The sequence below is a fragment of the Lemur catta genome, chromosome 14, assembly GCF_020740605.2.
Source record: "Lemur catta isolate mLemCat1 chromosome 14, mLemCat1.pri, whole genome shotgun sequence".
Classification (NCBI taxonomy): Eukaryota; Metazoa; Chordata; class Mammalia; order Primates; family Lemuridae; genus Lemur; species Lemur catta.
In genome coordinates this window covers 11,987,561-13,087,546 of record NC_059141.1, presented here as the reverse complement: position 1 = coordinate 13,087,546, position 1,099,986 = coordinate 11,987,561, and the positions used below count along the sequence as shown (strand labels likewise).

At 38.3% G+C, this 1,099,986-nt stretch overlaps 4 protein-coding genes, 1 long non-coding RNA gene and 1 pseudogene across 8 annotated transcripts; 5 read left to right on the top strand and 1 right to left on the bottom strand.

Moving 5' to 3' along the window:
• Positions 1-35,204: 35,204 nt before the first annotated feature.
• On the top strand, positions 35,205-77,659 carry FHIP2A (FHF complex subunit HOOK interacting protein 2A). Of its 2 annotated transcripts, XR_006739155.1 has the most exons (18): positions 35,377-35,589; positions 43,216-43,294; positions 47,601-47,770; positions 49,993-50,097; positions 50,560-50,682; positions 55,318-55,611; positions 55,840-56,036; positions 57,073-57,187; positions 57,732-57,808; positions 57,894-58,086; positions 58,277-58,446; positions 58,824-58,964; positions 59,823-59,913; positions 65,477-65,620; positions 70,418-70,558; positions 70,928-71,031; positions 71,134-71,395; positions 77,573-77,659. XR_006739155.1 is itself a non-coding variant. In XM_045568057.1 (17 exons), exons 1-17 carry the CDS (start codon positions 35,545-35,547, stop codon positions 71,237-71,239), a joined length of 2,295 nt encoding a protein of 764 aa, XP_045424013.1. In that variant the 5' UTR covers positions 35,205-35,544; the 3' UTR covers positions 71,240-74,388. The 2 variants fall into 2 exon arrangements, 1 of the variants encoding a protein (XP_045424013.1); XM_045568057.1 differs by lacking the exon at positions 77,573-77,659 and having other exon boundaries at positions 35,205-35,589; positions 71,134-74,388.
• A 54,414-nt stretch (positions 77,660-132,073) lies between these two features.
• TRUB1 (TruB pseudouridine synthase family member 1) lies at positions 132,074-166,984 on the top strand. The gene is made up of 8 exons (XM_045568071.1): positions 132,074-132,435; positions 135,662-135,760; positions 143,109-143,164; positions 151,684-151,765; positions 159,684-159,756; positions 161,412-161,551; positions 163,585-163,641; positions 164,402-166,984. The coding sequence occupies exons 1-8, from the start codon at positions 132,153-132,155 to the stop codon at positions 164,659-164,661; spliced, it is 1,050 nt and encodes a 349-aa protein (XP_045424027.1). The 5' UTR covers positions 132,074-132,152; the 3' UTR covers positions 164,662-166,984.
• A 93,853-nt stretch (positions 166,985-260,837) lies between these two features.
• ATRNL1 (attractin like 1) lies at positions 260,838-802,221 on the top strand. The gene is made up of 29 exons (XM_045568085.1): positions 260,838-261,136; positions 286,803-286,886; positions 288,003-288,116; positions 292,228-292,356; positions 293,737-293,945; positions 310,892-311,066; positions 316,191-316,278; positions 321,678-321,933; positions 345,561-345,744; positions 369,131-369,285; positions 382,738-382,822; positions 384,320-384,528; positions 385,525-385,643; positions 393,867-393,999; positions 399,990-400,171; positions 406,167-406,380; positions 407,993-408,181; positions 415,171-415,389; positions 425,814-425,951; positions 443,958-444,051; positions 446,024-446,076; positions 468,231-468,325; positions 470,291-470,369; positions 472,736-472,893; positions 479,199-479,260; positions 498,542-498,620; positions 604,236-604,343; positions 709,493-709,607; positions 800,279-802,221. Exons 1-29 carry the CDS (start codon positions 260,838-260,840, stop codon positions 800,398-800,400), a joined length of 4,146 nt encoding a protein of 1,381 aa, XP_045424041.1. The 3' UTR covers positions 800,401-802,221.
• On the top strand, positions 304,659-304,904 carry LOC123650331 (annotated as a pseudogene).
• An 83,724-nt stretch (positions 802,222-885,945) lies between the features above and the next one.
• Positions 885,946-1,088,796, bottom strand: GFRA1 (GDNF family receptor alpha 1). 3 transcript variants are annotated; one of them, XM_045568235.1, is made up of 10 exons: positions 1,088,477-1,088,796; positions 1,087,376-1,087,669; positions 1,086,079-1,086,162; positions 1,033,048-1,033,062; positions 953,150-953,486; positions 926,883-926,992; positions 924,021-924,155; positions 920,224-920,402; positions 892,515-892,568; positions 885,946-891,360 (listed from the first exon to the last, which is right to left on the bottom strand). In XM_045568235.1, exons 1-10 carry the CDS (start codon positions 1,088,592-1,088,594, stop codon positions 891,205-891,207), a joined length of 1,482 nt encoding a protein of 493 aa, XP_045424191.1. In that variant the 5' UTR covers positions 1,088,595-1,088,796; the 3' UTR covers positions 885,946-891,204. The 3 variants fall into 3 exon arrangements, with proteins under 3 accessions (XP_045424191.1, XP_045424193.1, XP_045424192.1); XM_045568237.1 differs by lacking the exon at positions 1,033,048-1,033,062 and having other exon boundaries at positions 885,946-886,720; positions 891,259-891,360; positions 1,088,477-1,088,769; XM_045568236.1 differs by lacking the exon at positions 1,033,048-1,033,062.
• Positions 945,985-952,486, top strand: LOC123649923. The gene is made up of 3 exons (XR_006739193.1): positions 945,985-946,331; positions 949,791-950,086; positions 952,470-952,486. It is a non-coding gene; the product is annotated as an uncharacterized LOC123649923 (long non-coding RNA).
• Positions 1,088,797-1,099,986: the final 11,190 nt, after the last annotated feature.

The window sequence follows — 1,099,986 nt, the reverse complement described above, 5'->3', positions numbered from 1 at the left end:
GAGAGAAACCAAGAAAGGGCTGTTCTGCCCCTTCCCCTAAAAGATGCCCTTGACGGGAGGGGGAGACCAGGGTCGCCCGAGGAGAGGCAGGGTGGCCCTCAGTGGAAAGAAAGCTTTGGCAGTCCGCGCGGGGTGCGACCAGCTAGCCCCTTAAAGTCAACCTGATGTAGGAAAGAAAGCCTGTGGGCCGGTGGGGTGGGGCGGGACTTTTCTTCCTGCGACCCTTCAGGTAAGCCGTGAAGGTCAGGGACGTCTCACCCGGCACCTGGTCTGGAGCCAGCAGACACTCAAGGAATGTCTGTAGACGCGCTTGGTTTATTGCAGCAACTCTGAAGTGTCAGGGCTGGGCTGGGCTGGACAGGTGAACACTATAAACAACTCCACTTTTTCTATATGTCAGAATAAAAATGAGAAAAGAAAAAACTCTTACTGCCCAGGAGGTTTATCAACAAGAGCCTGATGCTAGTGAGCAACAAACAAAACAAAACAAAACAAAACAAAAGCCACCAGGTCCAGAAGTTCTAAACTTAAAAGGTAGGATTCCATGCTCACTCCCTTCTCTGACCTCCGTTCCTCCGTGCACTCCCGCAACAGATGTTCTAGTTATTTTCTATGTTGGCACTTCCCAAATCTAGCCTGTTATGATGGGAACTGTATAATAGGTCTGACAATTCAGAAATATTCAAAGAATAAGTGAACATAATTCTTGTAAGAAAAATAATTGATGGATAATTGAGCATCATGAAAAAAGCTCAACCAAACGATCATATGGGGAAGAAAATACCAGAAAATAGGTAAGTAATGAGAATAAAAAATTCTCAAATTTAAATGCCAACTACAAAAATCAACTTGTTATTTATTCATCTTTTTTTTTTTTTTTTGAGACAGGGTCTCACTCTGTCTCCCCGGCTAGAGTGCTAGTGTGCAGTGGAGTCATCATACATAGTTCACTGCAACCTCAAACCTCTGGGCTCAAGTGATCATCCTGCCTCCAACCCCCCAATACAGGCACACACCACCATGGTCAGCTAATTTTTTGTAGAAACAGGGTCTCACTTTTGCTCAGGTTGGTCTTGAACTCCTGATCTCAAGCAATCCTCCTGCCTCAGGATCCCAAAGTGGTAGGATTACAGGCATGAGCTACCATGCCTGTCCCACTATTTATTCATTTTGACATCTCTTTCACTGTCTTTTAGGCAGAAAACTTGCCAATAAATCACAATCCAGTTGCTTCATTCTCAAAACAACTCTTCTTTTCCACTATCCGCAGTCCACTCTTAATCCTTCTTATGCAAAGGATGATCACAGGAATAGCCTAGCTGCTCTGCTTACATCCAGCCTTCACCCACTCCAGTGTATTCTGCCCATTGACTTGAGAATAGTTTTCCCATTTATAACATGACATTCTCATACTCCAAAACCTCCAGTGAGTACTCACTGATCTCCAGATACAGCTTCAACATTGCAAAGTGTCTTCATTCAAGCAATTAATTCATCCAACAAAATTTTATTGAACACATACTGTGTGCCAGTCTCTAGGGTAGGTACAAAGGATACAATGGAGAAAAAAAGGACATGATCCATGCCCACGTGGTGCTCAAAGACTACTGAAATTTTAAGATCTCTCATAATCTCCTACCTCTCCAGCATCATCTCTAGCTACTCCCCTAAGCAAACACTGTACTGTAGATAGACTACTTTCCCCTCAACAATATCATGTGTTCCCTACCTCCCCACCTTTGCTCGTTCTCATTGTTCTTCCCAAATGCTTTCCTCCCAGCCCAGATTAGCTCATACAATATCTCATGAAATATTCTCCAGCTACCTTAACCCACACTGATTTTATTCTTTCAACTTCTGTAGCATGTATTTTCAAAACCACCTATTTTTATTTAATACAGTGTTTAATGGTTTTGTTGTATGTGTTCTTTTTCCCCAAATCTCCTTGAAATTAATGACTTGGTCAGTCTTGAATTGAATTTCTTCTGGAAGTATGTTATGGAGCATATATTATATTAGATACCATACTGGTAAGATGGCAAGGTTCCAGAATTTTGTGCCTTTCTACTTTTACTCTTGTAAGTAATATCCAGTCCTTTTTTCTAACTGCCATAATAGTTCTGGTCCTTATAACTTCACACCAGACCTACAGATACAGTGCAAAAGCTCATTAAAGAACAGATCTTACTCTTGTCCTTAAGATGATTATAACAGACTACATAGATGATTATGAAATACACTTCTAAATGTAAGTCTGAAATAAGGCACTTTACATGATACTGTTAGGCACACAGCAAGTACTCAGTGCCTGATTGGCAGGTTAGAAAATGGTAAGTTTGTTATCAAAGATCATCTTTGGCTAAAAAAGAAAAAAAGGTTTCCTTATGAATTTAGCTTTAGTCTTCTTCAGGTTGAGTATCAGTTCAGATTTTAAAATATATATGATTTGCTTATATTTTGGAGTTATGATACTTTTAAATGCCTTTTTAGAGTCAATCACATCATCCCAGAATCTTTTTCTACAATCTTAGAAATCTGAAACTAATTCTTCCAACCATAGAACAAGCAATTAAGTTTCTGTTAGTAGCTTGAACCTCCTAACTATTGTCTCATCTGAAATAACTGAGAATAATTTCAAAATCATTGTAAAAGCCAACTATAACATGCAAAGAATTTTAGGCAAAAATTAAGTGCTACTTTTTAAAGTCAGAAAATAAAGTACAGTCTATTGATTGAAACTATAAACAGAAATTTATGTAGACCAAAGGGAAGAAACACATTCGTTTGCGTTTTAAAAAGATAAGTTACTACTTGACTCTTGCCAGAAATACTCTTTCAGCTTCTAATGCAAGGAAAGTTAGTGTAATTATTAGCATTTTCTAATGGAAGGAAAGTTAGCATATATTATTAGGGTTTTCTCTTCTTTATGGATTTTTTTAAATGATTGAATATTGAGTCTTATTCTCACAGCTTTTCAGTTGCTGACTCACCATCACTTCTCATTCCGAACCTAAACTTCTCATAAGTAGCATGAGAATAATTCTGCTTTCTGCATAACTTCAAGTTTAAAAAAAAGGTATACTGAGCTACTCAATAATTTTTTAATCAACTATCTTTATAATACCTACTATGTTACAGGCAATGAGGAAAGCATGGCAAACAAGTTAATAAGGTTTCAGTCAATATACAAGGTAGATAAGCTAAACCTGAGATTCTTCATGAAGCCAGGCCATAAAGGAGGCTAAAATGACTACAAGTTAGTAGCATCACTGGCTCCTAAGAGAAGCAAACTAAATTTCTTTTTTAATAAAAGCATCCCCAATGTAGATCCACAAGATTCCATAGATTAAGATCAATTAAAAATGAGGTCATAATAAAAGATCACCAAATACCCATGAAAATAAGCCACTCTGAGAGTCACAGAAACAACAAATAACAGATATAAATACTAAGTAGTTTAGATACTTTAACTCTAAGATAACAAATATAAAATAAGAGATGAAACATACAAAGTAATAAAAGATACACATCACAAAACTGATGTGTATCTTTCAAAAATAACAAGAAACTATCAAACATAACCAAGTAAATTTCAAAAAGAGTCAAACAGAAACAAAAAATATCAACTGTTAAAATTTTAAAATTCAATGGATAGATAAAACAGAAAAATAAAGAATTAGTGAATTGGGAGATATATATTAAAAAATTACTAGGACTACAGCTCTGAAATATTAGGAGATGTATACTACAAAAGAGGGTTAAGGATAGGATGAGAAAGTCTAATGTGTAAATAAGAGGAGTCCTAAGAGAGAATTTCAAAATGGAGAAAAGACAACATTTGAAGAAAAAATAGCTGAGAATATTACGGAAAGATATACATCAATAGACAAAGAAAATACAATATATATCAGGTAGGATGAATAAAAAGAAATCTGGACCTAGACACATTGCATTGAAACTGAATAACACTAAAGACTAAGAGGAGATCTACAAAGCAGTCAAAGAGAAAGAACACAGCCTAGAAAGAAATAACAGATTGTAACAGACTTTTCAATAGGATTGATGAAAGTCAGAAGACAATGGAATTCTGATTAGCCTATAACTATCCATTTTAAATTGTGCAATCAACAAAAATGTTTTTCTGGGGGGGTGGGCAGAAAAAAAATGTTTTTCCAGAATAAGGGCATGGAAAAGGTACTTTTCAGATGAACATATATTGAGTCTACTAGAGGAATTCCTATATTGTTTATATATAAATACATATGTAAATATAATTATATAGAGAAAAATGACCCCTATTAAAAGATATGAGATGGAAGAAAGAATAAGGAAAAACAAAATTTGTTTACATACAGAAAAATCTAAGTAAATGTTAATACATTTCAAATAATAAACTAGGATAAAAATTGGTTCTTTGAAAAGATTAATAAAATGAACAATCTTTAGCAAAATTGATTAAGAAGAAAAGAGAAGGAATAAATAAACAGTATTAGAGATAGAAAGGCACACTTAACTATGGTTAGAGCAGAGACTTAAATGAAATTATGGACTGGAATTCTGTTTCTGGCCATGGTAAAGTAATAAGAATTGAACTTGTCTTCCCAAATCAAACAACTAAAAAGCTGAATACAATACATGAAACAACTATTTTTAGGCATTGGATAATAGGCAGCTTAAGACAGTGATTCTCAAGAAAAGGGAAGCAAATGAGGTGAGTCCTATGAATCCTCTGGCTTCTGACTAGAAGAAACTCCTAGACCACAGGTAGAGGGAGGAGAAACCCAAATAGAGCTCAGTGGTCTCACTGAGTTTAGGAGACAGAGGTCATAGTCCTGAGAGGCTGAGGTAGATGGAAGTTTTGGGAAAGTAACTAGAAGAAATTATGTAGAGAAAGAGCCACAGGAATCTGCATAAGAGTCCTCTTGAGACTTTACTGACTACTAGGCTGCCCATGCATAGGGTGAAGTTCCACAAGGATAGGTAAAATGAACAAATATTCAAAAGCTGCACATTTGTAGGGCTCCTATAGGGCTGGGAGATGCTTGAGTTCTGGCCAGTCATGGTGGAGACTCACTGATGATAACCTAAGGCATTCAGTGGAGATTCCTTAGGGGGTCACACCTTAGTAGGAAGGCTTAAATACTGCTTGAGTACATCGCAAACTTCAAAGCTTAAAGCAGGCCTTGAAGGATCAAACTAATCTGTAAAGAACTTAATTACCTGCTAGAACATGGAAGAACAATCATAAAGAAAGACAGTAAAATCTAGCACTTAATTAAGTAATGGTTACAATGTTCAACATCCAGTCAGAGGTTACTAAACATGCCAAGAAGCAGGAGAATATAGTTCATAATGCAAATAAAAGTCAATCATTAAAACAGGCTCAGAAAGACAGACATATATAACTAACAGACAGAAATGTTAAAATATCAATTTTAACTTCATTCATGTATTTAAAGGAAGACAGGAATATAATGAGGAAAGATATGAAAGATTTAAACCAAATTAAAGTTTTAGAAAAAGAAATATGTCAGACAAAAATTTTACCAAATGGAATAAATAGCAAGTATTCTCTTCAGAATAAAAGATCAGTGAGCATGAAGCAATCAATAAAATCTATTGAAAGTGAAACACAGAGGGAAAAAACATTAAAAAAAATAAGCAGAGTTTCAGTGGCTAGTGGGACAATAACAAATAGTCTAACATATGTATAATTTGAATCCTATAAGGAGAAAGGCAGAAAATATATTTGAAGAGATAACAGAAGAAAATATCCCAAATTTGAGGAAAATGATGAATCCAGTCCAAGGAACTCAATGATTCCTAAGCAGGATACACATATACTAATATATAAAACAAAATACACCCAGGCATGTCATAATCAAAATTGCGAAAACCAGCAATAAAAAGAAAACTGTAAAGGCTGCTAGAATAAAAGAATAAACTACATGCAGAGCAACAAGAATGAGAGCAGACTTCTTGTCAGAAAATAAGCAAGGCAGAAATTAATGCAAGATTGTTTAAAGTGCTGAAAGAAAAAAAAAACTGTCAAACTAGAATTCTATATCCAGCAAAATTATTCTCTCATAACATTAAAATTCTTTTCCTACAAACAAAAGCTGAGAAAATGCATCATCAGCAGACCTGTACTATGAGAACATTAAAGAAAGTTATTCAGGAAGAAAGAAAATAATACAAAAAGAATCAACAGAACCTGCCCCCTCCAATTATAAATATGTTCAGCTGTTTGACTATGTCCCACATGTCTCTTTCGCTCTGTTCTTTTTCTTCCATGAATTTGTCTATCTTTCAATTTGGATCATTTCTATTGATCTGTCCTCAAATTCACTAACTCTTTCTTTGCTGTGTCCTGCCTATTAAACTCAGCCAAAGTGTTCCTAATTTCAGATAGTGTCTTTTTCATTTCTAGAATGTGCTTTTGATTATTTCTAATAGATTCTAATTCTTTTGAATTTCTCTATCTTTCCATCTATTTTTCCATATTTTTCTATTTTCTTTAAGTTATTAATCTTAGTTATTCTTAAAATCCTTGCCGGTTAACTAGAGTGTATCACCATCTGTGACTTTGCTTGTATTGTCTGTTTTTTCCCTTTGTTATTGGCCACATTATCCTGCCTCTTCATACATTTTGTATTTTTTATTGCATGCCAAACATTGTATATAAAAGAATTCAGAAGTTTCAGATAATGTTATCTGCCATGAAATAAGCAGATCACTTCAACCCAAATAGGGTTTTCTTTTTGTCCTTGTTCCTCAAGTGTGGCCCTCCTGGCTTTTGATTGACAGCTTGCTGGATCTCTAGCTCTTTAGCTCTTCAGAATTAGTTCTGCCCTTCAAAGGTTTTGAGTTTAGCTTTTTGCTCTGTGACCCCATACAGCTTCAATATTTAGCAAATGTTCTGAGGGGTAACTGGCTGTGTATTTGTGGCAGGACTCCCTCCTCCTAGTGGGAATTTGTCTCCTAAGTACCATGAAATTGTGATATCTCACTTTGCCTTTCTAGGCGAGTCTCCTAGCCTCCCACATCACCCAACACTCAGCACATGCTCCTTTGTGTTTGGTTCTATGCTAGTTTACAATCTGTCAAGCCAAGCCCACACAACCACCAAAAGCTTCCTTCTCCTAGGCCAAGCATGATTCTTAGTCTTCACCTAGAACTGGTAAATATCCCCAGGGAGGAAAATGGCCAGAAACTGTCAGCTCACCTAGGAAGGGCTCCCTCTCTCTGGACGTTTAGTTCATATAGTACTCATTGTTTCCACAGTGTTCTAATGTCTTTTAAAAGATGACTTCTTTAACTTCTTTTTTCTAGTTGTTGCAGCAACAGGACTGGCCTGCCCTGACCTACTATATTCTACTTAGAAGTCTGAAATCAGCCTGTAATATTTTTTCAAAAGGTGATTTGTCAAATTGGAGACCTCTTGCATAAAATCCCTCAATATGTCCAGATAGGCAGGTTATCTTCAGTAACTTTCCACTGCAATCTTGCTTTCTGTCCCCACTACTACACTGAATATAAATGGTTAATATCACCATCAGTTGCCACTTTCTTTCCAAACTTGTTATTCCTTACTTCCTCCAACCATTCTTCCTTGTCCTCCCATCCCTGGCATTCGCCATCCAAACACACACACATACACAATAACGTACACACACTACATTTCAACAATACCTAACTACTTGGAATTCCCCCAAATAAATAATGTTGTTCTCCTTACCTGGAATGCCCATTCCTTCCTTATTTTCATAGCTAACTCCTCTCATCTTTCCAGAGTTTTCACCTCTACTGCAAGCATTCCTTGTTCCCCTACATTCCTTTCTTATCTAACTCTGTTTGTTGTTCTGTGTAATCCTATTTTGTGGACTACACTGTGTTGAAATGATCTGTTTACTGATTTGATTCTTCCCTCTACTACAGCCCCCATCACACAAAATAGGCCCCTTAAAAGCAGAAATTTGCCTCATTGGTCTCTAGCACCTGGTGGAGTGTTTGGTATTGATGTTGGCCGAATTGTACTCTCCCCACTGTGCCATGCTGCATTTTGTTCCAGGATGACTAGATAATAGCAGGACCATTAGAAGCCACATCTTCGGAGCTATTTGACATTGATTTTTTTTTTTTAAAGTACATTTCCTGAGGTCTCACTAGTGACAGAATATGAAGAAAGTAATCATTCTTCTCTGACTAAAGTGGAATCACCAGTGACTTACTCTCTCCTTAATCAATAAAGCTAGCTAACACTTACATAGCCCTCCCTAGGTGCGGGCACTTAAACATATCATCCTATTTCATCCTTACAACCACCTTCTGAGTTAGGCACTAATGTTATAGATAGAGAACCTGAAACAGAGGAAGGTTAAATAAGTGGCAAGCTATAGTCTGGATATAGACTTGCTGTTTACCAGGACTACCCAATTAACCACTATGTGATACTGCATGCCTTCTTGCATTTCTTGCCCTTTTTTCTTAAATGTTTAATTACATAAGTAGTATATCAATACATTCAAATTGTTCAAAATTCAGAAACAAAGCAAAAGCCCACTTAAATCTGTGCAAGTCCAACTTTCTTCCCCAGAGGTAATTACTACTATTTGTTTGACGGGTATCCTTTGTGACCTTTTTCTTTGTTTACATTCATAAATACATTATGTGTGTGCACATATAAAGAAATATGTATTTTTATATAACTGGATTGTGATTTATTTTTCTACAGATTTGTTTTCATTTAACAATTTGTCTTAAAGATCTTTCCATATTGATCCATATAGATCTATGTTCTTTGAATGCCGCGTAGCATGGATATATTCTACAGTACGGATGTTTTATAGTTTAGTTAACCATTTTTCCTTTGCCAGTCTTGTATGTTGTTTCTGATTTCACTGTTAGAAACCATGCTGCATTGAATATCCTTGGCTTGAATGTGTCTCTTCATATTCATGCAAACAGATGTCTAGGAAAGATACTTAGAAATAAAATTATTGGGATGAAGGTTGTGTTGTTTTTTCTTTTAAATAGTGACTCACAAACTTCCCTCCAGTGAGGCTGTGCCTTTTATTCTTTCATTATTCACAGATTAAAAAGGTGGTGGCTGCAGTGTTTCCAGGAAATCAACTCTGTGCATAAGCGCTGCTCACAGGCTAACACACGAAGGGTCCTTGAGAACATGTTACACAATGGGATTCCCAAAAAAGAAGGTGGCAGTCAAGAGGGAAGTGAAACTTTCTGTGGGAAAAAATCAAGTGGGTCTGTCAAAAAGCAAAATTACAACAAATCTAGTTTAAAGATCTTAACAGGCTTTCATTTTCAGTTCTGGAATTGGGCAACAGCTCATTCAATTCCTGTGAGCTGAGCAGAGGAGGTTGACTTTACTGACAGAAAAGGGCTGAGGAAACAGACACAGAGAACAAAAAGCCGATTGGCCCTTTCACAGTTACTTTCTTTGTGAAGGTTAAAGCCAAGGGGACTTCCTTATCAGGCTGGCTAAAACTGGCCTGTGTGAGGGTTTGGCTATTATCTCTCTCTGTCCTGATTCCTTGGAAGGTCAGATAACTGACTTAGTTTTGGCTTGGTGGCATTGAACTCCAGCACAAGTGACTCCATTTTGGGTTGGTCTTTGGGCCCTAGGGCAGGAGCTGGGTCCAAACCAATGGCCTCTTGTACATTTTACTTAACAATTCAAAGCTTTCTTACTCCTCTTGAGTCTTTCTTTTCTATATTTTGTGACCTGCATGGTAAAACAAGGCCTAGGAATGACGCCTTGCCCCTGAAAGATCACAGTGGTCAAGGCAGAGTTCAAGATTAAAAGATCAGGGAGGAAGCAGCTCAGGGAAATTTTGCTCTAATCCCTTAAGGGAGAGCAAGAGACCAGAGAGGACAGGGACTGCAGATTTAGGTGGAAATAGAATGCAATTGCCTGGAGGGTCCCTCGTGCATACAACCCTCAAGGCTACAAAAAGGTCACACTGGTAGCCCAGTGGCATCAGAACCACTTCTCATGAGAAACTACCAATAAGCTTTTGAATACATTTCTTTCTTTAAATGGTTTTAAAATTTGATGCAGGTACTAATGCTATTTAAATTTTATATTATTTGAGTGTACTCTTTTTAGTATAGTAAGTTGATGTTACTCCTTGAACCACTCCAACCTTTTTTGAAAAAAAAAAAAAATCAATGCAGCTCCATCCTTCTACTACTTTCCCTGGGTGCTCTAATAATAATGATAATATTAATAAAGCCTTATTTTTGGCCAGGCATGGTGTCTCATGCTTATAATCCTAGCACTTTGGGAGGCCAAGGCAGGAAGATCACTTGAGGTGAGGAGTTCAAGACCAGCCTGAGCAACGGGGCAAGACCCTGTCTCTAGAAAAAAACAGAAAAATTAACCAAGTGTGGGGGTGTGCACCTGTAGTCCCAGCTACTCAAGAGGCTGAGGCAGGAGGACCCCTGGAGCCTAGGAATTCAAGGTTACAGTGAGCTATGATTGGGCCACTGTACTCCAGTCTGGGTAACAAAGTAAGATCTTGTCTTAAAAAAAAAAAAGTGAAATTTGGTTTTTAAACCAAGTGTAATGAAAGACCATTTAAAGACTTTAAGAAAGGGAAAAAAACAGGGATCACTACATTTTTATGATCACTTTTTGCTGCTACATGGAGAATGGATCAGAAGGGAGGGATAACTGAAGTCCAGAGATCAGTTTGGAGCTATGGCAGTGAGCAAGTTGAGGGATAATGGTAGCCGGAAATGTAGTGGGAATAGAACTGGAGAATAAAAATAAGAGTCACAAGATATCCTAGAGGTAGAATTGACAGGATTTGCAGATGGATTACACATGAGTTTGAAGGACAGGGAAGAACCACAGATGATACTTAGGTTTCTGGTTCCATTTACTGAAATGGAGAATTTTTGGAATTGAGAAGATAAGAAAGGGAAAGTTTGTGGAACTAAATTTGGAACTCCGTTTTGGCTGTGAGTTTGAGGTGTCTGTGAGATGTCTGTGAGCAGTACAAGTTTAAATGAGTGCTTTGATGTCTGAGTTTGAATCTTAGAGGAGAGGTCTGGGCTGCAGATACAAATCTGAAATTGATCTCCATAATGGTAGTATTTAAATGCATGTAAATTAGTGAGATTATTTTTGGAGCTGGCATATGAAAGGAAGAAGAGAGGGAAGAATGTTAATATATGGCAGTGAGATAGAGGAAGAGCCGGCAAAGAAGAGAGAGGAGCTAAGATGGAAAGAAAACCAGGAGGGGATGGTATTGAGCAAATAAATTTTTTTTTTAAAGTGTCCTGTGAAAGAAAAAGTGGTCACCTATATCCCTTGGTGTGCAGGTAAATGTTTAGCAAGTGTTTGTCAGGAAAAAAGGCCCTGATTTGTAGCATTATGCTGATTTCTGTGGTATAAATACTGCCACAGTGGCTAATTTCAAGCTACCAACACACCTTCACTGAACTTGGAGTTGGAAAGAATGTATGCAATTAGCTGTCAGGTTCCATTCCTGTGGGGCTCCAGGACAATGCTGCTGCTGAGAGGGAGCATGAGATAACGAAAGGAAAATGTACATTGAACTTGGCAATGTACAGGTCATTAGTGACCTTAATAAGAGTTATTTTTGGACAATGGGGGCAGAAGCCAGATTGCAGTAGGCAGAGGAGTGCAATGAGGGCTAGAAAGGAAAGACAATGCACACTTCTCTAAAGAAACGGAGCGAGAAGAGTAGTCAAAAATTTTTAAAAAGAAAATAAGTGGAGTATCAAATAAATGCATCAAATAAGTGGAAGGGGTAGAATTTGAACCCAGGTTTGTTTGACTCCAAAGCTTATGTCTTATTAAGAGGTTCCAGGACCATAGAGAATAAATTTTGTAAGCTACGTAAACATAGAATTATAAGGCCGGGCACAATGGCTCACACCTGTAATCTAAGCACTTTGGGAGGCCAAGGAGGGAGGATCACTTGAGGCCAGGAGTTCAAAACCAGCCTGAGCAAAATAGCAAGACCCCATCTGTACAAAAAATTAAAAAATTAGCTGGATGTGCTGGTGCATGCCTATAGTCCCACCTACTTGGGAGGCAGAGGCAGGAGTTTCACTTGAGCCCAGGAGTTTAAGGTTACAGTGAGCTATGATGATGCTACTGCACTCCAGCACGGGCAATAGAGCTAGACTCTGTCTCAAAGAAAAAAAAAAAAAAAGAAAGAAAAAAATGAGAATGACAGATGATTTTTCTATTTATACTTTTCTGTATTTTACATTTTTTTCATTGAGACTACATTACTTTTCTAATCATAAAAATACTTAATAGATTTTATATTTGCAAAGTACTGGAAAAGAGCAAAGTGTAAGAAAACCATTACCTAGTCAAGTGCAACAGAAATAGCATGTTACCAAACAGTGCCACCTAGTGCAAAGTTTGCTTCTCAGATAAATATTTAAACTTCCATTCTATCTTACAGCTTATAAATCAACACACGTTAAACTATCTGTGAACCAAAATACCTAAAGGTGCTACCTTCAAAACTTATGTTCATAGATTCTAATTCTTAGGTGGTTTCACAACATTAAATATGGGAAGGGACTGTGTCCTGTGTTTTGTGTAGTGCTAAGTATACTGTCACAGCTCAAAAGATAATGAATAATGGTAGGAATCAGAAAGTGATGTAAATTTTCATTAAAAAATTGAAGGCTCTTGTACTGAAATTCAAAAGGAATTATAATTCTTCTCTGGAATATAGCATGTAATCATGGAATAATTTACTTAAAGACTTTATTGGCTTTCGTGGGGATGTTTTATCCTTTGGCTTTGTAAGAAGAAACATTTATGTGACAAGAACAAGCATTCTTAGTATAATACGGGGGCGTGGGTGTAAGATTCAATAGATCTGAGGTCCTCAATCCCCAGGCCATGGACTGGTACCAGGGTACCAGGGTACCAGTCTGCGGGTTGGGCCACACAGCTCCACCCCCACACCCATCCCAGCCACCGCCCCCATGGAAGGGGGGTGGTACCAAAAAGGTAGGGAACCGCTGCTAGATAATCGAGGTCCTTTTTATATAATTTTATATTATACATCTGTAAATATAAGGTTACAGTTGTATTTCTGGATTATAATATTAAACTATTAAAATGATAATAGTTTTGAATGAATATAAAATCTCATACTAATGGAAGTAGTTAGGAACCTCAATATAATTATTTCTTTTTCTTCTTAATATCTACATTAAGTAGAAATATATTTAGCTTTTTAAAGTAGAAAATAGATTTATTGCTTTTTTGAGAAAGGAGAGAAAGTACATTATTTGCAGATACTTTAATTGCCTATTAGAAAATCCAAGAGTATTTATAGTAATACTATTTAAACTAATAGAGTATGGTCTGCAAGAAAAATAAACATGTAAAAATCAATAGCTATCTATTGATTTTTACAGCAGAAGTAGTCTGTTAGAAAATATAAGGAAAAAACTTCATTTACAATACCATGAAAAACTACAAAATACCTCCAAATATTCTTAGAGGTATAAAAGGCATGTAGCTCAGCAGAATTGGACCACATCTGGATCTGAACGTTTCATGGTAGGTTGTGTGAAAGATGAGGACTGAATTATATTTAGTTTTGGGCACCTTTAAATTTATCTTTCTTTTGTGAAAACTTCATTTATATAATTTTTTAAAATAGCCTTATTAATAGATGTATTAAGCAGTATTAAACTTGTACAGTACAGTATTAAACTTGACTTTGCCAAGCAACTCCCATGAAATTACTATTTGATCAGACTGCCACCTACAGGTAGCAAGAAAAGCAGAGTAGCACTGAAATGCATTTCCTGTCTACCGTGGATCAGGTATCGTATTAAGAAAAATGGCAGGGTTGGCAGATAAAATGCAGAAGGCTTGCACAATTTGAATTGCAGTTAACAACCAATACATTTTAGTATAAGTATGTAACAAATATTTTATGGGATATACTAAAAATTATTCATTGTTTATCTGAAATTCAAATTTAACTGGGCATTCTGTAGTTTTATTTGCTAAATCTGGCAACCCTTAAAAATGGAGATTAATATGAGTGAAGAGAAGAGGAGGTGAGGTTAAAAAAAATGGAGATAATAATTTTGACCATACTCTGCTGCTTAAAACCTTTCGATGTCTCAGGAGAAGGTCCAGGCATCTTAACATGGCCTGTAAGACCATTTATGTATCTACCCACCTCTTGCTCCTTCCAGCCTTTAGAAGCTTCCCATTGTTATCAAAATCTTCCTTTTGCTTAGGAGGTTTGTGTGGCCTGGAATATAGAGGTTCCCATATGTCCATTTTTTAATATTGTTTATGGTAATTTTATTACATAGTCACATCTTCCCTTTGGACTTTTTAAGTGAATGTCAAAATTATAATAGCAGATTATGATTAATGAATACATTACCTCAAGGGAAAAAAAAGTGAAAACACACAACTTATATAAAAACGTTAACTTGGAAAGACACATTGGAAAATATTTTATTTTGAGTTTATTTTGTGTTCTTATTTAAATGTTAATAAGAGAAAAACCCCAGTGAACTTAAATTGTGTGTGTGTGTGTGTGTGTGTGTATGTGTGTGTTTCTCTGGCTATATAATTTTCAAGGCTCCATGGAATATGAAAATGTTGAGCCTGTTGTTCAAAAATTATTAAGAATTTCAAGATGGTAAGAGCACAGCATTAACCCAAGTGTGGGACCCCTCTGAATGCAGAGCCCTGGCTGCACAGGTCATATTCCCTATATATGCATATTTTTTTTTCCCAACTGAATTGATTTAGAATCAAAATTTCTCTAAGGGAAGTTCCTTTTTGTTTACACTAGGAGTATGTGAATGACTTAAAATGGATGATGTGTTGAGATCTTGTTAAGTGTTCCTACTAAATAATCAAGAAGAAAATTAAGCTTATAAGAATGCGGTCTTTTGGTGATCTAGCACCTCTTATATTTTCCTGTATAGAGCTTGAGCCCGTCCTCCGAAGTGAGGTATCACAAGAATGGAAGAATAAGCACCACATGTATTCGCCATCAAATTGGCACTAACTGATCAACACTACGGTGCTCACATGGTAGTAATATTCTCCAGGGATTAGGGGGTTGGGGGTGGGTAAACTCACAACTAATGGACACAGTGAGCACTGTAGGGGGGAAAAGGCACACCTCAAATCATGGTTTGGGTGTGGCAAAGTCATAACATGTAACCAAAACGTTTGTACACCCATAATCTCCTGAAACAAACAAACAAACAAACAAATAAATAAAAGACTATGGTCTTTGCAGCCAATTCAAGGTCTGGCTTCATGGCTGCTTTGGAAGGCTCAAGGGTTGGCTTCAGGACCCACAGGCTACCTCAAATTGTAATCAAAACCGTGTGTGTGTGTGTGTGTGTGTGTGTGTGTGTGTGTGTGAGTGTGTACATTGTTCAGGGGAGAGCTTTCATCTCATTCTCAAAGGGTCAATAATTCCCGAAGGCTTAAGAACCACTGTTCTATGAAATTATTTCTCTTTACTTTTTAAAATAAATCTCTTGCAAGTCATGTTCTGCTTTAAAAAGCCTGTGTTGGTAACTGGCTTAAAAATTTTAAATACAAGGAATTGCACAGATTTTTAAAACTACTTTTATTTCAAGATGTAAAAAGAAAAGAAACATGAAAAGAGAAACATAGGAATAAACAAGTACATCAAGATCCCAGTCAGAGCAATGAAATCGAAAAGAATCTACATTAAACCCTTACGTCCTAGCTGCTACTATCAGAAAACTTGAGAAACAGTAAAATTGATCTTTTGTTACAATATGTCTTAGGTAATAATACATAATATTTATTGAACACTTACCTTGTGGCTGATACTATCTCATTAATCATAATCATTTACAACTCTTAACTCATTTAACCCTCTTAACGACTCGATAATCCCCATTGTAGAAACGAGGAATCAGAAGCAAACAGAGGCTAAGAAACTTGCCCAAGGACACGCAGTGAATGGTGGAGACAGGTTTTGAACTGGCCACAAAGCCAATATTCTTATAAGCTGCTTTATTTTCTTCTAGATTATTTGGTAGGTCCACTTAGCAAGATCTCAAAATCTCACAGAACTTTCTTTTAATAGGCATTGAGATTGTTTTTCTGAATTCAAAGAAGTGAGTGTACACTTAGAAAGTTTCTTTTTCCCCCTTTTAACTCTAGTTAAGTAGAGCAGTAGGAGTGCAGAAGAAACAAAGAAATCTGTAACTGGTTGTGATCAATTGTTAATAATTGTAAACACGACTGTACTCTGACCAGCCAGAAAGTTTTAATTTTACTCTACGTAAATTATACCTCTGTGAGTCCAAAAATTTGTTTTAAAAATTTTAAATAGAACAGAAAAATTAAAAATTTAAAAAAATTTTAAAAAGGTATCAAGATTAAAGAAGTAAATTAAAGAACTGAAAATTCATCGTTCCAGAAAACTGCTTTCACTTGGCTTCCTGGACACTACCCCTCTGGGGTCCCCCGACCTCCTACTGGCTGCTTCAGTTTTTCTGTGGGATTCTCCTCTTCTCCCTGTCAGGCCTCCATCCTCTTCTTCCCTCCAGCTACACACAATCTTTGGGGAAACTAACTCAATCCCATGACTTTAAATAGTGTCCAAATGTTGATGATTTTCAAATCTATTCATATATTTCTAGCTTGGACCTTTCCCTTGAACCTAGATTTGTCTACTCGCCTGTCTTCTCAACATCTCCTGTTTGGAGATCTACTCAACATTTCAAACTAAACATGGCCAAAATGAACTCCGATTTCATTCCTTCAAGACCCCCACAGTCTCCAGTATATGGCGACCCCGTTCTTCAGATACTCAGAACAAAACCCCTTGCAGGTATCTTTGTTTCTTTTCCCTCCTTCACGTCCCATATCAAATCTATTGGCAAATGGGGTCAGCTTAACCTTCGAAATATGTCTGGATCAATACATATCCAAAGTCCATCTACCTCCTAATCCAAGTCACTATGATCTCTCTTACCTGGATTATGGCAAGAGTCTCTGTGGTGGCCATGAGAATGTGCCTCTCAGACCACAAAACGTGAGTATAATTGATGGTGGCCCCAGCTGTGGCACTCTGAAATCCGTCACTGTGTTCTCTCTGAGGCCAGGTGTCCCACGGGCTACTCCCAGCTAATGACTGGGCACCGCAGGAACACTGGGGCAGGCTCATCGGGAGAGAGGGGCTCTCTTTGGCTTGAGGACTTTGGCGGACTTTGGCTTGAGGTCCCCACTGGCTTTGCCAAACTTTCATAGAACTGCACTGAAGTCTCGGAGTCTCCCCTCCACCCTTCTGTTCTTCTGTTCATCACCAGGGTCAGACCTGCACTGTAGTCTGGACACTCTCAAAGCCTATTCTGGCACCCCCCCATCTCCCCTCACAGGTGCTCTACTTAATAAATCTCTTGCATGTCCAATCCCCTCTTGACTTCTCGGAGGACTCGGACTTACAGTCCTGTGGTATCTTCACAGAGTGGCCGGAAGTGATCAAGCTAAAACCAACCCCTTTACATTGCCTGTAGGTACCACAGTCTTAGTACAGTCCCGCTGCTTCTTCCCCACAGACCTCACCTCCTCTTTGCAGGCTCTGCTACAGCCACACAAGTCTCCGGGCTGTTTCCTGACCCACTAGGTGTGGTTTACTTGCCTTTGCGCTTGTCTTTCTCTCTGGAATGCTTTTATCCCAGATCATGTTCTGTATCCTCTTATTCTGCTTTATTTTTCTTCACAGCATTTAGTTATCATTTGACCTATTATTTATCTCTTCTGTTCGTTTATTGACTCTCATCCCCCATTACAACACAAGTGCCATGAAAACATAGCCTTTGCATGTATTATTCACTCCCATATCCTCAATACCTGAAAAAGTACCTGGCACATAATAAGCACTCAATAAATTTTGTTGAATGAATGAATGCTTACTAAAAACTATTTATAAGGTCATAAAAATCAAAAGACTTTACAAACATAAGTTTGATTACAAACATCCAACTTTTCTGAAAGAATAAGATACAACTAGAAAAATGAGTACCACCAGTAATTGAGAACACATATTTATGTTTTGGTGGGTTTTTTTCTGATTATAAAAAAAGCTGAAATTATGTAAACCAAAAGTAAAACTATATATGAATCACTAGCTTTTTAAATATAAAATATGAAATAGTATTTTTTCTTAAGCAAGCTCAAACCACAGTTAATTAGCTGGATTATAGCCAGGAAAGTGCTAAAATGTCAAGGGAGTGAAAATTGTCTTTCTGTGACTCTCGGGAGTAAAAGTGATAGTAGGAAATAGTTAGCAAGTCTATTTTTTTCAAGCATAGTGAGAAAAAAATACAGGAAAACATCCAAGAATCTTCCCAATGCTGGGAATATATGACAGCAAATTAACTTACTGACTGTAATGAGGAATAATTGGACAAACATCTGAATTTTTGTGAGATCGAATGAAAGCAGAACCTTGAACACACTTGAGATTAATTTAAAAAAAAAAAAAATCATGTTTTGGTGAAGCCCAAACCTACTCTTTCACTTTTCTAGTTATATTTTTAAGGAAGGAAAAAATATTGTATAATCACATTTTTTAAAACTCAGACCCAAATTATATAAGTCAAAGGGTTACATAAATTTTCTCTGACCTAATAGTCATGTGCATACAAGTGGAAGAGTCTACGGCATGCAAATAGAAGCCACAAAGTGCCTTTTTGGCAATCTGCCCTTCTCTGAATATTACATTTAGAGGCAAGAGGCAGAAATGCAGACACTAGATCTTGTCACTGACTCACCATACAGGAAGGTCAGACTTATATTGAACCATTTAAATGACATAATAATATCAGGTATACTATGTCATTCTTGTCAAGTGGTTAAAAGAAATTAGAAATTACATTCTGGTTTTGCTACTCAGCTATTGCAGAAATTTGAATTAATCCTCTCTATTCTTCCAGAAATTGTGGCTAAAAGATGTAAGTATGCTTTAGAAATGCTTATGCATCACTATATGGTGGGGACATATAGAAAATACATATATTTGTATTTTTATTTATTTTTTTTAATCATCCAGCCTAAAATGTCAAACAGAAAACCTTACTAAATTTTATTCCACATTGCATGAGGAAGCATGGCCCAGTTTTCATTTTATTTTGCCTATAAGAAAGCAAACTCTGATCCATTAAACATTTTCAGGTAGTTATTAACACCTCATGAATGTATTTGTATCTACTACAAAAGAAGGCCAAGGTATCCTTGGATATGTGTAATCTGATAGGACATTGACTCCAGAGTTGGGAGCCCCGTGTTCTCACTTCACATTGGCCACTAACGAGCTTTGTGACTTTAGATGAGTTACAAAAACTCTTAGTATTACTTATCTATTAGTGCTTAACAAATTACCCCAAATGTAGTGGCTTAAAACAGCAAATGGGCTGGGCGAGGTGACTCACGCCTGTAATCCTAGCACTCTGGGAGGCCGAGGCGGGTGGATCACTCGAGGTCAGGAGTTCGAGACCAGCCTGAGCAAGAGCGAGACCCCGTCTCTACTAAAAATAGAAAGAAATTAGCTGGACAACTCAAAATATATAGAAAAAATTAGCCGGGCGTGGTGGCACATGCCTGTAGTCCCAGCTACTTGGGAGGCTGAGGCAGGAGGATTGCTTGAGCCCCGGAGTTTGAGGTTGCTGTGACCTACGCTGATGCCACGGCACTCTAGCCCGGGCAACAGAGTGAGACTCTGTCTCAATAAATAAATAAATAAAACAGCAAATGTATTATCTCACAGTTTCTGTGGGTTAGGAATTCAGAAGTGGCTTAACTGCTCTGGCTCAGGGATACTCAAGACATTGCAGTCAAGATGTCAGCTAGAGCTGCAGTCATCCAAAGACTTGACTGGGGCTGGACGATGTGCTCCTAAGCCCACTCATATGGTTGCTGGTGAGAGGCTTCAGTTCCTTGCCATATGGGCCTCTCCATAGGGTTGTCCACGCCATGGCAGCTGGCTTCCCCCAGAGTAAGTGATCAAGAGCAAGAGGGCAGCTAGACAGGCACCACAACAGCCTTTGTTACCTAATCTCAGAAGCAACATACCATCACTTCTACTGTATTCTACCCTTCATGTAAACTGACTCTGGTACACTGTGGGAGGAGGATATGCAAGGGCATGATTACCAAAAAGTAGGGACATTTGGGGGACATTGTGGAGCTGGCTACCACACTCTGATCTCAGTTTTCTTATCTATAGAATGAGGTCTTTGAACTACCTGATCTTTAAGGTTGGTGACCTCCTCTCTCCCCAGTGCCACTTCCAGATCTTGCTTTTCCACTCTCATGTAAAAATTCCTACACTCCTTTTAGCATTAAGCCACTTGGCTATACCAACCTTTACCCCTCCTTGTTGCCATCACTTCTAGACTTCCTGGTTACCACTTCCCATTACTGTGACTTGGCACCTGGTGTACAGTTGTCCTCAACACTCCAAGTCCTGCTGTTATCCTATGACTCCCAGGTCCTCGTGGGTGAGCCACCCTACACCATGGCCTTTCAGTACCTTGACCTCATCTCCAATGCCCTTCCCATCCACTCCATCTCAGATCCCATCCCCAGAATGACACCCTGGATTTGTCATCACCAAAATTGCTCAACTTTATAAACAATAAATTCATTCATCTCACTCTCTCACCACAATATCCTATTCTCTAATCAACTTGTCCCAAGAGAGGAGTCCCCAGACCTTGCTGGAACTTCCAGGAAACTCTACTTTCCCCATATCAGCTCCCTCCTACCTTCTTTTCCACTTCATATTAAATTTTAAGGTCCATCACTTGAGCCACTCTCTGAATATACTCTTCAACTCCTGTGTCTCAGAGTCCCTCTTTCACACAGGTCTTGAAAAACCTTAGTTCTCATCCATTTCAACTGACTACTTTATACTTTCTTTTGTACATAATGCATTTTTACAGAAGGTTAAATTTCTCCCACAGGTGTATAGTATTTATTTATATGTCGGGTTAATGATGCTATTGATGCTATTCATATTTGAATATAAGGCAATTTTTGGATTTTAGCCCAGTGAAACCTGTTTTGGACTTCAGACCTCTAAAACAGTAAGATGATGAATTTATTGTTGTTGTTTTCAGCCAGTGAGTTTGTGGTAATTCTCTCTGCTGAAATGACGAGTGTGGTTTGTTTTCCTGACTGCACCCTAACCAATACAGTACTGGGCAACAGAGTGCTCCCAGGAAATAAACCATTGAAGATGGGATTTAGGATTGTTTGGTTATGTCCTCAACTTTGAAAGAAGCACTGAACTCTTTGCCGATAGGAAATGGGAATATAGTTTGTGGTTATGCAGGACATTATGATTAAAGTATTACCTGTAGTTGACTGTGAAGTAGCTACTGAAACAAGTTGCTTAGAGGACCAAGTGGCTATTGCACTTGACGGCTATGGTAGTAATACAGACCATACGAACTGTGGGGATGGAATGGCTGCTACTGACGATGTGAGAGAGAACACAGGAAAAAAAAAAAACCAAATCAGAGTTCTAAATGTACTTCTCAAGTCAAAAAGAACTAGAGAGCATCTATGGTGGCCCTAAGATAATCTATTGTTTATAGGTGTAGAGTCAAACTTACTGAAAGTCAGACCCAAAATTTAGTTGTCTGGGTTGCAAAATGATAGCTTAAGTTGGATTCACAGACTTGTCATAAGACACACTGTCTTATGGTATACTTATGACATTGAGAAGTAGTGGACCTAAGACTTGGAATGGGGACCTCTGGGTGGAATTGAACAAAGTTGAAAATTTTAAACTCCCAAGTCCCTCTGGGTCTGTCCCGTCCGCACCAACAGTCTACCCTCCTGTGTCTGAGGAGACTAGGTTTGCTTAAAGATGGTGTATAACCACACGTAGGGAAGTTGCTTTGCAAAGAGATGCCTATCCTGCTCAAGATCCTCCCTGACCACCCCTGAATAACTCTAAACTCATAACTAGAGTTAGATCTCAGCATGCTCCAAGGAGATGAGTGTTAAGTTTAACTCAGGAGTACATAGTTTATATGCTCAAAGAATTTTCAGATTTTTCTAATATGTAGAGAGACAGAAACTGGTGAAATATGTTGCAAATGGATTTGTTATTTGTTGAAGAGTGTTATTCCAAAAAGGAAAGAATACGAAATGAGATCAGGTCAAATGTACTCATATGAATACATTTACAAGAGTTTCTGGATTTAATGTACATGAGTTAGCTCAGTTGGAAGCAGCTCTAACAGTTTGCTTGTTGACTGATGGAACTTTGGACTCAATATTCCACCCAAGCTGACATGTTAGAACATCCTTGGCATAGACATGAAGGAATGTACCCACAGATCAAAGAACAGAATGTGAAGGCCATTTATCATTTGCAACATGCATATCCACCCCCATTGCATCCTGCTAGAAGGCTATGAAGGCACTCTGTTCACTATGCCATGAGAAATGCATTAGTCAAGGGAGCACTAATGCACCCTCCACTAATGCATCCCTGAAAAGCTCTGTGATGGTGGGATGACAGTGAGAAAGACTGCCAGTTACATGACTCTCTGAATTTAGTGCAAGTGATGGGACCTAAAAAGTGACAGAGGCCAGTGACAGCACATAACCATCAGAAACAACATACGAGAAATTACTTCAATGTAACTAGAATGTCTTGATCTGGTAAATGAGATCATGATGCACCTAGGAAGGAAACAGAGGGACAGCTTACTAACGTATCACTTGATCAATACAACAGTAAAAACTCTAGGTCTGGTGGCTAGAAACCTTAATCAAGTCACAATAATCATCTCTTACCAAATTTCTAGACTTTGGGCATCTTATGGATCCAAGGTGTCTTGATTGATGGAGAGGCCAGGACCCCTTGAGGAAAGATCCTATAACAATGCCACAAGAATACGGCATAAACTTTCCTCCAGGTCTTTCCCAAAGGGGCCTGTGGACATTTTTCTAAGGTTACTGTACACTGGGAAAAGAACAATATCCAAGTCTTTTGGTAAATTCTAGACACTAGCTCTAAATTGATGCCATTTCTGGAAGACCTATAATGCTATTCTGTTCCACCAAAGTGGTGGCCTATGGTGTTCATATAATAAATGACATTTTGGCCCCAGTTCATCCATATGCCCATCCTATTGTTATTTCCCCACTTTCTGAGTGTGTGATTAGAATAGACATGCTTGGCAATAGGCAGAATCCTTACAATGGCTCCCTGACCTGTGGAGTAGACTGTTACGGTAGGAAGGATCAAGTGGAAGCCCTTGGAACTTTCTCTATCAAAATAGTAAACCGAAAGCAAAACTGCACACCTGGAGGCAACTTCAGAGATTCATGTATAAATCAAAAAATGTGAAAGATAGAGGGATGGTGATTACTATTCTTCTCTACAGGCCAGTGATTACTGTCCAGCCTGTATAGAAGATGGACAGAGCTTGGAAAATGACTGTGAATAATCACACACTTAATCAGGTGGTAGCTCCAACTGCAACTGCTGTTCTACAGTGTTTACTGGAGTAAATCAACACAGTCCCAGCACCTGGCATGTAGCTATTGATCAGACAAGTGTTTTCTTTTTCTCTATTGCCAATTTGCAAGGACCACTACAAGGAATTTGGTTTTGAGGGACACTTTATAGTTTTATCTTAGGGCTATGTCCACTTTCCTGCTCTCAGCTTTAATCTTGTCTGCAGAAGTTTGTTCATCTTGACAGTCTACAGAACATAACAATGATCTGCTGCATTATGCTGATTTGACTCCATAAGCAAAATGATGACATTATTCTGATTTGACCTAATAAGCAGGAAGTAGCTAGTACCTTAGATGTAGCTAGTACTTTAAGGCACACGTGAGACAGAGGGTTGAAGAAAACCCCCATTGAATTCTAGGGATTCAGTGGTTTGGAGCACGCCAGGCTATCTCCTCTGAAATGAAAGATAAGTTACATACCTTGTATTATGTACCACTAAAAAGAAGGCACAGTGTTTTGGGGGGCCTCTTTGGATTTTTGGAGATAATATGTACTCCATATTAGTGTACTACTCCAATCCATTTTCCCAGTTGTCTATAAGACTATGGGTTCTGAGTGAAGCCTAGAGGAAAAGAAGGTTACATAGTAGACCCACGGTGTAATGCAGGGTGTAATGCCAGCTTTACTTATTGCAAAAACTCAACAGATCCAGTGATACTCAAAGTGTTTGTGGTGTATAGGATTCTCTGGCAAATTCCAATAGGAGAACTCATAGGGCTTTGGAGCAAAGTCATGCCCTCTTCTACTGATAATGATTCCCATTTTGAGAACAAGCTCTTGTATTACTAGGCCTGACTATGGGATGTTGAGTAATCAACCTGAGCTGCCATCAGAAACAGTGTTATCCAGTCTGGCAGTCAAAGAATAAGGTTGGGTAGAGGTAACAGCAATCCATCATTAAGTGGAAATGGCATATAAGAAATTAGGCTCAAGCAGGTTCAAAATGTACAAGTTGCATGAGAAGGTGGCTCAATATCCCCCATCACTTACTCCCATGCCTTGCTGCTTCTCCTTCAATCCATACTTACAGTCTCATGAGCAAATTCTTTTTCATCAGCTAACTAAGGAGAAAAAAACTCAGGCCTGGTTTACAGATATTGCTTCATGATATGCTGGCACAAACTGCTTACAACATTTCAAGTCCAGTAAGGAGTATCCTTAAAAAAGAATGATGAAATAAAATCCTCCCAGTGGGCAAAACATCAAGCAGTATATTTGGTTGTCCCATTTTTTTCTGGGCCAAGAGATGGTAAGAGATATGGATCTATTCTAACTCATGAAGAGTATGAGACTGGAACATCTTATGTCAGTAAGAAAATGCTTAAAGAATGATGGTGACATGTTGAAAGGACACAGAAGCCAGCTTAGAGGAATTCCCACTGGCTAAAATTTGAGAGAAGAAGAAGGAGGAAGAAGAAGGAGGAAGAAGAAGGAGGAAAAGGAAGGAGGAAGAAGGAGGAGGAGGAGAAGAAGAAGAAGAAGAAGGAAGAAGAAAAACAAGAAGAAGAAAAGAAAAATAGTAATAGTTTATAACTCCTTGATTAAATTGGTGAATGAGAAGTCCATAGTGACAAAATTAAATTGAAAGTTTGATGATGAACAGGATATTTACATACTTGGGAGAAGAGTAATTTAACATTGGAGAAGTTTGGAAGTCACCACCTTAAGCAAGAGATCAAAGTGAGCAAACTGAAAACAGGTGCCACCTGATGGGAGGCACAGGAAGAAAACATCCCTCTGTGATAGGCCTTCCAAGATTGCACACCTGAATCTAACCATGAGAAAACTCAGAAACCCAAATTAAAGGCCATTTAACAGAATAACCGGCCTGTAATCTTCAAGAATGGCAAGTCACTTTCTGCTGAGAATATGTTGGGGGAAAAGGAAATGTCAAGTCATGAAAGTCAAGGAAAGACCAAGGAACCGTTCCAGATTGATTGAGAATAAAAAGTCATGACAGCTAAATCTACCATGTAATTTTGAACTGAATCTTTTTATTATGAAGGATGTTATTGAGACAAATGGTGAAATTTGAAATGGGGTCTGTGGATTAGATGATAGTAATTTTGATATTGATATTAGTTTCAACATGCAGATTGCTGGTTCTTATAGTGGGTTGAAGAGTGGCCCCAGGAAAGATATGTCCACATCCTAATCCCTGAAGCCTGTGAATGTGGCCTCATTTGAAAAAAAGTGTCTTTGCGGATGTAATTAACTTAAGGATCTGAGATGAGATCATTCTGGATTATGTGGGTGAGCCTTAAATCCAATGACAAGTGTCCTTATAAGAGACACACAGAGGAAGAGAAGATATAAGGGGAGAAGGCTGTGTGGAGATGAAGGCAGAAACTGGAGTGATGCACCCACAAGTCAGGGAGCATCTGGAGTTCCAGAACCTGGAAGAGGCAAGAAAGGACCTCCCCTGAAGGTTTGGGGCTTGGGGGAAGTACGGCTCTGCTGACACCTTGATTTCAGATTTCTGGCCTCCAGGCTATGAAAGAATAAATTTCTGTTGTTTTAAGGCATCATGTTTGTGGAAATTTGCTATGACAGCCCTAGGAAACTAATACAGGGGTATTGTGGTTATGTCGAAGAACATCCTTGTTTGTAGGAAATACACACTAAAGTACACAGGAGTGATGCACATAATGTCAGCAACTTACCCTCAAATAGTTCAAGTGTTTTGAACTGTACTTGCACCTCTATTGTAATTTTGAAATTATTTCAAAATTTTAAAAATATTAAAATAAAGAAATTACTAGAATAGTTGCCAGATCATGGAGGCTAGTAATATTGCAACTCCCAAGAACACTCCAAGAGATGCCTTGGTGATGGCACAGATTCTGAAAGATATGCAAATTACAGAGTACAAATAAAGCAGTATAAATCAAATGTTGGAGTCTGTCTTCCAATTTGTGTCTACAGTTCTGGATTATGCAAAAATTTATTCAAGACACTTTAAGAAACCTACCCTTGAGGTAGATGATGTGAGCAATCCAGTGCTGCGAAGACCTCTCTCTCCCCCAAGACGTTCTTTATTAGATACTACTTTTGGTAGGCTATTCTCCATGGCATTCATATCTTGGACTACTTTTTCGAGAACGTGTGTAACATAGCGTCTCCCTCCAGGTCAGAGGGAAGATTTGTTTCTTGACCAGTATAGTAGAGACCCTCAGAGATATTCCAGTATAGAAAATTTTCCCTCTCCTCAGGGAAGATTTGCTTACATTCCAGGACAATAAAGATAATGTCTCTCTTTAGAGAGAAGGATGGGAGAGTTTGCTAGCAGTCCCCTTATAAGATTGGCGGATTCCTGTGCTTAGTGCTTCTCAGCTGTCACACAAACTTGTGTATGTGTCATCTACCTGGGCCTGCTCCATATTTAGCTCTATGGGACTTGGGAGGCACGGGAAACTGAGGTAGGCATGAAGCTTGTCATAGGCTGTTTTGTGTTACTATAACATAATACCACAGACTGGGTAACCTATAAGAAAAGATATTTGTTTCTCACAGTTCTGGAAGCTGGGAAGTCCAATATCAAGGTGCTGGCATCTGTCCAGGGCCATCATCCCATGATGGAAGGTGGGAGGGCAAGAGAGCAAGAGAGGGCTGAACTCACTTTTATAACAAGCCCCCTCTCATGGTAACTAACCCACTCCTGCGATAATGACATTAACCCATGGGCAGAGCCCTCATGGCCTAATTATCCCTTAATAGGCTTCAGCTTCACTTCCCAGCACTGTCGCATTAGAGATTAAGTTTCCAACACGTGAACTTCGGGGGACACATTCAAACTAGAGCAAAGCTCATGCTTCCTGCTGTGACCCAAGTAATAAAGAGGCTATAAAATCTCTTTTTTGTCTTTGAGTGATATTCTTTGAGCTAAGTCAAACTGTCCCTCTGGTCTGTTGTAATTTAAATACTGAGATGATAGGGAAATAAGAGGGGAAAGAAAACAAGGTTTTTTTTGTCAATATATATATAAATGTATTCATATCAAAATAAGTAAGAAATACTCATAACTGCTTTAGCTCTCATTTCTACAATTGGTCATGTGGTCTGAGCTAGTATATACCACCTTCTACTACTCATCCCACATCCCTTTGCCCTCAGCATGTGTCTCAGCTAGTTTTGTTTCCTTTGGTGCCCCAAATCAATAGGAGAACAGCCTGAATTGGGTTATTATCATAAAAGGAACATATATAGGATAAAGAAGCCAATCCGCTAGGAAGGTACCAAAAGTCATAATCTGAACATACACATAACATAGTTTCAAAATATATAATGTAAAATTGGCATAACTAACAGTAGAAAAAGTCACAATAGTGGCTCCATGATAATGGGAGACAATCACACACTTCAAAAGCTGATAAAACAAGCAGACAAAATCATCAGTAAGGCTATAGAAGATCAGAATCACAATATTAATAAATTTGACTTTGAGAACATGGCCCCCAACAATAACAGAATATACGCTATATAATTCCATTTGTATAAAGTTCAAAACAAGGTAAAACTAATCTATGCTTTTAGAAGTCAGAATAGTGGTAACCCATGGCTAGGGTTAGTGAATGGCAAGAGGCAGCAAGAGGCTTCTAAAGTTTTGGTAATGTTCTCTTTCTTGATCTGGGTGCTGAGTGCCCAGGTGATTCAGTTTGTGAAAATTCACTAAGCTGCACACATACGAATTTGTGTATTTGTATATATACTTCCAGTAACTAAGAAAAGGGGGACCTTTGGATTTGTTAGGGTTGAAAACTAACTGCTCTACATGATCTGATCTGACTTTCTCTCTAACTGTACATTCAACTAATGTTTTCTCTTCAATCACCTACCTACTTCTGCCACATTGACCTTCTTCAGATATGCCAAACTCTTTCCCATCATAAGACATTTGCACTTGCTGTCCTCTCTGCCAGAAATGTTCTTCTCTTTCCTATTTACATAGCTAATTTCCTGGCTTTGTTCATATAACACCTTCTAAGAGAGGACTTCTCCAAATCATCTTCTATCCCCTTACTCTAGTTTATTCTCTTCACAATATTTATCACTATGTGAAATGTATGTATTTGTTATTGGTCTTTCCCACTAGGATATAACTTCTGTTCATGTGGGTGTGCATGTGTGTTGCTGAATTAATTTGGCTAAAGAATAAATGTATCTTTAGAATTTCTTCAGGCTTCCTTTGTGGCTTAGTACATGATCAAAATTTGTAAATGTTCTATATATGCTTGAAAATGTGATTTCTTTGGTAGATATAAATTTCTCCATAATGTTTACTTTAAACTTATTACTCATGTTATTCAAATAGGCAGCATCTTTGTTTATTTTCTGAGCTTGATTTATCGGATTATATGAGGACTGAATTAAAATCTCCAAGTACAATAGTTGTTTTATCAATTTCTCTCTGTAGTTCTGCCCATTATTACTTTATATATTTTGTGTCTATCTCAGCAAGAACATTTATAATCATAAACATGTCTTCTTGATCTGTTATTAATATTATTTTACCAGTATGCTATATGTGTCTTTATCGCTTGTGATGTTTTGTACCTTCAATTCTATTTTGTTATTTTGTCTGATGTTATCCTGGTTTTTCTTTGATTCCTATTTCTCTGGTATATCTTTTTCTGTTTTCTTATTTCAGACTTTCTCTTCACTCTTAAATGTGTCTCTTCCAGAATATAGAGGGCTATTTTAAAAATCCAATCTAGGCATCTCTGCCTTTTAATTGGTCAGTTAGACTCATTTACATTTATTTTAATGGAAAGACTTATTTTATGTCTTCAATTTTTCAGACTTCTTTTTTGGTATCTTTTTTCCCTTCTTTCCTACAGTCCATTGGATCGAGCAAATTTTCTATACTGAATTTGAAAGTTATGCCTCGTATTTTTATTTTTCTGGTGGTTACCCAGAATTAAACACCACATTTCCCAACTTTCTTTTCTAACCATTACATGTGGTTAAAGTGTTCTGACCAGTGAAACGTAAACAGAAGTGTGGAACTTTCAGAGAGTTTGTTCAAAGGGAAAAGGTAATCCCTCTTTTCCTTGCTTCCTCCTGCTACTGCCCCCAAATTGGTAACTAGAATTCCAGCACCTCTATGGGACCATGAAGTGATCCTGAGGATGATAGCACTGGAGAGCAGGGCAGAAAGTTAAGAGTGTGGCCCCATGGTGAGCTCATGGAGCCATCATACTATAATCCTGACTCCCTATAGAGCAAACTTCCTTTACTTGGAAAAGAAACTTCTTTAAGCCACAGTTAGATGGGATTTTCTGCAGCTTGACCTAACGGGGCACTGCTCACTTCCAGAAGCTTCCTCCTTTACGCAGTGAAGGAGTATCTCCTTTAGCCTATATGCGATCTGTGGCACTTGGCCTTCCCCGCTAGGCTTCTTCCACTCCAACTGCCACACACAGGGGGTTTTCTCAAAAGTAGAGCCTGTGACAAAGGACTTAACTGCAGGTAGTTTACTTCAGATCACAGAAAATAAGGAAATGAGGAGAATGACAGGGAAGGAGGAAAAGCATAAGAGGGCTATTGAGGACTGTGGTCAATGGTTCCCACTGGGACCTCCTGAAAAGTGTTCAGAACACTTCCCAGAATTGTTTTCCAGAACTGTCCACCAGAAAGGCAGGACACTGGAGTATTCACCCACCAGATTCCATCTCCTGTTAGCTAAGAGTTGCCCCTTAGGTGTGCTAAGTCCACTGTGGTTTTGGAAAAAGCAGGCGTTCCCACACAGAATTTTCAGTGGCAAAAATTCCAAGGAGGGAGCATGGGATTGAGGTCAGATACTATCACCATGAGGTGAATCTGAGCTTGCACAGAACTGCCCACTACAGCTGCAATCAGAAGTGGACCAAGGGAATGTGACACTGGACACCAGAGTTTTCATAGTTTTACATAAGGTTCCGAGATCCATCAGCTTCCCTCTTATTTCTGTGGCAACGGTAGAATTGTGTTCAGGAGGTGAAGTCCGTAGCCTGTGCTAATTAACCATCATATCTTGAACCAGCCTTTCAATTTCTGAAACCCACTTCTCCTTGAACTTCTTTATGTTCCTCTTCCATTTCCCAGTCCTTAAATGCAGGGGTCCTCAAGTTTGTATCCATTCTGTCTTTTTTCTTTGACTATACCGTTTCACTGAACTATCTCATTTATTCATGTATCTCAATTACCATCTTTAAGAAATGATTCTAAAATATTTATTAACAGCCCAGACCTTTCTCCTGACTTTCTAATCCAAATTTATCACCCCGTACTAGACTTTTCCACATAGATGTAATTATAGAGATAATCAAACCTAACATATTAAAAAATCTGTCTCATGATCTTTCTATATCTCCATAGTCCCTACCTCAATGAATGGCATCTTCACCTAACCTCATCCAAGCTAGATACTCCAACATCTTTGACTTCACCCTCTCATGCCTTATATCACTTGCAAAATTTGGTTGGTCTGATCTCATTTTTCAAGTCTACCATCTCCTTCCTATTCCTATAGTTATTAACCCTTATGATCTCTGTGTGAACTTTTTACAAAAGCATCAAAAACCATTTCCTGCCTCTAGTTTCTCCCCTTGCCAAATAAACTTTGGGTTACACCAGCATAGAGTTTAATCAAGAGGTTTGATAAGGTTTGTTATGAAAGCTTTTGTCCTTCCTCCCAAACTCTCAATTTCCTGCTCCACAGAGGCAACCTTTTTCAACATTTCCGAAAATATTTGGGGAAAAAAAATTGTATCTGAGGCCAGGCATGGTGGCTCATGTCTGCAATCCCAGCACTTTGGGAGGCTGAAGTGGGAGAATCACTTGAGGCCAGTAGTTTGAGGCTGCAGTGAGCTATGATTGTGCCACTGCACTATAGCCCCGGCAACAGAGTGAGAACCTATCTCTAAGAAAAAAAAAAAAAAGAATGTGTACTGAACATGTACATATTTTTTCTTGTCATTATTCCCTAAACTATATAACTATTTACAAAGCATTTATACTGTATTAGGAATTATAAATAACCTAGAGATGATTTAAAGTATATGGGAGAATGTGCATAGGTTATGTGCAAATACTATACCATTTCATATCAGGGACTTGAGCATCCTCAGATTTTTGTACCTGCTGGAGGTCCTAGAACCAATCCCCCAAGGAAAATACCAAGCGATGACCATACTTTGGTTCCTGGCTTTCTTCATTGTTGCCTTAGGATTTGGCTTTCTTAGGTCAGCTACAGCAGTTAATCCTTTTACAGCTACTTTCTAATTCTCATAATTCTGTAGCTGTTGTCTCTTCTCTCGATTGAGAAAAAAACTTTTATCTGAGGAATGCAAGTCCTTTTAAATTAAGGGCCAGAGGGGCACTAAAGGGAGACAGCCATCATGTCCTACTTCCTCCCTTTCAGCTGTGTATTCATCTCTTGAAAATATTTGCTATTGCCGCAAGTAATGCTGCACTGGACATTATAACCCACAACCTATAGTTTAACAGTGTATAGCCAATCACTGATCACTGTTATTTCTGCAAACCAATGACAATTCCTGACAACCAACTTTATATCAGCCCACTCCCTGTCCCCCTTTTTTGCTTTAAAAACCTGCTTGTAACAAAGGCCTAACAGAGCTCATATCCAAGGATACTTGGGTCTGAGTCATCTGGGCAGCTGTCCTCTCTTTGGCTCAAGTAAACTCTTTAAATCACATATTGTGCTTCAGACTCTTAGGTCAACACAATTTATCCTTTTGGGCTTATACTTTGAAAAATCCCTTTACTGTTATTTTAGTGGAATTTGGGGAGGGAATGTTGCTAAAAATTCATGTGTTCAACTCAAGTATTTATTTATTTTTGTCATAGTTTCATTTTCATGTTTCAAAGAAAGCACTGCACATATTTTAAAGCTAAGAAGAATAAGAATAAACATAAAAAGGAGATCAAAATCCTTTAAAATATAATAAACCCTGCCCCTTCTCTCCCTAGTTTTTGGTTCATTAGATAATAACCAAATTGGAGTAATTTTAAAAAAGAGAAAACAAACTCAAATCCATTATGATGTCTTTTCCCACTTTTTGTTTGAACATATAAATGAGAAGTATCCCAATGGTTGAAGCTAAAAATTATATGTGTAACAGAGGTGAGCAAAGTATGTACTGATTTTACTTAATAAATTGGACAATTACCGTATTTCTAAAATTTCAACTACTTGACTCAACCCAGCTTTCTTCAACCTGAGTGTAATGGAAAGTTCCCTAAATCTAACTTGCACCAACCTCTGTGTTTAATCCAGGCAATCATCTTGGTCTCCCCGTGGCCATTCAACACCCAGCAAACCTTTGCTAATTCATTCCACAGAATCAAAGGCCAGGCTGATCAGTACTCACATATTTAACCAGAAGTCTGCCAAACTTTGGAAGCAGGTGTCATTTAACTCTGTTTTTCTTTCTTTTTTCTCAACTTCATCCCAACTGGATTTTCTAAGTTTTTCTGTGTCTTCACTAATTAAACTTCCTTTTAGAAAAGAATTTAGCACATTCATTCATCCTGAGGTATAATGAATGATAGTATTTAATGTGTCATCTCACTCAAAAGTATGTCAATTTTAATATGGACTAGATTTCTTATTTGGCTTAAGCCAAAGGAATAAAGAAAATGTGTTCTAACCGGGGAATTTCAGATACTCATACGTAAGTGTCTTAAAGGTTAAGGGAAGCCTTTCTTGTGTTTTCTTAAACCACATTTTTTTGTGGCAGGTCCAACTGTGCCCATGCATTAGGCTGATGATAATGTTTGTGTCATTACAGGTATGCTAGGATGAGAAAGAGAAATAGGAATATCTGTTCAGTTATAATTCTAGTCCAACTCGTATGTCTTGGAACCTAGACATCAAGTAGATGAATCATCATCCTAAATATTGATATTAATCTAGAGCAAAACATATATTTTATGTTTATAATAACTATACAAAGATAGGCATCATCAAATGCACACAACTCTAAGCAAGCCTGCTTTAAACAGACCTCCTCATACAATTAGTGGTTGTAAGGCATTATGAAAATACAAAATGCCATATAAATGCATGACAATTTGGCCAGGAACATAATTACGGTTAATAATATGACTAACCATCTTAAATTGTGTGAATAATAATAATAATAATAACAATAAACAACATTATGTGCTCTTGGTTGAAGCAGACACAATTAGGCAGAACTTGATAAAGGAGCACAGAACAACAGAGGATGCCTCCAACATTCTGGGGGCTATTACACAGAAAATTAAGGTCAAATTGACCTGCCATTCAGCACAGCAGGAACATAAGCAACAAAAATAGGGGAGAAAAGACGACAAGACCAGTTAAAGTCTCCTCCTTTATTCTTGATTTCTGGCCCTATTATTTTGTTAAATATTACTAGTACTATTACTAACAACAACAAATGCCTATGTATCTCTTACTATGGACTGAGTACTATTAACATGTTTCACTTACATTAATTAATTCCCACAACAACCTTATGAGGTAGATGCTATTCTCCTCCTTTTACAGATAGGGGGACTAAAGCACAAAGAAGTGAAATAACTTTCCATGCTTGGTGGCAGACCTGAAATTTAAACTCAGGCTACTGACCCAGTTCCAGAGCCTGGCCTCTTAACACCACACCATACTGCTGCTGGCTACCTTTTTTGCTTTTACTCTTTCTCTGTTCAACTAATCAATTACAGATACATATTTTCATCACTTGGTTGTGCAAAGCTTTCCCCACTCTCATCTTATCAATGACTAATGGTCCTTTTGGTAAAACACCAATACTAGCATAAAACAAAGTTCTCCGGGATAGAAACATTTTCATAATTTTTATCAACCCAACCTAAAATTTATCAGCCTGAATTTTGTTTCTTCAAGGCCAGACTAATAGACTGTTGCATAGTACTTTATGAAGCCTCCACCCAAGTGCTTACGTTGTAGCTCCATCTAGCTGTCCTAGGCATTTAGCAGAATCCTTTCTCATTCTTTCCCTCACCAATGTTTTCCAGTACCGTCTGATAACTGAATAGAAAATCTAGACCAAATCATTGCACCTCACTACCAAACGTGACAAATTATTATACTGAATTAAACTGAACCGTCTTCCCATTTGTCCGTTTGGGACTTCCTGTTTTAATGCTGAAGAAGAACGGTAACATACCCTACAGTTAGCAAAGCCGTTTCATCTGCATTAGTCGATTTGTGTAAATTCTTAGCATTTAAACGCACTGCCCATTTTTGCTTTAGGAATACTGCGTTTTTTCTTACCAGTCTTCCAAATCTGTCCTTAAAAGACAAAGCTCTGAGTATTTTATGCATATATGGATGGCTACGTGTCCCTACAAAGTCAGCCTATTACTTCCACTGGAAGAAGCAAACTGTGAGAACGGCCGAACTGCATAAATGTCACAAGGCCGGGGCGTGAGGCGCCGCGAAGGCCGGGAGGGCGGCGGCTGCCCGCGGCCCGGCTCTCCCGCCTCGGGCCCCGCCGCGGCCTCCGCGCCCCCCGCCCCCGCGGCGCCCGGCCGCCCCGCCGCTGGGCCCGCCCGGCCGGGCCTCCCCGGGCCGCGGCGGCGCCCCCTGCAGGCCGCGGCGGGGAGAGCGGGCGGAAGGGACCCGAGCGGGCTGCCACGGTGTCCGAGCCCGAACCGCCGCCGCCGCCGCCGCCGCCGCCTCGCCGGGTCCTGCGTCCGCGCCGAACGCCCTCCTCACCGCCCGCCACGTCCCGGCGCCGGCCGGAGCCGCCGCGCCGCCCGCGCACACCTGAAGCGGCCGGGCAGGGCCCCGCCTCGGCCCTCCGCTCGTCCTCCCCGCCCCGCACCGGCCTTCACTCTGGAGCGGCCTCGGCAGCCGCAGCAGGGGCGGCGGCGGCGGATCGAGGAGCTCTCCAGGTCGTCCCGGGAGAAGCTGCTGCAGTCCCGGGACAGGATGTTCTCCAAGTTCACCTCCATCCTGCAGCACGCCGTGGAGGCGGTAAGGCCGCGGGCCGCGGCGCACGACAGGCCGGAGATGGCGGCGGCCTACGCTCCCCGCCGGCCCCGGGAGAGCCGGGCGGCCTCGGCCCGGCCCTGGGCGGCCCTGGCCCCGGGGAGGAGCGAGGCTGCGCGGGCGCTCGGGGTCGCCGCGGTCGCCCGGGGCCTCGGGCCGGCTCCGCGCAGGCCCCCTCCTTTGCTTCGCTGCCCTAGGCAGGCGTAGGTCCCTCCCCTCCTCCAGGGGGGCGGCCGGGGTGCCGGGGAGGACCTGCCCACCCGGCCCGGCTCGGTGGTCGCCTCATTCCCCGGTGGGGTCGGGGGGTCGGGGTGCACCTGGCGCGGTCACTGGGCGCTCCCCCCGGGCTCCCTGACCGTTAACCTTCTGCGGAAAGAAGTGGTGAGCGTTGAGCAAGACAAAAGAAACGACCAAGCGCTGCTCGGGTTGGGTTCTGTTTTGGGGGTACCGGTGGGAGAGGTGTGATCTTGCTGTGGGGCGATTCTGGCGAGGAAGCAGCCAACCAGACCCGCTTTCATAATCTTTTGCTTTCTCAGGCCTGGTGGCCAAACTCAACTGGACTTCATTGATTGTTCTGAAATAGGAGTTTCTAGGGTCCAATCGAGTTTGCTTTCGACAGCTTCCGAGCACAGAGACCATCTGTTTCCTTTTTTGTCCAATGCGCTTCCTGGACACTCTTCGTTTATCCTTAAATTGAACCCTCCTTTGGGGATTTTAGACACTAGCAAAGGGAGACATTATCCAAACATCCCAATAGACTAATAAACGAGAAGAAACTAAAAAGAAAATGCCTTGCTGCTGTTTTAGTAAGAGGGCTAGTTGTTTTACTTTAGTTGTTTACTTTATTCTGGGAGAATTGCCCAAATTGAAAAATGCATTCTGTGAAGAAACAATTACTTTGCTAATTTTAAAAGTGACTTGCTCTTCCTATGTTCAGATTATGTGATACAGCACTTTAAAAATCTACACAACTTTTTAAAAACATCAATTACAACAAAGTAACTTTTATGGCTAGGTAAAAATAACATAGAGTTTTTGATTTTAGTAATGAAAACAAAACTTTAGTGCCATAGTGATTTAAGTGATATATGGGAGCTGTTAAAAAGTTTAGCTCTAAGACAAGCTTTTGGGAAAACGTATCAAACCAATAAAGACAGGGTTTCATGAATGACGAGCAGGTACAGATGACAGTTGTAGACTTTTAAGACATCTTTTAGTTATCCATTCTCTTACACATCAAGCTACAGCACCTTTGTTAAAAGAATTTAACTGATATTTATAAAAACAGACATTTGTATTTTGTATTCTTTAAAATACCAAGAATCATTTAATTTTTAACATTTAATATAGCTTAATAGAGATAATTGGGAATTAAAATTTATTACATTACAGTTGGCCCCCTTATCTGTGGGTTCCACATCTGTGGATTCAACCAGACTTGGGTGGAAAATATTCAGGGGAAAAAAAAATTACGCAAAGTTCCAAAAAGCAAAACTTGAATTTGCCACATGCTGAGTACTACGTTGAATCCATGTGAATGAAGTGGTGTGTAGGCATTGCATTAGGTATTATAAGTAAGCTAGAGGTGGTTAGATATGTAGTATGTGGGGGTGAGGGGGATGGTATGTAGGTTATATGCAAATACTGTGCCATTTTATATCAGGGATTTGAGTATCCTTAGATTTGTAGAGGGGGGGAGGTCCTGGAACCAGTCTCCCATGGATACTGTGTTTATATCCTGTAAATACCTACCAGGCTGGTATTTACAGAAATAAGTACTTAGAAAAACAAAGATGGCTTTCCTGCTCTCCTAGTAAAGGCTTACTTTTGTCCCCAGGCCTGTGTTTTCTGTCCTCATTATCTTTTTATAATTGTATGTATTAGTATCTACCAAATTATCCACATAAATTATCTGACTCTGGCTCTGTAATGTCCAGGTTCTCTACTTTGCTGAGGTTAGTGAGAAAAATTTAGAATGGTTTATAATCACTTGGTCCCAGGAATTAATTCATTACATTTAGAAATATAATGTTTTCATTTGCTTAGAGCTAATGTTTTCAGCTGTAATACCACCCAGTTTATCTTGATAGGAGGTTAAATCTCATAAAAAATTTTGGATGTAGTGTACTTTTCTTTTCCGTTTAACATTCTCTCCTGGGAATGAACTCATATGTAATGATGAATAAGCCATCCTTGTGGTATTTGAGGAATGTTTTTTTGTGGCTCAAGAATAGTTTTTAGTTACTCAGTTCTATTTATTAATTTGTTTGATATTATCTTCTATAATCTTACCATTCCTCAATTCGTTTCATTAGCTTTTCTCTGTGCTCCTTTTAATTTGTATGCCCAATTAGCATTTTCTGATGCAGTATTCCATTTCACATAATTATTAGGATTACACAGAGACCAAAGATAACATGTACCTGGATGCTGACATGACATTTTTTCAATCATGTCATTGTGTGAGTCTGCAGAGTAATGCCTTCCCGACCATTTTGGTATTGTCACTGTCCAGGTTTCCTTGAATATTGGATCAGTCTTCAAATGGTTTTTTAGGGTTGACCAGATAACCATAGCCATTTAAATGAGGTTTAAGTGTAGAGTTTTTCTTATTTAATGAACTGTTTCTCCTCACTTCCTGATAACTACTATAACGAGAAAAATATAAGGTATTTTCAAAGATTAGCATTTGAAAATGTGTTATTAAGCTGATAGACTGCATTTTGAGTAAAGGAGAGAAATTCACACCTGGATCAAAAACAAGAACTGTAATATCATTCTTGCCTCCCTTTTTAGAAATGACAGTCTTCCCTCAGTATAGAAATGACTGGCCAGTAAGAGTCTTGTGAAACGCATCTGTTCCGCTAACCAGTTGACACATGTCACAAGTCTGAAATCAGGCCTCTCTTGTACTTAGTTCTGAGGTTAGATTGGATTGTTTTTAATACAACTTCTCCAAAGGATAAATAAAAAAACTTTCCATTTAGTACAATTTCGTATTTGTTGAAGGCCTAGTCCTCACTAGGGAATGTGCCAAGGGCTGATTTCTCTTAAATTCCAACCAGTTCCACCCTCAAGGGCAGATTTATTCCGGAGATGATAAAGGGCAGTGTCAGGGAAGAAAGTTTTGTCTATTTTAACTAATTAATTCAATGAAGTCCTCTTTCAGAATTCGAATGCAATGTTTTCTCTTCAGGTTACAGTTGACACCTATAATCCTAGCACTTTCTCAGAGGCACGTGGGAGGATTGTTTGAGGCCAGGAGACCCTGTCTCTACAAAAAAGAAAAAAAAAATTAACTGGACATGGTGGTGCATGCCTGTGGTCCTAGCTACTTGGGAGGCTTAGGCAAGACGACTAAGGATCACTTGAGCTCAGAAGTTCAAGGCTGCAGTGAGCTATGATTGTTCTACTGCGCTCCAGATGATGATTGTTGGGACTAGTAATTACTTCAAAATCTACTCTGCCCTGGGAATTAAAACCTTAAATCAACCATATGTAGTGTGTTCTTAGGTGTATTTTTTCCAGCAAGTGATCTCTAACTTCAGTCCTTTACTCATTCAGCAAATGTTCTATGAGCCACTGTGAAAACATGGCACACTGTGAGGGAAACCAGGTTTACCTGTGTCCCTGGTCATGATACTTACAGTCTAGTTTGGGAAACAAAACGAATACACAAGTTAAATCATAGTATGAGGAAGGCACAAGAATGTGACCTAGTCCCTAGAGCTAGACAGAATGGGGATCCAGTCCTGCCTCTATCCCTTACTTCTACACTTGCATAAACTACTTAATCTTTGTACATTTTGATTTCTTCATTATGAAATGGAAATAATTAAACATATGGAATTGCTGTGAAGATTAAAATGAGGTAATATACATGAAGTGCTTAGTGCAGTGCCTGGCACATAGTAAATGCTCAATAAATGTTAACCATTACTATTATTATTTGGATGATTGGTTCAGCCAGTGAGTTCTATGGGAGGAAGGGAGCAAGCACTTGGGATTGAAGTAGTTAAAGAAGGCTCTCTGGAGGAAGTGAGCTAGACTTTGGGGAAGGCAGAGAAGATAGGGAAGGGCATTAGGAAACTTGGGGGCAGGGAGAAGCTTTTTTCTTTGGAGACAAGATCTCCCTCTGCCACCCAAGTTGGAGTGCAGTGGAACAATCATAGCTCACTGCAGCCTCAAACTCCTGGGCTCAAGCAATCCTCCTGCCTCAGCCTCCTGAGTAGCTAGGATTCCAGGCACACGCCACCACACCTAGCTTTTTAAAAAAATTTTTTGTAGAGTCGGGGGTCTTGCTATGTTGCTTAGGATGGTCTCTAACTGCTGTCCTTAAGGTATCCTCTCACCTTAGCCTCCCAAATTGCTGGGATTACAGTTATAAGCCACCATATCTGGCCTAGGAAGAAGCATTTTAAAAGATCTGGGAGTAGAATTTTCATGTCATGTTCATGTTTAGTAAAGGCAAAAATGGCTTTTAGAGTACTAGTAGATTCTTTTGTGTGATGGGCATTTTTTCCCTTTTTTAAAAATTAAAAATTTTTTTAAATATGCGGAGTGAGGAGGGGTTCAATTTCCTTTCTTTCTTTCTTTTTTTTTCTTTTTGAGAGAGAGTCTCACTCTGTTGCCCCAGGTAGAGAGAGTGCAGTGGCCTCATCATAGCTCACTGCAGCCTCAAACTCCTGGGCTCAATTGATCCTCTTGCCTCGGCCTCCCGAGTAGCTGGGACTATAGGTGTGCACCACACCGCCTGGCTAATTTTTCTATGTTTAGTAGAGATGGTGGGGTCTTAGTCTTTCCTCAGGTGGTTTTCCAACTCCTGAGCTCAAGAAATTCTCAAGCCTCAGCCTCCCAGAGTGCTAGGATTACAGGTGTGAGCCACGGCACCCAGCCAAAAATGCTCATGTAATGTTCATGTTCAGTAAAAGCAGAGAGGGCTTTTAGAACACTAGTTGTTGTCTGATTCGTCAGTGTAGATTTTTTTGTGTGATGGGCATTTTGGAGAAAGTCCAGGTTTGTAGTTATAAGCAGTGTTTCCTTAAGCAAGTCAGTTTACTGACTTTGGGTCTTAGGAGTTTGAGCAAAATAGGAGTTCATTGCGAGAATTTAAGACCATATAGTGTGTACAAACTTTGTAGCACTGCACCTGGCACATACCTACTCATTCAGTGGTAGCAACTTCTGTGTTATTCATTTATGCACTTCATAAATATTATTGAATCCTTTGTGCCTTCACTTAGCTGGAAATTAGAGATTCCGGTGATGAAAAGGATGACACAATGACAGCCCTTGTAGAGCTGACAATCAAGTGGAAGAGGTGGATAATTAGACAATGCGAAAGTGGACAGGGCTAGGAGAGAGGGAGCAGACCGTGGAGGGTGCTAAGGCACAGGTGGAAGGAACTCCGTCCTAGGCAGGAAGAGCCTGGCAAGGCTTTCCAGACAAGGCAAAGTCCAGTTATGTGTTTGTTCCTGTCAATTTTTGGTTGAGATAGTGATTGCATGAATTTTTTCAAAAAAAATTTAATCTCTGTATTGTAAAAAGTTAAATTAGAATCTTCTGGTGCTGAGTCAAATGTCTCTTTCTTTTTCAAACCCAGAGTATAAATGTTTTGGTGCAATGATAAAATGGGCAATTTGCACGTTAGAATTAGTAATGAAAGAGGCAAGTTTACTAGGAAGTTTTACGTAAAGGAAATTTATTCATGTTTGAGTAAGATTGTTACTAATCTGAGTTATTAATGATTTAGAACTATTTATCTGTCTACTTAAATAGCTTTCTTATTTAAAACTTTCGCAAAGTAACAAGCACCATCCTACTTTGAATTTGACTATAACCTACAGCAAAGCTCCTGACACAGATCCTGTGAGGGCCTCTCTGGTTAGTGGCTTTCGCTTGTAATCCCTTGAAATACAGTTAAATCCCACTGGTGAAATAATTTGGACTAAGGATGCTATAATTCCTTATATACCCAGAAAGTTCCCTTGGAAAAGTTTAACAAATCATAACATTTATACTTAATAAACTAGGTACAGTTCCTGCAACAGCAAATTTCATTTGGGTTTGTCCCACTAGTTAAAACATTTAACTTTGTAATGCTAGTCTGTAAAAGCTAGGTCCAAAAAATGAAGGAAATTTTATAGATTTTGGTGGGGATTCTAAAAACAAGTAGCCAATTAAAACATATTTTTTCAATCTAAAAATCTCAGGAAGATTGTTCTGTTTTGCCAACTTGTCTTAATTTTCGTCATAGTTTTTCTCCTCAGTCTCTCATAAGTAATTTTGTTCTCTATGTTCTCCTTGAAGTTCAGTATTCTGAAAGATTTTAACTCGTTTCTTAAGGTCTTTTTAAAAATTTCATAGCACTCTGTTTGAAAATGAGGTGAATATTTATACTCTCTTAATCCAGTACCATCCACAGTGCGAACAGGCAAACGTAGAAGATGCATTAAGATGTTGGTGATTGTGGAAAAATTTTCAGGTCCATTTTTTTTTTTTCATAAACACATTTCATCTCACTTGAAACACTGAAGATGTTTATGACCAATGTTTATGATTTGCACAATTGTTTGGAAATTGTTTTGAAAGAGTTGCCAACTCTGAGGTCGATGCTAAGGACACCAAGAAATCAAAGTGGTACAAGTAGAAGTGCAGGAGTAACATGACCTCTTTTAGACCGTCTGTTTAGAGCAAGTATATGAAAGTGGAAGATTACTTTCTGCCATACCTTAGACTACCAGAATAGAAACCTATTTGTTCTGAACTAAAGTGGGTCAACCCCATACTTTCTGACCAAAACTTATTGACCACACTAGGACTAGAGGAGCTCTACTCCCTGTCACTCTTTTTAAGTAAAAGAAGATGTTGTAGAAGGAGCATCCAAGTGTTTTTCTATCTGTTTAGCACGTTTGAAATACTTGTAGGTTTGCTGTGAGATGGCTGGAGGGAGATAATTTTGGTCTAAAACATTTGAAGTAAATTTTAAAGCTAAAATGTGGAGCAGTTTTTTCTTTGTGAAATTTAAATTGGCAGTGTCTTGTTCGTGTAGCTATTTTACTAAAAATATGTACTGCCTAATCCAGGCTTAAAAAAGAAAAGATTTATATCTGTGTGTTGCTGAATGTAGGGAGCAGGTTTAATCTGATTATGAAGTTGACTTTGGTATATGTTTTAGTAGTGGTGATGTGTAACAAATTACATGGCAGCTTTACTGTTTTGCATTTCAAAGTCCTAGGTACAAAGATCCTGGTTGTATCAGTAATTTCATTTTACTGATACTTCAGTAGGAGAATATTGGTGTGTTTTCATTTAACATAGTTACTTTTGAAGTCTTATGTAGTTACTAGTTTCAGGAGAGGGAAAAAAGCCCAATACTGTTAATGTTGACAAATGTGTTTTTTCTCTTTCTTAATAAATCATTTTTACTTTCTTGGATTCAACTCATTTTGTTTCTCTTTGTTTCTCTCTGACATATAGAAACAAGTTAACGCTCACCCCTTGTTTTTGTGCTGCTTTTGCATCGCAATAGACAAATGCAGGGTTATACTTTATGGGAAACCTTTAATGCCATGTTTTTAATTGTTGTGGTCTTTTTGTGTGTTTGTGTAGCTGGCACCTTCTCTTCCTTTACAAGAAGATTTTGTTTATCACTGGAAGGCAATTACCCATTACTACATAGAGACTTCAGGTAAGAACAGTGCTGGTATTAATTAAATAGAAAATTCATGAAATACTAAAATATATTTCAAGTAAATTTTCAAAGTTATTTTATATTTAAGTGTATACACAATTTTACCTTTAATTCATCTTTTAGATTCAGTCATTTAAAAATATATCTACTGAGCACCTACTATGTCTCAGGCACTATTCTACCCGCTGGGGGATAGAATAATCAGACAACATCCCTGTCCTAATAGAGCTTATATATTTATTGGGGGGAGTCAGTCAATCAACAGACAAATATGCGTAGTGTGTCAGGTGATTGGTGTTAAGGAGAAAATGAAGCAGGCTGAAGAGGACAGAAGTGTGTGTATGAGGGATGGGGGTGAGCAGTTGGCTATTTTAGGCTAGAGAAAGCCTTGTTGCCCAAAGTGACTTCTGAGCTGGAATCTAAAGGAGACAGGAAGCAAGCCAGGTGGAAATCTGGGGGAAGAGTGTCCCAGGAAGATGACAGCACCCAAACGCTAGGACCGGAGAATGTGGTGGCCTTGGCATATCCAGGAACTGCAAGGCAGCCAGTGTGGCTAGAGCAAAGTGGTATGAAATTAAATCAGACAGAGATGGGGGTGGGGTGCAGATTCTCACAGGCTCTTGTAAGCCATTGTAAGGGCTTTGGCTTTTACTCTAAGGAAGCCTTTGGAGAGTTTTGAGTAGGGCTATAACATAATCTGTTTTAAAGTGATCACTTTGGCTTCTTTGAAAAAAAATTAGATTGAAGGAATAGAGGGGTGACACTGGTAGAGCAGTTAGGGTGCTGTCACAGTGGTCTAAGCAAGAGATGATGGTGGTTTAGACCACGACCAGATCGTATTCTGGATATCTTTTGAGGGAAGATGTGTTGAGGGATTTGATATTGGGTATGAGGGAATAAGAGTCAAAGATTACTCCAAAGCTTTGGGCTCAAGCAACTGGAAGACTAGAGGAGCCCCTTACTGAGAATGTGGAGACTGCAGGAGGGCAGGTTTGTGAGAGAATTTTGGACATGTTAAGTTTAAGATGCCCATTATATACCCAACTGGGTATGTCAGGTATACAATTGGCAACAGGAATTTGGATTTCAGAGTAGAAGTTTAAACTAGAGATATGAAATTGAGAGTTGTTAGCATGTAAGTGGTATTTAAAACCATGAGACTGGAGGGGTTATCTGAGTTAGGGTAGGTGGAGGAGAGAAGGTGTTGTGGAACTGAGCCCTTGGCTCAATGTGTAGAGGTTGCAAGATGAGGACAGTAGCAAAAGCAACTGCTTTTGCCAGTGAGGTCGAAGACAGCCAAGAGAGAACGATGTCCCAGAAGCCTAGAAGAGGACAGAAGGATTAATTGTGTCAAATGATGCTGAAGTCAGGTTGATGAAGACTGACTGGATCATTGGATTTAGCCACAAGGAACACATTGGTATTCTTGATAAGAGCCATTTTAGTGCCAGGGAGTAAAGAGAAGGCCTAATTGCACAGCAGGTTAAGAGAAAATGTGGAGCTGAGAAGGAGATGTGGCAAGAGAGCATTTTAAATTTTTTTTTTTGAAATAGGGTCTTACTCTGTTGCCTGGGCTGGAATGCAGTGGTGCTCAAGCAATTCCTGCCTCAGCCTCCCGAGTAGCTGGTACTACAGGTGTCCACCACCACATCCAGCTATTAATAATTTTTTTTTATAGCGTTGGGTCTCGCTATGTTGCCCAGGAGTCTTGAACTCCTGGCCTCAAGTGATCCTCTCACCTTGGCCTCCCAAACTGTTCAGAACAAGGGTATAAATGCAGGAAGCAGGTAGATATATTATAGGGAGTTTTTAGAAGTTATCTTCTGGTTGCTTCTATTTTTCTCAGTGAATAGGAAGGATAGAAAGTGAATATGAGGAATGTGAATACATTTGGGTCAAGGATTGGCAGACTTTTTCTGCAAAGAGCCAGGTAATAAATATTTTAGACTTTGTAGGCCATATGGTTACCTTTGTAACTATTCAGCTCTACCGCTGTAGTTTTGTACAGCAGCCACTACAAAACGTAAAAGAATGAGCATTCCTTTGTTCCAGTACAACTTTATTTACAAAAACTGATGGCAAGGCTGGACTTGGCCCATGGGCCAAAGCTTGGCAACCTCTGAAATAGGGACATGTGAAATAGGGACATTGCTACATGGCACTACAGGCTCCCTTGAATGTACAGGTAAACACTAGTGGATTTGCAGATTGGACACGTGTCATTTAACCAAAAGGAAACATGAAAAAGTGAGAATAGCTGATTTGGCAAACTCATGCAGTCATAGGTGATTCATCCTTAAAAGAAAAAATTCTTTTTATTTGTGCAACAAGTAAAAATCAGACAAGAAAAATATTTATACCTTTAAATGTAAAATATAATTAACTTCATTTGGATGTTTAGCCAGCAGACTTACAGAAATGGTTTTTGAAAGAAGCTTCCCTTTCAGATGACTTTTCTTAACCCTAGTGATTTTTTTCCCCTCCATGGCTTTAAGAAAATGCGTAAGTTCTTGCTTTAAAGGAATTTTTTCAGCCTAGTGGCAGAAGCAAGTATATACATTACAGTAAGGTACAGGAAAGATAATAAATTCTGTGTCAGGTAGAGTGTCAGGTACAGAGAAAGGATATGGTGTCAGAAGATATGGGTGTTTCCAGAAGAATAGGAAATTGTAAGGGAAGTGGGGAGGGTAAAGGCATTTCAGGTGGAAGGAGTAGAGCATGCAAAGGCACTGACATTTATGGTTTAGAAATGAGGAGTGTAGATGGCAGAAACTAGATCTTATCTTCTAGGGAGCTAGGATTTTAATCCTATTAAGTCAAATTTACATTTAATTTGTTTCTCAATTTAAAAAGTCTCTCTGGTCATTTTTTTACCCATGAGTAATCATAATCAAACCATACTTGGACGTTTGTTCTTTCCTGGAGTGTTTGTGTATATAAAGTATATACTAGGAGAAAAACATTTTAAAAGAGTAATTTACAAGTAAACTTACAAATTATCTTTTCTTAATGCTAGGCTACTCATTTTAGAAGAATATGAAATGAAACATAGTAAGTTAACATTTCTTCAATTCTTACTATGTGCTAAGGCGTTTCATTGGAATCATACAACAGCACTTAGCAGTGTTTAGATGTTGGTGTCTGAGGCTTAAATAATTTGCACCAGGTCATCCAGCTAAAAGTAGTAGAGCCAAGATTTGAATCCAAGTTGTCTAACTCTAGGGCCCGTGCTTTAAACACCTGTGTACCCTATCAGATTATATACATGTGTCCTCCTGGGACACAAGAATAATCCACCTCTTTCCTCTGTTTTCTCCATAAATCTTAGTACATGGTTTACTCTGTGTGTGTGTGTCTATATTTATGTACATACAACAAAGTAACATATTAATATGTGTAACATGCCAGGATTGTGTTGTGGAAACTATAGAAGTACTAAGTAAATGACAATGGAGATGCAAGTAAGAATTTGTCATTTCCTAATTTATTTTATATTTAAATGTTCTACAGAACTTTGCATTTTATTAAGAGTAATTTAACCTTACTAGGTTAAATAATTTAACCTTACTAGGTTAAATAAGGATAGGTTGGCAAAACCATGTGATTTTTGAGTCCAACTGTTATATGTTAAAAATATCAATAAATTTTTATTTTAAAAAAATCAATAATATTTAATAAGAATTATCCTGAGAAGCTGCTTTGAAAAACAGACTTTGGGAATAACTATCTGTTGTTAATAGGAAGGGATGTGAGAAATTTTAATAGAGATTTTTCCTTTTGGCTCCTTATATTTTTATAGATGGAAATGGATTAGGGGCATTGAGTGCTTTCCCAGTGTTACTAAGTAATATAGTAGCAATCAAAAACAGAACCTGTCCTTTTCATGTTTCTTAGGTTTTTCAGCTTTAATGTTCAGGCCAACCTGTTTCTGTATAAAGAGACTTAAAATTCAGATCTTTTGAACTGGCTAAGTGGAAAAAACAATTACAAGTATATAGAAAATTTTGATATGACATGTATTTTTCCTGATCATATTTCTATTTCTCACACAAATTGCTCTTATTTCTAAATTATTATGGATGAATATTAGCTTATAGAATATATTTCAGAATATTGATTCAGTTTTGGGTAAGAATATGGCAAAATATATCATTTAAATTCTAGCAGAGGTAATCATGCCCTGGGTATAAACCTTACTTAAGTGTGTAGTTCCAATTTTTTTTAGAAATACGGAGGGTATTTTAGGTGCAAATATGCAGTTTTAAAATGTTTGAATATTTGATGAGTGTCTTTTATTGTTTAGATGATAAAGCCCCAGTGACTGATACGAACATTCCATCCCATCTGGAACAGATGTTAGACATACTGGTTCAAGAAGAAAATGAACGGGAATCTGGAGAGACGGGGCCGTGTATGGAATATCTGCTCCATCACAAGATCTTGGAAACATTATACACCTTAGGGAAAGCTGATGTAAGTCCCTGATCCACATCATGTTCTTGCGCATGTAACACATGTGTTAATGCTTTAGAGAAAAAGAAGCTGCCAAGTACTTGATTTAATTAGGTATGTACTGAACCCAGCAGGATTCATGTTAAGATTGTGGAAAAAAGAAAATTGTGTGGCATATACAGATATTATGTCTGTAGAGATAGCAAAGCTCCCAAATGCTCTAGATGACAACTGGTAGTTGTGCAGCTTAGAATTCCAGTGTAAACAACATATGAAAATAAACTCCAAGTACATGTTCTCAAAATCCAAGGATATGAGAAAGAAGCCAGTAAAAATTGGGTTACAAAAGCAGGAATTATTTTTCATAGTCCTGAAGGAAAATGTCAGAGATTGTTCTGACATTGAGTCAACTGATGAGTGGAGCCAATTCAAATTTTTAGGCCCAAGGAATTTTGAAAGATCTTTGTAAAGCTTATGATATGTATAAATATTTTATACCACAAAACCTTCAAATTGTTTATGAATACAAATTTTCAAACCACGTGGCAGTGTGAGGGAAGAGGAAGAGGCTTAGGTTTAGGTTAAGAGGGCTGGTTTCTGGTCCCAGCTTTGTCACTAATACACTGTGACCTTCCACAGGTCTCCTTGCTTAATCTTCCTCCTCTTTAAAAACAAGGAAGTGATTGCTCCCCCAGCTCTAAAAACCTGTGGTTCTGTTCTATGAATTTCTGTAATATATGTGAAAAATCAAACTATACCAGAAAAAACTAATAGACACATTTTAGTATCAAATAGAGTTATGAATAATAGTATTAGAGACAATTTCCTTTAAACTAACTTTGTAATACTCCAATTCACTTTTTTTTTTTTTTTTTGAAACATGGTCTGCCTCTGTCACCCAGGCTAGAGTGCAGTGGTATTATAATAGCTCACTGCAACCTCAAAATTCCTGGGCTCAAGCAATTCTCCTGGCTCAGCCTCCTGAGTAGCTGGTACTACACCCGTGCACCACCATACCTGGCTAATTTTTTTTATTTTTTGTAGAGGTGGAGTCTTGTTATGTTGCCCAGGCTGGTCTCAAACTCTTGGCCTCAAGCTTCCTCCCGCCTTTGCCTCGCAAAGTGCTAGGATTATAGATGGGAGCTGCCATACCAGGCCTAAAACTTCTTTATTAAATATTCTTTGCCTATAATAATCATAATGTAAATAATTTTGCAACTACAGTTGACCCTTGTACAGCATGGTTTTGAACTGTAAGGGTCCACTTATGTGGATTTTTTCAATCAAACACAGATCGAAAATATAGTATTCCTGGGATGTGAAACCCACTTACGTGCAGGGCCAACTGTGGGACTTGAGTATACGAAAATTTTGGTATACTTGGTGGGTCCTGGAACCAATCCTCCATTTATACGGAGGGAATACTCTAAGTTAGACTAAATCACAACAGTTAATACCATAGGATTCTTTTTATTTACATGTATGTGTTACGAGACTTTATTTACTCCTACATAGATGATGGAAAGTTGTTGATTACCTACCATTAGTGTAAGTCTGTGGTCCCTAATCCCTGGGCGGTGGACTGGTGCTGGTCCACGGCCTATTAGGGACTGGGCTGCAGAGCTCTGCTGCCCCAACCCCTTTCCGTGGTCTGTGGAAAAATTGTCTTCCGTGAAACTTAGGAAGAGCAGGAGGTGAGCAGTGGGCAAGCAAGCGAAGCTTCATGTGTATTTCCAGCCGCTCCCCATTGCTCACATCACTGTCTGAGCTCTGCCTCCGCCCACCACATCCATGGAAAAATTGTCTTCTATGAAACTGATCCCTAGTGCCAAAAAGGTTAAGGACCGCTGGTAAGTAACAAGATTCTGCGGTTGTTCTGGCAGGGAGTTGACTCGTATAGTTTCATGTTACCCCAGCATTTAGAATATAAACAAGTTGACATTGCCTGAACCAAACTCTAATCTCAACAAGATATTATCACTATGGTGTTTGTAATTACATTAGCTTGTGGTCTCATATGCTATCTTAGTGTCTCAGATGCATAGTTTTATTTCTAGAATACAAGTCTTTAACATTTTATTGAAAATTTTAATCTGACAAAGTCATTAACTGGCCAATTGCATTGTCATTTGTGGGTGGAACACATTCACATACATTGTCTCTCCTATTTTTTTAAGCTTTTGAGTAAATGTGTTTGTGCTGTCTGTTCTTACTGGCATTCCTTCCTTTGTTCCTGTACCCAGTGTCCTCCAGGAATGAAGCAGCAGGTTCTGGTGTTCTATACTAAGCTTCTGGGAAGAATCCGGCAGCCACTCCTTCCACACATTAATGTGCACAGACCAGTGCAGGTATTCTGTTCCCCCTTACATAAAATTATTTGGTTGGATTTCTTTTAATATTGAAATAATTTTATATTGATTTTTCTAAGAGCAAACTAATAAAGGAAAATTTATTCTAAAATTAACATGCAGATTAGCAAATACTGGAGCTTCCTTTTGCATGACATTGCATTAAGTGCACTTCATGTCTTTCTACTTCTCTTTTAAAATTTCATACATGAATTCTCCTTTTATTTTACCTCCATGACATCTAAAGGAGAGTTTATTATATATGTCATTGGTTTTTTAGGATAATGAACTTGAAAAATTTACTACTAGTAAATTTATTTTGATATAGGTGATTATAAATATTGTTAGTGTTCTATCTGATTAATGCAGGGTATTTACATCATTTTAAATATCCTTAAAGTAAAAGAATGGTTATTTACATACTTGTAAAAAGTAGCCTAAGTTTAAAAATTTTTTTGACAGAAATTAATTCGACTCTGTGGTGAAGTCCTTGCAACACCAACAGAAAATGAAGAAATTCAGTTTCTCTGTATTGTGTGTGCAAAGCTGAAACAGGATCCCTACTTGGTTAATTTTTTCCTGGAGGTATGGTACACTTCTTGTCAATCTTCAAAGTATGCTTATATTAAGATCATTATTCTGTGAATAATATTAGAAGGAATTATATTTTACAGTTTATCAGTTTGTTTTACTTCCTGGATTATTTTTTATGTAAGATCACTGTTTTATTCTCACTTGGAATCCCCTGGGGAAAACATATTTTCAAAGAATGCAGTTGAGCCAGATACATGGGGCAGTGCAGGGATTGGACAGATGCAAAGCCAAGGCTTAGAAAAGGTGCAGCTCTGAGAGTGAATCAGGGATAGAGGAGTCACAGAGGCTTATAAGCTGTCATATGTTCAGCCAAGCTTACTCTAGTGTGTGGCGTGGGTAATCTGGCCTAGGGTAAAGATGGCACGTGTAGATTTGGACAAGATGGAAAAAGAATGAGTTACTTCTCCAACCTCATATAGCCGTTGGGATTACTCCAGTATTTTGTACTGTCTTTGAATAGCCATAATCACCATAGTTTACTTGAATCAATTGGTATTTTGGATTTTACTTCTGCTTTTAAAGTAGAAAATAATTTGTACTTCCTGCTCTCATTCACTTCTTTTCAGCAGTGAATTCATTTAGGAATATTTCAGAAAAAATAATTATGTTATTTTTATCTTTTTAGTTTTTGTAAAAATCTTTTTCTTTTTCTTTTTTTTTTTTTTAGATTAAGGTACAGGTTACATACAGTACAATTCACTCTTTGGTCCACAGTTCTGTGAGTTTGACAAACACAACTGTGTAACCACCACCACGTCAAGACTTGCAGCAGCTCCATCAGCCTGCCCTGCATGCCCTTGTCATCATCCCTTTTCCACCCCTGTCCCCTAGCAATCACTGGTCTGTTTTCTGTCCCAATAGTTTTCTCTTTTCCAAAAAATCATATAAATGTAATTAACCTTTTGAATCTGACTTTTTTGAGACTCATCCATGATTTTGTTCCTTTATATCCTTGGGTAGTATTCCATTGTATGGATGTACCACAGTTGTTTATCCATTGACCAGTTAGAGTCTCCGGGTTGTTTCCATTTTTTTTGCGATTATGAATAAAGCTACTATGAACATTCACATGCAGATTTTTTTGTGCATTTAGGTTTTCGTTTCACTTGGATAAATACCTAGGGGTAGGATTACTGGATCACCTGGTAAACATATATTTATTTTCATAAGAAACAGCCAAAATGCTTTCCGAGTGGCTTTATCATTTTGAATCCTATCAACAGTGTATGTAAGTTCTCATTGTTCCATGGTCTTGTCATCCTGGATGTTGTCAGGCTTTTATTTGTTTTGTTTTTTTTAAATGTTAGCTATTTTAATATGAGTTTGTTTTCTATTTCACATTACTGAATAAGTAATTTAGGATTCTGTTCTGCTCTCTTACTGGTTGTAGGTAACCAGCTAAGCTGCAAAATTGCTTGAATTTAAATTTCTAGGTAGTATTAAGGACTATAAATGTCTGGTTTTCATGATGCACTTTATATTTTGTATCCTGTTTTGCAAGTTTGCTTCACAATGGATAGAACAGTCTTTTCATTTTGGATTTTTAAAGATTTGTTAATGAAGGTATTACAGTTGTTTTAGTTTTTGTTATATTTATAAGAAATGCCTTAGTTTGGCTAAGTATGAGATTTTTCTTTTCAAAGTTCATTTTTGCTAAAGTTTTCTTAGATACTTTAGTGTACTTTAGTTGCATGGGTTTTTTTCCCTCAAACTTGAAGGATTTTTTTTTTCTCAAAAACCTCTGAAACTTGTTTTCTAAGTACATAGCCATAAATCAGAAGTCAAGGAAATTTGCAGGCACGTGTATGTTAATGGTGAGGTGCACTTTGTGTACCTGTTTCAGAGAAACATTTGCATTTAAACCCCATTACAAAGAACACCCTTCGGAATTAGTGACTTGTCTGCTCTATGCAGCATTTTTATAGCACATATTGCTCCAAAGCCCAAGGGTGGTAGATATCTCCATTTTCTGAACTAATAAGACTATTCATATGTTTTTATTTTTTATTTTATTTTTTTATTCATATGTTTTTAATGTCAATTATTACAGTCTCCCTAGCACGAGAGTTATTTATGTGCATTTTATTTTCCCCTGCTGGTCAATAAGCTCCTTGAGGACAAGGATTTTGTCTCATTAATCTTTGGGTTCGCACAGCTTCTCTAGTATCTAGCACAATGCACCCTAACTGATAAATTAACACTTAATAAATGAATCTTTAGGGAAATATAGTTTTATTACTTCTAAGTATAGATAAAAACAAAAAGTACTTTACAGTTCTCAAACATGTATCCCCTGAAATCTAATCTCTCTGTTCATTAATATCAGTCAATATATTTACATCTACTATGGGTTAAGTGTATATGGTACATGAGTTATACATTGTCTTTGCCACAAAGGAGTTTATAGTCTGGTGAAGACGGTAGATGAATGTTCAGATGCTGTGATCTAAGTTAGAGTAAGGTGAGAATCATAAGATATAAAGTAAATGCCCTCTTCATAGGATGAAGAGATTAATCTGCTCTAGGTCATTAGGAAAGTCTTCTGGAAGAGGTCATCTTTGACATGAGCCTTGACAGATGTTTAGATAAGAATGGGTGAACATAAGGAATGAAGATATAAAAGTTTGTGGTGTGTTCAGGAAACAGTATAATTAGAATATGTGGCAAAAAGCACCTGAAGAGATAGATTAAGTGTTGTCAAAGGCTTTGAATGACAGCATGAGGAGCCTGTGCTTACTTGCAGACATTGGGGAGCCATTGACAATTTTTGAGCAGGGATGTCATTACGTGATAGTATCTGTGCTGTCAGTTAAATTTGGCAGCAGCATTTTATATAGTGGATTCTTTAGGGAGGAGAGGAAAGCAGGGAAACTATAATAATTTGGAAGCCGATGGAACAACCTAGACAAGAAGTAACAAGGACTGTAGCTAAGTTGGAGCAGTGGTTTGGAATGAAGTGGGTATATTCAGGAGACCAGAGGTTGGCTCTCTGTGGTCTTGTAAGTAACTGCTCAGGTGCAGGAAGCACAGAAAGGATGATCCGAATACTTAAATCCCTGAACTAAGCTGCTGCTAGCGGAAAGACAGGAGCCTCAAAGGAGCTTATTTTGAGGGGAAAATGATAATCTTGGTTCTGGAAGCTTTGAGTTGTCATGATATCCTGATGGAGATAATTAGCAGGTACTTGGTATTGCAAATCTGTGATTGGGGAGGGAAGTCTATGTTTAAGAGATTTGGGAGTTATGTGCATAAATAATGTTATGGGTACTGATGAGACCCCTAAAATAGAAAGGAACAGTTTCAGTAGGAACCAAAGTGCAAGAGTTAAGGCAGCAGTTCCTTATCACCTAGGGAGCTTTTCTAAAATGCAGATTCCTTGACGCTACCTCTAGATATTCTCATTCAGCAGGTCTTGATGGGACACAGGAATCTGCATTTTTATCAAGCCCCACAGAAGACCAGGATGCCAATAATATTAAGTCAGACTTTGAGAAGCACTGGTTTAAGGAGTGCTGTGCTAAGGTTATTCTTCCTTTTGCTGTTCTTCAGACACTTCTCCCAACAATTATCACTGGTATTTTAGATGGAATAAAATGTTTTACTTTCATAAAGACTATAATATGCAAATTGATTTTGTTGGAAATTGGCGAATTGGAGTATTCATTGAGTTCCATGGAGTTGTTTTCTTTTAATATATGTGCTGTGAGCTCGATTTCTCAAGAAGATTGTTCTAAACTATACTTTTGACAGCAATAAAAGTGATTTATAATTGCTACAATATAAATTTGGAAGTAGAACCTTGAATTTATTCAGCCTTTAATGTGCTTCTATGATGAGCGAAGTGCTGGGACAGGCCCTGTGGAGAAGCTGGTTTATGCTGAATTTTAACTTGTGTGTATAATTTGATTTTTGCTCTTATGTTTAAATGGAAAGCAAGACACTTTTGCCTTAAAACTAATAATTTGTTTCAGTTAAGAATTCCATTTCTGTTTGGGTGTGTATATCGGGCACCAGCATTTCAGGCAAATCTTACTTCTTATCCTAAATACACTAATAATAATGTCCTCAGAGTAGTTTCTTGTATTCTTAAGAGTAGAGGTATAAGGAAAAGACTTAGAAATAGTTCTTATATTTAAGAGAATTTGGGGGTTTTGTGCAAATCTTAAGTCAAATGCTGGTAACTTTTGAATTTTAAAATATTTTTATTTGTAAGTTTGGATTTTTTTCCCCGTGATCTTAGAAGAATTAACATTGAGACTATGTATTTACAGTAGCCCAGTAATGAGAAAAAAATTAGCTGCAATTGAAACCTCCTAAAACTTTTTTCCCCACTAATATTAGTTGCTTTTACTAGTAGTCAAATAGTTATCACTAATATTATTCATTGCTGATGTTCAGTATAAAACATTCTGTAGTTAGTATGTAGTTAGTATCATAAATTATGTAATTGTAAAATTATTCTAAAACACAATTTGTTAAAAGTCTGAGTGTTTTCATTTGACATAACATTTGCTGCTACTTTGGTTAGGCATGTGGAATGTTAATTATAGAAAAACCCATTAAAATATGATTTCTGGCTTACAAGTTTCTTGATATGAATCTTACACAACATGTATTCCTTTTCAGAATAAGTTGAAATCATTGGCTTCCAGAGGAGTACCAAATGTAATTTCAGAAGACACATTAAAAGGTCAAGATTCCTTGTCAACAGATACAGGACAGTCCCGTCAGCCAGAGGAACTATCTGGTGCTGCTGGAATGGAGCGAGCAGAATTAGAAGATGAGTGTCCTCATCACGTGGACGACCTGTCCACAAGCCTGGATAACCTCACCGTCACTTCGCTGCCGGAGGCCTCAGTTGTTCGTCCAAACCAGGATTATAATTTAGTGAATTCTTTGTTAAATCTTACTAGAAGTCCTGTGAGTTGTCGTCTTTTTTTTTTTATCATTATTACACAGCTCACATTTCTCTGAATCATCTTCACAGTTTTTTCTCTAACATGATCTCAATGATATGCCTTTAAAATAGAAAAAAAATCTATTCTTCTTTTATTGTAAAACATTAAATCCCTTTATGTTGAATTTTTCCAAACAACTCGATGTATATATGATGCAAGAATTGAAGGGGTATTTTTTTCCCCCTCTTAGGATGGCCGAATAGCTGTGAAGGCGTGCGAGGGCTTGATGTTGTTGGTGAGTTTGCCGGAGCCAGCGGCCGCCAAGTGCCTTACTCAGAGCACTTGCTTGTGTGAACTGCTGACAGACAGACTTGCCTCCCTGTACAGGGCCCTACCTCAATCAGTGGATCCGTTAGATATTGAAACAGTAGAAGCAATTAACTGGGGGTAAGCACCATTATTTATATTTTCCCATAAAGGTGACTTCTTACACCTACATTTTAAAATGCATTCATTTTGCAATGATAGAAATCTGTAGTTTCAAAAAATGTAACACTACTTGTGATCAATGGGAATGTTTTTTTTCTTTATTTTATTTCTTTTTTTTTTTTTAAGGGAATGTTTCCTTGAGGCTTGTATTAAATTTATCAATCCATGGTAGTGAATTGGTGTAGGAACAATCCAGCCGTTGTATGTTATAGTTTATTTTTGTTCCTTACACGGATCAATTTTTAAGGGCTTACATTAAGACAGATAACTTTACCTGATTATTTTTATGAAAAGCAAAGAACTCTAAAAGAAGGAAACTTCTTTTTAATAAATAATTTCCACAGCCTATGGAGCAATCTAATATATCTTCTGGGCTGCTCATATAGAATCTCTCCTACCTCAGTCTTTGACCCCTTCTACCTGCCTTTTCGAGCTCCCCTAAAAGGACATAATAACTTTTTATTCTTTTTCGCTGTGTGCTTAACCAATCATGGTTTTTTACTTGTTTTTTTCCACCCTGTATTCTGTCAGCATCTATAGGGCAGACACACTTGTTGACCTTACAACTGTATTGCATTTTAAGGCAGGAAGAGAAGCAGACCACTCACTGTTTCTTTTTGCAGATCCTCCCTTACCTTTCTCTTCTGCCTTCCCAGCAGCTGAGGACTTCCGCCTTTTCATTGCTGTCACTTGGTCAGATTCATGGCGGAAGTATGAGGAGCTATCTAAATGGTTTTTCTCCTGCAGCTCCATTCTGCTTTAGTCTCTCTCCTCCCACTTAATAAGTGAAAATTATTTACAACTCTTATTTAAAAGATTTTCTCTTATCTTTGGCTTCTTTTCTAAAACCCCCTTCTGATTGTCATCTGGCATTGCCTGTGTGTATGTGTCATACTGTGTGAGTTCGTTCATGCGCCTTTATTTTTCCATTGTGCTGAATAGGGTTCGTGCTTTTGGATGTCTTTGGACTTAGCATTTCTTCCTTGTCCTACAGCTTGGACTCATATAGTCATAAAGAAGACGCTTCAGCATTTCCAGGAAAACGAGCCTTAATTTCATTTCTTTCCTGGTTTGATTATTGTGACCAACTTATTAAGGAAGCCCAAAAGGTTTGAATTTTTTTGTTGTTTATTGGTCGTTTTAAAGTATAAATGTCTTCTAAGGACATTGGAAATCCCTGGTTTATATCCCCAAATATATCTCGGTTGTCTTCGGATAGCACAGTTAGTAAAATAAAACAAAAAAAGCGTGTGTGTGTGTGTGTGTGTGTGTGTGTGTGTATTACAATTCTGGAATAAATCAAAGTTCAAGTTCTGTCCTTTTATATTTCCTAAAGTATTATGGTACAGTGCTTCACAAAATAACATTGACTTCCCTGTAGTCCTGCTCTTTGGGGAAATCTAATCCTATAAAGTTATTGGGATGATTTTGTTTTGTCCCATTCCTTGTATTCAAATTTAGAAAAAATGTAGATGACCCAAAAGCTAACATCTAATCTAGTTTTGATTGCCATCAACAAGATGGTCAAAAGGCAAGTTTTGTCTTTCCATACTAATTTAGATAGAGAGTACAAACTGATTTGTTGATGTTACAAATTAATCTCTCTTTTACATTAATAAAGAAAAAGATAACCATGCTTATATTATATTCTAGACTGCTGCTGTTGCTCTTGCCAAAGCTGTTCATGAAAGATTTTTCATTGGTGTTATGGAACCTCAGTTAATGCAAACGTGAGTAGCCTGATTTCTTAAAAAAAAAAACAACACTGTGTTCATGTCATTTTTGCCCACTGATTACCTGTTTGTGATGTCTCAGTTCTGAGATGGGTATCCTGACATCAACTGCTCTGCTTCATCGCATTGTTCGGCAAGTAACCTCTGATGTTTTACTTCAAGAAATGGTGTTTTTTATCCTTGGAGAACAGAGAGAACCAGAAACTCTGGCAGAAATTAGCAGACATCCTTTAAGACACAGGTTAATCGAACATTGTGATCACATCTCCGATGAGGTAAGCAATGTAATGATTTAGCATTGGACTTAGATTCTTTCAAATACTGATTTTAATGTACTCGGGATGTTTTAAATATAGCCTCTTTTTTATGTGGCTTTAAAAATCAAAAGCATGACTTACAAGATGGCAAGAACAACAACTTATTTAAAGATATTTTTCAGTTAGCTTTTATCAATTTTGGTTTCAGATAAGCATAATGACGTTAAGAATGTTTGAACATCTTTTACAAAAACCCAATGAGCACATTCTTTACAACTTGGTCCTAAGAAATCTTGAAGAAAGAAATTATACAGAATATAAACCTTTGTGCCCAGAAGATAAGGATGTGGTAGAAAATGGATTGATAGCAGGAGCAGTGTAAGTTTCCATCCAACTCTGTGAGTCAGCATTTCATTTAGAGTTAGAGCTTTCTCTCTCCTCTTATTTCTCTCCCTTATTCTTAAAAACAAAACAAAACAAAACTCTTAACAAGATAAAAGTTTTAAGAAGTAAAATTAGATGCCCTCATAGTACTCTCCTTTAGAATGACAAGTGATATTATGTATCCATTAAACCTAAAAATGAAATTAGTATATTCCTGTTTGTTAAATTTGTCTATAAAATATATATTATTCCTTAATCTTTTATATTAGAAAAATTATGTAATATTCTCTAAGAACATAGCAGAGAATCTTTTGGTTTAGAAAATGTCATAATAAAATATTGTTTCTTATACATCATTAAATGAAACTTAGAGATCTGGAAGAAGATCCATTATTTACTGACATTTCACCAGATAACACTTTGTCAAACCAAGAGTGGCTTAGTTCTCCACCTACTACTCCGGACCACCCCAAAAATGATGGGAAAACTGAAGTCCATAAAATTGTCAATAGGTGAGTTGCTATCTAAATTTGACTTACAACTCTTTTACTTGTTTTTGTAACATAGAATAGCTCTGCTCTTAGATTGTTTCAGAAATATATTATGAACTCAATCTTCTTTAAAGATTATGTCAGCTTTTTTGTCTTCCCTGTACACAAAGAAGTGACACCCTGGGGGCAACAGTTGGTACCAAGAGGAAAGCTCTACTTAGTATAAAAATAAATAACAGTGGTTAAATAAACCCTTAAGGTATCCCAATTTTTTTTTTAATATAAATGACTTAAATTTAAGTAACAGCCAATTGTAACAACAGGGAGAATTGCCAGTTTGGCAAAATGTACTTATTAAACATGTGTGCTAAGCTTAGGGATATTCTTTTAGTTTGTGATTTTACATTTTTAAAAAGTGCCTTTTTTCTGTGGCAATTTTCTTCTCTCTTTTTCTTCCCTTGCAATACTGTCATTGATATGCCTGGTTCTGGCAGGTGACTTTAGAAAAAATTGCATGTGGCTCAAGATGCAAAATTGGGGTGCATAAAAATCCCAAATGCAATTACTTAAAAGCCAGTTTCCTGAGATTAACAAATATTGTGGCAGTCTGTCACTGTGCAGCAATCTAAAGAGAAAAAAGAATCTTTCTTAGGCAAGTGGAATCAGTAATTTTTTAAGAATGCCTTTAAAATTATGAAAGAGTATTTAATCAGTGAATTATAAGACTCATTCAAGGTAAGGACTTAATTTTGTTTTTCAAGTTTCCATTTGTATTAATATTTAGCTAAACTTTGGATATCACAGATACTTAATACATATAAAGATTTTAGTGAATTGTGAGAGTATTTATGTTATTGATTATGGCCTTTTCCATTTAAGTTTTCTCTGTCTGGTACCGGATGAAGCAAAATCATCTTACCATGTTGAGGGCACTGGATATGACACCTACCTCCGAGATGCTCACAGGCAGGTTAGTGAAGTAACTAAGTTCTGGAAATGAAATCTAAGAATACACACGCACACCCCTTGTCACATCACCCACAGCCACTGCTCCAAAGAAGTGACTCCGTTGTTATTAAAAGTGAGACCTGATACCTGCTCTCAGTACTTCTGCTCTGTGCAGGTGGCCTTAGTTTGCATTTCACTGACTGTGTCTCTATCAAGATTTCTTTATGCTTTTTTTTTTTTTTTTTACTTTAAATGATCCCTCACCTGGATCCATTTCCCTTACTGCTCCCAAGCATGATGTCTTAATAATTCTACCCACCACTCACCCTTGCTCCCCATCCATAGGCTATTATCCTTCCCCCTGCCCTCACCATTCCTAGGCAGCCAGTAATTCACAAGTGTTGTCCCTGCTGCTCAACTCTCTCTCCCTCAGACCCTGAATCCTACCTTTCTACCTCAGGGAAACAGCTTTCTCAAAGGTCTGCTCCCAGTTATTAAATTAAAGGGCCTTTTCTCATTCTTCTTTCCTCTTTATGACATTTTACATTGTAAAATATAAAAGAAAAACTATATTAAAAATACCCCAAAATTCAACATTTTAACTATTTCAAAGTGTACAATTTAATGGTTTTTAGTATAGCCACAATGTTGTGCAACCATCAGCACTATCTAATGCCAGAATATTTTTATCACCCCAGAAAGAAACCTTATACAAAGTAAGTATCACTCCTCATTACCTCCTTCTTCCCCCAACCCTCAGCCTCTGGCAACCACTAATCTGCCTTCTGTCTCTGTGGGTTTCCTATTCTGGATATTTCACATAAATGGAATCACACTATGTGTGGCTTTTTGTGTCTGACTTCTTTTATTTAGCATAACGTTTTCAAGATTCATTCATGTTATAGCATCCATCAGTACTTCATTTCTTTTTATGGCTGAATAATATTCCATCATATGGATATTTTGTTTATCCATTGTCAGTGATGGACATTTGGGTTATTTCTACTTTTTGGCTACTATGAATAATTCTGCTGTGGACATTCCTTTAAAACTTTTTGTGTGAACATAGTTTTCTTGGGTATATGCTTAGTAGAAAAATTGTTGGATCATATGGCAATTCTTTTCTTTTTTTTCTTTAAAAAAATTTTTTTTTCCAGATATTACTTTGAGAAAGAATTTCCCCCCCAGCATAAGTAGAGAGTTTATTTGGCCAAGTTTGAGGACTCCAACCCAGGAAGATAGATTCAAATTGCCTTGAATCTGTGCTCCCTGGTAATTCTATATTTAATGTTTTTGAGGAACTGCCAAACTTTTTCACAGTGGCTGCACCAGCAGTGGGTAAGGGTTCCAATTTCTCCATATCCTCACCAATATATGTGATTATCCTTTTTCTAAATTATAGTCATCCTAATAGATGTGAGTGGTATCTCATTGTGGTTTTGATTTACATTTCCCTAATGACTAATGATATTAAGTACCTTTTCATGTGCTTAGCAGACACTTGCATATCTTCTTTGGAGAATATCTAATCAAATCCTTTACCCATATTTTAATTAGGCTATTTGTCTTTTTGTTGTTGTGTTGTAAGAGTTCCTTATACATTCTGCATACTAGATCCTTATCAGATATATTATTTGCAAATATTTTCTCCCATTCTGGGAGTTGTCTTTCACTTTCTTTCACTTTCTTGATAGTGTTCTTTGACACACAAAAGTTTTTATTTTGTTTAAAAATTACCTGCATTTATCTATTTTTCCTATGTGCTTTTTATGTCATATCTAAGAAATCATCGCCTAATCCAAGATCACACAGATTTTTCACCTAAGTTTCTTTCTTAGAGTTTTACAGTTTTAGCTCATACAATTAGGTCTTTGATCCATTTTGTGTTAATTGTTGTATATGGTGTGATCCAGATTCGTTTTTTTACATGTAGATATCCAGTTGTCTTAGCACCTTTGTTGAAAAGGCTATTTCTTACTTAAGAACTAGAAATGTAAGGTTTATTTCAGGACTCTCAATTCTGTTCTGCTGACATATATGCCTGTCCTTATCCCTGTACCACAGTGTCTTGGTTACTGTAGCTCTGCAGGAAGTTTTGTAATTGAGAAGTATAAGTCTTTCAACTTTGTTCCTCTTTTTCAAGATTATTTTGGCTGTTTGGAGTCCCTTGCAATTTCTTATGAATTTTAGGATTACTTTGTCATTTCTGCAAACAAAAAGGCAGTTGGAATTTTTATAGGGATTGCATTGAATCTTACATCAATTGGGGAGTACTGCCATCTTAACAATATTACATCTTCCAACTCATGAACACAGGATGTCTTTCTTTTACTCAGGTTCTCTTTAATATTATTCAACACTGTGTCATAGTTTTTAAGTGTACAAGTCTTACACTTCATTAATTTTATTCCTAAGTATTTCATTCTTTTTGATGCTATTATAAGGAATACTGTTTTGTGAATTTCTTTTTTTACTTTTTTTTTTTTTTTTTAAAGAGACAGAGTCTCGCTCTGTCACCCAGTCTGGAGTGTAGTGGCATGTTCTTAGGTCACTGTAGCCTCAAACTCCTGAGCTCAAACAATCCTCCTGCCTTAGACTCCCAAGTAGCTGGGACTATAGGCATGTACCACTGTGCCTGGCTAATTTTTATTTTTTGTAGAGATGGGGTCTCGCTGTGTTGCCCAGGCTGGTCTCAAGCTCCTGGCCTCAAGCATTCCTCCCACTTCAGCCTCTCAAAGTGCTAGGATTATAGGCATGACCTGTGCCTGGCTGAATTTTGCTAGTGTAGAAATAACTGATTTTTATATATTGATCTTGCATCATGCAACTTTGCTGAACTTGTTTAACCTCCTCCTATTTAAAACTTTATTTTTTTTTAAGGCTTCTGCAGCATCATTCCTTTCTACTGCTGCTGCTACTTTTCAGTCTCAGGTGTCCTTTTCATTCTGTCTACCATATGATCATGTGGCTCCCCCAAAATCTGTGATTGGCCCTTTTTACTCTCTTTATTCCTTTGGGATTTTTCTGGTTTGCATTCATCTCTATCGTGAATTCCATATCTGACCTTCTGTGTCTGAAGTGTCTCCAAAGCTCTAGCCCCAGCTACTTATATGTTCTTCTAAGACCTCAGACTTCATCTGTCCAAAGTAGAGCTTATCATTGGTTCTTCCAAAACTGGATCTGCTCCTTTGTTTCTTGCTGTGGTCCGTGGCACATCCATCCTCCTGGTCCTTCAAGATTTGTGTTTCAGGGTTATCTCAGATTCATTCATCTTCCATTCCCCTTAGTTTGCCATGTTGTATCAGGTTTGCCCCCACCATGTCTCTCCTGTCTGTCCCCTTACCCATTTTTACTTTGAGAGTCCTAGTTTAAGTCCTTATTACCTTTTGCCTAGGATTACAATAGCCTCATAACTTGTCTCATCAGCTTGTTCCTTCTGCTTAGAATCCATTAACAGATTAATTGCAGTATACGAGTATCCCTTCTACTTTATTAACTCATGAAGTCTAAATACTTAGACATCTAATCTTAGCATTCAGGATCCTTTTGGATCAGTTTCCCAGCCTGCTTTTCCATCCTTATTTCTTACTGCAATTTTCGCTCTCTATTCAAATACAGCATTTACATGCTTTTACTAATGCTATTCTGTTTGCCTAAAAGATTTTTCCTCTCTTTCATTTCTTATCCATCGTCTGATATCTGTATTTCTACCCTGTTTTCAAGGTCCTGATTAAATGCCAATTCCTGGTTTGTTCTCTTTTCCTCCTTCCTCTGCTCCCCTCCCTCTACCAGTAAGGGTAGGAGCCCTTCTCCTCTTCCCAGTCAGTAAAGGTAATTGCTCTTCTTTTTGCCTGTGGCATTATTTCTATATCTTTTGTGGCCCTTTGTGGTTCTCTTTCTTGTATTGGGGTTAAAAGGTAATCAATCTCTTGAGGACAAGATTCATACTTGAATTACTATTAGCTGCCACAAAATATGTAGCGTAGGACTCTATACATTTTACATATCAGTAACTATTTAATATTTGATGAATAACTAGAATAAAATATTTCAAAATTTTGAAAGTGAATTTCAAAATTTGAAAATTCTTAATTTTGAAATTTCTCAAATTCCAAAAAATGCATACATCTAACTTTCATTTAAATTGTTTGAAGGTGTGCTATTATATATAATTAGTCCACATATGTCTATAGTTATTCTATAATACTTTAAGCCTGAATTCAAGTCCACATTAACACATGAATTACTGGGATAATGGGATAGCAAGTAGTGTTCATATAACAATCAAGTAAAGACAATAAAAGTAAAAAATACCTTTCAATAGTACCAATTAGATTTTTAAACTGCATTTATTCTTTTTGTAAAGTTTCTCTTATTTCCATTTTGTGCTTACAAATGAAATTCTTGTGATTGTTCCAGAAATATTAGAAAACAGACAAAAAGTATACAAAAATTTAAAGTTATTACTTTCTAGGTCAGAACTTCAGAGATTATAGTGTAAAAATAATTTATTAAAAATTGGGATGTGGCTTTATACAGAAAATTGTCTATTGAAAGCCAAGTAGTTTAAAACTCACAATATATTAAAGAAGTTGGCTTCTTAATTATTTTAAATGTTTTTTCTTTTAAAACTTGAAGTTAATACTTCACAGTAAGAATATATTCTTTTTAAATGTCAGGTAATTGCTAAACTAGAGAGGACAAAGTACTTTTGCTTTAATGAAAAAGAAGAATTTGAAGAGGGAAATAATATGGAAGAAAATAGTGCTTTAACTCTCTTGTTTAAATTCAAGTAAATTGTGTATCAGGGAAGACTTTTACGATTCATTTTTATTGTATGAGATATTCTTGTGCTTATAAAAATCCACATTGTTTGTTCCAGTGATAACTGTAGTGAAGGACTAGTTTTTTATTTCTAATCTGTCACAGACCAACACTTTTATAAAATTTAATAAAAATGAATTATTGCTGCAGAAAAATGAAAAGAAAGGCACAAAATACAAGCCCCAACCATTTTGTTGTTAGATTCAGCAGACATAAAACTAGTCAGTCAAATTTTTATGAAAGTTTTAAAATGCTTATTACTCTCTTCTCATTTTGGATGGTGGCAGTTTGAGGACCAGAGCTGGTCCGTGGACCACCCTTTGAGTAGCACTGTTCTGTCCTGTCACAACAACATGCCTACTGTAAATCCATTATAGCACCATCATGCTTGCCTTCTCAGGTAACATGCAGCCGTTCATCTCTTACATGTAACATTTTAAAATAAACTTGAAAACCTGGCTAAGTCTTATTTTGCTTTTTAAATGTACTCTAAATCTATGACGAAAATAACTAAAGTGTTAAATCCCTTTAAAGGAACGAGCATAAGCACAGTGGTTAGAGGGGGTATTTTAGTAAAGCTAAAATATGCCTTTTTCAAATCAACTTATATTGGTTACTGGTGATTATAATCTTACCTGTGCCCCTGGGCACCTCACACATAGCAGACATTCTGCATTCGAATGGTTTTTATATGCCTCTTCGAGGAAATCACTTTTATTTCATCTCAAGTTGTTTAATGATCCAAATGTTTTTCCCCCTAGTTCCGGGACTACTGTGCTATCTGCTTACGATGGGAGTGGCCTGGGTCTCCGAAACCATTGGAAAGGTGCAATTTAGAAGCAGCTTTCTTTGAAGGTCATTTTTTGAAAGTTTTGTTTGACAGAATGGGAAGAATTCTTGATCAGGTAATACATTTTTAAATACTAATTTTCATATTGTTTTGTTACCATTCACCACCGGATCACCTCAAGTCTTAGTTTAGATGTTCAGTAAAGCACTTTAACTGTTTTCTTAGTTTTTCCACTGGATGACTTTTTCATAAAGCTTGGTTGCAAACAACTGGTGGGTTTCTGATGCATTTCTGTGTGTTAAAAACATTTATTTGGCCTGACAGCTATTACAAAATTATATATTTTACTTCTCATTATAGGCCATCATCTTAATATCCTTAACACATTTCAGAGGTGATTAGAGTGCTTTCCTTTTATGATTAACTTATAAGTTCTTTTAGTTAGTACAGTTAGTACGGCTACAGATAGAATAAAACTTGTTAAGCTCAATTCAGAAGACCTTAAATGTCATTTCAAAGTGAATCTTGAAGACTCTGGTCTCATTAAAATTATAGAACAGTATTAGATGAACCTGCTTCTTCAAAGAACTTGTGAATGATACTCATTTTCATAAGGGAGAGGTGAAATAAAAACGGTTAATTTACTTCCTCAAAGGTGGATAAAAGTCACCAACTGATATGTTGCTACATATGTCTCATCAACTGTCAGGAGAAATGAACTTGGAATTTTGGAATCCCTCCCTCCATCTCTCATTGACACGTAAAGCGATGACAGAGCTTTGAATGCTTTACTATTGGGAAATAAAACATCTGGCATAATACTTGCCTCAACATAGAAATTGAGTTAATCAATTTGGAATTAATTTTAAATTGTATATTAAAGTACTTGTTCTTTTTTAGCATTTTAGTTAAATATTTATGTGAGCATAGGGAGTTATAAAAGAAATTTACTCCCTAAGTAGATTGTCTTCAATAACCAGAAAGTCAAATAAAGAAATTATAACTTTAGAAGTATTTCACTAGGGTAGACCTTCAGGCAGTACCGTTTCTGACAGAATCAAAAGCCCAGGCCCTTTTTTCCTTTTAACCTCTTAATAGCATCTGCCGTATTTCTAGTGTTTAGTTGTTTGTCTTAAATCTGACAACCAAAGTATGTAAATCGGGCTACTAATAGGCATTATGGTCTATACATTATGGCTGTGTACACCTCTTGGGTAGCTGGGATTCATCAGTTCATTGTGGTTTTTGCACTAGTTTGCTAGGCTTAGTTTGAATCTGATTAACAAGCAAGAGAGATTAATAATCCGTATCAAAATGGTAATCTTTAGAAAATTTGAACAAAAGCACTAAATTTTAAAAAGTAATTTCTGAATTGAATTGAAAGGTCCACTCTGAATCTTCATCACATTTGAGCATTTTTTTCATTAGTTTGCAGAGTGCTGACACAAAAGGATTCATTGAAAACAGAATAGTCTGAAATGTTTAAAATTCTTTTTATTTCACCAGCTAGCATTTCATAGCACAAAGCTGATTCACACACTGCCTCAACCATTGTCCCCGTAACCCTGTATCACAAGAAAGACAAATTTCTAGTATTATTTTATAAAGTGAGGAATCCTTGATTTTAGTTATGTGACTTACAGTTAGTAAATTGTGGAGTCCAGCCTGAAACCTTTTGTCTTTAAAATCCTTGAGCCAGGCACCATGGCATATGCCTGTTGTCCCAGCTGCTGAGGAGGCTGAGACAGGAGGATTGCTTGTGCCAAAGAATTTGAGGCTGTAGTGTGCAATGATCATAACTGTGAATACCCACTACACACCAGCCTGGGCAACATAGTAAGATCGTGTCTCTAAAAAAATGTTTAAAACAAAAATAAAAAAACCTTTGATTTTCCAAGCCTTTTTGGTAAGAACATTATATAGTCTGATCTCAAAGATAATACACATGAATCCTGGGATGCTAATAGTTTTTGTCTGGTTTGATTTTCTTTCTTTCCTGTTTTTGCTGAGGATGATGCTTGCTTATATTTTCTTAGTATGTATCCCTAATAGGGTCACAGTAACCAAGCCTAGATTTAACATCTAAAATGGTTAGTTAATAAAGTAGCTAATTTCTTCATGCATAGCTGAGAAGTAATGGTATCAGGTATTCATGACACTATTGTGTTGTCATATTGTTAATTTTTAAAAAATACTTCATAAGAGAAACATTTAGTATTGATTGTAGCTGCACTGATTTCTAAAAGATAGTAAAATGCTGAAGTCCGTGGCAAAATCTAAAGAACATCAGGAAAAACGTAAGGAGGCCACGTCTTGCCCCCTCCCTGAGAGTGAAGAGTTTGAACTTGGGCAAGTAACTTAGCTACCTTTCACATTTTCTTATTGTTAAAGTGAAGTTGATATGACTTGGCCTAGCCTCCTACTTCGATTTGTTTGTAATAATTAAATGAAATAAGTGATTTAAAGTACTTTAAAAAATAAAAATTATTGTTTAAAACATATACTATTAGAGATTTCAGAGAATATCAAGTTGAGGTTTTTTAAAATTTGATTTAAATCTTATTTTGTCCATCTGCTATTTGGCCTTTAGTAGAAGGGTTGAGACTGCTGGTGATATCAGTGTGCTTGTACGTCAAAATTTATCATCTCAAAATTCATACCTTAAAATCAGTGTGAGCTCGGTCGGAAAAATGGGCCAAGTGCGTTTGGCATGTCAGAGAAATCTGGCTAGCTTTCCTTTCAGGTGAATACAAAGTACAAAATAAAGGCACCCCAAATGATAGATATAAACACTTACTGTTAACAAGCCCCCCAAAGTGAGCTTGTTTTAAAGTTGTTACCAATATGAAGTAGAGACCATTTCAGAGTATGGTGAAACAATTCTATTTTGCTGAAATTTATTTTCATTTTCCCAACATTAAGAAATAATCTGTGTCAGCCTTAAATTTCTTAAACAACCTATGACCTAGATTTATGTTAAAATAAAAGCTACAAACCAAAGTAATGCCATACAGAAAAAATACAAAGTTTTAGTAGTAATATATCTTTGAGGCCAAATTATGTTGGCTTATTTATTTATTTAAGCACCTGAAAATTTAGTGACTTAAAAGTCTTAATTACCTGAAATGAAGAGTCATCTGCAATTCTGGACTTAAGTTGTATTTTAAATTATTTTGTCCACATTTTTTACCAAATGCATTCCTTTTACATTGACTTTTGTAAATGGTTCCTTTGTACCTAAAAAACAATTTAATGTGAATTCATTGTTTATTATGAGTCGAGTCTCTAAGGCTATTCTATTGCAAATATTATTGAGAGGGGAAGATGGTGAAAAGTTGGCTAATGGGTACAAAAACACAGTTAGAAGGAGTAAGTTCCAGTATTCTATAGTACCATAGGGAAATTATAGTTAACAATAATTCAGCCAGACACAGTGGCTCACACCTATAATCCTAGCACTTTGGGAGGCTGAGGTAGGAGCAATGCTTGAGGCCAGGAGTTTGAGAACAACCTGAGCAACATAGTGTGACCTTGTCTCTACAAAATATTAAAAAATTAGCCAGGTGGGTGCCTGTAGTCCAGCTACTTGGGAAGTTGAAGCAGGAGGATCGCTTGAAGATAGGAGTTTGAGGTTGCAAGTGAGCTATGAAGATACCACTGCCCTCCAGCCTGGATGAAAGAGCAAGACCCTGTCTCAAACAATCAAATAATAGAAAAAAACCCTAAGTAACTTATTGCATATTTGAAAATAGCTAGAAGAGAAGAATTGTAATGTTCCCAACACAAAGAAAATATAAATGTTGGAGGTGATGGATATTCCAATTACGCTGATTTCCTTATTACACATTGTATACATGTTTTATCAAGTAGGAGAATATACTTTTAAACCATCTTTTATTAGGAATATATATTTCCTTTCATTTATCTTGCTTAAAGCTAGACTTTGAAAAGGAATGATGTGGGTAGTTTTTTCTTTCAAAAAAATCCATGTTCATGAATCTGATGGTGAGTAAGAAAGACTAAAATTGGACTTAGAGCATAGGACTTGAGAATTTTTGTTTATATAACAAAATACATGTTCATCGCAGCGTCTTTGATATCATCTGGCATGTGCCCAAGCATTCTCCTTTGAATGCCAAAGTTACTTCTTAATTGGTATTCATTATGACCAAGCATTTAAAATTACACACGGAAGAATATTACACACAGAAATGTATGAGGAACCTGTACACAGATGTACAGTTGTTTTGGGGGAGAGTTAATGCGGGAAATGAGATCATCCCTTTCTAGAATCACTGTTTTGAGTCTTCTCATTCTCTTCGAGGCATAGCATAGTCATTTCTATCCCCAAGTACTTTCATTCTGTTGACAAGCTTCTATGATTTGACTTTATTCTACTGTGTACATGATTTTGGTAATTGGCAGTAGTTGAATAATCTGAAGTGAGGAGTATCATTTCTAAAATTATATTACTATATTGAAAAAGACACAATACCTTCCCTGCTAGTTCGTCGGTCATATGCTCAACGTGTCCTCTGTTATTGTAGTTAATGTTATAACACACTGGTGGCTCCTGATGACCTCTTAAACTGTTTCACGAATTAAATCAACCTGCATAAAACTGACACCCTAACTATGTCAAATATTTGTCTTTTCTATATGTTTATATGCATGCTTTTTAAATCCTTTTTTTAAAGTTTTAGGAATGTGATATATATACTTTGACTAAGATGATGAGAGCTAATTTAGTTGCAGATATTTTCACTGCAGAAGAACATGTGGAGGGAGGAGTAAGATGATAGATTTTCTTTTCTTGGAAAGGACAAATTGAAACGGTAACTTAAGTGCACAGGTATATACATTATAAATAATATCAAATGTCTCTCTGGTTTTTTTTTTTACTTCTCCATAGCCATACGATGTGAATTTACAAGTAACCTCGGTGTTATCTAGACTTTCTCTCTTCCCTCACCCACACATACACGAGTACCTTTTGGATCCGTACGTGAACCTTGCTTCTGGTTGTAGATCTCTCTTCTCTGTAATTGTCAGGGTAAGTTAGTGGTTCTATTATTATAGTGTCTAGGATTGATAAACTTGTCCAATTAACATGTTAATATCATTGTATTCAATTAGTGTCACATAATGAAAACTGTTTTATATCTACTATTTAAGAATATCATCCATTTGAACTATTTTACAGAATGTGGGGGGAAAAGAAAAATTTATTCTTTTAAATAATATATATGACTTTTATGTTTTAAAGAATAGGTATGAGTCCGTGGGTCAAATATGGTTATGTGAGTAGTGAAAGTTTACATTCTTTATTTAGTAATAGGGAGTGAAGTTTTTGGTGTTTTTTTAATCCTGTGAATCTCTGTAGTTGATTTCAGGAACTGAGTTCCTTGTCTCTGTGATGCAGGTTGTTGGAGACCTTATGGTTCGAATTCAGCGTATTCAAGACTTTACTCCCAAGCTTCTATTAGTCAGAAAGCGATTACTTGGTTTGGAACCTGAAGGCCCTATGTAAGTTAGTGTTTTACATATTTTTTTAATCCAAAAAATTTACTATACTTAACAATCTGCTGATATCTTGAGTTGATTTATTGCTCGCTTTTCCCTTACCAGTATTGACCACATCACTCTGCTAGAGGGTGTGATTGTGTTAGAAGAGTTCTGTAAGGAGCTGGCAGCAATTGCATTTGTGAAATATCACGCTTCCTCCACATCATAAATAACATCTTTCAAGTAACGAGGGGAACATTTGTGTACATTTCATCAAAAAAAGACTCAGTTCCACCCAGCCACAAGAGGATAAAAAGCCTTTTTAAATGAAGTGTTGCTGTAAACTGGATAGAACCATGAAGAACCTATTGAGTGCACATTCTCGGTAAAATGTTATATAATGTTGTTTTCATTGGCTTTATCATAATGGTTCTATATATAAAATTGCACATTGTTGAATCCAGGATACAATCAAAGGAACTTCAGGAAATAAGCATTTCTAATGACTATGTGAAAAGCTGCAAAATTTCTGATGTCATGACTTTGATGATATTTCTGTTATTTTAATATCCTTTTAGGTAGCAAGGCATTTTGACATTCTCTGGGACTCAAATGCTTATATTCTTTTGGATTAATAAGTAGCAAAAAATCACTAATTTTATAAATTTTTAAGGTCAGAATTCTTATCAAACAAAATATTAAACTGTAAATGAGAAAAAAATACAATTTAGGAACCATCAAATGAATTAATTATAGGAGATAAAAATGTGTAGAGCACCATTAACTTTCTTCAGCTTTTCTAAGACTAACAATTTAATATGATAAAGAAATTCTTGATTAATATAATATATATATTTTTAAAGAAATGTTCTTTTACTCTTTTGTGCACATAGCCATGTTAGTGATTAATTTTCAAGTATGGGTCCCAGTTTAAACTGTGTCATTTTTGCGACAACATTGAATTTATGCTCATCATTGGTAGTATTTGCTACAATTGTATTTTTTAAGCAATTAACATGTGGGTTGAGAACTCTTTTTTCCTCTCTCCCTCTCTGAAAATTGCTTTATAAAATTGCTTTATAATTTTATTTTCTTATTGAAATGCATGGTAGTGTCTAGGTTGGGAACGGATAACTCTTAGGCAGCAATCAAAATGCCAATGGCCTCCTTAATGTTTACAATTTTTTTTTCATTTTGTTCAGTCTTTTGTTTTAAATGATTCTAAAGAGATTAAAGAAAACAGTCTTTTAAATGTCCTGTTTACATGTTAAAGGAGTTGGGGAAATTGGGTATGTATGTGGGTGGGTGTATGTGTAGGAATGGAGAGTTTAGCAACGCTGCGCTGGGCACAGCATGCTTGTACTTGATTGACAAAGTGGTGTTTGCTAGTCCACTTTCTGTTCTTCCTTTGAGTGACGCTTATCATGCAAATATTGCTTTTACTCTACTGTTTGTTTTTGTTTTTTAGTTGAAATGTTAAGCAGCAGCACTTTCCTCTTGATCTTTCCATTTACTGATATTTGGGGGAGTGGAGTATCAAATGTTCCAGCTCGAAAGGAGCTGTCTCTTCCCCTTCTAGGAAGTTATTTTATGTAGCATGTTTGCATGTATACATCATATGTCATGTGCATAGAAGCATGTTTTACACCTGTCTGCTCATTTTGTTGTGTTAGCTTTTCTGATTTATTTTATAGTTTTTGCTATTTATTAAGAACAAAATATTAAAAGATTATGAATAGTCTCAGCTCTAGAATGCTTACCACTGTTAAAACAACAAAAAGACTAAATCTCTAATTTAATGCAAATCTTTGTTAGCTCATTCTAAGAAATTTATTAAGTAAAACAATAAAAAAACAGAAGTGGGAGATAGTTACTTCATGCATGATTTTCTTTAAATGATGGGAAAGCGTTATTTAGTTTGTTGTATTTTTTGATCATTTCAAGGAACACTGCAACATCTCCATTTTTAGATGCAGTTACAGTCTACTTTGATGTATGTGTATATAAAATAAGGCATTAAGAGATATTAGATATTTCTTAATGTTTTCATAGTGCTCAGTAGGTGTAATAGCAATGATGTTACCTCTCAAACCAAATACTCTTATCCTTGATTTCACTGTGGGACCTTATAGCTAATCCATGAAACCAAGCTCTGAAAAGCTTTAACTCTTGTATTTGTGTATGTGTATGCTGCTTCTGAAAATATAATTTTCCTAAGTTATTATAACTTTGATTTGTAATCAGCTAACACTTAAAGTTTAATTTGTTTCTCTGCTAAGTTTATTTTTTTCTTTCTTTCTTTTTTTTTTTTTTTTTAATATTTAGTTCAGACCTAGAGCCAGCACAAGTTCTCACAGTGAGTTGGATTTGTTAGTGAAAAATTGTACTGCTTCACTAGTCTTTTTCTTACTGTCTGTCAAAAGCTGAATATTCCTATTACTCAGTACTTGCAAAAACAGTGATGGAAATGCACTATGTTGGGTGGAAAGTACCACCATAACAATTGCTCGCCATAGCAAGTTCCAAACTGAATTTTAGCCTTGCTTCACATTTATATAAATAGGTATGCACATTTTTTAAAAAACTTTCTAACAGTATAGTCTTTATTTTTAGTTATGAGCCACATTCTTTACTTGATTGAACTCAGATTTGTCTTAGCCAATTATCATTGTAGTACTCACATTATAACTATGTAACATTCTCATAATGTATCTGTGCAATATGGAAGCTGTGAGTGGATTCATAGCTTTTTGGTTTAATTATACATTATTGTTTGTGTACATGTATGTATATATGTGTATATATAAGGACCAAAATTCTTAGCTCGCTTACACTGTTGCTAGTGTAAAGATTGTTACACTTAATTTTATGGGGCACAAATTATGGAATTACTTCATAAATTCATGGTAACATATTTCCATAAATTATTGCATTAATATACAATTACCATTTAATTATGAAGTTCATAGGTATTGACAGAAGAAGTTACAGTGAAGTGCTAAAACCACAAATTATATGGTAATAATATTTTGGGTTGTATAATAAATCGAAATATGCATGTCATTTGTGACATTTGATGTGTTAAAACATGGTAGATAATCATATTTCTGGGCCCTGTAAAATAGTGTTACTGTAATACTCTGTTTTGCCTCCTGCCTTGTTTACATTAAACAGAGGATATTTGGTAAATTTTTCTATTGAACGTTGTGTAGGTTACTGACAGTGTTATCAATGTCTGGAATTCTTGGGCCATCCATGGAGATGATGGTTGTGTACCTACTCGCTCTTCAGGAGGTTGTGATCAAGTTCACCTTTTTGTGCTAACAATGCATGCAGGACTAAGAGGGATAATCTGAAAAATAAATAATGTAATTTAAACAAATTGTCTTCTTATATTTTTGTAGAATTCTAATGAGATACGTTTTATCCAATGTTAAATCTCAAGCAATGATTCTTAAGTTTTTCCACCCCTAGCATACAATGGGATCTGGTACACTACTATCAGTGGGTCTAGGGATTCTAGGGAGAGAACAGGAAGAAATGGATCAATATTTTGGGGGGAGGAATGTATAGCTTGAAAAATCCCCCTAGGTAAACCTCATATATTTCATCCTCTACCTTTCTCCTTAATAATCACTGCCGTGAAGGAAGGTATATTTATGCAAATCTTAGAAAAACAATTCATGCTAAGCATTAATTCTTAATATTTTTTTAACACATATAAGAACTTTTCACTGACATGTAAAATAATTAGACTCTAAACTACTCTGTTCACTTGAGTACTTGCCAAAGTTCCATAATTGGAAACTGAAGGAAACATGTAATACACAGCACAACCAGAAAGAAAAATGTAGTTATTAATCTCAACTACCCAAAGATTCTTTTCAGCCAATGTTATGCAGAATATCTTTAGGAAGAAATAAAGAGGCTAATAGGTTACAAGGATGGAGGAAGCAAGGTTTAGGCACTGAAGAGTTGAAATTACCCTTTTTGCCCTGAACTACTTCAAAAAGAAAACTGCATTTTAGGAGTGTATAATTGGACCCCCAGTCCAAAATCTGCTTCAAACTGCTGTTAAGAATCTGGCAGTGTTTTATCTGGAAAAAAACTAGGGAATTCCCAAGGGAATCTAAAGAATTAACATAAAATTGTTGAAGTTTTGTTTGAGTAACTCTCAAGTAAAAGGTATACCTCTTTCCCAAGAAAACAAAAAAAGCAAGCAAAAACACTGCCAGTTTGTTTAATGCCAATGGATACAGAAAAAATGAAATATGTTTTAGTTGTTCTTAGGCTACTAAGGAAAGTTGTTGCCTATGGGCTACCTTGTAGAAGACCATATTTAACCTTATTGGATATAGACCCCATTATCCACCTCAGGGGAATCCATCTAAGTATGTTTCCTTCACACTCACTACTTTTATGATTTGACTGTTGTGTGCATTAGAAATTTTTCTACACTATGATATTTCTAAAAATGTATCAGAAGTATGACACATTTTACTCTAAAACAAGAATTTTGTTTATTCAACTTTTTTTTCTTTTGAGACAGAGTCTCACTCTGTCACCCTAGCTGGAGTGCAGTGGTGTCAGCGTAGCTCACTGCAACCTCAAACTCCTGGGCTCAAGCCATCGTCCTGCCTCAGCCTCCAGAGTAGCTGGGGCTACAGGAGCATGCCACCACACCCAGCTCGTTTTTCTATTTTATGTAGAGACAGGGACTCACTATGTTGCTCAGGCTGGTCTTGAACTCCTGGCCTCAAGCAATCCACCTACCTTAGCCTCTCAGAGTTTTAGGATTACAGGCATGAACTACCATACCCAGCCCCCAATTTTTTTTGTAAGAGATATCTTGTTATGCTGTTGAGGCTGGACTTGAACTCCTGGTCTCAAATGATCCTCCTGCCTTAGCCTCTCGAATAGCTGGGACTACAAGTGTGCACCACCACACCCAGCTATTAATCAACAAATATTTATTGAGAATTTTCTGTGAAGTAGGTATTGAGATGCTAGGAAAACAAGAAGCAGCAATTTCAGCCCTCAAGAAGTCACAGTCTCATTGGTAGTTGGATGTGTTTACACAAACAAATTACAATGCACATTGGTGAACACTGTTAGAGAAACTATCCAAGTGGTGTAATGTGGCAATTCACCTAAAAGGGAAAATCTGAAACTCAAGTCTTGACTGGATTATATCCTTACTGTTGAGTATACTATGTATGTTATGTATTATTCTTTTGGATTATATTCTTTTGAGATATGCCAAATATTCTCAGAAGTTATAACCATAAAAAAGTCAGCTCAGCAAGAAGTGGAAACTGTTCTGGATCGCATTGTATTGCCATGTTTAACTGTTGCCTTTCTCTTCATCCTGCGATTGGTATAAACTGCAGCGGCCCCCAACCTTCTTGGTACCAGGGACTGGTTTCATGGAAGGCAATTTTTCCATGGACAGGGCTGGGGGGGGTGATGAGGGGCAGGAGGGCGAGGAGGCGGAGCTCTGCGGCGCAGTCGGTAAAAGGCCGAGGTGGACCGGGGTTAGGGACTGCAGGTATAAAGCACCAACCCAAACAATGGTGCTTTGGGGCTCATATTTTCTCAGTTGATGAAGAGTAATTAATAATTCTGATTTGTGATCTCTTTCTAGAACTATTATATAGAGAGAAAGCAAATAGGCAATTGAAATATTTAAACCAAAAGATTTAATTGGACTTTAAAAAATAAGGACTAGGGGTAAGATTAGCTTTGCTAAATTATTTGTAGAACCAAACCTTTCTCTTTACTTTTAACTGTGTGCTCCCTTGACAACATTCTTTTTTCTTGCCTGGATTGGGGCACAAAGTTGCTGCATATCCAACTAGGCCAGCTGAGGCGAATAGAAACAGTGGAGATGAATTCAGAAGCTACATGCTGGGTGTGTGAAGAGGAGGGAAAGTGTAAACCTCCATTGAATTCTCATCCTGCAACTCCTATCCATTCCTGAAGTCTAAGCCTGGGGTCAGGCACTTGCTGGGGAGCAAGCTGAAAAGACTTGACTTCTGTTTCCTTCATACCTGGTCTTGAGGTAGCCTCAAGGAATTGCCTGATCTCCCATGTGCGAGTCTAAGAAGTCAAAGAAAATTCAGTGTACTTTATAATTTTATTTTATAACCTACTTTTCCCTCTAGTTAGAGTAGTTAGATATTGAGGAACCAACAGGGAGTCTTTTCTAAAAAAAGAAAGAGGCATTAAGGTAATAATTGTCTTGATTAACCACATCCTTACATGAAAGTAGCACTCACTAGTGGACTGCCAGAATCTGAATATCACCGTGGGCCACTTTGATCTTACATCAGAAGGTGATGGTGAGCAAAGAAGGAAGACATCCTTTGTTTTTTGTAGCTGTTAGTTCATAATGGTACCCATGTTTTGATGTGTGTTCATTTGCATAGTGATCACACTATTAATTCCTAACAAAATGTTTAATTCTAATGAGGTGCTAAAGGCTTCAGGGATGATGTGCAGTTTAGAGGATCCAAATGAGCCAAGAACACATTCTGGGTGTAACAGACCACTCTTTTTCAAGGTTGAGAACTACCACCAGAATTGCAAGCTTGAAGAGCTAGATGTGGCTCAGAAAAAAAGAACAAGTGACACATCCAGCTGTGAGATGAGGGGAGACAAGCAGAAGCATCTCCAAGGCTGTTATTGCCGCAGGCCTGTAATTTATGAGTAAGGAATCATAAAATCAATTTTACTATAATGCAGAAAGATGAGATGACACACAAATGCACTATAGTCTGGATAAAGCTATATTTCAAATCCCTGAAAATGAGATTCATTTATATAATAACACAAGAAATGTATTCCTTATTCCACTCTCAAGTAGAATAGCATGTAAGGTCTTAATGCATTAGACTTCACAAGGGAACCATGTACTGAAGATTTCTAGAGGGAAACAAATTAGCCATTCCTTAAACATTATTCTTCCATGTTTAACGTATGCTTTTCCACTTAAATCTCTTTATCTTGTTGCTCTTATCAACAATGTAGCAAGTCACAGAGCATTTTATGGTTCTGTAATCTTTGTTGGCTGCTTCACTTATTCATCCTGTGATCTTTATTTCCATTCTGTTTTAGAAATGATTAGAAAATAGACCGACTTTTTCTTAAGGTGTATTGGTGGTGTGCTCCAATGTAAATGGAAGTTGAGAAGAAAATACCTACTTTTAGGATAAAATATTACCCCAATAGTCAATGTACCTTGGACTCCTTGACAATAAACAGGTTCCATTTTATAGAGACTTAACATTTTCCATAAAATGATCCAATGTTGTGCAGCTTCAAGTAAGCCTTTCCCTGAAAAAGCTGTTGGCAAGACCGCATGTGACTCATTGATTTGGGTTCAAAACCACATCCTAATAATAAAAGCTATAAATGCAAATGTGCATAGCAATTTCTGGGTGTTTTTCATGGGAATTTGACGTTGAAATAAAAATAATTTTGCACAGTTCTTAATGGCTGGAGTCTTTTCATGCATAGCATATAATATAATTGATATTCATTGAGTTCGGAGTGTTTCAAAGAAATTACTCAGAAATTGCTGATATACATCTTGCAAAGTAGTGTTGTTCATTATCATTTTTATTTCAATGGAAAGGAAAAGACGAGGGAAGTGTAATTAATTTGACATAGATAATTCTGGGCTGAGCCTTTCAATATCAACACCATTTTAAGGCTGTTATTAAAAGTTCTTTGTCCGCATTGTACAGCTCACCATTGCTATATTCTCTGATATGAGACCATTGTATTTTGACCTGTCCTCCAGTGATCTGTTGTAATCAGTCACTCAACTAATACCGTTAGCTTCTTAGAACAGAAATTCTCACTGTCAGCCTTATTTGGTTAAGAAAGATGTTGGATAGGTACAAAGGCTGAGTTTTTCTACTGATTCCTGTGTTATTTTTAGAAAGACCTTGCAAGTTTCTCAGACCCTGCATTATATTCCTTATCTGCAAACTCTTCAGAAATCCCCATATCACCATGGAAGCTGATCCCTGTCTCTTAACTATGATTTAAAAAAAAAAAAAAAAAATATTTTACAGGAGCAGTTAAGCTGCCCTTAGTACCTCTTTTCATCAAACTACTGCCAGTAAAAGGCTACTCCACTTACACAAAGACAGGCTCTACTCTCCTGTTATGACTTTCCTAAATGATCCTGCTTAGAGTACGAAAAAACCGAACTAGGTACATACAATACTGTAATTGAATGCTGTTTTTGTAAATGTTGCAGGCTGAGGTCCAAAATGGATTGATTGTATTGTCGCGAGGATATAGTAACATCATCCATGATGTTCAACAAATATTTACTAAATCTTGTATGGCTCTGGCGAGAGAAGGGGATTTCAATAAAGTCCCTGTCTTTGGGAGGTTTGCTTTTTAAATCAGAGGGGATAAGGCAGGTTCTGTGTGGGTTGTGAAGCTATTGTCCTTCAGTTCCAAATCCACTCTTCTATATTCTGCTTTGTGTTGCTGGGTAAGATTCTACACACTAGATTTCTCAACTAACTGGCTTTCTATGAGGTTTTGTCAATAAGGGGCTCCTGAGGAAGAAGGGGAAACAGGAGGAGGAAAGAAAGAACTTCTTCCTTTGAGGTTGCTTGTTCCTCTCTGCTCAGCAATGGGTTTGCAGCAGTTGGTTTCAACCTCCATGTTGTTTTTTGGGTTTTTTCTTTTTGTTTGTTTGTTTGAGACAGGGTCTTGCTCTGTTGCTCCAGCTAGAGTGTAGTGGCATCATCTTAGCTCACAGCAACCTTAAACTCCTGGGCTCAAGCCATCCTCCTGCCTCAGCCTCCCAAGTAGGTGGGACTTACAGGTGTGCACCACCATGCCTGGCTAATCTTTAAAATTTTTCTGTAAAGTCTTGCCATGTTGCTCAGGCTGGTCTCTAACTCCTTGCCTCAAGTGCTCCTCTCACCTCAGGATCTCCAAGTGCTAGGATTACAGCACCACACCCAGCCAAGCCTCCATATTCCTTAAGCCCCCCCTGCCTTGGCAGGGCTCCTGGAGGCAGCAGCAGGAGCATGGCAGCACTTCCTCTCAGCAGCTTGAGTTCCAGTTTCCAGGGCCCTTCCCCAAACTCCTAGGTCTGTAACCTCAGCCTCTTCCCTTTGCCCTCAGCCTGAGTGGTGGTAGCTGCTTCCTGGATTTTTATTTCTGGATGACCTCAGTAAATGAGCTTTTTTTCCTCATTCAGCCCTCCAACACTGATGTAACCAATTCCCACGTGAAATTCCCTCTGCTGCAATCTCTTCCACTGGTACCCCCAGCCTAAGGAGTTTAGCTGCCACAGAGTTTTCAAGGATGCTGGTCCTCCCCTCATTAATATATTTCTTAATACATCAGTGAATTATCATCTGGACCCCATCAGAAGATATGGTTGGGTATTCATGCCCTGCATAAATCTACATTCCTATTAATATCTTGCCAAATCTATGGATTATTTTTCCACATTACCTCAGGAAGTTCTGGCATCCTGGCTTGTTGAATGTAGGCCACCCATAAGGACACATTTTGTTAAATCAACCAAGAAACTGTTAGAGCCACTTCCTGCTGGATGAACTAACACATTTAAATCCAGACTCTTTTAAGTACACCCAAGTCCATACATTTGGCCTGATTTAATGCTATATTTTATCTTCCTTTGACTCTGTTCTCAGAATAACCCCCAGATTTCTGCCTATGTAAATTAGCAAGATGTTGTCATTATTTTGGAGCATAAGTTAATTCTTTCCAGGTCAGACTACTTTTTACCCCTGGAATATGCTGAGATCTGACTCTAATTATAGATCTAGAAGCCGAAAGCTTCCACTGGCAGAGAGGCCTTGGGTTCAAGAATTTTCAGCTTCATTTGAGTCTACCCAGATGTGGCCATTCAAAATTCCAGGGTCCTGCTCTCTCAATCAATTCATTTTCGCACGAGTCACAGCAAATCTATGAGTTTGACTTCCATTGTAATTCTGTAACCCACACAATTAAATTTTGGTCATATTTCTGTATGAGATTGGCCTTATGGCCAAAGAAATAAAATTATTTTAGGGCTGCCATAGAACTTCTGTGATTCTCTGTCTTGGACTTGAATTTAGAAGTTTAAAATCCTGAGCTAGTAATTTCCTTTCTGTAAACTGTCCACTTGGATGGTGGTATGCCACTCCAACGCTTTGTAGTCATAATTACTACTACAATTAGGGTCACCAAGGGACAGTGAGAGTTTATGCCTATTGTCCTTTTCATTCTCAATCTGTAAGAAAAACCATATGGTCCCACAAGGCACTTGTTTTGGTAGACATTTCATCTCAATCACTGGTGATAATTTAATCACTGTGCCCCCGCCTGCATTGGAGTACTAGCATAGCATTTCCCATTGACAAAGAACTCAGCCCAGCATTTAAGGCCAGTGACTTAAATCAATCCCCAAAATTCATCTCTGACCGCATAAGGCATTTTAGCAGAGGGAATCTGTACAGGGAATTGGATGTTGCGGGGCTGAATGAACAAAAGAGGAACGTTAGTGTAACCCAGAGCTCAAACCAGCAGGAAGCAGCACCACCCCCAAAGCTGGGGGATTCAAAGGGAAGAAGTTGAAATTATCAGAACCAGAAGTTCAGGGAATGGGCCCTGCAGAGATGGAGCTCAAACCTTTGAGGAGGGGTGGCTGTCTGGCCTTGTGTCTGCAGCAGTTCTTGGACTCATAGTCACCAATATTATAAGGTTAACCACACACAAGACTTCCATTTTAGACTTATGTTATTTCTAAAAGAATCATCCACTGATGGGTTCAAAAGAAGTTAATCAAAATACAGCTACACATCTGTGTCCCATTACTTACGTGCACTATGAAAGATTACTTTTTATAAATCTTATAATTAGCTAGTAACTAGAACAATTTTATTGCATTATCTCTTCTGTGGTAAAATATTAACTTGCCAATGATAAGCATTTACAATGAACTATAATTTGTTTAGACCTGCCCAAGAACGTGGATAAACTACAATTTTTATTACCCATTTGGCATTTTTTAATTTTAAGATTACTAGAAGACTCAGAAAGCGTAGGTGCTCCAGGCCTCTCTAGGCCACAGAGGCCCTGTATGTAGATTTTTCCTTTCTTCTGACAGAACTGGTTTGCTTAAACCTGTACAGATGAGAACACAATTATTGTAAAATAGGAAAACCCACGTCAGTTTCGTGCACTTGTGTTTGCTCTGTAAAGGGCAGCGCTTATGTATCTATCTTGAAAGCTTTCCTGTCTCAAAAGCTCGCCTGCATTAAACATGAGAAACCGCTAAGTGCTGTCGCCACGGGCCATTGCGGGCAGCTCTGCAGGATGAGCTCAGCTCCGCGGGAAGGAAGGGTGCGGTGCGGGTGCGGGTGCCGGGCCGAGGCGGCGCTGCGCGGTGGGACCGCCGGGGTGGATTTCGACTGCAGACGGATCTGATTTTGATGTTTTCTGTTACTTTAACAATTGATCGTTTCTCCTTGACATCCTGTGAGGAGTGGGTGACGTGCTATGAGGCCACGTCTTGGGTCTGTGAGGGAGGAGAGAACCCCTCCTCTGAAAGGGAAGAGAGGAAACAGGAAGCAAGGATGCAGGAGAAATAAGCAAGGAACATGCAAAGATCCAGAAGGAAGAAAGGCGCTTGAGGAGAAAAGACTGCAGGAGGCGGCAAGGGGACGACCCTACCCCCCAGGCCCCCGCTTGCCTCCCACCTACATGTCCCCCCCCCCAGCCCTTTCCCCAGGGACAACAGAGGGTCCCCAAGGAGCCCTGTGGACTCGGCAGGCCGGTCCCTCTTATCTCTGGTGCTGCTCTGACGTTTGGTGCTGGGCCTAGTGATTAAGGACTGGCTTGTTCCTGGGACTTGCTCCTGTGGTCAGCTCCCCTACCCCACCCCCAACACGGTATCGCCGTCCAGCCTCCGTCACTGCCCAGCTACGAGCCTTGAGGCAGCTGACACCACCTCCCTGACCTTCAGTTGCCTCGTCTGTAAAATGGGGGTGGTCCCATCTACCTTAGGGGGTTGTTGCAAGGACCCAATGAGGGAATAACACCTAGTATCACACCTGGTGCCAGGTGGGCCCTGCTACTGCTTCTCAAAATCCCCCCAGATTCCTAGGCTCTCGAGTCGTAATTGATAGGCGTGGGCCCTGGCAGAAGCTCGCTGGACAGGCTTCCCAGGTGGCTCGGATGGACTATCAAGCGTTGTTTGCAGAGGTCAGTCTCTCCCCACACGCTAGCTCCCGGGGTCACGTTTCAGCATGGCCCTCGTCCCTGTCCGCCCTGGTGGGACTTCTCAGCTGCCCCCTCCACACAGTGCACCCCACCTACCTCGGACTTCTGCCCCCTCACAAGGGAAAGGGCTAAACCGAATCTTCTAAATGTTTGCTATGTATTTACACCCTCCCTCCTTTCTATACCCTGTAACTGTTGATGTGATTTTTTTTCCTATTAAATTACTGGAATAATTCTAGCTTAGCTCAGCAATCCTAGCACCGCCCGTAAACAACTCTGCAGCTTTTATCTGCAGCTGTTACTCCTGACGATTCAGAATAAGTCTGGAAACTTTGTCCCAGGTTTGCGGTTCCGAGTCTGCTGCTGACATATCAGGTAGGGGCAAACGTACAACTCACACCAAGGGGCTTTCAAAGGTCAGGCCCACATCTGGCCAGTCGTTGGCTGGAAGGGACGCCGCCACTGGAGGCTCTGCCAAGCAGAGCTCAACAATCATGGGAAGCAGCGAGGGTGAACCCAGCCTCTAAGCAGTTACCAAGTGTTGTCACTGGAGGGAGATGTCTCCAAACAGTCTCTTTCCCCACCAGGAACGGAACCGCCCGGGGCCCCAGCATGAGTTTCCAAATTCATACAATTAGGGCAGTTGGAAACAGTGAATCCTTCAGAAATCCTGTGAAATATGGGTGTGCTATTAAGCTTTAGACAACAGAATACCCAGATATAGAATTTTGTATTAGTCAGTTACACTAGGTCAGTGATTCTCAATCCTGGCTGAAGATTAGAATCACCTAAAAACGTTTAAGAACTGAAACTGTTGAGGCCCCACAAAAAGCCGATTAAATCAGAATCTCTGGAAGATGGAGCAGGGGCATTTGCGTATTTTTAAAGCTCCCCAGTGATTGTAATATTCATTCTGCAAGACTCTAGTTGAGACACTGGCAACAGGAACCAAGGGAAAATCTATGGGAGAAAATTTTAATTTGAGACAATTCTATCATGTTTTCTCCTGCAAATTGGTAGAACTTCTTAGCCTAGTTCTGGAAGGCATCAATGCTTGAGAACTTCTGTTTGAAGTCATCTTGTCTCTGGGAGCCCATTTTCAAATAATAACACCCTTAGAGAGCTAACAAGTTATTAACACCCATGTGTGAATTAGTTTATCAGGTATGAAAATCACTAGGATTCTGAGAAAACTGAGGCCAGAGAAGCAAAATTTTTTGAAGAGAAAGAGGAAAAAATTTTACATTGGCTTTTTCCTCCCTATATATAGACTTCTTTTGAAAAGTCAGAAAGTATTAAAAACTAAAGTAAACCCATCTACAATCCATCACTATTGACATTTTTATGCATTTCCTTTCCAGTATTTTAGGCATATATATTAATCTGTGAGGTCTACATAATTCTGTCTTATCCTTTTTATCCTAAATTATAATATGAACATTTTCTTATGCCTTCAAAATTCTCTGGAAGCATTGTGAGTGGCTGCCTGGAATCCCATTGTATGAATAGACTTCAAATCACAACTGCGTTACAACACGAGAGGGTCTGTTTCATGCCTACACCTCATCGTACGCCCTGCTTTTATGCTCTTAGTAGTACACAGCTGTCTGCTGTTGTTAGGTTTGCACACCCTCTTTCCACGAGGCCTACAAGACACAGCTGGAATCTCTTGAAGCCAATTACAACATTTCATTTACTCTTCAGAATCATTGTATGAGAAAGATACAAATATTCCAAATGTACAGATAAGAAAACCGAGACTGAAGGAAATAAAGTCACAGTCATTAAAGGTAACCAGAATTTGAACTTAGGCAGCCAAAGCCCTCGCCATTGCCACAATGCTGGGCAATCTCCGATGACTATCTACTGACTTGATCTTAATGAAGGAGCTGACAATTGAAAGACTCTCATAAAATTGGCCATTGTCTTAAAATGTCTCAAAAGAAAATCCAGCAGAGCCTTTAATCCCCATTTTACCTCTGTCCCCTGGGCCTTGGTTTATGTAAGCCCCAAAATCAAATTAGAGAAGGGAACTGATTTCATCCTTAAAATGCAGAGTGATGCCACAGCTAGACTAAAGCACAGGTGAATAAATCCACGTGGAAGGCTGAAATATACACACAACCTGGGGCACTAACACTTTTCAAGAAAGGTAATGATATAGGCAAAATTATCCCCCAAATAAAGCATTTTATAGCGGTTACCTCTGTTATAGCCATCTCGTGAATCTTGGTGAGAGGGTATTCCCCCTTTCCCCAGTAACAACAGATGGTTGCTCAGCTGCCTTATATGGAACAGTGGGCTTGGTCAACTGCAGGGCTTTGGTTTTGTGGAGTAAAGGATTTATTCCTAACAGTTTTATTAAGATGTAATGCATACACTATACAATGGACCATTTAAAGTGTAGAGTGCAATGGCTTTTTAGTATATTCACAAAATTGTGCTTCCATCGCCACAATTTTAGAGCATTTTCATTACTCCTAAAAGAAACCCGCTGCCCTTAGCTGTCACCCCCAATCCTCCCACCCCAACACCCCACATTAGGCAACCACAAATCTACTTCCCGTCTCTATAGATTTTCTATTCTGTGCATTTCATGTAAATGGAATCAAACAATGTGGTTGCAGAGTGAAGTTTCAAGTTTGGGGCAAGAGCTGATTTGCTACAGGCAACAGAGGAAAGATTGAGAGCTCTATTCTTGTCTTCCTCACTTAACACCAGGTGTCTCTCTGCTAAATAAGTAGTGAAAACCTATTTAAAGAATATTGCCTTGTAGCTGAGTGCCATGGTGCGCACCTGTAGTTTCAGCTACTCGTGAGATTGAGGTGGGAGGATCCCTTAAGCCTAGGAGTTCAAGTCTAGCCTGGGAGATATAGTGAGATTCTACCTCTGAAAAAAAATAAAATAAAAAAAGAATATAGAATATTGGCTTGCAGGAAGCTAAATGGTCAGTCTTCGTGTACGTCCAGCTCTGGATTACACAAAGCAATCACCAGGGGTCTTTGAGCACTGAACCTCCTGTCCTGTTTTCTCAGTTTCTAGCCAGGCAATTTCATTATTTGAGGGACTTGCTAGAAACACAGATTCCTGGGCCCCTTCCCAGGGATTCAGGACCTCTTGTGTGGGGTGCAGGTATCCACATGTTAAGGAACTACTCCTAGTAATTCTGACGTGTGTAGGGCATGAGACACCACTGTAAAAGGCTTGGTTTCAGAGACAAGGCAAAAGCTTCCTTTGCTTACCCACTCCCCCCCCCCCCCCCGGGCTAATCTATCTTTGTTGCAGCAGCAACAATGGGGACTTTACCTCCTTACAAAGCCCTCTCAATTCTCCCTATGGAGAATTGCATTTTAGGGAGACCAGGAGAAATGTTCCAGTATTAAAATAACAGAAAGCCCTGGAAGCAATGTCAGACTGCTATTGCGGGAGACCAGCCTGAGCCAGGGAGGGGGCTTAGTGAGGTGAGCACGCTTCAGCCTCCTGCTCCCCTTTCTGGGCCTGGAATTTATCTCTTTCCGGTGAGCGGAAATGCTACCCTTCACTGAGTCTCGCTTTATGCCTTTGATTTACAGAAGCTTCTCAACAAATAAATACGAGTTGATTGCTAGGTCACAGCCTCTTGGAGAGCTTTCCAGAAGTTTTCCAGAAGGGTAAGGAAGATGGACTGGAATGATATTTGAAAAGTATTCCCAGTTGTTTATCACTTCGCCAGGGGCTGAGATGCTGATTGCATCCCTGCTCCTCACCACCACCCTACGAGGCAGACAGGGTTTTTGTGGCTACTTTTTGCAGATAAAGAGAGGGAACTCAGAGAAGTTAAGAGATTTGGCCAAGATTAGCCAGCTGGCCAGTGGCAGCCTCTTCCTGGACCTTCCTCCCAGATTTCCAAGCTCCTGGGCTTGCCATGTTGCCTAACAGCCATAAATATTTTAGAGAAGCCTGCTGGGATGTAAGGAACTTCAGAGACTTTTTGCCCCAGCTGTTTAGCCACAGAGCCTGGGTTTATGGAGCCACTAATTCATTCTGTCAGTGCCTTATTGCCTGCAGAACCTCAGCAGGAAGAACAAGGAAGATCTACACATTTCAAGGATGGCTAGTCCAGTGTAGTTCTCCCCAAATGCCCATTCTAGGGCATCTCAGAGCTCTCCTGGAAAAAACAAACACGAGCTGGTTTATTTGTAAGCCTAGGTGGCCAATCCATTTCCAAGACAGTCAAGACCTGGTCATTAATCATGCTAGCGAGAGAGTGTATGTGTGTGCACCTGTGTGTGCTTTGTTTGTAATGGCTTTGGTTTGATGAGGCTGCTTTTGGTTTTTCCTGTTTGGCCCGAATGTGGAGCACAAGGTAGGGTTTGCTGAACCGAACCAACACTGTGTGCTGCTGTGTACACATGTCTGCTCGGTGGTGAACAGAAGAGATGTTCATGGGCTCTTTCTGAGCCAGCCTCAGCTGGCATCACCTCTTGGGAGCTAGGGAGGCTTCAGCAGCAAGCTCAGGCAGGCACCTCTCAGCGAAGAATGAGGCAGAACTGTCCCCAGCATTTCTGGTGTTTGCACAGGACAATAGGAGTTCTCATGGTTGGGGAGCCTACTATGTGCCACGCTCTTTGCTGGCATTATTTCCTCCTACCCTCAGAACAAGCCCACTTGGTACATACTCCAGTGCTTATCTTTCGGATGAGGAAATAGGCTCAGAGAGAGGAGACAGACACTAGAGAAATTCCTACTTCTGCAGTAAGGTCTACAAAAGATCATATCAGGAGCTATTGTAGTGGTGATTGAAAGGAAGATTTGGTCTGGGGTTAGAGAACACTTCATGAGCAAGTCTTGTTTTAGCTGGCTCTAGAAGGAGGGATAAGGGTTAGTGAAGGTGCAAGGTAGGGACAGGAAAGAGCAGCCAGGAGATGGGTGAGGATGGGTGAAAGCCTTGTGGCGGGGTGGGACACTGGGGCACTTAACGAAAGCCAGAGTGATAGGAGTGGAGGACCAAGTTGGCGGGTGAGTCCAGAGATTGGGAAGGAGGGGAGGAGCCAGATGGGGGAAGGCCTTGGAGGCTAAGGATTTTGGACCAGCTTGTGATACTATAGCACTAAATAGATTTTTAGATGAAACCTGGCATAGCAGGACTTTATATCACATTCTTCCTATGGGGAAATTTTCCAAGTTTCATGTGCCCATTTTCCAAGGGACTTTTGGAACACCAGCAGCGAATTCCTAAGATGTAGAGTGGCTCTACTGATTGTCAGTTCTCATCTTTTCATAGCTATGTATCTTAGCTTCCTGTCCACATTGTAAATTTCTTGAATTCAAAGACACCATGCTTTTTAGAACATCCTTTCCCCACAACACACACCTCCCCTCCAGCCCTAATTATTTACTATTAGATGAAGGGGATAAAAAAGATAAGGCATGTAATTGGTTTGTGCTAGATAAAAATAAATGCATTATTCCATCTCAGCTTAATATGATAAAAGATTTTTTAATGTATTACAGGTCAAATCATGCCTCCCTCAGAAAAGGTGTGACTAGATATTAAAGAGGCTGGTTTCCATCCTCCAGACAGGAAGGTCCATCTGATTACAGTTATGTACAGAGTATATGTCTATCTCACTGTAGTTCTCAAACTCCCACTCAGTAAAATACAAATTAGTATAGAAATATGATATTAATTCTTTCTGCAAAATAGGCAAAGGGCAGAAAAAAATATCGAAACAAAGTATTTCAGAGGGTGCAGGAAAACAAACATCCTAAATGGAGAGCTTAATTTTTTTTCTTTCTGGAGACCGTTTTTCAACATATTTATCAAAAGTCTTAGAACTTTGCCCTGCTACTTGACACAAAATCTAACTTCTGTGAATTTATCCTAAAACAAAAAGCACAAATGTGTGTCAACATTTAGGTACAAATATGTATAACAAGTCATTGTTTAAAATAGAGAAAAAATTTTAAAATAATATAGTAATACTAATTAAAATAAAAAAGAAAGGCCAGAACATAGGTGGAAATGAATGAAAGAAGGAGGAAGGGAAACCTGAATATCCAACAACAGAAAAAAGTTAAATTGTTGTATTGTGTACAGATATAAACACACACAGTATTGTTACATGAGATATTCATGATAATTAGGTAAAGAAAGCAACTGGAAAAGAGTACTACCTGAATTTCTCATTTGTGTTTGTTTGTATAGATCTACAGAAGCACAAGAAAATGGAAGAGTAGAATAAATACTAAACATTAAACAAGGATTATATGGCATGGAGAGGGGCAGTTTATGGATGATTTTAATTTTCTCCTTTTTATGTATCTACACTTCATAGATGTTCTGTAACAAACCTGTATTACTTTTATAAAAATACAAAAATCATCTGTTGATTTACCAATCCACTTCTAGGACTCTTTCCTAACAAAATAATCAGAGACATGCTCATAGATTTGTTAGGATGGTCACTGGAGCATTATGTATAATGGTGGAAAAGTTGTAAATAAGCCAATTATCCCATAATGAGAGAATAATGAGATAATTTATGGTATTGAGAATAAAAAAAATTTAGTATTCCTAGGAAAAGGCTGATCATTCTGTAACCATGGTAACGTGTACCATTATAACCAGGTTTTAAATGTTTCTATCAGTCAGTGCAACTTCAGTGAAAAGGCTTTGGCAAACCAACCCATCAGTGATAGTCTCTTGTGTATGAAAGTCAGCCAATCAGGAATGGAGTTAGTCCAATAAATATGTTTCTGGATGCTAACCAAGCAACAACAGTCTTACTGGAGTAACCTCATTTCTAGAGTTGATTTCAATCTATTTATACCCCTCAAAATCCTGCCAATCCCTGTACTTCATGCTTCCCAAAAGTCCTGTACCAAAATCATTATTCTGCTCAGTGAGATTGTGCCTGACCAGCACACCCTTCCTTACTACAATAAGCAATAAATTCAGCTTTGTGTTACGTGGCATTGTGTGTGTGTACACAATAAATCCAGGTGTGTGTGTCTATGTATACACACACTGAGGGAGCACACATACATGCTTATATACAAACATATTACGTAATATCATGCATTCATTACAAATTTTGTTTTCAAAGACCATATAGTGACAAGAAAAAGCCAAAATATATTATGTAAAAAAGCTGAACACAAAACTGTGTATTTATGATCCTAATGAGAGAGAGAGAGAAGAAAATACACAAAAATTTTAAAATATATGTCTGGGTTGTGAGACTATGGGTGATTTTTATCTTCTATATTTTTCTTAGATTTTCCCTCCAAAACCCACAATGGCCATTTATACCTTTTATAATAAGGGGGAAAGATTGTTTCTTTAAAAATCTTGGTTTAGCATTATAGCACTAAACCAGTTTTGTTTGTTTGTTTGTTTTGTTTTTTGAGACAGAGTCTCACTCTGTTGCCCCAGGTAGAGTGCAGTGGTGTCATCATAGCTCACTGCAACCTCAAATTCCTGGGCTCAAGCGATCCTCCTGCCTCAGCCTCCCAGGTGGCTGGGACTACAGGCGCCTGGCCAATTTTTCTATTTTTAGTAGAGACACGGTCTCACTCTTGCTCAGCCTGGTCTTGAACTGCTGAGCTCAAGCAATGCTTCCCCCCTTGGCCTCCCACAGTGCTAGGATTACAGGCATCCACCACTGCGCCCAGCCCTAAATCAGTTATTTTTAAATGCCATCTGAAAAGTTTAAGACCTCCTTATGAGTCTTCCGCCTCCTCCTTCTCCACCTTCTTCTTCTTTTTTGAGACAGGGTCTCACTTTGTCACCCGGGCTGGAGTGCAGTGGCACCATCATAGTTCACTGCAATCTCAGACTCCTGGGCTCAAGTGATCCTCCTGCTTCAGCCTCCCAACTAGCTAGGACTAGAAGGGTGTGCCACAATATCTGAGTACTTTTTAAAATTTTTGGTAGATATAGGGTCTTGTTATGTTTCCCAGGCTGGTCTTGAACTCCTGGCCTCAAGCCATTATCTAGCCTTGGGGCCTCCCAAAGTGCTGGGATTACAGGTATGAGTTACTGAGCTTGCCATACGTCCTTCTCATAAGATTCTTTAATGATAATAGGCTGTGATGTGAATCCAAAGCCCTCCACTCAACAAATAGTTATTGTGTGCCTGTGTGCCAGGCACCACATTAGGCACTCAAGTTCTAAGATGATGATGTTTAGTGACGTAACACTTTCCTGAAAACTATGCCAAAAAGGACATTTTCATGAACTGGACTAAGCATATGAAATTGTGCTCCTCCCTTCAAACAGATTCAACTGCTTATTATTATTGCAGACCATCCACATAGCAAGTAAAGCCAAGAAATGGAGTATAGGTGTTTGTTAGGCAGGACTGTGAATAATTATCTATGAAATGCAACAATGAAAAACTGGGAAGCAGCCTAGACTGGGTAGCAGAGAGAGAAAAGTATATTGTAATTTCTCTTACTATCTTTTTCTTTACTTTGGGGGGAGAGAGCTTCAGCTTCTTCTTTTCTTAATAAAAATAGTGTCAATGTCCTAATTGCATTTAATTAAGCCATATTTCTAGTGCTGAGAATGTGGAGAGATGCACTGGAGCCTGCTGTTCTCCATTTCCTAATTCATGCAAGCAGCTCTTAAATGGGTAAGAAATGATGATTGAATATTGTGAGCAGGCACAATAGTTAATCTCATGTGAATAGGCAGTAGGAGTGGAATGTGTTTGTCTTGGGTTTGTTAGAAAGGTTTTCGTGATCAAACACTGAAAGAGGATTTTCCCCATTTTCTTCCTGCTGACAATGCATCACTGATAGTTTGACTTAATGAGGTTCTTAGATTTAATAAAATAGAAAAAGGCAGTGAGCCATTTCCCAAAATGACTTGAAAGAAATACTTGGCAGAAATAATTGAGATTCAGAGATTACTGGTCCATGGAACTCTATCAATTCCTACCCCCCTAAACTATGCTCACTTGCTCTATATTTCCTGCTGATTTTAGAATTCACCCAGTTGCTGCCTTGGTGGCAGCAACTTCCCTTAATAGAGGCCATTTTTCATGAACTATGAGATGCTAAGGAATTAATCAAAATTTTCCATGAGTAAGCAGTAAATTGAGTCTGTACAATCCTTGATAATGATACTTTAGCTTTGTATAATCTTGCAATGGTCCCCAATCCTTTTGGCACCAGGGACCAGTTTCATGGAAGGCAATTTGTCCACAAACAGGGTAGGGTGGGGGTTGGGGTAGGTAGAGCTCAGGTGGTGATGCGGGTGAGTGGCTGTAAATACAGATGAAGCTTCGCTCACTCACTTGCCAGTTCCTAATCTTCATGGAAGACAATTTTCCAAGGACAGTGGGGGTGGGGGTGGGGGACCGCAATGCTGCAGTTTAGATAGTGCTTTCATAGACCTTTAACTCATTCAGTTCTCATTCTAATCCTGCCAACTGGGGACTAGTATCCTGATTTTACAGTTGAGAAAACTGAGGCTCAGAATCCTTAAGTGAGTTGTCCAAGATTTCACAGTGAGTAAATGGCAGAATTCAGACCTAGATCTTATAGCTCCATGTCTGCTGTTTGATCTAGTCTCCCTGAACTACTATGCTTAAAGGAGCAAAAAAGAACATTCAGATCTGAGGTATGAGAACCTGGGCTGAAGTCCCGGACCCTGCCTCTTGTGAGCAGGTGATGTGAGGCACACCAATTAGCCTCTCCGAATTATATAGCTTTCTCACTTGAAAAACAGAGACAGCCATGCCAGTTATCAATTTATTATTGTCTCTCAGCTCCAAATCCACCCTTCATTGCCCTACTTTGTGATACTGCAGCCTCCTAGAAGATGAAACAGCCACCTGCCATTTGGGGTGACCTATGCTACTCAGTCAACAAGCAGAGAAAGGTGTTAATCTCTTGGCCAGAATGATTGATCCCAGCTACAAGCAGAAATTGAGTTGCTACTACATGGTGGGGACAAGAACTATGTCTGGAACACAGAGAATTATCTAGAGATCCTCTTGGTACTTCTCTGCTCAATAGGAAAGGTTAATAGAAAACTATACAAACAAAGCAAACAAAAATCAGGATGACAGAGAACTCAAACCCTTAGGGAATGAAAGTTTGGGTCATTTCATCATGTTAAGAATCCTGACCATCTGATGTTCTCCCTGAGAGTAAAATAAATACAGAATGGATTGTAGGAGAAGGAAGTCATAGATTATCATCTATATTCTCTTACAAAAATGAGGGCTGTGGTAGATTTGCAGATTTTTTCTTTGCTCATTATATGTATATATTCATTTGTATAATGTAAACACATTCTTCTTGCTCTTTCCCACTATTATATATAAATTGTTGGAGGTTAACTTTATAATTTAGTCTCAATGTTCAAAAATATTCATTGGCATTATGACTGAATTTGAAAGTTATTATGATTGGGACTGTTTATCTCCCCATTTTGAGGAAACAGTGAGCCCTTTCTCATTTATATGAGGGAAAACTGTATTTTGTTAGGTGGAAACACAGAGGTGTTTTGTTTTTGCATGGGTGTTCAAAAGTCTGTAAAAGGGTGCCTGTGGAAGTGATGGAACCAAAGGTGAGGACTGTACCAGTTATGAGTTTGTTGCTTCTTAGTTCCCTTTGTTGCTCTGCTTTGTGACACTGTGAAGCTGGTCCCTGTAAGTATTCTCCTTTGCCAGCTGGCACTAGGTAAAACTTCATCAGGAGAGAGTGCTATAGGGACACTGCAGGTGGAAAGGGCTTCCATTGGTTACAGTGTGATTATTTCTGCTTCTATGGCACAGCTGCAAATGGCATACATATAGGACAACCAGGGGCACTCATACTCTTGCAAATTTTGCTGGCACTCTGGTGACAGGCTTGTGGTTCCCTGATCACCAGCCTTAGCCCATCAGCTGGTAACCAGCTCTGGCCTGAGACAACTCAGCAAACTTCTCCACCATCCAGTGGGTTACAGCACACTCCTCCTGCCCCCAACATGGTCTGAAACTCAGCCTACCTTCCAAGTTTGTTCTTTTCTTGGTTACTTTCCTGGACTCCTAGATTATTTTGCAGAGTTCTCTTTTTATCTCCTCCCAGTTGCTAACTCCCTATTACCAGTTAATAATTCTTTATATGACATTTTTCCTGTTAAAATTTCTGATGGTATTTCTATCTCTTGACTGGACCCTGACTGATACAATAATGATACTGGTTTTGCATATGTCACAGGGTTATTATGATGCTTAAGTAAGCTAATACTTGAAATCACTTTGAAATTTTTAAAGAATTTGATAAATCATTGCATAAATAAGCTCTGGATGTATCATCCTTCTGATATCCATGGTATTTTAGTCTCCTCACACACTAACTCTGGGCTTGGTCATAAGATTTGCTTTGGCCAATGGGAAGTGTACACACATGATATAAGCAGAAGTTGGTAAACATGTGTACATTGTGGCTGGCTCCTGAACACAGCCCGGAGACTGCCATTTGAAGAACTGTCTGGCCTCGTTGAGGATGGGCAACAACATGGGTGAGCTAAGCAAGACCAACAGAAGACTCAGCCACTTAACCCACAGAACCAAGGAAATAAAAATCACTGTTGTTTTAAGACACTAAGTTTAGGGATGATTTCTTGCACAGCAATGAATTACTGATGCAAATATAACTGAAACAGTAACTGAAAAAATATATAAGTTAAAATATTGGTAAAAACATTTTCTGTGGGAAGTGACCAAAATCTAACTCAAGCTAGCATATACACAAAAGGGTATTTATTGGTTCACATGGATGAAAAGTCTAGAATTTGGTGAAGCACAACTAGCTCCACATTTATCATTGGGGATCAGCAGTCTTCCTGTCTCCATTTCTTGATCTACTTTCCTTCATCCTCAGGCAGGCTTTTCCTTCATAGTGGCAAGATGGATTCTAGCAGCTGTTACGTTCTCACAGCTCTAAGTTCAGCAGAAAGAGACTCTCTCAATGGTTTGCATAAAAAATCTTGGGCCTTGGATTACCTACCCAACCTTAAACAAATCACTGTGGCTAAGGGAGCGGGATATGCTGATTGGCAAACCTGAGTCACATGTCCCACTCTTGGAACTTTGGTATGGCCAGGCTCACCCAAAACAAGGGAACTGAAAGTGTTGCCCCAAAGAAAATCGGGGGGCTATTACTGGGAGAAAGGATTCCAACATAAGTATAAATAATACTGTTCTCAATAGTACCTGGTAGTTCATTAAAGATACATTATTTTGGTCTTTCTTGGTCGGAAATCATTTGAATCACAAGAATATAAATGACTTAAGCAAATGGGAGAGCGTGTTGGAAATGTACAAGATACTCCTGTATACACAGGCAATGCAGCTAGGTCTCCTGAAGAATTATATCCCAAAACTAGAAAGTCACAAAGAGCCTTTTCTCTTTCTCTCTCTGCCCCTTCACAATTCATAATTATGTGTTGTTTTGTCTCTGTTTTTCATCGATATTTAATTTTTAACTCTCTCATTTCTGTGGGGAACCCATTCTGTGAAGTTTGGTTGAGGCTGACCCAACTTTCTACCATAGGGGTAGGCACATCTCCCAGACTAGCCAATCAGAGTATGCCATCTTCCTGACTAGCCAATCAGAGCACCTCATCTCTCAGACTAGCCAACCTGGAGTATAGCATCTCCCTGACTAGCCAATCAGAGCACCTCATCTTCCTTGCCACAGTGGCGAATCCTGTTTGGTCATGTCATCCAAGCTAGGTCAGAGTCCTTCTGCCACAGTTATCCTGAGTCCATTTTCCACAGGGGGTTCCTAAGTTAATTATATGTGTATTGAATTTCCATGGCCATCGTGATTGGCATAAGAGAATGAGCTTGTTTGAGAGCGGAGGAGAGAAAAACAGCCTAAAGACGTAAGATCAACCACAACCTGAAGCCTCAGGTCTTTTATTAATAATTGCGTGTGCCCTGGGCTGGTGCTTCAAGCTTGAGAAACTTCTCAGAGTCTGTCTAACTTTGCTCAACTTCTCAGAGTCTGTCTAACTTTGCTCAACTTCTCAGAGTCTGTCTAACTTTGCTCAGCTTCTCAGAGTCTGTCTAACTTTGCTCAGCTGCTCCAAGCTATTTTCTCTTGGGAGCCAAAATTCCCAAAGTTATGAGGAATAACTGTGGAGGAGGCGATTCTCTAAACTGTCTTTACAAAACATAAAAATATTTTCTTACAGAGACCTTACTTTTTAAAAAGGAATCCAAGTTGAAAATCCCTTTTACATTCCAGTTGTATTAGTTTCCTGTTGCTGCTATAAACTTGGTGAGTTGAAACAACACAAATTTATTATCGTACAGTTTTGGAGGTCAGAAGTTACCAATGGGTCAGCAGAGCTGTGTTCCTGCTGGAGGCTCTGGGGAGGAACTGACTTCCTTGCTTTTTCCAGCTACTGGAAGCTGCCCACATTCCTTGGCTCATGGCCGCATTCCAACAGCAGCATCACTTCAATCTCTGCTTTCATCATTGCATCTTCTTTTCTGACTTTGACCTTCTTTCTTCCCCTTTATAAGGACTCTTGTGATTACATTGGACTCATCTAGTTAATCCAGTATAATCTTCCCCTATCAAACTCTTTAATTTAGTCGTATCTACAAAGTCCCTTTGTCATGTAAAATAACAAATTCACAGGTTCCTGGGATTAGGACTAGTGTCTTTGTCAAGGGGGGCATTATTTAGTCTATTCCACAAATGTACTCACTTATTTTTTTTAAGAAAACCTGTATTGCCCCAACAATATTGTAATGAAAATAGTGATAGCCAACCATTTAAAAGACATGTTCTCTAAGTAAAAGCATCTAGCTCAAATAATCTGTCATTCTGCTTTCTTCTTGGTAAGAAAAGACACTGGAATATCAAGCATATTAACTTCCTTTGCAGGGTATCTACTGTTCCTACTTTTCTTAAAATATACTCATTTTAATCCATTTTAATCTGTACTTGTGCAGAAAACTAAAATATAGACAGGGATAAGAAAAGATAGAAATATATTTAAGCAAGATGTAGACTATAAGGTGGGAAAAAATTCAGAAGTAACTTCTTAGCACTGCTTCAGAATGGGAGGAAAAAAGAGAGAAACAGCAAAGACATACCAAAAATATTTGCCATTCTTATAAAATGGAACTTGAGTGAGAGGAAGGTATAACCTCTGACTTGGAGGACGATGAAGGCCAGAGAAAGATTCTTTCACTTGACCACATTTCAAAACAATACAAAGCAAGTAATTGTCTCTTAGAGTAAATGGCAAAGGGAATTGATTTTTAAATTACTTTTAAATCATAAAATCCCACTATTGCAACAGCATTTTAGGTAGTCATCTGGCAGTTTACCAGGAACTTTATTGGAGAAAAAAAAAAATCCAGGAAGACATTTAATGAGAAGCACTAATAAATGCATGTCTCTGTTGTATTGAAGCTAACTTCTCTTCTTAGTTATTGAGTTTTCATCTTAGAAAAAGATTATTTATGAGAGGTGAGCATTTGTAAAGACAAAAAACCTGTCATGAAAGTATAGGATAAAATATGACATTTTATGAATTTGATAAAACTATATATAAAGGGATGCCTGGCTGAGTGGACTTCAAGATTTTCTGCAACTTTGATGATTAGAAGCTTTTTAAAGTATCAGATTAAATCTGTAAGCAAGTTGTGTTTTCCTCAAAAGATGGAGGCTTGAATTCAACATATATTTCCCACATTTATGTCAGTCTTCTTTCTTCATTAATGGAAATGGAATTATTTATGGGTGAATTATCTAAAAATCAACTTTCCAAATGCCAATTTACAGAAATTTTATTTACCCAATGACAATTTGCCAAAGAAACAATTCTCCAAATTTATCCGATTTACTGATTTATCAAAAAACTATTTTAAAAATTATTTCAGTGTTATTACCTTTTACACATTAAATTAATGCAAAACAATATCCCAAATTAATGAGAAGTAGTTTATACAACTCTGCCATGTAGTAAATGCTAAAATTTTAATTTCTAACCAGGAAAAATATACAGAGATACAGTAGCAGTTTGCAGAAAGACTCAATGTGAAAAAGGAAAATTATTCAGCTTAGTCTAAAGAATACCTAAAGAGGATTAACATAGCAGAATGTAGGATTAATAGTTCAAAATCAAGTTACCTTAACCATAAACATGAAATTGTAAAGGAAGAATTTAAAAAAGGATTAAAAGTCCTAAAAAAAACTAAATCAAGCCATGAACCAGAAAGCAATGAGAACAATCACATCATGTAATAAACTAGGGCTATGAATAACAAAAATTATAAACCATTTTTTGCTTGGAAAAAATGGAGAAAGTATCTTAAAAGTAATAAAATATTAGAAAAACAAAAAATTATACTGTAAAGATGACAATAAAAGAATTAGAAAGTAATTAGCCAGGCATGGTGACATGCACCTGTAGTCCCAGCTACTCCAGAGGCTTAGGTAGAAGGATCGCTTAAGCCCAGGAGTTTGAAACCAGCCTGGGCAATGTAGTGAGACCCCCATCTCTACAAAAAGTAAAAAAATTATCTAGGTGTTGTGGCTTGAGCCTGTAGTCTCAGCTACTTGGGAGGCTGAGGCAGGAGGATTGCTTGAGCCCAGGAGTTTGAGGTTTCAGTGAGTTATGATCACACTGCTGCACCCCAGCCTGGGCGACACAGTGAGATCCCATCTCAAAAAAAGATTTAGAAAGAAATCAGTGTAAACATAAAAATTCCTCAATGAAACATTAAAATGTTGGTTTTTGATATTAAATATATTCATGAGAAGACTAAACCATGCTAAAACCATAATCTGTAGCCATTGACTATCTGACTGTTCCTTAATACACTGCTATGGAGACAAAATCAGAACCAGTCAACAAAAACTTCACAGGAATCTTCAAAAGCTGTTCAAACTATCACATCCAATTTGAGATGCTGCAAAACTGAGTGGCTAAAATCCACTATATATTGCTCTAAACTTTATAAATAAACTAAAAGAAAAAAGGTTTTAGTTAACGTTTACTTTTATTGAACGGGTCATCTTTTGCCAGATGACATGACTCAAGTGATTAACACCCTTCAGTGGCTCCTCATTGCTCTTAGAAAACTCCAAACTCTTTCCACAGCCTACCAGGTCTTCCCACGGTAAAGCTTCCACCTACTTTTCTTTTCTCATCTCACCTTCAGTCAGCGTTCTGACTCCTTTATGTTCTAGCAAGTCCCTTCTGCTCTTTCTGGCTTCCACACATTTGCTCTTGATATTATAGTTCCTCTGCTAAGAGGACCTGCCCTTCACTTCTCATCTTTCAGGTTTCAGCTCAAATGTCACCTCCTCAGGGTGGCCTTCCCCAGGATCACCCTAAATAAAATTTCCTTCCCCAGTTACTCTCCAGTTATCCTGTTCATTTCTTTAAAACAAACAAACCAAAAAAAACCACTACTACTGGAGGCTATTGGGTTTATTCTTGCCTTTGTTTCCTTATTATCCATCTTCCTCACTAGAATGTAAGCTCCATGAGTGTTAAAGTGATATTTTAAACCTAGTACCTTTTCCTGACCCAGAATTGATACTGTGTATTTGTTGAATGAATCAAAGGATACATTTATCATTGAGAACAGACTGCTCCTTAATTTAAAGAAAAAAAAATCACTCAGCTGGGTTTTTTAGTAATGTGAAAATAAAGCAAAGAACTCCTGGAATGGGGTCTTTTGAGACAATGTGTTTTCTGCCAGTCATTCTTACCCCATTTCCAAACGGGAATGGAAGATTCCTTTTCCACTTGAAAACATTTCCCCACCTAATGGAAAAGTACTTGACTCTAGAATGCGCTGACTGCAGGGATTTGGAAGGATCTGTAATAGGCTGTCTATGGAGAGTCCATGTAAGAATGACTCATCTTTAAAGAGTTGTCATTGAAGACAAATCTGCGAGAGAGTGTAGGTGCATGGATCAGCATAAATCAGCCAGTTGCCCATCTGGGAATTGAGTCTGCTTGTATACATCAATATCTTCTTTGGGAGGCTTGCTTCCAAAGGGTACTTCAGAGACAACTATATTAATCCCTAGAATTACCTCAGAGGAAGAGATGAAAGGAGTCCCATTACTTTTGCAGCCTGTGTGCCCCAGGCAACCTCTGACTCTCTTCACTTTCCACTGAACTCTTGTCATTGAAGAGAAGCTAATTAGAAGTCAGAAAGAGGTTAAAGTTCCCCCAAAGACAGAATTTCAAACAGAGAATTGGGAAAACTTTTTCACGTTTGTCAATAAGAAGTGGTTTTGATAGCCATTAAGGTGACTCTCAAGTTCACCTTCAAGCAAGATTTTGAGAAAACTGGGGTAAGCCTCAATCTATTTTTACTCAATGGACTGAAAGGAAAAGGGAAAGAATCTAGACATTGTTTGCCTGTCCTAGGTAAATCAATAAGGAAGCTGCTCTTTTTTCAAAGACTTGTATGGACTTAATGATCCTCAAATCCTGAGTTCAGAATTTAAAATATATATGTATATAATTGTTGTAAATAATGTATACAATTGTTGTAAATCACTGTGAAGCACTAGTTGCCAATAAAAGATTTAATGAAAATGCATGTGGAACACTGACTATAAATTGTCATACATATTATCATCATCTAGTCAAATATTTATCTTTTCTGGGGACTGTCTGCCCATGGGGATTGGTAATGAGATATTGAGCCTTTTGCCAGTAATATTTTCTCTTTGAGCCCAGCTTTAGGAGAAAAAAAACATTGTCGTCATCTCAGTTTTCACTGCCTGCTTTTTATGAAGAGGCAGGGGGATATTGTCAGAATTGGCCCTAGGGAAAACCAGAAAGTCAAGGTTGGCTTTCACTCTTCCTTTCCCCTGTTTGTCACCCCTTCTTCCCTCACTCTTTGTCTCTCATTTCCTTAGGGTCTTCCTGTTATCCCCCCACATTCCTGAGTGTTTGCAATGTACTGTCCCAACAAGGCAGCTCCCTTTGCTGGGACCTCCATCTTTTCTCTGTTCTATCAGAATATACTCTCTGCTCTTTTGAAGGTAGAGAAATTCTTCAGGTCTTTGGTATGGCTGTCACTGTGGCCCTCACGCCTTACAAATGAAGTTGCCCTTGGAGAGTTAAACTCTAAATGAATTCCTAATGGATCAGAGCAGAGATTGGCAAGTACCTTAAAGTGATGGAATGGCTCCCCAGGCAGTAAGAATGGACATTAACCAGATTGAAGATATTAATATGTATCTAAAGAAGCGGGGCAGGGAGAGGGGAGGGCTTGATCAATCAAGGAGGTAGAAATCACTCACCAAAGACAAGATTAGCAGTGTCCATGCAAGCACTGACTGTAGGTGGAGGCCCTTCTGACTGACTGCCTTCTTACTGTAGTCCTGGGTAGATGCCACCAAATGTCCAAGTTGTCAAACTCTTACCTCCTACCTCCAACTTCTTCCATTCTCTCCAAGCAGCTGTCTGATAATTTGACTTCCCACGGAGCTAGAAATGCCCAAATAGAACCAGTCCACTGTGGTCCGCTGTGGGTGGTGGGTGGAGAAATTGGGAGATGTCATATGGTCTGTAATTAAAAGAAATGCAAATTTCACACTGTTATGGGTTGAATTGTGTCCCCCTAAAAGATAGTTATGTTTAAGCCCCAGTCTTCCCATTACTTAAAAATGTCACCTTATTCCGAAACAGGATCATTGTAGAAGTAATTAGTTAAGTAAAAATCAGGTCAAATTGGAAAAGAGTGGGCTCTTAACCCAATACGACTGGTGTCCTCATAAGGAGACGGAAATTTGGATGTGGACACAGACACGAAAGGAAGACTGCCATGTGAAGATGGAGGTCAGATTGGAGCAATGCTGTCACAAGCCCAGGAACATGTGGGGCTACCAGAAGCTGGAAGAGATGATGGATTCTCCCCTAGAGACTTTGAAGGGGTCATGGCCCTTCCAACAACTTGATTTTGGGCTTATCACTTCCAGAACAAATTTCTATTGTGTAAAGCCACCCAGTTGGTAGTAATTTGTTAGGACAGTCCTAGGAAACTAATACACATACTTAAGAAGAAAAAGCACCTAATGGCTTCATAAGCCCACAGTGTATGAAGTGAAGTGTTCCAGGGGAAACTGTTTAATAGACCTAGGGCTGGGTCCAAAGGGGCAGGTTTAGGATAAGAGGGTTTGGGGTGGTGAAGTCCTGTCATAGTCTGTTTGGGCTCCTATAACAAAATACCTTAGACTGGGTTATTTATAAATAACAGAAGTTTCTTGCTTATGGTTCTAGAGGCTGGACAGTCCAAGATCAACACACCAGTAGATTAATTGTCTGGTGAGGGCCTGTTCCTCATAGACGGCAGCTTCTCTCTGTGTCCTCACATGGCAGAAGGGCACACAGGCTCTGTCAAGCCTCTTTTGTAAGGGCACTAATTCCATTCACAAAGGCTCTGGCCCTGATGACCTAATCATCTCCCAATGGCCCCACCTCTTAATAACATCACCTTGGGGGTTAGGTTTCAATATATGAATTTTTGGGGGGATATAAACATTCAGACTATAATAAGTCCCCTCTCAGAAATAGAATCTGAAAGTGCAGAACCCATCTGGCTTTTATTTCCCATGACTGAATAAAACAAGGGAGCCAGGAATTAGAACTTTAAGTTTTTAATATCTCTCTGTTTTCCCATTGTGATTAGCAGTAAAAAATCCTTGAGTAACATATGTAGCAAGAAAGAGCATTTGAGAGGGACTGTGGTCCCAAGAGTCAGATAATGGGAAAGGCTCTTGCACCCTATTGCCTGGTGTGGGGGAAAAAAATCCCAAAGGATCATGGAGATAGGAAGAGAAAACTGGGTGTTGGTCCCACAGTCTCCCCTTTGGCCTTAGAGGGGGTCCTGGGAAATCGCTCAGGAATCAGCACTTCATTTGTCTCATGAGCAATATTTTCCTGACTTCCCAAATCTTACTCATGTCCATAAATTATGTAACTATTCCCTCCATTACTCAAGCCAGAAATCTAGGAGTCATCCTCAGTTCTTCCCTTTCTTTCACTCTCTCCTCCCTCATATCATAGAGTTTATCTCCAAATACATTTCCTTTACCACCACTTGTCCTTTACTTACCATCTCCACTATCCCTCTTTGGTCCAGTTTTGCACCCTTGTTTGCCTGGAGGCCACATAAACCTTCCAATTGGTCTCCCCGCTTTCACTTTTCCTCCTCTAATCCTTTCTTTACTCAACGGCAAAAGTGATCTTCTTAAACAAAAATTTGATCATATAACTCCCCTGCTTAAAACCATCCATTTCACTAAAAATAAAATCCTAGTTTTTACAACAGCTGACAAAGCATTTTACTATTGAAACCTGCCTCTCTTTCCCTTGTTCCCTCAGTTCTAGCTGCACAGTTCTTTCAGTTTCTCTACCTGGAACTCTTCCCTACCACAGGGACTTTGCACATGCAATTTCTTTTAATTGGAATGTTCCACACACAGTATCATGGCTAGCTACTCCCAATTCTCAGTTTCAGTTAAATGTCACCTTGGAGAGGGCTTCCTTGGAACCACCCACATCTACTAATCTTTATCACAGAACCTCATTTGTTCCTTCATAGTAAGTATTATAACTTGCAATTACTTGGTGTCTCTCTCTCTCTCTTTCTCTCTGCAAGCTTCTTAAAAGTAGGGACCAAGATTGTCTTGTCCACCACTATATTCCCAGGTTCTAGCACAGAACCATAGTAAGAACTCAATAAACATTGCTTGAATGAATGAAAATTTAGTGTAGTCACAATTGAACAAGGCCCCAGGACTGGAATTTTGTGGGACAGTGGGGGAGGGAGGGGAGGTTAGAATGAATTGCTAGGAACAGGATTTTCTAAAATGTGCACGAAAGATAATTTCACTCAGTATGACAGTAGCTGCATTTGCAATCCAAAATGCTGAAAAAGTATTATAAATATATGTCTATTGAGGCATTCTTTACAATAGCAAAAAAAATTAAATAGTCTCCTGACTATAAGTGGAGAAAAAGGTATATTTGTGAACACACTAATAGTCACCATATGGAACTTTAAAAACTATTAACAATGATATGTAGGAGCAAATCTCAATGTGATCTTTATCTGTGATATTAATCTGTCAAATAAAAGGTCAAGTGTTTTTGTGGGTGTGCATGGGGTTTGCCATTTTTGTATTTGTGGCTTAATAGAATGGCAAACTTATCTTTGGTTAACAATAATACTGTACGCTAGTCCTGATGACACCTAAAGAGTGGACATATCTTTTACAAAAAATACAAGTGGATTCAGAAGTTTTCAGAAGAATATTAGTGGCCCAAAGGCATTGCAACTGTCTTGTAAAAGGAAGAGCCCTGGTGGCTCTTCTAACGTTGCCTAACGCAGTGGTTCTCATGTGATCCCCAGAGCAGCAGAAACAGCAAATTCTCAGACCTCCTGAATCAGAAACTCTGCAGGTGGAGATAAGCAATGTGGGTCTGAACACTCCCCGAGTCAATCTGATACACACTAAGGTTGAGAACCACTGGCTAAAGCAGCAGTCTGGTTGCCAGATCCAGGGTACTGAGACCGGCTAAAGGGAGCACCTATATTCCCATCCTTCCTGACCAGTGCAGGAGCCTGTTTCCCTGAGGTCCTTGGTAAGCAGAATAGCTCCACACACCCTCCTCCACCGTGAATCCTGCCAGGCATGCGGAGACTCTGTACCCCACAATCCCCCTTCTTTGGTTAGGGCTCCTCCCCTTTCTCCCCATGGGCTCTTAGGAGGATGGGAGCCCACAACAAAGCTGCTTGTGCTCTGTCCTTCCTCCTGCAGTCTGTGTCTCTGGATAAAGGCCACTTATTTAGGGATGAAAAGCTGCTTTTAGCACCTCCTCTGGAACTAGAAAACTAATTTTTAGCCCAGACTAATAAACTCCTCTCACCTGTACTCAGATTAGATTGAACAAAACCAGATCTAGAATTCCCCAAAGCTAAAAGAGAGACTTCATACACTCCCATTATATATTTTATAACATATGGAGACACAGACAGCAGAAGTCTCGAGGTTACACAGTTTGTAAGGGACAGACCTCACACTAGCTCCCGGGTCTGCTGCTTCTAATTCAGAACTTTTGTGGCTCAGTTCAATTCCTTTTCTATTTTCAGGCTTACTCTGCCTCTCAGGGCTTTACTTTCCCCATCTGTAGAGCAAGGTCTGGGGAGCAGGGATGCTATGAATACTTAACGCAGTTTTGTACTGAAGGAGTCAAAAATATGCCACCCCAAAATACACTGCTGTGGCATAATGATTATTTTGAATTAAAGGCACTTAAAAAAACTGCAGGTGCAAGATCACTTTGACCTTCATTCTGTTTCATAAAAGCAGGGAATAAAACTCCCATGTGAAAGATGTCCTCTCTGTACCAAAAGGAATAACATTCTTGTAAAGGGCAGAAAGATTAAGCTGAGGGAAATTGGTATAAAAAAACATGTTAAAGTAATCCCGTATCTTCCTAGTCACCTCGCTACCCAATTAACTACCCTAGCCCCAGCCCCTGTCCCTTATCACATTTCAAGACTTAGGATTCTTTGTGCAATTCAGAGTGTAAGTGATTGTCTAACTGCTTCTTTGGGTCTTCATTTCCTTATGAGGGCTTCTGTGCCACATAAGACTTGTATTAAATAAATGTGTATGTTTTTCTCCTGTTTAACTTATGTCAATTTAATTCTCAGGCCCAGGCAGGACCCCAAGACGATGAAGGTGGACTTTTGCCTCCCTGACAATGTTAGGTTTTAGTCTGAAACAGTCAGTTCTTGGTGCACCCATGGTCAAAAATGACCAGACACGCCCAAGTTAGGCAAGCACGAAAATGAGGTTTATTGAGGAGAGAAAGATAGGAATGTAGGACAAGAGCAAGATATTAGGTTTACAGAGCATGGTACATGTGCCAGGGATGATGACTGGACCCATTGTCACAGCACAGCAGGCAAAAGGAAAGACAAACAGAGAGCTTGGCTAGGGTCTGCATCCTATTTTATAGTGTCCGCATAGGGACCTCCCTTGTGGTTTAGAGGTCACCGTGGAACCACTTTGATCAGACAGTTGGGAGTCACATGACCTGAGCCTTAATTATGCCTGTGGGTTTTAGGTCACTTTCCAGACTTTATGGTAACCATGTGGCTTGGCCCATGGGCTATAGAGACCTCTGCATTCTTTTGCGGCTGGCGTGCCAAGTTCTGATTGGCAAATTTGGTTCACTCACTTCTCACTTTGAGTGAACCTGCATGCCCGTTAATAATCAAAGGGGACTCAGTCAAGGCCTACTATTAGGGCCTTTTTAGGAGCTGATAGTTTATATAGCCTGTGGATATGGCTGTACGTAAAGACATCTGGGTTACCTTGAGGCATCTCTTAGGCATCTATCCCCACTATGTCTTTCCCACATGGGGCACAGTTAAATACCTACACCCCTGGTTTTATCGGGCCTTTCTCTTTCGCCTTCAAGCTGCTTCTTTCACTCTGTCCCATGAAGCACCTTATTGTGGCTGGCCTCCTAAAAATTTTTTGCTTTTACACATGAACCAAGTTATTTTACCAACAGATATCCCTGTTCTGGTGCTTAACAATGAGGCTCCTAAGTTTAACAGACCCCAGTGTACATACGCTTTCTCCCTTCCCCCTTTCACCACGTGGTCCGGGTTGTCACCTGGGAGACCCAGCTCTGACAGACCCGGTTTCTCCCTTTCCCCTTGGCCACGTGGTCCAGGTCGTCACCTGGAGACCCAGCTCTGACAGACCTGGTTTCTCCCTTTCCCCCTTGGCCACGTGGTCTGGGTCGTCACCTGGGAGACCCAGCTCTGACGTACCCCAATTCTTTGGTCATGTGGTCCAGGTCATCACCTGGGGAGACACAGCTCTGATGTACCCTGGTTGCTCCCTTCCCCACCTTTTGCCTTCAAACTGGGAGAAGTTTGATCTTATTGTCATAACTGCCTGGCCACACAGTACAAGCTGGACAGTGGAGAACAGTGGCCACCACGTGGGACTCTCAATCACCCCACCATCTTACAATTGGACTTCTTTTGCAAGAGGTAAGGAGAATGGGCCAAGAATGGGCACTATTCTGTATGTATAAGCTTTCTTTTATTTACGGGAAAATCATCAGTGATGCAAGGTGTGTACAGAGCCAAGTAAGACTATGGTGGTAAGAGATCCTCCCCAGGTTTCCACCTGCTCCGAGCTGCCTCCATACCCAGGAAGGCCCAAAGGGAGCCCTACAAGGGGGGGATGGTGTTGCCATCTCAGCCTCCAGCAGGGGGAAAGGTGGCTCAACTCCTACCTTTGGTGGAAGCAGTGGGGGAGTTTGGACCAACCCTAGTCCATAAGCCCTTTAGTTTAATAGAGTTAAAACGAATAAAACAGGATCTGGGAAGCTACACTGGTCACCCTAAGTATGTAGAGACATTCCAGCATTTGTGTCTAGCCTCTGACTTGGCTTGGAAAGATGTCCATATTATTCTAAGCCAGACGTTAAATGATTTTGAGAAATCCAGAGTGTTAACGGAGGCACAAAAGTTTGCCACCAGATTACACCTTGCAGATCGTAGATATCCAGTGTGTGAAACAGCAGTGCCCCTGATTGACCCGGAGTGGAATAATAGTTCCTCAGAGGAGAAGTGGAAGAGAGAACATTTTCTAGTATGCATCCAGGCTGGCCACAAGGCCGCCAGGCAAAAGGCAGTCAACTAGTTATTCTAAAGTCACTGCCGTAGCCCAGGGGCCTGAGGAAAACCCCGTAGCCTTCCTGGATCAGCTGCAGGAGGCAATAGAGAAACACACCACTCTCGATCTTAACTCCTATGAGGGATGGGTGATATTAAAAGACAAAATCTTGACACAAGCAGCACCAGATATTAGGAAAAAGCTCCAGAAGCTTGTCCAGGACCCTACCACCTCCCTGGATGACGTCGTGGCTGCCGCTAATTCTGTTTTCTATAACAGAACTTCTGAGCTTGAGTCTCAGGCTCGGGAGAAGGAGCAGAGGAAGGAGGCCAGGCCTGCCCGGTTAATGGCAGCATTAGCGCCCACATTCAGACCAACAGCCAAAGCCTCCACCAAAGGAAGGGGTCTCCAGTGCCGCATCTGTCAATGGGAAGGGCATTGGGCCAAGAACTGCCCCAATAAGGACAGGCCACCCAAGGCCCCTTATAAGTGCCAGCAAACAGGTCCCTGGACTGCACTCTGTCCTGCAGGATTATCCCAGGAGGGGAGTCAGTCCTCAGATCGGATCATCGTATGACAATAAAGCAGCCCACTCCCTCAGCCCCTGGCAGATAACAATCACTAGAGCGAAGGGTAACCCTCCTGGTGGCGGGTAGGCCAGTAAATTTCCTTCTGGATAGTGGGCTGCCTACTCTATCCTCCTCCCCTACTCTGGAAAACTGAGCACTCTGTCCCGTATGGGCACTGGAGTCTCTGGGGTCCCTACCAAACCATTCTTTACTCTCCCTTGGCTTTGCTTGTGGGAGGATGTGACCATTGAACATTCATTTCTCATAATTGCCACTTGCCCTGTCAACCTGCTAGGATGCGACTTACTTTCTAAATTGCAAGCACAGATTTCTTTCTCTCCTCAAGAGGAATGTTAATAGAAACCCCTGACTTAAACATTGAGACCTGCTCTGGACTTAACCCTGCCAACTCTTCTTCCTGAAGAAGCTCTAGGGGAACCCCGTAGGCTACTACGTAATTGTGAAGAGATCGTACTCCACCATTACCTTCCCTGGGCAGATCTATCCTCAGTCTCCATCCCTCAAGCCCATCAGTGGCTCACTGACGGCAGCAGTGTGAGGCATGGGGAACGGCATGCAGGCTACTTATTAGTGTTTATTGACACTTTTACTCATTGAGTTGAAGCCTTTCCTTACAGGACTGAAAAGGCCCCTGAAGTTTCCCAAAGACTTCTGGAGGACATCATACCTCGTTTTGGCCTCCCCCAGTCCTTACAGAGTGATAAGGTCCTGCCTTTGCTTCACAGGAAGTGGTTGGACACCCACAGACCCTTCAAGTAGCTCAGTTCTTGCAGACATTACAGAAACACAAGCTACTGCCTAGAGACCCTTCTTCCCCTGTCAGCTGGGGAACTTAGTGCTCATCAAACAGTGGGAGGATGGGCCCCCCACATCCCAGTCTTACTTTCTACCTCAACTGCCATTAAAGTTCCACAGATACCCACTTGAATCCGTCATTCTCAGGTGAAGCTGTGAAAGGACCAAAATGAAACTCACCTGGCTCCCGAGGACGAGGACTCCGACACTGGAGGCAAATACTGGTGTACTCCCTAGGAAGATTTCCGGAACCCTTTTAGCAGACTCCTCCTCTGTGGCTCCTTCAGATAAGCAGCACAAATTGTTTATCCATGGGCAAGACACTTTTCGCCCCAGCAAACCAAACTGCCACTTTTTGCCTTTCTGGGAACAGCAGCCGCTGCTGGAATAGCCACAGGGCTGTAGCAGTCTTTGGCTCCTGAGGCCTCACGAGCCCTGCTGAAAATTAGCCATACATTCGCCCTCTTACAACAACAGTTAGATTTGCTGACAGGGGCTGGCTTGCAAAATAGGTGGGCCCTCAATCTTCTAAATGCAGCAGAAGGGGGCAGCTGCTTGTTCTTAAAAGAACAGTGCTGCTTCTCTGTTAGCTAGTCAGGATGGATTCAGGACAACATCAGTGCCATCCTAGAGCCCACCTCCAGTCTCCGGACAGGAGGTGAGATCTCTAGGCTCTGGTGAATGTCCTTAATAATACCTTTGGTCACCCTGTTATTTTGTATCCTGGGAATTCTTATATTGGGACTGATCTTCATAAATTTTCTAACGAAATTTATTTCTTCCTGTATAGAAGCCATCAAGTGACAAATGGCCCTACATTGGCTGCCAGCCCTGGCACCTACTTTCTCACCTATGGCTACAACAATCTACTGAGACCATATACTGAAGTCCCCTGGAGAGACCCCCAGAGAACCTACAAGAGGCCACCCTAATAGAAAATACTTGCCCCTTACTCAGCACGAAGCAGCCAGATGAGTCAGCACCCCTACCCAATGATTTGGGCCTCTAGAATAGAGAGCGGGGCATGTTAGGTAGATAGTGAGGGATTCTGGGTCTCCTAGGGACGAAAGTGGGTGCTGTTGCCCCATCTTGGTCCTGCTCAACCCTAATTCTCCATACCTGGGGAGGAGGGAATACTCTACAAATCTGCCAATCAGAACTTGGCACGCCAGCTGCAAAAGAATGCAGAGGACTCTGTAGCCCACGGGCTAAGCCACATGGTTACCATAAAGTCCGGAAAGTGACCTAGAACCCACATGCAGTTAAGGCTCAGGTCATGTGACTCCCAGCTGTCTAATCAAAGTGGTTCCATGGCGACCTCTGAACCACAAGGGAGGCCCCTATCCGGACACTATAAAATAGGATGCAGACGATAGCCAAGCTCTCTCAATTTGCCCTTCCTTTTGCCTGCTGTGCTGTGACAATGGGTCCTGCTCCTTCAGATATGGAGAATTAGGATTGGGCAGGACCAAGATGGGGGCAACAGTACTCACTTTTGTTCCTAGGAGACCCGGAATCCCTCACTATCTGCCTAACAATAGTACCTGCAGAGGAGTAGGGGGCAGGGCACAACCTGAGCCAAGCTCTGACCTCTTCCCGGGGGAGGCTCTGCCAGGGGAGAGACTCTTTTACAAATTTGGAGGCCCTGCTGGGGAATCTTTAAACACAGATGTCTGAGTCATACCTTAGGCTAATTAAATGAAGACCTACAAAAATGGGGATTGCTATTAATATTTATTTTTTATTTTATTTTATTTTTTTAGAGAGAGGGTCTCACTCTGTCACCCAGGCTGGAGTGCAGTGGCACAATCATAGCTCACTGCAGCCTTGAACTATTGGGCTCCAGCCATCCTCCTGCTTCAGCCTCCGAAGTATCTGGGACTAGTGGTGCATGCCACCATGCTTAGCTAATTTTTTTTTTTTTTTTTTGTAGGGATAAGTCTGGTTATGTTGTCCAGGCTGGTCTCAAACTCCTGGGCTCAAGTCATCCTCCCACCTTGGCCTCCCAAAGTGCTGGGATTACAGGCATGAGCCACCACACCTGGCAATATTTATTATTTAATGCTTATCAGGTGAGTTTTATGTGCAGCCAGCGTTGAGAACCACTGTTTGCAATTATTTCCAAGCTTCCTTTACCAGAGTTATTTAACTGTCTAACCTTAACCTTCTCATCAAAAGCCAAGAGACACTGTGTTTTACTCAATAACTCAGGTTAACATAATCGGGTCATCTCCACAAAAAGCACTAGTTGATGAAGTTAACTATTTTAGCCAACTCTCTCTGGGCCATCAATTCAGGAGTGCATTTTGAATTATCTTAAAAACAAAGTCTTTTTTAAGGATAAAGACTATTTCTATTTCAGTACCTAAAGTCTGACTGCTAAAAACTGAAAAATTAACTCCCTTATTTTGCAAACCAGTGAGATGTTTGGGTAGGTGAGATCATTTTACTTCCTAGCTTTTCAGTGTTAACCTGAAAATTAGGAACTTCTAGGCTCTTGGAAGTATTGGGGTTTTTGTTTGTTTGTTTGTTTTTTGAGATAAGATATCACTCTGTCACCCAGGCTTGAGTACAGTGGCACAATCACAGCTCACTGTAGCCTCAAACTCCTGGGCTGAAGGGACCCTTCTGGTTCAGCCTCTGCAGTACCTAGGACTATGGGCACACACCACCACATCTAGCTAACTTCTATTTTTCGTAGAGATAGGGGTCTCGTATGTTGCCCAGGCTGGTCTTAAATTCCTGGCCTCAAGCAATCCTCCTGCCTCAGCCTCCCAAAGTGCTGGAGTTAGAGGAGTGAGCGACCTTTACCGGCCAGAAATATTGGATAGAAGCTTCTGCCTTCCTTCTTTTGCTGGCTCCTTCCTATGGTGGGATTTCTACAAGAGTATTGTGCTATTGGTATCTGTCTTTTCTTAGCTAGCCTGTCCACAGGACACACCCATTCTTCACATCTTCAGGTGACAAGCACATGGGCAAGTGCTACTCCTGCAGAGAGCTGACAGTCAGGTGTGTATCTGTCTAGAACAACGCAGAAGAAAAGAACAGTTTCATACAGCTTGTCATAGGTTCATGCAGCTTGTTCTAGTCCACTTTTACTAGCAATAAATCTAATATTTTGACCTCCATTTGACTTCAGAAGCTATTTCTCAACTGATTTAGGATGAGCTCCTTCAAACCCCAACAACTGGATCTCAGTGACCAAAATGACCAGCTTGACCGTCGTATTTCTGTGTTACCACTAAAGTCCTGCTGCAAAGTGGTGCTACAAAGCACTCCCTGCCTGACACTTTAAGACTTGAGCTTTTAGTCAAACTAATTGGTTTTGGCTGAGAGAAATGAGGGCTGGATTAGCAGAGGCTGGGAAGTATTTGGTCATCCTGATTGTACTCCCGTGTTGAGCTGAGGCTGATTAATTCAGTAGAATGCCGCTTTTGTAATGTTTTATAATGATTCACGCTGAACACGTGAACACAGCTTGAATTGAATTATAGCTCCCATGAATTGACAGAAATTAGTTTGCTGTTTTGGCATGGGGGATTAGGATTGGTAGAGTCAGGATTATCCAGGAGTCTTCATAAAACTTTACGGTCAGATTTTCACTATAACTCTTGGTCTATTGGAAAGAAATGGTTGCTAGCATTCTTAGAAAAGGGCTGGGATGCAGAAGTTCTATGTTTATTGACTAGAACAACTAATTTAACCTTTCTTTGTACTGTGGTATTTCCAACTATAAAAGAAACTGTTACTAGCCGAGTAATCCTACAATCATTGCTACCGTGGGAGTTACATTACTCAATACCTGCAAAACTAGTAGAATATTAATGAAAATTTGTTCCAAAATCCATAAGATGAGAATTTTAAAGTAAGGTATAGTAAACTTAGGTGATTTAGGTACATAAATATACATACCTAGAATTAAAGATGTTACCTTGATTTTAGAAGCCACAAGTTAATATTTAAGATAACAATTCACCTTCTTAAGACACTAATGTGATTATAACACTTCTTCACAGTAGCCTCAAGTTTGAATCTTATGATGAAGCTCAGTTTCTCAGGTTTTAAATTCCAAGGACTGCATTCTGAAGAGATGTGTTCAGCCACAAAAACTGATTAAAAGAAATTTCTGGGAAGAGAATATATTGATAGAAATTATGTAGTCAAAGATTTAGATAAATTTATGGGCAAAAGACTTCTTAATGTCCTCAGCCTACATGATTAATAATTTAGAGGCAAATTTAGGGGCACTCCACCCAGAATTACATTATCCAATTTCTGTTATGTTATCCTGAAGTGTAAGCAGCAAGCTCATTAAAAATTAATGAGGTAATCAGACAAATTCTATGACTTTGCGTGAGCTTCTCATTAATGTTTTACTAGACGGCATTAAGAAAGACTAAATAGACTGCACTAGCTCTGGAAGTAATAAATGGACTTCAAAAGCAAAGCAACTTAATGACCTTCCAGTAAACACAAAGACTTGAAACAGAAAGGATGAAGGATTTTAGAAACTATCAGCTACTTTTTGTCTGCATCAAATTAAGCAGCTATTTTTTGGCTGCATCTACAATGGAAAACTGAAATAGAGTATGATCAATTACCTGCTTAATTTGATGAATCAACAGGCCAGGTTTAAATATTACTTTGGAGGCTGAAATAACTGATTGGGCTGTTATTAATAGGTTAAAGTGCCTAATTTTCTCTTTACTAAGTACTATTTGATTAGAGCTCAGTTTCTCAACAGCAACACTATTGGTGTTTTGGCCTGGGTGATTTTGTTGCAGGGGCCTGTCCTGCACATTGCAGGATGTATAGCAGCATCCCTGGCCTCTACCCAATAGATGCCAGTAACATCACCCAGTTGTGATAACCAAAAATGTCTCCACACATTGCTAAATGTCCCCTGACGTTTATGTTCCAAGCTGGTGGAAAGGAGTCCTATCTGTTATACAGAGATGGAGAACTCCTGGAATATGAATATCCCATTTCTAATCAGAGTGGGAGGCTGTATACAGCATTAAAGGAAAGAATTAACTTGTAATTATTTGGTCAATTTGGACTTCGCAGACAATTAAACTAGTTAACTCAGATCAAAATTTTTTCTTTGGGATTTGACTTATCAGGATTGGCATCTAAATTAACTCAATTAGTGGACTAACAGCTAGGCATATTTTTAATTTTTACTGGAGATTTCAAGCTTAGAAATACCTCAAGTGCAATGATCAGGGCTAAAGAGCAGATGGAATAACCTCATCAGTATGCTTGTATTTCTTTGCCCTTGTTACTGTGAGCACACACACACAAATACGCACATATACACCCCTCCACGCATTGTTCCCACTGCTTCTGGTTGCCTGGTTCTTGCTCTAGTATCTACACCCCTCCCCTACTCTGCCTATCCGCATTTGTCCCAGCTTGATTTGCCAGATGGCTCCATCATTACAAGCATGTGCTTTAGAGCCAGACAACACTGCACTTGAATTCTGACTCTGAGATTCATCAGTCCCTCATCATGTAAAAAAAAAAAAAAGGGATTAGTCACAATAATACATACATCCAAGGTTGTTGTGAGAATTATATGACCTGGTTAGGAGGTTAATTCTTCTGTCAATAACAGAGACCCAACTACAATGCTAAAAAAGTTAAGTGTTAATATCTCATGTACAATTCCAGATGCAGGGAGCCCTGAGCTAGTACGGCTACTCCAGGAGGACATCAGGAATGGGGGCCCTTCCTGTATTTCTGCTCTGAATTTTCAGTGAGTGGTTCCCATCCTCAAGGTTAAAAGATGGCTGTTGGCCTTCCAGACATGATTTCCTCATTCCCAGCAGGAGGAAGGGGAAGCCCAAAGAACACAGAACCCTTTCCCAAAGCATGTCTTGATAACTTCTTCTTATTCTCATTAACCACACATGTGGAAAGGCAGGGAAATGTAGTTTTAAAGGCAGGTACAGTTGCCTCTAAAACTGAGTAGTTTTGTTAGTAAAAAAAGAATAAATATTGGATAGATACTGGCAGTCTTTGTCACTCTCAGACTCCCTCCTTGTCTCTATTGGATTATAAGAATTCAAGAATTTATGTGACTCTAGACAAATAAGGAGGGCCCTGATTCCATGATAATTTGCCATCTTTGGTGATGCTTCTTTAATTACATGCTTTGTTCCCAGACACCAGTGCTTTGGGTGGGCTCCAAAAATGCTGGCACAAAAATTTTCATTGGCCAGAGATTGCTCTCCAGACCACAGTGCTAGAGGTTCAACCTCCATACATCCATGCAGGTATAATCAGATGACCAGTCACCTCCAAAGTGCTGGATTGGAATGGACCTCACACCCTGTAGAACTGGCCATCGTGCCCCACTCCCCTACTCAGGCTCAAGGAATTTAATGCTCCCATGTGGGTTCACTCATCTCTTCCTCAATTCCCAGAAACACACTTTTCCCCAATCAAGGATAACCTAGATCTGAAAGCCCTATGGGCCTAGGATTTGAGAATTCAAGTCAAATATTTCTTTTTGGAGCTAAGGAAATTTAAACCTTCAATATATGAGTCTAGGTTACTTTATTTGGGGCAAGAGAGGGGTTCACATACAATACAGTACACAAACAATATTATTAATATTGGGAACAAGAAAAGGATAATTTTACATTGACCACTTAAAGTCCTAAGCAGTTTAAATGGAACATCCAATAAAAATGTATTTTCATCTGTGTGGGAGAAATGCAAATTATTTGATGATTATTTTAATTTTAAAATAATTGGGACTTTTTCCCCAATGCCATTGTAATGCTAAAAGTGTACCACTTAATAAGGACTGATGCTATTCATCAAAAGGTAATGCCTTTTATTTTTCTACAACTATAGAAATAGAAATCTGTACCTGTGTGTTGTTTGATGAGCCATTTATTGCCTGCTTTCAGGTTTGTGTTTTGCCCTTTTTAAAGAAAATGCTATTGAAGCAATGAGTGAGCTATCATGAAATTTCCTAAGTCTGTACTACTCAGGAGAACTGTTGTAAATCACTGTTTTGTAAAACAGAGTTAAGTATGGCTAACACGAACTATTATCTATTCAATAGCCATTCACCCTCACTCCTCTGATCACCTCCTTTCTTCCTTGGTAATTAAGCCCTGGTTTTGTTCAAGTATTTACCTTCCCACATAATCCTGGGAGGGACAAGTCACTCTAAACCAATTGTTGTAACCCATTACACTTGCTAATCATTGGTTTAAGTGTGGGCATGTAATGCCCAATGAGTTGGCTGGGAGGACTTCAGGGAAACTTTCTTCCTGGAAGGGACACAAACAACAACTTGTGCCTTCCAATGTTTGGATGTTGTAAGTGAGGGCATGATGCAGCCATCTGGTCTTTCTTTTGACCATAAAGAAAGATACTGTTGATATATTATGACTGGCATAACAGAAAGATGGCAGGTACCTGAACCTTGATAACATCCTTGAACAGCTAACCTAAGCCCCAGCCACCCTGACTGACTTTGTAGGATAAAATGTACCGTGTAAGCCACTTATTATTAGGTATTCTGTTATTTGCAGCCAAAAGCATCTTAACTGTTAAATGACATAAAATTATTTGCTGTGGAAGAAGAGACTGTTAGTTGTCTATACAATATCTGCTGTTCTCTTTTTTATCGATTATATTCTTGGTAGCAATCAACCACATTTTCCAGCCTCCCTTGAAACAACAGCTCAACTGAAATGTAAACAGATAGCGATGGATGTGAGTTCTGGGATTGCTCCCTGAAGGGCACTAACTCAGCCAAGATGCTCTCTCTTTTGTTCTTCCCTCCTTTTTCCTGCCTGGAATATGGATGCAAAGGGTGGCACTCCAGCAGCCATATGTGTACGTAACTTTGAGGATGGAAACCATACATGAGAGGAGGTAGAGCAGAAAGAAAGAAGGAGCTTGTGTCTCTGATTGACTTGGAATCACCATGCCAGCACTGGACTACCTATCTCTGGGCTTTTTCTTATTTCAGCCACTGTCATTTGGTTTACTGACATATGCAACCAAACCTAATCCTGAGTGTTGCAGCTGCTGATGGTATTTGAAATGATGCTTTTTAGAAGAAATTAAAATAAAAGCAGAAGTCTTATTTCTTACAAGGCTACTTTTTAATTTAAAATTGTCATTTAGTTATTTTGAAAGAGCAAAGAGATATTCAAATTGTATTTAATAATTCTATTTATCCATAATTATCCTAAAAATTATTTTTAGAAGCTGATTGAGAAAGCAAGGAATAGAAATCTTACAATACTCGTTACTATGTTTACATGAATGCCTCCAAAAAGGAGACCAAAGCTGGATCACTGAATTCATTCAGTCTCGCATAAAATGTTAGAGACATGATGTTAGGCACTATGTGTGTCTGTGTGTGTGTGTGTGTGTTAGAGAGAGAAAAAGAGAGAGAGAGAAAAGATGTAGATCTCACATTTGTAGAACAAAATGAATGTTATCTGGCAGAAAAGAATAAAAAAAGATAAGGCCAATTTTGTAAAAAGCAAAAATGAAAAATATAAATAAATTCCTAAAGAATGGAAGGAAATAAAATGTTGAGTTCTATATTTTGCATTGCTTTTATTTTCTTCTTTAGATTTTTTTTCACATTTCCTGTAAAGAACATGAAGTTTTTAGTCTTTATAAAATTATTTTATTGTGTACAAAATAGTAGTTGTTACAGGCTAGGAATTTGGAGCCAAAGCCCTCCACCCATTATGTCCGGGGGAATTCTCGGCTTTCTGCAGTTCTCTCTCACAGCTACTTAAAATTCTTCAGTTGATCACAGTGGCTTTAGTTGCAGGTTTTGAACCTATTAAAATGCAGATTCCAATGGAAGGTCAGTAATTCTTAATCAGGAACGCTCATGAACTTTTTAAAAACCAAAATTCCTGGTTCCCACTCTCAGTGACTGATTCCTTAAGCGTGGCATGAGACCAGACCACGTGACTTTTTACTCTTCATGTGCTTCTTAAGTGCATCCAGGGTTGAGAACCTCCAACCCAAGTTGGGTTTACGTTGTTATCAGCTATTTAAACCTTAGTAGAAATGAGGATCCAAAGAAAAGTTTGATAGGGAGTGAGGGAAGTAAAAGGACAACAGCACCTAAAACTGAAGGGGTGTGAGGCAGTTAGCATTGGAAAGAAGCACAAAAGCTTGCACAGTCACCATGCTCTCAGAGTGTTGCCTGCAGAGATTGTAAAGGGACAAAATGTATGAAAATATACCCTTTATTGGATTTCAGCTTATTTGGGCAATAAAACATCCAGGCCCAGGTTTCAGAAAGGTAAATACAATGAAGAGAAAGAGAGAAATAGCTTGGATCTACTGATGAACAGTATGAAATCATCTTGAATTTGTCTCATTTTTGAAAGCTTAAATCAGGAACAAAGGTCACGAGAGGGTTCCTGGCAGCACATCCAGGGGGTGTGATCTGGGTGCCTCCAGATATTATTAAAAAATTAAAACTATAAGTAGCAATTTATTGTATATCTTCAAATAGCTAGATAGCTGGCCTTGAACGTTCCCAACACAAAGAAATGATAAATGTTTGAGGTGATGGATATGCTAATTATCCTGACTTGATCATTACATATTGTACACATGTATCAAAATATCATACTGTAACCCATAAATACAATTATTATGCATCATTAAAAATCATAATAAAAGCAAAAGCAAAACAAAAAAATCTGTGCATTAAAAAATTGAGAGATGGTGTTCAACATAGGACACTGCTTCCTTAAGCAATTTAAGGGACACATCTGGGGCTCCTCACAATTTCAATACAGGGCCAAATTCTGCACCAAGGTTTTCATAAATGACTCTCACTACGAATGGTGTGTGTATATGTCAGGGCAGGTCCTAATCTCCACCTTTGTGTATCAGTGACAAAAGAAGATAACTGTACAAATCATTTTTCTCTCTTATATCTTGCTAGAACAAAAAGAAGATCCATCATCAGCCCTAAATAACCAGTCGTTTATATTGATAATTTTTTGAAAGCTCTTAAAGCTCTGCATTCCATTGTGTCCCAGTAATTTCTTCCTCAATTCTTAATTAGAGTATTACTACTTGAAAAATGAGCATATTTTTATTGCAAGAGGAATGATAATAAATCTTATAAATTTAAACCAGGATTCAAAGCCCCACTGAGTTAGGAGGAAATCAAAGGGCTGTAAAATGTATTTCATTCATTTTCCCCTGGGCGGTCTGATTCTTCTAATGTCAGACTCTGCTTGCTGTCTTCTCATAATGGGCTGAACTATGCAGATATTCACGATGAGACATTACATTGTACATTACTAATTATACACATAGAATTCTGATGCTTACAAATGTTAAATGTATCAAAGGGAAAAAAGCCTTTATTAAACAGCTTTGAGTTTATCAGCTTCTAGCACTTAACATCCTCTTGGATTTAGTTTAGAAAGATTTATCCAATTGAAGAATTAATTTTTTTAAAAAAATCAGAGTTAAAGGATGCTAAAGAACTTCCTAAACTCAACATGATGAAAATTAGAATTCCTGGTAGGAATACAGACTGATTCCTTAGTGCCCTGGTAAGCCCACATATTTTCCTTTCCTCATCCCTAGAAATAAGAGAGAATTACTTCAGAGAAAAGCCGTCATTATCAATTCTATCCAGAGAAGTAATTACCATATTAAGTATTCGCACAGCATAGAGCATTGTATTATTGCTGTTAGGTGAATATTTTACTTTACTCTCAGTAAAAACTAAAATCTTTTTCTTGCTGGAACTACCAAGTTAAGTACCTTAAAAAAAATCACAGAAAAGCTTTTTTAGTAAGTGCAAGAAAAAGCATTGTGCCTTCTACAGAGCATTGAAGGTGGCCAAATGTGGTTTTTTCTTTGGAAGAAAACAAAATGTACTTTCTCTGATGGCAATTCTTTGCTACAAAAGAAGAGCAAAGAAAAGGTTACATTCTTAAAATAAATCATCGAACACTAATACCTGGTTACAGATTAGGTTATCCAGTTAAACACTGTACTCACAAAAAGCCAAATACCAATCAATATCATTTCCTATCACATCTGTGGCCAGTTAACCTTTCAGAAAAAAACCACAGTCCAAGAACACACCCCAAAATAATTGACGTCATCTGCAAAAAGGAATAATACTCTGCATTTCCCATCAGCAATCCTGAAGAGGGACAAGTTATAAATAACCTCATTCAGCCTACCCCACCACTTCTGTCTGCAAAGCAAGCTCTGCTCCAGTAGGTCAACCTGAATAATGACATCCAACTTAAGTTACACATTAGAAATCACTCTTTTTATTTGTTCGTAAAAAACTGCCAAGTATGTCTCTTTTAGGAGCTATGAGCAATTTCTAGTTTTCAAGATGATGTCAAGCTATCTAATCTTTTTTTCATCTCCAATTAAATAGGTGTGTCCCAGAGTCGTACCACCTCGCGCTTTGTCTGCCTCTCATGTACGCTGCTCAGTAAGTACCTGCTGACTGATAGATAGTCCAATGACTGCAGAATGGTGTCCCATGCCAAATAAAGGATAGTGACCCCACTTTGAACCCTCATTGGCAGCTAACCAAGGAATTTACGTCTCACCCGTTCCAATTTCTGCAAGTTATAATGAAGCACTTCTGAAACTCATTAAAGGGAGAAAACCTTGGATTTACCAGGGCTGACATTGCCTTCTCTCTTTGCTTTATTTTTTTCTTCTCTTCCTTTCTTCTTTTGTACTCTCCTCCCTTCCCTTTCCCTTTACGCCCATAAGCATTTATTGTTGGACACTGAGCTAGGGGCTGGGGCATATACAAAGAAAAAGGTGTAGTTTTTTCCCCCTACAACTTGCCTCAAAGCAGCTCCCAGTTTAGTGGGCTTTCATCTATAATAACGATAGTTCCATTTATTGCATATTTACTTCATTCCAGGTACACTTCATACCTTGTAGCATTTAATCTTTATAACAATCTTGAGAGGAAGTCATTATTACCACCCTATTTTACAGATTAAGAAAAACACTCAGAGTAGTTAAGTAACTTGCCGAAGATCACACAGCTAATAAATGACACATCAGGTTTTGAAGCTGGGTCTGAATCCAAAACCTGTGTTTATTCCACAATAATATTTCATCTCTAGAAAGGAAAAGATGGGCTTTGGGTTGGTAGATATTTATCACTGCACTAGCAAGGGATCTTTCCTCTTCTGAGGGAAGATTTCCCTGAGAAAGCTTACATCTCAGCTTGATCACAATGTCTAAAGGTACACGCTTCAAACAAATAAGAAAAGCAAAAAAGACAATAGTTTAGGTCAGTAATACTTAAAGCCTGATCTATAGACCAGCGCCAGTCAGAGTACTATGTGTTATCACCATGTGATGAAATAAATACAAAAATTGAGAATAAACATTTGGGAACTTTTATAGCAATTTGACAGAGTATGAAAATAATGATAATAAATGTGGCATCGTATTTTGGGCTTTTTAAATTTAATTTTTCTAGTAATTCATTTTTATTGTTTTTTACAAAACTATCAGTCTACAATGGCTAGGGCATTTAAATTAACTTGTTCCTTTGCCAGAACTAGTTTAAGAAGCACTGGTTTAGGTCATTCTCAATATAAATATGTAACATTTAAATCATGTTAATAAGTTAGCAATATGATTTTCCAGTGACACCACTAGGATTCCCAGAATAGATCGCTTCTATTTCCTGGGCCCGTTATTGCTGTACTTGTGAGTACTCGGGCACTCTAGGGAGTACATCTACCCCAGAATTCCTCTACGGGATCCTGGAACAACGACTCTGATTTCAGAAGGTGTTTGACGCATGTTGAATGGCCCAATTAGTGACCAGCAACCCACGAGGTGAAAATGTTTCCTGAGTTTGAACGTACATTTCTCGGTGAAAAAGGAAATGTGTGGACATATTGGTGAACCTTCCAGTAATTTTGATCACGAGACTTAGTGACAGAAGTTGAAGATACTTTTAAGTGGTGTAATTTACACACCACATCGGTTGGGAGTTGGGTCCTTTACCCTACCACGGTGGAGTAGTTCAGGGAAGAATACAAAGCGATAAGATTCTCTCAGGGCTCTTCTCTAGGCAGAATATAGACATATAATTTGGTACTTGGAAGAGACATCCTGAACAATTTATACACCCAGGAATCAGAATTGGCTTATTCATGACTTCTAAGGGAAGTCATGCATTTAAGGAGTTAGTTATTGCAAGCGGTGATAAAATGTTGCTGCTGGCAAAAAATGTTATTTTATGAAAGCTTTTAAAGGAATTCTTTCCCCAAACCCCGAATGATAATATATTTAAGATTTCAATTGCATGTGTCATTTCCTTATTTTTAGAGCCGTGTCCTGGCTGTGAAAACATCTTCGCTTATAGTGACACCTTAAGTGGAGTTGATGGGGTTGATTTTCTGTTGGTTGGTGACAAGCATGAAACCTTCGTGGAAGAAATCTGAGGAAAGGAGTTGCGTGGCTGGCCCTGCCCCCAGAGACCAGTGGTGAAAGCGCAAGATTGCTCTTTTATCTGTGACTAAAGAAGCTAACAGGATGACTCCGAGGCCAGGGGAAGACATGCTCTAGGGATTTCTTCTTCCAGACCTCTAAAATGGGAGGAAGATTAATGGCTGGCAAAGTCACACTGCAGATTATAATTCTCTTCAGGCAGGTTATAAAGGTGGACTGACAACTCTGCAAGGTGGGGGGGGATGAGGTAAGGGGAAGGCTATATGGCTGCTTTCAAAGCCATTTATCAGAAAAGAAGACATCTCTCAATAAAGTGACACTAGGTCTGAAAATCCTTGCCTGGCATCCCTATCTGGTATATGCTGAAGTGTGAGCTAAATGTGCCTTCATAGTAATCAGAAAATAAAATTTATGCACATGAAATACATAAATATTAGATACATATGTTTAATAAAACAAGCTGGCTATAAACTTCAAAATGGATCATGTTAAAAGTTTATATATGAGCTTGCCCTTCTGTTTGATGAATTGCATAGATTGGTAGTTTTATGAATTCCATAGATACCCCAGCTTTATGATGAATTATGGAATATTTATTTTGTAATATAAACAGCAGGATATCAATATTATTCTAAAAACTATATACAGATGCTCCTTGACTTTTGATGGGTTTATGTCCCCCCAAAACCCGTTGTAAACTAAAAATATCTTAAGTTGAAAATGCATTTAATGCATCTAACCTACCGAACATCATAGTTTAGCCTAGCCTACTTTAAAATGTGCTCAGAACACTTACATTATTTTGTGATTGGGCAAAAATCATTTAACACAGAGCCTATTTCATGATAAACTGTTGAATATCTCATGTAATTTATTGAATACTGTACTGAAAGTGAAAAATAGAATGGTTGTGTGTGTATTTGAAGTACGGTTTCTGTTGAATGGGTATTGCTTTTGCAACATTGTAAAGCTGCAAAATGGTAAGTTGAACCATCATAAGTAGGGGACTGTCTATACTTGTGTGTGTGTGTCTATGTGTGTGTGTGTCTATGTGTGTGTGTGTATGCATGCATGAGAGAAAGAGAGAGAGGGGAGAGTGAGAGGAAGAGAAAGGGAGAGAGATAGTTGTCTCCCTGGAATATTTATTATTGAAGATAAATTTGTTGAGTAGGATATAACCTTTAGCAGAATAAAATAAAATAAGAGAGTTCAGCTATTGACAGGGATTTCATAGCCAATTCACAAACCAGACATGAAATTTAAGTTCCAATGGTACACATTAAGAAACTGATCAAAGCCCAGCAATACTGTTTAATTGTAGTCTTTTTTTGCAGTGGCTCAACCATAGCTCACTGTAACCTCCAATTCCTGGGCCCAAGCTGTCCTCCCATCTCAGCCTCCCAGCAGCTGGGACTACAGGGGCATGCCACTGCAACTGGCTAATTTTTTTAAAAAATTTCTCATGGAGATGGAGTTTCCCTATGTTGCCCAGCTTGTCTTGAACATCTGGCCTTAAGGGCTCTTCCCCACCCTGGGATTCCCAAAGTGCTGGGTTTACAGGCATGAGCCACAGAGCCTGGCTTGAGTGTGGTCTAAGGGAACCAAAAGAGTCCTGTTTTCTTTCCCTTCAGAAACTCTGTGAAGTAGAAGTAAATTTTATTTCTGGGGAAAAGAATGTTTGGGTATTCATGGTTAATTAGTGCTATTCAAAGTAGGATAGTAGAATAGAAAAGAAAAAAATAACATTTATGTGCATAAAAGATGTAAGTATAGGTCAGAACTTGAGATTCTTATTATAAAGTTCATAGAGTAATAAATGTATAATATATATAAAATTCAATGTTAAGTAGTAAAAATAATTTTAGGATTCATACTCAAGCTTTGCTTTTTTTGAAATGTTTTTCCATACTGAAAGCTAACCATAAGAATCAAGAAACTTAGGCAGATATGCTTTGGCCCCAAGAATGAGAACGTATTTTTATTTTCCAACTGGGCCAAAACTTTCAGATGTTTTTTAAATCATGGAATAGATACCAAATCACAGATTAAGAGGAACATATCCAAACCTTCTCCAGGCTCCCCCCAAATCAATTTTATGTTTAAAAGCCTGTAAAATATTAAAAGGGAAGATCATGATTTTCTAAATTCAATTAAGTAGTAATTGGAAAGGTTGAAGCCTTCAGGAGTTTTGAGATAAAAAATGACAGAGGGTAAAGCCTTCTTCCACAGTTCGCCTCTAGGCATGGTCCATGCTAAATAAGAGGCTTTTCATTCAACCTGGTAATGGGAAACATCCATCACCTCTGTCTCCAGAGCCAGCCTTAAACCTTCCTCAAGTGGAGAACATTATTAAACGTTTAAAGAAAACTGAAGTCGCAGAACGACATTTCCCCAGCCTGCGATAGTTTAAATTAATCAATGAAGACAATTTGTATATTTTCTTTGAAATGTGAATATAGAATGGTTTTAAATACTCCAAATCTGCAAAACCCACTTAAAAACAGATACTGATAGCACTTTCTCCAAGCTCTTTATAAAAATGACTATTTGCAGCAGTGGTCGATATGAAAGATATTTTATGTGCCTATCACTGAGCAAGTGCAAAATAAACATTTGTTATACAGATTAATAAGTGAATGTTAAATAACATAAAAGTCATATCTACTGTGTTATTTTGGCAGCATTAAAGACAATATTTGACCAATTCCAGAGTAGTCTGTTCTATCATAGTTGTAATTTACCTAACATATATAGCCATATATAAAAAATATACATTAAACTATATTTATACTATGAATGCAATTTAATAAAATTTTAATATTTATAATTGTATATACATTTAATTAGAGACTTTATTAAATTTCTGAATGTCCCTCAATAACATTGTATACCGTGTAGGGAATCAATCATGATTTGAATGAATGTTCTGAGAGCTCAGGAGTAATTACAGGGATTTCTTTATGGACTTAAAAAGTAAAAAATTCTAGTACTCCTATTTTATATATTGTAAAGTGCCTTTGTCCTCCCAGGCCTGGCTGCATCCTGTCCCCTCTTTTCCACCTATTTGCCCTTTAAATTTTTCACATTTGTTTTATTCCAAGCTCCTAGATTAGAGGAGGGAGGACATACTGCTTTTTGCTTATTAATGTGAAAATGTGCTGTATATTTTTTGATGGAGAGGTTGTGTGAGCCAGCTAATGCACTGGCAGGTGGCCTAGCTTTTACTGCCAAATGAGTCAGCTGAGAGAGGAACATTAATTTATTTGAATGGACGTGGGTTGACAATGCCATAAAGAGGTATTGGTATAGCTTAATGGAATAAACTGTCAAGAAAATGTAGGTTGGGCATGGTGTGATTTGGCAAGCATGAGAATGCCTCCATGTCCACAAGTATCTCCTCTTCCTAATCTGGACCGTTGGCTCTTGGATTCCTCAGCTAAAATGCAAATGCTCCTAGAGGAGTGACACATCAAATTATCATCAGGTGTTAATATTATATTGAAATCACTGATATTCAAATATTTTGACCCACAAAAAGTAGCAATTTTATTTGGTTCCACAGAATACCTTCCTGGGGATAGTTGATCAAATTGCCTTTTTCACGAGGGCAGAAGACAAGACATATTGAGGCAGGGAAAGACCTGGAATATGAGCTATTGCCTAGAGTCAGCCATGTTATCAGGACGTGATAACAACTCCCTCAGTCTAGACATGACAATTGTTATTGCTCCCAGAATTACATTAGCTGTTTTGGTGGCCACTTTATATTCACATCAAGCTTATATTGCACTCATGTAAAGCTCATTCTAGACTGCAATCCCCAAGACTTTTTCATTTAAGTTGATTCTAAAATATGTTTCTATGACCTATTCTTGACTATTGTTTTTTTAGCACTCATATTCTATGACCTAATAGTCATCTCTGTAAAAATTCATTTAAATTCAGCCTAGCTCTCCAACCTCTCTCTGTAACCTACCTGTATGGGTACTGGTTAAGATTATAGGCTTCGAACTCATGCAAACCTGGGTTCTACTAAATCTAACAGCCCCTTATTACTTGTTAGACCTTCAGCAAGCTGCTTAATCTTTTTGTGGCTCAATTTCCTCATCTTTACATAATGATAACACTTCTCAGGATTGTTAGATGAGTTGCATGTGGGTTAAATGAGTTATTGTGCTAATCACTATGCCTGGCACATGATAAGTGCTCAGAATTTATCTTTTTGGGAGCTCTTTCTGTCCTCAAATGTATTTATACTCTTTTCCTATCTTCTTGTCAATGGCAAACGATGTACACATACTTTCTATTAATATATCTTCATCCAAGTCAATGATACTTGAGTTTTTGGTCAGGACAGGGCCCCAGATGCTGCCCTGTTACACAACACTAGAAATAATCTCTTTTGAGTGACATTAATCCATTAAACATCATTCTTTTCCAAAAGCTATTCCATCTAACTTTCTTTACAACACTCACATTTCATGATCTTGTTCTTGAGAGTATCATGATAAACCTTACCTTGCTTAATTGTAGATAAACCATAGTTACTGATTTCCTTCACTTACTTCACTTACCAGTCTAGTAAATTTACCAAAAAAGACTGTGCTAGTATAACATGACTTGTTTAAAAGAAGTTCTTAAGGTAGGAACTTGGCCTTTTACATCTGGTACATAGTAGCGGCTCAATACATGTTTGCTCAATTCTAAACTCTGGGAAAGCAGAGATTGGGACTATTTGCTTACTAATGAATTCCCAATGCTTTACACATAGTACATTCTTGATAAATGTTGAATTAACAAATTCATTCTGGCTTTTTATGATCGCCACTTTCTTTTTATACAGTTATCTTATTAGTAACTTACTCTAGAATCTTGCCCAGATTTATTGTTTGTAATTTACTGAATCTGCCTTCAATTCCTTCTGAAAACTGAAATAATATTTACCCGAATTGTGTCTTCTGGAATTATTCCAGAAGTAGTTCTCCATTATTGCTCCAAGATCTTTGGCAGTGGTTGCAACAGGCTTGGGAGGATTTGGAATGAGGCAGGGATTCCAGTGCCAGCCTATCTACTGTGCAGGAAAGGGTTAACCCAGCAAGATTGGGTTACTCAAATCCTGTTCATTCCAAAGAAAAAACTGGCCTTTTGCTGGCTCCTGAGAGACAACCTCTGAGCCTTTGGAATGTCCTGCTTGATAAGAATTGTTTTTTTTTTTTTTTTGAGATAAGGTCTCACTCTGTTGCCTGGGCTAGAGTGCTGTGACATCATCATAGCTCTCTGCAACTTCAAACTCCTGGGGTCAAGTGATCCTCCTGACTCAGCCTCCTGAGTAGCTGGAAGGCACATGCCACCACAACCAGCTAATTTTTCTGTTTTTTCTAGAGACGAGGTCTCACTTTTGCCCAAGCTGTTCTTGAACTCCTGGCCTCAAGCAGTGCTCCTGTCTTAGCCTCCAAAAGTGGTAGGATTACAGGCATGAGCCACTGCACCCACCCAACAATGTTTTGGTATAGCTGAGGCCTTGGGCCACCAGTGTATCAATTTAACCGCTGAGACTAGAGACTGAGTGGCTAAGGTCAGTCATGCAGGCACTGTGTCTACGTGACTGATCCCCAATAAAAACTCTGGACATCAAGGCTCAGGCGAGCTTCCCTGTTTGGCAACACTTCATACATGTCACACTTCAGCGCTATGAGAATTAAGTGCTGTGCATGGTGCATGTGACTCTACTGAGAGAGGATAACTGGACTTCATTCCATGTGCCTTTTCCTTTTGTTGATTTTAATCTGTATCCTTTCACTATAACAAACTGTAACCATGAGTATTACAGCTTTTCTGAATCCTTGAGTCTTTCTAGTGAATCCAGCCTGTGATTGGTCTTGGGGACCCCTGACATGTTCACTGACTTTATGTTAGCTATATGTCTTGGCCAAATTATCTAACCTCATTTAGTTTTAGTTTCCCCACCTATAAAATGGGGATAATAATAATAATAATACCTACCTTGTAGTGAAATTCTAGCACCCAGTCTACACTTTATTTTCTCCACGAGCATCACTTTAGAGTTACTAGGAACACTGAGGAACATACTAAATGTCAGCACATAGCATTTATTTAACAAAAGTTTGTTCTCTTAAGCAATCTCTTTTGCAAGTTCTCATATTTCCTCTCTCCCCATCCCACCCCAAGATATAATTGCCAGGACCAGAAGACCTAACTTCACTTAGTCCAAGGAGATGTCCTCTTTCAATCTTTTCACCCTCATAGATATCATTCTCTTCTTATCGTTTGCTTTTTCCCATTTCCACCCTAAAATCATTCTCCTTGTCGGAGAAGACAGGCAAGTGGGAGCTGTGCTTGGCCTTTGGCATCTATTACCTTTGTCTTACTGGCCTTACGCAGTGAATCTATCTCTTTTTTTATTTTTTCTTTCTTTTTTTAAATCTGTTTTCAACGTTCATTTTTGTCTTCTTTTATCATCTCTGGGATTTTTTCCTATTCGCAGATCATTTGGATATTAGCTTTTCTGGCCTTACCCCTACATGCTTGTGATAATTTCTAGTCTTTTATTATCTACCCTGTCTTTTTTAAAGAAATAAAAAAATATATTCTTTGCTTAATTTTAAGATTTATTTTATTGCAACTATTTTTCCTAATTATAAAAGGAATGTATGGTCAAAATTAAAACATTACAGATATTTATGCCTTAGAAAGTAAAACTTTTGAGGTAACTAAAGTTACCTCATCTAAAGATACCATAATGTATTTCCTTTAGACTTTTCAGCTCACAGCAGAGTTCCTTGTGCAACCAACCACTGGTTTCTGTAATTACTTTACCATTTTCTTCCTTATTAAGATAATTTTCAATTGCATGGACAGAATTTTTTTTTTATAGAGTTTTCCAGCTCTCTCAAATTTCATGATAGAAATCATGGAAAGATGGAACATGTCCATCTTTTTCTCTGAACTTTTAAAAATTATGCCTTTCTGAAGTCCTTGGTACAGGTTTAAAGCAAAGATGTGGAATGAGGAGTAGGAAAAAGTCTGTTAGAAGTAAGAGAGAAGAATGAAGATGAGATAAGTCAAGAAGGATGCGCAGCCAGAAAGACAGGGGTGGTGGTGGTAGGGGAGAGAGACAGAGAACTTCCCAGGTTCTGAATAGTATTCCAGTGTACTGATAAATTCTCTCCCACACCCCCGCGCTGGTATGAATCAGTTTCTGTTGCTTCTAACCAAAGAGTCCTAACTCATACCTGTATTAAGTAAGATGACATGTGAATTCAAGGCTTGCCCAATGTGGGAGACATAGGTGACCTCAGAAAATTAGAGCTTGGTGCTTCTGATGCCAAGAATGCAGATTTGATACTAGAGCAGAATTAATTTTATTGTACTCTAGCATCCCAGAAATCAAATGTGCAAGACATACCTATTTCTTTCTTTTTTTTTTTTTTAATAAATTAACTCTGATTCTGCACTGGGCTGATGGAGAATTCAAATATAAGCATTATTTGTCATCCCTAATTCTGCCCTCCCTCTGCATCTTCCACTCCAGATTCACAAGAGAATTAGGTAAGCTTGCTGATGTCCAGACAATTGAGAAAAGGCCTCTAATCTCCATGTCATCATTGTTCAAGCCTGAAATCTTCCCTTCAAGTCCCTGGCACTCTGCTTCCATGCCAAGATGAGAACACAGAAATCTTTGCTGTGCTTAAAGGATACCTTGCTCCCTAGGGTGCAGCTATCCCTTCTGAAGTCTTGACACCTTCCTGGAAAAGGGAAAATCCTGAAGCACTCCCAGATCTCCCCTAATCATGCCACATGCCAATCTTTTGGTTTCTAAATAATTCTCTTCTCTTCTGGCCTCCAATGCATCCCCCCCCCCCTGCATAATCTTTTCAGTTAGTTTAGGCTTTTATAGTAAGAACACAAGAGTATGTGACTTCCTTCTAGGAGTTTCAGCTTTCCATTCTGCAAAAACTCCCTCAAAAATTTTATATGACATAAAATTTCCCATTTTCACCATTTTAAGTGTGTAATTCTGCGGCATTGTTGTGCACCCCAGACAAAGATTTAATTGTAGTCTGGTAATCTGATTGAAATGAGGAAAAGGTTAAAATATAGGAAGAAATAAATATTGTATTTAAAACAATTGTTCTGCCATGTATTTGTTGCATAAATTGGTGCAAGTTCAAATGGAGTCCCATGATTGTTATTCTGAGCAGTTAAGAGGCATCATTAGGATACCAGATATTAATGTCCAAGAGGATGATGATAAGAAAAGCTGGCCGTAAGGAAACTGGGAAAACAATGAAGATGAACTTTATCTGTCTCACAATATTTATGATAGCATTTAATGTATCTGGAGCAGAAGTAAAATGAAGAATTTTTCTCCATTCTGCCTTGTGCTAGAATGTTGCTCAATTTTGTTGGAGAGTGAGTAACTTTTAGACAGAAGGTCTCAAATTGAAAGTAGTTAAATTTTTTTGAATCGCAGCAATGACTTTTGATATCTAAGCAATGTGTACTAGGAATGCAACCCGCAGATGAGTTAGTATTAAAAATTTTAGAATTATTAAGAATTGCCGCGGGGGCGGTAGGGTTTTGGGGGTGAACAAAGGTGCATGAGGGGCATCAAAATAAGCCCAAGTAAATTACCATTGCCTTGACCTTTTCTTCGGGGAATGTGAAGAACTCGCATTCATTTATGTACTCCCATGCAGTTATTTAAGCGCCTACTATGCGTGAGGCATTTGGGGTATCGCAGTGAACAAGATACATAGGCTCCTCGCTCCAATAGAGTTTACATTCGGATGTATTTTAATTCTGAACATGAATGTGAATCCAAGAGCACAATAAATCCAATAAACCATCACTGGGAGCGATGGAGTTTTCCAAGCCGTAGCAAAAGTTAATATTTCAAGTTTTCTATTCTCGAATGTTGGGTCCTCTTAATTCCAGAGACGGGGATGCTACGGGATATGAAGAGATTCCCTGCCTAAAACATACTGACTTGGTATTTGGGGTCGGAAAGTTTAGGACTGCAGCTCCAAATTACCGCTGCAGCACAGAACTAAGCCCACGTACAAGGTAGGTAGGACCAGAGGAGAAAAAAACGGCTCCACCAGAGCCCTCAGAGGGCACAAATCCTCGGCCAAAACGGGAAAGCTATGGACTACAATTCCCACAAGCCCTTGCGACCCCTCCCTCCGGTCCGCACAGCTTTGCTGTATGGGCAGGAGAGGTCGGTCAGGCTCACTCTTGTTGCGTCATCAGTATGCGCCTCCAGGATAAAAACCGGGTCTGAGTTACAAAAGCATGGCCGCTGCCGAAGCGGCGGTGCCGTCGTCGTCTTTGAAGACAGACACTGCCCCAGTCCCTGAAACTGCAGGAGCAGCCGCAGCAATGGCTACGACCCCTTCAGCTATGGCTGCAGTGGCGACGGTTGCGGCTGCGGCCAGGACCGGATCCGATGCCAGGGTCTCCAAGGCCGCTTTAGCTACTAAGCTGCTGTCTCTGAGCGGCGTGTTCGCTGTGCACAAGCCCAAAGGGCCCACTTCAGCCGAGTTGCTGAATCGGTTGAAGGAGAAGCTGCTGGCAGGTACTGCAGCCCGGGTGGGGACCAGGCTGAGGCAGTCGACGCGAGAGGGGAGCACATTGGGCTTTTCGCAAGGCTCATGGCTCATGAGATTAAAGGAAGGGAAAGGGAGAACGACCACTGAATTAGCTCTGCACAGAAATCTGGGGCATCTCAGGCTTGGACTTGCCTTAGTGTACACTCCTGGTGCCTAGTTGGCAATTGTAATTTTCAAGGGGGACTCCTCCCTCCCCGGCCCCCGGCCCATACTTATACAATAAACCTTGGCCCTTGTGCAGATCAACTTTCTGTAATCAGATCCCTCAGGAGGCTTTTGTTTGGTTCATGTGGATGAACCCCACCAAAAGGAAGAACTGGCTCTGCACCCTTAAAGTTGAATTCTTAAAAATATATTGGAAATGCTTAGTTAACCGAGACATTACAGCGGTTTTCACATTTTAGTGGGCTTAAGAATTACTAATCCGTGCCCTCTCAGGTTGTGATTCTGAGCGTTGGGGATATTTTTAGGAAATTGCATTTTGTAACAGTTGCTCCAGGTGATTCTAGTGTAAGTAGTCTATGGACCACATTTTGAGAAACAGTAAATATAACTTGATCACTTCTCTAAATGCATTCTTTTAATTTATTTACTCATATACACTGGGAAAATATTAGAAAAGCCTGAAGAATCGCGCAGTTCATCAACCCAGTAGATCATTTCACACAGTGACATCAAGGAACCTTAGGTTTGTTGGACACCTGCAGTAAGTCAGATCTGTGCCAACCTATAGAGATGTCAAGATGAAAGAAACCATCTTTTCCCCTAACTGAGCTCAGAGACTGGTAATTTCTGCAGCCTTTGGTGGTAAAACTATTTAGCTAGGTTATTCAAGGCCTTCCAGAGTTTGGCCCTGTCCTGTCTTGCCATTAAACCACTGCAGGAACTTCCTTACATTCTTACATTGTTTAGTATCCCCTGGCAAACTTTACATTTTTTTTAAAATACAAAATGAAATTATTGTTTTTGTTTCATTTATTTTTTATTTGTATATATTCATGGGGTACAAATGCAATTGCAAAACCAAATTATTCTGATGGGAATTTGTTAATTATAACTGGCACAATACAGATTTAAATATTTATTGGCAAATAGGTACACCCTTGTAGATGTTTAATTCCAGTGTTGTACCTACGTATTCATTTGTTATGCTTTCATTATACTTTGTTGCCTGTAAGAATAGATCATATATTGGATGTTGAAGTGAGGAATATAAGTATTGTGTCATCATAGAGCTTTTTTTCCTTCATAGAATTACTGCATTTCTGATTTGTTAGCTAAACTGTGGCTTTTTGTTCCTCAAGGTAATGATTACCATTCTTTCAGACAAGTTTCTGGCAGGGTCAAAGCCATATCCTGGCCTTCTGGATAATCTGCCTCCAAGAACTGAAGTTTCTTGTTGAAACTTAGTTAAAACTGATTGTGTCAAGGCTGTTGGTAGGCCATCTTCGGGAAACCACTCATTCACCTGTAGACATTCTCATTACCCTCCATTTCTATATTGCTTAGAATATAGAATTGTGATTGGCTCATTCTGTATTTATGTTAGCTAGACTAGGGCTTCCCAAATCTCATTCTAACTCACTGTCAGAATTACCTGGGAAGGTTCTTAAAGATGCCCACATGCTGATGCCAGCCATGTTTGACGACCAATTTAGGCCACAATCAGTAGTCACAGCCTCTAATAACATTCCTTGCCTTTCCTTACCTTGATTTCTGTGATACTACAATCCCCACTTTTCATTGTCTGTTTGTATCCTTCAAGGCCTGAAACATATCAGAATTTTACAGCTAGGGAAGACTTTAGTAAATATTTATTCATGAATATTTGGTTCAGTGGGGAGAACCAAATTCTGACATAGTGGAGGTGATGTGCCTGCAAGTTAGAAGGAGGTAAATTTTGGCACAAGAGGAACATAGTACAGTTATGAAGCCTTCATACTCCGAGGAGTGTCAGGTTGAAAATACAAAGAGTTCCCCAAAAGGTTTCTATAAATTTATGGATGAGAGATCCATGATGGATTTACAAGGGAAAGGTGAAGAGTTTGAAGCCTAGGTCTGGCCGTAGAAGTTTATGTCAAAGCAGACAGCCACGCCTTTCCAGGCATGGTGATGTAATCAGAGCATCACACCAGGACTGTGTTCCAGAGACCATGGTTCTAACTTAGTGGAGTAGTAATTATGCTGAGAGGCTGAGCAACGCAGCAAATCCTTAAGGCCATTTAATCTGGTGTCTCCTCTTCCACTGTTGCTTTGGTTTCTCCTTGTCCTTTCTTTGTCCTCTTTTAGTTTTCTTTTGCTCTATTTTTTATCTTCTTGGTGTCAGTGGTGATAAGCAAAGTTTGATGGGTTTGGGAAGGTATAGATCAACACAATTGTTCCTGCTCTTCTGTGCTTTCTCATTTGAAGTCCAATAGCCAGTATTCTCTCAGTAAATTGTTATATGCCATCATCATCATCATTAAAACTTATAGTGCTATACAGTTTCCAAAGCACTTTGAGGTAACATTATTTCATTTTATCTTTACAACAGAAATATGAGATAAGCAAGGTTGGCATCCTCTTTTTTTTAAAAAAATCTAAATGCTTTGGAGGTTAAGAAGCAACTTAACTGTTACCTCCTTCCCATATAACCTTTTGTTGAGATTAGGTTCTTAATTGAAAGTTTTGATTAGGAGAGGGGGACAACGAATATAGGTAGTTTGGGAAGTTAATATACTTAGACGTAGCCCTGTATGAGATGTACGCCCAACATTAGGTAGTTGAGAGGTACCAGGAATTAACATGGAAGAAATTTAGAAATGGAAATTGAGGACTTTTAAAACTAGCTTTCTATATGAAAACTAACTTCTTTTCATCATTCTCTATCTAACAGCCCACTACTACCAAGAATTTACTACATTTTTGTTAATTAGCCTGCATATTTACTCTCTTTTTTAAAATGTCTTTTTTCTTAGAGAATGAATTCTAGTTTCTAGAAAGCTAATTTTGGAATACTTTTTCTTTGTAATTTAGGGGTGGCAGTACATTTTTAAATCTGTTCTTTGCTAGTAATGTGATCAAAGTCTTAATATATTAAATTTGTATAATACTTTGTTTTGAAAATACCATCTCCTCTTCCCTTCATGTTTATGGAGATCCTACTTTATTTGTCTTGGTAATTATCTTTTTCCATCCCAATTATTCTTATAGAAGCTGGAATGCCTTCTCCAGAATGGACCAAGAGGAAAAAGCAGACTTTGAAAATTGGACATGGAGGGACCCTAGACAGTGCAGCCCGAGGAGTTCTGGGTAAGAAATATGAAAAGAAGCTTAATGTAACTGTCACTTAATATCAGAAAGAAATATTAGTTGAAAACAGATAAGATTGACTAAAGCCATCCATTTTCAGCCTACTTTGGAATGTTTCAGATCTACTGAATTTATAGTGTCTTCTTCTAAAGAAGCCCTTAAATGTTACAAGGTATACAAGGCTATTAGAAATAGCTACTTTTATGCATTCATGGGACTTTGAGAAAAAGTTTGTATTTGTGCAGAAAAATGTTAACATAGCAACCTGAAATTGTTATCTTTAGAAAGCCCTGCTTGCAAGGCTTGCCCTTGGCTGGCACGTGGGAATTTGGATTTTCGGAGTGTTCTCACCCTTCCCTGTCTGGTAAAGGTGGTTTGCTATGCCTCAGCTGTTTGTGTGAACACCAGCTTTCCTCCTAGGAATCTGGAATTTTGTCCCACCACCCAGGCAGAGGGTGGTGCCTGGGTGATCATCTTCCCTGTCCCCAGTAAAAACTTTGGGTGCTGAATTTGTGATAAGCTTCTCTTAGGAAAGTCATTACACATGTTACTGCTTTTTCTGTTGTTGGAGAAAGAAGCAGGCTGAAGTGTTCCTCCTTCATAGGAGGGAGAGAGAATAAGGAAGCCTGTGCATGGATTTCTCCTTACGTGCAGCTGTATATTCCTACTGTGTCACTGTAATAGGTCTGAGCCACTTACCAACCCTCAAACGTGGGGTGGTCTTGAGGACTACCAACAAGATACACAGCTCTTTTTTCTGCCTATATCTAATCTAATCTAGGAGATCAGCTCTATTGAGAAGGTGTACCTTATAGTTCTTTAGAAGTCATTTTTTCCTGGAGACTTATTAGTTGACCATTTTATTGCTTGTGGAAGAAAATTGGTAGGATTGATTGAAGAGAGAAAAATTATTTCTCACTTTTTATTCCTTTTTTTTTTTTTTTTGCATCTAGTAGAGTTGAAGTCTAACTTTCTGGGCTGCTAAAGTATGCATATACAGGCTAGGGTATATTTTACTTTCTAACTGCATCTATAGTCACAGAAATCCATCCATTGGGATTCCTCCCATTGCCTCCTTTCTCACATACTAGAAACAAACTTTTGTGGAACAGAAATACTTACTTTTTTACATGCTATGGTATTTTATGTTTTATTCAGTTTCATTTTTTAAAAATATTGATCATAAGGTGGCTCCATCACACAATGGATAGCGCATTGGACTTCTAAAAATATTGATCATAACCCATTAAATTGATTCCATGATGCACTATTGGGTTGTGACTCATGGTTTGTAAAATACTGTGCTACAGTATCCAGTAGAATGAAAATTAGGTACAAACAACAACATTCTGATCTAAGCTATCCAAAGGAATTGAGTTTCTATTTAAAAGAAAAGGATAAAATTGGTGAAGAAAATGGTATGTTTCAAGAATATTAGAAACAATGTATGATTTTGTATTTTCTAAAATTAGATTTTATTTAATTCCTGTTGGCAAAAATATTTTTACTTGAGGTTAAAATAGAAAAAAATCACAAAGAAATCCATTTTTCTGAATTAGAGGATTTCAATAGGCAAATTCTGACAACTTACTGTTTTATAATCACTAATGATAATGGGTATTTATTGGGCACTAGCTGTGTATGGGGTCTTCAGTTTAGGGCATTCATAAGTTATATAGCTTAATTCTTATTGTAACCTACACAATAGGTATTATAATCCCATTTTTATAGAAGAAGAAAGGAAGACCCAGAGAGATAAAGTAGGATGTTTGTTGCCATAGAGTTAGTGAGTGACAAAGTCAGGATTTGAGCCTAGATCTGCTCTGTTCCAAAGCCTCTGCTCTAATATGGGATGGCAAATACCTGGCATTTATGCTGTTCCACCCTGTGCTCATGGCAGGAATTACCAATCAGTCAAAGTGTCTTTTGCCATTGGTTCCAGACAGCTTAGCATTCCTGGTAGCCTCTACCAGTTGAATAGAATTGGCCCTTGAGTTGAAGCCTATTTGTCCTAACTGTTGCACTCTACTGGTTTCAAAGGGTCAGCATCATAAATACAAAGAAAAAGAGGATAAGATTTATCTGTTTAGGCCGGGCGCGGTGGCTCACGCCTGTAATCCTAGCTCTGGGAGGCCGAGGCGGGTGGATCGCTCGAGGTCAGGAGTTCGAGACCAGCCTGAGCAAGAGTGAGACCCCGTCTCTACTAAAAACTAGAAAGAAATTATCTGGCCAACTAAAAATATATATACAAAAAAAATTAGCCGGGCATGGTGGCTCATGCCTGTAGTCCCAGCTACTCGGGAGGCTGAGGCAGTAGGATCGCTTAAGCCCAGGAGTCTGAGGTTGCTGTGAGCTAGGCTGATGCCACGGCACTCACTCTAGCCTGGGCAACAGAGTGAGACTCTGTCTCAAAAAAAAAAAAAAAAAAAAAAAAAAGATTTATCTGTTTATTTATGAATAGACATATGGCATTAATTTCTGGTGGTTCCTAATTGGTATGCAGAAAATAATGGTACTCAAGGCAGTGAATGAAATAGTTTATTTTTTACCCTGAGACCAAGGGATCTTGTTGCAGCTTCCATTTTAGTATTATGAGGTGCTGAAATTTGTATGTGTGGAAGAAATTGTATTGGAAATAATTTTCCATTTGGAGGCTTAATTTATATTTGGCCACACAGGGACTTTTATGATGATATCACATGTTCATATGTCTAATTTATTGATTCTTCTTCTAATGCATGTGGTTTCCAGTGGGAGATAAAGTTTAAAAAATCGTAGCTATTTAGTCATAGAATAAGGGATATTTATTGTCTCTAAGTTAGCATTTGTGGAAACTTATAAGAATTTGATTTTTTATTTTTATTGTATAGTAAACACTGGACTCTAATCATACTTGGGTTTGTATACTGGCTATTAGCTGCTTTATTTACTAACTCTACCCATGCTGAGAAAATCCCATAAGCTCCCTGAATCTCAGTTTCTTCATCTCTTAACAGGGGGTTGTAGCTGCCATTTATTAAAATATCTTATGAAATAGCTGTAATATACACATATACACTTTACCCTATGAAGTGATTTATAACGGCCTTTTTTTAGAAAACAAAACTGGACCTGTGTGAAAAAAATTTACTTTCAACGTTTTAAACTGTTTTTGCTGGGGTTTTTTTTTGGGGGGGTGGTAATATTTATGGTATAGATTTAAAAGTTTAGCTGACAATTTAAGATTGTAGTCTGAAATTCAGTTTTATAATTCTATAGTGCATTTACAAGAGGGCTTGCAAAATTCTCAAAAATACCATGGTAGGCAAAATAATGGCCCTCTAAAGATAACTACATTCTAATCTCCAGAACATATAACCGTGAATATGTTAGGTTATATCCCAAGGGGGAATTAAGGTTGTAGATGGAATTAAGGTTGCTAATGAGCTGGCTTTAAGATAAAGAGATTATCCTGGAATTTCCAGGTGGACCCAGTATAATCACAAGAGTCTTTGAAAGTAGAAGAGAAGGTGGAAGAGAGTCAGAGGTGTGGCAATGGAAGCAGAGGTTGGAGAGATGTGATTGCTGGTTTTGAAGCATGGAGGGGCTCACAGGCCGAGGAATGTGAGCAGCCTCTGGAAGCTGGAAAAGGCAAGAAAATTCCCTGAGGGAGGCTCTAGTGAAGGATTCTCCCCTAGCACCTCCGGAGAAGAACACAACCATGCCAACCCCCTGATTTAAGCCTAGTTAAACTAACCATTTCATACTTCTGGCCTCCAGAACTGTATGATATGAATTTGCATTATTTTAAGCCACTGTTAGTAATTTGTTATAGCAATAAAGAAACTAATATACCCATTTATTATAAATTACTTAAAGTGGAAACTAAATTTCTATATACCATTTAAAAAATTATTATTTTTTAACTTGAGTTTATAAAAGCACAGTGGAGAAATTTAGAAAATACAAAAATCAAAGTTGAAAATAAAACAATCACCTATTTTTCTACCTTCCATCAATAATCAGTTAATATTTTTGCTGTATTTCCTCCTAGCTTTTTATCTGTAATTTTTTTATTTCAAAATATTCAGGGGGTACAAATGTTTTTGTTACATAGATACCTTGTTTTATCTATGTAAATTCTAAAAGTTGACCTATGCTTCACTGTAAGTATATATCCTGGATTTTTTTAACTTAACATTATAACAGACATTTGTCACATTAATTAAAAAAAAGCTTTTTGTAAACATTAGTTTTAATGGCTACATAATGTGCTGTCATGGGTAAAATACAATTTATGTAACCATTTCCCCATTTGAGGTCATTGAGGTTACTGCCAGAGTTTTATTAGTAAAACTGGTTTTGTGAGGAACATCTTTATGAATGGAACTTTTTCTTTGTTTTGTATTATTAAGACAGATTCCTAGGATTGGAAAGATGTAACTCTTATAAGATGATGATCTAAAGGATGTTATAGAATTAGATAAATGGCAATAGAAACTTCCAACTACAGGAAGCTTTGGAAATACATGTATTGTACCCTTGCCTGTCCTAAAGGGACTCTTATCATAAACAAGTTCTATCTTTATAATTTGAGACTAGAATACTAGGACACTGGATAGGTGTGGAGATAGTGGATTTTTTAGAGAAAATATTTGAAAGAGTACAGAAAATTTGGGAGATGGAGTAAGAGAGTAGTAATTGTGAGATAGTGCATGGAAAACCCTGTTATTCATTCTTTCTCTATGTTATCCACATTTTTTTCACACTGGGTGTCTTTGCTCATGCTTTTCTTTTCATATATGCTGCTCATCTCTGTCAGCACCTTTAGTTGTAGAAATCCTACTGACCTTTCTCAGCTGAAATACTTACTGGGTCTCCTCCCTGTGAATCTCCCTGCCCACTTGCTGTTTTGTACTGCTAATGTAAAACTTCATTCTGTTTAGTTTTTGTTAACATCTGTCTCCCTGTTAGGTTATTAACTCACTGTTGCCTGAAACCAGGTTTCATTTGTTTCTGTACTTATACAACATGCACAGAATAAAAATTTGAAAGATTGAGTGGAGAAAAAAAGGCTAAGTAAAAATTCTGTCCAGGAAATTATCCTTTGAATTTTCATTTATTTATATCCTTGAATGAAAAGCTGCTGATTGGCTGTTTCCCAACTCTAGATAATTTTTCTACATACCATAGTTGTATTAGTCCTCCTAAAATTCTGTTGTACGAATCACCCAACTTTAATAGGCCTTGGTTTTTCTTGGGTATAAAATGAGAGAAGGTTAAGCTGGGTAACCGTAAGATGGCCTCTTTTAAATTTTATCCTTCTGAATCACTAAACAAGCTCAGAAACCATAATCTGCTCAGCATTTCGACCATGATAAAGTCAAACATGTCAGCCTGCTTTTAAGACTTCCTGTATTCTGGTTGATAAACCCACTGTGCTCATCCTTGTATCAGACAGTTTGTGCAGTTTGCTCCTTTAGAACATGCTTCTCTTCTCTTTGTGTGTTCAAATCCTATCCATCCTTCCAGGCCTAACTCAAACTCTGTTTGAAATGCCTGGATGAGGCATTCTCTGGTCTCTTTAAGGCATACATAGTGCTCCTGCCTTTGACCTCTTACAGCAGCTGTTTGACCCTTAATCATGTTATCATATTGTTATTTAGCATTATTCACTGATTCAGGCAACATTTTTTGAGCCCTATGAGTTCCCTTTTCTATACTGCATTTTCCTGGTGAGATTAGAAGTTCTTTCAAAGCCAGGAAATGTGTCTCAGGCTTCTTTGTTGTCCCATTAGAAATATTCCTCTTGGGATTGTGTGCATAGTAGCTGTTCAGAAAATATTGATTGAGGATTTATTTGAATGGAATCAAATTACATTGAATCCTTGTTATTATTATACAAAGTTTTGATTCAGCAGCAACAGTATCAACAAATTCTATCATTTGAAGAGTATTATGCTCTTCAGAGGATGCTGAGGGCAGACAGTTTTTGATCTTAGTCCTTGAACTAATTATGACCCTATTTAGAGATAAAGTGTTAGATGTTTAGAGGGGGTTTGTAGGAGACTTTATGATTGAAGGGGGAATTAAACTGGGCTTTAAAGGATGGACTTTGAATACTTTACTAAGGAGTTGGTACTGTAGGCATTGGAACCCTATTAAGGATTGTAGGGGGGCTTTGTAGTGTGCAAAATAAGGTTTCAGAAATGGTTATGAAATGGTATGAATTGGAAGAGGAAGGCATAGGATGTAGAACAGTCAGGTTTGCAGTGGTGTAGGCTGGTGGCTGTGGGAACAAAGCCTAGGTGAGCAGGGTGGCCCGGGGAATGGAAGAGAAGAGGATCTGCTGTTACTTCGGTTTGAATTTAACTCCTCCATGTACTAGTTGTGAGGTGGTGGGCTAAGTTCTTAGTCTCTCATCCCTCCGTTTCCTCATCTATAAAAATGGGATAATTATATTACCTTTTAGGGTTATTATAAGGATTAAATGAGATAATGAGTAGAAAGCATTTAGAGAGGAACCTGATGCATGGTAAACTCACTGAATGATGTCTGCTATAAATATTGATGGTAATTTTTTCAGTTTGCCAATCATTTCTCCTCGTTTCCTCTTGTAATTCTGAATTGTGGTGGTTGTATTATATTCTTACACATAATTGTATCTGTTGATGATAAATAATTCTTAAAAAATTTGCCTGTTATTAAGTGAAGAAATGATTAAATCCTTTCCACGTCACCTGGTGATGTGTGGTGTTGTATGGATAAATAATGTTTGAAATTGAAGAGAAAAGTGGGCCATTGTTGTACTTTATATTTGGTCTATGTTAGCATATATTCTCCAGGCCCTCATTTTATCTGATATTCTTCTTTGTGTTAGGTTGATTTGTTATGTTTCTCTCTTCTAGATTTTATACTGCTGGGCACTAATCATCTATAAATGGTTCATTAGCTATGATGATGGCTTTTGCTTTGTTTAATAATGAATTCTGTCAAAAGACTTCATCATACCGCTTGAACATGGTTAATTGTACCATGTGCTTTTCACTCGGGCTCATATAAAATTCCAGTGAGTACTTTGAGATTGTTTTAAAACTTTATTATCTAATTGGCTAGGTTGAGGTTTTTACTAAGTTTAATACTTTGTGAAAAAAAGTCTCTCTTTTCCATCCCCTTTTCAGAATTTTTTAGTTGCATGACAAGTTCAACTGACTGGAGTGATAGGAGCCCTCATATTATGCTAAACAAATGTATACTCTTTTCAATTTCACATAACATAAGCCAGGAAATTACGACCCAAATATGTAGCTATTATAAAAACCTAGCTTTCAGAATAGAGTGTCATAATATTTTTTTCTTTAATTTGTAGTGGTTGGAATTGGAAGGGGAACAAAAATGTTGACCAGTATGTTGTCAGGGTCCAAGGTAAGAATACTGGAATAGTTCTACTTTTCTTTAATGTTTTCTTAATGACCTGCATGTTTTGGATTTTTATCAATTAAAAAATAAACTAACTGAGTTAATTGCATGAATGAGTGTCATTCCTGAGTATTAATCACTGTGTCTGTAAACATGGTATCTGAGATTCAAAATATTGAGACTGTAAATTGGAAATTCTTAGTTGAGAAACAAAGAAGCAAAAAATCTGTGGTGCCCATAATTTTAAGAACTTATGTTTAGATTTTTAAAATATATTTCTTAAAGGGAACTTAGAGGTCATAAATTCTAGTGGCAGATTTTTTTAAACCTTGGAATTTTTATAGAAACAATAGCATTTTGTAAACCATATACTTTTCAGCAAAAATATGCTTTGTTCAGTGACTACAAAATGTTTATTAAGGAACAGAATGGGGCCTCTTTAAGATGTTAAATTATATTGTTCATCTGAGATAGTAGCTTCCAAAAGCACCTTTTCAGGCGCTTGATAGAGAGAGGAGGGGTTGTTTGGAGGCAGGAGAGGCTGGAAACCTGTGGACTGCTTCAGGCGTTAGGCATGGTAGAAGGAGCACTGAAACAAAAGTCAAGGTGTCAGAGTGGTTCACCTCCCTGGGCCTCTCAGTTTTTCCTCAGGAAAAATGATTAGGGTCTCTTCCAGCTCTAGAAGAGTTAATATCTGTATTCTAATTAGCAATTAGGTGCTTGTTATAATAGCTGGGTGTAAGGGCCAGTGAAAATGCACATGGAAGGAAGATTAATATGACAGGAGGTGGAGAAAATTTCATTAAGTTCCTGGACTAGACTTTTTATTTGTTTTAAAACCCTTGCTCTAAATGTGATGTAAGTATTTGATAAAGTGATTTCTCTAAATTGTTTCTTTAAAAACAAAAATCTGTGGTCAAAGATCGTTTAAAAAGATTTCCAGTTCATTGTAGACTGATTGACTTTTGTAATATATAATTAAAATGTTATAGCAATGTAGAATTGCTAAATAAGTTTCTATGTAACCTCGTCTTCTGAACTTATCTCATTATAAACACTGGCCTATGGACCATACTTTAAGTGGCACTGGTCTAAGTAAGCTTTTCTTAAAATAAAAGGCCCTGGAGAACATATTGCCTGTGATATCCCATTTTAGTTATCAACTGGCATAAAAATCTGTGCCATTCAGTTGGAAGGGATCTCAGTGCCTTAGATAAATGAAAAATTTCAGTGTGGCTTGCTCTGCAATCTTTATAATATTGCTGTTGAAAAAAAAATTACAGGATATAAAAATTGTGTTAGAATGGAGGCGTTTGAGAGTTTCCTAGTAAATTTGTACATTGTGCTTAAATACTGACATAGTTTAGAATCTGTTTCTGATACAGATTTTTGTCAGTTACTTAATATTTGTTTCTTAACTCCAAAATATGAGCAGTGATTAATGTGGGATTATGGATGATTTTCATTTTCTTTTTCCACAACATTTGGTATTTTCTAAAATCTTTATAACAAACAAGTCATTTTTATGTTAATAATAGAAAAAGATATGTTTACATTAAGGAATTTGTTTGAGTTTTTTCCCCAAGATAAAATATGTTGAGTTCATTGAAATATTCATTATTTGCCCCTTCCCCTAAAACCACAAACACAACACACTATATATAATTTTAATATATTATTGAAAAGTTTTATTAATACTTGTAAATTCTAGGCTTATTTTTAGAAATATTATGAATGAAAATGTAAATGCATCATTGGCTCTGGTGTTTTACTTGTCACAAACCATTTCACTGTCAGCTAGCAAAGCTAAATGTCGTACGGTGAAATCATTGATCCTCAGATAACTGTAACATAAATAGCATATCCCAGGTACATCTTGTTACAGAAACCTAGTTCCTGGGTGTTTCACATTTCAAAAATAGGCATCATTGTCTTGTTAGCTATTTATATTTCTTACACTTTTAATTTTATATTATGTATTTGTTGAAAGAATTAAATCATTAAAGTTTAGCTTTAAGTATGTTGAAGATTACATTTTTATCAAAAATATTTTAAAAATGTTAATGAGTATTTTTCAGAAAGTATTTTTTTTAACACTAGAAGGAATCTTAGAGATCATTTTAAACAGTGATTTTCAATATTTTTTTGACCAAGACCCATAGTAAGAAATTTATTTTATATCATAATCCTGTATAAACATACTTGTATAAAAAGCAAAAATTTCATCAGACAACTTCAACTCTATATATGATATATCCTTGATATTTTTCCTTCTATTTCATTAAAATAATCGGTGGCTGCAGCCTCTTAACTGGGCTCAGACCTGATGTTTATTACTCTTTCTCCACTTCTATTTTTGCAGATTTAGTTGCATCACAGTGGTACTCGAAAAATTAAACTTGTAGTTGGTGTAGGGTGGAGTCACCTCAAAAGAGTAGCAATATTTAGTTCTAGGATGGCAGATATGCAGTGTTCAGGTTACATCCATATTACAATACACCTTTCCATCACTAGTCAGTCCTGATTTGAGACTACTCAGTTGCTAATTGAACATGGCCTAACATTCTTTCCTGCTGAATCAAGAAACATCTTTAGAATCCTGTTCAACATCTTGCCACTTCATACAACCACTATCAATTAGTGGTGGAGTGCTGGCCTTTTAAATAAAATATTTAGGCCAGTGGTCCCAAACTTTTTTGGTACCAGGGACCAGTTTCATGGAAGAGAATTTTTCCATGGACTGGGGGAGGGGGGGTGGGGGGTATGGTGGAGCTCAGGTGGTGATGCTTCATCCCACCCCCCAGCCAGCCTGGGGTTGGGGACTACAGCTTTAGGCCATCAGATTGTTTTATTTCTATCTGTGAAAACCAGACACTATTCAGATCACCCAGCTCTTTTTTTATGTCCCCTCACATTCAGATTAGGATAAGAGTTAAGAAAAGAACCACTCCCCTAACTGTTCTTAGTTATCTTCCTCTCTCGCCTGGTAGTAAGCTTTGTTCTGCCAATAATCATGTTTCTCCTGTCATTTTGTTTTTCACTGCATGGTCTTTTGGGATTATGTGTACAGTATGTGTAAAAAGTATGTAAGTTTTCTATATAGTGCCTTGCATACAGAAATTGCTCAACAAATAATGTTATTACTATTCCTGAGTGTTCTACCTGTCCCCAAATCTCTTTCTCCCAAGTTCCAGGCCTATTGGAGCTTTCTAACCACATGCCCCCATCACCTGAAATTAATTTTCCACAGACAAGTTCTTTTGGAAATCTTGAATACAGTTAATTTCCTTTCTTTCATTCCTATCTGTAATTTCTGATGATAATAGGCAAAATATCACACTAATCAAAGAGAAAACATGGTAGTTCTTTAAGAGAGAGAAGAGAGAGTTGTTTCTCTGGACGTTAAAGTCAGAGAAATTCCTTACAGGGATATTGAATGACAGATGGTGGTTCTGAAAAATAGCTTTACAACAGATGTAGAAGTGGATCAACATAAAATATAACTTAGGTAAAATGATTCTGAGAGGTTAGACTAATATGTTCCTTTGGTCTAAATTAATCTGAGTATAGAATGTAGATTACCTAGAACAGAGTGGTATAATTATTTCATTACATATTACAATGTAATAATAGAAATAAAGTGCACAATAAATATAACCCATTTGAATCATACCAAAACCATCCTCCCCTTTCCCGGTCCATGGAAAAATTGTCTTCCATGAAAACGGTCTCTGGTGCCAAAAAGGTTGGGGACTGCTGACCTAGAGGAAGGCAGTAGTCCCCCTACTATAGTCCCTAAATTATACTTTCTTTGAGCCATTCAGCAAAAGTTGGATAGCAGATGTCGTACTTTGAAGTAACACACTTTGATGAGGTTTTGGAGTGCTATCTTTATTAGTTTCTATGTTACTGATTAAAGTTGGTTACTTGGTAAATGTTTTAGAAACCAGATGAACAGATGGAATGGTTGATGTCCTATCATGAAAACTTGAAGAATCTAACTAGCATTGTCCAGATATAAGGCTGCCCACATACCTGTGTGGCAGTAAACTGCAGTGGTACCCTCAGGCAAAGCCAGCATTTCCTCAGAAAGCAACTTTGTATCTCCCTCTAGCAACTGAACAAGTGTTGTCATTGGGGTATACAAAGTTTCCCAACCTGGATGTGGTCAAAGGTTAGTAACTTTCCCCAAGAACACAATAGCATTTTTAGGTTAACCAGTTGTGAAACTCTGACGTGAAGGAATGCTCCTATGCCACTCTTTAAGATTTCAGTTTTCTCCAGAGGCTAGTCCAATTTGTACCTTTTCTATATACTCTATTAATATTTACATATTTTATAAGTATTACATTGAAAATTTTGAAGGCTTATACTTGTGAACTGTAAAGAGTTATTCCTTAATGAAGACATTCAAAACCACATGTTTTTGGCTTGGTAGGTTTTTAAAAATATTCTTATCCTAAATAGTATCATTTTGTTTGCTTGTCTGTGAAACTTTGAATCACGAGCTTTCAAAATCAAATCTCAGAAAAAACAGTTGCTTAGTTGAGATAGAAATGATTATATATACTTCTGTAATAGAAACATTTTCCTTTCTCCTGAAAAGTACAAAAGTGGATTTGCTCCTAGAAACGTCTAGCTAATATCTGCTGTGGGGTTCGGGAAGCTTGAAGATGAGTAAAGTAGGTAGTAGAGTGGTATCAGTGAGAAACCACATGTCTCAAAGAGCCTACACGTCAATGGAAAATTCTATAGGACTCCATTTGTTTTGTTGTAGTGGAATTATGTTGTAATGAATATAGTAACAGAATTTGCAATTCCCAGTTATACATCCTGGAGAATAAACAACTCTAAAACCCAGTCTCTGTGTAGAATTTAGGCCAGTGAAAAGAAGTACTTTAGACCCATAAGATGAAATGGTAGGGCTGAATGTATAAATGTCCATGTCTTTTTTCTTCTTTCCCATGTTTTTTTGGTGGCAAGGCTTTTTTTCAGCTGAAGGCTTAACTGTCTTGGGTGGGTTTTACTAAGAGGTTGGTGGATAATTGCATAGAATTGAAGAATAATTAACAATGGATGCCAGGACAAGGGAAAAGTAGGAAACAGCTAAGATTTAAATTGTCAGTTTACAACAGGCTGTGGTCTGACTCCTGAGGCTCTTTCAGGGTCCATTGAAATCAAAACTGTTTTCATAGTTTTGCCTTTTTTATTTGCAGTCTCACAAATACGCAGAGCTTTTCATAGGTTACCAGATGTGCAGTGATATCATTGCTCTGATGGTTAATGGAATGTGTGCATGGGTATTAGTGTTTTAAACATTTTTCAGCTTTAATTTCTAATACAGTATGTATATATACACATATATATAAACACATACACACACACATACATACATGCACTCTGTATTTTTAAAAAGTTTGTGCCAGGGTTTCTCAGTGAGTTTTAAGTGTGTATAGGAGTTCTGATACCAAAATGTTTGAGAACTGTTGATTTAGATATTGTCTCCCCTAAAAAGAATCCAGCATGTAGCTAGACACAGCATAACTGCAGAACCTGAAATGGTTTGAAATTTAGCAGATACAATCTAGATGTCCAAACCTATAGTGAAATGTGAAGAATTGCAACCCTAGGAACTTCTCCAGCATGTGTATAATTCTGTCAACTTTTTATTAAGCTGCTACTGTGTCTCCATCTAGTAAGGAACACAATGGAACAACAATGCAAAATTCCAGCTAACAGAGTTTATATTTGGAAAGGTAAGGATCAATAAAATATACTTGAAAAACAGTGAACATCTATAGATAATCATGTGCTAAGCAGTGTGGTGTGAGAGCTCAGTAAGTTGAACCAGACATGTCTGTTACCATCGTTATACTCAGTCCCCTCCACAGTAGTTGTCTTTATGATGCCTTACCCTGTTACACTGTAACCTCCCAGAGTCAGGGGACTCTCTAGTATGTGTCTGTGTATCTCTTACAAGCACCTAGGAGAATACTTTGTTCATTCATGGTCCTTAGGAAACATGATTGAATTTATGGATTTGATATAGGCCTTCATTCTTTTTATGTATAAAATTTGTATTGAGTAGCTGTGGAGGTGGAGGATTGGGAGATGGGATGGATTAACAGGTTGACTGGGAGTTGGAAAGGATTAACAAGGTGGCTTTGAAAGATGAATGCAGTTTGATCCTTAGAGAAGAGAGGGAGCTCAAGGCTAGGGAAGTAGCATGTCCCAGGCATAGGACACCCAGAGTCCAGAGACTAGAATTGACATCGCATAACTGGAAAACATGTTAAGGCTCCTGGTTCAAACTTGTTACATAGCAGAATAGGACAGATACATTCAAGGCACAATATACAGGATTGCACTGTGTTTTTCTTATGCAACTAGACAGACTCTTAAGGCAAAAATTATAGAGAATATTTTGATGCTTTACTGTTCCTTTTGAGAACTAACTCTGACCACTGTTACTGTGAATCATGCTGTATCTTCTCTTCTTTTTTTTTTTTTTTTACTTTTTCTTTTTTGAGGCAGAATCTCACTGTCACCCCAGGTAGAGTGCAGTGGTGTCATCATAGCTCACTGCAACCTCAAACTCATGGGCTCAAGTGATCCTCCTACCTCAGCCTCCTGGGTAGCTGGGACTATAGGCATGTACCACCACACCTGGCTAATTTTTCTATTTTTTGTAGAGACGGGGTCTTGCTCTTGCTCAGGCTGGTCTCGAACTCCTGACCTCAAGCGATCCACCTGCCTTGGCCTCCCAGAGTGCTAAGATTACAAGTGTGAGCCACTGTACCCAGCCTTGCATCTTCTTTTCTTTAAAAATAATAAAAATATTGCAATCTGTTGTTTACCAGGGCTAGATACTATTGCTCTAAATTCTTTGCTGCTTCTCCTGAGGTACTATTATTTTCCCCATTTTTAAGATAAGGAAATGAAGCTCTAGCAGGAAAGACTAACTTAATGTACTTTACCAGCTGTGGTGAAGTCAGAGTTCAGATTCAGCCAGCTGGGCTCTGGGCCTGTGCTCTTACCATTTAGCTTGCTGTGTCTCTCCCCATGGTTTGCTTAATCAAGGTTGATTGTTCCAAAATATAGAAGCAGGAATGGGGTATCTCAGGTAATGAGACTGAATATTTAGTTACAAGAAACTAATTTTTGTCAACACTTACAAAACTTAAAAGAAATTAATTCAAATGCATTAGAGCATTCCCCTCTGTATTGTATTTATGGAAAAAAAAATTCTGAGCTGTATAATATGAAGTTGATTTCCTTGAAGACCCTTAGGCTGCTATAAAATGTCTGCATGTTTATGGGATTTTGAAGTTTTAATATTTTCCTCATTTTTGTCTTGGGTCCCTTCACTAGAATTATAAGTTTGTCATTAATAAGCTTATATTTCTACCAAGTGCTTTGAGCTTTCTCCTTTAAAAACACTCACATAAATACAGGTTATTTTCAGTGGGAAATATAGTCCTTGCACTTTTCTCACTAATTCATGTGATATTCCAAATAAAATTTGAAGTTGACCAAAAGAGAGTAGTGAAAAGAATATGTACTACAAATGTGCCCTAAGATGAGAAGTAAGACAATACTCAGTTAAATAATAATGATCAAATTCTTTGCTTGTGAATAGTGATCGGTTTAGAGGTGACTTTTTTCTTTTCAGAGAGCTTAAATATCAATTTTTCTTTATTAAGAAAACACATGTAATAGTTATAGGCATCACCTCTGCTATACTAGTTTTGCTCATTTTCTACATATTTAGCTTTTGCTAAGATTTGCCTTTTTTTTTGAGACAGAGTCTTGCTCTGTCATCTGGGTTAGAGTGCCATGGCATCAGTCTAGCTCACAGCAACCTCAAACTCTTGGGCTGAAGCGATTTTCCTGCCTCAGCCTCCCAAGTATCTGGGCGCTTGGCACCACACTCAGCTAATTTTTCTCTTTTTAATAGAGACAAGGTCTCGGTCTTGCTCAGGCTGGCCTTTAACTCCTGACCTCAAGTGATCCTCCAACCTCTGCCTCCCAGAGTGCTAGGATTACAGGCGTGAGCCACCAGGCCCGGCCAAGATTTGTCTTTGTATTTCATATAAGAAGTAATACATCAGCTTACTTAAAATTAATTTTAATTGTATGTGCAGAAAAATTATTGAATCTTGTGATGGCCATGTCAGGACTTATTGTATCGTTCTTTCTACTCATGGATATATTTGAAAAATTTCCTTAAAAAACAAACTGCCCAGTAAGTGGTTTTAGAAATTTATTTGCAATAGCAGTAGTCATAATTATCAATAAAATCATGTTTTTCTTTCTCATGTTGGCTAGTGTGGGAAGTTTTTTGTGAATATTCCTCAGTTTACACAAATGCTTCCCACCTATCAAAACCAAACTAACAAAACAGTTGCAGTCTGTTATTTTTGCCTTCATTTTGTATCGACTTGATAGTATTAGTAAAATTCTGTACATGCATAGGTTTTTCTTTACCTTATGCCCATTTTTCTCCCTCGTTTCTCTTCCCCTAGAGGTATACTGCCATTGGAGAACTGGGCAAAGCTACCGACACACTAGATTCTACGGGGAAAGTAACAGAAGAAAAACCTTACGGTATGAAGTTCATCTTATATAGTCCTCCTTTTTAACAGTTAAAGAAAGTTTCTGAGAATGCAAAATTTTAAAATAAATCTCTTACCTGATATTTCCAGTGATTTCAGTTCTCAGTACATTTCTTTAGGATAAGAAGATTGGAAATTGTTTATCACATTTTTGCTTATTTGATATGTTTATGAATAAAGATTTATCGTGATTGCCTCTTTTCCTATAATGAATTGTTTTAATGGTTAGCATTATTCTTCCAAATAACTCCCTTACCAAAAACATTTATAGCTAGAGTTTAGGTTATTTTCCCTAGTAAGGGAGGAACAAAGCAGAGATACTCTCATGTTAGATTTTACCTGTTTTGTCTTTAAAAACAACAACAACAATTATTTGCCATCTGTTGAAATAAATGTGCCAGGTTTAATACTTTAAAACTAATCATGTTTCTGCTTTTGGAGTATGTAAAAAGATGCCAGAGGAAAGCTATTTGTCTGGAAGTAAAGCGGAACTGACTGGTGCCCACCTTAATATTTCTCCCATTCCTTCTTTTACTACTTTAAGAAAGGATAGATAAATGAAATGGTCTCACAGTGCTTATGCTATTTCTAATGCAGTAGTTGCAGATTTGTAAGTCAGTTCACCTGTATTATTATGTCGCTAATTATGAATTTTTTGTAGACTTTCTGTTTTTTTCCTCTGTGTTTAATGTTATCTCTTAATTTAGTTGTAGGCAGTCTAGCCTCTGCCCATCCCCCAGCCCCTATTTTTGTGTTGATTGTGCTTATCATATATTACATATTGCCCCAGTAGTGAGCCCAACCTTTTCTTGTTCATAGTAGCTTTACTTATTCTATTAACAGTTATGTGTAGCTTACTATCTTGCTCAGTTAATTAACATAATGAAAAGAAAAATTGCAGATTTATTTCAAGTCCTTTTAAAAATAGATGTTGAAGGCTTTTTAGATTAAAGAGGCATAAGGCCATAGGAGGATATCAGAGATTTCCAGAGTATACTATAGCTGTGGTCCCCAAACCCCTGACCACAGCCCAGTACTGGTCCATGGCCTGTTAGGAACCTGGCCGCCCAGCAGGAGGTGAGCGGTAGGTGAGCTAGTGAAGCTTCATTTGTATTTACAGCCACTCCCCATCGCATGCATCACCGCCTGAGCTCCACCTCCTGTCACATCAGCGGCGGCATTAGATTCTGCATTATGATGAGTTGTATAATTATTTCATTATATGTTACAATGTAACTACATTTATTTCATTATATGTTACAATGTAATAATAATAGAAATAAAGTGCACAATAAGTGTAATGCGCTTGAATCATTCCGAAACCATCCCCCACCCAGTTCATGGAAAAATTGTTTTCCATGAAACCGGTCCCTGGTGCCAAAAAGGTTGGAGACCGCCGTACTATAGTCATTACACATATAATTAAGTCTCCTGCACCTCTGTCTCCATTTGCCAAAGCATAGTAAGGAGAATGATTGATACTCAGAATAATGGTTCTAGGATAATGTAATTAAGGATGGGATGCAACTTGGTGAAGTGTAAAGAGCACTAGAGTAAGCAAACCTGGATTTAATTTCTAGCTTTACCCTTTTGTAGTGTGTATCATATATTTGAAAATGTCTCAATCTCTATGTTTCGGTTTTTTCATCTCCAAAATGGTGATAATGATACCAACCTTGTAGTAGTAGGAGGACTGATTGGAAGAGAATGGATATAGAGGTCTCATAGATAAGTCATGGGGTTCTTAGTGGTCCCATCAGAGATGATAGTAACTTGGACCAGGGTGATAGTGGTAGAGAGAGAACTTTTCAGATTAGAACGATGGTTAGGAAGTGAAATTGGTGAGACTTGCAGATTGACTGCATGAGGATAATGAGGAAGTTGTAAACCATATAAATCACTGTGAACGCCACAGGTACAAATGCAAAGTGATATAGGTGTGTTGTGTTAATGACTTAGTACTGGAAATTCAGTGTGTGCAAAACTGGCCATACTGCCTGTTTAAATGAAAATAGAGTTAAGTTCTAGCCTCAGGTAATTATTAATATAAACAGGCTTTTCACGTACCTATCTGGCAGACATCCAGAAGTCAGGCAGGACACAGGGAATTCTTCCCTGGGGTCCGTGATCCTGCATGTCTGGCATTCCCGGTCTCACCCATGAAAGGCCACTGGAGCTGCCACCTCACACAGTTATTGTAACAACCAAAAATGCAGTTCTTAATTGACCTGTCATGAACAACTGACATTTGGATAAAGTAACTAAGGCAATATACAGGCCATGACAAATGAATGTTCTTAAGACATTTTGTCCTATCTAGACAAGTATTATTATACTTGTCCTATGTTGATCCCTTAAGCTATGGGGCTGAAACCATGTCTTTTTTGATCGTCACTGTATTTTTGGTGTAATGTGTGGCATACAGAATAAAATATTCAACATATGAATAAATAAAGCAGGCAATAGAGACATTCTCAGATAAGACTGCAGGTAAGTTCCAGGAAAGGCAAAGTATCTTCCTACCTTCTGCTGTTCTTTTCTCATCCGCATGTAGGTATTAAATCTATGCCTAGTACTATGGCTAGTGTCTCCGAGGACACACAGCTTCAATGTGCTCATCAATGAGTTTTCCACTGAGCTCAGGACACTAGGACCTTGGGTAGATGTGGGCCAAAGTCCCACATCTGGGACCCCTGGGCGGGGGGGCTTAATTGTTCCTACGTTGGGAATATTTTCTGTCCCTCCTGTGCCTTATTGTGAGGCAAGCAATGTAAAAGGAAAGTAGAATCTCATGCTAAAATCCTCTGTTCTAAACACCACACCTTAGTCTTGTGACAGGATGTTACCAAGGTCTTCTCGAATGGATATAGCTGATTTTGTATCTGATGGGAGTGGTTCCCCCTAGACTGTGTGTGGTTTGGCTGCCCGCACTTCACAGGCTTATCCTGGAGGAAGCTGAAGAGTTGAATTGGGTCTCAGTTGTGATTTAAATAAGTAGGGGACACACTATATTAAGGCTAGTGTGTAGCTGAGTAACAATCTTATGGTGCTATTTGTATTTAAACATTGTATAATAAAGTATTACACAAATAAAGAAAAGTGAACAAAAAATAAATTTGCAGCTCAATGAATTATCACAAAGCAAACTCCATGCAGCTACCACCCCTAGTCAAGATATAGAAGATTCCTAGAGAAAGACCTTAGGCACCATTCCAGTCACTAACACATCCTTGTTTTCCAAAGATAGCTACTATTCTAAAACGATGGTATAATTTTGCCTATTTTTGAACTTTATATAAATGTATTTAAACAGTATGTATCCTTTTTTGTCTAAATTCTTCTGCTTGTATTTGTGAGATTCATCTGTGTTGTTACATCTATCAGTATTTTGGACTTTTTTATTGCTGTGTAATATGCCACTGTGTGAATACACCACCACACACGTGTGTATTAATACATACATACGTATGTATACACCCACGCCCTCTTCTGTTCTTCCGGCATTTGGGTTGTTTCCAGTTTGGGGCTTTATGACTAAATCTGCTATGTATATTTTGTACTTTTGGTAGACACATATACTCACTTGTTCGGGTCTCTTGCCCATTTTTTTTTTCTTTCCCTATTGATTTCCCTTTTTCTTACTGATTTGTATGAGTTATTTGTATACTCTGGATATGTGCTTATCTTTTGGTTATGTATGTAGCAGATATTTTCTCCTACTTTGTGGCTTGCCTTTTTCCTCTCTTAATTTTGTCTTTTGGAAAATAGAAGTTCTTAGTTTTAATTTTGTCTGGTTTATCATGTCTTTTCCTTTATGGGTGGTCCTTTTGGCATTCTGTTTAAGAAAACTTTTTCTACCACAAAGACATGAAGATATTTTTCTATGTTCTAGAAACTTTTATTTCTTTGCTTTTCACATTACATCTACAATTCACCATTTTTTCCCTACATTGATAGCTAGTTGGCACTCAGCACTTTTAAACTCCAATACTCTGCATTGCCTCCTTTGTCATAAATCAAGCACCATTTAGGCCTGGGCTTGTTTGGAATCTATTTTTCTACATTGGTCAGTTTCTCTCTTTGTGCTAATACCAAACTATCTTAATTGCTGGAGTTTTAGACTGAATCTTGATATCTGGAAGAGCAAGTCATCCTACCTTATTCTTATAGATTTTTTTCTGTAGTTTTTTAATAGCTTTCTTGTCAAAGTAAAGAAATTGCCTTGTATTCCTAATTTGCTGAGTTCTGGGTTTTTGTTGGTTTTTTTTTTTTTTTTTTTGCTTTTTTCCCTAAATCATGAGAAGGTACTGGACTTTATCAGGTAGTTTCTGCATCTATTGATTTTTCTTATTCAAACATTAAACTAACTTTACATTTCTGGAATAAACCCAACTTGGTTGTGATGTATTATCCTTTATAAAAATTATTAGATTTGATTTGCTAATATTTAGTTTAGGAGTTTCGTATTTGTATTGATGAGTAAGATTACTCTGTATTTTTCTTTTTTCTTAATGCCTTTGACTGGTTTTGATATCAAAGTTATGCTGACCTCATACAATGAGTTGAGGAATATTCTCATTTCCTCTGTTCTCTGGAAGAATTTATGTCAGATTGACATTATTTCTTTTTCTAATGTTTGGTAGAATTTACTGGTAGGCATCTGTTTTGGAGTTTTCTTTGTTAGGAAGTTTTTAAATTATGGATTGAGGTTTTTTTTTTTTTTTAAATTTCTTTTATCATTCTAGATAATTTTTCCCATAGAGATACAATAGTATTTCTGATAGTTCTGATAGTTCATTGCTAGTGTATAGAAATGGTGTTGAATTTTGTATATTGATCTTTTGTTTTACAGCTTTACTAAACGCACTTATTTCTAGTTGCTTTTGTATAGATTTTCTGTTGGGGCGGGTCTAAAGTAGACTTTTTTCCAGGTCTAGATTGCCCTACTCCTAAGGCATGGCTTTTCTGGGGTCTCTATCGAATGTCCTGGGTGTTTAGCAAGTTTCTTCATTCTTGGTGGTTGAAATTGAGACAACTTCCAGCCTTGTAAGAGCTTTACTAGTAGTTCTTTGGTTAATTTTATCAAAACTCTCTCTATATGTGTGCAGCTTAGAATTTAGCCAGAGTCTCAAGGTAGACATCTCTTGTCTGTGTAATTCCCCCAAATTCCAGCTGCTACTTCTTCCTCAAACTCTGATCTCTGTTCAGGGGATCACTGTGCTGTGTCTGGGATTCCCCTCTCTGCCCCACAGTTAAGAAAGCACTGCAGGTGATTGTGGGGCTTTTCCTGCTTGTTTCCATTCTCTCAGGAATTGCAGTCCTTGCTGCCTGTTGTCTGCCTAAAAACAGTTCTTTGATATATTTTCTCCAGTTTAGCAGCTATTTATGGCAGCAGGACTTGCCCAATAACAGTCACTCTGTCGTAGTCGAATATGGTACTCTACCATGGTGTGTTTAGCTTCGTATTTGAGTTAAGTACCAGCCATCCTATTGTAAGTTCACTGGAATAGTCAATAAATTTTAAGCAAATAATGATGTATGACATAATCTTGTATATATTAATTTTATGAGAATGACTTTAAAAAATTAATCTCAAATGAATGCTGTCATATTGATGGTTTATTAATTTACTAAACAAAAAATAATTACCCAAGTCATACTTATCTTCCTTTACCAAATGTACTTTTTCTGACTAGTGATTGGGTATACTTGCTGTGGTGATTCCATTTCTTTTTAAATACTTTGGAGGTAGCGTCTTTATTATATGATAGGGATAATTATTAATTGGATTTGACTAATACCATGTTTTAGATATAGCCAGCTTACACTACATACTTATGTACCACAGCTTAGCTTTTATTATAAAGTAACTTGCTGTGTAGGCTTTCTGTAGAGTGAGTCAAATATCAGATGAATGATTGGCCTAGGTGACTTTTAAATGCCCTTCAACCTTGAGATTCTATTATTCTTCAGCAAATTAAATTCAGCAAAAATGTCTTGAGTGCCATCTTAATAGGGTTTGTTATAGAAGAAAAATTGTCTTTGCCTTTGAGAAGCTTAGAATTTCATTGATGAGATAATATCTACATATATAAAAACAGAGAGTAGTTAAAAATTCTGTGTGATTAATTGCAGAATGAACAGCCTGAGATGTTCAGTCAGAGAAAGAGACAACATAGCAGAAGTAGAATGAGAGAGAACACATCTAGTCATCTTGTGTGTGGGAATATCAGTGAAAGAGAGGCCTGGAAGCAGTACAAAGGAATACACATTTGCAGGAATGTCAGTAAAGAGATCAGCCTTGCAGAAGTAGAAAGCTGTTTGATCTCGTTTTAAAAATCTGTGGCAAAGTTATGAACTATTGTAGTTTCATCAACAATAGTATTTCTTTTAGCAAGTGCCAGCATGGTGATAGCATTGGCTATCTAGATTTGGAAATCTTATATTTGCATAACTAAGGTGCCACCAGTAATTATGTCTTAATGTTGCAGCAGAGTAAAAATTTTTCGTGGAAAAATCCTCCTCTGTATCATGAGATATATCTGTTTGAGAAACAGTATGAATAGAACAACCATCTAAGATCTGCCTTTTTGGAGCTGCTGATTGTTGGAGAAATTCTTTTGAGTTCTGTAGCTCTTCTCTATCTGTTTGAGTCTAGTATAGATTCTAGTCTTTGTGTTTAGCTTTTAAGGGTCAAGGTCATTCTGAGATTAAGACTGTCTTGCTGAGTTGATATTGAAATCTGGACACAGTATTCCATGCTGTCTTTTAATTTTTATTCTTGTATTGAAACAGTGATTCAAACACACTAGTTTTTATTTAATATTGTTCAAATAAAATAAAATGTAACATGCATATACCAGAATAAAAAGTTTAGATAAATTTCCTACAAAATGGTAAAAGCACTGAATTTTCTTTCCATTGACTAGGACCTAAACAGATTATAGAATATTTCTATGACTTGATTTATAATTGAATATGAAATAGGTATAAAGACTCATCTGTAAATATAAAAATTATACATATTAAATTTCAGTGTGCCATACTTTTCAGTTTTTTAGATTAGCGAGCTATAATATTGCATCATTTTGTTTGAGGGAGTATAGAACAAAAGCTGAAAATATGACTAAGTGACAGATATTAAAAGCATTATGTGTATGTCTTCATTCAAATTTTCTAAAATCATTGTTTCAAAAATGCCTTTACTAGGCATGCGAAAATCCTTGCTATGTGTTCTTTTTTTGCACTGGCTTATTTTTGAGGCTGACTGAGAGTGTTCCTTTAAAAGAAGAGAAATTTCAAGAGCAGAGAAGGGAGGGGGGTGAGACAGATAAATATATCTTTACTTGCGGACAGAGTTGAATGTGTGTAAGATTTATGCCAGAACATAGAATAGTTTTGAAGTCTTATTGAGTAAAACTTAAAATGTGGATACTACTTGATAATCTTTAGTACCACCTTAAGTTATTTACAATATTTGATGCCTAGAGAAACTTAAAAAAGAGCTATGGGAATTATTTTTCAGCTTACCTTCTGATCACCTGATTATTGATCACTACAGGACCATTTCTGTAGCTAATGTGGCATTTTCCTCAGGTCGTCGAAAGGCCATAGTCAGAACCAACTAAATGCATATAAGATGATTGAATCATTTTTATTGGAGAAAACATTGAAGCAAAGGAGACTTAGTCTTAATAAAGAGCAATATAAAACTTTCTCCCTCTTTTATGTCATTAATGAATATTTTATTCTTCTCAACAAGGTAGAATCTGGCCTACAAAACATACACCCATGATATTAGCTTTGTTGGAAAAATTTTTAAATGAATTTTCAGAGCTGTTGATGCTATAAAAATAGCATTGTACTTCTGTGGTTGCTTTATTATCACTTTTTTCCTTCATTTTTGGCAGATAAAATCACACAAGAAGATATTGAAGGCATTCTACAGAAATTTACTGGGAATATAATGCAAGTACCCCCCCTGTAAGTTTAATTATTGAATGTGGATAAATGTTTTGTTTTACTTTCCAGTGGTTTACATCACTCTAATTAAAATAAATGGGCTGCCTTTTGCTATATGGCAAGGCAGGTTTTAAATGTGACATGGCAGATGATCAAGTACAGGTGAACCTGATGTAGACAGGGTGTGGAGCCTTTGGCACTCTCTAAGACGTAGCGGCACGTGGTCTGCTTTGTTCCTACGTGTCGCCGCAGTCTGATATCTGTGCTATTGCAGTGTTTCCTGGCTTTTCTGATTCTTATCAATAGACATGGGGCAATTTTGGTGCCCAGAAATGTCACTTTTCTCAGAATTGCTGTGAAGGGACTAGTGTAATCTGGGAAGGGCATCACAGCTGTGATTTGGAGTACTAATGTGTGCTGCCTGTCAGGTGCTGGGACCATTCCTTTTAGGCAGAATCAGTGAAACAGATGAGAGTTGTAACTTATTAAAAATATGATTATATTGCTTTACCACTTGTCTTAGTTCATGAGCTGCTATAACAAAAATAACACAAACTGGGTAGCTTATAAACAACAGAAATTTATTTCTCACAGTTCTGGAGGCTGGGAAGTCCAAGATCACAGTGCCAACAGGTTCAGTGTGGTGCCTTCTTGCTGTGTCTCCCCATGGTGGAAGTGGCAAGGCAGATCTCTGGGGCCTCTTTTATAAGGGCATTACTACCTTTCATGAGGACTCTGCCCTAGGACCTTCCAAGAGCTCCCACCTCCTAATACCATCACCTTGGGAATTAGGATTTCAGCATACAAATTTGGGGGGTACACAAACATTTAGATCATAGTACCACTTAACCATATTTTTGTGCACATTACCATTTTAAGCAAATTCCTTTTTTTTTTTAATGACTGATGACTATAAGACATGTCAGGATAAGTTACTGACAGTTCTTTTAGAATTTAATATTTATATTTAAAAATCTTTGTTTTTTCAAGAACATTGAAATATCTATGGGGAAGTTTTTCTTCATGGTTTTGCTTCAAATATAAAGATGTAAAAATTTTAGTAAGATTTGCATAAACATTTCGGATCATTTTTAAAATAAATTAAACTTATTATATTTATTTATAAGAACCATTTTAGAATTTTCTTTTCTGTGATTATTCCAAGAGTTTTGTGTCTAATACAATTTAATCACACAAAGCTAAGATCTGTTAAGTAGATTATTTGCATATTAGCTTTTTAGAAGCATTTTGTTAGCTTTTATATAAAAATGAATATTGTAATAGAAATGGTTACAGGGAAATATAGCTGAGATTATTATGACCAGAGGCTACTAGGTTCCTTGTGTCTTTAACATAGAATGAGGCCTAGTAAAGAGCAAACGTGAATAGACCATCTCCAGGAAGATGGTTAAAGAATAAAATTGGCAACACTGATTATTGAGTGTTAGAATGAGCTTATATTAGCCTCAGAGATATTTAGAAACTATCCATGACAGCATTGTGGAGTTGATTGGAAGAAAATACTAGTTCATTTTTCAGAAGGATTTTCAGTGTAAAGGGCTGCTAGTCATCCTTTCTTTCCATGCCTTAATCTGAAATTCTCTCTCCATCTTTCTAAATCACTCTCCATTCTTGCTCTCCCTTACCCTTCTTCTCTCCCTCTCTTATCTTGCAAGCTATTCGGCATTAAAGAAAGATGGCCAGAGACTTTCAACTTTGATGAAGAGAGGTGAAGTCGTAGAAGCAAAACCTGCCAGGCCAGTGACTGTATACAGTATCTCCCTTCAGAAATTCCAGCCACCATTTTTCACGTTAGGTAAGATGAGGAAACTTGAAATCATTTGTGTTGACATGTACCTTTATTTTGTATTTGGCTACTTTTGTGTAATTTTAATGTGTCCCTGGGATATTGGAGATTTTTTTTAATTTGAATTTAAGAAAGGTTAGGATTTGTTAGTAACTTTTTGATAACACAGTTAATGAGATACCAAAGCTATATGGAGGTTCAGAAATACCTTTCTAACTAGGCTGAGTTTTTCATATATTGTATTATGTTACCTTACTATGAAGTTGGAAGTAACATACTTTAGATCTCTATAGAGAAGAGTAGGTAAGAAGTATATATTTTTTACATTTTAGATATTTATCATCTTTTTCCTCCCATGGCAAGTAACTGATAGATTCAGTTTTAGAATTGACATTAATTTGTCCTTTTAAAACAAAGCTTTTTTGGTTTTTGGATAAAAAATTCTAAAAGGGAGTAATTTTTCCCCCTCTTCTTTGTATCCTATAAATTACTACTAAAGATCCTGAAAATATGGAAAAAATGGGTAAGGCAGAAATGTATTCTTGGACACATGGTCACATTTTAATTTAGATTATCACTTTGAATTATAATACATATTTGAAATAAATATAAAAGCCAAAAAATTTGCTTCTATTGTTGGAAATTTTATGATCTTCACAGCTGCAGAAAGTTGTGAAGAGCTGTAAAGAATCAAAAGCTGTAGTTCTTAATCCTCAGCCTCCCTTAAATTGATCCTACCCTTAATTTCACACTGCATACTGAATAGGATTCCTTTTAGAAATAATTTTCCAAAACCTTTTTTCCTAAATTTTGTTGATTTTTCCCATTGACATTATTATTTAATGTGTATTCAGTTCCTACCAAATATGATTTTGTACAATTAGTAAAAAAGGCACTCCTTTTCTTGAGTTTCCTGATACTAAAATATTTGACAAGTAATGAAAAAAACACACTAAAAATGTTTTGCTCCATTCCATGACAATGAAGCAGCTGGTTTGGCAGAGTAGATATGATCTATGAACGTAAGAAAAACTCAAATTTTTCTGATTGCCTGTAAATTGTAAATATCTTAACTATAGTGTAATAGGCCAAAAGAACTGTCTTTTCACCAAAGTCAAATATAGTGCAAGAATGTTAGCACACTTACATTTGATCCTAATGCCCATTTTTTTTTTCTTAGCAGTGGCCCCAAACTGTGAGCTGACTGAAACAAAAAAAAGGAATTAAAATCCCCAGGTGTTGAATTTTGATTAATTCCTCCAATGGCTTTATGTGTACCAGTGAGACTAGAGACAGCTAGAATGTAGTCCCTTTGTGTGGAAATATGGCAGCTGTTTTCAGGATGTCTTGTTGATGAATAAAAATAATGCAGAGTCCTGCTGTCAACCAATAAACGTGTATATTGTGTTAAGATGTTTAGATATACATTCAGTTTTGGGGACATTGTATAATTTTAAGTTATTTCATGATTTTTTAAGAAATATTTCCAAGAGCACATTTTAATATGCTGAGCTCTCTATGTGTAGTACACCAAATGTAATTCTTATCACTGTAAAAGGACTTTTTTTTATTGAATTGGTTGGTTGTATATTTTTGAAGGTGCAAATCTGAAAATATTTTAATAATCTTCAGCTCATTTTGGCAAAGCTGCAATTTCTAACCATTTAAAAACCTATTAAATGAACAAGATGTACAAATCTGAAGATATTTTTTAAAATCTACAGCTCTCAATAGCAAAGCTGAGATTTCTAACTATTTAAAACCTATTAAATGAACAAGGCTGAAGTATTAAAGTGGTGTGACTTGCCAGTTAATTTAAAATGTGTTCATGAGTTTTTGCTGTTTGCTTTCTCCACACTCTGACTTTTCAATCTCACAAACACATATGCTACTGGATGAATAATTTATGTTTTAGCACATAAATATTTTATCACAGGATTGTTTGCATAGTGCATTTTTACATTTGTTTAGGGGCATCATTTCTATGTAAAGTGGATTTCATAGAAGGTTAGCAATTTACCATGTCACTGTTAACATTCCAGATGTTGAATGTGGAGGAGGTTTTTATATCAGAAGCTTGGTCAGTGACATTGGCAAAGGTAAGCATAAAAATGAATTATGAATTATCATTTAGAGAGTAATATTCCTTTTCGATGGGAAGAGGAAATTTTCTGTTTTTCTTATTTCTGAGTATTGGCCTTAGGAACTGAACTCTTGCTGCCTTCAGCTTTAGAAGCATTGTAGGTTTATGGCATGCAATTATCAGGCTCAGCAGCTGCAGTGAAATGCTCATAATGGGAAAGAAGAAGAGAAAGAGAGGAACAGAAAATGAAGACAGGAATAATGAATGTAAGAGCCAACATTTTTCCAGTACAAAACATTTTAATTCAAAGTAGGGATCAAAAAAAAAAAAAAAAGGTTTACCCTTCTAAAAGTTACTTTCATTGATGTAAATCAAGTTTTTTAAAAATTAGAAGCCATAGTCTTATAAATAGCCAGAAAGTTGCAGTTCTGCCTCTGCCATTTACTACTGGGCAGTTGTGACATCGGCAGTTCTATTACCTCATCTATAAAGTAAGGGTAATATTCACCTCGTGGTTTTGCTTCATGAGTTACATAAGAAAAATGTGTGCAAGTTCTTTGTTGACATTAGAGCATTTTAGGTGAGTTATTAAATATTATTTTGCTCCTTAATAATTTCTTTATCTCAAGGCTCTTGGTTCTTATATTGGATTATTATAATTTTATTCTTGGGGTGATTTTGAGAGGTTTAAGTCAAGTTCTGTCACTTGAAAAATTATAGGCTATGAAATACTGAATCATTTATCTTCTGGATTTTTTCACCTTTTGTTGCTATAGAACTCTCTTCCTGTGCCAATGTGCTAGAACTGACCCGAACCAAACAGGGACCATTTACACTAGAAGAACATGCCCTTCCTGAAGACAAATGGACAATTGATGACATTGCACAGTCTCTTGAGCATTGCTCATCTCTTCTCCCAGCAGAGTTGGCACTTAAAAAGTCAAAACCTGAGGAGTCTAATGAACAGGTTTTGAGCTGTGAATCTATAACTCTAAATGAGACAAAGGGAGAAGACGATGTAAGTAAGCCATTTTGAAATTGGCCTGGGAATATCATCATTTCCTGGTGACATTTGAATCCTGTGTGCAGATGCAGAATGACAGGCTACATGCAAGAGACAACCATTCCTAACTTAATTTTTTGCATGAAGGAAAGTGTCCATCATTTACAGGTTTCTATAGTATATAATTTATTTGCTATACATTATATATGGCCTTGTACTTTAGTTCTTTGCTGTACTATGGAATGTTCTCTTAGAATTTTTTATGTTGTTAAAGTGTGAATATGATTGGATTCAGGAAAATTAACCTTCTGAATTTGATCTGTCTTTAGTTTTTTCCTGTGAAAAAGTTGAACAGATTTTCTAATCAAAGAAAAAAGAAATATGGGCTACATGTTTTAGTTTCACAAAAGTGAATGTAATTTAGTGTTATTTTGACTTTATTTAGGCTTCCTGATGGCTCCATTTTATTGAAATCTATCAACTTGTTTGAAATGGCCATTATTGATCTCTTTCTTGTGTTTTGGAGAGTTGTTATTATTACAAACATTTCTTTGATAAAACTACATTCATTTAGTAATGCTTGTGTTTATTTAGATCTTGGAAATAAACTTTTATAATAAATATTTGTAAATGTACCAAATTATTGCTGCTGCCACTAACAGAATATAAATAGAAAACTAATATTTAACTAAATTCATCTCTACCGTTAGAGAAGACAGCCCCTAAAGCTTTGTATTTTGGCAGCTGTGAGATATTTTCCTGGTAATTTCATCAACATAGTCAACCATTTTGTACCAAAGTACTAAATAACATAATTTTTAAAATTTAAAATGAATGCATTTTTGATTAAAAAGTTCTTTATTCCTTAGCATTTATTTCTCTCTTTATAGGGCATTAATCCCTGTGACATTGTGTTTTTAGTTGTTGACTCTCTTTCAAGTGATATTTATAGACATGGAGATAGCTGTCCTGCATTTCTGCTCTAAATATTTAAAAACAGTTATTCTCAAACATTTTCATTCAAATAGCTTTCTGAAAGTTTCCTATCCCTGTTTGCCATAATTTTGAAAATGTTATATTACAAATGTCATATTACAAAATGGTAAATTTCATATATAATGAGTGCTTCACATTTTTGTTTTGGGAGAGCAATACATTGTGCAGCCAGACTGTAGAAACGTTCAAATTCCTCTTCCTTTACTCAAAAGGGGTATAGTTTCAAAAGGAAGACATTAAAATTTTTCTAAAATACAAGTTTTTAGATTTTTATGGATTGACTTTTTAATGGTGGTTGCCTGCTTGCAACCACTAACTCAGAATTTTAAAATATATAAACTATAGTGGTTTTATTTGTAGTTAACCTAATATAAACTCAATAAAAAAAGTTGTATGCTTCAGTAGAACATTGTCAGCACATTGGCAACATATTTTAAATGAAAATATTAAAACTAATTCTTAGTATGAGACAGATAATTACAAGGAAAAGAGTATTGATATCATGATGCATTAACATAAAATGCCAAACACACAAAGTTTTAAATTAGAAAGTTTACGATTTTACTTGTTCATATCTAGTGCCCCACAGTTTGTGTTAACCAAAGGTAGCAGTGGGTACCTTTGCCTATTGGAATGTCACAGGTAACAGTATTCATTGCAAGTAAAGTCCAGTAGTGAAGTATTTAGGTTTCAGAACACAGCTGAGGTATTTCTGTTCTGTTTCTCACACTTAAAAAATTGTCGTGTATAGTTTACTAATTGGGAAGAGTAGAGATTGTTTGAAAAGGCAAGTAATTTTCAAAAATGATAGCCAGTCTTTTTTTATATTGAAAACATTGAAGGAAGTTTTGCCAAATGGGAAAATTACCCATTATCCTCATCATTCTAATGTAGTTAACTTTAGAATTTCAATTTTTATATTATTCTTTCCCTTTTTTTGTTCACATAATTACAATCTTAAGTCACCTATACTTTTTAATTGACTATTTTTCATTTGATATTATCTATTTGTATTTAGTTTTGATAATGATTTTAATTATCTTACTTTATACTCATAATTTATTTAAACCATTTCCTTATTGGTGAATACTTAAGTAGTTCTCAATTTTATTAGGATACATTTCCGGGAGTGGGATTATTAGGTGAAATAATATGAACAGTTTTATGATTTATGTTTGCCTTATTGCATTCCCAAAGAGTTGTAACATTTTATAGTTTTACCATTTGGGTAGGGGTTTTTTATATGTTGTTGCTAATTTAGTTAAGTATAAGAGAGAGATCAAAGTTTCTCTGATTTGCCTTTGTGTCATTTATCTGTATACTTTGTTCATTTATATAAATAAATGTCTTAATGGTTTCTTTACACATTTGATGAGTTGTTTATGCAGTAAATCCTTGATAGAAGTACTTTTTGTAGCCTGTTGTCTTTTTTATTTTGGTTGTATTTTTCATTTTTGCTAACTAAATCTGCTAACTAATTTTAATAATTCTTCCCCTTCTATCATTGTCAGATTTGTAAGTATGAATAGTTAAATTTTATTGAAACTTTAAAATATCATTCTTTTTTTTTAGTGTTTTAGAGACAGGATCTCCCTCTGTCACCTAGGCTGGAATACAGTGGCATGATCACAGCTCACTGCAACCTCGAACTCCTGTGCTCACATGATCCTCCTGCCTCAGCCTTCCAAGTAGCTGGAACTACAGGTGTGCGCCATGCCTGGCTAATTTCTCTATTTTTCATAGAAGATGGGGTCTCACTTGTTGTCCAGGCTGGTTTTGACCTCCTGGCCTCAAGTGATCCTCCCGCCTCAGCCTTCCAAAGTGCTGGGATTACAGGCATGAGACATCATGCCTGGACTAAAATACTATTTTTAACTCTTATAAGTAGCTAAAACTGATCAAGATGCTCTGAAAAGTTCAAGACTCAGCCATAAAAAAAAGCTAGTTTTCTTTTAAGACTCTGTTAAGTACCAATGGTTTTTTTTTTATTTTAATCCAAATATTAAATATCTATGCCTTATGTATTTCTAGATCTAATGCTTCATGATATAATAAAGTTGGTTTACTTGTAAGAAAAAGATAAATTAGAAATTCCTGAAAATGTTTCAACCTGGAACATACCAAATCACTTCATTTTGACACTTTAAGTTTTTTATGTTTCTGAAAAATATTGTCTTAAGAGTTGTCAAAAGTGGTCATAGAATTATTTACAGTTTTAAAATTCATGACCATTGTAATAGAAATTTGCTTTCTACAAATTCAAAATAGTGAAATGTGAATGAAGGCTAAACACATTTTCCTATATGTGTACTGACTAGATCTTTTCTTCTTAAGTACTTGAATTAATACAAGCCACTGACTCATCAGAAATTATTCATTGTGTGAGAAAAGAAAAGAGTACTTTATTTCAGGTCTTCAGTCCATTTTATGCCCCTCTGACCAGTTTGAAATTTGTATCAGACTTACAATGAGCATTTAGAGGTTCAATTAAATGGTGAATTGTTCAATTTCAAGGGAAGAAAGTAATTTACATTATATCATCATGTATATAATAGACAAAAATATGATTCGAAAGCACTCTAAAATGTTGAAACATTTAAATAGAGGAAGATAATAGATATGATATGAGGTTCATGAAATGATTATAATGGCCTGGTAGTTAAATCTAAATAGGATTGTTTTGAAACTCTTTCTTTAAGGTATGTATGAGTAGCTCTAGTTTGTACTAATAGTTCATTAAATACCATTTGTTAAGCATTTCCTACATAGCAGTTGAGTCAGTAATGCCTTCATTTGTCAACTTGAGTTAAATTCTCTTTATGAATAGGACTATCTTTATATTGCTGTTATAAATGGTGATACCAGTAGGAAAGTTGAAGTTCAGAAATTATTATTTTGCTTTTCTTATCTATAACCCTTAAAATACAACATATTAAGTTTATTTCTGTCTTTACCATTAATCAGCTTTTTGATCCTAGGCAAATCACTTAATCTTTTTGGGCTTCAGTTTCCTCATCTTAAAAACAAAGGAGATGAGACTAATCCGTTGCTAAGATCCTTTCCAAGACTGAAATCTTAGGCTTCCAAGTGTAGCTAATTTGTACTTATTCTGCTGGGGAACTCATTTCTCATGAACCTAAGTTTTCATATTGTTCATCAATTCTGGAAAATTCTCATTTTTTATTTCTTTGGATATTGCATCTCTTTCAGCTAGTAGTCCTATTTACATCTTGCCTTCTCACTTTATTCTATGTGTCTAATTGCTTTTTCATGTCTTCCATCTCTTTTTCCCACTGTGCTGCATACTGGGCAATTTCCTCCATTCTTTCTTCCAGATAACAAATTCCTCCTTCTGCCATTTTTATTTATTGTTTAACAATCCTATATTTATTTTAATGACCCTTGTGTTTTGTTTTTATTTCTAGAACGTCAACTTTTTCCTGCCAAATCTGTCTCTTCTTTTTTTGTGTGTGTTGTCTAATTCTTTAATTAGGGTTTTAGTAAGTGTATGCATTTTATCACTTTTTATTGATGCCTAATATACATACAGAAAATTGCACATATCACAAATGTATAGCTTGATGAATTTCACAGATATGTGTGTAAACAGCAACCAAATCAAGACACAGAATATTACTGCTCGCCCCCCCCCCAGAAGCCCTGCAGAAGCTTTTTTCTTGTCACTAACCACCTATTACTACCCCATCATCAAGGATAAACCACTTCTCTCTTTATAGATTATTAATTTTGTCTGTTTTGTACATCACATAAATAGAAGTATACAATATATACTCTTTTATGTCTGGCTTCTTTTGTACAAAGTTACGATTATGAGGCTCTTCCATATCATTAGGTATATATACATTTAAAGTCATTATGTCTTGATGGATTGATCTGTTTATCATTATATAATGCGCTTATTCATCTCTGGTAGTGTTTCTTTTTCTGAATATTTTTCTGAATTTGTCTACTATTAATATAACCACTCCAGCTTTTTTTAAATTAGTGTTTTCATGGTATATATTTTTTCTTTTTTTTTTTTGTTACTTTTAGCTATTGTTTTTCCTTATACTTAAAGTGGGTTTCATATAGGCAACATACAGGTGAGTCTTACCTTTTTTATCTAATCTGACAATCTCGAGGTTTTTTTTCCTGGAGTGTTTAGATCATTTACAGTTAATATATCAATATGGTTTGATTTGCTCTACCATGTCCCTATTTGCTTTATGTTTGAACCATTTTTTCTTCATTCCTTTTTCATCTTTGGCTGCTTTCTTTAGGACTATTTTTTTAGTGTTCTATTACATCTATTGGCTTGTTATATCTCTTTAAAAATTTTTTTTTTAGTTTGCTGTGGGATTTACAATATTCATTTTTAATCTGTCACAGATTACCTTCAAATAGTATTACACCACCTCATATGTTTTTTGATTTTTGTTTTTTGGGTTTTTCTTTTCTTTTCTTTTTTTTTTTTTTTATGAGACAGATTCTTGCTCTGTTGCCAGGCTATAGTGGCGTCATCATAGCTTACCGCAACCCAAACTCCTAGGCTCAGGAGATCCTCCTGCCTCAGCCTCCAAAGTAGCTGGGACTATAGGTGCACACCACTACACCTGGCTAATTTCTTCTATTTTTAGTAGAGATGGGGTTTCAAGCTTGCTCAGGATAGTCACGAACTCTTGGCCTGAAGTGATCCTCCCACCTTGGCCTCCCAGAGTATAAATCGGTTTTTTGTTGTAGTTGTTGTTCTTTGTTTTCACTTTACTTCTGTAGACCAGGGGTCAGCAAACTTTTTCTATGAAGGGCTATACTGTGTAGACTTATCTCAGAGATATTGCGTACTTGATTACAAACTAGACCACTGCAATAAAGCTAATACTGCAATAAGGTGAGTATTGTAATAAAGCAAGTCACACAAATTTTTTGGTTTCCCACTACATATAGAAATGTGTTTATACTGTACTATAGTCTATTATGTATGCAATAGCACTGTATCTAAAAAATGTACATACCTTAATTTAAAACTACTTTATTGCTAAAAATTTAATGATCATTTGCTTTTTCAGTGCATTGTAATGTTTTTGCTGGTGGAGGGTCTTGCTTTGATGTTGATGACTGCTGACTAATCGGGGTGGTTATTACTGAAGGTTGGGGTGGCTGTAGTAATTGCTTAAAATAAGACATCGATGAAGTTTGATGCATTAATTGATTCTTCCTTTCATGGAAGATTTCCCTGTGGTATGCAGTGATGTTTGATAGCATTTTGCCCACAGTAGAACTTCTTTCAAAGTTGGAGTCAGTCTTCTCAAACCCTGCCACTGCTTTATCAACTAAGTTTATGTAATATTCTAAATCTCTTGTTGTCATTTTGGTAATGTTCACAGCATCTTCCCAGGAGTAGACTCCATCTCAAGAAACTACTTTATTTGCTCATCCATAAGAAGCAACTCGTCATCCACTCAAGTTTTTATCATGAGATTGCAGCAATTCAGTCATGTCTGGCTTGTTTCCACCACATCTCAGTTGCTTCCTCCATTGAACTCTTAAACCTCTCTAAGTCATCCATGAGGGTTGGAATCAACTTCTTCCAAATTCCCTTAATGTTTATGTTTTGACCTCCTCCCATGAATCAAAAATGTTCTTAATAGCATCTATTAATAGAATGGTGAATCCTTTCTGGAAGATTTTCAATTAACTTTACTCAAATCCATCAGAAAATCATTATCTATGGCAACTATAGCCTTACAAAAATGTATTTTTTAGAAAACTAGACTTGAAAGTTCAAATTACTCCTCAATCCATGCGCTGCAGAATGGATGCTGTGTTCGCAGGCATGGAAATGACATTAATCTCCTTGTAATATCTCTTAGGTGACCAGATGCATTGTCAATGAGCAGTAATATTTTGGAAGGAATCTTTTTTCCCCAGCAATAGATGTCACCAATGGCTTAAAATATTCAGTACAGCATGCTGTAAACAGATGTACTATCACCCAGGCTTTGTCGTTCCATTTATAGAGTACAGGCAGAGTAGATTTAGCATAATTCTTAAAGGCCCTAGGATTTTTGGCATGGCAAGTGAGCATTGGCTTCAACTTAAATCACCAGCTGCATTAGCCCCTAACAAGAGAGTCAGCTTGTCCTTTGAAGCTTTGAAGCCAGGCATTGACTTCACCTCTCTGGCTATGAAAGTCCTACTGGCATGATCTTCCAATATAAGGCTGTTCCATCTACATTGAAAATCTGTTGTTTAATGTAGCCACGTTATCAGTTAACTAGGTCTTCTGGATAACTTGCTATAGCTTCTACATCAGGACTTACTGCTTCACCTTGTGCTTTTATATAATGGAAATGGCTTCTTTCCTTAAACCTCATGAACTAACCTCTGCTAGCTTCCAGCCATTCTTCTGCAGCTTCCTCACTTCTCTCAGCTTCATAGAATTGAAGAGAGTTAGGGGCTTGCTCTGGGTTAGGCTTTGGCTTAAGGGAATGTTGTGGCTGGTTTGATCTATCCAGACCAGTAAATCTTTCTTCATATCAGCAATAAGTCTGTTTCTGTTTTGCATTCATATTTGTATGTGTTTATTGGAGTAGCTCTTTAAATTCCCTTCAAGAAGTTTTTGTTTGCATTCACAACTTGGCTAACTGGTGCAAGAAGCCTAGCTTTAAGCCTGCTTTGGTTTTTGACAGGCCTTCCTCACTAAGCTTAATCATTTCTGACTTTTGATTTAAAGTGAGAGACATGCAACTCTTCCTTTTACTTAGAAACCGTTGTAGGGCTATTAATTGGCCTCATTTCAATATTTTTGTGTCTCAGGAAATAAATAGTGAGGCTCGAGGAGAGGGAGGGAGATGGGGGAACAGCCAGTCAGTGGAGGGGTCAGAACACACAACATTTATTGATTATGTTTGCTGTCTTATATGGGTATGGTGTGTGGTGCCCCCAAACAATTACAATAGTAACATCAAATATCACTGATCATAGATCACCATAGCATATAATAATAATGAAAAAGTTTGAAATATTGTGAGAATTACCAAAATGTGACCCAGAGACATGAAGTGAGCATATGCTATTGGAAAAATGGTGCTGACATACTTGTTTGACACAGGGTTGCCATAAACCTTGAATTTGTAAAAAAATGCAATATCTGGGAAGGGCAATAAAGTGAAGGGCAATAAAATGAGGCATGCCTGTAAAGATTCTAGGCTTTGCAGACCATATGGCTTCTGTTGCAACTACTCACCTCTGCCCACTGCAGCGTGAAAGCAGCCATAAGCGATATACATAAATGAATGGGTGTGGCTGTGTTCCAATATAACTAATTTATCCTCATGCTGCAGCTTGCCAACCCTGGCTTTAGACTCCCAGTTATCTTCTAAAGAGATTAAAAATCATAAAAATATATTTTATATTTATTCATATCCTGGTGCTCTATTTCTTTATGTAGAAGCATATTTCTATCTGGTATCATATTTCTCCTTTGTGAATAACTTCCTTTAATATTTTTTTATAGCACAGGTCTGATAGTAATAAATTCTCTCGGCTTTTATTTATCTGAAAAAGTGTTTATTTTGTTTTTGAAAGATATTTTTGCTGGGTATATAAATCTTTGTTGGTTAACTTTTTTTTCTTTGATACTTTAATGATGTTACTCAGTTATCTTCTGGTTTGTATGTTTCTCTGGCTGCCTTCAAGATTTTATTTTATCTTTGATTGTTAGTCACTTGATGTGTGTAGGTGTGATTGTCTTTGTATTTATCCTTTTGGGGGCCTCTTAATTTCTTGTATCTTTGGGGTTTTTTTTTCTTTATCAATTTTGGAAAATTCTCAGCTATTATCTCTTCAAATATTTATTCTGTTCCATCCTTCTCCCTTCACCCTGCTCCTTTTGGGACTCAAATTGCTGGTATGTTCAAGCATTTGGTTGGTATATAGCTCTTGGATGCTTTTTTTTTATTATTTGTATTTCACTTTGGATAATTTCATTTGACTTATCTTCAAGGTTACTGATTCTTTTCTCAGTCATGCCTACTGTGCTGCTGATACACCTGCTGAAGTAATTCTTTGCTTCTGATATCATATTTTTAAAATTCTAGTATTTTTATTCTTTTTTCTGGATTCTGTCTCTCTGCTGAAATATTTTTATCTATTAATGCATTTTGTCTGCCTTTTCCACTAAATCCTTTAGCATATTAATCACAGTTATTTTAAAGTCCTTTTCTAATAGTTCTAACGTTTGAGCCATATTGAAGTCTAGGTCTGTTAAGCTTCATCACATGACAGTCTTTTTTTTTTTCCTTGCTTGTGTATGTATGGTTTATGTATTCCTTGATTATATGCCAAATGTTATATATAAAACAAACTTAGGGAAATAGTATTTATATCCAGAAAGAGGCACATTTGTTCTGTCCAGTCATTTGTGTGGGGGGTTGGAGCAGTCTAATCCCTAGTTGAACTGGGTTTAGGTTTGTTGTTGCTGTACTTAACCATCAATGCCCCAGATTTCTAACCGCTGCAGGGGTGGGCTGCTGTTACTTTGTCTTAGTGTGGGGCCTGGATTGCAGAAGGTTTTTTATTACTGTTTCTGTCCATGCTCAGATTTCAGCAAGTCTTCACACCTGTGCCACAGAAGGACTCTGACCCCTGCTTTTTCTGACCTTCCCTAGCTGCAGACTGTTGTTGCTTGGTACCGCTCATAGCATCATGGGGTAACGGGGCATTTTTCAGTTCTCTCACTCCAGCCTCAGTCTTAGACTCTGAGCTCCTGGACTTCAGGTGTGAAGTTTCTCTGTAATTCTGCCGCTTCTCCAGTAGTGGCAGATCTCTGCTTTGTATCAGCACAGGATCCTGAGCAGAACTGATTTTCTACCCTTTGTCCAGTGGCAGACAGCTTTTGCTTTCACCCTTCCATCAAAGGCAGTGGATGTTTTCTTGGGCCTCTCCTCTCCCCCAGTAACTTAAGGCTTTTCCTTCATGTAAGAGAAGTTTCATGCATCAGAGGGTTCTGTGCCTTTGTGCCACCTACAGCATCTCTCTTGGTCCTCCTGCCCTCCCCTACTCTTTTTCATGAGTACCTGGAAGACCCACGGAGAAGAGAGACCCATGGAAAAGAGCACGGAAGTGAGTGCAGACTTCTTTTGTGTCTGTTGATTGCTTTGTTTCTAAACTGTTGCTCTTGGACTTCAAGAATCCATTCCAATTTCAGCTGTTTTCTTTTTACCTGTTTTGATGGTTAATTTTATGTGTCAACTCGACTGGGCCACAGGATGTCCAGATGCCTGATTAAACATCATTTCCAGGGTGTCTGGGAGGGTGTCTCCAGAAGAGACATTTGAAGTGGTGGACTGAGTGCAGCAGACGGCCCTCCCCAACGTGAGTGGGCATCACCCAACCTGCCAAGGGCCTGAATAGAACAAAAGGTGGAGGAAGGTTGGATTCGCCCTCTCTCTGCCTGACTGCTGAGCTGAGCCATTGATCTTCTGCCCTCGGTGCTCCCTTCAGACCCAGGTTGGAATCTGTGCCATTGCTCGCCAGTTCTCAGGCCTTCCAACTGCACACCTGCAGCTTTCCTGGGTCTCCAGCTTGCAGACCACAGGTTGTAATTCCATGAGCCAATCCTTGTAATAAATGTCTCCATACACAAACACACACACACACACACACACACACACACACACACACACACACAAATTCCATGAGCCAATCCTTGTAATAAATCTCTCCATACACACACACACACACACACACACACACACACACACACACACACACACACACACGTATATCCCATTGGTTTGGTTTCTCTGGAGAACCATGACTAATACACCTGCTTTTATGGTGACTGCCTATGCCTTCTATACTCTGTCCAAAGGGAAACAGTTCATTCCCCCCATCTCTCCCCTAAGGCTTGTAACCCTTTTGAATTCAATTTACCTTACAGCCTCAACTCTCTGATGGGCTCAAGAAGTTACTCAGTTTTTTCCTCATTGGATCCATCAAGGTGGGATTGATGTTCTCTTGAAGCTTTCTGCTCCTAAGTGGAAGCTTCAATAATGCTTTTATTTTTCCCCCTAGCATTTATAATTGAGAGGGTTTTGAGGTTATTTTGTGTACTATTTTTGCTAGAAATGGAACTCTCTACAAGAGTAGTTAAGAACAGATAAACTGACTTGTGACACCATAACATATTTAATTTTATATTCTTAGAAAATAATCTGTCAAGCCATTGATTAATGGAAAACATTTAATAAATCTGCATTTGTGTATTCAGGTCCTTTGAAGTTATTTGACTTTTTAATTCTTCCTTTATAGGCGAGAAAATTGGGGCACAGAAAAGTAACTTCTCTCAACTCTAAATTATTTAATAAGGACAGGACTTAGAGGCCACATATCTGAAGTCATTAATATTCTTTTGGCTCACAGAATTGGCAATATGATCCAAAGGTGATGACTAGGTGATTTTATTCTATATAATTTAAATGGGTCCATTGTCAAATATTCACAAGTGCCTACTGTGCATGGAGAGAATATATGGCAAATGAAAGACATGGTGCAGGCCTTTAAGAAGCTTTCACTTACCTCACATGGGAACTCAAGAAATGTACATGTAAAAAAATAAGCAGCAGTACAAGACAACATAGAAGTATCAGTGAGAGGTATTGCCAAATTGTGCTGTTGATGGAGCAGTAATTCATTTCTGCAAACATCTGTGGGGCTCCTACTAAAGACAGGAGGGAGAGCATAGGACATCTGGCAGTTGGGATAGCAGCATAGAGAAGAAAGGCCTTGAGATGGGTCTTGAACAATATTTAATATTTGACGGGTTAAGAGTAAGACAGGAAGGGAGAATAGTTTCAGCAAAGATGGCAGCAAACAAGGCACATACAGTCAGCAAAGAGGAGACTGATCCGGATGGAGAGGAGGATTTGCATCATTTGGGATTATTGTTTAGAGCCTTAAAAGCCGGGATTGAGCAAAGCTTCAGAGGAGGGAAAGGTTCATATGCAAGCTTTATTTTAAGGAGATTAATCTGGCAATGACGTGGCAAAAACTGAATAGGTAGAAATGGGAAGGCGGAGAGCCCAGTTAGAACTGAGTCTGGTGCAGCAATGCAGTGTTCTGACAGTAAACTCCGAACTAGAGTATCGTCAGGTAACAGATGTTTGAATGGACAGTTTAAAGGAAAATTGATGGTATTTAGTGACTTATTAGGTAACTGAGAGCCATGGAATTGGAGGAAAAAATGATTACCAATTCATTAGTTTTTATTAAAGGGAATGAATCTGAATTTTTGGATGAGAGTAGCATTTTCTTGGGCATTGGGTAGTTGGTACAGTTGCCTATGATAAGGGCTACCTCTGTGCTTGGTCCTCTTTGAACAGCTGTGAGTCACCCACTGACCAAACAGTGAGCCTTTGGGAAAAGACCATGCCTTTTCACTTCTCTCCAAGAGCTTGGCAAATAGGTTTGTTGAAGTTAGTCTATAATTAGGGATTCCCAATTATTATTTGAAATATTAAAACATGCCAATGGTTGACAGCATGGGGTCCAGTGTTGTAGATTTTCCCAGCCCTGCTGCTCATCATCAGCTATTAACCTTAAGCAAGTTAGTTAACTTTCCTAAGCTCCAGTTTATTCATTTGTAAAGTGGGGATATTAATAATGTCTACTTCACAAAATGATGAAGCCTAAATTAGGTCATTCAGGCAAAGTGTTTAGCATGATTCTTAGAACCTAGTGAACAGTCAGTAAATAGAAGCAGATGCCACATACCTGATTTATATCCAACAGGAGAATCATAAATCTGAAATTCTTTATGGATTCAAATTATACATTTCGAAGATGCTTTATAAGATATTATTTTAGTAGGAAGAATTGAGCTGAAATAAAGAATTTTCTGACAGCAAAGATTATTAAATGGTGAAAGAGGCTATTGATGCAATTAGAAAAAGTCTTTAAAGAATGTAGACGTTCACCTTTTGCGTAAGTGTACAGAAGTACACTAAGTGTATACACACACGCACACACACAACGTTAAAGTTAGTAAACCCCTTTCACTTAACATCATCTCCTTTGTCCCCCCAACAATCCTGTGAAGTAGGTAGGATCTATCTTTATTTGTTAATATTTAGATGAAGAATTTGAAGTGGCACCAAGGACTAGGTGGCTTGCCAAGAATCACGCAGCTAGAGTGGCAGAGCTGGGTCTCTGTACTCTTCTGATTCCAAAATGCTGTTTACATCACATCTGGAGAAAAGTGCTCTGAGACACAGATGTTTAGTGGGAGGGATAAGACACACGCTGTAATGCCAAAAAATAACTGGGAATAAAAGCAGAAAATAAGACATTTGTTTCTGTTAAAATATGACAGAAAATAAGGCTCTTGTGGTTTGGGATTGGGCATTCAGAGAAGAAATGGGGAGCGATTTATTTTGGGTGAGACTACTCTTGGAGCACTGCATCTGGTTCGGGACTACTCATTTCTAGGCTTATAGAAGCCAGCTGGGTGAGGTTCAAAGTAACGCTCCAAAATGATTAAGGGACTGTTGGGATTGATTTATAAGACAGATTAAAAGAATTAAATGTGTATAGCTCAGCTAAGCAAAGACTGAAGAGAGACCAGCAAAATGTATACAAATATCTAAAATGTGTAAACATTAAAAAGAGATTAATTATTTAACATGATACACGGGGGCACAATATGCAGTAATAGGATGAAAATTTAAGCTGAATATATAGCAAAATTTCCCAATAATGAATCTATTAAGGCTATCTGTAGCATGGTCTTTCTCTAGAGAAGCAATAGAAGTTTCAAGCCTTATGATTTTTAAAACTTTCTTGGGAACTATATATTAGATGATGTTAGAGAATTATTATTCATTTGACCAGGCATGATAACGGTATTGTGGTTATATATGAAAAATTCATTTTTTTAGAGTTACATACTCTGAAATATAGGCATAGAACAACATGATGTAAGAGATTTGCTTTAAAATACTACAGCAAGGAAAGAAGAAGGGTGGAAGAAAAGAAAGGGAGAGGAAAAAAGAGGGAAAGAAGGAAGAGAAGGCAGGGGAAAGAAGAAAAATGAAAGAAAAGGATTGATCAAGCAAGTGTGGCAAACTGTTGACAATGTTGAATCTGAAGGAAGTTAATATGTGAGTTCATTTTATTCTTCTCTGTTCTTTCATGTGTGTTTGAAAACGTTCATAATAAAAATTTTAAATTATATTTTCCTGAACAAACTCAGTTATGTATTAATCCCTGGCCTCCATGACTAGAAAAGCCCCTTTGCGCATGGGCAGAGCTCTGATTGACCAGGGCCCGCGATGGTTCACCGTCCAGCTCTGGCCATGTCGATTGGGCTGGGCTGACAGGTCCTTTCTAAAGCCGTAGATAGAAATCCAAAAGAATTCTTAGAATTGTAGGCCTCTCATATTAAATAGCTCCTGGAGGTGGGCCTCCTAAGGTGAAAAAACTGAGGGCAGGGTTGTTGAACCATTACCAGCCGACTTCTCCTGCTCTCCTGCCCCTCATTCGTGGAATATACTGGCCATTGAGCAGAGGTCTAGGTGGCTTTGTAATAACAAAGCCCCACTTTCTAAAATGGAAAAACACTTTCCACCTACTTATTGAGTTTGGGAAGCAAGAAGAGAGAGAATTCATTAAGCAAAAGGTTTCAAAATCCAGCAAACATTTTTAAAGCTGAAGTTTGGGGGTTTTTCTAAAGGAAGAATTTTTAAAACTATCTTTCTCCCTTAGCCTGTCTAGGAAGACCTTACCTCACCTTCTGGCCTTGAATGTTTAGGACAGGAGATTTAGGGAGTTTTGAAATATATGTGGTAAGCCTGGTTTTTTGTTGTTAGAGGAATATAAATATTTTATCTGAATTCTGCTGATGGCAGTCAGGCATGAACACAAACCCGATGTTTGAGGAGTTGTCATGGCTGAATTTCTCCAGAGCGCACAGCTAGGCCAGCAAGCGGCAGTAAGAGTGGGGTGGATTCTGGAACCATCGGAGCCGACCGAAAACAGTACAGAGACCGCATGGTAGGAAGGCCGGCCTGAGTCTATCTTATAAACAGACCTCCTTTCTCCAGCCCCTGTCACTGTCTTGGTTCAGGCCTGTATCAAGCTTCCTGGCCTCTGGGTTCTTTCCTCCACCATCATCCTCTGCTTTGCCTCCAGACTGATTGTTCTAAAACACAGCTGATGTGTCATTCCCCTTCTTAAACTCCTGGCATGTAGGGGATAAAGCAGGGCAAGGACCAGATCTTATTCTTGTCTGTATCCCTGGTGCTTCACACCGTGCCTGGCACGTAGACATGCATCACTGCAGATGTGATTGAATGCTGTAACCCCAGTGCCTCCCGCTCTCCTGGTTGCTTCTCTCTACGCCTTTGTTATTAATATATACTTAACCTCTGCTCACAAGGTGGCTTTTTCCCCATGTCCACCTGGCGATTGTTCAAGACTCAATTAAAGTTTATAGTAATGAAGTCTTTTCTGATGGCCCAGTCAGAACTAATCTGTCCCCATCTCAATTGCCATGGCCCATCGTACATCCGCTCATTGCTGTACTTGGCACCCACCTTAGTCATACATTTACTTGTCTGTCTTCCCCACCAGACTGTGGGCTCTTTAAGAGCAAATAACTATGTTTTCATCTTTATTTCCCCAGTGCCTGGCACGTTCTAGGCACTCAACGTCATCGAATAAACCCTGGGAGCCATGATATTGTAAATATGAAAAGATAGCAGACACTCGACAATATTAAGTGAGTAAATAAAGATGGCCTTCATTCAGCACATATTTATTGACTGTTTACTTTGGCTCTGGCCTGCTTTCCTGTCTGTGATTCAAGCAGGGCATAGTCCACAGAATCAGAGAGCTAGCTGCTTGCTAAGTTAGACTTTAGCCTACCCCTGGTCCTTGAAGGGGGAAACATCTCCCCTCATTTTTGTGTTTTAGGGACAGGAAGATGAGTAATGCAGTGATACATACTAGAAATATTTATTCCACTACTATATGCTGCCTTTCAACATTAACAATCTACGAAAGGAATAAGATGATATATAACTCTAATTTGTGGTGGCTTTGTTTATTTGTTTCCTGTTAAAGGAGGAGGTAGAATTGAACTGTTTGTTTGGTTTGGTTTCTTCTTCAATGAGAAGCATCTTAATATAACTAGTCTGGACATCTGTCCTATTTTCAAAAATTACAAGTTTCGATCATTGCTAAATTGTACAGATCCCAATCTGTCTGCTCTGCATACATTTGCATTTATAAAAGCAGAAGCAGACTAACAGTCTTTCTAATGCAATCCCCTAAATGCATGAAATATTAGATTGCTTTCCCCCATTGGTTCATGCATTGCTAAGGGCTTAAAAGGATCATTGATTTGAATTATTTAATGTGTACAGCAGGTTGAGTTTCCTTTTTTTCAAAGAACCTTCAGGGATATTGCTTTAGTTTTTTTTTTTAATGTTAAATCTCATTTTTCTTTGAAAATAAGAAGTTAAAGCTGTATTCATATAAGCTCCCAAAGTGCTGGATTTTCATTGTGTTTTCAAACCATCTAGGAAATGTTTGATTCTAATGAAATGTTACTGCTGAAAATTGGGCTGAAATTGCTGGACTGAAAATATAGTTATAACTACACATCATTCTAATGTTGCATGTTTTTTTTTTTTTTTCTTTTTGGGGACTGATACAGATGAAGTGAGGAGAGAGGGAGCGATCCAATCTATAATAAAAAGCCATCCTGGGTTGTTGTTGCTAGTTTTGAAATTAAATTCACTTAAATTCAGTAAACAGTCCTGGACTTTAAATGTTGAACATTTTTACTGTGTAACTTAAGTTTTAATTCTTACTGTTTTTTGATGATTTACTTTTTCCCTATGGAACAGCAGCTATGTCATGTTGGCGCAACCCATGATGGTAACATCTGGGTGAATGGGCTTATTTTAGTTTGTGTTATGTTCAGAAAGTGTGCCAAAAACAAAGACTTGTTTGTGATGTCTGATGTGACTGCCTTTAACAAATCAAAGGCTCTTATTTAATCTGTTTGACAGGACACTTCACAAATAAAAAAAAATAGAAGTCCTGTCCACATAAGGCAGTTCTATGATGTAAAAAGTTTATGTGGGGGGAATTAATAGAGTGACTATATAATTTATCATCTAAACCAAGACACTTTTGAGAGTGTAAGAGAAGTGCTAAAATAATTAGTTGTGCTACAACTGGGACCATCCAGGAAAAACCAGATGTCTTTGCCACCCTAACTAGAAAGCTTGCTGCTAATATTAAAGGTCTCATTTGCCTTGGGATATAGCAAATTCTTTTGTGAATTCTGGAAATTCTGGTAAGTCATTGAGGTAGCTCTGTGCCAAGAAGCAATATGTAATGCAGTGATAGAAATTCTAATATTTCAGGCAATACAACACTTTGTTGGATTTGTAGTAGGTGAAGGCATGTCAGGACAGAAGACAAAGCAATTGGGACTTGACAAAGGGTGTAAGCATTGTTTAATAATAAACCGGATATAGGTGATGTTAAATTTTTGTTATTGGCTAAACATTTGTCTTAATAAATCAGATGAATTTAGCCTTTGCAGAGGGCACAGAAATTGATAGCCTACAAGGGAAACTGGGCTTTGGGTTGCCTGTGGCTTTGATTCCTGAACCTGAAGTATTAGCCAAGGATGTCAGCAAATGAAATAAGTTTTCAATGTTATATGTCACGAGATGCAGCTGCTGTCCTATTTTCACTTACAGTAAATCCTTCTGAATTAATACACCTTAAAAATAGCTGCAGCTTCTCAAATCTGAGAATCGTATAAGCTGCTTGCTACATTTGCCTTTTTCCTGAAGGTTTCTTTGAGGTTTTTCAAGAACTCAATTCAATTCTGCAACTGTTAGGGGGCCTAATGTATGTCAGATGCTGTGCAAGGTGCGCCTGAGACACAAAGAGGAGCATGAGCCTGTGCCCTCAGCCACTGCTGTACGACACAGGAGAAGAAAGCCAAGTAACAACAATACAACACTACGGGGGGAGGTGCCATTAAAAGGGTACCTACATTAAAGCCAGGTGGTAGATATAGGTATAAGGAGATTTGTAACATTGGTTTAGAATTTTCTGTATGTTTGAAATATATTCTAATTTTTAAAAATGAAAAAAGGGAGACACATACATATGTGAAACCATGAGAATTTAGAGGACTGAGAAATGACATCTGGTTATAGGGATCTGCAATGGTTTTATTTATTCTTTTCAACAACATTCCATTCACTTTGACTGTAGCTGGCCTTCCCTAAAAACTCTCGCATGAGAAGAGTCTTCTTTTTTGCACATCTTTTCACTGGTAAGCCGCAAAACACACATGCTTTTGGGTTTCCTGAACATTCCCTGTTGTTTGCCCTTTGATGTGAAATTTACTCTTCCATTCTTAACTCTGCCTGTCCACGCATTGAGTTTGGGCACCTGGCACCCAGCCTGCCCCTCCTCACCCCATCCCGTGCCCAGAGCATCTGATACATGACCACCGCTCATCTCCAATCCAAGCCGTAAACACCTCTGCCCTGGACTCCTGTGGGGGGTCCTTTCTCTCCTCTGCACAACTGGCAGAGGTAAGTGAGACTTGGGGAGCAGCAGGTTTGGAAGTCCAGAGAAATTAAGAGTCTGTTGTGCACATGCGGGGTTTGAGGAGCATTAGATATCTAAGAGGTGGCATTAGGTGAGTCTGAGGCTCAAGGGAGAGATTGGGGCTGGTGATCTGAGATTCTCTGGCATGTGACTGGTGTTTAAACCCAGGGTATAGGATACGATCATCATTCTGGGAGAGTATAGATAGAGAAGCTAGATGGCTTCTGGCATCTGAGTCCTTAGGAGCCACTCAAAATCAGGCCTTTGGGGCAGAAGGAAAGCCCCAAGAGTATAAAATCCTGGGAACCAAGGGACAAAGGGTTTCAGGAGGGCTGGCCAGTGCTGCAGAGGGAAGTGGTAGGATTGGAACAGAAAGATAATCGTTGGACCTGGAGAACTTGAATTTGTTGGTAACCTTGAAAAGAGCAATTTTAGAACATGCTTTGAAATTATCTACAAGATTGTTTGGTGTGTGCATTATTCCAGGCAAAAGGACCAGAAACATAATAAATATTTATTGAGCAGTTACTGCATGGCTGGCACTGTATTACCCCCATTTAATTCTCACAGCAACCCTGTACATGAGGCACCATCACCCCCATCTCATAGGTGAAGACACGGAGACATAGATTAAGTAGTTTGCCGAAGGTTACACCAGATGGTTAGCACAGAGCTAGGATGTGAACCCAGGAGGTCTGACCCTAGAGCCCATTCTTTAAATCTCTAGGCTGGTACTCACAGAAGATTAGATCCAAAAAAATAAAAATAAGAAATAAGGAGACTCTGGGCTAGGAAATTAGGAGTTGTTTACACAGAAGTGAACAGGAAAGCTGTAGCAGTGGGGAGAGAAAGTCGGTGTGCAGAAGAGAGAGACCCACCGACGGCAGAGACGGCGTGCTGCGGTCTGGGGATCAAACCTTCCAATATACCCACAGATAGAGCCGGGTTTCTCAGGCTTTCTGAGAAACTCAAATCCCCTTTGATGAACACAAAAGCTTCACACTCTCATTTAATGTTATTGATAATCCAAGTCATATTAAATATTGTGACTGAAATCAAAGCAATGGGACAAAGTGCTGCTTTGTCTTCAAACTCTATGCTCAGTTCCAGATTCTGGTATGTGTCTGCATGCAGACTCACCACACACACACACACACACACACACACACACACACACCACACACACACACACACACACACGCAAAAATCTGAAAATCTCTAGCTTGGGGAGTGGGAGGAGAAGGATGAGAAAAATGATCCATTAAAGAGGAAGCCAATCAGAGACAGAGAAGAACAGGGACAGAACCTTGTCAGTGAAGCCCAGGAGAGGAGCTGTCTCCTCCAAGCAGCGAGTGGATGTGGCAGGATGGGGTCCCTTTGTGGGCTGCTAATACCGTGTTTACCTTAGGATAATAATCACACTCGGTCACGTGCAGCAGTGTCAGGAAGTGAGTGTTGTCGTTACAAGCAGAAAACCTGGGGGAGGAACTTATTATCAACTCTATAATGGATAACAGAACAGCAATGCTAAACTCCCAAATCCATTTTCTTACTTTCCTGAGAGAACCGATAATTAGAATTGTGGATAACCTTGAGGAAGGAGGGAAAAAAGCTTCACCGAAGCTGGGCTCATTTTCAGCTGTCAGTGGAAAAACACAAGGCTGTACCAGTCTCCGCTGAAACGCTCGGGCTTGGCCAATAGCTGTTTTCCAACTTCTTTCTGTTACCTTTGAAATCCAAACATGTTCGATCTCTTCTTTCTGCTGTGCCAGCTCTGATGGAGCTAAGTGAGAGAGTTTGCACCGCGAAGGCGCCACAATTACTCACAGTATCACTGGACATGCAGATGGCGCGCCTCCGGCAGCAGGGGGACCGGAGTGTGCCTTTGAAGAGATGTGACAATAGCCACGTTCGGTTTATCTTGCTTTAAACTAATGGACAAAAAGAGGCAGCTGACCTTCTGCTTGTAAGGGATAGTAACAATATAATAAATCACTTTTTTTCCATGTTAGTTTCCTACCTTGCCCTAATTTCATAGACGAAATCACATGTGTGGAACCAACTTTACAATTTAGCTCTGAAGTCCAGAAAGGCTACCCAGGGGAGCACCGTGCCTTTTTATATACTTATTCCCTGATGTGTTAAATCACCTAGAAAACTGGAGGAAAAAGCTCCCCCGCCTGAGCAAGTACAAGGAGGGTGCCGTCTGAAGGATATTCCAACACTCTAAAGTTGAAAGCAAGTGGAAGATCTAGCAGTAATAATAACGACAATTGTTATCTTTTTATTTTTAACCTCAGATGCAGGGAGTTAATTATACGCCTCAGTTCCTGGCACATTTTCATTGCTGCCTCTTCCAGTCCTTGTTCTTGTTTCGTATATTTATTCCCCAGTCTCGCTCACTGACACTCCCCTACCCCAGCCACCAACCCATAGGTAACTGTTCTAATATGTTTAATGTGCATTTATTTATATGTGTTCTTACAAATTGTATAAGCCTATATTATCAATTTGCATAATGGTGCTTTATTATATATCTTTCCCTTTTTTCACTCAAGTAGGTTTTTAAGAGCCATCCTTGTTGCTATGTGTATATCTAGTCCACTGATTCTGATTTCTGCAGGACACTCTTATTTCTTCATTAGGTGCTTATTATATGCCAGGTTCAGCACTAAGCGCTTGAGGTGCATTATTTCATTTGACCTTCACAATAACCCAGGAGTGGCATACTGTTATTTTGACAGTAATCCTAAAACTGAGTGAAACAAGTCAGAATTATAATAGGAGATTCAATAGAGTTGGAAGCTGATGTGCCAATGGCCAAGTAGTGTTTGCTCAGCATACTCAGGGGCTGAGGCTCTCGCAGCTGCTTACAGCTTCATTTCTTGCCTTGATCTTTAAATAATGCTGATTTCAGCTCAGCTGCCTTTCTTCCCTCTGGCAGTCATGTTCCTTTGGGTCAAATAGCAAATGATTCTTTGGAATCACCTAGTACCCAAAGACAAAGCAGCTACAGCAAGGCATTGGGCATCTGCATCCGTTCTCTTGGAAGAACACTTTTATGGAAGGCAAGGGTGGCCTTAGTCCCTCTTGAAATTGTGTGCCTGGCCAAGTCCAACTTTGTGCTTCCAACAGAAAATTAAAGAGCTGTAGAATAAGATCCACATCTTCAGTGGCCCAACCAATTGGATAAAGGGACAATTGCCTGTGATCTCAGTTGCCACCTTTTCTCAGGTGGGAGGGTAGATGCTGGAATGGGTCACTGAGCTTTGTCTAACCAAACTTTGTAAACGAGGCTGGAACTCTGACTGTGGACCCTAAAGATGTAAAAGTTGAATGGCTCTTTATGCAGAATATGAACCCTTGTATGGATATAATAGTAGTTAAAACATTGGAATTTACATCTTTATTCCTACATGAATCTGGTAAAATAAATCTGCTCTTATTCTTTTAAAAAAAAGTTTGCCAACAATTGCATTTATAACACTATATACAGTAACTCCCAAAACGTACTCCATGAAAATGCTGCAAAACCCGATATAGGAAGATTTTTAGCCATGTGTGACAAAAGAGAGCTCACTTCAGTGTTGAAATTCTTCAGAAAAGTATTTGAGTATGTTTTCTCAGATCTTATATTTTGTTTCTCAAGCCTTCATTTCTAGCTTATTATTCATTTTGGAAACAGTGCATTTAAGTAAGATTTTTAACAGTTAATTATCTTTGGAAAATTCTCTGATTCCTTCCTTATTCCTACAACAAATATGTTCAGTCAGCATAGTTGATATTATGTTTCTTTCAAATTAGTCATTTCTCTAACTCAGGATTTAAAGCTTATGTCCAATTTTCATTGACTAGTCTTCACTTCTTGTCATCGAGCTTGTGGTATCTCATTACCTTCTAGATCTAATTGGCTGTTCTAATAAAGAGCTTCTAACAGATTCTTTTTCCACTTTGTCTTATCTTTTGACTGCATGCCAGTAACAAACTGTTAACTATTTTGATTCCTCATATTTCACAGAGCATGCTGACTTCTTCTCTCTTCCTGGAAGCAATCCCCAAGCATTGTTATAAGATACTGTGTACCCAACATGGAGATGAGTGCCTAGCAAAAATGAGAAGGAAGGTGGTCCCTCTGGGCCTTAGCAATGGGTGATAGGGTCACTGGACTCAGGCTCCAAAGGGTCATGAGGTGAAACAGACATAGTCCATGCCCAGGAAGCTCAGAAGAGGGATGGAAGAGACATGCCTAAAGAAACTTGATCCACACTGAGATGGAGGAGGCTGTGCCTCTAGGAGCCCAGAGCTGCCTTACCCAGACCAGGGGCCAGAATGGGCTTTCTGGAGGAAACAACCTCTGAGCTTCTAGCTGATGGAGGAACACTAGGTCTACTCTTCTGGCTTTCCACATCCGTTCATTGGCATTGAACTTTGACCACCTTCAAGGGCCCACAAGTCTGCAAGGTCCTCTTATCTCCAGAGCAGTTATGCCTACATGGAACCAGGCCCCAGGAAAGGGCTGTCACCATCTCCAACTCAGAGACTGGTTCACTAGAAGGACCCATGGGCCACTCAGTCCATCCTGACAGCTTTCACAAGGAAGGCTTCTGACTCAAGGATGTTTCCATCTCTGTTGGGTCTCCTTTTCTCCTTCTCTTTGTTAGAATCAGAGTTTGGAGCATGCAGGTGTGCTGGGAAGTCATCCCTCCTTGCAAGGTGAGGCACAAGGGCCTTTCCCAGCAGGAAAGACAGTGCAGATAAAAGGTTCATCTTCTTCCAGTGCTGGATGGACTCTGTCTGGCGGCCACTCCAACAGGGGATGTATAATCACCTTCCTTCCTTCCTTCCTTCCTTCCTTCCTTCCTTCCTTCCTTCCTTCCTTCCTTCCTTCCTTCCTTCTTCCTTCTTTCCTTCCTTCCCTCTCTTCAGAACCTATTTTTATGATGCTGTGGTATCTTCCCCTTCCTCTTCTCTGTTGAAAATGGAAAGCCATGGAAGTCACTTACCTTTTACTGAATGAAAAATTAGTAAAAGAGCTAAAAATTGATAGTAAAGATCTAAGTATAAATTAGGTAGTATGCTAACAGTAACGAAAAGATAGAACAGGAAAAAAAAAGGGTGAAAAAGAAGGAAGAGAAAAACAAAACAATAACCTAAATGACCTATCTGTTGAAAGAGCAACATCAGAGACAATAGCTACTGTTTATAGTATATTTTTAAGGAATAAAATTTGTAGAAGGATCTGAGCTGATCCCTTCTGAGTTAAGGGGAGATTTAAAGAAGTGCAAAGCCATAGCAGATGCTGTGCCTAACTGGAATGTTTGCCCACCTCCTCCAAACTATGAAGTGTTTGAGGCTCAATTTCAATATAATTAAGATGTAAAGACAGAATGAGAGTAAGAGAGCAGGCAGCTCGCTGGAAGAACAGTTAAATTGTCTTACTATGTTCTCTCCAAAATTGCAGTTGTCTTAGATGAAAAAGAAAAACACTCATTCTAAATCCTTTCCAGTGTTGTGCAGCAAAACATGCCAATCCCAGGAAATGTTAAATCGAATTTCTGTAAAGGAAAGTACAAAATATTAAAATGTATTATGAAGCTACAGTTATTAAATCAGAACTGGTACAGGAATAGACTAACAGATCAATGAGACAGACATCCAGTCCAGGAATGTGGACTTGCAAATGCATAAACTAATTTAATAGAAAATAAAGGTGGCATAGTGAACCAGTGGGGGAAAAGTTGGTCATGGAATAATTGGTATTGAGATAATTGTCTAGTCATTGCAGGAAGAAATAAAATAAGCTTATTCCTTACCTCATTTCTTATACTTAATACATTGAAGATGGATAAAGGATTTCTGTGTATGCTAAATACATTAAAAAAAATTTTTAGAGTGTCTGCTGGAACGAGCCATGCCACCAATCAAATAAAGATTCAGGACTATAAAAAAGACCCAGTTTTTCAGAGCATTTTTATTTTAAAAATAATTTTATTTTCCACAAATTTTGCATTGATTCCCTGAAGGAGCATTAATATTGGACTTAGCTTATCAAATGATGAACTCGATCTTCCCAGTCAATGTAGGAGACTCTCATATTTAAAAAATAAGTGGCCCAGTCCTCTTGACCCTGTTAAAGCTAAACCTTACACCTTAAGCACCAGGAAACTGGTAGTTCTTTGCATGGGGGTTACAGTGAAAGTTGAGCTAATGCTGACATCCATCAACACTGGGCAAGATTTAGTAGAGTATACATGCATGGAGACTTTTATGATCGAACTTGTTTACTGAACCAACAGTACAGTTTATATTGGAAACTTTTAGCATATCAAAATGATCTTGGCTTAGCCTAGCAAAATATTACATTTTGCTCATGTTTATTTTCGTTAACAGGCTGATTTTAGTGGTTTAAAAAATATATATACACACACACACATTAAAAACTATAGTAAAATTCAATCCTAAACCTCAGGGTCCAGAACCACATCCTAACACCAGCCATGCATAAAAGATTTATATTTTGTGTTTCAAAAATCACGAATAAGAAAAATATCAGTAGTTCCACAATTGACCATCAATTACCTGAGGGAAGATTAATATGCTTAAAGACTCAAAATGGCCTAACAAAATATATCAAAAGGACAAAATGAAGAGTAGATAAATGGGGCAGAATGTGAGGGCTGGGAAATGAATAAAGCAAGGGGTAAGACTAATATACAAAATGCCCCAAATAAATAGCTGGGCCTCACTGTGTGCCTGTTCACATAGTAACTCATTTAATCGTCACGGTAATCCTCTGAGGCAGGTACTTTTATCATCTCCACCTCACAGACGAGGAACAGACCCAGAGAGGCTGAACAACTGGGCTGATTCCCCAGCTAACATGTGGCAGAGCCAGGATTTGAACCTAAGCCTTGGCTCCAGAGCCCAGGCACGATTGCGGCACTGAGTGAAGGCAGGCGCTGTCAGCCTTGCTAGGAGTGGTCCAGAAATCTGATCCTGCATTTATTTCCCTGTAGCCAAGGCAGAGAGGGTGTGATCGGAACTCACGTTAATAAGCAGATTCCAAGACAGAGAAAGACGGTGTCGCAAAGACCACAGGCTACTAGAGCATTTTCATGTGCAGTAAAAATCTCACTTCTTTTCCAGGTGGTCCACACATTTTGCTTTCAGAATGCAAATGGCTGGGGTTCACGTGTTGTTTCTGGGCCCTGATGTCAGGTTTGAGTTTTGGGGAGTATTTTTGTTTTTAATGGACTTTATTGTTTAAAACATTTTTAGATTTCCAGAAAGATTGAGAAGATAGTACAGAGAGTTCCCACATACCTCACACTCCATTTCTGCAACATCTTACATTAGCATGGCACATTTATTATAATTAATGAGCCAATATTGAGACCTTATTTTTACTGAAGTCCGTCCTTTATTTAGATTTCCTTTGTTTTTACCTAATGTCACTTTTCAGTTCCAGGAACCCATCCAAGATACCGCGTCACGTTTAGTTTTCATGTCTCCTTAGGCTCCTGTTGGGTAGAACTGAGTTTTAATCTACTTTACGCAGAGCCTGAGGAGGTTAGTGTGCTTTCCTTGAAATTATGGCTCAGTATTTTCACTTGTACAAACAGCCTAACGTTATGATGGCCCATAACCGTGTTTCAAGGTAATAAACATCTCTGCTTCCTGTGCTGACTGAAGAACTGCCGCTCAGCCTCCTGCCAGATGACTAAGTGGATACACATGAGCGTCTTTCCAGATAAAGCATATTTCATGGGATTTCTTAAGCCTTATATGCAATAATTGTCCAATTACAAGACGTAGCTCGCGTTTCAAGCACTCTGTTCTCACTAACTGTATCTCCAACTTTGAAAAGTACAGCTTTAAACACTCAGAAAATGTAACTTGGTTAATTTTTTTTCACTTTCGGTTTTCCTTCTATTGCTTCTTTCCCCTTTGTCTGCTTGCCTATACACACGCTTCGGATTCTCCCAGACTTTCGAAAATGAAAGAAAAAGTTTCTTGCGATGGAGTTACTGCTTGATTCCCTTGTTCTGTGCATTGTTAGAATTCTTGAAAGCCTGGCCTATATCTTTATTTCCATTTCTTCTCCATCCTTTTGTTCCTTAAGCCAGTATCATCAGACCTCCTTTGTCACTCCCTGAAACTGCTCTTTTGGAGGAAACTGATAAGTCCCAAATACCGTGACCTTTTCTCAATTCTCTTCCTTCTTGTGCCCTTGGAGCGATTGACTGTGTTTGCTGCTCCCTCCTTCAAAGTGTCTCTCACTTGGCTTTTGTGACATGAAATGATTGTGGTTTTCTTTTCCCTCTCTAAACATCCCATTATCTCTTTTCATTTCCCTTCCCCCTCCATCCCCTAAATGCCCTTGTTTCCCAGAATCTGCCTCACCTCTTTGACTTCTCTACGCCATCTCATCCACGCTTGGGGCTTTATTACATTATTACATCTATGTCAGTAACTCTGGTCTTTCTCTTAAGTCCCCGTCTCCCATTTCCAAACGTCCCTAGGCGTTTCCAATTGAGTATCTCTCCAATGTATTTAACCTGCTAAATATCCAGCACATAATCTTCCCCATCAGATCAGTTCCTCTTATGCTTTTCTCATTTCCTATTAGTGCTACCACACTCCTCCCAGGAGCCCAGACTTGAAACCTTGAATTTTTTACCATAACCTTTCTTGTCTCCCATAATCAATCAGTAGCAGGTGTTATCAATAATTGCTTGACAGTATCTTTCTATTGTTCCCTCCCTGATATTGTCATTCATCCAGCAAGTACAATCAGCCCTCTGTGTCCGTAGCTGCTGCATCTTTGGATTCAACCAACCACAGACTGAAAATATTTAGGAAAAAAAGCGTCTGTACTGAACATGAAAAGACTTTTTTTTTTCTTGTCATTAACCCCTAAACAATACAGTATAACAACTATTTACATAGCATTTATGTTGTATTAGGTATAATAAGTAATCTAGAGATGATTTAAAGTATATGGGAGGATGTGTATAGGTTATATGCAAATACTATACCCTTTTATATCAAGGACTTGAGTATCCATGCATTTTGGCATTTGAGGGGGTTCCTGGAACCAACTCCACATGGATGCTGTAGGTTGTAGGTGACTGTATTTACTCAGTGCAAACATTTGGCCAGAGCATTTTTTTTTTTCTGTTTTCCTGTCTCTGGTCTGTCCCTTGCCAACTAATTCAACAGTAATGCCAGGTATATCTTCAGAATATCCTATTCTAATTTTGTCATCCCCATGCTTAGAAATATTTAATGGCTGCACTGTGCCTACTACAAAATGCATTTCTTAGCAGAGTACTCTGTGGAGTCCTAAGGGTTCCAGGGAGCTCCTTAAAGGCACCAAAGTATGTGAGTGAAATGGGAGGAAGCACTTCAGCCAGAGCAGCTCTGCGCCCATTTCATAATCATTTTTTAAAATAAAGCTAAAAAAAAAAAACAGTTTTGAAAACTACTGCTTTATCCTTAGCCTGATATTTAATGCCCTTTTCAATCAAACCCTACTCGACTTTCCAGTCAAATTTACTACTAGCCAACGACAGACAACCCACTTTTTAACCAAACTAGAAAACTAATTGTCACCAGTGGAAATCAGGTATTCCACCCGGCCATGCCTTTGCTCACAGCACTACCTTTTTCTGGAATGTCTTGCACACATCTTCCCTTGTTGAATTCTAGGTCCAACTTTAAAAACCTAGCTCAAATTTCACCATCTCCATTCAGTTTCAAGAAGAGCTTTCCTTTTCCTGAAAGTCTCTAAACTTGCTTTCATGAATCTTTTTGGCGTTTGTTGCATACTTGCTTGCTTTTGTTATTTATGTTTGTGTTCATGCCTTATATGCCCCTAAGGAGTTTTAGACTTCTTGAAGGCAAAAATAATGCTCTAAACATCTACCTTCCATAGTAACTAACACAAGAACTTATCTACAAAAAGCAAATATCTATCGGTGATAGATATTTGTTGAATAGTTTTGCATTCAACAAATTTGTTTTCCTATGGTCTTGCCGTGGAGGGGTCAGTATGTGTTCCTAGAAAAAGGGGAAAAAAAAATCATACAGCCAGTCTTGTGTGTGTATTCATGTAAAAGAGATTAAGAGAAAAGAACAAGAGGAATCATGAAAAGGAGGGAAAATAAGAGTAATAGGTAGGAAAAAAGCATACTTTCTTACTTATTCAGTAGTACTCAAGAAGGTAGAAAAGGTAAGTAAAAATCCTTCTTTTCTTTGTCCATAGTTCACTTTTTTGCACCTTTGTTTTGATGAACTCACATACAAGATGTAAACCCATGAAGGATTCCAGTATCCTTGGAGTCAGAAGGGCTGCTATGCTCGTTAATGACTTAAACAAGGACACATGGCAAAGAAATAGAGCATACACTGCCAGGTGCTGCTTACAGGATTTGGATGCCCAGGTTGTGACTCTCCACCTTTTGTTACTCTCCCTAAAGTTGTGATCTTTTCTTGTGCACAGGAGGATCACATTGATTTTCCACCATCCTTAGGATTAAAATAGCCCCTTTAACGTTCTCTGTGCACATTCAACAATGTCAACAGTAAATGTTCTTTGAGCACTTACTGAGTGTATATCGTGATGTACACACACAGAACCCACAGATCCTACCAAAAACCCAGCTGAAGCAGGTGGCACAAATAGCCAAGCACTGCCAGGCAAGTACTCCAGGGAGGCAAATAAATCCTTTAATGATACTTTTTGCTCATGGAGGAATGGCTATTGCATCCATGTTTTATCTATGTAATGTTGGACTGTGAAGGATCACTTGACTTTTTCCAGGCAGAACTTATAGCTGATGACAAGATATTGCTGAAAAAAATTGATATTTTCTGAATTCAGTTCTACATGGAAACAGCCGACCAATTTCCCTTGCTGTAATGTGGCTCTTTTGCTCTTGGTTGATTTTGAATAATAGCTTCACTTCTATAGAAATGTGATTTTATTTGAAGTCCATTCAAAGATTTGATTCAACAAATTGGACTACAGCTGTCAGAAAATATTTTTTGAATCTTCCAATAATAGATTTTATCATCCATAATTGCTGGACTACTTCATCCTTTGCAACCAAGCATGTAGATAGTTTTGTTGTTCTCAGTGTTCTGTTTGCCATTTTGATCTGCTTTTTCAACTTGGGTTACAAATAGAACAAGATCTCTCTTATTTTTCTCATTAATTGCTGGAATTCCTACTTTTCCTCATTAGCAGGAAGCCCAGTATCTTCCTGAGAATGTCTCAGTCCAGGAACTTACTTGGTCCATAAGATGTCAGTCTTATTTTAAACATCAGGGAGAGAAAAGCAGGAGCCATTGTCATCCTCATAACGTTACTTTTGAAAACTGGCCCTCTGTGGATCTGCAGGCCCTTGTATTGGCCTGTTTGGCTACAATAACAATAACAAAATTCCACAGAATGGGTGGCTTAGAAATAACAGAAATTTATTTCTCAGAGTTCTGGAGCCTGGCAAGTCCAAGATACTAGTGGATTTGGTGTCTGGTGAGGACCTGTTTCCTTACACTGTGTCCTCCCATGGCAGAATTGGAAAATCTCTCTGGGGTCCCTTTTATAAGGGTAGTAATCCCATTCTAGAAGGCTCTGCCCTCATGACCTAATCACCTTCCAAAACCACCATCTCCTAATACTATCACCCTCAGGGTTAGGATTTCAACATAGGAATTTTCGGGGACATAAACATGCAGTCTCTTGCATTTGTCCACTTTATTGTGGTACCCTTGCCATACCAGGTTCCTGTTTGGGCTGCAATTGTGTTCCATGTCTAACTTGTAAATTCTAGCAGTCATAATATTTAAATATTGTTATGGCATGGGCATGGAACAATCAGAATCAATCCAGCCATCAACAGCTGGTAGAGCTGTGGAGAGTACTGGCTCTGGGCAACAGTCCTTTTAGTTCCTAAGTCATGGTCAGCCCTCTTCCCCCACGGGGCCTATTGTGTCAAAGTGTCTGAATCTAGAGAAACTTCCAGCTGTACATATTAGACTCCCCCCAACCCCAAGTTACTAGCTACATAAAAGCAAGGACTCTGTGCTCCCATATCAAATGCCCTGCTTTCCTGCCCTGGTAGAATTCAGGAAAATTGTCAAGACTCTTGTTTTTAATTAAAGAAACTAAGATCAGAGGAGTGAGGTGACTGTCCAGGTCACTCAGATAAAAATGGCAGAACTGGGATCACAAATCTTCACATCTTCACAGCTCCGACCACCAGACCAAGCTGGATTCTAACCATCTTTTACGACCCCACTGAAGACCCCCAGATTTGAAGACAATGTTCTTCGCCTTCTCCAGACCATTGATCTGGGAAAATGAGGTTAGAATGAGATCATAAAAGGCTAGAAGGAGAGCTAGAGGAGTTTGGATATCATTAGGCAGGCAAAGAAGACTTTTTTGAAAAGAAGAATGACACGATCGGGATTAAACGTGTGGAAGATTCATCTGTAAAGCATATGCTAGTGTGATAGAGAAACATCAGGGAGGCTCATTAGGAAACCATTAGGAAAGGCCAAGAAAGAGGAAATGCAGAATGAGATGAGGACAGTGGCAGAAGTCAGAGATGGTTCCAAGGTTTGGGCTTTTGGAAGATAATACTTCTTTAAAAATAGAGAATACAGGAAGGGTCAAAAGGAATATAAAAGCAAAGGCTATTTTCTTTTTTTCTTTTTTTCCCCCTTCCTTTCCTTCTTTTTTCTTTCCTTCCTTCTTTCTTTCTCTCTCACTCTCTTTCTCTTCCTTCCCTTCCTCCCCTCCCTTCCTTCCCTTCCTTCCAGCGAATGGCTTTGCACTGGTGGTTTGCGGTGGGCGCCTCCTGGGTGAGGTAGACTGGACTGGATCACCAAGACTCCCTCAATACCTGAGATTCTCCATCCGAATCTACTTGGAAGCAAGAGCAGGTGAATCAAGATGGTGTAATGTCCCAGAAACAGGAATTCCAAGAAGGAGCAATGTCAGATGTTACAGGGATAATGGAGGATGAGAACTAGGAAAAGGGTGGGGTGCCCGGGAAGCCAATGCGTCTGGATTGGAGGGACAGAGAAACAGCTGCAATGTGAGATTGACCGAGGATCGCCAGACTGATCGTTCCGTTGTGGATGGAGGGGACGATGGTAACCTTGGTACCAAGAAGAGGTTTGTGTCTGATGAACGTCCTTCTCGGCAAAGGAGGCGAGAAGAATGGGAGAAAGCTCGAGAACCCCAAGATCCAGAAGAATGTCCGACCCTCGGCCTCCGTAGGAAAGGCAGGAACAGAGAGACAGGAAGCAGCAGGAGTCCGAGGAGAGGTTCAAATTCAACAACCTGGGAAGAGGCTTAGATGAAGATGAGACGTTTCCATGATGAGGTTTCTCGGCAGCAGGTACCAATAAAAAAGCAACGAAGAGAAGAAGAACTGAAAGAACTGAGGCAATACAGAAATAATCTCAAGAAGGTTGGAATTTTTCCAGAAAACAAGAAGGAAGTGGAGCACAAGGTGGCTGTGCGACCCGCAGAAACCAAGAACGAGTCCCCCCGGGCAAAGCTGTCGCAGGGGCCGCGAAGCCTAAGCGCTCGGAGTGGCAGCAGCGCGCAAAGACGGAAACCAGACCCGATCCAGATGGCAACAATCAAGAGGCCTCATCCTGCAAGTCTCTCGGAAACACTTCCACCCCCTGCCCCGCTGCAGACCCACGGGCGTCCTGCCAGGCTTGGGCGCCGACGGGGAGCAGCAGCTCCGAGTCCAACGCAGGCGGCGGAAGCACCGTCAGCGCCACCGGGAAGATCGGCTCCTCCATCCTCGGAGCCAACACCTTCCTCGAGGCCCCAGCTCCCCTGTCCTTACCAGAGGGAGCTCCTCCCCAGGGTAGATGGGACCGTCCATTCTGCCTCCGGGTGTCACATCCCTCGAAAAACCCCTTTGCCTGCTTCCTGTGCACGCTGTGACAGTTTTAACGCTCAGGGGCCCTTAACACTGAGCATTCGTCGTGAAGCCTTTCCTCACCCTTGGCCGTTCTTTCTCCCCTCCGTCCAGTCCCATTTATGTAGCAGAGGGCTGGCAACGAGAAAGCTTCCATCTTCTCCCTCAGACCTTCTCTCAGCCTGGAAAATTGTTTCGTTTTTGTTTTGAAGTAAAGGATTTAGTTTAAGATTCTTAAAAAAAAAAAAAAATGCTAATACAAAAGCGGCTGGTGCAGGAAGGAAGGCGATGCCCTGGTGAGGCGTTCTGGAGCTGTCCCATTGCAGGTACGAGCCTTTTCAGTTGACGGAATTGGGATTCTAAATTTGGTCTGTCTTTAGAAGGCAAACCCGCAGCACAGACCCTAACGGCACGTGCACCCTTCTCGGTGTGCTGGGGTCTCTTCGTTCGCTAAGCAGCAGTTTGTCAGGCCCGTGTGCCTTCCCTGCCTTGGGAGATGCGGATGCAAAGGCAGCTGACCCCATCCTAGGTCTCAGAGTTGATTGGACAATCTCATGGCACAAGGGCTCTAGCAGAGGAAAACGAAGGGAGCTACGCAGATGGGTAGCAGGCAGGGGAACAGGGTGTCCAGAGAGGTTCCCAGGGACCATGAAGGAGGACCCCGAGCTGTGTTGAAAGAGCAGTGGAGCAGTGGGCGATGGTTTTCCATGCTAACGTCACAGCAGGCGCGAAAGCAGAGAGGGGAGGGTGTGGGTACCTGGGAAACTGCAAGTGGCCCAATAAGGGTGCGGCACGGGGGACAGGGACAGCACAGGGGCCATTTGAAGGCTGTGGACCATGATGAGAACTAAAAGCTGCTCCTGTCAGAGTGAGGAAGTGGGAGCGCAGGAAGGAGGAGAGGGGATCAAAAATAGAATTCTATCTTAGAGAAGAACATAAAGTTTTTATGCTTAGATGAACCATCAAAGACTGTTCTCCTCTAGCCGCCTCAATTTAGAGATAAATAAATAAAGCCCAGAAATCGTCAATGATTTGCTCAAGGTCACACAGAGAAGCTGGGACTAAAGCTCCCAGGCCTGTGCTCTTTCTACGAGTTGTCCTGTCCCCTCGGTGAGGAAAACTCTCAGAAGGGGAGAGTAACTTGCTGAAGTCACCCAGTCCCTCAGCAGCAATGTCGGGGTTGGGATTCTGAGGGCAGCGCTCTTTCCTCTGCCCCAGAGATCACGGAGGGGAAGCAGCTCTGAGGACCCGTGAGGGCAATGGCACCGTCAGGCCTGTGATGTAACCGACAGGGGGCCAACATACCGGTCATGAATAATGAAGAGCTTTAGGAACCTTGAGCCCAGGCTGTGGGGAACACGGCTAGCAGGCATGCCGGAAGTCCTCTAGCAAAACAACAGAGAAAAGGACTATGAGCCAGGCTCTCAAATCCTGCAGGAAGATGAGAGGGGGTCCCAGAGGTAGGAGAGGACATTGAAGGGAATGGGGACTGGGTGAAATAGGCAGATGATAGGGGCCACCTAGGAGCAGTCACTATTGTGAGACGGAAGAGGACAGTCTGGAAAGGTTGGTCTCTTGAGGAGGTATTGACAAAAGTAGCCATGGAGAGGAGTTAGAAATCACAGTGGGGGACAAGGTAGAATGCCTCATGACATAGAGGATGTGCTTAGAAGTTCCAACTAGGATAGTATTGAGAAAAGTGCCGTTGGTCCAGAAAGGAAGCAGAATGTGGGTAGAGGTGGCAGGGAATAGGGGTTTGAGGGTCGAGTGGTGATTTTTCTAATGCAGCTTTGAGGGAGGCAGAGTGCAGATGACTGTGCGTATGAACAGAGTGACAGGACTAAGCACTTACTATATGCCAGGTAAGGGGCTACGTGTCCGAGATCCCTCTGAGGCAGGTACAGTTATTATTCTCATTTTACAGATGAGGAAACTGAGGCACGGATTGAGGAGGTTAAGTAACTTCCCAACGTGACGTAGCTCACAAGTGGTAAAGCAGCAGGATTTGATCTCCATCTGGCTGCAGAGTCCAAGCTTGTGACTACATGTTTTACTTCATCCCAAAAAAGGGTCGGTACAAGAAGAGCTGAGGTGATGGTGACCCCCAGCCCCAAAGTGACAGGAGGATGCCAAGTTCCTCTACAGCTCACTTTCCTAGGACTTGAAAGAGATAATTTGGGTTTGCATCCCATTTCTGCCATGAGTAGTTTAGTGTTTTAGGATAAATTACTTCACCTTACGGAACTGATCTTTGCCTTATATGGAGATGCAGTAATGAAAGTAATAATCCAAGTACCAGTTTTAGCAGAGTAGCCAGAGTGTTCGTACTAAAACATAAATCACATCCTGTCATTGCTGTGCTCAAAACCTTCCAGTAACTTTCCGACTCATAATGAAAACTGATCTTTCCAATGACCTACAAGCCACACTGTCTGGTCTCTGACTTCATCTGTTGTTCCTGTCTTCCTTCCTAACTCTGCTCCAGCCACACTCTGGTCTTCTTGTTTTTCCTTAAATATACCAGGCACACTCTTTGCCTGGAATACTTTCTCACCTGCCCCCGTTCATTGATCAAATGTCCCAGAGAAGTCTTCTCTCCTCTGTGTAAAATCGTACTCTCGAGTCCCTTTCTCTACTGTTATCTACTGCTGTGTAACAAATCTCCGCCAAAACTTAGTGGCTTAAAATGTCAGCAATTGTCTTATTTCCCATGTCTCTGAGGGTCAGGAATTCTGGAAGGGCTCAGCTGGGAGGTTCTGGCATTAGAATTTCTCATGTGGTTACAGTCAGATGGTAGCCACCTCTGGAACAGTGCAGGGTTCAAGCAGCTGGGGTTGGCTGCATCTCACAAGTAGTCTCAGGGGCCCCTCCATGTGTTCTCTCCCTGTGGGCTGGTTTAAACTTCCTCGTAGCATGGTGGCCTCAGGGCAGTGGACTCTTTACACAGTGGCTGAAGGCTTCACAGGTGAGCATTCCAGCAAACAAAATGGGAGCTGTATTGTCTCCATTGACCTAGCTTTGGAATTCACATAGCATCACTTCCACATATTCTATTGGTTTGAAAAGTCATAAAATCCACCCCTCTCAACTGAAAAAGTGTCGAAGTCACATTTTAACCAGAACCTGCAGGATGGGAGATAACATGGCCAGGTATGAAAAACTCAACCTGCCTCACGTGCCTTACTGTCTCTGTAGCATTTGTCGTCCCCTTCTCACATACTATTAACCTACATATTTTCTGTGTCACTTGTCTTCTGCACTGAAATGTCAGCCTGTTTTGTTCACTGCTGTAGCCCCAGAGCCTACCTAACACAGAGCATGGCAGGTAGTGGTATTCAAGAAATGCATGTTGAGTAAATAAATTATGTCTTTTAATATTAACTATAGGTCTCTAAGTTACTAACTCTCCAAGTCTCTAACTAACTATTAATATAGCAGGTGAGGGCAGTGACACTCAGGAAGGTTTGGTAACCTATGCGGGATCACTCAGCTACACAGTGGAGCGCCATGATTGGAATGCATGCCTTGCTCTTCCCACCATTCCAAGCTGCTCATCTCACAGCTGCACCTCTGTGGACTCCCCTCCAGCCTCCACCCCCACCTCCACCCCTGCCCAGAGACACGCACTGCCACGGCCCACTAGCAGACCAAAATTCAATTTTTCCCCAGTTGGTTGCACTCAAGCTGAGAGCAGAGCAATTGCACTGTAAATCCCCTTACAGCAGATATTTCAGAGCACGTTCAGGAGTAACCATCACACTTGGCGTTTAGATCTTATTTCTGGTTTGCTGCGAAAAGGCAATTAAATAAAAGGTTAGGCAGCTTTTTAAACGGCCAACTCAAACTTTCGGCTTATTTTTGCCTTGCTGAATTTATAGGCATTTAACCAATATTTATCACTGTTTCCCTTAGGGAACCCTCAGATCTGTGATATTTGAAATAATAAAGCCTCTCTGTTGGCCCTTTAAAAGGTTCGTGGTAAAACTGTACCATTAACATTCACAGTCCCTCATGTGTGAGGCCTGATCGCGCTTATTTCCATATTCCTCGCTGCTTCTCCAACGAGGATTTCATGTAACAGTGTTCGAAGGCTAAAGACTTCAAAGCAGATTCTTTACTATTTTTATCTTGAAAAATATTCAATATTTGTATAATTAAAGTGAAGTCTTCCTAGAGAAAATGACAACTCAAATAATCTTAAATGTACCTTCAAGAAAAAAGCTGTCAAAATGACATTTAGTTCTAGAGTCACATTCTCTTAGGCCTTTGCTTCTCCTCCTGATTTCTTGTAGTCTTTGAAGGTTATGTCACGGCTGACTTCAAAACGCTTTTAAAATTATTATGGCCTCATTTAAATGTGAGTTCTGAGGGTGAGGGGCTCTATCTTTCCTTTGCTCTAGATTTTGTCTACTGCATCGTTACCAAGAATTTTAAACAAAACAAAAACCGAGCACAAACAAAATCTTCCTTGACCTGTTTTTCCCACTAGCTAACATCCTACTTATTTTTCATTCTTCCTTTGCGATAAAGGCTTTTAAACAGATCTTTATGCCCTCTGTCTCTGTTTTCTCATCTGCTAAATTATATGGCAAAGATTACTGAGCCTGCCAACCTAATTGGCCAATCCAAGGGAATTTTTCAAGTTCCCTTGTTAATTGCCTGCCTCCTGCCTTCCCGGGCTGGCCATCATGCTTCTCACTTGGCACCTGACTCAGTGTTCAAGATCCCTTCATTTAGGATGTCTGCGGAGTAGCTGGAGAGTTAATATCATAATTCATACTGCCTTGTACACAGGGCTTGCTAGGACATTAATGAGAAGAGGAGGAAGGTGGAAATAGTTCAGGCCAGGGCCAGGGAAATGGACTCTCTCTAGGTCTCAGGTCTGCAGGGGGAGCTCAGCTTAACATGTGGGGTCCAGAAGGGCCTAAAATCTTGTGCTAGACCTTAAACAACACAAGTTAGTGGGGTCCAATCCAGTGCTCAACAGGAATTTCCAGGCAATGGCTATATTCATTCAATGAGGATTTACTGGGTGTCAACTACATGCCGGGCATTGTGTTAGGCACAGGGACTACCAAGATAAGTGAGACATTGTAGCTTTCCTTAAGTTTCTCACTGGGTAAGTAGAGAGACAGGTGAACAGGCAAGTGCAAAAATATATGGTGTTTATAGTGGCCATGGAGATAAATATCATTAACTTTGTTTAAACACTTGTTCTTTCAAGGGTTTAATACAAGTTTGATTAGGTGTTATATAGGAAAAGTGTGGTATTAATTGCATTTTACAATTAGACACATGAATAAGTAAAATGCGTTAGTATTTTTTTTTATAAATAGCTATTAAGAACTACTACAAAACCTGGGAATTCTTAAAACCTTACCATGTAAAGGTAAAACCTTTTATTTTATGTTATTTTGTACATTTCCTTACTGATGCAAACACCACTGTTTTCATTTCTTAGTCTATTTAGACATCATACCCTCCCATTATCTCTTAATTACTTACTCTCATCTGTTAGTTCTCCTGTCTAGACTGAAACAAAAATGACAGAATGCAAAACTAGGAAGAGCAAATTTATGATGGGCAATACTCAGAGGAGAAAGGAAATAGTTGAGACACATATGATAAACCAAAAAAGCTAACGATTTACACTACAGCAACTTCTAGTCATACATTAAAAAAAATTAAGATTACAAGATGTATGTCTGAATAGGAAGAAATAAAAACTACAATAGGCAATTAAGAAAATAAGAAGAACTGAGAATTTTGAATTTTATGGGATGTTGTTAAAACTGTACTTAATGTCAAATTCATAATCTTGGATGTTTTCATTGTTTAAAAAGGCAGCATGGGCTTTAGGTTTAGCCAGACCTGGATTCAAATCCCAGTGCTGCCACTGACTAAATGGCCTTAAATGACTTAGCTTTTTTTCTGCATACGAGGTCTGTCCGGAAAGTATACAGGCCTGTAATATGAAAAATAGAGACATTTATTGAAGAAGATACAAGATACAAGAATGATTGTACATAGCACAATGATGCCTCAGTCCCTTTCAAATAAGCACGTTGGCACCTCACACAGTTCTCCCAGCATCTCTTAACCTGACTGACCCGCACAAGTTCAACGTTCTCGGGTGTTCTGCTTGTCGCAGGCCTTCCAGAACATGGATCACTTTCAACAGATTCTCGACCATCTTTGAAGCGTTCTTGTCACACTTTTATTTGTGCTGCACTCAGTGCATCGTCACCGAAAGCCTTCTGGATCATCCAGATAGTTTCCGTGGAGGAATGTTCAAGCTTAATGCACAATCTGATGCAGATTCGTTGCTCTACGGGCTCATTTTGAATGTGACAGCCACGCAGTACACGTGCTCACTCAGTGGTGTCTAGGCCCCACTGACTAGGACAGTGAAGTCACTGTTCACACATGCGCATCCCAGTCCACTCTCCTTGGCTGCCGGGTGACACTGATGTCTCGCAAACTGTTATGTTAACAACGGCTGGATACTTTCTGGACAGACCTCGTATGTGAGATGGAATAATGACAGTTTGCAGTGAGGAATAAATATATGAAAAGTGTCAAGGATAGTGTCCAGTATGGAATAGGTACTCAACAAGTAGGAGCTACTGTTGAAGATTTATTTAAGAGTTATACTTCATTACAACTATTTGATAATATTTAAAAAGCTAATGTACTTAAATATTCTTAATAATTTGAGAGCTTTGAAATGATCTAAATGGGTGGTACCTATCTTCATCTAAGAAATTCATCTTTGCTCACTTATTTTGACTTGATGTGAGAGCTTCTGGCAGTTTTTAATTAAGCCCTCACGGATTTCATGCCACTGGCTACATGATAAACAAATTATTTGCTAAAATAATATTCTTGCATCTTTTTTAGGAATTGTCTTCCTAGAAACAGTTGATACACAGAAATACACCAAATTTGTATGCCAAATCCGATCTGATTGGCAACCGTTTCAGATGTTTAAAAAAGATTTTAATTTAAGAAGGGCCCCATTTCGGTTATTTAGATTCTAAGAAGTGACTGCTTTGTTGGTTCTGATTTTCTGGCTTCTGGGAGAAGAAGAGATATGAATTCAATTAGCACCTTGGTGGTTTCTTTACCCTTCATTTCAATCCGGGAGATGCTTCATATGCACAGTGGTGTCAGGTCACATCAAAAGAAAGAGAAACTGTTTCTTGGTTTTTAATTTTCTACCAAAAAGGAAAGGCACCCATTTTGTTCCGCTCTAATTAGCCAGTGCATGACTTAGAGAGCAGGCAGATGCTTTGAAGGCGGCGTAACATAGGTCTTCATTAATCTCTGCACAGGACTTTTGCTTCTGCTGTGGCTGAAGGAAGTGGCTCAGAAAAACGAACAGTTTCCCAGAGCCCTAAACAACCTAAGCCAGGTGTTACAAAAAAACATATAAAGAAGGGGAGAAAACAGCATTTTCAAAATCTTCCACTTCCTTCTACATCAGAAATGCAAAGTTGATTATTTTAGTTGGAATTTAGAAATTTTAAAAAATTGTTTTAAAGTAAGTAACAAGCTTAATGATAAAGACAGTTACTGTGTAGGTGCTGGAATGACCCTAGTTTACCAGCCCCACTTCTGGAGGAAGCTAGAATGGGATGGTGTAGAATGGTCACTCTACCAACAGATCCTTGTTTTGCTAATATGTAAACTGAGGCCCACAATGGTAAACTATCTTAACCAGGATTAAATGACTAATTAATTTTCTGGTCCTTTTATTAAGCACTGAAATCTCAATCCAATAATAAATTTGTCCAACAAAAGGAGTTTCCGTAATGTACTGGTTCTAACTTGTGCTCTTCAAAGGGCCCACGTCCCCCACACACAGTTAGAGGGGACTTCTCCATCGTCACTACCAAGAGGACAGAGCCTAAAATGCCGTGAGTGGCGTTCTGCTGCCCCTGTCCCAGCAGTGGTAGTGTGCCTGAGTTTCAGTAAGGCCACCCAGGGCCTACATCTGCTCAGAGGTTTAATCCATGAAATTCAGTGAGCACCTACTTTGTATAACGTATGATAGAGGTTCAGAGATGAATAAAATTATGATTCCACCGTATCCTATAGGTCATCCCATTAGAAATTTTAGAAATGTGGGTTCCTTCAGGCCAGAAGTCACAAAATGCCTGCAGGGGCCCAGCTGACAACAGAAACGAGTGATTCTGGCTGGGTGTGAAACAATTATGGGCGGGTGGGTTTCCAGCTGGAGAGCGCCCGCCTGTGTTAAAGGGCAGCTGCTACTCGTTCCCAGCCAACTGCGCTCCCGTGCAGAAATGCAGGCCTGGTGTGGCCAGTTACTGAAGATTTCTCAGGGAAAGACAGAAATCTCCATTTTTGTGTAAAATCGCTCCAATTTCCAAAAGGACTGTAGAGGCTAAATGTTCTCAGATCAGGTTGCAGCCCATGTGCAGTGCAGTCATAGAGAGCAGTGTGCAATGCCCTTCACTATAATTCTCTTTCATCTTATTTCCTGCCTCCCTTTGACCTTTCTCCTGCCCCCACCCCGCTCCGACCCCAGCTGGGGTTCAGTGAACATCAGCAGAGCAGTACGGAGTGTCGACTGCGGGCGCATTGCAGACAACCTTGACATCCATTCCCCCCGGTAAGCACGTCACAGTAGATTTTTAATTTTAAACAAGGCAATATTTGCAATTTGCTTCTTTCAGGGAAGAGCTGTGTCAGTTTTGGTGAACACATTGAGAGAGTTGTGTGGTGTTGCGCAGTAAAGAATTCCGTTTTGAAGTGAGTGAAAAAAGCATCAGATGCCGCCTGAAAGTCGCTGCTTAAAGGGTTACATTAATATTAAAAACTGGGTTGAAAAAGGGACCGCACAGGCTGGCCATTAAAAGACCTGCGTATGACCTCTCCCTCTCTTTGAGAGATAATGTGAATTCTGGACAGTAGAGAGGAGTCTATCGTGTTTAAAACCGCACCGGCATCAGGAGCTGGAGGTTGGGAATATCAGCTGTGGGAAGTTCATTAGGAGCCGATGGGAGATGGGGAACAGGAGGGAAGATGGGCTTGCAGAACGACAATGTGGGGGTTCCCCACAAGCAGAAACTAGAAAAGTAGAATCGGCCGGCCATCTAAGGGCATGGGACCGAGGGCAGCATTACAGGCATTATTTAGAGCTGACTTTGGGGTGCAAACTAGGAAGGTAAATGAAATCAATAGGGGATTTCATTTGGGGAATAGCCAGGTGGGAAGGGATTGGGGTTATGATACAAATATGTGTAGATACAAGCAGTGTTACGAACACTGGAAAGTGGTTAACAACTGGCTCTCCTGGGGGCTTGGGGGACCCCCTGATTTGTAGAATGTGCTTGTGTCCATGGCATGTGTACTCCCACTGTGACCAGTTTTGAGCTAGCAATTTGAAGTCACTGAAAGCAGGGTGCACATTTGGTCCCCAGCAAGGTGGAAGGAGAGGAAGGTGAAATCAATAGGGTCAAAGAAAGCTCAAGATCTTGAGGTGCCTCACGGCTGAGGATGAGGAAGTCCAAGGAGTGGCTGTGCAGTGGTGACTGTAGCCGAGTGACCGCAGAGGCCATGAGGCTGAAGGGGTAAAAACAGAGGTTAGAAAGCCCCCACCCCAATCTCTGAGGGCGACCACAGAGGAAAGAGTGGAGGGTAGAGTTCAGGTCCAGAAGCCATAAACGCAAGTGTGACATTGTGCTTGAGGTCAGCACATGTCAGTGTGAGATGTCACGTGATGTGCTAGACCTTCATTCGTTGCCAATTATGGAAGACTTTCTGTGGCATGTTGCTGCATGGGTTTTAAAGATGTGTAAGACAACACTCCCATGATTTGGTAGGGTGGATGAGGCCTATTCACAGGTGCTACAGGGTGCCATGTGACTGTGACAGATAGGGTGTGCTGGAGATTAAAAGATGAAGCTGTTAATATTAATGATAGATTCCACTTATTTGAGCCCTTACTATGTGCCTAGCATTGTGCTAAGTGCTTTCCATGCATTCCATTTAATCTCCAGAACAATCCCTCTCACAGATGGGGAAATTGAGTCAGAAGGTTTAAATAACTTATCCAAGGTCACACAACTGACAAGTAGCAGAGCCCAGCCTGGAACTCAGGTCTTCCTACTGTCAAGGAGCCTGTTCCCCGACTCCTGGGCCGTGTCTCCTCCCCCAGGAGATAATGCACTGATGGAGAGGACGGATAGCGTGATAGGAGATTTGGAGTTTCTTATAAAAATATTATTCAGCTTGCATATTCCTAAAGAGTCAATTCATGTGAAAAAAAAAGATTCCCTTGTGCTCGCATGTGACATGTATTTTTAGGATCTGCTGTTAGCAAGTGTATTTTTGTGTGACTGAGTGGGAGAGTGGGAAAGTTTTGCAGAGCTGTTGAAACCAGAATGCGGGGGGCCACAGCAGAGACTGAAAAATCTCTGCCATCGAAGGTCTTGGAAAAACCACAAAGAGACGTGTTCTCAATTTATTATCCTATGTACATCCCCAAATGAATGACTAGTTAAAGGTATTGTTAAAGCATTTTAAATGACCCACTTCCAGCAGCGAACAAAATCACTTGCTGTGCCAAGCCAACTGGCGTTTCTGAGATGATAAAACCACAAAGTGAGGAAAACGTTAAAACTACTAAAGCAAAAATGATACACAATAATGGAGAAAGAGAAAAATTGGGCTTTATTGTCTGCCTAGGCAGATGGCCGACCACTAGGTGGGCCTCAGTGTATCGTCCAGAGTAATTGGTTGCTGGGGTTTTTCTGGCAAGGAACATGCAGACCTCAGCTTGGTTCACAAGATCCTGGCTCATTCTTTCCCAGTTTCTCTCTCTGGCTCCTCTCCATGACTAGATCTGATAGTTGATCCAATCAGGCCACTGAAAACAGAAAGCTACCTTTACCTTAGAGTGCTTTTCTGGAAATAAGGATGTGACAAGTAATTAAGGGCCGGATTTCCTAGCCATCTTTCTCTCCTGCAAGTACAATTATCTGCAGATATAAAATTGCCTGCTTTGATAATTACACCCTCCAAATGAGGGGCAAGTGGCTAATTATGCCCACATGTGGCCGATTGCACTCTCCATTAGCCAATTATGTGCACAATTATTTGTGCACATGAATAATTGCACTTATGGAAAATATCGGCCCTCCTTTCAAATCCCCCTGCTTGGAGTGGCTAATGGAGTAATTGTCATACTGGAAATGTACTTGGTTGGAAGTGAAAGAGTATCAGATACCAGGGAACGTGTGAGTGACCAGGGCTTGCAGATGTGCACTGCAGCAAATGGCCTTAGGAACCAACGAGAGCAGGAAAGACCAGAGGATGGAACAGGGCCAGCCTGTGAGTTAGGAGGCCTGTTTCTGAGGTTGCCTGGGTGGCTCATGTGCAGTGACCTTGGGCAGTCATTAACCTTCCTTCAGGTCTACTGGTTCTGCATACACAATGAGAATGATAGTAACACCCAATTCCCAGCACTATTGTGGGATGGATCAGACCATTCAAAATGATTTACAATCTTCTTGGGCAAAAGCATTACATAAATATGAGGCATTATCATGTTGGTTGGCACATTCTCAATTGTGAAGGAAGGGTAATGACCCTTCATAGTAAAGCAGGACCACTGGTTTGGAGGGAAGGGAGGTTTGAGAAGGACAGGAAGCTTATTGCTCTAGCACTGGTGTTTATGCTGATGAGATACCAGAAAATGACATCGGGTCATACAGAATTCATTTATTCATTCAACAAACATCTATCAACTCTTACACTGTCCCAGGTATTTGGAAAAATGATGAAAGACTCAGCCCCGCCTTAGGAGGTCACTGGCACACTGGCCTGGGCCACCGTCCAGTGGGTCAAACTTTTACTCTGACCTGCTCCGATTAGTAAGTGAAGAGAAATTTTACCTGCCATTTACGAAATCGGGCACAGATTTTCACAGTTTGATTGCCAGGTAAATTCGATAACGGTGAATCTTGTGGGTTTTTGTTACTTTTATTAACCTAAGAACCGTGGTTTTAATGACAATGCTAACAGGTGGTGTATGTCACAGTGTCGGGGTAAGTCCACGAGGCATCATTGCTGCAGTAATCATTGCCTCACTGTTCCTGCCTGGACTACGGCGGCAGCACCCAGCAAGGCACTTTGCTTCGGCTTTTCTCCTCTAATACATTCTCCATGATCTGGCCCTTATTTTCCTTCTAGCTTGACCACTTGACTCTCTGACATACAGTGGAAAGAGGCTCTCTACCTCATCTGGTAAGGACAGGTTTCTCAGAGGCAGGAATGCTAAGTTAGTCTTGAGAGATGAGGCGGTGTTTGCTATGTGAATGGGACATGGGGACTGGGGCCGTGTTGCAGGAAGCCAAGGTATAAACAGCCTGGTGTAGGTTAAGAGTGTGGGCTCTGAAACCAGACTCTGCCTGGGATTGAATTCTGGCTGTGTGATGTTGGGCTAGCTACTTAACTTCTCTGTGCTTTTGTTCACTCTTCCATAAAATGAGGATTGTCATAAACCCACCTCATAAAATTGTTGCAAGAGTCAAATTAGTAAATATAAAAATAGAAGCATTTGGAATTATGACTAGCACAGAATAAACACTGTCTATTTATGCTGCCATTATTTTTATTACTTGACTAAAAATACAAAAGAAAGTCCATCCAAGAAAAGCGGTTCGAGTGGTTCTCAAACTTTAGCATGTCTGCACATGGGAAACTTACCAAAGACAGCAAATGCCTTGGTGCCATCTTCAGAGATTCTCTTTCACTAGGTTGGGCTAGAGCCCAGGAATTGCACCTTAAAGAAGCACGCACCCCCCTCCCGCCCCAATGATTGTATGCAGGTGATCTGAGGACCACACGTTGAGAGACACAATCACGTAAGAACGGCTCTAACTGCCTCTCATTTCTTACCTGGCATACCTAATACCAGAGAAGAAGGTTGTTCTAAGGTCTTTTGTAGAAGATCTTTTGCTGTCATTGCTGCTTATTTCAGTCAGGGCAGTGAGAGACCCGAGTGCTGCAGCCATCTGCCCTGGAACAGGGCTGTGTTTACACCGCCATGGTCAGATGTGGATCTGTTAGGCACACTTCCTCCTCTAACTCTTCTGTATTCTTAGGACACAAAATTTTTTTAAGTTAATATTTTTATAAGGTGAAATCTCATTTCTCCAATTCTATAAATAATCATCAGGATCTGCACTTAGGGGAACAAGGTGCCAAAGCCAAATGATCCCAGCTCCAGGCAATTCACAGCAATGAAATGGAGTTGGACTTTGACCGTGGTGCAAACATGTCGATCTGTTGCTGGATGCTCTGTGTTTTCCAAAAAAAAATTGATTCTGCCTGCTGTGCTCCAGTGCTTCAGGGAAGTGGTTCTTCACAATGCTGGTTGTTTGGCCCAGCTTTCTCAAATAGAAAGATTCTAATAGTCACAAAAACAAAAGCTGCTTCTGGGTTTAAAATGGACCCAGTGCACGCAATGGTTATTACACACCTTTCTCCTTAGGTGATGAGTGGGTGGGTGGCCTTGTGTATTTCATAACATCCCCTGGGTCCAGATGCTAAAGCAATTGCTGAAAAGATACCATGCATTCTGGACACTTTCTGAAATATTTTATTGGCATAAAAAGAAATACGGATCATCTATAATAAAATTTATTCTACTTTTATACTACCAAGAAAAGCAATTTGCTTTCTTCAGATCTATTTCCTGAATCTTCATGAAGACAAATTCCCCTAAATACCCACCAACATTATGATGTGTGCCAGCTTTGTAATGTGTTCACACAGATCTCATAAACTCTCAGGAATAGCAGGGATTGTAAGGTCACCTGCTCACTCCCCACAGGAGGCCTGAATCCCCTACACTACAGTCCTGAGAACGGCCTCTGACTCTGCCGGAGGGCGGGTGTAGCTGCCAGCCGGGGAGGGCTCTGTCCTCACCCCTGGTCTAGTCAACATGGTTATCCCTAGCTTTCAGATGAGAACACTGGTGGATGCTTATTTGAAAAGAGCTCCTCAGGCTGGAGGGAGGGACTGGATCTAGCAAGATAAAGTGTAATAAGGATAATCGTGAAGCCAAACTCTGGGCCCAAAGCCTCCAGCATTGCGCTTGTGAGAACAGTGATGAGCTTTGGCTGATGGGAACTTCTCTGCCTGCTAAAGCAGCCCATTGCATTTGGATGGCTCTGACTATTGGCAGGTTCTTCTCCACATGGCATTAAGGTACCTTTGGTCTATTCCTGTCGCTGTCTGGGGAGGGGGTAGGGTTGTATGTCCTGGCTCCTCCTACCTTAGGTCCTCCCTCCCTCCTCCTGACTATATATTCCTGCCACGCTGGCCTTGTCTCTGGTCCTGCCTCCAAGCCCTACACCTGCCATCCGTCCCTGTCTCTCAGAGACACACACAGCTCTTCACAAAGCTGCTGCTTTCCGCCTTTCTGAACTCAAACGTCGTCCTCTCACCCGGCCTCAAGTGGGCACTCCTGTTAACTCTTACTCTTTGTACTCTGTTAATTGCCTTCGTAGCACACACCATGATTTATATTTATTTTAGTTTCTCAGTTGTACTATTTATTTGTTCACTCTCTCTCTCTCCATATTTTCCCTGTTCACCCTAAGTTTTTATAAGCCAGTAATTTAAACTCAGTTAAATATTAATGTTTACTGGCCAGGTTCTTCCAGATAATTGTATGTAATTTTTGGTCCATCCTGAGTTGATAAATGTATTTTCGTTGTATTACGGTATGAAGAGAACAAGAGGACTTGTTCGCCTATTCTTGCCTATTGGAGTATCTCCATGATTCAAAGTAGATATTTTGGGAGCCCAGCATGTGCTGTGATTAGGCAGTGTCATCTTCCTAAATAGCCAACTCTTCCGGCCCACTTTCTCAGCGTGGGTGTGTCAGGCCACAGGTGCTGTTTAGACTGTGTGGTCTCTGAATCTGTGGCTCTCCAGAGTTGGCAACGTGGATTAGGATTCACCTGATTTACCCATTCATCATCGGTGCCATTGCACAGAAGTAGTCAGTCCGTCCCGACCTGGTCATTTGGCCGGAGCTGTCGGAGCTGGGGGTATGCGTTGCCGCTGCTGTGAACTGCTTTCGCCAAGGCGGCCAAGTAGCCATCAGACAGTGTTAATGATGGTTGATTTAGGTTTGGACGGAGCAGTCCCTTGGGCCTCTTACTGTGCTGCATCATCCTCTCTGGAAAATGCTCTTCAAGTAACTGCCGAGCAGACTGAGGAAGTGAAATGCTCACAGAGGAAAACGACCCAGAAAGTCTGACTTATCAGAACACAGTGTTTAGATGTGTAACTGGATTGCGAAAGGATGTTTAAATTTTCTATATTCATTGCAAGGAACACTTATGTATTCCATCCCTCCCCCCTCCCACCTACCTGTCTCTTTGTCTGTCTCCTCTCTCCCCACGTGCCTGTGAGGGCGTGTATACACACACACACACACACACACACACACACACACACACACACACACACACACACACACACACACACACACACCCCTATTCATTGCTAACAGTAATAGAGTTGCTTCTTTACCTCTCAGAAAGAAGCCTCAGTCTAAGGAATCCGTGCTGACTAGCCTTGCTCTTAATCATGGAGACAATGCTTTATGCCTTTATCTTTGCACAGCTGAAAGGCATGGCAGAAGCAGTCCTATAAACGAAATAAAATAGAAAGGTTCCTGCCAAGGCTTGGCAAATCTGCAGTCTCCTATCCCTCCCCCCCCACTCACAGCTTCTAAAAGAGAGACAGAGCTGTCATCCCAGAGGCCAGGCGTTGGGCAACTGCGGGCAGAGCTACTCAGGGGGAAGACGAGCGAAGAAATGTAAGTGGAGGTCATGCTGGCTACACTGATGGTGAAATAAAGGATCTACCCCTCTAGCGACGGCCCTACCCCTTTGGTAACCTCTTCTGAAATTAAACTTGGCAGAAGCTCAAAAGGACCTATTGCAGGTATTAGAGGAAATTCCTCAGGTTGAGTCATTTATGTCTGCGTAGACACGTGAGAATGTGCCCTGGCCACGCTGGTCAGCATTCTTGCTCTTGCCAACGGTGATGGGAAGGGTTGCAGGTCATAGCTATGCTCCCAGAATTATAATGGAAAGTAGCATCTCCTGCCTGTTTACAATGCACCAAAGGCAGTGCTACGTGCTTTACTGTGCGATGACATCTAGTGCTCACAGTTACCAGATGGGAGGAGTGGGCATGAAGCAAAAAGCAATAAGAACAAACTGGATTAACTACTCTCTTTGGGCCCCTGCAAACACAGTAACATGTATTCTCAACTTTAAATCCTACATATTGCTAGAAATCCTATCTATTCCCGAGGTATTCATTGCAGAACGAAGGCATATAAAGTACTAATGATGTAACAGAGTGCTAGTTAAGACAGTGACCAAACGCAGTGCTCATTGAAGGCCAGACTGACAACTCCAGCTTCTTCACCATTGTGGAGTGACAACTGCCTGTCACTGGAGCAAACCTTCTGGTTCAAGGAAAAGCCAAGTAGGTGGCTTCTCTTTGTTATATACATGTTGGATGATCAGGCCTCAGGAAAAGTGTAAAGAGAGACCTTCGTGGTTTTTTGGGACTAAGAAAGCTGCTTCATTCTTTGGGTGAGGGTGGCCAGGTAAAAGCGGTCCAGGTAAAGGAGGCATGGTGCATCTGGTTCTGCAAGATGGGAGATGCTGAAATGAGATCCACCCTGGGAGCTTGCATACCCCTGACTCTGTACATGGCCTGCAAGATCCAATTACTAAACAGCTGGAACCTTGGGAACATGTGCAGCACATCCTTGGCTAAGGTTAGCCCTGACATAGAGGGTTCTTCTTTATGGAGAATGATTGCACTTGTGCCTTCATCTAGGCTAGAAAAGACATGATCAGACTCGTAAAAAAAAAAAAAATCAGGAAAGGGCCTGTGACATCTTGCTGAGGTAGTGGCCCTCTCTGGAATGTTGGTGGGGGAAGAAGGGGAAGAGGGAGGAGTGCCTGCTTCAGGTGACCATTCAGGAACTCAGGCTGATAGGAAACCTGCATTTTTAACCTTTGGTTTTCAAGGTCACTTCAGTCATGGAACCCTCTGTAGCCCCCGGGAAGGAGAAGATGGGTTTGGATGAGCATACGTGGGGATTGTTATGGGCCAGACTTGAGACACATATAGACCATTTCTGGTCATACCTAGCTGGAACAGAGGCCAGAAAATGTAATCTAAGGAAGGCAGCTTTTGTGGACAGCTAGGAGGCTCTGCCATCTAGGACACATGGGCTCTCAAGCAATTAATTTGGAAAAATATAATCAAGAATATTGATAAGTAACATTTATTCAACATTTACTGTATACCAGGCAGTGCTCTAAGTGTTTTTTATGAATTAACTCATTTAATCCTAACGATAGTCCTACAAAATGCTATTATTATCATTCTCCATTTTGTAGATAAGGAAACTGAATAACAGAGAGGTCAAATGGAGAAATGGCCATATTAGCATGCTCAGTTTTTGAAGCAGTTCCTATAATTTTTGAAGCAATTCCTATAGCAATCTGGTGTGGGAAATGCTCTAACAAGGTGTGCATGAGGGGCTCAGGGGCTGAGTCTGAGCTGGACAGTTGGGGTTGGATGGATGAATGGCTTGAGCTTAAGGGAAAGTTTGACAGAGAAGCTGATATGTGGCAACTTTTGTGGGGCCTTGAGGGATGAGAGGGAGGGAAGAAGGCAGAGGAAACTGTACCACAACAGAGAGTCTGAAGATAGTACAGCATGTTCAGGATGTTAAAGGATAGATTTTTTTAAAAGGCAAAATTACAACATCATGCAAATATAAATGGAACACAAGTCAAAGATCTTATTTATTAATTAATGAAGGAACCAGTAAGATGTTACAACTGGTTCAAAGGAAAATTCAAAGAATTCCACATATATAAGCAATAAGGAATGCTGAAATGAGTTTGCAAATAGATGCAAAACTGATTTATCCTCAATTACATTCCACATGACATGATTCAATTGCATTTCCATAGAAGGAATTGTTTGCATCATTAACAATTTTCCACAGCTAACAGAGTTGTAAAATAGCTCACAGACAATGAAAGGCAGAGATAACCCCAGAAGGGTGTGGTTGACAGGGTACCCAGGATTTTTTTTTCTCATTTCAAAGTCTTTCATGATTTTTCCTGATAAGGGGTGTTAAGGATCCTGTATGACAGGAGCTGAGACTGGAAAGATGATTGGGGCCAGGTTTTAAGTGGTAATAAATGCCATGCAAAGGTACATGGACACTATTCAACATGTCAATGAATCTCAAATTATTAGTAGAGTATATAACAAACACCTGTAGAACTTGTTATAAATTCAAATTCTCAGGCCCAACTCCTCAAGGCTCCGATACAGTTGACTTGGAATGAAGCCTGAAAATCTGCAATTGTACAAAAAGCAACCCAGTGGGAGATGGATGGTCTTAAAAGATTACAAAACAATAGCAACAATACTAATATTTGAGTGCTTATGATGGGCCGGAGGAATGCACTAAAGCATGTGGCATAGAAACAACGTGATGGAAGCCTGTACCAGTCAGTATTAGTGGGATAAAAAGAGAGGCCAGAATTAAGAGAGATTTTCACCAAAGCCTGAAAACTCAGCCTCCTTCTCTCAAATTCGGACTTAATGCAACACCTACTGATGTGCTTCCAGGCTCTTCCAGGCCTCCAGGGACTAGCCTAGGCTCCTAACAAGTAGAGAGACTTCCCAGCCTGGACTTTGGAACTCCTCGAATGTTACTCAGGCTTCCTAGTAACTGTGGAGATCCGAACAATAAGACAATTCCAAGTTCCTCAACTCATAAAGCTACTCATCATTTAGATGGGGTAGGGCACCTGAAATAGAATGAGCATCACTATTTCCAGTCATCCATGAAATGAACATTCTGCGGAGATACAGTAAGTTGATGTACCACCCCTGAACAGGGTGAAATGAATACTCACCAGGAATACTTGGTATTTTAAAAGGAAGGCAAAGGGAGGAATAGTGAATAGTGGGGGGGGGGGTTTAAAAACTTTAAATAGATTTTTCCCCAATCATATATTGCAATTAAAGATAATTAAATTATCATTTTAATTGAGTAAGCACTCATGGCGCCCTTATTATTTGAAAATGAATTGCCTCTTGTTGGTGTGCAAATATGATACATTAAACTTAAACTATGTTTATAAAATATCAACTATCAGAAGCTGTAATAGGTTCTCCCTGGTCAGATTTGATAAGCCATAAAGAGCAAATAGCCACTCAAACTTTTCCATGGTCCTAGGAAAGAGAAATGCGTAATTCAAAACAATCATTTAATTTTACTCAAGAATTTGACTCCTCCCTCTCCTAACCTTTTACTTGGGCAGTTATCACGTAGCCCGGCTGGTTGGTGTGAGTCTCACTGTTTGTGTTCGTTGTTTCTCTGACCCTCAGTGCAGAGACTTTGTATCTGTTAACAAGAGGTTATGTAATCGTGACGATCCAGAGCTGGGATTCCCAAGGCCTAGATTCCGATTCTCTCTGTAAATGACCTTCAGCAAGACACCTAAGGTCTGTGCAGAAGTGCACAGATCTCTAAGACAGAGTTGATAATTCCGTCTCTATCTTGAGCCCACACCGAGAAGAAAAGATTACATGACTGCAGTTATTTGAGAGCCTCATGGAAAGATGTCTTATAAATATTATAATTAATGTTATCATTAAGTATTATTTCAATGCAGATCTTCCAAGTAGAAATATCCACTGAGTAAGAAGTCAGTTTTCCCTGAAGTAAAATTAAAATTTGAAAATGCAAGTTTTGGGAGATTATTTTGCGAACTTATTTTGCAATAAATGATTCCAGAGGTTCCACGACACACATATAATTGTGTTTTCCTACATGGACCATTTGCAACAAAATTTGACTTAAAATGTTTATCTCTGGGTATGACTAGAACCTTAATAATAAACCCCAAGGAGAGGTTTCTAAAATTTTTCATCTAATGATTTTCATGACCATTAAATTTTCTATATAATATCAATCCATACAAAAGCTCAGAGCCACCACATTATGTCAATTGATTAAATGGAAATATGTATATTTACACATATATACATGTTACTGTCTTTTGTCTGGTTAGTTTATCTAATTTTATTTTTTTAGAGACAGGGTCTTGCTCTGTTGCCCAGGCTGGAGTGCAGTGGCCTAATCATAGCTCACTATAACTATGAACTCCTGGGCTCACGTGATTCTCCTGTCTCAGCCTCCCGAGTAACTGGGACTACAGACACAGGAGTGCCACCATGCCTGACTAATTTTCTTTTTTTTGAGACAGGGTCTCACTCTGTTGTCCAGGCTGGTCTTGAACTCCTGGCCTCAAGAAATCCTCCCACCTTGGCCTCCCAAAGTGCTGGAATTACAGGCATGAGCCCCTACACTTGGCCTTGTCTGGTTAGTGTAGAAGTTAGAATAAACTATTTCAATGTGCTGTAGTGGACAGAGTACAGGACTAGGAGTCAGGACACCTGGGTTCCCAGGAAGCAGTATAGGTTGCATGGTACAGCTCAAGGCTATTCAAAGTGTGGCACCCAGACTAGCATCATGGCTATCTCCAGGGAGCTTGTTGGAAATGCAGATCCTTGAGCCTGACCCTAAACTCACTAAATCAGAATCCCTAGGTGTGAAGCCCTGAGATCTTTATTTTAGCATGCTCTCCTGTGATTGTGGTGTGCAGTGGAGTTTGAGAAGCATTGTATAGCTGATCCTTACTTAGACTTATAAGCGATGTGGTCTTGAACAAATCACATAATCTCACTGAGTTTAGTTTCCTCACGTTTAAAATAGGCCCAATAATATCTACTTCATTGGGATTGCTGTGAGGATCAGGCAAGATGTCAATGTCTCTGGTCTATAGTTGACATTCCATAAATGGTAGTTGCCTTGATTCTCTGCTCTGCCACATGATAGCCAGTTAGCCATCAGCAAGTAATTTAGCTGTTTTCAGTTTAGTTTCTTCATCTGTAAAATGAGGAAAATATCTGTTGTATTCTATTTATGAGGTGGTTATAAAAACCAGTTGAAATAATGTGCATGAAAGCTCTTTGTACGCTATGCAAGGACTTCACACATCTAAGGGATTAATGAGACCAGCTTGGTGGTTTTGAGCATGGAGTGAGTAGTAAGATTGACCCTGTTTTATTATCACGTGGAAACTAAAGAATATGCATATTTGAAACAGAAGTATCACCTGGGGAAGGTATTTGCTCATCCAAAGCTGTCCGTAAAGGTTGCTCCTCCGGTGTGTGCTGGAACCAGCTGGCCCAGCTCCTGAGGGCCAATTGTTAAATTTTTAGGAATTTCGTGAGCTGGCTGTTTAAAATAGTCATTATTTGAAATTAAATCATATTAAAAAATATAAAATAAAATAAAAAGAAAGGTACTAATGACTATATTCCTCACTTCCTAATTATTTTACTATCTATGCCTTGGGATTATTTACATTGGCTGTACCCATAGGGTGGCAATACTATATAATGGTGCGCTTCTCTTCATCATTCTACATGGCCTGATGTTGGGTTAGTAGCTTGAAACTGGCCACGGTGGAAGTGTGGGTATTTGCACCATGAAGATTGTCCAAGGCTACAAATCCAGGCTTTTTTCTTTTTCCTGCTGGAGAGCTGTCTGCTAAAATTTTACCACTGGTCTTCCCTTTGTCCATTTACCACAGGTTCTGACTCTAGACTTAGACACCTGGATGTGTCAGCATGCTGCTAATAGAGCCATTTTTTTAGGAAGGACCCTATTACCCAAGCTCACAGCCTGATACATACAATCAGAATATCAATTTATTAATTTACATTGAGGAGAGTTGCCCCAGGGCATTCTCCAAGGGAAGGCAAAGAAAGCTTAGGTATATATTTTGAATTTTTAATGACATTAGGCTAAGGTGACACAGAATATCCATTTCCGCAACTGAGATACCAGCTGCCTTAAGAAAGGGACAGGCAAGTCCTTGGGCAGGGCCTTAGATGGTCACTGTCCATCTTCCTCAGAGACTCTCCTATCCTGGCATGACTGTGGGTGACTCTCCCCTTCCACCCTCCTGATGGGCTTATCCCTTCCTGACACATGGCAAAGCCTCCAATCAGGTTGGGTAGCTAGTCTTTATCTTTAAGTCAGTATATTTCAAAAATAAGTTCATGGACCATAGGCATCAGGATCATTTGGATATATCTTAAAAATGCAGTTGCTGAGGTCTTTCCCAGATGTACTAAATCACAATCTTTGCTGTTGGGGCCCAGGATTCTGTATTTTCAACATATTACTCGGTGATTTCTATACACACTGTGGTGTGAGTACTACTACTCAAAGCTTTGTACTCCACTCCGTACAGAAAATATTGGCTTCTGGATTTAACTCCCAAAGCACTTGTGTTAGGTTCCTGAGGGCATTGCATTGTAGTCCCCCTATACCACGCAAACATTAGTCACAAGGTATATTAGGAACTGAATGTTTGTGTGCCCCCAAAATTCACGTGTTGAAATCTGAACCCCCAGTATGATGGTATTAGGAGATGAGGGCTTCCGGAAGTAATCAGGTGGTGACGGTAGAGCCCTGGTGAATGGGACTAGCGCCCTTAGAAAGGGACCCAGAGAGCTCTCTCACTCTCTTTCCATCACTCGAAGTTGCAATGAGGTCAGCAGTCTGCAGTCTGGAAGAGGACCTTCACCTAACCTGACTGTGCTGGCCCCTGATCTCAGACTTCCAGCCTCCGGAACTGTGAGACAATCAATCTCTGCTGTTTCTAAGGCACCCAGGCTATGGTGCTTTGTCACTTTGGTCCGAACTAACACAAGGGAGACTGTGCCAGTGTGGCTATGTGGCTATATTAGCACAAATTTACCCTTATTTAGGAAAACTAAGTTCTAATCCTGACTTCAGACTAGTAGCCACATTTTCAGTCTTTTTCATGAGTGTCCCATCCCTTATCATTACCCCCGGTGACAGAAACAAAGACATGAGAATTGAATTTGCTTTCCATGAAATCTCAATCTTTGTGAATTGAAGTGCAAAGATTTGCTATCATCTCTAAGAAGCAAAAGGAATAAACTTTGTGAGCTAAGACTGGCACATTATCAGAGAGAGAATCATTCTATCTCAGTGGGTCTTAACTAGGAGTGAATTTGACTCCAGAGAACAGTTGGCAATGTCCGGAGGCATTTTTATTTGTTACAACTGGGGATTGGGTGGGTGGGTAGCTACTGGTAGAGACCAGAGATGTTGCTGTTAAACATCCTACAAAGCACAGGACAGTCTCCCATAACAATGAATTATCTGGCCCAAAATATCAATAGTGCCAAAGTTGAGAAACTCTGTTCTAACTTCCTTTTCCCTTTTACATTCTAGTCAATTGTTGTTCTTTCAACATTAGGATTCATCTAGCAGCTTCTTGCCCCAGCAGTTTGTGGAGAATTTTTAAAGGGCTGAATCATTTTAATGTCACAAGAAAATAATAAATTCACATGAGAAGATGGGCCATTTTGTTTAATGATGTTTTGCCTTTCACATAGCCAGAGCTCAATAAAATATTTTTAATTAAATGGTGAGTAGATTAAAACATTAATTTCCCATGTGTTTTAATAAATAACAGGAAGATGGCTTTATATACGCATATAAATAACTTGTTCTTGTATTTGTCTTGAGTGGATCATCAAACACAACTACATTCTTTTTCCTTTGAATGGATCTAATAATAATGCTCTTTAAAAAAGAAAGTAAAGTGGGTATTATTTGCTGAGAATGTAATGCTAATAAAAGCCAGCCCTGAATCCAACCCCCAAATCTATTTAAAGAATTCAAAGAATGTCAGAAAAGCATGTGACTTCAAGGTTAATGTGTAAGATTTACAGAAACTTGAAAAATCACTATGACTAAAAAGAAAGTATGAGCTCCCTGCATGCCTTTAAATTAGAATGACAGCCCAAACCGGTGAATTATAAAAACAGCTAATATAACAGGTTTCCGTGTTTGCTTCCTGCTCCAACTTGCATTTAATCAATAATCCTTAAAGAGAAATAATGGAGGGGAAGCTCTGAAACAAATTTGCTTTTGTTGCACACACCCAGCTCAAATGCCAAGTTTTCTATCTGTAAATTGGGCGCTTCAATAGTTTAATAGCCACAAAGAGATGGGAATAGAGACAGGTACAACCCCAGACTCAGTCCACTTGTAGAGAGTGACGACAGTGGTGTGCAGTCTGGGAGACCAGTCAAAGGGGGTAAAAGAAGCACTAGATAAAGGATCCTCTTCATTGTCGTAACATAGAATCATGGACTTGTAGTTTACAGGTGATACCATTAGAAATTTCAAAACCCGATTTCATTAGTTTTTAGCTGGGAAAATAGTGGCCAGAGAGACCAAATAACCTGTTACAGAGCACAGAGCACAGAGCACAGAGCACACTAGGATGCAAACTCCTTAGTTTAGCACACAAGGCCTTTGATCTCCTGTGTCAGAATGAACTAGTATTTTCCAGGGCACTCTTTTTGACTGTCTAGCATGTTTGCCACTGTGACTAGTTTTGAAGTTGTTTAAATATCTTTCCCTTTCACTGTATCATAATCTCCTCCTTCATCTTCAATCTCCAGTGCCTTGAACTCAACAGATGTTGGTCGAATGAAACTGAATTAATTGAACTCAGGTTTTCGATCACAGCCTGTGTGCTTTCAAATTGCCAACTTACTGGAACCAGTATAGCATGTGATTTGTCTTTAATTTTTCTTTTTAACTCATATGCATTCTCTACATATAGATGCTCCATAAATGTTTTTAAAATCTTATACAATGCTACATATGGACTCTTGTGATGAGATTTCTTAAGTATATCAAGATAATCTCTGCACATCAAATTGTTTTGAATTTTAACACCTAACTGGGTAAGGCTTGGGGACATATAAGAAAATTTTTCTTTTGTTCTCTTTTAAATAACTTTTTCTTGTTATAATAGTAATTCATGCTCATTTTAGGAAATGGTAGATAAACAAAGGAATAAAATAGAAGTTACCCATGATTGTATCATACAGTCTGATTTTTTTTTTTTTAACCCTGAAGAAAGAGGCCTAGGAATACAGTGTAGCACTGCAGGTTAAAGTTTGGAGAAGCATAGTTGACTTAAGAAATTATCTAGCTTGACATTTTCTTGATGGGGTAATTTGGCAGATGACCTAAGCAAGAGAATAAGTGACTTGTCAATCTCACACAGCTAGTAGGGGCCTGGGTGGATATTGGAACCAAATTTCTAGTCTCCATCAAAGAGTCAAGGGGGAAGTGCTAAAATCTAACAATATCCCTCTGGATGGGCATTTATTTTATTACTACAATAAGCCACGCTGTGAGTCATAAGGGGCATTTCATTCTTCTAATATGTCTCTACTGTATTTAGAATCTGATAAAGCCCCTATTAGAATTCATCTCTTTAAGAATAAAAGGAGCTGAGGAACTAAAGAGAGGGTTGGAATAATCCATTAATTATATCCGTTAAGCTTCAGTTACAGCTAATAAGGAATATCACATGACCATGGTGTGTGCTTGTTCTGAACAATAACGAACATGAGGAAAGATAAGATTCAGGACCAAAATGTCCTTCAACACTACGTTGGTGGTGATGAAAGTCATTAAAAGAAAAATTGATTGAGGTATTTTAGTAAACAAAAGAACTTGCTACTTACCCATCAGGTAGTGTATTGTTAATGTCGTGCTGTTCAGCCTTCTGGAAGGAAATGTTTCTTCATGCTTCTCTCTTTAGCCTAATTCTTATCCTGTCACTTTTCAGGCAAAATAATAATAATAAAAAAAGATTGAAAACGATGGTCCTATTTTATTTGCTTCAAAAGAAACAGGCTGTTACATTGTGCTTGGAACAGTTTACGCTTGGCCTTGATGTAAGCGTGAAAGGAAGACCGTGTAATTGACCAGGCAGTCTCTTAGGTAGCAGCAAATATAGTGTTAAGAAAATGAACAGGCATGAAAACCATGGCTATTGGATAAAAGTAAATAATTTTGCAGCTAATACGTTCTCAGCATATTTTCTTTGATACTGACTTGCTTGATTTGACAATAGCAGAGCCATAGTAGCTTATAGGCATTGCCTTTCTTATATATTTCTTTTACATTATTGAATTTATCATCACATTTGTATTACTTTTGGGTTATATTGGGGGCCTATAACATTTATTAAAATTTGGAGCATCAAATACCTGACATATAGCTGCATTGTTTGAAGTCTTAGGGCTGAACTGGAACAATCTTGTGAACATTGATATAAGATGTTAAAATGGAAGTTTTGTCTAAGACTGAAGATGATAAAAATATTATATTCCAAGATGAATGTCAGACCACCATACAGGATTTAAAATATATATGTATATGAAATATATATCATATATAAATATATAATAATATATTATTAAAATACATAAATATATGAATATATGTTATATGTAAAATACATAATAAATATAATAATAAATATATATATCTATGTGGGTGGGAAGAGATAGAGGAAAATCATTTACAACTCTTAAGTATTTCACCCTTGATAAGAGTATGTAAGGATGGAAGCTGGAAACCGAGTTGATAGTATTTTTGGAGAGAGATGCTGGGATGCTATGATTCCACCCTTGCCCCAGCGGAGATTGGGTAAGAGAGGCCTATCCTTCTCTTTAAGCATAGCTGAAAAGGGACCTCCACAAGACCACTTCAAAAGCCTAATGTGTGAAAATCGTTGCTTGGGGAACACAGTAGTCTAGTTTCTGATTCGCAGCTAAGAGGGGAGGCAGGTTGGCTGCTGTGATGGTGGAGTATGGAAGACGGTTTGCATTGAAAAGCCCCATGCGTATTGACTTAGGTCTAGACTAAGAGGTTCCCCTGGAGGAAGGAGCACACAGCGACAGAGAGAGGCCAGAGGTACCTTCGGTGCTGAAGGCCTCGTAAGCAACTGATTGGAACCGGGTTTATTCTCTCTGCGGAGAGAATTACGTAGGAAAGATCCCTAGTGATGGGGAGTGTCTCTAACAATTTCCCTATCCCAGAATAAAACCTCACACAACCAGTCATCTGGAAACACATGCCAAGCCTAGAAAACTCACATACTGAATCACCACCACCACTCAGATACTAAATTACCAGAGTACTGAGTAGGAACTTTCCCACTCCCCTTGTCTCTTCTTCCTCTTGGCCCTCCAACCCTAGGGTTAGCAAGATGGTGAGGGGAAGAGCAGCCCTAAGGGAGAAAAAGGAGCAGAAGTTTTCCCTCCTTCCTCAACTGCAGGAATCTCCTTGAGCTAGGGGAGGGGAATAAGTTGCACATTTGCAAAATTGCAATTTTAATATTCTTTAATTTAAAATTTTGACAATGTTGGGACTAGATATTTTAATGATTAAACCATGGCCGTATTTTGTTGTGTGAAGTGATAAAAGCATTCTTTTTATATTGAAGAGTGTCCAGAAAAGTCGGGGGCCTGCCTGAGTGTCCATTCAAGGCTAGGGGAAGTATGAGCTTCTAGAATGGATTTAAACTGCGGACAGAGCCTTCAGAAAGTTGGTTAATGTAGTGGCAGACGTGGGGACCATAGCTTGTGCGGAGGGGAGAAAATAGGTTGTTTTATAGTTTTCTCATTCCTTTTTTGGGAAGAAAGCTCAGCTAGCACAAAGGTTGATTTGAAAACTCAATGGGTATATTTGCATATTCAAGTCTAGGATATATCATGTAAGCACTGAATTATGGTATTCATTGTTTCAAATGACAAGCTGTTCTTTTTCTCTTTTTAATTTCACAAATTAATTTCCTTTGGAAGCTTTTGGTTTGGATTTTAAGATTTTAAGCTTTCATCAGAAAAAGATGACAGCATTGAAGATTAAAGTGTGTGGTTCTTCTCAAGATGTTCTTAGTTCTGCAAAGGATTCTATGCATATTTGGGAATCCTTCCATCTCATAACCTGTATTTCTTTTTATTCTTTTTATATCCTGTAAGATTTTTTTTTTAAAGAAAAAAATTCTTCTGTGGTTGACAGACATGTCAAAGAATAGAGGATATAGTTTTATATCAAAGGAAATTTCATGATATGACTTTAAAAGCTAATTTGACTTACAACATCTTTTCCTCATAGAAGTGCTAAATAAACCTGTACAATAAGGCTGGCAATCTTTCTGTAAAATACAATTTTTTTCTCTCCTGTCCTAAAGAAAGTATATATTTCAAAGTATGAATATTAGCAGTAAGAAAACAGGTTTTTATTTACTTCTTTTTCAAAGTTTTCAAAAACCTGTACCTAATCATGAATATTTTTTCTCTACACATTGTTTCTTCTTCTCCCTCCCAGAAACTTTGAAGTTTCTTTGCATGACGCAAGGACCAATGTCTTTTTTTAATTATGTAGAGATGAAAGAGGGGTGCTGTGTCCCCAATCAGACATATGAAATCCTGAAGCAGTATTTTCGACTTTGTTTAGCAAAGAGGCCCTTCTCTTTGGGTAAGGTAATTTGTTATTCATAGTTTCCTTGTCCTCATATTATCAAGGGAAAATTGTAGAACTTTTTAAAAAAAGCTCTAGGCAATGTTTTCATCCCTGAATCTTTGGGGAGTTAAAAAAATAAACAGATTACTGAACTTGCAAGAGAACCAATTGTGAAGTCATTACATTTTAGCATAAGCAAAATTTCCTCTTGGCTCATTAAGTTATAGAATAGAAAGATTGCATTTTGAGATTCAGATAAGGCTAGGTAACTTGTAAATCAAACAAGTAAAATTTTACAATTCAGGAATATTGACAACAGTTGAGTTTAATAGATATTGGCTTCCAAATCTAAAGCTTCCTTTGCTGTGCTAATAGAGGCACTGCCTCAGTAGGCTTTTAAGAAGAGTGGATAGTGGATCAACAATTTAAAACTATAATGTGTTTTCTATTCATCCCCTTTATTCACATAAAACTTTAAAATCATCACAAAAGGATTGAAAGAAGGAGGGGGCAGAAAATCACCCTTTTTCCCTCTCCCTATCTCCTTCAAATCTATGCCTTTTCCCCAGGCCCACGCCCCTACTTAGTGTACGGCCACAGTCCACAGAGGGAAGTCTGAGCAACTGGGTCCTGATCAAACCAAAGCCATTGCCTCTCCCACCTCCCCCCTCCAGCTTGTTCTCAGCCCTTGACTTTGTTTCTGTTCAAGTCCCAGGGCCTGATTTGGTTTATCAGGAGAGATGAGTGAGCTCTCCTTCCCTCCCTTTACTCTCATTCTCCTCTTCTAGCCTCTTGTGATGACTGGCGACAACTCCTTCAGAACCAGCTCCAAGCCCCAGATGTCTCTTCGGTTTCAGTCCGTGAGTCTGGGGTGTGAGCCTAGATCAGACAGAATCACGGCCATTTGCCAAGGATGTAGGTGAATTTCCTTCTAATCTTTTTCTGATACCCCTTTTCTTTCATAGGTACAACCATACACCCCCACACATATTTGAATATCCTGCTTTTTCTTTAAAATGACATGGTAAACATTCTGTATAGTCTCTGTAAGGGTCATGTGTAAGACAAGAAAATACTCTCCAATTGATAGATAATAATTCATTTGGCCATTCTGTCCCAGCAATGGACATCTGTCATTCTGCTGGCTCAGCAACTCTCTTTCCTTTAGGGCAATGCCACTTCCCCTTTGTGTGGGATCTGGGTGGGGCTGTTGATCACAGTGTTTTCACTCCCCGTTTTGCCTCACCAAGAGGTAAGCAGAGGACCCAAGCCAGGCCGGTTAGACATGATCTCCAGATAATGAGGATCTTGACCACAGTATCACTCCACTCAAGGTTTGGTGGGAGATGAGCAGAAGGTGACTGATGCTGGGTCACTCTAATACCTGTACTCCAAAGGAATACTGTCCATAAGGCCTTTGTACTGAGACTCTTGGAGGTTCCCTGGTTTCCATCCTTCCTGATGCCATTGATTTGAGGAATTACCCAATCTTTCCAATATTGTCTTTTGCTGAAGATAGTCAGAGTTGCTTTCTATTCTTTGCAACCAAGGAACTCTAAATGTTACACTTGTTGCTAGGCATTTTGGTTATTTTTATTATTTTGAATACTTTTGTGATAAACATCTTTGTGCACGCTTGCTTGTATGCACATGGCTTTTTTTTTTTTTTACATATTTTCACAATTTCTCAGAAGTGAAATTACTTAGTCAAAAGGTATGAACATTTTCCTGATTCTTAATATAAGTTGCCCCAGTGCCTTTTAAGAGGATTATGCCAATTTATATTATACATTATGTTTATAATAAGTACTACTGAATTTTTTTTTTTTTTTGAGACAGGGTCTCATTCTGTCACCCAGGCTGGAATGCAGTGTCATGATCATTGTTCACTGTAACCTTGAATTCCTGGGCTCAAGCAATCCTCCTGGTTCAGCCTCCTGAGTGGCTTGGACTATAGGAGCATAACTTCAGGCCTGGCTTTTTAAAAATTTTATTTTATTTTTTGTAGAGATGGAGTCTTGCTGTGTTGCCAGGCTAGACTTGAACTCCTGGCTTCAAGCAATCCTCCTGCCTTGGCCTCCTAAATTGCTGGGATTGTAGGCATCAGCCACTATGCCTGGCCCTACTGAAAAATATTACCAAAATTTGCCTGTCTGTTCAGGAAGACCTTGTAATAGATGATGTGTCTGAAGTATTTGAAATAGGAACACAGAGTGTTTTCAGTTTTACTTTGACATAATTTCATTGGATTATTTACGGGATCTTACCGAGTTATGGCCAAACAGGCATTTATAGGTTGATCTGTACCAAACCTAGCTTGGTAAACAGATTGCTTATTCAACTGACTTAGATTGATCATAAAAAGCTGACACTTATTGAATGTTTAATATATACTTTACTAGGGGCTTTGCATTATTCTATGAAACCCTCAAAATGACCCTACTATTAGCCCTGTTTTATAGGTAAGGAAAGGAAGACTTACAGAGCATGATTAACTTTCCCGAGGGCTGTAATGGAGCCAGAAGCCAAATCCACACGGCTCTTAAACCTGCATTATAAAACTGTATCTCAACCATCTGTTCTTGTAGAACGTGGGGTCAGAAAGCCAGATTGAAGTCCTGACTTTACCACTTAGTAACCAGACAACCTTGGGGAATTCATTCAACCTCTTTGAGTCTTCATTTTCTAACCTTTAAATCTAGGATAATAAGACCTGCTCTGCCTACCTCATAAGACTTTGTGAGGCACAAAAGATAACGTGAGAAAGAGCTGTACAGATTTAAAGTACTTGCATGATTACTTAGAGCAGTGAACACCATGGACAAATGTCTCTGACTGCTGTCAGAGGTCATAAAGAATACTGGGGACGTGGGATATTCATTCCTTTGTTTCTGCCCTGAGTTCTGAAGCATTTGAGATACACATACAAGTCCAATGGATGAGGAGGAAATGCCAGCTGGTGTGGGAAATGTGGGTTAAGTGTGTGGCTACAATGAGCTTCCTAACTCTTGCTGACAGGTTGAGGAGACAGACTTCCCCACCCGGCCACTGGCAGAGCTGGACACTTTGTGTCTCTCCCACAGGGCAACCTCCGACTGCATGGAGGTGGAGGAGACAGTCGGCCCAGAACAGGCTACTCCAAAAAGCAGAGCACAAAAGGTACCAGCTGGTCAGGTCCTCCTTCCTAAGTAAACAGTCACATATTTCATTCTGGACAAAGCCAGAGAGGTGGTGTGGCGTGAGAGGGCAACATTTCCTCTTAAGCTTTACCCGCCTGGAATTCTTTATGGGGACATGAGGTTTGGGGCACTAAGGCTTCCCTCTTAGCAGTGAAGAATCATTATCCCTATTAGTAATAGGAAATAGCTGACAAGGATCACAGGGAGTCTTTCCTCAACTTGCTCTGCCTCCTCCTTGGCTGGGTGGAAAGGAGCCATCTGTGATATTGTCAGCTTTGTAATTCCACTCCCACTCCTTAACGTCCCACCATGTGGTTGGTCATAAGACTCCCTTTAGAGTGTTCCTTTAAAAAATAAAATCTATTACCTCTTCTATAAAAGACAGCTCAATGTCAGAACCCTTGCATTGTATGCCCTTTGATGTAACCATTTCACAATGTTGGGGCGGCCCGCCCTCTCCAGCCCAGAGTGTGTGCCAGCCTCATCTGGGCAGCAGACGCCCTGTGGAAGGGCATTGGGAGACAAGAGCTAATTAATTGGAACTTTGTGATTAGCTGTCATGGATGCCTGGTCCTGTCAATAGCGCTCAATAAAGCCAGAAGGCCAAGTGTTCCCTTCTGCATACTGATTGCTGAGTCAGATTTCTCCTTGCAAAAGGGCTTTCTAGGCAGGCAATTTTAGAGTATCAGTCTTGGTTCTTATGTGGTAAAATCCCTGGCTGGTCTTTAATCTGAGTCTGGAGAATTCTTAGGATAACCAAGATTCTGCTGTTATATTTTTGCCCTCCATATGCACAAATCTCTCCCCTGTCTCTTAGATCCCTGAATCAGTTGTATAAAATCAACTGTCTCTTTCCAGTCTCCAAGAGTGATAAGTGCATATTCTGTCAGGTTTTGAGGGCAGGAGAGCTTTTAAATGCCTTTCTCCCTGCCCCCTTTCCTTCTCACTGCCTCCCACTAAGTCCAGCCCTTATTCTTCATGCTACACCCTTATCATGACCACTGAGGAGATCTTTGGGGCTACCCTGGTTCCTGTCCTCTTGAAGGTCTGTTGTTCAACTCTTTCTTCAGTCTTGTGATTTGCTTTTTCAATAAATTCCTATTTTATCTAAAGTTGGCTAGAGTCTCCTTGCAACTAAAGAACTAATCAAACACCAGCTTTGCAATGTTCTATGTTGCTTCCAAACTTACGCAGCATTTCCTGCCTAATCCACCTACTAGTCTTTAGTATTTGCTTCCTTTTATTGGGTAATTGTCTGTTTGTGTGCATGTCTCATCTCCCCAGATAGAATGTGGTCTTCCCAAGGGTGTTGGACCATGTTCTATCACAAAGGAAGTGCACAGCAGACATCGATGGATTGCTCCATCTTCTACTTCCTTATCCCCAGCACTTCCCAATCATTTCAAACATCTCCATGGGAGTACCCGAGAAAGCCTTTGCTTTACCTGCAGCCATGTTCCTATCCGCATAGCAGCCAAAGACGCCAGTTTAAATCCTGTCCTGGTATCAGGCCTTCTGATCCCCGTGGCTTGTGGGGGCTATTGCTTTGTCATCTCCTCCCTCACCTACCCTTCGTGCCCACTCTGGGCTCCTTATGATGACTAAGTCCCTACAGTGAAAGGGCCAGGTGAATAGAAAATCATTTTATTTAATCATAGCTATGTGAATACTGAGTATACTGGTGTGTGTTTATGATGAGCGCATCTTTATTTGGATGAGAGAAAAGAAAAAAGAGAGTGAAATATAGATCACCATGTATATTATTCAGAACTCTTAGATTGCAACTGACAGAAACTCAATTCAAACCAACCTAAGTCAAAACGAAAATATATTGGCTCATGTAACCTTTTCACAGAGAGGTCAGGGTGGAGGGGGCTTCAGGGACAAGGGAATGGGATATGAGGATTAATCCAGTGTGGGTTATGTGATAGCAGAGTCTTATCATAAGAAGGCATGTGTGTTAGGGTGGGGGTTGGGCTAAGCAGACAAGGGCCAGGGCCACCATACCATGTTAAAAATGGCTTCTTTTGATGTCTTCCTAAACTTTGCAAATGTTTCCAACACTCTAGCACACAGGAGAAAGAGCACAGGAACCATCCTAGTGGTGCTCCTATCTTGAGCCTGGTGTTTGCCTTTAACGGCTCACTCACTGCTTATACCTGAGGCTATAGGTGCCCTGTAAAAAGCTTCTCAAGGGTTGCTCCCAAGCTGGGCTCCTTATGTTGTTCTCTCCCTTTCCTGTAGCTTTGCACGAGTGATCTTCCTCCTCTCCTGACCTCTAGGATTGGTGGCTTGTTTGCATGAACTGCCTAGCTTTGCTTTTGTTTTGTTCTAGAGGACAACATCTTCAGATTATCCTAGACCAAATAAACTATAGCCATTAGGCCAGGCTCTCCCTCCTTCAACTGGACTATGTTCTCAGGGTTCTTTGTCTTAGTTTAGGTCAAGAACTCTTGGAAAAGGAAAGGTCGAGTTAACAATAGACATTGTATAGGAACGGATTGTTTCTGACCTGTTGTAAAATTCGGTCACATTTTGGAACTAAAGCATTCCCCTACAGGAGCCAACATCAACCCAGCTGCTCCTGGAATGTAGGGAGGCCTCCTAAATATGGGATGTTCCACAGAGCTGTATTTTGGGCACAAGATATTCTCCACTACTCAGGGCACAGCACTGAAATTGACACCACTGAGTCTGTCATGTCCGTGGAGTTAGTCTCATGCTGTGCAGCATGAAGTGGAACCGATCTCTTCTGTGTGTCCAGCCTTCCTTCCTTCAGATGGCAGCTATGTTTTCTGCTGACTCTTCCCGGGAACGTCACTGCCCAAATCCTCAAACCACCACCCGGAGTGGTATTCCTGACAGTTGCAGATGGCACCCACCACTGGAACTCCCAAGCCTGTGACAGATAATGAGAGAGAAAGGGAAAAGCAGAGCTCCTCAGGTAAACCTTGCTTTTTTACAAGCCCCCTAATTTTACTGCATAATTATTTTGAATTCACTGATAATTTATACAGTTTTCCTGTAAGTCATTCATTCACACACAATTCCCTGTCACACAACACTCGGCTTTGCTAATACATACCTGTTAATGAGAGCTGTGCTTCTTAAGTGTAAATGTTTTATATGCGTTGAGGCTCTTGGCTTACACATAAAGGGGAATTGAGCAATACGATACAGAAATCTTTTCTGCTCAGCTCTCGTATGTAAAGAATTCATTGGATTGGCTGAACTAGACTGATCTGTCCATTTTTGTGCTCACGTATAATGAGGAAGTCGTTAGCTAAGGGACAAAAAATACAATCCATACAGTAAGAAGAACAGGCTGGCTTTCCCTAAGATAAAAATAAGACAAAAGAAACTGTGTGAAAGACAAAGTGTTTCTTTAATAAGGACATTGAGAGTCTGTTAAAAAGGATTTTTTTCGTTATGATGAGAACTATCTTGACTCAGGTGGGCAGCGGTGAGCTCTCTGGCCTTGTGTACCTACATAATAAGGTGGCTTTGCCATAAAGTCTCACATGGCACAGGTGCTCACATCAGTGCCCAGGCTTGCTCTTAAAGGTACTCTGGATTGTGTGTTAGTCTTTCAGTGAGCTGAAGGGCATAAACAAATGCCTGTGAGAACACCTCCTCCATCCTTGGCAAAGTCTTCCTACCAGGGTTCTATCTCGTAGTTACCTATTCTCATTCGTTAAATGTTGTCCCAGGACCCAACACTGGTAATTTTTCTCTCATTCATCATTAGTTCAACTATAGAGAATTAAATTTTCAACTTTTTGCCTTCCAGGATATGATATAGTCAACCTATCACAAAGCTCTTCCAGGGAAGAAACTTAGATTTTTTGGAAGCGATTTCCTGCCCATTCCCAAACCCATTCAATTGTTAATTCTGTCCATAGACTATGGGGGCCGTGCAAGGGCAAAGTGTCTATACCCTGTTCCATTTGGGGGCAGAAGAAAAAGCATTTGTGGCATGTCTGACTTTACAAAGTCTTATCCATACTTGATGACTCTGAAGACCTTCTGTAGGTCATTTCTTTTAAGAAAAAATATATACATGCACACACACAGTATCACTGCAACACAACTGTGATGACAAGTTTGCATACTAAACCAGAATATTATATCTAGCATCCTCTCTAGACAGTGAATGCAGAAAACTTAGGTTGGAAAAGTGCATTAGCTTTTGATTAGCGATTGGATGAGGGCCAGTTAAATTTTTAAATCTGAATGAGCTTGCTGACTCAGGACCCTTAGCAGCATAATGGACAGACAGCCCTCAAAGATTTCATTAAAAGGGTTTCTGGTAACTGATGTCTAGAGAAATGAGTTGAAATACAATTCACTGAACTACTCAGCTTTCATCTAAAACAATATGTAATCTCAAAGAATTCAACCAGTCTCTTGAAATTTTCACGTGAAATTAAATTTAAAGAAGCTAGAGCTTAAATATTTTGCAGAAAGGAAGCCTCCAGTAGCTTTGTGACTATATCACTTAATCTTTTTGAATCCTGTACTTAATCATGTTTATTGCATTTTAAGTGTAGCTGGAGTCGCTGACTTGCTGACAACAGAAGTCTGGAATGGTTTGTGGGAGGTGCCCAGGATATATCAGAGACTAATTTGATTTGAATTTTATTTTTAACTTTAGTTCCTGTCTGAACTCTGCCTTCTCATATTTGTCTTTTTTTCTTAATACAGTCACATGTCTCTTAACAACAGGTATATATTCTGAGAAATGTGTTAGGCAATTTCATCATTGCAAAACTACAAACCTACACAGCATCTTACTGTACTGAACACTGTAGGCAATTGTAACACAATGGTAGGTATTTTTGTATCTAAACATATCTAAACACGGAAAAGGTACAGTAAAAATACAGTTTTATTTTGGGTGGCAGGAGGATCACTTGAGGCCAGGAGTTCAAGACCAGCCTGGGCAAAATAGTGAGACCCCATCTCTACAAAAATTTTTTAAAAATTAGCCAGGAATGGTGGCACGTGCCTAGAGTCCCAGCTACTCAGGAGGCTGAGGCAGGAGGATCCCTTGGGCCCAGGAGTTCAAGGCTGCAGTGAGCTGTGATCGGGCCACTGCACTCCAGCCTGGGCAACAGAGTGAGACTTGGTCTCTAATACTTATTTACTTACTTAATTAAAAAAATACAGTATTATAATCTTATGGGACCACCATTGCATATGTGGTTCATTGTTGACCAAAACATTATTATGTGGTATATGACTGTAACAGGGAATAAACTGTGCCTTTGTAGGAATCTCCCCAGAAAGCTGGGCTACAGAGAAGCCATTACCCTGATCTTAGAGACAGTTTTATAAATCAGGACCAATAACTGTAGCCTGAGATGTGTCTACTCTCCTTTTGCAATGACTCTAAAGGTACTTTCTCTTCTGTTTCTTATAAAGGAATGTAAATGATATGTTTTAGTTTCCTTTTCCAGTCTAGTATTAGCTTGTTAAATTTATGAGATTGTAGCAGTACCTACAAAAGGGGACAGCAACAAAGCCTACTTTGAAAATGGGTGAGTTCTTTGCAGCCAACTCTGAGTTGAATGTTTCTTGTGTGACTTGTCCCAATTAGGTTGTGAGCCTTTTGGAGGCAGCAGCAGTATCTCTTACTCCTCTCTGATCTCCTCAGCCGCTCCTCTGCCCCACAATGCCAACAATCAGCTACAAGCCATTTTAATTCTTTTTCTGCAATGTGTAGTAGACACCTCTTAAGGTGTCTGCCCAGTTCACAAAGACCACTATCCTCTCTTGAAATCAGTCCTAGCAGCCATATCTGTACTATGGATGCAGTAATTGATTGCAACAGTGATAGACAATTGCCACAGGCTAGGCCAATCAAATTCCTATTTTCTCTCTTTCTCTTTTGCACTCTGAAATTTAAAATTGAGATTCAGAAACAGTTCTTTAGTCTCTGCATGCGGCTAGAACTGTAACACATGTTACAGTTGGATTTTCTTTTTACATCTTTGGGAACAACTGCATTAAACATTTCATTAATCAGTATACCTGTCAAGATTAGGTGTTTGCTTTCTGAAGGAATGTTCAAGTGAGGTGATTGGAGAGGTTATTTTCTACCTAACTTGTATATGTCCCATACCTCTTGGGCATACTTTGTCTATAGAAAAATATTTTGACCTTTAGGTACATTTTGGGCTGGTAGTCAAATAGTCCTAGGGCGGATACAAAAGTCTTGGAATAAGGTTTGCCTTTTATACCTGTTTTGAAAGCCTTTACATTTTTGTCAGGTAATTTTTCCCAAGTCGTGGCTATAATCTATTCAAACATGTTTATGCTGTCCATTCTGTTTTTAAATTGAAAAAAATGTTAAAAGAGTTTATGAAGAAAAGTTTAAATAAAATATTTTTCATCTTAAAAAAAAAAAAAAAGAGCCTCAGAGCCTTAGGGGTGCAATATTCTACCAAGCAGAGAGAGAAGCAGAGGAAACCAGTCTGCACAGAGAGAAGCAGACATAGACTCAGAGAAGTCTGACACGTTTCTGGTTAAGTTCCAGTCAGTTCAGAGGCCTGGATACATTCCTGTCTGGGAGCATCATGATCTTCTATTGTAAATCTATAATAAATCCCTTGCCATCCCTTTTGCATGCTAGCTTAAGTTGTCTTTTGCTCTTAAAACCAGAAGATATAAAATGTCTGTTTTACAGAAAGTAGAATGATGGTTGCCAGGGGCTACAAGGAGTGGGAAATGAGAGTTGTTCTTTAATAGTTATAATTTCAGTTTTCCAAGAGGAAAAAGTTGTGGAGATTGGTTGTACAACAATGCAAATATACTTACCACTACTGAACCGTGTGCTTCAGTAGAGATTCAGATGTGGTTAAGATATTAAATTTTATGTTATATGCATTTTGCCATATTTTTAAAAAATAGTTAGAAAATTTCTGTTATAGTCAGCTTCCTTGTTTCCCTCACTACTACATCCCATTCAGGTCTCCATTGCCACACACACGGACAACTGTAGTCACCAAACTGGTCTCCCCACTTCCACCCCCTTGGAATTTGGTCTCTAGCAATCTACCTGCATGCATGAAGCAATTAATATTCCTAAAATGGCATGAAAACTGTGTCGTTCTCCAACACACAAACCTTTACCCATTGAATTCAGAATCAAGTTCACACTCTCCAGCCTATCATCCAGAACCCAACAGATCTTTCTAAGCCCTTCTTTATTTCTAATTTCATTCAACAAACATTATTAAGAGCCTACCAAGAATTACAACTATTATGTACCCATAATAATTAAAAATTAAAAATTTAAATAAATAAATTAAAAAAAAAGAGTCTACTAAGGACATAGTACCTAGGAAAAAGCAAAGATTATAAAACCCAGTGCCTATTATCAAGCAATTTATAAACTAACAAAGGAATAAGATAGATGCATAGAAAACTATGTGTGTAAATGCTAAGAAATGCAATTCAAATAACAAATGTCCCTGGAAGACAAGAGTGGTCAGCAATGTTTTATGGGATTGGTGGGGCTAGAGCTGGGCTTTGAAAGAGGGACGAGATGTGGTGAGGAGAAGGGAGGTACCAGGGTGGAAAAACAGCCTGTACTGTTTGGGGGATGAGGTAGACCAGGCTGGCTAGGGTTTGCTTTCTTTGAGGAATCAGTAGGTCAGAAGGTTGGAAAGTACTGGCTTGTTTCTTCAGGCCAAACACTTGCAGAGAAGTAAGTCATGGAAACATTTATCAAACACTTAGTATTTGCCAGGTACCATGTCATGTTTTTTACATGGATGATATGCCTCATTTAATCATCCCCAAAACCATATTAAATAGATATGATTATTTATCCTCATTTTACCAATGAGGAAATGCAGGCACTGTAGTTAAATAACTTACTCAATATCATATCAGTAGGAGGCAGAGTCATGATTCTGAACTGAATCTATTTGGCTCCTAAGCCTGTGCTCGTTTTACTGTATCACCACACATCGCACACTCTATTGTTATTGCTGGCTTTATTGCTCATTTTTCCTGTGAGTTATAACCTCTCCAAAGGCAGGAATCTTATCTTAGTATGGTACAGAGGCTCACTAAATATCTATTGAGGAAAGGAAGAAGGGAGGAAGAAAGAAGGGAGGAAGGGAGGGAGGGAAAGAGGGAGGGAGAGATACGAGAGAAGAAACTTGGGAGTGGAGCTTGTCTCACTACTAAGCTTGGCAAGGATCAGTCTTGCAAGGGGCTTGATGAAAGAACACTGGCTTATCTTTCTGAACCATATTCCCAATGTCATTGATCCCTTTTCTCTTGGGAGTAATTCAACCCTGTGTTCACTGTGTGGATGATAGTTGATGATGAATATTCTCTTGCCCCAGTCTCTTTTGGCCAGGGTTCCTTGGCTTCCAGCCTGCTCCTTGCTTGTTTTGAATGTATAGTATATGACCTTCCTTTCCTTCTGGCAAATGCTGAACTATGGCCTCTCTTAACCATCAAGTCTCCAGATAAAAAGCAAAATGTGAGGCTCCCTGACCAGCCCTGCCCCGCCAGCTGCCCTGACTGGTTATGTATGGAAAGCTATAGAATATGGGTGGTAACATAGGCTTAAGGATGGGTAAGAGGAGAACCCCTAGCTATAGTTCCTGAAATTATACTATTAGGGATTATTTCTTTGGGTTAAGAGTTCCCTCATCAGCACCACATGTCAGTTTCCTTTACTTATAAAATGGGAATATTAGGGTTGTTATAAGGATTAAATAAGTTAATGTATAGGTATTATTATCGTTATTATTGTTGTTAGTAGTAACAGCAGCAGTATAGTAGAAGTATTAAGATACACGATACCCTGGGAAAAGTAGTACATTAAGCCAGGATCAGTTATGAGTTATGTCAAGGGGATGAGTTTACTTGCCTTTTCATGCTGTTTCTCATAAATCTCATAAATTTAACAAGCTAAAAGGGTGGTTTATCAGTTGAGGAACATGTAGAGATGCTGCATTACAGATTTGGGGTCTGAAAATGAGGTGTGCTGTGTATCCAGGCTGTGTGTGAGAAGACAGGAGGGAACTGAAGCACGGCGCAGTTGTACCTAGTGAGAACTCTGGTTTCGAGGGACAGAAAGCTATATCAGACTAGTTTGAGCCATAAGAGATTTTGTTAGAAGGACTGTAGGTAACGGCAGGGGCTGGGAGCAGGGTCTCTTCTCTCATTCCCAGTTCTTCTGAATTCTGCATGGCTTTAATCTCTCTTTCTGCAAATAGACTTTCTCTCCATGAAGGTGATAATAACCAACAGCATCCCTTAAGTCTCACCTTTCCAGCTCTGTGACCAAAAATGGAAACTTCTTCTCCAGCTTCAAAATTTAAAAAGAATCTCAGGGCAGAACATTTATTGACTAGGAATGGGTTTCATGTCCAGGCCTGGAGAAATCACTTTTGCGCAGGGGGATTCAGAGCTAGGACTGGTGGCTCCTCAAGAGTCACAAAAATGGAGCAAAGTAGGAACTGGTCAAACAGAAAATAAGAGATCTCCGCTGACTTTATAGCATGTGGTTTTAGGAATCCAGACATTCTGACCCTAGATGGACCTGAAAATTTTCCTTTAGGCAGACGAAAATCCACATTCTTCAGCTGAAAATTTTCCATTCTCTTTGTGAGGAGTTTCCATGGAGAGACTAGCTTCGTGGGAGAGAGTAGGAAGAAAACAACTCATGTTGTTTCTCACGGGGGCACATTCTTACTGCTACTTTGGGCCAGTCCTGCCCACGGCCCACACGTTGTTTCTTACTCTTGAGGCTTCCGGGCTTTTTGTTTTTTCTTTGCATACTGCTCATATTCCCTTCCCTAAAAGCTACTCTATTAAGAGGGAGATTAGCCAAGTGGACTGGTTTGATTCCGTGCTGGTTTAACTTGTAATCACACATACCTGGAAAAGAAAATGTCAGACACACTTTAACAGCTCCCGATATAAAGTACGAAGAACTCTTCAGCAAACTGTAGGCTTGCTAGTCACCCACAGACAAATGGAACTATGATTCTACTGGAACAGGCGAGGGAAGAACACAGTGAAGGATAGCATTTAAGATCAACTGTGGCAATGTCCAATTTTGTCTGGCAAGACCATTGCAGTGGGGGATTCCAAGTGATGACATCAAGGCTTCAGAACAGTGTCTATATATTTAGGGTTAAGAGTTAAATAACGAGAGAAAACAAATGCAGTAAATTGCACTGGCTACCTGGTTAGGCCTAGTGTGAACTGTGTCTGTGATGGTGCTGTTAATTTGGAGACATTGGACAGTGTCCTTCCCTATGTGGTAAGGGCTTGATTCAGATGCAGAGACATAATTCTTTTACAGTTTACAAACCATTTTCCTATACGAAATATTATTTTAATCCTCCCAACTAGTGTGAGGGGCAGTAATGTTATTCCCATTTCACAGAGGAGGAAACTTGGGCTAGAGCCCAGGAACAACTTGGCTGGTGAGTTTGGAAAGCTGAACATGAATGCTTATTAATTTTAGTGCACACGAGCTCCTGGTGAACTTCCAAAATGTACATTTCTATCCTCTACTTCCAGAGGGTCTGATTAAGTCAGTTTGGGGATGGGCCCTGGAAAATGAATTTTTATCATGTACTCCAGTTGATTTTGAAGCATGGGGTTCACCGAGTATACTTATGAAACATTATCCTAGCTACAGTACTACCACAGCACTAGCTTAGATGGCTGTGTGAGAAACTGAAGCACGAAACTATGTGACCAAGTTATATAACCTTTCTGAGCCTCAGTTTCCTCATCTGAAAAATGGATGATGATAATAAAAAATAGCCCGGCTCCAAACCAAGTGATTTACATATTTAATCTCAGTTAATCCTCCCTATAACCCTAAGAGGTTGGTGCTATTGTTGTCCCTTTGTTATAGGACTCAAACCCACATCATTTCTACTCACCCTTTCTTTTATAATTGTTGGGGAGACTAGAAGTAACACATAGAAAGTATCCAGCACATATTTCTGATGTTGAATGAATGGCAGAAGCTGTTATAACTATTACTAAAATTGACAGTACAGCCACTGCTAAAATGCAAGGGTTGAATCAGATCATCTCTGAGGCCCCTTCCAGCTCCACCATGCCATGATTTCAGCATATCAAGTATAATATGTACTATTATATATTTAGGGGAGTTCCTAGAAAGAGTGTAGTAGTAACTGAACTCAGCTATACAAAAGAACCAATTCTTCCTTTAATTGGAGATTTATAGATTTTTTAAAAAGTGAGCATACAAAGACTAGACAGATCCAGAGAAAATGAGAAGAAGAATTATGCTTTGATAGTGGGGTTATGGGTGATATTTTAATTAAAAAAGTTTTCTTTAACATATATTAATATAGTTTCTATAATAAATACAAATTTGGAAGAGAGGCAAGATATCTGACTTAACTTGTGTTACCAATTTACAGTGTATTTCTTAAATGCATTTTTATTACAATGAGCAACTGAAAGTCCACTATAACAAATACACAAAAGAAAGGTATCAAAGCTAAAGGACTTCAGGGCTGATGTACCTAAGCCTGGTTTATATGCTCATTAGCCTTGGAACAAGCTGTAACATCATTGAAGCACTTCATTCAGTTTTTGGGCATTAAATTTAATCTTCTGTTCCTGCCTCGTATCGTTAAACACTACTTTCACCTACATTGCAGTCAACTATTGAGGCCTAACTCTGTACTTTTAATGTTGGCCATGAAGCATACACATTTACAGTTCTGAACCTAAGTTTTCGTTGCTTCAGAAATAAGAGTTGTTGATGAAAGAGGAAATCCTTTAGCCTCTTTAAACCTTACCTGCAAGTATAGAAATATAATCTGTGAGTGTTTTATTTATTATATTCTTCAGCAAAATCACAGTAAAGTTACTATCTTTATTTTCATTTGCTTTCTAATTATACTTTAGTTAACAGAGTGGCCTTGTAAATTTATATTTTGCATTTATAGAACATGGTCACTATAGCAATGAAGGAGATAGTTTGTGTCTCGAGGTCCTAGATTACAGAGGTGCTCACAAGAGAGCACGGGTTTGATGGTTAGGCAGCATAGCAGAGTGGGTAATAGCTTAGACCCTGGAGCCAGACTGCCTGATTTCAAACCCTGGCCCTGCCACTGCAGTCTGTGCAACCTAGGGTAAGTTACCTAGCCCCTGTGCACCTCTGATTCTGCATCTTCAAAATAGGGATAGCAACAATGCCTATTGTCATAGGCACAGAAACATTGTGAGCATTAAGCAACTTGATGTTTGTAGAAGAATATTAATGAGTTGGTTTATTAGAACAGTGTCTGGTACATATTAAGTGCTAAGTGTTTGTTAAATAAATAAGTTTTGCAAAGAGCACAATAGTCATCCTGCAAAGAGCAGTGATTGAACCAGGAAAAATGCCTGCCTTTATAAACTTACATTCTAAAGAGAGAAAGTAAGTAAAATAAATTATATAGTGTATATGTAAAATAATATTGCAGTTATAAATAGGGCCGTCTTTGAAGGCTTCATTGAAAAGGTGCCATTTGGGCTAAGTCTTCAAGGGGGTGTGGAAGTGAGCCCTTGTGGGTATCTGGGTGTAGGGGAGGAAAAACTTCCTTCTACCCTCTTAGGCTTGGTGGCTAACCTAAGAATTAAAATAACTTAGATTAACAGGAGAAACGCATACACATTTATTTAATGTTTTTATGTGTACACAGGAATCCTCAGAGGAAAATGAAGACCCAAAGAAGCCTTTATGCCCCAAAGCTTATATGATTTTTACACAAAGAATGATAAATTGTGGGGATGTGACAAGACAAAGGGGATTGGGCTAGGGGCGGTAGATTGTGGGACAGTCACTAGGAAATATATGAGGGAAACAAGTAGAAAATAAGAATTATTTTATTAGGTTTGTTTTTACAGGTCCATTTCAGTGACAACGCCCAGTCTCTGGTGACAGGAATATTCTCCTCTTCCTGATACAGGGAAGGCACCTTTCCCATGGGAAATTTTATGACCTGCTTTTAGATAGAAAGGGAAAGTCCCAGAGCCTGACCTGTATCTGTTTCTCAAATGCCTTCAGCTCAAAATAATCAACATGCCAGAGCAGCACATTTTGGGGTGGCACGTTCTGAACCCCTTCATGGGAGTAAGGACATTTCAGGCTGAGAGAATTGGGAGAGCAAAGGCCCTTAGAAAGGAGCATGCCTGGCAAACTCGAGGGACAGCCAGGAAACCAGAGTGATGAGAGCAGAGCATGAGGTGGAGGGTGACAGCTGGTGCAGGAGACACAGATTGGGTCGCGTGCTGTAGACCACTGGAAGGGTTTCAGCTCTCATTCTGAGTGACGTGGAAGGCCATCAAAGGTGTTTGAGTAGAGGAGTGACATAATTACTGTGTTTAGAATAGACTGCAGAGGGCTACGGGTGGAAGTGGGAAAATCAACAATCCAGCTGAGAAATCCTGTGGCTTACACCTGGCTGACAGCAGTAGAAGAGGAAAGAGATGGATTATGGGGATGTCTGGCTGATTCATTCATATCCCCTATGTCAAGGCATCATGCTTGGCACATAGTAGGGACTCAATGAATATTTGTTGAGTTAATGAATAAACGAGAGGTGAACTTGGGTAAGGTAACTTCTCTGAGGCTCTGTTTCCTCGCCTCTAAAATGAAGGTAAGGGGGATATTGATAGAATTTACCTCAAAGGGTTATTGTGCTGATAAAATGAGACAATTTCCATGGATTAGCACAGTAACTAAAACATAAGACAAGGCTAAGATGTGTACATGCACACAAATATAAAATATTTTTGGAAGAGTTTACCTTTGGAGAGATAGAGGAGAGTAGACCATCACGCTTCATTTTATAGACTAAAAATAAAGGAAAGAAAAAAGTATTTGAATTATGAGTCATGTTTAACTTCCTTTTTGTACTTTACACTACTTTTTGAAATTTTTCTACAATGAATATGTAATGGTGAAGACAAAAATGAAAGGATACGATCACTCAGAATTCCAGGTTTTTACAAAGCATCAGAAATGTAAGACTTTTTGTGCTTCTTCAGCATGGCCCATTTCTCTGACTCTTTGAATGTGGATATTATCCTTATCTTCCTCCCCTTCCCCTCTCTTTTTAGTTAAGAGTAAAGTGAGCTTTTGAAGCTCTTACAGAACAAGAATAACAACCTAGTTCATCCTCCTGGTTTGGAGCCTCTTACTCCTTCAAAAGAACAAACACATCTCTTTAGTGGTTAAGAGTCCCTTGAGCGGAAACCATTCATCACGGTAACCACATTTGATCTGTCTTAGGTATACGTTGTCACTAAGGACATGGGGCTCCTTGTTGGAATTTACAAATTGAATATTCAAAGAAGGATTCTGATGCTTTTTAAATAGGGGCATCAAGAGGTAAAGTAAGATGTGTGGTTGGGGGCAGAGGAAAGGGCAGAAGTCACCAGGAAACTTGCTTGTCAAGCCTGATGTTGGGGCCACATCAAGAAATAACTTACGCTAGGATTAGCCCTAAGATGCAGGCACTTTAGCATGGCTCTCCCTGGACAAAGGTGAGAGATCTTCCCACTAACTTCTTTTATTCTAACTTCTTTTATTCTCCTGGTCTTCAGCTCTTCCTTCCTGCTTGCCTTTCCTTGTGGTAGTGTGCTTGTTCCTAAGGTTTGCTCCCCACTGATTTTTAGCCGTCCTTGCTAAGATTCCTGGCAATATATTAGGAAACTCTAAAAAATTTTTTAAGATGGTGCCTGGGGCCTATCCAAGATGTGTTAAACTAGAATCTCCTCCTGGTGGATCCAGGGCATCGCTTTTTTATTTTTCCTTATGTTTTCCAGGTGATTCTAACATGCAGCCAGAATTGAGAGTCACACTGATAATGAAAACTCAAGGAGGGACCCCTTCCAGGGAGAGTTTGCTTTCTTGGGGATCTGGAAAACCAGAAAGCTGTTAACACCCAAAGAAATATAATAATATTAATAATCATCATACTAATATTAATATTAATAGCTAGCATTCATTGAGCTTTAAATGTGTTAGCTAATTTAACTCTCAACAGCTCTATGAAACAGTTACTATTATTATTCATATACCTCTTTTGCAGATGAGGAATCCAAGGCATCAAAAATTTACATAATTTGCCAAACAAGTAAGTGAATGTTCAAGCTGGGATTCAAACACAATCTAGCACCAGAGCCCACCCTCTTCACCACCACACTGTACTGCCCAACTGCAATGTTGAAATCACAGAGGGTAGTATGATATTGCAGACATAGTGCTTGCATTTTATCTCCTCCTTATTAGGCTAAGCCATTCATACTCCAGTGGCCTATACTTGAAATGCATGATATGGCTCATATATGTACCATCTCTGATGTAAACTAAGAGACTCCGTACTCTCTTTTTAAAAAAATGTATATTATTAACCAGCATTCTGTGATTTGTTTTGGAATCTCATTCATAAAATAAATCCATGGCATAAAGTAGTATCATAAGTTTTCTATAATTGCTCATCAATCAGTATGTGATATAAGATAAAGAAAGAGTTTCCCCCCCCCTAAAGAATGGTCTTTCTGTTTGTGACAAATTATTCCTGGCAATGTAATTAGCCAGTTGAATTATTGAAACAGATGGGAAATTGTTTCTTCCAAAATTTTGGAACTGAAATGATTCTTCTTCTGTCTGGTGATAAATGTCAATTAAAATAGTTCTCCCTTCACAGGAAAACTTAAAAAAAAAGTAGTTTAAGAAAATATCAATTCTGATTGCCAGGGGAAATTTGTTTCTGCAGTAAAATAAGCAAAACAAATCAAATCCATTAAAACTAGGAACAGTCTTCTGAAGTCAAGTTCACATCTGGAGATTTTTATAAACTGTATTGGAAAATTTCTGGTTATCCATATTTTTAGCATAACAAAAAGATTCTTCTTGTTTGTGGAATATGATCTAAAATGTTACTTTTAGCCAAGTCCCAACACAGCTCCTTCGTGGCTGGAAAATGTACTCTGTGTTGAGAGAGATGCAAAGATCTTAGATATTAAGGCCACCAATCTGCTGGACATGCTTAAATACTGTTTGTAAATTATGTCTAATGCCCATCACCACAGGCTTGACTAACAAGCAAAGAGCTGACAGTAGTAGCAAACTTTAAAAATCTCTGGTAGGCACATTGTATTTATTAATCCTCTTCAAACAGATGAACTTAAGTTGCATTTAAAGAATGCTACTTACACTAGGCATTTTTGTCAAAGATCTTTTAAGTGTAGTGTCAGAAGACAGAAATATTAAATAGAAAGCATTTAAAAGGACCTTGGCATAACTGAATGCTCACCTGTGTAAAAGTCAAAGTTCAGATCATTAAAATAGTCTTTCTAATCTCACGATATCTTTTGGTCATACAGGAGCTTCCATGCTAAATTTTAATTTTTAAAACTATTAATATGAGCAAAAATCTATTATTTCACAAGTAAACTACCTTTTTTTTTAAAAAAAAAAAAAAGGTAAAGGCAAGGAACTACTCAGGTCCCACCCCTTAAATCTAAGATTAATATATTGAAATTTTAACCCACATTGAAAACATTCACATTTTTTTCCATATACAAAAAACTTTTCTTCATTATTTCTTATTCTGGGCACATAGCAGGGTGTTTTTGTTTTTGTCTTTTAAAACAGAAAAAAATTAGACCAACATTGTCTTAAATTATTGTTGTTGTTTTTAAATCACGAATAGTAAAGATGGGACTAGGAGCACATTGGGGGACTAAAAGCTGTTATCAGGAGTGGTTAGACTTAGCAAACAGAGAAAGAGACTAAAGGGAGGACTCAGAATCCTGCCTGGGATATATATTTAAATTTTACGCTAAAGAGCAAATATGTCAGCTCTTGTTTGACAGAAAAATCTTTGCCACAGATCCTAGGTAATTACAACCTACCCAAGATGTTGGTATTTGTGGAACTTCAGGATAGGAGGTAGAGTCTCAGCAGGCTCAACTCTATGTGACCTCAAAACTGACTCTGAAATACAGATGTTCTGTGAGTTCACTGGGTGATGCAGTTATCCCATCTATCAAGTGACCACATTTGGGATGACCTGGTTAGGTCTAGTTAGGCCTTATCTCAGCATGCCACAGGAAGAGTGGCATTTAGGGCCCAATGTGGGGGCCCAGTAATCACCGCTGGGACACTGTCTTCTATATCAACTTAACTGACCTCCTTAGGCTGAGAAGCTGAGGCTGCTCAAATATGTCCTGTATTGCATCTGGGGCAGGGCTGAGACTACAGGTTGAGAGATGGGTGGGAAGATTGAGGGCTGGGGGCTACATAGCTGATGAGTGTATTTTATAAATGAGGGCCATCAGAATGGTTCTACATATAGGACATGTTGAGAAATCATATTAGAATATTTTGCTTTCTCCCTTTCTGGTGGCACATTGGGAATAAAAACTTGTACTGAGTGACTCTACAGAGCCACAGAAAATTAAACCAGGCCTGAAAATGGTGCAGTTAGTTCTGCAGCAAGGTTAGGCACCATGGTCAGGACCTCACTGCATTCTGCTTGCACAGAATTAAGACAGTTCAGGGTTAGGTGAGTTAACCTCAGAAGGCAGCAAGGTATCTCTCCTGGGAGCCAGCGTGGTAAGCACACCAGGAACGGCTGGCTGGAGCTGCGGGAGCCTGCCTTCCCTCTGCTGACTGCCAACGTCCACTCCATTATGGGCATCAATGGAGATTTTCCAAAGTGGTACCTCAGAACTTTCCTCAGATATATCTTTCTTCTATGATTCTTGCAACTCTTTTTCTAGATTTTGCTGCGTTCTTATGCAAAAGTAACTAGACATACACTGTCAGATAAGCCAGCAGATCTGCATATATCCACTTCCCTATGTTTCCTGTAATTTCTTCACCTGAGCCTCTGTCACTCTTTTCTTTCCCCGTTGACTCTGGTGTCTGACATTCAAGGCAGGTTGGGAATGGAGTTGGTGTCACAATAAAGGACTAACAGAATAGTCAGTCTTCTATTTATTAACAAGCCTTCCGTTTTATGTCTGGGTCAGTGTCTCTCTAACAGGAACTGCTGGCATGTTAAAGCAAAAGAACAAATGCTACTGATAGGCGTTCATACTAGTTTGATGATATTATGGCCTGGGGCCCAGGAATGCCAAAATTCTACCTCAACAGGGGCCTTCTACCCTGCCCCTTGAGGTAACCTGGGTAGGATAGGTGTATGTACAAGGACTAATGGAAAATAGGAAATCAAAGTACCACTTCGTTATTACTTGAGCTTGTGCCCTAAACTTTACTGCAGGATGTGTTGGTAAAATGGACTGGATTATAGGATTCAGAGACAAGGCCCAAGGGGCAGGATAGAAGATGAAGAGAGAAATCTCTCTCTCCTTCTAAACTTGAACCTTCATGGCAACTGAGATAAAAAATGATGAGAGAATCCAAGCACACGTGATCAGATAGGAACGACAGATGATGACCTTTCCCTCTTTCCTTCTCACCAGGAAGTGGCCCTCTTCATATGATCTGGCTACTTAATTGGAGAAGTGGTAGGGGGCAAGGGGGTGGGGGAGGACTGCCACCTCCATATATGCAGTTTTTTAAACATGCAGTGATCCTGAACACTAGTATAAATATCCAGTCAGTGTCCTGGATTCTGACTGATGAGGTTACAATTCCTGATTTTTAAAAGGAAGTTGGGAAATGCGTCAAACCCCCAGAAGTCTACACCTACTTGTGTTCAGGATTTCTATGATGTATATTTTATATCATCTTTGGACCTCTTCTCTGTCTTCACTCTTGAGTGATTTCATCCAGTGTCATCATTTAAAATACTTTAAATAAATCTATACATTGATAATTCTCAGATTGTTCTCCTCCTAACCTCCAGCCTCTAATATCCAACTGCCTATTCAATATCTTGACTTGGATTTCTAACAGCATCTCCAATGTGTCATGTCCAAAAGTGAAGTTCTAATCTTCCCTCCCAATTGCTCAGGCCAAAAATTTTGGAGTCGTCCTTGACTCCTCCCTTTCTCACACCCCATATCAGCATATTCTGATGCCTCTGTCTTCAAACTATATTCAGAATTTGGCCATTTTTCTTCACCTCTATAATTATGACTTTGGTCCAAACCACCATTATCTCTTACTTGGATTATTGCAATAGCTTCCTAACCTGTCTTCCTTCTTCCATCTTTGCTCCCCCCAACAGTATAATCTTAATGAAGCAGCCAGAATGGCACCTACAAACTTTTGAAATCCTAGGTGTCAATCTCCTCCCACCTTCTCCCTTTCTGACCTCATTCCCTCCTATGCTATCTCTCAACTCACTCCACTCTAGGCACTCTGGCCTTTTCCTCAAATAATGTCACACACACTCCCACCTCACAGTCTTAATATTTGCTGTTCTTTTCATCTTGGACCTTCTTCCTCCAACTCTCTGGTTCACATACCCCTTCCCTCCTTTAGATTTTTGCTTAAATGTCATTTTATTGGTGAGCAATTCCCTGACTACTCTATTTAAAAACCACAATTCCCTCTTGCTCCTGTCCCCCCTATTTCTCTTTCTTGATTTTTTTCTCTTTAGCACTTACAACCTTATGACACTCTTTATATCTTAAATGTTTATTATTTTCTCTCATTAGAGCAAGGAAGTAAGAGTGAAGAAAGTTGAAGTTCAGATTCAATAACTTGATCAAGTTTACATAGCTAGAAGAACCCAGATCTTCTAACCCCAAATTGTCCCAATTCACCATGCTTTTGGCTATAAGTACAGCAGTGTTCTTTGGCAAAACACTCTTGATAAGGTTTAAACATTGATATTTGTAGTAAATCTACAAAGCATACTAGCAAAGAGTACATTTCCTATGAAAGAATATGTTTTCTGCTTTCCAATGCTTTTTTTCCTTTTTTGGCGTTAAGGTATAACATACATATAGTATAGTGTTCACATCTTAAATATATAGCTCAATGAACTTTTACATTTGTGTACTTCTGTGTAACCACCACTCAGATGAAGTGATAGAACATTTCCAGCACTCCAGAGCTCCCTACTGGTAGCTATCCCACTCTGAGGTTACCGTGATTTTGACATCTATCTAAGTCAAGCACGTTCTAGTAACGGAGTTATTGTATAAATATGTATTTAGGATGGCACCTCAGGGGAACCCATGAATGGGAACCACAGAGACTGGAACTGAAACTCAATGGCCATTCTGAATCCAAGGCAGCTGTAGAATCCTCAGCTGTAGTGTGGGTCTTTACTCCATTGCTTAGCTAACAATATGATGCAACAACTCTCCACGTGTCTGCTTCTCTCTGTCTAATCACTGGTAGAGAGAAATTTCTTTATCTTCTACTCTATCATTTCTCTTATAGTGATACTAATCCATAATTTCTTCTTACTCATAATTTTGACCTTCTTATAATTTGAGTTACTCGTACCTTTTTTGCCCTTCCCCTCTCTAACGTTCTCTCTTGCACAAAATTTCAGCCTTAGTTGCACTTCTTAATTACTTAATTTGTTCACCAGTAAAACTGCTGGTGAGCCTAAGGATTGGCTGCCCCCAGGTTGGTGTTTGCCTCTGTTCTTATTAGTAGCTGAGAAGAGCAGAATCGTGTGCGCAAAACATGGCTGCTTAAGTGGGCTTTATCAGTAGATGGTATAGGCAGGATGGTTTTCCCTGGAAAGAGTTAAGGGCTTGTCTCCCATCATAATTATCTAGTGCAGATGGTAAGGAGTAGTGGATTGTTCAAAACCTATAATCATGGAAATCTGGGAAGCACCTAGACATTTTAATTAACTAAGTAGATGAACACACCGAAGATAGAAATGTGCCTTGAGGGTCTATGATTCTAATGCATCTCAGAAGGAAATAATGTAAACAATATCCTCATGGGTACTAGATTAATTGTAACCCTTCTGGAAAAGCATGTAGACACCATTATGGACAGTTCAAAGAATGCATCTTCTCAAAGAGCAGTGGTAATCAAATAAGTAAATAAGACATTATCCTGGTTAATAAGGGCTACACAAAATAATGTAATAAATTCATGTTAATTATTACAAAGTAAATATACTAATTTTGAATGGCCTGTTCTATTTTATCTACCTCATTTTAATAATGACTGAGCTAGACAGGAAATAATTTAAAGAAGGTCAGCTAAAATAATTATAATCTGTGGGGCAAGATAGAGCCCAGAGGTGAACGACTAGGACATTTTAGTTGGGAGAAAAAAAAAAAAAGCAGAAATCTGATAAGAGCTATAAAACAAATATTAAAGGGAAGAATAATTGGACACTTTTATTTACAGCTTCTAATAATAAAGGAATAAAAGGACACTTGATAAAATGAAAAAGCAGAACTTAAAATTAATAAAAGTCTTTTTAAAAACTTGACAATTAACTTTAGAAATTTAATCATGGGATAATTGCTATAGATAGTTTAGGGTGATTCAGAAAGATTAAGCATTCATGTGAATAAGGATCACGTTTGCAGCAACAGAGTTAGAATAAGAATAATGAGCACTAGAAAGTCCTAAGGCTTTAGGGCATGTACTGATCATAAGCCAGAGGAAATGCTCCCACCTGATATAATATTGTCACCCGGCTGGGACTGCTGGGCATCTACAAGGCTCTAAGCATGTGCTAGGGGAGTTGGCAGTGGCTTCTTTGGTGGTTTCCTTTGAGTCATTGCACCCTCAAAGGTCATCATACCAATACAGTATTTTGTTGCTCTGCTGTTTATTCATTCATATTTTTGGTTTCTGGCTAGCTCAGAATGCCTATATTTTTTCCCTGTTAATGAGGCTGACTTTTTTTATTTTGAGTGATCATTTCCAGTTTTACCCTCCCCAATCTTTCTCTAATAAGTATTTCGTTTTGACTAGTCTGCATGTTTAAAAGAAGATTGGTTGAGCCAAGAATCTGTCAGTACTGATATTATTATTTATGCAGAGAAGACCTGGGATAATCTTAGAGATTGACATTTCCTTAAGCATCCTCCCAGCCATTGAAAATAGTCAAGACTGTTGATGATATCTGCCAGACTTGAGACTGGGCAGAGTATTTCCCAGTGAAGACCTAACCTTTCATTTTAATTCTCCCCTTAGATTCATTTATTGTGTAGTCAGAGATGCCAACATTCTACTGCTAGTTTTGATCTCCACTTAGGAGAAGTAAGTAGCTACCTACCATAATTGACTTGAAGTACACATCAAATCTTTCATCCAGGAGCTACTCTGTCTAAAATCCCACCATTACTATTTAACTCTTTTGTATTTGTTCCCTCTTTTGGTATTCTTTTAACAAATATAAACATTCTTTCCATGGATGTGATGTTATACTAAAATCATTAAAGGGTATTGGTGATTTCTCAGATTCCTGTTCCCTTTAAGAGGCTGTGACAGTCAAAGAATGTTCACATTATGTGTGTGCTGGGGGCGGGGGACGCTGTTGGCAGTGGCAGTAGAGGTGATACATCTTTACATTTTTATTATATTCTTTATCAAAACTACTCTTAGGAATAGGTACAGTCATTCACGCTAAGATGTTAAAGACTGGTACAAACTAAATGTGTTAGTCCTTCAAAAGTATTTGCAATAGAATAAGTGCCCCAAAACCCTTAACCGAAAGGACAAAATCCCTGGCTGGCGTTCTAAGTTTTAGTGAGAGTCTAGAGGCAGTTTGTTTTTTCTCTGGGGCCTTTCGATGGTCGCTGCAGTTACCGTACACATGTGGTCACTTACCTTGCCTGGTATAAAGCAATGGACTGTGAAGTTGCTGCCCCGAGTGACAGGCAATGTGGGCTCTAGAGACAGAGGCATCATTGAGCTTGCTCTATGGTTCTCTAGTGTCACGTGGCCCCACTGGTCCTTGCACCGCATTCTCAAGGAAGGAATCAAAGCTGACAGTGAAACAGGACTTTGCAGTTTTTAAAACAACTTTGACATTTTATCCCATTTGGAATTTTGATTCTTCCAACAATGTTCAGGGAGGGCCAATATTTTTTGCTGTTTTACAAATGAAGAAACCGAGGCTGAATGAGGCATGTACTGTTTGGTCGTAGAGACGGGGTCTGCTGGCTTTGTGTCCAGTTCTCTTGGCACTACCTCCTGTTACCTTCATAAAGGATTGTGTCCAGTGATAAAGAACCTGGCCATAAAACATGTCCTAAAATATCTGCTACCAAGTAGTTGAGATAAATTAATAAATAAAACGTTCACACATGCTTCCTAGTTGTAGATACAGCATTTTCTATTTAACATGGAACCAGTTTTCCTAGAAAAGGATGTGTCCTCTTCACGTGCAGAAAGACTCTCAGACTACATTCCAATTAAAAAATGTAAAACTTAGGATGCTTGCTTAAAATCAGCAAGGTTCATGTTGACTTTTTTCCATTTAATTTAAAATTTCACATCAGCTTTGCAGAGGGATATGGGTGAGGGACTTAAAATAAGAAGACTCATAAGTCTGGTTTTAATTTACTTGTGTACATTTTCAAAATTACTGTGCCTGGAGTCTTCCAAGACTGATGTTTTTAATAAGTAGAATGTCGTGTTATCGGGATTTGTGGGGCCTGGCTATCATTTGTCAGATATTTTTCTTTTTTTATATATGTGTTGTTTTGTGGTTCCTCTTTGTCTCTGAGCTCTGTTCAAGAAAACCTTGCTGCATCCTGATAGCTTAGTCTCTCCTGATGAGAGGGTCCATAATTCTCTTTCATGCTCTTTTTCTTGGAAACATAAACATATTTTCCTGTGTCAGGACCCCAAGCAGCTTTCTAAAAGCTAGTATGTTATTGTTCTTATGAATTGTTTATTTTGCTTGGGAGCTTTTGTTTTTTAAGTACTTCCTGTTTTTCTTATTGTGACTGACTTTTTCTTGAAACAGAGGGAACATGAAACAAACCTTAACTAAGCTTTACAGAAATTTTTACCTGGTTTATCTACATGTCAGCAATGGCTTAAGATTTTGATTGTAGTAGTTGTTGGATTTTCTCACAACCAAAACAATCTATTTCTCCAAATCATGAGTACTTCTTTTTTTTTTTTTTTATGTTCAGTGACACTATTTTTCAGTGTATGACCCTTCTTAAAGTTGGTTTATTTAGATTTATGATGATACAACAACAGTGCAGTGATTCTTAGTAAGAGTCATCTTGAGAACTTAGAATTATCTATTAGGGAAAAATTATGACTTCTGAAAATAAAATAGTGAGATATTTCCCTTTTTGTTACTTGATTCCAAGTGAACTTATGTTCATTTTTATTGACAGAACTATATTTTACAAAAGGTTTTGTTCCCCCTTTTTATGACGGAGAGTGCCAGCAAATGATTTCCTGCATGGAATGGAGAAAAGGTCCCTGACCCTTTTATCTTCCCTATGCCCTCATTCTTTTCAACGTTATCCTAAGGAAGAGAGGATGAGGAAGCCTATTAGATGTTCTGCAATAGCTTGGAGAGTTCCAAATTTAGGCACTTCTTGACACATTTTGTCAGTCACTGGGCCGTGCCCTTTCTTCCTTTGTTTTCTTTCGTCTTTCTCACACTCTCTCCTGATTCAATATGTCAAATTTTTACATTTCCATTTTCAAGAGGAATATTCTTCGCAGACCCTGCTTGACTAATTGCTTTTTTGTTTTTTTAAGCATGCCTATTTTCTTTCTGGCTTTTCTTTCCATACTTATGCAGGAAGTGTAATCAGCCAGTTAATTGATATTAATTGATGATCTACTATGTCACAGACTCTGAGCTGGGCTTTCGATTTATGCCTTTAACTCTTCTGGTAAACTTTCACTTGGTTCTGAGTTTTTGGTTCAAGGTTCATTCTTTGTCCGTTTTCTTGTTTGGTTTAGTACTGCCTCTGCTATCACTTACTTGTTATGTGACCTTGGCCAAGACACAATTTTATTGAGCCTTGGAAATAAAAAGCTTGGACTAGATCCATCTTTAAAATTATCTGGTTTTCTTATAGCTCTACCTGTGTTTTTGTGTGTTTGTTTTTGTGTTGACCCAAATCCCTTTCAAGAATCCGTTACCTCATATGGGAATGGAATTAGTTCTGTTCCTAAGAATAATTTTTGGAGAACATTAAATATCAAAGTTTGTTTAGTGCTTTGCCATTTACTAGGTGCTTTCTTATATTATCCTGTTTGGACCCTCATCACAGCCCTGAAATAGACATTGATATATAGTTTGACTGCTCCCATTTTATATGTTGGGAAACAAAGGCATAGAGATTTAATGAATCACTCAAAGGTAACCGGCATATAGGTGGCAGAATTAGAAATCAAACCCAGGTTTTTATGAGTATTAGACTCCATGCCACTGTCTTTATTTTCTTATGAACTCACATATTTGTTTATTTGTTATTTTTGATTTAGACTTCATTTTTAAGTTTCAATCAATCTAGGAGTACTAAAAGCCTTATAATAAAATGCTGCTTTTTTTTTTTTTTTTTTTTTTTTTGAGACAGAGTCTTGCTCTGTTGTCCCAGCTAGAATGCAGTGGCGTCATTATAGCTCACTGCAACCTCAAACTCCTGGGCTTAAGCCATCCTCCTGCCTCAGTCTCCTGTGTAGTTGGGACTACAGGCGCAGGCCACCACACCAGGATAACTTTTCTATTTTTTGTAGAGACAAGGTCTCACTCTTGCTCAGGCTGGAAAATGCTGCATCTTCTGACCCTTTCCTATCCCCCAGGAGGCAGCTTTCAAATCTTTTCTTCAATGTGGTATGATTATACTGCTATTTCTTAATTTATCAATTTTGGACATGTAATCACTTCTTTTTTTTCCATATTTTCCCTCTTTTTAAAAAATTTTATTTTAATAGATTTAGGGGTTACAGATGGTTTTTTTTATTACATGGATGAATTACATAGTGGAGAAGTCTAGGCTTTTAGCATATCACTTAGCATTACAGTTTCCCTGCTTCCATCTTTTAAAAATAGATACGTTATAATTTTTGGTTAAATCAATGGTCAGTGTTTATCTTATTATGACTATGTAAGTAATTATTGGTTATTGCTAAGTCATCTTGTACAGGTTTTTATTTTTTCTTCTAGTCAACAATTGCATCATTTTGTTCATTTGCTTAGGTTTCTATGTGTTTATTCCATTTCTCCCCAAATACTCCAAGACATGCCACATATTGTTAATATTATTTTACAAAAGCTCAAATAGTCCTGAACACTCTTATCCATGATCTTCCTGAATACTTCCCTCCCTAGCTCTCTAATGCCAGGTTGGACTGGTTGTTCTGTCGGCCTGGAGCACAACGTGTCTGTCATCCTGGAACATCCCTTCACAATTCTCTTATGTTTAGTCTCTTTTTCCTTTATTACATTTTCCAGTAGTTTTCTAAAAAAGGTACACTGAGAGATAAATTTTATGTCTGAAAATGTTTTTATTCTCATACTTGATTGATACCTTGGCTGGATATAGAATTCTAGGTTGAAAATAATTTTCCCTTATATCTCTAGTTGCTTCTAGCAGTCAGGTTACTGTTAAGAATTTTAATACTATTCTTACTTCCAATCCATTGCATTTGCCTTTCTCCACCTCCATTTGTGAGTCTTTTTACTCAGTGTTTTAGGCTATGATTGGTCTTTCACCTAAAGGCTCAGTTTAGTTCTAGGAAATTTCTTTATGTTAATACTTTGATGAACTGATACAAACAAATTTTGTCCTATATATGTTGTGCATTAATGCACTATCATATTAATAGCTGTACTCATATGATAAATGCTTAATTTAAAATAGTAGTATCTATTATGCATAATCATTAATGAATCCTCTAATTTTCTTACTTTTTCCCTCCATGATAAAGAAGAACTTTCTTTACCTTTTCATTCTAATTTCTAGGAGATTTCCTAGACTTTATTTTTCCAACTTTTAGTGCTTGACTTTGTTTCATTTAATTTCCTTTTCTCTGTTTTGGTTTCTATCTTTTTTGTCTACTGGAACTTTACTGGCCTTATTTGAGGGGAAATCATGAAAAAAAAAAGATCAGATAAGGCTTACTGACAATCAGGCTTCACTATGGAGGCTGGCTTGGCTTCTGGTTGGGTAATTTCAAATGATGGCATCTTTTGTCTTGGAACTGATCAACTTCTGCCCATAAGTATCCTTCAGTTTTCCACCTGAGTGTTATTCAGTTGGTTATAGGTGTTCTGGGAATGGATGGGAAAAGAGGATGGGGTAATTTTACTATTCAATATGTAGATTTTCATTTAATCTCTCCATTTTCAGCTGTGTACTTCACTCCCTCCTTCTATTATGCCTGATGCCCCAAGTCTGGAGCTTCTGATTCAATTTCCCAAGTTGTTAAACCTCCTGTCCAAGTTTGGAGTAGTCGTCAGCCTTTTGGGTTGAGAAAGGGGACTCTGGGTCTTTATTCTGTCCTTAACCACTCCCCTTTTTTTCAGGCTCCACTTCTGCTTTCCATGGTAACTCTTACTTCTGAGTCCTGAGGCTTTCCTGAGCTCCTCAGCACAAACAGGTTACTCATTTCTCCCAGGTGTGTATGTCTTAGTTATCACTTCTCCATTCTCTTTTCTCCTTCCAAATGCATTGTCACCTCTCATCTACAAGTTGGTTCTTTTCTTCTTTTCTTTGTCATTGTGAGTTTATACCTTTAAAAAATATTTTAAAAAAATCTCCCGTCATGTTGGTAGAGTTTGTGAAGGGAGCAGACATAAATACACATACTTAATCCACTCTGTTTAACAGAAAGTCCTAGCCCATATTTTTATGGAATTAAATTTCACAAAAGACAAATTTCTGTAATTGACTATTGGCAATCAACTTTTTTGGGAAATAAGTCTGACTATTTAGGATGAAAAGTTTAAGGATGCTCATTTTATTTCCCAGTTTTAAAAAAATATATTAGCCCAGCATAGTGAATTTATAATCTTTGGATTTATTTCCTTGGATTTACTTATAACAATATGTTTTAAGTGTGTTATGTAGAAAAATTGGCACAAGAATCAGAGTGTATGTGTTTGCAAGTGAAACAGCAAGGGAAACTGATGGAAGAAAAGAATGAATCCAAGAGAAAGCAGATTGTTAGATTTTGGTTGTGGGTAAGGGTGGTTTTCAGATCATAGCCATATGAGCATTTTTAATATCATTAGTAATTTTTTAATGAGTATCTAAACTTGATGTTTTTTTCTTTACTGTCTAACCTTATAGACCATTAATGTTCTTTCAGTGTCTTATAAATGCTGTCCCAAGTGCACTATGGGTCCGTTTGAATGAATGCACTGCTAGCTCTTGATGCCAGGCTATCTTCAGCACTCACTATCTTGGCTGCTTTCGGAAGCCTCATAGGAGCCAAAGGGTGAACAATAGCCACAATAGAGAACATTCTTGAATTAAGCAACTGAGAAGGGTCTGCTCTCAGTTCATTAGTCCAAATAGCATCTTTTACTTTTTGAGTAGCAATTAAAAGATATTGGATCTATTGTTTCTCTTGTTCTTTTAAAAAAATTATTGGAATTTCCTTCAAACAATTCAGTGATGTGAAGTCTTAGCTTTTTGCCCATCATATTATGATACTATTGTTAAGTGGTGTGAACAGAAAATGAGACACATTCCTCAAAATATCTACAGGTCCTGATGTAAGGCTAAAGAAAACAAATATACATATCTTTCCTTTTGGAGAAATTTTAATAGATAATTCATAACAGTTTCATCCTACTGACTTTTCCCCCATTACCTCTTTGGAGTAAATTCTCACCTTTCTGCGAGATTTATGACTGCTATTACCAATGCTATGAATTATTTCAGTGTCGAATAGCACTCCTAGAATGCTGACTCTACTTCTTTAGGAAAAAAAGAAAACTTCATATTGGAGGCTTTAAAATTTCTTGATTATAGAAGATACTGAAACATAACTCAAGATTCTAGGCAAGCTTTGCCACTGACTTTTTATGTGACAATTTGAAATCATTTAAGTTTTCTGTGTATACATTTGTAAAATATATGACACTCAACTGCACAAAGATCTCACAGTCTAGTGAGCCTGATAGAAGATAAGCTTATCTACTGTTAGAAATCATGCTTTATTCATCTTTGTTTTCTCTTGGTTAATTTCATAACAGTTAGTAAGTGTTTACTAAAAGAGTTTGAAAGAGAAATATAGGGTAAGTGGAAATTCTGTGAAGTTCTTATGAGAATAATTTTATACAAATTAAATATATTCAGCTTGATCTAAAGGCAATGTTGAGAGGAGGCCTGTGGGGCCACATGTTCTTCAGTGTAACGGGAAGTATTAAGCTGATTATAGCGGCTACTCAATAAAAAGATATGTATTTTTAATGGGCAAACCCTTTGCTTAAATATAGGCTTCAGTCAGTATGTGGCTGAGCTGTGATCTCTCTCTCTCTTGTTAAAAGAACTCCAGTGCACCCTTTGAATTACCTTCACACTCACTGAGGGTTTTAAGAGCTTGGCCACTTTCCACATGTCTGAAAGCGACTCTACATTAGATGTGAGAAAGATGTGGCTGACTTTAAACTTTGGCTGGCAGAAGAAGAAACGAAAAGCAGCAGAGATTGTTCATGTGTGGCTGACACTAGAAAGAGTTCTTCTGGCTTTCATAGTCATGGAAATTAAAAGGTGTGATCTAGAACAACATCCTCCTTTTAACTGGTTTTTGCAGAATGTTCTCCTCTGCTTCTACCTCCATCTCAAGAAGTCTCTAATGGGCATCCCGATGTGGAAAAGCTGTGAAAGAAAAAGGGGCCATCTTAATTTTAGGTTTGATGATGACATTGCTGCTACTGATACTCAGTAGAAATTACGATTTTTTTGTTATACCAGTGAGAATCATCATTTTCTTTTTTACTTGCAAAGGAGCCACCTCTTTCTGGACCTTTGTTTTCCTCCTGAAGTCACTGCTGAGGTATTTGTAAACCAAGCCAACTCTTATTTTTATTTTAGTCACCAAAAGAAGAACAAAGCATCTGCTAACAGAAGCAGCCTGGTAAATAAATAGTGGAAAAAGCACAGAACTCAGAAGACTTGTGTTTAAAGCTCTTTCATTACTTACTCCTACCCTGCCATTGACCAATTATTTCAATCTTTCTGAGTCACTCTCTCCTCATCTGCAGAATGGGGTTAATGGAGGATTTCATCTACGAAGTGGGGATAATAGAGATTAAAAGAAATGACGCAAAATAAACATGAGTTGAAGGTTAACAATAATATTATGACTATGTGGTTACAACTAAAACTTTTTTTTTTTTTCCTGTCAGAAATGCCTTCGGTAGATTTCAAATTCTTTTTCTTACTGCCTGCTCTTTGGTGGGGTTCCAGCAACATTGCTGTAACTCGAGGATACATGGCTGCAATTTGTGTTTGGCTTCCTTTCTCAGGGGTTCAAATAAAAAGGCTGTTTAGAGAAGGCACAAAAGTACAAAGCAAAAATTTCAGCGTATGCCATCAAATCTTGGAAAGTCATCTAAAGGAAGAAAGATTGCCGCTGAGGAAGGAAAACGGCTCTTTTCTGGCCATCATTTCTGTTTTTCTGAAAAAAGCCCCGATGTTGCAATATTTTGCAAGGCAGAATACTGTCCCAGATGGAGGAGGAAACACTGACAAGCCGAAAAGGAGATACGTGGGGTTCCGAGGCAGCGTCTGGAAGGGGTGGCGCGCTCGGGGCTCCGATCCTCGATCCTCGCAGTTCTTTGTTGGGGGCGGGGAGTCATTATTTCCGAGGAAGAAATGGCTCCCCCTTGGAGGTCCCTCCGCGGAAACCGCTTCGCGACTTTCGCAGTCCCTAATCCCCGCCCCTCCCTCCCAGTCCTTGCAGACCCCACAACGTGGTCAGACTGCGGTGCCTTTAAGACTTTTGCCTGCTGCACATGCTCAGCCCTTTGTGTGTTGCTGGAGTTTCTTTTAGAAGAAAAAGAAGAAATAGGGGGAAAGATGGGGCTGAGGGAGGGGGAAGCGCTGGGGAAAAAGCGCTGCACTTTTGCAGCTGTAGACCGCGGACGGGAAGGGCTTCTTTTCTGCTGAAGCTGCGAAGCCCGTGGCGCTCTTTCGTTTGTGGCGCTCCGGCGGCGCGTGGCGCGGGTGGGGCCGGGTCCCCCGGCACGCGGAGGGAAGGGCACAGCGGGCACGCGGGCCACACCTGGGGGGCCAGTCTCCCCTCAGCGCGCGGGCCGGGCGGGGTGGGCTCGCGCGGGGGGAGTCCCCGGTCCCTGTCAGGGGCGGGGCGAAACCACGGCGCCGGGCCTGTGGGGGGGAGCGTGGGCACGCGCGAGGGTCGGGGGCGGCCCCACGCGCCGCGCGCTGCGGCCGCGGCCCCCGCAGCTGGCTAAGGGCTGAGCAGAGCGGAAGGCTGACGGCGGGCGGCCGGCCGCCTGGCGGGCGCGGCAGGGCTGACCGCCGTCTCCCCGTCGCCCCCCTTCCGCGTTGGGCGCGCCCACCTCGGGGCTCCCGCTCGGCCCCCGCCCTCCCGGGCGCGCGGCTCTCGGAGCCGAGGCAGTTGGCGCGGGCCGCGGGCGAGGCGGGGCCGCGCGCGGGGGCCCGTCCTCCTCCCGGTCAGGTCCCTTCACGAGAGCCGGGCGCAGCCTGCGCCGCCTGCTCCTTGCCGCTGGCCCGGCCCGGGTGCTGCGGCTGTGGGGTCGGCCCGCTAAGGACAAGGGCAGGAGACTGGGCGGCGATGCCGGAGTGCGACTGGAGGCAGCCGAGCGGAGGCGACAGTGGTTGGTCTCTGTCCCTCCTGACCGCGGAGCGGGACTGGGACAGGCGCCGGTGAGGAGGAGGAGAAGCGGCGGCGGCGGCGAGGTTTTCTCCGGCCAGAATTCCTCTCAGGAGCATCCCTGTCTGCGCCTGCGAGCGCAGCCCCGCCAGGCAGGGGCGCTGGGGAAGATGGAGCCGGGGGGCCGGGCCCGCACCGGTCCCCCGCAGCCGGCGGCCCGCGGGCTGTGGAGGGCTCGGCCGGCGGGCGGCGGCGGCGGCGGCGGGGGCGCCTCCTCCTGGCTGCTGGACGGGAACAGCTGGCTGCTGTGCTATGGCTTCCTCTACCTGGCGCTCTACGCGCAGGTGTCCCAGTCCAAGCCGTGCGAGAGGACGGGCTCCTGCTTCTCGGGCCGCTGTGTCAACTCCACCTGCCTCTGCGACCCGGGCTGGGTGGGGGACCAGTGCCAGCACTGCCAGGGCAGGTTCAAGTAAGTGCCTTCTCCGGACCCCGAACCTCAGCCCTGCCCCGCTCCCGTCGAGGCCTCCCCCGCTGCGGCCTCGGATCCCCTGGCCGGGAGCGGGGCCCGCTCTGCGCCCCTCCAGCCCCGGGCGTCCCGGGGACACCAGGGCCCGCTCGCAGCATTGACCGACGTGGAGCGAAGCCTTTCCTGAGCGTTCCTGGAGTCCGCAGCGACTTCTGATCCCCTGCTGAGCACGAACATTTTCATTATCAGTTACGATTACAAACACCATTTTGTTAGGACAATATTTTTAAATCAGAAATTATGCAAGAAACTCACGAAACACATGCGCATTGTGAAAAATTCAAATACAGAAGGGTAAAGGTTCGAAGTTATGGTCTACCGGTACCTCTGTCTTCCCCCATCCTACTCTTCTCTGTAGAGGTGACCCCTGCTAACATTTTAGTTTATTTAGTAATCATCATAGTGGTCATAAGAAGAGTTTATGATGGGCTCGCTATGTGCCAAACACTGTTCTAAGCGCCTTATGTCGATTATCTCATTTGTTCCTCACAACTCTGTGAGTTACTAGAAATGGATTTACGGAGAGAAATCGAGACAATGCCTTTAAGTAACTTGCCTAACATCACACGTTAGAAAGGGCCAAGTTGTGGTTCCAAATTAGCCAGCTTTACTCCGGAATGTGTACTTTTAGCGAATGTGCTGTGTTTATTTTGCTAGACAGTTTTGGATTGAGAAATACAAAGGTGACTTTAGGTTAGACAAAAGGATGAAATACCGGAACGTTTTTATGTGGTGGAGATAATGGGTTTTTCTAGCTGGTTAATTCACTATCAGCTATTATGTGGGAACACCACTTTGGCTTTTCTGAAGCTCAGGGCGCTTAAGGAGTTTGCTTTACTAAGGTAGAGATACTTTCCCCCTGTTGGTTGATGTTTATTACATTCCTGCCTGATATAAAGAGAAATGGGTGGGTGTAGGGGAAGTAAACAAATAAGTTAGTTAAAGCTATTAGGGTAGCCTTCTGATAACTTGCAGATAACAATCATTAAGAAAGCTTCTTAGTCTTCTAGAGACTACTGTGAAGTTTGCTGGATGGTTTGTGGCTCTGAAAATACACATTGTACATTACTAATATTTATTGTCAGGATAATAGCAAAATCTAGGTGAAATGTCTGTTGTGCTCTAAAGGCAAAGGTAAGAATATGGTTCACCTTATTTATGTATTCTAGGACAATTTCCTGGAGTTTTAAACACAGCATATTTTCCTTTTTTTTTTGTTTTTACTTTTACTATGAACTGATTTAAAACAATGCCCCTTAAAACTCAATATAAAAATGTATTTTTTTAAAATGGCACTTAAAAATTTTAGGTAGATTGTACTATTTAAATTAATTTGTTGCTGGTTTTTGAAAGTGAAATCTCGAAGTGAAATTTTATGAAATTTTTTTGTGATAATAGGTTGAAATATTTGTAGGGTTAATATTTTCATAAGTAAGCATAGTACCGTAGTTCTCTAAATACATATTTTTTTAATTTGGGAGAGGTGTTAATTAAAAGTTTAAAAAGTGTTTAAGAAGAGGAAAGAGATCTTACTGAATTGTGCTTGTTTTCAGCCTCTTTTACTCATGTGTTCTTAGACTTTTGCTGTGACAATAGCAACCAGTCTCTTTACCTAGCAGGAGAATTTTTGAACATATAAACTGGCAGCTAACAGTGAAAAAAGCCTTTTTTTTTTTTTACATAGGGAGATTGCTTGATTTGTATGTAATTTAGGGATATTGGCCTGTGTGTAGGTAGATTTGCTCCATTTGTCTAAAAATGACAAAAATTGCTGCAGTCCTGAAAATTTACATTTTAAAGTAGTGGAACTTGTTAATCAGCTGGATCAGCCTGTGACCTCACTAGCAGATGTTGTCCCACTTAGTAAGAAAGATCACAGATCAAGTTAAAACTAGATTAAGTAACATTGAGAGATGGTGTTCATAAACAAAATACATTAGTGAGTAAAAGAAGAATAGATATTTAATGTATAGTTAAATAACAATACATCCGGCATTAATCATTGAATATTCATAATTTCCTTGGAAGCTGTTATTTTCCATGATTCATTGTACTCTCTTGGTAAATGCTTTTGCATTTCTCTGTGGAATACAAGCTACTAATTAGAGTAAATATAAATGGTACAACTATCTGTGTTTTATTATGTACTCTTAGGGATAAAGAAAATGTTGGTATTTAATGTTAAAGAGAAGAATCATATTTAGAAGAAAAGAATTCTTTGTAAAGTACATGCTAAGCTATGAAAGGTTTATTTGAAGATAGTAGCTTGTTCTAGCTGGCATTTGAAGTAATAACACAGTGGGAAAGACTTTAACTAGAAATTCTCACTTCACTAATTATCTTGAAAGTCTTTTACTAAACTGGAGGATAGCAACCTTACAAACAGACATCAAAAATGATTGATCAATCTTGGTAAGCAGTTGTCAAAAGTAATTGGTTGGTTCCATGGTAACTTAGCTTTTTTTCTATTATAGGGGTTTTACTAGGGAATAAACTTATTCTTCAAATGCCTCTTTAGGGTGGAAGATTGATGGTTGGGGGGAAGAAATGCAGAAGCAAATACAGTATCAAAAGTGGTACTTCAATTCTCTTAGCATTGATTCCAGTCTTCTGTTTCCATTTGAAAAGAATAAAACACTCAGAATTACAAGCCATTCCTCATACAGGTAAAACAAAAGGAACAATGATTTTCAGCTAAAGCTAGACTAAAGGACTTAGGAATGAGAATAAGAAAATATGTTTGAGATATAATAATCAAGGGCATAGTAGACTCTAATTCAAATTGTATTTGAGTAGCTTAGTGTAGTGTTAGGCTAGAAAACATCATTAAAATTTTTTTGCATGAATGACATTCTCTTTGAGAAACTAGTTCTTTAGAATTATTTTTATAGAGTAGCTGAGATTTGTATTTATATAAATTTATATTTTGTGTTCAAACTTAGACATTTTCTTGCTAATGTGGCTTTGGAACCTATGACTTCTAATTTTTCTTAGGTAAACAAAATAACCTAAATCAATGCTTTGAGATTGGAAAATATATCACTATATCGTGAATTATTTGTAGATATAAATTTATTATTGTAAACGTATTTATTGAATGTTTTCCTAAAGTCATCTATTAAATCTTATTTAATGTATATAGATAATTTTTTTTAACTTCTTAGGTTAGTCAAACTTGGACACTGAATTTCACACATTTATAATGGAAGTATTCTATTTCTAGTGGCAGCAAAATGAAGATATGTTAGGAATTAGGTTGTTATAAACAAAAAGGGGCAGGATTAAATGTTTAAACATTTTCCCTAAGCTACTATTAAAAAAAATGCATGTATAAAGACAAATATATTTGGAATTCTTTTTATTAATTGTAGGGAAACTATCAGTAACTATGAAATTAAATTGAATGTTCCCAGGCCCCAAGTCTTCGTTTCAAAGTAAGATTATAATGGATAATTTATATCAATGGATTTTTCCTTACATTTTTAAAATATATAATCACACAATAGGAATTTAAAATAAATTGAGTGTTTCTAAGATCCTAATTTGATAAAGTAAGTTACTTGTGGTTTTCTAGAACTCATGTCTGTGAGATTTGGCTCCCTTGGCACATTAGACTCACCCCTCCTCTCCTCTGTGCTGACTGGTCTTTTAAAGTTCCTTGAAAGTGTCACATTCTTTTTGGCCTCAGTGCATTTTGCATACACTGTTACTTCTCTGAACTCTTTCCTGTCTGGTCTGTGCTTGGATAATTACTGATTATCCTTCTAATCTTAACTTAATACTGTTTTCTAAAGGAGGCTTTTCTGACTCCTCAGACTAAGTTACCCCTTATTATATACTACTCTTAATGGCACTATTTTTCCTTCTTAGTACTTTCAAAGTGAAGTATTTAATAATTCGATGTAATATTTTTTCTTTACATTAGTTTTAAAAGCTTTATTGAGGAATAATGAACATAAAATAAATCGTATAATGTAAAACATACAATTTATCTAAAATGTATAATTTGATAAGTTTTGTCGTATGTATTTACCTCTGAAACTATCATCACAATCAAAATCATAAAAATATCCATCACACTCAAAAGTTTCCATGTGTCCCTTTGAAATTCCTCCTTCTCTTTCCTGTTACCTCTGTCTGTCCTAGGGCAACTACTGATCTGCTTTCTCTCACTATAGATTTGTTAGTATTTTCTAGAATTTTATGTAAATGGAATCATACACACACACACCTTTTTGTCTGGCTTTTTTTCACATAGCCTATTTGTTTTGAGATTCATCAATGGTATATCAGTAGTTTATTGCTGAATAGTATTACAGTGTATGGATACACAACAATTATTTATCTTTTCACTGGCTGATGGGCATTTAGATTGTTTCCAGTTTTTGGCTATTCCTTATAAAGCTGCTATGAACTTTCATGTAGAAGTCTTTGGACATATGCTTTAATTTCTTTTGGGAATACCTCAGAGTGGAATGGCTGGATGTATGGTAGATTATGTTTAACTTTTTAAGAAACTGACAAATTGTTTTCCAAAGTAGTTGATCATTTATGTTCCCACCAGCAGTGAATGAATGTTGTAGTTAATCTTCACCAATACTTGGTATGTTTAATCTTTGTCTTTTCTTGATTTTTAAAAATTAAAAAAAAATTTTATTTGAAAATATAAGGGGAGGACAATTGTTTTTGTTACAAGAATGAATTGTATAATGCTGAATGGCTTTTAGTGTGGCTGTCACTAGCGTAGTGTACATTGTACCCAATAGGTAAGTTTTTATCCCTCACCTCCCTCCCCATCTTCCCCCTTTCTTAGTTCCAATGTCCTGTACCCCTGTGATCCCCAACCCCTGAGCCATGGACTGGTACCAGTCTGTGGCCTGTTAGGAACCAGGCCACACAGCAGGAGGTGAGCGAAGCTTCATCTGTGTTTACAGCCACTCCGAATCGCTTGCATTACCGCCTGAGCTCCACCTCCTGTCAAATCAGCGGCGTCATTAGATTCTCATAGGAGTGCGAACCCTACTGTAAACTGCATATGTGAGGAATCTAGTTTGCACACTCCTTATGTGAATCTGATGCATGATGATATGAGGTGGAGCTGAGGTGGTGATGCTAGTGTTGGGGAGCGCTTGCAAATACAGATTGTCATTAGCAGAGAGATTTGACTGCTCAGAGACCATAATCAATTGCAGACTCATATCAAAACCCTATCAGTGAGCGACAAGTGACAATGTAATAATAATAGACATAAAGCACAATAAGTGTAATGTGTTTGAATCATCCTGAAACCATTCCCCCTACGCCTCGTCCGTGGACAAATTGTCTTCCATGAAACTGGTCCCTGATGCCAAAAAGGTTGGGGACCACTGCTTTATACCACTATATGACCATGTATACCCATCATTTAGCTCCCACTTATTAATGAGAACATGCAATGTTTGTATTTCCATTGCTGAGGTACTTCACTTAGGATAATGTTCTCTAGATCCATCCAAGTTGGTGCAAAAGACATTTCATTCCTTTTTTATGGCTGAGTAGTATTGCATGGCATTATATATAGCACATTTTCTTTATCCATTCATCAGTTGATAGGCACTTAGATTCATATGGATCTTTGCAGTTGTGAATTATGCTATGATAAACATTCAAGTACAGGTGTCTTTTTAAATAAAATGACATCTTTTCCTTTGGGTTGAAATCCAGTAGTAAGATTGCTGGGTTGAATGGTAGGCCTACTTTTATAATAGTTCTTTGAGGAATCTCCATACTGTTTTCCACAGAAGAGGTACCAATTTACAGTACCACCAACAGTGTGTAAGCATTCATCTTTCACTGCATCCATGCCAACATCTATTGTTCTTTGACTTTTTAATAATGGCCATTATGATAGGGGTAAGGTGGTATGTCATTTTAATTTATATTTCCATGATGATTAGTGGTATTGAGCATTTTTTCATATGTTTGTTGGCTACTTGTCTATTCTTTTGACAAAAACTCTGTTCGTATCTTTTGTCCACTTTTTAATGTTTTTTTTTCTTGCTGATTTGTTTGAGTTCTTTGTAGATTCTGGATATTAATCCTTTGTCAGATGTATAGTTAGTGAATATTTTCTCCCATTCTGTAGGTTGTCTATGTAGTCTGTTGATTATTTCCCTTGCTCTGCAGAAACTTTTAAATTTAATTAAATCCCATCTGTTTATTTTTGTTGCTGCTGTATTTGTCTTTGGGGTCTTAGTCATAAATTCCTTGCCTAGGCCAATGACTAGAAGAGTTTTTCCTACTTTTTCTTCTAGAATTTTTATGGTTTCAGGTCTTAAATTTAAGTCTTTAATCCATCTTTAATTTTTATGTATGGCAAGAGAATAGGGATCCAGTTCCATTTTTCTGCACATGGCTATCCAGTTTTCCCAGCACCATTTATTAAATAGGTTGTCGTTTCTCTAGTGTATGTTTTTGTCTGCTTTGTTGAAAATTAGTTGGTCATAGCTACATGGTTTTATTTCTGGATTCTCTACTCTGTTCCATTGGTTTATGCCTCTACCTTTATACCAGTACCGTGCTGTTTTGGTTACTATAGCCTTGCAGTGTAATTTGAAGTCATGTAATGTGATGCCTCCAGATTTGTTATTTTTGCTTAAGATTGCTTTGGCTATTTGGACTCTTGATTCCATACAAAGTTTAGGATTAATTCTTCTAGACTCATGAAAAATGACATTGGTATTATGATGGGAATTGTGTTGAATCTGTAAATCACTTTGGGCAGTACAGACATTTTAACAATGTTTGTCAGCAAACAGGGATAGTTTGACCTCCTTTTTCCCAATTTTGATGGTTTTTATTTCTTTTCTCTTGCCTGATTGCTGTGGCAATGGCTTCTAGTACTATGTTGAATTGAAGTGGTGACACTGGGGGCACCCTTGTCTTGTTCTAATTCTTAGCAGAAAAGCTTTTAACTTTTCCCCATTCAGTATGATGTTGGCTGTGGGTTTGTCACATGTGGTTATTTTATTATTTTGAGGTATATTCTTTTTAGGCCTAGTTTCTTGAGGGTTTTTTATAATGAAAAGTACTGGATTTTATCTAATGCTTTTTTCTGCAGCTATTGAGATGATCATATGGTCTTTGTTTTTACTTCTGTTTATGTAGTGAATCACATTTATTGATTTGCATATATGAACCATCCTTGAATCTCTGGGATGAAACCCACTTGATCATGGTGAATTATCTTTTTGATGTGCTGTTGAATTCAGTTTGCCAGTATTTTGTTAAGGATTTTTGCATCTAAGTTCATAATGTAGATTGGTCTGTGTTTTCTTTTTTTGTTGTATCCTTTCCTAGCTTTTGTATCACTGTGATACTGGCTTTGTAGAATGAGTTAGGGAGGATTCCCTTCTTGATGTAATGGAACAGTTTTCATAGAATAGGTGCTGGTTCTTTGTAGGTCTGGTAGAATTCACTTGTGAATCTGTCTGGTCTGGGGCTTTTCTTGGAAAATCTTTTATTACTGTTTTAATCTTGCTACTCATAATTGGTCTGTTTAGGATTTCTGTTTCTTCCTTAGGAGGTTGCATGTTTCCAAAAATTTATCCATTTCCTCTAGGTTTTGAAGTTTGTGTGCATAGAGGTTTTCATAGTAGTCACGGATGATGTTTTGTATTCCTCTGGTATCAGTTGTAATGTCTTTTTTTTTTTTCATTTCTGATTGAGCTTTTTGAGTCATTTCTCTTCCCTTTCTGGTTAATCTAGTAGTGGTCCATAAATTTTGTTTATCTTGTAAAGAATTAAGTTTTTGTCTCATTGATACTTTGTATTTTTTTGTTTGTTTCCATTTCAGTTAGTTGTATTCTGAGCTTTGTTACTTCTTTTTTTCTGCTAGCTTTGGGTTTGGTTTGTTCTTTTTCCGCTTCCTTGAGGTACAACATGAGGTTGTTAATTTGTGATTTTTCTGTCTTTTTGATGTAAACATTTAAGGCTATGAACTTCACCCTCAGTGCTGCTTTTCTGTATCCCACAGATTTTTCAAAGCTTGTGTCCTCTGTCATTCAGTTCAAAATATCTTTTGATTTCCATCTTAATTTCATCATTGACCCAAGGATCATTTAGCAACAGGTTGTTTAATTTCCATGACTTTGTGTAGATTTGAGAGTTCCTCTTGGAATTGATTTCTAGATTTATTCCACTGTGGTCTGAGAAGACACATGGTATGATTTCATTTTTTCTGAATTTATTGAGACTTGTTTTGTGGCCCTAACATATGATCTGTCTTGGAAGATGTCCCATGTGCTGATGGGAAGAATTTATATTCTGTAGTTTTGGGGTAGAAAGTTCTGTAAATGTCTATTAGTTACGTTTGTTCTAGAGTCCTGTTTAAGTCCAGTGTTTCTTTGTTGATTTTCTGCCTTTATGATCTGTCTTGTACTGTCAGTGGAGTGTTGAAGTCCCTGGCTGTTATGATGCTGTTGTTTATTTCTTTGCTTAGATCTAGTAGAATTTGTTTTGTGAATCTTGGCACTCTTATGTTAGATGCATATATTAATATATTTAGGATTGTTGTATTTTCCTGCCAGTTGCTCTCTTTATCATTATATATGACTAGTTTTGTCTTTTTTAACTATGTTTGATTTACAGCCTATTTTATCTGATATGAGAGTAACTACTCCTGCACTTTTGGTTTCCATTTGTGTAGAATATTTTTTTTTCTGTCCCTTTACCTGGAGTGTATCAGAGTCATTGTGAGTTAGATAGGTTTCTTGGAGACTGCATATACTTAAGTTGTGTGTTTTTTTAAATCCATTCAGCCAATCTGTATCTTTTAAGTGGAACATTAAGGCTATTTACATTCAATGTTAGTATTGATATATGAGATACTGTTCTGTGCATCATGTTGAATACTACCTTGTTGTTTTGTTTTCCCCTTTGTGCTACTGTTTTATAAGAGCTGTGAAGATTAACTTTTGGGTTTTTTTTTTATACTGGTGGGTATTGATTGTTCTGTTCTATGTATAGAACACATTTGAGCATTTCCTGTAGGGCAGGTCTAGTGGTGACAAATTCCCTTAGTGCCTTCTTGTCTGGGAAAGACTTTATTTCTCCTTCACTTATGAAACTTAGTTTTGCAGTATACGAAACTCTTGACTGGTAGTTATTCTTTTTAAGAAGATTAAAAATAGGACCCCTATCCTTTCTGGCTTGTAAGGTCTCTGCTGAGAAGTCTGCTGTGAGTCTGATGGGTTTTCCTTTGTAAGTTACTTTACTTTGACCTTGCAGCTTGTAGGATTTTCTCCTTTATTTTGACTTTGGCCAGACTGATGAGTATGTGTTTTGGTGATGTCCTATTTGCTATGAGTCCTCCAGAGTGTTCAATGACCATCTTGTATATGGATATCTAAATCTCTGGTGATACTAGGGAAATTTTCCTTAATTATTCCCTCAAATGGGTTTTCCATGCTTTTTTGATATTTTTTTTCTTCTTCCTTAGGGATACCTATGATTCTTACATTAGCTAATTTTACGTAGTCACATATTTCTCTGAGTGATTGTTTATTCTTCCTTATTATTTTTTCTACATTTTTGACTGATGGAGTTAATTTGAAAGCCTTGTCTTCATGCTCTGAAATTCTTTCTTCTGCTTGGTCTAGTCTGTTGTTGAAGTTTTCTGCTGTATTTGTAATTCCCTAAATGACTCTTTGATTTCTTTAAGCTTTGTCATACCCTTTCTTATGTTGTCTCTCTCTTTAGTGAGTTTTCATATTTTTCATTCATGCATTCGTATGTTGATTTATTTTTTTGGTTTCTTTGTGTTGGCTTTCAACTTTTTCATCAACACCATTCATCTTATTTGCCATCCATATCTGATATTTCAACAATTTCCTTTAGGTGGAGTCCATTGCTGGAGATCTATTGTGATCCTTTGGGGTGTTAAAACAGTTTGTTTTTTCATGTTGCCAGGGTTTTTTTGCTGGTTCCTTCTCATCTGAAACCTCTTCTCTCAGCTCAAGACAGATTAAGTTTGCTGTACACCTGTTCTCCTCTGTTGGGAATTCTCCTCCTTAGTGAATAGAAGGGGAGTTCCCTAGATGGTGCACCTGTGTCCTGCTTAGGAGATTGACCTAGAGGATTCACTGAAAGCCTGTAATGCAGCTGTTCTCCTGCATCATCCCATTCTTCTGTGGTTTTCACAGTCCAAGCCAGTGTTGGGGGATGTTTGTTTAGAGTGGTAGATTGGTCCCCAGGCCATGGTTGGAAGCTCTGGCAGGGGTCTGGGTGAGTCCCTCTCCATGGAGGTGAGTGGTGTGGGAGTTTGCTCTATTCAGGTCATTCCTTTTGCATAAAAGTGAATCAACAAGCCCATAGCTAACATCATATTCATTGGTGAAAAGTTGAAGGCTTTTTCTCTAAGATCAGGAACAAGGCAGTGATGCCCAGTCTTGCCACTTCTGTTCAACTTAGTACTGGAATTCCTAGCCAGAGCAATTAGAATGAAAGAGAAATAAAAGGTATCCAAATAGGAAAGGAAGAAATAAAATTATCTCTGCAGCTGATGATACAATCTTACATATAGAAAACACTAAGAATTCCACCAAAAAAACTGTTGAACTGATAAACGAATTCACTAAAATTGCAGGTTACAAAATCAACATACAAAAATCGGTAGCAGGCCAGGCTTGGTGGCTCATGCTTGTAATCGTAGCACTTGGGAGGCTGAGGCGGGTGGATTGTTTCAGCTCAGGAGTTCGAGACCATCCTGAGCAAGAGCAAGACCCCGCCTCTACTAAAAAAAATAGAAGGAAATTAGCTGGGCAACTAAAAATATATAGAAAAAAATTAGCCGGGCATGGTGGCGCATGCCTGTAGTCCCATCTACTCGGGAGGCTGAGGCAGAAGGATTGCTTGAGCCCAGGAGTTTGAGGTTGCTGTGAGCTAGGCTAATGCCACAGCACTGTAGCCTGGGCAAAAGAGTGAGACTCTGTCTCAAAAAAAAAAAAAAAAAAATCAGTAGCATTTCTATACACTAACAATGAACTGTCTGAAAAAGAAATTAAGAAAACAATCCCATTTACAATAGGTTCAAAAAATACTTAGGGGTAAATTTAAGGAGGTGAGAGATCTGTATATTGAATACTATAAAACACTGATGAAAGAAATTGAAGATGACACACATAAATGGAAAGATATACTGTTATGGACTGGAAGAACTAATATTGCTAAAATGTCCATACTACCCAAAGTAATCTACAGAGTCAATACAATCCCTATCAGAATCCCAGTGTAATTCTTACAGAAATAGAAAAAAATTTTAAAATTTGCTTGAAACCACAAAAGACACCCCGGCCTCAATAGCCAAAGCAATCTTGAGCAAAAAAACAAAGCTGAAGGCATCAGACTACCTGTCTTGTCTTCAAAAAGTTCATAGAAAATGAGTATTATGAAAAAACTGCATGGATTTCAAATTTTTTTGTACCAAAATAAACTCATACTAACTTGTTATAACATGTATGAGCAGGATCTAATTTGAGGCACTAAGAAGGATAAGAAATCAGTTTGAACAGAGCCCCTGTCAGAGCAACATGAATTCTGCTAAAATTGATGCAAGAGCAAATGTCAAATTTATGGTGAAGCGTGGGTGGAAGAATGGTAAAATCATTGATGAAAAGTTTATGGGAAAATGCCCCAAAGTAATCAACAGTTTACAAATGAATAACTTGTTTTAAGAAGGGATTGAGACCCACATCAGCAGACCATCCCTGTCAATTTATGAGGAAAAAAATTCATCTTATCCATGCTGTAATTGAAGAAGATTGATGATTACCAGCACAAACAATGGCCAACACCATAGTCATCTCAGCTGGTTCAACTTACACAATTCTGACTGAAAAATTAAAGTTGAGCAAACTTTCCACTTGATGGGTACCAAAATTGTTGTGCTCAGGTCAGCCATGGACCAGAGCAGAGCTTTCAATGGAAATTTTAAATAAGTAGGATCAAGATCCTGAAACATTTTTTAGAAGACTTGTATTATAACTGGAGGTGAAACATGGCTTTACCAGTATGATCCTGAAGACAAAGCACAATCAGAGCAATGGTTCCCAAGAGGTAGAAGTGGTCCAGTCAAAGCAAAAGCAGACTGGTCAAGAGTGAAGGTCATTGCCACAGTTTTTAGGAATGCTCAAGACATTTTGCTTGTTCACTTTCTGGAGGGCTGAAGAGTAATAACATCTGTTTATTATGAGAGTGTTTTGAGAAAGTCAGGCAAAACTTCAGCAGAAAAATGCCCAGGAAAGCTTTACCAGAGAGTCCTTCTCCACCATGACAGTGCTCTTGCTCATTCTTTTCATCAAGGAAGTGCAATTTTTGGGAGAGTTTTGCTGGGAAATCATTAGGTTTTGACCTAAAAGTCCTGATTTGGCTCCTTCTGACTTTTTTGTTTCTTATTCTTAAAAAAAATCTTTAAAGGGTGCCAATTTTTCTTCAGTTAGTAACGTAAAAATGACTGCATTGACATGGTTAAATTCACAGGATCCTCAGTTTTTTAGGGATGCACTTAAGGGCTGATTTCATGACTTACAAAAGTGTCTTGACCTTGATAGAGCTTATGTTGAGAAATAAAGTATATATTTTTTATGTTTATATTTTAATTCTATTTTCCACAAACTTTTTGAAGTCCCTTCTTAATAATTAAAACAGCATAGTACTGGCATAAAAACAGACATGTTGACCAATGGAATAGGATAGAGTGCCCAGAAATAAACCCATGCATCTACAGTCCATTGATTTTTGACAAGGGTGCCAAAAACACACAACGGGGAAAGGACAATCTCTTCAATAAATGGTTCTGGAAAAATTGGATATCCACATGTAGAAGAATGAAATTGAGCCCTTATCTCACCCCTTATACAAGTATCAACTCAAAATAGATTAAAGACTTATGTGGAAGTAAACTGTAAAACTACTAGAAGGAAACTGCAAAACTGTAAAACTACTAGAAGGAAATGGAGAAAAACTCTATGACGTTGGTCTGGGCATGTAACCTCAAAAATGTAGTCACCAAAAACAAAAATAGACAAATGGGATTGAATCAAATTAAAGAGCTCAGTACAGCAAAGGAAACAACAGAGTGAAGAGACAACTCACAGATTAGGAGAAAGTATTTGTAAGTCATACATGAGTTAAGGGGCTCATACCCAAAATATATAAGGAAGTCAAACCACTCAATAATAAGAAAACAAATAACCCTATTAAAAAATGAGCAAAGGACCTGAGTAGACATTTCTCAAAAGAAAACATACAAAAGGCAAAAAAATATACGAAAAATGCTCAATATCACTAATCATCAGGGAAATGAAAATTAAAACCATAATGAGATATTACCTCATACTTGTTAAAATGACTCCTATCAAACAGATGAACAATAAGAAGTGTTGGCAAGGATGTGGAGAAAGGGGAAACTTTGTATACTGTTGGTGGGAATGTTAATTAGTACAGCCATTTTGGCAAACAATATGGAGGTTCCAAAAAAAAAAACTAAAAATAGAATTACCATATGATCCAGCAATCCCACTTTTGGGTATATATCCAAAGGAATTGAAATTAGTGTGTTGAAGAGCTGTCTGCACAATTATGTTCATTGTGGCGTTACTCAGCCAAGATTTGGAAACAACCTAAATGCCCATCAACAGATGAATGGATTAAAAAAAGTGGTATGTATACACAGTGGAATAGTATTCATTCTTAAAAAAGAACAAAATTCTGTCATTTGTGACAACATAGGTGAAGCTAAAGGACATTATGCTAGGTGAAATAAGTAAGCTAGGTATATAGAAAGGCAAATGTCACCTGATGTCACTTATATGTGGAATCTAAAAATCTGAACTCATACAAGTAGAGAGTAGAATTGTGGTTATAAGAGTCTGGGAGTAAAGGGGAGTGAGTGGATGGGGAAAGGGGAAATTTTGGTCAAATAGTAAAAAGTTTCAGTTAGGACAAGTAAGTTCTGGTGTTCTATGGCATAGCAAGAGGACTATTGTTAATAATAGTTTATATTTCATAAAATACATTGCTAAAAGAATGGATTTTAAATATTTTCACCAGAAAGAAATCGTAAGTATGTGAGCTGATGGACATGTTAATTAGCCTGATTTCTCAATCCACAATGTATACATATATCAATGCATCACATTTTACCCCATAAATATATACAATTATTTATCAATAAAAATAAAAGTAAAAATAAAAAGGAATTAATAAACTGTTAAATAGTATTTTAACTAGAAAATGTGTTTTAAATAAGACTTCATGTGAGGACAGCTTACAAAAGCTACACTGCACAAAGACTATCCTTGAGTGGATCTGACTATTCCTTGAAAAGTGGTTATGGCAGCACTAAATTCATACTCTGTGATAAACGGGACTTATTGTTTCAGAGACTTTGTAATATTAAAACAGTTGCATTTTTCTTATTTTTATAACATATTAAATAAATTTTATGTTTGTAACCAAGATAGAGAACAGCATCCAGTTGGTTTAATTTTATTTCTGTTTAATGTTTGTGCTCCTTTTTCTGCATTTAGTAGTGGGCACCCATTTGTTATAAACAGCCCAGCATGCTTATTTAATTAAGGACTCTGGATTGGGCAGTTTCAGCTAGAATGAGACATTGGCAAGGCATATAGGCATGTGGCAGGCATCTACACAAGGGATTGGCAAACTTTTTCTGTAAAGGGCCAGATAGAAGATATTTTAGGCTTTGCTGGCCAGATGGTCTCCATTGCTACTACTCAACTTTGTCCTTGTAGCATGTTAGCAATCTTAGATAATATTTAAACAAACAAGTGTAGCTGTATTCCAATAAAACTTCATTTACACAAACAGACAGTAGGCCAGTCGTTTATGGAATGCTGATCTAGATTAATATGTCAATGTGGCTCTCAATTCAAGAGGAGTGATACAACATTTAAAAAAAGTTGAAACAGAATACATTGTAGAAATGACATTAGAAATAGTTATGTAAGAAACCTATTTTACTTTTATAGGTAGTTGAATTATATCCTACTGGATTTCTGGAGAACTCTACACAATTGGTATACAAGGGTATTAGAAGTAAGAAGTGAATGAATAAATGTTGGTGTTTGTGGTCAAAGCATGGTCTTGAAGTGTAATACTTTTGAATTTTAGAGATTAATTCTAGATTGTGAAGAGGTTCAAAGTGTGTAATGGGAATGCTCTGCTCAAGTGGCATGAAGGTAAATGTTCTGGGAGTTTAAGAAGAGGTCAGGAAACAACAAAAGAATTGTTCTTTCTATATCATAAAATTGTCAGGAGCTTTCCCCTCTTATGCTCATCTTCTGGTGGTGATAAGGGATTTTCCATTACTTTTACCTTGGTTGGTTGCTTCCTCCCATGTTTCCAGTAGAATGGAAGGGGCAAGAAGGAAACCTGTCTGTAGTGAGTTGAGGGATGGTTGGGCTCTTGGTTGGATCTTTAGTGCTAGGGTTGAGGAATGAAGGTACGGAAGGAATTCAGGGATTGTCGTAAGTAGTTTCCTTTTAAGTCTGGATTATTGTGCCACTGTAGTTGAACGAATAGACAGGCTGTGTAATTTTCAGTACTCCTGTTGTTTAGCTTATGTGGGGAGGCATAACACTTCCTTCACATCACCCCTTTTTTTTTTTTTTTTTTGAGACAGAGTGTCACTTTGTTGCCCTAGCTAGAGTGAGTACCGTGGCATCAGCCTACCTCACAGCAACCTCAAACTCCTGGGCTCAAGCTATCCTACTGCCTCAGCCTCCCGAGTAGCTGGGACTAAGGGCATGCGCCGCCATGCCCGGCTAATTTTTTTTCTGTATATATTTTAGTTGGCCAGATAATTTCTTTCTATTTTTAGTAGAGATGGGGTCTTGCTCTTGCTCAGGCTGGTCTTGAACTCCTGACCTCGAGCGATCCACCTGCCTCGGCCTCCCAGAGTGCTAGGATTACAGGCATGAGCCACTGCGCCCGGCCCATATCACCTCTTGATAATTAATGTTTTTTTCTTTTTGTCTTGATCAGTTTTGCTAGGGGTTTATTAATTTTATGATTCTTCATAAAATCAACTTTTGGTTGTATTAACTTTCTTTATTGTATTACTGTTTTCTATTTCAGATATTTCTGTTCTTTATTATTTCCTTCCTCATACTTTGTTTTGGTTTAATTTGCTGTTCTTTTCTAGCTTTTCGAACTGTATCTTAGATAATTGATTTTTACTTTTTTAATATTAACATTTAGAGCTGTAGATTTTTCTAAGTATTGGTTTAGCTTCATCTCATAAATTTTGATATGTTGTGGTTTTAGTATTATTCAATATTTTATTTCCTAATTGTCTTTGTAACTTAGAAGTCTGTTGCTTAATTCCCAAACATTTGGGGATTTTTAATTTATATTTTTGTGTGGTCACTGTACATGGGGCTGCAACTAATTGCATGGCTGGAAGCATGATTACTGTAGCCAGTTGTCACTAATTGTTTAAATTGGTTTAAGTCAGTTCTGGTGTTACTTGTTGCTATGGCTAAAGACCAGGTAGTCATTTAAAAAGGGTTGGAATTCATTTTTCTCATTGTCAACCCTAGCTTTTGAAAGACATTTGCAGGCCCAGAGGGTTCCAAAAGATCTGAGGGTTTAAGGTTCTGAAGTACATCTAACCAGATGGTGCCCTCTGTGGTATGAAGATTCCACTTTCTTTTGGGGGCACTATCTTTAGCACTGGAGTTTTGCCAGAGCTGTGAATTAAACCTTTTCTGTTATTTTGCTCCTCTCGTGATCCTGGTGCTCAGCCTGTTTTTCAGCTTGACCTACCCTCTGGCTGTAGGAGATTAGTCTCTTTAAATGTTAGAGAAGCCTCTATCTTTCATGCTGTATCTAAAATTGGCTCAATTGAGTCTATAATTTTCTTCCTTCAGCACACCAATGGCTTTTAAGAGCAATCAACTAGTAATTCCATATCCTAATATTTACCCTTGCTACTATATTTCTCAAATATTAGGAGGGATATTGCATAAGCCTATCGTATTAAAGTGAGTGCATATCCTTTCACTGGTATCCCATCTCAATTTACTACAAAGTGAAAATCTTAGTAATTGTGATACTATAGCATGCCATAGGTTATTACCACACCATCCACCACCCTCAGTATGGCCCCTCTTGCCATCTGGCCTATAAATGATCCAACCCTGTAATCCCAAGCTGAAGATCTACTTCCTAATACTAACTGTCTAAGTTTGGTTACTCTTCCTTCCACTACCCAGAAGCAGATCCTGAAACAAGAATTGAGCACATGTAATATATTTGGGAGATGGAAGGACATTGACAGAAGAGTGGTATAGAGAAGAGAAGGAAGCCAGTAGATCTGTTATCAAGTCAGCTACCACAGTGGGTGATTAGAGCTTAATCCCACAGAAAGTGCTGGGGAAAATTCACTTCAGTATTATCCCAGCAACGAGGTCAGGAAGCTGAGGGTATTTATTAATACACTCCTTGAACCAAACCATTTATTGGTTAAGGGCTGTCCCTAGGAGGATATTGATTCACAGGCACTTTTCAGCCTACCATATGTACAAAGTAGGTTCTAGCAGTCAGAAAAGGGAACCCTTCAACAAAGATACAGGTGTATTTATTGGGGGGAAGGGATGGGTGTATACCTACTTGATGAGTGTGATGCGCACTGTCTGGGGAATGGACATGCTTGAAGTTCTGACTGGGGGGGCTAGGGGGGAGGGGATGGGTGCATACCTACATGATGAGTGTGATGAGCACTGTCTAGGGAATGGACACGCTTGAAGCTCTGACTCGGGGGGATTGGGGGGCATGGGCAATATATATAACCTGAACTTTTGTACCCCCATAATGAGCTGAAATAATAAAAAAAAAAGATACAGGTGTGGCCTTAGGAAGTCAGACTGGAATGTAATGGAAATGGTAAGGAGGTCTAAGAGGATATGGGTATAGCACCGATACCCTCCTCTACTACAAGTAGGCTATGTCTGTTTTTCGCTGATGCAGTGGCTCTTGTCTATAGTGCCTATAGTCCCAGATACTTGGGAGGCTGAGGCAAGCGGATCCCTTAAGGCCAGGAGTTCCAGGATTGCAGTGATCTGTGATCACATTGGGAATAGCTACTGCACTCTAGCTGGGCAACATAATGAGAAACAGTCTCTTAAAAAAAATTAGATATATTTATTTTCAACTATGTAAGATAATGCCAAATTATTTTCTAAAGTATAATAGTTGTACTGATTTATTCCTATGAGAATTCTTTTTCTCTATATCCTTGCCAATATTTGGTAATATTGATATTTTTAATTTTAGTCATTCTGTTGTGTGCAAAGTGGTTTATTACTTTGATTTTATTTTGCATATCCTTATTATTAGTGTATTGGTCTTCAATCAGGAAAGAGAATTGTAATTTTAACATGAAAAGTTTAACATAACGAAGTATTAACTATAACAGGGACTGGAGCAGTGAGAGATTGGCTAGTAAGAAATAAAGAGAACTCTGAAGAACACAGAAATAGTAGATATAATGAGCAGCGACTAGCACACTTAAGGCTGAAACAGAGCACCTAAATAAGAGCTGCCTCCTCCTCCTGGCCGGAGATCCAGACTTTGCTAGGAGGACATGGCTTTGGCTTAATAAATGGCAGAAAAGTTGCCTTTAGACTGCACTAGTAGAACTTGCTCAACAACTGCCCTCTCTGGAATTTACCATAAAACCACCTTATAGGATGTTGGGGAACGATGTGATGGGGAGGTGTCTCATTGTAGGCACTCTGATACAAAATTGCCTGAGGGGAAATGCTGGGGGAAGCTGTTGGTGGCTGAGAGCTGCTGGCCACCATGGACTATAGGAGTCTAGTGGTAGAGAAGCCACACAAGTTGCAGGAGCTTGTTGAGCACACTGGAACCAAGAAGCAAAAACCTTTTTTCCTGCAGCCTCTCCAGTGCACTCAACTGACAAAGCATGCCAGCTTAACATCTTGCCATCTGGCAAAAAAAAAAAAAAAAAAAAGTGAAAAACAAATTTAAAGGGCCCATATCCGTTTTCACAGAGTAGGGCAAATAGGGTGAATCTGGAGGTGAGAGGCAATAGATGGATAACTGGCACAGTCCACCCTTTGATGATTCAGCTTCTATAAGCATTCTTCTAAACATATTTGAGTTCCCCAACAACAGCCAAACAATGCTATATTTCTGCCTAAGAAGATAGATATCTTACAAGTGAAATTCTTACCTTTTCCCCAAAATGAGGAAACACACTCCCAAAAGTCATTGTATTTATCATTGGCAATGTTAATTACTCTTCATATTCAGTCATAGTCACATTGAATATTTAGTTATCTAAAGACTAAGTCATAAAGTTCACTTCTAGCAACTTGTTTTATTTTATAAAATAAAAATGTGAAAGAGACTATCTATCTATCTATCTATCTATCTATATATAAAACAAGAATATTGAAACTATGCAAAGCTATTGTGATCCTTATTTCTATAATTGGTTACAAGACCATAACTGACATCTGTGGTTTTGTTGTTCTACTACCCATATTTTCCCCTGCCCTCAGCTAGAATCTCAGCTAGCTAGAGTTTTACCCAGTGGAGTGACCTGACCCAAACACAAAGGGTTGATTCCTCAGTCATTCTGCTATTAGTATGGATATTTTCTACAGACCTATCTACTTGATCACTCATCCTTTTTTTCATATGTATTTAATGTGTTGTTAAACTTTTTCATTGAATTCTTACTTTTGATTATGGTAGTTTTCAGTACTAGATTTTCCATTTTTTTTTTTTCAAATTTGCAGTTACTTTTTATAGTTTTCATTTAACTGCCATAAATCTTGTCTTTTGTCTTCTTGAACTTAGTAATCGTATGCCTTTTATTGTGTGCATCTGATAATATCAATAATTGGAATATCTTTGAGTCTGTTCCTGTTGTTGCTTTTTATTTTGCTGTATTTTCGTATGCCTATTTATCTTTGATTATGCTAGACATTTTATTTAAAAATTATAGATAGAAATAATTTGAGGCCTTATGATAACATTAACTTTCTTTAGAGAATATCATATATCTTTTGTTTGGAAACTTGGCATACTAGCAGTTCTAGCATCACCATAAGCCAATTTTAAGTCTTACAGAGTTTTTTGCTGCCCAGATGACTCATAGCTAGGCTACAGTCTAGGTAAGAGCTGGTTTACTTCTGGTACATCCTTACCCTAATGGCAAGCATTGTGTCTCAAGTCAAAGTGCTGTGTTGTTTAATTGAGCCCCTACATTTTGAGGGCCATTGCCTCCAACTTTTGACCCTGTCCTTCCTTGAGGTTGCTGAATTGCACTCTCAGCCTTTTTGAAATCTCCTTTAAATAGGCAAATCTCTCCAGGGCAAAAGCAGTTCTGCATACCTTGCTCCTCTTAAAGAATTTGCAATTTCTGGATCTTGGCTTGGTAGATTTTGTCATTGTGTTACTTATAAGATGCTTTTAAGATTTTAAAATCTTTAGCTTTTTAAGTTGTGTTTTGCTAATTTGAAGTCTGTGTGATCTGATATGAGAATGGGTACCCCAGATTTCTTTTGGTTTCCATTTGCATGGAATATTATTTTCCATCCCTTCACCTTGAGTCTGAATGAGTCCTTGTGTGTTAGATGTGTTTCCTGAAGACAGCAGATACTTGGCTTGTATTTTTTTTATCCATTCAGCCAGCCTATGTCTCTTGAGTGGGGAGTTCAAGCCATTCACATTTATTGAAAGAATTGATAGATGGGGTGGATTTCTGTTCATCCTGTTGAGTAGAACTTTATTGCTCTGTTTTACCTGTTTAGCCATTGTGGTATCTGGGCTCTGACTTTTAACTTTTGGGTGATTTTACACTGGTGGGTGTCTATTGTTCTGATCCGTGGATAATGTAGTTCTGATTACTTCCTGCAGGCCAGGTCTGGTCTTGACAGATTCCCTCAGTGTTTACTTGTCTGAGAAAGTCTATATTTCTCCCTCATAAGAAACTTAGTTTTGCAGGATGCAAAATACTAGGCTGGCCATTACTCTGTTTGAGAAGACTAAGAATGGGGCCCCAGTCCCTTCTGGCTTGTAAGGTCTCAGTTGAGAAGTCTGCAGTTAGTCTGATGGGTTTTCTTTGTAAATTTCCTGATGCTTTGCTTTACAGCTGGTAGCTGTGCCTCTTTCATGTTTACTTTGGCCAGTCTGATGACTCTGTGTCATGGTGATTGCTTCCTCAGGATGACTCTCCCAGGAGTCCTTTGGGCTTCTTATACCTGGATATCTAGATTTTTAGCAAGGGCAGGGAAATTTTCTTCAATTATTCCCTCAAACAGGTTTTCCAACTCTTGTGTATTTTCTTCTTTGCTCTCAGAGATACCTATGATTGTTATGTTAGGCCTCTTTACATAATCTCATATGTCTTGTAGGTTTTGTTTGTTCCTCTTATTTCTTAGTTCTTTCTCTTTGACTGACTTGTTTACCTCAATGGTATTGTCTTCAAGCTCTGAGATTTTTTCTTCTGGCTGATCTGGTGTATTCTTAAGGCTTTGCACTGTGTTTTGTATTTCTTTGAATGAGTTTTTAATTTCCAGTTCTGTTTTATTTTTTTTTAATAATTTGATTTCTTTAGTAAATTTTTCATTCATTTCCTGCATTGTTTTTGTGGTTTCCTTGTATTGGGTTTCTATTTTCTCTTGTATTTCACAGAACTTCCTTACAATCCATATTTGAAATTCATCATCTGTCATTTCAATCTTTTCATTTTGATTGGTATCCATTGGTAAGGAGTTATTTTTTTATTTTGGGGATATCTTTTCACTCTGATTTTTCATGTTTCCAGAGTTCTTTTTCTGATTCCTTCTCATCTGGCCTCTTGGTTGAGACCTGGGGATATGAGGCCTGGCTTATGAGCCTGTCTTTGAGTCCCTGAAGATCAATCCCCGAGCCTGCCAGAGAGAGGTGTGCTGGTCCTGACTTGCCTATGGGGAGTTCTTGCACATTAGGTATACCTCTTGGGTTACCTCTGACCTGCTGTCTTTACCTTTTCCAACATTGTGTAGTGAGTTAGGACCCCCAGCTTAATCTCAGTGATGATGGGTGGTACTTGTGAGTATGACTCAGCTGCTCCCTTTTTTCTTGAGTTGGTAGGCGCTATGTTTAGCTATGGGGTTGTTCTCCCTGTCATTGATTGATGGTTGTGTGGGAGAGTGAGCTGCTGAGATTGTCTTTTGTGCCCATGGTTAGCTCTGGTCCCCCAGGTGGGGCATATGAATGCTCCAAGCTTTAGAAGGGACCTTGTAGCTCCCAGAGGTTTGCTTGCTCTCTACTCCCTCTGAGGTGGAGGGAGGAGCAAGACAAATCATAGCTGGATTCCTGGAGCCAGAGAGGCTTTACAAAGCCTTGGTGGATCTCAGAGATTGCTTATCTGGCCACTGGGAGAGCTGCTGGTTTGAAGTGCAGGGCAATCTCTCCAAGCTGGGTAGGCTATTCCTAAGGGAGAGGCCTAATTGTCTGAGAGCTAAGGCTTTTGTCCAGGCTCTTCTCACTCTTGTCCACTAGCACAGTTTCTCTGTGGGGTGGGGTGGGCGCCCTCCCTATTTTCTCCCTGTATCTTCACAGCACTCTCCCATCAGATCAATATGTGTGAGTTCCCTTATTGCCCAAGACCGGCTCTTGAACTACCCCTCATTCCATGTATCTGACACACTAGCATGCATCTTGTGGGATGCTGGCAGGTGGGGGGATCCCCAATTGTGTATGCCTGTTCCACCACAAGACCCCAAGTGGAGAGAGGTAGGCTTATCTGTCTGCAGGGGCCTCTGCCAGGGGCACTCTCCTGCCTGGAAGTAGTGGCCACTCATGAGTTTCTTGGCTTAGGTGTGTATTAACGAACCCACAATTGTGGTTCACTGTTGCTTGCTGAACAGAAAGCCAATTACTGAGAAAATGAGTATTGCCCAGGAAAAAAGGATTTATTTCAGTGGACACATCTTTTGGGAGGTGGGTGTTATGGACTACCTCAAATCTGCCTCCTCGTCAGGGGTTTTTCTGGAGGTGAAATGAATAATGTATGAGGGGAGTGAGCATCATTACATGTTTGGGGTGGAGTGCAGGGCAGAAAGCACAGTGAGAAATCATGTTAGTGCATATGTCCTCTGATCAAAAAATGGTGGATAAGGCCCTCCCAGGGTGGGGATTAGGAGTTAATATTGGTCATTCTTTCAGCTTGTGTGCAGGCTCAGTAGGTCCTTGGGCACAATCTGTGGTGGAGTATCACTTATCTTTTCTTCAGATAAATAGGTGGGGTAAGGCTTTGTAGTTATCTCGTGACTGTAAGAAGGTTCTACTGTTTCTGAAAAAGAAACTCAAAAGAGAATGAATGCATCAATATAACAGAAAGTTACAAAGTGCTGGTCAGCAAATGTTACTGGCCTGGGACCTTGAAACATAAGCGAACTACAAGAAAAAAAAAAACTATAAAAAAATGTTTTCTTGCTTATGGAGGCAGTTACAGCGGCACTCCCTGTTGTAATGAGTAGGGGGAGGGGCCACTGCTCCTATTCAGGTGGCGCCCAAGTCTTTCAGTTGTCAGGGGAACCAGGGGCTATGCTAATTCACCCTGAGTGCACCCCTATCCAATATTGTGGTTCTCCAGCGGGCGTGGCGGATGGGCACTCTCACAGATCCCCCTTCCGCAGTGCCCCTCCACACTCTCCTGTTGGATGTGTCTGTGAGGGTTTCCTCACCACCCGTGTCCCAGACTGAGATCACTCTTCTGCATCTCCCTGCACTGGGCTCATATCTGGGGATTAGGGGTACCAGTTCTGGTCTGCCTGTCTAAGCCGCCAGTGTACCATCCTGAGACACACCTGCGGGCAGGAAACTTGCAAATTGTGGCGGCCCTGCTCTCAGTGGTGGGCTCAGCTGGAAATATGCGTCTGTTGTGGAGATGCAGCTGTTGGTGTGCTACTTGGTTGAGTGTTCTTGAGGTTGCAGTGTGTGTGGGGCGCATAGCTACCAGCTAAAATTACTCTCTCTAATGCCAAGATTGGAGGGGCTGCAGAGGAGGAAGTGTCTAGGTGTAAGATAACCAGCACTCCCATCTCTCATGGGACTCTCCTGAAAAGTGTCCCTTTTGAACACCCGAACTCCTGTGGATGGCTGGTTTACCCTATCATTCCTATTGAGCTGCTGTGCCTGGGCTCGTGGAAGGTAGAAGGCCTCCAAAATGTTTTATATCCCGATGCTCACTGAAGGCACCTATGTGGGAAAGGGGAAGACCCTCTTACCCTTTCACTGGGCTCCAGCCTCTCTGGGTTTGGCTTGCACCGCTGTCTTCTCTTCTCTAACTTCCTTCTTAGCTTCACAGTTTTTCTTGGTTGAGTCTCCAGACATCTCTGTTGTCTCTCCCTGTGATCCACACCTGAGGTGTGACTGCTCTCTGCTTTCCTCAGTCCAGTATTCTGTCTTCTCTCTGGGACAATCTGAAAAGCAATGTTGCTAGTTGGCCATCTTGGCTCCGCTCCTCTTCCAAAAGTTTTTTCAATCATGAATTAGTCCCTTTATTACCCAAAGTAATTTTCAAGGATTACGAACATGTTGCATATAACATTAACATTGACCTTTCCATCAACCCTGAATAGGTAAATGAAATATTTTTTCTCCGAATGTTTTTAAGGCTCTATACTATGAGGAAAATTTAATTTTATCTAAAAGTAGATAATGACCCTGATATCTATGAGTGTGTGTGTGTTTATGTGAATACATAAAGACCAATTGGCTGTGACGTATGTATGCATTTACAAATACAGTATATAAATGCTGAGTGGGAAGATATTTTAATTATTTAAAATATAGTCTTTTGTTGATAAAATAATTGCACTGGAGGTGAGAACAAAATGATGTAGAATTGAGATTTTTGTTTTAAATATTTTTAAATTCTGAAAATCTGAAGTTTTTCTAATTATCTTTTCCTTTTTTACGTATAAAATGGAAGATATAAAGCCTTTTGATTTACCCTATTTTAAAAATTGATTAAGTTCTTGGACTAGATGTAGAGTAGATAAGAGAAAATGGTAATAAATACAGGTAGCAGAACTCTGTAAAGTCTGGTGACAACTACCTTAGCAATCCTGGTGCATGCAAATCAAATATAGCTAGCAAGGTGACTCTCTAAAGTAGGACATTCATATACTGCTTCTCTGTTCCATAGATCTGCATCTTCCAAAGTGCATTTAATCTTCCTTCTTTTGCCTCAACCTAATTTTTGTGCAGATGATGTTTAACTTAATCTATTTTGCATCAACACTGAACCCATCAGTACAATGTTCAATCTTTCAGTGTCTGTTTCTACTGTGTAAATTGAAATGGTCATGAAATATCATGGTTTAAAGAAATCCAAAATAAATATCCTGTGAGATGTAGATAAAAATACAGCAATTTGAAATTTTCCTAAATTGTAAATAAATTCTCTTTTTGGCAGTTGCTATGTCCCATTACTTTTTCTTAATGATTTTTAAATTTTCTTATGCTACTATATTTCTTAAAGTTACTTTAAGGTAATTATTTTCATGATTTTGTTTTCTAGGTTAACAGAACCTTCTGGATATTTAACAGATGGTCCAATTAACTATAAGTATAAAACTAAATGTACATGGCTAATTGAAGGCTAGTAAGTATACACTTTGGGTTGAATTAATTTATTTTATTCTGAAATGGTAAAGGTGATCATATCAGTGTTAAAGCATTAAAGTATAATGACTTTATAGTTGTATAGTTTATTTAGTTGTTTATTGGAAAACATTATTTACATTTTTACATGGAATTTACAACTGTTAGACATCACATTTAATATAAATTACAGTACCCTTTTGCTTGTGATAATAGTTAATTTTTATATATTTTATTTTTGAGTTGTGTTACTGTGGTATTGAGTAGGCATTTTTTGCTTGTTTTACACATCTTGTTACGGAATTTGAAGATTCCACAGAAAGTATAAAAATATTTCATGCTGTGTTATGCTATTAATTCATACTATTCAACATTTTAATTCTAAGGGTATTTTTAAAAGAACATTTTGTAGAAGAGGGAGTTAATTATTCATTTAGAGGTAACTTTTAGTAAGTAGGGCTTGAAACCAAATTTATTTAAACATATTATAAGTGGATTGTAAATGAATCGATAGGAATTCTTTTTGAACCATTTTCTGATTTTTAAGGACTGTATTTGGAAACTTTTTTTGTTATTTTAAAACTTAAAAACTATTAATTCTCTGCTATGTACCTACAGTCTGTCTATTTTTTAATATTAATAGTATGACATATTAAGACCTTTTGATTAAAATTTAAAGAACTTAGTGCCTCTACTTAAGAGTTCTGTAGAAATGAGAATACTTGCTTCTTGAGTGTCGAATTTTAAAAATCAACTTTATTCAAGTAAAATTTATATACAACAAAATGTACCCATTTTGAGTGTAAAGTTCAATTAATGTTTCAGGGATGTATACTATCTATGTAAATTCTACCTTAAGACATGGAACATTTTCTGTTGACTAAATTTTAGAAAATAATGATACTTCCATATGACCTGTTAATAGATTTTGAAAATTTTATCTCCTTTATACAAATTAGATATAATGGTTTATCAATCTTTTACTCTGGTGATTTAAGGAGTTATAGCAAAATTATCTGTAAACATATTTTTAATGAAACACTTTACCTAAAATTTCTTCATACTGTGCTTTGTATATTATATATTAATTTAAAAAATATTTTAATATTTTTTCCAGTCCAAATGCAGTGTTAAGATTAAGATTCAATCATTTTGCTACAGAATGTAGCTGGGATCATATGTATGTTTATGACGGAGATTCAATATATGCACCTTTAATAGCTGTACTTAGGTGAGTAATTATGTTTAATCAGTTTTAGAACGGTAACTATGTATAATTTATTAATTTTAAATGTATTGATATGTACTCCAGAATAAATTTAGTGTAGATATTGATGGTTAAATTTCAAAAATGATTACAGTACTATGTTGTGTGCTTTGACTACCAATTTAAGTGTATATATCATTATGTAAATATTGATTTAGCAGAGGTAAGTACTATACTCTATTGGAAATATATATTTCTTTATAAACATTCTTTATTCTCACTGTATTTAGTTCATTCCTTTAAAGTGACTTGAAGTTGTTTTCAGAATGATCCATTTGGATAGATTAGGGTGAGTTCTAGATGACCACATATACACAAATGTATATTTTTAAATAGTTGTCTTTTCATTTAAGTGAAATGATGAAATTTTAAATTCTGCATAAAAGAGTTAAGTTGTATTTTGTGTAATGGCCAAAAAGATGGAATTTCTACCAATTCTCAAAATGTGGGAATTGTTTGCTTCAAAATATTTCATTGTTAGCAGTTAAGTAGTCAGACTATTACTAATTTTTGAAATTATAGCATTTTAAATATCAGCTTAAAAATCTATATATCTGTGTAACAGATTATTATAACAGTTTTATGAATAGGAGAAAATTCATTAGACATAGAAAAAATTATGTACATGTAGTATAGATTTTGTATACAATTTAACTAACATGATTGTTGACCAGTTACTTATTACATTATTCTTTACTTTTGCTATTTGCATGATATTTCTTATATGTTGTATCATGGTTGAAAATTTAAGTATAGATAAAAGCTTATTGTTCCCCTCAAAATTTTTTATTGCAGTTTTTCTTTTTACTATTCATGTTGCAAATATTCCATTTTATCAGGAATGTTAACTGTTTTGTTTTTGGACAAATGTGTAAGGAGTTGTATTTTTGAATGACTATTTCAAAGTGAATCCTTAGGATATTGCTATTGTTTAAAATGCTTTTAGAACTTCATTTTTGAGTTGTTTGAACATTATAAAAAAGTATAGCTACAGATAGCCCTTCATCTCAGGACGATAGATAGAAAATGGAGTGGAGCTTTGTGAATAATTATTTTGTAAGATAATTACAGCATTGTTACAATTAGATAAGATCCTTGGTTCAAACATTTATTTTTACACATGACTTTGCTATCTTTATTTTTATGACATTATTGACTGACCATCATTTAGATGTATGCCTTTTCATTTGTTTTTCCAGTAGCTCTAATGACTTAGTATTATAACAAATACTGATCTATTAACATTCTTACCAATCCTTTCCTGTTACTAAAGGAAGATAATTAGCAGGATGGGATTTAGTACATGGCTGTGAAGATGGAACTAGTGAATTTTCATTAGCAAGTGTTCCTGTTAGCAATCCTGAGGAAGACAGAAAACTCATGTTTATTGAATATCCGCTTGATGTTAGGCACTGTGCTAGACAATTTAAATGTTATCTAATCCTCACAAATATCTTGTGGGGGAAATACTATTATCCCCATTTTACAGTTGAGAAAATTGGGACTCAGAGAAACTATTTACTTTTAACAGATGGTAGAGCCAGGATTAAGGACTTGAACCTCAGTCTCCTAATTTAAAAGCCTATATACTTCACCTTGCTAAGAGTTCAGAATCTAAATGTATTTGAATTATTTCAGTTGTATAAGTATTTATTACTCAATAAACATTTGATAACTTACTCAGTTCCAGAGATTATCATAAACCTAGAGTAAAGATTGAGTGAGGAATGAGGCATAGGCCATTGCAGTGACTCCTGAATCATCTCTTTAGCTAAATGATCTAGTGGCCCACCATGAGTCACCTCATTGGCATAAATTCTCATGAATAACAAAGATATTCCTATCACTGGGGAAATTCCAAAGATTTATTGGTTACATTCTAAGAACTAGGGACAAAAGCCAGACAAATTTAGTACAAAGTAGTCATGCACTAGTGAGGACATGGACACAGATTTTTCATACAGCATAATAACTATTATGATTAGGTTTTGAAAGAGTGCTATGAAATTTTAAAAGAAATAACTTAATTCTTCATGGTAAATTTCATCATAAGTACAAGAATGGTAGACAAAGTATGGGGACCAGATAGGGCATTCTAGGTAGAGAAAAACATATGTGTAAAGGTATAGAAACACTAAAGAACATTATATTTTAGGACAACAGTAAGAAGTTTTGAGTAACTTGATCAGAGGAAATGTGAAGGGATACCTAGGAACCAAATTACCCAATAAATAGCAATCAGTAACATCTATTGCATGCTCATTTTGTGCCAGGCAACGTGCACAAGAGTTCTTTATATGCAGTAGTTCATTTCATCCTCACAATAATCCTTTAGGTACTATTATTGCCATTCTATAAATGGAGAATTGAGGCACAGAGAGATTCTGTGAGTGGCCCAAAGTCACCTAGCTGTTAAGTCAGAATATGAGTCCAGGTTATGTAATTTTAGACCCTAATAATCCCTTATTCACTATAATATTGCTTCCTTGTATACCACATTAAAGAAATTGGACTTTTATTCTGTAGGCAAGACTTTTTAGAATGTAGATAATAGATTCGAATGGAGAAGTATTATTTTTTTTGCTGTGTCTCAACAATTGTGTGCTGGACTTTGCATTTGGAGTATCATATGTAGTAGTACTTTGAGGCCTAGAATGATTTTATATTCCTGCAGAGAGCAGCAGTCTGTAGTCAGCTCAATCTAAACTCAGGTATTGAGGTGATTCATACATAAGCTTCAGTGCAGTCCTTTAGAGGGGCCTGACTTTCAGTAGTTCACTTTTATTTTTACTTGTTGGGATCCCAGTTCAAAGTGAGGGCCCTGGTTTCACTTTTTGTTTCTCTAGCTCTGGAAAACCCTTGAAAGTACCACTCAGTTTCTTAGCCCTTCAAATCTCACTTCCAACTCTGAAGTCAGCAAATGCCCAGATAGGAAATGGTATCAATGCCTGGGCACATCATCTTGTTAGCTCTCCAGGACCTTCAAGATGATTTTTTAAAAAATATAGTTTGTCATTTTACTAGTTGATGTCATTGGTATAAATTTCCTGGTGTTTTATATAATAAGTGGAAACTTTCTTTCATTTATTGCTTTTAAAATACTTATAACAAGCAAGCAAACAAATCTGTTCTTTTTATTGGTTTCAGAGCGATCTGAGGCTAGCTGTATCTATTACAAGAATTGGGACTAGTGGTGCCCAAACATAAGTTTAACTCTGTCTAAAGGAATGGACTATTTTGAGTTGCATAATTTGTTTATTAGCAGCTTTTCTTTTTCCTATTGCATGTTTTCACAGATTTATAGAGGGTAGAATAATATAACTAAATGAAGATAAGTAATTGTCTCCATGAACAAGTAGGCTTAAAAAGTACAAGTTAGTAAAAATTACTAACTTAGAATTCTTGCTTTTGAACATTTATATCACTCCTTTCCCCAAGGTAGTTTTCTCTTGTGTGCATATGGTCTTAAGTGAGCAATATTCTGTTTTGGAATAGTTATATATTAATGTAATATGCATAACTGTACAAAATTTTAAAGAAACATACAAGTTTATATTTTTAAATTACCCAAAACACGTAGATGAGTGTATTGGAAATGTACAACTTTAACTAGAATCTCATTGTAATCACTTAGCTGGTGGGGAATGTTGCTTTTGGCTTTGTCAGAATTTGCAACCAATGGGAAAAAGTAAAAGTATAAAATCACTTGTTAAGAGTAGCAAGGTGGCTTTAAGTGAAGTTTTACATACGAATTAAGTAAAAGACCATCCTGCAGTGTTATGATAGGATAGACAGCCGGACCAAAGAGAGGGATGGGACATTGCAGTCCGAATAGTGATACAAAAAACAAGGGGTGCAGTGTCATGAGAGTAGATGTTAGTGTATTGGTAGCAGTAGTAGAACTAATTGGGTGAGAAATGGATAGGAGCTTATTTTAGATTTATTCACCTTCTAGTCGCCCATTCTAATGTATATGAATTAATGATCCTGATAAGAATATTTTTGAGTAGATTTTATATGGTTAATAGTCATATGTATATTGATACACATAGTGTTTAATTTTGTTCTCTTTTAGTGGTTTGATAGTCCCTGAAATAAGGGGAAATGAAACCGTGCCTGAAGTTGTTACAACATCTGGCTATGCACTGTTACATTTTTTTAGCGATGCAGCATATAATCTAACTGGTTTCAACATTTTCTATTCGTAAGTATGTTTTAAAGGTTGTCTTTTAATGATTCTTATGGTTTGACTTAAAAGAGTTTATTCTTTATTTTTATAAATGTTTTATATACCAGGAGCAGGCTAGTGTGTTAAATTTCAAATTGGTGTATATGATCCCCTCTTAAGTGACATAAAATCTTAATATGCCACAAAATGCTATCAAGCCTAGGATAATCTCTGAGAACAATATGGTAGCAAATTAAGTTCGGTTGAAAATTAATTACAAAATTTAAAATTAGTTGTTGACAAATGATTAATTAAACAAGTACAAACTAGTGTAACTTTACTGGTAGCAACAGATATGTGGGATTGCAGGGAGTCCTAAACTGCCTTTCTGTGCTCTAAGGTATTTCACTTGTAATTTGAAGAGGGGTATGACAGCTAAGTTTTCATAGTCCTTCTCTATTGCAAAGACTATACTGGATGTTATATATACATTATGTCATTTAATTCCCTTTACAACCATTCTGTCAAGTGGGTTTTTCTCTCATTTACACTTGAGGAAATTGAAGCTTAAGAGATAAGTTAAATGGCTATACCACTGTCTTTTCTAAAATAAGAAAAACTATTCATTGGGAATTTATGATGTGTCTGACACTTTATATAAATTTTTATGTAGAAGTCCAAGGGTGAAGTGAAGTGGCCAGAGAGGCTTTCAGATTCTTTCACAGGAATGGCCAGAGAGGAACGGTATACATTAATATTTTTCTTTTCTTCATGAATGTAGAAATTGATAAACAGAGAGTTTTTCATCAAGAATAAGATATTCCAAATATCCTTGAATCAGCAATTTATTATAGGATTTATTTATATAAATAGATACACAAGCATGTATACAAAGGAGAATAAGTACACAGTAGAATGTAATCACTTAAAGAGTCTTAAAGCTAAATGTGATCAACATTCCTTTTCTAACGTAAGAATATATAGTGATAGCATACTCTTTAAATATTATACAACCAAGTTATATCTTGACTTCTCATATAGTTTGGTATTCATGAATTTAATTTATTTCTGTAAAATATATATTCAAAACATTTGAGTACTTAAGTCTGTACAAAGCATTTTGCTTGGAGCTGTATAGATCCTGCAAATGTTGAGTGTGTAGTCCTTGGATGTTTGGAGTCTTGGTAGCAAAGTAAATTCTCTGAATAAACTAAGACCAATTGCAAATAAATACTAACATAATTGCTTTAGAGTAAAAGGGTAAAAAAGAATAAAGAATTGAAATCACACTGTGAAATTGTGTTAAATTTATAAGCATATAAGATACAACATAAAAATTATAAAGTTTAAAAAATATCAACCAAAATTCTTTTTCAATTATCTTAAATTTGAATACATATGAATTATATTTTACAGAATCAATTCTTGTCCTAACAATTGCTCTGGTCATGGGAAGTGTACAACTAGTATCTCTGTTCCAAGTCAAGTATATTGTGAATGTGATAAATACTGGAAGGGTGAAGCTTGTGATATTCCTTACTGTAAAGCTAATTGCGGCAGTCCAGATCATGGTTACTGTGACCTGACAGGAGAAAAATTGTGTGTCTGCAATGATAGTTGGCAAGGTAAGCACATACGGTGTGATGGCTTTTGAAACATTGATTCATGTATCTAATAGATTAATACAAGTTATGTACTTATTTGTTTTGTTATAGTTTGTACACCCAAATCTCATATATTAGCTTTTATTTCTAGAATGTTCTGATTAACAATCAACTTCTTAATAATCTGCTTTCTCACAAATAGAATTGGTAAAGATTTTGCCTATGTGCTATTTCAGGGATTAAATTGTTTGTGAAACTCTTTGAATTGTAGGTATATGATCATTATGATCTTCTGTAATTCTTTGTTGAATTTGATGAATTTGATGAATTTGATGAAATCACTGAATTTAACATGTGATGCAGTCAAATTTGACTTATAAGGGTAACAAATGGTGTATTACAAAAAGAAATGCACAAGGTACTGCAGTATATTAACTTATTTCATAGGAAAGACTGACATCTTGTGGCTGTTTTAAAAAGAACATAGACTATTTTAAACATTTAAAAGATAGGGTATTTTAACTGCCCATTGCAAAAGTAAGATTCCTAGGAAAGAATTTCTAAAACAATTTCTAAACCTATTATCAAAGATTAACTTTAGACTACACTGAAGAGTTTTTCCTTACTGTTGTATCTGGGTATAAAATCATAACTTTTGTCATTGTGGAATTAAATTAAGAGATAGATCTAATTATCCATATACTTATCCACCCAGAACTTACTTTTTGGTGATTATATTTACATATTGAGAGCTTCCTTTGTGACAATATATTAATCCTGTTGATAGAGGGAACTTTGAATAATTGGGTAACTAAAGGTACATGATCATGTGTTATTATAATATAGTGTAGCAAATAGTAGCAATAGTTCCTATCAAACCTAAGACCAAAAAGAATGTGTTCTGCATGTAGGTGTATTTGTTATTCCTGAGATGAAATTTTTTAAAAAAGTTATTGAGTATGCTAAATGCTTATTTAGAAAAATTATTTTGTATAAATTATGCCTGTTATCTCATTAAAAATATTAGATATGCCGACTATACAAAATATCAGTGATTTCTCATTAAATTGAAATTTGATTACCTAGTATGATTATAACAGTACAAATTTCTAAATGTTACTTATTTTATAGGGACATTTTATGTGGCTATTTTAATCATTTGTGACTTTTCTTCCCCTCCAAAGTGCCTTGAGATACAATTTTAAAAATTTCTATCTTGAAACTAAAATAAATTCTTTTTCTATGGAGGGAATGGAACATTAATATTATATTTAAGTTAAGGCCTAAGAAGTAGAAGTATAGTTCACAGGCACAGTGTTTTTCAAACTAGCCTTCAGCTGCTATTAGTCTGCATCTCATTTCAATAGTCTTGAAAGCAAATGAGGAATGCATTTGTATAACATTCTCTGAACATCTGTGTTCCTTTCCTATTTTTTATTTAATTTTATTAGTCCTTCTTTGAAATGCTTTATTTTATGGGGTCTTATAATATAGATCTGGTTCAAAATATTATATTTTGTTTTTCTGGCCTTTTCACATTCTGTTCTTTTCATCAGTAATGCCCCATATCATAAAAATTCCTGAATCTAATATGTCTATAAGCAAATGGAAATAGAGAAGCAACTACTGGAACTATTTCACTGAAAAAGTGAAATATGTTCAGTTTTAAAGCATAGTGGTAATATGATTAGTCTAAGAAATATATATGTTATAAATATACACACATATTTGTATATATACATATATTTTAAATTGAGAATAATGTGAAAATACTTTATAAATCATAAAACTTATAGAAATCAGACAAATATTATACTATTAACAATTCTTAATAATTAGGGAATTGATCTCTGAATTGATCTGAGTATTTTGAGGGTAGAGGGCTTGGTAAATAAGAGAGTATGCTATTTTCAAGAGAAATGATGTGCAGTTTGCTTATTTTGTGCCTCAGACTTGATCCTGATTGTGTATTTAAGGAAGCATAGGCTAATGTAGGTGGGATTGTGATGAAAACCATTAGGGAGAAAATGATGTTTTTATTTCAGATATATGGAATGAGGAGAAATCAGTGGGATATAAAGAAGAGAAAGATTTGCTTCCAGGATGAATGGAACTGAAAGAACAAGAGATGTTTAAAAAAGAGGGCTGCAGAAGCAATCTTTATGAGCTTAAAAATCTGGCGTTTTTATACAATGTGTTATTTGGAACTGGATTCTTTCATTTAGAATAACAGATTGTTGTTACCACCATTATATTTTATCCTTTGATGTCGGTTGACTTTACTTATTCTGTTTGGCTCTACGCTAGTACATATTTTTAAAAAAATGAGCATCACCCTTTAAAAACTAGGATTTTATTAAGTAAACACAGAGGAAGAAGCTATCTTTATATTAAGTCTTGGGTTGCCTTCCTAACATTTCTCTCAGACTTGTCCCACCTGGTCTTTGTTTTCTTTAGTTTTTCTATAAAGTAACTCCAAGACTTCTGCTCAGCCATCACTTTGTTCTCTGGTGCTATCCACACCCCAACTTTCTTATCTTTTTCTTTCTTTCTTTTTCTCTCCTTTCTTCCCCTCCCCTTCCCTCCCCTCCCCTCTCCTCTCCTTTCCTCCCCTCCCCTCTCCCTTCTCTCCCTCCCTCCCTTCCTTATTTCCTTTCTTTCTTTTCTTTCACTTTGCTATGTTGCCCAGGCTAGACCTGAACTCCTGGGCTCAAGGGATCCTCCCACCTCAGCCTCCTCAGTAGCTGGGACTACAGACACACACCATAATTCTTTCTTAACCATCTGCTTTCACCTTTTTACTGTTTGAGACATTTTTCCAAATTTTGTAGGAGTATATGTTAAGGATAGATGGCACCATTAAAGCCAACTGTTCCTCGTTTCCTATAGAAAGCACTTACAAAACCCAAAGCTGAAATAGTAAAGAATGTAGAAAATGCTAGGTTCAGCATTTTGAGAAGCACACAAATTTATTGTAATGTTTAATTTTGTCGTAATGTATAGCTGTTAAAGATAATTAGATATTAAATAGATTACTAAAATATAGGGACCCATATGGACTCATCTGCTTCTATAACATTAAAAAAAATAGACTTCATTTTTTACAGCAATGTTAGGTTCATAGCAAAATTGAGTGGAAGGCATAGAGATTTCCCATATATCCCTTGTCCCAGTACATGCACAGCCACCCTCATTATCAACATCCCCCACCGGAGTGGTACATTGGTTACTATTGATGAGCCTACGTTGACACATTATTATCAACCAAAGTCATAGTTTACTTAGGGTTCACTCTTAGTGCTGGACATTCTGTGGGTTTGCACAAATTTATCATGACACGTATCCACTATTATAGTATCATATAGAATAGTTTCTCTAGACTAAAAATCCCCTGTGCTCTGCCTACTCATCCTTCCCACCCCTAACCCCTGGCTACACTGATCTTTTTACTGTCTCCACAGTTTTGTCTTTTCTCAAATGTCATACAGTTGGAATCATAAGGTATGTAGCTTTTTCTGACTGGCTTCTTTCACTTGGTAATATGCATTTAAGTTTCCTCCATGTCTTTTCATGGCTTCATAGCTAATTTATCTTTGGCACTGAAAAACATTCCATTGTATGGATGTACCAGAGTTTATCTATTCATCTACTGAAGGACATCTTGGTTGCTTCTGTGACATTTTTCACTTAATAAAATTTGTTTAAATTTTAATAAGCCACATGGGGGAAAAAGGCAGCTTGAGAAACATCGATCTCTTAAGGTAGCTTCCAAACATTGGGATAGGTGAAGAATTTTTAAAAGACATTAAAATCGAGACATGACAAATTGAATTTATGTTCATATGTAAAGACTACAAATATAACGGTAATTTTCACTGTTGACTCCAAGGTGTGGTATTCCCCCCACCAACTCCCTTAATCAGAGTGGTTCCAGGTTTCTCTCTTGTATATAACTTTAAACAATCTGAATGATGAGGGGTCTTTGGTTGAAAGCAACAGAAACAGTTGCTTGAGCAGAAAAAATAGTTATTGGAAAATATAGCAGATACTACTGTTTCCCAGCATTCATTCTTTCCTTTGTTTCTGTAATAGAACTCATTATTGAGTTTCAGTTCAGTATAAGTCCTTCCAACTACATACCACATTTCTTATCTTCCCTTGCAGCTAGTATGGCTATGTTACTAAGTTTTGGTCAGTAGGATGTGAGTGGAAGTGCTAAATTCATTGATTTTAATGTCTTTTAAAATTGAATGTGAGTGTAGATTTTTTGTTGAATTAATGTATCAGAAATATATTAGTTTGCTAGTATAGTGATATGTGGACATTCAATTATATTAATAGATGTTTTAGAAGAGTAGTACTCCAACAAATTATTTCATTTACTTGATATATAAAACATAAATCTAAATATTTAGAGAACCAATTTGAGCATTTTAAATATTTTATTCAAAGTTTGGTTCTTAGAACCTTAGTCTCATATTTTGTTTTAATCCTTTAGTTTTAGATTTTAACATTTGCCATTGGGTGGCAGTATTGACTACCAAAAAAATACACTTAAAACTCTATAGCATTATTGAAGTTTGTAAAAACTTCATAATTTTGTTTGATTTAGAAAAATGTAAAATCTTTCAACTAAAAATTGTATTTTACCTAAAGTATTTTTTTCTGGGTTAATCATATAACATTTTTCGGGCATAATTAGTGATATTAGGATAGTATATACATACACATGAGATGATGAGTTGCCTTGAAGAAATTCACAAAGTAGTTTACATTTTACTTTAGAAATTTGTTAATAACGAACACGTTCTGTCTATTTTATCTATTTTAACTTTGCGGAGAGACAAGTGTCAGATAATGCACTCCATTAAATTCTTCCTGCTTAGCAAAAACAGTAGATCTGATTTTTTGTAAGAGCCAGTAAAATTAGGAATTTTTATTCCTAACCTACTTGAAAAGTTAACTATTTAAAAAGAAAAGTAGTGTTGAGAATATATATGTTACAACCCTTTTTCATGAATTCATTTATCAGTATTTATTTTTGTTCATTCATTCATATAGCAATTTTTTTGAGCTTCTATGAAGTGCTAGGCACTGTTCTAGGTACTTGGGATAAATCATGGAACAAGAAAGACAAAGATCCTTGTGGAACTTACATTCAAGCTAGGATAAACAGACCATAAATGATAAACATAAATTATATAGTATGTTTGAAGGTGATAAGTATAATGGAAAAATAAAATAGAACAGAGACAGAAGGATAAATAGATCAAGGGATTCAATTTAAAATAGGATGACATGGTTAGGCCTTCTTGAGAAAGTAATATTTGAGCAAAGACTTAAAAGCAAATGAGGGAGTTCAGCCATATAGATATCTAGGAGAAGAACATTCCAAGCAGAGAAAACAGTCAGTGCACAGACCATAAGGCAGGAGGATGCTTTGTGTGCTTGAGGACCAGCAAAAAGGCCAGTGTGGCTGGAATTGAATTACTAAGCAGGCGATTACTCAGATATGAACTCAGAGAAGTTACAGAGCAAGGGAGATGGTTGGGAATTTGGAGTTCAGGGGGCATTGGGAGTGATGGAGATATGTGAAGGATGGAGCTAAATCAGCTAAGTCTTAGCTTAGTAGGCCATTGTATGGATTTTTTTTTTTTAACAATTTTGCCTTTACTATTATTAAGATTTAAATTTTCCAATAATCAGCCATTCCCCAAGAGAAAATCTTGCAATTTTCAGGGTTTTGTTTTTAGGGAACTTTGGAACCCACAGAGACTCAATACAAAGTATGTTTCTACAAATCAAAAAAATTAAAAAAAATATTTTTAGATTTAGATTTTAAAATTTAAAGTCTTCAAACCATTTTTTACTTATTTATTTTTCCATTTGTCATTTTTTATGTTTTTTTTTTAATTTCAGAACATTATGGGGGCACAAAAGTTTTTGTTATATGAATTACTTTTATACAGTTTGAATCAGAGTTATAAGTGTGTCTATCATTCAGATAGTGTGCATTGTACCCATTAGGTGTGAATTTACTCAACCCCTCCTCCCCCCCTCCCACCTGCTTGATTTCCGTTGAATTTTACTACCATATGTACACATGAGTGTTGATCATTCAGTTCTAATTTAATAGGGAGTACATGTGCTGTTTGTTTTTCCGTTCTTGTGATACTTCACTTAGGAGGGTGGTCTCCAGTTCCATCTAAGTTGTTACAAAAGGTATTGGTTCACCATTTTTTATGGGTGAGTAATATTCCATGGTATACATATACCACATTTTATTAATCCACTAAGGGTAAATACACAGTAGAGGGATTGCTGGATCAAATGGTAGGTATATTTTTAGATTTTTGAGGTAGCTCCATACTACTTTCCATAGAGGTTGAACTCGTTTGCAGTCCCACCAACAGTGTATAAGTGTTCGTTTCTCTCCATATCCACACCAGCATCGGTTGTTTTGGGATTTTTTGATAGAAGCCATTCTCGCTGGAGTTAGGTGATATCTCCTTTTGGTTTTGATTTGCATTTCCCTGATGATTTGAAATGTTGAGCATTTTTTCATATGTTTATTGGCCATTAGTCTATCTTCTTTTGAAAAGCTCTGTTCATGTCTTTTGCCCACTTTTTAATGGGGTTGTTTGATGTTTTCTTGCTGATTTGCTTGAGTTCTTTGTAGATCCTGGTTATTAGCCCTTTATTGGATGCATAGTATGTAAATATTTTTTCTCATTCTGTAGGTTGTCTGTTCGCTCTGTTGATTATTTCTTTCAATTTAATTAGGTCCCATTTATTTATTTTTTTTTGTTGCTGTGATTGCCTTTGTGGTCTTCTTTATAAATTCTTTGCCTAGGCTGATATCTATAAGAGTTTTTCCAACCTCTTCTTATAGAATTCTTATAGTTTCATGCCTTAGTTTTAAGTCTGTTATACATCATGAATTAATTTTTGTGAGAGGTGAGAGGTTCTGCATGTGGCTATCCACTTTTCCCAGCACCATTTATTGAATAGGGATTCTCTTCCCCAGTGTTTTTGTCTGCTTTTTCAAAGATCAGATGGCAGTGTGAGGATGGTTTTATATCTGAGTTCTCTGTTCTGATTCATTGGTCTATGTCTCTGTTCTTATGCCAGTACCATGCTGTTTTGGTTACTGTAGCCTTGTAATGTAGGTTGAAGTGTGGTAAAGTGATGCCTCCTGATTTGTTCTTTTTGCTTAAGATTGCTTTGGCTATCGGGGCTCTTTTCTGGTTTCAAAGGAAGCTTAGAATTATTTTTTCTAGATATCATTGTATAGATTTTGACATTTACCCTACATGAAATGGGGGAGGCATTGAAGGATTTTGAGCAAAAGATCAATATGATCTGGCTTAGTTTTTATAAGGTTCCTATTGAGAACAGACTGTGGGAGCAGTGTACCAGTTAAGAGACTACTACTATAATCTAGGTGAGAGACAATTGGAGTGTGGACAGGTTGGTAGCAGTGGAAGGTGGGGATAATTGCCTAAATACTGAATGTAATTTTAAAGTAGGGTTAATAAGAGTTGCTGATGGATTGAATGTGGGAGATGAGAGAAAGAAGAGTCAAAGATAACTTTAAGGCTTTTGGCTTGAGCAAATGGGAAGATGGAGTTGTTATCAACTGATATGAAGAAGATTTTTAGGAGAAAGATTAGTCTGGTTTTGGTATGTCAAGTTTGAGACGTCTGTGTTTTTTTTTTTTTTTTTTGAGACAGGATCTGGCTCTGCTGCCCAGAGTGCAGTGGCATCATCATAGCTCACTGCAGCCTACAACTCCTTGGGCTCAAGCAATTTTCCTGCCTCAGTCTCCTGATTAGCTGGGACTATAGGTATGCACCACCACTCCTGGCTAGTTTTTTACATTTTTTGTAGAGAGGGGATCTTGTTATTTCCAGGTTGGTCTTAAATTCCTGGGGTCAAGCCTCAGCCTCCGAAAGTGGTGGGATTACAGGTGTGAGCCACTGTACGTGGCTTGAGATGTCTTTTAGACATCCAAAAGGAGATATTGAGGAGGCAGTTGGATATATGGGTCTGGAGTTTGATGGAGAGAGGTCTGTATTATATGGGTGTGTGTGTGTGTGTGTGTGTGTGTGTGTGTGTGCGCATAGATATAGATACAGATATTTGGAGGTTGTTGGCTTAAAAATATTAAATTGGAATCCATTGATGGTACATAAAACCATGAGATTAGATTAATAAGAAAGTGAGCATAGAGAGAAAATAGAACCAAAGACTGAACTGTGGGCCACAACAAAATTCATAGAGTATTCTGTGCTAGGCATATATATTTCTTCCTCAGATAAGCTTGCCTGTCTAAAGTTGAGATATTTACAACCATTTGTTTTATTGCCTCTGACCAGACAATGTAAGACATTGCTCTTAATCTAGCTAATTCTATATTTATCATTTTCAACTGATCAGGATCAGTGTCTTAAATCTTTCTTAGGATTCTTTTTGTTTGTTTGTTTGCTTGTTTTGTTTTAAATAGTGTATGTTGCCTTTCCAATGCCCTTCACATAGTTTATAGATTTTCTTCAGAGCATACTTTCTTAATCAGCTTAGGCTGCTGTAACAAAATGCCAGACTGGGTCACTTGAACAACAGATAAAGTTATTTCTCACAGTTCTAGAGGCTGGAAGTCTGAGATCAGGGTGCCAGCATGGTTGGGTTCTGTTGAGGGCCATCTTCCTGGCTTGCAGACGACTATCTTTTTACTCTATCCTTACATGGCAGCGAGAGAGAGAGAGAGAGAGAGAGAGAGAGAGAGAGAGAGAGAGAGAGAGAGAGAGAGAGAGAGAATGCAAGCTGGAGAAAGCGAAGCCAGCTGGAGAGAGCAAGCAAGCCCTCTGGTGCCCTTTTCATAAGGGCACTAATCCCTTCAAGAGCACCCCCCCTAATTAGCTCATCTAAATCTAATTACTTCCCCAAAGCCCTACTACCTTTTACCATCACATTGGGAGTTAGGGCTTCAACATATGAATTTTGAGGGGACACAAACATTTAGTCCATATCACGTGGCAATTCTTAGAGTGGATATTTCTTAAAGTTATTCCAATTTATGGAGGTATGGAGGAACTCTTCCCTATTCACAATTAGAATTATCTTGGGCAAGTCAATTAACTTATCTGATAATCAGTTTCATTATTTGTACAGAGATATTACTTGCTCTTGTCTGAATCTTGGGATGACAACTAGATGAAAGTGATTTGTAATAATAAGTGCCTTGCTGTATATGCTTAAGGGACTGATACTACAGAAACAGTTTCCTTTTTAGTATGTAGACATTTTGTAATAGCTTTTGATTTAGTAATCACTTCTCTGTGCAATCAGGTTTAATGCATTTTGTTAATAAAAACTTAAATTTGTGAATATATTTAGATATTAGGTATACTATTTATATACTCTGAGTATTCTAGTATAATGATTACCACTTATACAATTCATTGTTTTATAAATTAACATATTGTCAGAATAGTTGTGGACGTTTAACATATGCTAAAATTGGCCTTTGGAAATTGGCCCTTGGAAATTGATATTATGGGTCTAGAACATGAGTAGAATACTTTGGATACTGTAACAAAATCAAATTTTTCTAATGATGGTAGAAGATAGAACTCTTGAAATGATTTTGTCTCATTTTGCATTTTATTGGAGAACTTCAGATTCAGTGCACCCATTAAATCATAGCACTATTTCCGGAATAATTACAGTAAGCTACATATGCCTCTCTTAAAATCTCCTTTCCCAGCATATTTTCCCCTTCCTATAAACAATCCAATTTCTTTTTGGGAAATTGCCTTTTGCTAATTGAGGGTAGTCTTGATGGGATGATAAATGCAGGTTTCTGTCTATTGTAAGCTTGATTTTTTTCCTCCCTGAAAAATTCTCTAAATTTCTACATACTTTTCCAATAAATTCCCAGTTTCCCATAAGCTATCCAAATTAGTTTCTGTGGCTTACAATCAAGAAACCTAACTGACATACTACACTAGAGATACTGTTAAGGGTATATTTTTTTCTGGTTATTGGATTTATTTAAAATACCAAAAGTGATATATATAGTATAGAGTTACTAAGAGGTGCAACTTAACAACCTGCATTTGATATAGTTCAAAGTTAGCAATATTTATTTAATGTTTTTAGTTGAGAACTGTAAAAAGAAAATAATTTGGCTCTTTAAATGTGTACTACCTTAATAGTAAAATAAATGCTTTCTTATGATAGTGTAGGTTAAATATAAGTTACAGGTCTGAGCCAAAACTATATCAAAAGGAAGGCTAAAATCCTGGAGTAAGATTAATTTTATCCCCTGAAAATCCCTTATTTGACTGGATTGCTTTTTGGTTTCTTTTCCTGCATTCTACTTTCATGAATGTTTTTACATTTCAGAAATAATTTAAAGAAACTTCACTCAGAATAATTCTTGTTTTTAGAAATTAAAAGGAATAATTCATCTGCCTAGTTGTTGGGAGAGAGAAAATTTTACTTCTAGGTTTTCCATTCTGTCTGTTTGTATGTATTAGTTTTAAAAACTAAACTTAAAACTAAAATTAAAAAACACTGTAACTGCTGCTAATCAGAGTATATATTCAGAGCTACTTGAATCTGTGTTCCTGGGTGGCCATCCTCAAGCTTTGGGCTCAGATAAACTCCATATTTAATATTTTCTGGGTATAGTTACTTAAGGTTGACATACTATCAAGGACAACAACTACCATGGCTTCCAGTGGTTTGATAAAACCTCTTATTCATGGCCTGCTGGCCAGGCATCTGTGATTTCATATTGTTGGAGCATTCACTGTATCCCTGGGGGTTGCAGCACTCTGTAAGTTTGCTGTGGCTGAACCAAGAAAGAAGGCATATGCAGATTTCTACAGAAGTTATGATTCCAGGAAAGATTTTGAAGAGATGAGGAAGGCTGGTATCTTTCAGAGTTCAAATCAGAGTGGTTTTCAAATATAAAGAATTTGTTTGGATTGAATTACATAGAAGTTTGTCACTGACCTGTGTTTCTGAGCTATGAAACATGAATATGTGGGCTAAAGAATAGTTTCTCTTGATCAATAAACAATTAACAAATGCTGTGGACAGTAAAAAAAAAAAAAAAAGCCCTAAAATTAAATAGTTTTTCTAGTCACATCAGAAATTAGTATATAAATCTGTTCATAAATTTGAGGGTCCTAGAGGGATTGCTGTCTCTGTCACCTGAAGACTTTAAATATTTATCCATTTTTATGGAAGCTAAGTTGTTTTATAAATTTCATTTGTGTAAGCAAATAAAATTTTTGTACTGATTTCCATTGTAAAATCAGGGATAGATTCCTTTAGAAAAAAATTTTCCTATGTAAAATAACTAGGATACTTTGGAAAGGAAGAAAGAATGTAAATCATTAGTTCTGGAACTGCTTTGGAAAAACTTTCAAAACTTTGTAGTACTTTATTCTATATTTATTCTTTGCAACTATTTCTCAATCAGATTTACCTGTGATTATAGAAGTTTTTTACTGTAATTTTACTTTTTTTTAGCTTGTATGTTATAATATCTAATAGCACTAAGCTTCGTTAATTTATTTTGTATGTTGACATAATTATACTTAATTTCCTTGTATATAAATGAGGGGGTGACTTAATAACAATTAGATGCTATTATGAAGCATTTATTATAATATTAAATATTAAATGGTTCATATAGGATCTCATTTTATCTTCATAAAATCCTATGTTCTAGATATAATCTCCAGAATTAAACTGAAGCTTACAGATGTTATTATAAATAACTTTGTCCAATGTTTCAGAGCTAGTAAGTAGGAAAGCTAGGTTTGACCCCATAGGTCATGCTTATACTCCTTTACAGCCCTAGGGTGCCTTTCATTCATCCATCTATTGATTGATTGATTGGTTCATTCATTCATTCATTCATTCAGTAAGTGTATACGGAGGCTAATTATGCAGTTGTTGTAGGCCATGTTAAGGATTTTTCATTTTACTTTAAGTGTGATGGGAAATCACTGAAGGATTTTAAGTAGGGGAGTGATAGGAATGGATTTATAATATATTTTTAATCATTCTGGTTGCATTGTGGAGAGTTGAATGTGATGAGAAAGGAACAAGAATGGAAATAAGAAAACCAGTTTGGAGACTCTTACAGTAGTACAGGTGGGAGTGGATGGTGGCTTGGACTTAGGATGATAGTTGCAGAGGAAGGGATCAGTGGTGGGGTCGTAGCATTTAAATATGTTTATAATTGGTGAGGCACAGACAGGACACCAGTCAAAATGGATGCTGACCTGAGGACTGGAGAAGATCCTGGATGAGCCATGTTGTGCCAGGCATTACCCTTTTAGTTATCTATTATAAGGAGTTCTGAATTATCTCTGGTGAGGAGTCAGGGGAACTGGGAAGGTAAGGTTGATACTTGGCTGAAACACATCTGCTTACCAACAATCATTGAAGCATTTCCGTATTTTAAGATGTGGAAAGTCTGTAATCTCTGCATAGCTAATTAGTGTTGGATTTGTTGGTGAATTGGATGTAGGGTGTGGGAGAAAGAACTTAAGAATGACACCAAGGCTTTCACCTTGAGCAACTGGGGGAGTGGAAGTACCATTTACTCAGATGGTAAAAATTGGTGAAGGAGCAGGTTTGGAAGGGAACAGTCATGGTTTTATTTTTGGATGTGTGAGATTATTAGATATCCAATGGAAATGTCAAGAAGTAGTTTGAATTTATGAGAGATTGTGGAGCTGGACATATAAGTTTGGGAGATATCAGAGTATAATTCTACCCTGTGTGATTATTTAATAGCTTTTTTCCCTCAAAAATCTGACTCTCAGCAGCCTGTCACTAATGCCTAAAGTTATAGCACTAGAAATTTATTTATGTTTTATGGTTTATTAAACTTTACATAACCTGTGGTGAAAGTAGCATATTAAATCTTTAAGAAGTCCTTTTGTTTATTACACCTTTTTAAAAATAGCTGAGACCTGCTACCTTGAGAAGATTCCCGTATTGATTGAGAGAAGTTATACAGGGACAGTTATGCAGAGATGTTGCATGAGATACCAGATTATGAAGTGGTAGAAGATTTTTTATGGAAATATTTTTATAATAAAGGGAATCTTGCAAATATCACATGTGCTCACTTACATGTGGGAGCTAAAATAATTGATCTCATAGAGGTAGAGGGTAGAATGATGGTTACCAGAGGCTGGGAAAGGTAGGGGGAAGATGAACAGAGATTGGTCAATGGATATAAAACTACAGTCAGATAGAAGGAATATGTTCTAATATTCAATAGCACAGTAGGGTGACTATAGTTAATAATAATCTTCTGTATATTTCATAGTTAGAAGATTTGGAATGTTCCCAACAAAAGAAATTATAAATGTTTGAGATGATAGATATTCTGTTTTGATCATTACACATCATATGCATGTATTAAAATATCATGTGCACCCCATAAATATATACAATTATTATGTATCATTAAAAAATATTGAAAAAAAGGGGAGTCTTGCTTGGATGGCCTTTAATATTAGATTTTTAATAGATGGGGAAGTCTTTGTATATATGGTACTCTTTATATTATTTGTGTTTTAAATTAATATTTGGTTTATTAATTTACATTTTTAATTATTTTGGTTATAGAATGCAGAAAGCTACAAATTAAGACATCTAATTTTCCTTCAGTCTTTAAATTATATTTATGAACCTTATTGTTCTATTTATAAACTTAATAAATCAGAGTAAAATAAAGACAATCTATAAATTTGGCTATAGACCATTCCTTGTAATAATTATTACAAGTTACATAAAATATATTAACAACAGAGATAGGAATAATTTTGATTGGTATTTCCTTTTGTGTAGAAAATTAGTTATTTTAGATTATAGAATAAAATTTTAAAAATATCTTTAGAGTCCTATTTTCTGTATTAAGTTTGTTTTCTGTATTTAAGTTTTCTGTATTAAGTTTGTTTTCTGTTTGTTTATTTTCTGTATTTAATTTTGTTTAAATTAAATTAATACATTAATTATTAGTATTAGTTTCTTACAGCTGGTGTAAAAAATTACCACAAATTTGGTATCTTAAAACAACATACATTTATTGATCTCTTACCATTCTGGAGGCCAGACGTCTGAAATCAATTTCCCTGGGTCAAAATAAAGGCCTTGGCAGGGTGGCTGCACCTCCTCTGGAGGCTATAGGAGAGAATTTATTTCCTTGATTTTTCCAGCTTCTGGCACTGCATTCCCTGCATTACTTGCCTTGTTCCTCTATCTTCAAATCTAGGAGTGCAGCATTTTCAGTGGTCACATTGCTTTCTTCTATAGTCAAATTTACCTCTCTTATAAGGACACCTGTGATTACATTTTAGAGCCCACTCAGATAATCTATGATAATACCCCAAATCTCAAAATCTTTAATTTAATTACATCTGCAAAATTCCTTTTGCCATCTGAGGTAAAATTCACAGGTTTAGGTGATTAGGATCTGGATATCTGTGGGGGCTATTATTCATCTTAGTGTAAACTTGCTCTGCAGTATTTTGCTTTAACGCAGATTTGATAAATATTATTAGTGACTTAAATATATCCTTGACTCTCAAGATTTTTTCATGCCATTGTTCTCTATCCAACTCTTTGCCAAGTCATACCCATATATTGTATTACTTGACTGCTTCCAACTCTGTGCCTTTGGGTGGTATTCTGTTTTTAATTTTTAATTATTTAAAAAGTTATATATTTTCAAAGTTATAGAAAAGTTATAAGAATAGGAATAGTACAAAGACTATTTGACTGCCCTCTACCTAGATTCACCTATTGTTAACATTTTACTCTGTTTACTTTGTTATACCTGACTTACTTGATTTAAAATAAATATACATTTCCTTTTAGTAAAATAAAATATAAAACTTCATACCAATAGATGTATTACTTGTATATAATGTCTATATGATCTTCAGTTAATTTAGAGGATGGCAAACTTTTCTGTAAAAGGCCAGACAGTACATATTTTTTACTTTTCAGGGTACATGGTCTCTGTTGCGGTTACTCAACTCTGCTAAAGCATCCATAGACAATACTTAACTGAATAAGCATGGCTGTGTTCTAATAAAACTTTATTTCAAAAGCACTGTGGGCTGGATTTGGAGTCAAGTGATTTCTAAATGATTTAGAATTGTAGTTATTCTTGTGATACTTCACTTCAAAGAATGGGCTCCAGCTCCATCCAGGATAATGCAAGAGGTATTAGTTCTGAAATAAAAATAAATAAATAAATAAATAAATAGAATTGTAGTTAAAAGGAATTTTTTAAAAAAAGAAATTCCTTTAATATCTCTAATTATCAAGGAATAGTTCACAGTCTTTTCACTTAGAAATAATAAAGTTTTCTATATTTGGTTTAAAAGATTATATCATTATCAAAGAGATAACCTAGGATACCTCCTAGTTTATCCATGAAAAATACAGACCCATATAATGTAAGCATTGAAAAGATATTGAAGATGAATGAATGACTACAGGGATGAGTGAACAGCTGAACAAAATGCAAACTATATGGGTCAATGCTTCTTAAATAAGAACAATCTGCTTGGAAGTTTTAAAATTCTGTGAACTTTTTGAAATAAGCAAATTTAAGATCAACTGCCTGATCTCATACCTGAGTAATGCTGCTTGATTGCAATGCCAGTGTTTGTGTTGGCTATTAAGTTGGGAATAAGTAGTATACTTGTAATTATTGCAGGCTAAAAAGAATGCAAGTGAAGTGTACTAATACTTTTGTGACACGTGAAGAACAGATGATGGTATGCTGTAATATATGAATTAAAAGGATTTGTAAATGGAGGGAAGGAAAATGGTGGGAGAATTATGTTGTCAAAATAATATAGGTATGCTAAAATTATGTAAAACAGGCACTCTAAGAATTAGTCCCATTTTCAACTTGGGATCAATTATTTACTTTGAACAAAACACTATTATACATCATATTAAGTAAATGTTAGTTTTATTAGTTTTATAAGGTTGCTTATAAATAATTTATAAATTTATGTTTGTTTTATACCATAAAAGAAATTTAAGCATGTGTTTATGTCTAGTATTTGAGCATATTTTAGTTTCATCAAAATTAAAATAATTTGTGTGCCCCAAGGTTTGACGAAAGTATATTCCCTTTAGGAACATTCCTTCCATTACTTAAGTCTGAGAAACACTGATCTAGGCTAGTCTCCTATATTTTACAGATGAAGAAACTAAGACTCATGAGTAACATCATGAATATGGATAGGAAAAGGCTGTGTTTTCAATTTTCTAGTATTTGAAATTTTTCTGCATTAATTGTTTTTATTATTCATAATAATTTTTTCTTTTTGAGGATATATAAAGCTCTCTACTAAAGCCAATTTTGGTTTTTCTTAATAACAATGCTAAGAAAAAATGTAATCTTTATTTTTATATTTTAGTAGTTTATAATTTACTAATGCTTTTACTTCCACTATTTTTTAACAATAAATATTTATAATAACCCTTGGGGGGTAGATTGTTATTTCCATTTTATAGATGGAGGCTTGATGATGCGAGAGGTAAACAGACTTGCCCAAAGTCACATTGCTAGTAAGTGACAGAACTGAGGTTTGAGTACATTGTTTTCCATTTTGACATTCTGGTAGCATACTAAAGTAAATCTGAAATTTTTATTATTTAAATCATTCTTTTAGATTGTGATATTTCTTTGAATGTATCCAAGTCTGATTTTTTCCCTTCTAGGCATTACATTTGCTGTTAGTATTTTTCTTATAAGCTATATTTTGGATCATTTATTATATCTGTTACATTTATTAATATGATAAGCATTGTATTCTTAAAGTCTCCTAATCCACATATTTACTTCTATAATCTAAAGTCTTTGTTTTATTCAGTGTGTTGTTTGATTTTTTTTTTTTTAATAGGTCCTGATTGTTCTTTGAATGTTCCTTCTACTGAGTCTTACTGGATTCTGCCAAATGTTAAACCCTTCAGTCCTTCTGTAGGTCGGGCTTCACACAAAGCAGTTTTACATGGAAAATTTATGTGGGTGATTGGTGGATATACTTTTAACTACAGTTCTTTTCAAATGGTCCTGAAGTAAGTATTTATTTTCACATTTTCACCATCTATTTTTTTAGGCTGAATTTTTATCCTAAATATTTTGTTTTATTGCTGTCCAACCACTTGTGGTTAGTTTTGTGATAGTATCTATTTATTAATGGGACTGATTTGGGAATGTATGAACTCAATATGTCTGTAGTTAATTATTTGTCATTGTACATATAGTTTGCTTTGTGTAGATATTTCATTCTCTCTCTGGAGTACTTTAAATAAATTCTGAATTTGAAAATGTTAACTTCAAATAAGGGCAGGCCATGCCTATATTGGGCATAATGTATTATGCCATCTTTTCATTTTTTCAAAATGAAGTGTAAGCACACATATAAAAGTACTTTGGTTTGTTTTGTAAATTTTAATTTACCTGAACTTTTGCTATGTATGTACTTTACAGACTTTTGTTGGGAGAACAGTGCCTGTATTGTAAAGTAGTTCATTCATTTACTGTTGTCTCAATAGAGATTGTTCTCTGCATAATTGGATAAAGGGAATGATGTGGATTTATCTGATTTCTTTTTCAGCTGATGATTATATTCTATAAACCGTTCTATAAGAGAATAAAAGAGGAAATAGGGAGAATCATTTGATTATCAATGTTGTTTTCAGGGATGATATTTGCGTACATAGTAACTGTTGCAACTTGGCCATCAACCAAGCAGAACTGGCCCTGGACAGTATACCATAATGGCATGCACCAAATAGAATTGTTAGATCCAGCAGATAAATATACAGGACATCCAGTTAGATGTGAATTTCAGATACACAACAAATAAATTTTTAGTATAAGAAGGCCTCTTAGAGTATATTTATTTTTGTTTTGCCCCAAACATTGCGTGGGTCATACTTTTAACTAAAAATTGTTTGTTGTTTATCTGAAATTCAGATTTAACTGAGTATCCAGGTTTTTATATGACAACTCTACCCACTGAATATATTAGCCTTATTAATTTTGAATATTTAAAACACTCTATAAGGGAAGATTGCTTTAAAAAAACATTGAATGTGACTAGAATTAAATTATAAAATAAAATAAGTTCTGGAAAGAGGGAGAGAGAGTTTCAGGTAAACATTTAAGGGAAAATTAGAATTCTGTAATATAATATATGAAAAATAAAATATAGTAGAAAGAATTAAAAGAGATTTGATGGGATTAAAATGAATCATTCAGATATGAAAAGAACCTGAAGAAATAATGAGATTTAAATGTGAAAATTAAAAGGAAATTAACTATGATTAAATAAAATGAAAAGCCTATGAAAGTAGAGTTGAATTTTGAATTAAAATGTGATATTTCCAAAGTTGAATTGTGAATAGAAAGAGCAAAATTGTAAAGGAAACATGGGAATTTTAAAAGTTGTATCTGTGCAAGTTTAATAGCATATTTAAAATTAAGTGATGAGTATTATTTGATATTCTCTTCCACTTGTATATTTTTCATTTGAACCAGATACTTTAACTATTTTTGTCTGAAACCTGATTTTTTTGGTTACAGTATTTATATAGATTTGTAATAAGCTATGAAGTATCAGATCAGAAGTAACTTTGTTGCTGTTCCCACAGGTTAGAGAATATTTTTCATAGTTCTGAATGTAGTTCAATTGTAGGTAAGGATATTTAAACAGCTTTTAGAAGTGATAGTGTCAGTCATAATTTGATTTATCTTCGCAGTGGAATTTAACTGGAGTGTAGATGTTAAATTTTAAGACAAAATCATTCAGTAAATAATATAAAAATTCTGTAGTAGTGTATACTAAATTAGAAAAAGACTGTTTTACAGAATATGTATACATTAGAATTAATGAAATTAACATGTATTCATGAGCATAGCAAACTGTTTTGAACACTTAACTATGTGCTTGGTGCGTGGGATATATCAGTGAACATAACAAATGCCCCTGTTTTTGTAAAGGTAGTGAGGAAAGACTGGCAATGAAAAACCAAACATAATTACCAAAGTAAATTATATATATTAACATATATACATATATAGAGATAGACGGATAGGTAGATAGATAGCAGTGGGTAAGCAAATCAGGAGTGCCAAAGAGGAAGGAGTTGCAATTAAAAATATAGTAGTCAAGGTAGACTTCATGAGAGAGGGGAGAACTAAGCAAAGACTTGAAGGAGATCAGAGCATTGTCAGTACAGTTATATGTAGACACCAAAAGAGCCAGATCAGGGGCTTAAGGTAGGAGCTCCTTGAAGTGTTTGAGGAGCAGAAACAAAGCCCATGTAATTTGCATGGAGTATATGAGAGGGAAGCATGGAATTAGAGGGATAATGGAGGAGGGAGACAGATCATGTAGGGTATTGTGGATGTTCTGGGAGTCATGGGAGGGTTTTGAGCTTGCTTTGAGTTTTACTTTTAAAAGAGTCACCATAGCCACTCTCCTGATAGTATACTGTGGATTGGGAGGAAGAGTAGAAACAGGGATTGAATTAGGATGACATTAGCAAGGGAATGAGTTCTAGATAGATAAGAAGACCAAGAAGTGAGCCTGAGGCACCATATCACTAAGAAGGTGGGAGGAAGAAGAGAAACCAGCAAAGGAGACTGAAAAGGAATGACCAGTGAGATAGGAAAAGCTAAAAAGTGCAGTGTCTTCCAAGGCAAGGGAAGACAGTGTATGAAGAGGAAGGAATGACTGGCAGTGTCAAATGCTGGTCATTAGCCAGGTTAAGAAGAGTGAAGACTGAAAAGTGGCCATGAAATTTAGCATGGGGAAGTTGACCTTAACAAAGGCAGTTTTCCTGGAGTAGTGGGGTTAAAAGCCTGACTGGAATTAGTTTAAGAGAGAATGGAAAGATTGGTGGGGCAGGGGCAATAAAGAAATGGAACAGTAAAGAAATAGGGTGGTATCTTGAAAGTAGGGAGTGAGGTCAAGAAAAGTTTTTCTTTTTTTATTAATGGGAAAAATAACACCATGTTTGTATGCTAATGGGAATGATCTGTTAAGACCAAAAAAAAAAAAAAAAAAAAAAAGTTGTAGGAAAGAGGTGGGAGAACTGCTGGAGTGTTGTGGAATCTAGAGCACAAGGAATGTGAAAACTCATTTTTAACAAAGATCATCAAATTACAGAGTAGGGGCCCAGGGCCTGGGAACTAAGAATGGTTTTTGCATTTTTAATGGCTATTATGTACCCATAATAATTAAAAATAAAAAATTAAAAAAATAAAATAAATTTGGGCTGTTTAAAAAATAAAGAAGAAACTATGAGACCAATGTGGCCCACAAAGGCTAAACCATTTACTATCTGTCCCTTTATGGAAATAGTTTGCCAAACCCTGAAAGGTAACTTGGTAGAAAGTAGTGTGTTGGCTGCAGGTACTAGTAGGTATGTAGATTTAGTGGTGCAAGTCTGTGAAAGTTATGTTCTGATTGATTATATTTCTTCATTTGTGTCATACACATGCATCTTACAACTCCAAGATTGAAAATGAGTTAAACAATGTTGAAAACAATTTTGGTAACCCTTACCTTTCTTGTGAAGGGGCACTTCCTTGTCTCTCCTGATGAATTGGAGGAAGAAAATGAAGTAGGATATAATAATTGATAATGAGCTTCTTAAGACAGGACCCTATTTCTTGGCTGGGTGCTTTCTCTTGTATGTTTTGGCAAACTAAAGAGATTTAAGTGTAGAATATGGTGATAGTCCAACTGGAATTCTGTTAGATAGGCATATGAGATCCATAGTTTGGAACTTCTGTTTTCATATATATTAGACCAATAGAAAAAAATATGAATTTTTTTTTTGTATCCCGTAATCCAGTAGTAACTTACTTTTATAGAAGCCTCTATACTACTGGATTCATTTTGCATAATCTTAAAAAATTATTAATAAAAAAGCTATATTTGTGCATAGGAAATATATAGTTCTTAGTTAATTTTTATAATACTAAGTGTGTATGGGCATGTAAAGTAGTACAGCTATTATAGAAAACAATATGGAAGTTCCTCAAAAAACTAAAAAAACTACTATATAATCCAACAATCCCACTACTAGGTAAATCCAAAAGAAAGGATATCAGTGTATCAAAAAGATATCTATACTCTATTTATTGCAGCACTATTCACAATAACCAAAATATGGAATCAATCTAAGTATCCATTAATGGATGAATAGATAATGTGGTATATATACACAATGGAATATTATTCAGACATAAAAAAGAATGAAATCCTGTCTTTTGCAGCAGCATGGATGGAAATGGAGGTCATTATGTTAAGTGAAATAAGCCAGGCATAGAAAGACAAATATTACCTGTCCTCACTCATATGTAGGAGCTAAGAAAGTGGATCTCATGGAGGTTGAGAGTAGATTGGTGGTTACCAGAGGCTGGAAAAGGAAGGGAGAAGTGGAAGATGGAGAGAAGTTGGTTAATGGGTACAAAATGCACTTAGATGGAAGGAATAAGTTCTAGTATTCAATGGTATAGTGAGGAAATTATAATTAACACTAATTTATTGTACATTTCAAAATAGGTAGAAAAGAAGAATTATAGTGTTCCCAATACAAAGAAAAGATAAATGTTTTAGGTAATGGATACCCCAGTTACCCTGATTTGAACATTACACATTGTAATGTATACATGTATCAAACTATCACGTGTACCTACAAAATATGTACAACTGTTATTCGTGTAGCAATCAAAATTAAAAAAAAGAATCATGACAACTATTAATAAAAAAAGAATAAAAAGGAATACCTAAAGTAAACAGAGAGAATTTCTATATATTTTCAAGAGTGAAAGGTGGCTTTAAAAAAACAATTTTAAAATACAGAATAGCTCACTGTCATTTAGATTAATCAATTAGTTGAAATTATTAAAGGCAATTAGACAATTAATTCCAGTAATAAATATCCTAGTCAAGTTAATGTATATTATACATTTAGGTGGTTGAATCCTAATTTAGAGTAGGTATATTTTGAATGAGTCTTTATTAAAAATTTCTAACATTGCATATGAAATTATGAGTTTATTAGTTATAATTCTTTTTGAATTTAATGAGTACTTGGATCCAAGTGAATAAAAGCATATGCAAATTAAAAAAACAAAAATGAATCTTAGCTTATGATTTTATGTTCTTTTCTTGCTTTTAGTTACAATTTAGAAAGCAGTATATGGAATGTAGGAACTCTATCAAGGGGACCTCTCCAGAGGTATGGACACTCTCTGGCTTTATATCAGGTATGGCTCCTGCTTGTAAAGTTTTGATCAGATAGTTTTAAGAGTTTACCTTAAAGGCAAAAATACTAAATCTCAGATGTATTTCGAACACCTAATGAGAACAATATATTATGTGGATCACAATAACTGGAGATATCATATACTCATAATATTTTAGTAAAAGAATATATTGTCCAATGCCCATTGGATGTGTAAAGAAATGAAGATTGAATTTTTGTCTATGGCTTTTCACATGTCATCAGGTCAATCCCTTTTTTTAAAAAAAATTGTGATAAAATACATGTAACATAAAATTTACTGTTTTAACTATTTTTAAGTATGGAGTTCAGTGGCATTAAGTACATCGATGTTGTATAATCATGGCCACCATTATCTTGCAAAAGTGAAGCAATAAGTCCCTATTCCCCTCTTCCCATAGCCCCTGAAAACCACCATCTACTTTCTGTCTCTGTGAATTTGACTATTCTAGGTACCTCATGTAAGTAGAGCAATATGGTATTTGCTCTTTTGTGACTGACTTGTTTCCCTTACAGCTGATATCTTCAAAGATCATCCATGTTCTATCACGTGTCAGAATGTCCTTCCTTTTTAAGGCCGAATAAATATTCCATTATATGCGTATACCACATTTTGTTTTCCATTCATCTGTTGATGGACACTTGGATTGTTTCCACTTTTTGGCCATTGTGAATAATGTTTCTATGAAAATGTGTGTACAACTATCTGTTTGAGTTTCTGCTTTCAATTTTTTGGGGTGTATACCCAGAAGTGGAATTGCTGGATCATAAAGTAATTCTATGTTTAATTTTTTGAAGGAAATGCCATATTGTTTTCCACTGTGGCTGCACCATTTTGCATTCCCATCAGCAGTGCATGAGGATTCCAGTTTTTACACAGCCTCACCAACACGTTATTTTCTATTTTTATTGTTTGATAATGTTCCTAATGAGTGTGAAGTAGTATCTCATTGTGATTTTGACTTACATTTCTCTCATGATTAGTTATGTTGAACATCTTTTCAAGTGCTTAGTGACCATTTGGATATCTTCTTTGAAGAAATGTCTATTAAAGTCTTTTGCTGTTTTTGAATTGGGTTGTTTGTTTTTTGTTGTTGAGTTGTATGAGTTCTCTACCTATTATAGTATGAACCGTTTATCAGATATATGATTTACAAGTATTTTCTCCCCATCTGTGGGCTGTCTTCTCACTCTGTTGACAGTGTGTTTGGTGCAAAAAAATTTTTAATTTTGATGTAGTCCAATTTATTTGTTTTTTCTTTTACCTGTGTTTTTGGTGTCATACATAAGAAATCATTGGCAAATCTAAAGTCATGAAGCTTTTCCTCTATATTTTAAAAGTTTTTAAGTTTTATCTCTTATGTTTAGGTCTTTGTTCCATTTTGAGTAATTTTTATGTAATGGTATAAGATAAGGGTCTAATTTCATTCCTTTGCATGAGGATAGCCAGTTTTCCCAGCATCATTTGTAGAAAAATGTGTCTTTTTCCCATTGGCTGGTCTTGGCACTCTAGTGGAAAATCATTTGACTGTATTTGTGAAGGTGTATTTCTGGACTCTATTCTATTTTATTGATCTATAGGTTTGTCTTTATGCTGGTACCACACTGTTTTGATTATTATAACCTGTAGCTTTGTAGTAAGTTTTGAAGTCAAGAAGTGTGAGATCTCCAACTTTTTTCTTTCAAGATTGTTTTGGTTATTCAGGGTCCCTTGAAATTCTATAGAAATTTTAGGATGGATTTTGCAAAATGTTTTGCAAAATTGTTGGGATTTTGATAGGAATTGCACTGGAATTAGTTATTTTTATGTATTTGTGGGATTCATAAATTTAGCATGATTAAAATGATAGCCATTTCTCGGGTTTTTTTTTTTTTTTTTGAATCAACAGAAATCCATGTATTTTGTGGTCTGTGGCTAAGTCTTTTAAATCCAAATTTATATATTTTCTGTGCTTATGTAAAAAAATTTGGAAAACAGAAGCAGTATGAAGAATAAAATACCACTCTTTTTTCTATGCATATATATATTAAAATTAAATAAAAATCTATGTATACATACATATACATGTTATTTTATCATCTTTTAGTTTTTTGGTTTACTTCTTTTTTCATAATAGCTTTTTTAAGATATAATTGATATACCATGTAGTTCACTCATTTAAAGTATACAATCCAATGGTTTTTAGTATTTTCAGAATTGTGCAACCATCATATACAGATTTGTATATGATCACAGAGTTGTGTAATTAATTTTAGGACATTTTTATCACTTCACAAAGAACCTTGTACCCTTTAACTATCACCCCAAACCTACTTATCCTCCTAACTTTAAGCAATCACAGATCTACTTTTTTGAATCTATATATTTGTCTATTCTGGACATTTCATATGAACAAAATCATATACTATGTGGCTTATGACTGGAATATTTCACTTAGCATAATGTTTTCAAGGTTTATCCATATTGTAGCCTATCGGTACTTCATTCCTTTTTATGGCTGAATAATATTCTACTTCATGGATATACAACATTTTGTTTATCTGTTCATCAGTTGATGGACATTTGAGCTGTTTCTCCTTTTGGCTGTTATGAATAATGTTGCTATGAATCTTAGTGTATAAGTTTTTGTATAGGCATATGTTTTCATTTCTTTTGAGTATATACATAGGAGTGGAATTGCTGGGTCAAATGGTAACTCTATGTTTAACTTTTTCAAGAATTACAGACCATTTTCCAAAGTGGTTGTACCATTTTACATTCCCACCAGCCATGTATGAAGGTTCCCATTTCTATACATCCTTGCTAACACTTGTTAGTATTTGTTTTTTTTTTTGATTATAGCCATCCTATTGGTGTGAATTGTTATCTTATTGTGGGTTTTTTTTGGAGACAGTGTCTTGCTCTGTTACCTGGGCTAGAGTGTTCTGGCGTCATCCTAGCTCACGGCAACCTCAAACTTCTGGGCTTAAGCAATCCTGCCTCAGCCTCCTGAGTAGCTGGGACTACAGGCATGCACCATCATGCCTGGATAATTTTTTCTATATATTTTTAGTTGTCTAGCTAATTTCTTTTTATTTTCAGTAGAGACGGGGTCTTGTTCTTGCTTAGGCTGGTCTCGAACTCCTGACCTCGAGTGATCCTCTAGCCTTGGCCTCCCAGATTGCTAGGATTGTAGGCATGAACCACCGCACCCGGCCACTCTCATTGTGGTTTTGATGGGTATTTTCTTGTTGACTAATGTTGTTGAGCATCTTTATATGCTTATTGGCCATTTGCATATTGTCTTTGGAGAAATATCTATTCAAGTCCTTTGCCTACTTTAAAATTAGATTATTTGTCTTTTAATTATTGAATTGTAATGGTTGTTTATATATTCTAGGTACAAGTCCCTTATCAGATATATAATTTGCAAGTATTTCCCTTTATTTTCTCTGCTGTTTCACTTTCTTGATGGTATTTTTTGAAAAGCATAATTTTGTTTTGTTTTGATAAAGTGCAATTTATTTTTGCTTTCCTTTTTTTGCTTGTGATTGTGGTGTCGTGTCTAAGAATTCATTGCCGAATCCTGGGTCATAAAGATTTACCCGATTTTTTTATTTTAAGAGTTTTATAATTTTGGCCCTTACATTTAGTTCTTTGACCCATTTTGAGTTAAGTTTTGTATATGGTATGCAGTAAGGGTTCAACTTCATTTTTTTGCATGTGACTATCCAGTGTTCCCAGCACCATTTGTTGAAGAGATTATTCTTTTCGCTTTGAATGGTTTGGACACTCTTGTCAAAAATCAGTTGGCCATAGATAGGTGGGATTATCTCTGGACTCTCAGTTCTATTCAATTGATTTATTCTAGCAGTACTCTGTCTTGATTACTTTTGCTTTGCAGTAAGTTTTTGAGAAGTGTGAGTCCTCTGATTTTGTTCTGTTACAAGATTGTTCTGATGTTCTGCAACCTTTTAATTCTGTATGAATTTTAGAATCAATTTGTTAATTTTTATGAAGAAGCCAGATGAGATTCTAATAGGGATTGTGTTGAATCTGTAGGTCAATTTGGAGAGTATTACCATCTAAATAATGGAGAGTCTTCTGACCCATAAACACGAGATGTCTTTCCATTCATTTAGATCATTTAAAATTTTCTTTCAACAATGTTTTATAATTTTCAGAGTATACATTTTGGACTTCTTTTGTTAAATTTATTCCTATTTTATTCTTTTTGATGCTTTTGTCAATGAAATTGTTTTCCTAATTTCATTTTTGGATTGTACATTGCAAGTGTTTAGAAATACAATTTACTTAGGTACATTGATCTTATATCCTGCAGTATTGCTGAAGTCACTTATTAGCTCTAAGTGTTTACTTTCATTTCTTAGGATTTTCTATATACAAGATCATGTTATCCATGAATAGAAATATTTTACTTCTTCCGTTCCAATCTGGATACCTTTATTTAGTTTTTGCTTATTTGACCTAGCTAGAACCTCCATTACAATGTTGAATAGAAGTGGCAAAAGTAGGCCTCCTTATGTTGTTCCTGACCTTAGGGGAATGCATCCACTCTTTCACCATGAAGTATAACGTTAGCTATGTGTTTTTTCCTTAGATATCCTTTATCATGTTGAAGAAGTTCCCTTCCATTTTTAGTTTGCTGAAATAGTGATGACATATCATTTATTTCCATTATATGGAATTGAAATTATTTGTGTAATTTTTAAGTACCATAAAGATTTACCAAAGGTGAACTGAAGGCAATGTAGCATGTTCCCATAGCCATGAGAAATGGTAATAAAAATGTACTCTACGTGATGCACAAATGTGGTCTACCTTTTGGTGAACAGCACTTGATGAAAACAATGAATAATTGAGAATACCAGAAAGAAGTACAAATAGATGGTAAAATTCAAATATAGCAACAAGGGATTCAAATCATTCAAATATTGAAAAGACTGTCTCTGAGTAATGTTAATCAGCAACTTAGTTTGTTACTTTTCTGTTGTATGAAAGGAGTAAATTATTGTTATAGAACTACCTTACTCTTTAAGTTCTTAATTAGCTTATTGCATTTTTTATTCTCCCAATAGTACTTTGGTATTCTCTTCCTATGTGATATTTAAGAATATACTTAATTGACTATATAGTATAATAGTTTTGAATAAAATATCTTAAAATAACTTTTTGAAAGCTTGAATATTTCCCCCCTTTGTGTATGTAAAAGTGTTACTCATGTGCTCCTGGGTGGCTTTTTACAAATAAGAACTATGCCTATCCATGTTGTGAGCAACTACTAAAATTTAATGTTTAAATTTAGTTTTTATTTTTAATTAATATATATTGCTAAGAAATAACTTTATTTTGTCTATTAATATATGTATTTTGATTTACAGGAAAACATCTTTATGTATGGAGGCAGAATTGAGACAAATGATGGCAATGTCACAGATGAATTATGGGTTTTTAACATACATAGTCAGTCATGGAGTACAAAAACTCCTACTGTTATTGGACATGGTCAGCAGTATGCTGTGGAGGGACATTCAGCACATATTATGGAGTTGGATAGTAGAGATGTTGTCATGATCATAATATTTGGATATTCTGCAATATATGGTTATACAAGCAGCATACAGGAATACCATATCTGTGAGTTACTTTAAAACATAATTTCTTTATTGGTTGAGAATATTTTCATCTTTAATAAAATCTTCATATGAGTTTAGTCAAAATGAGTTGAGATAGAAATTATAAGCTAGGAATTGTTAATATACATGTTTTGATTATGTTAGATTTTGTCTTTTAATATTTAAGCTTATCTTCTTGCCAAACTAGGAGAAATGTTACATACTAGTCTCATTTTCTAAGATTTAAGAATATTTTTAAATATGAAAAATTCCAATAGGTGGTGCTATTTCTTTGGATTTTACTTATGACCCAACAGCTGAATCTGACCCAATCTCTTTACTATGCATTACGTGATTTCAAGATTTTTCATTTTTCATCATTCTATACCCAATCTTATTGCTATATCTTTATGTACATATTACTCCTTTAAAATAAGCTTCCCAAGGATAGTCTGTTGGCTTCTATAAGAGATTCTTATCCGGTGTGTGAAGGTGACTAGGGCAATCTTCATATGGCTTTCTGTGCTATACTTTTATTCTTTTTTGTTTTTCTGGTATGTTATGTTTTTGAGTTCTTTATGAGATTTTCAAACAGTGGTAATGCTTTTATTGTTTTTAATTTGTCTTCAAATATATACCCTACAGTCACTATTCAGATTCAAGAACATACCCCATTTCTGGCTCTGGCCAGTATTAAGAACTCAAATTCTTTGTTCTTTTGTGTACAGACAGCTATATATACAACTATTTAGAGTCCCTGTGTAGTCTCAATGAGAAAACTCATTTGCAGACCACCATTAGCAACAAGAGAGTGCTTGTGTACTCAGAGGAAGACTCCGCTTCTAAATACTCCACTGTCTCCCCTGCAGTACTTTCATGTGATAGCTGCTTTTGTTTTCATATCCTCAGTCCAGCTGGGTTGAAAGTAGGATATGTATCCTCCTTACTTCTTATTGCCATTTCACTCTATTCTCAATCCCTTGTCCTTTAAATAACCTGGCTTTGAATCTTGTGTCATTAGGCTATGCTACCTATTTCTTTACTTTCTTGCACTCATCTTTTGCTCCTCAGATTGCTGTGTTTTATTTCTTGAAGAATTTAGTTTCTAGCTTACTGTCATTCTGTCTAGCATATAATAAAATATTTTGATGATTGAAATATCCATTTAAATACCTCTTCTAATACCTGGCCTGCCAATATCTTGATCTTCTCAGTAAAGATCTTGTTTTCCATCCTACTTAAACCACTCTCTCCCATTGTCCTATTCTTCACGTTGTCATTCCAGTACCTGCAATGAGTCCCAAAATTTCTGTTTCAAATATCTTACTGTTCAAGTACCGCTGATCTCTCAGCTTACTGATCCTACTACCCACACTCTGACTGTTCTTTGACCTTACCAGAGCCTTTAGTCCATTGAACCTTGTATCAGTCTTTCCAGTATCCTCACTCTCTCTTGTCCATATTTCTAACCCTACCCAGCTTTAATTTCATAATTACTGATACCAAGTTACTCTTTAATGACCTGTGGTACTTAACCAGATTTAAGTTTATAATTACCATTCTCAAGTTGGCCTTTAATGATGTCTTGAATTTCTGCCAGTCTAGCTTGGTCTCTTCCAGCTCTCCTGTATGACTATTTTATACATTTCCTCTCTCCTCAAACTTCCAACCGTTCCTCAAACTTCCAACCGTTCTCTTTCATTACTCTGAGCTGATGACCTCCCTTCTTATTTTACCAAGAAAATAGAAGTAATCAAAAGAGAACTACTGATGGGAATATGTTGGAGTGTAAAGATGGTAAGCAATGCTGCATTGAAGAAGCTTGCTTACATACATCACTGTCATAACAAACTCATGATAACATTGAAGCAAATGTGGCTGAGTTATTCTAATTTTTCAGATGGGCCCAGGGGTTGTTTAAGCAAGAATTACAAATTTTCTGTGTAGCAGGGCTCTTTTGTTTTCTGAATCTGTTATTAGTTTTTGGTTTTATTATAGTGTTCAGGAAATGTAGGTATTAGTTATACTTTTTTTATAATTTATTGAAATTTTCTTTGTGACCTAATTTACATAAATATTATGTAGGCACTTAAAAAAAGATAAATCCTTATATAATATCAAAGTATGGAGTTCAATATATGTATATTTATCAAATCTACTTTATTAATTATATTGTTTAAGCCTTCCATTAGCTACTTATTTTGTTTTGCACATGATCTATCTTGCTCTGAAAGTTGAATTAAAGTGTTAAAATTTTAGTCTATTTTTGCCTAGTTCTCCTTGTATATTCTAGAATTTTTGTTTTATGAAAGTTGCTAGTATAGATATTAATAAGTGTTACATGTTTATTGTGATTATATCCTTTAATGTTATAAAGTGATTTGCTTGTTAATGTTTTTGACCTGAATTCTACCTCATCTATTATTGTTAATAATATTATCGCCCTTGGTTTTTTTTTTCTTTTTTGTCAGTCTTTTCCTGGTATACCTTTACTCATTACTTTATCGTTATTGTTTAGTGTTTCAGAATCACTTTGTTTTAAATGTACTTCTTGAGGAGAGAGTTGGATTTTGCTTCGTTTGATTCCTGCCTGTTTTTTGTACATTTCCTGTATATGTTTTATATTTTTAAAAGTCATTCTGTTGTCTTTTTTTGTTGTTGTTGCTTTTAATTACAGCTCTTCTCATGTTTAGGCTCCCTCCCTCCCTTATTTTTCTTTTTCTGTGGGAATGAATGTGGTAATTTTTGAGATTAGCTACCATTAGTTTCCTCCATGCTCCTTGTTTCTCATCTTCCTTTCTGCATTGTCATGGCTTTCTCTGTCTGGCTGTCTGGGTTTCACTTGCTTTTTGAACATTCATATCTAATCTGGAGTTGGTGGGGATTTTTTTTTTTACCCTCCTCATTTCTCTGGAAATATAATTTTCTTTTTCTGTCACTTTACCCACCTCCCCCATATTTTCCTCTTGTTTTATGTTTCCCTGAATAGAATGGGAATAGTCAGAATTAAACTATCACAGCTATCACCGTGCTTGTACTTGAAACATAGGTTTTTTTTTTTTGAGACAAGGTCTCTGTTGCCTGGGCTACAGTGCAATGGTGTTATCACAGCTCGCTGCAACCTCAAACTCCTGGGCTCAAGTGATGTTCCTACCTCAGTCTTCCAAGTAGCTGGGACTACAGGTGCATGCCACCATGCCTGGCTAATTTGCAATCCTCCTGCTTTGGGCTCCCAAAGTGCTAGGATTACAGGTATGAGCCACCATCCCCCGCTGAAATATAGGTTTTGACTTTTGAAGTTTTAAAATGAATACTGAAGTTAGTGTAAAGTTAACCAATACTTTTTCTCTTTGATCAATTTATAGACTATTGTTTTCTACTGTCTTAATTTTGTTTTGTTTCAATCACAAATGACATTATTATCATTATTTAATACCAGGAGCCAGCAAAGTTTTCTATAAAGTGCCAGAGAGTAAATATTTTAGGCTTTGTGGGTCATATAGTCTCTGTCACAACTAATCAACTCTGCTGTTGTAGCGTAAAAGCAGCCATAGATAATACATAAATAAATGGGCATGGTTTTGTTCCAATAAAAATTTATTTACAAAACCAGGTGGTGGCTAGATTTAGCCCTTGGGCCTTACTTTGCTTATTCCTGCTCTTGGGAGAGAGAGTATGCTTCTGGGGCCCTAGCAACCCTGGTCCAATTTAAATTAAAATTTGGCATGCAGTTGTTTTGGACATTGTATGTAGGGAGATTGCATGCCCCAAAGTGGCATGGTATCTAGTCCATGGCCAAAAGTTCCCACGGGAACAGTTGTTTCCTCCATGTAGAGCCAAGGCTGAAACAGATGATTTCTGTCTGCCTCTGCAGAGCAGATTTTTTAAAATTCACTTTTTCATTGAGATTGTACCGTTTTAAGCATCTAACTTTATGTAGACATTCCCTGATCCAGTACCTACAAGGGTTCACATTCAAAATGGCCATTAAAACTGAATCTCCAAGCCACCTGATTAGTATGTACCTTCCCCCATAAATATAGCTCATGCTTCATAGTACAGAATAGATTTTACCCTTTTCATATTTCTCTTTATTAAATTATAGTCTCATTCAACCATGAGACAAAGTGGTGGTTGCAGTTTCCATGGATGTCCAGGAAAGTACAACAGATTTATTCTAATCGACTATGAATGGTAAATATTGATACAGGATGTTAAGTGATAAATTCATTGGCTGGTAGGTTTTTGTTTTCATTTTGGGATAATCTGATTATAGAATGTCAATTGTAGTTTCAGTGAATTTTAAAATATTTCTGTATTGAGTTTCCTTTCTACAATACTCTGTATTGAGTCTTATTCTACAACCAAAATACTATTTCTAAATAAATTTACCAACAGAGTATTTTTGCTTGATTTTTGTCTTACTAATTGCATTACTTTACAGGCATAGTTAGGAATGTAGCATACGATGGAAATGGGGAAATACATGATTTATGAGTTTTATAAGAATAACAGATGAATTTTGCGCAGTTGTATAATTCTGTGAATTATTTAAGTACAAAATAAAACCCATCAACTTTTCTGTAACATTATATCTTAATAGAAAAACTAATTTATACTTTATTTGTTATGCATTTTGAATTTTCTGCTTAAGTGTTGAAAGTATGTAGTGTCAAAAAAGTGATCTATCAGTACTTTCATTTTGAAAAGTACTTACAAAGAAAAGAATCCAAAATAATGGGTAAATATAGTTTAAAGATGCTGTCAGAATAATTAGGTTCACTATAAAAAAGTGCTACTTTAGGAAATGATATTATATGAAGTAGGGCTGCTTTGAATATAAGTAATCGGATAATTTATCATCTTAGTTATAAGGTAAATGCTTATTATCTCCACAGAGAGGTTTTTTGTTTTTTTCTGTTTTTAGTGAGAGCTACTATAACTGTGATGATATTTTAGGTTATTCTTCCTGACTGATTTTAATGGTATCAACTACCCAAGTATAGATTGGATTTACTTTGAATATCCTTACACATTTAAAGCTTCTAGAAAATTAAGAACATGAATGTTTTTGTATTAAAAAGAAGGTTATCTCTTTAGCATTGTGGGGAAGGTAACTGAAAAGAAAGCTGAAATTCTAGCAGGGTAATTCATGAAAACAGGGTATTTTACTAGATAAAAATTTACTCTGAAATATATTCTGGTTAAGATATTGTTCTCACCAGTATGTAGAAATTTTAGAAAGAGATGAACTTCCAGTTACCATATCCCAAAATGATCACTTATTCAACTTTTAATAATATTAAAAATAATTGTGAGGCATTACTGGTTCTGTGTCCTGTACTGTGAATCTTCTTTGAGATTTTTGTCGTAATCTGATTCAGAACAAGAAACCATCTGATTACATTATCTTTAATTATCTTAGTTTAAGGATTACACATTAATACTAAAAGAATCTAAGAGACTAGAGAATACTTTTTAACTTAGATTGTAGCTATCTCTAGCTGTTTATAGCTTTTAACATTACTGCCTTGAGTTTTAGAGTATCTACTGGGCTAAGGAGTACCTCCAAACGCTGGGTTGACTTACTAGCTTACAGAAGCACATTTTTGATTCCACTTGGTTCCAGATATGTGCAATAATGCATATCATGAAATTTTTCCTTACCTTTGTAGGTATTTTCCTTACTTTACGAGGCATTTTTCCTTACCTTCACAGGATGTATTTCTAGCACAGGGATATAGGTAATAAACATAATAAGTATGTATGTGATGTGTTAGAAGATAATAACTTTTTAAAAAATAGAGCAAGGTAAGGAGAGTGAAAATACTGAGGTTGGGAGGTAGTTATATTTTAAAACAGGAAGGCCAGGGTAGACATCAGTGAGAAAGTGAGGTTTGAGCAAAGAATTGAAGGAAAGGAAGAAGTTGGCTATGTGCTATCTAGGGGAGGAATGTTCCTTAGAAGAACAGGTAGAACCAAGGCCATAAGGTAAGAACATGTAGAGCATGTTCAAGGGATAGTAAGAAGTCTCGAGAAGAATGAGTACAGGAGAATAAAAATTAAGAGATGAGGTTAGAGAGGTAATAAAGAGCAAGATCTCCAGATATGTGTATGGCTTTTGTCTTTTATTTGAGTGAAATGAGAAGGCATTGCAAGATTTTGAACAGAGCAATGAGATAATTTTTATATGAATTATTCTGTCTGCTGTGCTGCAAATAAACCTTATGGAAGAAAGAGCAGAAAATAAGTGGCCAGTTAGGAAGAAGCTGTTACAGTAATCTGGGTAAAAAATGGTGGTGGTTTAGGTCAGGGTGGTAGCATTAGAGATGGTGAGGATTAGTTGATTTGTTTTATGTTTTTTTAAAACTAGAACCAATTAGTGTTTGCTGAGGATTTAGATATAGAGCTTGAGATAAGGGAGAGAAATCAAGGATGTTTCCAAGGTTTTGGGCCTAAGCAACAAGAAAAATGAAGTTGCCAGCAACTGACATGTAGAAGATTGTGGAGCAAGTTTGACGTGAAGGTGGTTTGAAGGTCAGGAATTCAGTTTGGCCATGTTGTATGTGAGATATCCACTAGACATCAAAGTGAAAATTCAAGTAGACAATTGTGTATATGGGTTTGGAGTTCTAGAGAGAGAGATTTGGGCTGGAGATGTAAATTTGGATATTCTTGGGATATACATGGCATTTAAAGTCATGAGACAGGATCACATCATTAAGGAAATGGGTGTAGATAAAAAGGAGAAGAAAAGGATTGAGCCCTAGGGTGCTCCAATGACAAGAGGTAGGGGAGAAAAAGAAGCAAGGGAGAGTATGGTGAACTATAAGCCAGGCGCAGAAAGAATACTAAGCAGGAGAGTAATCAGCTGTGCCAAATTCTGGTGATAGGTCAAGCAAAATGATTACTAAGGATTGGCCATTGATTTAGCACTGTGCAATCATTGGTTATCTTGACAGGAACAGTTTCTGTGTAGTGATGAGGTGAAAGCCTCACAGCATTGGATTTAACAGGGAATGAGAGGAGTGGAATTGGAAATGATGGGTAGAGCCAACTCTTTCAGGGACATTTGTTTGAAAAGCAAAGCACAAAGTGGGCACAAGATGGCAGGAAGTGTGAGATCCTTTCTTAGTTTGGGTTTTCACAGAAGCAGATATTGAGACAAGTATTCAAGTGAAAAATTTTACTTGGGAAAGTGTAGATAACACTACTAAGGGAGTTGAGAAGTAACGCAGGGATGAGCAGGCAGCCATTAAAGGGTCTGTTAATAAAGCCAACTACCACAGTGATGACAGAGCTTAATTACTCAGTCTTTAATTAACATACAATCTTTGAAATTTGCTTCTTTATTAAACTTGTTAGTTGATGAGTCTGGTGGACGATGTCTCCAAAATCCACCCAATCTTTAGTTGAAGATATATATCATTCAGTGTGGCTTGACTTACATGAAAGTATGTATAGATGTATTATGTAACAACAGAATACTTAAGAAAATAGCCTGTGTGAAGCACAAACCAATAGATCTGGAAGGGAAATTTTTCATGAGAGCACCCTAGAATACAACTTCTAAAAGTGATGCGTGGTTTTCAAGTGCTTAGGAGTAAAAGTGACCAATAAGCTTTATTTGCAAAATTATTGTTGGAAAAATCAGGAAAATGCCAAATGAAGAGATCAGTTTGCAGTAAAGGCTCTATATGCTTTTGTTTAAGTCACAAAGTGGAGGTGGCCTTCATAATCATATAATAATGAAAAGGCTGTTAATCCGTAGCTGTATTTATTGCCCTTTTCACTGAAGTAGTTCCATTTTATTCTAAATTCCTATATCTCTTTTTTTTATAACTGAATATGACATATGCTATGATTTCAATGTGTCTCCTCCAAAATTCATGTTGAAACTTAATCCCCATTGTGGTAGTATTAAGTGATGGGGCATTTGGGGAAGTGATCTAATCATAGTGGCTCTGCCCTCATGAATGGATTAGTGCCTTGTAAAAGTGCTAAAGGGAACTAGTCTAGGCCCCTTTTGCTTTCCATCCCTTCCACCACATGAGTGCACAGCATTCTTCCCCTCTGGAGGGCACAGCAAACAAGGCGCCATCTTGAAGCAGAGAGTGCAGCCCTCACCAGACACCAAACTGCCAACACCTTGATTTTGGACTTCTCAGTCTCCAGAACTGTGAGCAATAAATTTCTCTTGTATATAAATTACTCAGCCTGTGGTATTTTGTGTCATAGCATCACAAATGGACTAAGACAACATATATGCTGCTTTTTATAGGTACTCTTTTTGTACTTATATTTCTTTCCTAAGAAGTTAATTTTAGAGCAGGAATTCTGCAGTATACCTCTTTGTATGTATACTTCCTAGTAAAGTGCCATATATTAAATACTTCATAAATATTTGTGGTGAATAAATATGGTTTTCAGCACATATTCCTTAAAAGTGAATCTATATGTTTTTTGATTTAGTTTATAGTATATTAACCAAATTATTTAAATTGTCTACCATACATATTATTCTCTTTCTGGTGGTGACGCATAAAGTGCTGTGCTTGATATTTTCCATTTGTCTCTCCAGATCCACCTATCATGCTTTTCCATTCTGCTCCTATGACCTCTGGCTTCAGTTGAGATCAGCTGTGGTAGGCACCAACAGTAGACCTGAGGGTGGGAGATGAGTGAGGTTGAGGTATTTTATTCCTCCAACTCCTTCCCTACTGGATAACCTTAGGTTAGTTGGGTTGCTCTAGTGAAGGCTGAACTGTCAGATGTCTTTCTTCATGTAGCTACTCTTCATGAAATCTGGAAACCACTCCCCTCTCTTTGGTAAGCCCAAGGATTGGTAAAGACTTCCTGCTGTGATAGGTACCAGAATATTATCTTGTGCATACCTTTATAAATAGCTTTTTAAAATTAAATTCTTTACAGTTACTTATTTTGAGCATATTATTTGTTTCTTCTGAGCATCCTGGCTGATATAGCTACTATTGGCTTTTAAGAGATTTAAATATAACCTTTGACCAAAATGATCCTTCATGTGTACTTATCTTAGTTGTTGGGAGGAAAAGGTGTCTTGTGAGAATATGTGACATTTTATTAACGGAGAAAACTGTTGGCAGAAACATAAACCTTTTGGAATAGCACAGAGTTAGGTCCTTCAGTCCATTTGTACTATCCTTATTCTAGAGCTTTTTATTTTAGTACCATGTGGTCATCTTTAACATTGTATTTTCCTCTTAATGTTAAAGGCTGATACATTTGTTCATCATCTTTCAAGATTATTATCTATTCTGATTTTTTATAAGCAGCACTCATTTGCTTATGTATGTCTTTGTATTTATTAAAAACCATTTGTTGCACATTCTTTTAAGTTTCTTTTTATAATTATGCTAACTTAACTCTTTTTGGTTATTAGGCTGTCAACATAGAAGTAATCATGTCTTACTAGCAAAATATCCCCACAAGTGTATTTGATGGGAAAATATTTATCTGAAGAAACATAACCGTTTATTATTGTATTCTTTTAAGTTTACTCTTTAAATCATGTTCGTTAAAAAAAGTTGTTGGATTTTTTTAGTTTTCTACCTCTCCATTATTCTGAAATCCAGAATTTCTTATTATATATTTGTTTTTAAAAATAGCTTTATCACATATACATACTGTTTTGTGTACTTGTTTTTGACTTTTATAAAAAGGAAATCTTACTTTATGCCATTTTCTGAGGGTTTCTTTTATTTAATGCACCACTTTATTACCAAGATTCACTCATGTTGTTAGATATTGCTGCAGTTAACTCTTTTGCATTATTGCATTTTATTCATTGTATACTCTACCATAATTCATTTACCCATTTTTCTGGTTTTGGACTTTTGGGTTTGGCACCTGGTAAAATTCACCCACAGGAGCAATTTTGAGACATTTCTTGTCTCTAAGATACACTATGGAATCTAAGTGTAGCTTTTTAATGTTTTGAAGCACTTTGCTATTTTATCATTTTAGGAATTAATTCATTACTCATCAGTTATTCCCAACTATGTTAAAAAATTAATGAGAAAACAGAAGTTGCTTAGAAAGATGATGCCACAGTGAAATAAATTGTCATCCTTCAGTTTTCTTATTGTGGGGCGCGAAGTATTTTATCTCTTTTACAAAAGGCATAAAAGAAGCAAGATACTGCTTTTAGCTTTTGTTGAACACAGTTGAGAATTTAGAATTTTGTATGTTCTGCTCATAATGGTAAAGAGAAGAAATTGAGAGAAGATCTTTCACATTTATTAGACAATTAAGATGAATGCAAAGACACATACAGCAACACCCTAAACTCTAATGATAATGAAGTTGATCATTTAAATTAAATCTCAGACTGCGAATCTTCAGAAAACAATATCCTAAATGAATTTTTCAAACTCAAAGAACTGATGAGCAAACAATATATTTTTATTATGTTTATGCCCTAACATTTATTTGATACAAAGAGGTCTGCTATATTTAAATTCTTATCAGAATTTACAAAAAATAGTTTTTACTGGGAATTTTTTCTTATATAAATGTTGTTTATAACATTAATTGATAACATAAAGCAACTAAATGGACCCATTGAACCATGATAAATACTGATTACTATTGTTCCTGGTATATTGAGGATTAAACTGACAGAACAGATAATAAAGTTAAGTAAAAAAGAAGGGAATTGAGGGCACAATGAAAGGTATAAACACAGAGGAAAACACTAGAACAAAGGTATAAACCTCCTTAAATATCAAAATAAATAAAAGAGTACCTGATCATCACCTAAGTGCACATTTGGGAATAACACCAATTGGGTATCAGACTGAGGTGGGGGGTGGGGAGAGGGGATGGGTGTATAACTACAGGATGAGTGCATTGCGCACTGTCTGGGGAATGGTCACACTTGAAGCTCTGACTTAGGGGGATGGGCGGGACATGGGAAGTGTATGTGGCCTGAACTTTTGTACCCCCATGATGATAAGCTGAAATAAAAATAAATAAATAAATAAATAAAAGAAAATCAAAGAAGACATATCAAATGGAAAAGAACTCAGAGAAATGCATCATAATACAGTAATTATAACATAAAATATTGTGACAGTTCGGATTCAACATAATATCAGTACATGTGAATAGAATTAACTTGCTTATTAAAAGAAAAATTTCAAATTGGTGCATAAAACAAAAGCTAACTCTATGTTGCATATAGGAAACATCAAAAACATATTGATTCAGAAAGGATAAAAATGAAAGGAAGGGAGAAAGATTTATTAGGAAAATAATTATGAAAATAATTATGGTAAGACAGCAGGGGTTGTGAACATGATACCAATGAAAGAATTGAGGCTATCTGAACATTTATGAGAAAAGAACACTTTATGATACTAAAAACCACAATTCACCATAAAGATATAGCATACATTAGAAGAATATCTATGCATCAGATAACCCAGCTACTACTTATATATAACAGAAACTGCAGGCAATGAAAAAAGAAGTAGATAGCATGACTGTCAGTACAAAACAGGTCAAGCATTGTCAATACATGACAAGACAAAAAATAAGAGTGATATAAAAAAGCTGAACAGTGGATCCAATAAAGTTGGTGATAAGAATATATGTATTGAACAATACAGCTTGATTATAGAGAATGTTATCCTCTCAAGTGCACAAGGAAAACTCATAAAAATTGATCATATATATATAAAGAATATATCAGTACTTTCCAAAAAATGGAAATATTAAAAATAAACACCTGAATATTAAAACCTTTATATTGGGTGAAGTACAAGCAAAAATGACAGAATTTCTGAAAAAGAGTGACAGTGAAAGCAACATATATAAGAATTTATGGGCTACATTTGAAACAGTTATCAGAAGAATATTTATAACACTAAACAACTGTATTAATATGAATGAAAATAAATGCACCACATTCTCAACTCAGAAAGCTAGAAAAAAAAATAACAAACTAAACTAACAAACAAAAAATACCAGGAGGTCTCAACATGGTATTTCTAGGGGAGAAAAAAGAAGGAAAATAAAGATAAAACTAAAATTAATGATATAAAAACAGAAAACAGTTGATCAATTTAATAGGTGACAATTCTGTTTTTTTTTTCCAAATTAACAAAATAGACAAACCACTACTAGCTCATTTAATTAAGACACAAGGGGGAGAAGCACAAATACACAAACCAAGTAATGACAAGGGAGGAACAATATTGATAGAGAGGATACTAAAAAATAGACTACTGTGTACATCTATGCAAATAAATTAAAAAATTTAGAAGAAATGCATTATTTCTTAGAAGATAACAACTTTCCAAAATTGAACCCAATATAGACAGAAATTTTATAAACAGCACTTTCCATAGCAAAAGTGGTGAAAGCACCAGGCCTAGATGATGTCACTGGTAAGTTTACAAAACATTAATAGCAAGACAATCTTAATGCTACATAAATTGTTTTAGAGAAAAAAAGGAGGAAATGATCCAAATTTATTTTATAAAGCAAGTATAGCATTACTGACTTAAACCCAATACACAGAAATAGGAAATTACAGATCTGTATAATTAAAAATGAATTAAATAAAACCATTTCCCATTAAATATAAGTACAAAATCATAAATAAAACAAACACTCAAACACACATTAAGAATACACCATGATCAAGTGGGATATATAACCAGGAATCCAAGGATGGTTATTACAAAATATATTGATTACTAGGTTAAAGGAGATGTTTATCTCCATCAGTGCTTAAAAAAATCACATTCTTAATAGAAACTCTTGAGAAAATAGGAATGGATGGCTACTTTGTGAACACAATAAATATATATATTTCAATCCCAAAGGTAGCATCTTGTACTTAATGGGGAAGCAAATGTTTCTTTTAAGTTCAAGATCAAAACAAGGATGCCCACTATCTTCAGTGCAAAATTATATATATGAATATGTATATTATATATAATATATATAAAATGTACTACTTTTGTGTAAGGAAAATAAAATATTCCTGCTTATTTGAGCAAAAATGAACACAGGAAAGAGAAACCAGAAGACAACAGTGTTGATTATTTACAAGGGTGGTGGAGAATGATGTGTAAAGGCTAGGATATGAAAGTTCATTTCCCTGAGTTTATTCTTTTTAAAAATAGTTTTGACTTTTGGTGGCATATTGATTTTTAGAAGCACATCAATCATTTACATATTAAACAATTAAATAAACAAGGAAAGGAAGAAAAAACCCTAAAACAATGCGAATGGAAACAAATGAACCCAACTGTGCTTCAAATGAATAACATAATCACTCTGAAAGGAGGAGAAAAGAACTAATCTAAATGACTTTTGAGCATAATATTTGACTGTATGCTCTTGGTCTATGTTTAGATGTGAAGAACAAATATAAACAATGTTTCAGGTCTTTTTTGAAGGTATTGGTGAAGCAATTCTGAGATTATCTTAGGTATTTTGTTAGACAGATAAATGAGTGAATGTGTTGATATTGTTGAGAACCAAAGTTGTCCTTGTGGAAGATGGGAGATACAAATATGAAATGGGGAAGGCAAGGAAGAATCCTGCCCTGAGTGTATTGAAATGAGAGGTGTCAGTGTGAGCTTATGGTTACATAGATAGATGTAGATATAGATGTAAATGTAGATTCTTCTGAAAGGGCCTAGAAACTAAGACCCTTCATAGTAGTGAGCACACCAAGCACCCATATTCCCATATCTGGTTTCTAATATTCTCCATGAAAAGGAAGCAGGGCTCCTTGGAGAAATTGTTGATTCTAGGGCTGTGACAGAGAAAGTAAAGATGAGCCTGGTACATCTTGTCATATCAAATTAAGTGAGTGCTCAAGAAAATGATGGGTCATGTCAAAAGAACAGAGGAGTCAGCTTGAAGGGGATCCCACTGGTAAAATCTGGGACAATTTGAGCATCAAAATAATTTAGGAACTGTTGAAACAATTGGAATTCATAAGCTTAAACTGATAATAGACAAACAGAGGAGAAGGGAAGCCTCTTTTTTTATGTAGAATGTTGGCTGGCATTGTTGGAGTTGAAAAATCATCATTTTGCAACAATTATAGTACAATTGGTGCGGGAAAGAATCATCAATGGATGTTAAATCTATGGTGGGGAGGAAATTTTGATGAGATTTGCATGGTATTATGAGTCTTCTCTACAGATTGCTTATAAGGTACAGGAGAAAAATCATAACTATGTAATAGAGAAACCTGTTATATTTTGTCTGGGCAATAAAAATTAACATCACAAATTATGGGGAACTGGACACTATATTCCTCTGGGTACAGAACCTATAGAAAGAAACCTACAGAAAGAAACATCACTTATAGCCGGGATCCATAAGCTTGTAAAGTTTCAGATAGTAAATATTTTAGGCTTTGTGGATTATATAGTGCTGTCTCATTTACTCAGTTCTGCCATTATGCTCGAAAGCAAGCCATTGCTAATATGTAAATGAATGAACATGCCCGTGTGTCAACAGAGTGAAGAGACAACCTACAGAAAGAGGGAAAATATTTACAAGACATATAGCTGATAAGGGGTTAATATTCAAAATATATAAGGAACTCAAGTTAATAGCAAGAAAACAAATAACCCACTTAAAAATGGGCAAAGGACCTCAATAGACATTTTTCAAAAGAAGTCATACAAAAGGCTAACAAACATATGAAAAAATAATCAATATCACTAATAATCAGGGAAATGCAAATTAAAACCAAAATGAGATATCACCTCATATCTGTTAGAAAGGCTAGTATCAAAAAGACAAAAGATAAAGTGTTGATGAAGATGTGGAGAAAAAGAAACATTTGTACACTGTTGGTGGGAATAATTTTTTTTTTTTTTTTTTTGCAAAAATGAGTAGCAGGGTAGATTTGGTCCACAGGACATATATTGCCAAGCCTTGACTTATAGTTTTCTGTGACTGGGAAATGCATAACCTGAATCTAATCATGAAGCTGTATCAAACTTCAAATGAGAACATTCTATTTCAAATGGGGGCGGGCTTTATTCTTCAAAAATGTCAAAGTAATGGTAGACAAAGAAAGGTTGAAAAATTGTTTTAGATTAAAGGAGGCTAAAGGGACATGACAACTGAATGTTGACATCTGATGCACAACATGGTGACAACAAATAAATGACAGCTGGTGATCCCAGACTGAATTCTATACTAGACGCAAAAAAATGCTGTGGAGGACATTCTTGACTCAATTCACAAAACTGAAACATGTATATATATTAAAGCATTGTATAAATATTAAATTTTCTAAAGTTTATTATTGTAATATGGTAATAGAAATAAGGTGCTTGTTCTTAAGAAATTCACACCAAAGTATTTAGGGGTAATGGGAATGATTATACAACGTGTGTGTGTGGGGGTGGGGAGAGAGAGAGAGAGAGAAAACTAATGGTAAAATGAATGAGCAAGTGTGTTGACACTTAGTGAATTTTAGTAACAGGTATATGGGAGTTCTTTGGGTATTCTTGCAAATAGAATGCTAAAATAGATTAGAGGAAGTTGATATATGTTTTCATATTTGGTTATATATAATATATATTTAACTGAAGATTATAAGAATTCCTATAACTTGTTGTAGCAGTAAAGGAAACATCAGTTTGTCCTTTTTTGCTGTAGTTAGAATAATGGCTTTTAGGGAATCTATAAGGCTCAGAGGGGAATTTTGTGGATGGTTTTACTAACTGGGACCATAAAGCTCTTCTGGGTTAGTCCTGAGGGAAATTTATTTCACTTTAGGTTAGCGATACCTCATAAACTTTCTAAGAATCTCAATGTGAGTCTCAAGGTGAGTTATAATATTAATGTTTTTCTTTAGTATTTTTCGTGCTTTTAGAATTTGGGAGGTATAGTTGGGAAGCCATTATTAATGTCATTTTATGTTTAAATTTTTTCTTTTTATTTAAAAATCATGAGATTTTTTTAGAAAGGTATTTTTTCTTTGTTAAATGTAATGATACTATGTGACTTTCTCTACTTCAGCTCTTAGTAGCACATTTTTCCAAATTTTGTGGTGAATTTTAAGTATAAATTTGACATTGATTTTCAGCAAATTAGATCTGTAAAACAGATGTATTCAGTGGTGGGAATTAGGAAATTTTAAAAGAAGAAAATCTCTAAAAATAATTCAATCCTAGGAACTATAAAAAGTAAAATTTTATTGTGTTTATATTAGGCTTGGACTTTGCGGTAGAGTTTTTATCTATGCAGAACTTTTCAGGACTAATTAGATAAAGTGAAACAGTTTCAGTATAACGAGTAAAACCAGTCATGCACCTCATAATATTTCAGTCAATGATGGACTGAATATACAGCGATAGTCCCATAAAATTAGGAGCTGAAGAATTCCTATCCTCAGTGATGTCGTAGCTGTCAGAATGTCATAGTACAATGCATTACTCACTTGTTTGTGGTGATGCTGGTGTAAACAAACCTACTACCCTGCCAGTTGTATGAAAGTATAGCCTGTAAATTTATGTACAGTACGTAACACTTGATACTGAAAATGAATATGTTACTGGTTTATATACTATACTTTTAGTTATTTTAGAGCACTCCTACGTATTAAAAAAAAAGTTAACTGTAAAACAGCCTCAGGCAAGTCCTTCCAGAGGTTTCCAGAAGATGGCATTGTTATCATAGGAGATGACAGTTCTGTGTTTGTTATTGCTCCTGAAGACCTTCTAGTGGGACAACATGTAGACGTGGAAGACAATGATATTGATGATCCTGACCCTGTTTAGGCCAAGGCTAATGTGTATGTTCGTGTCTTAGTTTTTAACAAAAAAGTTTAAAAAGTAAAACAAAAAAATAAAAACTAATAAAATACTTATGGAATAAGGATATAAAGGAAGGAAATATTTTTGTGCAGCTATGAAATGTGTCTATGTTTTAGGCTGAGTGTTATGAAAAGGTCAAAATTAAAAAAAATTTAGAAGTTCATAAAGTAAAAATTTACAGTAAGCTAAGATTATTATTGCAGGAAGAAATTTTTTTCCACAAATCTAGTGCAGCCTAAGTGTACAGCGTTTTTAAAGTCTACAGTAGTGTACAGCAATATCCTAGGCCTTCACATTTACTCACCACTCACCCGACTCACCCAGAGCAACTTCCAGACCTGTAAACTCCATTCGGTGTAAGTGTCCTATACATGTGTGCCATTTTTTATCTTTTATACCATAATTTTTACTGTACCTTTTCTATGTTTAGGTACACAAATACTTATCATTGAGTTACAGTTGCTTACAGTATTCAGTAGGGTAGTGTGCTGTATAGACTTATAGCCTAGGTGTATATTAGGCTATACCATCCAGGGCTGGGTAAATATACTCTATAATGTTTGCATAATGACAAAATCATTTAACAACACATTTCTCATAATGTAGGCTTGTTGAGTGATGCATGACTTTATCATTTTAATAAATTTCTTTGTGTATGTTACATAGGCTGTTGCTAAAATTGTATTTTATGCTTACTAAATGTTTCAGAAAATATCACAATAAAAGACTTCAGTTTTGGTTAAGTGAAACTATTAAACCATATGCTTTTAAAAGTGCTTATAAGCTACAAAATATTATACATATATTTGAAAATTTGCATTGGCTGTATTAAAATGTTTCAGTACACAAGCATTAAGGTTTCAGAAAATTCTGGTCTTTCTGTCTCTGCTTAATATTCTTTCATTAGTAGAGATATCGGTGCCTGGTAGAATTTGACTATGAATCCATCTGGTCCGGGGCTTCTTTTGGTTGGGAGGTTTTTAAATTACTGCTTTAATCTCGCTGCTCATTATTGGTCTGTTGAGGATTTCTATTTCTTCCTGATTAGGCTTGGGAGGTTATGTGTTTCCAGGAATTTATCTATTTCCTCTATGTTTTTTAGCTTGTGTGCATAGAGGTTTTTGTAGTATTCACAGATGATATTTTGTATTTCTGTGGTATCAGTTGTAATGTCTTCTTTTTCACTTCTGATTGAGCTTATTTGAGTCCTTTCTCTTCTACTTCTGGTTAACCTGGCTAGTGGTCTATCAATTTTATTTATCTTTCCAAGAACCAACTAAGGCAGCCATTCTATTATTTTATATATTTAAAATTTTTATTTATATTCAGAAATATGTACTCTTTACCAGCCTGGGCGATAGAGAGACTCTATCTCTACAAAAAATGAAAAAATTAGCTGGGTGTGGTGGCATGCCTTTAGTCCCAGCTATTTGTGAGGCTGAGTCAGGAGGATAGGTTGGGCCCAGGAGTTTGAGATTGCAGTGAGCTATGAAAATGCCACTGCACTCTAACCTTTAATAGAGCAAGACCCTATCTTAAAAAAAATGCACTTTTGTAATTTGTACTTCTTGGTTTTCATGACTGTGTAGATCTGTATCTGTTCAATTTAATCACTCTTCCAGAAATTGGCCCTTTAAGTATTTTGAGATATTTTATTACATGTCTTCTATTCTTTAGGCAAGACTCTTTAGTTCCCGAAGTCTTCACATACCAAGGTTTCTACTGCATACCTCTTTGTTCTCTGACTTGCATGATTTCTGATTAGAAGTAAACTGTCATTCTTATCTTTGTTCTCCTTTTTCTTTGTCTTCATCACTTTATGATATTCCTAGGTGTGGATTTCTTTATGTTTTCCTCCCCCTTTCTTTGTATTTCATTGAGCTTACTGGTTTTGTGGAATTATAGATTTCATTAAATTTGGGAAATTATTTCTTCAAACATTATTTCTGTTTACTGTACCACCACCACATATATCAAACTCTTATCCCACTAGATTAGACTCTTTGATATTGTCATAGAGGTCCCTGATACTCTGTTCATTGTTTTTCAGTTTTTTGTTTGTGTGCTTTTTTTTGAAGAGCTTTTATTTCCAGATCTTAAGTTCACTATTCTTTTCTCTTATAATGTCTAATCTTATGTTAATTCTATTCAGTGTATTTTTCATTTCAGATATTGTTTTCCATTTCTAGGCATTCCATTTTAGTCTTTTTAAAAATCTTTCATCACTCTTCATCATATTCATGTTTTCTTCAATATTATTGAACATATTTGAGCATATTTCCAATAGGCTTTTAAAACATTCTATTCTGCTAATTCTATCTTTTGTGTCATTTCGGGGTCCCTTTCTATTGATTGATTTTTCTTCCTGTTATGGATAATATTTTCTTTGCCTTCTGTACTTGTTAATTTTTAAATGCATTTCGGACCCTCACATTTTAAACTTGTTGATTATTGGATTTTGTTGGATTTCTTTAAGGAGTGTTGGACTTTGTACTGACATGCTGTTAAGTTACCTGTTACCAATTTGAATATTTTGGCAGTTTGCTCCTGAGGCTTGTTAGAGTGGATCCAGAGCAACTTTTAACTTATTGCTCATTTATTCCAGTATGATAGCCCTTCTCAGGACTCTACCTAACACCTCCTGTAGGTCTTTCTTCTGTTGTTTGGAGTACAAACTATTCCCAGCCCTGTATAAGATTCAATAATTGTTTAGCTTACTAGTTTTTTTGTTGATCCTTTTCATAGACTCAAGTAGTTTTCCCTTAGGCACATGCAGATCAGTACTTAGGTAAAGACTTAAGGGAACCTTTCTGTAGATTCCCTTAATTTTCTCTTTGTGTAGTTACCTCATCTCTGGTATTGTGTTTTGCAAATTCAAAGTGGTTTGGCTTCTTTAAAATCTAATATTTGTTCTCTCAACTCAGTAAGATCACCAGACTCTCTTTGTGATCCCCCATTGTGCCCTGTGGCTAGGGCATTGCCTCCAGGCAGTGTGCTCGCACAATCATAGAGCTTACCTTGTTTCTCTTTTCTTTATACTCACAGTCTTATGCTATCACAGGATCACAATCCTATGCTACTTGTTAACCAGTATGTATAAATCATTTTTCATATATTTTTTCTGGTTTTCGAATTGTTTATGGTAGGAAATTCAAGGCTCTCAACATTATTAATCATGGCCTAATCAAGAACTCTTGGTATATTTGAGGCATTTTTGCTTTTGAGTTTTACAGTATTATCCTGAGTTAGTTTATATATTCATGTATCTGTTCTCACCACTGTCTTTTCTCTTTACTGACCTACTTTTGAATCAGTTATTTACTTTTTTATAAATTGGGAATATGATAAAGCACACTACCAAATTATAAACAAAATTCATGCATATGGAAATAATAACATACAAATGATAAGAAAATATGCTTTTTCTGAGGTGACCTATATTTTGTTTCCTTGAATGTTTACCAAGTATATACACATTTCCAAATGGAAAAAAGAATAATAATATGAGAATGTGAATCATAATTAATCTTCCATTTCAAGTTTGTCTTCTGTTTATGAACAAAATTATTTGCTTAATTTTTCATTTGAAACTAGCATACCACTTGTGAATTTCTTGATTGAACTACCAGTGACTGAACCTGGAGATACCCGGAGATATTAATAGCATGTAAGGATGTACATTTTGGTGTTAGATCTGTGTCATGGCTCTTACACTTCTAAAAAAATTTTTTTCTTGCCAACTATTTGAGTAAAATATACTGTATTTTATGATAAATTGTCTTGATTACTATTAATAGTAAGTTGAACAAATACATTTTTAAAATAAACTTTTTGAAATAACTATAGATTCATTTACAGTTGTAAGAAATAGTAACAGAGTGATTCTGTGTACTCTTTTTTTTTTTTTCTTGAGACAGAGTCTTGCTCTGTTGCCCGGGCTAGAGTGCTGTGGTGTCAGCCTAGCTCACAGCAACCTCAAACTTCTGGGCTGAAGCAATCCTTCTGCCTCAGCCTCCCAAGTAGCTGGGACTACAGGCATGTGCCACTATGCCCGGCTAATTTTTTTCTATATATTTTTAGTTGTCAAGCTAATTTTTTTCTACTTTTTTAGTAGAGACAGGGGTCTCGCTCTTGCTCAGGCTGGTCTTGAACTTCTGAGCTCAAATGATCCACCCGCCTCGGCCTCCCAGAGTGCTAGGATTACAGGCGTGAGCCACCGCGCCTGGCCGACTCTGTGTACTCTTTTCATAGTTTTTTTTTTTTTTTTCAGTAATAACATCTTGCAAAATGTACAGAATCACAACCCTGGATATCAACATCAATCCTCTGATCTTATTCAAATTTTACCAGTTTTATATATGTGTATATATACACATATATATATATATATATATGCATGTGTTTGTGTGCGTTATTTAGTTATGGGCAGTTTTATGCATTTTTACATGTGTTCTTTCATGTGTCTTCCACCACAGTTAAGATACAGAATAGTTCCTTCACCCCACAGGTCCTTCATGTTGCCCTTTAAGACCCCACTCACCTGCCTTCTACCTTAACCCCTCTTGTACCTCAACCCAGGACAACCACCAGTTTGTTCTCCATTTCTATAATCTTGTGATTCCAAGAATGTTGTATAAATGGACCATTTACATTTAAGGTAATTTTGATATGCTAATGCCTAATTCTTATATTTTATTGGTTTTCTGTTTGTTTCCTGTTTCTTGCACCTCTGTTTCTTTTCACTTGCTTCCTGTGGTTATGTGAATAGTTTTTAGAATTTCATCTTGATTTACTTATAGTGTTCTTGAGAGTATTTCTTTGTATACTTTTCTTAGTGGTTTTTCTGGGTATTAAAATATACATATGTGACTTATCACAGCCTAGTGGCATCAACATTTTACCATCTCAAGTGAAGTGTGGAAACTTTGCTTTCATTTACATCACTTTACCTTCCCCACTTTTAAATATCATTGTATTAAGTATAAGATGGTGTTATAATTTTTGTTTTCATCATCAAATACAATTTATAAATCTCATTAGAAGCAGTCTATTTTGTGTACTTATATTCATGCTCTATTGTTCTTACTTCTTTCCTCCAAGATTTCCTTCGTTTCTCTTTGAAGAATTTCCATTAGCCATTATTTAAGGACAGACCAGCTAATGACAAATTTCTTTTAGTTTTTCAATATAAGAGTTTTTTTCTTTCTTAATCTCTGAAGGATAGTTACACTGGAGGTGTAATTCATACTTTACAGTTCTTTTTTTTCCCCCCCAGCACTTGAAAAATGTTGTGCTGCTTACTTTATGCCTCTCTGGTTTCAGATGAGAAATCCACTGCTATTAAAATTGGTGTTTTCCTAGAGGTCATGTGTCATTTTACTGTGGATACTTTCAAGACATTTTTTCTTTGTCTTTAGTTATTAGAAGTTTAATTATGGTGTGTATTGGCATGGATTTCTTTGGATTTAACCTGTTTGGGGTTTGCTTAGTTTCTTGAATCTGTAGGTTTATGTATTATACAAAATTTAGAAGTATTTGACTATCACTTCTTTAAATACTCTTTTAAATCCCACTCTCTTTTTCCTCTTATTCTGGGATTCTGATGATATGAATGTTGTTATGTTATTTGTTATTGTCCCAAATGTCCTTGAGACTCTGTTCACTTTTTTCCCAGTTTATTTTCTCTGATTTTCAGAATGGATAAGTTTTATTGATCTGTCTTTAAGTTCAGTGGTTCTTTTCTCTGTCATCTTCCCTCTGTTGTTGAGCCTATTTGTCAGTTTTTGTTATTATAGTTGTTTTCACTCTTTCCCTCCCGAGAATTTGTAATTGCTTATTGGAGTATTTTTATCATGACTATTAAAAATTCTTACTAGATAATTTCAGCATCTGATTTATCAGTCCATCTTTTCTCATTCAAATTGTGATTTTCCTATTCCTGGTATGCAGGTGGTTTTTGATTGTATCTTGATATTTTGGCTTTTATATTGGAAGTCTCTGGGTCTTATTTAAATCTTTTATTTTAGTAGGCAGTCATCTAGTTTGGGTTTAGCATTCAGGTCTTGTGGTGGGATCTCTCTTTCCAGTCTTAGGCCTTGTAGGAAAGGGAAGTGCTTTCCCTGTATGTTTATTATAAGTAGTGTTTGGTGGGTCCCTCTTGCTAGCGCTGCTAGGACCTCTTAGTGTTGTCCATGGGACTCCTTGGGAGCCTACGTGAGTCACGTTTTGTTGCCAGGTTGGGGGTAGGGAAATGCTGGGTCTGAGTAGCCCTCTTCTGTTTAGGGAGGAGGTGTCATGAAACAACCATCTTCTAGTACCTAGGGAGTTTGCCTTTCCTTTTACCCCTTTCAGAATTATTTGATTGTTTCTTGCACTATCTCTACAGTCTATGGGGAGGAGCAGGAGGAAATCAGTCTACACTACCTTGTCCCACATATTGACTTTTAAACTTTTGATATGTTACTTAATTTTCTAACTTTAAAATTTTCAATTTCCTTAGTTGTAATGAAGTGATAGCAATAATGTACCCCTGCAATGAGATGAGGTAGTTCCTGAGACATAGTATGTGCTCCATTAGATAATGATGCTGGTGATGTTTACAGAATAGTTCATCCATGGAAGAAGTTGTTACTCAGCTTCAATTCCAGCACCTAACCTGACACATATTTAATAAGTGTATGTTGATTAAAGGAATATTAGGTATAGTATATTTACTCATTAAAATTAATATTTTGATAGTTTTGGTGATATATGAGTTATATTTTAAAATACTACTTGGAGTTCATAATTTATTTTTTTTCTGTTACAGCATCAAATACTTGGCTTGTTCCAGACACTAAAGGAGCTATTGTACAAGGTGGATATGGCCACACCAGTGTGTATGACGAAATAACAAAGTCCATTTATGTTCACGGAGGCTACAAAGCATTACCAGGCAACAAATACGGATTGGTGGATGATCTTTATAAGTATGAAGTTAACACTAAGACTTGGTGAGTGTACAAAATAACACATTTTCTATGTTGCATCATTGTTGTAAATGATCAATTTTAAAATGCTTTCTGATCTCATAGAAATACTCATATGTATTATTTATCTTATAAGTACAGATATCATGTTCATTTCAGATGAGGAATTTTGTTTACCAGTATAACTTTGAGCTTTGATATCATCTGTCCTGGAATTTGTTCATTTTTGCACTCATATATTTATTGTTATTTGTAAATTTACAAAAGCGTTTCTTCAGTTTCATCATCTAACTTCCTGTGAACTACAAAGCTTATGATATTTAGGTAGATTTTCATTTTTTGTTATTATAAACAATGCAACATTGCACAACTTATACTGCTCTTCTCATGCACATGTGCAAGAGTCTCTCTGGGTGTATACTTAAAAGTGAAATTGCTGCTTCTGGGTGTATTCACATCCTCAACTTTATTACATGTTGCCAAACTGCTTTTCAAGTCACTATGGTAATATATACTTGTACCAGCAGGGTATGAGTGTCCCTGATTCTTCATGTTCTCACAAACACTTGATAATTGTGAGAATTTTTTCTTTTGCCAATGTGATGGGTGTGAATGATACCTTACTGATATTTTACTGTGCATTTTCCTGATTACTATTACAAATAAGCATTTTTTATGTGTTCATTTGCCACTGTTTCCTGTTAAGTGAATTACTTATTCATGTCTATATTCTCTTCGTATTTGAAATATTATTAATTTTTAATTTATTGATTTTCTGGGTAATATAAGTTTTGAAATAGAATTTTTATTGTACTCATTTCTCTTTGTAAAATCTGGGAAATAACTTTTTTTTTTTGTTTTAAGACACTATACATTCTTCTAAACTTCTAGCATGAAGTTACTTTTTGTGTTTAAAGGAACGACACGTTTCTATGAAATCATGATTTGCTCTACCCACTTCATTTTCAATTATATATGCTAATTTCTATTTTCTTTGATAAAAAAGATGAAATTATAAGACTTTTTTTCTTTTGGTGATTTTGTTAATTCTCATTTTAAAATTCTAATAAAATGCAGTTTTATTATTTGTATTTTTATAAATACTAAAACAGATGAATCAATTTTTTGTATAACTTATAAACTGCTTCTTATTTCCTATTTAATATTTCTAAATTTTTCTCTTTGACATTTTGTTATGTTAGCAAGAGGAATTGTGGTATAGTGATTAAGGTACTATCAGTCTGCTTCACATATTTTTCATATATTGTAAGTATTATATTATATAAAAAGGAAAGATAACTTCTGTATGAAGGAAGCAGCATAATTCACAGTAATAAAAATGGGTACAGCACATGGAGGAAGAATCTTAACAGGAGTGGATGGATAAGAGAACAGAACTGGGTATTATTTGAATAGAGTCAAAACAAGAGATTTAGTTGTTGCTCACCACTTGAATGAAATTTTCTCAGATATTACACGTTTTTCTACCTGAAAACTTTGTATAGTGAAAGTTTACATAGAAGAATATAATCATTCACTTTGGGAATTTTAATGTGTAAACAACTGACATTGGATATTTACATCATATGAAAATTTAATTAAATAATTTATAAATTATTTTGATCACCTCATTACAAATATGTTGTAGATACATATGATGATTTAATATTTTAATCGATCTTGAATTTTTTAAAAAACACTAACTTAAAAGTAAGCAGCACTACATTGATTTTTTTTCATTATCCTTAAAGTTTGTAGCATTCTTAAAGTTTTGATCATTTTTGTTACATTATTTGTCAGGTTTGCTATTCTGTATAGATTATACTGTGTTTATTTGTCAAATTTTATGCAATTTTAAAATGTCACTATTATGTGTCTATTGTATAGACTGATTTTTTTTAACCATTTCAGAACTGGTTTCATTTTTTAGTACCTATGATTACATAGATAGGCCACTTTGTTTAAATACTGGGAAATGTTTGTTTGGAGGAATTATTCTTTTTCAATGGTGAAATGAATGTCAAGGTATGTGAGACTGGTATTTCATGCAATTTTTATCCTCAAAACAGCTAGAAATCCTGAAAACTGCCTGAGAAACTGACCAGTACTTTTGTCAGTCACTATGGAGGAACAAAATTGAATTTCCAGGTGTGCCAAGGAAGAGGAAACTTGGTACATTCTTAAGGGTTGAGTCTGGTTCCTGAAGTCCTAAACCCTACTAACAAGGATTAGCCCACCTTTGAACTATCACAATCTTTTATTAGACTATAATGATCTGCCCATAGCCTAGCTAGATAGCAAAAGTAAAAGTAACTACCATTACAGAGCCTCAGATTATTTCTTCTATATATCATATGCAATATCTGTCATGAACTAAAGAATAATAAGGTTTAGAAAAAGATAAAATATGAAAAACAACCATTAGAAATACACATATAAAATAATGAAGTTTTTTAGACACAAAATTTAAAATAATTATGATTATATGTTCACAGAATCAAAATTTAAGATAAAGAATATTAGCAGGGAACTGCAAACTCTTACTAAAGAATCAAATAGAAATTCTAAAACTGAAAAATATGTTAAATGAATTAATAATTCTTTAGGTGGGTTTAACAGCAGATTAGACATAGCTGTAGAGGGAATCAGTGAAATGGAAGAGATGTTAGAAGGAAATATCCAGAATGAAGAAATGGAAGACAAAAGGATGAAAAATAAAAGAGAGAAAGAGGTACAAGGGAGATGTGGAAATTGTCTAACACACATGTAATTAATTGGAGTCCTGGAAGGAGAGGAGTGAGAGAATAATCTAGAGCACTATTTGAAATGGTTATGAGTGACAAATTTTAAAAAGTTACAAAAGACATCAAGGCACAGATAGAAGAATTTCCATGAGCACCCTGGGGCATAAGTACACATAAACTCACACTTAGAGATATGATAGTAAAACTTATGAAAACTAAAGCATGAAGAGAAAAAAATGTAAAGTAGCTAGAGAAAAAAAGACGTATTCCCTTTAAAGGAGCAGCACTAAAACTGGCGACTAATTTTTTAGTTGAAAAGTATAATCCAGAAAAAAATAAATGTTTTCAGAGAGCTTAAAGGCAATAATAATCAGCCTAAAATTCTACACCCAGTGAAATAGCCTTAAAAATGCAAGAAAAATGAGAATATTTTCAGAAAAACAGGAACTAAATTTAACAACAGCAACCTTTCAATTGAGGAAATACAATTAAATGCTTCTGAAGGAGAGGAAAAATGATCCCAGATCCTCTATGGAATGTAGAGAAATTAAAGGGATAAATCTAAATGATTATTATAAAAACTATGATAATAGTAGAGGATTGAACATACACAAAATTTAAATGCGTAGCAATAATGGCACATAAGTCAGGAATAGTGATAAATGGATGTTAAAAAGTACTAAAGTCTTTGTATCATGTGGGAATCGATTAAAAAATGTATTAATATTACACATTAATAATAAAGGATTTATGTTGTAATCGTTAGGTAACAACTAAAATAATAGTAAAGCACTGCATGTCTAAGAAGCTAATAGAAAAATAAGCATAGTAAATAAAATAGTAAATGGTACTTAATGGATTTGGAAGAAGATAAGAAGTGAATAGAAAAGGAACAAAGAATGATGTGACAAATAGAAAAGAAATAGTAGGTTGATGTATTTCACTCCAAATATATCAATAATTACACTTAATGTAAAGAAATAAATATTCCACTTATACTAAATGTAAGAGATTAAATATTACAATTAAAAGCCCCAGATTTTTGGATTGGATATAAAAATAAGACTTAGCTACCTGCTGCTTAGAAAAGTACGCAGTAATATTTAGAAAATTTGAAAGTACAATGATGGCAGGAAGATATATCATGTAATCACTAAACAAAAGAAGGTTGCTATAGTTATATACTAATACCAGACAGATAAGAATTTAAGTCAGGCATCTACCTGGGAAGATATAATGATTCTGAACTTATATATACCTTATAACACAATGTTAAAATAAAGAAAGAAAAAATTGAAGATTAAAAGAGGACAGATCATAGTAGTATATTTTTAACGCATTTCTCTAGGTACCTGATACCAGGAGACCAAAAGACCCAGTAAGGATGTAAAAGATTTGCACAGCACAATGAACAATTTTGTCTTATTTGATATTTGAGAACATAGTACCTTATAATTGAAGCATATACATCATTTCCAAGCATAAAGGAGCTTTTCCAGAATTTACCATATGCTGGGCTTCAATGCAAGTCTCACCAAATATTTCACTGAAATCATACAAATTAATTGACCACAATGAAATGAGTACAAAAGTAACTTTTTGGTGATTAACAAAAGTAGTTAAAACAGCCTTAATATAGGAATTAATAAACTCTTTAAAAATAATTGGTCAAAGAAATTATACTGAAAATTAGAAAATATTTTGTATTGAATGATGACACATCAAAATGTGTATGATGCAGCTAAGAGAGACATTTATAGCTTTAACTGCATTCATTAGAAAAGAAAGCCTGAAAATCAGTAGTCTAAGCATCTTCTCAAGAAGTTAGATAAAGCACAGCAGATTAATCCCAAGAAAAGACAAAGAAATAAAGATATGATAAATGAAAGTAATATTAGGTAAGAACACAAATTAGTGAAATAGAGACAAACATATAGAGATGATCCAAAAAGCCACCCAAAATCAATAAAGTTGGTTGTTTATAAAGTGTAATAAAATAAAGGCCATTCTTACTGGGGTTAGGTGATATCTCATTGTGGTTTTGATTTGCATTTCCCTAATGATTAGACATGTTGAGCATTTTTTATGTGTTTGCTGGCCATTATTCTGTCTTCTTTTGAAAAGTTTCTGTTCATGTTTTTTGCTGTGGATTAATAAAATATGGTATATGTATAAAATGGAATACTACTCAATTACAAAAAACAATGGTGGTCTAACACCTCTTATATTTTCCTGGATAAAGCTTGAGCCCATCCTTCGAAGTGAGGTATTGCAAGAATGGAAAAATAAGCACCACATGTACTTGCCATCAAATTGGCACTAACTGATCAACACTAAGGTGTTCACATGGTAGTAACATTCATTGGAGGTTGGGGATATGGGGGTGGGTAAACTTACAACTAATGGACGTGGTGAGCATTGTATGGGGGAAAGGGCATGCCTCCAATCCTGGCTTGGGTGAGGCAAAGTCATAGCATATAACCAAAATGTTTGTACCCCCATATTATACTGAAAAAAAAAATAAAAGCAGCAATAACATGTTAAAAAAATAAAGTGTAATAAAATAGATAAATCATCACCCAGACTAAAAGACAAAGATTATACTTAAATAACCCATATCTCAAATGAAAAGAAATATCACTATAGATTGTATGGACATTAAAAGTTAATAAGCATATGATAAGCAGCTATATGACAATAAATTTGAAAAATTAAATAAACCATAACAAATTTCTAGAAAAATAAAACTTACCAGAATTGACACATGAGAGAAAGTTGGAATAATCTTATGTCAAAGAAATAATTTGTAATTGAAATCCTCTTGACTTAAACAAACATATAAACAAATGAATAAATAAAAACAAAACAAAATAAGCTCCCCAATCCCAGATCACTTCACTGGTGAATTTTCCCATATGTTTAAGAAATAAGTATTTAAGGAAGAAATAACACTAATCTTTCACAAACTTTCAGAAAACAGAAATAATTACCTTGAGATTTATGAGACCAGTATAACCTTTATATAAAAACATGAAAATGATATTACAGGTAAGGAAAATTATAGTGTTATCTTTTTCATGAACACTGATGAAAAATATCAGGTAAGATTCTAGCAATTTATTAAAAGAGTAACAGATCATTTGGGTTCATTTTAAGAATATAAGGTTAAAAAATTATAAATCTGGGTAATTAAAACATGAAGATAATTGAAAACTAATGACCTGTAATCTTTTTAAAAGATGAAGAAAAAAGTTCAGATAAAATTTAAGCTATATTTATGAAAAAACTCTGGCGAACTAGGAATAGAAGCAAATTACTTATGTGGTAAAAGGAACAAAGAAACAAAAAACCTTTACTATAAACATTATGGTGAAATACTTTCTTTCTAAGGTTAGGAATGAGAGAAGAGTGCCCACTATTATTCAACATTATGTTGGAGTTTCCATCCAGTGCAATAAGGCAATTAACATATAATATAATATAATATAATATAGGCATATGGGCAGTAGTATGTTGTGGCATGTAAGGTCAGTATAAAAAAATCAATCAAATGTAATTCTGTGTACCAGGAATAATTGAAAAATGATAATTAAAGAGCAATATCTGTTACCATCAGAAATCAATAACCTAATGAATAAATCTGATAACATATGTGCAGGATCTTCACACAGAACACTATAAAATGTGAGAAATTAAAGAAGACCTAAATGAATATCAGACTATATTGTGATAATTGTTTGGAAAAACTCAATATTGTAGAAATCCTGATTCTGCCCCAGTTGATCTATAGACTTCATATAATCCCAAACAAAATTGTGGCAGGTATTTTGCATTTGGAAATTAACATGCTGATTCTAAAATGTATATGAAAATGCAAAGGCCAACCATAGCTAAAACAAATTTTAGAAGAACAAAGCTGGAGGATTTCTGTACCAGATCTCATGACTTATGAAGCTACAATAATTGTTGCAAAGATAGGGAAATAGACTACTGCAGCAAATAGGAAATTCGCAGACAGACCTACATGTTTATAGACACCTAATCTATATCTATGACAAAGTTGGCCCTAAGAGCAGTTTTTTCAATAAATTATTTTGGGCCAATTGGATGTATAATTGGAAAAAGTGAATATTGAGCCCTCCCTCACATCATCCACAAAAATCAGTTTCAAATCAGTGGTAGATCTAAATGTGAAAGATAAAATAGTAAGTTTTCTAATCTAGAAGATAACAGAGGCAGTATCTTCATATTCATAAGTAAAGAAGGATTTCTTAAATAATATTTTAGTAGTATTAATTTTAATAAAGGGAAAATGATAGACTGAACTATATTTACATGTCTACAAATGTCAGTAAGAAGGTGAAAGGCAAGCTACAATGTGTGAGATCTTTGCAATGCATAAAACCAACTATGTACTCTCCTCATGAAACTATAGAGTACTACCAATCAATAAGAAAATGTCAGAAAGTCAGTACAAAAATGGACAAGAGACTTGCACAGGTACTTCACAAAAAAAGATATTAAAATTGCCAAACTACACAGTAGAAGGTGCTCAACCTTATTGGTTACCAAGGCAATTTAAATTAAAATCGCATTTGTGAGGTACCACTACACATTCACTCAAATTGCTAAAGTTTAAAAGACTGCAAGACCAAGTGTATGTAAACTGGTAGAGGCACTCTGTAAAACCTTTTAACAGTATTTGATAAATTTGAATACACACACACATACAAAGGTAATGTATGTATCCTAGGAACTAGTAATTCTACTTCTAGTTATATAGCCAACAAATGCATATATGTGTGCAGTAAAATAGAAGAATATTCATGGCAGTGTTATTTGTAATAGTTAATAATTGGAAACAAATGAAATGTCCATTAACAGTTCCAATGGATAAATTAATTGTACATTCATACAGTGGAATGCTATCTCTTCATGAATCTGTGAGTTTATATCTCACCAAAATAACATTGACCACATAAGCTAGATATAAAGGAAAACATAGTATATGATTTTACTTATATAAAGGTCAGCACCAGAAAAAAACTAATCTATGGTCTTAGAAGTTATGATGGAGATTGCTTTGGCTAAGAATAATTGGGTAGTTATTTGGATGGGTAACAGGAAAGCTTTGGGCATGGTTATGTGTTCACTTTGTGATAATTCATTGAACTATGCACTTAAGATTTTTGTTCTTCTGGTGTATATGTCATACTTCATAAAAAATTTACCTAAAAATTGAAATCTGTGTTCGATTTGACTTCTCAGGTTTAATATTATATGCTAACATAGGATGATAATTTGACATACTAAAAGAAGGTCAATTTTTAATGTATAATTTGCAAAATACATTTTTATTGTCATTTTTATAAAAAGATTGAGACATAACAGTTTAGGATACACCCAAAGTCATTGCCGCTATCCCACTACTTCAGAAATGTTGGGTCTGGTTTCTTTTCATTTAATGAGTAAGAGAAAATAAATATCCTTAACTTATAGGAGTTTCCATTTCTCAGAAGTGATTCCTTTTATATTAGTATGTTTTATTGATTGATATTATTCTTTGCTAAGGGACTTTAATTTTCCTGTAATTAGTTTGGGTACGAAAGCCATTGTGATCTTGATTTCTTGTTAAATGAGATGTTAAATGAGACACCTCATAATATTTTTTGCATATACGCTTGTGCAATTTACGATAGGAACCTTCATTGTTCTTCTATGTCAAGGTTTCTCTGTGGACATTGAGGCCTCAGATGTTCTTAATCTATTGTTAAGTTTGTCTATTATTGTGTTTCTTTAGCCTGTGAAAAAGCGCAGTAAATTTTAAAACATTGGGAATATATTAAACATTATAATTTACAACTTACAGCTGTAATTATCAACTTGGTATTTTTTACCATTTTTTTCAAGTGAAAGAAAAAAGATTTCAATTATATTTCTAAAGATATTAAAAAGATAAGTAGTCAATCTAATAATAATGCTTTTGTGGTACTATGTTAATTTTGTACTTTAAAAAAGTCTTTGAAATCATATATATTTAAAAATATTTTCATAATGAGGCTACACTTGGTTGATTATATGAAATGGTTTCTAGTAGCTTCAATTTGATATAATGTGAGTTATTTTTTACAATAAAGTAGTCAAAACTATTTTATTAAATTATTGAGTTTTTGCGATTTCTCTAAAAAAATTGTTGTCAGAAGTTTTAGAAAATGATACAGGACAATTTTATACATATGTTAATAGTTAAGTCACATTTCAGTAAGTACTGATGGACATGCTATTTATCCTTACTTATTTCTCTGCATAATGAGTATCTGAAATCTTTTCAGTGAAAATTTTGTTGACTCTTTATCAAGTCCTTTGTTTGGAATAATCTTAAGTAATTCCCAGTAAGGGAAATCAATAATTTAAAATTTTATTGTACATATTTATGTGAGAAATACTAGAAGTACACATATATACACACACAAGCACATACGCATATAGTAAAGAAGTACTATAGCAGAGAGAGATTTATTAAAATGAATATAAAATGTTCATATTGGCTTAAAAGACTATTGTCTTTATAAACATCATGATACGTTATAGGATTTGGAATTTTGGAATGTCTGGTTAAAATTCCATATTGACAATTTAAATAAGTACTTATCTCTATAGCTTTACTTTTTAAGGTGATTTAAAAATGTATGGCACTTTTTTAGTTCTCTTTTGTAAATTGGGAAATATTATATATGGACAAAAGACTATATGAAAGCATACATGTATAGTTTCAGAACCATAGTAAAATGAACACCTTGTCCACCTGAGCCAAGAAGAGGACATTATAATACCTTAGAAGTCCTCATGTGTCCCTCCCTGGTGGTGCCTCCTTTTATTATCCACCAAACAGGTAACCATTATTCTTAATATTTTTTGTGCTAATTATTTCCTTGTTTTTCATTGTAGGTTTGTTACCTTCCATATATATATTTGAAAGCAAATAATTCATTTAGTTTTTCTGTTTTTGAATTTTACATGTATTGTTTAACATTACATGCTTTCTTCAAGGATCTTTTTAAAAGTCAACTTTATGTTTTTGAGATATATTTTAATGGGGAGAGGCAAACAATAAAAATGGAAATAAGTAAAATGTATTTTAAATGATAATAAGTTCTATGGAGGAAAAATAAAGCATGGAAAGAGAGTAGGGAGTTTCAGGTTGTTGCATTTAAAAAGAGTGGCCAGAGAAGACCTCACTGAGAAAAAATTTGAGTAAAACCTGAAGGAGGTAAGGCAGTGAGCTATGCAAATATCTGGGAAACAAGTATTCTAGGAAGAGGGACAGCTTGTGTAAAAGTCTTGGTATGGGAATAGCCTTGTCATTTGGAACAGTAAAGGGGCCAGGGTAGCTGAGTGTCTTGGAGTAGGGTGAGGGAAGTGGTAGGAAATGACCTTATAGGGGTAGTTGGGAACCGTATTATGTAGGGTCTTAGAGATCATTGTAAGGCTTTTACTTTGGTATGGGTGGCCACTGAGGATTTTGAGCAGAGGTATGACATGCTCTGACTTAGACTTTTACAGGAGCACTTTGGCTGCTGTGTTGTGATTATGATGCAAGAGCAAAAGCAGGAAGACAATTTAGGAGGCTGTTTTAATAATCTAATAAAGAGATGATGGTATCCAGGACCAAGGAGGCAATGTTGAGGTGGTGACAATTGGTTAGACTGTATTTTCAAGGTAGAACCAACAAGGATTGGATAAACTAAGGGGTTTGATATACAGTGAATGACAGAGAGAGAGAACAGTGAAGGATAAAGCAGGGTTTTGGCCTGAAGGCCTGAAAGCATTTGTTGGGGTAATGAATTTTGTGGGAGAAGTAGATTTGGTGTGGGGGAAGATTAGAAGCTTGGTTTTAGATACATTTAATTTGAGATGTGTATTACACATCCTAGTGGATATATTAAATAGGAAGTTGGATATAGGAGTTTCAGGATCTGAGCACTCTAATTTTCTGGTTAGAGAGATGAGGAGAAACAATTAGAAAAGGAGACTGAGAATAAACAGTTAATGAGTTAGGAGGAAAACCAGGATAGTGTGGCGTTCTGGAAGCTAAGAGCATATTTCAAAGGAGAGAGAAATTGTCAAAAGCTGCTAATAGGCAAAGTAATATGAGAATTAAGTAATGATCATGGAATCTGGAAATCTCATGTTTTTTGCCGACCTCGACAAGAGAAGTTTCAGCGAGGTGGTGGAGTGAAATTCTGATTGGCATGGGTTCAAATAAAGATGAGAGACGAGGAGTTAGAGTAAAGTACTGACAACTTTTCTGAGGAATTATAAGGGAAGGATAGAAACAGAAACAGGTAACAAGTATTAAGGGGTGTAGGACAAGAGAGGTTTTCTTTTTTTTAAGTTTGGAGAAATAATTATGCTTGTAGGATGACAGGAAAGATCAAGAATATGTAAAAAATGATGCAAGAAAGAAAGGGAAGAATTTGCTAGAGAAAAACAAGTAGCAATGGGATCTAGTGAACAAGTAGTGAGGAGGGCCTTTCTAGAAGGAGCATGAACATTTTATTCATAGGAACGGAGATGAAGGCAGATTAAATATGAATACAAATGAGGGTAAATGGGTAGAAGTGGAGCGAGTTCATGAAAATTCTGATTCTTTTTATTTTCTTGATGAAATAGGAAGTAAAGTCATCAGTTGAGATTGAGAATGGGGACATTGGAGGTTTGAGGTTTGGAAAGAGAAGATGAAGTATGAAATCATCATTTAGGAGGGAAAAAGAGTGAATGGGTTAGGGAAATGTGGTAGGATAATTGTCCAAATTGTTATTCCTCGTGAGAAACCCTTAATGTGCGCACGTAGATTTTTTTTATATTTTCTATTCTATTGTGGATGGATATTTGAATTGTTGCCAAGTTTTGTTATTATGAGCAATTATAAGACAAATGTTCTTATTTTGTCTTCTATTGTTTCATGTACAAATTTGTCTAAGCTATTTATTTAGTAGTATAAATGCTTGGTCACAGGGAGTATCATACTCAATCTTACTCAACTATATGCCAATGTCATTTTACTAATTCACACCTCTACCAGTGGTAAATGAGAGTTCCCATTTCTGTACAATCTCTCCAAGATTTGGTGTTATTTCATTTTTTAAAAATTTTTGCCAATATGAAAAGTATGAAATGATGTCCCATTTTGGTTTTAATTTGCATTTTCTTGATTACAAATGAGATAGAACATCTTTTCATGTTTATTGGCCTCCTCTTTGAAATTTTGCTCAGGTATTTCATGGATTTTGTCATATTTAGTTGTTTATGTACACTTCTTTTTGAAGTTCATCTTTTATTAGTTTTATATTTTGCAAACATTTTCTCTCCCAATTTGTGAATTGTCTTTCTGCTCCTTTGTAGGATGCTTGATGAACAGAACTTCTTAATTTTAATACAGTATAAGTGGTCAATTTTTTCTTTCATGGATTTAGCTTTGTGTCTTGCTTAAATAATACTTCTCCATCTCAGTGTTTTCTATATTGCCCTGAAAATGTTTTATAGTTTTGCCTTTCACATTTAATCTTTAATCCAACTTGATAAGGATCCTATTTTTTATTTTTAATGTGGACAATCAGTGCTTCTAGAACCATTTATTGAAAGTCCATTCCTTTAGTGGTCTGAAATTTTTTGTTAGAATTATTCCTAGGTGATTGGTATTTTGTATACTTTTCTAATTGAAATCTGTATTAGTTTCCTAAGGCTACCATAACAAACTACCACAAAATTGGTAGCTTAAAACAACAAAAATGTATCCTTTCACAGTTGGAGGCTTAAAAGTCTGAAATCAGGGTGTGAGTAGGGTCATGCTCTCTCCAAAGGCTCTAGGGAAGAATCCCTCCTTGCCGTTTCCAGCTTCTGATAGCTCCTGCGGGGCAATGCAGTTCTTTGGCTGTAGCTGCATCTTTCTAATCTCAGCCTGTGACTTCACATGGCCTTCTTCCTGTGTGTTTGTATATATTTTCATATGGCCTTCTGATAAAGACACCAGTCGTTGGATTTAGGGCCTATACTAATCTAGTGTTAGATCGATATGACCTCCTTTTAACTTAATTAAAATGTGACCTCATTTTAGTATTATTATTATTATTATTATTTTTTAATGTGACCTCATTTTAACTTAACTAATATCATTTGCAAAGACCCCATTTCCAACTAAGATCACATTTTCAAGTCCCAGGTAGACATGAATTTTGGGAAGACACTATTCATTCAACCAGTACAGTATCTTTTGATTGCTTTTTCTCCTTATGACTTGATAGACAGAAAGGAAATTGATTTTATATTACTTTTATGGCTAACAGTTTGTTGTATTTTCGTAATTTATGTGTAGGTATTTTTTAGTTTTTTTTTCATAATAGATGATAAGATTATGTGCAAATAATGACAGTTTTGTTCCTTCCTTTCTGAGTCTTACAGCTTTATATTTTTCTTATTTTTTCATTTCAGTTACAACTTTTAGTTCAATGTTGAATAGAAGTGGTAATAACAGCATCTTTATTCTTGAGCTTTAAAAAATTGTTTTCAGTGTTTCTTCAGTAAGAATCATGTTCACTGTGAGTTTTGTAGATATCATTATAAAGAAAGTTCCCTTTTTTTCTGGTTTACTAAGGGTTTATAGTATGAATCAATATTGGATTTTATCAAAGGTTGTTTGGGGAATGATTATTTGATTTTTCTTCTAAATAATTTATTGTGAAAAATTATATTAATTTGGGTTGTTCTTAGCCCAACTTCGATTAAATCAAACTTAGTCTTAATGTATTACTAATTTTTTGATTTGCTAATATTTTGATAAGGATTTTTACATTTTTGTTAATATGGGAGATTTACACATGGTTTTTTAAAATTATTGATGTCAGCTCTTTGGTATTAAGGTTATATTAGAATCATAAAATGAGTTGGGGAGTAATTCTTCTTTTTTTACTCTGGAACATATGCATAAGATTTAAATTATTTTTCCTATTTTATAATAATAGCCTTTGTCAACTAGGTCTCACCTTTTCTTTATATGTAGAATTTTAAGTACTGGATTGAATATGATGGTTATAAGAATATTCAGATGTTCTATTTGTTGTTGAGACAGTTTGATAAGATATTATTTTAAGGAATGTATCCATGAAATTGATCTCTTTGGTTAAATTGCTATATAAATGTTCAAAAAATTCTCTTAGAATGTTTTAATATCTGTAGCATCTGTAGTTATGTTCCTTTTAAATTAATTTTTAAATACTTTATTTATCTCTGTCATCCATCTATCTGTATATATATCTACCTACTCATCTATTTTTTTTTTTCCTGGACTAAGAGTGAGTTGCTGACAGAATGCCCTCTTAAGCCTAAATATTTTAAAATATATTTACTAAAAAACAAGGACATTCTCTTACAAAACTAAAAGTATCAAATTTAGAAAATAACATGGGTAGAATATTATAATCTAATCTACAGACCTTATTTAATTTTTCCAATTGTACTAATATATTTTATAAAAATATAGCCTTTTAAATTTGCTGGATTTGATCTTAATAAATTTTGCATCTATATGCACATGTGAGATTGCCCTGTGATTTTCCCTTTTTATACTGTCCTTCTCATATTTTTTCTTTTTTTATTTAATTTTTTTAATTCAACATATTATGGGTGTACAGATCTTTAGGTTATATATATTGCCCTTGCCCCACCCGATCAGAACTTCAAGCATGTCCATCCCCCAGACGGTATGCACTGCACCCATTATGTGTGTATATATACCCATCCCCTCCTGCCCTCTCCCATCTTCTCGACACCTCATGAATGTTATTACTATATATGCACTTAAGTGTTGATCAGTTAATATCAATTTGATGGTGAGTACATGTGGTGCTTGTTTTTCCATTCTTGGGATACTTTACTTAGTAGAATGGGTTCCAGCTCTATCCAGGATAACACAAGAGGTGCTATATCACCATTGTTTTTTGTGGCTGAGTAGAACTCCATGGTATTTATATATACCACATTTTATTAATCCACTCATGTATTGATGGGCACTTGGGTTGTTTCCACATCTTTGCAATTGTGAATTGTGCTGCTATAAACATTCGAGTGCAGATGTCTTTTTTATAGAATGTCTTTTGTTCTTTTGGGTAGATGCCCAGTAATGGGATTGCTGGATCAAATGATAGTTCTACTTGTATCTCTTTGAGGTATCTCCATATTGGTTTCCACATAGGTTGTACTAGTTTGCAGTCCCACCAGCAGTGTATGAGTGATCCTATCTCTCCGCATCCATACCAAAATTTATTGTTTTGGGACTTTTTTATAAAGGCCATTCTCACTGGGAATAAGTGATATCTCATTGGGGTTTTGATTTGCATTTCCCTGATGGTTAGAGATGTTGAGCATTTTTTCATGTTTGTTAGCCATTAGTCTGTCTTCTTTTGAAAAGTTTCTGTTCATGTCCTTGGCCCACTTTTTGATAGAGTTTGATTTTTTCTTGCTGATTTTCCTGAGTTCTGTGTAGATTCTAGTTATCAGCCCTTTATCGGATGTGTAACATGCAGATATTTTCTCCCATTCTGTAGGTTGTCTATCTGCTCTCATGATAGTCTCCTTGGCTGTGCAGAAACTTTTTAATTTGATCAGGTCCCATTTATTTTTGTTGTTGCTTTGATTGCCTTTGGGGTCTTCTTCATAAATTCTTTGCTTAGGCCAATGTCTTTAAGAGTTTTTTTCCTTGCCAACTTTGGGTATCATTTCCTGATCAAGGATCATATCCAGGATAATCCACACATTTAGTTGTCATATCATTTTAGTCTTCTTTAATTTGGAACAATCTAAATTTTTCATTTAAAGAATATACTCAGTGTAGGTTTGTTGGTCTGATGTTTCCTCATGATTAGATTCAAGTTTTGCATTTTTGGGAGGAATACTAAAATGTTATGTCTTTCTCCTATGACTGATGAAGTTAAATGTTTTTGAAAAAATTTTTTTATTGAGATAAAAATTCATATAACATATAATTCTCAATTTTAATGTTTTTAAAAAATTATAATCCACTGGATTTTAGTATATTTATAATGTTGTGTAACTATTGCCACTAATGCCAGAATATTTCCGTCATCCCCAAAAGAAAATTCATACCTCCTTAATCTCCCTCCATATCCTGCCAACTTCTAATTTACTTTCTGCCTTTCTGTGGATTTGTCTCATCTGGATATTTCACATACATGGAATTTTATGATAATGGTCTTTTGTGTGTGGCTGCTTTCACTTATAATATTTTCAGAGTTCATCCATGTTATGGCATATAACAGTACTTAATCATTTCTGTTATGGTTAAATAATATTTCTTTATTTCAATATACCACATTTTCTTTATCCATTCATCAGTTGATGGACATTTGGATTGTTTTCACTTTTGACTATTGAGAATGAGGCTGTGGCCCGGCGCGGTGGCTCACGCCTGTAATTCTAGCACTCTGGGAGGCCGAGGCGGGCGGATCGTTGGAGCTCAGGAGTTCGAGACCAGCCTGAGCAAGATCGAGACCCCGTCTCTACTAAAAATAGAAAGAAATTATATGGACAGCTAAAAATATATATAGAAAAAATTAGCCGAGCATGGTGGCACATGCCTGTAGTCCCAGCTACTTGGGAGGCTGAGGCAGAAGGATCGCTTGAGCCCAGGAGTTTGAGGTTGCTGTGAGCTAGGCTGATGCCACGGCACTCATTCTAGCTTGGGCAACAGAGTGAGACTCTGTCTCAAAAAAAAAAAAAATAATAATGAGGCTGCTATGAACATTAAAATAGAAGTTAACTTTTATATCTTGGTTGAAGTAGTGAATTCCATGTTTCTCTGTGGTAAAGATGCTATTTTTCTGGTTCCATACGAAGCATAGAATTATTTTTTCTAGATCTGCGAAAAATTGCATTGGTATTTTAATGAGGATTGCATTGAATCTGTAAATCATTTTTTAAAATTAATAAATACTTTGTAGGGAAATATTTTTAGATTATGCAAATGTTACATTTCTCATAAAACTTTTACCCAATAGTTTTAGCATCCATTGATGATTCTCACTAGAAACAATTATCTCTATGATGGTTACGAAATTGTGATATTCTAATTTCATTATTCCTTCTAAGTTTCCTCAACCTATATGTGCACTTGTATCAATGTAAATTCATGTATTTTTATTTTACGTAATGTTTGATAACCAATTGCTATTCTTCTTTATTTTGGTGCTCATACTATTGCAGATTTGGCCAGTGTGAGCTCCTTTCAATCAGGCTCCTGTATTCTGACCCCCTCATTCTCTGTGCACTCCTTCGCCTTCTGCCTGAAAATTCCATTCACATCTTGTACTTTCCCTGCCCCAGTGCTGCAATAAGTAATTTCCCCACAGAACCCAGGTTTCTTTTAGTGGAGAATGGTGTTTAAAAACTAAGATTAGACACTAGGCATGTTTGCTGCTTTTTTGATGCAATTGGTTCCAGGCCCCTTCATCAGATAGAGCCAGAAAATATACAAATACACATCTATCTATACCCATGTGTATAGATCTGGGTATATATATCTCTGTCTCTATATATCTGTCTGTGCCTAAAAGCTGTCTGTCTGAACTGCATAATGATGCAGTACAGCATTACAGGGTTCATTTTAGCCTTCCTCTCTTCCATATTTATAAATCCCTTCTGACAGTGAGAAACCTGTATTCCATTTTATACTTCATATATTTTTAAAAATATGCATACCAGGTACTAGGGGCAGGGATTATTTATTTCAGTAAAGGTGCCATATCTGGAAAAGCCCACTGGAATTTTAATCACCATCTTTTTTGTTTTGTTATGTTAGTATTAATAACAATAGACTACTTTTTAGAGCAGTTTTAGGTTTATGGAAAAATGAGAAGAAAGTACAGAGAGTTTCCAGATACACTCTCACCTCTCCCACCCTGACTTCTTCTATTGTAAATACCTTGCATGAATGTAGTACATTTGTTACAATTGACGAGTCAATATTGATACATTATTATTAACTAAAGTCCGTAGTTTCCATTAGGGTTCATTTTTGTATTGTAAATTATATGGGTTTTCACAAGTGTGTAATGACATATATCTAACATTACCATATCATAAAGAATATTTTTTGCCCTAAAAATTACCTGTGGTCCACTTATTCATTTCTCCCCTCCTCCCCCAGTTCCCTGGGCAATCATTGATATTTTTACTGTCTCCCTACTTCTGCCTTTTCTAGAATGCCATAAAGTTGGAATCATACAGTCTGTAGCCTTTTCTTTTTGGCTTCTTTTATTTAGCAGTATGCATTTAATATTCCTCCATGTTTTTTCATAGCTTAATAACCCATGGCTTTTATTGCTGAATTATTAATATATTCCATTGTATAGAAGCCACATTTTGTTTATCCATTCACCTACTTAAGAATGTCTTGGTTGCTTCCAAATTTTGACAGTTATTAACAAAACTGCTATAAATGTCCATGTGCAGGTTTTTGTGCGGGTGTGTTTTCAACTCATTTGGGTAAATACCAGGGAGCACAATTCCTGGATTGTTATGATAAGGTGATGTCTAGTTTTGTGTCCAAATTGTCTTCCAAAGTGTCTATACTAGTTTCCCTTCTCAGCAGCTATGAATGAGAGTTCTTCTTTATCTATATCCTTGCTATCTCTTGGTGGTGTCAGCATTTTGGATTTTAGCCATTGTGATAGATGTATAGTGGTATCTCATTATTATTTTAATTTGTATTTGTCCTAAGACATATAATGTGGAACATCTTTTAACATGCCTATTTGACATCTGTATGTCTTCTTTGGAAAGATGTGTGTTCAGATCTTTTGCCCATTTGTTAATTGGGTTATTTTCTTGTTGAGTTTTAAGGGTTCTTTTTATATTTTGGATACCAGTCTTTTTATAAGCTGTGTGTTGAAAATATTTTCTCCCAGTTTGTGTCTAGTTGTTTTATTCTGTGAACAGTATCTTTCACAGAGCAGAAGTTTTTGATTTTAATAAAGTCCAACTTATCAATTTTTTTCTTTTATGGTTTGTGCTTTTGGTGCTGTGTCTAAAAAGTCATCAAACCCAAGTTTCACCTAGATTTTCTCCTATGTTGTATTCTAGTTTTGTATTTTACATTTGTCTATGACCCATTCCAAGTTAATTTTTATAAAAGGCATAAGGTCTGGGTCTAGATTCTTCTTTTTTTGCATGTGATGCCTAGTTGTTCCACTAATGTTTGTTGAATAGAGTATCCTTTTGTTGTTGAATTGTTTTTGCTCCTTTGTCCAAGTGGGCTATATTTGTGAGGGTCTGTTTCTGGGCTCTCTATTTTGTTTCATTGGTTTATTTGCCTATTCTTTTGCAAGTACTGGCAACTGTCTTAATTACTGTAGCTTTATAATAAATCTTGAAGTTGGGTTATGTCAGTCCTCTGATTTTGTTCTTCAATATTGTGTTGACTTTAGGTTGACTCTAGGTCTTTTGCCTTTCCATATACATTTTAGAATCAGTTTGCTGATATTCACAAAATATCTTGCTGAAATTTTGATTGCAATACATTGAATCTATACATCAAGCTGGGAAGAACTGACTTCTCGATAGTATTAATTTTCCTATCCATGTATGTGTATTATCTCTCCATTTATTTATAGCTTTGATTTTTTTCATCAGAATTTTGTAGTTTACCTCATGCAAATCTTATGAATATTTTGTTAGATTTATACCTAAGATTTCTTTTTTGTGTGTGTTGCTAATATAAATGGTATTATGTTCCTAATTTAGAATTCTGTGTATTCATTGCTGGGGTATAAGAAGTCAATTGACTTTTATATTACTCTTACATCCTGCAACCCTGCTATACTAGCTTATTAATTCTAGGAGGTTTTTTTGTTATTCTTTGGGTTTTTCCACATATAAAATCATATTATTTATGAAAAAGAAAATTTTATTTATTCCTTCCTAATCTGTATATCTTTTATTTCCTTTTCTTATCTTATTGTAGTAGCTAGGACTGCCAGTATGATGTTGAATAGAAGTGGTGAGAGGGTACATCCTTGTTTTATTCCTGTTCTTAGAAGGAAAGTATCTTCTTTGTCACCATTAAGTATTATGTTTTTGTAGATGTTTATCAAGCTGAGGAAGTTCCCCTCTATTCCTAGCTTAAGAAAAGTTTTTATCATGAATTGCTGTTAGATTTTGTCAAATGCTTTTTTTTACATCTGTTGTTGTGATGTGATTTTCTTCCTTAGCCTATTAACATGATGGATTATACCAATTGACCAGTGAGTGTTGAACCAGCCTAGCATACTTGGAGTAAATATCACCTGGTTCTTCATTATGTTTAATTTGTCTTAGCTTATATACCTCTCTACTCATGGAATAGACAAGAGAAGAAATATGCATTTATACTTTGTTTCATACTTACATAGTTGCCTTTGCTAGCACTCTCAATTTGAACAACTGATTTGAGACTGAATACTTCCTTTACTGTCTTGTAAGGAAGATATACTAACCAACAAATTTATTACTTTTGTTGAACTGGAAATGTCTTTATTTTAACTTAATTTAAAAAAAATAATTTCTTGTGTATATAATTCTTGGTTGACTTTTTTTTTCATTCATCCCTTTGAATCTGTCATCCTACTGCTTTAGAGTCTTTATTGTTTCTGATGAAAAGTCAGCTGTTAATCTTACTAGTGTTGTTCCCTTGTGTGCAAATAGCCATTTTTCTTTTGGTGCTCTCAAGATTTTCTTTATTTTTGGCTTTCAAATTTTTTAGTATTATGTGTGTGAGTGTGGAGTTTTCTGTTTTTTTTTTTTCCTGCTTGGAGTTCATTGAGATTCTTGGATGTGTAGATTAATATTGTTCATGAAGTTTGGAAAGTTGTGAGCCATCATTGTTTTGAAAAATTTTTTCAAACTATTTCTCTCTTCTATATTGGTATTCCCAATACATGTATGATGATGCACTTAATGGTGTTCCACATTTCTTCATTCATTTTCCTTTCTCTTCTTTAGATTGCATAACCTGTATTGATCTATCTTTAGGTTCACTGATTCTTTCTTCTGCCTGCTCAAATCTGCTGGTGATCATCTGTAATAAAATTTCTAATTTCAATTATACTTTTCAAGTCCAGATTTTTCATTTGTCTTTTAAAAAATAATTTCTATCTCTGTTGATATTTTATAAGACATTGTCATATTTTCCTTTACATCTTGAAACATTTCTTTAGATCTTTGAACCTGTTTATAATAGCTGCTTTGATGTCTTTTTTGCTACATCTGACATTTGGGCCCTCTCAAAGGTATTTTTTTATTGCCTGTTTTTTTTCCTGTGTATGGGTCACACTTTCCTATTGCATCTCATAACTTTTCCTGAAAACTAGACATTTTAGATAACATTGTAGCAACACTGGATACTGATTCCTTTTCTCTTTCCAGGGCTTGCTGTTATTTTTGTTGTTGTTGTTTAGAGACTTGGCAGGACTGTTCTAGTGAAGTCTATTTCCTCCTCCATGGGCATCCTATAATACGGCTTTTCAGAGATTGAAGCCTGGGATGAAGGCATTTAACCTGGGATGACAGTAGTTTTAGCAGGGCTCCTACTTTTTCTCTGAGCTCTTGTAAACAAACTATCTGTCCCTGTTATCACAGCCAGCTGTTAGCTTCCACTAATTGCTGACTGATTGCTCTATTGCTTTCAACAATGCTTTGGGACATAAATTGCTTCACTGAATTAAATTTGGGCCCCTTTTTAGAGGTAATCTTTGAAGGTTTGTTCTAACCCCAGGAGAGCTTTTATTGCTCTCCTTTTCCCTGGTCTGTCTGGTAAACTCCTAGCTGGTTTGTGGTTTAGCTTATTGTTTTCTTGGAGCTAATAACTATCTCTTAATTGTTTATAAGCCAAATCTCCATTGTTTTTGAGAGTTTCCTTAGGCTTGAACTTTTCCATTCTCTGTTCCAAATAGTTAGGTTTTTTTTTTCAGCTTTCTTTTTTATTAGCCTTCCTCGTCTCCTCCTGGGGAAAACTTTTGTGTCACTGCTTTGAAGTTATTGATGGGTGGGCTTAGTGGCATGTTCCTCTTGGAGTGACATCACTGCTTTATATGCAGGACACTGCATGGGTATGGTAGCCTCTGGTATTCTTAGCTTGCCTCTTCTGGAACAGAACACTCTGACTTATGAGTGAGGTGGGGTAAAGATTATTGGGTCCAGTGTTCTTCTCCTGCTGGGCTTAGAATATAGCTACCACTCTATGAGTGGGGGCTGGGTATATGAATACTACCCATACCTCTCATACTCTTTCCAAGAACAGAGCTTCTGTAACCCAGAGCTGGGGGGAATGAGCAGTGCTGGCAGCCTACCACGCCTAGTGAGATATCAGTGGCCTGGACTGGGATCTGAGAGATGCAGGAGCCTTGTGTTCTTGGCTTTACCCACTTGAGGTAGAACTTGTGTCATGGCAAACTGGTTGTGTGTAGCAGGGGAGAAAACAAGGGAAAGAGGGGAGTATGTAATGGATCTGATGCCATGGATTATGGCAGTTCTTACCAAAATTTAGTAGGTATTCTTGAGTAAGTAACTCTTTATTTGCTGTTGCTGTTAAGGAACTCCTCATATTACCATTCTAGAAGTCAGCCTCATATTCTTTAGGTATTAATTGGTAATATAATCCATGGTTTTGGAGATACTACATATACCATACTAACTATACTATACATATTATGTTTATATTCTTCATATATATTCGCTGAATATATACACATATATATTCAGGGATTTATTTAGAGTAGTTATAAAGTATTGATTCATATTTTTATGCACCTTTACTGTATATCCATTCTTTCAGATTAATTATAATTATGAGCATATATTTATAGTACTTTTTCTCAGTTATACTTTAATTAAAAGAACATCTGTATTAATTTTAATGTTTCTCAAAAATGTAATTTTTGAGTATACACAAAATATGGGTGTATATCAAAAACAACAGAGCAAAAGCATCTACACACAAATGAGTACAATCCGTGTGATTCCATATATGTCAAGTACAAAAACAGCAAAACGAATCTCTGGTGTTAGAATCAGAATAGTGGTAATTTTTTTTTTTAACCTGGGTGCTGCTTAGTTTTGTTCATCTTGTGAAAATTCATTGAGTTTTAGACTTCTGATATGTACATTTTTTATGCATGTTATATTATACCTAAATACAAAGCTTATTATGGGGTCCATATGAGTTATAAAGTTTTAACTAAATACAGTTCAGAGTAAATTTACTATATTTAACTTTTTACTTATTTTAGTATTCAAAAGTGATGATGTTTTGGTCCTCTAGTTTTAATACAGCTTGTTTCCTATCTTTATGAATAAAAAATTTATAATATAAATTATTATGATTACTAACAATTTTTTTGATATTCTGTTTTCTCAAAGCATTATAAGATGCTGTCTCAAATGTTTTTTTAAAAATATTGAAGTTTGGAGGTAATTTATAAGTTGTTAAAAAAATAAACATTTTTTTCCCACAATTCCAGGGAAAGTTCTATATGCAAACTAGACCCTTTATATAACATATATAAAATCAGAGAGGTCTTTTTATCCTTTGTAATACATTTTTAAATTTTATTCTGTAGGACTATTTTGAAAGAAAGTGGGTTTGCCAGATACCTTCATTCAGCTGTTCTTATCAATGGAGCTATGCTTATTTTTGGAGGAAATACCCATAATGACACTTCCTTGAGTAACGGTGCAAAATGTTTTTCTGCCGATTTCCTGGCATATGACATAGGTATGTATCTGTTAGGATTGTACAAAGTAGGAAATATCAGAAAATTTCTATATAGAGATTCTCAAATACCTTACTTGACAGCATGTGTATATGTCATTTTCTAGATAAATTCAGTGATAGATTATAAATGGACTTCTCTCTGATTTCAGCATAGTGGTAGTATAGAACCAGGAGAACAGAAGTACTGAAGTAAGTTAGTGGTGGAGACAGAGGAATAGAGAAAGCTAGGTTTGATGTCCTTTTTGAAGCCTTTTGTAAATTGTATCCCCATGTGAGCACTATATCAGTATATTGTGTTTGTTACCTTATTAGTTTTGATGATGGATAGATATGGAATACTGTCAAATTATGTAAATTATAAAGAGTAGGAATGTAAACATTTTATATTTATTAGGGATAAGAAAAAGTGTACTTATATTAAAAATTCCAGATAAACTTAGTATAGGAGTTAGACAGAAATAGAGAAAGGAGTAAAAAGAAAGTAGAGCTAAAGAAATAAGATTTTGAGACAAAATGGAAACCCAGAATGTACCTAGGAATGGAAACAACTAAATAAGCATCTTTTTCCAGAGAATCAAAAATAGAATACATTTATACAATTCACTTAATTTTAGTTATGCTATATAGTCCTGTCAGTTTCTGAATATTTAAGTGAATGTATTTATTGAAATATGAAATTTAGCTGTCCAGTAGACCATTGTAGTGAAAATATTGTTTCTCTATGTGTCTATATTTTAGATAAAGCTAGATGATATTTAAAATACACTTAGCATTACTTAAACCACTTTTTATTGATGATATAAATAAAAATTAATATACCACATTTTGAAAACATTAGGATATATTTTGATAAATAAAAATAAAAGAGATAAAAAATAACACATTCAATAGATGTCAGAAATATACTTTTGCTCTTAAACCTCATAAAGGCAGATAGTCTGCTGTTGTAAATTATTTCAAGTGGAAGCATATGAAGAAAATTATGACTATTAATAAGCACTTTGATCTTTATACTATGATAAGTTTGTTTGGAAGGAAATTCCTAATAATTAAGTTAAGCATGCTTTTTAACTCTAAGCTATGAGTGTCATTCTGTGATTAAGCATTAGATTAATTTTATTTAAATTAAATCTTTATCTTTTTGAAAAAATAATTTAAAGTTATGACTTATGATGAACAGGGGATTTTCTTAGCTTTTAGAAGGCTCATAAATCATTATCTGAGATCAGAAAAGTGGGTTGAATTGAAGTACTGAATCTAGGTTGGCAGGGATCTTATCTGTCAGGTTCAGCCTGTAAATACATTGTTTTGCCTATGGTGATGAGACAGTGGGCTTATTTTTCTCGAAGTAAATGAAAGTTTTGTTTGTTTGTTTTTCTTCTGGGGAAAAATTCTAGGAAAAATGTAGAATTTTGTTGTTCTTATTAAAAATCCATGAAGTGGGATTTTGAACTTTTGCGAAAGATTCTTCAAGGAGCTTCCTTCCACACGATGTCCGTACTTTGAAGAAGAATTGAAGATTGAGCTATTTTGTAGCTGACACATTGGGAATTTATTTTTGTTTCTTCCATATTGTCAAAGCTTATGATATTTCAAGTTTTAAGTGTCAAAAATGTTTACCGAAGTGAAAAACCATTAGAGGTTTTTGTTTCATGAAGAGAGAGAGGGAGAGAGAGGGAAAGAGGAAAAGGGAGAGAGAGAGAGAAAGAAAGATTATCCAGGATAATATAAGAGGTGCTAGTTCACCATTGTTTTTTATGGCAGAGTAGTATTCCATGGTATACATATACCACATTTTATTAATCCACTCATATATTGATGGGCACTTTGGTTGTTTCCAAGTCTTTGCAATTGTGAATTGTGCTGCCATAAACACTCGAGTGCAAATGTCTGTATTATAGAATGTCTTTTTTTCCTTTGGGCAAATGCCTAGTAGTGGTATTGCTGGATCAAATGATATTTCTATTTTTAGCTCTTCAAGATATCTCCAAATTGCTTTCCACAGGGGTTGTACTCATTTGCAGTCCCACCAGCAGTGTAAGAGTGTTCTAATCTCTCCACATCCACACCAGCATTTGTTGTTTGGGGACTTTTTGATAAAGGCCATTCTCACTGGAATTAGGTTATATCTCACTGTGGTTTTGATTTGCGTTTCCCTAATGATTAGATATGTTGAGCACTTTTTTATATGTTTGCTGGCCATTCTTCTGTCTTCTTTTGAAAAGTTTCTGTTCATGTCCTTTGCCCATTTATTGATGGGATTGTTTGATTTTTTCCCTTGTTAATTTTTTTAAGTTCTATATAGATTCTATATAGATTCTTCAGCCCTTTATTGGATGTGTGGCATGCAAATATTTTCTCCCATTCTGTAGTTTGTCTATTTGCTCTCATAGTTTCTTTGGCTGTGCAGAAGCTTTTTAATGTGATCAGGTCCCATTTATTTATTTTTATTGATGCTTTGATTGCTTTGAGGGTCTTCTTCATAAATTCTTCGCCTAGGATGAAGTCTATAAGCATTTTCCCAATATTTTCTTCTAGAATTCTTAAGGTTTCACACCTTAGATTTAAGTCTGTTATCCATTGTGAGTTGACTTTTGAGAGAGGTGAGAGGTAGGGATCCAGTTTCAATCTTCTGCATGTGTTTATCCAATTTTCCCAGAATCATTTATTGAGTAGAGATTGTTTTCTCCCATGTATATTTTTTTCTGCTTTGTCAAATATTAGATAACAACATGAGGATGGTTTTATATCTGCGTTCTCAGTACTGTTCCAAAGATCTATATCTCTGTTCTTATGCCAGTAGCATGCTGTTTTGCTTACTATAGCCCTATAATAAAGTTTGAAGGCTGGTAGACTGATGCCTCCCAATTTGTTCTTTTTGCTTAAGATTCCTTTGGCTATATGCGGTCTTCTCTGGTTCCATATGAAGCGTAGAATTATTTTTTCCAGATCTGTAAAGAATGATGATGGTATTTTGATAGGGATTGCATTAATTCTGTAGATCACTTTAGGTAGTATGGACATTTTAACAATATTGATTCTGACAATCCATGAGCATGGTAGGGTTTTCCATCTGTTTACATCTTCTACGATTTCTTTTTTCAGTGTTTTGTAGTTCTCCCTATATAGGTCTCTCACTTCCTTTGTTAAATATATTCCTAAATATTTAATTTTCTTTGATGATATTGTGAAAGATGTTGTGTCTTTGATTTGATCTTTGGCTTTACTCTTATTGGCATGTATGAATGCCACTGATTTGTGTGCATTGATTTTGTATCCTGATAATTTACTGAATTCATTTATCAATTCCAGGAGTGTCTTGGTTGAATCCTTGGGATTTTCTAGGTATAATATCATATCATCAGCAAAGAGTGAGAGTTTGACTTCTTCTGCCCCCATTTGGACAGAATTAATTCCCTTCTCTTGTCTGACTGCTCTGGCAAGGACTTCTAGCACTATGTTGAATAGAAGTGGAGATAATGGACAACCTTGTCTGGTTCTGGTTCTAAGTGGGAATGCTTTCAATCTTTCCGCATTCAGTATGATATTAGTTGTGGGTTTGTCATATATGGCTTTAATAATTTTAAGGTATTACCCATCTATGCCTATTTTGTTGAGAGTTTTTTATTATAAAAATGTGCTGGATTTTGTCAAATGCTTTTTCTACATCTATTGAGAGAATCATATAGTCTTCATTCTTGCTTTTATTTATATGGTATTCTTATATCAGATAATATAAACTTTAAAATAGCAAATGTAAAGAAAGACAAAGATGATCACTATATAATGGTGAAAGGAAAAATCTAACAAGAATATTAACAATTTTTAATATTTATGTACCCAACACAGGAATGCCCAGATACATAAAGCAAATACTGTTTGATCTAAATAACATGAAAAACAGTAATGCCATAGTAGCTGGGGATTTTAACACCCCACTTACTGAACTGGACAGATCCTCCAAGCAGAAAATAAGCAAAGAAACAATGGACTTAAACAGAGCTCTAGAATAAATGAGTCTAATAGACATCTACAGAACATTCCACCTAAATGAAGCCCAGTATACATTCTTCTCATCAGCTCACGGAGCTTTCTCTAAAATTGATCACATCCTAAGCCACAAATCAGATCTCAGCAAATTTAAAAAAATAGAAATTATACCATGTATCTTCTCAGACCACAGTGGTATAAAATTAGAAATCAATTCCAACAGAAATAGTTGCCACTTCACAAAGTAATGGAAATTAAATGATCTATTGCTTAATGACTATTGTGTCAAGGAAGACATCCAGATGGAAATCAAAAGATTCTTCGAACTAAATTATAACAGGGACACAAGTTATCAAAATCTGTGGGATACAGCAAAAGCATTCCTGAGAGGAAAACTAATAGCATTAAATGCCCACATCCAAAAGACAGAAAACTCACAAATTAACAAACTAATAAACTATCTGAAAAAGGAAAAGGAAGAGAAAATCAATCCTAATCCTAGCAGAAGAAAAGACACAACTGAGATCAGAGCAGAACTAAATGAAATCAAGAATAAAAGAACTATAAGAAGATTAATAAAACCAAAGTTGGTTTTTCAAAAAGGTAAATTGACAGCCCTCCTTCTAGATTGACAAGAACTAGAAAGGAAAGGACTCTAATAAACTCAATTAGAGATGAAAAAGGAGAGTTCACTACAGACATCAAAGAAATACAAAACATTATTTTTGAATACTATAAAAACCTATGTGCTACAAACCTACAAAACGTGGAGGAAATGGCAAATTCTTAGAAACACACAACCTTCCTCAGCTCAATCAGGATGAAATAGAATTCCTCAACAGACCAATAGCAAGAACAGAAATTGAAGCAGCAATTAAAAATCTTCCAACAACAAAAAAAGTCCCAGACCAGATGGGTTCACACCTGAATTGTACCAAATTTACGAAGAAGAACTCATACCTATGTTGCAGAAATTATTCCACAACATTGAGAAGGATGGTATCCTCTCCAACTCATTCTACGAAGCCAATATCACCTTGATACCAAAGCCAGGAAAGGACACAACAAAAAACAAAAACTACAGACTAATATTCCTCATGAATATAGATGTAAAAATCCTCAACAAAATCTTAGGAAACCAAATCCAGCACATCAAAAAAATAATTCATCTGAATAATTCATTCAAACTGAATCTAGCACATTAAAAAGATTATTGATCATGACCAGGTGGGCTTTATCCCAGATATGCAAATTTGGTTCAACATACACAAATCTATAAATGCAGTTCACCATATAAATTTCATCAGATTTTTAAGGTATATTTGCATTTTATTGTGGCCACCCCCTTCCCATGAACTGATCAAAAATAGTGACCTCTAAATAGAAAATCAAGGAGAAAGACAAGAGTAATGGGAATTGAATCTCTCTCTTTCTTAACAAGTCTACAGGCATTTTGAGAGATTGTTTTGAATATAAAAATTACTAAACAAAGATTCTTGAAAGAAAAGATACTTGGAGAAAAAAGTTTTTAAAGGCTTTAACAAAACCCCTGGGGGAAGAAGGCAGGGGAAGCAGTCATGATTATATAATAAAAAATTTTAAAGAAAATATTAGCAAATAGGATCCAATAATATTTGAAAAGTTTAATAAACCATGACCAAGTGGGATTTATTCTAGGAATCCAACTACGATTCATTATCAGGGAATGTATAAATATAATTTATTACATCAAGACTATTTACTAAAGCCAACAGGAAATATCATTGTTTGTTAAAACACTATAAAAGTCATTTCAGTTAAGACTGGGTATCAAATAGTGGTATCTGTTTTTCCTGGCAGAGAGTAAGAAACTAAATAAACATTTATTGAATGAATGCCAGGGGACAAAATCTTGAGTATGAATGAAATAACCTAGGGGAAACTGCACACATTTTAGAATATTAAAAGAAATTTTGAGCTAGTGGGGGAAAAACAAAACCCCAGGGAAGCACCATCACTTAAGGGGCTGGAGGAAAGGATTTTTGGCAACATCAAGAAATTTAGTGTTCTATTGCAAAAGCATTGAAATATTTAATATAAATTTTTCTTTACATCTGCCTTCTTTTGAGCCTTGTATATAGAACCTGTGTGTTCATGCTGTTATATTTCAAGTATGCAATTAAGACTGACTTATGAACTGGCATTTTAAGTGGAACATGAAAAGAATTTTTAAAGTGTTTTCAAAGTATTACAGATGTATATTTTTATTTGTGTATAATTGATAAAATAAATCTGTCTCTGAATTTCACCTTAATGTAATTATGTGGCCTCTCATGGGTGCATAGTTCTGATGGCACAGTATTGTTTGACAAAATTTGGATTTGAAGGAATAGTAACTCTAATTTTTTGATCTTATATGTATTGAGAGTATGGTTTGTAAATTAATATTTAGTACCTAGTAGCACAGGGTTTTAAAAAAATCTGTATTCCAGAGAGTATATTTTACTTTGGTTTTCATTCCTGTATGGCTTTTCAGGTAGTATGGAATTGTATTTATGTAATTTTATGATGTCAATAACTGTGGAATTTGCTTTAATTTGTGTAGCCTTGAACTATTTATGAAGTGATATTGACCTAAGTGCTCCAGAAATATATTTTCTTCTTGGCAAGAAATATAATTATAAATTGAAGTCAGAACGATTAATAATGTAAGAGACTCTTATAATGTAAGAATGGGAATGGACTATAGGTAAACAAATTATATTAATTTAGTATTGATCTTTAAGGCACTTGATTTGTGCCTGCATATCAAGCTGGAATATCTGCATTTTCTTCCTCCTGTTATCTAGGCATAGAGAATTCCCTGTTTGGCCATAACTGTAAGATATGGGTGGGTGTTTGTACAACAGTGGTGGATGACATGGCGATCTGAGCTGCTTGCTTATGCAGATTGTTTGTGCTCTGTTATCTTGCTCATGCATGATCTTGAGTACCACTTTCATCATATATTGTTAGAATTACTGATGACAGAACCAGCTCATGATAGAAAATTCTCAACATATGGTTACTTGATTACCCATGGTCAGGCATTCTATCTTTACCATAACCCAGTGGCATAGCAGAAGTAGAGGTGTATAATTTTCCACTGCAGATAGGTATGGCACTTGACGTGTATATGGAGTCTGCATTGTGATTCTTTCACGGTGGCTTGCCATAAATCCACATGCTACTTTTTCCAACAGTGATACCACCAATAACTATAGTGCCTACTGAGTCATATGGCCCTAGCTATAGGGCTGCTTGTGGTTTAGACTTGACCTACAGCAGAGTTACTTCCTGCCCCGACTGGAAAGAACTGGCAGCCTTTGATGTGTTCCAGAATATGGGCTCAAACAGTATTCCTAGAAGTGGAATACGCTGTCTTCAGAACACAAAGAAACGTAACAGATCATATGCTTTCTTCTTTGTAATGATATTTATAAGATGCAATACCTGGTCTTTTAATTCAGAAGATATCTCAGAATGTTCTTGACCACTGGACCCCCAACTTGTATGGAAGGTCTCTGAATATTTGTACATTTTATCTTCTACCCTTTGAACCATATTTGTCCTTTCTAGCCCTCCGTTGTATTAGTTATTCTTGCACATTTGGCCCCATTAGCATGATATTCTTAATGTAGTGGAACAGTGATGTAACACATGATATCCAACCAGATCAAATACATTTGGACTATGCTATGTCAAAAGAAGGGAGAGTTAATATCATTCTCAGGCACAAGTGGGAAGGTGTATTATTTTTCATTACATGTGAATGCAGACTGTTTTTGATCCTCTTTTCTGGTTAGCAAAGAACACAGTTGACAAATAAGTGGCCATGTTAATTTGCTCTAACAAAGATATACATCTTGCATGGTGGCTACAATTTGAGCTACTACTTGGTAGTAGGCGATTGCCATCCTTGAGGCTTTGTTTAATTTTCAGGGGCCAAACTGATGATTTAAATAGAGATTGGATGGGATCCATTATCCTGGCATTCTTTAGATTCATTAGGGTGATAGTTATTTCTGCCACTTACTCTCTCTGGAATGTAATAGTATTTTAAAATTTATTGTATTATCCAGAGGATAACAGTTCCAGAGGCTTCTATTATGATAATCAAGGACCAAATGTGGTAGGTGTTGTGCCATTTGCCAAGTGTGTTCATTCCAGTTATACATCCAGGGACTGAAGACATGATCACTGGATGGGTCTGTGACCCATGGACCCATTTTGATCTGGACCTTGTTCAGGATACCATTTATTTTCTCATCCCCAGAAAGGTGGAGCTTCAGGAGGGAGTTTTCAACAAGTAAATGAAACTGCTAGGTAACTTGATGTATTAGAAAGTATTGAGAAGAGATGTACACATCTGACAAAAAGTTGGGGATGAAATAGGAGATATACAGAAAATTAAGCAAAAAAAGTGAAAGATTGACCTGGGAAAATAAAAAGTTGTTTAAGAATGATAATATAATCATAGTTTGTATTTGCATGGGTTATCTGTGAATAATATCATATAATAAAAACTCAATATTAGCTGGATGCAGTGGCACCTGCCTGTTGCACCAGCTAATCAGGAGCCTGAGGTGGGAGGATTGCTTGAGCCCAGGAGTTTGAGGCTAGCCTAGGCAACATAGCAAGAGTCTGTCTCTAAAAAACAAACCAAACACTGAATATTGATCCAAACAAAATTATGATATAAACATACATGGAGGATGGAGGGAGTGGAAATATGTGTGTGTGTATGCCTATGAGCTAAATCTTCATCTAAAGAAGAAAGTCAGGCACATTTTCTGAACCTAAGAACTAAGCATGATAGTTAGAATAAGGAGGTAAATACAAAAAGAATATCTTTCTAACTATTTATTTAGAATTAAAAGTGCTTGCCTCTGTGATTCTGGAATAAACATTGGGAAGACAGGGAGCAGGGGATTTTTTTTGTGATAAGCCTTGTTAGATTATTTTTACTTTTGAGCTTTGCACATGTTTATATTAGTTAAAAATAAGAAAAAAGCCAAATTACAATAGTACAGAAATTAAATGATACACAAATTAGTGGGTCAGAGATAAATGTTAAAAAAATATCTAGGAAAACTGGTATGTGGGAATATACTTGGAAATGTCTGGAAAATATGGTATATGGGAAAAATTAAATTAGATGCCTAAAACATATGCAAAAATAAGTTCCAAACAGATTGAAGACCAAAATAGTAAAAGCTAAACTGTAAAATCTTTACAAGAAAATTAGATTGTCTTTAAAATCTTGAATTACAGAATAAAAGGCACAAATAATAAGGAAAACAATAAATTTGACCAGGTTGATGGACACACTTTCTGTAAAACAAGATTCCATAAAGCAAATGAAAAGAGAAGCCACAGCATGGGAGAAGGTATGGTGATGCATATAAAAAGCAAAGAATTAGTGTCCAGAATATTTAATCAAGAATTCTTTAAATTATTATGAAAAAGACAAAAAGCAAATATAGAAATGTACAAAGACTTGAACAGTGACTTCACAGAAGGGTAAAATAAATAACAGTAAATGTGAAAAGATGCTTGGACTCACCAGTAACTGGAAAAATGCAAAATAAAGCCATTCTTCAGATTGGTAAAAATTAAAAAAAGTCTAATAGAGCTACATTGCATGTGGCAGAGAGTGTGAAACAAGAGGAACTGTCACAGACAGCTGATATGAGTTTAAGTCAATACAACTTTTAATACTTTGGGGAACAAATTGGCAAAATCTAGTAAAATTGAAATTGTGCTTTTCTTAAAACTAGTAATTTTTCCCTTAGAAATCTACCTACGGAAACTCTCAAAATGTGCACAAGATGTGTATAACAGTGACTACACCAACATGACTTGTAATAGGAAAAATCTGAAAAAAGGCTAAGTGACCACTGACAGCTTAATGGATAAATATTTGGCATAGTTATAAAATGGAATGCTCTAGCATGGTAACACATAGTATCACATAAATCTATAAATTTAAATGAGTTGTTGAATTGACATTTTTCCAAATAAGATATACACATATCCAATAAGCACATGAAAAGATGCTCACCATCACTAATCATTAGGGAAATGTAAATCAAAACCATAATGAGAAATTACTTCATAACAATCACGATGGCTATTATCAAAAAACAAAAAATAACAGGTGTTGGCGAGGATGTGGAGAAATTGGAACCCTTGTGCATTGCTGGTAGAAATGTACAATGGTGCAGCCACTGTGGAAAACAGTACGACAGTTCCTCAAAAATTAAACATAGAATTACCATATGATTTAGCAATATCATTTCTGTGTATATACAAATGAATTGAAGGCAGAGACATGAATATTTGTGCAGCCCTGTTCATAGAAGCATTAATCAAAATAGTGAAAAGATAGAAGCAACCCAATTGTCTATAAACAGATGAATGTATAAACAAAATGTGGTATATATATACACACAATGGGATATTATTAGACTATGAAAAGGAAAGATATTATGACACATACTATAGCTTGAGTGAAACTTGTGAATCTTGAAGACATTATGCTAAGGGAGTAAGTCAGTCACAAAAGGACAAATATTGTATGCTTCCATTCATATGAGGTATTTAGAGTAGTCAAATTTATAGAGATAGAAGGTAGAGTGATGGTTGACGGGGGCTGGGAGAAGAGGAGAATGGGGAGTTATTGTTTAATGGGCACAGAATTTCAGTTTTGCAAGATAAGGAAAGTTCTATAGTTGGATGATGGTGATGGTTACACGGCAATGTGAATGTATTTAATGTCACTGAACTATGTACTTAAAAATCATTAAAATGATTAAAAAAGCCCAAAGCAAAAAACAAAAAAAATTGGTTGAACAAAATAAGCAAATTGCAGAAGGATCCATATGGTATGATACCATTTGTAATGGTATAAAGCTTCACAACTTATGAACAAAAACCTGTATATATATATCATAAGCAAAGAAACATTGAAAAGCAAATATGGGATAGTGGTTGTTTCCAGTGTTTCCAAAGAAGGAAGAAATAAAGAAACTTGAATTGGGGAGGGAGTACTCAGGAAATTTTAATCATATCTGTAAAGTTTTCTTTCTTTAAAAAATCTCTAGTAAGTATGGTAAAATACTGGGTTTGACAAATCTGGTAATAGTCCATAGGTGTTTGTAATGCTATCCTTTAGACTATTCTATGTGCTGAAAAAATTTCATCTGTCTTCAAAAAGAGAGTAGCTTATAAAATTAGAAGAAATCTTCAAAAAGCCCAATTTTTAGTTCATGCTTGTTTTTATTCTTTCAGTTCCTTTTCCTGACTCACTTCTTAAATGGTTGTTCTGAGTATTTTTTATAGTTCTCATCTTGAAAATCTGCCTTTCTTCCCTCCTTCTGCTTATTTGTGTTGGATGCTAGTCCAAATTATTTACCCTTTAGCCTCAGGTAGACTCAGGTTATTAGGTCATTGTCTTTTCTGGACTCCAGTGATCCCAAAATGATCTGGAAGATTCTTCCTCTTTCAATGTTGGCTTCTGGAAGTCCTACTCTTTCATCTAACTCTCTTTTCTGTTTAATCTCCTTGAAGCATATTTGGTTTTCTGTAATCCTGTTGTTAGAAAAACATAATCAATGGAAAATTTATTAATCAGTGGTCGTGTGTGTTGGGGAGTGTGTGTGTTGGGGTTGGGTGTAATGATTGAAATCTTCATCTGCCATAACTCATTAGCTATCTCTAACATTTCCATCTTTTTCCTTTTCAAAGCCTGTGCCCTTTATAGATCACCCCTCCTCCCCAAGTAGGAATAATCTTGCAGAATCCCACCAATATACTTTCATAATATCAAGAATTCATAATCCTAAATTATGGAAAAACAAAGGTAATCAAATGGATCTTACACAAATTGCTTAACTTCCTGTAGGTCTAATTTTTGGCTTCTAACATAAGGTAATACCTGCTCAATCAACTTCACTGGACTCTTATGAAGATCATTTTAAGTTAAGTAGACAAAAGCATTTTGGAAGTTTTATAGTACTACCCATATGTAATACATATTTCTTAAATTAACTCTAACACGTAAAATTGGCAGACTATTAATCTTCATGCATACACCTCTATAATAGTATTTCCTAAAATGTGATATTCAGAGCATTGACTCTTGGAATGTTCATATGTATTATGTAAAAAGTGCTTTTTTGGACAAAACATTGGGAAAACACTGGGTTAAATAAAGTTAAGTTAGGTTTCTGTACCTTTGTATTCTCTCTTTTTTGAAATTATTTAATAATAGACAAATATACATTGTGAACTAAAGAGAGAGATTATCCACACTAAGGAATACCTTTTTGGGGAGGGATTTGTGTTCCTTGGAATATACTTTGAGAAATACAAGTCAATATGTATTTTGTCATTCTCAGTTTTTCAGCTTCATTTTCTAAACTATGATTTTGGTTTTTATAATTCTTTTGATCTTTACTAGGAAGAATATTGAATTAAAACCAAATTTTTCTTATTATTAGTGTTATAGACATGATTACTTAAATAGGAAAACAATGATTCATTATAACTTCAACTTTTACAATTAACTTTATTTAAGATTATTTTCTTGTTCCATAAGGGCTTCTATACTACCTAAAATAATTGATTTGTTTTTAAAAATCTTGTTATACTTATGACCTTTTATTAAATACCAAGGCTTGCCTTTCGTTATGACATGTCCAAGAAGACAAAATCTGAAACAGTGTCCTGTGAGTGTCCCTAGTCACTTATTGCTGAATTATTTGAAATGTCAAAATACGTTAGTATTTATGTCAATTTTGAGGTTATATTGAAATGATACATATTTTTCCTGTTTTCCTTTCCATAGTTTTTATATAGCTCATGGATTGTTTTTCACTTTTTATGTAGGTTTTGTAATTGAAATCATTCCTCTCTACATAAAAAAGCTTTTCTTTTGAAATATCAAATAATTAATGTGATTTAAATGTTTTATTCTGATGATTCCATTTTCAGGCATTCTTTCAGTGAATAGTCTATATACCATTTACTTTTGTATGCATACATGTAACATTTGATTTAGTATCTAACTTTTCAATAGGTGTGCCCTATTTGACTTTCATGTGTTTTACTATTTGAACCTTGGTATGTTTAATAAAAAGATCTGTCATTGAAATTATCTTCCAATATAAAGTACACCTAATTTCATTCCTTTCTTTTCCTTTATTCTTATATACGTAAAATTATTTGTGAGAATTTTAAGCAAGAGTTATTTTTATTTAAGGAATAATGCTAGTTGAATAATGATGCTAAGTTATAGGTCATGGAAAATTTGAAAGGCATTTTTTTTGCCTCCTGATTTTAAGTATTATATCTTTAATTTGACCAATTATTATTTTATATTTTTTGTCTTAGTTTATTCATTTCATTTCATTTATTGTTTTTCTGTTTTCTTTTTTCTAGCTTGTGATGAATGGAAAATATTACCAAAACCAAATCTTCATAGAGATGTCAACAGATTTGGACACTCTGCAGTAGTCATTAATGGGTAAAAGAAGTACATTTCAAATTTTTAAAGGGTCAAGGATATCGATTATAATATCCTCATAGTCTGGTATTCTTTTTGAAAATTTTCATTGGTACTTAATGGCACTGGATTTTATATATCCATGCTGTGCCATGGAACACATTTTGGTTCATTAGTCATATTCTTCATTCTTTTTGTTTCATATATTTAAGAGGTAGGGTGTAGTCCAAGAAAATGTGCTGAGAGATAAAACTTCAGATACCCTTTTAAGCCATCCTGCCTTGTTTCCTTTTCCAGAATTAAGGATTGACTCTTCTTTTAAAAATATCAAGCTGAAATGATAGGCTAGCTCTGTATTTCTATCAAAGAGAACAAGGAAAGTGAGAAAAATTAGGTTCTCATTTTGGTTTTGTCATTAAAGGTGTGATTTTTGACAAGTCTCTTAACCTCTCTGGACTTTAATACTCTTATATCCATTGGGAAATTGGACTTGATCAGTAAGTTACCTACCCCCTTTAAGTTAATATAATTTTTCTATTTCTATAGTAAAAATTTAGCAATTTGGACACAAGTGACAGTAAACAATATGCTAGCTAATTCATTAGCTTAAAATTTGTAATTCAGAATGATCTTTTACCACCTTATCCTAATTATGTAAAAATTCTGTACTATTATCACAAAATGATTTAACCACAATGAAACTGTGTAACTCATGTCAATTGGCTGTTAAAACATAATAAATAAAATTCAGTGTGAAATATAAGACCTCTATTTGGTTGAGTTTCATTTTACTTTTTTACATGATAAAAGACACTCTTGAGGCATTTTTTTGACCTTTTCCACTTATTATATTAATAACATTTCTAGAAATAAAAATTATACTGTTTTGAGGGTGTCTCAAACTTCTTTGGCACTGGTTAGCATTAATTTAGTATTGTCTAGGCTTCTCTTTCCAAATTTGAAATTTTGAAAATCTTTTTGATTATTTTACTCTTGGTCTTATTCTTTTAAAAGAGTAAAATACTATAAGACTTCTATGTCTAATTTCTAAACTCTATGACTACATTCAAAAATTATAATTCTAGATAGCAGTTCTAAAGTGTATCTTAATTATCTATGTGTAGCTATTATCTATTTCTTAAAACATTGTTTCCTACCTTATTAAAACAGTAGTTATTTTTCTAATTAAAGGAATATTGTGTGTAATCCTTGTTCCTTTTCCTTTCTTACATTAACACTAAAATAGGGGTTTTAAAGACTTAATGTTTTCTTAATACATGAAGATTTAAAGAATATTTCACATTTTACCTGTAAAGTCTCCAAGAAATCTTATAACAATTTATTTGATGTTTTCACATCATATTGTATGTTAGAAATATGATTTTAAATAACAGTGCTCATATGTATTTAAAAATAATATAAAATATATACTTAAATTTACATTTATTTTTAAAATTAATTCATCACACAGAAACTTTTGATATTGTTTCTTCAGGATTCTTGTTTTGTTTTTCATAGGTCCATGTACATATTTGGGGGATTTTCTAGTGTTCTCCTTAATGATATACTTGTATACAAGCCTCCAAATTGCAAAGCTTTCAGAGATGAAGAACTTTGTAAAAATGCTGGTCCAGGGATAAAATGTGTTTGGAATAAAAATCACTGTGAATCTTGGGAATCAGGGAATACTAATAATATTCTTAGAGCAAAGTGCCCTCCTAAAATAGGTAAGGTTTTTTACTTTTCCATCCTTTGGGTGACAAAATTTCTGTATTACAGAAATAAAAATACATTCTGCTTATAAGAATTACCTTAGTAGCTTCAGAAATGAAAAATTTATAATACTGTAATTAGGAATTCTAATGTTTGAACTTATCAATGATTAAAAATTTAGTATCTTCATTAACTATTTTTAGTTTTATTTTTGAAATCTATATAGGTTTTATATATAAATATTTTATATGTAACTTGGTCATATAAATGAATTATTTTATAATTTAAAAATACTTTCAAATACATCCTTTCTAAGAAATATTGTATACTTCAAAGAAACAAAATGAGGTAATTTATTTTGCATTTGTTATTTTTTCTTCCTGAATTATTGCCAAGCCACACCATAAAGTTAAAAAATCTCCTATCATTTGATAACCAATGTTCTAATTTCATATTCTGTATAGAATGGTGAATAAATAAATCAAAACTATGAAAAATTACACTTAATATTTAATTAATTAATTAATTATTTGGATAAAAGTTATTCACTTTAAATGGGTGAGGATTTTCATACATTTTTGATGCTACAATTAATAAATGTATTTTCAAATTTTGTTTATCTATGTTAACCCAGATATCTCTAAATATCTTTATCAAGAATGATAAGCAATTAGCTCTGTGATGTTTTCTTTTGGATATAATACATTTTGCTCAGTAAAGTATGTATAAGTCCTTTCCTCATCTCCAAATGTATAAATTTAAAATGGCTATAGGATCTTTGTGGATTGAATAATTAAGACAGAGGTAAAATATAATCTAAAATCCTGTAAACACAATTAAACTACAAAGTCGACTTTATACTGGAGAACTTATTTTGATGTTGAAGGTCATTTTATTTTTTTGGTTAAAAAATTTCTTAGTGGTTCTTAAATAGATATTTATAAATGTGTGAATTAAGAAATGTAACATTTTTTAATCCTGGTATGTTCTGTCTCCCATTTGTATTATAGCTGCTGCTGATGACAGATGTTACAGATATGCAGATTGTGCCAGCTGTACTGCCAATACAAATGGGTGCCAATGGTGTGATGATAAGAAATGCATTTCGGCAAACAGTAACTGCAGTATGGTTAGTATTTATGGGTAAATGATGATATAGTTAGTGTTGCTGCTTTATAATCATTAGCTTACTATTTAACAGCACTGAATAAAAAAGCACTTTACACGTTAAGACATTCAGAAAATATGTAGGGAATCATTCACTTCTTGGTAAATTTTAATGTCAGACTGTAGCTTTTACTCAATTTTGTCAGTTTATATTCCATTTTGAATCCAGTAACTTTTACTTCTTATCATGAATGAGACTGGAAAAATTTTTCCAAAACGGATTTAAAAAAAGACTATAGGTATAAACATTGTCTCTGTGCTGATAGCAATAGGATTATATATATATATATATATATAGGTATTGGAATAATTTCCACTGGATTCCAGTCAGACATACATTAATGGTAGTATGGTCTAGTGTTTTATATACATACTTAGTATGTAAGTTTAACCTGAGGTTAGTAGTGGTTTCCATTTTAACTGTCTTTAGATTAGTGATTCTAAACTGGAGACACTTTTGTCCCATAGGGGACATTTGGCAATGTGTGGAGATATTTTTGTCTGTCACAACTATGGGGCTGCTGTTAGTATCCAGTTAGTAGAGTCCACGGATACTGCTAAACATTCTACAATGCATGGAACAGCCTTCCTACAACAAATAATTATCTGGTTCAAAATGTCAATAGTAAATAGTACTGAAGTTCTACTTTAGATGAAGAAGAACTGTTAAAAAAATGTTAAATTAATATTTATGGTAGGTGAAAATGAAATTAAGAGCATCAAAAATTAAGGTTTTAAATGAGTAGCATCAAGACATCCCATGTTTTTTAGATGCCAACAAATTTAAAGGAAAAATTTTAAAAGTAGTATTTAGTAGGATTCAAATTCTCTTATGGATACTGATAGAATCATTTTTATATGCTTAAAAATGGATAAAGTTATTTGTGATTAAAAACAAGCATTGGGTGATATTACCTTTCCAAAAATGTTTGAAAGCATCATATTATATGCACAATCATCCACATCTTATAAGTGGTTTATTAGGTGTATCTGATTCAGATATTTTACATATCTACTACTAGTTCATGCTGTGGACTATCAGTGCTCTCTTTCTCCTGGAAATAGAATCATTAGCCTCTTAAATATAATCAGATTAGTGAGCCCGTTCCAGAAACCCACTAGGGGTGGGAAACCTGCAGCTACCTTAAGTGTGGCCTTTTGACTGAATCCAAATTTTATAAAACAAATTGGTTATTAAAAGGGGTATAGCAGAGAATGATGAAGCTTTTCCTGCCTCCTTTGGTGCTTAGAAAAGAATAATACTGAAATCAGAAGGTTGCAGGTTCCTCACCCCTGTGTGGCACCAAAATCTGTATGTCAGGATTTTCCAGAGAAACAGAACTGGTAGGAAATCTGTCTACCTATCTATCTACCCACAATGAGATTTATTATAAGGAATTGGCTCACATAATCATGGAAGCTGCAAAGTCCCATGATCTGTTGTCTGCAAACTGGAGACCCAGGAAAGCCAGTGGTATAAATGCTAGTCCAAGTCTAAAGGTCTGAGAACCACAAGCATCCATGGAGTAAATTCTAGTCCAAGGGCAGAAGACTGATGTCTGAGCTTAGCAGTCAGGCAGAGAGAAAATTCTTTCCCCCTCCACCTTTTTACTCTATTCAGGCCCTCAAGGGATTAGATGATGCCTACCCATACTGGGGAGGACATTGTACTTCACTCAGTCTATCATCTTAAATGTTAATCTTATCCAGAAGCACCCTTACAAACATACCAAGATATATATAATAAATAGCCAAATATCTGAGCACCCTGTGTTCTAGTCAAATTGACACAAAATTAACCACAGAACCAAAACGGAGAATGTTCATTAAAAACTGCAATCAGATGTTATTTTAAGCTTTGTTAGATAAGCCTGAGTTAATTTGTGTTTAGACATTGTCTTAATCCTTTAAGGCTTTTATAACAAATGCCATAAACTAGGTGGCTTATAAACAACAGAAATTTCCTTCTGACAGTTCTGGAGGGTAGGAAGTCCAAGATCTAGGAGCTAGCAGATTTGGAGTCTGGTGAGGGCCTGCTTTCTGGTTCATTGGTATCTTCTCACTGATTCCTCACATGGCAGAAGGGGAGCTCTGGTTTCTTCAGCCCCTTATAAGAGCTCTAATCCCACAAATAAGGATTCTCTTATTATGACAAAATCACCTCCCAAAAGTCATACCTCCTAATACCAGCACATTGGGGGTTAGTTTTCAACATGAAATTTGGGAGACACAAACATTCAGTTCATAGCAGATACTTACATGTGTTAATACACATATATAAGTGAAATACGCATATCTCAAAAATTGCATTATGTAAATTGCTATCAAGTATTTGTTTTATAAAGTAGCCTTTTGCTTTATATTTTGTTTTTGATGATGATGTGTTAGCATGGAAAGCATTGGGTGAGACAGTACAAGTGAGCAGATGGTACTCATTTGTAATTTAGAATTTTATGTAATATGTCTTTTAGACAGTTTTATCAGTATGTCTGGTGATTAAACTAAACCAAATGCTAATAGATACAGAAAGGTCTATGGGATTTTAGTCTAAATTATGTGCATTGATACCTTATTTTATTTAGCTATATTTACTGCAAGTTGCATATTGAGTGCTCTAATAGGTTAAATAACCTGCTTCATTCTTACAGATTTGCATTTTAAATTTATATCTCAATATATTAGAATGAAGATCAGTAGAGCAGTGGTTACTCTTTATAGTTTATTTACTGATGTGTATCTGGTTCATTAGGCCAAAAATGCCCACTGTATTTCAGAATTAACAGTCAGCTTTCTTCTATCATTGATTAACTTGGCTTGGTGTGTTATTGAAATATAATTTCAACTATTGTACTTGTTCAGTATCAATAAATGACTGTATTATTCTTAATGCAGAGCAGTAGAGTTACTTGGATAGGGACTATAATGTTGCCATTCTTATTCTAAGACCAACATAAAGCTGTTATTGTTTCTCTTATTGCAACATGTGTAGCCATTTTCTTGTCATTTTTATAGGTTATTTTATTTATCTGATAATTCAAGTAAATTTATTTTTCAGTTAGCTGGCAAATGCTTGGAACTGTAATCATCATATAGGACAATGCTAAGATTTATATGCTATATGAAAACAAAAGGCTACGAATCAGAAAAATAATGATAAGAAAGTTTATATGTTCCTAATGAAAAATGTGGTAGTTGAAAAAGTCACAAAGTAATTTGAAATTTACAAAAATGTATCTTTTGTGATTTTTTAGGATGAATAAAGATAAAAATTTTATCTGGATATTTTTTATCTGTTACCTCATAGTAAATGTAATTTTTTCTAAAGAAATTAATGTCTTTGGAATGGAGGTGACTGCAGTGTATTTTATGAAGGAAAGCATAGTAGTTTATAAATAAATATTTGGTGGATGATATTCAAAGTATCTAAGCAGATAAAAATTGCTTCAGTAAATTTTATATGTGGGATAGTTATAACTTGATTTTAACTTTTAGTCTTATTGAGTGAAAATAAATATCAACTCCTTTACATTAGTAGGCCTGAGGTAAATATTTATACCTGGAGACAAAAAAGTAAAAAGATTGGAGTGGGGCTGAGGGTGCAGTGTTAAGCCCTTTGTATTTTTTTTCCTCCTAAAGTAGAGCCACAGGAAGAGGTGAGCCAAAAATTTTAATATCTGATTTTCATGAGGTAGATTTTTTCATAGGTATTGATAATATCATATGAACTATCTGAACCTGGAAATATGTGAAGAACTACCACAAAAGTTCCTATCTTCCCTAATTTTTTTTTCTTTCTTTACCTTTAACCTCTCAGTGCCAGAATTGGTTGAAATATGATTACATTATTTAGTGGGTTTGGAAAAAAGGTAACTTTTGGAGGTTCTTTGCAGCCTTGATGAAGGAAATGTGACAAATACATGCAAGAAAAATATCGGTTAACCAAAACCATTATTTAGTGTCCATGGAAGTAAAATTAGTTTGAGTTTTTGTGAAAATAATTTATCTTTTCAGATTGTATTGGATTTTCATAAAGTATCTTTTTAACTTTTATAATTTATCATTTTTGCTTCATTCCCAAGGGTTTGCATAATAGCATTATTAAGACTAAAATCATTTCTTGTCATCATTAAGGGCAATGACTTTGTACATTGACTTTATTTATTGAATTGGAAGCCTATTTTCAAATTCACTAGAAAAAGTTTTCATTGGGTGGTTTCAAATTCTGTAAGTGGCACCCTTTATTTTCAATAAGCTCTCATTCCAATTCCATGAACAATAATTTAACTTATTAAAAGAAAAACATTAGACAGATTAAATTTAGCAGAGTTTATTTTAAGAAACAATAATTCATGAATCAGGCAGCACCCTGAACCAATAGAAGTTCAGAGAGCTTCTCCCAGCAACACAGGCAGATAGTATTAATAGACAGAGAAAGGAAGGTATGTACAGAAACAGCTTTATTGGTTTCAGCTTGGCATTTGCCCTATTTGGGCATGGCGTGATGAGGTATTTGCCTTATATGTTCATGGTCTGATCAGTTGGCATCCTGTGATTGTCTGAGACTCAACTATTTGTTACAATAATATACTTGTAAGTTAGGTTGCAGTTTGCTTACATACTGAGTTAGGCCAAATTAATTCTCCCCTTTTGGTCAGCTCTCAATTTTGAGAGACTAACCGAAACCTTGGACACTGATGCTACTTTCTGTCACATTATAATGGACTTGTTTGGTCTCAGTATGGAATTTACAATTCACAACATCAAGTCAGTTGGGTGTTTCTTTACATTCTCTTTGTGTTTTTATTATTTTAACCACAGTGAGAACATTTGATATATGACAAATGGCTTCATATGAGCATTTAAGACTTTTGAGATAATATGGCATACTAGGGAGACTATTATTATGGCTATCAGGAGGATAATACTAAAAGTGTGAAGTGTACTCCTTAATAGGAGCCCCCATGAATTGAACCAATCAAAATCAAATATATCAACAATGAGCCAAAAGAGGCATCTACTTGTTTTAATCAAGTAGCTTGTTTGTTGATTTATGATAACTGTGTTTCTGCCCTATCAGACATACTATCCGTGTGCCACAGGAATTGCACATATTTCTCCCTCCTCAGTCAACAGATAGTCCAAAGCAATCATGTTCTCTGAAACAACTTTAGCAAGAGAACTTAGAGAATGGGCAACTATAGCCTTTGAAATAGATTCAGCTATAGTAGCTAATGTTTGAGACAGATTTCTTTTTTTAATTTTTATTATTTTCTTAAATTTCAGAATATTATGGGGGTACAGACGTTTCAGTTACTTACAATGCCTTAGCCTCGCCCAAGCCAGGGCTACAAGTGTGCCCTTCCCCCATACAATGAGCTCTGCATCCATTTGATGTTATAACCTCATTTACATTTATGCCAAGCCAAGGAAGGAGCATTCCACCAAAAGATGCCTATTTAGAGGTACTTACACCTGGTGGCAAATTTCTCTTTATTTCATAGTGTAATTTAAGAGGTATAGACCAATATTCAGTCTCCAATTTGTTGTAGAGTGACAACAGTACTGTTAGAATCTGTAATCCACATTAGCCCCTTATTTTCCACTTATTGAGACATGAAGTTGCCCACATATGTGGTTGGTTGTTAAATGCTGCACAGACAAAAATATATCCTAGAGGGACACAGCAGACTGTTCTCTGCCTGTGATTTAGAGATCACCAGTAGCGAAGCACTAGTAATATTTGTCTAAGGTTCCATTGTTAAATCCTTGCATGATTGAAGGTTTTCAACAATTAAGGGATCAGGGTCCACAAACTATTGAATTATCTTTCTTTTGGTTTTCTTATTTAATTTCTGGCATAATTTAACTAAAAAACCCTCATCATAGGTTTTTTTCTTCTATTAGATATAAACAAGGAATCTGAATATGTAAATCTAAAAGCCTAACCCTATATAAAAGACCAGATATTGCACTTGGAACATCAGAGAAATTTATTATAAGGTGAACCAGAGAATCTCTAAGATCATATAATGATTTACTTTAACATGACATATTCAACATTCACTTACATTCCCTGTGGAAGCTATCAATTATGAAATAATAGTTATTTCATTTTCTTGCCATGTATAAACAGAAAAGAGACACAGGGAAAAGAGAAAAGGGAGCAAAGGTTTCATGATGACAAAGGAGAAAAGTCTTGATCTGTGATCCTGGGAAAGCTTTTTGCATCTAGGATGTCATCCGCTTCTGAAGAGAAACCTCCCTGGTCAGTTTTACCTTGAGGTCTCCAAGAGTCTGGAGGGGCCCTTTTAAGTTGAGAGATGTGGATCCAAAGCTCAGGCTCAAGGCCCTGAAGTTTTGCTGCAGAGATGAACTTGGTATGGTCCCATCCAACAGAATTAAACGGTAGTCTTTCTCTGATGACTTTCACAAAGCCCCAGTCTCCAGGTGCTAGATCATGAAAAGTCTGGTTGTCATCAGTTGGTGGGTCACAAAGTACTTTTACCCAGTGAAAATATACTTTGTCATAATACATTAACATCTTGCAATATTGAGTTTATAAGAGCAAGAGATACATGAGTTTCTATTTTAGGGGCATAGGCCTTACAGCAACTATTTTATAAGGTGTCTATTTATGTTTTTCAGTGGAAGTGGATCTGATTGTCATTAATTAGTAGTACTTTTGACCAAGGCAATCCAGTCAGCTTTGCCTAGTGCCATTTTGTGTATAATATCTTTTTTTTTTTTTTTTGAGACAGAGTGTTTTTTTGTTGCCCTGGCTAGAGTGAGTGCTGTGGCGTCAGCCTAGCTCACAGCAACCTCAAACTCCTGGGCTTAAGCGATCCTACTGCCTCAGCCTCCCGAGTAGCTGGGACTACAGGCATAAGCCACCATGCCCGGCTAATTTTTCTCTATATATATTTTAGTTGGCTAGATAATTTCTTTCTATTTTCAGTAGAGACGGGGTCTCGCTCTTGCTCAGGCTGGTCTCAAACTCCCAACCTTGAGCGATCCACCCGCCTCGGCCTCCCAGAGTGCTAGGATTACAGGCGTGAGCCACAGCGCCCAGCCGAATAACTTATTTAACTATTTTATAACTTGTCCATTGAAATGAGTGTCTCTGCTGCTAGAGATTTCTCCAGGAATGCTTCATAAGAGAGTATTTCCTTTTCTCTCTCTCTCTCTCTCTTCCCCCGCCCCCAGTGATCCACTGTCATTCCCAAAGGGGAGCATTTTCTAATAACCTTTTAGCTACTATTTTTGTGTTAGCCACCCTGCATTGGAAAGCTTCATACAACTAGAAAATATGCATTGATGTTAGTAATTGAATTAAATCCATCTGTACATGTTCAAATGATCTAGCAGGTGCCTGAAATGTGTCTCCTGAGGTTTTTAATTGTCTTACCAGAATTATGGGTTTGACAAACCGAATATTGGTTATAAACTACTTTAGAAATTTTAGAACAGTCATCTCATCAACTTTTTAAATATTTTGTATTATTTTATCTACTCCATGATAAGTCACAGGGCACAAAGATTTTAATAATGGAAGCTTTTTAAGGACTCAGGAGTGACCAGGTAGCCATCCAGGCTCTCCATAGCCCATGCTTAATATTGGATTTACATACTCTGAAATACCAGTTTTTTTCTTAAATTCAGGTACATAGCACTGTTTATTAATTAGGTTATCACAAGTAATTTGACTTGGATACATCTATGGAATTCATTAAAATTGCATATCTTAATTATTTCAGTACTGGATGACTTAGCATGAAAATCTGTCAAAGCATTTCCTTGGTATTCAATTAACTCTTGTTCTGCTTGATGGTGGGTTTTGTATGGACATGGTCTGATTAGTTGGCAGCCTATGATTGGCTGAAGCTCAGCTACTATGATTGACTGAGATTTAGCTATCTGTTACAATAATACACTTGTAAGTTAGGTTGCAGTTTGTTTAAATACTAAGATAAATTGTAGTTCACTACATGTAGAGGCAGTTTTAGGCCAAATTTAATTTAATTTAATAAACTAATGAAATAAATGAGAGGATTCTGATTCAGTAGAATTGGATTTGGAGTTAGGAATTTGTATTTTAAATTTCACCAGGGGATTTAAAAATATACTAAAGTTTAAGAATCATTGCAGTACAAAGGAAAAATAACATACTTTATCTTTTTTTTTCTAGTCTGTCAAAAACTACACCAAATGTCATGTGAGAAATGAACAGATTTGTAACAAACTTACCAGTTGTAAAAGCTGTTCACTAAACTTGAATTGCCAGTGGGATCAGAGACAACAAGAATGCCAGGCTTTACCAGGTAAAGATTTCAAAATTTGGTAACTGAGTTTTATAGTCTACAGATGAATACTGTTACAGTAAAGTGCATTTAGTAAGAACATTACACTTTCTAAAATTAAAGCAATAGTGAATATCAAACTATAATGTAGTAATAATAACATTGTTACTACAAGAAAAGTTTTATAATTATATATTTGTTTCTAATTCTTTTAAGATGTTTATGTTTACTTTTTCATTTAAAAAAATCTTACAATTGTAGGAAATAATAAGTCCTCAGATTTAATATCCAGATTTAACAAATATCAACATTTTGTCATATTTGATTTGTTTTTAAGTGACCTTTATTGTTCAAATTCGGTGAATATTTTCTACTGTTTTTTATTATAAATTATAGCGTTTATTTATATATATGTATTTAAAATATTTGTCAATCACCTTTTTTTTGGTCTCATGGAAAAAAATGAGGAGACTGGCAAAAATAATCTAAATCTTTCCTTGATTCAGTGAGGTGAAAAAGAACATAATTTAACAAAACTTTTGCATGGTAAGGAAAAGTAGTGATTTGGTACTCTGGATTCAAGAAGACTGGGCAGACTGCTATGTGGCCTCAAAATGGAAACCGGGGCATCCTAAACAATCTTATTAAATGATAATTACAGTTTATTAAGGGATTACTATGATCCAAACTCTGCGATCTATTCATGGTACCCAATTTAATCGTTAGAACAGTAACCATCAAAGAACAGGAGTTCCCAATGTCTTTTCAGGGGGTCCGTGAAGTCAAGACTAATAATACTGAGATGTCATTTGCTTTTGTAATTCTCATTCTGTTATGGGTTTACCATGGAGTTTTCCAAAGGCTACCTGTTGTATGCTACCCCAATAGATTGAATGTAGAAGCTGATAGGAGAATACAGTTGTCATAAGCCCGATATTAAAGACATTTGTAAAAATGTAACACAATGACACTCAGCTCACTATTTTTTAAATTTGGAAACTATAATTTTTAAAAAAATAAAACATACTATTTAAGTTGTAATGTTTCTCCCCAAACATTTTATTACCAAAAATTTCAAACATGTAGAAAAATAGAATTGTAGAGAGGACATATATCCACACCCTCAATTCTACGGTTAACATTTTGCTCTATCTACCTATCCATGCCCTGTTCATTCATTAGTCTCTCTTAATTTTTTTTGATGCCAGAACCTAATTTGAACTGCCAGCTGCTTTCCCTTGGGAAGAGAATTTGAGGTTATATCTCTTTTGGGCCTGTTTATATAGCATAAAGGGGAAAGACATCCCAGCACCTGGAGGAGTGCACTTATAGTGAGGTTCTATATTATTATTTTATGTGCTGTTGAACTCGGTTTGCTAAGATTTTGTTGAGGATTTTTGCATCTATATTCATGAGGGATATTGGTCTGTAGTATTCTTTTTTTGTTGTGTCCTTTCCTGGCTTTGGTATCAAGGTGATATTGGCTTTTTAGAATGAGTTGGGAGGATACCATCCTTCTCAATGTTGTGGAATAAATTCTGTGGTGTAGGTGTGAGTTCTTTGTAAGTTTGGTACAATTCAGGTGTGAATCTATCTGGTCTGGGACTTTTTTTTGTTGGAAAGTTTTTAATTGCTGCTTCAATTTCTGTTCTTGATATTGGTCTGTTCAGGAATTCTATTTCTTCCTGATTGAGCCTAGGAAGGTTGTGTTCTTCTAAATGCTTGTCCATTTCATCCATGTTTTGTAGTTTTGGGGCACATAGATTTTTATAGTATTCAAAGATTTTGTATTTCTTTGATGTCTGTAGTGACTTTCCCTTTTTCATTTCCAATTGAGCTTATTAGAGTCTTTTCCTTTCTAGTTCTTGTCAATCTAGCAAGAGGGCTGTAAATTTTGTTTATCTTTTCAAAAAACCAACTTTTGGTTTTATTAATCTTCTGTATAGTTCTTTTATTCTTGATTTCATTTAATTCTGCTGGAATCTTAGTTTTTTCTTCTGCTTAGTTTAGGTTTTATTTTCTCTTCATTTCATAGTTCTTTGAGACTGTTTATTAGCTTGTTGATTTGTGAGCTTTCTGTCTTGTGGATGTGGGCATTTAATGCTATTAGTTTTCCTCTCAGGAATGCTTTTGCTATATCCCATAGATTTTGATAACTTATGTTCCATTATCATTTAGTTCGAAGAATATTTTGATTTCCATCTGGATCTTCTCCTTGACCCAATAGTCATTCAGCAATAGATTGTTTAATTTCCATGACTTTATGAAATGGTGAGTGTTTCTGTTGGAATTGATCTCTAATTTTATTCCACTGTGGTCTGAGAAGATACATGGTATAATTTCTATTTTTTTAAATTTGCTGAGATCTGATTTGTGGCTTAGGATGTGATCAATTTTAGAGAAAGTTCCATGAGCTGATGAGAAGAATGTATACTGGGCTTTATTTAGGTGGAATGTTCTGTAGATGTCTATTAGATCCATTTGTTCTAGAGCTCTGTTTAAGTCCATTGTTTCTTTGCTTATTTTCTGCTTGGAGGATCTGTCCAGTTTAGTCAGTGGGGTGTTAAAATCCCCAGCTACTATGGCATTACTGTTTATCATGTTATTTAGATCACACAGGGTTTGCTTTATGTATCTGGGTGCTTCTGTGTTGGGTGCATCCAGGTGGTCTTTATCCTAGAAATGTAAGGATGGTTCAACATACACAAACCTGTAAGTGCAATACACCACATAAATAAAAGCAAGAACAAAGACAGTATGATTCTCTCAATAGGTGCAGAGAAAGCATTTGACAAAATCCAGTACACTTTTATGATAAAAAACTCTTAGCAAAATAGGCATAGATGGGTAATACCTTAAAGTTATTAAAGCCATATATGATAAATCCGCATCCAATATCATACTGAATGTGGAAAAATTGAAAGAATTCCTGCTTATAACTGGAACCAGACAAGGTTGCCCACTATCTCCACTTCTATTCAACATAGTGCTAGAAGTCCTTGCCAGAGCAATCAGACAAGAGAGGGGAATTAATTCTGTCCAAATGGGGGCAGAAGTCAAACTCTCACTCTTTGCTGACAATATGATATTATACCTAGAAAATCCCAGGTATTCAACCAAGACACTCCTGGAATTGATAAATGAATTTAGTAAATTATCAGGGTACAAAATCAATGCACACAAATCAGTGGCATTCATATGCCCAATAATAGTCAAGCTGAAAATCAAACCAAAGATGCAATACCTTTCACAATATCATCAAAGAAAATTAAATATTGAGAAATATATTTAACAAAGGAGATGAGAGACCTATATAGGGAGAACTACAAAACACTGAGAAAAGAAATTATAGAAGATGTAAACAGATGGAAAACCCTACCATGCTCACGGCAGAATCAATATTGTTAAAATGTCCATACTACCTAAAGTGATCTACAGGATTAATTTGATCCCTATCAAAATACCATCATCATTCTTTACAGATCTAGAAAACCTAATTCTATGCTTCATATGGAACCAGAGAAGAACTTGTATAGCCAAAGCAATCTTAAGCAAAAAGAACAAATTAGGAGGCATCAGTCTACCAGACTTCAAGCATTATTACAAGGCTATACTAACCAAAACAGCATGGTACTGGCACAAGAACAGAGATATAGACCATTGTAACAGGACTGAGAAGGTAGATATAAAACTATCCTCATATCGTCATCTAATATTGACAAAGAAAACAAAAATAAATACTGGGGAAAAGAACCTGTATTCAATAAATGGTGCTGGGAAAACTGGATAGCCACAGGCAGAAGATTGAAACTGGATCCCTAACTCTCACCTCTCACAAAAATCAACTCAGGATGGATAACAGACTTAAACCTAAGGTGTGAAACCTTAAGAATTCTACAATGTTGGGAAAACTCTTATGGACATCGGCCTAGGGAAAGAATTTATGAAGAAGACCCCCAAAGCAATCAAACCAGCAACAAAAATAAATAAATGGGACCTGATGAAATTAAAAAGCTTCTGCACAGCCAAGGAAACTATCATTAGAGCGTATAGACAACCTATAGAATGGGAGAAAATATTTGCATGCCACACATCAAATAAAGGGCTGATAACAAGAATCTATATAGAACTTAAGAAAATTAACAAGAAAAAATCAAAGAACCCCATCAAAAAGTGGGCAAAGGATATAAACTGAAACTTTTCAAAAGAAGACAGGACAATGGCCAGCAAACCTATAAAAAAGTGCTCAACATCTTTAATTATTAGGGGAATGCAAATCAAAACCACAATGAGATATCTGTAACTCCAGTGATAATGGCTTTATCAAAAAGTCCCAAAATAACAAATGCTTGCAGGGATTTGAAGAGATAAGAACACTCTTACACTGCTGGTGGGACTGCAAATTAGTACAACCCCTGTAGAAAGTAATTTGGAGATATCTCAAAGAACTAAAAATAGACCTACTATTTGATCCAGTAATCCCACTACTAGGCATCTACCCAAAGGGAAAAAAAGACATTCTATAATACAGACATCTGCACTCAAATGTTTATGGCAGCACAATTCACAATTGCTAAGATGTGGAAACAACCCAAGTGCCCATCAATATATGAGTGGATTAATAAAATGTGGTATATGTATGCCATGGAATACTACTCTGCCATAAAACACAATGGTGATCTAGCACCTCTTATATTATCCTGGATAGATCTGGAGCCTATCCTTCGAAGTGAAGTATCACAAGAATGGAAAAACAAACACCACATATACTTGCCATCAAATTGATACTAACTGATCAACACTGAGATGCTCACATGGAAGTAATATATATCGGGTGCTGGTTAGGTGGGAGGGGGTGGTGGGGGTGCGTAAACTCACAACTAATGGGTGTGGAGCGCACTATGGGGGGAAGGGCACATAGTTCTGGCTTAGGCAATGCATAGTCATTGTATGTAACCAAAATGTGCTCCCATAACAGTCTGAAGTTTAAAAAAAATAAATTGTTAAAGAATATATTTTTAAAATTATTAGTTTTAATTTTAATATGGTCCAAATCAATATATATAACACACATAGAGAATAGTTCTGTGTGGCCCTCAATAATTTTTAAGATTTAAAGACCAAAAACTTGAGAACTACTGCTTTAGAACAATTTTATATGGGCTGCAGTAATGCATTTAAGACCTTTCATATAGAAGAGGCACTAATATATTTGATGGCATATAGAGACTAAATGTATTCTAAGTTTATAGATCAGTGTGTTAATGAAACATTGTATTGTTAATTAGTACACAGTAGAGATTAACTTTATTAATGTATTTATAAACCTGTATTTTAGAAAATAGGCAATGTTTAAAGTTTAATTTGCACTCTATGCATAAACTACTCTTACTAAATAGTATGTTTAACCTCCAGAAAGGCAGCTGAGTAGTTGTGTAAAAATAAACATTACAAAGCTAAGATTATAGTTTCTTTACTAAACATAAGTGAAATGAGATTTCTCTATCTATACTTACAATTAAAGAATCAAAGAAGCCAACTGATACCAAAACAACATATCTGAGCTATGGAAATTAGATTTGGAGGTTAGTTATTTCAAAGGAATAAATTTGAAATTGCTTTTGTTATTTGCTGGTTGTTTTTCTATTAAAGTGGCCTTGTCTTTTGTAAACTAGACCTTGAGACATCAATATAATAGTGGTTTTACTTATTGAGATTCCATATGACAATATAGTTGACTATACAGAAAACCTAGCAGTCAACACATTTTAACAGATGACTTAGAGCCATAGCTCATATTTAATAAGTAAAGAAAAATGAGGATCTTCTGTTTTCATTCTCCACCAAACTGTTGACAAATTTTGTTTGGAATATTATATTTAAAATATTTAAAATGTTTTATTTTTATAAATAATTTAAATACAGAAGTTATATTTTGAGTTGTGAAATAACTAGAAAGTACATTTGCTTTTTGGTAATCTAAAAATGAGTATAATTTTTTTTTTTACTAGCTCACCTTTGTGGAGAAGGATGGAATCATATTGGGGATGCTTGTCTTAGAATCAATTCCAGTAGAGAAAGCTATGACAATGCAAAACTTTATTGCTACAATCTTAGTGGAAATCTTGCTTCGCTAACAACCTCAAAAGAAGTAGAATTTGTTCTGGATGAAATACAGAAGTATACACAACAGGTAACGTCTATACTTATTTATACTATGGAAATATTCTATGATAATCTCATAATTCTTAGGAATGATTAATTATTTCTATTTTTTATTACATTACTCTTACTAATCTTGGAAATAAAAATGGAACCAATTTTGAAAGCAAATTGGCAGAGGAACTCATTCTGTATGTGTACTCGATAAAAACGTTTTATAAATTACTATATTGTGTTTTGCCCAGTAATTTACAGCATTACCTTACCAAGAAGTCATCTCATATAAATAAATATACTTAGAAACATGTGTATATAACCCTAACCCTAACCCTTTAGTTCTTTGATGTAGGCATTTATTGCTATAAGCTTGCCTCTTAATACTGCATTTGGTATGTCCCTTAGGTTTTGGTATGTTGTATTTCTATTTTCATTTGTTTCATGAAACTTTAAAATTTCATTCTTTTTTTTTTTTTTTTTGAGACAGAGTCTTGCTCTGTTGCTCGGGCTAGAGTGAGTGCCCTGGCATCAGCCTAGCTCACAGCAACCTCAAACTCCTGGGCTTAAGCAATCCTACTGCCTCAGCCTCCCGAGTAGCTGGGACTACAGGCATGCACCACCATGCCCGGCTAATTTTTTTCTATATATATTTTTAGTTGGCCAGATAATTTCTTTCTATTTTTAGTAGAGACGAGGTCTCGCTCTTGCTCAGGATGGTCTCGAACTCCTGACCTCCAAGGATCCACCCGCTTCGGCCTCCCAGAGTGCTAGGATTACAGACGTGAGCCACTGCGCCCGGCCCTAAAATTTCATTCTTAATTTCTTCTTTCACCCATTGCTACTTAAGGAATGTGTTGTTTCATTTTCATGTATTTGTATCACTTTGAATGTTTCCCTAGTTTTTGATGTCTAGTTTTATTCCATTGTGGTCAGATAACATAGTTGGTATCATTACTATTTTTGATAGTTTTTTGAGACTTGTTTTGTCTCCTAACATATCAAAAATTTTGGAGAATGTTTTTTGGGCTGATATCAAGAATGTTTATTTTGTAGCTGTTGGTTGAAATGTTCTGTAAGTGTCTGTTTGGTCCATTTCTTCTAAAGTTCAGTTAAAGTCCAGTGTTTCTGTGTTAATTTGCTTTCTAGATGTTCTGTCCAATTCTGAGAGTGTGGTGTTGAAACCCCCACCTATTAGTGTATCGGGCTCTATCTCTCCCTTTATACTAATATTTGCTTTACACATCTGGGTGCTCCAGTGTTAGGGGCATATATATTTACAATTGTAATATTCTGTCATTGAATTATTCCTTTATTATTATATAATGTCCTTCATTGTCCATTTTTAGATTTTTTTTTTTTTGAGACAAAGTCTCCCTCTGTTGCCCAGCTAGAGTGCAATGGCATCATCATAGCTCACTGCAGCCTCCAACTCCTGGGCTCAAGTAATTCTCCTGCCTCAGCCTCCTGAGTAGCTGGAACTACAGGCACATGCCACTACATTTGGCTAATTTTTTATTTTTTAATTTTTTTTATATAGTTGGGGTATTGCCATGTTGCCCAGGCTGGTTTCAAACTCCTGGCACATACCCACTCCACTGGCCTGGGGAAATATCAGTTGCTTGGAGGCTTTAGGATCTCTCCTGCTTAGGGGAGGCTATGTAATGGGTTGGCTGGTTCAATAGCAGGTTCACCCTCAGTAGGACTGCCGGACTGTTCCTCCAGCTGGAAGTACGGTGGCAGGGGTTGATTTCCTGCTATGTAGGACCAGAGTCACAGCCAATCCTGGGCCCAGGCTCTGTGCAGCTATGGTTGGGGCATTAGGCACTCATCATGGCTTGGTGGAATGAAGATGGAGCCCAGTGCTGGAGAGATATAGTGGCTACTGGCCCCCAGAGAAGGGTGCACTCTATAGCAGCTCATAGGGTGTGGGTGAAGTGTGGGAAGTGCATACTTTGTGCTTCTAATCCAGGGTCATCCAGGGCAATGCAGCTGTGTGAATTCCTGGAAGCTCTCCAAACTGGGCTCTGGGCTTTTGAGGACTATGGGGTTCTCCTGTAGTAAGGACTGTAGGTGTTTGTGGTGGCAATGAAGGCTGGTGGTGATCTTCTGCTTACTTTTGCCCCACGACAGAGAGTCCCCTCTAACTATAGACAGATTAGATCCAGATTAGTCATGGGGCTGCAGAGTCTGGTGCCTCCATTTTTCCCTCTTGGACTTCCAATCACCATGGGAGTATTTCCAAACCCCCACTGTAACCTAGTGTTCTCCCTTTGACACTGCACTCAAATCTTAGCTGTTTATTTGTTGCCTTGGTTGTTTCTTGTGAAAGGGATGAGTGTCAGGCATCTCTAGTCAGCCATATTGCTGGCATCACTGCTAAAATTTTTGTATGGACATTCAGTTCATTGTCATTGCCAACCCTAATTTTTGTGATGTAATGTATTAGTGTGTATATTTCTTTTTTTTTTTTTTTTGAGACAGAGTCTCACTCTGTTGCCCGGGCTAGAGTGAGTGCTGTGGCATCAGCCTAGCTCACAGCAACCTCAAACTCCTGGGCTTAAGCAATCCTACTTCCTCAGCCTCCCGAGTAGCTGGGACTACAGACATGCGCCACCATGCCCGGCTAATTTTTTTTCTATATATATATTTTAGTTGGCCAGATAATTTTTCTATTTTTTTTAGTAGAGATGGGATCTTGCTCTTGCTCAGGCTGATCTCGAACTCCTAACCTTGAGCGATCCACCTGCCTCGGCCTCCCAGAGTGCTAGGATTACAGGCATGAGCCACCGCGCCTGGCCGAGTGTGTAATTTCTCATGAGTATCAATAATGGATAATTCTAATTTCTAATTCCAGTTTCTGTCTGTAGAGCCAAATCCCTCTCCCCCATTAGTAAAATTGATGAATTAATTATATTCTCTGGCTTTTATAAATATTCAAATAATTTGAAGTGGATATCCCAACATGGTACTTGTTGACCTTATAACAGATTTCTTCTGTGCCTGGGATTAATTGACAGGGTAAAGAAAAAACTATAATTAAATTTGTATGAACAATTGATCTATAAAACCATTTTTTTCTGTGAACTGTAGGTATTTTTCTGTGAAGGATAGACCAGTATTTATTAATTTAGCACACATATATTGAGCGTGTACACATATATGTGAATACAGATATATTGAGCAAGGCAACCTACCGGTTATGAGAATACAAAGATCAAAAGATAATCACTGTTCTCAAAGAGGTTAGTGGAGGGAAAGACAAACCCAATTATACGGAAGTGTGATAATTGCAGTGATAGATGCTCACAGAGTGGAATATATGGATAGAAAATGGGCATCTAACCAGTAATGTTGACTTAAGGAGAGTTTCCTAGAGGGGTACCCTAGCTATATTTTGATGAACTTGGAGTTGGCCAGCACATGAAGATACTTGCAAGGAGGCTAGAGAAATGCCTACATTTTTTTCTCTTAACCTGTCTGTATGAGAGCTACCAGCTTGATGGCTAGAGGATAAGATATATGTGATGACATGGAGGAAAGACCTATTACTTTTACAATGTTTTAGAGAAATGTCACAAGGTATATGTGTAAGGTTTATTTTTAGCATATGGAACATACAGCATAAAATAAGATCTACTTATATTCTTGTGATGCCAGGAGCTTCATTTCTTTAACTACAAAAAATGTTCACCAATGAACATGTGAAAATTAGTTCTACTGAATACCTATCACTTATGAAGAGCTTATTATTGGCAGATCCAAATTCTCCTGAGTTTTAGAAGTACTAGTATTTGGCATTAGAGTTCTCTTGCTTTCTTCCTTGTTTAAAACCTACTATTTTTAATTCTTGCAATATAAACTTGACATGTACTATTTCAGAAGTTGCATATTTCAAGATTCTTTGTGTTGCTCATTTTTCTTGCACATTATTATTAAGATAAATAATAATGATTGTACTAACAATTATTTTGGTTGTGTTAAGAACTTAGACTTAATAGTTTGCTGACTAGCATACCCTATAAATGAAGAATGTTTTGTTTTATCAGAAGGCTGAGCTTTAGCAAGATTTCAAAGGTGGAAACTTCTATAAGGTGACATTCCATTAAGCATATCTTTATATAAAATGAATTATATCCTGAGTCACTGCAGTTGTATAAACTTAAGATAACCCTTCTTTGGAAAATAAAAATCGACAAATTCATGCACTTTAAAGAGATATCTTGGGTCAAATGATCATTTACTTATCGGAATGGCTAATGAAATGTTACAATGATTTATGGAGTGCTGTAGTAAATTTTTGTAATGTAGTAATTTATCTTTCATAAGATAATGAACTGCCTGTCCAGGTCATTTACTGAGTAATAGTTACTTTAAGTGTTTTATCAGCAGCTTCATTTTTCTGTTTTTCTCCTCTTCCTCTCAGATTTTTATCATGATGAATTAGGGAGTAATATTTCATTTTAAATGACTTGTCTTTACTATAGATAGTTCCAGAATATAGCAGAATTGCTGTAATGTGAAACACAATTGTTAACCTGAAATGCCTATGTTGCATTGCTTCCTACTGTTATTATCAAGACCTGTAAAAATATTATAGCTTTGTTGTTATAAAAATATTTTTCAGAATAATGTATGTAATATATAATGGTTACAATGTTAAGCAGCATGTGTATTTTTATAATTAGAAACACTATTATTAAGGACCATCTCTGTTTCAGGCTTTCTTCTGGATGGTGGAAAATAACCATCTTTAGTTCAATAAACTTTCTTTAGCAAAATTTATTAATTGCCTGCTATGTGTACAGTACTCTACTTAATGAAAATTCATAAGATATTTTAATTTTATTCAAGAAATATTTGTTGAGTGCTTACTATGTTAAGTTCATTGTATTTATAAACTTTAGAAATTTCTAAGTATATGGCTATCTTTTTAAGCTCTGTGGGAACATTTGTACAACATTATTAGAGTAAATACTAGATGTAAATATCTTATTTCTGTGTTGTAAAAGACTAAGATGGAGAAATAATTTTCTCTACCTTGGCAGTCCATAACATAAAAGAAAGAATGATATGCAGTTTTGAAATCATTTTGCATTGTAATATAATATTGGTAGCTTAGCATCTTAGAAAATAAATATATTATCACATACATTAAAATAGAGGTGTTTATAATCTAATAGAATTTTGTAAAGATATTAACTTAGATCAAGAACATATTACTGTTTTTTGATATCATCAGGTAACATTAAAGTTGAGTAATGATTAAAATAAGGTATATCAATATGGAATAGATTTTGATTTCAAGCTAATTTTGAAACATTAATGAGAACATTAAGAATAGTTATGTGGCATTTGTCAACCTCTGTTAGTTAAATTTTAGGCACAAGAGTCAGATTTTATTAGCTTTCTTGATCTCTTTGTTATTGAAATTATGACATTAATTTTTCTAAAATTGCATAGAAGTCCAAATGTAGCAGTAGAGGTATGAACTAGAAGAGAGGCAGTTGTTATTCTCTCAGTGCTTTTGCAAAGTCCTGTTGTGAAGTCTTCACTCAGACTCTATATACTGTTGGCTGACTTTGTTTTATATTTTCACACAGTGCAGACAATGGCAATTTATCTTTAAATTCTTAACCTGATAACTGATTAGACTGATAATAGTAACAGTAATAGTAGCACCAGGAGCAATAGCAATATGTTAAGTTTTTTAGTGATCTTGCCTCATAAGGTAGGTATTTATATCCTGATATTCAGAAGAGAAAACTGAGGTTCACAAAGGCTAAATACATACCCCTAATCATGTAGCTAAAGACTAAACCTATGTTTTAAAAATAGTGTTATAGTCTACATCATTCTCTAAAACATGCTATAATTGGTAATTATCCTTGATACCAAATGTCATTAGAAAGTTAGTTTTATGTATTTTCAAATATAACTTTTAACGATAATGAACTATTTGCTAAGGAATATGATATAAAATACTTTTACATCTAACTTTCTTTAAATGCCCCTTTTCTGCTTGTTTACAGAAAGTATCACCTTGGGTAGGCTTGCGCAAGATCAATATATCCTATTGGGGATGGGAAGACATGTCTCCTTTTACAAACACAACACTACAGTGGCTTCCTGGTGAACCAAATGATTCTGGGTTCTGTGCATATCTAGAAAAGGCTACAGTGGCAGGCTTAAAAGCTAATCCTTGTACATCTATGGCAAACGGGCTTATCTGCGAAAAACCAGTTGGTAAGTAGTCTAGAAAATTAGCATTTCTTTAAAAATATGTTTCCAACCCCTCTTCTCACTACCTCTTTCTAGGGTATAGCCTGATATTTATGTAAATTTTATTGTTATCCACATTTCCCACTTACTATTAGTGAACTCAGCATTAACTTGTGAAAATAACAAATTTTTGTTGTTTTACATAATCTTTATTTTAGTTGAAATAGTGAGATTATGAACATATGATTGTAGTTACAGTATAGCAACAATCTTTTCTTAATTCGCTACTAACTTTTACTTTTATCATAATAGTGTTTGAGAGAAAGATTTGTCTTTAAGATTAATGATTGAGGCTGATTTTAATCTTTTAGATCTATTATTTGTCATGTAAAAAGAAAGATTTCTGCAAAAATCTTTTGAAATGGATTTTTGTTAGGTGAGAAAGGAATATTGAATTCTTTTCTCCTTGAATCTTGTATTTTTTATTGTGGTAAAATATGTATAACTTAAAGTTTACCGTGTTAAGTGTGTAGTTCAGTGCCATAAAGTACATTCACACTGTTGTGCAACCATCACCACCATCTATCTCTAGAGCTTTCTAAATTTTGCAAAATAAAAACTGTATATATTAAACAATAACACCTCATTCCCTTTCCCCCAGTTCCTGGCAGCTATCGTTATACTTTCTATCTCTATGAATTTGACTATTGTTTGTACCTTACATAGTAGAATCATATGTAGAATCATAGTATATGTCGTTTTGTGACTGGCTTATTCCCTTAGTGTAATGTATTCAAGGTTTATTCATGTTGTAGTATGTGTCAAAATTTCCTTCCTCTTTAAGGCTAAATAATATTCCATTGTATGTTTATGTCATATTTTATCTATTTATCCATCAGTGGACACTTGGGTTGCTTCTGTCTTTTGGCTGCTATGAATGTGGATATACAAATACCTGTTCAAATTCATGCTTTCACTTATTTGGGTTATATAGCCAGAAGTGGAATTGCTAAGTCATATGGTAATTCTATGTTTAATTTTTTGAGAAATCACAATACTGTTTTCCTCAGAGGCTCTACCATTTTACATTTCTACCAGCCATGCGCAAAGATTCCAATTTCTCCACATCGTTTTCAACATTGATTGTCTTTTATTTTTAAATAATAGCCATCGTAATGGGTGTGATAAATATTGTATTTCCTATAAATATTTTATGATAAATTATATTGCTTGTTTATATCAGAGAAACGTTCACTCATAGGACTTTGATAAGATGTGGAAGATCTGTGGAAAAAATTGTGGCTGGTAAAGTAAACAATGCTAGTGTACATAGTATTCAGCTAATGGATAGACAAACCAGGTCACAGATTATATTACTATTAATAATTTTTAAAATCATACAACTTTATATACTTTGTAAAGAATTAAAATTTCAAGGGAATTTAAAATTTTCAAATTTAATAACTAACTTTTAAAATTGTAACATGTCATCTTTATTTTCATTTACCTCATCATGTTATAATGCCACACTTGGCTTAATTGAAACATTACCTAAACAGCAAAACAAACAAACTCATACACTTGTGTTAAAATGAAGTTAACAAATGAAATAATTATATTTGTTGATTTATTCCAGTTAGTCCAAATCAAAATGCAAGGCCATGCAAAAAGCCATGCTCTCTAAGGACATCGTGTTCCAACTGTACAAGCAACGGCATGGAGTGTATGTGGTGCAGCAGTACAAAACGATGTGTTGACTCTAATGCTTATATAATCTCTTTTCCATATGGACAGTGTCTAGAGTGGCAAACTGCCACCTGCTCTCGTAAGTATTTATCTAGAGTGACTTTTCATTTAACAGCAACATGCATCACTTTTCTTGTAATGGAAAAAGGAATTAAACATTTGAGGAAGTTTCTAAAAGTGAAAAACCATATCGCTATAGCCATTTTTAAAACCCATAAGTACTATTAGCCCCTGATTTATATTATATCATCATTTTGAATTCCACTAGGTATCTTGCCCTAAATATTAACAAATTGCCAAATTTGTGCTCTCCCTCCCTTCCCCAAACACTGAGTGTATGTGCAGACAGCAGGACACTTCATGATAGTGTTCACTTCAAGGATCACATATTGCTTTTCTGGGTCTCTTTAGTGTCTTTTAATGCAGTATAGTTCTCATGTCTTTTTCTTGCATGACTTTGATATTTTTAAAGAATCTGTACCAGTTGTTCTGCAAGTATCTCCATTTGGATTTACCTGTTGTTCTGCAAGTATCTCCATTTGGATTTACCTGTTTCCTCATGATTAGATTCAAGTAATCATTTTTGGCAAGAATATCTTATTGTTGATATGTCTGCTACAAATGTAGGATGCAGTCTTGGCATCACCTGGAAAGTCATGTCAGCAGGGTGGTACTGGACTTGCCATGGATTGCATTTCAGGAGAAAGAGCTTGCCGCTTGCTGGTCTCATGTTTTATAAGGGCTGTAGGATGAAGATGCACCTAAATCTTTGATATTGTGTACTGTGTGGTTGTGAGAGTGCCCTTGCTTACAAAGACAACTTGCTTCAGAATGTAGCTGCCCAGGGAATTGCGTAATGCTACTGATAGCAGTTGGTGGCTGTGTAGGAAGTTGAGACCATCGAAGTTCCTTCTGCTTGGGAGAAGGAGAAGGTACTGGTCTCAGCTAGCCTCTCGTGAACAGAGAATATGGCTTATCTTTCCACATTCCATTCTCTAACACTGAGACTTGTCAAAAATACACCTTTTCATCAGGGACCTGAATTAATTGGTCTGTTTACATTTGGAAAAAGAGAGTACAATGTTATTTACTCCTGCTGCTCCCACCACCTGCTTCTAAATTCATTCATTCATGTCTCACTCATTGGGGGCTATCTCTCTTGTGATTGATCCAGAATGTCTGTTTTTTTGGAATAACATGCTTTTCAGGGGCTCAAAAGTTACCATTTCACCACCACAGTTAGCTGTAGAATCATCTGAGATAAAGTTGGTGTCCAAGTTTATGTCTACCCAGGATTCCTTGATTTGAATAAAACAAAATATCCATTCACTTGTTTAAGTCTGAACAGAAACAGGTAAAATGAGATGTTTTGTTCTCCTTAAATGCCTCACTTCTCAACACCTGAGCATCTGGGAAGTTGAACAGTGACCAGAAGTCCTTAGTTTTTTTATTTTTACTTTTTCTCCCAATACTGTAACCTGCAACAGGCAGGTTTTGAAATGAGTAAATCTGATTTACATGTCGGTGTGTTTGTGCCAGGCCCCAAAGGAACTGCCATTACAATTCAGTCAAAGGAGACAAAATAGCAACCACTTAGAGTCCAGCATCTGTTGTCATGCATGTATTGTAAGTAAAAGTTTATTCATTTCTCCGAGAAAGAAAGAGAGAGAGTGAAAGGGAGAGAGAGAGAGTGAATGGCCACAGCATATGAAGGGAGGTCTTCAGGACTTTCTTATTAGACCATTGGCTTTCTTGCATTCCCTCTATCGAAGCAGCCCTTGGCAACATGACTGTGATGAAGTACAAATAAGTATTCCAGCAGCAATGTGTGTTATCTGCCCATCCACCCCTCCTTCCCTCCTTCTCTTTAGCTTTCTTGTTTTTCCTCTGAGAGGCAAGCTGTTCCAGTTAGCAATCAGTAACTTCATAATTCTGAGATCTCTTCTGGTGGTGAATCTATTGTTTTGAGGCCTATAAGTGTCCTGCTTGCTCCTGGGATCCAGTGGCCCTCAGACAATGTGGTCACCCAGTTGCTATTATTCCTTCTTGCTCAGATGAGTGGCCTTCCCATTTAGAGGTAACCAGTTTCTTAAGGCAATGTAGGTGGAGACTCACTGGCTTTTCCAGGCATTTCATCATTCCTAGGGAGGATGTCTCCCACCCCTAGGAATCCAGTCAAACACATATTTGGTCCATAGTGGGCACCACTGTTGTTTGAAGAGCTGAGACAATGTGGCTAGAAGTTCCACCTGTAGCTATTGTGTGTATTTGTTCCTCTAGGCTCTTGGCAACAAGTGGAGATGTATGCCTGGCATGGGCATGGCTGGATATATTATGGATTGAGATCCCGGTTGCTGTCCCTTTTTAGGGATAAGGAATGGGAGTGTACCTGACCAAGTGTGCTGCAATGGGTGGTTGCGGGCATAAGTGGTCTTGTTAGCACAGCAAACATTTTATAACTGTGAGCCAGCTGCCAAGGAGAATTGATTACCAGAGGTAGAGACTTGTGTGGAGTTGAGACAGTGCTCAGCCTCTCCTGCCTCAATAGTCATGTTTGTCTCTACACAAACAATGTTCAGTGAAAGAAGCCAGACACAAAAGGTTACATACTGTTTGGCTCCACTTAGATAAAGTTTGAAAATAGGCAAAACTACACTATATTGTTTAGGAATGCATATTTAGGTGGTAAAGCTATAGAGTTATGGCAGAAAGTTATTCTCATAAATATCAGATAGTGGATACTGATGGGAAGTTCAGGGGTACTGGTTAGGAAACAGTACTGGGGGGCAATGCTTCACTTCTCAGCTGTATATAAGTAAGAGTGTTTATTTACAATAATTTATTAATCTCATATTTTTCTTTGTGTAATTCTCTGTATGTGTGCTATACTTCACAATAAAAAGGCTAAAAAGTAGTGAAAAAGGAATTTCTGAAAGTCTCCAAGCCCTTATACTCTTAAGAATGTTCTAAAAATTATTTACAATTAAATCTAAGTTGTCATCTCTGCTCACAGATCTTTCTTATGTCTAATTGCTTCCTTCTCATTGTTTTTTTTCCCTCTTTTTAAATTGTGGTAAACTACACATAGCATAAATTTTACGATCTTAACCATTGGGGAATAATCTTTAGTGATTGTTTCCAAATAAATTTGTGGCTTGTAAACTTTTGAGTCTTTGAATGTCTAAAAGTTTATTTTTCATTTTCACTTGAATGAATGGCTGAGTGTGGAGTTCCAAATAATTTTTTCCTTGGAACTTCTTTACCCTGCATTGTTGTGGATGAGAATTCTAATGCCAATCTAATTTTCATTTCTTTGTGGGACATTTTTGTTTCCCTTACTTTGAGAGCTTTTTAGATTTTTCTCTTTATTGTTGACATTATAACATTTTACAATTCGTTTTAAATTCAGTTTTCAGTTATTGATACAGATTTCTAAAATGAAAAGTGTTTTAGATTTCTTCATTGCAGAACAGGATTCTCATTGGCTCTGAACAGTAGTTTGTTTCTCTACCTGCTAAAAATGTTCTTTAATGTCTTATAAAATATGCTCTCTTCTCTTTACTCTTTTTTTTAATCTTAAAATGATTGTTGGAATTTCTAGATATATGCAAACTAGTGCAACCTCTGTGGAAAACGATATGGAGATACCTTAAACAGATACAAGTAGATCTACCATTTGATCCAGCAATCCCATTACTGGGCACCTACCCAAAAGAACAAAAGACATTCTATAAAAAAGACATCTGCACTCGAATGTTTATGTCTCAGTATCTCTTAACTTCACTTGTACTTTCCTTGTTGTTGTTTGCTAATATTCAGATACTTTTCCTTTTTATGATCCTTTAATTTGGGCTTTTTATTTATTTGAAGTGAGTGTTTTGAGAACAGTGTAATTACACTATAAAAGTTGTAACTGAATTTGTTGAGAAGATAAATGAAACATAAATAGCTATTTAAACGCAGGTATGAATTGCATTTTTACCACTGAGAAATCAAGTAATGATAACTAAATACCACTGGTGGGTTTGTCGATGAGGCATGCATAGATCAGTTCTTCAGTTCTGCTTTTGTGTCTCTTGTTTTTGATCTTTGGCTTCTTTTGTTTTCTTGATTGTTGTAGAGGCTTTACGGTCTACTTCTATAATTTTCCCTTGGACAGATAGTCTACTTTGCAATTTTTTCTTTTCCATAGGTCTTTTCTTTTTCTGTTCTGTCTGTTGTCATACTTGCCTTTCCTGTGGCTATATATAGATCATTTGTGTTGATGATGTCCAACACTATTATAACAGTTATTGTAGTTCCACAGCTTTTTTATTATATACCCTGTGCATCATTGTGGGGAAGAAGAGCATAGTACATTGCCTCAAGAAGACCTTGTTATTTTTGGAACTAGTAGGTACCTGACAGTGATCCACTGTTTGTGAGACACAAACTCCTTCTCCATTATGTTTAGTTTTTTTCCATGTTTTTAACCAGCAAACATTTATTGAGTGGTGAAGAAATGCCAGGAAATAAAACAGGGACTAGGGGTGAAGATGACATTCTTGCTCAAATCTAAATGTTAAAAGTAGCTAAGTGTTAATCTTTCAAAGGTGTCAGCTTCTTGGCAAAGGTTTTGCCATGCTGTTTGCCTTTAAATTTATATCTTTTTTGGATTAATTATATGTAATAGATTTACATTGTCAGTTGCTACTATATGTCTAGTTATTCGTTTAACATTTGACAGTAGTCTTTAAAAACATCTTGTAGTTTTATTGATAACTAAAAGACATTTTGTAATTATCAAAAAACTTTGTATTAGAAAAGGCCTAAGTTTTATGTTGCCTTTTGAACATTGTATCAATGATCATTTGAGGTTTACTGACAAATAGAAATTAAGGGAAACTTTTCTTTGGAAATGAGAAACAAATATGGATTTTGCAATATTCTCCAGTATTTTCCGGTTATAATGTTATGATATCAATGTTTAAAATTCACAAATTGAAGAGAAGAAATATATTTTAAGACAATTTTGCCTAATGGTTTCCAAGAAAGCTTTGTTAATAACTGGCATTATTAATAATTGATATATTTTAAGTAGTTAGATATCCTATTTGTGAAAATGAATTCCAAGGGCATTATTTAAAGCAATAATAGAAGATTTAGTTCTTAATATAAAAAGGTTCAAATGAAAATGCAGTTGATATAATAAAAATGGAAAAATAAGAAACTTGAGAATATGGCATCTCACAAATCTGTATTTATTTCATTATTTTATAGGTTTATTTATATACTCAATGTAAACACTGTTCTTTTCTTGGCAATGAAGGAAGCCAATAATTTTGAAAATTTGATGACTGTTTCTTACAGATTGATTTTTTTAAATTCATACACATTTCAAAAACTATATTGAATGTTCTACAACTTGATCTTTCTAAAAGCCAAAAATAAATAAAATAAAATAAAAAGAATTATTATAATTACCTATAGTTTATACATAGTCTCTATACCATTCAGAACATTAGGAACGATAGTACAACCTATATAAGCTTTCCTGTAATACAGTTTTCTGTAAGAAAAAGAAGAAAAATTAGAATCTATCAGTTTTTGAGTCACTATTAATTACTAAAGAATGAATTGTCTGTTACTATTTCAGCAATGCATGTTGTTTTCTACTCTTGAGCAAAAGAAAAGCCACCATTACCTTATTTAATAGTGGCCCCATATAGTTTTGAAGACAATTAGAATAATCTAGTCAAAAATACTGTGGGTTAACTACAATCATAGATAGGTGAGAAATATTTCAAACCAAGAAAACTAAGGAGGGTTATGGTAATGTAGGACATATTCAGTTATCCAAGGATCTTTTAAATGAAGTGTTATTTACCACTGTGTACTGTTAAAAAATGTAAATTTCCAAAGGAAAACTAGTCCATGTCAATGAATTATTTATGCCATTTTTGTTTGCAGTATTCTAAGGAACATTTCTGGTTCTAGTAGTATGAAAACACTGAGTGGGAGCTAAGTTATTAACACTGCACAATGAAATTGAGTCTGCCAGAAATCTACCATTTTTTACCTTTGTTTTTTTTTAAATCATGTGACTAGAAGACGTCCTCTGTGGTGCCTTGCATGTCTGTATCTTCTATGAATAAACAATTCCCAAGACAGAGTGTGCTATTCTTAGCAAAACATCAGTAAAAGTAATTATGGAAAGTCTCAGCCCAATGTAGGATGATCTGATTGTGAATTAAAAATTTAAAACATCATAAAGCAATGGCTATGGATATGACGTCTGGCTGTAATATTATAATATCTGTTCATCCTTGGCTGACATCACAGTATTCATAGGCTTTGTTGAGTCTCATAGGTTACAGCTCAATCAAAAAAAAAAAGAAAAAAGGAAAGAAAAAAAGGTTGAGCTTCAGCAAGTGAGTCTTGGAGCAATATTTTAAAGCCCTGAAAATAGCTGCTAGTGTCTGCCTGAAGCAGAGTATCAGGTTTTCATGTTCCCACTCGGCTTGGCTCTTTGGATGAAATTGAGTTTACTCCTCATATAATAGCCAAATACCAGTATCTTGGGCCCTCGGGAAGTGCATTGTCCATGACAGGCAGTCCAAATGCAGCCCAGCATCTCAGAGAATGGGCAGGTATCACTTACACTGGATGTCCATGTGCAGAGCACAGAGTTTTTCATTGATGGCCCTCACTAGGCATAAAAAGAATGGCTAACATGGTTCTGCATCACAAACTATGATAAAGGTGGTTTGTAGGTCCCTGGATAAGCTCCCCAGAAGTACTGGCAAAATTCTCAGGAGTATTTAAGTACTAACTTCGTTTTTCTTCGTGTCATGGTTACCACATCTTTTTTCACTGCTAAGTCAATTCATTTATCTCCTGTTTATTCATAATGTATGTTTGATTTGCTTTAAGTAACTGCTGTCTCTTAGATGTTAATTGCAAAAATGTTTACATTAACTATAGATGACCTTTTACTGTTTTTTTTCATGATCATATTTATTTTTCCATTAGCCTACAATTCTGTTTGGGTATAAGATCATATAATGTATTTGTTGTTCCTTTATGCAGCTCAAAATTGTTCTGGACTGAGAACCTGTGGACAGTGTTTAGAACAGCCTGGATGTGGCTGGTGCAATGATCCTAGTAATACTGGAAGAGGACACTGTATTGAAGGATCTTCACGGGGACCAATGAAGCTTGTTGGAATGCACAACAATGAAATGGTTCTTGACACCAATCTTTGCCCCAAAGAAAAGAGCTATGAGTGGTCCTTTATCCAGTGTCCAGGTAATAAAAATGTGATGAAAACAATTTCAGTTTTTGCTTCAGTGAACCAAGAATGATTTTTACTTTATTATAATAAAGACTTAGAAAAGAAAAACAGTGAAAATGATACTCACATGTCAAAGATAAAAACTATTCTTCTCAAGACTGTATCCATTTCTGTTGTACAAGTGGTATTCTGTTTAGAATCATTAAATAGGGTAAGCACATTCATGAAATATAATGATTAGAGTTGGTTTCCTGTGTACTGTTAAGAGGAAAAAATTTTGGCTCCATACCAATTTTCTACCCTGTAGCAAAGACCATAATTTTTTATTATTCATAAAATTATAATATCTCAGAATTCTCAACTAATTCATAGTATCCAGTCAAACTTCATGCTAAGTATGGGGATGTTCTATATGACATCTACGATGGATTCATCTGGCTTCATTTTGAAGCTGCCATTGATATTCATTATCATTCAATTTTGAATATCATTTAATTTTTCAGGGATTTTCTTCATAGGAAGTTTGTACTTCTGAATAAAATCAACCTTCTTGAAAAATTAATTTATTCAAATGTTTTCTTTTAGTGCCTAGTATGTACCAAGGAGTGTTTTGGGTGCTAGAGACACATGATTAACAAATTAGACTAAAATTACTTCATTCATGGAGCTTATATTCTAATTGAAATTAATAAATTAGTTACACACATATGTGAGGTTAGATGGTGATAAGTGCTATTAAATAAATAAAGGAAGAAAGAGGGATATGACTGCTTGCTATTTAAAATATGTAACAATTAATAAACACCTGACATAGATGAGGAAATGAATCATGGAGATATCTGGTAAAGAGTGTTCTAGAAGAAGTAACAGCCTGACACAAGGATTTGGGTAAGATATTAATAGTTTATTTGAGAGGTGATTCTAGGAGGCATAAATGAGGGAATCAAAAGAGTTTCAAAGAGAAAAATCAATAATATGTGGATTATTAAGCTAGTTATCATACTGGGAAATTTGGATTCAGACTCACTTGGAACCTATGAAGAACCATGTAGAATGTTCCTTAGGGTTATCCCACTGAGGGACTAGGAGGATGGGGCATTTATCCACTAACTCTCATTTCCCATTGGTTGAGTGATGCCCTTGGGGGTGTGAATTTCCTTGTGCTTATGATCTGTACCAGCAAGTCTGATCAATAGTTTTCCCTGGCACCAGTGAAAACCCCAAGGCAGAAAAGTAGAGAGATACTGCAGAACATACTTTAGATGAGATGTTGACAATGTGCAGCATGGAAACCAGATGAACTGAGGTAATGTGGCACAGGTGCAACAATACCTGCTACTAAACTATCAAATATATGAAAATCAATAAAAAGGAACAAACTATTAATTCATGCAACAAGATGCCTGAATCTTAAATGCACTTTGCGTAGTGGAAGAGCCAGAACCGAAGGCTAAATGTTGTGTTATTTCATGCACAAGACAATCTGAAACAGACAAAACTATGAGGATGGAAAAAAATCAGTTATTTGCCAAAAACAGGGGTACAGATTGAGTTCAAGGTGGCATCACAATGGAATTTTTGGAGTATGCAACTGTCTGTATGGTACTGAGTTAGTTGATACATAACTATGCATTTGTCAAAATCTACACTATGTATTACAAAGAATGAACTTTACTGTTTTAAAAATTTAAAAACCAGTCAACCAGGATGTTGGGGGAATCCCAGGATGAAATGCAAAATGTAACAAATGAATCTAACTGTATTACAAATGCCATAATCTCACCTAAATAAATAAAGAAATAGATTAAAAGAAAAATAAAAAAAGAGGAACCTGACCTAAGTAGCTTTGGAAAACAGTGTTTTGACTGGAATCTCTAAGGCTAAAGAAAAAAAAAAAAACTTGTAAATAAGCAGCTTATTCTGGTTGGTAAAATTTTCTGGGTACATTTTCATAATTCTAACAATATTTTATATGTATACTAGATCTAAACAAATAAGTAAGTAAGTTGTATTTAATGGGAGCCATGTTTCCCATTGTCAGAGAAAGAAGTTACAAATAAACAAGGGGTGAAGGCTACAATGAACCTTGTGGGGCTGAGTAAGAATCTGAGATAATAGCATGAATTTATTTTTATTTTAATACAGTTAGCCCTCCCTTTCCAGGGTTCTGCATCTGCAGATTCAACCAAACACGGATTGAAAATACAGTATTCGAGGGATGTGAAACACATGGATATGGAGGGCCAACTCTTTTGTATCTGGAGGTTCTGCAGATACAAGGACTTCAGGACTTGAGTATCCTTAGATTCTGATATCCATGGGGGCTCCTGGAACCAATCCCCTGTGGATACAGAGGAATGACTGTATATATACACAGAAGTAAATACAGGTACATGTATACATGGGTTAATATACACACATATTGTATTTCCTAGCTCTGCCAAGGAGGCCTAGAAGCCATGGCATCCCAATAGCAATGAACACATCCGATGCACAGATAGATCTTGGTTTCTAAATACTATTCTCCAATGAAAGGAACTCAGTCTCTCTGAAGAAATGACGGACTTCTAGGAAGGCCAGGGAGGATATAAGATGAGTCTGAAGTGTTTTGTAGTGCCAGAAAATAAGAGGTGTTTAAAGAAAATAAAGAAGGAGAGAGAGAGAGAGAAGGATGAAGTGGTTCCAAAGAGACATAGAGCCAAAACTGAAAGTGCCCTCAATGAATCAAATCTAGGCAACAAAATAAATAATGATTGTATTGATTATAACCCAAAGAAGAAAGACACATCTGCTTCTATACTGATTAAATGATTAAGTAAATAATAAATGGGTGAGAATGTATGAATCTTCCTTATCGAAAAATTCCAAATAAGAAATGTAAAGGGAATATGGGGAAAAAAATCTTCATTAGAACAGTACAGTAATAATTGCTATAGTAATAATTCTTTTAAGAATGCTAAACTAGTGGGTGAATTTTTGAGGAGAAACAGGACATTTGCATAGCTTAAACGTATCTTCTTCAAAAACATTCATTACTGTAGTTGTTTTAACATATGTATGCAAACTCTTTTTTTTCATTTCTTTCCTGAGTTTAGTCAATTCTCTTTTCATTTCTTCCTTTTTTGTTTCCATTTCTAGTCTTAATATTTAAATTTCTGATTTAAGGTGGTTTTTTTAAGCACCCAAATGCTGATTTGATTATATTTAATTCTCTTTAGAAAGCTGTTTTGCAATCTTCTACTTCATGATTGTATTTTCCAGGGGAATTTTTATTAATTAAGGTGTGTTGAATCTGGTTATCTGTTTTCATTGATACATAATATTTGTACATATTTATGGGGTCCATGTGATATTTTGTTACATTAATAGAATGTGTAATGATCAAGTCAGGTATTTGGGTATCCATCACCTTTCGTATTTATGATTTCTATGTGTTGGGAACATTTCAAGTCCCCTCTTCTATCTATTTTGAAATATACAATACATTGTTGTTAACTAAAGTCACTCTACTCCGCTATCGAACATTAGATTAAGTCTTTAATCCATCTTGTGTTGGTGTCAGGCTGTGTATCCATCTTCAAGTTCCCAGTGGTTGCACAGATACTAGTGGGGGTGGACTGGAAGGGGTGCTCCACATGCACCTGGGTGGCATGTTCAGACGCTGCATGGGTGGTTCCTGGGTGGCCTTACCTCAGTCTCCTGGGTGATGCACAGAGGTGCAGACTCTAATAGGCAGGACTTTGTGACCCAAGGCAGTGAGTTCAGAGAGGGTCTCCTTAGGGTTTGCACAAATGTGTAGTGGCTCTGCTGCTGGGAGGGCAGGGTTGCTGTCAGTGAGAGTGGCCCCAGGTGGGCGAGCAGCTTTCGGGTTCTGGGGAGTGTGCACTTTGGCCCTTGCCAGCAAGCAGCAGCCCTAGGCAGGCAGCTCTCAGACTCTGGCTAGGTTGTGCTTCTGTTTCTAGTGGCAGCGGTGGCTGCAGTGGTGTGTTGGAAAAGCCAAACCTCAGGGTGAATGCTATAGCACAAAGGCCTTGCTGCTGGCGTGGGTGTGTTTTCTGTCCACAGCCCCAGTCAGGTAGCTCTCAGGCTTTAGGGAAAGCACACGCTTTGTCTTCTGAAGGTAGCCGTGGCTGCAGCAGTATGTGGGAAGAGTCTGTCCTCAGGACTAGAGAACAGAGACCATGCTGCTATTTGGGGCTGGGATGCTATCAGCAGCCCCAGGCAGCCAGCTCTCAGGATTTGGGGAGCACATGCTTTGGCGCTCAGCCACAGTAGTGGCCACAGCAGTATGTGGGAAGAGCCTGTCCTTAGGGTGTGTGCTACAGAACAGAAACCTTGCTGCTGGTGGAGGCATTGTTGCTATAAGAAGCCCTAGGCAGGCCGCTCTCAGGCTCTGAGGAGCACACACTTTGGGTTCCTTCTGTCCCAAAGGCAGCCTCCTCCTGTCCTGCACTGCAGTACTCTGTGTGGCCTGCAGTGCTACAGACCCTTTTACACCGTTGGGTCCAGCCACTGTTGTGCTGCCGCAGCTCTCTGGGAGTTTGTGGGAGGATATCAGTGGGGGCTCCTGAGATGTGGAGATGCTAGAGTGTTGTGCCTAAGGGCAGGATGCAGTCTGGTGGAGGTTGGGCTCTGAAAATGGTGTTGTCCTAGGGCAGCTTACACGTACTCTGGAAGTGTGTGTCTGACCTGGTGTGAGCTCCCTCTCTGGAGCAATGCCTTGATGGGGTCTCTAGGCAGGTGTCTATGCTGGGCCCACATGGGTTGAGGGGCTCTCCGGTGGCTAGGATTGCTGGAGTCCTTGGTGGGAATGTGCACTGCTCTAGATTTCTCACTTACCCTGCCTCACTCTGGGGACCCTCTCCAGGCTCCCAGCTGATCCTGGCCAAGCCGACTGCCTCACTTCCCTCTCCTTTTTCACCTTAGGTGTTTCCTGTCACTTTGCTGAATTCCAGTATTCTTTTTTTATATGTTCTATTCCAGGAGTGATTATTTGTAATTTTAATTCTTCTTGGGGCTTTTTTTTTTTTTTTACTATATGGATAATGTAAATTTCAAATGAATACATCTACCCAGCTGCAGACTTTAAGTTCTCACCAGTGACTTTTTTCTTTCATATACATACCCCAGTTGACTTAAAGTTATTTTCTGCTTTTTGTGGGTCTTGTGATGTGTTTTAGTATCTTTTCACAGATGGGGGCTAAAGTTGAGACTTCACTTTGTGAACATGGTTACGTTTGTTTCCCTTCCTTGAGGATGCCCGCAATCATAACTTCTTGCCCTGCTGGATTTTGGAACCGATGCCATCTAGCTTTTGACTGTCCCATGTGTAGAGAAATTTTGTCACTAACTCAACCTTAGCTTTACCTTTCTTGTTTTGAATCTTTGCTTCATTTCTAGCATCTAATAGAATCCTTTTCTTTTAAAGTTGGCTATGTATTGAAAAATGTTTTTGGACAATATTTGCCTTGAATTTCTGTGTATGTATGTTTTAAATTTATTAAAAATATCAAGAAGATATTTTAAATGTTGCACATCTGTTAGGGAGCACGTATTTTTCAAAAGTATGTACTTTATTTGCATGTCAGATGCTGAATTTGTCATTATGCTTTATTTTGATTTTTTCTGTTTGTGTATTCATAAATGAAGAGACATTTGGACTGGATTTAAAATTTAGATAAAATAGAATGGATGGCTTCTCTTTAGTTTTATTCGTATCCACAGCAATGGTGATGTTTAGAACCTTTCAGGTAACAATGTGTCTTGGAAGAACTATTACATGCAAGCTTACATTACTTATTGATCCAACAGTTTGATGGTAATAGGGAATAAAACGTAATCATAGGATTACTAGTGTATCTTTTTCTTGTCTGCATTTGCTACAGTCATTATGCCTGGGTCACCCTTTCTGTAACATGCTTTCTCCTTTGCCATTGCTGCCATACTATGGCAGTGACTGGCAATGACCAGTCTTTTATTTTGTTGGATATTTTCCCTGCAGTTAAGTCTAAATTACACCAGCTTTCTATGTATCCACTACATTGGTCTTCCTTGCATCATTCTTTCTAGTTGCTGTGTGGAGGTGTATCAGTGATGTACTTGACTGCCCCATGGCCAAACCTTATTGTTAGAATTTTTCTAATTTAGGATGGGAGGGTTCAGTGGTGTTTTGTCAGGGGTCATCTTTTAATTTCAAGAGGTATTGTAGGTTACTACTTTCTAGTTTTGTTTATGTAGCTGTCACCACATCTAAATGCCTATTGTTGCTGTCAAATTTCCTTATTACTTCAGTGTTAATCTGTAAAGAAGATGTTAGACACAAGCACTAAATTTAACTATGTCATTCAGATAGTAAAGCATTTTTTTCTGATGATTCTTCCATGTGGCCAGAAATTTCATAAATTACTTATAGTAACCCATTTCTTATTTTAAATCTTTAGGTAATTCTTTATAGTAGTGGGCACAGAATACATTTTATTTTTACCTGAGTGAATTCATTAGTGGTGTCACATAGTAAATTTTCTGCGACACTGTAACTTAACATTTTAAGCATAATGTTAAAAATTAAGGGTCTTATTATAAAAGTTAATTATTGTTTCTTATTATAAAAGTAATATGAATTTATTTTAGAATATTGATGATGTAGAAAAATCTTATTAGACTAAGATACCCATCATTAACTTTTCCATGCAGATATTAATACATTTAATGTAAAATTATAATCATTCTTATCTTAAATTGATACGTAATTGTACATTTTTATGAGGTAATGTGATGTGTTGGTACACATATACATTGTGTAATGACCAAATTGTGGTAATTAACATAACCATCACCTTAATCATTTATCATTTCTTTGTGGTGAAAACATTCAAAATCCTCTCTTCTAGTTATTTGAAATATACAATGCATTCTTTATTAGCTGTACTCATCATACTATGCAAAAGAGTAGCAGAACTTATTCCTTCTATCTAACTGTAACATTGACTGATCTCTACCTATTTCCCCCTCTTCCTATTCTCCTCAGGTTTTGGTAACCTCTATTCTACTCTCAACTTCTATGAAATCAATTATTTTAGATTCCACATATGAGTGAGATCATGTAGTATGTCTTTCTGTGCCTGGATTATTTCACTTAACATAATATCTTCTAGGCTCATCCATGTTGTCCAGATTACAAGATTTTTTTTTTTATTATGGCTGAATAGCATTCCATTGTGTATATACACCATGTCTTCTTTTCCAATTATCCACTGATAAGCAAAATTTAGGTTGATTCCATATCTTGATTATTGTGAATACTGCCACAGTAAATATTATAGATTTTTTGAGAAACCTCCATACTGTTTTTCTCAATGGATGCACTAATTTACATTTTAAACAACAGGGTATAAGTATTCCCCTTTCTTCACATCTATACCAGGATTTGTTATTTTCTATCTTTTTGATAATTGCCTTTCTAACTGGGATGAAGTGCTATCTCATTGTGGTTTTGACTTGCGTTTTTCTGATGGTTAGTGATGCTGGGAATTTTTTCGTATAACTTTTGGCCATTTGTAGCTCATCCGTGGAGAAATGTCTATTCAGGACTTTTTCCCTTTTAAAAATCAGAGTTTTTTTTTTTTGCTATTGAGTTGTTTGAGTTCCTTATAATTTCTGGATATTAATCCCTTGTTGGATGTACAATTTGCAAATATTTTCTTTCATTCTGTAGATTGTCTCTTCATTCCATCAATTGTTTAATTTGCTGTGTATAAACTTTTTAGTTTGATGTAGTTCCATTTGTTTAATTTTGCCTTTGTTACTTGCGCTTTTTGGGTCTTGTCTGAAAAATCTTTGCTTGTGTAGCATTTCCCTTATGTACTCTTCTATTAGTTTTGTAGTTTGAGTCTTACATTTAAACCTTTAATTTATTCAGTTGATTTTTGTACATGGTGAGATATAGGCATCTAGTTGTATTATTTTACTTGTGGTATCCAGTTTCCCCAGCACCATTTATTGAAGAGACTGTCCTTTCCCCATTGTGTGTTCTTGACACTGTTGTTGAAAATAGTAGGCTGTAAATAAATGGATTTATTTCTGGGATTTCTATTGTCTTCCATTGGTCTGTGTGTTTGTTTTCATATCAATACCATATTGTTTTGGTTACAATAGCTTTGTTGTATATTTTGAAATCAGGTAGTGTGATAACCCCAGCTTTGTTCTTTTACTCAAGATTGCTTTGGCTATTTGGGGTCTTTTATGGTTCTCTATGAATTTTAGGATTGTTTTTCTAGGGTTCTCTATGAATTTTAGGATGTTTTTTCTATTCCTGTGAAGAATATAATTGGAATTTTGATAGAGATTGCATTTTTACTCCATAGATTGCTTTGGGTAGTACAGACATTGTAACAATATTAATTCTTTTAATCCAGGGACATGAGATACCTTTTCATCTATTTGTGTCCTTTTCAAATTCTTTCATCTATGTTTTATTGTTTTCATTGTAGCGATTTAAATAATACTTCCCCTATTTTTGTCCCTAGCTGGCCTCAGGTGGTTCACTACAATTGTACTTGCAGTGCTCCCTTTGGGCTGATACAAAAGCAAGTCTCCTGTGGAGGGAGGGACCCAGGATAGTAGGAAAGTTAAATGTCTTCCTCCAGCTTACTTTTTCCACTGTAGAAACCATGAGTCCAGGGGTACTTTCTGCATGAGGTAATATAATGGCTTTGGGGGAGGGGTATAACAGTGATGGGAAACCAGTCCCTTTGTCTTCTAACTACAGTTTTTCTTGTCCAGTGGGGCTTCACAACCTCGCTTGTGTGTTCTAGTTTCCTTAGCTCTTGTGAAGGCAATGTTTTTGTGTGAGTGGTTGCTCAAATTGATGTTTCTGCAGGGATATGATTACTGGAGAGACCTACTCCACTGTCTTGTTCCGCTTCTTTGAATCTAAAATTGTGATCATTATAAATAAATTATATTGTATTCTTATTTCACTTTATTATGAACAATTTTCCCTTGTTATTAAATTTTCTCCTAATTGTTTCATAATATAATGTAGAGTTTTAAAGCTATATATAATTTTTTTCAATTTCATAAAGAGGATGATTAGGAATATTTAACATTTTTCCATGATGAGTTCATGTTACTTCTATACTATTTTATGACAGAGTTATGCCTCTAAAATTTTCTGTAAAATATAGATATTTGGTTTTACTCTTTTTATGTCTTCACTCTTTGATGTTAATGCATGTTGATGACTCTATACTAGCCTCTTGGGAAATCTCTCTCCCTTTCAAATTTTATGTATACAATAGATACTTTTGCATGGAATTTAATATGTACTTCTTATTTTTATTCAGACTTTTTTATAATGTATTTGTTTCTGCCATTGATTAGCTGTGTGACTTTGGGTAGTTGCTTAACCCAGATTTCCTAATCTTAGAAATAGTACTAAACATAATAACTTCCATATAGTATTGCTTTGATGATTAAATGATATAATTCATGCGTGCCATTTGGTACACCATGGTGTAGTGTTTAATGTTTAAAAACTGATGCAATAATGCACTGACCAATAAGAATAGATACAGGCCACAAACAACTGGCATCAGCTGAACATTGGCTTTCCTGGATTAAGTGAGACAGAGCTCAGTTAAATGCTAATTGCTATCTTAGTTGTAATTATGATGAAATGTGAAGGCAAAAATGATGATGATGTTTGGGCAAGCAGTTAGCAAACTAAGTCGATGTTATGCCCCAAACAAGCACTAAGAACATTAGCTTTCATATATGAAGTTTATATATAATCTGAAATTTTTGGATTTTGCTGTAATATTAACATTAAAACAAAGTAAAAGTCTCACTTACAGAGACATAGAAAAGATCTCATGATTTAAATATGAATCTTTGAAACTTTTCTTGCCTAAAGAAGATACATGTTTATGCAAATTAATTTAAAAGTGATACTTTTGTTATTTTTACTTCTAATTTATTTTCTTGAAGTAAGGATATATTTCCACACAATTTTGTATATTTATTGATTCTTTTACTATGTATAACCATAATTAAGATGCATTTCAGCATGGCTTATTAAAGCTATATTATTCAGTCCTGTATTTGTATAATTTGTAACTTAATAGAAATACCATTCACATGAATTTTTAAAGGAATATGTTAAAAAGTATTCCCTCTTTAGCTATAACTTTTATGGTTGACTTTCTCTCTAACTTCTGCATTTTATAGAGGATAAGGTAAATATTAACAATAATTTATTGTAAATATTGTCTTACATTAATATTTTGAGCCACATGTTATTCATTCAAAAAACTTGGGAAATGCCATTTGGACTTTGCTATGATCCAAATTTTTAAAATAAATTCTTTGTTTCAATAGCTATTATACCTGATAAATTTCTATATTAGATATTTGTAATACTGTTTACTGTTTTCTTTAGCTTGCCAGTGTAATGGACATAGCACTTGCATCAATAATAATGTGTGTGAACAGTGTAAAAATCTCACCACAGGAAAGCAATGTCAAGACTGCATGCCAGGTTATTATGGAGATCCAACCAATGGAGGACAGTGTACAGGTAAATATTTTTTAAAATTTCAGTGTATTTTTTACTAAGGAAAATTAAATTGAGGAAGAGGTAACTCATTTGGAGAATATATATTATTAGATAACATTTTTTATTCAGTTTTAACATTTTTAGAAAACAATAGCTATTTGTTAGGAACTGTGAATATAAAATTTCTGTTATATGTTTGCTTTAAAAATATTACTTTTTCTTATTTTAAATGAATTCATATTTATTAATATTATAGGAGACTTATGAAATGCAAATAAATAAAAGGAAAAATTATCTATAATTTCACTATTTAAAATAATAACTGCTGATAGTTTGTTTATTAAATAGTAAGTTATTGTTTTGACTTTAGAAATAAAAATAATTAAAGGTTAATGGTATGTGTCTTGCATCAGGTAAGATTTTTTTTTTTTTGGACAGGGTGGTAGTACAGCATAATATGTAAGAGAATAAGTTTGGAATTCATTCTGGGCTGAAATCCCAACTCTGTCACTCTTCAAATGTATGACCTTGACTAATTAACCTCTCAGTGGTTCATTTTCCTTGTATGTAAAAGAGAGATGTTCATACTTCCTTGGATTGTTGTAAAGATGAAATGAGATAATATTTAATATAGGCCTTAGGAATGTTACTGAATAAAACTAGGTCTGTCCTTGGGCAACAGAAAGCCAAACACTGAAGCACCGCTTTTAGTAGAGTGAAAAGTTTATTGCAAGGCTGCCAAGCAAGGAGACAGGAGTTGGGCTCAACTCTCCCCAAGCTCTGTCTGGGGCATGTTTTATAGGCAGAGGGTAATGAGATGTGATCTGATTGGGTGTTGCAATGAGGCAATGTTGGAGATGTGATCTGACTGGATCCTGCCATGGGTGATTCCAGAGCTCCATCTGACTGGATCATAGATCATGTCATGTGGTGTCCGTTTTTTAATTTGGTCCCCATTCCTTGGTCCAAGGACTTTGATTCTGCTTGTGGTTTCCTGCTTAGTCTACCTGGGCATTTTTAGGTTATGTAACTTGCGATCTAGGGGTTTATGGCAACTGAAAAACAACTTTTATTCCACAAAGTTGAAACAGATTGGGCTGGTTCTGTGACTAAAAGAAGTGAAGCACATAATCACCACTTTTTTTTTGTTCACTAAACTCTGTTTTTCTATCTTCCTTCTGTTCTGTTGCTTTTTTCTCCTACTTTTTAAAGAATACTTGGCCTTTCTTTTAAATTTCTTTTTAAAATGGAATTTTTTAGTGATCCTTCTTTAATCTCTAGATTGGACCTGTCCTTTAAATTTTGTATCTACTTTCTCTAAGTAGAGATTACCTATATATCACCCAGAGAAAAACCTCAGTTTTTGGCTTGAAAAGGTGAGGAATCTTTAAAGAGGGAATGTATCCTGGCCCTGTTCCACATAAATTTTTTAACAGTAGCTGCATATTAGAACCATCTGGAGAGATTTAAAAAATATAGATGTCTGAACCATCCCCCAAAACAATTAAATCAGCACCTGGGTTGTGGTTGTAGGATGAATCTTGGACAATGATTTTTTTTTTTTTTAAGTTTCCCAAGTGAGTCTAATAGACACTGAGGGTTGAGACACATGGAGAATGATGAACTGAATACAACATTTAAGTCAACAAAATTTCTCAGGCAATACAGTTGTCCCTTGATATCTGTGGCAATTAGTTCCAGGACCCTCCATGGATACCAAAATCTGCAGATGCTCAAGTCCCTTATATAAAATGGTATAATATTCACATATAACCTATGCATATCCTCCTGTATACATCTTTAGGTTGTCTTTTCTCTTTTTTGATAGTATTCTTTATAAAACAAAAGTTTCAGTTTTGATGAAATCTAATTTATCTATTTTTTTGTTTCTTATACTTTTGGTGTTTTATCTAAGAATCCATTGACAAATACAGTATCACAGTGATTATTTTAGTTTTTTGTCAACACAAGCAAAAGGAACACTTAAATGATTCTCTATTAGCTACAAAATGTTTTAAATTAGTACAGTAGGTTTTATCATTCTGACAGGCAGAGTACTTTTAGAAATATATTCCTTTTGGGGGATGAGACTTCTCTGCTATTATTAAGACTAGTTTAGTTATTCTGTAGTACTTTTTGTTACTGACATCATACATCTGGCAAGCTGAGGCACAAGGCAATGGAAAATTAAATATAATGAAAGATGCATGCCTATCTTCACTGTTGCACGTTCTCTAGTAGTTTATTAAATTTTATTTTATTTAGTTATTGATTTTTTATCCTTTTTTTCATTTCAGCATATTATGGGGGTATAAAAGTTTAGGTTATGTATATTGCCCTTGCCTCCACCCCCTGGAATCAGAGCTTCAAGTGTGTCCATCCCCTAGGCAATGCACATTGCACTCATTATGTATGTATACACCCATCCCCTCTCCCCCGACATCTGCCCTACACCTGATTAATGTCATTCCTAAATGTGCTCTTAAGTGATGATCAGTGAAACCAATTTGATGGTGAGTACATGTGTGTGGTGCTTATTTTTCCATTCTTGGGATACTTTACTTAGTAGAATGGGTTCCAGTTCTATCCAGGAACATACAAGAGGTGCTGTATCACCATTGTTTCTTAGAGCTGAGTAGTACTCCATGGTATACATATACCACATTTTATTAATCCACTCATGTATTGATGGGCACTTGGGTTGTTTCCACATCTTTGCACTTGTGAATTGTGCTGCTATAAACATTCGAGTGCAGATGTCCTTTTTATAGAATGTCTTTTGTTCTTTTGGGTAGATGCCCAATAATGGAATTGCTGGATCAAATGGTAGGTCTACTTGTATCTGTTTAAGGTATCTCCATATTGCTTTCCACAGAGGTAGCACTAGTTTGCAGTCCCACCAGCAGTGTATGAGTGTTCCTGTCTCTCCGCATCCACGCCAACATTTATTGTTTTGGGACTTTTTGGTAAAGGCCATTCTCACTGGAGATAAGTGATATCTCATTGTGGTTTTGATTTGCATTTCCCTGATGATTAGAGATGTTGAGCATTTTTTCATATGTTTGTTGGCCATTCTTCTGTCTTCTTTTGAAAAGTTTCTATTCATGTCCTTTGCCCACTTTTTGATAGGGTTGTTTGATTTTTTCTTGCTGATTTTCCTGAGTTCTAAATAGATTCTAGTTATCAGCCCTTTATCGGATGTGTAGCATGCGAAAATATTTTCCCCTTCTGTAGGTTGTCTGTTTGCTCTCATGACAATTCCTTTGGCTGTGCAGAAGCTTTTTAATTTAATCAGGTCCCATTTATTTATTTTGTTGTTGCTGTGACTGCTTAAATTTTTTAAGACATGCTTTGTGTCCTAGGATATGGTCAATCTTAGAGAATGTCCCATGAGCTGATGAGAAGAATGTATATTCGGTGGATTTTGGATAGAATGTCCTGTAAATGTCAGTCAGGCCCATTTGTTCTAGCGTTCTGTTTAAGTCCATTGTTTATTTATTTATTTTCTGTTTGGAGGATCTGTCCTATGCTATCAGCAGGCTGTTGAAGTCTCCGGCTATTATGGTGTTGCTGTTTAACATTTGGTTTAGATCAAGTAGGGTTTGCTTTATGAATCTGGGTGCACCTAATTTGGGTGCATATATATTAAGTATAGTTATGTCTTCGTGTTGAACTGTACCCTTCACCAGTATATAGAGACCATCTTTGTCTTTCATTACTTTTGTTGATTTAAAAACTAAGTTATCTGAAATTAAAACCACCACACCAGCCTTCTTTTGGCTTCTGTTTACTTGAAATATTGATTTCCACCCCTTTAATTTCAGTCTAAATACATCCTTGCAGATTAGATGAGTTTCCTGGAGACAGGAGATACTTGGTTTATATTTTTTCATCTATTGGGCCAGCCTATGTCTCTTGAATGGGGAGTTCAAGCCATTCATATTTATTGAGAGAACTGATAGGTGGGGCAGATTTCTGTTCATCCTGTTGGGTAGAACTTCATTGCTATGTTTTCTCTCTTGAGCCATTGTGGTATCTGGCCTTTGATCTTTAGCTTTTAAGTAGTTTTACATTTGTGAGTGTTTATATTTTAATTAGAAGGCTTTAAATATACTACAGATTTATATTTTATTTTAAAAATTCAACCTACTAAAGCCAATCTAAGACTGTTGCCAATTAATATTATATTATAGCTAATCTATTATAATTAACTATTAAAATGTTTTATCATTAAAATTACTTTATTTCTCATTAATGACCGGGAAGATTCTATAATTAAAACTTTCCTCTGGAACTAATATATATATATAATATATAATATTACATGTGATATTATATACAATATTAAATAATGTTATATTTATGTATATGTAATCTTTGTAGGTATGGAAAAATATTAAAGTGTTAAGAGCTTGCGCTTTGGAATCATGCAACTTGGATCCATATACTGGCAATGCCACTGTTACCTTGGGTAAATGATTTAACTTTTTAGTGTCTCAGTTTTCCCGAGACACTAATTAAATATAGCTAATTTAATTTATAGTGTTATATTGAGTCTTAAATGTGGTACTTTATATATGAAATAATATGTGTTTCTAGGAAATGTTAACTTCTCATTGCTAGTTATTGGGTGCAGAATTCTGCCCTCTTCTGTTTCCACCGTGACAGGGCAGCACAGAGTTCCAATGCAATGTCCCATACCCACTTTGCACTCCCCCCCTCCCCAATCACAGAGATTCTCTCTCCAGGCTGCATTGCCTGGGGTTGGGGAAGCTGTGACATAGGCAATGTAAGACTGTCTTTCCTACCTTCTTCAATGCCTCTTTCCTTGTTATTATGCTGAAAGCAGGTACTTTGATCACTTTCCTGATATTTTGGTTCTCACGAAGGTGCATTCTTGCATGGATAGTTGTTTAGTTTTGTGCTCCTGCAAGGGGAAGATTGCTGGAGGGTTCTATTTAATCATGTTGCTCCATTTCCCTCAAGCCAATTCTCCCTGGGAAGACTTTATAGAGGAGTTAATTCAGTAGGCCTTGAGAATTGAGAACCATTTACAAGCTTCAATTTTATGTTATTGTTATTAGTCGCATGTTTTCCATTATAATTTACTCTAAATATAAAACAACTAAGCTATAATGTTATTAATAATAATTTTTTAATATCTTTTCATATACATATTTGTTTTATTCAACTATTTGTTAAAAAAAAGATGTAAGAAAAATACTTCTCCAAGTCATGAAATATATAGACATTTAAATTCCAATCTTGTATGGTTTAGAGTTTTCTTCATCTAGGTTTTCCTCTTTTGGGTAACATTTTTTACTAGATATTTAATGAGTTTTATTATTATTATGTATAATTTTTTTACTTTAATCTCACATTCACAATTTGGTTTAGCAATGTCTGCTTTTATATTTATTAATTTATGTATTTTAGTTCATTTTTGTTTTTTATAGGTTCTTGAATAGTATGCTTATCTGATTTTCTTAATTTCTCTGTCTATGTTTTACTTTTAATAGTGATAAACTCTTTCTCAGTTTATGGGGAAAGAGTTTTTTCAACAGAGTGACAGTTCTATTGTTACCTTTTTTTTTTCTTATTAGCAAAACTTATGAGTCTTTTACTGAAATACTATTAATATCTGCCTATAGCAGACTTTTACAGAAGTATTACTTTAATAAACACACTAGGATATGGCACAAATATTCTCTGAAACTTGAAGGTAGCAATAAGGAAGATGAATTAACTTTCTTTTCTCTACTAGGATGAAGAATTTTTTAATTCTAAACCCTTCTCACACATTGCAAGTTGTTCATAGAAGCATAAAATTTATTACCAAATGAACTTGAACATTTCTTGAAATAAATGTAGGAAGTTTAATTCTCTCAAACTAGGAGCATTGCCCTGAATAATTAAAACTGCAGATAAACGAAACTTGCTTGATATGGGAATTTTGGTTCTGTTTATTGTTTTGATACAACAGTGTTAAAAGTTTGTATTCTCTTAGTATACTTTACATTTTGTGTTGCAGAGTAGAGCCAACGTGATATTTTAAATATTCCAAAGAGAGGCCAATAGATGAATAATTATATGATTATATATAGATAATTACTATGTGATATAACCACGAAGTTAAACTTTGATTAAAGAATCTTCAGAATAACAGTTTTATATAAAGTCAGTCATATTAAGTAAACCAAGAAAGTTTTTTTAAAATCATACAAAACAGAGCTTTGTTTTCAACTGCATGATTAAAAAGATCTTCATTGTATGGTTTCTATAATGTTTTTAGCTAATTTGTTTTCTCACTAATTTTGTAACTCTTTGTTTTCCTTGGTAGAAGTGTTTCTCTAACTTCAGATTCTTAATAACTAGGTTTTTTTTTTTTAAATCTATCTTTTGAAGCTCTTTTCATTCCTTTTATTTCTGTAAAAGGAATTTCAAGGATGAGAAAATTGAGATATAAAAACTATTTGAGTTATAAAAACTATTTGAGTTATAAAAATTGAGATATAAAAACTACAATATTGTCAGGTATTTTAGAACGACTTCATTATGGGTTATTAGAAGATGCACTTTACTACTTTTTTCCATTGGATGCCTTTTAAAAGAAGTGTTTGTGGGCTGATTCCCACAAAACGGCTAGAGACAAGGTCACTGAACTTTTTAGGTGTGGGAGCTTTGCCGTGGCTTACTTTAATAAATTTATCAAAACTACTCTCATCCTTAAGACCTCTCTTCCTAATTTTTATTAGCACAAGTTTTGTTTTCCACATTTAAGTTTGACTAAACTTCTACTTAAACTTTTGGCATTTGAATAGTGGCTTTTAGACCCTTAGATCTGATGTTATGGAATATTTCCACCGCTGGTTTACAAGTTTTTGACAATAAAGTGTGCCACTTGCATGCTTTCTTTTCATGAACAAGTTTACAAGTATATCGCTTATGGAATTTTGAAAACAATTCTGTAGTTTTAGATCTATGAGCAGAATACTTATTTATTTGGGACCAGATATAAATCATTATTTTGTGTAAAGTTTCAATATTTCTCCTTAATTTCATTTGATGGAATGCTTAGTCTCCTTATCATGTATTGCTTGAGGTTTTATGTTACAAGGATAGGGTACAACTTAGTTCTTTAAAAAGTGGAGTAAGTTATTATGATATAACTTAACAACAAAAATGAGACTCATACTAACCTGAAAAAGTTGTAGAAATCTGGCTTGAAATGACAGGCCGCAGGTGAAAGAAAGATAAATTTAAAGTGGGGCATACTTCTCCTCAAAGTCTAATACATATAAAACATTTATTTAGTATATTACAGAAGAGGTTAACCTAAGAAACTTTAAGCATGAATTTGGTTTTATTTTGATATTTATAGATTTTTAAAAAGCAGAACCAAGCTAAATTTTGACACACCCTTTTACATTACTCAAATAGTGCACAAAAACTAATTAGTAATGGTGGAGAAGTTAATTATATATTAGAAATGCCTGGAGCAGATATAGGGAAGCATCAGCAGAATATTCTCTGTACATATTTCATAAGCATATGACAATACTGCTTAATATGTTATTTAAGAGAAATGCCTTTTTTCTCAAAGGTCCATTTTTATATACCATAGGACATGGATGCAAATATTTACTTTTTTCTTTGTCACATATAATTTTATCTCTACCTTTTATCATGATTTGTCTTTATAGGCCAATCTATTGATTTTATAATAATCATAATCTATATTTTTAGGCTTTAAAGGAAGTACATACACATTTAATTGTATATTTAGTGAACAGTATAGCCTATTGTATTAGGCAATTTGTATTTTCAACTTCCTGTTGAACATTTCTGTAGAAGGTCTACTACTATTCAAATTAATTAGTTACAAAACCAAATTTAGGTATATTATTATTTAAAAATATTCCCTATCCACCCTTATCTTAGATAATGGTACTGCCACCCTTTTAGACTCAATTTCAACGGTACCTTTGACTCCTTCTTTTTCCTCAGCCTCTATATTCTGTCCCAAGCTGATTTTGGCTCTGCACTGTCTATGAAATCTATTCCTTTTTTTGGAGTTCATTGCCCTTTTCAGTTTAGGCCTCCTTGATCCCTTTCTCTTCTGTTGTTGGATGTTACAGATTACCTGACATGGTATAGGTTCTCATTAAATATTTGCTGAATTAATACATGAATGCCCTTACTCTCTATATAATCTCTCCGTTTGTAATCCTTATTTCTACTTCTTTTATAGGAAGAAAAATACAAAGACATATTAATAATTTTCTTCCTAAAACAATTCAAGTGATTTCATTCCCGTTTCTAAAATATTTACTGCATGCAAATTGTCTACAAAATAAATTAAAAACTCCTTAACAAGACTTTCAAGGCCTTTTATGCTCTCACCCCACTTTTCTAGCTTCATATTTTACCATACATTTCATATTCTACCATATCTTTACTTTTTCTCTTTTTTTGTATTTCATATTTTAGTTGATAACATTAACATATCCCTTGTCAGCCAAGGAATATAAATAGTAGCTAAACATTTATATTAAATATATATTAAATATAAAATATGTTTATTTAAATATTTATATTTGCTAATATTTATAGGTAATTTATGCTAGGCACATTGCTAAGAGCTTTGTCTAAATGTTTTTCATTTAATCCTAAGCATTTAATAAAGTTTGTACTGTTATAATATGTATTTTACAGATGAATAAACCAAGGACATAGGCCTACATTTTCTTTATCCACTTGTGAATTGATGGGCACTCAGGTTGGTTCCACCTCTTTGCAGTTGTGAATTGTGCTGCAATACATTCAAGTGCAGGTGTCTTTTTGATAAAATGACTTCTTTTCCTGTGGGTAGATACCCACCAGTGGGACTGCTGGATCAAATGGTAGGTCTACATTTATTTCTTTGAGGACTCTCCATACTGTTTTCCACAGAGGCTGTACTAATTTGCAGTCCCACCAACAGTGTATAAGTGTTCCTTTCTCTCTGCATCTATGCTAGGATGTAATTTTTTGGCTTTTTAATAATGGCCATTCTGATAGGGGTAAGGTGGTATCTCATTGTAGTTTTAATTTGCATTTCCCGGATGATTAGTGATGTTGATTATTTGTTTCATATGTTTGTAGGCCATTTGTCTGTCTTCTTTTAAAAAACTTCTGTTGATGTCTTTTGCCCACTTTTTAATGGGGTTGTTTGTTTGTTTTTCTTGTTGATTTGTTTGAATTCTTTATATAAGTTCTTTGTCAGATGTATAGTTTGCTAATATTTCTCCCATTCTGTAGGTTGTCTATTCATTATGTTGATTATTTCCTTTGCTGTGCAAAAGCTTTTTAGTTTAATTAAGTCCCATTTATTTATTTTTATTACTTCTGTATTTGCCTTTGGGGTCTTAGTTATAAATTTTTTGCCTTAGCCAATGTCTGGAAGAGTTTTCCCCACATTTTCTTCTAGAAATGTTATGGTTTCATGTCCATTTAAGTTTAAAGTAATTATTGATTGGTAAGGGCTTACTCTTGTATTTTATTAATTGTCTACTGACTGTTTTATAGTTCTTTTGTTTCTTTTCTTCAATAACTATTTTCCCTTGTGATTTCTTATATTTTTGTAGTGCTATGCTTTGATTTCTTTCTCTTTATCTTTTATGCATCTACTAGAGGTTTTCATTTCATGGTTACCATTGAGCTTACATAAAATATCTTATAATATTCTAATTTGAGCTGAAAACACCTTGAGTTCAACTGCATACAAAAACTGTACACTTTTTATACCTTCCAGCTTTTATGCTATTTATGTCATACTTGCATCTTTTTATATTGTGTATTTTTAAACAAATTATTATAGATATGGTTTTTAATAATTTTGCTTTTTAACTTTATACTTGAGTTAAAATTTATTTACACACTACTGTTACTGCATTATAGTATTCTAAATGTGATTATGTATATACTTTAACCAGTGAGTATTATATTTTCATATTTTTTATGATGTTACTTTATCTTCCTTTCATTTCAACTTGAAGAACTGCCGTTATTATTCCTGTAAATCAAGTCTGCTGGTGATGAACTCTCTTAGCTTTTGTTTGTCTTGAAATATCTTTATCTCTACTTCATTTCTGAAGGACACCTTTGATGGTATAGAATTCTTGGTGAAATTTTTTTCCTTTTACCACTTTGAATATACCGTTCCTCTTTTTCCTGTCTTGTAAGGTTTCTGTTGGGATTTCCACAGATACCCTAATGGAGATTCCCTTATATATAATGATTCTCTTTTTTCTTGTTCTTTTGAAGATTCTGTCTTTGACTTTTTATGATTTGATTATAATGTGTCTCAGAGTATTCTTTTTTGGATTGATCTTGCTTGATATCCGTTGGGCTTCATGCATACAGATGTCTATAACCCTCCCAAGATTTGGGAAACTTTCAGCCAGTATTTCTGCAAGTAAGCTTTTTTACCCTTTCACTGTCAATTCTCCTTCTGGTGATCCTATAATTCACATATTATATGTTTGATGGTATCTCATAGGTCCCTTATGCTTTCTTCTTCTTTTTAAAATTTTTTTTTTCTTTTTTGTCCTTCTAACTGGCTAATTTCAAATGATCTATCTTTGAGTTCTTTAATTTTTTCTTCTGCATGATCGAGTCTGGTGTTGAAGCTCTCTCTTGTCTTTTCCAGCACTGTCATTGTATTCTTCAGCTCCTGGAGTCTGTCTTGTTCTTTTTTATGGTTTCTACTTCTTTTTTAAGCTTCTAATTTTCATCATGCATTGTTTTCCTAATTTTATTTAGTTGTCTATCATTGTTTTCTTGAATCTCATTCAGTATCTTTAATATAATTATTTTGAATTCTTTTTCAGGCAATTTGTATATCTTCATTTTGGGGGATTGGTTACTGGAGCTTTATTAGTTTCCCTTGCTGGTGTCACATTTTTTTGATTCTTTCTTATCTGTGTATCTGTGCACTGCTATCTGTGCATTTGAGGAGCAAACACCTCTTCCAACCATTACAGAGTGTTTTTAGCAGTCTGTACATCTGTATAAGCCATTCTCCTGTTGGGCTCCTGGAGTAATGGGATTGTCTCTGGGATCATGTTTGAATAGGGTTGCAGGTGGATTATGGGGCTGCTGCTGTGTTCACAGTGAGGTCTGTGGTTGGTGGCCCTATTACCAGGGGATCTAGCAAATTTGGATTCTCTCTGGTCCCTGGGTGGACTGGACTCTCTGTAAGGCCTTGGTTTATAGGGATGGTGCTGGGATGAGGGTTTGCTTTAGGGTTCACAAACATTATGTCCTTTACCATGTGTGTGGTCTAATGTGGCTTCCTCTGGGTTCCTGTGAGGGCTCCTTCTGGATCGCTGGGTGGGTCCTTGGGCAAACAATACTGCCCCAGTATGTGTCTGAGAGGGGCTGTAACTGACTCACAGGGCTGCTTTAGGGTCTAACCCTGAGATCAAAGTCTTTATATCTTTCTCTGGGGTTGCAGACATACATGTCTACTGGCAGGTTCTTAAGTGGGCAGACTTGCTCTCAGATTGCAGTTGAGAGGGGATGGAGCTGATTTATAGGGCTGTTTCAAGATCCACAGTGGAACCAATGCCAGCAAATCAGCCTGCAGGGGGCAGTAACAGACATGCCTATCTCCAGGTCCCTAGGAGGGCAGAACTACTCTGACTACAGCTGAGAATCTAGGGCTGAGATCCAGGGCCATTTCCGGATTCATTGTGGGACAAAGGTTGGGAAGCTTGTCCCAGGGACTCAAATGGGCTTGTTTTCCAGAAGGTTCATGGCTGGGAAGAACTGTTTTACAATGGTAGCTAAGAAGGGCTGGGACTAAGATCTAGGGCCTTCTCAGGATCTGCTGTGGGACAGAGTCTGGCAAGCTAACAAAGTGAGTCTCCCAGCAATTCCCTTTGTGGGCAGGATTGCTCCTAGACCACAGTAGAGAGAGACTTGAGCTGAGATTCAGGGCCTATATGGGATCTGCTATGGAACAAGACCAACAAGCCTGTCACAGTGGCAAATATAGGCAAGTTGCCCAGCATTTCAGAAGCACAGAATTTTAAATCATGTGGCTATTTGGACTTTTGTCTTTGTTAGAATTCTTATTATATTTGAAAACTAATCTATAACATATCTATTAAATTTCATTAAGTGTAATTATGCTGCATGAGTACAAAGGAAATTAAATTTACATGATCTCCTAACCCCCAGAAATTATTGTTATATGTATATGACAGGCAGCAATGATGTTGCAATGAAAGGATATAGGAACATAAACTGATTTTGAAATGAGTACTGCCAATGACTATGTTTTGGTTTCATGTTTCTAAAGTGTATTCTTTATAAATAACTTGTTTGAATAACCTTTGTAGTATCTTTTTTTAAACCTTATTGTTTAGTGTTGCTCATAAGTTGATATTGCAACTTTATATTAAAGGGGGCAGAAATATCATGTGACCACATTATGTTCCTCTAGTGTATATCTAGGCTTTAAAATCATCATCATATAAAATTTCCCAAACAAAAGGCCACTGTATAATGCTTTCGTAAATGCTTATTCAGCATAAAAAGATAGCCTTAAATGCTGACAACAGAATAATTTCAACACTGACATGAAGTATAAATTTTAAACAATTGAATTTAAAATGCATTTGTGCTATTTTACCCTGAAGTACAGTGCCATAAGGGAATTCTGTCAAAATGAGCTCACACAAAAGATATTTTAACACAATTTTTTTTTTGTCTAAGAAATCATTAAAGTTACTATACAATGATAATTCTTTTATGAAACTCTGTAAGCATAAATATTATCCAGTTTTTCCATACAGGAAAAATAAAAGGTTTATTTAAGTTTTTAAATATTAATATGCATCATTTTTAGTGAAGTTCTGAATGCAAGACATTATTACTATGAAACTGTGCAGATTAATATTAAAAGATGTCATGATGTACTGATTCATTATTTATAAAGTTACATATTACCAGTATATCACTGTGTGCCTTTATTGCTTGATGATAGTTTCCTTTATTGCTTGCAGTTCTGCACCTTGTCTTTCATTTCTGTAATTCTCACATTTTGTGTTGTTAATTCTACAAACCTAATGGAAAATATTCAGATTTACTTAAATACTCTTTATGAAGAAAATTCCACACCTTTATGCAGAAATTTCTTCTAGTAAAAAAAAAAAGGTTCTTAGAAATCTCCCTTGTTCTGAAACTTATTTTATGTGCCCAAGTGGTGATGTATGTATTTATTTATAGTAATCATCTATTTTTTTCAAAGGTGATAATTGTAAGGAATTAGCAAGAAGCTTAGTGTTCTATAATATTTTATATTATAGTCAACACTGATGATTTTTCAAACATCTTTATTAAAATATAATTCATATATCATAAAAATGTATCATTTTAAAGTATACAATTCAAAGGATTTTAGTGTCTTCACAGAATCATGTAGTCATAATTATAATCTCATTTTAAAACATTTTCATCACCCCCTTCCAATAAATCCATACTCATGAGAAGTCACTCCCCTTACTCGTTTCTCCCTCCCCTGCCCTTGAAAGCTCTGGGCAATAGATAATTTACTTTCTGTTTCTATAGATTTTATTATTTTGGAAATTCCATGAAAGTAAAATCATACAATATGTGATCGTTTGTGGCTAACTTTTATCATGTATAATAATATTTTGAAGGTTCATTCATGTCTTTTTTAATTTCAGCATATTACGGGGGTATAAATATTTAGGTTGCATATATTGCCTTTCACCGCCTGAGTGAGAGAAGATTATTGTTGAAGATTTCTGTGTACATATTCATACAAGGTATTGGGTGTACAGTTTTCTTTCTTTTTTTTTTTGAGACAGAGTCTCGCTCTGTTGCCTGGGCTAGAGTGAGTGCCGTGGCATCAGCCTAGCTCACAGCAACCTCAAACTCCTGGGCTTAAGCAATCCTACTGCCTCAGCCTCCCGAGTAGCTGGGACTACAGGCATGTGCCACCATGCCCGGCTAATCTTTTCTATATATATTTTTAGTTGGCCAGATAATTTCTTTCTATTTTTAGTAGAGACGAGGTCTCGCTCTTGCTCAGGCTGATCTCGAACTCCTGAGCTCCAGTGATCCACCCACCTCGGCCTCCCAGAGTGCTAGGATTACAGGCGGGATGTACAGTTTTCTTTCCTTGTGATGTCTTTGGTTTTGGTATCAGGATAATACTGGTTTTATAGAATGAATTTTGTAGTTTTCCCTTTTTTGGGGGAAACGAATTTGTGAAGATCTGCTATTACCTTTCTTTAAAAGCTTGATAACATTTACCAGTGATGCCATCTGGGCCCGGTTTTTTCTTGGTGGAGAGTTTTGAAATTGCTAATTTAATCTCTTTAATTGTTATGACTTTATTACATTTTTCTACTTTTTTCTTGGGTCTGTTTTAGTTGTTTATGTCTTTCTAGGAATTTCTCCATTTCACCTATCTTATTTGTTGATGTTCAGTTGTTCATAGTATTTCCTTATTATTTTTTTTTATTTCTGTAAAGTTGGTAGTGATGTCAATGAAAACTTTTAGGTTGTGCTATTGGCATAGGATTGATACCTTTTCAAATCAAGGATCACTTAAATAAAGAAAGGTACAGAATTCAGCATTGAATATATCACACTTGGTGCTACTTCTAAGAATATATCAATATTCAGAGATATATTTTAAATTAGATATGAGGAACCTGTTACCCAAATTTCTTATAGAAATTACGCTACTTCACAAATTAAGATAATAAATATTTGTTGACAAAATAAGTGAATTAAAGACAGCTGGAAGTATGTCCAAATACTGTAATATTCAGTCACCTTACCCAAACATAGATTCAGAAAAAATCCAATTTATTTATTTTGTGTAAGTTTTACTTTTGTTTGATGCCCTTTTAGTTATTGCATTTGACCTGAGTTTATATCAATTGAGAGTGGAGGAAAATATCAAAAAGTAGCATAATTTAAAATATACTATTTCACACTTATAAAAAGTCACAATCTAATAGTACAGGTGTTAAAATTAAAATTATTTAATTAGTGTTGTCTCTATTTCATATTTGAAAAAGCATGACTTTTATTATCAAAGGACTAAAAGATACACATCTATGGAAATAAATGAAAGATAAACGTATTAACTTTTCCCGCGTCTCTGACAAAAAACATCATGTAGTCATAACTATATTTCTTGATTTTCATAAAATTAAAGTTATGTACAGTGAATGTATGTAGTTTAAATGTGAAGTTAGATGACTTTTGACAAATTTTCTATGCCCAAGAAATCACCACCATGATCAAGATAAACATTTTCATTACTGGAAAAGTTTCATTTAGGGAGTATGATCTTCACTGTGGGCTTGTCATATATGGTCTTTATATGTTGAGGTACATTCCTTCTATATCTAATTTCTTGAGAGGTTTTTTTTTTTATCATGAAAGGACTTTGAATTTTGTCAGATGCTTTTTCTGCATCTACTGAGATGACTATATGGTTTTTGCCCTTCATTCTTTTAATATGGTATATCACATTTGTTGATTTGTGTAGGATGAATCATCTTTGATCCCTGGGATGAATTCTACTTGTTCACAGTGAATAATCCTTTTAATGTTCTATTGAATTTTGTTTGCTAATATTTTGTTGAGGGTTTTGGATCTATTTTCATAAGGGATATTTGCCTGTAATTTTCTTTTGTTATAGTGTCTTTCTCTGGCTTTGGTAACAGGGTAATGTTGGTCTCATAAAATGAGTTTGGAAGTATTCCCTCTTCTTCAATTTTTTTTTGAAGAGTTTGAGAAGGAATGATAGTAGTTCTTTTTAAAATGTTTGGTAGAATTCTGCCATGAAGCCATCTGGTTCTGGGATTTTATATTGTTGGGAGGTTTTTGAATACAGATTCAATCTTCTTATTTGTTATTGGTTTGTTTAGATTTTCTATTTCTTCTTGATTCAGTCTTGGTAAGTTGTATGTTTCTAGGAATTTATATATTCTTTCTAGGTTATCCAACTTGTACACATATAATTGTTCATTGTTGTCTCTTATCATCCTTTGTATTTCTGTTGGATTAGTCTTTCATTTCTGATTTTATTCATTGATCTTTTCTATTGTCTTTCTGGTCTCTATTTTATTTATTTACACTCTGACTCTTACTATTTTTTTTTCTTTATAGGTAAAGACTTACTTCTGTCATTTTGTTAATTTTTTTCTGTGTTTTAGTTTGATCTTTCTGTGGAGAGAAGAAAATTACCTGTGAGGGACAGTTGTCATCTGTGGTTGAGGTCCACTGTGAGAGAGATGCACAACTGCTGATCCATTCTCACATGGGTGTCTTTTGGGGTTTTTCTGAAGCTTGGCCTATCCAGGTGCAATTCTCTTGATAACAGTGACACATATTTCTTTTCCTATACTGGCAACTGTTTCTTCTGCTTTTCTCGTTGGAGTCCCCTGATGCTTCCACACAGTCCTCTTGGTCAGATTTTTAGCAGTTCCAGGTCAGCTAGAGGAAACATGTATTATTTTCTTTGACTTTAGTGTAAATGCTAATAGTTTCGAAAAGTGGCCCTTTGTATTTGTCCTGCCACCTCAGTTAAATAGCCACAGCTATTCACAGCTGAATATTTGTGTCACATCTAATATGCCACCTAGATTTTAGGGAACTTACCTCAAACTCTTCAAAAAGCTCATGTGACATCTCATTAGGTTTGAGTAAGAGGACAGGCTATAAGAAATAACGGTGATACGACATCTCTTTGGTTCTCCTGGAGAGAGTTGGAACCCATTATATTAAGTGATGTATCCAAAGAATGGAAAAACAAGCATCACATGTACTCACCAGAAAATTGGTTTCCCTGATCATCACCTAAATGCACATTGGGGAAGGGTACCAGTTGGATATCAGACTGAGACGGGGGGTGGGGGGAGGTGATGGGTGTATGCCTACATGACAAGTGCGTTGCGCACCGTCTGGGGAATGGTCATGCTTGAGGGTGCAGACTCGGGGAGGTGGGGGGTGGGGGGAGGGGATGGAGGTATGACTACATGGTGAGTGCCAGGCGCACTGTCTGGTGAATGGACACGCTTGAGGCTCTGACTTGGGGGGATGGGCGGGACATGGACAATGTATATAACCTGAACTTATGTACCCCCATGATGAGCTGGAATAAAAAAAATAAAAAAAAAAGAGGACAGGCAGAAATTCCCTTGGGAAGTAGAAGACTGGATTAATAACACTGAAACATTTTTTTTTTCTGATAATCCTCACCAAATCTTCTCAGCTTTCACTCTTTTTGATTCTTTTATTGACTCTATCTGGTTCAAAGATTTCTTTGAAAATGTTCATATTGGTCTTGTACTTCATTTTGGTATATAAAATCTATTTAATTTTGGAGAGTCAATAAAAATAGCAATATGATTATCTGGTTACATTTGTTTGCATTTGTTACTTCATTAGCATACATACTAGAATTACTATTGATATTTTAAGAGAAAATGAAAATAAAAAAGTTGACCATTGGAGAATTTTGACTCATTAGCTTGATTTTATGTGTATTTGAATCAGGAAAAGATCATATTATTTCATTTTTGTTAATAGAATGGTTTAACTAGCTGTTTGTGTGAAAGAACACCAATAGTTCTCACTAAAGTTTTTTGAAAGGGTTAGTGACACAATCAGCCTTGTCTTTTTAGAATATGTAACTTGATTAGAGAATGAATTATAACCTAGAAATACTGAAAGTAAAAAGATATCTGATCTGTAATTGTATCAGTGTCAGTAAGAGAAAATGGACTTCAAGATACCCGCAAAAACTTTATAGAATTTCACAAAATTTCAAATAAGTGAATTTATTTCCCTTCACTTAAAACTAAGCTTTTGGATGGCATGAGGAAATAAGAGGACATGAGCATAAGGTAATAATAATAATACCTTCCCTGAAATGTGATGTGTGTGTTTGTGATGCAGAATATTCAAGAGCATTTGGGTTTTGACTTACAGCTTGTACATGCAGTGGCCATGCAAATATTTGTCATCTGCACACAGGAAAATGTTTCTGTACAACTAAAGGAATAAAAGGTGATCAATGCCAATTGTAAGTAAAAATGATTTTTTAGAAATTTTATGAGTTGAATTTATGCTGTAGAATTAATTTTTATAGGTTTTGCTTTTTAAGTTTAGTGTTTTGCTAGTTAAGCATCCAATTTTACTCGTATCTTTTGAATTCTCTTCAAGAATTAAAGCTTTTAAAATGACAATTTTGTGGAAGCTTTAAAACACAGCCTGCAGAACATATTTTTCTTTTGTATTGCTGAAAAAGGGAAGCATTCTTATTTTTTTCTGGAAAGCACATCTTAATCTTATGTATCAAATCTGCATTGTTATCTTTACAATTTTCCTCTATATCATACCAAGTCTAGTGTCTCTATGCCCTTATTTCTTTTCAGTCTTTTATTATTAATTCTGATAACTGTAGTCCTTTAATCTTTTCAGCTGACTCCTTGTATTAATCTTCCTCTTTTTTCTGTTCTTTCAGTGTATGGAAACCTGCTATTGTTACTCTGCTCTCAGCCTTTTATGAGTGATTTTTGTCTTTTTATCATTTAGTTCTTAAAATTTATTTCCCTTCAAAAAATTAACTTTAAAAAGTAGTGTTTCTGGCTATTTAAATTTTTTTCCTTTTTCCTGTCCATGTACATCATATTATTAAAATCAAATTTGGTTGTTTTGATTATTATGTGCAAATACATGTTTACATTAGGTATATACATACTATATTTGGTATAAATCATAAATTCCAGCTATAATAATTACAGAATTATAGGAAAGATTTAATAAACAATTCTTCAAAACTATAACTACATAAAAATTTATATCTAAACAAGTCTGTTAAGCATAGAAAATGATCCTTTTATTTATTTTTATTTAAAACAAATATATTATTTGCTGTAGAATTATCCTAAACATTTCTGGTTATATTATCGTGTCTTTAGTCACCTAAGCAGTATAAGTTTTCAAGTTCAGAGAAGATGAGCACAACCAGTTTTCATTCCTTCCCCATATTCTCTGAAGTTAAAAATGAGTTCAAAGCATAAGCTTTTAGGAAAATTCCTATTAAGAAAAGCCATTTTGGTCTTAAAACCAATGTAATTAAATCAGAGTTTTATGCTCTAAGATAGAAGAATGCCTCTAATATTTGCAACACTTAAAGCTTGGTTGTCATAAGTAGGGCCAACTTCATGGGTGTGTAGCCCATGAATCTGCACAGGTTCCCATACTTAGAAGGGCATCATGCTTGGTTTTATGCTTTGCTGTGGCCATCTTTCAATTTCTTAATAATTTTTAACAGGAAATTTATGTCTTCATTTTGTACTACCCTTTCCCACTCCCTCAAATTATATAGCAGTTCCTGGTCATAAGCAACATTGTTTCTCTTGATTAACATATATGTTGGTTGGATAAAAGTATGCATCAATAAATATGTTTTCTATGGACCATAGTGCCATTATTACAGGAAAAAATAAAATATGGGATTCTATTATGATCATAAACATTGAGAATTTTTATTTTAGGTTTGCATAAATGATATAACCATATAACCATCTTTAATAATTATTTCTTATGTAATGCAGTATTTCAATAACAAGTTTTTGTTTATAGACAAGAGAAAGCAGTATTTTAATTTATTGAAATCATGAGTTCATAAACTTAAGTAATAACAGAGTTATAAGAGTTGGTGTATATTTGCAATATTAGAAAATAAATTATATAGTTTAGAATGATGAAAGTACATTTTACCATCATTCTTATTTATGTCTTTTTTATAAAAAGGGCAAAATGGAATAGTAATTTGTAAAGAGTATTTTGTAGATAGTATTTGTAGGTAGAATTCCAATCATATATAGGCTTTCTACAATTAATTATTTTGAAGACTCATTTTGGAAATTTAATTATATAGTTTTTAAGATGTGTTAATGTCGAGTATAAATACATTTTTTGCCTGAAGAAAAACGTGAGGCTTTTGAATTACATTGTTTAATATTAAATCAGTTTTTATGTTTCTACAGATGTGACTCTGAAAATCGCTATGTTGGTAATCCACTTAGAGGAACATGTTATTGTAAGTATTTGTATATTTTTCATTTTAAATAATTGGTTTATATTATTAGGTTCTTGTAATAAAAGTCATCTTGAATAACCAAAATTGTCATTACTATATTACAATTTCTATTTCTTAAATATTATAATGCAACTCCATATATATTGCTAAGAAAAGCAATGTCTTTTTGCTATATTCTTTTAATTGTATTTGGTATAATTTTTTCTACTCTGGAAATAAAATAGCAATAGATTTTATTCTGAACATGGAACAAAATATAGAAGTTAAGTAACCTCATGTGATTTTAATGTGATCTTTGTCATTATGATTAATTTTTAAACAAATAGAATTTTGTCATAGATTTTTTACAGGGGGAAATTTTGGCCATTATTAAAAAGCTGCACTGATTTTGTACTAACAGATACTTTCATTGGGTAATGATCATATGGTAGGTATATGTCTAGCTTTTTAAGAAACAGCCACTCTATTTCCCAAATGGTTATAACATTTTACAGTCCCACCAGCAGTGTATGGGACTTTCAGGTCTTCCACATTTTCAACCTTTTGTACAGTTAGTTAATCTTTTAAACTTTAGCCATGCTAAAAGGTGTGTAATGGTATCCAATTTTCATTTTAATTTGCATTTTCCTAATGACTAATGATGTTAAGCATCTTTTCATGTAATTGTGTACCATATGTATATTTTTTGGTTAAGTATCTGTTTAAATTGATTGCTTACTGTTTTATTGGATTGTTTATTTTTATATTAATGAGTTTTCAGGATATTTTATTCTATGTACAAGTCCTTTTATCAGATAAATAACTTGAAAATATTTTTCCTAGTTTGTGGCTGGTCTTTTTATCCTATTAACACTATTTTTTGAAGAGCAGTTTTTAATTTAGATAAAGTGCAACTTGTTAATTTGTTCTCTTAAGAAACCTTAGCCTAACAGAAGGTCACAAAGATTTTCCCCTATGTGTTTTTGAAGAATTTTATATTTTTTTGGTTTTCCATTTAAGTATACAATTCATTTTGAGTTCATATTTTTATATATATAGTAAGTGATAGATTGAAATTCTTTTTTTTTTCCATCTATGTATTTAAATGTTCAAGCAAAATTTGTTTAAGGACTATCTAACCAATGAATTTCTTATGCACCTTTGTGGAAAATCAGTTGCCTGTATATCTGTGGGTCTATTTCTGGACTTTCTGCTCTATTCCATTAATCTATTTGCTTATTTTTATGCCAATGTAACAATTTATAATTAATGTAATTTTATAAGTCTTAAAATCAGATAATATTTGTCCTCCAAGTTTGTTCTTCCTTTTCAAACTTAGTTTGGCTATTCCATTTCTTTCTCATTTAAACATGAATTTTAGAATCTGTCACTTTTTATAAAACATATGCTAGGATTTGTATTGGAATTTTGTTGAATTTATAGATAAATTTGGGGAGAACTGACATCTTAAGTATAATGAATCTTTTGACCCATAAACATAGCATATCTTTTAAATTTTTTTGTTAATTATTCTATATGTCAGTAATATCTTATAGTTCTAGCTGTAAAGGTTATTCACATTTTTGTCAGATTTATCCCTACCTATTTTATATTTTTTATGCTATTGTTAATGGTAGTTTATAGATATTTCATTTTTGACTGCTTCTCATATATATGATAATTGATTTTTATATTGATTTTGTGTCCTGTTGCTTTGCTAAATTCATATTTTTGTCCTAGTATCTTTTTTTGTAAATTGTTTCAGAATTTATACATAGATAATAAAGTTTTCTGCAAATAATGGCAGTTAGATTTTTTTGCTTTCCTATCTGGATGCCTTTTCTTTCTTTTTCTTGCATGGTTTCAATGGCTAGCATCTCCAATACTATGTTGAAAAGATGTGGTGAGCCTACAAATGTTTATTCTTTCATCCTGATCTTAGAGGGAAAGCATTCAGTATTTCATCATTAAGTATGATGACAGGTTTTTCCTAGTTTCCTATTTCACTGAGAATTTTTATTAGGAATAGGTGTTTGTTTATTTCTAATGCTTTTTCTGCATCAATTTATATAATCAAAAGGAGTTTTGATTTTACTTTGTTAATTTGGTGATTTTAGTTTTTAGATTTAATGAATGGTATAGCATTATATGAATATACTACTTTTTTTTTTGGTCCATTTACAAGTTGATGGACACTGAGATTGTTTCTAGGTTTTGGCTGTTAATAAAAATGCTACTTTGAACATTCATATGGTCTTTGTATAGTCATATGTTTTTATTTTCCCTGTATAGATTCTTAAGAGTGTAATTGGTGACCTACTTCATAAGCTTATGTTTATTTTTTTAAGAAGCTGCCAAATGGTTTTCCAACATGTTTATACCATTTCTTCATTCATACTAGCGATTTATGATTGTTTCAGTTCCTCCACATCCTTATCACACTTGGTATTATCTTTCTGCTTGATTATAGACATTCTAGTTTGTGTGGAGTGGTGTCTAATGGTTTTAATTTGTATTTTTTTAGTGACTCATAATGTTAAGCTTAATTTTCTGTGTCTATACCTTGAACATTTTTTTTTGGTGTGTAAAATATATCATATTTTCTAGTATTTTTCTTGATATTTTAAATTGCATTTAAAAATTATATTTCGTGTTCATGTTTGATATATAAAAATAAAATTTATTTTTGTATATTTGTTTTATATTCATCAACTTCAATGAATTCTTTTAATTTTGTTTATGGATTTGCTTGTATTTTTAAATGCAATTAATTGTATTTCATGCAAATAAGGACAGTTTTATTCCTTTTCCAATCTTTTTATCCCCTCACGTGGATGTTGGAATCTCTGTTTCAGTGCTAAATCACAGTAATGATAATAGACATCTTCATCAAGCAGGGTGTTACTTATAATTTATGGATATTCCTTGCATCAAATTAAACACATTTCTATCTTATTGTACTACAAGATTTTATCATGAATGCCTTTTTCCTTCACCTTGTTAAATGCTTAGTTGCATTAATAGATTTTCTCATGTTAAACATCTTTTCATTCTGGGCTAAACCAAACTTAGTTATGGCATATTATTATTTGTGACACTGCTAAATATTACTTGTTTATATTTTATTTAGAATTTTTTTTTATTGTGACTGAATGTGGTCTGTCTTTTTTGTACATTATTTTTTTCTAACTGAATTACCTTTGACTGCAGTTTTTTATATATTAATTTTTCTATCTACATATTGTGTAATTATCCTAATAGCTTTTAAAAATAAACTTGGAATGATACTATCTTCCTTTAAGACAGGAATAGTTAAAACTTGAAAGATGAGGTAATTAAACCAAAATTTCTGGGACCAGTGCTTTTTAATTGGTAGTTTTAAAATCTTTTTTTTTTTTTTTTTTTTTTTTTTTGAGACAGAGTCTCACTTTGTTGCCCGGGCTAGAGTGAGTGCCGTGGCATCAGCCTAGCTCACAGCAACCTCAGACTCCTGGGCTTAAGCGATCCTACTGCCTCAGCCTCCCGAGTAGCTGGGACTACAGGCATGAGCCACCATGCCCGGCTAATTTTTTTGTATATATATTTTTAGTTGGCCAGATAATTTCTTTCTATTTTAGTAGAGACGGGGTCTCACTCTTGCTCAGGCTGGTCTCGAACTCCTGACCTTGAGCGATCCACCCGCCTCGGCCTCCCAGAGCTAGGATTACAGGCGTGAGCCACTGCGCCCGGCCAAAATCTTTTTTATTGTTGTTTTTTTTTTTTGTTTTACTATTTCATAGCATAAGCTTTGAGTTTTATTCATCCTTTCCATTGATTATATTTTCATGTTCATCAATTTTAGGTTTTGTCTTTAGTAATTTCCTTCTCTTATGTACTTTTTGTTGTTGTTTTGCCTACATTTGGTATAAGATTTTCTGATTAGCATTATTTCTACAGAATTTATAAATTTAATTTTTATCTTCTTTATACATACATATGATTTTCTTAATTTCCCATTAAGTAGATGTTTCTTAACTATCTTTTAAATTTCTTCTAATACTCCTAAAATGTGCCATATAAAATCCCAAATCTTATTAAGGAATTATTGTCCTCTATGGGACATTGACAGTGTTTGGAAACATTTTTGTTCATCATAGCTGGGAAAGGGTCATGGTGTTGTGGGTATATTGTGGATAGTGGATAGGGATATTGCTAAACATCCTACAGTGAACAGGCAAGCCTCCTCAAAACAAAGACTTATTTGGCCCAATATATCAATATCAATATCAATATCAATAGTGTTGAGGTTGGGAAACTCTGATTTAGAGGATTTAGATTTGATTTGGAGAATAGATTTTATAGGTTGTTCTGTATTCTTTATCTAGAAGAGCCACGTATCTGCTAGTCTCTCTTTTTATGTTCTTAGCAGACACTGATGTTCCATATTTAGATTATAATTGATAAAGGTTGCAAAAATATCATGTTCCAACTTCTTGTTTATTTCTTCATTTGAATACTGCTGTAAAAATAAATTCCCTCCGATAAGCTGTTTGGGTACTCAGTGCTACAGTTCATGTAGGAAAGACATGATAAATCTTCTACTCTTTCCTTTTATTTTATTTTTATTTATTCGTTTTATTTATTTATGTATTTCCTTTTTAGTATTTATTTTTCTTGTTTTCTCAATGTCTTTCAAAGGTGACAACTAGTTTTTGTATTATTATGCACTTATAGAGTCATATGTATGTATTACTATTGTAATCCATATGCAATTATTATTCTTACTGATTCTCAGATCATCTAATTTCTATGTCACTTAAATTATATTTATTATCTAGATTTTCCACATTCTTTCTGTTTTTTTTTTCATTTAAAACATCCTGAATTTATTTTATGGCAATATGTTTTTTACCTGATTTTTTAAAATTAGAAATTCTGTTTTGACTTTTTTGTCTTTAGCTTTTACTAAGTGCCAAAGAATAACTAGTTACATTTATGAATGCATTATATAGCTTATATTCTATTTTTTATAAATATGAAATATATTAATGTTTAAGCCTTTTATGTTGAAGATTATCATAATTTTTTCTTCTAGATCAGTGGTGTCCAATACAAATGCAATGTGAGTCACATATGTCATTTCAATTTTTCTAGTAGCTACATTAAAAAAGTAAAAGGAAATAAATGAATTGATTTTGATAAAATATTTTATTTAACTCAGCCTATCAAAAATAATTTCATTTTAACGTGTAATCAGTATTAAAAAATCATCAAATCATTAATGAGATATGTTACATTGTTTTTTGTATTAGTGTTTGAAACACAGTTTATATTCTGTACTTATAGCACATCTCAATTCAAATCATTCACGTTTCAGTGACTCAATAGCCACATGTGACTAGTGGCTACCTTATTGGACAACTCATGTCTATAGGACCCCTACTCCCTTTTAGAAATGTCAAAGGAATAGTCATAAAGCACTAGATGGCAGTCTTGCCGTTTGTTATGGGACCTTTAAAGCTTAAGACAATATGAAAGGAAATAGTGTTAAAAAAAGAAAAGGACAGTAGTTCTTGTAATACTGTTAATGGAAACTATTCTAATTTTAAAGATTAAATTGAGATTTAAGATACAAGTTCACACTGTAAATCAAAGCGATTGACTGCCATGTTATGTTAACTTAATTGGAAGTAGTACATCAGCAGTTGTACCCTATACACAACCTTAGTAGTTTTTTAAAGTTCAGTTTAAAAACAAAAGCAAACTACATTAGAAAGCTGTCATACTTTACACGGAAAAAAAAAGATTTTAGCAATGACATCTAGTTTGATTGGCCCTTGTGAACATTGAATTAAGCAATTTATTCTTAGTGAATATAAAAAGTTGTATTCACAAAGTAATATAGTTTCTTTTTCCTTATATGCTTTCCATTAAATTATAATAACTGTTTTATCAAAGAAAATCTTAAACACAAAATTAAAGACTGGACTATGAAAATGTTATATAGATGATATATTTCAAAGAGTAGCATTAGAGTACATAAAGTCACTTTCTGCAATCATCTATTTCATGCCACTACTGCACTAACTCTTTAAGTACATGTAATGTAGAAGCTATTATACTAATTATAGTTTTTATTTTCAAGTAATCTAACATATTTTGATTTATTTTACCTTTTACTTTTTGAAAAATTACTGTGTTATATTGAATTTCTTTTATTGCAATTTAGAGTTCAGGGTAAAGTTTTGTGTTAATAATACGCTACCTATTTTGAGAGTAGGGAATTTAAATTAAAAAAAAATAAATGTCAATCTCAATTTAATTACTTAACATGATATATAAAAAAATGAAACCAATTAAAACTTAAATTAACTCTTATATTTAATGGAATTATTCTGTTTTTCATTCTAAAACTGAATAAAAGTATTTACCTGTTTTAAACTGTATGTGTTGTATTTTTTTAGTGAATGTTTTACATGACTTTTTAACCATTGAATATAAGTAGCTATTTAAATAGGACCTGGCTGGAGCATCTGCAGATGGGGCAGAGTGATCTTAATGAACACAGAGAATCTACATTCTTATATTTAACAGATTGAAGACACGATGGATGGAACATTATCTGACAAAACATAAATGAGTCACAGTTTTGGCATTTTAACCTTGTTCTTTGATTCTTCAGTGATTTTGTTAAATTTTCCGATGTTTATATCCCAGTATTTTTAGATTTTTAACTCAGAATTATTTAATATTTTAGGATAGTCTAAAATGAAGGATAATATGACACAATTATTAAAAAATTTAACATAGCTGAGAGAAAAAATGCTACTGAGCTAATGTAGAAGAGGGATGGAAAATTTATTTGATATATATGTTTTATAATAAAAGTATATTATTCTGGTTATGTAAATATTATAAACAGACTCACTGTAAAAATAATAAAAGAAAAGAAAAAAGTTTAAAGAAGAAAATAAAAATGTCTGAAAACCTCCCACCAGGTCTCTCAAGTTGAGTTGTGTAGTCTGTGCCCTGTGCAAGGGCACTCAGCTGGGAATAAGATTGTGAGGTAATATCCTGTATTAACTTTTCTCACTAAACCATGTACTCTAGTGTGGGGCTGTACTTGCCTTGTGCAAGAGGGTAATAGTTCCTTATTTGTTTTATATAAACTGCTGAAGGGGTTAATGAAGGCACTGCCTGACTTTCTAAGTAAATCTCAGTGTTATGTCCTGAGAATGCTTTTACATCATCGAGTTCATAGCATGCATAATATTATTATAGTTAAATTTTTTTACAGATATATAGCATATTATTTAGCATCATTTATTAAATAAAACACAATTTTTCTCCAAACTGAAAAATAGCTAACTGACTTTAAAATAATAATAATACTAGTTAGCATTTATTGAGCACTTACTATATCAGACTATTCTCAGGTTTTTATATATTCTAGCTTCCTTAATTCTGAAATGAGACGGGTATTCTTTTTTTCTTTTATTTCAGCATATTATGGGGGTACAAAAGTTTAGGTTATGTATATTGCCCTTGGCCCTCCTCCCCCCCGCCGCGAGTCAGAGCTTCAAGTGTGTCCATCCCCTAGATGGTGTGCTTTGCACTCATTATGTATGTATACACCCATCCCCTCCCCCCCTCACATCTGCCCAACACCCGATTAATGTTATTCCTAAATGTGCTCTTAGGTGATGATCAGTGAAACCAATTTGATGGTGAGTACATGTGGTGCTTATTTTTCCATTCTTGGGATACTTCATTTAGTAGAATGGGTTCTAGCTCTATCCAGGAAAATACAAGAGCTGTTATATCACCATTGTTTCTTATAGCTGAGTAGTACTCCATGGTATACATATACCACATTTTATTAATCCACTCATGTATTGATGGGCACTTGGGTTGTTTCCACATCTTTGCAATTGTGAATTGTGCTGCTATAAACATTCGAGTGCAGATATCTTTTTTATAGAATGTCTTTTGTTCTTTTGGATAGATGCCCAATAATGGAATTGCTGGATCAAATGGTAGGTCTACTTGTATCTGTTTAAGGTATCTCCATATTGCTTTCCACAGAGGTAGCACTAGTTTGCAGTCCCACCAGCAGTGTATGAGTGTTCCTGTCTCTCCGCGTCCACGCCAACATTTATTGTTTTGGGACTTTTTGGTAAAGGCCATTCTCACTGGAGATAAGTGATATCTCATTGTGGTTTTGATTTGCATTTCCCTGATGATTAGAGATGTTGAGCATTTTTTCATATGTTTGTTGGCCAAACTTCTGTCTTCTTTTGAAAAATTTCTATTCATGTCCTTTGCCCACTTTTTGATAGGGTTGTTTGATTTTTTCTTGCTGATTTTCCTGAGTTCTAAATAGATTCTAGTTATCAGCCCTTTATCGGATGTGTAGCATGCGAAAATATTTTCCCATTCTGTAGGTTGTCTGTTTGCTCTTGTGACGGTTCCTTTGGCTGTGCAGAAGCTTTTTAATTTAATCAGGTCCCATTTATTTATTTTTGTTGTTGCTGTGATTGCCTTTGGGTTCTTCTTCATAAATTCTTTGCCTAGGCCAATGTCTATACGAGTTTTTCCCACATTTTCTTCTAGAATTCTAATAGTTTCACACCTTGGGTTTAAGTCTGTTATCCACCATGATTTGATTTTTGTGAGAGGTGAAAGGTGTGGGTCTTGTTTCAGTCTCCTACATGTGGCTATCCAGTTTTCCCAGAACCATTTATTGAATAAGAAATCTTTTCCCCAGTATATGTTTTTGTCCGCTTTGTCAAAGATTAGATGGCTATGTGAGCATGGTTTTATATCTGGATTCTTGGTTCTGTTCCACTGGTCTGTGTCTCTGCTCTTGTGCCAATCCCAAGCTGATTTAATAATTATTCCTGATTTATATATAAGAAAACAGAGGCAGAGAAAATTTAATTAGTTTGTGTAATATCTCACAGCAAAGAAGTGGTAAAGCCAGGTTTTAACCCAGGTAGTCTGGACCTATAGTCCATACTCTTAACCACAGGTTATACAACTAGAGAAACAGAAATTAGCAATATATGTAACCAAAAAGTTTTTTTAAATGAATAAAATGAAAACATTATGCTGAAGGAAATAAAAAGGGGATCTAAACAATTAGAAAATCACACCATTTTCCCAAATGAGAAATCTTTTTGTTCTTGTTGTTTTTTGTTTTAAGAAAGAGTCTCACTCTGTTGCCCAGGCTAGAGTGCAGTGGTGTCATCACATCTCACTGCAACCTCAAACTCCTGGGCTTAAGTGATCCTCCTGCCTCAGCCTCCCAAGTAGCTGGGACTACTGGTGTGTGCCACCATCCTTGGCTAATTTTTCTTTTCTTTTTTTTTGTAGAGACAGGGTTTTGCTATGTTACCAGGCTGGTCTTGAATTCCTGGACTCAAGTGATCCTCTTGCCTGGGCCTCCCAAAGTGCTGGGATTATAGGCATGAGCCACTGCTCCCAGCCAGAAATGAGAAATCTTCATATGAAAAGATTATACTTCCCAAAATGATATTAAATTTTATGCAGTTTTAATTAGAATTTCATTTAGTTGAATTTTTCAAAGGGCATGCATTAAATCTAGAATAAATTACCTTAAAATTAATGTTATTAATATATAATACACTTTTAAAATATGCAGTAAAATTATGAACAGGAAGAATAGTGAGAAATACCCACCTTGATAGATATCCAAACATGCTCTAACTCTAACTGTATTGGCTCCCATACTGGTATTGGAATGTAATAATAAATCAATAAACAAGATGGATTACAGTATTAGAGTCCTGATCATTGGGAATTTATATGGTGCTATGGTTTCAATGTTTGTTGCCTCCAAAACTCGTATGGAAATTTAACTGCCATTGTAACAGTGTTAAGAGGTGGGACCCTTAAAAGGTAATTAGGCCATGAAGGCAGGATTGATGCTGTTATAGAAGAGCAAGTTTGGCCCACTCTTGTTCTCTCTTGCCCATTGGCCTACTGCCATGGGATGACACAGCAAGAAAGCCCTCACAAGATGCTGGCCCCTTGATCTTAGACTTTGAAGCCTCCATAACTGACACCCAATAAATTTATTTATTATAAATTACCTAGGCTGTGGTATTCTGTTATAGCAGCACAGAATGTTCTAAAACATAGGACTAAGTCATTTTATTTTTCTAAGTCTTTAATGACTTAATCTGCTTATTCTTAAATATCCCAAACTTTACTTTAGATTGTGGCTTTTGCATTTACTATTTTTCTCCCTGAAATACTCTATCCCCCACTAAAATTCCAGCCCTACCAAAAATGATTCCTCCAGTTATCGCAAACCTTTTATTTCCATCCTAACACTTATATAGTATGAAATTATCTCACTTGTTTATTTTTTTTACTTGAATTTGGGTTTTCAAGTTAAAGGAAATTTTACTGGAATGAAATTTTGTGAACTCAGGACCTTGTCTTATTGGATCCCCATACTTAGAAATGTGTGTGGCTCATCACAGACCTTCAGTAATATTTAATAGCAGTACACTCATAAATTATTAACAAATAAGTGAATGTGCATTCTTGTGGTTATATGTGCTTGCATTTTTATTGATGGGGTGCTTGACCAAAAATATTTGGAAATTATGTTATAGGTTATCAAGTAAAAGTTGTTTTAACTTTGTTACGGACATATTATTATATCATTGAACAACTTTAAGCATCAGCCATTCATTTAAAGAAAAATGAGTTTTGGGCTTTGTTTTTTTTTTTTAAACTTAGCCTATTGAACATTTATTTCAAATAAAATCAAAGCTGATTCCCATATGTCATTGAAGAATAAGTGAAAGTTTATCTATTTTGAGATACTATGAAGCAAAGGAAGGTGGCTTCTGAAAAGGTCATGGAATATTATTAAAAAAATCCTAAATTAGGATTATGTGTAGACATTGGTGATTATTGGCCATTCTCTTTTATTTATTGATGACAAAAGTAAGACCCAATGAGTTTAAGTGTATATCTTAGGTCACACAATCAGTGATTTTCAGAGTTTGAATCATAACTGTATGCTTTTGCTGTAATAGTATGTCTAGTAAATGTTGGATTTGTATAAGTTCTGTAACAGATTTTACCTCTGTAATTATTCTAAATGTCCCAATATCAATACAAATTTTTTCTTCAATTTTTTTGAGACAGGATCTTGCTCTGTTGCCCAGGCTAGAGTACAGTGGCATCATCACAGCTCCCTGCAATCTCAAACTCCTGGGCTCAACCGATCCTCTTGTCTCAGCCTCCCAAGTAGCTGGGACTACAGGCATGCACCACCATGCCCAGATAATTTTTCTATATTTTGTAGAGACAGGGTCTTGATGTGTTGCTCAGGCTGGTCTCAAACTCCTGGATTCAAGTGATCCTCCCACCTTGATTTCCCAAAGTGCTAGGATTAGTAGCATGAGCTAGCGTGCCTGGCCAGAATTCTTAATTAATTGTAAGCATGGATAGTACTGTTCAGCAAACAAGGAAAACTAGTATTTATTGAATATTTATATGCAAAACAATTTTATATTAATTATTTCATTTAATATTCCCAAGGGTGGCATATTTTTCCTCTTTAATTTATTTTTTGGAGAGTTAGGCTGTTAGAGCTTGGAGAGACTGTCAGTTGTTGGCATTTATTGACTTTTGTTTATTCATTCTACATGTATTTATTGACTAGCTACTTTGTTAGACTCTGGGGATATCACAGTGAACAAAATGGATCTGCTCAATTGAAGCTTATAACCTAGGGAAAATAGATATTAAACCAGTTATATAATTACCTAGGTATGATTTTTTGTAAGAATTCTGAACGAGAATTTTAGATGCTTTGGGAATATATTACAAGAGGGCCTGACCCAATTTATGGAATAGGAAGTGAGTGAGATAAGGGAATGATTGAGCTTTGATGTGAAGGATGACTTGGCAAGCAGTGATGATGATGTGAAGACAGAAGGGACTGTGTGTGTGAAGGTCTGTGGCCAGAAAGAACATGAAATGTTTGAGTTACTTAAAGAAAGCCAGGACTGAAGCACATAGAACAAGGCAGAAGCCAAGAGGTGAGACTTATGAGATCTTCAGGATCCAAATAACACAGTGCTTTACAGAACACATAAGATTTGGTCTTTATCATAAGAAAAATGGGAATCTGTCAAAGCGTATTAACAGGAGAGTCAAATGTTAAATTTTACTTTTGAAATAATCAGTCTGCTTACAGTGTGTAAAACAGCTTGGTGGGGGCAATAGAGCATGAAAGAGACCATTTTTAGTTCATTTTCTGAGGCATTTTCCTGGAGCTACATGTTAAATATTACCAGGACACATTGAGACTATTAATAAACTTGTATTTACGTTCACATAGCTTTATCATTTACTAAAGAATTGTCTAAGTCAGCAAACACTCATATTTATAAACATGCCATTGTTTAAAACATATTTGGACTCTTGATATTGTCAAAGTCAACATGTATCCTTTCAGACTCCTCAGGATGGCAGACTATATATGATCATGAACTTAAATACTTATAAACAAGCGTATAACTGTAAATAAATATACATAAAGAGAATCTGATTTGTGAAATATTTCAGAATTAATTTAGAAATAAATATAGTGAATAAGGAAGTGAAATGACATTTATTGAATGCCTTTATTTTATGAGACAGTCTTTGGTAAGCCAAATACACACACACAATTATGTTTAATCCACAGAGCAATCCTATGAGATAGGCAGGTTTATCCTTATTGTACCATTGAGTCTCACTGAGCTTAATTTCCTTGCATAAATAACTTATTTGGTATATATGTGGGAGATTACAACCAAGATCTCCTTAAATGCTGTAGATAATGCTAAATTAAAAGGGAAATACAATATTAACTGAAACATTAACATGGTGAAAAAACAAATTATTAAGTTGTAGTTTCTTTCTCAAAAATTCAAATGTAAAATTTCTCAATTTAAAATTTGTATATAAGAATTCTGGTTCCCAAATGAGCTGATATTTACGTGAACAGCACCATTGATATAGATGTACAAATCAAGATTATTTTTATTTGTGATCCTGACATTCCTACCTTATTGTATCTCAGATATATAGATATTTTTAATATATGCCTTGATGAATTTTTTTAATCACTAGTTACTGTTTTCTTAAACAATACATTATTTCATGTTGTCTTTGTTGAAAGACTAAACCAAGTATCAAATTTTGCTGTTCATCATTTCAAACATAAAATGTTCAGAAACTTTCTGTATAGTTTAAATTCTCTTCCAAAACGTCTTTACATATATAAATTTTTAGTCATCACTTTCCAACTAATCATTACTTTAGTGGAATATCTGATTTCTTTACATATTTTGTACATGTTAAAAGCCTTTTCTCTTTATATTTTATTTGCTTAAACTCCTGTTTCATGCAGTGTCTTTTATTCATCAGCTTAATTTTGTATATAATTTGTTCTTAATTCTTTGTACTAAGTAGCAACCCCTGTTTATTTTTACTCCATGGCTGCTAGTCCAGTACTGAATGGACAACCTTAAAAAAATCTACTGCTGTATGTTGAAATGTAACCTTGGGTATACTCTAGTCATGAAAGACTAGGGTGAAAGACTGATTATCTTGTATGTTTTTGCTAGCCTGTACCTAAGACCTATGTGAATTAGGAATGAGATATGCCATTTTTGGAAAGAAACATAACTACAGTTGATCCTTGAACAATTCAGAAGTAATATTAAATATATTTAATACATATTACAAGTATCCTCACACAGTCTGTGGCTGGGCTCTTAAACTTTGTTAAAAATAACATTTGTTACACAGAGATTTTAAATTTTATTAATCTTTTCCTTTATGACTTATGTCTTAAGAGCTTTCTTCAGGTCATAAAAGATGCTCTCATATATTTTTTAAAAGCTATAAAGTTTCACCTTTTAATATTCATGTCTTTAATTAGCTGAAAGTGATTTTTTATGTTTGATGTGAGCTATAAATATATATTTTAGTTTTCCTTTTGAGTAACTGCTTATCTCGGTGCCATTTATTGTAGTCTGTCCTTTCACCACTGATGTTTAAAACCATTTTATTGAGGTCTGATTGACACACAAAAACTGTACATAATAACTGTATAAAATTTAATGAATTGGGGTACAAGTACACATCCATGAAGCCATCACCACAATCAAGGCTATAAATATATCCATTTGTCTCTATAATTTGCCTCCTGTCCTATTTATTTGTTTATTTCCTTAACATTTAACATAAGATCTACCTTCTTAGCCAATAAGTGTACATTACTGTTAACTATAGGCACTATGCTGTACAATACATCACCAGGACTTAATCAACTTGCATAACTGAAGCTTTGTACCCTTTGACCAGCCCACTTTCTCATTTCCTCCCCCTACCACACCAGTGCCTGGTAACCACCATTTTACTTTGGTGTTTTGTTCTTCAATTGTTTGAGTTCCTTTTATATTTCGGACATTTACCCCTTGTCTGATATTTGATTTGCAAATATTTTCTCTCATTTCATAGTTTTTAAAATCTTGTTGATCATTGCCTTTTCTGTGCAAAAACTTTTAAGTTTGATGTAATCCCACTTGTCTATTTTTGCTTTTGTTGCCTGTGTTTTTGGAGTCATGTTCAAGAAATCATTGCCATGTACTATGTCAAGAAGTTTTTTTTTCTTGAGTTTTATGATTTCAGGTTTTACATTTAAGTCTTTAATCCATTTTATGTTAATTTTTGTGTGTGGTATAAGGGTCCAATTTGATTCTTTTCAATGTAGATATCCTATTTTGCCAACACCATTAATTGAAGAGACTGTGCTTTCCCCGTTGTATTTTAGGCATCTTTGTTGAAGATCAGTTGACTTTATATGCATGAGTTTGTATCTGGTTCTCCACTCTGTTACATTGATCTATATATCTGTTTTTATGCCAGCATCATACTGTTCTGATTACCATAGATTTGTAATATACTTTTGTCAGGATGGCAGTCTGTCTTTGGTTCTTGGTGTGATCTTGGCTGAAGAACGAAGACACACCAAAGTGTCAAGTTCTTGGTCCTCTGACTTGTTGCTTTGAAAAATCACCAACAGGGCCAATTAGACAGAATAAACTCAGGCAGGAAGGAGTTTCACACAAGCAGCTCTTTATTGTGGAATAAAATGGGTCTGTCTCCAGGAGTGAAGACAGACTTACTAACCAACTGACCAACTGACAGACTGACTGACTCACTCACTCACTCACTTACTAACTGCCTCATTGACTCACTCACTCACTGACTGCCTCACTGACTGACTCACTCACTCTCTCACCCACCCAATCTCTTGCTCTGAATTCTCAGATTGTTTCCTTTCATTAGCCCAGCTGGGGGAAGGTTCTCAGGAGGTTTGGGTTGTTATCAGATGATCGACAGGTGTCCTCAATATCCCACCTATGTATATATACGAGTTCCCTCTCTGAAAGCCCACCTGGGAGGGGGGTGAACCACAATGCAGATTTAAGCTAATAACGTAATAATTACCCTTAGGTTACTTCTAAATCCTAGTATGCCTGAGCTGGAGAATTCCCAATTGATAAAGCATGCCCTCCTTCCCCAGGTGTAGCAGTTGCTTGGGATAGGATTAAGGGTGGGGCAACACCAAATTGGAGTGCCCGCCCTTATCCTTCTTCCCAGATGGAGCAATTGCTCGAGACAGCACAGGAACGCTTGCCCAAAGAAGAGCCAGAGATCCTAACTAACATCTTGAAGTCAGGTAGTATGATACTGCCAGCTTTTTTCTTCTTGCTCAAAATTTTTTTTAACTAATTCAGGGTTTTTTGGTTCCATAAGAATTTTAGAGGCCGGGCGCGGTGGCTCAAGCCTGTAATCTTAGCACTTTGGGAGGCTGAGGCGGGTGGATTGCTCGAGGTCAGGAGTTCAAGACCAGCCTGAGCAAGAGCGAGACCCCGTCTCTACTAAAAATAGAAAGAAATGATCTGGCCAACTAAAATATATATAGAAAAAAAAATTAGCCGGGCATGGTTGCTCATGCCTGTAGTCCCAGCTACTCGGGAGGCTGAGGCAGTAGGATCGCTTAAGCCCGGGAGTTTGAGGTTGCTGTGAGCTAGGCTGACGCCACGGCACTCACTCTAGCCAGGGCAACAAAGTGACACTCTGTCTCAAAAAAAAAAGAATTTTAGAATTATTTTTCTATTTCTGTTAAAATGTCACTGGGATTTTGATAGGAATTGCATTGAATCTGTAGATCACTTTTGGTGTTACTGACATTTTAACAATATTAATTCTTCCAATCCATGAACACTAATGTCTTCATATTTATTTCTGCATATTTTAATTTCTTTTGCCAGTGCTTTATAGCTTTTATTGTTCAAGTGTTTTGAGTCCAACCATGAATATATGTCTTTATTTAGATGTGTTATATCTGTCAATAATATTGGTTAATAATATTCCTTAAAAAACTATTGATTTTTGCATGTTTTATCTTATGTTCAGAATTTTTCCAAGTTATAAAAGTTTACTGTAGATTTTCTTGCATTTGCCTTATAAACAGTCATATCATGTTTAAATAGGACAGCTTTGTTCTTTTTAAAATATATGCCTGCTTTTCTTTTTCTTTACCTGTGTTACCAGTATTGATTTTTAAAAAAGGGATGATAGGGATCATCTAAGTCTTGTTCCTAATTTTAATGGGATTATTTTAGAAGTTTCAACTTGAGGTAAGATATTGGACATAGGTATTTTCCAAATACCCTTTATCAGTTTAAGGGCATTCCGTTCTTATGATTATTGTTGTATTTTATTAAATGCTCTTTCTACATCTATTAAGGTGATAATATTTTTATTATCTTAATTTAGTCTTTTATATTAATAAGTTTTCTAAAAACAAACTCTTTTTTCCACCTGGATAAGCACTGTTTGCCGAAGATGAGTTATCATTGTTGTTTTTTCACTGTTGAATCAGTTTACTAGTATATATTAATAATTTTATGATTTTACCCCCATGTTTCTAAATTTAATGATACAGTGAGGGTAAAATAAATGAATCTACAGATTTAGCTGGATGTAATCAACATTTATGTAACACTTTTTCCAACATCACCAGACAATATGTGTTTTTCAAGTGTATTTGGAACATTCACTAATAATGGGTATTCTGCTGTTGTTGGTTAATGGTGTTGTTCATTTATTTTATATTCTTCCATATTTTCTGATAGTTCTAAGTAGTTTTAAAGAGAGAATGTGAAGTCCTCAAATATAATTGTTGATTTGTCTGTTTTTTCTTTAGTTCTGTCAGTTGCTTCATGTATTTTAAATCTCCATTTTTCAGTGCATGTACATTCAGGATTGTTATGTTTCTTGATGAACTGACCTTTTTATTATCATGTAATGTCCCTCTTTGTCCCTGGCAATTTGTCTGTTATTAATATAGCTAACTCTCTCATTGAGCAGGGGGAGGGGTACTGCTTCTTTGCTGAAGTTCACTTAGCCCAAGGCAACAATAGTGACTATGCTCCACTCACAATCTCTGTATCTTGTAGGGATGAGGAGAAACATTATTTATGGCGGCTTTAGAGCACGGCAGTGATAATCAAAACAGCTTCACCTATAGTTTCCTACTGCAGTATAGGCTTTACCTCTGCTCATGTTAGTACACGATGGGTATGGTCTGCAGGTCTCCATCTCACAGTCTCTCACAGCAGCAGGATTTTCTAAGGGCTTTTTATTACATCTGAGTTTGTTAGTGTTTCCAGGTTGCAGGTGCTCTAGCACTCAGGTGGGGATATACAGGCGTCAAAAACAAAGAAGCTGACAAAACCCGCTAAAACGAGGAAACTCACCACTGGGTTACCTGCTTGAGTCCCGTGGTCCCTAGCCAGTCCATCTTCTTTTCTCCACCATACAGAGTCTTCTGGTAGTTTGGTATATTTTATCCTGGAGTTTTAGTTGTGATTGGCAGGAATGATAGGGTGGAACACACTCACTCCATCTTATTCATCTAGAGCTGTAAGCCTCTCATTATCTTCACCTCCTGACTTCCCCTCACATATATCCTGTGTGCCAAAATGGAGCCATGTGGATTCCCCTAAATATAACATGTTCTTAATCTCCTTCATTTTTTTGGACATGTTTTTCCTTCTGCCTTGACTGTCTCTTTCACATATTTTTTGCTTAACTCCTGCTCAATTTTCAAAGCTCACCTTAAGTATTTCTTCTTCTGGTGAGCCTTCCATGTCCATCTAGGCTAACTTGTACTGTTTCCCATTCCTTTCCTCTTTTTGTACTTGGTGTTGTCCTAATTCTTATAATATATTTTATTGTTGATTTCAAAAAATTATTTGTTCTAATTACCTTTCTTATTAAACTGCTTGTTCTTTGAGAGTAGAAAATGTGCATTTTATCTTTTTTTTTTTTTTTTTTTTTTTTTACCAGTACTTACTTTTTGGTATGTATTTTATAGTTGGAACTCAGTCAATGTTTATTGAATAAACAACTGAATGTGATATTACTAAAATATATGTGACAATCACCTTAAAATATATGTGGGTGTGAAAGTGAGATGTAGAGATCTTAATTTGGAAGTGCCTATGCTCTGTTAAGAATACATTTTTGAACTAGTATTATAGATAATATTATCTTATGCATATATCCTCAAATCCTTGCCCTTCCTTTACTTCATCCTCTATACTTGACAATACTCTAATACAAGATAAATTGAATTCTCAGCTTGTTCTGAACACTCAGCTATAGAAAAATATCAAATTATGCTAACCAATCTCACTTCAGATTCATACTAACTTGTCTCATAACTATATTTCCCTAGTCTCTTTACTTTCCCTCTTTTCGATGACTGTTTTATGTCTTTCCTCTCTCCTCACATCCCCCCATTTTCATTTTCAGCTGATTGCCTTTCCAATTTTATTGAGAAAAATAGAAAAAATCAAGACAGCTCCTATATAATCCCCACCACCGCACTTCTAACCTACTCTACACATAATGTGATTTCCTGTCTGCACTCTTGAGTATACCTAATCTTTGTACTTTTTTGCACTAGATCTCATCACCATTTACCTACCTGAGGAGATAGCTCTAAAAGTTCTCCTTCCTCTCCTGTCTCATCAGTTTTTCTTTCCTACTAATATGTTTCCAATTAGCATAAAAACATGCTACTTCTGCAATCTAAATATGAAGCTCTCTTACCTGTCTTGATCATACTTATTCCTCCTTTTACTTTGTCATTTCTTTGTATTTATCAAATAAGTAAAAAAATTATTTGAATTGATTTATTGTCAATCATGACATCTCTTTATATTGTAATAGAGTGGTTCATTAATGCAGCATGAAAACTTACTTTCCAAATTATGTATATTTACATAAACTTTTGAGACATACTTTAAATTTTAATGTTTTATGTCCTATAGCCTACTTAGGAAGTTCAGAGCATATTTCAGCATTCAGTTACATGTTTTAAGTTGCCAGGTAATTATTCCTTTGTAATCCCTTAAGAATACACCAACATTATTTTTTAAATTCTGGGGAGAAATATATAATCTCCTGGTTAAGTGGAAAATTGTGTAGTTGGCTTCTAGAAGACTTTCATTCTAAACAACTTTAAAAGGAAATATTTTATGTAGAAGTCTAGATTTTCTTTCTTCAATTTGTAGTAATTCACATTCACTGAACTGTACTCTTATCACTTGAATTGAGCAATACTCCTGCTAATTTTGTTCTAGGATTCAGCCTTACATTTTTTAGCCCAGCTGACATTAGGATTGATTATTACCACACACAGGATACATTGTACTGGTCTGGTACTTTCAACTCCAGTAAATAAGAAAAAATAAGAAGAGAGAAGTCAAGCATGAATGCCTGGTCAAGGAGTTGGTGGGGGTTGTTTGTGGCAAAGGCTGGAGTCTATAAAGGCAGAAAAATGTCCCTAGATCTGGGGCATTGCAGTCTTTACTCAGGATTGCTCAGGTGTCCTAAGTCACCCAGTCCCTCCCTCCGAAAGGCCGTACACTCCTGACTTCTTAATGCTAAGTTTCAATCCTGAAAAAAATAAAGATACTTGTACAGACGAATTTGTGAAAATAGTTTTGAAGGGGTTGCTTTTCCTTACTGATATTTTTCCTTCATTCTAAGTAGATATTATCTTTTCTCAAGTTTGCAGCCCTTCTTCTGAAACTCTGCTAGCTGCATTTGACTATTACTGCTACTCTTTTAAACACAATATTTACATAACACTAAATTTTGGGTTCCTTCTTATGTCTGAGTTTGCCCCTTCCCAGTCTCCTTTGCTGTTTTTTCCTCAGGATGATCATTTAACATTGGTATACTTCAGGGTATACTTCAGGGTTTTCACCTATCTACAAAGGTGATTTCCTGCCTTCGTGGCTTTAAATCTCATTTAAATGCTCATGATTTACAAGTTGTTACCTACTACGCATGCTCCTGAGCTTGACTAAGCATCTAGTTATTTGATACGTTTCTCAAACTTAACATCTTTAAAACTAGGCTCCTAATTATTCCCCCAACTCCCACCACAATAAAACCGAATCTCCATCTCAGTAAATGACTTTCGCTTGGTCTTAGGACAAAAACAAACAAACAAACAAACAAAAAACCCCTTTGCTTTTCTTTCTTTCAAAGGCTACATCCATTTATATAGCTAATCCTGTTTTCTGTTACCTTCCAAATACATCGCCTGTATCTGACCATTTCTCAAGACCTTCACTGCTCTTACGCTAGCCTCCATCTCCTCTTGCCTGCACTGTTGCCAGGGCCTCTAGGAGAATCACAGTGAAACTTTGTTCTTGGCTTTGAGGTTTTTGTACTTGTTCTCTATGCCTAGAATACATTTTTCTCTTACTATCTTTGATCTTTAAATGTTCCTTCCAAAATTACAAGCATACTCCTACTCTGACAACAATTTCTCTCTTCTTTCACTGGGTTATTATTCTCCAGAAGACTTATCATCATCTGATATGCTATAAACTTAAATTATTAATTTCTTATGTCCATCCAATAGAATATAAGTTGCATGAGGACAGAGATTTTTATCTTTTATTGTTATATCCATCTCCAGTGGCTAGAATAAGACTAGCACATTGAATTTTTCTTTGCATTTTTGGTAGTCAGATGAAAATTGGAAATATGACCTCTTGCATAATTCTCACTGTCAGGGTGCCTATAAATTCTTAGAAAGAGAAAATGTTGCCTTACTAAATTATACAAAAATATATATAAGGAAGACCTTATAAAGTACACAAGTAAGCAACATGAATGATGCCTTGCTAGTTTTTACAATAAATCCAGTTATAGTAATCCCATCTTTACATTTTATATTAATAGTTTTTAATGGCTGAGGGCATAACATGAAAGGTATGTATCCAAAAGATAAAAGTCATCTCTATTTATTTAAAATAATTTAAAATATTTTTATAAAGGTAGCAGTTTAACATTATGAGCAATGTTTCACCCTCATGTATCATGCATAACCACTCATGAACTACAGCATTTAAATGTTTCATCTTAGTTTCAGCATTGTGTATAGATAAAATTAAAAATGAATTTCCTCTGAATTCCTTTTATTAATATCAATGTGAATAAAGGTCACATGTGTAGAATAATGTTTACCACAGAATTATTTTAAAATCACTAAAAGTATAAGTGCCCACAATAGAAAACAAAAAAGTAAATGCATTACAGTGTATGATGAAATATTTAGCCATTAAAGTTCATGTTTTCAAAGAATTTTGATTTATGAAAGTTACGAAGTTTTATGAAAATGTCTGTCTTTATATCTACAGAATTTTAACAGGAATAAAATACACTGAAATGTTAACAGTATTTCTCTCTAGTTATATGAACATGGATAACTAATATTTTATTCTCCTTTGTACAGTTTCCAGAATTTCCATTTTTTAGCATTTTTATAATAGCAGAATTAATAAATATCATTTTTAAAGAATTAGGACTTCTTCCATATATATGTTGTGCATTTTTTTGATGACAAATATTTATATTTTGCTAGTATTGAATAGGCCATTAGTATTTATTGATAATCATTTTCAATACTAACGTGCAATATATTTTCACCTAACTTTTGTTTTTCAGACAGTTTTTTAAAGTACGTATCAGGATTCTACTTTTTTTGTTCCCCACAGACAGCCTTTTGATTGACTATCAGTTTACCTTCAGCTTATTACAGGAAGATGATCGCCACCACACTGCCATAAACTTTATAGCAAACCCAGAACAGGTGAGGAGAGATCATTATCTTTTACGGTGTAATTATACTAGTTTCAATGGATACAACTTTTCTGTCATCTTTTATTGTGATTTTTCACTTCTCAGAATTGTTGTAGGGCTTTTGCAGAAAAGACAAATTTTATTAATTCTTTCTTTTCACAAAACTTAGGTATCCTTGTGACTCAGAGAATTTTTTAGTTTGATATGTCATATTTTGCAAAGTCCTATAATTTAGATTATACATAATTTCTCTGTATATATTCTTATAAAAGAATTTATGCTTATAATTACACATTTCAACTCAGAGTATGCTTATTTAAAAATAAAGCCCATGAATTCAACACATGCTAACTTGTGTCTATGATGGATAATGTAGTATCTTTCTGACTTACGGTATATATTTAAATTCTATGGGTTTATTTTTCTTTGATTACTTCAAATTCTCAGATGCTATCTCTGCAATATGAATGAGTACAACCCTGAAAAATATTTATGACAATCATTAAACCTTATTATAACAAATTTTATTTTCCATACGCTTTCAAGATTATCATTCTTCTTGAAATCATATTTGCTTTTAGGAAACTGTGAGGAGAATATCATTTGATGGATTTGGAACACTGTTAATAGTTCCTCATGGAGGCTAAGCTGTCCTCCATGTAGGGAAATCATTAAGAGCGTTGCGCACTGTCTGGGGGGTGGACAGGCTTGTAGCTCTGACTTGGGCGGAGGAAAGGCAATATATGTAACCTAACCATTTGTACCCCCGTGATATTCTGAAATTAAAAAAAAGAGTGGCTATTATTTGGAGGTATAAGATGGGGGCTTATTGTACATCATTCAAATGGGATGTACACTAAGCCTCAGTCACACATCATCCAGGAACCTTTGACTTTTTATGGTGCTCCTTTCTACTGCTATATAATCACAGAAGGGCCATATCCCTCAGTCACTTTCCCTCGTAGACTGTTATGTCAAAAATGGGGAATTTGATTGCTTGCATATTTTTCTCCTAAGAGCCACTCAGAATATTGGGGATATATTTTCTATTGGCTTACCTGCTTCATCATAATTAGAAAAAAATAGTAATACCAAGGAATTAATATTCCCTTCTCTCTCTTTCTCTCTGTTACTCAGTAGCCAGGTCTTGCTTAGCGGTATAGATTTTTCTACAGCTCTTTGTATATTTAAAACAAAGCAGAAACACTAAAGGTCTGAAGCTAGGTTTTTTCTTTTTTTTTTCTCCCCCACCCCTCCCGGTTTCTTCAATATGACTATCATTCTTTGCCTTTGCACATAGTTTTTAAATACAATCATTCCTACTTTCTGTTCCTCACCTCTTGGAGTAAGAAAATAACGAATAACATTTAACGAAATCTCCCAGACATTTGTTTCCCTGAAATAAAATGAAGTCTGTACTCTATTAATGAATGACAAAAAGCAGGTTTAATGACATCATATTAAATTCTTCAGTGTTCCTTTGTTTAGCTGTTTAAATAATGTGATTTGCTCTTTTCACCAGAGTAGGTTCATTGTTTTTCCCTGAAAGTTTTACTTTATGTATTTAAAGCATTTTTCCACTAGAAAATATGTTTGCACCTAACAAGAAGTCTTTCAATAAAACAATCTTATATTGCTATAAAATTATTTTGGACTAATCCAAACCCATATCATTTAAATATTAGTTACAAGTAACCAAAGAGAATAAAAATAAAAATATTAAATTACAGTAGCCTGTGGCTTATATGCAAAAGGCCAAATTAAAAAGAGAAGATAAATGAGAAATTTAAATCTACCTTTGAATTTATTGTACATTTTTTCATTAAAATGTAAGTATAAATGGCATGTACCTATAATTGAATATTTATAAAATATATAGATTAAGAAATATAATGTGGACATAAATAAGTAGACTAAATCATATCTATCTAGTGTAATTTGTATTTTTTAACTTTAATCTTTTCTTTCTTGGTAGTCGAACAAAAATTTGGATATATCAATTAATGCATCAAACAACTTTAATCTGAATATTACATGGTCAGTTGGTTCAACAGGTAAAAAAATTTTGATGTTATGTCTCTTTCACTTGTGTTCCTATCTGGAAGTTGTTCTAATATGACCTTTTGCTGTTAACTAAATAAATGAAATTTTAAAAATATCATATGCCATAATCTTGGTGCTGTTGATAAAAACAAAAAGCAGAAAAATGGATAAAACTTCATTACTTTGTTAACTTTCTCCTTTATTCAGTTAAAATTAGGTGGAGAACTAATATTATACACTAAATTTTTTAAAATGGCAGTGATATGAAATGCTGAGATGTTAATTAAGATAGATAACTTCTTTACTGACTAAAGAGACTGAGATTTTAATTACTTCATTCACTATTGAAGCTATAAGTTTAATTGTTAACCTTAATATTTATACAAAATAATAGAATTCTTCTGTGCATGCTGATAAAAGTAACAACTTATCTATTATTTTCAAACCTAGAAATATAGCCTTTCTTGTCAGCTTTAGTGCTAAGAGTGGCTAAAAATCCTGTACATAGTGTCTTCCATAATGTTAATAAATTGGAATTATTGACTTTTTAAAAATATAACTGAATTCAAATCTTTATGTTGAGTTATGGAAATGTATGATTTTTATACTTATGTCTTTGTAAAATCTATTGCTTTTCATTTTCTATATAAAATGTATACTCTCATGAATGTGCTAGATATTGTTTTGTTATATAGAAAATTTATGGATTTGTAAGTTTGTTTTATCTCTGAGAATTAAGTCATACTATTTTAATGTAGAATCATGGATACATAGAATTCAAGGATTAAGAGATCTTTTGCTATTCCAGAACCTCTATTACATGTGAAATATGAGAAGTTCAGGCAAATATACAGATATTTTGTAATATAGTACCAAACATATAATAAATTATTGGTGCTGTATCATTAATTAAAAAATCATGATAACTTGCCCTACTAATTTGAAATTTATTTGTGACCAATAAAAAACCCTACAAGAGTTTTAAAATGTATCTGCAAAAAATATACATTTCTATATAAAACATTTCTAATTACTTTTGAACAGTAATTTTAATACGCAAAAGATCACACACTTTTTCAAATTTTCAGAACCAAATCTCAGAAATTTTGATTTATCAGTTTGGGAGATAGGGTCATTGAATCTGCATTTAAAAAAAGCATATAAGATAATTTTGGAATAGGTGGTCACTAAAAAATTAATTCAGTTACTCAGTAAACTAATTCTTCTAAATTTTTAAATTTATTTTATTTTATTTTTTATATTTTATTTAAATTAATTTATAATATTTTAAGGTCAGATTCTTTTTTTAATATTCAGAACGTCTTTTTGTTTGTTTGTTTTGTTTTGTTTTGTTTTTTGTTTTTTGAGACAGAGTCTCATTCTGTTGCCCGGGCTAGAGTGCTGTGGTGTCAGCCTAGTTCACAGCAACCTCAACCTCCTGGGCTCAAGCAATCCTCCTGCCTCAGCCTCCTGAGTAGCTGGGACTACAGGTGCACACCACCACGCCTGACTAATTTTTTCTATTTTTAGTAGAGACTAGGTCTTACTCTTGCTCAGACTGTACTTGAACTCCTGACCTCAAGCTATCCTCTCTCCTCAGCCTTCCAGAGTGCTAGGTTTACAGGCATGAGCCACCCCTTCTGGCCTCAGTATACTAATTCTAATTATTTTTACTGTTTATTAAAGTGGAGGTCTTGGTAAGATTGTTGGAAATGCTTTTTTCCATTTGTTTAACTTCATTAAATATTTATTGTGTGCCCAATATGTGTTTAACTAATTGAGCATTTAGTTCATGTTTTAAATTATGACCTCCACCTGATTTATTTAAAGTAGTAATGGTTCAATTTGTGGTAAGACAAATAAATTGATTTCTTTTCCATCTTTTAATTGGATTGAGACACATGAAAATAAGATCTGATTTGTTTTTAGATGCTCTGTGAAGTAGCAAGTAGAAAGAAGAGCTCAGTTTCCAGGGCAATATGTACTTGAGTTCAAAGGAGTTTCTGCTTGGTAGCTAAAAACTTGGGGCAAATGCTTTAATCTTTCTGAGGCTCAGGTTCTAATTTGAAAAGTAGACATGGTAACTAACACCTCTGGGATAGAATTGTTATTATTATAGAAAAGAATATAAAGTCTCTAAGCCAGTGCCTAGTACACAGTAGTATTATTAAAAATAATTTTATGCTAATTCTATTTCCATTATATTGCAAACTTTTTCTTTATTTTTCATTTAAAATTGTAAATATAAGTATATTTTGATAATTACATTTTTATAAGAGCAATTATTAAAAAACTAAACTAAATGTAGTATTTTTAAGTTCATAAAGATATGTTTCTTAATATGAATTATTTAAATTTGTCATTATTTACATTTTAGCTGGAACAATATCTGGGGAGGAGATTCCTATAATTTCCAAGACTAATATAAAGGAATACAGAGATAGTTTTTCCTATGAAAAATTTAACTTCAGAAGCAATCCTAACATTACATTCTATGTGTATGTCAGCAACTTTTCCTGGCCTATTAAAATACAGGTAAGTGTAAAGAGTATTTACTCCTAATGACCATTGAGTATTTTCATTACAAAAAGAATCCTGTTTTTGTCCAAAGTGATGGTATATATGCATTTGTTGACTTGAATAATACATGTATTAACTCTTGATTAAAAAAGGTTATGAATGTCTGTGATAATGACTGTCTTTTCTTACAACTCCATTTGAAATTATTTGCTGTTTTAGTAATATTATTTTTGCTTTAGTATATATGAACATAATTAAATCTTTAATAATTTAGGATTAGTAAAATTTAAGTTACTTCTTTAAGTCCCACTACCTCTCATCATTGATTTCTAATCCTATCTTGTATATATGTTGTATGTTTCTTTTTTTATGGTTAATAATAGGCTGCTGAAGACTTCAGATTTTTTTAAGAAAGCAATTGAGTTCATTCTATCTTGAAGTAGTCAAGGTTTATGTTATTAATTTATGCTTTCATGAAAGAAAAGCCTATGTGTTGAGATGCTGGGATTTGCTCATTTATTTGTTTCTTTATGACTGATTGATTAGATTGAATTTACATGAGGTATTTGAATAGCATATATGTGCCAACCCCTGTTCAAGACTTTTATGTTTTAAAATTATAATTCGTAAATTATACCTTCCCCTTAAATTAATAAATTACAGCTTATGCTCTGTGACTAGAAGTGTTTGCAAGTTTTATTTATATTAATTGCTATATGATCATTTGTGGGAAGAGTGAGTGATTTTTAAAATCATTTTTACTGGAAACAATTTTTCTTCTTGTTTGTAAGGTTGATTTAACACCTAAATTAAAGTAATTACTTAACTGATTAAGAAGTATTAGTATAAATTACTACTCAGTAAACTTTGATATGGAAATTAATTTAAGACATTTATTTCTTCAGTGCAGTGTGATTGATTTAGATCCTGATACAGTCAGAAAAATGTCGGAAATATTTCCATATAGGATTTAAAAAGTTTGATATTGCAGATATATAATTTTATTTCCTAAGATCCATATAGAAATATTCATCAGATTGTACTTGTTTTATTCAAATTATGATTGAAGGAAAAATGGCCTCATCTATAGACCTTAGTAAATAGTAACTAAAATTGATATGATTCTTATATTTTTAATTGTTTTCTATCTTTTATTTCTTGGTTATCTAATTATATTTTATTTTTAAACCATTACATAGTTACTTTATAATGTTCATGAGTATTTAATGGTTAGAAATTAACTTTCTAAATTGTATTTCCTTTTGAGGACATATTAGTAATCTCTTCTGTAAGCCAAATCAAAATTTGTGTAATGAGGTTGAACTACTCCACTCCCCCAAAATAATACAATGTGGAAAATAATTGGTATAGTCAAGATATGTAGAGCCTAATTCTTATTCTTTATTAAAATCATTACATTTGTCTTAAGGAATATATTATATTAAAGCATATATGTATTTATAGGAATATAATAAATTTTCAATTATTATACTTGAAGTAGTAAAATTATTTTAATTGAGATTTTAAATCCTAAAAACCACTATTCTACTCTGTTTCAATAAGTTCAACTTTTTTAGATTACACATATAAATGATGTGTAGTATTTGTCTTTCTGTTACGGATTTATTTACTTACCATATGTCCTTCAGGTTTATCCATGTTGTCACAATGGCAAAATTTTCTTTTTTTAAGGTTGAAAAGTATTCCATTGTGTGTGTGTGTGTGTGTGTGTGTGTGAGAGAGTATCATAATTTTTAATGCATTCATCTATCCATGGACACTTAGCTTGTTTCCATATCTTAGCTATTGGGAATAATGCTGAAAAGAGCACAAGAGTATACATATCTCTGAGATACTGATTTCATTTCCTCCTAATATATACCTAGTAGTGAGATTGCTGGATCATTGGTAGTTTTATTTTTAATTTTTGGAGGAACCTCCACACTGTTTCCCATAATGACTCTAACAATTTACATTTTCACAGATGGTGTGCAAGGGTTCTCTTTGCTCCAAATCCATTCCAACAATTTTTATCTCTTATATTTTTGATAATAACTATCCTAACAGTTGTTAGGTGATATCTCTTTGTGGTTTTAATTTGCATTTCTTTGACAGTTAGTGATGCTGAGTACCATTTTATATGCCTGTTGGCCATTTGCATGTCTTTGGAGAAATGTCTATTTAGGTCCTTTGCAAATTTTTTAATTGGGTTGTTTTTTAGTTATTGAGTTCTATGATTTCCTTATATAGTTTGGATGTTAACCCCTTATTCAATAGGTAGTTTGCAAATATTTTCTTCCATGCTGTAGGTTGCATTTTCATTTTGTTGATTATTTCCTTTGCTGTGCAGAAGCTTTTTAGTTTGATGCAGTCCCATCTGTTCATTTTTGCTTTTCTTGCCTGTGCTTTGGTACTGTATCCAAAAAAATTATTGATAAGACCAATGTCAAGGAGCTTATTCCCTATATTTTCTCTAGTTTCAGTTCTTATATTTAAATAGTTAATCCATTTTGAGTTGATTTTTATATATGATATAAAACACAAATCCAGTTTTATCTTCTGCATGTGGATATCTGGTTTTCCAAATATATTTTATTGAATATACTATCTCTTCCTCATTGTTTATTCCTGGCATCTGAGTCAAAGATCAGTTGACCTTTATGTGTGGGTTTATTTCTGGGGTCTATATTCTGCTCCATTGATATCTATTTTTGTACCATCACTATACTGTTTTGATTATCACAGCTTTGTAATATAGTTTGATATCAGAAAGTATGATGCCTCCAGCATTGTTCCTTTTTCTCAAGATTCTTTTGGCTATTTGGTGTCTTTTGTGGTTTTATTTGAATTTTAGATTTTTTTTCCCTATTCTTGTGAAAAATATCATTGGAATTTTGATCTGAATTACATTGAATCTGTAGAACACTTTTGGTAGTATGGACATTTTAATAATACTAATTCTTCCAATCCATGAATATAGGATATCTTTCCATTTATTTTTGGCATCTTCAATTTCTTTCATCAATGTTTTATAGTTTTCCAGGTATAAATCTTCACTTCTTTGGTTAAATTTATTCTTTTAAGTATTTTTAATTGTAAATGTGATTGTTTACTTAATTTCTGTTTTGGATACTTCATTGTTAATGTGTGAATTGCAGTGCTTTTTGTATGTTGATTTTGTATCCTACAACTTGACTGAGTTTATTAGTTCTAACATTTTTCTGATGGTTTGTGATTTTAAACATTTTTATTATTATACTTGTTGGCAATTTGTATATCTTCTTTTGAGAAAAAGAAACAGCTGAAAACATCTTAGATCATATCACTCCATAGCTCAAAACCTTCCATAGGTTCCCGTTGCCCTTATAATATATTTCAAACCTTCTATCTTGTCTAAGGACCTAGGTGACTTGGTTTCTGCTTGCTAATCTGAATTTATTTTCAACTAGTCTGTCCCTTGCTCACAATACTCCAGCTCTGTGACTTCCCTCAAACATGTGTAGCCCAAGCATCATCTTTATACCTGGTAATCCTCTATCAGCAGAACTTTGTGTGATTTTAAGCTTCTTATTATTTGGATATCAGCTCATATTTCACCTCTATAGTGAGACCATCTATATCCACCTGATCCAAATTAGCCACAATTCTTCTATTTTATATCATCTCTTTGTTTTCCTGAAAACACTTATCACTGTAAAAATTATGATATACACTTATGCGTTTATTTGGTTATTTTCGCTCTCCTGCTATTAGACAGCAAACTCCAAAAGAACAGGAACTTTTTTTAAATTCACAATGGTGTCACCAGCAACTAGAACAGAACTTGATTAATCAATATTTCTTTGAGTATTTTTTCATGATTTAAATAACTGAATAGATATAAGTTCTGAAATAAATATGCTTATTAATAATTTCTTCCATAATTTTGCCATTATCAAATTCTTCTTGTATCTCCAGAAATTGTGATTTTACTTATTTGGACTATGTTTTTGGTGCATATAGGTTTATTATTGTAATATCTTCTTTGTCCCCATGTTTTATTTGACCAGGTTTTGACTCTGAATTTCACTGTGCTATTAATGTTATCCTATACACTTTGTTGTTGTTGTTGTAGTTTTTAAGTGGCTATGATATCATTTTACAATACTTTATATTTTCAGTAAAAATGTGTCATTGTTGTAGATGTGTTTTCTGTTAAAAACATAAAGCTGAATTATACCTTTTAATATACTGTAAACATATTTGTGTTTCAATTGTGATTGAGTCTGTTCACATTTAGTGCAATTGCTTATATACTTCATTTTATTTTTTTAGTTTTATGTTATATTTATTTGTGACTTCATCTGTTCTCTTTTCTACGTATTTGCTAATTTATTCAAGCCATTACATAGGCTCCTTTTACCCCCTTTTCATTTATATATTTATCAACACTGTGTAAGGGTAATTTCCTATTCCTATATTTCTTAATCAAACTAATTTTCTTTTTTATGACTTCAAAATAATTATCTTTTGAAGATTATCCTATTAGTTATTAATTGATGTATGAAGAATTCTCTCACCATGAATTTAAGTTCTTCTTGACAATTTTGTTTGATAAGCTCCATTTCTACCACTTTCTTATGGACAATCACCTGGAGAGAAAATTCATTCTTTTCCACATTAAAAGATGCTTTTAAAAAATCTTTTAAGATAATTTCACATATAACCAATCTCCCATACCAATTATCTTTCTTTAGTCTCTATATAAGTGCTTTATAATTCAATTGCTTATAAGCTTGCTGGAAATGAATGCTACTATATTTAAGCTTGCATGTATATGCCAAAAAGTAACCATCTTCTCAACTGGCTATAATTCATTATATTATATAAGAAATACTGATATTGCTTATTTTAAAATTTCATTTAAATCCCTTAGAGTTCTTTCCTTGCATTGAAAGCTGGGATAATTGTAAAACTCATTCCTTTGTCTTTTCTTTTCTTTTCTTTTCTTTTCTTTTCTTTTCTTTTCTTTTCTTTTCTTTTCTTTTCTTTTCTTTTCTTTTCTTTTCTTTTCTTTTCTTTTCTTTTCTTTTCTTTTCTTTTCTTTTCTTTTCTTTTCTTTTCTTTTCTTTCTCTCAAAATGTGTTAGATTTATTGTTAACATAAAATGTACTTAAGCCATCGCTTAAGGATTACTGTCCGCTGCCGCTTGTCCAATGTCTGAAATTAGTTGTTTCATACATTTTGTCCAGTTTTCTAGTTGTTTAAGGCAAGAGAGAACACTCATTCCTGTTAGTCCATTTTGACTAGAAGTGGGAATTCTGTTACGTATTTTTGGAAGATTTTCATAAAAGATTATTAAAAGAAAAAGACATCTAGATATTTTAATGGTTTAACTTCAGCTATATGGGAAAACTCACTTATGTTGATAATGTCATTTAAGCATGATACAAAAGTTTAATAATATTTATTGTTATGACTATTATATGCCAATGTTATGGTAAATATTAAATTTCTATTTAGTTAATTTTTTCTCTAACATCATGAGGTTAATGATTTTATTATTTCCATTCACATATGGGAAAACTGAAACAAATAGACTAGGTGATCAAAATATACAGGGTAAGTAAGTAATAAGCTGCATTTTAAAATCATTTATTTCCTATTTAGAGAGTATATTATTGACTAATACACTATAAAATACTTTCTCAAGAAGGTGTTACAGTATGATTTCTGTAATGTTAGCAGAAATTGGGAACAACTTTAACTTATTGGCTGGTTTTACTTTTCAAAACTAATTTCTCATTAACATGAAGTTTTAAATATAACATATTTTATCTTTGAATGATGTGTAACCAAATATTTGCATATATGCATGCAGTTTCCCTAGATGAGGATATATAGGGAAAAAATTCCCCAGTTTCTTTAATGGACTTGAAATTTATATTTTTGTTTTACAAGCAATTATCAATTGTATTAATCAAAAATATAATCATTAATAGATGAAGAAACTAATTGGCATGTTTTAGTTAGGCACATTTAATCTGTCACAGCATTTTACATGAAACTTTTAGCATACACTCTTGAAGTAATTTTTGAACAGTTTTTTAACCATGTGATTTCCTAGTCTCTACAAGACCACCATTAGTATTTGAATATTTTAGGTATTCTAGATAAAGTTTTAATTCCATCATATATTTGATTTTTAATATGGTGATCCAAATGTCTTTATGATGTAGAAATATTATATTTACAAATGCCATGAAGCATCACCTCACCTCAGGTTTTAGAGAAGAACATACATTCAGTAAGTTCAAACTTTTTTTATTTTGATTTTTCAGATTGCATTCTCACAACACAATACAATCATGGATCTTGTGCAGTTTTTTGTCACCTTCTTCAGGTAATTTACTTTTACCAACTTTGAATTTGTTAAGCCTATATTCTTATACATGTTCTTTCAATCTGTTAGATAATTTAGCAATTATTTCACCTTAAAATATCATATAGCATGTCTTGAATAGTTTTATGTGCTTCAATATAGACCACAGAGAGAAAGAACATATCTGAAATGTACTTGTATAAGATTATTTTACTGTTATACTATGTAATAGCTAATGAGTGCAGTGGAAAGAGCATAACTCTTTGTTTTCCTGCTACGTAAATAAGAAAAGTCTGCTTTAATGAATGAAATTAACAGTGCATGTACCTCATGGATTACTTACATCTACAAGAATTAAATCAATTCAATTCTTTCTTAGGTAATTATCATATGTGCTTAGCAACTTGCTAAAGTCTGTGTTAAATGATAAAAAGTATGTATTTTCTATCCTGAAGGAATTTGTGGTCTGGCAGTACTATATATGGTTTTGAATAAAGCATAATTTCCCAGAACATTAGTTATGTGAGATATTAATAATAGGTTCATATTAAAGGGTTCTATAATTAAACAACTTTTGAAAATGCTATCTATACTAAAGTTAAATATGGTTCGTTTGGTTGACTTTCGACAGACATTACTTCTTAAGAGTTTTTAACATGCTAATTTGCAATGTATCATTCTAAAAGAGAAGGTAGAGTTTATAGCATTTCTCAGAACATGAAAATGCTTTTTAGAGAACATTTATTTTCATTTACTTGGGATGTATAAAGAAACACTGGGTTAGGGATAAAAAAAAGCTGAGTTTCAGTGATAGAATATCTGTGTTGTGGAATCTGAGATCCTCTGGATTGAAAGAGATGTTTTCTTGTTAACATTGTTATGGATGTGTACAGCTTATGCTGGTCCTTTGGGTGCCTTTGAGCAAATTACACAAATGTGACTACTCCTTCTGGTAGGCATAGCCCCACATCATGGCACACAACTTTGAAAACAGAGCTCTGTATGAGTTTTGACCAATACTTACCCACTTGCCTTGGCAGACTTATACAATAAAGACCTGTACAACTCAACCCTTGATACAGATGATGTGTCAGGCACTTTCCTAGACACCAAGTAAACACTATCTTGTTGGTTGTCTTGTCCAGACACACACAGAATACTTGAACTCCCAAGACCTTCTCCATATTACTCTGTGAACATTTTCTGTTAAGGATCAGTTTTTAAATATTTCAGAACTTGTGGGCTCTATGGTTTTTGTTCCATCTTCACAGCTCTTCAGCTATGGTGCTAAAGCAACCAGAGCCAACATGGCAACAATTGGGAGTGACTGTGTTCCAATAAAACTTTATTATAAAAACATCTGGTGGGTTGTATTCAGCCTGTGGACATAATTTGCCCAACTCCTGATCTATTTTATGGCTGAATGCCTTCAATGACAGGACACTCACTAATTCCTAAGACAGGATTTTCTATCATCACATAACTAATTATTCTTTATCATTGAGCTTAAATCTGTCTCCCTGTGATATCTCTCCTAATTTATCCATATGGACCCATACATAACAATTCTAACCCCTCATTTCCATTTCCAGCCTTAAGATTTTTAAACTCTTTTCTCCAATTTACACCTTCCCTGTACATTTATCTACTTCTTTTGTCAAAGCCTTTGTCATATTCGTCACTTTGCTCTGAAAACAATCATGTTTGTCTATGTCTCTTAAAAATTATAATTTCTATAATTTAATGCTATAAATGTATTTATCATTGATATGTGTAGAAAGTATATTCATACTTTAAATTTGTTCCTTAAAAATAAAATTGGAGGAAATACCTTAAATACATCTAATGTTTTATGACTTTGTACTTCAGAATATAAATGAATTTTAAGGCTATTACCAAAGTTACAGTATGTTTTTAGAAAGTACTAGAAGTTACAACTGAACAAGCATTATTTAATGGATTAAAAATGAAACAATTTTTTGATGCAGAATCATGTGGACGGAAATTCACTGAAAAGTTCAATTATGTGTAAAAATTCACAAAGCTGAATATATATGTAAATTATTTAAATGTTTAGGGTGTATTTTAAGCTTTTGAATTTGTGTGCATATTTATATTCCATAGCGCTTTTATTAAGTAAAAGAAAGCTAGTATTAATATGTACCATATTTTAGCGATGATCCTATTTACTGGGTTGTCATCATGGGCAACGTGAAATAAAATATTCTCATCATTGTGTGAGATAAAATATATTTGATAGGTTTTTTGTCATTTAAATTTCTTCCAGTAGTGAAATGTAAATTAGATCATTTAAAAATCATCTCACTGTTAAAAAAACATGGATTGAATATTTTGAAGTTTATTAATTATTAATTTTTGTAAGGCCACTGCTAAATTATAAAAAATTTTTTAAATAGGTTAACACTTATGGATACCCTTCAATCAGGCCATTATTGCTGCTCTTGCTGTTTCTAATGAAGTCATTGGGGTAGCAGAGGTGAATGTGTCAGCTTTTCAGTTTAGCCATAGCTCTATGGAGGACAGTTCTCCAACTCTGTGTCAGTTTTTTAACTGTATATTGTGTATAGTTCTGGTCGTAAACATAATTGGGCCGGTACTAGGAAGATTGTTTATAGACATGGCTCTGATCTTAGCTTTTTGTGCCATCTTAAGTAAGTCACCGTCTTAGCCCATTTATGTTGCTATAAAGGAATACCTGAGTCTGGGTAATTTATAATGAAAAGAGGTTTATTTGGTTTACAGTTCTACAGGATGTTCAAGAAGCATGGTGCCAACATCTGCATTTTGTGAGGGCCTCAAGTTATTTCCACTCATGGCAGAAAGGGAAGGGAAGCTGGTATGTGCAGAGACCACATAACAAGAGAGAGGAGGCAAGAGAGAAGGGAGGGAGGTGCCAGACTCTTTTAAACAACTAGCTCTCTTGGTAACTAATAGAGAAAGAATTCACTAATTACAAGGAGGGCACCAAGCCATTGTTCAGGGATCTGTCCCTCTCTTCCTCCCAACCCCCCATGACCAAAACACCTCCCATTAGGCCCCACCTCCAACATTGGGGATCAAACTTCAACATGAAGTTTGGAGGGTCAAATATCCAAACAATTGCAATCACCTAGCTCCTCTAAATCTGTGTTTTTGTACATCTAATTTAAGGATTTTTGTTAGAGTGTATAAAATAACATAGTAAATGATTAGAAAACTGAAAGGAATTAATTTTTAAAGAAACTTTTCCTTTTTCTGTTGTACAAAATAGAAAATTAGGTGTGTCTCAGTTAGAAAAGTCTGAATTATTTATTTTAAAGAAATAAAGTAAATGAAGACAAGGTAGACTGCCCCTGTACCCTCTAGGTTTTTAATGGTTGTACTAATTTTCACTATACCACAGGGATGACATATTTTTTATTTACTACCTGTCTACATGGGGGCATTTTCAGAGGTTAACACTTGGTCTTTCCCACCGTGACTGATCCTACTCTATAAGCCAGGGGCACAATGTATGGGTTACTCCACCTATCTTGTACATCAATTTTAATTATAAACTCAGTGACTGGGGAAATGACCACTGGGTGGATCCATAGACACGGTTGGTGCACTGTGAGCCAGAATTTAATCAGAATTTGTTATCTGCCACACTGCCTACCCCACCTGCCAGACACCCCAACTCTAAAAAGGGACCCCATTGACATTTTGTGTCCTTGGGTATCTGTCACCTCTAACCTTATTTCCAATAGTACTCAGAATGTGCTTATTCCCCTTGCACTGTGTATGGTCCCATGTATATACCTGTATAAATACACATGCATATGGTGTAGGTCTCTTCAGGGATCATTTTATCTACTTTTCAAGATGTTTTAGGGTCCTCCCTTCTATGGACCCAGCCATGTCTTTAATCAGTGGGTTCTGGATTTGAAAATTAGCCCAAATCTGTGAACTGAGCAGAGGATCATGACTTTCTATTGAGGCAACTACCTTTAGCCTCCTGTTCCTCTATTCTTCCTTAAAATACCAAAATATTCTGCTCACCTATTTTGCCCTTCAGGTTACTATCCTTTATTGATCATCCCTACAGCTCTTTGTGGGTCAGCCCCTTGGCAGATTCTCCAATCTTGTTAATCTAATTATGGTAATTGTGGCTCCTAGGTTTTGCAGTTAAGCCCTGACACCTGTCCCCTATTACTTTGCCGCCCCGCCCCCCCGTCCCAATCACTTTATGGCTATTAACAAACCTAGCCTTGTGAGTGTCTCTCCTATTTGCAGCCCTGGGATGTAGTAGAAACCCAACTCTAAACTTTATAATGCCTGTGCCCCTCTGATCAGCATATTCCTAATGACCTCAGTGAATGGTGTGTTCTCTGGGCCCTCCCATGGAACATGACCTTCTGATAGTACTTTTGGCTTTATAAAATTTGAGCCACTCCAGCATATTCCCTTCTCTTGACTTTTTTATTCTTTTATCTTCAATATTCCAAAGCAACTCAGGCACTTCAATTTCACTTTGTATTGGCCATGGCATTTTTCAGGCTTCTATGCGTTACTCTAGCAACAGGTTTGCCCTGTTCCCTGGAGTCCTTAGTAGTGTATTAAATCTCCTGTGCTCCTCTAAACATGCACCAAAATCAATGAATTTTTTGTTTATTTAGTCTTATGTTTCATTCCCTTGATCAAATATCACAAAACTCCAAACCTGGTCATACTCCCATGGCTCCTGCCAGTAAATGCTAGCTAATTCTTGCAGCTGTTTCAAGTGTGCAATGTATTTTCTCTCTTATCAGGCTCAGTTGGGTTATACTGTGATTAAACTCAATTATCAGTCTGGCAACCAATGGAGGAAGTGGGACAGCTTGTGAGGAGAGCACCTGTTGCCTCAGAGAGAGGAGAGTTTTTCGGTGTCTTCCAGCCTGACAAAAGTGCTAGTTATTACTAGGGAAGGCAGCTGTAGAGCCAACATCCTCAGAAGCATCCATCCAGATATTCCTATCCCATATTTCAGTGTCCCAGGTCTTCCCTACTATGGTCCTTACTTTTGCATAACAACTGCTTTGACTGAGCATTTTGTCATCTTGGGAGCTCTGCAACAATTAGATCACCAGCCTGCTGCTCATCCGTGTTGGCTCTTCCACTGTCAGACATACGGGCCTCATTTAAAGCTATAAAAGAGATCCTCAGCTCTTATATTTTAGCCAGTAATATTTGTTAATGCCCTTTTGTCCTTCATTATCTCTCTGCAGGTATCAATACAGCATAATAATAATCACAACTCCACTCTCTTTTGAAGGTGTTTTCCTTATCTTTCTAATGCCAGAATTACTAAACCTACAAATATTTTCTCCATCAAGACATTTTCTCAGGTCACTACTATTGAAATCTTAGCAATTTGAACCTTTGCCGAGGACTATCAGTGCTCCACTTATCAACATGGATGCTGTCCTCTTACCCTGCCAATCAGTGAGTGAGTCAGTTCCAAATCCTCATCTTACCTCTTGTTTACTCAGACCACAAATTCTTGGAGAAGCAGACACCAAGATCAGATTAGACAAGCAATAAATGTATTAGGGGAAACTCCTGTGAGGGAAGAGTGGGAGGGAGCAGGGGAGATGGTGGGAGAGCTTTCAGACCACAATGCCTGTCTGCCTTTGTGAAGGGGAACCAGAAGAAAGGGAGGTTGAGTGAAAGAGCCTGAGAGTGCTGGACAGTTCTAAGAAAGTTTAACAAGACCAATGTGTTTCCTTGCACAAAAGTCACCCATCAGAAGAGTCTTGCACCTCCCAGGAACACACCTACCCTGGTTTCTCTGCCAGGCTCAGTCATTGACTGAGAACAGCCCTTGGGAAATGGGGCTCTGTGTTAATACAGAGATGGGTTTCAGAGTGCAGTGGCCAAGGCCACTGGCTAACAATGATCTCTACAGTCAGAGATCAGAGAGGTACATTTCCATGGTTGGTACAATAGTTATTTGTTAATTGACAGTGGGTAGAACTGGCCTGTAAAACCTGTGAAAAATGAATTTGGTAAGGTTTTTTATTTTTGTATAATTTGTATTTGGGGGGGTAGATTTTTAAATTTGATTAAATTTCAGTAATATTTATAAGTCTACTCAGGTTTTCTATGTTTTCTTGACCTAGTTGATAATTTATCTTTTTAAAGAAATTGTCTGCTTTATTTTACAAATTTATTGACATATTTCCAATATTAATATTCTAAAATTTTCTTTTATTAGAGTTATGCCTCCCCTTTCACTGAGAATTTTACCTATTTTTCCCATTTCATTTTTTTTATTGATAAGCCATGAAAGATCTTTGATAGTGTTAGTAATCTTGTCAAAAGATTTTAAGGCTCCTCACCGTTGTTTTACTGTTTTCTAATTCATTATTTTCTGCTCTTATTTTTCTACCTTTGGGGTTACTTTATTGTTTTTTTACTAATTTCTTCATTTGAAAGTGTAATCAACCTCATTGATTTCTAGCTGTATGGTGCTCATATATGCATTTATAGCTACCTATTTTTAATATTCTGCTTCAGCCACATTCCATGGCCTTCAATATGTAGTGTGCTGGCCTCACAGAATTATTTAGAAATTTTTCCCTCTTAAATTTTAGGGAAAGATTTGAGAAGGACTGATGTTAGCTCTTTTGAAATGTTTGGTAGCATTTATTAGGGAAGCCATCCAGTCCAGGCTTTTCTTTTGTTGGGATATCTTTGATTACTAATTCAATTTCCTTACTAGTTATAGGTCTATTTATTTTTTCTGTCTTTTCATGATTCAGTCTAAGTTTTGTGTTTCTAGGAATTTGTCTATTTCATCTAGGTTATCCAATTTGTTATTTTCTAATCGTTCATAGCACTCTCTTATAATTATCATTTTTATTTCTGTAGAATTAGCTGGAATGTCCCTGCTTTCATTTCTAATTTTAGTAATTTGGGTTTTCAATTTTTTTTCTTAGTCAGTCTTGCTAAAGTTTTGCCAATGTTGTTGGTCTTTTTGAAGAATCAACTTTTGGTATTGTTGACTTTCTCTATTTTCCTATTTTCTAGATTGTTTATATATGCTATAATATTTATTATTTCCTTCCTTCTGCTACCTTTGAATTTAGTTTGTTCTTCTTGTAGGAAAAGGAAAATTTTGTAATGACTATTTTGTAAATTAAGGTACATTTAGCTACAATTTCCCATTTTCCCTATATGTGGCAACTTTTGGGACACCCTGTATATTTCCCTAGCCAACACTAATTTAATCAACATCTCTTTTCTCCTCCTGAATCACATAGGAGCACTAGAAACTTTGAAACTTTCAGTTTTATATAACATTGTCTAATTTTTAAACATGTTTTCTAATTTTTAATTTAATTTGATTTTTAAACAGCTTTTTTGAGATATAATTCACATACAATACAATGTCCATTTAAAGGGCATAATTCAATGGTTCTACAATTACCATCACAATGAATTTTGGAACATTTTCATCACCCTCAGAAGAAACCATACACTCATTAGTAGTCACTCCCTATTCCTCCTGCATACCCCTAGTTCAAAACAATCACTAATCTATTTTATGTCTGTAGATTTCTGGACATTTTATATAAATTAAATCATATAACAGCTTTTCTTTTTTGACTGGCTCCTTTCATTTAGCACAGTGTTTTCAAGGTCTGTCTATGGTGTAATATGTATCAGTACTTCATTTCTTTTTTATTCCTGAATAATGTTTCATTTTCTAGATATAACAAATCTTATTTCTCCATTTATCAGTTGATTGGTATTTTTCCCCCCTTTTTGGCTGTTATGAATACACTATGAACATTTATGTATAAATTTTTATGCAGGGATTTGTTTTCAATTTCTCTTGAATATACAACTATGAGTAGAATTGCTGATCTAACGGTAACTCTAGGCTTAACATTGTGACTAACTGCCCAACTGTTTAGTAAAGAATATGCACCATTTTCAGTCTTACTGCCAAAGATCAGACCTCCAGTTTCTTTATACCCTCACTAACACTTGTCATTAACTTCCTTTCTTATGACCATCTCAGAGGGTACAGAGCAGCAAGAGAGATGATGATAATTTGGAGGAATTAAAAAGGAAAGGTTAGAGGAATATAAAGAATACAAATACAAAAGCAATAGTAGGAGTTAAGCAATCGAAGAATACAAACAATCAAAGATGACTCTGTGGAAGTAAGCGTGCCCATGGGAAGAATAATGCAAAGTTAACACAGTGATCAAGATTTTGGTGAAATAAGACATTTAATCATGTTGTATATAAGGACATTTCAAAAGACAAAAAAGAAGAAATGTAATTTCCTAGAGGAAAATAAATAAACCTAAATTATTAATAACATAATCCCTACATCAAAGTGGCACAACCCAGAAAGAGTATTTCGTATAAAGACTTTAAAAAATGGAGCAAGGACAAAGAACTCTGTGAAGTATGAAAAATAAACAGAAGTCCTCCTTTTTAAAAATGAGATCATGATGATGGATTTGTTAATGAAAATGAGGCCTGAAGATACATATTTAGCTAAATATTAATAGAAACAATAAATGATTTCTTATTATACTGGAGTTTTACTTACAAATTTTCTCCATGACTTTGTTTTAGAAGAAAATAGATATCTAGGTCCCAACTGTTCTTGTAAATGAAAATATTAATATTTAATGTGGTGTGGGTAAACTAGTGATGGTGCAGTTTATTGCAATTTAGTTAAACCAATGCTCCACGTCTAGTTTGTAATGCTGAGGTTTGGAGCACTAGTCACTGAGACAGACTAGTTCTCTAAGAGTCATGTCAGTAACTTCACACTTTCACCTAAATATTGTTTACACCTCAAACTAAACATATCCTAAATTGAACTTACTGTCTTGGCAAACTGCCTCTCTCTTCCAGGATTCTGTATCTCAGTTATGGGTGTCTCTATTTACCTAACTTCTATACCTGGGAATCAACTAAATACTCTTCTCTTTCCTTAATCCCCTACGTAAACCTCCATTTTCCCATTGTTATATCAATATATTATATTCAAGGCAGGCAAAGTGGTTTTTTTTAATAATTTAATCATAAGGGAAGAGTATAATACCATATTTTTACTATACCTTTTCTATGTTTAGGTATGTTTAGATACACAAATACCATGGTGTTATAATTGCCTTCAGTATTCAGTACAGTAACATGCTGTACTGGTAGCCTAGAAGCAGTAGGCTATACCACATAGCCTAGGTGTGTAGCAGGCTATACCATCTAGGTTTGTGTGAGTACACCCTATGATGTTAGCACGAGGACGAAATTGTCTAATGACATATTTCTCAGAACATATTCCCATCGTTAAGTGACACATGACTATATTATTATGTTATACATTTAGGTCTATGATCCATTTCAGTTATTTTTTGTTTATGATTGAGGTGAGGTGTAATATTAACAAGGTTCATTATTTTGCATTGGATGTCCAAGTGCTAAAGCGTGATTCGTTGTAAAGACTGATCTTCATTTTGAAATGCCTTTGCAACTTTGTTAAAAATCAATTCACCATAAGGTTTTAGTACCAGGTAAGATTGTGTAAACACACATATCTCTTTATCTCTCACTGAACTCAAGTATAAAACCTGGACCAAAAAAAAAAAAAAAATGCATGGGCAGCTATTTGCCATTTGCTATCAGCAGGCAGATCAGGGAAGAACATCAGAGTTCAAAGTACCACTGAATTGTCTGAAAGTTTTCCAATTTTTCCCCTTTAGTATTCCCTGACCTGAACTCAATGCAGTCTGAAACCTGAAAGTGACTACTATTGTCTAGACAGGGGAAAATCCTCTAGTTCTGGCTCATGGTGTAGAAGAGAGAACTCTTAAAGCTCAGAGAGAGTGGGGAGATTCCTTCTCATTTTTTCCTCTTTTTCCTCAATTCACTCACCCAAACTCCAGGCAGTCTGCAGCAGGAATGCTGGCAGCAGCAAAAATGGCTGAGAACGGGAAGCTGTGAGGGCAAAAATTCTAAGGGAGGGGAAATCTTCCTCTGTGTATGGCGGAACTGTTATTACAAAGGGCTGAGATAAACCCTATTTCTTTCCCTCTTCTCTGTCCTCCCAGCACAGAACTTGGTAAAATCATGAAAGTGGGTGGTTTCTGACCAAAGGATGGAAAAGTGGAGCCCAGGGAACCAGAAAGGACCCGGGAGATAACAGAGAGAGGAAAGCTGTTCCATAAATTGTCTAAAATTTCCTAGGATCACTCCTGAGGTACACATGTGAAGATCTGATCCTAATTATCATACCAAAGAATTTGAGACCTGAGCTAATGGGTTGCATCCTACTCTGGCCCCAGACTGAGCAGTGGTTGGCCCACCTGCTGGACAGACTCAAATAGCACTGCAAAAGCTTTGCTACATTGTGACCACAGCCCACAGATGGCTTTGAAAATTCTCTATAGAAGAATATCAACATTATCTATAGGATGTAAACAAGACCTCAATCCCTCTGGAAAGTCCATGTAGCACAAGCAAGATGGAATAAAGGGAAGAGTGGAGAGAGCTCTGATTGAAGTGGCCATTCTTAAGTTTCATTGCCAAACCAAGGACTGTCTAACAATGTTTATTACTTTAAGAAAACTTTTATCATGTACTGGGTCTATTAGCTAAGCATATAGGAAAAATTGACATTTGTACCCTGCCTCATGCTAAACATAAAATAAATTCCAGAAGGAAAGGAAAAACAATGAAGAGTCTAGAAGATAATGTAGGAATTCTTTTTTTTTTTTTTTAAGAGACAGGGTCTTGCTCTGTCACCTAGGCTAGAGTGCAGTGGCACAATCATAGCTCACTGTAACCTTGAACTCCTGGGCTCAAGTGATCCTCCTGGGCTTGAGTTATCCTTCTGCTTCAGTCTTCTGAGTAGCTGGTACTTACAGGTATGTGCCATCATGCTCAGCTATTTTTTAAATTTATTTTTTTTTTGTAGAGACAGGGTCTTGAACTATTAACACTGCTGGTACACTAGAAATTGGTGCAACAATTTTGAAAACAATTTGACATTATATTCTAAAGTTGAATGAACTCATACTCTAATGCTCAACAATTCTATTCCATCAAAAGCTATGCAACATAGATTTATAGAAGCATGTTTTATATAGCTCAAAACTGGGAATAAACAAACTACCCAAAAATAGAATGAAAAATATAATCATATAAAAAATAATGTGGAGCAATGGAAAAGAACAAACTAATGCTAATACTTACAATATCCCTTTTGCATAATGCATTAATGTTTGAGGAAAGTTTTAAAAAAAGCGCATATACTACTTTTGAAATATTAAGGGAATTTTGTAATTAAAACTTATATCCTAACTATATGGTTTCAAAAGTTATGCTTCAAAAAAATTGAATGTAGAAAGGAACACTGTGTACATTGACCTTTGTCACTGTATCTTGCAACTTTAAAGGAATAAAATATTATTCAGGTAGTTTATTTGTCATAGGAGTCATCCAGAAAGATTTTCCTTACTAGATATTTTTAGTCTCTCTAACATCCTGTCAGACGAGGCTTGAGAGTACTCTATTTTCAGTAAAGCATTTCAAGAAAGGATTGAAGAGTTATCAAAGATGCTGAGTAGATTCAAAAGCTGTTACAGAGTAGTTTGGGGGAGGTTAATTTAGATATTTTTCTGTGAATTTTGCATAAATGATATCTGTAGTGGATTTTATGGATTCTTTCCCAGCCTTCATTTAACTCCTTCCACATGGCTCTCTACCAAACTTTCGGTTTGAGTGGGATGGATCCCTCATCAGCTTCATGGGTGGTGGGCTAATGCCATTTAGTGCATCTTCAATGTTGGGCAAGGAGTAGGCATAATGTTTATTATGTAAAGCCTGGAACTGCTGCATTTACTTTTTTTCCTGAGAGGGAAACAGGCCTGGGAATAAAGCTGATGCACAGCACAGTGCATGTCCAGAGAATGAGAGGGTGATGTAACTAGGGCCCTGATCAGACCAAACCTGGAACTTACTCTTCCTTTGGACTTTGGGAAGTATGTTAGTTGGCTTGGACTGCCACAATAAAATACCACAAACTGAGTGCTTAAGCAATAGAAATTTAGTATCTCACAGTTCTGGAGGTTAGGAAGTCTAAGATCAAGGTGCCGGCATTATTGGTTTCTGGTGAAGGCTCTCTTCCTGGCTTTGCAAATGGCTGCCTTCACACTGTGTGCTCACATGGCCCTTCCAACATGCCTGTGAGAAGGGAGGGAAGGTGTGCCAGCTCTTTGGTGTCTTTTCTTAAAAGAACACAAATTCTATCCCATGATTATTGACTTCGTTTAAACTTAATTATTTCCTAAAGGACTTGTCTCCAAATACGCTGGGGGTTAGGGCTTCAACATATGAATTTGGGGGAAACACGATTTAGTCCCTAACTGGGAGTATAAAATTCATGTAGTTCCAATATTGTTAATACCAGTTTGAGTTAGGTTTTCTGTTACTTGCATTTGAAATCATCTTAACTGATAGTACATCCTAAGGTGTAGTAACTTGCTTAACCACCCCCAAAATTTTATACCAATTTATGCTAAGAGCATATTATTTCCAACTTTCATGTACTGGACTTTGTTGATTTTTCATGTTTGTAATCTGATGACTGAAACCTACACACAGCTTTTATTGCATTTTAAGTTAGTTTATTGTTAATATTTTAGTTGGTAACAAAAAGTTCTTTAAGAGTTATGAAAGTATAAAATCATTCAAAAATATTTTCTGGAGTAACAACTGGTGGCAAATTACTTTTAAAAATAATTAATTTCTGTATTTCAACACAGTTCCCTAGTTTCTAACATTTTTAAGCAAAATAAAAGAATAATATGCCCAAGCCATTCTTTAAAATATGTATTTAAGACTTCATGAGGTTTATGATCAATTAACCTCAAATTGCTATAAAATAGTGACAATATTATCTCTTTTTGCATTTGGCCAACTAGATTACCACCAGAGGGCATTTCTTTGTCACTAGAAACCTTCTTTACAATAGGACCTTTTACCAGGCTATGTTACTTCTATTGAATTCTTTTTAATTATCTCTAAATGACATTACATAATGAGTTCCATGGTGTCTTTTTTATATTAAGAATGCTTTCAAAAATGACCATTTTATGAAGGTTAAAATCAAATTATTGAAAAATCTCTCCCTAAGCTCCTATGCTTCCCTTTTCTTATTCTTGCAGCCCCTGTATGTACTTGCTTTTTTGTTTCTTTTCTTTCCTTTATGTTCTTTTTTGTTTTTCTATTTCTTTCAATTGGAAGGATTATACTGAGGAGTATTGAACCTTTCTGATACCATTAACATACAGCATAGTTTTTAAAAAAAGAAATCCCAATTACCCTTTCTCCCCAATATGTATACCAAGAAAGAATAAAAGCTTTTGTATAATATTAATATAATAGAAAAAGAAGACATGAAAGAAAGCAGTGAGAACTTATTTTTCTCTAAAAAACTTGCCATAACACCAAATTAAAAGATAGTAATGTTTGATGTTACCCATTAAGTCCTTTGATTTAAGTGATGGAGTAGGGAAAAGCTAACTGAAATAGATAAACCCAGAATTGTTTTCCATCACTTAATATCATAAAAGTTTATAGTATTTCTCTCTAATGTAAAGTCCAGTGGGCAGAATGGAGCTAATGGAAGGGATAGCATGGGATAGAGGTTATTGAAGAAATTCAGATGATGGACATTCTGTCATTCTTCAGGCTTTCAGGATTGTCAATAATGACTGAGATTTTCTAATAGTCACCAAGGGATGAATGTAAGTGTTCAACTGTACTAGATAAATTTGACAAGTGTTTTTTATTTGTTTGCTTGTTTGTTTTCCTTTTAATGCAGCAAGTGTTCTTAATAAACTGTTCTTTTGGTAGATCTTTTTAAAAGAAACTATAACTTTTATTTGCAATGTAAATTATTAGAAATCAAGAACATTTATAATGTATTACCTTGATATAAGGATAATAATGCCAAATAAGACATTTGATTTCAGAAAAAAGCTGTTACTCAAATCAATTAAAGAACCAATTCCATTCATTTAGCAAAAGTTTATTGACTACTATTATATGCCAGATAATAAGATATGTTTTAATGGGGTTTTTATGTGTCTTGGAGATTATTAGAATATCTTTAAGAAAAATATTTTCTTAAACAGTTTATTGATTTTATCAGCTAATTTGTTTATATCATCATGATAGCTCTTTTACTGCTAATCTAATAGGAATTAGTATTGAAAACATTTGATACAAACCCTTAAAGTATGGATGTCCTCTTCTTAAGAAAGTGAAAATTATAAAAACTGCATATTTTTATGCTGTCCTTTTGCATCATTTTAACAGTGATGCTCTTCACTGAGTCATAAAATTTAAACAAGAAAGAATTTAAGCTTCTCTTGGAGAAATTAAGTTAGACTTAACCATCTCAAACTGAATCTTTATCATGTAACTGTTTGGAGGTGGGATATTGTGAATTATGAGGTAATCAAAAATACATTTTGGCATTTAAATTGTGTTTAATTATTAAATATAACTGAATTTTTGCATATGTACTATTATTTACTACAATAGACATTCTGAAATAAACAGTTGACAAGATTTGGTGTCTCAGTTAAAGACAATAAAATTGAATGTGTTTCCACATTTTAGTTGGAAAGTAATGGTGAATCAAAAAAGTCAGAGGAAAGGGAAGAACTTGCAAATGAATGCTTTTGAAACTTAGGCAATTTACTAAACTCTCCATTACTCAGCTTTCTTATCCTTTACATGAACACATAACAGTATATGTGGTATATCTTGTGTGATTATAGTAATTAAAGATACAATTTCTATAAAATACTTAGCATAGTGCTTTGTACATATTACTCAATAGATGTTAGTTGCTTATATTGTTGTGAATGCTATTAGTGAGTTCAGTCTGGACATGGTAGGTTTTAGGTAATATTTGTACCTCCTATGTTAGCATTTGTAAGGTTATGATAGTCTGACTGAAATTTTAAAAGATGGATCCTCAGACTGTATCTAAAGTATCAGTTCCCAATACCATATTTTAAAAGTTACCTAGGTATAACAAGAGAAATGTAATCAATCAAACCAATTATTATGGTAATAATTCAGACTAGAAGAGGATTTCTCAACCTCAGCACTATTGGCATTTTGGGTTGGAAAGATCTTTGTTCTGGGAAGGGTGATCTGTATATTGTAGGAATTTTTTTTTTTTTTTTTTTTGAGACAGAGTCTCACTTTTTTGCCCGGGCTAGAGTGAGTGCTGTGGCGTCAGCCTAGCTCACAGCAACCTCAAACTCCTGGGCTTAAGTGATCCTACTGCCTCAGCCTCCCGAGTAGCTGGGACTACAGGCATGCACCACCATGCCCGGCTAATTTTTTCTATATATAATTTTAGTTGGCCAGATAATTTATTTCTATTTTTAGTAGAGACGGGGTCTCGCTCAGGCTGGTCTCGAACTCCTGACCTCGAGCGATCCACCCGCCTCGGCCTCCCAGAGGGCTAGGATTACAGGCGTGAGCCACCGCGCCCGGCCTGTATATTGCAGGAAATTTAAACAACCTCCCAAGAGAGACCTGACAAGTGATAAAAGTCAAAAATGTCTCCATACACTGTCAGATGTGCCCTGGAAGGCAAAAACATTTCTGGTGGAGAACCACTAGACTAGAGAAAATCATTTAGGCTTTTTCAAATATATAAAAAAGTTTTAGCATAGAGCAGACTGCTTCAGTTTAACCCTGAAGACAGAGGCCGCACTGATTGATAAAAGTTAGGGTACTTTCATAGTTTGAACTAACTAAAAATAGAATGTACTAACTTGTGAGTCAGCAACTTTCCAGCTACTATGAGTATTTAACTAGGTGCTGGGTCACTATCAGAGTTATTCTGGGAATTTCTTTCCTGGGAGAAAGTTTGAACTAAATAATCTCTTAGATCCCTTTTAATGATAAAATGCTCTCAATTTAGCAGGTCTAAAGACACAGATTTGGAAATCATTCCAGTTGAGGTCATAGTTGAAACAATGGGAATGAATAATTCTTGTTTTTGAGAGCAAGAGAAGAGCATACTTTTGTGAATTGAGTTTTAAGGAATATTCATAATTTAACACATTGGCTGCCACACAAAAACTTTTCTTTGGGGCCACACTGTTTTACTACAAAAATAGAATAAAAACTTCGAGTGTAATTTAAATGTAAACATAAATAGAAAAATGAAATGTATTGACTTCTATTTATTTAATCCACATTTTTAGAATTAAATTGTCAATTGTAACAATAAGAACAACAAGTAAGATTTTTATATATGTTTCAAACAGCACCAGGGTCAAAAGTAGAGTGAGTTAAATACAACTCTCATGGGAGTTAATGTGTTAAAAGAGGAAATCTGGAATATAACCTACATTCATTGTCTATATTTTGGATCAGGAAGGATGAAGGAAAAAAAAGAATATTCAGGAGAGAATTTTAAAGAATGAGTTGTTGATATTGTCAGGAGAAGTGAAAAATCTGTTGAAAGAGAAAAGACTAGTTTATGTAATTTCTAGAAAGTCATGATGACTTTCAGTTGAAAAAAAATTTTGAGGAAAGTGGCTTCTAAAATGTTGAATATTATATAAACATTAATTATTATTAATATTAACATTTTTATTAGTAGAAGAGGCAGATAGCAGATTACAAGGATTTGAGGCAAGGTTAATGAGGAAATTGATGTGGAAGTGGCTACATTGACCACTTGCTCAGTAAGCTAGAGAAAGCTACAGGGCCAATCAAGCAGATTATTGTTTTTTCTTTTTAGGATATATGGGACTTGTGTGCTTTTGAAAAAATTAATTAAATATGAGGTAGAAAGACTTAGGGAAAAGGGTTACCATGTTTTAAAAAAAAAAGGCACCTTAGTGGTTGGAAAGATTAGGATCACTGACTTTGTCTTTCATCCATTTCTTTTGATTCTAGAGAAAGGATTAGAGAGTGGATATAGAAGCAGAACTGTTGTGAGATAGTGGGCAACCTCAGATCTCCCATCAGATGGGAAGGAAAAAGTTTGGGACTTGAGTAGCTAGATTTGAATTTTGGTACCACCACTTACTCCCTGTATGACTATAAGCAATTAACTTCAAAATCTCTGAGGACTGGATTCTTCTTTTTTAAAATAAGGTTAATATATCCTATTGGAAACATTCTTGTGAAACTAAATTCAGTCATCATTTTGAAGTGTCTAACACAGTATCTGGGATGTGTTCAGCACTCGATGGTGCTAGAATTGTCATTATCCTTGTCATCATCCTTGTCATCATCAAAGGGCATTCTAAGGACTTCTGCTTCAAGTGAGGCAGAGGCAAAGAAAAAAAGCATATTGAAGACTTGACAAGAGTGTAAAGTGGCAAAAATTGCCACTGCTTATGACTGGATCAAGTGACAAATACACCAATTATTAATTAAGGATGAAGACTAGGTTTTTTTTGTAGTGGCCAGTGACCAGTCAATTAGTACTGTCCCATATCTGTTAACTTCTGGGTCTTTTCATAGCATAATCTATGATCACAGAGCATAAGAAGAGAAAATGCACACTGATGCAGAGTTGGAATTGAATAATCAGATTCACATAAATCTCTGTTATTTTGAGATTTGTCAGGCTCGAGTTACTGCTAACAAATTACCCTGTATTATTAGTTTATTGCATTTAGTAACTAATATATTGGACCACATATATGAAAATTGTAACTGAATTATTTCTTAATTTAAAAATTAGCATATGCCAGGGCTTCTGAATCCCAATACTATTGACATTTTGTACTGTGTGATTCTTTGTTTTGGGGGCAGTCCTGTGCCCTGTAGGATATCTTGCGGCATCCCTGGCTCTACCCATTAGATGCAAGTTGTACCCCCTTCCCCGTAGTGACAATCAAAAATGTCTCAAGACATAACCAAATGATCCTTAGGGGGAGGAAGCAAAATAACCTTTGGTTAGGAACCACTGGATGGTTAAGAACCACTGGATAGAATATGCTCATATCTACAATAGTTGGCAAAAAAAATAAAATGAATGAACATGTGACATTTGAATTTATAAAATTGCCATATTTTGTGGCTTATAATAGCAATTCTATTAAAAGATTTTGTTTGTGATTTCTGTTGCTTTATAAGACTAATGAAATTATAAATTTAACAGAAACTTTTCAAAAGAAGACAGACCAAAAAATATATGAAAAAATACTCAACATCTCTAATCATCAGGGAAATGGAAATCAAAACCACAACAAGATTATCACTTAACTCCAGTGAGAATGGCTTTTATCAAAAAGTCCCAAAACAAGAAATGCTGGCATGGATGCGGAGAAATAGAAATACTCAAACACTGCTGGTGGGACTGCAAACTAGTGCAACCTCTGTGGAAAGTAATATGGAGATACCTCTTTGAGCTAGGTAGAACTACCATTTGATCCAGCAATCCCATTACTGGGCATCCACCCAAAGGGAAAAAAAACATTCTGTAAAAAAGACATCTGCACTAGAATGTTTACAGCAGTGCAATTCACAATTGCAAAGATGTGGAAACAACCCAATTGCCCCTCAATACCTGAGTGGATTAATAAAATGTGGTATATGTATACCACGGAGTTCTACTGAGCCACAGAAAACAATGGTGGTTTAGTACCTCTTGTATTATCCTGGATAGAGCTGGAGCCCATTCTACTAAGTGAAGTATCACAAGAATGGAAAAACAAGCACCACATGTACTCACTATAAAATTGGCATTAACTGATCAACACTTATGTGCACATATAGTGGTAACATTCATTGGATGTCGGGCAGGTGGAAGGCGGGAGAAGGGGATGGGAATATTCACACCTAATAGGTACTGTGCGCACCGTCTGGGAGATGGACACACTTGAAGCTCTGACTTGGGTTGGGCAAAGGCAATATATGTAACCTAAACATTTGTATCCCCATAATATGCTGAAATTAAAAAAATAAATAAAAAATAAAGTAAAAAAAGTCAAAAAATAAATTTATATTCCTTTGACAGAAAATCCAAAAGATAAATCATAATGTATAACAAGTAATATAAATATTTTTCTACCCATACACTTTGATTTTACTTGTGAGAACATTTTAAACATAGCAGATTTACCCTTTTATGCGTGAATAATTTATCTAGACAAAATTATTATTTTGATATATTTTTAAGTCTTTCATATGTTCTTTTATTATTTCATTACATATTTCAAATACGTTTTGAGCAAAAATTATTTGTGTTTTATATTCCAGTTGTTTCTTATCCTTGTTACTGGTGGCTGCTGTGGTATGGAAGATCAAACAAACTTGCTGGGCTTCTCGACGGAGAGAGGTATCAGTAATACTATTTAATCTCTTGTATAAAGGTTTGTGCAAACATAAGGCTCTCTACTGTCTGTTAATTAACATTTTCTTTTGAATACAAATTTTCAAATCATTTTTACTTATTAATATTCAACAAATCAATGTAGTATTTTTCAGGCTTTAGAGCAAACTTTACCACTGTCATTTTAGCTCAGTATCTGTGGAAGCATTGGTTAGTTGCCAACAATTTTTTTAACATGTAGTTAAAATTTATAGTGAATACAAGTATTAATTGTTGGTTAAATAATTTGTATTATATTTAGCTTAGGTATATAGTTATACCATAAAAATAATTTATTTTTCATAAGTGTCTGTTGTAATTTAAAAGAAAATTTTGAATGATAAATTAATATTTTTGGTTTTAGAAAAAACTATTTCCTAGAAATTTATTACAATAATCTTTATTTTGTAATAACGTTGCATTTAATTTGCTACCTCCACTGAAATAGAAAATCTTTCTTTTTGAGAGGTCATGTCAAGCTACAACATTATATGTTAAAAAATATGTTGAGGCATTTTCTCAAACTTAATTTTACTAAATTCCTTTCAGTGCAAATTCCTAAGTGTCTTAGAAACCATTTATATATTGATGCTTAAAGTAAAGATGACACTGTCTTTGATGACTACCAGATATCTATTATTAGATAATAATTTTTATATTACAGTATTCTTTCATTATCCATGGTTTTATTATGGTTACCTGCTCAACTGCTGTCCGAAAATATTAAGATATTTTGTGGGGGGAAAAGGGAGAACACGACAGAGACAGAGAAATCGCATTCACACAACTTTTATTACAGTATATTGTTATAATTGTTATATTTCATTATTAGTTACTGTTGCTAATCTCTTACTGTGCCTAATTTATAAATTAAACTTTGTCATAGGTATGTATGTATAGGGAAAATCAAAGTATAGCTAGAGCTCAGTACGATCTGCACTTCAGGCATCCACTGAGGGTATTAGAATGTATTCCCTGTGGATAAGAGTGGAACTACTGTGTTAAAAGATTGTTTCTCATTTTAGTTTTATGAGCCACAGAGATTTTTTAAATACTAGTGGTAGTTTATGTGATAATTCCATTTATAGGCTTTATGTGATAGAGGTAAAAATGTGTTTTTATCTAATCCCCTCTTTATTCAGTTTTAACTATTAGATTAACTGTAATATTCCCAAAAGGAAAAGAGCCCAGTATTTTTTCTTTATGTGAATATGTTACTCGCTCTTCAAAACATTAAGAGATCAATTATTGCAAAGCTCAGAGGACACTGATGATTAGTATAATGACAATTTATTTGTAACAGTAAATGAAAATTATTTCAAAGATTCTTCTTAGACTTTCTGTTGTTTTGTTACAGCAGTTGTGCTAGTTGCTTTTCTAAATGTAAGAACTGTTTAAAATGAAAATAATCTTTGGAAATTTTTGAATATATTATATTAACTCAACTACCCATATTGCTTTTTAACTATTTGAAGCTTTGGTTTCTCATAAATACAGACATATACTTTTGTAGTATGCTTTTGATATCAGAGGCCCCTTATTAATGTTATGACTTTCGAATAACACCCCTGAGAATTCAGGGGTTCTTAAAAACAAAAAATGTGAAACTAAAAAAGACTTCAATTTTGATTTTATCCTATTATGTAGAAATTCAAACTCATTGCTATGGTAACCATATTAAGGAGATAAAAGCTTTCTTTTAGGATGTGCTAATGTATGTAAACAATAAGTAGATATTGATCAGTGGAAATATGATAGTATACTATTAATAGAAAGGTCAATTCACTTTTATAGCCTGTCTTTTTACAGAGGTATGGAAAACATTTAGTTTCAATGGCACGTTCAATTTTAGTTTATCATCACATTACGAAAATATTTGTTAGGAGCAGGTATATGTAAAAAGGAGTCTATTAGATATTTTTCATGTTTAATAATCTTCATTTTTAAACTGAAATTTAAATTTAAATAGGTATCATAAGGCATACAAAAATGAAGATATTATAATTATCCCTTGCAATGAAGGTATTTGATTATGTATATAACTAATGTGAGTGAAAATGTCATGCATATTGTAATAGTGACAAGAAGTTACATTTTTTCATTTGGAAACATTTATTCCCACATGTTTTGAATGGTTTTACTGTCATATGTTTCAGTGAGAATCTAAGTGCAAAATCCACAGAATAACAGATGAAGAGACAAAAGTAGGGTTATTTTTATATCACCTTAATATTACTATTAAGTCTGCGTATTTGAATGATCACTACATTTCCTGTGCCAGCAATTTTTCCTTCTTAATTCTCTTAAATTTATAATTCTTTAAAAGTTAAAAAAATTGAATGTAGAACCTTATCACAGTATTTTTTTTATCTTTTTAAATATATTATGCTTCTCTTATGCTTATAAGTCAATACAAAAAAATTACGTGTGATACCCAATGAATGTTTGAGCTTGTGTTCATGATGCTCTACTTCCCTTCACATTTCATAATAGTGAAACAAAACCTAGATTTGTATTCATTATTATCAAACTGAAGTTTGAGTTAAAAATAATAAGCTAAACCCCATAAGTAGAGTTCTAGTAGATTTTGAGTAACAAACTACTTTTCTAGAGGCAAATACACTATTTCTTTCCTTCTATACCTGTTTTATGGGCACAAAAACAGATAAGAAATAATAATAGTAAATTATACTTCCCTAATAACATTTTATGGGTAAAGTCAGCAATTAATCATAAAATATTCTCTGAAATGCTAAATTTTTGGTAAATGGGTTCTCATCTAATGTTTTTAATGCAATGCAGCAGTATTATATAAATTGTCTGCCTCCTTAGACATTCAACTTATTTACAGAGAGTGGATTGGGTGTAAAGTGACAAGAATGAGAAAATGTTATTTGACATAGAAAATTAAAATTAATTGATTAAGTACTTCATGCAACCTTTTATAGATTTTTTTCTTAGTACTTTAAAAATCTGAATTTTGTGTAATGTTTAATCATTTTAATATATAGATGAATTTTTCCATAAAACATGTGTTTTTAAACCATTGATAAATATTGTACACAAATTTGTAGTTAATGGCTTCAGTGTAAACTTAGTTTTGTTTATCATTTTGTGTTTACTGAATTACAAACTATAATGATTACTCTTATATTCATTTTTTCACTTAATCTTAAAGGCTAGAAATTACAGATGTTCAGCATGTCTGTTTATATCATCATAGTTTTAAAATTAATATACTACTTAAAAATAACTTGAATTGAGAAGTCAAATATATATGGAAGCAATAGAATTTGAAAATTAATTGATTGTGGCTGTGTAAATATGTTTCCAAAGATCTTATTGTAAATATAATGCTTTTGTTTTGCTCAGTTCAACTATTAAGTTCAACTATATTCCAGACAGATTTATAAATACTGAGGATATAACAAAAAAGACAGAGGTTCCATTTTTAGGGAATTAAGGGGAATTGAGTGAAATGCTCAAAACTTACAACTAGAAAATGGAGAAGCTATAATTTAAACAGGTCTGTCATATTCCAAAATTCAAACTCTCTGAACCATACAAAGAACTTTAAAGACACTTGAGTTTGAACAGGTTTGATTTCCTAATTGCCCACTTGTAATATAACCTATCCATCTGTTTGGTGTAGGGCCAACATATTGTATTTCATCTAATGCTATGATACAATCAATCATTATTTGATGTACCACATAAAAAGGAAAAACAATCCACAGTCAACTATGGGACAATGCTCTCTTACTGCTAAGAATATTTTATACTTATTGGAAGGTCTCTTACAGAATTATTTAGATATGGATTTTATATCTATCATTCATATTTATACATAGAATGGAAAATAGAAACAAATAAATTGGTTAAATTGCTAAAACTAGTTCACCTTCATAGTCCAAGTTTTCATAAATCACTTTTTGATGCAGGTGAAAATGTTTTCTATGTTTCATATAGATCATTGACTAGAATAATCAAGTTTGTGCAAGCAATGACAACTATATCACACCTGTCATCTGGCCAGCAGTGATTGTACAATGTCATTGATTGTACAATACATTAGATTTCAGACATATTAAAATGTGAAAAAAAATGTGTCTTAGAATCAATGAAATAAGGTAGATTGTACTTTATAAGATTTTTAGTACCGAGTCAGTTAATACATGCTAAGTGCTCACCTCACTGTTTTACTTACTAGACTTCAATAAATGTTAACAGTTACTATTGTTGTTGATATATAATATAAAGAATGATTAAAATTATATTATACATCAATATTACTAACAACTCTCTTATAGCTTTGGACTCCTCTCCTCCTCCATATGTACTCTAATACAGGGGTTCTCAATCTAGTAGTCCCTTTAGAATTACCTGTGGATCTTTAAAAATGTATACACATGTGTGTGTATATAACATCTATCTATATATCTATCGGCATGCCATTCTGTCCAACCCCCACCAGACCTATAGAATCAAAATTTCAGTGAAGCTCAGCCTGGTTTGTTTATTTTTAAAGCTCATAAATGATTCTAACATGTACATTGGCCTTGAAACTCTGCTTTAGCTTCTATTCTGAGAGATAGGAAATCATTGAAGGGTTTCCAACAGAGTTATTACAGAGTTGTTAGCATATTTGAGTTAAAATGATCTGATTTTAAATTGATCACTCTGCTGCTGAGTTTACTACAAGTAAAATTAGTTTAAGGATAGGAGTTCAATTTTTAATGTTAAGTTTGGGCCAACTACTAGACATTCAAGTGTCAAAGGAGGCAGGAGTTGAATCTGGCAAGAGGAAACACATCTTAGCAGAAGAGATAAATTTGGGAGTCTCAGCACATAGATGACATTCAAAACCATGGGACTAGATAAAATTACCAAAGAGGAGGATTAATCCCTTGGGCAGTCACATTTAAGAAGTCAGGGGAAGACAAGCAACCAGCAAGAATACTGGAAAGCAGCTACTGATGAAGTTGGAGAAAAACTGAGAGCTCCTGGAAGCTAAGGAGAAACATTGTATGAAAAAGTTGTATCGATTATCTCAAAGGCTGCTGGTGGATCAAATAAAGTAATAACTGAAAATTGCCCATTGGATTTAGCCACCGAGAAATAATTGGTGACTCTGACAGTAGCAATTTTAATGGACTGATGGAGGCAAAAGCTTGATTGAAGTGTGGTAAGAGAATAGGACAAGATGAATTCTAGAATGACAGCAAGAGGAGCTCCTCAGACCTACTGACCAGGCAAACAACCACAACTGGTGAAGGGTATTTAAAAACAAATCAACAACCATTTTAAATCTTTGGAAGTTGTCCCAGTACATACAGCAATTGAAGAAACATTTATTCAAGAAAATCTACTAAATATTGTTAAGAACAGCAAATCTATTAGTATTAGAGTTACAACCTGCTCCCTTTCTGCTCTCTCAGCTCACTATAACCAGCATTTCTTATCCCCAATCTCTGTACTGCAGAGGCTCTATGCCAGGGAAAAGCTGCCAAAGTCTGAGGCACTCTTCCTCTAGTGAGCCCCATCTGTAGAGCAAGAAGCTCTTCCTGAGATGCAGCAGTCCGAGAAAACCAGAGCCTCAGTCTTCTTCACTCCTCCTTGGTCATAGGGTGGAGATTTCATGCTTGGGGAAATAGTGTGAGAATACAGAAATCTACCAACCCCTGCCCACCGCTCATGAAGCAGGTGAATCAAATCACTCAGAGTTGCAGCCCACTGTCCCCCACCATCAGCTCTGGAGTTAGCAAAAACTACCAAAACTGGTTCAAGAAGAGATGTATAATCAAAATATACCTTTAGCAGGCAAAGAGATTGTATTTGTAATTTTTAAATTTCCCACTGGACACATCAACATTCCATTTGCAACAAGCACATCTAGTGCCCAGATCTTCCTTTATGTTATTAGAGAGCTCTTTTCAGTGGCTCCTGTTTCCTTCTGACATACATACTCCTCCATTCGTGTGTGTGTGTGAGCACTTCCTTACATTTTAATAGTACAAGAAACTCCAGGCTCAGCCTATATATTTCTTGCCCCAATCCTAGAATCCACCATTTCTCCAAGGAGCCCTGGTTCCTTTTATTGGAGCATACATATTTCCCAGATTTTGGCTTTTAAATACCATTGTTAATAAAAGGAGCTTGGACATAAACCACCAAGAATCTCAGCAGATGCAGAAAAAGCATTTGACAAAATCCAACAATGTTTCATTATAATAACACCTAACAAACTATGAATGAAAAGGAACTCCTCAACTTGATAAAAGGCATCTACCAAGATCCCATAGCTAGCATCATATTTAAAAAACTTTTTACAACTAAGATCATGAGCAAGTCAAGTATGTCTACTCTCTCCATTTCTATTCAACATTTTACTGAATATTCTAGCCAGGGCAATTAAGCAAGGAAATGAGGTAAAAGCATCCAGTTTGGAAAGAAAGAAATAAAATGATCTCTATTTTAGGTGATATATTTCATATGTGAAAATCATCAGGAATTCACTAAAAACTTATTAGAACTAATAAACAATTTCAGCAAGGTTGCAGGATGCAAGGGCAATATAACAAATCAATTGAGGGGCTCTGCATGGTGGCTCATGCCTGTAATCCTAGCACTTTGGGAGGTGGAGGTGGGAGGATAGCTTGAGGCCAGGAGTTTGAGACCAGCCTAAGCATCATATCAAGACCTTGTCTCTATAAAAAATGCAAAAATTAGCTGGGCATGGAGACATATGCCTGCCATCTCACCTACTCAGGAGGCTGAGGCATGAGGACCACTTGAGCTCAGGAATTTGAAGTTGCAGTGATGATGAGCTATGATGATGCCACTGTACTCTAGCCTGAGGAACAAAGCAATTTTAATAGACTGATATACACTGAAGAGAAATGAAAACATTGGTCTACATGAAAACTTGTGCATTAATGTTCATAGCACCATTATTCAAAATAGCTTTACAGTGAAAACATCCCAAATGCCAGTGTAATATTGTTCTGCATTTAAAGAGGAATTTGAAGTTCTAACATGTGTTATGACAATGGAAGAACCTTAAAAACAGTAGGCAAATTGATAGAGAAAGTACATTCATGGTTGCCTTGGGTTGTGGGTGGGTGTTGAGAGGGAGGAGTAGAGTGTCGGTTGGGGAGTGAATGGTAATGGGTACAGGGTATCATTTTGGGATGATGAAAATGTTCTAAAATTAGATTGTGGTGATTGTTGCACAGCTTTATGAATAAATTAAATGTCATTGAATTCTATACCCCAATGGGTGAATTGTATAGTACATGTCTTAGTCCTTTTGTGTTGCTATAAAGGAATACCTGAGGCTGGGTAATTTATAAAGAAAAGAGGTTTATTTGGCTTATAGCTCTGCAGGATGTACAAGAAGCATGATGCCAGCATCTGCTTCTGGCAAGGGCCTAAAGCTACTTCCTGTCATGGCAGAAGGGGAGGGGCAACTGGTTTCTGCAGAGATTACATGGAGAGAGAGAAAGCAGGAGAGAGGGGAGAGGGGTGCCAGCCTCTTTTAAACAACCACCTCTTCCAGGAACTAACAGTGAGTGAGAACTCACTCACCCCCCTCCCACCCCTCTCCCCTTTCCCAGGGCATTAATCTATTCATGAGAGATCTGGCCCCATGACCCAAATACCTCCTACTAGGTCCCCTCCTTTAATATTGGGGATCAAATTTTAATATGAGGTTTGGAGTTTCACATATCTAAACTATAGCAGTATGTGAATCAAATCTCAATAAACCCTTTAAAAAAGGAGATAAAGCAAGATAGAGGGTCAGAGAGAGAAAGAAACAGAGCAGTAGGAGGAGGAGGAGAAGAGAACTTAAAACAACAAATGTAGAGAATTCTTTAAAGGATATTTGCTTGCTTCAGTGGGGCCACTGTACTTATAGAGCAAGAAGTATCCATACAGTTTATATTCATGCCTTTTGTTGCAGAGCAACTATTTCTGTCAATGCTTCAAACCATAACCAATCCTTCCACTTGTGCTCTAGATTATCGTTGATTGAATCATGTAGATAGGGCAACCATATAGTTAATTGAACTTAGAATAAAAAAATCACACATTTTAACCAATTATTTAGTTTTGGTGTTTTGTAATGTAAATGGAGTCTTAATTAATATGATATAGCAAGGCAAGTCAATTACATCTTATCTTTGATGTCTGACCATAGCAGCTTTTCATTGACACTCATTTATGTGGGAAAACATAGAAAATAGAGGTTTAAAAGGAAAAGCCATTTTTGTTTTATTTAACTCTATTAGATGACTAGCAACTAATTTGTTCTGGATTATAGATCAAAATACTTGGTTAGTAAAAGAAGAAATTTTTGTTTATCTGACTTTGCATTGTTTTTGCTAAAATAATACATTTGTTAAAGCAATAGCATATGATTCTTTGTATTGCATAAAGTATTGTGAAATGATAGCAATAGAATTTCTCTGAATTTTGTTGATAGGATTTGACATATTAAAAATTGAGTGTGTAGGTGATAATGCTACCAACATTCCATATTAACCATTTATCATTGTGTCAATTGTTGCTTAAAATACAGAATTGTCCCCATTTAAAGAATTTTGCCATAATTTTCACATCCGTGTTGAGCATTTCTCCTACCACTACCACCCACCTCCCCTTACAGGGGAATTTGTTTGCTAGCTATATAGCGTTAACACTTAGGCATTCAAATACATATTTAAACTGAATATGGAATTGAGCAGTATGTATTATTTTATGAGCTAAAATTTCTTCTTATTCTAAGCTTTTGAAATATATTATACTGATTCTAATTTGAGAAAAAATGCTTCCAACAAAATCATTTTCTTATGACTTGAACATAGTTATTATAATGTCTTATTAACAGTCCAAAAATAACTTTAGTCATCGACTAGTATACAGTTATCTTAGTCACTTATATTGTATTTTTATCTCAGAATAAAAATGCTTTTACAATAATATCTGCATCTTGAAGAACTGGTTTTCATAATAATTCAGCCATACTATAAAGAACATGAAAATAGGTAATATGTTGAATGATCCAGATATTGTGCGTACTCCATCACTAGCAGTGGTTCACTATAACAGTGATTCTCAACCAAAGAGGACATTTCAAAATAGTATAATTTGAGAACGCCTATTCCAGTTAATTGTCTTATCCCTATTAAAGAAATAATTCTACTTTCTTCCTCATTTCCAAGAGTCACATCTGTACTGGAATTAAGCTAAATTTGCATTTTCATGTACTGTCCTTAATCTAGAAATTACCTAGACTACTAGGTATATTTATACAGTATATTATATTTATTTTTATTTTTAAATTCTTTTGATGCCAGTGTAATTAAGGCCTAATTTACTTTATTGTCATTCACTGAAATAATTCATGTACTTTAATTGTGATATTTAGATAAACCATTATTAGAGTGTATTGAATGAACATGGTACTAGATTCACGTGAATCTAATGCAAAAACTACTAACTATTATAGTATATTAATTATTTTGAGTCTGAAATTCACTGTTATATTGTAATTGATACTTTTTTCCCTCTGTTTGCAGACAATATAATTTTTAAACCTTTTTTTATTTTGATACATTTAAGTACACGTGGTTTGTGGTTACATGGATGAATTGTATAGTGATGATATCTGGGTTTTTAGTGTAACTATCACATGAATAGTGTACATTACACCCAACAGGTAGTTTTTCTTTCCTCACTCCCCTACCTTCCTCCCTTCTGAGTCTCTGAATGTTCATTGTACCACTCTATGTGCCCCTGTGTACCCATAGCTTAGCTCCCACTTATAAGTGATAACATGTGGTATTTCATTTTCTACTCCAGAGCATAACCAATACTTTGAACAAGGGCAATCAATTAAAGCTTGATTCTTTATTCCTACAGACCATTCAAATTCATTTTGTGTGGCCAATTTATTCTTGTTCCTTGAGTAGCTAGGGATGAGGATGATTTCTTTTTTATATCTTTTTCCAGACATATGTTTTCCATTTCTTTGGCAATTTGGTAACATAAAATTTTATTCTAGTAATGGAAGAGATTTTTGGAAGTCATCTCTTCTTTATCGGAAGTAAACATGTGCAGTTTGATATCGAATCAAGCATCATTTTTATTCCTTTACTTGTTTTTATATATATTTTGATAGGTGATATATCTATATATTTCAGAAATCAAAATTATCACTCCTGTTGCCCAACCATTCAATTCTCTCCCTTCTATAGCCAACCAGTATTATCAATTTTTTTTGTGTGTAGTCTTCTGAAGTTATTTTATAAATACAGAAGCAATGCGAACATGCGTTTTTTTCTACATTATTTACACTAAAGGTAACATGCTCTATATAACGCAGTTTTGAATATTTTAGAATTTAACTGTAAAATTCTAATAAATTATCATAACTCTAAATTATTTAGAAACTTAAAAATAATATTTAACATTTATTGATGAGGAGTCAAAATGCATAACTAGTATCTTCATGATACCTCACATTTTGACCATTTTATATCATCATTTCTGTTTACTATTTACTTCTACCATGGAGTAATACACTTAGAATATTCTTTTAGAGAGATATTTTTAAGAATTCCAGAATACCAATCCAGGTATGTAATTCTGAGAAATAATTATAGAACCACAACTCCAGTAGAGTACTTCACAAAAACTACATCACTCTTACTCAAATTTATAATAGTAATATAAGGAAAATGACTGAAGATTTTAGTAAGAAATTTAAGACACAGCAAGCTGAATTATAATCTTAGAGAGTTAAAATAAAATGTTGGCAAACTGCTTTAGACCATGTTGCAAAGTGTTTGAAATATGATAATAAATGGAAAATAATAAAATTTGGTTTCTGCTACTTTTTACTTCATTTAAATAGAAAAAAAATTACATATGTTTATAAATACTTTTTATATTGGTGTAGAAAGACTATATAACAGTATTGTCATTATATAATATTATACAAGTATAAATTTGTACCATATTGTGTTAAGGAATGGTACTAACTTTGGCATTCAAGTGCTGGCCTACCACCTAGGGCATTTAGAACAGTTAGTATTTACTACTTTGACACTAATTTGGAAACTGACTTGCAATAACTTAGAAGCACAAATTCTCCAACTACTAAAAGTTTAAAGATTGTAAAATATCATCCAACTTTAAAATCTACACATGGTCATTATTTTGAAGCAAAATATATATGAGATTATAATTAAAAAACTAAAAAAATCATCAAACATCTTGGAAATTTCCCTTTTGATTATCTTTATTTTTAATTATTACCCTATTACACTTTTCTATTTATATTAATATAAAACATATTTTTTTCTTAAATATGCCAAGTTATCTTTGTAAGAGAACATTAATTTCCATAAACATACAGGTTAGAAAGATTCTATTTGGACTATTTCTTTAAAACTGCCTCAGTAAAAATATTAACTTTTTTTTTAAAATTCATGCTAACGTACTGACATTGTGGACTCTAGTGAAGTCCATAATTGGAACATTATCTTTGACTTTGAAAATCTGTACATAATTGTTTAAACAATTCTATATAAGACCCATAGTTTTCTAATCAAAATGAGAGAAATTCATTATTCTTAGAAGCTGTTTTTTTTTATTATATCATTTAATATGAAACATTTATGTCAAGTAGATGTGGACAATTTATTATTACTTTCAGAATAGATATTTGCCTAACAGATGAGCTAACATAAATTAAGCAGTAAATCAGTTTTGCTTCCTTTAGATAATTAATAATTTACATATAACCTTTGGCTATTCTTTTATCTGAGGGTATTGATATAAGTTGCATAAAATTGATTTCTATATAAAAAGTGCTTTGAAATGCAAAATCTAATTAAAATACACTATTTTAGGACAGTTGTGTTGCTAAATGATAATATTGAGACTATTATGAATATTTGAGGAGTCTGAATGGAGTATGTAAGAAAGCTAAATTATAACCTCTATGGACTACTTTATATTATTTTATCAACCAGTTGAAACAAGTGAAACTGGGGAAGTTGTTAGAGTACTGCATTTTTTTCTTACATATGCTGTATTTAGAAATAATGCTATTATTACTGTATTACACAACCTAGTCTATTTTGTATTAAGGTAACCATTATTAATAAAAGAATGTTTGCAAGATACACTAAGGTTAGTGGGTTAGGCTGATTGTGGTTATTGGATTCTGCCTAGAGGCTTTGACACACATCCCAGGAGGCTGCTCGAGAACTCTGGGCATCAATACATTTATAACCAATTAATGGCACACTTGTGGGTGAATCATATTCCAGTTACTGACAACTAAAATCCAGTGTTGGAGAAGACATGGTAAATGGTATACCTGTTTGTTCAGTCAGATCATACAAAAAATATTTGTAAAGAACCTCCTATTTGTTTAATACTCATTGTTTAGCAGTTACCCAATATTGGATAAATAATTCTATTGCATTTGGTTTTAGACTGAAAATTTCATAGTTTTATAAGAGAGATTTAGTGTACATTTCTGTGGTGGCTGGAAGTGTGTGACTGAATAGATACCTATCAAAATATTAATATCTTGGATCATCGCTTAGTAATCTTAATATTATACAAATTAGCATTAATGCTTTTTTGGACTACTCTCTTTTTTTCCCCTTTAATATGTGTGGCAAAATAGACTACTGTGTTTTAATTACTCTTTGAGGTGTATTAGGGTAATTATTTCCAGATGAAAACATATCTCATTTTATTCTAAAGGTTAATTCAAAATTATAATTTACCTAATTAAATATGTTTTCCATTTAATTTTGTGGGATCTATTTTATCAAGAAAAATTTATATTAACTAAAAGTACATATCAGATAATGTGGTTGGGGATGCCATTCATGCCAACTGCATATTAAAAGATGAAGAGTTGTTAAGATTCATTTCACTTTTGCTGTCTTTGTTGATAGTTTTAGTTTACTTTTAATATAAAACTTTAATCATTTACTGATTCAACTTCTATATTAAGGTATTATTTTATATCAGTGCAGGAACGTATTTTTCCTTATTTTGTTAAAACTTATTTTTTATGTTTTCTAATTAGCAAATGACCTGCTCATTAGTGAACAATGAGGATGTATTTTAATAACACTTGGCTTTATTAGGATGGTGAATATCAAATAAATTTTCCAGAAAATACTGGCAAGCAGAATGATGAATAATAAGTAACAATCATAATGTCTGTGATCCTATGATCCCTTTTTGTTTAACCTTTATAATATCTGTATAGTCTTGCTACCTGATGAGTAAAATATTTGGTGGCAGCTTGAGTACTATCATCCTTTATCAAATTACGGTACTTAATATGCCTCATTATTGTGCTTAGAATTACCTTTTATTTTTTTTAAGATAAGTGTTTGTTGGATTTCACATGAAGGTGACTTTGATGCTGAAAGCTGGCAGTTAATGATAACAGTGGAATAACTTTTTATGAATGTGGATACATAGAATCACATCTGGCAGAGGTTATTGCCACACATAGTAAATAGCCAGCACACTCTTGTGTAGGCTATTAAATCGTGGTGATGTATGTTATTTCAGCTGGAGGAAAAAGAGGGTATTATACAACCTTTCTCAATATTGAAGTTCACAAGAAACAGAATAAATTCTAATTGGCTTCATCTTTTTTTTAAATTTTAAAGTTTTAATATTGAAAGTAAACTTAATAATCTGAATAGGAGTGCTAAACAAAATAAAATATATCCATTGAAGATAGGATGTTCTGTTACTAAAGCCATGTTTTAGCTCTTTGTTTTATTAAATATTTTAAATGCCACCAACATCTCTTTGGTAGTAATATTTTCAGTTAATATTGATCATAAAGCATGCACATTTATGTCTACATGAGCTGGATGTTATCATAGATATTTTTGTCACAATTTAGATTTTAAATATTAAGCTCTCAGTAAGTTCTTAATGCTTGGACAAAACTCAGCTTTTGTCTTAGCAAGAATATTAGGTAATGCATAAAAAGCAAATGTGGACTCTTTTGAATAAGATTTTTAAAAAATAAATTTGATTTTGGAGTGGTGGATCTTATTTTAATTAAATTGAATTTTAAAATAGTACACTCACATAATTCAAAGTTAGAGCAAAATAAAAAGCTATAAATTGAAAAGTTTCACATCTATCCATAACCTCATCCACCTTTTTACCCCCTGCTCTCATAAACACTTGTTTCATATCTATCTTTCCAGGTTTCTTTTATGCAAATATCAGCACAGGCAAATATATTCCTCATTTATTATGGAATAAAATATATTTCCATATTTCATCAAACCTGAGACATCATACAGTATAATGCACAAGATTTTTATGTACCACCAAGAAAGAAAAAATGTTGGCAATTAAATGGTAATATAACATTAATTATAAAGTGCATAGCAATGCTAGAAATATTAAAATATTAAAAAATCATGTTAGAGTTGAAGAAATATGGTATGTACTCTCTAGTACATATTACCTTTGTCACTTAGCATTATAACTTATATATCTTTCCATTGCAGACCTTCTTTATTCCTTTTTTTAACAAGTACATAGTATTTCATAGTATGATTGTACCCTAATTTATTTAGTCCTTGTAAACAGACATTGGCTCTTTTTCTTTTTTAGTGTTTGAAATTTTGTACATTGCTCTTTTTGATTGTGTACAGGTATAATTATAAGATGAATTCCAAATGTGATTGCTGGCTTATTGGTAATAATATTTGTAAATTTTGTAGCTATTACCAGATTGCCCTCCATAGGGTTTTACCAGTTTATTTTCCCACCAACTGCATGAAGAGTATATTTTGTCAAACTTTGGGTTTTTCCTAGCTTATAAGTGAGAAATGATGTTTTAAAATGATTCTAGTTTGCACATCTTGAATAAGAGTAAGGCCAAGAATATTTTCCAACGTTGAAAGGCCATTTGTTTTTCTTTTTCTGCAAGCTGTTCACACCCTTTACCCATTTTTCTATTAGATTGTTGATCTTTTCATTTTTTATTTCTAGGAACTCTTTATAATTAGGTAGATTAGCCTTTTATCTCTGGTTTGAGTTGTAAATATTTTTCCCAGCTTGCCATTTAATTCTTCTTCTACTTTTTTTTTTTTTAAACAATATCTTAGTCTGTTCAGTCTGTTGTAAAAAATACCATGAACTGGGTAACTCATAAACAACAAAAATTTATTTCACACAGTTCTGGATGCTGGGAAGTCTAAGATCAAGGCACCAGCAGATTTTGGCGTCTGGTAATGATGTGTTTCCTGGTTCATAGATGGCACCTTATAGCTGTATCCTCACATGGTGGAAGGAACTAATTAGGTCTCTGCCATCTCTTATATAAGGGAACTAATTTCAGTAAAGAGAGCTCTGACCTCTTGATCCTCTTGATCTAAATACCTCCCAAAGGCCTCCTCTCCCAACACCATCACTCTGGGGGTTATGATTTCAGCATGTGAATTTTGAGGCAGAACAAACATTCAGACCATAGCAAACATGAAAATATTATTTATGTGTAATATAGTCAAATTTCTCAAAGTTCTCTTTTATGACTTCTGGATTTTGAGTCATAGTTAGAAAGACTATACCTACTTCAAGATTACAAAGGAATTCACCCATGTTTTCATTTAGAAATGTTATGGCTACGTTTTTTCCATTTTGTGTACATTGTTGCTTTGATGACCCCCAATGATCTGAATATCTACATATTCATGCCCTTGTGTGCTCCCTATATTGATTCTAGACTGGGGCTCTATCAAATGTGGTTGGAGTCAAGTTTTATCAGTTTGGGGCTTAGCCCAAAGGACTTCACTGGCAGTTCTCATCCGTCTCTCTTGGGAGCTTACTAATGAGATACTCCTTATTGGATGTGAGTCACCATGCATTAATGCAGACCCAGTGGAGAGGCCTGTATCAGGAGAAACAACACTGCTAGACAGTGGCCTTAACTGAGCTCCCAGTCAGGCCTCCAGGTGACACAGGGCATCCAGGTATGCTGGACCTTCTAGCCTAGGTGAGTTCTCACTGGAGCTTCTAGTTGATTGCAGCCATACCAACCTACCCAAGAAGACACCAAATTTGGCAGAACTTCTCAGTTAAAATACAGAATTTTGAGAGATAATATACTGTTTCTTCAAGCCACTAAATTATTTCACACCATCCCAAAGCTTAGTGGCTTAAAACAATAAAAATAATTTGTTTACTCAGAATTTGGGCAGGACTCAGCAGGGATAGTTCGTCTCTCCTCCACATGGCATCAGCTGGAGAAGCTTCACTGGGCCTGGAGAATCTTCTACAAAGATGCCTCACTTATGGGCTGGCCATTGGCTAAGAACTCAGCTGGGGCTGTTGGCTGAGGACCACAGTTTTCTTCCATGTGGGCTTATCCATGTGCCTAGTAGTTTTCTTATATTATAGAAAGTGAGTTTTAGGAGGAGAGAAGTGGGAGCTGCTAGTCCTCTTAACGGCTAGGACTGTAATTTCCACAGTGTCACCTCCACTGTATTATGTTGGCAAAAGTAGTATAGTACTCACTCGGATTCAAAGCTGTGGAGAAACAGATTGTCCCACCTCTTCATGGAAAAAGTGATGAAGAATTTTTGACTGTTCTTGATCCATCACACATTTAAATATTTGATTCAACTTTATCTTTTTCCAGATGGCTATGGGGTTACTACAACACCATTTTTCAGTAAGTTCTTTACCCACCCCCAAATATTTTGAGATTCTCTTATTACCACAGAAAAGTCAATACTTATATTTATATTTATTAATTTAATATGTTTTCAGTATGTTAATTTCAATATCCTGCTGTACTGAATTCTTTTATTGTTTGTAATAGTTTTTCAGTTCATTCTTATGGGCTTTCCAGTTGTACAATCTTATCAATTTACAATAGGTTTCCCTCTTGCTTTCTCATATTATACTTTAGATTTCTTTTTTTTTTTTTGGTCTAATTTTACTGCACAGTATCCATAGTATGATGTTAAATGGTAGTGATTATGGTGGACATCCAGCTCTTGTTCCTGACTTTTGTGTAAATGTCTCCAATGATTTGCCATTAAGTAAGATGCTTTGGGGCTTTTGGATTGATTGAGTAATCTATTTATCTATGACTCACGCCTGTAATCCTAGCACTCTGGGAGACTGAGATGGGAGAATGCTTGAGCTCCAGAGTTCAAGACCAGACTGAGCAAGAGCAAGACCCTGTCTCTACTAAAAATAGAAAAATTAGCTGGGAACTGTTGTAGGGGTCGCCTGTAGTCCCAGCTACTCAGGAGGCTGATGCAGGATTATTGCTTGAGCCCAGGAGTTTGCAGCTGCAGTGAGCTACGATGATGCCACTGCACTCTACCCAGGGCAACAGAGTGAGACTCTGTCTCAAAAAAAAAAAAAAAAATTAAATTATATTGCCATTTTATTGAGTGTTTTTATTAATTATTTTGAATTTGATCAAATGCCTTTTCAATATTTGTACTAATGTATTATTCATCTTTTTAAATCAAGTAATATGGTATATTATAATAACATTTTCTAATATTTAATCATTCCTATAATCTTGTGATAAATCTCCAAGATCCTGATAAGTTACAACTCAGGGTTTTGCCTTCAACAACTAGGTGCGTGGTGGTACCTTAACGGGAAATGATAAGAACTAGGAGAGGAAAAAAATGTGAGGAGGGGGGCTAGGCAGCAATCAAGAACACTATTTCAGCTTATTAATCTTGAAATGTCTAAAAGATATTCAAGGGGAGAAGGTTCTTGTAAGCAGTTAGACATAAAGACAGTTGGATGTACAAATCTAAGTTTCCAGAGAGAGGTCTGGGAAAAATATATAAGTTCACAAATTATTGCCATAAAATTGATATTTAAAGCCTAGGCCGGGATAAATGTTAAATGCTGTTTTCCAGGTATTGTTCTCAAAAGAGAAGTCACAATGTCCATTGGGAGCTTACAACTCAGTGAGCAAGATAAGTGGGTACACAAAAACTGCTAAATTCCATCACCAGGTGGAGACAGGTGGTTTGAAAAGCCTTTCTACCAGATAGGTACTGTTTGAGCTATCAAGAATGTGTAGCCCTTTGCTTGATGGAGAAATTGGTTAGGATGTATTAAATGTCAATAAGAGTACAGGGAATGCCACTGGAAAATAATAGCAGATATGACAGTACCCATTGTTTTCAAAACACTGAATAATCAAATATGGGTGTGTGATTAAGAAAGAATTGAAAAATAAAGCTGAAAACATACTTCTGTGTCTGATTGTAGGAGAACTTGTGACAGGCAGGAAAGAAATGGGAAACCTAGAATTATATAAACCATTTAAGGCAGTAAATTCTTTAGAAAATGGTTATCTCAATTATTCCTTATAAAATCATGATCCCATTTCTATTACTTTTGATAAGAAGCAAAATATACTAACTATAGCAAAGTATCTACGTATACATGAAGCATGCATATACTGTGCTTATTGATATTTTCAAGAAAATATCTATAATTGCTAACAATATTTTGCTGAAACAAGTTCATCAGACTTACTTTACCTGTTTTTATGAACTTCTATCAAAGACATTAACTAATGTATCATTAACTATCAAGAGTATTTAATATCAAACCTACCATCTCAATCTTTTATGTTTTTTCTGTAGTCTATGCTGAATATTTAGCTAAAATTTCTTGCTAAATGTGTTACCATTTTCTTTAATCTCAATCACATTTAAATCCTATGTTACTTGGGCACCAGATGCTCCTTAGTTATTTCAGTAGCCCCAGAAATTCTCTGGCCATTACTGGAATCAAAGCCAGTTAAAGTTTCCTCAACTCCATTATTGCGAGCAAATTTCCTACACATAGGATAAAACTTTCTGTCTCTCTGCCCTCTTGCTTATCCATCTTAGACATAGCCCATTCTCTTTGTAATTAATTAGTAACATCTCTTGATTAAATAAGATTGCAAATAGGCAGATGTAAATCGTTTTGAAATGGCTATAACTTGTGGAAATTTGTTGAGATAATTTCTAAAAACAGCATATTGCATTTTAGATCTGACTCAATGTTAGTGAGAATAATATGGCATAACTTATAAATATCATTTAAAATAGAATTATAATAACCTAATGATTTTTCCTTGAACCTGTTAAATTCATTGCTTTAATAGGTGTTTAAATACTCTTTATCTCAATTATTTATCAAATATACTATTTAAAAACATCAGATTTTAGAAAGTGATTTAGGCGGTGCATATATTACGTATTCATCTTTTACCAGTTAATGTTGGGTTTTAGAAAATATGTGTTGTTAATGGACCATCCACTTTCAAGTCATTTTGTTTACTAGGCTAGAACTGAGATTTAAGCAATTATGTGTGTAGTAAAACCTTTAAAACAGAATGCATTGCATTAAAGAATGTTCATGTTCATTTGCTGTGAAGCAGAGAATAGTGTCAGAATTCTGCCCTAACGAGGATTAAGTTGAGAAGCAAACTCTGTGTACATTGCTGCATTTATTATTATCTGAATGTCTTAAGTTTTAGTGTTGTTGACATCTGGAGTGTTTTTCAACCTGTTTTATAATGTGTTTTACTCTCTTTTCATTGTTCATCAGAGGCATTTGCTATTCCTGTTAGTGTTTTCTAAATGTTAGAAAACTTTTTCTTTCTGAATGCTAATGACACCTACTTGCTACAATGACATTTTGCAAACATCCTTTTTCATTTTATATATATTTTCCATTTTTAAGTTTTACTGTATATATTTAAGGTGTACTACGTGATGTTTTGATATACGTCTATATAGTTAAATGACTACTATACTTAAGCAAATTAACCTTTAAAACCTTCTATAGTTACCTCTTTTTTTTTTTTTTTTTTGAGACAGAGTCTCACTTTGTTGCCCAGGCTAGAGTGAGTGCCGTGGCATCAGCCTAGCTCACAGCAACCTCAGACTCCTCGGCTTAAGCGATTCTACCGCCTCAGCCTCCCTAGTAGCTGGGACTACAGGCATGCGCCACTATGCCCGGCTAATTTTTTCTATATAGATTTTTTTTAGTTGGCCATATAATTTCTTTCTATTTTTAGTAGAGATGGGGTCTCGTTCTTGCTCAGGCTGGTCTCGAACTCCTGACCTCGAGCAATCCACTCACCTCAGCCTCCCCGAGTGCTAGGATTACAGGCATGAGCCACCGTGCCCGACCTAGTTACCTCTTTTTTGTGGTAATAGTACCTAAAATCTACTCCCTTGGCAAATTTTCTATGTATAATGCAATATCATTAACTATAGTCCTCTGCCTTATATTAGATCTCTAGACATTCACTCCTACATAACTTCAAGTTTGTACCCTTTGACCTAAATCTCCCCATTTTCTCCCCTTCCCTGCCCCTGGTAACCACCATTCTATGTCTTACTTCTCTGTACTTGATTTTTTTTTCAGATTCCACACACAGGTGAGATCATGTCATACTTTTCTTTCTGTACCTGCTTTATTTCACTTAGCCTAATGTCCTCCTGACTCATCCATGTTGCTAATGGCAGTGTCTCCTTTTCCAAGATTGAATAATATTTCATGGTATATATACCATGGTATCTTTATCTGTTCATCTGTTGATGGACACAGGTTGTTTCCATATCTTGGCTATTGTGAATAATGCTGCAAGGGGCATGGGAGCACACATATCTATATGAGGAGCTGATTTCATTTCCATACATATACACAAACATAATATGAAAATGACTTCATTTCCATACATACATAAACACACACACACACACACACACACACCAAGCGGAGAGAATCCTGGGTCATATGTTCTATTTTTAATTTTTTGAGAAATCTCCGTACTGTTTTCCATAGTAGCGATACAATTTGACATTCCTGCTAATAGTGTAAAAGGGTTTCCTTTTCTCACCATCCTCTCCAACGCTTGTAATCTCTTGTTTTTATTGTAGTAGCTGTTGTAACAGATGTGAGGTAATATCTCATTATGGTTTTGTTTTGCATTTCTTTGATAATTAGTGATATTGAGTAAGTTTTTCTATACCTGTTAGCCATTTTTTGTCTTCTTTGGAGAAATGTCTATTTAGGTCCTTTGCCCATTTTTAAATCAGGTTATCTGATATTTTACTATTGAGTTGTATGAGTTCCTTATAGAACTTGGATATTAACCCCTTAGAGATAAATGGTTTACAAATATTCCCAATCTGTAGGCTGCTTTTTCATTTCTTAATTGCTTGCTTTGCTGTATAGAAGCTTTTTACTCTGATGTAATCCCACTTGTTTATATTTGCTTTTGTTGCCTGAGCTTTGATCCAAAAAAATCATTGTCAATGCCAATGTCAGAGAGCTTTCCTCACATTTTCTTCCTGGAGTTTTTCAGTTTCAGGTCTTATGTTTAGGTCTTTAATCCATTTTGAGTTGATTTTTGTGAATGATGTAAAATAGTGGTCCAATTTTGTTATTTTGCATGTCAATATCCATTTTTCCCAGCACAATTTGTTGAAGAGACTATCCTTCCCCCATTGTGTATTCTTGGTGGCCCAGTTGCAAATTAATTCATCATATATACTTTGGTTTATTTCTGGGTTCTCTGTTATGTTCCACTGGTCTATGTGTCTGTTTTAATGCCAGTAACATACTGCTTAATTACTATTGTTTTGTAATATAATTTGAAATCAGGAAGTGTGATGGCTCCAACTTTGTTTTTCTTTCTCCAGATTATTTGGCTATTTGGGGTCATTCGTGGTTCCATATGAATTTTAATATTATTTTTCTATTTCTGTGAAAAATGCCATTGGAATTTTGATAGAGATTGTATTGAACCTGTAGATCTCTTTGGGTAGTATGGACAGATTAACAATGTTAATTCTTCAATCTATTAACACTGGATATCTATCCATTATTGTGTCTTTTTTAGTTTCTTTCATTAACATTTTGTAGTTTTTATCATACAGATCTTTCACTTTCCTAATTAAATTTCCCTAAGTGATTCTCTTTGATGCTAATATAAATCGGATCATTTTCTTAATTTGTTTTTCTGATAGATTGGTATTAGTATAAAGAATGAACTGATTTTAAGTGTTGATTTTTTTTATCCTACTACTTTACCGAATTCACTTATTAGTTCTAACATTTTTTTTGTATGAGATATTTAGGAGTTTTTACATATGAGGTCATTCCATCCGTAAAGAGGTATAATTTTATTTCTTCCTTTTGTATTTAGATAGTGTTCATTTCTTTTTCTTGTCTGATTGCTCCTGCTAGTACTGCCAGTACTATGATGAATAGAAACAGTAAGAGTGGGAATCTATGCCATGTACAATATCTTGGAGAAAAAGTTTTCAGTTTTTTTTTTTTTTGAGACAGAGTCTCGCTCTATTGCCTGGGCTAGAGTGAGTGCTGTGGTGTCAGCCTAGCTCACAGCAACCTCAAACTCCTGGGCTTAAGCGATCCTACCACCTCAGCCTCCCGAGTAGCTGGGACTACAGGCATGCGCCACCATGCCCGGCTAATTTTTTCTATATATATTTTTAGCTGTCCATATAATTTCTTTCTATTTTTAGTAGAGACGGGGTCTCACTCTTGCTCAGGCTGGTCTCGAACTCCTGAGCTCAAACAATCCACCCGCCTCGGCCTCCCAGAGTCCTAGGATTACAGGCGTGAGCCACTGTGCCCGGCCAAAAGTTTTCAGTTTTTATCTGTTGATTATGATATTAGCTTTGGGCTTTTCATAAATGGCCTTTATCATGTTGATGAAATTTCCTTCTTTGAGAGTTTTTTAAAGCATGAAATGTTGAACTTTGTCAAATGCTTTTTCTGTATCTATTGAGATGATTATGTGATTTTATCTTTTATTCTGTTAATGTGATATATCACTTTATTTATGTGTGTTAAAACTTGCATTCTCAGCATATGCCACTTGGTCATGGTGTATAATCTTTTATATGTGTTATTGGATTCAGTTTACTAGTATTCCTGTTGAGAATTTTTGCATGTGTGTTCATCAGTGATATTGGCCTTTAGTTTTCTTCTTTTGTGGTATCTTCCTTGGCTTTGATGTCAGGGTGATGCTGGCCTCATAAAACATGCTTGGAATTATTCCTTCTATTTCTAGTAATATTTTTGGGAAGCATTCAAGAATTACTGGTATTAATCTTTCTTTGGATATTTGGCAGAATTCTGCTGTGAAACCATCTGGTCCTAGGCTTCTTTTTGTTAGGAGGTTTTTCATTACTACATCAATCTCATTGTTAGTTTTTGGTCTGTTTAAGCTTTCTATTTCTTCTTCATTCAGTTTTGTTTCTGAGGCATCTGTTGTATTGTCTCCTTTTCATTTCTGTTTTTATTTACTTTAGTCTTCTTTCTTTTTGTTTTTAGTCTATCTCAGGGTTTGTTGATTTTGTTAATATTTTTAAAACAAACAACTTTTAGTAGTGTTAATTCTTTTCTATACCTTTTCTCTTCTCTGTTTGATTTATTTCTGCTCTGATCTTTATTAGTTCCTTCATTCTGCTAACACTGTGTTTAATTTGTTCTTTTTCTAGTCCTTGAGTTGTAAAGTTAGGTTGTTTATTTGAAATCTTTGTTCTTTTTTAATGCAGACATTTATCACTTTATCGTTCCTCTAGAATTGATTTTGCTGAATTCCATAAGTTTTGGTGTGTTTTGTTTCCGTTTTCATTTGTCTCAAGATACTTTTAAAATTTTTTTACTTTATTTTTTCCTTGAGCCAGTTGTTCAGGAGTGTGTTGTTTAATATCCACATATTTCAGAATTTTCCAGTTTTCTACTGTTATTGATTTCTATTTTCCTATTATTATGGTCAGAAATGATTGATATGATTTTGATCTTCTTAAATTTGTTAAGAATATTTTGTGGCCTAACATATTATCTATCCTAGAGAATGTTTTTTGTTAAAGTTTTCCACTGTATTTTATAAATCGTTTAATGAATTTTTCATTTCCAGAAGTTCTTTTTGTTTTTATCATAATATCTATCTCTTTAGTAAATTTTTCATTCATATCCTGAATTGTTTTTCTGATTTCTTTATGTTAGTTTTCAAATTTCTCTTGGATCTCATTGAGCTTCTTTAAAATCAATATTTTGAATTCTTTATCTGATATTACAAAGATTTGATTTTGCTTTGGATCCATTGCTGGAAAGTTACAGTGATTTTTTGCAGGTATTTTAAAACTCTATTTTTTTTCATATTACCAGAATGTTTCTCTGGTTCCTTCTTGTCTAGATAGACTACTACCTCTTCTTATTTTTGTATTTGCTGTCCTTTGGATGGGATATTGTTTCCTTTTGAGAATGTGACTATAAAGTATGTAGTTTATGGTCACCTGGCTTTGGTTCTGCTGCTTTCGGGGGCAAAGACTCTCTCTGAGTTTCCTGGTTACAAATAGCCTGTGTGTGCTGACTTCCTCAGATTCTGGTTGTAGTAGCGATGTACTGGGCATGTGAGCAGGCTCATTGCCTCCTGCAGGGCTGAGATAGTGGAAGTTTCAGGAAGCTTAGCTTGTTTCCCAGTGCTGTGCACTTCTATTCTATCAGCAAATTTTGCACTGGGCTTTGCAGTTCAGCGTGCTGGCCGGTAGTTGGCATTCCTAGGTAAGACAGGGCTATGGAAGAAGCAGATTGGGTGTATGTGATACCCCAATGGTGGGCACAAACACCAGCCCTGACAAGAGGGGTGGGAGCTCCCAGTGAAATACAGTGAGGTCTCTGTTGTGGGTGGGGGGCACCTTGCATCCACAGGCCCAGCCAGCAGGAACATGATCTGCTCCCACATCACACCCTGTCAAGGTGCTCGGGATATTCATGTATCTCTATTTCATTAATGACAGTTTTTAGAGATTTATATTGTCATTTTATTTAAAACATATTGTCTTATTTCTTCATTTTTTGACTCCCTGTGTTGGTTTCTGCACATTAGATAAGCCAACTGTCTCTCCCAGTGTTGTCAGACTAACCTCTTGTAGGAGATGGACCCCATCAATCAGCCCAGCTAGAGGTACCTCCTAAATCTTTGTGCTTATCCAAACCTCTGTGTGTTTTCTTAGTGGTCCCAAAGAGAGTACTGTGTACCAAATTCTGTATGTGCCTCAAGACAGGTAAGATCGAAGCCAGTCCATTGAGATGCATCTGGAAAAGTTGGCATGTTAGATGTGTATTCCAGCTTCTTCTATTCTCAGGGAGAAGCCGAGAGTGAGAGTTTATTTCTCATTCACTCTACACTAAGCCAGGGAAAAGATCTGTATTAAATGGCTACACTCTCATTCATACTGAAAATTCTGCCCCTTGGGGATAGTTGTTGGAAGTACAATTCAAAAACCACTGGTTTGTTCTCTGTGGTCTAGGGAGACTTACAAATGCGAAGTCCATTCTGCTTCAAAAGTTCAGGAATTTGAAGGCTAAACCCTTCATCTGAGAGATCAATCTTTCTTTGTCAAAGAACTGCATTATTGGTATACTAAAATCAATAATGAGCAAGAAAAAACAATGCTGGAGGCATTGCTAAATTTATTGTTATCTGTTTATCCTTTCAGTTCTATCAGTTTTGCTTCATGTATTTTGAAGCTCTGTTATTGGATGCGCATAGTTTTTAGGACTGGTATGAATTCTTTATTAATTGACACCCAATCATGAATATACTTTTTCATTCCAATGCCAGCTTTCTCAGGCTTAAATTTTGTGAAATATATCATTTTCCTTTTAACTTACTTGTTTCTTTAAAAGTGAGTTCTTGTAGACAGCATATAGTTTTATCTTTTTGTCAATCCAACATGATAATCTCTTTCTGCATTTCTAACTGCAGTCTTTATACTACATTTCTTTAATGTAATTATCAATACCGTTGTGTCTCCCATCTGGATATTTAAAAAAAAAAATTCTGTCTTTTTTCACTTCTTCCTCATTTGTCTTCTTATTTTGGACTAATTGATTACCTTTGGGATTCATTTTATCTGTACGGTTGTCTTATTAGCTCTACTTTTCTTTTTCATGGTGGCTGTAGAGTTGACAATATGCATTTTCAACTTATGACAGTTAAAGGAGAAATGTTTCTCTAATTACAGCACTTCTGACACTAAATGTGTGTTTTTCTTTTTCTTTTTTCCCTTACACTAACCAATTCTTCAACTATCTGAACACCAAATGGCTGTCCTATACATTAATTCAATTCTGACACTAAGTACCCAGTTTTAAGGGCTCGGTCCTGCAAGTGCACCCCCTACTTTAGATGTCAATTGCAAAACTGGGCCAGAAAGGCTATAAATTGAGGCTTCCCATGATCTCTTCTGTTCTGACAATTTGTTGGAACATCTCACATAACTCAGGGATACACTTTACTTACATTTACTGCTTTATTATAAAGAATAATATAACAGATAGGCATGAACGGCCAGATGAAAAATACATAGGGCAGTGTCTGGAAGGTTCCTGAGTACAGGAGGTTCTGCCTCCATGGGGTTGGAGTGCACCACCCTCTCAGCACATGGATGTGTTTACCAAACCAGATGCTCTCCAAACTCTATAGTTTTTTCAGCTAGTGTCATTTTCCTTACTTTTGAACAATGTTCTTTAATGTTTCCTTTAGTACAGGTCTGCTGGCAACAAATTCTTTCCACTTTATCTGGAAAAATCTTTACTTTGCCTTAAGTTCTCAAATATATTTTTTACTGTATATAGAATTCTAGGTTGACCTCTTTTAGCTCTTTAGAAATATCTTTCTGTTTTCTTCTTTGCCTAGTTTCTAATAGAAATGTCTGCTGTTTTATCTCCATTCATCTGCATATGATGTCATTCTTTAGATGTCATTTCTGGGTCTGTGCTCTTTACTGATTTATTTGTCCCTCACTACAGTCAGTTGCTTGCTTCTTGACATGTCTATTATATTTTTATTTGGTTCAAGACATTCTGTATTTTGCATTATTTTAATTTTACATTGTTGAGTGTCTGAATTTTATTTCATTTTTAGTAATTGTTGAGTTTTGTTCTGGTAGACAGTTAAATTACTTGTGGTTAGGTTTAATTCTTTTGAGGTTTATTTTAGAGCTGTATTAGAACTGTCTAGACTAGGCTTTTTTCCTAGCATTCAGCTTACTATTAAGGTACAGGCTTTTTGTATTCTCTGCTGAGTACCTTGAATAAGCAGCAAAGACTCTCCACTCTGGTTCGAGCTCAAATGCCTTCCACATCTTTGTGAGCTCAGAAACTGCGCACTTCACCATTCTTTGGTCACTCTTTGCCAGGCCTTGTGCTTTATGGTACTCAGTAAAAATTCAAAGAGCTATTATATTTAGGACTCTTTTGCAGCATATATTCCTTCTCTCCTGATTGGAGCCGTACAGCTTAGCCTCTCTGAACTTAGATCTTTTACTCCTTCAGTCAGTTCTCATTTAGGATACCCTTTCCTGCACCACAGCCTGTAATATGCTACCAGACAGAAAACCAGGACAATTGGTAGCTCATTTTATTTATTTCACTTCTCTCAGGAATTACCATGCTGTTCTGCCTATTGTCCAATACCTGGAAGCAATTTTTTTTTGATATATTCTGTTCACTTTTCTAGTTGTTTATGGCAGGAGGTTAAATCATGGCCAGATGTAGAAATCTTATTTTTCTTAATTTTTGTATTTGCAATTTTCTTTGGAAAATGGGTATTTGAAATATATATTACCGAAATAGGTTTCTCCTTAATTGTGAGCTTTGTACAGAAAGATTCTAAGTAATAGAGAATTTTAACATTCTGTAGTATTTCAAATGTTAACATTTTTACATAAAATAACATGAATATATTCATATTAGGATATGGCTGAGTAAGCATGACAGCTATTTACCAAATATGAGATGTACAGTTAGTATCATTTTTATACTATTTTATAACCATAAAACAATTTAAATGTTTATGTGCTACAGTTATTATCTCCTTATAATACTTTGGCTCACAGAGTTTTTCTAGGTCTAATGTTGCTACCATGTTTTGTTCACCAGGAACAATCAACTCTGATCCCTGGAAATTGAGCAGGATTATTGATTTTCCTTTACATTTGATGGTAGTAATTTGCCTTACTTACTTATGAATAATATACTAAATCTTGATAATGGATTAGGCTTCTTGAGGAATGTGCAAACATGACAACTAATAATAGGAATGCTCTGTAATTAAGGTTAGCATATATATTATATTTTAATGATACACCTTTACATAGGTGTATACAGGTGATCCCTGATTTATAGTGGTTTGACTCAGAATTTTTTGACTTTACAATGGATTTCTAGGGGTATTAAATGTATTGTGGGAGCTGGATGTGTTGGCTCATGCCTGTAATGCCAATGATTTTGGAGGCTGGAGGAGGATCTCTTAAAGCCAGGAGTTTGAGACCAGCTTGGGCAACATAGCGAGACCCATCTCAAAAAATATGAAAAAATTAGCCAATTGTGGTGGCATACACACCTGTAGTCCCAGCTATTCAGGAAGCTGAGGGGAAGGATCATTTGAGGCTGCCATGAGCTATGATCATGCCACTGCCCTTCAGCCTGGGCAACCAATCGAGACCCTGTCTCAAGGAAAAAAATGCATTTTTGACTTATGATATTTTCAATTAACAATGGATTTATTAGGATGTAACCCCATTGTAAGTTGAGGAGCATCTGTATTTCAACATATTATATTCTGGAACAGTGAATAATTAAGTAGACATGTGCCTTTCAGTATGTATGTACAGAAATCCATAGGCAAAATATCAGTGGATATCATTCATCAAAATATTTAATCTTTTTATCCTATGCTAAATATTTTCAACTTATTTTTAATCTTAATTCCTGAAGAGTTACTATATAACTTATTTTTATAAATAAAAATTGAAATATCATCATGTTTACTACACTAGCAAGAAAGTTGCATCCATAATGAACAAAAAGAAGAAGGGAGAAAAAGAAGAAAACTAAGGATATTTTAATTTGAGTTTATCATACCCTTATGTGTTAAAAGCCAGACATTCATTTTCTGACATTGACTGTTCTGGAATAAATTGAAATGTATTAGGGATGATTTGGATCATAATTTTGCCAATGAATAATATTGTATTTTTCATAAATATTTTTCACATAGACCCTTTAATTGAGAGCCGAAAGCTCAGATAGCAATTATAGAGATTAGGCTTTGAGTATTTGATTCTAGGACAGTACATTTTCAGCATGGCACTCATAGATTCAAATACACAGCTGCCAAAAGTGTTAATGGGAACTGCATGCTTGATTTATTGTTACACTGAAAACATATCCCTTCCTGCTCGATATATTCAATCAAAAATGTTCATTAAGAAGTATCTTATCTGCTTTTCTTTTTAAAGGTACAGCAAGAGAATGTTACATTACATTAAAAGGGAATGTTTAAGTAACAAATTTCAGAAATAAAATGTTGAGTTTTTGAAGTGCTTTTCAGGAAAATTTAATTTATGAAAAAGTAAACTCTTGGAATATGGTTGCAGCATTTCAATCTTCTGTGCTTGCAATTATTATGCAAATATTATTGCTACTGCAAAAGACCTTTGTCATGAATTGCTTTGTAATGGAGCAAGGTTATTGAACACTACTTTTTAAATAGATGCTTCTATGACAGTATTATGTATAAGACCTGAAGATAAATTGCTGGTGGTAAAAGACTTAACAAATACACCCACCATTTTTGTTTCTATAGTGCCAGAATTAAAGATGTTTATCCAAATGCTTTAAATCAATTTTTTTTATATTTTCTAGCCATGCGTGTTCTAGTAAGTATGAAAAAATGATGGTACTCAGTTTTCCTTCAGCTGTCACTAAGATGGTGTCATAATGTTTAGAGATATGCTCCCTGTCAGCATTTGTCACAGTTCAGTGATGCGTGTTAAAGTGTGAGGGACATTGTCTTCCTGCACTGTTAAATGTATTAATGCAGTGATGATATTTCCCAGTGACTTCTTACTCAAGGTCAAAATAATGAGATCCATCTGTATTTTTCAACAATTTGTATATTAATCAATATATTTTCCATCTTAGCTCGTTTGTTCAAGTTTATTAGGTTCTTTCTAAATTTTGAGGCAAAAATATATTAAAGTTTAAAGAAGACTCTGTCATTTTTTAACCTTTAATTGCATTTTTAAATGATCAACTATGACTTTTCAATTCATCATTTAAAATAAATAAAACAGTCTTTTTGTTGCTACCTATGAAAATATAACTTGAGATAGTACTCTAGATTTCTCTGATCTATTTGAATTTTCTTTCTGTTTATCATATGAATAGGAAAATCATTTCAAAAAATAATAATCATATGATAACCAATCATTCATGCTATTTATTCAGTGATCATCTCTTATTCATACAACTTGCTTTCACAAGTAATATTTATTTTTATCCTGATAACTATTCTATGTGGTAGAAACTTTAGGAAATATTACCTCCATTTTACAGATGAGGAAATTGAGCTCAGTGATGTTAGTATCCTAGATCCACACAGATTGAATTTAAATCTAGGCTTTTCGAATCCAATATCTTTTCTTCTATTCCATTCTTATTTGTTCATATTTATTGATAATCTGCAGATTATATATTACTGGTATAAATATTACAATGTGATGTTATAGAATAACATAATGATAAGTTACTGATACTATACGTAAGCATTCGTTGCTTCTGGATTAGTCTTTCCAAATCACCACTCCAGTGATGTCACTTTATTGTTCACAAAACTTCGTGGTTCATTGCCAAACCTATTCCTCCTTCATATATGCAAATTACCATCTTTTTCCATGAGAAATATTTACTCAGATAAGAGAAACCATTATTCATAGATTTTCATTTACTGTAGTTGATGCAATATCACTGAGTATAGTATATATTGATTATAAATGTTTGCATGGGATAATTTCTTTTTTTTGGTTTAGTAGGAACCAATATATGCTATTGGTTTTGTAGCAACTACCTTTCCAATGGTCTTTAATCTTTCTCTTTAGCATTTTTAGACTTTTTATAGACTTCGTAATTTGCATTGAAAGTTACATTACCCAATGGTATTTTTCAAGCAGACTTTGCAAATCTTTAAAATTCTGCATTATTAGCAGTATTATATGCATCAATGAAGAGTCTCAAAGAGTAAAATGTACTCTGAACTCTCGTGTTCAAAAATCCTCAAAATCAGTAGAAGTAGCAGAAAACAATGAAGGGTCTCAAAGATGAAAATGTACAATTCAGAAATCTGAACTCTAGTATGCAAAAATTTTCAAGATCAGTAAAAGCAGTAACATTTGAAAAACAGATCTAAATTGTAAAGTTCTGTGTCAAAATTTTGATATTGAAATATCCCTGTAGGTCAAATAACAAGAATCAAGAACACTGTATACTTACTTAGATACTTTTGGACAAAAGTTTATTATAATCATACATTGCAGTAGTCCAATTATGTCACAGTGGATTCACAGTTATTACTAAAAACATGCAGTCATATTTTCAGCCATTTTAATTATAGTACATGGACAATAACTATATTTTAATTATAGTACATGGACAATAACTATATTGGTTAAAGATCTGTAAAGTAAAATGCATGATATATGAAGAATATACATTACTGTCACTAAATAGAAGAATTTTAATTGTCTGAAGTTTTAGTTATTTTACTAATGTGAAAACTTTAAGTTCTTAAAAAGGTTAGGTTCAGCAAGATGCCTTTGAATTAAAGCTGCACAACTTGGTTTTTCTCAGCTTTCACTTTCAAGAGAATATGCTTTGAACTTTTATTTGGAAGGAATGAATTCTTCAGTAGTTAAAAATCCCAGTATACATATTAGAAAAAAAAATCACTGCAAGCTTTTGTTTGATTTATTGTATTAAAATGGTAATAGTTACTGGGGATTACTTTTAAATTTTCAATTGTTTAGACAGCATGAGCTTACTGATTATGTAAGTCTAAGTACTTTTATGTGTACTTTTAATATACTGTGTAGCTGATAAATATCTTTAAAGAAAACATAGAATTTAACATGAAATATTTATATATTTTAATCTTATTAAAATGGGATAACACTAATTTCATGGTTATGATTGGTGAAAATTCTGAAATTTTTTCAAAAGGTATTGTGAATAATTATAATTATATATTATTCAATTAATTATTATTCAAATAATTAATAGGCCTATAGAGGCTTCCCTCTTCCAAAATTATATAGCTTTCTCCACGAGCATCACAACGTCTTTAGTTCCACTGCTCACTGACATGATGTGGAGCACAGAGTATCTGACAGTGGAGTAGACAGGGTATGTGCAGTAGAGAGCTCTGCTGGGGACCACAGTGAAATCCAAGGCAAGACACTTTTCTCTGACTTGCCAGGAGTGGCATCCACAGGGAAGTTTACCCTAACTTCTCAGTCAAGATAACATAGACTATATTATAAATTAAGAGTATTTAATATAGAGTTTTTAATATATTTGTGTATCTTTCTGAACATAGAAAAATAATTTTTTCTCTTTTAAAAGTGAGTTCTTAAAGGACTGACAGAACTTTGATGATTATTACAAAACAGTGATTCAGTTTTTCTATGTTCAGAAAGATACACAAATATATTTTACTACAGCTATAACACAAGCAGGGTTGCCTAGCCTGCTTTATCCTGTTATCGTTTGACGTAGTGCCTGCAAAGAAGGAAGTGAGCAGTGTGGGGTGGTAGAAAGCAAGGGCTAAAGTCTCAAATTTTGGCACTATCAATATAAGGCAGAAAGGAATAAATATGATAGTCAAACACTTGGTTAGACTTAGCAGCAGACATAAAGAGTGAAAGATACGGGGTCTATAATGCCCTCAAAAGAGGTGGATGGGTTGGGTGTGGTGACTTATATGCCTGTAATTCCAGCACATGGAAGGCTGAGGTGGGAGGATTGCTTGACGCCAGATGTTCAAGACCAGCCTGGGCAACACAGTGAGACCCCTGTTTCTGGCGGGAAAAAAAAAAGGTGGAAGGAGGATAGACTTTTCTTAAGAGATCCATGGCTCACTCTGTACTTTTGGGACAGGAGAGCATACGTATGCTGATCTTGTTAGATGTTAGGAGTCTAATCAGGTGGACAGAAGATAATTAACAATAAAAATAAAATTGTTTACCTTTTATTATGTTATATTTTATGCTAAGTGGTTTCTCAAATGAACTTTCACTTTTCTGCATCACTTGTTAGATAGATAAAATTGTTATCCATATTTTATTAACATAAATGAAGGTAGTAAAAGTTTGTAACTACCCAAGATGACAAAGCTAATAACAAAGAAACAAGAATGCAGACCCAAGGTGTCATTATTTCAGAAACTATGCTCTTAACTGCTATTTTCTGGTATGCTCCATGCCCTTTCTATAATTGCAATAAAACCAAATTAGAGTAGCAAATAGAATAAATTTAATAAATGAAAGTCATTATTTCTATGAATAGTTCTATATTGTAGAATCTGTATAACTACTAAAGACCTTTATTTTCTCTTGGTAGCTTGATTTCTATAGAAATGATCAACCAAATCAAAACCTTGTCAAGAATTTTTCTTTTTTTTCCCTAGAGACTCCCCATAACGATAGCTGTAACTATTTCTAATTTTATTTTTACAAGTAAGATGATTTTGATTATAATTAACCTTTAATAGAATTAAAATAGCATGATGGCTTAGAGACAGTTTGTGTGAATTCAGATCTCAGTCATGTTATTAAAATTCTTTGTGTACAGTTTCCTCATCTATGAATTAGGGAAAATAATGGTACCTAAATTATAAAGTTGTGTGAACAATAAATAAATTGGTATATGTAGAGGTCGTAAAACAGTGCTCTTACCCTGTCTAAGCATGCAGTAGATGTTACCTAATTAAAAATTATTGTTAAAAAGGAATATACATTAATGTATGGAAAGCAAGATTAATTTTATTTTTAACAAAGTTCAACTAAATAGCAATTTGAGTTATATACTGAAGCAGACTTCAAAATAACAAAATGAAGACGATATTTTGGTAACATTTTGGATTAGTAAAGATTGCCATGAAAAGAAAATAACATATAAACATTAACCTTTACTTTAAATTTTTAAATATGTACATGATACATTACACAATTTAGAGTTTCAAAATATAAATCCTCTCCAACCAACACAGAAATTTTCAAAGGACTTTTTTTTTCTATGTACCATTTGATACAATGAAATAGTGAAAGAAGAGTTTAATAAAGTGGAACTGATTGTATTGGACATTTGTACACCTCTGTGGGTATTATTTCATTATCCATGAGATTGAGTTGTTAAATAAGCAGATTAATATAACTAACATAAAAAAGAGAAATAATAACAACATTGGAAAATCATTTATTTCTAATGTGCAATTCTTAATTATAGACAATATTCTGGGGCTTTAAAAATATATACATTTCATTTGGAAAGAAATTTTATTTCACTTATTTCAGGTTGTTTAGATTCTATTTCATATGCCATTGGTTGGACATTGTCAAAATATAGCATTTAAAGTTAAACAGAGATAGATATGTTAGAAAGTTTAAATTGATAGAATGGATGTTGTATGTCCCTTTAGGATTATATAATTCTGTAGGGTTAGCATATGTCTTAATCAAATTAAGTGCACTGATAGATTATTTATTACCTACTATCTTGCAGATGTTTATCTGTATTCTATTATAAAGATTTTTGTAATGAGGGAAAGGAGTATCATATTTATAACATTCATTTTTAATTAATTTTGAAAAGCTATTTTTAACTAGCTAAACACTGTTATATATTCCATTAAATTTCATTGGTTGTAATCTAATGTATGTAGACATAAAGAATTTATTAATGTTAAGGTTATTAATATCCTTTGAAGTATAATTTGTACTTTAGGATAATGTTTTATCCAAAAATATCAATGCCAGTAATGTAGGAACTTTTATTGATGGGATAGGTTAATCAGAGAGCAACCTTTCCACTAGATTTTAAAATACTGGATGCAATTTTTGAAAATTTCTTAGTAGCATCAAAGAGCTAAATTGACAAGTAATTACATGACCAAAAAAAAAAACAAACAAAAAAACAAAACAAAACAAAAAAAAAACTCAGGGGAAAGGAAAATTGGAAAGTAAGAAGATCGCAGAGGAAGTTCTTGTTGACTTTTGTCTATAAGGGAAAATGACATTTAGTCTTCTGATCTCAGAGTGTAAAGGGAAACACAAGCCCTATTTATTGGAGAGAATCTAATAGAAAATATTCTTCATACTAAGGTAGAACCTCAAGGCATGCACATTCATGATAAGGGTATATTGAGAGTCAACCAGCAACCGTGTCATCCTTTTGTAGCCACAAATTATTCTTTATTACCTACGTGATCCCCCAAAAATCTTGAACCATGAATTTAGTTTAAAGTGGCTAGTGGCAAAAGAAAAAGGACATCCTGTATGAAGGAATACATCTTTATCCAAGCTTCAGAGAAACTCTCAATATGCTTTTTTCAAGGAAAATAAGCAAACACAGTTCAAAATTACCAAGCATATTGTAAATCAAGTACTATGAGAAAGAACCAGATAAATAAAATAGACCTGAAGATTTCATATATTGGAATGATATAGGAGACATATTATAAAACCACCATGCTTGTATGTTGAAAGAGATAACAGAAAGTTTGAAAAAATCTGCAAATAACAGAAAAGTATAAAGAGTAATATAACAGATTTGATATACAACCAAATAGAATTTGTAGAATTGAAAAACACATTAATTTAAAAAATTAATATATTGAAAATATCTTTCAAGAATGAAGGCAAAATAGACATGTTCAAAGACGGAGAGTGTTACACTAATACATTTAGTAAGTGAAATTTTAAAAGTTGCATATTTTAGGGAAATAGAAATTGACAAAAGAGAGAAGGCCTTATACACATGAAACAAATGTAGTATGTGGGTCTCTTTGACTAGTTATTAAATACATGCAACATAAGTTTATCATATGACCCAGCAATCTCACTCCTATGTATTTACCATAGAGAAATGAAAACTTGGATTCATACAAAAACCTGCACAGGGATATTTCTAGCAGTTATATTCATAATCTCCAAAAACTGTAAAAAATGTAAATGTCTATTAGCAAATGAATAGATATGGAAGGTTAAATGTGCATAAATATTAAAATAGTGGTTACACAAAGGAGGAGGAAATGGAAAGATGTAAGTCACAGGACACACAATAGCAGACATGTACAATGAACGTTTAGAGATCTAATGTATGACATAAAGGCTATAGTGAATAATATTGTATAGTATTTAGGATTTTTGTTAAATAAATAGATTGTAGTTGCTCTTGTCATACACAAAAAAAGTAACTATGTGAGATGATAGATATGTTAATTTGCTTCACCATAGGAACCATTTTATTTAATATCTATATGTATTCCCATAAAATCATTTGATGATTCAAGTGCATTACATTTATTGTGCACTTTATTTCTATTATTATTACATTGTCACTTGCCACTCACTGATAGGGCTTTGACATGAGCCTGCAAGCAATTGATTTATTATCAATTGGTTTGTTATCAATTGCAATCAACTGTGCAGTCAAACCTCTCTGCTAATAATAATCTGTATTTGTAGCTGCTCTCCAGCACTAGCATCACTGCCTCAGCTCCACCTCAGGTCATCAGGTGTTAGATTCTCAGAAGGAGCGTGCAACCTAGATCCCTCACATGTGCAGTTTATAGTAGGGTTCATGCTCCTACGAGAATCTAATGCCTCCACTGATCTGACAGGAGGCAGAGCACAGGCAGTGATATGAGTGATGGGGAGCGACTGTAAATACAGATGAAGCTTCCCTCACTCACCCACTGCTCACCTCCTGCTGTGTGGCCTGGTTTAGAGTTTCTAAAGAATCTACTTAGTATAGGACATGAACTGTCTTTCTCTTTCTAATTTCACTTAAATATGTAATGATATTCTTTATATTCTTTCAGAGTTTTCACAAACTAGTAATGTAAAGAGAATATGCTCCATTATTTATTTGTTATTTGTCATACTGGAAAATCTTAGTAGACAGAGACTACTGAGATTATCACACACACAATTTTTTCATAAGCCACAAGACTGCATAATATAAAACTAAATTTTTAAATCATTAGTCAATATTATAAATACAAATTCTAGGCCCTAAAGCTAAAATTTTAGGAGATAGTTTTCTTGCCCTTATTCATTACAAAAAATGCACTTATTTATAATGGGAAAACCACATCTATCATGAAATCAAGATGTGTTAGTCTCAGTTCTGTCTATACTAATATAAGTATTTTTATCACTGCAGGTTTGTAGATTTGGTTGTTTTGGGACTCATCTTGGACAGTTTCTTACTGCACATTTGAATTTGGTCTATATATTTACACTATAAAGAAACGAGCTTATTTTCTTCTATAAGAATTTATAGTCATTTCAATAAGTTATGAGCTGAAATGTTTTGATAGCAGACCGTATAGCCATGGGTTCTGATTCAAAAGAAAGTCCAGTCAGTAATACTAACAAGCAGTTACTTGCATTTGTTGTTAATTGTTTCCAAGATAAATAAAATACATGGTAATTTATTAGCATTGATTCCCAAGCCATCCTATTTGGATGTGTGACACATGCATTTTAAAAGTTGCAGATACTGAAAGCAAGAGCTAGCTAATATGGAATTTTTTTTTTCTCATTAACACTTTCAGCTATATGACAAGTCTTTTACAAATAAATTATTTCTAGAAATAAACATAAAGATCTTAAAGTACTTTGACAATAATGATTCCTTAGAAATTCAGTTATTTCATATATCCCTTAGTACACATGTGAGGAGGGCCATACTTGATAGTAGCTGTAGTTAAAATGTTTTTATTATAAAATAAATTTATTTTTGTTATCTATATTATTTTTAATTTCCTCAAAACTGTTGTCAGTTCTATAATAGGGAAAAGAGCGTTTTTGAGTCTGACAATTTTGGCATTCTGTTTCCCGTTAGGAAAACAAAAGCAAGTGTTATATCTAAATATGTTGGCAATGAAATATTAATGATAGCAATATCTGAAAATTAAAATTAACATCTATGGAAAAAGTGAGCCAAATTAAAAAAAATCTGAAATCAACTTTTGATATATGCAACATGCCATGATTATTATGTACTTTTATATCTTTGCCAAATTATCCTTACCATTTTCTAAATCACTATAATGAAACAGATTTTCCATTTCATGCTACACAGTAGCAATTCATTAGTGTCTATAATGACATTTGAATTCAATCAGCCATATTAAGCACTGACCTATTTAAAGGATGGTTCAAAGAATACTGATACATATATTTGGATATTGATAGTTTTAGATTCTGGTAAATGGTAACATATTTTATGGCTGATAAAATTAATACTGGAACAATGAATTTAATTGAGTACTAGACAGTAAGCAAATAAAATGTCAAAAATCCATATAATTTAGTAGTCCATTAAGCCTAATGGAGTTACATCCTACATAAGCCAAAGTATTTGAGTAAAATTGTATTTTGGGTAATCATCATCATCCTTTACTATTTAAATATAATTTAGAAAAATGCTTAGTCTAAATAGTTTAAACTATTTTTACTATATAAAATTAAACATGCCCAAGAGTTCAAAACATAGATGCATTTGATCACTTCTGAAGAAGTATAAATCTAAATGTAAAATATCTAAAAGAAAGCATAGGAGAAACTCTTTGTGACCTAGTCTAGGCAAAGACTTTTTAGATATAATATAAAAACTATGATCCATGTAAGAAAAAATTGATAAATTGGACTTATTAGGTTCATATGAAAAAAATGAACCATAGCCTGGGATAAAATATTTGCAGACCACGCATCTGATGAACAACTTGAATCTAAAAGATACAAACAGTTCTCAAAACTCAAGTAAACAAATGATGCAACTTTTTAAAATGGGCAAAAGATCTGAAGAGATACTTCAACAAAGAAGATATATGGATGCCCAATAAGCATATGATGCCCAATAAGCATATGATGATACTTGATAGTGTTAGTCTTAGAGAAATGGAAATTCAAATCACGTTTTACTATTTATTATTACTACTACTGCTCCTCCTCCTCTTCCTCTCTCTCTCTCTCTGTCACGCACACACTTTAAAGAAAAAAAAAAGTAAAATACTAGGTGATAATGCAGAACTACTAGAATTCCGATACGTTGCTCTTGGGAATACAAAATGGTAAAGTCACTTTGAAAAAACACGAGGTTTTTAAGTATAGTTAAACATATACATACCAATCACATATTCCCATTCCTTCATATTTACCCAAAAGAAATAAGAACTTATGTGCACATAACAGCTGTTATGTGAACATTTATAGTGGTTTTATTCATAAACACCAAAACCTGGACACAATCCAAATGTTCATCACCTGGTGGATATGTAAACAAAGTGTGGTACATCCACACAATGGAAGGCTGCTTGGCACTAAAAAGAAATAAAACTATTCATACAACAATATGGGTGAATGTCAGATGCGTTATGCGAAGCAAAAGAAGCAAAACTCAAAACTCAAAATTTTCCATTTGATTCTATTTATATGAAATTCTGGAAAAGAAAACTTATAGGAACAGGAATAGATTGGTGATTCCCAAGGGCTCATTACAGGGAGACAAATTAACTTAAAGGGCCATGAGAGAGAGAATATTCTGATGTGATGAAACTGTTCTATTTCTTGATCATGGTTGTTATTACACAATTGTATGCATTTATCAAAATTCATAAAACTCTAAAGAGTGAATCTTACAATGTATAAGTTATAGCTCAAAAAAACCTAATTCCAAATTTAAAACAAAATAACAAATTAACACTGACCCAATGCCTTCTGTTTAATAAAAATTAAAATGAAATACACAAATAAATAAAATGCTCTCCCTTTTGCAAATACATATTTGTGTGCATCTGGATTTTCTTCATCTAATTCAATGAAAACAACATGTGACAATGCATTTAAAGTAAAAGCAGTCACCCTGTATTAAGCTAGACATAAAAGAGAAAAATACCTTATCATTGTTATTCTAACTGAATTAATATTTTCAAATGCTCAGTTTTTATTTCTTTTTTATTTCAACTTTTATTTTTAGTTGACTAGTAATTGTTTATGCTTACAAATATTATTGTAAATAATACAATGTGTGCTATCTTGATATGTGTATACATTGTGGAATTATATCAAGCTGTGATAATAACCCACCCTTAAAAAAAAAAAAAGCTCTTTGGAGCCTCCATATATTTTTAAGAATAAAACATGGTCCCGAGACCAAACAAAGTTTGAGAATTGTTGCTCAAGGAAGTGAAAAAGCAAGAACTTGTAAGGAAACTGGAGTCCTGAATGGACACAAGTTGCAGAACTGCTCCAGCAGGCTGAACCAATCACATTGAGATTGTTTGGTATTGCAGTAAAAAAATTTCTTTGCTCTTTAGTCAATCTATTCTTGGAGTCCTCTCCTGTAACAGCCAACTGTATCTTAACTAATATAACAACCAAAAGCCACTCACTATGTATCTCAAACACTGCTACACTCTCCCATTGAATTCTCACAATATTGTGTGTAGGTGTTTTAAACTTGTTTTCACAGATGAGAACGGGTCACAAGGAGTTAAAGTAACTTGCTCAAGTTCACACAGCTAAAAAGTTTCATATTCAGGCTTTGGGCATACTTTTGGCATACACAGCCTTGTGAATCAGACCGACGTGGATTCAAATTCTTGTTTAGCCATTTACTACTAAGATTTGGTAGCTGTTAAATGGAAATTTAGATAGTGCCTGTTTCACAGTGCCGTGAGAATTAAAAGAATGAATGGATGTAAAATCTGGCCCAAAGTAAACACTAAAAAAAGTTAACTGTTATTACACCTTGATACCTCTCCTCATCTGTATCTAGTAGAGGTTTTGCGGTGATTAGACAACTATGTATAAGGTGCCTAGAAGCAATGTATCTGGCATGTTGTTAGCTTTAATTATTATTCTTATATTTGTTGTACATGATTATTTCAGAAAACTTCCTTGGTCCCAGTAAGCTCACTGTTAATATATGCTGTGCATTTCATCTAAAATCTCTGGTGAAACAGCCACAGCTCTGAACTAGTCACTTGCAAGACAGAGTCAGATATCGTCACTTCTGACATTGTTTCTCTGTTGAATTTAAAGAATATATCGTCAGGATGTTATCTGAGATATCAAGATTTTGCTTTATCACTCAAGCCTAATGGACAAGCTGAAATAGTTTATTTTTCTAAGAGGTTCTGAAGCACATTTAATAAGATTTTCATTGTTTACTGCACGTTTCCATGTGCAAAAACAGGAGAGTATTTATCAAGCTTGTCCAGTTCATTCGCTTACATGAGATTTTTACAATATAAATGAGAAAGCATATAGGATACTTCTCTGTTTAACCCTATAACTCATTCATTTAAAAAATGTTATTTTCTCAATTTAAATTCAGTCCTTGAAAAAAAGTTTTCAAAAAAGTAATGTAGCGAAAATTTTCCTTCCTTCCTTGTTTGGCATCTATGTAGCTCCTACCCCACTCCCAATGGGTTTCCACTATTATTAGTTTCCTCTCTAGATATGTATCCTTCCAGAGATTTCTCCTCTTTTAATGCATATACAAGCACCACAGGATTTGCTAAGAATGTTCTCGTTTCACCAAACTCGGTTCTTGATACAAACACTGAGATGAAAAGATCTGTCATTCCATGTGGATCCCTAGTACTCCTGCTGAGAGGCTTGACAACAGACATTAGAAACATGCTCTGAATGTTTATCTACTAGTTTTGTTTCTTCTGTTTCTGGCAGTGATTCAGGGTGGGGTTAGCCTGGATTTGTTATTGAACTGTTCTTGAAGTCCCACTCATTTCCTGCCACACCATTCTAGTTGTGTTTGAAGTAGAAAGCAGAAGAGTGAAGATGGTGAAGATGAACTAAGAATGTTTTAGTACTTGGCATCTCAAGGCAAAATTGGTACTTAACACCAGATCTCTGCCTTTGGATCCCATATTCTTTCACCTGCGCTATGCTGTAACCCATTCCATCCTCTTTTGTAGGTTTTTCCATATTTTTAAAACTTGCATTATATATGCACTTAATCCAAGAAAATACCAGAAGTTATGGATGATTTGTACATTAATAAAAGAGATGATCTTTATTGAAAGAGCCTTAAAGTTATACTGACATTTTACAAATGAGGAATAACTTTATTCTAATATTCCTTTAAAACTATACATTGATATCATTTTATAATAATGACTGTTGTAGTGTAAAAATTAGTGTCCATCATGTCTGCTTTGGATTTTTTATTAGATAAGATGGCAGTACTGAATTTAATAACCAAAGGAATTTCTTTCTTTCTTATGGACCAGCTTAATGTGGATGGGCTTGCCAATAAGATATTTTCTTCCGTATAGTGAGTCAAAGACCCTTTTTCCTTCCATCTATGATGGCTCCCTCATTTTCAAGGCCTTATAGCTAGCAGAATGCTAAAGAGACAGTGGAGAAGCCATCTGTTTCTTGTAAGGTCTGGCCTTGAAATGATACATTTCTAGATCTGCTGCATTTCAGCAGCAAGAAAGAGTAATCACATGGTCATACTGCAAGGGGGCTGAGGTACGTAGTCCTTTTCTGGGTAGATACTTCCTGACTCCTCCCTAAGGAAAGGGAACCATTGGTAGATAGCTAGTTATCTCTGGCACAAACCCTCTTTGAGGTAGTTTATTATTTTGGGTATTTTCTCATTGTGTGGCCCTGCAAAAATATTAGCAGGTTTTTTGAAATTTTGTTTCCATTCAGTAAAGTGGCAAAATAACAACCAACACACTTTGTGGTGTGACATTTATGTGCTATTTTGTGCTAGAACATTTGCATATAGATTCTTGTTATCAATGCAGAGTATTTCTAGAATGAGGATCAGGTCTGTGTTCACCTTTGGTCTCTACCACTCTCTAGGTGTGGGACCTGGGAAAAATCATTTAATGTCCCTGCATTTCCTCATCCCTAAACTGAGAAGCTTAGATAAGATGTTATGCTCTCCAAAGGTCTGTTCAATGTTAAAATTTTATGATCTTTTGAGTTGTGTAAATTTTAAAAGTTTGTAGTGACATTTTTGTTTCACTTAGTTATTTGTTGCTTTAATTTAATTTTCATGCTTAAGAAATACGTTTTTATCATTTCAAGTCAATAGTCCTCACTGAAAGAGTAAAAATTGGATATTTGTATTTATTCATGCCTACTTAAATTTAACAGCAACATGAACTAAATGATTACCTGTTTTGGATATAATTTCATAATAAGGCCTCTGAAGGTCGTTTGAAATACTGCACTAATTAATGTTTTATTTCCAGCCTTCCTTAATTATTCTAGCCAGATGGTCCTTTATTTATGTTATTGCTAGAGGTTTCCAGCTGAGGTTGTTTGATTGTTGAAGAAAAATATGTGATGGCACCATAAGATAACTGTAATTGAATTGTTAGGTATGTTAAAGCATTTGAGCCTTCTGTCCCTGTTCTATCCACATCTGGGAAATAAGTTTGTTAACAAAGCACTTTGACACCTCATCTGACGCTTGAGTGAGATTCTGAATTGTGTAGATGAAATTCAAATGGGAAAATGATTCTGCATTTTATTATAAAACAAGCCACTTTGCAAATATCTTTCTGTGCAAAATTCATTTTATGAATGAAAAAAACTTTAAGTACACTTTTAAGGACATGATCTGTTTTCCCAATGTCCTAATAACTTCAGGAATAAGCTGTTGAATTAAGGTCAAATTTAAAATTTGTGCAGATTAACCATCGTTTAGGAAGCAGTTAAATGGAGTTTTTATGGCATGGAACTTCGAAAGTCTAAATGAATTATCAGCTGAATAGATAGTCCAATAAAAGAAACAGACTTAAAGTGGAAGATAAAAGTGATAAAGTGACAGTAAATTAGAGAATAGAACTAAAAGCTCTATTGTTATGAAGAACAACAATAGACCTGAATTATCTATGTTTCTTTAGAAAGTATCTCTTCTTTCTTCACTTGTGAGTTTTACAATTACTAAATAAATTAATAGTATTTAATCTGAAAGCTTCTATCATCCAAGTTAGGTAGAAAGCCTTATTAACATGGCCATTGGCAACTTAACTCTGGACAATTTTCTTCCAAGAGAACGTGATTTCATTATTATAGTACTTAAGCTGTGCACTTGCAGAATAAATCAGTTCAATGACCTTCTTCCCAATATGTTCAAAGACTTTGAAACCTCAGTGTATGCAGAGCTGACACAATTGGACATGATTTTCCAAACATCTTAGTAATTCAGTCTATGTGCTATTTGTTCATGTCATGGAGGCTCTGTTTGTCTTATCTTTCTTTATCATGATTTATGTACAAATAAAATGTTAATTGGTCAGAAGACTGTTTCTTAAGTTACTGGTTGAGTGTAATGCACTTATTAGATATTTGTTGTTAATGATTATAGAGGTATAAAATCGGGATGATAATTTGATACTTAATGAAGTGGGTAAAACAAAACAAGTAAGTAACTCCCAATGGAATGTATATACAGGAACAGACATACATTTATTTGTATAGGAAGACTGATCATGTGGATTTAAAAAGATTTTCAAAAAACTAGAGAGGAAAGGAATTAGATTTGTTGTTTGTCTTCTTCTTTTTTTTGTTTCTTCTGTCATCTTGCTTTCCTTTGCTAATAAAAATTAAATGGTATACCTAAGTCAACCATCTTAAAAACACTGAATGCTGCTTAATAAGAGGAAGAATTTAATAGAGTGTTATTTTTTTCCTTATTGACTTATCTCCATTTCCATCTTTTGGTTAGTTGATTATTCCCACCTGAATAATTTCTCTCTGCAGTAGGCTTTTTGAACCAATCACTGAAGTAAGTCTCCTAATTTATTATAAGCCTGGACATATTTTTAATCTGACCTTGTGGAATATGTGCTAAGAAAATTCATCTGTGCTTTAATAACATATCCTTAGTATTTAGAGTCAACTCGAATGTTCTCTTGGCTTGCAATGGAAGAACACTTCACCACAAGCCCTTACTTCAGCTATTGGCTATCACCTGGTTTATAAGGAGAAGGTCAATGTTCCCAGAGTCAGCATTAATTAAAAGAAATTATGTGTTTGAAAAGATGATCCAACCATTCATGAAATTAATACAGATTTTGAGAAATTAGAGAGTTGCACCTTTATGTAAGCATCTTGCTAGCAGTTATTAAATGTGTTTCTCTTTGGATGCATAAGAAGATGAAATGGTACCTTTGGCCAATTTGCCTTAGTTATTTATTCTGAAGTTGACTTTTCTACTCTTCTTGTCATTTACGAATGGTTAGTGATGAATTTATCACCCTTCCTTATAGCAACAGTATGTAAATACTATATGTAGAATTTGTAATTGACCAAACAAATGACACTAGCAGGAAATGTATGCTAGGATGAACTATTTAGTTATCTATTATTGTGATCATGGAGACAACTATGGTTTTCTTGTTTAAAGAATTTATAAAATAGATTATAGGACTTTTTTTTGTTCTATATATTAAGGGACCATCTTTTTCACAGATTTGTTTTGGATTTTAATACATTTATGCTGCAAAGCAGAATCCTAAATAATTGTTAGGAAAGATTTACTGTGTGTGGTTTTAGTTTTTTTACATAATTTTGCATATTTTCATAGCTGTAAAGACGATTGTTAGCATTTCTCTCCAAACATAATTTCTAGAAATTGTTTGTTTTTACCCTTATATTACTACTAATGCAGTCTAAGGGCAGTTACAGCATTTTCTACTTTTATCTTTCTCATCATATATTTGAGATGGTAAAATCATTCATCACTCTCAATTACTAGAAAGCAATTCACTGAATCCTATGTGAACTGAAAGCCAGATGCTTAGAAAATTCCTGCACTGACCAACAATTAGAGGTTCTGGGTCTTGATGCATATTTTTTCTGCAGTATATCACTAACATACCTGTTTTCCATTGAATTATTAGTGAGGTATACCTAATGAGTACAAGTGAACGTGGAGGCATGGCTTGCAGAATGGAAAACATATTTAGGAGAACCAGAAAAATGGAAACATGTATATAACCTTTCTTACTAATATATAAAAAAATGTCATTTATTTTTTTTTAGGGCAAAACCTTAAATAAACAGTATACATTTGAGGTGTCATATATTCTGAAAGCATCAGAATGAGAGCATATCATCCTACATACATTTTATTTTTAAGAGATCATTCTGTGTTATTAAGCCTAAAAACCATTAGATAAGAAATATTTGCTAGTTATTTAAATTTTACTTTGATAATTTAAATATAGAATTTTTCTGAGGTTATATTATATTCTAAATTATTATTTGTCATTTATTATAAATGAATTATGAGAAGTTTATAGTACATGTAGATTTTCCTTCAATTTAGTAAAAAGGAAAGTCTATTACCAATTTAAAGGTAATAGTTATGTAGTTTCTCGTTGAAAACTACAAGAGAAGCTTTTTATTTAGTCACTTTTAAAATAATAATTTTTACTTGTCACTGCATAAAATAATTGTAACACTAAAACTGTAAACTAAATCAATATGTAATCTAATAAATGCAAGCAATTAAAAAAACACATTTGGCTCATAAATAAAACCCTTCAGATTTATGACATTAAATTTAAAAGCTTCCACATGCTTTTATTTTTAAGGTTTGATGTGTGACTTTTCAAAAGTGTTAAATTGGCTAGTTACAAATATGCTTTTATATATCTGGCTATGCACGTGTTAAGTATTCATCAGAAATTATCATACACATTTATTTTGGCCATGAGTGCCTCCTCGTGGTTTTCAGTATGAAGTCCATACTCATTAGCATCTAATACAAGGCACTAAGATATGTGATCACAGTTATTTCCCCAGGCCTATGGCTCAATGTGTCTCTCTGACTCAAATTTTCCCTTCACTCTATACTGGCTGTGCCTTGAACCCACCATGATTTCTCTTTTCTGTGTCTATTCACAATCTTTGTTCCTGTGGAATGCTTACTAACTCCTCTGTTACCCAAAACTTGCCTCTGTTTTCAAACAACAATAAAAATATTCTTCTAATGGACCTTTAGCTTTCAGGTTATCGCTGTCTTCTGGAGGGTCTTCCCAGGCATATCAGCCCTCAGTCTGGGCAAAGTATTTTCATCATGTCCTTCTAGCAGCCTGTGTTTACCACTGTGATGGGACTGGTCATGCTGTTTGGAATTTTCTGTTTACTCATCTCTCTCTCCAACACTGTAAGCTCCTTGTTTGCAAAGATTATGTCTTATTTATCTTTGTACCTCCAAAACAATGCAGCACAATACCCTGGCACATAGCAGACACTCAATAAATATTTGTTTCATTAGTGTTTAGCAAACAAAATCACTCATGAGTTTCACATACAAATGCAATCTTAAATGTGCTTATGATCACATCTTTTCATATATATAATTTCTGGGATTAGACAATATATCATGAATACTAATATTAAATATGATTATCTCTGGTTTCTTCTGTGAGGCATATTTGTTTCTACCATATTTATCTCTGAAAATGCTTTATCCTCAGAATTGAATACAATATATGCAGTCTGAAACCTTCATTATTGATATTTTCTCAAAACTGGAAATGTTTTCCAGTTATTTGCACATGGGAGAGATTGGCATTGCTGTTGTAGAGAGAATGAAAGTCTGTGCATTTCTAATATGTCTGTTTATCACTCACATCATTCTCCTTTTCTCATTGACTAATTGAAAATATTCCCTGGAAGACTGGTTCATTAACTATTAATAGATGCATTTTTCATTTTTTGAGTGAAAATTTTAATTACTTGAAGAAAGGGACTGTGTTTTATATAGCTCTTGGCTTTATGTGTGTAGTTGGTGTTCATGTTTTACTGAGTAATGAAAATTACTGGTAGGAATAGAGCCATTTTCATTATTGCTGCAAACAAGATGTAGTGGATTTAATATGATCATGAAGAAAAGTGATGTTTATGGGACATAAACATCCCCTTGAATCTGGGTGGGCTCTATGAAGGCTTTGTACAATTGCATACAGTAGAAGCGATGCTGTACCAATTTCCCAGCTCAGACCTCAAGAGATTAACAACTTCCACTTCTTGTGTCTTAGAACATTTGCTCTCAGAATATTTATGCTGGGTAAGTCAGCTACAATGTAGGGAAACCTATCTTCTCTGAGAGAGAGAGTGAGAAAGAGAGGCCAAGGAACACCAAGATACCAGATTAGTGAATGAAGAACGTGAATCCATCTTGGAAGTGGATTTTCCAGTCCCAGTTTCTCCAGCTACTGCAGCATGAATCAGAGATGAACCACCTATTCAAGTGGTTCCAAAATTCCTGATTCACAGTTGTGATTTAAGTATCAGTATAGTGTGTTAAGCAACAGATAACTGAGGGGTGATCACTTTATATAAGACATGGAAGTTTAGCAAGTTTGATCTCCAATTCATGAATAGTAAATGGAAAGAGTGGATCGTGAATTAAATCTTTAGCATTCTTGGTGACAGACATATGTTGCCAAAAGTTTCTTTTCATATTCCTTGTTAATTAGCAAATTCTTCAAATTATGCCTTGTTCTTCATAGATTGACATGAAAAAAGTTTGAAGGAGCCCCAAGGAATAAAATTTTAGTGGATAATGTGGAATCCATGATGACCTTCTCTTTCTTTGATAGCTACCTCTTTAGAATTTTGTAAACTCTTTTTTTGATTTGCATGGGTTTTTTAGGCTTACTTTTATACCCTTTGGGCAAGACCATCCCGCTTAGGTAGCAGGGAGAACAAAGCAATTAAGGCAACAAACTACTACAAATTGTCAGTGATCCAAATCAATGTGTGTTCTTTCCATATATTGATGATTAAATCTTAAAATGATGAGACAATGTGAATTAATGAAAACTCAGTTGATTAAAATGATCATGTCAGTAGGAGAAACCAGAACATTTTGAGCTGTTGGGCTTAATTCATTTTCTTTAATTTATACCTAAGTTCTTTGCCTTGTGATTTTATCCATTGTCTACTGCAAAAATTCCTCCCCAAACTCCTCCTTAGACCATGCACTAAATGGGAAAATAAGCCTGACCATATGTACTGCTGCCCCTAAGTACTCTTTATTTGCACATGAGTTTTCTCATTACAGTATTATTAGCGTAAGTCAGGAACTCCGCAGCCAGGAAAACTGGGAGCAGCATCTCTACTGTTTGGTGTTAGCCAGGCCTTCTGCTATACTTAATTGACCTGTCACAGTAATATTGGCCCATATCCCTCCCGTGCCTCCATGAATTTAAACCTGTGATTCTCAACTCCATGCCATTAAAACATGTATTTTGTATTGTCTTCTTTATCAGTATAAAATGAAACTTATCACCATAATAACATACATATACAACAGGTCTTCGAATAACTTCCTTTCATTCAATGTTGTTTTGTTATAATGTTAATGTGGAAAAAAAAATTCTTCCTGGCTGGGGCTACTCTCTGGGTGGAGTTTTCATGTTTTCCTCTTGTCTGCATGGGTTTTTCCAGCTACTCATGTTTCCTCCCACATCCCAAAGATGTGCATGTTATGTTAATTGGCCTGACTAAATGGTCCCAGGCTGAGTGAGTGTGGATACGTGTGTGAGTGCACCCTACAATGGGATGGAATCCTGTCAAGGGTGGATACCAGCCTTGCTTCCCTGAGCTGCAGAGATAATCTCCAACTACCCACAATCCTGAACTGAAACAAGCAGGTTGGAAAATGAATGAATGAATGAATACTAATGATTGTAAAAGTCATAAACTATACAGTAGTCATACAAATGCATGACAATGAACGATGAGGTAGGAAAGTGTTCACCAAGCCCATCCCATTTGTGATTATTTTTTATTGAACTGCCTGGTTGTAGGAGGTGCTCCTTACAATTTTCACTCTGCAAACATTTATTCCTTGGTTTAACCTACCACCACTACAACCACTGTCACTCACTGATTCACCAAAAATTGGGTAAATCATTATCTTACTTGTTTTTACTACTCTTTAAGTGTATGTCTAGTTCACATTTATTTCAATGTTGAATATTAGAAATGTTTTGGGTCTTTATTTAGAAGTTTTATGATGTTATATGACCAGAAGTATGCCATAGGAACTTAACCCTTTTTTATATCAACTAGCTAATGGTAAAATTGGTTTTGTTATATGGCATTTCTCTTAAAGTCACAGTCTTCAAGAACCTATCAATGATGTTATGTGAATACTTACTGTACAGGAATTAAAAAAAAATGCCCTAATGTAAATGAGATATCAAGTGAAAGTAATTTATAATAAATCAATATATATTTAATAGCTAAATGCTTATGTGACTGTGCTATAGGCATAATGATATAAAGTCAAATACATGCATCTATTCACAGAATTAACACAAATATGTGTAATCCTATGACCGCAGATGTTTGTTGTACCGGTGACTCATCCACCAAGGGCAGCATTGCAATACAGTGATGTAATTTTCTGAAAGTGTAAACGGCTCATGATAAAGTTAGGAACAAAGTGAAGGGCAGTCTTCTGTTAAAATACATGGTAGTTGCATTCCTGAAAAATTAAATGTTAATAACAACTGTACAAAATATACCTAGTGCTTATAGAAAAATGTTGTTAGATGTTGGATTTGGATGATTATAAATGGGTGACTACTTGGCAAGACATTTGAATGTCATGCAGGAATCAGGAGAGTTCATGGTGGGGGAGTAACTTGGACATTGCCGGACCTCTGGAGTGCCTGGCTTCTGTCCATGCAACGCCAGCCCAGCTATTTCCGCATTCATTATGACAATTCTCACACCGACACAACCGACAAATTTCCGTAGCATCCCTACGGGATGGCACTTCCACCAAAAAGAGACTCTGCTTTATACACTTTCCCTTTTCTTTTTTATCTTTTGTGTTTCTACACCAGTATCTTACTGACAGTACATGCTTCCTGAATTCCCTGGATTAACACATATAATTTATCCTAACTAAACATAACACAAAATGTTACCAAACTTATGTAATGCCATAATTATAACTTTTCCTTTATAAAATCTCTTACCAAATATATTCTGTATACATAAATCATGACATAAAAATGTTATACTATACTTCTTAAATACTATACCTTTTAACTAATATTACTCATCATATTTTATACCTCCCAATTTATATTCTTAGTAGTTTTTTCCTTTTATATCTACATATGAATCTACTCTTTGGCAATAATATGAAGCCCCATAAGGGCAACAGCAAATTTTTGTATTTAGAGGTCTCTTTCCCAGAATAGATATAGTCATATAGTATTTGTCATGTTTGTTGAATGGATGCATGAAAAATAGACTATGCTATTATTATCCTTCTTCCATGGGTAAATGTGACTTTTTAAGTGACAGGAATAATTTGATGCACTCTTAATCAGTTTGTTTCAAATTAGCAGCATTGCCTACCAAAGGAGAGAGAATACTAGTGGGTGTGATGTCCTCCCTACCTGGTTGGGAGGACATCCATTCAGGTACCGGCTTGGACTATGAAGCACACTTACTAGTGAGGTAAAGAAATTTATTCTCCCAACCGCTTCCCTGTGAGGTTGCCTGGCCATGTCTTTTGCCATAAGGTCAAAGTTTCTCTCCAGGTAGCCGTCTGTACACAACTTTCTTCTCTTGGTTTCCAATAGCCACTTCTTCCTCTCTCTTTGGGCCTTGAAGGGTACTAAGCAACCCAGTGTGGTTTCCCTACACTTTGCCCACAACTTCATAAATACTACTTTTATGAACCTTCCTGAAATTACCCTAATTTCAGTATGTCATCTCTTTCCTCTTAGAACACTGAGTGATACACTCCCCAGGCACAGTTAATTCTCTCATTGGTTTTCCTATGACATCGTGCACATGGCTTGTCTATTCATTTATTTGTTACCTAATTCATCATTTATTTATGGTGTATCCACTAAGTGCCAGCCAGTTTCCTGGGCCCATATGAAACATCCATTTAAGTTGTGCCAGTTTTAGTTAGGCAGTTATATACTATGAGATAGGAAGTTATTATTTAATTTAATGAGTCTTAAACATAGAAAAGTTTATAGTGCTATGGAAGCTCATAAAAAAGGCTAGCTTACACACATAAGCATTGGAGAAGTTGTATGAAACAATGAAATCTAAGCTGAGACCAGAAAGGCAAGTGGGAATTAGACCAGCAGAGGGAGGTGACAGTGAGAAAAGCATGTTCCAGGCCAAGAAAAACACATTTACGAAACCAAAATTGAAGACATGGCATACCTGAGTAATAAAAGGAACAGATGAAGTGTTTAGGATGAGTGAGAATGTGTCAATAAATTGGTCTGGAGAATAATTCTGAGTCAGATTATGGACATTATAAGCTGTGCTAAGAAGTTTACCTTTATTCTAAAGGGGATTCAATGAAACAAGTAGAATGAACAGGTTGTAACTTTGAAAATATTCTGATTAAGTTATAGAGAGGAGAACAAGAATGGAGGAAGGGAGACTGGATGTAGGCCATGATGGTGAGCTAAACCAATGTATATGTACACATTGGGGAAGAAGAAAAGTGATCAGATTCCAGAGATATTTTATAAATAGCACCTACAGAATATGGTGATTTACTAGAATTGGGGGAGAGAGTAGGAGACTTCCAGGATAAACCTCTAAGTTTATGACCAGGCAAACCAGTTGGCTAGCAGTGACAGTCAGTAAAATAGAGAAGGTGGACTATGAGTAGGTTTTAGAGGAAAAACTATGAATGCTGTACTAGGTAAATCTAAGTGGAGATATCTAATATTTATATAGATATGTGGGCTTGAGTTTTATGAAAGAGATGAAGATTGATAGTATGGTTTTAGATGTCCTCAACATAAGGTGACCTTTGAAACAAAGGAGATTAAGGTAGAACACCTTGGGAGGTAAATCAGAAGAATATGATTGTATCACATGCCAAGAAAAGGCCATTTTAAGAAGGCTTCAAGATAACAAATAAACAAGAGAAAGAAATGAATAAGTTGACAAAGAAACTTTGACTAAGATAGTTTCCATGGTGAGGTGGGGATGGAAGTCTAGATTAGAGAAGTAAGAGGTGGGAAAGTAGAGAGAGTAATAATAGATGACTCAAGTATTTTTTTTTTTCTCTGAAAGAGAGAAGATAGGGTTGTAGTTTGGGTAGATACGGTGATGGCTCAGGGACATGGACTCTATGTGTGCATGTTTTTACAGATGTAAGTGCACGTATAAACATGTATACATGTGTATGTTAATTGGGGTATCTTGAGGTTTACATGCTGATGAAAACAGGCAGTAGGGAGTAGATTAAGGTACAGGGAAAGGAGAATAATCAATAGATTTAGATTCATGGGAATGTAGGATAGGAGCAATATCATTATTATCAGTTTACATTGTTCTTTCTTACTAGCTTGAGCCCTAAAAAGGCAGAGACTATACATTTCTTTGTATCCTCAGCACCTAAGATATTACCTAGGGAACAGTTAGGGTCTTCTGTACTTTAGTTTAGGAAAAAGGAGCAGTAGCCTGCTAAGAATTAATTTACCTTAATACTCTTCCCAGATCCTCATCCAATATTTGCATTATATCCCACCTTCAAAAAACTGTCAAGCATATGTTCTTCATGTATTTTATCTATAAAAATGTTTTTGAATTTTCCGTTTTGGACATTACATAACAGTTTTAATAATTTTGAATTAGTACTAAGTGTATCATTTCAGTGTTCTGATATGTACTAAGTGAAAAAAGAAAGTGATAAGTGTGAGAAATGAGTTAGACCAATATGGCTAAATTTAATAAAATACAAATTGAAGAATCTACATTATTTCTACAGTGATATCACTATGATATGTGATAATAACTCCCTCAATTTACAGGTTCTGCTTGTAAGGGTAAGATGATTTTGTGCAGAAAGCTTTTGTTTTCCTGGCCCTGAATCTCACCTGTTCTTTTTTATCCATTGATTCTATTTCAAGAGACTCAAGTCTGTTTACATTAGATTAGACTATATACCAGCCACATGGTTTTCTGTCATACTAAAATTTAAAATGTAATGATCTGAAGTAATCTAGATTCTATAACAAAAAGTCATGATATAAGCTATGGGGCTTGGCTATGATGACTTGATTACAATTAAATTTATCTATTATGGTAGTGGTAGTGGGATGTGTATTCTTTGTCCAGTCTCATGCAGCCTACTTGTCATACTTTCTTTCTGAAGCTTAATGAATGATCACATTTTCTTAAAAATATTTTATCTTTTGAGAATTTTTGATAAAATACTTAGCTGGGAATAGCATCTGGTTTACAAATTTAGATGATAACCCTCATAATAGAATTTCAAAGTAGATTAAAAATAGTTATTTTTTAAATGATAGGGGAAGAAAATTCTAACTACCTAATCATTCCAAAGGCATAATTATTAACTTTATGGTAAATTGATTTATATATATTATAAAAAGTGATGCTCTAAATAAAAATTTTACTTAAAATCCTATTAATTTTGCCATTGATCTTACACAAATCTTAAAATTCATATATTCAAAGTACTTAAAGGAAAAGGAAATGGTTGACATATCCTTGACATCTGCTAATAAAAATTAAATTACTTTGTATTAGTATTTAAAGTAAATAATGTTAAACATGGAAACTGTAAAGTGAAGAAATATATAGTGTTATCTCTTCTGAAGAGTGATTCAAATTTTAATTATAATATAAATTAAAATTTAGTATAATTTTTTTAACTGGTTATCTCTTTGTAACATGGTAAATATATGCCAGGGTCTTGCTAAGTGCATTATATACATTATTTCATTAAATCTACACAATACTATGAATTATTGTTATTTTCATTTCACCAATGAGTAAAGAGAAGTTCATAGAGTTTAGATAATATGATACATTCACAAGCTAGTAACTACAGATTCAAACCAGGGTATGTCTGACTTGGAAGCCCATGCCCTTTACCCTTATTATATATATTATAATCTTGGCAATTTGCAACATTTTGACTTATACTTTAAGTGTAATATTTGTACATGCAAAATATAATTGGCTATATTTATATCTTTTAAATGCATTAAAATAATATGTAGTATTTATCATTATGCTTAGAATAGCTCTAGGTATTATGGGTTACAAACATGTATAACATGCTATCTTCTGTCAAGAAATGTTCAATCTAACTGAAAAAGGATGACCTATATGAATAAAATAATTAGTGAATTGTGTAGTCAAAATTGTCTGATGTATATTATCATATAATTGTATAATATGCAAAAATGATTGTTAGAGGCAGCAAATCCTATAGGAGCTTAAAAAAAGAGTTCCATGTAGGCATATGTCATCAAGGAGAGCTTCTTAGGGGAGATGAAGATTAAGCATTGAGGGATACAAAATATTTGAATTGATTTGGATACACAAAATGGGCTTGCTGAGATCCATCTGCTTTAGGATTAAGGTTCCTCTAAAACAGAATAGGGCTATGAGTTTTCTGGTTCTGAAAGTACTTTTAGCACCGTGGCCCCATGAATCTGTATGGTCTGTCACTGTTTTGTATTACCCCAGTGAAGCAGTTTGCTTGGAATCCTAGCAGCTACCTTGGCTCACTGGCAAATCTCTTTGCTTGGTCTGTACCATTTCCCAATAGCTCCTGCTTATCTGGGTTTCATCGTGAAGGGTCTGTCCTACCGTATTTTCATCTAAAGGCAGCCTTCCTATGATAGCATCCTTCCCTGGTTCTCTTTAAGCTTACCTTCCTGGTCCCTTTACTGGTGTTGCCTGCTAAAGAGATGTTCCCCCACAGCTTCTGTGGCTAGCTGTCCTAGCACTTGCTGGCTCTCGGTACTAATCTATAGGAAGTCTTACCATCAGTGTTACATTTTGGTCTCCGTGACAGAGCCAGCATTCTGAATTTGTGTTTTAAGAGCAGGAACAGCTTCATCACAGCAAAAGCATGGCAAAAAAAAAAAAAAAAAGCAGTAAATCATGACACCATTATAAATCCCAAATGTCATTTTTTCTTGCTGTGTTATTGGATACGAACAATTATAGTTTATGAGGATAATATGTAGGTTTTCAATAATTTCTATTTCTGGTTTGCTATGAGTAATGCATATATGGAAAGAAAACATTTTTGTTCAAGATAGTGAGTCAGTATTTTGCTTATAAACTTTATGTCCTGTCCCTGTATATAAAGAAGCATACCATTTTGAAACAATTTAATGTTTTGCAGTAAAATAAAATTCAGACTTAAAATAGTTGTACATTTTTCAAGTTAGTCTATTTTTCTCATCAAATTTTACAATCACTTTCTGGTATATGAAAATTATCATATAAATAATTTGATATAAAAGTCTGCTCTCTTCACATTTCAAGGTTTATTTTTTAGATGTAGAAAATCAATCAGATTTTTTTTCTCTTTTCCAATCCTAGAATTAGAATTCAAACCACTTGCAGGTATTTTCTCTTACTTTTTAATTTATCCAACTATAATTTTATCCAGTAGTGAAGTATACAGGATCAAGGTCACCTTGCCCTATGTCAAGCTATTCCACTTCTTAAGTGTTTCTGTATTTTAAAAATCTGTGTCATTAGATATTAAATTCTGAATTTACATTTATTTAATTTTAAATCCACAGATAAATTGGTTCAGCTTAGGAATATTATCCCAGAAATGTTGTTACTACTTGGTCATTTGGCTACTGAAACCGAAGACCAGATGGGAAAACATCTAATGGTTTCTCATTAATCCAGAGAATGCAGCTCTATAGAAGAGGCAATATATTTGTTGTTGTGGCCAGTATTAAAATAAAAATCATCAAGAAAATAAAGCCTGCTGATGTAGGGTGGGGAACAGGAGATGGGGAGAAGGATTGAGCCACTATTTTTAACGAAAATGTATTTTGTAGAGTCATTGATTATGTGAACATATTAAATATCTCTAGTACAACCTCTTCACTTTCCTAGAGGAAACTCTAGGAAGGTAAGTGACCTACCCACCATAATCCGACCAATTAATAATCAACCAAGACGAGAACTCTTGTCTCATGACCATCATCCAGTATTCTTTTGGCCTTTAAAAATAACATAAACACATATAGGTGTTCATATTCACCAATATTCAGGGAAATAATCCAAGGAGGAGGAGCAGGAGGAGGGGAAAAGAACTGCTGAGAGTCAGTGAAAACTTCTAATAACCAATGGACACCAGTTTATATCTACTGCAATCTGGGAATTCTCTTTTCTCACTATACATATTTAAGAATTACTGAGTAAATGTTAGAAATAAAGCAAAAAATCAAAAGTTCTGACTCCTCTTGAATGATAGTTTGGCCTTGTCTTAGGGTAAGCCATGAAGATGAGTCATAATCTCAAAAGATTCACCTGAATAAGCAGAATTTGGACCAGGGCAGTCCCACTGTATGAATAGGGTGTAATTTCTGTAAGTTGTCATTCCCCATATATTTTTGTTCAGAAAGTGGTACCTGCTCCTCACTGGTCTATCAAACTCATCACAAGTTAAGGATTTTTAAATGGATTGTAATTTTGTGGCATCATCTGTTTTGTGCTTTTGGTTTTGTTTGTTTGCTTGGGTTTCACAGTGAAAAGATGAAAATAATATTGGTATAGTAATTTGATTGTAATACATGGAAATCAAGGTTTGATGTTCTATGCCATAATGAAATTGAAGATACTTACAAGAAAGTAGAAAGATAGATGTAAAAACTCTTACTGACACAAATAAAAATTCTTAAGCCTCATCTTCATAATTTCTGATCTAGAAATCTATAATTTTAAAAGAAACTTCCAGAGAATTTTAAAGTACATCCAAAGGTTTGGAAACTATTGACATACACTGTTTAAATATTGGATGTTATGATTAACTTGGTTTATATTCAATTCATTTTTTACAATATTTTGACTAGTTTTTGCTTTTATGTTTTTATTTCTGTATTTGCTGTGTATTTAGATTATTCATAGCTTCTTTAACCCCATTACCATGGTTTGTTGAGAGTTAGTTTGGTTGCTTTAGAAAGCTATATTTCTATAATTCTACAACTCTGTAGTTCTGTAGTTAAAGCAAAGCTCAAACTTACTATTTGGAAGAACCTTCACAGATAATTGGCAAAATACAAAAAGAAACTACTTTATAGCTATGCCTCATATTTTTTCCCTGAAAAAATATCTAGATCTGAGATGTCTAATACAGTAGCCACTAATCACAAACAAATATCTAATTTTAATTAAAAAAATTAAATATAATTTAAAATCTAGTTCCTCAGTCAAGCCAAGCCTCATGTCAAGTGCTCAATTGCATAGTAGTTACTTGGTATTAAACAGCATGAAGATACAGCAATTCCATCATCGCAGAAAGTTCTATTGGGCACCATTCACCTAGATTGACCATCTATCTTACTCATAAGACTTGTCTCTAGAACTTTTAACTATTTGCAATATTCACACCCATTTTCAAAGTGTAAAATAATTTGCTAGCACTAATGATATTCAAAGAATTTTGCCATAGGCTCTAAAGGAAATTTCAGCATTCAAAAGTATGTTGATAAATATCTCATATATATACAGTTTAGGGACTATTGGTGACTATAGATAAATAGTACAACTTTTATTTGAATGTATACATTGTACAACTTTTATTTGAATGTATGCATTTTGTAGGTATGCTGGATATATTTCATGTGTCCCTCCAGGTGCACTCATCGCCCCTGTCCACCTTGCTCTCTACCCTAGGAGCTGACCTGTAGGTAGTATGCCAATGGACTCTGTTGCCCTCTTTCTTCCAGTAGGTTTGGCATGGAGTATGATATCAGGATATTATGCCTCTCCAGTTCCCTTCTCCCTAATTCCAAAAGGCTAACTATGTCTCACAACCCAAGGTATATCACTTATCTATTGTGATACAGCAAAGCATCCCAAAATTTAGTGGCTTAAAACAATTTATTCTTTCCTACAATTCTGTGCACTTGGGGTTTCTCTCTGGGAAGTTCCTCTTTTCCATGTTGTGTTGGCTGGGCTCACTTATGTGATTGCATTGAGTTGGGAGGTCAGCTGGAGTCAGAATGTGTCTGGCACCTAAGTTGGAATGGCTAGAGCACCTGTGGGTGGCTGATCTTTTTTCTCTCTATTAAGGTAGTTGAATGACTTTACATGATGGCTAGGGGTTTAGGAGGGGGAAACAAGACTTTTTTTTCTAGACCTCCTAAGTCCTATTCTTGGAACTGGTCCAGTGCTACATCTGCAGCATTACATCCATTGCATTTTATCAGTCAATGCAAGTCATGAAATAAGCACAGTTTCAAGGGATGGAGATAAGACTCTTGATGGGAGAAGCTGTGTACACATGCAAAGATAGGAGGAATTGCTGGTGGCCATATCCACCGCACAAAATCACAGATTCTGTCAAGGGACCCTTTATACATGGCTCTCTTTGCTTTCAATGTCATGATAACCATTGGTTCACCTTGCCCTTTCAAGCTCAGGGATGGTGTGACACCCCAGTTATTACTAATCCCAAGGCCCTGAATTATACCTTGTGAATTTCTTACACCTGTCCACCCCTTGGTCAATAGTCCTTTCATTAAACTTCAGAGTACCCGAATGGGGAATTCTGTCTTTTCCTGCTTGATCCTATTTCAACAAATTCAACAAAAATTATTTATACTGTTTTATCCTATCATCTTATACCTGAATTTTTTATAATATTCTATTAATAATTTTATTTTTTAGCAACAGTAAGTATTTAGGAATTTCCTCTGCCTAGTTATCTTTATATTGAGTTTATATGATTTCTTATATCAAGATTTAGAAATACATATGAATCAATTTAACTAATATGTCCACGAACCATTTTTTCAAATCAAATCTCGTGATTTTGGTAACATCTGCAACCTTCTGTTACAGTACTGACAATCTCTAATTAAATGAATCAGTTCTATGTTTGGTTTCAATGTCAATAGTATATTAAAATATCCACTTTTTTTAGTATTACATAGTCTTTTACTTTTCTGTCTTAAGCAATTCACAAAACATTTCACTTTACCTTTTCTATATTGTCCACATTCAACAGAATTCATTCCTTTTCACTATTCTCATTGATGCTTTTCTTGTTTCTCTTTTGACTTACTGATTTTTGTTTGAACAATTGAGATGTAAACCAGATGGTCATATGATCACTCAGTTTTTTTAGGATATAGGATTTTCAAAACTAAATTTCAGGCCGGGCGCAGTGGCTCACGCCTGTAATCCTAGCCCTCTGGGAGGCCAAGGCGGGTGGATCGCTCGAGGTCAGGAGTTTGAGACTAGCCTGAGCGAGACCCTGTCTCTACTAAAAATAGAAATAAAAAAATTATCTGGACAACTAAAAATATGTATAGAAAAAATTAGCCAGGCATGATGGCGCATGCCTGTAGTCCCAGCTACTCGGGAGGCTGAGGCAGTAGGATCGCTTAAGCGTAAGCCCAGGAGTTTGAGGTTGCTGTGAGCTAGGCTGATGCCACGGCACTCACTCTAGCCCTGGCAACAAAGTGAGACTCTGTCTCAAAAAAACAAACAAACAAACAAACAAAAAACTAAATTTCAATGTTTTCCCTCAGACATACTGATTTCTTGGTATCAAATTTATTTAGGGTTCATAGAACTAGATCCAGAAAAAAACAAATCTTGCTATTCAAAAATAAAGAGGGCTTTCCCCCTTTTACATAAAAACTGATTTTTAAATGCCTATTTTTTATTTATAAATATCTGCTGTCATATCATACTCCTTTAACATTTCTTTTTTATTCTAATTAAAGGCAGAAAAAAGCCTTTAGCAACCTTACTTAAAGTGGACCACTACCCTGAGACTTAAGGAAACATTTGCACTAAACAAATGTAACAATATTTATTTCACATCATTGAAATCCTGAATTTTTGTTTAGTACTCATTTTTCTGGTGCAATTTGATAGTTGTCTGCAGGATATATAATATTTATAAGTGAGAATATAGCAGATACAGCCTGAAAATATACACACTACAACTGGAGTGTATCTAGATATAGAAATACTAGATTTCTAATGTTGAGATCATGTGACTATGATATTTCACTGCAGCTGTAATAACTTTGTATAACTTATCATAAGGTAAATGCTAACTTCACGACATGTGTCACTTTTTGTTACTGACATTCTATGTTCAGGTTCATTGTGCTCCTGACATATTCCCATCATTTCCTTTCATGAGAGAATGTCTTCCTTGTGAACTACAGTGACTTTTTTATTGACATAATACAAGTGCAGAAGCTTTTTGGCAAAGCATTGCTTTGTAACAATAGGCCAGGGACATTCTGTCAAGCAATAAATCATCTATATATTCACTGGAGCACAAAAATATTTCAGTTATATACCCAGTAAAATTGATATTCTGGTAGGGAGATTTTGATTAAATGCTGTTTCTTCTACAACTTCAGTAAAATTTCAGGTATTTAGTTCCCATATATAATGATGTTTCTAAACTTCATATATACATTGTTATGTTTTTCACCTGAATTCCCAGCTGAATATAAAAACTGAGAACAAGAAGAGGTGTTATTACTTAGAGGTGTTTTTAACAGCTCTCCAATTTCATAACTTGTCATTTCCCTTTTCTTTGATTTAGAAATGTGTTGTACTCCTGGAAGCTTTCACATTTGATATATGTAAAAAACAGAATAATTTGAAAGGAATTATACTAGTATAGTGGTTAAGAGCTCAGATTCTGCAGCCAGACAGCTTGGGTTTTTAGTTTCAGCTCTGTCCCTTCCTTGCTTCTAACTTTGTGGAAGTTATTTTCTCAATGTCTCAGTTTCTTCATCTGCAAAATGGAAATGATATCCATATACATAGGAGTAATAGTAATAGGGTTGTGGTATTAAAAGTTAGTATACATAAAGTGCTTAAAATAGTGACTATTACATAGTAACTATGTGGTTGTTATCATTATTGCTATTGAAAGAAAACAAAAGTTAATATGCTCATTTAATTAGTTCCAATCATTGTCATTAATTTATTTCATTTCAATTTTCCTGCAGCAAAAATGAAGGCAATGGATTTCTTTGCCATTATTGATATTTTAAGTTACATTTTATGTTTATTTGTAAAGTATCCCACAATGTTTCACAATATATTAAATATCAGGAATTAAATAATAATTTGTGAGTAATGTCTCCATTCCCAGAGATTCTAACTTCATCCTAACTAAGCAAAGCGAATTACTCTCTTAAATGCTAAGCAAGTAGTTGTTTTAAAATCAGCCCATTTTTTGGGTGCCATATACCTGTTACTTTTTAAGCATATAATAGTTGATATTTTACTTTCTCACCTTGATTAGAGACTAAGACCTTGTTTTGACTATAAAAAATATATTTCCTTAAGAAGGAGAGAATGCCTTTGTGTTTCAAAGTGAACAATGGAGTAGAAGGTGGAATACCTGAGTTCCGGTCTGGGCTCTGCCATTTACTTGCTGGATTGATCTCTTACTTTTGTGATTCACAGTTTAGCTTAGGGCTAACTCTGTGATTAATGTAAAAGTCAATGTGATAAATAATGCAAAAACATGTTAGGTACTGAAAATATTATACAAATAGAAAGCAATGTTATTGAAGCAACTGTATACGTTTACCTTGCTGAAGAAGTTAGGAATTAAACTGGCTTTAGATATGCATTGTGTAGAAGTAGGGTTGGGGTACTGTAACAGAAGAAGCTGATGTTCGTGCTTAGGGAGAGGGACAATGATGATTTCCAGAAAATTCTTAGAGTGGGAACACTACTCTCAGAAGCACTGCGTGGTGGTGAAACATAGGCTATATTTGGCAGAAGTGGCTCAAGCTAGAGGTCAGATCAATGGTGTCCATAAAATGATTCAGAAGTCTTATTTTTGTCCAAAACATTTTAAAAAATCTGCTATCAAACATTTTTCTAAAGATTGTTAATGAATGACAAAATTAACAGATTCCACATGCACATATAGGAGTAACGTTAATCAGGTGTCGGGCAGATGGGAGAGAGGGGATGAATGTATACATACATAATGAGTACGATGCGCACCGTCTGGGGGATGGACACACTTGAAGCTCTGACTCAGGGTGGGGGGTCAAGGGCAATATACGTAACCTAAACTTTTGTACCCCCATAATATGCTGAAATAAATAAAAAAATTAACAGATTCCCATTGTATCTCCTTTCCATCCTTACTGCTCCTGGTAGAGATACTAATAGCTCTAGAATATAGCCTAAAGGAAAGAGAAGGAAAGAAAAAATAATGCACATAGTAGATGTTCATAATATATAAAAAGTTTGTCAATTAGCTAAGTGCTATATTAGAAAAAGAAAAAAATTATTGTCATTTTTAACAAATATTTATTGTACTACCCATTCTGGTAGCATTACAAAGATGATTATCCATGCCTTGTCTTTGAGATTCTTCCAGTCTAGTTGAGGAAAGACTTGTACAAACATCCTTCCTACCCAAACTACATAAAAGAGATCCATTGTTTTCCTAATCTGGATGTTAGGTCAAGACAAGGAGGGAGCATGGGTAATTGAACTTGAAGGAAGGGAGAGGACAGCCAGACCACTGACTCAACAGGGAGTGAGGGAGCAATTGAGGCAGCTTCACCAGAAGTGGAACTTTGAGGCAATAGATTTAAAGAAGACTGTTTATGAAGTTTGTTTGTAAGTAGTGTAACTCTCTCTTATCCCAAAGAACCATCACTGAACTTCCATATTTCATTTCAATGCAGTTGAGTTGGATTTGTGAGTATATGGAATTATTTTTAGATATGATGTTATGCTGACAGTGGTCATAAGGTGAGAGAAGGAGATGGCTCAATAAATTTTACGTAAAGATTTATAAAGAAATAAACCAAATACAGGGACAATGCCACCAGATTTTTATATAATATTTACTTTAAATAAAATTTTAATGGTAACATTATTAGCCACAACCTCTAAACAAATCAATAATTGAGAGATGTAAAAACAAATAATAGAATTGTATCTAATATATTGTGCTACTGATAATAAAAACAATTACTACTTCCATTTATGAGTGTCCAGCCAGAAATTATTCTAGTTGCCTTTATACTATCTAATTCTAACAATAACTTAAAACATGGCAAATGTTGATAGCCTCATTTTAAAGAGAAGAAAACGGAGGCCCAGTAGTTAGGAGACATGCGCTAGATTATATGGCCTAGAAAGTTGCAGAGCTGGAATTTCAATTGAGGTTGACTCCAAAGCCTATTCTTTTCCAACTTATTATGTTCCTCTAGAAAGAATCCAACTTATTTTAAGAATTACTCATAGAACCATCTTCTATTAATTCTATATTTATAGTCTCATAAATTGAATCTTAAATTATACTATCTTAGAATATAGTATATTAAAACATGGAACATATTTGGACTGGTGCAAAGAAGTTGATTAAATGTTAGCTAATATTGTATTTGCTATTTTTTTGTCCCCAGTCCATTATATATTTCTCTTCCCATCTCACTTTCTGTGTCTGTTAATCTTTTTTCCATCATGGTGCCCTACAATGAGTGTTATTATAGTTGTCATGGCTGAAGTATGGATGCAAACTGAGGAGAACAGCAACACAATGTCACACAGAACAGGTAGCAGCTCAAACTTAAATAAGAGGCATCCAACTTCAGATTTTCTGGCTATTTTGGCTATAAGGAATTTCTAAGACCTATCCATATCACTCAGGACGTCTAATGTACCAGTTTATAGCATGTCAAATGTACTTTTTACAAGAAAGGTGAAGAAAAGTCAACCTTAGGTCAGGGGAAAAGAAGCATATAGAGGAGGAGCAAAGAATTAAAATAAAGGGTACCAATAGATAAAGAGGGGAGCAGAGAAAGGGCAAATAAGTAGAGCAGATGTCATATTACATATAGCACCTGCTGAATGGAAGGACTCACAAGGGAACATCCACGTCAGATGTGTTTCAACACTGAACTTATTTCTGGGTTCCTGTTTTTTCTACTCTGCCCTCAACCAATATCTCAGTTAAAGAAAGTAGAGACAAAAGATAGATGAACTGTTATAGTTCCTGCTACGTATCTTTTATTTACAATACTTACTCCATGGCTATAATTACTTTTTTTTTTGTATCTGTCTACCTTAATAGAATAATATATAAACCTTCAAGAGAATTGATCATGTTCTATTTATCATTTTCTCAGTAACCAGCAAAGTGTCATACATACAGTAAGCATTTGGTTAATATCTGTTGAATAGATGCATGCCTGAATGAATGAATAAAAGAAAACAAGTCAAAGAGGGTCATTGATATGCTTATCTCATCTCATGGGATGAATGCTGTGAATGCAAGTCTAAGGGTTCCAGGAATTTCCCGGCTGGTCAAGAAAAATGCTCTGACCACAAGGTGGCAGTAGAACACATAAACTTTATTTGGGTAACACTTTGACAGGGTTGTATGCAGCACAGTTCCCTCACAGCATGGAACTGTGCAGAAGCTGCCACATGGGAGCCACCATGCGGAAGGGGAGGAGGGCAGGGAAACTCCCAGAGGAGAAAGGGTAAAGGAAGGGGAATTCCCTGTCTAGATGATGTCCCTCAGAAGCACAACAGTGAGTCTCTGGACCAGAGAGTTGTGAAGGACATCAGTAGCTTGGTGTATTAATAGCCTGGGGCTCATCTATAGCCCGAGGTAGACAGATATTAGGCACAGTTTTGTGGGGTGTGCAAAGAAGGCAGGCTCTAACTAGCTGAAAATCTGCTTATTTAGGCTATGTTGAAAACAATTCAATGTGTAAAAATTTGAGTTTTGTGCTGGCAGGCTTTTGAGGAACAAGGACTGAGCCTGCTGTGAAGATGTAAACAACATAGGGACCAATATACAGGAGCCATCTTTGGCTTATTTATATAACAATAAGTAAATATGATATAAAAGATCATAATTCAAGAAAGAGAGGAAGTTTATTGGCTTTAACAAGCATTATTTCATATACCTAATTTCTTCAGGTATTATATACTAAGAAACAGGTTTACACCACTGTACACATACACAAATTAAGGATAATTTCTATGATTTGAGTTTGAATAAAAGCACAATTGAACAATAAGTACCAATCTCTATAGATTAAGAAATAATCTATGAATCCTTTTATAAAATTGATTATGAAATAAACTCTCCCACTTTTGTTAATATCAGAAAAGAATATTATGTGGAGTAGTTAAATGAATTAAACTCTCTGAAGAAAAATAAATCATAATTATATTTCCTTTATTGCCACTGTGCTCATTAAGAAAACTCAGTTGTAGTTTCTCTTTTAGGAAACAGTTTGTAATTGTTTTTAATATCATTTGAGTACCTATAATTATTCTCATACACATAGTATAATAATAAATATTAATATTAAAGACAAAAGTTCACATTTGTATTATCTGTCTCTTCCCATAAGGAACTTGCATCTTAAGTCAAATGCTGTGAGTGCATGTAATTTATGTAATTTCTATCGCTAAGGGTGTCATATGTCATAGATGCCAGCAAGGGAAAACAACCCGGAAGTCCTATCCAATTGCTGTTATCTACCTCAAGTCTAGCTAACTGGTGATATGTTGTAGTTTCTGCATAATGTTCTGACTTGTTTTTCTTGGTCCTGAGACCTATGAACTAAAAAAAGAATGCATCTGCTCATTCCATACCTGATAGACAATGGTAGAAGAGGGACTGGATAAACAGAGTAAACCGCTCCCCCCCTCCCCACATTCAAAAATGGGAGGAATAGCAGGCACCAGTAGGCACTGCTCTGTAAGTACTCTGAAAATGCACTGTGCAGTCGTTGTGAGGGTAAGGAATCCTGAGTGTCTGGTCCCTAGATATATTCTCAGGAAGGGACTTCCTTCCCATTTATCCTCCTTGGCCATCTCTTAAGTAGATGTTGTGGAAAATGTCTTATTTGGGGGCTTCAGAGAAGCTTTTTCTTCCCACTTTCTGGTTAAAGAAAGTTGGTAGCCCAAGTGTAATTTTAAACTTGAACAGTATTTTTCTTTTTAATTTCAAGTTTGTGGTTCCTTTATCAGTACAACCCTCTCTGAAACTCATTGGGCTTCTTATCTCTTTGAGTACAGTGAGTTCCATGTGCCGGTAACCCTGCCCACAGCTTTTTTAGAGACATAATTCCCAGATCTGCTGTATTGCTTTGCTATATCTCCCCATACCTGACTCTCTAGACTTAATAAGGGCTACATGTAGACTATCTGACTTCTATAGGAAAGTCAAGCTTTTATTCTGATCTTTATCCTGAGTCATTTTATCCAGTTGAAATATTTTGGGGTTGACTCACCCCTAATTTGATACTTGTCCTGAGGCACAATAAGGAGCTCAACAATTTTAACAACAGGCATGAAGGCTACACCTTTAATGTTATCTTTGACACAGATTAAATTTTAATGAGACTTTGCCACTCTAAGTCTTCCTCAGCTAGGCTCTGTAGCAATTAGTTTTTCCAATATTGCAAGGCCTCAGATTTTTGGGCTGACTCTCTTCCATTCCACATATCTTTGCAAACTATTTTCTGATTAAAGGTCTTGTCAAAAGTAGTCAACATACTCTACTGATACTCTGTTTTCCAGTATCTTCCCCTAGCTAGAGCTTAAATTTACAAGGTACATGATCTTACAATTTATCAAAGACAACATTTAACCAAATGTTTTTGTGCTGTATAATGTGGAAGCTAACTGTCCAGCTTCCAATATCAATTTTCTCATAACCTGCCTGCAAGTCAGTGCCACATTAGGTTTTTGTGTTATCAGCGCCCTACTCCTGATATCAATTTCTAGATTAGTTAAGATAGGCTTTGTCATGCTGCAGTGGCATATTAACCTTGAAATCTCAACGGCTTTAATTAACAAGGTTTATTTCTCTCCTGTATTGCATATGTAAGGCAGCTCAGCAAAGGATCTCTCTTCCACATAGTCAGAGACCTAATCTAACAGAAGATCCACATCTAGATTCTCACTGGTCACCAAGGCAGATGTAGACAGTACGTAGAGAATTCAGATCTTCTCTGCTTTAGCCCAGAAGTAATAGATATTCTTTCCGGTAATAGTTCAATAGATAAAATTAGACACATGGCCCTGTTTAATTTCAGGGTGCTTAGTAAATATAGGAGATCATATGAAATATTTGGTGAAAATTGCAGTCTCTCCTACAGAGAAAACTATTAAAGTATATAAACCTATGAAAAAATATATATATAAATTAAAGGCTGAATATATTTGCTAAATCTATATTTTCAGAGATAGTAGGAATCTGTCTATGTAGTCTTGGAAGATTAGTTTTCAGATAAATAAAACTAATTCTACTTTCAGTGGGTTAATAAATATACCTATTAAATACTTTAGGGAATGATATGGACAAAACTTATAAAGTAAGTTCAAGAAAGAGTTATATTCAAAACAATAGCTCTGTATAAGCACATGGATTATAGGAAACAAGTGGTGCTTAAAGTGTATCCTTGAGCTTTGGAAAGATAATCATGTGAATATCATACTCTCCAACAGGCAAATCCTTGGGGCATCTGTTGGACTGAATGCTGAACCAGAGAGAATGCTTGTCTGACCTGGTATAGAACTTTTTTGTGTTTCAGGAGAAATGATTTACACCAGTAATATATCCAGATTTGAAGTCAAACGTGGTTCTGCTTCAGTGGCAGTCTATAAATGATGTGCCTTTGTAAATTATCAAAATTTACATTACACACCTCTTTCTAGACATGTATATTGAGATTCTAAAATTATTAAGAAAAGGATTATGATGAATATACCTTTCTCACATCAAAATTGAAGAACTAAAATATAGTTTTGAGTCTTAATTAATAGGATTATTTAAAATAGATTTCTTTGGTCCTTTTATGTGCTAATTATAGGCTAAGACCGTGACAAGTTAATAGATCAATACAAAATAAATATTGAACAGATTAAGTAGCTATAATAAGAATGTTACTCATTGAGATACCATCTAAGGACTTTTACATGCATTATCTCATTTGTGTCTCATAATCTATGAGGTATTTACAATGACAAAACTGATAGCAATAGATTCAGCAACTGACTCACTGTCATGTAACAGGTGGCAGGTCTGGTATTCAAACCTAAGCAGACTGACTCCAAAAGGCCACCATTCTTAATGCCTACTGTTTGCTGGTCTCTCTTTCGTATGATCAAAGGTTGTGTTTGTTTTGGATCATTAAATTGAACCATCTTGAGAGTGTGTTTGTGTTTGAGAGTGCAAGTCAGTAGTTATCATGCCATACTCAACTAAGGAGAATTTGTCAGCTTACATTGATCTTTTTCCTACTCTTCTCCCCTACCTCACTGTCACTCATTCCCACATGTTTACCTAGGAGACTGTATCTCTAAAAAAGAACTTTCATGTTTCTTTAATACACCTCCCCACCACCTCTTTTGAGAACCACTGCTCTTGTTTGTATTGGTAACTATTTTTGCTGTGTAAGGGGAAAGGTGACACGTAAAAGAAATGTAGGTATGTTTGATCTCAGACAGATTCATCATAAATTGGTCCTGAAATGTAATGCAATGGTTAAGAATAAAGGATTCATGATCAAATGAGGTGTGCAGCCTTTCATTGTTGTAATGATAATTTTTGGACTGTCTAAGACTATGTCTAACACTGGTTCATACTCTAGTTGTGAGAATAAGTCTCTTGGGTTTTCCTTTCTGTTCTCTTTGATTAGCTAGATGGATAAACTAAATACAGGGCTCACATCCAAGCTGTACAACTTAATCACTGTGTAAACGTAGGCAAGTTACTTTATGATTCTGTGCCTTGCTTTCCTAATCTGTTAAATAGAAAAAAAAGAATATGTATTTCATATGTTGTAAGAACAAAATAATAACTATTTATAAACTGCTAGAAATGTGCCTGTTATATAGTAAGCACTCAATATAGAATAATCATATGCTGAAGATCATTATGTGAGAGGAGCTATTAATAGCTAGTTCCCTACTTTTATGTTCTTGTGACTCCATCAGTGGAAATCTCACCCTGACAGAACAAAACAGTTGGAAGCTAATAGTTCCTAGAAGCTTTAGACCTCTAAGTCACAGTTTCTTAAAAGGAACTATATTTTTCTTTAAATATCATAACAGAAGCAGTGTTAGAAAAGAGATTAAAAGCACAGAATCTGGAATGATATTACTTGAATTTGAATCCTGGCTCTGCCTTTTACTAGCTATGCAACTTTAGACAAGTTACTTATTCTCTCAGAGAATCAAGTTCCTCTTATGTAAAAAGGGGACAGGAGAACAATCATAATACCTTTTATCATAAGGTTATTATTAGGTACATATGAGCATTACTAAAGTCTTTGTAAAATAAATGGACAAATTTTTAAACATACTGTATCAACACATATATTATTCCATATTGTAATATCTTTTCTGTTATTTCATGGAATTCTGGACCAACAGAGGTACAAATACTAAACTTTAGATTTGATTCTGAGCTTCCTAGAAGACAAAGCAAAAAGAAAGACACTGTCAATTATATAATTTTTATTATGATACAGAAGCTTTTCCCAGCATTGAATTTATTGTCACTTAACCTCTCTTATGTTAATTTCGATATTTGTAAGGAAGTTATCATTTCTGCCCTCTGTATCTACAGAATTTTTGTGAAGTTCCTCTTAGATAATGAATATGAATATGCTTCCTGTGTTGATAGGAACCATACAAGGAAGAAAGGTGTAGAGGGAGAACAGAACATGTTTTTGCATGATTAATATATTACATTGAACACCTTTTAATGTGTTCACTCATTTAACCTCACAAAACCCCACCGACTAAGTAAATTACCAATAAAAATATTTGACTAGGATGTGTAACAAATAAATTGTTGTGGTGCAAAATTCAAACCAAACTTACCTCCTAAGCCAGAGAGTGTAAATAATTAAAATTTAGATGAATCATAGAGAATTGTAGAACATAGTAACCAAATTTGTAAGCTGAAATTATTATAAGCATCAGTATTTTAAAAATATTTACTATAAATTACATAAATATTAATGAGGCATATAAACATAGACATAGAATATAAATAAGTCTTGCCTAAGAAAATTTTCATTGGTCACTATATGTCCTAGCTCAATTAGATTTCAAGGCAGTAATCTAGATACTCTAGGATTAATATAGTATATTGTTCATGATAATTATTTCCATATCCACATATTATTGTTATTCTATATCAATTATTACATACTATTTAATTGAAAGAAAAGTTGTTTTAGAAACCTGGTAATTTTTATAAAATTTGTATGTTTTCATTAGCTAAAATTTTTTAATTTAAACTTCCTACTTGGCGATATGATGTTTCTTTAGTATATACCTCCCTAGTATGCTGAAATAAAAAAATTAATTTTTCTAAGAAAATAATTTATCTGGGGACCTCCAAAATCAGTGCACTTTAAAGGTATGTTACAACTTGAATATGAAAGGTAACAGGGAATATTTTTCTGTATTTTTCTAATGACCCACCATGAGGATTTAGTGTTGCCTATTTGTGTGTGTAATATTATTGCAAGTATTTTTTTTTAATTTGCAGCTTCCTTTTTTTTTGTTTTTCCCCCCAAAAATTTTATCACTAAGTTTTTTAAAGTCTTTTTGTCTTAATATTTATATTAAGAAACAATATTACTGTTCATATACTATTACAATAGTAATAATATTATTATTCAATCAGATCTATCATTCAAATAGACCTGATTATTGTTTATAATATAGTATAGTTTAAATTAAAATATGAGCTTTTAAGTAAAACTTCCCTGAGACAAATGCACTATGTCAATGAACTTGAGTTAATTACCTAACCTCCCTGAATCATAGTTTTCTTATCTATAAAAACTGAAATGACAGTATGCTCATTAGAGAGTTGTTGGGTAAATTGAACCAGATATTGTATGTCTCAGTGGCTAGTGTGTTATGGCACTTAATAAATGTTCATCTTCCTATTCATTTTTTTCTGTTAATTTAGTCGTTTTTGGCTGTCATAATAGAATATGGTATATTCTAAAATAATTTTTTACAATAATTTTCAACATATGAGAAATGAGTAGCTATCAACAGATAGAACTAGTTACTTGGAATACATCAGCAATTTCCAATCAGGAATCCATGGATGGGTACTGGTCTGTGACTACATTTTCACTATACAATTAGAAAAATAAGGATAATTAGGTTTTTCATAAAGCTAAAGTAATTCCCATTAATTATTGTATTCTTTCTAATTGTGTTGTTATTCAGATGTCTTCTATGAAATGATAGTGAAAATAATGATGTTTATTTTTTTAATATTCTTTTGTAGCAAAATGAAACTGGAACTGTTCTGTCAATTACCCAAATGTATTTTTAAATTTATTTTAAATATCAACTCCACCATTTACTACATATGTAACTTAGGGAAAGTTATTTAACCTCTTAATGATATCATTTTCTTATCTGTACAATGGAGATACCAATAGTGACTACCTCATGGGTTGTTATTAAGATAAAATTAAATAATACATCTAAGACTCGTGGAACAGTTCTGGCACATAATAGCCATTCCATAAAGAGCTAAAATTACTATTATATCACTAGTCTGTGAAATATAAAATATGGGAATCGCCCATTTAGATAATTCATCTTATGCCAAAATTACTTTTAAAGTAAGGAAAGACCATATTTATAGATATTATATCAGATTTAGAGAGAGTCTTTGTAGAGATACAATATTGCTATTGAATGTGAAGGTATTTTATAAAATATTCCTATTTGCTGCAATAGGTTTAATATTGTCATTGAGCATCATTCCTATTTTATTTGGTGATTTTAAAAGGCTTGTGCTTATTTTTATATTAGACTATTCTTTTGGTGCTTTTGTGAAGCCCAAGAATACAGGAGATGCCCATGTCATATTTTGCATTTAATTACTAAAATTATCCTTAATTTTCTTAGCATTTCTTAAAGCAAAACTTTTTTTTTTTTTTTTTTTTGTTGAGACAGAGTGTCACTTTGTTGCCCGGGCTAGAATGAGTGCCGTGGCGTCAGCCTCGCTCACAGCAACCTCAAACTCCTGGGCTTAAGCGATCCTACTGCCTCAGCCTCCCGAGTAGCTGGGACTACAGGCATGTGCCACCATGCCCGGCTAATTTTTTCTATATATATTTTTAGTTGTCCAGATAGTTTATTTCTATTTTTTTAGTGGAGACGGGGGTCTCACTCAGGCTGGTCTCGAACTCCTGACCTCAAGCGATCCACCCGCCTCGGCCTCCCAGAGGGCTAGGATTACAGGCGTGAGCCACCGCGCCCGGCCTAAAGCAAAACTTTTTCATATACCAACTTCACAGTGATGAGGGGGTCCATATAGTTTTATTGCAAATGAAAAGATTACCAAATATGAGGTATTTAAAAAAAATTGTCTACTTTTAGTTATAACAGTTGATATCTAGAAGTTTTGAAAAATTAGACTGGTATTTCTAATTTACTATTTCTGCTATTCTTGTAAGGCACTGCAAGGAGAAAAACATTAATTAGATAACTTTTTAATAAATAGTTTAGCTTTTCCTTTAATTTGAATAGCAATTTGTTCTATTTTTTCAGGAGGAAATGCTAGTCTTGTATTATTTCTAAATTATTAATGCCACATTGTGAGGGAAAAATACTACATCCACATGTTTGAATGGTTGAAAACAAAGCGTTGCCTTTGAGGAAGAAAACAATATAATACTACAAATTGTTTCCTTATAGCAAAAGGCACTGCTTCTTTACAGACTTAGTTCTAAAGAACTCTATTCTGACCATTTCTTGAGCTATGCCCATTTAGAAACCTGAGTCTGATTTTTCCTAAGTATGAAATCTTTGCCCTTTTTCCTCATGAGAAAATGAGAGGGTTTGGCAGGAGCTGTCATTAATCTGTATTTTTGCAGCAAGAACAACATTTCATTCCTAGAATATAAAATCTAAGTGGCAGGTACTCTCTTATCTTTTCTAGTACCTAGTATGATGCTTGGCACATTAGTAGGTGCTCAGTGAACATTTGTAAAATGAATATATTTCAAGTCAACTGAGCAAACCAGCACATATCAAATATGTGATTAACTTTAAAGAGTCACTTTTAAATGAGTAATTTAATTCAAGTTTCACACTCATGGGCTTGATACTCAAATTATCTTCTCTCATTTTCACTATACCTATTACAGAATTGATATAAACCTTGACTACTGCATTTGGAGCAGAAGTTGGTAAGCCCCTTATTGAGTAGTGAATGTAAAGTTTTGCTAAACCACTTCACTGAAGTATGATTGATACTCAGAAAGCTGAACATGTTTAATGTATACACTTGATGAGTTTGGAAATAAGTATACAGCCATGAAACCATCACCACAATCTATACCATAAACCTGAACACTTAACATAAGATCTACTATCTTAGCAAATTTTAAGTGTACAGTACATTATTGTTAATTATAGGCATTATGCTATAATTATACATATAATTATACTTCATAGTAGGCCTTTAAGACTTTTTCACTGAAACTTTGTACTCTTTGACTTCCCATTTCCTTTTCCCCTATCCTCTGGCAACCACCATTCTAAATCAGTTTCCATGAGTTTGACCATTTTACGTTCTTTATATGACTGGTATCATGTAGAATTTGTCTTTTTGTGTCTGGCTTATTTTACCTAGCATAATGACCTCTGGGTACACCCATATTGTTGCAAATGGCAAGATTCCTTCTTTTTTAAGGCTAAGTAATATTCCATTGTATGTATATGCCACATTTTCCTTATCCACTCATCTCTTGATGAACATTTAGGTTGCTTTCATGTCTTCACTATTGTGAATAATGCTGAAATGAACATAGGAATATAGATATCTCTTTGAGATACTGATTTTCCTTCCTTTGGATGTATACCCAGAAATGAGATTGCTGGATCAAATGGTAGTTCTATCTTTCATCTTTTGAGGAACTCCCTTATTGTTTTCCATAGTACCTGCACCAATTTACATTACCACCAACAAGGTACAAGGGTTCCTTTTTCTCCACATCCTGACCAACATTTATTAACTTTAGTTTTGTTCTTTGTTTGTTTGTTTGATAATTGACATCCTGACAGGTGTAAGGTGGTGTTTCATTGTGATTTTGATTTGTATTTCTCTGATGATTAGTAATGTTGAACACCTTATCATGTACCTATTGGCCATTTGTATATCTTCTTTGAAGAAATATCTATTCAGTTCCTTTGCTCGTTTTTTAATTGAGTTGTTTGAGTTGTAGGGTTTCTTTATATGTTTAGATATTAACCCTTTATCAGGCACATGGTTTGAAATACTTTCTCCCATTCCACAGGTTGCCTTTTCATTTTGTTGATTGTTTCCTTTGCTGTGCAGAAGCTTTGTAGTTTGATATAATCCCATTTGTCTATTTTCACTTTTGTTGCCTGTGCTTTTGGTGTCATATCCAAGAAATCATTGTCAAAGTCAAATATAAAATTCTGAACTTTAGCAACGATGCATTTTTTTTACTTCATCAGGTTCCAAGACTCTTCCCTAGAGTAGAATAAAATAATACAACTTAAATTCCCAATTCCTGAACAAATTAAAGAAAACATCATTTTCCTCAACTACATTAAAGCAAAGTTTTGGCTGTTACTAAGCAGCTGATAATGTGTGAATCTGGTAGGTGGCTGCTGGGACCTTATTGCTTTAAGGATCTTGTTCCAACCAGAACTGCTCTTTCACTACTGGACTAGTGAAGCAGGAGTTTGGGGGTAATTGTCAGCAAGTAAGACCATGCAGGAACTTGCAGAATAAATTGCCATATGTCACTGGCAGTGTACAAAGTTTCAGTCAGGAGCCCTGAACCCCAAGCACATATTGTAGTAGATATATTACAGGTAAAGGCCACTCTCTTACATTTATGAGCCAATGTGCCCTGGAAAGTTTAACTGGAAAACAGATGTTACATTGTTACAGCACTCCAAAAATAGTACCATAAGAAATTCAAAGAATGTATTTTTAAAACATTTTATTCATTCATTTATTTATTTAGAATGTATTTTTTAACCTACTGAGATTCAATGTAAATAATATGTAGAAAATAGTTATAAAATCAAATAGTAGTTGTAGAAAAGGTTGATCTTTTAGGACAGAGTATTTTAAGCTTATTGTTCAGTATATGTGGGATGATGCTTAAACCATTATCATTTGGCCATAGATATAATGTATGAGTAAGGCAGAGTCCTTGTTTTTCTATAGCCTCTTTTAAATGCAATGTCCCTCTTTATATATAGCCATTCTTGCTTCCAAGTTGCTGTATTTTTAAAAAGGCACTTAGCAAAATCATTGAAATTTGATATATTTATGTTATTGAGGAGCATTTCTGTGGAAAATTCCTCCCTAGATTAGTTGGATTTTTTATATGTAATAGAGCAAAAAGGGAAGATTTTATTCAAATAAGGGCATTTCACCAATCTTTTTTTGATGATATATAGTAACAATTTTGTGACTATTTAAATGGCTGAGAAGTAACTACTTATTTCAAACTGTTTTTACATATATTTCTGTTTTAATATTCTATTATGGGCAGAAGTGAAATGGGACTTAAATTCAGGTTGTTACTAATACTCTAATAGCTCTCGATGCATCACTGTTTCATGTAAGCAACCCTTTGCAGAGGTTTTAGCAAAGCTATTGGACCAGACAAGTCTATTTATCCAATAGCTGTTTTACATTTTTTTCTATAGAATACTGTTTTTCACACTTTGTATTAACTTCAGTACCCTTTGTCCAAACCAAATTACTCACAAGCCCAAATGTAAAACAAGTACAAAAAAATTCCATACAGCCATGCATTGCTTAACTTTGGGGATATATTCTTAGAAATATCATTAGGCAATTTCATCATTGTAGGAATACCATGGAGTATACTTACACAAACTTAGATGGTATAGCCTACTGCATACCTAGGCTATATGGTATGGCCTATTTCTCTTTGGCTACAGATCTGTACAGCATGTTACTATACTGAATACTGTAGATACCTGTAATATAATGGTAAGTATTTGTGCATCCAAAATATCTAAACATAGAAAAGGTACAGTAAAAATATGTTATATCAGATGAAAATGAGTATGCCTGTATAAGGTAGCTCCATTATAATTTTATGGGACCACAGTCATATATGCAGTACATCGTTGACTGAAATGTTGTTAGGTGGTGCATGACTGTATTTGCAGGGTGGGTGGGCATTAGGGGCCAGATCTCTGACAGCTTTTATCCTCCTATTTTCCCATCCCCATATCTCTACCACTAAAGCACATTTTGAAAAAAGAATACCTGAATGGAAAATATATAAATCAAATGACTATTCATACAGTATGTAGTTATAGTACCAAATGAGTATTCATATGGTAACCTAATTATAATCCCTAAACCATAGTATTGGTTTCTGATCTATGCCTAGTTCAATTTGCCACTTTCCTTTCCTAGATATCACTTTCCTATTTCTCACTTCCACTGTGCCATCACCCCACCCTCACAGTCTACAGAGACACACAGACACACATGCACACACTACCAACTTTTTTTTTTATTTCAGCACCTTACGGGGGTACAAATGTTTAGGTTGCATATATTGCCTTTGCCCCACCTGAGTCAGAGCTTCAAGCATGTCCATCCCCCAGACGGTGTGCACCGTACCAATCAGGTGTGAATATACCCATCCCCTCCTCCCAGGTCCCACCTGCCCAACACCCGATGAATGTTACTACTATATATACACATAAGTGTTGATCATTTAATACCAGTTTGATGGTGAGTACATGTGGTGCTTGTTTTTCCATTCTTGGGATACTTATCTTAGTAGAATGGGTTACAGCTCTATCCAGGATAATACAAGAAGTGTTAGATCACCATTATTTTTTGTGGCTGAGTACTACCAACATCTTAAACACATTCTATGTTGGACAAAGACCAGATGAAATGTAAATTTTAAGGTAGATTAAGAAGATGCTTATTCCATTACTATCCTTTCTTCTGCTGGTAATCTACTCTCCCCAACTGAACTTGGCCATTACTTCTTTTCTGGATGCACCCATATGCTTCACTTTCTCAACTGTTTGTTCTCTGTCAATGTCAATCTACCCTAGGCTAGGGCTCATCATTTTTTAAAAGGCCTGATAAATGACATACATCCATTAAACAGATAGCTAATTTGTTAATAGTAATGTAACGAATTAATTTAGGGTCTTCTCCCTTATAATATTTACATCCCAATAGTAATATTCAGTTGCATAATATGAAGAAGTAAGTTCTGTTGAACTCTAGTTATAGGACTGGTTAAATAAATATTTTTATGACTACCATACTGGTGGGTGACCACTTATTAATGATAATATCTTATATGTGTTTAGTGCCTTCTTATCCAAGTTCTTTAAATATATTACTTTAGTATTTCCCAAAATATGGGAACCAGACTACTACTGATATGGGATATGATTTTAGGTGGTGGCCAAGGCAGTCTTAGGTGATATATAAATAACACTGAATTGTATGTAATTATTTTGAAACCTCAGGGAGAAAGCCTCATTTTGGTGTTAGTTTTATTCTGAAATAAATTTACTTATGTAAAAATGAGTAGATTTAAATTGAGATTAAGTAAATGTATTATATGTATCAAAATATTACTCTGCCCCATAAATATATGCAATTATTATGTATCAATTAAAAATAAAAATTTAAAAATATTAGGTAAATAATAGGGAATGGCAAAATTTATAAAGACAGTGCTGGAATTACTTAAATTTAGGAAATGACATTAACTCATTTGTTCTTCATAAAAATGCTTTGATGGGTGGTATCATTATTCTACCTCCATTTTTTAGCCAATGAAACCAACACTGAAAGGTTTAATGATTTGTCATGTCTGAGCAGCAAATATGAATCATCTCTTCTGATAGTGTCAAATGTGTCTTCTATATCAAGGAATAAAACCAGGCTTGTCTCATGATTGGTTGTGTTTTTAAGCATGTTCATATTTATAGTAATAAATTACTAATGTACACATCTATGAATTCAGAAAAAATTAAAATGCTTAATATATAAAAGTATGTTCTGAATATATACAATTTCAATTATGGATAGACTTTGCATGTTCTAGCATTGTAGAACTAATGTGAATAAATTCTTAAGGAAGTAAATACTAGACATGTATCTTGCTTAAAGTAAAATTCAGGTAACAGTGTTAAAACTGGATACATTTTATAATGTAAACAGTTGTTCAGAAGGATGACTTTATAACTTTTGAATTTATATATAAAATGCATTTTCAAAGGAATTGATACTTTTATATCTATTTTCAGTGAATGCCATTTAAGATATTCTTTTAAATTCTTGATAATAAATTAATGGTATTTTGGGTAGTACTAAAGATTGTTTAAACATGATTTGCTTTTCAACACAACTAACAAAGCCATGAGTGGAACACAAAGATACTACGTAGACTGGCTGCATTTGGAAAAGAATTGCCCAGATAGGAATAAGGCATTTGCTACAAGTAGTCTAAATAATAGATTCACTTTTCCTTCCTTTATTTTGGGAGGGTGGAGGCTGGCAGAAATGCAGTTTCAAGTGAATGAGTGCATTCTATTTTTCTAATTTTTTAAAATGTTATAAAATGCCACACACATACACACACACACATATACACAGTAAATTTTTATCCATTATGACTCCTTAAAGGGCTTGTGAAACATGGTTTGGATTTCACTAATATTTCCAAAATATCAAAAGGACACAGATATTGATGAAATAAAAGTGGCGATGCTTTCAAAACTATGGTTTTAGAAAGATCAACTAACTGAAAAACATTTTTTTTAAATAAAAAGCAAAAAGGAAAAAAAAATCCAAACTCTTTCTTAGTTTAGAAAAGGACAGTTGTCAGCAGCTTGACATCTACCAAATTCAACTTTCGCAATACAGTACACGTCTGAAGGAGGATTTTCTATACTCATCAGTCAGGTCCAAAGTCTAGGGACTGTTGTCAAAGTAATAGTTTAAACAGCAGCTAGAATTCAATAATGTGATAATACAGATTATTTTTATAACATTTTTATACTGAAAAGTGTGAAGTATCTGTAAATAACATTTCAACATTCTTTTTTAAAAAGGATGGAAGGTGAAGTAGGTAGCAGGTAAGTGATTATTTGAATCCTCCCAGTATTCAGTCCAAGCTCTCAATATTTTAAACCTAATATGTCATTCTAAAATTCATGAAAAGTAAATGAGATTTATATTTTAACCTACACTCAGTATGGAGTATATATTAATGGTGTTGATAACCCTATATGTGTATTTAAACTATATCATCATTTTCTATAATATAAACAAAGAAAATGCCTATGACATCAAATTGAATAAAAATAAAGAACATTTACATCTTAAAGCTTAGGTAATGAGAAAGATTAAAAAAATAAGAAATTAGTTGGCTAAATATTTCCAACCATCTAATAGTAACATTACAATAGTTGAAAAATGAATGCCACAACATATTTCTTCAAAATTTTCATGTTTTATAAGTTTATATTTAAAATTCATAGTTCAGGTCAGTTTGTGAGGTTTACCCTAAATAAAGAAATTACTTTCTACATCTTGAGTATTACTCCTCTGAACAGTCATTAAGTTGAGTGAAGGAAGTGTATTAGAAAAAGTAAGTAACACGAACAGTTTTAGTAAATTAATTCCACAGTCCAAGGTGGGTCAGCAGTAGAAGCATCCACCTAGTAAAATTAGGAACACATGATTCTTCCATTCAGTGCCCAATAGTCCCAGAGATTCTCTGAGTCTTCCACTTCATCCCATACTTCCCACTGGCCAAGGAGCAAAGAGAGAGGCTCAGTGGAGGCCTTGAAGTGATTTCTGTCACTTCCACCCACATTTTATTGTGCATAAGTGGTCACATGACCCCACTTAGATGCCAAGGGGGCTGGCAAATATAGTCTAGGATTGTACTAAAGAAGGAGAAGTGCACACAATCTCCCTGTGTCCAATGATTTGAAATTTAGGATTAGTATTTTTGTATTGATTGTGGTGAGCAAAGATAGGTTAAGGTATCTGTAAGGTATTCATGGAGAATGTGAATGCTAAGTTATACTAAGAGGAAAATCAGACACCTACCAAGAAAATAAGGCTTTTAGAGCTAAAGAATGAGATTTAGGGGATGGCCACAATATGACATATATAAGTTTTCTATAAAGATTGATAATTATTCTATAGGTTTAGAAGAACAGAAATAGGATGAATATTTTATCATACTATCTAAAAAAGTAAAGTATCTTTCTGTGAAAAAACTATTGTGGAAAACCAGGAGAGAACCCAACTGTGAATAAATTTAACCAATTTAATACCAGTTGTATTAATATATACATTTGGGTTTATAAGTGAAAGTCCTGAATCACAATTATGTAGAAAATAAATGTTTCAGTCCTTAAAAATTATATTACTGCAAAAAAATAAAATATTTTCATTTAGAAGGATTGTATAAGGAATAAATAGAATTTTTTATAATATTAAACATTATCATGCAAAGGAACATTTATTAAATATTTTTAATCAATGTATTCTCATAAACAATAATTTCTCTATTGACATTGTTTGCTAAACTTCTAATTATTCTGGTATAGTATGGAGCTCTAGTTTGGGACTTGACTTTCTTATCATGCATATGACATTGTACTCTAATTATGTGTATTCTTGTCTAGTTTATGAGTTTCTACAGCATGTAGCATAGTACCAGCGTGCTAATAGGATGTTCAACTAATGTTTGTTAAATCAATATAGTGCTTTTAAATATGCAAAGGCTTACTATGTTATAATCTTTCTAGGTTTGTACCTATCTTCTCCATAAATGTTCTTGTTTTCTGATAAGTAAAGCATAAATGTACATCTTACTATATAAAGTATTCTGTTTCTTTGTCTCTGGGAACTGTCAGTTAACATGATCATCTATTCCCCCTGTATCGGCCCTTATTATTTAACTTCAAAGCCAAGAACTCCATGACAAATCAGCTCAACCAGTCTTGGCTATTAATTACATTTGCCTTGCTTCCTATTAATTAAACTAGAAATGTTTTAGTCTTCCTATTTAATGTCATGATTAGGCTGATACCCTATCAATAATGTTTGTAAGATATTGTTTCTATTAAATAAGAAATATACATGTATATATCTAAAGGAATAGAATGATGAATAATGTGAAGAACTGGATGTGTTCTTTCATATTAACAGAGTATTACAGTTGGGATTTGTATGTTATAATGCAAGCACATCGTGTATTTTTTAAATTAACTAAAATTTTAGTGTGCTAGATATAGAATTCTATTATAATTGACTTTTATGAATAGAAATATTATGGAGATATATGCTATTCTGAAACTTTATTTGAATTAGAGGTCTGAATCTTAATGTCATTAATGCTACAAAAGCAAAGCATTTTTTATAACTAAGATGATAGAGCCTCCTTTTGACTGTGTCTTTGTTACTGCCCTGTACTTGGCTGTCCTTTCTGTTGGAAATTAAAATAGATGAAGGCTGTTGAGCCAAGTCAATGATGGAGGCTAATTTAATGTGATATAATTGATGAACTCTAAATTGTCTCTCTTTCCCCTTTTGAAACACACCGAGTAGAGCTTAAAATGCCAGAGTATTTTGATTTATGCTCTTTGTCAACATTAATCTTGAAAAACTTATTATAATCATAGATAAATAGAATTACTCTTTATGGATACTTTCATAGTTTCTGTGTATTTGGTTGTACAACAGTGGACCCAGCTTACTACCAGGTCTACTACTAGAATAACCATTAAAGAAAAAGAAGAAGAAATGTAATGGGGGAGTGGAGACTTGCCAATTTAATGCTAGCACAATTAGTTAAATGATATGAAAACAAACAGCTCTAAAAGAGACAAAAATAAAGTAAACCTCAAGTAAAATACTGGACTTGTATCACCATGATTTTTATGAATTTTGATGAATCTGAATGCCCTTGAATCCGAATACATGTCAGAATTTACAAAAAATCATGTAGGCATTTCAGAATGATGAACTTTCTTAGCATATGGCACACTGATAGAGTTCATTTGAACTTGAAAGATGCTACAGTTGTTAGTAGTATCAAGAAGAAATGTGAGAAGGCAAAAAAGAGCAGCTATCCAGAAATTGCCAGTATTAACAATATTCTCTACAGTGCTTTTTACATTAGGTTATTTCAAAAAGACTGTCAATACTGTTAACACTGTGCATGCACAAAATTGTGCTATCTGCTCACATGATCTTTGCAGGATAGCTAACACAGAAGAACAGAAAAAAATAAAGACTTTTTCAAACCATATTCTCATGGCTTTTACTATTTGGCAGAAGTGTTAGAAGTTACACTAATGCTGCCAATTATTAAATTTGGCAGTTCACACACACTGAATTGAGATACTGTGTAATCATATGATCAGTCAGTAGCATTCCCATGACACAAATAGGATGAAGTACATTCAGTAATTGGCAAGTCATAAAAATAAAATTTTAACCAAAAAGCCAAAAACATTACATAGCTACCCAATGTGAATAGAACTGCAAAATCCAAACCAGTCTCATTTGTGCAGTAGCTGCTTTCTTTTTTGTTGCTGTTTGCTTGGTTGTGTTTTGGTTTTGTTTTTAATGAGGACTTATAATGGTATTAGATCACATGGACAACAAGAAGAATCCTAGAGAGTAAGAGCTATAGAGTGCTATTGATGGGCTCAGAAGTGCATCTTGTGATCAGTAGTCAGCCACAACCTTCTGAAGTTTTCATTTCCTGTCTGTGAAAAATCATTAGGAAAAGAAAGCCAAGGCCTTCCTATTAAACTTCTAAGTTATAAGGGATACAAAACAGTTCTGGGCCAAGAAAACTAAAGCAAATTATGGAGTAAAGTAAGTCTTTAAGAAATGGAAACCTGTGCCAAACTAAGTTCAAATACAGGAGTGCATGATCTCAGTAAAGCAGATGCATTAAAAAAAAAAAAAGTGTTGCTATGCCAGGTAAGAACAATATGAAGAGGAATAAGAAGCACTATGATTGAGTCACACAAGCTGTTAAATGTCAGAGACAAAAATCAAGAGGAGGATATGTCTGCCACATTTAAACACTCAATGTTCAAAGCTCTCTCTTCCTTTACCTTCTGTAACTTCATGCTGTTTTGGTTCTTTAGTAATACCTTTATGGTTATTCCTTCTGATTATTTATCCACTCCCCAACTTCTGAATCTTGATGTTTATAGAAGAATCATCTAATAATCTCAATAGATGTATAAAATTCAACATCATTTATGATTTTTAAAAATAATCTTAGGAAACTAGAAATACAACGGAATTTCCTTTAATCGGCAAAAAGTATGTATAGTATAAAGTCTTACATTCAGCAAACTTGGAATTCAGTAGAGAAATGTACAAAGCACACCTTTTAACATCACAAATAAGGTAAAAATACCCTGTATCCACACTTCTATTCAAAATTGTACTGGTGCCTTTAGCCAGTGCAGTAAGTCAAGAAAATAATTAGAAGTTATAGAGATCACAAACAAATAAACAAACCTTTCATTATTTACAGGTTATAAAATTTTCTACATAGAAAGCCTATATAAATCTATGAAAAATTATTAGAAATATTTAAAAATTATCAAAGTAGCCAGATAAACTAAATACGCTAAAGGAAATTTCATATTTATATACATAGCAACAAGCAGTAAATGTGATTTTTTAAAAAAAATTTATAGTAGCAACATAAATAACTATTTAGGAATAATTTTAAAATATGCTCAAGATTTTTACTTAGAAAATAATAAAGTAATAAAATTATAAAGTTTTATTGAGAAGCATTAATGATGACCCAAGTAAATGGAGAGAAATGGTATCTTCATGGATAGGAAGATTCAATATAGTGAAGTTATCAATTCTACTCAAATTAATCTATAGATTTAATGAAATTCCCGTTGCAACAGATTTTTATAGAACATGAAAGATAATTCTGAAATTTATATAGAAGAGCAAGGTATCAAGAAAATCCAAGACACTCTTGACAAAAAAGTATAAGGTTAGATGCCTTTCAAGATACCAAGTCTTCTTGTAAAACTAGAGTAATTAGGGAAACATCATATTTTTGCACAGGGATAGACAATTAGATCAAGAGAACAAAGAGGTCAATAGCAAACTTACACAGAATTGGAAACTTGATACATGTCAGTGTAAATCACTGAGGATAAAATGAATAAATTATAGCTTCACACAACATCATGGATGGATGTTAGAAACATAATTATATGAAAAAAGCAAGTTGTTAAGGACTATTTACAGTCAGAGAATATTGTTATAAATATCAAAAAGAGCACAAACTAAGCTCCAAGCAGTTCTCTGTTTCCTCTGGATGCTGAAAACCAAAAGAACAATCTGTATGCTTCTGGTTTTCAAACACAAGTACACAGTATGGGGATTCAAATATTAAAAGACATTTTTAGCATTACATGTAAAAATTTTCTTTTTCACTTCCCAGAAAAGAGGATTGGTTAAAATCGTAGTGATATTGATGAAAAGAAGAAAAGGAGAGAATATGCTGCATATTACTTCTCAGTCCAGTGGTGTTTCTTCGTTTTGTTATACTTACTAAATTTTATCTCAAACTCTTTTGACTCTAAATCTGCCCTCTATCACAGGCTAGCCCCGTGCTTTGCTTAATAGTTAACTTTTTAAAATATATTACATTGGTTAGTCAAATATGCACATCCTATAAGATTAATGTCATGCTTTAAGGAAAAGCCCCCAAACACTTATAGAGTAAAATACTTTCACCATTCTGTTCTTCTAAATTACCTGGTCAGATCACAGGGATTCTGTTTGTGTGCATTCAGTTTGGCTTCTTTCTGAACATACTTGATGAATTTTTTTAGGCTTGAAGAAAAGATTAGTTTGAGTACTAATGCATTGTTTATTGACTGACATGGTCATATTTAGGATCTAATCAGTGGATAGAGTTTATTTTTTCACACCTCTTCTTATGTTTTCTTATATCATTCTAGCCTAAGGCCCTCTTCCACTTAGCTGTTGTATCATTAGTTCCCTATGGCTACTGTGACACAATTACCATAAACTCAGTGGCTTAAAATAATTTATCCCTTTATAGTTCTGGATGTCAAAAGTCTGAAATTAGTTTCACTGTGCTGATATCTAGGTGTTTGTAGGGCACACCTTCACCAGAGGCTGTAGGAGAGAATCCATGTCCTTGTCTTTTCCAGCTTCTAAAGCTACATTCCTTGCATCCCTTGGCTGCTGGACCCTTTCTTCATCTTCAGAGCCAGTAGTGTGGCATCTTTAATGATGATATTGCCTTTGCCTCCTTCTTCTGTAGTCAAATCTCCCCCGGTATCCATTTTATAAAGACACTGTGATTACATTTAGAGCCCATCTGGATAATCTAGGAAAATCTCCCCATCTCAAGACCCTTAATTTAATCACATCTTTTTCCATACAAAGTGACTTTCATGGGTTCCAGGGATAGGACCTGGATATCTTTGGGGGGCATTCTTCAGCCTACCACAGCTGCTACCTGACCAAATCATACAATACACTTTTCTCTGCCATGGCTTTAATTTTATGCGTGAATTTATCTATTATCTATATTGTCTTCACATTTTCAGACCCAGTTCAAAATTCTGACATAGAAACATATGTAAGTGAAGACCTCCGATTTATATCACATTGACCACCAGATGGCAAACTTTATCACTGTATTTGTCCTAATCTAAATTAATCTGACAGCCTAAGTAGTTAAATATGCCAGTTTAAAGTCCATTATAGTGCCATGTAGTTTGGATCAACTGAACCGTTATCATACTAGATCATTTCTGATGATAACAACTACACACAATCAGATTTTAAGAATTGTCCTCTGTAATGGCCTCTGAAACAGGTAACTACTTTATCTAGCTCTAGCATGTATAATTAAGCAAGTTTCTAGTTCACTGAAGATTCCTCCAATGCTGTATTCTCTCATGTTTCCAGTAACTTCTTATAAGTTTCCCAAATTTTATTATGGTCAATTATTTAACTCAATTTTAATTACTTATATATAGGTATCTCCTAGAACTTGTTTCCTTAATGCTTTTATCTCAGATAAGTACTAATACTATAGTATCATGTAATATATAATATAAATAATAGGTACAGATATGACAGCTTTCCAAAATAGCAAAAGTTAGTAATGTTACTCTATTGTTTTTGTTTTTCAAAATCATGCATTCTTAGGATAACAGTATAAACAATTCAGAGGTATCATAATAACATTTCCAATTAAATGTTTTAAGTCACCAGTATTCAGTAAATTATCATAAACGTCATTGTAAGTTCAAGCTGGAATGTTAGCAAGAGAATTGCTAAAAGGTAGCATTTAAACTCTTATTGACTCTGTGTATCTGGTCATATCTGCGATAAATATTACTTAGACTGATGAGCTTACAATAGCTTCTAACTTAAATTGAAATATGGTTTTGGTCAATTTTCTTAACATCAAGACAACATTTAAATTAAAGTAAAATATTCTGGTTAGTCATCCCACTTTTTCTTGAAACAAATAGGCCATGAACTGGCAAAATAAATTATAATTGTTCAGGAAATACATGTGTGTGCTTTGTTGACAACTATGGCATTCAGTAGATTAACTAATACTTTATGCTATATTTACTTCTTTTATTTCTAATGGAGATAAGAGCTGGTTGTAAGGTAGCAGAGACAAGTTAAATTTTCAGGTCTATTTTAATAGTATTTATAAAAAATTCATTCATTTCCCAATAATTTATATATTTCTTTGAATTTTGACCTAGTGACCTTTAAATTGCCAGTGAATATAAGGTGGTTTCTTGATTAAGAAAGCCTAAAACAGCCACTAGAGTGGTAGCATTCAAATAGTATTTGTTGGCATGTCACAAAATCAGATGCTTTGCATATCCAACTACTATAAATTGCAGTGTTTGGTGAGCAAAGTTTATGTCATATAAATGATTAATGCAAATGTAGTTATGTTTTTCAAATTCTGGTATCACAGGCTTGTTCCAATGTATATGAAGGGTGAAAACTTCATATGGTTGCTAAAATTAAAAGAGAATAGAAGAGGAAGGGTGGGAAAAGATTTATGGGATTCAGAGATGAGAAAATTTGAGATATTCAAAGAGAAAGAAGGTAGGAAAGAAAAGCAATAGAGTTTGACAAATGAGAAGGAATAATGTATAGGCATTTGTAGCATGAAAAAGAAGGATAAAGGGCTGTATTTATTCTCAACAAACTTAAGAGAATTGTGAAATAAAAGAATTATTCTGACCCAAATTATCATTTAATTATCATAATGTGGTTTTTTAAATCCTACACATCCTTTAAGTGTCATCTTTGTCTTACAGAATTCTTAGGCCCTTAAGACCAGTCCAGACCATGGTGATATCATTTTCTGAAATCACAGGACTTGTTTATGCTACTTACTTGAGAACAGATTACACATTTGCATTTCTGACTTGTTCTGTCATTAAAATCTCTATTGTAAGTTAACATTTCATGCTTTACATCTCAATCTTCTAAGTAGAATATAAATCTGGAAGACAAGTACTCTGTCCTGTTTCTCGCAATTCTCTATGGCCTTAGCAAATCATCTTGCATTGTGGCGGAATCTCAATTGTCTAATGATTGATTATAGCATATAGCATTTTTCACCAAAGGAAGTCACTCATCCTATATTAAAAGATAATGGTAAAATAGCACTGAAAACATAGAGAGACTTGGGTGAAATTTAGAAGTTTTGACACTTGTATTTCATCAGTAAGTTATTTATTTTGGTCATGTGACAGTCCTGACATGGAGGATCAGTGCTTATGAGCCAAGATAGTATAATAAATGGAAAAGAGGTACATGGATCAGATTACTTACATTTTAGAGATGGTGGTTCTAATGAGTAGTGCACTTGAATCAATTCCAAAAGATCTCCTTTGAGCTGAAAGTATGTGTAGTCATAATTGCATGACCTGTGGTAAATTGTCTTTGTCCCAATGACAGGTTACAAAAATGGCACTGAGTCAAGACAGAGTAATTGTAGGGAAATAGAAACTGTCTGGACATCCACTGAAGATGAGATCTATTCTTGTTCTTATTTCTTTTTTTTTTTTTTTTGAGACAAGGTCTCACTCTGTTGCCTGGGAGTAGAGTATGATAGCATCATTAGAGCCCACGGCAACCTCAAAATCCTGCGCTCAAATGATCCTCCTGCCTCAGCTTCCCATGTAGCTGGGACTACAGGCATGCGCTACCACACCCAACTAATTTTTCTATTTTGTAGAGGCAGGGTCTTGCTCTTGCTCAGGCTGGTCTCGAACTCCTGGCCTAAAGCAGTCCTCCTGCCTCAGCCTCCCAGAATGCTAGTATTATAAGCACGAGCCACTACACCCGGCCAATGAGATACATTTTTGATTTGCTTTGTTGACAGCTCCAACTTTCAGAATACAGAGAGTATAGTGATAGAAATGACCAACCAGGTTGGGGATGCAGAAGTCCTAGAAGATGGAAAATTGATACTGCTGTTTTAAAGTATACCAAGACTGTCTGGAAAGTATATAGCCATTATTAATATAAAGAGAACTGGCTGAGTGCAATGGCTTACACCTGTAATCCTAGCACGCTGGGAGGCCAAAGTGGGAGGATTGCTTAAGGTCAGGTGTTTGAGACCAACCTGAACAAGAGCAAGACCTTTCTCTACTAAAAATAGAAAAAAATAGCCAGGTGTGGCGGCACAAGCCTGTAGTCCTAGCTACTCGGGAGGCTGAGGCGGGATTGCTTGAGCCCAGGAGTTTGAGGTTGCAATGAGCTCTGATGATGCCACCACACTCTAGCCTGGGTGACAGAGTGAAGCCTGTCTCCAAAAAAAAAAAAAAATATATATATATATATATGTATATTTTTATATATACGTATGTAAAACGAGACTGATTACACGGCTAGATATTTTCCAGACAGCCCTTTTATAATAGTAAGGAAAAGGAAAAGAAGAGGGAGGCATATACATACCCCAGATATTAGTAAGATTTATTTCAAAATGTTTACAGAAAGGCTACATTTGATTCCTGGGCAAGAGATGACAAAATAAAGTTAAGGATTCTAATTAATTATTCATTCATTTTTTCATTAAAAGTCCAAAGCTCCAAGTGAGTTAAGGTTTCAAAACTGAAATTCTTTTCTTTTTTGTTAGGATAGCTTGACTGATACATCAAGAATATGCTGCAGATATGATGCATATTGACTTTTTCATGGCATTTAAGAATATCTGATGTTCTCTTGAAATAGATAGAAAAATGGAAACTGGATAAGAGTATAGTTATCAGTGGTGGTTTCTGAGGGGACCAATAATTAGCATTCTCTTCTCTGTCTGGGTTGTAAACAATTTACTGGCAAATACTAGTCGTTATATCATCTTTGTTACTGATGAAGGTCATGGTGAAGGACGTGACTTTGGGTCCATAAACCAAATGATCTTGCTAATTCTGAACTCCAGAATAAGGCAGATTTAGTCACCTATCATGGATAATGCTAGACTAAGGCATGGTGTCCCCTGTGGGTGATCTTCCCAGATAAGAATTTATGAGAGGGTGGATCCAAGTACAATTCACATTATCTGCATGCAGATTTGGTTCTAAGAGGCAGAGAGACAGACCTGAGTTGAACACACCCCAATTCATTTATAGAATTAATCACTCCACGTCCTGGGAACAGAATGAGCAAAGAGCAGGAGAGAATCTAAGAGAGTGGTTATGAAAAATATCTCCCCATGGAAATTAGGAGTAGTAAAATGTTTTCCTTCCTAAGTTTGCTCTGCTTTTTGTTCTCTTGGCCCACTAAGTTTAACTACTGAGCCTATGGTCAACCATGGGAGTGGTTGTACATCTAAGGGAATAGATCAGCCATTTATTAAGGCAGCTCTGATATATTGCATTAGAATAAAGAGAATTTATAGGTTGAGAGTTAAGTAAAGAGAATAAATTTGGTGAGAAGTCAAAATGCATTTGGTAAAGGGAAAATAACTATATTAGTTATGTTTTGTTAGTAGGAATATATCAGATATGAATAAATTAAGGAAAACGTGTCAGTTGATAGGTGAAGCAGACAAGACAGGGAGGAAGAGGCTGCCAAGTTACTGGGAGCATCCTTGCACCATGAGGTTGAATGAGGCAAGAAAGTTGTCTAGTAATATGTAAAGTTGCTGAGGGCCTGGCTAAGACTGAAATACACAGGAACCTCTCTCAGTTGCCCCCAGTTGGGGACCTATTCCTCAGACTATTATATATGAATACAAAGTACAAAAATTAGAATTCAATAATATATGATCCAAAAAATTGTACTTCAAGGCAGGATCTAAGGAGGATAAGTCTTGGATAAGTTTTTGCAATGGACAAAGGATGATTTTACAAAGGTTTGAAAATAAAGGAAAGTGTGCCTAGTCTGCTAGCTAGGGGGACTTCTTAGGTATCATAGACCTCTTGTCTCCCAGAGTGGACATAGTCTGTGAAAATAAACTGAAAATTTCTAAATCCATATACATTATCTATTCTGTCTTTTGATAATATGTGAAGGGATCCCTAGAATATGAAAAGCAAAAGTCATTCCTGTGGTAGCTTTTATGATTTGCCTTGAATTACTAGCACATTTGGCAGCTCACTGTCTTGATTGTTCTCTTTGACACCAAAGGGCATTTACCTGGTCAAGGGAATGGAATAGGGGTCAAGATGAATGACAACATGGAGAGAGATAACTAATACATTAGAAGTTCAAAGGTTCAAAGAGAATCCTGCATTTAAGAAAAAATAGGTCAAAAACAATAACAATAATAAAACATGAAGAAAAATAAATACCAATGTGAAATTCTGAATTTAGTTTTAAAAATTCACTCATAGAAGTGCTAAGTAGGGAAGACCTGTCTTGATCAAAGTTCCTGTCAGAAAGACCTTGAATAGGTACAACAATGTAGAGTGGTTCTCAGTAGCATTCCTATACACCAGCAGTCGAGCTGAGAATCAAATCAAAGACTCAATACCTTCCACAATAGCTACAAAGAAAATTAAATACGTAGGAATATATTTAACCAAGGAGGTGAAAGATCTCTACAAAGACAATTGTGAATCACTGAGGAAGGAAATTGCAGATGATGTACACAAATGGAAAAACATATCATGCTCATGGACCTGCAGAATTAGCATTGTTAAAATGTCCATACTACCAAAAGTGACTTACAGAATCAATGCAATTACTATCAAAATATCAATGTCATTTTTCACAGACCTAGAAAAAAATAATTCTACGCTCCGTTTGGAACCAGAAAAAAGTGCAAATAGTTAAAACAGCCTTAAGCAAAAGGAACAAATCTGAAGGCATCACTTTACTACACTTTAAACTGCAAGGTTATAGTAACCAAAACAGTATGGTATTGGCACAAAAACAGAGCCATAGACGAGTGGAACAGAACAGAGAACCCAGATATAAAACCATCCACATACAGCCATCTTAACTTTGACATAGTACACAGCAATATACACTGGGGAAAGAATCCCTATTCAATAAATGGTGCTGGGAAAATTAGCCACATGGAGAAGATTGAATCAGGATCCGCATCTCTCACTACTCACAAAAATTAATTCAAGATGGATCACAGACTTAAATCTAAGACATGAAACCATAAGAATTTTAGAAGAAAATGTTGGAGAAACTCTCCTATATACCACCCCAGACAAAGAATTTATGAAGAAGACTCCAAGGGCAATCACAGCAACAACAAAAATAAATAAATGAAACTTGATTAAATTTAAAAGCTTCTGTACAGCCAAAGAGACAATCAACAGAGCAAATAGACAACGTACAGAATGGAAGAAAGTATTTGCATGCTGTATATCCTACAAAGGGCTAATAACTAGAATCTACAAGGAACTCAAGCAAATCAGCAAAAATAAAAATAAAATAACCCCATTAAAAAGTGAGCAAAAGGCATGAACAGAAGCTTTTCAAAAGAAGATAGACAAATGCCCAATAAACATGTGAAAAAATGCTCAGTGTTACTAATCATCAGAGAAATACAAATCAAAATCGCAATGAGATATCAGCTAACCCCAGTGCAAATGGCTTTTATCAAAATGTCCCTAAACAGCAGATGCCAGCATGGATGCAGAGAAAAAGGAACACTTATGCACTGTTAGTGGAACTACAAACTATTCAATAGTGCAAACTCTATGGAAAATAGTATGGAGATTCCTCAAAGAACTAAAAGTAGACCTACCATTTGATCCAGCAGTCCCACTACTGGGTATTTACCCAAAGGAAAAAAAAGTCATTTTATGAAAAAGACATTTGCACTAGAATGTTCATTGTGGCACAATTTAAAATCACAAAGATGTGGAATAAACCCAAGTGCCCATCAATTCATGAGTGGATTAATAAAATGTGGTATATGTATACCATAGAGTACTACTCTGCTATAAAAAATGAATTAATACCTTTCACAACAATCTAGATGGAACTGGAGACCATTCTCCTAAGTGAAGTATCCCAAGAATGGAAAAACAAACGCCACATGTACTCACTATTAAATTGGAACTAACTGATCAGCACTCATGTGCACAAATGGAAGGAAAACTCAACAGAAGTCAAGCAGGTGGGAGGAGGAAGAGAGGATGGGTGAAATCATACCTAATGGGTATAGTGTATGGTAGGTAGCTGGGTGATGAGCACACTTATAACTTTGACTCAAGCCGTACAAAAGCAATCCATGTAACTGGAACATTTGGACTCCCGTAATATTCTGAAATAAAGAAGGAAAAAATAAAATAAAATAAAAATAAACAAAAAACTATTTTAAAAAGAAAAAATGCAAGTTAATATAGAATACATTGAGAGAAATAGTTATATCATATTCTACACTTGTCATATCACATCTAGAATAGTGTGTTAATTTTAAATTTTAAGAAGAACATTGAAAAACTAAATGCTGAAAACCATATTACATGAGAAACCATTCTGTACTACTCATGAGACTATGAATAAACTCCTTGAGGGCAGGACTGTATTTCTTATCTCTTAAGTGCCAGTGCCTGGCCCTCTTCTGAGAACATTGGAGTATTCTGTAAATGTTTGTTACATAAATAGTGAATGAAACATTTAAGATATTGGCACTGTTTAATGTGAAGACATGAGAAAAGTTTCAAATATTTAATATATATTATAAGGAATTTTAGTAAATGAGATTAGAAGTATCCTACCTCACTTTAATGGTCCAAAAAGAGCCCAAGAATGTAAGTTTTGTTCAGTAAAATGAATTTTCTAATGGTAGTACAGATTTGTAAAACAGTGGTTGTTTTGCCAGATGCATTTGAGGGTACTAGATGGCTATTTGTCAGGAAAGTCATAGCACTTTTGACCCTGCTTTAGTGGGAACACTGGACTAGCTAACCCCTAGAATTTCTTCCCAATCTGAGAATGAGTTATTCCAATGAATCTGGTATGACCACTGGCTTTCTTACATTCTGAGTTTTGTGGTTTAACACACTGTTCCAAGTACATAAGAAAGCCAGTTATAACAGTTATAAGTAATCTATGCTATGTCAAACTGCCCTTCACATTTAAAAAATTCAAACAATTGAAATTAGTTTTCAAAATATATTTATATCATATCTCCTTTCACAAAATATTGAAAACAAGTAAGACTGGATATTCATCTATCACACTGATTAGTCAATGAACACCTTAGATATTTCCAATGGAGACTTAAAAATTATAATTAACAGATGTCTTACTTCACAAAGGAACATTTTATAAAAGAACCATTTTTAGAGTTTCTTGATATTGAACTGAATATGACTCCATTAGCTAATAGCAAAATAATCACATTTTCCTTAAAGGAAAAAAATATTTTTAGTATGTGTATTGATTAAGAGAAAAATGCCAGTTATGTATCTAGGAAAATTTAAGTACCTCTTGAAGAACTTCAAAATTATACTCACAAGCTGCTTAAATGTTAAACATGAACACCTTATACACTAAATGAAAAAGCTAACCAGATTATGTTGCATGGAGAATTTCTTACCTAGAAGCTGGCATGTTGTGGTTCAGAATGGAATTGTGAGCTTTGTATTAATTCCCAGAATCAGGGGGAAAAATCTTTCTTTAGTAAATTAATTTTGGGGGTGGGGGGATGAGACTACGAAAAGATGGATTTGAGCTTTATTTTAACAAGAGCCTCCAATCATAAATTACTGGCACACAAGCAGGAGTCGATGTGTCGTTTCTATTGTAATTAGCTGCTTTTATATTTCCATTCATCAAGGTTGAGTTGATCATATCGTGCACCAACTGGGTGTCAAAGACACAGCATTCGTGTGTTCTCTTTGGGAGCAAGACAAGTGTTTCTCATATAACTTAGACCTCTCAGTTGGGGAAGTATTATATTCCACAGTGTGACTGTGAGGGTATTTTATGTGTGAAATTTTTTCTCAAGTATGAGTTTCAAAATTTGAAATTATCCAGATTCTCATTTTTTCTCTTTGAGGAGCAATATGTATTAAAATCCATTCTGGGGATCTAGCTTTTAAATGACCTTTTCAGTGCTCATCCTTTTGCTCATTTTGATTTGCTCAGATAAATTACAACCACCTGGCCTTTTGTATTAAAGAAGGTTACATATAAAATTGACCTTTTGATACTTATTGGGAGAACTGGGTTCATTGTATTTGAGATTAACTGCTGTTGCTGTTTCTGAATTGTGTGTTAAATAACTTTATTTGAGGATGGTAAAGCCTATTTCTTCTGGTTTTTTTGTCCAAAGCTACTTATAACACCATAGGAATGGACTGACTGGGCAATAAAAAGAGAAATTATGTTTTAAAAAATAATGAACCTGATTTATTTAGATCATATGTGCCTGATGATTTACAGATATTACTTCAATTCCTCTAAACCTTGATAAAGCCAATATTATCTTTTGGCCAGTCTGTTCCTCACCATCTTGCTTGTTAAGATTCAGCAGCCTTTGTTCTGTTTCTTGAGTACTGTAAGTGGAAGCTAGCCGCAGAACTTTGCGCTTGCCATTCACTCTGCCTGGTATGTTCTGCCCTAGCTTCCATTGTTCCATTCACCTAGTATTCCATGTACTGTCCTACATGTTCTGGGCTCTGTGTAATTAGCTTGGGTTGTGTGACTATTTCTGATGATATGTGTCACTTCTGGGCAGTAGCATTGAAAAGTCCATGCAGGATTCACTAGTCTCTTTTCTGCCATGACAGTGGAGGAAGTCGGTTTGAGATGGACAGTGACAAGATTAAAGCAGTCTATATTGCAAAATAACCAGATAGAGTGTCACCTAGACCCTCAGAGGATTTTGTGTGAGCAAGAAATAAACTTCTGTGTTAAACTACTGAGCTTTTGGGGATGCATTACTATTCTTATTGACTATTAAATGTTTCAGGGAATATGCCGTTTCTTATTAGACGTTTTATAACAGCCCTATCCAAAGCATTACTGCCTCTTTCCCATGACCATTTTATGTTTTCCATAGCAATTTTTTTCTCTAACGTTTTCATTTATTTGTTTATATAAGTTGATGCTGAACAAACAAGACTTCTATATGCTATTAATTATGATTTTTAAGTGCCTAGGGTAGTCTTTAAAATTGGCAATAAGCATTTCATTTTTTGACTTTTTTGTTTTAATGTCACAAGTACAAAAACAAAAAACTGTCTTGCAAAGGTCTGTTGCATTTCCTATCACTCACCAGAAAGGATAGCCTGTATCAAGCAATAGCAGAGTTTTTAAGACTCTTCTAGATAAATCCGTATTGCATGATTTCTTTTACCCTAAAGTGAGATCATCTTTGGAAAAGTCTATATCAGTGATGCCATCTATGTCAAAAAAAAAAAGATTAAGAATCCATATTTTAATTTTAAAATTGCCTGAAGTAACCTTCAAAAAATTCTGCAATATTTTTGCATATATTTAGGTTTTTGCCCACTAAGGAATAGTTTTGTTGCTTTCAACTCTAGGCTACATAAATACTTCCTCCAATGTCAGACAATACTGTCTGCTAGTTGTCTGCCTCCAGTCTCTTGGTACATGGCTCAGAAGAGTCTCTGATATTTTTTTGATAGCATGGAAAAAGCTTGCTGAATAGGATCAAAAGAGTCACCTCATACATCAGTTCCTAGAACAGTGGCACACAGTAGGAGATCAGTAAAAATTTGTTCAATTAATGAATGATTACAAGCAAATTTATTCACCCAATAAATCCAGATATGAACTATCAAATTGTTCTAAGAATAGACTTTCATTTTTAAAAAAGAATGAAAGAAAAGAAAAAGGAAAGAAGATAATTTTCCCCAGAATTTTATTCTACAGCTCTTCAAGATCATCCTTTGGAATGCAGAGTAAAAAAGATCATCATAATCTGCTTCCAGTACCTAATGAAATTTCTTGACGAGGCAGTTAGATTTTACTGAGAATTATTTTCGTATTGCTAATGCATGAATAGATGTGCCACATGGCATACAGAGCTTTTCTTATTGGTGAATAAGTATAAGACAAAAACAAGTTTACACAGGTATATCATCTGCATAATCAAAATTTTATATGCAATATTAACTCTTCATTATTATGAAGATACAAGTGATTTTCTTTTGAAAAGTGTCTATGTTCACAAGTTGGAATTCTTTGATAATGAAGTCAGCAGGCACATGGTTGAGTAAAACCAGGAACTGACTAAGCTAGGACATGTTAATGTTTCATTTAGACTAAAGAGAAATGATGAAGCTCCCAATTCTTTCCTAATTTACTTCAAAATGCTAAAAGAAATGTTAGCAAATATTAGCAATTTCTAAAGTGGCTGTGATAGTTAGGGGTATTGTTTTACTTTGTTTGCTCATACTGTAGACCAGCTTGATCTTTGCAAATAAAATGGTTTCACCAAGGGCTGTCAATGTCATAAATCTTAACTGATTTGAAAAGCAACCTCATAGTATGCTTCAAGATACAGCTTTTATATTAAGAAAAATTCAAGTTTTAGTAAAATTATATACCTTTTAAATTAAACTTATTTTCTATGAAGACTTATTAGTGATATATCAATGGACAGATGTCTGGTGCTGTTTTCATTTTCCTGGCTTCAAACTTCAACTGGGATGAACTGTCTATGTAAGAAGTATGACTGTGGCTCCCATGATGTTTAACTAAGAATGTATAAGCATGAATATGTGAAGATAAGATCTGTCACACTTTATTTTCTTTGAAATTTCCCAAATTAACCTACACAAAGATAACTCACATTTAAATGACCATACTTATAGAAGTAAGGAATATTATATTTAATTCCTATCAGTAGAAAGTTTTTATTACATAGCAATGATGGTAATGCTATTCGGCCAAATAGTTTACGCCATCCTCTTTTTGTTAATATTGACAATTTCCAGAATTCCATGAAACTAATTTTATATGGAATTATGATCTAAAATCAGTAAGACTGTTTTCTTGTAAAGACAAGATCATTTAGTATAGAGTATAAGTGGTATTGCACATACACCAAAATTTGCATACAAAACAAAGTTTAAAAATCACTGAGCTAGATGAAAGAGAGAAAGAAAAGGAAATTTTCAAATTAGATATTTGAGCTTTGAATCCATTCTGCTTTTAAGATAATTTTTAAGTTCTTATCTAGCAAGTAGGGATATGCCAGGAATTCTAAAGTAGTCTTGCTTGCTTTTAGAATTTACTCCCTTTTGTTTTATTTTTAAGCATTAATATATATTGATTGATTTGTTTTTTTAAAGAATTTAAGGAGATAGTAGAGGTACATTTTGGTTCTGGATGAGAGGCAGTTAGCTTCTGAAGACAGCAGTACATTAAGTGATTGAATCCATTGAAATTATAGAAAAAACATTTTAAGGAAATGTATCCTCTATTAGTGTCAAGTTCATGGACTTTCCTAGGGCTCATGTATTCACCCTTTAGAGGTCTATGATCTGCAGAGTGAAGAATCTCTGGCCTAGGGGATCTGTGAGGTCCCTTTCAGGTCTAAAAATCTATGAAGACTGTATCTTGGTCATATCAATTGTGTGATCAGTGTTATCCAAATGATAACAAAGACCCTCATTTGCTGACATTATTTAATCCTTACCTTGGCCTTATATGTATTTTAGTTTTAATTTGAGTTCGAGTGATAATGTATTTACTTTGAGTGATAATATGTATAATTTATATGCATATTCATGCTTATATTTTCACATATACTTTGACATGCATGTGCAATATATGTATGTGTGTGTATAAGTATGTGAGAAAGTAAATAATCCAAACTTAAAATAATTCAAACTTAAAGCTGTTGGACCTTTAAATTATTCTGAGACTTGACAGGAATCTGGCTATTCAGCGTGAGTCACTATCAAATAGGAACTTGAAACTGCAACTTCTGCCTTTTTTTTTTCTGTAAATAATTAAGGACAAAGGGCACCAGAGATAAGATCCTCTCAGATCACTACCCCTCCTCATGGAGTTATAAAATAATCTTCCTTGAAAAGTAGCAATCCATAACCAATCAAATTCCTGTGGCATATGCACTGGTTTTGTATGGAAAATGTAATCCTGACAAAATTTTGCTATCTCTGCCTATGTGTAAGTGAAACCTTAACTTCGCCACTTTGGAACACTGACCCCATTTGTTTGGAGTTGGTATTTCTGGTTGGTCATCCTTAAGCTTTGCACTCAAATAAACTCTATACTTAATCATATTTTCTGAATCTCATTTTTTTTTTAAGGTTTATACACACACACACACACAGAGACATACGAGGTCTGTACAGAAAGTATCCAGCCATTGTTAATATAGCAAGAACATATAATATGGCTGGATATTTTCCAGACAGCCCTCGTATAGATATATACGTATATTAATATAATATATATACTGATATAAGCTGTTAGCACCTTGGAGGATATATTGAAATTTATGTCTTAATCAAAGATCTGTGAACATTTTCCATTTTTTCTTTGTTCTTCCTCTGTCTGGTAGCAAGCTTGATGGTAGTAAAAAGTAGATTTTGTTTTTGGCACATTACTGCTCAAACAGCAACCCTGCATTCCTGAGCAACCTACTACCTGGGAAATCTGCTATGGCCATTTGACAACATTTTGCTTTCGCATAATAAAGAAAATATGAGTAACCTTAGAGTTTAGTGGAATGTTTTCAATGATTAAAGCATTTCTGGACAGTTACTGAAGTTTATTTTGCATGTTAATACAAATATCACAAAAATGCCAATTAGCAGAGAAATTTCAAAAATTATTGGAAATGAATATTTTTCAGCAAACTCAGTAAATACCTGTTAGGAAGCTACTAGAAAACATTCATTTTTAAATTAACAGCACTGTTTCAGAAGTAGCATATTGCCAGTAGGTCAAAGACTATAGAGACCTAGAAAAAGTAATTGAAGTAAACTGAAATAAAGATATTTTCCCAAGCCACTCCCATAATGTACTAACATCACTATCTAGGAAAACCACCTTCAGACTATAAGACTGGAAACATAATATGCCCCATATTCTGAATAAGAGTTTGAGCCTTGTGCCTTGCAGATTTAGTTATATAAAAGGACTGAATATCACACTTTCCTAATTCAATGATAGTAAAAGATATTGACACTTCTCTTTACTTCTTCACACTATGCTAACACCAGAAGAACAAAATTGATTGTTTACTTATATTATTCTGTGTTAAATGTGTTTGTGTTAATAACAGAAATATTCTATTTCATGGATGATTGCTTAATTTTTAATTCAGATGCTTTGTTCATTTTAGTATGTAAGCTCAAGAGTAATGAAAAAAAAATCATTTTGATTGTTCCTTTTATACCTTTCCAAAATCTTTGCAATATAATTGCTGTTAGATACATTAATGCATTATGATGACTTTATGGCATTTTTTCCCATAATCTTTGCAGTTTTGCAATAAGCTAAATGAGGAGCAGTATGAAACCTGATGTTGATTTGAAATACATATTCACAAAACTGCCTCATTCTAAAAAAATAAATCACTATTTTGGAGATAAGATATAAATTCTAGAATTCAAAGGACATATCATAGTTTTAAAAGTTTACTCATACTTAAAAGCAGTTTTCTCATAACTTGCCTCTACCCACATTTGGATGAAACAGATTTTTATGTTATACTTTATTCACACATTCATCGTTCATTCATCAAATATTATTTACTACCAACTACATGCTGAAGGGAATGAAAAACAACTAAAAATAAAATTTTCCTTAAGGAAGATTCCAGGAAAGCATGGAGATGTAAAGATGTAAGGCCTTATTAATATAATAAATAATTCATAGGAGAGGTTATTTCAAACTTGGGATGGAATAGAAGGACATTTGGAGGGGATAGATATCATTGGAGAGGATAGATAAGGAACCTACACATAGCAGTCATGCAGTAGGAGATAGGAACGCAGTTGAGGGCAGAGTTAGTTATTGTTTTGTTTTGTGCATGTGTGTTTTTAAGGATTATTGTTGTAAAATCTGTCGTAAGGATTTTTAAGGATTGTTGTCATAAAATCTATCTGAGAGTTGGATGCCTTGCAGTAGGTGGCTAGTATGAACTTTGAGGAATGGTAGAATATTTGAAGTAGTAGTATTAATTGGATGAATTATCTGTATTCATATATACATTTGATAGAATCAATGACTATACCTGGTTGTCAAATTTAAGCATGGATTTTCATATTATTTTTAATTCCATGATTTGTAAGAGATTTTAAATAGTAAAACAGTTATTATGGACAATAAATATGAAACTAACATCTGTTTAATTATTAAATGTTCTTCACAACAATGTTTATGGCAGCATGAATGTAATCTATTGTATTGTGATCAATTTATTCTTTTGGCTTTATTGTTCTGCTGAATAATTGGCAATAGCAGATTAGTTATAAAACAGATACATCTGTTATATGGCTTCTTATCATGTACAAAATGTTAAGCTTCATTTTATATAAAAACACAATCACAGAAAATAGATTAATTTTCACATTTTCTTAAGAAAGTACTGTGTACTATTTCCTAATTCTCAGGTTGAGTTTTTATCATTCTTAGCCACAAATGGCAAAAAGCAGTTCCAAATCTAAATTCCGTTTACCACAATAATGACATTTTCCAACTGTCTCATAAATTTGTAACATTTGCTAAAAGGGAGACTAGTAGAGCAAAATGTGTCACTAGTGCTGAAGAAAATGGGCTTATGGTAATTAGTGTGCCATCTTCAGAGACAAAAATAGTGCTTGAAATTTAACATAATAATTGTACCAATTAACGGTTATTGAGTGCTCACAATGTGCCAGCCTCTGTGCTGAGCAGTCCAAGTATGTCATCTCCTCAGTCCCAGCCTTACGATTTAGAGATATTATTGTTATTCCCATTTTATAGAGAGAAAGAATGAGTATTCGAAAGGTCTAAGTAATTTGATTATGGTTTAATAGCTAGTAAGTGGAGAAGCTGGAATTTAAAACAGATTCTTTGAGGTATAGGTGTAGATACAATCATTACCCCTACTTTACAGATGAGAAAAAATGGAGGCTAAGAGGTAAGTTCAAATAGCTAAAAACCAGAGAAACTGGTATTCAAAAGCAGGTCTCACTCCAGTATCTGGCTATATTGCATCTCATTATCTGTGTAAATTTTGACAATTTAAATTATAAGCATGTTGTTTGCATCATCTTTGTTCTGACATAGAGAGGGCAAAATTCAGGAAGTAATGCATCCAGATATTAATTGACAAGACAGGATAATTGTTAAGGATACCACACCAAAAATGAGTAACAAAGATAATCACAGTTTATTCCATTTTATCACAGTTTATTCCACAGTATTATTCCATTTTAGGGCCATCATACCAAAGCAAGAGTGTTTCAGGAGAAAGTTTACCCTTCCTAAGTTTCACAGTAAGAACATTTTCATAAGTTTCCTAAAGTCAGAAACTCAGCTACGTCAGCAAGAGTCATCTAGTCTTCTTCCAAGTGGCACAGAATAAATTCATTTATCTAATTTCCTATTTGTACCCTTTGCTGATGTACTATATTGAGCCCTAATCATTTATATTTTACTATGTCTTGCTTTATGAACTATAGTGTTAAGGTCCTGAGCAAAAACAATATTTTTCTTCTACCTTGCAAAAAATAATTTTAAAAGACATTCAATTCTTAACAAGTGATAGAAACTCAAAACTCAGAAGACAAATGAATGCTTAAAAATACTTTTGCATTCTACAAATAAACTGAAAAAATTGAACAAAAGTATCAGTCACTGATTTTTCTTAATTTTAAGTGTTGAGGGTCACAATTTTAATACATTATATTCCAGGGAACTCTATTCTTTGTCAAAGATAGTGAATTTGAAATATTTATTGATTTACATTATAATTTGTGATGCTGAGTATTCATTAATTATGTTTTGTAGAACTTTTAGGTATAAGGAAAAGGCAAGGTGAGGAAACAGAAGCTGTTCATTTGTTTAAAAAATCAATCACACGAGATACCATTCATAAGCCAAGAAGAACTAATACAAATAGAGAAAATTATTAATACAAATATTAGAAAATTGTTTTCAAACACAAACTGGAATTGACAATTTTATCAAGGCTATTTGTATATTACTATAGGAAAGATAGATTGTATATTTGTATGTATACAAGTGTGTGTATGTCTTGGCGTGTTGATGTGTATGCTTTTGCCAAAGACAAAGACCATGGTGTCTTCTACATTTACTTTGATATTTGAAATAACATTATGTTTGCATTTTGCACAGACACACTATTCAGATCAATTAGACACTCCTATTGAGAGAGGCATAAACTAGATTCTATTTGTGAGCACCTGTATTTTTAATAATATAATTTTGAGTTTATGTTAAAGTGAATAATTTGGCAATTTAGATAACATTTCCTTATTACTTTGAATATATATTTTTAGTTCAAATCCACTACTTCTAAAGAATGTATAATGTAAGAACTTACACTATTATTCATTAATAGTTGCATTTTTTCTATCTCATATTATCATGTGAATGTTCTCTTTTCAATAATAAAAACCAAGAATTTAAACAAAAATGTTAAATAATAAGCTGCTGGTCAAGTATTAGCATGTCTCCATTCATCATCTACAAGAGAATTTTGTGAATGCTACATCACAATGCTATATCCATTTGCATTCAAAGACCGGTAGTTAATGTTTTAAGTTAATGTCAGTGAATCTTTAAAAATCTCTATAAATAATAAAGCTATTCATTGTGTTCAAGGATTTTGCCATTCTTCAATGATAGGATTTTCTTCTCATTTTAGAGTATTTAATTGCATCACTCATCCTGTTTTAATATTTAATAATAATTTTATTAGCTGTATAGAATAAGAGGGGCAAGAATTACAGTATCTAGTGCAGGTCATCAATTTTTTCTTATCATGACTTAATGAATATTATAATTACAATGAGAGGCAGAAATATAAATTAGATTGTTAGTTGGTTGGGACTTGCTAGTTTATTGGTTTTAGCTTGGACAAAGCCCAGAATAGGCAAAAGGAGAAAGAAAAGTATCTGGGGGTGCCTTAGAAGTCCTGGCACAACATTTCTGCAACTTAATAATCATTTCTCATTTTAAATAATGAACACAGAGGCTTTAAATAAAGTTATAAACACTGCCAATAACAATTCCTGCTGGTTCCATAGTAATTGACAGGGAATCTTGACTTACAAAACTTAATCTGGGTGGGTATGTGTTCCTTTAATCTCTATTAATGCACTGTGACAGCTTTTCATTATTTTTTCTTAAACATTTTTACTGTTTTTTTTTTCAGCTAAGGCAAAAACATGAGTTATTTTGAGTGGGAAAACTTGGCATAGTCATCATGGTAATAGCACTTTTTACTTAAGTAGTACCTCTCACCTGAGGTTTTCAAAGTGCTTTTGAGTACATTTTATTAGGCCTGTGGGATGGAGGTCAGGAGAAAAGTTATTTGTAGGCACCATACATGTAATGCCTGTATAGAAGGGTAACCTAGGCCATGGGAAGAAAGTAATTTTTATCTTTAGTGCTCTAGATATGGATACGTGTATGAAGTGATTCCTAAATTTTCAGTGCCATTTGTTAAAAAATGGAACCAGATAATACTGAATTTAACGTGCTTTTAAACCTGTTTTAAACCAAGTCATTTTTAACCCCCTCCAGCAACTGCTTCGAGAACGACAGCAGATGGCCAGCCGTCCTTTTGCTTCTGTTGATGTAGCACTGGAAGTAGGAGCTGAACAAACAGACTTTCTGCGAGGGCCATTAGAGGTAGGAACAGTGGTGCTGAAAGGGGACCACTGTGATTTGCATATTTATATTGCTTCTCTAATCTGCATCTGCTTGTGAAGCCAAACAGAGTCTGATTATTGAGAGTTGACAAGATTCAGCTACATATGTTATGCCATTTTCAAGGCACATAGTTTTAATCCTGTGACATGAGCTGTAACAAAAGTCACTGGAGAATCTATTATCCTAGGCAAGAGTGACAGACTGCTCACCTGGAAGCCTTTCCGGGACAGATAGGAGCTGAAGGAATTTAAGATATAGATATGACAGAAGAAACAAAGTGCCTATATTTAGTCCTTGGAGTACCCAGTGCCTCCTAGTTAACAATTCACATCTATCTTTATTAACAGTTTACTATAAAAGGTTGGTGGAGATGAGTTGCATTTTAATTACATAGTTTCATTTTTGAATGTTGAAAGGGTAAAATATAATGAATATTTTTATTTGTGGTTAATGCCTATATTATTATATTCCTTTATTGCAAAGGCAGAAATAGAGTACTGTGAAACAGAAATCATTATGTGCAAGTAAATGTGGTATTAGAATTGTAAAATAGTGCACGAAATGGTTTTTGAAAATAATAACTTCAAAAGAAAAATTCACAGATTCTGTTTAATGACTAATCAAAGTATTTTGAGGCATACTAATTTAATTGCATGTTTATTATATTTATTTACATTTTTATATGATAAGATATTTAAGTAGAAAAATTAAGAAACTCCGTAGAATTGAAACATTTTATTCTCTTTTTAAAAAATGGTCTTATTTGACTAATTTTATGTTGCTATTTTCAAATATTTCTTTATGTCAAGGAAAGTAGGAATATAAAAATAGAATCCACCAGAAACATAGGTACAAATATAATTGCTGCTGTCTATAGCATTTTGGTTATTCTTAAAAAATAAAAATAAATCATGCCTCATGGATGCTGTACAAAGGACCGGTTTTTGGAAGGAATAAAATATTTTTGTGTGTGTTTCCCTGTGATTTTTAAAAATATTTTATGTACTTGATTTTTTAGTACTCTAGATCGCAGGTTGCCATGGAAGCTTAGAACATTAGGAAATTTATGTGTATCTCTTCCATTACTTGTGGGAAATTACAAAAGAGAAGGAATGATTAAATGAAAGTTACAGCAAGTGTTCTAATTTAATTTTGACTCCTTGTTTCTAATAACTTTAGTAAAAAACCTTTCACAAACAGAAAACCTGGGCTATTTGAATCTAAATTCTTTTTTTTCTGCCCCTCTCAGTTTTAAAACATTCTGAAGCACTGCTAAAAATTTAGTAACAAGAAAAAAATAAATGTAAGTAATGTATACATAGGCCAAGGAGGAAAAGAAAGAATCAAAGAACTAGAAAACTCGCAAGCTTAAGGGACAAATGTAACACACGTATATGTCATCAGAGTTTGTCAATCGCACCTTAATAGTGTTCAAAAAGGTATTATTAGCTGCACATGTTCATAATTTCTGTAATTTCTCGTTTTATTTTTTTCCAAATTTTATTTCATTCTTTATCATTGTGATGCTTTCCACCTTAAGTTCCATTTTGTAGAGTTTAAATATGTCTACCTCTGCTTTCTTTTAGTCCATATTTGCCTGGTAGTCCTTTATTTCCAAGGTTTCTATATCCCTCTGTTTTATACATTTCCCTTGTGGAAAAGACTGTTAATTTTTTATTTTCCCATTCACTGTGAGTCTTTTTGATTGATATTTACATTGACAGTAATTACTGTTCTACCAAGGCTTATTTCAGCTACCCCATTGTGTGTGTGTGTGTGTGTGTGTGTGTGTGTGTGTTGTTACTAGCCTTGTTTCTTTTTGGTTCTTTTTCCCAATTTCTTCTAATAAATTGATTTTTGTCTACTAAACTAAGTAGAACATATTCTGTTTTTGTGTTTCTCATAGTTACCTCTTACTTATTAAGATTCATAGTAAGTTTTCCCTAGCAATGGCTAAAGCTTATTAAAACATATTGTTCCCCTTCCCATCTCAAACAAAATCAATACTTTTAGCATGCTCTCAACTTCCTTGGTTTCTACCATCATATGTTGATACTACCTGGAATTTTTGATCCAGATATTATGGACGTACTTCTTTCTTCATTGTGGCCTATTCAAATAACAATGACCTTTCTTTACTCTCATTTACTTTTTATATCTAATTGTTTCTTCATGCACTTCTTTCATTTTTCACTAAAGTAAATCATCCAAAAGATTCTTTTCAAAGAAAAATTTTATATGGCATTTTCTTTAAGAGCTTAAATGCTTACCAATATGTTCAATTTTTCTCACACATAAATAGCAGTTTAATTGGATATAAAATTCTGGGTTCAAAGTTTTCTTCTCCAAAATTTTAAACTTTCTCTGAAGTCTGATGTCAATTTGAATCTTTGTTCTTTGTAAATGATTGCCATTTTCTCCTTAGAATTTTTCAGAATTTTCTCTGTTTCTCAGTGTTCTTAAACTTTTCTCCAATGTGTCCAAATACATACATTCTAATTTCTCCTGAGGTAATGGAAGACATACACATAAACTGATGTAATTACGAGGTCAGCAGTTGAGGTGGAGAGAAGTGAATGTTTAGGAATCTTCCTATTATCTGCATATGAGGCTAAGAGATTCCTAACCCAAGCTGAGCCCTGGAGTTCCCTGTCATTAGTCTGCAGCCTTGGGCTGGCACTGGACTGGTTCTGCTCTCTCCTGTCCCACAACAGGTAAAGTAGGTGGACAATGTGGACTAGGCCCTCCCCTAATACAGGCTACCACTTCCTCCTACAAGAGGCCTAGCCACTTTCTATCTTCCCAAGTGTTTCTTAAAAATTTTGTATGAATTACTGAGTATGTCTTTGAGATTCATCAACCTTCCTATCCCTAGTATGTTGTCTTCACATTTAAAGTCAGGTGAGGGGACAAGCAACTCATTCTGGTTTGCTATTTTGTTGGCTGCAGGACCATTTGTGCAAGCACTTTAAGTACCATAAAGCATTATGCTAATGTTGGAATTCTTGCTACTTTTATTTTTACTCAGTTCTCTGAATAAATGACATGCCTCTATTTCTTTTGTACCACTTTTTTTCAGAAACTTAAATTGAAGTGTCAAATGAAAACAATAATTACATGCAAACTCTCATTTAGGAAAGCCCTTTTTATCTGGGAGTTAAGATCTAGTTATTAATGTATAGTATTATTGTGTTTATGGAAACAGCTTTTTTGAAATATAATTCATATACCATATAGTTCACAAATTTAACATATGGAATTCAGTGGTTTTTGGTATATACACAGAATTATGTAACCATCATCACCAAAATCAATTTTAGCACGTTATCATCTCTGAAAGAAACCTTATACCCTTAAGCAGTCACTCCCCCATTTTTCTTCAGCCCTCTCCTCCCCGCCTCTCAGCATTAATCTACTGTCTTTATAGATTTTCCTATTTTGGATGTTTCACAGGAAAATATGGTCTGTTGTGACTAGCTTCTTTCACTTAGCATAATGTTTTTGAAGTTCATCGATGTTATATAGCATGTAATCACTGCTTTGTTCACTTTTATTGCTGAATCATATTCCATTGTATGAGTACAGCAAATTTTGTTTACACATTAACCTGTTGATGGACATTTTGGTCGTTTTTACTTTTTGGGTATTCTGATTAATGCTACTCTGAACATTTGTGTAAAAGATTTTGTGTGGACATACGTTTATGTTTGGATATATACCTAAGAATAGAATTGCTGGATCATATGGTAACTTTTGGCTGCTTGTTTATTAATGCTTTCTTTCTCCATTGACTAGTCTAGGGACCATTGTTGAAAATCAATTGACCATAAATGTAAGGATTTATGTCTGGACTCTTAACACTGTTCTTACCGATCTATATGTCTATCCTTATGACAGTACCACACTGTCTTGATTACTATAGCTTTCTAGTAAGTTTTGGAACCAGAAAGTGTGAGTCATCCAACTTTGTTCTTAAAGATTGTTTTGGAGCTTGAATTTGAACTTCCTAGGTCATGGGAACAATTGGAATGCTTAAATTGAGTTTAAGACACTGTTTTTCAAAATTACTTTACATACAATATCTCGATCTCATTTGAGCCCTAGGCCAATCTTATAAAATAAGCAGAGCAGAATTTGTTTTTTCTATTTACTGTTGATGAAACTTAGGCTTTGAGAGCTTAAGACCTTTGTTCAAGATCACAAATTTAATCACCGTAGAAGCTAGAATCAGGATTTAAGTCTCAAATTGGCCTAAGTGCTTCTTTCCCATACCACATTTTATACCTGCTGATTTTAGTTCAAATGGAGAATACATCTTAGGCCCCAATATATCTATAGAATTTTTTTTGTAAAGCTATTTATAAGCAGAGAGTTACTTAAATTTCATGTAGTATTCTTTAATTCCAGGTGCTGAAATAGTCATGGATAATTGTGGATCTTAAGGAAGAATTTTGAAGTAGAAAGTTAGAGGGTGTCTTAGTATATTAGAGAATTCCAGCAGTTATCAATTGTAATCTGAATTGCTATAAAGAAATCAGGGTGATTTATTAAATTGCAATAAATTCAGCACATGACCTTTGTGTTATTTTTATATTAGAAGTTTCTTATAAAAAGAACTTTTGTAGATTTTCTATGCTAGTAAAGCATAAGAGTTCTATAACTTGCTTTAGAAACAAAGTAATTTAAGATGGGTTTATTTGGTAATTATAGTCAAGTAGGCTAATTGGTAATTTTAAAGACAGTGTATACAGCATGATTAATTTTGACCAAACAAATAAATTTATTAGTATTCTCTATATATATTTTATCCATTTTATACTAAAATTTTCATTTTACATATTGTAGCTTCGGAGTGCTATAGAGTATTTAAAAAGACATTGGACACATGAGAAGCATGCAAGAATTCAATCCCCGCTAAACTAGAAAAAATAATCTAATCTGGACTCTATTAATACTTTCTGTTGGTAGTCCTAGCAGTGCTAATTTTGATATTGCATTGAAATCAGTTCTCTGTTTATTGGGACAGTTCAGCATAGTACATTATGTAAGAAACCTCTCTCCCAAGGTGCCAAACACATTGTTCAAGTCTAAGCCAGACAAGTAAAATGCCTCTCACGTTAAGAGCATTTTGGGCTTCGTTCCCAGAGCATGATGAGCCAGTCCTTTGCTCTTGGGCACAGCCAATGGCCACTCTGGCTCTTCATTCCTGGCTGCCATTTTTATGGACAGTAGTTCCAGTGACTGGCCTAAGTAGCTTATTCACTTTTCCCCAGGTTTCTTATTTTTTTAGTTGTTTTGTGATATTTGATATTTTTAATTAATTTATTACCATTTACTATTAATATTCTGATTATATAAATAATACATCTTTATTGCAGAAATAGTACAAATTGAAATCTTTAATAATCCGATCACCCACAAATATCCATTGCCAGAACTGTTGTCTTTCTGATAGCATTTTTATTTTGCATATACCTATTTTTACAAAATTAAGAGTATAATACATATGTCATTTTGCATTCTATTTTTCTTTTTTAGTATTATAGAAAGAACATTTTTCACTTCTAAGTTTGATTCAAAAATGTCATTTAAATTATTCTGTAGTGTGCCATCATTTATTTGCCTATTTTATTTTCAATTAACTTTATTCTAATTTCATACTATTATAAATGACTAATTTTTCTATATAAGTTTTGATCCTAAATTATGAAAGAAAAACTGCTGGATCAAAAGTTACTAACTTTTATGGCTCTTAATGTATATTTCTCATTTACTTTCTAGAAATGGCCCTGAATGAGTGATAGTCAACATGTAATTGTGTACATATCACTGAAAACCAAAGGTGTAGAATTTACAGAATTTAAATAAGTGACTAAATATAGGGATAGACTTTGGGGGCAAAGAGAGGGAGGGGTCAGAATGTTGGCAGTTCTTCATATTATACTTGAAGTCATGGGAATGAGAAGAAAAAAGGAAATTTAAGGTGGAATTTAGGAAAATTGCTCCAATGAGCTGTTGGAGGCATATCAAAGGAAAGAAAGACTGAAATGACAGGCAGAGAAACAATACAGAAATAAGCAGACTGGAGAGTTGCAGGACCATTAGAATTAAGAAAAAGAGGACATGCCAAGAAGGATGAAGTGTTAAGAGATTTCATGCATTTCATAGAGTCAATGAAGATGAGCACTAAGGAGAGGAGATGGAGTTTGCTAATTATGCAGTCATTGGTGGCTTTTGAGGAAGTACTCTTTTGTTGAATGGCAGAAGCAAGATGGCAAGGGCTGGCTTGAAGATGAGAAAGTGGATGCAACAGGGTAGATTACTATTTTGAAATTGATAATGCAGAAAGGAGGGAAGTAAATGAGATGGTAATTTAAGAAATTGGTAGGTTCAAGACAAAATTTTTTTGGAGAAGAAATATTAAAGGGGGGAAATGTGCATTAGGATGGAGGGGAAAGCAGAGAGGGGATCAAAGAAACAGGAATAAGGATTAATTTTGGGAAGATGAGTAAGGGTAATAAAATTATGGGTAATGATTAAAGGAAATTTTGAGTACTTCCATGTGATAGGAGTTTACCTTTGATAATCTTATAATTTTATGGTAATATTAGAAGAAAAAAAAAAGAAGTAAAGCACCTGCAGAGTGGGAGCTTGAGTGTATAGGTTGAGGCTTAAGAATAATAGAAGAAATGTAGAACACTTGTTGTAAAGGCTAAGACAGGAAATGAAGTTATTCAAGATCTCTCCTTCTACTCTATCCTCCATTTTTATTGGTCATTGAGCCCTGTCTATTCTACAATCTACATATATCTTAAATGCATCACTTCATCCTCACTACTATTCCTGTATTTCAAGCATTCATGATCTTTTTCTTGAACTATTATAATATCCTCCTTACTATTGTCCCTGCCTTCACTCTTCCAGGCAATTTTCCACATTGCTACCAAAGGGATCTTTCTAACATGCAAATCTGCTCATATCACCCTGCTCAGAATTCCCCAATGGCTCCCTGTCTCTTATAGTACAAAATAAATCCCCTCTGCGTAATGTACCACACCTGAAAAGGTACCTTTCTTCCTATCCAGCCATTTCTTGGCATTTCACCGCAATAACCTGACCCCACCCAGCACCCTTGCACTTGCCTCTATCTTTACCTCTATTGTTTCCTTGTCCTAGAAGAACTTGCCTACGTAGTAGAAGTAAACTAATTCTTGAAGTCTGAAACAAAAGAAGTAGAGAATGAATTAAGGAAAAAATGAATAAGAAACATCTATAGGTGACAAAAAGGATTGCTGAGCAACAGTGAAAACCCAAAGGAGCCTAAAGAGTAGGAGCTTTAGTAGGGACAATTACTTTGTCTTGTAATAACCTTCACACTAAAATCAAAAGTGAAGAAATCAGACAATGGGGCTTTCCCATGGTTAGATATTGGCAAGATGAAGAAGGATAGAGAATGAAGCTAATGAGAGATTCTGTGATACTAATCTGAGTATCTCTTTTAAATTGCGTGAGAGGATTGATAGTGAAGGTAAATGTCTGTGGCTGATAAAATGGAGAGTTCAAGAAACAGAGAGTTCAAATTAATTAATTAGTTAATTCATTATTCACTTACTAATCCAACATTTACTGTGTACCTCCTATAGGCCAAGTATTGAGGATACCGAAATTAATATGGGAGCACAGTCCCTAGTTGTGAATAACAATACAATTAAAAGTGAGGGGGGAATTCAGTGTTTAAGATCTTAAATAGATTTGAGTTATGAAGTAATTAGAACTGCCTGATTTTGTGTTATTTATTGGTTATTCTCAATTCAGTAGATCTATGTTCTAATCACTCAATTTTATAACTTTCTTATTTTACTTTTATGCATTAAGATATACTCATAATGTCCCAGACTTAAAAAAAATTAAAAAGAATAGCAAACAACAACTTTGTTTAATAAAGATGGTAATTTTAAGTCAACAGGCAAAATATTTTGGTAATAACTAACATTGAAAAACATTGTTCAGTCAGTATATTTACACATGCACATGTCTTTATTCTAGAGGAAAATTAAGTGTAATGAATATCATAAATACATACTCAACATGAGTAAACATGAGTAAATCCTGAGTATTACTAAGCCATATAAGTTTTTTGCTTATAGTGTCTTATTAGAAGAATCAATCTTTCCAAATGTTTTTTATTTCAGAATAATTTTGAAGTATGTATTATATATGTGGCCTCTTCAATGTCTCTTTGAAATGAGGCACTATGACATTTGTGTGTTTGGGGAAGTTTTGGGAATTTTTTAAATAGTACATTCACAAAATAGAATAATTTTGCTTATATAAATTAAATGTCAAGCAGTTCAAAATAACATTTTATTAAAAGTATATTAAATTTTGATGACTCCATTTATTTGGAAAAAAATTAACAAAAAAAAATGTGTAGTGCACTATACTAGGCATTCCAGACAGCAGAAAGATGTTTATGATACAGGTTTTACTCTAAAATATCTTAGAATCTGCTGTTAACAATTACCTCACCCCTTGAATTATCCTCTAATTCTTCTGCTACTATTTTTTCTTTCTTTTTCTTTAAGGCTTGTTCTGTTACTATATACTTTCTCATGCAAGATCCCAGAATACTATTGATTCATCAGAGAAAGTTTAAATTTGGCATAATTATTAATGGTAATAAAGATAACAAATGTACCCTCTTTCCACCATAATATTTGATTAACTAAATATCTCTACTCAGTGTCTCACTGTATCGAATGTGGTATGAGTGCATGCATACATAAATGCACACAGAAATGCATATATACAGTTTTCATCAAGCACTGAGAGAAAATGTGATTGACACACTAATTATTTTCCTATATATTCCTGAAATGTCAAGGCAATATAGTTGTCATAACATCAGTTATCAATTTTAAATAATGTTAATTTCTTCCTCTGATCAGAAAATTAATATATTCTAATTATAGAAACTTTGTAAAATACAGAATAATATATTATAACAATAAAAAACCTTATCCATACTGCCTCATATAGTGACCACCCCAATCTAGATATAGAATGTGTTCATCACAGTAGAAATTTCCCTCATGCCCCTTTGCAGTGAAGCCCATCCCTCTGTCCCAAGCCCCTGCCAACCACTTATCTGATTTATGTTCTTATAGTTTTGCCTTTTCTAGAAAATCATATAAATTGAGCCATGTAGTATATAGCCTTTTGTGTTTGGCTTCTTTCATTTAGCATAATGCGTTAAATGAGGTCCATGTCATTGCATGTATCAGTAGTTTATTGCCAAGTTTATTCCATTGCATAGATGCACCACAGTTTATTCATCCAATCAGCAGGTAAGGGACATTTGTATTATTTCCAGTCTGGAGTAATTGTAAATAAGGCTGTCATTAACGTTTGCATACTGGTGTTTCTAAGGAAGACCAGTAAATGGTCTTCTCTTTGGTAAAAACCTGTCAGTAGGATTTCTGGGTCATATGGTAAAAATATGTTTAACTCTAACAATTTTCCGAAGTGGGTATGCCATTTTGTATTCCTATCAGCAACATATGAGAGTTTCAATTGTTTCACATCCTCATCAGCACTAGATATTGTTGAGTTTTTTTATTTTGTTTTGGCATTCTAATAGCTATATATATTGGGTTTTGAGGAGATCTAAATAACTTTCTAACATAGGTGGGGCCTGGCTACCCATTTATAGGTATGAATATCTTCAAATATTAAATTTTTCCGTAGACATTCATGGTCATATATGCATATACATTAGATGAGGGATACTTTAAAATAAAAGGCAGGGTTCAGAAGATATCTAATATCTGCTTATAAAATAAAAATCTAAAAATGTAACTTTGGAAAATATCTTCCTAAAATAAACAGTTGTATTTTTCCAGCTTCCTATGAGGCCTTCTTTAGTGAAACAACTCCATTAAATTAGAAATAAAATATTAATATCATAGATTAATTATTAACATTATGATAAAAAAATTAAGCACATATAGAAATAGAGAAATGAATCATATTACTCAACTTCAGCAATTGTTGACTCATAGCCAGTCTTGTTTCATCTTTATTTCCTCTTGCCCCCAACTCCACCAGTGATTATTTTGAATCAAATCCCAGACATCAAAGATTAAATTTCAATTGAATCCCAGAGTTCTTGATTTATTACATTAGTATTGAAAATAATTATCTTAAAATGTTTAAAAGTTTAAATTTCTAGTATTAATCTCTAAGGTTTAGTAGTTTTTGGTTTGACCTATTTACATGTGAAGTATTTGCTAGGTATATTACTCTAGGCATTTATCCAATAAGCAATGGGAAATCATTACACCTGAATGAGAATAAAAGCTCATTAAGTGAGATTGTTTTACTTTATTAGTATACTGTGAACATAGTTTCTTTAATAGCACTGTACAGACATTAACTTATAAGAACTGTAGGTTTTGCTTAATGGAAGGTGCCATTTAAATTAACAATATAGGCCATTTGATATATGTTTTTATTTACTATATTACATTTTCTTAAATTACACATTGACTACAATCCTAAGAGTACTTTCTTAATTCTTATTACAATACTGATCTAATTTTTCTCACTGGGAAGTTCAACTGAAGTGCATAACCAGTTTTAATTAAGAATGAAAAAAGAAAAAGAAAAAGAAAAACTTCACATCATTAGGAATTCTGATTTTTGCCACTCTAATAAAAAAGACCATGAGCAATATGAAATTAGTCAGATATGAGAAATGATAACCAATCATGTTATGGGTTGCCTATAACAAACTACAATAATTGGGAAAGCAACCTTGACATATTTCAGTTCAAGTATGAGTATCTATAGTTTATTATGTTCCAGGCAGTATCCATTACCAAAGATGTAGGGCCAAATTAACTTTAATGTTGCACTCTTCAAAGACATTCCATAGCTAGCAATAACATTAAGATAATGCTGTTAAAATAAGAATTTCAATTATAAGGCAGATGAGACTGTGAAAAACATGACAGCCTTAATGAGCAGTAGGAGTTGGTACTCACTTTGATAGGAGCACAGTTACCATAGATAGAAAGGAAACAAAATAGCCTGCAGCCTTTTCCTGTTCTGTCATGTCACCCTCTATTGATAACAGCTTTGGGTTCAAATTCATTTCTGTTTACTCTCCCAGCCTGGTGATATGATGATGATCCTGTTATCTTTCACTTGCAGCTAGAACACTTTCAATTTCTGTAGTGCTTTATTTTTCCAAATGACTGACAGCATATTATCTTATTTGCTCTCATCACATCTTGATTAAAAAAGAAAAGGAATCAAGATGTTGGCCCCATCTTGCAGGTGGAAAAACTGGATCAGCAACTCAGTGGTAACACTGGGAGTAGATTCAAATTACTTGAAAGATCACCAAGTGTTTATTCAGGGGACTGATTTTAACCAAGGCAGGTGTAATGAATATGACCCAAATGTGTGGCATTCCTTCTGGTTGTATTAGACACATTCTTGTTTTCAGCTTGAGAGTGGTAGGGAGCGAGGGAACTAGTGAAGATCACTGGTGGTAATAAATAAGATCAGAGGAAAGAAAGGCTATTATCAAGAGGTGTGTTAGTCTGTTCAGGCTGCTGCAACAAAAATATCATAAACCAGCTGACTTACAAGCAACATAAACTTATTTCTCACAGTTGTGGAGCCCAGGAAGTCCAAGATCAAGGACCAGAACATTTGGTGTCTGGTGAGGGCTCCACTTTCTAGTTCATAGAAAGTTCACAGCACCTTCTGGCTGTGTCCTCATGTGGTAGAAGGGGCAAACATGCTCCCTCAGGCCTCTTTCATAAGAACACTTACTGCAGTCTTGAGGGGTCTGCCCTCATAACCTCACATCCCAAAGGCCCCACCTCTTAATACCAGCACTTTGTGGACTAGGTTTCAACATATGAATTTTAGGGGGATACAAATATTCAGACCATAGGAAGAGCTATATATTCTTTGTAGCCCCACTCCTACGGTGGGTGTATGTACTGGCCTTTTTGGTGAAGCCCGTAAGTCATATACAATGTAGTGTTATTGTTTTCCTGGTAAGGCTTAGCAAAGAAACCTACTCCCAGGGCAGCCAGCAATATTGAAAACACTTTTACTTGTCCTGAAGCTTCAAGGCTGCTTTATACAATTAAGGAAGGCTAAGAGTCCATCCTGCTCATCTGATCTATAATTCATTTGATTACTGTTAATGATATGCTGCGTCTTGTTTTCTTCTTCTTTTCTTTATGTAAATAAACCTATGTGATCATTTTGGTTACTTTTAAAGATCTAGAACTCTGTTCTTCCTCTGGAAAGCCCTGTAGACTATTAGGTTTTAATCACCTTATACTGTATATGAGTATTTACTCACTACTTATATAATTAATATAAACATTTTTCCTCAATTTCTTCATAAATACATTTCTCATAAAACATTTTCATCCATATTGCTTGCTCTAAAGTGTGACCAATTTTCATAGTCTTTACTACAATATGCTGTAGAATACCTGTAATGTTTGTGCTGTCTACTCTTATATTTACTTAATCTATCATCAAAGGGAGCATGACTTATGCCTTTAAGTGAACCAATCGATTATGCTGCATTATGTTTAGCTTTCACAGCAGCAATTTTATTTTCTCCCGTAGGAACCTTAATTCTGGAAATGAGCATTTCATCTAGATTCAGAATCTTTATTTATTAAATGCAAATGTATTTAGCTTATATAATACATATAGAAACAATAGATCCATATATTAACAACAAAATGTATAAGACATTTTATTAGAGTCTATGGTGATTTTAAATATAATCAATGAAATTAATTTAAATTACAAATATTACAGTAAATCTTCCAAGATGAACCACAGAGCTCAAATGCAAAATTGATATTCTTAAATTAATTAGTATGTTACTGAACAATTTAAAATATAATACTATATTATCAGAGCAACTTTGTTAAACAGATCTTTGCTTTTTAAAGGTAAGAACATAGTGGATTTTAACAATCTTGTTGCAATAATTTCATATGTTTTTTCTTATACCTATTTTATTTTCTCTCCTTTATAACTAGAAACAATAAACCAATAATTTCAAAACAAGGAAAACTCACTATTTTTCTTCTTGTTCATTCCTTTTTGTTCTGTTAATTGTAGTTAGAAACATAGTATTTCTAATTTCTGGGATTCTCCTGTGTAGAGCCTTGTACTGGTATCTGAACATAAAAGTTTACATATGATCATCATCATCTATTAATTAAAAAATAAGTGAAATAGAAAAATAAGTAAAAGAAATATGTACAGTAAAAATGTTGAACAAAAACCTCACTATGTGTTTCTATTATCTGATACCACTTTATAACATGTAATTAATATTATAATCCTCATAATAATGTTTAAACTGATCTTTTATAAATGTTATTTCATCTCCTATGCATTCCTTTTGGTGAAGAATAATTGACTTATCTCATTATTAATCAGATTTAGACCTTAGTAACATATACATCTCTAGGATGAAAGTTATTTTGAAATTCAAAGAGAGATACCTAAAGAGGAATGAAATCAAGGCCAAAAATGTAATCATCTTACCTCTAATGCAAAGAGCATTAAATTTGAAGTCAGAATTCCAGTTCCAGTTCTACTTTTAACTTTGTGAGCTTGAGAAAGTAACTTAGGCATTGCTGAGCTTCAAAATTCTCATTTATAAAGTGAAGGTAAGAGATACTTTCTATGCCTAGCACTCAAAGTTCTTGTTGGATCAAATGAGATTTGCTACATTTAGATGGCAAACCCAACATTGCTATCTAAATGTAAAGTATTCTAGTAGAGATTTACTATCTACCATTTGCATTTATATATTTTTAATATTGATTTATTGATTATTGTCAATGTTCAAGGAACACAGCTAGACATTGGAGGATAAAAGACAGTAAGATAGTACCCAAACACCTTAAATTCTAGTGGGAAGGATATATGAACACATAATAAAATAATTTAATTTCAGTCACTGGTTTTAATTGACAAGTTGGTTGAATGTTTGCCAAGTCTAATTAATCATTTTATAATAAGAGATATTATAATAGTTTAAAAGAAAATTTACAATTAAAAAACTAGATATAGATCAAATTTATAGGAAAATTTAGTAAATGAAAAAATTGGCATATCAATTAATAGGAAAAAGATGTGTAACTCAGTAAGTGGTATTGAGATAGCAGAAGAGCTATATGGAAAAAGAGAACACTGAATCTGTTCCAATATAACAGAAGCAAATTCTAAAAAGATCCAAAATTTAAATGTAGAAACCAGTATGTTACTAGAAGGAAACAAAGGTGAATTACTCTACACCTCTGAATGGCCACAAGTTTCTTAACTGTGATTCAAAATCCAGAAGCAATAAGGGAAAAGATTAATAAAGCTTACTCTATAAAAATTTTAAAGAAAATTCCCGTGGTCAAAAAAAAGTAAAATGACAAATGGAAAGTGTGGAAAAGATTTCCAATTTTTGTCTGGACAAAGGGGTTGATATCCCCAAAATATAAAGAGCTTTTAAAATTAAAAAATACCAACAACCCTATAAAAATGAGCAAGAGCTATAAATAGACAGGTCACAGAAACAGAAAGGCAAAGGGCCTTAAGCATAGGAAAATATGTTCAAATTCACTAATAAAAATGCTAATTAAAATTAACTGAGATTAAATTGTTAATAAGATTGTAAAAAATCCAAAATATTGACAACATATTTGTGGTAATCAGAAAAATGGCTCCCAAAGATGTTCACATCCTACTTCAGAACTTCACATGGCAAAAGGGACTTTTAACAGATGATTAATGAAGGATTATAAGAATTATGAAATGTGGAGATTATTCTGAATTACTTGGATGGGCCCAAAGTAATCACAAAGGGCCTTATCAGTGAAAGAGGAGTGAGGAGCATTAGTCAGAGGAGAAGATATATGCAATAATGGAAGCAGAGGTCAGAGTGATGTGATTGCTGGCTCTGGGGATGGAAGGGGCCATGAGCCAAGGAATTCACGTGGGCAGCCACTAAAAGCTAGAAGAAACAAAGAAGTGGATTTTCTCCTAGAGCCTCTGAAAGTAGTACAGAGCTACTATAACCCAGTGAGACCCACTTTGGACTTCTGATTTCCAGAATTATAAGATAATAAATTTGTGTTGTTTTAATCTACTACATTTGTGGTAATTTGTTACTATAGCCATAGACAATTAGTACAATTCTCTAAGAGGAAGATTGTGAGAAAACAGGCACTTTCATATATTGTTGTGCAGCCTCTGTGGAGGAGATTTTACCATATTTACATATACACTTACCCTTAGATCCCACAAACTTGTCTCTGTCACTGTCGAAAATATGAGAAGATATGCATAAGACTATTGCAACACTATTTGTAATGGCAAAAAAGACTGGGAACAACCCAAATATCTATCTATCAATAGATATTGGTCAAGTGAAGTAAGGTATAATGTTGTACTATGTAACTATAAAAAAACAAAATGTACATATTTTATTGTGGAATGATCTCAGGCAATATAGTTAAGTGAAAGTGGTAGGTAGAGAAAACTATGTAGTATGTATACGATGTTACTATTAGATGACAAACGGGGAGAATATACATACACAGATACATATGCATACATATTTGCTTTTTAAAAGATGAAAGGATAAACTAAAAATGGGTTTTTGGTTTTTGGGTGTTTTTTAGTGGTTATTCATAGGGCTGAAAGAACAGCATTAGGGGAAGAGGGATGGAAGTTAAACCTCTCTAAGTCTACTTTATTTTGTAGATCTGAGCCTAGAACCATATGACTGTACTATAATTAGAAAGTTTTACTGATTCAGAAAGTCCAAAATTAAATAAGTGAAAGTTAGAATTAATATATGAATGAGTATAAATATGAATGATTTAATCTTATGAGAATTTTCTAATTAATAGAAAGGACTTCTCAAAACTGATAAAGGGTGGAATTCTTTAAGAAATATTTGCTCAGACCCATCAGGGCCTCATAATCAAATAGGGAAATCACATGATATGGAAGTACACTTCAAGGTAGATAGTGAAACATCCAAAAGAGGAATGTAATGAGATTTCAGAGAAAGGGGAACATACTTTCACATAGGAGACTAGGAAAGACTGTATTTATCATTCAGTCTTATATTCAGTGAACATTTACTAAGCACTTATTATGAGATGAACTGTGTGGTAGGCACTAAACAGCAATTTTTAAAACAGTCCAAAACTCCTTAGCCTTCACAGAGCTTACATTCTGGTGGGAATGAGGGTAACAGACAGTAAATTTAAAAAAACTGAGAATTAGACCAGTAAATTTAGTATGGTGGAGATCACTGTTGACCATGGCAAGAGCATATACATTCCTATCACCAAAACACTCAGAGTCACCACAGATGGAGACCAGCATTTACATAACCAAGTGCTCTGTAGTGTGATATATCCTACCTACTTTTAAAGATGCCTCCATAGAGCTTGCATTATATTGTGCACTTAATGGACACCAAGTACTCAATGAATGTTTTTTCCATAAATAGACAAGAAAATGATATATTTATGCAAATTAATGTTAGCAATTATTTTATACTCAGTGATATATCCAGCTTCTGAAATGTTCCTGTCTAGTATTATTATTATCTGGTAGCACTAACTGAAGGTAGACAAATATTATTTGACAGACATAACCAGTAGATAAGGGAACATTTACAGAGATGATTCAGACATTCCAACTTGTCTACTTCTCAAAGAACACCTCTACATCTTATAACCTTAAAAATAATTTCAATCATAGATCTTATAACCTTAAAATAATTCACAAATTTTAAATGTATTAATAACATTTAATTATGTAAGTGATATGTGTGAATAATTAGTCAGTCATGTTTACCATTCAGTCTTACAACTCAAGATTTTACTGTAAGGGAAAAAAATCATTTTTTTTCTCCTCAAGAGATTCTTTAACTGTATTAGTAGTGATACTTTATTAATGATAATATGATAATTAAAGGGAAAAGTAAAGATATTGAGCTAAAATACAACTGTCAAAGGCTAGGATAAAATTATCAACACTTTAAAAAGTGAATTTGCCTTTTAATTATCCCAATATAAGGACATACATTTGAAAAACAATAATACATATGTAAGCAATATGTATTATTTGTTTAATCTATAGGTAATGGTTGATGTATAAAAGAATTCCTAGACTCCTCCTCATAACTCTATAATCCCCCCATCCCGGGTGGCCTTGTCTTATAGATTACAGATTATAGATTTACTGGCAACAGAGCTGTCTTTTCAACAAAATGTAGTAAGATCACTCTTTTAATTTGATTTGCTTTACCAATGAAATTCCATAGAAAGAAAATATTTCCAACACTTGGATAAATTCAACTGTCCTGTTTTGCATGAGGACTATTCTACATGAGAACAAACTTAGGAGACTCTCTTCTACCACTTAATAGTGGTACGACGCAAGGTGCATTAGTTTACCTACAGCTCAATTTCTTCATCTAGAAGATAGAGATAATATCTACAATCATTGATGCTGTGAACATGAAATGAGATGCACAGATGGTAGTTTTTTATGTTATTAGTAGCATATTATCAATAATAAAAAATAACTATAAGCCCTTTTATATTTCAACTCATATGCTTTTACATAAATGTTAAAACACATTAGGTCGTTTTCAGACCTTACTGAATAGAGTGTATGTAAAAGAATCAGTTCTGTTTTTTATGAGAATCTTTTTATTATTTTAATAGTATCAATAACAAAGTATTTGTATTACAGTTTTAAAATGCTGCATTCAACCTGCACAGCAGCCCAATAATAGAAGCATTTATACTATCCTCATCTCATAGATGGATAAAATGAGTTAAGACATACCATTTTGAAAATTAGTACCCATTGTATTTTATTGTTTGTGCAGACGCAGGAAGTCTGGTTTAAACTGAATGAGTTCTGTCTTGAGAAAATTAGCATCTTTAAATAAATTTCTTATTTTATTTACATTTATCTTTAAACCAGGGTTTCTCAGCTTGGCACTATTGACATTTTGGGGTGGTGATTCATTGAAGGGTGGGGGGCTTTTCTGTGAACTGTAGGATATTTAGCAGCATCCCTAGCCTCTACCCCCTAGATGCCAGTAGTAGCCCCACTCCAGTTGTCACAACAAAAAATGTCTCCTCCAAACATTGTCAAATGTCCCCTAAGGAAGTAACCAGGGGACATTTATGAGAACAAATGAGTGAGAAAAAGTGAGAACTAGTGAGCACCAGTGTTTTAAACTATAGTACAGCAAAGTTTCAATTAGTTAGGTTGTGATTAACTTTTTTAATTAAAAAGTAAAGATAATTTTAAGGTAGTTTATGATATAATCACAGAATATTTTAGTAAATAGGATTTTCTAATTGTGAACATATAAAATGGGTCTGATAAAATTTCTAGAAATAAAAATGTGAACTTTAGTTAAAATAAAGAAAGCTATATAGATATGTGTTCCATATAGCTCATTACATATAATTTGCTCAGTTGATACTTCTTACCAAACACTGTTTATTATTCTACTCTTCTTACCAAAAAAATGACTATGCTTGTACTAAATATCTTTGTGGTTTTGGTTTTTATTCTTTTTGGTTTTGTTTTTACAAATACTGATTACATTTTAGCAGGGATGAAATTTATCTTTATTTTTTGCTCTAGTGCATGTATCATCCTATAGATTTTTTCCCTGTAATGACATGACATTTTCCTCCTTCAAAAAACAAACAATATATGAATGAAAAATATGTTTATTTTTTCATATTTTTCATTGGTACTGAATTTTAAATAAAAATAACTTGTAACTAATTTTAAATATCTCAAAGTAGCACGTCTACAAGATTTTTACAGATTGAATAAAACATTTGTTGTTTAATTATATCACTTATTGTGGCATATCTTTTCCTATTATCCTATTATCCTGGATTGAAAGAAAGATAAATATAAAGGTTGGGTTATCATTAGTGTAATTAAGCCACTAAAACTTAAACACATTTCTTCTGAAATAACACATGCATTTAGTATATATACATGTGTATGTATATGTGTGTGTATGTATATATACATATGTGTAAAAAACTAGAACAGTCTCATATTAGCTATGAATAAAAGAAATACATTTATATATGTACTGGATATCAGATAACAAAAACAGAAGATAGTGGCCAAATTTTTGTTCTACTTGTCTGAAAGGTTATCAAGTAGTAAATAATGCCAGCAGAGCATGAAAATGACCAGTAATTTAAGAGTAAATCAGACAAGGTATAGTTTGTTGTATTTTTAACTACAGAAGGCTGGTCAATAGCTGCGCTCAATTTACTGTTATTTCCCCATGGAAAGCTCAGTTTGTTAGCTTTAGGATAGGCTCAGTCAATGGATTCTTTTTTACTTAGAGAAATGATCCATGGGAGGTCCCCCGAGGAGTAAAGCCATGAGAAAACACAGGCAGCCTTTCATGCTGTACAATACAACTAGGGAAGTAAGACTCTGACCTATTTGAGGTAGAGTTTCAAACACTGCACCGTTGGAGCTCTTTTTTAAAAAATCAATTCAGGTTATCAAAAGAAAGCTGAAAATGATAGCAAAAGGCTGGCTTTATTAGAAACACTTTTCTTCTATTATAATAATACATTATGTGGAGTGCTTGGAATTGGCCTGGGATAATATTAAAACACATGTTAAAGAAGACAGTAATTATACTTTGTAAGTGTACCTGTTTGTAGGTACCCTTTGTCACCTTTGGTAGGACAATGTGAGAGGTGGGAAAGACACATAGACTTTGGGTGAGATAAGCACTAAATTAGAACTGTAGTCCCCAACTCCCAGGCAGCAGACTGGTACCAGTCCACAGCCTGTTAGGAACTGGGCTGCACGGCAGGAAGTGAGTGCTGGGTGAGCAAGTAAAGCTTCATCTGTTTTTCCAGCTGCTCCCTGTTGCTTGCATCACTGCCTGAGCTCTGACTTCTGTTAGATCAGCAGGGGGATTAGATTCTCATAGGAGCGTGAACCCTACTGTAAACTGTAGATACAAGAGATCTAGGTTGCACTCTCCTTATGAGGATCTAATGCCTGATGATCTGAGGTGGAGCTGAGGCAGTGATGCTAGCACTGGGGAGTGGCTACAAATCTAATACATGTAATGTGCTTGAATCATCCTGAAACCATCCCTTCCCCACCCCACCCCGGTCCATGGAACAATTGTCTTCCGTGAAACCAGTCCCTGGTGCCAAATAGATTGGGGACCACTGAGTTAGAACACGCATTCTACTGCTCTGTGACCTGATTGCACCACCTAGTCATACAGATATGTTTGTTGATGAGGCACAAAACCATAAATAATTTCCCCTGTTAAATATTGCTGCAATAAAATTAAATTCTCCTTTTGAACAAATAGGATTGCAGAGAGATGTCCTTATTAACTGCATTAGGATTTTTTTCATTATTATTGTATTCTTGCCTGCTTCCAAAAAAGAATTGAGTTAACTTACAATGAAAAGGGCCAGACAAAATAAAAGCACATTTTGTTTCTGTTATTGTTGGTCGTGGTGATTTTGGTTTGTTTGTTTGTTTTAAGGAAAGAACGGTACACTAGAATAAAGTTTGGAGTCAAATCAGCTTGGATTAAAAATTCTAGTTTTTTCTCTTATAAGATGTTTGACTTGGTTAATTCAGTTCTTTGAATTTTATTTCCTTAAATAAAAGCAGGTACATGACTACTTTAGGATTGTTGTAAGGATTAAATGAGCTAAAATAGGTAGAATACCTAGCATAATACCTGGAACAAAGTAGGAAATCAACAATAAACATTACTTTCCCTCTGCTTTTTCCTCCCCTAAGAAAACTAGAGTTTCAAGGAAGCTTGCCCAGAAGGGCTCTTTTCTCCTTCTTCTATGAAATCATTGTCCTTTATGTATCTAAGACCACAGTAATGAAACAGTCTCCAAATCATGTATGAAAGAAATTAGCCATTGTCAGCATTCATTTATTCACCAAAGCCTCTTTCTACATCTACTCTGTGTGGGACACCATACACATGAACTGTGGGAATATGAGAATTAGTTGGCATGTCCCAGCCGTAGCAGAAAGACTTTTGCTGCTTGGAAAAAGGAATTTTAAAAAACTAAGTTTCCTTCTTTCTTCTGTTTTGAAAACTATCAGTAGATATGTCAGTAAGCCTGGAAGTTTTATTCCTTCTGGCTCAGACTGCACTAATGACTTCTTCAAAAAGCCTACCTAGTCTTTTGGCAGATTTGCTAGGATTTGTATGAATTCATCCATAATGGTTGAGAGTATATAGAGGAGAGAGATTAATTGAATGCAAATAATCTAGTACTTCTTCGATACTAATGGAAAGTTCAAGATTAAATATTGATAGAATAATGTGAGAAGAAACAACACAGTGATATAGAACTCAATATCTAAAAAAATCAGGAGTTATGAATTCTTATTTTAAGGATAAACTTAATGGACTGAAACTTACCATTACTAACCATTTAATTTCTCTTGATTATAACATGATTTGGGAAGAAATGGTGCATTTACATCCCACTTAAAACTAAGCCTCTTAAAAAACACTGTAAAACATTATATAAATTATAAGAGTAAACATTTACTCCATACTTTAGAAAGTGACTATCAATATTTTATATTGACAGATTCTAACTACAGAAAAATTTTATTTTATTATTATTTTTTTAACTTGTAGAATCCTGAGAGGAGTATACAGAAAAATTTAAAATGTGACCAGTTAATCATTAATCATTCTCCAACAACTATAACTTCAAAATTTCTTCAGTAGTTTAGAAAATGAAAGCATATAATTTTTCCAATGTGTTGAAATATCTTTATCCACTTCTGTTTAAATTATTGAAATATTCTTTCTCAACTTAAATAGAAATTAGATCTTTAGAAGCACTAATATTTAAAATATAAGGGTATATTAAAAATATACTCTTCTTTTTATGGCATTTGTATAATATTGAATAAAATTTCAGGTGGATTGTGAAGATTTAAATAATTCATATAGGTTATAAAAATATCATGCAACAAATATATTATACTCAAATTCTTATCAGTGAGTTTTATTTTTTTGTTTTGCATATATATTTTTTAATCCTATTACTATATGCAGTTTATATCAAAGCCTAGGATTCATCCATGGATTAATATATTTATTCATCATTCAAAATTAGTTATAGAACAACTATCTTAGATCCAGCCCTATGCTAAGTCTGGATATGCAAAGATGAATAAAATTCAGGCCTTGCCCCTGAGACATTTGTGGTTTACTGAGGGAGAGATACAGGCACTTGACCATGTGACATATTAATAAAAAGTGCACCTTTTCTCTATGAACGGAAAGAAAAGAGGAACTAAGTATGCTCAGAGGAGAAGTGGAGTGATTATTTAAGTGAAGGCAATATTTGAGCAAGATCTTGAATAAGAAAAAGGTAAAGGTTCCTGTAGTGAGTGGATGGCATTCCATTCAAGAGGGAACATGGTATGTTTGGCCCAGCTGTGACACGGGGTCGAAGAACAATAGTGAGAGGTGAGAAAGGGAAGTAGAGGATGGACCCATAGATTCTGAATCCTGTAGATAGTGGGGAACTGAAGAAGATTCTTAAGCACAATCGATTTCTGTTTTATATAAAATTCTCTGGTGATGTTACAGGTAATACATTGGAAGAAAAAGACCAAAGGCAGAGAAAGATATTAGGAGGCTATTAGTTAAGTCAGAGAAGAAATAGGAGTAAATGAAGACTATTTATTCATTCATTTGTTCTTTATTTCAACAAATATTTGATTGCCAACCACGTGTCAGGCACTGTCATAGGCATTAGAGATTAAAAAAGCCGACAAAATTCTTGTGCTCATGGATTTCATATCCTAGGCATGAAAGGCTTTAGGAACTCTTCCCCCACCTCCGCCTCAGTAGTTTATTCAGGGTAAGGGTTATTTGTAGGTAAACCTTTGTTGTCATGTTTTATTTTTAATAAATTAAGAAAATATGCATGTGTCTATGTATTTAGATAGATATGTTTATATATACATATCCATTAATGTATGGATGTACACGTACATGTAAGTATATCATTTGTAAAACTTCTATAGCATGAAGATACTTTTAGAAAAATTACTGAATTGTTTTAATAGATATTAAATGCCTACTACATAACATTCATGTTCAAAATTCAAAAGATACAGAAGAGGATACAGTGAAAATGAAAATTAAGTCATTTTCTCACCTTCATCCACTAGCCACATACTTGCCTTTCTAGAAGTAACCCCTATTTTCAGGGTTTTTTTGTGTTTCTTTTCAGAGATATTTTGTACAGGTGCTAGTATATGTGTCCCTTTCTTTATAGATGCAGTGCTTTTCCCTTTGCTAAATAATCCCATATCAACAATTATGGGACTATCTCATTTTTTTAAATAAAATCCTTTGGTTTTTTTGGAGCAGTTTTAGAGTCACAGCCATATTGAGAGGAAAGTGCAGAGATTTCCTCTATACCTCTTGTCCTCACACATGCACAGCCTCCCCCATTATCAACATCCCTCACCAGAGTGACACACTTGTTACAATTAATGAACCTACACTGAGACCTCACAATCACCCAAAGTCCATAGATTACAATAGAGTTCACTCTTTGGGTTTTACATTCTATGGGTTTGGACAAATGTATCATGATATGTATCCACCATATCATAGAGTATTTTCACTGCCCTAAGAAGCCTCTGTGCTCTGCCTATACACCCCACCCAACCCCTGGCAACCACTGATCTCTTTACTGTCTCCATAGTTTTGCCTTTTCCAAAATATGTAGTTGGAATCATATATTAGTATGATTACTGTGAAAGCATGTAGCCTTTTCAGACTGACTTCTTTCACATAGTAATATGCATTTAAGTTTCATCTGTGTCTTTTCATGTCTTAATTGCTCATTTCTCTTTAGTGATAAATAATATTTCATTGTCTGGATGTGCCACTGTTTACCCATTTACCTACTGAAGGGCATCTTGGTTACTTTCAAATTTTGGCAATTATGAATTATGCCATAAATATCCGTGTTTTGGGTTTTGTGTGGACAAAAATTTTCATCTCCTATGGGTAGATTCCAAGGAACATGTTTGCTAGATCATATGGTAAGAGTAGTTTAGTTTTGTAAGAAACTACCAAACTATCTTCCAAAGTGGCTATACCATTCTGCGTTCCCACCAGCAAAGAAGAGAGTTGTTCCTCATCCTTACCAGTATTTGGTGTTGTCAGTACTTTGGATTTTGGCCATTATAATAGATGTGTAGTGGCATCTCATTGTTGTTTTAATTTGCATTTCCCTGGTAACATACGACGTGGAACATTTTTTCATATGCTTCTTTGCCATCTGTGTATCTTCTTTGCCAAGGTGTCTATTAAGGTCTTTGACTCACTGTTTTGTTACTGTTGAGTTTTAAGAGTTCTTCATATGTTTTGGGTAACAATCCTTTATCAGATGTGTTTTGCAAATATTTTCTCCCAGTCTGTAGCTTGTCTTCTCATTCTCTTGACATTGCCTTTCACAGAGCAGAAGCTTTTGATCTAATGGAACTCAGTTTATCAATCATTTCATTCATAGATCACGCCTTTGGTGGTTTTTCTAAAAAGTCATCACCATACCCAAGGTCATCTGCGTTTTCTCCTGTGTTATCTTCTAGGAGTTGTGTAGTTTTGCATTTTACATTTAGGACCACAATTCATTTTGAATTAATTTTTGTGGAGGGTACTATCTCATTTTTTAACATATGCAGTATTCCATAGTACTATATTTAACTACTCCTCCAATGATATACAATTAGACATTTTCCAATCTTTAGCCATTGCAAACATTGCCAAAGTAAATATTCTTGTCCCACTCTTCTAATTAACATTCCTTTCCCCCTTCTCTCTAAAAGTCTTATTATCATCTAATATAGTATGTATCTTCCTTATTTGTTTCATTATCAAATAAGGTACTCCTACCCTGTTCTAGCATGTTAGCTCCGAAAGGCAGAGATTTTTCTTTGATTTGTGCCCTGCTGTAAACCTAGCTCCTAGAATAAATGTTCAATGAAAATTTATTGAATGAATGAGTTTTGCACAGGTATAACTGTATCAAGGAAAAAAATCACAGAAGTAGAATTGCTAGTTCTAGAGGGATATGTATTTGTAATTTTGACAGATGTCGCCAAATTGATCTTTATAGTGGAGACTATCCCAACCTTCACACTGCTGACATTTTGAGCCTAGTAATTCTTTGTTGTGGAGGGATGTGCTGTAGGCTGTTTAACAGCATCCTGGCCTCTCACCACTAGATTCTACTAATACCACCCAGTTGTGACAACCAAAAACACTTCCAGACATTATTAAATGTCCCATTAAGAACCCCTGCTCTAGATGTTACACTACCTTAGACTCCTACCAACAGTTATGACAGTAACTGTCTCCCCGCAGCTGTTTTTTGAAATCTGATGGTAAAAAGTAGTATCGCATAGTTTTAATTTGCATGTGAATTTGCATTTTGATAGAACTTCACTATAACAAATGCCCAGCACTATCCATTGTAATGATGAAAGTTTTGGTTTTCCATTGTAGAGAGAAATGGATAGAGTGAAGATTTGAAATCCACAATCAACTGGGAAAAAATGCTTTTTGTTCTTATTTTTATTTGCTAAAATATTCAAGTTTTATAAATCCTTCCTTCAGACTAATATGCATTCATGGGTGCATCTTCTCTAGAATTATGTAAATTGGCCTTGATTAATGAACAAAATTTGGAGTTAAAAGACATGGATTTGAGTGCAGTCTCTCCTAATTACTGGTTGTGTTACCTTGGGGAAGTCACATAAACTCTGAGCTGCAATTTACTCTTCTGAAAATTGTGGATAATAACATTTGCTCTTTCTACATCACTGAGTTATTGTAAGAATTATTTTTTTTAGACTGAAAAGCCTTTCACAGTTGCAAGGGCTTATGATAATTATTATGAAGGTTTTATGACCCACTGCTTTATCTCATGGCTCACAGTGTCCCGAGAGTTTATCTCTTCTTAATGCTCCTGCAATCACCTCAAACTGTTCTCACTCTTCTATTAAACACAGGCGTTTTGAACCCTTACTGTATCTTCAACTCTATAGCCTAAATCATTACAGTACAATTCTCCTCCTAACTGATTAAGTCCCAGATTGGCTCATCATTCATTCATTCATTCATTCAATGTACATTGAATAAGTACCATTATCTTTCCCGACTGCCTTTTCCTCCCAACAGCCCCACTTTTTTCAGTGTCATCATTAATATAGTCTTGAGGTTAGGAACTTCACCGTCATCTGTCTTGCTTGTGCTCCCTGTCCCATGGATCCTGCGTACCACAGCCTGACTTATTACAGTAGACCACCACCTTCTTCAGTTCCTGTCCTCTGATTATAAACTGAGAGTCCCCTGTTGGCTGCTGCATCAAATCCAAATTATTTTTCACTAGCGCACTAGCACTCCTTGTTATCTTCACCAATTCATTCTCCTAACTACTTTTCCTTTCTTTGCTCCAGGCTCATTCTTGTTCCTGTACTTCTGTTCATCATGCTTTCCTCCCTAGAATTTTCTTCATCTGTTCTGTTACCTAACAACTAGCACCATCTTTGTATCATCCCTGTTACTCCAGGTTTTCCTTTTCTTGGTATCTTACTCTGAAGTCTTTATTGCTTAACTTTTATTGTTCTTGGCCAGTCTCACTTAACGCGTCATAGAGGATCTCAATCTTGGCTGCATGTCAGAATCGCCTGAGGAGGGTTTTGTTATCTTAATATTACAATCCCAGGACCCTACCACTGGGGATTCTAATTCTAGATGAAGCTTGGTCATTATAATTTTGACACTGAGTGGTTTAAACATTCTCATGGATATTTTCAGTACTTCATTTTTCTCTTCCTAACCAAGGATTTATAAATTTCTTGGTGGTAAGAGTGTTAAAGATACACACTCAATAATTGATTGACTGGTCGCCTGAATATCAAAATTTTTGTTATTCATTTTCTGCAAAGCCTATGATTTATGTCCTACCTCTTCCAGTTTCTGGGTCTGTGGCTTTGTATAAATTACTAAATCTCTTTTAGACTCATGTTTCTCCATATGTAAAATGGGAATAATAACATATATGTTGCTAAGAGTTATGATAAGTAGAGCTAATATACTCAAATTATCTATCATAGCTAAATAGTAGCCATTTTTATTATTATTAATATTAGATATTCTCTTTGCTGTTTTGGAAATGCTAGAAACCCCTTTTGCTTCCTTGCTTTAGGATTTGCTATTTTATGACTTAATATATTAATTATTTACATTACTATTAGAAATAAGAAAACAGGATATCAAGGCCTTATCAAATCCCACTGTACAATTTTTATGCTTTTTAAATCTAATTAAATTTTCTTATTTTGAGGAGCAAATGAGTGTTCCATTTTTTGACTATCCTTCCACTGACTAGTCCCTTGGTTGTAATAGAATATGCACCATTACAGTTTTTCTTGTCAGCAGCAACTCTAAGCTGAATATTCTAAAATTATGTACCTTATTCACTTTACCAGACACTGTCAAGCGACTGTTTCATCCTCCTAACTGCACTTTAAAGGAAGATTTTTATTTTCAGTTTAGTTCATTTTTATTTTATAGCTTATTATTCTATTTAATTTTAAAATTAATGGAATTATAACATTCTATTTAATTTAGACTCATAATATTTATTGTGCTCTTGTGAGAATTAGCAAAAAAAATTTGTTTCCACAGAAGACAGTTGCTATATAAATTATTTTTATTATTAAGTTCTATATGTTTAAATGAGTCATTTTTATCTTTTTCTTTTCTTACTAATGAAAATTTTAAAATTATATATATATATTTTTTTATTTCAGCTCTTCATGGGGGTACAAAAGCTCAGGTTATATACATTGTCCGTGTCCTGCCCATCCCCCTGAGTCAGAGCCTCAAACGTGTCCATTCTCCAGACAGTGCGCCTGGCACTCACCATGTAGTCATACCTCCATCCCCCCCCCCAACCTCCCCGAGGATGGGTGTATGCCTACATGATGAGTGCGTTGCGCACCGTCTGGGGAATGGTCATGCTTAAAATTGTATTTTTTGAAGAAAAAATACAGACATATGACAAAACAAGTATTGGTTAATGACTTACTGCCATTAAATTAGTTAAAAACAATAACAATGAAATTAACCAAAGTGGCACATTGTCAACCATAAGACAGGAGAAAATTTCCAGAGGAATTAAATGAAAGAAATCATTTTGTCATCCATGGACATTTACATTGTTTTTTCAGCTTCAAAGTTATAAAAATAATATATATAGGCCATCCTCTTTTGTGCTACAACTAGAAACTGTACAAGTTTCTTTGGAATGACTGTTAATCATTCAAGTTGTTCCATAAATTAGTCAAACCTAAAGAAACAGTTTTGCTAAATAGTGCACATTTTAACTTCCCAAAATATTTACACTGAAATTTATACAGATGTCAACAGTACTGTGGGCTCAGAGTTAAAATGAAAGTGTGTGAGACCTTTTATGAGTTACCTTTTTTACAGTAAATTTATGAGGTCAAACAGACATATGTTAGATTCTCATCTCATCTGTGACATGAGTATATTGACACTCAATTCACCATGTTGGTGGAAGTATTCAATGCATTTACCATGGGGCCTAGCACAGACTTGGTGCTTAGTACATTGTGGTAATAATGGGCCATGCTGTTTTGCAAAGATGGTATGGGGAGGGGATATCACTGACTTTGGAGTGATTCAGTTATTATCTTCTATTCTAGATCTATCATCTGATAGCTGGCTGATTTGTGCCAAATTACTTAACTTCTTTGAACTCAGCTGTGTTTTTTTTTTTTTTTTTTTTGGTTAGTAAACTAAAGATAAATAACAGCAACCTCATAGGGTGGTTCTGAGGATTTAACGAGATCATACGTATCTGGGGCTTTCCAATTCCTGTTACATGTCATAAGCATTCAATAAGTAGTAGCTGTTATTACTCTTATTTTTACTGCTAATTACTGTGTCTTAGGCTTCAAATTTCTTTGTATACATGTCTTTGAACAATGTGGAAGAGTCAAACAACCACTGCCCAGTAGTAGATTGACTTTGAAGCTAATGAAGCTTAAAACTAAAGCCCTCCTCATTTGCACAGGCCCCTTCCACTGGTTCTTAATACTGTTTTCTTAATTTTATATTCTTTTTCTTAAAGTGGGCCTCCAAAGCTCCAACAGTTTCAGGCTCCACAAATTAGGATATAGGTTGTACTATTGGGAAAGTTTCATTGTTTTTCTTTTTTAACTAAAAAATTCAAGGGAAAGTCTATAAGGAAGAACAAAAATTTATGCCATAAATGAACAACATATTGAGAGCAATATTTGTATTAAATTGCTATTTTAAGCCTACACCCCATAAGTTCTACATTGTATGTTCAACTTCAAAATGATGCTGCAAGTAAAACTGGCATATTAAGCAATGAAAATTAGAGATAACTTGAGTATAGCAGTAAAACTCAAAGGAAATGTAATCAATGATATAGAATTGTCTAATTTTGCATACTCAATATTTTCTAAGCTATTTTTCAAAAGAAAGGAAAACATTTTTAACAGATCAGTGAGAAAGTTAACTGATTAAACTCATTCAAAATAAATATCAGTCCTCTTCAAGTCAGAGTGTGTCAAAAACATTGAGGCATAGATCTTTCAACCAATTATAAATTAAATGTGTATTATTCACACATGCAATAATTGAAGCTGAGAAAATTACATATTTGAAATCAATAAAACAAACTCTGGTATTACATAAATAAGCTGTAATCCACAGAAAATATATTCATATTTTAAATAACTAAGCTTCAAAACTTTGAGAAAAAATACTTTGGTAACATCAATTGGTAAATTTGAATAAAACTTTAATAAAACCACTAAAAATACCTTATAATTTACATTGTTCATCTTAGTCTTCAAAAGAATTTATTGATGGATTTTCTCATTATATGTTCAGAGGTACAAAATACTAAAAATATTATACAAAGCCGTTCAGAAAAATATCCTTGATTTGCAAGTCAAGTGTTTTAAAATGTGCTCTCCTCTTTAAAAGTATATATCAACTTCAAAATAAATATAAGTGTATTAAAATGTTTCATCTAAAAAAAACAAAATTATAATCTTATAAAACAGAATATATTAACTTTTAGGAAGCCAGATCTTATAGAAATTGGAGCACACATTTAGTAATAAAGATTTAATACTATTTATCAATTATTTTACCTTGGCATTGTGATAAGGAACATCATTCCCATTTTACAGACAAAGAAATACCAGGGCAACCAGGGTTAAATAATTTTCCCAAGGTTATCGATGAACCAAGACTAACATTTATAAGATTCTTGCTTCTTATCTGCCTCTTGATCTTGTTAGGTCACAATCTCTCAGCATTTTTAGAAAATGCCCTTTTTATTATGTTTTCAGCACATTGTGAATCTAATATACCAACTTTTCTCTTTTCTATGCCTTCCTTCCTTGAGAATACTTTCAGTACAGAAATCAGTTACGGTTTTCTGTCTCTTCCAAATGGTTAAAAACATAAAAGATCATAGATGTAGTAAATCAGTTTAGAAGCTCAATGACTTGATTGGGATGCTCAATTTTACTATAACAGCCTAGTCTGAAATGTTATCTAAAATGCTTACTCCTTAACAATTCTTTTCTGCATCACAGAAATTGTTCATAACAAGAACAATCTTGGGGAAAAAAATAAGATGAGATATTTCAGACAGCTTAATGGGGCTGCCACCGTCCTAGATAACCATTGTTTAGAGCAGTCTTGGATTAGCTGAAGGCTAGTGTAGACTGAACATATTGAACAGTGTCTTAAGTTGTACTTTAAAAGTCAGGATAGACAGTCCTCATAAGAAATGAAAGCTCCTTTGACTATTACAGGTGTTCTGTGCCTAGAGATAAAGTATCATACTAACAGAACAAAGCTTGCAATTTGCGGAATTGAATTCCAAGGTGAAAAAGAAGGTTAACAATTTTTTATAAAATCCTTCTTTCCTAAGAACAGAAATTCCAAAATTATTGATTACAATATTCACAATGGCATTTCACACTGTGCCTGGTGCTTATAAGTAGGAGTTAGAGAAAAGATCACTATGCTCCATATTTTGGCAACCAATTATAAAATTCTCCCTAACCCAGTCTAACTGAATTGTTCCTTTATATAAATTTGAACCTTATTAGGTATCTAAGTCATTGACATGGTCCATTTGAAGAAGTAATTTATTAGTCTAATGGTTAACACCTGTTAGATGAAGCTCAGAAATGAAAAGATTTTAATTAAAAGCAAATGCAGTAAATACTCTTTTTTTCTGGTTTCATAAAAGATTGAATATATATACAATATATATTCTGTATATGTACATACTGTGTGGATATATATAACTTTGAGAAAAATATATTTTATATATATATACACACATATATAAATAATCTCTTTTTCCCTGGAAAATTTTAGTACATTTCCCTATGAGCTAACAGCCATAAGTATCCCCATGGATTTTTTTTTTTTTTTTTTGCAAGCAAAATTGCCTTTCATTTGGCAAAACTAAACCTGTGATTCATAGCAGCTTAGAGCACTCAAGGCCAAAGAGTACATCTTGCTTGCTTTGACTGACATTTTTGCAGGCTAAATCAGAGCTGCATGATTCAGCTGTATTGAGATTCGTAATGTTATGAGTGGACAGATTTGGGGGTGGCATAAAAGCGCATAGAGGAAAATTGTCTCGGAAATTGTGACTACTGCCTGAGGTAAAAATTAACCACAGCCAATAGGTGATTTCATTTGGTATTTGACTGGGGAGACAACGTTTTCTTGCCACCCCCTGTGTACAAAAATCATTAGAGAAAATTTAGTAAAGAAAACTATTTTAGGGAAGCAGAAAAAAAGGGACTTTGCTGTGAGAAATAAAATTAAAGTAGGGAGCAAGAACAGGGAGAATAGCTTCTTTTAACAGTTCTTAGCTCAGGCATTAAAAGTAAGACAAGTACACATTATATATAATATGAAAAGTGGAGAAAAATCCATTCCCCAAAAATTTCCCCTCAATGCCCGTTATTAGAAATTCATTCCTTTTAGATTTCTTTGTCAGGTTTGTTCATCAGTTACCTTTAAACTTCACATGCCCGGGGGCATTAAATTTTTCCTACAGCAGGTTATTTCCTACCTAGACTTAATGCAACAGGAACACAATAAAACTGTTTTGGGAAGATCAAGCATCAGAAAAATCAGGTGTAAAAAAAATTACTGTATGGATTGACCTAGCCAACAGACCATTTCCCTTAATATTTACTTTATTTTCTCTCACTATTAATTTGTAGGATATAACTCAGTCAAAATGGATTTCATTCAGATCTGGCTATATAATCTATGGTACAAAATGTAAATATGGTCCCTTATTAAAAAAATTATTAAGAATTTCAAGAATTTCGGCAGAGCATTCAGCCAAGCTTGGAGCCCTTCTAAGACCCTGTGCAGTTGCCCAGATCACATGCCCTTAAAGCCAGCCCTCATTTCATAATAGTGGAAATGGTAAATTCTAACCACATTTCATTAAAGATTACCTAAATAATTTGACTTACGGATTCTCAACACTAATAACAAAAATTCAAACCCAAATTCTTTTTAGGTGAATTTGGGGCTTTAGAAATCACTAAATTTAACATTTTTTTTCCATCTACTTCTCTAGTTGCCTGACTTTCTGTGGGAATATATTGTATTCAAGACTTTGCACCTTATGTCAGGTTTGGACCCCATCTCCTGTCTCCTCACTCTTAAACCTGAGATTCAAAAGCCTAATCCTCATTTACTGTTCCTAACTCATGAGCCACTTAAGTTGCAAATAGCCAAGGACTGTTCCTCCCCAAACCAGCACTCATGCTAGAGCAACTTGTCTTTTTCCCAGCCCCAGGTTTGGAGTCAGATGAGTGTGGATGATATCTGGTTACACCAGCTCCTAAAAATATATTAATGAAAACTAGGGGTGGCTTGGGGCAAGTTGCTCTAAGGACCCAGGTAATAGAAAAATTGAGCCTACAAGAATCTTGGTCACCTAAACTATAAAAAGCACTTCTAGGTAGAAGAAGTTTCACATTCCAGTTCACATTTGTGTATGCTACTGTGTAAACCAATATTCATTTCCTTTCTAGCATCTGTTTCAAGTTTAGTCCATGTCCAACAGTAGGATGCTTTATGATTCCTCTATTAAATTTTCCCTCTTCATCTTTGGTTGGCACAACACTATAGTGTATAACCTTAACCCCACCACTGACAGAATGCCCCAGGATCTTTTTCTTTCTCTTATTTTTTTCTCAAGATCAGATATTACTAATAACTCTTCTTGCTACGCTTATACTTGATTGTGTTTGGAATAATTGTGGTCATTTTTTATGTGACTGTCTTTTTTTCCTCCCACCCCAACCCCACAGTCATCAATAGAAGTTAAATGAAAGAATGACATTTTTATGATGTTGACTAATAGTCATAAGACATTAGCTGAGAAATGAATAGCATTGAGGTTTTGAATGATCAGCTGTTAATTTTTAATATTACATTTTAGAAAATAATGATAAATCCTGCTTTTTATCAGGATTGTCCATTAAAAACTCCTTTTTAAAGTAATATATATTGAATAACTACATTATGGCTAGTACAATTCTAAGTGCATACTTCTGAAATGTTTACCTACAAATGTTCCCTTATAAAACATACACCCTTAGCTTGTCAGCTTACTAGGATATGAATTCAAATAGTTTAGTTAAAATATGTTGAATCAACTTTGCAATACTTGGCTGGATTTTAAAAAATAGTATTTTTAAAATCTTTTTTTAAAGAAAATACGTAAATAAAATAGTACTCTTTTAAAATTCAATTTTATATACAAAGTCTTTCATTCTCAACTTTGACTTTAGAAAACAGTAGTCTCTTTTCAATCAGAAAATGTTTATCTAGTAACTACATTTTATGGTGTTGGATTATTCTTCTGAATTGGATATTTTAAAGATTTTATAGCCCTCCAATTATTATCTAATATAACAAAATAAACATGAAAGCAAACCCCTACCACAAAATATAAGAAGTTATAGTGTTTGCATTTAAAAAGACAAGTACCCTATACAAACTTCAAAATATATAAGAAATCTAAGGGAGTAAGTACAATAATTTGTTTAAGGCAAAGTATTTAAGAAGGAGCAAGTGAATCTATACAAAAGTCAAATACTCTTTTATTGAAGGAGCTCCAGTATGCTAGAGGTTACATTTAAGCAGTGTTATAGGCTATCTGCTTTCTTAATGACATAGCCAATTAGTTTGGGATCTAGTCAATTATCGAGCTTAATCATGAATGCAAGATAATACATCTTTAAAATAAATGAGATAGTTCAAGAGAAAGTAGTATATTATCTAGCAAGTAAATTCAGTACGAAAATCAGTCTCTAAGTTCTTACTCCAAAGTAGACCTTTGTTTCCAATTATATAAAGCATATGTTAATCCCAACATGAAGTATCTATAGCTAGATATTATATGCTACCACACAAGTGCCATTTGGCCTCCCTGGAAGAATGTGACCTGGTGAAGGATAAAGAAGCTTTTAATGTACAATTGCTATATAATCTTATCTTTTTGATAGATTAAACATGGCTTCAAATTCTTTGACACTTCTTCTGTTGAGAGTTGGGGTCTAGGTTTCCTCCTCCTGAATCTCGATAGGATCTGTGATTGTGTGACTAACAGAATACAGTGGAAGTGAAGCTTGCCAGTTTGGGGGTCCAGGCTTTAAGAGAATGGAAACTTCCCCCACTGTCTTTTGGAATATTCAATCTTGAAACCAAGCTGCATGCTGTAAGGAAGTTCATACATCTCACTGTATGAATGAAGGCACCCATGTGGAAAGGAACCAAGGCCCCTGCTGACAGTCCTTGATGAACTGTCAGCCAGTGCTGCTAAGTGTATGAATGAGTTATCTTGGAAGCTATCTTCAGAGATAAGCCACCCCTCCAAGCCCTGCCCAAATTACAGATTCAATTGCATCAGGGAATTATGGAATTAGTTGCTGCCATTTGCAGCAGTGATTACCGTCAGATGAATGCATGGAAGGTAAGGAGCCAAGATATAAAAGAATAGAGGATTTGAGAAGACAGTACATCCATGGCCTTCAACTTTTGCTTAGACTTCTCAGTATCTCTTTTAATAGGAAACAGGATAATATCCCTTTTTGCAAAGGCGGGATGATTGTGACATCCTTGGCCCTGAGAATGGTAAATCTGTGCACGTGCATTGCACTAAGTGTTCAAAACCTGAACCCGTAATTGGTAGGTAATAAATACATGCTGAATTGGAGTGAGTGTACTAATGGATAGTTAGAATAATTAAGGTACTTTTGTGTTGTTCTAGGTAGAGCAACTTCTCTAAATAAAGGTTTCTTTCTTATAGTTACATCTTCCTAAAGATATAAAATGACATTTTGATCATGCTGTTCAATCATCCCTTTAATCCAGGCCTCTAAAAGTGCTCACCAGAACCTACTAAAGTTCAAATTCCTTAGCCTGGCATTTAAATGGCTCTGAAGCACCATTTACACTTTTCAAACTGATCACCATCTGCAAATCTAGGCCACATCTCTATTCTTAATTATATTAAACCTGGATGTGCCTTTCACTATGCTCTTGTTAATCTCTCAATCTTAAATATTTCCTTATTCTCCTAAAGTCCTACTTAATATCAAAGACAGAGTTCACATGTTTGTGGAACCATCCCTAATCATCACAGTGGGTATAACTTTCACCATCTCCCATACTTCTCTATACCACTCATAGAATGCATGGACTTTCTTATTTTATATTTCTTTCCATCCACATCTCACCTCTCTAAATAGACCATAATGTTATGAATGGCTGGCCAAAAATCTTACATTTCTCTGCAATTGTCCATGGAGTCTAGCAGTGTATTGAACAGAGTAGATATTCAATAACTTTTTCATTGATTGAACATTCACTTTTAAAGAAGGTGCCAGAGTAGATTGTTTCCATTACAGATGAGAAAGGATTACATCACCCCTTTGCTTTTATCAGACAGAAATTAAGATTCTAATCCTTTTCATCTCAGAAAGGTTCATTGAAACTTCTCAGCCACCTACCAAAAAAAAAAAAAAAATTAAACAGTATAACACAAAAAACTATCCAGGAATTTTATAAAAATTAAGTAGATTTGAAAATGTGGTGTTTTTCTCCAATGAATGAATTCGAAGTACTTTTAAAGTATGGAAAGAAAATTTACCAAATAGTATTAGGGCCAATTTCTATAAACTGGAAAATTTACTAAAAAAAAACAAAATTTAAACATTTCCAAATAGCTTAGCTATCGTGTATATTTTATTCAAATGAGACTTGACTGGCAAGTCATTGTTAGTAATATTTTATTACATTATAACTGGGATTTGCCTTTAAGTTTTTTCTCTCTTGAAGCAGCCTGTTGCTTTTCTAAATCTTTGGCTCTGAAATTTTGATGTGCATCAAAATTACCAGGGAAATGCTTATTAAAATGAAGATTCTGGGGCCCAGCCCTCTTTGAGATTTTAACTTAGCTGATCCTCAGTGGGGTCCCAAATTCTGCATTTTGATAACCATTCTTTTTGAGTCTGATAGAGGCCTTCTAATTACTGAGAACTGATATTCTAAGTCAGACTTGTTTTCTGTAATTTTTGCTGAAATGGCAAGAGTATAGAAGAGAAAGCTTGGGAGTGGAGAATGAATGAGACTCAGGAAGCTGTTATCTGAGCTACTCAGCTACCACTGATGCAACTGCCCTCTATGGCCCATTCTATACTTTATGGAAAAAGTATTGAAATTAAGGATATGCCCACTGGAACCCTTAAGTGAACGTAACAGCCGAGAAATGTCTGATCTTAGCAGGTATTAGGGCTAGAGCAGGAACCCCAAGGCAGATCAGTTATCTGGGAATCCTGATGATTAAAACTAACAGCAATGTTTTAGAAATATATGTCTCTCATAGTTACTTCCACAATTCCCATTACAATTATGATATGCACTACCAAAAACCCAGTTCCTGTTAGGAATCAGCACTGAGGAGGAACCTTATGAATTTATGGATCACTTTTGTTATGTCAACATTATCACAAAATTCCAAGACAATTCTCTGGAGACCTTAGGAAGCCAGTGGTAGCTTAAATAGGACATCACTGGCAAATCAGACCGAGCAAGTTACTACCGTATGGTGTAGTGTGTATAAGGGGTAATGTGCATATGTGCATAATTGTTAGAAAAACTTTAGAACATCCTGATTGTTTTATTATTTGGGTTCTTGAATAACTGTCTCAGGAGACATCATGACATCACTGACTTTTTCTGCCTATATATGAGTATCTGTATGTGTTTATCAAAGAAAGTGAACAAAAAAAACATAAAGAGGCAATAATTTCCAGGCTTGGGCTGGCCAGCTTAAAACTGGCACAGCTAGCAGAATACTTGCCTCATTTAAAAATGAGAACCAGCATGTTCACATCATACTCCGTATCACATGGATATATATTTTTGAAAGATATGGTAAAGCAAGTTTACAGGTTTATTATCATAATGAAAAAATGTGTTTTAAAAAATTTTTTTTGATAGACTTAGGGAGTACAAATGTTTTTGGTTACATGACGAATTGTATAGTGATGAGGGCAGGGCTTTTAGTGTACCCATCACCCCGATAGTGTATGTTATAGCCAATAGGTAATTTCTGATCCCTCTTCTTCCCACCCTTCCCACTTCTTAGTTTCCAATGTCCATTATACCACTTTGTATGACTATGTATACCCATCATTAAGTTCTTACTTATAAGTGACAACATCTGTTATTTGTTTTTCCATTCCTGAGATACTTCACTTAGGATAATGGTTTCTAGTTCTAACCAAGTTGCTGCAAAAGACATTATTTCATTCCTTTTTGTAGCTGAATAGTGCTCCATGGTATATTTTCTTTACTCATTCATCAGCTGATGGGCACTTAGGTTAATTCATATCTATGCAATTGTGAATTGTGCTGCAGTAAGCCTTCAAGTGCAATAAGTATTTAAGTGTCTTTTTGATATAATGATTTCTTTTCCTATGGGTAACTACCCAGTAGTGGGATTGTGGGATCAAATGGTAAGACCACTTTTAGTTCTTTGAGGAATCGCCATACTGTTTTCCATAGAGGTTGTACTAATTTACATTGCCACCAACAGTGTATAAGTGTTCCGTTTTATTCCCTTTCACCACATCTGCAGCAGCATCTATTGTTCTTTGACTTTTTAATAATGACCATTTTCCACAGATGACTCAAACAAAAGGAAAAGCGTTCCATGCTCATGGATCAGAAGAATCAATATTGTTAAAATGTCCATACAGCCCAAAGTGATTTACAAATTCAGTATAATCCCCATCAAAATGCCAGTGTCATTTTTTACAGAATTAGAAAAAACAATCCTAAATTTCATATGAAAAAATGTTTTTAAAGAATTTTTGAAAGTCTACATACTCAAGAAAAGTACCTCCTGGTCAAATTAAAATTCTCCTCAGGACAGATAAGCATGAACATTAATTAGTAAAACATACTGAAAATTTTGGAGATGAAATGTTCTGATGTCTGTAACTTACTTTGAAATGTCTCAAAAAAGATGGACTGATCAATGAACAAATGGATATATCCGTGATAAAGTTATGGTAAAGCAAATATAGCAAAATGTTAAGGATTGTGGAATTGAGGTCACAAGTATATGGTGAGTACTATACAATTCTAGTTTTTTTTGCACGTTTGAACATTTTCATAATGAAATGTTGCTGAGAAAAACATTTATCCATAGAAAAGGGAGCAGCCCTTTTTCTGGTTGGGAAGGTACAGTATTTGTAATCAGACTGAAACTGTATCCCTGTTTTTCCACATGCCATCTGTGTGACCCTGGCCATGTTAATTTAAATCACTAAGCTCTCACTTTTTCCCACAAAAGGCATGTAACAATGCCCACCATATAGTGTAGATGTAAGAATTAAACAAGATATGTGAGGTGTTTGACACCAACATTCATAAAGTACAAGTTATTTTTTTGTAACTAGTTTTTATGTTTACTAGTAACTGAATAAAATAAAATAACTTATACATCTTCATTTCCTTTGAAAATTACTCTAAATTAATATTAATTTCAGTATAGGAATTGCTACTTTAATTACTATATCAATAAATTTAAAGTTCTTGCTTTGCAAATAGTTTATTTCCTATAATAGATGCCCAAATTCAGTAACAAGTCTGTGGCACTAAGGAAAATTAGTTGACACAAATTTCATGGTATTTGATGTATTTTAAGATTAGTTTTACCAAATTTAAATTTAATTCTAGTTCACTACAAGAAAAGGAGATATCCAGTATAAAATTCTAGCTGAATATGTCATTTTCAACAAAACAGTTCATTCAACAAAAACTAGCCCTGTGCTGGAGGCTGTGGGAGAGAAAATGGAACTTAACACAAGGCCCTTACCCACAAAAGAATTTCACTGTAGTTAGGAAGAAATATCCAACCCTTGGGGGGAAAAAAGAACAATGCATGAGTTAAAAATATAAAGCATGTAACAAAGAAGTAAATGATTAAGAATCACATGAATAATATAGATAATAGGAGCTGGGAGTCCAGAAGTGGAAAAAGATCATTGTGGCCTTGAAGTGAAAATTTAGGGGGTTTCTATGCCTATGTAAGTCATTTGGAACATGAAAGAAATCTATTGGGAACATGCGGTTTTGGTGGAAGACAAAACATAATTGAATAGAGAGTAATGTTTAGGGACAGAACTTTCTTCAAGAATTGGGGTCAGGAGGGAAAAATAAGAACAGAAGTTTTAGGCTCATTCAGCTAGAAATTGTAGCTGAATATTATAACCATCCTTCATTTCGAGAGGTGTTTATTTAGAGTCTGGTTCATATAAAGCATTGAGATAGGTGCTGAGGGCTAATATGAATGAGACTTGGCCCTAACTCAAGGAGCTTATGAGTGACAATAACAAGAGATGTCTACAGATGCCAAGTGTGTACCAGGCTAATTGAAGCTTGTAGTCCACTAGAAGAGGTAAGAAAAAAAAGCCTGTAATATACAAGGTATAAAATGGCAAAACCTTAAAAGAAAAAGACCAGAAAAAATGTTAGGTGAATTCAGAGTTTTCTTATAGTTGTATAAAGGAGGATAAGTATACCTGCAGGAGGTAATACTGAGTTGGTCTTTAAAGGGAGCAATGAGTAGAATGTGAGCAGAGATACAGCAAAAGAGTAAGGAAAAGGATAAGAATGAACCAGAGAACAAAGGAAAAGCATATGCATGAAATAGAGTATGTGGTTTTTTCTTGCTGTAGTGCAGACCATATGGAGACAAGGGTGGTTAAAGGGAGATTGGGCCAGACCACCAAGGCCTGAATACCAAACCAAGTGCCTTAAACTTTATTCTGCTGGCAGTAGGAAGCCATTGAAGGATCATGAGCTGAGGAATAAAATATTCAGATCTTTTTTGTTGTTTGTTTTTAAGCCGGTAGCCTGTGTAGGAGGAATTAGAGAAAGAAAGGTCTAGAGGCAAAATGACCACAAGGCAATGAGGGCCTAAGCCACGGACATTGACAGAGCTATTTCAGAGAATAAAAAGACATAACCTTATAACTAATTCAATGTTAAGAGCAATAGGAGAGCAGAATGTACCAAAGTGGGGTGCAGTAAGAGACTGACATTACATAGAATTGGCAACATGTGGTAATAATACAAAGCAGAGCAGTTTTTAGTCTGTTTTTTGACTGTTCTTAAATTCCCTATAAATATTGCCCCCTTCATTGCCTGAGCTCAGGGCAGATTGCTCCCACCATCCCTCTCCTTGGTTGGCTGCTGCATGGGAGCAGAAGCAATTAAAAAAGTCTCTCAGATTCAAGCTTATCACCTAGAGTTTTGAGGATGCTTTTAATAGAAATAGCAATCACAAAGATAAAAGAGCAGATTTGGGAATGAGATCAGTTTTTTACACATTAAATGTGAGTTATCGGTGGGCTGGCCAAGTGATACTGCCCCACATTGGAAATGTGAGAATGGATGTAGCTCAGCTGAGAAGTTAGGGTAGAGTTACCTGCTTAGAGGTGGCAACTAAGGCTAGTTAAATGCCTCTATCTCTGTAGAAGTTAATACTTATAATTGAATATCTACAATAGCACCACATACCTGGTCTCTAAAACACATGGATCTTATGGATCTTAAGCCAAACAGTACTCAAAATATGTACTATCAGGGGCACCTATCAAAAATCTCCATCTTGAATTGCCTTCCTTTCCCCTCCTGTCAGAAGTACAGTTGAGATCATTGGTACTTGAAAGCTAAAGATTAAGAGGATTGTGAATGTATTCGTTTTTATTTTTTTCCTAAATTCTATCACTACAATTTAATTAATTAACTAATTTGTATCTAAATAACTTTAAATATCAGAAAATTGACTACATTAGAACTTAGCTTTCTAAAGAAATACTCTCATTGATTTATGGGGTAATATTCTGCCTTAACCTTCCTCCAAGGTTGGTACAAAAACATGTAGAAAATGTCAACTTAGTCTGTAAAACTACCATTAAACACATTGTCTTATACACACATGATATGCCCTGGAAAAAGGTTATCTTTTCTGAAGAAATGTTATGCTTTTTAGTGTGTGTGGCAGTGAGGAGCCCTCTTAATCTTGGCTGCTAGGAATTTCAGAGATACATGTAATGATCAAGTGCATTAATCATCTTACCTTAAACTCTTGATAAAATGATCTCCCCACTTCATCTACATGGGTATGGACTTTTTTTTCAGGCTTTATTTTGAATTTCCCTGACACACACACACACACACACACACACACACACACACACACACATATATGAGTTTTATTGTTAGCTATTTCAACCCCCTTCAAATTTTACGGAAGCAGTCAAGGTATAAATTATATGTAATAATAAAAAACAGTTGAAAGAGTGATGTTAAATGATAATTTTTAAAAATATGGCCAGGTGTGGTGGCTCATGCCTGTAATCTCAGTGCTTTGGGAGGCCAAGGTGGGAGGATCACTTGAGGCCAGGAGTTCAAGACCAGTCTGAGCAACATAGTGAGACCCCATTTCCACAAAAAAAAATTTTAAAAATTAGCTGAGTGTGATGGCACATGGCTGTGGTCCTAGCTGCGTGGGAGGCTGAGGCAGAAGGATCACTTGAGCCCAAGAGTTCAAGATTGAAGTGAGCTGTGATTGTACCACTTCACCCCAGCCTGGGCAACAGAGATCCTGTCTCTAAGAAAAAAAATGTATATGTGTGTGTGTGTGTGTGTGTGTGTGTGTATGTGTGTGTGTGTGTGTGTGTGTGTATGATTGAGGAGGTAGCCACAAAGGAAGAATCAGAATAAATAGCACAGTATATTAGAAAAAAGTACTGTCTGTAGAATCTGAATGGTAATAGTAATGACAACAATTGCCATTTATTGCACATATATAATGTTAGGTACTTTCCATAATTATGCCTAGTAGCCACAATATTCTCATATTACAGATGAGAAAATTAAGGCTCAGAGAGCCAGCGACTTATTCTAGTGGTAAAGCTTGAGAGTGAACAAATATCTCACTAACTCTCAGAGCATGTGTTTTCATCGGCCCATCCAGGGCTTTATCCTTAGAACAGATAACCAAAATCTGTTTCTGCCACTTGTTAGATATTTTTTCTGGGCCTGTAAAGGACTTTTGAAGTCTAATCTGCTGTGATTTTAGGATGAAAATCACATGGAGACAACCAACACAATATAAAATTGAAACATTTTGCCATTCATTATAATATCAAAACCATCAAATACCTAGGAATAAATATAGCACAAAAAGTTTGGAAAGCCTCTACAGTGAAAACTGAAAACATTATTAAGAGAACCAAATATGTCCTAATAAATGGAGTGATATACCATGTTCAAGAATCAGACTTGATATTATAACAATGGTGTCAGTTTTCCCCAAATTAAAAATAGTTTTGATGTAATCCAAATCAAAATCTTATAAGTACTTGTTATGGAAATTGACAAACTGATTCTGAAATATTTATAAAAATGTAAAAGGCCAGGAATATCCAAAGAAGAAAGCTGCATAATACCTGATATCAAATCCCATTATAATATAAAGGTATATTAAGACAGTGTGGAATTGTTGCAAAGATAGCCAAATTAGACAATGGATAGTGTAATCTGATATATGACAGAGGTGACATTGCATTGCAGTAGAGAAAAAATGGTCTTTTCAATAAATGGTGGTGGGTCAATTGAATATCCATAAAGGAAAAATAATTATTGTGACCCCCCGTCTCACACCACACACAAAAATCAAATCCAGATAGATTGCAGATCTAAAGTGTGAAAAACACAGCAATAAAATTTTAAAGGAAAACATAGGAGGATATCTTTATGACCTGGGAATAGTTAATGATTTCTTTAAAATGACACAAAAGTAATAGCCATAATGGAAAATCTGATATATTAAACTATATTAAGGCTAAGAACTTTTTCATTAAAACATACCATTGTGGATGAGAATGTAACCTATGGATTGGGACGAGATATTTACTACATAAATGTCTAACAAAGGATTGATGCTTCATTATACATATACACACATTCATATATATATATATATATATATATATATATGAACTCTTTCAAATTAATTAAAAAAAAGACACAGCCAACTCAATAGAAAAATGAGCAAAACACTTTAGGAGGCACTTTACAAGAGAATATAAGTATGGCCAATAAACACATAAAAAGGTGCTCAACTTCATTAGTTATCAGGGGAAAACAAAACCACAATGAGACACCATTACATATCCACAGGAATGGCTAAAAGGCTAAGATTAAAGATAGGTGTCACCAAATAGTGGCAAGGATATGAAACAACCATAACTCTCATACATTTCTTTTGTGAGTGTAAACTGATAGCAACCATTTTGAGAAACTGGCCATATATTCTAAAGCTAAACATATACATAATCTATGACAAAGCAATTCTCCTCCTAATTATAAACCAAACAGAAATGAGTACAAGTGCTCACCAAAAAACATGTATAAGATTGTTCATGGCAGTGGTATGTATGATAGCCAAAAGTCAATCAAGATCAGAATAAATTATAGTATATTCACATAATGGAATACCAGAGTGAACAAATCACAGCTACATGCAATATGGATGAATATCACAAACATAATGTTGAACAAATGAAGCCAGACACTAAAAGAGTATCCCACTTATATCAAGTTCAGTCAGAAGCAAAACTAATATATGATAGTATAAATCAGTGTAATGGTTACCTGGGGAGGGGAGAGTGCTTGGAAGAGGGAATAAAGCGAGTTTCTGGGATGATGGAAATGTTTTATTTTTTTCTCCCTTAATATGGGTGATGGTTAACATAGGTCTGTTCATTTCATAAAAATTCATCAAGCTACACATTTAAGACTTTTTGTAGTCTTCTGTATATGTGCTATATTTCAATAACAACTCCCCTATCAAAAAAAAAAAGGAATACTCTTTCTCCACTGGCTCACATCTTCCAGATTGGGTAGTTATGTCAGCTAGTATCAACTCTTATCCTCCGTGTTTTTCATTCTGTTCTCTTTCTGCCCCAAACGATAATTCCTGTAGCTCCAGGGACATATTTAGGCAATTTAGGATATTTATTCCACACAATGAACCATGAACTCAAGAAAGAGTTAAGATCGTTTTGCTTTTGAAAATGAAAGGGCTGCCAATGTCTTGGTTTAAGTGTCTTTATAGTAATGTAACACATATAAAGTAATATGTAAGGAGTTCATATGCCACTAGCCTGGATGTCCTTGAACCAGTAAACATTCCTCAATGAGATCTATAGCAGATCTTACCTGCTTTAAACCCTAACCACCTCAACTTCATGGTTTATTTAGCCAAGATCCTTAGAGACTTACAGCAGGCCTATCAAAGTAAGTTTTTAAAGTGCCCATATTAAATTTTGACCCAAAGGAATAAATGGGAAATGATCACTCATTTAGGTTCAATTAACATTATTTTATTCCTAATGTTGACTGTTATTCCAATTAAATAATTATGGTGAAAAGAAGAAATGTTGATGTAATCACAGTTTGACCTTGTGGTAATCATTAAAGTCACCTCCTCACATCATCTAATTCTATTCACCTGGTTATTAGGTGACTTATTCCATTCACCTGGCCATAGAAGGCCAACTGTAAAATGACTGTACTTATCCTATAGCATGACTCTTTGGGGCTTGGAAAAGAAAAAGTGGCTGAGAAGTTGAAATTGGGAGACTATCATATGCCTGGTTCTATTGCTCACACTCTTAGGCCTTTTAGGAAAATCATTTTACCTCCCTGACCTTCAAATTTTCAATCTGTGAGTTAATAATAACCCTTAGTAGTGAAATGTCTTGAATGGTGACTTTTAACATAGCAGCAGTCATAAAAATATAAGATTATAACTATATAAAAGAGTTTCTAGGAGCTTACTCTTGGGACAAATCTTTTTGCCACACATAATTTTTTAAATGGACAGGATAGTGATAAAAGATTCTGGAGAGTGTTGGCATATTAATTGACCAAATATATTTGATAGAGGACTTTTTGTTAATCAGTATACATGATTTGTCCTCTTATAACCAAAGTCTCCAAATCTTAGATATTCCATTTAAGAATATGAAAAGTTCTTGGTGATTTGATTGATATTATTCAGCATGGATTTATTTTGTCCTAAAAGCAGACCAGACAATAAATATAATTCATTGTGCCCATCCAAAGTCTAATGGCTCTATAGAAGTGATGGGGAATGGTTAGCCCTTCTCAATAGTTTATGAACAGGATGAAAAATCAGACTATGGATTCATATTGCCTGTATGATACTAAGCACATACATGGGCACATAATAAAGAGAAAAAATAAATGCTTTTAAAGTTCAAAATTATACTGATAAAGATCCATAGGTATATGGAGCTTAGTTGTGATCCAGTAAAAAGAGTTCAGATTTGGAGAAGGAGGTAGAGGTTCAAGTTCCTTAGACTTACTAGCTCAATAACCATGAATATATTATTTAACTTGAATTCACCTCAGGAGGCTAATTTTGAAAAATAGAGAAATAAATTCCTAAGAGTTTGTTGTAATTATTAAGTATGATAATAAATGTTAAAATATGTATAAACTGCAAAATACCTGCCAATGTAAGATATTATTGGGTTTTAGCATTCAATTTTATTTAGGTTCATAAAGCAGTTACTCTTTACCTGATCCTTGTAAGCAAATTACTTACAGGTGGTAAACAGGTATTCTTTAGCTCAGATAATAGTGAGAAAGAAGTATAAAGTGATTTGGAATCAGCACTGTGTTAACAATCTAGCTTTGTGCTTACTTGTTTTGTGAAATAAAATTAACTTTTCTCAAAATTAGTTTCCTTTTCTGTAAAATTGAAATAATACACCTTATGTGTTGTTATAAAACTTAAAGACTATCCATATAATCACTACACACAAGGCCTATTAACTCTTAAGATTGTTAAGATTTTTTTGTGTGCCAGGCATAGTCCTAGAAACTGTGGATTCAAATGACAAAAGACTTGAGTTCTGCCTTCAAATCCATAGACTATTGTTGGGGAAATAACACATAAAGAGATAATGTAAATACAGAATAATAAGTCCCGTGATAGAGGTATGCCCAGCGTGCATGGAGTGGTGGAATCATAGAAGACTTCTCTCTTAGAGCAGATGGTTCTAAACTGAGAGTTGACAAATGAGTGAGATATGTGTCAGTTGCAAGATGGGTTCTGTATTAGTTTCCTAGAGCTGCTGTAACAAATTATCACAAACTTGGTGACTTTATGCAATAGAAATTTATCCTTTTCAAATTCTAGAAGCCAGAAGTCCAAAATTAGGATATCAACAGGGTTGGTTTCTTTTGGAGGTTCTGAGAGAGAAACCATTCCATGCCTCTCTCCTAGCTTCTGGTGGTTGCTGGCAATCTTTGGCATGCCTTAGCTTATAGTTGTGTCACTCTAAGTTCTGCCTTGGTTGTCACATGGCCTTCTTATAAAGGCTCTAGTCATTAGATTTAGTAAGACCCACCCTAACCCAGTATGACCTCATTTAAACTAATTATATCCGCAGATGACCTCTTTCCAAGTAAGGTCACATTCTGAAGTTTTAGGGAGACACTATTCAACCCAGTACAGGTGCCTTCCAGTCCCCCCAAATTTATATCTATTCTGTGTGCAAAATGCATTTGCCTCATCTTAACATCTCCTAAAGTCTTAAGCCATTCCAGCATTACTTCTAAATCCAAATTCTCATCTAAAAGCTCAAAGGTTCTGAATCCCATCACCCAACTCAGGTATAAGTGAGACTGTGGGTGTGATCCATCCTGGGGCAAAATTGCTCTCCATCCGTGGATCTGTGAAACTAAAAAACAGGTTATTTGCTTCCAAAATACAATGGTGAGACAGGCATAGGATAGGCATTCCCATTCCAAAAGGAAGAAAATGGAAGGGATAAAGGGATTACTGGTTGAAAGCAAGTCTAAAACCCAGCAAAGCAAGTTCCATTAGATTTCAAGGCCTGGAAATAATGCCCTTTGTCTTGATGTTCTGTCTTGTGGCATCCCCACCCTCTCTGGTCTCTTCATCCAAGGTGTCACTCTTGGAGTCATTCTTCATTCATTTCATCTCATCTCTGTCCCTTTCAGCCTAAGCTAGCAGTGTTTCTATTGGTATAAAATTCTAAAAAACCTTGTTGATCTCTCCTCCAATTCATGTGAGTCTATGCCATCATACAAGAAGAATCTCCATAAATCTTTCCAAGATAACTCATGACGATTGCTGGCTTCTGCCAAGATTGGTTGATTGAATTCATGAGTCATTCACCTAATCTATTCCACAAAATGTCCAGCTACAACATTTATGTTCTCTCCAGAGCATGCTTTTTCATCTTTTGCTATCCAGATAGGCTGGGAATCTCCCAAATCTTTGAGTTCTGGTTCCTTTTTGCTTAACAGTTTATGCCTCAATTTATCTCTTTCCTCTTTCATTTTACTATAAGTAGCAAGAAAAAAACAGGCCACAGGTTTCATACTTTGCTTGAAAATCTCCTCAGCTAATTATTCCAGTTCATGTTCCACCTTTCACCCAACACAATGGAGTTGTATAAAATTTAGTTAAATTTCCTGCCACTTTATAAAAAGCACTGCCTTTCCTTCAGTTTCCAAAAACGTGTTTTTTCATTTTCACAGGGAACTTCATTATAGGCACCTTTAATGTTCATATTTCTAGCAATATTCTCTTCGTGACAATAATGTATTCTTTAAGATGATATAAACTTTCTCTATAGCTTTCCTCTCTCCTTTCTGAACTCTCACCAGAATCACCTTTAACATAGATATTTCTGCCTATAGTCATTTCAAGTCAGCTAGGCTTTTTCTATCATGTGCCTCAAAACTTTTACAGCTTCTACCCATTACCCAATTCCAAAGCCATTTGCAGATTTTTAGGTATTTGCTATAGCAACACTCCTTTCTTGGCACCAAAACCTTTATCAATCTCCTAGGGCTGCCATAGCCAATTGCCATAGACTATGTGGCTTAAAACAACAGAAATGTATGCTCTCACAGTTCTGAAAGCCAGAAATCTAAAATCGAGGTGTCAACTATGCTCCATCTAAAGACTCTAGGGAAGAATCATTGCCTCTTTCTACTTTATGGTGGCTCCTGGCAATCCTCAGCATTCCTTAGCTTGTAGGTGCATCACTCCCATCTCTGCCTGCATAACCACATGCTCTTCCTTGTGTGTCTTCATGTGGCCTCCGTGGAAGGATACAAGTCATTGGATTTAAGGCTTATCTTAATATAGTATAACCTCATCTTAACTAATTATATCTGCAAAGATGCTATTTCCCAGTAAGGTCACATTCTGAGGTTCTAGATGGACCTGAATTTTGGGCGGGACACTATTCAACATAGAATGAGTTCTTATAGACCTCTGATTTTTCCTCATCCTGTCTTTTATTTGACAACATTAATACTAGGTTGCTATGGTGATAGTTTATTTATTTGACCTACTGTCTGCATTATAATACCCTATTTCTCTTCAAACTGCATTTCTTAAATGTTAAACCCTTAAACTGACAGACTGATGACAACATCTTCAGAAATCTGAACATTATGTTTATCTGGGGATGGGAATTTTGCCAAGATGAGATCAGAAACAGTAAAACATTGCTTTTAGTTCATTGGATTAATATGTCTGCCTGCTACTGACTGTGGTTAAACAATAATCTTTGTTTTTGTTCATACTTAATTACTTGCTCAAGTTGAAAATATCAAGGGTTCTTTAACTGATTTTGTGAATTGATATTTAATACTTGGTCTGCCATGGTTACCCAGCCCGGGATTTGTACTTTAACATATCAATCAATGGCAAAGTCAATGTGGAAGCTGCTAGTGATTTTGGAAGTGTCTTTGTATTCAATAGTCTTGTACCTTGTTTGTAATTGAAGGTCATTGTTTAAGAAAAGAATGATACCTAAGACTGTAAATTCATTGCACTTTCTAAGCTCTTGAGAGTGGAGATTTGCAACATCAATATATAGCTGAGCTTTACCCATTCAGGTTACTAAGACTGATGGTCGTAGTTTTAATTATTTTCACTTGATGAAGCTAATTTTAGGAATATTATTCTTTACTTGCTTGGATCTTAGAAAATGTCTGTTTTATCATTCAAAACCTATAAAACAATACCCTTTTTTGTTTTAGTGCAGTCCTTCTCTCATCAATATGAGATTTTACTTGTTTTATTTTCATAGTGATCCACCTACTAGGAATATTTTATTTAGAAATTCTATCTCCTACTAGTTATAAGTTGTATTGGAGTGTTATTTCTTGAGATTCTTAATGAAAACTTGCTCAAGATTCTATTTCATTTGGGTTTTGTTGTCCACCCTCATCCCCCCAAAACATATCATTTCCTAATCCTGGGGACTTGTGAATGAGACCCTAAATGTGATCACCAGTGTCATTATAAGAGAGAGGTAGGGGAAGATTTGACAATAGACAGAGGAGAAAAAGGCAATGTGACTATGGAGGCAGAGACTGGAGCAATGCAGACGCAAGCCAAAGAATTCCGGCAGCTGGAAGACGCAAGGAACAGATTCTCCCCTAGTCTCTACAGGGAGTGCAGCCTTGCCAACACCTTGATTTCAGCCATTTCAGACCAGTGAAACTGATTTCAAATATCTGCCCTCCAGAATTGTGTGAGAATAAATTTCTATTGTTTTAAGCCACCAAGTTTCAGGAATTTGTTACAGCAGCCTCAGGAAACTAATACAGGTGTATAATGTTTTCCCTTGGAAGATAAGAGATACACCATACTCCTAACAAAAATATAATAACTTGCTTGATTATATATAATGGTTATGTTGCTCAGTAGTTCTATGTAGTAAGCTCATCCTCTGAGTTGATACTGAGTTTTTGTTTTGAGTAACATACATCTCATTTGTCCTTAAGTGTAATACCTAACCTATGAAATTAACTCTGAACTTCCCTACACAATTAATTTTTATAGTGGGAGACTATTTCAATGATGTCTTCTAAAAAGAGGTACATCTTTCCCTACCTGAATAATGCATTTCAGATTTCCTCCCTCTGTAAACATTCATATTTCTTTATAAAGCCTCAAGTTGTGTTCAGTTTTCATTTCACATTATAAATTACAGATTAAACCAAAGCTTCCTTCCTTTATGGGTGTAAAATTGATGGTACAACTAATTGTTCTCTCAAATGGCTAATTATATTTCTAGTTGCCTACTTGAAGGTCTAATTAGCCAATTGCATGTGCTTTTGTGGGGGCAAGGAGATAATTGGCATTCTCAAGCAGGTAATTAGAAAAGCAATTAGTAGTGCCCACAACTAATTACAAGAATGAAAATTGTACCCACCAAAATGGTACCAGTGTCTACTGGGCAGAAAACCAGTCTCTGGAAAGTGACAGGAGACTTAATGCATCTGGCAATATTAGAACGACAGGCAGTAAAACAAATCATGAACTAGACCTACCTAAGTCTGTAAGCAACCTTCTATGCGAGGGCTGTCGGAAGCCTTTCTAACTGTGGCAAAGGGCTGCGATGGGGGCAGTTTCTCTATTGCCAGTAATAACCTGCTAAGAAAACACACATGAACTTACATCCACATTAGGAGCACTATGATCGTCAAAGTTCTTTGATCCCTGGAAATAACACATTATGATCTCCATTCTGGAGTGGTGATTTTTGATGATGTTATCAGTATCCATTTTTCACATGTTGAAAATAAAGGGTTTTACGGGAGTATCACTTGTTTTTGGTTGCTTTTAAACTGCACCTGACCAATTCTTCGAGTAACAGAACTTCAGTTAAATGTTTCAGCAAATTCACCATTAGCAGAAAGCCTCCCGTGGTTAGCAGGTTTTGTTGTTGAAATTCTTGCAGGTTTGATGCCAGATTAAGCTTCTGATTGTGCTCTCTGTTCCTTATTACACAACTAGTTATTCCATGCAAATGAGAAGGGGTAGAAATAGGAAAATATATTTTATCTGACAGCAAGTCAAACAGTTTAGCTCGCCAGTAACAAGAAAATAAAATAAAACTTGAGAAAGTTGATACCTTAAATACCTAAAAATATTAAATCTGCTGTCAAGAAAAATGAAAAAGCCTGAATCACTGCATCTCCTGACACATTTCAAAATGGGTATACACAGCACAAATTATAGCGTGCTTGATGGTGCTGGCAATAATAGCACCCAGCGCTCCTCCCACAGCACCAGGTACCACTGCTAAAAGGGTTCAGCTGTGTGGGTTGTGCATGGGCTGTTGCCTGAGAGAGCTAAGGACTGTAAGGTCAAAGTTTCCAAAAATAGAGCAAGTATGCTGGAAGAATTAATGATTTAACTGGGAAAATTGTCATTTTTTCCTATTTTTAAATTTCTTTGCCCTAGCTTATATTTTCTCATCATTCCTCCTGTCCAGTCTTAGTCATTTACTTTGATCAGGACCCCCTGCCTAGTAAGCCAGGGCAAAAGTCTAGGACTATGGGAAAAATTACCTTGAAGTAAAAGTCAAAACAAATGCAAATCTGCTATTATGGTTGAGCAGTTTAAATGCTACAGCACAATTGAGGATTAAATTCTGGAAAAGGGTATCCAACATAAATACACAACCAAGAGGTTATTTTTTAAATTAGCAATGATTGAAGGATAATTCAGCAGAAGGATTAAAGGCATTAATTACACAACAGACAAAGAATAAACAGAACTTGCTCAAAACGTAGTATAAAAGAGTCTTGTTAGCAAGAGAAAAGAGGTGTTTTTATTCCATTAAACAGTTTGTGTGCCTTCATTTTTTCAAAACACATTTTATTGTGTGTTTGTTTGTTTTTATGTGTTTCCCAAATCAATTTGGAGACCACAGAATATACGATCTAAGATGTCATTTACTGGGTCTATCTCTCCAGAGCAGGACAATCTGACAAGTGGTCACCCAGCCTCTACCTACCTGTGAACCCAGTGGCCCAAGAGAAGGAGCCTTGTTAGCTTAAAAAAAAAAAAAATACCTTTTTGTTTGAAAGAGCCTCCTAACTTTGAATTGACTCACTCATCATAACTTCCACCCACTGTTTCTGTTCCCCAGAGTTGCCACATGGAGGATCTGACCCTGATACAATGGCAGCCTCTCAGCTATCAAAAGGTTTATGTACTAAATCTTTTCTCCAAATTTCCAAGGCCTCTGCAGGCCTTTTTCCTATGCTTGAATTTTAGCTAATTTAATATCTGTTTTAAACAGTGACCAAGCAATAGTTCAGTTAAGCTTATATCCAACCAGAAGTATATTATTCAAATTTCGGTGGGGGTAGAGAGAGGGAGGGAAAATGAAACACTTTGCCTCATTTATTTGTAAAAACTTGTAACTTGACTTTTTTTTTCTTTTTAACTGAATATATTGGTGTCAGAAAGAGCTAGCCCAATTATTAATATGTTTTTAGAAACTCCATGCTTAAGGTCATATTTCATTTGCTTTTCTAGCTTTATTGTCTTTCTCCTATTTTCTATTTATTTTTATAAGCTTAAAGTAGAAAAAATTAAAGAACACCTATTTGCTTTACTCCCAGTTTCTCACCTCACACATACTTCATACTTTATGTAAAAATTTCATTAGTGTCAAAGAAAGGAATATTAGGAGGTTTTGAAGTGGTCACGTTTTCTCTAACTCTATCATGTACAAAACTAATGCAGTTCCTATCCAATTTACATGAAACAACTCAGAGAAGTCAAAGACATCAACGAAAGCTGAGAATCTGTAAATGGTCATTAGAATCTGTTTAATGGCAATGGTAATGTTAAGAAAAATATATGAGGACACGTTCCCGTCTCAGGGCCTTTCAATATCCTGCTCCCTTTTGCTGGAAATCTTTGTCCCAGAGATCACACAGCTTACTCCCTTGCCTATTTCAAGTCTTTACTTAGACGTCACCTTTTCAGCGAGGCCTTGCAGATCACACCGCTTAAAATTGTACTTCCCCCTTCCTTATGCCCACATACTCCTAACCACCAGCCTTCCCTTCCTTATTTTTCCCCGTAACACCCACAATCATCTTACATATGCTTTTTCTCATTCTTATTTGTGGAATATATCATGCATGTAGAGAGTGTACAAAATATGTATGTACAGTTTAGAGCAAACACCTGGATAAGCAAACATCTGTCTAAGTACCACCCAGGTTAAGAAATAAAAAGTTCCCTATGTGTTCCTCTCAAAAGTAACTACTATTCCAACTTTTTTGATAATCATTCCCTTACATTTCTTTATTGTTTTATTATTGTGTATACATATGCTAATAATGATACATAATTTAGTTATTTATTATAGTTAAAACAACAGAGCAAGATATCTGGCATTCTTTGTACAAATGAATTTCTACACCTATTCCAGACTACCTCAAAACTTATTCTTATCCCAACCAACTTGCCTCTTCCTTCACCAGCTATCTTAGCTCTACCTACTTCACCTACAATCTCCCATCCCCTCTTAGCTTTTTACCCTAGCTTAGATTCCCTTACTAGATTTTTAGATTCTTCCCCAATTCCCTTACCAGGACAGTCTTCACTTTTTGACTTAAGTCAGAATCAACTGACCAAGGTAATCTAATATTTCTGAAAATAATTAACCCCTCAGAATCCAAAATAACTATTGGGCAAATTTGCAGATAATTTTTTTTATTCATGAAACAAACTTAAGTGGTTATAGAATTTCTGATATTTGTTACCCATCCTAGAAACAGGAAAACTCAGGTTTGCCCTGATAGCCAAACTGTCTTTCTTCTCTGGTCCAAACCTCAGAGTGACTTTGCTTTACTTAGGGTTATTACATGTACAAGCCACAATTTCCGTTTTTGATAATGTGCCCAATCATTTCACATACAATCAAAATGAGTAATCAGAGGTTATGCAAATGAAACTTCATCATCGGAACCATTGCCTATTTGCAAGTGTCCTTAATCCTCATCTAGCTGAAGTTAGTTATTATTCTCTTCTACAGAGTTTTCAGTGGAACAATGTCCACCTTTCTTTTGTACACTATAGAGTCCAGAGAACTGCACTCATTTTCTTTTTATGTTGTTAGAATTAGATGTATCATTCAGCTCTAATCTGAGTTCTACAATAGCTGTAATCACTGTGTCACTAGCCCCTGAAATGAATTCTTGGATTCCACAATCACCACACTATCAACATATATTAGATGTAGCATCTAAATGTTCTGTTGAGAATATTGCCATTTTACCTATCTAAAGCAGTGTGCACTAAGTGTCACAGTACATACCTAAATTAATTTCCCTTGCAGCATTTTATCGGAGTTCTGCCTTCTTTCTACATTGGCTGTACTTGACTAGAAACAAAAGTTGTGGAGCAATTGATTATCCTTATATAGTCTAAGAGCATTTTGACAAATAAGAAATATTGAAAGTTTTATAAGAAAAGAAATATAATTTTTGGCTTAATTTTCTTGTTTATTAGCTTCAGTTTCTCTCTTCCTTTAAACAACAAGTTTTTAAGTGATAGCTGAGATTTTTATATTCTCTGTGTAATAAATAGACAAAAACACAAAAAACCCTACTTCAAAAATATAATTGAAGTATCTATTTTCAGTTTGAGAAAAAAAGTTCTTTCTAAAGATAGTAGCTGTTTTCAGTGGCAGATTGATCCAGTTCTTTGATAAACTTATCGCCAAACATTTAGAATAAGGAGTATTTGAAAGAAAATTGTATAAATGATTATATCCATCTAACTAGTAAAATTTTAAGAAGATACTTTAAAGAGGAAGCTTAAATATTTTTCATTACCACAAAATAATAATTTGACCATTTTCAAGGGTTCTGCAGCAAATTGATCATGAAAAGAAGGTCTCGATGCAAGTCTTCAATGAAAATAAAATCCAGTTTTTTAAAAAATAATTGAATGGTTATTCATAATCTGTGCTCCTACTGCATTTTTCAATAAGGTTATTTTTGAAGAAATATCTTCTTTTATATATATTTATTTTTAACTCAATTTTGTAATAAAGTTATCCTGTATTTGAAAAATTTTGTTTATTATCTCATCATAGAAATTGATGGTAGATTGCCAATGTGGCAAAGGGTGTAAGTTCAAGTATGCTGATTATTATTATCTGTATTAAAGTGACTTCAACATTTTCCAAAATATATTGATATAGTAGTAGCTCATCATCCCTATTCTATTAAGCCACAATAAAGATAATACTACTACCATGGATTTTATAAAATAACTTTCAAGAATCTGAAAGCTTAATTTAGTTTATAACAAGATGCTGGAAGACTACTTTGTCTTTAATAAAAATATGAAAAGTCGCAGATGGAAACAACCATAAAGATGCCAGTCAAATAGCTGTAATACCAGTCAGTTGACAATTGATTTATTCATCAAATATTTATTGACTACCACTATATTTATGTACCACACATCCTATACTAGTAGAAAATTAAATAAGTTTTAAAACAAAAATTAATAAGGGCAAAATAAGCAATGGCTGCTAATGAGTATGGGATTTTTTTGGGGGGGTGATGAAAATGTTCTGTAATTAGATTGTAATCATGGTTGCACAACTCTGTGATTGTACTAAAAACCAATGAACTATACACGTGCACTTTAAATAGGTGCATTTTATGGTATGTGAGTTAAACCACAGTAAAGCTATTTAGAAAAACAAAACTGTATTGATGGAAGACAATATCATAATGATATTGATTATAATATTATTGGCCAAGCCAAGTGTTCATCAAACAGTTCTGAGGCAGCCCTAAAAAAGTTGAACCTCTTAGATTTGGGGTTAGCATTTACTCTCCTCTGGACAAGCAAGAAAGCTCAGGCCTTGTGACATATTATGCTTTTTTAAAAATAACTATCACAAATTTACAGAAAATTGATTATAAAAATAACTTTTGTCCCTCGTACCATTTGAGAGTAATTTGCCACCTGAGACCTCCCCCTACCTTTATCTCCCAATAATTACTTCAGTATAGTTTCCTAAAAACAAGAGCATTTTCCTGGATAATCACAATATAGCCATCAAATTGGAGAAATTAATGTTAATATATTACTAGCATCTAATCCTCAGACCCCATTAACTTTCACCAATGGTCCCAATCATTTACAGCAAAAGTATAGCAAAAATAATCCAGTTTAGAATCATACATTGGATTTAGTTTTCCTCAGTCTGGAGCAGTTTCTCAGTCTTTCCTTGAAGAATTATTTTATAATGGATCTTAGATTGTCCTTCAATTTGGATTTGTCTTATGTTTCCTCATGATTGGATTCAGGTAGTCTGTAGCAGCAGTATTCACTTCAGCAAAATTGATCCTATGTGCTCATTGCATGCTATCAGGATGTGCACAATTTCACATTGTCCATTACTGATGTTCACTTTAATAATTTGAGTAAGGCAGTATCTTCTCCAATATAAAATTACTTTTTTTCTTTCTATGATTAGTGAGTATTTTATGGAAGGTACTTAGAAACTATGTAAATTTCCCATTCTTCATCAAACTTTCAATTTATTATTTCCTTATATGACATGGTTTCTTATTTTATTCACTGAACAATTATCTGTTACTATTATTATTTTGATGGTCACATTGTCACAGATCTGAGCACTAGAGGCCCCTTTAAGATGGTTTCTGTGTACTTTTGACAAGTTTCCATATTCTTTGAGCACTTCCTTGCTTTCTGGCATAAGATGTTCCAGTTTCATCTTGTTCTTTCTCTGTCCTAATGATTTCTCCAAGAAATCTTGATTCCTTTTAATGGAGAGTGGTATTTAGGAGCCAAGATCTGGCATTAGGCATGCTCATTGCTGTTGAGGTATTGCTGCTCCCAGCTCAGTGGGCCGAGCTAGAAAACATTTGTATGTGTATATACATGTATATTTATTTCTCTCTGTATTGAACACCATATGTTTATACTAATAGCTATAATTTCAAGCCAGAATCCAGGGTTCATTTATCTGTATTCATAATTATAACTACTTTCTCTAACTAGGTGATGAACCTGGTTCCCACTGCTCTTAATATATTTACATTAAAAAAGCTCCCTTTTATGTGACTAGTCTCCCATCTCAGCTGTCCTCCCCTCCCCAGTACAGATTCCATTCTTCCCCCCTTCCCCACCCTGATCTCCGATACCCCATGCTGGGCTGGCCTCTTCCGCATCAGGATCCCCTCATCCTGCTAATGCTCTCATGCTATGGGCCAGACCACTCCCACATCCGGCCTCCTTCCTCCCTCTGCCTGGGCACCTGGGCCCTAATCCCTGAGTGGAGTGGCACACACTTCTCACTCCACTCAGGCTCTGGATCCCCACATGGGCCATACCCTCCCTCACCCTGCAGGGACTCTGATACCCCATGCCAGGCTGCCTCTCTGTGGAGATGCCTTTGTCACCTCTCTTGGAACAGCTTTATACCAAGCCACTCCCGCACAGGGAAGGCCTGCTCACCCTCTCGGTTCTGATGCCACATCTGCCCTCCTTCACGGACACTTCCTTACCCCTCCTGCGTGCGCATGCCCTCTTCACCCCTCTGGGGCTCTGACGTCCTGTTCTGGCACACTGTGAATTCCCTTTTCCCCCTGCTATGGATGTCTGCCTTGCTCTGTTTCACCCAATGGCTTTAGGAATAAATTGTTGAAGAAGGTAAATGAAGGGAAGCAAAGGGAAGAGGAAGGGGAAAAGCTCATATTATATTTTACCTTGACATGTCTTTCTCACATATTAGAATGAAGTCCGTGGAAGAAGGAACCACAATTTTTACATCTTTTTATTCTCAGCTCTTAACAAAATATCTGACACACAGAAGTAGGTAGGAACTCAATAAATGCTTGTTAAATTAACCTCATCCAAGTGGAAAGCTGAAAATTTAAGTAATTTCAGGCTTTAGCTCTTAGTAATCTCAGGAAAATCTTTTAGGCATTATTAGAGAGAGGAAAATGAATCATAAGCAGTTTGACCAGTTGTCCTCCAAAGAGGATATTTCTGAAAGAGTACAACAAAATGAAGTTTTTTCGTGGGGGCTGAACCTTCTATATGCGATTTGCTGATAATATGAACCAAATATATTGAATTATTTAGAAATCATAAATTTAAGAACAGCAATGTTAGATGCACAGCTTTTATTCTTAATAGCAAAAATCATAAGTGATCAGAATTATGCCTTATTTCTTCTAGTTTCATAATACAGGTAAGTGAATTAGCTTCTGTAATAAATATGTTCAATCTTACAACCAATCCAAAAAATATAATAAATTGAAAGAGAATTAAAAGAAATGATGGTTGTAATGAAGCATTACATAGGAATAACAAACACAGAGGTTTGTTCTGAAATATATGGGGCCTTCATTTTTAGTTTCTGTTGTTGGCAGTAATAAGCATTTGTTTGTATCCTTCCTGGGAAATTTGTTCATTCATTGAAATTGTAATTATTACACAACTCAGGGCCAGCTACATAATTGATGGGGTCTAGTGCAAAATGAAAATGCAGGGCCTCGTATTCAAAAAGTAAGAAAGAGGTACCTCTAAAATATAATGCTTTTTCCTTTCTTCCATGGTCTCTCTCGTGACCTGAAAGGTGTTTTTTATTTGCTATTTAATTTTGTACTTCCTCAGACATTGGGATACTCACCAGGCAAGTATGAATCTTTACAAGGACCTAGAGGCTCACTAGGGTCAGCAGTGGGGGTAAGGTGCAGGCGCCCAGGTCCCACCCCGTGCAGGGTTTCTCCTCCCACCCATCGCCGGACTGACACTGGGGATATGAAGTGAACACAGCAGAAAAAGAGTCCCTGCGTCATGGAATGTAACATTCCAGCAGAAGAATCAATTTAAAACTGTGGGTGTGAGTGCACTTGTAGTATTAGTTAGGTAGTGATAAGTCCTATGACAATAAATGAACCAAGTAGGAAAGTAGGGTACTGGAGTACTCAGTGTAGTGGGTAGGGTAATTTAAAATAGGAGGTGGGAAAGGCTTCACTAAGAAGATGACATTCAAGCAAAGATCTGAGAGAAATGAGGGAGCCAGCCATGTGGATATTTGGGGCAAGAATGTTGCAGGCAGAGGGACACATCACTAATCTGGTTTGTGGAATCTGTTCCATCTTTTCCTTTCCCAATTTACTTAGGCCAGGTGAGATTCCTGCCATAGCTCATCATTACAAGAGGCTCCTAAGTTCCTGCTTCAAATCTCTCTGCCCCTCTGGCTGCTACCCATGGCCCTTACCACTGCTGGAGCATGTCTCAAGCACAGATGACTGTGCCTTCTCACTCAGAATAACCATCGTGGGGCTTTCACACAACATAAGAAAATATGGACGCGTAGGATCATATAGTTCAAAGGCCATAGGAAGATCTGCCCTATATGCTGACCGAACTAGTGTGTCCTGTTATGAAGCATCACCGGCCCATCTGCACCTGTGTGCCTTCACACATCCCGGAGGATATTCCTTCAGTCTCACAACTATTGAAAACTTACCCTTAATTCAAATCGCAGCTCCCATGGCATCTTTGCTCTGAAGTGTTTCTTGATCTCTCCAATTGGAATGAACTACTTACCTGGTTTTAGCTTTACTTAAATACTTCTCTGCCCACTAGATAATAAGCTTTCTTTAAGTCAGGTATCCTGTCTTGTTTATCTTTACATTTATAATACCTGTTTGCTTTGCACATAATATGTACTTAATACATATTTGTTGAATTTAGTATTTTAATATAGTTAATATTATGTGTAATAGTAAATCTCATAATAATGTACCTGGAAATAATGCAAATTAGAATAACTTGAATTCAAACATAGAATGAATGGTTAGCAAGCATCTCTTGTCTCTACCTGATCCCCTTTCTCAGAATTCCTCAGGAAGGAGAGGGAGGCATGGAGGCCAGGGAGATAGGACAGGGAATAATCAGCCCATCCTCTTTCAGGAAGCAGGGAGGTGGGGGAAGGTCCCTGTTATTTCTTTCAGCTCATTCTCTCAGGATCAGGCCAATAAGATGTTCATTAACTAACCAGGAGATTCCTGGAATCACTGCTGCTGTCCCGTAAATCCTAGCCAGGTCCCAGAATTGTCCCCATCAATTTTTAAGCTAGGGCAGTCACCACTGGGTGGCGCCAAACCTCAGCCCAGGGTAGATGGAATTTGGATCAAATGGCCACTCTCAGAACTCCCAGATGTCCAGTTGCACAGGCTCACCTTGGTCATTTAGTTAATCACGTGACATCACAGCCCTACATTTCACACAGCTGAATTTTGGGGCACTACTTAGAAAATGATATAAGAAAACTTTGCCATAATGCACTAAGATTTTATTATATATACCAGATACTGTGCCAGCCAGTTTACATGCTTTATATTTAATGCTTACAGTAACATGTAAGATAATATATACTGACATTTTTCTTCTGGTGGTAAAGAATCTGAGGCTAAGAGAAGAAAAGTCTCTTGCTCAACATTGTATAACTAAATAAGTGGCTGACGTAAGAACTGAATTCAAGCCTGTCTGACTCTAATGCCCATACTTCTTTCATAATTCCACTCTACTTCTATTAGGTCTTTAAATATGAAATGTCCAATTTTGAATCAAAAGTGTAGTTTATTGTATCTCAAACAAGAAGCAGTACTATTAATCAAAGTATGCACCTTAACTATTGACCCAATTTTGCCATCGTAATGTTAACTGGTTTATTTCAGCAGCAAAGAAGCCTGGAGAGCAAGTGGTGATAAAATCACAAAAGGCATTTTCCCTGGCTTGTTGAGAATTGAATATTTTTACATGCAAGAAGTGGTCCAAAGTCTGGAAGAAGTGGTAGTCATTTGGTGCAAGGTCTAGTGAATATGGTACATGACAGAGGGTTTCCAAGTCCAGCTGGTGTAGTTTGAGCAGTGTTGTTTGTGCGACATGTGGTCAAGCATTGTCTTGCAAGAGGATTGGCCTGTCTCTATTGACCCATTTTGGCTGCTTAATTGCAAGCATCCTCACCACTTCATCCAGCTGGTTGCAGTAGACATCTGCTGTAATCAGTTGACCAGGTTTCATGAAGCTGTAGTGGATAATACCAGTGCTGGACCACCAGAAAGACACCATTAGCTTTTTTTGATGAATATTCGGTTTTGGACTGTGTTTCAGCACTTCATCTTTATCCAACCATTGTGCTGAATGCTTGCAATTGTAAAAAAGAATCCATTTTTCATCACACTTAAAATAATGGTTCGTCTTTGTGTCATGACAGCAAAGAAAGGCAAGCTTAAAGATGATTTCTCTTCTGATGCTCATTTAATTCATGAAGAACACATCTATCCAGTTTCTTTACCTTGCTGATTTGTTTCAAATGGTCCAATATTGTGGGAATAGTAACATTAAACCTTGCTGCTAATGCATACATAGGTTGAGATGGATTCACTTCCACTACAGCCTTCAGTTCATCATTATCCACCTTGGTCTCAGGTTGCCCATGTGGCTTATTTTCAAGATTAAAATCACCAGAATGGAACTTCTCAAACCATTGAAGTACTGTGTATTCATTAGCCATATCCTTCTTAAACACTTTGTTGATATTACAAGCTACCTGTGCTGCATGCTTTGGTTCCACAACCAGTGCAGACATGGAACTCATATTTGAAAATAACATGAATTTTTGACTTATCCATGGTTTCACAAAAATTGTATAAAATTTTTTTGAAAGATAATCACAAGCCAAAACATGCGTATGAAAGACAGAGGATGTACCTTCACAATAAAAATAAAACAAGAAGCGTCAGAGTGAAATGTCAGTGATATCAACTATCAAACAGGACTTAAAGAAATTGGACATCTTATACTTAAAAACCTATAATTTAATGATTAAATAAAGGAAAGAAAGAGAGCAGAGGAGAGGAGTGGGGAAAAAAACATAAAGAAAAGGGGAGAAAGATGTGTTTGAAACAGAAGAGAAAAATAAATTAAGTACGTTGCCATCTGTTTTCTCACCCCCAGAGGTCTGATTCTGCCCAGGAAAGAGATGTTTCTAGCTTTGTCCTTCATCTCAGCTCCTTCCCTGCTAATCCCTCACACCAGAGACTCCCACCATGACCATTATGGACTGAATGTGGCCCTCCAGAATTCATATGTTGAAGCCCTAACCTCCAATGTGATGGTATTAAGAAGTGGGCCCTTGGGAGGTAATTAGGTTTAGATGAGGTCAGGAGGGTGAGGTTCCTCTCTCTGTCTGCCACGTGAGGACACAGCAAGAATGCAGCCATACACAAGCCAAGAAGAGGACCTTTACCAGAACCCAACCACGCAGGCACCCTGATCTCAGACTTCCCAGCCTCCAGAGCTGTGAGACATAACTGCCTGTTGTTTAAGCCACCCAGTGTATGACATTTTATCATAGCAGCTCATGCGGAATAAGACTGTGACTTTTTATTCTCCATGAATAAATAAGTGAAAGGTCTTTTGTTCAGCCTGACTTCAGAGGCAGGTTCACATCCCCATTTGCCAGTTCTTGGCCCACATGGTGGAGTTGTCTTCTTGGTCATTGTCTGCACCTCAACACAAAGCTTGCCCTTTGGTAGTCCTACTCCGGTCTTTTATCTCTGGTAAGGGTAGCCCTTCCTCTCTTGCTTTAATACCCTGTATTTTCCATTAGTTAGTGGCTCAGACCTCTGATAATGGTAGGATAGTTAACCTCCTGTCTTGTCTGACTTTAAATGATTGCCTGTTTTGACCTTGAAGAAATATGAGTCCTCTAGGAACTACAGTCTTTATGGTCACTTGAAAAACCTTAAGGTGGGGTAGGGTGCCTTGCTATGGAGGAAATAAATAAGAAGAGAAAGAAAGTAAAAATCAGTAAGAGGAAGGGAGAAATAAAACTTTAATAGTGCCCGAGGCTCTGAAATTTCAGCGAATTATTGTTTCCAATTGTGTTTAATAAACCATTCTGCCCTTTAATTGCAATAAAAATATTGAGGTATTACTATCTTTGAAACGAAGATTATGTGGTTAGCCATTGTTCATTTTCTAAACTCTTTAATTATTTAACTTGTGGATGGGGGATATTATTCCTGGTCTATATTGGTTAAGAGCCAAAATGATCTACACCCACACAACTTAGTGTCTATGTTAATATAGCTTTACTTTTTAGCTGTCTTTATTAACATAACTTTACTGTTCCACTGTCCTCATCAACATGATTTTACCATTCTAAGAAACTCTTGCCCAGGAAGATAAAAATTGCAAATAATTTTCTTGTCCCTTTCAGGAACTTTTTGAAAATTCACTTAAAGGAATATTAAACAATTCAGCTTTCAACAGATAGCATCAGATGACTGTTTATTCTCCAGGATTCACTTTGAAACCCTCACCTTGTATTCCCACCAATCCTAAATTATTTTATGGTTCCTTAACCAATCCCATCCAACCCTCCCCTATTTAAAGACCTTCTTTAAACCAGAATCCCTATACAGCCCCCAACCCAAATTCTCTTAAACATCCCACCTTTGCCTTCCATCTTCCCAGAGACTACTAAGACCATGTCAAAGAAGCTGTCTGCCTTGTGGTGGTTAACAATGAACTCAGCTTTGTCTTATGAATAGGCTATAAAAAGCTGATTTTGCTGATATTTGGGGGGAGCCACCATTCAACATGCAAGTGATTGAAGCCATTTCCTCTCAAGCTTGTAAAACTAAACTAAAGGTCTGATTCTGCCTTAGAAAGAGAAGCTTTTCAGCTTTATCTTATAGAATCTGTAAGTTCATCATATTTTACTTTGAAAAGAAGGTATACTAACTGTCAAACGCTTACAATAGAAAGCACAGAAATGGAAAAAAGAACTAATCATTTTTTTGTCAGAGAGAACTTAGTGGAAAAAAATTACAAAATCATTATAAATACAATTAATTTGAAGTTATATTTTGAGATAACATTATTTTTCTCTGGCATTTAGACATCTAAAATTCACTTTAAAATATGTTGGTGAACAATTCTCATTCTCCAGAAGTACTTTTTAAAAACAGCAATATTTCATAATAACAGTATAAAGTAAAAATAATTGACTGTCTCTTGCCTTCTGGGACTTGGCTTTTAATCTCAGCAGATATGAAACATAACGACATTCATCTATATGAGACGTTTGTTAACTTAAGAGAAATTAAGTCACAGCCTATAAGTCTAGTTCAGAAGTCAGCAAATCAGATAAATTAGCAAAACTTTTCCAGAACACTGTCCAGGGACTCCTTACTCCTTTGCAATTTGTTACCTGTTTTATATGTTCTTTTAGGAAGAGTTCATCTCCCATTGAATGTTTGGCAAAAGGAATATATAAAATTAAAATTTACAACAGCTTACAACATTTATGCCATTTTTGATTTAACAATTTCAGAAGACTTGTTCAAAAATTACTCCTCATTTTCATTTTCTTTGTAGTTTTCTAAAATGCCGCTGCTATAAGGATATAATAAAAGCCATACAGCCAGTGGTAGAAATGCTGTCCCATTAAGACCATACTAAAAGGCAAAATGCTGCAGCTGAAAGTATTTTTAATGACTTGAAATTGCTTGGAATGCTTTTTACAAGTAAAAGGGTGCTGATTTATTTACCTAGTATACTTACCTAAATTAATTTGGCAAGATTACTTTGGTCCTAATCCTCATACAATAAAATTTATATGCTAATATTTTTAAATGGTACATCATTTTTTCCTGAAGGATATAATATATTGCAATAACATAAATCTACCAACAATCATTAAAGAAAGAGGTGAGCTAACCCATTTCTGAAATATGAATAAGGACTACATTTCTACATAAACTACATTTATGATTTTATTGACCTTTCAGATATAACATCACTATGTAAACTGTTAATGAGAACAAATAGATTTTTAGTTTTTCCTGATGTATAGTTTCTACTAGAAGTATGGAGGAAGTTTTATTCTGGCATAATTTTTGTCTTAGTGGTTTTTTTAGTATTTTAAACAAGTGGGATTTTTGCATATCTTTCTGATTAGGTATATTATTTACTATAGATTGAATCCTAATGAAATTCTCACTATAGACGATTTTTCCATGTCTGTTTTCTTTTATGGAAATCTTAACCATAATTACTAACATATAAATAGACTCTTTTTTAACTGCAAAGTCAGAACAAGTATACCTTGTTATGTACATATTCACTTATTCCAGTTTTATGTCATGTTTTTCGAATTATGGACATCTTGATACTTAGGGCCATGGCCTGGCCAATAAGCATAAAGATCATGAAATGTCTATGAACTAGGAAATATTAATACTTTTTTGATAATTAATAAGTGACGTACATTTTGAAAGTTTCTGGCTCATGTAGCTGGCATATAATTAGTTTTTGCTATGATTCAGGTGTGGTGGTGAGCATGTCACATAATTATCTTCTTTAATTCTTACAGGAACTGTTGTTATCATTGCTTCAGACAGGAACATAACTATATTTAGAGAGGTTAAATAGCTAGTCCAAGATATAGGGCAAATAAAAGGTATCCAGAACTTAAATCCAGATTTGTCTACTACTCCGTAACTAGGGCTATTAACCACTTTGATGCACTGACTTTGAAACTTACTTGTCTTGATTGTCCACTTGACTAACATCTCCCTAGGACATTCAAAATACTTGAATCCATGCTATCATGGCCTGAATATGTGTGTCCCCCTAAAATTTATATGTCGAAATCCTAACCCACAATGTGATAGTATTAGTAACTGGGGCCTCTGGGAGGTGATTAGGTCACACAGGTGAAGCCATAAATGGGATTAGTGCCCTTATTAGAAGAGACACAGAGCTTGCTATCACTCTCTGCTCTGTGCCATATGAGGCTACAGTGAGAAGGCAGCCATCCACAAACCAAGAAGAATGCCCTCATCAGACAGAATCTGCTGGTGCCTTGATCTTAGATTTCTCAGCCTCCCCAACTGTGAGAAATAAATGTTTGTAGTTTAAGCCATGAAGTTTATGGTAACTTGTCATGGCAGCCTGAACTGACTGAGAAACATGCATACCACAAAAAACAAAGCCTCAAATGACCTTAAAGTAGAAGCCAGGACGTTTGAGTGGGTTGTGATATTATGTAGCCAAAGTAGGTTTCCTCTCTCCTACACCTGCCCTAAGTGGGAAACATATTAAGCTGACAGGAGAGTCAACTTGAAAATATTATTCAATATGCAAAGAATTTATTCTCTACAACTTTTTGGGAACGTATCTCAATTTATTTTAAAGAAGATCAGCCTAACTATAGGTTATAATTTGGTCTATAATTTAGGTTATAGGTTAGTCTATAAACATATAGGTCAAGTCTAAGGAATTATTTGCAAACTGTGTATATGTGTTATATGCCTGTGTTGGGTGGGTAAAGAGAGTTTAATGCAGTATACCTCCTAAGAAAATATCTAAATCTAGGAGTTATTTTTCAAAGGGTACACATTTCACACCCAAACATTCCCCATCTCCCTCGTAATGGTAGAAAAAGATACCCCTTTGTTATTTAGCCCAACAATCCAATATGTCCTTATTTACAATCCTATTAGTCCATTCTATTCCTTGACTACGGGAAGCTTTGCCAATCTCAAAAGAGGACATTCTGTGGTTGTTCTTGGATGATTCACTCACCTGTGAAAGCAAATTATGTTGGTTTCAAGATGCTGTATTTTCTTTTAACAATGCCATGACTCTTTTTTCTTTTTATGTCTTGGAGTTATCTACTTCCATAGGTCCATTCTCTCTCTATTCACTATTTATAATTTTCTAAGGTAAGTTTTCATAAATACATAAAACAATGGGAAGATAAATTAGAACTTTCTACCACTTATGTCTTAGCTATATTCAATCAACATGTATTACTCACCATTTCTTTCCATTTGTTTCATTCCATTACATTCCAACATCACCTACTAAACACTGTTATGCTTAGAGTTTGGGGAGAGAGTATCAGGGAGCTTGGTTTTATGTAATATGACAGAACCAAAAAGCAGCTTTAGCGTGACAGGGTCCTGGTTTCTTTGGCAGTTGGCAGGGCAGGGAATGATATAAGTACACATAGGCAGCCTGTGTGGCTTGAAGACATATAAGGCATGTTTGTCAGTTAGGGACTTTTATAGAACTACATTCTAAAAATCATCCCAATAATAACCTTAAATCATGGAAGAAAACTCTACAATGGAATAGATTTTTACATTCAGAAATTATGTGCATTTTCCCAGCATGGTATCCACTTACCTAACACTTTATGCCACATAAAACGATAAATTATCCAGTGTGATCTAAAGCCATCAGAAACATTTAAAAGTTTTATAGTACAGTATTTTAAAGTTTACTAACCATTATATAAAATTAATAAGATAGTTTATATAGTTTCTTGCTTTATTGATTGTGGGTAATAACCTGTAGACGGGAATATAGTAGAATGATGTGGCTAACTGCCTTTAAAAGAAACTTATTTAAACCTCAGTAGTTTATTTCATTGTTTCTTGGATTCCTTTTACTTCTGAAATCTTAGTGAGGAACGGTCAGATATTGAGTTGCTTTATTCACTAAATATTTTGTGGAGAATTTCTTTAAGGGAAGATGTGGATTTTAATGCATAATTTCTTAGACAGACTATTGAAGGTGAAATTTCATTTCAAGAGTCAGTCAGCTTTGTTTAACTCTATATTTTTAGTATCCAAAGTTACTGAACCAGACTTTGCTTTAATTAATAACTATAGGATGTGAAGCAGTTCCAGTGCTGCTTTTTCTATTAACTTGCAATTTCCTGTAGGAAATTAATAAAATGAAAGAGAGGGGTGGATGGCAAGAATAAATACATGCTACAGTTGCAAGTCACTAAAATTCATCAGAATAAATTAAGCTGCACAGTTTGTTTGTTTTTTAATTCTATGAAATTTCTCAATTCTTAAGGCAAATTTGACAAACAAATAGGACCGTTGAAAAGAGGTCAACTTTAATATGATATACGAGACATTACTGAATTAATTGATTAGCATATAAAATTTTTCTGATCAGTGCTGTTTAATGGTTAAAAAAGTACATTGTAGAAACAGACTGCCTGAGTTTGAATTCTGGCTCCGCCATTACTAATGCTGGGACTTTGGATAATTTACTTAGCCTTGTGGATCTTTTTATGTTTAAAATCATATTATAATAACACCTAACCCAGGGCTGGCGTGAGGATTAAATGAGTTATATGCATAGTACCTGGTATATAGGTATTGTCTGCAATTACCATTTGTTTATCTTCAATATCAACACTTAAGAAAAAAAAACATCTCTTAATTTAGCTATCTCTTTCTACAACCTCTGGAGTAAAATCCTTAGATGACAAATTTAAGTTTTTAAAATATTCCCAAATTTTGCTTTGTTTCTCTGAGACTTTCAACATTAATTTGCCTACTTTTAAGTGATTTACTTGGAACTCCAACGGATACACTGAGTTGTGCTCATGTACCTTTAAGTGAATATCATGGGTACCAAATTCCAAGTGTCTGATAATTTTCTTAAGTGAGTAAAAGGATTTCTCTTGCTGAGGTGTCAGTAATTCCTGAGAAAATATTTGGAAGAATATTAGCGATTGACCAGGATACACAAAGAAACAGAAGTGACCAGTGTTAAGATGTGTCCCTCAGCCACATTGATGGAGTGGCAGGCTTTTCAGAGTTCTATTGCCTTTTCATTGTCACACTTATGCTCTTTCTACAATCAATATGTATTACAATTTAAATAAAGACATAATAAAATACATAATTAAGGCCTACAGCTTTGACTCTATTGTTTATCTAGCTAATAGCATTAACAAATTTTAGTTCTGGCTTCTTTTGAACTGCATGTAAATGCTGCCTAGTCAATGACATACCTGAAATAGCTTCTTGTTCTTTATTATTATGTGTTTATGTGCTCATCTGAGCGTGTCTTGTTACTAGGATTGCCTTATAAAAGTCATTTTTAATTTACCAAGTTAATTAAAGGTTTCTCTAACATTTATAGGCTCCCTAGTTTTGAGAGGGTGTGTGTGTGTGTGTGTGTGTAAGTGTGTTAGGGGAGCATTGCAGTTGGAAGAGTAGCACCAAGTACCTTTTCTCATTCCATCTTATATGATTTGTTTGATTCACAACATTGGTGAAATGTCTGTTAATTTTGATGCTGTTCAATTTATAGAGTGTTACTTTTTTTTCCTTGTATGGATCATTCTTTGATCTCAAGTTTAACAAATTTTAGCCTAATTTAAGGTCACAAGGATTTTCTTATGTTTCCTTCTAGAAATTTCACTGCTTTCCCTTTCTATATTTAGGTCTATATTCTATTTCAAGGTTTTTTTTTATTTTTTATTTTGGTCTGTTTTTATTAATACGCCTTATTTCACATCTTAGGGGGAAACATTCAGTCTTTTACCATTAAGTGTGATGTTAACTTTATGTTTTTGTCAGATGCTCTTTATCAGGTTTGGGAAATTTCCTATTCTTAGTTTGCTGAGAATTTTTGTCAGGAATGGATATTGACTTTTGGCAATATTGTTCTGCATTTTTTGAGATAATTTCATGGTTTTGCTTTTTTAGTTTATTTGAATTATTGATTTTCCATTGGAAGATTGACTTTCCTTTTTTAGGATTAACCTCACTTAATCATGACATATCTTGTTTTTGTACATGACTGAATTCAATTTGCCAATTTTTTAAAGTATTTTTTGCTTATGTTCATAAAATATTAGTCTGTAATTTTCATTACCTGTCATTTTTTTTGTGCAACTTTGGTATTGGAGTAATGCTGGAAATGAGTAGGAACATGTTCCATCCTGATCTATTTTCTGGAGAGTTTGTATAGAATTGGTATTATATCATCCTCAAATGTTTGCTAGAAATTGTCCACTGAAGGCATCTAGTCCTTGGGGTATTTTGCGGGATTGTTTTAACTACAAATTCTTTTTTTTTCCAGAAAAGAACTTGATTGCTTTTATATCACATATTGACCTTCAGCCAGGATAATATTTTTAGTGCTTACAAGACAATAAAGTATAGGTTACAGTAGTAATTGTTTTTGATTAAAAATATCTTTCACATAAAAAATGAATACCTGTTAATTCTTGGTATTAAACACACATAGATATAGATATACATGTATATGTCTATACTAATTCTTTAATAAATTCTATTTGTTTAAGAGATATGTGGCTGTTCAGGTTATATAGCTTTTGAGTGAGTTTTGGTAGCTTGTGTTTTTCTATAAATGTATCGTTTTATATAAGTTGTCAAATTTATTGGCATTCTCTTTTTAATATTCCTTTATTATTATTATTAATATCTGCATGATCTATAGTGATGTCTTCTCTTTCAATCCTAATGTGTATTGTCTTTTTCTTTATCTGTCTAGCTAGAGGTTTATCAAATTTATTGATATTTTCCAAAAAACAATTTTGGTTTTATGGATTTTGTTTTTGTTTTTCTATTTTGTATGTCATTGACATTGATATCTTTACTATTTCCTTCTCTCTGTTTAGGTTTAATTTGCTATTTATTTGTTAATGTCTTAGAAGGGAAGTATGGATCATTGGTCAGAGACTTTCTTCTTTCTTAGTATAAGCATTGGTGCTATAAATTTTCCTCTAAGCACCCTTTAGCAGCATTACACAAAATTTGATTTGTTATATTTTCATTTTTATTCAATTCAAAACATTTTCTAGTTTTCCTTGTGACCTCTTCTTTGATCCTTGTCTTATTTAGAAATATGTTGTTTAATTTCTAAATATTTGACTATTTCCCAGATATTTTTCTGTTATTTCTAGTTCATTTTTATTATATTCAGAGAATATTCTTGTATGGTTTCCATTCTTTTAAATGTGTTGAGATTTGTTTTATTGCCGAGAATGTGGTCTGTATTGGTAAATGATTCATGTAGATTTAAATAGAATGTATATTCTGCTCTTGTATGGAGTTCTAGAGTTGTCAATTAGGTCAGTTTGATTGGTAATGTTACTTAAGTTTTCTACATCCTTAGTTCTATATTCCTCCTGGTTGTTACTGAGAGAAAAGTGTTAAAACCTCCAAGTATAATTGTGGTCTTGTCTGTTTCTCCTTTATATTCTATCAGTTTTTGCTTCATGTATTTTGAAGCTCTATTATTAAGCATGTACACAGCTAGGATAGTTACATCTTCTCAATGAATTGCCTTCTTTATCATTATGTAATGTCTCTTTCTTTTCCTTATACTGTTCCTTGATCTAAAGTCTTCTCTTTGTACTTTTAATATAGCTACTCCAGCTTTCTGTTTGTTTTAATTTTTTAATTTCTTTTTGATTATACAAGGAACAAAAATTCAATTATAGAAAATATGTAATAATCAGAAAATACAGATAATCAAAAATAGAAAGATAAAATCAGCTATAAACTCACGTCCCAGAAATAATCACTGTTAACATCTCAATGTGTACACTTTAAAACATATATATATTATTTATTTCAGTGTGGTAAAATACACATATCATAAAATTTACCATCTTAACCATTTTTTAAGTGTATAGTTCAGTGGTATTAAATACAGTCATAATATTGTACATACATCACACCAGCTTTCATTTAATTAGTGTTTGCGTGGAATTTCTTTCTTATATTTTAATTGTTAACCTATCTGAATATTTATATTTAAAATGGGCTTCTTGTAGATAGTTTTAATTGGCTCTTGCCTTTTCTATCCAATATGACAATCCCTACCTTTTAAGTAATATATTTAGACCATTTACCTTTAATGTAATTATCAATATGGTTGGGTTAAAATCTATTATATTATTATTTGTTTACAGGTTCTTATTTGAGTCTTATTTTACCTCTAGAGTCTCATATGTATTTCACATTTTTTTTTCCACTCCACATGTAGCTTTTATAAGCTTATTCTAATTTCTTCAATTGGCCACATTTTCATAGCCTCCTGATATTTTCACAAGCTATTTTCTCTACCTACTTAAATCTTTCCCAGTTTTCCCTTGTTCCTCAGCCACACTTAACTAATTCTTGCTCATTCTTCAGATCTCAATATAGAGATCTTAGTGTTCCTCTAAGAAGCTTTTCCGATATTTCAAGTCTAGGGTAGGTGTCTTTCCATACTCTGGCTTTACCTACCCTAGAGGTTGAAATGTTAGTAGTGATTATTTAATTTAAACTCTGTATATAAAGGAGTATGCTTGAGAGTGAATGAGGATATCTTCCTCTTCAAAAGGAGAAACCCTTAGCCAGACTGCCACGACAGTGGGCCAGTCTGTCACACTGTTAGAATCTCATTTTGAAGTGCCTCCATGAGGTTCTTTTGCCCAGCTTGCCTGGCATCATCTCAATTAATCTTATGAGAGAGGTCCCTGATATCCCTGTAGGGATGTGTTTTTGTTTGTTTGTTTGTTTTACATATAGTCTATTCAATTATAATGTTGTCCTGTTTTTGAGAGAATGAGGCCCAAAGAAAGGTTTTCTTTTAGAACATTTCTGTATTTATCAAATTTAAAAAGCATATGTATAAGTTTAGAAAACTAAAGCTGAGCTGGTGAAAATTCTGTGCTGTTGTTTTTCACTAATAGTGGCCTGATTATATCACTGGCAGAGTATCAAAACCTGATTTTATGCTATTGCAATAAGATAGGTGCTGGTTATACTTGGTATCCTTATGAAACAACATTCTTTTTGCATTAGATTATCACAGAATATTTAAATAACCTTTTCGAACTTAATTTTTAAAATGCCCACAACAAAGTTTATCACCATTAATACATCATTAGAAGCAATTATAAAATGGCACTAAATAATACATAGATGTCTAAAGAACAATATGCAGTTTAAAAAATACTTATAAGACAAATTTTGGTAAGTATTGAGCTAAAAATGTGGTTTGTCTGTTTATAGAAAACATAATTATGACAAACATTTTAAAGTATTTTTTCCTTTCTCCCTTAATCAACTTTATTCAGACATTCATAGAACGTTTTGTACTTATAAGAATATATTCTTTGACAACAAAGTATACTCTGAAAAGGAGAACCTTACAAGATGTTATTTTTTTTCATTTGACCAGTACAGTGAATCTCATTTTTATTATGTTGGTGCTAGGAAGCTACCATTATGTTTTGTTTTATGGGAAGAGGATAAAATTATATCTTGTTTAAAAAAATGAAAAACTTAGGTCAAAACCCAGCTCATTCCCTGACATGGCATAAATGTAAGACTAAGTAACTAAATAATCTAATGATCAGCCTTTTAAATATTCCTATACTTCAATTTAGATAGCAAATATGAAAGTACAATTAGTGAATCAGTTAATAATTTTTGAAAATCCTATTTGAGTCATCATGATATCCATACTGGAGAAAATATGATGTTAATGTGGCCAGCAATGGCAACTTCCCTCCTCCCCAAAATATTTTTAATTAAAAAAAATTATTTCCATAGAGATTTTTCAGAACTTATCACTGGCTAAGGATCATAATGTTGCAGTGGTTCCTTTAATAATGAGAATTTTATATGCTCATTTTAATCTACCCAATAGGTTTGATTACAATCAAACTGTAGAGTTTAATTTTGGAAGTGCAAGAAGCATTCCATGTTTATGGACATGTGTGAGAGTGAGCCACCAATCACATAGAGATCCAAGTTTTAAGAAGAGAAACTTGCTAACTGAACTAGACTGATGAAGGTTTGCTTCCTAAGGGTTTTCTCTTAACCCTTAGGTCTCAGGGAGGGGTTTAGTCAAAAGAGTAAGGCAGAACAAAGAGGAGGAGCCAGCACTGGTGTGATCATTGTCGATAGCACTTTCCTTTTCACGCTGCTTGTGTTACTGTCCAGCTTAGTCAGAAAATACATAGGAGTTATTTGTGGGACCTGAATTTGAGTCCCAGCTTTTATACCTACTAGTTCTAAAATCCGAGGCAAGTTATCAAGCCACTCTGGGTCTTGTTTTCTTCATCTATTAAAAAGTTATTGTAATATCTGCTTTCCAGGATTATTATGCTACCTAAATTCCATAACTGTGAAAAAACCTTTTTCAAATGGCAAAGCATGGCATGTATATTAGTTACAGCTCACACACATGATTAGGTTAAAAGAAAATCTGAGGAGTACATTTCCAATAGCCTGCCTATTACATAATTCTTATAATAATAGTCAGTGCCCATTAAACAAACAAATAAATAGACACCTGAAAATCAGTCCCTAGGTGATAATAGTATGAAATTCAGAGTCTATTCCTATATTCATTTCAGGCTTCTCGTATTCTCACTTCTAATTGAATATAATAAAGACTCAGGAGCTGAGAATGGGGGCAGAGAACCTCTTCCCAAATTGTGAGAACTCTGCACTGTAGAAAAGTAGAGTTTTATTATTTGAAAATCATAGAACTACTCTGTTCATGTATTTGAATTTTTTAATTACCTAAAAATGAAGTTGCTATTGAATTGCATCACCACAGATATAGACATTAGTGTGAGTGTGTGTGTGTGTGTGTGTGTGTGTGCATTCCAATATAGATTGTGCTAAATTTGTAAATGTTATTGTGTTTCTTCAATACTTTTCTTAAATCACAAATTATGTGAAGCTTGACAGATATCCAGTAAGACTTACCAACCTAGCTAAGAAATAGCCTACCATCTTTGGGTCAATGTTAGTAGACTATCTTCAAGTGGAGATTGACTTCAGAACAGAGATTTCTTTTTCTTTAACCTATCTTTTCTCTTTGGTCCCTTATCAGAAAGAATGTAACAAAATAAAAGTATGTGTATACATAAATAGAAGTGTGTGCCAAGAATAAGTGGCAGCAGTGGGAAGAAATCTCTAGATGTACATCTATTTCAGAAAGGCTGGAAATGAGAAAGTAAGTGGATGCCTGAATAGATGCTGTACATTTTATCTGCTCAGTGATTTCCTGCCTTATAATTCTTTTAAAAATCACATTTCAGCCTGAAATTGCTGGGTAAGAAGAGAATATATAGGAAACCAAGCTGATTCCATGAACCTTTGGTATCTTCCCACATAAGCATGCATTGTGGGACTAATTATGTTCTTTGTGAACAATGGCCAGGAACAGGTTCAGTGAATTACAGTCTTGGGGCTAACAAAGAAAATTTTAAGCAAAAAGCAACCCCTTTCCAATGTGACAGTAAAAAATAAAAAACATCTATGTTATTACTAGAATTCAGCGAACACAGACTTTAATCACTTTACATCTAGCTCTACCTGCCAAAAGGGGTGGATTCTTTGTGCATGTGATCATATAACATGATCTGCCAACTGCAGTTTCTCATAGTCTGTCACTTTGTTCTTCAAGGGAAGCCTGACAACATTGTATCACTAAGTTCTTTTGGCTCTGCATGCGTGATGCTAAACAATGAGAAATTCAGTCAAACATTCCATTGGCTTAAGAATCAGATATATTATAAATCATTCATTCATTAATTTTACAAATACTTTGTGAGCACCTACTGTGTGCCAAATACTGGGGCACACATAGGATTTGTATAAATTTAACATCATTAGTAATGTATATATAATTAACAGGTGAGGATATATATACATATTTTTATAAATTCAATTTTTTATATTTCTTCATATATATATGTGTGTGTATATATACATATGAAGAAAACAGCTTCACTTATTAAGTTTCAATCCTATACTAGACATTTTAAATATTCTCCTATTTAATTAGCAGAACCACCTTGTAAGTTCTTTCTGGATGTAATGTGTGTTCTCTGTCATCAATATCATATGCTTTTATCACTATGGGAAGTGGGGGGAAGAAAATGAGTAACTCTGATCCATAATATGCCTCCCAATTATTTTATCAACAATTAAAATAGAATCATGTCTAGAGTTGATTGTAGGTTAGAGCAGGTATTTACCAAACCTTATTTTCCTATTACATCAAATAGAAATTCTACTTTTTTACCTATTGCATTGCTAGATAATTTGCAAGGAAATTGGTTCTCTAAACACAAATCCCAGGCCAGGTTGGAAATAAAAACTTCATAGATCATTATTCGGTGCTGTGTATCAGCCTGCTACCCCTTCAGAATCTCCATGCTTCCATCTGCAGATTAACTTATACAAATTTGGCCCTAGACCCAATGGAACATAGGGACACAAAGATACCTTTAAAGCTAAGACTTTAAGTTCCATTTCCTGGTCTAATGTAAATACTCAAGAACATAAGGTTTTTCTTTGACTTTTTGAAATGGGGAGCAATATGATTATCCTAGACTACTATTAGTAAAAAAAAATTCAGAAGAAAATCATAAAATTATTTATGAGGTTATAATAAACATGATTTAGATTCCCAGTGTGTATTTCATGAGACTAAATTATCTAAGCATTTCAAGCACAGCACCTGAAAGATCGTAATTTCTTTATTTAACCAATATTTATTGAGCACTAAGTATAAAATATGATACTAGAGCTCAGGCAAAAATGAAGGAAATCCAGTCTGACCTGAAAGTTATTTATAATCAAATAAAGACAGACATGAGCATATATGATAGAAAGACTTGAAAAAAGTGAGCCATCTGTGTGGACCCACTGATAAACCCTTAAGAGTGACTGTGTTGACATAAACCTTAGTAATCTTAGTTCTCCTTCTTCTACCTTTTTTCTTTAATTAGGAAAATTAAATCACCTCTTATATAAGAAGGAAAAGAAAGAAAAAAGAAAAACTGTCAAGATGTTTCATGAGCTGAATTAACACTTAGCATTAAATGTCTAAGCTAAATGGCCCATAAAAAGTAGTTTTTTGTTTTGTTTTGCTTTGGTTTTTTATTGAGAGATACTTTAATTGAGCCTGTGACATAGGCTACTTCCCAAAATACAAGATTTTAACATATGGCTTTGATTTTATGTTGTATTGTTTTCTGTCTTAATGTTCAGTCACACAAACTTGAAGTTATCATGGCTGCAGCAGAAAATTCTAGATGTCATTAGCCAATGTTTTATCATCAGGGAGAGACTATTTCACAACAAAATTCCAAAACAAAACTTTTCTTCCATTACACAGTACTCATTCTCCACTCCCTCCTCTTTTAGCTGCTCCATTAGTCTGAGCAAATTGCCTTTCATTTTATTGCTTTCCAGGGCTTGTAAGTGCTTGTTTAGAAACAAATTTTCTTAAGTCCAAGCTAGAGTCCAGGATTTATTTGATGCAATTTTTTTTTTGACAATCAGCCAATCCTTTATTCACTAGTTTCAGTTTCTGTGAATAAGGACCAGAAACATGGAGCTGCTGAAGCTTTGTAGAGTAGATTTCTATTTGGTCCATGAAGCTACGCTGCAAGCAAGTCTTGCCAGTGCTGCTCCTAAACTACTTTAAGGTTAGGCAACAATTGGAGCTTATTTCCTTTATTGTATTAATCAGAATTTTAAAATGACTTGGCATTATATTGATGGCTAAATGCCCTGTTTTTTAAATTTTATAATACTTTTTATTATGTCATAACTATTTTATTCTGCATTTTCTTATCAGTTTAGCAATCAGCAAGTAGTTAATATAATGTGACTCCATTGTAGTTAAAGAGGCTTTTGTCAGAAAAAGGTTATTTTCTAGAAATTATGTTTGCTATGCTCTTCCTAACAGTTCTTTACATTTCTAATATTTTAAAAGCTGGAAATACTAATGTTTCTTCCCTTTCAGCCACTTAAATTTCATTTTCCGCACACTATCAGGAATTGCCTAATTGGCAAATCCAGTGGATACTTTCTAGTCCTTATCTTACATGACTTGGCTGTAGCATTTTTACTGCCAGATAGTCCTTCATTAAGTCATTCAAAAATATATATTAAGTACTGCCCTTGTGCCAGATGTCATACTAGTCATTGTAAAGACAAGAAGAACAAGAGAGTCATGGTCATTGCCCACACAGACTTTATTGTCCAATAGCTGATTCAAAGAAAACAGGCAATTACAGAAAACAAAACTCTCTTCCCTTTCATTTCATAATTTATTCAATCCAGATTTTATCTACTTTATCAGACCTCTGCATCACGTCATCTTTTGCTGGCTGTTCGTCTTTTACATGAAATATTACTGTTGCTCAAGCTTTCTTCTTAGGCCTTCTTTTTACTTTACTTGTTCCCCGTAGATTATCTCTGCTACTCATCAGATTTCAACTACTGTCCACATGCCTGTGAAGCCAGTTCTCTGGATCTGCAAATCCATTACCCATAGCTTGCTAGAAGTCTCCACCCCAGGGTTCCTTTGGTACCTCAAACCCAGCATGTTCAAAATTGAACTCCTGAGCTTTAATATCTGTTCTCCAGACTATTTTTCCCTTCCCCCCCATACTTAAGCAATTTTTCCTGGCTAATATCTACCTAGAATATTTTCACTATTGAGTTTTATGAGGGTGGAGAACTTTTCTGAACAGGTCTGTATCTCTACATCTTAATAAATTTAGGGTTTCAAAATACCTGTTGAGTAAATTAAGAGGTTTTCTTGACTCTTTCCCTCACCACTAATATAATTTGCTCAGTGATCCTCTAGTCCTGAAAATTATACCATCAAAATCTCTAGAATTCATCCCTTTCTCATTATCACAACATTCTACCTAATTCAAACCCTTTCTTTTATACTTTTAAGATACTGTTTTTGTCTCTATCTGTGTCTGTCTCTGTCTCTCTCAGTAGCTCCCCACAACCATATGCTTTACATGTCAAATGCAGTTTTATTTTATAAAATACCTAGTACAGATGAAACTATTAATACTTGATATATGCAGTCTGTCATGTCCTTCCACCCCAAGTCCCCAGGCCTTGCCACTAAACACTAAACTAAACATGAACCATGGCCTCATTTCATAAGTGGCTCTTTTTCTCCTCATCCTAGTCTTTAATTTGTAAAGCAGAATTCTATTTCCAAGAAATAAGTTTTAAAAAATCCTAACATCTGTTTATAGTAGAGGAAAGGGGGAGGAGGCAGTGAAGTTGTTTGCCAGAAGATGAAACCAGAAAATGCTCTAACACTGCTCTGTGACTACGGCCCCAAATCCACATGTGGACATGGCCTCTCTTTTCATCATTGATGTAAATCCCCTCTCAAAGCATGAGTGGGACACAGCTCTTTCTCTGAGCCTCACTCTGAAGATTACTGTGATTTTAAAGTTGACAGGAATTCCGTAAATTATTGGAACATGATATTCATTTTCCCTGTCATCATTCCATTCTGTCACACATAAATAAATGTCATCTTCATGCCCATCGAATTCACTCCAGTACTTACTAGTAAGTTTTTGTTACAATGGAATATGTTGTTCTCCGGCTGTGCATGTCTCCAGCTTTATACAGTGTTTATGGCAGGGAGCTCCATTACCTGTGTGGCCCAGAACTGTAGCAATATTTCAAGTGGCTCCTTCATCAGGACCAGAAAGGAGATAGAGCCATCTTGTGTGGGACATCGCTAAGTGCTTTTTGCCGTGCATGCCAAGACCTTCGATATTCATGAGTTAACGACTGACTTCTGACAGTTTGTTTTTGTCTAACAAAGGCAAGTTGGCCTGAGCTATATCCCATCCAGTTTCTGCAGTCTGTCAGAAGCAAAGGCCCCTGGTTCCACTGTTTTCTCTATTCAGTCCATTTCTTATAGTCTCTAGAGCTCTCTTTCAGATCTTCTTCTGAGAGGCAATACAGTCTTGGTCAGGAGTATGTGCTCTGCAGTCAGACTGTCCTGGCTCCATCGCAGACTAGCTTTGTCACTGCTGTCTCACCTCACTGTGCCTCCAATTTCCTCATTTTTTACTGGTGAGATAAAAGTACCTACCTCATAAATTGTCATAAAGATTAAATATGTTTATTCATGTAATGTTCTGAGAAAAGTATCTAGTGTATAGTAAGATTTCTATATATGGTAGACATTATTACATGGTGTACCCACACTTAAAATTGTCCTCACTCCCCACTTTGCCTCACTGTGGCTTCCCATTACCTTAAAGATACAAATCCTTGGTCTACAAATGGCACAGAAATCCCTTTGAGATCCATCCACACTCTGCCTTTCTAGTCGTGTCTCTCAGTTTTTTCCTATTAGTCATCCATATGTTTTAACCATGTCAAGCTGCATGCCAAGGTCTCTCTGGACCTCCCAAACATTAGTAAGTACTAGGCATTTAAGATCCAGCTCTTGGGCCAAATGCTGTCTTCTCTGGGAAGATTCTTGGCTCTAGCAGTTAGGCAGCTTTGTACAGTTAGCCAAGCTGTGCAAGTTTGCACAGCCCACGTTTTGTTGCATCATGACCCTTTGTTTCCTTAGGTGTCTCTCCCACTTGAACTATTCCACTTGTTAAGCTCAGTGCCTAGCACAATGCTGCCTTGCTGAGTGAATGAATGCTATAAACAGCAATTAGTATATATGGACATGAGATTTTTAACTTTAATTGATTTAGCTTTTTGTCATTTATTGTTATATATCATAAAGCATTTTGCAAGGTTGAACTAACATGAAATATACACATCTGATAAAATCTAGCTCCTTGGAGCTGTTTCCTGGGATGGTCATGCTAGCTATGGCTGTATCTCCAATCCATTTTCAGAAATGGATCAAATAATATACTATCCCATTTTTTCAGGTCTGTTTGCCTCTGAATTTCTCTTGGGTTGTTGGACACAGGCACCCTCTATTCAAGTATCATACATCAAGGAGCTACACTTTGTCAAAGTGAATTTCCCCGTAGACATTCCTGTGCACAACTTGGCAGAGGGTGGGAGGGGGGAGCATCATGGCTGCCCTTCTTGTGCTGTGTGGTAGGACATTAATCAGCCCAATGTCAGCGCTCTAGAAAATAGTGTCCCTGCCATAGAAGGACCCTCAAAACCTGAAAATCTGATATCATAACTCTAACTCATTGCTTTATGAAAAGTATAAATAACTAAACCCAGAGGCAAGAGACTAAGTATTATAGCTCAGTCTTCCAATTGTATAGGCCACACTCCTGCAAACTGTTTCTGGATAGAAAGTCATAACATTGGCCTGTGCTCTGGTATTTCACAGTTTAAAATATGCATGATTAATGCCTACAATTAATGTGTTATCTAAGGATATACATACCAGTTTAGCAGAGAATGTTGGCAGGACTTAAGCTGTCTCAGAAATTGTATTTCCCATGTTTTATTGCATCAGTCTGAAGTCCTTTGAGGTCAGAGGCAGGGTATTGTCGATGTTAATGTTGATGATTATCCAAAGGAATGACCACATCATGAACATATTGCATAATGTGGTGTGGGTTTCACTCTTCTTATGGACAAAAGAATTCTAACAACATCCAAACAGCTGTACCAAACTGCTGCCTGGGATAGATATTAAATCTGCAGAAGGGATGAGAGCTGCCTTGTCAATGGAATGTCTCCATGTGCCACATGTTGGCATAGGTAAGAGATGACATAAGAACAAAGACAGTTGTCAGATACTGACATAAGGGAGCTAGCCTGGATTCAGTGAGCATGAAACCCAAACTAGCCTTAAGCAGTGGTCACAATGAAATCATGGTTAAAGAATGTTCCCAGGGGGCTGCCTCTGAAGACAGTACCCAGAGCTGTTTCTTGCTCAGCACCCAAGAGAAGTGGGCCACAGAGAACTGCAGCAGCCCAAATGGAGTGGAGGGCAAGGACATTAGCAAAAGCCCCAACTCAGACAGAATGGGATGAATGCTTCAAGAAACACCAGGCCTGGTGCGAGGGTTGGAACAGCAGACTGCCTGCAGCTGTTAAGGCTGTGTGGAAAGGCACTGTGGAAAATGGAAATCAAGGAAATAAAGCAGAGATTCTTCATGGCTTGTCAATTATTTTGCTCTAAAGGATATTTCAATTGCAGTGAAAGGTTTGAATGGACTGGTAGCTACGGTTACAATGTTTGCTTCTCACTCTGTTTCACAGCATGGTGGCAGCTGTCTACCTGTTTTTGTTGTTGTTTTCTAATTTCTCAGGGCTTTATTAAGGTTTTACATTCATGTATTCTTTAGACAAGTTTAAATTATAGTCATTATATTTACCTCTCTAAATTTTATTACTATTTCAGCAGTCTGGGGGGAGTTGTTTGCACATCTAACCTTCACAATAGTCTATTAAATGATTGCCAATTTTCACCTCAATCTAACCTGTGCAAATAGTGAAATATGTATGGATTCATCAGCATGTGCAGCACACATCTAAGAGTTTTATAATACATTTAAAAGAGCATTACTAAATTCCTTTTTAAACAAATATAATGTCACATTATTAGCCCTCTCCAAATCCTTGATGTCATTAGAAATCTCAAGATGCTTATTACAAGTTGACAGTATTTTTAGGGGAGAGGATCTTGGATTGAAGATAAAGAGTCCTAACTTCTGCAGATGGGCATTATTTTATAATCATCCTTTTCTTCAATTTTCCTCTCTGTAGAATTTCCCTCCATAAATATCATATGAGGACGAGAAGCTATAGGTGATGAGTTATAAAATATTTTGATCATGAGAGTGACAGGCCACATAGCATTTGAGGGGAAAAAAATGCATGGAATAACCAGATCTATAGCAAAATGATCCTTTATCCCTACAAACTTCCCTTACTCTAGAAAAGGAAAATTTATGGCAGATAGGAGGTAAGAGCAGCAGAGGTGTCAGGAAGAGGACTAGTGGAGCAGAACGTGGGAGGAAACCAGCCCTGGCCTGAGTTAGAGTTTTCATAGAGAGAGAGCAAAGTGAGATTTTAGCAGGTGAGACATATAGGTCCATAAAAAAGACTTCTAGGAAGGTTAATTCTGTATTATATGATAAAGTTTATGTTGGTTTTCACTGTGAAGTCTCTTCAGGAAATTTCAGTAGGCTTTCTTTTAAAAGTTTTTTCAAAAAAAAATTGAGAAAGTAAACTATTGCTTGTTTGGAACTGAGCAGCACAGTGCTTCTTGGTGTATATCCTCATCTCCCCTCCTGAGCTACCATGATCTTTCTAGCAAAAAAAGGTAGATACTTTTCCAAGACCCTCTCTGTAGTATGCCACCAAGGAGTTCTACTTCAATAATCGAGGGATCAAGGATTTTCTTTACCTCTATGGTTTTAGAGACTCCCCAAGAGCTAAAGCAGAAAAAAGCCAACACTAGATGGCTCTAGAAGATGTACTCTTAATGGTTCAGCCTCTTGCCAAACTGCCCTGAGAATAGTTGCCTAGGCATTTACAAACACAGCAATATCACTTAAGTCTCACTTTTTATGGATTTTACATGACTAATGCTCCATAATTTTATTTTTTTAATTTTTTATTTTTAATTAGTATAGGTACGTAATAGATATAGATATTTATGAGGTACATGTGATGTTTTGATACATGCATGTGATGTGCAATGATCAAATCAGGGTGATTGGCGTATCCATCACCTCAAGCATTTACCACTTCTTTATGTTAGGAACATTATAATTCTAGACTTTTAGTAATTTTAAAATAGACAATAAATTATTATTGACTGTAGTCACCCTATTGTGCTATCAAATACTAGATCTTATTCATTCTATCTAACTATATCTTTGCACCCATTAACCATTCCCACTTAATCCCCCCTACCTCCCCACTACCCTTCCCAGCCTCGTTCTATTCTCTATCTCCATGAGTTTAATTGTTTCAATTTTTAGCTCCCACATATGAGTGAGAATATGTGAAATTTTTCTCTCTGTGCTTGGCTTATTTCACCTAACATGTTCTCCAGTTCTATCCATTTTGTTGCAAATGATAGAATTTCATACTTTTTATGGCTGAATAATATTCCGTTGTGTATATGTACCACATTTTCTTTATCTATTCACCTGTTGACAGACACTAAGGTTGATTCCATATTTTGGCTATTGTGAACAGTGCTACAATATTAATAAATATAGGAGTGCAGATACCTCTTCATTACGCAGATTTTCTTTCTTTTGGATGTATACCTAGCAGTAGGATTGATGGATCACATGGTAGTTCTATTTTTAGTTTTTTCAGGAATCTCCATGCTGTTCTCCATAGCAGCTTCATGAATTAACATTGCCACCAACAGTGTACAAGTGTTCCCCTTTCCCCATATCCTTGCCAGCATTTGTTATTGCCTGTCTTTTAGATAAAAGCCATTTTAACTAGAGTGAGATGATATCTCATTATAGTTTTTGATTTGCATTTCTCTGATGATTAGTAATGTTGATCACTTTTTAATATACCTGTTGGCCATTTGTATGTTTTCTTTTGAGAAATGTCTATTCAGATCTTTTGTCCATTTTTAATTGGATTACTTGATTTTTTTGTCCTATGGAATTATTTGAACTCCTTATTGGGTTTTTTGGGGTTTTTTTGTTTGTTTGTTTGTTTGTTTGATACAGAGTCTCACTCTGTTGCCTGGGCTACAGTGCCGTGGCATCAGTCTAACTCACAGCAACCTCAAACTCCAGGGCTCAAGCAATCCTTCTGCCTCAGCCTCTCCAGTAGCTGAGACTATAGGCATGCGCCACCATGCCTAGCTAATGTTTTCTATGTATATTTTTAATTGTCCAGCTAATTTCTTTCTATTTTTAGTAGAGACGAGGTCTCGCTCTTGCTCAGGCTGGTGTCGAACTCCTGACCTCGAGCGATCCTCCCACCTCAGCCTTCCAGAGTGCTAGGATTACAGGCGTGAGCCACCACACCCGGCCTATATATTCTAATTATTAATCCCTTGTTAGAAAGGTAGTTTGCAAATATTTTCTCCCATTCTGCAGGTTGTCTCTTCACTTTGCTGACTGTTTTCTTTGCTGTGCAGAAGCTTTTTAGCTTGGTGTGATTCCATTTGTCAATTTTTGCTTTGATTTCCTGTGCTTTTGAGATATTACTAAAGAAATCTTTGCCCTGACCAAAGTCCTGGAGCAGTGGTCCCCAACATTTTTGGCATTAGGGACTGGTTTCATAGAAGACAATTTTCCCACAGATGGAGGGGTGGCAGGGCTCAAGCAGTGATGCATGCGATGGGGAGCAGCTGTAAATACAGATTAAGCTTCATTTGTTTACCTGCCACTCACCTCCTGCTGTGCAGCTCCCTCCTTCCTAAGGTTTCACGGAAGACGATTTTTCCACAGACCTGGGCATGGGGGTGCAGCGGCAGAGCTCTGCGGCCTGATCCCTAACAGGCCACTGATTGGTACCAATCCGTGGCCCAGGAGTTGGGGACCACAGCCCTGGAGAGTTTCCCCAATGTTTTCTTTTAGTAGTTTCATAGTTTCAGGTCTTAGATTTAAGTCTTTAATCCATTTTTATTTGATTTTTGTATATGGCAAGGGAAAGGGGGCTAGTTTCATTCTTCTGTATATGGATATCCAGTTTTCCCAGCACCATTTATTGAAAAGACTGTCCTTTCCCCAATATATGTTCTCGGTACCTCTGTGAAAAATGAGTTCACTGCAGATACATGGATTTATTTCTGGGTTCTCTATTCTGTTCCATTGGTCTATGTGTCTGTTTTTTTATGCCAGTACCATGCTGTTTTGGTTACTATAGCTCTATAGTACAATTTGAAGTCAGATAATGTGATTTCTCCAGTTTTGTTCTTTTTTGCTCAGAATGGCTTTGGCTATTCTGGATCTTTTATGGTTGCATATAAATTTTAGAATTATTTTTTCTATTTCTGTGAAGAATGTCATTGGTATCCATAATTTTAATTACATAATAGGAAATCATCCTCACCTTGGTCTATGCAGTGTAAAACACTTAATGTAGGGGCTGACTCGATTCTAAAGTAAGTTCAGTAAGTGTTAGCTACTCTTACTTAATCAGCCAACCTGCAATAAGATAGTCCTTTGTTACTGTGAAATTCTTCTTTCCTAATACTGCCTAAAGCCCACAGCTCTAGGTGCATATGTGCAGTGCCTAATTATTTGGTTTGTGATGTACAAATGAGCAAAGTGTTTTTTAACAAAGATGAATTCATCTGGCCAAATGACCTAAAATATGTACAAAAAGTTACAACCAGAATAAATTCTTATTTGCTCCTCACAGACAAATCATTGGCATCCCATTGAGGTAAGATTTGAGACATTTCTTCATTAGAAATTCAGCAAGATCAACCTCCTCATTACATGGAGCAGCACACTGAGTAATAGGAAATCTGGCATGGCTACAGTATCTTGCACATAGGCCATGCTCAATAAACATTTATTGAATGACTGTCTTGTTACCAAGATTTTGCAGCAATAAGCCTTAGGGTCTTAGCCTGACCATCTGCTTGAGTGGGATGAGTTGTGATGATGATAGTTCACATTGGGTTTGTGTTCACCCACCAATTGCTAAAATTCAAGTGATATAGATATAGAGCCTCTGTCAGAAAATATAGCATTATCTGAAAATCTATCACTTTTCAAATAAAAGATGCAGAGATGTGACCATTTTTGCACTGATGGTTTTAGATGGGACCAGGAGCGCTTGGAAACATTGAAGAAGCTGTCACAATTCCCTTGGGGAATGCCGACCAAAGTTTAGTGGTCATTTCCCATGGAAAACTATATGCCGTTGGCCAGTTTTGCTAAGATAGCTTCTTGGCAGCCCTTCTGATGTCAGCTAATTTCTTTCCATCAGTCCTCACTGCCTGAGTGACTTTTCTCTAATTCATATGAAAATACGCAGATGGAAAGCTGTACAGCACAGTTCAGGAGTTGCTTTCTTATTCCATAGCTGTGTGCACTACCTAGCACTTAGCCACATACACTCTCCTGCATTCTGCTCTTGTCCCCTTGCCACATTCTTCACAGATTTTCCACATTTTGTGAAAAATAAAATCAAGAAAAGCAATTTCCTTGAATAAATACTCCCACCTCCCCTTGTTCACCCAGAAACACACCTAGATTGGTTTATTTGTCTGTGTTTGCTTGTTTGTTTCCATTTTCTTGCTGTGGTTCAGTAGCCACTGAAAGGCTTCCCTGAGTGCACTGCTATTTGCTCCTGGGAGAGAAAGAGCATGTGAAAGACAAAGGACACTAGTCTGTGGTCCTCTCCCTTCTTAGCACCTCTTGCCCTCCTCCTCCTTCATATGTGTCTCCCTTCGATCTTTCGATATTGCATCTTTCATACTTGCAGTAGTGGACATAACTATTGGAGGAGAGAGAACTGGAGATCTAGAATTTTTTCAACAGATTATATTTGTCATTCTTCTTTAATAAATATAAATTAGCATCTCATAGATGAGTACATATAGATGAGCATGATACAGACCAGAACCCATGTGAGCTCATAAGAAAATTCCTCTCACAGAAAGGAAATTGGAGGGTGGAGTGGGGTGTGGAAAACAAACCCGTTGGAAAGGTGTATGTCTGTATTATGAAGAGCCCAGGAGTTCACATCTTGTACCTACCAACATCACATAGCCACTTTGTGTCTTGAAACAAGTCTCTTAACTCTCAGATCTCCAGTTTTGTCATTTGTAGTTTGGATAGTAAATCTGCTCTAAGCACCTCACATAGTAGCTATAAGAAGCAAGTGAGATTTTTTTTTTTTTCCAAGTGAGATTTTAAAGACCTTTGTCAATAGTTAGATGCTAAAAAAAAAGTCAATACAGATTGTTATCATTGAAAGAGACACTAAAATTGCTATAGCTACTTGTTGTTAAGTAAAGGCATTAAGAAACTTTACAACCAACACCAAGAAAAATAATATGATTAAATTCTCTAACAAATAGTAATTTCATCCTATTCAAATCTCCTTCTTCTGAGGTGATCTCAGAAAATATGGAACTATTTGCAGAGATTAATATGTCCTAACTTCCCTTTTATGAGGTAAATAAAGGGGAATAAAAGCTAAGGTCATGGAAAATTTGAGGGCTTGTGTTTGTTAGAATTGGAAAATTTAGTGAATAGGAAAGAATACGGATCTGCTCACCACCAGCTGGTGCTGATGGCTGCTGTACTGTGGGCTCATCTTGGTCAGGAGCTGCCAGTCACCTCTTCTCACTGGAAGGGCCTCTACCAAGCCAGGTGGGAAGATTGACTCCTGTCACCAAGAACCAGAGGACAATGCTGAAGTAAGGACGGAAAACCCTTTCTGTTTTGAGGTTTCTTCTATATTTGCTTGTAATTTGATATTCTTTTTGCTCTTGCATCATTCCTTCAAATCTCATAAATCTCTGGATTCTGAGCCTCAAACTTCGAACTACTATGTGTCTGGCTGTCTCTTGTGGCATCTCATTACTTCTACTACAGAACAGGGAGAAAGAGTTAGGCATTAGAACCATGACAGGCCTGGGTTCTAGTCCTAACTGATTCACTTTCCTTACACAGGAAAAGGAAACATTAGGTACTCAAAAAATGTCCATTACTATGATATGTGTCACTTCTAAACCCACAGCTGACTTTATCCATTGTCTAACTCTCTTGACTTTTGCTGTCTTTGTGTGCTTGCTTCAAAGACACCCCTACTTGATGCTGCGTCTCTGTCATAGTCTCTCTTCTGACACTGACCCCCGAGTCCCTGCTCCAGCTCTGACAATATCATGGATTAAAATTTCAGTGTACAAAGATCTATGGTGGGGAGATGCAGTTGAGTAGCAATGTAATTCTCTTCTAAATGGAAAATGAAATGACCACCACAGGTATTTTTATGTCCCAGTATTTCTTTTTAGTGAGATTTTTAAAAATTCCTTCAGGACATGTAAGAAATGAGAAAAAAGGAAACTGAAATAGAAAACTAAGAATTTATGCTGTTCATTTGTAATAAGCAGGCAAATTAAAATATCTCTAATTAAGGAGGCAAAAGAGGCTAAATAATAATCTAGCTGCCATTTATTGAATGCCTACTCTATGCAACAGAATACACCAGGTGCTTTACACAAGTTATCTAGTTTAGTCACTGCAAAAACCCTATGAGTTATTAGCACTATTATTCTCTTTTTATAGCTGAAGAGACTTGGACCTAGAAAGATTAATCTAGTTGCCTAAAGTCACGTGATCTATAAGTGGTAGAGCCAGGATTCGAAATCAGTGTTGGTTGTCATAGTACTGTGCTGAATCTAGAACCTGTCTGCAAGAGTTTCTTCAAAGTCTGTGTCACATCAGAGTCACATATAAGCCCCTGGGCTACTCCATCATAAATCAGAAGATTTAGGCTCAGTTACAAGAATAAGTTATTCTTACAGTAAAAATGTATGGTAAATTAAACAGACCATTAAAAATGACAAAATGAAATAATAATAGCTAACACTTATTGAACGCTTGCCTTATTCAAGGAAGCATCCTAAATGCTTTATAAGTATCAACTTATTTTATCCTCACAACAATCCAAAGAAGTAGATATATTAATAATTACTGCTATTTTACAGATGAGGAAACTGAGCACAGAGAGTTAAGAAACATGACCAAGTTCACACAGTTACGTGGCAGAGTTAGGAATTGAATCTAGGTAATATTGTACCGGAGCCCACATTTTTGCCCTCTGTTCTATACAAACTGCCTATGTACTTTATGCCTGTGTTTTAATTTCTTGGAATCTTAACATAAAATACATTATCTTTTAAAGCTCTAGTGGAAAGGCCTGCCTCCTAAGCAGCAGGGACCTGCCATTCGCCATCTGTGTTCACGATCTGGACGATTCCCCGTTAGGGATGCTTTGGAGCAGGTATTTCCTGTGGAATGCTTCTCCATGGTTATGCTCTGCCCAGGGCCAGAGCACTTCACTCCTGCACCATAATGGACTGCCTGCGACAGACCCTCTTTCTGTCTGTGGTTAAGTCGCTTGCTGTTTCTGTGCTCTCAGGATCCAGCTGTCTGCCGCATCCCTGTGTTCCCCACATCCTTGATCCTCTCCAAGAACTTGCTCCCCTCAGCAGGCCTATTGGGTCTGAGATTGTGTACTCTGGCTTACCCCACTGCCATCCTATTAGAAACTACTTTCTGCAGCCACGGTATTTCTTCTTTATCCTTTTTATTATATTTTAGATAACATTTTAAAGCTTCCTGTCCTTTGAGCCATATTATTTTAGGTCCTCTAGTGATGGGATTATACCCATATTTTTCTGAACTTTTTGAAATCCACTTCCCTAAGTTCTAGTGTGTATATCCAAACCCATAATGCTCAACATCCCTCCTTTTCTCACCTAATTGTCTACTTCTTCCTTGTCCCTCAAGTCTTTCCACTCTGCTTTCAGAAACTCACAGTCTGTGGTCATTAGCCAAATGCCTTTATTTTCAGCCTCTTCAACCAGTTGGAATGTGGCCTTTACCATTTTGCTCTAATTGAAACCTGGCTGTTCCCAAAGGAACCCACTTCCCCAGCAGTTCTCCCAAGCGGTAGTCCTGCAGCCTTCAGACCATTCATTAGACCTGCAAGCGGTCTGTTCTTCCCTCACTCCTTTGAGGCCTATGCCGTCACTGCCTCCAAATACTTGATTTCATACATCCTGTTTTCCGACTCCTGTCCTCTGTATTTCCAGCTTTACTAACCTCTACTCCAAAATAATTTGATCTCAGTCAAAACCTCCACTCCATAGACTCTGCCACTTTTTCAATGGTGATCACTTCCCTCATAATCTTTTCTCTTTCACATATTTCTATTTGCTTGTCTACACCTGGAATAATCTTGCCTCTCTCTCTTGCTCCTTTCACTTTTCATAATTACTATATCCTTGGTTAAACCCAACCTGTCCAATTCTCTGTCTACGCCAGTCTTGCTCCCAAGTAGCAAAATGAGGTTGGAGAAACTCTCTCTCTCTCCCCACCCACCTCTGCCCTCCACTGTGTTTTAACTTTATGACTACAACTTTGACAGATCCCACATTTCCCAAGTCAAGTCTTTGTTCTTGCTGGTGCTTGAATGCACCATTTGCAATCCTCGCCTGGTGCCTCTGCCTTTACTGCCACTTCTCCTTGGCTTCTGTGTTTGCCTCACTTCACTCAAATCATACCCAAACTTCACTTCTGAAAGGCCTTTCTGGATCATCCTCTCTAGTACAGCACTCCCTGTCACTCTTGGTCCTCCTCAACCTGCTCTAGTAAACTGCTTATCATTTCTTCTTCCATGATATTATGTCACATATCTATTTGTTTTGTAATCATTCTTTTCCTTTCTGTAAAGGGGAAAATCCTATCTGTCCTGTTCGTTGCTGTATGCACAGGGCCCGGAATAGTTCTGCCCAAAGTTTGTGCTTAAAAAGTATCTGTAGGATGAATGAATTACTTTTGTCTAGCATTATAAATTCTAAAAGAGAGTAGTCACTCTCCTGAAGGTTCTTATAACATTACTGTTCAGTTCTTTGCTGGTCAGAACCAGACCAGAATATCTGCTTCTTTATTCTTTTATCCTGAGAAATTAAACTCTTGGTTAGCTAAGTTAGGTAATAACATCAGTTTCTCATTGCTTTTAACAGAATGAGATTACCAATAGACATGTAGCTATTTCCAGATTTGGAATCTGTATTAGGAAAGCATCATCCTTGTTTTTCCTCTAGTGGTATGTCTACATGTAAGACTACAGTATTGTCACCTCATACCTCTCCCTAGTACCTTCTACTATGTATCCATGCTTTAGGTTATTAATTCTACTCTGGTGTTTATCTTCTTGCCTTATTGTGATAGGAACCAATATTTATTTTAATAGTATTGATGTAAATGTTTCACTCAAAGGGTTGTTTGCTTTGTGGTAGTAGTTTTTATAACCAATATGACTTAATCATGTTCTGGATTCAGAAATTCTTGTAATCTTGCTAATACTTGAAGCATGTATTAATCTTTAGCATAGTGTCCAAAAACTGCTTTTTAGTTCATCTCCTTCCTCCCAGGGGAGTGCTCAATACATAATCAATGATCAATGAATAATAGTTGCAATTACTGTTATTAGAGAAAAGGCATATAAAGTTGAAGTTTCCTGAAAAAGAATATGACTTAGCAGGCAAACAGAAGAAATTGGCACCTTCTCTGCCATCCCTTTTGACACCTTATAGAACCTCCGTGAAATTAACTAATTATCTCATCTTCCACTGTACCTGCATGCAAAATAAGGATAACCTCTTCCTCTGGAAGCCTCATGACTTAGCAAAAAGTAAGATACATTGAATCATTTGAATACCAAGTGTGAAGAATAAAATATTGAGTAATGCTTACTCAGTTCTTTAGACTATTGACCTAGCCATGGAGTTAGCACTGAGATCATAATTTTTGCCCTTTTTTGAAAAGAAAAATTACCATCAGGATTGCTAGCCAAGGTAGGTAAATGAAAGAAGTAATTTATGGTCCTGAAGAGCAGGCACTCTTAGGGAAGGATTAGTAACAGCAATAATATAGCAGCCTCACAAAACCCCGTGAGAAACGAAAGTATAAATGTCCAATAACCTTGTCTATATCACAGCATAGTATATTGGGTCTGACCAAAGTCACTGTCTTAGCTAATAAGGAATTTTTTTTTTTTTTTTAGAATTATGAATACTGTAGTGGGGCTGGGGTGTGCTTCCCAGATCTCTGCTTCAGGACTGAGTCTGTCGTTTTCACAGCTCTGAGCTGAGTCCCCCAGGAATCACCCTCTGCTGAAAGAAGCCCCCTCTCCCAATGTAATGCCCCCTTGTTGGAGACAGCCTCCATCCATGCTCAGGTTCAAAGGCCTGGCCCGTTGTCTCAATTTGATTCGACTCTAAAGGACTACCCCACTCAGGCAGAGGTGCTGCATCACAGGTGAACCTCTCCCTCTGTCACGCTCTGCCTCTGTCACCCCACACAGATGCTGTTCCTGAGGCAACTTCCCAGTAAACCTTCTGCACACGTGTCTCAGAGTCTCAGAGTCTATATCCTAGGGAACCCAGCAAACAACATAAACAATGTCTGCATTCTAAAGAGCAGTTATAACTATTCCCAATTTTATTAATATCATCACAATGATCACAAAATTCCCATAACTAAGTGAATTTTCCCATTGACCTTTGTTTGGGCTACATTTGCCATGTTGTGTGATATGTAGCTTATTTCTCAAATGCAAGTGGCTTGAATGACCCCCAAACAGGAGAACTAGTCTAAAGTATTGGGATTGGTCACAGTTGCAGTATTACACTTCATGATCATTTCCAAAACAACGGAAAAAGATGGCAAGCAATCAATATTCCCCAGCCATTCTATTGGAGGTTGATTTGTGACTAGGGAGACTGTATTAGTTCCCAAGGGCTGCTGCAACAAATTGCCACAATTTGGTGGCTTAAAACAATAATAGTCTGGAGGCCAGAAGTCTGGAATGAAGGTGTTGGTAGGGTTGATTCCTTCTAAGGCCCTGAGCAAGAGTTTGTTCCTTGCCTCTCACCTATTAATAGTTTCTGGTGGTTGCTTCCCTGCTGATACCTGTATTTGTGGTGTAAATCTTTTAATTAATTGCCATCCTTTTTAAAGACAACACAATGAGTCAGATGTTTGCAGTGGGGACCACCCAATGACAGAAGGCTCCTCAAAGGCTTATTCAATTAGATAATTAGTAGGACCAAGAGGGAGTTGGTAAAGCAGCATAAGAAAAACCAGAGGAAGGATCATTACAATAGACTCTGACCATTAATTTTTAGTCATACTGAAAAAGGAGCTTTGGGAAAAAAAAAAACAGATTTGGAGAGAAATTTTATTCATTCTCACATACTTCATTTTCTAAAACAAGTTCTGAGGAGGTAGTTGTGTTCACACAATCAAATCATTTAAGGAAAAGACCAAAGGGAATGCTACGCGATATACTTAGTTTGACCATACCAAGGAGTCCATATACCTCAGGTCATAGGCAGAGGTAGCAAGTCCTGTCTTCTGGGTTCCAGAGGGCTTAGGAATGACCTGGATACCTGTGGGAGGATGCCACGGTCCTGGTAAAAGCATCCTCTGCTGACTACCCTCTTTCTTCTTATTTTTTCCCTCCTATTCCACTTGATTATAAAAGTAACAAAATTTTAATTTGGCAAATAATGGGGAGAGAGCTATTAGGAAAAGAGGATTCCCAAGCCACACAGAAACACATAAGAACACACTTAGGAGTCATTTCTAAGTACATCTATTCATAAAATATTTTTCTCTTTGCTGTGTATGCAGAAAGGTTGCAAGAGAATGTGTTTTTTTAAATGGATTTTGCCTTTGAACTTTGTAACACTTGCATTGATCAATTATTGTTCTTCTTTATGATAGGCTAATGTCTGAACTTGGAACTCGTTGCAACTTTAATGCGCAGACTCTAGAATACTGGTCTCATACTTTGGGACCAAGTCTGAGAGAATGAAATCACCCAGGAGAGAAAGATAAGAAAAGATCTTGACATAAACCTCCCTTCCCCACCATGGAGTGCCAAAACAAAGTTGGAGAAAGGGAGAGGGTAACTATTAGTTTTGAACCGTATAAGATTGCTGATATCCAATTGCTTCTAAGGAAAAAATGCATTTTCAAATGATTTGACTTAATATAAAATTTTAAGCAACTACTTTTTGCCAGGAATTATGCTGAGTGCCTTATTCATGTATTATTCTTTATAAACCTCAGTGTAACCTTGCAAGATTAGTATTATAATCTTTATTTTGCATATGGGGAAGCTTTGGCCCAGAAAAGTTCAATAATTTGTTGAAGATTCCATAATATTTGAACCTAAGTCTTCTTCATGTCCAGTGAAGTCATTTGGGTCTGATGAAGTATTTCTAGATGTTATAGTAAGATTATTTCCAAACTCTATTGTCAAAATTCTTGAAATCGGAAAGGCTACTCTGCCCACAAACTTCAAGGGACATAGGAGGATCATTATACACTGTCAAGAAGAAGTCTGTGGTCCATGTGATTGGAAATGTAGAAATTAGGCAATACTTTGAATGATGCTGACGGGTCACAGCACACCAACAGCAACAGGGAAGAAGACAATGAGGAAAAGAAGAAAAACTCTTGAGAAGTTCACTTCAGGCTTTGCATCATCAATGGGTTTTTCAGAAAAGCAGCCATTTTACCCACTGGCAGCTGCATAATTTTTAGATTACATTTATATAAAGAAACAAATAAGCAACAAGCAAGCTGGCATTGGTTGCTTCTGAAACAGTGGGGAAAGGAGGGAAGAAAGGAAATCCCTAGGGCTATAGCTGTAGGTACATGTGCAACTTATATGTACATGTGCAACTCCATGTATTGTTAACATACTGTGAAAACTGATATTCATAATGTTAATCCTGGAACATCAAGACAATATTACATTATGTTTAACATATTATAGTCTGGAAAAATATATTTCAGTGATTTCACACTTAAATACCCTAAATAGCAAAGTCTTAGTTTTCATAGGGTTAATGTTCAGCTTTCTGGGAAAACTCTGTAATTCAGATTGATTCATTCTCTCAGAAATCCAGGTAGGTTTTACTATATGATTATTACATACATGTTTTTGTAACAAGTCAAATGTGTCTTTCATTCAGAGTTTTGTCCATGTTTTTTTCTTTTACTTAGAATAGGTTACAATTGGTATAATAATCATAGCAGAAAGTCATTTATTATGCTGGATCTATTAACATTTGATTCCTCATTACGAATATTGCCAAATCTGCACTTTCATTCTTTCTGCTGACAGTTACCTTTCACAGTGCTTCTTGATTTACTTTTATGATAGAAGTTTTAGAAATAAATGTTTTAGTCTAATGTCCTCTCAGTATAACAGGTTTGACCAATAGTCTAATAAAAGAACACTATGACCTCCTAAAAAAGAAAATTTTCCTAGTATTCATTTGGGATGGCAGGCACCATGTCTTGGTGAAGGAGACCCACTGTGTGCTGCACTTACGAGGTTCCATCTGAGCATGTCAGCATGACATTTTAAGCAGATAGTGATAATCCCTGTCATGGCTGGGAAGTGTGCAGTTGTGATGAGGGACCTGGATTTTTTGGAGTGAAGCAGTCTTCCTCTCTGGCCCCTTCTCATTCCTCTCTACTGAACACTTCCTAGGTTCTATCCTCAATGAACTGCTAGCAATTTCCCAAACAAACCATATGCCTTTACTCCTCTGCCTTCATGCTCTTCCTTCTGCCAAAAATCATCCTTCCTCATTCACCTGGGGGACTCCTAGTCATCTTCAACATGGTAAAGTCCTTCCCCAGAACATCTCATACCCTCTACCACTTCCCCCCAACACCTCCAGGGCTCTGTGTGTAACTCTGCCAGAGCAAATGAGTCAGAGTTGCAGTCAGCTTGGAAGAATGCTCTACTGGAGGGGGAGCTGTGCTTTATGTAGTACTCTACCACCAGAAGTTAGCACATTTACCTTTTAAATAGAATTGATCTATCAGCTGTGTTCTTTTGGTGACATTTTGCATTAATGACATAATGTGTTTTGGAATGGACCAGCGTGGGAAGTAATACCAGGATCTCGATTTTTTTTTTAACTTTGCTGCTGGTTTACATCTATCTGTTGTAGACTGAGGTGCTGTTTATAACTTTCTGAGATTTACCTTGTACACAATTTGGAAAAGAAAAAACAAATACCCATTTATTCATTAAATATTTATTGAACACTTCAGCCTTAGGTGCTAGGAAAAGTCTATTCTTTGCAGCATATAATGTTCACAGTCAGATCAGACTCCTTCGTAAAAGCAGGGAACAAAACTGGCAAAAATAGGCAGATACTCATGGCAGCATTGATGTGACAAGTGTGGGAAGTATGACATTGGGATCAGGTTTTCCGCATCCTATAAGCCTTCAATAAAATTCTCTCCTGGAGTCTGAATTTCTTAATTAATTTATTTCAAGCCATTAACAGAGATTTTAAATATGTTCTCTGCCCTTAAATGGCTTACTTTTGAGTTGAGCATGTTCTTCAGATGGAACAGGGAGCAATTACAAAGCAAAGTGAAAACTGGGCAGAATGGCATAATAATAGCTGTTACCACAAGTACTTACTGTGACTATACTTCATATGCATATTAACTCCTTTAATCTTCATATCAACACTATGAGTAAGTTATTTTTAGCTCCATTTTATAAATGAGGAACTTGAGGCACAGAAAGGTTAAGTGATTTGACCGGAGCTCATAGTTGGATGAGAGAGCAGGGCCTTGAACCCAGGCAGCTAAGTGCTAAAGTTTCTTCTTTTAACCACTACATTATATTTCCTCTCAATGGTTACAAAAAGAAAAATGATTTCCTCCTAATTACTGAGATAGAGTAGAGCAAAGAGATCTTATAGTGGCCTAGGATGACCTGGTATGGCTTTTTGCAGAATCTGGCATGAATGGTAGATGTTGGCACGTAGTCTAGGTGGATGGAAGGGCCTGGACAAAAACTCAAAAGCTCAAGTCTGGGCAGGAGCAAGATGGGAAATCAATTGATTTGGTGATCTGTCTCTGAGACCAGTCTGTACTTTTCAAGGCTGGAAAGATGCTCTCAATTCGGAAATTCATACATGAAGTATAGGGGTCAGGTTGCTTTCCACACTGAGCTATGAAGAAAAGTACAGGTTGTTAAAAGTCTAATTAAGGCGATTATTTAATATATAATCTATTTCAAATCTTTGGAAAATGCTATTAGGACTCAGTTTTTAAGGATAATCTGTTCAAATTCATATTCTATTAACATTCATTATCTATTAACAAACTCAGGGCAAAGCGTGATTATATAATATCTCAAAAAGATCTAATGTTGTCCCATTTTACTTTCTGGGACCTAGACACCTGGGGATAAATAGGAAGTAAAACTGCTGCTATCGCAATCCAGCCTGTTCACTCCCCAAGTCATTTCCACACAATTAAAATAACAACAAAACTCAATTAAACTAGGTGTTCCACTATAGATATAAACCTTAATGGGTGCATATGAGTGTGTGTTTGTGTGCACGTGCATGTGTGTAGTGAGAAATTTTGAACAGTGATTGAACATGGAGGCATTTCAATTGAGGAAAATATATTTAGTACAATATGAAAATGAAGTTTACAATTGGAATACCTTTGAAAACTCAGGAGCAGCATACTGATTGTGTGAATATTATGTTTTATTCCTTTACCTATTCCCATACTTCATTCTCTTTGAATTGACTTCTAATGCAGTATAACCCTGCTTTTGAGGGTGTCCATCAGCTTAATTTCTTTTATTAACATGAATTCTTCTCCTTCCTGCTGAGTAAAGCCAGCTAATGTGTTTTTCCCTTTTGTCATTTCATGCAAAGCAAAAAGTAAATAAGAAAAGAATGTGATTTTTCACTTTCATTTTTACCCACGTCTAAACAATGAAATCAGAGAATCTGCTTTTGAGATCTGGAATTCTGATATTTGGTGATCCTATGGAATCAACACACTTGATTAGCTGTGAGCCAAGCCACCAGGCTTATTTAATTCAATGCTCAGTAAATTAATTCTATTTTACTAATGTGACTAAAAACTAAATTTCATATCAATATAAACATTCATAAACTGCAAATACCAAGTTGTGCAAGCTGTTGAAAAAGACTCATTTTTATTTATAGATGGATTCTGATAAGAATAGCATTAAAAGTATTTTAGTAGGGAAATGTTGGAGTGATTAATGTGCAGTTGTTTGCATTTTTAATATTTCACTCATATATCAGACTAGTATTTGTGCATACTGTCAGACTTTATTCTGTTCCTGTCAAAACACTTATTACTGCTGACAGGTATAACATATCCACATTAATCCTTAATTCCTTGATTCAATTTTCTAATTGCTTTTTTGGCATGCGATGGTGGCCATTTAGTCTTATGTGATGTATTCATCATATGGTATAATAATGTACTTTAAAAATTAGATGTGTCATTTAAAGTAACTGAGCAGGAAAAAAAATTACTAAGGATTGGAAATTTTACATTTCACCATACTTAGACAAAGTGTTAGATATTGTTATGTCACAGGATCTGGAGATTATCCATAAATCATAGTCACAGAATATTAAAGAGGATAGGGACCCTAAAAGTCATCCAAGCTACCTGTTCATTTTCCAGTTGGGGAAACTGACTTAGTAACATGCCGAGGATCACACAGCTAGATAGTGGTAGAGCTAGTCCTAGGACACATGTGTTCTGAAGACTGATCAGAAATGGTGCAGGTATATGTGTATAATTGTTATAACTGATAATCCTAAACTGATTTCTGCTATCAATAGCTGAGCTGAGAGAATGAGAGATTCCTTAACTTCTTAAGCTATATTTTTAGTAATATTGTATTGTGGTTAAGAACCTAGATTCTAGAATCACATCTGAGTTCCAGTCTAGGATCCTTCCCTCACTAGGTGTGTTACCCTGAGAATATCATCTAACTTCTCAGAATTTCAATTTATTCATCTTTATAAAATGGAAAATAGCAGTATCCTACTAATAGGGTTACTGTATAGATTATATACAATAGTGCATGTAAAATGCTTAGCAAGGCACTTGGCACCTAATAAGTACTCAATAAATGTTAACTATTATTTTTTTGGTGTTTTATTATCCGTTTAATATCCATGATTTGAATGGAAACTGAGTCATGCCTTACAACTTATCTCACCATGTGACCTCTGTGACAATTTCATTTATTCATTCATTCACTCTTAAACTTATCACTACCATGTGTAGTACACAAGACAAAGAAGAATCTATCATGACACTTGCCTTGGAGGAGCAGAGACATACAACATGTACATCAATATCTGTAACAAAAGATTGGTAGACATAAGTCCCAAAAAGGTGGCACAGGCACCATACTTGGACATTTCTAGAGAGAAAATAAGTACAGAGTCTATAGCGATGACTAAGAAACTGGATCTGCTTTTAAGGAGCTTGATCCAACTGGGAGACAGGACATTTACCCAACTGTCATTCAAGGTAAAAAATAAAGAGGGCCAGAAAAGGTGAGATTAAAGAACTAAAGAGGGAGAGACTAAATACCTCAGATGAGGGAAGACTTCCTGGATACAGTGACATTTGAGTTGTCTTTGAGGGACACATAAGATCAGGAACATTAGAGACCTGTGGGAAGGATCTCCTAGACAGTAGGAAGATTATGAGTGAAGAAGGCCAGATTCCGGAAACCCTGGGCACAGGTTGTTGAACAGTAAGCACTTACATTGATTAAAACATGGAATTTGTGCTGAATAAAAGATGAGATTAGGTGACTGGGTAAACACAACAGCCTGGCTGGTGAACCTGGAATGCCATTTTGTACTCCAGTACACAGAAATCACAAAGTAGCATCCCTCAAGCCGATTTTGACCCATGAAAATGTCCTTTTGGTCAGCAAACATTTTAAGAGTTAAAGAAGTCATGTACTTTCTAGTTAGTGCTCACCTATTCTAAAAGGTAAGTCAATCTTCTTAACTATTATAAGCGGTATAGCATAGTGTTAAGCATACAAGCTCAGAAGATAGACCACACTGGTCCCAATCCTGTTTTTGCCATCTATTAGGTCTGCAACTTTAGTTCTATTACCTAAACTCTTTAAGCTTGAGTTTCATCATCTATAAAATGGAAATGGTCTCTACCTCATGGGGTAGGATTAAACCATGTAAGCATTTAGCATAGTACCAGGCATATGTAAGCACTTAATAAACGTTAGTTATTAAGTCACCCACGTGGGCCTTGAAGAAATTTGAATTTGCAATCCTTACTTTGGAACTGCTAAAAAGTTTTTGAGAAAAGATGTAACCTTTTTTTTTTTAATCTTTTGAGTTCTTGAGTGTTAAACTAAACCCCACTTGTACTGACTAGTTCAAGAACATCCAATGATTCTGTTATATCCTCAGCTGCTGGGGATAGGGAATCCAGTGTTGGGCCTCAGTGTGATTCCTAGAAGGAAATCACTCACTCACTCTCCCTTGGAGAGGGCCAGCGGAGAAAAACAAGTAGCCGGCTTTACCCACTAATGTTTTCCAAACACTCAACAATTCATGTAGCAGCAGTTTCCCAGGATACATACTGGACTGAAATGGTGGTCTCCTTTCAGAACACGTTATTATGAATTTTAAGAACTGTAATTTTAAGAATCCTTATGATTCCAGAAGCTTCTCTGGTAACTTGTTTGTCTTTAATAGCTGAAAAATGAAAAGGGTTTAACGTACAATTTCTGCCCCTAAAACAACAACATGAAAATAAGAGTACACTAGTTTGGAAAACATTAGAGTGAACAAAATGAGTCAGTTGTAAAAGTGCTGTGTGCTTAATGCACAAGGACTGCTAATTAAATAGCTGTCAGTGATGTTTTCTGGCACAGTCTAACACCAGCTTCTTGCAGTACAACAAATATGAAAATGCCTAGAAGTAAATAACAGTTGCTGGGTGCTGTGGGCAAACAAACCCATGCCTTATCTCTTTCAAAGGCAGCCATGGAAAACGCATGATAAATTGCATAGCTCAGTGAACATGTTACGTCACTGTGAAATGATTTTGATTCATGGTTTTGTATTTATCACTAAACAATTGACAGACTTCAAGGTATCAGAAATATTATCATTTGTGGGGTTTTTGCTATTTTCTGTTGTAAAATTCAAGTGCTATAAAGTGGAGTATTTTTGCATTTAAAAGTGCGTATTGAAAGTGATATTTGCCACAGACTCTTTGGAAATAATTTTTAAATTACCTGATTCCTTCCAGAAGTATCAAAGAACTGTGCTAGAAACTAATATTTTAAATATAATGAATAATTCATATTTTACTAATATCCTCTTATGAAAATTCTTATAGCTAAAAATAGACTAAGTTGTAATCCAATTTGATTTTAAAATAGAATTATAATCTCCTTTTATATAGCTTATCAATATACAGAAATTTCAGAATATTTTCTTTACAATAGCAGTAGAATTAAGAGTGAGAGAATTATTTTAAGGAAGATTTTACATAGGTAGCTTTTCTGCAGGCATAATTCATTTTCCATGATCAAGGTATTATTCTATTACACTGTCCTTATCTGTTGCTGAGTCTTTAAAGTGTTAAAATAGTTAGGTCTTATTCCACCTGAAATTTAGTTATTTTTTACTAGTTTTTCTCTCTATTGATGCTCATGATGTTTCAACACCAGCATTTAATGTATAAAATATTTTCTGTTAGTGTTAAAAGCAGCAGAAAGGTAGCCAGGCAAAATGATCAACTGATAAACTACTGAATCCCCTAAACCAAGAATCACTATTTCTCAACTATTTTTTGTAATTATAAAATTCTGCTTTTCTAATTTTTGCAATCAAGTTTTTTTTAAAGTGCCTTTGAATATCCTGAATAGTGCCAGGTATTGCATAGGAAGCTTAAAAATAAAACAACAACAACAACAACAACAACAAAAAAAACCCTCGCCGGTTGAGAGAAATGATCAATTATTTCTTAGGTATAGTGAAAGGGATTTTGGTATTTCCAATACATCACCATCATTTAAACCTTAAATTCATTTTATGTTCTCTTAGTATATTTTAACCAATTGACCTTTACATATAGTTTGCATTTATTAAATTAAAATAAATTTTAGTAGCCTAGAAATATGGTTTGAAACATTCATAGTATTTTTCTTTTAGCCTTGGAATATGACAAGCCTATTCTCCAAATATTTACATCACTGGAAAATGTCTATGTACTTATGCTGATTTTGACTTAACATTTTCAAAAATAATTCTGTTAAATTAAATGTAAGCTTTAAAGTGTAAAACCATAGATCATGTAACTTGATACAAGTATTGCAACATGGCTTACAGCATTTTCTGAGAACATTTTTATGCCCTTTGCTTCTACCACTATGGCCACTTTCACCTTTATATTGAATGCTCCCAAAATGTATCTATATAAGGATAATTTTAAAACATGAGATTTATGTCGCTATAAAGGAGAAATCCTTTATAACCACATAAAACCGTTGTCACCAGAAATTTCAGTTGAAGTTTTACATGAAAGAGGACATATTTTATCTTTAATGCCTCGTTAAACTTTCTGGAAACGACAATATTCTGGAATATTCTAAGTGAATGACTACATATGTCTATATTTCTTCTGAAAAGTTTAAATATCATCAGTGAAAAGAAAACTGAACAAACCATTTGTTCTAATAATTAAAGCCATAGTACTTTTACTTCTATTTAATTTTACCTTTATGCAGAGATGTTGCTTTGATATATCAACCATGTCTCATCTGTAGTTCTTTCAATGATATAGCCAAAAGCAACATTCCTAGGCTAAAATGATAGCCTCATTGTTTCAAAGGTCACATTGTCTTTAAGCTCAAATTCTATGTGTGTGTTTGTGTGATCATATGTGTGTGTGCATGGGTTGTGAGTGTGCACATATGTGTGTTTGTGCAAGTGTTTATATATGCCTGTGTGGAGGTGCATGTTTGTGCACATATCATAAGCTGCATTGTGTGGTTAGGAACATGGACCCAGGAGACAGCCTGCCTGAGTTTAAATGCCAGCCCTGCTACATCTTCCTAGCTATATGAACTTGAGCAAGCTTTATTAACCTCTTGCTTCAGCGTTCTCATCTTACAGGGTTATTGTAAAATTTAAATAAGTTAATATATGTAAAGCACTCCAAATACCTAAAATATGAGCAATTACTATCACTATTACTATTATTATTACATATTCATTTACTCTATTTTATTCCTAAAGTGATATTATTTATAGAAGTGCATTGGTGGATGATTATTAAACATGTATTTCACTATAGTGATATTTAAGATATGCCAATATGATCTCACTTATACGCATGGATTCTAAAAAAAAATTGAATACATAGAAATAGTAGACTGGTGGTCACCACAGTTGGGAAGGGGGAGGAAATGGAGAGATGTAGGTCAAAGGGTACAAACTTGCAGTTATGTTGGATGATTGACGCTAGAGAGCTTATGTATAGCATAAAGACTATAGTTAATAATATTGTATTATATACTGAAAATTTGCAAAAACAGTAGATTCTAAGTGTTTTTACCACAACAAAGAAAGATAACTATATCAGGTGTTGGATATATTAATCTGCTTGACTGTAGTAATCATTTTACTATATACGTATATCAAAACATCATGTACACTTTAAATATAAATGATAAAAAATAAATTTAAAAAATTTAAAAATAAAGATATGCCAACAATATTTTGAATTGCACTCACTTAGGTGAAGCATGTTATGTAGTACATCATTGGTGAGAAGAAACAATTGGTAAAAAGCAACAAAAGTTGCATAACTTTGTGGCTCACAAGCTGCTCATCAAATATAGTAAAATTCATTTGTTTATTTAAATGTAGGCTGGTTGTACATCTATATTGTGCCAGGAGTTAGTGTTAAAATGACACATGGTGTGTTTCCAATAGCTAGGAATGTAGTCTTGCTGACTGAGGATAGATAAGGTGAATAGTAAAATAGCAATGTCATGTGAATTATGCAAACTTAAAATGAGTTTTATTTTTCAGGGGGCGCCCAAACCAATAGCCATCGAACCATGTGCTGGGAACAGAGCTGCTGTTCTGACGGTGTTTCTTTGTCTACCACGAGGATCATCAGGTGCCCCTCCCCCTGGGCAGTCAGGTATGATCAATGAGGAGCTGTCAGCAGTTAAGTAAAACTTTTAGACTGAAAAGAAAAAATACCATCAAATAGCACAGGAGGGCCTTTTATAAGATTCTAATTTAGAGCATGGGAAAATTTTATGAGAATACAAACTTCTACCCAAATATATAGATATCTGCATTGCTGTAAATTCACATTTGCTAGTATGTCTCTGATAAACACATGCTGAATGTGTGTGTATTCACATATAATATACACATGTATGTATAGTCACATACACACACCAATTTGTTGTTGCAATTACAATGAGAGATCTCACTAGCAGGGCAACCATGTTCTTGACCTGCTGGGCAGCTGCCTTTCTCCCAGTAGGTGTGTCATATAGGAAGCCAGGTTATAACTATGATTACAAGTTTGCTTTGTGAATATGGAACCAAACTAGAGGACTTACTTGGGTGTTTCGAATGTTAAATGGCATCAGAAGATGGTCACCTGAGGCAACCATCTCAGTAGGTTTAAGATATGTCCTTGCCACCAGCACCAGACAGGTGCAGTTCATGGGTTGAGGAACTCTCTGTCTTAGATGGGCTCAACCAGCCTTTCTTCTAATTCTCCTTTTCCTATGTGAAAAGCATGTTTTGGATTTGGGAGTAATTATGTTTCCTCTTAGAGGTCTTCTCATTGCTGTGATGTTGTCCACATTCTAAATATTTTCAATGTTGAGCATAACTTTTACTTAAATCACAAACCACATTTATTTCTTTCTTTTTATATATCCTATTCAATCTATTTACAATTTCAATTTTTCTGTCTCCTGATTGTTCTCTCTATCCAACCTTTAGTAGAAAGGTTGCTTTTTGAGGACAAGGGTGATATCAAGTCTGTCTTTCTCTTCAATTCCTTTTAAGTATAAACCGCCAGAGATCTGACAAGTTCTCAATAACAGTAATTGATGATGAACTTGCTTACCTGCTTATTTTGTATTTTCTTGCTTCCCTAGTTGGCTTTGAATTTGCTCCTCACTTTCTTGATTTGTGTCCCACCAGACACAAAAAATGGAAAATACACGACCTCATACCTTGTAAGCATTAGATATTCATGTAACAGAATTTTTCCCCTATATGGGAGTTTCTGTTGCCTTCAGAGTCATCATTCATGGTACTTGATGATATCTTGTTGCAGGAATTTTTATTCAAAGTTCACTGCAATGTTTATTCAAAGAAATAAACATTCTCTATACCTTCTTATACATTGAGTGAAAGTCTCACTCTTCTTTCAGCATCACCGAGGCAAATGGGAGGCAGTAAGTAGAATAGTTTGGCACTAGTCAGATAAGATGGATAATTATAGGTACTGTGCTCAGCTAATGGAAGTATTGTTTTAAAGCTGGGATGATGTCCAAAACATACACTTCACTAATGAAAACAAGTCTATGTGATATACACCAAGGTTCTTGTCAATCCTTGACAAGATGATGTACTGATGGGCAGAATGAAGGCAACTGCCAATACTCTGTCCCTTTAACCTTTGAAATCCTTTCTGGCTGATTTGAAAGAGCCAAGTAGCAGTGTGGAGCATTACCTGGGCTGTTTGCTCACAGCTGCATTGTGATCACTAATGCTAATGCTGTCTTAGATATGCACAGTGCCCCACTCTTTATAAAGTGTTCCCCTATTTCTCACATTTGATCCTCAGACAAGGTTGTGAGATAGGTATTATAAAACTCACTTTATGAATGAGGAGAGTGAGGCATAAAAAGCACTGTATTTCTACACTCAAGGAATAACTGGGGAGGAGGACGGCAAAAGAACAAAAAATATGTATCACTAGCATTCCAGGTAAGTTTTCCTGATGATCTGTAGCAGAGAGCTTATTTCTTTATAACCAACAGCACATGTCTTCACAAAGCCAAGCATTTGGATGAGTACTAAAAATGTCTACAGGGTTGATATAGGTAGACGAAACATTGAAATAGCTTACCATACATTTTACAGAGCCTGAAGATTAAACTATGATGAGTATCTGTGTGCATCATTCAAGATGAGCTTGTTCTTTGTTTTCAAAAAAATCTATTAATTTTTTCCAGCTATTCTTACAGGAGTAAAAAGACTGTTTGATTCTACTCCTTCAATATACAGTATTATCTGCTACCTGCATGTACTTTGAAATGTATCAAGGGCATATGATATGTTGATGGAAGGATAGTAAGATGGGTAGATGGACAGATAATGTCATAAAGCAAGTAAAGTAAAATATTAATGGTACAATCTAGGTGGTGAAAATACTGGTGTTCATTATGAAATTCTTTGAACTTTGCTATGTTTAAATTTTTAATAATAAAATGTTGGGAAACAATAAAATGAAAAGCTCTTGACTTCACTGCAAAAAAGAAAAAAAAGCAGTATCAATAGAGAGAAATTTTCTAATGTTATCATCTAGGTTTTCCCTGAACAAGGCAAATACTGATACCACTATACAAATAAAATTACTATTTTTTCATTCTTCATCAAAACATTTGGTGTGTACACAGCCAATTAAAATTTAACATAGTATCCTCCAGTATTTGAGAGGAAATACATTCCAATGATTATTTGGGAACCAGTCATTCCCTTGGGAGGGAAATATTGACATTGGTTGTATCATTGCTAGAGTTTGGCTTACCTTTACAAAAACTCCGTATATATACTTATGCTTATCACAGTGCTCTGCAAATAGAAAGAAGTTCATAAATGCTTTTGGCGATATTGATGATGATGGATAGGAGACCTGGGAAATATGACCTAGAACAGCTACTTCCATCTTTGAGCCTCAGTTAACTTCAATACAATGAGCGAATGGACTAGAATTCATTCATTGTTTCCCAGATTCCTCTCCTAGGAGCCCCATGTTCCATGGAGCCTCCTCTAGTATTTGGTGCAGGGTGGGAGGTTGGGGCAGTTGAGGAGCATTTGGAGGAGGAGCTTCATGGGCAGACTCCTGAGCTCACCTCCACCGTGTGAATGACAAGGCACCCCGAGTCTTCTCTTGGCTCTTGGGCTATTTATGGCTCCAAATGTTAATGTATCTGTGCAGTGATTAAACTAGCATTTATTACTAGATTAAAAGTCCTCTTACAATACTTTGTGCAATATCAAATTTTTTTTTATCAGGCTCTTTTTAGAAATGTAGCTTCCTGAATGTCAGTGTCATCTGCACCCTTCACTGGCATGAATAAAGCATTTAGGAAAAGGATGAGTTTGGGGATGTGGGGACGGCAGAAGCATCTTATGAGCATGGTGGTTTTCTCTCAGAAACTGAATGTCAGCACTAAAAAATGATTCAGAAATGTGCAGGTGCTAGTTTGGCTATCTCTTTTCAGTGGCAGCTAGTGATTTTTTTTTTTTTTAACTTAAGAAATGGCATTGTCTTTGGACTTTATTCTCTTTCTACCAGCAACTGCTTCAGTAATATTTAGCAAGAAATGATTACACCTGGCTCTTTCAGTATCTGTCTGAAATGTGTGAACTCCTTTCCTTATGGCTCTCTTCTTATCGGAGGTCGTAAGAAAAACTGCAGATTCATCCCTTAGATTACCCGTGCACTAACCTTTTTTGTTTTTTAATATAACGACCTTAAGTGTTTGTGGCAATTCTCCCTTTAGGTGGCTTAGAATAATAAGGCAAAAGATATTAAATGGCATTTTAGCATTCCTAGAACTGGACTAATTAGGGTTTTCTGCTCCCCCACCCGGTAAACCTGCTGCCTCACTGCTGTATTTTCTGTAAGCAACCACTGCCAACCATGCCACACTTTCTTGGGTTAATGTGGGATTTATGCTGTTGTTTATGCATATGTTCACTGTGCAGCCTCTTTCTCTTCTGACCTCAAAGTGGTTGAAAGATTGACATCCCCATGAAAGCAGGACACATTAAGTAACTCTGCTGAATGACACTAAACAACCAAGCATGTCTCCAATCACCCCGTACAGCAGGGTCCCCAAGTGTTTTAGAGTCACATTAAGATGAAATGTGGACAAAGTAAACAGAGCTCTTCAAAAGCATAAATTGAAAATGATAATGATTGCTGTCACTTTATGATGGAAGATTATGGATTTCATAGTTTATGGATTCTTCCTAATGAGAAGCAGATTAACTTTTCTCACTGGATTAAAAAATCCCAGTGGCCCAAATATCCACTGCTGAAAAGAAGCTGTGTGCTTCAACTAAAAGTAGAATTTTGCCATGATCCTGCCTCATATATGATTGACTCTAACATAATCAAAATAATACTACTGGAAAGTCAGAGATTTTTAAATTTTCTGAGTTAGCATTAGAAGTTTTGGCAGGATGATCAGATTATTTTGAATAATCTAGAAATACTATACAATGTTTAAAATAATAGTTTCCCCGCAGTGTTATGGATGCCTTTCTTGTTTATAATGACAAAAAGAGAACTTTGCATCAATTAAATGAGAGGAAAGGGAAAGAAAAACAGGAATCCTGGGCATTGTATTAGGTGTTTTATATGTATTCACTGGTTTAGCCCTCTTAACAACTCTGTGAAGATGATTATCCCACTCTTACTGATTAGAAAACTGCAACTCTAGAGAGATTAAATGACTTTTCCAAGACCAATGCACTGAATGCATTGAGTGAATCAGATTCGCGCCCAGGGCCACTGGATCCTTAGCCTATGTGACTCTCCCTCATCACAGTGCTTCTGTGGATCCCAGTTAGCTCTTATTCCTAAAAAAGCTTTAAATCCAGGGTCAAAGAGAGTCTCTGCTAAGTACCGGCTTAAGAGGGCAAGGAGAATCTTGTTAATATCTTTCCTGGTAACTTAACTTCAGAAATTTGGTAAAATGCAAATGTAATGACAGCATGACTCAGTGTATGTAATAGGAACAAGGGGCATGCAGTCATAGGGAAAGAACGTAAGCTGTTATGTGTGAGCTATGGACTTGGAGTCACAAGCTCTGAGATCTAGACTCAGCTCTGCCACTAACTGGCTGTGTGACCATGGAAAGTGTTTTAGTCTCTGGGTCCTATTTCCTCATATAAAAATGATTGGATTGGGTTCGATTTCTGGGACGAATTTCACTTTAATCCCACTATACAGTTCTACTACAAATTATGCTAAATCATACCAGTTTGTGGTGGGGAGAGCTAGTAACTTGCTACTAACTGGTACATGAACTTATCTTTCCAGCTTCTCAGGATCATCTGGCAAATTTTATTTTCATATGTATTGCTTGTTAGTGACTAAAAAATAATTAGCATCACTCCTTAAATTTAAAAAAAATTCTTAATAATTGTGATAATGAAACCCAATTTCCAATCTTCTTAGCATGTTTGAAAGATGTAGATGGTTCATAGTGCCCCTATGTTAGAAATGAGTAAAAGGAATCTCATACAACCAGTGAGAGGTAGAACATTTCTCAGGCTCTCAGAGATGGTTGGGAACAGACTCCACATCTGCTGGCTCACAGTGCAGTACTTTTTCCTCTGAAGCCAATTTTTTTTAAAGGAAATGTCCATTTTCCAGAAGCCTCTGGAGTTTCCATCCCTACAGACTCTTGGGTTTTCCTTTCATAACTCTACCACTGTATCTTCACACTTTTAGAAACATATCTGGTGATACAATCTTAGCACTTTCTTTGTAAGAAGTGGCTGGAATAAGAACTATAACTACTGAATTGTATCAAAACTTCATTATAAAAATCTGGTGTGTTTTAGGTACCCTTTAATCTCAAATCCAAATATTGCTTACAGCAGTATATGTGTCTTCATAAAGAAGAAAGAAAAAGTGGGCACTTCATGGTAAAATAAACTACAAAATTAGGCAGAGAGCCCAAGAAACAACAGAGATCAAAACAAATGTCTGAGATTATTTTTAATAAATATGACTGTGTCAAAAAATACCTGACATTAAAAAATCCTAAAATCAACAATAGGAAATAATTTTGTCTTTCATCCAAAATACAGTTATTGTGAATCCTCATTTGCTACCTTTATTCAGTTAAGAAATATTTAAGTGTCTGCTACCTGCCAGCGCTGGATATATGGGAGTGAACAAAACAGAGATCCTCATAGAGGTTACACCCTATGTGGAGATAAACACGAAGCAAATAATCATACAATAAACCCATAATTACAAACTGTGGTTAAGTGCTATGAACAAAGAACAGAGAGGTGAAATAAAACAGAGGTATAATTGCTAAGCTTAATATTTTTCTACAGTAGTGATAAAGTGACAAACACAGTCTTTAAAATGCCCTTTCTTCAGTTCTCACTTGCCTTCATGTCGTTGTAGTGTTTGGCTGTTGCATATTCCCCACTTCACCTCCCATCTTCTGGAGACTTTCCCTCCCCTGGTGTTTTGTGCCTCGATCCCTCTCAGGTACTGCTTAGGATGTAGAGGCCGTGGCTGGGGAGCACCTCCCCTCTGCGCATGGTGGGCTGCATCTGCCCCTTGGATGAAAGCAGACATTCCCCCAGGTCTAAACCTTACCAGCCTCTCATACCCTCCCCACTCACTTAGGGAAGCTTCTCTGCAGCTGACTCCCAGTCCCGTGGGTCTTCACACGAGGCCACCCACCTGCTGAAGGGCAGCATCTCAGTCTGGGTTTCCTACCGGTCAGGTGTAAAGTCACCTTTCCTTCCCTGTCTCCCGTCACCTCCCACTGTTCCCCAGACCAGCTTGTCTCCCCTGTTTTTGGAAAGTCCGCTTCGGAGTGGCTCAAGTTTGAAACCTTCAAGTTAGCTTTTCTTATTCTCTCTTTCTTCCCTTTTACCTCCCAATAATCATGTAGCCCCTTACATTTTACCCCTGGAGCAGACAGAGCAGACATCCTTTTTCCATTCTTACTCCCCTCATGCTCTGTGCAGGCACCGGTTGCCTCTTGCCTGGATTGCTGCCAAAGGAAAGCAGGACTCTAAGCATATCACTTCCTTCCTCATAAACCCTTGTGGACTTTTTGTTGCCTGTTGAAATAAGTGCAGACATTTATTCTGGGATGTAAGGCCCTCCTTGACGTCTCCTCAACCTCCCTTCCAGGCTTAACACCCCTACAGTCCCTGCCTATGCCTACCTGCACAGCCACTGGGCAATTATTAATACTTTAACCTCTCAGACCCTCAGTTTCCTCATCTATAAAATAAGGAAGATGACTAAATAGAATGTCTTTGTGATTGCTGCTAGGCCTGTAATTCCCTATGTGTTTTCCTTCCTGTGATTCTGTGCGTGTATTTGTGTGTGTGGTCTGTCGTACCCACTATTGTTTCCTGTACATGAAATGCCCTCTCCTTCTTAGCTACCTGTTTTCAAAGCCCAGTTCAAATGCCATTTCCTCTTCCATGAGGCCTTTTCTGTGCCCCCCACACAAATGTGACTTCACTGTCTTTGAAATTCCATACGATATGCTGGCTCCATTCTTTTTTTTTTTTTTCAGCTTATCATCATGGGGGTACAAAAGTTCAGGCCACATACACTGCCCATGTCCCGCCCATTCCCCCCCCCCCCCAGTCCATTCTTTACTGCCTTCTAACACAACACAGCCCCTGCTCATTTTCCTTAACTTTCTTCCCAGGTGGTAAGTTCCCTGAGGGCAGTAGCTGTCTTAGTTTTTTCTTTGGATCCCCAGCTGCTAACAAGTTTCTGTTACTTAGTAGTTGCTTGATAAATATTTAACTGATGAACAAAATTGATTATCTTTAAGTTATAGAACTTATTCACCAAAAATGATATAGAAAATATATATACTATACAAATGTAAACTTTACAAAGTAAAATTTCACTTCAAGCTCAAAATCTTGTAAAAATATAAAATCTTTGATTTTATAGTTTTATGATTCATGTAGGATTCAAGCTACATGTTTTGAGGACTGAAATCAAGCCCAGAACTGTACCTTTGATGGAATATCCCTATTAAAACTTAGTTGTTTAGATTTAAGGTTCAATGAACATGAGAATATTAGTGAAAGATGACACAGAACAATAAAGCAATTTTTATTTCTAGTGTAGAATGTATGAAACCTATCATAAAGTTATTCTATTTTCATAATTTGAACTTTGATTTCTTCCTTGGATAATAATTTAAAAAAACATTTTATTTAAGTTTGAAAGAGCACAAATCAGTTCCACCCTTTATGACCAAAAAATAAATTACCTTGAATTTTATGAAATGAATGTCCACATATTAGTTATACTCAGGACAGATAACCTCACAAAATGTATCTGACAAATAAAAAGTATCAGTTGTTGTTATAGTCATTATCATTAATACATACCATTTGTTATGAATCTGTTCTATGCCCCATACTGTTTGTTGAATTGTCATAACCCTATAAGGCATGTTCATTTGGCACCTGAACAACACAGGTTTGAACTGTGCAGGTTCACTTATACATGGCTTTTCTTCTGCCTCTGCCACCGCTGAGGTAGGAAGACCAACCCCTCCCCTCCCTCTTCCTCCTCGGCCTACTCAATATGTAGACGACAAGGATAAAGACCTTTATGATACTCCACCTCTACTTAATGAATAGTAAATATATTTTTCTTCCTTATGATTTTTATTAACTTTTTTCTCCAGCTTACTGTATTGTAAGAATACTGTGTATAATAATACATATAATATATAGAAGGTACTAATCAACTGTTTGTATTATCAGTAAGGTTTCTGGTCAACAGTATGCTATTAGTAATTAAGTTTTGGGGGAGTCAAATGTTACACATTTTTTTTTTTTTTTTTTTTGAGACAGAGTCTCGCTCTGTTGCCCGGGCTAGAGTGAGTGCCGTGGTGTCAGCCTAGCTCACAGCAACCTCAAACTCCTGGGCTTAAGTGATCCTACTGCCTCAGCCTCCTGAGTAGCTGGGGTTACAGGCATGCGCCACCATGCCCGGCTAATTTTTTCTATATATATTTTTAGTTGGCCAGATAATTTCTTTCTATTTTTAGTAGAGATGGGGTCTCGCTCTTGCTGAGGCTGGTCTCAAACTCCTGACCTTGAGCGATCCACCCGCCTCGGCCTCCCAGAGTGCTAGGATTACAGGCATGAGCCACCACGCCCGGCCATATGTTACACATATTTTTGACAACACAGGGGTCAGTGCCCCTAACCCCCTTGTTCAAGGGTAAACCGTGTTATCACTTTTCTTTCACATGAGAAAAAATGAATCATGGACATTAAGTAACTTCCCTACAGCCACATAGTAAATAATTATGGAGCTAGAATTTAAAATGAGAAAAGTCTTACATCAAAGTGTTCTAAGTTTTTTTGTTTGTTTGTTTGTTTTCATATAGGTAAAGACCATGAGCCATTTGTTTTGGGGGACAGCACAAGCTTTTTCTTTCACTGGCCAGTGTGACTGTGAAGTGACATGGCCGTGGTCTTCCCATTGCAGATTTTTAAATGTATCTTTGTGCCATGTTAATTGGGAGAAATATATTAATGTGTAAAGAAAGCAAAGAATATAAAGAAGAGAAACTTGAAGAGTAGTGAATATAGCTAATTAAACCTACTGCAGAATTGAGTTAACCATAAATGCTAACTCAAATACTTTCAAGACTGAGCAGTTAGGAACAAACTCACATAAGAATTCAGAATTTATGGACATGAAAAATGAGACCACCAGCACTGAAACATGGCCAACATATTCTTTTCTCCTCCCTCTCTCCTACCACCCTTTTCTGATAGTATTTCTAGAAGTGACTGGTAAATAATTACTGTGGTCAAAGAGAAAAACAGGAAAAAAGTAGAACTCGACAAATCAACTTACAAAGCTAAAGGGGAAAATCGAGGTTTGTTACAATAAACAACTTGCATTTGAAGCAAGAAAACAACAAAATAATAATTTTGGGAGTATGAATAAAATGTTAAGGGTAAATCAGCCCTCCAATATTTCTTATGATAGCTAACACCATGGTCTATATAAAACTGCCAATTAGTAACAATTTTTACTTTTATTAATATTAATAATTGGTCATGTATTAAATAGTCCTACTTTGTGTAGGTTTGGGGGAATTTAACAGAAGGCTGCTATCTTAGTAAATAGTTTAGCCTATAGACATTTATTTCTCACAGTTCTAGAGGCTGGGAAGTGCAAGATCAATGTGTCTGGCAGATCTGATATCTGGTGAGGGTCCTCTTCCTGTTTTGCAGCTGATCACCTTCTTGCTGTATCTTCACACGGCAGAGAGAGAAAGGGCTCTGACCTCTTCTTCTTATAAGGGCATTAATCTCACCATGAAGTCCCACCCTCATGACCTTATTTAAACCTAATTACACTTTCCCGAAGATCCCACCTCCAAATATCATTACATTAGGGATCAGAGCTTCAACATATGAATTTGGTGGGGATGGAGCATATGCATTGAGGACACAGCAGCCTCCTTTTGCATTTAACAAGGATGGATTGATAATCCTGAGTATCAGAGAATTTTGGAATTTTTGGAGCTTGGGAAATGCCTTAGAAATCATCTAGTTCTACCCATGGTTTGCAAAAAGAAACACCCGTAGAACTAGAGATGGAGAGAGACTTGTCTAGGGTCAAGGAGTTTGTAGCTGAGCAGGAACTAGAACCAAGGTCTCTGGATCTCTCTTGTGGTGAGGGACTTTACTCCTCCATCATGTTTATTATACCATGTTGCAAAATCTAAGCAGGAAAAGGAAATAATAATAATTCATCTCTTACCAGCAGGCACTACTGCACAACTTCTACCACACAGAGCCCAGCAAAGGCAGACAGAAGGAAACTCCCTAGATCCAAAAAGGAAAATTAAGTAGCTTGAGAAAATGTCTCCTTGCCAGCAAACTGGTAAAATGCTAAGAAAATGTGAGTAAGTGTCTCTGGGAATTCCTTCTTTCCATATAAACATTTTTCTGGGGATCAACTCATGGGGCCGGTAGTCTCTTAGCAAATCCTGAGGAAGTATATTCAAGTTTTGATAAAGACTCCATGTTATACTGATAGTTGGTTTAATCTCAGGTCCTGCCATACACTGTAAAATGGTGCCATAGCACCTACCAAAGGTATTTTTGAGTGTGAATATCCCCTCGTTCTTAATGAAATTCCCCGTGGAGGAGAAAGCACCAGCAGTAGAAATGTAATTCTATAAAAAGTAAACGTTGATTATAATTACATTAACTTCTTAAGGCTGTAATGATCTTTCTATAAGGGCTTGTAGGGGAAAATTAATGGCCCTCTGAAAAATGAGTAATTTATCTCCTTTTATCCACTTTATAATTTGCTAATGAGCATAGCTCATGCAAATTGAGCAGACCTCCCTAACTGATGGGCAGCATGTCCAGAGCTGTCACACAGGTAAAAGCAGTGGCAAAACTTAAGAGAGAGCTCATCTTCTTCCTTAAGAGCTGGGACTTAAATTGGTCCACAGGACTCCAGGGAGGTAGTCTGAGGAGTCCTGCATGGTCCCTGGGATCATCATTTAGAAGCCTTGGGGGAATAAATGGATTCTTGTTCCCTGAACCTACTGTCTGATATAATTTGAATTGAACCTTGAAGCCCCTAAAAGTCTGGATGCAGTGACCATACATTCAGTTCCATTTGTCCCACAAACCAGGCAAGGATCATCAAATCAATAACATGACTGTGCCATCCGCCTTCCCCTTGCTCACCATCCTAATGAAAAATGACTCCTTAAGTGTTTTGCAAGGCAATTAGCTCTGAAGGCAGAGCTGTACTGGGGAGAGGCCGAGTTACATTTGTATTCAAAACTTTACTGGTAAAATGGAAAGGAAGCTGTTGTCCATATTAATAGATACATAAAATGTATAAATGGGGTAATTTGGTATTACTATATTTATGCATAATATTATACAACTGCAGAAACACAGAACTAGGAAGGGCACTGAAATGACATCTGGCTCCTCCAACTGCCTGCAGCCACAGCTGGTGACCCTGTCCGGAATCATCTTGGACAGATAGACTGTTTCTAAAGACTTTCGCAACAGGCATGCTTATGACTTCCGGGAGTAATTCATTCCCTTATTTAACAGTCTTCATTGCAATTTGATCCCATTTTCTTTTGTTCTTTTGCTTCTTATTCTCATCTCTCCAGAAATAGAGAGCAGCTGATTGTGCTCCCTGTAATAATCCATCACGTGGCAGAAGGCAGTTCTGACGTCACCTCCCAGTTTTCAGTTCAGGTTCGATACAGTACTCTCAGCCCTTCCATCTGGTCCTTCAAGAGCCTGGCTTCCAGCTAGGTCATCTCGTGACTGAAAATGCTCTTCAGCCTTCCCAAATGTTATTGACTCAAGAGATATGGAATATAAAGGGACTCTATCCTTTTGTTTGACAGAGGAGGAAACTGAGGCTCACTTGAAGAGACATCCTCAGAGTCCACCATCTACTGTGTGGCAGAACCAGCCCCAGGGCCCTCTCGGGCTGTCCTCTTATTGTTTGTTTGTCACTGCCTGACCTCTCTTTTACACCAACTGCCTTGCCATGATGGCTACTTTCCCACTCGCACTTCAGTAGTACCCCTTTGCCCCTTCCTGACTTTTTCTGCTATTCTGCATTTTGTATTTATGTCTATTATTTTTTTGCATAAGAAAGTGAAACAGTTTAAGTTAGTGTCTCTGATGCTTCAAGGTCCTTTTTGAAGTCTAATCCTATCCTTCTAAATAAATGCCTTCCTCATACCCTGTGACCCATCCAATGTTATCTGCAAATATGATAATTTTAGGGAGATGTTAGATGCTTGCAGTGCTGGATTCCAAAGGGACTTTTAAAACCCCGCTCATTATGAATGCACCAGACCTCTGTCCCTTTCCATGTACCAGTCCCTCTGCCTGAACTGTCCTACTCACCAGCCCCCCCTACACACACATCTCCTTTTTGCACCAGGAGAATTTCTAATTCAAGGGTCACCTCCGCTGTGAAACTTATCCCCATGTCTACCCATCCTCAGTCCACTACTTTCTTTTTAATTTACTGCTATGAAATTTTATTACACTGTCTCTATCCCACCCAGGCAAGCTAAGGACAGGGATTTTCCCCTTATTATATCCCTAGGTATTAAAAGGTGCCTACAGCATGATAGGAGGCCAATATGTTTCCTTAATTATGTTCTTCCTTCCTTTCTCTTACTCACCACCGGTGCCTGTTGGTGCTAACTTCCCAGAGTCTGGCTCTTAAGCTAGCTGTGAATTCATACTTTCCACTGCCTTTTGTCATGTTCTTGGTCTATGGACCTTGCTTAATTCTAGATGCTTCACGAGTTTTATAAAAGGAAAAAACTCCTTAATCTCTGGCATAAAATTTGGCTTATGAAATAGAATTGAAAACTTTATTGTGATTCAACTGATTCCTCACTACTAACCAGGGCTGTTATTTCAGCTGCATCCTGTTTATCGCAAGTCTTATTAGCCATGTTGCAATATGTGATTTTTTTTCTATGTTCATCATGTTTCTTTGGATCTTTTGTTATTTTTTTCCATATATAAAAATATCATTTTGATAGTCTGGTTATTCGTAAGTTCATTACTTGATCATTTCTAACACCATCCTTTTCCCTTTTATTAAAAATGAATGTTTTATAGGCTCTTGTTCATCTCAGTGCTTTAAGCATGATCAGAGCCCCTACCACTTTCTTTAGTGGCCTGGGTGTGAGTCACCAGACTCTGCTTCTGCTGCTTGGACCAACCATTTACAGTGTCTGTTGATTTTTGTTAGGCTGCTTGGCTCCTATCTGCTTTGTTGTGGGTTTTTTGTTGTTGTTTAGTTTTGTTTTTGACTGAGTTTCATCGCTCTGTTGCCCAGGGTAGAGTGCCATGGCATCAGCCTAACTCACAGCAACCTCAAACTCCTGGGCTCAAGCAATCCTCCTGCCTCAGCCTCCCGAGTAGCTGGAACTACAGGCATGTGCCACCATGCCTGGGTAATTTTTCTATTTATAACAGAGATGGGGTCTCACTCTTGCTCAGGCTGATCTCAAACTCCTGAGTACAAGTGATCTTCCCGCCTCAGCCTCCCAGAGTGGTAGGATTATAGGTGTGAACCACCATGCCCAGCCTGTTGCAAGTTTTTAGATCACAATCATTCCTTAAGACTGAGATTTTTCAAACACTTTGAAAGTCTCTCTATTTTAAGCATTATTTGTTTTTAGCCTTTTCTCTTACATGTAAAAACAAGTCAATCTTTTGAAACTTATCTCATGCCTAGTGCAGTCCAGATTATGTTCTATTTCCCTTTATGTCTGTAGTGGATCACTTTAGTTCTTGCTTTTTATTGCTTTTCACTTTCCCTGATACTTCCGAATTATCATCTTTTGCTAGGCTTGTTAGGTGACTTACAATCTTGTTAGGACCCTCCTAAATTCTATTTTAGCACTTTGTTTAGCTCTTTCCTATGTATCTGAGCTTCCCCTCAACCTCCTTTTTCCATCTGCATTCAAAGTACTTCTCATATATGCAAATTAAAACACTACTGAGATACCATTTTTCACCTCTTATGTTTATGAAAATTAGAAAGTATGGCAACATATTGCTGGTAAGAATGCAAACTAATACAGCCCTGCTGGAGAGGAATTTGGCAATACCTCACAAAACTACACATGACCCAACAATCCCACTTCTAGGAATCTACTCTAAAATACACCTGAAGGAATATGAAAATACATCTGCAGGAATATGAAAATACATATGCATGAGTTATTTATTTTAGCATTTTTTAAAATCACGAAATAGTGAAAACAACCTAAATGACCATACACGGGAAAGTAGTAAAATGAAATATGGTACATCCTCAAATGGAATACAATGTATCTGTAAGAAAGAAGGAGAAAGAACTCTATGAACTAATATGAAATTATTTCCAGAATGTATTAAGTGAGAAATGCAAGGTACATAGGAGTATCTAGAGTATCCTTTCCTTAATGTAAGAAGCAGAATGTGAGAAAATCTACAAATATCTACTCATATTTGAAAAAGATATCTAAGAAAGATAAACTGGAAACAAGAAGACTGGTAACCTACATAAAGTAGAGTGGAAATGGAGTGTGAAAATTGAGGCAATATAACAGAGAAGAGGAGGGATGAGGAGGGAGTGACACTTCTTTGAGTATACCTTTGAGTATAACTCTGACTCTTAGAAACGCTGGATATTTCACATACCCAAGCAATCAGGATGTAGGGGAACCCAAAATGAAATACAAACTGTAAAACATGAACCTAAATGTATTACAAATGGATAAATAACTACACTGAGGGGGTAGGGAAGAAAAGAGCAACCTAAATAACTTTAGAAAATGATTATTTTGATTGTATGCTGTAAGGCTAAAGGCAATCAAAAAAACTATATGCAAATGTCCTATAGTTAGTATGTTAGTGTCTTCTACAATTAGGGGTGTGAGCTAGCAATTATGACACTACTTTATATCAATGCTAGAACTGAAAAAAGTAAATATATTGTGGATAATGAGAGCTAGGGTTCTCATTGTCAGAGAAAAAAGATATTAATACATACAAGGAAAGTGAGAAGATGAGAATGAACCCTCTGGTGTTGGACTGGAATTAGAGGGATCAGTATGAACTCATTCATATGCAGGTAGATACATATAGAAATACAGATGTGTGTATGTGTGTTAGTAGTGTCAGTATACACACATACATTTCTTAACTCTGCCCACAGAGAGGGCCTGGAAGTGGTGATACCTCAGCAGCAATAAATGTACTTAGCATTCATACCTTGGTTTCCTGACACCATTCTCCAACAAAAGGAACCAGAAATTGGGGGTAAATGGTTGATTCCAGGACAAAGAAGAGAAAATGCAAGTTGAGCTTGGAACATCTTATGCTTCCAGAAAATAAGTAAGTGCTCAGAAAATTATGAAGATATGTTGAAAGGACACAGGAACCAACCTGAAGAAGCAGCTAATGGCCAAAGCTAGAATGACTTGAACAAAATAAGTAAGTGAAGTATTGAATCATAACTCAATAAATAAAATATCCATGAGTCCGTGAAAACAGATATACAATTGAATAAATAAAGAAGCGGGGGAGAAGGGTCAGCACTTCCTTAGAGTAGAATTCTAGTTAATGAATGTAGAAAGAATAAAAGAAATAGAAAAATCACATTAGACAAAAACCATAGTAGTCATTGTTTAAGGCAAGAACCATTGCTGGAAGCTAAAGTTAGTAGACCAAAATATGATATAAAACAACACATTTGCACAGAGTGTCTTCCTACAAGACATTTTTATAATAATTACAAAGAGAAAAATAATAAATTTGTAATAAAGAAACCTAGCAGACATGACCTTATTCAAATTATTGAGGTTAAAATAACTACTTATAGAACATGTAGAAATCATATACCCCCTGACATGTTGCACTGAGAAGAGCAAAACTTCACCTCTGTGGTATTGTTAAATGCAGAACACCAAAGCAATCACAAGAAAAGATAAGACAAACCCAAGTTGAGGGACAGCTTACAAAACAAAATGACCAGAACTCTTCAAAAGTGTGAAGAACATAAAAGACAAAGAAAGACTGAGGCGTCTAATGACATCTACATGCAGTAAGACCCTGAATTAAATCCTGGACCAGAAATAAAACATTAGTGAGAAAACTGGTGAAATTCAAATAAAGTCTGTAGATTACTCAATGATATCATATCAATGTTCATTTTTCTGGTTTTGATCACCGTACTCTAACAATGTAAGTGTTATTAAGGGAAGCTGGGTAAAGGGAAATGAGATCTCTGCACTCTTTTGTGACTTTTCTGTATGTCTAAAATTATCTCAAAGTAAAAAGCTAATAAAAGTATTTTCTCAGGACTCTTTTACAAATTGGTCATATTCCAAATCTATAGATTCTAATCTATAGATTATAAGGTATATTTTCTCTTAGAGATCATATTTATTTGGTTATACAGCTCTATGACCAGCCTTCAAAAGCTTACTTAACCTAGAATTTTGATATGTATGTGTATCTCTATTAACTAGTCTCATTGTATTCTTGTTCCGCTTTAGCCTCCCAAAGTGTTGGGATTAGGGGCATGAGCCACCACACTCAGCCTTCATTGTATTCTTGAACATAAACAATATACTATGCTTGTGTTCCCATGGGGGGAAATTACCCCGTTTACAGCTAAAGAAATGAAGTTTCAGAGAGGTTGCTTTACTTGCCCTCAATTTTTTATTTTAAGATTTTAGAGCAAGCAAGTTGCAGAGCTGATTTAGGAGCCAGGTCTGTGTGACGCCATGTGCTAAGCTGCCCCATTGCTGGAGCCTGTGAGGCTTCATCTGCTAGGCCATTCACCCGTGTATTCCACACCGAAAACGAGCAAATCATCTGGATGCTTCCGTGCTGTCCTCTTCAGTCTTTCCCTTGACTCTTGAACCACATGTTCACCTTTATTTTGTTCATGAGAATGCCTTATTCCTAAAATATTAACTTTTAAATAGCATGAGCATTTTTTTCTCTAATTCTGTCTTCCATCTTTAAATCATATTTGATAGATAAATCAAAAAGTATAGAATTCCTAATGCAACATTAGGAGCAAAGTTAATAAAAGACTAATACAAGATGATATTAATATATGTTTGCTGAACTGTATTGTACTTATGATGTGTTACCATATATTTTGTCAAAATTTTTAAAAATGTTTTAAATAGTGGCTCACGCCTGTAATCCTAGCCGTCTGGGAGGCCAAGGCGGGTGGATCGCTCGAGGTCAGGAGTTCGAGACCAGCCTGAGCGAGACCCCGTCTCTACTAAAAATAGAAATAAACTATCTGGACAACTAAAAATATATATAGAAAAAATTAGCCGGGCATGGTGGCACATGCCTGTAGTCCCAGCTACTCGGGAGGCTGAGGCAGTAGGATTGCTTAAGCCCAGGAGTTTGAGGTTGCCGTGAGCGAGGATGATGCCACGGCACTCACTCTAGCCCGGGCAACAAAGTGACACTCTGTCTCAAAAAAAAAAAAATGTTTTAAATAATTAAGCATCTCATGACCATTCTATGAGACGAAGAAGCTCTTTCCTATTAAAAACATCCATAAATGATGTTGACCTGGACATAGTGTACAGAACCTAATGTAGATGTCATTTCTACTGTGACTCTTTCTGAATTTAGACAATATATTTAAGTAGTCTGTTTAACCGCTCATATGAGCAGACACACACAAAAAAAAACCAAAACAAACAAACAAAAAACACCACTTATCAGATATTTACTATGAATCCATCACTGTAATAAGTATTTTCTGATATTTGCTCACTTAATCTCACTTAATCTTTCCTGACTTTTCCTTCCTCAAGTCAGGAAAATAGAGGTTCAAAAACTTATCTGTAGTTATAGAGCTTATCACTGACAGAACCAGGATTTGAACCCAGTTGTTTTTTTTTCTTACCCTGAAGTCTACACCTTGAATTCTGAGCAATGTTTTCCTGACAGGGAAGTATTAAATACAGCATAGAAAACTAAGAAGGAAAAAAGGCACTAACATTAAATATGTTAGGCTTACATTTATTCTGCTCTATTTTATGATTTTAAAAAAGGGCAAAAAAGAGCTACCAGGGATTTTAAAGAGTAATTCAGAGATCAAACATTATTTTCTCTTTTGTCCCAGAGCACTTCAGATTCAAACCCCAGGATTCACTGCTGCTGATGCACATCCGCCTCGGAGTCTTGTAATTGGTAAATTTACATCATGTGCATCACTAGCAGCTTCAGAAAGTCACAGATGTCAATTTTAGGAAATCCTGGGACTTTCAGGCTTGCTGGGACTAAATTGCTCCAATCAATAAAATGCTAATGAGAAAATAAATCCAAACCTGTGCCATAATAACTCAGAATTCTGACCACAAAGATTAATTCCTATATTTTCAGAGCAAAAAAAAACAAATTTCCTTTCTTTTAAAAAACAATGCCTTTAGAAAGCTGTTAGTGTTAAACTGAAAATAAAAGTAAAAATTACCTAGAAATTTTACTTGAAAATGTTAGCTGGTTTATACAATTAATTTCAATTGCTACATTTTTTAGAACAATAGAATTCCATGCTGTCACTTTGTTGGCTTTAATGTCATCTTGACAACACATCTAAGAATATAAAGCAACTAACTGCTTAAGCATTAATGTTTCTTTCATGTAATATAATCAGAGGAAGCTTCCATTTATTTACACCATCTTTAGTAACGAAAGAGTGGTACCAGACAAGGTCAAAGCCTCCTTACTGGAAGCAGCAGCCTGGCAGGCTGTTTAGGGTTCCTTGTTTGCTGTTTTTCTTCTTCTGCTGGCCCTCTTTCCCCTCTTCCAATCTCAGTATCATTAGCATAACAAGATCAGACAACTAGAGTTCATCTTGTTCAACCCCCTATCCCGGGCAGCTTCAGTCTCATATTTTTAACATATCCACAGATTGAGGCTACACAGGTTCTCATAGTAATAATTTCCAGATCTTAATTTCCCTTTAGTATTTGGAATGTGGCCACCGTGTGATTGATTTTTATACAAACATACTAGAGCTTATACAACGAATTTGTTGCTGCCCCTTTCAAGGCTGTTACCTTGGAAGGTTAAATATAACTTATTCAAGTGACATAAATCTTAATATTTTGGATAGAGAGAAGACTCTGAGACTCACAACTCACTCTGGCTCCTGCACCTTCTCTTTCATCTTCTTCCCAAAGTTCTTCTATTAGTGTGTGTTATCACCATCCTCATTTATTCCCCCCCACCTGCTGTAATCTGACTTTAGCACTCACCTCTCTATTAAAACTCTCACTGCTGAGGTCACCCATGATCTACATATCTTTTAATGAGGACAGTTTGGTGAACTCTTATTCTCCCCAGCCCACTCATTACACTTACAGGTTTTTTTCTTTAAATTTCTTTGCCTCCCTAACTAAACTGGGAGCAACATGGAAGCAAGGGCCATTTGCTTTATCACAGTGTCCTCTCTGTCAGGCACATGCCTGACACAACAGACCCTCGGTACTTAGCTGAATGAGTGAATGAATGAATGCATTCCTATATTCTGTCCCTCTTATTTTAGACATACAGAAAAAGAAGGTCTAAAGAAGATGTGCAATTTGCCCAAGGTCATACAGCTGATCGTTGGCAGAATCAGCACATGACCCCAGGTCTCCTAACTCCCAAGCCAATTGGTTTCATACCATATTGATGTGGCTTAAAAGAGGTTTTGGCTGCTTCTTTGGAACTGCTTCCAAAGCCTACAATATCTTCTTTTGAATATATTTGGTGGCAAACCTTTACTCTTTGATTAGTGGCTTTGGTATTTGGAATCATCCCAAAGCTACCAGGAGCCTCTGTGATCTGGCCCCAAACCACCTTTCTGCACTCTTACCACCACCTGCATAGCCTTCACTCCACAGGAACAGGATGCTCAGTCTCTCAGGGAGAGGCTAATGTTCCCAGCCTTTACATATAACATTCCCTCTGCCTGGCATGCCCTTCCTCTTTACTCCCCAAATGCCCAGTCCTCCTTGCCTCAGACTGTATTCTTTCCAAAACAAAGATTTGACCTGTAATGACAGAAGAAGGAAGGAAATGAGCATTGATGGAGCTAGTGTTTTCACATATCTTGTATCATTTTATCTTACCAAATGGGAGCTAGAAGATGCTCAGCAACTTGGTGTTCAATAAAAAATAAAAATAAATTTAAAAAAAGAAGAGGAAATACCTATAATGTATTTCATAATATGCAAAGATATATGTAAAAGTCTAGTTTTAACCTGAAGGTATTTAAGGCCCCATAATGGGAGCATTATAAACCAGAGGAATTTGCATAAAAATATACAATGAAATGACTGGACTTTGTTGCCATCTGTAGTAGCTAGAAATTCCCAACTTTTGTGGGAAAGAGCTGGGTGACATTGGCAGTCAGATGTTTGTGTGTGTGGCCATTGTGAGTGCAGACCCTCATGCATAGGTGCTGAGGACTGGGAAGGTGAAAGAGGGGACAAGGGAATGGGGATATTCCTTCTGGAAAAGGAGGCCTTATGTCTCTTCTGCTGTTCACTTCTACCCACCTCCCACCACCACACCCAAACATCTGCCAGTTCTTCTCCCTGTAGCTCACAGGTATTTATGTTTTATTGGTTGGTTTTCTGATTATAAAATTAATGTCTTCATTTTCAAAAATTTGGAAAAGAAACACAAAAATCTTATAACCCAGTGATAACCAACAAAAAGCATATTTTACTTCAGGACTTTAGACATATTTAGATTTCTTTTTATATAAGTAGCATCATTTTTTAATGAATTTCTGTATTCTGCTTTTTCACTGAATGTTATATAATGAGTATTTCTCCGTGTCATTAAAAATTCTTCAGAAACATAATTTTAATGACTGCATAATATTGCATTTTATGACTGTATCATAAACTTAATTATTCTTCTCTTATTGGCTATTTATGTTGTTCCCAGGCCTTTTTTTTTGATATTATAAATAATGCTATGATAAAGATTCCCATGTAAAACTTTTGTCCACATCTCTGATTATTTCCTTAGGATACGTTATTAGTTCTGAAACTGGTAGGTATGAACCATTTTTAGTTTTTTTCAATACATATTGCCACATTGCTCTTCAGGAAAATTTTACCAATTTATTCAGCCAACTGAGGCATTTGAATGTCATGAAAACAGCTATAGTAAATTATGACCACATTCCCCTCTTTAATGAAAATGCCAGTGGGATATAGGGAGACAGTTTCTGCAATTTAGAGGGTTGATCACAGTTGAATAGCTACTGGTTCCTGCATTCAACACACCAGAAGCCTAGTAGAACTGAAGTCATCTGAAATTATGACAAGGCCACTTTTTAGCATACGAAGGACCTGGTAGCAAAGTTTACCAATATATACCCAGTGCTTTTGCAATATGCAGTTTATTAATTATTTAACACATATCTGCATCCTAAAAGCATTTGAGGTGAGAACTGGTTATCCGGGAGCAAACTATTCCTGAAGGACTGTCCCCTGAGCTCCCAAGCCTGTATAACTAAGTAACCAGTAAGCAGAGATTGTTGCCCCCATGTTCAGTGTGACCTAACCGTTCCATCCCAACTTGATTTCTGATAATATCATGGATATCTTTATGCATCAGCCAAGCTTTTATGAAAGGCAGTAAAATACTAAAATGGTTAAGAGCATAGACCCTGGAGCCAGATTGTCTGAGGTTTAATTCCTAACTCTACAATTTAATAGCTGTGTGATCTTAGGCAAGTTACTTAATCTATCTGTGCCTTAGTTTTCTCATTTATAAATTGAGGATAATAGTCCTTTCCTTTAGAGTTGTCATGAAGAATGAGGTAAAATATGCGAAGTACTAGGAATAATATCAGGCCCAAAGTAAGTGCTATATACAAATCTATTGTTATTATTTCAAGTTACTAAGAATTAACTTCAAAAGAGGAACTAACATTAGGTAATAAAAATATTTTAAAGTGATTGCTTGAGCTTTGGGAATAGAAGGAAAACTTTTCTTCAGCTAGGTTCCCGAGGATATTTTGCTTCTGTCCTTGAAAAGTTGTTTTTTTTTTTTTATATGACAGCTGTGCTTAGTAACTATACTTAGTAAATTTTGAATCTCTCAGAAATATTTGAAAACAGTATCTTATACTGGAGACAAGGACCATTAGTATCACCACCCATCTGGTACCCCATACTAAGAAAAGTGATACAATTTATTGTCAGGTGTTAAAGAAAAATCTAGCCCTATATTCTGTCTAAGGTAAGGAATTTCCTAAATTAACACTTAAAAACCACAGAATTTTCCCATAATCTTGCAACCTAGATATAACCATGGCAATAACAACAGAAGGCATATTTCTTTTTAAAACTTTTTTTTAGCCTTAGTCTTTCTCCTAGATCCATCTGGACAAATTCCATGGATAGGTGGAGGTTATCAGTGTGTGTCTAGAATTTGACAGTACTAGCCCTGGAAAGGCTTGCTCAGATTCTTCATACATATATTGTGCTTTTGACAATGAACCATTTGAAATCTAATTCCACTGAACGATCTTGATGAACAAGTAAGCTAAATGAATAGCATCCAAGTAAAGGAACTGTTCAAAGAATCAGGAACTGCTTGACCAGCAGAAATTGGGCCATGGACTTAAGGGTCTATAAACTCTGGCTCATACTGGGTAATTGAAAGTCATAATCTTCCAAAGGGCTTTAATTGAATATTTGGAAATCTGTATGAAAATAAACTGAGTCAACTAAATAAGAATAAACATAACTAAACTAAACAGTATAAATCTTCAAAAGAAGAACCCTAATTAAAAAGATATATTGCACTTCCTGGACTTTGCCATGTAGTTGTTTTCAATATTACGCCCCTGGGAAAATACAACTGTTTCTAATCAAATAATTTAAACTCCCATGCTGGGGCTTAAGTGTGGGCCCTCCCATTTTTCTGCTGCTACTTGTTTTGGGGATAAAGCAGTGCAAATTATTCAGACACCAATCAGATTCATCATCCTGTGCCTTTTGATGACATCCATCTGTTTATCTAAAAAGCCATTAAAGACTTATTGAGTTACAGTGCTATGGAGAAAATTGGATTATCATCTGTGGTTAAATCCAATTCTTGCATCTGCCATCTTTTCAGCTTATGTGGTATATTCTGAAATTACCCTGACTTGCAGACCTGCACTACCAGAATACATTTGCTTCCTAGCCTTTCTATGTCATTTCTAGAGAATTTCTAATGCAGGAGCAATTTGTGGTTCAGGAAACTGTTGACAGAAAGATGTCAGTGCTTTCTCTTGTTAAAAGTTCAAAAGCCTAATGGGGACTGTGCCAGCTGAAAAGTCTTATTCCGAAAGTAGGTACTATCTAATTCCTAGGTTTGTATTTAGACAAGCCTATTCAAAGAAAAATTTGACTCTAGGTCACAGAGGTAGAATTGTGTTAATCAGAAGATAAAGATAAATTAATATCAAGTCAAAATTCAAACAGCCAAAAAAAAGTGAGAGCTCATTCCAAACGGCGTTAAATAAATACCAGCAGGTAAACTGATAAGACACAAAGGATCCAATCTTGCTAGGGAATGACTAGGTAGGAGTCCAGTGCTTATCTCACAAGTCAAGCAGCTTAAGCAAGGCGAAAAGTCATGTTTTCGGAGCTGGCTGAAGAGGCAGTGGACTGTGTGGAGAAAACTAATTGAAATAAAGTGAATATTTGCAGTTTCCTGGAGATACTATTATATCCTGACTGCAGGAGCCCCAGAGAAAGAGCAACTGTAAATCAGGCAGATGCTTTAGTTTGCCAATTTTTTCTAGCATTTGTCAAAGAAATAATGAAGAACCCACGAGTAAAACATTTCCTTGATTTGTTTATGTAAATCAGCCCAGAATTCTGGGAAGTCTTGATTTTCTGGGAATCTTCAACAATTACAGCACAGTTGCTCTTCCTTAAATTCTAGCCGTACACACTATTTATTGGCCATTTAAAAAGATCTTTCCGATCATATTTCACAGTGTCCTTTCATTGTTTTCCTCTTTGTAAGATAAGTACCCTGAGATGGGAGACAATAGCCATGCAACAGCTGAGTGTAATCAATTGAGACTGACATGCTAGATATGGGTGGTTTCAGAAAGATATTCTTTTGTCTGTCTACCTGTTTGCTTGTCTGTGACCTTCATATAACTTCTGCCTGCACTGTCAGCAGAGATGCTGTTTTTGTAAGTCACTGGTGATGCCACAATGAAAGAAAGCTATTGCCAAGGCAAGGATGATGAGGAACCAGGACCTAGACCTCAAAGTAGCAAATATGAGGTAGAAGAGTCTACTGGGACTTTTTCATACCCTACCAAATTCATCCAACAAGTAAATTTCAGTGGGCTTGAAAAATAGCCAAGCTCTTGTTCAGAGTGAGAAGTCATACACTTTATGATTTTAAGTGCTGAACCTTTCTCTCTTCATCACCTTAGTCAACCCATAATATTCTTCTCCTAATTTGCTCAGGGATGCAATTTTATGATTAAAAATGAATTTATTTAGCTTAAGCTTTCTTGATATTTTAACCTATAGGTATGTACACTTTATCAGACCCCTTCCTTAAGGTAGTTTCTGGTTGGGGAAAGGGAAGAGTGAGGGCCTTTTGGGCCAGAAGAAGGAGGCATCTTGTTGCTCCAAAGCTTTTGTCTGTAATCTACCCTATTGACTGTCTAACAGATAAGCATTTGATTTTCAATCAAGATGTCAGAGGAAAATACTGCCAACTTTTCAGTCATTTATTCAAAGACCAATTATAGAACTTCTATGGACTATTTCCTAATATTTTATTTAATGACTTTATTTTTATATTCAGGTAGGAGAAATGATATTGAGAATTTTCTAAGAAGATTTTCAGTAATTCAATTGATCAGTTAAAGGTGTTAACCCAGATGCAAATAACTGCTGGAATGGCTAAAGGCAGGGTTCTGAAGATATACTGGGAATTACTGGAGACGATAGGTCTGAGAATCAAAATGGCGCTCAGAGGTGGCACCACCACTCTTCTGTCTCTCCTCTTTCCCAGCCCCAGGTCTCCTCCACAGTTCCCCATGCTTCTCAACTTGGGGTCATAAATGGTTGCTGTCCTCTGACAGCCTGCTGGAGAAAATCTGTTGCCTTTTCTAGCTGTCAGTGACATCTTCTCCCATACTTGACTTTACCCCATGGCTTTCTTAGAAAGCAGAGTCCGTAGCTGGAGGAGCTCTTGTGCTTGCTGGTCTGAGTCCTTCCGGATTGAAGCTTACCTCTCTGATCATGCTGCTTCTCCTTTGCAGTTTCCATTCCCACACTGAGCAGTACTGATTGAAGGAAATAGTTTCACCTACTGGTAATCAGGTCCCTGCCTTATCTTAGGTTGCCATCCAGTACTGATTTGGGAAATGGTGAAGACGTTTTTCTTTACAGGTGTTTCATGAGAGCTCCTTTCTAAAGTACTAGGCACTATCAAAGTAAGAGATGAATATTAATTGCATGTAAACTTTAGGAATACAAAAGAACATTTAGATAATAACGTGTCTGAAGGAAACTACAACCTACTGAGGCAGATAATAAATAATATGTGAAACTTCCATTTCTACAAAAGATAAAAATGTAGGTGCAAGAGCAAGAACACTTACTGATAGAGTCAGCAGAACTGAGATTTTCAAGTGATGGGCAGAAGTTGGACAAGTAGCATAGAAGGGGAAGGACAATCTAAGCAGAGAGTCACTAGAGCAAAGAAAACTCAGAAATCAAAGTTCTTTGGAAGTGAAAGGTTACTAAAAAAGACAGAAGATGGTAGGGAGGCCCTTTCTTCCAAGATGAGTTTGAATTTGATTTGGTGGGTATTGGAAACTATTAGGAATTTTTGAGCAGGAATCCAAGCTTAAAATGCTGAGTTTTAAGAAAACTAACTTTGATGCAGTGTGTTATACAACCTCAGGTGTAAAAGAGTAGGACAAGAAGCTAAATATCATTTAGGAAATATTACAACTATCCAAGCAGGTAAAGGCCCAGATAGTGTTTGGAAAGGAGAGGATCTGATAGATTCAAAAATTATTGCAAAGTAGAAATTGATAGGACTTGGTGACAAAATTGAATTAAATTGGCTAATAAATCATTTATTCTTTTGTGCATCTCAGCATTCTACATCTCTACCAGTGAACTCATTAAAGAGATTTTTATGTTAATAACAAAGTTCTTAATATAAGTTGATTTGAGAGCTCTTTTCTGGTTGAATAAAGTTAGCAAGCTGTTTGAATTACTCTAAAGATCTTAGTACACAAGGCCACACTTATGTGGCATCATTAAAAATTAGGTAAGATATAAATAAAATATTTACACAACTGAAACTTGTTGTCATTATCCATTTTGTGGAGACAGAGGGACTGGCCATGTAAGGTAGCACTTTGGGGTTAGGTTATCCTGAGGGACAAATGGAGCAACAAGTTCAGGGTCAATTTTTTTTAAGAACAGTCAGGAAAGAAATTCATCCAAACCAAAACATCAGTCCCTGAGACAAAATGGAATGTGGAATGTGGGTAAAGATTCAAGGACCTAAGTAGTTCATTCATTCATGAAATAATAATATTACTAATGTGCATTGAGCACCTACTTGGTGCTGAGGCCTCTGCATTGGTTGTTTGTTTCATTTATGTGTATTGAGCGTTTACTAGGTATTTGCTGAGCAGTGAACAAAACAGGCACATTCTCTGCCCTCATAGAGCTTATGGTGTGGCATGGGAAATAGGCATCAAACAAATAAGCACATAAATGCATGCTTAATTACAAATTGTGATCACTGCAGTGAAAGATAATACAGAGTGGTCTACGAGTATAATAAGGGTTCCCCATTTGGATTTGACAGTCAGAGATGGCATCCATGAATAAATGATGTTCTAGCAAAAACCTTGAAGGATGACCAGGAATTAGGCAGGCAAAAGCTAGAAGAAGAGATTCGGGACAGGGGTGAGGCCAAAGATTTGCAGGGGACCAGAGGGCTGGCTGCTGGCATTCCAGAGACATGGCAGTGTGGGCTAGAATCTAGTCATCCAGGGCCTTGAGTTCCCTGGCAGAGAGCTAACCCCTGCACCAGCATCTACACAGAGCCACCTGTAAAGACTGAGGGCTTGGGTAGGGCAAGATTTAGTGACAGGGACACTGAAAGGCAAAGTAGGAAATCAAATATGGGGAATCTTAGAGTAGGAATTGGAAATTTGTCTTAAGCTTTGGGACAAAGGGACACTAGAACAGATGTAAATATAAGTTGTCTCATATTACCCAACACAGAACCTGCAGACACAGGCTAAATGGACAAGGCAGTGTGTGGTTAGTGGTCAGAACATTGGTTAGATTTGCAATCAGATGAATGTGGACCACTTCCTAGGTGTTTTATCCTGGGAATACACTTAGCCTCTTTCAGCTTTAATTTTTCAATCTGTAAAATGGGAATAATACTACTTATCTCTTAGAAATTGTGAAAGGCTCCAATGAGATGTTTATAATGTGCTTAATTCAGTACCTGACAGACAATACATGGTCTGCCTTCACATGTCACCAATGCTTTTGCTATTCCATTTGGTTCAGATTTATTTGGATAATAATATGAACATATCTACACACCTAGAAAAATGTAGGAACTTTATAGCAGGCATTTTCTTTGCTGCTCAGAAGCTTGTCTGAGTCTTTTCCAACTATTCCCTGATTTGTAATTGTGTTTCATATTTTCAAGGCTCTCTGAAGTGAAATCTTCATATTGGGAAAGGGTAGAGGGATTAGTATGTAAATTTGCTCACTTAGATGTCAAATTCGGTGTGTGTTCAATTAAGATTGGATAAATGAATGATTACTGTATAATTATAGAGGTTTGACAGTGATAAGCATAGTTAATTAATTGCTAAGATACTGTACATTAAAAAAATAATTTTAAAGCATTTGTTTTGGTAATTTGTGTTTCTAAGTGGTTAGTAAACTGTAATGTAACCTTTTGGTCTCTGAATATTCTTTTAGCTATATAATTCTACCATGTTTTAATCAGAAAAATGTTCTGACAGTTCCGGGAAAGGAAACATTTTTCTGTTTAAAACATTTCTAGCATTTCAGCTAAATAATTTATCTAGAATGAGTTTCCCTTTAAAAGGAATAGTAGACAATTAGAAGCATAGTACAGTAAATTTTCTGCCTTATGGATCCAAGCCAAGAACCATACAACTTTTGTGCTTTATAAGCAACTGCAAACTAAAATGAGTAACTGGTATATTGTAATAGACTCTGCTTTGAGCTGCTATTACCATAGAATACTTTTCTGGCTTTCTTAGAAGCAAGAGAACAAAATTGAGAAGAAGGCATTTATCTGATTGAAGCTAGGATGCTACTTGCATTGTACTTCACTTTAGGTAGAATGTTAGTCGTTTTATTTGCTATTAATGTGAATAGACACATCACTTCTTTTTAGAATGTAGCTTGCAAGAAAGATCAGTAGCCAATACGCATGGCTAGAAATGAAGCTGCCTGTATAGCCTTAGACATCACAGAATCTGATCACATCCTTGCTCACTATTCTGGAAATCACAGTGGTTGTGTATGAGTTATTGAAACTTTCCCTTAGTACTCCCTCCAGGATATGGGAGTACAGGGACACCCAATCTAGCAAGTCCCTACATATACCTACATAAAACCTACACTTACTTGCATAAACAGGTAGTTTAGGAATGGGTTAGCGACAAGAAGTTTGTAAAGTACACTGGTGTTCAAATATTTCCCCTATAATTTCAAATCTAATTGGATGAGATTATTTTATTTTGACTTTGGGAACAAAGGCATTGTTTGAAATATTTAAATCCCAATAAATATAAACAGTAAGCAAAATTTATACAATTAACTTTAAATAACCACATAACTATATAAATGCTATGTTAGTTTAACCTCTCTAGAGACTTGGCAATATTTTTCCCTTAACAGGTAGATTTCATATGTATTTTATTCATTTATTCAAAAATATTCACTGAATACAAGCAAATTCCTAAGCACTGTGCTAGGCGCTAAGTATACAGCACTGAATAGACACTTGCAGTCTTGTGCAGAAGACAGAAAGGAATCAAATAGTGCCACAGTACCCTTTCTGCAGTATCCTTCCCTCTTAGGAGGAATCGCAGCAGATCAAAAAAGAGTAGCTCTGGTGGGGGTAGCAGAGGGCTAGCAGACCTGCCATTCTCCTTCTCACCACCCTCTCAGCACTCCCCTGTAGGGCTCTGCACATCAGGTTTCAAAATAACTTTACATGTGGTTCTGATGTGCAGGAAAATGGAAGAACCTTTGTTCTGCAGGACACCATTCTGGCTAAATCTATTTCAGATCTTGCTGGCCAGCCTCACCATACTGGTCACACACCAAAAACACAGACCTTCATTCCTACTGAAGCCACACAATTTGCTCATTACAATGAAAGACACGATTTATTTACTGATGTGGTTTAGGCAGGAGAGAATGCCAGTAAGAAGACTCTTCTTCTAGGAAGTAGGTAACCATAAGAACTATAACTAGGCCAGGTGCAGTGGCTCACACCTATAATCCTAGCACTCTGGTAGGCCAAGGTGGGAAGATTGCTTGAGGCCAGGAGTTAGAAACCAGCCCTGAGCAAGAGCAAGACCCCATCTCTGCAAAAAATAGAAAAATTAGCCGGGCATGGTGGCACGTGACTATGGTCCCAGCTACTTGGGAGGCTGAGGCAGGAGGATCACTGAGGCAGGAGGATCACTGGAGCCCAGGAGTTTGAGGTTGCAGTGAGCTATGATGATGCCACTGCACTCTAGCCCAGGAGACAGAACAAGACCCTGTCTCAAAACAAACAAACAAAAATATAGAAACAAATCAAGTGAAGAAATTTCAATATACCTACCTACATATGTGCACACATACACCTACACATATGCACACACTCATGTCAGCCAAATACTTTGAATATGCCAAAGGGTTCTAAATTTGCAGAGTATCAGATAATTAGACAGATCAGTGTATCTCTAGTCTGGGTAGACTAATCTGCAGAAGAGACATATTTTCTCTGTTTTTTGTTGCCATAGGCAGTTTTCTTTGCTTTTTCTCTATCCAAGAGGTCTGTGCAGAACAGGGACCGGGGGATCTGCTTCACTTATAATGAGAGTAAGAAAGTCCTACTTGACATTGTATTGAGCCTTATAGTTTCAAGATTCTCTGCTGCACAATGAATGCATTTTGTTAATACCATTAATACCATTTAATTCTAATGCCCCTGATACTGTGTATACATGAGGCTTACAAGTAGCTTCTCAGCCCAGCAGCCTGTACTTGTCGGAAAATGTACCTCCTAACCCCTCAAATATTAATTGTTTGATTGGAGAATTGAAAGATTCCAGTGGCAGGAAGGAGAAAAGATGTGGGGCTTTAGGCGTAAAAATAGTATAAGGAAGAGAAAAATTATAACAGCATAACACATATATTACATATTCTATGCCAGGTACTACTGAAAATGTATATGTGCATGCATTCACATACTCATTTAAATATTACGGCATCCTCATGGGGTAAGCATATTTATTATTGAAATTTTTAGGTGGGGAAGCCAAGGTAAAGCACCTTGCCCAAGATCACACACCTAAGTGACAGCCAGGATTTGAACCCAGACAGTCCTGTTGTCAAGTCAATGCTTAAAAGCTCATATGATGTTATCCAGCCATAGAAGAGCCCTATGTGTAGGGAGAGGGCAGATTTCTTTATAAACCAAAAGGTACGTATAGACTCAGTGAGGTTGTATCAAAGCACAGAGGGAATTGTAAGGTAGGAAATTAGGAACTTTGAAAGGAATAGAGGGCAAGGTTAACAGGGAAAGACCTGGACTACAATGATTAAAATTGAAAATAAAAGTAATAGTTACTGAGCTGCTTTAAAGCCTTTTTTAGAAATATATGGTGGATAAATTATAAATAAATAATAATCGCTATGATATTTTTGGAAAGGAATACTAGAGATTCTGGCCAAACTGTGGTTCAAGCGGCTGCAAAGAAAGCATTTTCAACCTGCAGTGACGCCACACTCACTCATAGGCACCAGGAAATCATGGAGCCTGGAGGAGGCTGTGGATGATGAATGGGAACAAGTTGAAAGAACGGTATGTCGCAGCCTGGGGTCAGGGTGGAGCTGTAAAAGCTGAGTTCAGGAGCCAGGAAATTTTTCAGAAGCTAGAAATCAAAATTCACCAGATGGTAAAAGCCAACACAGCAGCGATGATGCCAGAAACATCTGGAAACAAGGCAAAGACTGCCTCAGATAGGAAGCAGTTTATGTGCTGGACTAGAAACCAGAGTTATTCCCCAGGGTAAAGTCATCTTGCTGAAGCCTTCGAGTAGAGTGCTTCACCTAGACTGGCGGGTGCTGTCCGCCAAGGAGGTAGATCTGTAGCTCTGACTGAAAAGCCTGCATGTCCAAGGACCCAGAGATCTGAGACAGTGGGGTCACCCTGAGCCTGGCCATGGGAGAGGGTGAACAAAGGAGAAAAGCAAGGGAGTCCCAGGCCCTGGCTAGAGAAGACCTCTGATAAATAAATAGAAAAGGAATGGAACTGGACAGGCCTGGAGGAATGTGATGGATGTTGGAGAACATCTAGGCCAACTGTTCCCCTGTCATTTGCCTAATTGGTTGGTATTGGATTTTTATCCTGAGTCTTTTGTGCACAGAAGTGTAGTTGAACCCTTTGCATGCCTAAGTTGTTACCTTGCTGCAATGTGTGGTAGTGGGTGAAGGTGAAAGGACTGCCTTGGAAGAGAAAGAGGGAAGTAGCGAATCATTAAGGGTTTTTTTCCTTGGGAAATCAAAAATAATAAGCTTCGGATGGGTAGTTGGGAGGCCCCTTCCCGCTTTGACATTCTGTTTCTCGGAATCTCCTGATCGTCCCAGGGTGAAAGTTACTCAGAGAGGCAGGCGCCATCTACCTGTGTATTTGTGGAGCTGCACTGGGGGTTGTGCCCTCACTGCCTGGCCTATCTTTTCAGTCGTACTTTCCTGCAGGTGCCCTGTGTTTCCAAACTTCCATTCCTTTACCCATGCTATCCCTTCAGCCTGGAAGGCTTTTTGTCACCAGGAAAATCCTACCACTCTCCAGGGTCACACACCATTGTCACCTCCGCTGTGAAGCCTTCCAGACTCCTAGGCAGTGTTAAAATTTTCCTCTATGGTTTTGTAAGAGAAAGGGAGAGAACATTCTGGCAAGGGAGAGGTCTGAGCTGGAGAGTGAGAAGCAGGGGAATGGAGTGGCATCTGTTTCCCAGGGGCTCTTGGCTCATTCTGTTGTGATGGAGTTAACCATTTTGTATGGTGACTGGTTTTATAAAGTAGATCGATATCTGCAGGTGCCTCAACCTCTGCCAGACAGCACCCTGTAGTGCTCCCTGCCTCCCAAGGGGCTGCTAGTTACTTCTGGAAGTCTCAAAGGAATGAACCACAGTTACCATGTAACTTCAGCTGCTTGAACTCTGGCTCCCACTGTCCCTTGTCTGTGTCCCCTGCCCATAAAGCCATTATAGATGCCTAACTACTGCCACAGTCTCTCAGGGGGGAAGATGCCAGGAGCTATCCAAGGCTGCAGCCTCTTGACAGTCCCAAACTCCTGTTCTCTAAGGCAGGGCTGGGCTGTGCTTTGAGCGGGTGGTAGGAGTGCACCCTCTGGATCCCGGACAGCTCTCTCCAAGAAAAACACCCATGCAAGAACCTCTTTCCTCCTGCTATGCGGGGGATTCATATCCAGGTCTGCAAGACTCAATGGGAGCTAGATGCCATTTCTTTCCCTACCATGCTTCTCACTCTGTCTCACACCCATCCTTAATAAAACTCTCTTCTCTGCTGTTAGGGTGGAAAAAAATCTTTCATGCATTTGCATGCGAGAGACAAAGTTCTCATGCACATGTGTGAGGGATTTACAGCTATTACGACTCAGCAGGACAATTCTATCTTTAGCTATACACCCCACAGAAATGGGTATGTATGTAGGGACTTGTACAGGAATGTTCATAGCAGTATAATTTATAACAGCTAGAAACTAAAAACAATCCAAACAGCGATCAGTAATAGCATGGATAAAGTATCATATATTCATACACAGGAATAGTATACAGCAATAGAATAAACTATTGCAACATGCAACAAAGCAGATGAATTTCACACACATCAGGTTGAGCAAAAGAAGCCAGACACATAAGAGTATGTACTGTATGATTCCATTAAACTTTGTAAAAAGGACAACTAGTCAGCAGTGTAGGAGTCAGTTTAGTAGTTACATTTGGGGAGGACAGAGTAGAGGTGAGTTTCTAGGGTTTTGGTGTAGAAGGAATTATAACTTCTGGGAGCAAATATTCTAAGGCTTGGCCCTTCTGCCTGGCCAAGGCTCTCTGACCCGTTCAGAAGTGGGCTGCATCCATAAGATGCAGACGCAGTCTTTGTGAATTGTCTACTCACAGCCTGTGGTGGGGCATTGGAAGTGGACGTGAAGATTGACATTTTGAATAGCTTGGTGTCCACTCTGCTCATAGGAAGGAACCTAGTGGTTGATTGAGTAAATAAAATTGCAGGAAAACAGTCCGTATGCATTTAGCTATGGGCTCTGGTGGCAGCAGTGCTAGAGCTGAGGACAGAGGGAACCAGCTGTCATAAACAGGAAAAGAAAATAGCAGTTTCCATCTGGACCTTACCTTTACATGGCTGTTTTAGCTATTATTGTTCCAAAATGAATTTGAAATTGTATTTTACCTCATTTCTCTTTATATCTGGCCCAATATTTCTTTTGGTAATCCATGCTTATGAAGCACATATAAACAGAATCCTGGCCTATTTTCAAGGATAGGAGATATGACACACCAATTAACTCCAGAAAGGTTTGAATTTAGGGTGGTTTTATTTCACCATGCAGCATGTTGAAGCCATATCTCAACATAGCCAGCTACTGCAAATTCCAATACCAGAATCACATTACTCCCATAGTGGATCATCCGGCTGTCAGGAGAGTCTCAGCAAACAACAACAACAACAAAAAGCATTAAGCCGCTTCTTCCTAATTATGTCTCTCTCTAAATATCTAATTATCATTGAGAACAAATTGCATGTTACAGAGATAATATTATGGGGAATCGTTAATCTGTTGGGCTTCTGCTTTTGAATTCCTGAGTCAGTGCTGCAGCTGCTGGAGCAAAAAATTTTGCCACCTGGACACTTCATTATGATTTCATATTTAAATGCAAAACTGCTGAAGAGAGATTCTATTTGATGGCCTTGGCTTCTTCAGGCATTTTGTACTTAGATATGCATCACATGTACGGGTTTTCCAAATATCCTAGGTACCTGGGGATATTGAATAATTGAGCATTTAGAGGGACAGAATTACAAGGGAACAATGGGAATATTCTAATACCAATAAGGTGACAGTGGAATTAATTCCTCTAATTATTCTTTCTTCTTACCCATGCACAAAGGTCTGAAGCTCTTTTTATCACATTCCTCAATGACTGCATGGGATTTCCTTAATAAATGCTGATCCAAAAAGTACACATTCCCAAAGATTACCTGATAATTGCACCCACCGTAATATGCTTAAAGATAATTAACATTCAGTCTTCACTTTGGAGAATAGAAATTACCAGGTACTTATCCCATAATTACATCTTTGTGCACTCACTATTGTAATCCGTGGCATTAGCTATATAATTAAATGATGAACAGTGACTGTGTAAGTAGACAGTACTTATGTAAAATTTGTGTCTTATCCAAAAAAATAAATAAATAAACAGATTCAAAGAATCAGGTCTCATTTGAAATTCCATTGTTCTCAGGGAGATTGTATGGCATGTCAAGAACTGATAATAATACTCTTAGCTCCTTGGAGGTGGGAAGATGGGAGTACTACCCTCTGTCAGGAAGATGCTATTGTGGTTCATCTCACCACCAGGGATGAGTGGCACCAAGCAAATCTCACAGTTTTTTCTGGGTGTGTATCAAATACCAGGTACTTAGATGGTAGCTTACTAAATATGACCTGTCTCTAAGCTATTAAGTCCAGTAGTTCTGTGTCAGATACTTTACGTAAGAAAAAATAATGCTTTCATCTGATCACAATGCTAATATATACTCATTGTAGAAAATTCATAAAATGTTGATAAACATACAGAAGAAAATAGAAATGACTTATAATCCCCTATCAATATTAACTTGTAGTTGTGTACGCATTTAGTCTTTTTTATAGATGAATCTCACTATGTGCATACATATATATATATCTTGCAACCTGCATTTTAAAAGTAGTATATTATTAACATTCTAATAAAGTGTTATTTTTATCATATTTCTCATGATTCTGTTATATACTGTAATATTGATAGTCCATAAATTATTTAACCATTTTTAATGGACATTTGGGCTATTTCTAGTTTTTCACCATTAATCACTATAATTTTACTATAGAGTTCTCTAGAATAATTTTTAAATGTGTTTTCATGAAAGCATATTAAAGATCATCCATCGTAAATAATTACCTTGTGACAATTTCAGTGCCTCAGTTTGCATCTGTATTCACAGTGTGATTGAGCCATGATGTGTCACTTTCATCAAAGTAAATTAATGAGAAAGGACAGAGGTCTACTTAATAAGTAAATGATCATATATTTACTTGGTTCCACCAAGTAAAACCAAAAGACATATGGAAGTTCAAATAGAGAGAAGTGATGACAGTATTGAGTTCTCACATCATGGGGGTAGCAGAGATACATCAATACATCATACTCAAAGAAAAGACCCAAGAAGTTGACTTGGTATTATATTCACATAGCAGACAACAATCAAGGTTCACATAAATATCATCAGTCTCCCTAAATTAATGTTATTGATTTGAATGTTATTTGTTTTGTAAATATTACATTTAATTTGTAGATTTGTTTTATGTTTGTTTGCATTGCATATTGTATACAAACCATAATCATGAAGAGATACCATGTAATTTCATATTTTCACACATCTAAGTAGCAGTAAAAATAACTTAAGTCAAGATTAAAGGTTCTGTAAGAAGTTTTCCTTTTAAAACAGATCCATACATTTTCTCAATTTGGGTTACAATGTCCTCATATCCTCATAGCTACATCATTATGCATATCCTTAGAATAAATTATTTCCTTAGGGAAATTTTTTAGACATAAAACTACTGTCAAATGTTATAAACATTCTAAAGCTTTTGATGTTTCTGTCAAATTTGAGTACAGATTCTTCAAGTTACTTTTTCTCCCTTCAGTTTAGCCTGCATTTTTAATACTTTCTCTAGTAGTTCATTCATTCAAGATTCCCGAGTATTAGTTGAGTGCTTACCATGTGTAGGCATCATGCATTGGCATCGCCTGTGAGCGTGTGGACCCAACCGCAGACCTACTGAATCAGGATCTGCATTTTAAGAAGATCCCACGTTATTCGAGTTCGTATTCAAGTTTGAGATACATTATTCTAAAAACTAGACCCAGAGCACGACTACCTCCCTGGCACTTCCTCTTGGCTATCTCAAAGGCACCCCAAATAGCATATTTGTCTTAGTTTGTTTGGGCTGCTATAACAAAATACCATAAACTGTGTAACTTATAAACAGCAAACTTTTATTTCTCACAGTTCTGGACACTGGGAAGTCTAAGATCAAGGCACAGGCAGATGCGGTGTCTGGTGAGGGCCAGCTTCCTTCAGACAGCTGTCCTCTCACTGTAAGCTCATGTGATGGTGGAAGGAACAAGGCAGCCATCTGGGCTCTCTTTTATAAGGGTGCTAATGCCATTCATGAGGGCTCTGCCTCCTCCTGATACCATCACATTGATGATTAGGTTTCAACATATGAATTTGAGGAGGGGACACAAGCATTCAGACCATAACAATGTTCAAAATAGAACAAAATAACGATGTTCAAAATAGAACTCATTTTTTTTACCATACCTAATTCTTTTTCCAGTTTTTCATATCTCAGTGAGTAACATATCCATCCACTCTCTCACGCAGAACAGAAACCTTCTCTACTTAATCTCCTATATCTAATTTATCACCAAGTTCACAATCTCTCACATCCCCCTGTTCTCCCCCTCCCCCTCTCCCTCTCCACTGCTGCCATCCTTGTCTAAGCCACCATTATCTATAACCTGGGCATTTTGCATTGTCTTCCTAACTGGTACCCTAGCTACTATTCTTGCCCCACTCCAATTTATTTTCCACAATAAGTTGTGGGAAAGAGTAATCCTTTGGCTATGCATATTAGATCTTCTTGCCATCTTGCTTAAAACATTCCTTGGACTTTCCATTGCTCTCATGATAAAGATGGAAATTTGCAAGGTGGTCCTGTGACCTGGAGCCCCTGGCGGCCTCTCCAGACTTTTCCTGTGCCGTGTTCCCTAAGGTAGCCCTCCTCTCACACTTACCTCTCTCATCACTTCAGTTTACCTAGTAAACTCCTGTTCTTCCTCAGGCCCTAGCTCAATCACTTCTTCCTCAAGGAAGCTTCCATGACCTCCCTGACTAGATCTATTCCTCTTATCCTGTGATCTCATATTACACCACTTATTCTCCTACATATTTGTCACAGTTGTAATTCAAAATTCATTTTTTTAATGATTCTTTGATTAATATCTAACTCCCCCAAGAGACTTCAAGCTCACTGGGGCAGGGACCACATCTGTTCTTTCCCACTGTTACAGCTACCCTATGTAGCTCAGGGCCTGCAGGATGCCAGGTGATGTCTTCAAGGTTGTTAAACTCTCCAGCTCTGTTCATGAGTGGTTTTTCCATGCAGAATGCCCTTCTTCCCTGTTGTCACATAGCTAAATAATATCTGTCTTTCAAGATTGAAATAAAATGACAACTCATTTATGTGGTCTTCCCAGTTGAAGTCCTCTCCAAATCCTCTTATGTGGTACTTAATACCTTCTACAATAATTACCATGCATTTTTCTCTCTCCACATTAATCAATGTAAGTAACCATTAGTTGCTGCAAAAGATAAACAAAAGTTAAATTTTACTCACACCCAGTTCAATGTGGGCTAACTGAAGATTTAGGCTCCTTTCAGCTTATCATGCCGTTCTCCTGGCATGTGGCTTACAAGGATAATATAGCATAGAGACACCTCCTGGTCTCTCATATAACCTGGCCCAGAAATGGCATGTCATTTCTGCTGTCATTTCTTTGGCTGGAACTAGCAGTCTGACCCCTCCTAAATGAATAGGACAATGGCTTCCTACATGCCTGGGAAGGTGCATAGAACCTGATACGAGCGAAAACTAGTCATCTCTACCAAGCTGTAAACTTTTGAAAGGGGATAAGCTCTAAGTCTGAGTCACCTTTAGAACACTGAAGTATTCAGTCTTCCATATGTTTCCCAATTAATACAAATTACTTGTTCAATAAATATTGGACAGTTTCAGAATATAAAAACAAAGAGGGAGACAAAACCAGAAAGAAGCAGAAAAGCAAACACAGAACAGCACTAGCAGATACCCTCTCCTTCGCAGCCCATTGCTGTCTGTTTCCCCCACTGACACACATCCGGGCAGTGCTAACTGATCAACAGCCTGCACACCCCGCCCACCTCCTAAAGTCAGTTGCTGTAGAATATTTTGGCTCCCTATGCTGTGATGTCATTGAAAAACTTTGGAATAATGTCTAGGTGCTGAACAGTGTGCAAGGTATTTTATATATACTTTTAGACAGTAATTCTTTCAATAATTCTGCAATTTATGCATTCTTATCTGAGAGCTCACATGACTTGATCTGGACCACACAGCTCACGACTTTCTGCCTTAGGATGTGTGTCCAGATTTGTCTGTCCTAAAACCTATGTACTTAACCATGACACCACATTGAAGTTCAGTAAGCACCTGAATATTTATCAACCCTGAGAATGAGTACATATAAGTAATTAATCTACCCATTATAATCCTAGCCTTGAAAAATAGACTTAAAGGGAACACTTGTAGAATTTTGTCAAGACTATAGCCAAATTCCAAAGAATATATGTGTATTCAACTAAGTTACATATTCTAAAGCTAAGGTGGCATTCTCACAGTTGGTCAATGTTACTTTGCGTAATGTGTTTTTGGTGTACATGTGGTGGGAGGGGGAGGTTTCTAGCTGAGACAGTGGCCACAAAGTATTTTGTCATTTTTTTCCTTTGATATATACACTCACTTATGTTTGTGCAAATAAGACTAGTTTTGGGCTTTATGTTTAGCTTTATGCATAGTCAAAACATTAAATCATGAAGGTGTTCATCACAGGAAAGCCAGAGAAGCCCTAGTAAGCCCTTTTATCATTGTGCACCCAGATCACTATGGCTGGTGGACCATCGAAGCACGTGGGAGAGTGGCATTCTGTGTTATGTTAAGAATATGGAAGCTGATAAATACAGAACAAGAAGTTGAAGGACCCCATTCTTTACCGGCTCTAATATGTTTAATTTTTAAAGCCATTTATTAATCACAAAGCCATTTGAGCACTTGATAGAATGAATCTTTCTCTACCATTCTCATTCATCACCTATTCTCATTGAATCTTTGTTAAAATGTGCAGTAATGGTACTATATAAAGGGCCTTTATGTGACTCACAATGCCTCTAAGATTTTTTTTCCCTCAGATCATCTTTTGAAAATTGCTTCTGCTTGTTATTTCACATTTTTTCCAAGTGCATTAAGTTTACCTGCTACAGGAAAAGACTATTTAGAGAAATGTACACTTTCTACTTCCTTTAATACCTTGTGTTATGATATGTTTGATAGTTCATGAAGGACACTGTCAGGTTTACAGAATGAGCCAATAAACTTTAGGTACTAAGAAATATAGCACCATAATGATGCCTACTCATATACAGAGATATTTTATCAGCTTAATGGTACCTTTTAGTGTCTGACACCTTTGGTTTACAGGTTTGCTCAATGGCCTGTTGGTCTCTGTGTCAAATTAGTGTTGAGGGAGGTTTCTGATGAGAGGAATATTCGTCTTGGATATTAGAGTTATGGTCGTCAAGTTGGAGGCAGTCAGTCTGGTTTATCTCAGATGGTACCTTTTACTGCTGATGCCAACTGGGGACTCATGAAATGCCCAAGAAACTCTTGTTTGGCTTTATGGGTGCAAATCAAGGTGTGTGGGCAGTAAGAGCACCTCCTGCCTACAGCATTAACAAACATTTTGTCTTATAAAATGTGATCTATCTTCCCCAGGTAAAAAATTTTTTTAAAAATCATATGCTCGTCTTATGTTAAACATATTCTTTTTGTCCCAAATGAAAACTTGCAATCTGTAAAGTAGCATCCATCATACTCAAAGACAAGGAAGAAAACTGAGAGTGCAGAGAACGTCAGGCCAGAAAGCAGCGAATGCAAAGAATAGTGTTCTGGAAAAAGAGAGAGGGTCAGTTGTTATCTCTGAACTGCCCAAGCCTGTGAACTTCATCCAAGAATAGAACATCCAAGAACTGGGCACACTAGCTTTGTCTTCCCCTTTGGAAATGCAGAGTCTGGCAAATAAATAAGGGGATACTTAATTATTTCCATGAAAAAAATTATGTGAACAACATAGCACATTAAATTGTGTATAGAATTGTGCCATATTTGGATCAGATGACCGAGTTGCCAGGTAGAATCATCATGGATCTCCTACCAGTCACTGCTCTGTCTTGGATCCATTCATCAGAACTTTACATTTCAATTTTTTCTGTTTTGAAAATGGCTGTTCTCCAAATACTGGAAGATTTCTTAGTTCTGTTTTGTAGAAAATTTGTCTCCTCAAAATTGATAGGAACTTTCAAATATCACAAGAAGAGTAGCTTTAGTTTTCTTTTGTTCTGGCAATCAGATTAGCTGGTTGAGGTTCATTTAACTTAGTCATGTAAACTAGTAAAAGTTTGTTTTTCTTTAATGAGACTGATAGTGTTTTGTTGCATTGATCAAATAATCTTGAATGTTCTGCGCTTTAAATAGGACATTATTAATTCATTACAAATGTGCGGTGCAGATGCTCACACATTTACTGATTGAATGATAGATGCGAAGTAAGAAAAGCAAAAGCAACTCATGGTATCTATGAATCAAGAGTCATATTAATGTGAATAGAGATAAGACTCTACTGAGTCTGCAGAAACCGTATCACATGGCCTGGGGTTTTCTTTCTGCTACATTACCCTGTTTATTCTAAAATCAAGCACATGGTGCTTTTTTTTCCTCTCAGAAGGATATTTCTGGTATTTCACGACATTGCAACGGTGGTTTCCATTAAAGCAAAATTTGATGGCTTTTGTCCGAGAGACTTGCAAGACAGTGCAGATGTAGTCAGTTACTATTTCCTGTTGAAGGAGTAGGGTACATTTTTGTGTAAGAAATTCTTTACACAGCCAGGCACATTGGCTCACACCTGCAATCCTAGCACTCCGGGAGGCTGAGGCAGAGGGATCTCTGAGATCAGGAGTTCCAGACACACCTGAGCAAGAGTGAGACCCACCCCGCCTCCCTCTACTAAAAGTAGAAAAATTAGCCCAGGCATCATGGTGTGCACCTGTAGGCCCAGCTATTCAGGAGGCTGAGGCAGGAGGATCACTTGAGCTCAGGAGTTTGAGGTTGCAGTGAGCTATGATGATGCCACTGCACTCTACCCAGGGTGACAGAGTGAGACCCTGTCTCAAAAAAAAAAAAAAGAGAGAGAGAAAAGAAAAGAAACTCTTTACCCATTTAGGGGGGGTGGGGGGAGATTTATAGTTTCCAAAAATGTATTGTAAAAAGTCTTTGATTTCTCCTTGTAATTTTTACAGCTGGTAATACACTTTCTGTCCTGTGTAGCTACCAGTAATTTCAATATATATAGTAACTCTTAAAAACTTTTATATGATATTTCTTTTCTTGTTGCCTTATAATAAGAAGAGTAGACTCTAGGCTAGCAACATTTCATGCTGATAATACATGTCTTGTCAGACTATGAACTTTTTAAAAGCAAGCATAGCAAGCACATCATTTAAATTATACTGTATGTATATTTGGGGAGGAGATTACAGAGGATCTAAGCTCCCTCAAACCACCCCTATTAATAAGTCATACCAGTGCATACTACACAATGGATATGAATTCTGATTGAAATCATTCATGATCAGGGAATATTTACTCTATGAAGAGAAAATTCAGACAACTGGGAAAAGAAAAGGGATTGAGTTTTTTAACAAGCCTGTTTATGCCCTTGTGTTTGTAATTGTAACTCTAATTATATTTGTACTGTATTATAGTGAAGTGATTTAATTAAATATTCCATAAACTGATAAGATGTGTTAGCTCAAAAGTTGTTTCTGTTAAAATTATATTAATGCTTTAGAAACACTTAATCAAGACAAGTTTCTTTCAAAGATTGCTGTTGAATTCTTTGTGAACATGTATGTCATGGAAACCTAGGGAGGGGAGGGTTTCAGCAAAGAGTATGCTCAGTTGTGTGTCTCTGCTTCAAGAATAAGAGCAGGATACAGAACATGAAAAGACGGTGGACTTGGCAACTCAGGGCTCACTGCTGACTGTGCAGATTAAAGTTTCATTACATGGATGAGAGCAAAAGCTGGATTTCAAAATATTAAGCATGAGATAGAGGGAGATGGTTGTAGGACATGGAGATCATGATTGTGTGGGTCATTCAGCAGCCAGGTGAAGTGGAGAAGAAGGAGTCACAGAGACTCCTGTGCTGCAAAAGACTGTAAAAGACTATGAGACAAAAAAATTTTAAAAGAGTAAGAGATTTTTAATGGGCATGGTGCAGAGGAAAGAGCAAACTGTGTCTTTTAGCAATGTATTTAAACCCTTGAGCAGCCATCTTTTCTTCTATAAAACTGTAAAAATGATACATGACTCAAAAGATTGTTGGGTGAATAAAATTAAAAATAGGTTATATAGCATAATTGTTTTCTTCTTTAGATCTTACCTTTTTTCAAAGGATGTTGAATCCTGTTCAATTGGAAGATTTTGTGTTCTGCTGAGCACATTGATAGATTCACATAAGCACTTTGGGAGCAGGCCTGAGGAAAGATGAGTTGCCCTGCATTTTAGAGCACAGAGATGCAGCCACTTTCACGGGCGTTTCAGGAGGGTGGAGCTGGACAGCAGAAAGGGCAATGGGTAGTGGAGGGCCAGCAACTGAGGCAGATGGCTGGCATGGTATGTAATGTGACTCCTTCCATAGGAAATCCCCTCCAGAAGTAATTTTTGTAATGTGTATTGAACTCACAAATGTGTGGCATGGATATAGGATGAACCAAATAAGGACCTTTGTTTCATGTCAGTTTCAATGAGGCAATGAAAAGTTTCTCAAGGAAGCCAGAATTCAAGAAAATTTAAAAGACCATCAGCACCTGATCTTCAAGAATGGACAATAATCTTTGGAAGGACTTAGTACTTCTACAGGATAAGAAAAGAGGCAAGGGGAATAGAGGAGAATTTCAACAAGATCTCAGGGAGTAAAGAAGCCCTGAGCTGACTCCTGGACCACATGTGAAGTCTAGTGCCTTGAACATAATTGACATTGAATCAGTGATGCTAATTAGCCTAACCATTGATTGAAGATGCACAAGAGGAGATTGTTGATGGTCCACTGTCCACAACATGGTTGGAGGAATGGGACTGAGATGATGGTTAGACGTTTTTGCTTTATAGGCCATACAATTAACGACTGGAGCAGAACCTTGGCATTGTGTTGCTTTTCCCTAATTCTGCTGTTCTTTGAAAAGTCATGTTGAGCTTTGTTCAGGAACTTTCTGGTCTTGTCACAATTTATGCAGTAAGCAATGCTTTCACCTCCACAAAAATCTAAGAGCTTTGATATTGGCTACAGACAGGTGCAATATATGTTAGGTGGGTAGCACCCAAGAGAATTTTTATTCCTCCTCTAAAAATACAAAGACATTTACCAGACCTCTGAAAAATCCTGGAGTTGTAATATAAATGTGCTTGTAATCTCCAAAAAAATTTCAAGGAAAATACTTTTTGAAGTTGCTACCAAGACATTGACCACTGTTGCATTGTTATGATTGAGAATATGTTCCCATAAAAGACGTTTTTATCTTATTTGTTTAAGTTAGCAGCAAAATTGTATGGTATCTGTTATGCTACCACAATAACACTCCTGAACAGTGAGAATGGCAATATTATTTCTTTTAAAATCCACCGCAAATATCTGTCTCCTTCTCTTTATACAAAGGCAACCATAATGGCTTTTGCTTCTGGCAGACTGAAATAGCATGTGGGGTCTGTGTAGAAACACTTGGAGTCTACAAAATGAGCTTTTAGTTTATCCCCTGGTAGTTAATTACTATACCTCTAGGTCAATTAGATGGCTCCTAATCGCTCAGTTGTAACTGTGGTTTCACTCACAAACTGTGTGTGGTAATTCTAGTTTACTTGTTTTCTTAAGTAAAACTCAAATTGCCGTGTGCATGGGATCGAGAATAATGATCAAAACTGAAGTATGCCAAAGTGGGCTATGTAATTAAAACAATTTCATCAAAAGCTTCTTATTTTAAATTGCTGTTATATTGTTAATGTTCTCTTGGCTCCTCCAAAGACCATTTCTAAAAATAAAAATAAAATGAAAAAAGCATTTTACCTTCTTAGCTTTAGCACAAATGATCAGAGATTTGCATGATCAGAAATTAAACAAGAGGCACACAGTCCATGGTGGTTGTGTGTATTGAAGGAACAAACACTACACTGGCCCACAGGGGATACAGCTGAATAACCTGGAGGCATTTGTTGTAATTCTGTATTCTCTAGTGCGATACATTTGCAACTGCCAAAAGGTTAGTCATCTAGCAGCATGTTACACACGGACTGTGCTCATCCTGCTGTTCTAATGTGAATGCATTATTTCCAGCTCTGTGGAAGTTCCAGCAAGAGTTTATAATCACTTCCTGCTTCCTCTCACCTATGGCTCCTCCATCTGAGAAATCCCCAGTGAAATATCTTCTGCCTACCTCTATCCCCCCTGCCCCCAAGAAAGCCCCAGCTCCTGCTCTGGGCATTCAATGCGCACTTGCTGAACATCTACTATCCATTAGACACTGCTAAATTCCAGGGAGGTAAAGGGGAATAAGACCCAAACCCTGCCTTCAAACATGTTAATGTCCTGTGAAGAAGACAGACATTTAGACAAGTAATTACCATAAAGTGTAAGAACTCTAACTGAAGAAGAGGGAACACCTAATTATATCCAAGAGTGACGTGCAGCAGAGGAATCAAAGAGGCCTTCCTAGAGGAGCTGATGCTTGAACTGGGTCTGGACAGACCCAAGGAATTTGTCAGATGGATCGAATGGGGAGTGGAGACATCACCAGAGAGAGGAAAGAACACGTGTGGATGCAGAGAGGATGAGGGCCATAATCCAAAAAGAAGGAATATAAAAGGAGAAAAGGAGATGCATATAAGGAGGCCAGTTAGTTTTTTCTATATTGTCACTGTCTTTGTCATCACCATCATCAGCAAACCTTGTTTGTAAAATTCCCCTAATGCCTTTAGCAGACTGATACTTTTAAAAGGACCGTAAACCATATTGCCCCCTTCACATAGATCCAGTGGTGTGTTGTCTTCCTAATACATAACGTGTATTTTTTTATTATGGTTCTGCCTGTACTATACTTTTAAATTATAAGCATAAAGTAATAAGTGACTCACAAGTTAGAAAGCTTAAATTGACCAATAATTGCAAAATAATTTTAGAAAGCCATTTGAAAAATACCACCTAAAAAGTGCTAGGTCCATATGGTTTTATAGACAAATTATCTTAAACCTTTAAGAAATAGTAATTCCACTGCTAATTAATTTTCAGAGCATAAAGAAGTCAACTTTTCCTGAAGCCAGTATACCCTTACAATATGCAAAACCTGACAAAGATAGCACAGTAAAAGGATACCTCAAAAAATTGGTTACAGTTTATTTCAAACAATAAAGGTATGAAAATATCTAGTAAAAGTCTGGAAAAATAATAATTAAAGGAATAATGGATTAAGAATAATTATTTTAGATATTAAAACATAAACTATAGAGAGTAAAACAATGTGGAGCTCAGACTAACTACACAAATTAGTGAAATAAAGAATACAAAAATGGGTACAAACATGTATGGTAATTTGGCACAAAAATTAATAATAATATAAAATAAATGAAGGAAAAATGGCTTTTCAATAGTAGTGTGGGGACAGTTGGTTAGATGCTGTTCAAACAATATATAAATTCAAACATCACCCCTTACATTAATTTAAGTTCCAGATGGATAAAAGTATAATTATAAAAGACATACATAAATATATTAGATAAAAAATGAATGAATATTTTTATAAACTTTTAATAAGGAAGACACACAAAGAAAATGACTAATGGCTGGTGACTGCAATATTGACATATAAATAATATAGCCAAAACTACAGTGAAAGACTAAACTAAACCAAACTGTAAGCCATTTACATTTAAAACAGAGTGAATATCCCTAATATAAAGAGTCCTGATTAATTAATTTTAAAAAATAAATGTGCCAATGGGAAACTAGGCAAAGGAAGTGAATAAGCAATTTACATACATACATATGTAACAAAGAAAGAAATAAGAATGGCCTACATGAACATGAAAATATATTCAACATTGCTAATAATTAAAGAAATGCAAGTTATGACTATAATGAATGATCATTTATGACCTACTTGATAAACAAAGGAGAATTAAATTTATAATATCCAATGATGTCAGTGTTCAAAAAAATGGGAATGCTCACACATTGTTGGAGGGACAGTTTGACGATTTTTTATCAAAATTTGGAATGTACTTATTATCAATCCCTCTTAGAAATTAAAGATATTTAAATAAGTATTCAAGGCTGTTGACTTCAGCTTTTTATACAATAATGAAAAATTAGAAGTAACCTAAATGTTACTCACAAGGAGATACAGTTTATCTATGCAGATATCAAAAGGTTAAATGTCTCAGTGGATCATAGAGCTAATAAGGTGAGGAAAGTGGCCCATGTGTGAGACAATAGGGAGTGCTGGGGACTTCAGAGAGTGGGAGAGCATCTTCACAAGGGGACAGTACTCTCAGCTCCAGCTATTTGTCACCATGAGAGAATGCCATTCCAGGCTGCCAGCCTTCCTATTTTTCTGAAAGAGAAGCTGGAAATTGAAATTTGAGGATGCAGCTCCCAAATTTTTTAACTTAACTATAAAAGAAGACACTATGTGGGTCATATATATGCATAACCAACACTTTTGCCAACACTGGAAATCATTTGATTATCCTTTGTTTATCTAACAGGTCATAAATAGCCATTCATTTTAGTCATAACTTGCATTTGTTTAAATATTAACAGCATTGAATATATTTACATATTCCTACTAGTCATTCCTATTCCTTTCTTTGGTATGTATGTGTGTATGTGAATTGCCTATTCACTTCCTTTGCCTAGTTTGCTACTGGCACATTTTTTTAAATTAATCAATCAAGCACAAAATTTGACTTACAAAACAATCAGTTTGCACCATGTGATTTATACAGTGAAAGACTTCAGAGCCATCGCTGTGGTAGACTATGCTGCTGTCCCTACACTTGCTTTGCTGTCTCTGAGAGAGAATTTTCAGGTCTCGCATCCTGCTATGTGCCTGGCAATGCTGCTATGGAAGCAGGTCGCCACCCTACCCCATTCATGTCAGGCTTAGCATGTGTCTCCCTTTGGCCAAACAAATGTGACTAGAGGTGACACACACCTTGTCCAAGAACTTGTAAGAACCACTACCTGTCTCCACTCCACTTTTCCCTCTGCCTCTGTCTAGAATGAGGACTGCCTGAATACTGGAATGAGACACCACATGAGGCAGAACCACAGTAGATGGCCAACCCCTGACATGTCACGTAAACAAGAAATCAATATTTGTAGTTATCAGCCACTGAGCTGTTGGGTTTATTATTGCAGCAAAACTGACTAACAAAAAAACTGTTAAAAAATATGGAAAATTCACTGACATGAAAAGATCTCTACAGTGTGTTGTTGAGTGGGGGAAAAAAGCAGCAAAACAGAATGCATAATATGAAACACTTTATGTAAAAATCTATACATTAATATACCTCCATATAGATATGTATAGTAAAAGTCTGAAACATATGTAAAAATTGTCAATAATGACTGTCTTGAACTGCTGGACTTGGGACAGTTTTTGCTCTTGTTTTTCCACTTTCCTGTATTCCTGATTTTCTGTAGCAAGTTATCTTTGTAAAAGAGAATAATATTTTTACATTATCAGTTGAAACAAATCTCAAGAAGAACATTATAAAATTATCCTATTAGAAGGTTTTTGACTCTCAAAAAAGTAAATCTCTGTCTTCTCATAAAAATGTGATTATAGAGCCAAGACTAGCTAAGGCACTCCCCAAAATGAAGATCAAAGTGCAGAAATTTGCTTATCAAGATTTCAAGAATTATTATAAAGCTATACTAATTAAGACAATGTGGTATTGGCATAATACAGATATATGAACCAATTTTAAAAAGTGGAGAGTCTACACATATCCAGAAACTTGATTCATGACAAAGTTGGCATTATAGATAAGTGGGAAAGGAATGGGCTTTCCAATAAATGAAGCTGGAAAAATTGGTTGTCCATATGGAAAAATGAAAGTTGGCCCCATCTCTCACATCATCACTCAAAAATTAATGCCATGACTTAGAAATTTTAATATGTAAGGTAATATCATAAAACATTTAGAAGACAGTCTACAAAAGATCTTAATGGAGGAAGGGAAAGTTTTTTTAATATATATCTCAAACCGTGTAAAAACATTATTAATTAAACTACATTAAAGTTGAGAACTTCTGTTCATGGAAAGGCTTTATTAAGAAATTGAAAAGATAAACTACAAAATGGTAAATAATATTTTAAAAATTTGTAACAGGCAAATAATAGCATTTAGTAATTTTTGAGTGCTCACTGTGTGCCAGATAGATATTATACTGCACACTTTACATATATTAATGCATTTAATTTCACAACAACCCTGTGAGACAACTAGTATTGTCATCCGCATATTATATTATAGATAGCACCGAGGCACAGGGAGGTTAGGAAACTTGCTCAAGTCCACACACCTAGTCAATGGTAGAGCTGGGATTTGAACCTAGGTAGACTGACTCCATAGTCTTTTTAATTACTTTAGCATTACATTATACTGAATCAGCTATGTTAAAGAAAGGATGATAATTCCAAATTGATAAAGAACACCTGTAAATCAATAATAAGACCAGCAATGCAATGAAAAAATGACAAAAGATTTAACAGTCATTTTATGGAAGAAGAAATACCAACGGCCAGTAATATACAAATAGCAGTCAGTTTCACCAGTAACCAAAGAAGTGCCAGTTAGAGCTACACAGAGCCACAATTGTACATCCATCTGATTGACAACTATCAGGAAGTTTGCCAGTATAAAATCATGACAAGAGTATGGATTCCTCTACACTGCTGGAGGGAGTGTGGATTGACAAGTATATTAATGTTATCATTCTCATAAGAGCTAATTAATTGAGATTTTGGTCCTACTATCTGCAATGTTTATGGAAAAAATTCTATCTCTTTAGGTCACGTTTTTCTTTATTTGACACAACATTTTATATCACACGGACACATGAAATAGTTCCATTAAAAATGGAAGCAAATATGTTTCAATTCATAAAATATGCATATGGAGTTTATTAAATGGCTTGTAAAATATAAAATTAATCTTTAAAAATTGAAGGAAAAATTGAGCCTCATTCAAATCTACTTTGATTAAAAAAGTACATATCTGAGTCAAAAAATTATTTAACTCATTCTTAATGTCCTATTTAAGAAGGATTTTTATGCCAACTTGGAGGGGTTAAAAAAGCAATATATTAACTGTCAATTTATGTTAAGTTTTTAGGCTGTGTTTTTTCCATCATTTAATCTGGTGCCCTTTTCCTCATTTCTCGCTGTTCCTTGTATGATATTTATCTTAAAATATTGAATCAGCAAAGGAAGTGTCAGAAGATTATAGCTCAGTTCATTGCAAATCACAGCATATCTTTACATTGACCTGCAGTACAATCTCAGGTGATGTTATTTTTAAAAGACCAGAGAGGAAAACAACTGGGGGAAAAACAAAAACAAAAGCCTTCCTGTTCTGTCCTAGCATCAGTGCTAAAAACCGTCATGCTTTGAACTATCATTTTTGACTAGGTGGTAGGGATAGAGAGAGAACTACCCCCATCCCCTCAGTCCAGCCCTGCAGAATTAAGTCCTGGAGATGGCTCCTGTTCAGTTTGTTTGAGAGGTTGATCTGTGAAAGGTCTCAATGCTACCAGCACCTTATGTAGCCCAAAGTGTAATAATAGGGTAAATTATGTTTTCTTTTCTACATGTGCACGCTGAGATTGTTTTGGAGATCTTTTAACTTAACTCATTATAATCAAGTTGTACCAGCCTTTGTTTTAATAAGATTCTAATCCTGAGGTCTATCCTTCGCATCAATGACTTTACACTGTTAATTGCTTTCTTGTCCTCCATTAAATTGCGGTTGCAATTGCTTCATTTTAAAAGGCGCTTTGTGCTTTGTATTCTGCCTCTTCCTCTGCAGACACAGTTAGTAACATCATCTTCCTAAAGAACAAAATTACCTATTATCCCTTTAATCTTGATGTACTTTTTTATGTGTTTGGTTCCTAGCTAGTGTCCAACCAGGAAGCTACATATTATCTTCTTTTAAAGAAAATGTTTTCTTTAAAAGCAGCATAGTATGGATGGCCAAAATTTATTTCTCAGTAGAACTCACATAGTGCATTCATTTATTGTTTTATAGGACCAATTAAAAAGACAAAGGGGTCTATTCTCCCCTTGATACACCAGAGTGACTTCCATTAACATTAATGGAAGAGAAACACTTGCACGGAGATGAGCCATCATATTAGAAAGTGAAAACAGCAGAATCTGGGATGAATGTGTCCACGTTTTTCACGAGAGAAGCTTCACAAAAAGCAAAGAGCTCTATTCACAAATGTGTTTTCCTCCTATGCTTTCTGCTGGTTTGTATATTAAAGAAAATCGGTGAATAATCTGGAGACAGTTCCTACCTTCAAAAATCAATTGGATGTGAATTTGTTATTTTAACGCGAATGACACAACTTACAGAAGGAATTAAGGAGTGAAAAGAAACCCGGGGATTTGACAGGTTTTTGCTGAAGTGGAGCCCTGTGAGACCCGCTTCTGGAGGCAGAGGTGAGAGCAGAAATTGGATACCTGAAGAACTCTGAACACAGAAGCTTAATTTTCAAGGGAGACCAGCTGTCAGTGTCAGGCTGATCTTTTGACACATCTTCCCAGAAATCTTTCAAAATCTGGAAACTGCTTCTGACTTTTCAGTGTAGCCTCTGCATCGGTGACCCTCTTGGCCCTCTTGTGTACCTTATGAAAGTTTTAAATTTTAGACTAACATAATCTGACCCAAATTGGGAAAGTTTCTGTTTTATCATTTCATTCTTAGGTTTATTACTAGGGAGTTAATTAAAGTGGGACTAGCTCCCCATGCATTCTCTCTCTCTCTCTCTAAAAAAAAAAAAAATATATATATATATATACACACACACACATATATATAAAATATTGACACATTCATTTGGCACCTGGTGGATGTTAAATTCAAATTGGGTTTTAACTTTTGAAAATGTACTTCCAAGTATAAGCAGTCTTCTGAATAACAACCCTCCCTTGGTATCTTTCCATTGTCCTCTATTTCGTTGGCTTGGACTTTCATTTAGCTTCATAAACCAGGCTCAGTAGCATTATTTTCTGCCTCCAATCTCTCCCTCCCCATGACTGCTGGTTAGCACTATCTCTGGAATGTTGTTACTATTCATACTGACCTGGAAAATGCTTATGAGATATTTTCTTATTTTAATTGTTTCCTTTCTTAACTATGACAAACCCTCTGGTTCAGAGTATTACCTGCAACTTTCTTTGGAGCCAAAAGAGATTCAAATCTTTCAGCCAGGGTTCCCTTTTTTAGCTTAAAATGTAGCTGTGTCCCTTTCTTTTATTTATCACCTTTTGTATCCACTCTTGTCTTGGGTTGCACTTCAATCTTGATCTGCTCCTGTCAGAATTCCATAAAGAATCATCTTTATTTTTATTTTCACAATAAAACCACATTTTTTTCCATGCTTTGTATTGTGAAGTAGTTTGCAAAATGTATCCAAAGGCACCTGGGAAGAGGGAAGTGGTGAGAAAGAGGCCCCATAAGCATTTCATTTTAACTTTGCATTTTTAAAATCCTTTTATCCCACTAACATTCCTCAGTGTGTTAGTCCAGGTCCTCTGAGAAGCTGACACCAAGGTGAGGTTCCATGTGCAAGAGCTTTATTGGAGGATATGCCTGTGAAGGACACAGGGAGGCAGCTTGAATAAGTGAGGGGAGCCTCAGACCAGGAGGTAGGTCTGGTACCTGTGAGGGGAGAGGGGGAAGGAAGAATGCTTGGGTAAGCATCGTGCAGAGTTAAGGAAGTTTGGGCCAGGCCAATGGGAGGTCCTCAAGCCAATCACCTGCTAGAAAAGTCCCACAACAGGCAGGAATAGGCCTGTAGTAGTACTCACACCAAGCTCAGCCTTGGCTGGGACCAGCCTGGGAGAACTTGGCAGCAAGGAGTATGGTGGTAGATCCATAGGGGTGGCAGTTGGGATTGTCAGTCAACAGTGTTCCCCTTACCAGGAGATTTGACTAGCACCTTTTTGGGACACCACCCCCAGATACTTGTTCTTCCACCTGCAGTGTGGCTATTAATCTCAGGGGAAGAGATCAGCAATCTACCAGGACAGTCTTGCTCTCCCAGCACCAGCTACTGCCCCTGTGGGAATCACTGTGGGAGTGCTGTGAGCAGTATAGATTTCCCCCAAAAGCTCTGAAATTAGTGGCAACTGTACATCAATTAAATTAGCTCCAAGGTTATGCTGTAGCCAAGGCTGAAAATCTGTTTCCTGTTTCCCATTCCAAATTATGCACAGTCATATTTCTAGTAGAGTACATGACAGGCTGTAGAGATCAAACAACATTAAGATACTTTAATGATAGACTGCCAACATGAAGGTGCCCTAAGTCTGAATACAAGCCCCCTATCATTTTCAAATTCCTGGAGAGAAATCTAAAAACTAAAGTCTAACCAGATTCTCTTGTCCTAGTGAACTAAATTTATACACACACACACACACACACACACACAGGCACACAAAATGTATTCTCTTTCTTTCTTTCTTTTTTTTTTTTTTTTTGAGACAGAGTGTCACTTTGTTGCCCTGGCTAGAGTGAGTGCTGTGGCATCAGCCTAGCTCACAGCAACCTCAAACTCCTGGGCTTAAGCGATCCTACTGCCTCAGCCTCCCGAGTAGCTGGGACTACAGGCATGCGCCACCATGCCCGGCTAATTTTTTCTATGTATATTTTAGTTGGCCAGATAATTTCTTTCTATTTTTAGTAGAGATGGGGTCTCGCTCTTGCTCAGGCTGGTCTCGAACTCCTGACCTCGAGCAATCCACCCGCCTCGGCCTCCCAGAGTGCTAGGATTACAGGCGTGAGCCACCGCGCCCGGCCTTCTCTTTCATTTTTTATATTGCTCAGTGTCAGCTAGTGGGGTTCTAGATACCTATGGGAACTAGGATTTCCATAGCAGCTTCAGCCTGCAGATTCCATCACTAGAATGGACGTAGTTCCTTCAGTGCTTCATAAATTACAGCCTAATTTTGAAAGAGTCCAAAAAGTCTTTAAGAATCTCAAGAGTATTACAACCCTGGCCTCACACTTACCCAAACTAGAAAATGAGCTAGTCCCCAGCTCCTACCCAGGGTTACCAAAACCGCAGGAGAGATTCAGCGGTAAGTGAATGAAAGAGGGTAGATGGAGAAAATCTCAGTTTTAGTCTTCCAAAGTCTGCCAGTCAGTCTATGCTTGATGCCCAGAATCTATGGCCTGTGAGTGTACCTTCAACTGAGAAGCATCTCTCCATAAGAGGTTAATTGAACCCTACATGTTTATACCTTTGGGGAAAAATCCATCGTGTAAATGTTCTACTCCAGGAAAGGTTCCTGACTCAGTATTTCCCCTTTCAAAGCACTGATCATGAGGCCAAGACCCATGTCTGTCATGAGCACCATGGAATCCCTGGTGTTCAGCTTGTGCCTAATATATGTAGGGGCTTGATAAATAATTATTGTAATAAAATAGAATTTAATAGAATTTAATTCCTACTCATGTCATTCAAGTTTCTATAACAGCTTGGCTGAAGAATAGCCTGCTTTACTGGGTAACCTATTAAAAATATGTTATGATTTACAACTATGTGATGCAGGGCTGTAGTAATACTATGCAACAATAACAAAAAGATAAATAAATCAGGCTCTGTGGCTATCATCCATAACCCCTGATTTCCAATTTTTATGTTAATCACTATAGCCTTATTATTCTCATTGATTGACTTTATGATAAATAAATGTTTACTGTTATAACTGTGTTTTAAAAAGTTATAAACATAATTTATATTTATACTAATAAAATCATGCATGAATGCTTTTATTTTAAAGCTAGTTTTCTGCTAATAAAGTTGGAAAATCACTGGCTTGTCAAAAGTAAAATTGACTTTGAGCCTGAGAGTTTTATCTGGATTCAAATTGCTCTCTGCCTTAACATATTTGAGACTCAGGTAACTGTTTTGTAAAATAGGAATTATTATACATACCTCAAAGTTTGTTGAGAGATTGAGAGAGTTAAATAAGAAAATCTTAAAAGCCTCTAGCATTGAGCAGCCTCTCTATGTTGTTTTCCTCCTCTCTTAATAAACGCCTTTATACCGAGCAATCACAGTAGACTGCACTGGCCTGCAACCCAAATAGGCATTTAATATATGTCTTGATTAATTTTATTTTTCAGTATTTGGACTTTTTTAATTATTTTAAGCAATTTTAACTATAACTGGGTAAAATAGTTTTTATTATTAGAATTAACTACTTTCCTCAAGTTTTCATATTACTTTGTTCATAATTTAGTTCCAACACATGCCTCCCATTAGAATTTCAGAGCCTTGGAGGACAGGGATTATATCCTAGTCTTTGTCTTCACAATGAAGGACATATAGTTGAACTCAGTAATTCTGAACAAATACTTTCTTTAAAAATTCAGGAAACATGTATATAAAACTTACTATATACCAGTGTCTTTTGTAAATGCTTTGTAAATATTAACTCACTTAATCCTCTGAAGTAGGTATAGCTTGAATATTCCATATCCAGAAATGCAAAATCTGAAAAGGTCCAATGAGCATTTTGTTCGAGCATTACCTTGGAGAGTCCAAGTCAGTGCTCAAAAAGTTTCAGATTTTGAAGCATTTTGGATTTGAGATTTTCAGACTAGGGATGCTCAATTTGTACTATTATTATTCCCTTTTCAAGATGAGGAATTTGAGGCATAAAGAGTTCGAGTGACCTGGCCAAAGTCATACAACTCTTAAGTAGTAGAGCCAAGCTTGAAGCCCATCCTTGACTGACTGCAATGTCCATTCTCTTGATCCTTGCACTATGCTGCCTCCCATTAATGACAATGATCATCGTCACCAAAAAGGAAGTTAGAGTAGCAAGCTGATTGAATGGATAGTAATTCAGCTCTAGAATTTTTATGTTATGGTTTCCATAGTAACCATAACTCTTCCTTCTTGGTATGTGTACACTATAGAAGAAGAATTCATATATTAATAGTTGAGCTCAGTTAGTTGTTGGTGTTGCTTTGCTGTTTTACTCATTAGGACCATTTTATCCATCAGGCAATATGAGCAAAGGGCTTTGGGTCTATGAAAATGGTTGAGAACTGAAAAATAAAAATTTACTCCAAAATAAGAAAACTGCAAAAACTGAAATTAAGAAATATCTATAAAATGTGATATAATGCCAACTTTATTAAATTTAGTATTCATAAACATTCAATACTCTTGCAAACAATGGGGAGGTTTAAGTTGCTCACTTCATTAGAATTCCCAGGTAAGCAGGATCATTACTGAATAATCATAACCAATCATATGTTATATAAGATACTTATGGTAAATATTCATAAATAAAATTATTTTAAAATTTTCAAATATTTTATAATCAAATATCATATCTAATGTGAGTACATCTTAGTATGTTTGATATGACATGGAGAGGGCCCTGTGACAGTCTTAAAGTAGCCTTTTGGGACTCACTTCATTTCAATCCCTGACAAACTACCCAGCAAGCTGCCTACTTAGTTCCCTGTGCACAGTAGCTATACAGATTGAGGCAAAGGAGAAGGCGTACACTGTCTTATTTATGAGTTTCATAAGTAACCTATTTTTTAAAAATTAATAGCTAGTTTCCAATGCATTACCATGCAAATACCTGAACTATTTCTCCTTCTCCATTTTCTGACTCGGTAATTTTAAGAAATATTTCCTCTGAGAAACAATAGAGAAAGGAAAACATGGGTTCTGTTGAACACATAAAGCCAGAGCCCTTAGCCTGTTAGCTCTATTTTCAATGTCCCGCGTTTCCTTCTCCACATCTAGTACAGTTCTGAGCATGTAGGAGGCTGTGTTAGTTCCCAGTGCTGCTGTAGCAAATGACCACAACCCAGGTAGCTTAAAACACAGCACAAATGTATTGTCTTACAGCTCTGGAGGTCCAAAGTCTAAAATGGATCTACAAAGGTTCATTCCTTCTGGAGGCTCTGGGGAAGAATCTGTTTGTTCCCTTGCCTCTTCCAGGCTCTAGAGGCCACCTGCATTCCTTGGTTCATGGCCTCCTTCCTTCATCTCCAAAGCTAGCAATGTCAAGTCTTTCTCACATTGCATCATTCTGACCTACACTTCTGGCTCCCTCTTCTGTTTTTAAGGACCCTTGTGAATACATTGGCCCACCCAGTTAATCCAGGATAATCTCCCATCGCAAGTTCCTTGATTCAATCACATCTGTATAGTCTCTTTTGCCATGTAAGATAAATTGCAGGGATTCGTACATGGGCATCGGGGGGCGGGGGCATTATTCTGCCTACCACAGCGGCACTGGGCAAACTCTGGATGAACAGATTCCTCTGGGCCCCTGAGCAACTGCCCAGTACACGCTGGGCGTGATTCTCAGAGGCACGTCTGGTTCATCTCACTCTCTGCCTATTACAGCTTCCCTATCGCACCTTTCATTCTGCCTCTTAGGTTGCCGCTGCCTCTCTTCCTACTCAATACTTTTTTCTTAAACCTAATAATGGGGAAGTCGTATGATTCACTATCTCCCTTTTATTCTCTTGGTAATAATACCCCATGAGACAGGCCCTTGGTAGGCGGAACAGTGTATGGAGGTGCACACGCGCAGGCATGTCTGTGTACTCACACTATTTTTTTTTTCTGTTCTTTATCTCTGGGTTTTAATTACATTTTTATTCAGAAAATATATTTTTCTTTTAGAAAATTGCCATATGCAAGGAATTCTTTCAAGACTTTGTGTAAATTAATAATGTACATGGCTAACAGTGAACTTGTTTTCTCTCTCTCCCTGTGCTCGATCCCACTCCCCTTCCTGCTTACTCCCTGTCAGCTGAAGGCATCGCAGGCTGCAGTGGGTAGAACTGCCAGTCAGGTCTGCCACTCAGTAGCTGTGATAGCCTCAGCAGATTCCTTAATCTCCATATGCCTCAGTCTCTTTATAAATAAAATGCGAATAGCAGTAGCTTTTCCACTTCATACCATACTCAGGAATCAGTATTTCATTTGATTTCTACAACAGCCATCAAGGGTGCCTAAGACCAAGTCCTGTAAGATAAAGGCCAAACTGCTCAGCATCGATACGAGGCTTTTCAAAATCTGATCCCATCCTGGCTTTCCAGCTTCACCTTCCATTGCTTCAGTGTATACAGCCCTCCAAAAACCAGATCTGCTTGCTAGACAGACATGCTAATGAGAGGAGACTTCAAGTTCTCTCTGTGGGTTAATTTTTTAATTATGATAAAAAATTTTTTTAAAAAAAGGTGAGGGGATAAGTGTCAACCAGCATTAGAGAGGGATTTTCTAGAATTCCCAAGAAGAATTATCTTGCCTTGGGAAAGGAGAAGAAATTTAAACACTAATGTGTTTAACATAAAATGTATGTTTTGCTTAGAACATAGAGTTTATCAGAGATAACTTTGCAGTGGTCAGTGACAGCTGGCCTGAAGAATGTTTTAGGCATTAATAAATCTTATCTTTCCTAAATAAAGTGGATGGGACAGCCAAGAATAACTGAGTCCCATGTCACTCAATGGGCATTAAAAGTGAGTAATAAATGGAAAGTCGGCTTCTACCTGGGATGTTGCAGCCGATTAGGGAGCCGTGGGGGAGAAGGCCGTGAGAAGGCCATGAGAAGTCTCACCTCTGGGCAGGGCTTGGCACTCTGGAAGGGCACGTCTTTTTATGTACCTGATGCCTTGGCACCAATACCTGGTGGAAAAGCATCCAAAGACAGCCTGAGAAGGGCCATTGCCATTACATCCTCCCCAGGTTACTTCCATATGGAGGAAGAATGCCCAAACCACGGGAACATTCTGCCAGGGGAATCAGGGCTGTGAGAACAGAGGAAAGAGGTTTCTGTTCCTAGATTCTCAGCTTCATTCTTTCTCTTTATACCCTCTATGTGAACCTCCTTTACTTTTTAAGAGTTGTGTCAAGGGTGCTCAATTTGATTATTCTGGGTGGATGGAATTTTGATAGGTGGTTTTCGCCAACATCTATCTCCCACTCTCAGGGAAGCTTTCCCGGACCAGGCCGTGCCCTTTCACACTCCAGACCCCTGTCCGTGCTGTTCCAGGAGCTGAAACACCCTCAAACCCTCCCCACTTGCACACAGGCAATTCCTGCCCATCATCATTACTCAGCATCACATCTGTGAAGCTCTTCCTAATAACCACCACACCCCAACACACAGAGCGAGGAAAGACCATTAATTAATATTTTATGCTAACTTTTAATATACTATACAGGATATATTTGCATGTGTAACAGAAGTTTCGTGCAGAATTTTCATGAAAACATTTTGTTTGGTGGGCTGTGCAAGCCAACATAGAATTCATGTTAAATGACTACAGTGCCTGCCTTTTAGGGGCATTTGAATGTATATCCTAGAGTGGGGTGGCAGGAAAAAGAAACCAGAGTAACCGTCTGAGAAAAGTCCTAACTTCTCATCCTGCCTGCCAACGAATTTTTCTTTTAAGGTACTAAGTAACTACAGCAAAACTTCTACTAAAATGCAAGACTTACATTTCCTTTTTTGCTTTATGGTTTAGAAGTTATTTCCATATTCATTATCTCATTGGATCTTGGCATCAACCCAGTCTAATATCCATTTTACAAATGATGAAATTGAAGCTCAGTTTCATCAATTGATGCAATTGACTTGTCTAAAGCTACAGAGCCAGTAGGTGTGGCAGACAGGAGAGAAGAGTAAGGTCATCCAAGTACTCATCCTCCGTCAAGCCCTTAGCTGACAGAGGCCATGTGCTGGGTGCCAATGACAGCACGAGAGAAAAGCTGATACCTGAGCTCTAGTTTGTACCCTTGAGGAGCTGCTGCCTTCTTTTTCCCATGCACCCTTTTGTGTTTCTCTCTCTTCCTCCTTATTTGGGCTGCCTGTGATTTCAGTAGCTCATTCCATAATCATAAGTTTGAAGCCTGGAAAGTCATTTATGATTCATTTCCTACGTCTGCATACCTTAATAGAGCCCCATATGGTGTGCTTCCTTTATGTACTATTTTTCTCACCACCACACCATGTGCTAACATGAGACTATTAATAATTTACTCTTGGGCTTCTGACTTAAAGAGCTTCCCACCCATTGGGGCAACAGGAGGCATTTGGCTGGAAGAACTACAGGAGACAGTGCAGCCTAGTTCTAGAAGTCATCACTGATAACACAGACATCAAAAGGAAGCTAAAGCAAGGGGGAGATCAGGGAAATATTACAAACACATACAATAAAACATTGATTGTTTTATTATAGGAAAAGTCACAAAAATCAATAGGGAAAACTTAACATATCAATATAGAAAGGGACAAAACACACAAAGAAGCAATTGATAATAGACCAATGGCTAATAAAAAATATAAAAAGACTATAGTCTAACTGGTAGTCAATAAAATATATATTAAAACAATCTTCACGTGTCAAATTAGTGAAAAATTCAATATATTATATATATATTGAGGGGACATGTGATGAAGTGAGCATGTTTTAAACACTGCCTGTAGAGGTACAGTGTAATAAGTTTTCCATAAAATAAATTGGAACTATGTATCAAAGCTTCGAAACAGTTCATACTCTTGAGTTCAGTAATTTCATTTTTAGGAAGCTACCTTGAGGAAGCAATCAGAAATTTAGTCAAATACTCAAAAAAAAGTAGAGATGGTCAGCACATTATTTATAATGGTGGAAATTGGAAGCTTAGATAAACAAGAGTAAGAAAAATGTATGTGAATTATCACATAGCTATGTAGTATGTCATAATAATGCAAAGAATATTTAAGAACATGGGAAAATGTCAAACCATAAATCATTTCACCTAAAGTCTTGGAAGAATGAAATTTCTCTTCATATGGTAGCAAAGGGGAGGTGACAAGGTATCTTCTCCACACCTGGGAGGGCACAGGAGGCAGGCAGGTAGCACAGGGCTAAGGACCAGACCTGGCTGCTGCCACTCTCTGAACATGTGGCTGTGGCAAAGTCACTAGACTGTCCAGAGCTCCCAGTTCCCCCCAGTATCTGCTACACCTACCCTAGCAGAAGAAGTGTGAGATAATGTGCATTAACACTGGGCGTGGTGAAGGAGCCAAGATAGCCACTGCTGGCAGCACAGAGTGTGGGCACCGGAGAGAGAACGCTATTAGTGGGATGGATGAGTACTTTATAAGCTAAGTACTTTACTAGTGAAGATACTTTATAAGCTAAATTGTAGTATACGTATAATATTTTAACTGGTTCCTAATTGTCATTCCTTTCCACATACAGAACATTCATATCCCCAGCTGTCCTCAGTACCTTAAGCCCAGTTCCAATTGCCTGATTATGCAGATGCCCTCCACCAACACAGTCCTGAGTCCTTTGATCACCCTCACCCCCACCAGCTTCCAAAGATGGCTCCAGAACCACTCAGATCCTTGCAGGGTAGCCCTGCGGTAAAGCACTAGCTCTGGGGTCAGGATACCTGGTTCAAATCCCAGTTTTGTCACATATCGATTGCAAATCCCTAGCCAAGGTACTAAACTGCTATAAAGCCACAGTTCCCTCGACTATAAAATGGGGATTGTAACTTTTACTCCATAGAGGCAGTGGGAGGATTAAATGAAATAAGCCAGATAAAGGGCTCAAGTAGTGCAATACCTGGCGTGGAGTACACAAGGAATGATAGGTTTTCTTATTACTACTGCCTCTAACACATAGATGGCTTTGAGCTTCCAGTTACAGAATCTTGTGCCCCCCAGCACTCCACACATGCTCTAGTTAAGGAGGACAGAGCAGCATCCAGAGTGCAGGACAGGGCTAGCCAGCACAGAAAGCATAGCTGAGTCACAGTGCACAGTTTGGGGGTACCCATGAGCAGTATGGACATCCATAAAGACTGCTCATGGGTACCCCCAAACTGTGATTCCAAAACTGCAGACCTCTACCCTGATATCCCTACCCTGATGTAGGTTTTGAACGTGAAGTGCAAATTGGGATTGTGGTTAGCATTTGAAACTCTTGATGAAGAGGTCAGGAGGGGTGGTATGTCAGGAAAAACAGAAAACGCTGGGGAAGGACATGGGTAGAGAGGAGGAAATCTGATACAGCCCATTAAACGAGTGGTGGAATTCTGAGGTCATGTTGACCAAAGAGCAGGGATTTGGAGGTTTGGAATAGGTCACCAAATGAGTCAAAGCAGATGGAGACATGTTTATGCCACATGTATACCCAGCGTGCGTGGTCCTGCTGTCAGCAGTGAGCAAGCTGCCAGCCAGGCCTTCCAGGTGCCCCCTGGATTTCTGCTGGAGAGCCGGTCCTGGAACTCTCCCTTCTTGTCACTTTATTCCCTTTCAGTTTGTCTGGACACCTACTCTGTAGTTCCCCATACTGATGGCCACGTCGTAATCGTCATTTTCTTTACTGTTAACTGGTCGAGACCTTTCTGTTTTAGAAATATGTTCCATTTTCCTATTTTTTTCACATGTTAAGCGGTGAGATAAAAGGATGGGCTTTGAAATCAGAAGAGGAGTCAAACCTCATCTCTGCTACTTCTTAGTTCTATGTCCTTAGCAAAATGCTTTGATTTCTGTAAGCCTCCATTTCTAAACTATATGTAATAAAAATATAAAAGTACAACACCCCACGCCACTGTTATGAAAATTCACTGAGAAAGAAGTATTCAGTGAGAAACCAGCATATAGTAGATGGTTAGAAAATGATAATGTCTTTCCCTTCAGTAGAGAAAATAAGGCTTAAAGGGAAACATTGAAATATTGTTCTTGTGGCCTTATAAACATCTAGTCAAATATACTTGCAAATATGTTGATGATTAAAAATGTTTGATGATTACAATGAAGCCAAGGTCAAGTGCTGAGGATGTGATGGTAAATAAGACAAAGTTCTTGCCAGTTGGAGTTTTCATTCTAGTTGGGAAAGACAACAGATAAAATTAACATATATAGGTAGGATGCGTAAAATATTTTTACAGAAAAATAAGATATTCATATGTACTAAAAGTTGTGCATGACTTTTAAATGGAGATTTTGCCTCTTGATTGATTGATGATCTTAGCTGGTGATAACAACATGTGAATGAATTCCCAGACTCCAAGGTATTAGATTCTAAAGAGATTAGAGTGAGGAGGTAGATTTTGAGCTGAGAAGGATCACGTGTGAATGTCTAAGAAAATGCGTGCTATAAATTGTGACACTTCTGCAAGGGAAGTCAGCTGGCTTTCCTAGGCCAGCAAATTGCTGGTGACCCTGGAGAATTGTACGAGGCCACAATTTAATTGCACAAGCTTTAAGAGATCTGCAGTCCTTTATCCCATTAATTCAACCTGCAACTTTGTTCTCTGGTCCCTTTTGAATATGCAATTCTCACGGATTTCAATGGGAGTTACAGACACAGAGAGGGAAGAATTGGGCCAATTATCTGTTCAAAGCACAGCATCATTTAAAGTACAGTTTTAAAGTGTTTGCAGGCACATTAGTGAGTCAGCTTCTTCTCACAAGTTTGTCTAGAAGGCTTTCCATTTTGAATGGACCGTTTTAAAGGGCAATCTCCTTTCCTAAAATCTCAGTATCATACTCATGCACCAGTAATTTGATTATAACTGCTAAGAGGCAGTGACCCCACATTTTAGTCTCAACCGTATTGCTGAATTGCTTCAGATTTAAGCTATAGCCTAATCATAATTACCAACCCCAAATAACATTATAAATTCCTACAGTGCCTGTTGGGCTCTGACTGCTATTCCACATAGCAAGTCAAGTCGACATAGCCCTGGCCCTCAGAAACCTTTTGTTTGAAATAGTCTTGGTCTGTTGGTCATGCACCAACACAGAGCAAAGAGTCAAAATGGCTGTAAATGTAACATTTAAGGCAAGTGAACCCGCACAGACAGGGAAGGTGGTGCTGTGATGTCAGCTCTCCCTTGCTTTATGGATTCTATGTTACAGCACTTGGCTGCACAGTAAATTTCTATAAAGTAAATCCTATTTTTGTACTGATTTCCGTTCTGTAATTCCACGTGCATTAGAATTCGTGAAAGTCTTATTTGAAAACTTCTTTGGGGGAGAGATCCTGATGATGTAGACTTCCAGACACTCCAGCTCCCCAATTCCTCTGTGTCTGCCTGGGACTTCTCAGGGCTGATACAAGTTACAGCCCTGGGAGCTCAGGATCTTCTCTTTGCTGGGAGCTGTTTCTCTGACCAAGAGAAGGTTATTTGTCCCACACTTTGAGATACCCTGACCTCATACTTCTAACAGCAATCCTTTTCCTTCTGTCTGGGTATTTAAAATGCTTAGGAAGACCAGGCTCAGGATTGGCCTCTATCAGTAATTGTCTCTAAATGTGACACAAAAATTAAGTTCCAAGGTTTAACTTTTGCAAAACAAATAAAGACAGCTGCTGCTTACAGCCATTCAGATTGCATAGTCCACCCCATACATAGCAATGCTGCAAATGCTGTCACTCTGTGGGGCTTTGGAACAGATTCTAATTCCGACTTCAAGTTTGGTATTAATAGCTGTGAGACCTGGGGCAATCTCTGGGATTCTGAGTTTCTTTCTCTGAAAGATGGGGCCACAATATTCACCTTTCAGAGTGCTTGTATGGACTACATTCATATTACAAAGTATGCAAAAAGTCTGCTCGATATGTAGTGGCTTTTGTGGCTTTTTTCTGTTTCGTTTCATTTTCAATGAGGGAGGTTATTTAAACGTATTACACACTTTCCATGGAGTAAAAAGTCCATATGTGATTAATATTTTAAAGGAAAAACTCTTGTTTATATTTCTCAAATGTCATTTCATAAGGAACAAAGACCCTGTGAAATACCTCACCAGATAGTTATGCAGGTTATTTTGCTCATAATAATGCTTGAATGAAAATTTTCTACAGGGCTTGATTCTTTCAGGTCTGCTCAGCACTACTCATCTGGTATTCTCCGTGTAAATAAGTAACAAAACAAGTGGGGGCAACAAAAATCACTGCTAGTATAATTACTAACAAGTATTCTTTGATTGATTGACTTTTCTTATGTCAAATCCTATTCTAATAATTGTTAAAATAGTAAATAAGAGGACCCAGAAATAATTATTAATATCGTGTTTAAACTCCTTTTCAAAATGTTTTCTTGTCTTGCTATAAAATACAGAATTTAAGACTTGGGTGATATATGTTCTACCTTCAGAAATTTATTTCTAGTGTCTTCTTTCTATCGTCTAATTAGTTACACAGATCAACAAGTAATGCTAGCTCCATTCCTCATGGAATATGAGGTTAGGAAATTCTTGGGAAGAAATTAAATAATTTCAAGGCAATTATTTCAGTAACTTTTAAGAAATAATCAGATTTTTTAAATTAACAATGAGTATTTACTTATATGGTAGAGGTGTAGTAGGGTTAGGGATTCTAGGATGACACGGAGGCATAAAACATACAGCCAGATCCTCTTTAGTCTTAGCTGATAAAACAACAGTAAACAATAAAACCACCAGGGGTCAAATTAGTACGTAGGACAGGCTTCAGGTGCTAAAGAAGTTCAGCAAGAGGGAAATTTTAGTGAAGTCTGTGATAATCAGAAAAGCTTACTGGAGAAGTCGGGTCTTGAGCGGAGTCTGGAGGGACGAACAGAATGTGGATAGGCAGAAGAGACATGTTCCTTAAGTGTTTTATACCTCTGATTTTCAGTGGGACTCTGTGAATCTTTTCACTTTATAAATGTATAAAATATTTCCCGATAATTAGCAAAGCTAAAAGCTTGACTGTGAATGGCTAAAATGATTGGCCCTTACTCAGCAGTAAAACTTCACAGACAGATCCCCATGGGAAGAAGGAATTTTTCCACTGAGGCCCACTTTCCAGTTGGCATTAGACATTGCCCTGAGTTTATACATGCAGATCTGCAACAGATAAGGGGTCAACAGATTGTGATTATGCAAATGAGGTGTTCAGATTCTACTTGGGAGCACAAGTAAATAACAAGAGAACCTGAAAGTTAGCTAAATTGGAAAGCTAGCTGAAATGCTAAATGGAACATATTTGGTAAGAAATGATGGTTTCACTCAGCCCGGAGGAAGTGTAGCAGAATGGAGAATGTTTTCTAATACAGTTCTACTCATTATGATCTCAGTTCAAAGTTCTCCAGTGATAGGTACAGAAGGCATATTGGGAACTTTCCACATGTCTAATTATTTCATACTAAGTCTACCATCAAAGAGTGTAAACATTTAAAAATCACGGTGAATGTTATCTGTTTTTCTGCACATAAAATGATGATGAAGGTATTGAAGTTCTGTGCTATAGATGCCATACTGAATGTGTATGTGTATATGTTATTATTAATATTATATATATATACATATGTACATATATACATACATATACATATAGGTAGATATAGTTTTGGTCCATTCAAACTGCTATAACAAAAATACCACTGGGTGGCTTAAACAACAAACATTTATTTCTCACAATTCTGGAGGCTAAGGAGTCCAAGATTAAGGTTCTTGGCAGATCTGCTGCCGGGTGAGGCCCGCTTCCTGGTTCATAGATGCCATCTTCTCTCTTCTCACCGTGAGTCTCATGTGATAGAAAGGAGTGAGAAACTTCTCTGGGGTCTCTCTTATAAAGGCAGTAACCTCATTCATGGGGGCTCTACCCTCATGACCTAATCACTTCCACTTGGCCCCACCTACTAATACCATCAGATTAGAGATTAGGATTTCAACATATCAATTTGGGGTACACAAACATTTAGCCCATAACCCTATAAAATGAAATTTACAGTTGCCTTAAGAGTCTGCTCACCTGCCCTCTGTATCCTCTTTTCCTCTCGGTCCCATCCCATCCTTCCCAACTCAAGTCAAAACCGAGATTCATTGACAGCCATTCTTCTCACATTATTTCCCATCACTCCATGCCATGTTATATTAGATTTGTGATAATCCTATTGATCATTTAGATCTTCCTTTTTCCAAGCAGGGACAACATGTCCTTGACTTTGATGACTGTGATGTTGTTAAAATATGTCCACAAATCTTTGATACTCCTCCCTTCAAAAGGCAGGGCCTAATTCCCCACCCCTTGAGAGTGGGCTGGACTTAGTGAATTACTTCTAATAACTAGAATAAAAACGGAGTTATAGTATGCAACTTCTCCTTATTTTTTCTCTTGGGGAAAGCAGGATGCTATGTCATGAGGACATTCACCTGTGGAGAGGCCCCTCTGGTGAGAAACTGAGCCCTTCTACAAAGAGTAAGATAAGAATTCCTCATTTTTTCATAGGCTATGCAAAGGAGAGTAAGCCTTGGCCCACCACTGCTCTTTTTCATATCTTAGCCAAAGGAACACACTTACAATAATGATTATTGATGGGAGAAATACTGACCCCCTCAAATTTTTTCAGAAATTTGCAAGACATTCTAGATTTTCATAATGACAGGGGTCCCTATAAAGGCATTTAGTAGGCTGGTGGCAGAGATTTTACATGGCCTGTGGCACATGGAACGGTACCACATAGTGAAGAATCGACCTATGTCCCTTACCCGTTTAGAGTGCCCTGCTAGACATTCATAAGGTAAAGGCAAAAAGTGTTCAAAATTGTTTGAACTCAGAACTTCTGTTTTACACCTGAACTCAATTTTTATGGTTTTAATATATGATGAATTTTCTAGAAATAGAACCACTGTATAAATCATTGGAAGATTATACTTTTTAATGTTTGTGTAGAACCTTTCTAGAGTTATTCAAAACCACATGAATGGCAACAGAGTCACCAACAAAAGATACCTGTAACATCTGAATTTATAACTGAAGAATTCCTAGTGATTCTACAAATAGATAAAAGTATCTCACTACTTTCTAATAAAGCTCTATGCAAGCATTGCCCTTTGAAATACGCGCTAGTTTATTTTAAGGTACTTGCCATTTATTTCCCCTGTATATTACAGTTAGAGCACTATATTATTTTAATGAAAATTGTTTAAATAGATACGTTATATGTTCTGTAAATTTCTTTTCAGAGAATAAGGAGACACTACAAAATATGTTTCAAAGGGGGGTGCAGGGTCTCCTAGTGTTGAGAACCATTGCTCTAGATTGTTGCAGATGTGTTGAGGGGCAATGTGGCAGAGTGGAATGACAGACCGACCTGGATTCAAATCATGGTTCCTCATTCAAATCATTTGCTATGATTTAGCAATCTGTTACCTCTTTCAGGATTAAGTTTTCTCATCTGAAAAATAAGGTCATGACAACTACCTTACAGATTTTGTGAAGGATTAGAGATAATACATTTAAGTGTTCAGGACAGGCCTGGCCCATTGTGGGTACATGATAATGATACATGTTATTGTAAGTCATATTAATGGTACATGTTCTCATCCATTCTCTAATGGGCAAATCAATGTGTTCATTCTTCCCAGGTGTGATGGGTGGGATGCCAGCTTGAATCTGAAAACTAACAAGAGTCATGCTTAAAAATGACAATAGAGAAATACCATGAGATATAAGAGATTATTTAGCCTAAAAGGTAAAGAGATGGAGCCTCATTCAATTGTGAAGGAGCACATTAAAATTATTAGCAAGATAAGGTATCTCCATTTTTTTCCTTATAGAATACCATTTTCAGCCATTTTTCTGCTACAGAAAGTAACTGTCATCCATGCCATACAAAATGTTATACAAAAGTTATAAGGACGTCAATGATGTTGGGTTCAATGTTTCTCCTATAGTCGCCATAGACCTCACTGTCCACATCCGTCCTGTCCGTGAGAAGACAACTGTGTGGCTGTCAGTGTTGAGAGCTGGTGTGTTCTGGTGCATGCTGTCTTCTGTGATGACTGGTGGACAGAACCTCATTCTGATCCTACCAGGCACGTGGAGTTGTGCTAAAAGGTCTGTCCTCACCTCAGTCACTATTGCTACTACTCACACAACTCAGTCAGTGGCAAAGTTAGCACAAGTACCTCCAAAGAAATGGCAAAATACGAGCTGTGGGCAAGAGGAAATAATATTGACTATAATTCTGAGACACTCGACTATCTTCTGCAGGAGAATAATATACGTTTTTACCTGCATTAAAGATACCCAGAATCTAAGAGGGGCAGAAGAACCTATCTAGCCAGATTTGGCATGAGACTCATTTGCTAAAGGCCCCCAGGGGAACTCTTAGAAGGGGAAGAGCAGTCCCAAAGTGCATGGAATAGATTTAAGCTGTCCTTTAAAGTAACCTTGCATGGTTAACCAAAACCTGGATTCATTTCTATTGTGCTTTTTAAAACAATCACCTTCACAGCATTAGACGGAAACATTAATAGAAGAGGGAGCTCTTCTAGTCAGTACACATAAAAAGAAGTCATTTAAACCCAATATTATATAGATATTAGTATTAAAATTGCAAAAACCAGTTTTTAAGAGATAAAAGATGTTAAGAAGTTTCAAAATAGCAGTACTTATTCCTATAACTGATGTATATATAGAAGATATTTAAATGTAAATTATCTGTGAACTAAAATGAGAAGTTAGGAATAGTACAATAACAGAAATGGTTATTGAAACCATCTGAAATTTCCTAAGTTCCACAGTATCAAATAATATGACAGTCTAAGTTGCTCACAGAATAAGATAGCATTAGAGAGATTTTAGAAGATATTTTTGTAGTTTCACAAAAGAAGTTCCCTGAAGAATAGAAGATGGTTTAGATAATGCTATTATTTAATCAAAGATGTCAAATACCAGCCATCACACCACCTGCTTATTAAAGTAAAGGAAGCTAGGAACTAAAGGGGGTCGTTTAAAAAGAGACAGAGAAAGAATAAATGACAAAAAGAAGAGAAAAAAATAATTATAGATAGTCTAAAGGAGACGAGTGTAGGGTGTAGTTATGCAGTATTTGTTGCCTCAAAAGTTTATATATGAACTAAAATGTTTTTAAGGATAAAAAAGAAATATGTACAGCTTTTTGTATGTCAATCATGTCTCAATAAAGCAGTTTTTTTTAAAAAAAAGATAAAAAAGAAAACTCTAGAAATTAGCACCTTTTTTTCCTTTAAGGATGAGAAGGAAGTTACAATAACTTTTAACATTAAGGTTCTCATATTCCTTTATACCTCCTACCTCCATGGTTCCAGTTTTTACTGCACTGAGGTTTGTTAATGCAGTCCTCATTTACCTTCCAGCTGCAGCTGTTCTTCATTGTTAGGGTTTGCTGCAAAAGGAGATTGCTCAGGTGTTGAGAACAAGTGGCAGGTGCCACCTAAGTATACCCAGTGTCAATCCCAGAAGCAACACAATGTTAGTGAACTTCACTTCATGCAGTAGTTGGTTTCCTAAAAAGTTGTGTCAGTGTAAGACATTGGCAAATACCCTGGTTTTTAAATGGGATTATCCCAAATTTAATAACCTTTTTATAACTCTACATTCTCAAATATTGTAAAATAAAAACAGATTAACTAAATGTTGTGGATAATTCAGGTTAAGTAAAAATTCTTATGTTTCAAAGCTGAGTGAAAATGTTTCTTAAACATTGGTCCGCTCCCTTGCCTTAGGGGTTGCTGATTCACCTCGACTGGCAGGTGGGGGTTCGCTCAGTGCCAGCCTCAGTACCCAGGGCTGTGGGTCAGGGTGCCAGACCAGGACCTAAACTCTGAACCCCAACCCCCTCGCTCACCAAGTTCTTAGCACTAAGATTTGCTTGAAATGAAGAAATTCTGAAGATATACAGAGATAGTTTGACACTGAGTTTGGGAAGATATTTTTTATATTAATCCTTATATTCTTGAAAAACACCATAATTTTGGGATTTCTATGTTGCAATAAAGAAAACAGATGCAGGGTGGTTTATATATAATGACTTAGCTAAAATTTAATACCATTAAAATTTTCTGAAGATAAATAACCCAGCAAAATTCAATATACTTTAAAATAAAATAATGCAATCTTTTTACATACATAAATAAAGCAACCAGGATGGTTCTCTTTCTCAGAAGCCAGTAAAGATTATCTTTAGTAAAAATACTCCATCAATACTGACTTTTTCAAGCTGACATATGTGGTAGTATAAGAACAGATTTTGAAATTTTAAAACTGATAAGAAAGTAAGAGGTAAGGTAAGTTCTTCCATATAAAAACAGTTAAGAGGAGAACAAATTAAATTTATTCCTACAAAGACCCAATGGGACAAAAAGAATTTAGAATTTTTAGCACAAGGAAAATATTCATGCATAGTGAGAGAGCACATGGGTTATTCTCTTCCTATCCCTAAGATATTAGTGTTTCTTTACCCCACAGTAAAAGCTGAATGTGAATAATTTCCATGAATCCAACATAATGAGTGAATTGCAAAGTTTTTCAATTTTTCAAGATCAGTCACTTACAGTATTTTCTTGTCCAAGCCTTTACTTAAGGATTGAAGTGTTTCTAATGATAGCACAGTGGTTCTAATGAATTGGTCCCCTAATTTAAAATTACTATATCAATATCTTCATGTAATCCAGTAGTAAATATATATGGATATATACATACATACATACTTATAATATGCATACATGTATATAGATCCAAAATTAGAATTATATTTCATTCAAAAATGATTAATGAAGTTTGAACATTTCCCAAGAATATTGTGATTACAGTTGCTTTCTGCAACTTCTTTTGTATTTTCTTAATAACACCAAAAAAATTAAGGCAACAAAAAATAATAGAAGATAGCATAGGAGAATCTTGCTATCGTCTAAGGATATGGAAGGCTTTTTCAAGCAGCATGTAAACATATAGATGATCTTGAAGTATCTATAAAAGCAAAAGTTTGGTGCTAATAAGAGTAAAATAACAAAAATTAAGAGAAATATTTGCAGTATAATATATTGTTGAATGTTTCTTTATCTAAACCTTTTCACAGTGATACAAACTTATAAATGTGTTTGACAATATTTCATTGACTTGTCAAAAGAATCAGTGCACAGTGTAGGTGTTGGGAACAATTTTAGTGCTGTTTTCATGCTATTTTTTAAAAATCTAAATTCCACAGTAAGTTTTCCATGTTATGATTTGGCATCCTCTCTGACTGTACTCTTAAAACTTTAGGGACAAGAAGCAGCATGGTTCGGGGGGACCAGAGTAATTTAAAAGGTACAGTTTGTCAGTACTTGAATAATTCTGACTTTTTTTGGTGGTTTCCAATGGGAAAAAAATGCAAATAATCCCTATTCGCTAGTTGGTACTAAGGACTGTTTGGGAGACTGAATTGTTCTTTCCCTATTTGTTAAACCAGAGAATTTCTAAGGTCCCTTCCAGCTCTACAATTCCCTGATTCTATGAATATCCCCATTATTATCATTACATCTCGTTTTGCTTAAAGAATGCTAAATCAGTAGTCTCTTATCTTGCATCTATCTTTGTGAGAAAGAGTAAAGAAAACTGAATTCAGTTTCTTCATGATTAATGTATTTGTCAAATTCTTTCCAAGTAGCAAATTAATTTATTGTGTTTTTTCATGAATGCAAATTAAAGCTGTGCAAACTATTGTGGTAAAACTTAGCAGCCCTTTTTCATAAATTAAAGCTAACTGATTTAATGTTAATGAAAGGAACTATATTCAAATACAAATTTTAATAACTTGGGTAGAAAGAAAATCTTAGACTTCATAAGCTTTTCCTTACATAAAATTCATGTAACTTGAACAGAAAGTCATTAAAATGTAATTTTCTATAGTGAAGCCTGTATTAATTACCTTGTCTGAAAATTTCCTTAGTAAATGCCTGCTCCTATGCATCTCTGGAAAGGAGAATTGTCTATTGATTAGTTAATTATCACAAACCAAGGGTCCCAGGTTCAGTTTTTGATAATCACTGTCTTATCTTTTTTCTTGTTTGAATATTCTGATCAAAACCAGAAGTAAAACAGATTTTTTAAAAATAGGGAAGTATTTTGCTTCTGTTCATATTGATGATACAAAGAGCATACAGTATAAGTTTAATAAAATATTTTGCAACGTGTTAATTCACAGGACTTAATCTAATATTCAGTGTATGTGTGTGTGTGTGTTTATGTGTATGGAAAATATCTTTGTTAGTAGGATAATGTTTTAAAAATGATTTTAGAAACATATCCTGTGAGCTTGTTCTCTCAAACTTTCAAGATTATTTAAATTTACTTCAGTAGGATTGTACAAAACAAAGATATTTGCAAACCCACTGATACCTGTGTCCTTCTTTGGTGTAACTGTCGACACACCCCATTTGGAATACTGGTCCTGCAGAACATGAGAGAATCAAAACCAGAATTTTCTTTTGATTTTTATATCCTAATTGTATTTGTGCTTGGTTTTTACTCATTTCAACAAAGGGAAATTTCAACTATTTATATTGACTAAATAAACATAAACTCTAGTGGCTAATTTATGCTCACATTTTTAAAAAGAAAAACTTGTAAATGCTACATCTGATTACATTTATTTTTTACTGAGATTTAGAAATTTTTGTATAATAATAAATAGTCCTGGTTTTTCAATATTAAAATTTACAACATTCACTAAATTCAAAAGCTAATACCTGATTGGATTTAATATTCACTTAATTCTGGGGCTAATCATTTTAATTGAGAAAGAAATCTAAAGCATAAATCTTTTGACTCATCCTGTTATATCCTATTTTTATGTCATGCTAAAAGTCATAAAAATGGCCAAAACAATGAAATTAAAACTGAAATATATCCAAAGCCTTTTTGGCTCATCTACCTATGGGCCTGAGAAGTGCCGGGGGTAAAGGAGTCCGTGGCTTGAGTAGGACAGAGGCTCCACTTAGTTTATCCTGCCTCCTGTCGTGGTCAGTGCTGGGTTTTACTTTAAGAAAAAATAAACTCATGGAGGAGCTTTAGAGGCTTTTTTGATGAACATGTGTAATATTTTTGCACCCGCTTTTTAGTTTTTATCTTGGCTGTCTTAACATCTTCTTTCAAAATGTCATCAGTGATTAGGCTACATTATGGGATAATTAATATGAACTTTTATCTCAAAGCTAATTTTGAGTAATACTGGAACAAAACATATGTCAATATGTTAAAGATGGAAAGTTGAACAGATTGCTTTTGTATGTAAAAAATATATTTTCTCTCTTTTCATTTCACCTTACTTTTTAAATACCAATCTAAGAGAAATGTTTGAGGAAGGTTGAATAACCTGGAAGGAAGCACCATCTGAAATTAGATGGTATGGTTCCCAAAATCCTTCCATAGAATGTGGTATAAACTCTTACATATTAAAATATTGGTCATTTTAGGAAGTTTAGGAAATATTTCCTCTGAACCTGAACTCTGAGGTTGTGCCTATGGTTGATTAGCTATGCCTAGTTCACACTGTAATGCCAATGCGCCATACTTGAACACTATCTCCATGTAACATTGTATGCCTCGTTTCCTTCTTCTAGGCAGGCCTTTTCCCAAATTAATTAAAATTACTAAACAACCTGTTTCATCCCACAGTAATTCTAGAGATTTCTTAAGCTTTTCCCTTCCCCAGAAGTTGCCTCTGCCATGTTTAATTGCACATCTCCATAAAGTCCATGCTTGGAATTGGAGTGTAACAGCTCTTCAGGTTGGATCACGAGCTTCAGAGAATGGTCTGGTCACATATACCATAAAAGGCACCATAACTGGATACTTAACTGAATAGTTCAGTCAAACAGCCAGGTGATTCAGCCACCTACAATCCAATCATTGGTTTTGTTTGAATTAAAATTAAAATTTGAGTGTTCCTGTCTCTCCGCATCCACACCAACATGTATTGTTTTGGGACTTTTTGATAAAGGCCATTCTCGCTGGAGTTAAGTGATATCTCATTGTGGTTTTGATTTGCATTTCCCTGATGATTAGAGCTGCTGGTGGGACTGTAAACTAGTGCAACCCCTATGGAGAACAATATGGAGATACCTTAAACAGATTCAAGTAGACCTACCACTCGATCTAGCAATCCCATTATTGGGCATCTACCCAGAAGAACAAAAGTCATTCTATAAAAAAGACACCTGCACCCGAATGTTTATAGCAGCACAATTCACAATTGCAAAGATGTGGAAACAACCCAATTGCCCATCAATTCATGAATGGCTTAGCAAAATGTGGTATATGTATACCATGGAATATTACTCAGCTATAAGAAATAACGGTGATATGGCATCTCTTTGGTTCTCCTGGAGAGAGTTGGAACCCATTCTATTAAGTGAAGTATCCCAAAAATGGAAAAATAAGCACCACATGTACTCATCAGCAAACTGGTTTCCCTGATCATCACCAAAGTGCACATTTGGGAATAACACCAATTGGGTATCGGACAGAGGTAGGGGCTGGGGGGAAGGGATGGGTGTATACCTACTTGATGAATGCGATGCGCACTGTCTAGGGAATGGACACGCTTGAAGCTCAGACTCAGGGGGATGGGGGGCATGGGCAATATATATAACCTGAACTTTTGTACCTCCATAATGAGCTGAAATTTAAAAAAATTAAATTAAATTAAATTTTGGAAATAATTGGTCTAGCTAATATATTCAGCTGGGTCAAGTTATGATCATACAAGTAGTTCTACACAAAGATAAAGGCACATTTTGTCTCAGGCAGATTGCTCAATATTTTTTAAAAAATAACATTTCTTATAATTCCCTACAAAGAATGCTCTAAGTATATAACTAAGAGTCATACTGATGGATGGGAGATGTCTATGCATGTGCGTTAGGGCCTGCTTATATGTACACTGATTTTCCATCTTTACAGATTATTCTAGCTCTCTAGAAATAATGGGCAGCCCTTTGTCATCTTGAATTCCTGACTCAGGATCATTATTTCTACTTCTCCATCCTCTTCTCTCAATTAGCACTTGACCAAAGAAATAAAAACAACTGGTCTGCTATTTCCAACTCCAGAAATGAAATAGAACAAAATATAATTTAAGCATGCATTTGTTCATAGAAGACTTGCTGGTGTTCTGATTATTATGATCCCAACTTGGCAAAATGCTTCAAAAACATAGTCTTTTACCCAAAAAAGGCAGGATGAGGGAAGACTGCAAGTTCCAGTTGATTTTAAATAAGCTATTTATTTGTCAAGATCTCCTTTTACATTGTTTCACCTTTGCAAATAAAAATTATAATCTGCATTTCTCCAACTTTGATAAGTGAAAGTTGAGATTAAAAAAATATGAAATCAAATGTGATGAAATTATAGTTTTTAAAACCTGATAATATCACACTTCTGCTATACTTCACTTTCTTAGATTTAATGACTCTAAAATGTAATGATATTATTAATATACGTTTCTTTATTTTTTTTAAACATTTCCTCTAATTATGGGAACTCATGGACCACTGGGCTGAAAGTCAGAGGCAGCTGGGTGGTGAACTGGCCTCTTGCCCAGACTTCAGAGCAAGACTAATTTGAAAACCCTTTACAGAACACAGCCCAGAGCCTACTGCTCAGAATATCTTGCTCTAATCAACCATTGATCATAAGAGATTTCCTTTATTGACCCGAAAGCAAGTTTTTTCATCTTCCTGCCAGCCAAAGCACTTACTGAAAGTAGGTAGATGGCATCCAAAGTGAATATGCCCAGTAAAGAGGACAAAGTTTTTCATCTTTGACATTTTGGTTCTCTCTCTGTGGGACACGTGCTAATAAGTGTCTCCTTTTGCCCATCTCTTCCTGGACCCATTTCATTGCCAACCTATGAGGAACCTTAGCAAGAGGCCTTTTTTGCAGATACACGTGGCAAATCACTCAGGAAACATGTTGGCAGAAAGCTAACGTGTTTGGAACCCATGTATGTGTCTGGAGACACCTTGGAATGCAAGCAGGGCCATGTTTACCCCCCTGGATATGACATCTGAGAGCTCCGGATCACTCTGAAGTCCGATCCCTCTATGATTTACCTGCCTGTGGAGTTTGAAAGGTCCCCACTAGTGCTGACACTTTGTGACACTTCTCAATCTATAGTAGCTCAGAGGCCACTTTGATTGCTCCCAAAGGCAAAGTGGGGCAAAATGATACTTTTTTCACTCAGAAGGGTCAGCATTTATGGGATTCTCAGTCAGATTCTCAAAATTGCTTCAGAGAATGACAGTTTCTTTCATACCATTCTCCCTTAGATTAAAGGAGGTCATTTAATCAAACTACTTCCAAAAAGTCCCTATTTTGAATTACTAGAGAGAATGTGTACTGTCAGGGTCCTGGATCGCTTAACAAACATCAGGGGACAGGTTTCAAGTCTGTTCTGAGGAATATGCTGTCCAACTCTACTGCCTTTTCCTTCAGCAAAGGATATTTATCAAGGATCAATTTGGCTACAGACATATCTGTTTTTGTTAAAATGCCTTTGGCCATTATGTTATCGGTAATAACTTTTGGTAAGGGCTAAGCAATTTATAATAATATTAATGGGAAAATCATGATTCTCTGTAGCATTTTCCCTTCTATTTTATCTAGACTGAGGATTTGCATAATTTTACCTAGGTTTTTTTCCTCCCATTTTTCCCGTTTGTTTTATATAGAAGTCATAAATTGCTTTACCAACAGAGTTTGTTAAAATAATATTTTGACTTTGCAGAGATAGTTACGTGTTTTCTATTTATTTTAATGTAGCACTTCAGAAAATATGACTGCTATGAACTTAGGGGAGCAGAAACATCACCTTGAAAAAAACTAAAATTAATTTTCTTAGTTGATAGCTTGTCTTTTAATATTCACTGTGGTATATCTGTGCTATGTGATATTATAAGCTTTGTATCTGTCTCCTATGCTGTCTCACACTCTCACGTAGATGCTGTGGAAAATAATCATGCACATCACCACCCAATACTGTTTCACCTTGATTTAAAATTGTAATCTAATTTCTTGTAAATAGGTATCTGAGCTTTGAAAAAACCGCACTCATACATTTGTGTTGGGCTAGAATTTTGCACCAAGTGCCTAGAGAGATCAGAACATGAAAGACAAACTGATTTTTCCCTTTTGATTCCTTCAGGAACTGAGGGAAGTTTATGGTGGGACTTGAGAAGTTTATTTAAAATAGTAAAAGCTTCTCCAAAGATTATTTGGGAAGAGTTGCTAGTGCTTTGACGTCAAGCCAATGTGGCAGCTGTTTCAATTTTTCATCAATCTTGTACACACAGCCACAGATATTAAAACCTATTTAGAGTCAGTGTTGACCAAGACAACTGAGCCAGATGGTCACTAGTGCAGCTCTCACTCTCTGGGCATAAGCATGCCCAGTCCTTAGGAAGGGGCATTAACACTTTGGGAACACAGTGGCACTATGCCAAATCATCTCCCCGGGTCACCTTCGTGGACAATAGATTAACTATAGGCACATTGATGCTATGGTCTTCCCTCTCCTGACCTGCATTACCCTCACCCTGTCCTCAGTAACCTCTCTGCAACTAAGTGTAAGGATTAGAGAAACAGAAAGAGGTAGCCTTATACCTTTAGCATAAAACAAAACTGAGACTTTCATCAGAATTCACTTCCTTAGCTTCACCTAGTTCCATGATACATTATTTCATTCTTATTCAAGTACTATTTATGGAAAATCTGTCTTAAACTGAGCATTGGTATACAGAAGTGAATAAAAACACAGTCCCTACTTTAAAGGTGTTCCCAGTTGAGAGGAGTGGACAGAGTTATAAAGACAAAATTGTATTATAATATAAAGAATTAGAAAACTAAATTGAAAAAGAAAAACTATCAGGTTGTTCAGAGACTCCTAGACATAAGATCAAGCCCCAGGCTGGTCTTTGACACCGCCCAGCCTGTTGACTCCTCTGATGTGAGACTTACAGCCATCCTGACCAATGTTATTGGCATCCTAGAAATCACCTAACAATATGGACAAACCATACCCAATATTACCAGTGTGGGTCTCACTCTTGAGATGTATGTCTAGTCCTTCCCAAGTCATTGACTAGCAAGACCAAAAGCACTTTCCTAGTAAGAAAGTGCTTGAAGCCATCCAGTGCCCTGGTTTCACAGTGGTGCTGTGGTCACTCTGCTGACCCCTGAGAGCAAATGTGGTGGGGAGGCCATCCGTGACATCTGGCTCCTTGCCCACGGCCTGCTGAAGAAAGGCAGCTGCAGTCATAAATTTGTAGAGCCAGGAGTGACCTTATCAGCCACCTACTCCAACTTCTGTCCAAGAGAAATTTCTCAAGGGACATTCTGCATTTCAAGTCAAGAAAAGTTTGGAAGCCACACACTCAGCTGCCTTACAGTTGTCATGGAATTTTAGGACTATTTGCTGCAAACAGAAACAGGATCTACAGCTTATGACTAGCTACTGACTAGTCTTCTTCCAGTCTGTGGACAGTCTCAGTCCTGGTTCCTGCTACCTCTCTGGGTGTTCCTGTCCTCTGTACTCTCAGCCTTCTCCTTGGTCTTCTCTCCTTTTTTATTCTTTCTACCAAGGTGGCCTCATTCATGCTAATGGCAGAGACTAGAGACTGCTAGTTCTCCACCTAAGATTTGCACACACACCCTCTCCCAAACCAAACCCAGCCGTGGAGAGTTCTTGCCAGGAGGCGGTACTTGTCATGGAACAGAGTGCTGTGAACTTTTCTGGCCCAAAGCAGTTTAGAAGGCGGTATACCCTTTCCACCCTCGCATCTCCTCTCTGCCACCTATGCTAATGCTCAAGGCAGCTGTGGAAGCCCTGGCTTAAAGATAGCAGAAGTGTCATCAGTCTGAGTCCCCGGGTGACTACAAAGTCCAGAGCTGCTTTCCCTCTTCATCCTGTCCACACACCCTGACACCAATCAAGAACACTTTACATCCTGAGAAATAAAATTCTATTTTGTTAAGCCACTGAGATTTCAGGCTTTAACTGTGGCAACAGCTAGCATTACCCACCTATTTAACAACAAAGTCTTCAGAGTGCCTCTGTGCAGATAACTCCCAATTCTATATCTCTGGGCTAGACGTTATTCCTGAGCTTCACACCTGCACATCCAGCTAGACAGCTCCACTAAGATGTCCCGCAGTTCACCAAACTCAGTATGTCTAAATCCAAACAAACAATCCACTGCCTTCCCACACACCCTGGCTGCTCCTGTTCCACCATATGCTGGTGCATAGCGTTTGTATGCACCCAGGCACCCAAGCCAGAAAACTGGGAGTCGTTTTAGACTCAGCCCTATTTTTATCTCCCATGGTAATCTCTCCTAAATATCTACCCTATCCATCCCTTTTCTCTCTCCTTATTGCTGCTTTCTTATCCAGTTTTAATGATAGTAGCCTCACCCCCTGCTCCAGTCTGTCCTCCAATCTACCACTAGGGGTGTCTCTTTGAAATAAAAATCTGATTATCCCTCTCCACTCATTAAAATCATTCCCTGGCTCTTTCTGGCTTACAGATTAAAAATCAGTGTCCTAGTTTGGCACCTAGGGTTGTTTTATGGACTCTTTGCTGCCTACCTATGTCTTCTCTCTCATCATTCTCCCATTGTTCTTTCTATAAGAAATGTCCTGAAGTTTCCCAAATATTCTTTCTCTCCATGGCATTGAATTTATGGTTCCCAGTTTCCAAAACACACCACCCCCCTCATCCCAGTGTTCTTCTTCTCATCGTTCAAACCTCAGCTCAGAGATCGTCTCTGTGGGAATCTTTGAATTCCACCCCCACCTTAAAGATCTCTGCCCAATCTTTCTTTTTGTCATGGCTTGTGCCTGCTTGGTAGAATTTGTCTCTGTGCAATTGTTAGCAAATCTAGGACTTCTTGCCTCTTTGCCCTAGTTTGGTGCTCTTTGAGAACAATCAACTACAACAACATTGCCTGAAATATGCCCTAAATACTGTTTATAGATTTAACCTGTATTGTCATCCATTCCTATCTGCACATATTGATGAATTGATGCCCATATAGTGCTGAGGGCAATGCCTGGCTTATAGTAAGCATTCAGTTGATATTAAAAGAATCATTGTTTTTGTATTATTATTACTATTGTTTTTATTACCATTGGCATTAATTAATGCCTTTGACCATAGCTGACTTCACATCTTTCCCAATTTCTGCTTTTCTTTTTCTTTTGTCTCACAATCATGTGGTAGACATTTGTGCCAAAGCAGCAGTTTCCTCCTTATGGCTGCAAATGGGCAGAGTGCAAGTCAAGGGGTCGGGAATCGTGGGTTCAGGTGCTACCACCACCAGGTGTGTGAGCCTGAACCAGTCATTTACTCTCTCTGTGCCTCATTTTGGTCATCTGTGAAATGAGGATAAAAATAGCTTCCTGACACTCTTCAACAGAATAGTTTTTATAAACACCCTATATTATAATGTAAAAGCATTTTTAATCTGAAAAAATGGATATAAGTTAATTATTAGTAGTATTTCCACTAACATAAGCAATATTAATATAAACAATGCTTTCTCCATTGAATGTTGTCATTCCTCTATTTTGTCATTATCACTTTCAGTTGTTTTCACATTCTCTAATGAATGGACAATACACATAAGTCATGTATATCTTCAGGAGCAAGTTTTCAATTTTATGAACCCAGGCATCAAAATCTGCCTTGAGGACTGAACACAGTATCACCTCACTGATGATGTTGCCCTAAATTGATGCTATTTGTGAGTCTTTTGAGTCCATCTTTCTATCAATTTTTCCCTTATTTGGCATTTCAACCCATAGTAGGCATGCTGGGTTTTGAATGAATGAATGAATGCTACTATAGGGTAGAGGCAAAATCTTTGAGTTCCCAGTGTTTTGTCTATAGCTTCCTATTTGACTTCAAGCTTCACACTTGTTATTGATGACAATGATGATGATGATGATGATGATGATTGACATTTTTGAACTCTTATGTGCCACATACTTTGCTAGGCCCTTTATATTTAATCCTCACAATAACTTGATCTAAAGAATACATAAGCTTAATCCACTATAATGTAAGCTCCATGAGGTATAGAACCTTTCATTTCTTGGCTGTTTTGTTCACTGTTAAATCCCTAGGGACTAGAGCAGTGCCTGGCAGATAGTAGGCACACAAGAAACAATTTTTGAATGAAGTTATTTGCTCTTCAAACAATTATTTAATCCTTAGGACTTTGGAGTTTATTGGGGATTTGTAATTTGATTGTGATTTCTTATTATTACTAGTAACTGTTTTATTGTTGAAATTATTAACTAAATTTGTATAATACTTTATAGTTTATAAAATACTTTGACATATATAACCTTATTTAAGGTAACCAATGACATTTTTTCACTAGAAACATTAAAACACAATGTCTCTACCAAATGAAAAATAAAATATGGCCATTGGCCAGGCACGGTGGCTCACACCTATAATCCTAGCACTCTGGGAGGCTGAGGCGGGAGGATCGCTCGAGGTCAGGAGTTCAAGACCAGCCTGAGCAAGAGCAAGACCCCGTCTCTACTAAAAATAGAAAGAAATATGCTGGACAACTAAAAGTATATAGAAAAAAATAGCCGGGCATGATGGCACATGCCTGTAGTCCCAACTACTCAGGAGGCTGAGGCAGTAGGATTGCTTCAGCCAGGAGTTTGAAGTTGCTGTGAGCTAGGCTGATGCCACGGCACTCTAGCCAGGGCAAAAGAGTGAGACTCTGTCTCAAAAATAAATAAATAAATAAACAAAATAAAATAAAATATGGCCATTATTATAATACCTCCATAGTTTGATTTCTTCAATGAGCAGTAAGCATTTACAAGCTTAAAATAAGGGATTATTCTATATCAGGATTGTTGCAGTTTTTTAGTTCAAGGAAGAAAATACTTTCCCTAGTTGGCTTAGAAAGAGGGAATTGCCAATTGATTACCAAATTTACTTGAAAATGTGGCAAAACTGATTCTGGTAAATATCTGTGGCTCCAAAAACAATGGCAAAATATTTTAAATGAACTAAGTAAAATTTTCTAGGATGTAATTAAAATGAGAACTGATGACATCTCAAAGAAGCCTTTCGCTTGCTAAGAACCATGAGGATTTGCACTGAACAATGGTTTGAGACAGTAATGGCCGTGATTTACTCAGCATATTCTGACCAATAAGAGAACAATTCATATCAAATTTAGGGAGTGCTCAGCACTGTTATAGAAGTGTTGGATAAGGCATCTGTGGTGCTAGAGTAGGATTACATTTTCTATAACTTGAACAGTGTGTGTTTAAATAAACTGTAAAATATTACAATGTGTTAAAGGCCAAGCAAAATTTCATAACCAGAATACAATTGTCATTTGTATTTAAACATCGGCACCTGTAGTTGTCATTGGTTTTTATTAGGTAAGGAGAAACATCTCTTCAAATTTGGACAGATATGACTAGTCCATTTGTCATTCCAGTGTCTTCAGCATTTGAAGTATTTCAATTTTTGTTCAACAATGTAACCTTTGGAGTTTTGCCTAATAATGACTTCAGTTGTGCTGGCCTTCCAACAGATAAATTAAAATGGAAATGCATATTTTCTAATTATTCATCCAGCCTTGCTGCATATTGGCAAGGGTGGCCACACTGAATGTTAAATTGAGTCTGCACAATAGCTAGAGTCTGTGTAATATCAAAGTTTCCCAAAGTCACTTTCTTAATCATGTGAAGGATAGCCGAGACTCTGATCAGTAGTATGTAGCTATATACAGTTTGAGGGAAAACATTTAAACATCCCAGCATGGTATTTCCATTTAAATCTGATTACAGTGAAATAAAACTGTAGCCATTAAAGGTTTAGAAGAACTACAAATACAAGCAGTAAAAGAAGACAGATAGTAAATGAGGTAGTAAAACATTTCAGCAGGGCAAACAGTTTACAGCGCTCATTCAGTCTTCCTGAAGCAGACTGTGCAATTCAATACAGACCCGCACCGTTCCCTGAACTCCACTTAAACCTGCAATTAACCTTTCACGCCTAATGAAGCTGTTTTCCTGGAAAATTAAAATATATAGTGGTGCCTGCTTGTACACAGACTTCGGAGGAAAGCATTTCAAAATGAATGACTTTTCTGAGGCTTTTGTTCAAATGTAAAATGGAAGGTCTATGTTTGTATATAAAGCAGGAATGTTTTCCAAGGCAATTTCATTTGATGTGCAGTATTTTATTACTGTACTTATTAATTGTTCTGCATAATTGTAAAAAAACACACATCAGTAATTTTATGATTAGATTGTTACTGCTGATGTCTAATATTACCATTTCACTTCCATTAGGGAAAACTAGAGTTTTACTAACAATAACTAAATTCGTGATGTTTCTCCTTGGCAGTTTTTGTTGTAAATTTAGTGGTTTAAAAACACATATTTACCATTTAAATACTTAGCTATTATTCATTTACATTACTTTCTCTTTAGGGCATGTTGGCGCATGTTTAAAGAGAAACAAAGTTCTTACATTTCATGAAGCAAATATTGTTTTTTCTAAGGTTGTGGGTGAAGGTCTGAATATGAAGCATGTTCTGTTTATTTACAAAATAGCTGTGGTGCACTCCCATGTTCATTTCAGCATGATTCATAGTAGCCAAGATATGGACACTTAAGTGTCCATCAACAGATAAATGGACAGATGGATAAAGAAAATGTAGCATATATACGCAGTGGAATACTATACGGCTTTCAAAAGGAAATTCTGTCCTTCACAACAACATGAATGGAACTGGAGGACATTATGTTAAGGGAAATAAGGCAGGCACAGAAAGGCAAATAGTGTACGATTTCACTTGTACGTGGAATCCAAAAAAGTTTTGGTCTCATAGAAACAGAGAGTAGAAGGGTGGTTACCAGAGGCTGGGGGAGGGGAGAGATGGAGAAAGAGAAGCTGTTGACCAAAGGGTACAAAGTTTTAATTGGGAGGAATTAGTTTTAGTGATCTATTGCACTGCTTGGTGACCACAGTTAATAATAATAATACATTATATATTTCAAAACTACTAAAAGAAAAGATTTTTGCTGTCTTCACTACAAAAAAATGATAAGTTGGTGAGGTGTTAGCTTGATAGAATATAGATAGATAGATCAAAATATCACATTGTACTGCATAAGTATACACAATTATTATTTGTCAATTAAAAATAAATTTTAAAAAAATAGCTGCTGTAACTCTTGGCATGCAACCCAGGCACTGGTGAATTTTGCCCATTTTCTGAAGTAAGTTCCAGAGGCCCCAAAGGAGTGCACTTGCTCCACAGCGTGGCCTGGCCCGGGTGGCCCAGAGCAGCCCCTGTGATGTTCCATGTCAGCAAGCACCAGTTTGAAAGCCTGAGAAGCCATAGAAAATGGAAAAGGACACAGAAGATGATACTTTCTTAAATGGTTTATACTTCATATTTAAATAATCTAAATATCATAGTATCTGGTATTTAAGAACTAAAAGTACAAAAAGGTAAAACTTATAATAAATATTTAATCCCCAGCATTTTTATTGAATCCACTGGTATATTTTGATGTAAATTCTGCTAGCCTGCGGCGTCTGTGCATCATCTTGATATGGTAAATGAAATTCCTTTAGACCACCAGTCTAAAATAATGAATTGTTCCCCCAGTTAATTGTATTGCTTTGATAACAAGGAACTATGCTAGGCCTAGAGAACACAATAAGTGGATTTCATCAGATGATTTGTGTGACGTTTTGAAAAATGATCTTCTGGAGTGACCTGATTTTAATGGAACTCAAACGGTATACAGCACGCGCCACCGCACAGCACCGACTGGGAGGAAGCACTTCCTCCTACGGCACAAGGAGTGCAGGATCCTCCCCAGAAAACCTCCCACTAGGAGGAATTCCAGGCAAGTCTAAAGCAGGAGAAAGCGTGTGCCGCAAAGCGCAACACAAAGATCCTATTTCTAGGTTGCTTTTATTTTATCGATATATATATCTTTTTTTAAATACAGAAAAGATCTCAAGCTATTCTTACCTCTTCATCACCAGAGTGGAAATAAACCGAGACCAACAAAAGGAAAACAAACAAAAGCTATTTATTCTGAGTTTGCTATAGCAAGGGAGTCAGCCGCCGTCCCTTGCATTTTGGTAGAGACTCAAAGGCAGGCCGAAGGGTGAGAAAACTTTATAGTGGAAAAAAAAAAAGGAAGCCTCAGGTGTGCCCCGATTAGGGGCTGGTGGCGTGGGGGTGTTGCCGGTGGGCTAACCAGACACGGGGCATCTTAGGGGAGTGGTAGGGGTGCATATTTGTCTTTGTCTGGTTGGTCCTAAGTGGGAAGTGGGGACAAAAATTAGAGAAGCCATCAGTTATTAATCAAGTCCTGGCCATTTGGGGCTGACTGTTACAGAGGCTATTGTTTGTCTTCACGGATTGTTACTAGAGAAAGCAGTCTGACTTCCTGTAAGTCTGACTTGTAGCAGTCTGGCTTCCTGGGCTGGTTGTTACAGAAAATAGGTTGGTTTACTAAGCAGTTTGCTGCAGGTTGTGAGTCAGAGTTCTATTTTGATAGGTGGTCTGGCCGTTATCTGTTTATTTGATCTCTCACCAGCATATAAATGTTACATTTAGGGGATGGAGGGAGGTAATACTGTCCTTTTTCAAGAGCTGCTGACTTTTCTTTTTATCAATTAAGAAAATCAGATTTCCTGCAATAACAAAGTGTGCTGAAGGGCCATGATGGGCATGACTTTATCTCTCTTTCTTTTTTTTAATGAGTCTTCCACACACTATTCAATTCAGGAAGATAAGGACTTTGTCTTTCTTGTTCATTCTTTTATATCCAGGTCTTCTTGTAGGTTGAAAGAGGACCTAGGAACTTCTGAGTTGTTTGGGTTTTCTCTTTTTCTTTTTTTTAAGTTCACCATATATTAAACATGAAGAAATGCAAAAGTAGTAATAAAAATCTTATACTTAACTTGGCGTTTATGGTACACGCACACACAAATGTAGTTATTAGGATCATTGTGCTTTTTGTAATTAAATTACAAGATTTATAAAGAATAACTCATGGTGGGCCACAAGCTGTGTGGTCTAGTAAAGGACCCAAGCTTAAATCTGAATGAAAACACCATTTGGCTCATCAAGAAGGTAAGACTTTGGGCAAGTAGCCCTGAGCGTCCTCGATGAGTGTACACATGGTGGACACTCAAGTACCACTGCCTGGAGGAATGCAAGGTTCCCTATATACACATTGCCAAATGTGTTTTGTAAATGTGTTTGAGTGTTGCATTTTCACAGGAAATGATAAAAAGCTGTCAAATTAAAAATAAGCATGATTTGCAATTTTATTGGTAAATTAAAACTGAAATATTATTCATGATATATGATTTTCAACTGAATGTGTTTCCAAGCTTCCGAATCATTAGGAAACCCAAGATATGTTGTGAGAGATACTACTTTATTTAGGCTTTGGACTTCATATACCCTGAGAAACAAAGATACAGTGACAGTTTTGAATTAACATAGAATTTCCTGTTTTGGCGATTTGAACTGTTTACTTCTCTTCTGGTGCTATATCTTCTGTAAGGAAAACAACATTTGCAGCCACATGTAAATGGAAAAGTATTATTTTTCAGACCTTCTTTGGGCTAGGTCATGCAGTGATTTAATGAATAACATGATTTCATATTTGGATGTTGTGATCATTGAAATTAGTATAAGTGGTCTCTTAAAAAAGACATATATTATTTGTTGTAATTGGCCATCTGTGGGTAATATGGTGCCAGGAATGAAATAGCAGGAAGTTGTAAATTATGACGGAGATATGCCAGGAGATCTGTGGAAACTTAAGATCTGCCTGAACTTTGAGTTAACACAACCAAATTCTGTGATTCAAAAAAATGATAATAATGTCCTTCAGCTCGATCAGTTAAAGAAATATAAAAATAATTATTTACTACAGCAGAATAAGTGGTTAAAATATCTATGTTGGACACTTTAGAAGTTCACATGTGCTTTTCAAAGGTCAAGAAAACAATTTCTATTTATCTTCAGGTACAGAAATGACTCAAACAAAGATCACCAAATCTTCCTTGAGGAAATCTAGTGGCCTTTGCTACAGGGCTTACCCTGCTGGCCGGTTTGGTACTTTTTACAGACTCCTTGATCCTGGCCCTCCCTTGACTTCCACGACACTGCACTTGGCCAGTTTACGTTCCTTGTGCAGTGCCCATGTCCCTTCATTGGCATTTCTTTCTGTTCATAAATCTCTGGAGTTCTGTTTATTGCCAGGTCATGTTTGAAGCTTACCTAGAATAAACTGACCCACAGGAATAAAATAATACAATGCCAGCTTACATAGGATAAGATCCAAAAGTGATGCCTTCCTCTAAGAGCAACATACGGAGGAGATGCCTGTGAAGGCTCAGGGATTGGGTGAGCTCGATTCAAAGTCCAGTCTCCAAGGCCATGGAGAAAGGAAAATGAAGCAGAAGTCCTTTGGCGACCTCTTCTTAAACAAGGCCAAACAGTCTGGCCTCTTAGTTTAGTATGGTGATTTGACACATTTTGTTTTACGCAAGAATTATATGGGACACAACAGAAATTAAAATGACTCATGTATAGCTATGAAAAGCCAGAGTATTTGGTTGAGCCATTCCTTGTATAAATTTAATATTAATAATATCTTTACTATCCCTGAGCATCTTACCAAATGTTCCTGCCAATCAATGCATAAACAATGTAACAAAACAAATTAATGTAACAAACAAAATCCTTTTGGTTACTTATGATACCTAGAGGTCCACTTTTGTGGTCATATTCTGCCAGGAGTACTTCAAGTCCTTTTATAATATTTAAGACATTTATCAGCTAAATTTCAACAAGTTGTCTTTCTTCCATGTCCATTTATGCATAACACATCTCTAACCCTGGAGTGCTTTCTTACTTCTTGAAAACTGTTTGAGAGAATAAAAAAATGAGTCAGAGACTGGGAGAAAATATTTGCAAAACAAATACCTGATAAAAGGCTGGTATCCAAAATCTTCAAAGATTTCTTAAAACTCAACAATAAGAAAACAAACAACCATTTAGGGGACGGACACGCTTGAAGCTCTGACTCAGGTGGGGCAAAAACAATATATGTAACCTAAACATTTGTACCCCCGCAATATGCTGCAATAAAAAATTTAAAAAAAAGAAAGAAAACAAGAATCCCAATTAAAAACAGGCAAAAGATCTAAACAGACACCTGACTAAAGAAGATATACAGGTAGAAAATAAATATATCAAAAGGTGATCAGCATGATATGTCACTAAGGAATTGCAAATTAAAGCAACCATGAGATACAACTATACACCCATTAGAATTGCTAAAATCCAATACACTGACAACACCAAATGCTGGCAAGGATGTGAAGCAACAAGAACTCTGAATCATTGCTGGTGGGAATACAAGATGGTACAGCTACTTTGAAATATAATGTGGCAGTTTCTTACAAAGCTAAAACATAAGCTTACCATATTATCCAGAAATTATGCTCCTAGGTAATTGTGAGTTGAGAACTGAAGTCTATGCAAAAACATGCACACTGATGTTTATAATGGCTTTATTCACAATTGCCAAAAACTGGAAGGAAGAGCAATCAGGATATCTTTCTGTAGGGGAATGTATGAACAAACCCTGGTATACCCATACAATGGAATATTATTCAGCAATAAAAAAAAATGAGTTATCAAGCCAAAGGAAAAAAAAAAAAGACATGGAAGTATGTTAAATGCATATTTCCAAGTCAAAGAAGGCAGTCTGAAAGGCTACATACTGTATAATTCCAACTATATGACATTCTGGAAAAGGCAAAACTACAGAAACATTAATAAAAAGATCAGTGGTTGCCAGAGGCTTGGGGAATGAGAAGGATAAATGGATGAAACCCAGGAGATTTTCAGGGCAGTGAAACTATTCTGTATGATACTGTAATGGTGGATACTTGACATACATTTGTCAAAACCCACAGAACTGTACAACACAAAGAGTAAACCCTAATATGAACTCTGGACTTTAGTTGATAATCTTATATCAATACTGGTTCAGTTTTTCTGTAAACCTAACACTGCTATAAATTTTTTAAAAAAATCTTGATATGATGAGATTTTTTTTTCCTAAAAAGCAAAACAAAACAAAATAGTAACCTTGAGAATTCCTAGTACATCCAGAGCAAACTTGTGTTTAGACACAGATGCTAAAGTATGGAGTCATATTCACAACTAAAGGTGATGTTTCGTCAAACGCTGAATTTGGTTGTCCAAAGTGAGAGTCAGTTAACTTTCTTCCATACTTGTTCTTCTTCATGTGTGAAGTTCATGGTCCAAGTTAAGCAACGTTTTAGACAAAGGGCAAACTACTTGATAACTTCCAATAAACAGCTAAACCTTTGATGACTAAACGTAAAGCAATAGAAAACAGGGCACTAAGCCACCATTGTCGCCATGGCAGAAATATCTAAGCAAGCATTTAAATGCCTTCCTCTCTTTCTTCCAGGCCTTGCAATTGCCAGTGCCCTAATAGACATTTCACAACAGAAGCCTTCAGATAGTAAAGACAAGACTTCCGGAGTCCGAAATCGAAAACACCTCTCAACACGTCAAGGAACTTGTGTCTGAGAAATGGAAACCGCTCCTGTATATTCTGTAATGTTCTATTTTGTAAATGGCTTCTGTTAAAAGCTGTTCTATGGCCTCAGATTTTATGGAGGTAAATCTCTGCATCATCCAGGACTCAAGTACAGTTTCCTCCAAATGGGCAATCTCCCAAGTGGCCAAAGAATGTTCTTGAGTTTTATAAAAGTAACAATAGAGATGGTCACAGGTGATAAAGTCAGTTTTTACAACTATGTTAGGCTTATTATAGCTACCATTAAATAACTCTGGAAAAAGATGTATATTGTTTCTTAATGCAGATGAAAAATATGTAATTCGTATAAATCAACTGTTTATATCCAAGACTTTAAAGAAAGACATTTTATAATGCCTGACTGATAAGAACTGTACAGTTTTTGCCTCATAAGCAATCTTAAATCACCTGTTTATGAACAGGAAATGGACAAATTGCAATGGCTTTAAATGCTGTTTTATCTTATTGTAAATGTGAAAGCAAGATTTTGATTTAGTAGGATGTAGATAATGTATTTAAATATTTCACATGACCATATCATGTCCAAACTCGGTTTGAAAACGTGACAGTCTTCCACCTAACTGGAATGCAGACCAGACTGAGTCCATTTGGATGGATGGTCGGAACAACTTCACAGGAAGTTTATTAGAATTCTGAGTGTGGAGGACATTCCTGTCGCCCATGCCAACTGCCTAATTCATTATCAGAACTGATAGAGCATGGAGAAGCCTGTCCAGCAATCAATTTTTCCTCTCCTTCCAAAACACAGCCTCCAACACCACAACGTGAAGAGGGCTGCGACAGTTACGTTTCAGTGTGCAAGCTTCTGCTCCAATGTGGTAGTGGTTCTAATTGCCTCGGAATCACTGGATCAGACCTAAATGATCCATCTGCATTTTTGTCAGAACAAATAATTTTCTTTTGGCCTTCCCCTCCTAACTGCTAGATTTTATCTAGCTTTTACAAATGTTATGAAATGTATTTTAGAGGTGACCCCTCTCAAGTTATGATAGGACCCAACTTCCTTCCTGCCAGCTATTTCCCGCAGAGTACAAGCAGAGGATCGCACTCGCTGGCGGACAGCAAAAAGCATTCCTGCTTCTAACGTGAACGCGTTGGTGTCTAAAATCTACATTTTAGAAAATATTTTCATTATTGCCCACATTCAGCTTATCCTTAATGACTCAAAACTCTGAAGTATGGCAGAAAGGAAAAATACAGTAAAACTGCCTTCACACTGGAACGTAGAATCATTTGTGTCTAATACTGACCACGGTTCACTAAAACTCAGTAGCATTAACAGAATCAGTTTAGAATTGCGTTTCCTAACTTTAGGGTGACTACAGGATATATGTGAGAACTGTGAGGGAGATTTCCAAAGCTGCTGTATACGATATAGTTTGGTTCGGTATGAAAGTAATTTAAATATAATTGATGTTTAGTACTATATATGTACTTTTCACGTTCTTTGGATTTCTGGAAGGTAATGACACTTTACTGTTTACAGCTAATGCATAGTTACTTGCATGCCATGGTTGTACAGTAGCAAAATAAGACTCTATTGTGATATTAAATGTTTATTTCATAAGGCCATTTATACATAGCTTAATTTGATGAGGATTGAATGTAATATATAACAGGAATGATCATACAATACGTAGTTGCATCTTATATAAGATTGCTAGGTTGCATCTAACCATGACTATGTCATTATTTTGATAATTAGGCATTTATGAATTATAGTATATATTCCTTATGCTGGCATGATAATTTTGCTATTTTCCATGCATTAAAAATAAGACAAATTCTTACAGTAATTTTATTAATTTTATCTATAGCCTGTGGGGGTTTTTTGGAGGGGGAGGGCACTGGTTGTTTCTACTTCTCTATGATATTTTCTCTCTCAAAGAAACAGGGAGCTAAGTTTGTAAATGTCTCCTAAAAACGATCAGGTAATTTTATCAGCTTCTTTTTGGACTCTTTAAATGTTGATTTTTCTCATGGAAAAACAAATTGACAAAACTAGTGATTACAAAGATGTAATCATTGAAAAATAAAGCAATTGGCCGATTTGTTTAATTCTCTAACATTTGTCATGGGAGAAAGCTTATATAACAAAAATACAAAAACATACAGACTTGTGTGTCAAATCTGTATCCGCTATGTTTTTAGAGAGGCTCCACAACTATTAATAGTATAACTGTGAAAGAATTGTCAGGTTTTATCCACCTCAAATCCCACTGGGTTCTTCAAACTTGAAAATTCAAATTTTGGAGAATTTGGGGACATAATGCAATCTTCAGTTAAAGTCATACTACACCTTTCTGGGTCAAATATTTCTTACTCCATGGCTAATTATGCAATATATTCTCAACTTATCAAAGCTTTTTGCCCTCAGGTGAAGTAGATTGAAAAGACATAAAGGATCAAGAATAATCACTATGAATCTGTGTCTTGTTTTTTCCCCCTACATCCCAAATACTTTAAATTTGGATGCTTTCATTTTTTTAATAATCAAGTCACACAAATATGGAGATACTTTCCTAGAAGTTAGAAGTTAAATGACTGATTCTCTTGAAAACTTACCTTTATGGAATTCTGAACATTTCAATTTAGAATGACTTTGAAATATTCTTTAGATTTTACAATTTTTTATTTTGCCAAGCATGAAAAAATTTTGGTTACATAGAATGGAGTTGTAAAAATTAACTTGGGGACACTATTTGTACAGCTAGGAAGTTCTTGTTAGAAAAGAATTTGCACATGCTTCCAAATTGATTTAATAAATTTTAAGTGAATTAAGATGCTCATAATTGTTTTAAATGAATATTTATTTTAGTGATACACAGAGAAGGAAAATAGACGCCATATCTAGATAGATGTCAGATAACACTAATAGAAACTTCAAATAGGGCATATTCAAATATGCAATTGATACTTGCTGTACTCACCAATATCCCGTTTTCTTTTGGTTAGGGTAAGATAGAGGTGACTGACTGCTGTTCATGCCTTAGGGTCATTTAGAGTGAGACTGGCACACAGGCTGCAGGACAGACGTGGGACCCAGCTTTGAAGTGTGTGGTGCTAGGCAAGTTTTACCTTTTGGAGCCTCAGCCTTTCCACCTGCAAAGGGAGGTCACGTGCCTACTTTGCAGAGCTGGTGTGATGCTAGAAGGTAACAAACATAACGTTCCCCCTACAGCAGGGCCCTTGACGCAGTATAGCTGGGGCCACCAGGCCAACTCTTTTCTACCAATTGTTTTATGAATCCATCTATTAATTTTCGTCCATCTTTTCACCATAGGCAAAAGTCAGATAGGTTTGTGCAAAAAGACTTCCTGAATATCTTAAGTTCCTGTATTTCTAGGATATAGGGATTTCTAAAAAACTACTTTGATATTTGGGTCTATAGAGGCTTTGAATCCTTTTAAGTCTATACGGTTTTAGTAGAGTATTTTTAAAACTACTGACATTTAGATGAGAACATCAATTGTTGCCTTTTGCATACAAATTAGGCAAGAAGGGGTCAGTGCTTACATTTTGTTGTCGTACATGATACATATTTTTTCAGTGAACATAAACCTATGATTTGAAATGTGATTTATAGTTTTAAAAGATTTAAAAATGAAAACTCATCAAATATACTAATTCTCCCCACCTACACTTTAAAAATAATTAACTTCCAAAACCATTTGCCATTTACCAGGGTGAGCTTGGAACTCACTTGATCATAAGAATTCCTTGGGTTAGTGGAGATTCCCACCTTCGCCTCTAGAGATTCAGATTCAGAAGGACTGGGACGGCCCTGGAGAGCAATGTTCTTACTAAGGCCTCGCTTATTCTTACCATTAGGCAGATTACGAAACACTGCACTGGGCCAAAGTGCGGCCTTTGTCTATGGTTAGAGGGAGTTCTTTCAATAAACAAGTTGCCATTCTAATTCAAAATGCTTTAAATAATTTTCCAAAGAATACAAGCCATCTGGTTGGTGTGACAGCAGTGTTTTCATTATAGTGTACATTTAACATTTTAGTTTTATCAAATTTTTTAAATTAAGAATTTGAACTATAATTATTATCTGTATGTATACAGGTGTACATGCCAGTATTAAAAACAGATTGTGTAAAAGTTCAAACCTGCTTTAAAAAGCCAACATTTTATGGCATAATGTGCTATTAATCAGTACTTTAATTATTGAAATAAAAACATTGGCTCTTCAAACCCCCACTGCCAGATGCAGTTTTGTTATTTTTTTTTTTTACCCTTCCAAGATCACACAGGGTAAGGAACTCACAACTTGAAAAAGCACATCTCTATCTAAGACTTGGTTGTAAAATTTGTGTTATTGAATTTCTACATTCCAAATGCATTTTTCACTCTTTTTCTCTTCCCCTGATTTTCACGGACCTGTCCTATATGTCCTCTTTGAAAAACCTGCTGATCATTTTGAATGTTCCTGAGAATGGAAGGCAAAACTCACAAGAGTCTGAGTGGCCAGGACTCCGGTTATAACCGAGGGTCTGTCCCCCTCTGGCCACGTGTTCTGTGTTTATAGAAATTGTTCTTTCTTACAATAAAAGGCAGCCCTCTGAGAGCGGCACAGCCCTGGTGTAGCCGAGGAGTTTTCTGGAGAAGACTTCACATTCTCTGGCCAGCTGTGGGTTGGCACTGCTGTCTGCCAGGTCCCCATCAGGGGTTGCTGGGAAGGAGCAAACCAGGGAAGATCTAAATACCTCTCTTCTCTCCAATCCTCCACAGAATGACCAAGCACCTGGGACACCTCTGGGGCTCAGGGCCTGGAATAGACCCTCTGCCAGGACCCTGACCTAGGCCTAACCCTGAGGCTGGCCCTGCCTGTGCTTTGGAGAAGGTCTCCTCCTCCCAGCAGCCCTCCATCACTCCTCCTGGAGGTCAGGCCAGGGCAGGGGCTGGGATCAAGAAGTTCACCCAAGCCTGAGATGTGTGCCCAGCCTGGCTGGCATCTCCCAGGAGCTTCAGAAAAGAGAGGAAAGCTTTCAGAGGGTCCCTGCTGCAGATGTGCCTGAAGGGTGAATGCTGGAGCCCCTTTCTCTGGCAACAAAGAGCAGCAATAGCTCTGCGAATGCCCAGGCCTTGCACACTCTCCTCTTCAGCTTTTGATGGTGGATCGGTCAGTGGCCACGAGGAGATTTGGAGAGTTTAACTCAAAACTGATTTTTCTTTAAAGGCCTAAATGGATTTTCTTACAGAAATCACTAGTGAGTGTCTGACATGCATGACATGCATGACAGACGTTCTTTTAGCTACAGCCCAAAGCCCTTTTGATAAAAATGAAATTCCCTCTCCAAATTCTATGTGCTTCCTCAATTCGTGTAGAATCAGAGTACCTGACATAGACACGGCAGCCGAGATATTGTTGGGCCTTACTTTCCCAGCTCTGCTATGAAAACAGCAAGTATTATTTTGTTTTCCAAATATGAAACTACAGTATAATATTGAATGAACTTCTGTGAACTACACTCCCCTAACACACCCTCCATTCTAACCTACTGCCTCCCGTGGCATCCACCTTTTGCTGAGGAAATGATTCTTCCTCATTCAAAGATTGGGTGTGGAGCGGTTCTAATTGAACAAGAAATCCACCCCCTGAAAGACCATTGCAGAAACACTGTATTCTGCTCACCATCAAAGCTTTAACCAATGTTATTTTTGGCAGAAGTGGCATTTTCACTCAGGCAAGATAGCTGTTTAAGCATAAGCTTCTTTAAACTGGCCATGTGCATGGTCAGATAGGAGATCCTGCTCTAGAAAATCCGCCTAGGAAAAGAGCATTAATGAGCAAATTCTCGTAACAGTCCTTTGTGCTTCTACAACCCATGTTGCCCAAAGATAATGTTAAATTTTGGGCTTTCCTGTGATGTATAAGTTATCTTAGAACAGGTCCCATGTGGTAGGGACACACTCAAATTTTAACTCAAATGCCAACTCATTTTAAAACGCTATGGGCCAGTTGTCTTAACCATTTCTAAGTAGACTAGGATAGAAACGCTCACTACCTCATGTAGGTTTTGTGACGGGTTTTTGTTATTATTGTTGAAAGGGAAAGTAGATCATAGTTAAATGTTTTCTTCTTTTTACTATGAAAAGATCCAAGTTTAAATTCAATGAATCATGAGCATTGATTTGTCCCTTGAATTTTTATTTTTTTGGTGGGGTAACACTAGAGTGCATATATGTGCCAAAGTTCCCAAATAACTAATTTGCAATCGAAACCAATGGTATGTGTTGCCTGGTGATTTATAATTGTGCTTTTCAGGATTCTTACAATGTCTTTTACATATTTTAAGTATTATCTTCCTCAACTTTAGGTGGCAGTTTTGCAGCAAATATTAACAACTTGGGCTAGATTTTCTTGTCTGTCATCACACATCTCTCCTTCCATCGACTAGCCAGCTCATTCCCCCAGCAGACCAGCACTCTTACACCTCTACCAGCGCTTTAAAATAAGTAAAAAAACATAAAATAAGTCTTGCACATCTTCGTTCCCTTGTTACAATGCACATTGGCAGCAGTAATCTTTTCCTTTAGATCAGCTTGTTTGAAATATGATGGCACTTAAAAGGGAAGGCCGGCTGGAAGGACACCAATAAAAACACTAGCTCAGCTTAAAACAATTTGATTTCAACCTGAAATGAATTACCTTGCAACACAAATAGATAATGGCAAACGGGATATGCTACTTATCAAGACTATTCCCTGCTGGGAGTCAAAACTCTAGGTTCATTTGAAGCTCATTGCCCTGTCAGGATAAAAGAATACAGCCTCCCCAAACATTTTTGTGCAGGGGAGCTAGTTGGAAGAGGGAACAAATTCTAAGGATCCAATATCCACTCCTTGCTGATTTCTAAAGTGACAGCTCCAATTTAACCTTCCAATGCAAAAAGTTAACCAGCCTGGGCTGTTGAAGGAAGAACCTTTTCCATAAGGGATAACTACCAAATAGCATCGTTTTGTTTCTCAAAAGGCTCTGTCTATGGTGACATATAAGGATGTCTTGGCTGTGTTTTTATACATAAGCAATTTTTTAGTGAAATGATTTTCCTTTTCTGAATGATGTCCAAAAGACGGTTCTGTCACTTTTTATCAATAATTAGTATAAGTAATATCTGAACCATTTTGGTTTTGCCTAAAACCAAAATGAGAATTTTGAGAATTATTGTGAAATAGCCAAAACAACACATACATTCATGGGAACCCCTTGGGAAAAAAAATTTCCAGTGTTCCAAAATACTACAACCATGCTCATAGTCCTCCATACTGCATTAATACAGTTCATAATAACATTCTCTTTTTTGGTGCAAATTACTTTGTGCACATATTCCCGATGGAGTCTTGATAATTGCCCTTACAACATGGGCGCTAACAGACTATTTGCAAAGATAGTGGAAATGTCAAGTTTATCATCTTGGTGGGATGCAAGACAAAGAATAATGGTTAATAACTTCTACAAAGCTTGGAATCTACTAAGACTGTTGGTATAAAGTATAATTCAACTTGTAAAACATGTCACTTCATGCCACTAAAAATTAAATGCACATACCCCAAATCAGTTCTTAATCACATTAACATCAGATCTTATATGGCAGCACAGTTTGGGAGTTTTGTGCTTTATTTGATCTGAAGCAGTTTACAAACTATACAGTGAACCAAAAATATCCAAAATTAAATACATAAATAAAGATAGTTGAATCAATTCTGTCAATTTTTTCAGGGACTATTGAGGAAGCATGAACCAGTGATTAAAATGGAAACCCTGGAAAACTAGACTAAAACCAAAATACTATCCTCAGCTGAATAACTCAGCTTCACCATGCTTCATTCACTGTGTGTAGAAAAATGAGAACACCGCTTTCTTCCAGAGTGACTATGAGGAATGTGCTTCTAGAGTCTTCAGAACCTCACATCCAACCTCACTCCACTGTTGTCTTCAGAGGGCTCTCCATGCGGCACTGTGTGTGAGCATTTGGTAACATTCTTTACGTTGTCATACATATAACAATTTGGTTTTCTAACGACACTCTTACGGGTTATTATTAAATGTTTTCCAAATTTTGAAGGTGGTAGGATGCGTCGTAACTCGCTACCCTAGAGAAGCTGTCATAATTACTGTGTTGGTATATAAAGGAAGGAATGACTAAGGTGCCCTGTCACAATTTGAATTTCCTTCTGTATGTAGCTGGATTTTGTGAAGTTTAACACTTTGGTGCTTTCTGTTCCCCTGTTAAATGATAAAGTTACTTATCTGTACATAAGCATCTGAAATCTTATTAGGTAATTACATAAATAAAATGTTCCACAAACCATTAAAATTTGTATCAGAAAGAACAACTCACATTATTTTCTCAATCAATATTGGCATAGGTAAAACACTTTTAAAGCTCTCAACAAAACAATACACTAAAACATTTTCCTCTCTTCCGGTTAGTCATTATCTAGATATTTTTCTTTTAGATAAACAATCTACAGCGTGTTTACTGAAGCTTGCATTGATATTCCCCAATAGTGTTTGCAACTTGAGTTTTATTCCAGCAGCTTCTCGAAATGAGCCCACAGTGCAGAGCAGGCAGGCCCCTCTGGAACCTGAGATTATTTGTTCTCTCACTGTTCTAAAGGTAATTAAGGAGCATCGCATGTTTCTCAATTAATGATTTCTCATTCAACAGGGGATCTTTGATGCTAATTTGTTTTAATCAGGGCAGAGGCTGCTCAAAAACTCCAAAGAATTCAATGAAGAGGAACTAGGAATTTTTAATCAAGTGGAAGAGATTTAAATGCTATAAGGGACGCATCCATCATGCGCTTTCAATTGCCGTTCATTTAACTGTGTTCTTTTGAGTTTTATAAACCAATGCAAGAATTATTAAACAGAGTCTATTGTGTTACATAGTACACGTTTTCCTTATGTATTTGTGCATGTGTGTATATATAATGGATGTCAATTTCTCCCATTTAATGCTTATTTCCATTCAACCTTCATTTCTTTCTATAGGTAGACTATATTTATACATACATCTATTACCCTTAATTGTTATAGCATGCTACTAAAAGTAGGAAATGTATATGTAAGAATGTGCATGTGTGTGTGTTTGGTGTGTATATACATATATAGCAAAAGAATGATGGAAGATACATTATGAATGAGCATTAAATTTAAAACATTCTTTTCATCCCTTGGATAACTGTCAGTGAGTGGCTATTCATAATTTGGGCAGCGAAAATCAAATCGCATTATGTACAAAGAAATATTTATAAGCTATGCGGTAGTTGCACCTTGAAGAGGCATTACAGCATGATTAGATCCCAGTTTGTGTGAAAAATGACTTCACCAGGTGACTTTGTCTTATGAAAGTAAATACTCAATGTGGTGAAATTAGAATAGCTGCCTTTCTTTCTTTTAAATGATCAGGTTTAGTCTCATTCTGATGTTTTCAAATCAAAGCTACTTTATAAAATGTCAATCATGTGAAAACGAAGTTTGTTTTTCTTTTTTTCCTTCCTCTAATTGAATATAGAAGAATCTCAACAAATGCTTGAGAGGCCTGACTAGTTGAAAACTTATTGGTTCACTGTATTGAAATAAGTGGGGAAATGAGCTGGGTTTTGTTTGTTTGTTTGTTTTTTAACCACTGGCTCTCGAACTTTAGAGCACGTCAGAACCACCTGGAGGGTTTGTTGACACATATTGCTGGGGCCCAATCTCAGAGTTTCTGATTCAACAGGCTTGGGGTGGGACCCAGGAATTTTCAGTTCTAACAAGTTTTCAGGTAATGTTGGGGCTCAGGGATCCGAGTTTCAGAACTCCTGTTAGGAACAAATCAGGAATGAGGTAGCCAAGATCTGAATCCAGCACTAGCAAAGAATCTGCATTCCTCGTGCATTCCGGTGTATTTTTCACAGGTTCTCTGCCAGAAAGTAGGCAGGCCTCCTGTGTCTCTGAAGTGGCTTCCAGGGTGAATTTCTGGCCCTAGTTGGGCAGAGGCCAAGTGGTGGACTTGGGTAAGAGGGATGACATTAGTGTCTGTATTTTAATTCATGGAGATCCCCTTGGAGAGCTTTGCTGGAATTGCGAACATTTGAAAATGAACTTTTAAATGGAAATGATGACCTGATATACCTGTGCAAATGGGCAATGCCTGAGCCAAACCGGCTTATGAGAAACTAGACCAGAGTGACATTTCCCAGCTCTGCTGTTAATAAGAATGATCTGGGGCTCTGCTGGGTACCTGTGTTTTTAATAAGGGCCCCGATTAATTCTCAACAGACAAGTTTGGGGAACTCTATTAAAGACCCAATTCTTTTTCCTTAGAACTCGGTCTGGGGCAGGTACCCCACTCACTGCACAGGCTGACCCTCACTCGGGCTTTCCCTGACGGTGGCATAATTGCCTTGGTGGACATGAACTGGCCCAGTGTGTGTCTTGGCTGTGTGCTCAACACACACAGTGTGATGAGTTCAATTATGATTTGATTTTGTTCTGTAAATGCTGTGTTTTTTTTTTTTCCTGACTCCCGTATCATAAGGCAGTTTGGTGATGTGGGGTGTATAGGTTTGAGATGGCATTTACATATGCCCTTAAAATTAACTAGTGGATATGAAATTAATTAGTGGGCATGCAATCAAATCAAAAGATGACCTCATAATGATATGTATCTTCTGAAAGTTTAAATATTTAAGCCTGCTATGGGCCAAGCACTATGCCATAATTTTTAATTCTCCTACAGCCAGTAAGAGAAGAGCATTAGAATCCTCATTTTACTGAGGTTTACAGCATGAACCTGCCTAAACAGACATGGCTAGCACGTGCAGAAATGGAAAGAGTCTACCACAATATGCTGCCGCCCCGATACTGCTATGATTAGTTAACACACAACCTTCATGCAATGTCAGAAAAAAATGATGTCAGAAGCTCTGACCAACATTCCCTTATCATACTTTATAATTACAGAAATATTTTTAATCAAAGGGCTATTTTCCCTTTTCGAATGGGCAATCATATCTTTTGGAGTTGTCCTCGTTCTCCCATGTAAAGAAAATGAGCTCTCACTTGCCTCAGCTCCAGGCAGCCTCAGACTTTCAGATGCCCGTGACCCCACGGAGCCCGCGAGCTGGCCTGGCTAATCACACAATCATTGCACACGTTTCTGGGCTGACTTCAGACCTAATCGTATCATTTCACTGGGTCACAAAAGTGCTGGTGATCTAATTGAAAGTGACTTTTGCAATTACGAGTTACATCTTGATGTCATCATGTTGTCAGTATTCCACTTTGCTGGGATTCACAAACCTCTAGGTGGCAGTTGCAATGGTTGTCTCAGCCCAATGCAAAAAGTCATGGGCACAGTGGTCAGGCCGGTCCAGTGACTCACTTGTTCGCTGTTACTACTTAACTCGGATAGTGTCTCTAGTCTGCTGACCTACCGAGAAGTGGACTGTGTCTTGCGCCGTCGCTACCCAGCTCTTCCCCTGACTCTCAGCTTTGGAGAAATAAAGCACAGGTTATCATGGGTGCTCTAGGCTGTGTTCGTATCAGGTTAAGTCACATTACTAGTTGCCATGAAAGCATTCAAATTCTTCCCTAGAACTCTGGCATTGCTATCATAAATGCTATCTAAGCATAGAAGTCTTGTCTTTACACAGATTCCACACTAACAGGAATTGACAGTTAAACTGTCAGTTTTCAGTTAAACTGTGTTCACGGGAATGGGCAGGTTGGCAGGTTACTTCTTTTTTTTTTTTCCGCCATCCTCAGTTTCCTCATCTGTCTAAGGAAGGCCCTTTTCAGGACATACTGGCTGATTCTGTCTGAGTCCTTACCTGGTGACAATGCTATCATGCTTTCCTGGATTGCCATGTTTTAGAATTTTATGAAATCAGCTGTGAGAAGACTGCATCAGGTTAGCTCAGCTTCTCAAATACATGTTCTTAGAATGGTATGCAAATCTTCATATAAGAGACATGTTTAAGGTCAAAAGGTTTCATTCTGTAATTTTAGACTACTTGGGTTATGTTTAGATTGGCCTCACAGCATATTGAAAGAAAATGGGTACTGCAGACTTCTCACATATTTTCTTTACCTTTTTTAACAAAGTCCTTTGCATCATACATACTTTAAATATTCCTTATTCACCACCACCAAAGTATTAAATTCTTATTTCTCAATGAAGTTTAATTTCTACCCAAAGGACAGCATATTGCAAATTCATTGTCTCAGCTATGTGTTGAAACTTCATTACCTCTAAAGGGACTTTATGAAATACATTCTTTCTACTCGGAAGATAAAATGAGATGTGGAGAAGTCATAAATTATTTGGGCATCAAACGGCTCTGTGTAAAGAACTGCTAGTTAACAGAAACGGGATTGTTAATGCCCTTTAGCAACAGTCTTCTAGAAAGATCACTGGAAATATTTTGTGGTGGCCAACTTTGAGGGAAAACACTACAATTTCTTTATGGTTAAATTGAAGGGAAACAACCATTTTTCCATTTGGGGCCAAAATAATGGGTCATTCTCCATTGAGCATGGCCCTAACAGTTTAGAAACATGCAGATACTAGATAACTAGCTGGGGTGTTTGTATGCAACATGCAGATAGATGTCTGACCTAGATACATCTCTAAAATTAATTTAACGGCACTGCACTGGGCCTGGCTAATCCTCTAACAAGTTTTTTTTTCTTTAATGATGAGCGTAAGTCCTGAGGGCATCGTGTTTGATAGAAGTGACAGCCCTGCAAGATGCAGGCTCCTCTGCAAGCCAGTGTGCTGACTCAGAAATGGAAGGAAAGAGCCGGATGATCGGGGAGTTGTCAGATAAATTAGTAACCTTCTGGATAAAAGTTATGTAGCTAATCAATGTTACAGGCATACTTTAACCATGTCGCAAAGGAGGTGGTGATTTCTTTAAGATTTATTTCTTAAAAGAAAAATCAGTATGGAACCTAGAATCTGCATTATGAAATGAGCCTGTGTCTTCCTCCTTAGATTACTTGCCATACTTTGAATTCCATACCAGTCAAATAAGGGCATTTGTTTTTTTCTTCTTTCTTTCTTTTTTTCCCCCCCTCAACCTCAATAAGATCCATCACGTTCCTGAAACCACACAGGACATTGAAATCTTTGTCTTTCAAATATACTCCGAAATAAAATCGCAGATGTTTGTGTATTTCAGAGATATTGCATGATTATGTCTGATATCAATGAGGGAATTAAAAACAAACCAATTCAGCAAGAAAAATAGGTATTTTATGTCTGTTTGCCTGGGATTTTCTTTATAGTAGCTTAAGTTGCACTCGGGATTAATTAACCGTGTGGCTGATTGCTGTGACGTGTGGAGCCGAGGGAGCGTCCCTCTGGTTTGGACAGTGCGTGCAGGGGGTGCGCAATAGGCTACCAAAAAGGACACACGTGGATATCTTTGCAGAGGGCCGGGGACGTGAGACTTACATAGTTCAGCAGTTCAGTGGGAGCATCAGCATGCTAATTCTTATAGGTAGGATCTGCCTAACTCAGGTATCATGGTACCTGAAGGGAATTTTGAGTTTGTGACTTAGGAAGATGAGTTAAGGATTCTTGAGATTCTGTCACAAACTCAGGACGAGAACTGAGAGCTCCAGGCACGTTCCGCGTAGTCGCTCTGCATACAGATGCACCTTAATGAGGCGCCAGGCAGTGGGGTTCAGGTGGCAATTTAAAGTTGCTCCTCACCGTGCAGAATCGGCGGGACTTTAGTATCCTTCTGTGCCTTGTCCCTGTTCAGTTGGCACCTTCTGAGGACCTTGTGTTTGTTTGATCAGTGAGGGAGTGTTGAGCTGCAAGCAGCAGACAGTCTGAGTAGCACTGGAGCAAACCATAAGGACCTTATAGTCCACTTACCAAGGAAATCTAGCAATAAGCAGCCCCAGGGTTGTTTTGACGTCTCAAAGCTGCTCCCCTGCACCTCTCGCCCTGCGTCGATTGGCTCCTACCTGGAGTGTGTCCATCCCGGCCACAGGACGGCCACCATGGCTCTGGGCCTCATGTCCTCACATGGCTTTGAGCAAAGCAGGAAGCAGGGAAGGGGCAATATTGCTTTCTCTTTAAAATCCTCTTTTCTTTCATGAGGAAGAAAAATCTTTCTGCGGGGCCCACCTTGCCTTTCAGCATAGATTCTCTTAGCTCACGTTGGCTGAGACAGAGTCACGTGCTTGCCTTGGACCAGTCCTTTGAAAGGGGGAGTGTGATGGGCTTAGACCCTCTCTATGCAAAGTGTGATCCAAGGGGTTTATCTCCTGGGGCTGGGGATGTTGCAACTTGGGGAAAACAGGATGAAGTTAGCAAGAAAGGTGGGAATGACTTTAGGGTTGCCAACTGCCAGAGTCTGCTGCAATCTTCTCATCCCTCATTACTCACACCGGCATTGTCATTGTCACTTGTTTTGACGACTACCACGTTCTCTCCAAGAGGCTCTGCAAAATACTGGCAGCTCATGTCACCTGCTAACCCGGGGGAGGGTTTTGGTCCACTTGCCTGGTCCTGCAGCTCTCTCCCCTGCCTGCTGGCACTGTGACACATCAGTGTCCTCCCTGAGTGCTAAGACGAAGGGCACATGTGCCATCCACTCCTTCTGGCAGGAAGGATCATTTTCTGAGTAGGGTCCAAGCTGAACCTGCCCCCCCCACCATTGTGATGGGCTGAATAATGGCCCTCACATATCCATGTCCTGACGCCTGGACCCTGTGCCTGCCACCTGCCATGGCAAAAGAGACTTGGCAGATATGGTCAAGGTATGGATTTGGGGATGGGAAGTTTACTCTAGATTACCCTAAATGTAATCACAAGTGTCCTTATGAGTGAAGCAGAGTGAGGTTTGCCTGCAGGAAAGGAGGAGACAATGTGACAACAGAAGCAAAGACTGGAGCGAGGCTACCAGAAGCCAAGGAATGTCAACAGCCACCAGAAGCTGGAAGAATCGAGGAATGGATTATATTCTAGAGTTTCCAGAAGGAACCACACCTGAGAACAACTTGATTTTAGCCCCATAAGACTCATTTTGGACTTCTGGCCTCCAGGGCTGTAAAATAATACATTTCCATTGTTTTTAAGCCACTGGGTTTGTGATAAGTAGTTACAGCAGCCACAAGAAGCTAACAAGCCCATCTTGCAGCCCCTGACATTCCTGTGTCACAACTTTAAACCCAGCGGTGTTACCTTTTAATTATTTCAATGTAAATACAGATGGAATTTTTACAAGACATTCAAATTCTGTTAAAATAGAATCCTGCTTGGGTTAGGATAAGAACTAGATCCTAGGAAGCCTAAAGAGGCAATTTCCCTGCCCATCTTCGTTGCACGTCATTGGTCACCATCACCATCTTGTCCCAGCGGCAAAAAGGGCACGTGGTGATGGCAGGGAGGGGCTCAGATTAGCAACCCCTCCCCCCCAACACACAGTTTGCCATGACTTCCACTGCTCACAGCACAGAAAGGGGCACGGCTAGAAAACCAACTTTACATATGCCTTCCTGCTTCCCTGTGACACTGAGCCGGCTAAATGGCACTTTTCTCCACCAAAACCATTTGACAGGACAATAAAGACTGAGAAAGGTCAAAGCGGCAGCTCTGAGAAGACTAAACATGCCGCGGGAGTGAATAAAGGCTGGTCATTAGCAGCCTTGAAGAGACACGAGATGACTCTGGTAAAGACTTGGAGGGGACGGGAAGGTCTCGTGCACAGCAGCGACCGCGGCCCGAGTGGGCAGAGGCCACCGCTCAGGCCGGCCCGGGGGAGCCCGTCACTCTGCAGACAGGAGGCCTGACCTCCAGCGAGGAGAGGGAGCCATTGCTGGCGCTGGCACGTTTGTGCTGATGGAGGCTTTTAAAGAAGCTCTTTGGACAGTGTTCATCTCAGGCCATTTGGATAGAGATGGATGAGGGTCTGAACTGCGGGAGACTAATGTGAAGAATAATTGTTTTCACTGCTGGGAAGGAGGGGGAAGAAGCTGTCACAATCTTGCAAGCACAGCTTCTTCTCAGAAATGTGCTCTCAGACCTGGAGTCTGCTCCCAAGCCCCACGCTCCTCTAAATGGTGCTAATGACGCGCGGCGCACCCTTGCCGCGCTCCACTGCTGGTGAGTCACGATGCTCCAGAACCTTCTTTTCCGCCTCCAGTTCTGCAGGGCACAGAGCTTGGTCCCCTGGTCCTTGAGTCCTTTGTTTGGAAAGAGCCAGTTTACCTTTCAGAGCTCGGCACATCTGAGCCTTGTGGGGCAACCTTTTGCCAATGGAGAAGACTGACATTAGAAGTTTATAGGGTGTTTGTGTGAATGTACATTTGATTGTTGTCCTTTGTTTACATCATCTTGGTGCTGCACGTCTCCAAAGAAAACACATCCTCAAGAAAACCACAGCTTGGCTCCATATGCCAAGGGAAAGAAGGCCCAAGTTAAAATACAAAAAGAAATAAGACACAGTAATGTTCAATTCTGGAATTTGAGATTACTAAGGTCCAAGTCCTCGCACAAGCAGTAGGTTGGACGGAATATTTATCCAACAGCCCCTGAAAGAGGTGATGGTGGCTGGCTGGGTGGGAGACAGGGAGAATCTGTGGAAGAGAGAGCCCCACAGGCATTGAGGCCCTGCCTCCTGCCCTCTTCCCCCTCTCCTTGGACCAAGACCAAAGGGGATACACATGTGTGTGTGCATGACCATGGTGTGTGCACACACACGCATGTTGGGAGTTCTTAAGGTCTTGGCTGTTGGAAGCAGCCTGTAGCTTGTGCAAGCCCAAGGCCAGTGGAGGATGCAGCTGTCTCGGCAGATACCAGTGGGGACAGAAGTTCATGGTCAGAGCAAAACACTGTCATGGCCATCACCAGAGGTGCCACCATGGACAAAAGGCAGTGGGGACGGGTAGCATCGTTCTCACTGACATGGAGGCACAACCCCGTCTCTCCCATCACCCTGCCCCACAAGAATGTAGACGTGGGTTGAGGAAAAAGATGGGCTGAAATGACAGGAAACCCTGAGACAAACCTGCAAGTGGCTGAGTTTCCCTGACTTGCTGAAAATTCTGCCACAATTGGAATGGAAGCTTGGGAAAACAATAGGTTCAATTAGGGGAGAATGTTTTCTCATTTAGATATGTGGCTTGTGAAATGTTATGGCCAATATGCCGACTTTATTCAGCCTGTCATGAACTAAAAATATACCTTCAGCTCTGGATTTCAGCTCACTGTTTGCAGAGGTTTTGCTTGGACATCACATTCACTTACACTTCTCGGTCCTTCCCAGCAGAGCTGATCTGAACAGATGATGCTATGAATAGTCTCATTCATCCTGCAAACTCATTGAATGAGGTTGACACAGGACTGAAAATATTTATGATACAAATAAATGGCCATCCAAAGGGAACTAATACTTATTAAATACTACGGTGCCATTGTCCTAGGATATTATCAAGGGGATCCCCACCAGCCACGTGGGATGTGGCTGCCATTATTCTCCACTTAACAGAGCAGGAAACAGATTTGGTGGCCTGCCCAGGGATGCACTCCTTGCATGGAACTGCCTTGCCGAATAAACAAAGACATACACTGAATGCAAGATCTACAGGAGACCTAAGAGTTAGAAGGCAAGAAATGCCGGCTTTGAACAGATTTAACTTTTCAACCACCATTTTCCCTCTGCCTCAGTTTCCTCCTCTGAAACACAGCTGTAAGTTTGCTGTCAGGTGGAGAGTTTCTGATGAAGGGGCATGTGGACAACAGGCCCTGGAGGGTGCAGGGACCGCAGCAGTCTATCCTGGACCACTGTTCTTTCTGAAGAAAAGAGTGTCCATGTGGTTTGCTCCCTGGCATTGACATCCTTGGCAGTCCCCAGATGGCACAGAAGCCCAGAGCGCTGTGCTGACGCTGCTGACGTGCCCAATCTAGGTCACTTAACCTGTGCCCTTCGGGGCACTGGGAGGCAGCGTAGCACAGTGGCTGCACGCATGGCCTCCAGCTCCAGGTAGCCGCGGTTCACTTCCACCTGGACTGACCCCGGGCAAGTCATGAAACTTCTCTGTGCCTCAGTTTCTTCATCTGCAAAACACAGATAATGGTGGTAACTACAGAGACATCGTGGAGATGAGCAAGCGAGTAACATGCATGAGGTATGTAGGATGGGCCGGGCAGACGTCAGTGCTGTGAAGACATTGGCTACGACTGTCACCCAGTGACAGTGTTCGCCGGCTCACACGCGGGGAAAGTTTCCCTACGGGTCCAGTTCAGAGTCCAGCTCAGAAGTAGTTTCCGTGTTACCCTATAATGTCTCGTAGTGTAAGAAGGTCTCTTGAGTAAAACAGGACCACTAATGCATCCTTGTTCCGCATGTTTGGGAATTGAGTCTGGCAAGGCCTCGTTTGCTCTGACACAGCCCGTGAGATAATTACTCAAGAGGCTTTGGAGAACTGAGGCATTTCCTGGGCGATCAGTCGGCTTCCAGGCGGACGGGGTCAGGGCTGGTGCCTGGCCTCACCTACTTCAGCGAGGAAGGCAGGCAGCGACGCGGGGGAGCGCCTACTGCCTGCCAGGCACCATTCTCGCCTCCCTGACGCTCTGTGCACAGTGTCATTGCCCTCCTTTGCATAAACAAGGACACAGAAACCTCAAAGGAGGTGAGTGACTCCCCGAAGCCACGTGCTAGGCAGGGGAGCGGATTCACAGCCAGGTCTGCCCAGGGGCAAAGCCCCCAGCAGTCTTGCTCCCATTGTGTCGGGGGGCTGCGCCCCAGCCACGCTGCGCTTCTCGGCCTGCCCCTCTGCCCGGCCCTCTTCCTCCTTCGTTGCTCAGGACGGTCACTTGTTTCTGTTTGGTGGTATTTCAGCCCCTGCTGTCAGCCGGCTTCTCATCTTCTCACTCCTCAGAGAGCTGCTTTGAAAAAGCTAATAGTCACCCACAACGTGTAGGCAAGTGGGTAAAATATTAGACTCCCCAGGGACATTCGAAATGCCTCCACCCAGGGGACTGCCTCTCCAGGGGCCTGGACTGAGTCTGGTAGAGGGCTGTCAAGAAAATGATTTTCAATGAGGCATAATCGGTAAATAGCAGTTTCCAGGATGCTGAATAGTCTGATTAACTGGGTGTCACACGGCAAATCACAGGCCCACAGACGGTCAAAGGATAAGCTGCGTGGTAGAAACCAGTATAACCACAGCCTCCAGCACAGAGCTAGAAATCCCGCAGAGGTGATGGCTGCACGTAAAAGAGCCAGGCATGGCCTGAGAGCCACTGACTGCTGACCCACCTAACTGCAGCCTGGAGAGACGGGAGGGTCATCACCTCTCGGATGACCTTTCCGTCCCCCTGGAAGCCATCGTCTGCGCACACACAGGCCGGCCCTGGTGTGGTGCCAGCAGCCGACTGTGTGATCGTGAACCAGTTACTTCTGAGCAGTAGCTGGGTGATCGGGATCGGACACCTCTCGTGTCTCCCTCTGCAAGATGACAGTCTCTGGGAGGGCTGGGGCCACTCTTAGCTCCAGTTCACCATGACTCTCCAGTTACAGTAAAGGGGGTGTAACCCCGACAAGGAGAAGATTATGACGTCGCCCTTGAGTAAACGCCATCAGTCTACAGTGTTCATCCGGGCCGGGCCTACGTGGGAGGCACACTCCGTTTCTATGTTATTTCTACCAATTCCTAAGCACCCTAAGATGCTACCTGGGCGTCTTAAGAGGGAAGACTGATGTGTATTGAACACTTTGCATGTGCCAAATGCTTTTCATGCCCATTATCGTAGTTTCAGAGAGTGAGAGTTTGATAATGTTATCCACACCGTGGGGTGGGTGTCAGAAAGAGCTCCTCGAGTTGTTTTTACTTGAGGTTGTCCCATTTGCGTCCTGTTTGCTCAGATTCTGTCCCCCTCGATGCCACACCCAGTTCTCCGCCCTGTCCACTAAAATGTGCCGGTCTTGCAGGAGGCTGCCCTCGAAGGCCCCAGGATGCATTTCCTGGCGACAGCCCCATGATCAGCGCTGTGGTTCTTTGGCTGTGCCCACTCGATTTGGTTTAAACATATCCCACTGCCCTCCTGCCCCAGTTACCTCTAGCTGAGGTCTCAGCCCTCACTGGAGAACGCAGGGAATCTTGGCTGGGTGCAGGCTGGAGCCCAGCAGCTGGTTCAAACCCCTGTTCCACCACTTCCTGGCCCTGAGACAGCGGGCAAGTCACTTAACATCAGGAAACTTCTTTGTAGAATTCGGATGTAAAATTGGGAGACAGTAGTCTCCTGTGATGGTTTGGTGACGATGTTATGAGATGACGCCAGTCATGCCTAAGCCCTAACAATTCTCAGGCATCAGCGTCTTTCCCCACGGTGCCACTGAGCCTGGGGTCTCGTGCCCAGCACGGCCTAGCAAACAGTAGGCACGCCAGTATTGTTTTGTGTGAATGAAGGAGGGAACTGGAACAATAAATCAGAACTCTAGGAGATGAAATCAGGGCACATTCAGGGAAATATACCTGTCCCCTTTCTTGAGTCCTGACCTGACTCTAAACTTGGCTTGAAGAATTCCCACAACCCAGTTTTGTTGACCAGGATGTCACCCACTTTACTAGTTTGCTTCACAGCATATTGAATTCAAAGTCAGTTCCATATATTCATTAATTAATCCCTTCATCCACGCACACTTGGAATACTTAACACTTACTAAGTTCTACTATGTGCCAAGCCCTTTTCTAGGCACTAAGGACATAAGTAAGCAGTGAACAAAATGGGCGAAAATGCCTTCACTGGCAGTGTTTACACTCCAATGGAAGGAGACAGACAGTAAATATGAGTAAGGAGGTAACACAGTGTAATAATAGGCGGCAGACGCTATAGAGAGAAAAAGCAGAGGAGGGTGGAGAGGCCCCGTGGTCAGAAATGGACACACTGAGATGCTGATATTTAAGCAAAAATCAAAGGAAGTAAGGAAGCAAGGCCTGCCTTGACGGAGAGGAAGAAGGTTCCGGAGGCAGGGCAGCCAGTGCAAAGGCCCTGAGGCAGCATGCCTCACTGGCTGGAGGCCACCACGTCTGAAGCCCAGTGAATAAGGGGAGACTAAGGAAGCTCAGATCAGGCAGCACTTTGTGGGCTCTGGTGACACTTTGCATGTTGGCTTTCACTCTGAGTGAGGCGGGGGCCACTGGAAGGTTTTGGACACAGCAGTGACACGATCAGATCTGCTCTCCACTGTTATCTGTGATATTTGGGATAAAAGTATCAAGAACGTGGTCTTACTCTCCTCTCAATCAATTCTTATAAAACAGCCTCGAAAACTTCCATTAAAAATATTACGTTCAACACAAACACCAAAAACATTCCGTGCAAAGAATTGTGTAGAGATCATAACATCAGCACCAATTTTCTTTTATAACCCCAAACTGCTCCAATTTAAGAGCGTTTATTTCATATCACGGATCCGAAGTACTGAAAACGTGCACCAAATAGTTTATGCCCATAGCATACAAAACAGAAGTTTTTGTGATCTTCATTACTATTTTAAAAATCTTACTCTGTGTGATCGTCTGAAAGGTTTCATACTTTATTGAAGGATAGCACACACGTACAGAAAGCATGCAAGCCGCAAGTGCACGGCTCGGGGAGTGTCTGAGAGCGAGCACGCCTCCAGCCAGAACCAGGTCAGGCCTCACAGCCCTCCAGCATCCCCGGGGCGCCCTTTGTTGCTTCCTCCTCTTGCTCCTCGGCCCCCCACCGGAGAGTAATTACGCTCTTGACTTCCATCTCCGTAGCCTAGTTTTAAACTTCAGATAGAGGGATGATGAGCTGTATTCTCTTTCGTGTCTGCCTTCTTTGGCTCAACATTATGTTCCGAGATCTGTCCGTGCTGTGGTGGGCTGTTATAGACGGTTTGCTCTGCCTGCTGCGTCACTGCGTGGAGGGACCATGTGTGGTCATCCATTCTGTTGTTAGTGGGCTCTTCGGGGCTCCCCTGAATAGTGCCGCCGTGTCCTCACGCAGATGTGGGGACGTGCACACGCATTTCCTAGTGGCGTCGTGAGGTCAGCTGTTCAGCTTTAGCTCTGCCATATGTCTTAAGAGAACCACTCTGGCTCACCAAGTTGAGTACAGACTCAAAGAGTGGACACAAGGACATGAGTGAGGAGGCTTAAGGGACAATCTGGGGGAGACAAGGGTTGGTTGGACCAGGATGGACGCAGTCTGGGTGGTGAAGGGGGTTTGGATCTGGGTGGATTTTGAAAGTCCCCTGGTGATTGCTGGGGCTGTGCTGGTGGTGGTCAGTCACCCAGCACTTGGCTTTGACTCCAGGACTGAGGACTCCAGTGACGAAGGAGCACGGACCCTGGCAGGAGGGCAGAGAAAAGCATTCTGAGGCACCGCCGTGACGGGGCTCTGCCGTGTGTGAGGCCCCCTCCTCAACATGGCAGCCACGGTGACCACGGCTGCCACCAGGGAGTCTGAAGGCTCCTTGAAGGCTCCTGACAGACTGTGGTGGAATATGGAGCAGGAATTGGAAAGTAGCTTTTTAAACGGTTTTCTTCCGAGAGAGCCTGCCTCTCACGTGCTGTGACTGCCATTTGAGGTCACACTCTTTGCTCGTGTCTGAGAGGCACTGAGTAACTTTGCCCACGTGTAGCTCTTTGTCCTAAAGTTTTGTAAGCGACCAGAAATCCACTGTTTCTAAAATGCCTGACTCTGTAAGGCTCCCTGATTCTCCTCAAGCCCGCCCCCCCTCACACACACTAACATTTCGCTCTACCTGAGTATTAAACGCCATCTTTCTGGTTCAGTCTCTGACTCCCACCCCACGTTCCTGGCAAGGATTCATGTCTGCAGGCATCAAACGAGGAAAACGGGGACCATCCTCTCTCGGGCTCCACCGCCAGCCCTGCCCCTGAGCACTGGGTTCGTCCCTCTCCACTGCTGAGTTTTATGAGGATGTATCTCTGCTCTTAACAGACCGTCGTTATGACATAAGTTTCTGGGTTCTTCTGAATTTACTGGGAGCTCAAACAGCGCTTGATTTTGTTATTCTACACCAGCCACTTTCTTTCTAATTTATGTCAACAACACTCTTCTTAACCCATACACAGTTTCTTTTTCAGTGAATACAAGACTCTTTTTCTTCCCAGTAAACAGGGTTACATACACCTGCTCAATGAGATCAATAAACAAATGGATTATCAAGTATCCTTCAAATAAATAGCCTATACCACTTGACTGCCAATGCCAGTGACACCTTTGAACTGAATCTAATAGAGAAAGACTGGAATAACCAATTCCTGTTGGGGGTTTTTGCCCCTGAGATAAGATGAAGTTGGAGTCTTCAGACAACCCTGTCATTGATTTTTAGTCTTTTATCCTCCATGAAAGAAACCCCCTTGTTCCCGCTTTAGCAAAACAGCAAACAGCTTTTGCTTCTATTTAAAGTGTGGTGTACTCTCTTTCTCTTTTTCTCTCTTCTTTTAGATACAGGGGTTTGTGTGGTCCGTGGTGATTGGGACAGTCAAGAAATTGGTCTCTGAACTAGTCATATCCACTGGGCACCTGACAGCCCATCAGGACACAGGAAAATAATTATATATTTTCATTTTTTGATATAACCTACATATAGTAAAATTTACTGTTTTTAATATACAACTATCTGAATGTTGACAAGAATATGCAACCTGGTAACCACAACAGTCAAGATAGAGAACATTTCCATTACCTGAAAGATGCACTTGGGCCCCTTTGGAGTCAACCCCTCTCCCTACCCCTTCCTTAACAACCACTGATCTTTTTTCCATCCTTATGCCTTTGCCTTTTTCCAGAATGCCCTATAAATGGAATCATATAGTGTGTGGTATTCTGAGTTTATCTTCTTTCACTTGGAATAATGCATTTGGGATTCATTCACGTTGTTGGGTGTCAGTCGCTCATTCCTTTTCGCTGCTGCATAGTACTCCATATGGGTATAAGTATATTGCAGTTGGCTTATTCAGCCTCTATTGAAGATGCTTGGGTTGTTTCTAGATTTGGTAAATACGAATAAAGCTCCCATAACCACTTGTGACCAAGGTTGTGTGTACACGTAGGATCTCATTTCTCTTTGGTATATACGTAGGAGTAGGATTGTTGGGTTCTGGCTAACTCTTTCCTAGAATGGCTGTAACATTTTACATTTCCATCTGCAATAGATGAGAGTTGTGGTGCCTGCATCCTCATTAGCACTTGATGTCAGCTTTGTTTTTGTTTTTTGTTTAGCCATTGTAATCTGTATGTAGTTGTATCTCATCATGGTCTCATCATTAGATACAAATTCATGAGAGACTGGATGTACAAATGGACAATGGCCAGACCCTATGTGGCAATACAACTCTGACCCACAGCCTCTGCAGCAACCCGCCCAGGTTGGTCAGGATGTGGTCTGTGAGTGCCAACTTCCAACTCAGGACCCACGAGAGAAAGCCCCGTGTGCACCCCTAACCAATCACACATGATGCCTCCAGTTCCTCCAATCAAAGCATGCCTGATGCTTCTCTTTTCTCTACGCTGAAGCTTCCCCACTCCTCTGCCTGCCCTTGGGTCTCTGCCAGACACAAGTGACAGTGGTTGACTCCACCTCTGCTTGTTCTTGTTCGGGTGATCTTCATTTATTTCCTAAGTATGTGTATTCACTGTCTTCTTCCTTCAGGATGGGGTCTCTGTTTCCCCTCATAGCCCCAATGCCTAAAAAGGTCCCTGGCATGCTAGTGGGTGCTCCAAAAATGCTTGTTGACTGACTGCAGGAGACTCCAGTTCTTGACCAATTCCCTTTAGCCCGGGGGAGTTGCCTGGGCAGTGGGAGGCCTGGGGGTCTGGCAGGTCTATGGGCTCCAGGCTTCCGCCGGGGGGCTGAGCGCTTGTTCCTCTTCAGACTGATCCTTGCCACCTCCTGGGTCCCTGGGTCCCTGCACCATCTGAGCAGCCTCCCTCTGCACTCTGGGGAAGGCTCTGAGGGCTGGGGGCCAACTCAGGGGGTGCGTAGTGAAGGCTTTCCAGCTCTTTCTAAGGATCCTGTCTGCTGTGGAGGAACATGGAGCCCAGCGTTGAGGGTGGGAGGGAGAGAAAGCCCACAGGAGGCCTTTCTGGAGGCAGCCAGAATCTTCCCCACTTTTGGAAACAGCCTCGTGAGAAGGGAGGCCTGTCAGACTAAACATTGCGCCATCCCAAATTGCACCAATTCTGGAAACGCTCCTCAGGCTGCGCCTCTCGCTGGGAAAAGGGATTTGTAAAGCCTCAGTCTGAAGCGGCTCTGAGTGCATCTCAGCTGAAGGGCTTTCAAAGGCCCTTCTGGAAACCAACTTTAAGAAACTGGACCTGCAGTAGCAAAAGAAGCCAATTCCCTGGGCCTGGGCAGGCTTAGGGCACAGGCCTGGCCTCCCTGGGGTTCGAGCCGCAGGAAGGCTGGTGGGGACTGGTGCTTCAGGGAGACGCCGGAGCTCCGCAGACACCCACATAGGCTGCTTGCTGTCTGGGAAATCAAACATTAAAAGCAAACAAACAACAGAACACAATTTCCACTGTCTACATCTCTGTGTGAGGAGTCTTTTGTCACTATGGTGTCAGATTTATTTTCTTCAAAATGTCTGATTGTTGCTTAATCAGCAGTTGTTTAAAACATCTCCAGTTCACCCCAGATTAAGTATTTAATGATCTGCAAAGATTTGAAGATGTTGCTTTTACCGGGCTCTGATCCTTTTGTAATGTGATCAATTTCACCCTCTATCTGTTGGAAAACCAGCTGTTTGGTGCTGTTGTTGAGGATGTGTTCAGCAGGCACTGCTGGGAGAGAGAAAGGGGTGCACCCCCACTTTCAGTCTCGTCCTGATAAGATGCCTCAGCTCAGGCAGACCTGCGTGTTCCCGGCCCCCTGTGGGACAGGATGTGAATCTTGGCTGCCGACCACTTCCTGGCGGTGGGTGGAGCAGCAAATCTTCACATTTTCCTGGTTCTGTTTTCCCTTCGGTAACAGGAGGGCAACTTACATACAGGTTTGGGACCTCGTCGCTCGAGCAGCACTCTACAAACAGGAGCACTTAGCATTCTTATTACACACCAACATATCTATTTCAGAGACACAAAAAAGACAGGTTGAAGTCAGAAGGGAACTAGGCAGAGAGGCGAAGTTTGAGGCAACTGCGCCTAATGCCTGAGACTTTCGGTTGTGTTTTGGGAGGAAGGGTTGTGTGTAACATTTGGTTTATTGCTGTTCAGCTGATTTTGCTATTCAACCTTTTTATTTGGCGACTGTATGTGTAGGACACCCTCCAGGGTTCTATGGGGAAATAACAGTGGTTAAGTTATTGATAAGGAATGAATGAATGAATTGATGGACCCTGAGTTCCGGGAATGCACAGGCGTTGGGCCAAGGGCTTTCAGATTTTCTTTCATGTGCCCAGGGTAGGTCCCTTGTAAGGAACCATAACAGATGAGGAAACAGACTTACAGAGCTGAAGGGCTCTCTCAGGGTTGCTCAGTGTGTGGCGAAGATGAAGTCTGATCCCAGCTGAGGCTCTTGGGGACGATGACTTGGGGGGAGCGAGCGACTTTCCCACGGACTCCAGTGGCATGCGCCTCCCGCGTGCTGCCCATCTGGGGGAGAAGCCCCTGCGCAGCTGGGGGGCTGAGCTCATCCGCTGCAGGAAAGCGGGGACGAGGCGCGTGCAGTGAAGGGACCGCGCCGCCTCTCCTCTGAGACTCCCCCGGGCTTCCCAAATGAGATTCGCAGCCCAGACACCTTCCGCCTCCTGCCCGGGTAATGACCGGCTCCCGGCCGCGCGGCTGCTTCTCCGGATTATTTCCCTGATCCAGCACTTTTTCCTCGGTGCGTTATTTTCCTCCCGCTTTTCAAATTCCCTGTGGATGATAATCAGATACTGAGCACACTTGGCAAATTTTGAGTTTTGATAAAAAAAAAAAGTTTATTCCTGTAAAGACCTTTTTTTTTCCTTTCCTTATGAATTCTCCTAACACATGCAGTTCTCACTTGACTCTGGGCTTTTTCTCGAATTTGGTTTCTGAATGCTGACCCTGTGTCCCCAGGTGCCTTCTGCTCTCATGGGCTTGGAGCCTGCGGCTTGGCTCCGGCTTGGACAGTCCGGATCGTGGGGAAGATTTGCCTCATCTCTTGTCTGGTTTTCAGGCTTAGGAGTCCCAGTGTGTCCTGTGCAGTTTAAAACATTGACGGTAAATGGAAAAAAGAAAACAGAAGTGATCCCTGCCTGCACAGGGCTGCCCCAGCCCAAGCTCTGTGTACAGGTACTCTACTGTCACAAGCAACAGCACGATGATACGAAGTCATGCTGCAGTCAAGAGCTGAGGGCCAGCAGGCCAGCTGACTGTCTAAGGTCCCCAGTTCTGTCCTGGGTCCACCTTGGCAGGGGCCACTCCCTGTTGCTGTGACACAGAGGAGTGGTAATCCCCTAAAACCCGGTCCTTCCTCCCCTGCAAGTCTTGGCAAGTAGCTGAACAAGATCTTCTTCCTCTCAGCATTGGGGGTGTCAATGAGGTAGTCAAAAGCGTGATGATCAAGATGTAGCAAGAAGAGGTAAAGCCCTTGGCTTGCCTGCCTGTGGGCTGAGAATTCACTGTGTGGGGTGACGGATGCCACTTGGAGAAAGGCCCGTAATCTGATCATCTTTGTCGTGATTTGGAGCATGGATAGAGAAAGCAGAAACCCTGTGGGATGGGAGCGCTGGGCCAGACTGAAATCCTAGGGTCAGCTTTGGGTCAGACCTGAGTTCAAATTCCAGTTCTACTCTCACCAGTCAGTGACCACAGGACGTTTCTTAACCTCTCTGGGCCTCGTTCCGCCTGTGTACACGGGGGACCGCACCTACTGCTCAACTTTGTTCTGAAGATGGCGTGAAATAACACAGGCGTGTTTAGCTAGAGCCTGGCGAAGGGCGACTCTGGGCAGGTGCTGGCTGCTTTATTTTTGACTATTGTCCATTTCGGTGGAGGAGGGCTAGAGGTCACCGAGACAGCAGAGACGGCTGAGATGGCTGTGTGTCCTGGGACAGGTGATCGAACTCTCCAGGCCTTGATTTCCTGTTCTGTAAAATGGGGCTATCCATAACTTACTGCAAGGACTGCAGCAAAGATGACATGGGGCGATACCATGCATGCTTGCAGTTGGGCCCACACACAGCAAAGGCCCGTGAATGTTAGTGCTTAGGGTAGCTCTTTAATGACCACTACAGGGTCCAAGGCAAGAGGCAGCCTTAGAATTATGAAGACAGGTGCACGTGAACACTGGAGATGCCCTGAGTGCACACGGTGGGGGGGAGGGGCCCTCTTTGCTTGAGTAGAGGGGGGCATGGAAGGACTTTCAAGAGGGACCTGAACAGCCACCCCAGGTTCCCAAGGGCCACTGTGTGTAGCACTCAGCGTCAGAGCTGGAAGTCATGGGGCACAGATGTACATTTGGACTGAACATGAGAAAGAACTTGTTAAAATCTTTTAATTTTTTGGAGAAGGTACCATAATCATATGGTTCAGAAATCAAAAGGATGGAAGGAGGCGCACACAGAGGACTTCTGCTCACGCCCTACTGTCTGCCAGCACCTCATCTGCCACATCCACACTCACTTTCAGTAATTTATTGAGAATTCTCACAGCAGTTCCTCATGCAACCACAAGCAAATACAAATATGTATTATTTTCCTCCTTTTTATGCAAAATATAACATATTTTATGCACTGTTTCACACATTGTGTGGTTTTTCTTCTTAAAATATATCCTGGAGATCTCTCCATGTCAGTACAGATTCCTGATTTTTTGTTAGCAATGTGGTATATTCACTAGATTCACTGTGCAAATGTGCCATGATTTAATTATTCTCTATTGCTGGATTCTTTAGGCATTTCCAGGCTTTTAAGACTACAAACAGTACTTCACTGACCAGCACTGACTTGCCATGGACCCCTTGCACTGACTGTGTTTGTGTGATTGTGTATGGGTGGGGGTATCAGTACATACAGAGCCAGAAGTGGGACTGCTGCATCATAAGTTAAACAAATTGGTAATTTTTATAGCTGTTGCCAGATCACGTTGGCATGCACGGTGCCATTTTGCACTCCCATAAAAAATGCCCTCTGATGCCCATTTTGCCACGGGTTCCCCAACTGTTTGCAGGGTTTGGGATTCTTGCTGGCCTATCAGATAAGAAGTGCTCTCTCCAGAATGATTTCAATCTTTCTCTTATGCATGAGTGTACTGGTCATTTGTATTTCTGTTTTCTGTGATCATAAATTTTATCTATTTTCCAGTTGAGTGTTCTTTTTGTTCTTGATTTCCAGAAGGTGTTTTTGTGTTGAGAAGACTATTTCTCTGTAATCAGAGCAGGAGGGAGGGAGAGAGCTGCCCGTCAGCAGAGGTGTTTACAGGGTTGTGGTGGGGGGATGCAGACAGAGCTGGGGGCTGGACAGGCAGGTGTTGTTGGTAATGACAACGTTGTCATAAGCACTGCCCATGTGTCACGGCCCAGCTCAGGCCCTATCTCTGCCAAGAGGCGTTCCCAGATCTGTCTATCAGCAGGACCCACCTCTGCAGGAGTTGCCATCTGCCTGGTGTCGGCTGAGTGGCCAGAAGGCGTAGGAGAAAGAGCACTGGTGGGGCTGCCCTTTCCCAGTCTGGGCCTCAGTTTCTCATCTGTACGATGGAAGATGCTAGATCAGCATCCAGCAGGGTCACCTGGGGGGCTTCTTTATAACACTCTGGCCTGGTGACAGCCTCAGTTTTGTAGGCACAAAGGGAGGGGCAGCCTGTGCATTTGGATGTGCACCCCTCAGTGGAGCAGTGACAACTGTCAGGATCCCGCTTGATCCAGACCCTTGGTCACTGTGTGTCCCCCGCCCAACAGGCAGACTCCCAGGAGCCGTGTCTTCCAGGGGTGGACATATTCCCCACCAACCTGTCGCAGGCACTCAGGAAGCATTCCTGCAGCCCCATAGGTGAAGTTGCCTTCCTAGTAAGTCTGGTTTTCTTGTTTCTGCTGCTTATGAAAAGACATGGCGTGGAATGAATAATTTTTTAACCTTTAAACTTCATGGATTTGATCCGTTTATAACACAAAGTTAATCTAGCCCAAGTTAATCAACCTGAAGCTGTTAGCCACTTGGAATCTCTCCCCAGTGGGCCGAGAGGTCATGCATTTACAGCGTGTGGACTTATGAATAACTGTTTCTTCTTTGGTGCTGAGCTTGTGTTTTCTTGATGAAAAATCCATGATTTTGTTCCCCACCTGATTTGAGGCTGTGATTCCCACTGGAGGACTTCTCAGACCTTGCTTTAATAACTCTGGGTTCTCTGACCTTTCATCTCTGCTCCCCTATTTATGACCCCAGATTTGATAGAAAAGTCTAGAGCGTATGTCCAGCAAATGGCTTCGGGGACGAGGGGTGGAGTAGGCTTGTGAGCTCACTGACTTGCCTTTTCTAGCGCTTGCACTTTTTAAATGCTCCTAAACAAGCAGCCGGCACCACTGGTCATTAGGGAAGCCTTTGACGGGCAGCGGGTGCAGCAGCCCAATTACTGGGGCACGTCCAGCAGGCTTTGCACTGCGGGTTGGAGCCCGCAGCACTTCAAGTGTAATCGGTGCTCTGGCAGCCTAAGAATTTGTTTTAGGCTTAATTGGCCTGAGGATTGGTACATGGTCCCCAGCTTTGTTCCCTAAAGCGATGCATGCGGCAGTTCAGTCCAGGAGTGGATGGGCTGCTTCAGCGAGGCCCCTGTACATTAGGAACAAAGCCAGGACGTTCCCCACATCAAAGGCGCACGGAGCCACCCGCCTGTCCCACACCTCGGGCTTGCTAGGTAGTGTGGCAGCCGGAGTACCTGAAATGACAAAAAGCACATTTCTTTTTAATTCTCAGCTCTAACCAATTGCTTTCCCATGCTGTTTTACTCTCATGAATCAGCCTCCGGAATAAAGCATGTGTACACAAGCATGTCTTCCCAGTCAGCTTTCGTTTACTACTTTGTTGTAAACTAAATGACAGTGGTGCCCTGGCTCTGATCCCAGTGCACCACGTGACCTCGGGGTTGACATTTAACCTCTTCCAGCCTCAGTTTATGCAAGAGGAACATGAGGATGATACTACCTCCCCTGCCTACCTCACCGGGTTGTTACAGAAATTGAGTGAAAGCGTCTCTGAGAAGTGCACAATTATCCAAATTCAGTGTCATTAATTTCACTGCTTGAACTGGGTGGGATTTTTCCCCCTTCGGATCTCACGTCATAAGCGATTTTCCACCCACTACAGAAAGTTTCTCCAGAGCTGGCGTATCTGTCAACAGAAGCACAGCTCACCTTCCTTACCTGTCACCATTTGCCACATTTTCTGAAGAAGATCTCCGCAGATCACGTGCCAATTTGTCGGGGGCAGCTCTCCATCAAGGCGGAAGCTGCAGCATTCATCCTCAGACCTGGCAGCTGCTGCGGACACCAAGCAGACACTGCCCTGAGGGCTAAGAAAGGACAGAAACAGCCCCTCTGAGAGGGAGCCACAGTACCCAGTGACTTGGCTGCGTGTGTTCGGGAAAGAAATTACAAAGACAGAAGGCACATTTGAAAATATTGCAAACTTTCACCTCTGTTCTGTGTATTTCTGCTCAAGTCTAAGGCCCAAGAAGGGAGGAACAGTCTCAAGAGACTCTGGTCCCAATCCCAGGTATCTTTAATATTGACGTTATAATTCATATTCAGGTCACAGAATTTACGGAAAGCTCAGGTGAGGCTCTGTATGACCACTCAAAGTTTGGGGACTTGCACATCGTTTGTGCAGCGAGTATCTGAGTGTGTGCTCCACGCTGGGAGTGCAGTGGGGAACAAGCCAGACACGGCCTTTGTCCTAGGGATTGGAGGATCTGGGGGGAGAGGACAGATGGAGGTAACAGGCAATCACTGCATAATGTGACAAGGAGACCTACGGGGGCTTTCGGACCACCTAGAGGAGGCAACTAACCTGGATGTGGAGAATGAGGAAAGTTGATGAAGTGCTAACCAGTGCGAGGTGGCCGTCAGGGTAGAGGAGGGCTCAAGGCAGAAGAAGAGCAGGTGTAGGACCCAAAGTGGAGGCTGAGCTTGCTGCAGGAGAATGGTGTTTCTCAAAGTGGGGGTTCCCAGAGCAGCGCCAAGAGCATCCCCTGGGAACTTGTTAGAAGTGCAAATTGGACTTACTGAAGCAGAAGCTCGGAGGGTGGAGCTCAGCCATCTGTTTTAATAAGCCCTCCAGCGATTCTGATGCACACTCTAGTCTGGGAATCACTGTATCAGAGCCTCTAGCCCTGAGGTCTTTCCTTCTAGAAGAGACATTTCCTCCATCCTTGACACTGTGAGGGGCCCCTTGCATTCCCATATTTTCTCAAGCTGCTGCCCTTCACTACCGGTCAACTGTGATGCTTTGTTCTCAGCTCCTAGCAGGGCAGCACTCGCCTCCTGACCTCCACACTCCCCCAACTCCAAAGAACTGCTAATAGAAATAGACAAAGGTATAGTCAGAAATTTTATCAATACTCTCTCGATAATTTCTAGAAGGAAAAAAAAAACCCACAAAATCAGTAAACATATAAGAGATTTAAATAACAATATTACCTACCTTGACCTAGTTGGCGAAACAGAAAAATACAATTTATTTTCAAATATGCGTGGAACATTTACCAAGATATATTATGTTCTGTGTTACAAAATAAGTCTCAATAAATACAGAAGGATTCAAGTCACACAAAATGTTTCTCTGACCATAGTAGAATTAAATTAGTAGTCAATTACACAAAGATATTTGGAAAATCCCCAAATATTTGGAAACTAAATAATATACTTCTAAATATCATATGGATCAAAGAAGAAATCAAAAGGAAAGTTAGAAAATACTTTGAACAGAATGAAAATGAAAATACAAGCTTTGGGGAATGCAGTTTAAGCAGTATTTAGAGGGACAGCATTACACTGCTCTACAGGAAAAGGAAAAAAGTCTAAAACAAATAACTGTAGTTACCACCTTAAAAAACTAGAAAAATAAAAGCAAATTAAACCAAAAATAAGTAGAAAAAATGAAATAATAAAGATCAGAGTGGAAATTAATAAAATAGGAAGCAGATAAATAATGTCAATAAAACCAAAATCTAGTTTTTGAGAACATCAATAAAATTAATAATCCTCTAGCCAGACTAACTAGGGTAAATGAGAAAGAGAGAAATAGAGAAGACAAAAATTGCCAATATCAGGAATGAGAGAGGTGATATTACCACAGATTCTATGAGATATTATAAAGATAATAAGATTATATTATGAACAAATTTATACCAACAAATGTAACTCCTGGGATAAACAGAAAAATTTTTTGAAAGACACAAACTACCAGGGCTCACTCAAGAAAGAAAAAGTAGATAATCTGAATAGTCCTATAGCTATTAAATAAATTAAATTTTTAGTTTAAAAATTTCTCATAAAAAATAAACAAGCAAGCAAACAAAAACATTTCAGGCCCAGATGGCTTCACTGGTGAATTATAACCAAACATTTAAGGAATAAACAATATTAATTCTATACAAATTCTTCCAGGTAATGGAAGAGGAGGAAATATTTCCCAAATCATTCTGTGAGACTACCATCACCCTGATACCAAAACTAGACAAAGACATTGCAAGAAAACTATAGCCAAATATCCAAATATCCCTTGTGAACACATATGTAAAAATTCTTGACAAAATTTAACAAATAGAATTAAACAATGCATCAAAATACATCATAACAAGTGGGATTTATATTAGCAATATAAGATATTTTAACATTTGAAAATCAATTTAATTTATCAGATTAACAGACCAAATAAGAAAACTATATAATCCTCTCAATAATGCAAAAAAGAGGCATTTATCAAAGTCTAGTATTTCTTCCTACCAAAAGATGTTAGTGTCAAGATAGACAGACAGATCAGTGAAACAGAAAAGGGAGTCCAGAAAAAGACCCACACATATATGGCCAAAACATTGGGCCAAAGTTTTGTAGTTATTCTAAAGGCAATAGGTTGTCTTTTCATGTTTCTGAACAGGGGGCAGAGGCAGCTAGATCCGTGCCTTAGAAACTGTGTGGCATCCACGTGGTAGATCAATTCAGAGGGAAGAGAGTGCACGAGGCTGCTCAAATCTGGAGTTGTTATAATTATCCTCATTATAGGTAAGCAGGCAGATCCCCCAGGCAGGGGCAGGTCCATGACCGAATATGAGGAAGGGCAGTGGCTGGACGTGGCAGAGTAAAGGAAAGGAGGAAGGCAGAGGAAGCCTGAGGTTGGCAGCCTGCGCTACAGGAGGAACCGTGATAACTTTAGCGAACAGAGACAGCAGACAGAAGGAGCCCCTAATTGCTTCGGGGCTGGGGGCTCAGAAGGTGGGAGTCAAATTTGGTTGTCAAAATTGAATCCTACCCAGCATGGAACAACCCAATAAGTCAACAGTTTCAGAGAGGTGAGGGAACCACAGTTCTCTCTCGGGCCACTGCATTGAGATTCCTATGGGCAGCCGGGTACAGGGGCCTGGAGCTCAGGAGAGAAAGTGGGAATGAAAATGTGGGTTTAAGGGGGATCTCTTGGCTCACCAGGGTGGGGACTTGGCTGCTTCTGACAATTGCAGGGAAGAGACTGCTTCTTCCTAAGGCTTTCTCTTCCGCTCAAGCTTTGTTGCCTCTAATTAGGCCACAAACTTCTCCTTGAACCAGTCACTAGCAGGGGGAATGAATTAGCATGACTGTCTCGGACCGATCATCTGGAGGGGGATTGGTGGGTAAAATAAATGTCTGGAAGTCAATCGATCCACCCAGAGCGTGCATGTGCCGTTGGGGCTTTTGGACCAAGAGAAGGCACAGAGTTCTCCACTCTGATTTGAATACACGACAGATTTTGTGCACTTAGGTTGAGGCAGTGTCTCAGTCCATTCGGGTTGCTATAACAAAATACCTCGGACTGAATAATTCATAAATTATTCAGCAGACATTTATTGCTCACAGTTCTGGAGGCTGAAAATTCTAAGCTCAAGGCACCAGCAGATTTGGTGTCTGATGAGGGCTGGGCCTCTCTGCTCCAAGGATGGCAACTTCTCACATGGTGGAAGGGGCAAGGGTGCTCCCTGAAACCCCTTTTCTAAGGGCATTAACCTCATTATGCGGCTGGAGTCCTCATGACTTAATCACTTCCCAAAAAGACCCCATTTCTTACCACAGAGGGGATTAGGCAGGAATTGTGGAGGGACACTTCCAGACCACAGCAGGCAGGCTGTCCTACCCAGGCAGCAGTAACAGAGTCTTCAGATAAAGACTGAGATGGAATGGCCGGTGATACAGAACAACAGGTACCCAGGACATCCGGCATGTCATGCCCAGAGGAGTTTTAAGGAGGTGAATGCTTTCTCTAAAGAGTCTGTTTTAACCTTCATCCAAAAGGTAATTTGCACGTGTTGGCCTGGAGTAATGAACCTCCACATTTTGAAAATCTCTCTCTTCCTTCCCTCCCTTCCACCTCTGCCCCATCTGTTCTGCTTTTAACAAGTTCCACAAGCCAAGAGATTCCACTCAGAGCATCATATAGGAGACCAGCACTGGTGACCCAGGGCAGCAAGTGTGTCCCAGCCACGGAGGACTGTGTTCTGGAGTAGGACTGTGCTCCTGCACTTCCCACCGCAGATGTAATTCTCTCGCAGAATCGGAGAGAGCAGAAACTGCCAACAAGAAAGTTAACGGCCAAGCTCGGTGCGATTCCCGCCCCCCACAGAGGATGCCAGAACTCAGCAAAGTTCACAGATGGAGCCCACTTAGGGAAAATGGCACCTCCTAAAAACCAGTATGGCATCCACGCTAATTGCCAATCAGGAGGGAAAAACAGAGAGGCCATTACACGCAGAAGGGAGCCTCGATCGCCTGCTCTGGATGAAGGCTGCTCCCTGTCCTGTTGCACTCAGCTGCAGACACACGCCGAGGAGGAAAGTGCTCCCTGGAGCAGGCATTAGGCAGCAAGTCCTCAGGTCCGAATCACCCCATCCATTGCTTACTGACCCTGTGTCCTCCCTGGGGCCGCACCAAGTGGCCCAGTTGCAGCCCACAGGCTCATTTGTTTGCTCACCCAGCTGTCTGGTTTTAGAAACCTGAAGAGTTAATGATAGAAAAATGAACTCCATGCACGCACCCCAAATAGGTGTGGTGTCTGCTGCCTGCAGATACATAGACTGCATTGTTGCTAGCTGGGTTTTTCTCCCGACGAGACAGAGATTAATTACAGGAGGTAAGAGAAGAATCCCATTCACGAATTTGGGACCATACAGTGGTGAAGACAGAGACAAATTAAAAATGCCTCCACCCGTGCTGCCTGTCAGAGGAGGACTCCAACAGATGGGCTTTAAATGCATGCACTTCAGAGGATTGTTTCTTCCTCCACGGCAGGAAAAGCAAATCCACCGGGCTTTCCAAGGAGACTATCTGGATGCAGAACAATAATGTCCGCCATCTGCATTTCAAAGTCACTGTAGTCATGGCTCAGGGATTGAAAGAAAAGTTTGAATAAATACCTCGTGAAGTCACTTCTCCTCATTGCTCTTGGAGGCTGGCTCATCAATCAAAGCAACAACTGTCACTGACATGCAGCATTCATAAATTTGGTAGTAAAGTGCAGCCAGGAGACCCCTATCCCTTTGAACTCATGTCAGCCCACCAAGGTACTCCCAGTGAGTGGGAACTGGTGACCTTGAGAAGGGAAAATGATGAGGCTAATAAAAGAGCTGTACTGACCTCCTGAAAGGTGGGACGTTGAGGCACTAAGGTGGGAGGGTCTTGCTAGAAAACTCTCCTCCCTGCTGGATGGATGTGCACTGATGAAGCCCTATTCCTTTCCAAGGCGTTTGTCTCTGAAAATTCCTGGGAATTTGGAGTTTGAGGTTCTTGTTCTCCCCGGTGCCCACAGTGAGATGAAGGAGGGGCTAACGGGCTGAGTGCACCCTCTGCTCCCTCTCCGTGACGCCGTCTTAGCTACAGTGGGACACACAGCCACGTCCAGCCCTCTGGTCCTTGGAAAGGCAGACCCAGCTGTTAGGCAGGAGGATCCCACAGTAGGAGCAGGTGGGGTGAGGGGTGGGGTAAGGCTGAGTGGCAGGGAAGGGGTGAGTGAGAAAGGGAAGACCAGCCAGGGTTTCATATGCCTTCTCCCCATTCAGTTTTCTGTTCTGCATCTGGTTTGTTTGTCACTGTTTCCCCAGCACCCAGAACCGAGACTGGCGCGTAGTAAGTTGTTACCTGAGTTTTCTTTCATCTCTCTCCGGAATCTTTCTGTAGAGTAGTAGTTCTTAAACCTCAGTGCTCATTACTGCCCTTACCGCAGATTTATCTGAGGGTGGGTTGCAAGGGGACTACCGTCTTCATTTTCAGAGCCCCACGGGCTGGTCTGCAGACTTCACTTCTAGAAACATTATATAAGGTCTTAAGATGGGCTTTGTTTCTGGAATGCAAGTGTAATGAGACACCCAAGAGCCAGGACCTGCACAGAGTCCTGTGAAGCAGCGCATCTTGTTCTTGGTTTTGATCTGTCTCATCTGTAAGCCAGTCAGTCATTATTTACTCATCAAAACAGACAGTTGGAAGGAAGGGAGGCATTAGGCTGTCTTTCTGTCTTGTACTATGAACAAGCTCGTGTATATTCTATTTTTGACAGTGAAATAGAAATTAATCAAAGACAAAATGTCTTATTTGATTATAGGAGCCTTCTTTGAATGAGAGCCCTCGCATGAAATGTTAACTCAAGCAGTGTTGCGCTTGGGCAGCTCACACTGGCTGATGGTGTGCATCTCTTCCCCGCTCCCTGCTCAGTGAAGCCTCCTTGGTAGCTTGAAATTAACCATGGTGGAAATATTTATACTGCAGCAATTGGCAAGTGCTCCAAATCCTGGCTTATGTTAATCCTCTACTGGCTTTGGGCTGACCAGTCACATCTGCTCTGAAGGTACAAAATCTTACCTGGAAGTTCAAGGGAGTGTAAGAGAGGAAAGCCACCAGAACAAGGCCATCACTGGGGCCAGGGCCAAGTGCACAACCAGATGGTCCCTGCAGGGTGCTGTACTGGGAGGGCCAATATGACCTCTGTGCTACACTGCACAGCCTTCTGGGAGCTCCAGGGCTCCTTTCTGCCTACAGTGTCCCTTCCCTCTGACCTCACTTACACTTATCCTTTTATTGGTCTTGTTGACTGGCCAACAAGCATTTCCTGAGCACTTATGCGCCTGTGGAGAAAATAGAGCTAAAACCTGTGAACATATTCATGAACAATGAAGGGAAAACTGGCAGCAGCCTGATGTTTAGGGACTGCAGAAAGGCCCCTGTCCTCTGTGATCCTGCAGATGTCTGTCCCCTCCCTCCACTCTGCCTGTAACCTCAGTGTATTCTAACCTCCTTTTCACGCCTGTGTCTCCCCCATGCCTCCACGGGACAGGACTGTGGTCTAATTGTCCTTAAAGCCCCACTGTACATCACAGCTTCCAGCAGATGTCGGACACCCTGCAAGCAGTGGTGGATGGAGGGGTGAGTGGGTGGATGGATGACTCGAGCCTGAAAAATGGGCAGGACTCCAAAGTCAAGAAAAAAAATGGGAAACCAGGCCAGGGAACAGCATAAACAAAACACCTGAAAAAGACTTCATACTGAGCTGGACATGCACAACGCACATTGGAGGAGCAAAAGGGAGGTGGAAGGAAAGAGTAAAATGCAGAGACACTCGGACCTGGCTGAGTAGGTCAGAGATTTTCTAATTATGTTCTTCCAAAGAAGCCCAGGGCACCGCAGAGGCACTTCAGGAGTCCTGTAAATAATTTAAATTTAATTTTCCAAATTACATATTTTGAACAGTAATACAATTACATGGGCACACACAAATTTGGTTTACACTAAATTTTAACACATTGTCGACCCCCAGTGGGTTAACTCGTGCTACCAGATCCATTATCTGAATAAAACTCTGGTGGTATCTGTTTAATGGAAGACTATTCTGAGATTGCAAGATATGCTATTAAGCTGTAAATGGTATCAGTTTTGCTGGTGTGAAGCAAGATTTTTTCCATTTTGTACAACTTAAATCAAATACAGAAAGAAATTTCATGCTGAGGCTGATATAAGATTGCCATTTTCTTCCATAAACCCAGATTTCAGGTTTTTATGTTCATCAAGACAGTCTCATTATTCTCCTTGACTGACTTCACTATTTTCACAAATGTTTAATCATTTGAACTTATGAAATAAATTTATATTAATGTTGCAAAATACCTAAGCAGAAACACAGACCTTAAGATTTTTGAAATCTAATTGGGGTAAAGCTAAAAAAGCAACTGAGAAAGCCCAACTTCCCTTTAAAAAGCCCAAACTGACCATGTTGTAGGAGGTGGTGATGTCAAAACTCATTTAGGGTAAACGGTTTCTTTGTTTTGGGAAAAACACCCAACTGGGAACTTTAATTATAGAAATGTGAAGATAAGACCCTTTTCTGAATGGAGATGTTTGAGATTCAAGCTGTAGCTTTAAGAAGCTTAAAAACTGCCTTTATAGTGGGAGCTAGCTGGGGTGGGGGCACAAAAAGATGCTTCTGGGCAGGCGTTATGGATTGAATCATATTCCCCCAAAAAGGTATGTTGGATTTCTAACCTCCAGTGCCTCCAAATGTGACTTAATTTGGAGACAGAGTCTTCACGGAGGTGATCAACTTAAGATGAGGTTATTGGGGGGGGCGGTAATCCAGTGTGACTGGTGTCCATATGAAAAGGGGAAATGTGGACACAGAGACAAGATATGAGCACAGGGGACACCATGTGAGGACTGCAGTTATGGTGCCACAAGCCAAGGAACTATCAGAAACTAGGAGGAGAGTGGCCTGGGACAGATGGTTTCCTAGAGCCTTCAGAGAGAGCATCACCTGCCTGACAGCTCAGTTTCAGGCTTCCGGCCTCCAGAACTGTGAGACAACACATTGCTGTTGCGTAAGCTACTCAGTTTGTGGCACTTATTACAGCAGCCTCTGGACACAAGAGAGTAGTCCAGGGCTGCTTTTGTAGAAGCTGATGGAAGTGTCAGGGTATCTGTTGCCCCCCTGCTCCCCCAGATAGGATCCAAGCCCCTGCAGCTAGAGGAAGAGAGTCAGCCCCCTAGGGGAAGTTTCAAGGGACTTTTGAGCACAAGGCTGGTGATTCAAGGTCCAAATCCATCATCTATTGGGATTCTATAGGAAGTTGTTTAAAAAGAGAATTCTGATATTTAAAAGAACTCTTGTGGTAGAACATAGGGGAATTTTGAGCTTCAGGGCAGCAAAACAAAAGAAGTATTTTAGGAAATCCATTTGTTGGCATTATGCCATGTAATTTGGCTTGAGAAGAGATGGAGGCAGAGATGAGCTCAGAAGCTGAGGGGATGGCTGGGCACAGTGGCTTGTGCCTGTAACCCTAGCAATTTGGGAGGCCAAGGTGGGAGGATCACTCGAGACCAGGAATTGAGACTAGCCTGGGCAACACAATGAGACTCCATCTCTACAAAAAATAGAAAAATTAGGTGGGTATGGTGGCACATAAGTGTAGTCCCAGCTACTCAGGAGGCTGAGGCAGGAGGATTGCTTGAACTCAGGAGTTTGAAGTTGTAGTGAGCTATGATGAAATCACTGCACTCCAGCTTGGATGACAGAGTGAGAACCTGTCTCAAGGAAAAAAAGAAAAAAAAAAAAGAAAAAGAAAAAGAAACTGAGGGGACCCAGTCTTGAGCACTACATGGTCAGTGCCCAATAAGTACACTTGGGTTGAACAATAAATGTATGGGAAGAGTCAGGAAGGGTGAGAGGGTCTGAATTTCTCAGTTGTTTAGGAGCTGCAGGGCACCCCAGCACATGGGGAGACATGCCAGGCAGCTCAAGTCACCCAACCCAGGCCCAGGTAGTTGTACTTTGGGGCTTGCCCTTGCTCAGAGCTCAAAATTGCCTAGAAAAGTGATTTGACCTCCAAGCAGGGAACTCTTGGGAGTCCTGAGTTATCATCCAGAGTCCAGGCTGCACCTTGCTGCTGAGCTCTTGAGGCCACTGTGCACCCTCCAGTGAGGTAAGGTGAGGTGGGGACTGGACAGTGCTTCTGCTCAGGGCTCCTCAGGCTTTTCTATTGAAGCTCTTGACCTTGTCAAAGGAATACCTCATTGATCTGAGTGCCCTGTTCCTGACTTAGTCTCTTCCCTTTAATCTACAAATAGCAAAGGGAAGAGGAGAGCAGAGCAGCAGAGCAGGGCAGGCCTGGAGATCTGGTCCGAAGGGGTAGTTGCTCTGATGGCCCCTTGAAGACTCCTTCCCAAGGATCCAGGTCCCCCTGATCCTCTGGAAATTGTTACCTTGACTGGGGATCAGGAGGACCACCTTTTAGTAACTTCACCTATCCCCAGATATGAGGCCACCTGGCACCCAATCAATGCTGTGCTGATGAGTCTCGGCAGAGGATAGTTAAGTGCCCCCTGGCACTGGTCTTACAGTCTGGCTATTATAGGAAAGTCGGGATTTTAGGTCATACTTCTTTTCAATAAAACTCCTTATATGCATAATTTAATATGATTTCATGTTTTTACTTTGTAGGGCTTTGAGTGAAAATTCATACGCAAACATTGTTTGTCATATCTGGTTGATATTTGACTCACAGCCAGAGGACTGGAAGTCAGAGCCAGAAGGCATGAATGGATAATAAAGGTCCTCATAATACCTGTTCCATTATCAGAGAGGGTGTGTGTGAGGCTCAAACAAAACCCTTTGCAATTTTCAAAGTACTGTACTCTAAGTATACAATAGACACTGGATTTCAAAGGCTTGAAATTCAGCTACTATTTTGGCTCTATTTGGATAGATAAAACATGGTTTAATTTCACCTGTTTTCTTTTTACCTTTTAAAATGTTGTTACTAGAGCATTTACAATTATATACATGATTTGCATTTGTGGCTTTCAGTATATTTCTGGTGGTTGGCAGTGCTGCAGCTCAACAGTCACAGGTGACTGTTGGCATTTTCTTTGCACAGGTACAATCAGGCTCAGAGAGGTTAATAAGTGACTCAAGGTGACCTGACCAGTGATGCAGAAACTGGCATTTAGCCGCAGGTCTGTCTGGCTCTAGACACCATACATGACCACTGCGTTTTACTGTCTCTCAAATTTATGACCCACTAAGTGTACTTGGATTCTAAACAAGAGAGTAGAGCCCACCTAGGGACTGATGGAGGAGGGGGTGTTTATGTGTTTTATATAACAGCATCTTGTTTCATAAACCATGAGACCATCACTCCTGGGACCATCCTGAGCCTGGAGCCCTTGGTGGTCAAGGCCAACCCCTGGGCCCAGCCTGCATGCAGGAAATTGGCTGGCTCTTGGTGTCTTCTCCTCGGGGCTCGGCAGACCGTCGTTACTCCATACCAGTGTGTTGATTGATAAAGGAGTGAGCAGAGTGGATTTTGCTCTGATATATTCTTGAGGTCAGACAGAGGTCGGAACGACGACCATCGTGGGCACACAGAATGACTGGGGCCAGGGACACACTCAGACTTGTGAATTCCATCAAGGTCTTCCAACCTGTCACTCCGATTTATCAGCCTTTAATAAAAGGCATTTCCCTCTCCCTGGCGGCTGGAAGAGCAATATTATATATCTCTGGTTTGTGATCTGACGGGAAATTAGTAATTTACCCAGGGAGGTTGGGCAGGGGGAGGAAAGAGAGAACAGAATTGTCACCTGGAATTTGGGAACATTTTCTAGACATGTTTCCAAGAGTACCTTTATTTCCAGAAATGGCAAGAACAACCCAGTCTTTGAAGACAGAGCTTTTATTGCTTATTTCAAAAATATCCAAACACAGTGGGGTTGTACAAGTGTCACAATAGAAATTAGGTTTCTCTTTTTCACTGCAAGAACAAATGTTTACAAGTGTGTCACTGGCTAGGTCTCATGGTGAGGAACATAAATAAACGATTTTGCTTTGCTTTCCACCCAGAGCAAAAATGAGTGAAAACTGCAGATGTGTATGTTTTGGGGGTTGGGAACTAGAGGCTGGAAGTAGCTTACAGGAGAACATTAAAGAAAAAAAAGCAACTCCCTTTTCCCCTTTTGTCTGCTTGGCTAAAAAACCAATTAAAACTTTCCTGCCCTTTTGTGGGGCTGCTGACAACAGGTTCCGTGTCACTGAACTTTGGCTGCCGTCCTGCTCCCAGAATAACAATGCAGGACTTCTAAACTGGCCTCCATGTTAATCAGCGCCCCGGGGGACGGAGCAGTACAGATTGCTGGGGGCTCTGGTCCAGCGTGTTCATTCATTTATCTTGCTTTTCGCCGACATGTTTGCTGACAGCTGCAGACTAAATACTGAGGCGCTCTGAGGTGGTTAACTTCTGCTGAAGCTGAGAAAATAGCTTTTGGAGCCCCTTATCACCAAATCAATCTATCTGGTAAACCCCTGAAACTAGAATAATATGTTCTCACAAATTCTCTTCTGCTGTTTGACAGCCCAGAGAAGTTATTTTTTTTCAATTTAGTTTAATTTGTCTCTCTCTCTTTTTTTTTCTTAGTTTTGAAAATTGAGTTTTTATTTCCCTTGTTCATTATTCAAAACTCCTTTGGAGGCAAAGTTTGTTAGAGCCTCATGTGGATTTTTCTGGATTTAAACCAGACACTGTCCTGCCCCGGGCTCCCCTTTGGTTCTGGGTGCTGAGAAAATGGCTTCCAGGGGAGTCTAAGCCAAGTGGACCTGGAGGCTGCCCCGTAACTCCTGGGGCCCTGGGCAGTCTGTGCTCTTGAGCCCTCAGGGGCGGGGTTGGGCTGCGACAACTAAATCAAATCTTCAAACACTCACCTGGCAGGGACTGGGCGCCAGGACTGAGTAGGGGGTTAGGTGAGGTGCCAAGGCCAAAGGCAGAGCTATCCAGTTGCAGATGATTGTGAACCAAAATGAAATTACAATTTTTTTCATAGCTACATGAGAAAAGCAAAAAGAAATGTGTTATTAATTTAATAATATATTTTATGTAACAATATATTCAAAATATTATTCCAACATGGAATAAATTTAAACAAATTATTAATGAGATTTTTTTTTCCACGTTAAGCCTGAGAAATCCAGCGTATTGAATACTTACAGCACGTCTCAGTTCAGCCTGGCCCACTGCAAGTGCTCATAGCCACGCTGGCCTCGGTACCACCCCGGGCAGATGCATCTACGTTAGCGGGCCCCGCCCCCTCGGTACCTATTGACTGGTTGAGAGCAGCCAGGATGGGTTAAGGACCTCGGTGAGCATGGGATGGAAACAGCGTGTCCCCATGTTGAATTACTAGGGAGAAACGAATAGGTGAGCAAGGGTTGGAGACTGGAGTTGCCAAGAAAGATTTCCAGAAAAGGCACAGAAGATGCCATGATTTAACCAAGGACAGTGGACAGAGGGAACTTATTATAGCTGTGCTGGAGAAACTGAGGCATGACTCCCTCCCCCCACCACACACCCCCAACCCCAAGTCAACTTTCCTGCAGCCCAAGGAAGGCCTCGGGCACATGGCACGTGATCAGCAGCAGTCTACCCAACTAGGGCAGCTGACGGGATTAAGGGGAATCCTTGGCCCAGGGTCTGATCCCCCCACATGGTAACTCTTCTGTATTGTTCAGAACCGTGAAAAGATGTCAAGTGCTGGTTTCTGTTGTAGGCAGCATCTGCAGGTACAATGTGTGCTTCTGGCCACGGGTCACATGTTTTCAGGTCCTGAGTGCCGTGAGAGGAGAGGCAGCAGGCCAGGCTGCAGGGGCCGTGTGGCCCGCTCAGCTGATGCATGGCTTTCCTCCTTCCAGACGCGTACGTTTTACACCTATGCCACATTTCTGGTCACCTCAGGTCTAATCAGGCCCTCCCTTTGTCATACTGCCACCTTCAAAAATCGATAACCAAGCTAGAGAAATGTATTGACTGCATTTCTTCCTTATGAAAGGGAAAAGGGGGGTTGGGAATGATCATTCTGGCATAATCACCGTGTCTGTGTGTGTTTATGTCTCTAATACAGAAGCCACCTCTGAGGGGTTGTGATATTTTCCAAGACACCTGTGTTTCTTCTGTATTTCCTTGAATTTAGTTTTCCACTGGCTGTGTGGGCTGTAACTGCAATCATGTCATACGCTTGATGCAGACTCCGCATCTCCACCTACGGTAGCACCGACACGCAGCCCCTGGTGGGAGGAGGATTGGGGCAGGACTCCCCCCCACTCTTTCCTGCAGCTTGGCAGCTGCCCCCAGAACGTGAGGCAGGCCTGACAAAGCCCCTCCGAGCCAAGAAAGCTGGCCCACGTCTCCGGGGTCACAGGCCACGAAAGCCCTGACCACTCCTTTGCCAAGTCTCTGTAACCTTCACTGTCATTATCATTTCCACCATTTATTAAGCTTTCGCCATGTGCCACGCAGTTACTTACATTGTCTCTAATCTTCATAACAGTTGCACAGGGTGGTTATTGTTGTGCCGTTACACAGGTCTCTGACTACAGGGCTGATCCGTTCTATTCTGGGGCCACTTGCTTCTAAGCCTGAGTTACACGTATCCAGAGAGAAGTCAGCTTGGTTAAGACACAACTCTGGAGGGGAATTGACTGCTTCGCTGCGTTTATCTGCTCTGGGCACTATAATTTTGACTGCAAAGTCAGGCAGGGCCTGCTCAGTTCAGATACTTATCTGTAGCAGCAAGTAGAAATGTTCTTTCCCTGGCGGTTTTTTAAAGACAGCCCAACAAATTAGTTGAGAGCAACTGAAACTACAGTGTGGAGGAAAAACTATATACATTTTATCATAGTCAATTATGGTATTTACTACAACTACCATTGTTAATGTTTCTTCCCCTCTTTCCTTCTCCTCTTCGTCTTCCTTCTTCAACCTCTTCTTCCTTCCCCTTCTCTTTATTATTATGATTACCATTACTAGCAGTAGTGTTTAGTGAGAGTCTAATTGCTAGTTCTTTTTTTACTAAAGAAGTAGTAAATTTTTCAACAAAAATGGCCAAAAAGAGAAGAGACTTCATGGTCAAAGACTGGTGCATCTTTCAGGCTTTGTCCAAGTTCCCAGCTTCACTCTATGTGCACTAATTTGTTTTCAGGTTTTCCCATCTGGCACTCAGATCTTACCTCGTCATACTGAGCAGCTTCATCTCAGCCTCTGCTTTTGAACTTGCTCAAACTGAAGCACAGAGTTATCAATTCCATTGCAGAAGAAACTGTGTTTTTGTCCAAAACACCCCACCAACATGCCACCGCCTGTTTTTCTCACTACGCCATTAATGGCTCCTCACTCTCTTGGCTTGATGCACATATGACTCTACCTAAGTCCCCTTGAGTTGCATTTGCTCCCTTTACATACTGCCCAACGCCATGATTAGTGGGACATGTTAAACAACTTTTGGGGTTTAGACTGAAAGGGAAATAGTCCATTGAACAAAAGTATGAAGACCACGGTTGACACTATTAAACACTTTTCTTCCTAGATATAGAAGCTCAAGGGAGTTTTCTGATGTTAACGTTTCATGCTCATTTGCACATCACAGTGGTCAGCGTGAATGCAGGGGTGAGCATATGGTCTCACTGCTGTCATCTTTTCCCTTTGCTGCTGTCCTGTAACCATGTCTGATTATGGGTAAGGCACGGGATGAGCTGGTGGTGGAGGAAAGGGAATGGTATGAAGTGTTCTTGATCAAGGGCTCACTGTCTAGAGAGGGGATCTAGATAAACCCAGACGACACTTCTTGAAGACCAGAGTTTCACTGAGCACTACAGATGGAGTCCTCTGGAAACGGAGCACAGGAAAGCACTGGTGACTACAGTGAAGCTTCTGGGAGATGGTGGAGTAAGGATTAGACACGGAGTCAGGGGTAGTCTTTGACAGGTGGAGCAGAGCAGGAAGGGTCATGAGAGGGAAAGAGTAAGCAAAGAACGAAGGTCTTCGTTGACATAACCCATTCCAAAGAGAGAGAAGAGACCAGCCTGGCTGGAAAAGAGGGTTTATGCTGGAGACAAGAAGGAGAAAAGGTTGCAAGACCAGTGTCCATCAGATTATCTAGGATTGTGCTGTTCATTATGGGAGCTAGTACCCACACGTGGCTATTTAAATTTACATCTAATTAATTTAAATTAAATAAATTAAAAACTTCAGTTCCTTGGTTGCACTAGTTATATTGTAAGTACTCAATGGCCACATGTGTCTAGTGGCTACCCTGTTGGGCAGTGCAGTTATAGAGCATTTCTATTATTGCACGAAGTTCTAATGGACATTCTGGGATGTCAAATGCCAAACTCATGAGGTTATTGGGGAACCATGTTTGGTATTTAAGCAGGTTGCATGAGGGTAAAGTAGGTTAATTTTTTTTTAATGAACACGTGTTCAAGATTTTATTTAACTCATTAAATAATGAGGGAACCAGTAAGATGTTACAATGGTTCAGTAATTGAGGTTTTTGTAGTTGAAGTGAAATACACATAACATAGAGTTAACCATTTAAGTAAGTAGCTTAAGTTTTATTTGTGGCTGAGGAAGAATCTTTAAAATAGGAACCAGTTGGCTGTGTGAAGGATGGTGGGGCAGGAGACAAACAGGAGGCACTGCTGTGGGGCACTAGGTTAGAGGAGCTAATCTTGTACCAGGAAGGCCATGGTGGGGAGGTGGGGGAGGAAGGTGCAGCAACGTTTCTAGGAAGAGCCAGTCAGATTCATCAACTGCAGAGAGGAGTAGGTGAGAATTAACAATCACAAATTCCCAAACAGTAAAGAGGTGACTGTTTGGAGCAACAGACAAGTTTGGACAAGCTCTTAACTCTCGATTGGCGGTTAGCCATCTGAGGAATGGTTTCTATACAGCACTTGAGGTGGGAGTTGGAGAGGCAGCAACATTTGGGACTGGTGTATCAATGGCTATATGGGGACAAGGTTTACAGCTGTATGGGGCAAGGTGTACGGCTGTATGTGACAAGCATATGGCTGTGCTGACAGGGAAAAGGACAGAAAGGCAAAACATGAGCATTGAGGAACATCCACAGTTAGGGGGAAAGAGAAGAGTCTGCAGAAAAACGGGAATAATTTAACAAGTGGGACGGGGAGGAGGCTTTGGTTCACTCAGTAAATATTTACTGAGCCCCTGCCACGTGCCAGGTGTCATGCGTTATGGAGGACATGGTGGTGCTGATCAAAACCCAAGCAGCTTTCAGGCTTATGGTGCCCATGGTCCAAGGAAGGAAGGAGACAGAATTCAGGGACAGGGAGGGGTCAGCATTACCAAATGCTACCAGAAGTCAGTGAGGAAAAGCAGCACTACAAAAAGCTCTGGGCTAGGCAAGAAGGCAGCAGGTGCCATGCTTGGAGTGACAACAGTCGGGGAGAGCGAGAGGGCAGACGCCAGACTGCAGAAGACGGAGGAGTGTTTGGCAGGCGGGGAAGCAGAGCCAGCCGGCAGCAGCACCATTTCAGGCGGCTGATCAGGAAGAGAAGATCTCTAGAGGAGGGAACAGATCTGGGGAGAGGCTTTGGAGTGAAGAGATCTGGGTCAATTATTGAGGAGGGAGGAGCTAAATCTGGGAGTCACATTCCCCAGAAGCTGCAGAAAGATGAAATCTAGTGTACAGGTAACTAGTTTTTAATTAACCTTTTTTAAATGCAAAAACCATGCCCATGCATGCTCATGGTAAAAATTCAGATAATAGAAAGTGTCGCTCTCACCCTTCCCAGAAGCAACTGGTGATTCTGTTCTTTATATATCCTTCCAGAAACACTCTACGCATATGCAACTATGTGTGCGTCTGGGCATGTGTGCATAATCCCAGCACCACGCCCCACCCCTTTTATTTACACAGTTGGAAGCACACACCGATCTTCTGGGTCTGGCTTATTTTTATTTTACAAATAAGTTTTGGGGATCATTTCCTGTCAGCATATAGACAACTATCTAATTATTTTTAATGGCTACATTTTTTAAGTTGCTATAATTTTTGCACCACCCCCAAATCCACAGGTCCTTAGGTTGTTTCTGGTCTTTTTCTATTACACACAACATTACAGGGAATATCTTATACTAATAGCTTTTTCCTTTTTTTGTTGTGGTAAAATACACAGGCATATCTCCTTTTATTTTGCTTTGCTCTATTGCACCTCACAGATACTGTTTTTTAAAAATTGAAAGTTTGTGGCAACCCTACACTGAGCAAGTCTGTCGGTGCCAGTTTTCCAACAGCAAGTGTTCACTTCATGTCTCTGTGTCACATTTCAGTAATCCTTACAATATTTAAAACTTTTTCATTATTATTATATCTGTTATGGTGATTTGTGATCAGTGATCTTTGATGTTTCTATTATAATTGTTTTGGGGAGCCACAAACCATGCCCATAAAAGATGATGAACTTAATTGATAAATGCTGGGGTGTGTGTTCTGACTGCTCTACTGACTGGCTATTCCCCTGTCTCTCTCCCTCTCCCCGGGCCTCTCTGTTCCCTGAGACCCAACAATATTGAAATTAGGCCAGTTAATAACCCTACAATGGCCTCTAAGTGTACACATGAAAGGATGCACCCCACATCTCTCTCTTTAAATCAAAAGCTAGAAATGATTAAGCTTAGTGAGGAAGGCATGTTGAAAGCTGAGATAGGCCAAAAGCTGGGCCTCTTGTGGCAAACAGTTAGCCAAGCTGTGAATGCAAAGGAAAAGTTCTTGAAGGAAATTAAAAATGCTACTGCAGTGATTGCATGAATGATAAGAAAGGGAAACAGCCTTATTACAGATATGGAGAAAGTTTTCGTGGTCTGGATAGAAGATAAAAGCAGCCACAACATTCCCTTAAGTGAAAGACTAATTCAGAGTAAGATCCCAACTCTGTTTAAATCTATGAAGGCTGAGAAAGGTGAGGAAGCTGCAGAAGAAAAGTATGAAGCTAGCAGAGGTTGGTTCATGAGGCGTAAGGAAAGAAGCCATCTCCATTACATAAAAGTGCAAGGTGAAACAGCAAGCGCTGACAGAGAAACTGTAGAGTTATCCAGAAGATCTAGCTAAGATCCTTGATAAAGGTGGCTACACTAGTCAACTGATTTTCAATGTAGATGAAACAGCCTTCTGTGACAAGACAATGCCATCTAGGACTTTTGGAGCCTGAGAGGAGAAGTCAATGCCTGGCTTTAAAGCTTCAAAGGACAACCTGACTCTTGTTAGGAGCTAATGCAGCTGGTGACATTAAGTTGAAGCCAGTACTCATTTATCATTCTGAAAATCCTAGGGTCCTTAAGAACTATGCTACATCTACTCTACCTGTTCTCTCTAAATTGAACAACAAAGCCTGGATAACAGCACATCTGTTTACAGCATGGTTTACTGAATATTTTAAGCCCATTGTTGAGACCTACTGCTCAGAGGAAAGATTCCTTTTAAAATATTACTGCTCATTGACAATGCACCTGGTCACCCAGAGCTCTGGTGGAGATGTACAAGGAAATTAATATTGTTTTGAATGCCTACTAACACAACATCCATTCTGCAGCCCATGGATCAAGGATTAATTTTGGCTTTCAGGACTTATTATATAAGAAACACATTTCATAAGGCTATAGCTGCCATAGAGAGTGATTCTTTTGATGGATTTGGGCAAAGCTCAATTAAAAACCTCCTTCTTCTGAAGGACTTGTGTGCCTTAGATTTAACTACAGTCTCAGTGGGGAGACTTACAACCTCTGGTCTCAGGTCTTACCCTTACCTGTTAGAGGAATGTCCATAGCAACAGCTTCAGATCTAGACACGGAGTTCCAGCTCAACATTCCAAACTAGTGCTCATATCACCCGATATTCTAAATGGAGTGCCGGTTTGCTACGAACCCCGGACAGTGATTAGTTTGCATAGCTCCTTTTTTTTTTGCCCATACCATCACTTTTAGAACTCCCATTATTTGGAACCAACTTCTTTCTTTCTCTTTTGACCTTTAATCTGGCTCATGAACTTCACTTGAATCTGGAATAGTTCTCATTTTTGCCAAAAATCATCTTCTTTTTCTTGACTAATGCTTGCTTCTTAAATCCTAATGTGATTTGAATAGTTGGCCAATCAATTAAAAGACAACAGAAACAAAGTGGTAAATATAGGTCTTCTAGGATTGGAAAGGTCTTGGGAAAAGTCCTTCCCTAGCTCTTTGCCAAATCTTAATCCAGGGAAAAACAAAACCCCAATGAAAACCTCAGTGAGTTTTTCTCTAACACCATGATCACCAAGAGAGCAGGGGTAAAAGCCATGAAGTTCTCTTTTCATTGCATCTCCCACCACAGGCATTTAAGAACTTGAGACCTGCTTGTCAGAGCTGATGTTAAACAGCGGCTTGACAGCCTCCAGGAGTTTTGATTCTTTGGTTTCATTTCCTCCTCGCTGCCCCTACAGATCACAGCTCCCTTAGACCTGGATGTTATGATGGTCTGACCCGCTGCCTTTCGCTCCGAGGTCACCAGAAGTTCAACCGAACAGACTAGAAAATCACACATTTCCAAGTTTTAGATTCCACAGAAGATACACTGATGAAGAGCTGGACTCTCCGAGTTGTATTTCTCTACCTGGAATTTCTGACTTCATACGTCAGCTATGAAAGTGCATGTTTATTTTCCATTAGGAGGAAACAAGAAATCTGCTGGTTCACATGGACAGATTTACACACCATCATTCAAGCTCTCTTCCCTGGAGAGCACATGATGAATAAACTAGCCTTCTATAAATATACGTTGCAAGCACTCTTGTACCATTCAGAGTCATTATTATAATTCATCAAAGCCAGTATATAAATGGGACAACTGCATCAAGGAGGGAAGAATTGGGAGCCTACCACATGGGGTAGGCTCTTGCCTTCCCTTTGGTGCCCTGACTGCTTGGATTTTACCTGTGTCCTTGGTAAACACAGCAGCTCCTTCCTGGCCACCTTCCCACTTTCTTCACCTTTCTGCCTGGGATACAACACATTGCATATGTTGTCTGATATTTTCTGCCAGATAATGCTTTGGGCTATTTTTTAAACCGAGCACTTAAGCTGATAAGAGTCATATTTTTCCCATCTGTATTTCCAACATATTGCCAGAGGTTCTGGGCAACAGATAGGTTTTTGAGTAAATAGAATACTAAATCGAGGCAATGGATCATAAGTTTAAGGCAATGAGGCTCTTTCCTCACCATCCAATAAAAAAGGTCACTAGACTATGAGAAAGAAATGGAACAGTGGGAGATAGAAAGTTTTAAGAATGCATTCATCAGAAAGATCAGTCAAGCTTTTCTTCCTCCTCCTGGACCCGAGAAGATAAAGTCCTCATCAGAGCACAGGAAATATGCCCATTTCCATCCCAAACGATGCGCATTTCTGGGGGATCGATCACAGCAGCCTGTGCTCTCATCTCCTGAAAATCCATCAAACGTGTCTCTCCCAGGTTCGGGGCTTGAGTCATTGCCCTGACGAGGTACAGAGAGGCTCCCACTGATTGGCCTTTTAGGCACATTTAAAAAAATAGGAGCTGCTTAACCTTTCCCAGGCAGGCCAAGCTTCCTGCCAGCCATGGAATCTTCACATCCAGGTGCCCCTGTGCCTTTGATGGAGGCCGCGGTGCAGGGCAGGGTGTGAGAAGTGCCCGTACCTGGACCGACAGCCTAGGGAAGGGTGTGTAGGAGGAAAGCAAGAGACCAGAAAACCTTCTCAGCTCATTCCATCTGAACCCATGCCATGGCCCTGGGGATGGGCTGCATTTGGGCTGCCAGGACAGGCCTGGGTTAGGCAAACTCCTGAGCAGGAGAAGCCAGTGGGTTTAGAGCTAGTGTTCTACCTTCCCTGCTTTTTTTTTCCTTTGAGCTGCTATTATCCCTCCACCTCACAGGCTTGAAATTCTGAACCCTGGCCTTGTTTTCTCAGAGAAAGTTGACAAAAGTTGATTTTTTTAAAAAAATTTTTTAATAAATTCAGCAACAGTGCCAAGCTATGTTGATTGTGAATTACCTCTCACGGCGCAGATGCTGCTGTTAGAGAGTTCTGTTGATCAAATAAACAAATCACTTTTTCCTATAATAGTTCCTAGCTCTACAGTGGCTTAATTCCGCTTGTTGTTTATGCATTCATTTTTAGAAGCAAGAGGCTATAATACAGTGTCTTGGGAAGTGAGCTTCTGTCTTGGGTTTAACTGGCATCTGTGACTCTGCTAAATTTTTTCAAACTTTTTTTCCCCTCTATCCTACTGCTTCTGAGCTTTATATGATGTTTTATTTAATATGGCATGCAAGACATTGGTCTTCAGTCCAAATTGCGATTTTACATCAAAACCGATTCTCCTGACAGTTGGATGTGGATGGTCCATTTTTGAAGTTTACATGCTTCCCTGGTTCTTGGGGGAAAAATAGAACAGCTCACCTACCTGAGACTTTTCCCACAATAACAAAAACGAAATTTTCCCAACCGATGTGATGTAATTTACTAGTCTCCTTCAAGTGTTTTGGTGCAATAAGAGTGTATTAAAATACTACAGACATTTCCTAACAATTCAAGCCCACCAGAACTCTAAATCTACACTGACCTGCATCTCTAACATGAGCAAGGATCTGGGGTTACTGAAGCAATTATCTATGAATTTTTGAGTTTCTTGTTCAGGAGATCTAGGCTCCTCCCGGCCTTCCATCTTTTTGTGAAAATGCAACTTGATCACAAGCTTTTACAGACCAGTCTTATTAATGACAGCTGGGGCAAAGCCAGGGAAAGAAAAATTTAAACTGATGTATGAAACATCTTTTTAGCTCTAGCAGCCTATATAATGTATTCCAAAATGGTTGATTGTGAAAAATATGATTGCGATTTACATAGTACATTAATAATTGTTCTTAAGGTCAAAATGAACAGAAATACCGTAATTCTCTATGGCATGCTGTAGGGGGATATTCAGCTCTCTCTAAGGTATGATCTCAATTAGTCTTCCAGTTTTGCCTCCTACTGCTTCCCTCTTCATTGATTAATTTATTGTCTGTTCAGCCAGTGTTCATGGAGAGTCTCCTATGTGCCAGGCACTATGCTATGTGCTAAGCAAACCTGCTCCCTTTTTCTCTACCTATTAGATTCCTGCCAACTTGAAGGCTAAGGAACATTGTCACTTCTTACACCTTCCCAGATGCTCCCAGGCTGTGAGGATCTCTCCTGACCTGTCCACATTCCCCTTATAGCTCATTTTGCACTTATTCTCTCTTGTTCCCCAAGTAATTCTTCCAGATTTCTGTTTCCTGAGTTGCCAGTGGGATTACTCCCTCCTTGACAGCTGGATTGCTTCTCTGTGTTTCTCCCGGGCCCTGCAGCTGAGAGCAGGTGCTCAGTGTGTGTTTGAGTGAGTGAGTGGTCCTCAGAATCCTACTACCCCACCTCCCCTGTCCCCAACCATCCTTCCTGGTGCTCCTCCAAGCACTCTCCTGCTCAGAGCCTTTGTGCCACTTTGTCGCTGTCTGGAATACTCCGCTCCTGGTCATCTGCATGACTCCTGCCCTTGCTTCTGTCACATCTCTACTCAGTTCCCTCACCAGAGAGGACTTCTCTGAACAGTTTATAAGAAATAACACTCCCCCCCCCCGCCACTGCTTTGCATTCTTCTTTAACATTTACTGCTGAACTTATTATTTGTTCATTGGTATGTCTGTCACTCCTCATTAGAATATAAGCTGCTTGGCTTAACAGTTTGCCTCTTCCTTTCACTGCTGTATTGGGCTGTCCAGAACAGGGCCTGTTTCATGGGAGGTGCTCGTATACTTGCAAGGTTAATGAATGAAGAAGCATGCTTTTCAGGGCAGCGTTGCCCTTAGTATGAGTCTCTCCTGGAGGACTTGTACAGCACAGTGGGGGTAAGTCACCACCGACATCAGGTGCCCAGCTTCAGCTGGACTTGAACTAGCCAGGATTGATAGAATGAGCTCTGGAGTCTATGGCTCTGCCCGAGTGCCAGGCATAGTCTTCCTATGTGTCTTTTGACAAGGTGACCTTTCCCAGCCTCAGTTTCCTCACCTGCAGGATGAGAGTCTTTGCTGTTGGAAAGAAGAAATAAGATAATGTAGCAAAGTTGCCAGCACAGTGCCTGGTACACAGTAGGTGTTCAATGCTGGTCATTACTCAAGTGGACGGGATGGCTCTGGTAAGCCCTCACTGTGCGTTAGCCACCAGAAAGGCAGTAACAATGAGGTTAGTGCTGGCTCTTTGAATGTTCTAGTTCAGGAATTGAAAAATGTGGATTTCAACGGTTGCTATTGTCCTGAAACTCCAACCTGAATGGGATGGGAGTTTTTAATGACAGGTCTATAGGGTGACAGTCAGCCGCCCTAATAAGAATCATCAGAGCCATGAACTTGGCTATGCCCTTCACTCAGGCCCATCATTCTTGCTGCCCCTCAAATCCCAGGTTTTGGGGTGGGGTGTGGGGGTTCTGAGTTTGCCATTGGTGGGTGCAGGTCTGACATGGAGATAATAGAAGAAAAGGATAAAGAAAATGGGAGAAAATGCCAATGACAAAAACTGCTTAGTTGAATTTTTGAGTGACTTGCTTTTGGGAAATCTCTGTTAAGCTGTTTTAACAACGCAGTTTGATTTTTTTTTTTTTTTCCAAGTGTTAAGTGTTCTTTTCATGCCTTTGTTCAGACCAGGGGAAAGAGCTAGGCACTTCTCATGTTTCCTTGTGAAGGTTTTCCACCTTGTTCCCACGGTAAGCACAAGCGTGTTTCCTGCAACCTAACGTAACAGAGTTTATGGTAACCTGAAACCACACCCCGGGCCCTTGACCTAGCAGCCTCCTCACATGTGTGTCTGGAACTTGGCATTAAGCGGCTTCAGTGCCAGAGCAGAACTAACTCAGAGCCCACGTGCCCACCCACCGCCAATAGTGTGTGTCACACAGTGTATATTTTTCTCATTTTCTGAGTTTAGCGTTTGATTAATTCTCATAATAACTCTAAAAAGGGATTGGAGTTCTTTTACTATTGCCTATCATTATGATGTCTAAAGTAATTTTCCTTTAGTGATCCCAAATATTCTTCAAAGATTAATCTGACCTTGAGAAGAGGAGTCATTCTCATAGGCACTTTGACAGTAGATTTGAAAAATCACCCCTGTGCATCCTAACAGGCGCTCTCTTTGGGAAAAGCCAAGGAAAGCTGAGAAATGATGTGTAGACTCTCTTCAATCATGTTTCCTCAAAAGGCATATCTGATCTTGAAGTGATGGAGCCTGGGGGAGAAGATCAAGTTTGAAAAAAGAAAAGGCTAAAGGTGTTTCATTTCCTTGATCAAGTTGAGACATATGGTCAGACTTTTTTCTACCATGCTACCACCCAACATTAAATTGCTTTCTTACCAGAAATTTAAATAAAAATGCAAGAAAACAATGATCGATCTGTTTCTTGCAAGCATCTCTCTTTTTTTATTGACAACACCCTTACTCTTTTCTTGAAAATGGCTGACCAGCCCTCTGTACGGGGCACGCTATGGGTTGCAGAGATGACGCATCAGCAGCCTCCATGTTTCTGGCTCAGTCTGTCTGGACTTGGGCTTCATTGTGAATTTCCACAGTTCAGACCATTTGAAGACAGGAGAGCAATGAGTGATAGAAAGTTCAAGGCAATACGATATTTGTAAGGGTTAAGAGATCAGCCTCTAGACCTGGCTCCAAATCTGGGCTCTTGTGCTAGCTGTTAGTTCTTTGTGTCTCAGTTTCTTCATATTTAAAATGGGGATAATAATCCCTCCTCCAGGAGTGTTAAAGACTGGAATGAGATAACTTGGGTCAAGGACTTGGAGCAGGGACTGGCCCGCTACAGTTCAGATGGTGTTGCTATAGTAGATCCCAGTGGTTTCTATAATTCAAGTCTTTGGATCTGAGCAAGCAAGATTCCTGGATCAGGGCTTAGGAGACAAAGGTCATAGAACTCAAAGACCCACACATTGTTTAGCTTCTGCTTTTCCTATTTCTATGCCAACGTTGAAATCTGGATTGTAATGTTGAGGACCACATGTTGAGGACCACATGTTGACAACCCTGGGAACGATAACTCATGTTGTTTTTAAGCCCACTGGAGACTGTTGACATGTCTGAACTCAACCTGAGTGCTGGACACATGCAATCGAAACCCACTCCCCACATTCTGGCCCCCTCTCCTGGTGACAATAGTTGGGGCTTCTGTCCTATCTGTCTGGGAAGAGACAAAAGTTCACAGCCTGGTTTCCAAACTTCAGTCATTTCTAAACCATCTTCATGTCAGGGCTTACCTTTACTATAACTTACTTATTGTTATTCTTTACATATACCTGAATACACTGACTTCCATTCTTTTGCTTCATTCTACATAATCCAGTTTCTGAAATTACACCTGGATGTGCTAATTGTAGTTTTAATAATACACAAGAAAGCAACGACAGAGTAATTAAAATAAAATCCACATCTGTCTTACCTAAAATGATCTTGCCTGCCACCTTTGGAACACAAAGCACCCTTTGGGGGGACACAACCGTAAGAGTCTGTTGAAAGTGTGAGTTTCTAAGGATGGATCATTCTATTTGAGGCAGAACCATAACCAAAGACCCCTGCAAAACCATGGCCCTGGGCTCTTTGGTTTTGCTCTGCTGTCAGCCTAGAGCTGAGGACTCTAGAACAGCAGACTCAGAGGGGCCGTTTTCCATCAGTGATAAGAGAGTGTCTCAGACAGCTGTCACTGAACAATTAATCTTCTAACTGAGAGCTCAATTACCAAACATGTGTTCTCATGCACAGGGCCCTATTCTCATCATCCAGAGCTTCTATTAGACACAAATAATATATACTTTTTCCATTCATAATTATCTCCTCTTAATGCAGTCTCTATGATTATGATGTATGCTGTAACTGTTGACTCTTCACAGTTGGAATTGTTAACATATTGTGAAAATATGCACAAAATCATTCTTTCCAAGCCGACTTTTGCTGTTAAAATTAGAAAGACCAATATGAGTTTGAACAGCATGAATAGGAAAAGTAGATGATCAATTCTTATGCTTGGAAATGCAATTGCCTCTCTGGAACCAAGATTTCTTATTTTCACATCTTATATCTTCTTGTGCTTATTATAATAAAGACAATAAAGCAGAATGAAAGAGGGTTGAGGCTGAGAGGACATAATGGAATATTTTAGGATAAAATGCTTTGATTTTAATATTTTTCTATTTGTATTAATAGATGGATTTAGTTATTAGAAACTTGACACAAATAAAATGGTTTTTTGAGGGGTTTTGAGGTTAATTTTTGATTCTAATATCTGTTGATTTGCTGTTCATCCAGAAGACAGAAAAATGATTGAAAACTAAAAGGAAAATCTAAATGGTATACATATTTTTAAAAATTTTGTCACTAAAATTAAACACATATCTATTGCACTGACAAAGACCAAACATTTGTTCAGATCTGCAACTTGGCATTGGTGACTTTCAAGAGACCAATGAATCCTTTGATTTTTAATAACAATTATTAATAGTATTTATGTTTTAACAATCGTAACTGGATGAAAAAATACTTTTTTTGCACCATATAGGAAAATAACCAGTTTTCATTCTTTCTCCCAGCTCCTTTGAGAATCTCAATGGTTTCTGGCCCAGGATTGGTTTTCTTCCTGCCACTGCTCCGTGGGCATTTTGTTCCCATGTGGCCATTAGGAGACTGGAACAGTCATTCACAGAAACTGTAGTCAAGTGTGTTTCCAGCTCTTCATTCGGTGAACATTTTGTGACCCACAAGTCTCAGAACTGAGGTTCAAAAGCCACTCCCCTCCTTCTCCCCTGCCACCATGATGGCTCATGTCGTTTCTCCACGACCGTAAAAAGACCTTCCCTAGCAAGGATGCCATCTTCCCTGCTGGGGCTCCACCGTTTGTAGGGGGGTACCTTGTCCTGAGACCATTGGGCCTGACATATGGAAATCAGAAGTCTGCCTTGGTGAACCCCAAAACTTGCTTCCAAATGTTCACACTTTTCTTGTTTTCACTGTTTATCAGAGATTTATTACAGACGAACAAAGAGCCGTCTGTCCCACCTGCCTCAAAGAGATATTTTAAAACTTGAGTATTTTGCTCATATGCAGCACTAATGAGAACTGAAAGATCATAGGAAGAGAGGACATTCCCATATGTACATTTTACGAAAAATTAATATCAGACCACCGGACAGAAATGTGCCTCATGTACTAAATGAGGGGTGGAAGAGACACTTCTAATTAAAGTTTCAGTCCTCTATCCGGATCTGTGTGAAAGCATTGAGAATTTCTTTTAACACTTGGTTTTGCCAGGGGTATTTTGTAAAGATAATGTGAGGTTTTGCTTAACAGCAGGATCTCCTTTAATATTTATTTCCACAGAGTCTGGGTTCAGGGCCTGGAAGTTTTTGTGGGAAAAGAGCTCCAAAAAAATCCCAGCTACAATCATTCTCTTAGGATGACTTTTTAAATGGTACACAAGAGTATATTATTTAAAATCACATGCAGTGTCTTAAGGAAACATGCTTTCCAAGTTAGGATAACCTGGTAATAAACATCTGTAAAATTACACAAAATGTTTTTTTAAAAACATGCTTTCAAAGTTAGAATAACCTGATCACAAACATTTGTTTCTGTGTTTCATCAGAAATGTCTGGGGGTCAGGATTTTAGGGAGTTATAGAAGTGAACATCTGGAACGTTCTCCAGCGAGCCCCGCTCAGGTTTGCTCTGAGGCCGGAGTGCAAGTCGTCTTTGCTTAAGCACTGCCCTGGGTGGGCTATTGATCAGAAGCTGCGTACGTGGTTTTACTTGACGTCCTGACTGTCCCAGTGAATTAAATGTATTTCAAATAGATAAGCTAGAAGATGGGTTTTTAAATATGCAGAACAACAGAGCAGGAAGTCCATATGGCAGAGAATAAAGACATACACACTTCTGAAAACTTAAAAGGCTGTCATCCGCTCAGCCTGCCCGTAATAGCCGCTCTCAAAGATAATTGCCACCCGTGTGTCCGTGATGAAAAGTGCATCACGCTGCCCAGGAAATTGGCTTAAACTACAACAAGAAAGATTTAGATTAGCTGAGGCAGAACTTCCTGGCTGCGCAACTCTGGGTGATGAGAGTGAGGGCCTGGGCGGCGCTGTGAGCTGGGCCCGTGTGTCTTTGGAATTGCATTCCTTCTCCTTCTCTTTGGGCCTGGAACCTCTCCCCGAGCTGTAGAGCAGAGGGGTTGTTACTGTCTCCAGCAACCTGGGGGAAAATGCATTTTAAGAAACGTGGCTTGTTTCCTCACTTTCCATTCATGTAACTGCGATGGATTCTGAGCGAGTCAACACACAGTGACTGAGACCTGCTCGATGACGCTGGGCACTGTTCTGGGGTCTGGGTGCCCACCCTCGGCATCTGGTGGGGGAGGCAAGCCGTGGGCAGCACAGCAACCTCGCCCCCCAGGGAGAGCTGCGGGGAAGTTCAGAAAGTTCAGAGAGATTTCACCCACCGAATAGAACACCTTCAAAGGCCGGGTGGGCAGGGAATGGGAGAGAGGCTGGGGCGATGGGATGGGGGGATGAATAGCCAGCCTCCAGTTCAGAAGTTCCCAGGCCGTGTTTGCAGGACGGGGGGCAGGAGCCAGGAAAAGTCAAAGAGGGAAGCAGCCCAGGGGGGAGCACTGGGATCGGGAGCACGCGGGTGGGCGTGCAGCCAGTGTGCAGGCCCCGCCAGACTGAGATTGCCCGGGAAACCAGCAATGTGCGTTTGTAGGTAAAAACGTTTGATTCTTAAGTGTTTTCTCAAATCACATATGGGCAGACAGAGCAAGTGCTGGTGGCTTTTCCTGATGCCTCAGAGTTCTTGTTGATGGGCTGGCTTCGGACCCAAGAGCACGTTCATCTGACCCTCGAGCACTGCCACAGGCTCCAGCAGCTCATGGGGGACTGAGGGGGCACCTGGGGGAAGGAGGGGAGTCCTGCACCCCTACTTAGAGGCCTAGAGCCGTCACAGAGGCCCGTGCTCCTCTCATGAGCCACACTGGCTGCTCATGCTGGACATTCCTTGGTGCCTGCCCACGGGGCACCGATGCCTTTGCTCCTCCCTGCCCGGCAGTGAGTGCAGCTGGAGCCTGGCCAGCCTCCCGCCAGGCGGGCAGCAGGATTCCCCCCACCTCGCCTCCCTCCGCCTGTGCGTGGGGCCCTGGTGCCATTTGGGCAACCCTGGAAAATGCCCTTGAGCTGCTTCATTTGTACTCGTGCTTCAGAGGCTGGGGGATTAGAGAGAATGATAAGCACTCCTTTCTGTGGATTCTGGGTTATTTTGCCTATTTGGGGTAATAATTCTCATTATGCTTTGTGGTCCTTTTTAATAAAAATGACATTCCCCTTATCTTTAAAGGTTGAAATAGCAGCCTAATGTATGACCCACACTATCCTTAGAGAGTTATAAAAATTAGATTATATAACCTCACATTTCCCGCTAATGAACATGGTGATGCTTCGGCCCAATGAGAGGGAGACAAGCGATGGGGATTTATGCTTTAATAATCCTGCTTAGATTGGTGTGTGTGGCCGCAGGCAGCGGGCCTCCGACGGGTACAGCAGGCACTGCGGCTTCCCTGGCCAGCAGGGCAGTATTTTTTATGGCAGTAAATCTCTCTCGGGTGAGGGATTCTTACACTGCACCAGGGGATGGCTGTGGCAGTGGCTTAGCGTAGGAAATTGCTCTGAAAATAAGACTATTCTTGTCATCTAGAGAAATGCCACCTGGTACCGACGTTCTTTGGATCTTAATGTGTGGGTGCTGCTCCGGGCACCTGCTGATGCCAGGTATAATGCCGGTTGCTGCATGCATTTTTTTTCCATTTATTTCTCATGATCTTCCTGTGAGGGAGGCACTGTGAGTGTCCCCATTTTATTCTGTGACCTTCCTCAGGGAAGGGACTATGTCTTCATTTCAGCATCACCAGTGCCTGGGGCAGTTCATAGTAAGTGGTTAGTCCTTGCTGCTCCGTAATGAATGAGAGACCCATAATAGTTAATTTTATGTGTCAATTTGGCTGGGCCACAGCACCCAGATGTTTGGTCAAATATTAATCTAGATGTTTCTGTGAAGGTGTTATTTGGATGGGATTAATATTTAAATTGGTGGACTTTGAGTAAAGCAGATTACACTCCATAATGTAGGTGGGCCTCGTCCAATCAGCTGAAGGCCTTCATAGCAAAACCTGACTTCCCCAAACAAGAAGAAATTCTGCTAGCAGATGGCCTTTGCACTGGAACTGCATCTCTTTCCTGGGTCGCCGGCCTGCTGGTCTACCCTGAAGATTTTGAACTTGCAAAGCTATATATATATAGAAACAACACAAATGTCAATCAACTTATGAACAGATAAATATTAATGAAATGTGGTATATCCATACAATGGACTGTTATTTGGCAATAAAAAGGAATGTAGTATTGATATGTGCTACAACATGGATGGGCCCTTGAAAACATTATGCTAAGTGAAAAAAAAAGCAAGACAGAAAAGACACAGATTATATGATTCGTTTATATGAAATGTCCAGAAGAGGAAAATCTGTACAGACAAAAAGTAGATTAGTAGTCACCCAGGGCTGAAAGAAAATTAGAGGGAAATGTTTGAACAAATACAATAGTGTCTTTCTGGAGTGATGAAAATGTTCTAAAGTAAATTATGGTAATGGTTGTACAACACTGTGAATATACTAAAAACCATTGAATCCTATACCTTAAAAGGATGAATTATACAGTATGTGAGTTATGCCTCAATATAGCTGTTAAAAAAATGTTCCCCAGGTGGTTCTCTTGTGGCCCAGATTTGAGAAACACTTGCTGCTCAAAGTGTAGTCCACAGAGCAGCAGCACTGGCCTCATGCAGGAGCCTGTTAGAAAGGCAGATTTTCAGGCCTGGCCCCCGATCTACGGGACCAGAGTCTGCATTTTAATGAGAGCTCTGGGGGATGTCTTGGGCTGATAGTTTATGTTATTGATTTGAAGTCTTTCTCCTTTTTTAAATATAGGCATTACAGCTATAAATTTTCCTCTAAGCACTAAGTTAGCTGCATCCCATAAATTTTGGTATGTTGTGTTTCCATTTTTATTCATGTCAAAGTATTTTTGAATTTCTTTGTGATTTCATTCTTTGACCCACTGGTTATTTAGGAGTGCATTGTTTGATTTCTGCATACTTATGAATTTCTCAAATTTATTTTTGTTATTGTTTTTAATTTCATTCCATTATGTCAGAGGGCATACTTTGTGTGATTTCAATCTTTTTAAATTAATTGAGGTTTGTTTTATATCAGAGCATATGTTCCATGTGCATTTGAGAAGAATGTATGTTCTGCTACTGTTAGGTAGAGTATTTTATAGATGTCTTTTATGTCTAGGGGGTTTGTAGTGTTCAAGTCTTCTATTTCCTTGTTAATATTCTGCCTAGCTGTTTTATTGATTATTGAAAATGGGGTATTGAAGTCTCCAGTGATTATTGTTGAATTGTCTGTTCTCCCTTCATTATTATCAGTTTTTGTTTCATGTATTTTGGGGCTCTGTCATTAAGTGCATATATGTTTATAATTATTATATCTTCCTGATAGATTGATTTTTCTATATTATAAAATGCCCCTCTTTATCATTAGTACATTTTTTGTTTTAAAGTCTGCTTTATCTGCTATTAGTTTAGGTTGCTGTTCTCCCATCATTTTAATTTCAATCTTTTTGTGTCTTTGAACCTAAAATGTGTCTTTTGTAGACAGACAGCAAATAGTTGAATCTTGTTTGTTTTATACAGTCTGACAACCTCTGCCTTTTCATTATACTGTTTGTTCTATTTTAATTTAATGTTAGTATCGATATAGTTGTGTGTGTGTATAAAATACATATAATACATATCCAACCATGTAATATGAAAAATAGAGACTTTTATTGAAGAAGATAAAGGTACAAGAAACATTGTACATAGCACGACGCCTCATTCCCCTTCAAAGTAGGCACCTTGGGAACTCACACTGTTCTCCCAGAGTCTCTTAACCTAACCCATACATGTTCAACATTCTCAGATGTTCTGCTTGTTGCAGACCTTCCAGAACTTGGACCACTTTCAGCAGATTCTCTACCATCTTTGAAGCATTTGTGCAATACTTTTAGTTGCACTGCAATCATTGCATCATCCTCAAAAGGCTTCTGAATCATGCCAGTAGTTTCCATGGAGGAATGTTCAAGCTTAAGGCCAAATTTGATGCAGAGTTTTTGCTCTACTCACTCATTTTGAATGCAATGGCCACACAGGACACATGCTCACTCAACAGCATCTAGGCCCCACTAACTAGTACAGTGAGGTCATCATTGTTCACACATTCACATCGCACTCTCCTCAGCTGCCAGGTTACACTGACATTGTGCAAACTGTTCTCATTATATTAACAACTCCTGGATACTTTCTGGACAGCCCTCGTATATATGCTACTTACCTTTTTGTTTTCTATGTATTTCATACCGTTTTTACTCCTGTGTTCCTCCTTTCCTGCTTTTTTTGCATTAAGTGAATATTTTCTAGTATATCATTTTAATTCCTTTAATGATTTTTTTACTATATTTTTAAGTTATTTTATTAGTGTTTGTTCTAGATCTTACAATATGCACCTTATTATAATCTATATATCATAATTATATTAACTTAATTCCAATGGGATGCAGAAATGTTGCTCCTGTATAGCTTTCTTCCTTATTCTGCATTTTTGTACCATTATTGTTATGAGTATTATATCTATATATGTTACAAACCCAGCAGTACATTGTTATTATTTTATATAATTTTATGTCTTTAAAAAGATGAGAGAAGAATGGAGCAAAAGTACATATTTATAGAGTTGGCTATATTAACCTTCTTATTGACCATTTCTGGTTCTCTTTATTTGTTCCTTTTGATTTGACTCATTGGTGTCATTTTCTCACTCTAATTCAGCTTTGTTTCCACCCACCTTTTTTGAACTGTCGTTGTCAAATATATTTCTCTGTGTTGTAGACCCAACAATACAACTATATACATGTTTTATACAATTGCATTTTAAATTAGTCAAGAGTAGAAAGGAGAAAATGTTTGCAATTATACTGTCTTTTATAATTACATACATAATTACCTTTATTGGTACTCCTTATTTTTTTTCACACAGAGTCTAATTACCATCTGGGGTCACTTGCTTTCAGCCTAAAGAACTAACTTTAGCATCTCTTGTAAAGCAATTCTGCTAGCAACAAATTATTTGTTTTTGTTTATCTGGGAATGCCTTTTTTGTCTTATTTTTGCAAGTTAATTTTGCTAGACAAAAAATCCTTGGTTGACAGTTTTTTGAACCGTTTCAGCCCTTTGAATGTGATATCTCACAGACTTCTGACCTCCAGCGGTTCTGATGAGACAGCTGTTAATCTTATCAGAGTTCCTTTGTACATAAGGAGTCACTTTTCCCTTTCTCCTTTTAAGACTTTTCTTTGCATTTGTATTTTAACATTTTATCTATGACATGTCTGTGGATCTCTTTGCATTTATCATACTTGGAGTAAACAAGCTTCTTGATGTATAGACTAATGTTTTCATCAAATTTGGAAATATTTCTGCTGCTAATTCCTTGAATATTTTTTCTCCTTCTCTCTCTCTCTAGTGTTCCTTCTGGTATTCCTATGATTTGTATGTTGGTGAACTTAATGGTTTCCCACATTCCCCTGAGGCTCTGTTCATTTTTCCTTATCCTTTCTTCTCTGTGTTCTGCAGGTTTGGTTGCATAATTTTATCCATCTATCTTCAAGTTTGCTTATTTTTTCTTCTGCCAATTTAAATCTTCTGAGCCCTTCTAATGAATTTTTAATTTTGGTTATTATACATTCCAACACCAGGATTTCCATTTGGTCCTTTTTTAGTAATTGCTATTTCTTTATTGCTCTTCTCTATTTGATGTGACATTGTCATTATACTTTCCTTACCTTCTTTAAGCATGTTTTCCTTTAGTTCTGTGAACACATTTATATTGGCTACTTTGAAGTCCTTTTTTGTTGTACACACGTAGACACTCTCATGGGCAGGTGCTGTTGCCTGCTTTTCCACCCAGTGTAACTGGCCATTCTTTCCTGTTTCTTTGCATGTCTCGTAATTTTCTGTTGGAAACTGGACATTTTAGATAATATTTTGTAGCCACTGTGGGTACTGATCTCTCTGTGGGGCTTGTAATTTGCTTCGTTACTTGTTTAGGAACTGGGTAGATTATTTTAGTAACTCTGTCCATCCCTTTCCTCCCCTTTCCCCACAGTGTGATGTTGTTTGTCAGGGGCAGAGTCTTGAGTATGTCCCCAATCACCCTGGGTTGACAGTGTTTTTTTCAGAGCTCTTTTTGACTAACTATCTCCTTGATCATACCCAGCTGTTAAACTCCACTAATTGCCATTTTATGACAATATTGTTTATGGTAATGCCCTGGGGACATACATTTATGCACAGACTAATCCAATCAAACCCACACACCTTTGAAGGGATAGTTCCTAAGGTCAGTCTCTCAGATTTGCTCTGACTCTAGGAGGTCTCCTTCCAGCAATCTCTTTCCCTGGTTCTTTCCGCAAACTAGCCAGCCTACAGTTTAGTCTTTATCTCCATGAATCTACTAATCTCCTCCCAATTGCCTTTTACCACAGCTTCTACTGTTTTTGAGGGTGCACTTGGCTTGAACTCCTCCACAATTCCTTGTAAATGAAGTCAGTTCCTATGGGAAGAGAGTAGGAACTTTCTGCTTTATGGCCTTCCTCACCCTCCAGGCAAAATCTCTGAATTTCTATGAACTGCAGCTATGGAGCTGGGAGTGAGGACAATGGCATGATTTTATTCTGAGTGACAATCTCACTTCTAAGAGCTGAGCACTTGGTGAAAGGGTGTGGAAAACAGTAGATTTAGGTCTTCTCAGCTTGCCCCTTCTGCCAGGGAACCACGACCTCACAAACAAGGATGGTTAGGACCTCAGTATTCTTATTGCTACTTTGACTCATGTAGAGCCACTGTCCCTTGAATTAAGGCTGGGTGGAAGGAGGGAGCCCCCACCTTTTAGCTGCACTAGTTACTGATTTTTAAGTTAATTATATTATGGAGAGAACAGACTTTTTATAATAATAGTTATTTGAAATTTGTTGAGACCTGCCTTATGGCTAGAATGATCATATAATTTGATGTGCAAACAGGGACAATTTTCTCTGGGTTAAATGCTAAACTTAATAGATGTTAAGGCAAGAGGTGTAAACCAATAGTGTCCTAAAAACTAGAATTTATCTTAACCTATTTATGGCTGAATATGCCATCAAATTTTTAAATATTTCATGTGTATTTGAAAAGAATAAGTATGCATTGTCTGATGCAGTATTTTATACACCACCTGTCTTCAAGAAAAAAATTTGATTAGAATTTAACCTTCAGGGCATTATTATTACCATCATTTGGGACAATCAATGAGTAGATTTAAACACATTCTTTCCTCTATTTCTTCTCGGGCCTCAGGTTTTCCATATGGAGTCCCTTCCCTTCTTCCTTAAAGTGCAACTTTCAGGATTTCCTTTATTGAAGGTCTATAGTTGAAAACCTCAATTTTTGTTTGTGTGAAAGTGCCTTTTCCTCACTCTTGAAATATATTTTAACTAGGTATAAAATTCTAGTTGACAGTAATGTTTCTTGGAGCACTTTTAAGATAGAATTCTGTTGTCTTTTAGTTTCCATTTTTGCTGCTGCAGTTAGCTATCAGTTTTTTGAAGGTGGTCTGTCTACTTTCTCTGGCTGGTCTTTTCGTTAATTTTTAACTTCATATGGTGGAAAACTTGGAAGAATACAGAATAGTACAATGAACCCTAGTGTACTCTGGCTTTTAAAATGTTTAGTTTTTCCCTTTGGTGTATTAAAGTTTCATATGTGTGCATTTCTTTAAATATCTTCCTTGGGGGGATTCATGGGGTTGATTTCTTTTGGATATTACTTTCTGTCCCCATTTCAACTACACTCTAATTCTAGAACTTATATAGACCAAGATTTCTCAACTTCAGCCCTACTGACCTATTCATGCTTGTGCAGGGCTGTCCAAAACATTGTAGGCTGCGTGGCAGCATCCCTGGCCTCTGCCCACTAGATACTGGAAGCACATGCCCACCACACTGCCAGTTGTGACAACCAAAAATGTCTCCAAACGTTGCCAGATGTTTGGTAAAATTGCCCATGGTTGAGACTCATTAATTTAGATACATCTTAAACTTTTAAATTCACATTTCCTGTTTCTTAATGTTTCATGCATATATTCTAAATCTTCATTATCTCTGAACTGCAATTTGGATAACTTTTTCACTACTTCTTTCTTCGGTTATATCTTAGTCATTTTTATAAGTTTCCTTGTCTCTGCTTGTATTCAAGTTTATCTTTTATTTGTATAAACATAATCATTTTATGTTCTGTCTCTGATAATTTTAGGATCTGAAGTCAGTTACCGATTTTTTCCTTGTGTGCTCAGGAGTTGTTCATCTTTCCAACTTTGTATGTGGGAATCCTTTATCTGTGGGATAAAGGTGGGGTTTTGTTTGTTTGTTTTTGTTTTTAGAAAAGATTTAATTTAGCTTCTGCTGCATGCCTGGGATCTTTACCAGTTTAGGAACACTCAAATTGTTGGTTTGAGGATTTTCAGACTCTGAGGTCATAAGAATTCTGCCTGCAAACCTAAGTGAGGGCCAGCTTGTGGGTAGCAATTCTCAGGGACTATTTTGTTCCTTTTTTTTTTTGAGACAGGGTCTCACTCTGTTGCCCAGACTACAGTGCAGTGGCATCACCACAGCTCATTGCAACTTTAAACTCCTGGGCTTAAGCAATCTTCCCACCTTGTCCTCCCAAAGTGCAACCAGCCCTGTTTTGTTCTTTTTCCTCTGTTCCAAGGTTCAAGAGTGGTAATATTTCTGGTAGTACCATTGGTGGTAAGAAGGTAGTGGAGTTATTTCTAATTCACCATACACTGAAAATCTAGCTCAAGAGATCCTGGTTTTATTAGTTAAGGTAACTTATTTGACTCCCTCCTCCCAGGTGGACCTTGTACTTTGTCTCTGGTGCCTTGTGAGGCTGTGAAAATCTAAGCTCCATACACCTGGTTCTGCAAATGCCCCCAGGGTGAAAGCTATTCCATTTTCTGCCTGATTCTTGGGTTCACACCTTCATTTCATTTTTCACCATAGTTTTCCTTATTTTCTTGCTAGCTCATCAATGTACTTTAGAAGGTATTTACAATGGTTTTTTTTTTTTTGTGGCCAGTATTTTTAGCTATTTTTGGTGGGAAAATTGGTCAAGGTACTTAGTTTGTAATTTTGCTGGCAATGGATATTAGGTTACTTTTTTTCCTTTTCCCAGTTACAAACAGATTATTTTACTGGGCATGCCATTTAAGACTCTCTCTGCTTTATCCTCAACACACATCTAGCCTGAATTTCTCAGGCGAGTGTTTTACAGGAGTTGCAGATGGAGAAATAAACCAGAAGCACTATGAGATTGCTGTTTTCACAGACCTTTCCTTCGCCTTTGACTCTCTGGCTGGAACCAATTATAGGCCAACGTGTGTGAACCTGATGTAGTCCCCCAGTCGTTGCGGCTTGCACTGTAAACACCTGAATAAATCACTGTCTCAGCACAAATGGTTGCTGGGCTCATCAGTTCATAATTTCCAGTATTGAGGAAACGATTTCTGGCATTCACGTCTTTTTTAACTTGTTCCTCAGTGAGAGCATGATGGTTTTGAATGAGCTTGGACTGTGCCTACCTGCAAATGATGAATAGAAAAACATGCCAGGGAGATAGTTTGCTGTTACTAGCTGGGAATGACCAGTAACAACAACAATAATCATAATGAGCATGATGATGATGATGATGATAGTGCTGTTTGTGTACTCTGTACCATTCACCATGCTCAGGACTTACCTGGAGTAATCAATGCAGATGATCTCATCTAATGAATCTCATAAATATTTAGCCCTGATATTTAATTATTGCCAGAATCAAAACTCATTATTAACTTCTTTATAGCTAATAAGCCACTTTAGCAACTCACCTCATTCAATCCTTCTGGCATTAATTTTGGCAACTAGCTCATGTGGGCGGGACCATCAACCTTGTACTCTATGGACCTTTCAATGGTCTATTTTTATGGATGAAGTGGGTGTTTAGTTTTCTTACTGCAAAAACATTCTAAGATAACATTGTTGCAGTTATGCCGTATGTAGTGAAACCTTTAGGCACCGATCCCTATTTGTCTATAAGAGATGTTTTGGGGTATGCTCTTAAGAAAATCTTGACTCTGCAGTATGTCTTGGGGTCACCTCCAAAGTGGAGATGGAGTGGCCCCCTCTTGCTATGTGCTACATTAGTGATTTTCAAACATTTTGTGAAACGATCTTAAACCTAAAAAAGTTTGGCAAACTCATTTTTTTTGGTCCTGAAGAGTTGAGAATGAGTTGCTGCTGTGAATACTCCATCACTCCAGAATATTCTTTCTGTGCATTTCCTACACATGACATTCTTCCTCATTACTGCAATACAACCAACAGAATCAGGAAGTTGAGGTTGCTGTATTATTGCTGTCGAATCCTCAGACCTTATGCAACATTCCTGAATTGTCCTCATAATAAAAGATCCAGTTCAGGATCACATGTTGCATTTTGTTTCCTGTCTTTTTAGTGTCTTTTTCTTAGTCTTTCCTAAATGTTTATGATCATGATGGTTCTGAAAATAACAGGTCAGAAAATTTGTAGAGTGCGTCTCCATTTGAGTTTGTCTGGTATTTCCTAATGATTAGATTTAGGTTATGCACTTTGAGCAGGAATGTTACAGAAGTGACTAGGTTTCCCCAAGCTTCCTATCAGGCGGCACACAATGTTGATTGGTCCCATTTATGATGATGTTAACTTTAAGCACTAGATGAAGATGTCTGTCAAGCTTCTCTGCTATAAAAGGTTACTTTCCTGCCCCTTGCCTTGCAATTAAAAAGTGTTAATTTATGGGAACATTCTTTGAGACTATGTAAACACTCTGCTCCTCATCAAACTTTCAATTTATTCCTTTAGTTATATCAATATTGGCCCATGGTTTCATATTTTATTCCATGCTATGTATTTTGAGATCCAAATTTTCCCAGATGCAACCAGTGGCTGCCCTTTCATTTCCACGTCCTTATAATTCTTTGAGTATTTCGTTACTTTTGACACAACAAAATATTCCAGGCTCATCTTGTTTCCTGTCCTAGAATTAAATCAACTCTTTATCCAAAGAACTTTTGCCTCTTTTAGTGGGAAATGCTATTTCGAAACTACAATCTGGCCAGTAGGTATGTTCACCTCTATTAGGACATTGCTATTCCTAGGCCTTCTCACGGACAGAGCAAGGGATTTTATGTATGCATAATATAGGTATGTACATTTACATTTCTGTCCAGAAACTTGACTCCTATTATCCTTAATATATCAACTTATTTGACCAGTAACCTGTCACTGCTGCCTACTGAACACCCCCACCCTGAATATGACCTCCCCATCACCCCCAAGCTTTGGTACCCTCACCATGGTGCCCTGACACATGAAAGTCCGCTAGTAGGGTTGCCTTGCTAGCCCCATGCAGGCTCTGCCTCCTAGTGAGGACTTCCACAGGGGAGCTCTCCTCACTCTGCTCGGACTCTGCTTCCCACACTAGGCTGCACCCATCCTGCCTCCCTGCACGAACACCTTCCTCACCTCTCCCGAGCACTGACTCCCTATGCCCGCCACCTCTGCACATGGAGCCTCCTTGGTGTGCCCAAGTGCTGACGTTCTGTGCTCGGTGGCCCTTCTTCCCCACTTGGATCCTATGCGGTGCACAAGGCACTCCTCTGTGTAGACCTCCTCCTTACTCTGGGTGGTGTCTGACACCCTGCCCATGTCCCTGACCACTGCACACCAGCCTTGCTCAGTTCCCTCTAATGTATTTAGGACTAAATTATTGGTAAAGGAGAAGGACAACTTAAAACTTTTATAGCCATAGAACTGTTCCTTCAGATGAAATCTTACATGGATCATCAATATATAAAACAGGTTCACGTGGCATTTTTATACTATGTAATCATTTTGTTAACTTAGATATAGAACATGCTTTTATAAAGCTAATATACGAACAGTGAGATTGTTAAAAAATTGTTATCCCATTTTATTTTGAACTAATTTTAGATTTGCAGAAGAGTTGCAAAGATAGTATAGAGAGAAGTGTATGCTTTACCCGAGGTTGACATCTTATATAACTGGTACATTTTCAAAACTATGAAATAAATATTATTACAATACAGTTAGCTGAACTGCAGACTTTCTTTAGACTTTACCAGTTTTCTAACAGTGTTCTGTTAGAAACTCCAGGATACAGGAACCACATTGCATTTAGTCATCATGTCTTCCCAGTTCAAGAGGTTGTTTTAATGACTCCAAAACTGAAATCGGGAGTTTTGGGGGACAGCTGCAGTCTGACATCCACTTCCCATCTAATTTGTGACTATATTAGGTTCGTTCATGCGGGTTTAGGAGTGTCCTGATTCAGACAGATAAGAAGCTACAATTGGAAATGATTATTTCTTCACCAGCTTCCCTGGCCATCCCAGAAGATTTTTCAATTAAACCAGTACAGCAAGGGTTTCACTGTCAGGACTACAAAAGAACACATCAACCCAGAAGCATGATTCACTAATTTGGTAGTTTCCAAAATGTTAGAATTTGTTGCATAACACACTTTAGTGGAAGTGATTTGATGATATATTTATGATATTTAAAATATATTAAAAGCACATTTTTAAAAAGACATCTGCAGAACCCCTGAGGCACCCCTTTAGGAACTTAGAGTTTGACCATCTCTGCTCGAAATACCTTAAAATCTGCATGCATTCAGGCCAGTAGTGAGTAAGCATCCTGGATCCAGTTGCATGGCCCATTAGAACTGGCTTTCCTGGACAGTGTGCTGGGGTGATGTCTTTGCTCCCTGTCTGCAGGAGACTCTCCACGACAGGCTGATTTACAGTAGGGATGTTGTTGAGGACGTTGATCACCGTTACATCACTGAGGGTCATCTTTGTGAGGCACTCTGGGGCACATTCTTTCCTGTCTTAGTCTCAGGAATTGCCATGCCCCTTCCAAGAAGCTGGCTTCTCTTGCTCTCAGGAGCGCCATCAGTCAGTGCGCCTGCAAAAACTCACGCTCCTCTTTCTTTCCTGCCGTGGGCTGCAGCCAGCTTGACGGCCCAGCTGCGTGTGGCCAGGGTTTGTATGGCACAAGGGCTGGGTTCCCGTGCTTGTCTCATTTTGCAGCTTCTTTCTCACCTCCTTGAAGTTTTTAATCTCACTAAATTAATTGCATGGAAGCAGCCAATATCCTTTTTGGAACCAAGCAAGCAATAAACAAACAAACAAAGAAATAAATAAGACAATAGATTGGTAGGTGGAATAGGAAAGTAGCTGGAAGAGAACTCAGCAACTCCTGAGTGCGTGTTCCCAGCTGTGCTGGTTTTCTTAGGGTCTTTTTCTTAACAGTTGTTGAGCGATTCATGTTGGCAGCAAAGCCTTACTCTCCTTGGTTGTCCTTATTACAGCCAACAAGTTAATAGATTGGCATATTTTTTTAAGTAGAGTTTGATGTTCATTGTATAAATTAATTCTTCAACATTGAACATTTAAAATTTATAGAAAAGTAGAGAGAAATCACTCACAGTCCTGCCACCTGGAAAGAACCACTGTTAACATTGTGTCACTCGTGGGGACTTCCAGAGCTGGCAAATCCAGCAGAGACCGTGCAGTTGAGAGCTGTGCAGAGTCTTCTCATGCTGAGAAACATGGATCTACCTGGCCTTGCTGGTGGCCCTGCCTCAGAGATGTGCCTGCCAGCACCTAGCAGAGTTCTTAGCACACAGTCAGAGCTCAACAAAAATTAGATACTAATTCTTGTCGTCACCATTTAAAGTGAAGCCAGTGGCCACTCTAGCATAATCCTCAGGTGGTGAATTCTTACTTGAACCAAACTTTCATCAACTCTGACTTCAGCCAGGGCGGGGTCATCCTCACCGTGCAGGCAGTTCCAGCCTGGACTCCGGACAATGGGCCATCTCAGCCTCTCTCTCTTTGGAAACATGTTCCCCTGGAGCTATTTGCAGATTCCTGCCTCCTTATTTTTGTTTCCCCATTGGCCCTACCTTGTCTTCAAGTCACTCACCAATTTTGCCTCCTTCCTGGGTAAAGGTGGAGAAAAACTTAGTGGAGTAAAGGCCAGGTGACACCAATGTCCCTACGTGTGAAGAACACAGACAGCGGCACTTGCCATGGCAGCTCGGCTCTCACGCTGGCCTTGGCAAACCCGGACAAGCCTTCAGATGGGCACCTCGGGGGCAGGGATACTGTGGTCCTCTTTGTGAGGTCTGAGACTCCTTAGTGTGGAGCTTGACAGAAAACTCTCGAAAGACTCGTGGCTTCCTGTTGACATATGCAATGGTTTAGGGGAAAGAAATCCTTCCTGGGTAAGTTACCCAGTGTAGTAAGGTATTTGGTGGGAAATAGGAAATGCCTCGTCCATTTTCTGCTGCATTTTGTATCTTTTGCCTCTTACTTTGGCCATCTTGGGTAGGACTTCTTCTTCTTTGACCCTTTTCATCTATTCTTGTATTTAGACAAACTGCCTCTCCTTGCAGGAGGGCTGAGTCTGCGCTGGAGCAGGCTTTGAAAAGTGTTTGAAAGGCCCAGCTGTGATGTTGTAAATTAGCATACTGGCAGGTCCCATCTGTCCAGGTCACATTGTGTGACTGAAGCTGCTCTGTCTTTTGTTGTTGGAATTCTTAAGCTGGATTCTGGTCTTATCAATGTCATTATCAATAGAGAGGCCAGAATGTGAGCTTTGGAATCTCACCTCCCAGCGTGCTCACTTAGAGGTGAGATGCATCTATGAGCCTCATCTATAAAATGGGGAAAATAAGTCTTCCCACGGGCTGGCCTGAGCAGTGAACGAGATGATGTTTAAAGTGCCTGGACACGTGGTCGGAGCTCAGCGAGTGTAGCTGCGATGGTGACAGCGCTGCCTGCACTCAGGGAGCCTTCCCTGCCAAGTGGGCACAGCAGCAGTCAGGCCCTCCTGGGGCCGGAGACAGGTGTTTACCGTCCCTGGCATAGCACTCGGCACAGGGCAGGCGCTCTGGTCCTTCTCAGCATCATACAGGAACTGGTTGGCTGCGATGCCTTCTAGAAGAATGTTACCTGGTTATAGAGGACTCCAGCATAAATATCGAATCTTCCACCCCCAAGTCCAACTTGTCTCCTGACCTCCAAATGCACTTTCTCACCAAACACTCTGCCAGCGGTTGAACACCCTGGGCCCGGCGTCCAGCTCAGTCTCACTGCCCCCTGGATCCCATTCCGCAAGCAGCTCCGATACTGCTCTTCCACCTCCTGCTCCTGTCCTTGCTTGCCCCGAGCCAGGGATCTTCACATTTTGTCATATGACAACCACATATATATGGCTGGTATATAAATAAGAATGAGCGGTGTGGAGTGAGATGAAATAGGATAAGGAACCCTACCTAATCCCTATCTCAGCATTGACCGAGGGACACACCCCAAAGCCTCCAGGGCTCTAGGGAGCCGTTTGAAAGCCACTGCTCTGGACACCTGAAATTGCCTCCTAAAAGGCTCACCTGACTCCCCACCAACCCCACAGCTCAGCACTGTCTCTGGAGAAATTCCCAAGCCCTCTGGTTATGTTCTTCCCCTACCTAAACACATTCAGCCACTGCCTACTGCCTGAATAATAGACCCCGCTTCTTAGCTTGGCATCATTGCTTGCTGGCTGTATGAGCTTGGGAAAGTTACTTAATCTCTCTGTGACTCAGTTTCCACATCTGTAAAAAGGGATTGTGGTGAGGTCAAATTCAGTTGTGCATATAAAATACTCAGCTCTGTACCTGGCATATTATAAGTAAGGGAGTCTTAGATGATGATATAATGTTGTTTATATACATATCATACCTTTCTTGCTCTATTGTAAACTTAGTGTAGAAAATTTACAATCTTGTACTTAATATGGGGCCTCACATATAAGCATTTGCTCAGTGAGAACTTTGACAACTATATAGTTTTGCAGAATTGTGCTTTAGAGCGTCTAGATTATCATTTCTCAAAGCATGGGCCAGGGACCACCTGTATCAGAGTAATCCTGAGTGTGTGGGTGCAGAGGCCCTCTTCCAGGCCGACTGCGCTAAGTTTCTAGGGGCAGTGCCTAGGAACCTGCATTCTAACATAATCCTTAGGGATTCTTCCTGTCCTGCAGAGAACTCCTGATCGGGCTGTAAAACCTTCCTGCCTCTGGTTCTATTCTGGCTCACACAACCTCTCTGTGCCTTGGGACTGAGAGAGGTGTCATTCCCATCAGCCCATCAGCATCAACATTTAATTTTATTTCAAAATCCTCCTCCTGCCCCATACTGTCATACCATCAGCCCCATGCCAGAAAAAACTGACATTGACCCAAAAAATTCTTGCAGTTATTTTTCCTCTGGCTTAAGTCAAAATGTCATTTTTGAGAGATCAGGCCTTTTTGAGTGCCGAGGTCTCACTGTGTAACAGCTCACTGCAAAACAAAAGGCTCTTCATTTTTCATTCATTTACTTTCATGGTGAGGGCTTATTTTGGTTCCACGGCAGCAACTAATTAATTATTTGTGGTTCTTTTGTATTTTTACCAACACTAGGCCAAATTTACATCGTGGAACAAGCCATCCATACAGTATGTGTCATAATTACTGTTTTGCAATTTCACACCAGCAAAAAATTTATTAAAACTTCACGACTCATTAATAGTAAGTGATCATAATCGCTTAATAGAAAAGGAAACTGTGCTAATGACGCTGGCTTTGATTAACGTATTTGACCTTAAGTCATGAAGTCAAGTGAAATTAATATCGCTGAGTGTCGAACATAAGGTTATTTACAATGCACATCATTTCAATCATCATAAAAGGCAAAGAAACTAGTTTTGAGTTTGACCAGATTTGAAAGCCTTTTAACGCTTCACAACGAATTAAGGGGATGTTAATGAACTCCTACACAATGACAATTAAGTGACAGGATGTGAGTAGATGCAGAAATGGCTCTTTTCTGCCGAATTCTGGAGCGATGTCATTCAGCTGGCAGGGTAAACACTCGGAGGTGTCACTAGGATAGAAGCCTGGCTGGAAAGAATTTAGTGTATGATAGCAGGGACTTGGCGATCTTCCGATGACTTCAGCCTCTCCTAACAAAATAAAGGGATGAGGGGATAGAGGCATTGTAACCCAGAAGAATCTTAATCCCATAAGATTATTGTTATATAAGAACCAGCTGTCCCTTTGGACGCCACAGGCTCTGTTGTACGTCCCAGATGCAGACTTGTTGGAGAGAGAGGCAATCCCCATTCCCCGAGAAATCCGAATTTTTCAAGCCTGGACAGAGAGAAAAGAAAGAAAAGTATATAAACATCACGAGGGCAGGGATTGTATCTCTTTGTTTCCCCAAGGTATTATAGTGTCTGTCACATGGTGGGCCTCCGGTGCGCGTGTGAATGGAGAGGGAACGCGCTGGGGGAACCCAGTTCACTGTTCTTCCAGGAACGCGTCAGCGAGCGCTCAGACTCCTGCCGAGTGCCCAGCCCGGGTCCCAGAATCACCTCCAGTTTTTATTATTAGTGTCCCCATCAGTTTTTGTTGTCACCCTCTTTATAGCAACAGCTGTCACCAACATAGAAACCTCACGGCAAACCCCTGAGGTAGGCTCTATCATTCGCCCCATTTGACAGCTGGGGAAACTGAGGCTCAGAGAGGTCAAGCAACTTTACCTCCAGAGTCTGAACCTTCTCAGTCTGTGTATCGGGGATACTCGGAGGAGACTGTCCTCTCTTTCGGGAGGTGTTTCCAGCCTCGCTGGGGAAGGGCCCATGCTCAAGGAAGAACTAAGTGGCAACACCAGGCCACCCAGGAGCACCGCTCACAGGAGTGAGTGAGGGGCCGTGAGAGCTGCAGGTGTCCCCCAGATGGGAGCTCACTGTAAATCCGAGGGACTCGGAAGGCTTCCCAGAGGGGAGCGGCAGACGGGTGGGTGAACTTGGGAAAAGGGCGGACAGGGCAGTTTAGAAGGCAGAGACTAGACCTGCTTATTGGGTGCAAAGGGAAAGTAGGGGAAAATGTACAGGGGAGCTTGGAGCGCTCCTGTCATTTTTGTGTAAGCTCCATGAGAAGACAGACTTGTTCTCTTTCATCCTCCACTGCGTCCCGGTACCCGAAGGATGCTCCGCACAGGGTGGGCATTGACGCCTGTTAGAAAGCCGGCGTGGGGGGCAGGGGAGGTGGAGGGAACAGTGTCTGTAGTGGGCAGGCCGGTTTGAGAGGACTGGTTCTTCTTGGGGAGGCAGGAAACGCTGGAAGTGAGGTCACAGGGAAGGCAGCCCCCAGTCTTGGGCCTTGGGTGCAAGGGAAGCTGGGAGCTGAGGAATGAGCGAGCTGAAACGGGACAGCAGGAGCGGAGCAGAGGCCCAGGGGCTGCGCCTTCCTGCGCAGCGGGGCTGGGTGTGAAGACACACAGCAAATCTGGAGCCAGACTCATTGAAATGTCGCCAATGAAATGAACACCCAAATGACAGGGTAGTCCTGTCTCACTCTCGGTAAATCCATAATTAAGAAAAATTCAAACATACACAAGGGTTATTCATAGTGCCCGAGGATTAGCAGCTTAACACCTCAGGTTTCCTTGAAGATCTTATCCCTTCATGGCTTTGAAAGACTCTGTGATCTGCAGGCAGCTCTTCTGGTGCCAGCTGCTGCGGGACAACCCAGAGGCTGCAAAGCAGATAATCTAATCAGGCTGCCTGGGTTCGAATCCCAGCGTCCCCTCTCACTCATGGGATTTTCCCAAGTCACTTAACCTCTGAGTCTATTTCCCCATGAGCACAGTTGAGGCAGCAGCACCTGCCTCCCAGGGCTGGATCCAGTATGACCCTCAGTGGCACTTAGAAGAGTCAGCAACCGGTGCGGGAAGGAGCCCTGGGGAAACTTGTCTTTGTGTTCAGTTCTGAAGAAATAGAGACCAAGCAGGGACCCAAATAGGAAAAGACTCGATGGTGGGGAGCTGTGGGGGCCCCAGACTGTGCCTGAGCAGTCTGGGCTTTGCTGGCTCCATGCTTGTTCTGCGGGTGAAGTGAAGCTGAATGTCGGGGCTCCCTGCTTACCCGGCACCTGGTGGTAACTGGGTGCACCAGGGGCAGACTGGAACCCCCCCCCCCTCCACTGCCTTGGCCCCTGCATCTTGGTTTGCAACCTTGGGCTACTTTAGTGTCCAGCGAGGAAGCCACCACCCCAGCCTCTGCTCCACTGGGGGACCCACCGGGGCTGGGCCTTTGAGCAGGCGAGCAGCCGGAGTGCCATCTCTGGCAGCCCCGGGCTGTGCACCCGAGGTGGGCTGCCCGCTGAATTACAGCAGGGGGTGTTGGAAGGACATTTAATACCCTGTAAAAATTGCCTTGAAAAACTCAGTAAAATAGAAAAGTAGAGTATACTGTACAGGTATACTTTACAAAAGCTGACAGCAAATTAAAATAATTTGTAATTCCCAAGGGAGGGGGAAGATGGTAGAAAAGGGGACAGGGAGCTGACAGGGAGGGCACATCGTGGGGGCTGGGGTAAGCCTTACAATGGGGTGACCAACTAGCTCCCTAACCGGTGGGAGCAGCTAGGGGCAACCTGGGTGTGAAGGTGCTCTCCAAGCTGTAAGGCGTCCCCAAGCTAAGGAGATGCCATCTGAGTACCCATCTGAGTATCCAGCCACAAAAATGTTTTGGGAGCAAGAGAACAAGCCGCTTGCATCAGAGCGTGGCTGCTCTCCTGTTCTGAGAGGGATGGGGCCAGAGATTCGCTCTCAATTGCCTGGAAGGGAAACAAACTCAGGTGACAACAATGTATTGCTAGCACAGGAGCCACATTTTAATTATTGCCTGGTTTGTATTTTCTTCCCAGGTTGGGTAATTAATTGTTGAAGACCCTTTCCTGAAGCTGGATTCCTGGATCTGCTCACTTCGGAGGTAGACGTCCTCTCCTGAGGTGACAAGGGGAAGGGAATGACTCTCGCTGTTGGGTGGGAGTTCTCGAGGTGAGGACGGCTAAGCCACAGTGCTCTCTTCCCCCGAATTGTCAGGTGTGGGCAGGAGTGGGGAGGCCGAGATCTAGGGCAGGCAGGGATTAGGGACCCCAAGATACTTCTGAGCCAGCCACCTTGCCAGGGGTCAGCAATACACACCCTGCCCCCACCACCTCCCTTGTCTGCTGTCACTAGGAAAAGGCACAGGGGGTGACACCTGAAGGGGGATCGGAGGAGGGTGGCGGGGCACCCCCAGAGTCAGTGCTGGGTCAAGTGCTTCCTAAGTTGTACAATACCAGGCCAGCCAGGTTTCTCTGGGCACAGCCCGAGGGTAAATTAGATCTTTTAAACACTTAGGCAGGCTTTTGTCACTTGGTGTTAACTGTGTACGTTGCAACTACTTTAATTGGTTTCAAGTCTGGAATGAGGGACTGAAATGGAAGTGTGACTCTCAGGGGAGCAGTCCTGGCACTCAGATGGCTTGTCATATTTCTTTTTTAATCTGCTGTTCTTTTCCTTGGGCAAGGGAGGTAATCTAATTATCTCTTGAAGACAAACGCCGACTTGGGCTGCTCTCAGAATGTGGCCCCAAGCGTGGGTGAGGAGCAATGTGGCAGGGATGTGGGGGTGTGGCATGTCCCTGGGAGCCTTCCTGCTCAGAAGCCAGGAGACTTTCTCCCCACAAGGCCCCGAGCAGGAGAATAGTTTAAATGGGAACTGGCATCAGAAAATGGGATTTGAGTCCCACCCTGGCTGTGTGACTTTGCGTCAGTCACTTGCCCTCTCTGAGCCTCAATCGCCTCAGTTGCTAATTCTATCTTGGAGTTGCTGTGAGGGTGGAATGAGACCATGTGCACAGAGCCCATGAATCCCTGGGCTGGGTGTGTGGTGAGCACTCAATTCCGCACGGCTGTTGTTATCACGAGCCCTCTGAGGACACTATCTGCAGGGTGGGGTTGATCCTTTGATGAGTTGACCCAGCCTCCCCTTGGGTGGGGAAGGTCCTGTGTGGTGATGACTCACCCTGTGTCACCAACCACAGGGAGAGGAATTATTTTAAAGCCCTTCTATGCACACAGTGCACAGCAGGTGCCCGTAAGGTGCCTCTTCCCCAAATGGCAGCGATTAATCTTACAGGAGGTGCTGGGGGGCAGCTGCTCACTGCTTCTCGGGCTGTGCGGGGTTTGCTGGCTGCAGCGGGGAACTCTGGCCCTGGGGGGGCTCTGAGCCAGGGCTGCGGCAGCCTCTTTCCTCTCAAGAGCAGGGGTCAGAGTCTGAGCTGGGTTCTAGAAGTTGCACAGCTTGCCCTTTCTTCGTTTTTTATTCTCTAAAAAGTAATTAGTAAAAATAATATATGGACACAGTAAAAACTGTATATCCAGGGAATATTTATCTATCTACCATCTATATCTTCATCTGTTTATTACCTGTTATTTATCTGCATCTATTTATCATCTGTCTGTATCTATGATCTACCTACCATTTATTGATCTATCTGTAACTATCTATACCTATCTAGCATCTATCATTTATCTGTACCTTCACCTACTTATATGTATTGATCTGTCTTTCCATAGCTATATCTAGTTGTCACCTATTTATCATCTATCAATCATCCTCTGGGCCGGGCGCGGTGGCTCACGCCTGTAATCCTAGCACTCTGGGAGGCCGAGGCGGGTGGATCGCTCGAGGTCAGGAGTTCGAGACCAGCCTGAGCAAGAGTGAGACCCCGTCTCTACCAAAAATAGAAAGAAATGATTTGGACAGCTAAAAATCTATATAGAAAAAATTAGCCGGGCATGGTGGCACATGCCTGTAGTCCCAGCTACTCGGGAGGCTGAGGCAGTAGGATCGCTTAAGCCCAGGAGTTTGAGGTTGCTGTGAGCTAGGCTGATGCCACGGCACTCACTCTAGCCTGGGCGACAAAGCGAGACTCTGTCTCAAAAAAAAAAAAAAAAAAAAAAAATCATCCTCTGTATCTGTCTATACCTGTATATCTACTGTATCTATTTAGCATCTATTGTCTCTCTGTACCTAACATCTACCTACCATCTATCTCTGTCTCTATCTATCTATCATCATCTATCTTTCTAAACTGTATACAAGTAGGATCCTGTTTTCAATTGTCCTGTACCTTACCTTTTCACTTAATACACTATAGGCCACTTTCAGTTTCAGCAGCTAGACATCTACATTTTTTTAATAGTTGCATAATATCCCCGCGTCTAGGTGCACTGTAAGCTCTTTAACCAGGTCATGGTTGCTGGACACTCGGGCTATTTGGAGTAGTTTGCATCACAAGTGACCCCGCTGTGTAGGCGACCCGGGTAAGAGTGCAGGGTAAATGCCTCGCAGTGCAATTGCTGCTCAAAGGGGATGTGGATTTTAAATTCTGAAATAGACTGTCAAACAGTGTTCTAAAAAGATTGTTCGTGTTTATACAATCATTCAAATTATTCCCAGGCCTAACACCCACCTTGTCTTTTAAGCCCAGTGACATCTTTGTCTCCTGGCCTGGATGGGGAAACCTTCTTGAGGCGGAAACCCATAAGGGCATCAGCGCTGTCAGTTTATGCGACTTTTACGGCTGCGCCGGCTCCTATCTTCCACATCGCTGTTTCTGGTGGATGCTTATTTATGTCACCAGACACAAGCAGTCTTGTATCTTGTTTCTGTCACAGTTTTTATTCACTTTCTTGGCATTCCTCTCAGGGTTTTATTAGTCGTTTCTTGTTCCGGCTCCTAAATTTTCTATCACCTGCATGCTGGGGATTGGCTTGTATCCAGAAGATGATTAGAATACGAACTGGTGGTGGCCGGAGGACCTTCAAGGTCCCCAACTCCCGCCCCCTTTCTGTCTGATGATTCTGAGGGTGTCCTAGTCATGCCCTGCCCCTCCTGGGCTGACAGCAGGGGTTCATTTTTCTCTGAATGAACTTGGGGATTTCTGCAAAGGCTTCCGGGAGAAGCCCAGAGCCAGGAGAGCTGCTGGGATCTGGGCTTTTGTTGCACCTGGAAAACACCAGGCCCACTTCCAAAGGCTCACAAACTTTTTATCCAAACCAACTAGGGGATTCTTTGGAGTCTGACCGAAATCCTTCTAAACTCGGTCATTGGAAAGCAGGCCCAGGAAGCAAGGCAGTAGGAAAGCCCCGTTGAATGAAAAACCATAAAGAAAACAAAATCATGTCCTGCAGAATCGCAAGTGAAATACAGGCTTCTGCCTTGCACAGAGCAAGGCCTTGCCGCTTCATGGACTGTTGTGTATTGAAACAAACAATAGTGCTGCAATTCACTACTATGTTTTGTGCTTCAATATTTTACCTTAAAAAGTCCTGGTGGTGATAAGGACACCAGAAATGGTAACTTACTGGGAGAAATGGGTAAAGTGGTGTCATATTTTGAGCAGCCACCCTCATGATCCTAATTCAGAAAGATACAATCTGGTCTCGTGTGACACTAAGTGATTCTTCTTGGCCAGGCACTAACCTAGGTACTGGAAGTAAAAAAAAAAAAAGACCCCATTCTAGTCTTTATCTTTTATCAAAATACTTATTATCTGTAAGTCTATACAAATCATTCAGTACAAATATGGTGGTAACTAGAGAACCTACCAACCCTACCCTCTAATTTTAAAATTGCATTTTGAGGACATAAAGTAAACATCAGATGTGGCCCCTCCTCTACAACCTGGTTCCTTTTGCTACTCCTTAGTGAGCTGTTAGGTTGGATCTTAAATAGTAGCTCTCAATCAGGGGTGCTTTTTCCCCTGCTCAGGGGGCACTTGGCAATGTCTAGAGATACTTTTGGTCGCATCTGAGGACACGGGGCTACCGAGGGGTGCTGCTTCACACCAACAATGTACAGACCTGACAGGCTCGTCCCCCCAACAAGTAATTATCTGGCCTGAACGCCAATAGTACCAAGGCTGAGAAACCAGGATCTGAAAGCGTATGTGGTAGCCACACTCAGTCCTTTTGATCTGTTGTCAAAAAACCCCAGTATCTTGACACCGGGGATTTCTGTGTATTCGTAGATTTCGAGATTGTTTTCCAATGCATCAGGATAAAAGAAAAAGACACCACAATAATATATTTTTTTAAAAAAGGAAAACAATGTTTATTAGGATATTCTGGGGTGGGGAATGGCCAGAGGGACTATGTACATTCCGTAGTGCTTGCGCAATAGGCTAACAGAAAATTCAAACATCACAAAACCACTTCCAAAGTCCAAAGAGCAAAACTTGTACTTCTACATGTAGATGTTCTTCCACAGGTGTCGGCAATAAAGCCTGCTGCAAAACAGCCGTGTGAGGAAGCCATGTGGGAATGACCCCAGGCCGATGTACAGGTGTCCTCGGGAAAGCACACACACGAGACAATGAGGGAAATACATCATCTCCTACGAGTGGAAAACGCAGTAAACACACCGTATAACATGGAGACCCGAAGGAAAACTGCCCATCTGTAGCCTCCCTGACTGGAGGCTTCTCAACAAAGCTCACTCAGCCCTCACCCCAGTTCGGAGGAGACTGGGTATCTGAACCCCTCGCTCAGGACAGAATTCTAAAAATATCCTAAAATGCAGAAGCCTTCTTCTATTCCACACGTATGTAAACCTGCATGAAACAGAACGAACATAAGCTGAGACGTACCCTCGGGTTAAGAGTAAAAAATGCAACAACATCCAAAAGAATACAAGAAAAACATCCCACAACCTAAATCTCACACAGCTTCTCAGCAGGGGTTGGATTAAACAGAGAAAATAATTTCAATATCAAGGGATAATGCACACGAGATGGGAAAACTCTTTAAAGCAAACTCCGCGGTGAAGCGTGTTTCCCCCGCTCCCTTGGGGGAGGGAAGGGAGAAGAAGAGAAAGATAGATAATTAGGAGAACTATAAGGCCCTGGATTTGAGGTTTCTGAAACCATTTTTTTTTTCAGCTCTCTGAGGACAATCAGCTATTTCTGAATCCAGAAAAGCACATCAGAAATGTTTGATGACAGCAAGACCACAGCCAAATAAGGCCGGGCAATCTGCGATTTGGTTCTGCGGTTTCCATTTTCTTTTTTATTCCCCACACTTCAGAAATGCCTTCAGCTAAAGCTAAAAAACATAAAACCAAATTCCAGATCAAGCACACTTTGCACGCCAGGAAGATAATGCCGGATCATACAGCCCCGCAGCAGTTGTAACAGAGAGAGAGAGAGAAGAGAGAGAGAGAAGAGAGAGAGGAGAGAGAGAGAAGAGAGAGAAGAGAGAGAGAGAAGAGAGAAGAGAGAGAGGAGAGAGAGAGAAGAGAGAGCGAGAGAGAGAGCACACGTGCACTTTATCAGTGGATAAACCAGCGTTTTCTAAGTACCAATGATGGGTCGTGCCTTCTGCCAGGGAAGGCTGGGTGAGCAGGAAGAGATGTCAAAACTATGGAAGAAGCTAAAGCGCTGGCCAGTCTTCTGGCACTCTCCACAAAACAAAAATGGGGATCGGTAAGAAAGCCCGGCCCAAGACGCAGAGAAGAAAATCAGAGCAAACCTTCTCTTGATGCTGGTGCTGGGCTTGGCAGCTGCCCTTGAGCAAAAATAAACTCCCCATGGCAGTGGGACAAGATGCTGATATTGGCACCTGCCAGAGGCAGACAGCCGAAGTCGCAGCTGCGTTGGTCAAATGAGCTTGGAGACCTTAGGGGGCTGAGGCCTCGATGACAATTAGCAGGCTGCGGTTCTCTGCAGGCAGTTTATTGAAACAGGGTTTGTGTGCCTTCCCCACCCCTCTGGGCTGGGTCTCAGAACAATCAGACGTGCAGGTGGTGTATCCCACCGAATAAGCATGCTGCCTTGTCTCTGGGAGGCAAGAGAAGCTCATCAGAGAACGAGGGAGCAGCAAAAGGATTCCTGGTGAGGCTAAAACAATCCTAGAGCTAAGAAGAGGAGCTCAGAAGAGGCTTGGGTCACCTTCAGATGGCCTGGCTCCTAAGAGAGGCTTCTCTGTCTTAAAAGCAACAAGAAGAAGAACGGCCGTCTGATAGCACAAGAATTAATTTGAGTAGAACTAAATATAGAGCGATTAGGATGAAGAATTGTTGGACAAGGACCCTGTTTAATACTTAGGCAATAAAGAATAAGGTGGAGCTCGAGGCATCGATAATCAACACAGAAGAGAATGGAATCAGCCAATGTCTTAAGACAACTGCCCTTGTGAAATGAAATGCCCTACAGAATACACCCCGGGATGGAGGCAGTGGCAAAAACCACAGATTTAGGGCCTCTGCAGTGAGATTATTTTTCAGAGGTACAGTCCTCAGGAAGAATTCTAGACAATAGACTTAAAACAAATGGTCAGTTGAGAAGCAAAGCTGCGTCAAAATCAAGAGGTGTCAGATAAACACATGAGATGTCTATCACAGGGATGAGAGAAAAACGTAGCTTTTAAGGGCATCCAACCAAATCCCCAGCTGTTTTATTTTAGAATTTCAAAGAATAGAAATGTCTTCCTCTGTCATCCAGATATTAGCTCTGCCTTCCTTCCTGTGAAGGAACTGTTGCCTAATTTAGGGAACTCTGGCTGTTTTGCTGGAGGTTCCTATTCTGACCAGCAAGGAACATCAGCAAGGAACAGGACATGTGGCCTTGGGTGCACCTCGATGCACCTTGATTTTACCTCATTTCTCCAAACTCTCCCAGCTCAGAAGGGCCTTACTGCTGTCACTGTGCCCAGGGCAGTGGTAATTCATTTTTGGTTGTTGCTTTTAGGTCTTTCTTGGGAAGATGGGTCTCACATAGTCTCATTTGCTTTATCAAAGAGCGGAGGCAAGAGCAGCAAAGATCACAGAGCATGAATCCAGGAGATCAAGAACAGCCTCGAAAGAGAATTAGAAAATGTGAATCCAGTCAAGCAGCCCTCTTCTGGCCCACGGTTTATTGATTCAAATAAGTCGTGCATGTCTAACTACATGAATGAAAACTTATTTTCCAAAAGACAGCTCCTCTGAGGGCACTGTTTTGTAAATAATAACAACAGAAATGCATTTATGCTGGATTCTAAGAAAAGAATTTGCTAATTATATAAACTCCCACTGCTCTTACATCTCTTTTTCCCGGGCACTTTACACTGACTCAGAAATGCTTTCGCTCTCCCGCTTCCCCAGTGCAGCAGATGGAGTGCTTGGGAGTGTCTGATTTGGAGGCGAGGAGGCATGTGGGAATGGGAGGCAGATGGAAGTGGCCCCTTCTCGAAGCACGAATGCAAGATAGGAACATTCTCAACACAGACCACAGCCAAGGCTATGGCAGCTCTGGAGAAGCCCCGTCCTGTACTTGACGAACTCAAAAGACACAGCTTCTAAGACATCACTTTTTACTACAGGATAAAGAATTGTTAAAAAAAAAAAAATTAAATGGAAACCACACTCTTATCACATTCTGGATACAGTCTGCTATACTTCATGAAAAATAATCTATGTAATTCTCAACTTATACTTTTTCTGTTAGAGGTTTGAAACAAATCAGGTATGGAAAAATATTCAGTCGGCATTCTGAATTCCCTCTCTATATTGTGCACTTCTTCCTTCATGTGCTCTATTAAAAAGATACTCAAACATACATTAGTCAAAGATATTCAACATCAAAGTGGAATGATGTGCTTCTAATCAGTCTGGCAGTAATGCCTTTTTTTTCTTTCTCTCTAAAATAAGTAGGGCATGGCTAGACTTGCTTGATCTGGGAGTCACGGTCTGTATGGACGTCAGTTATGGTTTTTTTTTAGTTATGGTTTTTTTTTGTCAAAATCAACTATAGTGAGCTACTTCCTACAAGAGGCCCAAACCTCAGCAGACAGCCCCTCTACCCAGTGGCACCCGAAATGTCCCGATAAAGGACAGGAAGTAGTAAACCATTTTTGCTTTTAAGCACTCCAAGAGGAAGTGAGAGGGGTAAAAGATTTCAGTCATTTGCCTGCGCCAGTCCTGGGGCAAATGCTGGTGTTTCGGGGTCACTGTGTTAAACAGAGATCACACTGAATGGCAGAAATCTTGCTCGGCTTGCTTTTGTAAGAATCTCTCTAACTGCATGTCCTCGAACAAGATGCTTCCTCTTGTTTATTTAGTCAGCAACGTATTTTCAAATTGAGGATTTGGTAACTGAAATATGCTTTTATCGCTAAAGAAAAATGAGATCTTTGTTGGTGATAGATGAGGCTTTTCAGAATTTAATTTACGTGTTGCATGTCCATGCCTCCTTCAGTGAAGGCTGCCCTTGTTAGCACTAAAAACTCTGATTTCCTCTTTGGTCATCTGAAGCTAATTAGAGCTGCTGTTTACTGCGGACGTAATCAATAGCTTTCTACAGTGGATCACATAGAATCAGACCCACACGCAATTAGTCAGGTGGAGATACACAGAGATACCTTAATTAAAACAAAATTTGCTCTGTAAGAGCTATGCTCTCATAGATGACTGGCATTCCAAATATTTTGACACACTTAATGTGTTTATTCAAAGTTAAAAGTCTTTATGGAACTTTTCACTAATGAGATATACTTGGGTGCTTGGTGAATTTCCCTTGAAAACATTTCGAAGTGAGAAAAGTTGGTACTGAGGATTGTACATTTGTGTTTATAACATTTGGATATAAACATACTTCAAACACCAACAGAGCTAAAAGACTACGCCTTTATCTTGGATTTCATAGATTTCCCCTCCCCGCCCAGGAATCTGATTACTCTTACATGGCAGACGTCAGTGGGCAAAGAGATCAGTATGAAACGTGCACCACGGGTTTCCTACGACACGCCCGTCCCCGTGTGGGAAGAAAGCTAATGCTCCCCATACTGTCTTAAGGTAGAATCTCCTCCTTTTTCTTCAGTTTTGGAGAAGCATGGCCACTCGTACGTGATCACTGTAGATTCTGAATCCCACCATCTAAAGCAAACTTCAAAAGTGCACTTTCGGGTCTATATTCGCTTAAGGAAGAGCACAATGGAAGATGACGTGCAGTTACACAGCCAGATGCCGCACGGAGCGCGTCCTGTCCTGTTTCTCTGTGCCACCCAACTCACTCACCAGACCTAATGTTGATCCTCTTGATTCAAAAACCTTTCTTTTTTCACATAGTCAGTCGCAGTCTGTCACAGAGGACACAGAACAAGATGCAAGCAGATTCCTGACGACCTTCGGACCAAACTGTTCTAAGCAGCGACCAAGACATCACAGTCAGGTGTAAAGAAAACCCCTAGGAAAAGAACTGTGTTCCCTGGCATGGATCTGCTTCGAAAAAGAAGGTAACACACCCCTGCCCCATCCCTGTCTAAGCTGCCTTTGTCACATAACCTGAAAACCCAGGTGCTAGATGGTGTCAATGGCAAGGGTGCCATTAGACGGCACAGAACATTTGTTTACAAGTGGCTGCTGGTCTCCGCACAGGTACGCATGCTCGCATTTCAAGAAATGATAAAAGACAATGCTTGGCTGTTCTGTTTCCTCCAGCCTGTCCGCAGTAACGTGATGCAGAGCTTTCTGCTTAAGCACAAGGCTCCTCAGAGTCTGCTTTTGAAGAGCTGTGCTTGTGAAGTTAATATTGGAGCTTACACTACTTGGGAGAGAAAAACAAGCTCCATGTATTTTGTATTAAACCATCAGTAAAAAATGAAAACGGTATCATTACTTTCAAAATATAGAAAGCCAATAGTTGAAATCATTTAGTAGTAAAATTGTTTTTCTACATATAATCTCAGGTAAGGAGTATTAGAGTGACACTTCAGCTATATTTGACTCTTGTTAATTTAAGCGCTTCACACTCAGGTAAGGCCTAGGAGAGTGTCGTCCAATGATCCAGGTACTGTGAAGTTGCAAACTCATTGTCCCTCTCTAGTTGACTAAAAGATAGATACTATATTTGGATGTGACAGGTGTTTTTTGTTTTGTAGGAGAGTGTAGAACTGTTTACAGTATATAAACATTAGCACGGAAAATGCTAGTACATATAGAAAGGTGAACATCGGTACAAGTTTGTATCCACAAAGTCTACTCTTGATGAGAACTTTTGCTTCGTGGCAAAAAAGTCTTGGCATCTATGTCAGGCTACAGTTTATGTCATCAGAAATCAAAGCCATTACATGAGATATGGAAGATTCTTTAGAAATACTAAATCCTTCTCTAGCCAGTAAAGGCTAGAATGAAACTGTTACAATCATCATCATCATCATTGTCACCATCATCATCATGAAAAACGTGGCCCCAGTCTGTTTTACAGGCAAATTTACAAACTGTCCCTTTAAAATACAGCATGCCCCAAAGCCTTGAGTCTGGAATGTAGCACTGCATCAGGTTTTCCACAGAAGCCCCTAAGGATCACAAGAAGCTTTCTTAAAAACAAAAAAAGTTCCAGTTGGATGGAACTGTTTCTCAACCGAGCTCCTAAAACTGGAATTTCAGATATACAAGAGGACAGCAAACAGATAACTTGGTTTTTGTCTTTTTACATGTCCATATTTTTTTTTCTTAAATGCAGCTACGATGTTTCTGTCAAAGATAAAGAGAACAGGGTGGACAGAGTGGTTACCACCAGACCCAGCAGTGGGCTCAGACCGCAGCTTGGAGGAGCAGCCATCGATTTTGTGGTTATGTGGCTGGAAGGACCAGGGAGACCATTCTTTTCAAACTCATGCTGCAAGAAAGAATATTTTCATTATCACCCACCACACATATTCATTCCCCCACAGCATATTTAACTGCACTCCTCTCTCCCACTTCCCGCTCACTGACCCAGGATTTTACCACTGAGACTTCAATTCTCTGATTTGTAGTCTTATGGAAAGGAACCATGAACCTGGGTGAGAACCAGATACTTTTGACAAACTGGCCAAGGCTTACTACTCACTCCTCCATTATGGATTAATAAAATCCACTTGCTGGGGGTGAGATATTTGAGCTCAGGAATCTCTCCCATTCTTCATCTCTCTCTCGAGGCCCCCCAGTAACTGTGAAACCTGGATCCCTTCTCCTGGGTACCACCAACTGTGTAGGAATGTTTGCTGTCTCTCCATGCCATGGAAGAAGGGCAGGAAGAACCACCTCAGGAAACTTGCCCAGTCAGGTGACAGTTCATGAACAGATGGGTCACAAACACCATCAGAGACAGGCAGAGAAGGCAGCAGTCCTTCCCTCCACCAGCCAGTTCAATTCTAAATTTTCTAGATGAGTAGTCAGAGAGAGCAAGGAGCTGCCATGGTCATCGGTGGGAGAGCCCAAACCAGAACCCAGGCTTCCGGAGCCCCAGCCAGCACAGCTTCCTTCCTCAGGATCGACTCCTCCATCCCCAACAGCAGCGCCTGCTCAGTCCCATAATGCCTCATCCCACTCAAGGAAGTAGGATCTGCACACAGCAGAGTTTTCTCCTCACCTGCAAAGTGTGGACAGTAAAGCAGCTGCCCTATCTATCTACCCTGTGCTCTGGAGGTCAGAGGAACTGTAGACAGAGAACATCTGGTGAGCAGTGACAGTTTTTATGAATCTGCTCTGAGCCAGATGACTTTACATGACTGTGGCCGCAGAGAGTCTCATGGCGCTGGAACACGGTATTGGTGCAGGGGCCGGGTTCTGAGCTGAAGATCCCAGGTTCCACGCTTACTGCTAGCTTTGTGAACTGGGATCCGAAGTCTGCACCTCGCTCAAAGGGCAGACAGACAGGAAGGGTGGCTTCTCTTTTTTCTGGACATGAAACCTTATTTTCTTTGAATCCTTTATATCACACCCTGCCCCAGGGGCCCAAAAGCTATGTCTCTACAAATGCAGGGAGCCCCCACAACTGCCATAACTTACATCAGAAATGCAGAGGTGTGTGCTGCCCGACACGTTGGATTTCAGCTTCTGTGCCTGCGGAGACACAAGAAGAAAAAAGCTCAAACATAACATGGAAGAGTAATGACTGAGGATCCATTAATCAGCTGTCAGGGAAGTGCTATCCGATAAACATGTGAGCCGCAACTGGGAGCCCGTACATAATTTAAAACTTTCTAGTGGCCACATGATAAAAAGATAATAGGTGAAGTTAATTTTAATACTATATTTAACCCAATATATTACCATTTCAACATGTAACCAATATAAAAAATATTAATGAGCTATTTTACATCCTTTTTTTTAATACTAAGTCTGCAATATCGGTGTGTTTGACGTGGCACATCTCGATTCAGACTTGCCCCATTTCCAAGGCTGGTGGCTACCGTCGGGGCAGCACAGGATGAGTTTACTACAGAAAAATGTTTGAAGTGCTCACTTATTGCCAGGTCTGAGTGTTAATTTTGAGGAAGTACTTCCTTCTAGGTAAAAATAGTACAATAAAAATCTCCATTTATTAGTAATATAGAGAGAGGTCTCCCTGAACTTGTTTGTTAATTTGTTTATTTGGCGCTCCAGTCAACAAACACTCACTGAGCACCTACTGTGCTCCAGGGCTGGACATGTGGTGGTGAGCAAAAAGGATGTGTGCCATGGGCTTAGGGGATCCCCTTCTAGTGACTGGGGACTTCGGTGTCTAGGGACTAAGGCAAGGGCAGGGACCCTTCCGGATGGGTACCCGCAAGGGATTGTGCAGGGCATTACAGATCCCCAAGCCAGCCGTTTTGGGACTGCTTCCAGGGCAGGTGCCAGGGGGTTGAGCTATGAAGGCACGGAGCTCCCTACGTCCCCCCGGCTGGAACAACTCTCCACCGGGCTTCTGCCTGAGAATTTCGTTGAAAGAAAGATTATATTGCTCATCTGCAAACCGGATGACTGCTGGTTAAGTGTCACACCTGAATCCGGGAGTACCTGGGAAGCCAGCTCTGTGTGGACAGCACTGGCAGGCTGCCTGTTGCAAGACTTTTGCAACTCGTTGAAGACACGCTAGGCTGAAATGAGAGCATATTCACCCAAGGAGTAATTTATGGACCGTAATGCTACTTGGGAGGCATCATAATCTTTACTTATATTTGCATATGCCAGCTGTGAATATGAAATAGAAACCTTTAAACAGGCCTCAGGAATAAGACACTGCGAAGCATCCCCGGGCTGTTCAAAGGTCACTAAATGTTATGTATAAGAAGATCAGAGGAGAAATTGGAAGTGGCATTGAACCTGACTCAAAAGCCTACTTTTAATCTATATTAATGGCAAATCTGGTCCACTGCATTGTTACCTATAGAGAATAATGTGTAGAACTTTACATGTTTTATTTCTGTTCAAGTTTGGAATTGAGCCCAGAAGCCAAAATCACCCTAAAACATCACATTCTGCCTTTTCTAGGCCATAATCTACAAAAGACATGAACCCTTTCTAAGAGCCTTTGCATAACTAATAAGTTTACCAAATTGCACAGGGAAGGCAGCATGACTTCTAGACTGGGACACATTATGCCCTCGAATTGTTTCTGAGCTTTTGGTCACAGCTAAGCTGCACCTTAGTGTCCTAGACCACAGCAGCCTCTAAGAATTCTAAAGGCTGGGCAGGCCTCCTTCCTACTTTGTTCTGTATGATTAGCACCAGCAGGCAGTGTTTTATTCATCGTACACACAATCCGTGGCACTGGCTCACTCCACTGCAGGCACCTGTTGAAGCATTAGTATAATTCCCCCCATTATTAAATGACTGTAAAGGGGCTTTCATCAGTGGGCTAGAAAAGGCCTCCATGTTAACAGGTTTTTCTTAAGTGGACTCTATCTGCATATTAGGTAGGGTAGATTTCTGACCTTCATTAGTCACTGAGGGTTTCACACTGCATAGCAGATTTATAAGCCTTCAACCCAGCAGATATGCACTGGTCTAAGTTCACCAGCTCTTGCTCTCCATCTGAGAATGGCTAGGATAACGTTTCCATTACATAGGAAAATACACTTAGGCCAGCTCCAAGGCTGTGAAGTCTCCGGGCTCTTGTTCCCCCAAAGTGGGTATCCCCTTGGCCTGTATATAAAGGAAATGGTCAAATTCTAGCCTTGTAGACCCAAGGGCTGGACTAAACTGGACGCAGCAGCCCCCAAGCTCATCTTGCCTGGAGGACCATTCTGGTTGGTTTAAATGGATGAACTGCTGAGTCCAAGTAAGAGTGTGTAGTCAGGCCCCTGCAGAGGCTCTGGGACATACCTTCTCTCCTGCTAGCCACCTGTCCAACCCACAGAACCACTCAGCCCTCCAAGGCTAGCAGTCCACATGTGGGCCTCGAAATTCTCTGTTTACACGGCACGTTTCCTAACGAGCGGTCTGGGTACCTGGGGAGGCCACGAGGACTGCAGAAACAGAACAGAGAAGCCCTGGAGTTCCACCTGAGCCTAGCACAGGCCACTGTAAACCTGTGAGTCTGATGAGAAGGTGAAGGGCAAATGTCACCTGTTACTGGAATGGCAGGTGGTAACAGAATCAAAGGATTGTACAGAGATGTGAGATCTTTTTAAATCTCTCACCAAACCAGATGCGGGCCAGAGTGGGTCTGCTGCCTAGACTGGTTGTAGTCAACAACGGACGAGTCCTTCTCACAGTGTGCGGGCTGCAGACGGAGGGCAGGGCCTGGGAGACGGAGAGCAGACCACGTGTGTCCTGCTGGCTGCATGCTTAGGAGTCCTGCAGGCAGTGTGAACCCCCACGGCCCACCGAGGGTCAGAAACCTACCTACGCGGATCCACAGTCCACTTAAGAAAATCTGGGTCTTAAAACCCACTTTAGAAGCCTGAGAAACCTGTTATTTCTACATTTTAAAGGCTTTTATCCTGAGCATTTTTGAAAACATCATCAAGCTATCACTGTCTTGCTAGTCAGGTATGATAAATGCAAATAGATAAAATTACAGGGCGTCCCCTGCTTTCAACTATTGCAAAGAGTACTTATACACTTTAAAACGCTGTCTCAGTTGCTGAAAATTGGGACAGTCCCAGGAGAATTAAAAGGAAGAAAAAGAAACAACTTCTGAGACTTTGTAAGGTTTAAGGAAAGCTAGAAACTAGAAGAGCACCTTTTATCCCTGAGTTATAAATCGGTAAAACCAAGGGTATTATAATGGAAGCGTTGGCATGGTGCTCCTGCGTGAGCCCTGCAGCCCTGCTAATTATGGGATATGCAGGGACCCAACACAGAGCTTAGCCAGCCGGTACCTACCTAGACACCAAACCTTGCAGTTCATGGTTTTAAAATATGATATGTCTTTTAAAAAGAGATAAAGAAGAGGATATATTTTATTTTTCTAAAAGTCAATTAGAACCATTGCTATGTTATATTGAAAAATGAATTATTTAATCTCTTTTATGAAAGAGTGTTTCCTAACATCTAATTTATAGTCATAGAGTTTAGGGAAAACTGCCTGACGCTGAGTTGGGGGAAACACTGCCACCAAAACTTCGCACCTTGAGGTTTTTATCTTGAGAATGAGACGATGAAAAGCATACTAGAGAAGCCTATCCCCAAACTGGGAGCCTTCCCCACATTCTAGAAAACCAGGGAAACTTGTTCTTTATGCACTTCATAAGCCTTGTCCCTCCAGCAGCTGTTGCTCTGCTGTTATAAAATTGTCACTGGCTATAATCCTCAAGTCCAGGCACGTTTCATGAAAGAATTTCCAGGGCACTGTAATTGTGAGGCCAGACCTCGCCTGTCCCTGGCACCAGAGGGTTAATAACTGCATTAGATGCTGTTAACCTCTGTTACCTGGAGTCAGAGTGGTGGCTCTCCTGCTTTTTACCCCAGTGATTAGCATTTGGAAAGCCTGCTTTGGTGCCAACAGCCTTCCTGTGCAGGACACAGATGCACACATCATTTACAGCTCTCAGTCGAGTCCCCACACGGAATCTGCCCACAGTAGGCTCTCCCCGAACTTCTGGGGCAGGTCAGGCTTGCGAGCAGCATGCTCGCTCTGATTATGGAAGTGGGGACTTAAAAGTGTACCCACTTGGAGGCTGGCCTTTGCTGCCCCAGGACTCCATTTCTGTAGAGAAGCCACTGTTTAATGTCGGGTTTTTAGGCAGCTGTCAGCCAGCAGGGCATGGAACATTTCTCTGCTCTCCTCCGTGCATAAGAAAAGCCAGTTTCTGGGCGCCTGCGACCGGCGGACGCGTGGTCGCCATCTCGGTTCCCACAGCTAAGCGGAAAGGTCCTTGGACTCTGGTGGGTCTCCGCGGTGCCGGTGCCCTATCTCTTAAAGGGACAGACGCGGACCTGCACCGAGGCGAGGGGCCGCGAGCGTGAAATATTAAAGCGGGATTTTTTTTTTTATCTCCTTCCTTCCTTCCTTCCTTCCTTCCTTCCCTCCCTCCCTCCCTCCCTCCCTCCCTCCTCTTTTCTTTCTTGTTTTCTCTTTCTTCTTCTTGTTATTCATATTGTTTCTCTCTCATTTTTTTTTTCTTTTCTTTTCTTTTTTTCCTTTCTTTTTCTTTTCTCCTTTCCGGTGTCCCTCCAGCCCAGGAGCTACTGTATACTCCTGAGTGCTCCAGACCCCCAGCTCTGATTCCTATCGGACCCTGAAAATTGCCCCCCAGTGCCAGTGATCTGCGGGTGGGCAGCAGCAATTGTGCGGGCCAAGGTCTAACTACTGCAGAGCCATAGGGTGCCAGGCGGCTCCCCAGGAGGCTCCATCCCCTGATCCATAGACCCTCTCCAGGTCCCCTTCCCAGGTGTGAACACTGAGTGCTTCCCCAGACGCAAGAGTGTGGAGCCCGGACCTTGGGAACACTGGCACAGTGTAGACCTTTGCCCGTGGGAGCTGCAGCAGCTGGGGCACTAAGTGAGTGAGGGCACCGCCTCCTCCGCCTATCCAGTGTCTTTCCTGCAGAAAGAGACAGAAACCACACATCCAGAGGAAGAACCAAAAGTCAGGGGGGAAAAAAAAAAAAAAAAAAAAGAAAAAGAGAGGGAGAAGAGGCTTTCTGCTTGCAAATAGTGTGAATCCTGCCTACTAACTGAAAGTCGACAACACAGTGATTTAACTTGCCAAACTGGTCTTAGGTCAAGCCAACCCTCTGGGGGTGGACCCATCAGAAGCAGCCCCCCAACTGAGATAGAAAAATCTCTAAACAACACACAACAGTCTCCCCTTCTAGATAAAGGAAGCAACATACCTAGACTGTTTCACAGCCTAAGAACAGAGTACAAGACGTGCTGTTAACTAGACTAAAGCTGTGAGAAAAGATCTAGCAATAGAGCCAGATGGGAAGGGCTCAGCGGAAAAATATGGGGAGCACAAAAAACCAAACGGAAACCTCGCTCCCAAAGAGAAATGCCAACTCTCCTCCAATTGGCACAAGCCAGTTTCAGAATACCAACATGTTACTAGAAGAATTTCAGTCTTGGGTTATAAATAAGCTGAATGATATACAAGAAAAAATTGATATCCAACGCAAAGAAACTGCAAAAAAATTCCAGGATTTGGAAGAAAAATTCACTAAAGAAATAGACATATTGAAGAAAAACCAAACTGAACTCCTACAAATGAGGGATTTATTCAGGGAGCTACAAAACACAGTGGAAAGTCTCAAGAACAGGGTAGATCAAATAGAAGACAGAATCTCAGAGATCGAAGATAACTCTTTCCAATTAAATAAGACAGTCACAGAGATAGAGCAAAGAAATAAGAAAAAAGATCAGAGTCTTCAAGAAATGTGGGATTATGTGAAGAAACCTAACGTGAGAGTTATAGGCATCCCTGAAGGTGAAGAAGATAATAAGCAAGGGCTGGATAAACTATTTGAAGACATAATAGAAGAAAATTTCCCAGGCCTTGCTAAAACTTTAGATATACAGGTTCAAGAAGCTCAAAGAACCCCTGGTAGATTCATAGCAAATAGGAAAACACCACGCCACGTAGTCGTCAGACTGACCAAAATATCCACTAAAGAGACCCTTCTTCGAGCTGTAAGGAGAAAGAAACAAGTAACATACAAAGGGAGACCCATCAGAATTACGCCAGATTTCTCAACTGAAACTTTACAAGCAAGAAGAAGTTGGGGCCCCATTCTCACTCTTCTGAAACAGAATAATGCCCAGCCTAGAATCTTGTACCCAGCTAAGCTAAGCTTTCTATATGAAGGAGAAATTAAGACATTCTCAGATAAACAAAGACTGAGGGAATTCACCAAGACAAGACCACCCCTCCAAGAAGTACTCAAAAGAGAGTTACACACGGATCATCACAACAAAGACCCACGAATGTAAAACCACCCAAGAGCTAAAGATCAAATTCTAGCCACCACAATGGCTCAAGAGAGAAAACATAGCAATGAAGTTCTACCCAATAAGATAAACAGAAATCTATCCCAATTGTCAGTTCTCTCACTAAATGTCAATGGCCTGAATTCCCCACTCAAGAGACATAGACTGGGCCAATGGATAAAAAAACACAAACCAAGTATCTGCTGCCTTCAGGAAACTCACTTAACCGGCAAAGATGCATTTAGACTGAAAATAAAAGGATGGAACTTGATATTTCAAGCAAATGGTAGCCAAAAGAAAGCTGGTGTGGCAGTTTTAATTTCCAATAACTTAGTCTTTAAACCAACAAAAGTAATAAAAGACAAAGACGGTTACTACATACTGGTGAAAGGCACAATTCAACAGGAAGACATAACCATACTTAATATATATGCACCCAATCTAGGCGCACCCAGATTCATAAAGCAAATCCTACTTGATCTAAACCAAATGATAGACAACAACACTTTAATAGTTGGAGACTTTAACACCCCACTGGCAGCACAGGACAGATCCTCCAAGCAGAAAATAAGCAAAGACATAGTAGACTTAAACAGAATGCTAGAACAAATGGGCCTGACTGACATCTACAGGACATTCTACCCGAAATCCACTGAATATACATTCTTCTCATCAGCTCACGGGACATTCTCTAAGATTGACCATATCCTAGGTCATAAAGCAAGTCTTAAAAAAATTAAAAAAATAGAAATCATACCCTGCATCTTCTCAGATCACAATGGAATAAAAATAATAATGAACCCTAACAGGAACTCTCATTCCTACTCAAAGTCATGGAAGCTAAACAACCTTCTCCTGAATAACAATTTTGTAAAGGAAGAAATTAAGTCAGAAATCAATCAAAACATTCTTTGAATTAAATGACAAAGGTGACACAACTTATCAAAATCTATGGGATGCAGCTAAAGCAGTCCTGAGAGGAAAATTCATTTCCATAAATGCCTATTTCAAAAAGACAGACAACTTACAAATAGACAACTTAATGAATAGACTCCAAGAGCTGGAGAAAGAAGAACAGACTGACCCCAAACCCAGCAGAAGGCGAGAAATTATTAAGATCAAATCAGAATTAAATGAAAAAGACAACAAAAATACTATAAGGGAAATTAATAAAACAAAAAGTTGGTTCTTTGAAAAGATAAATAAAATAGACACACCACTGGCTAGACTAACCAAGAGCAGAAAAGAAAAATCTTTAATAACTTCCATCAGGAACATGAAAGGAGAAATCACAACCGAAGCCACAGAGATACATGACATTATCTATGAATATTACAAAAATCTTTATGCACACAAATTGGAAAATGAGGAGGAAATGGACAAATTTTTAGAAACACACAGCCTTCCCAAGCTCAATCAGGAAGAAATAGAATTCCTGAATAGACCAATATCAAGAACTGAAATTGAAACAGCAATAAAAAAACCTTCCCAAAAAGAAAAGCCCTGGTCCAGATGGGTTCACACCTGAATTTTACCATACATACAAAGATGAACTGGTGCCCATCCTACATAAACTATTCTTCAATATTGAGAAGGATGGAATTCTCCCCAACACATTCTACCAAGCCAATATAACATTGATACCAAAACCAGGAAAGGATGCAACAAAAAAAGAAAACTACAGACCAATTTCTCTCATGAACGTAGATGCAAAAATTCTCAGTAAAATCCTAGCAAATCGTATCCGAGTACTGATTAAAAAAATAATTCATCACGATCAAGTAGGCTTCATCCCAGAGATGCAGGGGTGGTTCAACATACGAAAATCTATAAATGTAATTAACCACGTAAATAGAAGCAAAAATAAAGACCATATGATCCTCTCAATAGATGCAGAAAAAGCATTTGACAAAATTCAACACCCTTTTATGATAAAAACACTTAACAACATAGGCATAAATGGGACCTACCTAAAAATAATACAAGCCATATATGACAAACCCACAGCCAACATCATACTGAATGGGGAAAAATTGAAAGCATTCCCACTCAGAACTGGAACCAGACAAGGCTGCCCACTGTCCCCATTACTTTTCAACATAGTATTGGAAGTCCTTGCGAGAGCTATCAGACAAGAGAGCAGAATCAAAGGTGTCCAAATAGGGACAGAAGAGATCAAACTCTCACTCCTCGCTGATGACATGATGTTGTATCTGGAAAACCCCAAGGACTCAACCAAGAGACTCCTGGAATTAATTAACGAATTCAGTAATGTCTCAGGTTACAAAGTCAATACACACAAATCAGAGGCATTCATATATGCCAATACCATTCAATCGGAGAACCAAATTAAGGACTCAATACCTTTCAAAATAGCAACAAAGAAAATAAAATATCTAGGAATATATTTAACTAAAGAGGTAAAAGACCTCTATAAAGAGAACTATGAAACGCTAAGGAAGGAAATTGCAGAACACGTAAATAAGTGGAAATCCATACCATGCTCATGGATTGGAAGAATTAACATCGTTAAAATGTCTATACTACCCAAAGTAATCTATAGATTCAATGCAATTCCTATTAAATTACCAACATCATTTTTCACAGATTTAGAAAAAATAATTATACCCTTTGTATGGAATCAGAGAAGACCCCGTAGAGCAAAAGCAATCTTAAGCAATAAAAATAAAATGGGAGGTATTGATTTGCCAGACTTCAAACTATACTACAAAGCTGTGGTGCTTAAAACTGCTTGGTATTGGCACAAGGGCAGGGACACAGACCAGTGGAACAGAACAGAAAACCCAAATATAAAACCATCCTCATATAACCATCTAATCTTTGACAAAATAGACAAAAACATACTCTGGGGACAAGAGTCCCTATTCAATAAATGGTGCTGGGAAAACTGAATAGCCACATGTAGAAGACTGAAACAGGACCCACAGATTTCACCTCTCACAAAAATCAAATCACGGTGGATAACAGATTTAAACCTTAAATGGGAAACGATTAGAATTCTAGAAGAAAATGTAGGAAAGACTCTTACAGACATTGGTCTAGGCAAAGAATTTATGAAGAAAACCCCTAAGGCAATTGCAGCAACAACAAAAATAAACGAATGGGACCTGATTAAATTAAAAAGCTTCTGCACAGCCAAAGAAACAGTCATGAAAATAAACAGACAACCTACAGGATGGGAAAAAATTTTCGCATACTACACATCAGATAAAAGACTGATAAGAAGAATCTATTTAGAACTCAGGAAAATCAGCAAGAAAAAATCAAACAATCCTATCAAAAAATGGGCAAAGGACATGAATAGAAATTTTTCAAAAGAAGACATAAGAATGGCCAAAAAACGTATCAAAAAATGCTCAACATCCCTAATCATCAGGGAAATGCAAATCAAAACCACAATGAGATACCACTTAACTCCGGTGAGAATGGCCTTTATCAAAAAATCCCAAAACAACACATGTTGGCGTGGATGTGAAGAGACAGGAACACTCATACACTGCTGGTGGGAATGCAAACTAGTGCAACCCCTATGGAAAGCAATATGGAGATACCTTAAACAGATTCAAGTAGACCTACCATTTGATCCAGCAATCCCATTATTGGGCATATACCCAGAAGAACAAAAGTCATTCTTTAACAAAGACACCTGTACCCGAATGTTTATAGCAGCACAATTCACAATCGCAAAGATGTGGAAACAACCCAAGTGCCCATCAATCCACGAATGGATTAGTAAACTGTGGTATATGTATACCATGGAGTACTACTCAGCTATAAGAAATAACGATGATACGACATCTCTTTGGTTCTCCTGGAGAGAGCTGGAACCCATTATACTAAGTGAAGTATCCAAAGAATGGAAAAACAAGCATCACATGTACTCACCAGAAAACTGGTTTCCCTGATCATCACCTAAATGTACATCGGGGAAGGATACCAATTGGATGTCAGACTGGGATGGGGGGTGGGGGGAGGGGAGGCGTGTATGCCTACATGACGAGTGCGTTGCACACCCTCTGGGGAATGGTCATGCTTGAAGGTGCAGACCCAGGGAGGTGGGGGGGGGGGAGGGGATGGAGGTATGACTACATGATGAGTGCCAGGCGCACTGTCTGGAGAATGAGAACGGACGCGCTTGGGACTCTGACTCGGGGGGATGGGCGGGACATGGACAATGTATATGACCTGAACTTATGTACCCCCATGATGAGCTGAAATAAAAAAAAAAAAGAAAGAAAAGCCAGTTTCTGCTCTACCTCCAGAAAATAAAACCAGAGGAAGTTGCCCAATCCAATAGCAACAGACTGTCCAGGCTGCAGCCAAATAGTCATAATTAATGATGCTCTGGTTCTTTTCTCCCTTGCTTTACTGATTAGAGAGATTTGCTATATTAGGAACCTGTTTGCTTAATGACAGAATACAAGCAATAAACAGAGAAATACACAGACTGTAAAATGCAATCAACTTTGCTCTCCAGCACTAAGTACCTATCTGCATCTATCACACTTGTCAATAGCCGTTTATTAGCATATGAGTCTCTTCTGCAGCATAAACTGGAACTTTGCTAGGGAAAACCATTGCATGACTTCTTCCCAGAATAGTCCAGAAGCAAAAGAACTCAAAGTCTTTTCTCAATTTAAATCTATATAGCTTACGTTTCTTTGGAGGACGAAACATAAGAAGAAGGATGTGCACCTAATCCCGAAAGACAACTGAGCAGAGGAACATACTCCACAGTGTACGTTTTTCACATTGTATTATTAATCAAACAGACTCACCTGATTATAGACTTTCACGGGTAGCACTTACTATATAACAATTCTATTGTGTACTTAATCCATATTTGCCCAAATTAATTTCTGCACATAAAAAGAAGACAGCACAAAGCAGCTCCTTGGCAGTGAATCCAAGCTAAGTAATGGTCTTTCCAGGGATTTGCTGCCTTATATTCTTTTTCAGCTTTTCAGATTTTGCCCACTAGCTTTTGGGGGAGCTGGGAGAGGTTTTATTGCTGGTCTGGTCACAAGCAGTTGGCCAGCTGTTCTAAAATCCCTGCCACTGTCTATTTTGAAATTTACCCTCCTGGAGACTTGCTTTTCCTGCAAAGTTGGTAGCAACCACTTGCAACCCCTGGTCTGCACAATGTGCAGTTAAGTCGGCTTCATAAAGCAGATGGACACAAATAAGGCTTGTCCTGAGCCTTTGGGCTTGGGTGTTTGCCTTTCAGAGTCCGTGCTCAGCAGGGAAGGGTCCATTTCCTCCTTGCTGAATTCTGCAGAGCCCTGTGGACACTGGCCTGGGCCGAGGAGGAAGCAGGGGACTGTAACAGAGTGAGGGTGAGCTGGGCAAGCGTCCTTCTGAGAAGGGGCTGGCTGCAGTCCTGGGTGGCTTTCCCACCCTAAGCCTGGGACTGTCTGGTCTCCTCTACCTACCCCTCCTTCCCAAAGACACTTTGTCTCCGTGTTGCCTGAACTTCAGCCAAAAGGCTTTCATTACATTAAGCTCTAAGAAGACCTTGTAAAGATACTTCACTCAGCACAAGTTTCAGGAAGGCCAAGGGTGCCAAGTTCAGTTAGTCTGGGCAGGCTGAGCCTGGTCACAGGATGGGGAGCCTGCAGTGCTTCCTTACCCCGAGGGAGGAAGTCTGGCTCAGACAAGGGTTGGCCTATGGGCCTCCAACAGCGGATGCTCATTGAACTGAAATGGAGCCAGATTGGGTGTGGGTGTGTTTGGGTGTGGGAAGCATAGCCTTGAAGGTGACGTGGAGACAATCTAGCAGGTCTTAGATTCCTGGCATCCATGGGGCAGTCAGAGTTTAACTGTGCAATGTAGTTTGAGCTTAGTGCCAAGCCTCGACCAGAAACCCTCTTCCTTGACCTGACTGGGGACTGGACCCATCGGTGGTCAATTGAGAAATGAAGTGAAAGGGCAGTCATTTAAAAATGGCACATTTGTATGAAACCTTAATTTAAAATCTAAATGCCATTCCTTTACTGATTTTTTGGAGACATGACAAAGGCCACCTTTTTTTTTTTTTTTTTTCCTTTTTAAAAAATATCTACTGATTGGAGTTCCCTGGCTTATGTTTTGCATAAGCTAGGCCTGCAATTCCTGGTCTACAATTTCCAGTTTCAGTTTCTTTAAAACAGGAGTGACATTTGTTTGACACCCCACAGAGAAATCTCAGTGCAGAATCTTTCTGCATTTTTTATCATTTATCTCAGTCTTTTACAGTTGTCTCGCCCACACCTAATCCAAAGGCATTTTATTTTTTCAGGAATTGGCCTTTTCAGATGTATTCAACTTAGTTTTCATTGAAGCAATTAAGCTTTTCTTTGTGTTCCCATTTTAGTCATTCACGTAGTATTTAATAAATGGTGTAAGCAAAATACCAAATACAACCGGCACAAAAAGGTTTGAGAACAAACATACTTGACACTTGTTAAGGCTGCATCTCAACTGGAGGGAGCAAGGGACAGACGTGGGCAGACGAGACGCTTGTGTTCAGTGGGCCTGGGGCACTAGCCAGCATGTTTGCGGGGGAACAGGCAGGTTGGCTTCTGTGGGAGCTGATGAAAGGAGGGTCAATGAAGACAGCTTCTACTATAACTTAGAACTTGCTCCTCATACTGGCTTGATTGATAGGGTATGGTAGAAAGAGCACAGGTTACCAAAGTCCTAGTTCTGGCTTTTCAACCATGAGCTATGACTCGAATAATCCCTGCCCTACTTCCTAAATCTTAGGGTTGTTGTGCGAATCCAGTGTGACACTCTAGATGGAAGTCCTTTTAAAATTCAAGTTGCTGTTGACACTCTCTCAGTCTCTCTGTGGTCCCTGGTCATTCTTAGATCGGGGCAATGGTGGGAAAAATGCAAAACCTCAGGCCAATTTGGCTTGTGAACATAATATTGGAGAGAACCAGCTCATGATCTTCTGTGATTCCTTGGATTTAAAAATGAATGCAATGAAAGAGACACAGTCCAGTAAGATATATCAACAGTCCTCCATTAGCTAAGCAGTCCCTCGGGCTTCCCTGTCAGTCGCGGGCGCACCATAAAAGGATGCCTGCAGCCCTGCACTTGTAATTTAACACTAATGGCAGGACAGCAAGAAGCACCATGTGCAGACCCTGTCTACCGCGTGGAGCTTAACAGGGCACCCTAGCTGGGCTTTCTTCTTTTCCTAACTTCGCAGGATCATCTTATGTCTTTCTGGCTTTTCCCCCAATTGGGGCAAACACAGGTTACACAATACATTAGAGAACTGTTTGTTTTCGTTCATGGTTAACTTGCTTGATTAGTAAAATATTCAGACAAGAAGCAATTATGAGCTGTATTTTAGAAAATTATGCCCAATTAACAATAAGAGGATGCTAAACAATGTGTGAAAGACGTTCTGGTTCGGGGTGGCAGGAGGGGGTGTTCTGTATAGCGAACATTCAGCCTTAACGGCATAAAGGCAAGCAGGAGGGAGGGCCCTAAAACGAAACATTTGTTTTTTCACAATGTGCAGTTGGAAATGCAAATGTGCAAGAGCCACAGAAAAGATTCATTGTTGTCCCTGATGAGAAGCGCATGAAGCCTATCTCATCAGACACGCATCCTCATCACCATCAGATAATATTTATTAAGCTTCTCATTCTCCTGTGCATTTATGTGCAGCTGAGTGCAGCCCCGTAATGGCTCTGTGACTTATGGTGGTAACTAAGGTTTGATGTAAAACACCACAGTCTGGAGACATCACGGACCAAGGGCTTTTGTTTGCTCTCTGGTTCATTAGATGGAGCACTCTTGGTGCTGAAAAAAGCAAGGGAAAAGCAAAAAAAAAAAAAAAAATAACAATAATGTTTAAAAATATGTGCTTTTTGTAGATAGGGAAAAATATCCTGGAAAATATGGGAAAACCAAGTAGACTAATAGTGATGGTGACTATGACCATGACCTTCACTAACAGCCTCCACTAACAGTGATCCCATCTGCATTTTACCAAACACTCCCAACAACTCAAGCAACTTTCTGAGGGGGCACCCCCCTTTCGTACAGATCGGGAACAAGCGTTCAGAGAGGTTGTGACTTGCTCAAGTCTCCACAGCGTGGAGAGGCTGCACTGAGATTTGAACCGAACCTCTCTGACTCTAAAACTCACACATACGCACTCTGTGCCAGACGCTCTACCCATCGTCTCACATGATCCTAACATCAACCCTCAGAAATAGCTTTTGTCATCCTGCTGACAGCTAAGAAAGGTTCAGAGAGGTGCAGCAATAAGCCCAGGCTCACACAGCCAGCGTGGACTGAGCCAGCTCAGGCAGCCTAGAATCAATGTAGCGTCTGACGAGGGGGACAGAACACAAGGGAGTCCTCCCAAGCCCCACCCCAGAAACCAGGAGCAATTTCTGCAGGTGCAGCTTCTGTTGGGAATCAGAGGTCAAGCCTGGCCGGGTGGTGTCTGCTCCCCCAAGAGCCCCGAAGGTGAGTGCCTCTCTAAAGTTCCTGCAGCCAAGGGACAGGAAGGGGACAGCCACTCTGGGGAAAACTCCCCAAATGTCTATGCAATGCCCACCATCGCACGTGTCCTCTGTAGACATTCTCTCTCATCTAAGATGAGGCTCCCCTTGGGCCTGAAATATAAGGGGCGAAGAGGAGGGAAGCTCTTGGTAGAATTTTACCCCCCAGAGAACCACAGCTGTCTTCCTCCACAGAAGTGAGTTCCATGGTCCAAGAACCAGACAGAGCCTATTACTCAGGGGCGGCACGGTCGTTAGAAGTCCTAAGGATAAAAGGTCAGTAGGGGATACAGAAACTGGATTTATTTATAGTATGTGATCTAAGTGTGCTCAGAGGTATTCTCATAGGTTACCCAGAACAAGAGGGCATATTTATAGTCAAGATGGTGCAGATGTTCTATTCCTTTTTATTAAGCATGTTTATTACCCAGCAATTGGGTTAAGCAATTGCCCAATGGCTGAATTACTGTCGGTCTGATGGGCTGGCCTCACTGCCCTCTGGACCACAGGTGCAGGTGGCCTGATGGCTCTTCCCAGAATGCACTGAGGGGAGCCTAGTCTTCCCGTTCCCTCCTTAAGTTGTTCTTATTTTTGGAGAAAAGTGGTTAAAAAAAAGATTCGTAGGAGAAGACATCATCAGTGGGCAATCATGAGCAGTTGGCCAAATTCTGCAAGGTAGCACACACCCTGTACGATGACCAAGTTCATCTCTCAGATGAATTTTGGGGTAAAGGTGCCCATTTTATGGTCAGCAAAGACCACCCAGGAGGATAAAATGATGATAAAAATAGTTACTGTGCTGGAAGATTTTAATTTGTTTAATGATTACAACCCTCCTAGGCAGTAGCACTCATCACTCATACTGCAAATGATGAATCCCAGGGTCAAAGAGTTAAATTACTCTCCATCTTAGTCCACGGGAGATTTTTATTGTAGCAAGCAGCCCAGCACCTCCAGCATTTTCTTGTCACAAGCACAACAGCCTCCTTTTCTTAGAAAAGCAACCTTGAGCACCAACCATCCCACTGTTGGCCTACTGTTTGCACGATCGCTTGTCAAGCATCGGTGCAATCAATGCAGTGTTTTGCTTGAGCTACATTATCTTAAAGTGAGCATCACACTGGAGTAAAACGAAGGATACCGTGGCCTCTGCTCTCCACAGGCCCACTGCGTCACTAAGTGCTACCTGTTATAACATGGTACCACGGCGTACGGCATGGAGAGTAAGAGGAAACGACAGAACAGTTGAAGCCCAGGGCAAATGCCTGACCCTGGACAGCAAGAATACCTTCCAGCTGTGGCATCTTTGCTTAGCTGACTGTGACCGGCCAAAAGATACCCAAATGGCAGGCACAGACAGCCTCAAGTTGTTCCCGGGCAACACCAGACTTCAACAGAAATACTCTGGAGCCGAGCTGACAAAGATGGGCGAGGCAGCTAGAGAAGGGAATGAGAGGCAGAGAAAAGGAAGCCCGTGTCATCCCAGGGAGACGGAGAAAGGGGTTCCAGCCACTGCAGGTGACATCTCCCCAGCACACTTACCAGGAGGGGAGTTTAGAGTCAGCTTGCCACTGTTCACATCCAAGGTACCACTAGTTATAACAGAGTGGTAACAGGCTGTGAACCCCGGGTCCCCACACTGCAACCCAGAGAGGAGACAGCCCAGCCACACGGGGCTTCCTCTGACTATTGTCATTTCTGTGCAGCTGAAACAGGGCTCCGAGCCAGAGCTGGTCTGCCCAAGAGTCATAGTGCACTCCAGTGTCCTGGGACTGAATTCCCCATGGTGTGCTCCAAGGGCTATGTGATAACTGAGTTTGTGTACCTGGCCCAGGGCCACCTCTTTTATTGACTTTTGTCGTCCAACAACGTACCCCTGGCAAATTCTAGAAATATAATAATATGAACTATCATTCCAATGACAAGGTGAGATCGTACCTTCTCCCCGATGCTAATACTAACAATTTTATCACTTGCAATGATCGCACATAAGTAAATTATGATGGAGGGCCCCCTTTTTGCCATTCACTTCACAGAATAGTACAGCGTGAGTTATTTGGAAGCTTTAATAAGAGACTTTTAAGAGTTAGGACCAGGGATTGGGGAGGTGTGATCAAGGGGCCATATATAAAATGAAAAAATTTCTCAAGAAAGAACCAATTTATCGCCTGTTCGAGTTGAAGTTCTCCTGGCCTAGCTGGTGTTCGCCTCGTGCTTGGCAAATAGGCTTAGTCTAGCTATGGGAGATTAGGGAAAAAAGAGTATTGAAAAGAGAGAGAGAAATCACAATGTAGAGATACTGCACTGTGTGTTCTTATTGGAGGGTATCTGGCTACATTGTTGTTGAGAAAAATAGATCCCACGACCTGCCTTTGTTGAAAAGGTGGCATCTGGGTTCATTAAAGGTGTGCAATAGATTTTGATAAAAGCTATTTTTCTAAGTCATTAAATTGGTTTTTAGGAACTTTACACTTTCCTTCATTTGAACAATTATTAAACTATAAAATAGAATTGCACAATTGCTAAAACTGTAATCTGAAATTTTACAGCCAGCTATAAAACGCTATATTATTAAACTATCCTGAAGATGCTCCAGCCCATTACAACTTTTTAAATGAATTATAAAACCCTTTACTGCTGATAAAATAATCTTAAATTATATTATTATGTATTCTCACAATATGTTGAACCAAAGTTTGTTACAATGCAAACATGCCAATCATAAAGAAATCATTATTTGAATTAAGTCTGCAGAAGCCCGAAATCTGATAACAGCTGCTCCGGCAAGGCAGCCCAGCCCGCGATGTCTGCAGGCTGGGTGGGGCAGCTTGTCCTCCACGTCCCTTCAACCACAGGACTATCCAACAGTCAGAGCCTCCTGGGTTTAAAGGCTGCACAAGGGACACTTAGTAGGACCCTAGGGATTAAGAAAAGGCTGTGCTAACAGCATTTTTTCCCCCTTAACATCTCTCCTTGAATGAGATTTTAAGAATGTGAAATGTTTATTAGTTGCTGAGTAGCTGCCACCTACATGTCTGATATCTATGATATGGGGTGACACACGTAAGTATCTGTCATGAGGTCTGGCCCCCAAGATTAAATTCCTGTTTTTTTGGTACCAGTTATACCCTGCATGCTTCCATGTCCAATCAAGTGGAATATGCAGCTGAAAATGCATTTCAGTGTGCTGGACTGTACTGCAGCCTTAACAGAGCAATACTCAACCTTGAGCTCTGATTCACGCACTTTCCTGGGTAAAGGGCTTTGAAAATGCTCTATAAGCAGTTATTTCAAAAGGTGTTTTTACAACAGCCTCTTGCCTCCCAGGGCTGATGTGGGTGGATTCTGGGATGCAGCTTCCCTCTGAGCTCATCTGCTGGCACCTGGAACTGGGAAGATGAAGTCGGGGAGGCCACTGGCAGCCTGGCCGTGCTGGAGCAGCCGGGCCCACCACACAGGGCCCCGGAGCTGCTTGGCAGCCCGGTCCAGGCTTTCGCCATGAGGCTTCCAGGAGGGCCCAGAAGTAGGCTGCGTGGGGGGCCCTGTGGCTTAATCCTTCTAAGGGAAGATCCCCCCACTGCTCATTTCTCCAGAGTGAAGAAATAAACTAACTCAGAGCAGGAGACCATTACGCAAAGGAAACTCTAGGTGTAGCAAAGATTTGAATTTTTTTATGTGACAAGAACAACCATGGGTGCTAGAAAACACTCTATGTTACACAGAAACGGTGGAAACTTCACAAAGACCATAAACCAAATAACACGCAGCCTCAAGGCCATTCTCTTAGACAAATGGCCCAGGCAAGGGTATCCCTGTTGCCACGGTCATTTAGATTCATCGTGTGTGCTGAGGGCTCACTGATGACACGTGTGACTCCGCCTTTTAAATCCCACTCAATCCCACCCTCCCAGAGCTCCCCCATCCTCAAATCCACGTGTGAGGAACCAAACTGTGGTTTGGTATAAACACTTCTATCCACTGAGCTTTTCGCAAAAGTCTCCCTGGAGATGTCCCCTGCAGGACACTTCTCCAGGTGCTGGATGAGTAAAAACATCACCCACTGGGAGACGGTGATGGTGTGAGGAAGGCTCACACCTGGAAGGCTGCGGGCTCCGGCAGGCCCCTCAGTGATGAGAACCAGCTCAGGAGCCTAAGTTGACACCCCCTGTGACACTCTCCACAGGTACCGCTCCGAGGGGAAACTGAAATCTCCCAAAGTGGGTGTTTAGTGGATGCTTGTGTCTGAACTCCAGTTCACATGTTGAAGCCCTAATCCCCAGTGTGACAGAATTAGGAAGTGGGGTCTTAGGACATGATTAGATGAGGCCTTGAGGGTGGAGCCCCCATGATGGAATTAGTGCCTTTATAGGAAGAATAGATACCAGAGCTCCCTCTCTCTCCATGCGACAGTACAGCAAAAAGGTGGCCATTTGCATACTATAAGAGGGCCTCCACCAGAAACCCAATCTGCCGGCACCTTGATCCTGGACTTCCCAGCCTCCGGAACTATGAGAAATACATTTCTGTTGCTTAAGCCACCCACTCAGTCTACGGTATTTTGTTATGACAGCCCAAATGGACTAAGACAAGTAGTGACCACAGCCCCCTTTTATTGTTCTTGCCTGCACCACCTAGCAAGGTTTGGTCCAATGCACCAGCTTGCTCTTACATCTCCCCATGCTCCTTACGATATAGGGAGAAGGAAACATGGGTGGATGCAAAGGGTCCTGATGGCCACGACTCAACCTGGCCCCGCAGGGCACGCACTCCTCTGTTCCTGAAGGTGGAGCAAGGGGGGGCAGGGTCCAAGTGCTGAAAGCCCCTTGAAACTTACAACCAACAAAAACTTGCACAGCGCGTCTCTGAGCCAGGCACCACTCTGAGCATGCTCTACATGCAGGAACATGTTTGACCTCCATAACACACCAGGACGCTCTTCTATTATCATCTCCACTTTACAGATGAGGAAACTGAGGCACAGAAGGTGAGTAATTTGCCCAAAGTTTCATGGGTAGTAAGTGGTGGAGTGCAAAATTTCAACTCCAATTTCCTTATGAGATGTTTCACAGGGTGTCTCTAGAAATAAAATTACATTTTAAAACAGCCAACTCTGATAAGGCATTGTTGTATAATCAAGAATTGGATTGGCTTTTGTTCCTGATTCCTGAGTGATAACCTCACAAATTCCTTGGACTTTCTTGAGTGATGGGAGAGTCTTTGTTTTTTCATGAGCGCTTTGGATCCCACCTGAGTGCACAGTAATGAGATTATTCAGGAGTAGGCCTGGTCACCAGAAAGACCAACCGTGGGTCCCAGGGCTGGGGCTTTGAACTACATTCTGTCCTCCAGGGTGTGGAGAGGAGGAATGAAGGCTACAGTCAGTCATGTGGTCCATGGTTCAGTCAGTCATGCCTCCATGATGAAACCCTAACAAAAACTCCAGACGCTGAGCTCAGTGGAGCTTCCTAGCCAGTAAACACCACGATATGCCAAGAGGGTGACATGCTCTAATTTCATGGGCAGAGGGCAGAGAAGCTCTCCAATTGAGAACTCTCTCCAGACCTTGCCCTGTGCAAGTCTTCATTTGGCTGGTCCTTATTGGTACCCTTTATGATAAAGCTGTATTCGCAGGTACGGCGCTTTCCTGCGTTCTGTTGAGTTGTTCTAGTGAAACTGAATTTGAGGAGGTCGTGGGAACTGCTGGATTTGTAACCAGTTGGTCAGAAGTGCAGGTGGCCTGGGAACCCCCGAAGTGTGGCAGCATCTGAAGTGAGCGCAGTCTGCTTGGGGACCGCGCTCTTCACCTGTGGAGCCTGACGCTAGCTCTGCGCAGCCAGCGTCAGAACTGAGTTGTGCTGTGGGACACCAGCCGGTGTCACACTGGGCATCCTTACTTTATGCTAGCTTGTGAACCAGCCTGACATTTCGATCTGCTAGATGTTCGACCAGAATTTAGGGACTGATTTAATCTATAGTGATGAATAATGTTATCCAGAAACAAAAATGCTTAGTGTTCTGATTTGGGTAATACAGTGTAGCCATTTAAAATGCATGGGGATAGAGGAAATGCTACTTTGCTACTTCTTTCTTCTCTCTTGATCGAGCCTCTCTGTGCCTCAGGTCTCTTGTCTGAAAAATGGGAATGATAATAGTACTGACCCCATGAGGCTGCGGTGAGGATTTCTCATGGGAAGTGCTGTATGTGCATTTCTGTATGAATACCAAGCCATAAAAAGCTGAGGTGACGAAGGTGATCAAAGCAAATTGTTCCAGGAACTGTCACAGGATTAGATTGTTTATGATGCTTCCCAAAAGGGGGTTTGGGGACCACTGGTAGTATATGACATTATTTTAGGTAGCATACAAACTTTTTCTGTTTTAATTTTAATATTTATATGTTGATTTTAATATCGAGAAAGCCAGCACACTGAACCCAGGATTTCATATTGTAACAGCTTCAGATGAGTCTAACAGGCAGTAGTGTATATATAAATAAGTATAGCGTGTAACTGAGTTTAAAGGCAAAGATTAAGCCAACAGTAGGATCTGTGGGGTGCAGACATGGAAAAGACTGCGAAGTCCTGGGCTCTGAGGCTAAGAGGCAGGACTAGCTCTCAAACACCGTCTTTTCTGCAACTAAGAATGTTTCCTGTTAAATCACCTCTTCCCAATGTCAGCGTTGGTTAACGAGATGTGGCAAGGCCCTGGCAGACAGTCCACTCTGGTACCCAGGCTGGACCAAGGTCTGACTAGAGTGGCAGCTCCACGTCACAGCTCCAAGAAGCAGATTGTTAGGATGAAGCTCTTGGGACTGTGGTTCCCAACCCCCGGGTGGTCCCTGGCCTGTTAGGGACCAGAGCGCAGAGCTCTGCCACCTCACACACCCTCTCATCTATAGAAAAATTGTCTTCCATGAAACCAGTCCCTGGTGCCAAAAAGGTTGGGGACCACTGTCTTAGGAGACCCCTTCTGGGCACAAGAGATGGAATTTGGAGCAGTTCTAATCCCTCAAGACCTGGTCCTTCTCTATTGCCTTTGGTTTCCCTTCCTTCTTGGCCTGGTGTCCAAAAAATACTCTGCTCCTTCCCCTCCTTCCTTGTGACTTTCTACAATGACCACATATTAGAACTGGCAGGATTCAGTTCAAACCCTTCTTACAAATTAATAAGGCAAAATCTGAAGAGCTCTGTCTTCTTCCTCCATTGCCTTCCAGCCCCAGGGAACAGCTATCCTGTACAGCCCCAGCGTCCAGAGTTAAATCTCCAAGGCATCTCACCAATCATCGTAATGGTGGAGGCCACTTCCCCAGTGCCAAGGGCTGGCCAGTCCTTGTGTTGGGCCCTTTGTGTACTTGCATTGTTCTTTAATCCTCGCAAGAAACCCAAGAGCTTGGTAGTGTTTTACAGCAGAGATCCGGGGTAAGAAACATACTCCAGGTCACAGAGCAACAGGAGATGAGCCAGAGTCCAACTAACTCCAAAGCTCATGCTCTTCCCAGTAAACCAACTCTTGGCTGTCAACCACAGGTGAAAAGGAAGGTGCTTAGGGAGTGCTTTCAAGGTACTCCACCCTACCGGGAGGGGTGGCATAACCAGAGGGGATGAACTTCCTTCCCCATGCGGGGTTCTGGTGTGGAAATAAGCACCTCGTCCTCTCTGCTTCCATCCTCCCAGGCCTGTTCTGCTTCCCGTAGTCCTGTGCAAAACCCCACCACCTCGGACTGGCTCTCAAGCGCCTCTTCTCTGGTGGAAGATTAACGGGCCGCCAAAGCACCCCATTGCTCTGCTAGCATAAATTGCAAGAAAAACATTTAGAATATTGATTAAGTGCTCCATGCTAGAAGATTGAAATTTACCTCCTGTATTTCCAGGATTAGCTGACATAATGGGGTCAGTCTGCTGGCACAAATGATTTACAGAACACCCATTGGCAGCTTTCCTTTTAAAACTCAACACTTAAAATTTTCACTTGGTCACAGCCAGTGGAGTCCTGGGTATTTAGCGGGTTTGGATAATGGCCTTCCTGCCACATCTAGACTTTTGGGGTTTGGTCCCCCCGCAGGAAGAGTTTTGAAATAATTTCAGGTCTGGCCTGGCCCTATCTGGAACAATGGACTCTGTTTGGGTCTAAGGAGGTCCTGGACTGGTTGGGGGAGGGGGCCCTCTAAACACAGATTATTTTCAATATTCTAATGCACAATGTGTAGGCGTTAAACGGATTATGTCTGCCCTCCAGCTCTTCTACCAATCTGCAAACACCGGGCTGCATGCTACCAGCGCCCAGCCCATCTCTCTAGGTTTGACATGACGCTGGAAAGGGAAGGGGATGTGACGTGCTGTGACCTGGCTGGGAGGCTGGAAGGTGCGGACCCAGACTGCAGTCCAGTGAACGTCACCCTGGCCGGGGCAGAGGCAGTGGAACCTTCTCAGGGGTCCTGACCGGGTCCATATTACTCTGCTCGACCACGGAAATCAGAGGACTGTAAACACATTGAGAGGTCTTCACCGTAAGCCGCCAGAGTTAAGCAGTGTACAACGATGCAAAACAGAAATTTTTCCAACATGGACTTACATCTCCAACGATATTTTCTTTAAATAGGCGACAAGTACAGTCCATTTGGTTTAAATATACTGAGCTTTTTCCAGCTACCGGACCGCTCAACTGCACAGAAGATGAAGTAATTGGTAGGATTATTAATGTTTCTTTATTTTTCATGTGACCACTTTGTATGAGTCAAAGGAAGATGCCAACAATAGCACAGCCTGCCTCATGCTTGTTACTAATACGACCGCCAATTAATCCTGACACGGAGCTTGGTGGGTTACCCCAAACCCGGTATTTTATCACCTCAGGGGGTTAGCACTTGGACATTTCAATGACATTTTATACTAATCAATCAACTTTCCTTTTTTAAAGCAGAGCCTTTTGCAGGAACCGCAGACGAGTCCTGTATTCACCACATCCATGGCCACCTCTTTCCCCAAACAGAATTGTGTTTGGTTTGTTGATAATTACACTTCGAAGCAGACTTGTGAAAATGTTTATTCGTATTTCTTCCCTTCCAAGGGGGAAATCTATCTCAAATGTTAAGGCAGAAACTCAAGTCCCTGAGAGTTTTCTCATATTATTGTATATTTTAAAATATTACAAGAGGGCCCTTCTCAAGGGAGGTGAACTTTAGAGCTGCCAAAGATAGTTGACTTTCTCTGAATCTGTTACCAATGGATCCTGAGCTGGTTTAAGTCAGTTCTATTCTGAGTGATGACACATGGGGCTGGGACAAACGCCATTCAGAGATATTTCTAGGACCCCCCAGCAAATGGTAATTCATCTGGAGACAGGCAGACAGGCAACGGAGGGACATATGGGGAGAATGAGTCTCCTGGGAGCCCTGCAGCCAGCCAAGAGTCCTAAATCAGCCGAGGGGCCGTGTTCTCAGGATGAAGGCCTTCCCTCATCACGCTCGCGGCCCCCCGAACCTGATCCTCTGGCCTCAAATGATCTTTTCAAGCATTCTGCATCTTAGAGGTCACCGCAAAAAATCACCAAGCTGGCAAACTTTCAGCTCTGCCCCTACACTGTCTCCTGGAATTGAGGCACAGAGAAACTCAGTACAAAGGATGAGCTTTGTGTCTGTCCCCTTCATTCACGCTGCTGACCCTCAGGAAGCACTAGGACACACGGCTGCCTCCAAACCAGCATCTCTCCTCCTTCTTTTCCATTCTTTCCTCCTCCTCACTGTCTATTCCTAATGCAGAAAAAGTACCCTAGCCTTGGAGTTAGAAATCCCAGCCTGTCAGATAATTACAGATAATTACTCTGGTCACATCACTAGCCTCTCCCTCCCTCAGTTGCCTCACTTTGTGAAAGGGAAGGACTCAAGGGGCTGCTGTGAGAAGTAACGGGGGAAAAAGCATGCAAAATGTCTCAAAAAATAAAATATACAACCCACCCGTTAGTGCTAACTCTCACCAATGTTGCCTGGCACAGCCTCGAGCCGACACCCCATCCCACTATCCATCTGTCATAAAGGGACCAAGTGGCCACCTGATCCAGGAAGAGACATTGCACGTGACATTTGTAAAGCACCATTCTGGAGCGTTCACTCCACCCCATTTAATCCTCTCGACTCTAGCAGCGGGGCCACACTTGCAATCCGTAGATGAGGAAGCCGAGGCTGGGAGAGGTTTGCATGCTAGTGGGAGCCACAGTGCTGGTCGGACAAGAGCAGGGTCTGACCCAGGCTTGGCTGCAAAGCCCGTGCCCTTATCCCCTGCCTCCCGTGCACAAACGGGCTCAAGCAGGAAGTCGTCTCAGGAGTCCCAGCAAGGTGCTGTGCAGCCCTCAAGAGCTCCCTGGGAGCACAACGCTATTTAGCTCCAAGTTGTGCCGCCGCTGTGTGTAGCACAGGGAAGAGAGGTGTGGCCACCCCTTGTTCCTTTCCAGTTCTGCACCTCCATGTCACCCTCTGCTGAGAAGTTAAATGGCGCCCCTGAGGTAAACATCACACTTTGATTTTACTTCTGCCCCTCTGTTTAGGAAGCAGAGTTCCTATCACTAACACAGGGAAAGGAAGGGCTCAGTTTCTTGGGAATACAGTGCCTGTGTTTCCTGATGTTGCCAGGGCAACCCTGAGGCAGCACAGATCCTCCTGGCAGGGGGGTGGTCGGGCAGATCTGTGCTGGAGGCAAAGCGGTGGTTTCCTGTGTGGCCAAGCCGTCCGTGCCCTGCGCAGCAGGAGCCTGGGGCAGCGGCTATGATCTGGGGGGAGGCAGGGGACACCTCCCGTGGCTGACGGACTCCTCTCCTACTCTTGGAAGAAACGCCGATTTCACAGATAACTATTTTGAGATGTCACCTATTAACTTAGTCTGACCTTCCAAAAATGTGGCAAAGCTTCATCTTGCCCACTAAGTTCCCAGGGAGAGAATTTCTGTTTTTATTTTTGAATGCCTGTCTCCACAAAATTTCCAAAACACAGAAGGGATTTAACAAACAGGCTGCGTGCTGCCCCACAGTCATTCTCTGTGCAGCCAGGGCTTGCCTTTCCTCCCCAGAAACCAGCCAGGCCCACCCTTACCACTTGGTGACAACAGGATCCTGCCCCTCCTCTGGCCACTTGTCTTATCTGAGTGGGCCCCAAGAGCAGGGAGGGCTGATCTGGGGGGATGCAGGGCACTGACCACTGGCTAGAGATGAAGAAGAGACCCTGGTCCCTGCCTGGCTGTAGATCAGCTTCCCACTCCCTGGGGGACTTTGCACAAGTCACTTCCCCGCTCTGAAACTCGGGGCCCTGCTGCAGGATGGAGCAGTTCCATGCCCTGGCATCCCCAAGGTGCCTCCTGGTTCCGGCATTCTCTGCACGGTGCTTTGGAGAAGGTAAGTGCTCAGGAAAAGCTTTAGCAGTATGCAGAGCATCTGGCTGGCCGCGGGCTGTGCGGTTTCCTGTCTGCCTCTCCTTGCTGTTTTGGGGTACGTGAGAGTGTGCTGGGGAGGAGACTCAGGAGGACAGAGGACAGAGACCCAAGTTCAGATGAATGGCATGCGGGACACCCAAGAAAAGAGGGGAGACGTTGGGGGTGAGGAGATATCCAGCAAATCAGAAGTGGAAAAGCCACCCCAGCACTTTCTAGGGAAGAAAGTAGGTTCTTGGTCAAGGCAGTATTTGGCAAAAGAAGGCATCAGGGTGAGAATTCCAGTGAGGATGAACCTTGGTGAGGGGTGGGGGGGGGAGCAAAGGATGTGCTCCAGTGACAAGTGTGAGGTGACAGCATGGTGCTTGGCACACAGGCCACCAAACGTCCCATTCCCAGCAGAGCAGGAGACAGAAGTCACCATGTGGTCACCACTATCCCAAAAAAATACAGGCAAAACCATGGTGAGAATGAGGCTCCTGGGCTCCCAGTGCTGGTTCTGTGACCCACGAGCTTGGCAGACTTCAGCAAAAGGGTCACCCCCCTGAGCCCCCGTGTCCGCAAATGAAAGAACAAGGCCACAATACTCTAGTGACAGCATCTCCCCTGCAGGCGCCAGGAGGGGACGTCCAAAGAGGTGAAGTATGTGAGGATACTTTGTGAACGTACGCATAAGCAATGTCTTGCCAAATAGCTGAATATTCATTACTATGAAAAATCAATAAAAAGGCAGGATAAACACTCTGCTTTTGACTAAAGGCAGGAAATCACCGTTTGTGTCTTGTTGTGGTTCTGCCCCCACAGAGCTGAAATAACCCTGGAGAATTTCCGTGACCATTCTCACTGGACTCCATTCACGTGCCGGGTTTTGCAGGGAGGTTCGTGGCCCCTCACTGCTCCTCCTACTGCCAAAGAGCACTTGCTTTTGCTCTCTGAAAAATGGTCCCTTCCAGGACTCTACACAAGAGTTAACACTACACTGGCAACACTGGCTCTGGTTTACCTTTGGAGACAGTGAAATGCTCCATGTTATGTGATGGTGACAAACCAAAGAGCTCCTTTCTTTTCAATAGGCTGCTGCTTTGTAGAGAACACGGAATCAGCAAAATAAACAAACAGCCAACCCAATGAATGCTTGCACCCCACACATACACACTTTAGGGATGCATCTGCCTAGACCCCTCATTTTATATAGGACCAGATGCCAATGCACACCCCTAGTAACCGGCAGAGTCAGTTCCATGGTCTGTCTTTCTCTTCACTATATGACATACCACAATCTTCATTCATTATGTTTAAAATGCAATTTTAAGATTCAAACCTGAGCAGCATCCGCTCTCTCTCTCTAAAAGCATTTCAGAAACATAAGTCTGTGTTCTCCCAGAAGTGAGCTCCAACAGGGGATCTGGACCCAGTTCTCACCTGTAAATTTGCACACGGTGGTAAAACATGAGTGGGGATTTCATTCTCAGACGCTGCCGGCCCCGGGGGCTGGTTCTTGACCCGGAAGGCTGTGGTGGTGGCAGTGGTGGTCTGTACCGGGAGGGCCGGCTGCCACACGGTCACATCGGAGCCATTGCCAAAGGCTTGAATTGCATTTTCTGCAGTAAAACAGGAGGAAATCCAATTTCAAAGTCAAGCAGCAAATGTAACAGACAGGATATACACAGCCGGAGAGGCACACTAGAAATTCTGATTATAGCATTGGACTTCTCTGAACAAAACCCATCCATCCATTCGCCCTACATGTGCTGAGAGCCAGTCTTTGGGGTCGGGTGCTCAAAAATCAATTCAGTGATTAAACAGTAAGCTGGACACTTAGCTATGCTCCAAATGCAACAAATATTTATTGTGTTCCCATTTCTGTGCCAGGTGTCGACAAAGATCCTTGCCCTGAAATACTCATCAGTCAAGCCCTTTGAAACCCAGCCTCAGACCTGTTACTTGGGAACATTTTTTTCCAAGAAAATCCTTGTGCTTTGTCAATAGTCTATAATAAAAGCAAACTAATTAGGGCTTTAAAAAAAAAAAAAAGTACATCCCTAACTATGAGACTAAGGCAACTCAGCGGCATTCACACTGATTTGGCAGGCAAAATGCAACCAGTTTCTTTAAAAAAAAAAAAAAAAAATCTACCCCAATGCTCATCAATATCTGGTGAAAATTTAAGTAAGATTGTTTTTTCCCTTTCTGGTCCCAGTCTTCCTAACAAAATGTGCACAATTAGGTAGAAGCAGCCCTGTTCAAATGAAAAGTTTAAAATGTAAAACTTTAAAAGCTTATTACAATTTCATGGGATTAGATTGTTTTTATGGCAAGAGTAAATTGGCTGTGTGTTGTTCCCCTCCCCAAAATGAATAAAAAACAGTTTTTAATCAGGTCTTCAGGGATTTGGGCTGGATTTAGGAATTTTGTATTTCATATTCATTGTATAAAAAATCAAACTCCTCCATTTGGGACCTGAATGTGCAAATTGTTAATATACGACTCTTAGTTGGCATTTTTCGATATACAAAACAGAATAATTTAAGCCTAATCTTCCTCTTAGAAGTGACATTTTGTTCTAAAATTGTTATCCTTTAAGTTCAGCAAATTGGAAGCTTGTTTTCTACAACTTCACATTTTGGGGGCTGTAAGAAACAGCTTCAGATTAATATAAATTCTTTTTATCCTCCCAGCCTTGTTCTGTAGCTTAACTGGTGGGTGGAAGCAGAGAAAGAGGTACACAGGGACCAGTTCCCTTAAATGACTCCAGAACAGCAACAACAACCCTTCCTTTTTCTTAAGACATGTAGATTCAAGACAGCCTTGCCATTTCTTGCAAAACCGTACTGTCCCCAGTGTGTCTCCCTTGCTACCTCGGGAGTTCAGTTGTTCACTGCTCATTCATTCCTTCATTCATTCACATGTTAATGGAATATCTGCTAAGGGCCAGGCACTACTCTATGCACTGGCTGGGCATACCATAGTGAAAAAGGACAGCAACAAAAGTCCCTGCATCCCTACCCCATGGAGGTCACATCCAGGTGGGGCAGGCAAATATGTAAAATGTATCATTAGGCAGTGAGGAATGCTTGGGGGCTGGAACTTAGGTCAAGTGGTCCAGGTGGTGAAGGTGGCATCTGAATAAGGACTTGAGTGAAGGCAGCTGGTATCTCCCCTCATCTCCATCCCATTCTTCTCTCTTCCCCCTACATCTGCATGCACTTGGGTTAAAAGTAACAGTTTCCTCCCCCCAAACCAGAAGTAAACAACTGGTTAGAGTTGCATTCATAACAGGGGAATCTGGGAGAGGTTTGGCTTAATCCAAAGGGAGCAGAATTAGGTTTTGACATTTGAGCCGGAATCTACAAATGACATGTCCTTCTCCTTGCAAGAGACTGAATTTATAGCCCTGCATTTCTGGAGCCCTATGTTCCATCTAGTCAGGCTGGAAATGGAATGACTGTGGAAAATTCTGGCTGCCTTTGGACCCTGTTGCAGACCAAGTGCATTTATTTTTATTGAAAAGTCATTAGGAATAAGATACCAGACAATTCTCCCCTTCTCCAAAATGTTATTAAGCAGGAACAATGTTAATTTCTCTGGGAGGAAGATGTTTTCCAGTCAGCATGAGTAAAATCTTTTCTTACACTGACCTCCATTGTCATTGCTTTATCTTCCTTAAAACTTGCATTCTGCCAGAGAGTGCAGGATGTGAAAAAGAGGGAATATATATAATTTTTCTAAGTCAAGACCAAACAAGAGGTCCAAGTTGCAATTCTTTGGTATGCCCAGTGTCTCAGTAAATTCCTCCATACTTGAGACTAGTTTTATAGGTTCAAATTTCAGTTAAGAACACAAAACCTTGTTTTATTTTTAAGAGGACCAAAGCAATTGACTACAGTCCCATTACTCGAAGTACCTAGTAAGCAAATGATTTAGATTTTTCTTTTCAACAAAGGAAATTTTAAAGCAACACTCAAAACCTTTTTTTGTATGTGCATAGCAAATTGTCAGTTAATTCTTTAGAAATCAGTCACCATACAGCCACGCATCATGGAGAAATTATCACCCAAGGACGGGGCTCTCGGAGGGGTGGCTGAACCTTGATTCCTAGAAACTTGGCCTGCCACTCCCACCAGGAAGTCAGACCTGGTCCCAATGTTCAAGCCTATGTTCTTGTCAACATCAGGCACGAACAAAGCTCTCAGGAGACAGGTGGCTACAAAAGGAACCCGGGCTTTGGACCCTAATCCTGGCACGGTGGCCTATGTGAACACCAGCCTTCACTGAGCTGCACGGTGGAACTAATCATACCTACGTCTCCTAGGGCTCTCGTGCAGACTACAAGAAATGAGATAATGTACGGATTACACTCCCTATAGAGTGAGTTTGAACACACGGAAGATACCCAGGAAACAGCGACTGCCACAAAAGTGAGTGAAATGTTAAAGCATCCCAGCTGGATCATCACCTAGAGCGTGTACATCTTGGTGGGTGGGAGGGAAATCTGGCACTGTGCTTTTGGAGTTTGATGAATGCCCATTGTTCACACCCGTACATTTCTCTCTATCCCTGTCCCTTTGGGAAGCATGTTTCCAAACTGCCTAAAGGACACTGCGATAACAACCGATTCTGTTTCCAAGCAGGAGTCCCCTCCTCCCCCTCCCACCCGTGCTTATCTCGTCTCCAGAGATAACCAACATCCTGCGTCTCCTGCAAGCATCGCCAGTTTATCCCACTCAAGAATCATTGCTTCTCCTCCGAGCCAACCCTGAGCATCCAAGGGGCTATTGATGTTAACATTCTAATTTTTCTCAGACAGTCCTTGGAGGCCTATCCCCATCTAATTTGTCTGAGCTTCTCACATTGTATATTCTGCCCAGGTTTCAAGAACCTTTGGAACAGACTCTCCGCTGCCTGCCAAGATCAAAATTTGATCTGCGGGTAGAAGTGTTCTTTGCCACATAATGTACCCTCAGTTATTTGAATCTCTTGCCCTCCCAGGCCTTTGGAGCCGCAGTCTTGCCAGCACCCAGTTCATCACTTGCTGGGTTCCCCGCTGCGCTGCACAGCGTGGCCAAAAGGAGCTGGATTTACCATCCGTGACCAGAAAGAAAGGGACAGCGAGAGACAGAGGAAGCAGACACAGGGAATGAGAACGTGCAGCTGGAGCTCAGAGAGAAAAACATGTTCATTTGTTTGTTTCTTATTTTTTTTCTTTTTTCAAAACTCACTAAGACACGTATTGTCCTTGAAGAAATTCAAAAATTTCAAGCACTCTTCCAGGTCGTTCCCGCTGTTGCTGCAGTCGCACCACGGGGCCACGCTGAGACTACTAGAGTCTATGTAGTTGGGGGTCATGACTGTGCCTAAAAAAATAAAAGCAAAGCATTTTATGCTTGTGTGACGGTACTTTTCCATAACCTAAAATGAAACAAATGTTCCTCCGACAGAGGATGCACCGTGGATAATTACAAACATTGTGTTTGCTGAGTGGGAAATTATGTTAAGCAGTGCATTTTCTCGGCAATTTATCTTGAGCACATAAAATAATTTACACATTTACTTTAAAAATTATAACAGAGCTCCTGAGCTGAACTTAGGGTATTTTTTTTTTCCTGCTCCAATGGTATGGATGTCATGGAGTAGGAGAGAATTAACTTAGAATGCATGAGTTGACAAATCCCTTGCATTTTCTTGAAAATGTCATTAATCTTCATAAACAGATAGAACTGGGTTTACATATCTTAAAAATCCTTTTAGGACTTTGAATCTATTTCCCTCAGAAGCAAAGGATTTCTTCAGAGTAACACAGGGACACTTAGAAGCTTCCTATGGGTTACCCCACACCCTGAATGTATATAACAAGGCTCCTGCCCGCTAGCCCCTCAACTGATTTAAATAAAGTCTTCCAAGTTGTGAAGGAATTGGAAACAAACAGTGGCAATTCTCTAAGCCAATGGCTCCTAGAGTATTGTCTGTGGACTCTCAATAGTCCTCAAAGAAATGCTGGGTGGTCCTTCCTGCCTACATTCATGGTTTTTCTGATGAGTTCTCTCCTGGCACAAACATCCAATGTATTCATACTTAATACAACCCAAATGTCCTCTCCTGGGTGGCTCACACCAGGCAAAGCCCGTTGATGCCAAGAAGCCTTCTGTTTTTACATACGAAGTAATAGGTGGTCACTAATCCACAGGATGTATTTGGTTCACAAACAGAAAAACATTTTTTTTCTAAGCTCCTCTGAGTCAAGGGCATGTTGTCTTCACCCTAGATTCCCTACTGACTTGAACTAAATAATATCCTATTATATCTTGGGATGAGAATTTTAACCTACAGCATAGGAGGGGCTCCTAACTTTGGTCGAGAAAGGACCGGGCCCCCCAAACACTGAGTGAGGAGGTTAAGGACATTGCACACCCGACAGCATAGTAGATCCTTGACATGCGGAAGAAGTAGGAACAAGCTTTGTCCAGAAAGGAAGTTAGGATCCAAGGACCCAGGAGCCAGTGCAGAGGGAGAAACCCAGACCCGAGAGAGAAATAAATTTTGGTCTGTAAAATGCAATGTTCCAAGTTGTTCCTTCCATTCATCATCCTCAGGCACATAAGGGTTTGTCAAGTCTAAGAATGACCTCATAGAAATTCCGGCAGGACCTGGCCTTGGCCGATCCTGGGGGAATTAAGGAGCATGTACACCTGGAAGGGCACAGACCAGTGTTAACTGGGATTACACCTGAGAGTCGAGGGGGAGATACTTAACATTTTCTTCTACGGACTTCTCTGTTGATATTGTTTTAAATTTTTACACAAATTTTTCATTTTTAAAAATTTTTTACAATGACTATGCCTTAATTACTTTTGTTATTTCTATAACTCCAAAGTTGGTAGGTAATCCTTAGTAGAGGCTACCTTATTTAAGAAGACAGCAAATGCAAATGTGGAGTATTGACTTAAGGAAGGTACACTTATTAGCCCGATCAATAAAAATGGAAAATAACTGGGGAACCAGGGAGAGGTATTGCCCAAGGGAGCCCAGGTATCCTTTTTAAAAAGTTAGAAGTAAAGAGTATGCCAGGAACCTGCAATATCCCTGCATTAAGTACTGTTGTTGATTTTCCCAAAGCCTCGGGCAGAAGACACTCTGGTGAGAAAGAATTTAGTTTGTGCTGCTGTCATTCTTGGGGGAGGTTCTTCCTGCCAGTGACGCCGTGTGACCCTGACACAGACACCTGGCAGGGACACACACCCTGCCTGAGCCATCGTGCTTCTGACAATTGTGACAACTGTGACTTCCCTCACCCTTCCACAGGCTTCACTGCATGCTCCCTCTCAAATGCCAATTGCCATGAGGCGTGGCACCAAGCTTCTGCTGTCCCTGGTACCTGGGACACCTGCCTCCCTCCTGCCGGCCCTGCTCATCCAGGGGCACAGGTTTGCCTCACTCCTGGCTGTCTTCCGACTCGAGGGTGCCTTGTTTAATTGCACCGCTCTGAATGCTGAGAACACGGTTCTTATAAAGCCTCAGGTCTCAAACATACTGTTTCTGCTGTGTCTGTTTTCAGGAAAAAAAAAAAAAAAATTTAGCCTAAATCACTCCCTGCACACTGCGAGCTGAATTACCAAGAACATTAATGTCAAGCAGGACCCCCGTATTTAGGGTTTTTATTTCCAAAGGGCCATTTCTGGGAAAGAGCCTTTTTGATTTCCCCAGACTGAATGACTTCCCTTTCTCTAAAGTTCCCTAATTCAATTAACTTTGTTTGACTTGTGCTCTTCTTCCACACCCAGGCTTTTCCCCTACTTCTGTTCTGCGTGGTCAGTTCCCCAACCGAGGCGCCACCCCCATCTTCGCGCTTGCAGGCTCCCTGCTCCTTAACAAGCCCTGCTTCCCTCTGCTGCATCTTCACGCAGCCCTTATCCTCTTGTTTTTGCTTTCGTACAGGCAAGTCCTGAAGGACCTAACATCAAAACCCCAGCACGGAGGGTTACTGGGAGATTTTCACTTCTGCAGACATCAGCAGGCTGCAATGGAAAGAGTGAGGACATTTGTAAACCAGACCCTTCTTCCATCCCACTTCTTCCGGATCTTACCAATAAGCCCCGAGTAGGCAAGCAGGCAGTCGGCGTAGTTTTCTTTGAGACAGCTGCTGACAGACCTTGACTCTGGTTGGCAGTTGGTAAAAAAATCTGCAAGGCGAGATCTACAACAGGAAGAAAGGGGGAGGGGAATGTGCTTTAAAATGTCCTAAGCCTCTGGACAAACATAACTTTATTCCTTTACTGATATGTCCCCTTTGTGTGCATGCACGCACACACACACACACACACACACACACACACACACACACACACACACACACACTATATATATGCATGGAAAACGTGAACTATTGAAATGTCGGCATCCTTTCCTATACACCCCCCCACCTGCTCCTCCTCCAGCCCTCGCCCACCGCCGTGTGTCTGCATTTTTTTAGAGAAGTCTCCAGGGCCTATAACTGGAGAAATCTAGAGGCTTTGAAGTTTCCATTCAATATTTATTTCTGACTAGACTTATTTGCATCTTTAGGAAATGTGCTTCTCCACACACTCACCGGAGAGCCACACTGGGAAAATATTTACTTTGTACAGAAACATGTCCCTGGCATCAAAATAGGATCCTACAGCCCATCTGCTCCCGTAATTCCTACTGGCTTTAAGAATGTATGTATCCGTCTTGTAAGTCATCTCTCATCCACCAGCCCGGGGGGGAGCGATTTACTCCAGCCCAGTGACACTTAGGAGGAACTTGCCTTTTGTAAACTGAAGGGGCAGGCAAGAGGGACGGGGGACAGGTGAGGCTCGCTCTGGGCGCAGAAGGCCTGTGGTCAGAGACTGTGCCTGGAGCGTCCACTGATCAAAGTGTGGCATCTGTCTGCTCTTTGGGAACTCTCGAGGGGCCGTGCAGTCCACCCAGGATGGCAGGGAAGCTGCAGAGACCCAGAAGTGCACAGGAGCCGCAGACATGCGGGGCTGGGGAGAAAGAGGGCTTTTTGTGGCCAACTGGCTGTTTTTCAGTCTGAAGAGGATATTGTTGGAGAAATCCTGAATGAGAGCTGGGCAACCTCTGAGGTCATCTCAGCAGACAACTGTTCCGTTTCTAGGGAAGAACACAAGGGACTTCTCAAGAATTTAAATTATCCGGCAATTACGGGAGACAATGGGAGGTCTTCTCGGTTTTCTTCTGTCTTTAGCTCACCCCAGAGTTGGCTGCTGACAAACGCAGAGCTGTTTTTACTTCTTTCCACCCAAGCAACTGCATTTACTTAGCATACTTGACGGTATAAACGAGCCGGGGATGGAGAGACCAAGCAGGGTTAGGTGTGCAGGGCTCGCAAAGGTTTGGAGAAGGCCCCTAGGAAGCACATTATGTGTCCCTCTCCAACAGTTGTAACTAGAAGGGGCATTAAAAGGCCTGATGAAATTATCTGAGTCCACAGGACGCTGCCCCTTCTGCCAAGGCTGCCAGTGTTCGCACGGGGCTGGTTCTCTCCTTGAACCCTTGTAAACAGGCTTGCCCGCGCCTCCCTATCCGTGCCCATCTGGTGCGCTCTGTATGTTCTGCGTGCCTGGCTCCATCACAGCGAACCCCAGGGGCAGATGCTGGAGGTCTGCTTTATTTTCTTTGCACAGCACCTGACACTCCTCAGAGAGGCCCTTTATAAGGCTTCCCGAGCAGGGCCATGTGCTGGAGCTAAGTGCCTTGGCAAAATCCGCCAAATGAGGCTGGTGCGCACTCGGTTGTGCGTGTGCTTGGATCTCAAGCACCGCCCATGCCTCGCTGGCGTTTGCTGACTTTAATTGAACACACTGAAAAATATAAAACCCGGCTATGTTCTGTAGCCTGGTTAAAGGATTTAATTTTTGGAGGAAATCCCTAAAGGTGGCTCGGGCTTACTCAACTGGCTCCAATGGCATACAGCTTGGATTGAGTGTTAATTTCAGAAGAATTTTCCCGGTCATGAAAGTTAATGATCTAGCGGCACCAGGTTTCTAACTTCGCAAAGGCCAACTGCGGTCCAGGCAGCTGAGGCTCCAGCCCTGCACACAACCTGGCCGCTGAACAGCTCTCTGACCTGGCAGCCCCACGCTCCCGGCCTGTCCCCCCCCCCGAGATGGATGAAAGGTCGCTCTGTCTCTGGGTCTCTGGTTTCTCCTAGTCTCTCCAGCAGACTATTAACTGAACAACACTGTGATGAGGATTACTGTCCTTCAGCACGAGGCTAATGCCACCAGACTCATTTTGCTTAACAACCTCAGAATTGACTCACAATTGGACTCTGGAATGAAAGGCTAATTGAGTCAGTCTGCTGCAGAAAGCATAGCCCCGATCGGGAGGATAAAACGAAATATACTGCTCTGAGCAGAGCTCTGGACAGGCTGCTTTTTGAGAGAAGATTGTTGGCCCCATGTCAGACACAGCCAGTGGACAGGAAGAGAGTTTCAAGAGTGAGCGCAGGCAGCGTTGTTCAAACATTAACATTTCCATGCTTCCATCACATTTGACCCACTTCCCTCTGACATTTAGACTTGGAGACAGGATGCTCAACGTTATAGGATTCACATTTTACAGATGCAAAAACTAAAGTTAGAAGTTTATACAGTGTTGTGCCAGGGCCAGCTCATTACTGGGTGATTAGTACAATTTTAGGCATTTTGCGCGTTGGTTAACATCATGGTGGTAGCTTGAAAGTGGCCGTGGTGGGAGTATTTACACCACAGTAATCAGTAAACACTAGAAATCAAGGCTTTGTGTTGTTCTTAGAGAACTGGTTATTAAATATTTACCAGCACAATTCTATTGGAGAACCAGTATGGTGTGGTGAATCCCATTGATAAAGCGTGTGTCATGTCTCTGAAGTTCAGTCCCAGCCCTTCTGGGTCAGGCCTCCTCTCCCACCCTCTATTCTAGCCTTTGTGCCAAATGAAATGGTGCAGAACCAATAACCTCCGGTCTCCAGTACTTCCCACAGAAGGACAACAGTCCCCCTGACCCCCACCACCAAAACGTTCTTCCTTCCCAACATCTTCTCTTATCATCACAGTCCTCTAAAATTTCTTAAAGTAATGTGCAAAAGTGTTTGCACACATTGACAAAGCAATGAAATTCCTGTCTGTCCCATTGACTGAATGAAGGGTCAGGTGCTATGATACAATGCTGAAAAAGACTCTGTCCTTCAACTTAAATAATCTGCCATCTAGATGCCAAGAAAAACAAGTAAAAAGATTATATTAATAAGAATATAGTAATTTGTTCTTGATAAAAGATAAGAATGAATGGCTGCTAACAAAAATAATGGCTAACATGAATGAAGCATTTAGTATATGCTAGGTATATTTTTTACACACTTTATATTATTTCCTGACAACACTAAGGAGGTAGGTACTATTATTTTATTATCCTAGTTTTACAGACAAGGAAGCCAAGGTTTAGTAAGGTTAGACTTGAGGAAAATAGTGAGTAGCAGAACCAGGATTTAAAACCACACATTCTAACTCCCGTAATTTAGGTTTTTAACACTACAACACGCCATAGCTAAAGAAGCTGGTTTCAGAGAGGCTGTGATATTGGGCCTGAGACTTGAAAAATGGTTAGGATTTGTCAGGTCAGGTGGAGGAGGGTATTCCAGGCAGAAGGAAGCAGTATGCGATATACTGATCACACTCAGAATAACCTCAGAATGGTAAGTGTGGAATGCTTGCTTGTATGTGCCTGGCACTGACTTTACCACTTGACATGTGTTCACACACTGAGTCCTCACAAGGCAATACTATCAGGCCCATTTTATCAATGAGGAAACTGAGGCACAGAGAGCTCTCCAGGTTGTAGAGCTCTGTGGTGGAGCGGGAACGTGACCACATTCAATCTGACTGCAGAGCTGGAGATCATTCTCAACCTCTACACTTAACAAGTGTATCACGCAGAACACTGCTAGTCGCTTACCCAGGGTGGCTGGGTCACAGGATGCAAACAGGAAGTGATGGGAGATGGTGCTGACGAGGTCTTAAAAAACGTTGTGCTACCTAAGAGTTTGGATTTTATCCCAACAGCAGTGGGAGCCACTGAAGGATTTTATTTTTATGATTTTTTGAGATAGAGTCTCACTCTATTGCCCTGAGTAGAGTGCCATGGCATCACCCTAGCTCACAGCAACCTCAAACTCCTGGGCTCAAGCGATCCTTCTGCCTCAGCCTCCTGAGTAGCTGGGACTACAGGTGCATGCCACAATGCCCGGCTAATTTTTCTGTTTTTAATAGAGACAGGGTCTCGCTTTTCTCAGGCTGGTCTTGAACTCCTGAGCTCAAAGGATCCTCCTGCTTCAGCCTCTCGGATAACTTGGATTACAGACGTGAGCCACCGCACCCGGCCTCACTGAAGGATTTTAAACAGAGAAGTAACATGATCAGATTTGTGTATGAGGAAGACTCTGGTCTCTCAGCTGTTCAGCAAAGGTTTGCTTAACACCTACTCTGTGCCCTCACTGTTCCAGCCGCAATGGGGAGAGCAGGAAACTGGCCAGAGGTGGGAAGGATGGTTCCCTAGGAGACTGCAGCTGTGAACCAGAGAGGAGGACTAAAGGGGGGAAGAAGGAACTGGTGGAAACACAGGTCCGATAAATGGAAGTCAAGACTTCAGAAAGGAAGGGTAGAATCAGGATGCGGACAGCTCAGCAGACAGTGGGGCTCTGGCAGGAAAGACAGGGGAGGCCTGGTTTGCAAGGAAGAGAGTGAGATCAGTCACGGCCACGTTGAGCGCACGGTACGGTGAGGAGCTAAGAGTCTAGGCAGTTGTTAGAGCTCTGGTTCCTCCATCTGTCCAGTCCCCAACTACTGCCTGAGCACCGACTGTATGCACGGCTCCAGCGTCCCAGGACAGCCCCTTCCGCACACACTTCCCCCGCCCACCTGTGTGATGGACGGTGCTGCAGTCAGTGTCAACGTCTTCCCTTGCCCCAGCTGCTGTGACCCAAACAAGGAAGCCTAAATGTCCAGTATGGGATTAACAAAGAAACCCCACAACTGGATTTCTTCTGGAGACGTGAAATCTCCATGACTACAGCAATGATGAGCTCTGATTGTTTTTCTCTGAGAAAATGAAAAGGAAATGAATAGGCACTAATGTAGAAATGTATCACCCTCAGTAAGAGAAAATCTCCCACCCTTGAAGAGGAGGAAAAGGCAGGCAAATACCAAGACGGCCCGAGGAGCACTACAAAAACTGGTTTATGCAGCAAGTATCATACTCAAGGAAGCACGCTGCTAAGTGGAAATAGAAAAATGATTATAATGATAATATCTAGGAGAGTTGTCTCAAACAGCAGATGGTCTTCTGACAGTAGGGGGGCGAATTATTGACCTACTTCTTCTGTAACAGTTTTAGGAATGTAGTGTTATGCAGAACAGGTAAAAACACACCAGTAATGCCTAATTTAACTCATCCTGGATTATCGTAATCCTTTGAATGTTTTTCCAGGGCAGGTCTTATACTTGGACGCAAGCCATGTGGTTGGTGCAACTGAGCCCTGGACTAAGAACTGTGAGATCTTAAATGGGATCCAGGCTCTGGCACTAATTGGCCAGAGTTCCTGAGTATTTCGCTTAACTTCTTAGCTCCTGGATTTCCCTTCCACCTCAGAAATATAGTCTATGGGACACTCAAAGCTTCCTCAAAAAAACCAAAACAAAACACTTGTTTTCAAAGCATTATTACTCTCACCCGTATTTCATTCAGCCATTGCCCATGATGTCAATGTCAAGGCACTTGGTTTCCTTTGAGCCTAGAGGATCTGACTTTTCTAGTGCATCCCCTCATCTCACACACAGGACAGTCGACAGCAAAAGAGGTTAAGCCTCTGCTCCGAGTCATATGGTGGGTGGCCGCAGACGGGGTTCACGGGAAGAGACACTGCCTGTGACAGCCCTCGAGGGGAGGAGCGTGGGGGCTGTTTGACTTTCATTTCTCTGGGACTTTATTACATTATTAAGGGTATACTTGCCCTCCCCTGCCACCATGGACTAGATTGTTCTTTGGAGACATCTCCCTAATGTTCCGCTGGCTTTCGAGATCCAGTGGGCACCTCGAATGGAATGCAGGAGCGTGGCAGAGGCCAGGGGATGCAGGTGGACAAACACCTGCACACAAGCATGGTACATCTATCAGTGCATTAGGCTCCCCTTCATGAGGGGTCTTCTGGACCCCACCAGTACTGTACAGGACTATAGGACTTGCCCGCCCAGTAGGAACCCAGAACTTTGGGACAGGATCCCTTGATTGCCCTACCTGTGCAAGAAATCACTGTTTTGTTTTGTTTTGTTTTGTTTTCCCTGAACCCAATGCAGACATTAGGGCTTCAAAGTCTTGGTTTTCAGTTCAAGCCATTTAGTTTTGGGAGGCTTCTCAGTGGGCCGTCAGCGGAAACAAAGTATGAGGGACAAGAAGGTTCACAGGCTTGGAAGAGACATGCACCTGTTTCCAATCCCAGCTCCACCTTTTATGCTCTGACACCTTAGCCAGTTATTTAACTTCTTCAAGCCTCGGTTTCTTCACTTGGAAAATGGGCCCAGTGCTACATACAGTCACTTTAAATGGTTTCTATGAGAGTTAAATGACAATTCTATAAAGCTCCTCACCTAGAACCCAGAATACACCAGTTGCCCAATAAAATTTACTTCCATCCCTTCATCTTTTCTCCGCAATTCCTGGCCCATTCTAATAATGTTAAGCCCTTGCCGCAAAGCACACAGAAAGCTCCACATAGAGAAACATGCACTGTATCTTAGTCTATCTTCCAGTGGCCCTTATGTTACATACTCAGAACAGGCTACATCTGCATAACTAAAGACATCAACTTTGAGCAAAACAAATTTGAGAAATCCAAACCAGGAACCCTGTGGTGTTACTTAAAAATCTCAGTTATATGAACTCATAGAGTAAAAGCACTTTTGAAAAAGCTACTTTTCTCCAGGGGCTTAGAGGAAACAGATATATTTTTTAAATGACTAAATATCAGTAAGTTTGTGAATACTGCTAATATCTCATGCAGAACAAAAACAATTGGAAAAACATGCTGCTAATGTTAGACTGGGGATGACAAAGCTAGAACACTGGAATGGCAATCGTCTGGCATAGTGACACAAAACAGATTTTTCCTCTTTCTGTTTTTAGAAAATTACCTTAGCCCTTCTATTCCAGCAGTCTACTGAAGCACACATCTGGAAAGCATCCTTCAGGAAATCAGAGTCTATATTAAATACATTTCGCAGGGAGCGTTATTCTGTGTGCCTAGTCCTCACTGTGTACTGTGCACGCTGGCTTCCTGGAGCAAAGGAAGACCTAGCATTTGCCGGGAAGCAGCCTGGGGAGCTGGGCAGCCAGACCCAGGCCCCTCCCCTGCCTGGGGACTGTGGAGACGCAAAGGCCCTGGGGAAGATCCACACGTCCCAGGCGCAGATGCACAAAGCGCTGCACATTTGTGTTCAGCCCCTTGATATGGGTTTCCACTCAGGGTGGGATTTTATTTTTTTTTTCATGGTGGGAATATTAAAGCCTGGACAACTGATGCACTTGTGGTAACTCAGCCAGACCATGGCTACGTTGTTAGGAAAGAGCCTGCAAGGTCCAAGAAGCCTTTGAGACTTTCCTAACACCTTTGTTTCCTGGGACAGGGAGGCCCCTATGGCCAAGTAGAGATTAATGCCTATTCCCCTAAATCCCTGCTCAGGGACCATGAGGCTCCCTCCTGATATTCAGGGCATCCCTTGACCACTGTTGCTCCTCTAGCTTTTGGCAGCTCTTGGGCCGCAGCAGGCTGCCGTCACTGTGCTCTGAGCCTGATCCACTGAGGCTCTGACGAAGCCTCACCCACTGAGGAAGGAGTTCCAGCAATGCAGGGGAGTCCCGCATTGTTCCTGGCCATGAATCCTGCTTGGGGCATCTCTCCAGGTGGAGGGGTCAGCCAAAGCAGGCTGTAGGGTAGAGAGGCCATGCTTCCTTAGCCTTCCTGAACACACCAGACTGCAGCAGTCCCCTGAGGAGAGGGTGGGTCGGTATCCAATCAATTTTGGCATCCCTCCCGAAGCCACCTTGCATGAACACTGACAGCCGTCACTCAGCATCGACAGAGTGGCTGACAGAGCTTGACAGCTACTCACTACCTGGCAAATTTGAAAAGCAAGTCATGGTAGTTGGCAAGGGAATACATTCCAACCGAGCAAGGGCTTCCAGCAGCCCCTCATCAGCTGCCCTTTGGCCGGGACTCCACCACCCTCAACCAATTTCTCCCAATGCACAAACTGATGGTCATGGTATAAGCAAACCGCAGGCAGCAAAGGGAGCACAGAAAGATCCCGAACAGCCCTCGGCTGCATCACCAAGTCAAAAAAAGTTGTTTTGTATTACCCATGCTATGCTACAGCCATCAGCGCAGAAAATCTAGCTTTAGCTTTGGTGGTACTTGTTTTTAAGGGAAGAAATTGAAGAAGAAAAGAAATCACAAGTTGTCTGGTTGAGAAACAGATCACAAAGCTCTCGGATATGCAATAATTGTCTGCTAGGATAACTGCGGGTGACAAATACATTAAAATGTTTTAAGAGTAAATCTTATCCAATAAGTCTTTTATATTCCTACAGGCAAACTTTAGAAATCAGTTTTATGATTTTGAACCACAAGGAGAAATAGAAATCTCCATGTTCAACCAATCTTTCACCAGCAGAACCACACCTTAAAACTCCAGACCAGCACGGCGCAAGTTTACTTCATGTGGAAATCTGCAGACACCTCCGTCTTCAGGAGTGTGTTACAGAAGTTGCCTTGGGTTAATTCTGGAATTCTAAGAGGCTCCACATCAACTGCTCAGGAACCCTGGGCAGCAAAGGTCACCCACCATGGTTTCATTTAATTATTTACGCACACCCCTGGGCTTCAGAAAGAATTTTGAAATGCATTCAGATACAGCTGCGATGCAACAGAATAAATGTAAAAGTTAGTGAGGGAATTGGGAGCCATAGAAATAGAAGCCGGAGGTAGTGCTACAGCTGGTACAAAATGCACATCTGCCCCTGGCTGGATGAAAGCTACACATTTGGCTCTGAGCGTTCTAGCAACCACTGGGAAGAGGGGTAAAATGACTAGTTCCACAACTAGTTCACGATATCACAAACATTAAAAACAAGATAGATGCTCAGAAGAAAAACTAGTTGTCATAGGCAGAATACTTACCTTTGGGGCATCTTTGCCCCCCCAAAGATATCTATACTCTAATCCCCAGCACCTGAGAATGTGTTACCTTACATGGCAAAATGGACTTTGCAGATGAGATCATGGTTATAGATCTTGAGGTGGGGAGAGTGTCCTGCACTATCCAGACGGGCCCAGTGTCATCACAAGGGTCCTTAAAAACGGAAGAGGGAGGCAGATGAGAGAGTCAGAGTGATATGATATGAGAAAAACTCACTGGCCTTTGCTGGTTTTGAAGACGGAGGAAGGGGCCATGAGGGGGTTGAAAGACAAGGAAATGGACTCCCTTCTGGGCCTCCAGGAGGACCTCAGCCCGGCCAAGCCCTTGATTCCAGCCCAGTGAGACCCGTGTGGGACTTCCGACCTGCAGGTCTGTATGCGAATGAACTCATGTTGTTTGAAACCACCACGTTTGTGGTCATTTGTCACAGCAGCAATGAAAACTAAAACACCATGAGAAAACAGTGTACAATAGGGGTTTTTAATACACAATTTGAAGATGAATTCGGACTTAAATTTCAATTCAACTACTTAACTAACCATAACATTTTGGGCAAGTTATCTTAACTTCTCTGAAGTTTAATTTACTCAGGTTGAATGACTGATAGTCCCTCAAAATGTTCCTGGGAGGGTCAGGTGTGCCTGGCGCCTAGCACTGGATAACAGCCACCACTGATTCTTGGCTGAGGACAGCACCTCGTCATAACTGCTGTCTTCTGTTCTGCTCTGGACCAGCCCAGGACGTCAACTCTGCCCTTGAGACCTATGAAGTCCTAGGGTAGAGACGACCAGGCTGGTATTTTTCTTAGACTTCATCTGCCAATACCTTGGCGTGAGAAATGCTTTGTCCTGAGGGCACTGATCTACGTGTTCAAAGTCTGAAAGTGTTCAATAAAGTCATGATTAATATCAGGCTTATTCTTACCATTAAGACCAAAGAGAGATTTCTCTGGTGAGTCCTCAACATCTTTTAAGTAGAGCAAGGCCTTTTATTCACGCCGCTGAAACAGGGTGAGGCAATTCTATAGGTCACTACGCGTGGTCCCCATAATCTCCCCTCTACTGGTCTGGCAGTTGTAGCAGGAGGGCTGTGTTCATTTAAGGAGGTGCTGTCTGTACCCTCAGAAGGTAGGCAACTTAGCATCTTGCCGTTGATAGTCAGAGGAACTGAACTCTAATTAGTTTAGAAAAACACAGGTAAATTCTAAAAATTATCCCTAACACTGCCTGGCCTTCTTCAGTCAAACCTTCTTTGGGGGTTCCCAGAAAGTGAAAAATTAAAATGGCACAAGCTCTCTTGACTTTAATAATTTGCAAAACCCCTCCGCTTTCCCCTACCCTCAAAAGACAAGCACTAAATGCCTCTGTGCAATCTCTGTTGAGCAGAATGTTAATTTACCTTCCGTACCTTAAAGAAGCCTAGTTTCAGAGTGGGCTCAGTGGGGAGGGGTTAGGGAAAGGGAAAGGCAAACAGATTTCTGAATGGCTAACAACCTACACTTGCACAAACTAACTTTAAACAGAAACATGAAAATAAGATTCCCTATTAATCTTTAATAGGCTTGCACACTTCCTAAGAAAAATTATATTCAATAGTAAATATACACTAGGTCATTTTTCTGCCAGGCAAGTTGTTTTAAGGTCAACAGAGACTTTGAGCTTAGCAAACAACTTGTCCCTAATATCTTCCTTTGTGGATAGGGTGTTAAGAATATCACTATTGCTCAGGAGACAGGGAATTGCGGCGTTATACATCAAAAGAATAAATCACTCCATTGCCAACGGATGATAATTCCCCCCTTTTGGGAAAATCCATAACTCTTCTTAGTAACCCATTCTCATGCTTAACATCCTCTCGCCAACAGCACCCCACCCCTGGCACCGTCTTCCACATTTTACCTAATGCTCTCACAGCTGCATTTAAAACTGCATTTCTCGCTTTTTTTCTTTAGGGCAAAGGAGCTGACTTCCAGGGTCCACATAAGCCATTTTCTAATAAACTGGCCCCTCAACCTCTCTTCCCAACCTGGGGATCCCAAGGCTTGTTTTGACCCATTCACAGTGATCTCAGGGGTCTCCTCTGAGCCCCTCACTGGCTCTAATCCCCGAGCAGGGTGCCAGCTTCGGCCTTGCTGCCACACGTCCCCTCCATCACTTCCTGCTTTATGTCTTCACTTCGTTGACAGTCTTGCCTACCCCAGGCCGGGGAGGTGAGCACCCAGAATTATGCCAGGCTCAGGGGACATGTTTGATAAATAACTGCTGAATGAATGAGTTAATGAATGTATGAATGAATCTGAGTATAACACACTGTGGCTCCGGTCACCCACAGATCAATACTCATCACAGACACCCTGGTGCTCTAGGTTTGGCAACGTGACAGGCAGAGAAGAGGAGAAACAGCAGCCCAAGCCTGATCGCTGCAGACGCTGTACTTAAAGCACCTGCACTGACAAAGAACCTGTCACCGGGCCCAGTGCTTTCAGGCCTGTGTCATGTCACGCGGTAACCGCTCTAGCCGTACTAGTTGAGGACACAGGGGCCTGGAAAGATCTAAAACTGGCCCAAAGTCGTGGAGCAGGTAAGAGTCAGAGCCAGGTTTTGGAAAGAAGCCACAGATTCTCAAGCTCATACTCACCCTCATAGCACCGAAAGAGGAATTAATGTTCCATCTTTTTATTTTTGTTCTTGGACTTTCGCTGCCATTTTGATGAGAATTGTGTGCTCCAAAAGCCCAAATCAGATTCAGGTGGATGTAAGTATTCTTTACTAGGCTCAATAAAGTGAGGACAGACTTAGTGGGCGTTCTTTGTGTTGAAGAGTGCTTGTAGTTTACACACATAAAAAAATACTATCTGTAAAATACTATCTGTTGCTACTACTCAGCAGGGCTCAGCTGCAATCCTGTGACACACTGCGTGGCGGGAGCACAGGGTTCAGTGTTCAGTGAAGTGCTGGATAGGAAAGTTGCTGTTGCCACTTTCAAGGTGCTTTCCACGCCAGCTCTACCTCCCCAGCCACAGCCCTGAGATGCAGGTGTGGAGGTGTCGCTCCTCCTTCACACAAGGGGACAGGTGCAGAGGAATCAGGTAGATCCCAGGATGCCCTCCCCCCCACACCCCCCCACACACCCCCACCAGGGAGGCCGACCTGGCATGGGAAGGAGACTTAGGCTGGCTTCCAGGAGCACCTAAGGCAGCACCCCCTGCCACCCATGTGGACAGGAAACACTTAGCCGGGCTCCCTCAGAGGGCGCTCTTCTGCATGGGTGGGTAATAGAATCCCATGCACAGGCAGTATTTGGTGGCACCTCTTGTACACCCAGAGCACACCCCTTCCCGCTTTCTCTGAGACTGGGAGCCCTCAGTCTGAGGCTTCCAGGATGGAATGGGACAGGCACCTCAGCATCCAGGCACCCTGGACAGAGACCACTCATCTTCAGATTCATAGCCCAGCCCCTAGTGCAGTGCCCAGTACCGACTGCCCAGGGTCCAAGAAAGGCAACCAACCTTTCAATTACCATAGTTACTAAGCACCTACAATGCAAGGAACAAAGATGGAGGAGGTACAGTCCCTTTGGGATATGGAGCCCAACCTCCCACCACCTGTATCCACCACCTGCCCTGTCCTATGGCCCCTCAGCGAGCAGAGAGGTACTTGTGCACGGCGACCTTGGCTCATGGAATCAGAGTGCTTTTAAATCTCAAACACACGTGTGTGTTTGCCTGAGGAATCTGCATTGTAGCTCTGCTGTAGGTAGTGATTCTAGACCCTGCCCACCCCACATTCCCTCCTGACAACCAAAGATGCTTCCAGCCGTAAAAAGTGACAAGAAGACCAGAGTAAATGTCAGCTTCCTTATTTGAACAGCCCAGGTCAAATTTTACTCCAACGGTCATTTTGGAAGGATAATTTCTTTTCATTTAATTGCCTAAAACCCTCTGTTTCACTGCGTATTTTCGGGCACGACCCAGCCACGTGGATTCCAATCTCAGACCAAGGTCAGGCTACAGACAACAGACTGCGTACTTCCTCCAGTGCAGTGAGGGCAAGGTCCCGGCTTGCAGTGGGGCCGCCCAGGCAGTAACTAAACAGACACACAGTCACCACGTTTCGGGACCCTTTGTGTCTGAGGAGCTATCACCAGGCAACAGAGCCCTTCACAGAGGTCCCCAGAGCCTTCCAGGTAGAGCCCAACCTTAGAGCAGGAGGGCAACTTTCCATGTGCTGTCCCTACCCGCGGCTCTGACTTTCCAGGCTACTCTGCCCTCCCTGTCCCCAGCTCCCACCCGGCTGCCAGCCCACGCCGCAGCCACATGTGCTACTGTCTCCCGTGTCCTCTCCTAAGTCTCCATGCCCAGCAAGGCTGACCTGGTGCCTACGCCTTGTCATTCTCAGTGTGGCAGATCCCTTTGACAGCAGGGTGCAGCCATCAGCCCAGGTCACCTGGTCAACATTCCCTGAGGCAGTAGGTCTCCAAATCTGAACCCCAAGACCAGTGGCAGTAGCACTGCGAATGCTGTAAAAATGCAAATTCTCAGGCCCCACCCCAGAACTCACTAATCAGAAACTAATCCCAACAGAGGCTAAAGCTGGAGAACCACTGCCCTAGAGCAACAGAACCTCTGAGAAGTCCCTGTGCCCACCGGTCTGTCCTAGGGTGTGCCGGCATAGCACTGATGACCGTCCCTGCACGGACGACGCTCTGTGCTAAGCACCTGGCACTCCAGTCCTGCTGAACCTGTGAACAAACCAACCACCAGCAACGACCAAGCAGCAGCCAGTACAACAGGCACAAAGGCAGAAAGCAGATGTTCTCAAACCGTACACCGTATTTGTAGCTAAAACATGTTTCAGCCTGAATTTCTGAATATGAAGGAGCTGTGTCCCCGTATGGTTCTCTGTCTTGTTTCCACAGAACGGTTTTCTGGCACAGTGTCAAGCCCCTTTGCCGCAGCGAACATCCTTGGGGAGATGTCATTTCCCCTCCCCAGCGCCCATTCTAAGAAGTTGCCAGCTGTGAGACGGAGCCAGCTAATTCTCCAACAGGAATCCCACCTGCTGGGTGCTCAGAGGAATCGCACTTCCAATTGTAAGGGTTAGCCCAGGGCCAGTGGCACCGCAATCCTTTCGTTCTCCCCACGGCAAACGACTACAGGGCAGAAAGGGCAGAGCGGGGCCGCCCCTGAGATGGCCGCGTCAGGGCACACCACCCAGGACGGGGGGCTGACCTACGGCCCTGGCTCCAGACCCCTCCCTAAGGAAGGGAAAGGCTCCACCGAGTCCTTCTGCACACAAAGGGTTTCTTCGCATCAGCCAGGGTTCTGCCCGACCAAGCCGACGGTGGTGGTGAGACCCTTCGGTGCGCTAGGAAAGAGAAGAGCTGTCTGCGAAGGAGCTGTCAGGAGGGCATCTCTCAGCGCATGTGACAGGCAGCCGGAGCGACTGCACAGCTGACGGGAGTCGCTCGGTGGTTCTCTAATTACTCTACCCATTTCCACCTGGAAGGGCTCCCACCCCCGGCTCCGACAGACACCCCACAGCCGCGGCGTCCCCGCCAGCTGCGGCTGAACGGCCTGGGCGCAGGGCGGGCAGCCCCCACTGTCGTGGTTCAAGGGGACCTGGGGAACGCCGGTGCACACGCAAGTCTTCCAACCCAAGATTATTCTGGCTCGTCTAGCACAGCGGTTCTCAAACTGAGGTCCAGGGATCCCAGCAGTCTCAGAGAGCCTTTTCGGGGTTCAGTGAGGCCAAAACTATTCTCCTCGTCAAACTAAGACCTTACTGACCCTGACCACTCTCATCTCTCACAAGGGCACTGGGGAATTTTTCCAGAGGCCACATGACATGACGTGACATAACGTGACACACCACAACAGACTGAACGCAGAAGCTGATAAAAGAACCCAGCGTCTTCCAGCCGGACACTAGATTTATAGAAGTATAAAACAATGCCATGCTTCTCCCTAAATTGTTTGGTTTGGGAAAATATGGTGATTTTTAATCAAAATATGTTCTGTTATTTATGGTAACATGTAATGAGCTTCCTGATGTTATTTTTAAATGAAGTGATAAACATGTAAACATCTCTTCAGCTTCCATCCAATATGGTATCTATAGATTTAACACATAAACAAAAGCTCTTTGAGATCCTCAGTAATTTTTAAGAGTGTAAAGCAGTTCAGAAACCAAGAAGTTTGAAAATCTCTGTTTCAATGATAAATTAAATATGTTTGGTGAGGGGCGCTCAAGCCCTATCTTGGCAAGATCCAAAGGTATTTTAAAATAAATTAAAAGTAAAAACAAAATCTCCCCCAGTATCAATTCTACTCACCCTGAGTGTCTCTGGAAATCATGTGGGTGGTTTACAAGACACACACACTGTATACAAAAGTGGGCAGAGCAGAGCATTCGAGAACATTCTACAGCCTAACAGACCCTCCGGGTTCGTGTTCCAACTGTACCACCTGGGTGACGTGGAAGTTGCTCAAGATCTCGCGTCCTCATCTATGCAATTGGGAGGGTAATGACAGCCCCCACTTCTGGGATCGATGTCAAGCACTCAGCACAGCTCCTGGCACACAGTAAATGTCAAATAAATGCTGCTGTCCTCGTCATCACCCTCACCACCATCACTGTCACCCACTCTCACTCCAGCAATGATGTCCCTGCTTCTGCAGATTCTGAGCTCCTGAGTCCTGCATGATGAACCAGTGTGTCCTGGTTGTGGCTTGCTTCCTAAAGGGATGACAGGCTGATTCACATCATAGAACCAGCCAGAGAGGGATGGGGGTGTCCGATTCAGGACCACTGAGTCAGTGACTGGGCTTTGCTGGATCCCTCATGTCACTGACTCAGACACAAGCACCTCTAAGAGCCCCTATTCATGGTTACTCGGGGTCACTGAAGCAGCATGTGCCCACGGGACAGCCAGTGGGTCCCACCGCCTATTCAGTCCAGACAATAGTGAATCTCCCCACTCCATTGCCCAGTGGTCTCGTGGCCAGCTTGGCTCACATCTTACTGTGTATCTTTGTATGCCAATAATTGTACATTCCGGACAGAAATGCTCTTGAGATGACACATGCTTCAGACACCTCTGGCCTTTGTCCACCCCCGCCCTCATGCCCCAGTTTTCTCCAGTGGTACAAAGGCTGAGAAGAGGGTGATGTATAAAGCTTAGCAACACGGCCTCACAGAATGGCCTTGGCATTTCCACGCGCTGCTTAATACTGTGGGTGCATAAAAGTAGAAAGCAGTAAGAATCTGCCCTCCTGCCCCCCCAATCCTTTAATTTTTATTATTTATTTATATTTTAGAGATGGGGTCTCTCTCTGTTGCCCAGGCTGGACTCAAACTCCTGGGCTCAAGCGATCCTCCCATCTCAGCCTCCCAAGTGGCTGAGGCTACAGGGCCATGCCACTGCACCCAGCTCACAAATCCTTCTTTAAAGATCTCTATCTATTATTGGGGTAGGGAGATGTTACATTTGGAATCTTAAGACTTCTTTGTCCTTTTTGATAAAAAAATTTATGGAAAAAGTGCAGGAGAAAGAGGGACATATTTATGGAGAGTTTTCTGTGTTAGGTGGCAGGCACATGACAATGCACTGGTACAGACGTATTTCCTTTAACTCACAGCAGCCCTGTGAAGATGGAGCCAGTACTTCCATTTATAAATGGGAAACTGAGGCCTTAAGCTACCCGTACCATAGAACTAGCAGCACCATGATGCAAGCCCAGGTCTCTGCCTCCCCCAAAACACTTACATTGACAGCAACTGGGGAAGGGAGAAAAAAAAAAAAAACACAACTCCTGAGACCCCAGCATGATGTGGTACTTTTTCACATTGATGGTTCTTTTAAATTCCTGTTTTTCTTGGATGCAAAATTTTCTGCATAATTAATTGCCTTTGGAAATTACAGAGCAATTTCCCATTCACTGAGTTGGAAATGCCCCGTAGAAATGTAAATGCCAACGTGACTGCTGGATCCCTAGCTTAGGGTAATGGTAGGGGTGGGGGTGGGGGAGGCTGGGGTCTCCTTGGGTGCAGGACTCTAAGCCTGGCTGTGAGATGCAGGCCCACCCTGGCATGGAAGGTGGGGAAGAAGTCACTCCCCACTCCCACTCCCAGTGGCACTGAGGAAGGCTCAGGCAGGTGTGGAGGGCCAGACCCCAGGGTGAGAGCAGCTTGTGCACGGGAGGAGTGTGGGAGGAGGTGCTCTGGTGTCACAGTGCCCAGCCCAGCCCTGCCTTCCACGGGTACCTCCATAAGTCAAGGGATGCTAATTAAATACAGGACACACTCTTCTCCTTGGATATAGGACAGCCACCCTGTAACTAGGGAGGCAGATTTCTGTGCACAAAAATGAGAATGTTCTGGGTCACAAGCTATAGGTGATTATGTCAACTACAAAGTGGGCATGACCAAAAGAGGAAGTCCTGTCCACTGTGGGGGCCAGCGCAAGAAGGATCATTCCCAGAAGTGCTGAAGAAGGGGCAGGCAGGGGACTTGAAGGGGGTCTCTGGGTCCCTCGACTTGAGATCACTTGTCCAAGACTGCAGGCAGCTGAGGGAGTCCTGTACTGATCCCACTGCTGCTGCACACAGCTCAGTCCTCTTCCAGGGGGACCCTTCTGCTCTGCCCCCCACCTTCTCAGGTACATGCAACCACGAAGTTCACAGGCACAGTACACTAGCTCCACGCACCCCCAACCCCAGCCCAGACCTAAACCCAAGGGAACATATTTCACGATCCTTTCTTTGTGGTCATTGGTTCTAATTTCAAGCGAAGGGGGTGTTTTCATTTCATACAGCTTTTTTTCCAAAGGTGTTTCATCCACCAAGCAAGGAATAGAGTGCAAAAGAATGGGGAAAAGGGACAGCTCAGCAAATCGAGGTCTCTTTCAGCTGCCCACAGTCTTAGACAAGGTGGTCTGAAGTCCAGGGACCTGGGGACTCCCTTCAGGCCCCCGCCCATCCCCTCTTCTGCACCTTCAGCAATGCTCCCGAGGTCCTGCATCCACACACCTGTCACCAGCACTTGACTCAGGGACAATCCACAAAACGGAGGGTTTCCTAATGATTAATGTAACGACCACAGGGCAGGGAGAAGGCAGGAAGGCAAAACACATGGATGACCCCAACCTGGTGACATACCCATGGATAATTTAGAGCTGGTTGTCATTCTGTGACAGCAAAGAATTCATCTATCTGTGAGATACATGGCCAGGTCCTGCATATCCACCTCCTTCAGGTAGGTGAGGGTTGAGGACTCTGAACCCAAATGACAGTTCAGCACGGAGTGAAGGAATCCAAACCAGGTGAGCGTGTGTGCCCGGGGGAGGGGCAGGCGACTTACACACCTAGAACTCTCACCATCCAGGAGACCGTGCTCAATAAACATGCCCAGAGTAAATAACTGAGTTGATAGTAATAATGATAATAAGGCCAGTGGTCTGGGAGGATATTTTTTTCTTCTTTGTAGAAACAACTCTTTCAAAATCAGTAAGCTGTCACAGGGAAACCACTCTATATTAAGCAATGAGTGCTCAAAGGAAATTAGATAAAGAACTTAATGAGCTTGTATTACCTGAGCAGCGTTCCTTTTTTTTATTTTGTAAGTGATGCTAAGAGGCTCTGATGGACATTATGTTCTAACTCTCCGTTAAAACTGTCTTTAAAACCGACGCTGCCTTAGTTACTGAGCCATAAAGAACGTCTGGATTCAGAGGCTAGCCAGGACTGTCATTCCGGCTGTCTGGAACTGAAGGTGGGAACATTGCATTCCTGTCACGAGAGACAGTCATTTGGAAGGCATGACAGAAGCCAGGTTTCAGGGTTAGCAAGGCTGGGTCCATTCCCAGTTCCTCCGCGGGGGAGCTGGGTGACCCCTGGGCTGGCCATTCACTGGTTGTCCCCTTGCAGAGTGGCTGGGCTGATGAGAAGTGACATTTGTGAGATGTGTGGCCCGCCCAGTTCTGCCCTTCATCAGCACCCAGTCATGGGTGGTGGTTTTACCTCCTGTGTCCTCCCCAAACCCATGGCCCTGGGCCTCTGTCCTGTGACTCTAGTCCTTGCCACTCATCCAGCCAGCCCAGCTCAGATGGTAGCTTCTCCAGGAAGACTTGCCCGGGCCAGGCTGAGCTGTTCCCCCCTCTGCTCTCCTTCCTGCCGGGGACGGCCATGCCCTGCCGCAGAGACTGTGTGTGCGCCTGCGCTCCTTCTGCACTGTTCGGGAGACAAGAGGTCTTCATCCCGGCACAGTAAGTGCAGGCCGGCTGGCTGGCTGGATGTGTGCAGGTGCGGATGGATGGGGAGGGACAGGCTGATGGAGGGAGGGACAAACAGATGAATGGACACATGAATGGATAAATGCAAGGAGAGACAGAGGGACAGATGGATATTGCTTCCTATGTGCTGAATCCCGTGTCCCTCTGAGTTCTCCTCTGCCCTCTGAGTGATTGACACCAACGACCACACCCCTTTTCTTCTTTAAGATTCTGTTCCCCTTCCGCTTTGCTGAGGTCTTTGCTTGATTCTGACTCTCCAACTTCCTACCTTTCTAAGGCCTCTTCAGACGCTTTCGCCATAAACCTGGTGCCCCCAAGATTCAGTCTTTGGCCTATTTCCCTTCTCACCCACTTTTTTTCTGGGGAACAAACCCTACCAAACAACTTCGACGACAACCTCTGGGTGGATGATTCTAAAATCTACTCCTATATCCTAAGCCCCTTTTCTGAGATCTATTCATGTTTTAAATTTATTCATTCATTTATTCATTCAGCAAATATTTAGTAAACACCCTTCATGGCATCTATCATGTTCTCAAATTCCTGCCCTGTTCTCAGTGGTCACTGCACTGGTCCCTTTTCATTGTTGGTCCCTGTGAGAGCCTCCTAATGGCCTCCCAGCCGCCATCCTCCCCCACTCTGATCCTCCCCCCAACGTTGCTCCCCCAAACCCTCAGCAGATAAATCCAACACTGCAGCCTGGCACTGGGGGCCCCAATGTCTTACCTTTATATCACACTGAGTTTTCTCCCTCTGCCTCCAGGACAGTCCCCAGCCCCCCCCCCACCGTATCCCCCTAAAGCTGAGTTTCCCTCCTTCTGCTTCACTTCTTGGGCCCCAAGGTGTGACCCCAATGTCTTTCAAGACCCTCCACTATGACAGCCTTCCCCCAGAGAAATACAGGCTCCCTGTTTGGGCTTCCTGGGCAGATTCAATCCCATTCCTTTCCATCCACTTTCACACTCAAAGACGTAAAAGACAGTTTTAGTGCCAAGACCCCATCTGTCCACATGGATCCAATAATCAACACAATATGCAAATGCAATGAAAATGAGTCCCCAATTCTTTCTGTCTCTGGGCCAAGAGTGGCAAAAGTGACTTTGGGAGGATGTGGGCAGGGAAGGAGGAAGGGGTGAGGGAAAGGAGGCTGAGATCCTGAGCTTGGGCGGGCGCAGGGAGGGGGGCAGCCGGAGGGAGGGAGGACCGGAGTGAAACTAGACAGGAGCTTTTTAGTGACAGGCTCCAGCAGGAGCAGACAAATGGTTTCACACTCGCCGCTGCCAACGGAGAGATAAGGAAAGCGATACAAGGCGACAAGATGGGGCAGGTTGTAGCTGGCTCCCGCCTGAATCACAGCTCAGGTTACCCAGCGAGGCCGAGTGGATGTCACTCTCACACTGGGAGCCGAGGCCGGGACAGCCAGCAAGAGGATGCCCCTCCCTGCCTGACGAGTCAAAGAAGACCAGGGCGGGCGTCAGCAGATGTCAGGGGATATCCTTGCTCCTTTCTCAGGGTCTTGATGAATCAACTGCAGGCACATAGAAGCCCAGCGACCTCCAGGGCAGACAGGGTGGCAGGCAGCTCATACAGGTGGGGTGCATTAAAAACGAGCCATTCTGCACACTCTGAATGCCTTGCTAAAGATACTCATGTAATCATCTGAAATGAAAACTGCTCAAATGAACTGGAAAATGTTTTACTTGTATTTTCTCATATTCCCGAACCTTTCTTTCCATGGTTCAAAAGTTTGCATTGTCTAATTGCTGATTTCCATTTGTGAATGAATCGGCGTAAAATAAAATTAAGTGCCAAATTAATCTACCCATCTAGTTTTAGGCATTAATTATCCTCTGAGCCGTTTTCCCCTGCACTTGCTGCATGTCAAGGCACGCCTGGATATAGTGATATAGAATCCAGTTTTCAACTCAGGAATTTAAGCTCAAGCAGTAGAGGATGTCCTTGATCTCTAAGATCCACAGTTTATTGCACAAAAGGGGTCCAATTCCAGGCAAATGAAACACATTTCTCACCTTTTAAAGGTGCACTAATACTGTCAGACCAAATAAGCTCCTGGAGCACAGATTTGCTGCATGGTTTTGTCACATATTTCCCCAATTGCCACAATCAACAAGTTAACACTACATTTCCTCTCTGTATAACGGGGTCACCCCCAGTGTGGCAAATGGGGGGCTGGCTTTTTGGAAATTTCATGTGCTGTTCTGAGCTGTGCCAAGGGAGACAACCTGGGTTCCGCTAAAAATCTCCCAGGCCTACAGGACACAATTACAGTATCCTTAGTCCTTGGGTAATGATAGAACCATATGTGTGGTGACTTGATCAAAGCCACCATTCTTGGAGACTATGGGGACAGACAGCGGGACACAAGGAGAAGCAAGTGTATCTCCAGCAGAGCCAAAGGAGCCTTGGAAACAGAACCCCCACCCGTTCCCTTTATGTATGCATATATTTCAAAATACGAAGGTGGTCCAAATGTATTTGTTACGTGGATGAATTGTGTAATGCTGAAGTCAGGGCATTTCATGTGCCCATGGCCAGAGTACACTGAACCCGAAAGGTAAGTTTTTATGCCTCATGCCCCTCCCATTCCCTTTTGAGGGTCAGCATTATCAGAATCTTTCTAAAAGGAGTGAGATAACCTTGACCCAGCACTGGTGGCCAGAAAGAATGCAAATGCAACATTCGATTCCACCTAGGAACACCCTGGCAGGAAAGGGAGAGCTTGGCTGCTGGAGTTCAAGGTGGAGGGCTGGCTCTGGCTGGAACCCCTGAGGATGCAGCCCCCTAGGGCAAAATGCCATGCTTTGGGAAACAACGGCTGCATATGTAAGTAGGAACTAGGGGTTGTTCCTCTGGCGTCCAAGGATGCAGCCTTCTCTTGCACGTGCAGAATGGCCAAGGAGGGCAAGGCCACCAAACCACCAAGCATGCCCTGGACTGCTCTCAACAGCAACACCATGTGGCAGCAGGTAAAGCCACAAGGCCAGTGGGCTTTTCAGCATGGCTCTGTGATCCTTAGATGAAAACTGGAGGTGCATGCTGGGGTCAAGGAAGGTGCTGGACCTCCCAGTAATGAAGAATAGCTGAGGCAGATGAGAGATAAATTACAAAAACAAGAGAGATATTTGCGGCACCCTGAGCCTATGCTCAAGTGCTGAGCTTATTCTGAATGTCAGAGTTTGGGAGAAAGGAGGAAAGGTGTAAGTTTAAATTATGCATATATATAACAATTTGCACCAGGACTAAAGGGATTTGCTTCCATTCAGCCAAAGCCAGTCCCGACATCCTTCCAGGCCCTAAGAAAAGCAACCAGAGGAAAAGTGGCAGGGGAGACACTGCTTCAGCGGAGGAATGTGGGCCTTTTAAATTTCATCACACCCTTCTAATAATACCTCTGTGTTTGCTTTTCTGTAGACAAGCTTGGAGGCCCAGTCAAGCTCTGACTCTCCCCAACCACCCCAAGAGGAAAGGAACCTGTCAGCTTCCCTAAAAGGGAAAAGGAAAAAGGAAAAAAACGTCAAGGAAAAGCTCTGGTTCCTTCTCATCTGAAGGCGGAAGAGAGACAGGTTTTGGGCAGAGGCACCTTTGGACCCTGGGGAAGGAAAGCTGTGAGGCCTGAATTGGCAAACATTAAATTCAAGGAAATTTTAATGAGCTTGAGCAGCTCTTTGATAGTCGCTGATGTTACAATGGAAATGGAGCATTTAAAGGTGTGAGTTTTCGAAGAATATGGTTTTTAGGAAGCAATTTTCCCTCTTGCCATCCCCTCCCTTGGTGGCTATTCAAATGAGGCTGTAAGTCACCACATCAGCGGTGGGGTGAGGGTTAGAGCAACTGTGACATGAGCCCCGCAGAACCCCCAGGTCCAGCTAGTACCAGCTGCTGCTCCGGGCAGTGACAACACGGCCTCACCGAGATGCACTGAGAAGGGATGGGGGGAAGAGGCATAACATTAAAGACAAGATTAATAAAATCTCATGAAAGAAAACACCGCTAGCCAACCTAGCAGCTCAAATTACATTTACCGCATCTGACAGGGAGGGGTAATCATGAGTAATAAGTCCAGGCTCTGGAAAGAAATTATGGGCTAAATAACTTAACAACGGGCAACACCAGGGGAAGTCACTGATTCACCTTCCCAGGAAAGACTCAAGACAGGGTACAAAACCCATCAATCACACTGAGACAAATTTCACTTGGTAGGGCCCCAGGACAGCCTAGATTTGATTCCCAAGCAACCTCTGGGTTCCCCCCAGAGCCAGAAACGTGACAGCAGCACAAACACTGCTTCCAGGCCCACCTTCCAGCCCAGGGAGCCTTCAGCCCATTGCACGGTGGCTGCCGTCCACCCCACCTGACCTTGCTGTGGTTGGGCACAGTCAGGGATTGGCCAAGGGCTGTCCGCCGCCCATTTACCTTTCTGCCGCATCAGCTGAGGCCACTCCCTGCCATCAAGGATGTCTCAAAGTTCCTGGAAGCTGTCCTTCCTACCAGGGAGGCCTCAGTCTGAGGCACCGGATTGTACCCAAACCATCTCGTTCCTCCTGTCACCTGCCCGAGAGCCCTCCAACTTCCTGAGTCCCAGCTAGTCTCCTACAGCTTAGCAGGAAAGCCACCTGGTCTAAGGAATTCACACCAGCCCTCCAAGGAGTCTCTCTTTTTAGAAGAGCAGGTCAGGGAATGCAAGTTATCTGCTTAACACGGGCTTTCCATCTGTGTAAGAGGGGTCCCAGACCCTCTCTGGCCCTCGTGTGTGACATAAACCTAGGAGAAGAGAAGCAAAAGGCTTGGTCGCCACCACCACTACCTCTCCCACCTCCCAGCCGCTGTTCCACAGACAGAGGGCTCCTCCTCCACTCGTCTGTGTCCCGTACAGATCCCCATCTTAAAGCAGGACCAACAGCCGTCAGTGAACAGCATGACATCTTATTGTAGAGACACAGAGGAGCCATCTGGCTTTAAGGCAAGGAAGACCCTAGAAACCCAGTCCTGCTCTTGGGAGGGGGATCCCTTCTGCTCAATGGCTAACAGGGCCCAGGAATTTGGGTTTCAGATTCAATCTCTGTGAAGGCATCTTCACAATCTCTGTTCTCTCCCATCTGAGCACCCTGAGCAAAGCTCCCAAGCATCTTCTCCCTGTCCTGCTCCTCAGCCATGTCCACCTCATCCTTCTCAGGGGGTGCTGTGATCTCTGACCGATTGGCTTCCCCAGGTTACTGGCTCGAGGGCCTGCCTCTCCCACAGGACCTTCCAGCACACACAGATCTGCTCCTAGCCCACAGCTAAGAGGGTCGCAATGCACCAGGGCTTGGCAGTGAGGAAGAGTCCCTGGAGTTGCACTGTTGGAACACCCGCCTCCTCCCAAGATGCAAACTCTGTTCACGTGATGCTTGGTCACCTGAGTCCTTCCCATATAACAGGTCACCTGCTTCCTACTTGGAAAAAGATGGCGGAGGGACATTACTCCCAGAAAATCAGAAAGTCTTCTATGTGAGAGTGTTATACTGATAACAAGGACTTTCACTTCTCTTTGGTTATTATTAGAGATGGTTTAAGGAAATAATGGGACTCCTGTCTACTAGAATAAAAGCTAAATTGACCAGAAACTCAGCTAACCAGAATCTTCAACATCTTGGACATATTTTCCTGCTCTGAACTTTAGAAATGGGAAGCCTATAAGAAAACAAGCACATAGTCACTCACTCATCTACTTGTCCACCTGTTTAACATATACTGATGGTACAGGCTTTTGTTAAAGGTGGCACTGAAGGCTTCTGGCCGCCCCTGGGTCCAAAGCACAGGTGTTGTCCAGTACGATGCCCCATCTGAATCCCCAGCCCGGGAGCCAGCCCTACTCTTCTGAAGGAGGCCCCAGCACAGCCTCAGTCCGCAAAGACTCTAGTCTCTGCTTATCCAAGTCTACTTGCTTCCATCAGCAACTGAATTCAACCCTAAGTTCTAGAAGGACACAGGTCAAATTGTTAACAGTGATCACTTGAGGCTTGGGGGCAAGTTGGAGCAGAGTGAAGGGCTACTTCCTCTTTTCACTCTAACTAATCTGAATTCTATATTGCTTTTTTTTTCCTTACACAGATAATGTGTCCACGGACTCCTTCAGAAATTACAATAAATCCAGAAATGGCCCAAAACAGAAAGGAAGTGAATGCTTTCAACAACGCTGTCCTGGCTTGGCAGGGTTTCTGATGGCGGCTGAGGTTTGGGAAAAGAGCTGAGTGGGAAGCTGCCCGCTCTTCACAGCCACAGAATGGCCCAGAATGGCCCCAGGCCTTCTCACAGTTCTCCTCACCAGGGCTGGGCACTGCTGATCCCTCTCACTGGTCTTGTCCAGTTTTTGGCCCCTGAAAGTGAAGAGCCTCCGTATCTCCAGCCAACTCCACTCCTGACTTAGCCCCTGGCAACCTCCGGTAGCCAATCAGGACTTGAGATCTGGGTCTCAGGTCACCTCGCCCCAGGTGACCCTCTCACCTGAGAGGTGCCTGGGACATGCAGTAGTGTTTTACCTCCTTCCAGCACCCCCGGAGTATTACCTGGATTAAAGACAAGAACCTTCCCCAGTGTGAGAGCCTAAAACAGCTTCTGAAGAACCGTGTGTCAGGTACAGAGGTAAGATTTTTCCCAACTCACTCACACGAACTGGCCTCCCCTCCCTCCCCTACCCTGGTAGAAACACGGAAAACAGGAGCCTGGCAGATGCAGCAGCCACCAAGGCCCTCCCTGCCGCCTCATCAATCACGCGGCTGCGGCGCGCTTACCTGCAGATGTAATTCGTCTTGCAGGAGTCCTGCAAGTTCAGACAGTTGGGCTTCTCCCTCTCTTCATAGGAGCACACGGGCACGATGGTCTGCCGCCTCCGCTCCGTACACGCGATGTCCCGGCAGGAGCAGAAGAGCATGCCGTAGCTGTGCTTGGCCGGGACCTTGTCGAAGAACTGCCGCAGGGCCTTGTGGCACTTGCGGCGGTTGCAGACTTCGTTGGACATGCTGGTGGTACAGGGCGTGATGTACGCCGACCTGTACTTCTTACAGGTGTCGTCGAGGTTGCAGGCCTTGGCCGCGTCCAGGCAGTTGTTCCCCTTGGGAATGTGCTCCACTGCAAAAGCAGAGAAAGACAGGCATGGTCACAGTGCTCGGCTCCGGGTCTGCTCATGACGACTCTGTTTTAACTGAGATCTTGCCATTGACCTGGCAACAACGCGGGCAGCTCTAGAACTTAATGAGTTTTGCAGCTAATAACTTAATGACTTCATGACAAGGAGAAAGCGTTAGGAGTGCAAATGCTGGGAGTCCACTGCGGCACACAAGCCCCCTCGTACTCCCTTAGATGTCTAATTAGGAGGTACTGCGTGAGGCCAAAGGAGGGCAGGCACCTGCCCGGCTACATGCAAACAAGGCAACAGGAGAGTCAGCTTCTAACCCCTGGTTGGTAAACTGAAATTAGGATAAAAGAAAAAAAGCAACAAATTATATACTTGTTCATGATACAGTATATAAAATGATATGTTGAATGCAAGTATAATTGCCATACGATCCTCCAGGAATACAATTATGTAATAAATGCATATAGTACATGCTAATTACTATATGATTATAGAGTAATTACATGGTTATTTGAGCCCAGAAGACAAAATATTATGCCAGTCTCTCTAAACAGGAAGAGGCAACTACAACGAAGCTGTGTTTAAGTTTTAGCTCACAGGCCATTGGAAGAAAACCAGAATAAATCACATAAAAATCTGCAAACCTCAATTACCACTTAACTCACCACACACAACATGTGGGCTCTATGAGTTTCGGATTAGAAAAAATTCAGCTCGTATTTTGGATAGAATTCCAATGGGTTTCCAAACCCTGGGCTTCAGGAACCTCAGAAAGCATATGCTGCCTTCTGCCTCTGTGCTCGTGATGCCAGAGAGACCAGTGCTATCGTGCCGGGTGGCTCCTGTGCTGTCCAGAGCAAAAGCACGGTGAGGTGGAGTCTACCGGGTGCTGGACAGACAGGCCACGGCCAAGCCCAATAAGCAAGGTTAGACGACGAATGAACAAGTGGGGGTTAAGCCTGATCCTCATTCCAGAGATGTTTCTGCAGGGAGAAGGAAGTACTGGAAAAACCTCCCTGAACCGACTTACAAGGTGGCCTCTGGAATATTGATAATTAGATATAGCAGTGACCCTCTGGACAGGCCAGGGAGGTGGCAGACAAGCACCATACAGCTGTGGGATTAGACGCCCAGCAACTTTCTCCTCAGGCCTCAGCTGCTCCAGACTTCTGAGACTCCTTTTCATTTTGTCTGTGTGCCCCCAGTCAGTGGGGGCTGGGAAGGCGTGTGGGGGACTATAAGAGGCCAGAGAACCGATAAGACAGAAGGTGCAGTTGGGCTGGGTGAGACTGAAAGACAGGCCAGCGCATTTACTGCGTGTCTAAAGGGCACAGGGTATGTTGTTCAACCCTAACAAAGAAGAAAATCCTGTAATCCGTGACAACATGGATAAACCTTGAGGACATCATGCTAAGTGAAATAAGCTAGTCACAGAAGGACAAATACTGCATGATCCCACTCACAGGAGGAATCTAAAATAGTCAAATTCACAGAAGCAGGGTGGAATGATGGCTGTCAGGGGCGAGGGGAGAGGAAAACGGGAAGTTGCTATTTAGAGGGAATGAAGTTTCAGTAATGCAAGATGAGTAAGTTGTGGACGTCTGCGCTACAATACCACGCCTATTGTTATCAACACTGTGTTGCACACTCACAGATTTGCTAAGAGGGCAGATCACATGTGAAATGTTCTTACTACAATTGGAACAATTTTTAAATAAATGAATAAAGGGCACAAAACAAGTCCGACATTTCAGGGAAAGAAAAACTCCCTGTTCTACTGAAAATGTGCCTTGCTTTAAGAAAACCCAATATGCAAACATCTGAAATCACAACATTATACTCTGGCACCATGAGCCACGTTTTACTGTTCCCTAGGTTCGTGTTTCTGCCTATGGCGTCTGAGTCCAACACATTTACTGCGGAAGGCAATGAACAAGACATTCAGCCCTTCTTGGGTGAGCGCTGGAAGAAGTTAGCAGCTGCACATCCATCCCTGCTGTTTTAATAAGCACACCTGGTACTGTTTCTCCATCATGCTCTTCCCAAGCCTGCTTCTCTCTGGCTCTTCTGTTCCCACACTCAGGCTCCTCAGGACTGAAGGAGTGAAATATTCACTATGTGCCCTGACATGGCCAACAGGGCCTCTGGGCCTTGGTGACACTTCTAGTCTTTTCCTCTTTTGAGACTTTTAATAATGTGCTGTTGGGCCCAAGGGCAGTAATTTATATTCTTGAAGCCCTACAGTTCTCTAGATTTCTAAATTATGCATTTTTGATGATAATCTAAAATAAATTAATATGACCATATTCTCGATCATCTGTATTAGGCTCTTAAGGCTGGATACTGGTACACAATTTCTGCATTCACTATCTACATTCACATTTGCACTGGTGTCAAATGACTTTATGACCTCTAGCTAAAATGAAAAGATGCACAGAGGTGGATTAATATTTATACGATATGGCCAATGATATGTGAGTAAATAGATCATGTAAGTTTAAACGGAGAAAAATGGCTGAAGAATTAAGTCATCACGTGGCATCCAGTAACACAGGCTGCCAAACTCAAAAGATCCCATGCTGCAACTTGCATTCAGATTGTAAGCACCAATTCAGTTTCAGCAAAACACCACCATCCCTTACACTAAATTGTTATTGGCTTGCATTTCTTTGTTTACAAAGCTTTCTTCATAATTTGTGCATGTGTGTTGCTTTTATAGTTGTATAAAAGCAAAGAATAAGAGCTTATGGTTCTGTGTATAAATTCCAAATAACATTATAATAAAAATAATAAAAGTCAACACATGACATCCAGGAAATTTCTTTTTCTCAGAAAGTAGTCTATGAGCTTATCCACAAGCTTTAAGAAATTGGCCTAGTGTATACCTTCTTTGTTATAATAATATTAGCTGTCCCTTTAAAGTTGTTAAAACTATATAAGCTATTATTTAAATTTTTCATGTTATGAAAAAAGAAAAGCAATATTTTAAAGGAAAAGCCTTGTACAATACTTTACCATGAAATATGATTGTAGGATCAGAGTGAACCATTTTATGTCTAAACCAATTGCTCAAAGTTTACTTCATTTAGCAATCAGCATGACTTAGTCTCACTTTCTGCCGATTCTGTTTTCATAGATAGATAACCCTTGCCAGAGCACATTCTCCTTGCCATTATTTCAGAGCCTGTGACAAAATCCAGAATGGACAACCTGGAATATTCAGAGGGGCAAAAACTACTAATTCATTTCCAGCTTACAGGTCAACATGTGATTTCTTTTTTGTTTCTGACTGTCATTCACATAAAACACTTTCATGGCCCTTCCCAACTTGATAGACAAGACCAGTATTACTCAAATAACAGAATAAAATAATAGACAAACACAGATGCAAAAATCTTTCCAAAATTTGAGTAAATTGCATTTAACAATATGTTAAAAGAATAATGCATCATGACCAACTAGGGTTCATCCCAAGAATGAAAGGTTGGTTTCACGTTTAAAAAATAATGTAATTCATCACATTTAACAGCATACAGGAGGAAAACCATAAGATTATTTCAGTAGACAAAGAAAAAGCACTCAACAAATTTTAACACTCATTCATGATACAAACTGTTCCACAAACTATTAATAAACATAGAAAAGAATCCCCTAAATCTGATAAAGAGCAGCTATGAAAAACCTAGAGCTAAAATCATACTTCATGGTAAAATATTGACTATTTCCACCTAAGATCAGGAACAAAACATTCCCATTTTTACGACTTATAGTCATATTGTATTAAAGGTCCTAACCATTGCAGTAAAGCAATGGAAAGAAATAAAAGAAAAGAAGACATCTCTATTTGCAGATGACCTGGAAAATTCTTAAGAATCTATAGAACAACTACTATAACTAATAAGTGAATTTTAGCAAAGTCAATGCAAACAAAGTCAATATACAAAAATCACTTGTACTTTTTTTTTTTTTTTTTTTGAGACAGAGTCTCACTTTGTTGCCCGGGCTAGAGTGAGTGCCGTGGCATCAGCCTAGCTCACAGCAACCTCAGACTCCTGGGCTTAAGCGATCCTACTGCCTCAGCCTCCCGAGTAGCTGGGACTACAGGCATGAGCCACCATGCCCGGCTAATTTTTTTGTATATATATTTTTTAGTTGGCCAGATAATTTCTTTCTATTTTTAGTAGAGACGGGGTCTCACTCTTGCTCAGGCTGGTCTCGAACTCCTGACCTCGAGCGATCCACCCGCCTCGGCCTCCCAGAGCTAGGATTACAGGCGTGAGCCACCGCGCCCGGCCACTTGTACTTTTTAAAAATTTTATTTTTGTTGATATATAATGTTTGTACATATTTATGGAGTACGCATGGTATCTTGATGCATGCATAAAATGTGTCATGATCAAATCAGAGTATTTAGAATTTTTTGAGTTTACAAGTTTTGTTTATTTTGTTTTATTTGTGAGGCAAAATGTGATGCTTTGATGAATGTTTGGCATTATGAGATGATTAAATCAAGCTAATTATAACCAGCAATTCCATATGTTAGCTGCCAAAAATTAGAAAATGAAATTTTAAAACAGTTTTATTTACAATAGTACCAAAAAATAAATAAATAAAAAGTGCTTAAGAATAAATTTAACAAAAGATACATAAGATGTCTACAGTAAAAACTAAAAAACGTTGCTGATAAAAATTAAAGGTGACCTGACAAATGGAAATATATACCATGTTCATGGATCAAAAGACTCAATATTATTAAGATTGTAAAGACTAGATATTATTAAAACTTAATTAGTAGCTTATATAGGTTTAACAACTTTAAAAAGTCAACTAACATTATTATAACAAGGTATACACTAGGACAATTTTTTAAACCTTGTGTATAAGCTTGTGAACAATCTCCAAACAATAAAACAATTAAAATAGGCAAGTAGATTCTAAAAGTTATATGGAAATACAAAGGACACAGAATAGGTAAAGCAATTTGAATAAGAACAACAAAGCTGAAGGATTTACACTAACTGTTCTCAAAGTTCCATAAAGCTACAGGTATTAAGACAGTGTGGTATGGTATAGGCATAGACAAATCAAACAATAGAAGACAAAACTCAGAAATATAGCCATACATCTACAGTCATTTGATTTTTGACAACACCACTGAAGAAATCCCAATGGGGAAAGAAAGCCTTTTCAACAAATGGTACTAGAATAACTGGATACTCATGTAAAAAACAAAAACAAACACAAAAATCCTTAACCCCCTATTTCACACCATACACAAAAATTAATAAAGGATAGATCACAGACTTAAACATAAAAGATAACATCATAAACCTTTTAGAAGAAACCTAAGATATTCTTGGAGGCAGCAAATCTTTCTGAGATAGAACCACAGAAAGCAATAACCATAAAAGAAAAAAAATTGGTAAGTTAGAGTTCATCAAAATTAAAAACTTCTAGTCATAAAAAGACACTGTTAAGAAAATGAATAGATAAACCACAGACTAGGAGAAAATATTCACAAAACATATATCTGACAAAGGACTGGTATCTAAAATATATTAAGAATGCCTAAAACTCAATAACATAAAAGAAAGCATCCTAATTTAAAAATGGGCCAAATATTTAAACAGACACTTCACAAAAGAAGATATATGAACGGCCAATAAACACATGAAAAGTGTTTGATATCATTAGTTATCAGGGAAATGCAAAATAAAACGACAATGAGATATACTATATACCACCACAATGGTTAAAATTTAAGACTGACAACACCAGATGCTGTAAAAAAAAAAAAAGTGGCACTCCTAGAATTCTCTCATACATTGTTGGTGCAAGTGGAAAATGGTACAATCACTTTGGAAAAATGTTGGGCAGTTTTGTTATAAAACTAAACATACACCTACCCTCTGACCTAGAAATTCTACTTCTAGGTATTTATCCAAGAGAAATGAGACCCTATGTCCATAAAAAGACTTGTGCAAGAATATCATACCAGTATTATAATAACAACCCCAAACTGGGAACAGCCCATGTATCCATCAATAGATAAATAGCTTAAACTGTAGTCTAGCCATTTGATGGAATACTACTCAGAAATAAGAACAGGGGAACCATTCTTATTTGTGAAGTACACATTTGCATGGATGAATCTCAAAAACACTATGTTGAGTGGAAAAAAAAAAGCCTTACACAATGTGTAAGAACCAATTTATGGTGAAAAAAAATCAGAGTGGTTGTTTCTACGGGATTGGCTAGGAAGGAGCAAGAGAGAACTTTCCGGGGTGATAGTAATGTTCTCTACCTTGATAGAAGTTTGGGTCTCACAGTTTGGGTCAAAACTCGGAGAATTGTACACTTAAGGTTTGTGCATACGTAAACTTCACTTCCAAAGGAGAAAAAACGAAACCAGTGTTGAACACTGGCTAGTGATATGTACGCTGAAGCATTTAGGGGAAAGGCATTGATAAAGGCATTTTAAAAACTTAAGAGGGATGGAAGATGGACATCCATAAAGCAACCACATGAAAGTGTTAAGGTAGGATCTAGGTGCTAGGTATGTGTTAACCATAAAAAATTTTTTCTACTTTTCTATATGTTTGAAAATGTTCCTAATAAAATATAGAAAAAAATAGATTTATATATATACCTTATTATTTCTCTTTTCGAGCAAGTTTCATATGGGCAATTAGGCACATGGAAAATCACTCTTGCCCCTCCTCTCCTTTTGGCCTTTCTTAGTCCCAACTCTCTCTGAGGCCCTAACACTGCATATCCATCCTACTGCAATGAAGTTCAAATTAAACATTGCTGAAATCACAGGACATATAAATTAGAGTTGAGTTTTCACCTGGTAAGAAGATTGATCCTCTATATCTATTAAATGGATCCCCTAGTGCACAAAAATGCTACCTCCGTGACTGGAGAGCAACAGGAGGAGAGGGGAGAAGGATTCAATTTACACCGCTGGAGTCAGAGCCAGCCCTCCACCAAGTCACACCCGCACGGAGGAGCAGGGGCTCGCCTGCATTTTACGGTCCGGGCACAAGCGCCTTCCCGCCTGCGTGGGAGGCTTCTGAACAGCTTTACCATAACTCTCAGTGCCACCCCCTCCACAGCTCATTTTAGAGCTCAGCATTAAAATGTTGCTTCTCCCCCGCCCCTCTCCATCTAATCTCTCCCTCCATCTGCTGTTATTCATTCTTTAACTTGGTAGAATGTCTGTGATGCTGTCTGAATGGGAAGTATTCTCAGAATGAAGGCTGTTTACTAGAAATCCTTTTTTTCTTGGGAAAGTGCATACGCAAGTGGGTTGTGCTCAGCTAGTGTGTTTAGCCAGATTTTCATTTCAAATTCGACACAACCATGTTGTTACTTTGCAGGTTACATATTGCTGTCTCTAGCATCACTCTAAGCCTCTCTGGCTGCGATCACATCTGATTGTGACTGGTTTCTTGTTTTCTTGGCCATGGAGGGTATAACATTGATCACAAGCGGAAGACCACATCCCAAAACATGGAATAACAAAGGCTGGGAGCTGCCAAAGGAACACTGGATTAGGAGTCAGGGGGATTCGGGTTTTAAATGTGGTTCAATCATCTGAGTGCTTTTGTACAAGTCAGCTTTCCCCCTGTGGGCCTCAGTTTCCCCATTTTTGAGATGATATATGTAAGGTCCCTTCAAGCCTTAAGGTTCTTTTATTTGATGGTTATAACATAATTTGCCTTTTCTGATTATAACTTCAAATATATAGAATAAAATGTGATGGTCAAGGACAGAATGCAAAACCCCAGCCTCATGGGCAGAGGTTCCATGCACATGAAGATACTGGCCTCTTAGCTGTTTGCTGCTCGGAAGAGTGCATGGACCAATGGTTTCAACCCTGACCTGCACACAGAGCAAATGTAAAAGTTCCTCCAACACAGTGAGATGTGGAAGTGTCCGGGATGAATTAGGCACTGGGAGAAGCTTTCATATTCTAAATTCCTCTGGATCACCGAACTGCCTTTATCCCAGATACAATCCTCACACTGTCCCAAATCAGAGGCTATCACTGCGGCTGGCGGCCCCTCATTATTTACACTTAGAAAATGTCACTGTTATTGGCAAACGCCAGGGCCAGCTAACCAGTTGAAATGATTCAGGATGAAACACAGATGCAAGCAACTAGAAACCCATTTCTATAGATTATGAGGTGGAATAAAACAGTAAATATATTAAAATCTGCAAGGCCTGCATGTGGGGTGATTTATTAAGCAAAAAATTCACAAGACACCATGAGAGAACGTTGTTTACAAATGCTTGCCAACTTCCGGGTATCTTTCTGCCTTTCTTTTTAGGGCTGCAGAATTGAATTCACAACTTATTTCCCCTTTCTTTCTAATTTGATTAATTACCACGTTAACATAACTACTGTTCTTTTTCTAATCAGCTCCCTCTAATGTGTTATCCCAGAAAATAAAAAATGGGCACATGACGCCAAAATCCGCACAGGGTAGGCAAGCTTTGCTGGAAGCTCACACTGACAGTCTGGTCTTCTGATACCCACATGGATCATGTGGCAAATCTGATCACACAGGTTGTGACCCTTGTAATCCATCCTTCAAAAGCCTGGCCTTTTCCAGCTGGGGTGCTAAAAATTACATTTAAAACGCACATGTTGGATGTTTGGAGCCCATTTTGTCCTTCGTACACGGTTTCAGACATATTGTATTACACTATGATGAATTTCCTCCTAGTTCTGTTTTTTCATACCTTACACAACTACATTAAGCCTCAAGCCATACCCAAGCTCCTCTGGGACTCACAGTGGCTGAGTTATTTTGAATACTTGTGAATTTGGAAATAATTCTTCTGTCTAGTGAACAAAGTTCCCAATGTCGTGGGCCAGCCTCATCCATTAGAGCTCCCATTTCCTTAATGCATATACTGACACCTGCCTGCACCCTCCGCTGTGCATACCTTAAAAAATTAGATGTCTCCTGTAAGTGGTGTGCAAGTCACATGCTTGCTGCTGCACAATGATTAATAGTGCTGTCCCAACAAATGGGATCATTACATTTTTAATTAACCTTTCCAACCTCCTCCACCTTTTCCTTTTGTTATACATTGGATCTCTGAAGTTTTCTACTTGTTTATGTTCAACTAGGTTTGAAATAAAGGCACGAAAAATGATTGCAGGTGATGTAGGAGTCAGTGCTTCAGGTGAGATGCCTGGTAAAAGGTGCAGTGCCTCACTGTATATCAGATGTGGGGACAGGCGCTTAGAACTTGGTGGCTGGGTTCCCACCTAATTTTTGTTTTGGCAGCTTAGCGTTATTTAATGGCCTTGGCTACCAGGAAACTGGCTTTTTAAAATCTCTTTCAACCTAATTATAATTACGGTGTATAAATCATACAATGATCAATTATAAAAATCTTGGGTTCATAAATATTTAACTTAGCATTTAAATCCACACTGCAGGAGTGCATGAAATTTCTGAGCCCATCTCTTTGCAAACAACTGCTTTATTACAGTTCCATTGCCAATTGCTGAAAACTGAACCAAGTTTGTCTTGCAGCTCACTCAGGCACATATTTAAGCATAATGCCTTTCTGTGTATTAAGATGGCACAATTTAGTTATTTCTAAAATTATGAATGCCTCCCATTAAAAAGATATTTTGCAAAGACTTCTATTGCCATCTTTTAATTCCTCAAGTATGGAGAGGCACAATTGTAATATTAGACATAAAAACACTCATTAAAATATATTTTATCTAATGTAAGATTGATTTCGAGATAATTGAGGTCAGATTTGTTTGGAAAATGTATTGTGACATGTGCAAATGGTGATGTGAAGAGGAAATGATCTTCAAGGAGGACTCAGGCAAAACAGCTAAACATTTTTCAGCAAAATCATAAACCATAATTGGATTTCAATTTAGTAACAGTCGGCCTAAGACAGGCCATTTTTAATAATCTAATTATGAGTTCAGGGCCTACCCCAGAACTTAAGACGGCTACAGAACTATTAATTGTACGCAATCCTGTTGCATCTTCAACCATGAAATTTGCTATTACATGTAGGATTGGCTCTCAGTTATGGATATTTTTTTCCAATCTCAGATCATCTTTGTAACATCCAAAAATGCCTATTCCTTTAATTTGCTAAAAGTGAAATCTTCTAATGACTTTTCTCTGGACCAGAAAAATAGCTCAGATTTGCGATCTTTCTGCAGACAAAATTCACAATGAAATTTACATTTTCCCTATTTGATGAAGGCACAGAAAGCAGTCCTTGCTTTGGTCTGATTTTCATTAATTAAAGGTATTTAATTGCTAACATCTCATTAGCAGTAAAATTAATGAGTACTTCAACTACAGGAAAAGATCTGCATGATAATATAAACCTAATTCATTTTACTAATATTTAGCCTGTGTAAGCTCCACTGATATTTAGCCATTTCAACAATAAAAGGCTAAATATGTCTTCAAAATTGATGGGGCTTCTCCCCAGAAAAAACAACAAATCTGGGACAGACAAATAACAAAGAATCCAGGTCCCCTCTCACTTTCCACCAACATATTCCAGGACTAACTGGAACAGAAATATGGAGTGGTTTGTTTTTAATAATTTTCTAAGTTACTATTAAATAAAAACAGTATCCTTAAGATAATGTGTCTGCACTTTCAGACTAGCATCCCAAATTTCAGAATATCTAAGTATGTGCCATGCTGGGAAGCTGAACATTTGTCCCAAGAGGCCGCCAGCACTTGAGACATCTCATGGAACTCCATCCTGGGAGCCTGAGACATGTTCTTTGGAATACCCTGAGCAACAGTGAGTCTCTGCATCAGGGACTTTAAAAGCCAAATGTCATTTAGCACTAGGTACGATGAATAAAGCAGACCATGATGTTGCACAATGGTTAGGAGTAGAAAATGAGGGACAAATAAATATAAGGATTTTTTTCATATGGGTGGCTTATAAGTCAGCTGTGAAAAAAAATCACTGAAGTGACTTTCCTGAAAAGGTATTGAGCCAAAGATAGTCTTGCAATAAGTGTTACCCTTCTCAAGCTGCCTACTTGGAAGGAGAGTAATCATTTGGATGGATACATTCTTGGTAGGCTCCACAGTCACACTGCACAGTTGTTTTGTTCTCCAACCAGCTAGAAGGCAAAAGATGCCACCAGAAGGCAGGCCACAGGTCCAAAGTCATTTCTACAACAGCAGTCTACAAACATTGTTCTGGTCTCTGATACAGAGAGAGAGAAGTAAAAGCATGCATCCCAAAGCCAAAGAATCAGCTGAAACAATGAAAAATGAAGAGCCTGAAGATCTTATTAAGTATCCTAGAAGATGCTGAGATAATAATGAATCATTGATGATGCTGGTAGTTGTCAGGGTCCTCACAGTGCGAATTTCAGGAAAGATAAGCTAAATATTAGGTCTTTATTTTTAGTTAAAGAGCATAAAATTCAATGCCTCTCCTCCCATGAGCCTATTTACATACCTGCTGTGCTACCTATTTGCCTTCACCTGCCTCCCAATTAATACCCCATTAAGCCACTCCACCTGTGGTGGCTTTGCCCTTGGACACAGCCCTGCAACCATCACTCATCTGCTACAGCTCAATTGTTTCTTCTGGAAAGATAAACAAAAGCTGCATGAATAACAATGGCAGCGCTTTGCATTTACAGGTTTCTTAAAAGACAGTAGCCAGAAGCTTGGCCAGTTTGGGGGAGTGAGAGGCACTGGCTGGGCAGAAAGTCTAGAGCAAGTGTGGCTGCGCTCCTGAAAACTGGGGAGAAAGGATGTCCATCTTAATTAGATACGTGAATTCTTGATTCTATACATATATTTTTAATGATGTTTTGCCTCATTGCACAAAAGTGCTTCCTGTCCAGTTGGGTTACTACAATTTTGTTTGGTTAAGGGCTTTTAGGTCACCCATGTTAATCAAAATTAGCGCATTATTTCTCTTTTATGTGACCAGGTTTTAAGTGTTGCGTAAGTTGATTCCTTCAAGCAGGGACCAAATCTGGCAGCGCCTCCGAGATTCTGTATTTTTACACAGCTCCCAGGTACTTCTGATGATCAGACTTGGAATTCATGGATCCTCAGTAGGTCACACATTGCTTTTTTACTACTCACCTGCACCCCTGCTTATTTTCTCAGTAAATCTTGGCTTTCTAGCTGGTTTTCAGGAACTTGGTCCTTAAGAGATGCCTCCTGGTGCATAGTTTATCCAGTCTTCATTCCATGAAGATCTTGTTAACAAGAGGGTTTACTTTGCCCATGTTTCAAGTGTAACTTCATAATTAAGGCAAGACTAGATTTACCAGGTGGCCCTAGCACATAAACTCCCAAGGTGGGCTAAGACAAAGCAAGATAGTAGGACCTCCCACCTATCCCCCACTAAGCCCCCATGGCCTCCCATGAGCTTCAGAGGAAGCAGACAGCAGCACGGGCAGCCTATTTGCATGCCTCAGTGAGCCTCTGTGTTTTATTTTAATGGGGTGTTGGCAAGTCTTCCTGCTCATTTTGTTTTGAGCTTTAAATTGGTTCCAAATGTATTCACACATTTACCCTTCTCAGCCCTGGTATAACTCTTGTTAGATCCCCATTTGAAGGAATGCACCAGTTAGTTCAAGGATTAAGCTTAAATCCCAGAATTTTTACATTAAAATTCCTTAGTCAGGACCTTCATTGCATCTCTGCAACTTAATCTGCTGCTCTGTCTCCCACAGGTATTGCAGAGTAAATACAGCTATATCCTCATGATGTTGGGCACCAAGCCACCTCTGCACCGGGGGTGCTCTCCCACCTGGCTCCTGTCCACTGGATGCTGCTAAGAGTTTACTGAAGCAGGTGGAGGCTGGTGAGTAATCCAGCACTCTCAGGCTGCTTCTAGAACGTGGCTTTCCTCAGCTTCTCACACAAGCATGTCAGCCATGGGGTTGCTGTGTCCCTGATTGCATGGGCACTGCATAAACTAAGAACCCAGGGCCAACTGAGAATAATACCACCACCCAGAACCTGATATTTCCACCTAGTTATTTGCTCAGCAAAAAGCAGGTTTATAGTTTAGGCAAAATGCATGTGTTCTACCAAAAACTCCTTCAAACTTCAAAGTGTGCCTTTTCTAATAGAGATTTGGACTTGCACATTAGCTGGTTTTCATGAGAAATGCCCACTTGAATAGTTACATTTATGCCTCGGTGAGGCTGAAGCTCAATGTGGGTGTTGAGGTCAAGATGATTCCATCAGCTTTATGCCTGGAGAGATCAGAATGACATTCAGCACAAATGTCTGGGTTCAGGCCAGCTGCTAATGCTGCATGTAGCACCCCAGGACATGCCAGAGGGACAGGGTCACCCTTCAGCTAGGGCATTCAGGGACAAGAGAAGTTAGGCCAGCAGACCTCAGAATGGCCAGGCATGCTGTGCTTCGGTGGGGAAGGGATGGAGGGCTGAGGGCAGCAGGGGGTTCCTTCCTGTCCTGGAGGAGGATGTCTGGGTCCCGGCACCAAGGGACAAGGCTCTATATTGCAGGAAATCCTGTTTTAAGACACAAGAAGAATCACAAGGAGCCAAATCTCTGATTCAGCATTCTTACCACGATATTGCCAAACACAGGTATTAATTAGCCATCTACCCTTTAGCCTTAAAAAATGAATAATGAACAACTCCTAAGACTTTCCCCTGGTGTGTCTAAAGCTGCCTCCACTTCCAGGAAAGATCAGACAGTCTCCTCCCTGTGGTATCAGCTAATGAACTGACCCAAGAGAACTGAGAAAGTTCCTAAGGCAGGAAATATCGTAGAATATGGTTCCTAAGGTAGGAACATAAAGGGGGCAGTGGGAAACGGTTTTACTCAGGAAGGAAACCAGCATTTGCCTTCCAAGAATTTCTTGAATTAAAAACAAAATGGAAGTCCAATGGCTTTTTGGCAGGAAACAAGGCTTTCTCAAAGTTTCTATTTGATCCACTGTGTGAAACAGATGCTCTTCAATGCCAGATTTAAGAGCTATTAGTTTTAACTGAATGGAAATCCATCCCTTCTGGAAGCCTTTCAGGGGCTTCACATGAGCAGCTCTATTCGATATTCTATGTGGGACAATATTTAGTGATGTTTGGGGATGGGCATGGTGGTTGGGGTTTACGTAGTTCAAAGATTTGTCTTAGGAATACATTTGTGAAAAATTGAAAATTAAATGTGACTCTAGTAAAGATAGGTGAACTAGTGTAATAACAGAGAGCCAAAGTTTTAGAAATCTAACACATACCCTGAAATTGGTAATTTATTTCTCATATGGTGTCTTTCTTTACAAAGGAATTTTTAAAAAAAGCAAATGTCTAAATCTGTTTCTTGGCACCAGCAAGAGGTCCTCTTTGTGTGGGTAAAGACTTCTTTAAACTGTCAATAACTCAGGAGTGCTTCCACATCTGAGAGAGAATAGAAAAGAAATTATAAATGTGATTACAAGCCCTACACCGTCTTCTGAGGCAAAGAATCACCATCCCCTGCTAAAGCTGAGCACTGCAGAGGGGGAAAAGGTATCGAGAGGAGATTAGTGTATCAGTAAATACATAAAGTACAGAAGTCCCACAAATTTGACATTTGAAGAACAAAGCTATCCATCAATGTCCTGGCACAGATCGATCAAACAGAATGCTACTGCTGAAAACCTAATAGTATGATGGTAATAATGTAGCCATAAAACCTCTAGTCTATAATTGACTGCTTCCACTTGAAGCTAACATGTCTAAAATGGTGACTAATGTTCACGGAAAGATTTCACTTGCATTGAATGACAATCAGTTATACCTCACACGGTTCTCAGTAAATGGCTTGTGTTGGATAATGGCCGAGGGACAGATACCAAGGCAGTGGGGGGAGAATATATCCCAAAATGAGTGGTGCAGGTATGTGATGTTTAAACGTGGAACTCAGGTATGTTTCCTCTTGGCTGCCCCCTTTAAATGTGATCAGGCTGCCACTTTCTGACAAAGTAACCCAATTAGGAGTGCAGGAGGCTGTGGAGGTTAGTCCCATCGTAGCAAGCTCCTCGGGGCATCCAGGTCTTAGTTGTCAAGTTTTGTTTGGTGAGCACAGTACTATAAACCACATTCCTGTGCCTTGAGAGCACATGTCCTGTCCCCTGGCAAGGAGTAACTGCACGCGCAGAACACAAGGGGTGAGAATGAGGACGCAGCGTGCGCATGTCTTGGCCCTCTGTCCTTTTCTGTTTTTTTTTTTTTTTTTTAAAGCTCTGTGAATGCTGGGTGCCACGCCGGTGAATAGTTGGGTTAGGTGGATCTTCTTGGACAAGAGATGTGTGGCTGGGCTGTTATCTGTGAGAACCGAAGTTTGAAAGGGAAGCTTATTACTGCTGCTAGATGACAAAACAAGAGATCACTTATTTCTCAGCAAAAATTCAGAGCCTTCCATTACCACCAATGGCTGCGGAATCGGCAGAGACCAAGCAGCGTGGGATGATTCATTGTGGGCATTTGCCGCAACTACACATGGATCAAGTTCAGGGATGCCCAGCCTCGTGGCAGGAGGGAGAAATGGCCATGTGACACCCATCTTGGTATTTTGCCATGTTGTGATTTAAACTCAAGGGACGGGTTACCTGCACTACCTGAAAACCACTTTCACTTTGTTAATGTTTCATTTCAAAATATGAGATTTCCTCTCTCCCCTTCAATACACAGGAGAGAAGCCCTCCGCATCTTTCAGTTCACAGTCCTGAGTTAAAGCCCTTTTTTTATAAGCTGGATTCTAGTAAAATGAAGTCATCTCCAGTTTTCATTATCACAAAAATCCCCAATGCCTTTCTGTGCCCCAAAATGTATTTGCAAGTTTCAGCCTTTCAGTTAGCTAGTAACTGTTATCAAAAGCAGAAATTTGTATCCACATTGTAAGGTTCATTGTAACTAAAAATTTTAATTAATATGCCTGGTAGCTTCTAATGGACTTTGAGTGTATGTCAGACTGCTTTGTGCCCTTTGATATATACTTAAAGGTAATTGGGTAGTCTAACTGATGTATTTTTAAAGAGCAAACTATTGATTAATAATGTTTCAGTATTAATATAACCACTTTGTGTGGATCAAGAAACATCAACAGTAGAAAACCCATATTTATCTACAAATTAACAACTCTATATAGATCTGTTACTTTAAGCTAAATGGGGTGCATCCACTCATTACAGTCCAACAGGGACTAGCCTCCTCATAATAAAGATTAAAGCTGAAGTTGGCCTTATTTTTCCACTGCGTGAAATGAATGCTATTCACCACTTCATGCCCTATTGGAGCTGAAGAATAGTTGCAGTAAAGCACAGGTCCACTTCCCGCTCTGACAGGCCGATATTTTTAATGCCTTACTTGATGAAAACATTTCATACTTTGGAAGCTTTAATTGCTGCCAGTATTGAGCAGAATGAAATAAAAAATGATTGTGCCTTATAGGATGGAGGTGGGGACGATCCCAGCTTTGTCCCTACTTAAAACCAGTTGTATGGTTCATATACTCCAAGTGCATGTGCATTCAAATTGAATTACTACAAAGAGGAAAAGCTGGAGTATTTTGGAGACTCATCATGAACCAGTCCCTGAGGTTGGGTTTTAGTACACTGGGTAAAGCACTTCCCAAATTGGAACTATCAGTTTTATTTAAAAAAAAATTTTTTTTTAATTTTTAGTACCTAGAAGGCCTAAAGACTCTACTAAAGAGGTTGATTTGAATAAAATTCCTTCGTTGACTTTAGCACAGGATGGCAGGTCCACTAACCCTCAGGCGGTCTGTATAAACAACTGTCCGAGTGGCCAAGACAACCTACAAGCAGCAACAATGGCAGTTGCCATCCTAGGACCCCAAGCCAAATTTCTAAAAGGGTCACTTTGCTCTGAGCTGACGACAAAATATCCATACATTGCAACTGCTACCTGAACATTATTTAGATTTATGGAGAGAGAAAGAGATACCAGCTGGCAGAGCTCCTTGTCCTAGTTTAATTCTCTCTCTCTCCCCGGCAATGAACATGGCAAATTTGACTCTAACAAGCTGGAAGAGCCACAGATGGGGAAATTAACACAGAGAGAACTAAGGGACTTGCATGAGGTCACACAATGAAGCTACCAGCTCTCAGAACAGCATTGGAATATAAGACTCAAGTATCCCTATCCTGGGCCAATGTTCTCTCCAATGTTATGGCCTGCAAGTGTTGATAGCTTTGCTAAAAGAAGTGTGCTGGCCTAAATTTTCCTTGTCACTGTTCTGTTCGGTAGAACATGTGTACAGGGACACTGAAGGACATCCCATTAAACCAGTAATTCTTAAATTTTTTTGAGCATAAGAATCTCCTGGGAAGCTTAGATCTGATTCCCATAGACACTGGTTTAGTGATGGATCTGAGTGAGACCTAGGAATCTGCATTTTAATGCTCTTCCATGTGATTCTGCTACGCCATGTTTTGAGAAATACCTTACTGCTGAAAGAAAATGGCTTCCTAGAAAGCGAAGTTCATTAAGGAGATAAATTTTCTGCATATAAAAGCATATTACAAGCCAATAATAATCTCATCTATAACAAGTATGCTTTAATAATCCTATTACATAATTCATTCATTTGTTCATTCACAGGCTAGGCCACATACATTTTGCCCCTATTATTCTAAGACCAACCTACACATTCAAATTCAATTCAAGTTGGTGAGTATTAACTAAACAAATGATATGGTGTAAATGCTGTGCTGATTATCCATGAGAAGCACAAGATAATGTCAGTCATGTAAAAAAAAAGAAATATATATATATATATATATACACACCCCAAAGAAATTATATATATTTGTGTAATAATATATTAATAATATAATATGAATTTGACAAAAACTATCAGATGGCAAAGGATGAACTACTTAAAACAGCCCCGTGACAACAGGGTACCCCCCCTAGACAAAAATAGAATTAGATTTCTAAGGCATCCATACACAAAAATAAATTCTAAATGGATGAAATAATTAAAATGTGAACAACAAAATGTTAAAACTTTTAGAACAAAAGAGATTATCTTTGTGACTTTGATATAGAAAAGAAAATTTGAAACAAGACCCAATACCTCCATGCCATAAAGAAAAGACTGGTAAATTAACCACATTAAGATTAAAAACTTACACCAAAAAAATCCTACAAACAAAATAAAAAGATAAGCCCTAAACTAGGGCAAGATAGGTGAATTCACAAAATCACAAGAGAATGATTTCCAGAAATCACACTCAACTCCTATGAATCACTATGACTGAGAGAAATATGATGAGATGATCAACAATAAAGATTGTCAAGCATAAAAATATATCATATTAAGATAAAATACTGAGGATGGAAATAACTGAATTTCAAGTCCCAAGAGAAGAGGGAATGATATAAACTTTTTAATTATTAAGGAAAAGCTTAATAGTACAGTATTTAAATGGAAGCTAGTGAGAATCAAGTCATCACAGTATTTTCATTTCATTGGTTTCATTAAAAAGAGCGATCTTTAGTTTTATCTTTAAATATCTGTATTACAATATTATGCAAATTATATCCTTTCCAACTACACAAACTTATGTTGAAATATTTTATATGTCAATGTAAAAATTGAGGAGGCAGTTTTCCAAAATTCTTTTAGGGAATCCTTAAGCAAAACAGTTTGAAGATGACAGCTGTAGAGAACCTCTCACACATATGAGTAAGTACAAGATTTTCATTGTTCATTGTTTACTTCCAACTAGCCATTGTTATAACCCAAATGCCTATTGACAGAAAACAAGACAAATAAATGATAGTATAATCACACAATGAAATACTAGAAATGGCAGGGAAAATGAATGAACAAGAGCTATAGTGTATCAAGATGGATACATCTGAAAACAATGTTTGAAACAGGCAGGTTGTGGAAGTACATGTACCAAATGTAACTTTTATATAAAGAATACAAACCTAGAAAACAAGTGTATACACATCCAACCACAAAGCATTCCCATATGTGCATATATTTATATATATAGTGAAGGTATAAAAATATGCAGGAGAATGATGAACACCAAATCAGGAGGGGAACAGAATCCAATGTCTGAATGGATCCTGGGTTTTATGGGGTCAAAAGCATTTATAATTGAGGAGATTCTCTTTCAGAAAAAGAATACAAAGCTTTGAACAGAAAAATATGATGTGTTTATAACTGTCTATGCTACATCATCAAGCACTCTCCTGACAGGAGGACACTTTTAATTTGAGTCAGTGTCACTAAAAATAAAATCATTTGCTTATAATTTGACATGTTTAATGATTCAAAATTATTTCCAAAGAATAGCTTCTAGGCTATATCTTTCAAACTCTGCTTGTCCTCTAATATCTACTAATTTCAGGGGTGGGCACCAGCACATTTGCATCTCTATATGGTCTCGGATCCCTCACCTTCCTGTCATGTTGCCGGTGAGACAGAACAGTGGCAGTGGGAGAATCCTAGAAGCCATCCCACCATTCCTGTACCAGGCCATGGAGCAATAACTTAATACACGGAAGTAACTGGGAACTCCATAAATATATCCTGTTAAACCCAAACTAAATGTATCCCCAACCTCAACTGCCTCTTAGCGGGATGCTCAAATATCTGAGACCTGTTCAAACCTGCTGGACAGGAGGGAACATGGAAGGGAAGAAAGGTCAGAGTGAAAAGAGAGTGCTCTTCACTAATTGCAGCTAGAATCTCTTACTTTTGCAAGTTTTATAAATTTTTACAACATATAATCATGTAAACACATTGCTAGGGCCTCTCTTAGGGCTTGTGGAAGGGAGGGGCCAGAATCTTAAACTTCATTAACTTCACAGTAAATCCACCCCTGGGGATCCAGGATGACAAAGGGATCTGTATGATTTATTTATGTGTGTGTGTGTGTGTGTGTGTGTGAGAGACAGAGAGAGAGAGAGAGAGAGAGAGAGAGAGAGAGAGAGAGAGAGAGAGAGATCAGATGCAAATATGGCAAAATATTAAGATTTGATAAAGCCAGGTTTGTGGATACTTGTAAATACATTATATTATTATTGGTTACACTTGTTTGCATGTTTGAATGTTCCATTAAGAGAGAGCATTAAGAGATAGAGCAGAGATAGAGACAGAGGACTCGCTGTGCTTGCATCCTGAAGTCTCCTGGGGAACAGCCAGTGGATAGTTCTGCAGAAATGGCTTTGAGAGAGCTGTTTGTCCCTGGGGGGAGGGGGCAGCCTGAAGGACCCCATGGCAGCTGTCAGTCATCAAAGGTCAAGCTCGTCTGCACTGGTTGGAGCTGGTGGTTCATACGGCACCACAGCATCTAAAAACGTGCATGGTGATGCATCCTTTTTTTGCAGAAGAGACTGGCTTATGCCCCAGCTCCTGACTCCCCACAGAGAAGGGCTACTTGCTTTATCAAGACAAAAGAAATAGCTAGCATCTAGCATGACTCTGTCACCACATGTCACTTCACGTAGGCTGGCACATGTCAAAGAATGACACAAAAAGCTGCCACCTGCCATCCTCTCACAGAGCACATCAAACTTCTTTTTGTAAAACACTTCAACAGCAACCAAGAGAAAATTTCCTTTATGAACCACAGTGCCATCTCTGTGAATGAGAGCGAGGTGAAATCTCCTTTCCTAGAACTGCAGACAACAGAGGAGGAAGTGACTCTGCAAAAGGCCTCAGGTTAAAAATAGACTCTCCACCATTCCCACTCACAGATGTTCCTCCCCCAGATATCCGCTTCCTGGGGACCCCAGCGGAGGTGTCAAAAAGCCGCAGGTAGCCTTTTTTGGAATATGAGTTGTAACAATTCTACCTAAAATGAAGGCTACAATAGGATGTGAAAGCTGAGATTCTTTTCACTGTGCTTTCATCTAGTGTCACAGCAGAGGACGTGGGGTGTGTGTGTGTGTGTGTGTGTGTGTGTGTGTGTGTGTGTGTGTGTGTGTGTGTGTAGTGGGGGCTATTTTGAGAAGTTTTCCTTTTGTCTTCTGGTTTCACCTTAGAGCACTTCAAAATAGTTTCTAAGAGTTACAGAACTTTAGGGCCAAATGTGACCTCAGAGATAATCTACTCCAATATTCTAATTTAAAGGTGAGGGAAAGTAGCCACACAGCTGGTTAGCTAACGGCAGAGCCCGGAGACCCAAGTCTCCCCACAGTCGGCAAACGTGAGTGGCGCGGAGGTGAAGGGCGAGGACTCTCACCCAGACTCCCAGGGCTGCACCCCAGCTCTGACCCCTACAGTCATGCGACCTTGGGCAAGTTACTTAACTCCTGTGCCTCCATTGCCTCCTCTGTTAAACAGGGATGTAGGAATAATAGGACAAACCTCAGAGGGCTCTTTTAGGATTAAATGAGATACTACAATCCTAGCACCTAGCAGGTGCTAATAGTGTTGGTTGTCATTGATTTTATCATTAACCTGGCGTCTTCCACCCTGCCAGGACTCCCACTCTCACAGGACTGTTCCAGAAAGAGCTTCACAGGGGGGTACATATGGACAGCTTCATAAATATAAAATAATCATTTTCACATGATGGTTTCTGTAAAATAATTGGCTCTGATCTTAAGAAAAAGAATCATTAAACACGAGGAAGCAATGCGTTCCAGGGCAGGAAGCAAAGAGAAGAAGGATGAGCGAAGGAGGAGTTGGGAGAACCAGAAATGGGATAAGTGAGAAAAACGCAGCTGTATGCCGATGGGATCAATTTTTAACTTGATTCAAATTAAATTTCAAATGCCTTATTTTGTAAAGGAAAGAAATTGTTCTAATAACAAGCGCACACTGGGTCTAAGGACTACTGGACGCATCCAGACAAGGGACTGGCTGGGCACTGTCACCTCCCATGTGCCCATTTACTGGGGGGATCACCAGCAAATTCTATGCATCAACTACCTCCAACATCAGACACATCTTTAAAATATGCTTCTGGGATGCTCTTGTAAGACAGGAGCCACTGTCACGTTGGAGAAGTTATAGTGAATTAATAAGGATCTTGACATGCTTGAGAATACTTGGGGTATAACAATGAAGTCATTACTCTTTATCTCCTTGAATTCTAAGAAAGCAAGAAATAGCAGCACAATAAAAAATCTTTCATAACAGTTGATTAGAAAATATGGCCTGCGGAAAATCAAGCTCTTGTCGCACTTTGCACATTAAAAATCCAAATATGTTAGAGAAACAGGGATTTTTAGCCCCCCACAGCTCTAACACAAAGGCTCACATTAATAAGATACAATTTAGATTTGCATTTTTTAATAAGCTAGGGATCAAAGGGAACGCATAGCTGAAGGGGCGTTAAGCTGCGTGAACGCAAACTGCTCACCACACACCGGAGGAGGAAGACACGTTCCTCCCTGCAGGAAGACACCTAGAATTTTAGAAATATAAAATGTGCTCTTTCGCTGATATATCATTACTGCTTAACAATTTCCAAGCATTTCAAGTAGGGATTTCATCTGCCAATCTACCTAACAGACTGTCTCTCCACTCTATCCTAATGATACAGACTCCAACGTGTTGATGGAGAACATCAATGAAGGAATTAATTTAGGACTTTTCCTCTTATGTACATTTCTAGTTACGTAAAGATAAGCATCAGTCCCTTAACTCCTCAGGCTGGGTAGGATATGAGTGTGGTTTACTACCATCAAATCATTATCGTTAAAAACACAACCACTATCATTTTAAAGCCTGAAATCAGGGTCCCATGAGCCCTGAAGAGACTCAGGCAGAAACTCTCCTTCTTAACATGTTCTAAGCACTCCAGAAATGCCTTCCCCAGCAGGCAGATGCAGTTATATCCTTCTAGAGATTAATTATTATATTAGTTAATATTTGCTGAGGGCTTCTAAGTGTCCAACATGGTACCCACTAAGCACTCTATGCCCATCATCTTACTCTGTTCTCCCCATTTTAAAAACAAGGAAATGGAGGCCCAGAAAGGCTACGTGGCAGGGCTGGGATTTGAATTCAGGCAGATGAACAGCAGGCCTAAGCTCCAGGTCTGCTGCACTCCTGCAGGCAGAATCACCCCTCTCCCACCCCCACCCCCACCCCCACCCACCATCTCAATAGTGGGACTCAGAGGCTAGATGGCTCCTCCTCCCTCCCCCCTAATAAATGAGCTTCCTCCATCTAACCTCCTTAACTGTCCCACTGCCATTCATTAAAGAAAACCCTGGCTATCTTGCATTTCCTTCAAGAACCTTCTCTGATCAGGGCTAGCCACCCTTTCCTGCTGTTGTTCCTGCCTACCATGCAATCTCTTAGGTAGGGGGCATGGACATGCTTCCATGGTACCTGTGTCTCTAGTGTCTGCACAGTCCCCTCTTTTTAAGAACAGTTTCACACTCCAAGAGCATCCCCTGGTTGGCAGTCCTCCTCTGAGCCACATCTGACTACACTAGGGGTCACCACCTATATCAATGGAATACTGTCTCCCAGAAAACTGGTCTTGGTACTCCGTGCTGGCTGCTGAAACTCAGAGTAGATATCAAGGCAAGCTCCTTACAAGCCCCAGATGTGCCTTCTGCTCCTGGGTTTCCATAGATACACCTGGGTTATTCCCCTCTGTGAATTAAGCAGCAGAGTTGGTTCCCATTATTCACAACCAAGAGACCATTGACCAAGACACACTGCATAAGGAAGCCCTGGTAGTTTATGTCACTGAACTGATGACGTGAGAAAGCCCCAGGTAGGGGTGTTAAGAACACCCACACCTGCTGTAAGGCCACATGGGGAGGGGCTACCCACTGTATCACAACCACTGAGTCTTCTCTTAGGCAAAGGTGGAGGCCAATGATCATTAATACAAGACTGGAGCAGTAACTCATCACTGAATACAACGGGATTTAGGGAGAGACTTGAATGGAAACGATGGATCTGCTAGGGAAGTGCCAGGCAGCAAGCTCCCATGCCAGATAGAGGGAAGAGGAAGGGCCCTGTGGAATTTGCAAATGACATTGGAGGGGACACCAGGAACTGGTGGTTGTGGGGAGGGAAGCAGGAGGGTCTACACAATATGAAGGCCTGACTGTCTTAAACTCCAGGATGGGCTGAGGCGGACACCAAATGGGCATTCATTCCTTTGTTTATTGAGCATCTACTGTGTTCCAGAAGTGAATCATATAGTTTAGATTCGGTGGGGGAGAGAAGCCAGGCAAACAAGCAAAAAAAAAAAAAAAAGCAAGAGTCCTTTTATGGCAGGAATAACATCAGGATAAGATGAGGAGTCTGACTCTACCGCTGCACGTTAGGGAGAGTCGTCTGGGAAGAGCTCCCTGAGAGGTGAGTTGAGCCAAGCCCTGGGGCAGGGAAAAGCTTGGCACTTTGGAGGAATGAGGAAGAAGACGGTTGTGTCTAGAGCGGCAATGTGTGAGCAGGCAGTGGGGGATGAGGTGGGAAAGGCTGGCAAGAGCCAAATCAGGCACAAACTCATCAGTGTGGGAAGGAGTTTGGATAGTCTAAGTGCAGCGGGAAATCATTTAAGGGTTCTGAGCAGAGAAGTGGCATGATCTGATTCATGTTTTAAAGAGATCCTTTTAATGGGTGGGTGTGGTGGTGGAAGGTGGACCAAAGAGGAAGCAGGAACACTAGTTCGGAGGCTACTGCGATAATTTGGTACCCCACGCTGCGGAATCTCACAGCACCGTCTTCACAGCCACCATTTTAAAACGTTCGCCAAAAGGCACATATGCTCCCTCAGTAGCAGTCTGGGAGGCTCCGATTTAAACATTTCAAGGCAGTGTCTTTTTTCTTTCTATTTTTTTGATGACGTTTCAAAATCACACATATTTGCTACCACAATCATAAGGCAAAGCTGCACAGTGGAGTTCTCAGCATAACCTAGATCTACTTCAGTAACCACCACACTGGATTTGCTATGCTGATGACGTTTTAGTGTTCAACACAGAGCAGCCAGGGCTACCACTTCACCACCCGGCCTCCCTTTACACATCCTGCTGGGATTCCTAGAGCAGAAGCAGGTTTGTACACCTGTGAAAAGTGAGCGACCTCCTCTGGCTACCTGGTCAGGGTCAGGCCCTTGCAGAGCAACAGGCTTTGTCAAATACATCCCACTTAAGCAAGCCTAGCATTCCTGACAGGCGGGTGCTATCTGCTGATTTGCAAATTAAACCTCCATCACCTTAAGACATCACTTTGGAAAGCTTCCATTTACTGGAGAGCTCTTCAAAAAAGCAGTAGCTCTGCTAACTGTGAAAATAAATAATATAGCTTCTAGGAAATGGGAAACTCTATTATAACCTGGAGTAGGCAAAGATTTCTTCAACAAAACACAAAGAGTCCCTAGCATAAGGGAAAACTGATAAATTGGGCTACATTAAATAAACAAAACTTCTCTTCATCAAATGATACCATTTAAAAAGTAAAAGGCAAGCTACCGTGTAGGAGGAGATATTTATAATACATTTATCTGACAAAGGACTTGTGTACAGATTTTAGAAGCACTCTACAAATCAATAAGAAAAAGATAAGCAACTCAGTAAAAAAAAATGAGGCAAATATGCATTTCACAAAAAATAACATTCAAATGGACAAAGAAACATATAGAAAGATGCTTAACATCATTAGTTCTCCGGGAAATACAAAATAAAACCCTAGTGAGATACCACTACACACCCACCAAGATGGCTAAAATGAAGAGACAAAATGAAAACAAACATGAGTGCATCCAACACTCTTACAGTCTGCTGGTGGGAGTGTCCATTGGTACAACCACTTCGGAAAGCCAAACTGGCAGTACTAAAGCTGAATATAAGTATTCCTTCATAGCCCAGCAATTTTATTCAACAGAAGTGTATGTATATATGTTCACCAAAAGACACATACAAGAATTTTCATTGCTACATTATTCGTAGCCCCTCACTGGATACAACCAAATGTCCAATAACTGTAGAATGGATAAATTGTGATGTAGTCATATGATGGAATAATATACAGCAATAAAAACTAACAAACTATCGGTACATGCAACAGCATGGATAAGTCCCTTGGATAAAACTTGTGTAAAAGAAGCCAGTTTCAAAAAGTACATATTTTATGATTCTATTTACATAATGTTCTAACAGGCAAACATAATCTATGCTGATAGCAGAATGGTGGCTAACTTTGGGGGGACAGTAACTAGAAAGAGTTAGGTGGTTCTAGATCCTGGCCATGCCTCATTTCTTGCTTGGGTGGGCCTACATGGCTGTGTCCACATTTTAAAATTGCATCTAGCTGCATAGTTATGATTTGTTCACTATTCTGTGAACATCAATGAAAGTTATTGAGCACCTACAGAATATCAGGTCCTGGGCTGGGGCAAAGAGGAACGAGGATCTGCTCAAGTGGACCTTCCAGCTTTGGAGGCTCTGGGCCCTTGGCTGCTGCGGCCTCATCACTGGAGACTTGGAGACTGTCACATGCACATCAACCCTGCTGGGCATTCTTCAGAAAACACAAGGAACTGCTCAACACTTTACCTGTTTTCTAGAGTGGGTGTTTATATACCAGATGTAGTAAAGCTAAAATACTTGTCATTTTTAGCACTGTTTTAAAATACTACTACCTCTAATCATGTCTCAGAACTTTTACGTGTCGAGAACTTTATCTCATTTAATCCTCATGGCAATCCTATGAGATACGTATTATTCTTCCCATGTTAAAAATAGAGAAACAGATTTAAAACAGGTGAAATGGCTTGCCCAAGGTCACAAAGCTGAAGACTTGCAGAGTAGAATGATTTCATCCAGTCTCTTGGGTTCCCACAGTCTTTTAACGATTGGCAGTACAGCTCCAAACACAGCAACACGCTCTCCCTCTAAATCGTTCACCCTCTAGAGAAGGGAGGGAAGAGGCAACCAGCAGAGGCCACCTGTCACCTGCTTTTTACTCATGGGGTGCTGACGGGCAGTCCCAAGAAGAGAGTGATTTGCTTCACGTCATCGGCGGACATCTAGAGAAGTCCCCAGTGTCTGTCTCTCAGAGCCCAGAACTTGATAAACATTAATGGCATAAAGCAATTATAAAATATGATTTTATATATCACCACCAAATTCACTGATCTGCTGAGCAACTTTTATCCTTCAAGCACAGTCGGGTTCAGCAAAACATGGTAACAAAGCAAAGCTCAAAAAGCAATGCTGGGGCAAACTTGGAAGAACACAATTATTCTGCCAGCACATCATGAAAAATTGAAGGTTTGGCTGTCGGGGTGTAAACAGCCTTGCTTCTGTGCCACCAAATCATCTCACTGGACGCATGCTGAAGCTGCAGGCAGTGCCAGAGCCATAGAGGTTTATGGACTTGGTGAAAAATAGACGACTATAAAGACCAACTCTGGTTTATGAATCTGGCTGGTTGGAAAGGGAGAAGCCCTCTGTCAAAATAGGCTCTCCAACACACCCACTAAAAGCAAACGCTAGAAAACAAGACCACCGTCCCATGCAGGCCTGAGTGGTCTGGACAAATCAGCCTCACCTAGGGCAGGTACCGAATGAGACACCATTTCCATTCACAAATGAGCCTCTTTAGCCACCAAAGGCAGCAACACAGAGGTCCATATCAAACCAAGAAAAACTGTGTGTACTAAACCCAGGGGATGGAGCCACAGCTTTCTGGTTAGAGATTCTAGATGGGAGATTAGGAAGGACAACAAAAGACTATTCCTTTGAACAAGAATAATCTATCACCACTACATCAATCTGATTAATGTTAATGGGATCATTTCAAAAGGAGGAAATTACAGGTCATTAGGAGTAATTTCAAATGAAGTTACGGGTTTAAATGATTTTCTTCAGTTTTCTGAAGAATTTACCCAGAATTTTGTTTTGCATGTTTCATTCAGAGGACAAATAATATTTACATGCTTTCATAAACCTTTTATATGCAAAGAACCGTGGAGAGCCTGAATGTTGGAACACAACTAGAACTGGTTCAAAAATCTGTCTTCCAGGCAATATGTTTCTGGTTCAATCCCCACCTATTCTTTATTTATTTTATTCAGTGATAAAACAAACACCTCAATTCCAGGGTGTTTGCAAAACAGTTTGATAATATGATTCCAATTAAATGGCAAAGAACTACAATAAGAACAAAAATATAAATCATGTTAACCATCTGTTTTTGGCTGACAAAAGCAGCAAATGGAAAGGTTAAGTTGATACTCTGCATTTAATCTGTGCTATTGTGGAAGGAAAACCCAATTAGAGATGATACTTCATTGCAGGCTTTACACTGTTTCCCTTTTGTTCTTTAATTTGAGTTGTATCCATTGTGTTTCCAAACTAGGGGGAGGGTTCATTGTCTGCTCCCCCAATGCGTTGCAAGGGGCAGCCCTCATGTATAAATTTAACATTGCCAAGCCCAGTTAATTATAACTAGCTACTCCCAAGTGCAGAATAACTCCTTTGCAGAGTTTAGCCGCAGAGCTGTCTTCAAATGATCAGACAACAATGGACTCAATTGCAACCCGCATTGCTCTCCCAGGTAGAATGAATAAGGTGGGAACTCGGTGAAAAGGTGCTTTCAAACATTAAAAATTTAAAGAAAAGGTTAACCCAAACATTTCCTCTGGCATTAGCTCTCTGGGTATCATTTGTGAGTGGACTGTGAAGTCTGGAGGTAGAACATTTGGAAGTCCTTTTATTCAGGAAATGCCGCTGGCTGAGTTGAAATCAAATTGCCCTCAGTGTGGATTCCAAAGTGGGATTTTACTGATTTCTTCTAAGGGCCCAATACTCAAAGCTGCTAGATCTGGGTATCAAATGTCCCGGAGGGGTGCACACGCTGTTAATTGCACCTTTCTGAACTAGCCGCATGGCAATGCCGGGAACACTCAGCACACCAGCAGTCTGGTGACCCATCCTACCCACCACAATGCCTGCAAATCTATGCCTTCCTGCCCTTTAGAAGGGTTCAAAGTTCTGCTCATTCAAGCCTTCATGCTTCTGAGCACGCTGTCCTTATGCCTTGAACGTCTCTTTGTCGTCCTGGTAATTTCCTATTAATATTATCCTTGAAGTAAGAGCATTCCCTGCCACCTATCCTCACTAACCTGCCCTGTCCTCCAGTGAGGTTCCTCCTCCTCCTTCTCCTCCTCCTGGGGCCCTGCCAGTGCCTGGACACAACACTATCACAGGGACAATGGTACTTGCTTCAGTATCTGTTCATGGGTCTGTCTGTCCTGCTAAATTGGGAGTTTCTTGCTACAGAACTACCTTAGCAAGCTGTATATTCCCAGCACCGGATACAGTGCAGGAGGACACGATGAATAAATGAATGAATGAATGAATGGACTTCCCAGTCCAGTTTTTTGTCATGAATCTCAGGGCTGGTGATGAGGATGAAGGTGGGATCTGTGACAGGCTCCGATGGTCCTCTAGCTTTGCACAAACACTGCAATGTGAGCACACAAGAACCTGCCATTCCTTACTCTGAGAGCTTGGTAGGTCAGACAACCTTCCTCATAGGAAGGTCTCTGATCTCAGGGTTATTCCCACTCTCTAGTCCTAGTGAGATGTGGCTCATTGTTCCGGCTTCATCAGGGACGGTCTCTGAGTCATTTTGATGCAGAACACCATTGCCCCCAGCAGCGAGGCAGTAAGATGTACTTTGAAAGGAGAAAACAGCCATGCAGCTGGAGGTGGAATCACTATTCCTGGTCAGCGAGCTTCCCAGAAAGCAATTCAGTGAGAGTTACCCCATGAATAAAGGCTTCCCTTGCTGCCAGATTAACCAAGTGCATTCAGAAAATATACAACAGTAACCAGATCATAAGCTCCATGAGGGCTTGGGCCATGGATGGGCACAGTGCCCAGCTCAAAAGATATTTGTTGAATGAATGAATGAACAGTGGAGGCAAATACCTTAGGAGGTGGGTGGAGATGGTGGCTTTCTCCTCATTTTATTCACGAGAAAGCTCTGCAGGCCCAAAGAGATTGCTCTATGCAAGCCGAAGTTACATCTCAGGCCTCCAGTGGCAAGGCAGGAGGTGGGGGAAGGCCGTGGAGTGTGGAATAAGTCCAGTCCACAGGAAGGGACACCATTATTCTGGAGAAAAAGCCAGTGCTGGGAGGAGGGGGCCAGCCTGGGGACAACAGTGTCTAGCCACTGTCCAGCAGGATGCTGGAGTCCACTAAAAACAAGGAAGCCAGTGAGATTCTCCGCACTGCAAGAAGCACTCACAGAGGGCAAAATAATGAGGTCTTCTGCACAAAGCCCAGCACCAGAGGTGCAAAGGTGGTGAGTGCCAAGGGGCGAGCTCACAGAGGCATAGGAACAGCTCTGCCAGCGTGCTGAAGCCTTAACACTAATGCATCGTCTCAGCCCCTGTGAGGGGTCACTTGGTCCTTCCAACACAGCACACACACTGGGTCCCTCAGTGCCACCAAACACAGGGGCTTCCCATCCTACACAGCAAAGGCTTTGCACTTGAAGGAAATGTTGCACTGTCATACTCTAAGAGATCTAGGTGTGATACAGCTACATAAAAAATGCCAACATGTATCCTGGCTGTATTCAACTAGGGACAATCCAACTATAGACCCAAATCAATCAGTGCGTAAATGAGTATGGACCAAAGTGGCAGAGGAAAAACGAACCAGTTTCTAACACGACTTCATAGCCGCTAAAATCAAGGGCCTTAGAGGACAACCTTAGTTAGCTCTGACCCTGCCTCTCTGAGGAGGGCAGAGAAACCAGGACCTTACCCTGACCCAGCTCATTCCAGTCCCATCTATCCCCTAACCCAGCAGTCCCCAGGTGTGTTCCTTAGAACTGAATGGAGGAGTCCCATAAAGAAGGTTTCCTCCTTAGTCAAATAAACTTGAGGCATCCTGGTTTAAAGGAAGCTGAGCACTTTCCATCATTGCAGAACTTGTCAGAGCCTTTATATGCTATCATGTGTACTATGCTGTGTTCCGCACCCTGACTTCATAGATTGTCACAGAACAGGGGAAGTGCTGTTTGACCCCACACACAGAGCTCGGGCTCAGGGAACCTTCCCCACAGGAAGCTGTTCATTTCAGAGTATGAAGTGTTTCTTGGGCCCCGAGTCTGGCTGTGGGTGTTGAAGGCTGACCAGAAAAGCACTCCGCACTGCTTTTTCTTGGTTCACACCCCACCATGGACAAGTGAAGTGAGAGACGGTGGCTGCAGGGGAGGCTGAGGCAGGAAGCCTGCTCTGCTGACCACCAGGGGCCCCGGCAACATGTGGGCCACGGGTGACCACACACAGGGGATCAAAGGGACACCATGTCCTCCCTCCACGCCCACACGCCAGAGCTGCTCTTAGGTCAGTTCAGAAAACAAAAAGTAAAGACCACCTGTAATTCCACAGCTTGTCCATCATATAAAACGGTAATTAATCCCACCTTGCACTGATAACTGAACCATAAAGATGCCAATATACAGAATTTCTTTTCTTTACAAAAACAGAATCACATGAAATTTATTATTTTCACTAACCAGTGTACCAGGGACATTTTTCTTGGCCAACATATGAAACTGCCTCATTCATGCAATCAACTGTATTCTAATCCATTGTAAGAATTGTCATTTATTCCCCAGTCCCCTATGTTTCTGGATATAAAAGGCTTTTGGATTTTGTCTTTTGGGTTTTATTATTAGTTGTTACAAATAATGTTCCACGAAACATTCTGGAATTTATATCTTTATGTACCACAGTTCTATACACTAAATTCTTAGAAAGGGGACTACAGAGTCAAAGGGAAGATATTTTTAATTTTAAAAGATATTGTCCAATTACCCTCCAAAACCGTTGTAAACATTTTACATTCCCGCCAACACAACAGAAGAAGGGTGCTGAGCACTTTCCCGTAAGAGTTATTTGGGTGTATGTCTCATTTCTGCAATCAGTCAGAAAATGCCCCGAAGGCAGCAAACATCACTTATCCCTCTCTGTGTATTCACGTCCTTGGTATTTCATCTCACTCACAGTAGATGCTCAAGGAATATTTGCTGAATGAATGTCAGTAAGAAATCATTAGACATGATTCAAGGGCCTGGGATGAAACTATAATCCACAAGCAATAAACTAAGATCCAATGTTATGCAACATGACAAAGGCATACAATTATCTGTAAGAATAACTGTCCTAAATGGGTTGGAGATCAATGACCAATTAATGGGCAATATAAGTTTCACAAAAGAATGTATTGCCTTTAACAAATCATGCATTCAGACAACCCCCAAGTGGCGGGGACCACCAGGCACACAGCCGTGAATAGATCCGGGTATCCACTCACACGCCACATTCAATTCTGCACAAGCCAGTGCTGGTTCCTGAACTACTTAGAGAGGAGGGCACCTGTCAATAGCAAGGATGCATTATTAATTCTTTGGTTACAGGATCTTAATTTACTGCTCAACTCCTCCAAGGAAATCCAGGATATACTCCTTCTGAGGAGGACTCTGGGCAAGACGGCTCATGGGGCCACAGAGACCAGATGGTTTCTGCCCTGGAGGATGAACCTGGGAGGCAGAACTCAGTGGTGGGAATAAGAGCCGTGACACCAACCGAGAGAGGAGAGGTGAGTCCTGGTGCTCTGCTTTATGTGTGAGGGTGACCGGATGGAGGGGAGGGTAGAATGTGCATCTTTAACAACAGCCTGGGAAAGTTTCAGCTAGGAACAAACTATCTAAGATCTCCTGCAACTCTAGTTTTTCTCAGTGTGGTCACTGGAAGGCCAGTTCTGCAGCCCAGTGCCTCTGCCCTGACCCACAGTATTTGATGTGCTATGTTTTTCTGAGACTCTCACTTTATAACCCCCAAACATACAGATTCTCATTTACGGTAAGTCCCAACATGTTCTACAAGAACTACTTTGGAAACAATGGCATTTCTGTAATAAAGAGAGCATGGGAAACTTCTTACATCAAGAAGCAGGTTGATTACGACTTTGCCATGAAAGTGTATGTCCTATATAAAATTTTACTGCTATTTGTGCAAAAAAAAAAAGTGTAAACCAATCTGCAAATGGGTCACTTAGCCCTGAACAACAAGAAGCAGCATTTACGGTCATTTAAAACATTTAGAATTATGTTAGGCCCCAACCTCAGATAATAACTCCCTGGATGAGAAGAGGAGAGTCTTCTAGGCTATTTTCTGCTTAGTAGCTCTTTTTCAAGCTCAAGCTTTTTGAGCAGGATTATCTTTCCTGACTTTGTTTTCTGGGATCATCCCAAGTACTGGCCACATCATGTTTCTCCACTTTCCCAGAATCCAAAAGACACCAAGACTGGGTTACCCAGCAGGAGGTGGACCTGGAGTCAACCCAGGCTGGTGTGGTTTGGCCCGTATCACGGATCCAAGCACGAGGCAGTCAAGCGGGAGAAGAGTCAGGGCCCAGTCTAGGGAGTAAGAGACCAGAGATCAAAAAGAACCTACAACAGCAGAGTAACGCTGGTCTCAGAGTCCAGGGGGTGTTACAGCTCCACCAGCTGAGAGCCACGTTAATCGTGGTCAGGAGGTGGCTGGAGGCTCCGCAGCCCTGTCAACCTCTCCCGGCAGTACTAGCACCCTGGGCAGGATCCACCCTTGGCTGGCTCTGGGCTCCCTTCCAGCCAAGCTCCCGTGGTCAGGCCTCACAGTGCCAAAGAAGTTCATCTGCAGTGGCTCCAGAGAGCATGCATGTGCACACACACACACACACAAACACACACTCAGGCACTTCATGGAAATGCTCACGGCAAAAAATCAAACAAATAAACACAAAACAAAAAAGCCATGTTGAAAAGTTTCAACAAAATAGACTTTTATAAAGATAATTATATATTGTTCCAAAGGATTCTGTGTTGTGATGAATATGAATTCACAACCCTATGAATATACAAAAAGCCACTTTAAGGAGTGACTTCTATGGTTATGTAGGTTATATCTCATTTTAAAAGAAAACAAAAAGAAGTTTGACTTAGAAAAAATTTCCTCGCAAGGGTTGTACGGGCCTTTGGTAAATGAACAATGTGACTAGATTCGCAAAGACAGATTGGGGCCCTTGATCGCCTGTCTTCACATACACCTGCACGTGGAACAGGATGGGAAGGCGGCTACCTCGCTCAGTGTAACGGTCACAGGGCTGCTGACCATTTTAATGTCACATGCTGCTGCTGGCGGGCGACCTCTGGTCCACCGTGTGGGAAAGGCCACCTGCCCCGCTCTTCATCTCCCCAGGCCTGGATGAGGAAAATCAATGTAATGACCCATAAGAGGAACCTGCTCATAAAGAAGGTCGCTAAACACCTCTAGTTATTCTCTGGCTCTTTAGGAAAGAAAATACCATAAAAATCTACGGGTAGGCCATCACCCCGTGCTCCATTAGCACATGTGACTTGGGAGGAAAAAGACTCATCGGCGCTCACACCAACATTTTCTTGCTCATTTCTGTCCATACCAAGTGCCCACACGCCAGGAACCTGCAGGAGAAACACCGGAGGCCAAAGCACAGCCCGACAGCACAGACAGCATGTTTGTTCTCAACACACTGAAGACGTTGCTGGAAAACAATTTATCCACAGACCCAGATTTCCAGCATCACTATGGTGCCTTCAAGGCCCATTTCATCTTGGGTTGTCAGTTGCTAAGTGCAAACTCCAAGCAGCATCTTGAAATTCATGTGAATTCATGAATAAATACAATTTGCTCATTGGAAACATGCCATGGCCTTTCCCATAAGGCCTCCTTCCCCTGGGCCGTGCTGCCTCACCCCCTCCCAGCATGGGATGGCCTGCAGCAGGGCCACCGAACCACAGCCCGGCCCCCACGTGGTGGCCCTGGGTCTTATAGCGTCCCTTCCCAGAGTGGAATGCACACACGGCAAGGTCATGACCATGGAGGGAGAGGGGTCTAGATGAGCCATGAGGTCACATTCTTTGCAAACTGCCCTACTCATTCAGGGCTTCTAACTTGAAGGAACTTCCAAGTGTCTGTGTCCCTGGGTTTAATCTCTCTCTCCCAGCACCTGGAGGGGGATGGGAGGTGGGATACACTGGATGAGGAATGCCACCAGACCTTGCGCAGCGTTAACAAGTCCTTGCTGTACATGCTCCGTAAATGTCCCACTGAATTCCTTGGTGCTTCTTGTGAGCAGACACTATTCTCACTCCTGAAGAGCACTAGGTCAGGAGATCCCTGCAGGGATCAACAAAGGACGGCCACTCTTCTCAGCCCTTCTCCCTGTCACACCGGCCCTCTTTGCCACAGATGGAACGCTGGCTAACACAGGTTGACAAGCCCAAAGATTAGACTCTACAGGACAGCCTTCACACCCCGACACCTCCTTACCGATGCCTGAATGCACTGCATCAATTAATAGCAAGGCACAACCTGGGGTTTCCTGGCATTCAGTGCCCTTAAAAGTTAGCAATAGCTCCCGAATTCTGCATTTTCCTTTAACAAGAAAAAAAACCAAACCAAACAAAAAACCCAACACTGACTCCAAAAATCTCAGACTGTTTTGTTTTTCAGTAGTTTTTGTGTAACCAATTAGTCTCTTTTGTGCCCTTGGTCTTGCTTTGGTTTGGGTAAGAGTGAACAGCATTTAAAATGAAGGCATTGTTTATTCACAAATCAAATAAGCTCCCGACAGCTGCCCCAGTGGCTTCCTCATTCAGTTAAATTAATGCCCAAGGCCTCAGGGTGAATGGTCTTCTGGGGAGAACATGGGCATTTGTTTTCGGATTCCCATTTGGTGTTGGGTCTTTTAATGCCAGATCCTATTTAATGTACTCGTGTTATGTTAAACTGTGTGCAAATTTATTCTACGGACCACTTGACAGAATTCACACTATTAAAGTCACATACGATTTGCACTTGAAAAATAAGGTCTTTACTTCACTTTCAAACAGCAGCAACGCAGTGTTGCCTTTAGTAGAGTTTAAGCCTGACCAGATCCTGTCATCGCTCTGAAACCAGCCCTCATTTTTCCTCCCGGTTGTAAAGGTCACTTAGAATTACCTTGGGCATTTTGTCCCTCACTCATGAAACCATTTATACAATTTTTTATGTTTCTCATAAAAACTATTGTTCTTTTTAAGTATGTAACCGGCACTCCTTTCCAACATTGTGCTTTCTTATTCCACCTTGCAAGGGCAGACAGTTCTTAATAATGTGTTATTGAGTTTTGAACCATCCTTCAGATTTTGTATTCACTGGGAACACCGAGCTGCTAAGAGCATTTGGTCCTGAAATCTCTGAGTCTCAGGTACATTTTGAATAAACCAGAGGTCTCAGCGTCTTCTGCGATTCTGTCTTAAGACTCTTGTTCCACCTTCAACACGTCCTAGTCCTGGGACGCATCTCGGGATCGCTGACAACAGCAGGCACATGGAGACTGTCTGCGGCGATATTTCTCCTCTGTCTTTCAACTACCCTTCTGCTATTGTGGATGAGAAGTAGCCACTTTAATATGTTTGAAATGTTGGGTCCATTTCTCTCCTTATAACACTGAGGTCATCCCAAAAGAACAACTTTTACTCAAGCACAGGGCCAGGCTGTAAGGCACATAAAATTGTACCTTCTGCTCTCTCACGTGGTAATTCAGATCAGCTATTCAATCGTGGCCATGAACAGCACTTTCCTTGGTCCCTGAAATCACTTCTAACCAGAGTATGGCTGACGGATTGTTGTTACCCTCCCAGCCCAAGGAACTCTGGACCTCACTGTGTACTTGTGAGGTTTCTAATTGTTCTGCCTTGGTCTGTCTCTCTCTGTCTCTCTCTCACACACACATAAACACGAGAGAGAGAGACTCTCTCACACATATTCCCTCTCATGAGAGAGAGAGAGAGACAGAACAGGACCTCGTGGCTATTTAAACCCACCACATTACAACTGTTCTGTGGGACCACTTCGCGTCTCTCTGGCATCTTCAGTAAATCTCTCCACAGAGCCGTCTTCTGGGAATAAACACGTTCGGACACCCTTGTCCCCAGACGCCTTCCCTCAGCCCCCGGGGCTGCCTCCCCTGCGCAGGGGGAGAGGAGCCCCCACACACCGCAGTCTCCCTTCCTGCCCACCAGGCCCTCCCATTCCTCAAGCTCTGATTTTGGCCAAAACCTGCCATAGAATTTCCTCCCCTGAAGGATCCCAACAATCTTCCTAACTTCCAATCCACTGTGTCTTCTCAAGCCCTACTTTCTTTAACCTTTAAAAAGCAGGAGACATTTTCCTCTCTGTCATCAGACTTTTAGGGTTTTCCTAATTTGCCGACTGCTCCTCAAGCCTTTCCCATATCAATATTGTGGCCAAGGAATTCCCGGGACTTGAACTTGTCCTCCCCACCAACGCAGATCGTTTAAATCCCACCTGGCATTGTAGGTCCAGCTCCAGGAGGCCTTCCCACTGCCCCCTCCACAGTTTTCTTCTCTGAACAACCCTCTTACTTCCTCCTTGGTGGTTATTCCTATTTCCTTCTCTCCCTGGCCGGATCCTAAGCTTACGGCAGTGAAGACTGTCTCGATCTTCTCAAATCGCTGTGGATTTGGCCCAGTGCTTGGTGTGTAATAACTGCAGAATGCCAAATGAGTTCATTTTCAAAATTAGTTGTAACCAAAGTCATTTTTCCCAGTTTCTTTGTTAGACTCTCATTTGGCACAACCCTAAGACCAAAGCTCTGCATCTTGACTGTGCAGAACAGTCTAGAAAGCCTGAGTTTAAAATGGAGATTCCCAGGCTCCAACCTCAGATGACCTCAAGTAGTGGGTCCAGGGTGGATCCCCCAAATCTGCCTCTTTGCCAAGCATTTCGAGTGACCAGGCCACGACGTGAGGAGTGCTGCTTGACATGCCTGATCCGCATGTGAACACCACTGCGAAATCCCCATGCAAGTTAACCTTCGTGTCAAGTGCAGAACTCAGTCCTGATTCATGAAATTCTTACATTGTTAAGAGTCAATGGTCCAAAATCTCATGGATCTTTTTTTAGCTCAGACAGACAACTGTGATTGTCATTCAACAATTATTTACTGAGGGCCTATGGAGGCCAAGGCACTGTTCTAGCTACTCGGGATATGGCAGTGAGTGAGGCAAAGCAGGAGTCCCTGCATCCTGGGACCTGCATCCATTGCCACCACCACGTTACCATTAAGACAGGCTTCAAGGCAGGACTGCGCACAAGGCAGGGGCAAACCAGCTCCTGGAGTTTTCAGTGTGGTCAAAACACATGTGTTTCCACAGCATGTGTAACCAGTTCCCATGCTGGGTGGCCCTGCCCCAGTGTCCTTCTGGGTCAGCTATTTCCTTCTGCAAATGCCGACCTGCTGTTGTGTCACCCTGTGGGTCTGGCCTTGTTCCACCTGATCATCGGGCCTTGAAGGAAGGACATTTGTGGTGTCTGTTGAAGTAGAGGCTCAGGTTCCCTTCAAGTGGATTATGGCCAGTGGGCAGCAGGGGTCAGGCTGGGGGCTGAGCAAGGAATTCTTCCAGGGCCCCCAGAGAGCCTCTCCTTCCCACTGTCTGTTCAGCAGAGGCTGTGGGGCTCTACTGAGTCTTTCATGTGCATTGGCTGCTGCTAGGGCTGTTTAATTCATCACCACTTTTATTTGATCCAACTGTTTTCTTGAAGCCATCCACATCCAGCACGCAGGTTTTCTTGCATGTTTACCAGATTTTCTTTCAAATATAAAACCCACAATGACTCTGCTACGTAAACAATTTCTCAGTTCTTCAGATCAATTCAATTGCTTCCATTTAAAAACAAATCCCTCAGTGACACTTAGATGTAGGTTCCAGATGGGGCAGTTAAGTGTACCTGAGCGGTGGTCTCTTTGCGGCCAGGATGGTGGGCTGGGCCCCATTCCCTCCGGCACCTTCCACTGGTTACCCCAGCCACGATGAGTGCTGCCTCCAAGTCCAGCCTCCCAAGGCGGACCACTGTCCTGATGGGAATAGGACCTGACAAACTCATCCAGCGTCCCTGAGATCAAGATCTCTGACTTGACAGGTATAGTCCACTCTCTGCCTTCCAAAGGCTTTCCTGGGTCCTAAATTCTAAAAGATGAACTAAAAAGCTCCTCCCCCCAAAGATGATCCCAGTCATGTGCTAATCAAGGGCCTCCAATGAGTTCAATATAAGTTTAGGGCAGGAAGACAGTCACCACCAGGATTATCCACTAGTAAGGATTACACTAAGAGGAGAAATCCCAGGAGAATCCTTAACTGTTTCTTTAGCACCTACTAGGTATGTGGCATTGAAAAGGAAGGGGGAGGGCCCTCTCCCTGGGTCACACTGCTCGCAAATGTCTCACTCTTTACTCTCAGGTTCTCCATTGAGATAATTCACGTGAAATGCCTGGCACGTGACCTGGGTATCGCACCTACTCAAAAGATGGGGCTCCATCTGCTCTTCTAAACTCCTGTCTTTCGAACTAAATCAAAGGAAACCTCTACCCTATTTGAGTGCAACAGCAGCAGTTTCTTTGCACCCGCTTCCCCCTTTAAACATTTTACTTGCAGGCTCCCTACCCTGTGACTTTTGGTGGAAATTTATTCATGTTCATGAAGGCTTGGCGAATTTTGAGTTACAGACTCAAGGAGGCTCAGAATTCTATTCTCCAATAGGCCCCTGTTTTTTTCAACCTGATCTTAATAAGTCAAATAAAACAAACCACACTGTTTATGTAAATGTAAAGCTATTGGTTCATAAAAGTGAGCTCAGATAAGGAAGAAAACCCCAAGAGTTTAGATGAGAAGGCAGCAGACAAAGAGCTTCCCCCTGAAAGCTTATCTGCTCTCTGGGGGCCTTGGTTTCAACAGCTGCTATAACCTTCTGTCTAAAAATCCTGGAAGAATTCATCTGAAATTCTCAGTATTCACAGGACACTTCCTTTTGCCAACACACCCCAGCCAGGTCTCCAAAGTCACCCTCACAGTATTTGCAGGCTAATCTTTGTGCGTTTACTTATAAAAGCTGTCAATTAGGAAAACCTCTCTCTGACAGTCGGGGACTGCATCCTATTTCCATGTACATAGACACACGATGAATCACGGGCTTTACTAATCCTTTAAGAGTGTTAGAGGTCCCCCGAGACCGTTAGAATGAAAGCAAACCCTGCCTTGTATTATGCTATTTCCTACTAATCCCAGGAAAATGAATGTTAATTTATCATGAAAAGGGGTTAATTATGCATTTATTTCCGATGTAGGTACATGAGATCAGGCTCAAAAATAAGACCGAGTATAATGCTCTTTTAAATGAGGATTCCATTTTTAAGCATTTTTATCAAACAGACGCTAAACTCGGAGCAACCGTGCCGAAGAAAGAGTGGCCGGGTAATGACAAGACCCAACTATAATTTTAATTAACCTTCTGATCCTGCTTAAATATATTTTGCCTTGTAAAAATCTGTAATAACATCTATTTCAATCTCCTCTGCTATTAGTTATTAAATTGAAAATGGATGCCTAGACTGATTTGGCAAAGATATTCAAGAAATTTTTCTTTATTCTCTCTGGTTTATTAAAGTAATAATTTGTAGCATAAAAATTTCTCTGATTAAGTAATTTAGTGTAATTAAATCACCAGATTTATTAGGCTTCCTGAAACAGCACACACACAGCTGGAATGATGGTGATTGGTAGCAGCTGTGGAGCCACCAGCACATCTTGGCAGTGGCTTTCCTTGAATTTTCCTGCTGCTCAGACCAAGGATTCGTCAGCTTCACATGCCCTCTCGCCTGGTCTCTGAGGTTCTGAAGGCTTCTGCCTACTGGCTCACTCCTGCTCACAATTGACAAGGAGCCCTCGCTGTTGTGCTGGTGTCACTGTGGTGTCAGCAGAGGAAGGCACAGCAAAAGAACTTTGATTGGACCATTTCCTGCCTCAGTTTGGTAGTTTCTTCTTCCCGACTCTTGTATCCACTTGGCTGCCCAATGGCTCTGTTTCGAATGCTTCCCTTGACCTGAGGACACACTTCAAGCACTTTTGCCTTGTCCTCCCTCAGCCCTGAGAACTCTTTGGAAGATAAGACCAGGTTAAATGTTCCTGATCTGATTCTTTCATTTTACAAAGCTTTTGGAGCTTTGGGGGAGGAAGAGCAGGAGTCAGGATTACTCACAAATCTTAACAGCCTGTGCAAACCAGAAACCCTGTGCTATGCATTCACTCATGACAATGGGCACACAGTAGATGTTACATAGTAAGATATGGGAGCTTACAGATACCCACCCATCCATCTGCCCAAATACTCAGCAAATATCTACTGAGAGCCTCTGATCTGTTCCCCCCTGAAGTGGTATGGGGGCGAAATGAAGGCCCAGTAACCCTACTGCCAATATGTTCAGAGTCCATCAAGGAAGACAAATGAAGAGACCAAAAATGACAGTGCAAAAATGGTAAGGTTGTTCCTTTGGGTAGATGCCCAGTAATGGCATTGCTGGATCAAACAGTAGTTCTACTTTTAGCTCTTTGAGGTATCTCCATATTACTTTCCACAGAGGTTGTACTAGTTTGCAGTCCCACCGGCAGTATATGAGTGTTCCTATCTTTTCATATCCACACTAACATTTGTTGTTTTGGGACTTTTTAATAAAAGCCATTCTCACTGGAGATAAATGATATCTCATTATGGTTTTGATTTGCATTTCCCTGATGTGATATATGTATACCATGAAGTACTCAGTCACAAAAAACAATGGAGAACTAGCACCTCTTGTATTACCCTGGATAGAGCTGGAGCCCATTCTACTAAGTGAAGTATCACAAGAATGGAAAAACAAGCACTACATGCACTCACCATCAAATTAGTATTAACTGATCAACACTTATGTGCACATATGGTGGTAACATTCATTGGGTGTTGGGCGGGAAGGAGAGGGGAGGAGGGGATGGGTATGTTCACACCTAATGGATGTAGTGTGCACTGTCTGGGGGATGGACATGCTTGTAGCTCTGACTTGGGTGGGACAAAGGCAATATATGCAACCTAACCATTTGTACTCCCGTAATATTCTGAAATTTTAAAAAAAAGAAAGAAAAAATTAACACCTCCCCAGGCAAAAAACAAAGGTAAGTTTGTAAGGTTGTCAGTGAGAGATGAAGAGGACTCCAGACTCTGTTGGAAGAGGGGAGGCAAAGGCTTCCAAGAGGAAATGGCACTTGAGTCCCTTCCTGAAGGAAGAACGGGTCGGGGACCAGAATTCAGACAGGGCTTGCCAGGCCAAAGGAAGAGCAGGTGGGAAAGTGGGAGGCCAGGAGGGGCTGGCGCGTGTGGGGAATTCAAGCAGCTCCAGCTGGCCTGGAGGGCAGGCCGAGTGCGAGGAAAAGGCTGGAGAACCCACAGGAGTCAGAAAATATAGGGCTGTGTGTCCAGGCTAAGGCGTGGGGACCTTATCCCAACAGGGTTAGGTGGCCACCACCTGAGGGTTTCAACACCCCAACTTCCCTGGCTGGAGCAGACTCACTGCTGAGGTTTGCACCCTGGAGCCTCTCCAGCAGTCGTGGGGAGATGGGTCTGAGAGACGCACAGTCTAAAGCCAGGAGCCCCTTAGGAAGCTATTGCAGACACCCAGAGGTGTGAGGATATGAAACTGCGACAAAATCATCCTTGATGGGCTTTGAGCAGCACCTTTCAGTGATTTACTTGGAAGGAAACATTAATTTGGATATGTACCTTCTCCACTCACAAAACAAACATTTGTGGAATACATTCTGTGTGTCTGGGATTGAATACAAGCATTTATTTTTAAAATTGGAAATTATCATATGGTAAGTTTCTTACATCTGTACATGTTTAAAAGCACTTCCGTGTAGATGATTCCAACTCGTCCTCACTCGCCCAGTGCTGTGGGCTGGTGCTTCTCCTGGTGGCAGAGCCCATCCTATCTGCGATCCCCGTGTAGGAGAAGCTGGACCCCAGGCCTAAGGACGTGCTGACAGAGGCGTGACAGGTATTGGGGCTTCCATTTCACAGAGGAAGACTGTGAGGTTCAAGGTGTCTAGCAGCACACCTGCCGAGTGCTGCGCTGAGATGCCCCCTTCTAATCTTCCTAGTCCAGTGGATTCTGCCATACGACGCTGCCTCTGACATAGGCACATTTTATATTTTAACCCATAAATGAAGAAGAGTGTACCTACTGCTTTCACAGAAATGCCTTTCTAATAATTCCACATATTCCTTCCGAAGGGCACAAGATAAACTATAACTCCCAGGGGATTCAGAAAGCCTCCCCTATTCTAAACGGAAGCACAGAATCTGATTTAAAACAAAACAAAACAGAACATTGCATTAAATAACAACCTGAACTAGAGAAAGTTTTCTGTAATATATCTATCTAGTTGGACTGAACAGTGTTTTTCCCCCCAGGCTAAAAAAAAAAAAATGTCAGTCAGTGGCCAGATCTGTCAACCCTGATCTTTTCAACAAATTAGGCTTCTCAAAAAAAAAAGAAAAAAAAAATTGCTTTGTCCTTTCTTTGCAAACCTCCAAAAAGTGATTGTGTCCTTGTGGGCTAAAATATGATTCCAGTATATTTTTGATCTGTCTAAATTTACCATACAACCAAGAAGCACTTTTCAGATTCAGGTATATCTATATTTCAGAAAAGAATGCTAAGTGGATTCTAACGAACAAAATGAGCTAATTTTGTGAATCTTCCAACTAGTCTTTTCCCTGCATTCTTCTCCTTAATAACCTATAAATTTTAGTCATGAGAATCATTCTTCAGTGTCTGGGGCAGTAAAACTCTTGCTAAAAATCAATAGTCTGCCTACTTTTAAGACTTCAGTGTGTTGTTAGGCAGCACAGGCCTTTCTTTCTAAAACTCCATAATGACCTAAAACAGATTTGAGTCTAGAAATCAGAATTCTCACACTAATAGGTTTTCATTTAAGAAGGCTCTCATAGCTGAGCACAGACTACCAAATGGGTTAGATTTTTCAATTTTATACCTTAGTCCATAACTGCTAATTTCTCAGTGGAACAGTCAGATAATATACTACTAGAGATTACTGAAACCTCCAGTCACAGTTCTGAATTATTAATTTAAAAGGTTATGCACCAGTGCTAATATAAATTATCTTTAAAAACTATCTATATGGGCAACATTTTAATAAGCTTTAAAACATGATTTTTCTCTCTCAACGCTGAAAGCAAAATATAATATAGAATGGCTCTCAGTGAGCTATGGATTTATTGTATTTTTTCCAAAAGATTTGCACGACCATTCCCCATAACTGATGAGAAAGGCCCAGCCGTGGAGCCTGCCTGCAAATGCACTGTCCTAATCAATTTAAGGCAGCAGGTGCACAGTCCCTGCTTCCACTATCCTAGGACTCAAAATGAAATCTCACTCAGGCACACCCGTGTAGGGGCCTCTTTCTTCCGCAACCTGTTAGAAACCCTGTACACGGCATTTAAGCTTCACCTGATCACATCACTGGGAAGAGGCAGGATATAGGCAGGCCCCAAGGGAAGCAAATAAAATACCAACACTGCGGCAGCCTGCAGAAATGTCAGCTTTCCTCCAGGTTAATAGCGTTTGTTCTGTGCCTGGTGCCGCATGTGTACTGGGCTTTATCCTCGACATGGAGCCATATCCTCGGGAAAGAAGATGACTTGGAGAAAATATGTGACTTCTTAGCTGTCTAACTACGTGCCATCTCCAAAAGATGGCTTGACATTTATCAGGAAGCCTGAGCTAGCGGGAGCTCAGCAGGCTGCCTTCCGCCAAGGACAGAAGAAGGAAAAAAAAATGCAATGTTAGATTACCATGCATAGATCATTAAAGGGCAAGATTAATGCTGGTTGATTTTATGCTCATTACAATCCTTGCCTAGGAACCTGATCCAGAATTTCCTTGCTAGCTTTGCTTTGTGAGCTAAATTTGAAGCGTTGGAAAAATCAGGAAAGGTAGCCAGCCGACCTAGACTGCTATCATCCTCGAGGTCTCTTTGTTGGGCACTGTCCTACCCTGGGGAAAGAATGACCTCTCATCCCTCACCACGGGACTGCTCCATTACCATAGTTACAAAATGTAAACATCAATATGGTAATAAAAGGAAATACAGACTCCAGTGGCACTGCTTTTCAAATTCAGGAGGAGATGAAAGTCGTCTTGGTTTTTCCTTTTATGTGCATTGCCTTATTTTCCAAAGGGACTTGCCCATCTCAACCTCACAAAGCCTAAGCATTAAGTCAAAAAGCAGGCCCGCATGTGAGATGGAGTTCACAGCTGGTCACCAAATACCTTTCTTTAGCTTTTTCCTGAGTGGATTTAAAAAAGAAAGAAAGAAAGAAATAGGGGCTACTAATGTCTGATGCAGGCACACTGTTTCCACTTCCTTCTTTCTTTCCTTCCATCCACACATCCATCCATCCTTCATCCTCATAACCAATAACCTCGGGCCAACCATGGACCAGGGACTGGAGTTACAAAGGCGAGACTCCGTGGCAGGACGGTCCTCAGGAAGTTAGCTTCCATGAACAGACAAACAGACAAGCAGGGGACTGCCAAGCAGTGGCAGGTGGTCCAGGCACATGGCTTCCCAGAGAAGGGACTTCTGAGCTGGGCTGAAAGGTGAGCTGGCCTTCATTAGGGAAACAAGGGAGACAGAAACCAATGGGCAGCAGGAACAAAAGCACAGAGGCCGTAACACACCCGGCTTATTCGGGGCCAGGTAAAACGTCAGGTGTGTGTAGAAAGCGAGGAGAGGACAGAAGATGAGGCTGGAAAGGAAGGCGGAGGCCTGACGATGAAGAATGTCACAGGCTCTGACAAGAACTGCAGGCTTCATACTCGGACAATGAGGAGCCGCCGAGGGTCCGCAAACTAGACAGTTCCAGGAGTATATCTAGGAGTTAGGAAGGTGACCCTGGTGACCGTGTGGTGGACAGGATGCAGGAGACAGAGGGAGAAGGGCCCTTTAGGAGGCTTATGGAATGGTCCAGGCACGATAATGAGAGCTGAGCTAAGAGAGCAGACACAGGAACGACAAGACAGTCTGGGGCCAAGGTGGCATGGTCCTCTGCAGTAGGAAACACAGCAAGAGGGCAGGCCTGGGGTGGGAGGTGACCATGAGCCTGGGGAGGCTCTGGAGCTGGGGAGGCAGGTCTGGGCCAGTGCTGGTAGTTGTCAGAACACAGATGAGGAACTGAAGCCACGGGAGCAGATGAAGTGTGCAGGAGGGGAAAAGGGAGGCCCCAATCACCCACGCCCATTCTCCAAAGAACCAGGAGCTACCGCCTAAGAGACGGTAATTAGCTATAAAGTGAAATGCATGCAGAAGAAACATAAAATTACTTCCTGAATATCTCAGTGGTATCCCTGTAACTTAATACAGAACACCTTTGCCCAGCCCCTGCCCTTTCTTCCTACTGACAAAGAAGTGTACACACTTGCACGTCCGGGTGCACTGAGGACAATGCCAACTGTCCCAACACCTGAGCTGGAATGTGCCATGAAACAGTGTCCACCAAAGAGCCAGGCTCATGGCAGAAACTCAAGGCCAGAAGCAGAGACCCTAGAGCCCCCAGGTCCCTGAGCCCGTTCTGCCATGTGCACTAATGGTGAACTCCGGCAGTTACTGCCACAATTGTATGTTCTAAATCTGTACTTTAGTATCCTATGTATGCACAGTAGACACATAACATTAAATGTATCAAATGCACACCTTCAAAAGCAGGGGACAGTTCCGCCTGTAGTGTACCTAATGTTGAATTAGCACGTATCTCGCTTGGGCTTGGCTTCTTCCCAGCTGAGACACTGTGAAGTTTTCAAATAAAGACAAATTATGAACTATTTATTTTACATCCCCTAAACACAAGGATCTTAGCTGTGCCAGAAGCCCATCTCTGGAGCACTCCAGCCTGCAAGGGGTTGGGGGAGGACTTTCACTGCCCCCAAACCCCTATAGCATGTACTGTCTGTACTGTTGTGTACTGCTAATTAACTACATCTTGAGTTTATTATTACTTAATTGTCACTTGGCCAGATGTCAAGCTTCTTGAGAACGGCTGAGTTACACTTTTTTTGTGTTACAAAGCAGGTCCTCAGTGAGTGCACCACATCCAGAATTTAATTCAGCAGTTTAGGGAAGCAATCCAAGATTTTGAAATTGGGTGTACAAGACAGATTCATAACCAGTGAAAAACTGCACTAAGAGTTCTAGGAGCAGTAGACACTGTGTGCAGTGGATGCCCAGAAGAAAGTAGAGGTGAATTCCCACCTCTGATCTGACTGGGGTCACCCACTGTGTGTGTCTTTGCAAGGTCAGTGAATACACTTAAACCCTGGGTGAGAACGGAGAGTCATGCTCCAAAAGGAAGAGCGATGTGCAAAGGGAAAATGACAATCTTGTCTCTTCTGCAGACTGAGGGCTTTCTCTCCCATTCTTTTCTAGGGTCCTGCCCTGATGGGGTCACGCTCTCTGGGTCACTGAGAGGAGAATCTTGGCTGGTCCTTTGAAGCCCCTGTGTGCACTGGAGCACTCTGTCCTGGGGTGGACAGCACCCGTGTGCAGGAGCTGGAGCTGTCCCGCCACCAGGCCTCTGCTCCCAACCACTCCCTCACGGACTGCTGCCGCACCCTGCAGTGCTCCATGCAGAGGGAGTCACACAGCAACAGCAGAGGCTGGCCAGCTCCTAAGCAGCTTACACTCCAGATGACAAAGCCCGGTACAACCCAGAACCTAACCAATCACACCCTCAGTACCAAGGGGCTGCAAGCTCTGCATTCCATTTGATGTAACTCATCAAGCCTACTGCCTGGCGGGCACAATCTAAGCACTTTACAAATAGTAACTAATCAACTCCTCATACGAACTCTAGGAGGTAAGTACTTTGATCACCATTTTACCAAAGAGGAAACTGAGGTTTGGAGATGAGGTGACTAGCCCAAGGTCTGGTGGCTGGTAAGTGGTAGAGCCAGGATTTGAACCAGGGCAGTCTGGTCCCAGAATCCATTGCTCTTCAGCAACTCCATACATTGGCTTTTGCTCAGACACCTGAGCTGCACACTGGAGACAGAAGATACAGCAGGTCTTTTGAGTTGAGGGGACTGAGACAGAGATGGGCTTTGGCCCCGGACTGATGAATGAGATAGGAAGAGAGGACTCGGAAAGGCCACTCCATGTAGAAAGAGAACGAGGAAAGCCTCTAAATGGTGGCCAGAGATGACCTGTTCCACTCCTGGAGCCCTGGAGGGCCACTGGGGGGTAGGAAGCAAGCAGACGCTGTACACAGAGGTACACGTTTTGTGCCTACAGAAAGGCAGGTGCAGATCCTAGAGTTTCTGGAGTTGTCAGCTCAGAGAGAATGGCCCCAAGCACTGCCCCAGAGATGAAACACAGATGCCAGGTGTCACCTCCCGGGGGGACCTTGCAAAGGAGACGTTCTGCTTCCACACTCAGAATCTTGTAACTCTGGCAATCCGCGATTTGTCAAATGAATTAGATTCCTTAATAATCATTATTCCAATCCATGCCAGTCAGCAAATATTTCTTTCCGAACAAACACGTAATTAATTCAGACACCACCTTTTTGACTCAAAGGTTTTAAAGTGCCTGGCTGGGGCGAACATTCAGAAAAAATAATGGTACTTCCAAAGGAAAATTCATACATAGTTCAATTTATAATATTGTAATAAGACTCTGCAGCATAAATTCCAGCACACTGGACAGAAAACCTATTTGTGTAGCGTGTGAGGACATAAATAAAAGCCAAATACTTATACTGTCCTCACAAATATAAAATTTCCTTTTGTGAATCTATGCTCCCTGACACATATTCCAAGAAAGTTGGGTCCCGTGATAAATATTGTGACTTCATCAATAGCAACTCTCTTTCTCATTATTCGGTTACTAAATAAAAAGGATGGTAATAATAGAGTTACAAATAACAGAATGATATAATTAAAGTTATGTATCAACCTTCATTCAATATTCAGTCACTACAAATTCTGTCACCAACTTCTTAACTTTTCTCCCAACAAAACTAATTATCTCATTTCTTACTTTCTGGCTTCTACACCCACCCATAGGCAATCGCTGGCCTCTATTTACCTGTTTCTAGTCTCCTAACCCTTTCGGTTATGATTTCTTTCTAAGTGCTGTGCTTGGGTTTTGACTTCTGGGGTTGGAGCTTCCTTTTCTGTTCCATTTGGAAGTTCGATCCCCTTTGGGCTTCCACCACTCCAGCATCACCCCCTCCAAATAATGTTCTTTCTAGACCCTTCTAAAAACTGCATCTGTAGTCTTTTTCTAGAAAGATCCCTTTTTTTTTTTCTGGGCTCTTTGTTCCACTTCTGAATAGTTTCTATGAGCCTTTTATGAATCCATCATTTTAGCAAGGAAAGACATTGGGTTCAGAAGCCTAATCTTTCCCCTCCTCCTAAATGTCCTCACGAAACCACTGTAGTCCATAAATAATGTGCTTCCTGGTAAACAGTCAATTTTGATGAAGCTCTTGAGGTGGATGATAATAATGAACTGAAATAAACCTATTGGACTCCATTTGTGAGAACTTAGGAGCAAGGATGCTATTATCCTTATGCCTATAAGAATTTATTCTGATGCCTATGAGAATAATAAGGTACTTGCGATATCACTTTTTGCTCTCGTGTGTGGGAGGTACGGCTATCTCTTGTGTAGCAAAGGGCAGGCAATGGGTAGGAACGATTTGCGAGCAGTCACGTGTGCACAATGAGGGCACTGGTTGGGGGAGAGGTCAAAAGCCCAGGTGCTCAGCCTCTGTCCCAAGCAGTTGACAGAGATGTAACTGCAAGATGACCAAGGTCAGACTCTTTTCCAGTCACAAAGTCACCAAGGGGCATAAGAAAACCAAAGTCGCTGGCCTGCCAGGGGCAAGGGTACTGGGCCAGGAATCAGAAGAAAAGCATAGCTCTGCCATCAATCTTCACTGTGTCCTTGTGCTGGAGGTCTTAGTTTAGTTGTCTGTAAAATGGCCACAATAACACCTTCCTGAGCTATTCACTCATTTTTTTTCTATTTTTTTCAAGAATTTACCAAAAAGCTCCTGCTGCAAGGGCTATGAACTAGCTATATGTACAAAAACATGGCTTGATTTTTTTTCAAAGTTTTGAGTAAGAATAGTAAGACACTAAGCAAGCTCTGCAGTGCAAATAATATCATTTTTATTTTTTAAAAAACAGGCATATGAATATCTTGCTGAAGGATGCACACGTGTTCAAAAACACACATTAAACACACATGTGACAGCAGGGGTGCTGGGAAGGGCAAAGATGGTGAGTGCAGGGGAAAAGCCTACACAAAGCAAAGAGAGGGGCTGTCCCCTGCACAATGCAATGACGACAGTATCTCATTACCAAGGACGATGACTAACTGACCTAATAATACCAGTAACAATAATTAACATGATGACTTAACTCACTGGTACTGTATTTTATCTAGGAGCCATAAAAAGAAATCATGTCTTATATATTTAAAGAACAAATGTTTTAAATGGCAGCGTTTGGGTTGGACATTGTTCTGTCTGTAATCTCTCCCCTTCCTTCAACCCTCAGAAGTCAAAGCCTCATTAAACAAACACTTTAGAAAGTTGTGAAATGGGCAGACCTGGAGAGCCCTTGGTACTGTGGCCAGTAGCAGTCACTGAATGTGTGGGGAACTCCCTAGATGCTAAGACTGGTTCCACCCGGATCCAGTTGTTCCTATCTTCCCAATCAGAAATGACCCAGAAGCAGCTCAGGGACACAGGAGCCAACAAACTGTCAGATTTCTAGGAGCACTGGAAGTCCCGCTCATCCCATTCCCAGGTATCACAAAGGGAGAGAAATGCAAAGGGCCTGTCATTATCTCTCTGCCAGTTCTGGGAGATGCCCAGGCCCATCCTTAGGCGAGTAGCGGGAAGGGAGCCAAACCCAGGTCTGAAGTTTGCAGCTGCTAAGGTCTCAGACAATGACATCCTCCTTCAGGTCTCAGCCAGAGCTAAGCACTCCAGATACTGGCTTCCCCGTGTGTCCAGCTGAAAGCAGCCCGGGAGTTTTGGATGACCCAACACCGCGCAACTCACCCTTCCCAAATGTCTGGCTGGACACATTTTGCCCTCTTCATTTCTCTTTACCTTCCTGACTTTTTCCACGTCTTGAGTATTGATGGAAAAAATGCGTTCTTTTCCTCAAAGGGAACAAGCATGGCATTTCTTGATCAATTTCCTTTTTCTCCCATCATTTCAAAACCACCTACCTCATCAGTGCACCCTGGAAAGGTGAGGATGGAAGCTTTGCCCACCAGGACTGGGGTTCAAGGCTGATGCCCTCGGATCAGATAAGGCGTGGCAGGTAAGGACAGCAGCCCACCTGGGCATTACCTCACACTCAGGGAGCCACCACGGCGGGTCCAACCCAGCTCTAACAGCTCATACTGAGTGCAGTGAGTACACGTGCCAGTGTCCACTAAGGACTTTAAATGTGTCTGTCATGGAATTGTCGCCATAGCCCCAAGATCTGCCCTCTGTTATACCCTTTCCATGGGGAGTCTCATGGAAAGGGGAGCAAGACATTAACTTGCTCAAAATCAAGAGGGTGAATGTAAACACTGGCCAGTATGAAATCATGGCCCACTCCCACCCCTGAGTGGTTTTAGGCACCAAGAGGACAGAGCCCGATGGGTGGAGGGCAAGCTGTGGCACAGGGAGGGTAGAAAACAGAACCACTGGGCTCTCCCTTTCCCCAGTCCCCTCCTCTCCGGAAAGGTCCTCTCTCTTCTTTCTCGTCCTCCCCTCCGCCTCTTGCTCACTCACCTACTCCTTCCCTACACCCAGCATTCTGGTCCCAGGCTCCTCTGTGTTGGTGACACAGCAGGGTGGCTGATCTGAGCATCTCTGCCCACTTTTAAGTCCCAGTTTCTACTCAAGCTCCCGGCAGGGCAGGCTGAGTATGTTTTCTCCCTCTCAGCACCCCCAAGGACAGGCTCCAACCTCACAGTAAGGACCTGGGACAGGTCTCCAGCTCTCCAGGTCAATGCTCTGTGCATCACCCCCTGCCTCTCCTGGGAGTTTACTGAAGTGATGCTCACTGCCTTGGCCAGCTACCCTGCACAGCAGCGGCTGGGAGCACTCCAGGGTGCTGGCTGCTGGCTTCCTGAGGTTGTGTGAAGCATTGTCACAAAATGTGGTACCCACCCCATCTGGAAGTCTTCTAAGAAAGCCATTTGCTTTTGCGTCAGCCCAATTGTTCACGAAATGCACTGTTAGCAGACCCTGTAATTCTCCTCGTGCTGCAATGACTTCCCCAGACACGAAGCTTTCCTGACCCTCCGGTAACTGGCTCATGAAATCTCCAGGCATCCAGAGGAGCTGTCCGCCAAAGCCCCTAGATGGCGTGGGGGAGCCCTCAAAAATTAGGGGCTGCCAGGGCCAGTCTCCTCCTGGCTGGCCATCAGGGGAGAGGTCCACACGGCTTGGACAAGGACGAATGGGAGCCTTCTCCCCGGCCCGCATGCCAGCATCCCTCAGCTTCCCCAGTTCTCAGAGATGCCCTCACTCTCCATGCCGGTGACCAACGATTGTCCTTCTCCAGAGGAGCGACATGTCTTCCTTCAGTAGGCCTGGCAGGGACCTGCAGCCCCTGGGTACAGACCGAAACCATCCCCCCAACAGGCCAGCGGTGGCATCCGGCCACCAGAGAAAGCTGGCTCTCTCACCAGGCGCTGATCTCGAGAGGAGGTGGCACTGCAGCTGGGCTTCCTGGCTGCTGCCCCAGCTCTAATTAACATGTCTCATCACAGGGTCACAGCAGAGACCCGAGGCCCTCTCAGTGCACTTCCCCTGCCCGGACGCGAGGCTGGCTCTAGCTCTCAAAGCAGGAGGCCCAGGGAAAATTTGTCATGTCAGTCACCTGGGTTCCCGGCTGTTTAACCAGAGCCCTGGCCTGGGCGCTTCTTGCCTTGTAGGGGCAGGAACCTTGCAGAATCCCTTGGCAGGACACCTCTCTCACCGACAGCCTACATGTCGCCAACAGACACTGTCCATCTGCAGGGCAATGTCTCGGCCACACCCCCTTCCTAGGCCCTCATGCGGCTCCAGAGGCAGGTTCCCCAATCCAGCACCTTGTGCATCAAATACAATCTTTTTTGTGTGTTTTTCCATTAAAGTAATTTTTTTCCTTGAGGTTTTTAAAGTCCACAGAGCTTAGCTACACTGACTGTAAGGAAAGAACCTTGTTCTGGCGAAGGGCTGTAATTACCACAATGTAACATACAGCAAGTTGGTGGTATGAGAATGAGCAGGGGGAGAAGGGAGGGAGAGGACCTGGGTTCAAACCCCAGCTCTGCTGTTTCCTAGCTTTGCCATCTCAGACACCTTACCTAACCTCTCACAGCCTCCATTTACTCATCTGTGGGAGTGGCTAACAGTAGCACGCACATTACTTGTGATAACACGCAGAGAGCACCCTGAGGCCCACAGACCTGCTTCACCAGCTCTTTGTGTCCACCCCCAGCTTCCTTCTGGGTGTTGCTGCCCAGAGCCTGCACCTGTGGCCTTCCCAGGGCCACCCAGGCACTAAGTGCCTCCGAGTTTCCACGTCCTCACCCCACCCAGGCCAGGTGCCCCACAGCCAATGCCAGGCCAGTGCGGGGTTCAAAAGCCTAGCTCTCCGCCTCGGGGCAGGACAAACTCTGGGGTGTTACTTATGCTCCGCAGCCCCGCTCAGGGGGCCTCGTGTGCCTCTGCTCCCCGAGTGGCCTCCCTGCTCCCTGTCCTGCTCTCCACGTCGCCTTATTAGTTTCTTCAGGGAGCACTTCTTTAATAAATCATTTGCAAGAGAACTCCCATCTCAGACTCTGCTGGACACAGGCAGGGCATTAAAGGCTGGGTGCCGTTATGATTCTCGCTGTTTTAATTAGTATTATGTCCCTCACAATGTCCCACGGGACTGGATTCCCCGAGCTGATATCTAGACTTGGGCTCTGGTGTACTCCAGGAAACCTACAGTTTTTATCTTTTTTTCCCCCCTTAGGTTGGAGGGCAGGTGGGGGGTGCCAAGGGGAGTTTCCTCCCAGGGCTCTGGAACACACGATCAGACAGCAGCAGCTCTGCTGCGTCTTGACCAGGCCCCGGCTCAGGACCCAGCAATGCTGGCCCAGGTGGGAGAGTCTCACGTACTAAGCCGGGATGTCGGCAGGTCTGACTGTATCAGTGACGGTCCCCGGGAAGGAGAGGCGCTTCTGATGGTTAATGTAGTTAACACAGCCCTGGACAACCTTGCCATTTCCAAACAGGTTTGTATTTCACCACTGATGAAATGTGACTCCCCTGTGCAAGCCCCCAAGGAACTAAGTGACAAGGGAGAAAAGCCACGTTACTTCACGCAGAGGTGGTGGCAGTTCCTAATTACTGATGCACCACTTAGCAAGGTTTTGCCAACAGCCAAATGAGTGGGTGCACTTACAAAATGAGGGCATGTGGCACAACTGATTGGTTTACACATATGTCCGTGACATCACACATTTCTGAAAGGCTAATCTCTCTTTATCTGCATAAGTCAAAGAGGAAAGGCTCTTTAAAAAAAAAAAAAATCCACATTTAAATGCCATATTGTTTCCTATCCAATTACCTCTGTATTCTGTATACAGATGGGGGAGGTGAGACGCTGAATGTTCATTTTAAATGCTATCTATCATCTGCTTAATTAATCACAAGCAAGCTCCTTGTACATTTCAGGTGAACGTAAAATAAATGAGATCTTCTTGGCAAATGAGAGTACTGTATTTATAAGGAATATGACTTTCTCCCTAAAGAAGCAGAAGAATTTTCCCTGCAATTCATGTCTCAGCACCTGTGAGCTTCAAGCAAACTTCCAGGGCTTCTTCTCTTCTCAGCTCGAGTTACTGCCCCTCCAAGCTGCCACACTGAAAGCTGGAAGGTTACCTGCTCACACGGGGTCGCGTCTCCATCCCTTTCTCAAGAATCACTAGCGTTCCCAGGAACTTTAATGTTAAAACTCAATGAAGGAGTAACACGAGGGTTTGTATAGTTGTGTTCAGAAAACTGTGCTATTTAAATGATCAAAGCATTGCATTTGAATGGAAGATGGGGTTTTAACAGCAACAAGGTAGAAAAAATGATGACTGTAATACTTGCCTTAGTTAACAGAAGCACCATGTATTCTAGAAAAAGACTTAACTCTTCCTAAATGCAAATATTTGGTGAATATTTAGTATATTTGTATGTTATTTTTTCATTCCATTTTCGGTCATGAGGCTGGAGCCCTGGGTTCCAGTGTCTGCTCAGCCAGCATCTCTGGAGGATGCTGGGTGGCCCCTGATGTCACCCACCCGCAATTTTCTCCTTCGTAATATTAATACAAGGAGTAAGTCGGACTAAATGCTCAGTGAAGTCCTTTTTAGAACTAACGGTCTAAGACTTCAGCCTTATTCAAGGAATTATGTTCTGATTCCCCAGGCCTGGAAACTGCTATCTTATTTTTAATATTAATAAAGTCTAATTAACATAATAATCTAGGCGTAAGTGGCATGGATAATCCAATGAAGGAGCTCATCCAAAAGCCATTTTTTCTGGCACAAGAAGGCAGGGATTGACTTTTCTGTAGCAGGTTTTAGCTTTTAACTGTGTTTTATTTAGGTTGATATTAAAATTCATTTACCTTCTCTGAGCACACATCCACGGAGAGACCCAAGCAGAGCAGTTCAGAACCTTGCCAGGCTACGAGAGGGAGGAGTGGAAATCTAAGAGCTGAAATCGAAACACTTGCCGTGGAAAATCTGTATGAAGGCAGTGCAGACTCTTGTAGTAACGGCAGCATTACGGCCCCAAAGCACAGCCCTGTGTATGATCTCATGATGGTCCTTGGGCAGGGCTAGAGACAGACACATCCCTCCATCCCTCCCCCAGCCCTACAGTGTTTACTGACAAGCAACGGATTACACCCAGATAAATGTCTGGACAGTACACATCCCAGCCCACTCAGATTTTAGAATCTGGTGGCCCAGTCAGCCAATCAGGAGAAAACCACAAACCTATAATATGCCCCGTATCAAAGGAAATAAAAGGACGAAAGCAGGATGCACGGACCCGAAGAAGAGGAAAAGAGACCTCCTCAGATACGATGGTGGGGGGAGCCCTTTAGGGCAGCACCATTTAAACTGAGACCAGCAGGATGGGGGGTCAGCAACATGCAGAGGTGCCCTGGGGAGCTGAGGGTTCATAGGAATGAAGACCCGAGCCCCTGATACACAGGCCCCTGGGCTGTGACTACCCTGTCCTCCAAAAGGTGGGCAATAGTGAAATAAGCCAGACCCAAAAGGACGACTATTGATTGCAAGATTCCATTTACACGAGGTGCCTAGAATAGTCCAATCCACCGACTATTCACAGGAAGCAGAAAGGTGGTTGCCAGGGGCTGGGGGAAAGGGAGAATGCGGAATTATTGTTTAGTGGGTACAGAGGTTCAGTTTGGGACAATGAAAAAGTTCTGGAGACAGATGGTGGTGACGGTTGCACAACAACGTGAACGTACTTCATGCCACCGAACTGTACACTCGCGAATGCATTAAAATGGTGAGTGTTATGTGCAGTAGATATTACCACGATTGTTTTTTAAAGGTAGGCAAGTGATTGGGCATTTTTAAAGCACCTCAGCAAGCTCTCTGGGCCAGTTAATGAATCTACCTGCAGGCAGAGAAGTGGTTCTGCCTCTTCGCAGACTTAAAGGTGGAACAAATGTCTTTCCACCACAAGGGGCAACTGTTTGAGGGGACGCATCTCATCACAGAGGCATCTGACACCACCGTGCCTCTGGTCGTCCAACTCCAATGTCCGACTCCAACACTGCCTCCCAGGAAGTTCCTTGATTAACACATCTTGTTTGCCGAGGGGCTAATGTCCCCCAGCCCCAGAGTGCTCTCTGACGTATTCATTCATACGTGTGTCTCCCCTCCGTCTTAGAGGGCAACACTCATCCCTGCTTCCCTCGTCTTGGACACCCCACCCCCACCTTCACTGCACCTACACCCCAAACCTGTTTTACACATTAGTGCAGCATTTACATTTGTGACTAAAGGAGCTACCTTAAGTCTCATTCCTTTCAGGTGTCCATCACAGCAGAATTATTACATAAACAGGTTCTGAAATTCATTCATTCAGTCAGTCACTCATTCATTCATACTTACCGAATGAAACATCTCTCATGCAATGGAAATGCAGGAAGGAGGTTGAAAACCATTGACTTTCATGATTTTATTCAATGCTTTGAGTTTGATTTTCTATTACAGTTTACATTTCCAATTTTATCCAGCACAATGCTTTTTTCCAAGCCAAACACAGAATCTTCTAAGAACCATGGATATATAATAGTTATCTATTTCTCTCCATTTACAGCACTCATCATTTTAGAAGGTCAAGGCAAATGCATTAGGCCAGGGGTTCTTTTAAGGTCTCTTTTCCCGATGAAGGTGAACACAGGCATAGCTCTCTATGAGAAGACAAATGCCCCCCAGGGAGGTATTTCCAGCCTGATGAGAGCCCCAGGCAAGGCAGAGGGGACCAGAGCTGGACAGAAAAACCAAGGCACAGCAACTGGGATGCAGCCGGGGGATGCTGTCATGAGTCAACCCAGAGCCGGCACGACATGTGGACACAAGAGCCTTCTCCCACCAACTGAGAAAGGAGCCGTTCGTTCAGCACATTGCCTGAGCTTCCCTTCACAAAGCACTGTGCCAACTGCTGGTGATGCCCCTGCACTCATAAAGCCAAATCGTTCAAGTGCCCCATGCCTGACACGACACCAAGCAGGTGTACTCAAAACTTGATGGGTGTTTGAAATCAAACTTCTGCAACTTGGTAGTCACCGGACTGCTCCTCTCTACCCGGACACGAGAGTGGACCAGTGCACCCCACTTGCTGGAATTCAAAGAAGAGCAATGGGCTCCCAGGAAGTCAGTGTCCATCCCAAGCCCGTGCTCTGCAGACAGGAGACGGGACAAGGCTGGGGTCCAGAGTCTTCTCCAGAGCTCCCACTAAAGGCGCAGGCCCAGGAACTAAAGTTCTTGCTCAGGCCTGAAGGATGCGGCCAGGATCCCGCCCTCCTCTGCGGGGCAACTGCAGTGTATTTGCTTCATCCAAGTCCTTCCCCAGAAGTCTCAACACATCCTTCCCAAAACCACAGAATCATGACCTACTAACCCCCCAAAGCCATTTCTAAGAGGTTCTGAAAGTGAAAGAAAGGAAAGGAAGGAGGATAGAAAGAGAAAGAAGGAAGCTGGATCTGTCTTTGCCTAAGGGGAGGAAAAATACCCCAAACCTTTCCTTTCCCTTTGTGCCACCAATGACGTGCATCATTTATTTGGTGACAAAGCTCTGAATGTTAATTGAATGCATTAAAGGTGTAATAACACAATCCAGGGAATTGTTTTGCTGTACTTTTCAACTTCCAGTGTGCTTGGCTACCTAAAGCTGAACAAGAAACAGGTAAAAGATCTCCCTGAAACAAAAACAAGAGAGCCCGAGGGGAGGGGAGCAGGCACCTACTTGAGAGTTCACCGGGTTCCCATGGAGAAAAGGGCAACTGCCTGGTGCAAGGCAGTTTGGTATCAATGCAATAATTTCTGGATAGCTGCCAATGCTAAGGTTAAAAAGCAATATTACAAGGCTTCTATGATGACAGCCTACTGGGAGACATTTGTTGAAAATTGCTTTGCCTATCATTTAGTCAGCAAAAAAAAAAAAACCCACAGTACTAGTTATGCTAGAACTCTGTTGAGTGTGCATCTATAAATGATTCAAATTGTAAGCACATAAAGCCCCCATACAGGTAGATGTAATCACCATAAAAGCCTGGAGCCTCAGCTCTGTTCTTTCACATTGATAGGCCGTATACATTTTCACCATATGTTGCCAAATAAGAAGCATAATTATAAAGAAAGTATATTCTGAGTTTTAAGTTCAACTTTTGAAAATGAAATCAGAGTGACTTTTCTGGCACCAGGCAATAAACTTTTCAGCAACCACATTGTGAAAAACTGACACTCTAAACAGTACAGCATCACACAGACTGACTTAAGTTTAACAATACCTTTTCAGTCTACAAGAAGGGGCAACTTACACATTGCCAGGGAAAAACTGCAAGGTTTTAACTAGACTGTCTCCCCAAGTCTCCAAATATCTGAAAATGGTTTAAAGTGAGCCAACACACGTAAGGGAAACACAGAGGCCTGGTACTTCAATGATCAGAGCAGTGTGAACAAATCTGATTTAGTTTTCAGTTAACAGGAGGGCTAGGAGTTGCTTAGATGACACTACAGAGTCCAAATGAATCTTTCCTCTGTTTCTCACTATGATTTAGGAGTAATTTATTAATAATTTTTTAGTGGTTTGGGGATTTTTGCCTGCACTGATATAAATGCCCTTGCTTTGAAAGGATACCCCATTCCACGTGCCCATGGGCCAGGATACCTATGTTAGGGTACACAAATAAATCTTCACTCCCGCCAGAGACCAGGAGTTTGTGCCTGCAGACTGGGTGTGCACAGGTGTGCAGGTGAGGCCTCTGGCCTGCAAAAAAGGGGTTGGGTAGGCTTCTGCTTGTACTCTTTCCCTGGAGACCCCAGATGTTAGGGGGTATTCCATAGACCTGTTCTTAGCATCACCATCCACCAGCTCTGGAAAACCCATCTGAAAGGTGCTTTCCAAGAGCCCCTGCCTTCAGGGTCATTACAAATCATACCCACAGGATTCATGGTCTGGTGAAGGGTGAATGAATTGTCCAAAGCAAAGGAAGAGCTAGCTTTGTTTGGAGGCTGAATCCACAAAGAGTCAAACCACAGACTCAGCATTGGAAGAGGCTGCCTAGAGCACTTTCACCCCAGCAGGAATCCCCTCCCTCAAAGGTGACCAGCTCTTGTCCCTCCAGAGTCACCCTGAGCACATCCTCTTAGAAGCATCATTCAGAAAAACAAAGAAAATTCCATGTGAGTGGGAGGCTGGACTGATAACCAAACTGACCAGGCCAGCAAGCAGTTATGGGCACCGAGTACAGACAGGAACTCAGAGATGCCTCCCCTACATTTTCAACCAAGCCTGGGAAAACAGAGGCAGTCCCAGGCGAGTGCTGGGAAGTACCTTGTCTATATTTATGTTTCCTTTTAAGTGTTTAAGAGAAAGCAGAGACAGGTGCCACCTACGAATCGAAATCCCCTCTGCCTCTGTGCAACTCCCACCCCCTCCAGCGCTCCCCAGGGGCCCTCCACACACACAGCCAACCCCCCTGACAAAGAGCTGTTAGTTGGTCAAGCTGGGAAATCATATTTTGTCAGGCAAATTTTCAGAAGTTACTAAAGTGGCCTGGAAAAAACGAAGCCAAGAAGCTTCAAGATTACAAAGTAAAAATAGATTTTTTTTTTTATTATTGAGGCATTTTAAGAGCAATTATGTTGCTGCAGTCATAACAGCCACTTGTGCAAACAGCAGGTTTGGAAAATACAAAAGACTCCTGCCACCTCCACACCCACTCCAGGGGCTATTAAAGTTTAGGGAGAGGAAGGAAACAGAAAGGATTTTTAAGATTTGGGGGTTTTTTGAGTCGATTCTTAAAAATCTATTAACATATTCTTTACCATTCAAAGGAAAAATAAAACCAAACACACTTGGGGACATGAGGTGAAAAAAACTACACGCTGGGAATGAAAGATAAAGGGTTTCATCAAGTCCCAAGTTCACGGAAATGTCACTAATCCCTCGCCATCAATCACATCTGTGTTGTATTTTCTGATGTAGCCAGCAGAGAAGAACCTGTCTCTTAAGAGACACAAATCCTGCTTTTGTTGGAAATATTCTGTGCCCTGTTACCTGAGAAGACAGACAGAGGGACGCAGACCCTCTCAAACTAACCCCGGTGGGGGTACTCCTGCATTGGGACCTGATTCCAAATCCCCTGCCTCCCCCACGTCCCTGTGCCAGCTGTGCCTAAGCCAACAGGAGGCAACGTCCTATAAAAAGGAGGCTCGTTATAAAGCCTTAAATAAGGAGCCTTAGGATGGCCAGTGAGCTACTAATATAGCTTCTGGTCTCTCGCCCTGCTGTATATGCAGAAAGTAGTTTCTAAATATTCCTGCGAATTTGTTTTACTATTTACAAATTGAGTCCGTTAGGTAAACCGATGTTGCCAAAGTTGACTGATAAATGAGAATAGAATATCTAAAAATAACCCCATGAATTCTTTCCCACCAGACAGTCAAGCAAAACAAAGCCATTTCCAATGAATCACTCCTGACCCAGCTCACCTTGCTGGGTCAACTTTCAACTAACCCTCGCCGCAGATGAACCCGGTAGACACTCTATGTTTTCTAATTTATCCTGAAGAAATTGAAAGGGAGTTTGAAAGGTTAATTAAAATTTCTGGTATAGTTCTTATCGATATGGAACTAACTACACAATATTCAGTTGGATCAAGGGCTGGGTTTCTGAATAATTAAGTATTCTGGTTGCTATACAATTACCCTACAACTATGGATTACCCATGTTCAATAATTAGAAAAGAAACAAACCCAATGAGCAACTTTGATATTTTTTTGGATGATTCAATTCTCAGCCTACTGATTCACATACAACAGGGCATCAATAATTGTTTGCTACATGCCCGAATTAAAAAGATACTCCAGCATTTAGGAGCACCTCTGAGCACCTTGGCTCATTTCATCACTCTGTTGATATCTTCATCTTAATTCCCTACACAGACTGAGAACCATTTCTGAAATTTCTCACTCATTATGGCTTCAGACCAAAATCCTGCCATGGAGACACAGGAAAACAGGAGTTAGACAAAGAGTAAGAGATGCTTTCTCTGGCTTTTTCTGTTATGAACCAGATAATAAGTGTTTTCAGTTTGTACACCCTACGTTCTTTGTGGAAACCATTCAACCTTGCCACTGTAGTGCAAAAGTAGCCATAAACAATATGTAAACGAATGGGTGTGGCTGTGTTCCAATAAAACTTTATTTACAAAAATAGGTGGCCAGACTGGAGACTACAGCTTGCCAACTCCTGCACTCAAATAATGTTTTCTTCTCCTTCAAGGCCAAGTTTAAAAAACATTCAGCCTTCTTTAGTGCCTTTATGAAGAACTCTTTCTCTACTTTAAATTGACCAATTAGTTTAATTCTATCTTTTTCGTTATATTTTCACAGCCAGATTGAGACACACAACACACCAGGCAGACTTCTAATTCTGCGCCCTTCAAAATGATAGCCTTTAAATATTTGCTTAACATTCTTGCAGAGAGAAGACTGAGTGCTATGTCAGGAAAAGGTAAGAGGGAGCAACACTGGGGCACTTGGATTCCCCTGCTTGGTCACCAGCAATTCCGTTCATGCCCAAACTTGCAAACCCTATTGAAACCTAAGCCTCACCAAGGAAACCAGTTCCTTGGGGTTTTATTTCTTATCCCAAAATGCTTATCAAACTATTGATATTTTTTCCACACACATCCCATACTCTTTTCAAAAAGAATTTGTATAGCATTTTCTAAGCCATATTTGATGGTGTGCTTAGCTCCCCTCATAGATGGCTGCCCTAAGCAGTTACGTGGCTGGCCCACCCACATTTGTATACCAACCATTTTCAGCCTTGTGGTTTTACTCTTGTCCATGTCTTATCTTCCTTATAGAACTGTAAGCTCCTGGAGAGCCAGATCTATGTCTAATTTTTTTTTTTAAATCCAGCACACCCACTTTGTGCCTCACACACCGCCTGGAACATAACAGATGCTCCACAAATGTTGATTGGATGAGTGAATGCAAAATAATCTTGTTCAAGAAGCCCTCCTCTCCTTAGTATTTGTAATCTAATAGTAAAGGCATCTCTATCTGTATTAGTTTCCTATTGCTGCTATAACAAATTACCACAGACTTAGTAGTTTAAAACAACATAAATGTACTGTCTTGCAAATCAGAAGTCTTAAAATCAAGGTGTCAGCAGGCTGTGCTCCTAGATGTTCCAGGAGGGAATCTTTTTCCTTGCCTTCCCCAGCTTCTAGAGGCCTCCTGCAGTCCATGGTTTGTGCCCCCTTCCTCCATCTTCAAGGACAACAGTACACCTTGCATTCCATTAACCACTCCCTCCTCTTAGCCCTGCAGGCCTTGAGGTGGCAATTGCCTCCTCCTCCATTGCTAGCCCTCGGGTAATGCACCAGCTCTACAGCATCTTCAAATCTCTCTTTCTCTGTCTTGCCTCTGTGTCCACCATCACATCTCCTCTGACTGTGATTCTTCTGCCTCCTTCTTACAACAGTCTTTGTGACTGCACTGGGCCTGCCTGGATAATCCAGGATTATCTCTCCATCTCAAAATCCTTAACTTACATCAACAAAGTCTCTTTCCCTATGCAAGATAACATATTCACAAGTTTCGGGGATTAGGATGCAAGCACCTCTGGGAGGACATTATTTTGTCTACCACACTATCTTTAAAGTCTAAGAGGACTGGGTGGGGGGTAAGGACAAAGAGCAAGTATCGAAGTTTCTGAAGGAGAGTTGTGCCACCCCCGAGTCTCTCTGCACTGGGAACCTCTGCCACACATGATGAGGGGGCACAGATAATGACACATGGCTTAAGGTTTCCAAATATCTCCCCCAAAATTCTGATTGACTTTTTGGAAACCTGCATATCACTATTTTAGACAGGAGGCAAGTTCACAGAAATTACACAGTCCTCAGTGGTTCCCACACCAGGTTCAGCCTTGGGACCAATGACACTTTGTCCAGAGTGAGACTAAACCCAGCTGCCATCCTCAGCTAAGCAGCCCATCATGATGAAGTGCATCTACTGAGCAGGAGGCAGCACAGGGGACTCAGTGGTAAAGGGAAGGCTTAAAATCTAGTTAAGGAAAGATACAAATGGGGGGGTCAGGGAAAGACACAAGGTAAAAAAGTTTAGTGTGTCAACACAGAGGTGGCCGGAAGTCATCATCTCATAGAATAACAGGCTGGACAGGATGAGTCTTCAGGAAGATGTCCAATCCCTCACTTTGCAGATGAGAACATTCAAGCAGCAAAAGTGACTTTCCTGACATGACATTATGGTTAGGTATGGCACCAAAATGGTTCCATGCCCTCTGAGCGCCAGTCTACTATGGTATGAATTTTCTACTTTCAATATCTATCTATATATATATATACTTTTTCCAGTTTTTAGGACAATCACACATTAATGCCCATGGAAAGCATAAGAAAAGTCAAAGTTCTAGCATCAAGGATTTAATATATTGCTGATCCACACAAACACTCAAGCCGTGGCCATAGAGCAAGAGGCCTCCTTTAACAGAACAGAATGCTGCTTCGAAGTGGTAATCATTTTTCTAAGTTCTATCACAAGTTCTTTTTCAGAATTATCCTCACTGTCAGGCATCCACCTATCCATCCATCCACTAATTCATTCAAACATCCATTAAATACTTGCTTTGTTTCAGGCCTTGGGAATAAAAACATGAGTAAGACAGGTCCTGCCCACGAGAAGCATGTAGTCTAGTGGGGTTGACACAGGAAACCAAAGCCACATCCAATTTCTGCCCTAGACTGGCAGGATCATACCTGCGGAGATTCTTGCTGTATTTAGTAAAATGAACTTTGAATGACCTTCAGCTTGTCTCCGAAGCCAGGCTCATCTTCATATAATCAAGATATGCACTGGGAGAAGATATTAGAAAACCTATACTAAAGATATTAAGGATAATTAAAAAAAAAAAAAAGCTGCTATGAGGCTGTGGAATAAACCAGAACTTGAGGACCAGAAGGCCTGAGTTTGAATCCTGACTCTGCCAAGTGTGTGATTTGGGGCAAGTTAATAAACCTCTCTGCGTGTCTGTTTCATCAACCAGAGAGGAAGACAACTCCTATCTCACAGGGTTCATTAATTTGACAAATACTCGCAAGTTTCCATACACCTGGTACAATAACACCTGGCCCTGATCTAGGCACTGGGACATGGGGGAGAGTCCCATCCAGGGCCTTGTACTCATGTAGTTTATATTCCAGCCAAAGAGACAGGCAAGGAACAAGTAAACCAAAGAATGAAAAGTAATTTCAGAACCAGTGATTACTATATTAGCTTCCTAGGGCTACTGCAACACATTATCACAAATTCGGTGGCTTAAAACAACAAAAAATTACTTTTTCACAGTTCTGGGGGACAGAAAATCAAAATTAAGGTGTCAGCAGGGCCTTGCTCCCTCTGAAGTTTCTTAAGAAGAATCCTTCCTTGCTTCCTCCAGCTTCTGGTGGCAACATAACTCCAAGCTCTGCCTCTGTCTTCATGTGGCCCTCTCTCTCTCTGTGTCTTCTCCTCTTTTTCTAAGGACAACGAGTCATTGGATTTAGGGCATACCTTAAATCCAGGGTTATTTCATCTCAAGATCCTTAACTGCTTTGGTCTAAAATCTTTGTGTCCCCCCAACATTCATATGTGGAAACCTAATCACCAGGGTGATGGTATTGGGGGGGGGGACTTTGGGAGATGATTAAGTCCCGGGGGCAGAGCCTCATGAATGAGATTAGTGCCCTTACAAAAGCAACCCCGAGAGCTGCTTTGCCTTTTCCACTGAGGATACAGCTAGAAGGTACCACCTATAAACCAGAAATCGGGCCCTTACCAGGCACCAAATCTGCCAGCACCTTGATCTTGCACTTCCCAATCTCCAAAACTGTCAGAAATAAATTTCTGTCATTTATAAGCTACCCAATGTATGCTATTTTGTTATACCTTGGTGTGTATATATGGCTTCCAAATGAACTAAGACATTACCTGTATTTCCAAATGAGGTCACATTCACAGGTTCCAGGTGGACATGAATTTTGGGGGAACACAATAATTCAACCCACTACAAGTGCTACAAAGAAATTAAATGAGCAAATGAGGTAGAGGTTTGGGGCATGGGTGTAAAACTTTAGCCAGGATGGCCAGGGGAGGCATCTCTCTGAGGAGATGACTGCCTAACAAAGAAAGAGTGGCCAGCTACCAGAGGAATGTTCCGGGTGCTGAGGCACGAGTGGGCTTGGACTTGGGTCCCAGTGGCCAAATAGAGGCCTGAGGAAGGGACACGGCAGGAAGGCGAGAGCAGCGGCAGGTGGCAGGGACCAGATCCCATAAGCTGATGTGAGAACAGAATGAGGTAAAAGATCCCAAGAACTCGTATTCATGAACTCCTCTTCCAAAGGGGCTGCAGGGGCTAAACCTGTAATCCATCCATCAAAGAAAGTGGGTGGTCCAGGCCCAGGAAGCTCCAGCCACAGCAGGCCCCCAGTGGGGAGAATGCGTTAATTTATTGGCCTCTCTCCCCCACATCCCCCCACGGTACAGGTGGTTTCCTGATGCAGGATATTAACTTTCAGCTGCTGGAGGTCCCTAACCTCCACGCTGGCCTAAAAGGTTTCGTCAGGTTTGGATAAGCCCCAGATAAGGAGCTGAACTTTTGTGGGCTTATGAGAACTGCACCTGCAATCCTTCAGAGATTCGCTCATCACGAACCTTAATCCATCTCAAATAAAACCTGTACATACAGACGTGCTTTCCCACCCATGGCTGTTTAATAAGGAGAAGGAACAGCTTTGTCTGTTCCATAAAAGCCTCCTCTGTTTACACTGCACCCATGGATTTAATTTCCGAGATTTACATTTTAATTCTTTAAGATATTCAGGAGATAAATGGATAGAGAGGCCTAGGCTGAGACCTAGCCCTTTCCTGCAAACCCACTTGCCTTGTTTTCCTCCCTCCTAAGCCCTTGTTTTCTTCTCCACCCACCTCAGGATGTCCTCCCTGCCTGCCAGCCCCCGACTCTCTCTTCTGCCCTCCGTCCCTACTGCTCGCTCCTCATTTGGGGGCCCGGGGTTGGCTGGTTGTCCATCTGTAGTGGTTGCATAGTCTCCCCCAAAATTCAAGTTTCCTTTGAACCTCAAAATATGACCTTATTTGGAAACAGGATCTTTGCAGATATATCTTTTAAGTTAAGATGCAGTCACAATGGATTTGGTGGGCCCTAAATCCAAAATGACTGTTGTCCTCATAAGAAGACACAGAGGCATACGATGACGAAGGCAGAGATCTGAGCTACTACAAGCCAAGGAACGCCAAGCGTTGCTGAGAACCACCAGACAGGGAAGGAGGCAGGGAAGGATCCTTCCCCAGAGCCTTCAGAGAGAGCACACCCTGCTCCCACCTTGATTTCAGACCTCCAGCCTCCAGAACTGCTAGAGAACAGATTTCTGTTGTTTTAAACCACCCGGTCTGTGGTCATTTGTTATAGCATCCTAAGTAATCGCAGCATCCAAGTCAGAGCCTGCTCTGCAGCATCTCCACTCGTCTGAGACCCCAAGCCCCCTCCTCACCTGAAGCTCTGCAGCCAGACCCCAGGCGCTGCCTCCTTCTCTGGGCGGGTCCACCTCTGAGTGCCCTCTGCATTGATGGTTACGGAGGCCACGTGATCTCTATTTATACAAAGGACCCCAACTGGGATCTCCAACATTCTATTACGAAGTTTTCAAACATGCAGCAAAGGTGAATGGATTTTACAATGAACATGCTACACCTACTCTCTGTCATTAATCTTGTACTATACTTGCTCCATCACACATTATCCATCTATCCACCCCTCTATCCATCTTGCAGTAAGTATGTCTCATTTTTATTTTGGATACATTTCAAAATAAACTGCAGACATCAGTACACTTGCCCCTAAATACGTCAGTGAACATACCATACACCAGAGTCCAGTATTTATTTAAAATTTTTTCCTTTTAAGGTAAAATTTACAAACAGTGAAATGCACATATCTTAAGTGTATATTATCAAGTTTTGACAAATGCATACCCCTGCATAGCCCAAACCCTAGCAAGATAAAGAGCATTACCACCAACCCAGAAGGGCGCCTCTCACCTCTTCCAAGTCAATCTCCACGCCCATTTCTCCAGAAGCAACCAAAGTTCTGAGTTTCTTTCATCATAGATGAGTTTGAAGAATTTCGCATAAATGGAACCATACAGGGTTTCCTCTTTTGTGAAAGGCTTTTTTCACCCAGCATTTTATGAAACTCATCATGTTTTTGTGTGCATCAATGCTTTGTTCTTTTTTATAGTTCAGTAGTGTTCCATTCTATGAGTAAATCAGTTTGTCCTTTCTCCTACTGATGGGCACCTAGGCTATTTCCAGTTTGGGGCTATTATGAATAAAGTTGCCATGAAGACTTATATAAAGTCTTGTTGGACACATGCTTTCATTTCTCTGGGGCTTGGCTGGACCTCTGGCCTGATGGTTCACTGTCTATCCTGACCCATTGGCAAGCCCAACTCAGCCTTCTGGTCCCTCCCAGACGACAGTGTAGTGCAGTCGTTAAGAATTCAGACCAATTGCTTGGGTATGAACTCAGACTCAGCCCTTCCCTACGCGTAAGAACTTCTGCAAAGTAAAACTACTTAAGTTTTCTGACTCTATGTCAGCATCTGAAAACAGGGACAGAAATGAATATGTAACCCTCATGGGGTTTCTCTGAGTCAGCTTGGGCTTCTATAGAAAAATATCAGAAAGCACAAACATTTATTAAACAACAAATATTTGTATCTCACAGTTCTAGAGGTTAGAAGTCCAAGATCAGTGGGCCAACAGAGTCAGGCTCTTGGTGAAGACACTCTTCCCGGTTTGCAGACGACTCCCTTCTTGTTACGTTCCCACATGGCGGAAAGCCCACAGCAGAAGCCCTCTCCTCTCTTTTTCATAAGGGCACTAATCCCATTCACGAGGGCTCCATCCTCATGACCTACTTATCTCCCAAAGACCCCATCTCCTAATGCACACATTAGGGTTAGGATTTTAACATATGAATTTGGAGGGAACAAAAACATCTAGTTCACAGCAGGATTATTCTGGGGGAGAAAGTGCATTAAGGTCTGGAGCACTTGGCAACGTGGCTGGTGCACACTAAGTCAGCTGGTCAGGAGAGGTCATCGTTACCTTTGGCCACCCAATGTACAACATGGACAGGTGTATGGTATGCACAGCACATGCTATTTCCCTGCTCAAAAAGCTACACTGGTTTTCTTGGGCTTCCTAGAACAAGTCTAAATTCTGCTAACTAGATTTTAAAATTACCAAGAAAATCATTACTCAAGCTATCTAAAATATCAAGTTTTTTTATGAACTGGAATTTCATCAACTCCGGGATGTAATACTCATTATGCTGATCAGGAACACTGAGTAGCTGATTGGTAGTCCTTGAGTAACGAATGAAGTAATAAAATGAGTAATAAAAATGGGAAAACTCAATAGCTAATACTATGCATTTGGTAGACAAAATTTCTCAATCACACTGGGAGTGTTCAAGGGTACAGGAAAACAAAGAGGTTTTGGGGGCAGTAACCAGGTTGCAAAAGCTCCGTAACTGGCCCCATCCAATCCCAACCCAGAGCCTGCCAGGTTCACTGCCTTCTCGACATCCCATAAACACAACACCGGGCTTGTCTTTGTCTCCACCTCCATTCAGACTGTCCTGCCCCCACCCCACACAACCCCGAGGCTGCCCTTGTCCTGTGCACTCAGACATTCTGCTTCCTTCAAAACTTTCTCCAAAATCATCCCATACTGGGGACTCCTATCTCTACAACTCCCTCCAGCACTGGGAGAAGACAGCACCCACCACCCACAGACCGACTGGCCCTGGGTGAAATCATCGGCTCTTGGAAGGCAGAGGCAGTGTCTGCTAAATCCACCTCTGCCCCGTGCTCCTGCTCATGCCTTGTACAAACTTGAGCAGGTATTAATAAACACTTGTTGATCCATTCTAGGTCCAAATACTTCACCCCCCCCCCAACCCTCACCTCCCCAAAAAATTGGCAGTGGGGGAACAGAATGGAGAAAGACTTCTGGACTCAAGGATAGGATATGATTTGACTTGCAAGGCGACATGATCATCTACCACACAGGCAGCGGTCTGCCTCACCTCCATGAAAGGACCTACACTGTCAGACACAAATGGGAAAGAAGCGTGTGCGCACACGCGAAGGCCACACACAACGCTGATTCCTCTGAGCCAATTTCGCTTTCATTCCTCACATACCTATTGAGTACCTACTACGTGCTCAGCACTTCCAGATGGCTTCTCTCTGGAGCTCAAGGTGCTGTGGGAGGCCGGAAGGTTCATACAGATCCCTACAGAAGCGCGAGAGAAGTGCTGACAGAGCGTGGGGAGGCAGAACTCCCGCCTGGGAGTCAGAGGCAACCTCGCAGGGAGGATTTGGGCTGAGTCTTGAAGAGCAGGCAGGAGCAGCGGCGTATCTAGAAGGGGTGCTGGGTGGCACCTTCTCAAAGATTTCCAGGTACAATGTCACACTGGCTGTGACTATTGTAATAAGACATCGGAGGACTGTGCAAAAACGAGCGTCCCCCTCGCCTGCACACCTTGGAGATGAGCACCCACCGCCGTGCCGGCCAGCTAATGGCAGACCCTGCATACTTTTCTGAGGGTGGGGTGCAGAATGGGGAAAGGGGTGCTGAAAAGAGAAGCATTCCAGGTAGAGGAAGCAATAGCTCCCCAGTCACAGTGGCGTGGACAAGCATTTTGAAGAAAAGGGATCAATCTGGTGAAGCTTTATGAGGATGAACGAGGTGAGATGGGGGAGGGGTGCTAGAAAGGAAGGCCCCTGGTGCCCCCTAGAAGAAAGCCACTTGTCAACGAGTGCCCACACCCAGCCATCAGCAGAGGAACATGTCACCAAACCCGCTGTCAAGTGTAAACATATTTCTATCAATTCACAAAATTCATCCCAAAAGATTGCTTCAGCTACAAGCAAAAACTTTGCATGAATTAACTACAATCCTTTGTAATGCTCTGGGACTTCCAGCAAGCCAGGCTCCCTGAAATCAGCGGTTCAGGCAGCCCCCACTCTTTGAGTGCTGGGCTGTAGTAGACCAGGTGCACCAGAAGGAATTAGAAAATGGGTACCAACTGTCTCCAAGGCACCCCTGTCAGCCGGCTGCTAGATGCAGCCGCCACAGCAGATCTCTCATTGGGGACAACTCCTCTGACCGGGGAGGACTGTGGACCAGCACGGGCATCTACAAAAGGGTGGCAGAGAGAGGAAGCTAGGGGAAATGGGCAGATGGGTGCCAACCCACACAGAAAATCATGTTCAACCCTCCTGCTCACAGCCACCCTCCTGCCCAAGCAGAAACACCTCAAAACCTCAAAATCTATCCCCAGAACAAACTCAGAGACTTAAAGGATGGCTCTGTCTTGGTCCTCAATGAGCAGCAACCAATCTGAGGAAGGTATGCGGGTGTAAGCACGCAACAGCTGGAATGTTATGAATAGTCCAGTTGTTTTGTCCCTGGCTTGCCAGGCTGCGGGGAAAAGTACCAATGCCTTTGCACAGAAACAAGGCACTATGCAACTGGCTTTGCTCCAGATAAGGCAAACCCACAGAGAAGCTTGCAGAGCTAGAACTGGCTGCAGGTCATGAGAACAAGCCTGGGTCTGGTGTGGAGACAGAGGGGCACCCAGTCAACTTGCCCTTCTACAACTAAGCAGTCATGCTGAGCTTAGAAAGGGTCAAGGATCTGTGACTCTGTCCCACTGGGGGCAGATGAGACTTCTGTAAGAGTGAGGAGGACCTGAAGTCAGACTGCCTAGGGTTCAAAATCCTGGCCCAGGTGTCTCACTGTGGGCTTGGGAATCTACAGATAAGCAAGAAGAGGCTAGAATGATCCATGTGGTAATAGATTAGAGTTGGACATGTCAGTAAAAATTCATGCTTAACTTAATATTGATACACCTCGTCACATACATATTTACAGAAGTGTATATACACAGGTCAGTATATACACATATTTCTCTGTCAGCTGAGAGGGACTAAAAGGAAGGACACCCCAGTAGCAACAAGCACACCTAGTACCCAGATCCCAGTTTCTAGTGCCATTCTCCAGTAAAAGGGACCAGGACTCCTTGGAAAAATGACTGATTGTAGAGGTGGGAAATATACATGATGAGCCTGGAGCATCTTGTAGTACCATAAAGTATTAGAGAAGGGCTCAAAAAATTATTTTTGATGAAGAATATTCCAAAGGGCACAGGAGCCAACTTTAAGAGCTCCTAACGGGCAAAGCTGGAATCAAATAAATAAAATAGTATTTATTGCATTATAACCCAAAGTGTGACATAAATACCCACGAGTCCACATTGATTTAAATTACTGAATAAATTAATAAATGAAGGATAAGAGGCAACTCTCAAGTGCGGAGGAATAATTTCTAGAGATACTCCACCCTCAGTGAAATGGAGCCTAACTCCCCATTCCTTAAGGGCGGGCCATGCATAGACTTCCTCCCAAAGAGTACAGTACGGAAAACAGGGAAAAGTAGCTTTACAGCAGAGAAACTTGACAAACACTACTTCAGCCCGGTGATCAAGGTCAACACCAGTGTCATAAATCATGTTGATAGTACATACATGCCCTTAATATTATGGGATGAAAATGGCACTTTACCTCTGTGATCTTCCTCCCCAAAACCCATAACTCTAGTCAAATCATAAAAAAAAAAAAAAAAAATCAGAGAAATTCCAAGAGAGAAGAATCCTACAGTATACCTGAACAGCACTCCTTGAAACTGCCGAGGGCATTCAAAAACCAGGAAAGTCTGAGAAACTGTTGTGGTCTGAATGTCTACCTGCCCCAAATCCATATGTTGAAAGTTAATCCCCCATGTGTGAGTACTAAGAGGTGGGGTCTTTCGAAGTTGATTAGGTTACGAGGACTCCAGTCTCATGAATGGGGTTGGTGCTCTTTAAGGGAGGCTTGAGGCCACCGCTTTGCCCTTCTGCCGTGTGAAGACAGTGCCAGATGATGCCATGGTGAAGCAGACAACAAATCCTCACCAGACAGCAAATCTGCTGGCACTCTGATCTTGGACTTCCCAGCCTGCAGAACTGTGGGCAATAAATCTGTGATGTTTATAAATGATCCAGTCTAAGCTATTTTGTCATAGCAGCAGGAACGGGCTAAGTCACCATCGCAGCCAAGAGGAGCCTCAGGGGACATGACAACTAAATGTATTGTGGCATCCTGGATGGGATCCCAGAACAGAAAAAGGGCATTAGAAAAAAAAAAAACTAAGGGAATTAAAACAAACTATGGACTTTAGTTAGTAATAAAGTATCAGTATTGAGTCATTAATTGTAACAAATATACCATACTAAAGTAAGATGTTAATGACAGGGAAACCTGGGTACAGGATATATGGAAACTCTCTGTATTATCTTCATAATTTTTCATATCTCTAAAACTGTTCAGTAAAATAAAATAAAGCCTATCAATTAAAAAATTATCCTGGCTCCACTACTCACTAGTTATATAACCACCATTAGGTCAATTCCACTCTGTGCCTCAGTTTTCTTTTCTGTGAAATGGGATCATTGGTTAGAATTACAGTCATGTGTCACTTTACAACAGGGATACATTCTGAGAAATGTATCATTAGGTGATTTCCTCATTTGTGCAAACATCATAAAGTGTACTTATACAAACCTAGATGGTATAGCCTACTACACACCAAGTCTACATAGCCTCTTGCTCCTAGGCTACAAACCTGTACGGCATGTCACTGTACTGAATATTGAAGGCAACTGCAACACAATGGTTAAGTATCTGAGCGTATATAATCATAGAAAAGGTATAGTAAAATTCCAATATTATAATCTTATAGGACCACCAGCGTATATGTGGTCTGTCATTGATCAAAATATTGTTATGCAGTGCTGACTGTACTCATAAAGTTTGGGAGTAGATTCAATGAGAAAATGTGTGCAAAGTACCTAGACCATTGCCTGGAATATAGAAGGTACGCAAATATTGGCATTATTATTAGTATCCCAACAAAAATTTTAAAAGGACAGACTGTTCTTCTTAAGAGCTATGGTCTCAACAGAAGAATCCAAGTTTCTCCCTTTCCTGATCTGGCAATTTTGAAATCCAAATTAGTGGTAGAAGAGACTAAAACCTCACCCCAAATTCATGCTCTTCACTTGGAGTGGGCACACATGAATCTGCTACAAGGAAAGATCCAGCCCAAGGTCACCTGGCAGGGAAGAAGCAGCCCTGCACAGCTCACACAGAATGTAATAAAGCACCTCAGAGAATGTGATTATTTAAATCTGGTTATTATTTTCCTTGGATATCTCACTCTCTCTCTCTCTCACACACACACACACACACACACACACACACGCACACACAAAGTGAACCTATGTAAAATTAAATGGTAATGTTGTTCAGTTTGTGCTGGAAAGATGGATGCATTGCCTATATGACTCTGAGTATTATATTGATTCCAGGCACAGTAGGGAGATGATATACATACACTGTAAACAGTTGCATTTAGGAAGTATGACCAGAGAACCAACCACTTGCCACCATGAAAGTGTTAATGTATTTTTCTCATTTACTAGCTAACCATCATGGAACAACTTGGAATGTTTACCTGGAAATAGTTAACAATTGATTTAATTCATTCACCCAAATCCCACACCCATAAAGAAAATAATCATAATGCAAAACATTTTCAGGGGAACCATAATTCATAGCTAAGGGGTCATAGCTTCATGATAGATTGAGTTTTCAGAAGTGGTTGAGAAAACCTAAGACCAGCCCCAGCAAGTTGACCACAAGTTTGAAATATGCAAACAGCTCTAGTCAAGCTCATTATAAGTGGCAGCAGGCCCATGTTGCCACAAGCCCACCCCAGCGATTTACAGGCTGAGCTTGGCTGCCAGAAACCAAGCTGTGATTTATTGTTCTCTTCAAATTAATAAAAGTGGTGCCATCCATTGTGAATTCTAGTATTTAACCATGTGGGAAAGAGCTGATGTTTCAAAATGGGCACATACATTACACTTTTGAAACCATATTCTTTTGACTTAATCTGCAGCCATGAGGGAAGCCTCTGCTTTCACCCAAGTTATCTAGAACAACCAAAATTTGTACAAGGGATATGTTGCCACTCTATTAGCTCAAATCCACTTACAATTTCTCAAGATAGACCATCGGCCCAAAGCCAAGCAGGGTCAGGGATTTCTCCAATTCTTTCATTTTACAGATGAGAAAACTGAGGCCAGAGGTCAAAGCACCTGGCCCAAGCTCCGTCCACAAAGGCAGCAACCTTGCTGGAAGCACAATTGAGGTTTCCTAAGCACTGGCCACCAGTCTGAGATAAGAGGCCATTCTGGCCACGGATAGATTTAGTTTGTCTGTTTAAGCTTTAATTAAAAGCTTAAAAATCATAAGGTTTGGCATGCCGTCTCAGTTTACTGACTTCTCTTGAAACTACTGGATATCTGCAATTGTGGATCCATATTCCTGCCTGGCCTCACTCTGCAGAGTTGGGGAGTGGCTGCCCCCGGCAAAAGGGCATGGGGTCTGTAGGGGACCACAGTCCCCCAAAGGGCCCCTTTCTTTGTTGCCAGTGTGGTCCTAGAGATCTTGAAATTTGCTATCTGTCCTCTGCATCATACTCAGCTGGGTTAAATATATGATACATATGTGTGCATTTGGAGAAGAGTGGGTTTTCTTAAGACGTATGGGAATATTTTAATGATGTCTTTGATGAGCATAATTGGCCAACCTTAAGGACAGGAGGTATAAGCCACGGGCACAAAGCCCTCTGCAGGCAGAGCGAGCAGAAAGCGGGTACTCGGCAGAGGTGAGCTGGCTGGGAATGGGGCTGCCTGTTCCCACTGCCCAGAAGAGCAGACTCACTGGGGGTGGCAGTCAGGGCCTGAGCCCGCTCAGCACTCAGCCCAGGTCCTGGCTTGCACTTCTCACACACTGTTCTTGTGCATCTTCCCAGCACCCTGAGAGGGCGTTTTGAAATGTAAACAGACCATGCCACTCTTCTGCTCCACACCCACCTCGGCTCCCTCCCTCTGCGCCCAGACTGCACTCCTGCCTTGCTCTCCTTGTTCATTTCACACAATTCCCTCCTTAGCTCTTGGGCTCCAGCCACACCCCAGCTTCCTTCTGTGCCTGGAGCATTGGGGTGTTCCTGCCTAATGGGCTTTTCCCTTGTGATACTCCGACACCTGGTCCTTCTTGTCATTCTCTGGCCGTCCCATCTCGAGTGGCCCTCCTAGCCACAAGCACGTTACCCTGAGATACTCTCTTCATTCACCCCTCTCTGAATTTACCTTGTTTATTTGCTGCATGCTTGGCTACCCAATGCCCCCCAAAGCCAGGCTGTAAGTTCCATGAGAATGGGGGCCTTAGCTGTCTTGTTCATTTTACTCTCTAGGCCTAGAAAGTGCCTGGCAGGCACATGTTTACCGGTTTACCAGTTGCAGAATAAGCACGCTGTGCGCTATGTTTGAGAGGTATCACAAATGACTTGAGTTGGAAGAAAAAATCTCTGCTTTAACAAGATCCTGGATCCAGTTGAGAACTGGGGAGGAGGAAAGGCTATGCCTCCTTGGGCTCAGAGTTGTTAAGGGACTTCAGTTGACAGCGCATAGAGAATGAACTCAATGGTGAAATCTTTATACTGTGCCCACTTACGCTTTAAAACACTCTGCTAAGTGGTATTGCTTTGATTTCCAAGCCGCTGTTCAATTTCAGAATCAAGGTTGAGGCTACGGATGAGCATTCAAAAGGTGCTTCAGTAACCTCAAATGAGGCATGTGTGTTTGTGTGTGCGTGTGTGTCTGGTCCTGACTTCATCGTTATTAAACGATTGGCATAAAAGTGCTCTGAAACTAGAGATTCTAAACACACATGCACATACAGCATTTTCAATTGCATTTGATGTTGTGAAGAGCAATTCTACGGCACTTCGGAATTCCTGAGAGCCTCCCAATGGCTCATGAGCTCCGTGGACAACAGGGAATGTAGGTCAATTAAGGCTCCTTGAAAACGTGGCCCTGTGGCCCTGCAACTCTTATTTAGAAAGGCTCAGCTGCAGGCCCACTGGTCCTTGACCGTCCTCAGACCCTGTGGTCTAAGCATCACAGCAAGTGGCATTTACAGATGAAAGAACAGAAAGAAGCTATAAAATGGCAAAGGAGCACGGCAGAAACATCCTCCCACGTGCACGCACCACAGATACAGCAGAGAAAAGCCCAGCAGTATCTGCTGTGCTGTCACCTACTATAACAAGATTGATCTGTAGTGAAATAAAAGATAATGCAATCCAGAGGAAATAACTTCTGTTTCCTCTGAGAATGTCTGATGTTGTCAACTGCAAGCCTGCCTCCCTGCCAGGACCTGCCAGGGTACACAGCAGCCTGAACAGGCAGGGACTGCTCTGGGCAAAGTCCTCCCTCCCTCCCTGCCAGGAGCACACACTTGCAAAGCAGCGTTTCCCCCAAACCGCCCAGGACTCCTTGGCCAAGCCAAAACTAGCAGGGCCTGGATGCCCATGGCGTGTCCAAGAAGGCAGAGTCACTCAAAGTCGCCATTGCGTGGATGGGCTTCAGAAGACAACCCAGTGGCATCTGCTCATTGGAAGCCACACAGTTTTCTGCTTGTTGATTTCTAGCAAAATTCATCGCTCCCATGTTTCAAGTTAATGGCACAATTCCGGCCCAGAGTTTCAACCACAGAAGACATTTATGGAGATCACGGTTTTAGATTCTGTCTCTAAGACACGGAACATTTTGTCTTGGTCTGATATGACAGTCGCCGGCTGAAGGTTTTACTGAGCGATATTTTTGTAAGCAGAATGGCCAGGAACAAAGGTACGAAGTGGGTACCAGCTGGCGAGCTCTCTGCCATCATTTCAGAGAATGTGTCTCTGCACGAAATGGTCCGATAAGGCCAGAGCTGTGTAAATAATTCACAAAAGCGAGTTCAGTTCTCTCCGTTTGAAATCCTAGTAATACCTTGGAAGGGAGCTGCCGCCCACCTCACACAGGGCAATGGGTAGCTAGCAGACTCTGTCTCTGGCAGATGCTATTAAGTCTCGATAGCCAGTGATTTGTAGATAATTATAACTTTTGCTCTGCATATCATTGCTACTGACAGGCAAATCCCATCAATCGAATGGCATGACTGATTAAAAAAGGAGGCAATCTTGACAATAGACAGTCTCGTAAGCCATTTTTTATGCCAATTACAAGCACCGTGAACGCTCACCATTGTGTGCAGAAAAGCCAGATCTGACTCAAGCCTCCCCCTTTCCATTCCTGGGAGCCTCAGCACACACGTTCGGACTTTCCAAACTCATGCGTTTTGTGTTTCAAGGGGAGAAATGCAATTCAGTGTGGAGTGGTGCTTGCATTCTAGCTCACAGAAAAAAATATAATATTCTCCTCCCAGAGCGCCCCACTGACCCCCCAATTTGTCAAGGAAGGAACTCACTGCAACAACGGGCCCTGACAGCAGTGCTTTCATTACACGAACAGTCGCGACACCTTTTCAATTTTGCTCATCTCTTAGTCTCTAGCCAAATGGAACTTATTACTTAGAGCTTGTTGGGATTTATGAATTATTTATAAAAGTAGGTCTATGACTCCAGACTCTTAAAAGACAACACAACAGTACCCTCATTGTTACCCACTACTGCACTTCTATCAGAGAGAGCCGATATTCTCCCTAATGCAGGCTGCATGTTTGGGGTGAAATAACAGTTGTGAAAATATCAAGCCTGTAAGATTATTTGGAGGCTATTTATGGAATGCCTGGATGTATTTTTAAACCAGTCTCTTTTATTCTAAGCCAGCCTTGGATTCCAGAAAGATGCAGCAGATGCATGTTGTGTTACAAACATATTTCGCAGCTTGAATATAAACAGTGATGCCCTGCCACTTTTACCCAGTAGTGTCAAGCTGTGATAAAAAGACAATTCCCCCTTAATGTGTATCTAGAATGTTCAACAAGGAGGCCCTGACCCATGAGTCTCCTTCCCAGAGCACAGTGGCTACGCATCCTAAGTAGGGACTAAAACACGGGCCAGAAGACTTAATGTGGGGTTAGGATTCTGTCTCCAATTCCCTGGAACACGTGACCTTGCTGGTAAAACAGATGACCCTGCACACCCTCACCTGGCCCTGTCTCAGTCCCAGCTGGAGAGGCTGTGAGGCACGGCCAGGTTGAAGGGCACAAAGTGGCCAGCCAGCCATAGCCTTGCCCACACCTCCACGGCAGCAACACGCCTGCTTGGCAAAGAAACCTCCACTGGCACTGCGTGGGCAGCACTGACCAAGTACCAGCTGGCCCTGACACAGGAGCCCCGAGGGACAGGCGGCTTCCACCCGATTCCCCTCCGGAGACACCTGCTCCTCACCAGTCCCACAGCATCCCTGCCCCCACCAGGGCCCAGCCACAGACCCCTCCCCCATCGTCCTGCCCCAACTGTCCAGTTTCCACCCCACCACCAAGTGTGGTTCAGAGGAAGAAGCAGAGGCTGGACAGGCCACTGTCCTCATGGTGCCCCCTAAAGTCCACATGACACATCCACAGAGACGTCTCTGCACACAGGCGACACCCCTGCTCCCAAAAGAACACAGCCAATGAGAAAGCAGGCAGGAGATGGTGAAACTTACCTTGCTGAAAAACATCTGCCAGGACAGACGGAAAATCAGGGAGGGGAAAGGGAGAGAGAGCAGAAAAAAAATATTAACATCGATGTTGAAAATGACAATGTAATAGTCATAGCCAATATATACTAACTGTATTAAGCATTCTTTGTACAATATTTCCTTTAACTCAGGAGATGGTGGTTAAGAGCTCAGGCTCTGGAATGAGCCTGACTAGGTTACCACCTCTGTGACTTACAGTTCTCTAAACCATAAAACAGCTAGAAGTATTAGAAAGATTAAATATATCGCTGTACATTTTAAGGGCTTAGAACAGTGCCCAGCACATAGTAAACAGAAAAACTGGTGGTTATTATAAATAAATATTAATTTTATTATTTCTGCAACCATCTTATAGGTTCAATTATCATTCTCATTTTTAGAAGGGGAAACTGAGGCTCCAGAAGGTTAAATGACTTATCCAAGAGCACATAGGAGCAAGCACAGTCAAAGCCAGTTAGACAGGAGAAAAAATATTAATGTATTTTTTCAACAAAGATTTGAGAGGCCACTACATGCAAGCACTCTGTCTGGCACTAGAACACACACATCTAGCGAAACACATGAACAAGCAGTCACTGATATCCACCCCCGCCAACGGTACCCACTAGCATGACTTCTAACATCATAAATGCATTTTGCCTGGTTTTGAATTCTGTGTGACTGGACTGGTACAGCATGGGTCTTTTCTGGCTGGACTCTTTCAGTGTCCTCCATGCTGTACCACGTAGCAGACCACCCATTCTTACTGCTGTATAGTATTCCACTGTGTGATTATACGGCAATTTATTTCTCCATTCTCATGTTGGTGGATATTCGGGTTGTCCTCAGTGTCTGGAGATTGGGAACTGTGATGAGCATTTTCATACATCCCTTTTGGTAAACGTATGTACATATGCCAGGTACTTTTTGACATCTCCCACGTGCGTTCGGGCTCCCTCTGCTTGTACCACCCCCAATTACCCCAGAAGTATTCTCATCTGCTCATACTTTCTCACTCAGTAAGTTCAAGACAGAGCGAGCACTGGCAGAGACACAGAGAGCACCCACAGATGTGAGTGGTTCCTGCCCTGATGGGAGGGTTGCAAAATGTCACGAAACTTCTAGAAGACAGTTTGACAGTGTACAGAGAAATGTTAAACATGTACTCCTTGACCCAACAATACCACTTCTAAGACTTTAATGAAATAACTAAAGGTATAAAAGAAGTCTACAGGGATGTTCATCATGGTATTGTTTGTAATGGCAAAACACTGGATATTCCAAAACACTGGACTCAAACCAAAAATAATATATCCTATACAATGGATTATTGTGCAGCTATTTTAAATGATTATTTAAGGACTTTGATAACTTTTAAATAAAAATATAAGATAGGCTGGGTGCAGTGGCTCATGCCTATAATCCTAGCACTCTGGGAGGCCAAGGAGGGAGGATCACTTGAGCTCAGGAGTTTGAGACCAGCATGAGCAAGAGCAAGACCCTGTCACTACAAAAAACAGAAAAATTAGCCAGGCATCATGGCATGGGCCTGTAATCCCAGCTACTCGGGAGGCTGAGGCAGGAAGATCGCTTGCGCCCAGGAGTTTGAGGTTGCAGTAAGCTATGATCAGGCCACTATACTCTACCTGGGATGACACAGTGAGACTCTGTCTCAAAAAAAAAAAAAAAAATCAGATACAAAAATGGAACGTATAATCCTGAGACCATTTATGTACCTGTGCGCATGTATATGGCTACATGAAGAGAGATCTGTGATCATGATCACAGAACTGTCATTTATCTGCAGGAGATGGAATTTGGGGTCTTTTTTATATATTATGGAAGCATTTACTGTATTGTTTTAATTTTAAACAATGAACATATCTTACATTACAATCTGCATTTTAAAACTAAAGTTATTGTCATCATTGCTCTCAGTTGACACAAGAACCATCACCTCCTACAAGGTCACAAAGTGCCAAGGGTCTGTGAAGGGTGTGGATGTGACACACACCTGGTGGGTTAACAGACTGCAAGAAGAGACCTTTGGTGACAGTTTCATTCCACTTGGGCACACTTGACCCTCATGAGGAGTGTCACTGATATCCATACACAGACTCCCAAGGGCACATCCAGGCCAGCAGCCCTGGCACAGCTAAAACAGATTGTAGGTTCACAGTTCCCAGGGCGTTAAGCACCACCATGTCTTTCACACTCAAGAAAGCCAAGTGGATGTAAATAGGCCATATCAGTGCCATTACAGGACAACCTTGATGCTGCTCTAATTAGTACCTGCTATACGGGAGTCTCTAACCTCGATAATTCATCATTAGTACAAATTCGGAGCCAGCAGCGTGTGTGATGCCAGTGCCTAGAGACTGTGAGAAGGACCGTGTGCAGCTTCCTAAATATACCACTTTCACACTTGTTTGCTTCCTGGAACCCACAGTGGGAACCACCCACCCTCTGACCAGCCTGCACACCTGGAGGAGTCCTCCTACTCAGGCTTCAAATGTCACAGCCCCTGTGAAGTCTGTCCCCACAGAGAGGGAATTCACTTTCTGCTTCTGTGCTCCTGGAGTAATTTGTGCATGTTGCAATTATAGCTCATATTATAATGAGTTATTTATGTAGATCATGAGCTCCTGAGGACAAGAGCAATGTGTCTTAATCACCTTTGTGGGTCCTAACTGCCTGGCATGGTACGTTCCCACCGGGGAGGGAGGGAAAGAGGGGTGGTCTGTCTTAGCACTCATCTGGTCCAACCCCCTCATTTTACAGATGAGGAAACTGAGTCCCAGACAATTACAAGATTTTTTTCCCAAGGTCACACATGGAGCTAAAGGCTGAGCCAGGACAACAGAGATTCATTTAACCTTAATGAAACACAAAAGCTCATCACTGTTATTAGCAAAGTACAAATTAGAGATTTATCACTTCCCTCTAATGAATACAGACAAAAATTTCCAACCTTGAAAACATCAGTGAAATAAAATCAGTCTTTCAAATACGGATCCAGTCTCGACATCTGTCCAGAATCCTCAACCTCATCTCTATGGCTTTTGACAAGAAGCACTTCCTTCGAGATTCAGTGCTGACTTGAACCACAGGAAAGTATCAGTGAACAGGGAGGAAGGAAATTCAGGCAGGGATTTAGTGACCTTATTCCTCCCCATTCCATTGTATATTTCACGCTTTAGCAGACAAATCTGCATAGAGTACTGGTCATATCATCTATTCCAAAAACTGGTATAGGCTATTTTAGATTTTTTTTCAAAAACTCCTTTTCAGCCCCATTTACATTTTGCACCTTTTTATTCAAATGTAAATTTGAATTAACACTAGTATAAATATTGCAACAATTTTGCACATGAGCTGTCTTGTAATTTATACTCTAAATTTATGTCTTTTGTGGTCTGTGGTATAAATCATTCCATTCTTAGTGCCATTTATCTTTCTGCTCTGTACAATAATGGCTTAGGTACCTTCTTTAAAACATCACTTTTCCAGACTGAAACAGCTATCCAGGCTCAGGCTCAAATGGTTCACGGGAAAATAAGTGAGAAGTAGTTTCTGTGCTGTCTGGCTGTGTTTTACCCCACAAAAAACTGTGCACATCCGAGGATATTAGACATAGAAATGCTCTCACCGCCCTTTATTCTGGTGTTCCTGAGTCCCAACCACACAGAGTGGCCACTTGTAAAAATCAAAAGGCCTCAAATTTAAGTGCAATATTCTCCTTTCAGTCTAACCAACTACAAAGAGCTATTCAGGAGTCAATCGCCTACAACAGTGGTCCCCAACCTCTTTGGCACCAGGGATTGGTTTCATGGAAGACAATTTTTCCATGCACCAGGGCAAGCGGGGAATGGTTTCAGGATGATTCAAGTGCGTTATATTTATTGTGCACTTTATTTCTATTATTATAAAATTGTCACTTGCCACTTGCTGATAGGGTTTTGATATGAATCTGCAAGCAATTGATTTATTATGGTCTCTGTGCAGTCAAACCTCTCTGTTAATGATAATCTGTATTTGCAGCCGCTCCCTAGTGCTGGCATCACCACCTCAGCTCCACCTCAGATCATCAGGCATTAGATTCTCATAAGGAGGTGCAACCTAGATCCCTCACGTGCGCAGTTCACAGTAGGATTCATGTTCCTATGAGAATCTAATGCCACTGCTGATCTGACAGGAGGTGGAGCTCAGGCAGTGATATGCACAATGGGGAGGGGCTGTAAATTCAGATAAAACTTCCTCGCTCACTCACCTCTCACCTCCTGCTGTTCGGTCTAATTCCTAACAGGCCACCAACTGGTATGGTCCGTGGCCTGGGGGTTGGGGACCACAGACCTACACACTCTGAGCTTTGCATTCCTTGTTGACAACCTAGGCATATTCAAATACCCACGCCATGGTGTTGGGAAGGTAAAGTTTGATAATTTATACAAACATTTTCCCATCCCATCTGCTGATATGAGAATAAGACTGAGGACCATCTTTTCTGCTCTCACAGGAATTAGAAATCATGCCAAGTACAGAGTTGGAAGTCACCAGTGACCACTGTAGCCACAATCAGGTTGAGCCCAAAGATGCCAGGGACACTTGTGCAGAGGAAATGAACTCCTTCAGACAAAGCTCTGCTCATACTCACTTCCCAAGGGAGAAAACCTCAACCGCAATCGTTCACATGAACAAAGAAAAGCCTGTTCTCCGGCCCCCACCCCTAGTCCCTGGAGCCATTCTGGTCCTATAGACAGATGAAAGGGCACGCATGAGTTGGCGATTCACATGTGGGAAGAAGAAAATAAGAAAGAAGGAATGCACTCAGATTTGCCTTGCTCAGCCCTGATGTCCAATTTCTTCAGTGAGGAATGAGCACCAACGAGGCCCTTCCCCCACAGCTAAGAGAGATTCACACCCTAGAGATCTTTAATGCACTGAGTCCTCCAGAGACAGGGGCCATAAAAATACTAGATTATTTATTATTATTAATAAGTTATGGCAATTAGACTGGGTGATTCCTAAACGTTGCTGATTAAAAACTTTCTTGAGTGCTACTCATCCACATGGCCGGTGTTTACCTCGATTAAAAAATGATTTAACTACACTCTGGGTGAACCCCTCTCTTGTGCCTGGGTTAATAATTAGCAGCGCACAGAGCCACGCGGGTTAAGTGAGTTGGCTCTCCTTTATTTATCTATTGCTTTGTTTTATGAGGAGAACAGAATGACAGTCTTATCGCCCATTCAGCCTGCTAGGAATAATTTACTATTTCAATCCACAGTCCATAACTATGGTTAGAGAAACCCTCACTATTATTACAATATCACACTTAGCCCACATCCCATAGCATTACAGATATGCCAAACAGCGAAACTGTGCATGACTTCCATAAAACTGGGGGAGGTAAAGTTACTAGTTCTCCAACAATGTAATCATACTACTCTTCTCAATTTTGCTTTCTTTTCCAGGTTAAATTATATATGAGGGGAGTTTAGTTTCTTGAAAATGCATGCACTTAACTCCCATTTAAGAAGTCTCACCTGGGGAGACAGCTGTCTTGCGAGTCCTCTGTGGTTTGAGCTACAGAAAGAAAATTCCCTTTCAAGTCCAAGTGCTTTTCCTGTAAAGCGTTGTGAATTTTACTGGGACCCAACTAACCAGGGCCAAGGAAGGGAACAGCTGGAATGAATGCTGCTTCCTTAAAGAGAGTCAGGTTCACCATTAACCAAAGTCAATATCAAAATCAGCTGAGCTGCCTGCCTTACCAATTTTCAAAAACCAGCAAGCTCTGCACATGGATACGAAGAGTAACAGGAATTCAGTCTCACGCTTCTCCTGCCAATCTCTGCAAATGAAGTGAGTTCTTTCTTTTCTATGTTGAAAAGTGTGGTCCACCGATGCCTGCGCTTCTTGTTGAGTACCAGTGCTCCAGAGTAGTTCTGCTTTCAATTTAAAGCCCAGAGCAAACATGCAGGTGGGCTTCCTAAAGAGGGTAGGGTTAATTGCTTTATGACCCAGTGCCTTGTCACCACATGATTATGGCCACTGGGTCCCCAAGACCTGGGATCAAGTCCTAGCTCCTTACCAAATGGAAACCCAGAGTCATCACTCAACCTCTTGTAGCCTATATTCCCATCTATAAAACGGGGCTGGCTGGGATAAGCTTACTCCCTACCATAGGGATATCACATGGATGGATGAAGCTGGACAATTTATTCAGCATGGAGCACATGAACTTTGCAGTCTCATCCTTGGTTCAGTTCTGGCTAGGCCAGCTTCCTAGCCATGGCGGACTAGTTATTTAAACTCTCCGAGTCTCCATTTCCTCATTTGCAAAATGGGGATAATAAGACTTATCCTTCAGAATTCCCACGAGGACAACCAAAAGCATCTACGTAGAGCACTTAGCACATGGTGGCTGGTTTATGGCACACGTTCGATGGGTGAAAGTCGATGTTATAATAATAATAAGTAATAGAACAGGCTAACAAAAAACTCAGGTCCTAAAGTCAGAGCTGGTCCCTCCTCGGGTTGTGTGATCTTGAGAAAATTCCCAAGCCTTGGTTTTCACATCAGCAACATACCAGTAACAATAGCTAATTTCTGTGCTACCTCACAAATTATTGTAGAGACTAAATGACATAATGTATATAAAAGGACACAATGCCTGATATGTGAAAAGTCTTCTCCAAATTATAGTATTATTATTCAATAAGCATTTATTGATTGTGTACTATTTGAGAAACCTCCGTGACTTGTATAAGACTATAAAAGGAACATGAGAGGAAAATCATTAAAATAAAATGAACACTTTAATTCCTTCTTGTCATTCTATAGCTACATGCCATTGAAAAACCCCAAAGCATTCTCAAATATTACCTATGAATGAATGATTTTAATCTTTGAGATGAGAGATCCAATGATGTCCTACCTTCAAAGACCAGTGATCTAAGAGCTTGTGATCAGAACCCAGAGGTTTAGGAAACCCAAGGCCTGGCCTTTTGGTTTTGGTACCACTCACTCCTTGGACATTGCCTGTCCACTCTGGATCCGTCACTGTTTCTGAAGACCGTCATTTAAGGGGCTCAGTCAGCCCTGCTCTGGGCTTTGCCCAGTGCCTCAAGCCACACTGGTGGGTAAGGGTCAAAGGAGGTAGGGACTGCATGGGGGCGGCTGACTTGGCAGCGCTTCTGAGACACCCTCTCTACTCCCTATAGTGGGGTTCTATACAGAATTGGCCTGAGAGAAGGGTTCTGCTGCTTTATTAAATGAATTAAAGTTTGAACACAACAAAGCACTTAAGCAGAGCCCCTTCCTGTCCAGGTGCAGGTCTGTCTCTCCCAGAGCGTGGCCAGAGTCCAGAGCTTGGCCTCAGTGGCACCACATGGGGGCTGTGATTAGTTTTCTGTGTCTCCAAAGCCAGACAGCTCAGGCAGCCATGTGGCCACACGGCCAATATCCACGACTCTCCTGCTTCCTCTAGGCAAACTCGGGCGGCTCAAACTGAACAAGCCCCAGAGAGCCTCGGTAACAGCTTTAAGAACTACCAGGAAGGCCACACTCCTCATCCCCAGCCCTCAATGCCAAAAACGACAAACGTTCTTTAATGCTGGGAGGCCTTTTATCTCACTCTCCTTTTTCCTCTCTGTCTTGTTTTGGATGTAGGCTGAGGAAAGTTCTCTCGTATTCCTTGCTCCTGGCCTCCTTTCACCTTTTATCATGTTAGAAATGAAGACCAATACTTCGCCTGTCACTGTTGTACCTCTGAAGGCATGCAGTGTTCAGTAAATGTCTTTTATTTGTGGATAAGGAAAAAAAAAGCCCTGAAGTATCTTGCTGCTACATTTTCTAGGGAATGTGCTACCAACATCAATCTTGGGCTGTGCTTATAACCCATCAGCCTACACTGACTTGCAAAGGCAGTGCAAGAGACATGAGCTGGTAAGTCCTACCATTTTTACGGCCTTCTATCCCTAGTATATCTCATTCCTAGCACAGAGGGATAAAGCTCTTAACTACTGAAAGAACATAAAAAAATAGATTTAGGAATAATACTTTTTATGATTGCATTCTGTATACTATGAAAGTTATGTGTGAGTCTGCTAGTACTTTATGGGGCTGATAAAGTAGAACAGTATGGCTTCCCAGCTAACGGTGTATTTTATATCCATTTAAAATGTTTTCTCTTAGATTGAATTACTTTTTGAGTAATTATAATAAGACTAATCTGGGCTTAATGAATTCATGTACAAATACTTTAGACTGCATTATTAAAATCTCTATGATATGAAACTACATTAAACCCAATCCCTCTAGCAACCAGTGTTTTTCTCTGAAAAGAACGGCGTACATGAACTTCTCTGAATTCTTTTGAATCAGCTAACTGAGAAAACATAAGCTGCCACATTAGTAGCCCAAAGTAAAGAACAGGTTGACAAGTAACATTGTGCTAATTTCCCTATACTTGCATCATTGAGTATTAATTACAGTATTAATTAGGAGTCACAGAAAGCATTTTTATTAAGCATCCACATACGCAAAGGGCTGAAGAGCTGGCCCATCTTCCAGAAGAAATCACATTATAGCTCTGATTAGCAATGACATAAAACCACTATCAGTAAAATACTGAAAGTGAGCCCATGGATATCAAGCCTTATATACCAAAAAGTCTCCAAATATAGTAGTCTAAATATCTGGATTCTAGTTCACACTGTAGGCAAAGCCACTCACGTTCTCTGAGATTCAGTTCCTCCATCTGCAAAATGATTTGTACTAGATGATCTCTAAGGTCCCTTCCAGTTCTAAAACACGATGGTTTTAAGTTTAAAATTACACACATTATATCAAATGGGCTCTCATTGCATATAGCTTATTCGTCATCTTATCCATGCTAAATTACACTCACAGAAAAAAATTTCATTTCTTGCAATTCACATACATCCACAAACACATCCATAATACAGCCTGTGATTTCACATTTATCCCAAGATATTATCTCAGTAGTAAAGTATTTTTCCCATTACAGATAAATTATAAGCCATCTGAAAGCTTTAAAGTTCTCCTGCCTTCTTGAATAAATTTCTAATCCCCCCACCTACCTACCCAACCTACACTTCCTGAAAGATGCTCTTTCGTCCCCATTTCTAAGTCAATGGATTAATTTTATCACACATGTATTCCTCGGCCAGGTCTGCGAGATCCAGGTTTTAATCAGATTGGTTTCCCAGTTTCCAACATTCAAACCAAATATTTACAAATGTCCAGCAGAATAAATTTCTCTCTTTGCCAGGTGATCATTATCAGGATGGACAACTTTAAAGTAAACCTAAGACAATGGCCATCATCATTACTCTGATGGCTTGGCACAAATGACTATCAGGAGAGCTCGCAGGAGCCAGAGACAATTAAAGTCTGAGTTCTGAGAACCTGCCCCAACATCATGCCTGTTGATCATCATGAAACGGCCCCAAGTCTTCCAGGGGGAAGTTTGGCGACACAACACATTCTAGTTTGACCTTAGTTTCTGGAGATGCAAGTTCTGGCCTGGCTCTGCTATAAAGTACCTGAATAAACTTGGACAAATCATTTAAGTATTCTGGGTTTCAGAAAATATCTACAATCTCTTCCAGTTCTAAAGTTCTATAATAAATATTACCAGGATCTTTCATTAGGATGCCCTGCTATATGCTCCCAAATTACTTGCACATCTCTTTGGCACACTTGTCACTTTCTCTCTCTCTCTCTCCCTCTCTCCAGCTAAGGTAAAAACACCATAATGCCAGGGATGTTTTGTCCATGGTAGTCCACAAGCCCAGGGTAGAATATTAGAGCATAGTAGGCACACAGGTTTTCAGAGCTTTCCATATATCAGGTGCTATTTAAATACATTATCTAGATTGCCTTAATTCTCTCAACCACCCTAAAAGGTAATGGTTATTATTATCCTTATTTTACAGGTAAAGAGACACAGGTCCAGAGAGGTTAACCAAGGCTGCCAAAGGTCACAGGGAAGCAAGTGACCTGGGATTCAACCCAAGCGGTCTGGCTTCAGAGCCCAAACTCTCAACCACTAAGCAACACTGCCTCTCAGTGAATGCCCAGTTGATAGATGTCCAGAAGGAAGATGAACAAGTAATAAATATGCCTCATCCCTTCTAAAACACCTCAGAGAGATGAGTCACATCCATAATACTTTCAATATCATAATCCCAATGTTTCTAGACCCCCAACTATCTGTAGATTTGGATCCAATTGCAGAAACTGCCTGATGTACATTTACCTTTTTTAAACTTTACGAATTCTCTTTTTTAAAATGTGCGACTGTTTCAGCAGGTTTATGGCAATGGCTAAGGTAAGGTAAGGACGTAGGGAAAGGATGTCAAGCTGGATTAAAAGATGAGAATTCCAAGAAGAGAATAAGGAAAGGGGAAACAATACAACAGAAGGAAATATGACCGAGCTACAAAGATCTATGGAGCTGCCGAGATCCACCTGCCATCCCACTAGAGTCTATGAGGAGGAGGTTGTGAGAGGCGGGAGAAGAGGGAGGAGGTAACGCAGTGCAGGAAGCACACACGTGGGCTCTGGAGTCAGAGGGCTCGTGTCTTGATCCTGGCTCTGCCACTGGGAAAGTTAGAGACCCCCCTTTAAGCCTCAGCATCTCCATCTGATACACTGGGACAACAGAGATACGGTGCTGTTGCAAAGATTACAGGAGATCAAGCCTGTGAAGACTTCACCCAGTGCCTGGCACAGAGAAGGCACTTGATAGAAGCAGGTAATTTGGACAGAGATTTATAAGAGATTAAGTTTCAGGATAACATTAAGATCAACAAAATTCTTTGGCACCCTGGCAACTGTGCTTGTATGAATAAAATATACAAATGTACATAGCATTTACACTGTTAGTAGGTATTATAAGTAATCCAGAGATGATTTAAAGTGACTGTATATGGGAGGATGTGCATAGGTTACATGCAAACACAACACCATTTTATATAAGGGGTTCTGGAACCAACCCCACAAGGATACCAAGGGATGACTGGATGGATTCTAAAAATCAAAAATCAGAGATTTCCAGCAAAAAATCACAGTCTACTCCTATGCCCACCTGCCTCTAGCATAGGATGATGCAGCTCAGGGAAAAAAACATAAGAAAACATCTCTAACAATGGAGAATTCATTTTCTCCTAATCATCTTTGTCCCTCTGGAAGCAGGATCAGTGTTTACCATGTGAACAAACATTAAAACCTAGAAGTATTACCCCACACTATCATATAAGTGCTAGTATTTTTCAGAGGTAGTTGGAAGCAAGTAATTAAATGTGAACTCCGGGTGCTTCATGAATCTTTCAGGGCACGGTCTCTCTTCTAGAAGGTAGTACATTTTCTAAAGTCACCCACTCGCATGCCTGGGTAGCTAACATGGCTCTTCTCTCTCCATCGTCCCACATCACAGCCGTGCGTGGCAGGAATGCGTGCTGTGCTGGGCTCCTCGACAATGAAGCCAAGCATTTCAGAGAGAGAGCGTAGCCAGAGAACTGAGAACACCTTACAAACAACCCCTGCAGCTGTTCAACCTGAAACATTTCCATCCTTGTGAAGAAGATTCAGCAAGCAGTAAATGTGGTTACTACAGATCACACCCCACTGAGTGCCTTTTCAAAAGAAGAAGGGACAGTTCATTTGACAGTATAAAATTCTTTTAAGCCAATATGATATGATTCACTGGCTCAACACAATCACGAAACATAAATGTCATTTTCAGGAAGTATTTGTGCGACTGGCTTGCCAGGAGCCCCCTATAAAAAGGGATTTCAGCATCTTACAGGGTTTTAAAAATTTTAATCATGCCATATATATATATGTGTGTATTTTATTTTGTAGAGACAGAGTCTCGCTATGTTGTCCAGGCTGGTCTCGAACTCCTGGCCTCAAGCAATCCTCCTGCCTCAGCCTCCCAAAGTGCTGGTATTACAGGCATGAGCCACTGCACCCACCATATATATATACATATTTTTTTTCAAGCACCATGATTGACACAATGTTCCTCCTCCCTAGAGGATGCAGCAATAAGGTGCTATCTTGGAAACAGAGAGCTGCTCTCAATGACAATTGAACTTGGATTTCTTAGCCTCCAGAACTGTGAGATAATAAATTTATGTTCTTTATAAATTACCCAGTCTCATGTATTTTGTTACAGTAGTACAAACAGACTAAGACAGATGGCTATAATAAAAAGATAGATAATAACAAGTGTTCGGGATTATGTAGAGAAATTGAAACCCTCATACACTGCCGATAGGAATGCAAAATGGTGTAGCTACATTGGAAAACAGTCTGGCAGGTCCTCAAATGGTTAAAGATAAAGTTTACCATATGATTCTGCAAAACATGTCCACACAAAGTCTTGTACACAAGATTTTATAGCAGCATTATTCCTACTAGTGAAAAAGTAGAAATAATCCAAATGTCCATCAACTGCGGAATGGATAAATAAAATATAGCACATCCATACAATGAAATATTATTTGGCAATAAAAAGAAATGAAGTACTAATACACGCTACAATATGGACAACCTTGAAAACATTATACTAAATAAAAGGAGCCAGTCACAAAGGACCACATATTGTGTGGTTCCATTTACATGCAATGTCCAGAACAGGCAAATCTAGAGACAAAAAAATTAATGGTTGCATTGGGCTGGAAGGGATGAGGAGGGTGACAGCTCAGGGTGTGCGAGGTTTCTTTTTTGGAGTAATAACAAAAACATTCCAAAATTGACTGTATGATGGATATGCAACTCTGAATATACTGAAAGCCATTGAACTGTAAACTTCAAATGGGTAAACTGTACAGTAAACTGTCCTGGGTTTTTGATACGTTTCTAATGACTAGCAGTGACAACCTCTGCCTCCCTGAGCCACAGCTAGGCAAGCCAGTCTCACAACCGCATCCAGCTCTTCATCCTGTGAACACACCTACAGACCCATACTCAGGTGCTAGACACCATAGCTAGAGAAAGTTGTGTCCAGATGAAAGACAGCATCCCCCTGCCAAGAGGGTCACAGCCTGGTGCCTCCGTCTACACCCGGGCGGGTCCAGCACAGTAGCCCCTAGCCATGTGTACCTACTCAGCACTTGGAAAATGGGAAATGGGAATTGCAATGTGTTCTAAGTAAAACACAGATACTGGATGTTGGTCAGCAAAAAATGTAAAATAGCTCATTAATAATTGTTAATATTAAATTACATGCTGACACGATATTTTGGATGAGCTGGGTGAAACTATTATCATTAAAATTAATTTCACCTGTGCTTTTTCAAAATTTTCTGAATGTGACACTAGAACATTTTAAATTACAGAGGTGGCTCACATTATGTTTCTATCGCACTGTACTGGTCTCGTACAGATCTTGAAAAATAAATAAATCATTGATCCCCAAGGTTTTGGAGGATTATTTTATTCAGACTTCTAAACGGTAATGAAATTTGAAGTCCGCTCAGCAGTTATAAAATGCCTGCTGCTCTGTAATTACGGAGGTACAAGCGGTTCCTTGTTTGCTGCCCTCTGCCAGTTGGCTCCTTGGACCAGGGTGAAAGATGTTCGGCGTGGCCTTTTAAACATTGGCGTGCCCGAGTCTTCACAAAGCACAATGTTTCCCAAATAAAGCAGGCCCAGAAACTTCAACTGACCCCTTTAAGACGCATGATCAAAAGGGTTGCCTTTTGAAAATGATTAAAGATCTGACTGATGACAGACCACTATTCACAGAAAGGAAACTTCTTCTCAAAGGGATTTCATCTAGAAGGGGCTTTGCATATCATCTGTGAGGGTTTCCCCGTCGGCCCACACTCGTGAACCCTACATTGTTGAAGGGGCTTTTTGCTTCTCCTTCCCAAGATTCCGCTTTGATCCACATGTCCAGGGCAAGGAAAACAGAGCCGGTAAGACAGAGGCAAACCCTAAACTTTTGGCTTGGCTAAAACTTTACAAAAATCCCAAGGTACACATGTACCCCAAAAGAGGAAAAAGAACGGACCTCAGATGTGGCAGGCTCTAGTGATTGAGATGCCATCACTAAGTAGCAGAGTCGAGACCCCTACCAACCTGCCTGGTTGCTTCCTTACCCAGACAGTGACCAAAGAACCGTGTCAACTGTCCCTTTCCCTCTTGCCCTTTGGAGTTAAGAAAGAAGATCTGGAAGTGAAGGTACAGTGCTGCGAAGTCGCAGAGCCACGATTCAAACCTGGACCTGCTTGATCCCAAAGCTAATGCCCTTAATAAGCACAAAGCTCGTGTCATTCTTTCATTCCACAAACGCTACTCCCTGCTGTGTGCTGTGGGAATAGAGGGTTAGAGTGATTTTTTTTTAAAAGAAGTATGAACTAGCATCCTGCCTCCTCAAACAAGACACTCTTAAACTCCTGCATATACTTTTGTTCAGAATCTCCAGCAGACTGAAATAGAAGACAGTTTTATCGCCTTAATTGTCTCTGTTCTGTGCAATATGAAAGCAGAGACAAAATATCCCAGGGCCCTTAATCTGTTCTGGGCATGTAATGAATCTAGGTGGGAAATGCAGCACTTAATTCCATATTCTGTCACATTTGATCTGTTTTCCTCCACGTGCCAGTGAATGAGACAGCGCACCCAGTACCACGCTTCTGCTAGTGCTTAGGAGGGGCTGTGCCTCCCGCTCAGTACTGGGCGTACCCAAAGATGAATATCCCACAATCTCTGCCCTCTGTGATGTGCCTCAGTTACAGCCTATCAAGTTATTTTAAAGGGGCTGTGTTTTGGGCAAAGTGTGCTGTAAAGAACAAAGCTTATTTCTGGAGCCAGTTTGTGGCTTGAGACGTCTTCAAATTATAGCAGTTGTTACAAAATGTACCTGACTTAGAGTTTCAAAAGAACTGGCTGTAACAGGGCTATTTCTAGATGGGCTTTTTCAGGGCCTGGGTAATCAAAGTCCTCATTTTCCACTCTCCTCCCACTACCCCTATTATCTCCCAGGCCTGGTAGTCAGTAAGCAAATGGCTGGCTTAGAAAGCCCACACTGCATGGTTTGGAAAGCTCAGAGAATTATCACTGAAATGTCACTGCAGACCACCAAAAGTCTAGAGGCCTCTCATAAAGAGGTTTAAAGGTATCTCTATCATCTCCCAGCTAAGGACTCCTAGGAAGCCAGCCAGGATGGCTCCCAAGTGTGGCCAGGGGCTCAAACTCCTTCTCTCTCTGTGGCTCCGGTGGGCAGAGTAATGTCCCCCACCTCAAAGACACCCATGTGCTAATCCCTGGAACCTGTGAATATGCTACTTTACATGGCGAATGGGACTTTGCAAACATGACTAAAGTAAGACTCTCCAGATGAGAGGCTATCCTAGATTATCCAGGTGGGCCCAACCTAGTCACATGAATGCCTGAAAGTGGAGAATCTTTCCCCCAGAGAGTTGTGATGACAGAAGAAAGGTCAGAGATGCAATGTTGCCGACTTTGAAGAGGAGAGAAGAGGCCTCGAGCCAAGAACTGCAGGTGGCCTCTGGAAGCTGGAAAAGGCAAGGAAATGGACTGTTTCCTGGGGCCTCCAGAAAGAACACAGCTCTGCTGATGCCCTGATTTTAGCCCAGTGACACTCATGCTGGACTTCTGACCTACAGACCTGAAAACTAATAACTTCGTATTGGTTAAGCCACTAAGTTTGGGGTAATTTGTTACAGCAGCAATAGAAAATTAATACCCTGGTTATATGCAACCAAACAGTGAGATGCTCAGGCAATGAGGGCAAGTGGCCAGGGCAGTGATTAACAGTTAAAACAGCTGGCTTAACCAACTAGTCAATTTTGACCAAAAGAAAACTCAAGTATTTCTCAAGAATGACCCAGTCTAAGACAGTACTATAAGAACAAGTTGCATTAGAAGCACTAGGCCATAGAGAAGGAGCCCAACACTCTGGATTGATTGCCCATGCTCTTGTCGGCCCTACAGAATCCTCAGTCCTCACTCATCGGGGGCTTGCCCAGCACCAACAATAGCATCAGAGAAACCCCTTCTCATGTGGAAGGAGAGCAGGGAGAGGGAAGGTAGTGTGCCCAGAATCTTATTCCTAAGACTCCAGCCCTCCTTAAGAGCGACATGATGTGTTCAATGAAGATTAGGTATTTGGAGTGACTTGTGAAGACGAGGAGGTGGCTCCCATCATGCGTTAAACATAAACCTGCAGGTGATGCTTCTGTGCAGACGATCAGCTACAGGACTGCCCTTCCCCCAACACGTGCACGTTTTAAGCAAATATGTTACACTGTGGGGAGCCAGTTAATGAAAGCAGACTGGGTAATTGGAGAGATGGGTGGGCATCCTTCTCCTTTTTTCTTTACAGATGAGATAGTAGGTTATCTTAACCAGTTCTCACCTGATACAGATAACTGCATTAGAGAGGAGGCTGCTCCAGAGTCCTGTATCCCCACCACACCCCTTAAGGAGGCTGCCCGTTCCCTGAGGCTTCCCTGAGCAAATCCCTGCTGTGTCTTGGACTCAGGATTTGCCAGGAGCTTCTTCTGGCCATTTTGTACTTTACCAAAGGATCCGTCTAAGGGAGTACTCGCCTCCCCCCTCACCCAGCTGATCACCTTCTGGAGTGTTTTATCCCATCAACCCAAACTGTGTCATCAGATAGCAACCAGGTACCTGGAGACGTTCACACCTGTCTGAAGTGTGGCTCCTAACCAAAGGGATCCCTGACACACCACGGTGCTTCTTCACAACCACCACTTCCTGAGCGCCTACTCTACTCCAAGCACCTCACATGTAACTTTTTATTTAATTCTCAGGGCATCCCTGAAAGGTGAGTCTTTCTATCTCATTTTAGAGCTGAGGAGACTGACACAATTTGTTCAAGTTCACAATGATAGTAACTGAAGGAGCTGGAATCAAAATTTGGTCTCTCTCACGCCAAAGTCCAAGCTCTTCTCACTATGGTGAGTGGCCTTCCAAGATGGAAACTGTATCTGCTCCTCAGAAGTTTCTGGAAAAGTGCTACCATGAAGACACACATATAGAAAGGCTGTTATAGGTCAATTCTCAGTTGAAATCTAGCTTCTGTAGCCAGTGCAGGGAAGAGTTCTTGATGAGATAAACAAGACTGGTTTCAACTCTAAAGTATTTACTGAGCAACTGTTAGACAGAGGCCATACATATGGGCAAGCCCGTGCCCCCACCCTCTATTAAAGAAACTAGACACACAGACACACACAAAATTTAACATAAGAAAGAAAATAAGTACTTTATCAAAGCTATCAGTGCAAGCAAACTGTCACAGAAATAAGCAGCAGCCACAACAATGGATTCAGTGAGCTTCAGGGAGGAGGTGCACTCAAAGCAGAAGCAGAAGGAAAATGTGGGGACGTGGAAACACAGAACTTCTCTGGATGGAAGGAGCATCCTAGTGCTCTCAAGAAAGAAGTGAATGAGGAGGAAGCTGGAAAGGTAGGACAGGGCTAGATAACAGATGGGGAAAGACTTTGAATATGATGTCAAGGAAAGCTGGGACTTTACTTTCCATTTTTAATATATTCTTATGTATATTTTAAGCTCATGTCATGGGGAGCCATGAAGACTTCTGATCAGGGAAGTGAAATGTTTATAACTGAGCTTTAAGCTGATTCCTGAAAAAGACGTGGGGACTGGCAATGGCGAGGGCAGTGGGTCCGTGAGAAGGCGACCAACCTGGCCCAAGACCCGTCCTCATGACTCTGTGCCTAGATTTCGAGTCCCAGCTCATTCACGAGCTGGCTCCGTGACATAAACCAAGTGTTCAAACTTCGCGAGCCTCAGTTTCCTCGTGTCTTAAATGATGAGTGGAACTAAATGGGGGCTAACATCACACTACCTCTAAAATGTTCTGATTCAAAGTTATAAATTTATATGCGTAACAAAAAATGTTCCCTCATATCATGTAAGGCATGGAGATAAGTATTTCTAAGACTACATGGATCTCACTGTGGATTCAAATTATATAAATGATCTAAAGCATTTTTTATAATGTATATATGTTAGGTAAATTCAGGGTAAAGCTCCTTGTTCTGGATGCTGTATTGATTAAACGATGCTTTCCTTTCTTGGTCTTAAAAATTATCCCCCTTGGGCTAGGCGTGGTGGCTCCTGCCTGTAATCCTAGCACTCTGGGAGGCCGAGGCAGGCAGATTGTTTGAGCTCAGGAGTTCGAGACCAGCCTGAGCAAGAGCGAGACCCCGTCTCTACTAAAAATAGAAAGAAATTACACGGACAGCTAAAAATATATATAGAAAAATTAGCCGGGCATGGTGGCACATGCCTGTAGTCCCAGCTACTCGGGAGGCTGAGGCAGGAGGATCGCTTGAGCCCAGGAGTTTGAGGTTGCTGTGAGCTAGGCTGATGCCACGGCACTCTAGCCCGGGCAACAGAGTGAGACTCTGTCTCAAAAAAAAGAAAAAAAAAATTATCCCCCCTTTTCCCTTTCCCAAATTCTAGACCTTTCTCTTTTGCCTTAACTAAAAACAGCTGCCAACCTTCTCCCAACTCACCTACTTAGTGAAGAAAAATAATCTGTTGTAATACACCCATAAATTTAAATTCTAACTACAGTATAAAAGCTAATGCTCTGTGACAGGCATTACTTCACATTTCCACAACACCTAAATCAAGACCTGGGCACACAAGCTTATTTAAAACTAATTCAACCAGGTTGTGAATCAACTGCTCTTCCTTCTGCAAATAGAGCTATTGTGGAAGAATTTTCCCTACAATGTGGCCATGTCTACAGCAGACAAGTAGATGTTATGACCGGGATGGAATTGGGAGCCCCATATAGAGAGGACAAAGAAGAAAGAAGGAGAAGAGAACCTCTCCATTCCTTTCTCAATGGCTCACTTTCTCTTCTTTCCAACAAATAATCTGATAATTCAAACCAGGGAGAGTTTCAGGTAAGAGTTCTGCCCCTTTGTGTCAAACTATCCAAACTTAGATAGCTGGACTCCGGAACCTACTAAAATAAACAGGTTAAATTCCATACTATTCAGAAATAATATAAGCCACAAAGCCAGTGATTTCATCCTCCTGGGGAATATACATTACAGGGTGTAATTTGGCAGCCCTCCAAGAACTTGTCTTAAATAGCTGTTGGGTGATTTAAAGTGATGAGAATTTTAGTGCCTTGACTTCTTTTTAAATATATACCATTTGAATGAATCCATTTGTTGTAAATATCAAGGCATTGTGTTTAAAATTTCATACCTAAAGTTCTTGTCCATGTTTCTTCAAACTTTTTAAGATATTTAAATGATTCCTAATTTTTTTAAAAAAATACTAATCCTGGTGTTTAATGATGATAAAGGACTTGTCTATTTTTTGTAACAAATCACCAGAACAAAAAGCTATTATGGAGTAATTAAACACCACATTCAGCATAGATATAGAGAAAAGAAGAATTGCAAATTACTTTTTACAGCTTGTTCTGAAGTTTTCTGAAGTGGAACTCATTTTAATCATCAAATTCCTCAGAGGTGTTAAAAAGTAATCAGTAGGGTTATGTGATAACCTCCCATTGCAGGGCTCCAAAGCTTCAGATCTTCCCAGGGTCTCCAACTAAGCATTGTCACCAGGCTGACATTGTTACCAAGCCCCATCTTTGATAAGCCCATTCGGAGATAACTGCAGGGAAGCCCACTTTTCATGTGTTTTTGTGTTTGGGGAACTCTTAATGGGGGCCACAGAGATCTTTGACCTTTAATTAAATATATTTTGCTAGTTCGGTTCAAAGAAAAAGTTATTTTAAGCTCAGGCCTAAATCAGGATTCTAACAAGCCACTTTTACTTCTTTCTTGTTATTTAAAAGGTATGATTAGTTTTAATTGGGTTAATCAGCTTTCTGAACACACTTGGCAGTATGTAAGCATATTAAAATATAAGGATTCCCTGCCTTAGAGAGTTCCCAAGATTAATTCCCAGCATCTCAGAGCAATCGAGTTAATGATTTCCCCGCACGGACGCTCTGCGAGATACTGCCGCAGCCCGGCCTGCTTCAGCCGGGATGCAGAGTCAGTCCCCTTGCTTTGAACACCAGCAGTTCACCACCCTCTCCTGTGACGCTCCCTGTGACCAGAAGCTCCCTGGAGGCAGAGTCTGCCTGCTCCTCTTAGTCACCTGTCCCCTCTCACCACCTCCCCCCGTGCCATGCCTCCGCAGGTGTCCCAACCTGTCAGCATCTTCCTCTTTCAAGGGCATCTGTTTTCCCAAATGGCTCACCCTTTCAAACCTGAGCTATCTAAATACTTTGTCTGGTTTCTTTTTACAAACACACTACTTGATTTCCCATTCCCCCCAGCCAACACAACTTATGTATAAAGGCCCATCTTATTAAAAAGGGAAGAAAAAGAATTATTTTCCTTAGACACCACTGAACACGGCTTTGGGAATGAGTCTGTCATTTACTATAATCGATGTTCCTTGCGGTGGACTACGGGAATGGGCAGGTGCGTATCGATTCATTTTTGGATATGGTTCCTTTTTGTCTCTTTCCTCCACTCCTGGGTTGAATGAGCGTTTTTGTTTTTGTTTTTGTTTTATCTCTTTACTCTTTGGGAGAAGGCAGAACTGTACTTATATTTACAACTCTGATGCACGCAGGCTTTTTGTGCTAAACGAGAACAGAGCTCAGACTATCCGATTGTCTTTGTTGTTATATTTCAAGGAAAATGCCTACAACCAGCTTCCTTTTTTCCCCTTCAGTGAAACTTTTAAAGGCCCTGGAAAAACTTCTAGATATGGGAACCCATTCAATTCTCATCTGGCTCAGGTCAAACTCCTCTTAGTGAAATGAAGGAACAAACATACAGAAGAAACCAACTCCCGCTGGTGAGCAGTAATAGGGCCTGGAATCCTAAAATGTGGCCAGCCTTTTCCACCGGGGACAGGTGTTTCTGAATCCTGAGAATGTAGCTTAAACTTAGGATACACAGTACAAGAGACCTCGCTCAAGGGAGGTCCATTCATTTGGAGCCAATTTAGCTAATTCTTCTTAGACACAGGCCTGTAAACCTAGCCATGGCCTTCTGTTAGATCACTCGGAGGCTTGGGCAATGCATTTGTCTTCTTAATGTCCCTCTAGTATATACAAACATTCTGCATTGTAAATTACATTACTTACATACAAAAAGTATATTACTCAGGGCCACTGCATAAGCCCTGAGGTAGAACAAGGACCTATGCCACTAATCTGGGGTGGAACTGAGAAACCCTCAATATTCAAGCACCAGATCCACTCGGTCAGGGATAGCTACACGTCTCTCAGGGAACGAATAGACAAACCTAACGATACCCCTGAAACTGGTTTTCGAAGGCTAGTCAGAGCGAAGATGCATGTTGCTAAAATGGCCACTGCAGTTTGACCAAAAACTTATGGTTAGCTTGGGTATTCCCAGGCTGCTAAAGTGCCTTTTTCTGATCTAAAAGTTTCTCTTCATAAGAAATGAGTCTCAGGGTGCATAGTCCCTCTTTCCCTAACAATGAATAACACGGTGCTGACAACATCTAATTGGATATGCAAACACCTTGCTATATCCTGCACCAAAAGCCTCTGAGCACTGGGAAATACCATCACCACCCACCCCCAGTCCCTGGAAGATCCTACCTGTGGCTACCCCACATCGAGGGGGAGGGGGGGCCATAACAGGGAGCAGGGGGATCCAGCAACTGCCTCTCCCCAAAGCTGACAAATGTCCATCCCACCTGTTATTGACTGGAGGTCTGTGTTCCCCAAAAAGTCATGTTGTATCCCTAACCCCCAATGTGATGGTATTTGGAAGTGGAGCCTTTGGGAAGTAATTAGGGTTAGATGAGGTCATAAGGGTGGGGACTTCATGACGGAATTAGTGCCCCTATAAGAAGAGATGCCAGAGCGCTTGCCTTCTCTCTCATTCTCTGAGCCCACACGAAGAAGAGGTCACATGAGCCCACAGCAGGATGGCAGTCACCTTCCTGCAGGAAAGAGGCCTCAGCATTCGGCTGGCACCTTGATCTTGGACTCCAGCCTCCAGAACTGTGAGAAATAAACTTCTGTTGATTAAGCCACCTAGTCTATCATACTTTGTTATGGCAGCCCCAGCAGACTAAGACACAGCCTTTCTCTGTGAGCTTTGTTACTGCCCTTCAGGACAAAGGTCAGCTCTGTTCTGACCAAAATCTACCTTTGCTTTGGCAATCACCACGAGCACATAATCAGCTGGCCACAAACGTGGGTGCCCCCAGCGCCCGGTGAGAATAGCACCTCCAGTCCATGGTGCCCAAGGGGGCTGGTCCCACAACAGTGGGACCCGTGCTACCTGCCATGCCCTGCCAACTCTGCTCTGCCCAAATCTCTTCCTTTAGGCCCTGAAGCCAATGCCTTTGCCCAGAACCACAGAACTGGAAACGATGCCCTAAGGAGCCTGGGGTGGAGGTTGTCAGTACCTTCTCAGATATAAACGGGGAAAAGTAGATGCTGTTTTATATTTATAAAAATCACCAAGAAAATACAAATCACTGTGAATAAAAGCTAAATTAATATGGTTCCTGCCTCCCAGGAGGCAGGCAGTCTGAGAAAAAACAGACCCAGAAAAAAATGATTAAAAGCAGGCAACTGATGAGAAATACTGAATAAATCCCCAATATATATACAAATTAAACATACACCATGTGTCTCCCATGTAAGGGAAGGGGTATCTGTTAGGATTAAAGGAGCAACTGTTAGGATTAAAGAGCACATTTATTTAATCAAGAAAGGAGTTGAAGAAGGAAAAGAGAAGTCATAGGTACAGTCTGGTCACTACACTCATGAGGTTCCCTGTCTTCCCCCCTCCCCCCAAAACACTGGGGTACAACCTCATCTGTACTCCCAAAGCATTTCACATCTTCCTCCCCCACAACACTGGTATATCCTGTGATTGTCTGTCTTCTCCACTAAACAGGAAAGTTTACTTCTTTTTGCAACCTCGTTCCAATTCTACCACCACAACCGTGATAGTAAAAACGTAACCCAAGTGCTTATTTTGAGCCACGTCCTTGATAAGAACTTTTAGTGCATTATCTAAAGTTTGTTTGAATCCTTACAAACTTACGAGGTATAATATATTTATATGGTTCAATAAATAAAAGCATAAAAAGGTACATGATGAAAAGTCTCACTTCTACTTCTGTCCCTCATATGCCAAGTATCCATCCTGGCTCCACATATAATTATCATTATTATTAGTGTCTTATGTATCCATCCAGAGTTTCTTTATATATACATAGCCTCTTTTTTATATATACAAAAGGTAGCATATTCCATGAACTGCTCTGCACTTTGAAATTTTTCCTTGGAGATCTTTATGTAAAAAGCTATCACACACTTTTTTATGGCTGTATTGTATTCCACTCTGTGTTTGAACCATAAAAAATATTTAACCACACCTCTGCGGATGGACATATGACGTTTCTATTATTGTATTTTACAGATGAGAAAACTGGGGCTCAAAAAGGTTAAGTGACTTGCTCCAAAAATCACACAGCTGGTATGTGGCAGAGAAAACATTCAAGCTGAAGTTGGTTAGATTCCAGCCCAGGCTCTTAAGCAATTTGCTATATTTACTGTCTGGCACAATGCCAGTTATGCAGCAGATACTCAATACACACTCGAATAGATTAATGCACCAACAAACTAAAGACAGGGGGGAAAAAAGCAAGAGAAGAGAGACTCCGCTCTTTCTTCCATACTTCCAGTTCTTCTTGTTCCCTCTACGTCCACACCCCCCCACCCCTGTGTATTATCAATGCAGCAGAACAAAGAAGTTTTCAGTCACTCAACATCCTGCAAAGACCTGGGTCCTGCCCGGTCCTCACATTTAATCCCACCTAAATCCTGGAACAAGAACATCCTACAATGTATGCAAGCTTTGCCTTTGCTGGCCAAAGTCCCCAAAGCTCTGTGCAGCAAGGTCACAAGGGAGTGGGAAAAGGGGGTTCCGGGGGGGCAAGCAACACCTGTGCTTCAGTTCCGAGCATCACACCGACACATCTGAGCTGAGCGCCAGTGCAGATCAGACACCAACTTTCACTCCTCACTCGGGGGCTCGCCGTGCTGCTCTCCCTCAGCCAGGCAGACATCCTGAAACCCTTCAACTCCTTCCAAGTGTGCCATAAAGCTGACACACGGAGCCTCGTTTTTACTCTGTGTTTTACATTAGGCTCAGCCTTCCAATAAATTTAACACCGGAATTATATACAACATTAAGTGCATGCAAACCCAGCTGATTTCTTCAGAGGCTCTTTTGTGAGCAGCTGCTGGGAAGGTGCAGCGTTCGACAACAGGAAAGCAGCGTCTTTCAACAGGGCAGGCCCTGGGGAACGCAGCCTGCAAGGTAACCTCCTGGTGACCTCACAAGGTATCAGAAAGGTTTACTTCATCTGACTTGTAAGTGTTAGAAGAACATTGCAGACTTTGCCATCTGCATTCAGCCTGCAAGCCCCTCAAAAGACATGGAACGTCTGCCTTCAGAAGGGCCAGACTTCAAACAACTCAGAGTGTGCATGTCACGTTTATTTACACATGTGACATACACCATTCCCTGTGCACAGTCTCTGTGTATGTTCCATATACGTACGGGATTTCTGCAGAGCAGGCGACTGATCAGAAAACACACACCCGTCTTTCCTCTGACACTTTGCTGTCATGATGGATAATAAGAGATATTTATTTAACAAGGACTCAGAATTACAACTTAATTGGTTGTAATCTGCTCAATGAAGGAATAATGTCCTCTGCAATTATTCTAATCTAACCCATTTAATCTAAAATCTATGGGACATTACAGATTCTTCTGAAACAGAATATTGAAATCTTTTCCTCCACATTTAACTTTCAACTATTGACATGCAAAACAAATGGTCATTCCTTTTAAATGCTATTAATATGATACAAAAAAATCTATAATTTTTGCCCATGTTGAAGGCTAGTTTGTTAGCTACAGGATTAGCATTTGCAATTCCCCTAAAGTGAAAAACTTTTAAAGCTTATGTGTTTCTTTCCAGTTCCCTCAACTAGGCTCACACTGAAATATGCAGAACGGAAATCTCAAAGCAGGAATATCATGTCCAGCTACATTAGAAGCAGATAGGAAAATGCATTTTACCAAGGTGACCAGACAGAAAGAGACATCAACTAGCCAATCAATGAACAAATATGTTCATTTTCATTTGTGGGTTTCCATTTAAAATGTTTATATGTATGGTCTTCCTAACATATCACGTTGATAAATTCTGTTCAAACAAAGCCTACGTCTAAACACTCACTGTTAGGCTTTGCATGACTTGTATTTCTCAGGTTTCATATATAGTCAAAATGCAGATCACGATGGAACAATTTCTTGACATTTTTGTTTTATAATTATTATTATCACAGTGAAATTCTAGTGGGGCTTTGCCAGATATATATCAGAGGTAAAAATCTTTTTAAAGTAAATCATTATAAAATCCCTTTCCTTTATACAATGCTGGAAGTGCGGTGTCTAAAGGTCTTTGGGGAAAATAAATAATGGAAATTTTGTTATTGATCTCATGCAGAGGCAGTGAATCTAATGAGTTATTGTTATTTTACCCACAGCAAATATTATGAGGTCCAAAATAATAACATTCAATTAAAAAAAGCAAGCCAGATAGGATGGAAGATAAAAACATAACGTAACAATGAATTCCTTTCACTACTTCCTAAATACTAATTTAGTCTGTTATATATTTAGAATGAAATTCTTTTTAAAAAGTAGTTTCCCATGCCACAGTAATAATTACAATTATTATTTATCTTGTGATAGACAAGTTATCATCTTCAACAAAAGGAGGCTGCTGATCTTCATTAAAAGATAATTTATACTTGGGTTTTTTAAAAAATCTAACAACAAAAGCCTTAAACTGATAGCCAAGTCTTCTAGGATTTACCAAAATTTTTGAGTTAAATTTGAACAAAACTATGAAAGCAATTCTGAACGTGTTGCACAATACAGCCCTGTTAACATGGCTCCTTATTACATGAATCGAGGGTCGTCAGACTGAAAGGTCACAACACGTCCCTCAGAGCTTAACTAGATCCAGGACATCACAGCAATTCGTAGAGGGACAAAGGACAGCTACAAGCAGGTGTTCATCCGGTTTCTCTACGATATATTACAAAAAATGGGAAACCATTACATTTTAAAATTCTATATCTGGTTCATCAAGCCACCAAGAAAATCCAAGTGGCTGTTGAGCTTTAGGAAGCAGCTGCTACAATCTTAAATCTTCAGGACAAAGCCCACACTGTTTCTCCACCGGCTGACCTAATGCACCCTCCTCTTACGCTCATCGTGGTGACCGAGCTGCTCCACTGCTCGGGTTCTTGCTGGGTGAGCAGATCTCGAGACACCATGCTCAATGGCTCCACTTCATCACAGCTTCTCCCTTCCTGTAGCTCAGACAGTGCCCCACTCACCCCCCTACACGGTAAAAATTAACAGACTCCTTGGCACCCATTATCTATTTTCCTTCCCATAAATGGTAACAAAATCACACATACGAAGAAATCTTTTCTAGAAGTGGACTCGTCTTCAAGGTTTCAAGTCCTACCATTTCTCAAAAACAAAGAATCTAAAGAGTAAACGAATCATTTTGAACCTTTGTCCTTGAAGGCCACCTCATATAATACTTGGGCAGAGCAAAAAGAAGGCCCCCAAGCATGTGGGAAACGACTAGAAAGGGTTCTATCCAAAGAACCCCTGCGCTATCTTCTCTCCACTCACCATATGGCATCACAGTTAACTGTAAACCATTCGCCCCTCAACTGCTTGCTGAAGGAGAGAGACTAAACCTTACGTGTCTCTGCAACTGGCATCCCACACGGTGCTTGGCATACAGTGGGCTGTCTAAGGAGTACATGAATGAATGGCAGCTCACATCCAGAGTGCTCACTCTACTACCGAAATGATGCTAAGCATTTGAATCTTCAAAACAGTCCTATTAGGTAGACATGATTAAGATCATCCCATTTTATAGATGATGAAACTGAGGTTTAGAGAGGTTACGATAACCTAGCTAAGGCTTGTGGAGTCCGGATCTGAAACCAAATCATCTGCTCCAGACCTTGTACTCTCAATCAATGTACAACCTGCCTGATAGATGAATGAAATGGCTCTCAATCCTCAAAAACAAGCCCTTATTTTAGATGCAACTATTTTCTTTCACACAGTAGATACTTCAGAATTTCATAATACATTCAATTTCTAAAACGTGTGGTTTTACAAGACAAAACTCTCAGATATCGAAAGGACAGTGTCTTTTGCCAGAAGAATGTAAAGAACTTTTAAAACCAACAATCAGGGAAAAAAACCAATTCACACATTTCCAAGAACCTGTCACCAAGAGGTTCATGGTCCCTGTGCTTTCGTCCAACTATCTTGTGAGCATTTCAAATTGCCTGGAAGAGACTGAGAAAACAGAGCGGCCTTGGAGAACCAAATCTGTCAAAACAAATCTCAACCACACAATTTCACAGTTCTTCTTATGCTGCCTTCATTCTGATGCAACAATGCAGGGTCTCAGAAGCCTCCCAGCTGAGTGCCTGCATCATCTCCCTCCCCGACATGAGCACCCTCACCTGATCCAAGCAGCAGCTCCACGGGTATTAATACTTATTGCCACATGATGCAGATGAGTCTGGGAACGGAATTAAAATGCATTGGCCGAGGTTTCACTTTGGCAGTAAACAAAGGTTCATCAGAAACAGGTACCATCTGGAACTGATGGGACGGTCAAATTGGATATTTTTCTAAACATGCAAGTATTTCCCATGCTACTTGTGATTTTTAGACACAGGTGGAGACTGAAAGCTTTTGTTACGTGCAAGATTGGGTAGCACTGGCTGGATGACTCCTCTATTTGTTCTAGAGGCTAGCTAGAAATATCATGAGATCCATAAAGAAGTTTCAACACTAAGAAAAACCAACTGGCTACCCCACCATTCTCACTGGCAGGCAGCAAGTAATAGCCAAGAATCCTAAATATGAGCTGAAGTACACAATCCCTAAGCAAGAGTTGTGATCTTGAAAAATTGTTATTTCCCAAAGGGAGCTATAAAAAAAAAAGTTGTCAATCATAAAACAGCTGTGTTTACACATACAAAGTGAAGTGGAAAAACTCAGGCAATTACCCAGATGATTTTAATCAAAACATCCCCTCAACTGAAATATCCAGAAAATTGAAGATATAATATGGGGGATTCTTATTTTTTGGCTTGAATTATCCAGATAATTGTTTCATCTCTCCACTGTTCTTGCTTAGACATAGCCTAAAACCCGTCCTGTGACTTGGCAGTTGAAAGTACAATTATTTGCAGATGCACATACTTAGGGACACAGTGTCTATGGTTACAATTATGTGCAGATGTAACTCAGCATAGACCAGAGTCAACTCGCAAGTTTTGGAAGCCTATTTTGAAAATGGGTCTATAAACAGAGGTAATTCCTTTTAAACTCAACCTTCTATAAAAAGTCCCTTAAGCATGTAATGACAATTTGTCCCCCCAAAATTAAACCATATACAGCAAAACATATCATAAAACTACTCTACTTCGATTTTTTTTATTTCAAAATATTAAGGGGGTACAAATGTTTTAGGCTACATGGATCATTTTTGCAATAATGCTTGAGACCTGGCTATAGGTGTTTCCGTCACCCAAATAGTGTTCACAGTATCCATTAGGCTGGTTTATTGCCCTCCCCTCCCCTCCTCTCCCCTCTCCCCCAGTCACTTTCCATTGAGTTTTACTTCCCTCTGTGCACATGTGTGCTCATTGGTTCGTTCCAATTTACTTTGATTTTGAGGAGAGAAGGTATCCAGAAAAACGCAGTTTTTAATAGCAAACAGTCCCTGAAAAACACTGCCCCATTTTTGCTTCAGAAACCACATTTCCATCAAATATGGTTTTCCTTTTTTATTGTGTGCATTTAAGGCATACAACATGATGTTTTGATATATATAAACATAATGAAATGATTACCACAGCAAATTAACATATCCATCTAACAGGTTTTATTTAATCCACCAGAAGAACTACTAAATATCACTTCTTTTCACCTTGATTTTTGAATGATCTACTTTATTGTCTCCCCCAAAAAAATTTCCATCATTTTTCTTATGTGGCATTTAAAATCTTACTATATTTATGTCCTCTGAGTTTAACTTATTTTTTAATCTATTCTCTAACTATAGAATATATTCAAATATTTGTATCACAAAGAAGAAGCAGAGAATGCCATTAACTCAAATTCAGCCCCAAACTATAAATTCATTTTAATTAAAGATATTTGATAAGCACCCATGCTGAAAGAAATGAAGAGGGGAGGGAGGACACCAAAAAAAAAAAAAAAAAGAATTATCTTTTACAGAGAAATTAAAAATCGCAGGAAGAATTTAATAAACCAGGAAGGTCTCTGGAAACCTTTTATCTAAGCATGCTACATAAATTTGGTAGTTCTCATTTCTGGTCAGTATGGTAACCTGAAGTAATACAGGCATATAGATACCCCTCTTCACTCTTCCAAAAAAAAAAAAGGAAAGAGAAAACAGAAAATACTAAATGTAATATGACAAAAAAAATTTTTTTTGAAAACAAGAAAATATTGGGGAACTGGGCACACGACTATAAGGCAATAATTTTCAACCCGGAATGCACATTTAGAATCACCTGGAAGCTTTAAAAGACTCTCTAGGGGTGGGGTCCAGGTGTCAGGATACTAGAGCTCCCAGCTGATTCTAATATGCAGCCCGTCTTGAGAACCACTGTGATAAGGCCACGAGAGAGCAGCCACCATAGTCGCAGGCCCTTGTCCAGGAAACTCTCACAGAGCTCCCTGCCTAAAATCAGCAGCTGAGAAGATACACATCTGGAAAACAGGCCCAAAGTGTCTTTGCTCACCAGCCTGGGCACAGGAAACAGAAAGAAATGTGAATCTTGTAAGAGTGCAGCCCCAAGGACATTCCCCCATGGTGTGACAAAGTCACTTAAAAATGGCCCTGCACCCATGAAACCTGTAAGGCCCCGGCAGGAAAATATAGATAAGGTTGCCTTAAAGAACAATGTAGGACTCCTAGGGAAAGTCACTGTCACTAAAGATGAACTTACAGTTGAAATATTAAAACATACAACAAACAGTCTTGATAGAGTCCTCAGGAGTGACACATGGGAGAAAGAGGTTACAGGTGAATCTGAAAGGAGGCTTTAAAATAAGTATGTTGAGTGAGATAGAGAAGAAATAGAAACCAGAAGAACACATCTAAAAGAAGATGATTTTTTTAAAGATATAGGAATTCTAAAACTAAAATATATAGGTGTTTAAGTAACTCAATCTATGTGTTCAATGAAACATACAAGAAGAGAGAATTAAAGACCAGGAAGACAGACCTGAACACCTCACCCACAATGTACATCAGAGAAATACAGAAATGGGAATCCAAAGTTAGGAAAAATGGAGTAAAAAATAAGAAGCTCTGTCTGACAGAAGTTCAAAAGGAAGAAAATTGAAAGAATAGAGAAGTATTAGAAGAGATAATCAGAACTAAACAAAAGCACAAGTATTCACATAGGAAAAAAAAAAATCACACATCATGCCAAACAGGAGAAATTTAAAAAAACAAAAAAAAATTCCTAAACATCAGTGAAATCAGTAAACAAAAACAACAGGAAAACTTTAAAGTATTAGAAAGAAAGAAAACTGAAAAATAGCACAAAGAAACAATAGTTAAACATAACAGACTTTGCATCAGCAACAACAGATGCCAGCTGGCAGTGGAATAATATTGTAAAAATGCTCAAAGAAAATAATCGCCAAACTAGAATATTATACCCGAGTAAATTATTATTCAAGAATAAAGAGTAAATAAAGATGTTTTCAAATGCGAAGACACAGTGAAACACATATCTGAAAGAGTTTGTATCCAAACTACGCAAAGACCTTCTAAAACTTAATAATAACTCAATTTTAAAAATGAGTAAAAGATCTAAACAGACACCTCACCAAAGAAGATACACAGATGGCAAATAAGCATATGAAAAGATGTTCAGCATCATATGTCATCAGGGAATTGCAAAGTGAAATAAAACAACCATGAGATACAACTACACACCTATTGGAATGGCTAGAATCCAAAGCCCTGACAATACCAAACGCTGCAGTGGAGGCAGAGCACCAGGAACTCTTCATTCATGGCTAGTGGGGATGCAAAACAGTGCAGCCACTTGGGAAGACAGTTTTGGTAGTTTTTACAAAGCCAAACATAGATTTAAAATACGATCCAATGATCACACGGCTAGGTATTTACACAATTGAGTTGATAACTTAGGTCCACACAAAGCAAATGGAACACAAACGTTACAGCTTTATTCATAATCTCCCAAAACTGAAAGTAGCCAAAACTGGAAGGAGCACATCCTTCAGTGGGCGAATGGATAAACAAACTCTGGTACATCCATACAATGTAACAAATTATCCAGCCATTGAAAGAAGTGAACTACCAAGCCACTGAAAGAAACTTTAAGTGCATGTATATTGCTAAGTGAAAGAAACCAGTTTGCAAGGCTATGGGATTCCAATCATATCACGTTCTGTAAAAGGCAAAACTACAGAGGCAGTAAAAAGATCAATGGCTGCCAGCAACTCAAGTGAAGAGGAAGGATAAACAGGTGAAGCCTAGGGGATTTTTAAGGCAGGGAAACTATTCTGTATGATACTGTAACTGTGGAAACATTACATTTGTTGAAATTCATAAACTGTATAACATAAAGGGGAAAGTGAATGCAAACTATTGACTTTGATTAATAATAATGTATCAGTACTGACTCATTAACTGTAACAAACATGCCACACTAAAGCAAGATGTGAATAATAGAAGAAACTGTTGGGGCAAAGGGTATATGGGAATGCTCTATACCATATGCTCAATTTTTCCATAGATTTAAAACTGTTCTAAAAAATATAGCTTTGTAATTAGAAAAAGGAAAAGAAAAAAAGACAACGATTACTGTGCATAGACCCTTTATGAAATAACTATTAAAAGATAAGCATCAGCAAAAAAGACGCTCAACCCAGAGAGATAAGCAATGAAATGGGTTAATATTAATAGTAAACTGAAAGATGTCATGACTCTTTGAAAGCAAAAACTAACTTTGAAGGATTTAAAAACAAGGTGAAAATGTGCATCCCCTTGTATGGTATGTGAATTATATCTCAATAAAGCTGTTACCAAAAAAAAATGTGCACGCCTCATAACCCAGTAGTTCTATTTCTAATTATAAATCCCCCCTATATGTGCAGAGAGACCAGAGTACAAACATTGCTGCAGCATTATTTGTAATTTCAAAAACAAGTAAATGATCTAAATGCCCAACAGGAGTGGAATACTGTTCATGGAAGTATGTATGATAAAACATAAAATGAAGACAGGATGATCGACAGCTCCATGAACATTGAATTCTGGAGAGGCAGAGATGCTCAGATGAGCAAAAGACATTTCAAAGTTAACATGTCCAAAATAAATCTAAGTCTACACTTCCTGAAGCAGAAATATCACTCATACCACCCCCCACCATCTTCCCCACCATGGAAAATGGTGCTATCATTCACCCAGGTAAATGACAACACCAAAAATTCCTAGAAGTCATCCTTGAAAGTAGGCTTGTCTCCTACTTTCACCCCCATCCCCATCCATCAGTACGTCCTGTGGGTCCCTTGAATCACTAACCCACCTGTGAGTCCCCACTGGCTCCAGAGTTAAGGCTACAACAGTCTTCATTTTCTGCTTCTCCTCTTGCAAGTCTACAGTCAAGATATTCTTGTAAATAAGATCGTGGCATTATCCTCCTCCACCCCTGTAGCCCCTCCAAGAGCTTCTCATCACACTTGCAACAAAACCTGAAGTCAGCCACTTCTGGGACCTCGCTGGCTCTCCCAGCCCCCACTCGCTTGGTTGCATTCCACTTGTCATCTAGCTCCTTAGACCACCTGGCACTTTCCACCGTAGTCTGGGCACTGGCTGGTCCCTCAATCTCAAATGCTCTTTACCAGTCTTCACAAGACATGTGACCCTCATTTCACTGTGTCAAATGTCTCACCACAAAGGGCTTCCTCTATCTAAAATAGTCCCCGTCCTCTCATTCTCTACCCTCTCCCTCCTCTGTTTGTCTTCATTACACATTCATTTATCATGTCTCCTCCTTGGCAGAACGTAGGCTCTTCGAGGGCAAGGACTTTTTCTGGCTTATTCCCCAACTGTATCCCCAAAATCCTACCCCAGAGAAGATACTCAGGAAATATTTGTAGAATGAATCACATATGCAATGATAACTTTAAGTAGACTTCAACTTTACTTATAATAGTTCCTTTCTAAAAAGATAGGAGGGACACGGTTACATCGGTTCATTCTGGGTGATGGGTGCACAGGTGTTTGCTGCAGTCCTCTTGACTTTTTGGATACTTGACATGAGAGCACAATCCCCAGACAACTGAGGAGCCCACTGTGTGTTCTACAGGCAGGATCTGTCCAGATCTGCAGTCCTGCACTTCTTCCCGAATGTGGCCTGGGTGGGCAGGGGGAGTGGGGAGAGCGAGGCAGCAGCCTCAGAGCTGGAGACCACAGGCTCCTGGGGCTTTGCCTTCCACTTGCTCCGAGGCTGGGGCAAGTCACCTCCAACCTCCAGGCCTGAGCTGCATCTCCAACATGCCAGCCCCCCTCTAATCAGGGGGAAGAGGAGCGGCTGTTCCTTTCCCTGAAGCCTCAAGGGCTATGAAGGGGATGCTCTGGGAGGAGACATGGCCTGCCTCGAGATGACCTCAACTGGTAGGCAGCTGGGACAATTCACATCTCACCTTCCGCAGTTTAACCAAAAGGTCCCTCAGTCTCCTTCTGGTTCCAAAGTGCTAAACTTATTATTGTTTCAAATTGTCTTGAATCCATTCTCTTCCCACAGCTGAAGGAAAGTTAAAACAACCGAAAGCAACTTGCTTTTGAGCTGTGGAGCTTGCAAAGCATTTTGTACAGTGTCATCTCCTGCAAGCCTGCCAACAAGTCTACAAAGAACCTAGAGCAGATATGAATATAACCCTCATTTCACAGTCGAGGAAACTGAGGCTGGGAGTGTTAAGGGGCTGGCCTAAGAGAATAGAGTTCTTTTTGTAAAGCAAGTGAATCAAATCTCTAATATGCCAGCACTTGTGCTCTGGGGCCTCTTGTCCCCAGCTGGGTGTAGTTGGTCCTTCTCAAATGTGACAATGACGACAGTGGGCTGAGAAAATCATGCTGGCCCCACAGATCCTGCCACGGTGCATTCCGAGGTTTAGGTGCCCAGGCCGAGTCTGCCGGCCTGTGCCACAGCTGCCACATGCCCCCACCCTCTCCGGCCACTTCCTGACCAGCCCGAGATGACCTGTCCTGTCTCATCTCACACTGGCCCCTCTGGCTGCTCCTTCACACCACGCCACCGTGGCCTTTCCCTTCCTGGCCCGTTCTTCCCACCCTGACCACGCCCGAGCCTCATCACCAGCTCCCACAGCAGACCCCACTCCTGCTCCCGCTCCTTGAGAGCACTTTTGAGACTTGGGGTTTTCTATGCATTTGTGTCTCTTCCCCCACAGACCATCAGCTCCATGAGGGCAGGGGCCAGTCTGGCCTTAGTCACCACTCCATCGCCAAGCACCGAGTTTGGGATGGGGTGCACGAGGCTGAGGCCTGCGCGTGCTCAGGCCCGTCTGTGAGCACAGGGAGGAAGGTGGAGCTGCTGGGCGGTCCCACCCCACTGGCACTGAAGACGGCACCTCCAGCACAAAGGCACATCCAAGAGCTGGAGGTCAAGAAGGCATGTTCGTGGTGACAGCGTTTGCCAGAAACCTGCCCTACCTCTGGACTTCTTATACATTGTAAGAGCTTAAAAATTCTCTTTATCATCCAAGCCAGGCAACCTTTCTGTCATTCAAAAAAGAAAGAACCCCAACAGACACACATCCCCGACAAGACTGTAAACCCGTCACACCATGCCTCGTACACTCCGTCCTGCTTCCAGGAAGCGCTGGGCACCCAATCGGTACTTAATAATGGCTTTTCAATGACCTGGCTTCCACTTATCCATTCGTTCACTCACTTATCCATTCAACAAACATCTACTCAGTGCTCCAGGACCAGTTTGTCCCTTAACCATTCTGGTCTTTAATTCTGTCATCCCTCTAGCAAGTAAGGGCTTGATGACAGACTTGGTGATCACAAAAGGGTCTTTCAACATCAATATTCTGTAATTGTCTTCTTTTGTGGTATCTCTTTAAAAGATGAGACAAATCCATAGAAAATGTGAACCCAGCACTAAAGGAGAACCAACATTTAAGAATTACGTTTTTAAAGCATATATCTGAGGTGCGACAGGGCAAAGTTGGTACCACCAAGTCACACTCAAACACAAATCTCCTATTCAAACAGCTGTGTTGCTCATATCCCAGAATTCTAGAATGGTGAAAAGCAGCCATGAATGCTTTTCTCGGTAAGGTACATGAGTCCCACCCCCCAAAAGTAGGTGCCATGGCCCTGAAGCCTCCTGGTGTCCCCAGAATCCCCGGGCATAGTTCCTTCCTGAGCCCTGGTGGTGGCCTGGCCCCCACTGTCAGCCCCTGCCCGGGATGGCAGAGGAAGACTATTGCTGGCAAAGACGGCCCAGGCTGTGACCACGCTGGTCCCCGTGTCTGGGGCGTGTACCAGGCTTTGCCCACCCTGGGGCCTTTGAGCTCTGCCAACAATGCTCGTCAGCAGGTGCTCAGAAGGGCAGTTCCTCCTTGTCATTTAGGTTGAGAACTCCTCAGAGAGGCCCTTTCTGACTTCCCTGTGTAACCCGGTTCCCCTCTCCCCTCTGTTTGCTGTCATACTGGTCTGTTTTCTTCTTCAGAATACTAATAGCCACTAAAAAAAATGCTTATTTTAACTCATATGTTCCCCCATACTAGATTGTAAGCTTCGTGAGTTCAGGGGCCTCATCTGTCCTATCCGTGCCAATGTCCCCAGGACCTAGCACAAAGCCCAGCCCACAAAACACTGGCTTGGTAAGTATTTGTTGATGGACTGAAGGGAGAGGTCATCCACTGAAGAGCACATGGCAGGTCGGAACCAGGAAGTTCCCAGGGAGATCGCCCAGCTGTAGCACAGCAACTTTCAACCAAGACAGCACCTCTCGGGGGGTGTGGGGCAGGAGGAGCTATCAGGGGACAATGACTGCACAGAATGTGTGCTGCTGCCAGGTTAACCACTGTGATGCCCCAAACACTCTGCTTTGCCAGAGAGGAACAGAAGGTCTAGAAAAGAAAGTGACTTGCTTAATGGGACATTCATAAACTTTAACCCAGGTATCTGACACATACAAAGAATTTCTCAAGTCCAATGCCAGCCCTCTAGGAGTTTGAACACTGCAGCCAGTGGAGCTCCTTTACTCCTGGAAGCTGGCGGGGAGGCCAAATCTGCCATCGCCCACATCCCACACCCCAATTCACAAGAAGAGGCCACTGTCAGGGCTTAGAAAGCTAAAATGCCAAAGTCACTTGGATGGTGGGGCAGAGGTCTGAGAAGGGGCCCCAGATGCAGAACTGAGGCTGAGACCGGGAGAAGGTTCAGGAATGAGCAGGCAGGGAGGCAAGGAGGTGCCGAGTTGTAGAAGGCAGCTCAGAGGACACAGACAGCAGTAGGCCGCCTTCTTTTTTTTTTTTTTTTTTTTTAACAATTACCAAATATAAAACCCTGAGCACAAATGTTTCTATTTTAGGGTTTTCTAAACAACATTTAACTTGGTGAATGTTTTCCATCTAGGGTAAATATTTTCCGAGCATTTCCGGCCTACGTCAGAGTGCTTATCTAAAAGGTTGTTTTGTTCTGCTCTTAATGGGAAAATTCTGCATTCGACTCAGACTACTCATCCTGCCTATGAACGCACGAGCCCTGGCCCTGCCTCAGTCTCCAAGGCTCGCCCGCAATATGAGCAGCAGGCCGGGATGCCTAAGAGCCGTTGCTGAAAGGCTATTTCTACCTGCGTTGACTGCACTTCCTCTTAACCAAGGGTGAGGACATGGAGGACCAGGTCAACAGCTGCCCCTGCACTCAGGGTGCAATGGCCTCAGCTCTGCCAGGCTGCGGGAATGTTTGGGAGAATCTAGCAACTGTGAGGCAGGCCTGCAGGTGGTAACAAATGAGGTACACAGCTGGCGCCTACTGCATGGTGGGGCTGCTTTGTTTTACAGGCAAACCAGGTGACCGATCGTCATGCATCTCAGGATGGCAAGTACAAATGCACCGAGAGGGTTCCAGACAGCAGCCACAGCGTCTGAGATGCACCCTCACCCCTCACCACGTCCACCCTGGAAAACTGGACGGACGAGCACATGGACCACCCGCCCTCCCTGGGTGCCGTGAAATGTCTTGAGGACCATGAGCAAGTTCTTCTAGAGCTTCTGTCATTGTGAGGCCCCTCTACATTGGGTGATACACTTCAACATGTTGTCTCACCACACCGATCCTGCCCCCACAATAACTCTCCACAGTAGACATCATCTACATCTTACAAATCATGACACTGAGGCTTAAAGCTGGTAAACAACTTGCCCAAGTTGTCAAAGAATGAAGTCAGGATGCAAACCCAGGTCCGAATCCAAATACACATCTTTTCCACGACAGCACTGTTTCCTCCACAGTACAAAAATATCTCCCTAAGATTCTAACATGCCTCTTCCTCGTTCCCCAGGTTTCAGAGAGAAGGCAGAGGAGGCAAGTTCAATATGGAACATGTCTGAGTAATGGCCAGGATATCTGGGTGGAGCTATCCAGCAGGCAGCTGGACAGATATATTCTAAAGGAGGAATCCTCAAAATTGAGAGTTCAAAGACTTCAGTGAACACATCCATCAACTCCCAGGGACCTCTGAACCCCACACAGAGCCTTCAGGGCTGCAGGTCACAGGGCACCCAGGTGGAAGCAAAGGCCACAGAGCACCAAGATCCCTGGAGGGCTCTGCAGTCAGTCCAGCCACCCAGGGCAGGCACTGGACAGAATAAACCAGGGTCAAGGACGCAGAAGCATTGATGAAAACTTCTGGCCAAGTTCAGGGCCTTCTTCCTAAGCCTCTCTAAAATAAGAAAGATGTAATTTTTTCTATTCAAATAAAAAATGACACCTAGACCAGAAGTAGCTGAGAACCCGTCTTGCATTTAGCTGCTTTTTGTTCTTGACCGAACAATCAGAAAGGCAGCAAGCAGGGTAGCATGCAAGAGGCTAGGCCTTTTGAGTTGGACAAACTAGCCTCAAATTCAGGATCTGCCACCAATGAGCTGTGTAGACTTAGGTAGGTCACTCAATTTCTCTGAGTTCAGGCTTCTTCTTAAGTAAAATGTGAATAATGATTCCCATCCTCACTCCAGGCTAAAACTCGGGGCTTTTATGAGGATTAAATGAAAAAGCCTATGAAAGCATCTCATCCCCTACTGATGGGCACCCAGCATGGATTTCAAAATTAATGTTCTTTCACAACTGCTCTGTGGCACCCACAGCCAGCCCTGACTCTGACCTCGGGGCTGGGACTCGAGTCAGAGGTGTCCCAAAACATGTTCCTGGGGAACCACCACAGCTACATCTTCAAGCCTGAAGAGGGTTTCCACAGAAATCCTGATCCTTGCAGCAGTGCCTATTTTCCTAAGGAGGTGGTACCTTGTCACAGGACGGGTATCCCAGAGCCAAATCCTTAGCAAACGTCCACATGACCAACCAGCCAGCATTCAAAAAAGCAGCTGCCATCAAACCCCAGAGGCAGTCGTTTCCAGCCAATGCCCTTCTATGAGAGGATTCCAGAGGGATCTCAGACCCAGACAGACAGACTGAGATGAATGGGTGGCACTCAAGAATCCTGACCCTCACCTGACCCCATGCACAAGATAGTAGCAGGAAGTTCACTTTCTCCGTGGAGTGACAAAGCCACCAACAGCTGTCGAATGTCAAAAACAAGGCTGCCTGGGTCTAGGTTTCCCCTCCTCTGCCATAAGAGGGGAAAAAAACCACATTTCTGGGTCTCTGCTTCTCTACATTTTGCTTATGAGGAACAAATGTCGGCAAGATATAGGATACACTGCTCTGTTTGCTACCAAAATGCACAGAACATAATTTTATATGAAGCTACACCCGATTAATTGTGATGCATTAAGTATTATGTTCATTGTTTCTGAAACTGGGTAGAAATGAATAATTTATTTCAGACAAAAGAAACTCCTGAATATGAAATGCCTGATCTTTTAAAATTACAATTTGGAAGGCAAAAATGAAAAAATACCCATAGCCAGTGAACCTTACGCTGCTAATAGAAAACGATGCTCCAACTGTTTCTACTTTGTTTGCAAACATTGCATTTTTTAAACATTCTTAAGAACAATCATGAAAAAAACCACTAGGTTTTCGCCATGCTCACATCTGCGCAACACAGGGCTAGCGTATCCAATATTAATTTTCTGTGCTGGCTGGGTAAAGCCCTTTCCTCTCCCACTGTTGTGTGTCGGCTCACCTAGAATCTACACCCCACGTCCCAGCAGCTCAGTCTCTGCTGCCTCCTTCCAGAACTTTCTTTCAAACATCGCTTCTTGTCTCCTTCTCTCCTCTCTCTCCGTGGCGTCTCACTCTGCTTTGTGCTTTCTTGTTCATCACCGTCTCCCCAGCAACTAGCACAATGCCTGGCACACAGTAAGTGCTCAAAGGATGTGAGCTACTGCTGTTTTTAAGAGTAGATAGTCGATGTTTTAGACTTATCACATTGGTAACTGTCACTTCCGGTGTGGATATTGGTGGTTCTTTTGTTTTTCTTTGCTGAGTAGAAGAAATCTACGTGCACTCAAATTATCTACTCTTCCTGTTTCATGCTAATAAACGGGAGAAGGAAGAAGAAGGGGGTTCAAATGCATGTAAGAGGAAGGCACTAGCAGTCACTCACCCACCCACCGTGTGCTGAGCGGTTCAGGAGGCCTAAAACACACGAAATATTCTCTAAGTGTTACCTCAGCAACCCTATGAACTGGATTCTCTCATTATCCGCATTTACAGAGAGAGGACCTAGAACGCTGTAAGTCACTGTTCCCCCATGGTCCCACACCTAGGGAGGGCTGCAACAGGGAATTCAGATCGGGGTGTGCCTAACTCCTAGGCTTTCGCCCTGACTTTTGCTCTTTACCACTGTGCTATTCCACATCCCCTCATCTCCTGGGATCACAGGGGCCTCACCCCCTTGACCTCCCCAGCCCCACCCCAATCTCTGGAATGAAGGGTGGAGCCTGTTCTAGGGAAGTGCTGCCTGGCTCTGGGTGCGTCCTCCCAGGGGTGAACAACACCATGACAACAATGCCACAAATGCACCGGGACCCAAGGAAGGCCACACAGAGAGGGTTCCGGCTTGAAGCCAGGTAAGCGCTGGCTGCAGGCCCACAGCTCCCCTTCCCTCCTCACCCTTCCTCCAGGGCGGGCGTGCCCTGGGTGAGCGGGCATTGCTTTCCATTAAGACAACTTTATTTAGAACCTTTGAGTTTTTTATTCAGACATCCTCTTGCGAAATGTTCTGAATCAAGTTAAGAATTTGGCACAGAAAACAGCCAAGAGACACAGAAGACCGGGGGGCCGGAAGAAGAAAAGAGTAAACAGAAAATAAGTGAAAGAACAAGGCCGCAGGTCGCGTCCTCCCCACAGGCACTACCAGACAGGGCTCCAGGGGTCCAGGAAAGGCCGGGCAGCGCCATCCCTCCCGGCAGGAGGACAGTGCTGGCCTGGGGAGCCAACCCCCCACATCTGAGCCACCGTCCCCAAGTGGGAGAGCAGAAGCCCACCCTGAGCCCAGGAGCGAGGACAGCGCTGGGGTTGGGGCCCCACAGAAGGCAGGTGGGCTGCCGTTCCTCTTGCGGGTCCAGAACGTCCGCATCCCACTGCCCGCCAGGGGAGGCCGCCTTTCACCAGCCACGTCACTCCGTGTCCACGGGGCCCACTGAACAGCCGTCAGAGACTGATTTTCTCCTACACGAGCCAAAATGCTTCCTAGCATCCAAGGCCCTTCATGGCCTGGTCCCAGACGACTCGGCTTCCTGCATTTATCCCCGCTGGCCCCTGTCTGCTCTGCTGTCATTCTGCTCAAGGGCCCTCACCACCTTCCCAGGACCACCCTCCCTGACTCCTGCGCCTCTGCCCGCCCCGCCCTCGGCACCCAGCTGCCGGCTCTGTGCACCCTTCTCCCCAAGAGAAGGTAAGTCTGGAAGGGAGGGGCTCGAACTTGACCCACACCTGCTCTGTCTCCACCAGGAGCTGAGGCTCACAGTACAGTGCTCCTGGACTCATCGTTTGCTTCTCCAGAAAGTACCTTCTACGATGAGGGGTTGCTCACTCACAGCAGACCTTATGTCCTTCACTAGTCTAGAAGCATCCAGAGCCCCTGTGTGTGCTTTTATGACACAAAAGTATATTAAGTTGAACTATCTGCAGTTTCTGCTATTCTACCATGTTGACCCACTAAAATGGCAATTTCATATGATTCAGTCTAAAAATGCCAGCAATGCTGAGGTAAATTAGCCGTCCCCTTCCCCAGTTCTATTCCTACAAAGGCCGAGCCCCTGGGTGTGGCAAACCTGCCTCCCTGCTTAGCTCCTCCTCCACCACTTCTCAAACCTGCAGCCCCAACCACATTAGCACCTCACTCCCGGTGCTGCTGCCTCTGCCAGGAATGCTCTGCTTCCCAAACTCCTATCCATTCCACAAAACCCAGCTCAAAAGTCCCCTTCAGCAAGCATTCTCTGACCCACAATTCCATCCAGTCAGTTAATCCCTCCTTAGGGCCACATCTGAGCTTTGGACAGTTCCCTTCACTCATCATAATTTATTTTGTTTATCCCTAAAACAAAAAAAAAAGGGAATTTTTAGAAGGCAATTCCTATTTACCTCTGAATCACCTAGGCCTCCCACTTTGCTCACAGTAAGTTCTCAGTAAATATCTGATGAAATAATTTGACAAGAATGAAATTCTACTACATTGAAAAACTGAAAACTGATAGAGGTCACAGAAACTGACCAATTCTTCATTCTAAAATAGATAAATATATGTATTATGTTAATAGATATAAAATATACACAATATGTAATGTTATATATGTTACATATGTTAATATATCATATCCTTAGTAAAAAAAAGTCTAATCATCCTTATGCAGTTTGTGCACTGAACTTTCGTGGGATATTCTTCCTGTTATTACATGCACATGGATGCTACGGCGTGCATTCTGGAGCCAGACTTTCTGGGTGAGAATGCTGGCTCTGCCACTTCTTAGCTGTGTGTCCCCAGAGAAGTTTCTTACCTGGGCCTCAGTTTTCCTATCCACCAAGTGGGGCTCAGAGCACCTCTACTAAACAAGGATTAAATAAGCTATTACATGCCAAATAACTAGCTCATTCCCTCTCACAGATGTTGTAGTTATGATTTTTTCCTTCGCTTTAGGTATCCTAGAGAGGAAAATCATTTCCAGTTGGGAGTATGTTTCGAGTTTCAGCCTGGTCCACTCCTTTTCCCATTCAAATGCCACTTGCCATTCTCAAGCTTGGGAGAATATCGCAGCTCCACTGAGGACTCTCTAGAATTCAGGGATCTCCTGGTATCTTCTTCATCAAGAGTTTATTCAAAACTCGTAGTAGAAGGGATCAATGAAACATTTCATAAACATGGGCTTTAAGAAACCTGCTGGCCTATTCCAACAATGAATGCAATCAATACTCATTTTCATACATTATTAACTGTACGCAAAACGATAATGTGCAAAGGGCAACAGAAATAACAGTCGGCGCGGTGCTGCCTAGACAATTCGCAGGGCCGCAGAGGAGAGCGGTGCCAGCATGGTGGAAGACAAATGAATAGCATCTTAGGTCACCTTAAAGTGGGACTAAACTATGTATTCCTTTCTTTACCACTGTGTAATGCTATTTATATGACAACATGACAAAAAATGGCCCTAGGCATTCTGCTCTACTTTAGAAGCCTTCCATCTCACACTGAAATGAAAACAGATACAATCCAGAAATTGCTTCTTTGGTTAATATTTCTGCAGTTCCACAGGAACAGTTTTAATAGCATGCGTGTTCTGGATTTCAGTTGTCAATTAAGAACCCATCAGAATGCAGGGCAAAATATTAAAATAATAGGAACTGGTTTATATTCCAACTGGAAAAGCCCTTTGCCAAACCGTGTTTTAAGGTGGAAGACCGAGGAGGAGAAGCTGGGAATTAAGGAGCGAGAAAGGGACTAGATATTGCCTTCTGAAAACAGGATCCAAGTCTATGCTTAAAATTTCATCATGTTAACAGTAGAAAGAGCATGGGTTTTGGAGTCACAGGAGCAAGATGTGAGTCTGAGCTGTTGCATGTATCAGCTGTGTGGCCCTGAGAAAGTTACTCGACCTCTCTGAGCCCAAGTTTCCTGCTCAGAAATCAGAGCGCACAATACCCATCTTTTTTTGCATGATGAGGGACCAAAAGGTAGTATAGACCCTGAACAGGTGACAGACTCACAGCAGGGGCTTCCCCAGAGGGATTCCCCTCCCCACACTCACCTCCTCTTTAAAGAGACTGTAGGCTTGGAGAATACAGTTCTGGAATGGGCAGAGTTCCAAAGGGAACTGTGGTTTGACCAAATGATTAAAAGTCTGTCATATGCTAATGCTCGGACAGGGCGGACCTTGGGCCAATTTAGTAGGAGTAAATTGCAATTGATTTTCGAAGAAATTGCTTGTTCTCTTGCCTTTCCTCAGCTGTGTCACACTCTCTCACACACAGCTGCCTTTGTCACAGCCAGGACCAACTGAAACACGTGTCAAGGAAGATCTTTTTGAGGCAAGACATTTGATACTATCCACACTTACACACAGTATAAATACACGCACAAGAGCCAGCAGATACAGAAATACCTCTACATCTGTGCATGTGTGTATACGTGTTTATGTAGACGCTTTAGAGGTTCGTATTTAGAAAGAATGCTGCCACCACAGCCGTATCCTTCTGTATGTTCTGCAAATCCCACTGTGGCTGGAGAGCTATCTTGAGTCATTGTTATTTTTACAACACCCTACTATTGGAAGAAAGATCACAGAAGAACACACCCCTAAAATCTTCTCTCTATGCACCCAGCACCCCTGTCTATGTAAATCCTGGATTTGAAAAGAAAATGGTTAAAAGATCACAGAAGATAAAAAATCATAATAATAAAGGTTAACAATGGCTGCTTTCACCCTTAACTTCTGATGCGGTGATAGCCTCTCTTAGAACATTAATTAGAATGGAAAGGAAGATGAAAGAAATGCCCAGGGGACATAATAAATGAGCCCCTTATGCAAATTACCCATTCATTTTCATCACTGACCCAGCTAGTTGAGTCTCTAAATTACGGGAAATGGTTAGCTTCTTTAACAAAAAAATTCCAGATGAAAGATTAATTTTTTTTTAAATCTAAGGGCTGGGAGGGCTTAAAGCAACAAATAATTTCTCATTTTTCCTTGCAGACAACCCTGAAGGGGGCCAAAAAAAAAAAAAATGAAAATGAACGTTCCAGCCACTAGTTCCTGTCACCAGAGACCTATTAATTAACCCTTGCTCCAAAACAATGGACGAGTATTTCCTCAACTAAAGTCAATGGCTGTGGCTGTCTCCCCAGCTGCCAGAGAAACAAAAGAAACCAAGCGTGGAATCCTAAAGGTGCACGGAGCAGGTGAAGGACGACTGCACTGAGGGGGAAATGGCCAGGACGGGCAGAGTTTCAAATATCAATTTAGAAACAAACACACGCCTAATTTTACTCGTCATCACTGTCCCAGACAATTTATGGCCTATTGTCCCATAAATTTATGAAACTCTCAGTTTTCTTATCAGTAAAATAAGGGGACTGGACTAGAATGACCTCCAAAAGTCCTACTGCATCTACAATCCAGCGATTTTATTTATCCCTTTGTAAAACAAACACAGCACTTGCGATCGTTTCATTCATTTAAATATAACCGTATGGCACTGTATCTGCTGCACTCACTCTTAGCTTCATTTTCTCTTTATTACTCTCACTTCCCCCCTTTCCCTATGTTCGCCATTTATTTTTTTATCTTCTTCCATGTATGCAAATAAGATGCCTTAAATACATCCTAGTTCAAAGTAAGGTACACATTGAATAAATCATGCTTTATGAATGTTATTAATGTGAAAGATATATATGCCAAGATCACAAGTTTCCTTGGCATGAAGAAAATGCTAGAAAGAAAATCAGTAAGTCCTAGAATAATACAAGATTCACTATACAGACCCTTCAAGAAGGAAGGAAAATATATTAAAGATTATCCCAGTTGACTGCCGTCATATAAAAGGAGTAGATGACTCTCAGGAAGGGCAGACACTAGCCCAAGGTCACCCAGTTAGTTAGGGGTAAAGGAAGCCAGAAGCAGAACACAGGTCTCCTGCCCCCTAGATCAGTACTCTTTTGACCAAACAGGCCCTGATTCGATGCCTTCTCTTGGGAATTTGCTAATGTGTCCCAAAGGGAAAAAAAAGGACACCCTTTGGAAAGAACAAGCTTCGACAGCAGAAAAATTAAGAGATGGCAAAAAGAAATACTTCGGAGGACTAGGGAGAAGGAATGAGGACAGACATATTGGCTATAAATAATTTGTACCTTGTAACAATCTTCAGTTCATGCAATTACCTGTCACTCACTGATGTTTTATCTCCCTTCTTCTGGTAACAGGACCTACAGTAACTCCATGCAAAATATTTAACTGTCTGTACCTTCACAGTCTTCACTGGAACATTCTGGCCTTTGCCATAAGTACTTAGATGCCAGAATGTCCTACTGCTTTATTCATGAACCTTCTTGAGGTTGACATTTAATCTAATTAATCAAATCTTGCCTTTAGGAAGTGGTCAGTGAGATCAAGAGACACAGGTTCTCCGGGTTATCACGCAGGCAGTGAGAGTCTGTGTTAACTATGACATCATTTTTGAGAAAAAAAAAATCTGTATATTTGCATGTATGTATGTTTATACACATACAGAGTCATATATAGGAAAATCAGAAAAGACTCACAGTAACATGTTTACAGTGGTTATCTTGGGGATTCTGGGTAATTGAAATTTCTTTTCCTTTTTTACCTGTTTGTAAATTTCATACTGTTCTGTAAGAAAAATGGATTGCTGAGGGGCAGGAGAGGGAGAATAAAAACCAAAAGTAGTGGTCTGTGAAAGTGAAATGTAAGCGTACTTAGCAGGGCCTTTGGAGACGGAAGCGTCTCCCAGGTTTAAGGCATGCCCTTCTCAGGGAGCAGTAATTCTTGCTGCGATGAGGGGCGCTGGAAAGAAGATTTATGGGGAGCGGGTGGAGGAACGGAAATCAGCCAGCTGAGAAGGGAAGGCTGATCACTAGAATCCTTAAGCACAGGAAGAGCTCCCACCCCGGGTGATCACCAGCTGCAACAAACTCACCCCCAACCTCACAGCACAAGGACAGAGCCCCAGAGGACCTGGAGGGACTCAGAGCAGGAACAAGGAAGACCTTCCCGTAGGGTAGTTAAGCCTCCAGCTGGGTTATTAAGAGACAGGGCTTTCCTATAGGCCCTTTTAGGTTGAGGATAGATGTTTCATTGCTTGTCCAAGGTAGTTTATAAGCCGCCGTCCTGAAGGCTCAGGTGTGCTACCCTTTTCAACTCACAGAATCATGGTTCTGTGATCAGGGAATATAGGGTCTGTGGAAAAGATTCCCAGTCTTGGAGTCAGGAGAAAGCCAACAGCTGGCATGGCTTTGGCACAGCATTAAAAATGACTGAGATGTATTGAAGATAGAGTGTGTTTCGGGCACTCTACTAGGTATTTGATATACAGCATCTTTAATCCACAGGAACCTAGAAAGTGGTCATTATCATTGTCCCATTTCACATTCAAGAAGCTGAGGCACAGTGAGCTCAAAACAAAATGAGTGGCAGAGCTGGGCTTCATTCACCCATGCAGGTGGGACTCCAGAGCATGTGTTCTTTCTCCAGCACCTACACGTGTGAAGATGTGGAGGTAGGAAACTGCCCAGAGCCCTGGCAGAACAGCAGCTGGTCAACCCGCCTTGTCTAGGACACGGTGGGGCGGCCGGGGCGAGACAGAAAGTGGATTAGTGAAAGAGTCTGAGAAGGAAGACTGAAGCCAGGTCATTCTTGTAAGTCACCAAAGTGCTAAGATAAGATCTGGCAATGAGAAGCCCAGGTTGGACTGGGAGAAACTACACACAGGGAGGTCACAAAGGCCCATGCAAAGATAAGATGGGGACACTCAGGGAATGGAGAGGGGAGCAATTCAAATGACCACAGGTCAGCTCAGCAGGACGTGCTGATGGGTCCAGCTGAAGGAGTGAGGATGGGCGAAGGGATGGAAGTGACTCCACAGTTTACAGCGTAGATCACCAGGCAGATGACAATGCCATTGTACAAGACAGGAGACCCAGGAAGAGAGGGCAGAAGGACAAAAGGGGGAGAGAGCCCAATTTGGACATGCTGAGTTTGAGGTAACTGAGATACAGCCAGATGGAGTTGTCCAGAACTCAGCTGGACCTGCTGGTTTCGAGCCCAGCAGAGGCTGGAGTAGGAGGGAAGGCTCTGAGTCATCGGTATAAGTGGTGGCTGAGGTCCCAGGAAGGGAGGAGGTTTGTCCAGAGAGTATGCACACAGAAAGAGGCCAACACTGGCCTCCCCTACAGCAGTGCCATGTCCTGGCAAAGATCCCCAAGGCTCCGCTCAAGCAGCGTGACCCTGGCCAAATCAGTTCCACTCTCTGAGCTTCAAGTCTGTAAAACAGAGCAAGGACCCTTCTTCCCTGACACTCCACCACCCCTGGTTGATGGGACACCTGCTCAGGACCAGAAAGGATGCTTGGTGCTCAGCAGACACACGGCATAACCCGGACTTTCCAGTGGGAAAGACAGACATAAATAAGTCCTCTGGGTTCCCTGTGATTAATAGCGAACATAAAGGCAAGAGCGCAGCGCACCGTGAGTGAGTCCTGAGTGGAAGTGCCTGTCTGGGGGAATTCCAGCAAGCCCCTCAGAGATGAAATTTGACCTTGGTCTTGTAGAACTAACAGAGGATTTCCAAGCAAAGGCAAGGCCATGTGCAAAAAGGCACAGGAAAGTGAATGCATGTGAAATACCTGGGGAGTGGTGTGGCTCAGTGGGCATGAGTGGAGGGGTAGGGTTGTGTAGGGCCCCACTTGCCTGCTACGGAGTTTACCACACGCCAGTGTAAGTAACGGGGAACTGACAGGGATGCTCAGAGGACACCACAATTAAAGAACTGGGTGGAAAGGAAAGGACCAACACACCCTAACAGCTGCTATTTACAAGCCTTTCTCTCTCATCATGACTTGACAAGAAAGCACATGGTGTTATAAGGCTCATCTCCAACATGCAACATTTTTTTTTTTTTAGGGACAGGGTCTCACTGTGTTGTCCAGGCTGGAGTGCAGTGGCTATTCACAGGCACAATCATAGAGCACTACAGCCTCAAACTCATGGCTCAAGCGATCCTCCTGCTTCAGCCTCCTGAGGAGCTGGGACTACAGGCTTGCACCACCACACTGGGCTCATGCAGAATTTTTAGTAACACGTATTTTTAAAGTAATGACATTAATATAATAGTAGATTAAAACAGAAACACTAATAAACATGCCTAATTATTCACAGCACCATTCAGAAAAAGGGGCCAGACTCAAAACAGAGTCGAGGCACGTCTCATCCTGGAGCAAACCATTTCCAGTCACATGGGAACCAATCTCAAGATCCTAAGTCCTGCTGGGAAGGTCCGAGCCACTTCTAGGACTTGGAAGGGAAATGACAACAGAGTCAGAGGCTGGGACTTGGTCTTGTATGCAGTACCATCAACTTTGATTCTATTCGAGGAAGGCGGGGCATCCCTTGACTCTTCTGACAAAATCCCATCTCCCAATCAATGGTTTTAAACCTTGGAGCCCTGCTTTTCTCTGGCTGCCGAAGAGGTGCTTATATCCTCCCTCTGATCCTCCATCCTCAGGCTTTTCTTGGCACCAACTTTACTTTCAAAATTTCTCCCTGCTTTGCTCTCCCCCTCCAGAGACTCATGAAAAAAAAAAAAACAAAAAGCCAACAGGCTCATCACCATTTCAAATCACTATTTACTTCTTGCTGTTTCTTGAACTGTTGGGAGGGAGAAAAGGAGAGGCGGAACAGAGGTTAAAGAGCAAGGAGCTGTGGCTGGAGCTGCAGATGTTAAACTCTACTTCGCTGCTTCTGGCCTCTGAGCCTCTGGGCACCCACAGGGCTCTGCCCTCTTGGCTCCCAGGACACTCTCCCAGGCTCCCTCCTCCGCTCTGGCATCCTCAGCACTGGCTCACTTTTTCCTTTGGGTACTCCTGCTCACTGCCTAACTCTTCATGCTCCAGACCCCTTAAAACCACACTGGCATCAACCCACAGGAAACACACCCCTTCAAGCCCTTAAAAATGCCTTCGGGGCCAAATGCATCTTCTCCTGTCAAGTTTCCAGGCAGGAGGTCCTCCAACCTCCCGCCGCAATTCTCGCGTGGGCAGGCCACTCGATTTCCCCTCCAATGTTCAGGCTTCAGAACAGAGATGACAGTTTTTAGACTCTACCTTATTTTTGTTCCTGTCCTTATTCCCACCAAGCCACAGATAATACCTCACCATGGCCTTTTATCTGGTTAGCACGGGAACAACGGCAAGGCGGGCTGCGGGTCTGAGGAATCCAAAGAAAACGGAAACGCAAGAAGGTCAAACGTGTCTTGCTCCGTGTGAGGATTCAGCTCACATTTACTGTACGTGGATAAACATACTCTTCACGTTGAGCAGAGAAATCCAAATATGGAAACTCTGATTGCTACCATATCTGCAAAAAGCAGAGACCTTGTTGTCCTAGTTTCCTCAGAGAGATTTTTCAAGGCAGAAGATGTTCTAGAAACTCAGATTCAAACCATAAAATAAGCAACATTTATCATCCTGCTCCTCCGTCCTTCTCCATCCTACAAAGGCCAAACTGGATAATATGCATTATTCAACAACTTAAAACCTCTCAAGACTCCATTTGGCTTTACTATCCCACTTAAGGAACACAGTCACTGTCAGAGGTCAAAGCTCATTAGTGCTGGAGCCTAAAGTCAATGCCCTGGAGAAATAAAATGGAGCTCTAGACAAAGCCTTCCGGGCTCTGGTAAATTCATTATGACTTCTGGGTTCTCAGCAGGACAGGTCTCACAAACTCCGAATCATATTTGCTATGAGAAGAAACCTGGCTGAGAGAGGGAGCCAGTGAATGAATGAGTGAAACCTGGTCCATGAAGAAGAATTCCTGACACTCATAAAAGAAATTCGGACAAACCAGTGGTGTCCGAGAAGGATCACACCATTTTAAATGTGGAAATAATTGCAAGGATTGAAAAGTGATGCAAAGGCACAGTGGGAGATTGTGGAGGGGACCTCCATCTCCCCTCAGATCTGTGGGCTGTCACGACCAGAGAGTATTTACTGTCATTATGAGAAAAGAATGACCAAGAGAGGGGAATTGAGTCTGTTAAAAACTCCATTGCTCATAGCAATTCTGAAATTAAAACACAAATGGCCCACCCTTCTTCTTTGCCTGCTTCCTCACTTCTCTTTGTCCTTGGGGAGTGGAAGTGTCCCTGTGGGTGTCCATGGGAATCAATACAAAGACTGAGGAGTCCATGGGGCTGGCAGGGGGCAAGAGACACTACCCCTCAAAAGCAGGAGGAAGGTCAGCTTGGCCTCTGCTACCCTGTCGGCCACACACTATCCCAGTTCCATCTCTCTTCCACTGCCTGAGTCACTGTCCTAGCTGAACCCAGGGCACAGAGAGTATCAGGAGGAATTTGGACTGGAAATTATTGCCATTATTCAGGATGACATATGAGTTCTTCTAATACTAAACCTGTACCCTTATATTTTATTCCAAAACAGACACACACACACACACACACACACACACACACACACACACACACACACACTTTTCCTCTGAACGAAAAGACAGGATAATGTAGAGGAGTGCTTCTCAAGCTTCCTGTGCATATGAAGCATCCAGCCTAGGGATCTTGTTAAATGCATATTCTGATTCAGTAGTAAAATGAGATTCTGCACTTCTTCCAAATTCCCAGGCTATGTCGATGCTGCTGGTCTAAGAATCACACTCCAAGTAGCAAGGAATAGATGTTGCAAAAGCTTGGAATAAAACAAATCTGGGTTTAAATTCTTGTTCTACCACTTAGGAGTTTTGTGATCTTGGGCTGGTTTCCTAACTTCACTGTGCCTCAATCTACTCATCTCTAAAATGGAAATAATAATACCTAAGAAGCACTTGATGACGATGATTATTTAAGTTAATAATATGAAGCTCTTACAGTTCTAGGCACATAATAAGAGCTTAGTAAATGTCAGTTGCTGGCTATCTCTAAGATTCATGAGGGCAGAGATGGTAACTGGTTCATTGCCAAAACCACAATAGCTAGAACATAGTAGGTGCTCAGTGGATGTTTGGCGAATGAATGAATGTATGTATAACACACTCACATGAGCCAGGCACAGTGGCTCATGCCTGTAATCCTAGCACCTTGGGAGGCCAAGGCGGGAGGATCCCAGGAGGCCAAGAGTTTGAAACCAGCCTGGGCAATAGGGAGACCCCAGCTTTACAAAAAAAATTTAAGAAATTAGCTGGGCGTAGTGGCATGCACCTGTAGTTCCAGCTACTAGGGAGGCTGAGGCAGGAGGATCACTTAAGCCCAGGAGTTGAAGGCTGCCGTGAGCTATGATGATGCCACTGCACTCCAGCCTGGGCAACAGAGCAAGACTCTATCTCAAAAAAAAAAAAAAAAATACACCCACACTTAATAATCAGTATTTGTATACTCCTGTGGTTCGGTGATATTTCTGCAGGAAAATATAAAACATGTATAACACCAGAACACTCTCACCAGTAACAAACCATCATCTCATAGAATCAAATTCAACATTAACCCTCATGTTTAATCACCAAGAAACATATAATTTATTATATACTTAAGAAAATGTCTTAACTGTAAATAAATAAAGACAACATCAGCCTGGAATCTGTATGTCATTAAGAGAAATTATTGCCTTACTCATTATTTATGGGCTATCTGAATGCAGATGTTATGAAAAACTTAATTCTAAAATTAAGTTCATTTCCAAACCACAAGTAGAACAGCAAAGAAAGACAAAACAAACCACGGGGGAGTGAGACTACATTTTAAAGGGCCATTGGGGCAGGAGTACATTCTCTTATAAACACACACACTTGATCAGGAAAAAATAGAAACAGAAGAATTGTTAACAAATGGTAGAACTTAATCTTTTAAATCAAAGGCAGACAAGTGAGTTCATCCAAAAATTTTCAACAATCTAAGATTATCTTCAGGCATCTTGTAAAGTAAATGGCATCATATGAGCAGGTCCCATTTCCAGGGAGGCACCATGCAAGGTATGCAGCAAGAAGAGAATACGATTGCCACCTACAGACAGAAGTGGCACTCCCTTTGCAAGCGCTGGCCAATCATATTTCAATGTGAAAAAAAAAATTCAACCAACTCACCTCCCTCCAACCTCTTCCAAATCACCATACCACATTATTTCATTTAGAATTACTTTCAAGTCATACAATCATCTCTAGGCATTCTGCCTCTTCATTATCATCATCCTATTTCTAATTTCCCAGAAACACTGTGCCATTCAACTATCTACTTATACACTACTTGAGAGCCAAAGAGAATGCAAGCCAACAAATTCAAGCAGACAAAGGCATCAGAGTGGAAGTATAAATCTGCTTACCTGAAATGAATGGGACCACCCGGAATATATCTGATAATCTGCTGTTAACTGGTTCATATGGGGAATCCTCCAGCAGATCATTTCCTAAAAACAACAGAAAGATTGGACTCATCTGAAAAACAGATATATTTCAAGCAGTTTTTCGCTGCTGAATCCGAATTCTAATTATGTTATGATTGTGTAACAAAATGATGCTGCAACTTTCAAAGATTGCAAATGCATCTATTTGGCTATGGTTATGACTCTTCATTCCCTCTGCCTTTGTTGTCCTTGTTCTCCCCAGAGTGCCATGAAAACACTGGAGAACAACCCAGCCTGATCTTGCCAGAAAACTCTCCCACTCTTTGCAAAGGAATGAAATTAGAGAGGAAAGAGCCGGTGACGTCACAAGCCCTGCTTGCCTCAAGGAGCCAATGGAAGAAAGGTGACCCAGAAGAGGCCCACATCTCTGTTTGCTCCCAAGACATGGCATTCGCTGGGAAAGCAGGTACCCTGGCTGTTAAACAGTCCACCTCTGAAATAGGTTTTCATTAACAGATTATGGGAGAAGTGGTAGCTGACAGGTCAAATTTGTATATTACAAATCCTCGGTGGAAAATGACTGCACAGGATGTTTGCGTTAGATTTACAAACACATGAGAACCAAAAAATTCCCTTTGGAATGGATGGTTGTGACAAGTGTATCTCTCTCTCCCTGAGCTACATCTGTGTTAACCAAGGTTGAACCACACCAGCTGGTTCAAGACTCAGCTAATCTAAGATGACAAATGGTTTTTCACACATCTGCCTTTGATCAGGTTTGAGGGGGATAAAGATAGAATGGATTCTACTGGGCCTTTTATAATTCTTTATCTTATGTCAGAATAGGTTAAAGGGAAGAAGAAAAAGGGGAAACTCCAGGCAAGGTGCAGGGCAAGCCTTCGTATTATTACGTGAAGCCTGCTAAAGCCTCAGGCTGGCTCTCCTTGGAGAGAAGTTGTGGGTTCCTTGGGTGGCCTTTATTGAGTTCCTCCTCCTCCTCCGATGCTCCGACCAGGTTTCAGAGAGGTCAGCGGGGTCCCCAGGGGGGTCCCCCACCCCCTCATGGGTTTTCCAACAATCAGGCCCAACAATGCTGCTCGGCCCCAGCAAACACCAGCTGCCGCTATCCCAGGGGGCCAATGAAAGGTCCTCGTTCCGCAGCTGAGGAGAAGCTAGCGGAGGATGAGATCAGCTGGCGGGGATTGAGGGGCCCGCCTGCCTTCGGGAGAGACCGTGGTTGTGCGGGGAGGGGGGGGGGGGTTCGGTCCGCGCGTACCCTGCAGGCTCTGGTACATGCTCCAGTAAATGCGCAGGCAGTTCTTCTCCTTCTTCATACCCCGCTTGCAGCGGCAGTTGTAGAGCGACTTCTGCTTCAGGGCCTCCATGGCGCTGCGGCACTCATCCTTGGCCTCCAGGCCGGATGCCAGGCTGAAGTTGGTCTCCTTGCCCGCCACGCACTGCCTCAGCGTGCGGTACTTGGTGCTGCAGCTCTGCTCCTTCAGGCACTGGTCGCTGGCTTTCACGCAGTCCAGGCGGTCCCCGCCGCTCACCTCGGCCGACAGGAGCAAGTCTGCGGGGTGGAGGGGAGGGAGCCTGAGTGCGGCCGGGCAGGGACCCCGACGCCCTTGCCCCGGGGGAGGGCGCGCGCCGGGACGCACAAGGATATGCTTGGCCAGCCTTATGGGGCGCCCTGCTCAGGCAGCGGGCCCACCCCCTACACCCGGGACACCTTTCTCCCGTCCCAGGAAGTCCTACCCCTATCCGCTCCTCCTTGCCTGCGGGAGAGGGCTTTGAGCGCTGTGCCCTGGAGCTTGCGCTGTCCAATGCGCTCGCCAGCGCTCTGCCCCGCGCCGCCCCGGCTCCCGCGGCTCGCCGAGCCCGGCCCGGCCGAAGCCCGGAACCTTTCTGAAGAGGAGCGGAGGCCGGGCGCGTGCTGGGCGTGGGGCGGGCCAGCCGTGGTCAGCGGTTGGCCCGGCCGGGAGCGCCGAGACGCTACTCCGGGAAAAGTTTTCCCTTCGAAGTTTGCTCTCCCGACCCAAAGCTCGCCCGTACTCCATCTGCCCGCTGCGCCCCAGCGAGCCCCCGGAACTCGCAAGGGGTGCGGGGCCCGAGGCTGGAGGGCCCCTTAGTCCCTCTCCAGGCTGGGTCATTAAAAACCACAGAAAACAAAAACCAAGCACGAATAGCTGCAGTCATTGCCCCGCCGCCACTGCCTCCCTAGCCCGAGGATTCGTGATCCCCTTCCCCAAAAGGAAACTTCTTCATCCCACATCCACCACACTCGCGCCTCAATTTTGGAGCGGGGGGGTTGGGGTTGCTGCAAGCGACCCTCGAAAAGACTCAGCGGGTAAGAAAGCCAGCGGCGGTCTCGACTTACCCAGAAGCGGCAGCACGAAGTACAGGGTCGTCAGGAACATGGTGCCGGTGTGAAGCTGGTCCCCGCCCCCCAAAAAATTCCCGAACCGCCGCTGGATCTCTCCAAGAGAGCTCAGCATGCAGCGATCCCCCGACCGCCGCGCTCCTCTGGCCGCCCAAAGTTCAGCTCCATCCAGTGAAAGAGGAAACTCCGGGTCAGTCAGCCGCCACCGCCGCCGGCGACTCAGCTCCAGGAGGGTGGCGGGCGCGAGGGCGGGAGGCGGTTCGGCTTTTAGGGGTTCAGGTCCGACCCAACCTGGAAGAGAGAGCGCGTTTTGAAATGAGAGCAGAGAACGCTGGAGCCTCCCCTCACCGCCCCTCTCCCCTCCCCCGCTCCCGCCTTGGGGGACTTTCCAACGCCGGGGTGAGGACCCACCCCCACCCGAGTCGGGGCGCGGGGGGTGCATGTGCGTGTATTCCGGGGGGCCGCTGACTCGGGGGAGGGGGGCTGGAGAGGTCCGACGCAGGCTCCCAAAGTCCAAGGGGGTGTCGATCGGGTGCAACCCGAGAGGCTGAACGCAAGCAAATATATGAACAAACGGTACTTTCCGAGCGCTGCGAGCCGAGCCGGCCGCTGCCTGGAGTCGGAGCCCTCGGCGGCAGCTCCCCCGCCAGCCCTGGCGCGGAAAGAGCCCCTTCTCCCGGGAAGTTGGCCGCCCCCTCCTCGCTCGCGCTAGCTAGCTCGCTCAGCTGCCAGCCCTCCCCACCCAAACGACCAATCACTGCCCCCTGTCGCCGTCCCTCCGCCACACACACACTCCCCGGGGCTCGCCGCCTTGCACAGGCAGCTGGCCGAGGGGGAACCAACGTCCCGGCTGGGGCCGAAACCCGGCTCGTGCGCCCCTACCCGCCACGCGTCCTCTGCTCCCTCCCGGGTGTCCCCGCCTCTCACACACTCGCTGGGCGCCCAGGACTCGGGCGCATCCTCACCCCCGCCCAGGGCGAGCGCGCCGGCCCTCTGTCCCCGAGCAGGTGCAGCCCGGGGCCGCGAGCGCCCCCCGGGCCCCAAAGTTGGGGGACGCCTGCGAGATGGAAAGAGGTGGCCGGGGGGAAGGGCAGGGAGCGGCCACGGGTTCCCAAGCAGAACAAGAAAACTCTCAGCAAATGCCACCAACCTGGACTCAACCGACCGCGTCCAGCTGCGGCGAGAAGCCAGTTTATTTATTTATTTATTCTTGAGGGGTGGTGTCCCCGCCCCTCTTCCCTTTCCGGGCTCACTTTCTCTACGCTGGGAGTGGGGGGGAAGATGCGGTAATCTCCGAGAGCTCGTTGGAGGCCTGAGTTGGGCCAGGATGATTTCCGAGCAGAGACCCCCGCTCGGATGCACGTTAGGGATGTTAGTGGTTATTGGAAGCGGCGCGGAGGATGGCGTGTGCCGAGGCCAGATTTCTCCTGGCCAGAGGACCCTCGGTCTGCTCCCGCTCCCGCCGCCCCGCAGCGCACCGCCAGCCCGCTCCGGAGCTCGCCCGCACGGCCGCCACAGACTCACACGCCCGCTCGCGGTGGGACCCGGGGCTGGACCCGCAAGCGCGCACAGGACACGCAGAGCTCTGCAGCCGGCCGGGGTACTGCCAGACACCTACGTCCCCCTGTCTCTCTCTGTCTCTCTCTCCCTCCCCACATACATATGCACACACAAACCCAAAAGGGCACAATGCACAAGGGCTCTTTCTTTCTTTTTAGTGCAATGGAGCCAGACCCTTCTTCCGGACACAAAGTTTTTCCCCCACGTCACTCGCGGCAGTGACTCAAGACTTGGCGCGTTAGAGACACACTCAGACCCAGGCCCCCGAGCGGCGATCGCTGGATGCGCCCACCAGTTCGTCCGCGCCAGCGCGCGCTCATTCACGCTCACACACACTCACACGGGCCCACGCAGCCTCTACCTCTCTCCTTCAGCTTGGATGAGACAAAAGCGGAGCCCCCAGCCCACTGCGTTTAATCCCGGTCAGACCTGGCTTTGGGAAATTTATAAGCTGACCTCCATCTTGGCTGTTTCAAGAGTAAATTTTTTAAAAAAAAGCCCAATACGTCCACAGCCCCAACCCCTGGGACCTCTAGTTCCCAGTCGTGCTGCTCATCGCCCCCCCCACCCCCGCCACGCTCCCCTTCCCGCACGCTGGGGGGCGCCCGGGGCACCGAAGTCTACACGGGGTCCAGAGACAGAGTCTGGGGAACAGCCCGCAGTGGTGTGGGTGGCCGTCCCGCCACTCAGGGCTTGTATTCGGGATCTTTGCTGATGTCCAAGTTCATCTCTCAGGGAAACCGAGTTTGAATCAAGTCTGTGTGAGCCCAGCTGTCAAATCTGCAAGCCCATCAGACCAGACAATGGGCAGCCTCGGAGGACAGAAAAGAAACGCTCATTTTGATGGAGGGGGGTTAATTGAAAAGGGCACAGGCTTTGGTTGAAGTTTGAGGCCGGGGTGTAAGGGCGGGGAGAAAGGAGGAGGAAGAAGGAGGGTTGCTAGCTCTCCATTCAACTGCACATCAACCAGGCGCGCCCTCAGCTGCAGCGGCTGCTTGCGGGCGTGCTGCACATTGTTTGGAGTCGCTAACGAGTGTCTGTGCCTCGTTGCGAGCCCCAAACCCTAGGGACATCCAGCCGGTCTGCGTTCCTGGCTTGCTGTGCACGTGTTCCTTAGGGGCAGGTGTGAGGAAACTGATGCCTTCATCAGACACCCCTCCCCCAACACACACACACACACACACACACACACACACACACACACACAGAGAGTCACACCATACACGGATTTCTAGTTCAGTGTATCAGTTTACACTTGGTTGTTGAGTAAACAAAGCAAACATATGTCACATTTTTGCGACAGATGGTTCAAACCAAGGGCTACTTAAGTTCTCTTTCTCTAGCAGTGGTAACAGTCTAAGTTACAGGGTGGGTTAAGTGGAAATGTAATTAAGTCATCCAATCAGTTTCTTTGCCTTAAAGTTTATTCCCATATTTTCGCACACAAATCAGAGAAATCATGGGGAGGTGGTTTTAGGGAGAAGAGAGGTGAATATGAATTGAGTTTGTTTAAAGACTGCTCCTCCCTGGACACCCAAAACATAAAACTTTCTTTCAGTGTTCCATTTTATAAGTGGAGGAGAATATCTTCCTTTGGAAAATCAGTCACTGGAATTCCAATTTTCAGTAGATGGACCACTTGGGACAGTTGGATGACAATGAAGTTTAAGACATCATCCATACTTTTTGTACTCTTTGTTTAGAAGAGGCTCGGTGTTACCCTGTGTATCCCTCAGAAATGTTTTAAGTAAAATTTTAACAGGGTACGGGAAGGGTAGACCAAAAGCTCTCCAAGGGTAGAATATGGGACTTCTTTTTAAAGGGCAAATGGTCTCAACTTATGATGGTTCAACTTACAATATTTAGACTTTACTATGGTGCAAAAGCCCTACCCGCTCAGGAGAAACTATTTCAAGTACTCATATAACCATTCTGTTTTTCACTTTCAGATGAGATATTCAGCACTGTATTATAAAATACGTGCTGTGTTAGATGATTTTGCCCAACTGAAGGCTAATGTAAGTGTTCTGAGCACTTTAAGGTAGACCAGGCTAAGCTATGGTGTTCAGTAGATTAGGTGTATTAAAGGCATTTTTCACTTACAATATTTTCAACTTACAATGGGTTTTATCAGCGTGTAACCCAATTATAAGTCAAGGAGCATCTGTACTGACAGCTTCAAGAATATTTCAGAACCATTCACTCACACAAGTCCTTATTCAGTTCTTTTTTAAAATATTTATTTGTTTATTTAGAGACAAGATCTGTCTCCCAGGCTAGAGTATGGTGGTGCAGTCATAGCCCACTGTAGCCTTGAACTCCTGGGCTTAAGCGATTCTCTTGCCTCAGCCTCCAGAGTACTTAGGACTACAGGTGCACACAACCACACCCAGCTCACTTCTTAAATTTTTTGTGGAGATGGGGCCTCACTATGTTACCCAGGCTGGTCTTGAACTCCTGGCCTCAAGTGATCCTCCCACCCTGGCCTCCCATAGTGCTAGGATTACAAGCGTGAGCCACCCCGCCCAGCCTAGTCCTTCTTAAATTCTCACTGATGATGAAAACAGAGCTTTGTTTTTAGAAGATAATAATAAACCACTAGACACTACCACTATGTTGTCCAATATAATAGTCACTAGCCATGTGGCTATGTCAATGAAATTAATTAAAATAAAAGAAAAAATGCAGTTCCTTGGTAGCACTACCCACATTTCACGTGCTCAATGGCCACATGTGGCAAGCGGAGAGCATGGATAAAACATTTCCATCCAAGTTCTCATGGACAGCTCTGCCATATAAGGTTGGTGTGAAATTAGTTAATATGATGTACATATAAAGTACTTAGAATAGTGGAATAGTGTAGAGTGAATGTTTTATCATCAGCAACAGTGGTAGGTGTTGTTGGCAGGATAATGGTGATGATGATAATGACAATGACGTTGATAATGATGATGATGCCTTCTTACTCTCTTGAGGAAGTCGAAGAATCCATGAAGACACAGCCCACGGCTGGTGTGTTCCCCACTCAGGATGAGATCAGCAAGCAAAGCAGCCAAGGAGTAGGGGAACAAATATGTCAGGAGCTGTTCTTCCAAGGAGAGCTGTGAACAGGAAGATGCAGCCCATACTCTAGCCTAAGACTTCTTGTAATAAGAACTAATAAAAAAAAAATCACAGCTTTACAACTATCTCCACTAACTTCTAAAGGTGAGAGAAACACACGACCAGAAAGCCCCTGGGATATGGAAGATAGAAAGGCATTGTGACTTACTGTATTAATATTATCTCTGTTTCCTTGGAGCTTATCTGCTCCCATGTGTATGGGACTGATCTCAGGATGAAAGGTGACATGGAAATATCAAATATTATTAATAATTATAAAGGTTCATGCAATCCTCTGTGACATGTTTTCTCAGCAGAAAATTGGTTTTAATGCTACAAAATTAGTTTCAATCCACCCATAAGCACGTGAAGTGAGCAATTTTCTTGCATTTCTTGATGTAAGTGTATTTTCATAAGTTAACAGATGAGTCATCATGAGAATGACAGTTTTATTCTGTGCAGCATTTTGTCTTTTACTCTCGTTGCTTTGGCCCTATAGAGTATAACATAAAATGCATTCATTTTGTAAAACTATACTGCTCAAAAATCATTCAGATTTCCTTAACTCTTATTAGTCCATGAAAGTCCATCATTTGCCAGGCTTACTTCTGTAGCTACACAAAACCACTCACCAGGCCCTAAATGTGCTACACCTTTTTTTAGCTGCTACACCTTTGCCGCTTCTGTTCCATCTGCTTAATATGGGCTTCATCCTGCTATTTTAAGGTTCAGCTCAGCTGCAACAGGCCACTGAGGATAGGAAGGACCCCTCCGGTCAGGATTAATAGTTTCCTGCAATGTACTCCATGACCTCACTGGAATCTCTATCATATCTGCTATGACACTGTACTGTAGTTAGTTGCTCCATCTATCCTCTCAACTGGAATGTGAGCTCCTTGAAGGCAGGAAGATGTTCTAGCCATTTTTTTTTTTTGGCACCTCCGGAATTTAGATTGATGACTGACACAAAGTCACCCCCATTAAAAGTATATTGACTGCATGAATAAAGAGTGATGCTGTTTCTCCTTTTCCTCTGATACAATAATTGTATTGAAAGGTTTACATAAAATCCCTTTAGTATATGAACAATACTAACTATAAGTACCTCATACAATTACTGGTACTGCTGTTCCAATAATAGTATCAAATATGCATTATTCCTTTGGGGATATGACATTTAAATTTTTTTAAACAAAACCCATTATTGTAATAGAATGCTCTTTTGCTGGTTCACTTTAATAGTAACATATGACATATTTCATTTCTGGGAAATGATAGCTTGCCTTAGGTCATATTTTAAGGCAGAAAGCCAGAAGCAGAGTAACATTCTCACCTGAAGTTCTCTAATCACCTAGAAATGTGCCTCTTTCTGGGAGAGAGGGATTTATAAGGGGCGTATTACAACTACCCTGGAGCCTTCATCCTCAAAGGCAAATTTTTAAAAGCTAAATTGGCCCAAGAGTGTTAAAGATTCATTCAGTAACACACAAGCCCTCTTGCACTCTTTCAGAGAAATGAGAAAATAGTAATCATCCAAACCCGGAAAGCTGGTGTGAAGGTCTGATGCTGACACAGATCTCACCCTCCAACACTGGATTTTGACACTTGCCCTTTGGCAGTACAGGAAGAGCCAGTTGCTCTCAGATTTCAGAGCCCTTTTCCAGGCTGACTATGTTAAGATGTCTTTTGAGCATTATTTGCAAATGGAAGTTTCTTATTGGCTGCCAGGGTGCCTGACCCCTAGGAACCTATCTTAGGAAATCTGTCTTCCTCCTTAGTTTTTAAGTAATCTTCATTTCTTAGTACTAATAAGCCAGGGCAAGGATTTTAATGCCTTTGTGGAAGAATATTACATTTCATGAGAGTTGAAGTCATTTGTACTTTGGCCTTATGCCACAAAATGCATTCAAGGTGTGCAGCCCTGATGAAATAAAGTGCCTGTCATGTCTTCTTGCTTGAATATATGGCAAAAGATCCTGCATCTTTGGGGGACTTGCAAGGGTTTTCTCGTGATTGGATTAAAAGCCCTGTGCATTTCAGTCCTCTTTATCCGGGAAGACAGGGAACGCCTGCACGGAGGAAACGTCTCTTCTCTCCACCACTCTCCTAATAAGCCCTAAACCCTGTTCCAATGGGACTGTTGCTGCATAAGGGCAAGAGGGAAGCTTAATCCCCAGCTTTGTCCAGTAATTAGCCTCTCTCTCTCTGGAGGCAGCAAACACAGATGCCTATCCGGATGAGCTTTGGGACGTGGAATGAAAACAAGAATGAAAACACTGACTCATTTCTTCAGAAGCCTTTTAGCAGCCGTTAAGACAGAAACAACCTCTGATTTCTACTGATGCTCTTTAGGTCTGGAGTGGTGGGATGGGGCCTCTCCCACCGCTGAGGCAGCAGGAGAAGCAGCAGAGACAACCATGAACTCGGGGGAGAGTGGCTTGGGGGGGCGCCCCCCGCTGCAAAACTGAAGGCTCTGTGGCCAGTGGTGCAGCACTGTTCTTATCCTGCCTCTTACCCAAGCGTCTTTCAACAAATGCCGTGGAAATGCACTGTTTACCAAAACCAAAACCTCTGGAAGCGCTATAGTATGAGCCCACTAACACAATTAGCTTGCAGTTAATGACGGTGCCCCGCCAGAGCTAATTAAGCCAATGGTGCTTGTAGCACAAAGGATTTGGGGCCTGTTTTAAAGCATCTATTGTGACATCATTTAAAAGTCATTTCAAACTCCTCTAAAACTGTGGCTCTGAAAACAAATGCAGTGTAATGTTCTCAGAGTTGTTGGTTTTATTTTCCCCTGTCAAAAATCTGACAAAAGTCAGTTGAAACTGTCAAGGAAAAAACATCACACAATATGAGATTTTCCTCGAATTTGAAGTCTAGAGAAGGAATGACAAATCTGTTATATAGATTACTGTAGCACAAAAGTGAATTAGGAAAGTCTGGGAGATACACTATCACAATGAATATATGAGGTTGCCCTTGACACAGTTCATAAATTTTGAGGCCATGACAAAAAATTAAAATGAGATCAATTTGGTTTTGATCTGAATTATCTGTTAAGCTTAAAATACAGAAAAATCAATGGGATGGATATTTTGTGCGTGTTTTTTCTACACACAACCCATATTAAGAGACAAAGAGAATTTCATCTCATCACATCCCTAGAGGATCTCTTGGTAAAGGCTCTTCTAGCCTTCAATATTTTGTCTAAGTGTCAGTAGAAACTCCATCTATACTTTGTAATATTTCATTGATTGCTTGATTCATGGACTGGTTGCTTTGGCTGATTTGTTTTATTTTCTTGTATCTATCCAGTGGCTAATACTGCGATGGCACTGCAGGAATACAGGTAAATTACCTTGCCTAAGGTCAGACCTGAGTGCTTCCTTCCCCATGATGGAGACCCCTGGCTACTGCCTAAATTTCTTATCTCATCCTTGTATAGTAGTGCCTTTCAAATTGCAGCCTGTGCCCCATTCATCAGTCACAAACAACATTTATTTCACACAATATAAAAATACAAAAATGCATTATATAAAGTAGGAGTAAATATTGTTCCATAACACTATTGTTTCATTTCTGTGTGTGTATGGTGACTGTACTGGATTGTCATGTATTTCTTATTGTAAATTATGGTTTAAAAAATTTGAAAGCCGCTGCACTATATAAAGAGCACTTTTATTCTTATTTGACATTTGCCACCCAGAATAAAGACTACATTTTCCATCCTCTGTTGCAGCCAGTCATGGTCATGTGGCCATGATCTGATGAATCACATGTGGCAGCAATGTTGTGAAGAACCTCTGAGGGGGTGGCCTTACTCTACACATTGTTATCACCCTCCATCCTGCTTCTTGGTGTGCTTTGTTCAACCAGGCATGTGACGGCAACACACTAGGTATGGCAGAGCAACAAGATAGAAGGGGCCTGGGTCCTAGGATGACTTCCTGGAGCACAGCTGTCTGCCTGCCTTGGACCTTTCATCCCACACTATTATGTGAGAGACAAATAAATTTATCTTATTTAAGCCACTGTTATATTGGGTCTCCAATACGTACAGCTAGTTCTAGTCTTGAAGAACTAGTACACTCAATTTCTAATGAAAGAGAAATAAAGGAAAATATTAAACTCAATAAACAATTATTTACTGAATATCTATCATGGACTAGCCAGCCCTCTGCTAGGGTGCTTTGGGAAATATAGAAGAGTATTATGAATTAATTCTTAAATAATATTAAGAATAATATGGCTCTGAAGGAAAGTGCGATCTCATTGGGGAGATGAGCTGCATATCTGAAATAAACAATACTGTAAAGTAGTAGAAATAAAAATAACAGTCAGAGGAGACAGGTAGAAAGGTAGGAAATGCAATGGACCAATGAAATTGAGAGAAGGGGAGAAGAGAGGGTAATGGAGTAGGAGGAACATTCCTGAGAGTTTTTCAACTCCCTGAAGAACTGAAGTGAAATTAAAGACCTCCTAAATAGAAGTGGTGTAGCCCTTTCTGCCAAGTCTTCCCCTTCCAGCCCTAAACAGCACACCACCAGTGTGACCAGCAAGGGTTCTTGCCACAGCAGAGCTGCCAGTCTACAGGCATGCTCCTCACCTACATAGACTCATGCTCATTTGTCAAGGATCCTGTTGCCACCCTGACAGACCAAAGCCTAAGCCTCCTTTGTTAGAACCTCATGCAGAAGAGGATGCTGTCTTTGCAAGCAGTCACTCTGGGTTGGTGAAAATGGCTTCCTTTAGGGTCATACCAGTCCCACCCAGACACACGTCCCCTTAGGATGCGTTGGTCTTTGCCCTATTCTATGATTTTGGTGAGGCTTCTAATATTTCTCTAGGTAATTCGAGCTGCTAATGATGTGGATATTCTGTCTTCTGCATACCAACTAAAAGCCATTTAACACTTGGGCCTCCCTCCTTGGAAGATGCATGACTTGGAGATGTCTTGCTGGCAAGGCAGGGGTATGTTAAAAGGAAAAGTGTTATTTCAGCAGACTCGCCACAGAGGTATGTGTTAATTAAGTTAATTGTGCCATCAGTGATGCAGACGATGACAGTAACTGCTCCCCATAATGGGGCTGGGTTATTGCCATCATTTATTAAACGTGCTGGTTTTCTTAAATGCAGTCACTTCCCCTTATTCTCTAAGCGCGCACACACACACATACCCATGCATGATTTATAGTTTATCACTCACTTTCACATGAATTCAATTACATTATTGATCTTTATATCTACTCTGTGATGAAGGAGAGATGTTCTTTCCTTCACTGAGCTGATGAGGAAACTGAAGCTCAGAGTTGGCTACTCACTTGCCCAAGTTGAGAAGCCAAGTTCCAGGTCCAGTGGTCCTTCTCGTGTGCTGCACTTTATCCAAGATTCACAATATTCTGAAAGGCAAAAACCAAAATTTATATTCTATATCCCCTAAAACATTGGATTGACAAATGTTAAATAAATAATAATTTATATTTGAAAATAATTGGTAAATTGTCTAATTGCTCCATTCATGAAATGTTAGGGTAGTAATCTCATACGTATGAGCTGAACAAAACTAAACAGAATCTGTATAAATAACAATCTAGATAATTTAGAGAATTATTACAGACCTCTTTGCTACCTGCCCCTCCAAAATATTAGGGGTCATTTGACTTACCCTGAGTTATTACTGTAATTACAGTGGACTTTAGGAAGTGACTAAGAATGCCCAGTCAATACAGCCTTTCAGTTGACTTCACGGAGACTTATGTTGAATGCTTCCAGTTCCACAGTGAATGTCCAAGCGAGGGCTTACCAAATGATTATTCTACCAAAACCATTCCCTACCTTGCAGGCTAAGGGGCTGTCTTTAAAGTTTTGATATAATTAGTGTCCCCTGTCAAAACATAAACATTCTTGAGAGAGTTAATTCAGAAGCATTTTGGTTAATTGCACCTTAGTGCAGATGAGCCCCTTAGTTGGAAGGAAAAAGCACTATAGCACCACCATACATGGTGGTCTGGCGTGGATAAGCACCGAGCTCCCCAAAAAATACTCATTTCTGGAAAGAGGTGGTCAAGCCTGGGCTGGTGTGCAAGTGAAAACCCCAGCCGAGTCTCACAGCTCCCACATGCTTCAGCGTGATGCTTCTGACAAAGGTCCACCGAACTCTCACTTTCACCTCACGCCCAAGTAAGTTATAGAAGCAGAGATAGAAAGATTTTTCACCAGGTAACTAAAACTCTCTTGTGTGTCATCTTTTACCAGCTTCCTAGAGGAATTATCTTAAAATCTTGACCAGAAGAAATCGGAATGTTACCACTGAACCTGAGTAGGAGAAAGTATCAGAGAAGCTGATTTGTGCCTGAACTCACAATTTCTGGTTAGTGTAAACACTTACGAGCACACCTAGAATTTTGGCACATGCTAGGCAGAGGGTGACTACATGACCAGCTGCCAGTAAAAACCTTGGACACTGAATCCCGAGTAAGCTCACTTGGTAGGCGACATTTTACATGTCATCACAACTCCCTGTTGGGGGAAATAAGCACACCCTGTGTGACTCCTCTGGGAGGACTCTCGGAAGCTTGTGCCTGGTTTCCTCTGGGCTTTGCTCCAAGTGCCTTTTCCTTTGCTGAGCTAGCTTTGTCTCCTTTCATGGTAATAAACCACAGCCATGAACACAACTACCTGCTGAATCCTGCGAGTTCTCCTAGAGGATCATCAAACCTGGGGATGGTCTTGGAGACCCCCAACACAGAGATATTCTTAATGTAGTTCATAAAATGAACAGACAGTGGTATAAGATTGTAAAGGATTATGTTGGGCTGGTCAAGGCAAGGCTGGACTTGTGA

What these genes read in the sequence shown, in the direction of transcription:
- FHIP2A (XM_045568057.1), top strand. Translation starts at nt 35,545, where the DNA reads ATGTTCTCCAAGTTCACCTCCATCCTGCAGCACGCCGTGGAGGCG. An exon ending in GGATTGATAGCAGGAGCAGT is followed by an intron (nt 58,447 to 58,823) that starts GTAAGTTTCCAT and finishes AATGAAACTTAG; the next exon opens with AGATCTGGAAGAAGATCCAT. An exon ending in TCTTCTCTGTAATTGTCAGG is followed by an intron (nt 70,559 to 70,927) that starts GTAAGTTAGTGG and finishes TCTGTGATGCAG; the next exon opens with GTTGTTGGAGACCTTATGGT.
- TRUB1 (XM_045568071.1), top strand. Translation starts at nt 132,153, where the DNA reads ATGGCCGCTGCCGAAGCGGCGGTGCCGTCGTCGTCTTTGAAGACAGAC. An exon ending in TGCAGCCCGAGGAGTTCTGG is followed by an intron (nt 135,761 to 143,108) that starts GTAAGAAATATG and finishes TTTAATTTGTAG; the next exon opens with TGGTTGGAATTGGAAGGGGA. An exon ending in ATAATGCAAGTACCCCCCCT is followed by an intron (nt 159,757 to 161,411) that starts GTAAGTTTAATT and finishes TTATCTTGCAAG; the next exon opens with CTATTCGGCATTAAAGAAAG.
- ATRNL1 (XM_045568085.1), top strand. Translation starts at nt 260,838, where the DNA reads ATGGAGCCGGGGGGCCGGGCCCGCACCGGTCCCCCGCAGCCGGCGGCC. An exon ending in CTGCAATGATAGTTGGCAAG is followed by an intron (nt 293,946 to 310,891) that starts GTAAGCACATAC and finishes TTTTTTTAATAG; the next exon opens with GTCCTGATTGTTCTTTGAAT. An exon ending in TCTGCAGTAGTCATTAATGG is followed by an intron (nt 382,823 to 384,319) that starts GTAAAAGAAGTA and finishes TGTTTTTCATAG; the next exon opens with GTCCATGTACATATTTGGGG.
- GFRA1 (XM_045568237.1), bottom strand. Translation starts at nt 1,088,594, where the DNA reads ATGCTGAGCTCTCTTGGAGAGATCCAGCGGCGGTTCGGGAATTTTTTG. An exon ending in CTTCGTGCTGCCGCTTCTGG is followed by an intron (nt 1,087,670 to 1,088,476) that starts GTAAGTCGAGAC and finishes TCCACCCCGCAG; the next exon opens with ACTTGCTCCTGTCGGCCGAG. An exon ending in CACACCTCTGCATTTCTGAT is followed by an intron (nt 891,361 to 892,514) that starts GTAAGTTATGGC and finishes TCTTTCTTGCAG; the next exon opens with CATGAGTTTGAAAAGAATGG.